Below are 1,153,433 nucleotides of genomic sequence, written 5' to 3' on the forward strand. Positions count from 1 at the left end.
ATTTTCATTTAAAAAGATCAACGATTACGTCATCACGCTTAGACGGATCACGTCACTAGTACGATATATATGCCAAAAAATCGTAATTTAAAAATAAAGATCGACCTGTTTCGGGATTTTTCCTTAAAGTCGCCGGTTTACGAAATAACGAATTTATGCGCTACTTTATGGACGCACTGTATAATTCAATAGAAAAATGTCATGTTATCATTATTTATGATTTTTTTATTCTTATATTTTCGAAATAATTTGAGGGAAATAATGATGGAGAGAACTAAGGAGGCTTTTTTCTGTTTAAACGTATTAACCAACGCGGTTTGGACGTGAATGTGTATAGATTATGACATACTAAAGCCCGACTAAACAGCGTTGCGTTAACACGTTTAAACAGAATAAAACCTCTCTAGTTCTCTCTATAACTATTTACCTGATTCCATTTAAATCATTTAATTTTCTTTGACTGTTACTTAGAACCGATCGTCACATATATGGATTCCCTATTCTGTTTTTCATGGTAAGAACTGCGTACTTCTGGTTATTTGGGTGGTTGGAAGCAAAATTTTTAAATTTTAAATTTAAATGATATTTTTAATTGAGTTAACGAAAACATCTGCTTTAACAGCAATAAAAAGACTGTTAGAACTTACCTTTAACAAAATCTACGTAGAACTGCATCTCCTATTCTGCTGGTCGGTATTATCATCCATTACTCCTAAACTGGCCCATTTCTGCATGCTTTCAACCATACTTCGCGTGAATCACTAATCACTCCGGATATCTTCTGATCCCGGCGGCGACCAACTCATTCTGACATATCTGCCATACCATCACCAAACAGTTTCTACTAGTTGGCCATCAAGAAGTCTAAAGAAGAGATTTTTATGATTCCTCCTCAATTTACAGCACTTGTGCTGCTGTTAATGTAAGTTTCTTACAATTTAGCAATTCCATCTTGCTCCTCTTCGTTGATCTTGTTTTGTCCCACTTCTTTCTTCATATCAAAATCCCTCTTTTAGACAACTTTTTGGCAGCACCCGGATCAGCCTTGAACAACTAACCTACGCCTCGAAAAACTCACAGATTAGTTACGTTTATTGACCACTTAGAAACTGTCAATGATCCACTCTTATATCTCACAGTTATCAAAATTTCGCTCTCGCTCTTACTCTGTGGAGTCCCTATACTTAATAAATATTTAAATATTTGTTCTTAAATTATTTATTATATTAGTAATTTTGTATTTCATTTTATATTATTTATAATTTAACTATCTCGTATCTCCACCAGATATAACTATACTCTTACCTTTACCGACAATAACGACCCGACATAAACGACACGGCACTCACTGCTGTAACAAAGAGAAGATTTTTGTTAGTATACATTATATATAGATGTATTGCATTAGTTGAATTTAAAAAAGTTGGAGATGTGCATCCGTCATACATCTTCTTCTTTAATTGCCCTGTCCGTTGCGAACGTTGGCTATTAACATGGCAATTCTGATCTTGCTTACGGCACTTCTCAATCGATGTGAACCCCAACCTCTTCCGCAGATTTTGGAGCCACAAGTGTCTTCTCCTGCCTGCTCCTCACTTATATATCAATTGCAGATTGCAGTAGAGTAGACGGTTCCCGGTTCCCCTGCCGTCATAAAAATTAAAAAGTAGTCAAAGAATCGAAAATAGAAAGAAATTTATGAAAAATAAACCAAAGGGAAATATGATTTTAAAAGATGACAAAGTGACGTCCACAAGGAGACCAAAATCTCTTGAGACTTTTGTCTTGAGGTCAAATAAATCTATTATATTTTATAAAAGATTGCTTATAATTCTTCTTCTCTTCTTCTTCTTACGGTGCCTTATTAGCCTTATCCTTAAGCCTTAAGGACGTTGGTCATTACATTTGCCCATTTAATCTTATTTGCTGCCGGCCTGAATAGTTCTATGAAGGTCATATTTTATTATAAGCATCAGCTCTCTTTCCTTATTCATCCTCTGCAAGACTTCCGCATTTGTCGTATGGCTCATGTAGGATATTCTGAGCATTTTACGGTAGCACTAAAGTTCGAATGCTTGGATTATTTTTGTGTTGCTTCTGTCATTGTCCAGGCTTCAACACCATAAATCAAGGTGGAGGATACAGAGCACTTGAGTATTCTAGATCTCAATGAGATACCCAGCTGACATGGCGGTTGTATAGAATCTTTTGCATTTTGTAAAACACTGTACGTACCTTTTCCAGGCGTGTTCTTATCTCTAGTGACGGGACCTAAGTTTTATCAAGATTACTTCCAAGTTACGTTATTCTTGTTACTTTTTCCAGATCTGTTCCGTCGACATTGGCTCTTCTGTTTTGGTACTTGCTGATAGTGATGACCATCGATTTTGTCTTCTTTGTATTCAATTTCATTCCAAATTCTCTACAGACTGTCGTTCCTTGGTCCATTAGGCGCTGCAGTGCTTCAGCATTATCTGCCAGAATATACGTGTCATCAGCGTATCGCAAGTTATTTATACACTACCCGTTTATGATTATAGATACCATCCGATGAGCCTTTCAAAGCTTTCTTAAATAGAGTAAACGTTGAACAGCACAGGTGACAGGACAGATATTCCTGTCTTACTCACTTCTCGATATTGATTTTGCCAGATGTTTCGCTTTTTATTCTGATTTTAGCCTTTTGTTCTTGGTAGAGGTTTGAAATGATCCTTAAGTCTTTATCGTCGATATAACATGACCTTAAAATATCTATTAAATTTATCATGTTTCACCAGGTCAAAAGCCTTCTGAAAGTATATAAAACACAAGTATACATCAGAATCGACATCTCTACATCTTTCAACTAGCACACGTATTGAAAAACGCGCTTCTCTTGTTCCGAAGCCATTCTTAAAACCAAATTGAATTGAAACCATTCTTCTTGTACAATTTTTAATTAAATCCCGATACTCCCCCAAATCTACGCCTCTGTAATTAATTCGACGATCCTGTAACGAGGAGCACGACTTAAGTGCAAGAAGACTGCTTGCTCTTCGTCTTCGGTCTCTGGTCTCTAGTGATTTTCATAATGAGTGCCTGCATGGTGCATGGTGTGGATGTTGTGTACGTGATTTTACACTGATAATAGAAAATTGATACCATAATGATCAAATTATCTCCTATTTATTATTTTGGCTTCGCCTCCTCATCTCGGCTCTTTCATTAAAATAAATTACTTTCATATCGTCCGAAAAATCGGATTTTTTGCCTGGTTTACCTGATATTATAATATAAACGAGGATGGTTTATACGATGTTTTTATTGTTTTCCATCTTGACAGTCATTTCCTAATACACTTGTAGCTTGAATATTTCCTCTTACATACCCTTGTTCCACGTCTTCTGTTCTTACCCATGACCCATGGTTTATCATATGTAATTATAAATGGAGTCCCAACGATTTGCACCTTCGTAAAACTCGGCAAATGACAATGTATTACGACTGATAAACTTAGCAACAGCAACAGCACTAAACATGATCAGTCACTAGCACCTAGCACCTAAGTATTTTGAACACAAGAATAGGACTTCTCATAGATTGTCATTTGTTTCGAGCTTCTGTCATCATGTGTCACATAATATTAATATATCTACGTCATACGTCTTTGGTTTGTATCATTGGTATTACCAATAACGTATGACATAGACATACTATGTGACACATGATGACAGAAGCTCGAAACAAATGACTGTGAATGAAAAGCCCTATAAGTATACATAAAGTAATCTGGACCTCCTCCGATGAAAGAAAAATGAAGAATGATCACATCTTAATATATTCAAGACAAGGAGGCGTAATGAACTTCAGAAGTTGTATAGATATAGAAGCTCAAATCATCACCTTCTGATCTCAACAATAAGGGCTAGAATTTCAAATCTCAGAAAAGAAAATAAAATGGTTACAAAGAAACAGTTCTAGCTCGGAAAACATCACCAGCAGGCTAAAGCCGGGTCCAGATTACATAACAAAACATGTTAATAACAAAGTTATACAACAAATTTGTTGTACAACTTTGTTATGTAACTTTATTATAATATAGCAAAGCATCCAGACTATAACAAAAAACAAAACAACAAAATGCACATAAATTTTGCAGCATTTTAGCTGGATAGATGGTAGGTTAGGCAGTATATAAAATATATCTTCAATAATTCTCGCTGAAATCGCCCAATCAGCATACGCATTTTTTTTTCAACTTCACTTGCATCTGTTTTCACTCATGCGGCTATTTCAGTCCATGCGTCATGTTTTTTATTTCGATTTTTAAAATCCATAAATGTAGGGTCCCATAATACTCGTTGCTCACGAAAAGCTCAATTAAATGAGTAGTCAGTTCTCTCGACATTCCATCGCGTAAAGAACCCAACGTGAATAGAGCAATGGAAAGTTTAGAAAAATCACTCAAGAAGGAACAAGGCGATATGACTCCACTCCAATGGTTGCTGCTCGTGAACTATGCCAGAAAGAGAAGAGACAAATAATGTTTCAATAACATGTTTTTAAATGTAGATCAGTGGTGATGCGGTTTTACAACAATGTATTATAACTTTCTTTGATGTGGATGTTTACTGTCAACTGTTGGATAACATAAAACATGCTATACAGGGTGATTGATTAGTAGGGTAAAGCTCAATAGCTCCGCTATAGTAATAGATAGCAATAAAAGTTAATAACAAAAATTTTAGCCACTTTTGAGCTTCACATTACAAAATTAGTTAGAATGTTACAGGGTGTTCGCTAAGATAGTGGCAGACCAAACTTATGTTTTTTTTTTAAATGGAACACCCTATATTTTATTTTAAATTCGAAATCCTGTTAACTTCTTTATCACAAAAATATAAAGGTTTGTTATGTTATACAAGGTATTTACAAAGTTATAACCAATTTTATATGAAAATCGTAACAAGTTCAACTCCCTGTATAAATAAAAATAAGCAAAACAACAATGGTTTATTAATGCCATATTTTTTAACGTATTGTCAAAATTTTCAAGAATGGTCAATATGCTAATTTTCTTTATATCAAATACAGGGTGAGTCAAAACGCAAGTACATTATTTTCTCATTAATTTTAAATGGAACACCCTGTATTTTATATCACTATTGAAAAGTACCATTACCGTACTTTAATTTTTAGATAACATTCCCTATGTCTAAATTTATTAGTTTTCGAGATATTTTCAGTTTTCAATGGACCAGTAGCGTGGCCACCCAAATCACCAGAATTTAATAAACTGGACTGATTTTTTTGGGGTTACGTTAATAATGAAGTTTATAAAATACCTCCAACAACAAGGGATGAGATGAAAAATAGAATACAAAGTGTATTTCGATGTGTTAATTTACAAATGCTCCGTAGAGTAAGTAGCTCATTCAATGATCGTTTTTAGGCGTACATAAATGTGTTAGGAGATAATTTTGAACAACTTATTATAAAATTAAAAATATTTTATTAAAAGTAGCTTCTAATTTTTTCAAACATGTTTTTTTGCAAAATCTATTACTGATAAATTATGTTTCGTTCTTTATTTGTTACATTATTACATTTACATACAAAAGTAGTGTTTAATTGTCTTCACAAAATATTGTATTTTGTGTTTGTGTGTTTTTTTGTAAAATTTATTACTAATTCTCTTTGTTTATTTGTTGCATTTACATAAAAAAGATAGTTTTTAATTGTTTCAAAAATGTTGCATGTAGTGGTTGTGTTTTTGTTTGTAAAATGTATTACTAATAAATTATTTTTATTTCTTTATTTGCTACAGTGTTACATTGATTACCGGATTGATAATCGGTAATCTTCAATTGTCAATTCAGTCATGGCTTACTTAAAATTTAGATAAATTTAAACACCTAAAATAATTTGCTCTGAAAAACGAAAATATCTCGAAAACTAATAAATTTGGGCATAGGGAATGTTATATAAAAATTAAAGTACCTTAATGTTACTTTTCAATAATGATATAAAATATAGGGTGTTCCATTTAACACTACTGAGAAAATAATGTACTTGCGTTTTGACTCACCCTGTATTTGATATAAAGAAAATTAGCAATATCAATAATTCTTAAAAATTTTGACAATAAATAAAAAAAATTGGAATTAATAAACCATTGCTGTTGTGCTTATTTTTATTTATACAGGGAGTTGAACTTGTTACGATTTTCATATAAAATTGGTTATAACTTTGTAAATACCCTGTATAACATTACAAACCTTTATATTTTTGTGATGAAGAAGTTAACAGGATTTCGAATATAAAATAAAATATAGGGTGTTCCATTTAAAAAAACATAAGTTAGGTCTGCCACTGTGTTATCGAACACCTTGTAACATTCCAACTAATTTTGTAATGTGAAGCTCAAAAGTGACTAAAATTTTTGTTATTAACTTTTATTGCTATCTATTACTATCGCGGAGCTATTGAGCTTTACCCTACTGATCAATCACCCTGTATAACCAGAAAAATGTTATACAACACGGTGTTTTAAAACAATTTTATTTAAAATTATGCAACAAGTTATGAAACTTTGTTATTTAACATGTTTTATTACATAGTATGGACCCGGCTTTAGGAATCAAAATGTAAACGAAAAAGGCCAGAATTAAAAAATCAGAAAAATGGATTCGACATTAATTTTGACATACACATAGCTCCAACATGTCAAAGAAAAAAAGTGATAATAAAGCGTAACTTACTTACTTTAATGCTAGATTTCTTTTAACGATAATACTTAAAGCTTTTTAAACACTTTAAAAGAGTTGCGATGAGCTTTCCGCGAAAAGTACTTTATTTTTTTTGGTTATTTGTCGTTGAAATATTTGATTTGACGATTAGGAACCTACTTTTCATTAGCTACAAATCTGTTTCCAGAAGCGCACCTAGAATTTTCCTCTGGGGGGGGGGGGGGGTTGACTTGGTCATCGAAATTTTTTTGTATTTTGTGAAAGAGAAGTTACATTTTCCTACTATTCTTTGTATATTTCTTATATGCCCTGGGAGGGGTTTTAACTCCCAAAACCCCCCTGGGTGCGCCAATGTCTGTTTCTACTGGGTCTCATACATACACCATTTTTTCACTTTTTTATAAGCTATATTTTTGCTAAGAATATTTTTTTCGTTAAAATAACTAGGCACTTTTTGAGTTATTTACGAAAAACCATTTAAGAACGTGTTGTTTTTTTTTGTTGAAAAATTATATTCATTCCTATATAGCTCGAAAAGTATTGACTTAATGAAAAAACTCTATAGACCAAAACTCTAAACAACTATTTTCAATGGAAAAACTCCAAGTTACTCAGAATATTAATCTATTTATCCATTTTTTGACTTATCTTAAACGCATGTTTTTTCGCCCTCGAGAAGGGATGATACCATAGGTGTTTTGGGGGTTATAACCCCCACCCCATTGGGATCTACTTTGAGCTCTATACGTTAACAAGAGAAAAAACTTAAGCATTTAGAAACAGGCTTAAGTCTTACGCCCGATGAACTAGAACAACTGTAGAGAATTACCAGACATAGAAAAGAGAAGAAAAAGAAAAGAGGTGGAGGATACACAAAAGAAAAAAAGGAAACCACTTAAATAATGAATTCTATAAGCTAACATTAACACAAAATAATTCAAGGCAATTATGTAGGTACAACCAATGCAGAAAGTTTGAAAGGCAACCTATCAACAACATGGAAAGATGTAGATATTTAATCGATGGGTAGAACAGAATACTTTGACCAGGTACCTACTTAGATAAAGAATAAAGATAATATAGAAAACAAGAAGAAAACCTGGAAGATGAAAGAGATGAGGTAACCGGAACAGACGAGAAGAAAGAGGAAGAGGAACTACTATACCACTAACGATTCTTGGAGATAAAAACGCAGTTAAAAAACTAACCAGGAATAGATAATCTATTAGATGAAGCTGAACTATATTATAAAGAAGGTGGTCACGATATCATAATGGCACTACGTAAATACAGCAGCTCATAAAAGAAATATGGGCACAGAATTTTCTGCCCAGTGATTGTAAGATTGGAATTCATTGCAAATGGATCTCACTCAGTTTATAAGAAAAGTATTTGAAGCTTCTAGTCTTTCACGCACTAATGTTCATAGAATTTGAAAAAACACAAATTTCGAGACACAAGTTCGAGAGTTGAACGAGAATTATCCTGACGTCCTGACGAACATTGTATTGATGTCTATCACATGATCTATTAAGTCCAAGTCGTTTTTTGTGAAATTTCAGCGAATTTGCGTGGTTAACAAGAACTAAGGCTAAGGCTCCACGGGCGAGAAATTCACGCTAGCAGTAGCCGTAAAACGAACTGAAGGTTCCACGGAACGGAATAGGAATAGCCGAACTGAACCGACTACGCACAAGTCCTGTAGTCGGTACAGTTCGGCTATTCCTATTCCGTTCTGCGGAACCTTAAGTTCGTTTTGCGGCATAGATTTAAGAAGCCCGAGATGTAACATGAACCTACTATTTAGATAGCTGCGCGAATGTTGCCTTGTTTCTAAACAGAATTGCAGGGGTGGGGAGCTTCTACATAAATGAAACAGAGTTGGATTCAGAATAATTAATAATATTTATCGAATTAGTTCCGAATATAACACAAATTAATATACACTTATTTAACTAATTACACTAATCGTATTGACTAATCACAAAAAACAACATAAAGTTTTACAATAAAAATAATCAATGATCAAAAACTAAAAAATATTTTCATTGTCCAGAGAATAATAGTATCGTTCGCGGTAACGATTCCGTACTTGTCCAGGACAACTTCGCATGCGCACTTTAAAAATCGCATGCGCACTTTAAAAAAGAGAACGCTCTTTTTTAAAGTGCGCATGCGAAGTTGTCCTGGACAAGTACGGAATCGTTACCGCGAACGATACTAAAGTCACTTTATTATGAAAAACTCTTTTACTTTTACTAGTATCTATAATTGTTTTATTATAATGATGAATTCGGACGTTAATGTAGGTGAAAATTATTAATTTTAATAAATTGGAATAATGTGACTCTAAAAAGGAATAATGTTTGAAATGGTTGTTTAAGTTCTTAAATAATAATTGTTCTGTTAATTCTTTTAATATTTGGACATTAACAATATTAACATTAATACTTTTATTAATGTTTATGTGGCACTGTAGCACTTTTTCGGCAGTAGAGCAAATAATAACAACATCGTTGGATGGATAAGTTAAATTTAATGTATCTCTTTGGTTGATGAATGATGTCAACAAGTCTGCTCGGTCTCCTATAAATGCGTTTACACAGTCTTCACATTTCAAAATTTTCGATATTTTATAAACGACATATCCTGAAATGTATATAATAACTTCTCTCTTGTAATGTGTAAATGATAAGTTCCTTAATTGAAGTGATATAAAATTCGTATTGGATATGTCATCGTTTTCATCAACACATTCGTCTTCAACAATTCGTTCTCTGCCACAAGACTTATTAATTATTTTTTCAGGAGCCATAACTGTAATCAGTTCTAAAGGAATACAATTTCCTTTAAAACTATCCCTTAGTTCTAAATGTTTTAACATTTTTTTATAAGCTGCCTTAAACTGTTTAGCAGTTGGATTATTGTTATAACCCCCCATTGATCTAATTAACCCAAAAAAAGTTCTGATCTTGACTTAATTTATAGGTTGGAATATACACTAATAAATTTGTTTCCACTAATTGTTTGTACAAATGTTGAAGACTATTAATACAAAATAGAAATCCCAAAACTCCCATTTTTCTCTTGCTTTCGCAAAGCTTTAACCCCGCTTGGAGTTTATTTAATTCCTTAATATATTTCCACTCTACAGTTTCACCATTATCATCAACTAAAATTAGTTTATCTCCTAGTGTGTTTCTTAATAATTTTATCATATGACACGGGTCGAACAGAACTGCAATTTCTTTATTTGAATTTTGTAAAGTAAATGTAGATTTTAATGAATTTAATTGAAAACTACACCCTAACTCCTTTACCATTGTCACATTATTTTATGCACCATCAAAAGTTACTGATATCAGTGATATCACTTCTACACCAGATTGATTTACCAAATTTAAGCATTGTAATATTAAATTTTGTTTTTGTTTGCCAGTTAATAAATCAATTAAGAAATACCCTACGGGAAGTTTTCAAGAGCTATTAATACATACTAACATAAATACTATTGCTTCCTTGGCAATTGAATGACAATCCGTTTGTAAGTCAACTCCATAATCTACATATCCATAATATCACACACTCTTTATTATACACCATCAAATTAAAGTAATGTATCAAAAGTAACTGTATTAATCAGTAATAATGACTAACTTATGTTTACATGCTTTATTTACTTTATCACCCTGTATAATGATTATGTGAGAAGTTTGATGAAATATGGTGTCTAAATTTTTGTAATATTTTTTTAAGTTATATTACATTGCATTAATATATATTTAGAATAAACAACTAACAGACTACGACATCTTGAGCATATACATATATAAAAAAATAAACAAAGCAATACAATGCTAAAATAAGTAACTCGGTACTTTTTACAATTACAAACAATCGGACCTAATACCACCCTGGCCCTGGTGTCGAATGTAAACAAACCGGCGCGGCATTTGAATTTAAATACTGTTCAATACTTACGTAAACAAATGAATACTTCTTTTATCACGTCGGCATACTTTAGATTTGTTGTATATGTTACAGTTCAAGTTGATTATCCAGTTGGAGTTGACTCCAACTAGTTGGAGTCAACTCTAACGGCTGGTTTCAGTAAAAGTTGATTATAAATATTAAATGAAGATTTATATTCAACATTTACTAGTAAAAGTAGACTCCAACTAGGAAAAGTATACTCTTCCCAATGCCATTTAGTAAAAGTTGATTCTGATTCACACAACCGCCGATTCTAGAAATTAAATGTTACTGAATATGTTCAAATTAGTCTAGGCTGTGTCGTCGCCCCCGTTAGGTAAATTACTCCGACTCGAATTTTTTGCACAAACTTACGCAAAAAGAGGTCCTTATAACAAATCTACTGGGTGCCAGGCAGTACCTTGATCGATAAATTGTTTTTTAAACAATTTTTTTAGACAAATTCACAAAAATAATTTTTTCACTTCGAACAATTTTTTTTAGATCATTTGGGTTATTCTGAGCAAAAAAAGGTATTTTGTGATTTTTCTCTAAAATTGATTGTTGTCGAGTTATACGCGATTTAAAATTTGAAAAATGCGAAAATAGCCATTTTCAAGGCTTAGTAACTCGGTTAAAATCCATTATTATGAAAGTCAGAAAGTGACCAAATCAAAGTTTATAGCCCCCTCTACAAGATCCAGCAGAAATTTTTGTCACTGTTTTATTACTAAGCTTTATCTTTAATTATTAACAATGAGCGCTAAGTGCGCATTAGGCGGCCGTCAATGGTGAGTGCTAAAGAGATGCACCATTCCAGCCATCCAATGGTGAATCTCACTCGCACTCACACTGACGGCGCCTCAATACACGGTTAGCGCTCATTGTTGGTAATTAAAAATAATATCTTATTAATGAAATAATGACAAAAATTTCTTCAGGATCTTATAGAGGCAGCTTTAATCTTTGATTTTTTTAGTTTCTGACTTTCATAATATATAACATCGTATGGCATTTTTGCCTTTCGGACAGTTCCGGTGCCAATTACATCTTTAACCCTGTTTCAAGTAACTAGTGTCGTTGTACACTACCCCAGGGGGACCGACTGCTTAACGTGCTCTCCGAGGCACGGTGAGACGGCTCGTGTCATTATTGAAAATGAAAATGGTTTGTCTTTAGCAGCTCGCTCGACTTTCACAATAATTATCTTTAACCGAGTTATTAAACCTTGAAAATGGTTATTTTGGCGTTTTTCAAATTTTAAGTCACTAATAACTCGACAACAGTCAATTTTAGAGAAAAAAGGCCCAACGGATCTAAAAAAAATTTGTACAAATTGAAAAAACTATGTATTTTTGCGAATTTGTTTAAAATCATTGTTTATCGCCAAACTTCACTAAAATCATTCATTATTGTACTCATTTGCCCTCATTTTCGGCAGTAAAGTAACACTTTGTTGTATTGAAAGAAGAATGTTACTTTACCTGCCGCGATAATTAATCAAATTAACCGAGATTGAATGTAAGTGGTCAATGGCAGCAATCGATTATTTATTTGAGTGAAATTAAAATTTATTTACTTTAATTATTAAAAATATTGTACAAAATTTATCGTATTATTAATAAAATTTATGTCAAAAAGTAAAATTCTGTAGTGTTTCGCAATTATATTCATACAAAATAAATCAAAACTTTACAGATTTAGTAATTAGGTAGGTATACAATATTGATAACTATCGATTAAACATCAAAACCGGCCATCATGCAAAAGTCATCTGTCATTACTGTCATTACTGTCATACGAATTTTTTATTTCGTCTAAAATTAAAAAAATTTCCTCAAAGTTGTAAGTAAGTGTTAATGTTTTTTATGATTAACGATACAATTTTGTACGCACCACCTCAATACTCTTTATCGAACGCGTCTGTTCCTCTGCTCGTAATATCAGACTCGTTCGATAAAGAGTCTTTACTGACTGACTTTACTGAAATTGGTTAAACAATTTTTCGACCGCGGTACCGCGTGACCCGTGTTGAGCTGGCCCCCCCCACTTGCAAAAATCAAAAAACAAATAGCCCTGATTTATGAGCTATTTATGAGCTCTCATATTCCGCAAACTAAAAATTTTGAGCTCGTTTCACTGAGCAGGAATTTGATACCTTAGTGGGGGGGGGCTGAGTCAGCCCCCCCCACTACTTAAAAATAGGAATATTGAATCGGTTTTTGCGGCAGAATTACGAGCTATTTATGAGCTCTTGAAATTATATAGTTTCGATTTTTGAGCTCATCCCCTTCACCCCCAAACAACCCTTTAATTGATTTAACTTAAGAGAAAAATGCTGAGAAAACTTAAAATATATCGTATTGCGGATATAATTCCTATAGGTTATATACTCTAAGAACAAACTATTAAATCAAGTGCATTTCGATTATTGAGCTACAACCCCTTCGCAAGAAACCACCCTATCTTCCCGGCTTAAGAGAAAGTTGTACTTAAAATGCATTAAACTAATTATTTGGCGACTACATATCATTTAATAATTTATAAGCTTCCAAATTACGCGCATTTAGATCAGTAAATTGCAATTTATTTTGTATAGTGCAGTCACTGAAGGTAAAAATCAACGATTACCTTCAATTTCGGTGAACCTTCATCGATTTTCACGAAAATTGGTCAGTGGTTAGAGAATACGTCAAGAAACAAAGCTGACATGGTACCACCTTGCGCCTTTACCCTGAGGGTGGATACCGCCCCTTCTCGGGGGTGAAAATTATTTTATTAAAAATAACTGCACAAATCAATAAAAGAACAAATTAAAAGCAAAATTTATTATATAAAGTTAATAAAATAAGTCAATACTTTTTAAGTTATTAAAGATCAAAGATTTTAATTATTCGTGAAAACAATGCATGTTATGAAGCGGTTTTTCGTAAGTCACTGAAAGGCTGTGTTTTTACAAAAAAGTTAATAGTAGTTTAATTCGTATAGCTTATATTCTAAGAATAAACTCTTAAATCACGCGCCTTTCGATTATAGAGCTACAACCCCTTCGTAAGAAAACCATCCCATATTCCCGGCTTAAGAGAGAGTTGTACTTAAAATAATTTAAATTAATTATTTGGCGACTACACATCGTTTAATAATTTATGAGCTTGCAAAATATACGCATCTCAATTATTGAATTGCCATTTTCTTTCTATAGTGCAGTCACTGAAGGTAAAAATCAACTATGACCTTCGATTTCGGTAAATCTCCATTCATCATTCACCATTCGGGAGTACAACACTCTCTTAAGCCGGGAATATGGGATGGTTTTCTTACGAAGGGGTTGTAGCTCTATAATCGAAAGGCGCGTGATTTAAGAGTTTATTCTTAGAATATAAGCTATACGAATTAAACTACTATTAACTTTTTTGTAAAAACATACAGCTTTTCAGTGATTTACGAAAAACCGCTTCATAACATGCATTTTTTTCCCGAATAATTAAAATCTTTGATCTTTAATAACTTAAAAAGTATTGACTTATTTTATTAACTTTATATAATAAATTTTGCTTTTAATTTGTTCTTTTATTGATTTGTGCAGTTATTTTTAATAAAATAATTTTCACCCCCGAGAAGGGGCGGTATCCACCCTCAGGGTAAAGGCGCAAGGTGGTACCATGTCACCTTTGTTTCTTGACGTATCCTCTAACCACTGACCAATTTTCGTGAAAATCGATGAAGGTTCACCGAAATTGAAGGTAATCGTTGATTTTTACCTTCAGTGACTGCACTATACAAAATAAATTGCAATTTACTGATATAAATGCGCGTAATTTGGAAGCTTATAAATTATTAAATGATATGTAGTCGCCAAATAATTAGTTTAATGCATTTTAAGTACAACTTTCTCTTAAGCCGGGAAGATAGGGTGGTTTCTTGCGAAGGGGTTGTAGCTCAATAATCGAAATGCACGTGATTTAATAGTTTATTCTTAGAGTATATAACCTATAGGAATTATATCCGCAATACGATATATTTTAAGTTTTCTCAGCATTTTTCTCTTAAGTTAAATCAATTAAAGGGTTGTTTGGGGGTGAAGGGGATGAACTCAAAAATCGAAACTATATAATTTCAAGAGCTCATAAATAGCTCGTAATTTTGCCGCAAAAACCGATTCAATATTCCTATTTTTAAGTAGTGGGGGGGGCTGACTCAGCCCCCCCCCACTAAGGTATCAAATTCCTGCTCAGTGGAACGAGCTCAAAATTTTTAGTTTGCGGACTATGAGAGCTCATAAATAGCTCATAAATCAGGGCTATTTGTTTTTTGATTTTTGCAAGTGGGGGGGGGCCAGCTCAACACGGGTTACCGCGTGACACCCTGTGTATTTGTTATAAGGATTGTTATACGGATTTATTTCTTTGAGTAAGTTTGTACAAAAAATCGAATCAGAATAATTTACCTAACGGGGGCGACGTTACAGACTATACTAATAAGTAGTTGAAACGGTCAAAACAAAGAAACGCACACTCATCAAAAATGTACTTGAGATTCTCGTATAATCAACATTTACTGAATCGATCCAGGAAGAGTCAACTCCAACTAGTAAAAGTTGATTTAAATTTTTAAAATCAACTTTTACTGCTCGTTTCAGTTGGAGTTGACTCCAACTAGTTGGAGTCAACTCTAACTGAGAATCAACTTGAACTGTAACATATACACATTGTTTTACAATACATCGACTCATTTTGACACTAAAATCACAAAAAAAAACAGAAACTATTTTGATATTCACAATTTAATTGCTTGCATTAAACTTCAACGGCACGAAACAAAATATGAGCTTCGAACATTATCGGCGGTTCTCGGCACGATACGATGCTAATGTCCACTCCAATTGGTGGAATGGCGTAGGTAGGGATAAAGAAGAATTTGGCACGCTGCGCAATGAACCATGTTACATCTCGGTGTTTTCATTAATCTAAGTTTTGCGGCTACTGCTAGCGTCAATTTCCAGCCCGTGGAACCGTAGCCTAAGGCTTTGGCCACACGGGCGTTTTTTTACTGCCGCGATAATTTACGTCGTTTACGACGCCCATTGATTTGACTACCTCCTCCACCAATTTTAGATGAAATCATTTCATCTAAAATTGGTGGAGGAGGTAGTCAAACCGTCTAACCAATGGGCGCCGTAAATTATCGCAGCCGTAAAAAAACGCCCATGTGGCCAAAGCCTAAGAGCAGCATAGGGCATAGGCGTAACCAACTAACCGCAGGGGGGTTTTGGGATTGTACCCCCCTCCACCATTTTGTTGTACTTTGAGCTCTATACGCTTATTATCTATGACCATTACTATTCCAAGAGCAAGGGCAAGAGTCCCACATCACTGGCAAGGACACAAGGATGTTTTATGTTTTGACTTTGGGCGAAGTCTTTCGACGATCTGTAGCGCCATCTGACGATAAAAAATTATTTTATTGTTGAAAGTGTTGCCAACAATTGACACTCAATTAAATTCCAATGTTGGTATCATTACATTGTTTTGACTTTTGTACTTAACCTAACCTTTTTCCAAAATAAACATTTAATTTTAAATAACATAAGTATTTATTTTTATTATGGCAGAACATGCTGCAAATTTTACATTTACGTATCAAAACAGACCAAGCATATTAGAAGTTATCGCTCAACATTCCCTCAATGAAACCTTGCACCCAGCTCTACAAAGACTTGCTTTGGTAAGATTTTACTTTCTTACTGATTCCACGTCCATTGGGCATTAACTTGTAGTGATTCTGTACTAAAGATTTTATTATTTGACTAATTCTATTGAGGTTTTTTAACTGTAAATTGTACTAAAAGTGGGCAAGGCTCGTTAATAAATATAAATAAATAAGACTTGTTTTAGGTGCTTTCCACAAATATTCCGCACAAATTTGGATGGTTGAATAAGTATTTCGAAGAAACTTTTGTTGTGTTGAATGGTTTATTACAGTATCACTATTTAGCTCACTATGGTAAGTATTATAGGTTTAAGTGACTGCATTCATTCATTAACACATTCCCTGCCAGCCATATTTTCATATATGTGCCTTGACGAGCCACCATATACTTAGTTTTTGTATATAGAGCCTTGCAACTTGGCTATTTCGTCAAATTTAATGTTTATTTAAGAAACCATACTTCATATTATCATCAAGGCATGTTGTTTTCTTAGTGGGCATTTAAAAATGCCATTAATAAATAAATAAACAAAAAAGTGTTGGTTCAAAACATGACAGGGAATGTGTAATGTGTTAAGCATTACAATCCCTAGGGATTATAGCTAATGTCATAGCGTTTAAAATCATATTCTTGGGTGAGGTGGATCATTTATAGCTTGCTGTGTCTTTGCTGCTCTCTTCCATTTGAAGGGCCACAGGAAAGAACGATCAGAGTCACATTTTGTTCATTTTGTACAAATCCAATTTGAAAGTTTTAGTTCGTATATTTTGGTACAGGAAAATTAAATACAGCATTTTTAATTATAACATACGGTGATCGTTATTGCACAAACGAAACAATGCTTAGGTTCTTTCCACGAAAAACTAAAATATGGTGCCAATATTTAAATTTTGACCAAAAGTAGACTCTGATCGTTCTTTCCCGTGGCCCTTCATTTCTTACTGTCCTTACATTTTCTTCCAGTGTTTAACATTCATTGCCCTATTTCTGTAGATTATAACAGAAGTTGAATCTAAGAACCAATTAACGCTCTGTATTAATATGAAAGATGCTGTGTTTGTATTGGCTTGAAAAAACTGACTTCCTCTTTCTTGCTACTTGTTGTTTCCATCCCATAATAACAACAGGTCTTATTAAGGTCCTCTACAGGGCGTTTCATTAATAATTGTCCATATAATAACTGGAGAAACCTTAGCACAAAATACGAAGATTTAACCTAAAACACTTAAATAAAATGTGGTTTCTTACTGAGTTACAGGGTGTTTTATCTAAAAATTTAAAAACTATTTTTGCTCAGCGTTTTAAAACTATTTGACATACTTGGCAGAAAGTGCGACTACTATACACCCTACTAAATTATGATACACAAACATTTCTAGCTACTACCAGAGGTGTACGACAGGGATAGTGAATGGTTGACCATTCTCAAATTCTATGCCACTGGAGGAATTACTATTTTAGTGCCATTTTTATATTCTCCAATACTTTCTACGTAAATAATGTACTCTTCATTGGTAACGATAAAGTCATTAGTTTTCAAGATATTTGAAGTTAAAAATGAAACGGCACAGTTATTTTGATTAATTTATGATATGATTCATATGATTAAAATTTAAAAATTATTTGTAGCCAGTACTTGAAAACTATTTGGCGTATCCTTATCATACTTGGCAAAAAGTGTAGGTACTGTACACCCTACTAAATTAAGATAAATAAATGTTTCTAGCTACTACCAGAGGCGTACGACAGGGGATAGTGGCTGGTTGACCCTTCCCAAATTCTACGCCACTGACGAAATTGCTATTTTAGTGTAATTTTTTGATTTTCCAATACTTTTTTCGTAAATAATGTATTCTTCATTCTTAATTTTCGAGATATTTGAAATTAAAAATGAAGCGACACAATACTTTAATCAAAATAACCGTGTCGTTTCATTTTTAACTTCAAAGATCTCGAAAACTAACGACTTTATCGTTACGAATGAAGAGGATATTATTTTCATAGAAAATATTGGAGAATCCAAAAATTAAACTAAAATAGCAATTCCGCCAATGGCGTAGAATTTGGAAAGGGTCAACCATTCCCTTTCCCCGTCGTACGCTTCTGGTAATAGCCAGAAACGTTTGTTTAACATAATTTAGTAGTTTGTACAGTACCTATACTTCCTGCCAAGTATGAAAAGGATACGTCAAATAGTTTTAAAATGCTGAGCAAAAATAGTTTTTAAATTTTTAGATAAAACACCCTGTAACTCAGTAAGAAACCACATTTTATTTAAGTGTTTTAGGTTAAATTTCTTATTTTATGCTTAAAGTTTCTCCAGTTACTATATGGACAATTATTAATGAAACACCCTGTATAGGTTCAACTTTGTTCTCTTACTTCGCAGCAGATTTCTATTCATTACATATGTTTTTTTGCCTTTCAGAATTCTTTCCTCTGTTATCTTTTCCAGTTTTCCCTATTGTTACTCACAAGTAACTAAAGGTGGATACAGTTTAAAATTTATAGTTCTGTGTTATTAGATATTTCTGAGTTGTGTCATCCTTCCCTATCATCATGTATTTTGTTTTGTGCTGGTTTATCTCTAGCTCTAGCCCTATTCTCTTTACTTCCTTATCTAGTTTTTCAACTGCTTTTATGTGTCATCTTCGTCTTCCCTATGATGACTAGATCATCTGCATAAATATGCTGTTACTTAAGTTGATCTGTAATAATGTTTTTATTGCAAAGTTTGTCCTTATTATTGTTTCCAATATCAGGTTAAGTTAAACTGTGTAAGGGAAATAGAGTCACCTTGTTGCACACCTTTGTTTACTTTGATCTCCTTAGAAGTTGTTCCATTGCAACTGATCTTTGCTGCAGTGTTCATTAGGCTCACTGTTACCTTATGTCTTAATTTTTCTGGGAGTCCAAGATGCCCTAGCTCTTCCATCATTTTTGTCAGATTAATTGTATCAAAAACACTTTTGAAGTCCATGAATATTTGCACCACTGCATGTATGGAATTAATCGTCAATCTACTCGGGCTGAACCCATTCTGGCATTCTCCTAATTCACCAGTGCATGGTTTAAGTCTCATGTTTAGTATGTTTGCTAGAATTTTATAAGTGACTGCATTAATGATGCTATGCAGATCAAGCTATTAATTTGATGGCAGTTATGGACATTTTTTGGTATTTTGTAGATTCATCATTTGCTGAACACTTTTATGGACTGAAACGGGTATCTTCCAATGGTGACCCCATAACCAAAAGGCATAGAGAATTGTCTTTAATATTTTTAGTTGGTATTCCATATTTTAAAAGGAAAATAGATGAAAAAGTAGCTATAATAAGGATAGAAAATGCTGAAGGGTCTATACGAAAGGTACGCAAATGGTAAATCAAAAATCAAATGGAAACAAGACAGGTACTCAAAGGTTTTCTTTATTGTAGGATTTCGAAGGCACCATGAAAAAATTATTGCTATTTGCATATTCCACGTTTGAATTAATGTATGGGCTGCTCACAATACATAACTATATAAAATATATGGCACAGCACACAGAATATCAGACACCAATATATCAATTAATAGAAAGTAAATTAGTATACAATAAAGATATTGAAGACCACTCAGGATTTTGGACATCGCTATTCAAAGGCAGCCTAAGGTAAATAGTCACAGAACTTTATCAAATTAAAATGTAACTTGTTAAATTTCATATTTGATTGATGTATGTGATAAATAACGTTAAATATTTATCTTATTTTGGGACATATTATTTTCAAAGTGACTATATACTTCTCTTAGTTGGTGATACTTAATCATATTATCACAGCTTTTTGTTAAGGCTAAAGATATATTGGCTGATTACTTCAGGCGGATTTGAGTCCTCTCCTTTATACAGTGGTAAAACTATCACTGAAGAGTTGATCACACATCTATCTTGCCTGTAACTACATATGGACTGGAGACCATGGTCTTTACAAAGAAAACCTTAGAGCAGCTCAGTACAACCCAAAGAGCGACGAAGAGGGCCATGCTAGTGATTAGTTTGAGAGACAGGATTCTAAATATCGACATTCGTGAAAGAAGAAAGATTACTGATATGGCAGAATGTATAGCAAGGCTCAAGTGGCAATGGGTCGGGCATGTTGCCCGAGATAATCCCGAAAAATGGGCACAGAGATTAACAAACTGAAGACCAAGAGAGAACAGGCAAGGAATAGGCAGACCTCAGAAGATGTGGACAGATGATAACAAATAAGTCGCGGGCAAGCAGTAGATGAGAATTGCCAAGAGTAGAAATCGATAAAAGCAAATGGAAGAGGCCTATGTCCAGCAGTGGACGAACATAGGTTAAAGAAGAAGACAACTGATGAAGACTAATTTTCATTGATTTTGAAATTGATCTAGTGATATACAGTAATCAATTTTCTTTATTTTTCATTTAGGTAATGATTATAAAAAATAACATATTGTTGCTTTTTAGTTTACCACAGATAAGTTTTGGGTTAATACGAAATGGAGTTTCCACAACATTGGAAGTAGGTGCTTTTTTCTTGCAGTTTCTACAAATGTGGAATTCTCAAAAAAGCAATTTTAATGTAACAGATTTACCAAGTGTTCCAGCACCTCCCGTAAGTATAGAAACAGAATTTATACAATTATTATTATTTAAAATTGTGCACTTGTACCTACCGTATGACTAGATGTACCGTGTTAACCAGATTACTAAGAAGTGAACTTAGAACACTGATCTACTATAAGCTCAAAGGCATAGTTGCTCAGTCATGGTAGACTATGGGAGGGTCGTTCATATAGAGGTAAGAAGCAAAAGAAAGAACAGATACAGAGCAACAACAAATATATAGCGAAGAGAACAACTCTTTAAAAAGGGGCACCACTGATCTTTAAATATTTAAATCCCAAAAAGAACATGAATGTAAAATTCACTGTATCAAGATATACACTACTCCAAGAAATTAACGCACCACCAAAAATATTTGATGTCTCAAATTTTCTAAACCTGTTGTCCGATTTAAGTGAATTTTTAACATGTTATAGCCTTATTCTTTAACAATGTCGCTAATATTGTTACTAGACAGGTAAATTGTCATTGTATACTGGGACTGGCTGTACCAATCAAACTGAGTTTTTTCTCAAAGTTCACCGCACCCTGTGAAATATTCTAGCATTCATAAAATACTGAAACTGTATCCTCAGGTTTTCTTAACATTCTGTTTTTTGATTCAATCGCTTATGTTGGATAATAAAAAAGTTACGTACTTTAACAACTACAGTTGAGTCCGCGAGTCTTTACCCGTGCGTCATTAATACCTGGCGAGATAAAACACATACTTTTTATTTAGCATCATTCTCTTCCACGCATGAAACTAATGACAAACCAGCTGCCGCCTGTTATTAAGTAAAGACACATGTTATTTTTATGAACGATTTAGACTCAGTGCATTGAAAAGAGATAGGTACAAAGAAAGACGATTGGGGATGTCTTCACATATTCTAAGTACAATTTCTGACGTTTTGGTTTGTTTACTTTTGTGGCTGTCAGTTTGTTGAATTTTTGCTGTTATTTTGTCGAATTTTTGCATTTTGCAGTTTTTATAGTAGGTATACAAACAGTTGTTTTCACAACTAATTTTATATTGGAGTTAGAAATTTTGTAATAAGTTTATGTTATTTTACGATAAATTTTGACAACGTACAAAGCTAACCTCATTGTTGACACAGTTGAGTGCATGTGTTTAAGGTTCCGCCAAAGTGACTAAAATAACAAAAAGAAAATATGTTATCGAATTTTTTTATAAATTGCTTATTTATTTATTAATCAATGATAATAAAATAATTTATTAAGCTACTTCAAATGTAGCTGTAATTATGCACCAAAATTTTAAAGCAAAACTTAAATTTGACATTCTATTTATTTGATAACGTCAAATTTTATACTATAACCCGTGATTGGAATAATATCCACTTGCCGTTGCGTTTAGTAAATTTCCGACTTATTTCGTATGCTTTAAATGATGACGCACGGGTAAAGACTCGCGGACTCAACTGTAGCCATGTTTTTCATCAATACTGGGTATGCAAGTTACTTTAAGGGGCAATTCTGCATGAAAAAAATTACAGTTTTCTTTATAAACGTATGTCCGCAAATGCTCCGTTTCCGAGATACGGAGTGTTGAAATACAAATTGATGATTTATTTATTGCTCTAAAACCGGTTGAGATATATGCAAATGAAATTTGGTGGGTTTTAAGGGATAGTTATTGCGCATTTTTTGACATACAATTAAGAATTTTATATTTACCATTGGCGTGCATAGCATACGGGTGATATGACATGTATGCGCGCCAATGGAGAATATAAAATTTTTAATCGCATGTCAAAAAAATGTGCAACAACCACCTCTTAAAACCTACCAAATTTCATTTGCATATCTCAACTGGTTTTAGAGCAATAAATAAATCGTCAGTTTGTAAGAAAAATATCAACACTCCGTTTTTTAGAAACGTAGCATTTGCGGACATATTTTTATATAACAAAATGTCATTATTTTATCATGCAGAATTGCCCCTTAAAGTATGCTGCACACCCAGTATCGATGAAAAACATGTCTAGTTGTTAAAGCAACTAACTCTTTTATTATCCAAGATAAGCGAATGAATAAAAAAACAGAATGTTAAGAAAACCTGAGGATACAGTTGGGTTTTAATTTCAGTATTTTATAAATGCTAGAATATTTCACAGGGTGCGGTGAACTTTGAGAAAAAACTCAGTTTGATTGGTACAGCCAGTCCCAGTATACAATGACAATTTACCTGCGTAGTAACAATATTAGCGACATTGTTAAAATAAGGCTATAATAACATTAAAAAATCACTAAAATCGGAAAACAGGTTTAGGAAATTCGAGACATTAAAAATGACCCATTTTTAAGGTGGTGCATTAATTTCTTGGAGTAGTGTATTTAAAATATCAAATATAAATATCAAAAGTAATCAAATATCAATAAAGTTATCATATCACAATAAACGTGAGAATGCTTAAAAAACATGCAATTAAATGAGAAAATTTAAATACGCAAAAGGAACAAACAATTTACTGTTTGGAATCGTTTTGGTTTAAACATGTTCAAAATAGAAACTCAACAAAATTATTAATTAACATTAGATATTTAACAATGGATGATTGATCTATAATACTCTATACTCTATAACAAACCGATTTTAAATATTAAACTCGCAACTCAATTCAATCTCTAACAATATTAAGTAACTTTCTTAAAGGAAAAGCAACACACCACTTGATTGGTTTAGAATACATATAAGAATTTAGTACTCACAATAATTCGAATAAACTGTTGAACAGGTTAACTGGATGGTGGCCTCACCAGCCGAATCTTGAATACAAGGGGGCTTCCAGACGATGATAAGAGTGACCTCCACATCGGGATAAAGGTCGCCTGTAAATGAGGAGGAATTTTCATTCCCAATCAGGGTAAACTGGGACAAAGATGGTCTCCGGAGGGGGAAGAACTCAAAGGGATAAAGGTCTCTTCAAAAATGGGAGAACTCGACTCCTAATGGGACCTTATCAGATGAGAAAATACACAAAGTCAAATATGTGAAGAAACAAAAATCGAAAATTTAAAGATAGGGATACAAAAAAAGATTACACGAAACATAGGTAGAATGTTTTAAACCTTGATCCACAACATAAAATAATGTAGAATTGAAGGGTGTACATAAAATTGCCTGATCAAAATACCGTTTGTGAAAATATTAGAATTATAGTGTGGACTGTATTCTAGACTAAGCGGCGTGTTTGAGTATGTATAAACAAAACGTTCAGAAGCGGCATCTTTAGCGGCTTCTGTAAAAGAAATTATTAGAGATAAAAAATTATTAAGGGTATTTTTATACAAAATATTAGCAAGGCAGTCATAAACCCATAAAGCAAATAATATTTATGTAAGAATTACACCGCTTTACTGGATGTTTTAAAAAATTTAGTAAAATAAACGGAAATTATGCAAAACGTAACGTTTGGTTTCTTTGACATGTTACAAATTGAAATATTTGTATATCTTATGACCCACGTGTGCCCACGTTCAAGTTTTTCTTTAATATCTTCATATTATTCTATAATCCACAGTGTGATAGCTTATTTTAACACGTTGCTTGCGGATATATGAGCCCAGACCTTGTATGACTTTTTTGTCTAGTCACTTTGGCTGTTACATTTACAAAGCCGCTGTTTGTTTATCAGTGACAACCATTCTTTTGAAACCACCCTGTATACAGTAACATATCATACACGTATCAAAAACTTTGTAACTTGTTAACATTTAAATTATTGTTTTTTAAACCTGTAAACCTATATGTAATTTACATCAAAATATTGTTGGCACATTATTTTCTTAGCTTCCACTAAATGATATTATTTGCTTTTAGCTTGACAACAAAGCGAAACAATACGAAGGAAAGTGTCCCATATGCTTAAAATCATGGATGATTCCCACTGTATTGCAAGCTTCAGGGTAAGTTTTGTTGTTCACTCTAATATAAGGTGGTTTTTCTTTCTGTAGTGTTTCACTGGATCAACAAAACATAAATGATTCTGCTACCGCTTGTTTGTAGTGTGCTCTATGTAGTTCTAAATGTAATATAGATTATAAAAATCATCATTCTCTTTGCCTTATCCGTATGCGGGGTCGGCTTCCCTAATTGCATTTCTCCATACAATTCTATCTTGGGTCATATCAATGTTAATCCTCTTTACCAACATGTCCTTCCTAATCGTCTCCCCCCCACGTCTTCTTTGGTCTTCCTCTCCTTCCAGAGATCTGCACTCAGCAATTCTTCATATTGGGTGAAGAGCGTCTCGACGTTGAACATGACCAAACCATCTCAACCTATGCTCTCTCATTTTGGCATCAATTGGTGCCACACCTAGACTTCCCCTAATATACTCATTTTTAATTTTATCTTTTTTTGTCACTCCACTTATCCATCTAAGCATTCTCATTTCCGCCACATGCATTCGTTGTTCCTTTCTTTTTCACTGCCCAACATTCAGTTCCGTAGCTCATAGCCAGCCTTATGGCTTTTATAGAATTTTCCCTTTAACTTCATTGAAATTTTTCTGTCACACAGCACACCACTCGCTTCCTTCCACTCCATCCATCCAGCCCTAATTCTATTGCATGCATCTCCATATATTTCTCCATTACTCTGTAATACCGATCCCAGGTACTTAAAACTATTGCTTTTCACAATCATTTCACCATCCAAAGATACCATGTTATTTGTAGTAACTCCATCTTTAAATGAATATTGCAAATACTCTGTCTTTGTCCTACAAGTTTTAAACCTTTTTCCTCCAGAGCTTGTCTCCACTATTCCAGTTTTTGTCTTTTTCACTATTTCCTACTAACACATCATCAGCATACATTAAGCACCATGGAATGTTACCCTGTAGTTTCGCTGTTATCTGGTTCAAAACTAATGGAATAAATACGGAATAAGCATCGAGCCTTGTGCAATCCTACTTTCACATGAAATTTATCAGCCTCTCCCACACCTGTCCTAACACTAGTCGTTACTCCCTCATACATATCCCTCACAATATTTACATATTCACCAGGGACTCCTTTCTTATTGAGTGCCCACCACAGAATCTCTTGAGGCACTCTATCATATGCTTTCTCAAGATCAATGAATACCATATGAGCGTTTTTTTCTTTACTCCTGTATTTTTCCATCAACTGCCTTATAATGAAAATTGCATCTGTTGTTGATCTGCCCTGCATAAAGCCAAATTGATTCTTGGATATTTCGGTCTTTTCACATATCCGTCTATCAATTACTCTTTCTCATATTTTCATGGTGTGGCTAAGCAGTTTTATAGCCCTGTAGTTTGTACATTGTTGTATATCTCCTTTGTTTTTGTAGACAGGTACTAGTATACTGCTTCTCCATTCGTCTGGCATTTGTCCAACTTCCATAATTCTATTAAATAAACCTGCTAGCCACCTTGTTCCTGTCTCTCCCAATTATCTCATCTGGTCCTACCGCTTTTCCTTTCTTTATTTTTTGAAGCGTTTGAGCCACTTCCTCATTTGTTATTTTGGTGACCATTGCTGCTACTGTCTCCGTTGACTCTACAGGCTGTCTGTCAAATTCTTCATTTAATAAGCTGTGAAAGTACTTTCTCCATCTCTTTTCGTGAACTAGTATTTTATTATTTTCATCGCGGATACATCTAATCTGATTAAAATCTTTTGCTTTCTTTCGCCTTCCCTCGTATCAAGTTGATCGTATAGGCTTGAATACGCTTCTGCTTTTTCTACTTTCGCCATCATATAGTTTTGAAGATCTGTGTCGGATCTGGTTTCTTGCCACTTTTTATATAATGTTACCTTCTCTTTTATTTTTCCTTGTACTTAGTTTGACCACCACTAAGTCTCTTTATCCTCTCTAATAGTACTGACCATTTTTCTCCAAATTGTATTAGGGCTTCCTTTCATGTTCCAACATATTTTGTCTACTATTCTTTCCCCGAATAGACCTTCTTTCTGATCTTTTAGAATTCACTTGAATTTTTTTCACTTTTTACTTAGATTATAAAAATATAGACATAATATCCTACAGATCCATTATTGGCCTTATCCAAAAGATTATTTTCAAACATTAACAAAATGATTCGAAAAATATACATTATTTTCTTCCTAGTCATCAATGACATTTCTGCCTCGTCACAGTACCTGCTAGAAATTCCCTTAACGATTTTAATTCATTTTTCAGGTATATCTTTTGCTTCCGCTGTATCTTAAGGCACCTGAACGAACATCAGAAGTGTCCAGTAACAAATCTTCCCGCCAAACCACTGGATATCGTCAGATTATACATTACCTCGTAGTATTGCCAGGACTGGATAGTGTGTATCGGTGCACACATGATAATGTGATTCATTTTTAGTTATATTTGTAACTGTCGTTAATGTTTCTCTTACGGTAAAGAGAATTATAGGTTGTGTAAGGTATAAAATAAAAAAGGTTTTATATTGTTTATTTGTTGTATCATCTCATACACCTGAAAGGTTCTCATATTAAACAGCTTTTATGATCGCTGTTTTGGGAAAATACGTTACATATTTCACGGGCTTATACGTAGTTATGTAGAATAATTATTCATTAACCTTTAACCACCCGCGCATCAAGTTATAACATAACTACACGCGTGGCGTACTTTGTACGCCACAAGAAAATACACTTAAAAACATCGGATTTGTTTAATTTTTTTTTTGAAAAAATACACTTAGTTGTTTGTTATAAACCTTATTCGGCATCAGTGAATACTTGGAGTTCCTTTTCAGTAAGCCAATTGGGATTTATAACTGGAATCATGGAATAACTGGATTCCATGATAAATAAAATTACTAAAAAAATTTTTTTTAAATGTGATTTTTTACAGGAGAAAAAGTATTGTTTACAAAGAAAAATATATTTTTTGCCATAATGACTAAAAAACAATTAAAATATGTACTTATATTACGACTAATAGTAATATAATCCTGGGGTATATTGTCCACCACCGGAAACAACAAATAATAAAATGTAAATTACGATCTTTCCAGAACGCCGATTATAACGAAACTAAAACCAAATTGTAAAGCAAAGCACATTCCAGTGATAGGTTAGAAAAATAAGCAAGGTCAAAAATTAAATTTTTAAATATATTTCCAGTAGAATTCTTATATCTGGCGTACAAAGTACGCCAGCGCGTGTAGTTAAAGGATTAATTAATTTCATTAAAGAATATATAAAAAATGGAAGTAAGTGCTACGCAGAGTAAGGCAAGGGACAGAAAAGACCGGAGGAAAACGTTTGCAGACTAGAATCCACAAGGTTGTAAAAACAGAATGATAATAATAATAGCTTTGTTGTCCAACAGGTATCCATTTATAGGACCACTTTACATTATTATAAACTAAATTTTAGATTACATCACTTTTAGGGCCGGTTGTTCGAACGCTAATCAGAAATGATCATTATCAAATATTTAATTACTGTCAATGTCAACTTTGATTGGGTTGCTGAAAACATAATTATTGATTACAATTATGAAATTAGTTAATCAATTATGTTAATAATTGTTATGTTAATTGATTAACTAATCTCATAATTATAATCAATTATGTTTTCAGCAACCCAACCAAAGTTGACATTGACAGTGATCATTGTTGATTCCCAGATAGCACAAGTACGTTTTATGGACGTACATCTGTGTACATTGAAACGTCCCGCTAAGGTACAATGGACATCCGATGGACGTCCAGAGTTCACAAAATTGGACGTCCATTACAAATGTACAGTGTACGTTGTTGAAGCTTTCAGTGTATTGTCGAAGCGAAGATCGGTGGAATATGCGCATTTTATCAATGAAATTCGATATTTTTAAGATATTCCAGAAGCCGCTATAGATAAAATGTTTTAACGACCTATTAATCATTCATAATTACTCAACGGATATTAGTACAGTTAAAATAATTAAGACGGTAACCGGACAACATTGATTTAATGAGTAAAATTTAGTTTTTTTTTATTTTAATGACAAAAAAGCAAGCCCATTAGCAGAACCCAATTAAAAATTATTTTGCACATCATATTTGAAACATTATTTGGTTGAAAAATCTCATTTTTGTTGGCAAAAAAAATATATTAATTTGTTTGGACTAAATTAACGTTGTGCTTATCTTAAAAAGGATATGTTAGTATCAACATTCGCACAGTGTTGCCAAACTGAATTTTGTTATTTTGGGTGTAAATTTTTTCCACGGATCTCCGAGGGTACAATACATTTTATGTACATCTGATGTACATTCAATGTACGTCTTATGGACATTTTTATAGGGCAATTTTCAGAAAGCAATCTAGTGTCCATAATTTTTTGAATACATATATAGCAAAAAGCCTTTAGGTATAGGAAATAGTTCCTATAATACTAAACTAAACCATTGTGTAGATAAACAATGCTTATACTTTAAAATATTACACAAAATAACTTTTTTATTTCTCTTTATTATAGGAACTTCATTAAGAGGATCGGTACGTATTTTAGACTGCAATGCTATTCAAATGGGGATTCATTTTTTTCGAATCCTGAGAAAACTAATAAGTATTTTTGAAAAATTTAAACGCAGAATGAAAGATTACGTTATTAGCGAGGGCCGAAAGTCCCTGAGAACTTCTATAATGTTTATTTTAATAAGTTACAGGGGTGAAAAACTAAGAGAAAATTTAGTGTGATTTTTAATTTCAAATATCTCATTCAAAATAAACTTTTTATTTATTCTAAGGGACTTTCGGCCCTCGGTAATAATTTAGTCTTTCATTCTGCGTTTAAATTTTTCCAAAATATTTATTGGTTTTTTCAGGATTCGAAAAAAATGAACACAATGCCGTGGTAATATTTTCTAAATCTATCTTTGTCTTACAACGCACTCAGTGGAATATAATATTGTCAGTATATATTGTCAGTCAGACACTGACAATCAGTGACAATTTTAAATATTTGACATTGCATCGGGAATATTTTGAGTTTTGATTAAATATTATTGATATATAGTGTATTTGATAAATAATTGATTTAAGACGTGAACTTAATAAAAAGTTATTTATTGTGTATTATTTGTGGAAGATCCAAGCAAAGAATACATCAGGATAATATATTCTGTGATCCAAGTATTTTGTTGTTAAAGATGTTCAAAATTGTAAGCGTTCCATAACAATATATTATTAAAAAATCACTTTAACACTTTTCCTCTTTTCTCGATTGAGTATTAGTTTTTGTTGTACAAATAAATTATTACAATCACTGAATACATAGTTAGTGAAAAAATTATCACATTTATTAACTGAATTAATAATTTGCAATTATAAAAATAACAGTTATCCAAGAACATTTAAAACCCATCTCTTTAAATTAATGATGACATTTTCAAGTAAATAGAATGACATTTTAGTAATGTTTACATATCCATACCAGTGTGAATTTACTACACGTAATTTGCCGTGTAAAGACAGAAAAAGTAGGGATACTCATAAAATATTTGCGAATTATGTACCCATAGCCTTAATGCACGACTGCACTTGCACGATAAACAGCAAACACAAAGACATCACAGGATGTATTATATTGTATGTAATAACTTAATAAAGACAAAATTCAGATAATAGCGCCCTATGATGCATGCACATTAAAAGAGGTTTATTTCTGTTCTGTTCCTTCCAAACATTATTTCTTAGAACTTCGTAGAGTCAGTACGGTTGTATATTGCAAGCGGGTTTGCCATTCTGTGAATTATCATAAATAAATCCTCCTTCAGTATTCCACAACAATTACAGCGATAATCCCCTAAAAGTACCTGCCTAGTACTACCTTTTACGACCGATAGCGTGAAGAGCGACAACGTTGTCAAGAAGATTCTCATTTAGTTTGGCGGGAAATTTAACAAAATACACATTTAAGATTTAAATTGGTAGTGTCTAATTATTGTAAGTTCTATAATTACCGATGCGCGATGTAGCTCCGTTATTCTGAAAAAGTTTACCATCGTTTTATCATCATCTAATATTATATAGGTTTAATTACAATAATTTTAGTGGTTCAGTGTTTTAATTCGATGATGAAAAAATATGTGACTACATTTATTAGAAGCTTCTTGTATTCCACTAATAATATTGCTTTGATTAAAACAAGAAGCTATATATAATTACTCATAATAATAGTCGCATTTTGTGTAAAATCTCCATGGACCACAAATGGATGTCCAATGTACGATGAAATCAAATGTCCAATGGACGTACATAGTACGTCCAGTTTTGGTCCATGGACGTTTGGACTTTAAATGTACGTCCATCGGACGTTGTGTGCTATATGGGTTAGCGTTCGAACAACCGGCCCTAAGAGTTTACAATAATTAAAGAAAGAAAAAAACAATTACCAAATAAATCAAGAATTCAAATGAGACTTAGCCATAGTGGCTAAGTTGACTTATACTACAAATATACATATCACAATAATCTAACAAACAATTACAATTCTCACACATAATAAATATTGGCTAGTTTAATAGCAGAATGATGGATATAGATAAATATTTCCTAACAGTGCCATCTAGTGGCTACTTTACTAGTTTTATGTTGTATCACCTTTTTGTTTCACATAGTAGCAAAGTTACAGCCATAGAGTTAAGTGGGTAGGCGTAAAATCTTTGTCCAATGCTATTTATGAATTCATTTTTTCGAATTTCTGAGAAAACTAATATTTAAACGCAGAATGAAACATTACATTATTACCGAGGGCCGAAAGTCCCTTAGAATAAACAAGAAGTTTATTTTGACAGGTATTTAAAATTAAAAATCACACTACATTTTCTCTTTTTTTTTTCACCCCCGTAACTTATTAAAATTAACAGAAGTTTTCAGGGACTTTTGGCCCTCGGTAATGTTTCATTCTGCTTTTAAATTTTTCAAAAATAATTAGTTTTCTCCGGATTCGAAAAAATGAATGCATTTAAATATCATTGAACAAAGATTTTGCAAATACCCCCTAAACACGTGTTTTATTTGTTCAAAATTCTTGAAAAACGTGCGTCGTTCATTCATGAGACGTCGACTCATTTTATTCTTGGTCCACGTTTCCGTTGTGCATTTCGGATACCCAGCTAGCGTTTGATCTTTTTCTAACGTCAACTGATAACCAAACATGATTCGAGGCTAGGCAGGAAGGTTGACTGAAGTGACTCACAGCTTGATACTGATGTTTAGTATGCACTGCCTGGAGGAGACCCCATCCTACGGTGCCCATATGTTCCACTATCAAATATTTCTACAAAAAAATATTCTTGCTACCATATAGTCACCATGTGAACAAGACAAATTCGAGTTCAATGATACCTAGAGCATAATACATTTGATATTTTAGACATCACATGTTTAATTTCACATTATTCATCTATCTGTTTCTATGACGGATCAATTGTAAAGGGTTTTTACCCACATATTTTTTATTTTGGTGGTTAGCATGTTAAGATTCACGTAAACACTGATGATGATCGGTCATCCGATCGAAAACTAGTTCTGTGATGTAGCCCTTTTTAGGGATTTTAACAAACATACCTTTTATAAAGGATTTTATCGTTTTTTCTTAAGTACTCGATTATCTACAACTCTTCAATCCTATTGATTTCCAGTTATCAGTCTCTATTAAAGTCTATCGGCCCAGTCTCCTGGTCCCAGGTCTTTCTCAGATACTGCATTTTATTTGTTATTTTCAATCTTCTTGTGTTTTTCCAAGTCTCTTAGAATAACCAAAAACTTTCTTTTGAATGAAATATTTGAAATTAATAATCACACTAAATTTTCTTTTTTTCAATCCTAACATATTAAAATAAACACTAAAGTTTTCAGGGGTTTCAGAAACTTTTCAAAAATACATTAGTTTTCTCAGGATTCGAACAAAACGAATGCATTTAACACATTGGCGCGAAATTTTGCGCCTACGCTCCGAAAGAATTGAGCAAGAATACACCAACAATAGCGGACGAGAAAATGTGAAACGCATCTCTTCAAATCTTACACAATAAGTAACGTACAAATAATACAATATGAACGCTCACCAGTGATATGGGAGATGCTCACATACACATAACCTCACAAAACACAATTTTTTTTTTGAAGTTATACTTCTTTACGGGCGTAATGACGGTGAAATTTTATATGGTAAAACCTAGCGACCGGGCGCATGCGCATTATAACTTTGTTCTGATTGGATGTTCAAATGACATGACAAAAATTATCCAATATGGCAGCTGTGGGACTGTGGTTTGGTTATAATGTATGCTTGTTGCGTTTTAAAATTTGTAGGAAGAAAAACAACAAACAAAAAGCTAGTTAATGGTTATACTGCCTTTTTAAATAGTTTTCATATTATATTTTTGGACTTATTTACATAGAAGAGATGATTGTTGCATGCCAATGTGAAAGCTCATCAAACTGTGACTAGTATGCCTGCCGCAGATCTCGCTTATTCAAAGCTAAAGAATCTTTCACTGGTAAGTGTTTTATAAATAGTTGATCAAATTTTGTTATGATATTTGAACATAGCCACTTTGCACGACGCAAGTGATTGCGAAATTTATTAGTCGTTATACGGGCTCCGATACCTACCAAAATACATAAGTAGTATGTAATACTTTTATTTACATAATTTGATTACCATCAAAATGTCTATCAATATTCACCTAATATATTGTTTTCTTACTCTACGTTTTGTTGTATTTTTTCAATTCTAAATCATTTCAATTCAAAATAATTTGATTTACATAAGTTAAAAATGTCAAAAGGTTAATCAGTCTAGTTAGACGATCTTCGCACATAATGACAAGCTGTCTCTGTGGCGAAGTTTTAATGCGAGTGAATCCCAATACAACGCAAATACCAGCCGCGTGGTAAGTTGGTTCGAATCCCAATAGAAACTTTTATTTTTTTATATACATTTTATGATTGTAAGTATATTTATTATATAATTTTATTTTCAGAAAATACGTATTTAGTTAAAAAATTTTCCGACAATTAATGTTCAGAAATCATTTGTGGCATTTTTAATGTGTTTGTGTGTTTTATTTTTTTATTATTTTAATTTTTGGCACTGTTGTAATAAAAATGTTTGAGAAGTAGTAAGTATAAATTAATTTAATATTTAAATAAAATATAAATAAAAAGTATATTAATTTCGTTTATAATCATATAATAGAAGTATAACTTCTTACGTGCGTACAAAGTACACACACATTCTTTTTTGACAACACAACCTCCTTAACATAATTGTGCGTATTATATGTTGCAACTAATGTAAATGAAGGGTAAGTGGGAAGAACAATGAATGTCTATCTGCAAGCGTTTTCAGTAAAATGATAAACAAAGTTACATATTCATTGTTTTTCCCCTTGCGTCCAATTTTGTGACGTGATTTTAAGACGATTATCATCTTTATTTCTCCTTGACCATTCACAGGTTGATAGTATGCTTTCTAAGCTAATAGATTGGACAAAAATCGCAAAATCACCAAAAATTGACATTAATCGTTTTTCCATCTGACCCTTCAAATGTTACTTACCTTTTTCAGTCTCTTGAAAAACCAAAACATCGTTTTAAATTTCGGAATATCACAGGAAAACTATACAGTGATGAGCGCTCTAATAATCGGCAAAATAACGTAAAACAATACGCTGTGCAATAAAAAAAAAGATGAATATAAATTTACTATTGATATTTTCTCACCTTTAGGCATATAGTATGTCAACTAACTAGTGATGTAACCAATAAAAAACGGTACCGTTTTTTTTAAAAAAAACCGTTTTTTATTGCAAAAAAAACGAAGCCTTCGTTTTTTTTGTTTTTTTTTCGTTTTTTTTTTATTTTGATTTTTTAAGTGGGTACAGTTTATTTAATGACAAAAACATATAATAAATATAATATTCTGTATAATTTTATAACAAAATAAGTATTATTTCGTTTCATAATTAATTTCGTATAAATCCTTTAAATAAAAAGACCATGGGTATAAACAAAATAAGAAGAGTTTATTCGTTAACTTGCAAAATCAAAGCAAAAATAAGTAATAAAAATTTATCAAATAAAAAAAACAACGTCTTAATGATTGAAAAGGTTCAATTAATTAACCGAATCCCTTAAATTAACACTGATCCGTCCCGTCGCTATCTGCATTTTCTTCAGACTCTGAAGCTTCCTCTTCATCACTTTCAAAGACAGACTCCGACTGATCTGAATTGGATATTATCATTGGTTCCGGTTCAGATTCTAATGCAGGATTGACTGTGAAGCTAGGATAGCTGCAATTGTGTCCTCATTCCATAGAAAAGCCTTTTTGAATAGTCCTTCTTTTGCAATAAAATTGACAACGTCAGCTAAGACGGCTGCTTCATCGACGTCTGGCATCTTCTGTGCTACCTTGTATATGACTTCTGTCGCATCAGTCTACATTAAATAAAAAAATTAATAGAAATATAACTAAAACCCACTATAACCTAAAAAAAAATTACCATCTCATCTGAGCTAAGTTCGCAGCCACGATATTTTGGATCCAAAAGGTTAGCTACAAAATGAACACTATAAATAGCAAACTTCTTCCGATTTTCAAAAATTGCCCTTGTATCTGCTTCCTCTTTGGATAACAATGGACTTTTAGTGACATTTTCTAATGAGGTGTTAACCATTTTTTTAAATAAATGCAGACATTTTGAAATCGTTGGTGTGTCACCTTCTACAGAGGTAATTGTGTTAGCAATTGGTTCCAGAAGCATAATGTATCCTTGTACCCGGTCCCAAAATATATCGCTTAGAGCATTTTTTTTTAAAGATGGGTGTTTGCTTACTGTCTTTTCAACTTCTTCATTGATAGCCATCCTTTTTATTATTTGTTTGTTAGCAAGCAATGATTGCAGACAAAGAACTAATGATCCCCATCTGGTAGGCACTGGGAGTTTAAGACTGCAACTTATTTTTAATTCGTTTTTTTTCCTTTACCCACGCAGATAATATGTGGCTTTGTCGGATGGCCTTTGTAAGGCAGTGTTCCCAAACCTACCGAAAATTAGGTAGATCTAACGATTTCAACGCATTTCTACCGATCTAACGAAATGTACTGAAATTCTACCTAATTTTGTATTCAGATAGAAATTTTTTCTTATTCCTAAATCTGAGAAGAAATAAGACAAAAAAAATTTTTACTAGTGTGAAATTAACATGACAAAACGAATATTCTGACCTTAATATTCACTAAAAGAAAATCTGGCAACAGAGTAATCTTATATTTTTCCACTTCATTACTGTTACTTGTCAACCAGCCAGCAATGCCAACTTCTCATTTTCATCATTAGCTTTGTTCGTGGAGACAGTCCACTATTGGTTTCTGACTGGAGCGCATGCGCAGTTCCGTTTTCAAGCGCTTGAAAACGGAAATGCGCATGCGCAAGAGTCAAAAACCAGTCAATGGACTGTGCGAACAAAGCTAATATCATAGAGGTATATATTAACATAGAGGGAGCCTATCTTCCGCGCTTCCTGACGACAAGATCTCTTGGACTGGTTTGCTGCATCTCTTTCTAACACATTGTATTGAAAATCTATGATGACATTTAGTGTGAAGATAGGCACGGAAGAGAAGGACAACTGTAGCAGCTTTACTATGCGTAAGAGTGAGACAGCACTAATCCAAATAAAAAAGATGGTGTCGTCACTTCGCTCTGAATGACACTCTCTCTATGCTAATATATAACTCTATGGCTAATATCAAATCTAACGATTTGGCTTCGCAATCTAACGAATTTTTGACAGCATTTTACCGATTTTATTTTTTTTCGTTTGGGAACACTGTTGTAAGGGCAACAGCCTCGGCAGTAAACGATTTCAGACTTGTTAAATTTAGCACTAAATATTATTATATATATAGTTATTTAAATAAGCACTAAACACAAATATTTCCGGCACAAGGCAAGTAAATCACAAAATAACAACAGAAACAGAACACCTGCAAAAGCTAATCGGTAATTCCCCGGTTTTCTCAGCGCCAACGAATACGAGCGTCCTGCTAAATTTCGGTGATTCCCCAAAAGCAACGACGTAAAAAAATAATAGATAAAGGCAGTAAGGGTTTAATGTTTCAATATTTTTTAAAAAGGAACGTCAAACACTGAGTTTCTAGATGTTTTGGATATAATATTGAAATATTGGGTGATTTTTAGGCTTACAAACAACTCCTAATATTGATATTGTTAATATTACGTTGAGAAACTAATAAAAAACAATTAAAAACAAAAAAAACACGTTTTTTATTGTTTTTTTTTTCGTTTTTTTTAGAATTAAAAAAAAACACGTTTTATAACATCACTACAACTAACACTGTCACAGTGGTAGTTGCCAAACTCGTCTGATACATCTTAAGCTGTGAAGCTATCAATATAATGCAAATTTACAGGTGGCTATGAATAATTTTTCAGCTCTACTAGTTTCATCTCTTTTTAACTTATGTTTTCTAGCTTTTGCAGGTTATTTAGCGCGCTCATCAAAGTAGTCATAATGGACGGGATATAAAAACACAGTAAGCTGTTCAAGTATTTTATTAAAAGGCTCATTCAAAAATACAACACACAAAAATAAACAAATACCTGTTACTGATCCTGCTGTAATCCCTGAAATCCAACGAAAAGACCGCACGAATATATTCGCTAAAGGTTCCACTCTGGAAACTCCTAGGAAAAGCTAGTAATATTCAGACGAGAAGAGTCCTTACCGTTTCTATCTTTCAATAAAAACTGTATACGCTACATGGAATATCCTATCTTTGTCCTAGGAAATTTCATATCCATGCTCACTCATCCGTGTCTCCCAGAGTGCGAGACCTACTACGAGTTGTAAAACATAATTATTCATCATTCATTGTTACTGAATGCAAATAACAGCATCTCATTTTTAAATTTTGTTTTTGCAAAAATTAAGTTCTTTATTTTTTTTGTTCAAAGCCATACAAAGCTTCTTAGGTATAAAATATGAGGTCTGTTCAGAAAGTAAAAATAAAAGGGCTGTGTAATATATGGATGAGGGATGTGTGAGAGTGCGCATCCGAAAAGCTAGATCCACCTTCAACCTGATGGGGACCGTGTTCAAGAGCCACTACCTCTCTCTTGATATAAGTAAGAATGCTGCGATGCTACATCTTCTCTGCCGTTTTTTATAATGTTGAGTCGCGGACCTTGAGCCAAGATGTGTGCAGAAAATTAGAAGCATTTGAGATGCGGCTGTATAGGAGAATATTCAAACTCCTATGGGCTGAGGTCTTCAGAAGAATGAAGGAGAACCGAGAAATACTGACCACTATAAAATCTCGAAAGTTATAATACTTCGGACACATTATGCGAAATGAATCCAGATATGCCATCCTGCAAGGAAAAATATTTGAAAAGCGAGGTCCAGGAACAAGATCATGGTTAAATAACCTCAGAACCTGGTTCAACATCTGTGAAGCTTTTCCGCACTGCTGCGAATAAGATAGCCATGATGATTGCCAACGTTCATCACGGATAGGCATATCAATTATATATGGATATCGCAGGGCTTACAGGCTGTCGCATGTGTCGAAAAAAATTTGGTATTTTAACGTGACGAAAACAAAGTTTCCCAAAATTACAAAGGATTTATCTGAGTCGTAACACCACAAAAATCACGTTTGGAGGAAACACAAACATCACATTTTTCGAAAGATTAGCATAAAGGATAAAAGATTACTTCCAGAGGACTCATTGAATTCAAAGCATAAAATGAGTATAAAAATGAAAGGGTCAGTGTGGAATTTGAAAGTTTTGTGTGACTTAACAATAAAACTAAATTTACAGGTCCCACAGTAAATTTGATTAAATTGTAATCATCTTTTAGGTAAGTATTGTATACCCATACCAGCTATCTAAGAGACTTATTAATATTTAGCTCAGCGGGGTGCAATAGCCTGAGGTGTGGAATTCCATAAACAAGGGATCATTTTTTCATAGAACGGGTATAATCTCTTATGAAATTCCACACCTCGTACAATAGAACCCTGCTGAGCTGAATATTAATGAGTTTCTAGATAGTGGCTTTACTTTCTGCACATTCCTCGTGTTTCCCAAATACTTTTGAAAATTGATTTGTTTATTCACGACAATTTCAAGGACATGGAATGAATACACATTTTAAGATTCTTTAAGAATTCATAGAATTGCTTTAAAGCCACAGTACAAAAGTTGCATCTAAGTTTCAGAACTACTTTTGCACGATTATTCCCAAAAATTTTTTCTAATGGGGTTGTCTTCTGTAGCCAAACAATAATTGAAATATGACCTATTTTTAATTGTGTTGAATCCATAGACAACACCACTTGAGCAAAAACCATGCCGCTGAAACACTGTCGTGAAATAAACATTGTGAAAATTCTGAACATTTTTTAGTTTTTAATTGAATGTTCTGCAACTATTGATAGACTGAGTCGAAGTTTGAGTTACCAAGGGTCATTGACGTGAATATGAACTTTTTGTTTCGCACAAATTTTCAGGAATGAGGAATTTATTCAAACATACTTCACAATCTACACATTAGTATGACGTCATCAAGCCATTTTTTGAGGTTAGGTCAATATTTTTTAAAATATAGCAAATTATCTATGGCCTTTCTACAGCAGTTCGTTAAGACTTACAAATTTTTAATTATTATGATAAGTATTCAAAAAAAAATGTATAAAACGAACTACCATATTAGTATCATAGATAATTTGAACAATTTAGAATCAAAATTTTGACCTACTCCAACAAAAACTTGGCTGTAACGTCACACACAGTTTATCTAGGGTGATTGAAACGCACTACTTTTTCGTGTTAGCGTAAAAAAACATTAAAAATGAGATACAGGATAATAAACCATTAGAGAGCATAGAGGATGTTAACTACTGAACACATTTTGAGCTTAGTAATCACTACGTGGAATTAGGAACAAAAATAATGCAGCTCTTTGAAAATTTTTCGAATTTGAAACATAATTAAATTAAATAACATCTACATGCAGATATTTTTACAATATTTTAAGTTTTGTTCAACTGTTTATTGTTCCTGTTATTGAATTCCACACAAAAATTCAGCTTTTTAAAACAGTTAGTATGAAATATACAATCTACAACAATGTCTATGGATACCATTTAAAAGTTTTCAATATATTTTTTTTTAGAAAATGACAGTATATTAGTTTTATATCTATGAAAAAACATTTATGCCCGGTTGCACGAACAGATCTTAAGCTTAAGTCAAGAATATCATAAGAATTAATATAATTATAATGTATTACAATAAGAATACCATAATATAATAATAGATATAATTGATAATAAGGTAAGAATCTAAAATTACAGTGCAACGTAAGTGATACTCAAGGAGGCCCTATCTATAAGTAGAGCTTAGCTAAGCTGGAGCTTAAGATCTGTTGGTGCAACCAGGCATTAAAATCCAGTCAATATCTAAAAAAATAACTAAAAACTATCAAACATCGCCAGACATTGTTGACATTTGCATTCGAATTAAAACAAAAGCTTTGAAATGTTATGAAAATATGATAAGATGTTTTTTATTTACCATAAATGGTGAATCCTTCCAACAATATTTTTTCCAATGAACCCAAGATCCTCCTAAGCTCAAATCCGATGCAAGAAACGATCCAAAAACGCTGATAGAGCAGTGAGTGTATTTCAAGTTACAGAAACAGCCTCTTTTGTGTAGAAACGGTACAAGCGATAGGGTGAAGCTTAAAATGAAAACTGAGGGATGATTTATTTTGCGAATAACATACACTGATGATACTTGTTGGCATGTAGTTTGGTAATGCTCTATCGCCATCTGATGTGCAGCTGCAGATATTGAGGTTGTTCTTATGATATGCGAAAATGTGTGGAAAATAAGCAGTTTTTGGGAAGGATGAAAAGATAAGTTGTTTTAAACTAAAAGGGAAGTTCCCTAGGTTGGCTGTATACCATATAGTTAAAAAACTCTAAGAAGTAAAACCACTTCTATGTAAATTGGTATATTTATTAAAACTTAAAAATCCCAATGGATTGAATAAAATATGTCCAATTCAGAACGTTTTCAGACCTATCGGTCCATCATCAGTGAATGTGCATACTTGCTAAATAGCCCCAGAACCAAACAATGGTTGAATTTAAAATTCAATTTACATTATTTAAAAATAATATTCAACAGGCTAAACGCCGATGTTACAGGATATTGCCTATGGGAACATGGTGAAACCATACCAAAACCTCAATCAACCATCTTAGGCCAACTTTGACTATAAAGTGATATCACTTTATAGTCAAAGTTGGCCTAAGATGGTTGATTGAGGTTTTGGTAGGGTTTCACCATGTTCCCATAGGCAATATCCTGTAACATCGGATTTTAGCCTGTTGAATATTATTTTTAAATAATGTAAATTGAATTTTAAATTCAACCATTGTTTGGTTCTGGGGCTATTTAGCAAGTATGCACATTCACTGATGATGGACCGATAGGTCTGAAAACGTTCTGAATTGGACATATTTTATTCAATCCATTGGGATTTTTAAGTTTTAATAAATATACCAATTTACATAGAAGTGGTTTTACTTCTTGTTAGAGTTTTTTATAAGTTGTTTTATTACAACTTCTGAATCTAAATGGCGAAACAAATTGTAAGAAAGCTGTAAAAATATGTAATCACTGTTTCTGTTACCATGAAATAAACTCAAATGCTCTAAAAGCTCCAAATCCTGATTATTCTTAATCCTTAAAAAATCCTCCCTCCTGTATTATGCTCTCCTATCCTATCCCGCGAAACAGCTAAACAATTCCTCCCTCCTGATATCCAAAATCCAATAAATCCCTCCTAAAATCCTTTTTTTGCAAATCTCTTGAGGAGATCCTTTTGACAAATTAAAGATTCCTCTTCCCTCCTATTGACGAGTAGGTGTTTAATAGAATTCTACGTCAGTTTTATCTTTTTTATTTCCAAAATCGTCCATCGCTGATACACAGGTTCAGCAAAGGTACCATAGACAGAAAAAAAAATTATACATTAGTGCCTAGAGTCTTATAGTATTTAAAAAATCAATTAATTTAAGTTTGAAGAATCCATTAGTGCCAAGAAACAAGGAAACGTTTCAAAACACTTCTAAGAAATAATCACTATTACTTACTTCCTTGGTTCTTTGCATGTGATTAATTAAAAAAAGAATTCGGAATGTACAACACACAGAACGGCAAATGGACAAATGAAATTATATAAAAAAAACATTAATAGCAATACCAATATCTTAAGCTATATTCTATTTTTTAGGCAAATTCCAAGAGTATCGTACCTAACCTAACAATTTCAAGTAATTATTCGTGCAAAATTTTACGCATTTCCAAAAAAATTGGAAAAATACTACTGTCATCTTATAAAACCGGAAATACTGTTAAATTTCGATCAAAATATATTAATAGTCAGATAGAATAGAAGAAATTCTGTACTTTCAAAGAATAAGATCGAATTACTAGATGTAATGTCTGACATGGAAAGATCTGTTTTCTTAAGATGGCGAATATTACGCCATGATTCCAAATGTCACAATTAAAAGCATTGTGAACTAAATATATTTCAATGAAGATGTTTTTTCAGTCCTACTGCAGCCAATTGGTAAATCTTGGTTCAGTTAAATTAGAAATTAAAAAATTTCTGCTCGGATCATACTCTGGAGGTGATTTTCATTGGAAACTAACATTCAATGAATGAATACAAATAAATTTTTATCATTCATAGTGTCAATTAGCCAATATCAACTTCTACAATCTAAGATCACGATAATCAACGGAAATATTTGCACATAAAAAAATACTTCAAGGAAATGCCTAATAGAATAACACAATACGTACATAATATCCACGGTTGGAAATTATGAACGAGAACGGCTCCTCGAGAAACTTCTATGCACAGGGCTGTATGTCGGCGAGCCCCTGTTGCGGGGTGAGAAAGATCGGCTTCTCGATCTACCTCCGGATCTCCTTTCACTGCCACCTTTGTCTTCTTTCACGCGGATGTAGGCAACTTCTCCCTTAATTTTAAAAATACAGCGTTAAACTTGATGAGCTAATGTTAAATGATGACAAATAAATAATTTCTGTTCGTATCTAAACTTGGGTCATTAAAAGACGTTGGTTGTAATGAATCAGATCAGATTTTTTGATGAAATGTTCCTGGAAGGTTATAGATCATGCAGATATCCACATTATTTGTTTATTAAAATTGCTGGAACATTTCTAAAGAGAAAATATCATTCTTCTTCACCAGTTTATGACATTACTTTAAGGATTATATTATATAACAGAGTATATTAGAAATCGTCATTGTAAAGGTAAAACTCATTAAGTGCAGTTTTAATGATTTTGAGTTTTATCTTTTATTATCACATTTATGATAAGATCTATTAGTCTAAGAGCTAGTGAACCCTCCGACTAACGGTCGTCCTGTAAGGCTAGAAATTTTTCTAGTGATAATTCATAGCACACCAAGGCTAAAAACCATGACCTGGCAGGCATCAGCGGTGCATGTGTATCTACCAGGTGAATCGAAAAGTGCAAATTTAAGGGATAAAATAAACTTTCTCCTGTAAGGTTTAAATTTAAGTATGTGTTTGAGTAAGTCATTTAGAAGAAATGTGTACAATGACAGGCGATTCTGAAGAGCATAAGACCTTGCCAGGCGAAGAAAAGTATTGGGTTTTTCCTAAAATTATTTTTTTTGCATCGAACAAATTTTTTTGAATCATTCCAAACAGAAAAGGTCTTTAGTGATTTTTCTCTTAAGTTAATAGTTTTTGTTATACAGTATGTCCCTGTAAGTTGTATCCATATGGAAAACTTTTTTATTATTAATTTTACGAAAAAAAGTTTTCTTTATAAAAAGGTCTGCATGGTCCAAAACCTAAGATTTAACCATCAAATATCAAATTTTTTGAATATTATACGAGGTATGTCAAAAAGTTTGAATTTCACTCAAGAGTAAAGTAGCTTTATTTTTAGTAATATTGGAAATTGCTATTGTGAAAAGTTGTTTGGAATTAAAAACTATATTTTAATATGCAATTACATCCTTCTAATTGAAAAATTTTTTTTTTTTGAAAAATTACGGATAAATTATTATTTTTTCAGTTATTTCAATTCTGATAACTCTTTTATTATTATTTTACGAAAAAAAGTGATTCTTAATAAAAAGTTCTGGATGGTCTAAAACTTAAAATACAACCATCTTATATCAAATTTTATCAATTTTATACGAGGTATGTCAAAAAAGATAAATTTAGATCAAAAGTAAAGTACCTTTATAGTTCAGAATATTTCAATTAGAAGGATGTAATTACATACTGAAACATAGTTTTTAATTCTAAATAACTTTTTCTAATAACAATTTTCGATATTGTGAAAAATAAACGTATTTTACTCTTAAGCGAAATTCATATTTTTTGACATACCTCGTATAAAATTGATAAAATTTGACATAAGATGGTTGTATTTTAGATTTTAGACCATGCAGAACTTTTTATTAAGAATCACTTTTTTTCGTAAAATTAATAATAAGAGTTAACTGAATTAAAATAACTGAAAATAAGGTTAGTTATCCATAATTTTTCAAAAAAAAATTTTCAATTAGAAGGATGTAATTGCATACTAGAATACAGTTTTTAATTCCAAACAACTTTTCATAATAGCAATTTTCAATATTGTGAAAAATAAAGCTACTTTACTCTTGAGTGAAATTCAAACTTTTTGACATACCTCGTATAATATTCAAAAAATTTGATATTTGATGGTTAAATCTTAGGTTTTGGACCATGCAGAGCTTTTTATAAAGAATAACTTTTTTTCGTAAAATTAATAATAAAAAAGTTTTCCATATGGATACAACTTACAGGGACATACTGTATAAGCGATTGAAAATTTTGAAAATTGCGAAAGCAGCCATTTTTAACCCTAAATCGGATATTTATCTAAAAATTTCAAATTTGCCAAGGTAGGTAGATATTCTTTAAACATTGATTGATGAAATCTCAAAGAGTATTTTGCAATACAATATCGGAAACCCCTTTGTTTTTTAATTGCTAATCAAGCGGGTGCAACACTGTAGTATAAGTGATGACGTTTGAGTTGGCATAAATTCATTATCTCGAGAATGAGCAAATTTCAAGAAAAATCCTCAGACAGGTCGATTTTTATTTTTAAATTAGGACTTTTTGGCATATATGTAATACTAGTGACGTCATCCATCTGAGCGTGATGACGTAATCGATGATTTTTTTAAATGAGAGTAGGGGTTGTGTGATAGCTCATTTGAAAGATTATTTAATTCTCTATTCACTAATATAAACAATAACAATTATTTATACAGGGTGTACAAATTTTTTTTTTATTAAATTAACTTTGATTAAATTTGACAAATAGAAGAAAAATTTTTTTTGTACACCCTGTATAAATAATTATGTTAATGTTTATATTACTGAATAGACAATCAAATAACCTTTCAAATGAGCTATCACACAACCCCTACTCTTATTTAAAAAAATCATCGATTATGTCATCACGCCCAGATGGATGACGTCACTAGTATTATATATATGCCAAAAAGTCGTAATTCAAAAATAAAACCTGTCTGAGGATTTCTCTTGAAATTTGCCCATTCTCGAGATAATGAATTTATGCAAACTCAAACATCCTCACTTATACTACAGTGTCGCGCCCCCTTAATTAGCAATTAAAAAAACAAAGGGTTTTTCGATATTTTATTGCAAAAAACTCTTCGGGATTTCATCAATCAACGTTTAAAGAATATCTACGTACCTTGGCAATATTGAAATTTTTAGCTAAATGTTCGATTTAGGGTTAAAAATGGCCAATTTCGCAATTTTCAATCGCTTATGTAACAAAAACTATCAACTTAAGAGAAAAATCACTAAAGACCTTTTCTGTTTGGAATGATTTAAAAAACCTAAAAAAAATTTGTTCGATGCAAAAAGAATAATTTTAGGAAAAATCCCTAATCTTTCCCCTCCCCTGGCAACGTCTTATGCTCTTCAGAATCGCCTGTCATTGTACACATTTCTTCTAAATGACTTACTCGAAACACATACTTAAATTTAAACCTTACAGGAGAAAGTTTATTTTACCCTGTAAATTTGCACTTTTCGATTCACCTGGTAGATACACGTGCACCGCTGATGCCTGCCAGGTCATGGTTTTTAGCCTTGGTGTGCTATGAATTATTACTAGACAAATTTCTAGCCTTACAGGACGACCGTTAGCCGGAGGGTTCACTAGCTCTTAGACTATATAGAGGAAAAATTCATTATAAGTTATAATACTCATATATCTTAATAAATGTGATAATGACAGATGAAACTCAAAATCGCTAAAACTGCAATTAATGAGTTTTACCTTTACAATGACGATATTAAAACCACCTACCTAAGAGACTAACTAATATTCAGCTCAACGGGGTGCTATTGTTCAAGGTGTGAAATTACATAAACAAGGGACTTTGCTAAAGCACGCAGATCCATCCCTTGTTTATGGAATTCAACACAGAAAAATAGCAGCCCTCTGAACTGAATATTAATTAGTCTCTTAGATAGCTAGTAGTACTAGTTTTCATAAATGGGTTTAGAAACTTGTTTGCAATTGCATGTATAAAAAATCAGTGTTTGATATAACAGAGTTTTACACACAGCACACTTCGGAAAGTCTTTAATTTTCCAGGCGAGGCTGGTGTGCAAAATTATACAAAAAGAGAAAAAAAGTGGTATCACAATTCCTTCTATGCTATTATTTTGGATAAGGTTTTTGGGATATGCGGGATAGGACTCCGTAACATTTTGCGGAAAATATCAATATATAATTCTGGTAGTTTAATAGGACTGTGGAAATGAATATGGCGGAAATATAAAGTAAAGTTGGTAAATATGGTTAAACCACTTTTTAGTTTAGAGGTAATGGATTATTGAAACGGTTATGTGTCATGCATGTACAGAGTACAAATTTTAATATTGATGGGCAATATTGATGCCACACTAGTAGCAACAAAGAAAATTGTACTAGGCCATCAAATATAAAAGTGTAACAGTTGTTACAGTTTAGTGGTTTAGAAAATACAGTGGTAGAGTATTTTACAACAAAGAAATTAGTCCTCTTAGTGGACCAGATAAATGTAAAATAAAATAAATTACCTCATGTGACCTAAATCTTGAATCGTCTAACTTCTTGATGGCATATTTCATGTCCTCATATCTCAAAAACTCCACTACACCTGAGCCATCTTTGAAGGAATCCGCAAAACATACATCTCCTGCTTCTCTCATGTGGTCTTTTAAGTCTTGCCATGATCCAGATGGTGGTAAGCCTATGAAATTGTAAATATGTTTCAATGTAGACATTTTTATAGCAAAATATTAATACAAACATAGGAAAATGTTTCTTCTGGTTACATTTTTGAAAGAAATATATTTGTGAAAGCTAACACATTCATACCAAGTTCTATAGCAATACAAAACATGTATACAGCGGTAAAAATATAAAACTTGCAGAAAAAAATAGAATTTAAAAAAATAATCTGACTAAAGAATCAAGAGAAGTGTTCAGATCAAGTCACATCCTTCTCTCAATTGGACCCGGTTATGCAACAAAGAACCAACTCACATTTTTTCAAAAATGGAGTTATTGGTTCGTACAGACTGTAAATAATATGATTCATGTTCTGTAATAACGAACCGAGTGTTCTGGTACATCATAGCCATCTACTGGAGGATAGAACCATATTGCAGATTAATAAATTCGGTTGTACAGGTTTTCAATTTCAAACCAAGTAACCTTGGTTCCTTGTTGCAGAACAAAGACAAAAAGACACCTGCAATAAATGTCTTTATGCCTTTAAAATAAAAATAACGAGTAGGTATTAAAGACAATAAAAACTAGGATATTGTTAGAAAATAGGAATTTCATTTGGGACAAGGTGAATTACGAAGAAAACAAATGAAACTTAATTTAAGGCAATAGAAGACGAAAAACGCTTCCTAAGAAAAATTCATGAAACAGGTCGATCTTTATTTTTAAATTACGTTTTTTTGGCATACCTATATATTATTATCATACTAGTAAGGCCATCCATCTAAGCGCGATGACATATTTCTTAAATGATAATAGGGATCATGTGATAGCTCATTTGAAAGGGGTACTCAATTCTCTATTCAGTAATATAAACATTGAACATAATTATTTATATAGGGTGTTCGAAAAAAAACTTAAATTAATTGAGACAAAAAGAAGAACTTATGTAATTCATTTAATGCAAAACTCGTTTAACTGTTGTCAAAAACAAAAAATAATGTTTATTTAACAAATAACTATTGTTTTTCGCTTAAATTCAATGTTAAAGCTGCCATCCACCTGCCTCTTGGCAGTTTAACATTTCATTTAAGCGAAAATCAATGTTTATTTTTCAAACAAATTTTCTTTCTGTTTTTTGACAGCAGTAAAATGTATTTAGAATTGAATAAATTACATTCATTCTTCTTTTTATGTCAATTTATTTAATTTAAAGAAAAAACATTTTTTGGACATCCGGTATAAATAACTATGTTAATGCTTATATCACTGAATAGATAATTAAATACCCTTTCAAATGAGCTATCACATGACCCCTATTCTCATTTAAAAAAATCATCGATTACGCCATCAAACTCATGTCGATGACCTCACTAGTACAATATAGATGATAAAAAATCGCAATTTAAAAATAAAAATCAACCTGTTTCGGGAATTTCTAATAGTGTTGCTTATGCCTTACTTTATGGACGCACTGTAGATGGATTACACAGAAATACAGATTTCGAACCAGACATGTTAATGTTACGTTTCAACCAAGTAATTTTTTTCTACCATACGAGTTAATTTTTTAGTTGTTTATTTTATTATTGCATTAAAACCCATAAGTTATAATAAAAGTGTTTGTTTTTGGGTCGGTTATTATTATTTTTATATCCAAATAATTTATTCAAACAAATAAAACGTTTTTCTTGAATATCTCAAAACTAACAATGTCAATTGGTTCCTTGTTACGGGGTCCAATTGGTCTGTCAAATACAGTTGTGATCTAAATGCAAGGTACACTGAAGACTGTAAATATGTTTTAAAATAAACCAGTTTTCAAGGTATTGTTTTATTTATCCAGAAACAGATTATGAAGACATAAAAACAGAAAGTTTGGCTTGTACAAAAACATTGTCAGCAGTTTCTAAAGTAATGACAACAGATGTGTGGGACACAGAAGAAATTCCAGCAGAAAGGAAAAAAGCAACTATATGTCCAATCCACAAAAAGAGAGACAAACTGTATACAAAAACTATAGAGGCATATCCTTATGCTGTGTGTGTTATCTACCCCAGCATATAGGGACCCATCTGCAACAATTGTATGTGGAGAATAGGGTTCAACCATGAGTTGTATCAATATTACAAATAACCCTCTATTGGGACTGTGCAAGTTCGGCAAAGCGACCTCTATTTCTACGCTCTGTACTTTTATTCGCACTTTTAATTATATTGGCCAATTATATTAGTCCTGGTTGCTGGATAATTGTCAAGACCATAATCCAAAAAAATAATAAGAAGAAAAAATAAGATGCAGGTTATGTTTAGCAAACGTAAACAATTGTATGTAGTAAATAAAATCAGTTATTAAAATGCAGTACTGCAAGCAAAATACAATTACAGTGGAACCTCGATAACTCGGATTAATCGGGACCGCGGCCGATCCGGGTTATCGAAAATCCGGGTTAGCCGGAGAATATAGTAAAAATTAATAAATAACCTCCATTACAATTACAAAAACATGAAACACATATGCACAGTACACATCTAAATTACGTATAGTTGTATAGAGTGTAGAGTTTTGTTCATTTCTTGGTAAAAAACTCAGTCATACTGTAGAGATGTACCGACACCATAATATGGTAGATCTGGATCCTGCGTACAAAAAAAAATTGATAAATAGCAAGCTAAAAATTTGTTATTAGCTTAAGGGTGTCTAGTCGGACAAACATTAATATATGGGAACACTGGAACAGGGGAAGTTTTAACTGTGGAACAGGTTAAAAATTTGGAACGGTCAGACCACGAAAACGGCACATGTATTTTTTCCGACAGAACAGACTTAAACTCTCCGAACAGAGATTAAACTCTCATGCAAAAATCAGACTGCTATTTATCACCAAATTGGCGTTTTAATGAGTGGAACATGTAGAATATGTCAAATGACAGGAATTATGACAGGTGATAAATAGCAGTCTGATTTTTGCATGAGAGTTTAATCTCTGTTCGGAGAGTTTATGTCTGTTCTGTCGGACAAAACAAATGTGCCATTTTCGTGTTCTGACCGTTCCAAATTTTTGACCTGTTCCACAATTAAAACTGCCCCTGTTCCAGTGTTCTCATATATCAAAGTTTATCCGACTAGACACCCTTAAGCTATTAATAAATTTTTAGCTTGCTATTAATCAACTTTTTTTTCATACGCGGGATCCAGACCTATGGTAGCATAATATCATATTATGATGCTGCAATAAATTTATTTTAAAGATTCGTCTTTATCAATCCTACCTAATGTTTCTAAATTTCTTTTCCATTGTCACTGCAACATTTTTACGTTTTGTTACCATTACGTAGACAAAGCAAACACAATCTGAAGCACGATTACATTACAGAACGGAAGTGATTAATAGGCTGTACTACACACAATACAAGAATTTTTAAATAGTCACGTCTTTTTTAAACAATGCTAAGACAGTTTGACATAAATAAAGAAAAAGGAATACAGACAGGTGTCTGTTCTTTCCAATAAGCTGAGACGGTCGCTCTGGCTGCCGCCGTGTGCATGAATCATTTTTACTATTGTACTTATGTGTTCAAATTACACAAATACACATTATCTCTGAAATATTATTTGGCCTACATACATTTTTATTTGATAAAATTGTTAAATTGTTTATTTGTTAAATTTTTGTCTGATGAAAATCGGTCCGGGTTAGCCGGACTTCCGGGTTATCGGGGGCCGACTTATCGGGGTTCCACTGTAATTAAATTTACCTTTATATAATAATTGTATATCATATCAATATTGTGGAGCAATATATAATTTTTCTGCCTCAATGACAGAAGGTATGAAATATACGTCAATTTGACAATTTCAATTGACAATATGAATTATTTAAGATATATGCAATACTTCTCCGCGACTCGCGCACGGTCGTTTCTCGTTTCCCTTTCCAAGTACTTGCACACCGCGAATAACAAATTATGCAAAAATACACAGATTGCTGTGGGCAGGTCACCTTATAAGAATCAATACGTACATTCCATGTCAAATCACTCAGGCAAAAAATTTTGGATTTCCGATTCTTCTGAAAATTGGTATATAGCTTCTGCGGGACGTAAAAATAAGATATTTAAGGTCAAAAAGTCTTCTTCTTTTTTCTCAAAATGTTATTTTATGCGATTTTACAGTGATTTGATGTTTATTTAAACAAATTTTCATTTTCTACCATAAAGTATCAATGAAAAACATAATATTTTAATAGAAGGGACTCAAAAATGTCATTATAACAAGTTATTTTGATGCAAAACAAGTTTTTGATAAAATTTTATAGTGTAGAAAACATTAAAATACCATTTTTTTACATTTTCCTCCATTCCCAAAATACATCATATTCGATTTGTCTGAAAATTTGCCCACAGATAGACAACATATAGGACTTTAAAGTGGTTAGAAGGATTTGAATTATATTACAATACCAAAAAAGTTACATGCAGTAATATCAGACTCAAAAGTATATTAGTGATCATTCAAGTATTACGTGACGTGATTTTTGAAGGAAGATTTTTGACCCCCCCTCCCCAACCAGCGTTACGTAATACTTAAAGATCCCTTAGTCTAATCAGGATAGCATTTGACCTTGCATGCCGAGCTGCCCAAAATTTTATTTTTCTAATCTTTAGGGGAATCAATAGTAGTCTAAATTTAAAATCACGAATGAATTCCTCCCTTACATTAGCTGCCATCTTGATTTTAAAGGAGAACCTGTTTTGCTCAATATATCCACCATTTTTAACTTTTTGTTTGACAAAAATGTTAGGAACCGAAATTGTTCCAAATAAATAGCATTTACAATTATTACAATTTCTTTTTAACAGTTTTTGTCATGAGGTCGATATTTTCGAGTTAATTATACTTACAGTAGATGCCTATATATTTGACTATGATATTGCATGTACCTTTTTTTGGTATTGTAATATACATAATTCAAATTCTTCTCACCACTTAAAGTCCTATGTTTTGGCTATCTACGGGCAAATTTTCAGCCAAATCGATTATGATGTATTTTGGGAATGGAGAAAAATGTAAAAAGCAGTATTTTAACGTTTTCTACACTATAAAATTTGATCAAAAACTTGTTTTGAATCAAAGTAACTTGTTATAATGCCATATAATGACATTTTTTGAGTCCCTTCTATTAAAATATTATGTTTTTCATTGATACTTTACGATAGAAAATGCAAATTTGTTTGAATAAACACCAAATCACTGTAAAATCACATAAAATAACATTTTGAGAAAAAAAGAAGATTTTTTTGACCTTAAATATCTTATTTTTACGTCATGCAGAAGCTATATACCAATTTTCAGACAAATCGAAGATCCAAAATTTTTTTTGCTCCAAAATTGAGTGATTTGAAATGGAATCACCCAATAACAGAACACTTAGGGGAACAATGGTGGGACATCGGCCAGTGGGAAGACCAAGGAAGAGGCTGACGGACAAAGTGAGATACTAAAGATATTGAGAGTGGATAGGGGAGAGCAGCCAAGGAAAGAGATGCTTGGAGTCAGATGTTGAGGAAGGCTAGGGCACAAATTGGGCTATAGAGCCATAGGAGAGAGAAAGAAATATAACACTGAAAGAAAAGGGATAAAGTCTTGTCATGATCCAGATACATCTAAGAAAATGTAAATGTGCATCAAAAATAGAAATTTTAAACGAAGACTTTATAGAGGTATTCGCACAGCATGCCCTGGATGTATCCTGAACTTACCCAGAGGGAGAACGCCTGCACATTAGCTGTTAAGAGGGAAAAATTTGACCTTATCGAAAGCTCAATTTTGTATTGTGCTCACATTCTCCCTCTGTATATCAGGATGTGCTGCATGAATATACCTTATATATATAGGAAACAACAGATATTACATGTTGTGGATACAATAAGCACTTCTTTGTAGAGACAACTATTCAAATAAGTTTAAAACCATAGATTATGACATGCAATGGAGAAAAAATCAATAAAAACAAATAAGTAAGGGTACAAGTCAGTTAACGAATTTGCATATTAATCAAAACGAACAAGGAGATTCGATAGCTTAGTTTATTAGTAAATAAGAAGTATTCACTTAATCCATTCGCTGCTGATCACATGCCAGCGTGTGATATGGTTACTTCAGTCAGGTGCTGTTCACCTGCCAGAGAGTGATATGGTTACTTCAGTCAGGTGCCGTTCAACAGCATAGCTCCTAGCTGAGTTCCATCCTCTTCAATAGACAGCGAATGAGTTAAAAAACTTTTGTTTTCATCAACGCAAAGCAGGTTTCTACATAATTCCAGATTAGCATGAGGAACTTTGAATTTGTTCCTTGTTAATCCTCTCTTTTAATTGCTAGATATATTATATTGGTGTGACAAACACTACATACATCCTTGAGCACTCCTCACAAGGAGCACAGTCCTGTTGAAAATATTGAACAACTGAAAACTGCAGATTGATTCTGTTTTAAATCTGATAAATAAATAAATACAGAGTGTTTGATACTTTGAGACTGATATACAGTGATGGAAAATAGCTCAAAAGATGAAAAACATAATACATTGCGAAACAAAAAGAGATTAAACTAGTTGAGGCGGAAATTATCGTTAAACGTATTAATTAACATTATATTACATAGTTTCCCATCTTTAGACGTCTGTGACAAGAGTATTTTATAAAATTCTACTGTCACAGTGCTTCTCTGATACGTCTAAAGGTAATGCAATGTAATAATTCGTTTATAATTTCCAGACGTTTATAATTTCCACCTCCACTAGTTTCATCTCTTTTTGTTTCGCAATGTATTGTTTTCCATCTTTTGAGCTATTTTGCCAGTTATTAGCGCGCTCACCACTGTATATTCAACGCAGCAGGATGCTATTGTTTCAGGTGTGAAATTACATAAACAAGGGATCATTTCATAGAACAGGTACATCCCTTGTTTAAGGAATTTCACACCTAAAAAAATAGCACCTCGCTGAGTTGAATACAGCATTTAGGTTGTCGTTAGATCAGATAACATCAAAATAAATTCGGTTTATTTTTTTCTTTGGATAAAATGAAAAGGTGAATTAAAACTTACCTGTAACAAGAACCCTAAACTGTGATCTTCTAGCCGGTGGTCCCCTAGAGCCTCTGCCTCTTTCGCCGCCTCGACCTCCTCTAAAGCCGCCTCCACCACCACCACCATGGCCGCCGCCTCCGCGAGGAAACTCTACTCGTAATCTATACCCGTCATAATCGTAGCCGTCTCTAGCGTGGACAGCATCATCTGCATCTCTGTTAAAATTCACAAATTTTAATTTCATGTTAATTTAAAATACGTACAAACTTACCTTGGATCCTCGAATTCGACAAATGCAAATGGCGGACCGCGTCGGTTTTTCAGATCGACAAAAGTTACCTTTCCGAATTTGTAAAAGAGATCCTGGATGTCCTTGGTGCGTATATCTGGGGGAAGATTGCCAACGTATATTCTACAATCGTTACGACCGGGACCAGACATTTTCTTAAGAACTTTTAAAAGGTAAGATAAGTTTTGTAGGTTTTGCACCAGAAAGCCGACACAACAGGAAAAGCGAAGCGGCGGCGGGCGGAGAGAAACAAGATTGCAAAAAGCTGCGCACTAGCGCACTGCGCACTCACCGGAAGTGAGTGGGGAGGGAGGCAATTTTAAATTAGACAGACTCGATATGTTTTGTTATGACATTAATGTCATATAATAGCCTCTATTATCAATAATTATCATTAAGCAATCGTTAGTTTTATTCTTAATTAATAATGTGAATTACAGTACGGTTCCAATTATAAAATTTAGTACAGCACAAATAACAAAACCGGAAATAGCTGTTTGTGTTAAATTTAAAGGCAAGAAAAATTTTTGACGTCTTGTCTCTTGACTTTGACGTTTATGTGCCTAACTTTATACCGACGAAAGGCGAAAAGCACAAAAGCAGTGACGTTTTGAATGTATGTTTTTGAAGGATTGACATTTTATCTCCAATATACATACGTGGTCTAACATTTATTTTTCAAGTAAAATAAGAATAAAACATGGATTTCATCAACCGTATACCTACCCATATGGTAATATTTGAACTTAATTGAATATTATAATTCATAATAATGTTAAATGGTTAATTTGTCGTCACAAACAAGTAACATATTTTAGGTTCCTGAATTTCAAAATGTTTTTCTTTTCCAGGACTTTGAAGGGCAAGCCAGAGCAGAAAAGTTATCTAGAATTATTATAACACTATTTGGAGCAGTAGGTCTTATTTGGGGCTATATTATACAACAATTTTCCCAGACAGTATACATCTTAGGAGCTGGATTTGTATTAGCTGCTTTGGTATGTTTGCGTTTAAACTCGAATTTACTCTCTTAACGTAGATAAAACAGTAGCATTATCCTATAAAGGAGCTCTTTATTCAACCCTTGCCTTTTAATAACAGCCAGATCAAAACCCTTGATTTTGTAAAAGTTCTTGGTATTTTTTTTAGACAGCCACCTTAAATGGTTCCTTCATATAAATTTGTTAAGTAGAACCTAGCCTCAGCTTGTTATTGTTTCTAAGGAAATCAATTTAGCATATTCCAAAATAACATATTATTTTTAACACTAGAAAGTCGGGCTTAGCTTACCTACCTAGAAAGCCGGAAGGGATCATTTTGGCCCCACATTCTTTAATCAATTAAAACTCAGTTTAAAGAAATTAAATCTACTCGAGATGATAGAATCTGATTTTATTTTTGACTTTCATTGTTTAACACATTTGCTGCCTATCAAAAACATTTGAAACACCATACAGTTTGCAGTTTTTGATATTTGCCACACATTGCCTTGTTACAGCTGTGGCAATGATTGGAAGTATGATTTCCTTTTCAAAATATTTTCAACTGATATTTTTGTCATTTTTGGATAGTAACAGTGATAGTTGTTGGTAGACCTGGTGTTGCTAGGCGTAGTTCCAGATTTCGGGAGGCAAGGTATGGGGCCCATAGTTCTTCACACAGCTGAAGAATAAACTTACAAAGACTGAGTCTACTTCCAGTTATTTCTTTATAAATAATCCATGCATTTATTGCTTCCCAGTCAAAAGTATTATAAAACACGTACATAGGCCATCGTCTTGAAGTTACTTTTGTAGTATAAAGACGCATCATTTGGCCCTCTACACCCACAATTGTATCTTTGTGTTCACCAACAATTTTATCTTTATTACGTAGATGATTAGTACCAGTGTAAGGGTAACCATTTACAATAAACATACATAAATATAATTTTACCCATCCGACAGGAATTTGAAAGAAAGGCTAGTCGAATTTCCCAGAAAACAATAATAACTTACACAGGGCCAATTTGGCCCCTTTAGACTTCTCTGGTAGATTTGTTAGAAAAACCATTTAATAAATTTAGTAAAAAATATTTTTTTGTGTTAAATAAGTCTTTGTATCAAAATATTAAAAGTCATAAAATATGAAATTATTATTTAACAATAAAACACTGAAAACGTTTGTTTTCTATACTTCCACAAAATTTATTACAACTATGTGACTACAGCTGTTTCGGCAGAGTGCCTTTCTCAAGTGATTTAGTTTACTATGTGTTTGCCTTTTTAAAGTCTTTAACTGAAGAGGTTGAGGAGTGGGGAGCTGTTTGTCTCGAGTTGGTCATTCAGAATTATATCTTTATTTTTCAATTGATTAATTTCCATAGATTCTAATAAAGATAGCTTAAGGCCTTTATTTTGAATATGCAGAATTTGAAACTGTTCATTAAAAGAATGATTATGATCTAGAAGGTGAAGTGAGTATGTAGACGTGTCTATTTTTCTATTGTTGAAAGCCCTTTTGTGTTCTGCTATCCGTTTCTCAAAGGTTCTACCAGTTTGACCGATGTAAGTTTTCGGACAGTCACCACAAGTTAGTTTGTAAACACCACTCTGTAGTTGTTTTCTCCCTCGGCTCTTATTGTTCTTAATATATTTGCTTAAGTTGTTGTTAGTTCTGAAAGCTGGTGTTATTCTTTTCTTTTTTATGTATCTGGCTATTTTTGTTGTTATCTTGCCAGTATATGTGATAGAGCAGAAGGTACTGGGTTCTTTCTGTGGTGGTGGATAAACTAGTTTCAGGGCTTTCTTATGGAGTTTTTGGTTTAAAATTTTGCTGTTTGTTCGTTATAGCCATTGTTTACTGCTATTTGTTTAATGATGTTCAGTTCTATGAACTGAACTATAGAACTGAACATCATTAAACAAATAGCAGTAAACAATGGCTATAACAAACAAACAACAAAATTTTAAACGAAAAACTCCATAAGAAAGCCCTGAAACTAGTTCATCCACCACCACAGAAAGAACCCAGTACCTTCTGCTCTATCACATATACTGGCAAGATAACAACAAATCCAGATACATAAAAAAGAAAAGAATAACACCAGCTTTCAGAACTAACAACAACTTAAGCAAATATATTAAGAACAATAAGAGCCGAGGGAGAAAACAACTACAGAGTGGTGTCTACAAACTAACTTGTGGTGACTGTCCGAAAACTTACATCGGTCAAACTGGTAGAACCTTTGACAAACAAATAGCAGAACACAAAAGGGCTTTCAACAATAGAAAAAGAGACACGTCTACATACACACTTCACCTTCTAGATTCTAGATCATAATCATTCTTTTAATGAACAGTTTCAAATTCTGCATATTCAAAATAAAGGCCTTAAGCTATATTTATTAGAATCTATGGAAACTAATAAATTGAAAAATAAAGATATAATTCTGAATGACCAACTCGAGACAAACAGCTCCCCACTCCTCAACCTCTTCAGTTAAAGACTTTAAAAAGGCAAACACATAGTAAACTAAATCACTTGAGAAAGGCACTCTGCTGAAACAGCTGTAGTCACATAGTTGTAATAAATTTTGTGGAAGTATAGAAAACAAACGTTTTCAGTGTTTTACTGTTAGATAAAATGAACTTCCATCAAGTAACGGTCGAATCCATCAATTATCGAAATTATTATTGCCTCAAATAAAAAAACTACAATAACTTCAAATCGCAACAGAGGCCAAATTGGCCCCTCCGGCTTTCTAGTGTTAAGTCTCATTTTTGATGTGGTCTTCCTTTTTGGGGTTCTGGTACAGCTGCCCGATCTGATATTATTTTTAAATTACAAAAAAGGGTACAAAATGGGCAATAGAGAAAAAATACTCTGTTACGCCAATGACGCCGTGTTAGTAGCAGAGTGCGAAAACAACCTACAAAGAATACTGCATGAATTCAACATTAACGCAAAAGAAATGAATATGAAAATATTAGCCCGAAAAACAAAAAGCTTAGTAATAGCCAAAGAACCTATAAGATGCAAATTGGAGTTAGACAGTCAAATTATACAACAAGTAATGATTTTCAAATACCTGGGAATTAATCTATCAGCCGACAACAATATCGAAGAACAGGTAAAAGACCAAATAATTAAAGCCAGTAGAACGGCCGGATGCCTAAGCGACACAATTTGGAGAAACAAACACCCAAGATTGGAACCAAAGGCCCAAATATAAAAGTCAGTTATTAGGCCAGTTATGACTTACACGGCCGAAATAAGACCAGATACAAGCAAAACATGAAGACATCTGGAGACCAACGGAATGAAGATCTTAAGAAGGATTGCTAGAAAAGGACTATACTATAGGACAGGGTAAGAAGTGAGGAAATCAGACGCATATGTGGGGTAGACAATATAAATACCTGGGTAAAGAACAGAAAAGAAGAGTGGAATGGACACATAAGCAGGATGTCTGAATCAAAGATAGTAAGAATAGCCAGGGACAAGTCACCGTTAGGCAGAAGAAGTATAGGATGCCCAAGGAAAAGATGGAATGACAACTTAGGGGCAGAATGAAAGGCACCATTGAAGAAAAACAGGCAGTACTACCTATATAAAAAAAGAAGAAGAAAAAAGAGCAATACAGTATCTGTTTGGCCTCAGAAGAACAACACATTGCAGGAGCTACTTCAAAAATCATGGGATTTTAACACTTCCTTCTTATATATTTCAGACCATCTCCCTTTATAACTTAAATCTGCAACATCTTTATCCAAGTTCCGTAAAATGACAAAAACCTATCTATCTGAAAGACCATATTATTCAGTAGAAGAGTTTCTTAATGAATAACTAAGAAATTACAGTACTTATTCTTGTGTACAAGTAGTATTTTTGTACTTCCATAACCACCTTTACTTAACAAGCCATGAAGTTGAAACTTGGCAACATCTAATGGTAGACCGGTTAAGTCTGTCAGTTCTCATTTGTTTGTATACAATATTCACCATATTTACAGAGAAACTGCAAAATTTTACAATGTTTTGTGCTACAAATTATAAAAAGCTTTAAAAGGTGTGCTATTAAGATGATTCTAGTTCAAACAGCTTATTTTTTGCAGTAAAGGAGAGACAACTGGAGCAGATTACTATGATTATTTGCAAAGGGATGGTTTGTGCTTATAAAACGGATTCAGTAAAATGTATTTATTATCACCTTTGTTTAACATTTGAATTTATTTATTAACAATCCCAATCTTAAAAAATTATTTTTGCAAAACAATTATTGTCACTTGATGTTATTATGATCTTTGGTCATGAAAAGTTTACAACAGCATTAAGGATTTCACTTAAATTTTGAATTTTAGTGTGAATGCAGGAAAAATGCCTTCAGAGTTTATTCTGCTGTTTAAAAATTATGTGTAATATTGTTTTAAATAATTATATAAAAATAGCAGCCATCAAAGGAATGAATCTTCAAAAAAGTGTAAAAAGAAAATAATGCTAAGGGGAATAACAAAAAAAGAAAGTTATCTACTCTAAACCCCAACAATGCACATCAAACATTGTCAGCAATTGTTTTTATAGTTATTTCTAGCTATATTTTGCATATAATTTTAAAATAAGATATTATTTATTTAAAATCACAAAAAACTAATTGTCAACAACAGACACAAAACATCTGCTCCTAAAAATTCTTTTAATTTCATAGTTTAAAGTGAGTCTTTTATTTTGAAAATAATATCATTTTGTGGACAAAGTTGTGAGTTATACAGTGGCTGTATCCGTTTTTGTCCTATTTTTGAGGTATTTGTGTAATTTGCAATATACTGCTAAAAATAAAATACTAAAAATTTTAATTCTACAAAAAACTAGTTCTGATAACGTAATTTGAAGATAGGCCAGTTAATGAGTTTGGCTTGTATATGGATTTAATTTAAGCAAGCAGAACCTTTACTCATTATAGGCCAGGTGTTAATTTGATTTTGCTTCATTAGTGAACTTAATATCTCCAATTCAACTTTAAAATGGTTAGCAAATGTTCCAGTTGTAATGATGATCTTCTTGACAAGTTTGTCGCATGTGATAGCTGCCATGTTACTGTGCACCAGTCTGAACACTGTACTGGTTTATGCGCCTCTGAACTACGCGCTGTTGTTATCCAAAAAAGAACCTTAATGTATTTTTGTGCTGATTGTCGTTTATCTTTTAAAAGTGTACCCAAACTTATTAGGGAAATTGACAATTTTAAAAATGAACTTAGTGCTTTGAAGCAGGACATGTTAAAACTTAAGGCTGAAAAAGGTGCTAATTCATTTTCTGTTGATGATGTGGTAAACGAGCTTCATGAACGGGAAAAAAGATCTAAAAACATCCTCATTTTTAATCTTCCTGAATTAAGTAACACTTCTGAAGATGCTTCTCAAGTAAAATCTATTTTATCAAAGGCCCATGCCTCCATCAACACAAATGAAGTCAAAATCTTACGCTTTGGAAATGTGAACAAGAATGGACATCGTCCCATTAAAGTAATTTTTTCTTCAGCAAGTGATGCTCTTCATGTTATTAAAAACAAACAAACAGTCGTGAAAAAAATATATATTTTATTTTAGATCAAACCCCTAACCAAAGAAAGCTTTTAGATAGTCTTAGGTCCGAGCTTTCAGAGAGACAAAATGCTGGAGAGGTTAATCTCACGATTAAGTATTTCAATAACATACCTAAAATCATTCAAAAAAACCTTTAAACTCTACTGACTTGGGCAAGTTTACAGTCTATTACCAAAATGTCCGGGGTCTCAGAACAAAACTTACTGAATTAAGCCTCAATGTTTTTAATTGTACCTATGATATTATCATTCTAACAGAAACTTGGCTCAATAGTAACATTGCTGATGCTGAAATTGGTCTTGTCAATTACAATATCTATAGACAGGATCGTACACCTGCCTCTAGTTCATACCCAGAGTCTTGAATTTAGCAAACTCCCTTTACAATTTACAACTGTTCGACAACTCCATCAGTTGTTTTAAAAGAAATTTACATGGGATCAATATTTGAGTGAAGCGTCTGTAATTTGTTAACTTGGTTTTATGATATTATTTCATAGTACATATTTACTTCTAATATTATATTTATATTTCTGTATGTCTGTTTTTTATATTATATTATGTTATTGTTTTTTTTTCTGTACACTATGTATTTCTGTAGAATTGGGCTTGCCTGTAAAATAAATAAAATAAAGTATTTTACACATTTTCTTGTCATTGTTTCTTTTTTTGTATAATAAACGTTACTTACAAGGAATTACTTTTAATTTGATTTTGTAAAAGCTTCTAGTTAATATATTTACCTGTTCGACTCAAAAAATACTACAAATTTTACTTGAATTTGTAATTTAAAATCGTGGTTTCGAAAGCGGTAGTCCGAAAGTCAGACTACCGACGTCATCAATTGTGACGTTGCCTTTTTCTCTTCATGGCTTGTAAAGTAAAGGGGGCTCTGGTACTTCCTAAGGTTGATTATGCAACTTGCAATTTATTTAAATTTTGCAATAGGTTCTTTTTGCTTTATTTCATTAATTTTTTATTGTATAATATTGAGCATTTATGCAATTTCAGTGGATTGTATTTGTTAGTTTTTTTTTCTCTGACTCTTTGTAGGCTTTGTCTAAAAATTGTACAATTTCCAATGACAATAAAGCATATTATTTCTCTTCTATCAAAAGGGTGAAATTTTAATTTTAATATTTGTTACTTTTTAGTTAACTATTCCACCATGGCCTCTATATAGGAAGAAACCATTGGAGTGGCAGCCAGTGAAGAATAATGATAATCATCCTAAAGAGACTTCAAAGAAGGGAAAGAAAAATAAATAATACTATTTATGCATGTTTTTTGTAATTTTTAAAATAAACCTTATTTGTATCACTTAATTTGTTGTTTTATGTATTAATGAACCATATATTTTTTGTGCTTAGTGCATGCCATTATTGCCATTCAATTAGGTTTTGGTGTTATAAGCAGTGATTATTCTTTTTGAGATCAGCTCTGCTTCAATTCACTTGTTTTTTTTTCATATAAATCTTATGTTTTATTAGAACATTCAATTCTCATTGCTTACTGTATGTTGTGCTATTGAGTGTTATTTCAGAGGACCTACAACTGTCTTCGAAACAAATGAAAATTTGCCTGCCACTGTTCTTATTTCATCTACCCATCTCTTTTGAGCTCTTGTCATGGACCCATTATCTATCTGGCTGTGATCTGCCCAGCGCCATTTCATTTTTGTTATTTCTTCCACTATATCCCTGATCTTCATTCTATGTTTCACAATATCCTTGATTTTTGTGTTATTTCTAGTTTTTTTAGCAGATTTTCTGGTAAGGGCTATAGTCCCCAGCCGTAGGTACAAACTGGTAGTATTGTCCTTTTCATGATCATTTTTCAGTGCGTCACAAATGATAGGAAAAAGGGTAAGTCCGTGATAATACATATTTATGACATTTATTCTAACATGACATTTTAGTTAAATCTGACAGTTGTCACATTTTATTTTCAATTTAGAATAAAAACAAATCAAAAGTGTTTCTTGCATTTATAAAATGGTATTTTCTTTGATTTGTATAGTCTTATAAACTATACAGATTATATTTGTAATATTATTATCTAATTAAAAAAATTATTTTTTTTAATTATGGCGCCATCTATCGACAACTAGAATAATCACAGAACTAGAAGTAATCACCGACGTGCCTTTTTTTCTGTCACATACAATTTAATGCGTTAGAAAGAAATCGAAAAACTGTGACGCACTGAAAGATGATCATGAGAAAAAGAATAGGATGTATATACCGTCGCCTCAAAGCAACAATAGGATATGTAAAATAATATAAACTGCGCGTCATAGAAAACGGGCACCCTAAAAAATTGGTCATTTTTGATGTCGCGTATGTAACCTGTTGTCCGATTTAAGTGATTTTTTGAATATGTTATAGCCCTATTCTTTGTCAATATCACTGTATTAATATTTTTGCAAAACAGGTAAATTTTCATTATATACCGGGTGTACGAATCAAACTGTGTTTTTTTCTCAAAGTTCGCAACACCCTGTGGCATATTCTAGCATTTATAAAATACTGAAATTAAAACCCAACTATAGCCTCAAGTTTTCTTAACATTCTGTTTTTTGATTTATTTATTTATGATGGATAATACAAAAGTTATGTACTTTAATAACTAGGCATGCTCTTTATCAGTACAGGGTGTTTCTAAAGAAGTACGACAAACTTTAAGGGGTAATTCTGCATGAAAACATAATGACCGGTTGCTTTATAAACATATGTCCGCAAATGCTTCGTTTCCGACATACATGATGTTGAATTTTTTCTTAAAAACTGACGACTTATTTATTGCCCTAAAACCGGTTGAGATATGCAAATGAAATTTGGTGGGTTTTAAGAAGTAATTTTTGATATACAATTAAGAATTTTTTATTCACCATTGGCGTACATACGAATAATATGATCGGTCATATTACCCGTATGCGCTCCAATAGTGAATATAAAATTCTTAGTTGAATATCAAAAAATGCGCAATAACCATCTCTTAAAACCTACCAAATTTCATTTGCATATCTCAACCGGTTTTAAAGCAATAAATAAATCATCAGTTTGTAAGACAAAAATTAACATCCCGTATCTCGGAAACGAAGCTTTTGCGGATATATATGATTATAAAGCAAACTGTCATTATTTTTAATGCAGAATTACCCCTTAAAGTTTGTCGAACTTATTTAGTCCCTAAAACACTTTAGACTTATAACACCCTGTACTGATGAAGAACATGGCTAGTTGTTAAAGTACATAACTTTTGTATTATCCAACATAAGCGAATGAATAAAAAAACAGAATGTTAAGAAAACCTGAGGCTATAGTTGAATTTTAATTTCAGTATTTTATAAATGCTAGAATAATCCACAGGGTGTTGCGAACTTTGAGAAAAAAACACAGTTTGATTCGTACACCCGGTATACAATGAAAATTTACCTGTTTTGCAAAAATATTATTACAAAGATATTGACAAAGAATAGGGCTATACCATATTCAAAAAATCATTTAAATCGGACAACAGGTTTAGGAGATACGCGACATCAAAAATGACCCATTTTTTAGGGTGCCCGTTTTCTATGACGCGCAGTTTAGTTTCGAGAAAAACGCTATTGAAAATTTTACGAAACTTCAGTAATTAATAACTTTTTTATATTTGAATGGATTTATATTAATTCATAAAAAAGTGAAAAATAATTGGAAAAAAATTAGTTGTCCTACTGTTTCCCTCAAAGATAATCTGTTTTTTAATGATATTCATAAATTTCTGTTATATAAACTTATATTGCACTAAACAATAAAGTTTTGTTTAAAATGTTACACATTTCAATACAAAAAAAAAACAATTTTGTTGTTCAAACATGTTATTACATAAATTATAACATATGTACTTGTTTTCCAAAAATTTGACAAGATAATAAACAAAATAAAATGAAAAAATCATCAGAATCAGTTTTGGTAATAGCGGATGCTGAAAGTTGTGAAAGTAAAAACTTGCTGCATTTTCTTAAATCAGCCCGAAATTTCTAAAGAGGAATTTATCATGAATTTAACTTACCTTTTTCCTGTGCTTGATAAATTCCAGATAACAACTCAGAATCAGTATTATTTTTGTTCTCTAAATACACTAAATACTGACTTCTTCTAGATATCCATAATATTTACAATTTAAATTGGCTGAATTATTCATTTTTACTCTTAACATCAATGTAATAGAACTATTGTTTAAGATTACTCAAGATAAAATTGTGACCGCAAGCTGCATGGATGATATAAACAAAGACATAATCGCAACTCAGCAATAACTACACGGCAACAGTAGGATATGTGCGTAAGATAACTTAGTGTTGCATTAATATTGATGACCAAAATGGGTAAACGACAAAATATAATGGTATGATATGTATGTTGTCTTAGTGTTGCATTATAGAATTTGGGCTAAAAGGAATTAAGCTACACAAGGATATGTAATATGAAAAAAGTATTTCACTTTTTATTTATCTTAGTGTTTCACTCAACAGTAGGGTTTATTTCGAAGCATTTGACATGTATATCACAAAAGTAATTTTTTTATATGTGTGTCACCTTTTTATTTGAAGTTAATAAGAATGGAAGTTTTTTTAAGATATAGGTATGCTAGTTTACTGAAAGTGAACCATGCTAGTATTGTTCTTTTAATTTCAGCATCTTAATTTGGTTTTTCCAGTTTGATGACAGCATAGGTTGGTTTTATATTGTTATATTTGTTGTCCTGGTTCATTATTTTTGTTTTACTGCAGTTGATTTTTAAGTCTTTTTTTGTTATAAGAATAAAAATTGATTATAAAAATTAAAAACCTTATTTTTCGGGCCACAGGCACGTATCTAGGTTGCCCAGGCCTTAGTTCGTCCCTGTGTTGAACCAATCATTTCAGCTTTTCTTTCTTTGGTAGAATAAAACACAGAGTTAAGTTTTTTATTTTTAATATAAAACAATACACGGTTTTAGATGTATCAGATTAACAAAAAAATCTATCAGAATTATTGAAGGTATCATAATCATCAAAAAGTTGTTAAAGGGCTAAAATTAATCAATAAACAATAACATTTTTACAGGTGCCTAGAATTTAATGTGTGTAACTTACATTAAAATACGATCAGTCTGATCATTTTCTTTTTTTTTTACAGTTTTACAAATGTGCACAGTGGTAACGCATTTTTTGATTTTAAAATAAAATGAATATAATAAATAGTAAAATATACTATTCTTAAAATTTCCACAAATAATCTTTACCAACGACAGCTATTTCAGCGCCACCATATTTTTTTCAAGTGCAAAATGTGAAATAAAGTTTTCATATAAAATTTTTTAACATAGTTTGACAAAAAATATCTCAAATCACGTTGTCAACTTCAATAAAGAAACTGAGTTTCATAAAAATTTAAACCTATATGTACCACTGTGAAAGGACACAAAATTAAAAAAAAAATTGTATTCTATCGAGGTTTTCTTCAAAAATTAACACTATACATTGTAATGATCTGTCAATATTTATAACATTATATAATCTTTAAGCTGTGATAGCGTATCTTGATCTACAGTCTGCAACAAAAATCCGTACTGCTGTTCACCAACCTGAGTTTTCAGCTGCACCAATTGCGATTGGAGATAGTCCTTCAAGACGATCGTGTGTACAGGATCTGACAAAATGAGCTGTTTCCTTCTTTGATTATGATCCGTTTCGTAGTAGCACTCTTCGTCTTCAAAGTCACTCGGACTCTGGCCTTCCGTTAAAACTAGTGAGTCCACTATTGCTCCATTATCTTCCGTTCTGGTGATGTCGTTTAAAGCTTCTAATATATTTAACATAACTAATCCAAATCGTTCAAAAACTGGCGTACTTTGTGTCGTTAATAAGTTAGTAAGTGCTAAACCCAGTAATTTTCTATGATCTGGCTGGGAAACATGTCTCATTTTATCCAGCCACATGTCTAACAATTTGCTCATTATAACCTGCTCAGTCTCAGTACTACTTTGTGCTAACTTACTCAGTACTCTAGTAAAAACCTCGTGTGATGACAGCAGTACCCTTGACATGACACAAAGGTACATCGACAACAGCATTGGGTAGCTTTCCCCACCATAGATTTTTTCGAATATCCTCGGCAATATAGGAAGGGTTGTTTCGGCTCCTAGCGTTGGTGACGCTCTTAAGAACGTCTCTACCAACCTCATCAACATCACAATTCCCTCATTCTTTAAATCCCCCATCAAACCATCACAAACTTGCATAAGTTGTACACCCTGTGTGCGCATGACCAACTCTGGAGCTAGTAACAAATGCACCAAGGAAATTAACAAACAATGTCTTAAATTCTCTGTAGAATACTCCAGTAGAGATCCCATACAGTTAAAGAGCTGTAGAAGTGGTTCTGACATAGACGTGGAGTACTCTAAAACCGTCATCCAAAGATTCAAGCAGTCTTCTAACAAATATACAATGGCACTCTGCGACACATCAGTCCCCAACTGAATTATTGGTAGCAAGAATGGGTTCAGTTCTGGTTTAACTCCCTTTAAGGCTTTTACCAGTTGTACCAACGTGGCAACTATAGCACACCTCAACATATTGTGCTCCTCTGACTCTTGCCAGAGATACGGAAGGTACTGTACTAAAGAATCTAGCTCCAGTTGCAACACCCCGCCCATTATTTCTAAAAGTAACGTCATAACATTCAGTACTTGCATCTTAGTTTCACATTCTCTAGCTTCCTTCAACAAAGTGAATAGTAGATTGAATGAGGTGAACATGTAGTCTTTGAATTGATCACAATTGAACTCAAAATCGTCGATGGCGTACCTTAAAGTAGACGCAGCGGTCAGCCTTACGGCCATATCCTCTTTCGGATCAAGCAAGTTGTTGATACATTCGTACAAAACTGGTCTTAGTTCGCTAGATAACTTAATACCAGTCCACCTACCTATTAAAGCTGTCACCCTACGTCTTATCACCCTGTAATTATTATCTTTCACTTTCAGTTCTTGGTACAAAGTATTGGTAAACCATGCATCGAAGTCTATAGCGTCATACAAATCAAAAGCGCACAAACCTACAGCGTTATAGACTGCATCTTTCTTTAAAATAGCTTGCATATCGTTCGGAGAGACCAGAACATTAGTTTCTGCTACTAGTTCCAGAACGACAGGCGTCAACGTGTCTCTGTATTCATGGAAAATCGTCACGAAGACGGTATCAGTACTAGGCCTCAAGCTATACTTCCAACTATCCCCACTTTCGTCATTGGAGAAGTCTTCTGGATCAGAATCCCACGTATCCAGCTCATCTTGTGTTAAAATAAAGTAGTGTCCTATCAATTTTCGACACATATCTGCCACTCTATCAGGCTGGAAAAACTCCTGCTTGATTTTCGTCGCTTTGACTGTATCTGGATACTTATTCAAATCAGATTTGACCGATTTGTATTCTACACAAAGCAAAATGTTTTTTATCAAATTGAAACACTGAATAACAAACCTTTCGAACACAAAATTGATGCCTTCATCAGTAAATAGGTAATAAAATGTGAATTCTAGAGACAACTGAATAAAATCTATAAAGGAAAAGGGATGGGTGTCTAAAATGGATAGTAAAACTTTTGTTAAATGAATTATAAATTTCTCGCATAATTCGAGCACATAGATACCTTTACCTTTAAGTTGTTTCCTACACTGTAACACAACTTTAGCTTTTTCGAATAAGATTTTTAAGAAGGACATGCAACTTTCGCTCTCGTGCGGCTTATAGAAGCCGAACACTGAAAGTTTCCGTAAAATCCTTAAAGTCAACAAAGCTTTTTCTAAGTTTACTGTTATACTTTCGGCCGAAGCATTTTCAGAAATATCCCTAACGAAAGCCTCTGTGTAGTTATTCCACAGATTCAAAATAAAGTTGTATATATTCAAGGTAAATTCGTAAAAAATTCTCCTATCACCTGCGAGACGTTTGGAGGAAATTGCTTTAACGACGTGGTGTAAAGTTAAGAGAGACCGATGCTGGACTAAGCTATCGGAACTTTCAACGGCTGTTAAAAGAGTAGGAAACAGCTCAGGCCATTCTTTCGGACAGTCCATTCGAGCGATCTTAGCTACCAACACAGCTCTCTGTATCGCTATTTGGTATATCGGTTCAACAAAATCTGATATCAATCCTTGTTTAATAGTGTTCTTTTCTTCTACAGCTATAGCGTTCGGCGCGTTCTTTCTCCAGTACTTATCGAGTCCGTTTTTCATGTACAACACTGCTATCCACCGCACGTTGACATCTATCGAATGCGTGGAAATAACATTGAATAAAGTAGTATAAAAACCTGGTTGCGTCTCCCATTCTTTCAGTTTAGCCTCTGCCGGTTTGAGCACTTCTGGGTTCTGGCTAGCGGCTCCTTGAAGGACTTCCAGGACCATCATGTTTGTTGAGTCGATGTTCATTTTTAGAGATTCACATTTAATCAATTGGATACCTCGTTCTTGCTTAGTTACTCAGTATGTGGTTGTTCCTACCATCATAAACTGTAATAGGAAAATAAATAGTACATTTAGTAGAAAAAACAGATATTTATGAGCGTTTTAACATCAGCCAATAAGTTATGATTATAAAAGTTATAATATACATCATAAGAAATCAAAAGAGGACCAGTTACATTTTATCTCTTAAATTGACATAAATATTTGACAAACACTGAGATACAGTTTTAAAATTTTATTGCTATCTGGTTCCATTTCTGAACCTTTCACTTCAACTAAAATCCGGCACAAGATCATCACAATTTCTAGTTTGATAAGTATGTTATTTAACTGTTTAGATGGGAAATAAGCCACAATTAAATTGAAAAAATAATTTTATTAACGTTTCGACGCCCAAATCGGGTGTCGTTGTCAAAATACAAAATACTATTAATTAAACAAAATTGTTGCTAAGTAAAAAAATTCTTCTAATAATTTATTTAATCTGACTCATTTATATTGGCATTTCAGACGTATATTATACATTTTAAAGTAGAAGACTTTAAAATGATATCGCCAATATTTATGAGTTGCGTTCCTGGGACGACTTTACTAAAAGATAGTTCATTCGATTACATGAAATCAATCTCAACTCAAGAATACCCGTCACGAAAAACTCATAGCATGTGATCATAGCAAGACAACCAAATGCAACGTTGACAGTAAAATTCTCGCGTTAGAGATTCCATAGTAAATCACGAGGGAAAACCAGGAAAAAACCTCGTGATACTATCCCGACATCGTAAGTATTTGGTCTTACATTTAATTTACTTTCAAAAACTAATACCAAATTCTGATTTTAATATGTTTAAATTATAAATAATATTAATAATACAGATATACAATAAGTAATACTAAATATAAAATATGTACTAATAATATTATATAAATATATGTACTATGTAGTTTATACGTCTTAGGTAAAGGCACAAATACCCCTGGACCATATTTCTCCAGTTGGAACTCTGCATTTTTCGCCACATAACCATAAATGTGATTATTTATTTATTTATTTATTTATTTATTAACGGGATAAACCCAATACATACAAAATACGTCGTAATAATGAAAATATAAAATTTAGATACACGTAAAACTACAACTAAGTATATAACACAAACATAAAAAATAAAAAGAATATAAAATATTTTTAAATGATGAAAACAACTTAATCAATTATAACAGTTAAATCTATTTAATTTCTTTAATTCAAAATTCAAGACGCCCGAGTTCTTGTTTAATAGAGGAAACTGAAGAACCAAACAGATCTATTAGATGACTAAACTTGTTTCCATACAGGGTCAATCTACTAATTGGTGCATATTGACTATAATTAGTACTAGATGGAACAGGTCCCAACACTCTCACATCTTCCTCTTGTTTCGCGAGGACTCTTTTCAAGAGTTGAGATTTCTTCATGTACTCTTCCATTTCTTCTTTGAGTAGTTTATATTCTTGGAGGCATTTCTTTGATCAATATTTATAATATTTTTTCTTTTATATTGGTTATAAATAGATTTATTCAAAACTATAATAAAAAGACGAATTTGACAAACAATGTTATATATTTGGCCGTCGAAACGTTAATAAAATTATTTTTTCAATTTAATTGTGGCTTATTTCCCATCTAAACAGTTAACCATAAAAATGCCACAAGGAAATAGCTTCAGAACAACATTAAGTATGTTGTTGTGCTTTATAAAGATCTATATTTTAATGAACATACAGCAGGCGCTGCATACTGCGCAATGTACACATAATGTAGTGTGAATTCAGGTTTTTAAAAGAGTGTCTACAATTCTGCCGATAACACTATCCAGTGATTATACCCATACAATTTCTATGCTGACCAAAAACCTTATCTGCATGGCAAGAGTGCCCCCCGGAAATTATTACACAAGTTAGTTGCGAGTGAAAGTTACTATGATATGCTGTAAGAAGGGCTTACAGGGAGGTAACCCGCGGTGGTATAGCTGACAGGCCCGCAAGGCGGGGGCTGTAGTTGAGTGTAGGCCACACTGCGCCTAGAATCAAACAAAAGTCATGGCCATGCCACTAAGCAAAGGAACTAGGGTAGTTAACCTTTGAGTTACGATTATAACAAGTCTATTTTGATCAGGTTAGAAACAGCAAAATAAAAAATTTAATGAAAATTAAAATTTGCAGGTAGTTTTTAAAACAAATCTGGAATACTAAAGAAAATCCAGATTATATAAATCACGTAGTATCGAGAAAATTCTCATCGGATGAATTTAAAGTGAACAGAGGTCTTAGACAAGACGAATATATGGACGCATAAAAGAACAAGGTTTGTGGCGCAGGCGTTACAACTTTGAGTTGTATAGAAGTTTTGGAGAACCTGATGTAAAATTCATTAAGGTAGCACACTTTAGATGGATAGGTCGTGTAATCAGGCGGTTATTATAGACGATAAATGTTAAGAAGAATGGAAATTGAATGCTAGATTGGCAAAGGGAAGTAAAGAGATGGGAAGCCAAGACCATTGATGAAATCCAAATAAGTATCGAGAAAAACAAAGTTAAGGATATATAAAATGGTAATAAGGTTCACAGTGACGTATGGTAGCAAAGTATGGGCAAAAAAAGGAAATAGGAAGAAATTGAAAAGATAGGAAAGAAAAATGCTCAGAGCTAATATATGGAGGCAAAAACACGGTGGAAGGTTGGGTGCTACGAACAAACAGTACAAACAGAACACGAACTGTATAACGCACCAAGCATCAGTGACTTCATAAAAGCACACAGAGTGAGATAGATGGGACACGTGATGAGAATGAAAAGGAAGAGGATGCCAAAGATAATCCTATAATGGGGCCCAATCACGAAAAGGAGGAAAGGAAGACCCAGACAAAGAAGGTTTGACAGAGTACAGGAAGATCTTCAAAATGAAGGAATTATTGGATGGGAAGAAAGAGCAATAGAATGGGCCAGATAGCTCAGACGGTAGGATGTCTGACTTCCACGAAGGTAGGTGGGGATCGAATCTCAGAGCCGGCCAGAACATCTAGACATTTTTAAAAAATATCTGCAGACCCCAGGTCCACTCAGCCTGAATAAAATGAGTACATGCGTACAGTCAAACCTGCCAAATCCGGATCAATGTGGCAACAGACCGATCCGGATATCAAGACAACTACTTCTTTTATAGTCTCTGAAACGTTTTCTCCTTCATACATTCCAGTAATCAATGCTGTCAATAACTTTCGTCGATAGACACTTTTTATAGATTCTATAATACATTATTTCGCCATCTTTTGGTTCTTCTTTTAGTGCATTGTCCAACAGCAGGACTGCCTTTCTCAGTAGATTTCGGTAGATCTAGATGGCGCAGAACCATCCGGATATGACAGGTCCAGATATGGCAGGTTGTACTGTACCTTGGGTAAAACCAGGGAAAATAATAGGTTGTTTAATGCCTAGCACTGGCCCAGGGGCGCTATTCTTGACCACTCGTAAGTACAAATGTCATTCGCAAGATTGAACAATGTGAACGAAATAGAGTTTTCCGTATTCTTGAGCACTCACAACATTGCAAACGTTCCAAACTCGCTACGAGTGCATATAATCATTCACATCGTCTTCGCAAGTGAAGATTGTAATGTTTTATGTTTATTTTTAAATGTAATTTGGAAATTGTATAATATATTTAATTGTTGCTGTGACTTTTAGGTGGAATAATAATTAAGTATATTCAAATGGGAAATAAGCCACAATTTTACCTAAAAATGATTTTATTAACGTAAAAATCAAATTTCCCATTTGAATATACTTGATTATAAAAATGCCACAAGAAAATAGCTTCAGAACAACAGGAATAATAATTGGTGCGATAAGTTATTATATAATTTTATTCATTCATTAATATCTAATACATTTTTTAATTTTCCAGGTAAAGTTAAAGTCATTTTTAAGAAGAAAAATCCTTTTGAGTAAAGGCATTTGAAAATTTTGCACTTAGCAAATTAGGATTTTTTTCATAAATTCCAGCATTAATTTTTTTTTCTCGTCTGGCATTGGTTGTTTTTTTTTGATGATGGAATTTCCATTTTCAAAATAAAAATATAAACAATATTAGACTGCGTAACATCGTGTAACCATGTGTAACAAAAACGATAAATAAATAATTGAACCCTAACGTTCCCTATTCTGAATTCCTGTACAGCAGACAGCAGTGAATATAGACGTTTTAGATATTTACAGTGTTGCTAAATGTATTTAGACGTGAACAATTCGAACGGTCGCATGTTTCTGTGAACAGTGGTCAAGAATACCATTTTTAGGAAATATTCACAAATCAATCATTCGCAACTTACGTATACGTGTTAATTGCGAGTGATGTCGAGAATAGCGAGCCTGTTACCTTCCTTGTATACCGTAGGCCCTAGAGGTAGCCGACTACCCTACTATAATCCCAAAACTACGTTAGCGGAAGGTATAAAACGGGAGACTGTTATTATTAAAGAAAAAGCAACAAACAGGGATGAATGAAGGAGAATAGTAAGTCAATTTAGTAGACAAGAAGTCACCCCACTTGATACAAGTTTTGTAATATATGTTTGTATTTTTAGCCCTAGGCCTTCTAAGGGCTGTTGAGCTTTGTAAATAAAATAAAAAATAAAATGCTATTAAATTAATTACCTTTTTCCGGAAAACAGTTATGATTTGCAGTTGTTTATCCTATTTCTCTATTTTAACTTATTTTCTTTAAACCTATGTGTCTAGATTAACAGCCCTTTCTCGAGGTAGTTTCCTTTCTTTAAATGCAATTACTTCACAAAATTTGTTCAACAGTATATCTAATATTAAAAGAGCATTTTACGACTAAATAAACTTTCTTTAAAATACGAATAATTAGGACTTAATTTTATTGAATGGAAATTTTCTTTTGACATCTTATTCCCGACATTGTTTTCATTTCATGAGTTATTTAGGTTAGGTTCCATTTCTTGGACAACTTTTCAAGAAAGAAGAATGGAGGAAAAATTTTATTAATAAAGCAAAACAAAGTTTTCTCTATAAAATATCATTTTAAAAGTAAGGTATTTTAAAGAGTATTCTTTTTTTAGAAGAAAAGGTTCCATAATTTAACATTTCATTTTCGAACATGAACATGTTCGAACATTTTCGAACTTATTATGGTCTAAAGTGGTAGGTATTTCATTTAACTAAAAAAAAGAAGAATGTTGATCATAACCTTAAAATGTTAGAAATATTGAAATTAAATTAGAATATAAAATAATTATTGTAAATATAGTGAGTGTTGTAATTTATTAATAAGTATTAAAATGAATTGTATAATTCCCGGTCCAAATTTAAAAGGTAACTTAAATATTCTTGACTGACTTTTATTCTGACAAAATCTTTTACAGTATTTTCAAAAGCACTTCACGCACTGGCAAAAATTGGAGATGACTTGTATGTTGAAGCAACTAAGGAACGATTATGTCTCGTTACTTTAAATCTACGAAAAACTGTGTGTGTTCGACTCCATCTGCTAGAAATATTCTTCTCGAATTATGAGATTGATGATAACCAGTTAGGTGACAAAACACAAACAGTATCATGTAAAATTCATATGAAAACGTTGTTGCCTTTGTTTAAAGGGCACAACTTAGATAAAAAGGTAAGATCACTATATATTATGCGTAACATACAGAATATTGGCATATTTTGTCGACCACATTGACCCATCTTATTCTATTCATAACAGGTCGAAATAGATCAGTTGACGTTAGACTAGTCCATTTCCTAAGATTGGCCAGCTAAGGTATACTTCTACGTCCAGGGCCTCTCTTACACTCAATCTTACCTTTTGTAGAATCGACTGTAAAATTGGTATTTACTATTACACATATGTGGCAGAAGTAAGCCAATTTTCTGTTCTTGGTGTTAATAATTTCTTTGTCTTTTCTTGGCATCTGGAGAATAGTTATGTTAGTTGTGTGATGTGTGTATATATGAGACCATTAACTAAATATGAGACTAAAAGATAAGTTGCAGAGAATCTTTATAAGACTATTAAAAGAACTTCTGGCTTTTCAATGAGTTTTTATTTTGTAGCTATGATTCCAGGTATCCTTAATATTACATAACATATTATCTCCACTCTTTCTAACAGTGTATCTCTTATGGTAATTTGGGCATTTATATTGGTATTCTTTATTACTAATAATCATTATTTTTGTCTTCTTACAATTTAGTTTTAGGCCATACTTATTTGTTACATATTTCTACATTATCCATCATTATCATAAATGTTAAAAACAAGGAAGATTTTTTATTACCGTTTAAATAACCACGTAACTTTATAGGTATACTATAATATTAACATTTATTAACATATACACTTAATCATACTGACCAATCATTCAATACATACCTTAGTTTTATACCACATGCTCCTTCATTCGCCTCTAATCATTGCTCCTTCAGATTTGAGCCAACAAATTTGGAGGAAGTTGTAAAAGCAATTGAAGAATTAAAAAATAGCCAGAGCAAGGACCCGGATGGAATGAACACAAAAATAATCAAGGCAATTAAACACAACATTAGCTTACCTTTAACTAAACTAATAAACTACTCAATTTCATCCTGCATTTTTCCTTCAGTGTTTAAAACTGCGAAAGTCATACCTCTCTTTAAACGTAAAGGTTCGGCTGATGATCATAATAACTTTCGTCCAATTTCTCTTTTGCCAATTCTTTCCAAAGTGTTTGAGAGAATCCTAAAGAAGCAGATCAATGACTATTTTGAATCTAATCGGCTTTTTGCAGTGCAGCAATTTGGATTTAGAAAAAACAAAACAACAACACTTGCTATCGATCATTTTACAGGCAGTATTTTGGAAGGATTTGAAAACTTTCTTGATACCCTTGCCTCGTTCCTTGATCTTACTAAAGCTTTTGATTGTGTCACTCATAGTATTCTTCTTAAAAAATTACATGCCTATAATTTTCATCCTATGTCTATTCAATTGATTGAGTCTTATCTATCAGATAGATTTCAATATGTGTTTTTTAACCAGCTTAAATCTGATAAAAAACCTTTGATGTATGGAGTGCCTCAAGGGTCAGTTCTAGGTCCAATATTATTTCTCATTTATATAAATGACTTGGGATTTTCACAAGAGGGCCCGGTAAGCACAGTCCTATTTGCTGATGATACTACATGCTATCAAAGTTACCACCCTTCCCAAATCAGTGATATTGATCTTGAGACCACAGAGAGCAATTTGTTCCAATGGTTTTTGGCAAATCGTCTCTCTCTCAATAACTCAAAATCACAAACAGTGAACTTTACCCTAAGACATAACACCATTACACATCCCATTTTAACAGATTGTTCACAGGAAGCTAAATTTCTTGGTGTTTATCTTGATCAGGGACTCACTTGGGAACGGCACATACTGAAACTTTCCCAAAAGCTCTCAAGCCAACTCTTTTTATTTAGAAACCTATCTAAGGTTACCTCCCTTCAAACCCTTCTTACATCATATCACAGCAACTTTCACTCACGACTAACTTACGCAATCCTTTCCTGGGGACACTCTTGCCATATAGATAAGGTGTTTGGTCAGCAGAGAAAGTGTATTCGCATAATCACAGGTCAGGGTTATCGGGACGATTGTAGGCAGTCTTTCAGAAACCTGAGGATTCTCACACTACCTTCTGTGTACATTATGCAGTGCCTGTTGTATGTTCATCAAAATGTAGATCTGTATAAAACACAACAGCATACTTACCAGACTAGAAATCATGATGCCCTTGTACCAGACTTCAGTCGACTTGAGAGGACCAGAAATGGAACCAGATACCTGGCATTGAAATTTTATAACTGTATACCAATATCTATTAAAAGTCTTGATTTTAACCAATTTAAGAGACAAATTAAAAATTATCTTCTGATGGGTGCTTTCTACTCATTTGAGGAGTACTTCAGATCTTCAAGTAAATTTGATCTGAGAAATCAGAGATTCAAGTAAATTTGGCTGCATTCGTTTGAATGATTGCAAAGTTTATTCAATAAAAATTTATTCAATAAAAAAAAAATAGATAATTAGTGTTATTATCATATACGATAAATTTATTTTAGCATGTAAATAAGGTCTTTAGGTTACACTAGCATAGTAATTATTTGTATTGCGGTTACGTGGAAGAGCGCTTCTTAGCTGGTGTTTCTAGGAACATCATCTAAGAGCGAACGTCGCCTTTTGCTTTATTATAATTATTACTGTTTGTCTAGTTTGTATTTTTTTTTTAAAAAAGCAATAAATCATTATTATTATTATTATTATTATCTAAATTTTGTTTTGTCCTGTAATTTAATTAGTGTTTAGTTTTTAAATTTTAGTAATAGGTTTTTTTTTACTGAAGTACTGTCAACTTTTAATGTAATTTTAGACAATTTTAATTATTGCTGACCTGTAAAAGTACATTTGTATATTATTACCAATAAATACTCTACTCTACTCTATTTCAGCTAGACTATGTAAAAATTGAATATGAAAACAACAACGATTTTATAATATTCAAAATGAAATACAAATGTGACGACATATTGATGACACATAATCTTCGTTTGATGGAATCAGAAACGTTAACCATAGACATTTCATCCGAGTCAGGTTGCAATACTATCGTAACGACCAGCACATTTTACAATCAGCTTCTAAATATGTTCAGTAATAGTGACGATGAAATCTTGTTTGAAGTTACCAAAAGCCAAGCGATTATTAGGAATTATTATGTAGGTGAGTAGGTATGTATACAGTTAGTAAATGTGTAGCAAATATCAATGAAACAGTTATGAAGTTAAAATATATTAAAATTTTCATGCAATGGTTTGTAACATAGATAAATAAAGCAACTGTGAGAATCAGCTTTGAAGTAGAGCAATGAAGCACCACCTTTGTCCATTGTTTTGTGGGTTTTTTGAAGATGATTATCGTAGGAATGTTTTTTTCTTAAGGTTGTCTAAGTATGTAGATTGTTGCTTCCAAATATTTTTGTTGAGGTTGAGCTGCACACACAGTAAAATGTAATTAATTAACAGAAAAAGTAAAAAAGACAATGTTATGTGCTTCTTAATACCTTCCATTTTTTTGTTTTAACAAGCAATAGGGAACTTGCATAAATTTTTAAATATTAAAATGATATTAAAAAACATAAGGTAATATGATCTTAAAACGCTCGCATGCGAAAAAAACAAATATTTTTAACCTGTACGCTAATTACGACACTTTGAAAATGCTATAAAATTCAAATATCTTAGGAGGCTCTTGAACGTCCTTCTATTGGTTTGACGTCACCGGCCACGGTCAACCGGCGGAAACAACGCGATTAGGGTAGGTATCACAGGTATATTACATTTTAATCGTCTTTAATGGAAAATTCCTAGGTATTATTTATGTTCATCTTATATATTGTAATAAGTAGTTCCCCAATCAGCTTAGTTTTAAACTGAAATTGGTAAAGTTGAGTGCTACTTTGTAAAGAGTTTAAAACGCATAATATGACGGACGAGGGTAAGTCTGACAACTTACCTACCGTTGATGTCTTCATGGTGGCAACTTTTATAAAAAGTAGTGAAAGCTATTCTATTGGAGAAATGCGAGGTGTCAAGGCAAATAAGTAAGAGTTATTAATAAGCATGTTTAAACCGTTTATAACAATAGTTTGGTACCATTATATTATAGTATACGGTTTACCCCGTGGGTTCGATCTACCTACCTCTAATCGAAGGATTTCGTATATCCTGGAAAAGATTACGGTGTAATTTGCATTATAATAAAGATTATATTTTATTGTAATGTTTATTAGTACCTACTGGAGCCTTTCATTATTGTGTTCAGAGCCTTCTGAGAAAAGATTATGGTGATTATCAGACGTACCGATAGATCGTGTACATAGCCAACAAAATCCTTCTTTACAAAGTTAATAATACGCATAAATAAGAAGAATCATTATTGTAATTATACAAGTTAATAGCACCGCATCCCTCGGTAGACCGCAAGCTATAGTAGAAACCCGACTGTAGACCGCATACTATAGTAGCACCAATACTTTTTAGTTACTCTTACTTTTATTACTAAAAGTTTTGTTTATTTTTAAGTTACTTGTTTCTTCTTTGTTCTTCAACACAAGAAACAACAAAAGTAATTTCATAAAAAAGAACTTTTTGATCCATGTCAACAGAGATAAAATGTTAATATTTTGCCTGTCACAGAAAAAATCATTTTTGCCACAGAGTAAAACAAGATATTTCAACTATATTATTTATCTATGGGCAAACTGCATTAAATGCAATAGCCCAGCGAACGGGCAAACGATACGAGTGGCCTATGACGTCAGACCCATCTCTCGCTTTTGAAGTTGTTTGAAACGGAAATTTTAGGCGCGCAACTTTGATAAGATGTTGTACGTACACTATTCATTGTTAAGACGTAATATTTTGAATATAACATTTTAAAACATAAATTAACAATTTTATGCAAAAAAATTTTTTAGTGCAAGTTCCCTATTGCGGCCATTAAAAAGGATAAACGGGACAGTATAATCTTCAAGAATCTCCCTGCTGTAGAAATTCACATTTGAAGATCATTTTTAAACACTAAAAAGTTCAGTTTTTCTGTCTAACAAAATACCATTTCAAATCATGATCGAGGTGCCTGAAAAATTCTTGTAATGTACACTTTGCTTTCGCTAAACTCTGTGGCATACAGACAAAGTCTTTGATTTAAAATCATATTCCTTTAAGGGCAGCTGACATTCGAAAATTGAATTTTTTAAGATTTTTTGGGTTATGATTGAAAATTATTCTCTGAAATCTTCTCTTTCTATCGATAAAATAACACATTATAGTAGAAAATATCCATGGTTACAAAATTATTTGTTTTTTGAACATCCGCACTCAATTTACTGTGTACCAGTCAATAGTGTAACAAGGGTGATCCTAATTGGGGGTAGAACTACTGGAGGTATGGATTAAGCTCAAAGTACATCCCAATGGGGGGGGGTTATATATAACCCCCAAAACCCTTCCTGGTTACGGTAGCTTTCTTTATAGCTTATTAGAGTGTTTTATGTTTTTGCGATTTCCCGAATACTAAGTTTTTTAACTTTTGATATCAAATATCTCTGGATCTTTAGATGATGATTATCATCATAAGTGGCTCGACAATCCGTTGTGGATCTTGGCCTGCTCACAAAGAAGTCGCCACTCCTGTCGATTCCTGGCAACTTCCCTCCATCATCTTTAGATGATAGAAGGTCCAAATTTCAACAGTAGTTGTAGATAGATAATATCAAGTCCCTCGTAAAGTTTTATTTAGAAAAGTACAAAAACAAGTAAAATAAAAAATAAAATCCAAACTTTTTTGGGTTTTTTTGTAAGAGTATTGTAAAAATTTTTAAAATAAATGTTTCTTTCACTCTAGCTTTACAAAAATCAACGCGGGACTAAACAATACATCTAAGTAGTTTCAAAATCAAAAAAACTAGGTCTCTAGGTGCTTTGGTTACAGAGCTATGTGACATAATGTTAACATTGTCATTAAATGGGACTTCGGGAGGCCTTAAGTGTCATGTATATGTTTGAGCACTCAGAGCTACACAATATCCGTTGTTGAAAGCCATTGAACCATCTCAACAGTTACTTGATGATGATCTCAGGGATTTTAAGATGTAAAATCATTTGTTTCCTGGGCCTCGAGTTTTAATATTTCCTTTATGCTGCATTCAAGTTTCAAACATTAATTTTTGGTTTATTTATCTTCAACTGACAAAAACATGTCTTTCTTCTATGAGAATTTCAGGACAACTGCTATTAAGCTTATGTGCATTGGAACATGGATTTTTTTTACTACTGCTATCCCATTTTAGGTGCCCCTGTTCGACCAAAGTCTGTAAGAAGTCAAGTAAGCCCAAATGGATCAGAATTCACAATATTCCAAATAGACCAAGAAACAACGATAAATTTTTCGTTGAAACCATTTCGAACTGCTATACAGTTTGCGGAGGGATTCAATTTGAACATTAGCCTTAACTTTGAAACAGGGGGAAGGTAATGATTCGCTTTTAAATAGACTATAATATACTAAAATGTGAACATTTGTTTCAGGCCTCTTTCTGTGGTGATGAAAAACCCAACCTTCGAAATGAATTTTCTAATAGCTACACTAAATCCTTACAACGACAACCAAAGTACAATCGCGACATCTATACCAGCAAGAATAACACAAGCAAACAGTGAAGGGGTTAATGATATAACCATGGACGATCAAGAAGCACTACTCAATGAAAATTGGGACGATTTCAGCATCGATACAAATAAAACATCCAAATCATCAGATAAGAAGAGGAGTAAGAAGACATTTAGTTTTCGTGAAGTATTAGAAAAGGATAAGACGAAAAGCGGCAGCATTAACAGCGATGAAAACTGTGATAACAATCATAACTCACCAATGGATGTAGATGATGATGTTGTGCAGAGATCTCCTGAATCACCTACGAGGAAAAAAGCTAAGCTAGTGTTTGGAAAGTGTTTCGAATCAACATTCTCAAGGGATAATCTCGGTAGTGTGTTAGCACCCAACTCAGACTCAGAATAGAGTGTAACTACTCAAAAAACTGTTATTTCTTCATCAGTTTATTTGTTATAGAATATTAGTGAGATGTGACCTTCTTCATAGAGATTAGGTTAATAATTTATTTTATAAATATTCCAAATAATTCTGGACTGAACATTATACAGTATGTCCCTGTAAGTTGTATCCATATGGAAAACTTTTTTATTATTAATTTTACGAAAAAAGTAATTATTTATAAAAAGTTCTGCATGGTCCAAAACCCAAGATTCAACCATCAGATATCAAATTTTATGAATGTTTACGAGGTATGTCAAAAAGTTTGAATTTCACTCAAGAGTAGCTTTATTTTTGAGAATGTTGAAAATTGCTATTATAAAAAGTTGTTTGGAATTAAAAACTATATTCTAATATGCAATTAAGTACATCCTTTATTATTTTCTATATTTAATATTATTTTCAGTTATTTCAATTCTGATAAATCTTTTATTATTAATTTTACGAAAAAAAGTGATTCTAAAACCTAAAATACAATCATCTTATATCAAATTTATACGAGGTATGTCAAAAAAATATTTCAATTAGAAGGATGTAATTAATACTGAAACATAGTTTTTAATTCTAAATAACTTTTCATAATAACGATTTTCGATATTGTGAAAAATAAATGTATTTTACTCTTGAGCGAAATTCATATTTTTTGACATATTTCGTATAAAATTGATAACATTTGACATAAGATGGTTGTATTTTAGGTTTTAGACCATTTTAGGTTTTATTAAAAATCACTTTTTTTGGTAAAATTAATAATGAAAGAGTTATCTGAATTGAAATAACTGAAAATAATGTTAGTTATCCACTTTTTTTCAAAAAAAAATTTTCAATTAGAAGGATGTAATTGCATACTAGAATATAGTTTTTATTTCCAAACAAATTTTCAGAATAGCAATTTTCAATATTGTGAAAAATGTACTTTAGTCTTGAGTGAAATTCAAACTTTTTGACATACCTCGTATAATATTCATAAAATTGGATATTTGATGGTTAAATCTTAGGTTTTGGGCCATGCAGAGCTTTTTATGAAGAATAATTTTTGTTCATAAAATTAATAATAAAAAAGTTTTCTATATGGATACAACTTACAGGGACATACTGTAGTATGTAGGCACTTTTTCTTCTTTCGAAGTTCTTGATCATTATGACTATGGTTCATTCCACCAACATACGCCTGTTTTGGATTATCGCAATAACGAATATTTCAGTGTGCAACATAAGAAGTACGAAAGTAAATGGCTCTAATAATTATTCCATTAAACAGTAATGTAATTTGCAATTTATTTTCGTTCTTCATATTTTGCACAATAAAATATTCGTTGTCGAAATAATCCAACACACGCGTATATTCGTGGAATAGGGTATATTTGTATTCTGTTTACAGCTTCTTAGAAAAGCAATTAAACCACCCCCTGAAATTGCACTGCCATGATATTCATTGCCTTCCAACGCTATGCTTTTCTAAAATCTTTCCCTGCGTGATATTCTGACGAAGCTGTTATTTTGTTACTCTCATGTGGCCAAGGTATTGTAGGCACTCATTTGACATATTTTCAATATCATATACTTCTCTAAGTGGTTACAGTTTAATGTTGGTCTTAAGCTATTTTGTTTAAAATAGCCTTTTCAGATCATTTACATTGAAATTTTGGCCACACTGCAAGTTCTCTATAATATTTTACTCCTTTCGTTGATCTTCCAATAAGCTTCTCTGTTTTGTCTTTTAATTAATGCCAAATAATTACTGTTTTGAGGTTCATTCTTATTTTCAACAATCTTCTCCAAAATTAAAGAAAATCTCTATTTGTTTTATTTTTAGTCAAGTGGTGTCACTTGTGGAAAGAAGTTGATGAATATTTTTAAGTGTAAAAATGTATATAAACGATCAGCTAGGTTTAATTTGAATTAAGCCTTTTATTCGTAGTAAAAATGTCAAGTAATTTATATTTTGTAAATATATATTTTTTATCATATAAATACCGTTTTTTATTTTCCTGCATTCTTTACCTCTGCAAAAAAAATGGAGGGGTAAGGTAAACGGAACTAGGGTTGGTATTTATAAACTTCAACAAGTATACGTGTCAGTGTTGATATATGCTGATGGCCTGGTAATTGTGGCAAAATCAGAAAAAGACTTGAAAGTGAATGTTTGGAATGACGCTTTGAAGAAATTCGGGTTGAAAATAAATATTGGAAAACAGAAGCTTCAGTAATATCAAAAACTTAAGAAAATATAAATGTAAAGGTAAATAACGAGACCCAGAGGCCTCCTAAATATAATTTAATAATAATAATAACTTTTTTAAATGTATTAATTATTTAATAGAAATATAGTTGGACAAGAAAATAAAATTTTTATTAACAATAAATAAAATTTATATTTAAACAATTAAACATTGTTTAAGGGGATAGGTGCAAACTTTCGGCTCCAATGCAATTTAAATGCATTCATTTTTTTCGAATCCTGAGAAAACTAATAAGTATTTTTGAAAAATTTAAGAACGCAGAATGAAAAATTACGCTACTACCGAGGGCCGAAAGTCCCTGAAATCTTCGATAATGGTTATTTTAATAAGTTACATAGGTGAAAAAAAAAAAGAGAAAATTTAGTGTGATTTTTAATTTTAAATACTTATCTTATTCAAAAGAAACTTTTTATTTATCCTAAGGGACATTCGGCCCTCGGTAATAATGTAATCTTTCATTCTGCATCTAAATTTTAAAAAAATATTTATTAGTTTTTTGAGGATTCGAAAAAATGAATGCATTTAAAGAGCATTGAAGCCGAAAGTTTGCACCTACCCACTTAATTATAACACTTATGCTTATCATTGTCTGTTCGTAAAATGAAAGAATTTTGAAAATATGTTTTGTTATTGTAATAAACATGTTTTGTTTTTTTGATCTTTCCGGGACCCATTCACGGGCCTAGTGGTAAAATAGGCCCTGACGAGACCATTACACAAGTAGAGAACTTCAAGTATCTAGGGTCAACAATGAATGGACAAGAAATTATAGAACCAGAGATAAACAGCAGGGTATTGAGTGTAACAAAATTATACTATGCACTAAATAAAATTTTTATTAGGAAGAAGGAGGTAAGTCTGAAAACAAAAATATAAGTATTTCAAACTGTATAGAGCCGGTGCTACTCTACGATAATGAAACGTGGACAGTGAACGACAACATCTGTAGTAAAATCCAAGACTGTCGCATCTTTAAGAAGGTGTTTCTTGCCTGTTCTATTGTACATTTAATCTCTTGTTCTTGGTCTAAGGTTTCATGTATCCAACATCTTAGTGTGTGCTTTTTTGAAATTACGATTGTTTTAGTTTTTTTCTACATTCACCTTGAAGCCATATAGTTCTCCTTCTCGCACTACTTGGTTTTTTGTAGTTCTTCTTCACTGCCAGTAATCAGTACTTACTGTATCATCGGCGTACTGATGTTCACGATTTTTCCATCGACTTTTATGCCTTCTTGTGCTTCATCTAGAGCTCGTGCAAAAATTTCCTCTGAATACAAGTTGAATAATAATGCTGATAATATATAACCTTGTCTAACTCCTCTTTGGATGCTTATGGTTTCAGTATCACCCATTCAGGTTATTTTTTTGCAAGCATCCTACTAGCTGATCATGTTTGACTTTGTCAAAAGCCTTTTCATAGTCTATAAAGCACAAGTAGACATCTTTTTGTTGATCCCGACACTTTTTCATGAGAACAATGAAACTGAACAAGTATATAATTGAAAATAAAATATACAAACAAGTCAAATTTGTATTTTTTTATTTAACATTGCTAACAATCACAAAAAAATTTGGGTAATATAATCAACAAATAGAGCTAACTTTCAGGCATAAGCATTCTCTTAGAAAAAATACTTGAAATAATCACTTATTAAAACAAATTAATAAAAAAATTTGTGTACATGACCAGTCTGTTTTATGAAGATCACTACAAAATACATAATGTTGTAGGTTGTTCTTATATAAAACATAAAACTTGCGCTATAATATCAGCAATCATAGCAAAAATTCTTTAACACGTTAAACCCCATGTGCATAGCTAATTTTTACTAACGACCCAATTTGGCCAATAGCATATTATCGTGTTAATGCGACTGTGGCTTAACGTGTTAAATAAAAAAGACACGAAGAGAAAAAACAATACAAACAATAAAAAAACAGCAGTTACATAAAATGCCATATATGATTTTTGTTTCATGGAAACCAATTACATAAGGACTTATTGTTTAATGGCACATCAAATACATAATATATATATAAACTACTAAATAGTTACTTTAAAGACAGCAGATCTAGCAAATCATAAAAATATAACAACACGGTAAAATTCATAAAAAGATATATAAATGCCATATCAAAAACCACTTCAATATTTATATCTACGATTATTCAGTGATTTAATAAATCTTTATTAAATGTTTGGACTGTCATTTCTTAATCATCCACAAACTCACTGATAGAAATTAGTATTCAAGAAGAAAGAAAGATACAAGCTGAATAAAAAGATGGCGACTTGAACAATAAATTGGTTAATAATGACAATAAACTGCAATTGAATCAGCAATACATACTGAGGAACCACACTTTCATTAGCCTAGTCCAAACCACCTTTTATTAAATCTGAAAACCATACACCCTACTTATGCCGAATGTTGCTTTTTAGGTTTAACCTTTAATTCCTCTTTACAGTTCTCGTATAACCCTTTGAGACCAAAAACATTGATAATGTTTTCTTCAGTAAAAGAGAATTTGATCAGTTTTCCTTTAGTATCAGCCATTGGTCTTCTGATCACTTCTTTCCCATCTTGGAATAAAATTACGGTAGGTAACTGTTTGCTCATGCTACTATCGCTTACGTGGTACTTCTGCCCAGCATCCGGGTACCTCCCTATATCTACTTTACCAAATTTCAGATTTTCTATGTCATATATAGTACTAAGTTTAGAAATCACTGGTGCAAAGTTCACACAAGCTGGATTCCAAACTGCGTAGAAGGTAACAATCCATGTAACCTTTTTGTCTCTCTGTAATTCTTCATCCAGTCCTTGAACTCCTCTGAAGTATGTCACCTTGTCAGGGCCTGAGTAGGTAGGCTCAGGAAATAGCAATGCTCCTACTGAAAATATAAATTTAATTAAAATACGAATAATACATATACAGTAAAACCTATCAATAATGGCCACTAAAAATCAAAAAAGTATTGGCTGTTATATAAAGGTGGTCGCTATTGTCAGGTTTTGCAGTCCACAAATACATAAAAGATATTTGGAACTTTGTTTATTTTAAACAAACTCTAACATGAAGTAAAATCACTTCTATGTAATAGGTATAATTTACTAAAATCTTAAAAAATCCCAATGGATTGAATAAAATATGTTCATACATTCGAACGTTTTCGGACCTATCAGTCCATCATCAGTGAATTCGTATACTTGCTAACTAGCCCCAGAACCAATTCAATCTACATTATAATGTTGTAATATTGAAAAGGCTGAACGCTGATGTTAATAGATAGCATGTTTCACCATGTTCTGGGAACATGATGAAACTCTAAATGAGAACATTAACCAACCATCTTGGGCCAACGATGTCTACCAAGTGACTTATGTCTACCAAGATGGTTGGTTAAGGTTCTCGTTGAGAGTTTCACCATGTTCCCAGAGGTTATCTATTAACATCGGCGTTTAGCCTTTTCAATATTACAACATTATAATGTAGATTGAATTATAATTACAACCATTGTTTGGTTCTGGGGCCTAGTTAGCAAGTATACGAATTCACTGATGTTGGACTGATAGGTCCAAAAACGTTCTGAATGAACATATTTTATTTAATCCATTAGGATTTTTTAAGATTTTAGTAAATTATACCTATTCCATAGAAGTGGTTTTACTTCATGTTACGAGTTTGTTTAACTATATGGTAGGGTGGTGCGAAAAAAGTCAAGTTGATAATCCAGTATCGCTATAGTGCGGAAAAGTTGCGATTGGTAATTACAAGAAAAACAAAACAAAAATTATTCAAATCGGACTTTATCTTCCGATCCCGCAACGGGCCTAAAGATTATGAAAAAATGGAATTTTACCTTTTTTCCGGAAATTTTTAGTTATTCCCCCTGTACTTTTTATTTATCGCTATAGTAAAATTTATTTACAGTTTGCATGATTGAGTAATAAAAACAATAGTTTTACGCACTTTACGAATATCTTCTGATCCCGCAAGATCAATCAAAATCTATAAAAATTTGAAATTGTTGATGATTTTGATAAATTAAAAAACATTTAGTTATCTCATTTTTCTGTGGCACTGTGAAGCTCTTCGCTTGTTTAGATATTGTATAATAATATTTAAACGACCCAGAACTCACAACAAGAAAGTGGTTGCACTTTTTACTCCACCCACACCCTTCTCTCCATAAACAAATGAGTGTGTGTTTTTTACATTATTTACATAGTACATTTCTTTTTCATTTGTTTGTGTCCAGCTTTTAAATGTCAACTTTGAATTTTGATTTGGTGGTAAAATCTGGCAGCATGGACCTTGATTTAACGGTTGCCTTGATGAATCCATCTCTTGATTGGGTCCCACATACATTAGACGATACTTCCGTGACTAACTCTACGTACCGCTAGACAGCTTGCGTATGGCAGGGATGGCTTTGTACATTCCAGTCTGGTGTGTTGCCTGATATAATGTAGCAACTTCATTTAAAACGCTTTGAAGAACTGGTGGAGAAAATAGTTTTGCAACATTCCAATCTAATATTTCAGTGTAGTCCTGTGCTTCAAAATTTAAAGTAGGAGGGATGAAATTTCTAATACGTTTGTCTTTGGCTTTAATCAATCCGGCTTTTAACACTCTCCTTAGCCCTAGCTCTCTAATGTGTTTCCTTTCTCCTTAGTACTTGAAATTTTGAAGCACGGTACTAAACTGAAATAATAGGCTGGAATATAATGTTGCAAAACTATTGCAGACTGTTGCAAAACTATCTTCTCCACCATTTCTTCGAAGTGTCAAATGAAGATATAAGTTCTTGCATTAAAACGGGCGACATACCAGACTGGAATGTACCAAAACTATCTCTGACACACGCAAGCTGATGAGAGGTGCCTAAAGTTGGTCACGGAAGCATCGTCTAATGCAGGGGAGGCAAACCCGTCGATCGCGACCCCTAGGTCTGTCGATCGATGGCAAGAAAAAATTATCTACCTACCTACCTATTCCCGTCCTAAATATTACGAAAATTCCTAGTCGGTAGATCGCAGAGAATTAGAAAGGTAGACAGTAGATCTCGTGTCCGATTAAGTTGGTCACCCCTGATCTAATGTATGTGGGCCCCAATCAAGAGATGGATTCATAAGGGTAACACTTAAATCAAGGTTCATGCTGCCAGATTCTACCACCAAATCACAATACAAAGTTGACGTTTAAAAGCTGGATACAAACATGAAAAAGAAATTTACTATGTAAATAATGTAAAAATCACACTTATTGGTTGGTTGGAGAGAAGAGTGTGTGTGGAGCTAGAAGTGCAACCACCTCGTTGTGAGTTCTGGGTTGTTTAAGTATTGTCATACAATATATAAACAAGCGAAAAACTTCACAATGTAGGAGAAAAATGAGATAACTAAATGTTTTTAAATTTATCAAAATCATCGAAAATTTCAAATTTTTATAGATTTTGATTGACCTTGCGGGATCGGAAGATATTCGTTAGATGCGTAAAACTGTTGTTTTTATTACTCAACAACCATGCTAACTGTAAATCAATTTTACTATAGCGATAAATAAAACGTACATGGAGGATTAATAAAAATTTCCGAAAAAAGGTAAAATTTCATTTTTTTCATAATTTTTAGGCCCGTTGCGGGATGCGAAGATAAAGTCCGATTTTAATAATTTTTTTTTGTTTTTCTTGTAATTACCAATCGCAACTTTTCCGCACTATAGCGATACGGGATTATCAATTTGACTTTTTTCGCACCACCCTAGTATACAGCCAACCCAGGAACTACCCCTTTTTAGTTTGTTTATTTTGTTAATTAGAGCAAATATAATTCTATACATAAACAGTAAACTACTAATATAGAACCCCTTATTTTTTAGCCAATATTTGTGACCTTTTTTTTTTTTTTTGGCTTAGACTTACCGACATACTGCCAGACACATAAGGAATACAAGTTATCAAGTTATACAAAACAGGTTTAAAACAAAGATAACAACTAAAAGGTATTAAGTAACATTAAGCTTAACAGCTAAAACAACTAACTACCAAAGGTATTAATTAAAAATGTTTAAGGGAATTATAATGATAATTTGCTGTCTTTTAAAAAGTTAATTAAAGAGTTGTATACATCTACAGAACCAAGTGATAATATAAATATAGTATATTCCAAGGAGTTGCTACTTTACATTTTAATAAATCATTTATTAATTTAGATGAGTAAATTGTATTTTTAGAACAACCAAAAAATATATGATCTAAATCACTTTCCTCTTCACAATGCTCACATTTATCATTATCCAGAACCTGTATTTTAAATGAATGCTTTGGATAACATGCGTGCCCGAATCGTACTCTAATAATATAAGTTATGTACTTTCTAGAAGCTCTACAAGAGTTGTACCAAGGAAATTTGGGAATATCGGGCTGAATTAACGAGTATCTATTTTGATTCACAAAAGAGTATTCCTTCCACTGGTAGCTCCACTCCCGATGCAGTGTTGACTTGAAAGAGATTATACAATCAGTCAGTGTTATTTTATGTAGAATACTGGTATCGGATGAAACGCTTTCTTTGGCTAATAAGTCGACATACTCATTATGTTCAAATCCTGCGTGTGCTTTAATCCAGATAAAATGTACATTGATTCCTTTGGTTAAAAGATTTTGTTTAATATGTTTAATTTTATAAGTGTATGGGCAGTCTTGGATGTTTGGGGGTCCATATTTACCAAGAGATTTCAATACTGCTAAGGAGTCAGACAAAATTATAATATGGGCGAAATCAAATTCAGCTACATATAGTAAAGCTTCATATATTGCAATAGCCTCTGCTGTATAAATTGAAGTCTCTGGTTTCAGTTTGAATTTTTTTTCTATATGTCCCGATGGTATAAAAAAGGCGCATCCAGTTCCATCTGCAGATTTAGACGCATCTGTATATAGAGCTATTGACTCATTGTAATTGTTCGTTATGGATAAAATAATATTTTTTATTTAAATATATGTTTTCACTATAATTTGGTAATTTGTGACCTTAAATCATACTTTTTACTTTCGGCGATTATATTTATTTTGTCTTTTAGCAACAAACATTTCCTCTTTTGGATACATTATTATAGCAATTTAAGAACCTTTTGAACACAGAGAAAACTGATCCTAACGATGCAAGTTATTCGATCCCTTTATAGACACCTATTTAAATATGTAATAGTATCGATATTTCCTTCAACAGATAAAAATATTTTAGCAGATATTCACAGGTCCATTTCTATCAAATGAGATTATTTGGCTGCGTCTGTACAATAAAGGTGGCTGTAAATACCAGGTCATAAATAAGGAAATCTACGTATATTCGGTTTGGAAAATTTTGAAACTGGTTGTTAGTACATGTGGACGTTAACACAGGTTTTACTGTATCACCAAGGATAAGGAGCAATTTTTAACAAATCAATCTTCTATACTTACAAATGAATACTATTCCAAAGACAATTCCCATAAAAAGATCCGCACTGAACCATAAAATCAAATTCGCCACTTTGGTATAAATGAAACTAGAAGACAAATAATTAATCATAGAAACACTTCCTGCTTTTCTAGTCCTTATTGCTATAACTATAATAAGAAAGAACAAAATTTCTGTTTCTCTCTGGAACAAAAGAAAACATTTAAATATGGCCAATTAGCTATAATAAATATATAATATTAGTTTTACACGTAAAAGGCAGATAATCGAGCACAGTTTACTACCTCTTGCCCAAGTACTTTCGCTCTCAGAGCATATTCAGGGGCATTTCATCAAAAAACAGGAGGCTATCCAGCACATCCAGGAATGTTGTAAACATTCACATACATAGGGAACTTGCATAAAATTTTAAATTCGAAAAAAATGGTATAAATCACAACAGAACATAATTTTTGAACCTGTATCAAAGATAAAAAAGTTTTGTTTGTCTTTCGTTTGGCCCCTAAAGACGACTAAAAATTCAACTTATACCAGCCACCCTAAAACGCATCGTGACGTCACAGGGTTGTATGTTTACATTCTACACCAATTGTATATATAATTTTAAATTAGACATTATAAATGTCAGTAAAAAATACAGTTATGTGACGTTAAAAGTGTTTTTGATCGTTTGAACTATTCATAGAAAATTTGTACTTTTACAAAATGGTTTTATTTTCAATAGTAAACCTTCTTTCCTTTCCTTCAAAAACTGTATCAAACTCCAATCTCAACAAACTGGTATATATTATTACAACGACATACGATAAATGTCATTAGAATATAAATATTTTTCCTTTATTCCCTGAGGACGAGCTGAAAAAATACCCAAGTAGGTGGAGGCCAATAAACTAAAGAAGAAGAAGAAGAAGAAGAATATACGTAAATATAACCATAAACAGAACCACATAGTTAAACTCTGAGACGTCACTGGTCGTTTGAACTATTTTAAGATAAAGAAGACTTTAAATTTGTACTTCTAAGTTATTATGAGTTTTTGAAGCGAGAAATTTTGTAAATCTCATTTTTATACAAAACTGAACATTATTATGTAATAAAAAAATATGTGCAAGTTCCCTATTATACAATTAACAGATATCATATATAAGTGTTTACTATGAAATACCAAACATTGGATTTATCGTCTCATAGTTATTAACGCTTATTCTCCTAAATATTATTATTGTACGCTGGCATTTGTGGTCTACAATTTATTTACTTATTGTTTATTGTTGCTGAGGTTAAACTGTATTAATTGTTTGTTTTATTGTATTTATTATGAGCTTGACTTAGTTAGAGTCGTAGATAGAGACTTATGTAGAGCTTGACAGAAACTCATTTATAAAAACCTTGTAATAGATAAGAGATAGAGCATTCACTATGTAGTATGTAGTCATCAAGCACTTCTCAATTATTAGTTAGAATCAGACTCCAGCTAACTGATTTTATTCAATAAGGACAGTTTCAAGAAATTTCTCTGGAGGCTAGACTATGGACAATGGTAGGAGACAGAATTCATTCTAGACACCTATTCTTGAGGAAATGCCCCTGAAGGTGCTCTGACAGCAAAAATACTTGATAAGATTTAATAAAGAACTGTGCTTGATATCTGCCTTTTATTTGTAAAATCATATATTCGGGCTTTCAACCGTATCTTATTTTGTAATAAATATAACTTACCCCCTCAAATTCACAACCACTAGTGGGAAATAAATAATTGCATACACCTGGTGTTCTTTTCAAAGCTACATAGGACAGACTTAATAATATGTTAAATATGTAATACGGTTTAAGAACCTGCTTTAAATCTTGCTTGAAAGACATTTTTAATTTAAAATTCTCGACTAATTGGTAAATTTAGTTCTTAGATTTAATTCATTATTATTTATTTAAAGACAGGAAGATGACAGACAGACATGCGTGTAAGTGACAGTGACAGTTGTGACATAAAGTATAAAGTCGCCAGTGTGAAGTTAGCAATGTAAGCATTTATTAATAAATTAATCATAGGCGGAGGAACTTAAAATGTGCAGGAATTTAAAATTTACCGAAAGAGATAAAAATAAATTACTGAAGGTTACTGTAATCTGCCTATATTACATTAATTTCCTGACTCATTTAATAAAGTAGAATGTGGAAGCATATAATGCATATAAAACAGCTCATTATACAGTGATGAGCGTGCTAATAACCGGCAAAATAGCGCAAAAAATGGAAAACATAATACATTGCGAACAAAAAGAGATGAAACTAGTGGAGATGGAAATGATCGTTATAAACGTATAAATTAACATTACATTACATAGTTTCCCACCTTTAGAACATAGAGGTATATATTAACATAGAGGGAGCCTACCTTCCGCGCTTCCTGACGACAAGATCTCATGGACTGGTTTGCTGCATCTCTTTCTAACACATTGTATCGGAAATCTATAATGACATTCAGTGTGAATATAGGCACGGAAGAGGAGGACAACTGTAGCAGCTTTACTATGCGTAAGAGTGAACAGCACTAATCCAAATAAAAAAGATGGTGTCGTCACTTCGCTCTGAATGACACTCTCTCTATGCTAATATATAACTCTATGCTTTAGAAGTATCAGAGGAGTATGACAACTGTCACTGTGACAGTAGAATTTTATAAAATACTCCTGTCACAGACGTCTAAAGGTGGGAAGTGGGAAACCATGTAATGTAATGTTAATTTATACGTTTATAACGATCATTTCCACCTCTACTAGTTTCATCTCTTTGTTTCGCAATATACTTATGTTTTCCATCTTTTGCGCTATTTTGCCGGTTATTAGCGCGCTCATCATCTGTACATCCCTCTTTTAACGTAGGCTTAATCAGAGCAGGGTACTTCAAAAATATTTTTCTTTTCCGTTTTATAATAAACAAATGCTATTAATTATCAACCTGAATAATTGGAATGAACTTACAATATTTACGTATTAATTAGTTGCATAAAAAACGTCAAATAGACTTATGTTGAAGTAAAATTGTGGCTTATAGTCCAGGAACCAAAGTTTTTCACCTCGCAATTTTTACAGAGTGGATCAATTTGCTTGATTATTTCATTCATAGGAGATTCTGACCAATAGAAAGCTACAGAAATCTGAATTAAATCGATAATTTTTGATAATCTCCCGTCGTTAAGTATATTACGTCAGATGCCCTTCGTTGCTACGAAAAAATACATTCAGTGACATTAATGACAATTAATGTTTTAAAAATTATAAAAGTGATGACTTTCAATCGTCAAATATTTATAAAAACTGTGTTTAATGGTACTTACATAAATAAATTACAATCAAATTTTGGTTTTGAACAGTTTTATTCATGAAATAATCGCAACAAATTGCACTCGACCTCTGAAATTAATATAGAATTTTTGCTCTCGTGACACTTTGACATAATTTCACTCGCCTTCGGCTCGTGAAATTAAAACTGTCAAAGTGTCACTCGGGAAAAATTCAATAATTTCAGAGCTCTTGTGCAATTACTACTGAAAATTTGAGAATAAGTAGTGGATAGTCCATGGATCAAAATCTATATGATGCCGACAGGCGCTTTTACCATGGGGGTGGTTGCCACCCCATCTCGAGGGTGTAAATTTTTTATTAGATTTTGACCGCAAAAGTTAATAAAAACCTTCATTCTAAGCAAAAAATGTTCCATACTTTTTTTGATAAAATTAATAGTTTTTGATTTATTCGCCATCGAAAGTGTTAGTTTTATATTTAAGAAATCAATGTTTTTCGATGGTATACTCATTTACGATTCACTCAATTTTTGCCGTAGAACAAATTTTATCAAACCAAGTTCTTGGGAATTAAATTACCTACAATTTCATATTTAAACATTTTTTCGTATCTCTGATGCTAATCTTTCTATTCTGAAAAAATGGCATTTTTTACCAAATTGCAAACATTCGTTATTCGGTTTAAACTTCAGATTTTTAAAAACTAATCATTTTAAGCCAGTCAAACTTCTAGAATCTATTAATAATACATAAATAAAGAAGAACAAATAAGGCCAATGACTAAAAACACCGCTAACTTACATTATTATGCTTCCAATTGGATTTCTCCTTTTTTTTCAAATATATATATTGATTTTTTAACCGTAACTTTTTTATTTTTTATCATAGAAAGTTCGTTAAAAAATAATTTTGTAGGTTTTTACAAGATGTATAAGTCTATTAATGTTAAATCCTTTTAAAATACTCAGTCACAAAAAGAGGTGCCATTAAAAGGGTTGGTAAAGGTGGTTGTTGCATGATATTACAAGTTTTAATTGTCAATATATCTCACTAAATTTTTGCCGTAAAAAAATTTTGCAAACCAAGTTCTTAAGAATTAAATAAGCTACAATTTCATATTAAATATTTTTTCGTATCTTTGATGCTAATCTTTCTATTTTGAAGAAAAGGGCATTTTTTACCAAACTACAAAAACTCGTTATTCGCTTTTAACTCCATTTTAAAAAAAAATAATCATTCTAAGCCGATCAAACTTCCAGAACCTATTAACAATACATAAATCAAGAAAACCAAATCAGGTCAATGACAAATTTTAATTAGGCTGGTGATTGGGGGGTTGTTTACGATCACTTTTTTGCTGAAAAAAATCGGGACTGACATTCTTTTCATTAGAAGTCACTTAATTTTTTTAGCTAGAGATTTTTTTTCTGGAGATACATATTTTTAAATACTTTAAATTAGTTTCAACAAGTTATCCTCAAAAAATGCATAGTTTTCCCGTTCTTTGACTTTGAAACTACAATATTTAGCAATTGACGAAGAAGAGCCAATATATAATAAAGTATAGCTCGATTACTATTGGTCTTAAAGAAAATGAAAAAAGAAAAACGGTTTTGTTTATTTTTTCAAAAGGTACATTTTTGTTAAGTTGTTTTGATAAAACGAAAACTGTTTGAGTTATTAGTGGAAAACTGATTAAAAACATTGATTTTTTCGATATGAAACTAACACTTTCGATAGCGAATAAATCGAAAACTATCAATTTTATCAAAAAAATGTATAGAACGTTTTTTGCTTATATTGAATGTTTTTACCAACTCTTGCGGTCAAACTATAATAAAAATTTCCACCCCCGAGATGGGGTGGCAACCACCCCCATGGTAAAAGCGTCTTTTGGCATGATATAGATTTTGATCCTTGGACTATCCACTACTTATTCTCAAATTTTCAAGCAAATCGATCCATTCTGTAAAAATTGCGAGGTTTTGTCCTATTTTAAGCTTCATTACTTGGACTATTATTATTCCCAATCAAAATATAAACTGCATTAAGATGTCACAAGAAAATAGATACAGAACAATAGTTAAGTATAAAATAAAAACAAATAGAGCGTAGAGTAGGTAGGTTAGAAACGTAGAAAGAACGAATTAGAAAGAAGATTAGAAAACGAATGGCATTTGGCATGCGGATGATACGGATAAAACTATAGTGAAAATTATCACTTTATACAGCTGCGAAGGTATAGCTACTGAATGAGAAAGAATACTGGCAACGCAGAGAGCAATGGAAATGGATTTTTGGAGAAAAGCAGCAGAAAGATCTAAAAGAGAAAGGATTGCCAACGAAGACATTAGAAAAATAACGGAACAATCATAGATGACTTATCAACAAAACAACTTATCTGGTTCGGACATATACATAAAAATGATGAACAACGAATACCAAAGGAATTACTAAAATGACAACCACAAGGAAAGAGAAAACGAGGTAGACGGGGAAAAAGTTGGAGCAAAGGAATAAACAAAGAGGTGAGAGAAAGAAACGTATGGAACAACCGGAAGATCGAAGATCATTTTCTTGGCGCCCATGATTTGTTAGTTTTATTTAATTGGTTCTTCTTTAGCACTTATTCGTCTTTATACATTTTCAGTACATTATTCTTATCTTAATATTTACCTTTTCTAGTCATCGGCATCTACTTTGAGCTACTATTCTTCGACAGGCATGCAAACGAGCCGTATCCATCCTTGAGTGTCAAGTTGTTCTCTTGCATCTCTTGCTAGCCACTCCATTCAGTTTGCCTCTGTCTCTTTATACTTCTACCTCTATCCATTTTAATTCCCCTTTCTTCAACTTCATCATCTTATCATCATTATCCCCCCACACAAGTAATATTTTTATTACTTCAGCTTTTTCTTAATATTTTTTATTACTTCGTCTTCTTCAACGTAGAAGCCACCTCACTCTTTCTTCATTCTTTTCCCATTAGCTGACATTAAGTTTTTTTCTTTTTCTACTTCTGTTGGAGTTTATCCCTCTCTTTACTTTCACTCCAACAGAAGTACTTCTTTTTGTTTCATTGTTTAAAACGGCGGAGAAAGTTATAAACCGACCCGTAGTAGTAGTAGTATGATACAGATGAATATATAAAGGAACAGAAAAATTGAAGATATTAGGTGAGCCTTTATGCTCAGCATTGGATGGAAGAAGCTAAAATAGATATATTCATCACCCTTTCATTTAAGATATTGTGATTATATACACATAGATTTAAATAAAATTATTATCTACTTAAGTACTTATCGAGGTGAAAAAAAAGAAGATAATCTAATGAATTAATAGGGCTTTTCATTCATAGTCATTTGTTTCGAGCTTCTGTCATATGTCGTATAATCCGTGTATATTAATATTATACAAGGATTATACGACATTTGACAGAAGCTCGAAACAAATGACAGTCGATGAAAAGCCCTATTATTAAATTATCTACTTGAACCAAAAATGCAATAGGTATTCTTTTTCTCACAGGCATCTTTCAGTTCGTCACAGTTTTTCGATTTCTTTCTAACGCATTAAATTGTATGTGACAGAAAAAAGGCACGTCCATGATTACAGACATGTATAACATTTATTCTAGTTGTCGATAGATGGCGCTATAATCGAAAAAAAAATATTTACGAAATGTATATCTAATATAACTACGAATATAGTCTGTACAATTTATAAGACTATACAAATCAAAGAAACGACCATTTTATAAATGCAATAAACACAATTGATTTGTTTTTTTGCCAAATTGCAAATAAAATTCGATAACTGTCAGATTTAACTAAAATGTCATGTTAGAATAAATGTGTATTATATTAAGCGTAGACTCGGCATACTCACAAAAAAAGCGTAACGCGGAAACAGTCGATCGGTGGTCTATCTATCTCTTTTAACCAAACATGACTGACAAAGTGCATCGCATGTGACTGACAAAGATGGCTAGACCACTCAATCCTATGTCGACGTTACACCCCGATACATTGAGTGGCATATCCCTAGCCAAGTCTATCCTTAACATGTCTCTGGTATTATCACGGATTTACCTTTTTTTCTATCATTTGTGAAGCACTGAAAAATGCCTATGAAAAGGACCAGATAGGTACACCGAGATAAAAGATCAAATCGTAAAAAATGCATTCACATGATCAGTTTTCAAAGATTATTTATTGTATAAGAATTCAAGTAGATCCAATCAATAGTTTTTAAGTTAAGAATTAAGAACTTTGGAACATAAACGTATTATCTGATTTTGATTAAATGTTTCCGATTAAAAATCACATGCAATTTAGATTGTATTAAATAATTTTTCTAATTCGTTATAGATAAAATATCAAAAATTATGAACAACTGGCGTGATTATAGCCTTATTTACTTGATAGGTACTTAATTTAGGTACATAGATATATTAAATATTTGGAGCTTCTGTGCTTCCATCTATGGTATACATCATCCTCATACCTTATATCATCATACATAGGTACATCATATTCTCGCAGTATCCGGTTTGGGTGGTTTTCTAGCTTAGCGAAACTTTTTCCGGCTTTTTCCTCCATCATATCCAGTACCCTTATTTGTTTTAGGTCTATCTGAAGAGGAACCATTCAGCAAGATATCGGGGCTCGTTTGGAGCTTCTCTAAGTCGCCGGAGCTCGTCTTGCAGTTGTTGTGTGCTGCTTGAATCTTCTTTTTGTTGCTATGACTGTGTGTCCCTGCAAGATATGCGTATCTAATAATTGGTAGTGTGATTCTGTTTATCAGTCTTAATTTTGTTTAGCTAATTTGCTTCTTCATCCTGTGAGTCGTCTTATTGTGAGTCCTCTTATTGCGGCTCTGGTCGTTGCTGTTTTCTGGACTGTCGCTTTAATAGTATGTGGTGTGAATTTTAGACCATGATCCAATGGCGGCTCGTACCACTTTAAGAAGGTAGTGCCACAACTCGGGCAGCCGCCAAAATTTTTAGTGACGGATTCACGATATTGTCAAAAAAAGGTATACTGACAACAAAAACTAAAAAAAAAATATGCGCGGATACTTTTATCTTATGTACATATTTTAAGTTTATTGATCTGAGGTGCCAAGCAATTGTCCAACATTGATCAAAACAGTTCCGTAAATTAATTAATAATAAAAACCTCTTAACCTACCACCAGCATTTACTGCTGATAGTGCTTGAAAATTGTTATTACGATTTAGTCTCTATTTACCAATTTATAAAAATAATACTATTTCATTATTCACACACATGCACAAATTTTTGTAATGTCATTTTTTGCACTTTTAAAGTTTACGATATTCATTCTTCTATTTTTTGGTTGCAAAGTTTTCAATGACTTTATAATTAAAATTATCAATACAATTTACAAAATGCTTTTCTGCAGATAGCATACCTAAAGCACTAGGTTTCGATGTAAACATCGAAAAACAGCGTTCTGCTTCAGATGTTGATATAGAAATGGTAACTAAAATACTTAAAAGTTTAATAGTTTCTTCAAATGTGCTTTTTAAACCTTCCCTCTGCAATAAAACCTATAGCGAAACGGCCCCAGAGGTAGTACTTAATTCGTCTCCCTAATATAGTACCTACTTCTAATTCAGTTTTAAACCGAGTTTTGCTTAAAAATTAAAATTGTCTCCATGGTTCATTAAGAAATGATTCGGAGAACTGATGCTTATAGGCAGAAAACTTCTCCGACATAAATAAATTAGAAGCAACTAAATGTCCGGAGAAGGTAGACCTTTTAAAGATCTGGTACTTTGAATAATATGAACCTTTAAGTCGTTGTCTAATTCGGCGCTAAAATTGACCAGCTCCTTAAATATGCCTCTATTTTCTGAATTTTCTTTTTCGTCGTGACCTCTTAAAGCTAACTCGAAAGCTCCACAACACCTTATAACATTTGTAGTTTTTTTTTCTAGCGAAAAACCACCAAAAAATTTTTAAAAGACTAATCTTTATTGTCAATTAATAAATTAAACTTAAGAAATAATCAAAATATTATCAAAATACCCACGATCATGATGCACTAAAAGTTTAATTATAAATACAAAAACTTTTTAACAGAAAATATACCTAATAAAAGCGACAAACCAGCACGTAAAGAAACTCAAAATAAATAGACCTGGGCCCGGATTACGTACACTCGATACGCATCGTATCCGCCATGTTTTACCGTAGCGCCCACATGTGGGGGTATGCTGTGGTAGCGCCTTATGGGAAAACATGGCGGATACGATTCGTATCGAGTGTTCGTAATCCGGGCCCTGGCTTCATACCCTCGTGCCTGGCACAGAGATTCTAATGTTAAGGTATACTAATAGTCCAATGTACCTCTTTCTCTGTCACTTACATATAATGCTCGTAAAATCTTTCTCTCTTTACTCGTGCCAGTACTGACTTCGGCGCGAAGGAGATTCTCCTGTCGAATACTCTCCGCTGTCGCCAGGGATTGTATTGCACCCATAGTTGCCATATTTTATATAATTTATGAAGATCAAAAGAAATACACACGAAAAAATTAATAGGAATTAAAAAGTTTTGAAGATAAAAAATATGTTTATGGATAGTTAGCAAGATAGTGCCATGGCTCTATGGCACTACCTCACGGGCCGCCACTGCCATGATCCATTGTGACTTCTAGGTATTTAGCTTCGTTTTGCCTTTCAATGGGTCTGTCTTGCACTGTCCTCCTACTCCTGGATTCTCCAGGTTCCTGTGGATATAGTTTTAGGAAATTTACAGACCGTACTGGATACGATAGAAGAATGAAGTATTCGATAATGGAAAATAGCAATAAATCCAGAAAAGATCCAAGCAGTTATCTTTAAAAAGAGAAGAGATATCATGTGTTGTTAATAACGGTATCCTCAGATAAATGTTTTAATACCGATTGTTGGATTGTTTGAATTCTCTTTTGAACGAAGTAAAACAAAATTGATACAGTATAAAAATATTTATTAAACAATAAATAAAAATAACTATCTAATTAAATCCACTCTTTTTGGACCAAGGTTTTGAATAAAAATACAAATTTTCGTCGAGCAATAGGATGTATGGAATTTATTGTTAAATTTTTGAGTTGCTCAAAGTCAGTCTTTTCTCCTTTTTTGTTAAATATTATAGTGGTCATTATAAGTATATGCTGAAATTCTAGAAGAGCGTTCTGCTTTAGATTGTTTATAAAATCGATATATTTAAATGGAGTCACGTCACATTTGAAGGCTTCTAAAGTTTTAATGAAATGTTCATGGTACAGCATTAGAAGATAATCGAAATGTTCTTCTAAAACCACTACTTCCACACTAGTAATAAGAAAGAAGAATAGATCTAATGTGATGTCTTGTACAGAGTACATTTGAAAGTCAACGAATTTATTTTTTATCATCTTTCCATCTTCATTTTTCTTTTGCATTGTATTATTTAACCACATATCTTTATGTATGAATCCAGAAAATACCGATTTATTAGGATCGGGCTTGCCGAACAAATGTTCTCCTTTTTTAAATTTTTCCTCTTCAGCATCCATTATAGCATCCAACTTATCTATATACCTTCGGCAAAAATTATCTACTTTTAATATTTGTTTCAGCAGAGTTCGTGGTATTCCAGGCCCATCTCCAGGCCCATGATCAGGCCCATCTCCAGGCCCATGTCCAGGTCCAGGGCCAGGCCCTTTGTCTTTGGGTTTCTCCACAAAGGCAGGTGGGCCTGGGCAGTTGTCGAGAATTACCCTTTTGAACAGATCAGGGTCTTTCAGTTTCATTGCTAAAGGAATTGCGTGGAAAGTAGCCAGGTCAGTCAGCAGTAATTTAGCACCGTCAAAGTCGAATCCCTTGTGTCTGTCTTCATTACTGTATCCTGCAAATTTAAAAGTATTTATTAGATCACAAATATAGCTAGTCGCCATTTTATACTAATTAAATAGATACAGCGAACATGTAACCCTATGAGGACCAAGGCGGGAGTACCGCAGGGCTGCGTACTGAAGTCATTGCTTTGGAATAATCTGTACAAGATTTTGGAGACAGACCTGGGCGTTGGTGTACAGAGAATAGCAAAAGCAGATGATATTGTGGTGCTAGTGAAGCAAAACGAAGAACTGGTCAATCAAACATGCATGGAGGGAACCAAGCTGTTAACAAAGTGCCTAAAGCAGAAAATGGCTAAAAAGAGACAGTCCAGAATGCGATAGGTAGCTCATTTTATTATTTAGTTATTCATTGCTAATCTACAATCTACTTCAATAAAGTACCTAATAAGAAAATATGATGCAAGTTCTTGGCAGTTAGGTCTTCTGGCCAAAGCCTTTTAAGTTGTCTGTCAATCTAGGGAGGGTTGAATAATTAAAAATATCACAAGGAAAAATTCCTGTACTGGATGTATACCATAAATCACAAAAAATAAAAACCTTATTTTGTAAAAGCTATATGTATTTAAAATCCCTAAAAAGGGCTGTATCACAAAACGTTTTCGAAATCAATATTCCATCATCAGTGTTATCACAGGTTTACATGCTTTAAGCCACCAAAATGTGTTTAGGTTGTCACCTAAACTCTGCCATGTAAGATTCCAACTACAATTTTCCAACCAATATGGTTGATGTCATGTGACGCCAGGGGTTAATCCGGAAATATTTTAAACATCCTTCAAAATAAGATAACATAATGTAACCCCAACTGTTTAAAATCAATTTAAGGGTTTTTACCCGTACATTTTGGTGGCTTAAAGGATGTAAACCTGTGATAACACTGATGATGGAATATTGATTCCGAAAACGTTTTGTGATACAGCCCTTTTTAGGGATTTTAAATACATATACCTTTTACAAAATAAGGTTTTTATTTTTTGGTTGAATAATTAGTCTATGAGATGGTTTGGATGGATTACACTGCGATTCACGTATCTTGTGGAGTGGTCAGCGATCACATCATTGACAAAAGGAATGTTGAGGTCTGCATGAAGGGTTTGGTTTGACACGTACCATGGGGCTTTAGCTAACATACGAATAGTCTTTGACTGGAAAGTCTAGCATTTTGATGTTGGATGGTTTGCTACAGCCCCACAGCTCGATTCCGTATGTCCACACTGGGTTGAGTATTGTTTTATAGATGGTCAGTTTGTTTTCTAATGAAAGTTGCGATCTTCTCTTGCTCATATTTTTAGCTTTTAGGTCGATGTGTCGTCGTTTGGCTACAATATGTGATATCCAAGTAAGTTTTTCGTCTAGATGAGGGCCCAGGTACTTTACTTCTGTTTTTATTGGTATAGATAGGTGAATTATTTAGGTGTAGTTGTGGGCATCTAATTCTTCGATTTGTGAACTTAACTTGACAAGATTTGTTTGTGTTGACGTTTATTTTCCAGTATCTAAGCTATAGTCTTCTAGTTCATTGAGATGATTTTGCAATTTGTTAAATACTAATTTTTTATTGTTTAAGAAAAATTAGATTTCCAAATATTTGACAGTGGCAAGTATTAAAATAAATAATCTAATAACAGAAATAGAATGCCAGGCATGAAAGTAGTAAACTAGTTGCTGAATGAAATCAAAAGAGAAATTAGAAAAGAAATACAAGACATAAAACGATCAGAATAATGTAAACGAAGCCTTAAAACAAAACGAAGAAGGAATAAAACAAATCAAAGACGAAGTAAAAATAATGAAAGAAAATTGGAAAAAGAAAGAGATAATTTAAAAGAAAAATTAATAGATTTGTAAAAGACAGTTGACAGAATGAACAACAAAAAATTATCAACAGACTAATGATAAAATAAGATAGGGGGAGCAAATGTAAAAGAACTTAAGAAAGATGGGTATTGAAACACAAAAGGATACAGGTGAATGGCGATGATAAATAGAAAACATCGTAGAAAATGTAGAACAAAACTGAGAATGGGCGCCGACACACAGAAAAGCTTCCACGGGAGTGTATAGGTGTTATGATGATGATGAAGCTGTCTAATCGATGTCTAATCTGGAACTTAAGGTTATGCATGAAACAGCAGCTTGTATAACGTAGAGAATTGGATTGCAAAAGCATTACCTAATTCCAGTGGCGGCTCGTGGCCTTGGAGACAGGGTCGGCAAGGTTTTTTTGTCTCCTCATATAGGTATACCATCAAACTAAAAGGCTTAATTCATCATAGGAGATTTTGTTGTTTTTTGCTTTTTTTTTATTTGATGTACTTGATATTCTCTCTTGTTTCATGGTGTTTCGACAATACGTGTTGATTCTTTTGAGACAAGGTAAATCCCGTTTTTTTTAGGCAGAAATTGGTGGTAATAAGAAAATTGATAAACAGTTTGTTGTAATGAATTGCAGTACTTACTACATAGAATTATACATACATATTGTGCAACTTATCCCACTTGGACCAGCATAATTTTTAAATACCTAACTTGTAATAATAAATATCTTGGAAATTCTTTGGCGAACGTAACTTTTAAATTTTAAATCGTCAAAGAGGTCAAAAATTTGCAAATCTTCAAAATTCTAAAAACGAGTATCATTTGCATATAATCGTAGGTATCCAAAATTTCAAGATATACTTACTCGTTTTTCGAGAATATGTATCATGTCGTTGTCTTTTTGGGGTGGTTCGGAAATATCAAGCGAATCCAAAACGTCACTGCGTATATATTGGAAACTACTATCATTACGAAAATGTCTGAGATTTTGCACCAGCTTTCGTATTCTATTTTTAGAATAAATAATGTCAGTTGACTGATTTTGAACAACAAGGAATATCTTGGGCAAACTCTGTCTTAAAAATATTTAAAAAAATATTGAAAGAGTCATTAGTATTTAATAAAGTTCTCAAACCGATTGCTTCACGGATCGAGGTATCGCCACTTTCAAAATCATCGCCTTCGATAATAAAATCAAAAACTTCCAAAAGCTGTTCACGAAAATCTGCTACAGATACTAAAACTATAAGAGATAATCTGCTTAGATAAAACTAACCGAGATTTAAAATTTCATCGCGTCTGACAAACTGTTCGCTTTTTTTTTCGAAACAAATTTGTTCTAAAGCTGTAATCCGTTTAGGTGAGCTAAACTGGCAAGAAAAGTCGATATTCTTTATTTTTTTACACGTATCATGTAAAACTAAATTCATTATATGCGCATAATAGTGAGTAAATAAAGCTTGTGATGCAATAGTTTTAACTTTTGCCTGGAGACTATTCAATTCACCACTCATCACAGCAACGCCGTCATAAGATTGCCCCAGTTTGCCCTACCAATTTATTTTTGGTATAAAAAAATTTGAATCTGTTCTTTAAAACACCAAAAATATATTCTGCCTTATTGCTTTTACTCACATCTCTAAAACCTAAAAATCTCTCATAAATATTACCACGTAACGCGTATCGAACAAAATAATTGATAATTATGAATGACATGATAATCAGAAGTTTCATCTACTTTCAGTGAAAAGCAAATGGTTTTCTAAGTTCAAAATTTAACTATTTGATTATATGTATTATGTAGTTCATTCTGTATTACGAATACACTTCGAATCAGAAAGTAAATAGGTATTTCTAAAACAATTTTATTAATTCTCTATAATTACTTTGATTTTTAACAAATGCTTCGATCCATCATGTCCACTAAATGATAATTCCTGACAACTTAAAAAAATTACAATATCAATTAAACGACGTAAAACGGCGTGATTATTTTTGACAATTTCTACCGATGCATGCTTCCAAATGAAACACCGACCGGCAGACCTAAATGTGCCGTACTTGGCGCGTAACCTGCCATGCCGTATCTTCTATTGCCCACGGAGAAAAGTAATGTTCGCTTGCTCATCGACTTGTTACGTCGTCGTTGAGTTTTACGTGTAAATTGTCAAGCTACGGATGTTAGGGACGGCTAGCCGAAAAGTCAGATAAATGGCTCGGATCATTGATTTTTTGAGAAGTCTGTTATGCGCAGGGATCACTTAACGCTCGGATTGATCAAATTCTTTTAAAAACCATGAATAAAATTTAGTCTGTATTATCTGACAGTTTTTTTTTATTTCAGAGATACAAATATTTAAAAAATCTATATCTATAAATGTGTGGGTCGGCACTGCCGACCCTGCCGACCCTGACCGGCCGCCACAGCCTAATTCTCGACAGGCTCTACTAGAACTTACTGGTGCAGCACTTTAAGAAGAAAATTATCCCTTACTTCATACCTACTGAGAAGAAATGAAAAACGCAATAGTAGTTTGGACGAAAAAAGACGCCGCAGAAACATCACTTTAAAGCAGGGGTTCTCAATCTGTGGTACATGTACCACTGGTGGTACATTTCATTAGGTGCGGTGGTACACAAAACGCAAAACCACAGCCAAAATTGAGCATATTTGTAGTTAATTAGATTATCTACCTCCATAGATACTTCAGTTAGGTGGTACCAAAAATAATTATAAGAATTTTGGTGGTACATGGCTCAAAAACATTGAAAACCACTGCTTTAAAGTATTTATTCCTTATATTATTATAAAAGTCAACATTTGTACCTGCCACTTGAAGATTTTCCAAAAGCAAAACTGCATTCTCATCAGGATGTTCTTTACCGTCAAGATTATATCTAGCAGCAATCAATTTTGGAAAAAAATCGACTTCCTTCAGACCATGTTCTTTCGCAAACTTCTGCATTGCTGGTATTATTTCATTGTAAAAGGCAATTTCTGGTTTAAACATGTGAGCACCTGCGGCAGTTAATTCCTTTGGCATCTTTTCGTCGATTATGACACATTTGGCGACAAAATGTTCGGTGTTAGTAGCATTGGTGTCCTTATTCTTGGTTGTTACTTGCAATCTGAGCATATCGCTCCAGTAATTCTCACCTGGTTGAGTGAGATTCGTTATTGTCTTGTCCACTATTTCAACATTTTCTCCAAGAACTGGCTTCAATAAATTGTTTAGGTCTTTTATTCGTTCGTCTTCCATTTTTCACTAAAAATACACTAATACGACATAGGTATAAACTTGGAAGACTGAATAATTGTACATTGCAGGTATATTTATAATTCTAGGTATCTATTACACTACCTATCAATGGTAATGATAAAATTTTTAGTACGTAGTAATAAAACAATCATATCTTAAAATCAAATCGAATATTTGAAATTTTTGTATAGTTAATGATAACCAAATAATGATCACGAGGAATATATTAATTTGCGAAAAATGGGTTTTTATTTAAAAAAAAATACATTAATAAAAAATACGTACTTATACTAAATAGAATAATATTTCATGACAAGAAACAAATATTACCTACATGATAAGGGCTACAAGGTTATAATTAGTGAGACTGAGCCAACGACATAAATTGCTTGTGCTCAACATCGAAATAAAAAGAGAAACTAAACCAAAATATCTTCTTCTTCTTCTTAAGGTGCCGAGACCGCTTGTCGATCGTTGGCTCTCATGTTGCGCAGCATATTAATAATCATTGTCTTATTTACAGCCGCACGAAATAGTTCACTGCTAGTTTTCCCAAACCATTGGCGTAGGTTTTTAAGCCAAGAAGTTGTACGGCGGCCCACACTTCTTTTTCCCATTATTTTACCTTGCATGACAAGGTGAAGTATGTCATATTTTTCTGGGTGACGCATTATATGACCAAAGTATTCCAATTTGCGCCTTTTAACCGTGTTCACTACTTCGCAACTTTTATTCAAACGTTGCAAAACCCTTTCGTTTGTGACTCTTTCTACCCAACTGATCTTCAGAATACGGCGGTAGACCCACATTTCAAATGCTTCTAGGTTTTTTAAAAGCGATTCTGTCAGTGTCCATGCTTCAACCCCGTAAAGTAGTACTGGGAATATATAACATCGGACCATTCTTATCCGAAGTTCCAAATTTAGATCATGACTGCACAGGATTTTCTTAAATTTCATAAAACTTGTTCTTGCTTTGGCAATTCTACTTTTTATTTCTGTACTAGGGTTCCAGCTTTCATTAATATGAGTACCCAGATATACAAGATTACTTACTCGTTCAATTGAGTCATTACCGATTGTTACGTTATAGTTATTATTATTTACGGCTGCCTGTTTACTAATAACCATAAACTTTGTTTTTCTTGCGTTGAGTTTGAGTCCATATATCGCGCAGAATGCCACCATTCGATTCAATAACGCTTGAAGATGTTCAATTGATCCAGTCAGCAACAAGGTGTCATCTGCGTATCTGATATTGTTCATAAGCATACCATTAATGAGTATTCCCTCTTTTGCGTTTTCCAAGACTTCATTTAAGATTGTTTCAGCGTAAAGATTAAACAACATTGGTGACAATATACAGCCTTGTCGAACTCCGCGCTTGATTTTTACTTCTTCAGAGCACTGATTCGCAACCCTAATACATGCAGCCTGGCCCCAATACAAATTTGCGATTATTCTAATGTCCCTACCGTCCAGACCGGTAGTTTTGAGAATATGTAGCATTTTTTCATGGCGAACTTTATCAAAGGCCTTTTCAAAATCAATCGCGCACATGAAAACGTCATGATTTACATCTCTGCATCTCTGAATTAAAACTTGGGTTGCGAATAGTGCATCACGCGTTCCAAGGCCACAGCGAAAACCGAATTGAGTACTTGAGATTCTTTCCTCAATTTTTCTATAAGTTCTTTGATGAATGATTCTAAGAAACGTTTTCAATACATGACTCATTAGGCTGATGGTGCGATAGTCGCTGCATTTTGTGGCTCTGTGTTTTTTTGGTAGTACAACAAATGAGGATTTAAGCCAATCTTTAGGAATTTTTCCGCTTTCATAGATTAAGTTGAACAATTTCGTAAGTATCTTAATGCCCTCGACACCTAAAAGCTTTAGTGTTTCTACGTAAATCCCATCTGGTCCGATCGCCTTCCCGTTTTTTGCGTTTTTTATAGCGTATTGCACTTCTTCCTTAGATATTGGAGGACCGCTTATGTCATTTAGCGTTTCTAGTTCGCTTCTTTCATCATCGAATAATTCCTTTATATATTCTGTCCATCGTAATAGTTGACCTTCGATATCGATTATAATTTTTCCGTTTTTATCTTCGATTAGTGGAGGATTACATTTTTTATTCAGTCTGGGCCCTGATTCTAATTCATTTCGACAGTCGCAATTTCATTTCGACACCGCGCGATTCTTGGGGATATTAACCTTATTATGTTGAGACTGCTCAGAATTTGGGTTGGCGCTTCGGTTTCTTGGATTTTGTTGATAGTCTGGGAAAATTATCGAAAAAATACCATTTTTGGGAAAAATTATTTACCAGCTATTTTATTGCTAAAATCGAATCTTAAGATTGCATATATTAGTAATATGGGGTATGACAAGTCCGCAGAAAGTGTGTTATTTTATTTATAAACAAATTAGCACTCCTAAATCTTCTTTTTTTTTTTCAATTAGTGGTCTGTAACTCCTATATTTTTTCCTTTGAGCCAAAAACACTCAAATAAAAATTCACCGTAATGTAGTTCTGCACAAAGTTATTTTTTTTCCGATTTCCTTCAACAAAAATTTTACTCAGAAAATCCGAGTTTTCCCAAAAAATCTGCCATTTTCAATTAAAATTTTAGGGAAGTACCTAATTATTTATCAATAATTAAATAATTGAAGACATGAAAGATTTATTATAGTAGATTATACAGAGGGGCTAAATTATGGAATAAATTCATTTCTTTAAAACGGACGATTTTGGAGCAAAATCCCGAAAGAGGTCGATTTTTATTTTTAAATTACAATTTTTTGGCATATATTTCATACTAGTGACGTCATCCATCTGAGCGTGATGACGTAATCGATAATTTTGTTAATGGGAATAGGGGTCGTGTGGTAGGTCATTTGAAAGGGCGTTTAATTCTCTATTCAGTAATATAAACATTAATATCATTAGGTATTTATACATGGTTGCCAAAAAAAAATTTTGAATTAAATTAATTGGCGCAAAAAGAAGAATGTATGTAATTTATTTAACTCAAAATACATTGTACTGCTGTCAGAAAATAGAAAAAAAGGTTTATTTCACAAATAAACATTTCTTTTCGCTTAAATTAAATCACAAACAGACTCCCTCCTACCTATTGGCAGTTTGAACTTTTAATTTAAGCTAAAAGCAATGTTTATTTGCAAAATAAACATTTTTTTCTATTTTCTGACAGCAATACAATGTATTTTGAGTTAAATAAATTACATGCATTCTTCTTCTTGCGTCAATTAATTTAATTCAAAATTTTTCTTGGCCTCCCTGTATAAATAATGAAACTAATGTTTATAATACTGAATAGAGAATTGAACGCCTTTGTAAATGAGCTACAACACGAACCCATATTCCTATTTAAAAAAATAATTACGTCATCACGCTCGGATGGATGAAGTCACTAGTTTGAAATATATGCCAAGAAATTTAATTTAAAAATAAAAATCGACCTGTTTCGGGATTTTTCTCTAAAATCGTCCATTTTAGAGAAAATGAATTTATTCCATAATTTAGCCCCTCTCTGTATATCAGGAGACCGGCGACAATCTAACCAATAGTTTAGCAATAATTAAAATGTTAATTAAAAAATTTCGGTCGAAATAATAACCAGAAAGATTATGATACACCAGAATAACTATGATTTTCATATAAAAAAGCACTATACCTATTCAACGTACCTTACAGGATTGAAATTGGACCATTTGAGCGGTCTCGGGAATGTTATAAAGAAACAATTTTTTGGCTTATAAACAAATAGAACCCCTCAGAAAATATTAGATTAAATTAAATTAAGTTAACGCTGTTGAAAAGAGCACGGCTTCTGTGTCCTTTTCGAAGAAAAACAAATTGAATTGCGAGGAGTGATTCCAGGTATAACCGGTCAAATTTGACCGGCATTTGCGACAGAGTTATAAACAACAGGATTTTAATCTTTGAACCATTAGATACCTTTTAATTCCGGTCTTCTTTGTACATACAAATTTTCATATCTTCAAGACACTCATAACAAAAAAGATTTATGTCACTGTCACCAAATTATTTAATTATTGATAAATAATTACTTCCCTCAAATTTTAGTTGAAAATTAAAGATTTTGTTTGGAAAACCCGAATTTTCCGAAGAAAATTTCCGTCGAAGGAAATTGGAATAAATTATTAATGTGCAGAATTAAATTACTGTCAATTTTTATGTGAGTGTTTTGGTTTAAAGTTAAAATTTTCGGAGTTTTAGAGCAATAATAAAAAAAAAGATTTCGGAGCGCTAATTTGTTTATAAACAAAATAGCACACTTTCTGTGGACTTTGCACAGCTATATTACTAATATAGGAAGTCTTGAAGATTTTATTTCAGCATGTCCAGCAATAAAATAGCTGGTAATTAATTTTCCTTGTTTTTTACTAATTTTCCCAGATTATTACCTCACATCTTTCATTGAGTTGATGATTCATGTTGTGGACATTCTCAATTATTATATTTCTAATTTAATACTATTCTATCTAATTCCTCAAAACAAGCAAATTTCAATTAAACCCAGCTATATTATAATACCTTTTGATTTAGTTTTCCTTGCAAGAAATAAACAAAACACATCTAAACTAAACCTAACCTCGCTTTTGGCCATTCATTCATCTCCGTGTCAAATAATTTCGACAGTCGCCATCGCCATATTGAAAGCGACTTGTTTAGTGTCGAAATTTGATTTAGAATCAGGGCCCAGCAACTTCTTTCAGTTTTTTGTGCATATTGAATGCGTCATAGATACGCTCGTAGTTCTCAATTTCTTTACATTGTTGTTTATGCCACTCTGATTTAGCTGATCTTATTTTTCTTTGAATCATACTGTTTAGCTTTTTGTATTCTGTCAGATTAGCATTCTTATATTTTCTTCTTGCATCCATTAAATTCAATATCTCTTCTGTCATCCACTGTTGCTTATTCCTACGCTGATTTTCCATTAGATGGTCTTCTTGGACTTTTTCCAATGTTTCTTTGCATGACTCCCATAATTCTTCTTCTGAATTTTTATTTCCCAATTTCTGAAACTGATCTTCTAATTTATCGGTTACTATTTCTTTCACTTCCGCATTTGAAAGTTTATCTTTGCTGATCCTAGGAAATATTTTGGGTTTTTTAATCTTTTTAAATTTAAGTAATACTTTAGCTGCTAGTAAGTTGTGGTTGGAGGGTACATCCGCTCCTGGATATGTTTTGGAGGACAAGATAGCATTTCTATATCTTTTTGATATACAGATATAATCAATTTGATTTCTTACTATTCTTCCGTAAGTGTCCATAGGAGATTTCCAGGTGTAAAGTCGTCGCTTAGGCAAGTCAAAAAAAGTGTTGGAAATTACTAATTGTTTTTCTACACAAAATCTAATCATTCTATCTCCACGGTCGTTTCTCGTTCCTAAACCAAACTTGCCAACGACATCTTCTTCACTACCTCTTCCAACCTTGGCATTGAAATCCCCCAATACAATGTTTATATCTTGGCTTCCTGTGAGTGATAATAAATAGTCTAGATCTGAATAAAAGCTTTCGACAACTTCATCGTCATATTGTTGTGTAGGTGCATATACCTGAATGATGTTTAAGTCTGTACGATTTGTTTTTATTTGTAACATTATTAACCTATCTGAGTATAGCACGATATTTTTTACTGATTTTGCGACATTTTGTTCTAAAATAAATGCCACACCATTTCTATGTTGCGGACCTTCTTCACCAGAGTAGTAAATTTCATAATTATCTATCGTTATATGGCCAGAACCCGGCCACCTCATCTCGCTTATACCTAAGATATTTATATTTAACCTTCGCATTTCCTTGATCGTATTGTGAATCTTTCCAGACTCAAACATACTTGTAATATTCCAAGTCGCTATTAAACATTCCTTATCTATTACCAAATTTGATGAATTACAGGGAATTCGCTTGCTGACGACTGGGGAAACCCTGCTGTTTCCCACGCCGAATCTTGGATTCCGAGTCCCATGATTAGTAAATATATTTACATTATTAACATCTGTCATCATGAGTTACTAGGGAAGTTATAATCAGGTAGTTTCCCGTTGCTTTCCTGATTCCACTGCCGTTGACTGAATTTTCAGCTCATCCGCCTTCGGGGCCGATTTCTCAACCCCAGGACAATAGAGTGCCCTTCCGTACCTCCTGGTAACGGTTTAGGTAGGTTTAGGTTCGCAGTATCGCAGCCGGTTAAATCATTATTTGATTGTCGCCTGCGACTTTATGGCACCGCACCTGTTAGGAATTGTATTCCTTAGCCGCGAGCCACTAATGACACAGCTGCTGTCCTGTGTCATGTCCTCAGTTGATCCGCCGGTACTTATTTGGCGAAGCCTTATTCGTACCTGTCCTGTATATCTACAGGAACGTTCCCTATCAGCCATTGGGACGCGCCGTGTTGGGGTTAAGGACTTCCCCATCCAGGTCTGTCTTTCACAAAGTACTGAAAAACCCCTACCCAATTCAGAGCTCTTCCTCCATGCAAACTAGACCTAGCACCAAAATATCGAAGACCCCAAAAAACTAGGTAGATGTTAAAAGATGAGAAGAAATGACTTCTATTTTTTACGATCTTCCCAGTCTCCATTTTCCAATCCTTACTTTGATATTGCCTCGTCGACTTAACTTTTCCAAGATCTTCTCGGTCGTCATCTCCTTCTTGTTCCTGTTTGGCTCCATTCTGCAACCTTGTTTTGTTTATCCATGTGTTTTCTGCTCTGCGTACGTGGCCGAACCATTTTAGTCTTCTCTCATCTATATTCTGCATTATATTTTTCCACTTTCATTTTCCATTCTCCACTTTCATTCTTCTTATCTCTTCATTTGGTATTCTGTCTCTTCTGGTCAGACCACAGCATCTTCTACAGCAGCGTGTCCCAAACTTATTTTTCCGTGGCCCGGTTATTTTTGTGTTTATCCTCCGTGACCCACTATTTTTTTTGCATACCCTGGTGTGTGTGTACAAGAAAACATATTTAAATATTTATTTTCTACAACCACGTTAAAAATGCAATTGTTAGCACTCCATAGGAGCGTTAAAAATGCTATTAAAGGACTAGTGCTTTAAAAACTTGAAGGCACTGCAGTTAAAAGTTAATTGTCAAATTGTGAAACGTCAAAATATTTATATTTCATTTATATATAATATATAATAAGCGAGTCTTCTAAAGCTGTCGCCGCTACTCGCATCCTAATTTCCAGCGTTTTCTGTCGAAGCAATCTTCAGTTTTTAGGTCTCTGGCGGTCATTGCATCTTCGACATCTTCTCTCCAGGATAGTCTTGGTCTACCTCGTTTTCTTCTAGTGGGTGGTGTCCATTTTTCTATTTTTTTCTGCCATCTATTTTCAGGCATTCTCTGAAGGTGTCCATACTAGTTAATCTTTTGGCTTCGATTGTGTCTATTATATCTAGATCAATTTCCATTTATCTCCTAATATCTTCGTTTCTTACCTTACAAGTCTAGTGAATCGGCAACATCGTCTCCAATAGTTCATTTCCATCGCCTTAATTTTTGACTTGTTTCTTTGGTTGATTTCCCAGAGTTCAGTGCCGTACAATCCAATACTTTCTATTATTGTTTTATACATTCTTCTTTTATTTTCTTTTGTTATTTTATTACTCCACAATAGTCCGTGTAGCTGTCTGGTGGCTGATCTTGCTTGGCCGATCCTGGAATGTATTTCGTCGTTACTCCCTGCTTTTGAAGTTATTTGGACTCCTAAGTATTTGAAGACCTTTGTTGGGTTTATAGTTCCCATTTCATAGTATTTATTTGCGAAAGAGAAACAAATACACAAGAACTACAAAGAATGAGAAGAGACCTTGTTGGCATAAATATAGAAAATATAATACAAAATGAAGAATTATTTAAAAAACCAATACAGAAGTAAAAACTTCGAGATGTATTCTGGTATAAAATCGTTTATTTAAAAACTATAAAATGTCATCGATTGCAGAACGTTTTCGTTCTAAACAGAACATCTTCAGTGCATCCTGCCGAGTATTTTGAAACTAGCACACCGTAAATAGTGTTAACATCATCATATATGGTTTACATAATGTAATATGTTAAAATGTTATGACTACAAGTCGATGTTAATGGATAAAGTGGAACACATGCTAAAAGGGTGCCATGGTTCCCTGCTCGAAGATACTAGGTACTTGCCAATTCAATGGGCACAGACCAACTCTGTGGCCCAGTTGGTCTGTGCCCATTGAATTGGCAAGTACCTAGTATCTTCGAGCAGGGAGCCATGGCACCCTTTTAGCATGTGTTCCACTTTATCCATTAACATCGACTTGTAGTCATAACATTTTAACATATTACATTATGTAAACCATATATGATGATGTTAACACTATTTACGGTGTGCTAGTTTCAAAATACTCGGCAGGATGCACTGAAGATGTTCTGTTTAGAACGAAAACGTTCTGCAATCGATGACATTTTATAGTTTTTAAATAAACGATTTTATACCAGAATACATCTCGAAGTTTTTACTTCTGTATTGGTTTTTTAAACTATGGTATACAGCCAACTATTGGGATTTTCCCATTGATTTTTTTTTTTTGAAGAATTATTTAATACACTAACACTAAATAATTTAGCGGACATAATATCAAAGAAACAATTAGAATTATATAATATTAGACGAAGAAGAAATCAAGTAAATAATATCCAACCTCTATGAATTTGAATAAGAAATTATACAAAAAAAAAATTAAAATTACATATAAAAATATAAAATAAAATATTGGAATAATTAAATAAATATTTATATAATAAATAATTAAAAATTAATATCAAATATAAAATAAAATAAAATAAATCAAAAATCAAAAAAAAATATTAATCAAACAAAAAAAAATTAAACTAAAAACCTGAAATTTTAAAACTCAATGGTCTGAGGCTCACCGAAATACCATTGAGAATATCATAAAGTCGATTAGACCTGCACTTAAAATTATTCGTGACTATTTTTAGATGAAGAATGCTGGCATTTCTCATCTGAGAATGAGAAATGGGAGCACTTTTATAAAAATTATATGTTCAAAAAAAAAGTAATAATTTATCTTTTGTTTATTAGTTTTTGTTTAGTTGTTATTATTTGTTCATTAGAATTGTTTATTAGAAGTGTTTACAATTTGTAGTTTTCATAATTAGTAGTAGATTAGGGCTATATTGTTAATTAGTCAAATAGAAAAAATTCTTAAAGTAATAATATTGTAATAAACTACTGTAATCCCATCAGGAAACGACCTGGATTAGTCACAAGAGGCCAAGTCAATTGTATAGTACTATAAATAAATAAAATAAAAGTTCCCATTTCAATTTGTAGGCATTTCTGGTGTTTCTCCTACAACTAAGTACTCGGTTTTTTGTATATTAATTGTAAGGCCCCACTTAGTGTACTGCAAGCGCCAGTTAACTTGGCGAGACGCATTGCACAGTGGCTTATGGGATGATCATCAGTCTCAGTGTCGTTGTGCGTATTCGTTGTCGCCAAGTTAACTGGCGCTTGCAGTACTCCTCTTCCAGTTTTCTGAGCATATAGTCTATATCACTCTCGTCTTCAGCTAGAGCTTGGTCGTCAGCAAAGTGTATTGTGTACAATCTATCGTCATCGATTGGAATGCCCATATTGCAGCACTTTCTTCTCCACAGTGAGAGTACCTCATTTAAATATATTTTAAAGAGTATAGGTGCTATGCAGCAGCCTTGCTTTAGGCCCTTACTAATAGGAATTTCTCTTGTTAATTTGTTTCCAGTTTTAATGTTTACCTTTATATTTTTGTAAAGCTGTTGTACTGCTTGTATATATTTTTTTGCTTATTCCTTGTTTTTCCATTGCTATCCAGGGCATTGAAAGTGGTACACTATCGTATGCCTTTGTCAGATCAATAAAAACTATATGGGTGGAAAGGTTGTGGGCTAATATTTTCTCAATAAGCTGCTTTAGAGAAAATATGCTGTCCATACAGGATCTGCCTGCACGAAAGCCATTTTGTTCTTCTACATCTGTCATTTCTTTTTCAATTTTATTTTTTATTATTTTTCCATAGAGTCTTGAGAGTGAGTTTATGACACTAAGCCCCCTGTAGTTTGAACAATTTTTTCTATCTCCTTTTTTGTATATGTTGTTAATATGTGCTTTTGTCCAATCATGTGGTAAATCATGACCTTTATAGAATAAGGTGAAAACATACGCAAGTAATTCTCGTAATACTTGTGGGCTGTGTTTTAGTAATTCGTTCGGTATTCCTTGTGGTCCGCATGACTTTCGATTTTTTAGAGTTCGTATTGCATTCTCGACTTCCTGTACTGTTATTTCATCGTCTTCATCGTATTCTACTTCATATGTTGTTGTACTGATGTTCGTGAATTGCGGTCTTGTTTCAGTCAAAAGTTGCGAGTAATGTTCGATCCAAGATCTTTCTTCTATTAAATCTATTCTACTAGTTTCTTTTCTGTTTGTTCTCAGATTTTTTATCGTTTTCCATGCTTCTCTTGATCTTGTTGACCCTATATATTTGTTGAGCTCTTCGCATTTACTTTCCCATGAAATATTTTTTGCTTTCGTTACTATATTTTTTACTTCTCTGTTTGATCTTTCAATTATTAACATTAATATTAATAGTCCAACTTGCGCAATTTGAAAAAGGTGGTTTAAAAGGTTTTTTAAAATTTAATTTAAACTGTATTATTGCATTTTTAACACGTTTGTAGAAAAAACAAGTTTTAGCACTCCATACGAGCGTTAAAAATGCTACTTTAAAATAATGCTACTTAAATTTTTAAGGCACTGCAGTTTGTATTGACCGTATAGGCAATTTTGATGTAATGTCAAAAAAATATAAAAATGGAATGTCAGTCAAGTTCAAGTAAAAGTTTTTGTAGATATTGGCCTGTAATTACGTTTGTAGAAAAAATATTGTATGATATGCGTGTTAAAAAGTACATTTTTAAGGCACTCATGTGAATTGCAGAACTCGCTTCGCTCATTCTGCAAACTTTCACATGCGTGCCTTAAACGTGTACTTTTAACACTTATACATAATGTATCATAAATAACTATTATGTAACGGTATAATATTTTCGCTAAGAATTTTTAGCCATTCCCCTCGAGTGTAGACAACCGCAGTTCTACCTTTTACGGGTCATAGGTTTAATGGTTTCAGCAATTAACAAAAATATTGTATTATATAAATTTATAACGTTTGTAGAAAAAATATTATATGATATACGTGTTAAAAAGTACCTTTTTAAAGCACTCATGTGAATTGCAGAATTCGCTTCGCTCATTCTGCAAACTTTCACATGCGTGCCTTAAAATTGTAATTTTAACACTTATATTATAAATAACTATTACAGTTATATTCTGATAAAGAATCATTAGCTCAAACAAAAATGTAATAAAAAAAAAATAAAAATCAAATACTTTATTAATGAGAAATATCGTTTTTGATTAAAAACTTCACTTTTGGAGGAAAAAATGATAACGCTCCGTTTCGACTTCCAAACGATTCCTATACTTATTTTTGAGGAAAGCCAGTGTTAAAAACCCTGCCAAACACTTATAGGTCGTAACAAAAGGAATAAGAAACTATCGCTTTTTCTGCTAAAACTTGGTACTCCTGGCAGCAAGACAGCCAAAAATCTATCAGTGGTATTTTGTCATGTATGTCTTTGAGTGCACTGTCACACGATAGTTCAGTTACTGACTCAATATCTATATCCGGAAGTCTTGTCTCCGATTCTACGTCTATTGTAAATGGATTCCCTATCCCCATGCTTTGTTGCTGTGGATGGGGGGAAAATATTCCTTTAGATTTGTCCCAGTCCTAGCAGATGTTCCTTGAAAGCGACTGACTGAAATTTCATCCGACAAAGTAGTTTCATCCGACTGAAGTTTCATCCGACATTACACTCTTTTTGTAGTTCGGTTAGCTTTGTAATTTCCCGCTTCCGTGCGACGTGTCCACAAATTAAGTTTTTGTTGCAGCTTCCACCTTCTCTGGTACTGCATTGCTACCTTGTTATGGCATATTTAAATTGTTCAAGAAGTCAAAAGTATCACAAAGATAGGCTACCTTGATTAACCAATTGACATCATGAAAACTGTCTTTAAATTTAAATATTACATCCCTAGCTGTTGGTGGATGTTGTTCTAAGAATATTGAAATTTCTTCCTTCGATTCAATTAAAGTTTTTTTAAAACATTCCATTTGGATAGCCAACGCACTTCCCAGTGTAAAAGAAGATGTTCATGTGAAACGGCGAGGTGAGGCTACCCGGAGTTTTGCTTTCATAGCCCGGTACCGGGTCACGACCCACCATTTGGGAAACGCTGTTCTACAGTATTCCATTTTGGTCGCCAGAATGCTCCTTTGGTTTTTTGTTTATGACCCAAATTTATGCCGCGTATGTCATGATACTCCGTACCATTGTTCGGTATACCATTTTTTGTTTGTTTTTTCTTTAATGTTTTTATTCCAGATTACACTATGGAGTTGTCTTATACAAGATCTTGTTGACGTTGGGCATCTCTGTAGGGGATCCCTACTTGATTGTAATATAAATATTTTAGCAGTCTTATATCGTAGTGGTCAAGTCCTGCTGCTCGCAGGCAATCGAAAAGTGTATCGTCGTATGCCTTCGGTCGAATGCACTCGGTCGAATGCCTTCTCGAAGTCGATGAAACGAACATAAACATTCTTTTGGAACTCACAACTTTCTTGTAAGAGAACGCGCATAGTGCCTCTGTAGTCATCATCTCCAAATTTAAATTGCTTATTACCCATTCTACTTTCACACAGAAGGAATACTCAGTTTTGTATAATTCGTAAAAGTATCTTAAGTGCGTGATCATCAAACTGATTAGTCTAAAATCGCTGCGTTTGGTGGGCCTGCTTTTCTTTGGTAATGTTATAAACAGTGACTCTAACCAATCATCTGGTATTTTTCTTTCTTTGTAAATTTTGTTAAAGACAGTGGTTAAGTAGGTAATGTTTTCCTCGTCCAAAAGTTTAAGAAGTTCAGCAGAGATTTGATCTGGTCCAGGTGCTTTATTGTTTTTGGCTTGCTGATCCATTTAAGCATTTTCGTTTCCGTCACATGCATTTGCTGTCCCTCTTTCTTTTTAACTGCTGGGCATTGAGTTCCGTACATCATAGCCGGTCTTATTTTAAGACCGGCTATGATGTACGGAACTGAATGCTGGGCTGTGCTGGGTAGTTAAAAAGAACAACAGCGAATGCATGTGGCGGAAATGATAATGCTTAGATGGATGAGTGGAGTAAAAAAATATCACAATGTGCCGCTAATAAAGATATCTCAGAGAAATAATGTTTTCTATCATGTGTTTGAATTCTAACAATGAAATAAAATAAAACTGGTACAGTATAAAAATGTTTATTGAACAATAAATAATAAAAATAACTAGGTATCTGATTAAATCCACTCTTTTTGAACCAATGTTTTGAATAAAAACACAAATTTCCTTCTAGCAATAGGATGTATGGTATTAACTGTTACATTTTTCATCTGATAAAAATCAGTTTTTTCTCCTTTTTTGCCAAATATTACAGTAGTAGTCATCAAAATTATATGCTGAAATTCTAAAGTAGCGTTTTGCTTTAGATTTTTTATAAATTCTGTGTATGTGAATGGAGCCACGTCACATTTCAAGGATTCTAAAGCTTTAATGAAATGTTCATGGTAGAACATTAAAAGATAATCAAAATGTTCTTCTAATACCACTACTTCCACACTAGTAATAAGAAAGAAGAATAGATCTAATGTAATATCTTGCACCGAGTACACTTGGAAGTCCACGAATTTATTTTTTATCATCTTTCCATCTTCGTTCTTCTTTTGCATCGTATTATTTAACCACATGTCTTTATGTACGACTCCAGAAAAGACCGTTTTGTTAGGATCAGGTTTATCAAACATATTTCCTTTTTTAAATTTTTCCTCGTCAGCATCCAGTATAGCATCCAACTTATCTACATATTTTCTACAAAAATTATCTCCTTTTAGTATTTGTTTCAGTAGAATTCTTGGTACCATTGGTGGACCATGATCTTCAGGCCCATTCCCAGGCCCATGGCCTGGTCCATGTCCAGGCCCATGCCCAGGACCTTTATCATTGGATTTGTCCATAAAAGTTGGTGGGCCTGGGCAGTTGTCGAGGAATACCTTTTTGAACAAATCTGGGTCTTTTAGTTTGATTGCCAAAGGAATTGCGTGGAAGGTGGCCAGGTCAGTTAATAGTAATTTTGCACCATCAAAGTCGAATCCTTTATGTCTGTCTTCATTGCTGTATCCTGCAAATGTAAAAGAATTTTCATTAAGCAAGGAAAAATGCAGCTTGCTACATACAACTGTTATGTCTGCAAATCAGAGTACTTTTGTAAAGCTATTTTACAATATTTAGGACAAACATTTTAATCGTTAAATTTTTATCTCCTTGAAATTTTTATAGCTAAATGCTTGTGATACTGCCTCCATTTTCAAGCGAAGATGAAGGTTTTTGTGTATTTTTAGAAAAGTTATTAATAATTTTCAAAAAAGCGACTTTTGAAGCTATTTTGCAATAATTTAGATTAACAAAAATAGCTTTACAAACTCCCATTTTAAAGCATTTTCTATGCTTTTTCAGTAAAATTTGGCCACTTTTCCATATAATTTATCGACCTTCACCCTTAATGTTTAAAATCAAACAGCGATGTTATATTAGTAAAATAAGAAAATCTACGGTTTCGTTTTGATTTAAATCTGTCTCCCTCCATCCTCCGATAGTACTATTTCTAGGTCTACCTGTTGTCAAGGAGGCTCTGAGAAAGACAGATTTTTACCATCACGGCCGTAGTTTCTCGATATAAATTAAAACTATTTATATCGCAGTATGGTTAGAACGCCCTCTAACGGGGAATAAGTGAAATGGATTTCGACTCGATTCAAGTTATCTGTTTAACCCAGGTATGACAATACCAAAAGCCACCGTTAGGAAAATATTCCAATTTACAGTTCAGTAAGGAATATTTTCCTAACGGTGCCTTTTGGTATTGTCATATCTGGGTTAAACAGATAACTTGAATCGAGTCGAAATTCATTTCACTTATTCCCCGTTAGAGAGCGTTCTAACCATACTAGTCCAGGGCTCATCTGTTTTGAGATGGACGTTGAGAGGCGACTCAAATTTTTTTGCAGATATTGCTTAAAAATAACTCAAATAATAATATTTGAGTTATCCTCCCACTCAAAATGGTCCGGAACATTGTTTATATAATCAAAATGTCAAAATATGAAGGAAAAATTCGATTTTTTTATTGGTTTTTTGAATATAACTTTAAAACTGTTCATTTCTGAGAAAAGTTGTACTAACATAAAAGTTGCGTAATTAAATTTACTATAATATAGGAATGGTTAAAAATTTAAGAAATAGTCACCCTTTTTGCAAAATAGCAATAATTGCTAAAAAAACATACAAAAACAAGTATTCGCATTTTACGTTTTTCAACCACTTATGCTACACTCAGGACCTTCATATTTTACCTAGAAAAACTGTATGATATAGTAAAACAACACTGCAAATTTCATTAAGATCGGTTTAATAGATTTTGCAAAATAAATTTTGAAATCCAGCTTTCGCAAAAAAAATTCATTTTTTAAAAATGTTGCAGGACTGAAAATAAAGCAGATAGTAAGTTGTATTTTTTTTTTTGCTTATAGAAGTGTACTGTACCTTTCATTTGCAATTTTCAAAATTAAAATCGATTAATTACCACGGCGTCAGGAAATTTTTTAAATAAACATTAATTTTTGGTGCTGCGTGCAGGACAGCGGTGTTCGATTCACACAAGTTGATTTCCATCAAAATTTCTTCTAATCTTTATTTAATATATTATTTTCTTACTCTATATTTTGTTGTATTTTAATATTTTAATTCCACAAAAATTAAACTAATTTTATTATTGTTTGTGAAATATTGTTTAAACAATTGCATATGTTTCAAAATAATAAACTTTTATTCTCTAAGTTAAAATATATGAACAAAGAAAGTTTTTGCTAAAAAAAGTGTTATTTCAAAGGATAGAGCATGTGTTTTTATTTTGCAATAAACAAATTTATTTATTTATATCGAAATGTAATAAAAATTAAAATGTATCAATCATTATCAAAGGTCATTGAAATGCCCAATCAGAGCAAACTATCCGCTGTCCTGCGCGTAGCACCAATAATTAATGTTTATTTAAAAAAATTCCTGACGCCGTGGCAGTTAATCGATTTTAATTTTGCAAACTGCAAATAAAAGGTACAGTACACTCCTATACGTAAAAAAAATTTCAACTTGGTATCTGCTTTATTTTCAGTCCTGTAACAATTAAAAAAACGAATTTTTTTTTGCGAATGCTGGATTGCAAAATTTATTTTGCAAAATCTATTGAACCAAGCTTAATGAAGTTTACAGTATTTTTACAGTAAAGTTTTTCTGAGTGAAATATGAAGGTCCTAAGTGTAGGTCGTGTAATGGTTGAAAAAACGTAAAATGCGAATACTTGTTTTTGTATAGTTTTTTCGCAATTATTGCTATTTTGCAACAAGGGTGACTATTTTTTAAATTTTTAACCAGTTCTATATTGTAGGAAATTTAATTATGCAACTTTTATGTCAGTGCAACTTTTCTCGGAAATGAATACTTTTAAAGTTATAATCAAAAAACGAAGAAAAAAATCGAATTTTTCCTTCATTTTTTGACATTTTGATTATTTAAACAATGTTCCGGACCTTTTTGAGAGGGAGGATAACTCAAATATTATTATTTGAGTTATTTTCAAGCAATTTCTGCAAAAAAAATTGAGTCACCTCTCAACGTCCAAATGTACTACTTAATATTTTTACAGATCCGCCCTGGTCTATACCTACTGCGATATAAATAGTTTTAATTTATATCGAGAAACTACGGTCGTGTTGGTGTAAATGTGTCTTCCTCAGAGCCTACTTAACAACAGGTAGACCTAGAAATAGTACTATCGGAGGATGGAGGGAGACAAATTGAAATCAAAACGAAACCGTAGATTTTCTTATATTACTAATGCCATACTCTGTATTAGAGTACACAGACTCGTTTCATACGGGTTCTGTGAACCGTAAATTGGAATATTTTTCTAACGGTGCCTCTTGGTATTGTCATACCTGGGTTAAACAGAGAACTTGAATCGAGTCGAAATTCATTTCACGATGTTACATTGTTTAAATGACGTTTAAATCTTTTATATATTTTGTTTATTGCGTATTGTTATCTTATCACCACATTTATCAAAAGCGGTTGTTGATATCCAGAGTATGGAGAAGAGTTGGCAGAGACAGGAACGAATGGAAGATTGTTCTGAAGAGGACTTTGGCTTATAAAGAGCTGTTACGCCACTGATGATGATGATGATGATGATAATGATGATGATGAGTTTATTAGATACACCTGTATCAAAGAGCGTCTTGGGAAAGTAATTAATTCCCTGGCCTATATTTATTACTTATACAGGGTGTTTCATTGGGAAACGGAAATACTTTAATGGTGAATAGAGATCACCGAGGCGGTTCTAGATATAGTACATTTTTTGCCATACCGACTTTTATAACCGAGTTACAGGGTGTTTTATCGATTTTGCCCATTTCTTTCCTAAGCCATAACTTTAGAACCACCCTGTATATTTTTTTGATATTTGGTACACATATGTCTCATTCAAAACCCAAACGACCGACACACTAACCATAAGAAAAATCCAGGTCCGGATTAACAAAAAATTATAAAGTAATTGTGACCTTAAAACAACACCCTGTATATTGAAATTTGGAAAATCTGTTTGCATATTTGAAAAGAGCACAAAAAGTTAGTTTAATTATTCTGTTTAATTTTTCGGCCAGACAATTTTATGACTTTAACTTTGAAATTATACTGAATTTTTTAAGAACTTTGACATTAAAAAGCAGATATTATTAACTTTTAGTTATAAATTATTAAAGTTAATGAATAAATACTCATTGTAAAAATAATCAATACTTATTTACTACATTGGAACGACCCAATTACTAATGACAAGAAAAATCCAGGTCCGGATTAAGAAAAAAATACAAAGTAATTGTGACCTTGAAACAACACCCTGTATATTGAAATTTTAAAAATTTGTCTGCGCATTTTCAAAGAGCATGAAAAACTGTGATTAAAGGCTTATTTTAATTTTTTCGCCTTTGATTTAATTACATCAATTTGAAGTTATATTGAAATTTTAAAGAACTCTGAGATTAAAAACCAGGTATTGTTAACTTTTAATAATAATTTAATGTTAATGAATCAATACTTATTTTAAAAATACTTAATACTTATTTACTACGCTGGCTTCATATTATATTATCTGAATTTGTAGCTATATGCACATCATTAAAAATTAGAATTGAGAGAATTGGGATATTTTAATGATTTAGTAAAGAATTAAAAAAACTGCTGTATCTAATAAACCAAAAATTCGTTACAATTCAACAATTTAACATAAATTAAAAATATTTGAAGTATAACAGTTGCTCAAAATGTCCGCCATTTTGTTCGATGCATTTCCTTGCTCGTTTTAAAATATTTCGAATCGATTTTCTAAGTACATTGGGATTGTTCTTCATATTTCTGGTAGCTTCTTGTGACCTTGACAGAATTAATCAATATGATTTCAAAATTGCCGTAATTAAATTATCTGCGCAAAAATTTGACATGCACCTTTTAACGTAGTTTTTATGCTCTTTTAAAATACACAAACAAATTTTCAAAATTTCAATATACAGGGTGTTGTTTCAAGGTCACAATTACTTTATATTTTTTTCTTAATCCGGACCTGGATTTTTCTTGTCATTAGTAATTGGGTCGTTCCAATGTGGTAAATAAGTATTGATTATTTTTAAAATGAGTATTTATTCATTAACTTTAATAATTTATAACTAAAAGTTAATAATATCTGCTTTTTAGTGTCAAAGTTCTTAAAAAATTCAATATAATTTCAAAATGAAAGTCATAAAATTGTCTGACCGAAAAATTAAAGCAAACCATTAAACTTACTTTCTTGTGCTCTTTTCAAATATGCAAACAGATTTTCAGAATTTCAATATACAGGGTGTTGTTTTAAGATCACAATTACTTTAGAATTTTTTGTTAATCCGGACCTGGATTTTTCTTATGGTTAGTATGTCGGTCGTTTGGGTTTTGAATGAGACATATGTGTACCAAATATCAAAAAAATATACAGGGTGGTTCTAAAGTTGTGGCTTAGGAAAGAAATGGGCAAAATCGATCAAACACCCTGTAACTCGGTTATAAAAGTCGGTAGGGCAAAAAATGTACTATATCTAGAACCGGCTCGGTGACCTCTATTCACCATAAAAGTATTTCCGTTTCCCAATGAAACACCCTGTATTATTATAAAACAAAGCATTTTTACCTGCCACTTGAAGATTTTCCAAAAGCAGAATTGCATTCTGGTCAGGCTCTTCTTTACCATCAAGATTATATCTAGCAGCAATCAATTTTGCAAAAAAATCGACTTTCTTCAGACCATGTTCTTTTGCAAACTTTTGCATTGTCGGTATTATTTCATTATAGAAGGTAATTTCTGGTTTAAACATGTGGCGACTCGCCATAGAGAATTCTTTTGGCAAACTTTCGTCTACTATACAACATTTCGCTACGAAATGTTCAGTTTTTGTAGCATTGGTGTCCTTATTCCTAGTTGTTACTTGCAATCTGAGCATGTCACTAAAGTAATTCTCACCTGGCTGAGTGAGATTTGTTATAGTCTTGTCCACTATTTCAACATTTTCTCCAAGTGCTGGTTTCAATAAATTATTTAGGTCTTTTATTCGTTCGCTTTCCATTTTTCACTAAAAATACACTAATAATACTACAAATAAACTTGTAAGACTGAATAATTACACATTTTAGGTGTATTTATAATTGTCGTTATCTATTACACTACATATAGGTATATATTGCAATGATAAAATTTTTAGTACTTATTTATAGAACAATCATATCAAATCGGATAAAATATTTAAACTTTTTGTGTAATAATGATAAACATGAAATAATCACGAGGAATCTATCTATCTATTTACAAAGAATGGGTTTTTATTAAAAAAAAATACCTTTAATTTTTGTTTTAATATAATCTTTTTGTATCTTTCAAATATCTGGGAATTAATCTATCAGCCGACAACAATATCGAAGAAGAGGTAAAAGACCAAATAATTAAAGCCAGTAGAACGGCCGGATGCCTAAACGACACAATTTGGAAAACAAACACCTAAGACTGGAAACAAAGGCTCGAATATATAAGTCAGTTATTAGGCCAGTTATGACTTACACGGCCGAAACAAGACCAGATACAAGCAAAACACTAAGACATCTGGAAACCAACGAAATGAAGATCTTAAGAAGGATTGCTGGAAAATGACGACAGGATAGGGTAAGAAGTGAGGAAATCAGACGCATATGTGGGGTAGACAATATAAATACCTGGGTAAGGAACAGAAAAGAAGAGTGGAATGAGCACATAAGTAGGATGTCTGAATCAAGGATAGTAAGAATAGCCAGGGACAAGTCACCGTTAGGCAGGAGAAGTACCTATAGGACGCCCAAGGAAAAGATGGAATGACAACTTAGGGGCAGAATGAAAGGCACCGTTGAAGAAAAACAGGCAGTACTGCCTATATAAAAGAAGAAGAAGAAGAAGAACATAATCTTTTTGTATGTTAAAGCATAGTCTTAAATGGTTTCTTCAATTTTTTTCTGCTTTTTCACTTGTTCTCTCCAGTCCTTTGTTCCCATTTCTTGTCTCTTTTCATTGGTCAGTCCGGACTGGCTTCCTCTCTAAACCACTCTTTTTTTCTTCCCTTGTTCTCCTACTTACAGAACTTTTATGACATTTCTTTGTTTTGGCGTTCATAATACATATCCCAACCATCTAATCCAATGTGCCCTGATTTTCTGTATTATTTTGGATCTCAGATACTTCTCCATTAGTTATTGGTTTGTTCTTCTTTTCTTTCCGCCAAAATTATCGTAGCCATGTCGTTACCATTCTCCTTTTTTGTTTACTACTTATTAGTTTTTTGACCCCCTTGTGCAGCTTCCTCTTTTTCATTTTATGCTGCTCCTTCTCTTCATCGGTAAAACCAGCGGCCAAACCATCTCCTTAGGTATTTCAACCACTCGTTCGTTCTTTCTATTGATCTTTTGCCCTGCACTTTACCTTCCAATATAATTTGAAGTAATTCATACCTTTCACCTCTCAAAACATAACCCAAATATTGTATTTTCCTTTCTTTGATTATTCTTAATAATTCTTTTTCTTTACTCATGCGCTGAAGTATCTCATTGTTAGTAATCCCATTCTCTGCCGTCTAAGGTTAACTTCTTGGATCCTATTGTTGCCATTTTCCTTTACCTCTTTCGCCAATTTGCTTATTTGTTTCTGTATTTCGTTTTCTTTCACCGTTAGGTCACTGTTTATGTAAATGCGGCCACTGTGGTTTTTAACTTGCTCCTGTTTTTCAACATCTCCTTTTTTTCAATCATTGTTTCCGTCTCTATAATGCAAGGATTCTACCTAATCTTTGTGGCATTCCTTAATTTCGTTTCGTTCGTCGTGTGTGTTCATTTTTAATCCTGATATTATTAGGTTTTTCTTTTAACAGAATTTCTCTAAGTATTCCATTCTTTCCCCTATCGCTTTACTTCTCTTTTCAAGTTCTGATTCTCTTGCTTCATTTCCATTAGGTAATTTCTTATTGTTTCCTCACTTGCTTTATTTCGTTCATCATTTGTTCATTTTCCCTCATAGATTCTTTATCATTCTAATCATAACTGCATTTGTATTTTTGTCTTCATTTTCTCAATTTTCTGTGGTGTTTTCTCCTCTTCTTCCAAAGCTGGACCCTTGTTCTCCTGTCTCCCGTTTACTTTCTTCGTCGGTTTCTATCTATTGGCAGGTTTCTATCTCAATAACACTATATGGCGAAACTGACATATTAATATAGCATTACGCTATAATATTTCTGCTAATTATATTATCTTATTTCTTTTATTATTTTTTCTCAAAAACCAAACAACGTTAGTCATTCGAAATGCACATTCAAATATAAAACATGGTTTTAACCTGTCACCATCTGTTTTCTCATCCACATAAAGTGTGTCAACAACTCACTATGCATTCGAGTGTTTTTTGTTGTAACTGTGAAAGCATACACCAGACCTAATAAATGATTTATTAGTCAGTCATCTGGTCAAAAGGGAAGAACGATAACAGTAATCGTTGTGGTATTTCTTTTCAGTAACAACTCGACAGGCAGCCGCTTTGGGTCGCACCAAACGCTCTCATTTTTAACAATCGACCTTTCTTCCGAGAGACCTAAACAAAACACATTTTCGTTCCAATAATAAAATTACCGTTTGTTTTATTATATTCATTTTTTAATTAAATTCCGCAACTCACCCATCGGAATATTAACACTGAGATAAAATTAATCATTTATAAAGTCAGTGTAAGACCAATAATGACATATGCATCAGAAACAAGATCCAATACAGCCACAACACAAGGACTATTGGAAACGGCAGAGATGAGAGTACTGAGAAGAAATACAGGAAATACACTGAGAGATCGAAAATGGAGTGAATACATTATAAGACAATGTAACGTACAGTGTATAAACGAATGAACTCTAAATAGAAAAAAGGAATGGAATAACCACATTGATGTGAGTTTTTATTGAATCTCACCCCAACAGTGGCGAAAAGGGTTTAATTATTACCTTTTGGCTAATTGGACATAGGTCATAGGTGAATATTTTAGGACCACACGCATATGTCCCAAAGCATAGAGTCCTTTGATATTAACAAACTAGTGACCTTTTAGGGCGAATTTAGGTTCTGAGAATTTATTTGGTCTGGTTTGATAGTTACTAATAAAAACGATATGAAGGATTGTGCAAACGAGAAATAAAATTGTTAAGAGAACAAAACATATATTAACAACAACGAGTTTAACAAATATGCGGAATTAACGATAAATTGTCTTAATAGCGAAAGAGAAAGAGTACTTAACCTAATTATTGCCGAAAGCGTAACGTATCTTCACGGCGAAAAGAGGAACACACGCGAACAGAAATGTCCACCGCTGAGAACTAAAAGGGACTGCTCCAATTCTTTTCAAAACCACTGACTGCATCAATATCTTAATTTACACTTTTCTGTCTGAAAAAGGGCGACACACATGTTTTTCTTAGTTAGCAAAGCAAGGATAGATGACGCTTCGAATAGCAACCACATGTGCGTTAACTTTTATGCCTACATCCCTACATAACATAAACTTTTGAGAGAACTAAAATATAGTTTCAACCCACATATACACTCACCGGCAGAGAAAACGGGCACCCCAAAAAATGGGTCATTTTTAATGTCTTGTATTTCCTAAACCTGATGTCCGATTTAAGTAATTTTTTTAATATGTTATAGCCTTATTCTTTATCAATATCGCTGTAATAATATTGTTGCTAGACACGTACATTGTCATTGTATACAGGGTGTACGAATCAAACTGTGTTTTTTCTCAAATTTTGGAACACCCTGTGGAATGTTCTAGCTTTTATAAAATACTGAAACTATAACCAAACTATAGCCTCAGGTTTTCTTAACATTTTATTTTTGATTCATTCGCTTATGTTGGATAATAAAAAAGTTAAGCACTTTAACAACTACCCCTGTTTTTCGTTAATACAGGGTGTTTTTAAATAAGTACGGCAAACTTTAAGGGGTAATTCTGCATGATAAAATAATGACAGTTTGTTTTATAAACGTATGCCCGCAAATGCTTCGTTTCCGAGATAGGGGGTGTTGAAATTGTTCTTACAAACTGACGATTTATTTATTTCTCTAAAACGGTTTGTGATATGCAAATGAAATTTGGTAGATTTTAAGAGGTGGTTATTGCGCATTTTTTGGCATACAATTAAGAATTTTATATTCACCATTGGCGTGCATATGGGTATAAATATTTTAGATATATCCCGTATGCACGCCAATGATGAATATAAAATTCTCAATTGTATGCCAAAAAATGCGTAATAACCAGCTCTTAAAATCTACCAAATTTTATTTGCATATCACAAACCGTTTTAGAGCAATAAATAAATCGTCAGTTTGTAAGAACAATTTCAACACCTCCTATCTCAGAAACGAAGTATTTGCGGGCATAAGTTTATAAAGCAAACTGTCAATATTTTATCATGCAGAATTACCCCTTAAAGCTTGCCGTACTTATTGAAAAACACCCTGTATTGACGAAAAACAGGGGTAGTTGTTAAAGTGCCTAACTTTTTTATTATCTAACATAAGCGAATGAATAAAAAAACAGAATGTTAAGAAAATCTGTGGCTATAGTTGGGTTTTAATTTTAGTATTTTATAAAAGCTAGAACATTCCACAGGGTGTTCCAAAGTTTGAGAAAAAAACACAGTTTGATTCGTACACCCTGTATACAATGACAATGTACCTGTCTAGCAACAATATTATTACAGCGATATTGATAAAGAATAAGGCTATAACATATTAAAAAAATTACTTAAATGGGACATCAGGTTTAGGAAATACAAGACATTAAAAATGACCCATTTTTTGGGGTGCCCGTTTTCTCTGCCGGTGAGTGTAGATTGTCCCAAAAATTTAAGAGCGATATTTTTACATAAATGCGAATTAATTTAACTGTTATTTTCACAACACACATAAGCAAAATGGGCCACGCCAATATGACCACGCAATAGATAGAGTAACAACCTTCGATCAGGCCCGACCAGAGGGGGGGGCAGGGGGGGCAAAATCCCCGGGGCCCGGGGCCCAAGGGGGCCCGGGCCCGGCCGTTAGCAAATTTAAAAAAATCCCTTTTATTAAAATATTTTACAACAGATTGAATTTGCTTGCGGTTTTAATTATGAAATTATTATAAGGAATATTATGCATTTGGAAAAGGCAATATGCAAGAAATTATTTCTTTGCATCGAAGCATCTAGATCAGGTTAAGCAATCTCAAGAATCGAATAAGAGAATGCAAGTGCATTATTTGTCTTGGAGAACTCAAAACGAGTTCATAGCAAGTTGTGCTGATTATGTAAGGAAAGTTATTGTGGACGAACTCAAGCGATCTAAATACTATTCTATTATGGTTGACGCTACACCAGACTCAAGCCATGTAGAACAGACCTCTTTTGTATTTAGATACATTATTTTCAAAGAAGACGTAAAAGAATATGAATTTTCGTTCAACTGGGTTTCGGGGGGGGGGGGGGGCCCGACCGGGTCTCATCCCCGGGGCCCGGCCTGGCTCTGGGCGGGCCTGCCTTCGATAGAGGTATCTATCTACCAATGAACAAGCAGAATTGCTTATAAAGAGGAAGAAGAAGAAGGTTTCTATCTCGCTTCCTGTTTTGTTTTTCTGTGCATTCACTTTATTTTAAGTATAGTCGGTTCGCTAAACTCAGACGCAACTGGCTAGATATTTTAGTCGATAATTTTTTTGTTTTTTGCCAATTTTGCAAAAGTTGGCAAAATTACTAACTATTTAGTGATTATTAACTATTTAGTAATTATTTTTTGCCAATTTTACTAAAATTGGCAAAATTACCGACTAAAACATCTAGAAAGTTGCGTCTGAGTTCAGCGAACAGACTATAGCTACCTATTTCTTTATTTCCTTGATTTGTATTATTAATTATTATTATTTTTTAATTACTTATAAAGTCCTCACTGTATATTTGAAAAGATTTTCAAAGTAAGGCCCTAACTATATGCTTTAATTTTTAACTTTTTTTTTCGTATCTCTAAGATAAATGTATTTGGAATAAATGTAAATTTTGGAAGTATATCAATAATAAACGTAAAAGTTATAATCTGCCATCTAATATGTTCTACAGCAGCGATACTCAATCTTTTTCTTTCCTGGGCCACATAGTAGATATTGCCACAGCTTGCGGGCCGCAATCAAGATGAAGTAGTATACAGGGTGTTTCATTGGGAAACGGAAATAGAAATAGAAAATAGAGGCGGTTCTAGACATAATAAATTTATTGCTCCACCGACTTTATAACCGACTTTTCTCGAGCCCATTTCTTTCTGGACCCATAACTTTAAAACCACCTTGTATATTTTTTTGATATTTGGTACACATGTCACATTTAGAACCGAAACCACCCAACTACTAATCACAAGAAAAATCTAGACCCGGATTAAACAAAATTATAAATCCATTGTGACCTTGAAACAACATCCTGTATATTGAAATTTTCAAAACCCATTTGCACATTTGAAAAGAACTTTAATGGAGCTTCCATTTTTTGCGCAGACAATTCAATGACTTTAATTTTGAAATTATGTCGAAGTTTTTAAGTACTCGAACCTTCAAAACAAAAATCTCGATATAATTTCAAAATTAATTTCATTAAATTATCCGCGCAAAAAATTAAAGCGAGCAATTAAACTTAGTTTTTTGTGCTCTTTTCAAATGTGCAGACGAATTTTGAAAATTTTAATATACAGGGTGTTGTTTGAAGGTCACAATTTTTAAAAATTTTTTTTTGTTAATCCGGACCTGAATTTTTCTTGTGATTACTAAATGGGTCGTTGCAATGTAGTAAATAAGTATTAATTATTTTTAAAATAAGTATTTGTTCATTAACTTTAATAATTTATTATTAAAAGTTAATAATACCCTGCTTTTTAATCAGAGTTCTTAAAAATTTCAACATGTATGTAATTTAAAATTAAAGTCACTAAATTGTCTGCCTCACGCCCAAACACGCCTCAAACATATCGGCACATCATCAAATAATTTGAAAAACACGTGAAATTTGACAAATAATTTGATCACAGGGCCCTTTAGTTAGCCTTCGGGCCGCATAAAAAACGCTAGAGGGCCGCATGCGGCCCGCGGGCCGCAGGTTGAGTATTACTGTTCTACAGTGATAGTACAGGTGATAATGCTCAAGAAGTGGTTAATTTATTTAGTAAGTTTTTCTCAACTACATATTCTAATTCTAAAGTTAATCATATCCCAATTTTTAACTATCAGCAGAGTGTAAATGTGAATAAAAAAATATGAAAAAAAAATTTTTAAGAAACGCTTTTCTTTAGTTACGAGTGACTAAAATTAAAAATATTATAAAAAAAGTCAACCAAAAAGCAATAAATAAAAAAAATTGAAAAAATCTAACACATTCGTCAAAGCAAAGCGTGGCGCGTCTTCATCGAATAAATGGTTTTCGCCCCACGCTTTTCTTTAACGAATATGTTAGATTTTTTCAATTTTTTTTATTTATTGCTTTTTAGTTGACTTTTTTTATAATATTTTTAATTTTAGTCACTCGTAACTAAAGAAAAGCGTTTCTTAAAATTTTTTTTTTCATATTTTTTTATTTTTTACTTTTTAGTCTTACACTTTTTAAACATTAAAATATATCGTCATCTTTATTAAAATACATTAAATACATTTATTAATTTTATTAAAATACATTTATTAAAATACATTTATTAAAATACATGTATGTATAAAACATATGATGTACTAACATGAAAAGTAGTCGGAATCGGCAAAAAATTTGAAACTTTATTGTTTATTAATGAACCATAACGTAAACAATTAACGTAAAAAGTAAAATTATGTATAATTCATATCATTAGCTACAATCCGTAAAAGTTTCAAGTTTTTACATTGTAAAAAACAAGAGAATTTAAGCATTTTCCATTAAAATCGTTTTTTCTTTATTTAAACAATTAATAAACATGAAAACATTTTTTTTATTGACTATTCGTGTATTGTTTCCACGAATGCATATGTCTACAAATTTTCATTCATTTTAACGTCTAAAGATTTGACGCAAACTATTGAACTAAATAAAAGCGTTTAATAATTATAGTATTGAGCCCTCAGACATAATTGATAGTGTTTTAAAGATGCCTTGGAAATTATCGCTTGGACCAGATTGTTTGCCAGGTTATGTTCTCAAGCATTGCATTTTTACTCTCGTAAAACCTAACTGCTACTTATTTAATTCCTTATTGAGTACTGGCATCTTTCCTGATTTTTGGAAAACTAGTTATTTAACACCAATTTTGAAGTCTGGTAATAAAAATGATATTGAAAATTATCGAGCGGTTTGTAACCAATCTGTATTACCCAAACATTTTGAGTGCCTTGTAAATAACTTTTTGACATGGAATTGTAAAGATATAATTGATGTTAGACAACATGGCTTTTCTAAAGGTAAGTCTACATGCACGAACTTAATATTGTATACTAATTTCATTGCTAATTCAGTTGACCAGAAGGGTCAGGTTGACGCTATCTACACAGACTTCTCTAAAGCCTTCGATAGAGTTAACCATGATCTGCTTATTGCTAAATTAAAAGGCTATGGATTTGGAGGTAAAATAATTGACTGGATAGGTAGTTATATATCTGGTAGATGTCAGTAAGTTAAGTATGGAAATTGTTTATCTCAACGAGTATCTGTAACTTCAGGAGTTCCTCAAGGGTCTCATATTGGGCCTCTCTTATTTAATATATTTGTTAATGATATATCCTCAGTGATTAAAAGTAGTAAATTTCTAATGTTTGCTGATGACCTTAAAATATTTCGAATAGTAAATAACCTAGTTGACGCCTCTTTGTTACAGAATGATATTAAAAGCTTAGCTAGTTGGTGTGAGGTAAACATGCTATACTTAAATATAAAAAAAATGTTTTAAAATTACTTTTGGAAGATGCTATTAAAGCTTTAAAAATGTTGGGATTTATTCTAAGAAACTGTAATCAGTTTTCAGTACAAACTTTAAAAATGTTATACTTTAGTTTAGTTCGATCAGTTTTGGAGTATGGTTCTCTCATTTGGTCTCCTTCATCTAATAGTGACATCTACAGTATCGAGAGAGTTCAGAATAAATTCTTGAAGGTATGTGCTTAAAAGATTGGTTTTATTAGACAGCAATACACATATGATGATATACTGTCAATACTAAATATCTCACCACTACATCATAGAAGGTGTCAAGCGGATTTATGTTTCCTTTTTAAGATTATAAATGGATATGTTCAAGATCTAGAGTTACTACGTTTAATAAGTCTTAATGTTAATACTAGAAGAACTCGTAACACTGAGATTAGCAACATTCCATTCCATACTACAAATTATGGTCAAAATGAACCCATTACAAGAATTTTACGAACTGCCAATGAGCACAGTAATAGTTTAGAGTTATTTGGAATATCTATAGCAACATTTAAGAAATCAGTTGAGAGATTTTGAGCATTATTTAATAACTTAAGCTACTACTTTTATTGAATTTTGTTTAATTTTAATTTTGGTTTGTTTTTTTAACGCAACCTATTGAACCTATGCTTTGTAAAGGTTGACGTCGTGTTTTTGTAAAAATGGTATATCCGTAAAATAAATAAATAAATAAGTAAATAAATAAATAAATAAATAAATGTGTAATTGGACTTCCTCTAGCTAATGCCACACCCTGTTATACCTACCTTCTTCTTCTTAAGGTGCCTTATCCCTGTCCCTAAGGACATTGGCCATTACATTTGCCCATTTAATCTTATTTGCAGCCGCCCTGAATAGCCATAGCTATTCTATGGAGGTCATTTTCGTCCATTGTTGCAGATTTTTAAGCAAACAGTTGCGTCTTCTTCCTGGTCCCCTTATGCTATTGATTTTGCCTTCGATTATAAGTTGGAGCAGTTCTTACTTTTGATTTTTTAAGATGTGACCAAAATATTGTGTTGTCCGTTCTTTTTCTATAAGCATAAGCTCTCTTTGCTTGTTCATCCTTTGCAAGATTTTCGATTTGTCGTATATGGCTCATTTAGGATAGTCTGAGCATTTTACGGTAACACCAGAGTTCTTGTTTTGTGTTGCTTCTGTCATTGTCCAGGCTTCAACACCATAGAGAAAGGTGGAGAAAATATAGCACTTGAGTATTCTAGTTCTCAATAAGATACCCAGCTGGCGGTTGCATAGAACTTTTTGCATTTTGTAAAACACTGTACGTGCTTTTTCCATACGTGTTGTTATCTTTAGTGAGTGGTCCCAAGTTTCATCAAGATTGCTTCCAAGGTACGTTATTCTTTGTTCTCTGTTAGTTATTCTTTGTATACATATACTGTTTTTTGAAACTTTGTTGTTTGAGCTATATCAACGAATTTATTACTTACTTTATAACTTTCTTATGATTTGCCTAGTTCTATATTAAAGAACTATTTTTATATAAAGAAATAAAACAATTTTGGTATAGTACAAAAAAATTTACTGGAAAAAAATATAAAATAACTATGTTACGGATACCATTCTTTTTCAATCAACAGTTTGAATAAAAATACCAACTTTCTCCTAGCGATTGGATGTATATCATCCATTGTTAAATTTTTGACCTCTTCAAAGTTAGCCTTTTGTCCTTTTTTACCAAATATTACTAATATGTTCATTAAAATTATGTGGAAAAACTCAGAAGGAGCTGTTTGCTTCAGATTATTTATAAACAAGGCATATTTAAAAGGAGCTATGTCACAGTTCAAAGCTTCTAAAGTTTTAATGAAATGTTTATGGTACATCATCAGAAGATCATCAAAATGTTCTTCTAATACCTCTATCTCTACACTACTCATAAGAAAGAAAATTAGATCAGCGGTGATCTCTTGTACAGAGTACACTTGAAAGTCCAGGAATTTATTTTTTATTATCTCTCCATCTTCATTCTTCAGCTGCATGGTGTTATTTAACCATAAATCTTTATGTACAAACCCAGAAAATGCAGACTTGTTAGGTTTAGGCCTAAAGGAATCCCCAGTTTTAAAACCTTCCTCTTCAATACTCATCAAACCATCCAATTTATTTACGTGCTGGCTGCAAAAACTGTCTTGTGTGAGAATTTGTTTCAGTACTGTTCTTGGTATCTGTGGTGGACCATGATCACCATCAGGACCTTTAGCTGTGGGGTTATCCACCCATTTCGGCATAAAAGATTTGTCGACAAATGTCTTTTTAAACAATTCCGGGTCTTTCTGTTTGATTGCTAAAGGAATTGCGTGGAAGACAGCTAGGTCAGTCAGCAGTAATTTGGCACCGTCTAAGTCGAATCCTTTGTGCCTGTCTGCGTTGGAATATCCTGCAAATTAAGAAATATATACTAGAACTAGGATACTTCGACGCGTGCCGTCCCGGATTGCTACGAACGAAATGGCTAAGAAACAAACTAAGTCAATCTACTAATACATAAACCGACAATAAATATCGTTCTACATACCACCAGATTGATAACAGTGGGAAACCTCTCTCATTACATCCTTGTCGCTATGACACCCCAGCCATTTCGTTCGTTGCAATCCGGGATGGCACGCGTCGAAGTATCCTAGTTCAATCGAGAGAGGAAGGCAATAATGAAGAAGAAGATGATAATGATGAAGAAAATAAATTTTAAAGATAAATTACGATAAATTTTGTATAATGAACTTTTTTAACCAGAAATATATTATAATAATAAAAATTTATGTTTATTTATACTAAAAATACCACCCTTTTGGATCACTATAGTTACATCGAAGAAAATAGATTACCCCAAAAACCCCCGAGTAACGAGTTTAAACTAATTATATTACCATTATACTCCAGAGGGAGACGTTTATTACACCCGATGCAGGCACCAGGTAGTTTGCACACTCTCGCCGACCTCATATTCATTTTCAGCGACCCCAAAAACCCCCCGAGTTACAAGTTTGGGCCAATTATTTAACAAATTACCATAGTACTCCAGAGGAAGACGTTTATTACACCCGCTGCAGGCAGCAGGTAGTTTGCACACTCTCGCCGACCTCATATTCGTTTTCAGCGACCCCAAAAACCCCCGAGTAAGAAAATTCAGTCAATTTTTCCCACTATTTACCGAAATGCATTTTTGAAATGCATTTTTCTTATGCACAAATGCAATTTGAGATTTCTTATTCATTACAATAGTTCACAAAATTTCCTGACATTCTCACGAATCCAACGCACCAAACTGCATTAAAATCCGTCTTACTGCGCCAAAAATCGACAGTAAGGCCTTTTTTTGTGCTTCAATGCCTCGACTAGTAGCAAACCCATCAGAAGAATGCAGCAGGCTTTGGTTGCCAATGCTAAAAGAAGAAGTTAACAACAAAAACATACCAACAATAGCAGAGTAAAGGAAGTCGAAGATTAAATCTTCGACAATCTCATACATAACACATGCAATACACGAACACACATCTATGTACAAAAATAAAAAAAAAGAATGTGTGTGTACTTTGTACGCACGTAAGAAGATATTCTTCTATTATATAATAGTTAATTTAAACGAAGTAAATATACTTAAAAGGTTATTTGTATTTTATTTAAAAATCAAACTAACTTTCCTATCTACCACTTTCAAAATTTTTTTATTAAAACAACCAAAAATAAAAAAATATGAATCGCCCAGGAATTGAACCCCCAACCTTCCAATCTCAGTGCTAACGCATTTCCCACTACTCCAGCGAGGCCCTAGAAATAGACATGTAAGTTTCGGATATAATTACACAACACGGCGACATATAGTGTAAAAATGTTATGCTTACATAATATTTTATTATTTTACTACAGGGAAACACAAATCCAAAAACACAAGAATTATAATAAATAATACATTTCCTAAAACCACTAATATATTCTTTTAATGACTTATTTGCACGGTTACAGATACATACATACCTATCTTGAAAGATTAGCAATGAACTACATACTGTCAGTGTGCGCAGGCGCGCGGATCATGTACAATTTTACCCTCAATCGATTCGCCGCTAAAGAAGAATATCTTCAAAAAAATAATTAACACAATCACAGCTATGTACCTACAGATTACACAAACAAATTAACACAAAATTACTTAAGAGGAAAGGCGCAAAATGTCGCCTGTCAAAATTTTCAATGTGTTTTAAATGTATTCATTTTTTTCGAATCCTGAGAAAATTAATAGATATTTTTGAAAAATTTTAACGCAGAATGAAAGATTACATTATTACTGTGGGCTGAAAACTTCTATAATGTTTATTTTAATAAGTCACAGGGGTGAAAATAAAAGAGAAAATTTAGTTTGATTTTAATTGCAAATATTTCATTCAAAAGAAACTTTTTATTTATTCTAAGGGACTTTCGGCCCTCGATAATAACGTAGTCTTTCATTCTGCGTTTAAATTTTTCAAAAATACTTATTCGTTTTCTCAGGATTCGAAAAAATTAATTTAAAACACATTGAAAATTTTGACAGGCGACATTTTGCGCCTTTCCCCTTAACATGACAAAATAACATAATAAATAAAATAATCCCATTCCAGGGAATTGCGGCGCAAAGGAATTGCAAAAATTGCAAATTGCTCAAAAATTGCAAGGGAATTGCAAAAAAGGCGCAAATTGGAATACTTTGGTCATATAATGCGTCACCCAGAAAAATATGACATACTTCACCTTGTCATGCAAGGTAAAATAATGGGAAAAGAAGTGTGGGCCTCCGTACAACTTCTTGGCTTAAAAACCTACGCCAATGGTTTGGGAAAACTAGCACTGAACTATTTCGTGCGGCTGTAAATAAGACAATGATTGTTAATATGCTGCGCAACATGAGAGCCAACGATCGACAAGCGGTCTCGGCACCTTAAGAAGAAGAAGAAGGGATGGAAAGAGAACTTGGATGGAACAAGTACATAACAAATCTTTTCTTTACAGATGATCAAGTGATTATGATAAACGATGAGGAAGACATGTATTATTCGAAAGTTAACCGAAGAATACGAAAATTGGAGACTCCCCATAAACATTAACAGAATCGGTTGTAGAATCAAATTTTGACGTATTTACCTACGGATCTGAATGTTGGCAAATGACAATCAAAAAGACGAAAAAACTGGAAGTTAAAGAAATGGATTTTCTAAGAAGACCGTGTTGGATATCCAGACTGGATCACACCCCAAATGAAGAAATGAGAAGAAAAACAGAAAGGATTTACAATACGGATACAACATGCTCAACTAGTACTCAACTTATAGTGAGAGGAAAGATCGAGGGAAAGAGAGTACTAGGAAGGAAAAGACTATCATGGATAAGAGACATCCGACAATGGATAGGGCTATATTTTGAACAGCTAATAAGAACAGCGCTGAAGAATAGTTTGCAATTGTAGTAGCCAACCTCAATTAAAGAGAGGGTACTTTAAGAAGAAGATACAATAGAATCCAAACAACTTTTATGGTACGGGCGTTTAATGGGACTGAAAGATGATCGCTGGTCAAAACAGGAATTAAACAATGTTCCATGGAGTTGAAGGAAAGGAAGACCAGCATTAGAATGGAGAGAAGGAATCAGAGGAATAATGAGAGATAGAGCCAGAAATAAGGAGGAATGGGCCGACCGAAAAAGGTGGAGATCGAAGTGCGGGATGCGGCAGAGGCCTTAGATGCGGGTTACTTATTGATATAAAAAATGATGATCAATACCTGCAGCTTGAAGATTTTCCAAAATCATGACTGCATCTCCGTCAGGTTCTTCTTTACCATCAAGATCGTATCTGGCAGCAATCAATTTTGGAAAAAATTCCACCTCCTTCAATCCATGTTCCTTTAAAAACTTCTGCATTGTCGGTATTATTTCCTTATAGAAGGCAATTTCTGGTTTAAACATTCGATAGATATCATCAGCAATACCTTTTGGCAACTTTTCTTCAATGACGGGACATTTAGCGACAAAATATTCGGTGTTTGTAGTCTTGGTGTCCTTATTTCTAGTCGTTATTTGCAATCTGAGCATGTCACTAAGGTAATTCTCACCTGGTTGAGTGAGGTTTGTTATTGTCTTGTCTACTATCTCAACATTTTCTCCAAGTGCTGGTTTCAATAAATTATTTAGGTTTTTTATTCTCTCGCCTTCCATTTTTCGTAGAAAATACACCAAAACACAATATCAAATAAACTTTAAGACTGAATTAGAAATGTTTTTATAATAATTATTATCACCATCACCCTATCTATTACAATGTTATCTAACATCTGAAGTATATGTACTTAATAAACAATTTTACCTCGAAATAGAATATGGGAATCATTTAAAATTTTTGTGTAATCTATTTGGTCACGGAATGATTACGAGAAATTTAAAATGAATGAATAATAATTATTGTAAAACATACGAGAGCAACGATGATTGGCAACGTTGGCAGTAATGCTAGGGATACGGGATACTGTTTCAGTTTCAGTTGGTTTCAGTAAACCGGAAATTATTGGGGAGCAAAGGATGCTAAATTTGCAGTCACTCGAGCGTTATGAGGAATGGGGACCTATTGGGTTGTGATTATTAGGTCCTAAAACCAAAAAAAGTTAAGTAAAATTTTCCATTTTAGTGGGGACTTTCCATTTTTTAATGTAATTTTCCATTTCCAACAATCGTTTTTTCCGATTATAGCGCCATCTATCCATAATTCGAAAAAATGTCTCGAATAAAAGCTGCTTATTTTTATGTAAAGAACCCAAATCTGCAATAAAAATTTGGGGTCCCATTTAAGATTTTAAAGTAACCCCCGTCCCACCTCTGTGGGGGGTCGTGTTTGGTACCATTCGATGGATTTTTCAAAAACATCTTGAAAGTGTATTTTGCAGTTTTTTGATTTGATGTTCATTTTGCGAAATATCGCGGGGTTTGTATTTAAAATTTTAAATTTACCCCCACCCCTCTCCGAGGGAGGTCATGTTTAGTATGTTAGTCCAGAAAGCCACTGCGCATCCGCTAGGAAAAATATTCTAATTCGGATTTTTTGCACAATCTTACTCAAAAATGACTCCTTTTAACAAATTTGCATGTTGCCAGGACCAAAAGGTGGTCAAAAATTTTTTAAACGTTTTTTTTTGTTTTTATCCTAAAATTATTTTTTTTACATGGAAAAAAGTTTTTTTAGGTTTTTTGGATCATTCCAAACAGAAAAGATCTTTAGTGACTTTTCTCTAAAAGTGATAGTTTTTGACATATAAGCGATTAAAAATTGAAAAATTGCGAAATCGGCCATTTTTAACCCTCAAAAACTATGTGAAAAACTGAAAATTTGAATGTTGCCAAGGTAGGTAGATATTCTTTAAACATCGATTGATGAAATCCCGAAGAGTTATTTGCAATACAATATTCAAAACTCCTTTGTTTTTTAATTGCTAATCAAGTGTGCGCGACACTATTTTCCACCGACAGTATGGTGCAAATGAAAGGAATACATTCGTTATTTCGTAAACTGGCGACTTTAAGAAAAAATCCCGAAACTGGTCGATTTTTATTTTTAAGTTGTGATATTGTGGCATTTATGGTATACTAGTGACGTCATCCATCTGGACGTGATGACGTAATCGATGATTTTTTTAAATGAGAATAGGGGTCGTGTGCTAGTTCATTTGAAAGCTTCTTCAATTCTCTATTCAGTAATATAAACATTTACATAAATATTTATACAGGGTGTCCAAAAAACTTTTATTAAATTAAATTATTTGACAAAAAAAGAAGTAGAAGCACACCCTGTATGAATAATTATGTAAATGTTTACATTACTGACTAGATAATTGAAGAACCTTTCAAATGAGCTACCACACGACCCCTATTCTCATTTAAAAAAATCATCGATTACGTCATCACGCCCAGACGGATGACGTCACTAGTATACCATATATGCCACAATATCATAACTTAAAAATAAAAATCGACCTGTTTCGGGATTTTTCCTTAAAGTCGCCAGTTTACGAAATAACGAATTTATTCCTTTCATTTGCACCATACTGTCGGTGGAAAATAGTGTCGCGCAAGCTTGATTAGCAATTAAAAAGCAAAGTAGTTTTGAATATTGTATTGCAAAAACTCTTCGGGATTGCATCAATCGATGTTTAAAGAATATCTACTGACCTTCGCAACATTCAAATTTTCAGTTTTTCACATAGTTTTTGAGGGTTAAAAATGGCCGATTTCGCAATTTTTCAATTTTTAATCGCTTATATGTCAAAAACTATCATTTTTAGAGAAAAGTCACTAAAGACCTTTTCTGTTTGGAATGATCCAAAAAACCTAAAAAACTTTTTTCCATGCAAAAATAATAATTTTAGGAAAAAAACAAAAAAAAAACGTTTAAAAAATTTTTGACCACCTTTTGGTCCTGGCAACATGCAAATTTGTTAAAAGGAGTCCTTTTTGAGTAAGATTGTGCAAAAAATCCGAATTAGAATATTTTTCCTAGCGGATGCGCAGTGGCTTTCTGGACTATGTACCATTCGATAGATTTTTGAAAAATATTGAAGAGTATTTTTTAGTTTTTCAATCTGACATTCATTTCGCGAAATATTCGCTTTTTTGTGAAACTTTTTGACTCACCCATTTTCTTACGTCCCGCTCAAATCGTCAGATTTTTGAAATATACACTCTTTTGCATGTACTTAAGTAACTTGCCTTATCTTAATCTGCCAATTTCGAATATTTTTATGAATAGATCTTTTTTCGGGCTCCCCTAACTTCCCTATGTTAAGAGCCACTATATGGTAAAGGTACATCTGCAGGGTACCAGGTTTCTCCCCATATGATAAAATCTGACACGCTCGAGTAACTGCAAAAATCCCCGCTTGGGCTCCTCCACCATAACGAGAAAAATACCAACTGACTCTACGGAGTCAGTTGAAAGAGATCTTGAAATTCTTGACCTACTTCTTGTAGGTGTAGAAACTTGGAAGTTACCTAAAGTAAATATATTATTAATAAAAATTAATGTCAGGTATTAATAAGATTAAATTGATAAGATTAATGAGACAACTACCACAACACACCACTATAATAGGAAATCTATTAAGAGTAGGCGATAGTGATGATAAAACAGAAATATACAACAGAAGTCTGCGCCTTCCACCTTTGCGCAAAGGAAGCCAAGCGAAAAGTCTAAATTGCGTGAAATAGTAATACTGGAACACACAGACCTAATTATATATCTTGGAGTGACTTTGGACCGGTCTCTCACCTACGGACAACATTGCATCAAAACGAGAGGGAAAGTAACAACGATATAGGAACATCATAGGTACTTAGGAAGCTAATGGAAACAGTGCCGGATTAATGGATGTTTTTTCGCAGATCCTTACTGGTCTAATATTATTAATGTTGCTATTAGGATTGGAAACTTTACCTTTCCTACCTTTCTAAATAAAGCAATTTTGGTATAGTACAAAAAAATTTACTGAAAAAATATAAAATAATTATGTTACGGATACCATTCTTTTTCAATCAACAGTTTGAATAAAAATACAAACTTTCTCCTAGCGATTGGATGTATATCATCCATTGTTAAATTTTTGATCGCTTCGAAGTCAGCCTTTTGTCCTTTTTTACCAAATATTACTAACATGTTCATTAAAATTATGTGGAAAAACTCAGAAGGAGCTGTTTGCTTCAGATTATTTAAAAACTCGGCATATTTGAAAGGAGCTACGTCACAGTTCAAAGCTTCTAAAGTTTTAATGAAATGTTTATGGTACATCATTAGAAGATCATCAAAATGTTCTTCTAATACCTCTATATCTACACTACTCATAAGAAAGAAAATTAGATCAGCGGTGATCTCTTGTACAGAGTACATTTGAAAGTCCAGAAATTTATTTTTTATTATCTTTCCATCTTCATTCTTCAGCTGCATGGTGTTATTTAACCATATGTCTTTATGTACAAACCCAGAAAATGCAGACTTGTTAGGTTTAGGCCTAAACAAATCTCCAGTTTTAAAACCTTCCTCTTCAATACACATCAAACCATCCAATTTATTTACGTGCTGGCTGCAAAAACTGTCTTGTGTGAGAATTTGTTTCAGTACTGTTCTTGGTATCTGTGGTGGACCATGGTCACCATCAGGACCTTTAGCTGTGGGGTTATCCACCCATTTCGGCATAAAAGCTTTGTCGACAAATGTCTTTTTAAACAATTCCGGGTCTTTCTGTTTGATTGCTAAAGGAATTGCGTGGAAGACAGCTAGGTCAGTCAGCAGTAATTTGGCACCGTCTAGGTCGAATCCTTTGTGCCTGTCTGCGTTGGAATATCCTGCAAATTAAAAAATATATTACAAATGTAATCTAGTTGTGTATTCTAGTTCAATCAGAGAGTGAAGCAAGAGTCTATATCGGTTTCGGGGCTTTTTTGCCCTTCATCAGTAGACACATATCCTCTTCTCTCTGATTGCTACGAACGAAATGGCTAAGAAACAAACTAAGTTCCCAATCTACTAATACATAACCCGACAATAAATATCGTTCTACATACCACCAGATTGATAACAGTGGGAAACATCTCTGATTACAACCATGTCGTTCCCCCTCACCCCTCGAACTAAGGGGTAAACGACTAAACAAATAAATATTTCTGAACAATTTTAAGGCAGAATGAAAGTTTACATTATTACTGAGGGCTGAAAGTCCCTGAAAGCTGCTATAATGTTTATTTTAATAAGTTACAGGGGTGAAAATAAAAGTGAAAATTTAGTGTGATTTTTAATTGCAAATATTTCATTCAAAAGAAACTTTTTATTTCTTCTAAGGGACTTTCGGCCCTCGATAAGGCCATCGGTACATAATTCGCAAATATTTTACGGTTATCCCTACTTTTTCTGTGTTTACACGGCAAATTACGTGTAGTAAAATTTACACTGGTATGGATATGTAAACATTACTAGAATGTCATTCTACTTGACAATGTCATCATTAACTTTAAAGAGATGGCTTTTGAATGTTCTTGGATAACTCTTATTTATATAATTGCAAATTATTCATTCAGTTAATAAATGTGATATTTTTTTACTAACTATGTATTCAGTGATTGTAATAATTTATATGTACAACAAAAACTAATACTCAATGGAGAAAAGAGGAAAAGTGTTAAAGTGATTTTTTAATATTATATTGTTACTATGGAACGCTTACAATTTTGAACATCTTTAACAAAAAATACTTGGATCACAGAATATATCCTGATGTATTCTCTGCTTGGATCTTCCATAAACAATGAACAATAAATAACTTTTTATTAAGTTCACGTCTTAAATCAATTATTTATTAAATACATTATCAACATTATTTAATCAACAACTCAAAATATTCCCGATGCCATGTCAAATATTTAAAACGGTCACTGTCTTGTCATCATATTTTATTTGACTCAGTGCGTTGCATGACAAAGATAGCGAATGTTCGATTTGGAAAATATCACCACGGACATGGTGTCCATTTTTTCGAATCCTGAAAAAACTAATAAATGTTTTAAAAAAATTTAAACGCCGGATGAAAGTTTAACTTATTATCAAGGGCCGAAAGTTCCTTAGAATAAATAAAAGTTTCTTTTAAATGAGATATTTGAAATTAAAAACACACTACATTTTCTCTTAGTTTTTCACCCCTGTAATTTATTAAAATAAACATTATAGAAGTTTCCAGGGACTTTCGGCCATCGGTAAGAACGTAATCTTTCATTCTGCGTGTAAATTTTTCAAAAATACTAAGGGTATTCGTTTTCTCAGGATTCGAAAAAAATTAATTTAAAACATATTCAAAAATTTTGACAGGCGACATTTTGCGCCTTTCCCGTTAACATAACAAAATAACATAATAAATCAAATGATCCCATTCCAGGGATGGAAAAAGAACTTGAATAAGTACATAACAAATCTGTTCTTCGCAGGCGATAAAGTGATTATGATAAACGATGAGGAAGACATGTATTACTAGAAAGTTAACCGAAGAATACGAAAATTGGGGACTCCCCATAAAGATTAACAAAACGGAATATCTTAGAATCAGTTGTAGAATCAAATTTTGACGTACCTACGGATCTGAATGTTGGCAAATGACGATCAAAAAGACGAAGAAACTGGAAGATAAAGAAATGGATTTTCTAAGAAGACCGTGTTGGATATCCAGACTGGATCACACCCCAAATGAAGAAATAAGAAGAAGAACAGGGAGGATTTACAATACTGATACAACATGCTCAACTTATAGTACTCAACTTATAGTGAGAGGAAAGATCGAGGGAAAGAGTGGACTAGAAAGGAAAAGACTATCATGGCTAAGAGACATCCGACAATAGACAGGGCTAAATCTTGAACAGTTAATAAGAACAGCGCTGAAGAAGAGTTTGCAATTGAAGACCACAGGAAAATAACTTGATAAGTCACATTTTTAGTTTTGTTCAGGAGAACATTTTTAAAGTTTAAAACTCTGTGATTATGTTAAAATACATCTTACAATTAATTAGTAATAAAAAGAAAAAAATTTGATATACATATTGGTTGTTGGTTTACGTTTTAGTTTTTTTAAATTTATATTGCATATTCATGGTATTAATTGGTTTTTATTCGTCTACATGGACTTAACAAGTTTTTCCCCTGTATCTAAAGAAGGACCTACCAATTTCTTTTCCTATAAAATCATTGGCTATCTATTTTTGTCAAAAATAAAACATAAATAGAGCAAATATATTTTTACTGCAAAAAGTATCAACTGAAACATTGTCGTAAAAAACATTTTACAATACAGGGTGGGCCAAAGAAAACAGTCCACCTTGATATTTGGCAGTAGGTATTAGATTTTAAGGAAATTCCAGTCGCTCTTCAACATTCGAACGAGACAGTCATTATCGGCTCTCCGTTATCAATTGCAAAACCTTGATTTTGATAATAGGTGTTTTAAATTACAAAACCATCGTTTTAAATTAATTTATCGTTATTTAATGTGAAAGTGATTTAGAACGTAAAAATAAAACCTAATGATAGTTTAATTATTTGTACAAATCAACAAAACAGTGTTATTTGACTTATAGTCCAGGAACTAAAAACTATTTTGCGACATGAATCTACGAGACCAAGTAACCTAGGAAATTGTCGTAAAATGGAAAATCACATGCAGCACACGATCTACCAAAACGTTACAGGTGCCAACACTCCATTGATCTACAGTCAAATACCAGGGCAAATGCCATGCTTCTCTTAAGGTATGTTAGCAACAAACACAGCCTATCCTACAATCCCACTACAATTATCCCAACTTTTAAATAATTATCAACAACAATCTAACCCCATTATAGCACCTGAATCAATACAACCCAGCACGTCAAAAGATTAAGAAGTATGGGAGACAGTACAGTACAAAAAGCGTCTACGAAACAATGAAAGTCCTGACAATGGAATTAAGAAGCAAGCAGTGCTAACAGACTACTGGCTAACAAAATCAGCTGCGACAGAAAACAGATTCTCAGCTCTGGACAAAGAGCCGGAAGAAGAGGCTAACAAAGAGACTGAAGAAGAAGCTAATAGCGGAACAACTGGCAGAGAATCAAGGAGGCCTCCTCCCATATTCATTCAACATGTAACGTTTATCAAACCTCTGCAAGATTTACTAGACAAAACAGCATCCAAACAGTATACCTTAAAAAGCCTGAATAACAATTAAGTTAAAGTACAGCTAGACACAGCAGAACATTACAAAGAAACTGTTAAAGCACTAACCGAAAAAAAAAACGCAGTTCCACACTTATCAGCTAAAACAAAACCGAGGATTCCGAGTCATGGTTAGAAATCTGCACCCCTCTACTGATCAGGAAGACATAAAAAGGGTATTCACAGAGCTCGGACACTCAGTCATAAATATCTCGAACATAAGACAAAGAGGCACGAAAGAATATGCCTTCCTCTGTTTAGTATCGAACTTGAAACAAATTTAAATAATAAAGAGGTGTACCAAATAACTAAATTACTTAACACCGTAGTTAAAGTAGAACCTCCTCACCCGAAAAGAGAGATATCACAATGTCAAAGATGCCAGCACTTTGGACATACTCGTCAATACTGTCATAGAAGCCCCCGTTGTGTCAAATGCACAGGCGCTCACTCAACCAAAGAAGGTCAAAGAAAAATAAGAAATAATGAAGTCCAATGCGTAAACTGCGAAGAAAATCACCCTGCAAACTACAGGGGTTGCTCAGTTTACAAAGAATTACAAAAAAGTAAATTTCCACCATTACGCGCAAAAGCACCACAGAGGCCAACAAATGCTACAATTCAGCATCATCCATAACAAACATTCATCTATGCTCGAGTTGCAGGAGCAACAAATTCCAATACTCAACAATTTAACCCACCTCAACAACAACAAGGTTTACCACCTATGTCATTTCAACCAACAAACAACTTAGAACAGGTCGTCTCAAAACTGTTGGAGAAAATGGACAAAATGTTCGACATTTTAATGACACTGGTCACAAAGTTTAGCCTTCAACACTGAACTAAAAATTGGTACATGGAACGCCAATGGTATGACTAATCATAGTCTGGAAGTCAAAGCCTTTATTTCAGAGCATGATTTGGACGTTATGTTAATATCTGAGGCACATATGACAGACAAAAGCTACTTCAATATACCCAAATATACAAAAGATGTCTGGTCCGGAAGATATTTAAATTTTAATACCAACGCACCTGTAAGTCACAAACGAAGTGTTATATTCAGTCACCAAACTAATTTTGTGCTTACCGCTTTCAAAAAAATAAAAAAAAAGTATAGGATTGCACTGGATTCGAACTCACGACCTCTCGATCTCTGGCCGAATTAGTCGAGGCATTGAAGCACAAAAAAAGGCCTTACTGTCGATTTTTGGCGCAGCAAGACGGATTTCAATGCAGTTTGGTGCGTTGGATTCGTGAGAATGTCAGGAAATTTTGTGAACTATTGTAATGAATAAGAAATCTGAAATTGCAGTTGTGCATAAGAAAAATTCATTTCAAAAGTGCATTTTGAAATAGGCAATTATTATAAATTTGCAATTCGGTAAATAGTTGGGCAACATCCCGATTAATTATTTTAATTATTTTTAATTATTTTTAAGTCCATAATAATAGTCTAAGATGTCAATAACCATTAATAATAAACAAAAAAAAATTCCTTATGGGGGAATCGAACCAAGTACTAACATGTCCGTAACTAGATACATTACACATCCCGCTAGACTATGCAGACACTTGCTAGACAAGGGCGATATTAGGTATAAACAAAAACAAATAGGTAAGTAAAAATTGTAAAGAAAATTACTACATACTTAAATGTATTATAAAATTAATATATTCCTAAATTTTAGAAGAAACATTCGTAAATAGGTATTATTAATATCTAATAATGTTAATAAATGAAATATAAATATTTTGACGTTTCACAATTTGACAATTAACTTTTAACTGCAGTGCCTTAAAATTTTTAAAGCACCGCGGTGCACCGGTGCTTTAAAGTAGCATTTTTAACGCTCCTATGGAGTGCTATAAATTGCATTTTTAACACGTTTGTAGAAAAATATATTTAAAAACACTAATATATTCTTTCCACACCTTTTCTGGACTGATAAATACATAAATTAAAACATTTAGTAACGAACTCCATACTGCCTGTGTGCGGATGCGCGCAGATTTCTAATATTTCACCCTCAATGAAATCGCGCCTAAAGAAGTATAACTTCAAAAATGTTAAAAAGTGGACTTGTCAAGTTCTTTCCCTGTGGTCTTCAATTGTAGTAGCCAACCTCCATTGAGGAGGTTGGCACCTCAATGGAGGAAGAGGGCACTTTAAGAAGAAGATATGTACAATAGAATCCAAACAACTTTTATGGTACGGCCGTGTAATGCTACTGAAAGACGATCGCTGGCCAAAACAGGCCTTAAACAAAGTTCCATGGAGTTGAAGGAGAGGATGACCAGCATTAGAATGGAGAGAAGGAATCAGAGGAATAATGAGAGATAGATCCAGAAATGACGAGGAATGGGCCGACCGAAAAAGGTGGAGATCGAAGTGCGGGATGCGGCGGAGGCCTTAGATGCGTGTTACTTATTGATATAAAAAATGATGGTCTTTACCTGCAGCTTGAAGATTTTCCAAAATCATGACAGCATCCCCGTCAGGTTCTTCGTTACCATCAAGATCGTATCTGGCAGCAATCAATTTTGGAAAAAATTCCACCTCCTTCAATCCATGTTCACTTAAAAACTTCTGCATTGTCGGTATTATTTCCTTATAGAAGGCAATTTCTGGTTTAAACACTCGACAGATATCATCGGCAATACCTTTTGGCAACTTTTCGTCAATGACAGGACATTTAGCGACAAAATATTCGGTGTTTGTAGTCTTGGTGTCTTTGTTTCTAGTCTTTATTTGCAAGTTGAGCATATCACTCCAGTAATTCTCACCAGGGAGAGTGAGGTTTGTTATTGTCTTGTCTACTATCTCAACATTTTCTCCAAAAACTGGTCTCAATAATTTTTTTAGGTTTTTTATTCTCTCGCCTTCCATTTTTCGTAGAAAATACACCAAAACACAATATTAAATGAACTTTAACACTGAATTAGAAGTGTTTTTATAATAATTATTATCACTATCACATACTATCTACTACAATGTTAACATCTGACGTATGTACTTAATAAACAGTTGTATCTCGAAATCGCATATGGGAATTTTTTAAATTTTTGTGAAATTTGTTTAGTCACGGAATGATTACGAGAAATTTAAAAGAATGAATTGTAAAAATACGAGAGCAACGAGCGACGATGATTGGCAACGTTGGCAGTAATGCTAGGGATACGGGACACGGGATACTGTTTTTACTGTTTCAGTTTCAGTAAACCGGAAATTATTTGAGAGTTATCACATACTATATTATTTATCTATGGTTATCACGAGAAAAATACCAACTGACTCTACAGAGATTGACAGAGATCTTGAAATTCTTGACCTACTTCTTGTAGGTTTATAAACTTGGAAGTTACCTAAAGTAAATATGTGGATTCTTAATAAAAATTAATGTTAGGTATTAATAAGATTAAATTGATAAGATTAATGAGACAACGACCACAACACACCACTATAATAGGAATTCTATTAAGAGTTAGATGCGCTGTTGCCGGTTGTTAAATAAAGCGACGATAGTGATGATACAACAGAAGTCTGCGCCTTCCACCTTTGCGCAAAGGAAGCCAAACGAAAACTCGAAATTGCGTGAAATACTAGTGGAACACACAGAACAACCTATATATCTTGGAGTAACTCTGGACCTGTCTCTCACCTACGGACAAGAGGGAAATAACAACTACATATACAGGGTGTTAGTAAATAAGTATGAAAAACTTTAAGGGATAATTCTACATGAAGAAATAATGACAGTTTGCTCTATAAACGTATGTCCGCAAATGCTTTGTTTCCGAGATACAGGCTGTTGAAATTTTTATTTCAAACTGCCAATCTTTGTATTGCTTTTAAGACCGGTTGAGATATGAAAATTACATTTGGTGGGTTTCAAGAGGTCGTTATTGCGTATTTTTTGGCAAACAAATAATAATTTTATATTCATCATTGGCGCGCCTACGGGTAATGGTCTGAATTTTTTAAAGAAAAAAATGGCACGCCACTGAGATATTTCAAATTAAAAATTATTTTTGTATCCCACGTTTAATTTATGAAAAAGAACCTTTCTTGTATTTTTTTCCTATGGTGCACCGTTTTTATCCGAAAAAATAAAACATCTTCGTGCGTATTTTTCATTTCTTAATACATTATCAAGAACTCTCCAATATAATAATACCAAAGTAGAACAATAACAGAAAATGATACTAAAAAGATTTTAACTAGGTGCAAAGCTACAACAAATGTTCAAAATTACCTCCTTTAAAGGTGACAGAATAATTTTATATTCACCATTGGCGCCCGTACAGTTAATGGCCTTAATTTTTTAAAGAAAAAAAAATAGTACACCACTGGGAAACGTCAAATTAAAAATCATTTTTGAATTCCTCGTTCAATTGACGACAAAAAATCATTCTTGTCTTTTTGTCATATGCGGTGCCGTTTTTTATAGAAAAAAATAAAACATCTTACCGCTTACAAATTATTCGAGGTAGATTCCATATGCATAGAAACTTATTTCAAATACTTTGTAAACGTTAAGATACTTGATTTTTTTGCATAAAAACGGCGCCTCATATGAAAAAAGACAAAAACGATTTTTTGTCGTAAATTGAACGAGGAATTCAAAAATGATTTTTAATTTGACATATCTCAGTGGCGTACTATTTTTTTATTTAAAAATATTCGGGCCATTACCCGTACGCGGGCCAATGGTGAATATAAAATTACTCTGTCATCTTTAAAGGAGGTAATTTTGAACATTTGTTGTAGCCTTGTACATAGTTAAAATCTTTTTAGAAATATTTTCTGTTATTGTTCTAGTTTGGCATTATTATATTGGAGAGTTCTTGATAATGTATTACGAAATGAAAAATACGCGCGAAGATATTTTTTTTTGCATAAAAACGGTGCACCATATGGAAAAAAGACAAGAAAGGTTCTTTATCATAAATTAAACGTGGAATACAAAAATAATTTTTAGTTTGAGATATCCCAGTGGCGTACTATTTTTTTCTTTAAAAAATTCAGATCAATACCCGTAGGCGCGCCAATGATGAATATAAAATTGTTATTTGTTTGCCAAAAAATCCGCAATAACTACCTCTTGAAACCCACCAAATTTAATTTTCATAGCTTAAAAGGTCTTAGAGCAATAAAAAAGTTCGCAGTTTGAAAAAAAAATTTCAACACCCCGTATCTTGGAAACAAAGCATTTGCGGACATACATTTATACAGCAAACTGTCATTATTTTTTCATGTAGAATTACCCCTTAAAGTTTTTCATACTTATTTACTAACACCCTGTATAGGAACAGCATAGATACTCAGGAAGCTAATATAATAGGTCTGGATCCCGCGTATGAAAAAAAAGTTGATTAATAGCAAGCTGAAAATTTGTTAATAGCTTAAGGGTGTCTAGTCGGATCAACTTTGATATATGGGAACACTGGAACAGGGGCAGTTTTAATTGTGGAACAGGTTAAAAATTTGGAACGGTCAGGCCACGAAAACAGCACATTTATTTTGTCCGACAGAATAGACTTAAGCTCTCCGAACAGAGATTAAACTCTCATGCAAAAATCAGACTGCTAATTATCACCTGTCATAATTCCTGTCATTTGACATATTCTACATGTTCCACTCATTAAAACGCCCATTTGGTGATAAATAGCAGTCTGATTTTTGCATGAGAGTTTAATCTCTGTTCGGAGAGTTTAAGTCTGGTCTGTCGGACAAAATAAATGTGCCGTTTTCGTGGTCTGACCGTTCCAAATTTTTAACCTGTTCCACAATTAAAACTTCCCCTGTTCCAGTGTTCCCATATATCAAAGTTTGTCCGACTAGACACCCTTAAGCTATTAACAAATTTTCAGCTTGCTATTAATCAACTTTTTTTTCATACGCGGGATCCAGACCTATAATGTAGTAAATGGGGTGCATGTCCTGGCGTCTTAATAACAACGGCACAGGCACTGTGTTTCTCAAATTCTCAACTACTCAATATGCGTGCCCTGTCCACACCGATCTGTCTACACCGAACAAGTTGTTACTGTGCTAAATGAGACATGCAGTATAGAAAGTCTATGGCTAGACAAGCTATAGTTTACAGAGCTGTAAGAGCAGTCAAGTGAAGCGCGTAAAATGTGCCCCACGGTGAGTGTAGTGGATGGCCAGACTGAGCTGTAATATATCGCGCAGAAACATAGCAACAAGGATAGGACCCATTTTTCGCGCTTCATTCTACTGCCCTTACAGCGCTGTAAATTGTCGCTTGTCTGGCCGCAGCCTAAGGGGTTTTGCAGAACCCTCAACACGCAGAGGCATTGCAGAGCACATAGAGAAGATTAAACAGATCGCGGACGAGAGGCATGCTCTATAAAAAGCTCGAACACCACAAAAGCGACTAAAATCCAGGAAAAGCTTCCTTGGAACAGTGCAGGATGAACCGCCTGAGTATTTTCCTCTTCCCCAGGTTCAACGGACCGGCCAGTCTCTAGGCCTTAAAACGTGGAAAAAGAACTGGGGTCGCTCCAGTAAAATCCAACATGGTAAAATAGGGGAACATAGACCAAGATGATGTGAACTATGGAGAAACCATTGACATATTAAGCGTAGACTCGGCATACTCACCAAAAAAGCGTAACGCGGAAACAGCATGGAAACAGTCGATCGGTGGTCTATCTATCTCTTTTAACCAAACGATCTCACGCATGTGACTGACAAAGATGGCTAGATCACTCAATCCTATGTCGACGTTACACTCCGATGCATTGAGTGGCATATCCCTAGCCAAGTCTATCCTTTTACATGTCTCTGGGAGAAACACAGAATATGGAACATCTTCTTACAATGTAGAAACTGTTCTCATCGGTGTACCCTTGAAGATTTGTGGCTCGTCAACAAAGATGGAACCGACATAGCCCGAAATTATATGAATGTCATGACCGAACACGATAAAGAAAGAAAGAAGAACATAAATATAAGCGAAAAATTAACCAATTATTAAATATTAGGCAATACTGCCTAATTTGAGGAATATTGTCTAAGATTTGGGGAAGGGCTATGTCCAAAGTTGGATAGAAATGGGCTAAAGAAGAAGAAGAAGAAGAGGCAATATTTAACAGAATAAACAAAAGATTTAACAACGGAAATAAAAAAATAAAATAGCAGCAGCGGAAATATGGAAACGAAATTCGAGAACTAAAACAAGGCAATCATTTCAAGATTCATTTTTCTACTTTTATCTACACACCGTTTCAAACGTTAGAATCAGTATGGTTGTATATTGCAAGCGGGTTTGCCATTCTGTGAATTATCATAAATAAATCCTCCTTTAGTATTCCACAGCACTTAACAGCGATACCTAATCCTCTACAAGTACCTGCCTATACTACCTTTCACGGCCTCTGCAGTGAATAGTGGCAACGTTGTCAAGCAAATTCTCATTTAGTGGGCTATCCCTGTAGACTACACTGCATCGCATGTTTGAAATAAGCTGTAGGTAACTTATTGGTATTAATAACTGACATCGGTAGCACCACATTTCAAATGCCTCTTCTGTTAGACTTCAACTTTCTAGGCCGTAAAGGAGACACTAAAGATGTAACATCTAGGAATTCTTACGCGTGTATTTTATACTTAGAGGTAAGCTGCAGAGAATCTTCCTAAGACCATTAAGACAGCTTCTGGCTTTGCCAATATAAATTTTTATTTCGTAGTTTGTTATATATTTCTAAAATACTTTCCATCATCCTTTGGAACCCCTGCGCATCACCCCGAGTTGGCCATTTACTTCAGTAGGTACTACCTTCTGATTTGTCCAAGGCTGCTCTAAAGATGTTTTCATAGTATATGTTAAATAATGCAGGTAACAGTAATCAACACTGTCTAACTCTACTGTAAAGATCTTAGGCTTAGGCAGTTCATTTTCGAATCACACTGTTGCATTTTGTTGAAGAAATAAGTTTGAGATCAGTCTTATATCCTTACCATCGAGTCCTGAAGTTTTTAGTATATCGATTAGTTTCCCATGTGGTACTTTGTCAAACGTCTTCTCGAAATCAATGAAACATGCATACACATCGAACTTGACATCCCTGATAGGGGAGTGCATATAGATTTTCACTTCGGAAAAAATCAAACAAGATAGAACTTTTGTAATTTCATTAAGAAATGTTTAATAAACAACATATCAAAAATTTCTACTCAAGAAGTGGGTGCTTCATTTTTTATTAAACAAATGAACTGCGAAATTCGATGTTTTTTTAAATAACTCCGAAAATATAAATTTTAGAAAAAAACTGACTTGACCATTGAAAAATTCAGAAAATTTTACAAAAAAACCTTATATAAAGATTTTTCTAAAATTAAATCTGTAGCTTCCATAATTTTTTATTTATAACGCTAAAGTCACCCTTCTCATAAACATTGGCGCACTGTAAACTAGCGTACGGCGAAGTGCACGGTTGAGTTATTTTAATGTAATTCTTTAACTGATCGATCAAATGAAATTTTAGGAATTGGACATGAAAGAAGAATAATTAAGCTATCTTATGGTTTTAATAAAAAGAAATAAAATTTATGGACATAAGTACGGTGTGGGCTGAAAGTTAGACTTACATGAATTTTGTTTAAAAATGATTTAAAAATGTGTAACTAATACAATTTTTCTTATAAAACTCTCAATTTTGCACAACTTACCGTTCAAACATTATACTAAACAAAGTTTTATTAAAAAAATGAATGTGTGTGTACTTTTTAGATACGCACGTAAGAAGTTATACTTCTATTATAATATAATTTCAACGAAATAAATATACCTACTTAACAGTTACAATACAAAAAATTAACAATAATTACCAAAAATGAACCAAAACTTAACAATGCCAAATATTAAAAAAAAAAAAAAGAAAAAAATATGAATCGTCCGGGATTTGAACCCGCAATCTCGCGACTTTTTGATCTCTGGTCCAATGCTCTTCCAACAAGGCCATCAAGCCGCATGGTAGTTACCTTTCAGATATACATAATTATACATCACGGTGATAAGTGAAATATAAAAATAGATGTTTTATTATTTTACGCCCAAGGAAGACAAATCCAAAGACACAAAATTATAATAAAAAACCTTTTAAACCACCTTTTTCAAATTGCGCAAGTTGTATTATTAATATTAATGTTAATAAATAAAATATAAATATTTTGACGTTTCACAATTTGACAATTCACTTTTAACTGCAGTGCCTTAAAACTTTAAAACAATAGTGCCTTAAAGTAGCATTTTTAACGCTCCTATGGAGTCCTAAAAATTGCATTTTTAACACGTTTGTAGAAAAATATATTTAAAAACACTAATATATTCTTTCCACACCTTTTCTGGACTGATACATACATAAATTAAAACATTTTGAAGTATAACTTCAAAAATATAATATGAAAACTATTTAAAAAGGCAGTATAACTATTAACTAACCTTTGTTGTTTCTCTTCCCATAAATTTTAAAACGCAACAACCATACATAACCAAACCGTCAACCGTCCAAACCACAGCTGCGCTACAGCTGCCATATTGGATAATTTTTGACATGTCATTTGAACATCCAATCAGAACAAAGTTATAATGCGCATTCGCCAGGATCGTAGGTTTTAACATATAAAAATTCACCCTCATATCGCCCGTAAAGAAGTATAACTTCAATAACTTCAAAAAATCTCAAAAATTTAATTCAAATGATACGACGTCTCAAAAAATGTAATTTTTGAAAACTTAATAGTTTTACAGAATTAACACCACTTTAAGACGGTATTACTCAAGTTTGAACAGGTCTATTAGAGTTTTATAGGTCTTTTTTAAAGCTTAGGATGTAGTCTTTAAAATACACTAAATTATTTTACTTTAGAAATGAAATACACTCTTTCTTTTTGAGAAAATTAAGAAAGATACCTAACAAAAATGTAATACAAAAACCGAAAATTACCAGCTAAAAAATGTTTATACAAAGTGATCAAAACTTTTTTCTGTAAGACTTACCTTAAATACATTTAATAATAAGCTTCGACAATAATAAATGTTCAACAAAATTTTTTTTTAGCTCTTATACAGTATGTCTGCGTAACTTGGAACCTATTGATAACTTTTTTATTATCAGTTTTACGAAAAAATATGAATTTCACTCAAGAGTAAAGTACCTCTATAATTCACAATATCGAAAATTGTTATTAAGAAAAGTTGTCTGGAATAAAAAAATATGTTTCAGTGTTCAAGTACATCCTTCTAATTAAAATATTGTGAATAATAAAGGCACTTAACTCTTAAGAAAAATTCATATTTTTTACATACCTCGTATAAAACTAAAAAAAGTTTGATATCTGATGGTTGTATCTTAGATTTTAGACCAGGTAGAGCATTTTATGAAGAATAAGTTTTTTTCGTAAAATTGAAAATAAAATAGTTACAATAATTGAAATAAAATGATGATGGGTATTCGTAATTTGAGAAAAAATTGATTTTTTTTTCGATTAGAATGATGTAATTGTATATTAAAATATAGTTTTTAATTTCAAACAACTTTTCATAATAGTATTTTTTGATATTCTGGAATATACAGGTATAGTTTATCCACCAATAATTTTCCAACATAATCAGCACTCATATTGATATCAAAGAGACCGGCTTTCGAATCAAGGTTGTCAGATATATTTCCTAAAATTCCCAAGTTTATATATTCTGAAAATGTTTTCTCTATTTTAGTATTCAATTGTTACTCAATGACACTGTTAGAAAGATAATATGAAAATATTCTTAAAAAATATATAAATTAATTAACTAGGTACTTCAAATTTCAACGGGCCTTCACTAATAAATTGAAGCAACTTTGTATATATTATACTTAAAGGAAATTTTGGAGTATCGGCAACACTGTAGTCTGGGCAGAATTAAGTAGCGGGTTTTAAATTGACTTTGCCATATTGATGATTTTAACACGATATTAAGAATTTTGTTTTAATGTTAAAACAAGTTTAAACATTTAAAGTATCAAATTTTAAGTAATAAAAAACCAAATTGTGATAGTCACATCCAGTACTTCTAGTTCGTTTCAATTCAACAACAAAAGAACACTATTAGTTAGCTCTTCCCTCTCTCCCTAACGTTAAATCGGCATCGTATTTCATGAACGCGGCAACACCGCGTTCATAATTGTACACCTGCGTGTCACCAAACAAAATTCTTTCCGATTCGTTTATTTGAACAGTGGCGGAGTTACTGGAGAGTTATATATATTTTTGCTACCAAATAATTAATCGAATTAAAAAACAAAGATTTGCATGTTCAATGTGAACGCGTTGTTTCAAAAATGAATATAGTTGAATGACTGATAATGCAATTGTTTCGAGAATTCACGAATTAACAAAAATCGGGTATAAGACGATATAATATAATAGGTACAATTATTGTTTAATTAGGTACTGTTACATAATCATTCCTTAAAACGGAAGCGAAGAAATAAAAAATTGGGTAAGAGGATTGGCACTGTTGCAAAGGAAGTTTATCAATAAACAGTTTATATCTTATTAGTTTATTACAAAGAAAATAGATAGTCCATATTGTGAGGACACTCCAGTCTGAAAAAAATTATGATTCGCTTTCTTTACAGATTCCTACTCAAAAATATCATCATCAATGGTGCTACAGCCCTATGAAAGAGCCTCGACCTTCCCAAGTCTATTACGCCAGTCAGTCCTATCCATTGCCAACCGTTGCCAGTTTGCTGCACCTATTTTTCTCCCATCCTCATCTACACCATCTTTCCATCTAAGTATTTCGTTGCATTGGTCGTCGTTGAGATTTCCGTCCGGCATCTTTAACTTTCGATTTCGTAACCATGGATTTTTCCTGGGTTGGGTAGTTAACCCAACGCCAAACCCCCTTTTCGGAGGGCCATTTCACCCGCTCTCGTCAGTTCCCGACCCAACTTTCCACCCGGGTTGGATACCGGATCTCCAGATTGGGTTGCTCGGTTAACAGGGGACACCAACGTGAAGGTGAGAGTCGGATTTGAGTAGAAGAGGCTAAGTGGAGTAAACTGGAATCAACTCCATGTTTTCGCATTCTACCGCTTTATCCCCTATTCAAAAATATCCCCCTTAAACAAATCTGAAGAGTGAATAGCTATTTTTTTTGTCAGAAATTGTTAAAACAATTTTTTTAAACAAATTCAAAACATTTCCTTTTTTGCACCAAAATATATTGTTTTAGGTTTTTTGGATCATTCTAGACATGAAAGGTATCTTGTAATTTTTCTCAAAAGTTGATAGTCTTCGAGTTATAGGCGATTTAATATCAGAAAAATGCGAAAATGCGCATTTTCGAGGCTTATTAACTCATATTTAAATTGTTATTTTTGAGGTTTCCAAGAGCTTAAATTGAAGCCTAAGCATTCATCTTTAGGATTCTGAAGAGTAATCGGGTCCAACTTCAATGTATACCCTTGTTTTTTAATTGTTAATTATGCGCGTCCATCTGATTTTTATGCCGTAGGATATTTCAAAATCTCCGATTTTGCCCCGAAAACATTTTTTTAGGTTTTTTGGGCAATTATAAACAAAAATGGTTGTATCATTTTTCTAAGAAGATAATAGTTTTCGAGTTATAAGCGATTTAAAATCTGAAAAATGCGAAAATACGCTATACGTATTTTCAAATTTTGCATATTTAACTCGAAAACTATTACCCTCTCAGAAAAATAACAAGAAACCTTTTTTGTTTAGAATGAGCGAGAAAATCTAAAAAAATGTTTTTCAGAGCAAAAGAAGATTTTTCTGAAATAGTATACATACGGCATAAAAATCGGATGGACTCGTGTAATTAACAATTAAAGAATTACAGACTAAATGGAAATTAGACCCGAATATTCTTCAGAATCCTAAAGATCAATGCTTAAGCTTTAATTTAAGCTCATGGAAACCTCAAAAATAATAATTTAAATATGAGTTTTTTAGTCCTAAAAATGCGTATTTTTGCATTTTTCATATTTTAAATCGCTTATAACTCGAAAACTATTAATTTCTCAGAAATATGACAAGAAACCTTTTTTGTTTAGAATGAGCCAGAAAATCTAAAAAAATGTTTTTCAGAGCAAAATATGAGATTTTTAAAATAGTATACGGCATAAAAATCGGATGGACCCGTATAATTATCAATTAAAGAATAACGGCCTAAATGGAAGTTAGACCCGATTACCCTTCAGAATCGTGAAAATGAATGCTTAAGCTTCAATTTACGCACTTGGCAACCTAAAATTAATAATTTAAATATGAGTTTTTAAGTCTCGAAAATGTGTATGTTCGCCTTTTTCATATTTTAAATCGCTTATAATTCAAAACTATTAACTTCTCAGAAAAATGACAAGATACCTTGTGTGTTTAGAATCACCCAAAAAAACTAAAAAATGTTTTCAGGGGCAACATAGGAGATTGTTGAAATAGAGCGCCACCGCACCGGCGTAAAAATCGGATGGACGCACATTATTAGCAATTAAAAAACAAAGGTCTAAATTGAAGTTAGACCAGACTACTCTTCAGAATCTTGAAAATGAATGTTAAAAATTTAATTTAAGCACTTGGCAACCATAAAAATAATAATTTAAATATGAGTTTTTAACCTTCTAAAACAGCGATTTTCGCATTTTTCCGATTTTAAATCGCCTATAACTCAAAAACTATCAACTTTTGAGAAAAATGACAAAATAACTTTCTTGTTTAGAATGACCTAAAAAACCTAAAACATATTTTCCGGAACACAAAAGAAAATCTTTTGAATTTGTTTGTTGAAAAATTATTTAATTGATATAAAAAAATATACAGATACAAAAACCGTGTGCGTTTCTTTTTAAAGTTAAAACAGAAATTAAATATGATTTTTCTCGAAATATATGCGTTTGATGAACTGACCGACCCTTTTTCTTCATTTCCACGCCAGTGGTCAGCACTGTCATCAAAGAGACTAAAGAGCCGACAGTTGGCAAATTCCCGATGGAAACACTATACTTTACTCTTTAAAGAAATTCATATTTTTGACATAACTCGTATAAAATTGATAAAATTTAATATCTGCTGGTTGAGTTTTAGATTTTTGACTATCCAGAGTATTTTATGAAGACTAAGTTTTTCCGTAAAATTGATAATAAAAAAGTTTTCCATATGGTTCCTAGCTACGCAAACATACTGTATACGAGCTTGTGTATAAGAATTTTCAAATTGTAATGCCATATTCGGATTCAGCATAACCAAAAACAAAATAGAAACATATTTGATCAAAGAAAAATGATGAATTCAACGATATTTTTAAAATTATTTATACAAAACAATTGTTAGTGTTTAAAAAATTAATAAACAATTAGCGGCCAAATCTGCGAGTAGAACTTTTTTACTTTAACATGTATATAAACTAAAAAATAATGTGTGTGTACTTTGTACGCACGTAAGAAGTTATACTTCTATTATATGATTTAAACGAAATTAATATACTTTTTATTTATATTTTGTTTAAATATTAAACTAATTTATACTTACTACTTCTCAAACATTTTTATTAGAACAGTGCCAAAAATTAAAATAATAAAAGAATAAAACACACACAAACACATTAAACAAGCCACAAATGATGTCTGAACATTAATTGTCGAAAAATTTTTTTAACTAAATACGTATTTTCTGAAAATACAATTATATAATAAACATACTTACAATCATAAAATGTATTAAAAAAAACAAAAAAGAAAGTTTCTATTGGGACTCGAACCAGCGCTGATAAGAGCGGTTGGTATTGGAATTCATTAGCCTTCTCCGCTTAGCCACGGACACCATGTGTCATTATTTACGAAGATCGACTAACTAAACGGATTAAACTTGTGATATTTTGATATTTTGAAAATTGATCAAATTATTTTAATTTTGAATTGAAATGATTTAGAATTGAAAAAATACAACAAAACATAGAGTAAAAAAACAATATATTAGGTGAATATTGATAGAAATTTTGATGGTAATCAAATTATATAAATAAAAGTATTACATACTATGTATTTTGGCAGATCAAATAGGTAGGTTTATACCCATGATACATTAACAATTATTACGTACCTGTTGCTTTTAAAAACTATTTAAAAGTCACTACAATATTATAAACTTTTTTGTTTCTGTCCTCACAACAATAAAACTAATATATTATACATTTGTTTACCTTTACCTTTACCTCCAAACCACAGCTGCCATATCGGATAATTTTTGACATGTCATTTGAACATCCAATCAGAACAAAGTTATAATGCGCATGCGCCGGGCTGATAGGTTTTAACATATAAAAAAATCACCCTCTATCGCCGGTAAAGAAGTATAACTTCAATAAAAAAAGTTTTAGAAAAATATAAGCTTGTTTAAATTATTCCGAAACAATGCATGTTTTCGTTCTATGTAATTGCACTCCCGTATGACATCCCTATTAGAATAAAATAATAAAAATATCTGCAATAAAAATACAATGTTCATTCAGTATATAAATATTTAATAAAACAATAAAAGCTACATTTTTAAATCCATTCTTTTTGAACTAACATTTTAAATAAAAACACAAATTTTCTTCTAGCAATAGGATGCATACTATCAACTGTTAAATTTTTGAGAATGTCAAAGTCAGTTTTTTCACCTTTTTTGATGTATATTATAAGATTGTTCATTAAAAGTATATGGAAAAACTCTCCAATAGTGTTTTCCTTTAGATTATTGATAAAATCGACATACTTGAACGAAGCTACATCACATTTTAGAGATTCCAAAGTTTTAATAACATGTTCATGGTACAGCTGTAGAAGATATTCAAAATGTTCTTCCAATGTCACTATATCTACACTACTAAGAAGAAAGAAGATTAAATCAGTGGTGACATCTTGTATACCGTACATCTGAAAGTCCACAAAATTATTTTTTACTATCCTTCCGTCTTTGTCTTTTTTCTGCATAGTATTATTCACCCACATATCCTTGTGTACAAGTCCAGAAAATACAGTTTCTTTAATATCAAACTTGTTAAATAAATTCCCTTTGCTAAAATTGTCTTCATCAGCATCGATTAAATCATCTAACTTATCTACATGTTTCCTGCAAATATGGTCTTGACTTAGTATTTGTTTCAAGGTAGCTCTGGGCATCTTTGGTATACCACGATGATCGGGGCCATTTTCTTTGGGTTTATTTTTGGGACAATTGTCTACAAATACCTTTTGAAACAAATCTGGTTGTTTCAGTTTGATTGCTAGAGGAACGGCGTGGAAGACAGCTAAGTCAGTGACTAGTAGTTTGGCGCCCTCTAAGTCAAATCCTTTGTGTCTGTCTTGATTGCCGAATCCTGAAAATTTAAAAATATTTATTTAAAGTGTACGCAAAACCATTTGACAATATTAAAAAGGAGTAACTTTTTTTTTTATTTTGGATCAAAAATTAAAGTAGGAAATATCCTATCGGAAGAATTCCTTGGAACTAAAGCATTGTCGTTCTCCGGTTCGGTTTAAAACAGAGCTAAACAATTATTTTTTTACACTAGTCTCCTATTTTTTATTGCAGATATTGGATCAGAATTCAATCCTCTAATAGCTGGACATCAAATTCAAGCTCAAAAAAATTTCAAAAAGTTCCAAAAGCTCAAAAATGAATGTAGCAGAGGATAACATAAATAAACCAAAGCAGTGGCGACGCGTGACTTTTTCTAAAGTGTTACCAAACCAGATGTAAAAAATCTTATTTAAAAAAAATATTTTGAACCTCCCAAATATAAGTTTTTGTTTTCAATCCTGTGGGATAAAATTAAACAAATCACTATTCCCAAATTATATGTATGTAATTATGTACATGTAACAGGTATAACAATAAATAATAAACAAACTAAACATACACTGTGTGTCAGCTAAATGGAATAAATTCAATAGTTCAAATACTAATTGGTTTTTTGAAAAATGACTGAATCTGTCGATTAGTATTTCAAATGGAAATTTTTTTCATACAATAATAATGTATACAGGATGTCCCAATTTAGATATATGGCGTCATCATTGATTTTCTTAAATGGCAATACTGTCATTTTGATAGCTATTTGGATAGGGTGTGTAAAGTTATACATAACTACAAAATATCAAATTTTTATTCCTTAACATTTACAAGATAATAAAAAATAACAAAGTCGTGTCTGTAATTTGGAATAAATTCAATAGTTTAAATACTAATTGTTTTTTTTTTTTGAAAAATGACTAAATCTGTCGATTAGTATTTGAAATGGAAAATTTTTTCATACAATAATAATGTATACAGGGTGTCCCAATTTAGAGATATGGCGTCATCATTGATTTTCTTAAATGGCAATACTGTCATTTTGATAGCTATTTTGATAGGGTGTGTAAAGTTATACATAACGACAAAATATGAAATTTTTATTCCTTACCATTTACAAGATAATAAAAAATAACATTAAATCTCTAAATTGGGACACCCTGTATACATTATTATTGTATGTCAAAAATTTAGATTTCAAATACTAATCGACAGGTCTAAGCATTTTTCAAAAAAAAAAAATTATTATTTAAACTATTAAGTTTATTCCACATTACAGACATAACTTTATTTTTTATTATCTTGTAAATGTTAAAAAATAAAAATTTGATATTTTGCAGTTATGCATAGCTTTACACGCTCTATCTAAATAGCCATTAAAATAACAGTGTTGCCATATAAGAAAATTAACGATGACGTCATATTTCTAAATTGGGACATCCTGTATACATTATTATTGTATGTTAAAAATTAATATTTAAAATACTAATCGACAGATCTGAGCATTTTTCAAAAAAACAATTAGTATTTAACTACTGAATTTATTCCATTTGGCTGACACACGCTGTATTATTCTACCATAAAATTAACATAAAAAAATGAACAAGTAGGAAAAAGAATAGATTTTGAAAACTATTGTTCATATTTTAATTCTTCCATTTTCAATAATATCATTTTTTTTCTTCAAAATTATATATAAAAAAATATACAAGGAGAATAACTTTTCAAGTAGTTGATCAATTACGCAATACGTAGCAACACTCTTCCACACTGTAATCTGTAATAGCTACTAAACTAATGTTACCAATCCTCAAAATGGTGACAATACTGATATACACAGCGTGCCCGCGCGCCGTCTCTCGTCGCTCCAACAGAGCCGTCGCTCCTTCAAAATTTTCAGAAACGATCTAGTCCCGAGCGATAGCGAGGTTTCTCCTGCGTTACCACTGCCAGTATCGGTAACAGCATATAATAAAGTGCAATGGATTCATATATCTCGCCAATATTTTCGTGCGTCTAGTTGGCTATTTACTGAATTAGGTACTATTAACAAATATTTCTGTTGGTAAAAAATATAAATGGAATTATTTCATAAGTCATAAAATATTTATTGCAAGATTTTTAACTGTTACCAATGGTAACAGTGGTTACACGGACGCTTCGCCAGTAAACCAAAGAGAAGAAGATCTAAATAATTAGCTTAGTAAAATATTACATGAAACAATGGTGTAGAAATAATATGAAAAATGTTTAAAGATAATATCTCATAAATAATAGAAAAACATACTAATAAGAATCAAAGACAAAAGAAAAACAACAATGGATGGCAATGAAATTCTTGAACTTATGGATCAGAGAAGATAACAGGCTAACAACATAAGAAAAAATAGAAAGTAATATAACAAAAGATAAAGATCGCGAAAAAAAAAGTGGATGGAGGATAAATGCATTGTAATGGAAGAGTTAAAATGCAAACACGATACATTCAATATGTTCAAAAGGGCAGAGAGATAGCTAGCCTCTGTCATAAGAAAACTCCTAATAAAATTGTAGACTAGACAGGCGAAATGACGGTAAATGGAGAACAAATTAGGATAACTATTTAATGATGTCAGACCAGAAGAACAGCAGATACTAGAGGTAAAGACAAACGACCAGAAATACTAAAGGTAGAAGTACTATATACTATAAAGATGGCAAATATTAGGAAAGAAAGAACAGGTACAATACCAGTCTAACCACAAAAATCAAAAAAAATCTTTCAGAGCGTAGTGCTGGAAAGGAAGATATATCGATAGATAGAGACAGAGAAGGTGATTGGGAGCATAGAGTGCTGGGAAGGACTAAACGACGAAGTCATAATAGGAAAAAGCTGAAGAATAATAAGAAGAAATAATAATTCTTACCTGCTACTTGAAGATTTTCCAAAACCAAAACAGCATCTCCATCAGGTTCTTCTTTACCATCAAGATTGTATCTGGCAGCAATCAGTTTAGGAAAAATCTCGACCTCCTTCTGACCATGTTCTTTCAAAAACTTCTGCATGGTCGGCACAATTTCCTTATAAAAGGCAATCTCCGGTTTAAACAGGCTACTGCTCTGTGCAGCCATGTCTGCGTCAGCGATACAACATTTGGCGACAAAATGTTCGGTGTTTGTGGCATTGGTGTCCTTATTTCTTGTTGTTACTTGCAGCTTAAGCATGTCACTGAAGTAGTTATCTCCTGGTTGAGTGAGATTTGTTATTGTCTTGTCCACTATTTCAACATTTTCTCCAAGGGCTGGTTTCAATAAATTGTTTAGGTCTTTTATTCGTTCGCCTTCCATTTTCACACACAAAATTTACTAACAGCACAGCAAATAAATTTAGATAGATTACAAAAATAAACTAGATAGTCGATTACACACTATATGCTTATTTATACCTGTACGACACTATCTACATAGCACAATCATATCTCAAAATCAAAAATCTGGTAGTTTTTGTAGATAAGTACATAGGTACTTATAAACTCACAATCATCATGATACGATGCAAATCAAATAGTGTGTACTCTATGCATTATTATTGTATTTCTCATGGTTCATAAAAATTACTGGTCATTGCAAAATATTCAGTTATTTTGTATACAGGGTAAGGATGAAGTATAAGTATATGGAATCAAGTAAATATATTTGAAACAAAAAAGACGATGTTCATAAAACTTTCCATGAAAGAATCTACACAATAACACAAAACGTACCTATCTAATGTCGTATCCACTTTCGGTTTCACTGAAAATACCCTCTACTTTTTAAATTTAAATTGGACACTGTATGTTTTTACAGATTAAAAAAACTTGTTGTTTCTAATTCAGATAGACATAAGTTTGGTAGAAGAAATTTGTTAAAACGAGAAACAAATCATTTTAAAGTTAAATAATAGGTATATTTATCTCTTCAGATCAATCTTCTCCGTGTGCCTCATCCTTTAAGAGCATTGGCGATCATTACAGCTTTTTATTCTAATAAAATAAAATTTTTATTGGTTAAGTTATACTTCTTTAGGCGCGATTTCATTGAGGGTGAAATTTTATTAATCTGCGCGCATGCGCACACCAACAGTATGGTATTATAGTCGTTATACGGGCTCTGATTGGGCGTTGAAATGATTTGTCAATAATTGTTCAATATGGAGGTTATCGGTAAATAAAAATTTTGTTTATATTAGTTTTTATTGTTGCGAGGGGAGAAATAAAATCAAATTTATAATTATAGTGACTTTTTAAATAGTTTTGAAAAGCCGCAGGTACGTAATTCTAAATGTTTCAGTTGTATTCCAATAAAAAATTATCTTCATACCTATCTATGTATTTGGAAAATGTAAAAAAAATAATGTAGTTACCTATTAGTAGGCAATGCTTTAATTTACATAATCTGATTACGAACAAACTTTCTACAAATCTTCATCTAATATATCGTTTTCTTACTCTATATTTTGTTGCATTTTAATTCGACAAAAATCAAACTAATAATTTGATTAAATTCGTATAAATAAACAAAATGTCAAAATGTTTATGGTGTAAACGTTTAGTTTGTGTATATTTCCACATGACGTATACGCGAATGTGGTGCAGTGGGAAATCGCTTCGACTTTCGTACGGCGCGATACGCGTGAAGTGGGTTCAAGCCCCAAGCAAGTTGTTATTTTTTTATTTTTTTTTATAGATTTTATGATTGTAAGTATATTATTATAAAAATTTTTTGAAGTTATACTTCTTTACCGGCGATAGAGGGTAAATTTTTATATGGGAAAACCTAGCGACCGGGCGCATGCGCATTATAACTTTGTTCTGATTGGATGTTCAAATGACATGTCAAAAATTATTCAATATGGCGGCTGTGGCACAGCTGTAGTTAGATTATTTATGGTTGTTGCGTTTTAAAATTTGTGTGAAAAGAAACAACAAACAAAAGTTAGTTAATAGTTATACTGCCTTTTTAAATAGTTTTCATATACCTATATTTTTGGACTTTTGGACTATTTTGGACAAGGAAAACTCATTCTAATTTGGTAAGTACCTAGTTTTTATTATAATCATATTGTAATTATACATTTGGATTAGGTTGAAATACATACATTTGTTTTCTCAAGAATGCGGATTTTAGGGAGAAATCCCAAATTAAGTTCGATTTTTATTTTTAAATTATGATTTTTTGGCGTAGATTTATTTATCTAGTAGGTATGTAATGCTTTGATTTACATACTTAATTTGATTACCAACAAAAGTTCTACCAATCTTCATCTAATATATTGTTTTCTTACTGTTTTGTTATATTTTTATATTTTCTTCCACAAAATTTAAACTACATAATTTTCAAAACAACTGTCAAACAGTAAAACGTTCAGTTACCGTATTTTTCCACATGATAAATAATGTGCGATTGGACGAGTGAGTCTACGCTTCGATTACGAGTCAAAGCGGCACGAAATTCAAGGGTTCAATTCCCGATGCAAGTTTTATTTTTTTATGCATATTATGATTGTAAGTATATTTGTTATATAATTTTTTTTTCAGCAAATGCGTATTTAAAATTTTTGCCAACAATTATTATCGTCCAGAAATAATTTTTTTTTTGTGGCATTTTTCAATGTGTTTGTGTGCGTTTTATTCTTTTATTTTTTTAAATTTTTGGTATAGTCTTAAAAATCACATAATATGTAGTAGAAGTATAACTTCTTACGTGCGTACAAAGTACACACACATTCTTGTTTCAGAAAATACGTATTTAATTAAAATTTTTGGCAACAATTATTGTTCAGAAATCATTTGTGGCATTTTTCAATGTGTTTGTGTGTGTTTTATTCTTTTATTTTTTTGATTTTTTGTATTGTTTTAATAAAAATTTTTGGAAAGTAGTAGAGAAACTGTTTAAAGTACAGTACAACCTTGTTAATCCGGACCTCGTTCATCCGGATGTCCGGATCAATCCGGAATGAAAAAATAAAAAAAATTATTTTGATAATTGTATGTATGTATGTATGTAATGCGATTTCCCGGTCATTAATTTGTTGACTTGAGTGATCGGACGGTCTTTGATCGATCAAAGACTTTTTTGTAAACAAAAACTAATGCTCGCGTAAATCATATAGGGTGTAAATCATAGTAAGTTATCATTTCACATGTAGTTTTATTAACCTTATTATATTTCCGGATTATCCGGATTTTCGATTTACCGGATCGCTTCCGGTCCCAGTTAGTCCGGTTAAATGAGGTTGTACTGTATATTGATTTCGTTGAAATCATATTATAGAAGTATAACTTCTTACGTGCGCACAAAATACACACATTCTTTTTTTTTTAATTCAGTTGCAACGCGAAGGCAAAACAATCTTATTTTTCAATTAGAATACGGAGCGGAGTCCAGCCCTCTGAATCGCGATTTTCGACTCTAATTGGAGTCTCATCGGAGAGAGCGTAGGATTGTTCTATTCTCATCGGAGAACAAGCCTACGCTCTCTCCGATGAGACTCCAATTAGAGTCGAAAATCGCGATTCAGAGGGCTGGACTCCGCTCCGTATTCTAATTGAAAAATAAGATTGTTTTGCCTTCGCATTGCAACTGAATTAAAAATAAAATTTTTATTTTATTTTTATATTAGTCTTTACTCCTTTGAGTAACTAGGTCCATTTTCTGTTGGAATTTACCAGCTGAACAGACGGGGTCGTGAATTGTAAGTTTTTGAATTCCCTCTTGTCTTCTTCGCTTCAGCATCCATATGGCTTGCAAATTTTAGAAGCCTTGGAGGTGTTACCAAGGAAATGGACAATTAGTTTTCAATTTAAAAATCTTTTAGTAATGTTTTTAATATTTTTAAATATTATTAATAATGCTATTAGGATTGAAAACTTCATCTTAGCTTTTTATTCTGTCTGCAGCGGTTTTGAAGAGTTATATCGTTGTTTTTCCACTCAAATTCTTTAAATTTTTCAATCAGGACGTGCAAATGTCAAAAAAAATTTCAACTCTGAAGTCAGGTACAGCCAGATCAGCTGAATGCAATGAGACTTGCAATGTATGATCGATTAGGTTTTTGTTCATTGCAAGAGGGTGGTTTGTTCGAACATTTAAGTGGTCTTTACTAGTTTCGATGCAGTCATTTTCCTTTCCTTGTTTTTTGGGCCTCTGACGATCCGTGCTACATGAAGTGAATGATGCACAAAAATAGTTACAAACAAGGGGACTTGACATAATAAGATTGTGCGCTCAGAAAGTAAATGCTTTGCAGATTCAGACAACACTGAATGTAATCTAGACTACGGATTTGACGAAATTGACGAGCAGGATTTCAAGCTGGAAAGACTTCGACTGCGGACTTTCGTTGCTGCTACAGACAACGAACATAAATTGATTAATGCAGACTCACTTGAATTATTTAAATTCATTGTTAAATCCAAGCTGGAAGATACTCTGCCCAATATGTTAATAACGTTCCGAATATTTTTCGCAGTTGCTATAAGCAATGCGAGCTGTGAGAGAAGTTTTTCAAAATTGAAATTGATTAAAAATTATTTAAGATCGACAATGAGTACTCTAATACTAACTAATTTGTCTATTTTGTCTATTGAAAAAGAGGTGTGTGATGTGATAGACATTGACAGTGCAAAGACTTTGCTCTTAAACAAAGTAGACGTATACATTTTTAATTGAAGACGAAAGTTTTGTTTTTAATTCTAACAAATACTCATATTATTTTTCAATACAAATATAACATAGTATCGTTCTAGTTCTAATTAAAAATTGAATTTATTTAATCTTGTCGATCGTCGCGTACCTAATCTTAAGTGATTGGTATGTACCTAAGTTATATCAATGTAAGTATCTAATTGGTTAAAGTAAAATAATTTTTTTATTAATAAACGTGATTGTAAAACTTAGATAAACTTTTTTATTTAAAATCTAACCCGTATAATGCAAAATAATGATGACTGTTCTCGCCGAAAAGTTCTCTATAATTATTAATGTATGTAATGTATAGTATAGGTACATTAAATTTAAAATACCTAAATAAGAGGACGGCAAAATTGTCCCCCGCCCCGGGCAGCCGACACTCACGGTACGCCACTGGATTTTGGGCTTCCATTTCTTATTGTTACACCCCAATCCTAGATCAATCGGCTTCAACATCAACCTTCCATCTTTTCTCGGACGGCCTACTGATCTTTTACCATTTGGCCTCTCATTACTACTATTATATCCACAGTATAATGTGGTCAATAAAGAACAAAATATATGTAAACAAAATATATCTCTCAGTTTATGAGATTAATTTTTTCTGTAGAACCATTCTGTTGAAATATGAACATACTTCTGTTTTCCCCTGTACTGTATACTTAAAATCTACCAAATGTATAAAATATCTCGGTTACACACAACCAACGGAAACTATTATAATAAAACATAATTAGTTAAAACTTCTTATTGATTCATAAAAATATAAAATCCATTTTAAGTACAATATATTTAAGACAAAACCAGAACAATAATTTCCTTTTGGTAGTAAAAAATGAGTTAACATCTACACATGTCCCATTCAGTAAATTGAAATTAGGTCACACTCGCCTTTTCCGTAAATCGACATAAAGAGAATTTAATATAATGATGTTTTCTCACTTGTATTTATTTCAAAAAAAGCTTTATTTCTGAATTTTACACTGAACTTATACAATAACTATAATTAAATGATTCAAACAAAAAGTTGACTGTTACAAGTTGAACTCAAGCGTAAGAATGAATTAGACTTTTTCTAGTTCCCTATTTTATAACATTCTAACTAATAAATTAAAAACTAATGGGTTCATTGCGTCTTTGCTGTGTCTTCCGTCCAGGTGGTCCAGGCGGGAGTCGTATCGCGTTGGTATCCATAAAGGGTGATATTGTTACATTTCTATATACTCTCATCTCAATCGCTAAGCAGAAAACATACATTTCACATTTTTTCACTCTTACGCATTTCTAAATTAGAAAGACAGTCTCTATTTTCTTCTTCTTCAAATGCCATCTTCGTTCCGAAGGTTGGCGATCATCAGGGCTATACGTATTTTCGAAACTGCTGACCGAAACAATTCGTTGTTGCTACAGCTATACCATTCCCGTAGATTCCTTAGCCAGGAGTTTCGTCTTCTTCCTATGGACCTTTTTCCTGCTATCTTCCCCTGCATAATTATTCGAAGCAGTTCATATCTTTCGCCTTTTGTAATGTGTCCCAAATACTGCAGTTTTCGTTTCTTGATCGTAAATATGACTTCCTTTTCTTTATTCATTCTTCTCAAGACCTCGACGTTTGTGACTCTCTCCGTTCATGATATTCAAATGTCTCCAATTTTTTGATATTTTTTTTTTCAGCGTCCATGACTCCATTCCGTAGAACAGCATAGAAAGTACGTAACATCTCATCAGGCGAAGTTTCATTTCAAGGCTCAAATCTCTTCCACAGAACACTCTCTTCATTTTAGTGAATATGGATCTGGCTTTTTCTATTCTTATTTTGATTTCTGCTGAGCTATCGTTGTCTTCATTTACAAAAGTGCCTAAATATTTGTATTTGCTAACTCGATCGATAATTTCATTGTGTAAATATAGATTTTGGACATTTCGTGTTGATTTCGATATTATCATAAATTTAGTTTTCTTTATGTTCAAAGATAGTCCATATTCTTCGCTGCAGTCTGCTATCTTATTCACCAATGTCTGTAGCTCTTCAAGTGTTTCTGCGATCAGAACGGAGTCGTCGGCAAATCTTAGATTGTTTAATCTAACACCATTTATTTTAATACCTATGGATTGCTCAGAGAGTGTTCGATTCATTACGTCTTCGGAATAGAGATTAGACAGGGTTGGTGACAGTATACACCCTTGTCTCACACCTCGCTTTATTTCAATTTCTTCAGTGGTATTATTCTCTACTCTCACTACTGCTTTCTGATTGTAGTACATATTTGCTATTAGTCGGATGTCTCGTTTATCTAAATTTTTTCTGCCAGGAGTCTGATTAGATGATCATGCCGCACTTTATCAAAGGCCTTGTTATAATCTATGAAACACATGAATACATCTTTATTTATGTCAAGACATCTTTGAGACATAACGTTCAGTGCAAACAACGCCTCTCTTGTTCCGAGTCCATTTCGGAATCCAAACTGGGTATCATTGATGTCCATTTCCAGTTTTCTGTGTACTCTAGTGTGTATAATTTTCAGGAATATTTTCAGTACATGGCTCATCAAACTGATTGTACGGTAATCACTACATTGTTTGGCATTCATCTTTTTTGGTATAATAACAAAGGTGGAAAAAAGCCATTCTTGTGGTATTTTTCCTGATGTATAAATGCTATTAAAAAGTTCAACTAAAATATGGATCGAGTCTTCTTCTATCAGTTTAAGGATTTCCGTTGGTATTTCATCTTGACCTGGGGCTTTACCGTTTTTCATTCTGTTTAGTGCGTACATTACTTCTTTTTCTGTTATTTCTGGACCTTCGTCTCCTTGTATGTTACTTAGTTCAGATTGTTGTCTATCATCTGCAAAGAGTTCTTTAACATAGTTTTTCCATGTCTTCAACTGTTCTTCTAGTTCTGTTATGTTTCCGTTGACATTATACAGGGTATTTGGCTGCTTACATTTTTGTGTACCTGCAAGTTCTTTCACTTTTTTATGTACATTAAAAATATCATGTTTTTGCCTGCAATTGCTCCATTTCTTCACATTTTCTTTTATAAAAATCTTCCTTTGCTATTTTGATTTTCTAATGCGATTTAATTAAGTTGAATAAGTTGTACAGTAAATTAGTGTAATATGATGTAATATTAAACATTCTCAATTTATAAATGAAAAATAAAATTTAGTTTGCATCTGGTGCTTTAATTTGGTATTGGTAGCAGTTTCCCAGTAGCAGAATAATCGACTCATTCTTATGTGTGGAGATTAATACAAGATCAGCACACATTCTCTACGAAAATATTTTAAGGAAGGGAAAAAAACAATGAACAATTGGTATCAGAGTATTTATTATCTTATTAATTACATATAAATATACAGATAGGAATTCATTTATATACAGACTCCTTAAAGAGGAAATTTAACAAAAACTTGGTATATAGTACACAACAAAATCATATCTATTCTTTAGTAGCTCATTTTAACTCCAAGTTAACTCATTTTGCTCTATGTATGAAGAAAAATTTAGCACAAGATGCAACATTTTAATAAGAAAAAGGCACATACAACATTTATATAAATATAAGAGGATAAAAAAATGGAAAGTTAATATTTTAAAGAAAAAAGTAAAAGTCTTCATACCGTTTCAGTCGATGTTTATGTTTTTGACCAATGCCAAACCTAGTTGGCTCAGATTACAAACTTTGAAATAAATTAAAGGAGTTATTGAATTTACAGTGCTTTCTTAAGATAAGGTCATTATATGAGTGTGTAAATGTAAAGGGTGACTAAAAACACAACTACGGTTGAATTTTTCGAAAGGTTTCAAACACGTGGTAAATTTCTAGCTGTACCAATATCCTCCTGAGGCGTCATATACACTTTTCATCAGCAAAAAATTCAAAGTATGATTTCCGAGAGATATTTCAGATAATTTAATACTCATAAGAGCCATATGCAGACGATACAGTTATTTTAAGTGATGATATGAATGGATTACAACACCTTTTAAATGCCATTGACAGAGTGGGAAGAGAGTTTGGCCTAAATATAAACTGTTCAAAAACAAAGTACATGGTATTTAGCCGTTTGGCCCATCAAGATTCACGGTTATATGTTGATGGTCGTATGATTCAAAGAGTACCCAGTTTTAAATATCTTGGTTGCCATATTACTGAACAACTAGATCCAGATAAAGAGATAAAATGTAGAATCGAGATAGCCCGCACGACATTTTTAAAAATGAGGTCATTCTTCTGTAATGATACCTTGCAACTTCAACTTCGAAAGCGCATGATTAAATGCTACATTTGGTCAGTCCTCTTGTATGGTGTCGAAGCATGGACATTAAAAATATCCACCATTAACCGTTTGGAGGCCTTTGAAATGTGGCTGCACAGACGTATTCTGAAAATACCATGGACGGCTATGCTGACAAATGTGGCAGTCCTTAAGAGAGCAAATGCTACCCGCGAGCTGCTTGATAACATCAAATATAGAAAGATGGCCTATTTTGGACACGTAGTAAGGGGAGACCGGTATAATATTCTTCAACTTATTATGATGGGTAAAATCGAAGGACGCAGAGGAATTGGTAGAAAGCAGGCCTCTTGGTTGAAGAATATCCGGGAGTGGACAGGAATAAAGAAAGCAGAACACCTATTTAGAATAGCTCGAGACAGAGACAGTTTCGCCATGTTAATCGCCAACGTCAAGGGGACTTGATAGGGCACGTTAAGAAGAAGAAGGGCCACCAATAAGTTGTTCCATATCGTGAACACTAAAGATGTTAAAAAAATCGAAAACAGATAGATCACTGGAACTCATCCACCTTACTCCACAGACCTGGCACTCTCGGATTACTGTCATTTCACTATATGGAAGCACTCATTGAGCAAGCAGCTCTTTTATAAAGATAAGAAGGTCCTTGTTGACTCGTTTAGATATGTATAAAATACTATACTTATAATATCTCTCACTTAACTTGGAGTTAGGCTTTACAATTTTTTTATATCTTACTATTAGATACGTATTCGGATTATTTTAGAACAAAGCGACTCAATAAATTTCAGTCTATAATTTACAATTTTTCGATATATACAAAAACATTGCATTAATTTTTAACTAAAACTAAAAAATTTGTATTTGAAATTGATAATTATTATTATAAACTTCCACTGTTTTACTCGGAAAAGGGTTGTTGCTGTAGAAACTCTGTCGTTTGTTGAAAGGACTTATGGGCAGTAACTTTCAGCTATAGTTTACCATCACAATAAAATCTGAATGTGATTAACTAATTAACATTGCTGATATAACATTTTCAGATTTTTCAAACATTAATTTGCATTACACCATTTTTCATATCGCTTGTGTCACTTGACTCACTCTTTGATAGGTTAAACTTTTCGCTTTTAGCTCAAAAAATTGCAATGTTTTTGATATATTAGATACAGAAAAAAGTTTAATTCAACATGGTATGTCGGTCATAAATATTTTTTCTTTGCTCTTTGACTTGTCGTTTCCATTTGTCTTGTTGATGTCCAACTCTGTTCAAGACGTTTCCTCTTACGCTCATGTTGTGGGACATTGGACCAGCAGATACGTCATCCTAAAAAGAACATCAGTAAATAATTATGTCCAGCAAACAAATAATAAAGCCGGCCATTCATGGTACTGCGGTGTCGTTCGACAAGATCGTCGATGATATCAATTCTGCAGTACTGCAGCAGACAGGCCAGTTTCTTCGTGGCCAAATTGTACGATTTTGTTGTATGCGCGGTCACACACGATCAAAATTTTTCCCAATTAGTCAAATTCGACAAAATTGAATGACGCCGCAGTGACGTGAGTGGCCGGCTTTACAGTCGCTGCTCAATTTATTAGACTCACCCTAGAAATATCAGTTTTTTTCTTTGAAACACCTTAAAAGTATGTTCAAAGACATACGGCACTGCTGAATGGGTTAAGCAACAATTATTTAACAATCGTGCTACATAATTAAGTTAAAGATTGTAAGACTTTTTGATTGAATTGTGAAAACTTGACAGATGGCAATAGAATGGGCTAAAAGGGTGCAATGAATTGACTTTTTCAACTTTAGTTTTTTAGTTAAATTAGTGGTTGATGTTCAAATTTTCGTTAAATTTGCAGTAGTAAGTGTTAATATTCGTCTTTATTAATGTTAGTTTTTAATTTGTTAAATTTAAGATATTAATAAATATATGTTAATTTCTACACGACGAATGTCTTCGATTGGAATTTTTTCAGGGTGATTATAAAGATCTTTTTGTTGAGCAAATCTCTTCTGTTCTCTTCTGGTATTGCTCTATTAGAAAATACCACATGTATCAAAGAGAAACAGCAAAAAAATATGGTATTCTTGTTCTCATGATCATTTTTCAGTGCGTCATTAATTATGACGTCATATACTGTATTGGCTGTGTCGAGACTTATTTCATGTAATTATTGACGAATCTGACAGATGCCACAATCGTACTTAGCCATAGGTGAAAAGCTTGTGGAATTAGTAATTTAGTAGATTTGATTTTTACACAATATGTTAACATGAAGGTATTTTTTATAAAGGGGAATAGAATTAAAAAGTAAACAATATTGTTAATTAAATTTATAAATATGGAAACATTAAAAAATGACACAAAACTATCCATAAACTGTGTTTTTATCTTCTTCTCTAGGTGCTGTCTCCGCTTCAAAAGTTAGCAATCATCAGAGAGATCTTTATTTCTGAAACAGCGGCTCTAAATAATTCATTGTTATTACATCCAAACCAGTTCCTAAGGTTCTTCAGCCATGAGTTACGTCTCCTCACTATGGATCTTTTTCTTGCATAATGACCTGGAGTATTAGATATACATCTCTCATCACATGTCCCATATATCTCAGTTTTCTTCTTATTTGTTAGTTCTCGTTCCTTATGCGTAAGTCTCATTACCTCCACGTTGGCTATTCTATCTACTCATGAGATATTTAGCACTCTTCGGTACATCTCGAATGTCTCTAGTCTCCTCACGTCAATGACTAACTTTTAACGAACTAAATTCTAAACCAAAACACAAAATAATGCACAAAGACGTTGTGAAACACAAGTGAAGTCGAATTCGAAATTTCAAAACGACAGGTACACAAAATACTGACCTGAATAATAACCGTCACTTGACTCTTTGACACTTCTAAAAAATGGCCAAAATGGACGAAGTTTTCGTCAAATGTTCGTAATACGTGTATTTGATTGGCTAGAAAAAACGCGCATTCTAAATATCAACGAATCAAAAGTAGGTTAGGAATAGACATCTTATGTATATAACCATTGTAATGCTGCATTATTTTTGTGTTTAATCACGGAGCTACCGCTTTTTCCGTCTCATCTAACTTAATGCATTAGAGAGAAATCGAAAAACTGTGACGCACTGAAAAATGATCATGAGAACAAAGGTTGAGTCAAAACTTAAAGAGAAACATCCTGTTACATCGGTTTGGAGGGGTCGGTAAGGCAGAAATATTTCAGTCACCCCCAGAGAGCGAATTTTAAAGAATTTGGCTGTTAAATACAGAAGAATCACCCATAGCGACATATACGGAATAAATTGGAAGACTCAGAGTGTTCAGTATCGGAGTCTACTGTACGCCAAAATTTGTACAATATGGGATTCAAATCTCATAGGCCAGTTAAGGAACCACGTAAACAACCAACTATCACCACAATGTTCAACAAACGCTTAGCTTGGACCAATTTGCATAAAGACTCTATTGCCATAATAATATTTGTGCAAATTGGCCGAAACTATGTGGTGATGGTTTTGGTTCCTAAACAGGCCTATGACATTTGAATCCCATACTGTACAATTTTCGGCGTAGAGTGGACTCCGATAGTGAACACTCTGATTCTTCCAATTTATTGGTTATATCGCTATGGGTGACTCTTCTGTGTTTTATAGCCAAATTCTTTAAAATTCGTTGCCCTCTGGGGATGACTGAAATATTTCGGCCATACCTACCCCTCCACCGATGTAACAGGATGTTTCTCTTTAATTTTGTAGCTCAACCTTCGAACTGACGATTAAGATATACCATATTTTTTGCTATTTCTCTTTGATACATGTGGTATTTTCTAATAGAACAGCAACAGAAGAGATTTGCTTAACAGACAGATTTTTACAATCACTCAAATGAAAAAATTTCAATCCAAGATATTCGTCTTTTAAAAATTAACATATTTGTATTAATAATTAAAATAAATTAAACAAATTAAAAATAAAGATTAATATAGAACAATATTAGCACACACCACTGCAAATTTTACGAAACAACACTAATAACTAATTTAATTAAAAAACTAAAGTTGGAAGAAGTCGAGTCCTTGCGCATTTTTAGCACATTCTATTACCATCTGTCAAGTTTTCACAATTCAAAAACAAATTTTACAATTTTTAACTTAATTATGTAGCACGATTATTAAGTAATTATTATTACACCATTTAGCAGTTCCGCATCACTTTGAAGATACTTTTTAAGGTGCTTGAAATTAAAAAACACTGATTTTTTTTAGGGCGAGTCTAATAAATTGAGCAGGGACTGTATATAGATGAGTATAATTTTGAAGATTGCATTGTTTTGGCATGTGAGATTACCTATGATAACATTTAAAGAAGCAGAACTTATTGTAAGGAATCCGTCTTACTACAAAACAGTTACAAACAGTAAGTTTGATTTATTTAATAATGATAAAAATTTCCCAGCTATTTAACAACCAGCATCTCAAAGTAAGATACCTTCACATATACTACACAAGCCACAAAGATAGGCAGCAAATAGGAAATGTAAATATTCATCACCACCAAGCTCTCAATGTACATTAGTACAATCGGGGTCATCTAGTAAAAAAGAACAGACAAATAGTAAAATAAAAAATTTAGTAATTCCAAATCCTTATAAGAAAGAGTTTATGCTATTTAAAGAAAAAATAATTGGTCAAGTATTCAAATTTATTAGTTCTGACTTGTAATACAGCCTACGGAAGTACATTTCAAACTAAAATCAGAGATAGAGTCACATTTTAAGGGACGGTTGTTTAAACACTAATCAAGAAGTTGATTATAATCAATCAGTTTATTGTAATCAATTTTCTTGATGGGAATCAAATCGAGACATCAAAAATACATGTAAAACACTAATCATTCATTGATTGTAGGTAAAGCAGTAATTAAAATATAGCCGCAGCTCTTAATTATTAAAAATTGCTTATTATTATTGATTTGTAAATAAAAACAAGAAATTAACATCAGAAAGAGTTTGATTATGGTTTATTTTAGATTAAAACCAAAGTAATATAATAAATCAGTCAACATAACCTCAAAATGTGACATCTGTCAGAGGTAGCCTTAATCAAATATAATTGTAATTAAATATTTAATAATGATCAATGGATTTCATTTTTGATTAGCCTTCGAACAACCGGCGCTTAGAGAATCAGAACAGTATAGATATATACGTAGTAGAGAGCAGAGATAAAGAAAATGGATCCAAATGGGAAGACAGGAACAACATTTTAGTAAAAATAATTTTAAAATGTTGCAATTGAACTGTCGATCTTTGAAAGCAAATTATCCTAGTTTTTTAAATATTATGTATTTCAAAATCATCTTATGATATTACTTAGTGTTATCTGAAATATGGCTAAACCAAAATTAGAATTCTAATGCAGAGATGGTAGTTATGGAAGAGTCAGCATACTCATCTCTAAAGCCAACAATTACAAAAAAAATCCAATGCACTATTACTCTAATACCACTGTAGAAATTTGTGCTGTATAAATTAACACTCTTAAATGTATAACAGTTTTGGTGTATACACATACACCTCCTATTAAATGTTCTCGTAGGGATTGGGAAAATATCATTAACACTTTGACTGCCACATACTCCGATCGAAGCATGACAGTCTCCTTAGGTGACACTGCCTACTCCGATAGGAATATCGATCACATAATCGGATTAAGACTCACGGAGTAGTTGGAGTTACTGAAGGAGGTCGACACACAACTTGTTACTGTTCCAAATGTATACAATATTTTGTGGAAATTTTAATTCCCATCGTCTGTCATTGGTTAGAAATTAATTTCACACACTCACCATGGGTGTGACTAGAGCCTATTTTGGGTTTGGATTTGTACTAATATAAAAGAAATGAAAATGGATCTAATTATGAAATATCCAGCTAAAATGCGGTTTTTTCTTCTAATTTAATAGATCTACCCTTTTTGAAGTAAAAATTGCCACAAAAGCACATTTAATGCTCCCACTAAATAAAAAATTAACTTTTTTACATCCCTTATGCCATTATGTGTCTTAAGTTACCTATTTATTGATTACGAAAGCTATTGCAGTACATTATTAAGACATGATTCACCAAAATATCTTACTTTGTAAAAGTGGTGCAGATGGGGAATCTGAGCAATTATTTTCATTTTCTAAAAATGGGAATTCCTGTAAAACAATAAACAAAAAATAAATAAAACACCTACGTAGCATTACAGATGCCATAAAATAAAAAAAAAAAACAAAAAATAGATAAATTAACCTTAAAAAACTGTAAGTGAATCTGTTTTATAAAATTTTTAGAAACATACTGATGTTTGAAGAACTCCCAAGTTCTTAGGATAGGTACATAAATCAAAGTATTACTAAAATATTGTTATAAAATACATATGAAAAGTCACAAAAATACAGGGTGGTTCATCTTATTCGCCTCGGTCTCTGTACGGAAAACCACTTGATACTTAAAAAAAAAATTTCACAGAAATATACAGGGCCTTTAATACTACAATCTAAAAATAATGTGAATTATACAGGGTGTTCCAAAAAAGAGTGGTATATCAAAGTTATATTTTTTCTTATGGAATGCACTATATCTCATGACATTACTGAATTGACCTTAAAAAATAAGCTATACTTTCATAAGGGTTCCATATACCTAAATACAGGGTGTTTTGATTTATTTCGATTTTTATGAAAATGTAAGGTTTTAGAAAAAAATAAATATCTACGAATCTAAAAATCAGTAACAAATTCTTTCTTGGATCTTAATAAAATACTATTTAGCATACTTAAACAGATGCTTACTGCAACAAAATTTCTTACAGTGTGGTCAAAATATGAGATTGTTCTATTAACAAATTCAAGCTGTAATAACTTACTTATTTTAAATGGAACACCCTGTATCTTACTAGTCTAACGCGTAGAAAATTTATTTAGCTTTCAATTTGTGTTAGGGTTTCCTATACCTATCTTTTTACGGGGTGGTCAAAATATTAGATTGTTCTATTAACAAATTCAAGCTGTAATAACTTACTTATTTTAAATAGAACACCCTGTATCTTACTAGTCTATCGCGCAGAAAATTTACTTAGCTTTCAATTCTTATTAGGGTTTCCTATACCTGTCTCCCTTCATTTTTCAAATATTTAGAGATTTCCTAATTTGTAAGCTTTAAAAATTAGAATTAAGTACCTATATGTACAACACATCACCAACACCGGCAATATACTTAACTATCTTAGTCAAGATGCTTTCGTTAATAAAATTCACATTTTTATCATTTAATCACACAGAGTGTTGTTATTTTAAATGACATACTCGATATTCTATTCTTTATAGTGGAAGATATTTAAAATCTCTTCAATTCCATGTAAACATTCTCAATACACATGTTATTCTGTAAATACCCATTTTTACATATTTTTGTACAATAGGCTCGTTTTCGTCATAGTAACCATTGCATTTAATTGTTTGTAATTGCGATTCAAAGATTCAAACAAAAAGTGGTGTTCTTACATTTATTTAATAACCGTCGGTTTAAGATATGGAAAATACTTATACGAAATGAAATATAATAATTTAAATATCTTCCAGAATACGGCATCTAATATAGGGTATGCAGTTTAATATAAATATAAACATATTATTCAATGTCACATGTAGGCCAAAATCAACTAAAATAATACAACACTCTGTGTGATTACATGATAACAATGAAAATTTTATTAATGACAGTATATTGTCTAAGTATATTGACGGTGTTGGTGATGTGTTGTACATAACCACGACATAGGTACTTAATTCTAATTTTTAAAGCTTACAAATTAGGAAATCTTTAAATATTTAAAAAATGAAGGAAGATAGGTATAGGAAACCCTAATAAGAATTGAAAGCTAAAAACATTTTCTACGCGATAGACTAGTAAGATACAGGGTGTACCATTTAAAATAAGTAAGTTATTACAGCTTGAATTTGTTACTAGAACAATCTAATATTTTGACCACCCTGTAAAAAGGTAGGTATAGGAAAACCTAATACAAATTGAAAGCTAAGTAAATTTTCTACGCGATAAACTAGTAAGATACAGCGTGTTCCATTTAAAATAAGTACATAAGTTATTACAGCTTGAATTTGTTAATAGAACAATCTCATATTTTGACCACCCTGTAAGAAACTTTGTTGCAATAATCATCTGTTTAAGTATGCTAAATAGTATTTTATTAAGATCGAAGAAAGAATTTGTTACTGATTCTTAGATTCGTAGATATTTATTTTTTTCTAAAACCTTACATATTTATAAAAATCGGAATAAATCAAAACACCCTGTATTTAGGTATCGGGAACCTTTATGGAAGTATAGTTTATTTTTTAAGGTAAATTCAATAATGTCATCAGATATAGGGCTTTCCATAAGAAAAAATATAACTTTGATATACCACTCTTTTTTGGAGCACCCTGTATAATTCAGATAGATAGATATTTATTCATTTAAATAGGTTACCCTAATATACAATAAATGTAGAGAATAGATATTACAAATCATTTACAAAAATCAAATATAACTAAGCAACATCAAATGAAATTAAACAAACTTTAAATAAATTTACAACATATAATACCATACAATACCCACCCATAAAATTAACATAATAAAGTATTACATCACTTGTTTCTAATATACAGCTTAAGTTTGGTTTTAAAAGATTTTAGTGACATTGTATTTTTTAATTCACCTGGTAGAGCGTTAAACTCATTAAATGACATTGTATTTTTTAATTCACCTGGTAGAGCGTTAAACTCATTCACATTATTTTTGGATTGTAGTATTAATGGTCGTGTATATTTCTGTGAAGAAATTTTTTAAAAATATTAAGTGGTTTTCCGTACAGACACCGAGGCTAATAAGATGAACCACCCTGTATACGCAAAAACGCTATATTTTTGTTGCAACGAATGTGGTAATGTTATATGAAAGCAACACAATGATAGTAGAGATGGTACAGAATAGCATTTTTCGGTAATAGGTTGGAACTGAACCTATTCCAAACAAATATCTATTCCAGAAACCTAATGTGAGTTTCTGATTCTGACGTGAAAAGACAATATATCGATTGCTCTAGCTCGTTCCTAATAGTTGTGCCACTATTGTCTTGCGCTGCATCAAATTCAAACGATCAAACTAATGGGCACCTATAATTTTGTATTTTTAATCTAGCTAGAGGATGTATGTAATTTGATTTTTAAATATATTTATATTTTTTACCATGTTTTTCCTACAATTCGTAAATCTATATTATAACACCTATTAAAACAATTTTTTCTTACATGTAATTATGGGTTTTTAAATTACCTACCTAAAGTCGAGGTTTATTCAAAATTCGTTTATGCAAATGGAAAATGAAGACACTAAGTTACTACAGAAGATAGGATCGACTAGGTATAGTCAAATAAATAAATAATAGTGCGGAAGAGTCAAAATTTTAACAGTTTTAAATGACAACTATCTGTTACAGCCGTATCGACCTGAAATCCTTTTAAACCCATCACAGATGTTGGAATCGTAACAGACGCCGCCGATGCGTCTCTCTATGGTACCTATTCCGAGAGATCAAATCTCTCTGAAAAGGAAAGTGTACCTACTCAACTACGGCCAGCGCTGGAATCGAGACCGATGCCATCAAAGTTTTGTCACTTGTAATACGTGGAATAGTCGAACCGAACATATTCCGAAGTACCCGCTCCAGTTCCATCATCTTGCTATAACCGAAACGAACGTTACCGATGCATTCCCTACAACTAACCCTACGGTGGCTCGTTCGACGGTTGTGCTGTAGTGACTTATTCCGGGCGAGAATCCAGTTCGAGTTTATTGTAAATTGCAGATTGCGGTCGATGCGGCGCCCTTTGAATCGAAACCGATGCTGTAAACTTTTTGTCACTGGTGCGTAGAATAGGCGATCAGAACCTATTCTGAGGTACCTGCTCCAGTTCCATCACGCCATCTCTAAATGATAGCAAACAACACACAAAATATTTTCATGAAATTTTGATTAGGTCAATGTATTTTAAATCACTCAAATTCTATGCTAGTTAAATATTCGTCTCAATAAAATCAATCTATCTGTACAGCCTATTATAAAATCTATTTGCAGCAAGAAAACTAAAAACATTTAGCTCTAATTTGGATTAGGTAAATCATCACTAATTTAGTTTCTACTTTCTTTTTGAATCGAAATTTGCTCTCCTATTTACACATTACAACAAAAATATTCCATAAGTGAAATATTGTTAAGCAATTAAAACATTCCTTGCCACCTACTTATTAGTTACGCACTATTGGTGCCACATATATATTCAGTAACATTAGTAAGGACTCAAAAAAACTTCAGATAAAAAACCAGAGTCAAAAATGTATGAATTAAACTTTTCCTTAGGTGCCTGCAAAACAAGAAGTAATTGTGCGTAAAGCTGATTGGCAAAAGAACCTATTTATTTCCACAATTTGTGAACTCCAGAAGGCTACAGCAGCACCTCAATGAAGTAAAGCAAAACTCCTTTTGGTGATAGGTGGCAGCGAATGTGTTAACAAAATAAAACAATATTTATCTAGCTTACCTCTTCATTTGTATGCTCTTGGTAGTTTCCTTTAATCCTCTTGTTCAGCAGCGGGTCCAGTATGATCAAGAATGCCATGTATATGACCAAAATCGAAATAACCCAAATTACTATAATCACCACTACTTTAATTATAGTAGTGTTTCTATTTTCATATTTGCATTCACATCTTGGACAAAATTCTTGTTCTTTTCCTATAATATCTTGACTAATCCTAGGTAGTATAACTTCATCACAATTGCTACAAAATAAACAGTTCAATATTTATTTATTTATTTATTTAGGGGCAAGCCCAATTCAGAAAAGATTATTACAAAAAAAATATTACAAAGACAAAAGCAAAAACATAAACAGTGTTAACACAAAGAACAAATACCACAATATGTATTGGATAAAAAAGCTATTAAGTTAAAAGAAAAAAAAGAACATTACGATATAAAAAACAAACAAAGTTTAACCTTAAAAATTGCTGATAGAAAAAATTATATCAGTAACATCTAGTTATATTTGTATGCCCAACAAATGGTTTTTAAATCTATCCAAGAAATTGCCGAATATATTTAAGTCATTTAGAGAATTCGCAAGTCAAAGGGTTCCTGGTAAAAAATTGTTGTAAGTATAGTTATATCTATGGAAGCTTATGTGAAAAGTTCGAGTTTGTCTTGTTGACTGAGTAGGAACAAAAAGACTAATTTTTGACAAAAGATCGGATGGTATTAAAATGAACTTAACAAAATTCATGGTCATCATTACAAAACATCCAAAAGACAACAAGACAATAATACATATTAATATTATCCAGATAGAAAGGGTAGATAAATACAAATATCATAAAACGTTGGTTAGTCAAAATGCAGAACAAACGCAAGGGATTAAAATAAATGCTGTCATAGAGACATATGTACACATTTTGTAAGCAATCCTTACCATTTATTTGGTGGTACATTGGTAATGTATAAAATCCTAGATGTGTGGTTCTTAGATTCCGTCTTATTCGTTACTACTGAGGATATACTGGGGCATATACACTTACATCTCTTGTCTTCATAGGATTGTGCCTGGAAAAATAAATTTAATTAACCAATTATGGGGACGTAGCTATAAAACTAACCGTAGATAATGTAAGTGTAGTTGCTATACAGAACACTAGCAAGTAATATTTCATTTTTACACTTGTGTTTAAATCTTAACAGTACATAATATAAATTTAATTAATTCTCTAAATTCCTATGTCAAATATTTGTTATTTAAATCATAGAGTTATATATTAGCATAGAGAGAGTGTCATTCAGAGCGAAGTGACGACACCATCTTTTTTATTTGGATTAGTGCTGTTCACTCTTACGCATAGTAAAGCTGCTACAGTTGTCCTCCTCTTCCGTGCCTATATTCACACTGAATGTCATTATAGATTTCCGATACAATGTGTTAGAAAGAGATGCAGCAAACCAGTCCATGAGATCTTGTCGTCAGGAAGCGCGGAAGGTAGGCTCCCTCTATGTTAATATATACCTCTATGATTTAAATGTCAGTGTGACGTTAGCATATTCAGCTGTCAAAAATAGTCAAAACAGTTGTGAAAAAAGTGCATGGAGAAGAAGAGTAAAAGGAAAAGCAACTCCTGAAAAGGAAAATGCTGAGGAAAAGACGAAGAAAATTGTTAAATAAAATACATATTCAATACACAATGTATTTTTCTATTTGTTTAATTTAAAATTTTATTGCTCAATGATTCAAGGTGACTGTTTTTTATAGAAACGAGGCCAGACAGAGCATTCTGAAGTTCGCAACCAACTTTGAAACTCTACGACATGCGCATACGTCTAATGAGCAAATGCGCATGTCTCTTTCCTCTTTGACATTTCCGTTTCTCCTCCATAAAAGCAAAATTTTCTTGGAAAAGCGTCTTTTTCGAAGTTACATTTGCAAAGGCGTTGTTACTGTTACGATTGTATAAAATGCCGCAAACTGATTTTAAATTGTTTTTGAAAGATTTCTTGGCTGGAGGTGTTTCTGCTGCAGTAGCTAAGACTGTCGTTGCACCTATCGAACGAGTAAAGTTGATTCTACAAGTTCAAGCAGCCAGCAAGCAAATATCGGAAGAAACGGCGTACAAAGGTAAGTACATATTTTTTTAGTTTTATATAAGATTTTCATTTGATGATTATCTAAATGATTCGTTAATTCCTCTTCAACATAATGTTTCTAAACATTTATATCTAGGATTTATAAAATCGAGCTCACATTTCAGCCACCACGTGTTCAAGAGCAATTTTCTTTCTATTTTTAATAATTCTAATATTACTGCCACTAAAGTGTCACTAATGTTCTCGCCGGTTGATTTTAAAGAGCTATTCTACAACATTTCGTTCGTTTTGTGAAAAAATTGTAGAATCTAATCTTTGGAGCCTTCCAGCTAAGCTACTATTTCCTAGAGACAGATTGCATAGCGTAGTAGCAATAGATATCTTAAAAGTTAAGTTTCTTTGTAATTTTTCTACTGGATATATCGTCCATCTCGTATTTCTTCTTCCCCATAGTCCTCTTTTCAGTCCCGTACTCTTTTTCATCAATAATTTCTGTCCACCATGTATTTTTCACCTAAACTTTTCTCAGTCCCTGCTACATAGTCCTTCCATCTTCTCCACGGGTTTCCTCTACTTCTGCATCCATCAAATTCTACCAGCTCTATTCCTCATACCACATAGTCTAACGTGACCAAACCATTGCAGTCTTTGCTCTTGAATCTTTTTGGTACTGTAGTTAACCCAGCTCATTCCACCATAACATTTTTATTTCAACTACCTCTATCTTCTTTATATGCCACACTTCACTGTCATATACCAACGTAGGTCTCACCACACTCTTGTATATCTTTCCTTTCAGCCCTTCCCAGATTTTTCTATCACCGAGTACCTCACTCACTAGCCTGTATCCTGCAGGCAATTTCTCCATCTAGTTTCCCATTTTCCGTTATGTAGGAGCCAAGGTATTTAAGTTCTCTCCTAAATTTTTCTCCAAGTAATTCTATGCCCCCAATCCCCCAACTATACCTTTTCCTCCCGTTGATGTAGATCTCCCTCAAACATCTTTCAAGAGCCTTATGTACTTCTCAGGGACCCATTTCTCTCATACATCTACATAGCACTTGTCTAGGAACTGTGTCATAAGCCTTCTCAAGATCTATAAATACTAAATGTAGCTCTTTTCTTCCTGCTGTATTTCTCTATTCACTATCTTAAAGTAGTCTTTTATTTCATCCCCTGCTATCCATATATTCTTACCCAAACTGCCACAAAGAAATGAAATTATTTTCAACAGAGTTTCAACAGAGGGTAAAGATGATACAAAAATCCTAGCAATGTATTTAATTGTAGCTTAGAATTAATCTAAAAATATTTTGTAACTATTTTTTGTGTTTATAAGCTTTTTTTTTGTTTTGACCAGGGTTAGGTTCATTCACATGAGCTATGGGACAAGGACAACATACTGGGCCTATAAGGTAGGTGTATATTTGGGAAAATGTATACTTATAAAATTGTTACAAAATACAGATTTCAAAAATTTAAGTGTTTGTAAAGATATAAGTACATCTATAGTGTGCTCAGAAATCAGCTAGAACAGTGGTTCTCAAACTTTTTGAGTCATGTACCACCTATAGTTCTTTTTATTATTTTTGGTACCACATATACAGGGTGTAACAAAAATACAGGTCATAAATTAAATCACATGTTCTGGAACCAAAAATAGTTCGATTGAACCTAACTTACCCTAGTACAAATATGCACACAAAAAAAGTTACAGCCCTTTGAAGTTACAAAATGAAAATCGATTTTTCCGATATATCGAACTATTGGAGATTTTTTAATGAAAATGGACATGTGGCATGACTATGGCAGGGACATCTTAAAAAGAAATAGTGACATTTGTGCACCCCATAACAATTTTATGGGGGTTTTGTTCCCTTAAACCCCCCCCCCCCAAACTTTTATGTACGTTCCAATTAAATTATTATTGTGGTACCGTTAGTTAAACACAATGTTTTTGAAACTTTTTTGCCTCTTAGTATTTTTTAGATATACCAGTTTTAATCGAGATGCGGCTTCTTTTTTAATATGTTAACATAACAATTTTATGGAGATTTTGTGCCTTTACACCCCCCAAATGTTTGTGTACGTTCCAATTTAACTATTATTGCGGTGACCATTAGTTGAAAACAGTATCTTTAAAACTTTTTTGCCTCTTAGTATTTTTCCGATAAGGCACCTTTTATCGAGATGTGGCTTCTTTTTTAATATGGTTCAAAACATACTTATAAAATCTGTAATTTATAAATAAATTTTCATATTATTGGGTCTCTATAATCATACTTAACAGTATACAAATATGTGGTGGATTTGACAAGTATTCAAAATATTTCGATAAAAACTAGTTAGAAAAATTACTAAGAGGCAAAAAGTTTTAAAAACATTGTGTTTAACTAATGGTGCCACAATGATAATTTAATTGGAACGTACACAAAAGTTTGGGGGGTTTAAAGGAACAAAACCCCCATAAAATTTTTATGAGGTACAGAATTTTTTTTAAGATTTTCCTGTCATAATAATGCCACATGTCCGTTTTCAATCAGAAAACTCAAATAGTTTTCGATATATTGGAAAAAATCGATTTTTATTTTGTAACTTCAAAGGGCTGTAACTTTTTTTTGTGTGCATATTTGTGCTAGGGTTAGTTAGGTTCAATCGAACTATTTTTGGTTCCAGAATATGTGATTTAATTTATGACCTGTATTTTTGTTACACCCTGTATTTTTAGAGTGTATTATCAAGACTTACTAAGTACTACTATTTTAATTTTTTTTGTGTTTTGTGTACCACCGCAAGTAATGAATTGTACCACCAGTGGTACATGTACCACAGATTGAGAATCGCTGAGCTAGAAAATTTAAACCTAATATATCAAAATTCAGTTTGGCAACATTGTGTGTATACAAAGTCCTCTCGGATATCAACTGAACCATAATTTAGCCCAGACAAATTAATATATTTTTTAGCAACAAAAATGACATATTTTAACCAAGTAGCATTTCAAAAATGATTTGCAGATTAATTTTGAATTCGCTTCCACTAATGAACTTATTTTTGTCATTAAAAGTAGAAAAAAGTTAATTTACGTTGCTTATTTTATCTTTTCATAATTTTAACTGTTCTAATATGCAAGTTGTTTACTGTAAGTTCTAAAATGACTAATTTACATGATTAATGGGATGTTAAAATATAAGCAAGCTGTTATTTTTAACTGGCTTCTTGAATTACTTAACATTTATATCAAACATTGATACCGCCAGTTTGTTGCACATTCTGACTGATTTCCATTTTGACTATACAGGAAAATCATTGATGTACAAAGGTTCTAATAAAACTTTGCATTTTCATTCATATTTTACTTAATAATTGATTTACATGATGCTTTCGAAGTAACTGAGCCTATTTTGATGACTCTAGATTTACCACTACCCATTTACTGATATAACTCTGCTCCTCACCACAAAATCCTACTGCAAAATTTGTTTTATTTAAGCAATTATGCATTTTCAGGCATGCTGGATTGTTTCATAAGAATACCCAGAGAACAAGGATTTCTCAGCTATTGGAGAGGGAATTTAGCCAACGTTATTAGGTATTTTCCCACACAGGCTTTGAATTTTGCATTTAAAGATGTCTATAAACAAATCTTTATGGAAGGCATTGATAAGAAGTTACATTTTTGGAGGTATTTTGCTGCAAATTTAGCGTCTGGTGGAGCTGCAGGGGCAACTTCTTTGTGCTTTGTCTATCCACTGGATTACGCAAGAACTCGGTAAGTTTTTTTTTAAATAAGTGTAAATGAAGGCTGTAAAGGTATCATTTCGAAGAAACTATTTTGGAATTTATTGTGACTTTTATGATATATATTAGGTTCTATTTTTTTGGCTTAATAAACGCACTCTTACAATAATATGCAAAACATTTTGTCTTTTTATTAATTTTCAACATTTTTGACAGCCACCATGATTTTGTACTAATCGAATTAGGTATCTGTCAATTTAAGTAGACTTATAAAAAAATAATTCGATTTTTGGACGCTGTAATATCTGTTAATAAAATGTAAATCTGAAGGTCTCTTGGTGGAACCAATCTATGGGGAAAGTTCTTTTTCTAATTCTGCTTAAATAGACAGTTTGGTTTCATTTCGATTCAGAGCTGATCATATAGCCCCTCTGAAGGTCTAGAGAGAGTGAATCATATGTAAGGAGATGATTGATCATTTTTGAACCGAAATGAAACGGTTGTCTTTCATAAGCCAAAAAAAATTGGTAAAAAAAATCCATAAAAGTCACACAAAAATTTTTTAAATAAATCCACAAGGAAAAAGTTTTCCTGTAGCTGGCTGTATACCATATAATATACAGGGTGTAACGAAAATACAGGTCATAAATTTAACCATATATTCTGAAACCAAAAATAGTTTGATTGAACCTAACTTACCTTAGTACAAATATGCATATAAAAAAAGTTACATCCCTTTGAAGTTACAAAATGAAAATCGATTTTTTTCAATATATCGAATAGTGTAGGAAACAGAGGTTGAACCTTGCAAAATGGACACAAGTCCGGTTTTATTTTTTTTCTGGCATATCAAGGGGTGCTTATTATAAGACTAACTTTTTCTGAAAAAATTTCGCCCCGGAACCCCCCTTTTCACCCCTTTAAAGGGGGTAATTTGTGGTTTTTGCGGAACGTAGCCCTTCCTGTACCTTTTACAAAAAATTTCTTTTATAGAAATATGAAGAGGACTATATTTTTTACGATTTATTTCTGACAGCATCTCTCTATCATCCACCGTTTAGCAAGGGTGGCGCCCCAAAGTTGACAAGTTTTTAAAAAAGATGTTTTTAAAAAATATATATTTTTCCCTAACTGCAACGGAAATTAAAAAGAAATTCTGCGAAAATTATTGACAAATAGATGATTGATTTTTTAGTATAGGTTTCACTTAAGGATAATTGCCCTTTTCTTAATTACAGGGTGTTACATTTTAAAAAACCCCTTTTTATACCATCTGAACCGTTTATGCTAGAGTAAAAAGACTTTCAGCGATTACCCATGTACTGGTGTTATTTACAAATTTGTATAATGCACCACCCCTTTTTCCCCGAAACCACCCCAAAAAAAGAAGAATTAATAAATAAAGTGATTTTCTTGGAATCCTTCACACACAATGCCCTTCATTAATATGCTTCATATATCATTTTGTGCACGTTATTATTACCCATGCATGGACACTAAAATCGATTTCCTAGTGCAACCCCTGTAGCCAAAAAAAAAATAAATAAAATGGGGGGTTGAAAATTTTTTTTTGTTTTTTGCTTTTTGATCCATATGGGCATATGCTTCATCAATAGTGCTTTTCAAAAATATATATGGTTATTGCAACATCCCTGCGGAAACCACCCCTATCCTTGAAAATATACTGCAGAAACTACCCCTATACCTTGGCGAGCATGTTTTTACGATTTTCTCATTACCTATTCATTTTTTTTAAACAAAACTTATACAAGGTTAAAGACCACTATTTACTCTAAAAATTAGGTCCTATTCATTTTTTTCGTTTAAGCAACCGTTACGGCACAGTGGCGCCGTAAACCTCATATATGCTTTGGCGGGCTCCAGTTTTTGTTTTTTTTTTTCGTCATCTGTTCGTTTTATTGATAAAGTACTTATGTAAAATAAAACAACACAGTGTAACCTACAAATCATGACCTATGCACATTTTACATTCTTTGCTCCCCAAAGCCACAGTGGTGGCCCAAAATAAATTTTTTTATATTTTCGCCACCTACACGCATTTTATTGCGTTAATGCTACCTTAATAGCACAATATTCACCCCTAAGTGGTCGCTAAGCAGTGGCGGATCCAGGGAGGGGTGATGGGGGCGATCACCCCCCACCTCTCTCAAACCAAAGTGATATTATATTTGAAGATTATAAAAATATTTATTTATTTTTATAGAAAAACTTATATTATATTAATATTATTTTTATAAGAATGACTTTTTATGCTTTAGCGACAGTGGCGGATCGAGCATCGTTAAGAGGGGGGTGCCAATTGGTTAAATTTCTATAAAAATAAATGAATATTTTTATAATCTTCGAATATAATATCACTTGGTTTGAGAGGGGGGAGGTGATCACCCCAATCACCCCTCCCTGGATCCGCCACTGCTTAGCGACCACCTAAGGGTAAATATTGTGCTATTAAGGTAGCATTAATGCAATAAAATGCGTGTAGGTGGCGAAAATATGCAAAAATTTATTTTGGGCCACCACTGTGGCTTTGGGGAGCAAAGAATGTAAAATGTGCATAAGTCATAATTTGTAGGTTACACTGTGTTGTTTTATTTTACATAAGTACTTTATCAATAAAACGAACAGATGACGAAAAAAAAAACAAAAACTGGAGCCCGCCAAAGCATATATGAGGTTTACGGCGCCATTGTGCCGTAACGGTTGCTTATACGAAAAAAATGAATAGGACATAATTTTTAGAGTAAATAGTGGTCTATAACCTTGTATAAGTTTTGTTTAAAAAGAATACATAGGTAATGAGAAAATCGTAAAAACATGCTCGCCAAGGGATAGGGGTAGTTTCTGCAGTATATTTTCAAGGATAGGGGTGGTTTCCGCAGAGATGTTGCAATAACCATATATATTTTTGAAAAGCACTATTGATGAAGCATATGCCCATATGGATCAAAAAGCAAAAAACAGAAAAAAATTTCAACCCCCCATTTTATTTATTTTTTTTTGCTACAGGGATTGCACTAGGAAATCGCTTTTGGTGTCCATGCATGGGTAATAATAACGTGCACAAAATGATATATGAAGCATATTAATAAAGGGCATTGTGTGTGAAGGATTCCAAGAAAATCAATTTATTTATTAATTCTTCTTTTTTTTTGGGTGGTTCCGGGGAGAAAATGGGGGTGCATTATACAAATTTGTAAATAGCACCAATACATGGGTAATCGCTGAAAGTCTTTTTACTCTAGCATAAACGGTTCAGATGGTATAAAAAGAGGTTTTTTAAAATGTAACACCCTGTAATTAAAAAAAGGGCAATTACCCTTAAGTGAAATCTATACGAAAAAATCAGTCAATTATTTTTGAATAATTACCGCAGGATTTCTTCTTAATTTCCGTTACAGTTAGGGAAAAATATATATTTTTTAAAAACATCTTTTTTAAAAACTTGTCAACTTTATGGCGCCACCCCCGCTAAACGGTGGATAATAGAGAGATGCTGTCGGAAATAAATCGTAGAAAATATAGTCCTCTTCATATTTCTATAAAAGAAATTTTTTGTAAAAGGTACAGGAAGGGCTACGTTCCGCAAAAACCACAAATTACCCCCTTTAAAGGGGTGAAAAGGGAGGTTCCGGGGCGAAATTTTTTCAGAAAAAGTTAGTCTTATAATAAGCACCCCTTGATATACCAGAAAAAAAATAAAACCGGACTTGTGTCCATTTTGCAAGGTTCAACCTTTGTTTCCTACACTAGAAAACTATTAAAGTTTTTTTATTGAAAATCGACATATAACATTCTTATGACAGTAGCATCTTAAGAAAAAATTATAGGGAAATTTGGACACCCTAAAAAAATTTATGGGGGTTTAGTTCCTTTAAACCCCCCCAAAATTTTGTGTACGTTCCAATTAAATTATTATTGTAGTACCATTACTTAAACACAATATTTCTAAAACTTTTTTGGCTCTTAGTACTTTTTCGAAAAGTCAGTTTTTATCGAGATATTTTGAATATTTGTCAAATCCACCACATATTTGTATATGGTTAAGTACGATTATGGAGACTTGGTAATAATATGAAAATTTATGTATGATTTACATTTTTAGGTATATGTTGAACCGTATTAAAAAAGAAGCCATATCTCGATAAAAGGTGCCTTCTCGAAAAAATACAAAGAGGCAAAAAAGTTTTAAAAACATTTTGTTTAACTAATGGTATTGCAGTAATAGTTTAATTGGAGCGTACACAAACATTTGGGGGGTTTAAAGGAACAAAACCCCCATAAAATTTTTATGTAAACATATTAAAGAAGCTGCAACTCGATAAAAACTGCCTTATCGAAAAAATACTTAGAGCCAAAAAAGTTTTAAAAATATTGAATTTAACTAATGGTATCACAATAATAATTTAATTGTAACGTACAGAAAAGTTTGGGGGGGTTTAAGGGAAAAAAACCCCCATAAAATTTTTATGGGGAGCACAAATTGCACTATAATTTTTCTTTAAGATGCTCCTGTCATAAGAATGGCATATATCCATTTTCGATAAAAAATCTCTAATATTTTTCGATATATTCGAAAAAATCGATTTTTATTTTGTAACTTCAAAGGGCTATAACTTTTTTTCTGTGCATATTTGTACTAAGGTAAGTTAGGTTCATTCGAACTATTTTTGGTCCCAGAATATGTGATTTAATTTATGACCTGTATTTTTGTTACACCCTGTATAATTCAAAAAATGACTAAGATCCTTTATAAAAGGTATATATTTAAAAATCCCTAAAAAGGGCTACATCACAAAACTAGTTTTTGATTGGAAGACCAATCATCATCAGATCTAACATGCTAACCACTAAAATATAATATAAAAATATATGGGTAAACCCACATTGTGAAGATACCAGAGGACAGTGCCCGTAGATATCCAGGAAGAACTCTTTTTGAAGAAATTTGCTACACATCAAGGCAATAAACAACTATTTAAATTATCATCTGTATTGTAACTAATTGTCAGTGATGTTGTGATTACTGCCACATACAAATATTTTTTTTTAATGATTGCATTGTGTTAATATTAACAAAAAACATATACTGTATTAATGTATATTAATTGTGTAAATTGGCTGAAAGACTTCGGTCGATGGCCTTTTGGTACATTGTATCAATAAAGTATGTCTCTATATGGGTAAAAACCCTGAAAGAGGTCTGTCGAGGAAACAGATGAAATATGTGAACTTAAACATGGATGTTCAAAATATTCAATGTAATATGCTCTAGGTACCATCTGAGCTCTAAATCGACTTGTTCATATATATTGACTGTCTGGTGGCAAGTGACAGGTGGCTAAGGATATTTTTTTTACATGATGCTTTATTAAGACTGAGCCTACATTGATGACTCATTTTTTACCACTACCCATTTACTGATATGACAAAAAAGAAGCCTGTTTTTTCTTAACATTATTTAGATTTTAATACAAGATTTTTTTTAGTTTGGGGGTTGACGTAGGAAAAAATGTAGCAGAAAGGCAGTATCTAGGACTGATCGACTGTGTTGTTAAGACCTTCAAATCAGATGGACCTATTGGCTTATACAGAGGATTCGTAGTTTCGGTTCAAGGAATTATCATCTACAGAGCAGCATATTTTGGTTTCTTTGATACAGCCAAGGGAATGTTGCCTGATCCCAGGAATACCAGGTTTATTGTTTCTTTCATTATTGCACAGGTAAGCTACCTCATTAAACTATAAATTATCTTCCAAAATAAATTTTATTGATATCTGAAAAAACACAAAATATACAAAAGCAAAATCATTTCTCTCTTTTTTACGTTCAGTATATCATATAGTACTGTATTGCATTAGAATAAAGAGGTTCTCATATCTAGTGTTCCAGTGAATGTTTCTTTTGTAGTTTTAATCCCAAAATGTTCTATTTTAATGATCTAATTCTAAAACAAAAAATATCAAAACAAAATAATACAGTAGCGTTACATTTTTCACTGTTCAAATGTGTTTTCGTAATTTTTCTAGTGTCATCATTGCTATAGGTTACACATTTTTTTGTGTAAGCTGTCGATACAATTATCTGACTCCATTTTTTTATTAGATGTCTGGTAGTTGTTATTTGCAATATCTGCTTCTAACAATACTTTGTTGTGTTTATTTGGAGGATGTTTCTGATACCCTCACAGTCTTCAATACAAAGATGTGAGGAACCAAATTGTACTCCTTGGAGAAAAGCTTGAATTCATAAGCTCAATGTTCTATTATAGGAGTTCATTTTAGTAGAACTCATTAACTAGAACGTCGATGTCAAAGGCAACCTAGACAGAGTAAGAAATAGAGCTAATCTCCTGGGTGTATTTTGTGGTAAATTTGGAAACACCGATTCATAAACTCCACACCTACAAAATTTTCATTAGGTCAATTGTTGAATTCGGGGCCTGTGCCTAGGCGTCACTAAACAACTACCGAAGTAACACCATTTTGGCCACTAGAAGAAAAATCCTGAGGAAATGTGCATATTACCAATCAGGATTAATCCATCCTTTTGTCAATCTCCCTACTATACAGGACTGAAACCGTTCTCTCAGCAAAAGATCTATTTTAAGCTCTAACAGAACTAAAGAGATCTTAAAAGTCCTTGCCATCGCCTAGGGCACTTATTCACCAGGTGTCTCAAGAAAATTGTTCCATTCCTCCCAGCCAAATTTCTAGACTTTGCTATTCCCTGATGACATCTTAGAAGAAACTCCCGTTAGGTATCGTAGATAATATTAAGGTGCAAACCGAAAAGAGACTTTCTAATGTATAGCTGGTAACACCCAAAACACCTTTCTACTTATGGTTTGTGTTGGCTTCTCCATCTAAAACAAAAAACTCTCTTGCTCAACTTGTCCACTCCACTAGCAGTTCTGCCACTTTTTTAACTTGCTCCTCCACACTCCATGCCGCCACAACAGAAAAGAATCTTACGCCTTACCTTGAAGATCTGAAAGCCTAAGCGAGATTATCATAAAGTCCAGACTTTATATAAGGATATTTCTTAAATATGTGTAGAATAGATGCTGATAGCTTTCACTATTATTTGAAAATGACAAAAGTACTTAAAGAACTTTTTAAATGATGCCTTCTTAAAACTGAGCCTACATTGATGACTCTATTTTTACCACTACCCATTTACTGATATTTTAACAAGAAAATGTTCATACCATTATTGAAAACTAACATAAATTAACGAATATGTATTTTTTAGAGTGTTACCACTGTATCAGGTATTCTGTCATATCCGTTCGACACAGTTAGGAGACGAATGATGATGCAGTCAGGTCTTAAAAAGCACGAAGTCATGTATAAAAACACAATGGATTGCTGGGTGAAGATCTTTAGAAACGAAGGGCCTGCTGCGTTTTTTAAGGGAGCGTTGTCTAATGTTTTTCGTGGTATGGGGGCTGCTTTAGTTCTAGTATTTTATGATGAACTTAAGATGTTATTGTAATATTTAATTTTTTTTTGTTATGTTTATATAAAATAAGAATTTGTTATTAAAATGTACCTTTTTACATTCTTCTTTATGTGTATGTGAATTTAGTGATCAATGAACCAAGAACTGAAAGTTTTGATGTGCTTAGAGATCTGGATCAAAAAACGGTAAATGAATCTTAAAATGACCAAAAACTGCCACCACTGGTTATTGTAGGTTTAGAAAATGTTGCCAGCTTTAAGACTTTTGATGCTGGAATTACAAAACTGAATTGGCAGAAAGGAAATCTAAAGGTGAGAAAGATCTAGTTATAAGGTATATTAATGGTGAGCCTAAAATAACCAAATATAATCAGCAAAAAAACTCGAAATGATCATTCCACAAGTTTCCAATACACTGAAAATCTACTGTCATAATGTAGGAGGTTTAAGGACAAAATTATCTGATCTCTCTGCAGCAGTTAATTGTTCTTGCTTTGATATATTTGTCATTATTGAAAGTTGGTTGAACGATGATTTCCTAGATAAGGAACTTTATTTGGTTAATTATCAGATATTCAGATGTGATAGATCTAATCTTTCAAGTACTAAAAGTAGAGGTGGAGGGATTTTGATACTTATTCATAGAAAAATAAAAGCTTTTAGAATGAGCCTCATAAACAATTCAGTGGAACAGTTATTTATATCTTGTTCTGTTTCAAATTTTAATTTTATCATTGGTGGCGTGTATATTCCTCCTAACAGTCCAAATAATTGTTATCTATCACATGTTGAAACGATTGAAGATTTGAGAATTCAGTATAATAAATGCAACTTTTATATTTTTGGTGATTTTAACTTGCCTAATATAACTTCCGATTTAAATAATATATCACCATCTCAGATGAATGAAAACATTTCTAGTGTAGCACAATGTTATGCTTTTCTTGATTTTAAACAGCATATTACTATTCCTAACTCTAATAATAAGTTTTTAGATCTACTATTTTCGAATGTGGATAGTATTCTAGTTTCATCTGCAATAGATCCTATTTTTTCTGAATCTACCCATCACAAACCATACTCCTTTGATTTACCTATATCGGGCATTACAAATAATTTACTGTGCCAAGAATTTTACTATGATTTCAGAAACGCTGATTATATTAGCTTACAGAATTATTTGGGACCTATCAATTGGCACAAGTATTTAAATTTAAATGACATAAATACTGCAGTACACAATTTCTATCATATTATGAGTATGGCATTAAATCTTTTTGTGCCCAAAAAGAAAAGTAAGGTATCAACTTTCCCAAAGTGGTTCAATGCTGAGTTGAGAAATTTAATCATCCAAAAGAAAATAGCTCACAAAAATTACAAGAATACTGGCAATCGCTGTTATTACATAGAATTTTCAAAGTTACGTAGTCAATGTAATATTTTATCTAAAGAATGTTTTGTGAATTACAAAAAAGACCTTGAAAATAATTTTAATACCGATCCCAGGTCATTTTGGAGATTTTTTAGCCGAAAAAATAATCTATATGATGTTCCTAATAATATGTATCTAGCTGATAAAAAAGCTGTGAATGGTGATCAGATAAGTGAACTTTTTGCTGTTTACTTCTCTGAAGTTTATGTTTCTTCCCTGGATGTAAGTTATCATGACACATTTAATAATTATTCATCTATAAAGTGTGATTCTTTGACAGCGGAAGTTATTTTCGATGGTTTGTCAAAACTTTCTAATAATGTAACAGCTGGACCGGATGGTCTTCCCGATTTTTTCTTGAAAAACTGTGCTTACAGTCTAACTCAACCATTGTTTGTTCTATATAACTTATCATTGAAATTAGGCATTCTTCCTGATAAATGGAAAACTAGCCATTTAATTCCAATTTTTAAATCTGGCGAAAGAGAAAATATAGAAAATTACAGAGGTATATCTAAACAATCGACCATTCCTAAACTACTTGATAAGTTGATTTATAACCATATTAGTTTTACTTGTCAACAATTAATAAATAATTATCAACATGGCTTTATGCACAAGAAATCCACAACTACAAACTTACTATCTTATGAAACATCTATTATCAGAGATCTGGAAAGAAAATGTCAGGTAGATTGTGTATACACAGACTTTTCAAAAGCCTTTGATAGGATTGACCACTACTTACTGCTACATAAACTTAAGGCATATGGTTTCAGCGATCAGCTTTTAAAGTGGTTTGATAGCTATTTAATAGGTCGCACACAAAAAGTCAAACTGGGTTCATTTATGTCAGATACAATACAAATAAAATCTGGAGTTCCACAAGGTGCTCATTGCTCGCCCCTTCTGTTCAATCTGTTTATTAACGACATAGGTGAATGTTTTAATCACTCTAAGTACTTGCTATTTGCTGATGATTTGAAGATTTACAGATCTATCAAAGATCATGAAGATTGTAGTCTCCTTCAAAACGATCTCAATAATTTAGTTGAGTGGTGTAACAAAAACAGACTCTTTTTAAACATTAATAAATGTCATTTCATTAGCTTCCACAAAGTTGCAAAAAAATATCAATCATCATATGTCATCGACAGTAAAGCGCTCTCTTATGTTAGAGCAGTAAAGGATTTAGGAGTAATATTCGATGAAAACTTAACGTTTGTGGATCACATTAACTATGTGACAGCAAAGGCTTCAAAAGTACTGGGTTATATACTTCGCAGTTGTGCTGATCTTTCCCTTAATACAATAAAGGCTGTTTACTCATCATTGGTTATATCTATATTAGAATTCTCCTCTATTGTCTGGTCACCATTTTATAATGTTCATGTTGTTTGTCTCGAGAGAGTTCAAAATAAGTTTTTAAGATTTGCAGCATACAGATTGGGATATAATGTTATTGAACTAAACCACAACTATACCATCATCCGTAGTGATCTCAATTTGCACTCCTTAAAAGACCGTAGAATTATAAATGATCTAGCTTTTATTTATAAACTATTAAATAGTGAAATCAATTGTCCTGATTTATTAAAATTAATAAACTTTAATATTCCAAACCATAATCTGAGAAATAATAACTTGTTCCATGTACCTCATCATTCAACTAACTATGGTCTTAACTCACCAATAGATAGAACTTTAAGTCGCCTGAATGATTTGGACATCGATTTATTCTCTTCTTCCAGTCGAGTATTTAAAAACCAACTAAAATCAGTTTTTCCGGTCAGCACTTATGTTTAATATTTAATATTATATTTTCAGTGGATTTGTTAATTTTTGCCATGGATAATGCTTTTGTATTATGTAATTTGTTAATTTTTTTATTGTCTGTAGTTAGTTGATTAATGTCAGTTTATATTATATTATTATGTATTGTCACTGCATAACGTGGATTGTGTGTATGTTAAATTTAGTTTTATTGTTATGTACTTACTACAGTTTTATGCTGTCACACTTTCATTTAATTCATTTTATTTTATTTTTAGTTTTTTTACTGTTTTACTGGACTTTACCAATACTACTTTTACTTCTACTTATTGTTTATATATGTATATTTTTTTTTTTAAATTGGGGAGACCCGTAAATAAATAAATAAATAAATAAAACATTCACCATGAAAATCTTTTATTATACACAGCATTAATATATTCAGTATAATAGACAGTGCTCAATACAGAAAAGTACAGTGGAACCTCGATTATCCGTCAGGGCACCGGACCAAGGGTATGATGGATAATCGAAAAGACGGTTAACAGAACATTAAAAAAATTCACAGTATTATGGTGACACACTGAATTCTGGTGACATACAGATGTTGACTAATAATTATTGTGCTGTGCGTTTTTAATTTCGGCTTGTGATTAAAAAAATAGAACTCTAAAAGCACGGTATCATTCCAGAGCCCTGGATAAGAACAAAAATTATTTACATAAAAAAATGCGGTGGTGGCATAACTGCACATGTACATTTCAACGAATTTCGGTTGGCTTATCGTAATGCTTAAACAAAATGAATTAATGACTAAATTTTTACTTATGTATACAATATAACTTATGTATGGACCCTGACGGATAATCAAGGTTCCACTGTAATAGAGTTTAAATACAAGTAACCTTTCATATCTTACATATGAAAATAATCAAAGACAGATTAAAGTAATGGTTAAAAACCTACATTACATCTGTCAGACACAGGATGTAGTAAAAGAGCTACAAAGGAGAGGATTTAAAGCTAGACAAGGTGATAAAAAAATAAAGTGGAGAACTAAAAAACTAAGTAAGTTCATGGTGACGACAGGATGAATATATTAACACATTCACGGACATGACTACATAATATAAATATTATGAAGTCACTTACTCCATAAGAAAACGTGGCTACATGTGAAGCGTATCTGTGACTGTGTTAAGATTCTTTGGAATAACATGAGGCCTATACAGAGTCGGTATTTTCTTATCGATGGTATGCTCATTTAATAAGAGCAACAAAGAGACACGTATTTATTATACATTTAAAACGGGTTAGAAGATGTGGGACGGTCGAACGTGGCGGAACTGGGAAGGGTCACCAAACAATTTCGGGTCGTAGGTAATGGCTTTGTCAGACAGTGTTGCCAAAGTTGGAAGTTATCAAAAGAAAATATTAAAATAGAAAAAATAATATATTTAACTTTTTGTAAACAGATGTAATAAACAAATTATTTAAAAGAAAAAAACTTAGTAAAAAATATTGTTTTCGCCAATTTTAAAAAATGTGAAAACGTTGAATTATATTTCAACGTTTATTTTTTTATTAGTTTTTTCTTTTAAATAATTTGGTTAGTACCTACACTATTTGTTAACAAAAATTAATATAATATGTTTTCTACTTTAATTATGCAAGTTTTTCTGTCCCAGAGACTTTGTAAACACAACTTTTCTGTCATAAGATCAGACAGAAGGACAAATGAGGTGTAAGAGTGAAAGCTCTTAACCCAAGGATGTTATTAAAGTGAGAAACTTGATCGCACAAGTACTATTTTAAAGTCGCCGAAATAGTACAAGCGGCATATTATTCGACGCGCCGTAGCAAGATGCTTCCGGTATTAGTCAAGTCAGTCCGTCCGACAAAAAAATAGAATGACAAATGATGTGTCGAATGAGAGCTTATAACCCAAAGATGGCATTAGAAGTAAGAAATTTGACCTCGGACTTCCGTTTATAGAGTTACAACCGGGAGTACGGTTTTAATGACGCCGAATTATTACAAGCAATGTATTATTTAACACGCTTTAGCAAGACGAAAACAAATGTATTGTACTATTTCGGTGATTTTAAAACTACTTCCGGTTGCAACTGATACCATCTTTGGGTTATAAGATCTAATTTGATACCTTGTCTTCGTATTGCTAAAGCGCATCGAATAATATGTCGCTTGTACTATTTTGGCGGCTTTAAAACACTACTTCCAGTTTCAACTCTGCAACCGGAAGTGTGAAGTCCAATTTCTCAGCTTTAATACCATCCTTAATTCGACACCTCCTACTTACTACGTACTACATGGCGTTACAACCCTTCGTGGGTTTTAGCCCACTCGACAGCATGCCTTCACTCTTCTCTGTCTTAGACAATCTCTGTCCAGTTCTCAACGCCCGTAGCTTTCAGGTCTCCTGCTATATTATCTTGCTACCGGAGTTGAGTGTTTTAATAACGTAGGAGTTATATTCGATAGACAGACGGACGGACAGACTTGCACAAAGCCGGAAAAATATAATGGTTTTCGTCTTGCTAAAGTATCCAGCAGTTCTCAATCGAATGGGGCATCCGTAAATATAAAATGGCACACTTATTTCTACATGCCCATTACATCTCTAGAAACTTACTTTGAGTTTGGATTTAGCAGAACGAATATTTTAGGATTTTGGCAGGTTTTGATTCTGATCGGCTGATACTATACATGATACAAAATAACTGAGTTATTGTATCATGGATACTATACAACTTACGAGCTAAAATCCAACCAGTATCAGAATGCAAAAGATGCCACGCTTATTGTCATACCTAGAAATATTGTAATGAGGAATAATGCATTAGTAAGCACATTGCAAAAGATTGTGAGAAACCATTAAAAGAGGAATCAAAATCCATCCATTGTGGTGGTGAAATTCATCCTGCAAACGCAAATCACTGGATGTTATGTACCTATAGAAATTTAGAAATGTGGGCAAATAAAGCTAGAGCTCAAATACCGCCACAAAAAAAGCTCCAATGTGAAATCATTCGCGAATCTCTTGCGCTCCTCTGCATATAAACCGTCACCGATTGGAGCGCGCACTGTTAGACGGTTCATTAGCGCCAACGTATTCACTATGTGGAGCAGGAGCGCGAACGTAGTGAATAAATGCCTTTATAGGCAAGAGCGTAGGTTTAATAGATGAGCTTACAAGCAGGGGAGTACAAATTGCTTACATTCAAGAAACTAGGTGGAATGTACAAAGGAAAAAACTAGGTACTAGGTGAATGCTATAAATTATGGTGTGTAGGGGAAAAGTAACACTATAATAAGAGTTTGTTGAGATGTTTTCTTCATTGTAACACAATGAAGAACACAAACGATATACTGGTTGCCGACTTAACTATAAAAGTCAAGACCATTAATTTGTTATTGTTTTTTATGTAGTATGATTTTCAAACCTAAGAATGTATTATCAGTTTTTCAAATATATTATCAAGCCTATATAGGCAAGGTTCTGAAATTGCTTTCTTGTAGCATTTTGAACTCTTTCCACTTTTCTGTTTTGGCATTTTTTATTGCTTCTTTAACTACGCTTATTTGTTTTTTATACTTCTCATAATTATCATTATTTCTTTTTCCCATATTATGTTTTCCAGAGCTTACTATTTAATTCTACTTCCATTTTTATTTAGTTATTCCATCATGCTGTATATTTTTGATTGTTATTAACTGTATATCCACATTTGTGGATACTACTTAGTCCAGTGTTTCTTTGAACAGTTCCCATATACACTAAGCATCAAAATTAACGCACCACCTTAAAAATGGGACATTTTTGATAGCTCGTATTTCCTAAACCTGTTATCCGATTTTAGTGATCTTTTTAGTATATTATAGCTTTATTCTTCAAGAATATCGATGTAATAATATTATTGCTAACAGGAGCGTCATTTGAAATTTTGATAGGGGGGGGGGGGCAAACATATATACAATACATTTATATGCAAACATAATACAAAATTGATCTATTTTTTGTAAATTTCAGTAATTTTCAGGGCCAGGGGGGGGGGGGCAAATGCCCCCCTGCCCCCTATCAAATGACGCCCCTGATTGCTAAATAGGTAAGTGTCACTGTATACCGTGTGTAATAATGATAGTGTGTTTTTTCCTCAAAGTTTGGAACACACTGTGGAATATTCTAGCGTATATAAAACATTGAAATTAAAACTCACCTGTAGCCTTAGGCTTTCTTAACATTTTGCTTTTTGATTCAATCGCTTATGTGGGATAATAAAAAAGTTAGGTACTTTAACAACTAGCCATGTTATTCAGCAATACAGGGCGTTTCTAAATAAGTGCGACAAACTTTAAGGGGTAATTCTGCATGAAAAAATAATGACCATTTGCTTTATAATCATATGTCCGCAAATGCTTTGTTTCCGAGATACGGGATGTTGAATTTTTTCTTACAAACTGGCGATTTATTTATTGCTCTAAAACTGGTTGAGATATGCAAATGAAATTTGGTAGGTTTTATGGGGTAGTTATTGCGCATTTTTTGACATACAATCAATGAGTTTAATATTCACCATTGGCGTACACACGGGATGTATCTAAAATGTTTATACCCGTATGCACGCCAATGGTGAATATAAAATTCTTAATTGTATGTCAAAAAATGCGCAATTACTTACCCCTAAAACCTACCAAATTTCATTTGCATATTATCTCAACCAGTTTTAGAGCAATAAATAAATCGTCAGTTTGTAAGAAGAAATTCAACATCCCTTTTCTCGGAAACAAAGCATTTGCGGACATAATATGTTTATAAATAAATAAAAGGAAATGGTCATTATTTTTTCATGCAGAATTACCCCTTAAAGCTTGTCGCACTTATTCGGAAACACCGTATTGATGAATAACATTGCTTGTTGTTAAAGTACCTAACTTTTTTATCATCCAACATAATGGAATGAATCAAAAAGCAAAATGTTAAGAAAGCCCAAGGCTACAGTTGAGTTTTAATTTCAATATTTTATATACGCTACAATATTCCACAGGGTGTTCCAAACTTTGAGGAAAAAACACACTATCATTGTTACACCCGGTATACAATGACACTTATCTCTTTAGCAATAATATTATTATAGTATTTTTACTACAAAAACGTTATTACGTAGGTCAAAATTTTTGACGTAAGAGAACTGTCAAAACATTAGAATGTGACTTTTCAGTATTGCCGTGTTTATAATAAACATAGCAATAATGAAAAGTCACATTCTAATGTTTTGACAGTTCTCTTACGTCAAAAATTTTGACCTACGTAATAACGTTTTTGTAGTAAAAATACTATACATCGCGATATTCTTGAAAAACAAAGCTATAATAATATACTAAAAAAATCACTCAAATCGAACGACACGTTTAGGAATTACGAAACGTCAAAAATGTCCCATTTTAAGGTGGTGCGTTATTTTTGATGCTTAGTGTACTTTCGATATTTGTATGTTCCATCAAATTTCTGCTCTCTAGCTTCTGTAACTGTCTGTAAGTCTATGTTGATATATTCTCCTATACCAGTTTAACAATTTGTACTTTTTATTCTAGGAATTTTGTATCTATTATCTTAAGTTTTGCTTCTACTAAATAATGATCATGAGCCGTTGTCATATCTTCTCATGACACGTACATGTACATGCTGTACCATCTCTATTTTTGTACCCGAATTAAATCGATCATACTCTCGATCTCTTAAATCGATCATACTCTCGATCTCTTAAATCGATCTTTCTCTTCTGCTCTCCATGATCCTGGAGCATTATGTATATCTTTGTATTTAAACAGTACAGTGTGTTGCAGACGTCTAGGTTGTTGTTCAGGCAGGAATATATGACTATTTCCTTTATTGATTTTCATTATTTCTCCATATTCCGACTTTATATTCCTTTTGATCACTTATTCCTACCCTTCCATTAAAACCTCCGGTTACTATGACTTTGTTGTTCACAATGTCTTTTAGGGTATTAGGTTTTAAGGATTTATACCTGGTTGCACCAACAAATCTTAAGATTAGTCCAACTCAGCTTATATATAGGGCCGCTTTAAGTCTCACTTTGCACCATAATTTTCGATTCTTATCTAAGTACGTCCTAAGTGAGACGAATTTTACGATACAATCCACGTGACGAGCTGAAAATTGATCTAAGACTCAATGGTGTAACGCTGGTATGTTCAGTAAGCTAAACTTGAAGCACATCTTAACCCATTAACATCATCATAAGTAGCTCGACAATCCGTTGTGGATCTTGGCCTGCTCACAAAGAAGTCGCCACTCCTGTCGATTCCTGGCAACTTCCCTCCATCTTCTGACCCCTAGAATCTTTAGGTCTTTCACATCATGAATCCATCTTCGTGGTCGTCCTCTACTGCTTGTGCCCTCTGGTTTTGAAAATGTTAATCTCTTAGTGTATTCGTGATCTGACATCCTAGCAATGTGTCCAGCCCATCTAAGTCTCTGCACTTTAACGAATCTCACAATATCTGGATCGGTGTATAACTGATACAGTTCAAAGTTGTATCTTCGACGCCATAACCCATTTTCACTTACTGCCCCAAAAATCTTTCTAAGAATTTTTCTCTCAAAAATACCAAGAAGTCTTTCCCAGAAGACTTAACCCATTAACGCCGAGAAAAAAAAATTAAAAAAGAATGTGTGTGTACTTTGTACACACGTAAGAAGTTATACTTCTATTATATGATTTCTTAAAAATAAATATACTTTAAACAGTTTGTATTAATTTGTTTTAAACATCAAACTAATTTTGTGCTTACCGCTTTCAAAAAAAGAAAAAAAAAGTATAGGATTGCTCCGGATTCGAACTCAAGACCTCTCGATCTCTGGCCGAATGCTATACCAAATAAGCTACGAGGACTGTGTCTGTATCGGTTCGGACGTACCTAATGACAATTCACGGTAACAAACAGGCAAGGTGTGAGGTGTGAAGTATAATAAATACCTATACAATAAAATGTTTTAATAATACTCATCTTACTCATGAGGAAGACAAATCCAAAGACACAAAAATTATAATAAATATATTTACTAAAAACACTAATATATTCTTTTCACACCTTTTCTTGCACTGATATATTTATACATAACTTAAAAGATTCGGCAACTAAACGCCATACTGTCTGTGTGCGCATCCGCGCAGTATTATGAAATTTTACTCTCAATCGCGCCTAAAGAAGTATAGCTTCAAAAAAAAATTTGTTTTCGACAAAATTTATTAAAAATCGTTAAATGTAACAATATTCTGTACAAAACGTAACAAGAAAATTTTTTGTAAATGGAACAATTACCTATTGAGAAAAAAACTGTTCCCATATGGGATCACTAGGCGCGAACACGGTAGATATTGTTAAGGGTTACTTGGTATGAAAATTGCGAAACAATCAATACAAAGGACCACATATTTGCAGCACACTGTTCTCCCTCGGCTTAAAAATTCAATGCGTGCGCATCTTCATCTTTTGTTTTCTGGTACAAAAACCACAAAATGATTTAATCCCTCGTACCGAATATCTCCAATTCGAGAGTCACTTCTTGCAGTTGCAGACACTCTTCCTGGTGTTTTCGGTGGGATTTTATATATTATTGGATACATTTGGATAATATCCCGTGTAAATTCCAATTGGCCAATGTTACGACCAGATTTTCTATATAACTTGCATGTATTTTTAATGTTCGCGTCCACTACGTATGTATGTAAAAATAGGCCAATACCATTTTTTGGAACGGATTTCAATTAGATAACAAGATACATCGGTATCCATCCATTATTGTATTTTGAAAACAATATTTTTGGCCTCGGAACAACAATGTTTTTTTTTTCTCCTGTCTTGAAAACCTTTTAACAGGTCTAGTTGCTGTAATCTAAAAAGTTCTGAAGGGCTTGAACCAGCATACTTTGAGTAATCTGACTCTAGAAAATCATACACTGTAGAAACCAAATCCCTTTGCAAAAATCTGCATTTTTCTGCAGCGTGAACATCGTGATGAGAGAACAGCGTGATCAGTTGGCGCAGATGGAATTGCTCTGCTAGTACGGGGTGGATCTAAGTGGTTTTTTCTACGATCGTGTCTTCAGCAGTGTCTTCGATTCTAGTATCATTCGAAAATCCAATTTCCGCGCCTGAAGACATCTGGTTCCAATTCCGATTATCAATAAAACCCGCGTCATTTTCATCTGCCGAATTTTCGTCTGTCAAAATGTTAGTATCTGGAGATTCTATGTAAACGGCAGAAACATCATTATTACTTTCGTTTTCCTCAAAAGCTATATCGAGATGTTTTTTCAAAGAAATTCCTCTAAAAATAAGAAAAGTAAAAAAAGAATAGTGAAAACAATATATCCAGCAAACCACCTAGCGGTTCCATTTGGGAACATACATATTTTTGGCCCATTTACGAAAAAAACCAAAAGATGTATTATGAAAACCTGTACAAGTTATTTATTAAAAATTCACAAGGAAAAAGTTTTCCTGTGGTTGGCTGTATACCATGTAATACAAAAAACAGTAAAATCCTGTATAAAATCCTTTTTTTTTTTTTTTTTTTTTTTTTTTTTTAAATAGAAAATAATTGTCAAAGTTAATTTAAATTTGGAAATCTCTCCGAAAAATATTAATTTTTGGCGGATTATTTGATTTATACCGTTCTAATTTAGTTTGTTTAGTTTTGTTAAACTTTTCCTTATTTAGTTTACATTTTGAAAGTGTTCATAAGTTAAACGTTACTTGAAAACTCCTCTATGGAGTCATCTAGTGGAGGCGAACCGCCTGATATTGAGAATTCGATGGATAGTAGCTGTGATTTACAAGATTTAAATGGATTTCTACCCAACCAGCCTCAAAATAAGATAAGTAGTAGTATTAATCTTAACAATATTAATGAAAAACAAAATACTTTAGTAAACTCAGATCAACCAGAAAAAACCAGGCCTGTTTATTTATACGAAAAAATTGATTTAGGACCTTTTTACATTTTCATTGAAAACTCTAGTTTAAATTTTACAGGAAAATTAAACGCTGTTAAAATAGGCGAGATCCTATTTACGTTACATCCAGAAATTGACAATTATATAAAAAAAATTGACTCAATCGGACGCAACCGAGTTAGGGTCTCATTTAAAAATTATAGTAGCGCAAATGCTTTAGTTACTTCCAAATTCCTTATTCAAAAAAATCTGACCGCATACATTCCAAAATTTCAATTGTTTAAACTAGGTGTAGTAAGGGATATAGATTCAGATATATCGGAAGAATATCTTAAAAATAGAATAAAGGAATTTGATCACCATTGCAAATTCTCGGTTGAGTATGTGAAACGAATAACAAGAAAAATAGTAGCAGATGACAAAGTAATATTTAATCCAACAAAATCAGTTATTGTGTCTTTTAAATGCCAGAATATACCAAAGTATGTAGTAATTAATCATGTCTTACACACTGTTGAAAAATACCAGCAAAAGGTAATTATCTGTTACCACTGCTATAGGTATGGGCACATGAGTAAGCAGTGTAAAAGTAATCCTCGCTGTTTTAAGTGTCATGAATCTCACCTTTCCGATTCTTGTCCTTTATCATCGTTTAACAAAAAAATGTCTATCCTGTGAAGGTGAACACTTCACTAATGAATGGGAGATATGCCCAGAATTTGATCGCCAAAAGAAAATAAAACATTATATGTCTGAAAACAGCTTATCTTTTAAGGAAACAATTAAACTCTTTCCTAAGATAACTTATGCATCTATAGCAGCCAATAATTCCTCAATAAATTCTCATCAAACTCCAAATATGAATGCACCATCCTCTTCATATTCCTTTACTCAATTGTCCACGTCTCAAACATCTTCCAATCAGTTCGCTCTACCTTCAGTTTCAAATAGATATACAATAATAAAACCACCAAAATACAAACGACCTATCTCTTCCTCACCAGACCAAGTAACAATGGAACATCAAAAAATAATAAAGTTAAACCCCATGTCCAACAGACCTGGTGGTATTATCACCTCTTCTTCGTATCAATCTACATTTAATCCAGAACAAGGATATAAAATACATGAACCATCAAAAGAATTAACAGAATTAATATCAAATATAGTTACAAGTATTATCTCTAATATAAATCACAAAAATTTTGAAATTCCAGAAAAATCAGTTCTAGTAAATTCAATTCAATCAGTTTTAAGTTCTCTCTTATATAATAATGAATAGATTGGTAATTTGTCAATGGAATTGTAGATCGGCTAACTCTAATAGAGAAAACCTTATCCACCTATTAGAAGACCAGAAAGTTGATATCGCATTATTGTCAGAAACTAGATTTAAACCAGAAAAGTATTATAACTTTCACGGGTACAATATTGTCAGAGACGACCGCTTTTCAGTAACTGTTGGCGGTGGCTCAGCAATTTTAATAAATTCAAACCTATATTACGAGGAAGTCACCATGAAAGTAGATTTAATAAACGTCAATAAAGTAGCAATAAAAATAAAGTTTAAGTCATATACTGTCACATTTATATCTATGTATGTTCCCCCAGGAACCAAGTTATTGTTACAACAATGGAACAATTTCATAACATCTATAGAAAGACCATTTATAATAGGAGGTGACCTTAATGCTCACCACATTGCCTGGGGCCTAGACAACCAAACAGATATGAAAGGTAAAATCTTGATGGACTGTATAGACGATAATAATTTAATATTCAAAAATGATGGCTCTCCTACTTTCTTTAGGAACTTCTCGAAATCGGCAATAGACCTGACCATTTGTACTCCTGACTTAAACCACCTGATCACTTGGAAAACACTTCAAGACCTATTTGGTTCAGACCATACACCTATAAGAGTAGAGTTAGAGGATCAACCAACTCATACATATAATCCATATTCACAAAAGTGGAATTTAAAGAATGCCGACTGGAAATTATATGAACAGTATTCGGAAGATGTATTCTCTCAATTTAAAGATATAAATTCTTATGAACAAATTTTGCACAATATAAATACAACTGCATCCTACTGCATCCCCAAATTTAAAATAAAAAAAAACGACTTCCAGAGGAAAATACTGGTGGGATTTAGAATGTGAAGAAGCAGTCAGAAGAAGACAGGAAAGTTTTTGTATATTCAAAGAAAATCCAAACCATGAAAACCTACTTAAGTATAAAAAAGATGATGCACATGTCAAGAAGATCACTAAACAAACTAAAAGAAATAGCTGGAGAGATTATGTCGGATCCCTAAATAGGTCAGTCTCTATTAAAGATGTATGGTCAAAAGTTAACCGAATAAAAAATAGAAAAACAAAGAACAAAGTCCCTGTTATTCTGTCGGAAGCTTCGTGGATAGAAGAGTTCCATCAAAATATCACACCGCCGTCTGCAGAATTAGTAATTCCTGATTTACAACTAAATGCTCTGTACGACTATCCAGAACCAATCCGTTTCCTAGTCAAACCATTTTCTGCCACTGAACTAAACTTTGCGTTGAAGAAAAACTCAAATTCAGCACCAGGTGCCGATAATATCCATTACTCGATGCTATCAAATCTTTCAAGAATTGGTAAGGCTGCACTACTAAATATATATAATGAAATTTGGATGCGCCGCATAAAGATTCCTGACGATTGGCACGTTTACACTATTATCCCGGTTTTAAAACCAGGAAAATCATCAAAGAATTGGGATTCTTACCGTCCAATCGGTCTGGCTTCCTGTATACTAAAAACATATGAGAGACTTATTAAAAACCGTCTGGAATTTTGGCTAGAAAAGAACGACCTATTACCAAGAAGTCAGTTTGGTTTTAGAAAAGGTAAATCCACACAAGATAGCCTCTGCCACTTTTTAATAGACATTTATAGTTCCTTTACTTATAAGAAAGCAGTTAGTGCTTTGTTCTTAGATATAAAAGGGGCTTACGACAACGTTAATCTTCACATACTATACGCGAAAATGTTGGAAATAGGAATACCCGAGATAGTAACATGGAACATCATTAACTTATACATTAATCGAGCAGTTCACGTTAGATTAAATGGAGATCAATCTAACTCCCGATACACATCTTTGGGACTACCTCAGGGTAGCATCCTAAGTCCTATATTATATATACTGTATACTGCTGACTTAGAAACTAAACTTCCTCAACACATAAAAATCCTACAGTACGCTGATGATGTTGCGATATATGCAGAAAATAAGTCAATAGATAGATGTAATAACTACCTTAAATCGACATTGAATATTATAAAAAAATGGGCTACCGATAATAACTTAACAATATCAGAGAGTAAATCAACCATTGTTACCTTTACTAAAAAACGATATGTTCCTCAAAGCCATCTACAATTTGATAATACTAGTATTCCTTATAAAACTTCAATAAAATTTCTTGGCGTATTTTTAGACTCCAAATTAAATTGGAAAGAACACACAAATTACATATTACGAAGAATGGAAAATGCAATGAATATCATGAAGACTGTAAGTGTCAGTAACTGGGGAGCTGATCCAAACATATCAATATTACTATACAGAAATTTGATAAGATCAATCTTAGACTATGGATCTATTTTTTATGGCTCAGCATCAAACTCTGTACTCCAAAAAATCGAGAGGATAAAAAATAAGGCACTTAGGTTATGCACTGGTTATCTTCGTAGCCCACCTATATTGGTCATGGAATGTGAGCTTAATGAACCTCCACTTTCATTACGCAGGGAATACCTAAGTGAGAAATTTATAGTTAAAACAGCGGTTAACGATAAACTGCTATTAAATGAAATTGTTCATTTAACCACCTCATACCTAACTCATTATTACTGGGAAAAAAAGAAACTGCTTTTAGTTGTGGAAAGCTTCCTCAACGTTTCTAATTCCATTGGCGACATACACCAAATTGAACAAAGCTCGTCTCGAAAGCTAAATTATGAAGATTATTTATCTCCAGTTAACTGTCATTTAAGTAATATTCGTGCGACAGACTTCCTTACTAAAATAGACCACCTTCAGTGTGTACAAAAAAACTGGGGGAGTTATCAGAAATTATATACGGATGGTTCAAAAATGGAAGGAAAAGTTGGATATGCTATATATTACCCACAAAAAAGTATAAAAATAAACAACAGATTACCTGATAAAATGACAATTTTCACAGCTGAACTCATTGCAATAAAAGAAGCATACAAAATATGTATTAATCAAAAAGAACTCAATTATGTTATATTTACAGACTGCCAAAGCATTGTAAAGACATTGAAATATAATGTACATAATTTTGCAGAAAATTATATCATCAGTGACATCATAGCAATGAACAGTGAAGCTTTGAAATCGGGCAAAAATATAATATTGTGTTGGATAAAAGCACACATTGGTATAAAAAACAACGAAATAGTAGATGATCTGGCTAAAAAAGCAACAACGAAGGAATCCACTCTGCATACTTATCAACTTCCTATGGGAGACATAATTTCTATTATGAGATCTATCAAACGGACGAAATGGCAGGAACAATACAATAATTCAGACAAAGGAAATTATTACAAAAAAATCCAGCCTACACTTCCCATCAAGACATGGTTTAATCAAGTTTCCAACAAAGGCTTTATCAAAACTATTTGTCGAATAAGAAGTAATCACTGTCTGACTCCAGTCTACAAAAGAGAAATAGGACTTGTAGATAATGATGAATGTTTATGTGGAGAGCTAGCTGATCTACAACATATGCTATTAGAATGTCCTTTACATTTTATTGAAATATCAAACTTTTTTGCCAATCTAGTTCAAGTTAATGTACAATTTCCTTTTAATCTTATATACCTTTTACAATCAAACAATCTAGATGTTTATAAAATTTTGTACAACCATGTTAATTGTTTAAAATTAAAGCTCTGAGAAAAAAAGAAAAAAAAAAAAAATAATTAAATAAAATAAAAAGTTACTAAGATCTAAACCTCCGCGAGGTTGAATCGGGTTTAGGTCTTAGCGCGATAAAAAATATATACAAAAAAAAAAAAAAAAAAAAAACTAAAAAAAAAATAAAAATGTAATAAAAAAATGTTAAAAAATATAATAAAAAAATAATAAAAAAAACAGAGTAAAAAAAACAGTAGTACTAATAGTTTTAAATTTAGATACTAAGCATATATTTTGTAAAAGAGAGAATTCAAAACACATTGACTGGCCAGTTGGTTGCTTAAACCAGTGCCAATAAAACATAAACACACACACACATTTTTTTTAAATATACCTTTTATACAGGATTTTACTGTTTTTTAAGTTATTTATTAAAGTTTGTAGAACATCTTTCGAAACAAAAACGGGGATAATACTGCAAAAAATAACAAATAAAACACTTACACGAAACGAATGTCCATCTTTTGGCACAAACAAAACCAACCGTAAATTCAAAAATTTATTACACTGGAAAATAGGTATAAAACTAAATTGGGTTGTTCTTTCAAGAAGAGGTAACGAACTACAAATAAGCTAAATTTTACCTAAAAATATGGCAAATAGTCTCCGATGCGTAAGCAATTTGTTGGCTCCATATGGTACCCATAGTACCCCAGGCTGTGGGTGAAAAAACGTGATATAATTCAGGAATTTTTGAAACCTATCAGGTGTTGTAAAGGACGATGCCAGGAATAACTTCTACTAAAATGTAACCAAAAATATTGTGCGCTTTTTTTTATATTGCGATTTTCATTTGTTAAATTTGCAATTTTTAAAGATTTTTAATTTTGCAGCTTAGGATATTGATTTTAGAGAAAAACTTTTTAATAGAAAGTTGTAGTAAATTAAAAAACCTACAATTTGGGCTATGGTAAGTTTAATTTCGTTTATTGGTTATTGCAAAACAGCCTGCGAAAGGTCCCAAATTGCCGTTTCTTACAATTGCATTATTTATTGTACAAATCATTTTTTTATATTTTTTAAAGCTCTAAAATGAAGATCTTTCAATTCCAAACATAAAAAAATATTGTAAAGCCAGATTAACGAATTTGTTGCTTAGATATTATAAATTGTTTATACCAAGAGGTCAAATGTCGAAGGCTATAACTTTTTGAAAAGAAATCATAGAGAGTTGATGAAACATCCAATCTTCTTCTAAAGAGTTATATTTTCATATTCTGATGTAAATAAATGCGTAAAATATTTTTAAACATCTAATTTTTGGGTTTGAAAATAAGGGGGCAAATTTCGTATAAACATTTAGAGCTGAAGCGGCCCTGTACATCCTATGAGTTTTTAACTTACACTATTGTTGCTGAAGACGAAGCGAAGATTTATAAAAAAATAAAAAATTTCTACGACCAACTAAAGACGAGATAATTTTTGGGTTTGAAAATAAGGGGGCAAATTTTGTTATAAACATTTAGAGCTGAAGCGGCCCTGTACATCCTATGAGTTTCTAACTTACAGATTAAAGTTGCTGAAGACGAAACGAAGATTTATAAAAAAATAAAAATTTTCTACAACCAACCGAAGCCGAGATAATTGTTTTTTTTTCTTAAATCGTAGTGCCTTTATTTATAACAATTAAGAAACTATTTTACAGTCATTGTCTAAGGAAAGACTTATATTATCTTAAAATAAAAATTATTATAAAATATAATTACATTTAATTATTAAAAATTATTATTAAAATCGGTGCTTTTGCAAGCGGCCGAATTTTGCAAATCGCCCGGCTCGCTTCAAATCCGCGCGCTCGGAAAATTTTTACGTAACTTGTATTAAATTTTGACAGAAAACAAGTTAATAATATTACCATTATAATATACAGTCTGTTTACCACTGTATTTGTTTTTCTTGATAAACTTTTATATGTGAAATCTCATCTCTGAAGAAATAATATTACAAAAATGATACATATAATAATATATGAAATATATAACTATATTTTTAATTTTTTCATTGTTATATAAATATAATAATAATAATGTTAGTTCTTAGTATACTATATAAAACTTTTTCTTGTAGTGACTATTCGTTTTGGATGTTGGCGAACATCCAAAACGGATAGTCACTACAAGAAGAAAAAGTTTTATATTGTATAATAAGAATATTATACAATATAAAATTTTCTATAATATTCTTATTATACGATATAAAACTTTTTCTTCTTGTAGTGACTATCCGTTTTGGATGTTGGCGAACATCCAAAACGGATAGTCACTACAAGAAGAAAAAGTTTTATATTGTATAATAAGAATATTATACAATATAAAATTTTCTATAATATTCTTATTATACGATATAAAACTTTTTCTTCTTGTAGTGACTATCCGTTTTGGATGTTGGCGAACATCCAAAACGGATAGTCACTACAAGAAGAAAAAGTTTTATATTGTATAATAAGAACTAACATTATTATTATTATATTTATATAACAATGAAAAAATTAAAAATATAGTTATATATTTTGTAAATATATATTTTGTAATATTATTTCTTCAGAAATGAGATTTCACATATAATATCAAGAAAAACAAATACAGTGATAAACAAACTGTATATTATAATCGTAATATTATTAAATTGTTTTCTGTCAAAATTTAATACAAGTTACGTAAAAATTTTCCGAGCGCGCGGATTTGAAGAGAGCCGGGCGATTTGCAAAATTCGGCCGCTCGCAAAAGCACCGATTTAAAAATAATTTTTAATAATTAAATGTAATTATATTTTATATTAATTTTTATTTTAAGATAATATAAGTCTTTCTTTAGACAATGACTGTAAAATAATTTCTTAATTGTTATAAATAAAGGCACTACGATTTAAGAAAAAAAAAAAAAAAACAATTATCTCGGCTTCAGTTGGTTGTAGAAAATTTTTATTTTTTTATAAATCTTCGTTTCGTCTTCAGCAACTTTAATCTGTAAGTTAGAAACTCATAGGATGTACAGGGCCGCTTCAGCTCTAAATGTTTATAACGAAATTTGCCCCCTTATTTTCAAACCCAAAAATTATCTCGGCTTTAGTTGGTCGTAGAAATTTTCTATTTTTTATAAATCTTCGTTTCGTCTTCAGCAACAATAATCTGTAAGTTAAAAACTCATAGGATGTACAGGGCCGCTTTAGCTCTAAATGTTTATACGAAATTTGCCCCTTATTTTCAAACCCAAAAATTAGATGTTTAAAAATGTTTTACGCATTTATTTACATCAGAATATGAAAATATAACTCTTTAGAAGGAGATTGGCTGTTTCAACAACTCTCTACAATTTTTTTTCAAAAAGTTATAGCCTTCGACATTTGACTTCTTGGGATAAACAATTTATAATATCTAAGCAACAAATTCGTTAATCTGGCTTTACAACTTTTTTTATGTTTGGAATTGAAAGATCTTCATTTTAAAACTTTAATAAATATAAAAAAATTATTTGTACAATAAATAATGCAATTGCAAAAAACGGCCATTTTGGACCTTTCGCAGGCTGTTTTGCAATAACCAATAAACGAAATTACACTTACCATTGCTCAAATTGTAGGTTTTTTAATTTACTACAACTTTCTATTAAAAAGTTTTTCTATAAAATCAATATCCTAAGCTGCAAAATTAAAAATCTTTAAAAATTGCAAATTTAACAAATGAAAATCGCAATATAAAAAAAAGCGCACAATATTTTTGGTTACATTTTAGTAGAAGTTATTCCTGGCATCGTCCTTTACAACACCTGATAGGTTTCAAAAATTCCTGAATTATATCCTGAAATCGACCTATTTTTCACCCACAGCCTGGGGTATAGGGGTTAATGGGTTAAGCTTAATATCTGTTGGTGCAATCAAGCATTAGTTTAATTATTGCCTGGTTGCACCAATATATCTTAAGTTTAAGACGTGTCTTAAGCTCAGCTTACTAAACATACTGTTGCACCATTGAGTCCTAGATAAATTTTCAGCTTGCCACAATGGATTGCATCTTAAACTTCGTCTCAGTTAGATGTGCTTAGATAAAAATCGAAAATTATGGATCTCTAAGCTGAGCTAAGCTAAGCTGGAGCTTACGATTTGTTGGTGCAACCAGGCATAAGTTTAAAAATAACTATGATCTGTTTTCTATATATGTACCTTCATACATTGTTTAATACTTGTAATACTCGTAATTTCAATAGATAAAAGGTAAAAAGCGTGATTTTCTTTTTAAAGAATCATAAAAATGCAACAACCCACACTCAATGTTACATATTTTAAGGTCAAGCATCTAACCAAAAAGGATGTACCTACTTAAGAAAACAATAGACTAGCAAACACAAAATTCAATTAATTACACAGAATCTGAATTCAAAAGGTGTAATTATTAGCATTTCTGTTTTATTATCGGTAAGTTGTGACTTAGGGTCGACAGTTAATCGTGATATTGTAAACAATGCCCGAAGATTATCTTAGGAAATATAAAAACAAAAAAAAAGGAAAAACTTGACATTGGTAACGGTTGTAATTATCTCATGAAGCTGTGAGTAATTTGTAAGGTCAGGAAAACAATGGATGGCACAGTTTAGAAAAATAGTTATGCATTTAATTTAAACTATTTTTAGGACAATGGAAATTCCACCAAAAGTTATATTATGTATTCTTCTAGTCATTTGAGTGACACTTAAAATTCCACCAAGAATATTTATTTATTATCCTAGTTTGGTAAAAGTAAAAGGAGAAGAGAAAAGGAGGAATACTGCAGTAAAAGGTTAAAAAACACCGAGAACACCGCAATAAAGAGAAGAAGAAAACGAAAGTGGAATGGACTAAATCATGACAATGCTACAAGAATATAGCCCGATCAAAGAACAATCTGACCCAAAAAAAATAAAGGAAGAATGAAAATTTGGGAATAGGTAGTTGAAATTGTCTATTATTATATAAGAAAAAGTTTACAATTCAACATCCCCTCCATTTTTCAAAAATAGAGGGGAATAGCCCCCTCTCGAAGGTGAAAAATATACATTCAAAATAAGTCTGGAATTGGATAAAATTAATAATTCTAAGCAACTTTTGTTCTATAGAGTTTTTTCCCTAAGTCAATACTTTTCGAGTTATTTGCAAGTGAATATGTTCATTTTTAACAGAAAAAAAACATGTTTTTGGACGGTTTTTCGGAGATAACTTAAAAAGTAGTATTTCAGCGAAAAAATATTCTTAGCAAAAATATAGCTTATAAAAAAACGGAAAAAATGGTGTATGCTTGAGGTCTGTAGAGCCAGTAGAAGCAGAGTTGTAGCTAATGAAAAGTAGGTTCTTCTTCATAAAATTCCAAATCGAATAATTCAATGTGAAATAACCCAAAAACGGAGTACTTTTCAGGGAAATTTATTTCAACTTTTTTAAAGTGTTAAAAGAAAAAGGATTATTTTTGTTTTTTAAAAAAACTTATAACATTAAAAGTAAATGAGTTACGCTCAAAATATTGTTGGCCCCTTTTATTTTTTGGTAAAAATATCGCGAAAATCACCCCCTAATTAGCATCACAAATAAATTTTATCACTACCACTTCACAAGTTACTTTGCTTATGCATTATTTATATGATCTGTAAGTTTCATCGGTTCAAAGTGCTTATTTTTGAAAAAGCTGTAGTTAAAATGGCTTGAACGAGTAACTAATCACGAGTTTTTAGGCAAATTTTGAACAGCCATAGCATAATCAATTTTAGTATAATAAGAAAACAAAAATGGAAAAATATTCAGAAAAGCAAAACGTACATTTTATTACTCTTTAAGATTTTTGGTATTACTAATAATTTTTAAGTTAATTCCATGAACAATTCCATTTTTTTTCAAAATAAAAAAAATGTTTTATTTTAGACCCAATTTTTTTCAAAACTGAGTACTTTGAACGAATGAAACTTATAGATAATATAAACAATACGTAAGTAAAGTAACTTGTGAAGCGGTTACGATTAATTTTATTTGGGAAGCTAATTAGGGGGTGATTTTCGCTATTTTTGTACCAAAAAATAAAAAGGACCAACAATATTTTGAGCGAAACTCACTTATTTTTAATGCTAAAAATTTTGTTAAAAAACAAAAATAAACCTTTTTTAAACATGTTAAAAAAGTTGTAATGATTTTTCCCCGAAAAGTGCTCTGTTTTTTAGTTATTTCACATAGAAATATTCGATTTGGAATTTGACGAAGAAGAACCTACTTTTTAATGATTGTAATTATTGTAATTGGTATAACCGTAAATAAACTATTTATTTATTTATTTTCATTAGCTACAACTCTGCTTATACTGCGTCTGCAGACCTCACGCGTACACCATTTTTTTCAATTTTTTATAAGCTATATTTTTACTAAAAATATTTTTTCCGCTAGAGTACTTACTTTTTGAGTTATCTGCGAAAAACCGTCCATAAACACGTTTTTTTTGATAAAAATGAACATATTCACTCGCAAATAACTCGAAAAGTATTGACTTGTGAAAAAACTCTAGAACAAAAGTTGCTTAGAATTAGTCATTTTATCCAATTTCGGGCCTATTTTAAACGTATATTTTTTCACTCACGACAAAATATTTTTCATCCCGTATTTTCCAATTTTTGTAAAATGGAGGGGATGTAGAATTGTAAACTTTTTCTTATACCGGGTGTCCACTTATATTTGCCCCCATTTTAACTGCCTATAACTTCTAAACGGCTTAAGATAGAAATATGCGGTTTTCGATGAAATGTTTTATTTTAGTAAAAGTTTTGTCTGAATGGATTGAATTTTCTATATCGCTTTCAAATACGAAAAGAAAAATGGCGGATTTTTTAAAAAAACGTTGTTGACTTTTTTTTAATGGAACACCCAGTATATTTTTTGGTAAATTGAAAGAAAGGTCATTCACCTATCCAGCGATATAAAGTTTTTCAAAATCGGTTGTCAAATCACTAGGTAATTAATTTTTAAATTGAGCGGTGCAACGTGGATATCACATACCTAAATAACATAACTAAGCAAAATGATATTATGTTATGTGATTTCCACATTGTATCTTTCATTTTAAAAATTATTTGCTCAGTCATTTGACAACCGATTTTAAAAAATTAATATCGCTGGATAGGTAAATGACCGTTTTTCAAGCTACAAAAAAATTAATATACTGGGTGTTTCAATAAAAAAAGTCAACAACGTTTTTGTTTTAGAAAAATCCGCTATTTTTTATTTAAAAGTGACATAAAAAATGGTCATTTTCCTAAAAACTTGAAAAACGGTCATTTCCCTATCCAACGATTTAAATTTTTTTAAAATCGGTGATCAAATGACTGAGCAATTAATTTTTAAAATGAGAGATGCAATGTGGAAATCATATAACATAATATCATTTAGCTTAGTTATGTTATTTAGGTATGTGATACCCACGTTGCACCTCTCATTTTAAACATTAATTACTCAGTGATTTGACAACCGATTTTGAAAAAATTTATATCGCTGGATAGGTGAATGAACTTTCTTTCAATTTACAAAAAAATATACTGGGTGTTCCATTAAAAAAAAGTCAACAACGTTTTTTTCAAAAATCCGCCATTTTTCTTTTCGTATTTGAAAGCGATATAAAAAATTCAGTCCATTCAGACAAAACTTTTACTAAAATTAAACATTTCAGCGAAAACCGTATATTTCTATCTTGAGCCGTTTAGAAATTATAGGCAGTTAAAATGGGGGAAAATATAAGTGGACACCCGGTATAATAATAGACAATTTCAACTACCTATTTCCAAATTTTCATCCTTCCTTTATTTTTTTGGAGGTTTTCGTAAAATTTTGTGTTCCCTGATCGGGCTAATATGCTTAATAAGAAAGCTAAAAACTATAAAACAAATACGTCAACTAAATCCCTGTATAGAAAGAGTGAGGCACTGCAACTATATACCTCGGAACCATAATAAATAAAGAATGAACCAACAACAAACAGATATGAGTGCGCATCAGAAAAGCTAGATCCGCCTTCAACTAGATGAGGATCTTCTTCAAGGGCCACAACTTCTCCTTTGGCATAAAAGTAAGAATGCGGTCACATTCTGCGAAATGAATCCAGATATCAACTCCATCAAGGATCGAGCCATTCTGCAAGGAAACATGTTTGTAATGCGAGGTCCAGGAAGAAGAAGAACATGCTGGTTAAAGAACCTATAAGAACCTGCTGGTTCAACACAACTTCTGTACAGCTATTCGTCACGAATAGTCACATTAATAAGAGAAGAAAAGTGTATTGATCTTGATGGGACATATTATTGAAAAGCAATAAAGTAGTTTAAGTCTATTTATATTTTTTATTTTTCATTCTCTCCTTTTTTTATGAAATACGAGGGCTATCCAGAAATTTCATTACGTTTTGATCTGTAGCTGCTAGGGGCGGGGCTAGCGCGGCCGTCTTAGCATCTTGGCGTTCCTCCGTTCAGTAGCTGTCCAGCCGTGCTAGCACTAAATTAATGTCTCTTCTCGTTATTTTACAACAGCTGTTTGAAATCTGTGCCGCGATCGAAAACCTCGCCAGTTGTGAGGGGCGATAATACTGTTCTTGATGACTAAAAACAACAAAACCAATTAAAATTTATTACAAAATTTGTGCTGTTTATGGGAACAATGTCATCTCTGAAGGTGGAGTGCGTCAATGGAGCATTAAATTCAAAAATGGCCGAAACAATGTGCACGATGAAGAACGGAGTGGACGGCCAAGCATTGTGACTGTTGAACTTGTAGGAGGTAGTGGTCTAAGAGCTAGCAACGTTTTCGAGAAACTATTTTAACACAACTGATTCTTTAATATATTGTTCCCTATGCTTCCTCGAATACCGTACCGGCCATCTGGCTGCTGATACAAGCTGCGTTCATTACTGCGCAGCATACCTGTACAGGTAAATACAAAATCAGGGTGACTGATTAGTGTGATAAAGCTTAGTAGATCCGCTATACTAATAGATAGCAATAAAAGCTAATAACAAAACTTGTAGCCAACTTTGAGCTTCACATTACAAAATTAGTTAGAATGTTACAGGGTGTTCGATATCATAGTGGCAGACCAAACTTATGTTTTTTTTAATGGAACACCCTATATTTTATTTTATATTCGAAATCCTGTTAACTTCTCCATCACAAAAATATAAAGGTTTGGTATGTTATATAGGGTATTTACAAAGTTATAACCAATGTTCTACGAAAATCGTAATAAGTTCAGCTCCCTGTATAAATAAAAATAAGCACAACAGCACTGGCTTATTGGTGCCATATTTTTTGTTGATTGTCAAAATTTATAAAAATCGTTGATATTGCTAATTTTCTTAATATCGAATACAGGATGAGTCAAAACGCAAGTACATTATTTTCTCAGTAATTTTAAATAGAACACCTTAATTAATAACTTGCTCTGAAAAATGAAAATATCTCAAAAATTAACAAATTTAGGCATCGGGAATATACAAAAATTAAAGTACGGTAATGATACTTTTCGATGGCGATATAAAATACAGGGTGTTCCATTTAAAATTTCTGAGAAAAGAATGTACTGGCGTTTTGACTCACCCTGTATTCGATATAAGGAAAATTAGCAATATCAACCATTTTTATAAATTTTGACAATCAACAAAACAATATAGCACCAATAAATCATTGCTGTTTTGCTTATTTTTATTTATACAGGGTGAACTTGTTAGGTTTTTCATAAAAAATTGGTTATATCTTTGTAAAAGCCCTATATAACATAACAAACATTTATATTTTTGTGATGAGAATGTTAAGAGAATTTCGAATATAAAATAAAATATAGGGTGTTCTATTTAAAAAAACATAAGTTTGGTTTGCCACTATGTTATCGAACACCCTGTAACATTCTAACTAATTTCGTAATGTAAAGCTGAAAGTTGGCTATAATTTTTGTTATCAACTTTTATTGCTATCTATTACTATAGCGGATCTACTGAGCTTTATCACGCTCATCAATCACCGTGTATATTGAATTTAAATTATTTTAGGACGAAACATTTTTTTGTCATTACTTTTTAAATCACAAAAATACACTTGCGATCATAAAAAGCGGGTCACTCGATGAATTATTCAAGCTAGATGTCTCGAATTTTCTAAACCTGTTGTCCGATTTGAGTGATTTTTTTAGTATGTTATAGCCTTATTCTTTAACAATATCGCCATAATAATATTGTTGCTAGACAGGTAAATTGTCATTGAATACCGGGTGTAACAATCATACTGTGTTTATTCCTAAAAGTTCGGAACACCCTGTGGAATGTTTTAGCATTGATAAAATATTGAAATTAAAACTCGATTGTAACCTTAGGCTTTCTTAACATTTTCTTTTTCTATTTATTTGTTTATGTTGATAATAAAAAAGTTAGGCACCTTAACAACTAACCATGTTCTTCATCAATACAGGGTGTTTCTAAATAAGTGCGACAAACTTTAAGGGGCAATTCTGCATGAAAAAATACTAACCGTTTGCGTTATAAACGTATGACCGCAAATTCTTCGGTTTCGAGATACGGGATGTTGAATTTTTTCTTACAAACTGACGATTTATTTATTGCTCTAAAACCGGTAGAGATATGCAAATGAAATTTGGTAGATGTTAAGAGGTAGTTATGGCGCATTTTTTGACATACAATTAAGAATTTTATATTCACCATTGGCGTGCATACGGGATGTATCTAAAATGTTTATACCCGTATGCACGCCAATGGTTAATATATAATTATTAATTGTATGTCAAAAAATCCACAATAACTGCCTCTTAAAACCTACCAAATTTCATTTGCATATCTCTGTTGGTTTTAGAGCAATAAATAAATCATCAGTTTGTAAGAAAAATTTCAACATCCCGTATCTCGGAAACGAAGCATTTGCGGACATATCTTTATAAAGCAAACTGTCGTTATTTTTTCATACAGAATTACCCCTTAAAGTTTGTCGCACTTATTTAGAAACACCCTGTATTGATGAAGAACATGGCTAGTTATTAACGTGCTTAACTTTTTTATTATCCAACATAAACAAATAAATCAAAAAAGAAAATGTTAAGAGAGCCTAAGGCTACAATTGAGTTTTAATTTCAATATTTTATCTCTGCTAAAACATTCCACAGGGTGTTCGGAACTTTTAGGAATAAACACAGTATGATTGTTACACCCGGTATACAATGACAATTTACCGGTCTAGCAACAATATTATTATAGCGATATTGCTAAAGAATAAGGCTATAACATATTAAAAAAATCACTCAAATCGGACAACAGGTTTAGAAAATTCGAGACATCTAACTTAAATAACTCATCGAGTTACCCGCTTTTTATGATCGCGAGTGTATCTGGCAATTATAGTTCATATTTCTAATAATGTTTAAAAAGTAATGACAATAGTTATTTTTCTACAACCACTATTCAAAGTGCACTTTTCTGCACGGTTTTATGTTAGCAAACTTGATATTTTCTCACAGTATAAGATATTTGACATTAGTGTGCAGAAAAGTGACGTTTCTGTGCCGCAAAGTGACGTTTCTGTGCCGCAAAGTTCTTTTCTGCACAGTTGACTACCTCATTCTGAGTAACGTTATATTCTGTTTACATCCGTGGACTACCGCATTCTGAGTAACGTTATATTCTGTTTACATCCGTGGTTAAACTTTAGACAAATATATAACCTATAAGACAATTATTATATTTAACTATAGCATAGAAACTAAATTATGGATGTTACAACTGTTTTATTTTACAATTTTATTCTTATTAAACATTTTATAATTATCAAATAACCAATAAGGATTTAGCAACCTGTGCAAGAGACGTCGAATGAAGTAGGTTTTGTGTAAATCCGTGACTGCATAAATATAATGTCAATAATGTGTAATAATTGTTTAAATTTAAACAAATTAAGGCAGTGCATTAATTTTTTAATTGATTTCTGTGCAATTTATTTAGGTATAAGGAATTTAAATTGATTAGTAGGTATTAATTAAACACAGTTTAAAATTTATCACATAGGTACCTATTATAATTAATCGTCGTTTGGAAATTGTGATTTTTATTTTTAGGAAAAACTGTGCTTGTAGAAAAAGTATAGTGTGAAACACGTGCAGAAAGGTAATTTCTCACTCGTTTGAATTGCGGCACTCGCTTGCGCTCGTACCGCAACTTTTCAAACTCGTGAGAAATTAGTACCTTTCTGCACTTGTTGCACAATATACTATTTCTTAACAAGTGCAGAAAGTCATTCTTTTCCGCACGCGACTGCAGTTTGTCGAACGACGCGAAGCGGGAGTTCGGCAAGCAGTCGAGTGCGGAAAAGAGACTTTCTGCAAGAGTTAGGAACAATATTTTTTCTACGAGTCTTTAAAAAATTACCAAATCTTATAATCTTAATCAATTAATTTAATTAACATGACTATTTCACTAGACTGTTTTTAACTGATAAAACGGCATAGCAACGCTTCGTTTCCTACTGAAAAAACTCATTAACGACGTGAAATCTCAGCGACATAATTATGACAGATCCGTCACGAAAGTGTCTGGTAATAACAAATAAATAAAGATTATATTTCGTTGATATGGTGCATTAATTGTCTCGTGAAATATTCTTGTCGAATATCATTCGAGAGAAAATTATTTACCGGCTAAATTTTCTCCTGGTTTCATTCAAGTTCGTTGCCTTTTGGTAATTTTCGCTTATGAAATTTTGACAAAATCACTCGACTGACGTCTCGTGATTTAAGTCAAAATTTAATTCGCGAAAATTGCCAGGCAACAAACTTTCATACCAGTCGAAAATATTGCCGGCAAAATTTTCTCTCTTGTGATATTACATATATACGAAAATACATACACAAATTTATTCTTTGACAAGGTTGTCAAAACCAAACCTTCAATATAATTAGTTAGCATGACGACGATCTTGGTTTCCATGACGATGATTCAAAACGACTGTTATTGTCTACCGATTTGACTTTCGAATATTATGTCAAACTAATTTTATTTCATCGAATTGTCGCGTTAATTTCATTAAAACAGGAACACAGTAAGATATATTTGAAATAAATTAGTAAATAATATCTACATATTAGTTTATTGCATGTATTATAATTACTTTAAGGCCATATTAACATATCTAAATTAACACGCGTGCGGAAAAGTAAAAACCGCGTGCGGAAAAGTAAGACGCGTGCGGAAAAGTAACACGCGTGCGGAAAAGTGAAACTTTCTAAACTAAAATGCGTGCGCGAAAGTAGACATTTTTGCACGCTCGTAGAAAAAATAATTTTTCGTCTTATAATAATTTTAAATTCGATATGTTTACCTGTACAAATGTGCTGCGCAGTAATGAACGCAACCTGTATCAGCAGCCAGATGGCCGGTACGGTGTTCGAGGAAGCATAGGGAATAATATACTAAAGAACCAGTTGTCTTAAAATAATTTTTTTTCCGACGTTGCTAGCTTTTGGTTCATAGGAGGTGTTTCCTCATCCGCCGTATAGTCCGGATCTTGCACCTAGCGACTACCACCTATTTCGAGCAATGAAAACCTGGCTTGTAATGCAGCGTTTTGATGACGATGAGGTGCTACGGGACGGCGTTGAACACCTGGTTGAAGTCTTAGGCGGTAGAATTTTATGACAATGGTATTTCAAAGCTAGTTCACTATGATGAGTGCCAGAATTTGTTGTGAGATTATGTAAAAAACATTATTTGAGTGTCTCTTTCAAATGTAGTTATGCATATAATAAAATCTTTTTTCTACAACCACTATTCAAAGTGCACTTTTCTGCACGGTTTTATGTTAGCAAACTTGATATTTTCTCACAGTATAAGATATTTGACATTAGTGTGCAGAAAAGTGACGTTTCTGTGCCGCAAAGTGACGTTTCTGTGCCGCAAAGTTCTTTTCTGCACAGTTGACTACCTCATTCTGAATAACGTTATATTCTGTTTACATCCGTGGACTACCGCATTCTGAGTAACGTTATATTCTGTTTACATCCGTGGTTAAACTTTAGACAAATATATAACCTATAAGACAATTATTATATTTAACTATAGCATAGAAACTAAATTATGGATGTTACAACTGTTTTATTTTACAATTTTATTCTTATTAAACATTTTATAATTATCAAATAACCAATAAGGATTTAGCAACCTGTGCAAGAGACGTCGAATGAAGTAGGTTTTGTGTAAATCCGTGACTGCATAAATATAATGTCAATAATGTGTAATAATTGTTTAAATTTAAACAAATTAAGGCAGTGCATTAATTTTTTAACTGATTTCTGTGCAATTTATTTAGGTATAAGGAATTTAAATTGATTAGTAAATATTAATTAAATACAGTTTAAAATTTATCACATAGGTACCTATTATAATTAATCGTCGTTTGGAAATTGTGATTTTTATTTTTAGGAAAAACTGTGCTTGTAGAAAAAGTATAGCGTGAAACACGTGCAGAAAGGTAATTTCTCACTCGTTTGAATTGCGGCACTCGCTTGCGCTCGTACCGCAACTTTTCAAACTCGTGAGAAATTAGTACCTTTCTGCACTTGTTGCACAATATACTATTTCTTGTAATAGTTTTTTTCTATTTCAAAACATAACGTACCTACTCTCTGGATAGTCTGATATACATAGTAAAAAATAGACAATAAAAAAGAAGACTGTGTGTTGACGTGTGTGTTCAAAAACGAAGCAACTTCCGATGCAAATTTCAGAGAAAGTATAACGAGAATGCGTTCTCAAAGACACACATAGGTACCTATTACGTATAGATATACACGTATAGGTATCTGTGGTCATACATAGTTTTTTCAAAGGCGTGTCTGACTCGTCAAAACTACGTCCTCGAAGAAAAACGATCGGTTATGTAACCTTTATTTCCTCATACTACGCTAGTATTCGTTCTTAAACGGCTATTCGCCTTATCAGATCATTTTAATATCGGAGATTGAAACACCGTATCCTATTAATCTTTTTTTATTAAACTTCTTTGAGATGAACGACTGAAATATGAATGAAAATTACTAGCATCATTTGACTCTACCGCTATAAATATACGGGGTGCTATCTCTGTACTGGGCTATACTCTGGATACTAACACGTGGAGTATCCTACTCGAAATGTTAGAGTGCATAATCTATATAGAGAGTATCTACTCTTATGTACTGTGAGTAGAAACTCGTTACATCAAAATATTTTTATTCATAAAAAATGGAGTATAAATTTATGACAATAAGAAAATCTACGGTTTCGTTTTGATTTAAATCTGTCTCCCTCGTGTCCCTCGATCCTCCGATAGTACTATTTCTAGGTCTACCTGTTGTCAAGGAGGGTCTGAGGAAGACAAATTTACACCAACAACGCCGTAGTTTCTCGATATAAATTAAAACTATTTAAGCCCTCTAATGGGGAATAAGAGAAATTAATTTCGACTCGATTCAAGTTCTTTGTTTAACCCAGGTATGATAATACCAAAAGGCGCCGTTATGAAAATATTCAAATTTATGGTTCAGAGAACCCGTATGAATCGAGTCTGTGTACTCTAATACAGAGTATGGCATTAGTAAAATAAGAAAATCTACGGTGTCGTTTTGATTTAAATCTGTCTCCCTCCATCCTCCGATAGTACTATTTCTAGGTCTACCTGTTGTCAAGGAGGCTCTGAGGAAAACAAATTTACACCAACAAGGCCGTAGAGGGAGACAGATTTAAATCAAAACGAAACACGAAACCGTAGATTTTCTTATTTTACTAATGCCATACTCTGTATTAGAGTACACGGAGTACGGGTTATCTGAACCCGTATGAATCGAGTATTGGAATATTTTCTTAACGGTGCCTTTTGGTATTGTCATACCTGGGTTAAACAGAGAACTTAAATCGAGTCGAAATTCATTTCACTTATTCCCATTCTATCCATACTGCGATATAAATAGTTTTAAATTAATTAAAGTCAGACTTACTCTCAATCTTTATTATAACTTTCGACGACCGGTTTCGCTCTTTAAAATTTGTAGAGCATCTTCAGGTCAAAGGTAACGAGTTACAAAATGCTACAAACAAAAACCAGAGTTAGGACATTGTCTGGTTGTAAAAGATGCTAAAGATCCATAAGATCAAGCCAATGTTGAATAACATACATAAAAGTAGCGAAATAGCATACCAATGCACATGCATGCAATCATGGGGGGGGGGTGGTAAAACTTCCCCCAAGCGCACAAACATGTGCAGAAGTATGCTATATATAATCATGCAATCATAACGTGTCGTACTTACATTCGGATACAAGGTGCTACCAACTCAGTATTCATTATCATGATGTTTCTGTTGAAGTTATGTTAACGGGATATGGTGGAATAGACGGAGGATGCAGCAAAGGTAAACAAATTTATGGGATTTAGGAATTCTTGAGGGTGATGAGATAGTTGGTGTAAGTCAACCAACAAATCTGTGCCTGTTATAATGTTTGTGTAGATCAAATTAGTGAATGACATATATACAATTTTAATGTGTGTTGATTTTAAAGATTTTGTTTTAATTTTATTTATATTTATATATATATATATATATATATATATATATATATATATATATATATATATATATATATATATATTAAAGAATTCTATTTATTAAAAAATTTTATTTAGAATTAAAAAATTCTATATATATATATATAAAAATATTATCTATAAAAAATGTATAACACAATGTAGGTATACCACGAAAATATAATTTACTAATATTTTCCTTTATCTGGTTCAATAGATTATTAATATCTATCCATAGCTTATATCACTTAAAACATAGTTGCCATTCACAACCAATTACTTCTTACTACATTTATATTCCTATTTACTTTCTATTCCAATTCTCCACCCTTTAATTTATAATGTTTTATTTACCTACATTGTTGTTTTAATTCATATTTTAATTCACATTCACATTTTTACTTTTATTGCTTTTTATTAAATGACGGCTAATATAGCATTTTAACTACAATTTGAAGCTTTCGATCTACCTACTCTTAGGCGAACAATAATCCTACACGAGCAGTACTCGTCAAAGATCAAGTACGGACCTTAAATATTCAGTTTGCAACTGCACATCCAGTTCTTACATACACAATAAATACTCGCTACATTTGTGATCCAAACGTTGTCAACTTACATCTATTAATAAATAGAATTCTTTAATATATATATAAATATAAATAAAATTAAAACAAAATCTTTAAAATCAACACACATTAAAATTGTATATATGTCATTCACTAATTTGATCTACACAAACATTATAACAGGCACAGATTTGTTGGTTGACTTACACCAACTATCTCATCACCCTCAAGAATTCCTAAATCCCATAAATTTGTTTACCTTTGCTGCATCCTCCGTCTATTCCACCATATCCCGTTAACATCATGATAATGAATACTGAGTTGGTAGCACCTTGTATCCGAATGTAAGTACGACACGTTATGATTGCATGATTATATATAGCATACTTCTGCACATGTTTGTGCGCTTGGGGGAAGTTTTACCAACCCCCCCATGATTGCATGCATGTGCATTGGTATGCTATTTCGCTACTTTTATGTATGTTATTCAACATTGGCTTGATCTTATGGATCTTTAGCATCTTTTACAACCAGACAATGTCCTAACTCTGGTTTTTGTTTGTAGCTTGTTACCTTTGACCTGAAGATGCTCTACAAATTTTAAAGAGCGAAACCGGTCGTCGGAAGTTATAATAAAGATTGAGAGTAAGTCTGACTTTTACTTCATTTAAAATGAACTCTCACATGCAACCCATTCAAGATTTAAATAGTTTTAATTTATATCGAGAAACTACGGCCGTGTTGGTGTAAATTTATCTTCCTCAGAGCCTCCTTGACAACAGGTAGACCTAGAAATAGTACTATCGGAGGATCGAGGGACTCGAGGGAGACAGATTTAAATCAAAACGAAACCGTAGATTTTCTTATTTTACTAATGCTAATGCCATACTCTGTATTAGACTAGACAGACTCGATTCATACTGGTTCTCTGAACCGTAAATTGGAATATTTTCCTAACGGTGCCTTTTGGTATTGTCATACCTGGGTTAAACATAGAACTTGAATCGAATCGAAATTCATTTCATTTTATAAATTTATGCTCATACTCATGAGAACATATTCGGAGTTTATACTCCGTTTTTATTCATACCAACCAATGTATGTATGACGGATATACATCTCCAACTCTCCAACTTTTTTAAATTCATACATTCCATTGACGTACATATGTATGTACTAATAAATCTTCTCTTTGTTACAGCATTCAGTGACGTGTCGTTTATATCGGGTTTTTATTATCGGTAAGTAGTCCAAGTAATGAAGCTTAAAATAGGATAAAACCTCGCAATTTTTACAGAATGGATCGATTTGCTTGAAAATTTGAAAATAAGTAGTGGATAGTCCAAGAATCAAAATCTATATGAGGCCGAAAGGCGCTTTTACCATGGGGGTGGTTGCCACCCCATCTCGGGGATGGAAATTTTTTATTTTATTTTGACAGCAAAAGTTGGTAAACACATTGATTCTAAGCAAAAAACGTTCTATACATTTTTTTGATAAAAGTAATAGTTTTCGATTTATTCGCTATCGAAGGTGTTGGTTTAAATCGAAAAAATTATTGTTTTTAATCAGTTTTCTGCTAATAACTCAAAAAGTTTTTGTTCTATCAAAACAAGTTTGCTGTACCTTTTGAAAAAATAAACAAAACCGTTTTTTATAACTTGCTTTAAGACCAATAGTAATCGAGCTATACTTTGTTATAAGCTCTTCTTCGTAAAATGCTAAATATTGTAGTTTCAAAGTCAAAAGACGGGAAAACTATGCATTTTTCGAGTATAACTTGTTCAATCTAATTTAAAGTATTTAAAAATATCTATCTCCAGAAAATAAAAATAGTCCCTAGCTCAAAAATTAAGTGACTTATAGTAAAAAAAATGTCAGTCCTATTTTTTTCAGCGAAAAAGTGATCGTAAACTTCCCCCTACTCTCCACCCTAATTCAAATTGGTCATTAATCTTATTTGGTCTTCTTAATTTATGTATTGTTAATAGGTTCTAGAGGTTTGACCGGCTTAGAATGATTAGTTTAAAAAAAATGAGTTAAAAGCGAATAACGAATTTTTGTAGTTTGGTAAAAAATGCCCATTTCTTCAGAATGGAAAGATTCGCATCAGAGATACGAAAAAATATTTAAATATAAAATTGTAGCTTATTTAATTCTCAAGAAACTGGTTTGCAAAAATTTTTCCTACGGCAAAAATTAAGTGAGCTATTGAAAATTAAAGCTTGTAATAACATGCAAAAACCACCTTTACCAACCCTTTCAAAGTCACCTGTTTTTGCGAATGAGGATTTTAAAATGATATAATATTAATAGCCCTATAGGTCCTGTAAAAACCTACAAAATAATTTTTTAACAAACTTTCTAGGATAAAAAATGAAAAAGTTACGGTTAAAAAATCAATATATTTTTTTGAAAAAAAAAGGAGATATCCAATTGGAAGCATAGTAATGTAAGTTAGCGGTGTTCTTAGTCATCGGCCTTATTCATTATTCTTTATTTATGTATTATTAATAGATACCAGAAGTTTGACTGGCTTAAAATGATTAGTTTTTAAAAAAATGTAGTTAAAAGCGAATAACGAATTTTTGTAGTTTGATAAAAAATGCATTTTTCTTCAGAATAGAAAGAGTAGCATCAGAGATGCGAGAAAATATTTCAATATAAAATTGTAGCTTATTTAATTCCCAAGAAATTGGATTGCAAAACTTTTTTCTACGGCAAAAATTGAGTGAATAGTAAATGAGTATAATACCGAAAAACATTGATTTTTTCGATATAAAACTAACACTTTCGATAGCGAATAAATCGAATACTATTAATTTTATCAAAAAAATGTATATAGCCTTTTTTGCTTAAAATAAATGTTTTTATCAACTTTTGGAGTCAAAATTATAATAAAAAATTTCCACCTCCGAGATGGGGTGGAAACCGCCCCCATGGTAAAAGCGTCTTCCGGCATTATATAGTTTTGATTCTTGGACTATCCACTACTTATTCTCAAATTTTCAAGCAAATCGATGCATTCTGTAAAAATTGCGAGTGAAAAGCTTCGGTTCCTGGACTAAAGGGTAAGAGTATATTTATATCTGGTGGAGATATGAGATAGGTAAATGTAAATAATATAAAATTAAATACAAAATTACCTATACAGCGTGTCTACTTGAGTTGGAAACATATGGGAAACTTTTTTATTATTAATTTTACGAAAAAAAGTTATTCTTTATAAAAAGTTCTGCATGCCCCAAAACCTAAGATTCAATTATCAGATATCAAATTTTCTCAATATTATACGAGGTATGTCAAAAAATATTAATTTCGGCTAAGGGTAAAGTACCTTTATTTCTCTCAATATCGAAAATTCTTATTATGAAAAGTTGTTTGGAAATAAAAACCAAGCTCAAATATGTAATTACATGCTTCTAATTGGAAAAAAATATTTTCCAAATTTTTCTCAAATTTATTGATACTAACTTCGTTTTTATTCATTACACATACGATAACTCTTTTATTATTACTTTTACGAAAAAAAGGTATTCTTTATAAAAATCTCTGTATGTCCTAAGACCGAAGATTCAACCAACAGATATGACATTTTATTAATTTTATACGAGTTATGTCAAAAAATATGAATTTCACTCAAGAGTAAAGTACCTTTATTTTTCACAATATTGAAAACGGTTATTAAAAAAGTTGTTTAGAATTAAAAACTATGTGTCAATATGCAATTACATCCTTCTAATTGAAATACTGTGAAATATAAAGGTGCTATAATATTGAGCGAATTTCATAGTTTTTGACACACTTCGTATAAAATTAATAAAAGTTGATATATCATGGTTGTGTCTTAGATTTTAGACCATGCAAAGTTTTTTATGAAGAATAACTTTTTTTCGTAAAATGAATAATAAACGAGTTATGATATTTGTAATAATTAAAAACGATGTTGGGTATCCATAAATTTGAGAAAAATACTTTTTTTTCAATAAGAAGCATGTAATTGCATATTTCATCTTAGTTTTTAATTCCAAACAACTTTTTATCATAAGAATTTTCGATATTGAGAGAAATAAAGGTACTTTACCCTTAGCCGAAATTCATATTTTTTGACATACCTCGTATAATATTGAGAAAATTTGATATCTGATAATTGAATCTTAGGTTTTGGGGCATGCAGAACTTTTTATAAAGAATAACTTTTTTTCGTAAAATTAATAATAAAAAAGTTTCCCATATGTTTCCAACTCAAGTAGACACGCTGTATAACTATAGAGGTATACGCTCTGGCAAATATTGAAATATTTATTAAAAGTAGGGACTCCACAGAGTAAGAGTGAGAGCGAGATTATAAGAGTGGATCATTGACAGTTTCTAAGTGGTCAATAAACTAATCTGTGAGGCTTTCGAGACCGGGGTAAGTTGTTCAAGGCTGATCCAAGTGCTGCCAAAAAGTTGTCTAAAATAGGGATTTTGATATGAAGAAAGAAGTGAGACAAAACAAGATCAACGAAGAGGAGCAAGATGGAATTGCTAAATTGTAAGCAACTTACATTAACAGCAGCGCAAGTGCTGTAAATTGAAGAGGAATCATCAAAATCTCTTCTTTAGACTTCTTGATGGCCAACCAATAGAAACTGTTTGGTGATGGTATGAATATATGTCAGAATGAGTTGGTCGTCGACGGGATCAGAAGATGTCCGGAGTGATTCACGCGAACTAGGATTGAAAAGATGCAGAGAAGATCCAGTTTAAGAGTCATGGTTGATGATACAGACCAGAAGACTAGGAGATATAGTTCTACGTAGATTTTGTTAAAGGTAAGTTCTAAAAGTCTTTTTTATTGTTGTTAAAGCAGATGTTTTCGTTATTTCATTCAAAAATATTATTTACATTTAAAAATTTTGCTTCCAACCACCCAAAAGTACAGAAATACAGTACTGATTTCTTCTTCTATATTTGGTGTTCATGTTTAATTGTTCCTAGCAGTAGCGTAGCTAGCACCACAGGGGCCCTGTATCAAAGTTTGTCGCGGGGTCCTTCTCCAAAACTGGTATGGGATAGTGCTAAAAGTTCAACAAAAGAAGCAAAAACGCTTGTGTTGAACAAAATATTTATTAAGTAACTATAGTTATAAAATATACAAATATAATTACAAATACAATTACTCCTGCAAGCCAATAATATACCCATATAATTTAAAAATGAACTTTTCTCGTCTTTTGTTCGGAAAACTTATTTATTAAAGCATCCATCATCCATAGCTGAAGAAGATTTAAATTACTTTAGATTTTCTGTTTCTATAAATTTGACGTTCTGCATTAAGAGTTGCATATAATTTTTACTAAATGTCTCATTTAAAATACCGAAAGTTCCTTAGAATAAACAAAAAATTTCTCTTGAACAAGATATTTAAAATTAAAAATCACACTAAATTTTCTCTTTTTTTCACCCCTGTAACTGATTAAAATAAACAGAAATTTTCAGGGACTATTGACCCTCGATAATAATGTAGTCTTTCATTCTGCGTTTAAATTTTTCAAATATAGATACATATAGCCCAATAAATGACCGTTTTAGAGTGTAATTTCCAGGGGCAACTCCGAATTGCATGAAAATTTGGATTTAGGTCCTACTTAACCTCCACTTCAAAGTTGAATTTATGCCGTTGGTTGCTTTTACTTGGGGGGTGACATTTACCCCTTCCCGGAGGGTAAAAACGCGTGTTTAAAATAAGGCCGGAAATGGATAAATTGGCTTATTTTAAGCACCTTTTGTTCTATAAAGTTTTTTACGTAAGTCAATACTTTTCGAGTTATTCGCGATTTAAAATGTTGATTTTTCGACAAAAAAACTACGTTTTCAGATCGTTTTCCCAAATAACTCAAAAAGTGAGTATTTTATCGAAAAAAATATTTTTAGCAAAAGTGTAGCCTATAAAAGAACTAAAAAAATGGTGTACCAATAAAGTCTACAAATTGAGTAGAAGCAAAGTTGTAGTTCATGAAAAATACGTTCTTATTCGTCTAATTCCAAATCGAATAATTCAACGCGAAATCACCGAAGAAAAAAGCGTTTTTCGGGAAAACCTTATTAAAATTTTTAAAGTATCGAAAAAAAGATTATTATTTGTGTTTTACAAAAGTTTACAGCATCAAAAATAAACGAGTTACACTGAAAAAAAAAGTTGGCCCCTTTTTTTTGGTAAAAAAAAAATCGTGAAATCCTCCCTCTATGAAATTAATCGTTTGGCTTTACCATCTATTTTAACTGTATGTGTATTGTTTATATGATCTGTGTGTTTGATTGGTTTGAAGTGCTTATCTTTAAAAACATTTGGTTTTATAGTAAAAAAAAAAAAAATTTCTAAAATTTTTTGAAAAATTTAATTTTTTCAAAATAACTTAAAAAGTGTTAGTGACAAGAAAAATCTTAAAGAGTAAAAAAATGTAGGTTTTGATATTATAAATATGCTAGTTTCATTTTGTTTCTAAGACAAAAATTGGTTAAGATATGGCTGTTCAAAATTTGCATACACTCGTGATTAGTGACCCATTCAAGCTTTCTCAATTATAACCCTATCAAAAATAAACATTTTAAACCGGTGAGACTGACAGATCATATAAAAAATAGATAGGTAAGTAAATTGTTTGTAAAGCGGTAGCGATTAATTTCATTTGGGGAGCTAAACACGGCGAGATTTTCATGATTTTTTACAAAAAAAAGAGGGCCAACTTTATTTTGAGCGTAACTCGCTTATTTTTTAATGCCAAAACTTTTGTTAACAATTAAAACAAAGCTTTTTATAAACACTTTAGAAAAGTTTAAATGGGTTTTTCCCGAAAAGTGCTTAGTTTTTCGGTGATTTCACCTTGAAATATTCGATTTGGAATTAGACGAATAAGAACGTATTTTTTATGAGCTACAACTTTGTTTTTATTTGATTGATAGACTTTACCGATACACCATTTTTTTGGGTTTTTTATAAGCTACACTTTTGCTACGAATATTTTTTCGATAAAATTTTTACTTTTTGAGTTATTTGCGAAAAACCGTCTGAAAACGTAGTTTTTTTGTCGAAAAATAAACATTTTCAATGGCAAATAACTCGAAAAGTATTGACTTAAGTAAAAAACTCTATAGAACAAAAATTGCTTAAAATCAGTCAATTTATCCATTTCCGGTCTTATCTTGAACGTATGTTTTTTCACCCCCGGGAAGGGGTGAGTGTCACCCCCCAAGTAAAAGCAACCAACGGCACAATTTCAACTTTGAAGTGGAGGGTAAGTAGAACCTAAATCCAAATTTCCATGCAATTCGGAGTTGCCCCTGAAAATTACACGGTATCGCCAAATTTCCCGTTCATTTACTGGGCTATTATTGGTTCGCTCAGGATTCGAAAAAAAGGAATGCATTTAAAAAGAGTTGGTGCGAAATTTTACGTTTACGCTCTTAATTAATTATTTAAGTGCAATAAATGCATAATTTAATATTTAAGAAGTATTATACTATAATTATATTAAATTATTATACTTTTTTGCAGAATAAATTTTTTCTAATATTATCTGTCAACATAAACTTCAAAACGATAAGCAAAATCTTAAAAATAGTCATAATGAATAATAAATTCTGTACTTACTGATCCAATTATCCAATTACTTCTTTACGTTGTAAATATTACACGATAAGAATTAAATAATAAGTTTGAAACAATTATTATTTGCTTTTCTCCTTTCCTCTTTAAATTTCCGGCCGAAACAGTAAGTCATCCGCTAGATGGCGATACCAGCCATACCAGCGAAACTCGCAGAGGATAGGCAACACTTTCCTCTTTCCAGCGAAATTTCCAACGAAAGTTGTACTAATAATCCGCTAAGTAGGTGGCGATACCAGCGAAGCTCAGGACCGATACCTTCCTATAGTGGGTGATCATATTATTAGAGCCACGTAGTAAAATTCAATGTTTTAGACGAAGGGTATATAATTGAGCTGTATCATATATTAATGCATTTGTCTCCATTTAGCCAAACTTCCGTCTTGTTACACTTTATGAAAGTGCAATAAATAGTCTGACAATAGTGGCAACACGCATGTGTGGCAATGCGTGACTCAGATGCCATTGTTTGTCAGTGCTACCCAGCCTAGTTTGCAACTCGTGTGCCTATTATTTTGTATCCTTGGTGTTTAGAGTTATAATAAACTTTGCGAGTTTCCATTGCTCTCTAGTGATATTCTGACAGTCCTATGCTATATTTTGTGAATTTAGTAAAAATTGCGCGTTCGTTACACTAGTGGTACCAGAACATCATGGGAAATCCAAAGACATCTCACCAAGGAAAATAGCAGAAATAAAAACTTTAATATTTAATACTAATCACTCCAACAGAAACATAGCATCCATTTCTAAAGTTTCAAAGGCAACGTGGACCGTATAAAGAAAAAACTTACATACCATTATTAAACAAAAGGAAATTTTTCTGAGGTGGCTCTAATAATATGATCACCCACTGTAATATATCCTTTTATATGAGACAGGAGAAATGTCAAACATTTAAATATTACGATATGACGTGACAACTTGCCTGCAAAGGTAAAACAGTATATGTGAAAAAAGTGGGTTTTGAGATAAATGACTTTTTGTCCTTTTACCGTGCCGTTTTGTCATTTATAAAGTTAGACAAGTGAAATTTGGAATATAAAACAAGTATGTTATTATAATAATTATTATATTAGGTATAGTTTTTCCAAATGTGCTTGTAAAGTGACATATACTGTTTTACCATTTTTCCAGTATACCCAAACGGTATATAAAAGACTTTATACGTATATACCGTCGGGGGAGATAAAAATTCCCTTTGGCCATACTATGGTAAAAGAGTATATGAAATGTTATACTATTTTACCATTGGAATTGGGACACCGTTTTTATGAAATATGGTACCGTATAACAGCATATACCACATATATCCTGTTTTACCAGTAGAGTTTCAAAAAAATAGATATAACATAATCCCAGGGATAAGCAGTGTATGACGATGTATACTATTCTGCCTCTGTAGAGTTTGTCGAATATACTGTTTTACCATAGCAGAGACGCAAGTACACGTACTCATATACTGTTTTACCAGTGTCACATTTCGAAAACTAAATGAGATAGAAATAAACTAAAAATTGCATAAGAAAGAGCGGAAAAAATAACCCAGTTTCGGCGGCAAATTCAAAAATCGATTTTTTTCACATATACTGTTTCACCTTTGCAGGCAAGACAAGTATTCGCGTGCTTTTTCGATCGTTTGAAATGATTTAAATATACAGAAGATTTTAAATTTGCACTTCTAAGTTATGAGTTTTTGAATCACGAAATTTTGAAATCTTATTTTTAAAGGAAACTGAACATTATTATGTAATAAAACAAAAATGTGCAAGTTCCCTATTGACACGGCTGATATGGCGGTAGCTACGCTTCTGCTTCTTTCTAATTTGATCTGTGATTTTTTCTAACTACTCTCACGTTGATCGCCTTTAAAGCTTATAAATTCTGCAAGTTTGTAACTGAAAACTGCGGGAATATCAAATTAAAAAGGCAGTATAAGCAGTGCTGATTGACAGTCTGACCACACCGCGTGCTTAACTATCTATTTACAGAAACGGCAACTGTTAAACAACGTTTCTTGCGGTTAAAAGAAAGTAAATCATCATTATTTATCCATCGATGCTCTTCCGGTAGGTGAGTTTCAGTTCAATTGATTTGATAGTCACGGGATTCAACTCAAACCAACAATTCACATTTTTAATTATCGATTCACGAGGAATCGTATTTTAAATAAATTTAACTATCAGAGATGAAAAATCACGACTTTTATAAACAAAAACAATATTGCAACTATACAGGGTGATTGATTAGTAGGGTAAAGCTCAATAGCTCCGCTATAGTAATAGATAGCAATAAAAGTTAATAACAAAAATTTTAGCCACCTTTGAGCTTCACATACAAAATTAGTTAGAATGTTACAGGGTGTTCTACCGGGTGTCCACTTATATTTTCCCTCATTTTAACTGCCTATAACTTCTAAACGGCTCAAGATAGAAATATGCGGTTTTCACTGAAATGTTTTATTTTAGTAAAAGTTTTGTCTGAATGGATGGAATGTTTTATATCGCTTTCAAATACGAAATAAAAAATGGCGGATTTTTGACAAAAACTTTGTTGACTTTTTTTTTAATGGAACACCCAGTATATTCTCTTGTAAATTGAAAGAAAGATCATTCACCTATCTAGCGATTTAATTTTTTTCAAAATCGGTTGTCAAATCACTGAGTAATTAATTTTTAAAATGAGAGGTGCAACGTGGATATCACATACCTACAAGTTTTTTCTTAGTAAGTAACACAACTAAGCAAGTTATGTGATTTCCACATTGCATCTCTCATTTTAAAAATTAATTGCTTAGTCAATTGACAACCGATTTTAAAAAATTTTATATCGCTGGATAGATAAATAACCGTTTTTTCAAGTTTTTAGGTAAATGACCATTTTTTATATCGCTTTTAAATAAAAAATGGCGGATTTTTGAAAAAAAAAACGTTGACTTTTTTTATTAAAACACCCAGTATATTTTTTGTGTCTTAAAAAAACGGTCATTTACCTATCCAGCGATATAAAAATTTTTAAAATCGGTTGCCAAATGACTAAGCAATTAATTTTTAAAATGAGAGATACAATTTGGAAATCACATAACATAATATCATTTTGCTCAGTTATGTATGTTATTTAGGTATGTGATATCCACGTTGCACCCCTCATTTTAAAAATTAATTACTCAGTGATTTGACAACCAATTTTGAAAAACTTTATATCGCTGGATAGGTGAAGGACCTTTCTTTCATTTTACAAAAAAATATACTGGGTGTTCCATTAAAAAAAAGTCAACAAAGTTTTTTCAAAAATCCGCCATTTTTTATTTCGTATTTGAAAGTGATATAAAAAATTCAATCCATTCAGACAAAACTTTTACTAAAATAAAACATTTCAGCGAAAACCGCATATTTCTATCTTGAACCGTTTAGAAGTAATTGGCAGTTAAAATGGGGGAAAATATAAGTGGACACCCGGTATAACACAGTGGCAGACCAAACTTATGTTTTTTTAAATGGAACACCCTATATTTTATTTTAAATTCGAAATCCTGTTAACTTCTCCATCACAAAAATATAAAGGTTTGTTATGTTATACAGGGTACTTACAAAGTTATAACCGTTATAAGCAAAACAGCAATGGTTTATTAATGCCATATCTTTTACCGTATTGTCAAAATTTTCAAGAATGGTCGATATTGCTAATTTTCTTTATATCAAATACAGGGTGAGTCAAAACGCAAGTACATTATTTTGTCAGTAATTTTAAATGGAACACCCTGTATTTTATATCACTATTGAAAAGTACCATTACCGTACTTTAATTTTTAGATAACATTTCCTATGTCTAAATTTATTAGTTTTCGAGATATTTTCATTTTTCAATGGACCAGTAGCGTAGCCACCCAAATCACCAGAATTTAATAAACTGGCTGGACTGATTTTTTTGGGGTTACGTTAATAATGAAGTTTATAAAATATCTCCAACAACAAGGGATGAGATGAAAAATAGAATACAAAATGTATTTCGATGTGTTAATTTACAAATGCTCCGTAGAGTACCTAAGTAGCTCATTCAATGATCGTTTTTAGGCGTACATAAATGTGTTAGGAGATAATTTTGAACACCTTATGTAATTATATATTAAAAATATTTTATTAAAAGTAGCTTCTAATTTTTTCAAACATGTTTTTTTGCAAAATGTATTACTGATAAATTATGTTTCGTTCTTTATTTGTTACATTGTTACATTTACATACAAAAGTAGTGTTTAATTGTCTTCACAAAATATTGTATTTTGTGTTTGTGTATTTTTTGTAAAATTTATTACTGATTTTCTTTGTTTATTTGTTGCATTTACATAAAAAGGTAGTTTTTAATTGTTTCAAAAATGTTGCATGTAGTGGTTGTGTTTTTGTTTGTAAAAAGTATTACTAATAAATTATTTTTATTTCTTTATTTGCTACAGTGTTACATTGATTACTGGATTAATAATCGGTAATCTTCAATGGTCAATTCAGTCATGGCTTACTTAAAATTTAGATACATTTAAACACCTAAAATAATTTGCTCTGAAAAATGAAAATATCTCGAAGACTAATAAATTTGGGCATAGGGAATGTTATATAAAAATTAAAGTACGCTAATGTTACTTTTCAATAATGATATAAAATACAGGGTGTTCCATTTAACATTACTGAGAAAATAATGTACTTGCCTTTTGACTCACCCTGTATTTGATATAAAGAAAATTAGCAATATCAATAATTCTTAAAAATTTTGGCAATAAATAAAAAAATATGACATTAATAAACCATTGCTGTTGTGCTTATTTTTATTTATACAGGGAGTTGAACTTGTTACGATTTTCATACAAAATTGGTTATAACTTTGTAAATACCCTGTATAACATTACAAACCTTTATATTTTTGTGATGGAGAAGCTAACAGGATTTCGAATATAAAATAAAATATAGGGTGTTCCATTTAAAAAAAGATAAGTTAGGTCTGCCACTGTGTTATCGAACACCCTGTAACATTCTAACTAATTTTGTAGTGTGAAGCTAAAGGTGGCTAAAATTTTTGTTATTAACTTTTATTGCTATCTATTACTATAGCGGAGCTATTGAGCTTTACCCTACTAATCAATCACCCTGTATACCTAACCATTTAGACCAGGGCGCATCTGTAAAAATACTAGTACATTTGGATGTTGAGAGGTGACTCATATTTTTTTGCAGAAATTGCTTGAAAGTAACTCATATAATAATATTTCAGTTATCCTCCCATTGAAAAAGGTCCGGAACATTGTTTAAATAATCAAAATGTTAAAAAATGAAGGAAAAATTCGATTTTTTTCTTCGTTTTTTGATTATAACTTTAAAAGTATTCATTTTCGAGAAAAGTTACACTGACATAAAAGTTACACTGACATTAAATTTTCTAGAATATAGGATTAGTTAAAAATATTAAAAATTGTCACCCTTGTTTCAAAATAGCAATAATTGCGAAAAAAACTATAAAAAAAGAAGTATTCGTCTTTTCCGTTTTTCAACCATTTATGCTACACTTAGGACCTTCATATTTCACCCAGAAAAACTATATGATATAGTGAAATAATGCTGTAAATTTTATTAAGAATGGTTTAATAGATTTTGCAAAATAAATTTTGCAATCCAGGTTTCGCAAAAAAATAAATTTTTTCAAAATGTTGCAGGACTGAAAATAAAGCAAACAAGTTGGATTTTTTTTACATATAGAAGAATACTGTTCCTTTCATTTGCAATTTGCAAAATAAAAATCGGTTAACTACCACGGCGTCAGGATTTTTTTAAATAAACATTAATTTTTTGTTCCAACGCGCAGGACAGCGGATACGTTTGCTCTGATTGGGCATGCCAATGACCTTTGATAATGATTGATAAATTTTAATTTTTAGTACATTTCGATATAAATAAATAAATTTGTTTATTGCAAAATAAAAACACTTACTCTGTCCTTTGAAATTACACTTTTTTAGCAAAATCTTTCTTTGTTCATATATTTTAATTTAGAAAATAAAAGTTTATTATTTTTAAACATATGCAATTGTTTAAACAATATTTCACAAACAATAATCAAATTAGTAGATAAATATTAGATAATAATAAGAGTATATAAGACAATAATTCGTCCCACAATAACGTATGGAAGCGAGACATGGACTCTGAACCAGCGGGAAACAACAAAATTACTGGTACTTGAAAGAAAGATACTGCGGACTATCTATGGGCCTTGCAGAGAAGAGACAACAGGAGAATGGAGAAGAAGACACAATGATGAACTCCAGACAATATATGGAGATGAAAACATAGTACGCTACATCAAAGCAAACCGAATAAGATGGGCGGGGCACGTGCTAAGATCGAGTGACGAAAGATTTCTGAACGCCACATTCTAGGAAAGGCCCGATGGCAGAAGGTCAGTTGGTCGCCCAAGAAAGAGATGGAAGGACGCAGTGGCCAGTGATCTACGCAAAATGGGAGTACAGCAATGGGAAATAGCTGCTCAGGACCGACAACAATGGAGGGAAATAGTAAACACGGCCAAGACTTACATAGAGTTATAGAGCCAAATGATGATGAAAAGTTGGAAGAAATTTTGGTGGAAACCAACTTGTTTGAATCGAACACCGCTGTCCTGTACGTAGCACCAAAAATTAATGTTAATTTAAAAAAAATCCTGACTCCGTGGTGGTTAACCGATTTTAATTTGGCAAATTGTAAATGAAAGGTACAGTATTTTTCTATATGAAAAAAAAATCATAGTAGTGACGTCATCCATCTGGGTTTGATGACGTAATCTAAATATTGGAATTAATTTAATTAAAAAAAATTATTTAATTCAAACCCTGTATAAATAATTATGTTAATGTTTATATTAGTGAATACAAAATTGAATAGCCTTTTGATTGAGCTATCACACGGCACCTATTCTCATTTAAAAAAATCCTCGATTACGTCATCACGCCCAGATGGATGATGTCACTAGTATGATATATATACCAAAAAATTAGAATTTAAAAATAAAAATCGACCTGTTTCGGGATTTATCTCCGGAGACGCCTATTCTGGAGAACATGAATTTATGCCAACTCAAACGTCCTCAGTGGATTTGTTTATAAGCCAAAAAACAGTCCTGAGGCCGCTTAAATAGTCCGATTTTAATTATGTAAAGTGTATTAGATAGGTAGAGAACCTATTTATATGTAAAAACATTAGAAAACTTCTAAATGGTCTACTTTTTCTTCAGAAAGTTTTTAAAAAAATTGAACTTAAAAAAATTAGATTGTAAAATTATTTTGCAAAATCTATCATGTCGATTTTAATGAAATTTGGTGAAAGATTTAAGTAGGTTGTAAGAATTTTCTAAGCGAATTACGAAAGCTCTAAATGCAACCAAAGTGGTTGAAAAACATTGAATAAAAACAAGCTTATTTTACCCCCTTAAAAAAAGGGTAATAATTTAAGACATTTTTAACCAGCCGTTCATTATAAAAAATTCAATTATCTTTATTTTATTTCCCTACGACTTTGTTCCAGAATGAATCGTTTTAAAGTTATTAATTAAGGTGATACAGTAGCGATCAACAGGTAGCCAAAACGCGTTCCAAGATTGCGGTTGTAATTTTGAATATTTTTTCGAGATATTTGGCACACGTATTCGTAATATAATAAAGAATGGCGGTACAGAGCCCAATTTGAAAAATATATTAATATGTGGAAATTACTCTGTAATTAAATACAATATTAAAAAAACGAGCCTGTACCGCCATCAAGAAGAACAAAAAAATACATTTTCTTCAAATAAACTTTTTTATCGGATGCCTGGATTTTGTGTCATTTTGGAACTACTAGTGAAATAAAAAATTTTAGTAGTTCCAAAATGACACAAAATCTAGGCATCGGATAAAAAAGTTTATTTGAAGAAAGTGTATTTTTTTGTTCTTCTTAATGGCGGTACAGGCTCGTTTTCTTAATATTGTATTTAATTACAGAGTAATTTCCACATATTAATATATTTTTCAAATTGGGCTCTGCACCGCCATTCTTTATTATATTACGAATACGTGTGCCAAATATCTCGAAAAAATATTCAAAATTACAGCCGAAATCTTGGAACGCGTTTTCGCTACCTGTTGATCGCTACTGTTTCCTCTTAATCGTTTTAAAGTAAAAAACGCTGGACGGAAGGGCCGCCCGAGAACTTTATCGTACCGATCTATTATCGTTATCGTACTAGATACTGGCATTCTATAAAAATAACAAAGTTACTCGTTATTTTGATATTTTAGAAACACCTTGTATACTTGAAAATATTTTATGGTTCTACGCATCATTAATTCCCGCATTTGAGAAAATGTTCGGGGACACACTATATAGATTATTGCATAAATCAATAGAATATTAGTCATACTTTCATTTCAAATTAGTCCATTTTTCTGAGAAATTAATAGTTTACAATATTTGCATTTTACTGCATGGATTGTAATGACATTTTGGGAGTAGCCCAAAGCCCAATCTCCCAATTCAAAGTCTATCCTATATACTACGGCGCTTTTATCATGGGGGCGGTTCTCACCACTTCTCGGGGATAGAACATTTTTATTTTCGAATTGTATGGAGCAAAAGGAAGAATTTTAAGAAAATTTAAAAATGCGCTCTATAATTTGATCTTATTTTTTTCACCCGTCCAACTTTTTGAAAGTAGAAATAACACTATATTAAAACGTATTGCAAAAGAAAAACAATGCATTTAAATTCTGGTGAATGAGGGGTTAAATGTATGTTAAACAGTAAATGGTTAAGTTCAATTAGTTACCACTATAAACAGCCCGGATGAACCGATAATAGTATAAAAGGCCCGGTTTCAGGTAAAATTGATTTTAGGCTTTATTATGGGAGTACCGTCTAGTCAGTGTTAATTGCAAAAGACCAACTCTGTCTACCTCGGTGGCTTATCGCTCCGGGTGGGTCTTAACAATGGGCCAGGTCAGATAAATTTAATAATATTTACGACCGCACTAATTGAACTCAAACCATTTACTTTTGAACAAACCATACTTCTCATTTTTCCTTAAAGTACATTAGTCATATATTTTTTTGCACCATATCTCGCTTAGTTTGAATGTAACCGACATTTAACGGTGCTCGTTTTAAAGGCCTTTTCAAACACTACAAAAGCATGAGCACTTTGAGCATGCACCAAAAAACAAACTCTTTTTACCTACCATATCTCTTTTTGTATTATAAATAAAAAATTTACGAAGGAACGAATCTCTTTGTTATTTATAATTAAAAAAAAATTTTATATAGTGTTTTTAGTTTGATTCATAGTTTTTAAGGTATTCACAAAAAACCGTCCGAAAACGTGTCATTTTTAAATGAAAATGGCCAATTTTCAACTACGCATAACTCAAAAAGTATTGAGTTCTCAAAAAAAAGTATAGATCAGTTTTTGCTTAAAAATAGGTTCTCTACACCCACTTCCATGCTTATTTTGACCAATAAATTTTCCACCCCCTTGAAGGGGTGGGAATTGCCCCAAGATAAAAAGCGCCATAGTATATAGGGTAGATTTTGTTTCTTGAGCTATTCCCTACTTACTGTGAAAATATCAAGTACATCGATGTAGTAGGATGGAATTCGGAGCCAAATACCCTCATTGACTGCCCTATAATAATGCTCTGCTATGATCGCGTGAGAGGGGACACACAAGATTCTAGCAAAATTTCAATTTTCTGTAACTTTTCGAGTTTTTAAGTTACAGCAACGAGTTTTATGTCATTGGAAAGATAATTTTACATTCTTTCAAAATATGTAAACATATATAGGGCGTATTTAAAAAATTAAGATTTTTTTTCATTTCCGGTTAAACCGGAAGCCATATTGTGGGTAAAATTTATTGTGCTAATAGACAACAAAGTACTATATATCTCTGCCAAATTTCAAATTTTAGTTTCTATTACAGAGGTAGTTACGGGTACTCGAATATTTTTTTATAAAAAATTCATAACTCCCCTCCTATGAGGAGTTAAGAAATCTGACCAATGTTATTCAATTTACCGATAGGATATCAAAAATATATTACAAAATAAACAAATTCCTTGGAGCCATTTTTGAGACAATTTAGTTCAAATTTATGTCAAATTTTGACCCCTTAAATATAGGCAACTCATAACTTTTCCTGAAAAACGATAATATTCTTGTTATAGCCCCATCTTTAGGCTATATAAATGTTTTTTCAAATTAAATTTATATTAAACAAGTTTTTAGATTGGTAGGGAAATGTATCGGGTGGGCGGTCGGCCATGCTGGCCGCCATTTTGGATTTGGAAATGTCAAATTCCGTATTTCTATTTACCTATCGATGAGCTAACTTTAAGTTAAATTTCATTCTTTTCGGTCAAAATTTGCAAAAATGGGCCCCAAATAACCCCCCTATTTCGGCCCCCCCTTGAGAGGTTTTTTTCAAAAGCTTAGTTTCTCGACAAAATTCTCTTAAACTTACTCATACCGAATTTCATCGAAATCGGTCCAGTAGTTTTTGCTGGGCGGTGGCGACATACGTACGTACATACGTACGTACATACGTACGTACATACGTACGTACATACGTACGTACATACGTACGTACGTACATACGTACATACTTCCGACATGTTTTTTTAACATGTTTTTTTTATTTGCTTTTTAGACTCAGGGGGACTCAAAAGGTCGAAAAAAAGTGAAATCTGAAAAAAAAATTTTTGCACGATCCTATAACTTTATCTATTATACTCATACTGCGTATGTAGTACGATAAAGTAAAAAAGTAGAAAAAAATCGATGTTTTTGAAATTTTTAAATATCTTAATTTTTTTATTAATGTTTCGGGCATATTTGAGAAGGAGCATAAGTCAATTATTATTATTGAAGTTGTCACCTAACTTTATCTGCAAAATTCCGAATGCCACCTTGCACATCCAAAAATAGACGTTTTTTCACAGATCCGCCCTGGTCGGTTCTGTAATATGTATGTCGGTTATCAATTATCTTTTCAGTTTTTTTTTCTAACAAATAAATTCATTGCAAACGATCGTTCAGTTAATTATTTTTTTTATTTACACTGTTATTTCGCAAAATCTATTTCATTAATTAAGTCTTCAGACCAACAAATACCTCGCAATTCGTTCCGTAGCCTATAAATCATTATTATTAAAATATACCAATGTGAAAGTAATGAAAATTACTATTATTAAATAACGAATTTAGAATCAAATTAAAATTTTCCAAATGCCTAATAAGCTCAAAATTGTTTTTATTAATTAAACATCGTAGGCATGTCTCAATTATGCAGTAAACATATTTTAAGAAATTTATTTTATTTTACGTTTTTATGGCCTACCCACAGTTTTTCGAGTGTAATGTTGGACCATTAAATCGAAACGGAAATGGTCAAAATTGTTTAAATTTGCCATTCATTTATTTATACAGGGTATAAAATATCCGGATAAATTTTTCACGGCAATTTTAGATCAATTTTAACGTTTATCCTAACACTTGTTACAAAAACTCGGTATTTCTTTAAAAGAAGTTATTTTTAAACCAAAGAAATTATTTAATCCACAATGTTACGATCTTCTTCTTCATGTGCCGTGCTCGATTATCGAGCGTTGGCTATCACATTGGCTATAGTAATTTTGTTGACGGCAGCTCGGAAAAGGAATGCAGAGGATCTGTTAAGCCATTCTCTCAGGTTTCTAAGCACTGAAGTTCTTCTTCGACCTGACCCCCTTTTCCGTCTACCTTGCCTTGTATTATTAAATGGAGTACCTATATTTTATCTCTCTGGGTGTCGCATAACAAGGCAAAAATATTCAAGTTTGCGATTGTTAACTGTTCTGACGACTTCCGTAACTTTTTCCATGCGATGTAAAACAACTTCGTTACGAACTCTATCCACCCAACTTATTCGTATAATTCTCCGATGCACCCCGATTTCAGAGGCTTCCAGTTTCTTGAGTGTATCCGTTAAAGTCCAACCTTCGACACCATACAAAAGAGTAGAGAACACATACATCTCACTAGTCTAATTTTCAGACTCAAAGTAATATTGTTTCCACATAACAGTTTCTTCATCTTAAAGAATGCAGCTCTGGCCTTCTCTGTACGTTCTCCAATGTTACGATGAAATTACTTATTAAGAAAAAACTGCTGGATATTTTTCTTTTCGGGTCTCATAATCTTAGGTAGGATTTTACCTATTTGGGTATTTCTCTCTAGGGGGGAAATAACGGGGGGTTGTGCCACAAATTTCCTCCTAGAGCGTCAAACCCTCGTGACGACCTGTCGAATTTGAGGATAAGTATTGTAAGTACTTACAGATTACAGGATTTTGGGTGTGTAGGTTACTGGTTCTGTTTCCTTTTGTTGTGGAGGTGAAATTATACACTGCACTGATTTTTATTTGAAGTACTGATTTATTATTTTAAACATGAAAACTATGAAAAATACTTATATACTTGATAAAACTACTTTGCTCTTGTACTACTTAATTGAGAATGAAAACTTAACTTTTAGATGAGAACTTAACTTATAAACGGTGAAAATGCTGAGAGTGATAGAGCGGCGTGGCGTTACTTGCTTCCAACTTTTTGGAGAGGCCGGAAGTGGAAGTGATTTTTTGGAAGTAAGTGGAAATAAGATTTTTTGAGGAACCGGAAGTTTTGGAAGTGTGGCCTTCGACAACATAAATATTTAGACATTTATAATTCTATGGTTGGTTTTCCAACACTCTCTATTCAGAGCTTATTTATGCCTTATATTCGCCTTCCACATCATCCAGCTATCTATAGTTCTTGATCTACACCATTTCGTCTTCTTGTTGGATTTTATTACAACATTGTGTTTGTTTATCTCATTCCTTGAGCCCATTGGCTGCATTATTGCATTCCACTGTAAACTTTGTTTTTCCTGAAAACTCTGCTGATTTTATCTGTCTTGCGATTTATATAGGATTTAATTTTCTTCTTCAACTAGTTATTTTAACCTCCGACAGGAGAAGGAAATTTAAGAAGATGAAGGAAAACTATCAGCTTGACACTTAGACACGTAGTCCGAATGGAGCAAACATGTCTACAGAGAGCAGTGCAGAATTGAAAATACTCAAAGAAAAGAGAGTAATACCTTATAAAAAGTGCCGATGTAGGAAGATATGGAGAGGAAATAATTTTAAACACATAAATTTTATATACTTTATGGAATATTTTGTACATTAGTCTGGGCTAATTATCGGAGAATAGGCCATTTTTGGGAAAAGTTATTTACCATCAATTTTATTGCTGGAATGGCGCCCCCAAATCGTGTTTTTTTCAATTTTTGCTCCATAACTCCGAACATTTTAACTTCACCCAAAAACACCCTAATAAAAATTCACCGAAATTAAATTCTGCATAAAGACATGTTTTTCCGATCTGCTCCGATGAAAATTTTACTCGGAAAATGCGGGTTTTCTCAACAAAATCTTTAAATTTCAAATAAAGTTTTAGATAAGTAATTATCTACCAATAATTAAATAACTCGGTGACAAAAAAGCTTTCTAGGTTTAGATTATAGTTCCAGAAGCCGGTGAAAATTAAACGAATATTTTAGCAACAATTCAATTGTTAATGAATAATTTACGGTCGCAATAATAACCAAAATAATTATGATACACTGATCAAATTTTGAAATCTTATAAAGATGAGATACCTATTTAATATTTTGTCGACAAAATATAATTTTTAATTTTTTTGAATAATCTTTAAATGTTAAAAAAAATAGTTATAAACAAATTAACGTTTCTCAGAAAGTTTTTATTATATTCTAATTTTAAAAAATAGGTAAAATGCGTATTTTAAAGATCTTGAAAAGGAATGCTTTAAATATTTTTTCCAACCATTTGCAAAAAAGTTATGAAACAGCAAAATAAACATACGAATATTACGTTGTTTATAATTTTTTTAAATTCTTTCAAAGCGTAAAAGTGAGTTTAAACTACAAGCTAATTACTTACAAAAAATATCGATTATTAGTTTAATGGTTATATTTTAATTCAAGATTATAAATATTTTTTTTTTGTAATTTACACGCGCGAAAGTAGACTAATACCGTACCGTAGCTATGTATTATGGTATTATACCCGTCCACATACACAACTCGCGCGAGTATAAAGCGTGTAAGTCGCTTCGAGTGAACGTCTCCGGCTCTGTATCAAGCCTACTTTCGCGCTAAAAATTACAAAAAAAAACATTTTTAATCTTTGATTAAAATATAACCATTGAACTAATGTTTAACATTTTTTGAGAGTAATTAGTTTGTACTATAAACTCACTTTTAAGCTTTGAAACAATTAAAACAAATTATAAAAAACGGAGTAATCGTATGTTTACTTTCCTGTTTCATAACTTTTTTGCAAATGGTTGGAAACATCTTTTAAAGCATTCATTTTCAAGACCTTTGAAATACGCATTGTAAGTATTTATTAAAATTATAATATAATAAACAATTTCTGAGAAATGTTAATTTGTTTATAACTATTTTTTTAAACATTTAAAGATTATGCAAAAAAATGAAAAATTTATACTTTGTCTACAAAATATTAAATAAGCATCACATCTTTATAATCTTTCTAAGTTTGATCAATGTCTCATCATTATTTTGGTTGTTATTGCGACTGTAAATTGTTAATTAACAATTGAATTGTTGCTAAAATATTCGTTTAATTTTCACCGGCTTCTGCAGTTATAATCTATACCAAGAAAACTTTTATTTCACCAAGCTATTTAATTATTGATAAATAATTACTTGCCCAAAAAAATTATTTGAAAATTCGAGATTTTGTTGGGAAAACCTACATTTTCCGAGGAAAATTTTCGTCGGAGCAAATCGTGAAAAACATGCCTCTCTGTAGAATTAAATTGGGGTGAATTTTTATTTGAGTGTTTTTGGTGTAAAGTTAAAATCTTCGGAGTTATAGACCAATAATTGAAAAAAAACACGATTTGGGGCGCCATTTTGTTAATAAAAAAAGTAGCACACTATCTGCGGACTTTGCATACCTATATTATTAATATATAGGATCATAATATTCGATTCCAGCAATAAAATTGCTGATAAATAACCTTTCTTTGTACTTTACGAATTAGACCAGCGTATTATAACTATTTTTTTTTCAAAATTTAAAGATTATGCAAAAAAAAAAAACGAAAAATTTATATTTTGTCGATAAAATATTAAATAAGCATCTCATCTTTATAATTTTTATAAGTTTGATCAATGTATCATGATTATTTTGGTTATTATTGCGATCGTAAATTGTTAATTAACAATTGAATTGTTGCTAAAATATTCGTTTAATATTCACCGGCTTCTGGAATTACAATCTATACCAAGAAAGCTTTGATGTCACTAAGTTATTTAATTATTGATTAATAATTACTTACCTAAAACTTTATTTGAAAATTAGAGATTTTGTTGAGAAAACCCGCATTTTCCGAGGAAAATTTTCGTCGGAGCAAATCGGGAAAAACATATCTGTATGTAGAATTTAATTGTGGTCAATTTTTATTTGGGTGTTCTTGTTGTAAAGTTAAAATTTTTGGAGTTATAGAGCAATAATTGAAAAAATACGATTTGTCGGCGCCATTTTGTTTATAAAAAAAGTAGCACACCATCTGCGAACTTTGCATACCTATATTATTAATATACGGTATCTTATAATTCGATTTCAGCAATAAAATGGCTGGTAAATAACTTTTCAATGAATTTTGCTAATTAGCCCAGAGTACATTAGAAAATAGATTTAAAGGTGGAGCCACAATTTTCTCACCAACTTTTTGCTCTGTCTCTCTTCATCAATCAAATTATTGATCACCGTTGATACTAACCAAAAAACTGAATTTTTTATTAAGAAATAATTTATTGTGTCGTGTTACCATTGACCACAAAAATATATTTCATGACAACAATTAAAAAAACTGTTACACTATTAGTATACTTATTTAATAAAGCGATTATATAACCACTAAACAAATTTTTTTAATTTAAAAACTCACTACGAAATCAAAACAGCTTCACTTTCATTTTAAGTCAGACAGAAAATGATAAAGAAGGTGGATTTTTATTAAAATTAGTTAAGTGTGAAATTGAAAACGGTAAAGTACTTTGTAGGACTGACAGCGTTCTTGTATTTTATTTAGAATTTTTAGTCTCAGAGACCGTTATCTAATATGTGAAAAAGTAGGTAAAATAGTATCGTATTCGATAAACTAAATAGTATTGAAAACGTACAATAATTATAGGCCACCCATTGCGCAACAATCTTGACAATAAGAAAAACGATTAAAGAGTAAATCTTTTTAGGTTGGGTTAGATTCTCAAAGTTCTTCTTATTTTTTTTTCATTTTTTTGGGTTTCGATTATGTGATTTTATTATTACTTCTTTATTACTTCTTTACTATTTCGCTCAATGTTTTTCAGTTTCCCTCTAGTTGGTCCGTCATTTTTTGTATTATTTTAGATTTTTCTTTGGAATTTACAGTGTCATTGATTAAAAACTTCCCCTACTGTGTAGGTAGTTATTAATCAATGACAGTGTGAAGGAAAGCTTTACTCAAACTTTTTTTTTGAGCTTATAGTGGGTGAAAGAAAAGAAGTGTTTTTTATGTTAAGTTTTGTGACATCCTGTAGAGAGGACACCCTGTAAGTACGATGGTGGGTATACATTAAACTCGTGTTGTAGTCTTAAAACACAAAACGTAAGAGGAAGGGGAATTCAAAAAACAAAATATTGTTTTTTGAATTTCCCTGATATCTTTAAAAACAAAGAAAATAGACGGTTTTATTTTTTAACATGTGTTTTAACTGAAACAATACTGACTTAACAATAAAAAATAAGAAGTTGACAATAATTTAAAAACAGAAAGCACATAACGTAAACAGTTGTGATCGACACTAACAGCTCGTCCACATGAGGGCGGTTTGCCAACGTCGACGGTGCCGTTTACCTGCTTTTCTTGGTAACTTTAAAGGCGGCATTAGGGTGTAATCAGGTAAAACAGGTAAAACGCGACGTAACCGCTGAAAAACCGCCCTCATATGTACGTTCGCTAACTTATAAAGTTATTTGTCGACGAGGTGAGCGCTATGTACAGTTTAATATAAGTTTAATGGAGACTCTGTGATGTTTTGGGGTGGAATTTCCTTGACACACCAATTTTCTTTCTCTTAACACTTCCTTTTTTTAACTGTTCCTTTCGCACCTTACATAGGAAATACTTTCATCGTAATGCATGATAAGGCAAGAACTCCTTACGTATCATGTGTCGTTACTCAATATTTAAATGAGGTAAATACCCAGATATTGAATCTCATATGAATCGTATTGATCACTATGGGATATTGACGGTAAACAATTAAGACTACTCAGCCCCCTCCTGCTTCCTTGCAATATATAGAAACTAGAAATTATGGTTATTGGTATTTCAATAGACCAAAATCAAATAGCCCGCTTAATATCCAGCATGCCTATGCCTAGTATATAGGCGATGTAAGCTGTTTTAGAAGTCGAGGGAGAACACGCGATATTAGTTTACGTTTTGTTTCTTTCTGTTTTTAAAGTTTTGTTAACTGTTGCTAACTGTTGTTATTTTTTATTGTTATTTTAGTATTGTTTCAGTTAAAACACAACATGTTAAAAAGTAAAACCGTCTATTTTCTTTGTTCTTAAAGATATTAGAGAAATTAAGAAAATAAAATGTTCACAAAACATGAGACTACAACACGATTTCGATGTGTAGCTACCCTTTTACCTTATCCTCCCTATAGGGTGTCTCAAACTCAACATTAGAAAAACATTTCTTTTATTCCATCCGGTATATGTAAGCTTAAAAAAGACCTTTGTCCAGCAGTATAAATACCAAAGAATATATAAAAAATAGCGGAATCCGTTAATTTGTATCTGATGTTGAATTATGTATTACTAATTACTGCATTATTGTTCTTCGTGTATATTTTTTGTATCATTCTTAGTAACTTGTCTATTCCTTCTTCTGTTAGTATTTTCCATTCTTTCTGTCTGTGTACTTTATCGAAGGCTTTTTCTAGGTCCAGAAATGAAATGCCATATTGATATGTAGGACAACACGTATGGGGCAAGTATAATGATCATCCTTGATAGTTTATTGGGTGATTCCCATAACACAAACTTTATATTGCATCAAATTATATGCCCTAGGTTTGGTGCCGTATTTGGTATCGTGTGATCCAAATGTTACTTTCTCTAAATATTGGGAATATATCAATATTTTGTATATTTTAAAGGCACTAGTCATTCAATTATCCTAAAGATAAGTGTTTAACGGTAATAACCAAGCTACAAATCACTCATGTTTGGTATTTTGTTAGCAGAAATGTGTTCGAAGTGTTTTTTGCATAATCTATGGGCATACGGAAATATTTTAAAAGTGGCAAATGCCAAGAGTTATATTAGCGCATCTTCTCTTTCACGACTGAGAACAATTGAGAGGTCAATGTGTCAGTGAAAATCGAGTACCGATTTGTGTATTTGTTTTTCGCGATATCTAGATAAGTCATTTCCTGGATTTTAGATTAAACAAATAGACAAATTGTTCAGTATATTGGTTAAAGAAATGAAGAAGTAGGTGATAATAATATGTGTAGATAATAATATGTAGTAGGTATCTACTAAAACTATAAACGGAAAAGTAGAGCAAAACAAACGTTTAAATATCAGACTATGTGTAAGAGTGAAGCAGAACCACTGAGAAAAAAAGAATGTGTGTGTACTTTGTACGCACCTAAGAAGTTATACTTCTATTATATGATTTCAATGAAATAAATACACTTTCGAACAGTTTATTTATATTTTATTTAAAGATTAAACTAATTTTTACTTAGTACTTTCCAAAAATTATGATTAAAACAATACCAAAAATTAAAAAAAAAAAAAAAAATAGAAAACACCCGGATTCGAAGCGGGGACCTCTTGATCTCCAGTCGAACGCTCTACCACTGAGCTATACTCCTTTTGTTTGTGCGGGTGCTGACTACAAGATTTCGCAGACTTAGTGTTAAATAGACCAAGTGAAGTATAAAAATACTTTAAATATTACTTATTATCCTTTTCCAGAGGTAGACAAAGATACAAAAATTATAATAAATACATTTACTAAAAACACTAATATATTCTTTCCACGCCGTTTTTGGACTAATATATGCATAACTTAAAACATTTAGCAACGAACTCCATACTGTCTGTGTGCGCATGCGCGCAGAATAATAAAAATTCACTCCCAATCGCACCTAAAGAAGTATAACTTCAAAAAAGATGGTATCGTCACTTCGCTCTGCACGTTGCTCAGTCTACTTATATTTACGTCTATGGCTTTGAACTGCCTGTCACTGCTTCTATGCTTATGCAAGCTTCATCGCAAGCTTTAGGATAGAAGCTAGAGCTATTCTGTTTAGAGGTAATAGATTTTGACAAGAGCTATGAGTCATGCCGATGCAATACACAAGTTTACGTTCTGAAGCTATTTCTTTGTGGCATTTATGTAATTTACTATTCAGTGGGAAATAAGCCACAGTTTAACTTGAAAAATGATTTTATTGTATTTATTGAGAAAATAACCTACGTAGTGAAAGTCGAAACGTCAATAAAATCATTTTTCAAGTTAAATTGTGGCTTTTTCCCGATTAGAATAGTACATTACAAGTTTACGTGTTATTTACAAGGTCATAGCTCTTATCAAAATCCATTACCTCTACCTATTTTGTATTTATTAAACAAGCAACAGAGTTTTTATTAATGAAGAAGACAAAAACCAAATCCAAAAAAAAACAACACTGTATTTCATTTGAACTTGGAATAACATCGTCATCATCAATAGCGTTACAACCTCAGTGAGTAGTTGCCGCCTTTACTATTGCCTTCCATGTTTGTCGGTCCTGTGCCACTATTTCTCTTTTGTCTCACTCCCTTTTTCTCCAGATCCTCTCTGGCTGCATCTTTCCCCCTTTTTCTAGGCCGTCCTACAGACTTTCTTTCATCTGGTCTTTTCCAAAACATATTGTTTATATGATGATTGTCGCTACTGCGTATCACATGTCGGCCCATCTTAGTTTATTGGCCATAATGTATCTGACTAGATTCCCCTTTCCGAAGAGAGATTCTAACTTGTTATTGTATCTGCGCCTCCATTCGTTTGTCAAGCTGTCTCTGCAAGGTCCATGTATCACTTGAAGGATTTTACGTTCCCACGCCAACAATTCATTTACTTCTATTTTGTTAGCGTGCATGTTTCGCTTTCATACGTGACTGCTAGTCGTAGTATGGTCTTGTATATCTGGATTTTTGCACCTCGTAAGAGAAGTTTTGACTTCTCACAATAGATGTTGCATTCCAAAGAAATATCTGTTTCCCGTCATTATTCGCGTTTTAACTTCTTATTCTATTTTAATGTTGTTCTGAAGCTACTATTTCCTTGTGGAATTTTATATAATCAACTATTTTTAATGGGACTAAGCCACAATTTTACCAAAAAAAAAAAATGATTTTATTAACGTTTCGAAGCCCAAATCGGATTTCGTTGTCAAAATACAAAATACTACTAAAATAAATAAAAATGTTGTTGCTAAGTAAACAAAAATCTTCTAATAATTAATTTAATCTGACTCATTCATATTGGCAATTCAAACGTATATTATTATACATTTTAAAGTAGAAGACTTTAAAATGATATCGCCAATATTTATGAGTTGCGTTCCTGGGACGACTTTACTAAAAGATAATTCATTCGATTACATGAAATCAATCCCAACTCAAGAATATCCATCACAAAAAAATCATAGCATGTGATCTGTCTTTAAAAAGACAACCAAATGCAACGATGACGGTAAAATTCTCGCGTTAGAGATTCCATAGTAAATCACGAGGGAAAACCAGGAAAAAAAAGAATTGCCAATATAAATGTGTCAGATTAAATAAATTATTAGAAGAATTTTTTTTACTTAGCAACAACATTTTTATTTATTTTAGTAGTATTTTGTATTTTGACAACGAAACCCGATTTGGGCTCCGAAACGTTAATAAAATCATTTTTTTGGTAAAATTGTGGCTTATTTCCCATTAAAAATAGTTTATTATAAAAATGCCACAAGGAAATAGCTTCAGAACACGATGTATCTTGTTTTGTCTTTATTTTAATTTTTTCCATAATTAATTTTTAAACCGATTCATAAAATAAAGGGAAATAGTTATTTATGATATAAGTGTTAAAAGTACACGTTTAAGGCACGCATGTGAGAGTTAAGGCACGTGAGTGCCTTAAAAATGTACTTTTTAACACGCATATCATACAATATTTTTTCTACAAACGTAATTACAGGACAATATCTACAATAACTTTTACTTGAACTTGACTGACATTCCATTTTTATATTTTTTTGACATTACATCAAAATTGCCTATACGGTCAATACTAATAATTGCAGTGCCATAAAAATATTTTAAAGCACTAGTGCCTTAAAGTTGCATTTTTAACGCTCGTATGGAGTGCTAAAAATTGCATTTTTAACACGGTTGTAGAAAAATAATTTTATCATTCATTCATTTATTTGATTTAATTTCATTCAACACTTTATTTCATTCGAACTTGAAATAACCCCTCCAATCTTATCTGTGCTATTTAAGATTGAGCAAGAATTGGAGGGGTTGTTCTAAGCTCAAATGAAATCAAGTGTTGTATGAAATGAAATCAAATATAAATGAACGAATGATAATAGTTTTTTGTATAACAAGGGAGGAAAGTGCTACTTTTCCGCCCCAGAATGAAGTTTACTGCCCGACGCGTAGCGGAGGGGAGTAATCAGTCGATGGAGGAAAAGGCACTTTACTCCCATGTTATACATATGATTTTTCCACCTTCCTCAAATATCAAGCAATTTTTTTATTTTTAAATAATTTATGTAACTAACTGACAAAATTTATTAGAACGCTAAAACTAACAAGTAGGTACAGTATAACTGTCAACTGTCAAATATAAGTCAAATTATTAATGTTAACATTGTTAAATCAAAATAACAATTTACTGTTTTTATCATTCTGCAAAATACAGGGTGCTCTATAAATACACGTTAAAATGTATAGATACTTGTAATAGATAATAGAATATTGTATAGGGCGTCAATAAGTTATTTCATCAATGACATACCATGACGTCACTTTTACTTTTCCTCCCTAGAGAGGAAAAGTACGACTTTGTTCCCTACAATCAGGTCAGGAAAAGTATACTTTCGGTAGAGGTAGGTGGAAAAATTGCTGTTTGTATAACAAGGGAGGAAAGTGCTACTTTTCCTCCCGAGAATGAAGTTTACTGCCCGACGCGTAGCGGAGGGCAGTAATCATTCAAGGAAGGAAAAGGCACTTTACTCCCATGTTATACATATGGTTTTTCCACCTTCCTCAAATAACAAGTAATTTTTTCATTTTTACTTAATTTATTTATGTAACTAACCAACAAAATTTATTAGAACTAAAACTAACAAGTAGGTACAATATAACTGTCAACTGTCAAATATAAGTCAAATTATTAATGTACACATTGTTAAATCAAAATAACAATTGACTGTTTTTTTACCATTCTGCAAAATACAGAGGGTGTTTTATAAATAAACGGTAAAGTGTATAGATACTTATGTAATAGAAATTAGATATTGTACAAGGCGTCAATAAGTTATATTTCATAAATGAAACACCATGACGTCACTTTTACTTTTCCTCCCTAGGGAGGAAAATTACAACTTTGCTCCCTACAATCAGGTCCGGAAAAGTATACTTTCGGTAGAGGTAGGTGGAAATAGCTATTTGTATAACAAGGGAGGAAAGTGCTACTTTTCCTCCCGAGAATGGAGTTTACTGCTCGACGCGTAGCGGAGGGCAGTAATCATTCAAGGGAGGAAAAGGCACTTTACTCCCATGTTATACATATGGTTTTTCCACCTTCCTCAAATTAATAACAAGTCATTTTTCATTTTTACTTAATTTATTTATGTAACTAACCAACAAAATTTATTAAAACTAAAACTAACAAGTAGGTACAATATAACTGTCAACTGTCAAATATAAGTCAAATTATTAATGTAAACATTGTTAAATCAGAATAACAATTGACTGTTTTTTACCATTCTGCAAAATACAGAGTGTTTTATAAATAAACGTTAAAATGTATAGAAACTTACGTAATAGAAAATAGATATTGTACAGGGCGTCAATAAGTTACATTTCATGAATGAAATACCATGACGCCACTTTTACTTTTCCTCCCTAGGGAGGAAAAATATTTTCCTCCCTAGGGAGGAAAAGTACAGCTCTGCTCCCTACAATCAAGTCCGGAAAAGTATACTTTCGGTAGAGGTAGGTGGAAAAATTATTTTCCCTGTTTGAAATTGAATTATTAAATCCATTGGCAGTTTCCTGAGATGATATATTTTACATTATTTTTATGTTTATCATTTTTATGTTTTTTCGCAATGAGGCAGAACAGTTAAATTAGAATAATTTTTCTTCGTGTCTCTAGAATACATTGTACTTGTTCTTCTGTTTTACGTCCCCATTAAAATTCTTTCTCTATACGTATAATACCGATAGAGAACACTGCCGCACCTTGCATCGCATAAAAATCTTCAAAAAATAGAAGCAAAAGGCGCGCGGCAAGTAGGTACACAGCTACTATTTAAAATTAATAGATACAGAAAGGACAGAAATGGAGTAAACGTCCAGTTGGTCGTTGCCAGTTGCATGCCACCAGTTGCATAATCCTTGCTGCAATAAATTATCACATAAGATATTTAGATATTTTATCTGGTACTTAAAAGCAGTAGCGTCCGACATATCCAGTTTGGTGGTGTATACAATTAATGCCACTTGAGTTGGAAAACATATTACAATGACAAATAATACAAATAATAAGATAAAAAATACAAATAATCGACATAATTTGTTTTTACATCATTATACTACATCAACTACAGGCCTTAGAAGCCTTGCTTTTGATAGTCTGGACTAGATTCTTCCACTTTTTTCTTCAGATGTTCTCTCCAGTCCCTTGTTACCATTTCTTTTATAATGGTCCGGATGTCAACAAACCACTTCCTTCAGTGGCTCTTTCCTCTTTTCTTTCCTTGCTTTCCTACTAGCAAATCTCTTATAGCCCAGTAAATGAACGGGAAATTCGGCGATACCGTGTAATTTTCAGGGGCAACTCCGAATTGCATGACAATTTGGATTTAGGTTCTACTTACCCTCCACTTCAAAGTTGAAATTGTGCCGTTGGTTGCTTTTACTTGAGGGGTGACAGTTCTCGGGGGTGAAAAAACATACGTTCAAGATAAGACCGGAAATGGATAAATTTACTGATTTTAAGCAACTTTTATTCTATAGAGTTTTTTGCTTAAGTCAATACTTTTCGAGTTACTTGCCATTGAAAATGTTAATTTTTCGACAAAAAAAAATTACGTTTTCAGACGGTTTTTCGCAAATAACTCAAAAAGTAAATATTTTATCGAACAAAATATCCTTAGCAAAAGTGTAGCTTATAAAAAACCCAAAAAAATGGTGTATTAGTAAAGTCTATCAATCAAATAAAAAAAAGTTGTAGCTCATGAAAAATACGTTCTTATTCGTCTAATTCCAAATCGAATATTTCCAAGGTGAAATCACCGAAAAATGAAACACTTTTCGGGAAAAACCCATTTAAACTTTTTTAAAGTGTTTATAAAAAGCTTTGTTTTAATTATTAACAACAGTTTTAGCATTAAAAATAAGCGAATTACGCTCAAAATAAAGTTTGCCCTCTTTTTTTTTGTAAAAAATCATGAAAATCTCGGCGTGTTTAGCTCCCCAAATGAAATTAATCGCTACCGCTTTACAAACAATTTACTTACCTATCTATTTTTTATATGATCTGTCAGTCTCACCGGTTTAAAGTGTTTATTTTTGAAAGGGTTATAATTGAGAAAGCTTGAATGGGTCACTAATCACGAGTGTATGCAAATTTTGAATAGCCATATCTTAACCAATTTTTATCTTACGGAGAAACAAAAAGAAACTAGCATATTTATAATAGCAAAACCTACATTTTTTTACCCTTTAAGATTTTTCTTATCACTAACACTTTTTAGTTATTTTGAAAAAATTAAATTTTTCAAAAATTTTTAGAAAATTTTTTTTTACTATAAAACCAAATGTTTTCAAAAATAAACACTTCAAACATATCAAACTTACAGATCATATAAACAATACACATACAGTTAACATAGATGGTAAAGCCGAACGATTAATTTCATTTAGGGTGCTAAATAGAGGGAGGTTTTCACGATTTTTCTTACCAAAAAAAAGGGGCCAACTTTTTTTTTTCAATGTTTAACTCGTTTATTTTTGATGCTGTACACTTTTGTAAAAAACAAATAATAAGATTTTTTTCGATACTTTAAAAATGTTAATAAGGTTTTCCCGGAAAACGCTTCTTTTTTCGGTGATTTCGCGTTGAATTATTCGATTTGGAATTAGACGAATAAGAATGTATTTTTCATGAGCTACAACTTTGCTTCTACTCAATTTGTAGACTTTACTGGTACACCATTTTTTTCGTTTTTTTATAGGCTACACTTTTGCTAAAAATATTTTTTTCGATAAAATATTTACTTTTTGACTTATTTGGGAAAAACGGTCTGAAAACGTAGTTTTTGTCGAAAAATCAATATTTTAAATCGCGAATAATTCGAAAAGTATTGACTTACGTAAAAAACTTTATAGAACAAAAGGTGCTTAAAATAAGCCAATTTATCCATTTCCGGGCTTATTTTAAACGGGTGTTTTTCACCCCCCGAGAAGGGGTGAGTGTCACCCCCCAAGTAAAAGCAACCAACGGCACAAATTCAACTTTGAAGTGGAGGGTAAGTAGAACCTAAATCCAAATTTTCATGCAATTCGGTGTTGCCCCTGAAAATTACACTCCAAAACGGTCATTTATTGGGCTATTAGGACGTTTCGTTCTTTTGGCATTCATAAAATATGCTCAACCATCTAACTCTCTGTGCCTTGATTTTCTGTGATTTATATTAACTCCTAGTTTGTTTTTTTGCGCCATACCCAGTTAGCCTCCTTTAGTGTGAAAACCTCGTATTTAATCTTACAGACAATTGTTCAGGAGAGAAAAAACTGAATGTGTGCAGACTCTAACCTAAAATCAAAAAACTATATTTACATATTTTTTATTCTGAACACAGTTAGATCGATATACATAAATTTTTCACATATATTTTAGGTTAGTGTAGGCAGAAATACAGTTTAAAGATGTCCTGTAAAATTGTCCATACTAAGCCATTGTTCTTTACTCCTTGATAAAAATGTATAACTTTTCTTTGGTCGTCTATTATTTCTAGTCGTTTTTTCAGTAATTTTCTCTTCTTCTGCCTGCATAATCGTTTAGCTCTTCTCTGTTTGCATGTATAATGCTCTTTACTTTTTTCCTCTTTACTAGTCTGTGGCAGTCCTCATCAAACCAGTGTTCCCTCTTTTTTTCTCTGCTTTCCCAATGCTTAAGTCTGTAGCTTCTATCGTGGTTGTTTCTATTAATTACCATTCCTCCTCTAAGTTCCACGTCGTGATTCTTCCCAATCTCTTGTTTATTTCTTCCTCTGTTCTTTTTGTTACCTCTTTATCTTGGAGTTGCTCTAATTTGTATTTTTCCGTTGTTTTCCGTTTCTTATTTATTTGGGAATTTCTTGTTGAAGTTTGACTATTGTCAATATATTGCTGCATCTGCTCCTCTGTAGCTTCCACAATCGGTCACTTGTGTTTTTTTTTTTCAATGAGAACATGGTCTATTTGATTTGGTTTCTCGTTATCCCATCAGAAGAGATCCAGGTTCTTGTATATACATCTTCTTGATCAAATTGGTTACTTACTATCTTAAGGTTATGTTGTATTAAAAATTCTATTAGTTTTTTTCCATTGTCATTAATTTATTTATGCAGGCTTTTACCAACTGTTATATTCATATAAATATCTTCTCTTCCTGCTGTAAAAGAAATAAGAAGACGATCAAAGGCAGGTTAAAACAGATGCAATCCAAAAGATTGCCATGTTAAAGTGAAACTGGGCTGGATACATAAAAAGAATGGAATAGAACTGTTGGACAAAGCGAATTGTTGAATGGAGACCAAGAGAAGATAAAAGGAGTAGAGGAAGACCTCAAACCAGATGAACTAATGATATCAAGCGAGTGGTTGGTCAAGAATGAATGCAAAAAACGAAACAAATGCAAGAATGAATGCAAACTAATAGAAATGAATGGACATATCTAAGGGAGACTTACATCTGACAATTGATGGAACAGTTGTTGATGATGATAAATTAGGATATTACACAAACTTTTTTGTTTTTATCATATAATAAAGTGGAATACAGTCGAACCCGCTTATTAGAATAACCTTCGTGCCAAGCAAAAATAATCCTATAACCGGGATATTGTAATAACTGATGATCAGTGGTGGCTAGCAGAAATAAATGTACCGAATATACGTCATAATGGTACAACACACTTTGTACATGTACATAATATGTATGTCCATGTACATGTACATAGTATGTATGTACATGTACATACATACGTTATGTACATATATTATGTATATGGTTTTATTTCGTTTTATGAAAATAATACAGTATCTAGAGTAACTATTACTTATTTTATTAAAACACCAAACTACATTATCTGTGCATGCATACCTACACAAATAAGTATGAAATGTATGCAACATGTAGATATAGGTATAAATATTTTCTTATTAACATACATACAACAGACTTACTTTTTTTTCTGGAAAAATAATCGGTAATCTGAGACTATTTGTTTTGTTACATAAGATATTAGTCACTTGTAGCTCTAAAATATAATAAATAAAAAATTGACATTGGTTTTACTATTGGTTGAAAAAGTAGGTACCTACTTTATGATCGGTAAATGTTTGGCGGAAGGTAGAATTGGTGCCCATAATAAAGTAAGTAATAAAATATATTATCGACAGGTCCTATAAACCAGAAAATATATTTATAAATTTGTGGGAAATTGTACCTACGTAAAAAGTTTTTGGTAACTTAAAATTATTCGATAAAGCGATATTCTTTTACTGAAACGTATTCCTATAAGCGGTTAAATTTATTAAGGAATAAATGGAAATGTTTCGGGACCTCAAAATTCCATTCCTTAAACCGGAATATTCCTATAAGTGGTACTCTAATAAACGGGTTCGACTGTACAAGTAATCAATTGAAGTGCTTTATTAAAGTTTTTTAAAAGTTAACGAAAACAGGAGAGAAAAAGCCAACTTGTGTACGTCACTGTTTCACAAGAAACATTTAATTCATCCAGATATCGCAAAAGAAAAATTCTGTAATTTTTTGGTAATTATATATTAACATCATAGTTTTCATCACCGTTTTTTCTATCTCGTTAGTCATCATCCTTTAAATAATTTTAAAATTTTTGGGCGTCCTCTTCTTCTCTGCACTGGTATCACCTCCATCACTTTCTTTTTCAACCACCTGTCTTCATTCATACGTCCTACATGACCGTACCATCTCAAAACCAGTTTTTCTAAAAGCTGTTTTAGGCAAAATAGGTTGTCAGTAAAAGAACTTTCTGCACGGAGACCATTTTGCTCCTCGTCATCCGTAACTTGGTTCTTCTTTTATACTCTTGACGTAAAGTCTAGGAACTCACAGTTTGTTACGCTTAAGTAAACCTCCATTCTGTTGTTCTGTTAATGGTTTAACTTTTTTATTTTTATCATATAAGAAAGAGGAAAACCAGTAATCAATTGGAGCGCTTTATCAAAATTTTCCAAAAGATAATGAAAATATAAGAGAAAAAGCCAACTTACGTACGTCACTGTTTCACAAGAAATATTTAATTGATGTAATTTTGCCAGTGGGTATTTTGGGCTATGCTATGTAAGCGGCAGACCACTCGGCAGTTTGTACTTTAACTCGAATTAATAACTCTAGTTTTATGTTGAAACTTTAGAAGATTATAATGTAGATAAAGAGAGCAATACTATGGTGGAATAACTTAACTTTAGGCCTTTACCTGTAAGGAATGCCTCACGTACTCATTAATCTGTTTTGGTAGATTGAGTTTTCAACAAACTAAGGTTGATTGCTATTTTATAGCTACTATAATTTGAATTCAGCTTAATAGTCTACTTGTCTATGATAATAATATATAGCGGCTTTGAATACTACAGTACCATAGTTTAGTACTTTTAAAAAAGGTTCTAATTCTCTACTAAAACCAATAAGGTAAAAGAAAAGGTGCTTATATGGGGCCCCTTTTTGATTTTTCTAAATATTTTTCCCTTTTCATGACAATTAGGTAAGATTAGACATATACTTATATTCAACATTTATTAATAATACTGAACAGTTAGTATTTATTTAAAAAACCTACGAAAAACAAATCATATTAAATAAATATACAGGGTGTTTCATTAAGAATGTCCAATCTCTGAGTTGTAGATTCTAGACCTCAAAATATTAAGGTAAATAAAGTGTGGCTCCTTACTGAGTTACAGGCTGTTTTATTTAAAGATTTTAAAAACTATTTTTACCCAGTACTATAAAACTCTTTGAAGTATCCTTATCCTTATCATACTTGACAGAAAATGCGACAACTATACACCCTACTAAATTATGATAAATAAACGTTTCTAGCTACTACCAGAGGCGTACGACAGGGGACAGTCAATGTTTGACCCTTCGCAAATTCTACGCCACTGGGAGAGTTGCTATTTTAGTGCTACCTTTTACTTTGGTTTTGCTTCTAATCCATTTATTTGTTTTTTTTATCTATAAGCTTTACCCCGAGCATTGATCTTTCATCGCTCTTTGTGCCTTTACCATTTTATCCATATTGGCCTTGGTGAGTGTTCACGTCTGTGAACCATACGTAATTATAGGGAGGATACACTGATCGTCAACTCTGGTTTTCAAATATTGTTCTATTTTAGTGTTTTTCAAGATCCAACCAGTTTTCCAAATCCTGCCCACGTTAACCTTATTCTTCTGGTAATTTCGGTAGTTTGATTTTCTATGTTAACTGTCATTATCTTTCCCGGGTAGATGTACATATTCGCTTACTGTTTCTAAATTTATGTCATTCAACGTTATTTTTCTAATGTTCGGTGTATTCGTCATTATTTTTTTTTCAAGTTCATCTTAAGACCTACTTTTTCCGAAGCTTGAAATAGTTGCTTCATTATGGTCTGTAATTCTTCGAAACTTGTAGCGAATATTACAATGTCATCAGCATATCTCAAATGACTCAGTTTTCTTCCATTAACATTTATTCCTTTATCTACTCAGTAAATATCTTTGAACACGTCTTCCAGTCCCAGTGTAAATAGCTTTGGTGAAATAACATCTCCCTGTCGAACTCCTCTGTTGATTGGTATAGCTTTGGTCTTCTCATCTATTTGTATTTTTATTGTAGCTTTCTTGTAAATATTATGTATGAGCATTCTTTATCGAGAACCTATCCTGCAGTTGTTCATAGCTCTCTCTATTGCCCAAAGTTCTATGAAGTCGAATGCCTTTTCATAATCAACGAAGCCAATGTATAAGTTCAAGTGATATTCATTGGCTTTCTCTATTAGCGTTCTGACTGTAAGAAGATGATCCGCTCTACCGTAACCCTTTCGGAATCCTGCCTGCTATACCAGCTGATAGCTATCAAGCTTCGACGATAACCTATTAGTTATTGCTCTCATAAACAGTTTGTAAATTTGGGACAGCAGGGAGATTGGCCATAGTTCTTAGAACTATTGTTAAACTTTCTTTCCAACCATCTGGGACTTCTCCTTTGTGAAGGCATTCGTTGAAAAGATTTTTCAATCTTCGAGAATAATTTCACTCCCCTCCTTCCACATTTCGGCAAGTATTCCATCTGGGCCCGGAGCCTTAATTGTTCTTTATTTGTGCCATACCTTTTTTGTTCAAAGGATTATATATTAGGGAGTACTTCTGAATTGACATTTATTATCTTTTTCTTAAGATTTTCCTTTGCAGTGTTATCTGGGTCTTTGTTTGAGGAATATAAATCACGGTAAAATGTTTGAGTAACTTTTAGGATTTTGTTCTTTTCTTTTATTTCTTTTCCATCTTTATCATTCAATGAGAATATTCGAGGCTTTCCTAAGTTTGGTCTTAAGCATTTTAGGCCTCTGTTCTTTTCTATAATTTTTTCTGCCTTGGATTCATTGTAGATTCTTAAATCTTTCTTTACTACCTTCTTTATTTGTTTTATATTTGTTTTATTTGTTTTATTTACGCATTTTCATAACATGTGCAAAATCAGTTTTTTAATAATACTTTAAGTTCCCGACAAAATTTTTCATCTACCTGTGAAATACTTCCATGCATAAAAGTGGCTGAGATCAGGTCTGCGTATTACGTAAGCCGTATGAATACCATTACACTGTTACGGAAATAATTGTTCCAGATTTGGTTCAACAAGAAAATCAAAAGTGAACTGCTAAACTACTTTTATTCAACTTATTTTATTCGCTTTCTACCCTGACAATGCACAACACACAATAAAATATATAATTACTCGGCAGGGCGTTTTGATTATTCAATAGAGTGTTTTAATTTAATTTTATGGGTAGATTTAATTTTATGGGTAGGCTAAATAGAATTATTGTTAGATAGTCCTGTCGCCAGGGGGGGTACAACGGCCTCGTTAATTCAGATGGACTTACCCAAGTTTTTTTTATGTATTTTGACCCGTAGAACACGAATTTTTTGGGTAACAGTTGATCCGGATGTCGATAAGATTGTTATAGACCAAGAACTTGAGGAATCAAATAACAGCGATTTTTGGCAAAACAAAACAATATTTTGTATTTTTTGGGTCATTTTAAGCAAAAAATATTTCTACAAGTTTTTTAGTAGGATGCACAGTTTTCGAGATAAACGCGGTTGAACTTTCAAAAAATCGCAAAACTGCAATTTTTAAACCCGAATAACTTTTGATTAAAAAATAAAATAGCAATTCTGCTTAGCGCCTTTGAAAGTTCAAGTCAAATTATGTCGGTTTTGATTATTTGCATTGCTAAAAATTTATTGTGTTATTGTTAAACAAAGCTACAAACAACTAGTGCGTGAGTGATGTTTCTATGATTTCTCATTTAAAATCGAACGAGTAGGTAGAATAGGTACTAGTGCAATCAAGACTATTTCTACGTTACATGCGTTAAAACGCATGTAAAAGCACGGGAAACCCTACGTGTTTATAGCTTTGTTAAACAATAAAAAAATAAATTTTTACCAATGCAAATAATCAAAGCCGATATAATTTGACTTAAACTTTCAAATGCGGTAAGCAGACTTGCTATTTTATTTTTTAATCAAAAGTTATTCGGGTTCAAAAATTGCAATTTTTCGATTTTTTTAAAGTTCAACCGCGTTTATCTCGAAAACTGTGCATCCTACGAAAAAACTTGTAGAAATATTTTTTACTTAAAATGGCCCAAAAAATACAAAATATTGTTTTGTTTTGCCAAAAATCGCTGTTATTTGATTCCTCAAGTTCTTGGTCTATAACAATCTTATCGACATCCGGATCAACTGTTACCCAAAAAATTCGTGTTCTACGGGTCAAAATACATAAAAAAAACTTGAGTAAGTCCATCTGAATTAACGAGGCCGTTGTACCCCCCCTGGCGACAGGACTAAGAGATGGGCCTATGAGTTTTTTCGCAGTAGTGAGAGATGTGAGTGATTTGTTATCATCATTCTCTCAGCTCAGGAGAGCATTGGGAGAGACAGGAACAAGGTGGCTAGCAGGTTTATTTAATAGAATTATGGAAGTTGGACAAATGCCAGACTGATGGAGAAGCAGTATATTAGTACCTGTTTACAAAAACATGGGATATATACAACAATGTACAAACTACAGGGCTATAAAACTGCTTAGCCACACCATGAAAATATGGGAAAGAGTAATTGATAGACGGATACGTGAAGAGACCGAAATATCCGAGAATCAATTTGGCTTTATGCAGGGCAGATCAACAGCAGATGCAATTTTAATTATAAGGCAGTTGATGGAAAAATACAGGAGTAAAGAAAGAAACGCTCATATGGTATTCATTGATCTTGAGAAAGCATATGATAGAGTTCCTCAAGAGATTCTGTGATGGGTACTCAATAAGAAAGGAGTCCCTGGTGAACATGTAAAGATTGTGAGGGATATGTATTAGGGAGTAACGACTAGTGTTAGGACAAGTTGGGAGAGATTAATAAATTTTATGTGAAAGTAGGATTGCACCAAGGCTCGGTGCTTAGTCCGTATTTATTCTCATTAGTTTTGGACCAGATAACAGCGAAACTACTGGGTAACATTCCATGGTGCTTAATGTATGCTGATGATATCGTGTTAGTAGGAAATAGTGAAAGAGACTTAGAACAAAAACTGGAACAGTAGCGACAAGCTCTGGAGGAAAAAGGTTTAAAACTTAGTAGGACAAAGACAGAGTATTTGCAATGTTCATTTAAAGATGGAGTGGATGGTGAACTGATTGTAAAAAGAAATATATTTAAGTAGCTGGGATCGGTATTACAGAGTAATGGAGAAATATATGGAGATGCATGCAGTAGAATGAGGACTGGATGGATGAAGTGGAAGAAAGCGAGTGGTGAGCTGTGTGACAGGAAAATTCCAACGAAGTTGAAAGGAAAATTCTATAAAACAGCCATAAGACCGGCTATGATGTACGAAACTGAATGCTGGGCAGTGAAAAAGAAAGAGGAACAACGAATGCATGTGGCTAAAATGAGAATGCTTAGGTGGATGAGTGGAGTGACAAAAAAGGATAACATTAGAAATGAGTATATTAGGGGAAGTCTGGGTGTGGCACCAATTGATGCCAAAATGAGAGAGCATAGGTTAAGATGGTTTGGTCATGTTCAACGTTGGGGCGTTAATCACCCAATACGAAGAATTGCTAAAGTGCAGATTCTTGGAAGGAGTAGGAGAGGAAGACCAAAGAAGACGTGGGGGGAGACGATTAAGCAGGACATGTTGGTAAAGGGGATTAATATTGCTATGACCCAAGATAGAATTGTATGGAGAAATGCAATTAGGGAAGCCAACCCCGCATAGGGATAAGGCAAAGAGAATGATGATTTGTTATGTCACTAATAAATATCAGTTATATATCAATTCATATATTATAGGTATACTAAAGATTTCCACAGTTTTCACTGTATTCCTTTACTCAACCGTTCTCTCCAGTTCTTTCTGTTTTACCAGTCTCCTTCCTGCAGATTCCTTCTTTCCATTGCTTCGTCCACTTCTTCTCTGAAAGATCTTCGGGATCTGTTTCTCAGCCTTTTTCCTATTGGGCTTCACTCTATTATTCTGTTTATCCAAGGTTTTTTGACATGTCCGTACCAAGTTAATCTCTTCTGTTCAAATGTAGTATATTATATGTGAGTTCATTCCCATTCTTTTCTTAATCTCTATGTTATTTATTTTATCTCTTCTTGTTACTCTGCAGCTTCTCCCTAGGAATTCCATCTCTGTTGCTCTTCTTTTGTTTTTGATTTTCTTATTTATTATCCAATTTTCACACCCATAAGTCAGAATACTTCTTGTCATGGTATTAAATATTTCTCTTGTTGTTTTTATACCGATATTTTCATTCCTCAGTACCGGGCCAAATTTTCGTATGCAGTATGCAGTCTCTTGTTTGACCTAGTCTATTTTTTGTATTTTCTTCAGTTGTTCCTTGGTTTGATATTATGAAACATAAATACTTGTATGTACTTGTTAGTCGAGGAAATGAAGCATTTTGGCTCGCAATTTTTTCGTCCAGCATGGATTTACTTGAAATTTTCACAGAAGGTAGGAAATAGTCCAAGGATCATTTTCTATATCATGCCGCTGTACGCTAAAACTTTGGGGGTGGTTGCCACCCCACCTTGGGGGTGGGAATTTTCTATTACATTTTAACCATATAAATCGATGTAAAAAGTAATTCTAAGAAAAAAATGTTTTTTACATTTTCTTCGTAAAACTAATATTTTTCGAGTTACTCGCGCTTGAAAGTAACAGTTTTTCGTCGAAAAAATCGACTTTTTTAGAGGGTTTTTTTGAGCATACCTCAAAAAATATGCATTTAATCAAGAAAACTGCAGAAAACAAAATTGTATCTTTTAGTAACACAAACTAAATTCTTTTTCTATAATATCTTTAAGACCAATACAAACCAAGATACGGCATGTTAAAGGTCAGCTTTTCTTGTCAAATGCATAATTTGAAATACTCAAGGCCAAATAACGGGAAAACTTTGCATTTTTCGAGAAAAATTTAACATTCTTTTTTCAAGCATACAATTAAACCTTTCAATGAATAATAATAAAAAAAATTTATCATGAAAATAGAGCGATTTATGATCAAAAAAATGTCGGTACCTGCTTTTGTCTACGAAAAAATCAGTGAAAATAACCCCCTAACTACCCTCTTAATTAAAAATTGGTCTTCACGTTTCTGCAATTCCTTGTACATTTGTATTGTCAATACACCCAAGAAGTTTGACCTATTTAAAAGGCCTAATTTTAGAAAAATTGGAGTTGAAAGAAAAATTGATTTTTCGCAATTTCGTATTTTTCACCTTTTACTTCCAAATATCTCCGAAAATACTGGAGATTCGAAAAAAATGATAGATTACTAAATTGTAGCTTTTTTAATAGCTAAGTTCATATTGTGCATAGATTTAAATTATAGTGAATAGTTAGCGATATATAGTTGTTTAAAACCTCTATTTACGAGCAAACACCCCCTTATTCGAGCCCTTTAAACCCACCCCAATTAAAAAGTAAGGGATCTAACGGAATTTAATTTACACAGTCTTATAATTCTTTAAAAATCCTACAACATAATTTTTGAAAAAACTTTTTATCGCCAAAGATGAAGGAGCTATGTTTATAAAATGAACTTTTTTTTTCGAATAATCTGCTTATGGAACATTTTCAATGCATATATAATACCGCAGAACTGGTTCGTGTACTGGAAGATGACTTAAAAATTATTTGTATTTGTACTTCTACATATTTTTAAATTCGTATTTTTGTATAAATAAATGTTTTTGTAATTCTTTAATTCTACTTTTTTCTCTGTACAGACCTATTAAATTATCTACTTTTAAAAATTGTAATGTTCTTAAGGGTGGTTTTTAAGGGTTGAAATATTATGATATTATATCCTAAAGCATAAAACAATCATTCTTTTTAGCCAATCAAAACCAAATTTTACCCATATTAAAGTTTACAATGTTTTAATATAATTTTTTACAATAAGGGGTAGTTTACACCCCTAAAAATAATCGACGCCCTTGAGCATGTTATAGAATATGAAGTACAGGGTGAGATGATCCTAATCCCAAATTTTTATGTAAATCGATGCAAGCCGAAATTATTCTTTTAGGATAAGTAATTTGATATATGCAGCTCCAACAAGGGTGGTTTTAAGGGTTGAAATATTATGATAGTATATCGTAAAGCAGCGGTTCTCAATCTGTGGTACATGTACCACTGGTGGTACATTTCATTTTTTGAGGTGGTACACAAAACCTCATTAGTTTTGGACCAGATAACAGCGAAACTACAGGGTAACATTCCATGGTGCTTAATGTATGCTGATGATGTCGTGTTAGTAGGAAATAGTGAAAGAGACTTAGAACAAAAACTGGAACAGTGGAGGCAAGCTCTGTAGGAAAAAGGTTTAAAACTTAGTAGGACAAAAACAGAGTATTTGGAATGTTCATTTAAAGATGGAGCTACTACAAATAAAATGGTATCTTTGGATGGTGAAATAATTGTGAAAAGCAATAGTTTTAAGTACCTAGGATCGGTATTACAGAGTAATGGAGAAATATATGGAGATGCATGCAGTAGAATTAGGGCTGGATGGATGAAGTGGAAAGAAGCGAGTGGTGTGTTGTGTGTCAGAAAAATTCCAATGAAGCTGAAGGGAAAATTCTATAAAACAGCCATAAGACCGGCTATGATGTACGGAACTGAATGTTGGGCAGTGAAAAAGAAAGAGGAACAACAAATGCATGTGGCGGAAATGAGAATGCTTAGATGGATGAGTGGAGTGACAAAGAAGGATAAAATTAGAAATGAGTATATTAGGGGAAGTCTAGGTGTGGCACCAATTGATGCCAAAATGAGAGAGCATAGGTTAAGATGGTTTGGTCATGTTCAACGTCGAGACGTTAATCACCCAATACGAAGAATAGCTGAAGTGCAGATTCCTGGAAGTAGGAGTAGGAGAGGAAGACCAAAGAAGACCTGGGAGGAGACGATAAGGCAGGACATGTTGGTAAAGGGGATTAACATTGATATGACCCAAGATAGAATTGTGTGGAGAAATGCCATTAGGGAAGCCGATCCCGCATAGGGATAAGGCAAAGAGAATGATGATGATGATGACACAAAACGCAAAAACAGCCAAAATCAGCACCACTATTTTAGTTAATTAGATCATCAGCATCATCATTCAACCCGGATCTATCCACTGCTGGATATAGGTCTCCCTCAGTCTTCTCCATGCATTTCTGTCCTGTGCTGTCTGCATCCAGTTTCTGTCGATCCGTTTGATGTCATCAGACCATCTGGTTGGCGGACGACGTCTACTTCGATATGCTTCTTGTCTTGGTCTCCAGTGTATTATTCGCTGTGTCCATCTGTTATCCGACATTCTAGCTATGTGTCCAGCCCAGTTCCACTTTAGGGTCATTATTCTTTCTATGGCATCCGTCACTCCTGTTCTCCGTCTTATCTCCCTGTTCGTAATTCGATCCCGACGAGAAATGCCTAACATTGAGCGTTCCATGGCTCTTTGGGTAACACAAATTTTATTTCTTACTTTATTGGTCATTGTTAAAGTTTCTGCACCATAGGTAAGTACTGGCAACACACATTGATCAAAGACTTTTCTTTTGAGACACATAGGTAGTTCTGACTTAAGGACATAGCTCAGCTTTCCGAATGCCACCCAAGTGAGTCCTATGCGGCGGCTTAGTTCGCACGTTTGATTATCTCTTCCTATGCGTATCTCATGTCCTAAGTACTTATAAGAGGTGGTATCTTCAATAGGCATGCCATTTACTGAAATCTTTTCGCTTTAATTAGATCACCTATTTAGATATGTATTTCAGTTAGGTGGTACCAAAAATAATAAAAAGTATTTGGTGGTACATGACACAAAAAGATTGAGAATCGCTGTTTAAAGCATAAAACAATCATTATGTAACTAATAAGAACCAAATGTTGACAATATTAAAGTTTAAAATGCTGTTTTATAATTTTTTACAAGTAGTTTTGTTAGGGGTAGTTTTCACCCTTAGAAAACCAAAAGCGTACAACGGCTCAATATAGAAAATGAACTAGAGGGTGAAATGAGCGTAATCCCAAATTTTTGTACAAATCGTTGCTGGACGAAAAAATTTCGAGGTTTTGCCAGTTTTTCAGCTTCATTTCCTCGACTATGTCTGTTTCTTTGATTTGTTTACCTTCGTCTATTTCCAGCTGTTATTTCTGTATTCTCCGTTGTTCGGTTTTCTTTGAGTTTACTTCCATCCCATTCTTTGTCTATTCCTGTTCCAGTTTTCTCTTCATGAAACTGAGGTCATCTTCGATTTGTGCTATCACTATTTCGTCGTCAGCAAAACTTAGAGTATAAAGGTATTCGTTTCATACTGGTATACCCATTACTTCGCACTTTATTTTCCATGGTTTCAGGTTTTTTTCCAGGAATATTTTGAACAGGGTTTCTATTGCCCTTTTTGATAGCTACTGTGTTGTTTTTTTACTGCTTTTATTAATATTCGTAGAACTTTGATGTCTTCCAATGCTTTCCATAGCTTGGTTCTAAGTATCGAGTCATAGGCCTTCTTAAGATCTACAAAATGTTTGGATCATTACATGTAGGACATATCTGTAGGACATTTTCCTATCGACCAGTGGAACGCGTCGTGTCGGGATTGAGGACTCACTCGCCCGGGGAGTCAACAGCATATAGGTCTGGATCCCGCGTACCAAAAAAATTTATTAATAGCAAGCTAAAAATTTGATAATAGCTTAACGGTGTCTAATCGGACAAACTTTGATGTATGGGAACATTGGAACAGGGGAAGTTTTAATTGTGGAACTTGTCATCCTGAGATGATTGATCCTGTTATGATTGTGAAAACTAGCAGGTTGTTTTTGAGTTTATTCAATAGCACACTTTACATAATGTGATGTCTGCGCTACAACTGTTAATGCGGGACTATCTGATCATGAAGCGGTTTATATGAAGTTTAACATCTTTAGCAAGCCCTCTTCGAAAACTCGACGTTTAGGCAGGATTTTTTCAGCCCGGAACTTTCGTAAATTCCAAAATTTATGCTTAACCTCTGAGTGGCACTTTCCCACTATGGACGTCGATTATATTTTGAGTGATTTTTTGAATAAGCTTGTCTGTATCTTCAATAAAGCATTTCCTTTAATCACAATTAAGCCAAAACATCACAAACCCTGGACTACCAAAGGTGTCCGCATATCAGCCAAAAATATGCGTTCACTACTGTACATCAGGAAATTTACTACCAACGTCTCTGTTACTGAATATATCACCAAGTACAGGGCAATCTATGGAAAACTTTGAAAATCAGCTAAAAAATTGTACTATCAAAATCGTCTGAAAAGCTCTAAAAGTGTTGCAAAAGAAACTTGGTCCATAATAAACAATCTTCGAAATAAAACTCACACAGCTCAAACATTTTCCCTTCCAGACCCAGAAAATCTAAATGAATACTTTGTTAATGTGAGTAAAAATATAACATCACCTATTGTGTCACAACAAGATCCCATTTCCTATCTCCCTAATTCAAGATAGGTCTTGAATTCATTATTTATAGAACCGGTTGATAAATCTGAACTGATCCAAACAATCAATAGTATCAAAAGCAAATCTTCCTGTAGTACCGATGGACTATCCATAAACATTTTCTCAAATCTCCCAGACAGTGTGTTGGGAGTCCTCATCTCTCTAATTAATGATTCTTTTGAGAAAGGTAAATTTCCAGAGTGCCTAAAGACGGCCATCATTATTCCTCTACATAAGGGTGGTGAAAAATCTAATGCCTGCAATTATAGACCTATTGCATTACTACCGGTACTCTCCAAAATTATTGAGAGACTCATAAAAGCCCGACTTATGTCCTTTCTCGTTGATAACAATATTTTATCACAAAATCAGTTCGGCTTTTTAAATAATAAATGTGCCACAGATCACAGACGCCATGTTTTCTGTACTACAATCTGCACACTGCCACTGTTTTTTGTGATTATGCCAAAGCTTTTGATTGTGTAAATCACGACATTTTGATAAAAAAAACTAGTATTCTATGAAATTCGAGGTATTTCTTCGAACTGGTTTCAATCTTACTTGGATAATAGGAAACAACTGGTTAGAGCAAATGATACAGACTCTAGTCTCAAAAATGTTGTATGTGGGGTACACAAGGTTCAGTATTGGGTCCTCTACTTTTCCTTATCTTTATTAATGACATCACTAGCTTAAAAATCGAGGGAAAAGTTTTTCTTTTTGCTGATGATACCAGTATCACTTGGAGCAACTCAAATATCGCAACTCTTCATGCTACTATAACTTCTGATCTACTCACAATAAAATCCTGGTCCGATTCTTTATTCTCCTTTAACGTAGATAAAACAGTAGCATTATCCTATAAAGGAGCTCTTCAACCCTTACCTCTTCATAACAGCCAGATCAGTATCGTTGATTCTGTAAAGTTTCTTGGTATTTTTTAGATAGCAACCTTAAATGGTCCCTTTATATTGATGTGTTAAGCAAGAAACTATCCGCAGCTTGCTTTGCAATAAGATCTGTTTCGAAGGAAATGAATTTAGCCTCTTCCAAAATAACATATTTTTCTTTGTTCGAGTCCCATCTTCGATATGGTCTACCTTTTTGGGGTTCTGGTACAGCTGCCCAATCCGATGTTATTTTTAAATTACAAAAAAGAGCAATAAGATATCTGTTTGGCCTCAGAAGAACAACACATTGCAGAAGCTACTTCAAAGATCACAGGATTCTAATACTCCCTTATTTATATATTTTAGAAACTGTTTGCTTAAGTCTTAAGACCTAGACATGACTATTCCACCAGAAATTCTACCTTTGACATCTATTTACCGATCCCGTCCAGTGAGTTAGTAAAGAAATCTATATTATATTCTGCAAAAAAACTTTACAACCATCTCCCTCTACAACTTAAATCTGCAACATGTTTCCCCAAGTTCCGCAAAATGACTAAAGCCTATTTATCGGAAAGACCATATTATTCAATAGCAGAGTTTCTTAACCAATAACTAAGAAAGTACAGTATTCTTATTTATAAGTAGAATCTTAATCTATATTTGAGTGTCATAATATGATGCTTAACTGAACTTATTAAATTTCTTAAGGTAGATTATGCAATTTGCAAATTTTTTAAATTTTGCAATAGATTGTTACTGTTTTTTGTTTCGCTTCATTATATTTTATTCATATTGACGATTTATATCATTTTAGTAAATTGTATTTGTTATTTGTTATTGTTCTTATTTATGATTCTTGTAAGCTTTGTCTATAAAATTGTTAAATTTTTCATTACAATAAAGCATATTTCTATTCTATTCTATTCTATAATATATGAAAAAAGTTTGTCCGACAAATACGTTGGGCATTACAATAAGTCCGACACGTAGAACATTACATGTCAAACGACAGGAATTATGTTGGTGATAGATAGAAGTCTGATTTTCGCATGAGAGTTTAATGAAAGAGTAACAAATCAATTGGAAGTTCTGTCCGACAAAATACATGGGAAGTTTTCGTAGTCTGACGTTCGAGACCTGTATTAAATGACCTGTAATAAATTTTTATTTGGTACGCGGGGTGCAGGCCTAATAATACACAATAACATAATTTTAATTGCACGGAACTTATGCTTCTTCTCGTGATTTTTTTAACGGTCCTCGTACATGGTATGGTGTAAAACAAGTAAAGAAACCGAAAGTGAACAGCGATATACTATCGAATCGAAGAATGTTAAGTATCTTTTAACACCCCAAGGTTGACTAAAAAAACTAAAAATGTATCTATACCGGCGCAAGTAGCTTATTATCTTAGTAAATGAAAGGAAACTGCATTTCTGGTTTTGCACAATGATAGTAGTTATGGTGAAGATTGATGTCTAGAAAAAACAAGAAACAGCTGCCGTGAGCGCATTGCTGAAACTAGGCCATTTGCATGCTCAAATCGGGACGTAATTTATAATGATTCAGAGATAAAAATGTGTGCAACAAGGATTTAAAAAACGTAAAAGGTATGAGACAAGTCTACCTAACTTACAATTAATTTTGATCGATCTGTGATAACTTAAAGTGTCTATATGGTTGGACCTAATCTGTATTATTAGACGAGATGTAGGTTAATTAAATGTTATGATGAAGCAGAAAAATTGTATGAACAAATATTTGACACCTCTCAAAAATTAGGGAAATATAAAGTAGGTATAACTGGTTCTTGAATGCAAGAGGGCACTAAATGATGTTGCTCTGACCAACAGGGTTAGGTTGGTATGAGTACAGGGACACACAGGTGTGGAAGGCAACAAACGGGCTGCCGCCCTGGCAAGATGGGGCTCATTCACTCTGCCTGTGGGACCCGAACCTGTAATTGGGGTGCCCTTCAGTACTGGTCGGGGTAGTTTCAGGGAGCTTCTTCTGCGGAGGTTCTAGGAGTCCTGGACCAGTTGTGGAGGTTTGAGACAGGCTAGGTTCCACATAGTGGGGCCATCCAAAAGTCTCACAGCCCAACTGCTTCTTCTAGATCGTAGACGATGCTCCTTGGTGGTTAGTATGCTCACCGGCCACTGTAGACTCCGACGGCACCTTCATCTGCTTGGATGGGCGGATGACTCACGGTGCCGTCTATGTAATGAGGAGGAGCAAAAATCCTCACATCTTCTCTGGGAATGCCCGGCATTGGCCTATCAGAAGTGGCAGATCCTGTGATTGTCATCTAGGTGAGGGAGTTGCCTCTTATGAGACTTGTGGCTTTCTGTGAGGCCATAAGGTTTCTGGGGGAAGAATTTGCAGCAAACGTTGATGCAAACAACAAAAAATACGAAGAGGTGATCGCACAACAGAAGGCAGAGATCAAAGAGCTGAATACGGAGATTCGACGAATGAGCGAAAAGATGGATGCCAGATTCGACGAGTTGATAGCTCTCCAGAAACAACTCGCAAAGAAATCGGAGAAGAAAAACCCCGAAAAGACGGACAAAAAGCCACCAGTAGAGCAGCCTGCCACCAAAAAGATGACCACCGAGCAGACTCGACCACCCAACCAGAAGGCTACCACCTCGACGAAGGAGGCGTCCACCCAACAGAGGAAAAAGAGAAAGGAAGAGTTTCCACCCCTGGTGACACACCTTCCACTAACCGACGAGGAAGACGACACATGGACGTCCAACCAAGAAAAAGCCATGAAACTAGCTCCCCAGGTACAGCTACCCCTCCCCGAGGAACCAGTGCCATCCACGAGCACAGATAGGGACGCGCATGCCGCTTCCAGTCAAACTGATACAGTGTCAATGGAAACAAACCAAAACGAAGAAGACGCCGAAGAAGCCGTGTTACCTGAAAACCAGGTAACACCATACAGAAAACCGCCTGTAATTAAGTTACAGAGTGTCAGCGAGACAGGGGCTATTCTTACCATAGCCCAGGGCAAAGGCATCATCACCACAAACAAAATCTCCAGAAGTGGCAGAGAGACGCTCATCCAGGCTAAAAGCCCGGATGACTACAGAAAGATGACAAGGATAGTGGAGGAATATGCAGAAGCATACGCCGCCAAAGAGAAAAAGAGGCTACAATGGATAGCCTTTCCACTCGACGAAGACAGGAAACCAAAATTAGTGTTACGAGGATTGCCCACGAATACCACCGAGAAGGCAATCCAAGAAGACATGGCAAACCAATATGGAATAACCTGCCACACAGCACGTAACATGTCTACGAGAGTAGGGAAAAGGAGGCCACTACCCATGTTTGTCATGACACTGGATCAGGAAGACGTGGAAAAAGCAAAGCGGGTAACGAACCTGTGCCACATGAAAGTTGTGGTAGAGGACCTACACAAGGCAGCAGGACCGACGCAGTGCTTCAACTGCCAAGGGTACCATCACGCCCAGAACTCGTGTCACAAGGACCCGAGATGTGTGAAGTGCGGCGAAGAACACCACTCAAAGCAGTGCCAGAGAGCCAGAGAAGTCAAGGCAACGTGTGCCAACTGCAATGGGAGCCACCCAGCCAACTACAGAGGATGTCCTAGGTGCCCAACCTGGGGGAGGCCTCCACCACAGAGGTCACAACAGCGTCCACCACCAAACCGAAGACAGCAGGCAACCGGGGTATCCTACGCGCAAGCCACGCAGGGAGACCAACCAGCGCAGAACAACACACCGTCCAACCGACCAACCCTCCCAGACGAAGAGTACCTAGTCAGGATGGTCACAAACATCGTGACTAAGGTAGTCCAAGAGGTGATACTCAGCACCAGGCAGGCACAGAACTAATGGCAGAGAGGGGATACTTGAGGATAGGCTCCTGGAACCCGGGCGGCATAACCACAAATCAGAACATACTAGATGAACTCGCCAACAGATACGAGATGGACATCGTAGCAATTCAGGAAACAAAACTGACCAACAACTTCAACCTAAAGTTTCCTGGATACGACGTATATAGGAACGACCTCACTAGAAGATCAGGAGGAACGGCCATCCTAGTAAAGAAGGGTATTAGACACACCAGTTACACTACTCCACCACTGGTCAACATGGAAGCCACAACAATAGAAGTTAACATGAGGCAAGGCGCAATAAGGATCACATCAGCCTACGTAAGACCACAAGACCCTTTAATGGACGATGACCTAGATGCGTTCCTAAACATCGCCGAACCATCCATCATAATAGGAGACCTGAATGCAAGATCCCCCAACTGGAACGACAGAGCTACGAACAGGAATGGACGACTACTAAACAGATACATAGAAAACAACGAAGACACAATGGCAATGGGCCCAGAAGAACCTACCCACTACCCAGGAAACGCACTTCCGACACACATCGACTTAGTTGTAGCCAAAAACCTAGGACTGCAATCAGAATTAATCACGCTGGACGAAGGATCAACTGACCACCACCCCATCCTATTAGAAATCGGAACATGGGAAGAGACAAACCCGCCAAAAAGAACAAAAAAGAAAATAAAGTGGACTAACTACAAAAGGTTAGTAAGTGAAGGAATAAACATAGTGCCAGTAATAAACAATCCAGGAGAAATAGAAGGAAAAGTCCTAGAGTTCGAAAATATCATCCAAGAGGCAATTAGAAACAGCACAACAGAGGAAGATGTCGAGATATTCATGGGAAGGTTCAAAGACATACCACAAGAAACACAAGAGTTGATAAGGGAAAAAAATAGAGCAAAGAAAACAGCAAAAAGAACAAGAAACAGAGTAGATAAATCCTGGGCAAATATTTTAAATAGGGAGGTCCAAACGGCCCTAAAACTCCACCGTAGCGAAAAATGGGACAACTTTGTACAAGAGATGGAAGAACAAGACTCAAACATGAGAAATGTCTGGAAGCTCCAGAAAATGTTGAGAAGCGACAGGAAACCCATCCCCCCACTACATGGAAGATACGGCATGGTATACACCATAGAAGATAAAGCAGAGGCAATGAGGACTACACTCGAAGATGAATGCAGACTGAACTTCCACCAAGATGAAGACGACGACTTCCTGGAAGAAGTCGAAGAACAAGAAGAAGGACCAGAAGACCCAGAGGACTTCATCCCCCCAACATCACCGGAAGAAATCAATGAACATATCAAAAATAGTTCACCGAGAAAAGCGCCTGGCCTCGACGAAATAACCAACAGAGCCCTAAAATATTTGCCCAGAAAAGCTATAGTGTATTTCACAAATATTATAAACGCAATATTAAGATTCAAGACATTCCCAAACAGATGGAAAGAGGCCCGTGTCATCATGATTCCAAAACCTGGCAAGAATCACACATTCCCACAGAACTACAGGCCAATCAGCTTACTTCCAGCGATCAGCAAGATAGTGGAAAGAGTCATCCTCAGCAGACTGCAAGCGGAAACAACCCGACTAAATATCATCCCAGAGGCTCAATTCGGATTTAGAGCAGAGCACTCCAGCGAACTACAAGTCCTCAGGCTAACCGAGTACATAGCAGCCGGTTTCAATGATAAGCAGTACACTGGAGCAGCGTTCCTGGATGTAAGCAAGGCATTCGACAGAGTCTGGCACAAGGGGCTCCTATTCAAAATGCGGGATTACGGGTACAGCGGAGCGATGACGAGGCTAATCTCGTCGTACTTGGGCGGCCGGAGGTTCAGGATTCGGATAGGACAAGTCCTGTCCGAACTCGGAATCCCGGAGGCTGGAGTACCACAGGGAGCGGTCTTGTCACCCCTGCTGTACACAATATACACCGCAGATGTACCTAGAACACCAGGTACCCTCATGAGCCTCTACGCCGACGATACAGCAATAGCGGCCAAGCATAGAAACGCAGATATAGCAGTGACCAACCTACAAACTGCACTAGAAGAAATTGAAGCATGGTGTATCAAATGGAAGATAGCCATAAATTCAGAGAAAACACAAGCGGTTCTATACAAGAAAGGGAGACAGCAGCCAGAGGAACAATTGAGGGTGCAGAACAGGCCCATCGAGTGGAAAAACGAAGCCAAATACCTAGGAGTCATTATGGATAAAGGATTAACCTTCCAAAAACACGTAGAAGCCACAGTCCAGAAGGCCAACATAGCAAGAGCGAATCTAAGAGGACTCACAGGCAGAAAAAGTAAACTAACACTCAAAACAAGGTTAAGATTGATAAATAGTATAATCCTACCGGTATTAACTTATGCGTCTCTCGCATGGGGACACGTATGTAATACACACAAGAAGAAGATCCAAGCAGTCCATAACAACAGCTTGAGGGAGGCCGTCAGAGTCCCAAGATATGTAGCTGAAAGATTCCTGTTCAGAGAACTCCAACAGGTGAGAGTCACAGAAACCATGACAGACAAGGCAAGGGTCAAATTCGCAGAATTAGAACATCACCCAAATTACATACTGCGAGAGACGCTAAGATACGACGAGTTCCACCGATGGAAGCACAGACGCCCGAAACAACAAATTATAGGATAAACTAAAAGTGATAAGTGATAGTAGTGTGTTCGTAGCTCGAAACAAGTGCCGAAGATAGCGTTACCCACGAAGTCCAAGTACCACGACCACCTCCAAGGTAAGCAAATATTAGAAAATTAGAAGGGCCTTAAGCCCCCAAAAAAATTCATATAAAATAAAAAAATGGCGAAAGCCCCCAAAAAAATTAAAAAAACCAAAAACACAAAAAAAAATTAGAGTATCGAGTCATCGGGCGGGGCCCAGCAGGGCCCAACAGGGCTCAGTGGGGCTCGGCACGATGACTCGGGGCCCAAGCAAGCAATTTTTAGTACCGCGGATAAGTTATTAAGAAGATAAAGGCATAGAGCGCATCACGCTGGGCCTAGTTTTTTTTGCATTCGATTAGGATACCACAGTGGAATCTTATTACCCAGGGTTCCATTGTGAAGAGCATTTGGCTACGATAGTTGTGCCTCCATCGCGCATCAGCGTGCTATGGGGGGGAAAGGGATGGCCTGGGGCATTGGAGCGAGGTGGGGTGATCCCTGTATAGCTCGGGTCAAAACACCTCGCCCCAATGACTTGTTACACCCGAATGTACTCCTTCGAGAGGGTGAACAAATCCCACAGGTCGGGTTAAATCAAATTGCTTGCTTGCTTGGTTTCTGGGGGATCAGACGTTCGGGGTGGCATCGGTAGATTTGCAAACCCTGCTGATTCTGACAAACATGGGAGCCGGTGCAGCCTGGGCCCCATAAACGCCGAAGACCGGGTTATTATGGACCTAGTTCGTAAGATAGGGGTGATACAATGGGCCCGTCATAGGAAGTCTAAGTGTCTGAAGGGATCACAAGTGAGCCCTACCCCGATGTACCATACCATACAATACCATAGGTATAGATTTTCTGAGATCAAGATCTCGTAACTGTTTTGATTGAAGAAATAATTGAGCGTTTGAAAAAGATAACCAACGCCAACGATCCCATGATAATATTTGTAACATATGATAATTATACAGGGTGTCCCAAAAGTAGTGGAACGGTCGAATATTTCGCGAACTAAACATCGGATCGAAAAACTAAAAAATACGTGTTCAATCATTTTCAAAAATCTATCCAATGACACCAAACACCAACCCCCACTACACCCCCTGGAGGTGGAGTGGAGGGTAACTTTAAAATCTCAAATCGAAACCTCTAGTTTTTCTTGCAGATTTGGATTCGTTACGTAAAAGTAAGCAACTTTTATTCAAGTAATTTTTTCGAACTGTGGATAGATGGCGCTATAATTGAGAAAAGCGATTTATCCTGATACCATAGGTAAATTATAGAAACGGGCTAATATCTCGAGAAATGCACTTCCAAATGAGAAACCAAAAAATACTTTTAATACTTTTCGAAAACCTATCGAATAACACTAAACATGACCCTCCAAACCACCCCCTGGAGGTGGGGTGGGGGTAAAATTAAAATCTTAAAAAGCAACACCCACTTTTTATTACAGATTAGGATTCGTCATGAAAAATTAAGCAACATTTATTCAAAACATTTTTTAGAATTGTTGATAGATGGCGCTTTAATTGGAATAATACGACTTATTCGCGCCATCTATCAGCAATTTTAAAAAATGTTTCGAATAAATGTTGCTTAATTTTTCATGACAAATTCGAATCTGCAATAAAAAGTGGTGGTTGCTATTTAAGATTTTAAATTTACCCCCAACCCCGTCTCTAGGGGGTGGGTTGGATAGTCATTTTTAGTGTTTATCGATAGGTTTTCGAAAAATATTAAAAACCTGTTTTTTGGTTTCTCATTTGGAAGTGTAATTCTCGAGATATAAGACCGTTTCTATAATTTACCTATGGTATCAGGATAAATCGTTTTTCCCAATTATAGCGCCATCTTTCCACAGTTCGAAAAAAAGTTTTGAATAAAAGTTGCTTACTTTTACGTAACGAATCCAAATCTGCAAGAAAAACTAGGGGTTTCCGTTTGAGATTTTAAAGTTACCCCCACCCCACCTCCAGGGGGTGTAGTGGGGGTTGGTGTTTGGTGTCATTGGATAGATTTTTGAAAATGACTGAACACGTGTTTTTCAGTTTTTCGATCCGATGTTTAGTTCGAGAAATATTCGACAGTTCCACTACTTTTGGGACACCCTATATAAAAAAAGCAGGCTTGAAACGAAGGGCTAGTAATCTATATTTCCAAAAAAAATCAATATGCTAAAAGTTTCTATAAAGAGCCTCAGAAAAGCGGATTGAAATACAAAACGACGAATGGCACGAAAAAGGACGATAAGGCTGCTCACATGGAATATTCAAGGTTCATGATAAGCTCACATGGAATATTCATTGACTATTCAAGGTACATACCAAGCTAACAGGGGTTTTTCAAGAAATGACAGAAATATATCCTCACATGAGATATTTGGCATGGCTCATAGATAAGATTTCAGCATTTCAGCATGGCTCATAAATAAGATAAAAGAAATATCAAATTGACAGAAAAAGGCATATAGGACTTGGTTGAGATCAAAAGATCCAGAAGACAGAAAAGCCTTTGTATCACTAATCTGAGAAACCAAAAGAATGGTATCACAAGAGAAAAAATGTACTCTGGAAGCGAGAATGTGAAAATATAGAGAGATATATAGGAAGCAGTAAAGTAGCTCAAGCCTGTAAATTTATAAAAAATGTACGAAAAGAAAGGAAGAAAACAAGAAATATATACCAAATCCAGAAGTATGTAGTAGCCAACGTCAAACGTCATCTAGATTCATCTAACATCAGACTCGATTATTGTATTTATTTTTCGCAAGGAAATGCTTACCCTGTGGACTTTCTTACCTACTCATTTCTTCTTTATTTTATATCTATGTGTATTTTTGAGTGCCTCCTCGTATGTATACAGTACGATATGTAGTACATATCAGTAAAGCGGCTATTAATTACCATTTAATCGGAATGTTCTTTCACTTTCATAAACCAGAATAGGCCGATTCAAAATAATTATCAGAGATGGATTGAGCTTCTTGATTCACTTTATTATAATGAATAATTATTAATGAATAATTACAAATTAAATTTCCAGAAATCGTTTTCAAAATTTATTATTTTAAAAATTATGCAAAAATGTATAACCAACAAAGTGTTAAAGGGTTATATTCTTTCAAAATTGACGGTTACCTTACTTGGCCTATATCTTGCAGGCAATAGCCTGCAAAAAATTTAAAAGATTATGAGGCTGGTGTTTTCCCCTGGTATATCAAATGATTTGTGTTTTCTTGTATTATTTCTTTGTGTGCTGTGTTGCTATTCACAAGAGTTATTACCAACAGACTAGAAAGTATGTTGGATTTCTATCTGCCAAAAGAGCAAGCAGGTTTTAGAGCAGGATATGACACAAATGATCATTTACAAGTAATTAAGAACTTAATAGAAAAGAGTGTTGAATATAAAAAGCCATTAGTCCTGATATTTGTTGACTACGAAAAAGCTTTTGACACCATAAGTCATCAAAAAATGTTAAAAGCCTTAAAAAAGTGTCGTATAGATCATTGCTATATAAACATGATTAAATACATCTATCAAAATGCGACAGCAAGCGTGAAACTGGCTGATAAAAAGACCAACTCATTTAAAATAAAACGGGGAGTGCGACAGGGAGACACAATTTCGCCAAAATTGTTTACAACATTATTAGAGCATATGTTTAAGAACGCAAATCTGAATGAAAAAGGAATTAATATCAACGGAGAAATACTTAGTCATATTTAAACAGTTCTTATATTGGTGGAGATACGTGGATGATATACTAGTATGCTTTACAGGTACTAACAGACAACTTGACCAATTTCTATCATATATTAATTCACTTCATAATAATATTGAGTTTACAATAGAAACAGAACAGAATAACTCCATAAACTTTCTAGATGTAACGATTTCCAGACTACACAACAAACATGAGTTCTCCGTATACCATAAACCTACCCATACTGACACAACTATACACAATTCATCATCCCATCCTACACAACACAAATTAGCAGCCTACCATAGCATGATACATAGACTGACAGAAATTCCGATGACAAAAAATAACTTCGAGATAGAACTAAACATCATTAAACAAATAGCAACAAACAACGGCTATAACGAACAAACAGTTAACAAAATTTTAAACCAAAAACTCCATAAGAAAGCCCTGAAATTAGTGTATCCACCACCACAGAAAGAACCCAGTACCTTCTGCTCTCTCACATATACTGGCAAGATAACAACAAAGATAGCCAGATACATAAAAAAGAAAGCAATAACACCAGCTTTCAGAACTAACAACAACTTAAGCAAATATATTAAGAACAATAAAAGCCGAAAGAGAAAGCAACTACAGAGTGGTGTGTACAAACTAACTTGTGGTGACTGTCCGAAAACGTACATCGGTCAAACTGGCAGAACTTTTGACAAACGGATAGCAGAACACAAAAGGGCATTCAACAATAGAAAAACAGACACTTCTACATACGCACTTCACCTTCTAGATCATAATCATTCTTTCAATGAAGAGTTTCAAATTTTACATATTCAAAATAAAGGCCTTAAGCTATCTTTTTTAGAATCTATGGAAATTAATAAACTGAAAAATACAGATATAATTCTGAATGACCAACTCGAGACAAACAGCTCCCCACTCCTCAACCTCTTCAGTTGAAGACTTAAAAGGCAAACACATTGTAAACTGTATCACTTGAGAAAGGCACTCCGCCGAAACAGCTGTAGTCACTTAGTTATAATAAATTTTGTGGAAGTATAGAAAACAAACGTTTTCAGTGTTTTATTGTTAAATACTTAGTCATTTGAGATTCGCTGACGATATTGTTCTTTTTGCTGACAGCATCGATGATGCAGTATCGCAACTGGAGAAACTATATTATCTAGCCTCCTTACAAGTTGGATTAAAAATCAACCATACAAAAACGCAAATCATGACAAATCTTGTGTTAAGCGAAAAGATTTCAGTAAATGGCATGCCTCTTGAATAAACCACCTCTTATAAATACTTAGGGCATGAGATACGCATAGGAAGAGATAATCAAACGTGCGAACTAAGCCTCCGCATAGGACTCACTTGGGTGGCATTCGGCAAGCTGAGCTATGTCCTTAAGTCAGAACTGCCTATATGTCTCAAAAGAAAAGTCTTTGATCAGTGTGTGTTGCCAGTACTTACCTATAGTACAGAAACTTTAACAATAACCAAGAAAGTAAGAAATGAAATTTGTGTTACCCAAAGAGCCATGGAACGCTCGATGCTAGGCATTTCTCGTTGGAATCGAATTACCAACAGCGAGATAAGACGGAGAACAGGAGTGACGGATGCCATAGAAAGAATTATGACCCTAAAGTGGAACTGGGCTGGACACATAGCTAGAATGTCAGATAACAGATGGACACAGCGAATAATATACTGGAGACCAGGACAAGAAGCATATCAAAATAGAGGTCGTCCGCCAACCAGATGGTCTGATGACATAAAATGGATCGACAAAAACTGGATGCAAACAGCACAAAACAGAAATGCATGGAGAAGACTGAGGGAGACCTATATCCAGCAGTGGATAGATCCGGGTTGAATGATGTGCTGTGTGTGTTTATGTAAATTATATGTTTGTGTATTTTATTTTGCATATGTATTATGTATAATTGTAGATCATGTGTCTCCGACCTTGTGTTAATCCACTATTGTTGATATATTCTTGTTGTTGACTTCTTCTTTTAGTATTGGCAACCAAAGACTGCTATATTCTGGTGATGAGTTTGTCACCATTTTTTTTCCATTAAGTAGGATGCGAGTGATGTAAACATCTTATAGTTCACACAGAGTAAGGATATGCTTCTGTAGATTTTGTAGCTCAGTTTGTCTCCTTGTCCTGTTCGACAGGTCCTTTATTAATTTATGAAACCTATTTACTAGTGTACTTCCTCCAATTTTGAGAATTTCAGCTGGCATGTTAAAAATACCTGGAACTTTATTATTCTTCAATGCTTTAATGGTATCCATTATTTCCTGTCTTGTGGGTGGGTATGTTAATATCCCTCTCTGAGTTGTTTCAGGAATTTATATGCTTCACTAGTGTCACCCTGATTAAAATCTTCCTTAATTTTAGTATTAGGTCATTTTCGTATCTCTTCTTCTTTTTTCTCCATATTTTGTCTGCTTTTATTTTTTACTTTTTTAAATTCTAGGAATTCTCTATTCAATTCTTCCAATAATTGCTCCTCTATTTCTGGATTTTTCAAGTTCTCCGAGCTTTAACGTTTCGATTATTTGATTTTTTGTTATTGTCCTCTCTATATAACATTTGTTGTCGTCCTTCCTTCCCTTCTTCGTCGGTTCTGGCCCCACACCTTCCACTGGGGGTTGGTTACCTAATCTCTAGTAAGGTGACTCAGGTTTGTCAGATTCACCCATATGATTAAGCCATACTTCTTGTAACTGAGGATAATAATTGAGTAGGAGTAGCCAAAGTGGGTTAGAGGTGTTATCAATAACCAACACCTTGTATTGCGCATCATTATTCTTTTGAACGCCGGTCTTCGTTCATGCTACGAGATATTTCGATCTGTATTCGGGTCTAAGACACTGGCAGAGATTTAAGATATACTGGTGGAAAAAAAGTCACGATTTTTTACCAGATTTGCAAAACTTTTAACCTAAAAGTCGATAGAAAATAAATAAAATCAGAAGTGTATCTACAACACTACTAAAGGGTATAGTGTTGAGGAAGAAAAGAAGAAAAAAACGCTCTGTCTAATTACCACTTTAACGATATATTAATATCTGTCAAGCAAGTTAGTCAGGAATATTTATGTATTTGCTTTTTTATTTATTGTTTTGAGTAGACTTTTTATTTTCATCTGACACATAACTTGTTTTAATATTGCCTACACGCGCTGTCATTTTTAAATTGTTTTACTACATCGTTTAGTTAATTTAACTGAATGTTAATAACTTATTCAAACGTAATCATAAAAATTGGTGTTTTTTATTAATTATTTTTTGAATAACTTAATAAATCAGTATAAATCAAAAGCCAATATAATAATTTTTATATCCACGGTATTTGTTTTTGTCTATGTTCCCTTCTGCATTATTAATTTTCCAACCAATTGTCTTTTTAACGAAAAATTCCAATAAATCATTTTAACGATCGAGAATCCTCTTCTTTAATTAAGTTTTTACTGTTTTGGCAGAAATATGTAAAGCCGGATCTGATTCTTCACTTTTGTGAATTATTGCTTGTTTCTATTTCGATAAGAGTGAATATAAATTTATTCAAATTCATATTACACAATTCGATCACAGTAAAAAATTATCTTCTAAATTGGCGAAGTACTTAAACAAGCCAACAACGGTGGTGTCCTAAATTTACTAGATTTGCCTTTTCAGCAGGCACTTAATAAATAAGGTTTTTTTTTGCTTGTCATCGACAACTGATATTTGTCAATGGAATCGTCAATCTAGGCCTCCTAAATCATTAATATTAGACTACTGAAATATGCACTAAACGCCTAAATACAATAAAAAAAAAAACAAAAAAGTAGGTACAAGCTCATTCAGTTTACAAGAAATGTTACAAGAAGCGTTAATGTTTACCGCATACTACTGTTCCTTCATGTTATCATAACTAAAGAAGTAAGGGGAATAGTGTTGTTACGGTAGTATTGCTATGCTTCTTTGATGGTCTTGGAAAAAGTTTTGGGTTGAAGCTGCCCCCTAAGACCGATCTGTTCTAGTTTTCCTGCTGGTGAGTTTCTTGATTTCTGTTGTACCTAGGGTACTTACATGAACTTCCCCACATTACATTTGCAGCACCTTATGGTCGTCGTTTTCTGGGATGTAATGCCTTTCATAAGATTAACAAGCTGTCCAAGTTTGTCTTCATCTTGTGAAGGTGGTGGACAAGACGTCGACCAGCATCTTGTGACGAGTTAATCGCAGTGTTCTCTGTATTAAATGATCACGAAGACCATCAATAAATGTTTGAACAGTTTGAACAACTTTTCCATCATGTCTTCGGGAGCTGTTAGATTAGCATATCATACTAACCTGGCAATGTTTACTCCATATTCTTGAAGAGCTGCATCTAGCACTTGCTTTTGATTTCTGAACTGTGACTGGTAAACATCCTTCAAGTGTTCGTGGCTATATCGTGGGCTTAGTCTTTTTTAAGTTGTTCGAAATCATCTTCTGTCTTCTGTTTCATTTGTTTCATGTAGGGCTTGAAGTTGTTTCATGTAGTATTCCATGACGATTTTCCATCGAAAGTTGAAACTAACACGAACAGAGCCTTCACTTCCTTAAAATGTCTTTTGTGTCTACTGTAATTGATCGAATTCTTCTGTCTGCTGTCCCTGTTTCCTCCATCTTCTTGTCAATATCTTTTCTCTTTTCTTCAAATACACAAAATAATCAGAATTAGATGTCCCGAGAACACAAAATCCACCCTCAGACTCTTTTAGCCAAAAGCATGGCGTTTGCCTACAACACCCTGGCCGAGTAAGTCGACAGTCAATTTTGAAAAGACTTGTGACTTAATCCCATATAAACACAATTTGTTATTCCACAAAAAATCTTTCATCCAATGTCTTTTCCTACTGTTGTCCTTATTTACGTTAATTAGCTATTTTTACTACATAAATATATTAAATATATAACTAGATTACCAATAAAGGTATTTTATGGGTACAGGAAGTATAAAATGATTTACAAATTTATTGTATATCATGGTTGCATCGTCATGCAATATATGTAAAAATCAGTTTATATAAATAAATATGCTAAAATTAACAATTAATTAACGATTTATAGACGATAATATTTAAAAATTGTGGTTAAAAAAATTAATTAACTGCCGCATTTTATCACATTTTTTTTTCTGTTCTGGCATTGATATTTTGCAAAATATTTATAATATTCATAATTTAAGAACAAATACAGCAATTTACGATCATCCACTGCAACAACTGAGTCATTACAATTAAGGGTGTGACACAATTTTCAAGAAAGATAGAGACTTTGACCACAAAATTATCACTCCTCTCTGTCTTATGTACTTTTTATCCAGTTTCAAGCAATTCTCTTTATGTCGTCGGTTCATTTGGTGTTTGACCTGTCTCTACTTCTGTATGCTTCCTGTCTCGAACGAAATTCCACTCTGATTCTATCGACCAATAATTGTTATATAGCTGTTTGTATAAAAAGGGAGGAAAGTGCTACTTTTCCTCCCGAGAATGAAGTTTACTTAGTAATCATTCAAGGGAGGAAAAGCCACTTTACTCCCATGTTATATGTACATATGGTTTAAAATTTATTAAAACTAAAACTAACAAGTAGGTATAATATATCTGTCAATCTGTCAACTGTCAATAGAATAGAAATATGCTTTATTGCCATGAAAAATTTAACAATTTTATAGACAAAGCTTACAAGAATCATAAATAAAAACAATAACAAATACAATTTACTAAAATTATACAAATCGTCAATATAAATAAAACATAATAAAGTCAAATAAAAATCAGTAACAATCTATTGCAAAATTAAAAAAAATTACAAATTGCGTAATCTACCTTAAGAAATTTAATACGTAATTTAATAAGTTATGCTGCTGCATATGACACTCAAATATAGATTAAGATTCTACTTATACATAACAATACTGTAATTTCTTAGTTATTGGTTAAGAAACTCTGCTATTGAATAATATGGTCTTTCAGATAAATAGGCTTTAGTCATTTTACGGAACTTGGGGAAAGATGTTGCAGATTTAAGTTGTAGAGGGAGATGGTTGTATAGTTTTTTTGCAGAATATAATATAGATTTCTTTACTAACTCACTGGACGGGATCGGTAAATAGATGTCAAAAGTAGAATTTCTGGTGGAATAGTCATGTCTAGGTCTTTCTGGAAAAACATGTAGATGTTTACGAATTAAGCAAACAGTTTCTAAAATATATAAAGAAGGTAATGTTAGAATTCTGTGATCTTTGAAGTAGCTTCTGCAATGCGTTGTTCTTCTGAGGCCAAACAGATATCTGATTACTCTTTTTTGCAATTTAAAAATAACATCGGATTGGGCAGCTGTACCAAAACCCCAAAAAGGCAGACCATATCGAAGATGGGACTCGAACAATGAAAAGTATGTTATTTTGGAAGAGGCTAAATCCATTTCCTTAGAGACAGATCTTATTGCAAAGCAAGCTGAGGATAGTTTCTTGCTTAACACATCGATATGAAGGGACCATTTAAGGTTGCTATCTAAAAAAATACCAAGAAACTTTACAGAATCAACGATACTGATCTGGCTGTTATGAAGAGGTAAGGGTTGAAGAGTTCCTTTATAGGGTAATGCTACTGTTTTGTCTACGTTAAAAGAGAGTAAATTAGAATCTGACCAGGATTTTATTGTGAGTAGATCAGAAGTTATAGTAGCATGAAGAGTTGCGAATAAAATATAAGTCAAATTATTAATGTAAACATTGTTAAATCAAAATAACAATTTACTGTTTTTTACCATTCTGCAAAATACATGATGTTTTTATAAATAAACGTTAAAATATATAGATACTTACGTAATAGAAAATAGATATTGTACAGGGCGCCAATAAGTTATATTTCATGAATGAAATACCATGACGTCACTTTTACTTTTACTTTTACAATCAGATCCGGAAAAGTATACTTTCGGTAGAGGTAGGTGGAAAAAAATATTTTCAATAGGCTATCCCGTTCAGAGTTGTAACTTCAAAAGGCAAATTAGGAAAAGTATGCAGACATGCAAAATTTTGAGCTGCTACATCTTGAACCAAAATTCTACATCTTGAAAACTACGAAAATTCGTGAAAATAGAAAAATTGTTTCGAAACTAATAAGTTTCGAAACCGGTAGAGGTGCTTGCTGCACTCTCTGATTGAACTAAAATATGATACGGCTGCAGTTTAGTCATCATCTTCATTCTCTTTGCCTTATCCCTATGCGGGGTCGGCTTCCCTAATTGCATTTCTCCACACAATTCTATCTTGGGTCATATCAATGTTAATCCCCTTTACCAACATGTCCTGCCTTATCGTCTCCCCCCAGGTCTTCTTTGGTCTTCCTCTCCTACTCCTTCCAGGAATCTGCACTTCAGCTATTCTTCGTATTGGGTGATTAACGTCTCGACGTTGAACATGACCAAACCATCTTAACCTATGCTCTCTCATTTTGGCATCAATTGGTGCCACACCTAGACTTCCCCTAATATACTCATTTCTAATTTTATCCTTCTTTGTCACTCCACTCATCCATCTAAGCATTCTCATTTTCGCCACATGCATTCGTTGTTCCTCTTTCTTTTTCACTGCCCAACATTCAGTTCCGTGCATCATAGCCGGTCTTATGGCTGTTTTATAGAATTTTCCCTTCAGCTTCATTGGAATTTTTCTGTCACACAACACACCACTCGCCTCTTTCCACTTCATCCATCCAGCCCTAATTCTACTGCATGCATCTCCATCTATTTATCCATTACTCTGTAATACCGATCCTAGGTACTTAAAACTATTGCTTTTCACAATCATTTCACCATCCAAAGATACCATTTTATTTGTAGTAACTCCATCTTTAAACGAACATTCCAAATATTCTGTTTTTGTCCTACTAAGTTTTAAACCTTTTTCCTCCAGAGCTTTTTTCTCCACTGTTCCAGTTTTTGTTCTAAGTCTCTTTCACTATTTCCTATTAACACTACATCATCAGCATACATTAGGCACCATGGAATACTACCCTGTAGTTTCGCTGTTATCTGGTCCAAAACTAATGAGAATAAATAAGGACTAAGCACCGAGCCTTGGTGCAATCCTACTTTCACATGAAATTTATCAGTCTCTCCCACATCTGTTCTAACACGTCGTTACTCCCTCATACATATCTCTCACAATCTTTACATATTCGCCAGGGACTCCTTTCTTATTGAGTGCCCATTACAGAATCTCTCGAGGAACTCTATCATATGCTTTCTCAAGATCAATGAATACCATATGAGCGTTGGTCTCTTTATTCCTGTATTTTTCCATCAGTTGCCTTACAATGAAAATTGCATCTGTTGTTGATCTGCCCTGCATAAAGCCAAATTTATTATCGGATATTTCGGTTTCTTCACGTATCCGTCTATCAATTACTCTCTCCCATATTTTCATGGTGTAGCTAAGTAGTTTTATAGCCCTGTAGTTTGTGCATTGTTGTATGCCTCCCTTGTTTTTGTAGACAGGTACTAATATACTGCTTCTCCATTCGTCTGGCATTTGTCCAACTTCCATAATTCTATTAAATAGACCTGCTAGCCATGCGGCTGCAGTTTCGTGTTGCAACGAAATTGAAAATGGTTATTCATTTTTGATTTACATGTTTACTCTGATTGGAGTACGAAGGGAACCATTCTTGTTGGAACTTTACTGCGCTGAGCAGATGGGACGTGAATTATAAATTGTAAAATTCCCTCATCTCCTTTAGTCTCAGCATCCTTTATTACTTGCAAATTTTAGAAGCCTCGGAGGTGTAACGAGAGAAGGTTCCCATTGTTTTCAATTTGGTGGGATGTAGAGTAATATTTTTAGTGTTATTTTATGTGCTATTAGATTGAAAACTTAGTCTTTTGCTAGCAGTTGCCGCTAGGGCATCCCTGCCATTTCGTTCGTTGCAATCCGTGACTGCACGCCGGGGTTTGTCCTGGTTGGGTCAGAGAGGGCAGCATATCTGCCTCCTGATGAGTAGTGATGAGAGACTAATAAGTTTTGAAACCGGTAGAAGGGCTTGCTGCACTCTCTAATTGAACTAGAATATGATGCGGCTGTAATTTCGTGTTGGAACGAAATTGAAAATGGTTATTCATTTTTAATAAAAAAAATGTGTCTACGAAAGTTATCTCCAGGAGGTGTAGACCACAATATGTTCCCGATATGTCCAGCGAGTCCAAAGAACTAATGAGAACATACGGAATTCTCTATGCAGCTGATCATTTTAGTCAAGAAACGATTGACTTCAGAGCAGCCTTACTCCAATAGCTGAATCAAGCCAAGAAGGAAAAGTGGATCGAAGACGTGGAGAAAATGGAGATGACATATAGTAGCGAAGTAGCATGGAATCTTGTTAAAAACTTAGTTCGTGTAAACAAATTTAAAACAGCTCGAGAAAATATCCTTAATTTCTAATGTTTATTGAGCTGCTACATCTAGGTCACCGGTAAAGGCGAGAACGATATTTGCTCTCGGAGCAGCTATGTCTGGTTTGATTTTTGGATAAATTTTTCGCATGACTTATTCTAAGGCCAGGTTAAACCAGGTTAAACAACAATGGGGACAGCAGATCTCCCTGTCTCAGTCCAAGATTTACGCAAAAAGCATTTGGTGCTTTCCCTCCTATTTTGACTTGCGTTTTGCCTTGTATCTTGGTTTTCCTGTTTTTTATTCTTCTATATTCCTAACTATTTAACCATGACGATATCAAATAGAAATGAATGAAATGAGTCTTTTTGGTCTTAACAACAATGGGGACAGCGGATCTACCTGCCTCAGTCCAAAATTGTATCTTGTTTTTGCTGTTTTATACTCTCCTATATACCATCTTTCTGGTGACCAATTTCCGAGTCGATATTGGTTAGGTAAGTTCTTCGTTTCTGTTTGTATCTTTCATCAATAATTATCAGCATATAATGTAGATTTACGTGGCTAAATAGAAAAATATGTAAAAGACTAAGTTTTTCAACCTAATAAAAATATTTGTAAATTAAATATTTTTAAAAGATTTTTAATTGAAAAACTTTATTGGCCCATTTCCTGGTGACAACCTCCAAGGCTTCTACAATATGCAAGCACATGGATGCTGCAGTGAAGACTAAGGGGAAGGAATTCTACACTATGCAATTCACAACCCCCGTCTGCAGCGTGGTAAAGTTCCAGCGGAAAATGGACCTAGTTACTCTATAGGAGTAATACTAATAAAAATAAAAATGTATACCATTTTTATTCATTCATTATTCATATTAGGTTGAAAAACTTAGTCTTTTATTTAGCAGATGCCGCTAGGCACCTACTACCATCTCGTCAGTTGCGGTGGGAGATGGATATGTCGAAGATTTTTACCTGGGCCAGAGAAAAGCAGCCTATGCAGTCTCTGATGAACCTCTAAAAAGAGGTGAAATCGTCGATAAGAGTGCTGGCTGCACTCTCTGATCTGAGTAAAAATTAAGACAGTTTTGGTTTCGCACCGCAACTGAATTAATAAAAATGGTATACATTTTTATTTTTATATTAGTATTACTCCTATAGAGTAACTAGGTCCATTTTCCGTTGGAACTTTACCACGCTGCCGACGGGGGTTGTGAATTGCATAGTGTAGAATTCCTTCCCCTTAGTCTTCACTGCAGCATCCATGTGCTTGCATATTGTAGAAGCCTTGGAGGTTGTCACCAGGAAATGGGCCAATAAAGTTTTTCAATTAAAAATCTTTTAAAACTATTTAATTTACAAATATTTTTATTAGGTTGAAAAACTTAGTCTTTTATTTAGCAGATGCCGCTAGGCACCTACTACCATCTCGTCAGTTGCGGTGGGAGATGGATATGTCGAAGATTTTTACCTGGGCCAGAGAAAAGCAGCCTATGCAGTTTTTGATGAACCTCTAAAAAGAGGTGAAATCGTCGATAAGAGTGCTGGCTGCACTCTCTGATCTGAGTAAAAATTAAGACAGTTTTGGTTTCGCACCGCAACTGAATGAATAAAAATGGTATACATTTTTATTTTTATATTAGTATTACTCCTATAGAGTAACTAGGTCCATTTTCCGTTGGAACTTTACCACGCTGCCGACGGGGGTTGTGAATTGCATAGTGTAGAATTCCTTCCCCTTAGTCTTCACTGCAGCATCCATGTGCTTGCATATTGTAGAAGCCTTGGAGGTTGTCACCAGGAAATGGGCCAATAAAGTTTTTCAATTAAAAATCTTTTAAAAATATTTAATTTACAAATATTTTTATTAGGTTGAAAAACTTAGTCTTTTATTTAGCAGATGCCGCTAGGCACCTACTACCATCTCGTCAGTTGCGGTGGGAGATGGATATGTCGAAGATTTTTACCTGGGCCAGAGAAAAGCAGCCTATGCAGTTTTTGATGAACCTCTAAAAAGAGGTGAAATCGTCGATAAGAGTGCTGGCTGCACTCTCTGATCTGAGTAAAAATTAAGACAGTTTTGGTTTCGCACCGCAACTGAATGAATAAAAATGGTATACATTTTTATAAAAAAATATGTCTTTGATTACATTTATAAATTTAATTAGTAATATTGAGACAAGATTTAAATATACATATAAACTAAGTTTTTTTATACACAATTGATCTTATTCACGAGCAGTACCGTTACCATTTGAGATTGACGCTTGTAGCATAGCGTAGTATATTATAGTACTACTTCGTGTGACGCGATGACGCAACTGTGACCTAGGATGAGTGCAATAGTGAATCTTGAATGAACGCGAGTACCGGAGTACCACAAGGCGGTTGACCTCAACACCAGCTGATGGCCGATTGTTGTGAACTTCTTCAGCCGCTTGCGTTGCGTTGGCTGGAGAAGCACCTGTACGATGCGGGTACTTTATATTCACGAGATTCTTCTCTTTTCTTAAAGATTTACAGTAAGTCTCGGTGATGGAATTACGAGGGAGTACCGAGTATCCTAACACACAGTTATACGGAATATTTATCAAAGAATATGGGTTTGTCCATGCAATATGTAATAAGCAAAATAGGAAAAAGATCGCTTTTTATAAAAGCAAAATGGACATTTTTTTATCTGACTTAAATGCCTCGACAACTAAGGCCATTGGCATGGTAGAGTTGATTTCGCAATTAGATTATAGTGTAATGTGTAATGTGTAGTGTGTATATTGAATAAATCTCTTATTACTTAGTAAAGTCGACTTGTCGAATTGTATTCGAACGTCTAAGATCACTCAGGTGAGTACCGAATATACTAGGATAAATGGAGAATTAATAGCAGATGAAAAATGAATTGTAAACAGATGGAAGGATAGACAATACATCTACATATGAGTATCATATGGTTCCTGACCATGAGTTAAAATTTAAGTCTTGTCTTTTCTGATCTATTTTGTAAAAACAAACTTTATGTACTATTGGAAACGATAGTTTTCAGCGTTGCGAAGAATTCTATGAAAGCAGTTTTACAGAAACAATCATAAGTGATTACTATATTAATTATTAAACTATCAAAATCGAGGTGACCTTGTTTTTTTAGCAATGCACCTTACTAGATCAATGCAATACATCAGCAAACAGCTATAGAACCTCTGACAAGACAAATCAAGCAAATATTAATTAAAACTGACCATATGCATAGCCTTTACTATATTAATAATAACATTGGCCAGTGAATAGAACGTTATAAAATAAATATCTCATGTTGAAATATTATTAAGTATATATTATTGCGGAACAGGTGTTGTCCTTAAAAGTAGTACATATTTGAATAGGCCTGGATCCCGCGTACCAAAAAAAAGTTGACTAATAGCAAGCTGAATTTTTTTTAATAGCTTAACAGTGTCTAGTCGGACAAACTTTGATGTACGAGAACACTGGAACAGGAGAAGTTTTAATTGTGGAACAGGTTAAAAATTTGGAACGTCAGACTACGACGACGTCCCACTTATTTTGTAGGACAGTACTTCCAATTGATTTCATTAAACTCTCATGCAAAAATCAGACTGCTATTTATCACCAACATAATTCCTGTCATTTGACATGTTCTACGTGTCGGACTTATTAAAATGCTAAGTTAATGATAAATACCATTCTGATTTTTGCATGAGAGTTTAATGAAAGGGTAACAAATCAATTGGAAATTCTGTCCGACAAAATACATGGGACGTTTTCGTAGTCTGACGTTCCAAATTTTTAACCTGTTCTACAATTAAAACTTCCCCTTTTCCAGTATTCCCATACATCAAAGTTTGTCCAACGAGACACCGTTAAGCTATTAACAAATTTTTAGCTTGCTATTAATCAATTTTTTTGGTACGCGGAATCCAGGCCTATAACGTATGCATAGATTACAGCAAAAATTATGACTATCACATTTATTTTTTAATACGCTTGAATCAATAAATCTAAAAAATGAGTCATTAAGTGAAATTAAAAAGAAGTCGTCAAGCTTCTAGGTAGGTAGATTATGTCATGTCAATAGAAATGATGGGAAAAATGTTCTAGATTTAAGATTTAAATTAATCGAAGAAGCTTTATTAGAATTATTATGAAGTTAATTGTATAAATTATTCGATTTATTTAAAAACGTTAGATACAATTTTGGGGTCTGCAAACAAATTTTAGTCTGTTACTGCCTATATTTTTTTGAGTTTGTGCCGTAGGAACTTTTGAACCTTCGCCAATCTTTTCGATTTTGGTGTTGTTTCTTACAAAATTTGAGTTGTGCGTTTTTAACCGAGCCTTTTATTAATTTATTGTGATCGTCGAAACCTAGAGGTTTGTGATTATTACTCTGTAAAATTTCGGCTATATTTTTTATGTATGCTTCTGGCTGCTTGTTGGATTCTGAGTTATGATCTAAATAACCGATTCTTTTACAGTGTGCACAACTTTTGTTATCCTTCCTATATATAACCTAAAACAATTGTTATATTATAGTAGTTGCAATGACTATCTAAAATACCGTATTTTTGCTTATTTCTCTGGTCTAATATTTGAAGTCCTTCTTCTTCTTAAAGTTCCCTCTCCTATCGGAGGTTGGATATCATAATGGCTATGGTCACTTTGTTGGCTGCTGCTCTGAATAGTTGTAATGAACTACAGTTAAACCATTCTCTAAGGTTCCTCAGCCAGGAGATGCGTCTTCTTCCTATGCCTCTTCTTCCTTGGATCCTTCCTTGCATAATAATTCTCAGCAACTCATATTTTTCTCCTCTGGTAATGTGACCCAAATATTCCAGTTTTCTAGTTTTTATACTTTTCATAATTTCTAACTCCTTATTTAAACGTCGTAGCACTTCAACATTGGTAATCCTTTGAACCCACTGAATTTTCAATATTCTTCTGTAACACCACATTTCGAACGCTTCTATTCTTCTTATGTGTTGTCTCTTCAATGTCCAAGCTTCCATTCCGTATAGCAATATAGAAAATATGTAGCATCTTAGAGCCCTCAATCTGAGAGGCAACTGAAGGTCTTTGTTTGTAAGCAGTGTCTTCATTTTTATAAATGCTTGCCTTGCAGTTTCAATTCGGACTTTAATTTCTTTGCTTTGGTCATTTTTGTCATCAACCCAGGTTCCCAGATATTTGTATGTCTTAACTTTTTCTATTTGGGTTTGCTCTATCATTAACCTTTCATTTCCATGTTCTGTTTTTGAGACAATCATAAATTTAGTTTTTTTCTTGTTTATTTTTAGTCCGTATCGAATGCAATAATCGTTAATTCTATTTAGCAATTCTTGTAGTGATTCCAGGGTATCTGCCATTATAACGGTGTCATCAGCGAATCTTATGTTATTTACTATTGTTCCGTTTATAGAGATTCCATCACTTAGCTCCGCTATCGCTTCCTGAAATATGGCTTCACTGTACAGGTTAAACAGTAGCGGCGACAGAACACAACCCTGTCTTACTCCTCTCTTTATATCAATATTCTCGGACTCCTGTTCTTCTATCTTTATATTGGCCTTTTGATTCCAATACAGATTGATGATAATTCGTAAATCTCGTCTGTCTATATCTCTGTTTTTCAATAATTCTATTAGTTTTTCATGTCGGACCCTGTCGAACGCTTTTTCGAAGTCGATGAAACAGGAGTAAATATCCAGGTTCATATCTAAGCATCTTTGAGAGAGGACATTAAACGCAAACAATGCCTCTCTTGTTCCAAGTCCTTTGCGGAACCCAAATTGGGTATCATCCATATCATATTCTAGCTTTCTGTATAATCTTCCATGAATCACCTTTAGAAATATTTTGAGGGTATGGCTTATTAGTGATATTGTCCTGTAGTCCGAACAATCTTTGGCGTATATTGTTTTTGGTATTGTTACAAAGGTGGACACCAACCATTTCTGAGGGATTTTTCCGGTTTTATATACTTCATTAAACAGATCCAGTAGTACCGGTAGAGTTTCATCGTCTAGACATTTCAGTAATTCCGCAGGTATTTCGTCTGGACCTACAGTTTTTCCGTTTTTTGCGTTTCGTATTGCTTGTTCGATTTCCTCCATTATAATCTCTGGTCCCGTTTCGCTGTCGATTTCTTCCGGTTCTTGTCTATTATCCTCAAACAGATCTGTTATGTATGTCTTCCACTTTTTTAATTTCTCTTTGACTTCTATAATAATTTTTCCATTTATATCTTTAAGAAGGCCATCTCTCTTTTTTCGCTGTGTATTTGTGATTTCCTTAATTTTCTTGTGCATGTTAAAGCTATCATACTTTTTAGAATATTCTTCTATTTCACTACATTGATTTGCCAGCCAGGTGGATTTGGCCTCTTTTATTTTCTTTCTTATTAATCTCTGGATTTCCTTGTATTTTGCCTTACTCCTGCCTTTATGTTTCCTTCTTTCCTCCATTAGCTCTAGGATTTCTGAAGTCATCCATCTCTGTTTTTTTATTATTTTTGTGGATAATATCTTCTTTCCTGCCTCTACTAACGTTTCTTGTATTACGTTCCATTTGTCATTTACATCTGTTGTCTTTATCACTTCTTGTTTGATTTTCTTTAAGTTATCATTTATTTCTGCTTTTAGCCTCTGACGTACAGGTTCTTCTTTTATATTTGAGACATCAAATCGTTGTATATTTGTTTGTTTTTGGATCTTTTTCAGTTTTATCTTCATTACGCCTACTAATGGATTATGATCTGAATTTATGTCAGCTCCGGGGTATGTTCTCACAGACTTTATAGTGTTTTTATATCTGGATTTGATTAAAATGTAATCTATCTGGTTCCTTACAATGTGATCTTCCGAATCCGCCGGTGATATCCAGGTATAAAGTCTTCTTTTAGGTAATTTAAATAAGGTATTCATTTGAAGTCCACAGGGGTAAATAGGTGATATAAATCAGCTACCTACACCCATGCACTACACAATGATTATATTGAGAGATATTTACTGTAACGAGACAATTATTCTAGTATGCTAACGTGATTATTTCTGCTTATAAAGCCATACAATCAACTACATGTGGTCAAATGAACGATGATGTTTTTTCCATTCAGGGTAAGCACGTAATTATCTCAAATATATGGCTTGATTGTATTTATTTAAAACAATTACCCACACATGATGTCCGCTTTCCTTTTAATTCGTTAATAACTGTATATCGATGAATTAAGGCATGGTTGTATTCATATAAAAAAATAACACGAGAATTTTTCTCTGGACTGACAACTAGGCTAGGGGCTAGCTAGATCACCGTGGCTTTTTCAATTCTTTTGGGTCTACCCTTCTTCTTAAGGTGCCTTCTCCAATATTGAAGGTTGGCTGTAACTACAACAAATTGCTCTCTATCTTGAGCTATTCTTAGTATCGAATGTGTGTCTATGCCTGTCCAGTGTCTTACGTTCTTCAGCCAGGAGCATTTTCTTCTTGCTGGACCTCTTCTTCCTTCCACTTTCTCTTCCATTATGAGTCGTAAAAAGTTGTATATTTCTTCTCTGTAAATATGTCCTAGATAAGTCGTTTTTCTGTTTTTTACAATATTTAGGAGTTCTCTCTCAGTCACCATTCTCCTCAGCACCCAGTGCCGGTTTATCCACTGGGCGCTTGGGGTGGGGGCCCAGGGTCCCGGGCCCTGGAGGGTCCCGTTCCTTTTAATTATAAAAAAATAAAGTCGCTAAATAATTTACATATTCTCCGAAAAAAATCTCATACGCAACGCAGATACGCCAATACACTGCAAACGCCTTTGTTCTATTGTTACATCTCTTCACGCTTATACGCAGTGCCGTAGCCTGGCCCCACAGAGGCCCCGTGTCAGTGTTTGTGGCGGGGCCCTTTTCCAAAAACTACAGAAAGTTGTCAAATTTCGCCATGTCATTGATTAAAAACTACCCAGGTAGTGGGTAAAAACTGTGTAGGTTATTAATCAATGGCCATGTCTCGAATTGCATCCAAAGTAATCACACAGACTTTTTTTAGTTTCTAATAATTTATCTCACTTTTCGGCTTTAAAATAAGTTCTTTTAAAATAGTTTAAAATAAGTTCTTTTAAAATAGGAACAAAATAAGTCCTTTTAAAATAGTTAAACGAAAGACAAAAATAGATATACATAAATCTAATTTATAGATAAAGAATAGATTTATTCTCGAAAATGCCAATACCCAAACAATAGGTACACACTCTTTCAAACATTCAAAAGTAAAGCGATTACAAAAATTGCAATTTGGCATTATACAGTGACCTGTAAGGCTAGCACTCCACTTGCAATTTGTAGTCGCAGCGACAAAAAAATCGCTGTCGCAGAAAATCTAGAGTCTAGAAAATTAGCTACAAGGATGTAACGTCAGCTTTTAGATGTTTTTTTAATCTAGAGATAAAGAAGAAGTCAAGACGTCAATTAATACTTTATGCAAGGAACATAAAAACGATGTTGATGAAACCAAAGAGAACTTGCATAATGAAATTACCCATTTTTTGTAACGTTATGCCAAAATTTAAATAAACATCATACAACTTATGAAAAATTTGATTCTTCCAGGATGTAAAAGCAACTTTTCCCAATATTTTAACTTTACTGCAAATTTATTTGACGATACCAATTTCTAATGCGTCAGGCGAACGGTCTTTTTCGGCTTTAAAAAGAATAAAAACATATTTAAGGTCAAATTTGGGTCAAGAAAACCGAGACGCATTATCACTATTCTATATAGAGAATGAAGAACTGGGGAAACTGAATTGTGATATTATATGGCAGTTTGCGAATGCCAAGTCAAGAAAAAAAGTGATCTAATTTTTGTCTTTATGTAGTTTGTAGAATATTTTTTTTTGCTTGTCATGTGTTGTTTTGTGGAACTTTTTGTTTTTTATTTATGTTTTTAGATGTATTTTTTGGATTATTTTTTACGTTTGCTATTCTTCTTGCCTGTTTAAAAATATATTTTATGGATTTTACAATAAACCTTTATAGTTAATGCATGTGTTTTCTTGTTAAAAAACTGACAACGAATAGCAATGAAGATGGCCCTAAACCTCCAGCGCCCAGGACCTGAAGTTAGGTTAAACCGGCACTGTAGCACCTCATTGTTGGGCACATACTCTGTCCAAGAGATCACATCTCAAAGACTTCTATCTATAAGCCTCATACTTGTAATTCCAAGAGTCCATGTTTCCACTCCGTACAGCAATATGGTATAAGTATAAATTAATGTTTTTACAAATTGGTGTCGGATATCCAACGATAAGACCCCTAGTAGGCTCTTCGACTAATATCGACGAAATAAGGCATAAGTAATTGTATTCAAATAAAAAAATTACACAAGAGTTTTTCTCCGACTCACAACAGTTTAAACGCGGTTAGATAAATAGAAATTTAGCGGTACAGTTTTTTTGCAAACAAGCTAGTTATCTTTCGTTTTTAAAAAATGTGTTTTTGTAGAAACGACCACAAGTTTTACACATCGCTGACTTTAAATATTAGTAATAAAATTGCGGCATTATGTGGATATAATTAAATTTTTTGAAAGCTATAAAAATATTATGAATATAATATTCCAACTACTATTATTCTCTTCATTGATTTCAGCAAAGCATACGATTCCATAAAAATACATAAGCTGATAAATATTTTAGAAGAATTTAATATCTCAAGGAAATTAGTTAACCTAGTAAAGATGACAATGACATGAACAACGAGTAATGTGAGATGAGAATTAAAGACCAGGTATCTGAAGACTTCACCATCACATCCGGATTGAGACTGGACAGACATGGACCCTATCAACTTCACTGTTCAATATAGTGCTTGAGAAAATAATGAGAGACAGTAATATGAACCGTAAAGGTGATAATATGTATAATGTATAAAGGACATCAAACTATGGCCTATGCGGATGATCTAGCAATTATAGCAACCAGTGAAAAAGAACTGCAAGATATAATAGGGGGCATCCATAAACTACGTCGTAAAAAATTTGAACTTTTTAATACCCTCCCCCCTCCGTCGTAATTCGTCGTTTACTGACGAACCCCCCCCCCATGTCGACGTCGTCATTGCAGTTCACGACCCCCCTTTCAGTGATTTAAAAAAATTCAATGTTATTTCAGTTTTTTTTAATCAACCTTGAAACTTTATTTGCGAATGTATCATAACAAGAACAATTAAGGGGGTAGGCGCAAAATCTTGGTCTAATGCTATTTAAATGCATTATTTTTTCGAATCTTGAGAAAACTAATAAATGTATTTGAAAAATATAAACGCAGAATGAAAGATTACATTATTACCGAGGGCTAAAAGTCCCTTAGAATAAACAAAAGGTTTCTTTTGAATGAAATATTTGAACTTAACAATCAGACTAAATATTCTCTTTTTTTATCCCTGTAACTTATTAAAATAAACATTATAGATGTTTTCAGAAACTGTTAGCCCTCGGTAATAATGTAATCTCTCAATCTGCGTTTAAATTTTTCAAATTTTTTTATTATTTTCTGAGTATTCGAAAAAAAAATGAATGCATTTAAATAGCATTTGACCAAGATTTTGCGTATAAATCTTCTCTAAGTATAAATACGACCTACTAACTAAATAGAACACAATATTTTATTTCCATTCATTCTTTCAGAACTATTTTTTCACACACAGTATGCAGCACATAAATGAATTAACAATTTAATATTGTTTGCTTCCAGACATTGTTCTGTATTCTGTATATATAGAAGCGTTTGTTTAAACCCAAAGAACAATGTCTTATTGCTTGTTGTCCTGTACAAAAGTGCTACCTAATATTATTTTAAGGCTGTGACTGATAAAAACGAAATGTATGCGATAAAAGTATCTATAAGAGAATTCTTTTTAATTTTAACAAAGGTGTATTTATTCGTAAACGTTTTGTTTTATTTTCAGTTTCAATTCAAAAACTATACGTTTTTATATGAATATCTGATACTGCTGGTCTTCTTCTTCAGGTGCTGTCCTCGTTCCGAAGTTTGGCTATCATCAAGGCTATGCGTATTTTTGATACCGTAGATCTAAATAATTGGCAGCTGCTGCACTTGTACCAGTCTCTTAAATTCTTCAACCATGAATGTTTTCTTCTGCCAATGGACCTTTTACCTATTATTTTTCCCTGAATAATTAATTGTAGTAGCTGGTACTTTTGTCCCCTCATTATATGTCCCAAGTATTGCAGTTTGCGCTTTTTAATAGTAAGCGCAAGTTCTTTTTCTTTCTGCATCCTTCGCAACACTTCCATGTTTGTCACTCTCTCTATCCACGATATTCTCAGTATCCTGCGGTACATCCACATCTCGAATGCTTCTATTTTCCTTGTATCGATCTTTTTCAGTGTCCAAGCTTCCATTCCATAGAAAAGAACTGACAGCACGTAACATCTCATGAGGCGAATTTTAAGATTTAAACTTAGCTCTCTTCCGCATAAAACTGTTTTCATTTTGGTAAAAGTAGCTCTAGCTTTTTCTATTCTGATCTTGATTTCTTCAGAGCTGTCGTTGTTTTCATTAATAACAGTTCCCAGGTAATTATATTTTCTAACACGCTCAATTCTTTGATCATGTACGGTTATGTCAGAAAAATTTTGTGGAGATTTCGACGCATCATTATTTTTTAACGCAGCATTATTTTTGTTTTTTTTTATGTTAAGTGATAAACCGAACTTTTCGCTGCACTCTACTATTCTGTTTATCAGTGTTTGGAGATCTTCCGGGGTTTCTGCTATTAATACTCTGTCATCAGCGTATCTCAAATTGTTTATTAAAGTGCCATTTATTTTAACTCCTATATCTTGGTCAACAAGGGCTCTGTTTATAATATCTTCTGAATATAAGTTAAACAAGGTTGGTGAAAGTATGCATCCCTGCCTTACGCCTTTTTTGATCTCGAGTTCCTCGGTTGTTTCCCGTTCTACTCTAATATTCGCCTTCTGGTTATAGTAAATATTGAAGATAATTCTGAGGTCCCTTTTATCCAAGTTTTTCTCTACCAACAGTCTCATCAGGTGTTCGTGGCGAACTTTATCGAACGCCTTGTTGTAGTCAATAAAGCACATATACAGGGTGTCCCAGACTAATTTACCCAGGCTATATCTCTTAAACGAATAGATATGTTCGAATGGGACAAAAACTGATCTATTCCATTTGTAATACACTGTAATATGGCGTAGAAAAAATCATCCCCTAAATATTCATCCCTTAGTTACAACCCCTAACTTTAACTTTTTTAATAGCACCCTGTACATTTTTTTATAGTTTTGGATGTGGTCTCCGATCGTCTATTCAAAACATTTTTTTACAATAAAATCGGTTCGTAAATAATCAAGAAAATATCAGTTTATTTTTGTTAATTATGTGTCCCAGACTAATTTATCCAGGCTATATTTCTTAAACGAATAAAGATTTTCGAATGGGACAAAAACTCATCTATTTGATAATTTTGTTTAATTACAAATTTTGTAATACACTTTAATATGGTGTAGAAAAAAATAGCAGGGTGCTATTAAAAAAAATTAAAGTTAGGGGTTGTAACTAGGGGATAATTTTACGCCATATTAAAGTGTATTACAAATGGAATAGATTAGTTTTTGTCCCATTCGAAAATCTTTATTCGTTTAAGAAATATAGCCTGGATAAGTTAGTCTGGGACACCATCATCATTCTCTTTGCCTTATCCCTATGCGGGGTCGGCTTCCCTAATTGCATTTCTCCACACAATTCTATCTTGGGCCATATCAATGTTAATCCCCTTTACCAGCATGTCCTGCCTTATCGTCTCCCCCCAGGTCTTCTTTGGTCTTCCTCTCCTACTCCTTCCAGGAATCTGCACTTCAGCTATTCTTCGTATTGGGTGGTTAACGTCTCGACGTTGAACATGACCAAACCATCTTAACCTATGCTCTCTCATTTTGGCGTCAATTGGTGCCACACCTAGACTTCCCCTAATATACTCATTTCTAATTTTATCCTTCTTTGTCACTCCACTCATCCATCTAAGCATTCTCATTTCCGCCACATGCATTCGCTGTTCCTCTTTCTTTTTCACTGCCCAACATTCAGTTCCGTACATCATAGCTGGTCTTATGGCTGTTTTATAGAATTTTCCCTTCAGCTTCATTGGAATTTTTCTGTCACACAACACACCACTCGCTTCTTTCCACTTCATCCATCCAGCCCTAATTCTACTGCATGCATCTCCATCTATTTCTCCATTACTCTGTAATACCGATCCTAGGTACTTAAAACTATTGCTTTTTACAATCATTTCACCATCCAAAGATACCATTTTATTTGTAGTAGCTCCATCTTTAAATGAACATTCCAAATACTCTGTTTTTGTCCTACTAAGTTTTAAACCTTTTTCCTCCAGAGCTTGTCTCCACTGTTCCAGTTTTTGTTCTAAGTCTCTTTCACTATTTCCTACTAACACGACATCATCAGCATACATTAAGCACCATGGAATGTTACCCTGTATTTTCGCTGTTATTTGGTCCAAAACTAATGAGAATAAATACGGACTAAGCACAGAACCTTGATGCAATCCTACTTTCACATGAAATTTATCAGTCTCTCCCACACCTGTTCTAACACTAGTCGTTACTCCCTCATACATATCCCTCACAATCTTTACATATTCACCAGGGACTCCTTTCTTATTGAGTGCCCACCAAAGAATCTCTCGAGGAACTCTATCATATGCTTTCTCAAGATCAATGAATATCATATGAGCGTTTGTTTCTTTACTCCTGTATTTTTCCATCAACTGTCTTATAATGAAAATTGCATCTGTTGTTGATCTACCCTGCATAAAGCCAAATTGATTCTCGGATATTTCGGTCTCTTCACGTATCCGTCTATCAATTACTCTTTCCCATATTTTCATGGTGTGGCTAAGCAGTTTTATAGCCCTGTAGTTTGTACATTGTTGTATATCTCCCTTGTTTTTGTAAACAGGTACCAGTATACTGCTTCTCCATTCGTCTGGCATTTGTCCAACTTCCATAATTCTATTAAATAGACCTGCTAGCCACCTTGTTCCTGTCTCTCCCAATGCTCTCCATACTTCCCCGGGAATATCATCTGGTCCTACCGCTTTTCCTTTCTTTATTTTTTGAAGCGCTTGAGCCACTTCCTCGTTGGTTATTTTGGTGACCATTGCTGCTACTGTCTCCGTTGACTCTACAGGCTGTCTGTCAAATTCTTCATTTAATAAGCTGTCAAAGTACTTTCTCCATCTCTTTTTGACATCCCTTTCGTGAACTAGTATTTTATTATTTTCATCTCGGATACATCTAATCTGATTAAAATCTTTTGCTTTCTTTGCTCTCCGTTTGGCTATTTTATATATCTTCGTTTCGCCTTCCCTGGTATCAAGTTGATCGTATAGGTTTGAATACGCTTCTGCTTTAGCTTTTGCTACTGCTACTTTCGCTTCCTTTTTGGCGACCATATAGTTTTGAAGATCTATGTCCGATCTGGTTTCTTGCCACTTTTTATATAATTTTGGGACACATAATTGGTCTGGGACACATAATTATCAAAAATAAACTGATATTTTTCTTGATTACTTACTAAGCGATTTTATTTTTAAAAAATGTGTTGAATAGACGATCGAAGACCACATCCAAAACTATAAAAAAATGTACAGGGTGCTATTAAAAAAATTAAAGTTAGGGGTTGTAACTAAGGGATGAATATTTAGGGGATGATTTTTCTATGCCATATTACAGAGTATTACAAACGGAATAGATCAGTTTTTGTCTCATTTGAAAATCTCTATTCGTTTAAGAGATATCGAGTGGGTAAATTAGTCTGGGACACCCTGTATATATCCTGGTTAACATCTAGGCATTTTTGGCACATGATATTAAGTGCAAATAATGCTTCCCTTGTTTCCGTTTCGAAACCCGAATTGAGTATCACTGATGTCAGCGTCTAGTTTTTTGTGAACTCTTGAATGTATCACTTTAAGAAATACTTTTAGTGTGTGTCCCATTAAGCTTATTGTGCGATGGTCGGTGCACAGTTTTGCGTTTGTTTTCTTTGGAATAGTTACAAAAGTTGACAGAAGCCATTCCTTAGGTATTTCTCCCGTTTTATAAATGCAGTTAAAGAGGTCAACCAAAACATTTACTGTTTCATCTTCCACAAGCGTAAGAAGTTCCGATAGAAGTCCATCTGGACCCGGTGATTTGCCATTTTTCATTGTTTTTATAGCATATAGTATTTTTTCTTTAGAGATTTTTGGTCCTTCCTCACCTTGTATGTTACCAATATCATGATCCTCTCTTTCATCGGCAAAGAGTTCTTCTATATAATTCTTCCAGGTCGTAAGCTTTTCTTGTAGGTCAGTTATTATTTGGCCATTTGCGTTGTATAGCACATTGAGATGCTTCCTTTTTTGTATACCTGCCAATTCTTTTACCTTTTTATGTAGGTTAAACGTGTTATGTTTTAATTGCAGTTCTTCAATTTCTTCACATTTTCTTTTGTAAAAGTTTTCTTTCGCTGACCTTATTTCATCTCTAATTTGCTTGTGTATCTCGTTGTATTTTTGTTTGCATTTTCCCTTAAACTGTCTTCGTTCCTCCATGAGACTTAAAATTTTCTCTGTCATCCATTCTTGTCTTTTTGTCGTATTTCCTCTGCTAAGGATATTCTGAGCGGGGTTTAATGCTGGTAAAAGCTAGTAAAAAATTATATTTATAGAGACAATAGCGACAAATTTAAATATACCAATATATTAAACGACGCACGTCAAATGTGCACTCATACCCCCCCACCCCCATGTCGTATTTCGTCGAAATAAGCAAGCCACCTCCCTCTTCTCAACGACGTAGTTTATGGATGTCTCCTGAGTAGAATGGTGGAAAATACCTTCAAAATGGGATTTCATCTAAATAATAAGAAATGTAAAGTTATGAGAGTAGAAGGAACACGACAACCCTTGCCGTTCGAACTAAACACTTTACGGGGAAAAATGCAAATAGAGGCAGTAGAAGAATTTATATATTTAGTAGAATAACTGAGAAGTGCTAGGAAGAAAGAGAAATTGAAGAAAGAGATTTATGAGATCTACACAGAACCAACCATAGATATGATCATAAAAAAAGAAGATTGCAGTGGCTGGGTCATATTGAAAGAATGCCATAAGGAAGAGCACCGAAGTCAATAGCTTGTAAGATACCATGCGATAAGAAAAAGAAGGGGAGACCTAGAAGACGATGGCGACAAGCAGTTATAGCGGATTTGGAAGAAAAGAAGGTCCAGAATTGGAGAACCATATCACTCAACAGAAAAAATGAAAAGAAATAACCGAGCTCTGGGCTTTAATGACCTATTTCAAAGCCCTATTTGCTTATTTCTCTGAACTAATAAATTCGTTATTATAATAATAATCTTATAAATAAGTTCTCTTGCTTCGTGGTTATCTGTTCGAAGTAAGAAAACTTTTGAAAGGAGAAGTCATTGTCAGATTTATCAAGGAACAGAGACTCAGACTGATGGGACATATAGAAAGGAGAAATCCAGAAACCGTTATCAAGACGATTACTAAATCGTGACCTGTATCAGACAGACCACGAGGAAGACTCAAAACCATATGGGAAAACCAGATAGTTGAGGACCTTAAGAAGATATGAGCTAGAGAATGGGTTACCATAAGCAAAGATGGAAAGAATAGAGAAATATTGTAGAAGATACCAAGTCATACAACCAATTTTAAAACCAAAATGTTAATGCGAACTAATTCCCCGCGACAAATGAATCTTCTTCTTCTTCAAGTTCCATCTCCTATTGGAGGTTGGATATCATAATGGCTATGGTCACTTTGTTGGCCGCTGCTCTGAACAGTTGTAATGAACTACAGTTAAACCATTCTGTAAGGTTCCTCAGCCTGGAGATGCGTCTTCTTCCTTGGATCCTTCCTTGCAGAATAATTCTCAGCAACTCATATTTTTCTCCACTGGTAGCGTGACCCAAATATTCTAGTTTTCTTGTTTTTATACTGTTCATAATTTCTAACACCTTATTTAAACGTCGTAGCACTTCAACATTGGTAATTCTTTGAACCCACTGAATTTTCAATATTCTTCTGTAACACCAAATTTCGAAAGCTTCTATTTTTCTTATCTGTTGTCTCTGCAATGTCAAAGCTTCCATTCCATATAGTAATATAGAAAATATGTAGCACCTTAGAGCCCTCAATCTGAGAGGCAACTGAAGGTCTTTGTTTGTAAGCAGTGTCTTCATTTTTATAAATGCTTGCCTTGCAGTTTCAATTCGGACTTTATTTTCTTTGCTTTGGTTATTTTTGTCATCAATCCAGGTTCCCAGATATTTGTATGTCTTTATTTTTTTATTTGGGTTTTCTCCATCATTAACCTTTCATTTACATGTTGCAGTGGCGGCTCGTGGCCTTGGAAACAGGGTCGGCAAGGTTTTTTTGTCTCCTCATATAGGTATACCATCAAACTAAAAGGGTTAAATCATCATAGGAGATTTTGTTGTTTTTTGCCTTTTTTTTATTTGATGTACTTGACATTCTCTCTTGTTTCATGGTGTTTCGACAATATGTGTTGGTTCTCTTGAGACAAGGTAAATCCCGTTTATTTGGAGGCAGAAATTGGTGGTAATAGGAAAATTGATGAACAGTTTTTTGTAATGAATTGCGGTGCGGTACTTACTACATAGAATTATACATACATATTTTGTAACTTATCCCACTTTCTGAAAATGTTTGGATCGGCATAATTTTTAAGTACCTAACTTGTAATAATAAATATCTTGGAAATTCTTTGGCGAAGGTAACTTTTAAATTTTGAATCGTCAAAGAGGTCAAAAATTTGCAAATCTTTAAAATTCGAAAAACGAGTATCTATTTGCATATAATAGTAGGTATCCAAAATTTCAAGATATACTTACTCGTTTTTCGAGATATGTATCATGTCGTTGTCTTTTTTGGGATGGTTCGGAAATATCAAGCGAATCCAAAACGCCACTGCGTTTATATTGGAAACTACTATCATTACGAAAATCTCTGAGATTTTGCACCAGCTTTCGTATTCTATTTTTGAAATAAATAATGTCAGTTGACTGATTTTGAACAAGAAGGAATATCTTGGGCAAACTCTGTCTTAAAAATATTTAAAAGAATATTAAAAGAGTAATTATTATTTAATAAAGTTCTCAAACCGATTGCTTCACGGATCGAGGTATCGCCACTTTCAAAATCATCGCCTTCGATAATAAAATCAAAAACTTCCAAAAGCTGTTCACGAAAATCTGCTACAGATACTAAAACTACCAGAGATAATCTGCTTAGATAAAACTAACCGAGATTTAAAATTTCATCGCGTCTGACAAACTGTTCGCTTTTTTTCGAAACAAATTTGTTCTAAAGCAATAATCCGTTTAGGTGAGCTAAACTGGCAAGAAAAGACGATATTCTTTATTTTTTTACACTTATCATGTAAAACTAAATTCATTATATGCGCATAATAGTGAGTAAATAAAGCTTGTGATGCAATAGTTTTAACTTTTGTCTGGAGACCATTCAATTCACCACTCATCACAGCAACGCCGTCATAAGATTGCCCCAGTTTGCCCTACCAATTTATTTTTGATATAAAAAAATTTGAATCTGTTCTTTAAAACACCAAAAATATATTCTGCCTTATTGCTTTTACTCACGTCTCTAAAACCTAAAAACCTCTCATAAATATTACCACGTAACGCGTATCGAACAACGAACAACAATAATTGATAATTGTGAATGACATGATAATCAGAAGTTTCATCTACTTCCAGTGAAAAGCAAATGGTTTTCTAAATCTCAGATTCAACAACGTTATTCAAAATGTAACTATTTGATTATATGTATTAGTTCATTCTGAAAGTAAATAGGTACATATTTCTAAAACAATTTTATTAATTCTCTATAATTACTTTGATTTCTAACAAATGCTTTGATCCATCATGTCCACTAAATGATAATGCCTGACAACTTAAAAAAATTACAATATCAATAAACGACGTAAAACGGCGTGATTATTTTTGACAATTTCTGCCGATGCATGCTTCCAAATGAAACACCAACCGGCAGACCGAAATATGCCGTACTTGCCGCTTACCTACCATGCCGTACCTGCTATTGCCCACGGAGGGAATGTAATGTTCGCTTGCTCATCGACTTGTTATTTCGTTGAGTTTTACGTGTAAATCATCAAGCTACGGAGTTGGGGACGGCTAGCCGAAAAGTCAGATGAATGGCTCGGATCATTCATTTTTTGAGAAGTCTGTTATGCGCAGGGATCACTTAACGCTCGGATTGATCAAATCCTTTTAAAAACCATAAATAAAATTTAGTCTGTATTATCTGATAGATTTTTTTTTATTTCACAGATACAAATATTAAAAAAATCTATATCTATAAATGTGAGGGTCGGCACAGCCGACCCTGCCGACCCTGACCGGCCGCTACTGCCATGTTGTCGTTTTGAGTCAATCACAAATTTAGTTTTTTTTGTTTATTGTCCATAACGAGTGCAATAATCGTTAATTCTATTTAACAATTCTTGTAGCGATTTCAGGGTGTCTGCCATTATATCGGTGTCATCATGTTATTTACTATTCTTCCGTTTATAGAGATTCCATCACTTAGTTCCGTTATCGCTTCCTGAAACAACTGAATCGGAAGAGCCCAAAGAGGGCGGCAATCACTCCCCTAGGAGTGTAGATGCCATGATATAGAACAAATTTAAACAAAATTATCACCGTAGTACAAATTCAATCATTTTGATTTCTTCAATTATTCAAAATGATTTCGAACTAATGATCCGCATCTCGTAGGAATCGCTCGAGCGTACGAATCGAATACTTTTAATAAACTTTTCATTATAATGAATCAACGTTGGCCAACGTTGATTACTTCTTTTCGTTTTTATTGTAATTTTATTACTCGAATATTTACTTTTATGTCAGCGATTCTTTAACATTTGTGTAGAAAGTAATCATAACGCTTTACGCGCAACACCTGATTCCTCGCGTTTATGTAAATGTGGAGCAAATTAAAGTGTGCGATAATGTGTTATATAATGGAAACAATACCAAATTCAAGTAGATATGGACTTGTTAATTTCTCCATTTGTATTATTGTGAAATTACTGATAATTAATAAATATGGTTTCTATTGAAGTTTATGTAAAATCTACACATTTTTCACGTGAAGTGAACCTAAACTATACAGGGTGTACCGAAAAGATTGGTCATAAATTATACCACAGATTCTGGGGTCAAAAATAGTTTGATTGAACCTAAGTTACCTCATTACAAATATGCACATAGAAAAGTTACAGCCCTTTGAAGTTACAAAATGAATATCAATTTTTTCCAATATTTTGAAAACTATTAGAGATTTTTTATTGAAAATAGACATGTGGCATTCTTATGGCAGGAACATCTTAAAAAATATATAGTGAAATTTGTGCACCCCATAAAAATTTTATTGGGGTTTTGTTCCCTTAAACCCCCCTAAACTTTTGTGTATGTTCCTATTAAATTATTATTATAGTACTATTAGTTAAACACAGTGTTTTTAAAACTTTTTTGCCTGTTAGTACTTTCTCGAAAAGCCAGTTTTTATCGAAATATTTTTTCGTTTTCATACTTAAACTTCTTTATTTAGGGTAAAATCACTCAAACAAACCGAAATGGATAAAATCACTCGTCCTTCGGACTCGTGATTTTATCATTCGGTTTGTTTTCGTAATTTTACCAAATAAAGAAGTTTTCGTGAAAACAAAAAAATTTATCGATAAAATTTAGAGGACTCGTGGTATTACCTTTGATTAAATTAATATATATATATATATATATATATATATATATATATATATATATATATATATATATATATATATATATATATATATATATATATATATATATATATATATAAAATTGTTAATATGTAATGACTGTTGGAATGTAATAAAAATTTTTTTTTTGGGGAATGCAGTCGATAATAATAATGCACTCGACTAATAAGTTCAAAGTGTTTCACTGAATAGCCCAAAAATTTATTGACTGCATTCCCCAAAAAAATTTTTATTATATATATATATATATATTTTTTTTTTTTTTTATATATATATATATATATATATATATATATATATATATATATATATATATATATATATATATATATATATATATATATATATATCTGTTTTAATGTATTCGCTTCTGAAAGTGTACCATAAAAAAACCATAAACCACCATCATCATTTTTTATCCATTTCTGTGTCGTTAGTCGTTAGTATTAATAAAATAAAACATCCAGTTAATTTATGATAATGGTAAGAGTGATGCTGCATTGAATGCAAATAATATATCGGTACCAGATGCTGATTATAATTTTTTATTCTTCAACTCAAGTAAAAAGCTGGATATATGGACGTGTTTTCACTTCAGAACGATTTTATAGTTTATGATTATTTAGAAATTCTAGTCAACCGTAGAAAAACTAAAATTTTGCATTTAGATAGTGGTACATGTTGGACGAGAGAGAGCAACGAGATTTTATCTGCTGGGTATGGTTTGATGCTTGGGGATTTATTGTAGAAAAAAGACAACGGACTATGTTTTCATTTATCAACAAACCATTAATGTACAATTGTACTCTCAAGCCCTCAAGCCAGGAGGTATAAGACGTGAAAAAAATAAGAAACTCCGATGAATCCGATTTAAGCAATCTAAAAAGAGATATGAGTGAAAGAACAAATTAATACATTAAGGAAATAGTCTAGGAACCGAAGCTTTTCGTCTCGCAATTTTTACAGAATGAATCGAGTTGCTTGAAAATTTGAGAATAAGTAGTGGATAGTCCAAGGATCAAAATCTACATGATGTCGAAAGGTTCTTTTACCATGGGGGTGGTTGCCACCCCATCTCGGGGGTGGATTTTTTTATTATATTTTGACCGTTGATAAAAACATTCATTCTAAGAAAAAATGTTCCATACATTTTTTTGATAAAATTAATAGTTTTCAATTTATTCGCTATCAAAAGTGTTAGTTTTATTTCGAAAAAATCAATGTTTTTCGATATACTCATTTACGATTCACTCAATTTTTGCCGTAGCAAAAATTTTTTTAAACCAAGTTCTTGGGAATTAAATAACCTACAATTTCATATTTAAACATTTTTTCGTATCTCTGATCCTAATCTTTCTATTCTGAAGAAAATGGCATTTTTTACCAAACTACAAAAAGTCGTTATTTGTTTTTAACTCCAGTTTTTTAAAAACTAATCATTCTAAGCCAGTCAAACTTCTAGAACCTATTAATAATACATATATAAAGAAGAATGAATACGACCAATGACTAAAAACACCGCTAACTTACATTATTATGCATCCAATTGGATTACTCCTTTTTTTTTTCAAAAAAATCTATTGATTTTTTAAACGTAACTTTTTTATTTTTTATCTTAGAAAGTTTGGTAAAATAATTTTATAGATTTTAACACGATCTATAATGCTATCAATATTTAATCGTTTTAGAATCCTCAATCGCAAAAAGAAGTAACTTTGAAAGGGTTGGTAAAGGTGGTTTTTGCATGTTATTACTAGTTTTAATTGTCAATAGCTCACTTAATTTTTGCCATAGAAAATGTTTTTGCCTACTAGGTTCTTGGAAATTAAATAAGCTACAATTTTATATTTAACCATTTTTTTCGTATCTCTGATCTTTCTATTCTGAAGAAAAGGGCATTTTTCACCAAACTAAAAAAATTCGTTATTTGCTTTTAACTCCATTTATTTTAACTAGTCACTCTAAGCCAGTCAAACTTCTAAAACCTATTAATAATATATAACTAAGGAAGACCAAATAAAGTCAATGACTAATTTTAAGTAGGGTGATGATTAGGGGATTTTTTTCAATTACTTTTTCGCTGAAAAGAATAGGGACTGACATTATTTTCATTATAATTCACCTAATTTTTGAGCTAGAGACTTTTTTATTTCTGGAGATAGACATTTTTAAATACTTTAAATTAGTTTAAACAAGATATCCTCGAAAAATGCATAGTTTTCCCGTCTTTTGACTTTGAAACTACAATATTTAGCATTTGACGAAGAAGAGCTAACATATAATAAAGTATAGCTCGATTACCGTTGGTTTTAAAGAAAATTTTAAAAAACGGTTTTGTTTATTTTTTCAAAAGATACATTTTTGTCAAGCAAAGTAGTTTTGATGAAACGAAAACTTTTTGAGTTATTAGCCGAAAAATGATTAAAAACATTGATTTTTTCGACATAAAGCTAACACTTTCGATAGCGAATAAATCGAAAACTATTAATTTTATCAAAAAAATGTATAGAACGGTTTTTGCTTAGAATTAATGTTTTTACTAACTTTTGCGTTCAAAATATAATAAAAAATTTCCACCCCCGAGAAGGGGTGGCAACCACCCCCATGGTAAAAGCGCCTTTTGGCATCATATAGATTTTGATCCTTGGACTATCCACTACTTATTCTTAAATTTTCAAGAAAATCGATCCATTCTGTAAAAATTGCGAGGTTTTGTCCTATTTTAAGCTTTATTACTTGGACTAAAATTGATTATTCATATTAGAATTTGAAAGTCTAGCAAATTAAGCATCATCATCATCATCATAGTCATTAACATCTTAGTAGATGTGTTGTGGTTCATAATTGGGCTTCAGCAGCTCGGACAGTTTGATTGATAATATTTCTCCACTGGTCGCGGTCATCAGTTACATGTATTGCCTCAGTATACTGTTTGTTGAGAAGCTTTTTAGTAATGTCCGCCCATCGCTGTGGAGATCTTCCGCGTTGGCGTTGAGTCTGAGGCCTTCCTTGGATCACCAACCTCTCCATTTTGTGATCACTCCGATGGATATGACCAAAGAACTTTAAAATTCTAGAGTAAACGGTACTGGAGAGACGCTGATCCGGTTTAATTTCATCCAGAACCGAGACATTTGTACGGCGAGCCGTCCATGGAATTCGAAGCAGGCGTCTCCATGTCCACATTTCAAAGGCGTCTATACGTCGTCTATCTGATTCTTTGACTGTCCATGTCTCGCATGCATAGTAAAATATGGAAAAGACCAGAGTTGAAACGAGTCTCTTTTTGTTTGTCATAGTAATGTGACGATCACGCCAGACCCCGTTTAGTTCACTCATTGCTGCTCTTGCTAGTTGAATGCGTCTTCTAATTTCGGGTTCACAACTGCCTGTGTTGTTAACTAGAGCTCCAAGATATATCATAGATGAGACTACCTCGCATCCCGCAATAGTTTGGGTTTCAGGAAACTGTTGTTGGCGATCAATAACCATGATTTTGATTTTGTTGTAGTTAACCATGAGTCCAAATTTAGCACTTTCTTCCTCGAGTTTTTTTAATAATTCAATAATTTCTTCTGGAGTAGAGGCTAGAAGTGTAGTGTCGTCTGCGAAACGCAAGTTAGATATCTTAACACCACCTAGGTTTACTCCTCCCTCCCAACCATCCAAGACTCTGCGCATTATGAACTCCGAATAGATGTTAAATAATAAGGGAGATAAAACGCATCCTTGGCGTACTCCCTTCTCCAAAGTGCATACCTACTATTATATGGAGTGGATGTGTGGGCTCTAAGTGAGACCATGTTTAAACTCTAGAAAATCTTTGAGATGTGAGTACGCAGATGACTATTAAGAATAAGCTTGGTTGACAGATTTAGAAATGAGGAGGTCCTTAGGAGGCTGAATCAAAGAACACAACAATGGTCAATATTTTAAACAGACGCAAGCTGGAGTACTTCGATCACATTAAGATTCCCTGAAAAATATGAACTTTTTAGAAGAACATCATGGCTGAAAAATACACTCAGGTGCAAAAAAATCGATCCATTTAAAAACTTGGTCATTTTTGAAGTCTCGAATTTCCTAAACCTGTTGTCCGATTTAAGTGATTCGTTTACCAAGGGGTATCGACAAGGGGAATCCCTATTCAACATAAATAGGATGCAGCACTATTCAACATAGCAGTAGTAGAAACAGTCAAAGTCAGCGGAATTAAAGTAACTCTATCCTCAACACAACTAGTAACAAATGCAGATGACATAGTTCTTATCGCAAGAGACAAGGAAATATATTAAGAGAAGTATTAACAATCTTGGCAAATTAAGCATGGAACAGAGGCATAATAATTAACGAAAACAAAATATCTAATCTGCTCTAAAACAGAAGATAAAAATATAGAAAACCTCACTTTTGAAAGAGTTCAACAATTTAAATACTTGGGAGTAATAGTGAATGGCAAAAATAAGAAAAGTGAAGAAGTAACGGAGCAATACTAGCAGGCAACACACATACTGAAAGTACCATAGACTAATGAAGGATAAGAACTTATCTGGAAATAGAAAACTGAAAATATTATTGGTATAAGACCAGCAGTTACATATGCAATTCAGATAATGTGTTTCACATATAAAGATGGAGAAAGATTAAGATATTGAGATTAAGATTATGGGCCCAAAAATAATGAAAAACGGAGAAATAAGCGATATAATCAAGGGGGAAGATATAGTTAGATTTAATAAAGCGCAAAGGATCAGATGGATGGGATACATACAGAGAAGGAACCTACTGATTTAAATGGTCACCAGATGAAAGCCATAAACTGAAAAACCAAGGGGAAGACCCAGAGAGAGATGAGAGAAACTGGTTATGACAGATATCAAAATCCTGATGGTGAGAAACTAAAGGGACCTATGTACAAATCAAAATGAGTGGAAGAAAATTGTAAAAAAAGCCAACTCATACAGCAAACTTTGACAATAAACAAGAAGAATGTGGAGTGATTTATCGCAATAAGCGAATAAGAGAGCTCAAAGTATGAAGAATGCTAAAAATGGTACTATCACGAAAGCCAATACAAAAGAAAATAAAAAGAAGAGAAGAGAGACTAAGAAATAGATGGAAGGACGGCATATGTGAAGAGTTACAAAAAAGTAACATTGAAAATTGGAAGAAAAAGCATTGGACAACAAACAATGGAAGTTTAAGAAATGTATGGAAAGACTATCAAAAATGTTAAGTGTATTTAGGGCTGAAAATTCAATTCTTCAGCCATAGGCCTTCAAGTCCTGCTGAGCTTTATAAATAAACAAAGCACTCAATATAAATCTAGTAAACTATTATATAAATGTATTAATTGTAAATGTTGGAATACATTATAAACCTATCTTAACCTAACAGTAATTTTGGTTTATGTATTAAATAAACAATTTAAAATGATTATATATGTTTTTAACATTAAATGAAAGACATTCCTGCAAAAGTCTCTAAGATTCCTGTAGCCCTTTTATTATGTAACGTTATATATTTATTATGTATAAATTGAATCAATTTTGCTCTTAGTTTAAATAACATTCATTTTCTAAGATCGCCGACAGCGCAAACATTCATTTATTAAAACCTCTATACGTGCGTATGCACGGTACCGCTAAAACTAAACCTACCTACGAGTAGTACCACCGAGTGAAAGTAATACCCCAGCATTCGACGTAAACCGCGTCTGGCCCAAACGTGGTCAGTAGTCCATTTACATTCATTCAGACTCGATACTCCACTGCGACAGGTGTAAGTACTCTATCCCACCGACGTTTCGGACGGTACTACCATCCATCTTCAGTATACCGCGGGGCGATTTAGAGCCGTTTTTGTGGTTTTGGAAGTGCGTGTGTGTGGTACTGGTACTATGAAGGGTGGTGCCGGGTGGTACCTGCTCTTGGTGTTGGTAGCCGGTGTTAACGGCTCGAAAAATAAAGAACCTCCGTCGAGATTACCGCGTACTAGTGCTGGACAGTTGGCCGCTGCGGCTGCTGCTCAGAATAAGACTGTGAATCAGTTGCGGGGACTGAAAAATGGGACTGTCGCCGCGAGTAGTACCGTAGGGCCTCCGCCTGGAAGAGGGAGTAGCAGTAGATCAAGGTAAAGTCTTTATCAAAATTAAAAAAGGCAGCTTTACTTTTAATTGTTGACGCTCATGTTGAATACAGGGTGATTCATTAAGAATGTCTGATCTGAGTCGTTGTAGGCCTGGATCTCGCGTACCAAAAAAAGTTTATTAATAGCAAGCTGAAAATTTGTTAATCGTTTAACGGTGTCTAGTCGGACAAACTTTAATGTATGGGAGCACTAGAACAGGGGAAGTTTTAATTGTGGAACGTGAATTTAATTGTGGAACGTGTCATAATGACAGTTTATGATTGTGAAACCTAGCAGGTTGTTTTTAAGTTTATTCGATAGCAAACTTTATATAATACATATATGAAAAAATGTTTGTCCGATAAAAATGTTGGGCATTTTTATAAGTTCGACACGTAGGACATGTCAAATGGCAGGTATTATGTTGGTGATAAATAGCAGTGTGATTTTTGCATGAGAGTTTAATGAAAGGGTAACAAATCAATTGGAAGTTCTGTCCGACAAAATACGTGGGACGTTTTCGTAGTCTGAGGTTCCAAATTCTTAACCTGTTTCACAATTAAAACTTCTATTCCAGTGTTCCCATACATCAAAGTTTGTCCGACTAGACACCGTTAAGCTATTAACAAATTTTTTAGCTTGCTATTAATGAACTTTTTTTGGTACGCGGGATCCAGTGCTATTGTAGATTCTAGACCTCAACATATGATTCTGCCCAACATGCCTTGTACAAATATTGCTAGTTTCCGAGATACCAAGTGTTTAAAATTTAAATATGAATTTTAGTTTTTGAAATAATTTTGTATATTTTCACAATTTCTATTGACAATTTTCCTTTAAAAAATTGAAAAATTTACAATTTTACGTTTTTTCTTACATGAGGATTATTTAGACTCAAATTTGGCATTGCTAATAGAGGACGCTAGTTACGTTTTGTCCTCTTTAGTAAATCAAAGGAAATTTGTGGGTAAAATAATAGAAAATATGACAAAGCGTTAAATTCTGGAAAACATTTTCAGTTTTTTTTATATTATTTCTAAAAAGTTCAATAATTTTTAATTTTACAGTAAAAAAACTTAATTCTCTCTAACAAAACGTAATTGAAGTAAAAAAAAAACAAAAAATTGTAAAACAAATATTCAAAATGTCGCACATTTACTTGATGTCAAATAAATTTTGTCGATATTTTAAATCAAATTCGCGGTTTCCATTCTCTTTCTCAATTGCAACTAAGGCTTCATTTGCGACCAAATTGAAAAATCTTATTTTTCTTCTTACGGTACCTATCCGTTCCGGATGTTGGCGATCAGCATGGCTATCCCAACTTTGCTTTCTGCTGTTCGAAATAGTCCGGTTGTAGATATATTGAAGCACTTTCTTATGTTTTAATGTCAAGATATTCCTCTTCTCCCTGGTCCTCTCTTTCCAAATACCTTGCGCATCATTATTCTAGTCCAATCAGAGAGTGCAGCAAGCACCTGTACCGGTTTCGAAACTTATTAGTCTCTCATCAGGAGGCACATACGCTGCTCTCTCTGATGGCAGGGATGCCCTGGCGGTCACTGCTAGCAAAAACTAAGTTTTCAGTCTAATTACACATAAAACAACATCAAAACGAAATTTCGTTGCAACGAAATTGAAAATGGTTATTCATTTTCAATATTCTTTACTTATATCTGATATGCTCGACGTTATTATCTGCAAACCATCTAAGCTATCTGAAAATCTTTTGAAAAATCCAAAGAACTGATCAGGACTTCTTAGTGGCCAAGCAAACTCACTTCGATGAATAATCCATCTATTTGAAAACTGTTGATTTAGTTATTGACGAACTTCTAAAGTAATGTGGTGGTGCACCGTCGCCGTCATGTAAAAATAATATATTGTTTCTTAAGGCGAGAGGTATATCCTCTAGTAATGCGTGTAAATGTTCTTGAAAAAAATCTAAATAGAAAGGTCCATTTAAATCGGTCCAAAAGGACCTATTAAGTGGTCACATATTACAACACACCAAATTGTGAAAATAAAGTCGTGTTAAAAATGGGTTTCTCTCTTAGCGTGAGGATTTTCAGCATCCGACAAATGATTATTTTTCCAACTAAATATTTCTTGTTTTCAATAAATTATTATTTGTTTTTCAATAATTTTTCGCTCATTATAGGCTTCATAATTGCTATAATAAACTATATTTAAAAAAAGTGACTAACTTAAATCAAAAAAAATTTCGTTAGCAAAGAATATAGATTAATTTAGGACGTGGCTCTTTTAAATAATCATTGTATCGCTCAATGTGAGTACAAATACAGTACAATGAAAGAAAAATCCAAGACACCAAAGAAAAGTTCAGAAACAAAGTCTACCAGGAAGTAAACAACACAAAAAAGTGCAAATAAAGGAATACTGTTAAGTGCAGCTGATTATCTAATGTCTGAATAGAAAAATATCTTCAATGCCCTGTTAAGTGGACATGACGAAGAGAAAAAAGCCAAACAAATAAAATTAGAATGTGAAGATATCCATGACAGAAAAGCAGAACAAGAAGAAATGAATACAATTCAAGACTTAAAGAACAATAAAAGCCATGGAGCTTTTAGGAAACACTAGGAAAATTAATTGGGTTAGTAATTATTTGGGAAGAAGAGAATATGTTAGTAGAATGGACTGATGCACGTATTTTTCCAATTCACAAAAAAGGAAATCATCCTCACAGTCACATTGACCACTGTGATTCGACCATTAGGAAAATTACAAATGGTAAAATAATTGTAAAGTTTTTAGACTCCTCTGCAATAATTAGTGTCGCATTTAAACTGTATTTTAGATCTTTTTGGCATTTTCCTTTTTGTATTATTTTTATTATGGTGATCGCAAATCTATCATGTTTCGCAGATAAGCAAGTTTTTACTTATCTGTGAGATACATTTATTAGGCGATCAAATGAAAATATCAAATTTTACAATACTGGTGCCATATCTGAAAGGACACCACACACATAGAAAGTAATTTGTCACTCAAGTGCAATAAAATTCACATGAATAGATTCGTCTTGAAATTATAATCATTTCATATCTTTATGCCAACTCTGAAAACGTCGTAAATTTGTATATATAAATCTAAAATTAAATGGCTATGTACGTGAGTTAGAGAGATAAGGAAAGATATTTTGTGAATTGTCACTTCATAAATCTTTTTGCATGTATTAAGGCAGAAGCTTACTCTTATATTATAGATAATATTCCTGTAATCGGCTTAGCTCACGCTGGGTTAAGCTGTTTCCAATTTCAAATAGACTAATAGTATATATGAATAACACTTTTATGGACTTCAAAAATGTGATTTCCATAAACTTTAATTACAATTTACGCCGTTATTAATCAAAATTCAGAGTTCGCGCAATGATATAAAATAATTGTAAGTTCGAGATGAATCTATTCATGTAAATTTTATTGCCTCTGAGTGACATTATATTTTCCATAAGATGTCTGTGGTGTCTTTTTTATAATACCTATCCGAATATACCGTAATATTAACATTGTAATTATCTATTTTGTTGAGACTTAAGCCGCAATAAATTTATCAATAAATCTCGAGATAAAGTAATAATCTTCTTAATAATCAATTTCATAAATCATACATTACTAAAATCTATAATTATTTTAATTGTACATTGCCGCGTTCTTTATACAATGTTATGAATATAAACAATTATCATTTGTAATGATGCAATTCTGACTAAGCTCCAAACACAACACAATGAAAATCCCATAATTGCTTTAATGGGAAAAATAAGAAAACAAGGATTTTTACAAAATGGCGTTTAGTAAGAGTTCGTAAAAAAGATTAAATGCAAATCTTAAATCTTTTATCGCAATTAAGATCGGTAGATTGTTTAATGTGGCAATATAATTCCTAAAATGCTAACTATTTAAGGCACATAAAAGGCACACATGTTACAAAAGACTTCATTTGAATATAATGATGTATAGACAAGATACATTTATAATAAGTAAAGCTCGGGTCATAGGCAAAATGCCTTTTTTTGCCTATTTTGCCTATTCTAGGCGTTTTTTGCACATGTTGCCTTTTTTTCGTTAAATTACGACTGTTTATGTCTTTTTAAATTGCATGCTTCTGCTTGTTATTGTGAAGTATTTTAACGAAGATAGTCGATCTCTTCTTTAAACACTTCACTATTTTTGCGACGTGAAATATCTGTTCAACACATCTCCAATCACTGATATTCCTTAGCCAATATTTCTTCTTTCTTCTCAAGCTTTTTCATCCCTCCACTCTTCCTTGCATAATGACGTGTAGCAGAGAGGATTTATCGTTTCGAAGTTTGGGTCCCAGATACAATATTTTTCTTATTTTAATTGTGTTCATAAGTTTTGTGGGAAGTTTCAGAATACGCCTATATAGCCACATTTCGAATGCGTTAAATTTTTTAGGGATTTGGCATTGTCAACAAGGGTTTTCGAGATCACCATGCATTTGGTTTTATCTATATTCATCGTTAGTCCCATCTTTTTGCTATCTCTATTAATGATTTCTTGAAGAATTTGTAAATCATCTAAATTCTCTGCTATGATTTATGTATTGTCTGCAAATCTTACGTTATTAATGATGCTCCCTCCAATCCTTAAAACCCTCAGTTCTTTCTCATAGTGCCTCCTGAAATATTAGTTGGGAGTACACATTAAACAATTGTGGCGACAGCGCGCATCCATGTCTGACTCCTCTTTGAATTTCTACTTGGTTTGTCTCACTCTCTTCCACCCGTACGACCGCTGTTTGATTCTAGTACTTGTACATTTATACATTTATTCGCTATTATACATTCGCTACTTTGAAACATTGGACCGAAACAAATCTTTGATTAATACAAAAAGCAAATCATGACTGTATGGAAGCAAGTATGGACTGTATGGACTTGCTTCCATACAGTATGATGTGAACTTGTCAGATAGAGCTCATTGGTACCTCGGGCGAAAAACATTGGATATCTTAATCATCCATGTTATAATTCACATCTTTGTCATATGTTCCGATGACGGATCAATTGTAAAGGGTTTTTACCCTGTTATTTTTACTTTGGTGGCTTGCATGTAGATTCTAAGATTGCACTGATGATGATCGGTCAACCGATCGAAAACTAGTTCTGTCTTTGATGTAGCCCTGTATAGGGATTTTAACAAATATACCTTTTATAAAGGATTTTATGTTTTTGTAATGGTATACAGCCAACTACAGGAAATTTTTCCTCGTGGATTTTTAAACAATTATTATGTATATCAGTTGTTTAGTCGGTTGCTGTACCCTAGCTAATAAAAATAAGAGAACTACAATGCAGAGATATCTCTATGAGCCGTTTATTTTTAAATTAAAAACAGTAGGAAGTGATACCTCAACAACAAACGGTATCGTATCTCGTATTGAATCTATTCTATCAAAAATTTCTATGCAGCTATTAGGCAACTCGTCGTTTATTGAAGACTCACGTACCATTCACAGTTCCAATCTGGTGGTAGAATCAGTGATACACAAATTAGATAAATATACTTTTTGATACTTCCTTTGTACTAAACTCTTCACGTCTGTATCGACGAATAGATCTTTTGTTACGATTTACTATTACTTAATCGATTTTTTAATCGATTTTAATATGTATTATTGCGTTATTATTTATTAACGATCCTCTTAGTCACCTGTGTATCATCCAGTTTCATCACGTGATTATTTTCTGTTGAAAAATATGCTGTTTTGATATTTTTTCATCTTTTTCATAAGTAATGTTTTAGTGCCCATACTTTATTGTTCACTAGAATATAAACCCTTACTAGCTTTAATTTTCTTATAGCTGCTCTCTCTTCTCTTTTCAGTACGACCGTCAATTGACAGTTTTTCGATATATCTTTTTCAATCTGTATGTCTATTTTCCCATTTCTCTCTTTTTTTCTTTAACATACCTTTTAGGTGCCATAACTTGCATTAAAATCAGTTTAGTTTCCTTTATTGAAATTTCTTTAACGTAAATCCCTGTTTTGTATGTTTATTATTCGCCCAATTTCGTTTTCCTGCTATTTCTTCTTTCCTCTATTCTTCTTTTTATCTTATTTTCTAAACGTTGTTTATTTTCCATTATTTATTGGATACTCTGCTTCATACTGGTGTAAAGTTTATCTATATCTGTATTTCCTTTTTATATAAAATTTCGCTTTGTGAGGGAAAAACTGTCGATCTTCTTTTTGCTCTGTATTTCCGAGTATCATGTACTTTGACTTTTCCCGATTTATTTGTATGTCAAAATATTTTGCCTCCTTTTACTTGTTATAACATTTCTTAATTCCTTTTTGGTTTTCGTTAGAATAGTAATATCATCAGCGAAGGCCATACATTGATGATTGATGTTTATTTTTGAAGATACTTTTAATCGTTTTAACTCGGCTATTTCTGATTATTGTTTCCAATAACAAATTAAAAAGCACCGTGGATAACGGATCTCTTTGTCTAAGACCTCTATTCACTTCAAAATCTTCCGATGAGAATCCTCTTCATACTAGTACATGATTTCGTGTGCTACTCAGAGTCATTCTTACTAACCTAACCAGTTTTGCGGGCATGCCCAAGGAGCTCAGTGCTTCGTACATTTTATTCCATCTTATCCTATCATAATCTATAAACAACACATGAAGGGATACCTTATGGTCATAGCATGTAGTCTGGATTTCTTTTATTGTAAAAATCTGATCTGATACTGATCTATTAACTCTAAAACCGGTCTGATACCTAGTTTATCTTCAGTAAATCTGTTGAGTCTTTCTCTTAGAATCCTGGCTTATACTTTGTAAAAAGTATCCAATAGACCAATGTGTGTAATTTTTACATGCTGCCAGTGTCTCTCTTTTTTGTATACGGAGCATAATAAAGCTTTGATATAATTTTTGGGCATATGTTGTCTTCCCTTGCCCTCTTGATAAAGCTATATATCTTTTTTTTTGTAGTTCTGCCGCTCCATTTTTTAGCATTTCCACAGCTGTTTCGTTTTCTCCTGGTATTTTGTTATTTTTGTGCCCATTGATTATACTTCTAATCTCTCCTTCACTAGGAAATTCTATTATTATGCCATCAGCCCCTACAAGGAAATTTTCATTCTCATCTGTATTTTGTCCATTCAGTAGTTCACTTAAATGTCTCTTCCGTATATTCATTACTGATTCTTTTTCACTCGTGAGTGTTTCATCTTCTTTTTTCAGAAAACAGTTTTGGAACCAATATCATTACTTATTTATTTGCCTTGACTATATTTCCGTTCTTGTCCTTATGTAAAACCTGTTTTTACAAACACTAAAAAGATTAAATTACAATTTTGTAACAAAGGAAACAAATGTTACACGAAAACTGTTAACCTTAACTAGTCCTCATAGGCACATTCCACTAATTTCGTTTCATAATGCATCTTAATGAAGCTCCCTTTTATTACCAGAGAATGATCCATGCATTATTCATAAGAGATTAAAGCACCAGTAACTTTAATTGCTTACTATGTAAAATGTAGATCTCTCGATTAAACGTGAGATAAAAAATCTTAAAGTCATTAACACTCCTATCCAATTACCCAAGTTACCTTTTCAACAATTATGAGCGAACAATATCCTCTCTTTTCAACGACAATTGCAATGCAAGGTACTAACTAAGCAGATAACAGCTATTTGGCAATATTTTCTGAATGGACAGGAAAACCATAAATAATGTGTTTCAAAATCTGTCACAAAACATGAATAAAGATAAAGGATGTGTTTGAAAAAATGAATATGAAAAGAATTTGTAACAATCACATTAAGCAAATGGTTCTCCGAGTAAGCCTTGAGGTGTACTTAAGATTAGTTTTTCTTAGACTGCAATTGTATTATAATTTTTTTTAAATTGATAGATTAGGAGATTGTTATATTCTCATATATGCGCCAATGTCATTTGGGAAGAATGGTTCTTAGAATTCATTATCAATACATCTATTTAACATAATAATAACAAAAAAATATAAAAGATAAACAAATTTATTATGAAATAATGGAAAGTCACTGTTTCATACAGACTATGTTGCGCTTTTGTGCTGCAGAATTTTATTTTTATACATAGAGACTAGCCCAGCCAAATAAAATCTATGTAATGTTATTTTATTTTTATATACAATCTTCTAACACTTGTTTTAATTTAATTACAGTCTTTTAAAACTAACACAAAAAACACAATTAATTTATGACATCTCATGTACTTTATGATACAAATCAGTGGCGGCTCGTGGCCTTTGAGACAGGGTCGGCAAGATTTTTTGTCTCCTCATATAGGTATACCATCAAACTAAAAGGCTTAAATCATCATAGGAGATTTTGTTGTTTTTTGTTTTTTTTTTATTTGATGTACTTGACATTCTCTCTTGTTTCATGGTGTTTCGACAATACGTATTGACTCTTTTGAGACAAGATAAATCCCGTTTATTTGAGGCAGAAATTGGGGGTAGTGGTGATAAGAAAATTGATGAACAGTTTGTTATAATGAATTGCAGTACATTACTACATAGAATTATACATACATATTTTGTAACTTATCCCACTTTCTGAAAATATTTGGATCGGCATAATTTTTAAGTACCTAACTTGTTATAATAAATATCTTAGAAATTCTTTGGCGGAGGTAACTTTTAAATTTTGAATCGTCAAAGAGGTCAAAAGTTTGCAAATCTTCAAAATTCGAAAAACGAGTATTTATTTGCATATATTAGTAGGTATCCAAAATTTCAAGATATACCAACTCGTTTTTCGAGAGATGTATCATGTTGTTGTCTTTTTTGGGATGGTTCGGAAATATCAAGCGAATCCAAAATGTCACTGCGTATATATTGGAAACTACCATCATTACGAAAATCTCTGAGATTTTGCACCAGCTTTCGTATTCTATTTTTTGAATAAATAATGTCAGTTGATTGATTTTGATTTTTATGAATATCTTGGGCAAACTCTGTCTTAAAAATATTTAAAAGAATATTGAAAGTAATTATTTAATAAAGTTCTCAAACCGATTGCTTCACGGATCGAGGTATCGCCAATTTCAAAATCGTCGCCTTCGATAATAAAATCAAAAACTTCCAAAAGCTGTTCACGAAAATCTGCTACAGATACTAAAACTATTAGATAAACTGCTTAGATCTGCTTAGATAAACCTAATCGAGATTTAAAATTTCATCGCGTCTGACAAACTGTTCGCTTTTTTTTTCGAAACAAATTTGTTTTAAAGCAGTAATCCGTTTAGGTGAGCTAAACTGGCAAGAAAAGACGTTATTCTTTATTTTTTTACACGTATCATGCAAAACTAAATTCATTATATGCGCATAATAGTGAGTAAATAAAGCTTGTGATGCAATATGTAGTTTTAACTTTTGACTGAAGACCATTCAATTCACCACACATCGCAGCAACGCCGTCATAAGATTGCCCCAGTTTGCCCTATCAATTTATTTTTGATATCAAAAAATTTTAATCTGTTCTTTAAAACACCAAAAATATATTCTGCCTTATTGCTTTTACTCACGTCTCTAAAACCTAAAAACCTCTCATAAATATTACCACGTAACGCGTATCGAACAACAATAATTGATAATTAATTGTGAATGACATGATAATCAGAAGTTTCATCTACTTCCAGCGAAAAGCAAATGGTTTTGTAAATCTCAGATTCAATAACGTTATTTTTTAAAAATGTAACTATTTGATTAGGTATATGTATTAGTTCATTCTGTATTACGAATACACTTCGAATCAGAAAGTAAATATTTCTAAAACAATTTCATCATTATCTCTATAATTACTTTGATTTTTAACAAATGCTTCGATCCATCATGTCCACTAAATGATAATTCCTGACAACTTAAAAAAATTGCAATATCAATTAAACGACGTAAAACGGCGTGATTATTTTTGACAATTTTTGCCGATGCAATCTGGCGATGCCAAATGAAACACCGACCGGCAGATTTAAATATGCCGTACCTGCCTGCGGAGAGAATGTATGTTCGCTTGCTCATCGACTTGTTATTTCGTTGAGTTTTACGCGTGAATCTTCAAGCTACGGAGTGCTACGGATGAGTTAGTTACGGCTAGCCGAAAACTCAGATGAATGGCTCGGATCATTCATTTTTTGAGAAGTCTGTTATGCACAGGGATCACTTAACGCTCGGATTGATCAAATCCTTTTAAAAACCATGAATAAAATTTAGTCTGTATTATCTGACAGATTTTTTTTATTTGCCAGATAGGTACAAATATTAAAAAAATCTATCTATATAAATGTGGACCCTGCCGACCCTGACCGGCCGCCACTGATATAAATACATTTATTAGACTAACTCTCCACAATTACCATCATCATCATCAATGGTGCTACAGCCCTATAAAAGAGCCTCGACCTTCCCAAGTCTATTATGCCAGTCAGTCCTATCCATTCCAACCGTTGCCATTTTGCTTCGCCTATTTTTCTCTCATCCTTATCTACGCCATCCTTCCATCTGAGTTTTGGCCTACCCCTACTTATACTTCCCACAGGTTGTGACATAAGGATTCTTCTAGGAGGGTTGTTCTGCTGTGATCTTGCTAGATGTCCTATCCATCTTAGTCTTCCGATTTTTATAAGAGATACTACGTTTTTTAGTAGTAGATAATATCGTAGTATATAGTATATAAATATTTCTCTCATTACCCTTTGTTCAAATATAAGCAGAAGATTTTCATTTGCCTTGGAGATGGTCCATGTCTCCGATCCATATGTCAACACTGATTGTAGAAGGGTTTTGTATATAGTTAATTTTGTTTTTTTGGCCTAAGTTTCTGTTTCTCATATGTCTACTCAGTCCAAAATAGCATTTGTTTGCTAGGATTATCCTTAATATCCTTCGCTTGATTTCTTCCGCCATGACGTTCTCCTTGGTGATCAGGGAGCCAAAGTATGTGAATTTATCCACCACTTCAAAGTTAGGGTTTTCAACCGTGAATTGGCGACCGATGTTTCTAGCTCTATTGTCGTATTGATGCCATCATCTTAGTTTTCTCCTCACTTACTTGCAGGCCCATATTTTATGAGGCATTTGAGAAGGTGGTATACATCCTCTCCACAATTATAATTTGTCTATATATATTTTCTCTCCCGTTCTTCTGGAATTTCATCGAAGTCTCTTAGCGGAATGTTGGCTCTAGGCCACCATTACTTGTTCCTAGGTTTGACAAACTGCATGCAGTCTCGAACACATCCTTTATAGCATGTTTTGAACAGCGTGGAATCACATATACTAGATAGGTAGCTTCTTAAAACGTTTGGTTTTGTCCTCTTTGTTAACCTGTTCAAAACCTTTTCAAAGCTGTTCGAGAGCTGATCAGAACCTATTTGAATGGTGACTGTCACCATGTCAAAAGTCAAAGTGCGCTAAAGTGTTTTTTTGGGCTCTTTATTTCTTTTTTTGTTTCATATGTATTCTTTTGTTTCTGCATTCTTGATCTCTTATGAGCAGCCACTTTTGGTGGTTTACTGTAAAGAGACCCAAATCATTAGACCGAAAGTAGTAGACCGAACTCATTAGACCAAAAAGCACTTTACCGAAACCTCACTAGACCGAACAGTAGGAGACCGAAAAGCAGGAGACCGAAAAGCATTAAGTACATAATACAGGGTGCTCAAACAGGATTGTAATCTGGCCAAGAGTAACATCAACCTCCCTTCACCATTTATCCAGGCATAGGACTATCAGCACAAAGTATTGGCGAGTTTAGAAGTTGTTTTTTTTGCTTTGTTTTTGTTTGTTTTTTGTTTTTATTTGGTTTTGGTTTATTTTTTATTTATTATGTACAATACTAAATATTAATGTAATTAAATGTAATTACAACTAAACGTTATTTGGTTGGTTATTAGAAACAGTTAAAATGGTGTTAACTCATTCTACCCTTAATTTATTTTTACCTTCACTAATTTGTTTAACGGATAAAAAATATTTCATACCAGACTTTACAGAGTAACAATTTACACAGTAATAATATAAAATAATACAAAAAATACAATAAACAAAAGGACAGGTATACAAAATATTAGTGTATTTTACTGCAATCTTTTTTAATTTATGTACCATTTCGGTCTAATGTTGTTCGGTCTAGTGAGGTTTCGGTGAAGTGATTTTCGGTCTAATGAGTTCGGTCTACTGTTTTCGGTCTGTGTACCACTTTGGTTAGGCTTTTTCTTTTCTTTTATTTGGATTTCTAACTTTGTTGTCCGTCAATATGGTTTTCGTTTTTATAATTATTTATCTGGTTATTTTCCCCATTTTTTATTAATGATCTGAAATGAGGATATGAACAATTTTATTTCTAAGTGATTTCCACACTTTATAAAAAACTGATTAGCATTTTCATTAGGAACAAGTATTATAGTTTGTTTCAGAGATCAATGGTCGATTTTCCTCTACTCCATTCATCCGGTACATAATTTGATATCCCATCAGGTGTGCTCTGCTCATATTTATAGTAAAATGTTTATAGTTTCTATCGAAACGATAAATAATAGCGAACCATTTATTAGAATAATAGCTTTCACCGTTAACATAATAAAAGGTTAGTTCACATATTATATGTAAATAAACTAATTCACTTAGTCAATTGTCAAACCGTCTCAGCTCTCAACGCTTTCTATAATAGACATTTTTTGTATCTATATTGTTTTCGGGTGATTTCCCATTAAAGGATGATTGATGTCTATGAAGATGTTAATAGAAGACAAATAATTACATACTTTTTCTTCACTTTATGTTGCTATTAACGAGTGTATAGCTGACAATAGTGTGAAGGTGTTTATATAAATTATTGAGGAAGTAGCCAATTAAGTATTATGTTTTTCGTAAAAAGTTTTCGTAAAAATTAATAAAGTTGTAGATGTTCTTATTTAATACTTTCGTTCTAATAATCTAGGAGCTAGATAGGAGTCAGCGTGGTCTTTTTAATTCCGATGGATCCACCCTAGTTTTTTTATGCATTTTTGGCTGCCGATTACGAATCTCGACAGTGTGACAGTGTGCCCCTCAGCAAACTATGGTCAACCCTACAGCAAACCAATATTAAACATGGTCTTATCAAATCAGTCCAAAAACTGTGTAAGGATCAAGTATGTCTGAGGAAATTAAGGGCACGAAAGAATTGAAGCAGGGTTGTTGTATTTCGCCTACCCTTTACAAAATTTATTTGGAACAAGCATTCAATATGTGGAAAAGAAAATGTAACGGCATGGGAATCCCTCTCAATTACGAAACAACACTATACACAATATGTTTCGCTGATGACCAAATTCTGATTGCTCAGGATAACGACGACTTGAGTTACATGACACCGAAGCTAATAGAAGAATATAACAAATTTTATACTCGAAGTTAACATTAAGAAAACTGAAGCCATGTATATTGGAGGGACAAAGCAGTCCATTACATTAGACGATGGGATAAAAGTTAAACACTGTGATGAATACAAGTACCTGGGAATGAAGATAACTCGAGATGGAACACTCGATGCTGCTTTAAAGATAGAAACATATAGGGTAGAAAAGTCGTATTTATGATGAACGATATTCTGTGGGACCAAACAATATTTAAAGCGAACAAAGAGCTCATATACAATACGAATACGACACTTATTAAAAGTGTAATCACATATGTCAGTGAAGTTTGGCAGCTGAAACAAAGAACAGGGAAAATGTTACTAGTAACAGAAATGGACTTCTGGAGAAAAGCAGTAGGCAAATTAAGAAGAGATCGGATACCAAATGAGAGAATACGAGAAATGATGGGAGTCACACATACAATAATTGACGACATAAAAACAAAACAACTAATATGGTACGACCATGTACAGAGAATGCCAGATGACAGGATCCCTAAACAGATTTTTACGTGGACACCACTAGAGAGAAGGAAAAGATGAAGGCCGAGAAGAAGCTGGAGGGAGGGAATCAAAAAAGAACTAGAGGAATGAGAAATCCCTCCAGGTCTATGGTCTGATGCCTTTTAAGATGTAAATATAAAGCAATACAGAGTGATGAATAAGTTGATAAGGGGAACTATAATTGCATCCACGACCTGTGATAACAATCTTTAGCGAACTAGTTCCTTTTATACTCACAAAAGTGAATCCAAATAAAATGAAAGTAAAAATGATTCAGATTTGATTACACGACAGGGCCTTTACTATGTTTTTATACGTATTTCGGCTTTACCGTAGCCTCCTCAGAGCACCTGTATAAAAACACTGAAATTTAATCAAATCTTTTCATCTCTTTGGTGTAATTATAAAAATAATTACCAAATATGCTACTAGCACCATCTATGAAAGTATGTCAAAATCTATGTCACCATCTAGTATGTCAAAAAAGCCAGGAACAAAAATTCGAATTGTTATCCTCTGATGCCTTTTAAGATGTAAATATAAAGCGAGAGTGATGAATTAGTCGTCAAGAGCATCTATATTTGCAACCACGACCTATATGTTTATTGCTCAAATTTGCTTAAAACCCTTATAAACAAATTAATTTACAATTTTTTAAAGAAAATTACCAATTCAAACGATTATAACTGTAATACAAATAGAGATAATAGTAGATTATACCACGAGTCAATAATGATGGCTATTATTCCCGAGGAATATTTACGAACCAAGCCGCGTTAGCGGCGAGGGAGTAACATTCCGAGGGAATGAGAGCCATTATTGCGAGTAGTATACTCTACTTTATCTACGACAAATTAATTAATTTAAGATTTTTAATGAACAACTTTATTTGTTAAAAACATTAAAATTAGTAATAGTACAATTAATAAACTGAATTGGTTGAGAATCATCATTAACTTTAGTAGAGTTTTTAATACAAATATTTGGGATCTCGATTGCTGTAGAACAAGAAGATGGTACATTACTGTTTATCATGCTGTTGCTGTAGCTAGTTCTACAATTTCTGGTGGTGTACAATTAAAAGATTCTTAATTTTCGTCCATCTCAACACAAACTGTCAAATATACTATTCGTTTGACAGTGACACTTTTTGAGGTTGATTATTTTGTTTCCGTGGTGAATTTTGTGATTGTTGTGCCAGAGGGATTAATAGCTATTAATCCCGCATTATTAATCCCTAAGGGATTATTATATGGCATTATATTGCAAACACCACAAGTATAATACATATATTATGTATCAGTCGTAGATAAAGTAATTTAATACATATTCTTTCAAAGTCTATAAACTAAATTATAAAATGAGACTTTGCGAAGCTCATTGGCATGCGTAAAAGCCGAGTTTTGATAGAAAAAGCTTACTTCGAAAAATACATATTTTGGAACCATTTCGCACTAATTTTACAATATCTCGAGTTCTATTTATTGGATTAAAGTTTAGTAAACGCCATTTTTTTATTTTTAATCAAGAAACAAATTCTATTTAAAAAAATATCTCGTTTAGTTTATGAATCAGAGCCTTATACACAATTTATAAACAATTAAATTGTTTATAACAAGTTTTTGACCACTCGGATCTAAATCCACCCTCGAAATTCATTCGTAATCAGCAACCAAAAGTACATAAAAAATTTAAAAGGCCACGGTGGCCCCTGGACTAATATTAATGACAAATAATTATATACTTTTTCTTCACTTTATGTTGCTATTAACTTCTGTACAGCACAACACCTGACAATAGTGTGAAGGTGTTGGTATGAATGATTGAGGAAGTAACCAATTAAGAGTTATTTTAGAAGTTTTCGTAAAAATTAATAACATAAGTTGTAGATGTTCTTATTTAATACTTTCGTTCTAATGTGATGGAAAAATTACGAAATTTAAAACGGAGAGAGTGGTCGTCGATAGAAATTGTAAACACCAAACAAGAAACCAGTAGTTGAGGTTTATGACACTAATTACTTATTAATTTTTAATTTATTAAATGTACTTAGTTAATTGACACTCTTGTTAATTCACTAAACGGAGGAAGTTGACAGAATGTATATAATTTCCTTGAGTTAAGTGGGAAAGTTCAAATTTATGGGGAAAATAAAGAATTAAAATATTGTTACTGGTGTCCCCTAACAAAGAAAAACTTTAAACTACCTATTTAGAATACAATACAGCATGATGTATCGTGCCTATTAGTTCCTAATCTAGAAATATTTAGAGCAGTTGAAAAAATTTATCAAGAATTAGCAATATACAAAAAGGAAGTATATACATTACTGTGCAAAAAGGAACTGGAGAAAAGTACAAAATCAAAAGCAATATTGGTAAAGAGGAACTCAAAGCTATCAAAGCTCTAAAAGGACATGAGTCCATAATAATACATATTACCAGCTGACAAGGGCAACGAAACTATCATTGTGGACAATAGACGATGTCAGGAGAGAATCCAAGAATTGATCTCTAATGGATCTTACACAAAACCAAAAAAAGATTCAATCAAATCAATGAAAAACAGAATATATAAAACAATCCACAAATTTAAGGAATATCTGATAGACTACCACAGAAGAACACTAATACCCCACTAGCAAATTAGATTATGAAAAATTAATCTTAGAACACCGGTACACAATAACCTCGAAGACGTATATATATATCGGGTGTTCTACAGCATTCGCCGTTTCCCGCATCCTATTCGCCATGCTTTTCGGTCACGAATATCTTCCTCGTTGAGTTGTCTACTGTTCATTGCTTTCTCTACGTCTTGTATCCATGTTCTCTTCGGTCTGCCTCTTTTTCTTCTCTCGGGTGGTACATACTGGATCATTTTCTTGGGCCATCTTGTTGGTCCCATTCTCTGGACATGCCCGTACCATATTAATCTTTTTTGTTCTATTCTGTCTATAATATCCTTTTCTACTTCCATTCTTTCTTTTATTTCTTCGTTTGGGATATGCTGCAGTTTAGATATTCTGCAGCTTCTTCTAAGCGCGTCCATTTCTAAAGCTTGAAGTCTTTTATTTTGTCGGTCTTTTACTTCCCACACTTCCGAGTTGTACAGGACAATTCCTTCCACGATAGTTTGGTAGATTTTTTTCTTTGTCTGATTTTGCAGTCCTGTACTCCACCAAATGCCATTTAGCTGTTTTATAGCTTTTCTTCCTTGGCTTATTCGATATTCTATATCTTGATCGCATGTGGAGTTTTTGTCAAAAATTGAACCTAGATATTTAAATTCATCACATCCTTTTATGTATTCCCCTTCTAATTCTAAGTCTTCAGTATCACCTCCGACTACAAGGTATTCAGTTTTCTCCATGCTCATTTCCAAACCCCATTTTTGGTACTCCTCTTTCAATTTTCTAATCATGTAACTGGCGTCATCTTTATCAGCAGCAATCACAACTTGGTCGTCAGCAAATAGCAACGTATACAAATAAGAATCTCCTACTGGTATCCCCATTGTTTGGCATTTCCTAGTCCAATATTTTAACACATGTGTAAGGTAAATTTTAAATAAAGTGGGCGACAGACAGCATCCCTGCAAAAGGCCTTTCGAAGTTTCAAAGGTATTTGAAAGTTTCGTTCCAATTTTAATTGCTGTTGTTGCATTAGCATAGAGATCTTTTATTGTTTGGATGTATTTTCTATTTAAAGTGGTTTGTTGTAATACCTCAAACATTTTTCCTCTGGGAACGGTATCGTATGCTTTTTTTAAATCTACAAATACCATGTGAGTTTCTAGATTTCTACCAGAACGTTTTTCTAGTAATTGCCTTATGCAGAAAATGTTATCTGTGCATGATCTACCTGCCCTAAATCCACTTTGTTCTTCGGAATCTTGCCACTCCTTTTCTATCCTTTTCTTTATTATTCGTCCGTACAGTCTTCCAACTGAGCTGGTCACACTAATGCCTCTGTAATTATTACAATTTTTTCTACCACCCTTTTTGTATATAGGGGTAGTTATGGAGTTTTTCCACTCAGAGGGCACGCCACTATTGCCTGAAAGGCATCCGTTGAATATTTCAACTAAAATTTCTTTTGCCTGTGTCGTGCTGTGCTTAATGAGTTCAATTGGAATACCTCCGGGACCAGGAGCTTTATTGTTTTTCATTTCTCTTAACGTTAGTTCTAGTTCTCGAATAGTTATATCTTCTAGTTGTTCCAGGTTGTTTGGGGCGATGATGGTTTGCCTTACATATTCCTGTCTATTCTCTTGCAATAGGTTACTAAAGTATGTTTCCCACTCGTTTACACTTATAAGGGATATCTGGCATCTTTCTTGTACGTTTTGTCTTGTATTTGATATTGTTCTCCAAGCTTCTCTGCTTTTTGTTCCTCCCATAAGAGTGTCTATTTCTTCACATTTCTTCAGCCACATATTTTCTTTGGTTTTAATCACTTCTTTTTTTGTTTCCATTCTTATTCTTGCGTAGGTTTTTCGGTCTTCTGAGCAATTGGTACTGAGCCATTTTTGATATGCTTCTTTTTTTTCCCTCGTCTTTTCTTTTAAAGAATCTGTAAACCAAGGGTGATTAGTGTTATTTGAGGATTTTTCCCCTAACGCTTCGAATGCAGCTTCATGTAAGCACTTTTTTAGCCGATCATATTTTTCATCTGCTGTTCTTGTATTAAACTGTGTATTGGTTATCTTTTGGCTCAGTCTTAATTTAAAAAGAAAGGAGATTGAATTATCTTTCAGTGCGTCGATGTTGTATTTGTACTGAGGCGGGTGTTCTTCTGTAATCTCTTCCTGGGTCTCTTCAATTTTGTTGTTCAAGATATATGGAAAGTATAGATCTGCTCTGAGTAAAAAGTGGTCAGTTCCACATTCTGCACCTCTATAGACTCGTACATCTTTCGTCACAATTGATGATTTCTGCTTCATGATGACGTAATCTATAATCGATTTCAATTGTCGGGTTGGCTGCGTCCATGTGTATTTATGGATGGATCTGTGTTGAAAAAATCCATTCGTTATCCGTAAGGAATACGCTTCACATAGTCCCACAAGTCTTGTTCCGTTGTTGTTAACAGTTTCTTCGCCAAATCTTCCCACAACGTCGTCATTGATCTTTGACCCAGTTCTGGCATTGAAGTCGCCCATCATGATAATCTCTTTTCGGTTGCTGATTTTTGAGATGGTGTCCGCTAGGCTTTCCTCAAATTTATCTTTTACATCCTGGTTTGAATCATCGGTAGGAGCATATACAACAAATATTTCTAATTCTGTGTTATAGAGTTTTAGACCTACTCTTAAAATTCGTTCATTTACGTATTCCCAATCTTTTATACTTTTCTTATATTTCTTGCGTATTGCAAATGATACTCCTGACTTTGCTCTGTTCTCCTTCTTCACTCCGCTGTAGATATGAATGTAGTTTTCCTTTTGTTCCATTCCAGTTCCTTTCTTTTTTGTTTCTGTTAGAGCGCAGATATCTATGCGATTCATTTTTAGTTCTTCAAAAATATTATGTTTTGTAGAGATTCCTTGAATATTCCATGTTCCGAAAATCATCGTCCGTTTCCGTAGCCTGTTTCGTTTTCCGTAAGTTCCATCCTGGATCCGAGGCATAGCGCGTGGATTTGTAACAACTTTAGTATTTTACGGGAATGAGTTGTTAGCCCATCGCCCAACCCCCAACCTGGAGGGCTAGAATTTTCTGTTAGGGTTTTTTCCCTTAGCCGAGATATTCCATTTTTTCAGGCGCTGGAAATTCGCCTTTCACCCTCTTCCGTCTGCTACATAACGCACACCAATTTTACGCTATGCATTGCCCAGCAATCACGACAAGGACGTGGAAGTAGGATTTGTTGATTTTACGTAAAGTCTTTAAAATAGAAAGGGCGCCAAAAATGTTTTAATTGCTTGAATACTAAAAAATAATGTGTGTGTACTTTGTACGCACGTAAGAAGTTATACTTATAACAGAATAAAACACATTGAAAAATGCCACAAATGATTTCTGAACAATAATTGTTGGAAAAATTTTAATTAAATACGTATTTTCTTAAAGAAAATTATATAGTAATATACTTACAATCATAAAATGTATAAAAAAAATAAAAGTTCGTATTGGGGATTAAACCCACGTACATTGTGTTCAAATTCCAGCACCTTTAGATATCGGCTACGGGGACATAATGCATCTTACTGGAAGATAGAGCAACTGAACAACTTGGCAGTTCCGAGTTTAACCACATTAGTTTGATGTCTACGGAATTCAAATATTACAACACAACAAAAAAGAGCAAGAAAACAATATTAAATGAATATTTTTATAAATTTTGTTGGTTAGGTAGGTTTATTTTACATACATACTAGGTAGATTTATTTTACATGTTCCAAATAGGTTATGTAATTTTTTATTGCGATACTGAAACATTTACAATTATTATTACGTACCTGTTGCTTTTAAAAACTGTTTAAAAAGTCACTACAATTATAAACTTTTTTGTTTCTGTCCTCACAACAATAAAACTAATATATTATACATTTGCTTACCTCCATATTGAACAATTATTATTGACAGATCATTTCAACACCCAATCAGAGCCCGTACAACGACTAATACCATACTGTCGGTGTGCGCATGCGCGCAGAATAGAAAAAAATCACCCTCAATCGCGCCTAAAGAAGTATAACTTCAAAAAAATAGAAATAAACTACGAAATTATTGATATCACCATTTATTATTGGCTCTTCTAGAGCTACAGAAATAAAAGATACAATTTAACACCGACTTGTGGCGTATGCTGATGACATAGCATTGATTAACAGAAACCTAAACAGTTTAAAGGAAGAATTTGCAAAGTTGTGTAAGGAAGCATCCAAAAGGGGTTTAGCAATAAATCAAAACAAAACAAAACACCTAATATGCTCAAAAAAATTCGGATAACGTGACAAGTTTAAATATTGGTGAATTTGAGGTTGAAAAAGTAGAACACTTTAAAATATCTCGGGGTCCCAGTTAATGGAACTAATATTAGAAGAATAGTGATCAATGAAAGAATTCAGGCAGGAAGCAGAACCTACTGGAAATACAACTTCCTCAAAGATAATGGAATAGTGTGTCTGACACAGAAAGATGAAGAAATATTGAGAATCCTAGAGAGAAAAATAATTCAAAGGATAGCAGGCCCACTAAACTTGGGTAATAATGAATTTAGAAAACTGATGAACCATGAAGTAAGAGCACTTTTGAAAGGAGAAGACATCGTCAGATTTATCAACGCACAGAGACTCAGATGTATGGGATATATAGAAAGGAGAAATCCAGAAGTCGTTAAAAAGAAAATTACCAAATGGAGACCTGTATCAGGCAGGCAACGAAGAAGATCCAAAGGTGATGGGTTAGATGGGAGAACTAATAGGCGAGGACCTTAAGAAAATGGGAGATAGAGAATGGGTAATCATAAGCAAAAACAGGAACGAATGGAGAAAAATTGTAGAAGATGACAAATCACACAACCATTTGTACGACCAAAATGTTAGTGTGGACTGATTCCCCGTGACAAATGAATCGGAAGAGCCCAAAGAGGGCGGCAATCACTCCGCTAGGAGTGTAGATGCCATGATGATGATTTAGATTTAGGTACTGATTTGGAAATACAATTTATTTATTAAGCGCAACAGACATTGTAGGCCTAGGACTAAATGTTTACATTTCTGATTACATAAATAATAAATAACTTAATATAACTTATATAACTTATAAATTTTATTTAATTACACTTTAGTCTTTTTATACACTCTTTCACGACCTCCCTCCATGTCCTTCTGTCCAATGCTAGTTGTTTCCATCTCTCAATGTTACTTTTCTTCAGGTCTTCGTACACACTGTCCTTCCATCTTTTTCTTGACCTGCCTTTCCTTCTCTTTTGTATTGGTATTCGTGAGAGTACCATTTTTGGCATTCTTTTACTTCCCATTCTCTCGATGTGCCCCAGATATCGTATTCGCTGTGTTTTGATCGTCGTTGTGATCGTTGGCTCTTTAGATAGTTCTTCCAATTCTTAATTGTTTCTTATTCTCCACTGACCTTCTACTTTCACGCTTCCATATATTGCTCTTTAGATTTTTCTCTCCTATCTTTCTAAAAGGTCTGTTTCAGACCTTTTGAGCACCCATGTTTCGCATGCGTACGTTACTGTAGGTCTGATAACAGTCTTATAAATTCTTATTTTTGTTTTTCTTGATACGTATTTGGATTTCATTAATGTGCGTAATGCTCCATATTTTCTATTTCCTTTAGATATTCTTGCTTTTATCTCCCCTTCCTCATGACCATTTTCATCTATTTTGGCTCCCAGGTAAATAATTTATTTGGCTCTTTTAAACGAGTATGTTTTTTCTCCATCTATTTGTACTAAGATATTATTTTTTTTCTTTTTGGATCTCTCCCATTATCATTTACTTTGTCTTTTCTTCATTTATTATAAGTCCCAATTTTTTGGCTTCTGTTATGTTTTTCATTAACTTTTGTAGTTCTTTCTTGCTTGTTGCTAATAGTGTCAAATTGTCTGCAAATGCTATGCATTGGTGGCCGTTTTTAAATATCGTTTCTTGCATGTTTTTTCTGCTTTTCTTGATTATTCCTTCCAGTGTCAGATTGAATGCAGTTGTTGATAGTGGGTCTCCTTGTCGTAATCCTTCCTTGGTTTCAAACTTTTTGGATGTAAAGTCTTTCCATGCTATTTCATTTGTTGTGTTTTCCATCGTCATCTTTACCATCCTGACAATTTTACTTGGTATCCCCAATTCTTTCATCAGTTCGTACAACTTCTGTCTGTTCACTGTGTCGTAGGCCGTAGGCCTGTTTAAAGTCGATGAACACAGCGTATTATAGTACTCTTTTATGTTCGTAACAGGTAGTCTGTATTTCTTTTAAGGCAAATATTTGGTCAGTCGTTGATCTGTTGTTTCTAAAACCTGTCTGGTAGTCTCCCAATATGTTTTCCGAATATTGATTTAGCCTTGTTCTTATACTTTGTGCCAAGATTTTGTAAACTGTGTCTAGTAGTGCGATGCCTCTATAGTTTTCGCATAATATTCTCTCACCTTTTTTATGTATAGAGCATATCCTTGCTATGGTCCATTCTTCTTTGGAAATACAAAGCAAAGGTCAAACTTGTAAAGTCAATGTGCAGCTACCTACTAATTCTATGATTTGCTGTAATTGCTGGTGTTTGTCAAACAAATGCTTATGAGAATATAATTTGCGAAATATCGCAGACGTCGAAGAATCCCATATTAGGATGTATTCACGGATGACAAACGATCCGTAGACTTTTAAATTTACATACATTACATGGTTGTGCACATAGAGAGTTATTCCTCGAAAATTTGCCGTGCGTATTAGCTTACTATCTATGATTTAAAAGCAAATATTACTGTAATTGTTTATTACAACATTTTTTTTCTTCCGGAATTTCACAGTGACTAACTAGACATCATTAATATACATATAGAAAATTGAGTTATATAATCACTTAGATCCTTTAACTGGTTTAAAGTGTCTTTATTATAAATTGGATTAATATATTCACAAAAAAAGGTAAATGAACTAGGAATCAAACAGTGTGGGAGTAATTGAAGTGTGAAAAACAAGAGAAAAACACGTTAAAAGAGAGTAAATTAGAGTCAGACCAGGTCTTTATCGTCAGTAGATCCGAAGTTATAGTTTCATGAAAAGTTGCAATAGTTGAGTTGCTCCAAGTGATACTGGTATCATCAGCAAAAAGAAAGATTTTTCCATCGATTTTTAAATTAGTGATGTCATTTATAAAGATAAGAAAAAGTAGAGGATCCAATACTGAACCTTGTGGTCCACCACATATATTATTTTTGAGACTTGAGTCAATATCATTTGCTCAGTATAAACTGTCTGAACGTTTCCCATTGTTGCTATGCATTTTTTTACCATTTTAACATACATTCCATCAAATGCACAACTGTGCTGGTCCTGTCTATTCTCTATTCTTAATGATTATTACATTGATGGCTATTATTCATCTCTAAATTTCATCGCTCTTGTTACAGATTACAGATACAATCAAAACTTCTTTTGTAATTAGTTACAGACAGCAACATAATAGCTTAAAATAAATAAATTATTAATCTTTCCCATCGATACCGGTGTGGTTTACAATTTAGGTTACCTAAAGTGAAAACAAAATAAATATTTGTGTCCCCCAAAAAAGATTTATCGATCTGAATCCCATGGAATATCTACTACTGTTACATTTATTAATTAGCTAATGATATCTATAATCATGATTAATGTGCGGAGATAATCGAATAATCTCAGATAGAATGGAGAGCTATTAATATGGCAAACGGCAACAATGGTTATTATTCAAACAATGTCTGAAAAGTAGAACGATTAAATAGTCATTAGTAATGAACTTCAGAATGTTTTTATAATAGAATTGGTAAAGACCGAGAAATCTGAAGAGAATTTTGTATTAAATTTCTTCACAATCACATTCACATTCATTTCACGAATAGGGCCGGTTTGCGCTCGACCGTTTTGCGCCCTTACCTGAAATCGACCGGTTTGCGCTTTGCAATTTTCATAATAGAAATATCTAACTACTATAGTTTCCTTAATGGGTCGATTTGCGCTCTCTTGCAATATAATTTTAATTTCATTCTACAATAATAGTCGGGTGAACCTACCTGACTCAAAATCTGTGGGGAAGGAGGAAGGCCCAACCCTTCGGCCCTAACTTAACTTTCGGGTATTTCCGTCTTTAGACATTAATTTTCGTAATATTATCAAGAACCACATATTTCAGTGAGATATTAAAATAAATTTAAATGTTAAAATAAAAGCTTATCGCAATTTTTACTATATCTACAGGCTACAAGCAAGTAATTAAAACAAAATTATCCATGTTTCTATATGTGTTTCTATAATGAGAATTATAAAAAAATAGGTATTGAAATCTAAAAGCCGTGATTTTTTTAGCAATATAAAGTTGTGTTTCCACCTTCCAATTGCTGTGCACATCATCTAGACCCAGGGGTGGCCAAGCTGGTTGATATTCCGAGCCATTTTTTAAAATTTGAAATTTTTCGCGAGCCGCAATTAAACCATTATTTAAAAACTGTAAAATTGTTTCTCTCAGTGTTAGGATTTCACTAATTTTAAAGTGAAATTAAATGGTCCACATCGTTGTTTCACATAATATGAAACTAATTCTACAAGCAGCCTTTTTTATATTAGGATACTACGATTCTTTATCATCCTTACATCTTTTTCTGGGACGACCTACTGATTGTCTACCGTCAGGTCTATCAAAAAATACTGTCTTTAACACTCTGTCTTTCTCTGATCTTACCACATGACCTGCCGATCTTATCCGGTTAGTTTTTATATGTCTTTCGATGTTTTCAGTACCATACAGTCACCAATTCAGTTTTGAGGCACCTTCTCCACTCTCATGTCAATAAAATTTGCAAATTTTGGTACTTGTCTTTTAGGGCTAAATATCATTCTGAGAACTTTCCTTTCAAAAACCAGCAGCAAATTTATTTTCCGCTATGTAGAGTGTAGAGTCCATATTTTACTTCCATATGTAATAATAGGGCGAATAATTATTGGCACGCACAATCTTAATTTAGATTGTCATTTTAGCAGCTTAGGTCTTAATAATGATAATAAGGAGTATAATGATTCCACGCAGGTATCCTTGCTGAGACCTCTTTTTATATGTGGTTGTCATCTGTGATTACCGCCCCCAGATATTTGAACTCTTTTATTATTTTGAAGTTGTGGTCATTAAAAGGTATGTTCTGCCTAAATCTTGGTCTTGGATTTTTGGTTACTAGCATGTATTTCGTCTTCTCTTCATTTATTTGAAGGCCCAGACTACCTGTTTCTTTCTCGAGTTGTGAAAACAACTCTCTCACGTCTCTTGTAGAATGAGCGACTGCACCTAGATCATCAGCGAAGGCCAACAATAGTTTAGATCCTCGATTCGCAAATCTCCCTGTCACCTCAGACGATATTTTATTTATTACACATATTCTAAGGGCAAATTGAATAGCAACGGTGATAAGGGGTCTCATTGTCTAAGTCCTGATGTTGCACTTTGTCTTTTATGTTTATTGTCAGTAATTTAAGACATTTTGAAAGACAAAAATTAAAAGTAATTCAGGTAAACTTATTGAGAGCCACAAACAATCCTTCAAAGAGCCACAGTTTGGCCACCCCTGATCTAGACTATATCCATTTTTTTTATAGTTTTATGATTTTTTAAAACTAATTTTACTAGCCTAACCGTTACCTGATCCTTATGGTAGAATAAAATTAAACGTCGATTACAAGAGAGCGCAAAACGGTCGATATAAGAAAATAATTAGCTATACATCTCCATTAAGAAAGTGTTAGAGCGCAAACCGGCCGACACCTCATTTCACGACTGAAAGTTTTTGTATATACCCTAGTCTAATTTTGAAAAAAATTACCAATTGTACCTAAAAATCTTATACAGGTTTTTGGTTTTAAAAGTTATATGAAGGGTAGTTTATGACAAATCCTTGAAGAGGTACAGCCAATTTTGTTTTTTTTTTGTTAAACCATTGTTGATCGTTGATCTTGACTTGGTCTCGATGCGGTGGAGACAATTACTTCTTATGTCTTTTAACCGTTTCTATCTAGAATGCATAGTTTTTTCTCAATATTGAAGTGAATGAAAAAAGTCGCTTTTTTGCTTAAATGTTAATAAAAACCATAGCGCAGTAAAAATTTCGATACCTACGAGTTGGTACGTCTTTTATATTGACTTCCCCTGGATATCCCAGTTGACAAATAGCGCCCAGTAATTTTTAGATTTTTAAATACTTTTCTTAGGGTATTACCTAATATTGGTTTCCAAGCTTTTTATTTATTGTTCCTCTTAACATCCCGATTTTTACTTCTTCTTTATGAGCTATATCAGAATTATCCGACGTTGGCGATGTGGCATTATTTCATGTAGATAATTATTAATAACGTTATCAGATATTTCATTATTAAATCAATTCAATCTTTTTCTGCGTGTAGGTAGAAAAGTATAAAAATAAAATGTGTAATGTTTTGGATATTATGATATACAGCCTTGCATGATCAGCTATTGTTTTCTGACCTGACGCATGTTTGACACTAAACTTTTCAAATAAATACAGGTAACGTAAACAGGAGAAGGAATCGAAGTAATGTTATTATCCGAAGTTTGTACATAATATTACCGTCGAATTTTTTCCTAATATTTATTTATACGCGAAGGGCTAATTCGTGTCTCCTCCATAGTATACCAGTGTGCAGCATGTACTGATTGAATAAACAAGTATATCAAATTAATTTGTTATTTACCACGATCTCTTGACATTGATCTCGTTGGAGACTCCATCCTATCCACAAAAGCCATTTTCAACAAGGTGGAAGGAGCAACAAGCGAAGTAGGGCTGAGGATTAATGAAGAGAAGACGAAATATATGTGTATAAATAGAACGATACGAAGAGAGATGATTGGACAAAATGTGACGGTCAACACCTTCAATTTCGAAAGAGTACAACGTTTTAAGTATCTGGGGGCCGTAATCACAGCTGACAACGATGTTACTGAAGAAATAGAAGACAGAATCAAATCGGCTAATCGCTGTCCATTCGCACTGGATAAGCTTACAAAATCAAAAAAATCTTACAAGAAGTTTAAAGATCAAAATCTATAAATCCATCGTCAGACCTGTACTAACATATGGTTTCGAAATGTGGACCATGACCAAATCAAACGAAGAAAAGCTCAGATGTTTTGAACAAAAAATACTTAGAAAAATTTTCGGACCTCACCACGAAATTAACACAAACCAGTATAGGATGAGAACCAACTTCGAATTAAAAGAACTCTACAATGAGACCGATATTGTCCAAGAATTTAAATCACAGCGACTAAGATGGGCAGCCCACGTGGTAGGAGATTCCTACAGGCAAAAGACCACTTGGACGTTCCAGAATGCGATGGAGAGATAACATCCAAGCAGATCTCCGAAAAATGAACATTCCATTGGACCCTAGGTTGATGGAAGACCGAAGAAATTGGAAGAAAGTTGTACAGTCAGCCAGGACCCACCCAGCCCAGGGTTGTAGCGCTACGTGATAATGATGACGATCTCTTGAAGCGAATACAATCCATCCATGGGACATCAGTAGAAATTGTTTTCTTTCTACACTTCTACGGCCCACTATTTCGACTTTAAGGACTCAGTTGTAATATTTTATTTCCTTAATTTTTTTTAATAAATATTTTCTTCACCCTTGAATATTCATAAAATACCAATAAATCTACTTCATATATGAAATCATTACCATACAAAAGTTAAAAATCGTGATGAACATGCTCCGGATGCCTACTCAGATGTTGATCTTGACTTGGTCTCGATACGATGGTAATGAAGACAATTACTTCCTATGGAGGTGGAGTGCATCACGATCGGTGAGACATGCTCGAATAAATTAACATCTTAAAGAGTAATTTTCCTAATCATAATAGATTTATATAATTAAATTAACGTGATGAATACAACGAGAAGTAACCGCATTTAAATTTTAAAACGCTGATTCACTCGTTGATACGATTAGGTGAATAATAATGGAGAATAGTAGAGTAAAGTAGTAAGTATTTGGTATATGATTAAACATTTTATATGCGATTGGTAAAGAAAAGAATGTGTGTACTTTGTACGCACGTAAGAAGTTATACTTCTATTATATGATTTCAACGAAATCAATATACTTTAAACAGTTTCTCTACAACTTTCCAAAAATTTTTATTAAAACAATACCAAAAATTAAAAAAATAAAAGAATAAAACACACACAAACACATTGAAAAATGCCACAAATGATTTCTGAACAATAATTGTTACCAAAAATTTAAATTAAATGCGTATTTTCTGAAAAAAATTATATAATAATATACTTACAATCATAAAATCTATAAAAAAATAAAAAAAATAACAACTTGCTTGGGGCTTGAACCCACTTCACGTCTATCGCGCCGTACAGATGTGGATGCGATTTCCAACTGCACCATTTTCGCGTATTCGTCATGTGGGAATATACACAAACTAAACTTTTACACCATAAACTTTTTGACATTTTGTTTATTTATAATATGAATTTTTAATCAAATTATTAGTTTGATTTTTGTCGAATTAAAATACAACAAAATATAGAGCAAGAAAACGATATATTAGATAAAGATTTGTAGAAAGTTTGTTCGTAATCAGATTATGTAAATTAAAGCATTGCCTACTAATAGGTAACTACATTATTTTCCAAATAGATAGGTATGAAGATAATTTTTTATTGGAATACAACTGAAACATTTAGAATTACGTACCTGCGGCTTTCAAAACTATTTAAAAAGTCATTATAATTATAAATTTGATTTTATTTCTGTCCTCACAACAATAAAAACTAATATATACAATATTTTTGTTTACCGATAACCTCCATATTGAACAATTATTGACAGATCATTTCAACACCCAATCAGAGCCCGTATAACTACTAATACCATACTGTCGGTGTGCGCATGAGCGCAGATTACTAAAATTTCACCCTCAATGAAATCGCGCCTAAAGAAGTATAACTTCAAAAAGAAAATTTAGGGTTGAACCAGGTTGCTTTCCCTCAAAGTTGAATTTTCTATAATTTCGGCAATTTTTCCATTTGAAATTTTTTGCTTTCACGACCTGGCTTTATCGTGAAAACTAACAAACTTTCAAGTTCCACGAAGGAGAAAATCACGGACACTGACCTAAACGTGACCTGTTTAGGTCATACTTAACACCATTAGAACACTAGTAGGCCTTACGCTAAAATTTTTAAAAATAGATTCAATACTTCTCTGTCGGTTCGTAAAATGGCATAAGGGAGACAATTTTCGCAGCATTATATTGAGTTTCGTTTACAAAAAAATTAATTTGCACACAGTTTTCGCTAGGAAACCTCACAGTTTTGACATATTTTACTCTCCTTTATTCCCTCTTTCAGCACTCACAAAGGGGTAAATAATAAAATCGGGATTGAACTTCTTTTATAATAAGACAATTTAATAAAAATCCTGGAACTATTTTATTGTGGCATATTCAATGAATATTGTATGCATGGAAATAAGGAAATAAGTTAAATAATAACGTGTCTTAGGTTTTCTTGCAGACGACAAAATTACGCTCAAAATTAAATACGGCGCTTTAAGAAGAAGTTTTCTGTTTTTTTTTTATAGAAAAATCTTTTTGCACATAAGATGCATTTTATTTTATATACGGCGAGGGACATAATTATGGAATACATTGATTTTTTGAGAATATGCGACTTTGGAGAAAAATCATGATTTTTTGACCCCGGTGAAGTTATCCATCTGGGCGTGATAAAGTAATCAATGATTTTTTTTAAATGAGAATAGGGGTTGTGTGCTAGCTCATTTAAATATCTTCAATTCTCTATTCAGTGATATAACTATCATTATAATTATTTATACAAGGTGGTCAAAAAATATGAAATTTTTGAATTAAATTAATTAACAAATCAAGAAGTATCAGAAATAAATGCTCACTAATGTAACAATTAATAGTCGCCCTAGATTGCAAGAACTTAATATAGCTTTTTCAAACCTTACAGATTTTTGTCCTGGAACCGATGATATCCCAACCATATTTCTAAAATATCTTCGGGAATCAACTACTTTACTTCAGTATGGACTTATTCCTACGACCTACCTATTTTAAGAGCCAAAAAATCACGATATAGTCATAGAGTCCTTTTCATGAGCATTTTTCAGTGCGTCACAAATGATAGAAAAAAACGTAAGTCCGTGATAATACACATTTATGACATTTATTCTAACATGACATTTTAGTAAAATCTGACAGTTGTCACATTTTATTTGCAATTTGGCATAAAAATAAATCAATTGTGTTTATTGCATTTATAAAATGGTATTTTCTTTGATTTGTATAGTCTTTTAAATTGTTCAGATTATATTCGTAGATATATTATTATATAATTCGTAAATAATTTTTTCTTCGATTATAGCGCCAGCTATCGACAACTAGAATAACTAGAATAAATGTTATAAATGTTTGTAATCACAGACGTGCCTTTTTTCTGTCACATACAATTTAATGCGTTAGAAAAAAATCGAAAAACTGTGACGCACTGAAAAATGCTCATGAAAAGGACTCTACAAGCCTCTCTCAATTACTCGTTTTATGCGCAAATATAGAAAAAAACCGTTAATAGTACATTAATGTGGATATTGGACAAACAATTATTACTGATTTCTCGGCAAAATGTATTTAGACATAATCACACGGAGAGCATACGGGGACTGTTTATCGCATTTTACTTATTTTATACTATTTGTAATTTATTTTTCCATTTTTAGTAAATTTCATTTTTTTTTTCAGGTAAGCTTTGAAATATTTGTATAATTCCATTTAACGTGAGTAAACATTTTTGTAAAATTTAATCATTTATCTATCGATAACCCGGACAATATTTGTGTAATTCTTTCTGATACTTCGTATTCTCTACTGAAGACTCCACACTACAATAATTTTTGCTTCATTATCGGCATACAATACGATACACAAGACGAAAGGAAAAAATGTAAATGTTTTTTTTGTGTATCGTATAAATCTGAAATGGCAATTTCTGCAACAAATGCATAAGGTAGTAATTGTTTTTACGTATAGAAATATAGAATAGAAATATAGTATAGCCAGAATGACAGATGGGCGATGGACGAAGAGGTTATTGGAATGGAGGCCAAGAGAAGACAAGAGAAGCGTCGGTCGACCGCCTACAAGATGGACTGACGACTTAAGAAAGGTAAATAAAAACTGGATGAGGGCGGCGCAGGATAGATGGGGTTGGAAACGAGGGGAGGAGGCCTATGTTCAGCAGTGGACTTTTGAGGCTGGATGATGGATAGAAATATACGAGTCCGTCAATTCCATGAGTAAGGAATACACTTTATACGTGTGCTGAGTACAATATTTTTTCTACAGCCCTATACAAATAATAAAATCAAAATCGATATTTGGAACGTAATAGTTAAAGATCTTTAGTAAATTATATCTACTGACCACAGTGAAAAAACTGAGTAAATAATAGACTTTTCCGCATTATATCAATTAGCTTATAGCGTAAAGTTTGTACAGCATAATCAATAATCATAAATTGTATGTAAATAATTCGTGCGAAATTTTTCATACAAGGAAATAGATAATTACCGATAATCAATAATTTATGTGTGGCGATTGTTCTCACGTTTGAGAAAAATAATTACCAAGGCTGTAAAAATAATTGTGTTCTATTGTACTCGTATTGTGTGATATTAGTTTATATATTAAATATTTCATAAATAGACACCACAGCTAATAACATAAACATATATTATTAGATATAATTGTTTAACAACAAAGGTGGAGTGATATTGTTAAGAAATAACGGCAAGGTTCTATGCGTAAGGCACTGTTTGGGGCCACTATTATTTTTTTATTGTCTTGAAAGTGATGGTCAATTATATTAAATCTAACGAGGTTTCTACAGGGATGACAAAACAGTATATTTTGTCGACGCCTTATCTTTAAAGTCTCCTATTATTCCAGGGAAGTAAGCAAAAAATAGATCAAGTTCGGGTCTTGGAATAATCGAGATATCTGACAATATTTTTAGTTGTTGTCTCTCTCTTGGACCATCACTCCTAGTGGAGTATTGGGCGCATCTGCGTTTCTTGGCCGATAGTGTAAGACGGCTGGTGGCCAGCTCAGCGCGTCTTCTTGTGTTTATTCTCTGGTTAATCTGCGTACCACTTCCTTCCATTCTCCTATGTTGCTTGCTTTGTTTTTTACTTCCCCCCAACTTAAGGTACTAGTACACTTTAGAAGACCAAAAATAAGCATTTTTTCAAGATTTTTTTTCTCAGAACCTTTATTAAAAATGAACATAAAACTTTTTACATATTAATATTTATTTTGCAAAGAATAAAAAAAATATATCTTTTTTTATTTGTGTGCTTACACTAATATTGTAGAGGGCGCCAAAGTCGAGGCCTCGAAAAAAAGTAGCTTCGATGGCGGACAGTTAATCTCAGGATTGGGATCTCTGAAAGAAAAAAATCGTACGGCATTTGAAAAAGGAAGGATTCTTACATGACAATTTACCACCGTTAGTGAAGAATTCCTCAAAATAAAGATTTTACGGAAATTTGAAAAATTTTTGTGAAAAAATCGCCCGATTTTGTTCAGTTTTTCACGGATAAAAAATATTTATCTTTTATTTTTTGGTTAAATTGTGGTAAATTGTCACGTAAGAAACCTTCCTTTTTCAAATGCCGTACGATTTTTTTGTTTCGGATATCCCACTCCTGAGATTAACTGTCCGCCATCATTTTTCGAGGCCTCGACTTTTGCGCCCTCTACAATATTAGTGTACGTGCATAAATAAAAAAAGATACATTTTTTTGTACTCTCTAAGAGTTAGAGATTAATATGTAAAAAGTTTTATGCTCATGTGTAATAAAGTGTCTGAGAAAAAAATTCTTGAAAAAAATTATTATTTTTGGTCCTGTAAAGTGTACTAGTACCTTAAGCCGATTCTGTTGTGTTCTCTGGTTACTGTTTTCTTCCAAGTATTATCTGGTCGTCCCCTCTTCCTTGTACCCTCAGGTTGATATTCGAGTGCTTGTCTTGTGATGTTACTAGAATCTTTTCTTAACGTATGGCCGATCCATTTCCATTTCTTCTGTCTGATTGTTGCTATTATACTGGTTTGTTTCGTTCGTTTCCATAGTTCTTCATTTGTTATTATATTAGGCCAGTAAATTTTTAAGATCTTTCTTAAGGACCTATTTACAAAAGTCTGTAGCCTCTTTGTTGTGCTTTCGTCGTGCTTCCAAGTTTCTGCTCCGTAGAGTAATATGCTTTTTACACATGTATTGAATATATTGATTTTTGTTGACTCTGTTATTTCACTTGTTTGCCAGATTTTATTTAACGCATTGAAGGCGAATTGTGCCTTCGTTATTCTTGCTTGTATGTCTTTCATGCATCCTCCTTTTCTTTCCATGATTGATCCCAAATAAGTGACTTTCTCTACTTGTTCAATTTCTTTGTCTTTTATTTTTATTTTGTTAATTTGCGGGTTATCATTTTTTAAGATTTTTGTCTTCTCTGTATTTATCCGGAGACCAATCATATCAGAGTATTGTGTTAGCTTATCGACTTTTGTTTGCATGTGAGTTCTGTGATCTGTTAACAGGCAGACGTCGTCAGCAAATTCAGTTGTTGTAAACCTATAAGAAAAACCTATCGGTTTCCTGCTAAGAGTTCGAAGCCGTTTTTGAAGTTATACTTCTTTAGGCGCGATTGAGAGTAAAATTTCATAATACTGCGCGCATGCGCACACAGACAGTACGCCGTTTAGTTGCTGAATCTTTCAAGTTATGTATAAATATATCAGTGCAAGAAAAGGTGTGAAAAGAATATATTAGTGTTTTTAGTAAATGTATTATTTATTATAATTTTTGTGTCTTTGGATTTGTTTTCCTCGGGAATAAGATATTTTATAATAATGGTAAAAGTATATTTAAAGTATTTTTGTATTAAATTTGTCAGTATGTATGAGAAATCTTGTAACCTGTCAAAGCAAAAGGGATATAGCTCAGCGGTAGAGCGTGTGAGCGGAGATCAAGAGGCCCCTTGTTTAAATTCCGGACGATTCATATTTTTTTTATATTTTTGGTATCGTTTTAATAAAATTTTTTTAAAAGTGGTAGGTAAAGAAAGTTAGTTTAATATTTAAATAAAATACAAATAACCTGTTAAGTATATTAATTTCGTTGAAATCATAATAATAGAAGTATAACTTCTTACGTGCGTACAAAGTACACACGCATTCTTTTTTTATCCCTTTACTACTGACGTAGATGTTATCAGAACGTAGACACTGACATGTGGTATGTCAGACCGTTACCTACTCTCCTTTGTTTTCAATATGAATTTGGCTTATATTATTGTATTTGTTTTTTTACATCAACTACGGAATAATTCTTCACACTGCTCTAGAATAAAATACTGCTACAATAAAATAAACTTTATTTTGTCAAGAAAATTATGAACGCATGCACCATATTAAAAAAATGGTGGAGGTACTTAAAAAAATTTATAAACTGCATTACAAAAATAATCGAGTATTATTAACTAAAAAATAGTAAAATAATGTTGAAAGCAGTGAACGTAGAACAACTGGATGAACTAGTGAAAGTAGAACAACTGGATGAACTTGCTGCTATTCTAATATTGAAAGAATACTGATGGACTGCTTTTAACTATAGAAGCGTAAACACCGACAGACGGTACGTGATATAGCAAGAAAACTTTACGTCAGCGTAGGTGAAAGACTAAACCATACGAAAACTGAAGCAGTTAGGAGGAGGTACAATTACACACCACTTGAATGTACCGGGTGTCCCAATAAGAATGGCTCTTGGTCATATCTCAGGAACCGTTTATAGTACAGCTTTGAGAAAAAAAAAGAATGTGTGTGTACTTTGTACGCACGTAAGAAGTTATACTTCTATTATATGATTTCAACGAAATTAATATACTTTTTATTTATATTTTGTTTAAATATTAAACTAATTTATACTTACTACTTCTCAAACATTTTTATTAGAATAGTGCCAAAAATTAAAATAATAAAAGAATAAAACACACACAAACACATTAAACAAGCCACAAATGATGTCTGAACATTAATTGTCGAAAATTTTTTTAACTAAATACGTATTTTCTGAAAATACAATTATATAATAAATATACTTACAATCATAAAATGTATTAAAAAAAACAAAAAAGAAAGTTTCTATTGGGACTCGAACCAGCGCTGATAAGAGCGGTTGGTATTGGAATTCATTCGCCTTCTCCGCTTAGCCACGAACACTATGTGTCATTATTTACGAAGATCGACTAACTAAACGGATTAAACTTGTGATATTTTGATATTTTGAAAATTGATCAAATTATTTTAATTTTGAATTGAAATGATTTAGAATTGAAAAAATACAACAAAACATGGAGTAAAAAAACAATATATTAGGTGAATATTGATAGAAATTTTGATGGTAATCAAATTATATAAATAAAAGTATTACATACTATGTATTTTGGCAGATCAAATAGGTAGGTTTATACTCATGATACATTAACAATTATTACGTACCTGTTGCTTTTAAAAACTATTTAAAAGTCACTACAATATTATAAACTTTTTTGTTTCTGTCCTCACAACAATAAAACTAATATATTGGACATTTGTTTACCTTTATCTCCAAACCACAGCTGCCATATCGGATAATTTTTGACATGTCATTTGAACATCCAATCAGAACAAAGTTATAATGCGCATGCGCCGGGCTGATTATGCGTGATGCGCCAGGTTTTAACGTATAAAAAAATCACCCTCTATCGCCGGTAAAGAAGTATAACTTCAAAAATATTTACATATAACAAAAGTTGCCTCGGGAAAGCCTGGAAATTATTTTCTTAATTATAGCTCCACCGCTATAGGGCGTCACTTAATATCAAAAATTAAAAAATCAAAATTTTAAAAAATTTACCTAATAAATGGGCACTGGAAATTAAATCATCGTATTCTTCATAAAATTCCGCGCATATTTGATTTCAAAAGTATAAGTCTACCTCTGCAAATAAGAGGTGGGGGTGAGTGGGAACCTTCTTATGAAAAAATGGTTGTAAGTCCGGTTCTGCTAAATCGAATTTTGCATACTTGTTCTTGTTGAAAACAGCTCTTTTTCATCAATGTAGGAGTCTCATTTTCGAAATAGCCTAATAAGTAATATGCCAGCTAGTAGGCGTTATTTAATTATTTTCGGAAATCTACTTTCTTTGGAGAATATTAAATACAAATATGCATTTTTAATCATTTATTACAAAATTAGATCAAATGAGCAACATAATACCGAAAACCGCATGTCGATACCTTTTTTGTATCTCGAGATATCTTAAGAAATGTGTAAATTTTAAACAACTGTTAATGTCACCGATAAACGAAGTTAAGGAAAAGTAGTATGCTATGGAAAAAACAAATAAACATTTTCCAGATGTAAACGTATATAATTAATTAAAACAACAATAAGAGAAACAACACTATAAAATATAACAAAGAAATAAAAGCAACTACTTACTTAGTCTTAGTGATTGCCTAAATGTTCAAATTGTTGCCCATCATTTTCGATGCAAGCATTTACTCTTTCAAGAGTAGATTGAACAGCAACATATTTAACTACTGTTTTAGACTTTTATTTATGGGGACGGATTAAAGACCTTGTTTTTGCGGCTAGGCCCACTATTCGAGAAAACATGATCTAGAATCTGGAGAATACAAAACGCCATTCAAAGCATTGCGAAAGCAGAAATTGAGGCTGCTGTTCAATCTACTCTTAAAAGAGTAAATGCTTGCATAGAAAATGATGGGCAACAATTTGAACATTTAGGTCGTCACTAAGTAAGTACATAGTTGCTTTTATTTCTTTGTTATATTTTATAGTGTTGTTTGTCTTATTGTTGTTTTAATTAATTATATACGTTTACATCTAGAAAATGTTTCTTTGTTTTTTCCATAGCAAACTACTTTTCCTTAACTTCCTCTATCGGTGACATTAACAGTTGTTTAAAATTTACACATTTCTTAAGATATCTCTAGATAGAAAAAAGGTGTCGACATGCGGTTTTCGGTATTATGTTGCTCATTTGGTCTAATTTTGTAATACAGGATTAAAAATGCATACTTGTATTTAATATTCTCCAAAGAAAACTAGATTTCCGAAAATAATTAAATAACGCCTACTAGCTGGCATATTCCTTATTAGGCTATTTCGAAAATAAGACTCTTACATTGACGAAAAAGGGCTGTTTTCAACAAGACCAAGTATACGAAATTCGATGTAGCAGAACCGGACTTACAGCCATTTTTTCATAAGAAGGTTCCCACTTACCCCCACCTCTTATTTGTAAAGGTAGACTTAAACTTGTGAAATCAAATATGAGCAGAATTTTATGAACAATACGATGATTGGATTTCCAGTGCCCTTTCATTAGGTAAATTTTCTAAAATTTTGATTTTTTCATTTTTGATATTCAATTACGCCCTCTAACGGTGGACCTATAATTATGAAAATAATTTCCAGGCTTTCCCGAGGCAACTTTTGTTATAAATATTTTTTTCTCAAAGCTCTATTATAAACGGTTCCTGAGATATGACCGAGAGCCATTCTTATTGGGACACGCGGTAAACAGATGGTTTTCAAAGGAATCTTTTATAAAACAAATTATACAACAAAATATATTTTTGGCGAGAAATGGCATACCGCATGTAACTGTATTTTGCAAATTGTATTATATACCTTGGTATCTTCAGTGTAATATGCCTTGACTTTCCACAACACTCCCTGTCCTAAATGATTATAATTTTTCTCTGGTAAGAACAGTTTTTCGACGTTAAATAAAGTTCTTACATCACAGATAACGATTTTTCCACCTACCTCTACCGAAAGTATACTTTTCCAGACCTGATTGTAGGGAGCAAAGTCGTACTTTTCCTCCCTAGGGAGGAAAATATTTTTCTCCCCTAGGGAGGAAAAGTAAAAGTGACGTCATAGTATTTCATTCATGAAATATAACTTATTGACGCCCTATACAATATCTATTTTCTATTATGTAAGTATCTATACATTTTAACGTTTATTTAAAACACCCTGTATTTTGCAGAATGGTAAAAAACAGTAAATTGTTATTCTGATTTAACAATGTTTACATTAATAATTTGACTTATATTTGACAGTTGACAGTTATATTGTACCTACTTGTTAGTTTTAGTTCTAATAAATTTTGTTGGTTAGTTAGGTACATAAATAAATTAAGTAAAAATGAAAAAATGACTTGTTCTTTGAGGAAGGTGGAAAAACCATATGTATAACACGGGAGGAACGTACTAGTTTCTAAGTAAACTTCATTCTCGGGAGGAAAAGTAGCACTTTCCTCCCTTGTTATACAAATAGCTATTTCCACCTACCTCTACCGAAAGTATACTTTTCCTGACATTATTGTAGGGAGCAAAATTGTACTTTTCCTCCCTAGGAAGTAAAAGTAAAAGTGACGTCATGGTATGTCATTGCTGAAATAATTTATTTTATTTACTATTACGGAAGTATCTATACATTTTAACGTTTATTTATAGAACACCTTGTATTTTGCAGGACGGTAAAAACCAGTTAATTGTTGTTTTGATTTAACAATGTTTACATTAATAATTTGACTTATATTTGACAGTTGACAGTTATATTGTACCTACTTGTTAGTTTTAGTTCTCTAATAAATTTTGTTAGTTACATAAATAAATTATTTAAAAATGACTATTTCACTAGACTGTTTTTAACTGATAAAACGTCATAGCAACGCATCGTTTCCTGCTGACAAAACTCCTTAGCGACGTGATTTCTCAGCGACAAAATTATGACAGATCCGTCACGAAAGTGTCTGGTAATAACAAATAAATAAAGATTATATTTCGTTGATATGGTGCATTAAGTGTCTCATGAAATAGTCTTGTCGAATATCATTCGAGAGAAAATTATTTACCGGCAAAATTTTCTCCTGGTTTCATTCACGTTCGTTGCCTTTTGGTAATTTTCGCTTATGAAATTTTGACAAAATCACAGTCAAAATTTAATTCGCGAAAATTGCCAGGCAACAAACTTTCATACCAGTAGAAAATATTGCCGGCAAAATTTTCTCTCTTGTGATATTATATACGAAAAAATGACTTGTTATTTGAAGAAGGTGGAAAAATCATATGTATAACATGGGAGTGAAGTACCTTTTCCTCCCTTGAATGACTACTTCATTCCCGGGAGGAAAAGTAGCACTTTCCTCCCTTGTTATACAAATAGCTATTCCATTATCTTGATTGCAGCCTCTCAAAGAATTGGGTATTACAGTAAAAATTGTAGTCATGTTCAAATATTTTTCTAATGTTAGTGATGTGTTAATGTTGTTAAATAAACAATCCGTCTGTGTCAAAATATGTTTCTTTCGATCGTTTTAGTATTTAAAACGCAACTAGGACATGGTCATTATCGCGCTAAAAAGTCCGTTGACTTAACAGTATTACCAATATTTCTAAACTATTTTACTTACAATAGATACTCAATTTAGCAATAACCAAACGAACAGAATTTATTATTTGTACCAAGATTTACGAGCGTACAAAAACAGATCACGACTACTGACTCTTGCAGAATCATAAATCAGGCTTATTTACTTTTAATTTCAAATAATTGGTTATTTTTCTTTTACTGGTTGGTTCTCAAGCATTCAAACAATTACCTACTAATTGCAAACGAAGTATTTAGTGAGTTTGTTAAGGCAGGTATTTGCTAATTAGGTAAAACGGAATTATTAAGAAATATTCTTCTTAAGTTGCGTCCTCACTGGTAAATTTTTACGTAGGTATTGGACTTATGGTTCGTCGTAAGAATTTACGTCGCAAATTTAACTGCTCGACCATAGAAAATTTGTTTATGTTCCGTTGTGCGCGTCTGCTCAGTTTATTTATGTGGAGTAACTTAAAAACACACACTGTACCAAAAAAAGAAGAACGTGTGTGTACTTTGTACGCACGTAAGAAGTTATACTTCTATTATACACTCCTGGCCAAAAAAATCGGAACACCTTAAAAATGGGTCATTTTTGATGTCTCGAATCTCCTAAACCTGTTGTCCGATTTTAGTGATTTTTTCAATATGTTATAGCCTTATTCTCTAAGAATATCGATGTAGTAATAGTGTTGGGGGTGTAGGTGTATGTTATAGAGGTAGTACCTTTTATCGGAACGACCACATCGAGCGTCATATACGGGAGATGGTTCTTGATAACTGGTCCTCATAAGACACCTAACTCTCACTTATGGCTCCACGTGCCACACCCTGAGCAACTGCATTGGTCTGCAGGCTAAACTAAGTGAGGCTAGCCAGATATGGCGAAAAACCACCGAGCGATTACCGGTATAAGCAATCCCCCACCTATTGGCCAACGGTTTCGGGCGGACGAGCTGGTTAGTGGAAAGGCACTCCTTTGTCCTGAGATCGCGAAATCGGTCTCAAAGGCGGATGAACCAGGAAGATAGTCAACGACATAGGGCTACAGAAGGCCACGGGAAACCACTGTAGTAAAGGCTCACAAGAGCATCCCTAGTACAATCATCATGGCTAGCAATAACCAAATGAGTAACCTTATTGATCATGGGCCGCGGAAACCAAGATCCGGCAGGGGAAGTAAATCACAAGTTAGCCACAGGGCTTCCCAGGTTGTAAGCCAGCAAAATCCCTGTGATGTAAATATTGGAACACTTTTAAAAATTACCACAAGAGGAAATATGAGAATTGCAACATGGAATTCTCTGGTTGTGTTGGAATGTATGGATTGGGAGAGCGAAATGAGCGTGGTGAAAGATTAATTCAGATGTGCTAAACAGAAGAACTGGTAGTTATGAATACAATGTTTAAATTACCAAATCGCCGGCTCTACACGTGGAAAGCTCCTGGAGACAACAAAGATAGAATTATAAGAAATCAGATAGATTACATCTTGATAAGGAACAGGTACAAGAACTCTATTACAGTAGTGAAGACTTACCGTGGAGCAGATGTAAACTCGCACCACAACCAAGTAGTAGCAAATATGAATGTAAGATTGAGAAAACCATTAATGAAAATAACTAGACCACAAATATACAGTGATAAACTAAGAGAACCAAATACATACCAAGAAACTCGAAATAAAATAAATCAGAATATCCAAGAAATAAAACAACAAAATAAGAACACTACAGATATTGAAACAAAATGGAAGAATATAAAAAACACAATAGAGACTGTTGGACGGAAAACATTAACATTTACAAAAGCTGCCAAATAAGAATGGATGACACAAGAAATTCTCGAAAAGATGGCCGAAAGAAGAATACATAAAAACAAAGATAAAATTAAATATCAAGAAATTAATAAACAAATAAAACAGAAAATAAAACAAGCTAAGGAAATATGGATGTCCATTAAATGTCAAGAAATTGAGGAATGTGAGGCAAGGTATGACACTTTCAACACCCATAAGATTAAAGAAATGATTTCAGGAAATCGTAACAAACCAATCGGGATATTAACAAATGCCTAACCGAAGATGGAGATCAAACAAGGGAAATCAGATCTAGAATAGAAATGGCAAGAAACACGTTCATAAAACTGAAGAACTTACTTTGCAACCGTAACCTTAATCTAGAGATCCGCACAAGAATACTGCGTTGTTACGTATTTTCTACTTTATTATACGGCATGGAAGCGTGGACAATAAAACAGTCTGAAATCAAAAAATTAAACTCCTTTGAGATGTGGTGCTACAGGAGAATCCACAGAATATCGTGGACTGAAAAATAACTAATATAGAGGTGTTACAAAGAATGAAGAAAGAATGTGAAGTCATAAAAACTGTTAAAATTAGAAAGATTCAATATTTGGGTGATATAATGAGGGGCGAGAAGTACGTATTGCTTAGGTTAATTATGCAAGGGAAGATACAAGGGAAGAGAAACCCAGGACGACGCAAAATATCCTGGCTAAGAAATTTGAGAGAGTGGTTCGGTTGCAGCTCATTAGAATTGTTCAGAAGTGCGGCTGATAAAGTTAAAATAGCGATGATGATTTCCAACCTCCGATAGGGGAAGAAACCTGAAGAAGAATAGTGTTGCTGAACAGGTAAATGTCATTTTATACCGGGTGTAACAATATCACTGTGTTTTTGAGGAATATTCTGGCATATAAAAAACATTGAAATTAAAAATCAATTGTATCCTTAACCTTTATTAACATTCTGCTTTTTGACTCATTCACTTATGTTGGATAATGAAAAAGTTAGGTACTTTGACAACTAGCCATCTTCTTCATCAATACAGGGTGTTTCTAAATAAGTGCGACAAACTTTAAGGGTTAATTCCGCATGAAAAAATAATAAAAGAATGTGTGTGTACTTTGTACGCACGTAAGAAGTTATACTTCTATTACATATTATGTGATTTTAACGAAATTGATATAATGTACTTTAAACAGTTTATTTATATTTTATTTAAATATTAAACTAATTTTATTTAATACTTACTACTTTCCAAAAAATTTTATTAAGACAATACCACAAATTTAAAAAAATAAAAAAATTAAACGCACATAAACACATTGAAAAATGCCACAAAGAAAAAATTATTTCTGAACGATAATAATTGTTGGCAAAAATTTTAATTACGCATATTCTGAAAAAAAATTATATAATAAATATACTTACAATCATAAAATGCATAAAAAAATAAAAACTTGCATCGGGATTCGAACCCGCGAATTTGGGGACGCTTTGATTCGTAATCGAAGCCTAGACTCACTAATCCAATTACTCATTATTTGTCATGTGGAAAAATAGGGCAACTGAACGTTTTACTGTTTGACAGTTATTCTGAATTTAAATCAAATTATGTAGTTTGATTTATGTGGAAGAAAATATTAAAATATAACAAAACAGTAAGAAAACAATATATTAGATGAAGATTGGTAGAAGTTTTGTTGGTAATCAAATTAAGCATGTAAATCAAAGCATTACATAGCTACTAGATAAATAAATCTACGCCAAAAAATCATAATTTAAAAATAAAAATCGGACCTAATTTCGGATTTCTCTCTAAAATCCCCATTCTTGAGAAAATAAATTTATTCCAACCTAATCCAAATGTATAATTACAATATGATTATTGGCTCCGTGCGTCTCCCCTCTTCTTACAGTCACGTGACACGCTGTCAGATTTTGTCAGGACGTTTTAACATTGAGTCTTATGGGATTATTTTGTTAAACTTGAATATTTTATTTTGTAGTGATAATAACCGAATACAATTGTTAGAATTCATTAGTTATTAATTTATACTGTAATTTATAGTGCAATAAAAATATTTTCTTTTTCGTTAATAAAGATTTATTGACATAAACTGCGATAGTGAGGTTATGTATACAAAATCAAACTGATAATCAATATTGGAAATAGAAGAATTTATATCAGATTAAGTGCGTTTTTATTTTCTGTTTATATTAATACATAATATCACTAGCGGGACACGGCATTTTTTTTAAATGTCTCATTTAAACATACACAAAGTGTCCTGATAAAATTTCAAAAAACCGCCACCATGAGCAGGTCGGTCAATTTTGCTTTGACACTTTGTTAACGCTCAGAGCGAATAATAAAAACTACTTACCAAATTAGAATGAGTCCTTGTCCAAAATAGTCCAAAAGTCCAAAAATATATATGAAAACTATTTAAAAAGGCAGTATAACTATTAACTAACTTTTGTTTGTTGTTTGTTTTCACACAAATTTCAAAACGCAACAACCATAAATAATCAAACCACAGCTTTGCCACAGCCGACATATTGAATAATTTTTGACGTGTCATTTGAACATCCAATCAGAACAAAGTTATAATGCGCATGCGCCCGGATCGTAGGTTTTAACATATAAAATTCACCCTCATATCGCGCGTAAAGAAGTATAACTTCAATAAACATTTTTTATGAGTGGTGTACAGCTTCGAGTTTCACTGTATATTGGAATTATTACAAAACAAATATTCTGACTGTGCTTTAGAAACGAACATAGAAAGGGTTCCTCAGGGACACCTTGCCGGTCTATGTGAAGTTTCGTTTCAATTTGTTGTGATTGTTGTGTGTTGTTGTGCTATTGTTTTCCAACATTTGATCACTTATTTGTATATTTTGCTTCTGGAAATGGCAAGCAATATCAACTGGAGACAGAAAAAGTTTGATTTGTTGGTAATGACCGAAGATGAAATCCAAGAACTTATATGGATTCTGTTGAAATGGATTGAATTAAAAGCAAAACATCCCATTGATGACATTCGCTTCGATAGTATTGATCACTTTCCATTTGGGCTCAGCAAGGAGGGTGGTAAAAAAATGGAAATTTTGCAAAGCATTGAAAACTAAATGTGTGTGTAGCAAATGTGATATTCATTTATGTTGTTTTAATGCCAAAAACTGTTTTTATAATTATTGTTACCATAAAAATAGTTTACACCTATTCTGTTCTATGTTTGTTTTTTTAAGTTTATTTTAATAAAAACCGTTCAAATCAATAAAACGCTATCTTCACAACTTAAGTTTTTTTTTACCTTAAACCGGCAAGCGGAACCTGAGGACCCCTTTACCTGATTTTACCTGGAAGCTAAACAAAAATTGATAATTAAATTTTAATAGCATTTCTAGGTTTCTTAATATATCCTTTAACCTTAAAAAAATACCCAACTAAATAGAATAATTTTTAGAATCTTGCCAGTTAGAGGGTTAATGTGGCAGCATGTTCTCCTGCGTCTATGTATGGTATGTTACGAAAGTTTAAGACTGATTTCTACAGTATTGTTTAAAGGGCAAAAATAAACTATGTTAAGATCTATATTTTTTACAACCATCGGAAAGGGTACCTCTTGTTAAGATAGGAAAATGTTCTCCTTTTAGAATTCAAACTTTTCATGTTTTTTTTTTCGTTCGTTGATGAAACATTTACTATTTTTGGTGGGAATAAACAATTTGTGGATTATTCCCACCAAAACTAGTAAATTACATTAAAAAAATTAGACGCAGCGCAATTTTTTTGGAGATGGCTGCAGTTTGATTTTTTCTTTTATGTATTTTACCAAAAAATATACAGTCAAAAATCCGAAAACTGTTTTTAGGGTTTTTTTAAAATTTCCTTCATTTCATAGACGTTAAAATAGATCAAATTAAGTTTTTTTTATAGGTAAGGTTATTTATAATAATTTAAGGTAACTGAGCCCTTTAAAAAATATAAAAATTCGGTGAACCATCTTTAAACCCACAGTAAACCTTTTTCATGGCTTTTGCTAGTTTTTTGTGAGGTTAATCATATTTTTTGAGATCTATACATATACAGCCTTAATCAGTGCATCTCAAATTCATATAAAAAAGAATATTTTCAGGCCTCAAAAAAAAAAGAATACAGATATTAACATACATCTTCAATACAATAGCCAAGAAATACAATATGATAATATCAGCAGAAAAAACCAAATGTATGACAACATCTAAATACCCACTACGGTGTAAAATCGAAATTGATGTGAAAATAATAAAGCAGGAAGCAAGGTTTAGACAAGGTAACTAGGAATAGATGTAGTTACGCAGATGTTGAAGAGGAAGTACAACAACAAAGCTTAAAAGCAAGTAAAGCGGCGGAATCTCTTAATGACACAATCTGAAAGAACAAACACCCAAAAGAAGACACAAAAGCAAGAATCTATAAAGCAGCCATTAGACTTATATTGACATACACGGCGAAGACAACACATGACACATCTAAAACGAGAGGACTACTAGAAACAACACAGAGATGAAAATACTTCGACGAATATCAGGGAAAATCTGTCGAATAGGGAGAGAAACGAAAACATAAGAAGAGCATGCAGTGTAAAAGACATAAATGGGTGGGTGACAAAACGGAAACAGGAGTTGATGGAATACAATAGTAGAATGACAGAGAATACGATAGTACGAATAGCACGAGATAAGTCACCAAATGGCCGAAGAAGTATTGGCAGACCAAGAAAAAAATGGTGCGATATTTTACACAATGGCTAATACTGAAGAAGAAACCGGCTTTAAGGCCTACATATAAGAAAGAAAAAGAAGACGAAAGAAAAAATACAACCATCGTTCATGCGAAAAACCAGATTTTCTGTGGTTATTCGGGGGTTTAGTACTAGATCTATCAAGTTTTTTTAACGTTTCTACATCATTAAACAACATCACATGTCTAAAGAGAAAGGTATTCGATCAGTGCGTCCTCCCAGTCTTGACGTACGGATCAGAAACACTTACCTTAACTAAAGCCTCGGCTACCAAACTAAGAGTCACGCAGAGAAGAATGGAGCGGTCAATGTTAGGAATAACTCTGCGAGACAAAATCAGAAACGAAGAAATCAGGAGAAGAACAAAGGTGACTGACGTCATCGAGAGGATAGCCAGGTTGAAGTGGAGATGGGCAGGACACGTAGCCAGAATGACAGATGGGCGATGGACGAAGAGGTTATTGGAATGGAGGCCAAGAGAAGACAAGAGAAGCGTCGGTCGACCGCCTACAAGATGGACTGACGACTTAAGAAAGGTAAATAAAAACTGGATGAGGGCGGCGCAGGATAGATGGGGTTGGAAACGAGGGGAGGAGGCCTATGTTCAGCAGTGGACTTTTGAGGCTGGATGATGATGAAACAACATGTTTAATGCAAAAATTTTATAAAATAACAAGACAATGTATTTCGCATATTCAGAAATGCTAGAGATTTGTTGAAACATTCGAAAAACCCGGTTTTCGAAAGATTCAAAAATTCAATAACATCAGTAAAAATCTACTCTCGTGCAAATATTAAATCAGACCATAACATTACAGTGGCAACTATGAAACTAATTATTTTTCTAGAAGTTAATACGGTATTATAAATTTTTTAATCTGTTTAGTGTCGTTAAATAATACATATATATTCCGAGATGAGTTAGTCGAAGACCTTAGCACTAATAAAACTGGTATTACCTAAGAAATTAGTATAAAAAAATGTACGTACCTCCAATGGCGATCATTAATGTCGAAACCATTCGGATAGCTTTAGGCGATTTATTGACGGTATGGTATCAGATGAGCCAACAATGGCGTCTAATATACCATGGACAGATTTTTAATAATAAAAGTACAAATATTCTCTTAAAAAAATAAAAAATTTATATTTACAAAACGCAAACAAATGCAAATTACATATTTTCAATCAAAAATGAATAACCATTTTCAATTTCGTTGCCACACGAAACTACAGCCGCATTATATTCTAGTTCAATGTAATGCGGCTAATCTAGCTTAATGCGGCTGTAGTTTCGTGTTGCAACGAAATTGAAAATGGCTATTTTTTTTATTTACATGTTTACTCTGATTGGAGTACGAACTGAACCATTTTCGTTGGAACTTTACCGCGCTGAGCAGATGGGACGTAAATTATAAATTGTAAAATTCCCTCATCTTCTTTAGTCTCAGCATCCGTCATGGCTTACAAATTTTAGAAGCTTCGGAGGTGTAACCAGAAATGGTTCCCATTGTTTTCAATCTGGTGGGATGTAGAGTAGCAGTTTTGGTGTTATTTTATGTGCTATTAGATTGCAAACTTAGAATCAATTACTTTTAATGGAAAATAAGCCACAATTTTACCAAAAAAATGATTTTATTAACGTTTCGAAGCCCAAATCGGGTTTCGTTGTCAAAATACAAAGTACTACTAAAATGTACTGTTGTTGCTAAGTATTTAGGCTTCGAATCGTTAATAAAATCATTTTTTTGGTAAAATGGTGGCTTATTTCCCATTAAAAGTAATTGATTATAAAAATGCCACAAGAAAATAGCTTCAGAACAACATTGAAAACTTAGAGTTTTAAACATATTTTCAAGTTTGAAAAAAAAAATCACATATTTTAGAAACCATATTCAGAGAAGTCACAATAAACTCCTTCTTCTTCTTCTTATAGTCTGGCTTTACAAGTCGGGATGAGTCTTCGCCGCATCCACTATAGCTCTCCATCTTCAACGCTCTTGTGCTTCCATTTCCCATTGTTATACCCCAATACTAGATAAATCGATTTCAACATCATCCTTCCGTCTGTTTCTGGAACGGCCTACTGATCTCTCAAAGAACACCGTTTTAACACTCTTTATTTCTCTTATCTTATCACATGACCTGCCCATCTTATCCGGTTAGCTTTTATATGTCTGACGATGTTTTCAGTACCATATGAGTCACCAATTCAGCATTCCAGCGCCTTCTCCACTCTCCTGTGAATTCATCTCTTTGAGGGCCAAATATCATTCTGAGGGTACATGACAATTAGACCGAAATCATTAGACCGAAAGCAGTAGACCGAACTCATTAGACCGAAAAGCACTTTACCGAAACCTCACTAGACCGAACAGCATTAGACCAAAATGGTACATAAATTAAAAAAGAATGTGTGTGTACTTTGTACGCACGGAAGAAGATATTCTTCTATTATATAATAGGTAATTTAAACGAAGTAAATATACTTAAAAGGTTATTTGTACTTATTTTATTTAAAAATCAAACTAACTTTCTTATCTACCACTTTCAAAAAAGAAGAATATCTTCAAAAATTATATAATAATATACTTACAATCATACAATCTATAAAAAAAATAAAAAAATAATAACTTGCTTGGGGCTTGAACCCACTTCACGTCTACCGCGCCGTACGAAAGTTGACGCCATTTCAAACTGCACCAAACTCTCGTATACGTCATGTGGGAATATACACAAACTAAACGTTTACACCATAAATTTATATGAATTTAATAAAATTATTAGTTTGATTTTTGTCGAAATAAAATACAACAAAATATAGAGTAAGAAAACGATATATGAGATGAAGATTTGTAGAAAGTTTGTTCGTAATCAGATTATGTAAATTAAAGCATTGCCTACTAATAGGTAACTACATTATTTTGTTTACATTTTCCAAATAGATAGGTATTGAAACTATTAGGTATTTCCAACTGAAACATTTAGAATTACGTACCTGCGGCTTTTCAAAACTATTTAAAAAGTCACTATAATTATAAATTCGATTTTATTTCTGTCCACACATCAATAAAAACTAATATTATACAATATTTTTGTTTACCGATAACCTCCATATTGAACAATTATTGACAGATCATTTCAAAATTTCAACACCCAATCAGAGCCCGTATAACAACTAATACCATACTGTCAGTGTGCGCATGCGCGCGGATCAATCAAATTTTACCCTCAATCGATTCGCCGCTAAAGAAGAATATCTTCAAAAAATATTGAAGTAAATTATGCTAAGATTTTGTATATCTGTCTTTTTGTTTAGTGTATTTTTTATATTATTTTATATATAGGCTGTGTAAATTGTTACTCTGTACAGTCTGATATGAAATAATTTTCATCCGTTAAAGAAATTAGTGAAGATAAAAATAAATTAAGGGTAGAGTGACCCATACATTTGTATGTCGATATGGCACGTATATAGCTGTACTATGTATATTCTGTCAATTATATAAAATCCATGGTTAGTACTATAACAATGCTATACCATTAGTATATAAGTCCCAGAATAAAGGGTGAAGGGAGGTAATGTTACCCCTGCTAAGATTACATTCCTCTTTGAGCACCCTGTATTATGTACCTAATGCTTTTCGGTCTCCTACTGTTCGGTCTAGTGAGGTTTCGTTAAAGTGCTTTTCGGTCTAATGAGTTCGGTCTACTGCTTTCGGTCTAATTATTTCGGTCTCTTTACAGTAAACCCATTCTGAGAACCTTCCTTTCCAATACCAGCAGGTTATTTATTTCCCGCTGATAGAGAGTCCATGTTTCATTTCCATATGTAACAACTGGGTGATTACTGATTAATAATTATTGACATGTACAGTCTTAATTTATATTGTCTTTTTAGTAGTTTAGATCTTAATAATGATAATTGGGAGTATAATGAGTTATTCCCTGAGCTATCCTTTTTATGATCTCTTTTTCTATGTGGTTGTCATCTCTTTTACTACTTAGAAGTTAAGGTCATTAATAGTAATGTTCTGCCTACCTCTCGGTCTTTAATTTTTGGTTACTAGCATGTATTTCATCTTCCCTTCATTTATGCGTAGACTAAGACTACCTGTTTCCTCCTCAAGTTCGGAAAGACACCTCTCTAACGTCTCTTGTAGATTACCTAAGCGACTTCATCACAATAGTTTTGATCCCCTATTCTCAAATCCCCCTCTCAGCTCAGACATATTTTACTTATATGTTCTAAGGCCTTGAATTGCAACGGTGATAAAGGGTCTCCTTGTCTAAGTCCTGATGTTATACTAAATGGCATCGATGCTGTGTTTTCTATCTTTACCTGTTGAGGTAGCTCCACTAATTTTCTTTGTATTCTCATTATTAACATTGCTAGCCATATTCTGCTGCTTTTTAGCGAATCATACTCTTACTGGAAATCTACAAAAATTTAGCGTACATCTTGGTTGAATTCTCAGTTTTTTCTAATATTTCTCGGAGCGTATCTAAATATTTGATCTGTTCTTCTTTTCCAGCAAGAATGCCGCATTTGTAGTCGCCTAGAATATCTCCCGAATACGTAGTGAGCCTCTTTAGCAATTGATAAAAATGTATATGCTGTGCTAATAAGCGATGTGCTTCTCTAGTTTCAAAATTGCTCTTTATCTCTTTTCTTATGAATGGGTATTATAACGCTTCCATTCCATTCACTAAGCTATTAGAATAATATCATACAATTTTTGATGTAAAACGTTTCCTCCTTTTTTATCAATTCTCCATTTATACTATCATTTCCTGACGCTTTGTGATCTTTAAGAGATGCTATCGTATTCTTTACTTTCATCTGTAGGGTTTTGTAGCATTTTCAATCTTTGGTGATTTTTCATTATTTCCAGCATTTCCTCTCATTGTATATTTAACCATTTCTGTTTTGGGCGAGTCCTCTTTTTTTTCCAATGGTTGAAGAAGAAGATACCCAACTGGATAACAAAAATAGAAAATATAAATAGAGCTTAATCACCAATCGGGCGAAACGATACAAGAATCTGAGAGAAAATTCGAAAGAAAACAAGAGAACAAAAATGGAATGGAAAAGCTCATATTAATAGCCGGCTTATACTCCTGCCCAGGAATGACAACTTCTTCTTCTTCTTTTGCCCTTTAATTCATCCAATTCTGAACATAGGCTTCCCCCAGTTTCCTCCATTCGCTTCTGTTTAGTGCTTTCTGTTTCCAGTGCGTTCCTCCTATCTTTTTAATATCGTCTCCCCATCTCATCTGGGGTCGTCCTCTTGCTCTCTTTCCTGTCCATGGTCTCCATTGTTGTATCGTGCTATTCCACCTATTGTCCGTTTGTCTAGCGTTATGACCTGCGAAGCTCCATTTTAGCCTGGTTATATGTTGACCTGCGTCTTTGACTTTTGTTCTATTTCTGACCCAGTTGTTTTGCTTTTTGTCTGTCAATTTTACTCCTAACATTGCTCTCTCCATGGCTCTTTGTGTCTTTATTATTTTATCCATGTTTGCCTTGGTCAAGGTCCATGTTTGGCATGCGTATGTGAGAATTGGGAGTATGCACTGGTCAAACACTCTTGTTTTTAAGTATTGTTGTATTTTTTTATTCTTTAGGACCCACTTTAATTTTCCAAATCCTGCCCAGGCTAATCTGACCCTTCTTTTTACCTCCGCTGTTTGGTTTTCCTTATTTATTTTTATAATCTGTCCCAAATATATATAATCATTAACCGCTTCTATTGTGGTGTCGTTTAGTATTACGTTTCTATTGTCTTGTGTGTTTGTCATTGTTTTTGTTTTGGCAAAATTCATTTTTAGACCTATTTGTTCGGATTCATTTGCTAGTTCGGTTAGCATGGTTTATAGTTCTTCAAAACTTGATGCTATGACTACTACATCGTCTGCATATCTTAGGTGGTTTAGTTTCTTTCCATTTATGTTTATTCCAATGTTTGTCCATTCCATTGTTTTGAAAACATCTTCCAGTGCTAATGTAAATAGTTTAGGAGAAATAACATCTCCCTGTCGCACTCCTCTGTTAATTGGTATGGGTTTTGTGGTTTCTTCCAATTGTACTGTCATTGTTGCTTCCTTATATATATTATGTATTAGCATTCTGTATCTGGAATCTATTCGACAGTTGTTTATAGCTTTTTCTATTGCCCACATTTCCACGCTGTCAAATGCTTTTTCGTAGTCAACGAACGCTAAGTGCAGATCTATATGGTATTCGTTAGCTTTTTCTATTAGTGTCCTAATTGTTAGAAGATGGTCAGTGGTGCTATATCCCTTTCGGAATCCTGCCTGCTCTACGGGTTGATACGAGTCCAATTTGTGTGTTAGTCTGTTGTTGATAATCCTCATGAATAGTTTATACGTTTGCGACAGCAGTGAGATGGGTCTGTAATTTTTTATGTCCTTTCTGTCGCCTTTCTTAAATAGCAGGATTGTAAGACTTTCGTTCCATTCGTCGGGTATTTCTCCTTTATGTAGACACTGATTAAACAGATTTCTTAATGTTTGTAAGATTTCTTCTTTCCCTTCTTTCAACATTTCAGCAAGGATTCCATCTGGTCCTGGTGCTTTGTTGTTCTTTAATTGTGATAGTGCTGCTTCTATTTCATAATTTTCTATTTTTGGTAGTGTTTCTGAGTTTACATTCGTGATTGTTTTCTTGATATATTCCTGAGTGTTGAAGTTTGCGTCTTTCTTTGAGGTGTATAGTTCTTTATAAAACCTTTCTACTTCTTCTGATATCTTATCTTTTCTCCTCTCTTCCCGTCCTGTTTCATCCTTTATTGAAATGAGTAGTGGTTTCCCTAAATTTGGTCGTAAGCATTTTAGGCCCTTATTTCTCTCAATTACTTTCTCGATTTCATTTTCAGTGTGTTTTCTTAGATCCTCTCTGGTTTTTCTTCTAATAAGTGTGTTTAGTTCTACGTATTCTACTGTGTTTCTTTTGTTTTCGCTTATTAGTTTTCGCCTACTTTCCATTAATTTAACTGTCCCGCTACTTAATCTATTTTCTTTTGTTGTTAGTTTTTTGGCAGTTTTCATTCCCGCTTCCAAGAGTTTTTCTTTCATTTCTTCATTGATCTTATTAATTTCTGACTCTTCCTTTGCTACTTGTTGATTATAGTTTTCCCTTAAAGTCTGTCTATATTCTTCTGCGTTTTGTCTTATTCTGCTATGGAATGACAACACTGTGTATTATATTAACTATCACAATTATATCGTCAGCATATGTACAGGGTGTTAGTAAATAAGTGCGACAAACTTTAAGGGGTAATTCTGCATGACAAAATATCACCACCTCGTTTCTCGAAAAGGAAGCATTTGCGGACATACGTTTATAGAGCAAATTATTTTTTCATGAAGAATCACCACTTAAAATGTGTTGTTCGTATTTACTAACACCAGGGCCGTGCCGTGCTATGATGCGGTGAGGCAGTCGCATCAGGCGGCATCACAAGGGGGGCGGCATAACCAGTAAAATAAAAAAAACTTGTCAGATTGTATAAGAATGTTGTCAGAAACTATAGAAAAAATGAAAAGTTACAGACAATATGGTTAATAACCAAATGAAAATTTAATGAAATTGCAGAAAATTTTAATAAAAGTTTCAAATTTCCAGCTGAAACTGAAATTCGAGCTAGGAGAAAAATGGTTCATTTGACTACGGAAAATCTGTGGACGAGCTCTGAACAGATGAAGCTAAATTTAAAATAAATTTGTTCATCTATATTTTAGACATTGCCGTTAATTCTTTGATTGATCGATTTTCGCTTCTAGAAACTCATAATAAATGTTTTAAATTTTTATATGCTATTTTTAAATTGAGGGAAATAGATGATGAAACACTAGAACAATATTGTATGAATCTTCATTCAATACTTTCAATAGAAAAAGAAAAAAATATCTGATATAATGATCTTCTAGAAGAATTGCGCGATATACTTATTTCAAATAATACCATACTCCATGAAACCTTTAGAGGTTTTGAACTATTTGTGCCAAAATGACCCAATTTCTTTATACCCAAATGTAGTTGTAAACTAAGAATTTTATTAACACTCCCTGTCTCGGAAGCTAGTGGGGAAAGAAGTTTTTTAAAATTAAAATCTATTTACGAAACTCCATAAGACAAACAAAACTAAAAAATCTATCATTTATTTCAATAAAGAGTTCTCTCTAGCTGGTACACCATCTATCCCCACTAGACAACACCAATCTGATTGGCGAGTTTGCCAAAATTAAAGTCAGAAGGGCAAAATTATAATTTTTGTAAATGTTACTTAAGAGCATATGCGCGAAATTTGCTTGCAACGCTTTTTAAATGCATTAACTTTTTTTCGAATCCTGAAAAAACTAAATATTTTTTAAAAATTTAAACGCAGGTTGAAACATTACATTATTACCGAGGGCTGAAAGTCCCTTAGAATAAACAAAAGGTTTCTTTTGAATAAGATATTTGAAATTAAAAAATACACTCAATTTTCTCTCTTTTTTTTCACCCTGTAACTTATTCAAATAAATATTATGGAGATTTTGCAAGTAAATTTTACGCCTACCCATATGTTAATACATATTTCATTTAATTCAAAGTATGTATTAAGTGTCTTTTAATAAAAATAAAAGTTAAGTTTCAATAATATTTAAGGGGCGGCATTTCGAAGACTTACATCATATTGAAAAGTTGTACCGCACGGCTCTGACTAACACCCTGTGTATTTTTTGTTCCTTTCATAAGATTTGAATAATTTGCTACCAAGAAGCAGTTTAACAATTAAAAAAAAACTGTTTTATTTCTTTGGTTCTAAAATTTCGTTTTCCCATGCATGTTGTTCCAAGTGGTGTCCTTCTCGCGTACCATACGGTGGCAATAAACTAACGCAATACAGTTTATTAGACAATTTAATTACTTCAATTTTTAGCATTTCTAATCTGACCCACGCAAGTAGGTTGAAGTGGTAGCTGATTTGATATTCAAACAAACGGACAGACTGAAATCTCTTGACAATTTGATGAATTTTGACACGCAAGTACACAACAATCGAAAAGTGTGGAACGTTTTTATAGATGTGTGAAAAAAAACTTTATTTATATGTAGTAGACAGTGCCGTGGAGAGATTTTTTTCTATGGAATTACGCTGCAAGAAACTACCTAGCAATTATATCTATGTATACTCTCTCTACTCTTGATAGGCCAGTACAGAAAATAAGCTGAAAAAAAGAATGTGTGTGTACTTTGTATGCACGTAAGAAGATATTCTTCTATTATATAATAGGTAATTTAAACGAAGTAAATATACTTAAAAGGTTATTTGTACTTATTTTATTTAAAAATCAAACTAACTTTCTTATCTACCACTTTCAAAAAAGAAGAATATCTTCAAAAATTATATAATAATATACTTACAATCATAAAATCTATAAAAAAAATAAAAAAATAATAACTTGCTTTGGGCTCGAACCCACTTCACGTCTACCGCGCCGTACGAAAGTTGACGGCATTTCAAACTGCACCACATTCGCGTGTACGTCATGTGGGAATATACACAAACTAAACGTTTACACCATAAACTTATATGAATTTAATAAAATTATTAGTTTGATTTTTGTCGAAATAAAATACAACAAAATATAGAGTAAGAAAACAATATATGAGATGAAGATTTGTAGAAAGTTTGTTCGTAATCAGATTATGTAAATTAAAGCATTGCCTACTAATAGGTAACTACATTATTTTGTTTACATTTTCCAAATAGATAGGTATTGAAACTATTAGGTATTTCCAACTGAAACATTTAGAATTACGTATTTAAAGAGTCACTATAATTATAAATTTGATTTTATTTCTGTCCACACATCAATAAAAACTAATATTTTACAATATTTTTGTTTACCGATAATCTCCAAATTGAACAATTATTGACAGATCATTTCAAAATTTCAACACCCAATCAGAGCCCGTATAACCACTAATACCATACTGTCGGTGTGCGCATGCGCGGGGATAAATCAAATTTTACCCTCAATCGAGTCGCCGCTAAAGAAGAATATCTTCAAAAATCTTATGCAAGTTTTTGAAGGTTCTAAAATGTACCTATATGAGGGATACCTGACTCCAGATCCGTACATAAGTACAGCTGATTTCGCTTTGTTTAAACAGTCATCATCATCATTAAGCAGTACAATCCCTAGGGATTATCGCTAATATCATGGAGTTCAAAATCCTATTCTTGGATGAGGTGGATTACTCCTGTATAGTATTAAAGCATGCAGTGTGTCTTTGCTGTTGTCGTGACTCCTTTCCATTTTTCCTGTCCTTGCACTTAACCTTCCAGTCTTTAACATTCATTTCTCCTATATCTTCTAAATCTAAATCATCCAGTCGTCTTCTGCTAAGCCTTCTTCTACACTAGTGATGTTGAAAAAGTAACTATTCGTTACAAAGTACTCGTTACTTACGAATACCGAAAGTAACGATTACTACACAGAGAGGCAAATCGTTACTTTGATTACTTTGATTATTCTGATTACTTCGTTACTTCGTCCCAATCGTATCAGAGCGAGTACTATTTGAGTACCTATCTACAATCGGTTGATATCGGAATCAGACCGGTATTCCACGATTGTTCGGTATCAGTAGAGTTAACTAATCTATGAAGAGTTTTACAGGATTACAGGGCGCTGAGAAGTAACTGAAACAGAGGGAGGTATATCATTTAACAAAACATGGACCCAGAAACAGATGTCTATACGATTTGTCGAGGTAGATATTTCACAGAATGTCACAGAGAATACTGGAAACGGTAGAGATGAGAGTACTGAGAAGAATTACAGGAAATACGCTGAGAGATCGAAAGAAGAGTGAAGACATTAGACACTAACAGTGAAAAAATTAAAAATATAGTTATATACTTCATATATTTATGTATCATTTTTGTAATATTGTTTCTTCAGAAATGAGATTTCACATATAAAAGTTTATCAAGAAAAACAAATACAGTGGTAAATAGACTGTATATTATAATGGTAATATTATTAAATTGTTTTTGGTCAAAATTTAATACAAGTTACGTAAAAATTTTCCGAGCGCGCGGATTTGAAGCGAGCCGGGCGATTTGCAAAATTCGGCCGCTCGCAAAAGCACCGATTTTAAAAATAATTGTTAATGATTAAATGTAACTATATTTTATAATAATTTTTATTTTAAGATAATATAAGCCTTTCTTTAGTCAATGACTGTAAAATAATTTCTTAATTGTTATAAATAAAGGCACTACGATTTAAGAAAAAAGAAACAATTATCTCGGCTTCAGTTGGTTGTAGAAAATTTTTATTTTTTATAAATCTTTGTTTAGTCTTCAGCAACAATAATCTGTAAGTTAGAAACTCATAGGCTTCAGCTCTAAATGTTTAAAACGAAATTTGCCCCCTTATTTTCAAACCCAAAAATTAGAGGTTTAAAAATGTTTTACGCATTTATTTACATCAGAATATGAAAATATAACTCTTTAGAAGGAGATTGGATGTTTCACCAACTCTCTACGATTTTTTTTTTCAAAAAGTTATAGCCTTCGACATTTGACCTCTTGGGATAAACAATTTATAATATCTACGCAACAAATTCGTTAACCCTTAAATGCATGATTTTTTTATTGATGTCAAATATCAAAAAAGACCTTTAGTGGAAGCTTAGTAATGTTGAAAATATAATAAAAAAAAAATTAAGTTTAATTTTAAACACTTGTTTTTGACAATAACATGTTTGTTGCCAAAATTCTACATTGTGCATACAAGGTCAAGTTAGGATATAAAATCTACATTGTTAATTTACATGAAAATTATAAAAACAATCATTATTTTTATTGAAACACACTGCCACACTACGTCTCTGACATTTTGTTTGTATCCCTTACAATTGGGATATTTACACCGTTGTTTGTTATCTTCTATAATCGGCCAGTGACCATATTGGTCCCTACTAATATCTTTGGGGGGAATGTACTGAGCTGGTCTTCTCTTTTTTTTTCTTTATTTGGTCTCCCTCTTTTTGCTGTGGTTTCCTCATCTTGCACAGACACTCTGCAAATTCTGTGCGAAAAGCCGCTTGTGTTAAAAGCTTTGCCTGTGGGTTCCTAGCAACCGTCGCTCTTTTATAGAGTATCCAGGAATTGGCAACTGTTAAATCAAGAAAGTGATAAAATAGCCGGAGGTACAATTTCCTACTTTTATAGAAATTTTTTAACTTCCAATATGACTGTCCATGAGATCAACCCCTCCCATATGGCGGTTACATTCTTTAATTACAAAGGGACAGTCTACTTCGGTAGATTTCTCGCAGTCTTATCAAAGCGTTATATTTTGTATATAGGAGATATACCTGCAAAAGTGGAAAGCAAGACGACTTTTTATTATCTTTCCATATTGTAGATGAGATATCTACGCCGTCATCCGTAGCAGTATATTCATGACTATCACCACGAGGAAATTCTTCATATCCGTATGTGTTGGTAATTTGCAATATGGTATCCGTTGCCTTTGAACTGTTCCCAATGATAATATTCCCCTTTTGGCTTTATGTACGAGCAGCGGTACGCCTGTATAATAATTATCATGATAAAGACGTAAATTTTGATGCTATGGAATAATGCGAGCCAAACGAACAACTAAATTACCGGATGCTCCAAGATCGGTAGATGGCAAGCTTTCATTCTCGTGGATGATTTGCTCACTTTCTAGCATTTCCATATTTTCTGTTGTGTCTATCTCCTCTGCCATATCTTTAGCAACATTGCACGTTTCTTTATCAGATTCGTCGCCATAGTTAAGTTCAAATTCAGGGTCTGCAATACTATCTGTGTCGGAGAAATCACTTTCATCTTCACTACTCAAGCCAGTGAAATTTGCCCAATATTCCTGTAGATCCTTTTCCGACAAATAATTCTGACGGTGTATTCTGTAATAAAGAATCAGATGTAAATATTTTGTGTCAGGGATTCTTGAGTGCGCACTGTAGCAAAATGGCAACAAAGACTGTTTTTCATTTTTCTCATGAATTCGAGAAAAACAACAAGAGAGCATAATAAAAGTAAAAAGTATATACCTTACCTACTAACTAGGATATTTTTTCAATAATAAATCACTAATATTCTAACTAGATAAGACTCACAAACTTCATCAAATAATACACGACGTTACAGGTTGGCTGCCAAACAATTCAATGGGTCGAAGTGCATGTTTATGCCATCTGTACAAAAAGTGCCAAACTATTTAATATTAACACTATGTAGACTAAAGGCAACGCTATGCAGTTACTTCAAATTCGAATCAGAATAGACATTTCATTCAATCGTTTACCTATGTTGCCGAATGGCAACACGATGCATTTAAGGGTTAATCCGGCCTTACAATTTTTTTATGTTTGGAATTGAAAGATCTTTATTTTAAAGCTTTAAAAAATAAAAAAAATTATTTGTACAATAAATAACGCAATTGTAAAAATCGGCCATTTTGGATCTTTCGCAGGCTGTTTTGCAATAACAAATAAACGAAATTAAACTTACCATAGCTTAAATTGTAGGTTTTTTAATTTACTACAACTTTCTATTAAAAAGTTTTTCTCTAAAATCAATATCCTAAGCTGCAAAATTTTTTTTCTCTGATTTTGGCCTTGGTTTAGAACTAGAACCTTTAGCCACGTAATTGTATAACTTATCACTAAGTCAGGGGAGTAATGTGTAGTGTGTGTGTTGAGTAAGTGTCTTGTTACTTTGCAAAGTCGACGTCATTGTCTTTGCAAAGAGACGCTAATTGTATCCGAACGTCTGCGGTCCCTCCGGTGAGTACCGATCCCACAAGGATAGAAACCATATTCATTTATTAATTTATAATAAATGAAAAAATTTCTGACCCTGGTTGCTGCAAAATTAAAAATCTTTAAAAATTGCAAATTTAACAAATGAAAATCGCAATAAAAAAAAATCTTACAATATTTTTGGTCACATTTTAGTAGAAGTTATTCCTGGCATTGTCCTTTACAACACCTGATAAGTTTCAAAAATTCCTGAATTATATCACGTTTTTTCACCCACAGCCTGGGGTAACTTCACGTATTTGATACGTAAGATTGAAGTTAAAATTAAAACTGTCATAACTTTATTTATCGACCACCTAAAGGCTTGCTTAAACTGTCAATTTAAGACTGTCAGGCAGAAGTACTGCAGTTTACAAAAAAATGACAAAAAATTAGATTTTCGAAAAACTAGCTATTTTTAAGCAGTCGTATCTTCAAATACAATAGACGAATTTTAATTTACAAATTCGCATTCGGAAAGTATTAAAAAACCCTTTCATTTGTCGGTTTCTAAAATGTTTTCCTCGTTTAGTTAAATTTTGACAGTTGGTTGAAAATCATAAAATTTTGTGTTTTCTTTTCGTTCTTCTTATATTTATTAACCTATAAAATAATTCGTAACTTTTGCGATATTACAAATTATTGCATCAAAAGTTGGCATTATGGCAAGAAATATCATACCTTTTGCGTTAAAATCGGTCTACTGGGGTCAGGGATGTGCTCTTCAAACATAGGGTAAAAGTGGCTATTTTTGATCCCATCAAGGGCATATCTCAGGCCCTGAGTCACCTAGAGAGCTAAAAAAATTGCTAGAGGCTACTTTTTTAGGTACAATAATTAACATTTGGCTGTTTAAGCAGAATTGCTTAAATACTGATTAAATATAATATAATATTAATTACTTAGTATTAATGAAATACATTATAAAACATAATAATAATTGCATTAGTGTTCATGCATGTTGGTGTGTCTCGGCATAATATAACTTTCTCGTTCTCAATTAGTTCTTATTATAGCAGCATAGTTGTATGTTATTAAAATCATTGTTGCTTTTATTTTTAACAGGAAAAACGACAATTTGATATGCTGCAATTCGGCCGCGGTCGAATGCTTTAGTTTCACTTGTGCATTTGAAGTATTTTGCAGGAATGTATGATTACATTCATTAAAAAAGTTAATGGTAGGTACTGGGTAAATAATAAAAGATAATAATTAATTAGTGTACGTTAATTTAGACAAGAACTTGCGTCACTGGATATGGTTTATACTTTTACTAATTTTTCAGGACGTTTCTCCTAGATTATATTAATATATTTTTGTCAACATCTGATCTGTCAAGGGTCAATCCATACCAAGTGGTCCAATATAAATTAAGTTAGTTGTTTGACTATTTTTAATATTTTTTATTTTTCTACCAATTAAACTTCAGTTTATAGAGTATACAAGATTGCATTGATTTTATTTTTTAAAAATTTATTTTGCTGATTGCGGCCATTTATGTTTCAGCGTATCCATCATTTTCACGGAAAACATTGCTTCGCTTTTTAAAAAATATTTTCACTTAGGATGTCCTAGAACAATAAATCAAAAACCAAACTTAGAAAAGTATGTCCTAAAAAATATTCCAGTACATTATTTAAATACAAACTACCCTTAAGGCCTTAATTGAACCCCAAAGTTTGAAAAGGTAAAATAATAAAATTTCATTTTATACATTTTTTAACAATTTAAGGTAAGCAGTTAATGGTTTGTAATTTTTTCTAGAAAAAACATTCATACTAAAGTAGATTTTTCAAAAAAATCTAAAAAAAGTAAATTTTTGAAAAATTTCAAGTTTAATCCCTTATATATCCGATGGGCACGAATGTAAAAATTTTAAATTTGGCTAAATATTAGTCCCTATAAGTAGAATAAGGGGTAAACATTTGCATAGGAGTTACAGGCCGTAGATTTCGGTCAAAAATCATTAATTTGAGCTTTTGCGGGAAGAATAATTAAAATTCAAGTAAACTGTCCATGAAAAAAAAAAAAGAATGTGTGTGTACTTTGTACGCACGTAAGAAGTTATACTTCTATTATATGATTATATGATTATAAACGAAATTAATATACTTTTTTTTTATATTTTATTTAAATATTAAATTAATTTATACTTACTACTTCTCAAACATTTTTATTAAAATAGTGCCAAAAATTAAAATAATAAAAAAATAAAACACACACAAACACACTAAAAATGCCACAAATGATTTCTGAACATTAATTGTCGGAAAATTTTTTAACTAAATACGTATTTTCTGAAAATAAAATTATATAATAAATATACTTACAATCATAAAATGTATAAAAAAAAATAAAAAAGTAAAAGTTTCTATTGGGATTCGAACCAACTTACCACGCGGCTGGTATTTGCGTTGTATTGGGATTCTCTCGCATTAAAACTGCGCCACAGAGACAGCTTGTCATTATGTGCGAAGATCGTCTAACTAAACAGATTAACCTTTTGACATTTTTAACTTATGTAAATTAAATTATTTTGATTTTGAATTGAAATGATTTAGAATTGAAAAAATACAACAAAACATAGAGTAAGAAGACAATATATTATTATGTAAATATAAATATAAATTATGCAAATAAAAGTATTACATACTACTTATGTATTTTGGTAGATTCAAGGTAGGTATCGGAGCCCGTATAACGACTAATAAATTTCGCAATCACTTGCGTCGTGCAAAGTGGCTATGTTCAAATATCATAACAAAATTTGATCAACTATTTATAAAACACTTACCAGTGAAAGATTCTTTAGCTTTGAATAAGCGAGATCTGCGGCACTCATACTAGGCACAGTTTGATGAGCTTTCACATTGGCATGAAACAATCATCTCTTCTATGTAAATAAGTCCAAAAATATAGTATGAAAACTATTTAAAAAGGCAGTATAACCATTAACTAACTTTTTGTTTGTTGTTTCTCTTCCTACAAATTTTAAAACGCAACAAGCATACATTATAACCAAACGCAGTCCCACAGCTGTGCCACAGCTGCCATATTGGATAATTTTTGTCATGTCATTTGAACATCCAATCAGAACAAAGTTATAATGCGCATGCGCCCGGTCGCTAGGTTTTCCCATATAAAATTTCACCGTCATTACGCCCGTAAAGAAGTATAACTTCAAAAATTAATGTATTTTTACCAAATTTCACAATGAATACAAATTTATACTACATTATAGAAATATTTACCTACATTTTCAATTTTGGCAGTTCAGAAGTTGGGATATTTCTTCGCATACATTTTGAGATATATGTTTTGATTGCGTTCAACTGCTGTTTTAGTTCTAAGGGTATGATTTTCATCAAGATATAATGAAAAGGCACCCAAGTTTCATCATGAGCACTTAACTTAAAATGATGTTCTGTGTCCAAAAAGTTAAAAAAAAAAGAATGTGTGTGTACTTTGTACGCACGTAAGAAGTTATACTTCTATTACATATTATGTGATTTTAACGAAATTGATATAATGTACTTTAAACAGTTTACATATTTCATTTAAATATAAAACGAATTTTAATACCTACTACTTTCCAAAAATTTTTATTAAGACAATACCAAAAATTTAAAAAAATAAAAGAATAAAACGCACACAAACACATTGAAAAATGCCACAAAGAAAAAATGATTTCTGAACGATAATAATTGTTGGCAAAAATTTTAAATACGCATTTTCTGAAAAAAATTATATAATAAATATACTTACAATCATAAAATGCATAAAAAAATAAAAAAATAAAAACTTGCATCGGGATTCGAACCCGCGAATTTGGGGACGCTTTGATTCGTAATCGAAGCCTAGACTCACTCATCCAATTACACATTATTTGTCATGTGGAAAAATAGGGCAAATGAACGTTTTACTGTTTGACAGTTGTTCTGAATTTACCTAATCAAATTATGTAGTTTGATTTTTGTGGAAGAAAATATTAAAATATGACAAAGCAGTAAGAAAACAATATATTAGATGAAGATTGGTAGAACTTTTGTTGGTAATCAAATTAAGTATGTAAATCAAAGCATTACATACCTACTAGATAAATAAATCTACGCCAAAAAATCATAATTTAAAAATTAAAATCGGACCTAATTTCGGATATCTCTCTAAAATCCCCATTCTTGAGAAAATAAATTTATTCCAACCTAATCCAAATGTATAATTACAATATGATTATAATAAAAACTACTTACTAAATTAGAATGAGTTTTCTTTGCCCAAAAGTCCAAAAATATATATGAAAAGTATTTAAAAAGGCAGTATAACTATTAACTAACTTTTGTTTGTTATTTCCTTTCTCACAAATTTCAAAACGCAACAACCATAAATAATCAAACCACACAGAGAAATAAAAACAACATTCTTTTTATTTCTATATGAAACCACAGCTGTGCCACAGCCGCCATATTGAATAATTTTTGACATGTCATTTGAACATCCAATCAGAACAAAGTTATAATGCGCATGCGCCCGGATCATAGGTTTTAACATATAAAAATTCACCCTCATATCGCGCGTAAAGAAGTATAACTTAAAAAAAGTGCACGTAGAAGTCATTATGTTCAATGCTGACAGTTTGTATTACCCCTAGTCAACACTTTCCCTCATACACACAGGCTATTACATTATTTTCACTTAGGCCGACTATGTACTGGACCGGCCAGAGATATCACTTGTAAAAAATTCTAAATATTTATTTGTCTGGGATGTTTTAAAACATTTGACTTTATTTTAGCTTTAATATAAAATACGCTGGTTATTTATATACCTATGTTTTTCATTTCATTGAGTCTATTATGAATCAAAAAGATGTAGGAAAATATGATACTGTGTACCGCACAACACTAATGGTTAGACTGAACAGAGCTCTGTCACTACAAGCACAGAAGAGTTTTGCCTACAGAAACATGATATGTACCTGCAAAGACATGAACTGATCTAGTAGATATAGGATTACCATACAGTACAGAAGAGATCGCAGCTTTCCTCCATGGCAAAATCAATTATATATTTAACTAAATATATATTACCAATCACATTTTAGTGGTTCAAATTAATTACCAAGCGTGAGTATGAGGCCCATAGAGGCTGCTAGAGATTATCAAAGTTACAAAATTAAGCTGCCTGGGACGCATAATGAGAAACGAAAAGTACCACCTCGCGCAACTGATCATCCAGGGGAAATTAAAGGAAAATGGGGCCCAGGTAGGCGCCAGATCTCATGGCTTAAAAATATCAGATACTGGACCGGCCTTGATCCAACATCTTTGTTTAGAGCCACACTGGACAGAGACATATTGACCAGTTTAGTCACTAACCTCTACTAAAGGAGACAGCAGCACAAAAAGGAGATTTACCGCAACTATTTGTTTGCTTTCTATTTTTATATATTTTTACTTCAAGCTTAGTAGACCTAAACCTAGTTTTTAAAATTTTACTATGCCTTTAAGTCATAATTAACTTTTGTATGCTTTTTATTTCACTTCGAACTTAACCTTGTTTCTTATAAATAATATACTATAAATTTAATTGTTCAACAAAAAACGTGTTAGGTTAGTGTTATTTAAATACGTGTACTTTTTTCTGTTCCGGTTTATGCTCTGTTTCAACATACAAACTATGTACGAATGCTTTCAGGCTATATTTTATTAAAAATATGTTTTATAATATATTACTCATTCAAGTAGATCATGTAATTATTATTAGTCTATGTTGTGAGACCGCTCCCGCATGAAAAAAATCTGATTCGGTTTCTTTGCGGATTACTGTTCAAAAATGTCCCCTTCAAACAAATCACAATAAAAGGGTATCGAGAGAAATTTTTGGGCAGAACTTATTTGAAAAATTTTTTTTAAACAAATTCAAGATCATATTTTTGCTTAGAAAAATATATTTTTTAGGCTTTTTTCATTCTAAACAAAAGAGGTGTCTTGTTATGTTTCTCAGAAGTTGATAATTTTGAAGGTATAGAGATTTAAAATCTGCAACATATATGAAAATCTGCATTTTTGGATATTATTTGTAACTCAAAATAATTATTTTGAGATGTTACGTTTGCGAGAAAAGATTTTAAGAGCATAAATTGAAGATTAAACAATTAATTTCAAGATTCTGAAGAGTAATCAATTTAGACCGTTGTATTTTAATTGTTAATTATGCGCGTCCACTGTACTATAAGGTGCGTACTATCGATCTTATACATACAGTAGGAAAAATGAAAGAATACCCATGAACGAACATATAAAACACGCTGTATTTTCCTGTCACCGTGTCACACAAAAAATTGGCCAGCGCAAGTACATGTAATAATTATTGTTACATGTACTTGCACTGGACAATTTTTTGTGTGACACGGTGCCAGGAAAATACAGCGTGTTTTATATGTTCGTTCATGGGTATTCTTTCATTTTTCCGACTGTAAATATTATACCTACATACTTATGCGAAAAAATCACAACAAATATTTGAAATTATTATTAACATAGTTTTTTTCTAATAATTTATTTATTTATTCGATTAATTATTGCCAATGTGCTAATTAAATACGCCAATCGTATAGTGCAACAGATACGCACCATAAAGTATAACGCGCGACGGTTTAAAATTCAAGTGGACGCGTATAATTAACCATTAAAAAACACTGGTCTAAATTAAAATAAGCCCCGATTACTCTTCAGATTCTTGAAATTGAATGTTTAAAGTTTTAGTTAGGCATTTGGCAACCTCAAAAATAATAATTTATCTATGAGTTTCCAAGCCTCGAAAATGCGTATTTTTGCTTTTTACAGATTTAAAAATCTCATATAACTTGCAAACTATCAAATTTTGAGAAAAATGACGAGAGACTTTACAGTAGGGATGGCGGTTTTTGACAAAACACCGGTTTTCGGTTATACCGGTTTTTTTTGCTTACGGTTTAACCTGGCGGTTATAAACTGCCAAAAAAACGGTTTTTCCAAAAACCGGTTTTCGGTTTTTTTAATCCAATAGGTTACAATGTTACATTTACAATGCACTTTAGTTTGCGATATTCCACTCGATTCGATACTCGATATCAATATGATCAAAATTAGTACTATCGAAAGAACATCAATATCAATATAAATAAATCACAATTTTTAATAAAACCATTTTATTCTATCATTTATTATATTTATTTATTATTTTATTATTATTATATATTTATTGATTATTATTAAATATAATATAGCGTAAGATTAATATACAGAGTGGGCCAAAGAAAACAGTCCACCTCGATATTTGGCAGTATTTATTAGATTTTAAGGAAATGACGAAACAGGTCAATGTTTGATCTAAGGGGGACACATTTTTACGGTACATACATCTGTCATTTGTCAACTCTCTCCCTTCCACTTCCCCCACCCCTTATTTTTAAATAGGGAATAGGGGTCGTGTGCTAGATTATTTGAAAGGTTATTCAATTCTCTATTCAGTAATATCAACATCGACTTAAAAATGTATACAGGGTGTCCAAGAAAAATTATTATTTTTATTATTATTATTATTAAATTTGGATTAAATTAATTGACACAAGAAGAAGAATGTATGTAATTTATTTAACTCAGAACATATTCTACTGCTGACAGAAAACAGCTAGAAACAGCTTAAATAATAATTATGATCGGGATTCAAACTAATACCTAATCTAATCCTAATCAACGTAAAAACCTAATAACTGGTTTTTACTTTAAAAAGAAAAAACCGGTTATAACCGGGACAAAAAACAACCGGTAAAACCGGTTATTGCAAAGTAAAAAACCGGTTTTAGGTTAAAACCGGTAGGTTTTTCCCATCCCTACTTTACAGATCTACAGAGAATTTTGGATAAGGTTGTTGCAACGAGTGAATAATTTGGCCTGAAGAGACTAAACGTAAAGAAAACAAAATTCATAGTTAGAGGTAGAAGATAGAACGATAGAACGAGTTCAGAATTATAACTATTTAGGGACAAACATTAATGAAACAAACGATTATACCAAAGAAATCAGAGTTAGAAAAAAAAGGCTAGAAGTTCACTCAATAATATGAGAAACAAATATTATGTAGTAGAGAGCTCAGCCTAAATCTTAGAAAACGAGTACTAAAATGTTATGTATTTTCTGTTCTTTTGTATGGTGTGGAGACATGGACTCTTAATAAACAATGTCTCAATAGATTGGAAGCATCTGAAATGTGGACATATCGAATAATGCTGAAAATCTCCTGGAAAGATAGAATAACCAATGAAGAAGTACTAAGGAGAACACCAGAGAGATATGGGTTTCCATCAAAATAAGAAAACTACAATATTTGTGTCATATAACTCGTGGTGACAAATATGAACTCCTAAAATTAATAATACAGGGAAAGATTCAAGGAATCTTTTCCTGTTCCATATGCGGAACAAATAGTTGGGGGATATCAATGTGGTTTCTGCAGGCAGAAGTCCACAATAGAACAGATCTTCGTTTTGAGACAAATCTTGGAAAAGACTAGTGAATTTAATGTAGAAACACATCATCTCTTCATTGACTTTGAGAGTGCCTATGATAGTATCCATCGAGAATTTCTGATCAACGCCCTGAAAGAGTTTAATATTCCAACTCATCTCATTGAAATAGTAAAAGAAACACTTAAAGTACAAAGCAGGGTTCGAATTCAAAACGCACTAACAGATAAAATCCATATTAGAACGGGCCTACGACAGGGAGATGCCCTATCCTGTATTCTATTCAACATCACATTAGAGAAAATAATTAGAGAGTCAAAAGTCAACACCAGAGGAACAATAATAACAAAAAGTGTACAAATATTGGCATTTGCAGATGATGTTGATATCATAGCTAGAAGCAAAAGAGAAATGATAGAAGCATTTAATGCTATAGAAAGAGCGGCACAAAACAGTGGCCTAAATATTAATGAAATGAAAACCAAATACATGAAGGCCAGCAAATCGACAGGCCAAAGAAACCTGCAGAATCTGACAATAGGAGACTATAACATCGAAAGCGTAAAATTTTTTACATATCTAGGTTCACTAGTTACCGCAGATAACAATGTCAGCGAAGAAGTTAAGAGAAGAATACATATTGCCAATAAAACATATAATGGACTCATTAAACATCTAAGATCTAACAACTTCACGAGAAAAACCAAATATACAAAATATACAAAACCCTGATAAAACCGTTCCTTATATATGGGTCAGAGACATGGACACTGTCGAAAAGCGATGAGAACTTATTAGGTACGTTTGAACGAAAAATCCTTAGACACATATATAAGGGGGTGAAAGAAAATGACGTATGGGGCAGAAGATATAATTTTGAACTATACGCAGCATACAACGAACCCGACGTCATAACATCCATAAAGATCGGGCGTCTGCGCTGGATGGGCCATGTTGAACGAATGTTGGAGACCGAAACACCAAAACACATAATGAAGCAAACACTAGTAGGGAGAAGGTCAAAGGGAGACCCAAACTTAGATACATGGAACAAGTGGAACAAGATCTGAAAACACTTGAGATTACCCACTGGAAGAACAAAGCAAGGAACAGGACAGAATGGCGGAAAATCCTAGAACAAGCCAGGACCCCAAAAGGGTTGTCGAGCTACTGATGATGATGAAAGATTTAAGGAAGGCGCAGCATAGGTATAAGAAAAATGTCCTGGCTGAGAAACCTCAGAGAATGGTTTGGATGCAGGTCAACTGTCAACTCTTTTAGGCTGTAGTGTCAAAAGTTAGAATAACAATGATGATTGCCAACCTTCGTCACAGAGATGCCACGTAAAGAAAAAGAAGAAGACGAGAGAAATTTCCTGCCCGAAAATTTCGATCAGCACCTTTCTGATTCGGAATTCGCAAAGAAACCTAATCAGAAATTATTTTTTCATATGGGAGCGGTCTCACAACATGGACTAATACTCATTCAAGCAGATCCTTTAATTTGGTGCAGAAAAAGTAAATTATTCGTGAATGTAAGGAGATAGATATCGATTTTTTTCAAGGTCTTTGTAGTTTTAGTACCTTGTTGAGAATTTGCTTTCGTTAAAGCTACTGCGCTAGATCAAAATCACATATTTTATAAATGTGGTAATAATTTTATTTAATGATGTAAATGGTGTTCAATATATCTCTGACAAGACATTGCTAACTTAGTTTTGCAATTTAGTAGGTATCTGATACTAGATTAGCATATTTATTTATTGACATAATAATTAAAAATGTGTTTTACCGCCAAATTTTGGGTTTTTGACATCAAGGAGTTTCATGGCGACTTTATAGATTTTATAGATTCTATCTCCAGGGTTTATTAAAGTATTTTTATTATTATTTTGTTTTTAACTATTAATTGTTGATGTAAAGAAATGAAAATTTATAAGGACAGTCGAGTCGCTGTAAATACTATATCTAACCATTGATTTAGGTTCTATATGGACAAAATAGCCAAAATATCGGAGAACCACAAAAAAACAATTTTCGGATGTTAAAAGATGAGAAAGAAATATTCAGGGCAAGAAGAGTAGAAAAATGTGTTGGAACATGAGGAAGTCATTATTACAATTTGAAAGAAGATGACGAGCATCATTAGCAATACAGTAAAGCCTCGATAGAACAAACCTCTATTTAACGGACCTCGGATATAACGGACAAAAAATACGATCAAATGTAAAAAGAAATTTGAATGCAAAAAAATATGAAAAATCGAATTCTGGAAGAAAAATCAGCAAGGACAGGATCTCGGCACTTTGTGCTGACACCGATGGATCGTATGGATTGAATGCTATAATTGGCGAATCTCGTAAACCTATAGTTGTCAAAGATATAATACGTCATCTGCCGTTTCATATTATAGCTCTATTCAGGCATGGTTCTTTCACCACAGATATTGTCAAAAATTGATTTGTTAAAGAATTTGTACCAGTAGTGAGAAAATTTCAAAAGAAGAAACTGGAAATACCACCGAAAGAGTTGAAATGTTAATTGATTTTAGACAACGCTCCTGCTAATCCGCCTGAAAATATTCGACATTCAGAAGACGGCAATTTTAATTGTACGCTTTTGCCAAAAAATACAGCGTTTATTCAACCCATGGATCAGTGAATAATTTTGGCAACCAAACGCGTATATTACAGAAAGTTTTAAGATAAAGCAGAAAAATAAAAAAATAGCACACAAAACTTGATTCCTTTTTTAGCTTACAGATTTGTACATGATATCTAAATACACTACAAATTAAAAAAAATTGATTCAGTTTAAACCTATTTTTATATAACGGACTTTCGGCTTTAATGGACATCCCGTCTCCCTAATAAGTCCGTTATATCGAGGTTTTACTGTACTGCTATTGAAATGCAGTAAAACCTCGATATAACGGACTAATTTGGGGGGACGGGATGTCCGTTAAAGCTGAAAATCCGTTCTAAAAATAGGTTTAAAATCAATCAATTTTTTTTTTAAATTATGTAGGCACTGTATTTAGATACAGTGTACAAATCTATAAGTTAAAAAAGGAATAAAGTTTTGTTCGCTACTTTTTTACTTTTCTACTTCATCTAAAAACTTTATTTAATATACTCATTTGGTTGACAAAATTATTCACTGATTCATAGATTGAATAAGCGATATATTTTTTTGGCAAAACATACAATTAAAGTTGCCATCTTCTGAATTTAGAATACTTTTAGGGGGATTAGCAGGAGCTTTGTCTAAAATCAATAAACATTTCACCTCTTTGGGCGGTATTACCAGTTTCTTCTCTTGAAATTTTCTCACTGCAGGTACAAAACCAATTTTTGAAAATATCTCTGTGAACTATGCCCTATTAGAGCTATAATATGAAACGGGCAGATGATACCTTTTGATGATTATATCTTTGACAATAAGTAGGTTTACCAACAATTGGTTTACGAGATTTACCAACAATTCATTTACCATGCAATCCACTTGCGTTGGCACAAAGCAGTGCCGAGATCCTGTCCTTGTTGTTTTCTTTCTAGAATTCGATTTGTCATATTTTTTGCATTCAATTTTTTTTACATTTGGGCTTATTTTTTGTTCGTTATATCCGAAGTCCGTTAATTAAAAGTCCGTTCTATCGAGATTTTACTGTACTTAGAAAAACGTACGAATTGTAAATTTGAAAATAAATAAATTAACTTTTGCATTCAAAAACGAAAATATGTCTTATATTTGGTTGATGGACGTGCAAAGGGGAAAGATTATTGGTCTCGTGGAGCAAGGATTGTCTCAGAAGTACATAGCTGCAATAGTAGATGTAACGCAGGGCGTTGTGTCAAAACCGCTGCTAGGTATCAGGAATTAGGAAAGCTTAATATACCAAGACAAAGTCGACAAAAAGTAGGCACGATCGTTTCATTGTCCAAACAGTTAGAAGAGACTAAACAATTTCTCACCTGCAGCTCCAGAGATAGCTTTTGGAAGCTGCAGGTGTAAGTGTTTCAGTTGAAACGATAAAAAATGTTTCGTGTCCAAGGACTATACAGCATGAGACAGTTACGGGTTCTCGAGTTATCCAGGCTGCAGAAGATTGATCGCCTAAATTGGTGACTTAAACATCAAAACTGGATTATTGGAAATTGCTAAAATGTCCTATTTTCAGACGACACCAGGATTTATATAAAATCAGATGACCAAAGAGTTCGTGTACTTAAAAGACGAGGAATACAAGTAAGAACGGATACTTCACAGATATAAAGGAGGAACTGTCATGTTCTGAGAAGACATTATGCTCGATTAAAAACTTCTTTAATTTTCATTTAACCAACTTTTACTGATCGTAGGTGTGCTGATTTGTTTCTAGAATCTGTTTAGACTTGATAATGCACTTTGATTTTTATACATGATAATGCACATCCACATACCAGCAGAGTGATTACTGACTCTCTTGAAGCAAAAGATATCACTTTTCTGGAGTGACCTGCTTTTCCATCTGACCTTAACCCTATAGAATATTTGTAGGACATGTTTAAAAGAAAAATTAGCTCGCTGAGATTATCCATAAAACACCGCCCGGCTATTATAAGTTACTCTTGAAGAACAACCTACCACAACAAAATGTTGACAATTTGATTAGGAACATGCCCACGAAAATTGAAGCTTGCGTAAGGGCTAGAGTTGGTAACACTGACTACTTAAAATATAAATAAATATAAACAATTTAAACATTATTCGTTTTTCAAAAATGAATAACCATTTTCAATTTCGTTGCAACACGAAACTACAGCCGCATTATATTCTAGTTTAATCAATTGGCAAAAGACAGCATTTTCAGAGACGAGGAAACATTGAATGATACTGGACTTCAAGAATGTATAACAATAAGTAAAACCAGATTACATGATAACTGGAAACTTCAATGGAAGCAATACTGTCTATATTGTCCGACAAGGTATACTCTTTTACATCCGAAAATCCCGACAGATTATTGGCATACAAATTTTGATTTTTCAAGACACGATATTGTTACTATCTCTCGACTAAAATTTGGCCATGCTTGTTATCCCGCACATCTACAGAGTCTGTAATTTGGAATAAATTCAATATCTCAAATACTAATTGTTTTTTTAAAAAATGCTCAGACCCTTCGATTAGTATTTCAAATTGTCCTTTTTGACATACAATAATAATGTATACAGGGTGTCCCAATTTGGAAATATGACGTCATCGTTGATTTTCTTAAATGGCAACACTGTCATTTTGATAACTATTTTGATAGCGTGTGTAAAGTTATACACAACTGCAAAATATCAAATTTTTTTTCTCTACCATTTACAAGATAATAGAAAATAACAAAGTTATGTCTGTAATTTGGAATAAGTTCCATAATTAAAATACTAATTGTTTTTCTGAAAAGTGCTCAGAGCCATCGATTAGTATTTCAAATTGTCATTTTTGACATACAATAATAATGTATACAGGGTGTCCCAATTTAGAGATATGACGTCATCGTTGATTTTTTTAAATGGCAACACTGTCATTTGATAGCTATTTTGATAGGGTGTGTAAAATTATACACAACTGCAAAATTTCAAATTTTTATTCCCTACCATTTACAAGATAATAAAAAATAACAAAGTTATGAAAAACAAGTAATCAAATAATAATTGAATTTAATTATTTCAATTAAGCAAATACTCATAATGTTGCCCTCAATTATTGTCAAATTGTCAATGGGCAACGTTATGAGCATTTGCTTATTTGAAATAATTAAATTCAATTATTATTTGATTACTTGTTTTTCATAACTTTATTTTTTATTATCTTGTAAATGGAAGTGAATAAAAATTTGAAATTTTGCAGTTGTGTATAACTTGACAGTGTTGCCATTTAAGAAAATCAACGATGACGTCATATCTCTAAATTGGGTCACCCTGTATACATTATTATTTTATATCAAAAATGACAATTTGAAATACTAATCTACGGGTCGGAGTATTTTTCAAAAAAACAATTAGTATTTTTATTATTGAATTTATTCCAAATTACAGACATAACTTTGTTATTTTCTATTATCTTGAAAATGATAGAGAATAAAAAATTGATATTTTGCAGTTGTGTATAACTTTACACACCCTATCAAAATAGCTATCAAAATGACAGTGTTGCCATTTAAGAAAATCAACGATGACGTCATATCTCTAAATTGGGACATCCTGTATACATTATTATTGTATGTCAAAAAGGACAATTTTAAATACTAATCGACGAGTCTGAGCATTTTTCAAAAAAACAAGTAGTATTTGAGATATTGAATTTATTCCAAATTACAGACTCTCTCTGTATATAAAATCAATATAATACAGTCGATTTGTGAGAAAATTGCAATACAATAAGTGACTTGGATCATATAATTTTGGCATGTGACAAATATCTGACAAAAAGAAATTTGTTGAATATACAGCTATTGTAAGAAAACGTTTATCCCCCATATAATCTGATGAACTTACTAGCTTTGAACAAACCGTCAATCTTTAGGATTTTTTTAAATTATTTTAAGTCGTGTACATTGAAACTTTAGGGTATAAAATTAATCATGTAAATTAATAATACCCGTATCCCTACTTAGTATGTGGTTAGTCACCCTGAACGATCTGGGTGCGAAAAGTTTTTTTTCCCTTACCTACCCTGGATTGTTTTTGTAATGGATTCGGAGATGGATTTGTAATGGTCTTGGTGTATGGTGAGGCGTCGATTTCAAGAAGTGTTGCTGGCTAAATGGGCGCAGTTCCTAAAGGCCATAAAAGAAAAAAAAATCAGAGAGTGCAGCAAGCACCTCTACCGGTTTCGAAACTTATTAGTCTCTCATCAGGAGGCACATATGTTGCTCTCTCTGACTCAACCAGGACAAACCCCGTCGTGCAATTACGGATTGCAACGAACGGAATGGCAGGGATACCCTAGCGGCAACTCCTAGCAAAAGACTAAGTTTTCAATCTAATAGCACATAAAAGAACATTAAAAATATTACTCTACATCCCACCAGATTGAAAACAATGGCAACCTTCTCTGATTATACCTCCGAGGTTTCTAAAATTTGCAAGCCATAACGGATGCTGAGACTAAAAAAGATTAGGGAATTTTACAATTTATAATTCACGTCCCATTTGCTCAGCGCGGTAAAGTTCCAACGAGAATAGTTCCCTTCGTACTCCAATCAGAGTAAACATGTAAATCAAAAATGAATAAATAAATTTTCAATTTCGTTGCAACTCTCTGATTGAACTAGAATATAATGCTGTAGTTTCGTGTTGCAACGAAATTGAAAATGGTTATTCATTTTTGATTTACATGTTTACTCTGATTGGGGGAAGAAGGGAACCATTCTCGTTGGAACTTTACCGCGCTGAGCAGATGGGACGTGAATTGTAAATTGTAAAATTCCCTAATCTTCTTTAGTCTCAGCATCCGTTATGGGTTGCAAAGTTTAGAAGCCTCGGAGGTGTAACCAGAGAAGGTTCCCATTGTTTTCAATCTGGTGGGATGTAGAATTATATTTTATGTGCTATTATTTTATGTTATTTTATGTGCTATTAGATTGAAAACTTAGTCTTTTTTTTCTATTATTCGTTTTGTATTGGAATTTTTTAAAAATATGAAATCATTATTTTCACAAATATTTTCAATTTGTTATCAAGACGTAAGTAGGTAGGTACACATAAAGTATATTTATGCAATTACCGTTCTTATATGCGTAAAAAAAGTATCAATTTGTGCAGTTCTTGAACAAATGATTATTCTGTATTCGGCACAATTCATTATTACCTGAAAATGAACTTAGTTGTTAAAGTGACCTTAATATGAATCCATATCGATGTTATAATCATTGATGGCACGACATTCGCATGTTAGTTATTGGGATGTGCAATGTGCAATATGTTAAAGTGAAAGGACGACGATGGATAATTATTTGTTCGGTAATAAATTTCATAAAGTTGCAATTTGATGGTGCATGTCTGCATTTATAAAATGTGCAATCGTTATCATCAGACGTGTTACATGCGCCTCTTCTGTTTGTACACCAAAGGCAGAATATTGAATTATGGTTGATTAATGATGGTTTGGTGAATGGTTTGCTTAACGAATATTGTCGATGTTGATGTTTGTAAACAGAGTGACACTGTCTTTTGTAAAAGTAGAAGTGTATTCAAGATGAGCGAATATAAAGGATTTCGACGCCATATCTACAGCATTTGATTGGAGAAATACAGAATGTCTCATGACGAAGAGAAGTCGAACAAGAAGGATCATCTTATCTTAAACAGAAAAAAAAAATATCTATGACTTTTCATGAGCTTTTTTTATAGTCAGAATCTTAAAGAACTAAGAGAAGAAAATGAATATATAAAAAAGGAAAATAAGGAACTAAGGAATCGTTATCAGACGTGTTACATGTGCCTCTTCTGTTTGTACTAGTCCATTTTTTCACGGTTTTTGCTTTAATTTTAAAGAACCGCTTGGATTGACATAAAATTTGGCATACGCATAGCTTACATGTCAAAGAAAAAAAGTGATATTGTGCCGATGTGTGCTTTTGCCCTGGGGGTGAAAAAATATAAGTCCAAAATAAGTCCGGAAATGGATAAACTGACTAATTTTAAGTAACTTTTGTTCTATAGAGCTTTTTCGCCAAGTCAACAGTTTTCGAGTTATTTGCGAGTGAATATGTTCATTTTTCAACAAAATAACTACATTTTTAGACGGTTTTTCGCAAATAACTCGAAAAGTAAGTATTTTGTCGAAAAAAAACGTTCCTAGCAAAAATATAGCCTGTAAAAAAGTAAAAAAAATGGTGTACGCGTTAGGTCTCTGGACCTCGTAAAACCAGAGGTATAATGAAAAATATATTCATATTCACCAAATTTCAAATAGAATAATTCGAAGTGAAATATCCAAAAAATTAAGCACTTTTTGGGGAAACCCCATTATAACTTTTTTAAAATGTTTAAAAAAAGCTTTATTTTTGTTTTTATAAAAAGTTTGTAGCATTAAATTTAAGCAAGTTACGCTCAAAATAAAGTTGGTCCCTTTTGTTTTGGCAAAAAAAAATCGGGAAGACCACCCCCTAATTAGCAACTTAAATGAAATTAATCGTTACCGCTCCACAAATTATTTTACTTATGTTGTGTTTATAAATATGATCTTTAAGTTTCATCGATTCAAAGTGCTTATTTTGGGAAAAATTTGGTTTTAAAGTAAAATTTTTAAAAATTTTAATTTTGAAAAATATTTTTTTTATTCAAAATAACTTAAAAATTGTTAGAGATACCAAAAATCTCGAAAAACAAAAAAAGTCAGTATTTTTTTGATTTTCTGTTAGACAAAAATTGATTAAGATTTGCTGTTTCTAAATTTGCATACATTCGTGATTAGTGACTCGCTCAACCCCTTTTAACTACAGCGCTTTCAAAAATTAGGACTTTGAACCGATAAAACTTACAGATCATATAAAAAATACATACACGAGTCAAGAAACGTGTGAAGTCGTAACGATTAAGTTCATTTGAGATACTAATTAGGGGGTGATTTTCCCGATTTTTTTACCAAAAAAAAGGGACTAACTTTATTTTGACCGTAACTTGTTTACTTTTGATGCTAGAATTTTTTTTTGTAAAACAAAAATGAAGCCTTTTTTAAACATTTTAAATAAGTTGTAATGAATTTTCCCCGAAATGTGCTTCATTTTTTGTTATTTCACGTTAAAGTATTCCATTTGGCATCTGACGAATATGAACCGATTTTTAATTAGCTATAACTCTGCTTCTACTAGGTATAGAAACGTGATATATACATCATTTTTAAAATTTTTTACAGGCTATATTTTTGCTAGGAATATTTTTTTCCACAAAATACTTACTATTTGAGTTATTTGCAAGAAATCGTCTAAAAGCGTGGTTATTTTGTTGAAAAAATGAACATATTCCCTGGCAAATAACTCGAAAAGTATTGACTTATATTAGTGAAAAAACTCTATAGAACAAAAGTTACTTAAAATTAGTCAGTTTATCAATTTCCGGACATACTTTGGACGAATACTTTTTCACCCTCAAGAGGGGGTGAAAAGCACCACCGGGGCAAAAGCACATATCGGCACAATATCACTTTTTTTCTTTGACTTATAAGCTATGTGTATGCCAAATTTCATGTCAATCCAAGCGGTTCTTTAAAATTTAAAGGTTTTGCAATATTTTACCGTTAAAGAACGTACTATATAGCAAAGGCAGAATATTGAATTATGGTTGATTAATGATGGTTTGGTAAATGGTTTCCTTAACGAATATTGTCGATGTTTATAAACAGAGTGACACTGTCTTTTGTAAAATTAGAAGTGTATTCAATATGAGCCAATATAAAGGTTTTTCGACGGCATATCTACAATATTTAATGGAGAAATATAGAAGATATTGTGGCAAAGAGAAGTAGAAGAAGAAGCATCATCTTATCTTAGACAGAAAAAAAACTATAACTCTTCAAGAGACAGGAGCTTAAATAACCCATATTTGGGAACCATAAGTGAGAACAGGGAGTACGCATTGATTGTATACCTTGGTTGTTGTGAATATCTTATGTTTTTAAGGATGTAGCTTAGTTTGTCAAATTCCTCTCATGCCAGTCTAACTCGTCTTTTGATCTCTGCTGTTTGGTTTTCCTTATTAAGTTTTATAATTTGACCCAGATATACAGTATGTCCCTGTAAGTTGTATCCATATGGAAAACTTTTTTATTATTAATTTTACGAAAAAAAGTTATTCTTTATAAAAAGCTCTGCATGTTCCAAAACCTAAGATTTAATCATAAAATATCACATTTTTTGAATATTATACGAGGTATGTCAAAAACTTTGAATTTCACTCAAGAGTAAAGTAGCTTTATTTTTCGTAGTATTGGAAATTGCTATTATGAAAAGTTGTTTGGAATTAAAAACTATATTCTAATATGCAATTACATCCTTCTAATTGAAAAAGTTTTTTTTGAGAAATTATGGATAACTATCATTATTTTTTCAGTTGTTTCAATTCTGATAACTCTTTTATTATTAATTTTACGAAAAAAAGTGATCCTTAATAAAAAGTTCTGGATAGTCTAAAACTTAAAATACAACCATCTTATATTAAATTTTATCAATTTTATACGAGGTATGTCAAAAAAGATAAATTTAGATCAAAAGTAAAGTTCAGAATATTTCAATTAGAAGGATGTAATTACATAATGAAACATAGTTTTTAATTCTAAATAACTTTTCGTAATAACAATTTTCGATATTGTGAAAAATAAACGTATTTTATTCCTGAGCGAAATTCATATTTTTCGACATACCTCGTATAAAATTGATAAAATTTGACAAGAGATGGTTGTATTTTAGGTTTTAGACCATGCAGAACTTTTTATTAAGAATCACTTTTTTTCGTAAAATTAATAATAAAAGAGTTATCTGAATTAAAATAACTGAAAATAATGATAGTTATCCATATTTTTCAAAAAAAAAATTTCAATTAGAAGGATGTAATTGTATACTAGAATACAGTTTTTAATTCCAAACAACTTTTCATAATAGCAATTTTCAATATTGTGAAAAATAAAGCTATTTTACTCCTGAGCGAAATTCAAACTTTTTGACATACCTCGTATAATATTCAAAAAATTTGATATTTGATGGTTAAATCTAAGGTTTTGGACCATGCAGAGCTTTTTATAAAGAATAACTTTTTTTCGTAAAATTAATAATAAAAAAGTTTTCCATATGGATACAACTTACAGGGACATACTGTATATAATCGTGAACTTGTTCTACTTATTTCATCTTGTCCGATGCTGATTGTAATATCCTTACTGTATTTCTTACGATTTTGGTCTTGTTGTAATTCATATTAAAGCCTATCTTTCCATCTTCTATATTCAGTTCTTACATCATTTCAAACAAATTCTTCCTTTTTATCGGTTATCAATACGATGTCATCAGCGTATCTTAGACAATTCAAGCATTGTCCACAAATTTTTATTCCTTTTTCTTCCCATTATAATCTTTTAAAAATGTCTTCCAGAGCCTGATTGAAAAGTTTCGGTGATATTGTGTCACCCTGTCTCACGCCGCTATTTATTTATATTGATTTTGTTCCTTCATATACTTTAATTGTTGTTTTGGCTTCCTTATATATAGTGATGAGCGCGCTAATAACCGCCAAAATAGCACAAAAGATGGAAAACATAATACATTGCGAAAAAAAAATGAGATGAAACTAGTGGAGGTGGAAATGATCGTTATAAACATATAAATTAACATTATATTACATAGTTTCCAACCTTTAGACTTATCAGAGGAGTATGACAACTGTCACTGAGCCAGTAAAATTTTATAATAATGACTCCTGTCACAGACGTCTAAAGGTGGGAAACTATGTAATATAATGTTAATTATGTATACGTTTATAACGATAATTTCCACCTCCACTAGTTTCATCTCTTTTTTTCGCAATGTAGGTATTATATGGTATTGTTTTCCATATTTTGCGTTATTTTGCCGATTATTAGCGCGCTCATCACTGTATATCTGTGGTCAATTCTGCTGTTAATCAAAGAACTTTTCACTGCCCAATGTTCGACACTGTCGTAAGCCTTTTCGAAATCTATGAACGCTATATATAGAGGAATGTAGTCATTTACTCGTTCTATAAAGATTTTCATACTTAATAAATGGTCAATTGTGCTTCAATACCAGCTTGTTCTTTCGACTGGTATCCGTCGAATTTGGTCGTTAATCTATATACGAGAAATTAGAGATGAGCAGATACTGATTCTGTGATCATTTTCTGAACATTTTTACGCAAATTTCAATTTGCGTAAACATTCTTCTTAAACTATTACACAAAATATCTTCCAACTATAAATTTTAAGATATATTTCAAGCTTGCGACATCTACGACTATTTTCAAATGCCCGATCGAAAGATTTGTCAATTTAACCGAAATAGCGTCCATATTAGCCAACACTCAATATTATAGTTGCATAATTTAATTAGAACTATCAAGTTCAAGTTCTCAAGCTCGAATAAAAAACGAAAGTTTGGATTTAGATTTGCCTTGAGTGTGTCTGTGTGTTTCCGCTATTACAAACCGTTTGGAATAATAAATATGAAGAAAATGATAAATGTGTTGTGTTTAGGTCATATAAGATTTGGATCTGCACACGAAACGCCAAACAATTGATACATTCGACAGTTACTTGATGGAAATTCATTTTATCTAACAATAAAACATTGAAAATCTTTTGTTTAATACAAAATTTATTATACTGAAACGAGTAAGCGATTGACTACCCCAGCTAATTGAAACAATATTCGAAAATATTACCCCAACTAACCAAGATAGCCGTCGTTACACCCTTAGCTTAGCTCAGTCACTCAGGTGTGTGTTCGTCTTGTCCTAACCTCAGATATGAACTATGAAAATTGGAATGGAAGCAAACAAAACAATAATTTTAACTAATCATGTTTATTGTTCATAAAGATATAATAAATAAAATGACTTAGTAAATTGCATTAACAAATGTATTCAAATTCTTGCCAAAAACTAACAATTCTGGATTATACTTATGGCTTTTGGTAGCTGATGGTATCTTCTTGATATCGAATGGTACTGCTGTTGTAGACTTCTCGTAGGCCTGGACGGATCTTCGGCCCTAGGCCCCTGCAGCTAGAGATGGTGGTTGTGCAGTCTACGTGTCATGGTCTCACGTTGTCAGCCATCTGGTGCATCGCCGGCGATGGGCTTCATACTCCCGAAAGGAGAAAGTAGATTTTATTCCCAAAAACTGTAACAGTAAAACACATATCAACAATCAAGAAGAAAACCAAATTGTACCTTTGCCAAATAGTATTCAGAAATAGTAATTGACAAGGTTAAATTACATAGAATTAAGATGAGGAGAATAGTTAAAATTTTGATTACTAAACGAGCATATTAATAGATGAAAAGAAATATAGAAATCAAACACATGGTTGAACATTTGAAGGTTAGATAAAAAACATTAGAAAAACTGTTAGACGGAGAAATATAATTACAATATAATATTATTCTTACCCCAAGAGGAATGATTTGATGGATAAAAATGATTTAATTTTGGAATTACATGCCTTTTTAAGGATTAATTTTTCTCTTCCAGTTTATGTCATGGAGTAGGGATGACGGATGAAGTGACACTTTCATGACAGTGCGACATAGGTGGCGGTCATGTTCCGTATTGAGACAGATAATTACGGAGTGAGAATGTATACGAGGTACGTTCAGTATGTTCAGATGATGAGTTAAATAAAACGATATATAGAATAGAAGATAATAAAAGAGGGTAATAAAATGATAATAAAAGAGGGCGCCAACCGATTTTTTAAAGGAGAAAATGGGTAAACCAATTAGAAGAAGATAATTATTAATGAAATATTAAAGGAAATAAGGTAAAATAATTATTTAAAAATAAAATATCAAAGATGTGACGTTTGTAACGTTACAATACATTAAAGTCACTACAGCTGTTTCGGTAGTGTGCCTTTCTCAAGTGATGCTATTTACTATGTGTCTGCACTTTAAAGTCTCAAACTGAATAGGTTGAGGAGTGGGGTGATGTTTGTCTCAAGTTGGTCATTATAATTACCAGCACGCTAGCTATTACACGTATAGCTGTATTTTTTCATTTATTAATTTTCATAGATTATAATAAAGATAGCTTAAGGCCCTTATTTTTAATATGGAGAATGTGATACTGTTCATTAAAATAATGATTATGATCTAGAACAGTGATACTTAACCTGCGGGCCGCATGCGGCCCTCTTGCTTTTTTTATGTGGCCCGAAGGCTAACTTAAGGGCTCTGTAAACTCAAGTAAGATAGTTGGTGGTAGCTTTTAACATTTATTTGCGACATGCGAGGAAAAATTACTTTTTCTTGGACTGTCTCTTTTTCTTTTTACGATGTTCTTTGCTTTATGGACTTTTGTTGCAATTCCGTTGGGTTGCATCCTGATCAGATGATCATTCCAATTCATTTGTCTCTTTGCTATTTTATTTATTATTGGTTCTTGATTTTCCATTCTCCTAATAGTCTCGTTGCTTAATTTATCCCGTTTTGTCTTTCAAACTATCCTTCTTAACTATTGGGCTTAACGCATAGTATAGCTTGTTTGATTTCTATGCTCTATTTGTTATTTCCTAGTCTATTTTTCCGTTGTTAGTAATTTTACTTCTCAGGTATTCGTAAGCTGTAACTATTTCCAATTCTGAGTCTAGTTCTTCTATTTGTTCCATTATTTTCTGAATTTTATTCTCGGAATCTGCTATAAGTACCATCCTTCGATGTCTATGCCTCTTTCCATTAGGTTCTTAATGACATATATGGTGTAATTTGTCTGTCTTCTGGTCTAAATGCCGCTTGTTCTTCTCCCAATTCCATTTCTACTTCTTGTTTTAGTCTCTTCTCCATTAGTTTCGTATATATTTTAAAGCATATCGATGACAGACTCTCCTTTTTTGTAAAAAAAATAATTAGATAACAAAACAAAAAATATTTTTCGTTTTCAGTTAAAAATATGCATCAGGTTATATCATCAAGAGTTGTCTTATCAACGTAAAGACAACTCAATTACCAAAAATCGATTATTTGGCATTTGATTGATGTCCACCTTTCTTTTGTTAACATAATCCTCTCCTAGATTATATAAAAATATACTACGTTTACGTTTGTTTGACAGGACAAAGTCATTAATCATTCTAAACAAAAAGTAAATTAAACCTAATAAGAAATTAGTGTTGAAACTTAATAAGTGTTATATACATATTTGGATTCGCATTCCACACGACTTGGCTTGACTTGGCTATTAACCTGTGCATTACTTTTTTGCAACTATATAATTAACTATTACCTAAGCGCAGTTGATTCATTAAGTATGTGGAGAGCTAAAGTGGTACTTGAGATTTTACTTTTTAATACCTATTGTTTAAGTGGAAAACTCTTACTTTTAGGTTTATAATAGATTATTGATAGCCACCGAAAAATTAGGCCACCAAAGAAAAAAATACTGCTCAAATAATCTTATACAGGATACAGGTTGTTGAATATTCTAAAACGTATACGAGTATGAGGGATAACTGATGACAAATCCTTAAAGACGTCCTTATTTTTTTGCTCCAAAGTTAAGAATTGTAAACAACATCATGATATCAGCCATAACATATGGTTCAGTAGCTTGGGGCTACACCTGTAAAACCAACAGGAAGAAGATTTAATTACCACATAACCATATTACAAGAGAGTCTTATTGTCAACATTCTCACATACGTATCCGAAAGGTTCCTTTACAAAGAAAGCAAAGAGGTAAGGATCCTAGATAAAAGGAACGAACTAAGAAATCATCTGAATAACAAACTAAGGATTTTGATGAACTACAACGAAAACAGACCGACGGGGTATATAAGATCCAGACACCAAGTAGTAGGGTATCAACCTGAAGAGTAAAACATGAAAAGGTAGTCAATTAGTAGGTAATAAACTGTATCATAAAATGTGTACATAATATGTAACATAACATTCTAATGGAATATCTAAATCGAAAAAGACTCGACACAAGTGATATTAACATAGTGAGCAACCTTTATTGGAGCCAACAGGCTGTTGTAGAAAGGATCGAGATATATGGTGAAAATATAAATAACATTCGTTATGCCGACGAAACAGTCATTGCTGAAAGTGAGGAAGACTTGCAGACGCTTCTAATCACAATTTGTGATACTGGGTGAGGAACAGTTTGGTTTAACAATAAACAAAAAGAAAACAACAACCATGGTGATCAGCAAGAAGGATAAAGTCATAATAAGCATCCAGATAAAAAATGAAGATATCGAACAAGTGGACAAAATGAAATACTTAGGAGTCTGGATTACAGAAGATCTAAATCGGAGATCAGAAATTAACAGCTCTAACAGATTAAAAGTACATGTAATGCATTCTCACCTGTAGAAAAATACAGTCCATTCTCACGTATCCTTACCTAATTGCAAAGTTTTAAAAGCTTTCACACTCTCCTTTTAAAACTTTATTCAATTTATTCAAAACCACCTTATGCTTGTTTTTTTGACACCGGTTACACCCTGACTATGCCCATTTTAATACAGGTATCTGATCGTGATATATTCAAAATCACCTGCTACATTCCATTCAAGGTGATCTGATCTACTTAATTCAATGCACTAATTATACCAAATCATAATCAATTTGTCATTCATTGTTTTGGCGAATTTTAACCTTAAACTAATTCTATCATTTACTGTGGCACTATTTTTGTAATGCAATATTGTATTCAGTTGCAGCCTTGGCCAGAGGTAAACGGGTAACAAGTGATTTTTTATTTTAATATAAGGAGTGACTAATAGTTCGAAATACGTTAAATAGTTTAGACGTAAGTATCTTCTACCAAAAGGGGTGAAAGCGCTTGAGAAATTAGTAGTCCTGTCGCCAGGGGGGTACAACGGCCTCCTTAATTCAGATGGACTTACCCAAGTTTTTTTTATGTATTTTGACCCGTAGAACACGAATTTTTTGGGTAACAGTTGATCCGGATGTCGATAAGATTGTTATAAACAAAGAATTTGAGGAATTACATAACAGCGATTTTTCGCAAAACAAAACATTTTTTTTTATTTTTTGGTTGATTCTCAGCAAAAAATGATCTTACAAGTTTTTTCGAAGGATGCATAGTTTTCGAGATAAACAAGGTTGAACTTTCAAAAAATCGAAAAAGTGCAATTTTTGACGTCTGACCTTAAGACAATTCGCCAACGTACTATACCCTAAGTAGAAGAAGGATTTGTTTATCAATAAATAATAGTTACAATATCAATGAATAAAACTACTTTTGTTAAAATGAAGACATTTCTAAACAGTCAGTGTAGAATTAAGACAACGAATGGTTAAGTATTCGTATTTGGTCTGTACAGTAGAACCCCGATAAGTCGGCCTCCAATAACCCGGAAGTCGGGCTAACCCGGACCGCCTTTCATCAGACAAAACAAACATTTTTTCACTTTGACAGAGTTTTTACCAAAAAATAAACAATACTGTATACAGCTGTATATACTCGTAGATATACTGTGCATATGTATTTCTTGTTATTGCATTAACAATGGAGTTTATCTGTAACGAGACCGTATTTTATACATTTTTACCATATTCTCCGGCTAACCCGGATTTTCGATAACTCGGATCGGCCGCGGTCCCGATTAATCCGACTTATCGAGGTTCCACTGTACTTTTGTATTGTGCGGAAGTGTGGATTCATAAACGGATGCTGAGGATACCTAGGACAGCAAGAAAAACTAATGGGGAAGTACTAAGGTGGTCAAAAAAGGTAGAGAATTACTAAAGACTGTTTTAACATCAGAAAATGTTTTATCTGGGACAAATAGTGAGGGAAAATCGATATAGAATACTAAAACTGATCCTTAAAGGCAAAAAGAAGGTCGTAGATGTGTATGAAGAAAACAAGTTTCTTAGTTAAGAATAATAATTCGAGAATGGACTCAGATATCAAATTAAAAATGCTCTGATATGGCATGTGAAGACGAATCGTTGTGAAAATTCTCAAGAGTATTTAACAGATTTTAATAGTAATTGACGTTTAGATGGAATAGAGCACAAAAAACATTAGAAATATTATACAGAATGAAGTTTGAAATGCGTGAATTAAAATTTATAAGGTTTTTTTGATCGTTACAAGTGATAATAGACATATTAAGTGTCTGTGAAGGAACCTTATAGGAGAAGAACATTTACTGATGTTTTTCTCACCTTATAATTAGCTTTTCATATGTTTTACGATGCCTATCCGTTCCGCATGTTGGCACCGCTGTTGCTTAGCATGGTTATCCCAACTTTGCTTGCTGCTATTACGAATAGTCCGATTGTCGAAGTATTGAACCACTTTCTCATGGTTTGAAGCCAAGATATTCTTCTTCTCCCTGGTGCTCTCTTTCCAAATACGTTGCCTTCTTAAAGAAGCTTTGGAAAGTGTCCAGGCCTCTACTCCGTATAATAACGTAGAAAATACATTGCATTTGACGATAGAGATTTTGGGATTAAGTGGTAAATCGTGACTTCTGAAAAGATACTTCATCATTATGAACGCTGATCTCGCTTTTTTTATGCGTTGTTGATCCCATTGACTGTTTATGTTGGTACCAAGGTATGTGTAGCTGTCCACCCTGTCAATAGTTTGTTGGTTAACTAAAAGCCGTATATTTAATATTTCGCGCTTACTGACTATTATGTGTATACTGTATAGTATACATTCAACAAACTATCGATAGCTAAACGTTTTACTGCTAGACGTAACTTTACTTTCATAAAAGCACTTTTCTATCGTTGTATGTTAACAGTTTCAATTGTATGTAAATGTAATACAATGCCTAATTTTGATTATCTAATTTGATAATCGCATTCACCTACACTTCAAAAAGGTAGATTCGGTGTCAGTTCTACTAAAATATAACGTTACTCAACATATAATACCGGTAGACAGATCTTATTGATTTCGAATCAAAATTGTTATGCAACATAAATATTCTAGTTTTAGTGTTAATACGGTTCTTCAATGGAAATTACCAATTCATTGTGGTCGACAGGCAATATTTCATTCATATATTTCATAATATTGATGTCAGAGGATCATAAAAGAGTGATAGCAAAAAAAATAGAAATAATTCCCAGAAAAAAACCGAAGAGACAAGTTAGAAAAAAAAGTAACAAAACCATATTTATGCTATAAACAGATGGAAAACATTTGTTAAAAACACAAAATAAAAAATAATTTCAATTGTTTCTTGAAGAAAATAAACAAATTTAAAATCTTTCTCTACAGTTTTTGCTAAGAGAAACGCTATTTTGGATAATTTTTGAATGAGTAGCCAACATCGACGAAAACTATGTTTTCGATGTTTGCCACTATGTTGTATGCTTTAAAAAGACTAACAGGTAACTTGATGAATTTTTATATTATATATTAATTATATATTATATATTAATTCACTTCAATTAGTTCATAAGATGAGACTGGTGAATGCCCTTGTATTCTCAATATTTCTATACGGAGCAGAGACTTGGGCACTTCGCGCATGCCAGCGCCAAAAAATTGATGCCTTTGAGATGTGGTGCTGGAGAAGAATGCTGCGCATATCTTGGACAGCTCATAGGATAAACGTTTCCATTCTAAACCAATTCAATATTAAAAAAAGCTGTCCACAATATGTCTGCAACGAATTCTGCAATTCTTTGGTCACGTGGTACGCAGAAGTGACGACAGTTTGGAGAGATTAATTGATTCTGGAAACGATCCGGGGAGAAGATCAAGAGGACGATCACCAACTATATGGTCCGACCAAATAAATAATTCAGCTGGAAACTCATTCTGCGAAGCTCTTAGAGCAGCTGAAGATAGAGACCAATGGAGAAACATTGTTAGGAATATTGGAAGAAATCACGATCCTCAGTATTGGGGAAACGACAAGAAAGAGAGATTAATTCACTCCATAATAATATTGAATTTACAATAGAAGTAGAACAGAAGCAATCCATAAATTTTCTAGATTTAAAAATTACCAGACTGCAAAAAAAGAATGTGTGTGTACTTTGTACGCACGTAAGAAGTTATACTTCTATTATAATATAATTTCAACGAAATAAATACACCTACTTAACCGTTACAATACAAAAAATTAACAATAATTACCAAAAATGAACCAAAACTTTACAATGCCAAATATTAAAAAAAAAAAAAAAAATATTAATCGTCCGGGATTTGAACCCGCAATCTCGCGATTTTTTGATCTCTGGTCCAATGCTCTACCAACAAGGCCATCAAGCCGCATGCCAGTTACCTTTCAGATATACATAATTATACATCACGGTGACAAGTAAAATATAAAAATAGATGTTTTATTATTTTACGCCCAAGGAAGACAAATCCAAAGACACAAAATTATAATAAAAAACCTTTTAAACCACCTTTTTCAAATTGCGCAAGTTGTATTATTAATATTAATGTTAATAAATGAAATATAAATATTTTGACGTTTCACAATTTGACAATACACTTTTAACTGCAGTGCCTTAAAAATTTTAAAGCACTTGTGCCTTAAAGTAGCATTTTTAACGCTCCTATGGAATCCTAAAAATTCCACACCTTTTCTGGATTGATACATACATAAATTAAAACATTTTGAAGTATAACTTCAAAAATATAATATGAAACCTATTTAAAAAGGCAGTATAACTATTAACTAACCTTTGTTGTTTCTCTTCCCACAAATTTTAAAACGCAACAACCATACATAACCAAACCGTCAACCGTCAACCGTCCAAACCACAGCTGCGCTACAGCTGCCATATTGGATAATTTTTGACATGTCATTTGAACATCCAATCAGAACAAAGTTATAATGCGCATGCGCCGGGATCGTAGGTTTTAACATATAAAATTCACCCTCATATCGCGCGTAAAGAAGTATAACTTCAATAAACATGAGTTCTCCGCAATTCATAAACCTACCCATGCTGATATTTCGTCTTCTTGTAGTGCCTATCCTTTCGGATATTGACGACCATCATGGCAATCTGTACTTTGCATAGTGCTGTTCTAAAAAGATTTGTGCTTGTTGTGTTGAACTACGTACGCAGATTTTTCAGCCAGGAAATCCTTATCCTTTCTGGTCCTCGTTTCCTTCTCCTTTTCCCTGCAAGATTAGTTGCAGCAGTTCATATTATTCGCTGGTTATCATGATGTGACCGAGGTATTCGATTTTGGCTGTTTTTATTGTAGATAACAGCACTTTTTCCTTTTGCGTTCTCAACAAAACACCCTGATTAGTAATGTGGTCGATATAAGATATCTTCAGGATTCGATGACAAAGACACATTTCGAAATCTTCAATTTTCTTCCAGGTGACGTCTGTGAGAGTCCACGACTCAACTCCGTACGACAGTATAGATAAGATATATCATTTTAGTAACCTGATTTTTATGGGTATTGATAAATCATGACATTTGAATAACGTAGTCATTTTTTGAAATGCAGATCTTGCTTTCTCTCTCCTACATTTGATTTCTAGGGAATGGTCCAAATTTTCATTGACGTTCGTATCAAGGTAGGTGCATGGTACAATGGCGTCTTTGTACCATGAGGTAGGTGTATATTTTTACCCTTTCTATTTGTCATAGGCGTAACCAGGATAATCCTAAGGGGGGTTACAAATACTGCAAAGGGTGGGGGGTTACAACTACTGGAAGGTCTCCGAGGGGTATGGTGTTAAGCGTATAGAGCTCAAAGTACATCCCAATGGGATGTACAAATTGCTTCACTATTCTAAATAAAAAATTTTGTGGAAATATTGAAAATAAAAGTTTTCGGTTTTTATTGTTATTTATTTATTACTTCATTATATACAATGTATTTATTTCATAGCGATAGATTAATTTAAATATAAAATGTTGCTAAATCGTACAGCTTTAGTCCGTCCCACCTTGACTTTACAGTATAGGGAACATAGGCAAATGAGAGTTTTTAGCGCGTTGATGCCGATTTTATCAAAAATAATTTTTATTTCTACATTAGAGAGATTAAATTAAAACTGTTTTAGGAAGGCAATCGGCAATTTTAGGATTCATAAGCGTAATAACTATAATATATCAAATAAACTTAAACGCATAAGAATCTTAAAATTGTAGATTGTCTTTCTAAAACAGTTTTAATTTAATCTCTATCATGTTCGATTACAAATGTTTTTTGATAAAATCGGTATCACCGCCCTAAAAACTCTCATAAGGACTGCATTGCCTATGTTCCCTATACTGTAAAGTCAAGTTGGGACGGACTATAGTTGCATTGTTTTCTTGTCATAAAAAATATATATTGCTATTAAATTGAATATTATTATAACCTACAAGCATTACATTAGTACTAATGAATAAATAATAATTCTAAAAATCCGGTACTAGTGAAAGATCTAGCTAGGCAATAATTGTTTATCTCAATGTCGTTAGAATAGTAAAATCTAGTCATTTAATGATCACCGATATGATCTACACTCAATAATAATATGTAATAGGAAATGTATACTAAAAAGTTAATTAATTTTGTTAGTAAATATGCCAAGACTGTGTTGCGCAATGGCTACAAAGATATTTCGATATCTGTGTGATAATAATATAATATAAAGCGGAGACATTAGTTTCAAGACAACTTATTGCCGGAAAAAAGCTGTATAGATACGCAAGAACTGGTGGTTTTAGAGACCTACAAAGAAGATTTTATCTTTTTTTAATATGAAATGAGCAAACAAGAGATAATATCATTATTGTATTAGTTATTTTATTAGTTTAGACATTGGGCTATGACAATTTTGTTGTTTAAATGTCCTCATCGTAAAGAGTTTCGTCAATCAATCTTTAGAATTTTTAATACCGATTTCTTTCGACTTAAATGAAAATGAAAGATGATCAAGCATCCCCTAACGTACGTTTCAATCTCCCCAGTCCTCATCAAAGGGCAGAAGGGCTACATGATCACCTCTGAATCGAAACGAAACTAAGCTGTAGCTGTCTATTTAAGCCAAATTATAAAAATAATTCGTGCATCGAACACTGTAGCGACATCTATTTAAAGAAATGGGAAAGTTTCTAATCCAGAGAGTTGCTATTTTAGACTTTACAATAGATTCTCAACATATTTTTTAAACAGTTTTAATTATATTTTCAATCAGTTATTACCTACCTTTACATTTTAATTAAAATCCAAAAATTAAAACTACACTTTTTGAAGTTCGTAACCAAAAATTGACTTTACCTTGTCTTGTCATGTCACTCTTTGTCATTCCTTTTCCTTTTATATCAGTTGGTCTGTGCTAATTGAAATGGCAAGTACCTAGTTTTTTCGAGCAGGGAAGCATGCTGCTCTTTAGGCACATACATAATTTAATATTGTAACATCGACTTGTAGTCACAATATTTTATCAAAATTTATAATGTAAGCCATATATTATGAATTTACCACCTTCATTGGTGTGCTAGTTACAACTACTTTGCGGAATGTAAGTATTCTCCACATATTTTTCTAATTAACAGTCACAATTTTAACCTTTTTGCCTTAATCTAACGTGGAAATACTTCATTCCAGGCACTGAAGATGTTCGGTTCAGAACGAAAACGTTTTGCAATCCATGTGGATGACTTTTAGATAGTTTTTAAATAAACGATTTTATACCAAAATACAATTTGAAGTTTTTACTTCTGTATAGGTTTTTGTAAACTATGGTATACAGACAACTATTGGGATTTTCCCATTGATTTTAAAAAAGAAAATGTTAATAAAGCCTAAGGCTACAATTGAGTTTTAATTTAATTATTTTTTATATGCTAGAATATTCCACAGGGTGTTCCGAACTTTAAGAAAAAAACACAGAATGATTGTTACACCCGGTATAAAATGGCTTTTACTTGTCTAGCAACAATAATATTACATCGATTTTCTTAAATAATAAGGCTGTAACATAATAAAAAATCACTCGAATCGGACAACAGGTTTAGAAAATTCGAGACTTCTAACGTGTACCTACAATTCAGCAAGTGAGTCGATTATTTTGCTCTCAAGTGTACTTACATTATTATACTGGGATTTTTTAAGTAGTTTGTTTCTGTTTAATTACAACGAGTTGCCTAGTTTGGACAACTGTCACATTTAAGAAAATGAACCATAATAAACTTTTAGTTCTGCATTAAATGTCAAATTGTCACGAGGACAACACATATCGGCAATTTTAAGCGCTCGAGTGTACTTCGGTAAGATTATTTCATGAATAAAACTGTATGTATAAATAATTTTAACTAATATTTTATTGATATCTTCGTCTTAATATTTGCTAAACTGTGCTGTTCACTTTGACAAGTTGAAAAATGTGTGTCATTAATTGGGATAAATGTCACTAAATGTTTTTATATAGACTTAAATTTTGTATGTAAGTATTAAAAAATATCCTGTCGAATATCACACGATAGTAAGAACAAATAAGAAAATAATGCTTCAATTTTTTTCTCAAACTTGTTTCCATTCGGCAATAGTCACAGTGTCTATTGCCAGGCAACAAGTCTTCGAAAAAATGTGGCATTATTGTCAATTTATTCTCACTTTCTTGTGATATTAATGTTCTAAATATTTGATCATAATGAAGAAATAAAAATATATTTTTTTTCTAATTCTCTTTTGCAGTAACTTTTAGCTAACATTTTATAAAACAAAAACAACACAAGTTACGAAAAACAAACAAAAATCCTTCCCCTAGTTCTAAAAATAGTCGATTTCAGTCAAAACGAGTCAATAGACTTTTAACATTTTGTTGTTAGGATTGTATCACTTTTCGTCAGTTAACCTTCTTTCGGTTCGAGCACCTAAATCGTGAAAATAATTTATGCAAGTACCACCTCACAGTATTACGTATTATTTGAGTAAAACCAGTACAACCAAGAATTATGTAAAGTGTAAGTACCTGCAGCCTCGAGAGGATACCACCGGTCGACGTAATTGCGTCTACTCGGAGAAGAGAATCACTGGGTTAAGTACCTACATTTGACAATGAGTGTCAATTGGATATAAGCACAATATACTCTTTCATTCTGCTATTTATAATATTAAGATATCAGTTATTTTTCACACTAGTTTGTTGAGAATTACATTTGACATTTGACTCAGAAACTTTTATTACTGAATTTTGACCACACGGGCCTCCCCCATCTGCTTATGAGGTTTTCCATTTTTTTTCTGTTTAGTGTCCATTCCTTTATACACTATTCGTTACATTTGCTCCCGTATTTACTCCTCTCTCCAATCTCCTAGCGTGTTTCCTGTATGTAATTATTCTTCTCAGTAGGTACTCTCATATTTGCTGTGTCTTTGTGTTGTTACTGTGTCGTGTATTGTTTCCAATGTACATATGTCATTATTGATTTTACACTGGTTTTATAAACTCTTGACTTCGTCTCAGTGTTAATTTATAGGTTTCACCATATTATAGTGTTATTAAGGTATCTTTCCAGTCTATTTGCATTTTGTGCTTGATCTTTCACATCTTTTTCCATATCTCCATAGCTGGAAGTGTAATTCCAAGGTATTTTATTTCCATTACATTATTCTTGCAGCTGATTATTATTCTTTTAGTTTTTTAAGTTGAAATTCTCATATTAAATCCTTTTGCTCTTTGCAGATTATCTTCATCTTGGGCTATCAATATTGCGTCATCTGCGTAACAGAATATTTTTATTTCTTTGTTTCCAATTATGTATCATCTTCCTTTGCTGACGATTTTGATGATCTCATCCATGATTAGATTGAAGAGCATATGGCTCAATGTTAAAAGTTAAACCGAAATATATATTGAGGATCGTTGTCAGGAAGCCAACTTCACAGATTTCAGGATAGCATTTGGTAATATCTATATCTATTGCAGTAGAAGACGAAACAACAAGAAATACAATTCTAGGTCACAATCAATATTTCCAGAAAACAAGGTATTATTAGAAATAGTGAAAGGCATTCTTTTTTTAAAAAATAGAATCAATACTCCTCTATCGATTGGTAAAATTTGCACAAAGGAGAAAATCGTTAAAAAATAACAAAAATTTAACATGTTTAAACATATTGATGTCTATAACTGCTTCCATTTATTAATTTTCAATTTTTTCTTTATGTTCAAGTTTCAATCTTAGGAGTGGTTTTTGGTGGTTGCATTATTAAAAAAATTAAGTGTCAGATTTCTTGTACCTACTTGAAGGAAAGAAATTCTCCTATTACGATCCAAAATAAAAAAATTTCATGTTTCTTGACCATATGTTTTAAATAATATTTGTATGAGGGGTTGTTTTTAAGGGCTGGTGAGCTGTAAAATATCAAAATATTAAAGTCATGATTCAAAATAATCAACATTTAACATATTTGAACATAACTATAACCCATTACCGCTTTAATTCATTAGTTTTCAATTTTTTGGAGTAAGGGGTAGTTTTCACCCCTTAAAAATAAAAAGCATACTTTGCGACCAAGTCAGGTTTGAAGAGGAGGGTAAACTGAACTTAATTCCAAATTGTCAAGAAGATCGATGAAGTCAATTAGAATTGCGAGGTTTGGATCCATTTTAAGCTTGAATGATTGTACTAGTACTCTCAAAGGCATAAGTGACAAAATCGTGGTTGAAGTTCTAATGAAATCTGATAGTCTAATATAGCGTATAGGATAAGATAGACAACAAATTATTTTATAAATATATCAGATATACCTAATAGACCAGGGCGCATTTGTAAAAATATTAGTACATTTGGACGTTGAGAGGTGACTCAAATTTTTTTGCAGAAATTGCTTGAAAATAAATCAAATAATAATATTTGAGTTATCCTCCCTCTCAAAAAGGTCCGGAACATTGTTTAAATAATCAAAATGTCAAAAAATTAAGGAAAAATTCGAATTTTTTCTTGGTTTTTTGATTATAACTTTAAAAGTATTCATTTCCGAGAAAAGTTGTACTAACATAAAAGTTGCGTAATTAAATTTACTATAATATAGAATTGACTAAAAATTTAAAAAATAGTCACCCTTGTTGCAAAATTGCAATAATTGTGAAAAAAACATACAAAAACAAGTATTTGAATTTTACGTTTTTCAACCATTTGTGCTACACTTAGGACCTTCATATTTGACCCTAAAAAACTTTATGATACAGTAAAACAATACTGTAAATTTCATTAAGATCGGTTCAATAGATTTTGCAAAATAAATTTTGCAATCCAGCTTTCGTAAAAAAAATTCATTTTTTCAAAATGTTACAGGACTGAAAATAAAGCAGATAGCAAGTTGAATTTTTTTTTGCTTATAGAAGTGTACTGTACCTTTCATTTGAAATTTTGCAAAATTAAAATCGATTAACACCACGGCGTCAGGAATTTTTTTAAATAAACATTAATTATTAGTGCTACGCGCAGGACAGCGGATAGTTTGCTCTGATTAGGCATTCCAATGACCTTTGATAATTATTGATACATTTTAATTTTTATTACATTTCGATATATATATATATATATATATATATATATATATATATATATAAATAAATTTGTTTATTGCAAAAAAACACATACTCTATCCTTTTAAATAACACTTTTATTAGCAAAAACTTTCTTTGTTCATATATTTTAACTTAAATAATAAAAGTTTATTATTTTTAAACATATGCAATTGTTTAAACAATATTTCACAAACAATTATAAAATTAGTTTGATTTTTGTGGAATTAAAATTTAAAATACAACAAAATATAGAGTAAGAAAATAATATATTAGATAAAGATTGGAAGAAATTTTTGTCGGAAATCAACTTGTGTGAATCGAACCCCGCTGTCCTGCGCGTAGGACCAAAAATTATTGTTTATTTCAAAAATTTTCTGACGCCGTGGTAATTAATCTATTTTAATTTTGAAAATTGCGAATGAAAGGTACAGTTCACTTCCATAAGCAAAAAAAATTTCAACTTGCTATCTACTTTATTTTCAGTCCTGTGACATTTTGAAAACATGAATTATTTTGGCGAAAGCTGGATTGCAAAATTTATTTTGCAAAATCTATTGAACCGATCTTAATGAAATTTACAGTATTGTTTTACTGTATCATAAAGTTTTTCTGAATGAAATATGAAGGTCCTAAGTGTAGCATAAATGGTTGAAAAACGTAAAATGCGAATACTTGTTTTTGTATGGTTTTTTCGCAATTATTGCTATTTTGCAACTAGGGTAACTATTTTTTAAATTTTTAACCAATTCTATATTGTAGGAAATTTAATTACGCAACTTTTATGTCAGTACAACTTTTCTCGGAAATGAATACTTTTAAAGTTATAATCAAAAAACGAAGAAAAAAATCGAATTTTTCCTTCAATTTTTGACATTTTGATTATTTAAACAATGTTCCGGACCTTTTTGAGAGGGAGGATAACTCAAATATTATTATTTGATTTATTTTCAAGCAATTTCTGCAAAATAATTTGAGTCACCTCTCAACGTCCATCTCAAAACAGATGCGCCCTGGACTATAATTATTTTATACCATTTCTAATATTGCACTTTTACTACACTTAATTTTTTTTTTCAGGTAAGCTTTATGGTTAATGCATCTGATTTAGCGTAAGTGACATTTTTTGTAATATTTTTATAATTCTCTCTTTTTCCTCATAATAATATATTCTCTACTCAAGACTTTTTGATAGAATCTAGCAACGAATACGTACCTCCTTTATGGATAAATGTGAAGTTTCTCACCTTGTGGGTTGTACAAATCACGTTTCAAATACATTTAACACCTTTTTCATAGCTCTTAAATTCTTCTTCTTCATTTTTCTTTAAGCAATTTTTGCTTGTTCATTTTTAGGAGAAAGCTTAAAATGCATAAATGATGAAACCTTAGACTCTTAGCCATTATATGTAGTGGACTTGTTCAACACAATATACAAAGTTGTTGAAAGGTAGAGAAGCTCTAGGATCATTAAACGCACCCTTGAAGGCAAAAAAGGTGCCCAGTGCAGCCAAGATTCGAACTTATGAAACAATTGAGAGACCCGATTGAATCCGAAAGAAGAACAAAAGTTTGAGATCTGCGAGGGGGAAAATCTTAAGAAAAGCTTTTGGTGAGATAAAAGAGGCTAACGGACAATGGCGCAGAAGAACCAACCAAGAGCTAATAAGATTTATAAGAGATCGAAAACAATACGTAAAACCAGGGCACGGAGAACTAGAAGGTTGGTACATGTTTTACGAAACCAAATGAAAGAAATGTCCTAAGAGTTTTGGAAGTAGGAGAACAAGGAAAAAAAGAAGAGGGAGCCCACGAACGAAAGGGTTTCATCATGTTTGGACGGACATAGAAGAAACAGGATCAAGGGACTGGAAAGATGAAGTGAAGGACCAGAAAAAGTGGAAGAAAGAAAGAAACTAGTCAAGACAAAGAGCCTCTAAGAAGCCAAGTGCCACCAAGTCCTGTAGTGCTGTTATACAGTGCGGTGGAATAAGTGTTGCCCCCCCCCTGTTAACTTGTTTATTTTAAGAATATGAGCAAAACGCTCGGACAGGTCGATTTTTAAACTAACCATAGTATATTATAGCATCAACGTTTCGAACTTTACGCGATCCCTCTTCAGGTGACAGCCATAAATTTGATTTTTTTAAATGGGAAAGTATCATGTGATACCTCATTTAAAAGCTCTTAAAATACTGATTTCAAAAATGTATAATACTTTAATCCTGTTTGAGAGCGTAGGCGCAAAATTTTGGTCGAATTCTTTCTAAATGCAATCATTTTTTTCAAATCCTGAAAAAACTAATAAATATTTTTGAAAAATTTAAACGCAGAATGAAATATTACAGTATTCTCGATGGTCCAAAATCCCTGAGAACTCCTATAATGTTTATTTTAATAAGTCACAGTGATGAAAAAAGAGAAAATTTAGTGTGATTTTTAATTTCAAATATATCATTCAAAAGAAACTTTTTGTTTATTCTAAGGGACTGTCAGCCATCGGTAATAATCTAATCTTTCATTCTGCGTTTAAATTTTTCAAAAATACTTATTAGTTTTCTCAGAATTCGAAAAAAATAAATGCGTTTAAAAAGAGTTCGACCGAAATTTTGCGCCTACGATCTCAAAAAGGATTAAAGTGTTATACATTTTTGAAATCAGTATTTTAAGAGCTTTTAAATGAGGTGTCACATGATGTACTTTACCATTTAAAAAAATCAAAGTTATGCCTGTCACCTGAAGAGGGATCGCGTAAAGTTCGAAACGTTGATGCTATAATATACTATGATTAGTTTAAAAATCGACCTGTCCGAGCGTTTTGCTTATCTTCTTAAAATAAACAAGTTAACAGGGGGGGGGCAACACTTATTCCACCGCACTGTATATACAACAAGACGTAGAAAAAAAGTGGCACTCAGATTTGTCAGAGCTCGGCTTGAAAATAAATAATAAAATTGTACTCTATCAAGATTGTAATGACGGTCCAGAAATCATAAAATCGTAGACGAATAAAGGATAAATTACAGACTGGGTTCCATCTACAATTATCACAATCCCTTTAAAACACAAAGCAAGAAAATATACAGCATATTGATTAATTAGCCTAACGAGCCACTGTCCCATGATTTCCTGGTCACTGGCCACTGTTTTTTCTTGTTTCCTGTACACAAATTTAACCTTTGGTTCTTCAGCTTTGCACTATTGACCCACAGTCAAAAAAGACGTGTAGGTGACAGGAGTAAAAGTTTGACAAATTGGTTAAATAAACCATTAAAATTATTAATTATTTGGTGATATATGAATTAGAAATTATATAAATATTTATCATAAATCTAATTAAAATAAACAAACCAATATGCAGCATTTGAATAAATTACCATCTTGATGGTCACAACAAATCACAAATAAAAATAACAGTTAGCATACAGATTTATCTTTAAAATCTTGATTGGTACGGTGCGAGAAGAAGTAAAGTGAATACGAGGGTTCTTCTATTATTTGTTAGCTAAGTTTGTAATGGAAATTTCTTCATTGTATCTTGAAACACCTTCTCACTCTCTATTTTGAGAAAAAGGAGAAGCGTAGGCAAGAAAATGAAGAGCTTAAGAAGCGTAAACAAGAAGACAAAGAGCTGAAAGAGAAGCGTAGTCAAGAAGAGGAGGAGCTCAAGGAGAAGCATAGACAAGAAGAGGAAGAGCTGAAGAAGTAGCGCAGAAAAGAGAAGGAAGGCAGAAGAGGCGTGGAAAAGCAGAGGTAGAAATCTTAAATAATTTATCTAAAATTTACGCAAATTTTAGAGATAAATTACTAATAGAATAGACAAATTAAAAGAACAAAACTATTTAGACAATAAAATCGAAAAAAAAAAAAACAAAACGATTTAAAATCTAGTCTAGACTGATAGTTGAGAGGTAGGTTGAGCGTCTTCACCAGGATATTCAATTGAAGGAGAAACGCTACCAGGCCGCTAGAACACCAACATGATATGGGACTTTACTGTTGATCAGTTTACCGAAAAACTCTATAATCGCAGGAAACGCTACAGAACAAGCTTCAAAGAAAAAAGAAATAATGTATACTGTAAGCAAAAACTTATAAGTAGGGAGCGGATTTTATGCTAAATGCATATTGCATGCATATTTCGCATATTTAAGAACTTTACTAAATTTTGCATATTTTTAAAAAAAACATGCATATGTTGTGCCTATTAAAAACATTTAAGTCCAAAAAAAAATTTAATTCGACAAAATATTTCCCCGCACAGGCTGTTCTATTAATTCGAGAACTACCTGAAGAGAGACGGCTCATTCACTGCCTTTTCATTTTTTCTTAGAAAATACCCGATCTTTACACAAAGTACTTATTTATAGTACGCCGTTATAAAATGATTGTAGGATGTTAAAATGATGAAGGATGGTTTACCGGGAAATCCGAATTTTATTTACTTTTATTATATTTAGCAGGTACCTACAATTCTGGTGATTCTTTTAAATCCCCTATTGTTAAGAGAATTTACACATTTAACCATAGTTTTACGATTTCCTAACGGGAATTGAAATATTCATGCTTTAGATCAGATCCCGTCTGTAAACGACTTTAAAACTTTGGAGGACATATTTATGCGAAATCTTTAATGGAAATTTTGAAATTGATTTTGGTGCAGAATATTCGGCTTTAACAAGTTATTTTAAATACGCCCCAATTACTTCTATTGACTAGGGTTGAGGTGTATAAACTTCAACAAGTTTGCGTGTCAGAGTTGATATATGCCGATGACCTGGTTATTGTGGCAAAATCAGAAAAAGACTTGCAAGTAAATGTGAATGTTTGGAATGAAGCCTTTAAGAAATTTGGGATGAGAATAAATATTGAAAAAACAGAAGCTTTAGTAATATCGAAAACACAAGAAAATATAAATGTTAAGTTGAATAATGAGACCATTACACAAGTTGAGGACTTCAAGTATCTAGGATCAACAATGAATGGGCAAGGAAATATAGAACCAGAAATAAACAGCAGGGTAATGAGTGCAACAAAATTATATTATGCACTAAATAAAAGTTTTATTAGGAAGAAAGAAGTAAGCCTGAAAACAAAAATGAAAGTATTTCAAACCGTATACGAGCCGGTGCTACTCTACGGTAGTGAAACGTGGACAGTGAACGACAACATCCGTAGTAAAATCCAAGCATGCGAAATGCGATATTTACGGGCGGTATCCGGGGTGACCAGACGTGATCGTATAAGAAATGAAGACATACGTGAAAGGTGCGGTGTTGGAAGGACCTTAGACAGACTTGAAACGAAACAGTTATCGTGGTTCGGACATATGGCGAGAATGAGTGAAGGTAGAACTGTAAAGAGGGTATGGAAAGCGGCATCTGACAACAAACGAAGAAGAGGCAGGCCAGCAAGAACGTGGAATGCAAATATTGGAAAGGCTTGCGGAAAAAGAAATATTGGGTGGAGAGAAGCAGAAAGACTAGCTACCGACCGAAAGGCATGGAGACGTCTCATTTCTCCACTTACCTCGACACCGTAAGGTACAAGAGGACGGCTTAAGTAAGTAAGTAAGTACTTCTATTGATGTTGAAAGGGGGTTTTCAAGTTATAAAAATATCAAAGAAAATGTTTCCTCGTAAAAAATTTGGAAAAACACATTGTAGTGAATTATAATCGAAGATATCTATAGTGATATTGTTGTTTTATTTTAAATAGGTAACTATTGGTATCAGTTTTTGTAAAAAATGTGAATAAATTGCATATATTTAAAATAATGATTTTATTTGAAAGATAATAAATAAGATTGCCGCCCCCCCCCTATAAAAGAACCCGCTAGAATAGAATAGAACAGAAAATTTGTGGTTTCTCGAAATGCGCATTTTTTAAATTTTTGTGCATATCTTGCGCATATTTCGTAATTTTTTACTGCATATATATGCGCATATTTCATCAAAATTGATCGCATATAAATCTGCTCCCTACTTATAAGGATTTTATATTATACCGGGTGTCCACTTATATTTTCCCACATTTTAACTGCCTATAACTTCTAAACGACTCAAGATAGAAATATGCGGTTTTTGCTGACATGTTTTATTTTAGTAAAAGTTTTGTTTGAATGAATTGATTTTTTTATATCGCTTTCAATTACGAAAAAAAATGAAGATTTAAAAAAAAAAGTTTTTGACTGTTTTTTGTGGAACACCCAGTATATATTTTTTTGTAAATTGAAAGAACGGTCATTCACCTATCCAGCGATACAAAGTTTTCTAAAATTGGTTGTCAAATGACTGAGTAATTAATTTTTAAAATTAGAGATGCAACGTGGAAATCACATAACTAATAAATAACATGATTAAAATAACGAACAAATTGATATTCTGTTATGTGATTTCCACATTACACCTATCATTTTAAAAATTAATTACTCGGTCATTTGATAACCGATTTTAAAAAACTTTATATCGCTGGATAGGTGAATGACCGTTCTTTCAATTTACAAAAAAATATACTGGGTGTTTCAAAAGTCAACAACGTTTTTTAAAAAAATCCGCCATTTTCTTGTTAAAAGCGATATAAGAAATTTAATCCATTAAAACAAAACTTTTACTAAAACAAAACATTTCAGCGAAAACCGCATATTTCTCTCTTGAGCCGTTTAGAAGTTATAGGCAGTTAAAATGGCGGAAAATATAAGTGGACACTCGGTATTACATACATACATTTTTATTGTTGAAAGGTTTATCTGATAATTAACTATTTTGATGGGAAATAAGCCACAATTAAATTGAAAAAATAATTTTTATGTTATACCGGACACCCGGTATAACAAAAAGCAGTTTGCTCAAAAACTATGGGTGATACACAAAAACTATGACCACATTTCGTTTCACCACATGAAAATCGATAAAAATCATCTATTAAAGACAAAAAAAGTTATCAAGCAAAATGTTTTTTAGCCTGTGTGATTACTGTCCACACAAAAACCGAAATAAAAAATGAATAAATAAATAAAGCATCAAATTGGGAAGCAATGTATCAGTTATCAGTATCAGTGTATCAGTTAATGTATCAGTCTAAGATCCAATATAAAAACGACCTTCACCGATCTCTTTAATAGATATAGGTTATATTAATTATTATGTAATTTAGTATGCTAAAAATTATAAAAAATACAAGGGGTGTCCGATGTCATTTTATTCTGATTTTTTAATTAATAATTAAAAAATGACTTTTTTTATAAATTCTACATTAAACATCTTTTCGGCCCGGGCCAATATTTTAGATTATTTGGATCATTCGAAACAAAAACGTTTTCGACTTGTAAACAATTTAAAACTAAAATAAAAAAATGTGAAAAAAAATTTTAAGAAACGCTTTTCTTTAGTTACGAGTGACTAAAATTAAAAATATTATAAAAAAATCAACTAAAAAGGAAAAATAAACAAAAATTGAAAAAAATCTAACACATTCGTCAAAGAAAAGCGTGGCGCGTGTTCATCGAATAAACGGTTTTCGCCCCACGCTTTTCTTTACCGAATGTGTTAGATTTTTTCAATTTTTGTTTATTTTTTGCTTTTTAGTTGATTTTTTTTATAATATTTTTAATTTTAGTCACTCGTAACTAAAGGAAAGCGTTTCTTAAAAAATTTTTTTCATATTTTTTTATTTTTTACTTTTTAGTCTTACACTTTTCAAACATTAAAATATATCGTCATGTTTATTAAAATATGTATAAAACATATGATGTACTAACATGAAAAGTAGTCGAAATCGGCAAAAAATTTGAAACTTTATTGTTTATTTATGAAGCATAACGTAAGTAATTAACGTAAAAAGTGAAATTATGTAATGTTCATATCATCAGCTACAATCCGTAAAAGTTTCAAGTTTTTACATTGTAAAAAACAAGAGAATTTAAGCATTTTCCATTAAATTCGTTTTTTTTTTATTTAAACAATTAATATAATTAATATTTCCCATATAAATAATTAATCATAAACAATTAATAAACATGAAAAAATTTTTTTATTGACTATTCGTGTATTGTTTCCACGAATGCATATGTCTACAAATTTTCATTCATTTTCATTGAAGAAAAGGCAGTCAAATTAACGTCTAAAGATTTGACGCAAACTATTGAACTAAATAAAAGCGTTTAAAAAAGAACTAAAAATTACGATTTTCAAGGTTCAAAATCACAAGTAAAAAACATTATTTTTGTAATCGTCAAGTTCAAACCTTATTCTACGAGTTTTTGAAATATATCTTGGGCTTATTTCATTTTAAGACATAGTTTTTTTTTAATTTTATAGTTTTTTATTCTATAGTTTATTTTTTATACTTGTTAATGCAGCTTGATTGCCAGTCTTCCCATAAGAGACCTTCCTTATTAGATAACAATTAAAAAATTATATTTTTGAATAAAACATGTCACTTAATTTGATGATTACAAAAATAATATTTTTTACTTGTGTTTTTGAGCCTTGAAAATAGTCATTTTTCGTTATTTTTTCAGTTTTAAATTGTTTATAACTCGAAAACGATCAACTTAATAGAAAAATTATAAAAGACTTTTTGGCTTGAAAAGACTATTTTTTAATTATTAATTCATTATAGATAGGACAAAATTATATCGGGCACCCCTTGTTTTTTATAATTGTTATCCATTAAGCATTAAACAGATCGGTGAAGGTCGTTCTTATATCGGATCCTCTACTATGATTTTTTTTCTATAACCGAATAAATTTCGAAAAATTCGATATTAAACTGTTGTCAATCACCACACTGATTAGGTCGCATTTCGACGAAAACACAACTTCCTACCAGCTATTTCCAGATCTCCTCTCGTAGTACTAAAAGAAATAAAATAAATTATTGAAACTTCTGATAAAAACTTTCTACAAAACCAAGTAGAGATTTCCTGTGTTTCTAAATATGGCAAAGAACAAATACAGTCTGAAGGAATTAATTCTTTAAATTAATATACTGCTTGTGTCATTTATAAGGACAAAAAAGTATTACATACATACACAACTTGTGTAGTAACAAGTGGATACTGAAAACATAACGGAAGTTGAGTAAGGAAGTTTCAATAGTATAATGGTATACAATTACAAAAGCTTGAAGGAAAATAGGTACCGAGATTTATCATACTGTAACTTTGAATAAGTTTATGAGCGGATAATAAAGTCATCAATAAAAAGAAGACTGCTTTAAAAATTGTAAGTAACATCAGTAAAATTATATCATAAAAGCGTCACCACCATATTATATCATAATATAGCTCACAGTGGAACTAACGGTACCTTCAGGTACTTATTAAGGGGCCCAGCATTATTTTTTAAATTTGCAATTTTTTATGGACCCTGCATTGAAAAATATTATGCAAAAACTATTATACCGATCCTAACAAAATTTAACACACATTTCAGTCGTATTATAGAGTTTTGCTAAGCGGAATAAGAAGGCAGTCTGTTATAAATACATAAAAGGTCGAAAAAATTTAAAGCAAAAACTAAATTTTTGCCCTTTTTCCAATAGAGAACCTATTGTAGGTGACGAAAAAATTTGTAAGAATTATAAATATAGTTTTTGATAAAATACATAAACCAAAAAATTCAGACCTCCAGCCATCACTACCTATCTGTTATTTTTTTATTAGTCATATCATGACTCATATCCATATCCCCCTGATAGAGCTCCCGACTCTAATCAACGAGCCCTTAGTATATTTTTTTTTGTATACGATCGAATTATAACTATATAGGGTGAGGCAGATAACTGGCCTATTAGAAATATCTCGAGAACTAAAGGCAACAGAATCATGAAAATTGGAATAAAGGGGTTTTGAGGGATGATCTATTAAATGAAAATATTTTCATCTCTTTGCAACTACCGGTTATACCGTAAGTTGCTTATAACTTAGTTTTTTTAAATGGGACACCCTGTATATTTTTACATTTTTGGATTCTCCTCAATATCTTCTTTCTTAAAATATGAGATTTTGAAATATTATACAGGGTATTTTAAAAGATATTTACGTTTTTTTATTAATTTCGTAGCAACATTCACACCCTGTAGAATTGTAATAGTTTGCCATTAAAAACTCTGCTTACGTTCAAGTGACTTTTAATATAGTCTATTATTGTTAAGAATCATTAGTATAGCTAATTTTGAAATTTTAGTATACAGGGTTGGTCGAAACTCAAAATAAATATTTTCTGAGTTTTCTTAAATAGAACACCCTGTATTTTAGTATTGTAATGAAATGATATTTCATAGTACTTTTTTATTTTATAAGTATTCCCTATACCTAGCTGCTTTAATTTGTGAGTTATTGGTGATTCAAGCTAATCATTAATTGCAACAAAAAATACGTAAAATTTTATTAGGTTGGCCGTGAAAATATTCAATTACAAATAATTTTTCAGAAATAAATACATATTAATCCAGACTGATCCTTAAAGTTACCAATAATGGTTTAGCTATCAAAATACCTACGTAGTAAGATTGTTGGTGCGACTAACAATTAAGCACAAATTAAAGCAGTTAGGTATAGGGAATGCTTAAGAAATAAAAAAGTACCATAAAATATCATTTCATTACAATACTAAAATACAGGGTGTTCCATTTAAGAAAACTCAGAAAATACTCATTCCGAGTTTCGACCAACCCTGTATACTAAAATTAAAAATTTAGCTATACTAATGAGTCTTAACAATAGTAGACTATATTAAAAATCATTTGAACGTAAGTAGAGTTTTAGTTGTCAAACTACTACAATTCTACAGGGTGTGAATATTGCTACGAAATTAATAAAAAAACGTAATTATCTTTTAAAATACCCTGTATAACGTTACAAATCCTCATATTTTAAGAAAGAAGACATCGAAGAGAATCCAAAAATGTAAAAATATACAGGGTGTCCCATTTAAAAAAACGAAGTTATAAGCAACTTCCGGTATAACCGGAAGTTGCAAAGAGATGAAAATATTTTCATTTAATAGATCATCCTTCAAAACCCCTGTATTCCAATTTTCATGATTCTGTTGCCTTTAGTTCTCGAGATATTTCTAATAGGCCAGTTATCTGCCTCACCCTGTATAACTGATGTCCATCTTAATCCCTGTAAATTATTATCGTCCTGATCTCTTTTTAGTCGTTATGACTTTTCTGCCATTCGTTCGGTATAACGTACACCACAAATCCTTTTCGTGCTACTGTGAAAATATATATAAGTACAGGCGCGGATCCAAGGGGGGTCAATGGGGTCAATTGCCCCCTCCTTGAGACTTCGCCTGGTGTCGCCTTTTTTAAGAAAGAGATAATTACGATTGAAAATAAATAGTGAGTTTTGTGTCCCGTTGACAACAGAATAACGGAATGAAACATAAAACAGAATTTCTTCTCCAAAGTACGTGTTCTCGGTCTAATTGTATGGTGTCGAGTCTTGGACTGTGAATAAAATCGATCTACTTACCTAAATCGCCTTGAGGCTTTCGAAATGTGGTTCTATAAAAGAATTTTAAAAGTATCTTGGGTGAAGAAGATTCGAAACTCCACAATACTAGAACGACTCAGCAAGACTACTGAGATTATAGAAGGTATGGTGGTATGTGGAACGCCATCTGATATAACTGGTATTTACTGTCACCCTGGGAGCTAAGGGTGGTAATACATCAGGTTATTTTCAATGTTAAGTAGTTAAGGGAGAATGAAACATCTTACCTCGACGAACACCAAGTTTATTCTGATCTTTTAATTATATTATTTTCAATTTCAATAATCAAAGTGTGTTATTGTTACAAATACACGGGTGCTTATTCAGCGCCCGTGGCTCAAGGATTCGACACTCAATATTTAAATAAACAATCAAGGTAAATGTAGGTCGATATTACACAATCTTGACCCAGTTCAATATTGGATATTATTTAATATAATTCACCTTCTGATACTGATAAAAAATCTTAATCTCATAATCTTATTCCAGGACAAAGGCATCAAGAAGAGAAAAGTGGAGTATTTTTGACATGTAATGAGAAGTTTCAAATATAGGTTGCTACAAAATATTATGCAACTGAAAATAGAAGGCAAACGCAGTGAAGAACGAAAAAGCACTTCGTGGTTGATTTAGGGTAGCAGTGAATAAAATTAAGGTAGCTATGATAGTAACCAACGTTCTGAAAGGACATGGTACATGAAGAAAAATAAAGTAACAGCCCATACCGAAAAAGAATCATGCGTACGCGAGTGACGAGAAAATTTTTATTTCATTGCCCCCTCCTTGCAAGGTTGCTGGATCGGCCGTTGTATAAGTATTGGGGTTCCTACGGTCTCCTCCGCATCCCACATTTCGCTCGCCATCGTTTTCTATCCACCTATTCGTTTTCGTCAATAGTTCTATCTGCCATAGACTGTTCTATGCCTTTCTTCCATGTTTCTCTAGGCCTTCCTCTTCTTCTTCTATTTATGGGTGTATAATTTAATGCTCTTTTTGGCCATCTTTCCTCTGACATACTCGTAACATGACCATACCATAGCGATTTCTTTGTTTCTATATGGTCAACCGTGGAATATAAACTCTTTGCCCGTCGTCTTATTTCCTCATTTGGTACGTGTTCTAATCTAGATACTCTGGATGCTCTACGTAAGTAATCCATTTCCGCTACTTCTATATTTTTTCTTTCCTTTTCTGTGAGTTGCCAACACTTTGCTCCATAAGTTATAATAGGTTCCACAATTGTTCTGTAGATTGTTAACTTTGTGTTCAGCTTCACCTTGTTAGACCATAGTAGACCATTTAAAATACGAGTTGCTTTCCTTCCTTGCTGTAGGTATCCTATGCTGTATGTCTCTTTTTGTAGTTCCTTCTTCTGATATTATGCTTCCTAAACATCTACAGTAGGAAAAATGAAAGAATACCCATGAACGAACATATAAAACACGCTATATTTTCCTGTCGCCGTGTCACACAAAAAATTGGCCAGCGCAAGTATAGGTACATGTAATAATTATTATTACATGTACTTGCGTTGGACAATTTTCTTTGTGACACGGTGACAGGAAAATACAGCGTGTTTTATTATGTTCGTTCATGGGTATTCTTTCATTTTTCTGACTGTATATTCCTTTTACTGTCAAAATAAGGTCAAAATAGAATGACCTTCAACCAACCATGACCTGTTGGTCGATGACCAACATTCGATAACGGAATTGACAATTAAACAAAACAAAATATTTGTGCATCCATTATCCCAAGTCCAAACCCACAACACTACTCATACTACTCATACTTCTGCATAGCAATCAACTGATTGTTGCATTTGCTAAATATTCATGATTCTCATGAAAATGTTGTGCATTTAAACATCGATCTGTTATAACTTAATCCACGTAATTACAACTTGTTAGCGTTTATGATCAGCATAATAAGCAAATGTGCACCTTTTTGCGACAAGTCACATTGACCTCTCATCTTTACGGCGTCGATTTTATCGAATAGATTTACTTTTAAGATAAAATAAATATTCATGAAATACTTTTTAATATGAAATAGCAATTAAATTTAAAGCTTTATTGGCAATTAAATTATTAAATATTTCTCTTTTATAATAGTTATTGCATCACCAAAACATATTTTGTTTCATTTGAAGTTGCCGCTTTGAAATTCGGAGAGTTGGACACTTTCAAAGCACTTTTTCGTTTTCCAATGAGGTAACTATATGTACGTGCTTTGGATGCCTCAAGGCGATTATCTTACGAAGACTCTCAATAAGTCGTGTATAGTCTTTTTACTACAAAAGCAAGATTACATAGGTCAAAATTTCTGACGTCAAAGCACTGCCAAAACATTAGAATGTGACATTTCATCACCACTTTAATGTCATTACTTGTTAGATATTTTCTTTGTTTTTATTTACCGTACAAATAATATCTTTAATAATTTTTTATTCTATTTAATTAATGATGTCAATAGGTTTTCATTTCTTGCCGAAATATATTAATAATACGCCGAAATATTTGTAATGTAACGTCAATAAACATTAACTTTAAAATTGGCATATCCTAGCACATAAAATTGGCTAGCACAGCTATACGACACCCACACGGAACTGACCGATCTTGCAAAAGTGTCAACATGGTTTTAGATATAATAAGAAAAACGTAATCGTGATTACATTGAGAATTTTAGAATTATATTAATTAAATAACCAAAAACATTTTTTATTATTAATGATAAAAATTTTATGAAACAATCCTTTAAGTTAAATACTCCAGAATTTAATAATTTTATTTAAATATATTAGACAATCGGACGATACTGATATGACAGTTCTGTGTTGCTACATTTTTATTTCATTTCGTACACAATTTGATTCAAAATACAGCTTTAAAACACTGTACTGTTTTTATAAATACCTACATATTAAACATAGCTTAGTTTAAAAACCATTGTAATTATTGTTGTGTACCTCTACTATTGTATTGTGTTTGTGTTTGTATTGAGAAACATATGCCAAATCAAAATTCTTATCTAATCTTTAATAGATTATTAAACCATCTTCCCTTTTACCATTAACTACAGAGAAGTAAGTTAAAGAATTTAGATTTCTTAGATTAGGTTTATTAGAAATAAGATTAGTATTAGATTTAAAGACCAGAAAGTTTTCTTATGAATTTTAGCGTTTGCAGTACTTAGTTTTAAAAATATTAAATAATCTATTTTAATGATTATACCTACACTATGATAATATTGTCATATTGTTGTTAATTAATATATTTCGGCAAGTAATGAAAACCAATTGACATCATTAATTAGAATAAATAATTATAGATATTATTTTTATAGTAAACAAAAAAAAAGAAAAATATCTCTGACAAGTAATGACATAAAAGTAGCCATGATGAAAAGTCACATTCTAATGTTTTGACAGTGCTCTTACGTCAGAAATTTTGACCTATGTAATCTTGCTTTTGTAGTAAAAAGACTATATCTTTCAGTGTATCAAAAATAGCAATGTAAATAATGGGGGTCGGGAAGGTAGACGACTGTAGTAGTAGTATAGGGCTTTTCATCGATTGTCGTTTGTTTCGAGCTTCTGTCAAATGGCGTATAATCCGTGTATAATAAAAATATACACGAATTATACAACATGACAGAAGCTCGAAACAGATGACTGAATGAAAAGCCCTATTGACGAGGTCGACCAGTAGGTCTTTATGGTCTATGATGATGTCGGGTAACAAATACAGTTGAAGACAGGATTCGTTGTTTAAGACATTTATTTTAAAGCCAAAACATACAAAATATAAGGTAATTAGCGTTAATTACTTGTTAATTTCGTTATCAAAATATATTTACAATCTACTTATCGGACTTTCGTGTAAATCTAGGGTCGATGTGACGATATTTGATACATGAATAAATTGATACTAGACGTCGATCGATTGGATTAGGAATAGCATAATATATTTATTAACGCGAAATGGATATATAAGAGAGGAAATATCGCTCAACTCGCGAGGGGTAAGACATGAAAAGATCTACGTTAAACTCATGTAGGGAATGGGGTTGTGAACCGTCGAAATCGCTCAGCTCGCCAAGACGAGGGGGTTAGCCAGGTTTCGGGATTATACCTTGTTGATTATTCTCCGTTCAACACACCGAGAATAATCAAATGGTTTTCCGTTTCGTCTTTTATACTATCCAAGCTTAGTACATTTGCGTACTCTAGACGATAAAATTATATTATCATCACATGTCTTCGAAACCCTAACGAACGAACACAGAAACTGTTTGAATTTATGAAAACAATTGCCTATACGACGCGACGCCTATATACTTTTTCTTCTTCTTGTAGTACCTTGTCTGATTATCGAACGTTGGCGATCATATTGGCAATAATAACTTTGTTTACGGCATCTCGAAACAGATTAGCTACTATCTCTTGTGATACTACTTTTGGAGTTTTAGGAGCCTGGATGTTCTTCTTCGGCCTGTGCCTTTTCTTCCGGCAATCTTACTCTGTATTATAACATGTAGAAGGTTATACCATGATACTATAAATAACAAGATAATATATTGCACATCCGGAAGTCGTGACGTAACCGGAGACCGGCAAGTTCGTAATGATTCGTAATCATTCGTAATGTCCCATTACTTTGAATTGTTCGCGGTTGTATTTTATATTTTATCTTTGACAGTTATTTTGACTGGAATCTCGACACTAAATTCTTTTCGAATACATTGAAGTTTATAGGTCTGGATCCCGTGTATGAAAAAAAAGTTGATTAATAGCAAGCTGAAAATTTGTTAATAGCTTAAGGGTGTCTAGTCGGATAAACTTTGATATATGGGAACACTGGAACAGGGGCAGTTTTAACTGTGGAACAAGTTAAAAATTTGGAACGGTCAGACCACGAAAACGGCACATTTATTTTGTCCGACAGAACAGACTTAAACTCTCCGAACGGAGATTAAACTCTCATGCAAAAATCAGACTGCTATTTATCACGTGTCATAATTCCTGCCATTTGACATATTTTACATGTTCCACTCATTAAAACGCCCATTTGGTGATAAATAGCAGTCTGATTTTTGCATGAGAGTTTAATCTCTGTTCGGAGAGTTTAAGTCTGTTCTGTCGGACAAAATAAATGTGCCGTTTTCGTGGTCTGACCGTTCCAAATTTTTAACCTGTTCCATAATTAAAACTGCCCCTGTTCCAGTGTTCCCATATATCAAAGTTTGTCCGACTAGACACCCTTAAGCTATTAACAAATTTTCAGCTTGCTATTAATCAACTTTTTTTTCATACGCGGGATCCAGACCTATTAAGTTATTTTGCTAATTGAATAATTTCATCACATAATGCATACAAATCCCATTTAACTTTAACAAGAATTCAAATTCAGCTTCCGGTCTCCAGTTACGTAATCAATGCGCGAACTCGGGCGTATTTGAGCTACGGGAAAATACTATCTCTTTATTTATAGTATCATGGGTAGGGAGCGGATTTTATGCTAAATGCATATTGCATGCATATTTCGCATATTTGAGAACTTTACTAAATTTTGCATATTTTTAAAGAAACATGCATATTTTGTGCCTATTTAAAAACATTTAAGTCAAAAAAAAATTTTAATTTTAATTTTAATTCGACACAAAATATTTCCCCGCACCTATCTATTAATTCGAGAACTACCTGAAGAGAGACGGCTCATTCACTGCCTTTTCATTTTTTCTTAGAAAAAACACGATCTTTACACATAGTACCTATAGTGCTTATAGTAAACCGTTATAAAATGATTGTAGGATGTTAAAATGATGAAGAATGGTTTACCGGGAAATCCGAATTTTATTTACTTTAATAATATTTAGTACAATTTGTATCCCAATTTATTAGCTATAATTCTGGCGATTCTTTTAAATCTCCTATTGTTAAGAGAATTTACAACTTTAACCATAGTTTTACGATTTTCTAACGGAAATTGAAATATTCATGCTTTAGATCAGATCCCGTCTTTAAACGGCTTTAAAACTTTGGAGGACATAATATGCGAAATTTTTAATGGAAATTTTGAAATTGATTTAGGTGCAGAATTTTCGGCTTTAACAAGTTATTTTAAATAAGCCCAATTACTTCTGTTGATGTTGAAAGGAGTTTTTTCTAGTTATAAAAATATTTTATCTGACCAAAGAAAATTTTTCCTCGTAAAAAAGTTGGAAAAACACATTGTAGTGAATTATAATCGAAGATATAATAGTGATACTGTTGTTTTATTTTAAATAGGTAACTATTGGTATCAGTTTTTGTAAAAAAAAGGGGAATAAATTACATGTATAAAAAATAACGATTTTATTTGACAGATAATAAATAAGATTGTCGCCGCTTCCTTTAAATGAACTCCCTAGAATAGAATAGAAAAGAAAATTTGTGGTTTCTCGACATGCGCATTTTTTGTATTTTTGTGCATATCTTGCGCATATTTCGTAATTTTTTACTGCATATATATGCGCATATTTCATCAAAATTGATCGCATATAAATCCGCTCCCTAATCATGGGTTATACCTCTCTCGATGTCTCATTATATGGCCAAAATATAGTAACTTTCGAATTTTTTTTTGTTATTTATATTATGCTCTTTTTAATTCGGTATAAAATTATTTCATTTCTTATTCAATTTATTCGTAATATTCGTCGATATATCCACATACTAAAGGCGTCCATTTTTTTTTCATTAGTGTCTCTGTAAGGGCTCTGGACCTCGATTTTTGACCCTTCGCTTCGTTATCGAAAGTATTCGCTTCGTATCTGAGGACCTCGATTTTTGACACTTCGCTTCGTTATGGAATGTATTCGCTTCGTATCTGTTTAGTATACGTAGCGAATACGTTCGATAACGAAGCGAAGGGTCAAAAATAGAGGCCCAGATCTCCATGTCCTACAGCAATATGGAGAATATGTAGCAGCGTATTAGAGAAGGTGGTTCTGGCTTTTTCAATGCGTATTCTGATATATTTGTTCATATCCCAGTTTTCATTAATTTTCATTAACATAATATCACCAAATAGGTGATATTATTGGAATAAACTTCTAAAAACTTCTAAAGAAATTCTCTGTTATTCAGGCCATGCAATATTGATGGCCAAAAATGAACAGTCTTCACAGATTAGTTCAAATATTTAATAAAAGAGCCAATAGGATGAAAACTGGAAGTCGAGGGAATTAGTATAGAACAAGTAATGACAATAAATTACCAAGGGATGTACCTGTACACTGTCCGGTAATGGAGACATTAAAAAAGAAGTAAGTGATCAAGTACAAAGAGCCAATAGATTAGCAGGATGCCTGAGTATGGCACAATCGACACATTCACTCTGAGATAAAATCAAGAATTTATAGGGCTAGTATGGGACCAATAATGACGTACGCATGCGTCAAAAAAAGATGATATAGCCAAAACGCAGAGAGTACTGGAAACAGCAGAAGAAGAAGAATAAGGTTCTGTAATATTATAAATATTAGTATAAGCTATTTTTTAGAAGAAACATTTTACCAGAACCTATTTTTTAGTTTTTAAAAATTCACATAAAACAAGACAATTCATTCTGACGCACTGACCGTAAAAACGGTTGTCCTGATTCATTTCATCTTTCTGTTAAAACACCAATGGACTGTTATTTCCATCGCCTTCATAACAATACCGCCACTATATAGGTAAAAGCTTACGAATATGATCGATAGTCATATCCTGCTGTTATCTTTCGAGTTATAAATTGTTAGTGGTCAGCAGCATTAAATCAGATGCAGCCTTCAGAAACATTTGCATACAATACGACCTTCAAAGTATGTACCGCACCGCTAGATTGCAACAAGTTATCATTCTTTTATGGCAGGATTGGCTTGTTGATATAACAAATACACGGCCTTTGAAGAAATGAAATCGATAACGAGATATTGCTAACCACAAAATTGTAATATTGAATAACGATTTATACACTAATAGAAAAAAATTATGCATTGCTCTGTATACAATAGGAAATAAAGGAAGTCGGCTCAACAAATCAACGGTTTGGCGAACTCATTTAATTGTGAGTAAATATAGCAAGTACTTTTGTTTATAACCATAAATAAAAATGACAACAAAACATTATTTAATTACAGCCGACATATTGAATAATTTTTGACATGTCATTAGAATGCCCAATCAGAGCTAACGTATAACGTATCTGTCCGTGGGGCGAATTGTGGAGTCACTGAAGGTTTTCACCTCCGATTTCGTTGAACCTTCATCGATTTGCATGAAAATTGGTGAGTAGTTATAAGATACTTCAAGGAACAAAGGTGACATGATGCAAACTTGCGCTTTTACCCTGGGGGTGGATGCCACCACTTCTCAGGGTGAAATTTTTTTTATTAAAAATTATTCCAGAAATCGATAGAGGGGCAACTTCTAAGCAAAATTTGTTACATAAAGTTATTAACATGAATCAATACTTTTTGAATTATTAAACATCAAACATTTTATTTTTTCTTAAAAAAATGCATGTTTTAAAACTGTTTTTCACGTATTATTCAAAAACTACAAGCTTTTATAAAAAAGTTATTATTACCAAAATTAAAGATAATACAATATTTAATACACTCCCCTCTTAAATAACTAAACTAATGTTATTTCAAAGTGAGTTATGAGTAATTGAATTTATATTTTTTTCGACGAGTACTCAAATCTAAGTATTCCAGCTTACATAACGGGAAAACGATGCATTTTATAGAATATACTTGTTAAGTACTTGTCAAAGTACTTTGGAATACCTATCAAATGAGCTCCAGTAGAAGTTAATAGCATCAAAATTAAGCAAGTTATGATGAAAATAAGAGAACTCTTTCGATTTTTTTTAGGAAAAAGTGAAAAATAAAACACACGCCATTTCCACAAAAATTAAAATTTTTAGTAATGCTCAAAAAAATTTCTTTAAGTTAACATAGTTAATGATTTCAACAATTTTGACCAGTTTAGAATGCATATTTTTGAAAAAAAAAGATACAATTTAAAAAAATCAGAATTTTTAAAATTGTCGTTCTTTTTCATTTTCTTTTGATAATAACTCCATAACTCCAAAAATACTGAATATACGTAAAAAATGATATATAACTGAATTTTAGTTTTTTCTGTTCCAAATACTTTACCCACCTTACTATTTCCGTAGAGTAAAAAATAACCGAGATAAAAACGTTTAAAATTTCAATTTTGCTGCGAGAACCATGTAACCTGGGCCATTTAACCTTTTATTTTTAAAGAAATAAGAGGTTTAAAAGACTAAATTCGACGTTTTCTAATAGCTCTTGGAATCAAATTTTAACTAGTTTTTAGGTGAACCTGATATCTTAAAAATTAACGGAGTTATTTACAAAGAAACAATAACATTTTTTGGAAAATTTTTTAAAAGATAAATTTTGAAACATTTTTGGTGCATACATTTTGATGCTATTAACTTGTTCGAGGGCTTATTTGATAGATATTTCTAAGAACTTTGATAAAAATATTTAATAAGTTTAAAAGAAATATACATTCAATTACCTATAACTCACTTTTAGTTAACATTGTAGGGTTTTTCTAGTAACGAGTTTATTTGATTTTTTATTAGACTCAATTTTGATAATAATAACTTTTTTGTAAAAACTTATAGTTTTTGAGTTATTTATGAAAAATCGGTTAAATACATGAATTTTTCTCACGAAAAATTAAAATCTTTGATCTTTAATAACTCAAAAAGTTTTGATTTATTTTAATAACTTTATATAACAAATTTTGCTTATAATTTGTCCCTCTATCGAATTGTGGGGTTATTTTTAATAAAATAATTTTCACCCCCGAGGAGAGGTGGCATCCACCCCCAGGGTAAAAGCGCAAGTTGGCACCATGTCACCTTTGTTCCATGAGATATCCTCTAACCACTCACCAATTTTCATGCAAATCGGTAGAGGTTCAACGAAATCGGAGGTAATAGCTCATATCCACCTTCAGTGATTGCACTATAACAATTTTTGATGAATTCGAGCACATCTACATTCTCATCCTCTCCCAATCCCAGCATTTTTCCCAGTCGGGCCCAAAGAAGTATAACTTCAAAAATATAAATTATGTCTTGTGTAAAGCTTGCATATCTATTATTATTGAGCTAATACTGTTGCAAACAATGTAATATTTAATATTATAGTTGGAAATAGCCATTACTAATTTGCAATTACTCGGTACTACAATTTTCTAAACGTTACTAAAGTAATAATTTATGATAATCACTGAGTGAGTATTTCTGTAAGCCTAAAATTAGATGCAGCTTAGACTAATGAATGTGCTTCGCAAAGCCAGATTAATTAATTATTAATGACTGATTTAATTTAGTAATATCTTGACTATCGATCTGAAATAATGAGAGTGACTTTTACATTTGTTCTTCAACACGAGAAGCAGAGATAGGCGAAATGATGAATAATGTCGTGCACGAAACGGGTATTAGGGACAAATTATTTTCGTAAATGTCGTGTCCTTAAAATTATTACAGAGACAAATTACTCTTGCCAGTTTGTTTCCTAACACTTTTAATTTTTTTAATATCTTTAGTGTTTGATTACTAAGTACTTAATGGAAGGGAAAGTGGAAGGAAGAAGAGGTTCAGGAGGAAGAAAATGCTCCTGGCTGAAGAACGTAAGAGACTGGACAAGAATGGACACACATTCGATACTAAGTACCGCTCAAAATAGAGAGTTATAGTTATTTGCTCTAGTTATAGCCAACCTTCAGTAATGGAGAAGGCATCTTAAGAAGAAAAAGTGTTTGATTTTTCGATAACTTTAAATATGTAAATATAACAATTCAGACAAGTATTTAAAGTGAAAAACAAGGAGAAAGTGTAGAATCTTGACCAAAGAAATATCTGTTAAATTTTCTGTTCTTGGTTATGGCCGAATCTTTCCAGATTTTAGTTTGACCGTTGCTAATCTGACCAATGTAAGGTGAAAACGTATTTCTCCTTCGCATCCACCATTATTTGTGATACCATAACCAAAATAGGTATGTAATTGAAGCGACTTCAAACCCTGGCACGTTTTATATTTTGGCTGGTTACTGCTTCACCTGATCATCACCTTGTTCTTGTGTGAATTAATTTTAGGTCCATATTCACGACTAACAGTGTCTAGTCTGTCTGTTGATCATGCTAGTACTAAAGTATCTAGTCTGTCTGTTGATCATGCTAGTACTAAAGTGTCTTTTAGTTTAAAGATGACAAAGTATGTGTTGTTGACTCTTACGTTTGCTGTATCTCTTTCTTTCAGTATTCGTCACATGTGATGCCTCTTTACGTTATCGAACGCTTTTGAGTAATCGACGAATAGATGCACAAATATGTTTCTAGATTAAATCTTCTAAATTTTTCATTAATTTGTCTGATATTTACAATATGATCCCGAGGGCCTCTTCCAGGGACAAATCTACATTGTTCTTGGGGGCTCTGTGGCAAAAGTACTGATTTTAATCACTACATGCATCAAAAATTTTCTAACGAACCAATTATTAGTGCTTGTTACCATTTTTCTTTCATTTCTATAATAGAAAACCATTACTGAAAAAGTAGTACTTCAAAAAATATATAGAAGTAGGTTGACAGAACATTGACAGACCTATATAATTACACCGCTGATTATACAGAAAACTTCTTAATTATAAAGGTTATTCGTTCTTTACTCCAAAAATGGATCAATGCCAACACTGTGAGAAATATGACAATTCAAGTAATGATGAATGAATTTTAGGAAAAAAAAATCCAGTGTGTTTCCCAAAAGCAATTTTTAAAAGAACATATTATTGTGCCATACCGGCACAACTCAAAATAAGGATTGACTTTAGAGATACATGTAGATAAGTTAAATGTATTATACACTACCTAACACTCTCCCCAATACACAATTTTGTTGATAATAATCCTAATGAGTAGTAGGTGTGGATACCGCTTATGAAAAAAAAGTTGATTAAAAGCAAGCTGACAATTTGTTAATAGCTTAAGGGTGTCTGGTCGGACAAACTTTGATATATGGGAACACTGGAACAGGGGAAGTTTTAATTGTGGAACAGGTTAAAAATTTGGAACGGTCAGATCACGAAAACGTCACATGTATTTTGTCCGACAGAACTTCCAATTGATTTGTTCTTTAGACAAGACGAAATCGGCGGGTGCGAAGGGAAAAATATTCCCATGAGATTTTTTTGCATAATTACATTCGTGAGACATCCCAGAATAAGGTTCAAGAAGTCGCCTACGTGAAAAGTGGGCCAATTTTTTTAACAATTTTTTTTTTAATCAAATTGCAAGAATCAATATTTTTGGCCCGAACAATTTTTTCTTTAATTTTTTGGACCATTCTGGACAAAAAAGGTCTCCTATAATTTTTCTCTAAAGTTGATCGTTTTCGACTTATAAGCAATTTAAAATTGAAAAAAACGAAAAATGGCGATTTTCAAGGCTTAAAAACTCGGTTAAAAGTTATTATTATGAAAGTCAATATATGACTAAATCAAAGTTTAAAGCCCCCCCTACAAGATCCTGAAGAAATTTTTGTCATTATTTTATTACTAAGCTGTTATTTTTAAGAAATAATAATAAGCGCCATGTACGTGTGCGGAGGCTGTAAATGCTGAGTGCGAGAGAGAAGCCATTCCAGCAGTCCAATTGTGCATCTTACTCGCACTCACATTTACAGCCGAGTCAATACGATTTAACCGCTCATTGTTATTAATTAAAAATAACAGCTTAGTGGTAAATTGATGACACAGATTTCTTCAGGATCATGTAGCGGCGACTTTAAACTTTGATTTAGTCACTTTTTGACTTTCATAATAACAATTTTTAACCGAGTTATTAAGTCTTAAAAATGGTCATTTTCGCGTTTTTCAAATTTTAAATTGCTTATAACTCGAAAAAAATCAACTTTAGAAAAAAATTATAGGAGACATTTTTTGTCCAGAATGGTCCAAAAAACCTAAAAAAAACTAGTCCGGGCCAAAAATATTGATTTTTGCAATTTGATTAAAAAAAATGTTAAAAAAAATTGGCCCACTTTTCACTTGGGCGACTTCTTGAACCTTATTCTGGGATGTCTCACGAATGTGATTATGCAAAAATATCTCATGGGAATATTTTTCCCAACGAACCCGCCGTTTCCGCCTTGTCTAATTGTTACCCTTTCATTAAACCCTCATGCAAAAATCAGGCTGCTATTTATCACCAAATGAGCATTATAATGAGTGGAACACGTAGAATATGTCAAATGACAGGAATTATGACAGGTGATAAATAGCAGTCTGATTTTTGCATGACAGTTTAATGAAAGGATAATAAATCAATTGGAAGTTCTGTCGGACAAAATACATGTGACGTTTTCATGGTCTGACCGTTGCAAATTTTTAACCTGTTCCACAATTAAAACTTTCCCTGTTCCAGTGTTCCCATATATCAAAGTTTTCCGACTAGACACCCTTAAGCTATTAACAAATTTTCAGCTTGCTATTAATCAACTTTTTTTCATACGCGGGATCCAGACCTTTAGATACTATAAGTTCAGAGAAATAAGGAAAAAAAATATCCTGTTCGTGACACAACCCCTCCAGGCCGAAACCAAATTATTTGAGTAGTATGGACATCTATATTAATAACCTATATGTTTCCTGCAGCCGATTTTATGATATACATAGTTATAAACAAATGAAGATCAAGAAACGGTAAATTTTCGCTTTTTTCGTCTATAACCAAAAGTTAAGCACTTTAAACAAATTTGAGAGTGAGAAACTCATAAATCGTATAAAAAACTTCAATATGGCGTTCGCTGAATATGTCTATCCTTATTGGTTGCTTAGAAAATTGCAAAATAAATCAAAAGTTTTGAGTTTTTACAAATATTCATAACTTATGTAAAAATTAACTTAGAACGTTCTTATTACACGGAATGCTGAGACTTCTGGTGCTTAAATCATACCCTAAATTTCAAAGCAATTGGTTAAATAGTTTAAAAGGTATTTAATTTGTTTATCCCAAATTTATTTTTTTTACAACGATATAAGTCAGAAAATGATGAAGTTACAGTAATACTTTGGATAGTTTATGAAAGAAGAAGATTTATACTATTAATTTAATTAAAAAAAATGACAAACAATTTACAAATACTGCAAAATTATTTTGCAAAAACATGTGAATTAAAAAAAGGGGGGCTAACTTCGTCCCTAAGTGTCCTAGGACAATTGTTTTTCTTTCTAAATGTGTATAAAAATTTAGTCTTTCCAAATATGAAAAAATAATTTTTCTACGGGTAACGGTTAAAAAGTTATTCTATTTGTTTATAAGTAAGCAAAGAATCGACGTGTTTTTGCAAAATAATTTTACACTGTTTAAAATTACTTTTTGTCATTTTTTTTTAATTAAGTCAATAGTATAAGTGTTCTTCTTCCATAAACTGTCAGAAATCTTACTGTAACCTCATAATTTTCTGACTTGTTGTGTTGCAAAAGAATGAATTTGGGATAAACAAATTAAATAACTTTAAAACTATTTGACCAATTGCTTTGAAATTTAAAATATAATTTAAGCACCAAAAGTCACAGCAATTCGTGTAATAAGAAGGTTATAAGTTAATTTTTACATAAGTTATGAATATTTATAAAAACTCAAAATTTATGATTTATTTTGCAATTTTCTAAGCAACCAATAAGGATAGACATATTAAGCGAACGTCATATTGAAATTTTTTAGACGAATTATGAGGTTCTTACTCTCTTTGTTTAAAATGCTTCACTTTTTGGTTATAGACGAAAAAAGCCAAAATTTACTGTTTTTTGATTTTCATTTGTTTATAATGAATGATATACTATGTATATCATCAAAATCAGCTGCAGGAAACATATAGGTTATTAATATAGATGTCCATACTACTCAAAAAATTTGGTTTCGGCCTGTAGGGGATGTGTCACGAGAAAAATCTTATTTCTCTGGACTACTAGTCATAAAATAAATTCAATAAACCAACTGTTTTAAATGGGAAATAAGCCACAATTTTACTAAAAAAATGATTTTGTTAACGCTTCAACGTCCAAATCGGATGCCGTTGTTAAAATAGAAAATATTAATAAATCAAACAAAATGTTGTTGGTTAGTAAAAAATTCTTCTAATAATTTATTTAACCTGACTCATTTATGTCGGCAATTCAGACACATATTATACATTTTAAAGTAGAAAACTTTAAAATGATATTGCCAATATTTATGAGTTGCGTTCCTGGGACGACTTTGCTGAAAGATAGTTCATTCGATTACATGAAATCAACCCCAACTCAAGAATATCCGCTATAAAAAAATCATAGCATGTGATCTGTCTTTAAAAAAATAACCACATGCAAAGGTGTCAGTAAAATTCTCGTGTTAGAGATTCCATAGTAAATTCCATCTTTTTTTGCATCAAGACAGAACACATGCTATGATTTTTTTTGTGACGGATATTCTTGAGTTGGGGTTGATTTCATGTAATCGAATGAACTATCTTTCAGTAAAGTCGTCCCAGGAACGCAACTCATAAATATTGGCAATATCATTTTAAAGTCTTCTACTTTAAAATGTACAGTATATGTCTGAATTGCCCATGTAAATGAGTCAGATTAAATAAATTATTAGAAGAATTTTTTACTAAGCAACAACATTTTTGTTTGATTTATTAATATTTTGTATTTTGACAACGGCATCCGATGTGGACGTCGAAACTTTAATAAAATCATTTTTTTTAGTAAAATTGTGGCTTATTTACCATTTAAAATAGTTGTTTAGAAAAAATGCCACAAGGAAATAGCCTCAGAACAACATTAAATTCAATAAAATTAATGACATCCAAAATTTAACCACCTGTTTCTAAACTTACCAGTCTTTTTGAGTTGTGCCACTCTTGCATAGGTATAGGCAACGATATACTAACAATTTATCAAATTGTTTTTATGAGTATATTACCTATTATGTATATTATTTACATAAAATTCTGAAAGAACGGATATTTTTCTAAATTTTAATAAACTGTATTAACAAACATACGACACACGTTTCTGTGTCAACGATTTTTTACCAATGACAGCTTCCTTACGACTGTAGTAGAGTCTTTAACGTTAAACAGTAAAAAATTTTCCCACTGGCCATAAATCCCAAACATTTATCTATAAATCATTTCTTGGTCTTATATAATAACTCAAAACTCAAAAACTAATTAAATTATCTCTATTATTGCTAATGAACACGTAAAATAAAGTTAATGACAATACTAAATTATTTATAGTTGAGAGAATAATGACCCCTTACTTATTTGAAATTATTTGTTTATGTAAGCGTGGCTAACTTAATAAATCTGTCGCCCAAACAATGAAAAAATTAGCAGTGATGGTTATTCTCCATATATGACACAGTAATTGGTACATTCATTAGAGATTTTGGTATGCCATAATATTATGGTTATAGATTTTATATAATGCTTAATTTAATTGTTAGAAATAGGACGAGTAGGAAAATTAATATAAACCGTTTTAATAGTATTGGTCTGTTATTATCTCCATTTAATTATTTCTCTAGTTTTAAGTTTTGTATACAAAATTTGCTTTTTCATTTTTTGTGCATTATAATTGGTTCAATATTTACCATCCTGGGAAGAACGTTATGGGAAATAGGCTAGCATTTCGTTATTATTATATACAGGGTGTTTCATTAATAATTGTCCATATATTAACTGGAGAAACCCTAGTACAAAATACGAAGATTTAACCTGAAACACTTAAATAACATGTGGTTCCTTACTGAGTTACGGGGTGTTTTATCTAAAAATTTAAAAATTATTTTTGCTCAGAATTTTAAAACTATTCGAGGTATCCTTTTCATACTTGGCAAAAAGTGTTACTACTACACACCCTACTAAATTATGATAAACAAACGTTTCTAGCTACTATCAGAGGCGTACGACAGGGGATAGTGAATGGTTGACTCTCCAATACTTTCTACGTAAATAATATACTATTCATTGGTAACGATAAAGTCATTAGTTTTCGAGATATTTGAAGTTAAATATGAAACGGCACAGTTATTTTGATTAATTTATGGTATTATTCATACGATTAAAATTTAAAAATTATTTGTACCCAGTACTTTAAAACTATTTGGCGTATCCTTATCATACTTGGCAGAAAGTGTAGGTACTGTACTCCCTACTAAATTAAGATAAATAAACGTTTCCAGCTACTACCAGAGGCGTACGACAGGGGATAGTTTCTGGTTGCCCCTTCCCAAATTCTACGCCACTGACGAAATTGCTATTTTAGTGTAATTTTTTGATTTTTCAATACTTTTTTTGTAAATAATATACTCTTCATTCGTAACGATAAAATGATTAGTTTTCGAGATATTTGAAATTAAAAATGAAGCGACACAATACATTAATCAAAATAACCGCGTCGTTTCATTTTTAACTTCAAATATCTCGAAAACGAATGACTTTATCGTTACGAATGAAGAGTATATTATTTTCATAGAAAGTATTGGAGAATCCAAAAATTGAACTAAAATAGAAATTTCGCCAGTGGCGTAGAATTTGAAAAGGGTCAACCATTCACTTTCCCCCGTCGTAAGCCTCTAGTAATAGACAGAAACGTTTGTTTAACATAATTTAGTAGTTTGTATAGTACCTATACTTCCTGCCAAGTATGAAAAGGATACGTCGAATAATTTTAAAATGCTGAGCAAAAATAATTTTTAAATTTTTAGATAAAGTAACTCAGTAAGGAACCACATTTTATTTTTAAGTGTTTTAGGTTAAATCTTCATATTTTGTACTAAGGTTTCTCTAGTTACTATATGGACAATTATTAATGAAACACCCTGTATATCATCATCAAACTATCATTCGTTATCTGTTCTTTAAACAGTGATGTAACTTGTGCTGTTCACTGTTGACTATATTTAATTGTTGACATTTTGGATTTCAATCAACATGTTTTTGTTAGTTGAAGATGCTTCTCCATTCTTGGCTATTGGGATCGTCTCAATGCGTTATTGTATTGGTATACAATGGCATATGAATAAGGGTAAATTAGTTCGATGGTATGAAGCTAATCTCTCAATTAGTCTCAATATCTTGGGTTTACCGGTAGCCGAAAAATGTATGCAGTAGATACTAAGGATTTCCACAGTTTTCACTACATTCCTTCACTCAACCGTTCTCTCCAGTTCTTTCTCAGTAGATTTCTCATTTCCATTACTTCGTCCACTTAATCTCCGAAATATTTTCGGGGTTTGCCTCTTTTCCATCTTCCTATCGAGTTTCATTCTGTTATTATGTTTATCCAACGTTTTTTGTCTGCTCTTCTGACATGTCAGTACCAGGTTAATCTCTTCTGTTTCATGTAGTCTATTATATCGAGTTCATTCCCATTATTTTCTTAATCTTTATGGTATTCTATGTATTCTTTATTCTATGTCTTCTTGTTACTCTGTAGCTCCTTCTTAGGGATTTCATCTCTGTTGCTCTTAGTCTGTGTTTGGATTTCTTATTTATTATTATCCAATCTTTACACCCATAAGTTATGATACTTCTTGTCATGGTATTATATATTCTTCTTTTTGTTTTTATACTAATGTTATTATCCCACATTATCGGGTTCAATTTGCGTATGCAGCTTTTTGTTTGCCCTAGTCGATTTTTGAAGTTATACTTCTTTACGATCGAGAGTGAAATTATATAATTCCCTGGCGCATGCGCACACAGACAGTATGTAGTTCGTTGCTAATCTTTCAAGATATGTATGTATAATATATCAGCGCAAATAACTCATTAAAAAAATATATTAGTGTTTTTAGTAAATGTATTATTTATTATAATTTTTGTCTTTGGATTTGTCTTCCTCGGTAGTAAGATAATAAAATATTTAGGTATAACATTTTTATACTTCACATTATGATCTATTTGTCACCGTGTTGTGTAATTATATCCGAAATACTATATGTCACTTACTCGATAGCTCGATAGCTTGATTAGTAGAGCATTGGACCAGAGATCGAGAGGTCCCGGGTTCCAATCCGAGATGATTCATATTTTTTTTTAATTTTTGGTTGTTTTAATAAAAAAATTTTGAAAGTGGTAGGTAAGAAAGTTAGTTTAATATTTAAATAAAATACAACTAACATGTTAAGTATATTGTAACAAAATAATTATTGACCTACCCTCGTATACCAGCTCCCGTCTCCGCACAGACAGAACACTATCGATGTTTCGAGATACGCCGATGCAGCGCCGATGACGTGCAAGCGGTCGAGTCACATGGACATAGCTGGAGATATATAGATATTTCTGGAATATCTGTATCGCATATATAAATAGGACATATTTGTAAATAGAGTTAGTCTTAAGCTAAAGTTTGTAAAGTAAACTTGTATAAATAAAAAATAAAGTCGTATATAAATTACGAACCGCTAGTTTTATTGTAATTAGAAGTAATTACACTAATCACGCTACAGTTGGTGTCGGTGTTCGGTAAACTTAGTGCGATATAAATAAGTGAATTACAGAGAGACTTTAAAAGACTTTTGAACTTTATTCGTCGGGAATAACCGGAGTGCGTTAATTGTTCGTATTCGGAAAGACTTTAAAAGACTTTTGGACTTTATTCGTCGGGAATAGTTAAAGTGCGTTGATTGTTCGGTATTCGGAAAGACTTTTAAAAGACATTTTGGAAAGTACGTGTGTGCCGACCAAAGATGTTGCTACAAGAACTTACAGTAAAACAGCTCCGTGAACAGCTAGAGGAACGGGATCTGGACAGCAGTGGGCTCAAGATGGTCCTACAAGCACGACTCGAGGAATTCCTAACGAAGAACGGAGAAGACCCAAAGACGTTCCACTTCCAGTCAGCAGAACAAGCAATCTTATCGAAATTAAAAACTGTTTCTGAAACGATCGATGATACTTCTAAGATAAATAATGAGAAATTCGAAACCATTTCTCAAAAGATCGATGAAACTTCTATAAAGAACAACGAGAAACTTGAAGAAGTTAGTAGAAAAAGCGACGAGAAATTCGAAAATGTTGCTAAAAGATTCGATGAGACTTCTCAAATAATTAAAGAGGTCTGTAGGAAAAACAACGAAAAACTAGAAGAAGTTTGTAAACAGAACAATGAGAAATTTGAAGAAGTTTCTAGAACATTCGATAAGATGCAGAAAAGTGTAGAGACCGTAGAAGAAAAGATCAAACAGCTAGAGAGCAGGATAACCGATACAAAAGTACAACCATCAGTTAATGCAGCAACGTTAGATCCTTTAGTGAAAGATGAACTACCGAGAGACGAAACGTCGCATAATATGAGATTCAAATTACCACCATTTGATGGAAAGTCCTCTTGGTCCATATATCTTAGACAGTTTGAAGCTATTGCGACCGCCAATCATTGGACCGAACAAGAAAAGGCTGTTTCCTTGACTGCTGCTTTACGAGGTGATGCTGCAGATATATTAAGGTCAATTCCCAAGGGTCAAGAAAATTGTTACCAGACCTTGTTCACTCGTCTAGAAAAACGCTATGGAGATGCCCATCTACAACAAGTATACAAAGCACAACTGCGAAGTAGAAGTCAACGAGCAAGTGAGAATCTGCAAGAATTTGAAGCAGATGTGGCTCGTGCTTATCCAGAGGTGCCAGACAGCGTTTTAGAAGAAATTGCAGTAGATACCTTCGTCAATGGGCTGAAAGATAATGAACTACAGAAAGCTTTACGACTAGCAAGACCAAAAGTTTTAGATGAAGCACTTGCTATTGCATTGGAACACGAAACGGCTAGTCAAACTTCACGAGGCCATAGAGTAAGAACCATTGAAGAAAGTGACGAACACAACGATGAACGTCTGGAGGAAATGATACGGAGAGTATTAAGTAATCAGATGCCAAAGAGACGCGAGCCTAGATGTTGGAATTGTGGAGACATAGGCCACATTCGTCGTAATTGTAAGAAGATCGTACAGCCGTCGGAAAACTAGAGCGGGTCGACACCAAGGGGCAACTGCCGACCTCGAGAACTAGAGCCCCCATAGTAACTGTCAACCTTACGTCCTCCGGTGGAATCCACAACTTATACATCGAAGGTCGTATCAGTAATAGATGTAGATCATTTTTGGTGGATACAGGTGCAACGAGAACTATCGCACGTCCAGATGTAGTACGAGACCATAATAAATTATCACCTGCAACAGTAAAGCTTAGAACAGCGACTGGTGAGCTAATTAATACATATGGCGAGGCTAATATGTCAGTATCCATTGGCCAGACCACAGTTGAACATCAAGTATTAATTGCCGAGATCTCCGACGAATTCATATTGGGGATGGACGTACTAAGGAAAGTGGGGGCAATATTGGATGTTCAAAATGGAGTTCTCAAGATCAATGGTGAAGAGTTGCCCTTTCACGACGACAAAGAAGATGTCATCCGCTTACTTACTACATGCGACGTAACCATACCCGGTAATAGTGAGAAAATTCTGATGACCATGCTTGATGGACACTGCCGAGAGGGAAGTTTAAGGATGGTCGAAGATGTGGATAATGTCGAGTTCCTAACGGCGAAAACTTTGGTAAAAGTTCGAGATGTGATCCCTGTAAGAGTTATGAATTTAAGGGAAACTGCTATCAAGTTAAGTAGAGGAGCTTTGATCGGGCAGTGTGTTCCCGTGGCTTCAATTTGCTCTGTGAATACCAATGAGAAATCATCGAAGGCGAAGTATCCAAAGGAGCTTGTTGAGATGATCATTGAAAGATGCCAAGATCTTGATCATGAACGAACGGAAAAAGTGACATCTATGCTGATAGAGTATCAAGATGTTTTTGCTATTGACACGAAGGATAAGGGAAAAACAAGCATAGTAACGCATAAAATAAATACCGGAGACGCTCAGCCAATCAGACAACGGCCTAGACGACTTCCATTTGCGAAAAGAGATGAAGCCGAAGAGATTATCAAGGATATGGACAAACAAGGGGTAATTGAACCATCGAACAGTCCATGGACATCACCAGTAGTTCTGGTAAAGAAGAAAGATGGTTCAACGCGTTTTTGTATCGACTACCGCCAGCTCAATGCGGTAACAAAAAAAGATAGTTATCCTTTGCCCAGAATAGACGATACATTGGATACTCTCTCCGGTTCTCGTTGGTTTTCCACACTCGATTTAAAAAGTGGATATTGGCAAGTAGACATGGAGCCAGCCGATCGGGAGAAAACCGCATTTTCGATAGGATCAGGGCTTTGGCAGTTTACGGCTATGCCGTTTGGTTTATGTAATGCCCCTGCCACATTTGAAAGATTAATGGAGGCAGTTTTAAGAGGTCTAACATGGAAAACATGCCTGGTTTACTTGGATGATGTAATTGTGGTTGGAAGGTCCTTTGATGAACATGCCAAGAATCTAATAGACGTCTTTCAACGATTGAGGGCAGCGAACTTGAAGTTAAGTCCGAAGAAATGTCACATGTTTCGACGAGAAGTTAAGTACTTAGGACATATTGTATCGAGTAATGGTGTAACAGCTGATCCTGAAAAGATTGATGCAATTAAAGATTGGCCAGTACCAAAAGATAAACATGAAATTAGAAGTTTCCTTGGCCTATGTACATATTACCGACGATTTGTCAAAGGATTTGCCAATATCTCCAAGCCCCTAACAAAGTTGACGGAGGAGGGCAAAGAATATACATGGAGTGAGGAGTGTCAAAAAGCTTTCGAACAACTACAAAGGGCTCTGATCAGTGCACCGATATTAAGCTACCCGGGACAGGCAGGAAAATTTGTTTTGGATACCGATGCTAGCAACAGTGCCATAGGAGCTGTTCTCTCACAAATCCAGGATGGACAGGAAAAAGTCATCGCTTATTTCAGCAAAGTCCTGTCGAAACCAGAAAGAAACTATTGCGTTACCAGAAGAGAACTGCTGGGTGTAGTGAAGGCTTGCGAACATTTCCATAAATACTTGTACGGCAGAAAGTTCCTTCTTCGAACAGATCACGCTGCTCTAAAATGGCTCATACAATTCCGTAATCCAGAGGGCCAGATGGCAAGATGGTTAGAACGACTTCAAGAATATGATTATGAGATAGAACACAGGGCCGGAAGAGTTCATTCAAATGCTGATGCCCTTTCGAGACGACCATGCAGTGCAAATTGTAATCACTGTGCCAAATTAGAGGAACGATTTTGCCCCGTGAGACGAACCACCGTCGTTAATGAGCAATGGCAGCCACAACAGTTACAAGAAGCCCAAGAAGACGATCCATGTATAAAAAGAGTATTGGATTGGATGCGTCGAGGTGAGAGACCTAGTTGGCAAAACATTAGTGCATGTAGTCCGGAAGTCAAGGCCTACTGGAGCCAATGGAATTGCCTGATACTAAAAGATGATCTTCTGTACAGAACCTTTGAGAACGATGATGGTACAGAATCTAAGCTTCAGTTGATTGTACCTAAAAGTAAAGTGTCAGAAGTATTGCGTCAGTTGCATGACGGTACATCAGGTGGACACTTTGGTATTACGAAGACTCTGCAAAAGGTTCGAGAACGGTTCTATTGGGTGAACTGTAAAGATGATGTAAGAAGATGGTGCCGGAAATGTGAACTGTGTGCATCCGGTAATGGTCCAGTTGGTAAAAAGAGAGCACCCATGAGACAGTACAATGTTGGAAGTCCTATGGAAAGAGTAGCAATCGACATTGCAGGTCCATTTCCAGAAACCGATGCTGGAAATAAATACATTCTGGTAGCCATGGACTATTTTACGAAATGGACCGAGGCCTATGCATTACCGAATCAAGAAGCTGCTACCGTTGCAGAGGTACTTGTTAAAGAATTCTTCAGCCGATTTGGTGTTCCCTTGGAGATCCACTCCGACCAAGGGCGAAACTTTGAGTCAGCTCTTTTCCAAAACGTTTGTAAATTGATTGGTGCCAATAAGACCAGAACAACACCCCTGCATCCTCAATCAGATGGAATGGTCGAGAGGATGAACCGAACGATGGGTAAACACTTGTCCAAAGTTGTATCTGAACATCAGCGAGATTGGGACCAACACATTCATTTATTCCTGATGGCCTACCGCTCGGCCGTGAATGAAACTACAGGTCAAACACCAACCTGCCTGATGTTGGGTCGTGAAGTTCGTTTGCCCTGCGACCTAGAGTTTGGCTGCAGACCTTCCGAGGAATATGTTGCAGGCGAAGAATACGTAGACCGCCTGAAGTTACGAATGAACAACATTCATGAACTTGCCCGACAACACATCCAGATAGCCAGTGACAGAATGAAAGATCAATATGATTCTCGCTGCAAGAATGAAAGCTTCGAAGTAGGTGATCTTGTCTGGCTTTATAATCCACAACGTCGTCGAGGCCTGTGTCCTAAACTGCAAAGACAATGGGAAGGTCCGTATGAAGTTAAGAAGAAAATAAATGACGTAATATACAGAATTAAGAAGTTACCAAACGGTAAACCAAAAGTTATTCACATAAATCGTCTTGCACCATATGCTGGCTCAAATGAAACAGAGGAAGCCCGAGTCCTCCAACAGGAGATTAAAGATGCACCACAGCCAAGTTTTAAGGAATTTATGTCAAATTACGCAGAAAGAAAGAGTGCTAGATTCGGCGTGACCACAGAAGTTCAGCAAGATCTGTTTGGTGTTCCAGAAAACGTCTCTCTAGCCCACTGTGTTGCCCAAGACCTCGAGATGACTAAAGGAATCTCGTCCGTATTCAATAGAAAGTTCGGCCGCCTGGACGAGTTAAGGAATCAACAACCTAAAATTGGAAGAGTATTGCGATTGGAAGATGGTCCTCGATCTTTGCTGTATATAGTGACCAGGAAGTCTTATACGGACACGCCAAGCTACGAGAACATATGGCGTGCTCTAACTAATTTGAAGAAAATGGTCTGTAATTATGACATCAAAGATTTGGCTTTACCAAAAATTGGCCATGCAGTAGAAAATCTGGATTGGAAGATTGTGAGAAGCATGCTGGAAGTGATCTTCAGAGAAACTGGCGTACGGATTACTGTGTGTTGCATGAACCCGAAGATGTCATACCCTTCAAAGACAGTAGACTGTTACTTCTTTTCTAGGGGTGTATGCAGAGCTGGAGAATCCTGTAGATTCCGCCATCCTGGGCCATCTAGAGTTGCTGATCGGGACGCTCAGATCTTAAGAGGGGAGCAGTGTAACAAAATAATTATTGACCTACCCTCGTATACCAGCTCCCGTCTCCGCACAGACAGAACACTATCGATGTTTCGAGATACGCCGATGCAGCGCCGATGACGTGCAAGCGGTCGAGTCACATGGACATAGCTGGAGATATATAGATATTTCTGGAATATCTGTATCGCATATATAAATAGGACATATTTGTAAATAGAGTTAGTCTTAAGCTAAAGTTTGTAAAGTAAACTTGTATAAATAAAAAATAAAGTCGTATATAAATTACGAACCGCTAGTTTTATTGTAATTAGAAGTAATTACACTAATCACGCTACAATATTATTTATTTCGTTGAAATTATATAATAGAAGTATAATTTCTTACGTGCGTACAAAGTACACACACATTCTTTTTTTTATATCTTCTTCAGTTGTTCGTTTGTTTGATATTATGAAACCTAAATATTTGTATGTACTTGTATGTCCCTTTGATTTGTTTACCTTCATCTACTTCCAGCTGTTTTGTTTCTGCATTTTCCTTTGTTAGGTATTGAGTTTTATTTAGGTTTATTTCCATTTCATTTTTTTGGATATTCGTGTTTCAGCTCTCTCATCATAAAGTTGAGGTCATCTTCGCCTTGTGTGGTCACTATTTTGTCTTCAGCAAAACTTAGGATAAGTATATAGGTATTAGATATTAATATTACATTTGATACGGTTTCACATAAAATACTGCTGAATAAACTTCAAAAATATGGTATAAGAGGACTTGCATATAACATCCTAGAAAGTTATCTGCTAAATAGACAATAACATGTTTCTTTAGATGAAGAAATCGGTAAAGGAAGAATTATATCTTACGGAGTACCACAGGGAACAGTCTTGGGGCCAATTCTCTTCAATATTTATATTAACGATCTATTTAGACTGAATATCACAGGTAAGATAATAAGTTTTGCAGATGACACAGCTATTTTCTATGATGCAAATACATGGAATAACTTAAAACAAAAAGCTGAAACAGATTTTGCTACAATTCAAAAGTGGTTTCAGTTTAATAAACTTACCTTAAATGTAGAAAAAACAAGATATATGCCATTTACATCATATGTTAATAACCTTCCAAATCTTGGCCCGTTAAAAATTGATGCAAAAAATGAAATTCCACATACATACGAAATTAAATATCTAGGTATAATAATTGATAAGCATTTACGATGGAACACCCAAGCAAATAATATAGTAAATAAATTAAGAGGACTCTTATCAAGATTTAAATTTTTAAAACAATTTTTAGAAATAACTCATTCACGAATTATTTATTATGCACTTATACAATCTCAACTCACATATGGTCTTTTAGGATGGGGTGGAATACGCAATAATTACTTACATTCTATAAATATTATTCAGAAATGGATAATTAGAATTATATACGGGAAAAATTTAAGATATTCTAGTGAGCTGTTATATAACGAAAGTAAATTTTTAACTGTACGTAAATTATTCTGCTATAAAGCCCTTATACATATACATGAAAAAAAGATAATATTAAATTTTAACAGTCATGCCCATCAAACTAGATATATAAAACATAATGCAATTCTACCAAAATGTAATAAATCCATCCTCCAAAGATATGTTGGTTACATAGGGCCCAAATTGTACAATTTACTACCGGATAATTTAAAACAATTTAAAAATTATAAAAAACATAGGTATAAATATGAAATTAAACAATGGATTGGGAGCAAATCAACAAAATTTTGCGAAGAACTTATTAATGGACAATTCTAATAAATAAACTTAAGTATGAAATAAATATCGAAAATAAAGTTTACATCTATAGAGATTTTTATTATCAACTGCAACATTCCTTGAATTGATGGACACATTTATATCACAAATTACATATAGTAAAATTAGTATATTTTTATTTTTTTCTTATTTAATATTAGAGTTTTTAGTATTTTTATAAATTCCCATATAACTGTATACATTTATACAATTGTTAAATATTTTTTGTTTTTGTTTATATTGTAAGTTAATATATTATATTTTTAAGTCTCACGCACAAGGGGTGCTACTTTTGTATGTATATTAATAATATATATACAAGGTAGCTCAACTTCAGTGAGTTATTTATGTTTATTTAGGTAGTACTCATTATGCTTTTTATTTTTTGTAAATCTTTATTGTTATTCCTAAATAAATATTATCCAGATTTAGCCATACGGCTCACACTCCCTCTAAAAGGGGAAAATTGACTCATCCCAGATACCTACGGTATCAAAAGGATTGAGCTCTGGTGGGACTCTTTCCGTGTTATCGAGCCCTAGGTGACTTGGTATGCAGGTGTATCTCCCAAAAATTTTCGTACGCATCTGGCCGTTGCGAGTAGTACTGCTTTCTGCATGGTCTTATAAAGATGTTCATTAAGACCCAGCTTTTTTATGCTTTCGAGGAGGGTCTTCGGAATGACTCCAGTAGTAGACATAATAATCGGTATCGTCTGGGTACTTTGCATTCTCCATTGTCTCCGTATTTGAATTTCCAGATCTCTGTACTTGGCGATCTTTTCAGTAAATTTAGTACGTAGATTATTGTTGTTAGGAATCGCCACATCAATGATGGTTGTTTGTCTCGTTAATTTATTGACTAATACGAGATCTGGTCTATTATGCGCCACTGTTTGGTCTGTGAGCACAGTGCGGTCCCAGTATAGCTTGTAGTTGCCATCCTCAAGCATACTCTCAGGGACGTATTGATAATATGGGAGATGGTCTGTTTGGAGAAGTCCCAGCTTGATAGCTATCTCCTGATGAAGGATTTTTCCCACTGCGTCATGCCGTTCCTTGTACTCAGTTGCAGCAAATGCCTGGCAGCCCCCTGTAAGATGTTGGATGGTTTCTTGGGCTTGACATCCATATCGGCATCTGTCGTTTTGAACATGAGGGTCTTTGATGATATATTTCAGGTAATTTCTGGTTGGTATAACCTGATCCTGAATGGCTAGTAATGAGCCCTCCGTTTCAGGGAACATCTTTCCTGATGTCAACCAATAGTTCGACGCTGTATTGTCGACATAGTCTTGGCTGACCTCATTGGGATGTCGCCCGTGCAGAGGTTTACCCATCCAGGTGCGCAGTTTTTCGTCCTTAGTAAGGTGGTTTATGCGCATTTCTGGTTCCCTCAGTTTGATCGGTGTTGTGTCATCTACTGCGCAAATTGCGCGGTGTAGAGCGCAATATTATTATATATGGTTATTATTATATGGTTTATGCGCATTTCTGGTTCCCTCAGTTTGATCGGTGTTGTGTCATCTACTGCGCAAATTGCGCGGTGTAGAGCGCAATATTATTATTATCCAGATTTAGCCATACGGCTCACACTCCCTCTAAGGGGAAAATTGACTCATCCCAGATACCTACGGTATCAAAAGGATTGAGCTCTGGTGGGACTCTTTCCGTGTTTTCGAGCCCTAGGTGACTTGGTATGCTGGAGTTTCTCCCAGAAATTTTCGTACGCATCTGGCCGTTGCAAGTAGTACAGCTTTCTGCATGGTCTTATAAAGGTGTTCATTTAGACCCAGCTTTTTTATGCTTTCGAGGAGGGTCTTCGGAATGACTCCAGTAGTAGAGATAATAATTGGTATCGTCTGGGTACTTTGCATTCTCCATTGCCTTCGTATTTGAATTTCCAGATCTCTGTACTTGGCGATCTTTTCAGTAAATTTACTACGTAGATTATTGTTGTTAGGTATCGCCACATCAATTAGTGTTGTCTGTCTTGTTAATTTATTAACTAGTACGAGATCTGGTCTATTATGTGCCACTGTTTGGTCTGTGAGAACAGTGCGGTCCCAGTATAGCTTGTAGTTGCCATCCTCAAGCATACTCTCAGGGACGTATTGATAATACGGGAGATGATCCGTTTGGAGAAGTCCCAGCTTGATAGCTATCTCTTGATGAAGGATTTTTCCCACTGCGTCATGCCGCTCCTTGTATTCAGTTGCAGCAAATGCCTGGCAGCCCCCTGTAAGATGTTGGATGGTTTCTTGGGCTTGACATCCATATCGGCATCTGTCGTTTTGAACCTGAGGGTCTTTGATGATATATTTCAGGTAATTTCTGGTTGGTATAACCTGATCCTGAATAGCCAGTAATGAACCCTCCGTTTCAGGGAACATCTTTCCTGATGTCAACCAATAGTTCGACGCTGTATTGTCGACATAGTCTTGGCTGACCTCATTGGGATGTCGCCCGTGCAGAGGTTTACCCATCCAGGTGCGCAGTTTTTCGTCTTTAGTGAGGTGGTTTATGCGCATTTCTGATTCCCTCAGTTTGATCGGTGTTGTGTCATCTACTGCGCAAATAGCTTGATGTAGAGTAGATGTCTCAGCTTGCATCTGAAAATAAGTTCTTAAATTAGCAATTTGTTTATCTAATTGCTCACCTATATCCATAAGTCCTCTTCCTCCCAGATTCCGTGGTAATGTTGTTCTTTCTACTGCACTTTTAGGATGGTGTTTTTGTGCCTTTGTGAGGTGTGTTCGTACTTTTCGCTGAAGATTTTCTATATCTGTTTTTGTCCACTTAACAATACCAAATGAATAGCTAAGTGCGGAACAAGCGTAGGTGTTTAGTGCCTTAAACAAATTTTTACTGTTAAGCTGTGAACGAAGCAGCTGTTTTATCCTTCGTATAAACTCAGTAGTTATTTCAGTTTTCATTTGCTTATGGTCAATTTTCCGCGCCTGCTTTACTCCAAGATATTTGTATATATCGTTTTCACCCATGGCCTCGATGTTCTGGCCATTTTGCATATCGAATCCACCGGGCTGTACCTTTCCTCTGACTATATTCAAAACACGGCACTTGTCTAGGCCGAACTGCATATTAATATCATTAGAGAATGTTTCTACTGTTTTTAGCATCTGCTCTAGATTGTCTCGAGTAGAAGCCATTAATTTCAAATCATCCATATACAACAGATGATTAAGCTTCGCTAGTACAGTATTGTTGTTTTTAATGCTAAAACCTGAGTCAGTGGAGTTTAATAGCTGTGATAGAGGGTTCATAGCCAAACAGAACCACAATGGACTCAGCGAGTCTCCTTGAAACAGGCCCCGGTTGATTGCGATATTTTCCGTTTCGATATTGTTTTCACCAGGTATTTGGAGGTGAATTTTAGTCTTCCAACTTGTCATTATATGCCTTAAAAAAGTCACTATGTTATCATCGACTTTGTATATTCTTAATATATCTATAAGCCATTCATGCGGCACTGAATCAAAGGCCTTTTTGTAGTCAATAAAGGCAGTAAAGAGGTTCCTTTTTTTGGTGAATGCCTGGTTAGAAATGACTGAGTCGATGATAAGTTGTTCTTTACAACCCATAGAACCCTTAGCGCATCCTTTCTGTTGAGGCTCTATGATATTGTTTAAAGCACAGTGTTGGTAGATACGCCGGGTTATACAGGATGTTATTATTATCAGATTTAGCCATACGGCTCACACTCCCTCTGAGGGGAAAATTGACTCATCCCAGATACCTACGGTATCAAAAGGATTGAGCTCTGGTGGGACTCTTTCCGTGTTATCGAGCCCTAGGTGACTTGGAATGCAGGTGTATCTCCCAAAAATTTTCTTACACTTCTGGCCGTCGCAAGTAGTACAGCTTTCTGCATGGTCTTATAAATATGTTCATTGAGACCCAGCTTTTTTATGCTTTCGAGGAGGGTCTTCGGAATGACTCCAGTAGTAGACATAACAATAGGTATCGTCTGGGTACTTTGCATTCTCCATTGTCTCCGTATTTGAATTTCCAGATCTCTATACTTGGCGATCTTTTCAGTAAATTTACTACGTAGATTATTGTTGTTAGGTATCGCCACATCAATTAGTGTTGTTTGTCTTGTTAATTTATTGACTAGTACGAGATCTGGTCTATTATGTGCCACTGTTTGGTCTGTGAGCACACTGCGGTCCCAGTATAGCTTGTAGTTGCCATCCTCAAGCATACTCTCAGGAACGTATTGATAATATGGGAGATGGTCCGTTTGGAGAAGTCCCAGTTTGTTAGCTATCTCTTGATGAAGGATTTTTCCCACTGCGTCATGCCGTTCCTTGTATTCAGTTGCAGCAAATGCCTGGCAGCCCCCTGTAATATGTTGGATGGTTTCTTGGGCTTGACATCCATATCGGCATCTGTCGTTTTGAACCTGAGGGTCTTTGACGATATATTTCAGGTAATTTCTGGTTGGTATAACCTGATCCTGAATGGCCAGTAATGAACCCTCCGTTTCAGGGAACATCTTTCCTGATGTCAACCAATAGTTCGACGCTATATTGTCGACATAGTCTTGGCTAACTTCATTGGGATGTCGCCCGTGCAGAGGTTTACCCATCCAGGTGCGCAGTTTTTCGTCCTTAGTAAGGTGGTTTATGCGCATTTCTGGTTCCCTCAGTTTGATCGGTGTTGTGTCATCTACTGCGCAAATTGCGCGGTGTAGAGTAGATGTCTCAGCCTGCATCTGAAAATAAGTTCTTAAATTAGCAATCTGTTTATCTAATTGCTCACCTATATCCATAAGTCCTCTTCCTCCTAAGTACCGGGGTAATGTCGTTCGTTCTACTGCACTTTTAGGGTGGTGTTTTTGTGCCTTTGTGAGGTGTGTTCGTACTTTTCGCTGAAGATGTTCTATATCCGTTTTTGTCCACTTAACAATACCAAATGAATAGCTAAGCGCGGAACAAGCGTAGGTGTTCAGTGCCTTAAACAAATTTTTACTGTTAAGCTGTGAACGAAGCAGCTGTTTTACCCTTCTTATAAACTCAGTAGTTATCTCAGTTTTCATTTGCTTATGGTCAATTTTCCGCGCCTGCTTTACTCCAAGATATTTGTACATATCGTTATCGCCCATGGCCTCGATGTTCTGGCCATTTTGCATATCGAATCCACCGGGCTGTACCTTTCCTTTGACTATATTCAAAACACGGCACTTGTCTAGACCGAACTGCATACTAATATCATTTTATTTATTATTATTATTATTATTATTATTATTAGTTTCTTATTGGTATACCCATTCCTTTGCACTTTTTTTTATGGTTTCAGAAATCTAGCTACTTTATAATTCTTGTAGAGTGCTTTTACTGGTTAATATTCATGGAACTTCGACATCTTTCATTGCTTCCCATAGCTTGATTCTAGGTATCGAGTCATAGGCCTTCTTAAGATCTACAAAAGCCAGATGAACGGATCTCTTTTTGGCCATTTTTCTTTATTTGTTGTTCGACCGTGTAAATGTGATCTAAACATGCTTTAATCATGCAAGCCTTTAATCGTACTGGTATGTATTTCCGTGGGAATATCAGGGGCCAGTTGTACATTTGCCTATAAACAAAAAAAATTAAAGCCGCGCGAGATTGCACTCCGCGATACCCTTAAAAAATCTCATTAACCAACCTTCCGTTATTTTAACTTTTTCGGTACTCGGTTCAGTTATAAAGCAAGATTTAAATCCGACAAAAAAATTAAGCCCCAGGTAACAAATTATCGATATATTTTTCAGTCCAATCAGAGACAGAAATTGCACCGGTGCATACAGAGGAAGAGAGGCCACCTACATCAATAATTTAAGCCCAAAAAAACGACAATTTATTTCATCTCATACATCTATATAAGGAGAAGTAGCGGCTGAGCACAGGGCCGAATTCTCAGTCCTTTGGTTCAGTTTCATATAAACGATAACGTATAAGCCAAGAAACAAAGAAATGGCAAAAATCTGTGACAAAAAAGTAAACGAAAAACTTGGTTGCCCGAAGAAATAAAAAAAGCAAGTAAAAGTGAAGAAAAAAGTGTGGAAGAAATATCTGAAAGATAAATCAAACGAGAATTACAGTAATATAAGAATGAAAGCAAAAAGGTAAAAATATTAACAATAGCAGCTAAGAGAGATAATTGGGAAAAATTCGGGCATAAAATGAAAGCAGATAGCAAATGTAACCAAAAGCTATTCTACACAGAATTAAAGATAAAATGGAGAATTAATAACAGGAACAAAAGAAATAAATAAAAGATGGGCGAAAAACAAAAAAAAATATATTGGGAGAAAACCCAGAAAATTCAATAAACGAGAAAGAACTAGAAAATGCAATAAAGACATTGAAGTCTGGAAAATCTCCTGAATTAGTGCAGTCACTGAAGGTTTTCACCTCCGATTTCGTTGAACCTTCATCGATTTTCATGAAAATTGGTTAGTAGTTAGAGGATGCCTCAAGGAACAAAGGTGACATGATGCCAAATTGCGCTTTTACTTTGGGGGTGAATGGCACCCCTTCTCGAGGGTGAAAATTATTTTATTAAAAATAATACCATAAGTCGATAGAGGGACAAATTCTAAGCAAAACTTGTTATATACAGTTATTAATATAAATCAATACTTTTTGATTTATTAAACATAAAAGATTTTATTTTTTCGTAAAAAATGCACGTTGTAAAGCTGTTTTTCACGTATAACTCAAAAACTATAAGCTTTTACAAAAAAGTTATAATTGCCAAAATTGAAGATAATAAAGAATTGAATACACTCCTTACTTAAAAGAAAAAATATTAATTAAAAGTGAGTTATGGGTAATTGAATGTATATTTTTTTCGACGAGTACTCAAATCTAAGCATTCAAGCTTAAATAACGGGAAAACGATGCATTTTATAAAATACACCTGCTAAACACTTGTCAAAGTACTTCGAAATACCTATCAAACGAGTTCCAGAAAAAGTTAATAGGATCAAAATTAAGCATGTTATGATGAAAATAAAAGAACCCTTATGAATTTTTTCGGCAAAAGTGAAAAATAAATCATATGCCATTTCCACAAAAATTAAAATTTATGGTAATCCTCACAAGAATTTCTTTATATTAGCATAAGTAATTATTCCAAAATTTTTCATGGGTTTATAATGCATATTATTCTTGAAAAAAAGATATAATTTAAAAAATCAGAATTTTCAGAATAATTATCATATTTTTCATTTTCTTTTGATAAGAACTCCAAAAATACTCAATATACGTAAAAATTATATATAACCAAATTTTAGTTTTTTCAGTATCAAATGTTTTACCATTTTTACTATATCTGTAGGATAAAAAAATAAACGAGATAGAAACGTTTAAATCTTAAATTTTGATGCGAGAACCATGTAACCGGGGCCATTTAACCTTTTATTTTTAAAAAAGTAAGGGGTGTAGAGTTTAGAAGATTATGTTCAACGTGGTTTATTAGCTCTTGGAATTAACTCTTCAATGGTTTTTAGGTGTACCTGATACCTTAAAAATTAACGGAGCTATTAAAAAAAAAGAATAATAATTTTTGGAAAAATTTTTGAAACTCTTGATGTGGTCCGCATTTACACTATCCGGAACTTTTGAGATGAATAGCCACAATTTTTTGTCTGGTTTTTCGGATTTTCCATGGAAATCCTTATCACCAATTCTAGTTCCCATTATTTTCTTGCGTCTTTTTGTCACAATCTGATATCCTTCATCGTTCGTTTTATTCTCTGAACTCCCCATTGTGATATGATTAAGATTCATTTTTGTGCTTTCCTCATTTTCGACAGTTAAATTTGTAATGTAGTCACATGTCTGTTTGGTTTGAATATCCATTAATTGTGCATTTAATTCGTTTGTAGTAATTTTTGAATGGCCCTGTATATTAGAATTCCTTTCAACATGTTTGGTGTTTTTATCATTAAAATTTTTATTTGAATCAGTTTCGTTGTTTGTTTTGTATTTATAATTCCTTGACTGGACACTGGCCGTCTTATCTTCATTACCTTGAGTTTTTATTAAACCCTCATTAGCAGTTGTGTTGGGTTTTTGTGAGATTTTGGTTCTGGTTATTTCTGATTTCAATAAATTTAATTTTTCTAGCAAATGTTCATTATTTGATTTTAATAGATTATTGTTATCTAATAATAAATTGTACTTATCATCTTTTTCAGCTAACAGCCTTTTTAACCACTGATTTTCTATCGCTATGGCACTAAATGATTCGATGGGTTGTCCATCACTATTTTGGCAACAGATTACACGCGAATCCCCTATCTTGAAGAATTTCACTTTGTTTTTCACAGCACATGAGATATGATAACTATTTCCACATACTATACAAACGAATGTTTTATTAGGCTTCGTTTGACAACATTTAAATGTATTCTCTTCAAAATCTACCTCTTTTACTATAAAGAGAGGTGACGGCACATTTTTACTTTCCGCCATCTTGGATAGGATTTTTAAAGGAGCTGGAACTAGACGAAGGTAAACAAATCAAAGGAACAGACAAGTAGGTACAACTATTATTAGGTTTCGTAATATCAAACAAAGGAACAACTGAAGAAGATATTAAAAATAGACTAGGACAAATAAGATACTCCATACGAAAATTGAACCCGTACTGTGGAATAAGAACATCAGCATAAAATCAGAAAGAAGAATATATAATACCATGACAAGAAGTATCCTCACTTATGGGTGTGAAAATTTTATAACAAATGAGAAACCCAAAAACAAAATAAGAGCAACTGAGATGGAATTTCTAACAAGAAATAGAATAAATATAGCATAGAAATTAAGACAACAATGGGAATGAATTCATAATAGATTACATAGAACAGAAGACATTAACCTGGTATGGACATGTCAGAAGAGCTGACAAAAACGTTACATAAACAGAGTAACAGAGCGGAGTCCGATAAGAAGAAGGAAGAGAGGCAAACCCCGAAGATCTTTCAGAGATAAAGTAGATGAAGCAATGGAAAGAATAAATCTGCAGGAAGGGAACTGGCAAAACAGAAATAACTGGAGAGAACAGTTGAGTGAAGGAATATAGTGAAAACTGTGGAAATCCTTAGTATGTATATACGTATTACGACTTTATTCTCTTAATGATAGCTGTTTTAAAGCCAAATTGTACTGAAATATTCAAGTACGTCCAACAGTGAATTTTTTTCTATTTTCGATTTCCAGTCCGTTTCTGAAAAAGAAGAAGTAGCCGGTGAGCTTTCGCGGCATTTTAAGATCCCGACCATTATACACTTTAATCACTTTTAGTTCGAATAAAATTCTTTCGGAGGTTTACGAGCCTTTTGTTTCTTAACACCAGCAATTTATTGACGGACATTTTTTATCTTGTTTACTCTTTACATTGTATCACGAAGAATGCACGATGGAAAAGCGGGCATAATAAGCCTTTACAACAGCGAAATGATCAAATTTGTGATAGTAATACTTTAAAAAACACCAGGGGCGTCCTATTTCCCGATATTACCAGATCTGTTTATAGATATACCAGATAAACGCTCTGTTTATCAAATTAATGCATTAACTAATACTGTCTCATCGATTAATTTATTAATTAAATGAGTAATATAGACTTTATTGAGATTCTTTGTCTGCTTCTTTTTCTGTAGACATGACGCATGTCTGTTTTTCAATGTGCCTCCAGTAAGTTGTCATTCCATAGTTTTCGTGGTCTTCTCACTGATCGTCTTCCTATCGGGGAACCGTCTCTCGCCGTCCTCACTACTCTATTTGTTGTCATTAGGCTTATGCGCTCGCTGCATTCTACTCTTCTGTTTCTTACCCAGTTCTCAATGCTCTGTACCTTGCTTTCTCCAATGTCTTCTAGATCTGTTCCATAGTGTTTTACCATCGATTTTTCGGAAGGTTTTCATGTCTGCTGTTTATTCAGCATGCTTTTTGTCTTCTCTGTATTAGGTCGTGTTTCTGTCATTAGTAATCTGTATGTCATTATTGATCTGATGATTGTTTTGTAAATACTGCCTTTCCTTTCTTTTTCAATATTTTTTTTCTCCATATTCTGTCATTCAGGCAACCTGCAGATCTGTTTCCTCTATTCACTTAATCTTCCACTTCTGTTTCGAGCTTTCCTTGGCTAGATCGTGCAATAACTAGATATTTAAACTTCATCACTTCTTCTATTATCTTACCATCCAGTTCTAATTCACATCTTATTAAATTTGTTATTATAAACATGCATGTTGTCTTTTTTGGGGAAATTAACGTGCTAAAGTTTCTGGCAGTTATACTATGTAAATTGGTGCAGCATGCGTTGTAAATCATCTTCACTTTGAGAGATTAGTATCGCATGATCTGCATAGCAGATTATTTTAAGTCGTTTTCTCCCATTTGGTATCCTCTTTTAGTACTTATTTTTTATTATTATTTCATCCAAGATCAGGTTGAATAATAGAGAAATCAGGGCTAATCCAACTGTCTTAGCTCATTGCAAGCTTAGTCAAGTAGTCAAATAACCTACATTAATATAAAAAAGAAAGAACGAAAAAATATAAGCAAATGCGATAATAGAAAAGATGCTACTTACAAAGCACTTAGTACAATACACAGTGCATATAGCTGGTAGCGTTTCTGCATCCTAATTTCCAGAGTTTTCTGTTGAAGCAATCTTCAGTCTTCAAATCTCTGGCGGTCATTTCATCTTCGACACCTTCTCTCCAAGACCCTCTTGGTCTACCTCATATTCTAGTGATTTTTTTATCTTTATTAGTCATCCATTTTCAGGTATTCAGGTGTCCATACCAGTCCATACCGGGCTTCAAATGTGTCTATTATATTTAGATCAATTTCCATTTCTCTCTTAATATCTTCGTTTATCCCCTATCAAGTCTACTAAGCTGGCAACATTGTCTCCAACAGTTCATTTCCATGGCCCTAATTTTTGATTTGTTTCTTTAATTTAATTCTCAGAGTTTGGCGCAGTACAATTCAATATTTTCTGTTATTGTTTTATAAATTCTTCTTTTATATTCTTTTTGTTATTTTATTATTTCACTATAGTTCGTATTACTTTATTGTGGCTGATAGTATTGAAAATGATAATGCCTTTGTCAGATAAATAAAGATTATATGAGTTGAAATATTGTAGGCTAATCTGTTCTTAATAACCTTTTAAAGAAAATATGCTCTCGTTAAAAGATCTGCCTACATAAAAGCCATTTTGTTCTTCTGTCACCTCTTGGTCGTCTCATATCTGTACTTTGAAATTTAGGAAGATGTCAAAATTACTGTGCTGTCCTTTTGACATGTTTTTTGTATTTTTCCACCAATGGGATCCCTGTTTCATACTGGCACTTCTTAGAATTTGACGTTCTAATGAAGGATTGCTAACCCGACAGCCCTCAGCTAGGAATAAAATTATTTACATATGTAAACTTTTATTCTTATTTTTTTTTTAAATATAATATGGTCCAGAAGGGGACGAAAATATTCATTTTTTAATCTCTACACCACTGACATCATAATTCACGCGTTACTTGTTCCTTTGCCGTTAAGACCAAAATTTATGAGACTGAAGAACACGAAGCTTAAAAGATCCTAATAAAGAATTCACATTTTTAAAACGGTTGATTATATGTGATATATTTTAAAACACTCAATTAGACCCGTTTCTTTTTGTTTTCTTCTTTATGTTCCAGTTATTGTTTTGTTTATTTTGTCATTTTTGAATAAAGATTGAGGATTTTAAATTGAAGTTAACCTTGTTATTTTTTGTGTTTTGATGAATAAAGAATTTGATAGCCAATTGAGCCAATTGAGCAAAACCGATTGAGCTAACGAAGTCAGTACCAGCAATAGTACCAACGCAAGAAACGAGGAAGAAACAACCACTATCTGGTAAGAATAAAACGATTCACAAGAATATTACACATAAAGAACATGACAGGTGCAATAGCGAAGACACAAGGACATACATCCTTAAAGACGCACAAATGATGGAAAGATATCTGCAGCAGATCAGAGCTCGAGTCCTTAATAAACCAGAATTGGGATACATGTAAAGAATTTACTATTTAGATGGGAAATAAGCCACAATTAAATTGAAAAAATAATTTTATTAACGTTTCGACGCCCAAATCGGGTGTCGTTGTCAAAATACAAAATACTACTAAATTAAACAAAAATGTTGTTGCTAAGTAAAAAAATTCTTCTAATAATTTATTTAATCAGACTCATTTATATTGGGAATTCAGACGTATATTATACATTTTAAAGTAGAAGACTTTAAAATGATATCGCCCATATTTATGAGTTGCGTTCCTGGGACGACTTTACTAAAAGATAGTTCATTCGATAAAAATGTGTGTACCATTTTTATATATTCGGCTGCAATACGAAGGAAAAACAATCTTACTTTTTAATTAGAATAAGGAGTGCAGCCAGTCCCTTTAACTGCAGTTTTCTGCTCTTATTGGAGCGTCATCAGAAGGAACGCAGGCACTGTTCTCCTTAATCCAATCAAATCGCATCGAAATGTTTTCCCAAATATTGCAGCCAAAATGATGGTAATGGGTGGCTAGCGCCATCTGGCCGTAAAAATACGAAGCAAGTTTTCAATCCTAATAGCAAATAATTAATATTGAAAAATATCAAAAATTACTAAAAGATTTTTAAATTGAAAAACTTACTGGTACATCCCCATGTATACGCCACCAAGACTTCTACAATTTGCAAGTCATATGGATGCTGCAGTAAAGACGATAGGGAAGGAATTCTAAACTTTGCAATTCAAATCCCCCGTCTGCATGGGGATGTACCAGTAAGTTTTTCAATTTAAAAATCTTTTAGTAATTTTTGATATTTTTCAATATTAATTATTTGCTATTAGGATTGAAAACTTGCTTCGTATTTTTACGGCCAGATGGCGCTAGCCACCCATTACCATCATTTTGGCTGCAATATTTGGGAAAACATTTCGATGCGATTTGATTGGATTAAGGAGAACAGTGCCTGCGTTCCTTCTGATGACGCTCCAATAAGAGCAGAAAACTGCAGTTAAAGGGACTGGCTGCACTCCTTATTCTAATTAAAAATTAAGATTGTTTTTCCTTCGTATTGCAGCCGAATATATAAAAATGGTACACACATTTTTATTTTATTTTCTTATTACTCAGTAGAGTAACTATGGTGCATCTTTCAGTTCCTAGCCAGCTGCAGACGGGGGATTTGAATTGCAAAGTTTAGAATTCCTTCCCTATCGTCTTTACTGCAGCATCCATATGACTTGCAAATTGTAGAAGTCTTGGTGGCGTATACATGGGGATGTACCAGTAAGTTTTTCAATTTAAAAATCTTTTAGTAATTTTTGATATTTTTCAATATTAATTATTTGCTATTAGGATTGAAAACTTGCTTCGTATAGTTCATTCGATTACATGAAATCAATTCCAAGTCAAGAATGTCCGTCACAAAAAAATCATAGCATATGATCTGTCTTTAAAAAGACAACAAAATGCAACGATGCCAGTAAAATTCTCGCGTTAGAGATTCCATAGTAAATCACGAGGGAAAACCAGGAAAAAACCTCGTGATACTATCCCGACATCGTAAGTATTTGGTCTTACATTTAATTTACTTTCAAAAACTAATACCAAATTCTGACTTTAATATGTTTAAATTATAAATAATATTAATAATACATTAATATACAATAAGTAATACTAAAATATAAAATATGTACTAACTCAATATGTTATTGACTTCCTCTGATGATTCTTTCTATTGACTTCCTCTTTCAGTATGGGTAACCACATCCTACTGCATTCTACCGAGGAATTTGCGACACAATTGGTTTCATTTAGCATAATTAGAGCCGCTTCTTTGATTTTTCTCTTTTTACTATCTGATTCTTTCAGGACTATACTTGAACCTCTCCACTGAACTCTATGTTCATTATCCCATGCGTGTTGACATATTTGTCCTAAAAGAATCAAATATTAAGAAGAGAAAAATCAAAGAAGCGGCAAAATTCCTCGGTAGAATGCAGTAGGATGTGGTTACCCATACTGAAAGATGAAGTCAATAGAAAGAAAATACCACGATTAGTAAGTCAATAACGTATCGAGTTAGTACATATTTTATATTTTAGTATTACTTATTGTATATCTATGTATTATTAATATTATTTATAATTTAAACATATTAAAGTCAGAATTTGGTATTAGTTTTTGAAAGTAAATTAAATGTAAGACCAAATACTTACGATGTCGGGATAGTATCACGAGGTTTTTTCCTGGTTTTCCCTCGTGATTTACTATGGAATCTCTAGCGCGAGAATTTTACTGTCATCGTGGCATTTGGTTGTCTTTTTAAAAATCACATGCTATGATTTTTTTGTGACGGATATTCTTGAGTTGGGATTGATTTTATGTAATCGAATGAACTATAAATATTGGCGATATCATTTTAAAGTCTTCTACTTTAAAATGTATAATATACGTCTGAATTCCCAATATAAATGAGTCAGATTCAATAAATTATTAGAAGCATTTTTTTACTTAGCAACAAAATTTTTGTTTAATTTAATAGTATTTTGTATTTTGACAACGACACTCGATTTGGGCGTCGAAACGTTAATAAAATTATTTTTTCAATTTAATTGTGGCTTATTTCCCATCTAAATAGTTAATCATAAAAATGCCACAAGGAAATAGCTTCGGAACAACACATGTAAAGAAATTATAAAACATGAAGAGAATCAGATCCTTTGGAAGTTAAGAGTAGCACAAGAGCATTGGTTAGTTCAACATTGAATGTGAGTAAGTCACAAGAAAATGGATGATACAGACTTCTTAAACAAATAAAAACAACTGTTGAATTTTATTGAAGTTCAGTGCTGAAAAGCTGCACAGATGTTGTGTTGAATCAGGCCTGGTTGAATCAGACCAAAGGAGAGGTTGTGGATCTTGAAGAAGGCTCCCTTCCGGTTGAAGGTGGATCAATCTTTTCTGATGTGTGCTCAGATCTCCTGATTTATGGTCTACTCTAAATTTTTATAGTGCCGAGGTATTCACTCTTTCTACTGGAGTTTGGTTGACGTATAGTTGACCTTCTGTTATCTTTTCTTGCTAAATAGCATGAGCGTTGTCTTCTTTACGTTTATATTAAGTCCATATTGTTGACAATAATACGTGAATTGGTAAGGACTTGTTGGTTTTCCAGGGATGTCATCTGCATATCTGATGTTGTTAAGCCGGTGACCGTTTAGAAGAATACCTAGATTTTCATATATTCGGTATGTTCACCTTCAACTCTCTCAGTATTCTATTCCTATTCTGTTAGTAAAGGTTTCTAAGCATTTTCAGATTCACCTTCAACTCTGTCAGCATTCTATTCCTATTCTATTAGTAAAGGTTTCTAAGCATTTTCAAATCTTGGTTGTTAATTTCTGCTTCTTTTAGTATTCGCATTATCTTGGCGTACTGTACTCGATCAAATGCTCTCACTTGATTAACCAGATACGCATCTGGTCTTTGCATCTGTGGAATAAAACTTGTACTCATTAGATTCCTCATGAGGGTTATTGTACTGTATTCTTTGCATTTTTTGGCCACCGGCCATTACGTGCAGTAAACTCAGACTTCAGCCATTCTGTTGATATTTCTCCAGAGTTGTTGAGTATCTTTGTAAAAATTGCTATAGATTTGTTGTCCATTAGTTTGTAGACCGTCCATTAATAGATTATAAGATGGTTACAAGAAAATGTGCTGAAAAGAAAGCTTAAAATTTCAAAGAAATAAAGTAGACACTCTGGATATTAGGTAACAGGGCTTTGGGATAGGAAATCAAACATTATGTGAAAGGTTAAAAATTGCTTGTCAATATATCAAAGATAGCAACTATGTACTACGATTGTTTATCTACTTCAAAATGAGTTGATTTAAAAAAGGGCGTTCTACCAAAAACACACAATCTAGAGGTCAGTACCTACTTACCTATCATGCAAACATTATTGGTACCTTTAGTCCTATCGCCAGTGGCGGTACAACGGCCTCTTTAATTCAGATGGACTTACCCAAGTTTTTTTTATGTATTTTAACCAGTAGAATACGAATTCTTTGGGTAACAGTCGATCCGGATGTCGATAAGATTGTTATAAACAAAGAACTTGAGGAATCATATAACAGCCATTTTTCGCAAAAAAAAATATTTTTTTGTATTTTTTGGGTCATTCTAAGCAAAAAATGTTTTTACAAGTTTTTTCTTAGGATGCATAGATTTCTACATAAACGCGGTTGAACTTTCAAAATATCGAAAAATTGCAATTTTTGAACCCGAATAACTTTTGATTGAAAAATAAAATAGCAATTCTGCTTACCGCATTTGAAAGCTCAAGTCAAATTCTATCGGTTTTCATTACTTTCATTGCTAAAAATTAATTTTTTTATTGGTAAACAAAGCTATAAACACATAGTGATTGAAGGATGTTTTCAATGCATTTCTCATTTGAAATCCAACGAGTAGGCGCTCATACAGACAATTTCTACGTAGATTACGTACATTAAAACGCATGCATTGAGCACAGGAAACACTATGTGTTTATGGCTTTGTTTACCAAATAAAAACTTAATTTTTAGCATTGCAAATAATCAAAACCGATATAATTTGACATTAACTTTCAAATGCAGTAAGGAGAATTGCTATTTTATTTTTTAATCGAAAGTTATTCGGATTCAAAAATTGCACATTTTCGATTATTTGAAAGTTCAACTGCTTTATGTCGAAAACTATGCATCCTAAGAAAAAACTTGTAAGAATATTGTTTGCTGAGAATCACCCAAAAAATACAAAAAAATGTTTTATTTTGCGAAAAATCGCTGTTATGTAATTCCTCAAGTTCTTTGTTTATAACAATCTTATCGATATCCGGTTCAACTGTTACCTAAAAAATTCGTGTTCTACAGGTCAAAATACATAAAAAAAAAACTTTGGTAAGTCCATCTGAATTAAGGAGGCCGTTGTACCCCCACTGGCGACAGGACTACTTCCCTTCAATTTTTTATTTTTGCTTTTTTCTTACTACATATTTATATTTGAGGCTTCTTCAGTAAGTTGTATTTTTAATTCATGCTGTGTTATCCATATTAAAATTTCTGATGTCACTTAATAAAACGTAAACATACTCATTAACCTGACCTCTCACCTCTTGACTTTTCCACTTCTGCTTGCGGTTGCGGTTGCGGTACGAATATGGTCTGAAGACTTCGGTTTCGCTAATATTATTAACAACTACTCATTAATTTTCTGTTTTAAAAGTTAAAGGTGCCTAATTAATAGCAATAATCGAGAATCGACGTATTAATCGAGATCGAAAGTGAACCTTTCTTTTTTCATATACATATTCTTCTTTTAATTAAATAAACCATTAAATAACGAACTAGTCCGTGGGTTTATTTAAGAGCTTTAGAAAGGAATCTTTACTTTGGATATAAGTATTTAAAGATGTGTCTATGTTTGGATCTGAATGAAACTCTATAAATACTATATTATATCTATACTGAGTTAAAATAACAAATAAATTAAATAATAAATACTATATTTAGACCAGGGCGGATCTGTTTTGAGGTAGATGTGAGAGGTGGCATTCGGATTTTTGCAGATAATAATAGGTGACAACTTCAATAATTATAATTGACTTATGCTCCTTCTCAAATATGCCTGGAACATTAATAAACAAATTTAAGAGTTTCGAAAAATATCGATTTTTTTCTACTTTCATTGCTTATAACTTTAAAACGATTTATTTTGGAACAAAGTCGTAAAGAAAGAAAATAAATATAATTGAATTTTGTATCATATACGACTGGTTTAAAATGTCTTACCCTTTCTGCAAAATAGCAATAAATAGAAAATAAGGGGACAAAAAAGACTGTTTTTATTCAACGTTTTTCAACCACTTTGGTTGCACTTAGAACCTTCATAATTCGCTTAGAAAATTCTTACAACATACTTAAACCGTCCACCAAATTTCATTAAAATCGACCTAATAGATTTTGCATAATAATTTTGCAATCTAAATTTTTTTTAATGTTCAAATTTTTTAAAAACTTTCTGAACAAAAATTGGACTATTTAGAAGTTTGCTAATTTTTTTACGTGTAAAGAGGTTCTCTACCTATCTACTACACTTTACAGAATTAAAATCGGATTATTTGAGCGGCCTCAGCACTATTTTAAAGATATAAACAATGTTTTGGCTTATAAACAAATACAGTGAGGACGTTTGAGGTGGAATAAATTCATTTTCTTGAGAATGGGCGACTCTGGAGATAAATCCCGAAACAGATCGATTTTTATTTTTAATTTAAATTTTTTTGGCATAAACATCATACTAGTGACGTCATCCATATGGGTGTGATGACTAGGGAGCGGATTTATATGCGATCAATTTTGATGAAATATGCGCATATATATGCGGTAAAAAATTACGAAATATGCGCAAGATATGCACAAACATTCAAAAAATGCGCATTTCTAGAAACCACAAATTTTTTGTTCTATTGTATTCTAAGTGGTTCTTTTATAGGTGGGGCGGCAATCTTATTTATTATCTTTCAAATAAAATAATTTTTTTTATAATATATACAATTTATTCACAGTTTTTACAAAAACTGCTACCAATAGTTACCTACTTAAAATAAAACAACAATATCAATATAAATATATTATTATCTTCGATTATACTTCACTACAATGTGTTTTTCCAAATTCCAAATTAGATAAAATATTTTTATAACTTGAAAAACTCCTTTCAACATCAATAGAAGTAATTGGGGCGTATTTAAAATAACTTGTTAATTTCCGTTAGAAAATCGTAAAACTAGGGTTAAAGGTGTAAATTCTCTTAACAATAGAGGATTTACAAGAATCACCAGAATTATAGGTACCTACTGAATATAATAAAAGTAAATAAAATTCGGATTTCCGGGTAAACCATCCTTCATCACTTTAACATCCTACAATCATTTTATAACGGGTTACTATAAGTATTAGAAATAGTAGATAATAAAAGGTGCAAACAATAGTAAACAAACTATTTATTTTAACCGAAAAACCGTAATATTACAATATACAAAGAAATTAAGATACGTGTTTCTACAACGAGATATTCTTCTAGACTACTGTATCGAACGCAGAACTAACACTTACATACAGTTCTGACATTCACATCCCTTGTAACATTATAACGATCAGATTGGACACGAGGTCATGAAGGCTGAACCAGAAGGATCAGGACGATATTATCCTTGGATGGAATAAGGAATGACCGAAGATGGAAAGGTCCAATCGTTTACATTGACGAAACAAAGACCACGTTGCTCAGTCGGAAGAGATGTGGGCGCGGTTCTTTGGGTTGGGCTTCTGTTACAATGAAAGATGTTAAATGAATAAAGAATGGTATGCGAATAGGGCTAATGGAACGACGATAGACAAAAGATAAATAGATAACATTAACTGATGGTTTGACTCATGGACTCTAAGGAAACGAAATACTTAATACTCAAACGAAAATATAGGGCGCCAGGTATTTTGACCAAAAAATACTCAAAGGAACAATAATTAACGAAACATAACACAACAATAACAAATTAGCAAGAATGCTACGACAAAACAACATTGTTCTTAGTCTTGAGCTGTAAATAATAAATAAAAAAACGACATCGTACACTTTAACAAAACATTTATTAAAATACTCAATGAAATCTCTTAATGCTCACATAATATATGCAAATAAAACGTAAAAACGTCAACCACAAAAACAAAAATTACTCAATAATTATTTAAAAATGGTTAACAAATTGCATATACGTTGGTGTATTCACCAACACCGCAAAACTAACAAAATACGAGATGTACCTATAATGTAAGTGAACGAATATAACTCTTATTAACTCAAAAAAAAATAAACTGAAGTTACTCAAAAAAATAAAAAATCGATACTCTAAATAAAACTTATTCTTACCGTTCACTTACAACAAAAAAGAAAGAGCTCTTTGTTTATATATTATATATAAATCTAATAATACTCAATAATAATACTCTAAAGATACTCAAAAAAATTTACATGGTGAAAATGTCTTTTATTTAAATATTAAAAATAAAAAACAAGTGACCGGCATATATGTAAATGTCACTATTAACACTAAAAATGGGCTAAAACTGTAAGTCAATGAACTTATCCCACGGAAGAAACACAAACATAAGGTCCTTGTTCTGGACACGCGAGAAGACATCTCAATACTTCTAATAAAGGATGCGTAACTTACTTGAAACAGATGTAGAGGATGCCCTTAGAGGCATTCTTTATCTAGGCCAGGTCATTTACCCAGCGGCGAAGTCGAAATAAAAGGAACGACAAAGAATAGCTTTGGCCACAGTGTAATGTGGATTCAGGTGCTAGCGATAGGTGATAACTGGGACTTGGGCCAGGGACCAGCCCAGAAGAAAATTCTAGGCTGGTCCATCACAAAACAACTAACGTCCACTACATGACTGACACGGCTTAACTTACTGCCACAAAGTTTAACTCACGAATTGCCAAGATATCTCAGATTTCTGCTTAAATAAGACTGACGGCTTGGGGTACGCGACTTGCCAACGGTCGCCACAGAAATGCAAAAAAGGGCCTTATTAACACTATAAAGGGATTAGCAAGCCTAATACTTAAAATGAGTTATGGGATGCAAGGCCCATATCATTCACCAGAAAGCTATTAAAGTCTAACATTCGACTCTATCGATAGCACACATGTGTTTCTAAGAAAAACACGGCACTAGAGATTCTGAAGTCTACAGGGAAATAAGTTAAAATCCATGTAGCAATGAAAACTGAATTAAATTCTACACTGGGAAAACTTAAACGTTATAACATGTGCAACCTTAGGTAAGAGTTTATCGCCCTAATGCATTCGGAGAATTGGCCCAGCCATGAAGAGAGACCCCACATGTGTATTCTAACACTTAACAAAAATAATAAAGTTGAATTCCAACATCCCCTCGCAACTAAAATTATTTTTGAATTAGTCAAACAGATCCCCTTTACTACTTAAGTACTCTAACTTAACCCTATTCAGCGGTTTAGTCAACATATCGGCTATCATATCCTCGGTAGGACAATACCTAAAGTTAACAACCCCTTTTTCTATATAACTAATTCCGGCTCTAAACCCACAAATTCGTTTATAACCTGTTTTAACCAAATTGCTTCCTGACATCCTTCAGCCAATCCTATGTACTCTGCTTCAGTTGATGATAGAGACACGCAATTCTGTTTTCTACATCCCCAATTTATAGGCGAACCCCGTAATAAAAATATATACCCGCTATTGGATTTTCTGTTCCCCTTGTCTTCTGCCCAGTCAGCGTCTGCATAGCCGTATAATGCATTATCTGTTCCTTCTTGTCCTAAAATAAGCTTTTTATATTTAGTTTTCTTTAAATATCTTAACACCCTCTTTGCTTCGTTCCAATCTACTTCTTTTGGATTTTTATTCTGTTGACTTAGTATGGTGACGCTTGCCAATATATCCGGTCTAGTATTTACCGCAATATATAATAAACCACCAATCAGTTGTTGGTATATTTCACTGTTTTTCATCGGCTTCTCTCTGCTAAGCTTATAGTATCCAACATCCAGCGGTATATTGGACTCTTTTGCATCTTTCATCTTAAACTTGTTCAGCAATTTGTCAATATAACTGGCTTGATTTAAACTATATATCCCTTGATCGCACCTTTCAATCTTCATACCTAGATAATTTTGTAATAATCCCAAACTCGTTATTTCAAAATTACATTTTAGATTCTCTTCAAATGTATCAATTACCTGTGTATCCTTTGCCGCTATTAAAATGTCATCCACGTATATAAGTACGTAAACCCTTTCATTATTTATTACCTTGATATATAAACATGTATCAATATTGCTTTTACAAAAATTCTCTTTAGATAAAACTTCATCAAGCTTTTTGTTCCAAGTTCTGGCAGATTGTTTCAAACCATATAAACTTTTATTTAATTTGCAAACACAACTTGTATCCTTTTCTTCAAATCCCTCAGGCTGTTTCATAAAAATTTCTTCTGACAGTTCTCCATTTAGAAAGGCTGTTTTTGCATCTATATGCCTTACTATGAGATTTTTTCTCCATGCCTCTGTCAATAAAATTCGAAGAGTAGCTTGCCGCGCAACCGGAGCGAACACTTCATCGTAGTCTACGCCGAACTTTTGGCTAAAACCCCTTGCTACCAGCCGTGCTTTGTACTTCTTCGAGCTTTGATCTTCGCCTGTTTTTAACTTGAATACCCATTTACATGAGACTATATTCTTTCCCTTTGGTGCTTGTATTAAATCCCAAGTTTTATTTTTCCTTAATGACGTGATTTCCTCTTCCATAGCTTGCTTCCATTTTTCACTATCACTTCTTTTAAGCGCTTCTTTAAAGTTTATAGGTTCTACTTCTTCGAGTTCTGTCAACTTTGCTATGTAGCGCTCAGGTGGAATACCTTTATTTATTCTGCTAGATCTACGATCACCTGAATTCTCTATATCGAGATCTGTATCTAATTGATAGTTAGAATCACCGTCATCGTCATGGGATTCTTCCCATCTTAAGCTCTCATACGTGTTAGATGTGTCCGTAGAATTTTCTATTTCCTCCGTGTTTTCAAAATTTGCAACCTCTCTGTCTTCTACGTCGTTTGGCTCTATTTTTTCCCGTTCCATCATGGACCCAATGGATATTTCCTCACTTTTTGCCTTCTTTTTCTCGACGCATATATTTCTCTTGGAAAACACCACACTACGGCTAATTATAATACGTTCTGTATCTACATTTAACAATCTATACGCTTTTGATTCATCAGAGTAACCTACAAATATCAGTGACTCACCTTTTGGATCAAATTTATCCTTCATTTTTTCTTTGGGAATGTGGCTATAAACCGTAGACCCAAATATTTGCAAATTCGACACATTCGGTGTTACTTTATGCCACAATTCATAGGGCGTTTTTTCTTTCGACTTAGTAGGTAATCGATTTTGCAAATAATTGGCTGTCACTATCGCTTCCCCCCAAAATTTCTTTGCTAAACCCGCATCGATTAACATGCACCTAGCCATTTCAACTAGAGATCGATTCTTTCTTTCTGCAACCCCGTTTTGTTCTGGAGAGTACCCCGCTGTATATTGAATTTTTATACCTTTACCCTTTAAAAATTCCCTTAAATTATTATTTACGTACTCGCCACCCCTATCCGACCTAATTACTTTTGGAACCCTACCTAACTGATTACTCGCAAATTCTATAAACTCTTTTATACATTTTACCGCTTCATTTTTATGATTTAATAAATATATAGTTGTATATCTAGAAAAATCATCAATTAAAGTCAAAATATAACGTTTACCCCCTGGAGTAACAGTCTTCATGGGCCCGCAAATATCCGAATGTAATAAGTCAAGAATATTAAATGTATTGCTATGAGAAAATTTTGGAAAACTCTTACGTAAAATTTTACCTTTCATACAGCATTCACAAGTTTCCCTAATCCTACAGTCTGTCATATCAATCCCGACTGCCATTTTCTTTTCCATTAAGTGTTTGACTGCATTTATGTCCCTGTGTCCAAACCGTCTATGCCATGCATGTTGACAGTTGCTGGAGTGCTCCACAGCACTCAATCCATGGTCCACAGTTGAAAGTTTGTATAAGTCCGGTGAAGGCACCGCACTCGCGACGACTTTTCCGTGTAAAGCGATTTTACACTCGTTTTTATCGAATTGCACATTATGTCCCGCACTTGTTAGCTTTTTCACCGAAAGCAGATTTGAGTCTAATCCCGGCACATACAACACTTCGTCGATTTTTAAATTTTCCACTCCCGATCCAGTCACGCACTCAATAAGTCCTGTTCCTATACCCTGAACCTCGGAGTATTGCCCTTTCTCCGCCAAACTTACAACGCCTTTTCTGCTACCGTCAAATTGGGTATAGAATCCTTTGTAATTAACCATGTGGCTCGAAGCTCCTGAGTCCACATACCACGAAGCAGAATCCCTTTTTCCGTCCCTTGAGCTATAATTGACCATAAAACATGCATCATCAGTACCTTCAGTGACTTTATTGGCCTTTTCCTTTTTAAACGCTTTGTACTTAAAGCAATCTCGTTTAAAATGGCCCTTTCGGTTACAAAAATAACACTGCCTTGCTTCTGCCCTTGCAGTACCATTATTTTTGTTACCCTCGTATACTGACTTCATCACCGACTCCTCCTGATTTCTTCCCAAAGCTCCCTGACGTCTCCTGTACTCATCTATTAATTTACTCGTAACAAATTCTAGAGTAAATTCACTCAATGGCCTACTTTCCAGCGCTGTAATCAAAAAACTGTATGAGTCTGGAAGACTTCCCAGCAAAATTCCTGCTGAGAACCTGTCCTTAATTTCTTCCCCTAAGGCGGCCAGTTTATTCAACGATTCTAGGAATAAACTAATGTGTGCTTCCATATCACCATTCTCCTCTAGCGATAGCCTACAGATTTGCTTTAACAAAAACACCATACTAGACAAACTTGATTTCTGATGATACTCCCTTAGCGCTATCCACGCATCGCGCGCGAATTCCCTGTTCCGGATATGCACTAATTGATTAACGTCAACAAGTAAGGCTATAGTTGACAAAGCCTTATCATTTTGTTTTTTCCAAGAACTGCTTCGATCTGCTTCTAATGGTAACTCACTCGAAACTATTTCCCATAGATCAGCATTGATGAGTAACATTTTCACTAAATAACTCCAAGATTGATAGTTCTTGCCGTTCAACTTTTCGACGTTATATTTCGCACTCTCCGCCATTATGTATTCGGTTAACACGAAAATTTCGCGACTGTACACTTTTAATTATTATCTTAATACAGGTGAGCTAACAACGTAACTGAGCCCAGAACCTATTAGAAATAGTAGATAATAAAAGGTGCAAACAATAGTAAACAAACTATTTATTTTAACCGAAAAACCGTAATATTACAATATACAAAGAAATTAAGATACGTGTTTCTACAACGAGATATTCTTCTAGACTACTGTATCGAACGCAGAACTAACACTTACATACAGTTCTGACATTCACATCCCTTGTAACATGTGCAACCTTAGGTAAGAGTTTATCGCCCTAATGCATTCGGAGAATTGGCCCAGCCATGAAGAGAGACCCCACATGTGTATTCTAACACTTAACAAAAATAATAAAGTTGAATTCCAACAATAAGAACTATAAGTACTTTGTGTAAAGATCGGGTATTTTCTAAGAAAAAATGAAAGGCAGTGAATGAGCCGTTCTCTTAAGGTAGTTCTCGAATTAATAGATACGTCAGCCTGTGCGGGGAAATATTTTGTGTCAAATTAAAAAATTTTAAATTTTTTTTGGACTTAAATGTTTTTTAATAGGCACAAAATATGCATGTTTCTTTAAAAATATGCAAAATTTAGTAAAGTTCTCAAATATGCGAAATATGCATGCAATATGCATTTAGCATAAAATCCGCTCCCTAGTGATGACGTAATCTAAATTTTGGAATTAATTTAATTCAAACATTTTTTTTAATTCAAGCCCTGTATAAATAATTATGTTAATGTTTATATCAGTAAATACAAAATTGAATAGCCTTTCGATTGAGCTATCACACGGCACCTATCCTCATTTAAAAAATCATCGATTACGTCATCACGCAGAGATGGATGACGTCACTAGTATGATATATATACCAAAAAATTAGAATTTAAAAATAAAAATCGACCTGTTTCGGGATTTATCTCCAGAGACGCCTATTCTCGAGAAAATGAATTTATGCCAACTCAAACGTCTTCAATGTATTTGTTTATAAGCCAAAAAAATTTTTATAACTTTAAAACAGTGCTGAGGATGCTTAAATAATCCGATTTTAATTCTGTAAAGTTTATTAGATAGGTAGAGAACCTCTTTACATGTAAAAAAATTAGGAAACTTCTAAATGGTCTACTTATTCTTCAGAAAGCTTTTAAAAAATTTAAACTTTTTTAAAAAATTTTAGATTGCAAAATTATTCTGCAAAATGTATCAGGTCGATTTTAATGAAATTTGGTGAACGATTTAAGTATGTTGTAAGAATTTTCTAAGCGAATTACGATAGTTCTAAGTGCAACCAAAGTGATTGAAAAACGTTGAATAAAAGCAGGCTTATTTTGACCCCTTATTTTGTATTTATTGCTATTTTTGCAGAAAGGGTAATAATTTAAGACATTTTTAACCAGTCGTCTATCATACAAAATTCAATTATACTTATTTTATTTCCCTACGACTTTGTTCCAAAATTAATCGTTTTAAAGTTATAAGCAAAGAGGATAGAAAAAAAAGAATGTGTGTGTACTTTGTACGCACGTAAGAAGATATTCTTCTATTATATAATAGGTAATTTAAACGAAGTAAATATACTTAAAAGGTTATTTGTACTTATTTTATATAAAAATCAAACTAACTTTCTTATCTACCACTTTCAAAAAAGAAGAATATCTTCAAAAATTATATAATAATATACTTACAATCATAAAATCTATAAAAAAAAATAAAAAAATAATAACTTGCTTGGGGCTTGAAACCACTTCACGTCTACCGCGCCGTACGAAAGTTGACGCCATTTCAAACTGCACCAAACTCTCGTATACGTCATGTGGGAATATACACAAACTAAACGTTTACACCATAAATTTATATGAATTTAATAAAATTATTAGTTTGATTTTTGTCGAAATAAAATACAACAAAATATAGAGTACGAAAACGATATATGAGATGAAGATTTGTAGAAAGTTTGTTCGTAATCAGATTATGTAAATTAAAGCATTGCCTACTAATAGGTAACTACATTATTTTGTTTACATTTTCCAAATAGATAGGTATTGAAACTATTAGGTATTTCCAACTGAAACATTTATAATTACGTACCTGCGGCTTTTCAAAACTGTTTAAAAAGTCACTATAATTATAAATTTGATTTTATTTCTGTCCAGACATCAATAAAAACTAATATTATACAATATTTTTGTTTACCGATATCCTCCATATTGAACAATTATTGACAGATCATTTTAAAATTTCAACACCCAATCAGAGCCCGTATAACAACTAATACCATACTGTCGGTGTGCGCATGCGCGCGGATCAATCAAATTTTACCCTCAATCGATTCGCCGCTAAAGAAGAATATCTTCAAAAATCGATGTTTTTCGAAATTTTTAAATATTTTAATTTTTTTATTAATGTTCCGGGCATATGTGAGAAGGAGCATAAGTCAATTATTATTGTTGAAGTTGTTACCTAATTTTATCTGCAAAAATCCAAATGCCATCTCGCCCATCCAAAAATAGACGTTTTTTCACAGATCCGCCCTGGTCATAGTGAATAAAGCAAACAGAGATACATGTTGCATGAATTAATCAATAAGGAGAAATAAAAATATCAGAAAAGAAATAAAAGGCGGGATTTACAAAAGACGACAAAAAGAATGCAAGAAGATAACTAGAAACAACAGAGATGAAAATCCTTCGAAAAATCGATGGTAAAACACTATGGGATAGAGCTAGAAGTGTAGACATTAATAAGGGTAAATAAAATAGAAAATTAGAATAAAACGACCAAATAAGCCGAATGACAACAAATAGGATGGCGAGATACGGTTCCCCAATCGAAAGACAATCAGTGTGAAGACCACGAAAACGATAAAATGACAACTTACTGGAGACAATTTAAAAAAAAACAGAGTCATGCCTACACAAAAAGTGAAAGAAGACAATTGAAGTTGTTAAAAAAAATTATTTTAACCTGTCGTTGTTTATAAATAGGACTTTTCCACGCTTCTCATTTGTTTCGAGCTTCTGTCATATATCGTATGATTATGACAGAAGTTCGTTATACACGAATTATATGATATAAGCCCGAAACAAATGACTGGGAATGAAAAGCCCTACTGGCTATGATCCAATTTGATTGTTGATTTACTTGGCCTTGATCTTTCTACAATTTAAACAAAACAAAAGTCATGCACTCCGAAGAAACGATGACAATAATAAAAAAACAAAGTTATAGAAAAAGTTGAAGAATATATATACTTAGGACAAAAAATAATACTAAATAGGGAAATTGGAACGGAACAAATAAAAAGAAGAAGAAAGTTAGCATGGGCAGCATTCGGCAAACTGAACTATATACTCAGAAATCAGCAAATTCAACTACATCTTAGATCTAAAGTTTTTGATGCATGCATTATTCCGATATTAACATATGGGGCACAAACATGGACAATCACAAAAAAGAATATGAACATACTCGCGATGGAAAGAGCAATGCTTGGCATATCACTTAAGGACAGAAAAACAAACACATGGATAAGACAGAAAACCAAAGTCACCGATGTGGTACAAAAATCACTAATATTGAAAGGGAATACGCTGGACATGTAGCTAGGAGCGATCTTAACAAATGGCACAGAACAATTCTAACCTGGAGACCATACAAACACAAAAGACCCAGAGGCAGACCTCCTATGAGATGGACATATGATCTGAAACGAACTGCCGGGAAAAATTGGCTACAAGTAGCGTACAACAAAAAACAATGGAAAGGAAGACTTGAAGAGGCTTATGTTCAGATGTGGACGTGAATGGCTAGACGAAGAAGAAGAAGAAGATCTTTCTAGGCAAATAGCCATGCTTTGAGTTGACAAATTCTGAGGGTAATGTTTTACCTTCCGAATGGATTTTTCTGATCAACTTCTGATTTGTATGTGTTTATGTAGTTAATTATAGATAATATGTCTCTGGCCTTCTCTTAATCAATTAATGTTCTGTCTATATTCTCTCTTGTCGTGTTGATCTGTGGTCAGCCACTTCTGGTAAGCTTTCTTCTTTTATTTTATTGGATTTTCTATTTTTGTTGTCCACCAGTATGTTTTTTAAGATTGTAAGATTTAAAAAAATACAAACTTAAAGCTCTGATGTCTGTTTCATTAAAATGAACATACCAAAACCTGTATTCAAACCTGTACCCAAGGGGACCTCAAGCATTCGAACGGAAAAAGAGCTCTAGATATCATAAATACTAAAGATTTCAGTTTGACTGAAACTGAAAAGGACACAGGAAGTAAGTTACTGAAACAGCTTTAAATATGCAATTGACACCAGAACAATCTGGAAGGATTTCCCCGGAAAGAATTCTACTATAATTGGACAACATTACCTATCTTGCTTTTGTTAGATTTCTAAATTCCCCATTCAACGACTCCTCCACTTCTATAGTTTTGTTCTCATATCTAAGTATTTCTTTGTTTGCCTTTTCAGTCATTTCTGAAAATAAAAGAAGGAATAATAATTGTGAACGGTTACGTCATCAATAATTTGCGATATGCGGAAGACACAGTACTTCTAGCTTCTACTCAAGAATATCTGCAAATATTACTTAAAAATGTCGTTGATAACTGAAAGGAAGCAGGTCTGGATCTGAATATACTTAAACCGTCTAGACAGGGTGTTTCATTAATAATTGTCCATATAGTAACTGGAGAAATTGGAGCACAAAATACGAAGATTTAACCTAAAAAACTTAAATAAAATGTGGTTCCTTACTGAGTTACAGGGTGTTTTATCTAAAATTTTAAAATTATTTTTGCTTAGCATTTTAAAACAATTCGACGTATCCTTTTCATACTTGGCAGGAAGTATAGGTACTGTACAATCTAATAAATTATGTTAAATAAACGTTTCTGGCAATTATCAGAGGCGTACGACGGGGGAAAGTGAATGGTTGATCCTTTCCAAATTCTACGCCGCTGGCGAAATTGCTATTTTAGTTTAATTTTTGAATTCTCCAATACTTTCTATGAAAATAATATACTCTTCATTCGTAACGATAAAGTCATCAGTTTTCGAGATCTTTGAAGTAAAAATGAAACAACACGGTTATTTAATCAGTGTATTTTATCGCTTCATTTTTAATTTCAAATAGCTCGAAAACTAATCATTTTATCGTTACAAATGAAGAGTATATTCTTTACATAAAAAGTATTTCAAAATAAAAAATTACACTGAAATAGCAAAAATTACACTGAAATAGCAATTTCATCAGTGGCGTAGAATTTGGGAAGGGTCGACCAGCCACTATCCCCTGTCGTACGCCTCTGGTAGTAGCTAGAAACGTTCATTTATCTTAATTTAGTAGGGTGTACAATACCTACACTTTCTGCCAAGTCTGATAAGAATACGCCAAATAGTTTTAAAGTACTGGATACAAAGAATTTTTAAATTTTAATCATATGAATCATATTATCATAAATAAATTAATCAAAATAACTGTGCCGTTTCATATTTAACTTCAAATATCTCGAAAACTAATGCCTTTATCGTTACCAATGAAGAGTATATTATTTACGTAGAGAGTATTGGAGAATCTAAAAATGGCACTAAAATAGTAATTCCTTCAGTGGCGTAGAATTTGAGAAGGGTCAACCATTCACCATCCCCTGTTGTACGCCTCTGGTAGTAGATAGAAACGTTTGTTTATCACAATTTAGTAGGGTATCTAGTAGTCGCACTTTCTGCCAAGTATGAAAAGCATACGTCGAATAGTTTTAAAATGCTGAGCAAAAATAGTTTTTAAATTTTTAGATTAAACACCCTGTAACTCAGTAAGGAACCACATTTTATTTAAGTGTTTTAGGTTAAATCTTCGTATTTTGTGCTAAGGTTTCTCCAGTTACTATATGGACAATTATTAATGAAACACCCTGTATATGTAAATGGTACCAAACATGAGCAAGTGATCAAATTGTTTACCTTGGATATCAAATAAATGGTAACGCAGAGAGTTACAGTGAAATTAGATCCAGAATCCTGCAGGTCAGAGCCGCTTTTTAGAAGGATATCCAAGGTATTATGTAACACAGACCTAAAATTGGCATTGCGGATATGGCTACTTCGCTGCTATGTATTGTCGGTCTTATTTTATGGTGTCGAGTTTTGGATTAAACTGATCTAAATCGTCATGAAGCTTTCTAAATATGATGCAATAGAAGAATTTTAAAAGTTTCTTGGGTGGAGAATATTCGAAGCTACACAATACTAAATAGAACGTCTCAGCAAGACTACTGAGATTATAAAAAAAATATCAACAAGAGAATGCTAGAGTACCTACTTCGAACAAAGAGTATTCCAGAGTATTCGGAAAAATATCAGGCAAACACAGTCCAGGACAAAGAAAGACTTCATGGTTAAAGAACTTACAATATTGGTATGGTATTGATACAAGCATGATATTTTTAGGTTGGCAGTGAATAAAATAAGTTAGCTATGATAGTAATCAACGTTCTGAAAAAAAAACAAGGTACGTGAAGAAGAAGTCATTAAAACTGTATGTCTTCTTCTTCTTCTTTTACTTTTTGGAGATCTTTTGATCTGTTTAATTCTGAAGCTGCCTCTGGTTAATTTCCTAGGAGGTAGATTGTCAACTATCCCTCCATCTTTTAGGTGGTCTTCCGGGGGGTCTTGAACCGGGCGGGTTGTTTTCTAGGGCAATTTTTGGGGTCTATTCTCATCCATTCGTCTTACATGGTTGTACCACATCATCTTACGCTGACTTCCCCATCTTACAATAACAATATCTTCAATTTTGCATTACTCTCTAATGTCAGTATTTCTTACTCTATCTCTTCTTGTTTTCCCCACTATTGTTCTTAGGGTTTTCATTTCGGCAACTCTTAGCATCTGTTTCGTTTTTTTGGTGTCTTCGCGCACTTCTATGCCATATGTCATGATCGGTCGTATGCAAGTCTTGTAGATTCTAATTTTACTATCTGTGCGCATATACGGATTTGACCAGACTATCTCCCGCAGACATGCTGACAATGCAGATGCTTTGTTGATCTGACTCCTCAGGTCCTTTACTGGGTCGTGAGTGCTTGATATATCTATGCCCAGATATCTGAATTGCATCACCTTTTCTATGGGGTTGTTCTCAACCACTAACTTACATCTGAGCGAATCCTTTGCTATTGTCATACATTTAGTTTTGTTGGCAGAAATGTTCATATTTAGTTGGCGGCTTACTTGAAAGAACTGAAAGAGCTGTCTCTGAAGATCATCTTCTGATTCAGCAATAATTGCTGCATCATCTGCGTAACACACCATACCAATTCTTTTTAGCCCATTCTATATCCGAGATTAAGAGATGTTACTGTGTTTATAATTTTGCCCATGAGTAGGTTAAACAAGAAGGGGCTTAAACTGTCTCCTGGTCTAATTCTTCCCGGTGTTGGAATATTTTCAGTGAACTGGTCTTCAGCTCTAACTTTGGTTACGTTGTTGTTATTTAGGTTATGGACTATCTTTGTTATGCTGGTCGGTGTTTTATTTTCTATTAATATATTTAGAATGTCTCCCAGGCGAACTCTGTCAAACGCCTTCGTCAGATCAATGAAGCAAATATACGCTGGCATGCCGAACTCTATAGCTTTTTCTTTTAGTTGTTTTTTTATAAATACTGCGTCTGTTATAGATCGCCCCTTTGTAAAACCTTGTTGTTCTTCAGCATTAGTGATTTGTGTTTCCAATTTGTTCTTAAGAATACCCGTGAGAAGTTTCATCGTTGTATTTAAGAGGGTAATTCCTCTGTAGTTTAGTGGGCAAGTTTTTTGTCCTTTTTTAAATATGGGGATTGTGATGCTCCTATGCCATTCCTCTGGTGTTTCTGTTTCGTTTAAGGTTTTTTTAAAGACTTACGACAGTTTACTTGCAAGTTCAGAGCCTCCATATTTTAAAAGTTCATTGGGTATACCATCCGTTCCAGGTGATTTTCTGTTTTTCTTCTTGATATATGCTTCTTGATCTTCTTGATCTTTGCTTCTACCTCTTCGTCATTGATTGTAGCACTTATATGTGTTTCGTATTCATTTATATTCAGTGTTTCTTCAGCATGATATAGCTCTTTAAAATGTTTCCATGTCTCTATAAGTACTCCCTTGGTCTGCACGAACTCTTTAACTGGTTTTTTCCTGTTCCGAAGCATTTTCCATACTTTATTTTGGACACCATATAGGTCGTAGTCCATGTCGCCAGTGAATTTAGCCCAATGTTCTTTTTTGATTGATTTTATTCTTGCGTTTACTTCGTTTCTTACTTGGACATATTCTGCGAGAGCTTCTTCAGATTGTATGCTTTTATATCTCAGGTAGCATTTGCGTTTTAATTCAGAGAGTTCTTTTACCTCTTGACAAAACCACGGTTTGGTGTGGTTTGTCACTCTAGTGTTAATTTTCTGCTTTCCAATAGCTTCTTCTGCTGCTTCGTTGATGAATTTCTTACTCCCCATTCTGGTTGTAAGTCGATCTCTTTTAGTGTGCTGGTAATCCTGTTCTCATAAAGGAGTTTTGTACTCTCTGTTGCTAGCGACTCTATATTGTATTTTTCAATGAATATTGGGGATTTTCTGCCTTGTCGCTGCTCTGTATGTGCTGCTCATATTTTTGTCATATGTCGTCATCATTAAGTTTATCATCATTTAGTGATATATCTACTACACAAGTTTTTACATTGTCATATGGTCAATTTTCATCTTCTTCTTCATGTGCCGTGCTCGATTATAGAGCATTGGCTATCAAATTGGCTATATTAATTTTGTTGACGGCAGCTCGGCAAGGCGATGCAGAGGATTTCTATAGAATTTTCATAGAGTCTCATAAAGTTGCGTTCATTGTCTAATGTTGACTCTTTTTCTTTTATATTTATTTGTTCTCTAATTTTGCCTCAAAATATCGGTCTCTTGTATAATCAGTTCTTTTATTTTTATTTCTATTAGATGCTTCTGTCTGACCATTATAGATACGGTTTTAGACCGACATCGAAGACCCACGCCACACGTACAACTAATAGAAATAGGCTATAAAACACGTTTTCACCTGCCGCCTAGCCAGCATAATTTATATTTATCATTTTTTAATCTATCCGTAGCAGCTTAAGCTATTTTATGGGCGTTTCTCAAATTGGGTAGGTCATTTAGTAAGGCACTACAATCCCATTATGTATTATTAAAGTATCAAACCAATATAAATCGATATATTATGTTATGTAATGTTTATTACCTTTCTATTATTAACGACTTACTGAACTGTCAGCGTAAAGACAGGTTCGATTGATAGAGTTTATGAGATATTTATATAGCAATAACAGTATAATGATAATGAGATAGCAATTTTTGTGTAGTGTCATATGTTTCACGCAGGCATAGAGGTAGAATAAAGACACTAAAATAAGAAAAGTGATTGATTTTCTAGAATTAAAATATTGTAATCAATAAAGTACTTGTTTGTTCTTCCTTTTCCTTAAATCGAAGGTTATCAATATTATTACTATTTCAGATTTAAGCCATACGGCTCTCACTCTCTCTAACGGGAAAATTCACTCATTCCAGATACCTACGGCCTCAAAATAGTTGAGCTCCGGTGCGGCTCTTTCCCTGTTAGCGAGCTTTAGACCTCTTCAGTGCCGGATTTACCACTAGGCCGACTAGGCCGCGGCCTAGGGCGCAAGCAAAAGAGGGCCGCAGCGTTTTGTAAAAAGAAACTTTTTGGTAAACCAATTTTTACTAATGGAATTGAAATCAGTAAACAATTTTTCAAATAAGAGAATGGCTATTCTACTAAACACGTGGTACGATATTTTACAATGTTTTGACAAGAGTAGCAAAACATTGCAAATACTGCTACAGACTTGAATGTGACTTGCAACATACAAATCTCTAAAGGAGTACCCATTGAGTCTGAGAGACAACTTTGATTCCTATTAAAAAAGAGGAAAAGAGTTGTCTAAAAATAAAACCTATATTCTTGAAATAGAAAGACGCCCGAAATGAACAGCTCTCCTTGGCTAAGACAAAAAAGATGAATCCACTGAACCCGACTTTAATGGCAAAGAAGACTTAAAGATTAATATATTAAATGTTGTAATTGATACGTTTTATTCAGAATTGAATGAAAGGTCCGAAGTTTATTTCAGTCTTAATGAAAAATTTGGATTTTTAAACAACTTATCGTCAATTTCCAATAAATAAATCAGGGTAAAGTTTCTATTTTGACTAAAAAGTATCGAACCGACACAGATGGTGACTTTGGAGAAGAGTGTGTACAGTTCAGTATATTTGATGAAGAAAGCGAACCTCATGACAACAAGATTACCAAGCCTCCGAGGAATACCTACACTTTTTGAGTATCTGAAAATCATTCATGAAAAACAGTTAACAACATTATTTCCGAATATGGACACGGCTTTGCGCATTCTACTATGCGTGATGACATCTAATGCATCTGGAGAAAGATCATTCAGCGTGTTGAAAAAAATCAAAAACTACTTGAGGAACTCGATTTCTGACGAAGATTCTAGATTGTCTAGTTTGGCTGCAGCCAAAAGACTAGAAAAGTGAGTGTTTAAAGTTTAGATATGATACTTATTATGAGTATGGAGTGGAGTGAGTGTCAATGTTAATTACTAATTTAACTTTATACAAATATTGGCGTTTTTCAGTATACGAGAATAATGAATAATGAATTGAACGATCTAGAGGTTTATTTTTTGTATTCTTATGCCTGCTTGCACCAACAAATCTTAAGCTTAAGGCGTGCATTAAAGAAACATATGCGTTGCATCATTGAGTCTTAGATCAATTTTCAGCTTGCTATACAATGGATTGTCATGTTGATTTAATTGATCAGAATTCAAAATTATGGTGCAACGTATGGGACACTTAAATCGGCCCTATCTATAAGCTGAACTGGGTTAAGCTGGATCTTAAGATTTGTTGGTGCAACCAGGCATTAATATTTTTAGTTTTCAGCACCGTAGTGCACTAGTACAGTTCATATTATTTTGCTTGTTCTTTTACTTATAATGTCTTTTCAACTCGGCGTTTTTAGTCTTTTGTTGTCATCTGTACTTTTTCCACGGAATGAAACAAATGGTATTTAATTTTAAAAATTAACTACATTACTAATTAATAATATAATAATTTTAGCAATATCAATAATTTTACAAATAACTGCTGATTGCTAACTTTTTGAATTAAATATTTTCTATCTTCTTCTTAAGGTGCCTTCTCCATTACTGAAGGTTGGCTATAACTACAGCAAATTTCTCTATATCTTGAGAGGTTCTTAGTATTGAATGTGTGTCCATACCTGTCCAGTCTCTCACGTTCTTCAGCCAGGAGCATTTTCTTCTTCCTGAACCTCTTCTTCCTCCCACTTTCCCTTCCATTATGAGTCGTAAAAAGTTGTATCTTTCTCCTCTGGGACTTATGTCTAGATAACTCGTTTTTCGGTTTTTTGCAATATTTAGGAGTTCTCTCTCAGTCTCCCTCCTTCTCAGCACCTCGTTTTTGGTCACATGATCTGCCCAAGAGATCTTCAGCATTCTTCGAAAAACCAACATCTCAAAGGCTTCTATAAATATAGAATTCTTTCTATAAATATTCTTTTTCGTTTCTATAAATATAGAAATTGTTGTTAAAGCTGTTTTGGGGTTTTAGCCAAATTTGCAAACCAAGATTATTTAATTAGTGAATATATTTCAACCTATTTATGTCCGTATTCAAATAGAACATTAGAAGCATTTGTATTCATTTATGTTATACCTACTTTGTAGTTTGTAGTACGAAATTTAAAAAGTAAAATTAAAATAAAAGTTTTAATTATTACTATGTATTATTATTAAGTCTTTGTGCTTTAATTACATAATCGTGAAGTTATCGGGGGCCGCTCGGGGTAATTTGGCCTAGGGCCGCAAGTACCCTAAATCCGGCACTGGACCTCTTGGTATGTTGAAGTATCTCCCAAATATTTTCGTACGCATCTGAACATCGAGAGCAGTACATAGTACATACATCTTTCTGCATTGTATAGAGATGTTCATTTAGACCCAGCTTTGACAATTGAAAGAAAATAAAGCTCCTGGAGAAGGTGGCATTCTTTGTGAGCTTTTAAAGCAGGGCACAAAAAATCTGACCTGTTGTATATGGCCTACTCTTTACAATCGTCTATCGGGATATTATGAAAACATACTATGCAAACACCAGTGTGGATTTCGCAAAAAATATCATCATCATCATCATCATAAGTGGCTCGACAATCCGTTGTGGATCTTGGCCTGCTCACAAAGAAGTCGCCACTCCTGTCGATTCCTGGCAACTTCCCTCCATCTTCTGACCCCCAGAAATTTTTAGGTCTTCTTCCACATCATCTATCCATGTTCTTCGTGATCGTCCGCTACTTCTTGTGCCCCCTGGTTTTGAAAATGTTAATCTCTTAGTGTATTCGTGGTCTGACATCCTAGCAATGTGTTCAGCCCATCTAAGTCTCTGCACTTTAACGAATTTCACAATATCTGGATCGGTGTATAACTGATACAGTTCAAAGTTGTATTTTCGACGCCATAGCCCATTTTCATTTACTGAGCCAAAAATCTTTCTAAGAATTTTTCTCTCAAAAATACCAAGAAGTCTTTCATCACTTTGAGATAGGGTCCACGCTTCAGCTCCATATATCAAAACCGGTCTTATTAAGGTCTTGTATATATTGAGCTTTACTGCACGTTTTATATATTTTTTTAAATGTTTATGGAGACCGTGAACAGTTCTGTTTGCTATTGCTATGCGTCTTTTTATTTCATCGCTTGTCGTGTTCATTGAGTTTACTAGCGATCCAAGATATGTGAATTCCTTGACTTGCTCAAAGGTGTGATTGTTAATTTGAATTCTCTGTTGGATATTTCGGGAGTTTTTTGAAACCAACATATATTTGGTTTTTTCCTCGTTTACCCCAAGTCCTAATTCACTTGCCGCGTCCTCAAGCCTTGTAAAACACTGCACCATGTCTCTCAAACTCCTGCCCACTATAACTATATCGTCAGCAAATGCGAGAATTTGCGTCGATCTATTAAAAAAAGAATGTGTGTGTACTTTGTATACGCACGTAAGAAGTTATACTTCTATTATATGATTTAAACGAAATTAATATACTTTTTATTTGTATTTTATTTAAATATTAAACTAATTTATACTTACTACTTCTCAAACATTTTTATTAAAACAGTTCCAAAAATTACAATAATACAAGAATAAAACACACAGAAACACATTAAAAATGCCACAAATGATTTCTGAACATTAATTGTCGGAAATTTTTTTAACTAAATACGTATTTTCTGAAAATAAAATTATATAATAAATATACTTACAATCATAAAATATATAAAAAAAAATAAAAAAAATAAAAGTTTCCATTGGGATTCGAATCAGCTTTTATCAGTGCGGTTGGTATTGGGGTTCATTCGCCTTGAACGCTTCGCCACGGAGGCAATGGGTCATTATTTGCGAAGATCGACTAACTAAACGGATTAAACTTTTGACATTTTGAATTAGGTAAATCAAATTATTTTGATTTTGAATTGAAATGATTTAGAATTGAAAAAATACAACAAAACATAGAGTAAGAAAACAATATATTAGGTGAATATTGATAGAGTTTTTGATGGTAATCAAATTATGTAAATAAAAGTATTACATACTAATCATAGATACTATGTATTTTGGTAGGTTCAAATAGGTATAGGTACCTACCTATGGAATTTTTTATTAGGATACTGATACATTTAACAATTATTATTACGTACCTGTTGCTTTTAAAAACTATTTAAAAGTCACTACAGTTATAAAACTTTTTTGTTTCTGTCCTCACAATAATAAACTAATATATTATACAACATTTGTTTACCTCCATATTGAACAATTATTTATTATTGACAGATCATTTCAACATCCAATCAGAGCCAACGTATAACGACTAATACAATATCATACTGTCGGTGTGCGCATGCGCGCGGAGCAACAATAAATTCCCCCTCAATCTCAATCGCGCCTAAAGAAGTATAACTTCAAAAATAGATCATTTTTGCAAGTTGCAATATTGCAAGAAAAAATTATGATAAACGACTGAGGAGGAGGAGGAGGATTAAAAATAGTTCCCTTCATTTTAATATTTAATTTTTGACTGCCTTTTCCAAGGCAATTTTAAAGAGGAGACACGCCAGCGCGTCTCCCTGTCTTAGACCATTATTAACGTCAAAGAACGTAGAGTTTTCTCCTTGAATGCTAATGTACGAGCTTACGTTTTGCATTGTTAGTTGGGTCAACTTAACTAACTTATGTGGGATCCCAAAGTCTATCATTGCATTACATAATGCGCTTCTTTTAACACTGTCATAGGCTGCTTTGAAGTCGACGTAGAGATGGTGGGTATCTATGTTATATTCTAGTGATTTTTCTAGAATCTGCCTATGTGCTTGAATTTGATGTATAGTTGACTTTGCAGCAGTAAATCCGCATTGGTATTGACATACAATATCCTTTGTAAAATGTTTAAGTCTTTCAAACAATACATTGCCGAAGATTTTATATGCAGATGCTAACAAAGTAATGCCTCTATGGTTCTTACAATCCAGTTGATCACCTTTTTTATGCAACGGACATATTACTCCCTTTAGCCACTCTTCTGGTACCAATTCATTGTGCTATATAAGAACTATCAGTTTATGGATTGTTGCAAAAAGTTTATCACCCTTTTTCAAACATTTCCGAACAGATTTCGTCGATTCCTGGGGCTTTATTGTGTCTGAATTTTAGGATGGCATTTGACACTTCTTCTCTTGTTGGGTTTTCACTGTGTAGTTGATGATGTAGATTTTGTTGATTTCCTATGTTGTAACCTCCTTCAATATCGTTTATATTTAGATATTCGCTGAAATGCTGTGCTTATCTGTTAAGAACTAAGTTTTTGCCATGTAGAATTTCACCGTTAGTGTCTCTACAAATTTTTAATCGTGGTTTAAATTCTCGACAGCTATTATTTAAGGATTTGTAGTATTTTCTTGTTTCATTTTTATCAAATAAACTTTGTTTCTCATTGAGAGTGTTCTGTTCGTATTCCCTCTTCTTACGTCGATGGATACGTTTTTCCTCTCTTCTAAGACGCCTATATTCTTCTTTTTTTCTCCGTGTAAAACCTGCGTCGATGGTTTTTTGATATGCTGCATTATTTCTATTTGTGGCTATTTCATACTCATGATCGCGAAAAAGATCAACTATCTTTGATCTTGTTATACAAGATTAGTTATAACTTGTTACAATTATTAATAATACAAGGACGAATACAGGGTAGAAGCAGTCGTGGAAGATGAAATATCTACTGGTTAAACAATTTGGGAGCTTGATTTAACGGCACTTTTGCTGATTTCTTTAGAGCAGCGCTATCGAAAGTGCGAATTGCCATGATGGTTGCCGACCTTCTTAGAGGAGATGGCACATGAAGAAGAAAACTGTTCTTGTTTTCTAAACTGAATTAGTGACACCGAAATATTAATATAGTTATTTGTACCTACAGTTAAATATCTTAAACAGAATATAGTAAATCTCAGCTCTACTTTCAATTTACATCAAATGAAATGACTGTCACTTAGCAAATATACATAACAAGGCAACATAATTATATCAGCTGTGCTCGAGTCCATTAGTTGTTATGGCTTATTGGTTTTATTATCCTCATTGACCATACATATCGCAACATTTAGATCAAATAAGCCGAATGATAGTTTTGTAATAAGTAATTATTTAAAAGCAAACTAGGGAGTGACCGGATGCTTGCTAGCAAAACTAATACTACCTCACTTTTATTTAATAATGGTATGTTATTAAGAACAACAACTGTGCATTAGAAATGAGATATAGCTCAAGTACATCAACGAGCTAGAAGATAGTTAAAAATTATGATAACTAATGAGAGCTGAACTTGTATGGTAAGTATTTAACAACATTTGTGATAAAAATCAACGGGACACAACCTAAAGAAAATTAGAGCAAATAATGGAACAGCGTAGGCAGAATCTTGAAGATTACAACGCACCCTTAGTACAAAACTGTAAGTCAAAAATTTTATGAAAATAAAGTAATCATGGCATTCGCTTGTCAACATGTATATTTACCTCGTGTAAAACTTTAGTAACTTTCAAAAAACCGGCTAAATATCACAACTATCACACCGACATTAGCACAGCGATAATAGCACGAAAATAAACAAAATCGCCTTTATCTCGAAACTTACTTATTTTGACTTACAACAGTCTTGCACTGAGGGTGCGACAAGTTTACAGAATGAGTTTTTAGTGTAACGTTGGTAGATAATTGCTCCATTATGGTAAAAATCCCTAAGATAAAATTAAAATATAGGCCATAAATACCAAAAAAAAGTTATTTAGAAAATATGTAGGCAATGATATTCTAGAAGTTTGGAAAATATGAAAATATGCTTGGAATTTTATAAAATTATTAATAACTACTCTCTTAATAAGGATATAAGAGCATTATTCTGTCACTTATTGGAACAAAGTTGAAGACATATTTTTGTAATTGTGATGAAAAATTCCTACTCCATTTCTATGTTGTGGGACGTCGTTATCATTCCCACTATAATACAATATCCAGGGGTGGCCAAACTGTGGCTCGCGAGCCACATGTGGCTCTTTGAAGGATTATTTGTGGCTCTCAATAAATGTCTCTGAAGTAACATCAAGACTTGGACAAGGAGACCCCTTAACTGTTGCTATTCAATTTGGCCTTAGAATATGTAATAAGTAAAATATCATCTAAGCTGACAGGACGATTTGCGAATCGAGGATCAAAACTATTGTTGACTTTGCTGATGATATAGGTGCAGTCGCTCATTCTACAAGAGACGTGAGAGAGGTTTTTTTACAAATCGAGGAAGAAACAGGTAGTCTGGGCCTTCGAATAAATGAAGAGAAGACGAAATACATGCTAGTAACCAAAAATCCAAGACCAAGAGTTAGGCAGAGCATAACTATTAATGAAAACTTGGAAGTAGAAAAGAGTTAGTAGAGTCAGAAATATCTAAGGGGGGTAAGCACAGATGACAACCACATAATAAAAAGAGGTCTCAGCAAAGATTGCTGCATGGAATAAAGAATTATAGTCCCTATCATCATTATTAATATCTAATCTGCTAAAAAGACAATCTAAATTAAGACTATACAGCCAATTATTCGCCCAATTGTTACATATGGAAGTGAAACATGGACTCTACATCAGTGGGAAATAAATTTTCTTCTTCAGATGCAAATCCCTAATGGATGTTAGCGATCACATTTTCCATTAACTCTCTGTTTCTTGCAATATGTATCAGAGATTGTATGTCGTTAATCCCTGTCAATTGCCTTATGATTCGGAGCCAGGACATTTTCTTTCCTATCTTCCGTCCCATTCCTCTCTTGCCTTCAATTTTATCCTCGATTATAAGTTGGAGGAACTGGTATTTTTAATTTCGTATGATGTGACCTAGATACGCCGTTTTTCTTTTCTTGATGGTTTCGAAAATTTGGCGTTCTTGGTTGATTTTTTAAGGACATCTACATTTGTGACTTTCGCCGTCCATGGTATCTTTAGGATACGGCGATAAAGCCACATTTCGAAGGCCTCTAATCTGTTTATATCCCTCGTTTTGAGTGTCCAGCCCTTTATGCCATATAGCAGCACCGACCACCCGTAGCATTTAGTAAACCTTAGTCTCAGTGTAAGGTCGAACTCTGAACAGATCAATACCTTCCTGAATTTTACAAAAGCTTGTCGAGCTTGCTCAATGAGACATTTTACTTCCCTGTCCGATGCCCAGTCTTCAAAAAGCCACGTTCCCAGGTATTTAAATTTGTTCACTCTTTCCATGGACTTGGTACCTATTCAGTGTTATGGTGGAGTTTTCAAGTGCATCCAAGTTTCTGGAGATGATCATGAATTTGGTCTTTTTGGTACTAATCTCTAATCATTCGCTTACTGTATTCTCCAACTATAGTGCCATGACAAGTTGTTGAAGATCGACTATGTTGTCACAAATTAAATAAATAAGCTGCTGGGGATTAAATAAGCTTCTCGTATTTGAAAGCAAAGTTCTCATAATGATATTATTTGTCCCAAGAGATGAATTGACAGGAGAGTGGTACTGAAATAACTGAAAACATCGTCAGACATATAAAAGCTAAGAGAAGATCGGTAGATCACGTTGTAGATCAGAGGAAGACAGAGTGCTAAAGACGGTACTTTTTGAGAGACAATAGAAGATCAGTGGGCCGTCCCAGAAAAAAGATGGAAGGATGATGAAGACTCAAAGTATCCTGAATTAGTAAAGGCTGCTTGTAGAATGATTTCCATATTTGAAACAACCTTGTGAACCCTTTTATTTCAAATCCACATATGCCTTTTATTTCACTTTAAAATTCGTGAAATCCAAACAGTGAGCGAAAAATGTAATCCTTTTTTTTACACTTTTTAGATAATTGTTTAATTGATGCTCGCCAAAAATTTCAAATTTTGAAAAATGGCTCGGACTATCAAGGAACTTGGCCATACCATACCATCTTTGTGTCTGTATAATCCTGAAACAGGCCATCGTAATTCGCTTTCACCAACAACTGACAATTTTTAAACGATTTAACTATGTCAAAACTATATTGATGAGCTTAAGGAAGTGGCAAGGAGACATGAAGAGAGCATCCCAATCTTGAAGTACTCCAGTTTCTTGAAACCTAATCCTAAATACGAAAATTTAAAACAAATAGATCCAAAGGAAGTACAAAACTCAAAGAGGTACCACAAAAAATGTATATTAATAAAAGGTCATAAAAGGACGCGTTTCGGCTCTTCACGAGCCATCATCAGCTTTAAAATACAGGAGCAAAGACGAAAACTGTCCAGACCAGGAAGGAGGAAGAATCTAATAGATTACATTATTTAAGATTCTATAGGCTTCATTATTTAAAGTTTTAAGTACTGTATTATACAACTTAAAACTTAAAACTTTAAATAACGAAGCCTATAGAACCTTAAATAATGTAATCTATTAGATTCTTCCTCCTTCCTGGTCTGGACAGTTTTCGTCTTTGCTTCTGTATTTTAAAGCTGATGATGGCTCGTGAAGAGCCGAAACGCGTCCTTTTATGACCTTTTATTAATATACATTTTTTGTGGTACCTCTTTGAGTTTTGTACTTCCTTACCTCGAGACCACATTTGAGAATGGATACTTCTCTTCATGCAAATAAATCCATTAAAATTGTGTAAGTGATCCATTCTTCTTCTTGATGTGCCTATCATTGACAAATATTGGCGATCATCATTGCAATTTTTGTCTTCGGCAGCAGCACGGAAAAACTGCACGTTACGTTGTATTGTACAAAACCATCTGATGTGTTTAACCAGGATATTCTTCTCCTTCCTGGAACTCGCTTTCAAAATATGTTTCCTTGCAGTATGCCTTGTAGGAGTCTTCTTCTTCACGTGCCATATCAGAATTATCCGACGTTGGCGATCACCATTGCGAAGGCTTTTCGATCTTCTGCAATATGGAATAGTTGTCCTGCATTTGATATCTGAGTCCATTCACGAATGTTTTTTAACCAAGAAACTTGTTTTCTTCCTACACCTCTACGGCCCTATATTTTGCCTTTAAGGATCAGTTGTAATATTTTATATCAACTTAACCTCACTATACAGGGTGAGTCATGAGGAACTGTACATACTCCTACCTCGTATATAGGCCCCTATGGGGAATAACAAATGACCATTAAAAAGTGTCTGCTCCCATTGTTTAATAATATACAGGGCGAGTTTCGCATTTTGACAGAAATTTGTATTCGTCATAATTTTTGAACGGTCAGATCGATGTGTCTCTTATTTTGGTCAATCGTTACACTATTGCCACCTAATCAACTGATTTATTCAAACTAGAAAAAAATCAGGTCCGGCTTTAAAAAAATTAGTTTGTTTGGGTCTTAGAAAAAATTTCACCCTGTATACGCTTTTTGAAAACTCTAATATGAATTTTACAAATTAGATAAATAGGCAATTAAAATAACATATTTATTTTTTTCCGCACACGATTGCTTAATTTTTTATAAAAAAATCAAATTTGATTATGAATTAAAAGTTTGGTAAAGTGAACCATAGATTTAACAAAATTAACTTTTATTACCAAAATTAATTTTTTTTTGAACAAATATTTAATTTATGTTACCACCAATCAACTGATTTATTCAAACAAGAAAAAAATCAGGCCCGAATTTAAAAAATAAGTTCGTTTTGGTCTTAGAAAATATTTCACCCTGTATAAACTTTTTGAAAACTCTAATATGATTTTTACAAATTAGACAAATAGGCAATTAAAATGGCATATTTATTTTTTTCCCCACACGATTACTTAATTTTTTATAAAAAAAATCAAATTTGACTATGAATAATTAAAAGTTTGGTAAAGTGAACCATAGATTTAAAAAAAAATAACTTTTATTACAAAAATGAATTTTTTTTTAAACAAATATTTAATTTATGTTATCACCCAATCAACTGATTTATTCAAACTAGAAAAAAATCAGGCCCGGATTTAAAAAATTAGTTTGTTTGGGTCTTAGAAAAAATTTCACCTTGTATACGTTTTCTGAAAACTCTAATATGAATTTTACAAATAAGACAAATAGGCAATTAAAATGGCATATTTATTTTTTCCCCACACGATTACTTATTTTTTTTTTATTAAAAAATCAAATTTGACTATGCATAAAAAGTTTGGCAAAGTTTTTGCATAGATTTAAAAAAATTAACTTTTTTTACAAAAATTAATTTACAAAAACAACGTTTTTCTTAAAATTAAAAGTTTCACCATTTTTTTTTTATAACACGTCTAGATCTAAAACTTCCCATAACACTTCTTTTGGACTCTATAGTTTAACACAGACGTGATCAAATTGATAAATTTTAAATTTTTCCACCTAATTTTTGCGATTTACAAGTTTGCAGCTTTTACAAGAAGAAGACTGAAAGTCTACAACAATTTTCATAGTCTTCACAATGGTAAGAGGTATGTGCTGTAAAAATTTCAGAAAAAAAAATATTAAAATGGAACAGAGTTGTAGCGAATTAAACCGTGAGTTCATTTTTTTTTTTCATTTTTAGGTTAAAATTCCGATTTTAACAAATTTGATTTTTTAATAAAAAATTAAGTAATCGTGTGGGGAAAAAAATAAATATGCCATTTTAATTGCCTATTTGTCTTATTTGTAAAATTTATATTAGAGTTTTCAAAAAGCGTATACAGGGTGAAATTTTTTCTAAGACCAAAACGAACTAATTTTTTAAATCCGGACCTGATTTTTCTCTAGTTTGAATAAATCAGTTGATTGGATGGCAACATAAATTACTTATTTGTGCAAAAAAAATTAATTTTTGTAATAAAAGTTTTTTTTTTTTAAATCTATGGTTGACTTTACCAAACTTTTAATTCATAGTGAAATTTTATTTTTTTATAAAAAATTAAGTAATCGTGTGCGGAATAAAATAAATATGCCATTTTAATTGCCTATTTGTCTAATTTGTAAAACTCATATTAGAGTTTTCAAAAAGCGTATACAGGGTGAAATTTTTTCTAAGACCCAAACGAACTAATTTTTTTAAAGCCGGACCTGATTTTTTCTAGTTTGAATAAATTAGTTGATTATGTGGTAATAGTGTAACGATTGAAAAAATAACAGACACATCGATCTGACCGTTCAAAAATTATGACGAATACAAATTTCTGTCAAAATGCGAAACTCACCCTGTATATTATTAAACAATGGGAGCAGACACTTTTTAATGGTCATTTGTTATTCCCCATAGGAGCCTCTATACGAGGTAGGAGTATGTACAGTTCCTCATGACTCACCCTGTATGTCCCAGATAAGACATTTTTCGATGTTTAAGAGTCTTTATATCGTCTATGAATCCACATTTTCCACTTGTAGGAATATTTTCACATAATGTGTCCGAAGAATTGTAACTTTCGAGATTTGATGTATATCTTAGTTCAATATCCACGATTTAACACCATAAACAAGGACAGAGAAGTCGTAGCATCGCAGCATTCTGACTTTTATGCCAAGGTGAGGTTATAAAGGTTGCAGAAAGCGCATATCCGGTTGAAGGTGGATCTATCTTTTCCGCTGCGTGCTCTATTCTCTTGGTTGTTGGTGATCCATTAGTGCAAGGCTGCGGAGAGTAATCATAACAGATAATTGGGCAGTTTAAGGAAGAACAAAAAAATAGACTAAACCACTGTTGGCATCTCTATTAAAAACATTCTTCCAGGAAGTTTGGGGTAAAAAATTTTTTAATCTTGTAGTCTTGTAGATTAAGTGCATTCCCGTAGTTCATAACAAACTGTCATACAGTTTCTCTATTCTTCCTGCAACATATTTTGCTTTGTTTGGTATGATATTTGTATTTGGTAATGCATTTATCTGGCACGTAACAATCATAAATATTGACTATTCTCGATTTGAATGACACGAAGCTATAATTAGTATAAATAAAAGACAAGTGCCGTAATTGAAATAATCATTGTTCATAACGGGAACCCAGGCTTAATTGTACTCTAAGTATATGATCGCATTCTTACGCAATCCTGATATATATGAACGGTTACTTGCTTTGAATGTCGTAATAATTATTTCATAAGGTGTAGCACAAGATACTGATTGATAATCATACATAACTCTGAACACGTCCTTGCTATAAAATCGAAAAATAAAAAATTAATCCACCGCTGGTGTGTTTTTCTAACGGGAAAAAATGGATCACGAGACTATCGTGTGTTGTGTTTTATATTGTTTACGTAATAGAGGAGTGATTATGATCTTATAATTGCATTATTGTACAGGATTGACTTCATGAAATACGTTGTTTATAAACATAAATAAATAAATAATAAATGATACCTTTATTTTCAATTATACTGACCGTCAGCTGTCTCTCCTAGACCAAGATGGTTGGGTAATACACCCACACCATGAAAAAAGATTTTTATGTGTTTGTAACGTTTATGTGGCCGTTGTTTCTGTTTGGAGGTTGTACCGAGGACAAAACAACTCAATAGCATACATGATTGCACATTGTAATGCAGAATGCAGATTAATATTGTCAAGATGCTCACGCATGTTTCTCATGTAGTGGTACTTTTTGCTAATTGAACATTAGCTCTGATGATGACGTTTATATCGAAAGCGCTCAGCTAAAGAAATAAATTACTCCTTACTTTGATATACTATTTTTTCACTTCCTTTATTCATTCAAGTGTATACAAATTTATCAGGCTTTCAACTAAATGCAAGAGAATCATTAGAATACAACAAACTATTAGCATATTTCGTAGAATACCTACGTTGTCATTTGTCTATTTATCTATCTATCCAATCAGCCTTATAAACGCCCTGAGCATAGGCTCCCCTGTTAATCTCCATTGGTCTCTATTCTGGGCGATCTGCATCCAGTCCTTTCCTGCCGTTCTCTTAAGGTCGTCCGCCCATCTTATCTGTGGTCTTCCTCTTCCTGTCGATGTTCTCCTTTGTGAATGTCCAGGTTTGTGACCCATATGAATGTGATAACTGGTAATATGCACTGGTTGAATACATTAGTTCCCATATATTGAGGGTACTTTTTATTTTTTAGAATATATGATAGTTTACCAAATGATGCCCATGCTAATCTAGTTCTTCTTTTTTTCTTCTTCTGTTTGATTATCCCTGTTCAGCTTTATTATCTGTCCTAATTTATTCTGTTTGACTACTATTTCTAATTTGTCTTCTTGGTTTTACTATAGTTCATCTGTAAACCTACCTCTGTCTTTTCTATCTCGTTCCTCAACCATCTTCTGTAACTCTTTCTTCTTATCTGTTATCAGAACTATATCGTCTGCATATCTCAAGTGGTTCAAGAGCGGTTCATTTATTCTTGTTCCATATGTTTCGCATTCTATTCTTTTAAATATGTCTCCCATAGTCTGTTTGAAGAATTTTGGCGATATTGTGTCTTCTTGTCCTCTTTCCAATATTATTGGTTCGGTATCGTGTTCATCCGTCAATTTTATTGTGGTACTCGCGTTTTTGTATATTTTTGTTATTAAGTCCGTGTATCTGTAATCAATTCTGCCATTTTGTAGTGAGTTTTTGATGGCACAATGTCTATGTTGTCAAATGCCTTTTGGAAGTCTATGAATGTCATGTATAATGAGATTCGATATTCGTTCGACTTTTCAATCAGTATTTTTACTGTTAGCAGATGGTCGCTAGTGCTAAAACCCTTTCTGAATCCCGCTTGTTCTCTTGCTTGGTATCCGTCAAGCAGAGTTGTGAGTCTATTTGTCATGATTTTCGTTAGTAGTACAATTAGTACAATGAGTAGTACAATACAACACTTAATAATGTTATTGGTCTGTAGTTTTCTTCTTCGGTCCTTTTTTGCATATTAATAGTGTCTCCGGATCGTTTCAGCTATCGGGAATTTCTTTTGTGGTCAGTATTTTGTTCATGAGGTATTGCAGGACTTCTCTCGTTGTTTTCCCTCCTCTCTTCAGCATCCCTACGTACTGTCTACGAGTAATAAATAAACTTTTGAGCGATATTATGTAAACTAAACTGTCGTGTGCAGTTGATTTTATTTTTCAATGAATCTATCTAATCAGGGTGATTATTATTTTAAAGGTTAAGAAACAAGAACGAATAATACGACCACACACATTTTACACTACAGACAGTCACCTGGTAGGTATACCCATAAACAAATTCTTAGTTCAGTTACAAGCAATAACCAGATACAATCGCTTTAGGTTAAATTTATGCTCCGAATCCGAATCGCATTCATGATCTCTTATTTGATAATGTAATTATGTCCAGACTCGTGAGTTCTTATAACATGCATTCACGACCACCGATTCAAAATAATCAACTGTTACACTTACGTAAACCAAAGTATGTACATTTGGATTTTTAAAACAGTGTGCTAAAATTGCTTTACGTTCCAGTAAATACATACAAGTTACTGAAAATTTTACAATGTAGTCGTAATACAACTTTATTGTCAAAATTAATCTTTCAAAAGTAATTCAGCAGTTAACAGGCAAATTTTATATTTTTAAATGAAAGTCTCACTTCCAGAATACTCTGAAAATTTCAGATGCATCTGAGCAAAATTACCGAAAATACAGAATGTTGAATATGATAATATTCAATAGACTACTCCCAAATAGACTACTTCATGATAAGGAAAGAAGACATACATGAATGCAAGGACTTCAAGGTAACAGTTAGTGAGACAGTAAACCAACAACATAAGCTGCGTGTTCTGGACATCGAAGTAAAAAGGGAAACTAAACAAAAATATCGGAGAGGACCACAAAAATCAAGTGGTGGATGATAAAAGATGAGAAAGAAGGTCTATTCAGGGAAAGAATAGTAGAAAAAATATGTTGGAACATGAAACGAAGCCCTATCAAAATTTGGAGAAAAATGGCCAATATTATTAGAGAGACGGCTATTGAAATACTTGGGAAACGTCAGGAAAGAAGTTGGAGGATAAAGAGACTTGGTGGTGGTCAAATGAAGTACAAGGAAAAATAAAAGAGAAGGGAAAATTATATAAAAAGTGACAAGAAACCAGATCGGCCGCCAAAAAGGAAGCGAAAGTAGCAGTAGCAAAAGCTAAAGCAGAAGCGTATTCAAACCTATACGATCAACTTGATGCCAGGAAAGGTGAAGCAAAGATATATAAAATAGCCAAACAGAGAGCAAAGAAAGCAAGAGATTTTAATCAGATTAGATGTACCGAGATGAAAATAATAAAATACTAATTCACGAAATGGATGTCAAAAAGAGATGGATAAAGTATTTTGACAGCTTATTAAATGAAGAATTTGACAGACAGCCTGTGGAGTTAACGGAGACAGTAACAGCAATGGTCACCAAAATAACAAACGGGGAAGTGGCTCAAGCGCTTCAAAAAATAAAGAAAGGAAAAGCAGTCGGACCAGATGATATTCCTGGGGAAATATGGAGAGCATTGTGAGAGACAGGAATAAGTTGGCTAGCAGGTCTATTTAATAGAATTATGGAAGTTGAACAAATGCCAGACGAATGGAGAAGCAGTATATTAGTACCTGTCTACAAAAACAAGGGAGACGTACAACAATGTACAAACTACAGGGCTATGAAACTACTTAGACTCACCATGAAAATATGGGAGACAGTAATTGATAGACGGATACGTCAAGAAACCAAAATATCCGATAATCAATTTGTCTTTTTGCAGGGCAGATCAAAAACAGATGCAATTTTGATTGTAAGGCAACTGATGGAAAAATACAGAAATAAAGAGACCAACGCTCATATGGTATTGATTGATCTTGAGAAAGCATATGATAGAGTTCCTCTAGAGATTCTGTAGTGGGTACTCAATAAGAAAGGAGTCCCTGGCGAATATGTAAAGATTGTGAGAGATATGTATGAGGGAGTAACGACTAGTGTAAGGACATGTGTGGGAGAGACTGATAAATTTCAGGTGAAAGTAGGATTTCACCAAGGCTCGGTGCTTAGTCCTTATTTATTCTTATTAGTTTTCGACCAGATAACAGCGAAACTACAGGGTAGCATTCCATGGTGCCTAATGTATGCTGATGATGTAGTGTTAATAGGAAATAGTGAGCGAGACAGAACAAAATCTGGAACAGTGGAAACAAGCTCTGGAGGAAAAAGGTTTAAAACTTAGTAGGACAAAAACAGAGTATTTGGAATGTTAATTTAAAGATGGAGTTACTACAAATAAAATGGTATCTTTGGATGGTGAAAAGATTGTGAAAAGCAATAGTTTTAAGTACCTGGGATCGGTATTACAGAGTAATGGAGAGATAGATAGAGATGCATGCAGTAGAATTAGGGCTGGATGGATGAAGTGGAAAGAAGCGAGTGGTGTGTTGTGTGACAGAAAAATTCCAATGAAGGTGAAGGGAAAATTCTATAAAACAGCTATAAAACCGGCTATGATGTACGGAACTGAATGTTGGGCAGTGAAAAAGAAAGAGGAACAACGAATGCATGTGGCGGAAATAAGAATGCTTAGATGGATGAGTGGAGTGACAAAGAAGGATACAATTAGAAATGAGTATATTAGGGGAAGTCTAGGTTTGGCACCAATTGATGCCAAAATGAAAGAGCATAGGTTAAGATGGTTTGGTCATGTTCAACGTCGAGACGTTAATCACCCAATACGAAGAATAGCTGAAGTGCAGATTCCTGGAAGGAATAGGAGAGGAAGACCAAAGAAGACCTGGGGGGAGGCGATAAGGCAGAACATGTTGGTAAAGGGAATTAACATTGATATGACCCAAGATAGAATTGTATGGAGAAATGCAATTAGGGAAGTCGAGCCCGCATAGGGATAAGGCAAAGAAAATGATGACAGAATGTTGAATATCCCTACCTCCGACTCGCTTTGCGTCAGCTTCGCGCTAGCGCGCTTGAGCGTAGTGATAAAAATTCAACAGCTGCTCCCCTTCTCGGTAGTAAATTACTCCGCAATTCAAAAACATATTCCGGTATGCATCACTTAACGATTTGACAGTCAAAAAAGTAACGGAAAATAAAAGTTGTCACAACTTTAAACCGTTTTTCTCCAAACTGTTTTTTCAAAGACGGTAGACATTGTGACTAGAACACTAAACCGATCCACCTAAAATTTTGCACAGATTTTCTTTAGACGTTTCGTGAGGTAACGCTTTTTAGATATATTTTTTTTTTTGCTAACTTCTTGGTTACCAATAACAAATATGTTGATTTTCGCCTTTTTTACAAAAACTTTCGTTATTTTCTCTTCTGAGTGATACCAAAAATTCAAAAATCATTGAAACTAATAAAATCGACAGCCTTAAAAAGCTCATAACCTAATAAAATTTTTTCTTTCACATGATGTAATGATGACTTCTGATGTCCACCGAAAAATCCGTTTTTTCTTAGCTGTGTGTAACAATTTACCACCGTTGGCTTATTTTTCAATATTTTGGCATGAAATTTTTTTTAACTATTTTTGGAATCACACTGAATATATTTATTGAATTTAACAATAAAATAATTCTACCATGGTTTCAAAAAAAATCACGAAATTGTGCTTGAAATGATGATTTCAAACCAAACCCCTCTCCTTAAAAGAAGTGTTTCCTGGATTAAATATCAAAAATGTTATATTACTAGAATTACTACGCTATATTTCACGTTAAGTCCCTTCTACAGATAATGTTCTGTAGATATGTAATAGAAAAAATGCTGAAATTATAAAATATAATCTAATTTATTGCAGACTTATTTTTATTACACGTTCAATCTACAAAAATTACTATAATTTTCTTTTAAACGGTTTACGACATTAAGACGGAGACTGCAAAATCTGACAAAATAAGAACAATCGTCGTCAAGTCAAGTTTTTCGTTACATCATAGTTTATTGGACCCATAGTCGCTCTCTTACTCGTACCTGCTGTATTGCTCGATCAAGGTCTACCACTTACTAACATACTGTATATGTACGAGTATGTGTACCACCGTTAGTAAATACGAAATGTTATGTGAGAAATTCGAAATTTTAGTACCATATTTGAGTACTAAAGAATTGTAGTAGGGGAGGAAAGTATGCTAAATTTGCAGTTACTCGAGCGTTATGGGGACCTAATGGGTTGTGAAGATTAGGTTCTGAAACCAAAAAAAGTTAAGTTTTCCATTTAAGCGGGGACTTTCCATTTTTTAATTTAATTTTTCTATTTCCAACAGTCGTTTTTTCCGATTATAGCACCTTCTAGCTATAATTCGAAAAAATGTCTCGAATAAAAGCTAGTTATTTTTACGTAAGGAATCGAAATTTTCAATAAATAATGGGGGTTCCTACTTAAGATTTTAATGTAACTCCCACCCCACCTCCGTGGGGGGTCGTATTTGGTGTCATTCGATAGATTTGTCAAAAATATTGAATATGTGTATTTTGCAGTTTTTCGATCTGATGTTCATTTCGTGAAATATCGCGGGGTTCCTATTTAAAATTTTAAATTTACCCCCTCCCTCCCCCGCCCCTCTCCGTGGGGGGAAGTGTGTTTGGTATCATTCGGTAGATCTTTGAAAAATATCGATCATGTATTTTTAGTTTTTCGATCTGACGTTAATTTCGAAATATTCGCTTTTTTGTGAGACATTATGACTCACCCATTTCCTTACGCTCCGCTCAAACCGTCAGATTTTTGAAATATATGTTATAGCTGAATGTATAAGCCTGAAGTTCAGGCACTCCTAGATTTGACTAGGCAATTCTCAGGTCTGACTGACGATCTTAGTCAAAGCCCGAAATAAATTACAGTTTCGGCCTTTGACTAGTCAAACCTAGCAGAGACTAAGTTCTAAGTTGGTCAGGCAAAGGAACCCCGATCAGCTATTAAAATGTAATTTGTTATATTAGGTTTAATAAAACGTCATTTTTTAATTTTAATATGTATTATTTTTATATTATCGCAATTAAAATAAAAAAATAGTCTTTATTCTCACATGTGGATGCATTATTGCATTTAGAGTTGCACAATACGTTAGAATTTTTGCACTTTTGAAGAGCATTTCTTATTGGAGTAGCATTTTATAAAGCCTTGTCCTCCAAATTTAGAATCTTCTGTACTAATTTCTCTTAGAGACAGCTTGACGTCTGGAAAATCTTCGAAATTAAGAAAATTCTCTTTGCATTCTCTTATTTGATTTCTTGAAATAAGTGTGTTTATTGTTCCGTATTTCAAACCAACTCTATATAAACCGTCAATTGTTTTATCTTGGGTGATAGTCAAAATATTTCGAATATTTCCTTTGGCTCTATCAAAGCCGGGGATAGGTATTGTTACAGTTTTTTTTTCACTTAATTGTTTCATAGCATTAGTCTGGGCATGAAGACCTTTAATCGCCTTTTCTATATTTATTTTAATCTTTTCTGTCTGTGTAACAATACCTATCCCCAGCTTTGATAGAGCCAAAGGAGATGCTCGAAATATTTTGGGTATCATAAAAACTAAAATAATTAACGGTTTATATAGAGTTGGTACGAAATACGGAACAATAAACATTTTTTTTTTTCAAGAAATCATATAAGAGAATACAAAGAGAATTTTCTTAATTTCGAAGATGTTCCAGACGTTAAGCTGTCTCTAAGAGAAATTAGTACAAAAGATTCTAAATTTGGAGCACAAGGCTTTATAAAATGCTACTGCAATAAGAAATGCTCTTCAAAATTATGTAAGTGTAAAAAAAGTCTAACATATTGTGCAACTCCAAATGCCATAATGCCTCAACATGTGAGAATAATCACTATTTTTTTATTTTAATTACAATATAAAAATAATAAACATTAAAATTAAAAAGTGATGTTTTATTAAACCTAATCTAACAAATTACCCGCTGATGGGGGTTTGACCAGTCAAACCCCGATTTCATAAAATTAAATTTCGACCTTTGCCTGACCAACTTAGTGTCTCCTAGGTTTGACTAGTCAAAGGCCGAAACTGTTATTTATTTCGGGCTTTGACTAAGATCGTCAGTCAGACCTGAGGATTGCCTAGCAAACCTAGGAGTGTCTGAAATTCGGGGTTTGACTATAACATATACACTGTTCTACATGTACTTAACTTACCTTATCTTAATCTGACGATTTCGAGTTTTTCTAAGGATATATTTTTTCCGGACTAACGAACTCCCCTATATTAAGATCCAATATATTATGGTAGGGGTACATTAACAGGGTACAAGGTTTCTCCCCATGTAATTTTTTGATGCGTTTGAGTAACTGCAAAAATTCCCGCTTGGGCTCCCCTACCATTGAGATTTTTTAAGCTGGTTAATTATTAATGGATTTTATTTATTATAATAATTATTGTTTTTCGTGCCTCTAATCACTTTCTTTTTGTTTCAGGTAAAAACTAATCAAATATAAGCAGAGTTAAGGTAAATTCAATTATAGTACATTCTCTCACGGTTTTTGCTGTAAATTTTAAAAAACCGCTTGGATTCACATGCAATTTGGCATACGCATAGCCAACATGTCAAAGAAAAAAAGTAATATGGTGCCGATGTCTGCTTTTGCCCTGGGGATGAGTTTTACCCCATCTCGGGGAGTTTTCCTAAAATTATTTTTTTTGCATCGAACAAAGTTTTTTTAGTTTTTTTGAATCATTCCAAACAGAGAAGGTCTTTAATGATTTTTCTCTTAGGTTAATAGTTTTTGTTATATAAGCGATTAAAAATTTTGAAAATTGCGAAATCGGCCATTTTTAACCCTAAATCGGACATTTAACTAAAAATTTCAATGTAAGGTAATGCTAAGATATTCTTTATACATTGATTGATGAAATCCCGAAGAGGTTTTTTGCAATAGAATATCGAAAATCCCTTTGTTTTTTAATTGCTAATCAAGCGGGCGCGACACTGTAGTATACGTGAGGACGTTTGAGTTTGCATAAATTCATTATCTCGAGAATGGGCAAATCTGAAGAGAAATCCTCAGACAGGTCGATTTTTATTCTTAAATTAGGACTTTTTGGCATATATAATACTAGTGACGTCATCCATCTGGGCGTGATGATGTAATCGATTTTTTTTAATGAGAGTAGGGGTTGTGTGATAGCTCATTTGAAAGGTAATATGATTCTCCATTCAGTAATATAAACATTAACATAATTATTTATACAGGGTGTACAAAAACATTTTTTTTATTAAATTAATTTAGACAAAAATAAGAAAAAAATTTTTTGGGAGGAGTAGCACTCCCCCAAAAAACAATTTTTTGGGGGAAGTGCTACTCGTTTATAAAGTCACATAACTTTTTTCCTATTGCACATGTTGACTTGAAATTATCCAGAAAACTTCTTCATGACTTATTATGTCTAAAAGTTTTGTTGGTTAAAATTATTATAAGCTAAAAAATTTGTCACTCAACTTTTTTAAGTGAACATGAAACGAACGAAATCTGACGACAAAATGTTTAAAAATTAACAACTCCTCTTTTAACTGGTATAAACATCTTGAACAAATCTCATTGTTGTCTAAATACTTCAAAGATAATACATTAACATTTTCGAAAGGAAATATTTATAGCAATCAAAGATACAGCTAGTTAAAGTTGAAAAATCATCTTAATTGCTTTTTTGCATTTTTGCATAAAATTATCAAAATTTGCCATTCACCTCTCATGGTCGCTTTTTCGATTTCTAAGACTCAAATTAGGGGTGTGCCGTTGGCCTATATCACTTCATTGTTCATTACACGTGTAAGTCAGAATAGAAATCCTTTTTGTATATATCGGCACAAGAATAAAAAACCGCTAAACGCCGTAAAAATGAGTGGCGCATACAATATTCCAGCTACACAAGATCTGATATGAATATTACGTGGCGCGAAAATGTATTTTCATTTTGATGCAAAACAAAATTCTAGTTTTATTTTAAAAGATTTTTTCATAATATTTGCCCAATTTGAAGTAAAACGGGCCACAAAAGAGTAACTTTGATACAGTTTGAATTATGAAACTCTTTTGTGACGCGTTTACTTCAAATTTAGCAAATATTATGAAAAAATCTTTTAAAATAAAACTAGAATTTTGTTTTGCGTCAAAATGAAAATACATTTTCTCGCCACGTAATATTCATATCAGATCTTTTGTAGTTGGAATATTGTAAGCGCCACTCATTTTTACGGCGTTTAGCGGTTTTTTATTCTTGTATCAGGAGTTATTCAAAGTTATTTATAAATTAAATGTATAAAGTTGAATGCAATGTTTCTCGATTACACGTTAAGCTTTATAAATGGTCGCCTTTGTCGCATTATCTCCCAAATGATCTAGTGTTCATCGAATGTACACTAGATTTTTTTTCTATTCGAAATAAATTGAAAAAAATATTGGGATGGCCGGTAAATGAACTCGGATTGCCCGTTGCCAGATCAAATTAGCGTCGTAACCACTACAACTACATAAACCATTTAGGGAATAATCGTTAATTGGATTATACTTTTGTAGCTTAATAACTTCTAAACGGCTTAACCGATTTTATTCACTAAACATGAGTTTGAAACGTATTGACAAGTAGTATCTTATGCATCTAAGGTCAAGTATGATAACTGAAGCTATTACAGGAATTATTGAGCTTGAAAAACCGTTTTTCCCATAAGAAATAGATTTGATCATATTTATGAAGCCTATAACTTAAAAATTCGAATTTTCCCGGATATAAGGTATACACCGTTCGATTCGTCTAGAGTCCTTCTACAAACGCTCAGTTATTGGCGTAATTCGTAGATTGAAATTTTGAGTAATTGTCGAAAAACCAAAATTTTCAAAGTTTAGTTTTTCAGTTTTTCGGCTATACTGAGCCGTGTGTATGATGTCTGATCCTGACAGCTTAGACACCATTTGAAAGCTTAACTCAACGCTATTGATTTGGTGTATTTACTGTTCTCCTGTCTCTTCTTGAACCGAAGATATATATACCGCCAAAAAATATGCCGTTTTGTATCTACCAAGTCCTATAGCTGGCTTATGGGTAGTCAAAACTCACAAACTACACCGGATCTAAATCGGCCGTCAACCTCTTCAAACACAGAAAAAAAAAATTCAGATCGGTTTAACTTTTCCACACACATAAATACATACATACATATCCACAAACATTTTCCCTTTTTTAAATAAAAATTGACTCATATTTCTGAGCTCGGTAACTTTTGAACGGTATAACCGATTTTCAAAATTAGACATGCGTTGGAAAGGTTTTCTATTAGAAGCCGCAAAGGTCGGAGTTAAATTTTCGAAGTTTTTGGGAGTTTTGGGGACGAGAACGAAAAAAAGACCCTAAATAAGAAGGGCCGTAAAATCCACACCCTTTGACCAAAATGGATGGTTGACATATGAATGGGTGAGTCTTTTCCTGAACTTTAAGATGGGAGTTGGCCCAATTTTCAATTCAGTCAGATTTAGAAAATCGAAAATTTCGTGTATATATAGTGTCGCGTGTAGGGGGTGTAGGTGTGCGCCCCTGGCGACAACTGCCGTTCTCTGGTAATAATTCAAATATCCATATCTGTCAAATATTCTTGACAGATGATGAGTTGTCAAAAATAAGCAAAACGACTTATCAAAACTATTTTCCTTCTATTTTTGACGTGAATTCATCCACATCCAACATCCACCAGCATTCAGCCTTTGATTTTTTCTTCTGGTGTTGAAACTTCTCTATGATATACTAGTAATACTGGTGTTGTTTCGCTTCTTTAATATCCGCCACACGCATCTTCCCACCAATATAAGAGAAACAAATTATAACTGATTTAATTGCCAAATCATACACCACATGTGCGTATAAAGATATAAAAAAACACTGAACTCTTTAATTATATCGACCGTATACACATGATTTCCCATATAATCACACTTAATGGCGAAATATTTGAAGCAATCGTCGTACGATAAAATTAGAGGAGTTTATTATACCCCTGACGGCATTTTTATAGCCGTTACAAAATACGGTTTTTACAACACGTACAGTACCTACTTTTAGCATGTACGTGTTAAATATAAATTATAAGAGATTTTATAGTTAGGGCGTATAAAACGATACTATCTCGGCATAATTTAATTAAGATGTTTTTATGACTATCAAAGATCACGCAGTCGGATATAAAGGTTATTTGTTGCTGTCTGATTCATAAAACTTCCAGTTTTATGAAGAAATACTAAAAATATAGTGCTATATTTCATGCCTGTCTATTATCTTTGGAATTTTGCGGTTTCCATGTTAAGAATTATTACAATTTTAAAAAATCATCGAAAAAATTGTTTTGATCATCAATAAAAATCCAAACTGCTGCAAGTATTTATCCACAATCACTTCCATAGCCAATGGAAAGTTGTGGAAATTGTTTTGATACTAAAACCTGGTAAATGTGAGAATGAGTTGACATCCTATGATCTAATGTATTTTTTACCATGATCTATCAATGATTTCGAAAAAGCACGTTCTAATTTTATGAAAATGAAAAAGGTCCTATGTAGCAAAGATTTAACATTAGCTCTTAAAGTACGCCTAACAAAATGTTACGTATACAGTGTACTATACTATGGAGTGGAATCATGGACGTTAAATGTAGAGACAATGAAACGACTTAACTCCTTTGAAATGTGGACCTATAAAAGAATTATGAGGGTTTTCTGGGTAGATAGAGTTACGAACAACGAAGTACTGAGAAGAATAGGTAAAAAGAAGGAAGTTGAACTTACAATTAAAGAAAGAAAATTACAATATCTCGGACATGTGATGCGGGGCGAGAAGTATGGCATCCTGCGACTCATAATGCAAGGAAAGATAGATGGCAGATGAAGCATCGGAAGAAGACGAATTTCATGGCTGAAGAACCTGAGAGAATGGTTTGGATGCAGCTCAAAACAACTATTTAGAGCTACTGCTTCAAAAATTAAAATAGCTATGATGATTGCCAACCTCCGTAGCGGAGATGGCACCTGAAGAAGAAGAAGATCAATGATTTCTACTCCTCATAAAACGGTTGGAGCCAATCCTCTTAGAGCGAAACTTAATCTCACAACATCAATAATTTGGTTTCCGCAGCACACATGGAACCACAAAACAAGTCCATGGCTTGGTAAAACAGATAAATAATGATCTGGAAAACGATAGATAATGTAGTGCAGCCTTTCTGGATATCAGTTAAGCTTCGACAAGATGTGATACATCTTCCCCATCATTATTATCTAATTAGAAGTGGTTTAATCTAAGACATATACATATAATCAAAGATAATTAAGCAAAATCGTGCTATGTGGCATTCTCGATGCTACGAGAAACTTGTTCTCCAGTTTATTTAATCAACTATCACAACAAACTCCACAAAATATCTAGGTATACATATGAACAGAGGTCTGATTGACGAAAGCAAATATTTACTAAAAGAAAACAACTTGGACTCAACCTTCATAAACTCTACTAGATAATTGGCAGAAAATCGCAACCAACAACACAATATGAATATGTACAGTCGAACCAGCTTATAGTACATTATTTCACGGTTTTTGCTCTAAATTTTAAAGAACCGCTTGGATTGACATGATATTTGGCATACGTATAGCTTACATGTCAAAGAAAAAAAGTGATATTGTGCCGATGTGTGCTTTTGCCCTGGGGGTGAGTTTCACCCCCTTCTGGGGGTGAAAAAATATATGTCCAACATAAGTCCGGAAATGGGTAAACTGACTAATTTTAAGTAACTTTTGTTCTATAGAGCTTTTTCGCCAAGTCAACACTTTTCGAGTTATTTGCGAGTGAATATGTTCATTTTTCAACAAAATAACCACATTTTTAGACGGTTTTTCGGAAATAACTCAAAAAGTAAGTATTTTGTCGAAAAAAATGTTCTTAGCAAAAATATAGCCTATAAAAAAGTAAAAAAAATGGTGTACGCGTTAGGTCACTGGATCTCGTAGAACCAGAGTTATAGCCAATGAAAAATAGATTCATATTCACCAAATTTCAAATAGAATATTTCGACGTGAAATATCCAAAAAATTAAGCAGTTTTTGGGGAAAACCCATTTTAACTTTTTTAAAGTGTTTAAAAAAATATTTATTTTTGTTTTTACAAAAATCTTCTAGCATTAAATTTAAGCAAGTTACTCTCAAAATAAAGTTGGACCCTTTTGTTGTTGCAAAAAAAAATCGGGAAGACAACCCCCTAATTAGCAACTTAAAATAAATTAATCGTTACCCCTCCACAAATTATTTTACTTATGTTGTGTTTATGTGATCTGTAAGTTTCATCGATTCAAAGTGCTTATGTTTGAAAAAATTTGGTTTCAACGTAAAATTTTTAAAAATCTTAATTTTGAAAAATATGCTTTATTTCAAAATAACTTAAAAATTGTTAGAGATACCAAAAATCTCTAAAAACAAAAAAGTCAGCATTGGTTTTCTGAATATCACGTATTTTTTTGTTTTTCTGTTAGACAAAAATTGATTAAGATTTGGTGTTTCTAAATTTGCATACATTCGTGATCAGTGACTCGTTCAACCCCTTTTAACTACAGCCCTTTCAACAATAAGGACTTTGAACAGATAAAACTTACAGATCATATAAACAATACATACACGAGTCAAGAAACTTATGTTATGTGAAGTCGTAACGATTAAGTTCATTTAAGATACTAATTAGGGGGTGATTTTCTCGATTTTTTACCAAAACAAAATAAGACTAACTTTATTTTGAGTGTAACTTGTTTACTTTTGATGCTAGAAATTTTTTTTACAAAACAAAAATGAAACTTTTTAAACACTTTAAATAAGTTGTAATGAGTTTTCCCCGAAATGTGCTTCATTTTTGGTTATTTCACGTTAAAGTATTCCATTTGGAATTTGACGAATATGAACCTATTTTTCATTAGCTATAACTCTGCTTCTACTAGGTATAGAGACGTGCTATATACACCATTTTTTAAAATTTTTTACAAGCTATATTTTTGCTAAGAATGTTTTTCGACAAAATACTTACTATTTGAGTTATTTGCGAAAAACCGTCTAAAAGCGTGGTTATTTTGTTGAAAAAAATGAACTTATTCACTGCCAAATAACTCGAAAAGTATTGACTTAGTGAAAAAACTCTATGGAACAAAAGTTACTTAAAATTAGCCAGTGTATCCATTTCCTGACTTACTTTGGACGAATATTTTTTCACCCCTAAGAGGGGCTGAAAACCACCCCCAGGGCAAAAGCACATATCGGCACAATATCACTTTTTTTTTGTTTGACTTGTTAGCTATGTGTATGCCAAATTTCATGTCAATCCAAGCGGTTCTTTAAAATTTAGAGGTTTTGCAATATTTTACCGTTAGAGAACGGACTATTATTGGAATAGTCTTCGTGACAAGCAGAAATATTCGTATAACCAGGATATTCTATTAACCGATCATTGATACCTAGTAGAAAGGTTTCGGGACCTCAAAGTTTTATTCCTTAAACCGGGATATTATTATAATCGGTATTCTAATAAGCGGGTTCGACTAAGATACCATTATGGGGTACAGATATTGTGACTTAACACTCTTCAAAATGTGGACATTTAGTTCATGTGGAAGAGTGTTAAGGATTTCATGGGTAGATAGAGTCACGAAGGAGAATCGGTAGAGACGGGGGAAATTGAAAACACAATAAAAGAAAGGAAATTGCAATATCTCGGACATGTGATGAGAGGCGAAATATATAACATCTTGAGACTCATAATTCAAGGAAAAATAGAGGGTATGAGAAGAGTAGGAAGGAGACGCGTTTGTGATGATAATTGCCAACCTTAGTCGCGGAGATGGCACTTAAAGAAGATGCGGTACAGCCAGTAATTATTCTAACTTGAAAATTTTTCAAAGATTTAAAAATAAAGTTCTATGAATTATAGTAAATACTCCCTGGTATGTGTACAATGAAGTGAGAGGAAGAGACCTAATAGTTCAGTAACAAATCTCCAACTTCAACAGAAAATACAAAAATAGACTAAGGCCACGTTCACATGACAAGTGCTTAACACGCGTTTTGATAACGCGCGATTACAACTACAGTTGAGTCCGCGAATCTTTATTCGTGAGTCATCATTTAAAGCATGCGAAATTGCGAAATAAGTCGATGATAAGTCGGAAATTGAAATTAACTAAACGCAACAGCAAGTGACAGTAAGTGACTTGTTGTTGCGTTTAGTAAATTTCAATTTCCGACCAATCATCGACTTATTTCATATGCTTTAAATGATGACGCACGAGTAAAAATTCGCGGACTCAACTGTACATACAATTTATTTGAGACTGTTCATATGTCAGTACGCGTGTACGCGTTTTAATGACTTAAAACGCGCGAACGGGGTCTAATGTGAGGTCCAACCTCTGGACATTAAAACCAGCATGGGGAGAGTCGTGTGATGTCGGGAGTTAATCCAAGAATATTTCTAACATCACATCAGTTTTTATACTATAATGTAATCTATTTATAACTTTAATACTTAAGAATTTTTACCCATATATCTTGGTGGCTCAAAACATTTAATGTGACCTGTGATAAACACTGATGATGGAATCAATTCCGAAAACGTCTTCTTGTGATGTAGCCCTTTTTACTGATTTTTAAGTGTACCTACCTTTTACAAAGAGGAATTTTACTATTTTCCTCTTTCGTTCATAATTCCTTGACCATATATTCCTCTATTTGACATGTTCTCCTCTATTTTTTATGGTATGCTTTCCTATTTTGGCGGTAAAATCTCCCATGATTATTTTAAAATAAGATTATTCATTTCAGCAAGCAAAAATATATAAAACAATTTTCTATTTTATATCCGAAAACAATTACATTGTTGAGCAGTGATAGCTCTCAAAACTTTTATTAGTTATTATAAAACCATTCTCAAATAGTCTTTAAGATAAATGTTCCTGATATATTTATCCATTTATCAGAAAAACTGATTCTGAAACAACCTCCAAGTACTCGTACAGACTATAATAATTATCATTACAATTATGTCATTTACCGGTTCTTAAACGGCAGAGACGATGTAGAATCAAAAATATTTCGTATTACATAACCTCCATCCAACGAGTATTACATAAAATGACTGATTTAATAGTGAAATAATATAGATTTTTATTAATTTTTATTGGAGATGTTATTAGTAAAGACAAGAGAGATATGTAAATAATAATAATGTTTAGCTAGTAATAAAAATGTCGTAAAAATAAATCAATGTCTTCGAAAAACAGGGAAATGTACAAGGAGTATATAAATGGAGAATTAAAATTTAAAATATGAATTAAAATGTTAAGTTTTTTTCTTGGAATGACCATTCTTGAAATGATCAAGAAGAACAAGAACTAATAATTACAGTGGCACAAACAAGAATAGAACAAGTAAAAGAGTATATAATATATCTAGGACAAATCACTAGATTAAATAAAGAAAATCAGACCCAAGAGATAAAGAGAAGAATAAGATTGGCCTGGGCATCATTCGGAAAACTGTCTTACATTCTAAAGAACAGAAAATACCCGCAATACCTAAAAACAAGAGTCTTCAGTCAATGTATACCCCCTGCTCTAATATAATATGACTCTCAGACATGGACTTTTAGAAAAGGGAATATGGAAAAACAGAAAAAAGAAGATCCATGGAAAGACAAATGCTGAACATTAAACTATCAGACAGGAAAGAAAAGAAACAAATGGATCCGTAACAAAAAAAAAGTGAAAGATGTCTCAACCCAAGTAGCAAAGCTTAAATGGAAGATCGCCGGACACACTCTACGGCAGAAGGATGAAAGATGGACTAAGATGGTTATAGGTACATTGGAGACCGTGGAACCACAAACGAAAAAGGGAAGGCCACAAATGCGATGGTCAGACGACCTGAAACACACTGGGTCAAAATGGATGCAAATTGCCCAAGATAGAAAGGCATGGAAGAAGGAAGAGGAGGCCTATATCCAAAGATGGATGTTTAGGGCTGATTAGATAGATAAATAGATCATTCTTTTTACTAAGTTATTTTTTGTAAATTTCCACAAGGAAGAAATTCATGTAGCTGGCTGTATACCATTAATTACAAGTAAAATTTAATAAAAAAATTTTTGTAGTGGTAAAAGGTATATTAGTTTAAAAAGCCCCTATAGGGCTACAAACATATAAACAAAACGTTTTCGCTCTGTAACAAGAGCATCATCAGTGTTACAAGCACATGGTGAGCCACCCAAAAATCCAAAGGTTGAAACCTTTTACAAATAGACTAAAAGTCTTATATAAATATAAACATCCTAAAATCCAAAGGATGGTAGGGCAACATCCATCATAAAGCCACATCCATAGGAATTTTATCCGTCCTTTGGATTTTGGGACGCTTATATTAATATAAGACTTTTAGTCTATTTGTAAAAGGTTTCAACCTTTGTATTTTTGGGTGGCTCACCATGTGCTTGTAACACTGATGATGCTCTTGTTACAGAGGGAAAACGTTTTGTTTATATGTTTGTAGCCCTATAGGGGCTTTTTAAACTAATATAACTTTTACCAGGACTAAAATTTTTTATTAAATTTTACTTATTTTTTGTACTAAAAAGAAATTACAGTATTCTTATGTATAAGTAGAATCTTAATCTATATTTGAGTGTCATATGCAGCAGCATAACTTATTAAATTACTTATTAAATTTCTTAAGGTAGATTACGCAATTTGCAATTTTTTTTTTAATTTTGCAATAGATTGTTACTGATATTTATTTCACTTTATTATGTTTTATTTATATTGACGATTTCAGGGCCGTGCGGTGCTATGATGCGGCGAGGCAGTCGCATCAGGCGGCATCACAAGGGGACCGGCATAAACAGTAAAATAAAAAAAAATTGTTAGATTGCGTAAAAATAATGTCAGAAACTATAGAAAAAATGAAAAGTTACAGGCAATATGGCTAATGACCAAATGAAAATTTAATGAAATTGCAAAAAATTTTGTTCCGAATTTCCAGCTGAAAATGAAATTCGAGTCAGGAGAAAAAAGCGTTTATTTGGCTACGAAAAATCTATGGACGAGCTCTTAACAGATGAAGCTAAATTTGAAATAAATTTGTTCATCTATATTTTAGACATTGCCGTTAATGCTTTGATTGATCGATTTTCGCTTCTAGAAACTCATAATAATAAAATTTTAAATTTTTATAAATGATATTTTTAAATTGAGGGAAATAGATGATGAAACACTAGAAAAATATTGTATGAATATTCATTAAATAATTTCAATAGAAAAAGAAGAAAATCTGATGATATAATGATCTTCTAAATGAATTGCGTGATTTATTTCAAATGATACCATACTCCATGAAACCTTTAGAGGTTTTGAACTATTTGTGCCAAAATGACCTAATTTCTTTATACCCAAATGTAGTTGTAAACTAAGAATTTTATTAATACTCCCTGTCTCGGTGGCTAGTGGGGAAAGAAATTTTTCAAAATTAAAAACTATTTACTAAGCTCCATAAGACAAACAAAACTAAAAAATTTAGCACTTATTTCAATAGAGTTCTCACTAGATGCTACACCCATCTATCTCCACTAGACTACACCAATCTGATTGACGAGTTTGCCAAAATTAAAATCATAATAAGTGTAAAATATAACTTTTGTAAATGTTACTTAAGAGCATAAACGCGAAATTTGCTTGCAATGCTTTTTAAATGCATTCATTTTTTTTTCGAATCGTCAAAAACTAATAAATATTTTTGAAAAATTTAAAAGCTGATTGAAAGAATACATTATTAACGAGGGCTGAAAGTCCCTTAGAAACAAAGAGTTTCTTTTGAATTAGATATTTGAAATTGAAAATTACACCCAATTTTCTTTTTTTTTACCCTGTAACCTATTCAAATAGACATTGTAGAGATTTTCAGGGACTTTCGGCCCTCGGTAATAATGTAATCTTTTATTCTGCATTTATATTTTTCAAAAATACTAATTACTTTTCTCAGGATACGAAAAAAAATGAATGCATTTAAAAAGCATTGCAATCAAATTTTGCGCCTACCCACTTAATGTAGAGTTAATACATATATTTCATTTAATATAAATTATGTTTTTTAATAAAAGTTTTTGTTCATTTTGTTTAGGTTCTTTTAATAAAAATCAAAGTTAAATTTCAATAATATTTAGGGGCGGCATTTCGAAGACTTGCATCATATTGAAAATATGTACCGCACGACTCTGGACGATTTGTATAATTTTAGTAAATTGTATTTGTTATTGTTTTTATTTATGATTCTTGCAAGCTTTGTCTATAAAATTGTTAAATTTTTCATGACAATAAAGCATATTTCTATTCTATTCTATTATATTCTATTCTATACTTCCTGTGCCCCAAACTTTTACTTAGGGCTTCATTATTAAAGCAATGCATTTAGCTCAGCGCTAAGACTTGCCGAGCTAAATGCATGGCATATTTTTGCACTATAAAAAATAATACCACATTACCCCTATATTTATCAATCAACGATGGCCATTCCACGAACATACGCCTGTTTTGGATTAGTTCGACAACGAATATTTTACTGTGCAACATAAGAAGTACGAAAGTAAATGGTGCTGATAATTATTCCAATAAACAACAATGTAATTTGCCATTTACTTTCGTTCTTCTTATTTTGCACAGTAAAATATTCGTTGTCGAAGTAATCCAAAACAGGCGTATGTTCGTGGAATAGGGTTTGGAACATTTGAAAGCTTATAATAGGCGAGTCAATGAAGCAGAAAAAGCCCAAAGCCTACGAAGTTTTTGCAGTTGGATGCATATCAATGAGACTTTTTTTATTCGATTCGTAAGAGCCTTACGAAACTTTGTGAACAAAAGTGACGATGATGAAATCAAAATTGCATTATTGAGCAAGGAAAGTGCATTTTCCAAAATGCATTTCGAAGTGATGAAAAATAATAAATTTGTAATTCTGTGAAATTTGTAATTTCTTGTCGTGTACCAATCTCTTGAATCTTTCCATTTCCTTCTTTGTCTTCCTCTCTTTTTTGTCCTCAGGTGCTCTCCATCCAATATTCTTGACTTGTTTGCCCTCCTGCATTCTTTCTAGATGACTGAGCCAATCTAGTTTGCGTTATCTCTATTTTTAATATCGACGGGTTACAATTGGTACGCTTCTTCGTTCGTTTGTCTTCTCCATTCTCCCTCTACAACTTTTTCGCCAAATAGGTTTCTTTCCCAGACTTCCAATCTATTCTGTATGGTTCTATTCATATTCCATGTCTCGGTCCTTTATATCATTGTGGGTCTAATTTATCGTTTTGTATACTCTTATTTTTGTATTACGCGATATTTTTTTAGCCTTAATTATTTTAGTAGGGGAGGAAAGTATGCTAAATGTGCAGTCACTCGAGCGCTTTGGGACCTATTGGGTTGTAAAGAGTAGGTTCTAAAACCAAAAAAAAGTTTTCCATTTTAGTAGGGACTTTCCATTTTTAATTTGATTTTCCATTTCCAACAATCGTTTTTTCCGATTATATAGCGTCATTTATCCATAATTCGAAAAAATGTTTCAAATAAAAGTTACTTATTTTTTACGTAAGGAATCAGAATCTGCAATAAAAATGGGGGCTCCTATTTAAAATTATAAAGTAATTCCCCACCCCACCTCCGTGGGGGGTTGTGTTTGGTGCCATTCGATAGATTTTTCAAACATATTCAATAAGTGTATTTTTCAGTTTTTCGATGTGATGTTCATTTCGCGAAATATCGCGGGATTCGTATTTAAAATTTTAAATTTACCCCATCCCTCTCCGTGGGGAGTCGTGTTTGGCATCCTTCGATAGATTTATGACAAATATTGAGCAAGTATTTTTTTATTTTTAGATCTATCGTTCATTTCGCGAAATATTCGTTTTTTTCTTGTAAAACTTTGTGACTCACCCATTTCCTTATGCCCCGGTCAAATCGTCAGATTTTTGAAATATACACTGTTTTGCATGTACTCAACTTACCTTAGGGGAAGATAGCAGGAAAAAGGTCCATAGGAAGAAGACGAAATTCCAGGCTAAAGAATCTACGGGAATAATATAGCTGTAGCAACAACGAAGAAGAAGAAGAAGAAGAACTTAGCTTATCTTAATCTGACAATGTCGAGTTTTTCTAAGGATAGGTTTTTTTCGGCCCCTCCCCTTAACGAACTCCCCTGTGTTTAGAGCCAATATATGGTGGATATCACCCATATGATAATCTGACGCGCTCGAGTTACTGCAAAAATCCCCGCTTGGGCTCCCCTACCATTTTGTTCATAGCTCCAGCGCATCCCTTACTTTTGGTCATTCTTAACTGGATTTCTGCTTCTTCCTTACGTGCCTGATCGATAAGTGTGCCAAATACATAAATTCCTCCACCCTCTCAAATTTTACCTCTGATCCTTCCTCCACTTCTAACTTAAAGTGCCCCCTGCTGTTTTTTCTTTTTTCCTTGTAATTTCCATGTATTTATATTCACTTTTAGTCCATCCATTCTTAGCGCCATTCGCCAATTTTCTCTTTTTCACCCCTGTGACTTATTAAAATAATCATTATAGAAGTTCTCAGGGACGTCAGACCCTCGATAATACTGTAATATTTTATTCTGCGTTTAAATTTTCAAAAATACTAATTATTTTTTTCATTCAGGATTCGAAAATTCATTTTCAGTTCATCTTATAAATAACATCACAAGACAATATTAAAAGTAAACACTTACAAACAGACACTGACAAGTTTATTTTTAATTAGAATGTTCTCCCGTATTTACCTTATCAGAAAAAACTTACTTTTATTCAAATATAAAAAATAAGTAATATCTTATCCTTATCTTCCTTCTACTACGGACTACACTTGGAAACAAAATGCAATTATTATTCGGCACTTTCAAGGAAAAGCCGTTACATTTTAAATGGTCAAGCAAAACATTTATTGTCTCAACAACCACGATTATTGTCACAATTAACGCATTGACTGTGGGAATTAAAGGCAGTAGTAGATTAATTAATGCATTCGTTGGCACAACAATCAGTGTACATCTATTCAATAATCATATATTACTCTATATTAACAACATTTGTACATTGTTTTAATGAAATCTGTACGTTGTCACAATAAACCAAGGCAATTGCTTGTCATCTACGAAATCAAGAAAGTGAGTTGCTGCCACAATTAACAGTATTTATTAAATATACGAAACTAAGTTATTGGCTGAATAAATTGAGTGTTATTGATTAATGTACTCTAGTTATTCTCACAATTATTATTCAATCATTGTGACAATAACCAAGTACACTCGTCAATGTCTAAAAGTTCGTTGAAAAACAAATTAAATTGTTGTGAGAACGAAATACTATTCAATAATCACTGTTAATCAATATTACGAACTAAATTTTTTTGAGTGTGTAAGATGTTGGATGGTTTCTTGAGTTTGACATCCATATCGGCATTTGTCATTTTGGACCTGAGGGTCTTTGATGATATATTTCAGGTAATTTTTGATTGGTATAACCTGATCCTGAATGGCCAGCAATGAACCCTCCGTTTCAGGGACCATATTTCCTGATGTCAACCAATAGTTCGACGCTGTATTATCGACATAGTCTTGGCTGACCTCATTGTGATGTCGCCCGTGCAAAGGTTTACCCATCCAGGTGCGCATTTTTTGTCTTTGGTGAGTTGGTTTATGCGCATTTTTGGTTCCCTCAGTTTGATCGGTGTTGTGTCATCTACTACGCAAATAGTGCGATGTAGAGTAGATGTCTCAGCTTGCATCTGAAAATAAGTTCTTAAATTAGAAATTTTTTTATCTAATTGCTCACCTATATCCACAAGTCCTCTTCCTCCTAGATTCCGTGGTAATGTCGTTCTTTCTACTGCACTTTTAGGATGGTGTTTTTGTGCCTTTGTGAGGTGTATTCTTACTTTTCGCTGAAGATTCTCTATGTCCATTTTTGTCCACTTAACAATGCCAAACGAATAGCTAAGGGCGGAACATGCGTAGGTGTTTATTGCCTTAAACAAATTTCTACTGTTAAGATAAGTGTAAGTGTCATTATTACTAATTTTATTATTTTTGTTGGCACATGGAACTCTTTTAGCGTTTTTATTACTTTATTTCTGTCTATTGTGTCGTAAGCAGCCTTGTAATGAATAAAAACTACTTGTGCTGGAATATTGTATTCATAGAAATTGATCAGGATTTGTTCCAACATAAAAATTTGATTGATTGTTGATCTTACCTTAAATCCTCTCTAGTATTCACCTAGACTCTTCTGCGCATATTTTTCTAGTCGTTTTTCCATTAATATGGCGAGAAACTTGTTTATAAGCATATTTCTCTATAGTGTGTGCATTCAGTTTTAACTCCCTTTATCTAGTTTAGGTGGAACCTTTTCATTATATTATTTGAAATGTCTTTTAACTGTTTTATGTATATATACAGTTATTAATTCTTGTAATATAACCAATCTGCTTACTACTATTATTACGATATTGAAGAAAAACTGTTGTTTATACTCTAATTTTGCCCGGAAGTCATATACAACCGTTTGCATAATAATCACATTGAAGTCAAATGATCTAAATAACTCGCAAACGAAAAAAATTGAAGCGTTGTTAACTAGAACTGTACCAAATGATCTATTTCTACATATTTGTGATTTCTTGTCGTGTACCAATCTCTTGAATCGTGACCAACACTTGAATGTAATGTAGTAATTTTCTGCAAATGTACTTCTGCAGGGTTTGTGAAAGTGACTACAAATATTTTTTGCTAAATCTGCTCTGCTTGGGCTGCAACAAGGTGAACTCGTTTAAATTTTCCATTATAATTATTTTCGAGTTGGTTTACTTGTATGTAGCAGAGCGGCCTTGCGCTGTCTAGTATTGTTGTTTTCAGGAACTATAGTTGTATGTAAGCAAGTTTTTATGTTTGGCGGTAATTGCATTTCTTGTATATTGGAGGACGTGTTTAAGTGTTGTTGCTAACGAAAATTTGTTTATATACCAGTATTGTCGTATATGTATAAACTCATTTGATTTATAGTCCAGGGTGCATCTGTTTTGAGATTCACGTTGAGAGGTGACTCATATTTTTTGCAGAAATTGCTTGGAATTAATTCATATAGTAATAATTGAGTTATCCTCCCGCTCAAAAAGGTCCGAAATATTGTTTAAATCATCAAAATCTCAAAAAATTAAGGAAAAATTCGATTTTTTCTTCGTTTTTTGATTATAACTTTAAAAAGTATTTATTTCCGAGAAAAGTTGTATTGACATAAAAGTTGCCCAATTATATTTCCTACAATATAGGATTAGTCAAAATTTTTAAAAACTGTCACCCTTGTTGCAAAATAGCAATAATTGCGAAAAAAAAAAACATAAAAAACAAGTATTTGAATTTTACGTTTTTCAACCATTTATGCTACACTTAGGACTTTCATATTTTACCCAGAAAAACTTTATGATATATAATAAAATGATATTGTAAATTTCATTAAAATCGATTCAATAGATGTTGCATATTAAAATTTGCAATCCAGCTTTCGCAAAAAAAATTCATTTTTTCAAATTGTTGCAGGACTGAAAATAAAGCAGATAGCAAGTTGAAATTTTTTTACATATACACAGAAGAATACTATACCTTTCATTTGCAATTTGCAAAATTAAAATCGGTTAACGACCACGACGTCAGGAATTTTTTTAAATAATCATTAATTTTTGGTGCTGCGCGCAGAACAGCGGTGTTTGATTCACACAAGTTGATTTCCACCAAAATTTCTTCCAATCTTTATCTAATATATTATTTTCTTACTCTATATTTTGTTGTATTTTAATATTTTAATTCCACAAAAAACAAACTAATTTGATTATTTTTTTGTGAAATATTGTTTAAACAATTGCATATGTTTAAAAATAATAAACTTTTATTCTCAAGTTAAAATATATGAACGAAGAAAGTTTTTGCTAAAAAAAGTGTTATTTCAAAGTACAGAGTATATGTTTTTATTTTGCAATAAACAAATTTATTTATTTATATCGAAATGTACTAAAATTAAAATTTATCAATTATTATCAAAGGTTATTGGAATGCCCAATCGGAGCAAACGTATCCGCTGTCCTGCGCGTAGCACCAAAAATTAATGTTTATTTAAAAAAATTCCTGACGTCGTGGTAGTTAACCGATTTTAATTTTGCAAATTGCATATGAAAGGTACAGTATTCTTCTATATGCGAAAAAAATCAACTTTTTGCTTGCTTTATTTTCAGTCCTGCAACATTTTGAAAAAATGTTTTTTTTTTGCGAAAGCTGGGTTGTAAAATTTATTTTGCAAAATCTATTTAACCGATCTTAATAAAATTTACAGTATTGTTTTATTATATCATAAAGTTTTTCTGGGTGAAATATGAAGGTCCTAAGTATAGCATGAATGGTTGAAAAACGTAAAATGCAAATACTTGTTTTTTATGGTTTTTTCGCAATTATTGCTAATTTGCAACAAAGGTGACAATTTTTAAAAATTATAACTAATCTTATATTGTAGGAAATGTAATTATGCAACTTTTATGTCAATGCAACTTTTCTCGGAAATGAATACTTTTAAAGTTATAATCAAAAAACGAAGAAAAATATCGAATTTTTCCATAATTTTTTGAGATTTTGATTATTTAAACAATGATCCGGACCTTTTTGAGTGGGAGGATAACTCAAATATTATTATATGAGTTATTTTCAAGCAATTTCTGCAAAAAAATATGGGTCACCTCTCAACATCCAAATGTACTCATATTTTTACAGATGCGCCCTGGTCTATTATGATTTATGGTGATTTCGTATGATGGTTTGTATATTATTGAATAAACATCTTTCATTTTGCACTTCATTCTACATGTTTGACAGCAACAACAGAAGAAGTCTACCAGAGAGATGGTTAATTTTTCTGGTAGCCTCGTGTCATAAACTGATTGTACTGTAGCTAATCGGCTTATTGCACATCTTCTATTTCCTCATGATACCCATTCTTTCTTCTTCTTGATGTGCCTGTACATGACGAATGATGGCGATCATCATGGTAATTTTTATCTTATCTGCAGCAGCGCCGAAAAGCTCCACAGATGATGTGTTGAACCAGGTTCTGAGGTTCTTTAACCATAAAGTTCTTCTTCCGGAACCTCGCTTTCCAAAAGCTCCCTCGCTTTTAACTCTACAACGTTCTCCGTCTTCCGATACCCGTTCGCCATTCCTCTCTGTCCGCACATTGATCTACTTGCAGACCTCTTTCATCCATCTCTTTGTTTATTCCTGCCTGCCAAAGTTTCCTCGGTCTACCTCTTTTTCTTCTACCTTGCGGTTTCCAGTTTTGTACTTGTTTTGGGATTCTGTCTTCGTGCATTCTTTGTACGTGACCAAACCATCGTAGTTGTATTTCGTTGATTTCGTGATTTATTGTATGTGTGATCTTCATTATTAATTTCTCGTATCCGTTCATTGGTGACATGTTCTCTTCTTGATCTTCCTGCAGCTCTTCTCCAGAAATCCATTTCGGTGACCTCTGACATTCGTTTTGATTTTTCCTTCATAGGCCATACTTTTCCTTCATAGGCAGCTGTATGTTATAATGCTTTTCAGTACGGCGTTATAGATTTTTTTCTTGTTTTGTTTGTTTATCTGCTTGTCTCGGAGTACTGAGTTTAGGAGCGTAATTGCTTTCCTGCCCTGAGTATTTCGTTCTTTAATGGCTCCGTCCAGTGTTCCATCATTCGTGATTTTCATACCCAGGTAAAATTTATATTCGTTAGTTACATTTACCGATTGTTTCTCCTTCTTCCTGTATATATTATTTATGTTTAACAGTGGTTATAATTATAAGTTTCTTCAGTTCGTATTTAACAGTTTCATTAATGACTAATAGGTTATAATGGAAGTTTAGAATGCTTTCTAAAGGTAAACAACTATTTAAAAAAAACAAAAGGATTTTGCCGAAGATAATCATCAGTATACTAATAAGGCAGTACAATCACACTGAAAAAAGTATTTTATAAACATTATTTTATATACAAAACATAATAGGTGTAAATATTACATATAAAAAACGATACGATCAAAAAAATATTGCAAGTATTTTGCGAGAAATATTTTTTACTATATTGTTATGCTGAAGATTTTTAGAACAACGCATTGTAAAATGTCACTTGTTAATAGTATGTACAGACGCATCTTAAGATGTCGATGATACTACATATATTGCAAAATAAATCAAACTAAATATACAGAGAACCAAGATTAAAAGAATTTGACATGATAATTTCAGCTCGGAAAACTAGAACGATAGTAATCAGTAAAGAACCAATAAGATGTAAACCGCAAGTAGATAGAGTTAGCATTGGACAAGTAAGGGAAATAAAGTTGAAAAAGAAGTAAGAGGTCAAAAGTGTAAAGAATGACGTATGCATCAGAAACAAGACCCGATACAGCAAAAGCACAGAGAGAAACAACAGAAATCAGAATAATTGATGGATTCGACCGTTACTTGATGGAAGTTCATTTTATCTAACAATAAAACACTGAAAACGTTTGTTTTCTATACTTCCACAAAATTTATTACAACTATGTTATTACTACAGCTGTTTCGGCAAAGTGTCTTTCTCAAGTGATATATTTTACAATGTGTTTGCCTTTTTAAGTCTTTAACTGAAGAGGTTGAGGAGTGGGGAGCTGTTTGTCTCGAGTTGGTCATTCAGAATTATATCTGTATTTTTCAATTTATTAATTTCCATTGATTCTAAAAGTGATAGCTTAAGGCCTTTATTTTGAATATGTAGAATTTGAAACTCTTCATTGAAAGAATGATTATGATCTAGAAGGTGAAGTGCGTATGTAGAAGTGTCTGTTTTTCTATTGTTGAAAGCCCTTTTGTGTTCTGCTATCCGTTTGTCAAAAGTTCTGCCAGTTTGACCGATGTAAGTTTTCGGACAGTCACCACAAGTTAGTTTGTACACACCACTCTGTAGTTGCTTTCTCTTTCGGCTTTTATTGTTTTTAATATGTTTGCTTAAGTTGTTGTTAGTTCTGAAAGCTGGTGTTATTCCTTTATTTTTTATGTATCTGGCTATTTTTGTTGTTATTTTGCCAGTATATGTGAGAGAGCAGAAGGTACTGGGTTCTTTCTGTGGCGGTGGATACACTAATTTCAAGGCTTTCTTATGGAGTTTTTGGTTTAAAATGTTGTTAACTGTTTGTTCGTTATAGCCATTGTTTACTGCTACATATTTGTCTAATGATATTTAGTTCTGTCTCGAAGTTATTTTTTGTCATAGGAATTTCTGTCAGTCTATGTATCATGCTATGGTAGGCTGCTAATTTGTGTTGTGTAGGATGGGATGATGAATTGTGTATAGTTGTGTCAGTATGGGTAGGTTTATGATATACGGAGAACTCATGTTTGTTGTGTAGTCTGGTAATCGTTACATCTAGAAAGTTTATGGAATTATTCTGTTCTGTTTCTATTGTGAACTCAATATTACTATGAAGTGAATTAATGTATGAATAATTCATAGTAATATTGAGTTCACAATAGAAACAGAACAGAATAATTCCATAAACTTTCTAGATGTAACGATTACCAGACTACACAACAAACATGAGTTCTCCGTATATCATAAACCTACCCATACTGACACAACTATACACAATTCATCATCCCATCCTACACAACACAAATTAGCAGCCTACCATAGCATGATACATAGACTGACAGAAATTCCTATGACAAAAAATAACTTCGAGACAGAAGTAAATATCATTAGACAAATAGCAGTAAACAATGGCTATAACGAACAAACAGTTAACAACATTTTAAACCAAAAACTCCATAAGAAAGCCTTGAAATTAGTGTATCCACCACCACAGAAAGAACCCAGTACCTTCTGCTCTCTCACATATACTGGGAAAATAACAACAAAAATAGCCAGATACATAAAAAAGAAAGGAATAACACCAGCTTTCAGAACTAACAACAACTTAAGCAAACATATTAAAAACAATAAAAGGCGAAAGAGAAAGCAACTACAGAGTGGTGTGTACAAACTAACTTGTGGTGACTGTCCGAAAACTTACATCGGTCAAACTGGCAGAACTTTTGACAAACGGATAGCAGAACACAAAAGGGCTTTCAACAATAGAAAAACAGACACTTCTACATACGCACTTCACCTTCTAGATCATAATCATTCTTTCAATGAAGAGTTTCAAATTCTACATATTCAAAATAAAGGCCTTAAGCTATCACTTTTAGAATCAATGGAAATTAATAAATTGAAAAATACAGATATAATTCTGAATGACCAACTCGAGACAAACAGCTCCCCACTCCTCAACCTCTTCAGTTAAAGACTTAAAAAGGCAAACACATTGTAAAATATATCACTTGAGAAAGGCACTTTGCCGAAACAGCTGTAGTAATAACATAGTTGTAATAAATTTTGTGGAAGTATAGAAAAACAAACGTTTTTCAGTGTTTTATTGTGAGAAATCAGAATGCTCAGAAGAATTACAGTAAACACTGAGAAACCGCATAAGAAATGGTGAGTTTAGAACAAACAGAAAAACAGAATGAAACAATCACGAGATGAAGTGACAATCTTCCATAGAGACAACAACACGCCAATTGATAACCAAAACTGCTTATATAAAGGAAGAAGTTTTATTTTGATCTTTACTTCATACTTCACGTTAGGTTATTAACATTTAACAATTGGGTTATGTAACTTATTTGCTCTGTTTGGATTCGATTTCTTTCGTTGTTATTTGTGTGGGTAGATGTAAAATATTCATAATTTTGGGTTTCTTTCATTATCATCATCAATAGAGTTACAACTGTTCATCAGTCTTTGTTGTGCTGGCTATTGCTTTCCACTCTTGTCAGTTCTGTACCACTATTTCCGATTGTCTTCATTTTAGTTATTTATTAATACATTATTTGATCAATTGTTTCTACTGAACCAACTATTTCTTCGACGAGGGGCAGTAATCTTTGTAGGAAAATCGAAGACAGTATCCTAAATCAATTTCTCTGCAGTTTTGCATGTGTCCTTTTGTTCTTTCTTATGTATTGGGCATAATAATAGTGCCACATCATTATTTCAACATATTATTTTTTGGAATTTATTGGAATGAAAAGCAGATATCGAGCACCTAGTTTAATTAAATCTTGCCCAAGTATACTTTCGCTAACTTAGCACCATCAGGGGCATCTGATATAGGCCCAAAAAGGCTATTGTAGCAAAAGAAATAGGTGGACAAAATTTTGACAAAAAATCGAAGTTGATGTAAAACAAAAAATTACAATAACGTAGACTTACTTCGTCAAATCAGGAAGATATCCCAGCAAAACACATTTGTAACATTTGTTTAGCAAGAAAGAAATTGGTAAATTGGCGACTAACACATAACATAAAACACACACTGTACGAACAGATCAAAAATAAATTAAATTATGCCGGGTACTACATCTTGACAAGTCGAAAAATGTAAGAACAATGAATGACAGTTCCTTATTTTGGCGGTAGTGTTCAAGTAAGTGATAAGTGACAAATGACAACTGATGTGACTTTGGCAAATATTGTGAACTATTGTTCACTACATAGTGAACAGCATATTACAAGAATTTAATGTAAATTGAACAATGAACCCAAGTACAACGAAACAGTAGAATAACGTAAGCCAGAGAATGAAATTCCATATATTCGAGCATTCAACCTACTTCTATATTATTTTTTGTCCTAGGTTTCTGGCGTTTAATAGCTATTTTAGGAAAGTGCTACTTTTCCTCCCGAGAATGAAGTTTACTGCCCGACGCGTAGCGGTGATCATTCAATCATTCAAGGGAGAAAAAGGCACTTTACTCCCATGTTATACATATGATTTTTCCACCTTCCTCAAATACAAGTAATTTTTTCATTTTTCAATAAATTATTAGATATTTATGTAACTAACTAAAAAAATTTATTAGAGAACTAAAACTAACAAGTAGGTACATTATAACTGTCAACTGTCAAATATAAGTCAAATTATTAAGGTAAAAATTGTTAAATCAAAATAACAATTTTTTACTTTTATTTACCATTCTGCAGAATACAGAAAACTGCATTCTGCAGTTTTATAAATAAACATTAAAATGTATAGATACTTACGTAATAGATAATAGAATATTGTATAGGGCGTCAATAAGTTATTTCATCAATGACATAGCATAACGTCACGTTTACTTCGTTAGAGGTAGGTGGAAATAATCTTTTATTTCGTTGTTCTTCTCAGTGACTATCTGACCTTTGCGTTTCTTTGCTATTTTCAAATTTTGGTATATTTTCGTTTAACTGTTTTCAATGTATTTTTTGATCTATCGGGTGGTATTATTGACAATATATTTCTTTCTTATCTTGCAGTATCGCTTCTCATACACTCCAATTTGCTTAACACTTCCCTTTCCCATATATTCAACATTAGTTGTTCTTAATCATTCAATGTTTACTTTTCAGAGACGTATTTTGCCGCATTGTGAGACATTTTTAAGTGTCAGTTTTAGCATTTTAATTAACAATGAAGATAAAGCTTAGACAGATAACATAACCGTAGTCACTTTTACTTTTCTCTGTGTAGTGTTTTCGCTGAAGTCCACCACAGATCCTTATTTGAATAACACGCCAAAATGGAATCGTGTCTTAATTTGGGCGAGAAGCGATCAGTTACAGCGACAGATGTTAATGAGAACGGAATGCCATTACCATCACAGTTTGATCAGTTCTACCAGTCTACCTCCGGCTAATTTGTAGCCAACGAAGTTGCTTATTAATATAATCGAGTTAAAAAGGTGTTAAGAACATCAGACACATTCTGATTAGAAACCAAGATAAATGGTAAAACATGAAAAAAGTTTTTTTGTTGAAAGGGATAAAGTGTTTTTAAATATATATAAAATCTTTCGGTACAGATCTTTTTACATATCGATGGCTTAATATGGAAGCAACATCAGAGGAAGAACAGGGTATATCAATAAACGGAAAAATCTTGAACAACATAAGATTCGCAGACGACACCGCTATTTTTGCAGACAGTCTAGAACCACTGTAACGATTAGTAAATAAATTACATCAAGTCAGTACAAAATATGGGCTACAAATGAACGATAAGAAATCCAAGTTCATGATTATTTCTAAGCAACATACAGTAAGATGACTAGATATCTAGGGAAAACAAGTAGAAAGATTAAATAACTACAAATATCTGGGAACCTGGATAAATGAACACAATGACCAAGGTAAAGAAATCAAGACACGCTTTGAAATTGCAAGATAGGCATTTATAAAAATGAAAAAAATGCTTGTTAATCGAGACTTTCTTCTGGAGCTGAGGATAAGAGCATTAAGATGCTACGTGTTCTCGACTTGTACTTGTATGGAATGGGCAGCTGGACACTAATAGTGGATAATATAAAGAAGTTGAAAGCAGTTAAGGTGTGGTGCTATAGAAGGATTTGGAATACACCATGGTCCAACGAGTTACGAATGCAGAAGTGTTCAGCAGGCTAAAAAAAGCTTGCAAGGTCATAAAGAACATCAAATCAAGAAAGCTGGAATAGTTAGGCCTTATTGCCATTGGTATTAACGCTCATAATGCAAGGTAAAATTAGAGGTAAAAGATCCATTGGAAGACCCTATGGAAGAGAAAGATTATTTTCGGCCAAATCATCTTACTGTAAGCTTTAAGAAACCACACTTTCACACACTTCAATGTAAATATCACGGGAAGCAAGTCAAATTTCAATCAGTGTTTGGTACATTCCATGTCAAATCACTCAGGCAAAAACTTTTGGACCTCCGATTTTTCTGAAACTTGTTGTAGGTATAGCTTCTGCGGGACATAAAAATAAGATATTTAAGGTCAAAAAATCTTCTTCTTTTTTTCTCAAAATGTTATTTGATGCGATTTTACAGTGCTTTGGTGTTTATTTAAACAAATTTGCATTTTCTATCGTAAAGTATCAATGGAACATATAATAAATTGAAGAGTCTTGAATTTGTTAAGAGATGTCGCTGTATCGCGTCTAATGGGAAATTAGAATTATTTTTCAGATTCCCTTTAAAATGATGGTGGAGCTATTTTTCGATTCAGAGATGTGCACGCTAACAAAAGCTACTGATGACGCCTGAAATGGTAGAAACAGCCTGTCTAGCGGGTGTGCAACCCTCTGAATCGAAAACAAGCAAAACCATAATTTATTATTTTATGGAAAATATAGGTTAAAATGTAGGAAAAAGGTTAAAATACCGTTTTTTACATTTTCCTTCATTCTCAAAATACGTCATAATCGATTTTGCTGAAAATTTGCAAACGGATAGCCAAAACATATGACTTTAAGTTTTTAGAAGGATTTGAATTATATTGTAATACCAAAAAAGTTACATGCAATAATATCAGACTCAAAAGTATATTAGTCCAGTCGGGATAGCATTTGATCTTGAGTTGATATCATGCCGAGCTGCTCAAAATTTTATTTTTCTAATCTTTATAGAAGTCAATAGTAGCCTAAATTTAAAATCGCGAATGAATTTTCTCCGTTATGTTAGCCGCCATCTTAATTTTAATGGAGAACTTGTTTTGCTCAATATCTCCGCCATTTTTAACTTTTCGACAAAAATGGTGGAAACTTAAATTGTTCCAAATAAATCGTATTTACAATTATTATTACAATTTCTTTTCAACAATTTTTGTTGTGAGGTCGATATGTTCCGAGTTAACTGTACTTACACTATGATATTGCATGTAACTTTTTTGGTATTGTAATATAATTCAAATCCTTTTAACCACTTAAAGTCTTATGCTTTGACTATATGTGGGAAAATTTTCAGCCAAATCTATTATGATGTATTTTGAGAATGGAGGAAAATGCAAAAAACGGTATTTTAACGTTTTCTACACTATAAAATTTGATCAAAACCTTGTTTTGAATCAAAATAACTTATTATAATGCCATATAATGACACTTTTGAGTTCTTTTTATTAAAATATTATGTTTTCCATTGATACTTTACGATAGAAAATGCAAATTTGTTTAAATAAACACCAAATCACTGTAAAATCGCATAAAATAACAATTTGAGAAAAAAAAAATTAGAAGAAGATTTTTTGATCTTAAATATCCTATTTTTTCGTCCCGCAGAAGCTATATACCAATTTTCAGACAAATCGGAGATCCAAAAATTTTTTTGATCCAAAATTGAATGGTTTGAAATGGAATGACCCGTTTACATTTTTATGCCTCCTTATTTTTTTCACCTGGCGGACAATACGCGAACTAAACTTAAAAAAATAGGCGCCACAAAATTATTTTTCACCAGTTCTATATCTAGTGTATCATGAATTATGACTAAATCTATGGTTGTTTCAGATATTAATATACTTAGGCACCTTTGCTTAAGATATCTTTCACTTTTTTCTTGTACAGTTTATGGTTGTTATTACTGTAAACTCCCCTTGTTTTCCCCCTTCCCTCTTCGACACGTAATAGTTATTGGGCTTTGAATAATGCATAAAACAATAAATAAAAGAATGTTTGAATAATAAAATAAACGTTTTGTTGTCGTTAATAAATTAATGAAGATTTGTGCGATCGTAAAATTTCGGATTTCTAAAAAATTTTAATATTTCAGATCTATTTTGCATTTTAAAATTTCACTAACCACTGATATGATGTCAAGATAATCAAATAAAAATGTTTGGGAATAATAAAACGAATAATACCACTCCCCGCGGTCAAAATTTGGCGAAATTCGAAATTTTTTGTTATTTATTGTTTTACACCATATTATAAAATTTATTGACTCTAAAACATTGTCATATGTACCGAAATTTACGAGTATATAAAAAATAACAGTGTTTTGATGAAATGGCGTACACTGTGACGCAATTTTATATATTAAAGAAACCACATACAATTTATAATTGGGGACAAGAGAACAATAATGAGCGAAATGCGAAAAAATTGAGTTATAATATCATTGCGATGGAGTACCGTAAGGGCCATTACTAAGTCTAATGACACATACCTACTATCCCAGTATATCTCTTAAAAATCATCGATTTAATGTAAAAATCTTATATAGGTTCTAAAAGGTATATGAAGGATAGCTGATGACATATAGGCCTGGATCCCGCGTACCAAAAAAAAGTTGATTAATAGCAAGCTGAAAATTTGTTAATAGCTTAACGGTGTCTAGTCGGGCAGACTTTGATGTACGGGAACACTGGAACAGGGGAAGTTTTAATTGTGGAACAGTTTAAAAATTTGTTTTTCTTTTTGCTTTCATTAAACTCTCATGCAAAAATCAGACTGCTATTACTAACCAACACCATTCCTGCCATTTGACATGTTCTTCGTGTTCCACTCATTAAAATGCCTAGTTGGTGATAAACACCAGTCTGATTTTTGTATGAGAGTTTAATGAAATGGTAATAAATCAATTGGAAGTTCTGTCCGACAAAGTACATTTAACGTTTTCGTAGTCTGACATTCCAAATGTTTAACCTGTTCCACAATAAATACTTCCCCTGTTCCAGTGTTCCCATACATCAAAGTTTGTCCGACTAGAGACCGTTAAGCTATTAACAAATTTTCAGCTTGCTATTAATCAACTTTTTTTGGCACGCGGGATCCAGGTCTAAAATCTTTGAAGACGTACCGGCTGATTTTGCTTTGTTTGTTTTTAACTATTATAAAAAGTGAAAAAATTATAAAATAATTTTTTTCCTGTATATTTTAGAGAAAAATGGTTCAGTTAAAAGTTGTCTTACAAAATTCTCTAATTTGCGAGTCTAAATTAAAATAGATAAACAGTTGACCCAGATAATTGCAAAAAAACCTTAGTGAATGTGGTGAAGGAAACAAAGGTTGAACCTCGCAAAATGGACACAAGTCCGGTTTTATTTTTTTTTTCTGGTATATCAAGGGATGCTTATTATGAAACTAATTTTTCTTACAAAATTTCGCTCCGGAACCCCCTTTTCATCCCTTTAAAGGGGGTAATTTGTGGTTTTTGCGAAATGTAGCCCTTCCTGTACGTTTTGCAAAAAATTTACATGATATTAAAATGAAGAGGACTATATTTCCTATTATTTATTTCCCGACAGCATATGTCTATCACTCATCCCTTTAACGGAGGTGGCACCCCAAAGTTGACAAGTTTTTAAAAAAGATGTTTTAAAAAAATATATTTTTCCCTAACTGTAATGGAAATCAAGAAGAAATCCTGCGGAAAATAATCACAAATAAGTGGCTGATTTTTTGGTATAGGTTTTATTTAAGGATAATTGCCTATTTTTTTAATTACAGGGTGTTACATTTTAAAAAACCGCTTTTTATACCATCTGAACCGCTTATACTAGAGTAAAAAAACTTTCAGCAATTATCCATGTACTGGTGTTATTTACAAATTTCTATAATGCACCCCCATTTTCCCCAGAACCACCCAAAAATAAAGAAGAATTAATAAAGAAAGTGATTTTCTTGGAATCCTTCACACACCATGCCCTTTATTAAAATGCTTCATATTTATATCATTTTGTGCACGTTCTTATTACCCATACATGGACACCAAAAGCGATTTCTTAATGCAACCTCTGTAGCCAAGAAAAAAAAGTAGAATGGGGGGTTGAAAAAAATTTTTTTTTGCTTTTTGACCCATATGGGCATATGCTCTATCAATAGGGTTTTTTATAAATATATATGGTTATTGCAATATCCCTGCGGAAACTACCCCTATCCTTGAAAATAAACTGCAGAAACAACTCCTATCCATGGGCGAGGAGGTTTTTACGATTATCTCATTACCAATGCATTTTTTTGAAAAAAAAAGCATACAGAATTAAAGACCACTATTTTCTCTACAAATAAGGTCCTATGCATTTTTTTTTCGTATGAGCAACCGTTACGGCACAGTGGCGCCGTAAACGTCAGAAATGCTTGGGAGGGCTCCAGTTTTTTTGTTTTTTTTTTTCGTCACCTATTCATTTTATTGATAACGCACTTATGGAAAATAAAAGAACACACTGTCTGCTACACATTATGACATATGCATATTTTACTTTCTTTGCACCCTAAAGCCACAGTGGTGGCCCAAAATCAATTTTTGATTATTTTCTTTATTGATTCTCCTTTTTTTGGGGTGGTTCCAGGGAAAATATGGGGGTGCATTATACAAATTTGTTTTTTGAAAATTTGCAGAATGAGCGAAGCGAATTCTGCAATTCACATGAGTGCCTTAAAAATGTACTTTTTAACACGTATATCATACAATATTTTTTCTACAAACGTAGGAAATAAATACAAAACTAAAATACAATATTTTTATTAATTGCTGAAACCATGAAACCTATGACTCATAAAACCGTTGTAGATCGTTTTCTACACTCGAGGGGAATGTCTAAAAATTCTTAGCGATAATATTATACCGTTACATAAACTTGTTTTTTTCTACAAACGTGTTAAAAATACAATAATACAGTTTAAATTAAATTTTAAAAAACCTTTTAAACCACCTTTTTCAAATTGCGCAAGTTGTACTATTAATATTAATGTTAATAAATGAAATATAAATATTTTGACGTTTCACAATTTGACAATTCACTTTTAACTGCAGTGCCTTAAAATTTTTAAAGCACTAGTGCCTTAAAGTAGCATTTTTAACGCTCATATGGAGTGCTAAAAATTGCATTTATCTACTTTATGTCATTTTAGTTTGTGAAAACTCTCATTATATATAGCAGTGCGTGAAGTGTTTAAAGTGTGCGTGAAGTAACAATGTATTTTAAATGGGACTTAGTTTTTCGCACGGTTTTTTACACACAACTTCATATAATCACATATCCTTAACTTTTGCGTTATCATGGTGATTACATAATGAGCAATAAATTACGACAAAAGTTTTGAGTTTTGTGGTTTGAAAGAAGTTAGAATTTTTAAATGTCAAAGTCCTAAAAATTGTAGAATAGAATTAAATTCCAGTGACGAAGAGTTTTTTTTATTAGTTCATCATAGATAAAATATTGTATAAAACTGTGCGTGAAGTACTTTTTGCGAACTTACGCGATGTATAGCACTCGTTCCGCTGTCGCTCGTGCTCTAAACATCGCGTACGTTCGCAAAAAGCATACTTCATGAACTGTTTCATAAATAACTATTTTAACACGGTTGTAGAAAAAATTATTTTTTCACTTTTTGCCACCAGAGTACCATTTTGTGAGTAGAGCAGATGGTTTTTTACCGATACGAGATTCTTGTGGTTTTCTTATTAGAAGATCTGGATATTACGATAGTAAAGTGGTTTCTATCATGTAGATGATCAAAATTGGCTCAGGGGCGGGAAGATGCAATTTTGGGTTTACAAAGGCTAAGATCAGTGTTTGAAAATGAACCTGAGGAGATATTCAAGTGGGTTTTTGGTGCCGTATTTAATACAAAGGTGTTTGGACAATTTAAAACTTTTTCTATAACTTTGCCTTTACCAAAAATACGGGATCAACCAATAATGTTATGGGCAACACAACAAGAATGTACGGGAGGGGAAGTTGAAATATTAAATCGACTAACTCTTCTTCATTGAGGATGTATCCAAGAGTAATGTATATACTGCAAGTGGTACGTTTGTTTGAACACCAAGCAGTAATCGCTACTGCTTCTAAATTTGTGGTTAAAGGTAGGAAGGAGGACTTTACATTACTATAGTGTTTAAGTTTACCTTAAGGGTCGATTTTACGATTTGTTTCCATGAGACAAAAGATGTCGTGAATGTGAGAGAAAATAATCTTTTAAATTGCAATTCCATTGCTCGAGACAGAAGTAGAAGATAGTGAATAGACCAAACAGAGCCGCAAGTTGCCTGAATGAAACAATATGGAGAAATAAAATATCGGAATAGAAGTGAAATGCAGAATATACAAAACAGGCATCAAATCAATATTGACATATGCGGCAGAAACATGACCTGACGCAGAGAGGACAAAAAGAATGCTAGAAACAGTACAGATGAAAATCCTTCAAAAAATCGATAGTAAGATACCATAGGCTAGAAGTACAAATATACGACGGAGATGTAAGGTGAAGAACATTAAGAAATGGGTCAGAAACAGAAGATCAGAACGGAATATCAACATAAGCCGAATGACAAGAAATACGGTAGTACAGACGTCGAGAAAAGGGGTTCCTCGATAGGAAGTCGATCAGTGGGAAGACCACGAAAACGATAGAACGACAACTTAGTTGAGGCACATTGAAAAGATAGACAAAGTCATGTCTACACAAAAAGATGAAGAAGAAGAAGAAGCAATTCCATTGTATCAGACTAAATGTTATTAATTTTGAAAAGGAATAAGAGAAAAGAAAGAAAAACTATTGAGAAGGAACGGAGGAGTCACTGGTGGTTTTATCGCCAGTGAACAGTTGTTCAGTGAAATATTTTTGACCGACGCGCGACGTGGAGCTTTAGGTTAATTTTATTTAAGAGACGTTTTATACGATTTTTAAAGCCCTTTCTTTGATCTTGGTATAGATTTGTGAGATCTTTCATTAAGGAGGGTACCTCATTGATAAATTGACTGGCATCAGTTAGAAGGTTGTTGGTGCCAAAGGACTTTTCGAGAAATGTAGTAGGTTCGGTTACATTAAGTAAAGACAATTGAGCCGCTGAGAGCAAATGTGGTGTAAGTCAAAAACTCAAGTTCACAGCAAGCAAGTGCTTTAGTAAAAATTCTGTATACACGAAGATTTTTACGGAATTTGCTTTTTGTTTGGGTAAAAGAATATGTTATATTTATTTGTCCAAACAAAAAACAAATTCCATAAACGCCTTCGTGTGGACAGAATTTCTACTAAAGCACTTGCTTGCTGTGAACTTGAGTTTTTGATTTACACCACTTTTGCTCTCAGCGGCTCAATTATGTGCCTTTGATTTTGATAGGAATGAAATAAAACAGGTTTGTAATAGTATAAAAGTTTAGAAATAATGGCAATTCGATACAAAAGCAATTTATTTGTAAAAAAATTGGTAATAAGCATTTTTATTAGGTTAGAACCAAAAATTTTATCTGTTTTTTTACTGGATTTAAACTAGAACTAGACAACTGTTATTTAAAACACTTTAGACTATACGGAAAATAATGTTTGCGTGAGTCACAAGTGCGTGAATAACGGAAGGCCAAAAACGCGAAATGGAAAGTGGCCAATACATTTTGAGTTGAACCAGAAATAAGTAATTGAATCAAGCCATATTTGTACCTAAATTAAAATAATTTCTCTTTTTAATCCTTTTTAGATTCGGCATCAGTCAAAGAAATAAAAGAGAACCGTGTTCTTCAGTGAGTTGTTCTTTATTTTATAGAAAATACAGGGTGGTCTCAAGGATATGTTAGCCGGAACTGTTGTGGGAAAATATGCGGTGTTTGCTATATTCGATAAAATGCTGTTTCAGAAAACTCTTATGAATAGACAATTTTATAAATATCATCGCTACTTATCTCAGGTTATCCTAACTATTCAATTTTATGTCATTCCATTATTTCTTTCTAAAAATTCTTCTTCTTCTTCTTCTTCCTGCTTCCTTAATAGGCTCGCGCCTGTTCCATCTTCGGATACTTCCTCATCAGATATCCAGGTTGTAACTCCATCTCTTCCTTGGCCTTCCTATACTCCTTCTGCCGCTTGGTGATCTGTCTCGTGATATCTTTACCAGTCTCCCTTCTCCCATTCTGCTTATTATTCTCCCATTCTGCTATACCAATATTTTTTCTTTTCAATGTCCAGTCATTTATGTTCTCTACGTTACAGCTTTGCCTGAGGTCTGTGCTACGTTGTCTGCCCCATAATGATTTTCCTGTGATATCTCGGACTATTTTCATTTCACACGTTTCCATCAGTCTTTTTGTCCTTGTGGTGTCAGCTCTTGTTTCCGCAGTGTAAGTCATAATTGTTGTAACTACTGTCCTATAAAAAATATTGGCCTTTGTTTCTGTCCGTAGATGTGTGTTGTCCATAGATGTGTGTTTAAGACACCCTGCTATTCTGTTGGCTTTGTTAATTTGTTGACTTTTTGGCCTTTCTAAATTGCTGGCGTTTATTAATGTTGTCTATCATGTCTTTTGGTCGTTTAACTTTGCAAAGCTGTGTCGTTCCAATGTTGGTGTTTTTGTCTAGAGGTGTGGCCTGCAAAGCTCCATTTGAGTTTGCAGTTTTTGTTGTGATATCTTTTACTTTTGTTTTTGATCTTACTTAGTCGTTCCTCTGTCTATCTCACATCACAGTCGTATATCTAACATTGCCCTTTCTGTTGTGGCTAGTTTGTTTAAATTTGGCTTGATTAGGATCCAGATTTGACATCCATATGTCTTTTGGTTCTTCAGTATCCAACTCAAATTCTGCCCATGCAAGTATAACTCTTATATATTATTCAGCTCTGTATTTTCTCTCTGTTATGAGATTGATCAGCATCTTATTAACTCAATTAATTAATTAATTATTTTAATTACTACTCACGGAAACAAAACCAAAATTTAATAAAAACATTCCAATAGAAAATATTCTCAGGGCTAATTGATTTTCATGTATCACCTTTAGTTTGTGGCTTCTAGTATTTCTCGTTGCTATCCAGGACAAAATAGGGAAAATAAACATACTCAAAATCATATAAATTTTATAAATATTATTTATTTAATTACTATACCATAAATATAAGATTCAAAATGTATGCTAAAACTTCTAATATGTATCTAATAAATATAATCTTTAATTCTACTATCTCCTTTTTCTTTTAACAAATTTTCATTTATATGATTCGGTAGACTGTTCTGATTATTAAAAAAAAAACAAAATTTAATTTTCACCTTTTTAAATAGATTATTTATCTCGTCTATGAATTTATGAATAAATAAATTATGCTGTAAAAACTGTTAAATTGACAAAAAACAATATACAATATACAAAAACAATATATAATATACAACAACTCTCTCCTTTTCACAAATAAACTGACTAACCTTTTTTTTATCTTCTTTACTTCTTCTCATGGATTGTGTTGTCCTCGGATCTCCCACACGTGCTCCTCGGATGCTGCTACGGTCTTTCTCTTCCAAACTGTTTCACAAACAAAAAAAAAATAATGTGTGTGTACTTTGTACGCACGTAACAAGATATTCTTCTATTATATAATAGGTAATTTAAACGAAGTAAATATACTTAAAAGGTTATTTGTACTTATTTTATTTAAAAATCAAACTAACTTTCTTATCTACCACTTTCAAAAAAGAAGAATATCTTCAAAAATTATATAATAATATACTTACAATCATAAAATCTATAAAAAAAAAATAAAAGAATAATAACTTGCTTGGGGCTTGAACCCATTTCACGTCTACCGCGCCATACGAAAGTTGACGGCATTTCAAACTGCACCACATTCGCGTATACGTCATGTGGCAATATACACAAACTAAACGTTTATACCATAAATTTATATGAATTTAATAAAATTATTAGTTTGATTTTTGTCGAAATAAAATACAACAAAATATAGAGTAAGAAAATGATATATGAGATGAAGATTTGTAGAAAGTTTGTTCGTAATCAGATTATGTAAATTAAAGCATTGCCTACTAATAGGTAACTACATTATTTTGTTTACATTTTCCAAATAGATAGGTATTGAAACTATTAGGTATTTCCAACTGAAACATTTAGAATTACGTACCTGCGGCTTTTCAAAACTATTTAAAAAGTCACTATAATTATAAATTTTATTTTATTTCTGTCCACACATCAATAAATCTAATATTATACAATATTTTTGTTTACCGATAACCTCCATATTGAACAATTATTGACAGATCATTTCAAAATTTCAACACCCAGTCAGAGCTCGTATACGACTAATACCATACTGTCGGTGTGCGCATGCGCGCGGATCAATCAAATTTTACCTTCAATCGATTCGCCGCTAAAGAAGAATATCTTCAAAAAATCAGCACTCGCTCGAAATCTCTCCTCTATTTAGTCTTTGACTCGATACAAGCGATATCAATATTTATAATTCCAAGATTTTTTCTCTCAGCTCGATATCTTGTGCAAAATTGATACAAACCAGTTACTCGTTCCAGACAGAAAACTGGAATTTCTTCGGACACGAGGAGATTGTACTTCTCGACTCGATCACGATTTCGTCTCAACAGGAATCTGCTACACGGCTACCAAATTCACCACTTTACACAAAATTACTATTTTTTGAACTGGACTGCTCCCTTCTGATCTTAATTACACAGTAAATCTTTGTCCTTCATCAATCTGAGACTCAACCACTCTGTTCTCCCTCCATTAAGCTCTTCGTCAATCACAAGCATTCTCTCTACACATTGCATCCCTACTTTCATTTCTTAAGAACAAATAGTGTTGTATACAAATTTTCTGTCTTGTCAAATTTCCAAGAGATATTAATATTAATAGTTTTCTTATATCCTAGAAAAAACCTATATTCTAAAACTAAATAAAATTGTTTACGTCGATTTCTTTCTAGGAAATCATTTAGAAATATTCTATTGTTTATTCCAAAGCGGCACATTAACTTTCTAAAACCGACCGTAATTTAGTTAATTGTTTAAATTGTATAAATCCGTACCTAGAATCTTTATCACTAACGTTTTTCTCTTTCCACGAAAACACTGCTTACGGCTAAATCATATTATTTACAAATTTTGGCTATATACAGAGCGATGAAAATTTATGATCTCATGGTCTTTGACATAAAATTAATTCTCTAAATTTTCCCCATAAAAATTATTTAACAATATAATTATACGTCTGGTGTCGTCTGCGCTTGTCATTGTTTGTCACATAGTGGAAGCTATCAGCGAGTTCCTCCACCATAATTTGTACCTCCTCGAATGTGCTCGCTTTAATTATTTCGTGTTGTGCGGAAATCTGAAGTAGTTTAACTTGTTGCCAATAATTCTGATACCTTATGTTGACCAAATTGTTGTTTTGAAGACGTGTTCTAGGGCTGGAATAAATAGATTTGGCGATATTACGTCGCCTTGTCGAACTTCTAGGTTTATATTTTTGTCTGTTGTATCTGGAATCTATATCTCGAATCTATTCTGTTTTTATTCTCTTTGTAACCGTTGTTCTATTCACAAAGTCACAAAGAAATGAATAACATAAAATTTGTATACAGTGCGTCCATAAAGTAACGCATAAATTCATTATTTCGTAAACCGGTGACTTTAAAGAAAAATCCCGAAACAGGTCGATTTTTATTTTTAATTTCGGATTTTTTGGCATATACATCATACTAGTGACGTCATCCATCTGGGCGTGATGACGTAAGAGTTGATTTTTTTAAATGATAATAGGGGTCATGTGATAGCTCATTTGAAAGGGTATTCAATTCTCTATTCCCTAATATAAACATTTACATAATTATTTATACAAGATGTTCAAAAAAACATTTTTTTAATTAAAATAATTGAGACAAGAGAAGACTATATGTAATTTATCTAATTCAAAATACGTTTTAATGTTACCAGAAAACAGGAAAAAATGTTTATTTGACAAATAAATATTGTTTTTCGCTTAAATTCAATGTTAAAGCTGCCACCCACCTGCCTCTTGCCAGTTTGAACATTTCGTTCAAGCGAAAATCAATGTTTATTTGTCAAATGTTTTTTTTTCTGTTTACTGACAGTAGGAAAACGCATTTTGAATTAAATAAATTACATACATTCTTCTTTTTGTCTTAATTATTTTAATTAATAAAATATTTTTTTGAACACCCTGTATAAATAATTATGTTAATGTTTACATTAGCGAATAGAGAATTGAATACCCTTTCAAATGAGCTATTACATGACCCCTATTCTCATTTAAAAAAATCATCGATTACGTCATCACGCCCAGATGGATGACGTCACTGGCATGATATATATGCCAAAAAATCGGAATTTAAAAATAAAAATCGACCTGTTTTGGAATTTTTCTTTAAAGTCGCCGGTTTACGAAATAATGATTTTATGCGTTACTTTATGGACGCACTGTATTATTTTTACTGTCAGATATATTCAGAACCCGTCTTATGAAGATAAATATCAAACTACTTATATAAAAAAATCAAGTAAAATATAATAAATAGAATATTTATCAACCGAATAAAGAAGAGTCGACCAGAGTCTTCTCTCTCTTCTTTTGATAAACTTAGTCGAATTTCGAGTATTATCCGAGAATCACATAGCAATCTTTTGATTTTTTCGAAAGATTTTCTGGTCTGTCCTATTCTCGATCTTATTTGTAGATCAGGATTTAGATTCAGGTTTCGGATGTACGCGTAAACAAACATCGTTACACGACATTTTTATACTTTTTATTTAATACAATATATTTTATTTAAAACAAGAAACAATAATTATTGTATTTATAAAATGTCAAGGTCTCTACACCCTTGCCTCTACTGTCTCTTTCACTCCAAAGTTCACGACATGTTACATATTGAAAACAATAAATGCACCAAATTGTAGGCGAGAACTCATAAACATAAAAAATGGGTTGCAGGTATGACTTAGTTATCTGAAGAGGCGTGGTAGGTAGGTGCACAAGATAAATAATATATCACTCTACAAGGGATAGGCGAAAAATTGCTACATAGTATTAATAGACATAATTGATGTGTTGTTCTGTTGTGATATATTATTCTTTGAACTTATGATTTATCGACAAACAGAATTAAGAATAAGGTCTTCCTCTTCTTCTTCGTTCCAAAGTTTAGACAGTTTTGCCTGTTCCTCATCAAAATTTGCTCCTCTGTTTCAATGATCATTCTGCACCTTATTTTCCCAAGCGACGATAACAGTATTACAGGAAAATGAGCCTTGTACCCTTAAGGCTTTAGAAATGTTTGCTTTCAAGTAATTTCAAACTAGCTTTTCCTCCAATTTGGTAGATAACTGTACAACCATTTCAGCGTCCTCTAGCGCATATACCACTTACGGAAAATAATTTTATACTAAAAAGTTATGCTTTTAGTTAGTGTTCTTCGATCGCCATTTGGAATAAGGACATTAATAATCCTTTCTCATGGGCAATAACTGTTGAAGCACCGATCCAAAAGAGATTTTTTAAGGTGAAACCATGCAATTCTCTTAGGTTCCTTAGATGCTCATCTTTGAACCACTTCTACTCTCTATTTTGCCTCGGATTACGGGACGTCATATTTCTCTCCACATTTTATATTATTAAGATATTACAGTTTTTCTTTAAATTGTGCTTTTACCTTCTTTCTTTCATGATTATTCTTAATACTTGAACGTTTCTACAATTACAAAGCTACCCAGGAGACCTTTAGAATCTTTCTCCACTTGGTAGTCTTTGCATTATTTTTAACTCATCATCATCAATGGTGCTACAGCCCTATGAAAGAGCCTCGACCTTCCCAAGTCTATTCCGACAGTCAGTCCTATCCATTGCCAACCGTTGCCAGTTTGCTGCGCCTATTTTTCTCCCATCCTCATTTACACCATCCTTCCATCTAAGTTTTGGGCTGCCCCTATTTCTACTTCCCACAGGTTGTGACATAAGGATTCTTCTAGTAGGGTTGTTATGCTGTGATCTTGCTAGATGTCCTGCTCATCTTAGTCTTTCTATTCTTATAAGAGATACTACGTATTTACCACCAATTTTTAACTCACATTACATTATTTCTTGTTATATGATTTCTAATGAGTAGATGTTATTGAATAACCACAAAAATATCCAGTTTTTTGTCATTAATTAGCTTTAAGATTTCACTTGGTACATGGTCTGAACAACGACACGTTTTGTTCTTTGTCTCCAGAAACAGTGATCTTACCAGAAAAGTTTTAAATAAAATACAACAGGCACAGAGAGCAATGGAAAGACCAATTTTGAATATATCTATCAGAGACAATGTGTAAAATCCAATATTTAGGAAAAAAACTGATGGTACAGACGCAGTTAGGAGAAAAATCAGCCCAACAAGATGATAAGGATAATTAAAGACATTAATAAGAAAAACAAACCAGAATAAAAGTCGAGAATGAACTAACATCGGAAGTAGAAATCAACTCGGGAATCAGACAAGGGGATAGCTTGAGCCCATTGCTTTTTAATTTAGTCATGGACAAAATCATAGAAAACATTAAAGGTACTGGAAAAGGATATAAGATATCCGAAAAACAAATAAAAATCCTCTGTTATGCTGACGACGCAATCGTAATCTCCGATAACGAGGATAACATACAGCGAATGGCACAAACTTTCAATACAGTGGCAAAGAACTACAACATGAAAATATCAACAGCCAAGACAAAATCCCTGGTAGTGTCAAGGGAACCCATAAGATACAAATTAGTAAATAACAACGAACTAATTGAACAAGTCTCGAGATTCCAATATCTGGGAATCGAAATATGTAGTTATGGAGATGTTAAAGAGAGCGTCCGAAAGCAATCAAATAAAGCCAATTACGTGTCAGGATGTCTGAGGGATGTCATCTGGAGAAACAAAGATAGGAGGCTGGAAGGGAAAGTACGCATATACAAATCATGTGTAAGACCGATCATGACGTACGCGATAGAAGCAAGATGTGACACAGCAGAAACCAAGAGGATACTGAGAACATCAGAAATGAGAACGTTGAGGTCAATAACTGGGAAAACACTGAGAGACAGAATACCGAACGACAGAATAAGAGATCTCTGTAACATACAAGATATAGTACGGTGGAGAAGACAGAGAAGACGAGAGTGGAATCAGCATGTGACGAGAATGGACAGCGAGAGAATAGCCCGTATAGCCAGGGATTCGAAGCCAACAGGCAAGAGACCAATAGGAAGGCCCTTTAAAAGGTGGCGAGATAGCTGGCAGTCAACATCACAGCTACGAATACAAGCTCAAAATCGGTAAGGAACAGGCCAAGAGGCCTATTATAAGAAGAAGACAGACGCAGTTAAAAGAATTACAACGTTGAAATTGGACTGGGCCATGTTGCCACAGCCAAAGGTGGAATGTAAGAGAATGTAATGTGGAAGATAAGCTACACACGTAGCTTATCGTAATCGAGGACATACCTACTCAAGATCGAAGAAAATGGAATTATTTACGGGAGGTCTATGTTAAGCAGTGGACTCAAAATAGCTTATAATGAAGATGACTTTATTTTGCCCCTCTCCTTTTTGTTTTTTATATTACTTTATAATATTTTGTTATCTTTTTCTAGTTTTTTTTTCATTCATCATATCAAAAATCAAGCAATTATCCAGTCTTTATCTTTGCATCCTATTTTTGTAATCCGTTTAAATTTTTCTTCTTTGCCTCGTATGTCATTAACTGACTTAATCAATAACACACCTCAAAAAATCTCAATGATTGTACTGAAAATTAAGTTCGAAAAGATTTGAATATTAATGAAGCTACCTGTATTTTTGTTACAAGGAAAACAATCTATTGTTATCTTTAAAAAGAGTACAGCGACAAAGTTAGTTGCTATTTGCCTACGTAAATACATACCATGAATGTGTTAAATTTAGATAATTACTTGGGACGGTATACGATTTATTTCGTATAATTAGTTTCGAATTTTCAGCGAATCCGCCAAAATTTCAAATATAATTTTAAAAATAGCACCAGACGATGTTTTATTCCTTCGATAATGGTACATATTTCCAAATTGTTTTCCAAAAAAAGCGGGAGACAAGAAATGTGAAGAATAACGTATGATTAATCTCATGAGTCATCTTCTACAACTGTTCTTAAAGATTTATTAAAAAATAATATTCTGTTCGGAAGTAATAACCTCAGCAATACCAGAAATTGAGTCTGCAAAAGCACTCCATTTTAAAAATGTATAAACATTTTCAATTTCTCATTCTCATTTCAATTTTTATTTTTAATTCATTTACTCTTTTGTAGGAGTATTAAGGAATATTTCTTCTTGTTGGAACTTTTACCACGCTGAGCAGATGAGTTGTGAATTATTTAAAATTCTCTCATCTTAATTTCCTCGGCATCCTGTTTGATTTATAAATTTTGAAAATCCAAGAGGTGTAACCAAAGAAAGTATTCCACCTGTTGTTAATCTGGTTGTATGCGAACGATATTTATTGTCGTTTTCTGTGCTACTTCGATTGATAACTTACTTTGTCACTCTATTTTAGTTCACTGTAAATATTCTAGGCAATGGCTTATTTCTATACAGATATCTTAAAATCAGGAGAAATCCCCCACTCACTTAAAAATAGCTCCATTGTAGCCATATTGAAACCATCAACTCCTATCTATCATGACAAGCTTGATACCGAAATAAATAGACTGCGCTCCAGATATACTCCTTTGTTAAAGGCCACCTCTTTACATCAGGAACATTTCAATCCCACCAGCGCCTGGAGAAAAGCGCGGGAGAGCGACTCACCGCAGGAAGTACCTACACCAAATGGTCTGTATCGATCAGAAACCGCCAGGCTTTGAACTACCAGACAATAAATGGACAATTATGAACAGTATAAGAGAAGGCAGCGCTAGATGCTCTCCTTTACTCCTGAGTGTGATTGTGATGCGCAACGGTAGACTGTCTGCCACATTGTTAAAGAATGCCCCCGAAGGTGGTTCCCTGGAGTTCTGTAACTATATCTGTAGAGTAGAGAGGACGAGTTAAGTTCCACAGCACTTAAACCACAATTAAATCATTGTGCAACCTCCTAGGGAGCTGCCGTTCTTAGCTCATTGTTCAATCTGCTATTTCCAGGTGAACAAGTTACCAGGTGACATCTTCCTTATGTGGGCAGGTATAGGCCAGGGATCGCCGAACGCGTACTCTTGTATTGGCGAAAACTCCAGACTATCACATTCATTCACACTTCCTGCATAGAGGTGTGTCTACTAGGCCCAGTGTGTAGAGGTGTTTGCTTAGTTGACACATTGGGTGGAATGCATAAAACGTAGTACCTGCTAATGCTTCAAGTAGGTACTCCATTTTTGAAGATTTTACTACACTTAAAAAGCATTAAATGATTTGTAAGGGTAGTAAAACACTTATAAAGCATTTGTGAGTGTATTAATGCTTTGTAAGTGTAGTAAAATCTTCAAAAGTGTAGTACATACTTGAAGCATTAGCAGGCACTACGTTTTATGCATTCCACCCAATGGCTAGTTAAAAAACCAACTGTCAAGCATATATTTTTCCTGGTAATTCCCAAGTACTTTTTTATTTTAATGCTAACTTTCGAAAGTTCCATAGTGTTACCTTGGCAAGTCTACATCCTTGCTCTCCTTTTCATCTTTTCCCAGTTTGCGTGTGGGAGTGACATTTGGCAATTCTAACAGTCTTAGGCCACCGCCTTCCTAGTTAGCTGGCCGGCAATGCGGTTGCCGTTTCGCTGTTTTTTGTTGAGTTCCCAAATCCGACCGAAAATATTTTTTAGATTATCTTATTTCATTAGATATTCGTTTGTAATAAACGTTTTCTATTACGTGTTCTTATTGTAGACCATATGCTAAATCAATAAAAATGCACCATTCATTAGTTAAATGCTATAAATAAACCAATTATCACAACAGCTACATAAGGAAATTAACCATAACAATATAACACCATTCTAAACAGACTAGATCTCTTATATTTCAATCCGTCACTAGAAAATTTATGTCTCCAATAACCATTTTCTAATACTTTTCACATAGAAGCTATTAACATTTATCAATACCAGAAGAATTCGATAAGAGATAGATAGCGGCAAAGTGAAATAAAACTCTAAAATTTATTAACATGGGAAAAAGCTTTAGAAGACAATGTTGTGATGTTGATGTGAGTTTCGCTCCCGGAATGGAAGTACACGCGGAGTGTTGTTCCGGCGATACTGCCGGCACCTTTTGAACAACTCTTAGATGAATACTGATAGATTTATTAGGTTTACTGTCAGACTTTACCTATTTAGATGTATTCAGGGGCGTGCATATTCGCGGGCGAAGCAATGTTTTATTTTTTAATTATTTTTGCTTCACTTTTTTGCTACTCTACCATTTTTTAGTAGCGATTGATGCTCATTAATCACAAGGGGCCTTCTTCTTCTTCTAAGTGCCATCTCCAAAGGTTGGCAATCATCATGACTATTTTGACCTTCGAGGCAGCTGCTCTGAACAGTTGCCTTGAGCTGTAACCAAACCATTCTCTCAGGTTCTTCAACCAGGAAACTAGGAAACGCGTCTCCTTCCTACGCTGCTCCTATTCCCTATTTTTCCTTGAATTATGAGTCTCAAGATGTTATATCTTTCGCCTCTCACCACGTGCTCGAGATATTGCAATTTCCTTTCATTTATTGTGTTTTCAATTTCCCTGGCTCTTTTCCTTAACACTTCTATATTCGTGACTCTATCTAGTCATAAAATTGTTAATCAAATACCCCATTAATAAACGATGAAGGTTTAATACTAGATTGTAAAATTGTACACTTATTGAACGAATGTTAAACAGAAAAATGTACCCGATGAATGAAACACTGCAGAGATGATTCCCAGCATCAGATACGCCAATGGTTCCGTGCTGATTGCGGATTCCGCAATCCAAACTCTACCATTGAAACCAAACTCTACCTGTGAGCAATTTGGTACGAAAATAAACATTAAAAGACCCAAGTGATGTCAATCCGAAAAAAACAAAAAGTACCTCAACTTTCCACAACAAATGGGCCCATTTTAGAACAGTTAAATAGATTTAAGTACCTGGTATGTTGGATCGATAGCAGCCTAAATCCTGATCTACAAATAAGATCGAGAATAGAAGAGGCCAGAAAAATTTTCGAAAAAAATCAAAAAAATGCTGTGTAATTTTTTAATAAAACTCGAAATTCGTCTACGTTTTTCAAAATGCTACGTCTGGTCGACTCTTCTCTATGGAGTTGAGACATGGACACTTAAAACATCAACCGTAAATAAATTGGAGGCCTTTGAAATGCGGATCTACCGGAAATCCTCAAAATTTCATGGACATCGCATACTTCAAACGAAGAAGTGCTGCATAGAATAAGCAAGGGAAGAGAACTTTTCAACACAGTGAATGTTAGAAAAACATCATACCTAATATGCTCAACTTATAGTGAAAGGAAAAATCGAGGGAAAGAGTGGACTAAGAAGGAAAAGACTATCGTGGCTAGGAAACATCCGACAATGGACAGGGCTAAATTTTAAACAGCTTTTTTCATTTACATAGATATTAATTCAAGATTTTTCGCTAAACACAAAATTTTAGTCCCGTTTGTTTTTTCATGTTCTGCTCATTTACGCTGTTACATGCTGTTCTGATCATGTAACGCGCGTCTTTTAAATCAATTTTTTATTATTTTTATGATTAAATTTATTATTTTTTAAATTCTAATTCTATTTTTCTTTTCAGGTAAGTCCAACTCAGAAGCCTGAGATTCATCTGGAAAATGCGGTAAAGTAGGCTTTTTGAGTAAAAACACACTCCAAAGTAAAGGATTCGCTCTGTAAATATTTTTCTGTAAAATAGAACATTTTTTGATCCAAATTCAATTTCCGCTAAGCCAATTTGACTTGTGTCTTCAAGCCCCTATCAAACGATAAGCTATTTTTAGTACCCTTTTATATTCTTTACATTTTTAACTTCTTTTATTTTGATTAGTAGACAAAATAAACTTTTCTAATATACATGGTGTTTGGTAAAGAATGGGCCATAGCTTAACCTTAGATTCCTGAGCTTAAAATAGGTCGATTTAAGCTAACTTATCTTAGTACGAAAGTTCATAATAACCTAAATACAGGGTGTCAAAGTTAAACTTTTATTTTATTTATTTTTGAATATTTCCTGACAGGCATGAGATAACAACACGAAATTTGGTAAGCAGGGGTTTTTTGGGATGAGGAATCTAAATTCGCCACCAAAAATGATGTATTACCCAGAGGGCGCCTCATACGTCTTTCAGCGCTCATTTAATACGTTCAATTTTTTTATCCCCCCACTCTACATACTTTTGGAATCAAAACTTTTATTCTCTTAATATTTTTACTTAAAAAAAGTATACTACATTCATTCCGCTAAACTCAACTGTTTTCGAGATTAACGCATTTTAAATCTGCGATACCAACATATTTTTTGCATAATAATATGATTGTAGTTAGACCCGAAAAATAAACTTGAAACCATAATAATTGTGCCAGTTCTCATATTTATGTCATTTCATCGCAAATTCCATTTGAAGAAATTTGCGATACATTTTTGGAAATTTTTATGGTTTTAAGTTATTTTTCGGGTGTAACTACAATGATATTATGCAAAAAATTATATTGCCTAGCAGATTTAAAATGCGTTTATCTCGAAAACGGTTGAGTTTAGCGAGATGAATGTAGTATACCTTTTTTAAATAAAAATATCAAGGGAAAATAGTTTTGATCAAGAAGTATGTAGAGTTTGTAAGAAAAAAATTGAACCTGTTAAATGAGCGCTGAAATGCATAGGAATTTAGATTTCTCGTCCCAAAAAACCCCCGCTTACTAAATTTCGTGTTATTATCCCATTCGTGATAGGAAATATTCAAGATAAAATAAAATAAAATAAAAGTTTAAATTTGACACCCTGTATTCCGGTTATTATCAACTTTTGTACTAAGGTAAGTTAGCTTAAATCGACCTATTTTAACCTCAGGAATCTATGGTTAAGATATGGCCCATTCTTTACCAAACACCATGTAGTTGCCAACGTTCAAATAGATATGGAAACTCACAGAAGCTATTTTTGTCAATACTTAGGAAAATTGCCAGAGATATGTATCTATTCCTTTATAGACCAGGACTAATCTGTAAAAAAACGTGTTTTTTTAGATGTGAGAGGTGGCATTCGGATTTTTGCAGATAAAGTTAGGTGACACCTTCAGTAATAATAATTGACTTATGCTCCTCAAATATGCCCGGAACATTAATAAAAAAATTAAAATATTTAAAAATTTCGAAAAACATGGATTTTTTTTCTGCTTTCTTTGCTTATAACTTTAAAACAGTTGGTTTTGGAACAAAGTCGTAAAGAAATAAAATAAGTATAATTGAATTAACAATTTAACCTTTTCTGTCAATTGTAACCAATTTTAACCTTTTCTGCAATATAGCAATAAATACAAAATAAGGGGGCAAAATACGCCTATTGTTATTCAATGTTTCTTAACCACTTTGGTGGCACTTAGAACGTTAATAATTTGCTTAGAAAATTCTTATAACTTACTTAAATGGTCTACCAAATTTCATTAAAATCGACCTAATAGATTTTGCATAATAAATTTGCAATGTCAATGTTTTTAAAAAAGTTCAAATTTTTTAAAATCTATCTGAACAAAAATACATTATTTAGAAGTTGGCTTATTTTTTTACATATATAGAGGTGCTCTACCTATCTAATACACTTTGCAGAATTAAAATCGGATTATTTAAGGGGCCTCAGCAATATTTTAAAATTATAAACAATTTTTGGCTTTGTTTAATAATAAAAAATTAATTTTTAGCAATGCAAATAATTAAAACCGGTATAATTTGACTTAAACGTTCAAATGCTGTCGGCAGAATTGCTATTTTATTTTTTAATCAAAAGTTATTCTCGTTCAAAAATTGCAATTTTTCGATTTTTTGAATGTTCCACCGCGTTTATCTCGAAAACTATGCATCCTTCGAAAAATCTTGTAAGAACATTTTTTGCTTAGAATTACCCAAGAAATACAAAAAATCGATGTTATGTAATTCCTCAAGTTCTTTGTCTATAACAATCTTATCGACATCCGGATCAACTGTTACCCAAAAAATTCGAGTTCTACGTGTCAAAATACATAAAAAAAAAACTTGGGTATGTCCATCTAAATAAAGGAGCCCGTAGCACCCCCTCCTGGACACAGCACTAATTTGTTTATAAGTCAAAAAATTGTTTATAACATTGCTGAGGCTGCTTAAATAATCCTATTTCAATTCTGTAAAGTGCATTAGATAGGTGGAATGCTTCTTTATATGTAAAAAATTGACAAATCTTTGTATGTTCTAGTTTTTGTCGTGCAAGATTTTAAAAAAGTTTAGATTGCAAAATTATTGTGCAAAATCTAGTAAGTCAATTTTAATAAAATTTGGTGGAAGGTTTTAGCACATTACAAAAATTTTCTAAGCGAATTAGGAAGGTTCCAAGTGTAACCTAAGTGATGGAAAAACATTAAATAAGGACAGGCTTGTTTTGCCCCCCTTATTTTATATTTATTGCTATTTTGCAACAAGGGTGTTAAATTAAGTCATTTTTAACCAATCGTATCTGATAGAAAATTTAATTATTTTTGTTTTATTCCTATACGACTTTGTTCCAAAATGAATCGTTTTAAAGTTATAAGCAAAAACAGTAGAAAAAAAAAACGAAATTTTTTGAAATTTTTAAATATTTTTTTTTAATTAATGTTCTGGGCATATTTGAGAAGGAGCATAAGTCAATTATTATTAACGAAGTTATCACCTAACTTTATCCGCAAAAATCCAAATTCCACCTCTCACATCCACCTAAAAACAGATCCTTCCTGGTCTATTAATATTTCAGTTTAAATTTAAAACATTTTCGTTAGTTAGTACAGTGGAACCCCGATAAGTCGGCCCCCGATAACCCGGAAGTCCGGCTAACCCGGACCGATTTTCATCATACAAATATTTCAACAATAAAAATGTACTATCCGTTGCAAGATAATTTGGATGGAATTCCCCAGATTATTTTGTGCTTGATATCGGCCCAGTCTATTAATCTGGGGAATTCCATCCGAATTATCTTGCAAGGGATAGTATGTAATATAATATTTGACAGATAATGTGTATTTGTGTAATTTGAACTATGTACACGATAGTAAAAATGACTCATGGCACACGGCGGCGGCGGCAGAGCGACGGTCATTGTCTCGGATTTATCGGAAACAACAGGCACCTGTTATTCCTTTATTTATTTCAAACTGTCTTTACTTTACTTAGCATTGTTAAAAAAGGACTAAAAGACTATTTAAAAAATTATTTTTTAAACAATTGTCTTAGTTTTCATTGTTCATAACATCGTTCCGATTGTGACTGTATTGTGTGTAGTACAGTCTTGTATTGTTTGCTTCCGTTTGCTTAGGTTTGTGTTTGCGTGTTTTTAATAATTCAGATGTGTTGTGTAGGTACTGTGCGCATATATTTATTTCATGTTATTTCAATTCTAACGGAGTTTATCTGTAAGTATACCGTATTTGATTAATTCTTACCATATTCTCCGGCTAACCCGGATTTTCGATAACTCGGATCGACCGCGGTCCCGATTAATCCGAGTTATCGAGGTCCCACTGTATATTGTTGGTCGTTAACCGAATTGTACACTTAAAAAGCTCCTCTTCAAGCCATGCCACTGTCCCTACAAACAATACTCCTTTCTCTGTCTAGTGTCTGTGTGTACCGTAAGCCGGCTATGAATACAGATAACTTTATTGCAGGAATTGGTTTTTATTATCAAAACATATGCTTTTGTAGAGAGAAGTAAAAGTTGATTTGCGATCAATGATTAATGAAGATAAGTAGTCATGTGTGAACAAAACTATTAGCCCGACTTGAAAAATTATCAGCTCATTACTGATTAGTCAATTTATTGGTTGTCAGTGTCAGGACCGGATCTATATCTCCATATGTAGATTGGCGCAACAACATTAATCATTGCCAATTCATTGGTGCATAAAAGGCGATTCTGTGTGCAATATTAGTCCAAGAGAAATCACACAATAATGTGATCATCTTAAGTTTGGACGCTGACAAGACTCTACTTTAAAGTGCCTACCCGTTCCGTATGTTGGCCATCATCATGACTATCTTGACTTTGTTTACCGCATCGCGGAACAGTTCAGTGGTAGTCGTGTTATACCACTTTCGTAAATTTTGAAGCCAGGAAATGCGTCTTCTTCCCGGTCCTCTTTTACCACTTACCTTCCCTTGGAGAATCAATTGGAGAAGGCCGTAACGTTCTTGATTTCTCATTAGGTACATGTCCTAGATATTCTATTTTTTTTTTTTAATGGTTATGAGAATTTCCCACTCTTTCCCAAGAGATAAAACTAAACAACTATTTATCAACCAAAACGTTTTTCAAATTTGTGAAAATTATTACACTTTTTGTTGTTCTGAAGCTATTTTCTTGTGGCATTTTTGCAACTAACTAGTTTTGATGTGAAATAAGCCACAATTTTACTAAAAAAATGATTTTATTAACTTTTCGACGCCCAAATCGGGTGTCGTCAAATACAAAAAATATTAATGAATTAAACAAAAATGTTGTTGCTTAGTAAAAAAATTCTTCTCATAATTTATTTAATCTGACTCATCTATATCGGCAACTCAGACATCTATTATACATTTTAAAGTAGAAGACTTTAAAATTATGTTGCCAATATTTCTGAGCTGCGTTCCTGGGACGACTTTATTGAAAGATAGTTCATTCGATTACATGAAATTAACCCCAACTCAAGAATATCCGTCACAAAAAAATCACAACATGTGATCTGTCTTTAAAATGACAACCACATGCAATCGTGACAGTAAAATTCTCGCGCTAGAGATTCCATAGTAAATCACGAGGGAAAACCAGGAAAAAACCTCGTGATAACTTTAGTTTACTTACTTTAGTTTACTCTCAAAACTAATACCAAATTCTGACCTTAATATGCACATATGTTATTTTAAATTATAAATAATATTAATAATACATAGATGTATAAACAATACTAAAATATAAAATATGTACTAACTCGATATGTTATTGATTAGTAAGTCAATCTACTAATCGTGATATTTTCTTTCTATTGACTTCTTTTTTTACTATGGGTAATCACATCCTACTGCATTCTACCGAGGAATTTGCGACACAATTGGTTTCATTTAGCATAATTAAAGCCGCTTCTTTCATTTTTCTCTTTTTACCATCTGTTTCTTTCAGGACTATACTTGAATCTCTCCACTGAACTCTATGTTCATTATCCCATGCGTGTTGACATATTTGAGATCTATCAAATTCTCTATTTTAAAACCTTTTTATATACTTGGGTTGGTTGGTGTCACGGACTCCGCAAATTTTGTAATCCATTTTAAAAATAGTTCTAGGCTACCTAGACACCTGAAATTTTCAGGATAGCTTAGAACTAGCTAACAATGCAATATTTTACTGCTATTATACAGGGTGATTAATAATTAATGGGGTGAAGCTCCGTAGATCCGTTATAGTAATGTATAGCGATAAAACTTAATAACAGAAATTGTAGCGAACTTTGAGCTTTACATTACAAAATTAGTTATAATGTTACGGGGTGTTCGATAACATAGTTGCAGACCAAACTTATGTTTTTTTTAAATAGAACAGCCTGTATTTTATTTTATATTCGAAATCTTCGTAACTTTTCGATTACAAAAATATAAATGTTTGGTATGTTATACGGGGTATTTACAAAGTTATAACCAAGTTTATATGAAAATCGTAACAAGTTTAACTACCTATATAAATACAAGCAAGCACAAGGTCAATGGTTTGTTGACGTCATATTCTTTTATTTATTGTCAAAATTTTTGTAAATGGTTGTTTTGTAAATTTATTTATATTGAATACAGGGTGAGTCAGAACGCAAGTACATTATTTTCTCAGTAAGTTTAAATAGAACACCCTGTATTTTATATCATTATCGAAAAGTACCATTACAATACTATAATTTTTGTATAACATTCCCTATGTGTAAATTTATTAGTTTTCGAGATATTTTCATTTTTCAGAGCAAAATTGTTAATAATTACGGGTCTAAATCTTTCCAAATTTTAAGTAAGCCATGACTGAATAATTGTCTAAAACTTACAATTTACGATTACTGATTCTCAATATGTAATCAAAGTTGGCTACAATTTTTGTTATTAACTTTTATTACTATCTATTACTTATCTACAAAGCTTTACCCCACTGACCAATCACACTGTATGGATAAATCGATTTTTTTTAATTTTAAACTATTTTAAAAATGTGACTAATGCAATGATATTTTAAAGTACGTTAATAAATCGATATCTACAATTTGATAGTGCCTCAGTTGCATTAGACTGCAGATCGAGAGGTCCCCAGTTGGAACCCGGCTGTTGCGTATCTTTTTTTAATTGTTTTAATAAATAATTAAATAATTTTTAATTAAAAAAAGACTAAGTTTTCACTCTAAAGCGCTCTATCCACATGCGTATTTGTCCGGCGGATACGTACGGCGGACAGATCCGTTGTTAGCTACATACAGGCAGATGTGTCTCCAGACAAATTCGTTGGTGCTACACATTCAGTCGTCGCGTCGTCTTGAACCACAGACGGCGAGCAAGACACATACGGCGTACGCACGGATACACACATGCGGATCTGTCCGGAGTATCTGTCCGCCGTACATATCCGCCGGACAAATACGCATGTGAATAGAGCGCTTAATGGTATATAAAACAACATAATGCTATTCTACATCCCATCAGAATGAAAACAATGGGAACTTTCTCTGGTTACACCTCCGAGGCTTCTACAATTTGCAAGCCATAACGGATATGCTGACACTAAGGAAGATGAGGGAATCAGGGAGAGCAGCATATGTGCCTCCTGATGAGAGACTAATAAGTTTCGAAACCGATAGAGGTGCTTGCTGCACTCTCTGATTGGACTAGAATATGGTTCGGCTGTATTTTCGTTTTGCAACGAAATTGAAAATGGTTATTCATTTTTGATTTACATTTACTCTGATTGGAGTACGAAGGGAACTATTCTCGTTGGAACTTTACCGCGCTGAGCAGATGGGACGTGAATTGCAAATTGTAGAATTCCCTCATCTTCCTTAGTCTCAGCATCCGTATGGCTTGCAAATTGTAGAAGCCCCGGAGGTGTAACCAGAGAAGGTTCCCATTGTTTTCATTCTGGTGGGATGTAGAATAGCATTATGATGTTTTATATGCCATTAGAGTGAAAACTTAGTATTTTTGCTAGCAGTTGCCGCTGGGGCATCTATGCCATTTCGTTCGTTACAATCCGGGACTGCACGCCTGGATTTTGTTTTGGTTGGATCAGGGAGAGCAGCATATGTGCCTCCTGATGAGAGACTAATAAGTTTCGAAACCGGTAGAGGGGCTTGTTGCACTCTCTGATTGGACTAGAATATGGTTCGGCTGTATTTTAGTTTTGCAACGAAATTGAAAATGGGTATTCATTTTTAAATAATTAAAAGTTTATATACTTAAAATTATACAGAGAGAGTCTGTAATTTGGAATAAATTCAATATCTCAAATACTAATTGTTTTTTTGGAAAATGCTCAGACCCGTCAATTAGTATTTCAAATTGTCCTTTTTTATATACAATAACAATTTATACAGGGTGTCCCAATTTAGAGATATGACGCGATCGTTGATTTTCTTAAATAGCAACACTGTCATTTTGATAGCTAAAGTTATACACAACTGGAAAATATCAAATTTTTATTCTCTACCATTTACAAGATAATAAAAAATAACAAAGTTATGTCTGTATTTTGGAATAAATTCAATAATTATAACACTAATTTTTTTTTTGAAAAATACTTAGACCCGTCGATTAGTATTTAAAATTGTCCTTTTTGACAAACAATAATAATGTATACAGGTTGTCCCAATTTAGAGATATGACGTCATCGTTGATTTTCATAAATGGCAACACTGTCATTTTGATAGCTATTTTGATAGGGTGTGTAAAGTTATACACAACTGCAAAATTTCAAATTTTTATTCCCTACCATTTACAAGATAATAAAAAATAACAAAGTTATGAAGAACAAGAAATTAAATAATAATTGAATTTAATTATTTCGAATAAGCAAATGCTCATAACTTTGCCCATTGACAATTTGACAATAATTGAGGGCAATATTATGAGTATTTGCTTAATTGAAATAATTAAATTCAATTATTATGTGATTACTTGTTTTTCATAACTTTGTTATTTTTTATTATCTTGTAAATGGTAGGGAATAAAAATTTGAAATCTTGCAAATGTGTATAACTTTACACACCCTATCAAAATAGCCATCAAAATGACAGTGTTGCCATTTAATAAAATCAACGATGACGTCATATCGCTAAATTGGGACACCCTGTATACATTATTATTGTATGTCAAAAAGGACAATTTGAAATACTAATCAAAGGGTCTAAGTATTTTTTAAAAAAACAATTAGTATTTAAGATATTGAATTTATTCCAAATTACAGACTCTCTCTGTATATACCAATTATTGTGGTATTATAAAAAATACTATTTTATACTAGTGTAATTTTTGGAATCATAATTAGAAATAACAATTAATACACCTACTAAAAATTCATATTTTATAAGTTAATTATTCTTTCCAAACATGTTGTGTCCTATACGTACAATAACAAAACCGTGATATTATAAAAATTACTTTTTTATTAGTGTAATTTTTGGAATTTTAAGCATGATATCGTTAAATCGTTTATCGTTAAATTATTTTATATTCTTTCCTATAAATAATAAAAAGGTTTTATTATAAAAAAGTTCTTTTTTATAAAAGTGTAATTATTTAATATAAGGCTGATGTTCACTTATTCTAACGTTTAATGGTCCTGATGTTTCACCTAAATAAAATTGTTCGCATTCACAAAGTATTTTATAAATACAATTATTAGTTCTATCTTGTTCATTGTTAGGTTTAGTTTTAGATAGAATAGATCTCAATGTGTTTGTTGTTTTGAATGTTGTTGAAATGTTGAAATGTTGAATTTATTTCCTATTGTTTTCAGTTTCTCGGATAGTCCTTTTATATATGGTATTGATAGTTCTAAGTTGTTCTGTTCCATTCGATCCAATCTTGACAATTCCTTATTTATAAACGATAAAGGATATTACACTTTTATGTGTTTTTATTAATTTTCCCCATACTCTTTCCTCCTTATTCCTTGCGTCTTTGTCAGGGCGAGGAGGCACTTTAAATATTGTTAGCTTGCTGTCTTCATTGGTTGCGATCGTGTGCCAGATGGACTGCTTGCTTCAGGTACGGATTTTACCACCAGTCTTCATTTGGTCTGCTCATCATGTTTGACAGCTTCCTCTTGTTTTTCAGCCCTCTACCTTTTATTCTACTATCAATAGTTCCATAGTCACTGTTCCTCTAGATATGTGGCCTAAATAATTTAGGTGTGCTAAACCTTCCTCTTGGTCTTTGGCCTTCTATCTTTCCTTTAATTACCAATAGTTCCATAATCCACATTCTACTCTGTTTACCATTTTTTAATAGCCTGTCTTTTATATTAAACTCTTTCAGAATTGACAGGTTGGTTCTGTGTTCTGTCCAGGACACACGTAAAATTCTTCTGTAGACCACCATTTCGTTCGTAACGAAGTTGTTTTGCATCGGATGGGAAAAGTCACGAAAGTCGTCAGAAAAATTAAAAATCGAGAACTTTAATATTTTGGCCATGTTGTGCGACACCCAGAGAGATAAAATATACTCCATTTAATAATACAAGGCAAGGTAGACGGAAGAAGAGGGCCAGGTAGAAGAAGAACGTCATGGCTTAAAAACCTGAGAGAATGGTTTAACAGATTCTCTGCATCCCTTTTCCGAGCCGCCAACAAAATTACTATAGCCAATTTGATAGCTAACGCTCGATAATCGAGCACGGCAGATGAAGAAGAATGTGGCAATAGGAAAAATAAAGGCATTGATCAACTTGAGCTTAGTATTCCTTGTTATCGTTTGAACGTTCTAATTTTAACTAATTTAGCTGTTGCATTTTGGGCCATCGGTACTCTGCGCTTTGTTTCTGAGGAGAAATCGCCATGGTAGGTCAGAAGGAAGCCCGAGTATACAAATCTGTCTACAACTTCGAGGTTCGCACCTTGGCATATATGGGGTAGATTATTATTTGTCCTATCTGCGATCATTCACTATTCACAAAACTACAAAAGGATCCAACCAAATCCTTAGAAAATAAATTATACGAAATATTATATTTTAAGGAAGATAATCTTAACAGATTCAGTACCTTTCTTTCAATCATTTAAACGTTACAAGATGATGATGAAATAAATCCAACAAATTACTGATCTTCAAATCTAAACCTACCAAAATTCCATTATAAACAATAACAAATTAAGCTAATACAACTCTGTGTTTGGCAAAAATTAATTATTGAAACAGCTTTATCTATAATGTACTCATTGTTATAGATTTATCAATAAAGGGCTTTTACCATAGTAAAAAGATACACGACTAACAGTTTGTCCTGAAAAGGGTACCAATAAGGCAATAAAACAACTTGTATACAATGTTTATACAAGTTGTAATATAATTAACTATGTAATTGTGATACATTCCAAAAAATACCAATAAATAATTTTAGAGATAAAACAACCATCTCACCATCTGGTTGTATAATGTATAGTGCGGTTCGATAAAATTTGTACTTAGTATGTACATTGTAGTTGACAATAAAAACAAACCAAAAATTTGTTAGAAGAATTTCTCTCTTTTCTACCAAAAATAAAAACTGCGATAAATTGTTTGCTGAATGATTCATTTTCAATAGATACAAGGAAAAGTCCCCAATTGGTTTTATTATATAAGACAACCTGTTTCAGGTTCTACAAATATCAACAGGTCGTTAGTCAGGTTATTTTCATGTAAATTTTTTTACAATAAACTGTCAATTTGACAACATATGTTGTCAAATTGACAGTTTATTGTAAAAAAATTTACCTGAAAATAACCTACTAATGACCTGTTATATATACAATTGTGCTCTAGTTACTAATGACCTGTTATATATACAGTGCTAGTCAAAAGTCCGTACCCCCCCTCGTATCTTTTGAACGATTATTCCTATAATAGTGAAATTTGAAAGGAGGAAATAAACGGACGTAAGCTTCTTAACTAGTAATGACAGGTGACGTAATAGTGACAGATGACGTTACAGAGCCACTGTGACCAATAATTTTAAATGGGACCTTATGGCAAGTGATACCTCGCTTGAAAGGTATTGAAAATACCTATTCAGTCATACTAATTTTGTTTGAGTTTAAGCTAATTTTGATGAATAAATGAAATAAATATAAAATTGTAGTTTCGCATTTAATTAATAAAAATTCAAAATTCCGCCTATGATTACTTGTCAAACAGGTTGACGTTGACGTAAAAACTACTAGAGAATTAATAAACGTCAACTTTTTTGACAAAAAATCCATAGGCGGACATTTGAATTTTTATTAATTAAATTCGAAACTACAATATTATATTTATTTAATTTATTCACCAAAATAAAAATCAACCTAAACCCAAAAAAATTAGTATGACTGAATAGGTATTTTAATTACCTTTCAAACGAGGTTATCACTTGCCATAAGGTTCTATTTAAAATTATCGGTCACAGTGACCCTATAACATCATCTGTCACTATTACGTCACCTGTCATAACTAGTTAAGAAGCTTACGTCCGTTTATTTACTCCCTCCAAATTTCACTATTATAGGTATAATCGTTCAAAAGATACGAGGGGGGGTACGGACTTTTGACTAGCACTGTACAATTGTGCCCTAGTTGCTATAGATTATCATTGTCTTTCTGTTTTTGGGTGTTTTTCATTTATGTTTCTTTGTTGTTTTGTTGTGTCTGAATCATCAACATTCTCTTTGCCTTATCCCTATGCGGGGTCGGTTTCCCTAATTGCATTTATCCACACAATTCTATCTTGGGTCATATCAATGTTAATCCCCTTTACCAACATGTCCTGCCTTATCGTCTCCCCCCAGGTCTTCTTTGGTCTTCCTCTCCTACTCCTTCCAGGAATCTGCACTTCAGCTATTCTTCGTATTGGGTGATTAACGTCTCGACGTTGAACATGACCAAACCATCTTAACCTATGCTCTCTCATTTTGGCATCAATTGGTGCCACACCTAGACTTCCCCTAATATACTCATTTCTAATTTTATCCTTCTTTGTCACTCCACTCATCCCTCCATAAGCATTCTCATTTCCGCCACATGCATTCGTTGTTCCTCTTTCTTCTTCACTGCCCAACATTCAGTTCCGTACATCATAGCCGGTCTTATGGCTGTTTTATAAAATTTGCCATTCAATTTCATTGGAATTTTCCTGTCACACAGCACACCACTCGCTTCCTTCCACTTCATCCATCCAGCCCTAATTCTGCTGCATGCATCTCCATATATTTCTCCATTACTCTGTAATACCGATCCCAGGTACTTAAAACTATTGCTTTTTATAATCAGTTCACCATCCAAAGATACCATTTTATTTGTAGTAACTCCATCTTTAAATGAACATTCCAAATACTCTGTTTTTGTCCTACTAAGTTTTAAACCTTTTTCGTCCAGTGCTTGCCTCCACTGTTCCAGTTTTCGTTCTAAGTATCTTTCACTATTTCCTACTAACACGACATCATCAGCATACATTAAGCACCATGGAATGTTACTCTGTAGTTTCGCTGTTATCTGATCCAAAACTAATGATAATAAATACGGACTAAGCACAGAGCCTTGGTGCATGGTTCACATGAAATTTATCAGTCTCTCCCACACCTGTCCTTACACTAGTCGTTACTCCCTCATACATATCCCTCACAATCTTTACATATTCACCAGGGACTCCTTTCTTATTGAGTGCCCACCACAGAATCTCTCGAGGAACTCTGTCATATGCTTTCTCAAGATCAATGAATATCATATGAGCGTTTGTTTCTTTACTCCTGTATTTTTCCATCAACTACCTTATAATGAAAATTGCATCTGTTGTTGATCTGCCCTGCATAAAGCCAAATTAATTCTCGGATATTTCGGTCTCTTCACGTATCCGTATATCAATTATTACTCTTTCCCATATTTTCATGGTATGGCTAAGCAGTTTTATAGCCCTGTAGTTTATACATTGTTGTATATCTCCCTTGTTTTTGTAAACAGGTACCAGTATACTGCTCCTCCATTCGTCTGGTATTTGTCCAACTTCCATCATTCTATTAAATAGACCTGCTAGCCACCATGTTCCTGCCTCTCCCAATGCTCTCCATACTTCCCCAGGAATATCATCTGGTCCGACTGCTTTTCCTTTCTTTATTTTTTGAAACGCTTGACCCACTTCGTCGTTTGTTATTTTGGTGACCATTGCTGCTACTGTCTCCGTTGACTCTACAGGCTGTCTGTCAAATTCTTCATTTAATAAACTGTCACAATACTTTCTCCATCTCTTTTTGATATCCTTTTCGTGAATTAGTATTTTGTTATTTTCATCTCGGATACATCTAATCTGATTAAAATCTTTTGTTTTCTTTGCTCTCTGTTTGGCTTTGTTGTGTCTGAATATTTGTGAATATTTGTTTAGGAATGAGAGTGAATATGTGTTTTGGAATGTCTGTTTCATATTGTTTTTTTTTTATATTTTTATATTTCAGTTTGACTGTTCAAACGTATTCTTTTTAAAAATGCATCTTTAATTACTAATAGTAGTGATATTTTTAAAAAAGGTAATCATTTTTCCCCTTATTTGCATCGATAACAGCTTGGCTGAAACATATCATTATATTTTAAAATATTTCAAAACCATTAGTATTTCATTATAGCTTCACTACTAGGTAAAAATATGGACTTGATGAGTATACGAGAATATACAAGTATACGAGATGTAAAATAAGAATCATTATGAAATACTTCACATCCAAGAGAGAGACACCAACACAAACAAAAATCAGAGTCGAAGTACTACTACAGAATCCACGGATACTAACGGAATACGGAATCCACGGAATACTCATACAGAAAAAGAATATCAGAGAAGATTTCTTAGAATGAAATAGTAGATATAACATAACATCAAGGAAAGCTGGGAAAAAAACTCAAAAATAACATAATTAAATCAGCAACAAAATCATCTTAGGCCTGGATCCCGCGTATCAAAAAAAGTTAATTAATAGCAAGCTGAAAATTTGTTAATAGCTTAACGGTGTCTAGCCGGACAAACGTTGATATATGGGAACACTGGAACAGGTGAAATATTGTGAAACGTGATTTTAATTATGGAACATGTCATCCTGACAAGTTTATGATTGTGAAAACTAGCAGGTTGTTTTTAAGTTTATTCAAAAGTAAAGTTTATATAATATATGAAAAAAATTTTGTCCGACAAATATGTTGAGCATTTAAGTCCAACACGTAGAACATGTCAAATGACAGGAATTAATATATTGGTGGTAAATATCAGTCTGATTTTTGCATGAGAGTTTAATGAAAGGGTAACAAATCAATTGGAAGTTCTGTCCGACAAAAATACATGGGACGTTTTCGTAGTCCAACGTTCGAAACCTGAAACCTGTTCCACAATTAAAACTTCCCCTGTTGCAGTATTCCCGTACCTCAAAGTTTGTCTGACTAGACACTGTTAAGCTATTAACTCAGCTTGCTATTAATAAACTTTTTTGGTACGCGGGATCCAGGCCTAAAACGAATATATTAGTCAGACAAATAAAGAGAAGAACTGACAGAGATTCTCAAAGCAGATGGAACACGACTTCTACGGAACACAAAAATAAATAAATTACTTTTAATTGGAAATAAGCCACAATTTTAAAGTCGTCCCAGGAACGCAACTCATAAATATTGGCGATATCATTTTAAAGTGTTCTACTTTAAAATGTATGAATTGCCAATATAAATGAGTCAGATTAAATAAATTATTAGAAGAATTTTTTACTTAGCAACAACATTTTTGTTTATTTTAGAAGTATTTTGTATTTTGACAACGAAACCCGATTTGGGCTTCGAAACGTTAATAATAGTTATTTATGATATAAGTGTTAAAAGTACACGTTTAAGGCACGCATGTGAAAGTTTGCAGAAAGCGATAGCGAGTTCTGCAATTCACATGAGTGCCTTAAAAATGTACTTTTTAACACGCATAGCATACAATATTTTTTCTACAAACGTAATTACAGGACAATATCTACAAAAACTTTTACTTGAACTTGACTGACAATTTTATATTTTTTTGACATTACATCAAAATTGCCTATATAGTCTAAGAGCTGGAAGCGGATTTTGTGCGTGATAAGTAATATGGAAAAACTATACGTGGATACGTTGAATTAGTTGTGTACATGACTTTCACCAACGGCCGGAAACCAGAGTGGGCGCCGAGGGTAGTTATAAGGGGTCAAAGTCGCGGAATTTATTATTTTTTTATGACGCTCATGATCGAGATAGTGCACCAAAATTTGGGAAGAAGTAGGTCATGACATACCTAAGTAAAATCTCTAGGGGCGCAACGCTGCGTGGCCGACAAAGGGGTGGGGGTAGGGGTGAATATAAAAAATATAAGGGGCTTTTTGCGACGTTCGTGATTCAGATAGTGCACCAAAATTTGGGTATAAGTAGACCATAACATAAGTAAGTAAAATCATCAGAGCCGGAAACCAGAGTGGGGGAGGAAGGTAGTTATAAGGGGTCAAAGTCCCGTTTTTTATTATTTTTTTTGTGACGCTCATGATCGAGATAGTGCACCAAAATTTGGAAATAAGTAGGCCATGACGTAACTAAGTAAAATCTCCAGGAGTGGAACGATGCGTGGCCGACAAAGGGGTGGGGCAGGGGTGAATATAAAAAAATGTAAGGGGTTTTTTGCGACGTTCGTGATTGAGATAGTGCACCAAAATTTGGGAATAAGTAGACCATGACATAACTAAGTAATATCCCCAGAGGCGGAAACAAGAGTGGCGGACGAGGGTAGTTGTAAGGGGTAAAATTTGCGGTTTTTTTATTTTTTTTATGGCGCTCATGATGGAGATAGTGCACCAAAATTTGGGAGTAAGTAGGTCATGACGTAACTAAGTAAAATCTCCAGAGGCGGAACGCTGCTTGGGGTACAAAGGTGTGGTAGTCAAGGGTCAGTATAAAAATATATGGGGGTTTTTTTGCCGTTCGTGATCGAGATAGTGCACCAAAATTTGGGAATAAGTAGACCATGACATTACTAATTAAAATCTCCAGGGACGGGACGCTGCGTGGGGGACAAATGATGTGCCAGGTCACAAAAAAATAATACACACTGCGACTTTGACCCCTTAAAACTACCCTCATCCCCAACTCAGGTTTCCGGCTCTGGGGATTTTACTTAGCTAAGTCATGGTCTACTTATTCCCAAATTTTGGTGCACTCTCTCAATCACGAACGTCGCAAAAAACCCCTTATATTTTTTGTATTCACCCCTGCCCCACCCCTTTGTCGGCCACGCAGCGTGCCACCCCTGGATATTTTACTTAGTTACGTCATGACCTACTTATTCCCAAATTTTGGTGCACTATATCGATCATGACCGTCACAAAAAAAAATAATAAAAACGGCGACTTTGACCCCTTATAACTAACCTCGTCCCCCACTCTGGTTTCCGGCTCTGGGGATTTTACTTAGTAATATTATGGTCTACTTATTCCCAAATTTTGGTCCACTATCTCAATCACGAACGTCGCAAAAAACCCTTTATATTTTTTATATTCACCCCCACCCCCACCCCTTTGTCGGTCACGCAGCTTTCCGCCCCTAGAGATTTTACTTAGTTATGTCATGGTCTACTTATTCCCAAATTTTGGTGCACTATCTCGATCATGAGCGTCACAAAAAAAATAATAAAAACCGCGAATTTGACCCCTTATAACTACCCTCGGCCCCCACTCTGGTTTCCGGCCGTTGGTGAAAATCATGTACACAACTAATTCAGCATATCCCCGTATAGTTTTTCCATATTACTTATCCCGCACAAAATCCGCTTCTATCTCTCCGACTAATACGGTCAATACGAATTGCAGTGCCATAAAAATTTTAAAGCACTAGTGCCTTAAAGTAGCATTTTTAACGCTCGTATGGAGTGCTAAAAATTGCATTTTTAACACGGTTGTAGAAAAAATCATTTTTTTGGTAAAATTGTGGCTTATTTCCCATTAAAAGTAATTTATTATAAAAATGCCACAAGAAAATAGCTTCAGAACAACAACAAAAATAATATGGAGAATAATCAAAGGACAAAGAATAGAGATGAACGAACTAATAAAAACGAAACACATTCAGAAAGAAACATGGACAGACTATTTGTACACCCTGTTATGTTATTAATAATTTTCCAAATATTTGTTGAATTATTTTTATTTGATTCAATTTACAAAAAATCTGCACTTTTCCGCACTGCCAAATTGTCAAATTCTTGCCTGTTCTGGTGAAGATCTAATAAAAAATTAACATACTTCACACCTAAGAGAGTGACAATAACACAAACAAAAATCGAAGTCGAAGGATTGAACACGGAATCCACGGAAGACTACAGAAAAAGAATATCTGAGTCGATTGCTAAAAGTCAAATATTAGAAAACGATAACGTTTTCGAGGAAAGCTAAGAAAAAAACGAAAATCCCATGGTTTAGAGCGGTGAGGTAAAGACGAAATGTGAATAAAACATAAAACCTTTTGACAATGCAAAACAACTAACACAACAGACATATAGCCACTATAAACGAATCAGAAATAAAAGGAATAATTCAGTCAGACAAATAGAGAAGGGAACACATTCAGAAGAAAACAAAGGCAGACTATTTTATTCATACATCCTGTTTTGTTCTTCTTCTTCCAGTGCCGACTCCACTAAGGAAGGTTGGCTATAATCATTGCAAATTTCGTCTCTATCTTCCGCTTTTCCTAAAAGCGTCTGTGTGTTTAACCTGGTCCAGTCGCTATTTTTTTTTCAGCCAGGATATTTGTCGTCTATCAGGACCCCTTTTTTCGATCTTACCCTTCATAAGCAGCTTCAACAACTTGTACTTATCACTTCTGTGTCCCATTATGTGTCCCAAATATAGTTTCTTCTTCCTTTTAATGGTGGTCAAAAGTTATCTTCTCTTCCCATTCTGTGCAACACCATTTAGTTGGTAATATGACTGGTCTATGGTATTTTTAAAATTCTCCTAAAAAGTCATATCTCAAAGGCTTCCAGCTTTCTCATTACGTCAACATTAGCAGTTCAATCTTCGGCACCATAAAGAAGAATATAGTGAATACTCATAACATTTTACCATCCGATATCGGATTTGCAGATTGAGTCTTTGGTTACTCAGAAATTTCACCATCTTCAAAAAGACTGCTCTTGATTGCTCTATTCTCGTTTTGTTATTAATAACTTTTTCGATTTTTTGAATTATTTTTATTCGATTCAATGTCAAAAATTGGCATATTAAGCTATTGATTATGTACTATAGAAAGGAACTACAACGTTAACGGGGTTTTATTATTTCATATGGTTAATGAATCTCTATATATGAAAAAACCGCGGAGTGCTACCATTTAAAGGGGTGCGTTTTTGAGAAATGGGTGAATTAGTCCCTGGGCACAGGTTACATTAGGGTAAGTTCTATGCACTTTTGGTACAAACACGTCTACATAAAAATTTTTCTTGGTTAAATTTCCTATCTAAATATAATTTTTTAAAGTCAAAGATACGTTTTTTTACAAAAATATATTCAAAAGAAAAAGCACAAAGAAACCCAAAAGAAAGAAATTTTGTTTTTTGTGTCATAACTTTTGTCCACGGGGATATAGGTATAGACATTGCTTCACAGAAAAAAAACTTACAAATTTTCTCTTTAAAATGGTGTTCGGTAGAGGTCATTAGGATTTATAGTTTTCGATATATGATTTTTCAAAATTCGCCACTCACAGCAATTTTGGGCAATTTTCCTTGTTATTTCGCAAATATTGTTCTGTAACTTTTTTCTACGCAACTTTAGGCATATGCAATAGTACATGTAAGAGGAATAGAAATCAATTACCTTTAAAATGTTCTACTGTATAATGTTGTACGACTTCTTTTAAGGAGGTTACCTTTTTCAAGATTTTATAATTTTAACGATGTTTTATATTTTTTGCGATTATTTTTTAAACTTTCCATTCTATTTTTTTTCTACATTTAGGTATATATTATATAATAAAAAAGAAAGCTTATTCTGTTTGCTTTAAAATGGTCTATTATAAAAAATTCTAAGATTATTTTTTAATAAGATATGCTTTTTCAAAATGTAATAAGTACTTTCAACGATTTTTGATTTATGATTGAATCTTATTTTTTATAGGTAATACTTTGGATCCACTTCTCGGCCGGGCCTCGGCCGGGCAAACTTCAAAATATGGATTAATTCCAATATTTACTGTCAAAGCTCCTGCACCACAAGCTTTGCTTGAAAAAATAGCATGTAAATGTACCAAAGGATGTACAAAAATCTGCGGTTGTAGGAAGATAGGAATTAGGTGTTCAATATTCTGCAAAGGGTGCATGTACATGGGACTAATTGTGGGAACTCTTAGATAACTGAGGTGTTAGAGGAAGATATTGAAGCTAATGCTAACGAACAAATGGAGTTTGGTTTTGAAAATTTTTGAAATGTCAACGTTTAAATAATTTTAACTAAAGTGATGTTTTCTAAGACTAATGTTTATGTAATTTTTTTAAAATAAATAATTTTAAATAATACTGGTAAAAACATGTCAAAGAATCACTCGGTTTCCATTATTTAAATATAGATGGTACACCATTTTAATGAACAGAATGTAAGCCCTCTTTATTGAGCAAATATAGTATATTCATGTACAAGAAAAAAAAGTTATAATGAGAAATTTAAAAAATAATCCTAGAATTTTTTGTAATACACCATTTTAAAGTAAACAAAATAGGCTTTTTTTATTATATAATATAATATTTTATTATATATAATATATTATATAATAATATTATTTTATTTTTATATTATATTATAAAAAATCATTAAATGTATAAAACTTTGAAAAATCATAATTTCTTTAAAAAAAAGTCGTACAACGTTATACAGTAGACCATTTTAAAGGTAATTGATTTCTATTCCTATTACGTTTACCATTGCATATACCTAAAGTTACGTAGAAAAAAGTTACAGAACAATATTTGCGAAATAACAAGGAAAATTGCCCAAAATTGCTGTGAGTGGTGAAGTTTGAAAAATCATATTTCGAAAACTGTAAATCCTAATTACCTTTACTAAACAGTATTTTAAAGAAGAAATATGTAGGTTTTTTTTCTGTAAAGCAATGTCTATACCTATATCCTCGTGGACAAAAGTTATGGGACAAAAAAGAAAATTTCTTTCTTTTGGGTTTCTTTGTGCTTTTTCTTTTGAATATATTTTTGTAAAAAAAAGTATCATTGACTTAAAAAGTGATATTTAGATAGGAAATTTAACCAGGAACAATTTTTATGTAGGTATGTTTGTACCAAAAGTGCATAGAACTCACCCTATTATAACCTGTGCCCAGGGACTAATTCACCCATTTCTCAAAAACGCACCCCTTTAAATGGTAGCACTCCGCGGTTTTTTCATCTATAGATGTCCATTGACCATATGAAATAATAAAACTTCGTTAACGTTGTAGTTCCTTTTAGCTATCTTATTTTGAATATAATCAATATCCTATATTACGCACAGCCAAACTTGTTAGCTTCTTTCCTGTTCTGGTAAAGATCTAGAAAATAATTAACAGCTTCTTTAATAAATATGTCTCTTATTCTAAATTAGTCTTATAGAAGGAAATACAAAGTTGCATAAATATTCTTCTGGGACAACTAAATTATGATATATATTAACGGAAATAGATAAATTTTAGTAAGTAATGAGATGGGTGTGCGGCGATTTTACAAGAAAATTATTACGATTATCATATAAGTTGTTTGTGATGTGTAACTATTAAATATGAAAGTTGATATATGATTTTACTTTAAAGCTAGACCTTCTTTTGTCAATGTTATTTAGATTAAGTCTTTATATGAAATATATGTGCATAGATTTACGTAAAATATGCAGTTAAGAAGAATAACAATATAGTAAAATTTCTGAACAAAAATACAGGAATGCAATTATTATACCAGCAAGAACATATCGCACCTTCGCTCAAAGAATGTCATAAGTCAAAAAAGCAAAATTTCGAGAAAACGACGTTTAAAGTTTATTTTACAACATTTTCGGGTTTAATTCAAAAACTAGTGCATCTTTATTGTGAATTTAGTATAGTAGTGGCCATAATAATTAAGCTCAAAATGAAAATAATCAAACGAAGAACAGATGCACAAAAAGATACAAGTAAAGACAGATGAAATCAATAATCTATTAATGAACGTTAAAGAACAAATTCTTCAAAATACAGAAACAGATAAAAAATAGTTATTAATAAAGATAGAGATCATTAAAAGTCAAAAAGAAATTCTGACACCAACCAGATACAAAAAGAAACAGTGGATTAGTGGATGATGGAGGAATTTCAGATTTAATGGAAGAACGACGTTAACATAAAAACATAGATAATCAGATGTATAAAAAATGGATAAATAAATAAAATACAAAATTACTCAGGCAAAGATGAATGGTTAAAAGAACAATGCGCAAAAATTGAAGAATACCAGAAAAGGATGATAGTTTTAACACACATAAAAAAATTAAAAACAGGGAAAGAAAACCGAGAATACCGAAATTTTGTGTTGAATACTAATGAAACATTAAAGAGATGGACAGAATACATCAATGAATTATTGTTCAAGACAATAGAACATAACATAACATAAAAGATGAATGGTTAAAAGAACAATGCGCAAAAATTGAAGAATACCAGAAAAGGATGATAGTTTTAACACACATAAAAAAATTAAAAACAGGGGAAGAAAACCGAGAATACTGAAATATTGTGTTGAATACTAATGAAACATTAAAGAGATAGACAGAATACATCAATGAATTATTGTTCAAGACAATAGAACATAACAGATCGAAGTAGAAGTAGAAGATGATATGGTTTTAAAGATATTAAAAGTAGAAATTAAAATGGCATTAAAAACAACAAAAGTGGCAAAGCAGTAGATCCAGACCAAATCCCAGTAGCAATCTTAAAATGCATAAATGATGAAACTTTAGAAATAGTTGATTTTATGAACAAAAAGGAAGAATAACCCTTATTCTTCCTGAATGTAAGGAAAATAATGTGAAAATTCGTAGGATCTGTCATCACTGTACACAGAGATTAAATCTCTTTCTCTCTCTCTCTCCCTCCCATGGCATCCTCCTCTAAGTATCTATGTTCCTGCCTGCTCTCCTCCAATTGTCCACTCTCAATATCTCTTTATCATCGGTTCTCACTTCCTCTATCCACCTCTTCCTTGGTCTTCCTACTGGCCGACATCCCACCATAGTTCGCTAAGCGATCTACTAGGTGTTATGTCTTTACTCATTCTTATAAGATGACCTTCCCAGCGCAATCTATGTATTTTTTTTTTCATAATTTTTGCTATAGACTACTATAGAGAGTCCTTTGTAATATTGCCATAACTCGTGATTGAACCTTACTCTCCATATACCAAACCTTGTAACCATGGTTGAACGTTATTCTCCATATATTCCAAAGTATTGATAAGCTTTATTATCTTTTCTATCGTGATCCATGTTTCTACGCCATAGGTTGTTATTGGTCGTATGATGGTTTTATATATTTTAAACTTTACTTCCCTATGAATGTCTTTGGATCCAAACACATTCGACAGAGAGAAGTATGCTTTGTTACCAATCACTAGCAGTTTCCGTATTTCCTCCTCCTCGTTGCCGTCCTCAGTTCGGTATAGAAATAGAAATAGAAATAGAAATAGAAATAGAAATAGAAATAGAAATAGAAAAATTTATTAATCCTTTCGAGACAATTTTACAAATGTATAGGCAGGTCATGATTTTGCATTGTAGAACAGTAATATAACTGTTACAAGCTAACATTGTTCAGCTACAAAATTTTATATAGGTACCTAACACCTAACACTTATTATAAAATAACATTATTTAGACTAACATTTTTAGATATTTTAGACTTTGTATGTACAAACCAATTTATACATAAAAAATAAAATAGTTTTAAATAGTTTATAGGCTATCGTCAAGGAATTCATTGACTGAATAGTAGCATTTGGCTAATAATAAATTTTTGATTTTATTTTTGTAACTGTTAAAACTAGCAATCTCCTGCATTTCATCGGGAAGTTTATTGTACACAGGGCTGCTTTTTCCATTAGGCAATATAGGCAGTTGCCTAGGGCGGCAAAAATACTGTACAAAAAATATTTGTAAATGAAAATTAAAATCGAATAACATTTAAGTACATACATCGTACATCCATGAATGGAATATAAGTGGGCATTCATTTCTAGAGAACAAAATGCATTTTCTTAACACTATTCATTCAAAAAGGACAGAAGTCGTAAATTTAGGGATTATTGGGCCGTCGGCAACACCGCAAAGGCGGCGGCGCACTACTGTTCTATAATTTTTTTTAAACTGAATCTTTTTGGGTTATTCGTGGTTGAAAATTTGGCATTTTCATTGAAAAATGTCGCCTTTTCGGACGGGTTTTTGCGAATACATTACAAATTATGCATCTAACGAAAAAAACTATATAAAATATTTTTGTAGCTTATGAAAAATCAAAGAGATTCGTTTCTTCATAAATCTTCTATTGATAACATAAAAAGAGATATGGTAGGTGAAAAAAATTTTTTTGTGCATGCTCAAATGGGTGTGTTCAACTTAATAACAGAGAAATGGTCGATTTTAAGGGTATAATGCTATCAATATTTTTTGTAAGTACTGCCTGAAAAGACCTTTAAAACGACCGCACTGTTAAATTTCAATTACATTCAAACTAAGCGAGATATGGTGCAACAAAAAAGGATGACTAATTTATTTTAAGATAAAATGCGAAGTATGTATATTTTAACCCCTCATCCACCAGATTTAAATGCATAGTTTTGCTTCTACAATACCTTTTACTATAGTGTTATTTCTATGTCCAACAAGTTGGACGGGTTTAAAATGTATAGTTTAAAAAAATAATATTAAATTATAGAGAGCATTTTTAATTTTTTTTTAAATCTTCATTTTTCTCCATGTAACTCGAAAATAATAATGAGATACAGTAATGAAAAAAAAATATAGTTGTTATCTGAAAGAAAACCTACATTTTTCTAAGGTATGTTTTACGCATTTCTTATCACTTTCGAATTATATGGAGAAAAAGGAAGATTCTTAAGAAACTTTAAAAATGCGCTCTATAATTTGATCTCATTCTTTTCAAAAACCATTCGTTTTAAACCCGTCCAACTTTTTGATATAGAAATAACACTATAGTAGAAGGTATTCTAGAAGAAAACCGATGCATTTAAATTCTGGTGGATGAGGGGTTAAATATACTTCTCATTTTTCCTTAAAATACATTAGTCATAAGTTTTTTGCACCATATCTCGCTTAGTTTGAATGTAACCTAATTTAACAGTTCTAGTTTTAAAGGTCTTTTCAAGCACTACAAAAGGTATTTGTAGCATTATACCCCTAAAATCGACAATTTCTCTGTTTTTTAAGTTGAATACACCGATTTGAGCATGCACCAAAAAAAATCTTTTTTCACCTACCATCTTTTTTTTTATTAAAACTAGAAGATTTATGAAAAAATGAATCTCTCTGATTTTTCATAAACTACAAAAATGTTTTATATAGTTTTTTTCGTTAGATGCATAATTTTTATGGTATTCCCAAAAAAACAGTCTCCGAAAAGTGTCATTTTTCAATGAAAATGGCAAATTTTTAACCACGAATAACTCAAAAAGTATTGAGTTTTCAAAAAAATTTATAAAACAGTTAGCTTAGAATTAGGTTCTCTGGCTACTTCCCGTGTTAGTTTGATAAAACAAATTTCTACCCCCGAGAACGGGTGGGAAGTTAAAAGCGTCATAGGATATAGCGTAGACTTTGTTTCTTGAGCTATTCCCTAGTTACAGTGTAAATATCAAGTAAATTGATGCAGTAGGATGGAATTCGGAGTATACATGAATATATTCACTTAAAGGTTCATTTGGATACCACAATAAAATCACCAATCATCAATAATTAACATATCTAAATATTTAAAACAGAGGGGATTGAAAGATATTTTCCCCAATTTTGATATTGCTTTGCGCATTTATTTGTGCCTCCCAGTTGCCAACCAACGTATCCGCGAAAGGTCATTTTCGAAAATGTCAAGAATTTAAAATAGTCATGAAAATAATTTATTGATGATTTTTCCAAAGAAAAATCAAGAAAGAAATCTGATGTGATCGAACTGGAATGACAATTTTTATGTATTCTTATTTAAATAAAAAAATCTGCTTGCAATTTTTTTTTTTCGCAAAAATGGACATGCTTGAAGGGCGGCTATTGTAGAATTGCCTAGGGCGTCAATTGACCTAAACGCGGCCCTGATTGTACAATTTCATTCCCATAAATTTAAAACTATTTTCTAATCTTGATGTTTTAAACTGGGGTATTCGGAGCTTATTAGAATTTCTTGTATGGTAATCATGTCGATGAGCATTAGTTTCAAATTGATTGAAATTTTCTTTGACAAACAGAAGAGTGTGGTAAATGTACAGACTATAGAATGACACGATTTTGTATTTTATAAACGTTGGTTTACAAGTTTCGCGAAATTTTAACCCGAATATTTTTCGAATAAATATTTTCTGAGTTACAAAAATTTTACAGCTGTCAATAGAATTTCCCCATAGTAGTATGTTGTAACTCATATGACTGTAAACAAGGCCGTAATAGATATTGATCAGTGCTGATATCGGCATAGTATCTTTTATTCTAGAAATAGCATCAAACGATTTATTTAATTTTGTATTTATTGCATTGGCTTGTTCAGTCCATCTCAAACGGCAATCTATATTTAAACCTAAAAATTTTGTTGTTGTAACTGACGAAATAAGTATATCGTCAAATTTAAATGATAATGAGTATACATTGCTAAGAACATTTTGGGAATGAAAATATAAAAATTGAGTTTTATCAACGTTTACTATTAATCCATTTGCTTTGGACCAATCTACAAATGACCTAAAACACCGTTGGATAATAATATAAGTTCCTCTTTACTAGGCGCAGAGATCGCTAGTGCAGTATCATCTGCGTAAATAGTAATAACTCGAGATTTAATGTAATCAGGAAGATCATTCATAAAAAGAATAAATATAAGCGGTCCTAAAACAGATCCTTGAGGGACTCCTTTATCAATATTGAAAACTGTCGAAGCAGAATTCTGATACGAAACTAACATTTTTCTATTGCTCAAATAGTCTAATATCCAGTCCAAGAAATCTCCTCTGAAACCTAGGTTGTAAAATTTATTTTTAATAAAATTAAAATCCAGACAATCAAAGGCATGGGACAAATAAAAAAAGAGACCTGCCACATGCCTTCCCCTGTCAAGATCTGTATATATATAATTTAAAAAAATGGTATATACGCTGGTATGTGAGCTGTTTTATTACCTCAATGTCAGCATCATTTACTGTTAAATTCTACAAGTTTCGTTACTTTCTTGCTTGTATTAGGGCTTTAGTTTTATCTACGTTGACGGCTAGCCCTATTTCTTTCGAATTTTTTTTAAGTTCCACATAATGTTCTTTGATTTCTCTTGCAGTTCTTTAAATCAACTACGATTGAACGATGTTTTTATAATTGTCCTCTTTTATCTAGTAACGGATAGAATATACCTCTCTGATGGGTATTAATTAAATTCTTCAATTAAGCAAGCCATACCTCAATGTTGTTTGTCCTATTCACCCAGATTTGGCTTCCAACGTATTATTTTATCAGAAAATAGTCCGGCGCAGACATATACAAATATTTTCGCATATGCTACTCGGTAAACAGGTACTAATTTTCCTTTAATCCCCAATTTAATTAAAACATTACTGTAATCTAGTTCACTGCACACGTATCTATCTGTCAATATGAGCTACGAAAAGTGTGCGTTGCTGGAAAAACCTGACTGCAGTGATTTTCCACAAAAAGTGGCAATTTTTATCGGTAAGTAACTCTTATATATGGTTTGAAATAATATAATACATATAAATAGAAATAATAAAAAAATATCAATAAAAGAACAATCAATGTTAGTCCTATATGTTTTTTATTCATTTTTGAATACGTAAAAAATAAATAAATAAAAAAAAATAAAGAAAAAAATAATAAATAAAAAGAAGAAGAAAAAATAATGGAAAAAAGCTGTCATTAAAATAGATAAGTACTTATATTTTGTAAGTCATTATTATCAAATAGGTCATTCATATTCAAAAATATAATGAGAGTATAAGATATCTCATAAGACTAATTTTATTTCGGCTAATGGATTAAGTCCACAGTCAAAGAAATCCGATAGCACACACACACACTTGGATAGGTATTTTCTATTCATTTCTTCTTATTTCTGCATTATTTTAGTTTTATGATATTTATTTTTGTTATCCATATCATCAAGCCACCTTGTTTTCTGTCTTTCTAGACGTGTTGGTTGGATTGTGGTCCATCTTTCACCTTCTTGAACGTCTAGTTTGCCGATTTTCTTTTGATGTATACTATTTGTTCCAGGCATTATTATTTAATCACTTTCACTATATTTTGGTGACCGAATTTTTTTATGTTTTTGTTTTCTTTTTATATCATTTCTCCATATGGATTGGTGTCAAATACCAGGATTGTTTACTTTATTAAGGTTGCTTCTACTTTTTTGTCCATCACTGTTGTGTTACATACGTAGATTATGTTATACATAACTGTAAGTACTTATAAGAGTTTTGTGCATCTCTATTTTTCTCTTTTTTGCGTTTTTATTGTTCTTATCATCTTTTTTATTCTTCCTAAGGCTTGGTTTTGACTGTTCTTACTTTTTCAAAGTTTAAGTTGTCCGTTTTCAAGTGTACTTTTGTTTTCTTATTTTTTAATTTATATTTTGTGCTCTTTTCGTTTATTTGTAGTTCATATTTCCTGCGTCAAGTTCTTTAATTGTCTTGTCATCAATAAAAATATAATTTCTCATATTTAAAAACTGGATGTCAAAGACTCTGCAATTTTTTGCTTATAAACAATTTGAGTAAGTAACTCTAAAAATTATTTCTTTATATTCTAAATGTACTCATTTTGCAATATATTGTCCTACCATAGTTGTCACAGGATGATTATTGTGGTTATCGTTAGAATCTTTTTTAAAATCCGTGATTCAAAAAAAGAAGTGTCAACTTCAAACTGTTGATGGACTCTCTTCTCTTTTCTTTTGTGTCTTTTCTTTTTTTTTTCGATCATTTGTGTGAACTTATTGTGTTAGGAATGTTAATAAATTTAATGTTTAAATGATTAGGTATTGGAAAAGATAAGATATTTAGTAGAAATATTGTTTAGAAACATTGGAAGTTCTATAGTTAAATTTACAGCAACCTGTTTGTAAATAATGTAAAATTTGTATATAGTATGGTATAACTAGACCCAAATCCAGACATCCAAAGTGAAAGTTATCCTGCAACACCAAATTGTTCTATATGGTCCACATAATGTTCAGAAAAAAATCCCACCATTTTGAGCGTCGGGTTTGGGGGGGGGGGAGAGGGGGAGAAATCGGTAAATTCGTAGTTTTTTACGTTTTTCGTTAATATTTCTAAAACTATGTAGTTTAGCATGAACAATCTTCTATAGAAAATATTCTACATTAAATTTGAAATAATAAAGGCCGTATGCATAATCCTTCTAAAATGAACGGTTCCAAAGTTACAGAGATAGTATATTATAATTGGTCCAAATAAAGGCCTAACCCAGACATCCAAAGTAAAAGTTTTCCTCCAAAACAAAATTGTTCTATATGGTCCACATATTGTTAAGTAAAAAGTTACACCAATTTGAGCGTCTGTTTTAGGGGGGGAGATTGAGGAGAAGTCGGTAAATTAGTAGTTATTTTACGTTTTTGGTCAATATTTCTAAAACTATGCTTTAGCGTAAATTATGTTCTATACATAAATTTTCTACATAAAATTTAAAACAAAAGAGATCCAATACATAATTGCTATATAATCAACGGTTCCAGAGTTAAGGAGGTTGAAAAGTGGAGGTTTACGATACTTTTTATATTTTTTGGGCAATTTATAATATTATTACTGATGAAAGAAATTTTTTTGTAAATTAATTTGCTATTTTAGTGGCCGATGGTATGTTAGTGATAAGCTCTTGAAGAAACGTCAACCTCACCACCCAAAATCATCATCAATTGTCCAAATAATATAGAAAGTATCGAAAACCTCCACTTTTCTCCCTCCGTAACTCTGGAACCAATGGAATATGACAATTATGTATAGGACCTTTTTTGTTTTAAATTTTATGTAAAACATTTTTGTATAGAACATTGTTTACGCTAAAGCATAGTTTTAGAACTATTGACGAAAAACGTAAAAAAAGTACTAATTTATCCACTTCTCCCCCCCCCCCCCAAACCGGACGCTCTAAATAATGTAACTTTTTACTGAACAATATGTGGACCATATAGAACAATTTGGTGATGGAGGAAAACTTTTACTTTGGATGTCTGGGTTAGGCGTTTTTTTGGACCAATTACACTATACTACCTCCGTAACTATGGAACCGTTTTAGAAGAAATTTGAGAAGGATTATGCATAGGACATTTTTTATTTCAACTTTAATGTAGAACATTTTTGCATATAAGGTCGTTCATGCTAAACCGCATAGTTTTAGAAATATTGACGAAAAACATAAAAAACTACGAATTTACCGATTTCTCTTCCTCTCCCCCCAAACCCGACGCTCAAAATGGTGTGACTTTTTTCTAAACATTATGTGGACCATATAGAACAATTTTTTGTTAGAGGAAAACTTTCACTTTGGATGTCTGGGTTATGCCATTATTTGGATCAATTTTATCATTACTAAAATTTAATGTAAAAATACAAACTATAATATATAATTATTGATAAAACATTATTGTTTTATTTTTATTTTTATTTTTTTATAAAGTACCTCGACAATAATTATGGCCATTGGTACAGCAATACTAATATTATACAAGAAAAACAAGTAACAATTATATAACTTTAACTACTAACGCTTATTAGATTAGATCTTGTAGTAGAGCTATTTTATTTATTTTTCTTTATTTATTAAAAAAACATGAAGTTAATAAAATTCATATTTTGTTATGTTTGATATAATCGATAATTTGTTATTTTTTAATAATAAATTTACAATAACTCGGTTTCTAATAGACTGATTTTAATTTTTCAAAGTCTGTTTGGTTTCAAAGAAAAAACAAAACATAATTTGAAAAAAGGGTATATATTCCTGCTCAAAATTAATTTAATTAATTAATTAAATCTAAATTAATAAATTCTTACCCAAAAATTCGTATTATCATGTTGAAGATTCGGATTCAGCAGTACAAAATACTTATACAGTGCACTGAAATAAGTATTACCCCTCCTTATTAACTTATTTATTTTTAGCACATAAGCAAAACGCTCGGACAGGTCCATTTTTAAAATAACCATAGTATATTATTATAGCATCAATGTTTCGAACTTGACTGTGCTTGACTATGACCTGGTAAATATCATTAGGTCACTGTTGTGTAATAGACGCTTCTACGTTGTGCTAAATGGAAAGAAGAGCAGATGGAGAACCCAAAAAAACAAGGAAGCGTTCTGGCGCCGTCCCTATTTAACATCTACACCAATGACCAACCAATGCACCCTCGGACTGAGAGTTTTGTGTACGCTGACGACCTTGGTATCGCCGTAAAGGGGAAAACACTCACACAAGTAGAGTCGACAATGGAAGAGGCTTTAAACATGATGTCAACTTATTACAAACAAAACTCATTAAAACCAAACCCTACTAAAACCCAAGTATGTGCATTCCACCTCAACAACCATCTGGCGCATGTAAAACTGAATGTTTCTTGGGAGGGACAACGCTTGGAACATACTGATAGGCCCAAATATCTTGAAGTGATACTAGACCGGTCACTAACATATAAATTCCACTGTCAGAGTACAAGACAAAAGGTTTCTACGAGAAACAACCTTCTCCGGAAACTTGTAGGGAGCAAGTGGGGTGCACACCCCCAGGTGTGAAAGTCAACAGCTGAGGCCTTATGTTTCTCAACAGGGGAATATTCTTGTCCCGTCTGTGGTAGATCTAGACAGTCCAACAAGTCACCACAGCGTTAAATGGAACATGTAGAATAATTACCGGTTGTATGAAGCCTACCCCTCTACCATTACTGTACCGCGCAGCTGGATTCGCATCACCAGACGACCATAGATGCGCCTCACAATATGTGGAGAAGTTTAGGCAAACTTTCGATGAAAGGCACCAATTATACGGGTTTGATGAACCGCCAGGAATCAGCCGACTTAAATCAAGGAAAACGTTTATGAGAAATGTCACCCTCGAACCACCCGAACTCTTTCACCTACATCCAGAACGACCTAATGGAATGAACCTGGACTGGAGAACCTGGCGGACACTCAACCGAATACGCACAGGTGATACCCCTGTAAAACAGAACCTTATTAAATGGGGCATCAAGACAGATAACGACGCACTTTGTGAATGTGGGGAAATACAGAGCGTGGAGCATCTGAGAGTATGCCGACTTTGACCATCACAGTGCACCCTCGATGATTTATGACTCGCAAATACAAAGGGTGTAGACGTAGCCCGATATTGGGCAGAAAAACTGTAGTCGGATCCAGACACGAAAAAGTAAAGTAAGTTCGAACTTGACGTGATCCCTCTTCAGGTGACAGGCATAATTTAGATTTTTTTAAATGGAAATGTACATTATGTGACACCTGATTTAAAAGCTTTTGAAATACGGATTACAGAAATGTAAGTATAATACTAATATTAGAATTATTTGTAAATGCATTCATTTTTTTTTCGAATTCTGAGAAGACTAATAAGTTTTTTTTAATTTAAACGCAGAATGAAATATTACAGTATTGTCGAGGGTCGAAAGTCCCTGAAACCTTCTATAATTTTATTTTAATAAGTCACAGGAGTGAAAAAAGCGAAAATTTAGTCTGATTTTTAATTTCAATTATATTATTCAAAAGAAACTTTTTATTTATTCTAAGGGACTTTAGCCCTCGCTAATAATGTAATATTTTATTCCGTGTTTAAATTTTTCAAAAATACTTATTAGTTTTCCGAGGATTAGAAAAAAATTAATGCGTTTAAAAAGAATTCGACCGAAATTTTGCGCCTACGCTCTCAAAAAGGATTAAAGTATATTACATTTTTGAAATCAGTATCTCAAAAGCTTTTAAATGAAGTGTCGCGTGAAGTACTTTCCCATTGAGTCCAGAAAGCCACTGCGCATCCGCTAGGAAAAACATTCTAATTCGGATTTTTTGCACAATCTTACTCAAAAAGGACTCCTTTTAACAAATTTGCATGTTGCCAGGACCAAAAGGTGGTCAAAAATTTTTTAAACGTTTTTTTTTTTTGTTTTTTTCGTAAAATTTTTTTTTTGCATGAAAAAAAGTTTTTTTAGGTTTTTTGGATCATTCCAAACAGGAAAGATCTTTAGTGACTTTTCTCTAAAAATTATAGTTTTTGACATATAAGCGATTAAAAATTGAAAAATTGCGAAATCGGCCATTTTTACCCTCAAAAACTATGTGAAAAACTGAAAATTTGAATGTTGCCAAGGTAGTTGGATATTCTTTAAACATCGATTGATGAAATCCCCAAGAGTTGTTTGCAATACAATATTCAAAACACCTTTGTTTATTAATTGCTAATCAAGCGTGCGCGACCCTTTTTTCCACCGACAGTATGGTGCAAATGAAAGTAATAAATTCGTTATTTCGTAAACCGGCGATTTTAAGGAAAAATCCCGAAATAGGTCGATTTTTATTTTTAAGTTATGATATTGTGGCATATATGGTATACTAGTGACGTCATCCATCTGGACGTGATGACGTAATCTATGATTTTTTTAAATGAGAATAGGAGTCGTGTGCTAGCTCATTTGACAGGTTCTTCAATTCTCTATTCAGTAATATAAACATTTACATAATTATTTATACAGGGTGTCCAAAAAATTTTTATTAAATTAAATTATTTGACAAAAAAGAAGTAGTATAAATAATTATGTAAATGTTTACATTAATGAATAGAGAATTGAAGAACCTTTCAAATGAGCTACCACACAACCCCTATTCTCATTTAAAAAAATCATCGATTACGTCATCACGCCCAGACGGATGACGTCGCTAGTATACCGTATATGCCACAATATCATATCTTAAAAATAAAAATCGACCTGTGTCGGAATTTTTCCTTAAAATCGCCGGTTTACGAAATAACGAATTTATTCCTTTCATTTGCACCATACTGTCGATGAAAAATAGTGTCGCGCACACTTGATTAGCAATTAAAAAAAAAGGAGTTTTGAATAATGTATTGCAAAAAACTCTTCGGGATTTCATCAATCGATGTTTAAAGAATATCTACTTACCTTGGCAACATTCAAATTTTCAGTTTTTCACATAGTTTTTGAAGGTTAAAAATGGCCGATTTCGCAATTTTTCAATTTTTAATCGCTTATATGTCAAAAACTATCATTTTTAGAGAAAAGTCACTAAAGACCTTTTCTGTTTGGAATGATCCAAAAAACCTAAAAAAACCTTTTTCCGTGCAAAAAAAATAATTTTAGGAAAAAAACAAAAAAAAAACGTTTAAAAAATTTTTGACCACCTTTTGGTCCTGGCAACATGCAAATTTGTTAAAAGGAGTTCTTTTTGAGTAAGATTGTGCAAAAAATCCGAATTAGAATGTTTTTCCTAGCGGATGCGCAGTGGCTTTCTGGACTAATTTAAAAGAATCAAATTTATGCCTGTCAACTGAAGAGGGATCGCGTAAAGTTCGAAACGTGGATGCTATAATATATTATGATTATTTTAAAAATCGACCTGTGCGAGCGTTTTGCTTATCTTCTAAAAATAATTAAGTTAATAAGGGGGGTACCTAACACTTATTCCAGCGCACTGTATAAAACTCAGTTGTAAAAGTTTTATGGGACTCAATCCGCCACAAAACCTCCCTTTGCTCCGGTCCTAGACTATATTATAATACATACATACATATAGCGACTGTTTTACAGCATCATAGGCCGTTTATCGCAATTCGAACGCCATTATTTTCTGTTTTGCCATGAATCTATTTCTATATTTCTTCTGTTCATGGCTATATTGATCCCTTTTTCCCAAGACTTTTTTGGTCTTCCTTTTTTCCTTCCTCTTTTTGGGATCCAACTCCAGGTTTTATTCGGTAATCTCTCATCATTCATTCTTCTCATGTGTCCGTACCAGGATAGTTGTTTTCTCTCTATCGTATCCGTTAATGTTGTTTCCACCTTCATCATTTCTTTTATTCTATCGGTTCTTACATGATCGTGTAATGTTAATCTACAGCATCTTCGCCAAAAATTGTTCTCTACTGGGTTTATTCGGTTCTGCATTTTCTTATTTATTGTCCAGATTTCTGAGCCATATGTAACTGTACTTTCAATAAATGTTTTATATAGTTTTTTTTTGTACTTTCTCGTATATCTTTACTCCATAGTAATGAGTTTATCTGACTTGTGATGGCTCTTCCTCTACCTAATTTTTGTTGTATGTCTGTTTCGTCGTTTCCATCTTCCGTCAATGTAACTCCCAGGTATCTATATTCTTTAGTGTTTTTTATTATTTTTCCTTCTAAGTCTAGGTCTTCGCCTGTGCAGCCTATTGTCATATATTCTGTTTTGTTTGTATTTATTTCCAGACCCCAATCTTCATACTCCTCTATCAGTTTTCGAACCATATAAGCAGCGTCCTCTGTATCCTCCGCTAGAACCACCTGATCGTCGGCAAATAACAAAGTAGTCAGATTACCCTCTTCTATTTGTACTCCCATTTTCTTACATTTTCTGAACCATTTCTTCAGAGCCGTGTTTATATAAATTTTGAAGAGGGTAGGGGACAGGCAACATCCCTGTCTTAGACCCTTGTTAACCTGAAAGTATTCTGAGTGTCCATCTCTCGTTTTTATATAACTACTGTTTCCTTGGTAAAAACTTTTCACCGCATTAATGTACTGTGGGTGTACATTGTTCTCTATTAGAGATTTCCAAAGTCTATTTACCGGTACTCTGTCATAGGCTTTCGTCAAATCTATAAATACTAGATGTAGCTGACTCCCATATGCTAGTGATTTTTCAATTAATTGTTTTATACAAAACAGGTTATCAATACACGATCTTCCTGCTCTAAAACCACTCTGCCCAGTCCTCATATTGACTTTCTATTCTATCTCGTAGTATTCTGCCGTACAGTCTACCTGTGGAAGCTATAACACTGAGTCCTCTGTAGTTTGTGCAGTCATGTTTACTCCCTTTCTTGTGTATGGAGCTTATGCTTGCAGTTTTCCATTCGGATGGTATCTTTTCTCCATTCAGGCATTTATTAAATATTTTCGTCAAGTTTTCCACTACTGCATCCGGGGAAAATTTAAAGAGTTCCACAGGTATACCGCCGGGCCCAGGAGATTTATTGTTTTTCATTTTCGATAATGCTTGTTTTATTTCCTTTAGTGTAAATGGATCACAGTTATTCTGAGTCATTTGGAAGTCGTAATTAACATTCTTAAATTTCTCTCTTTTCTCAGTTAGTAAGTCTGCATAATAGTTTTTCCACGTTTCTTGTCCAATTGGGTCTATCGTTACTTTTTCGTTTCTGTTAGTTTTGAGGGTTCTTACAGTTTTCCAGGCTTCTCTAGATTTTGAGCTCCCTAATAATCTGTCGATCTCATGGCATTTTCTGTCCCAGAATTCGTTTTTTGTTTTCGCTACTTGCTTCTTGACCATATAGCAGTACCTTTTGTACATTTGTCTGTCTGTCTTCTAGGTCTTGTGAGGCTAGCCATTTATTATAAAGTTGTTTCTATATTATAATAAAACACAATTAAAATACAGGTTTTTATGATAAGCTTGTCATTATATTCCAATTACTTTTAGTCTAAGAGCTAGTGAACCTTTTGACTAACGGTCGTCCTGTAAGGCTAGAAATTTGTAGAGTGATAATTCATAGCACACCAAAGCTAAAAACCATGACCTGGCAGGCCTCAGCGGTGCACGTGTATCTACCAGGTGAATCGAAAAGTGCAAATTTAGGGGGTAAAATAAACTTTCTCCTGTAAGGTTTAAATTTAAGTATGTGTTTGAGTAAGTCATTTAAAAGAAATGTGTAAAATGACAGGCGATTCTGAAGAGCATAAGACCTTGCCAGGCGAGGGGAAAGATTAGGAGTTTTTCCTAAATTTATTTTTTTTGCATCGAACAAATTTTTTTTAAGTTTTTTGAATCATTCCAAACAGAAAAGGTCTTTGGTGATTTTTCTCTTAAGTTAATAGTTTTTGTTATATAAGCGATTGAAAATTTTGAAAATTGCGAAATCGACCATTTTTAACCCCAAATCGGATATTTATCTAAAAATCTCAAAGTTGCCAAGGTAGGTAGATATTCTTTAAACATTGATTGATGAAATCCCAAAGAGTTTTTTGCAATACAATATCGGAAACCCCTTTGTTTTTTAATTGCTAATCAAGCGGACGCTTCACTGTAGTATAAGTGAGGACGTTTGAGTTGGCATAAATTCATTATCTCGAGAATTGGCAAATTTCAAGAGCAATCTTCAGACAGGTCGATTTTTATTTTTAAATTAGGACTTTTTGGCATATATATAATACTAGTGACGTCATCCATCTGAGCGTGATGACGTAATCGATGATTTTTTTAAATGAGAGTAGGGGTTGTGTTATAGCTCATTTGAAAGGTTATTTAATTCTCTATTCACTAATATAAACAATAACATAATTATTTATACAGGGTGTACAAAAAAAATTTTTTTATTAAATTAACTTTGATTAAATTTGACAAATAGAAGAAAAAAATTTTTTTGTACACCCTGTATAAATAATTATGTTAATGTTTATATTACTGAATAGAGAATTAAATAACCTTTCAAATGAGCTATCACACAACACCTACTCTTATTTAAAAAAATAATCGGTTACGTCATCACGCCCAGATGGATGACGTCACTAGTATTATATATATACCAAAAAGTCCTAATTCAAAAATAAAAATCGACCTGTCTGAGGATTTCTCTTCAAATTTGCCCATTCTCGAGATAATGAATTTATGCAAGCTCAAACGTCCTCAATTATACTACAGTGTAGCGCCCGCTTGATTAGCAATTAAAAAAACAAAGCGGTTTTCGTTATTTTATTGCAAAAAACTCTTCGGGATTTCATCAATCAATGTTTAAGGAATATCTGCGTACCTTGCCAATATTGAAATTTTTAGATAAATGTCCGATTTGGGTTAAAAATGGCCGATTTCGCAATTTTCAAAATTTTCAATCGCTTATATAACAAAAACTATTAACTTAAGAGAAAAATAACTAAGGACCTTTTCTGTTTGGAATGATTCAAAAAGCCTAAAAAAATTTGTTCGATGCAAAAAGAATAATTTTAATAAAAACCCCTAATCTTTCCCCTCGCCTGGCAAGGTCTTATGCTCTTCAGAATCGCCTGTCATTGTACACATTTCTTCTAAATGACTTACTCAAACACATACTTAAATTTAAACCTTACAGGAGAAAGTTTATTTTACCCCCTAAATTTGCACTTTTCGATTCACCTGGTAGATACACGTGCACCGCTGAGGCCTGCCAGGTCATGGTTTTTAGCTTTGGTGTGCTATGAATTATCACTCTACAAATTTTTAGCCTTACAGGACGACCGTTAGTCAAAAGGTTCACTAGCTCTTAGACTATTTAATCGAGACTACTATCCATACAGTAATTAATAACTTGGTAGATCAAGACTAAAATAAAATTTAACAGGTCGGTCCTGTGTTCAATATATTTAGATTACACCGACATTTTGTAATACAGACTCGTTTTCAAATGAATGACAATTAATTCGATCATGTCCGTTAAAATCAGTTATGTCCAACAGAATTAAGCACCCCACTGGAGATCAAACACTTACCTAATGAATTTTTCAAATTAATCAATGGAAATATTTTCGAGCAACAAAATGTATGGAAATGGCACGCATCGATGCCGTATCAGACATCACGCTTCGCTTCATACTTCAAAGTTTTGCCAGAAGGTCAACAATTAGCGGGAGTTGCCAGATACTACACAAACTACCTACCTTGTTCTTATCGTTTCTTTTTAACTTATTATTTAAATAGTATCGATATAGTTTTAAGTGTTTTGAAAGTTCGAAAGGATGTTTGGTACGAAATTTGTTATAAACAAAGTTGTAGATCAATCAGAACTTCCACAAATTATTGCGATTGTTATTAGTAAGTACACAAAAATATGAAATTATACCAAAAATTTAGGATAAGACACTAACGCTATGTAGGGATAATTTCCCCAATTCCATTTACCAAAGAGATCGTTTTAACTTTTTCTAATAATAATATCACCATTAATATGCTTACGAACGTTATAACCTGATAAAACAATATGATCATTGAGAAATAGTCCAGGAAGCTTTTCACCTCGCAATTTTTGCAGAATGGATAGATTTGCTTAAAAATTTGAGAATAAGTAGTGGATAGTCCAAGGATCAAAATCTATATGATGCTGAAAGGCGCTTTCACCAGGGAGGTAGTTGCCACCCCATCTCGGGGGTGGAAATTTTTTATTATATTTTGACCGCAAAAGTTGATAAAAACATTCCTTCTAAGCAAAAAGTGTTCTATACATTTTTTTGATAAAATTAATTGTTTTTGATTTATTCGCTATCGAAAGAGTTAGTTTTATATCGAAAAGATCAATGTTTTTCGATATACATACTTTACGCTTCACTCAATTTTTGCCGTAAAAAATTTTTTTTCAAACCAAGTTCTTGGGAATTAAATAACCTACAATTTCATATTTAAACATTTTTTCGTATCTCTGATGCTAATCTTTCTATTGTGAAGAAAATTGCATTTTTTACCAAACTACAAAAATTCGTTATTCGCTTTTAACTCCAGTTTTTTTAAACTGACCATTCTAAGACAGTCAAACTTCTAGAATCTATTAATAATACATAAATAAAGAAGAATAAATAAGGCCAATGACTAAAAATACCGCTAACTTACATTATTATGCTTCCAATTGGATTTCTCCTTTTTTTTTTCAAAAAAAAAACATATTGATTTTTTAACCGTAACTTTTTTACTTTTATCTTAGAAAGTTTGGTAAGAAAGAATTTTGTGTGTTTTTACAAGATCTATAAGTCTATTAATATTAAATTGTTTTAAAATTCTCAGTCGCAAAACGAGGTGACTTTGAAAGAGTTGGTAAAGGTGGCTTTAGCATGTTATTACAAGTTTTAATTGTCAATAGCTCACTTAATATTTACCGTAGAAAAATTTTTTGAAAACCAGGTTCTTGGGAATTAAATACGCTACAATATCATATTAAACATTTTTTCGCATTTCTGATGCTAATCTTTTTATTCTGAAGAAAATGCCATTTTTTCCAAACTACAAAAATTCCTTATTCGCCTTTAACTTCATTTTTTTAAAACTGATCATTTTAAGCCGGTTAAACTTCTATAACCTATTAACAATATATAAATAAAGAAGACCAAATAAGGTCAATGGCTAATTTTAATTAGGGTGGTGATTAGGATGTTGCTTATGATCTCTTTTTGGTTGAAAAAAATAGATACTGAACTTCTTTTCATTATAAGTCACTTAATTTTTTAGCTAGAGACTTTTTTTATTTCTAGAGATAGATATTTTTAAATTCTTTAAATTAGTTTGAACAAGTTATCCTCGAAAAATGCATAGTTTTCCCGTCTTTTGACTTTGAAACTACAATAGTTAACATTTGACGAAGAAGAGCTAACATATAATAAGGTATAGTGTATATATCAAAAATCTGACGATTTGAGCGGGGCGTAAGAAAATGGGCGAGTCCCAAAATTTCACAAGAAAAAAGTGAATATTTCGCGAAACGAATGACTGATCGAAAAACTAAGAAATACGTGCTCAATATTTTTTAAAAATCTATCGAATGATACCAAACATGACTTCCCACGGAGATGGGTGGGGGGCAAATTTAATATTTTAAATACGAATCCCGCGATATTTCGCGAAATGGACATCAGATCGAAAAACTGTAAAATACACTTATTCAATACTTTCGAAAAATCTATCGAATGGCACCAAACACGACCCCCCACGGAGGTGGGGTGGGTGGTTACTTTAAAATCTTAAATAAAAGCCCTTATTTTTTATTGCAGATTTGGATTCCTTACATAAAAATAAGTAACTTTTATTCGAAACATTTTTTCGAATTATGGATAGTTGGCGTTATAATCGGAAAAAACGATTGTTGGAAATAAAAAATTAAATTAAAAAATGGCAAGCGCCCACTAAAATGGAAAACTTTACTTAACTTTTTTTGGTTTTAGGACCTACTCTTCACAACCCAATAGGTCCCCATAACGCTCGAGTGACTGCACATTTAGCATACTTTGCTCCCCTACCATAATATTTCGTTTACTTTTGCCGTTTATCAATAGATCCCTTTTTTTTTAATGGCATGGACTTTATGTCATTCAGCCAGTCACAGCATGAGGTATCTAGTGTCGTATGTAGTGTGTGTGTTGAGTAAGTGTCTTGTTACCTTGCAAAGTCGATGTCATTGTCTTTGCAAAGAGACGCTAATTGTATCCGAACGTCTGCGGTCCCTCCGGTGAGTACCGATCTCACAAGGACAGAAACTATTTTTCATTTATTAATTTATAATAAATGAAAAAATTGTGACCCTGGCGAGATTCGAACTCCCGGCCTTTCGATCGAAAGGTAGGCGCTCTTACCACTGCGCCACAGAGGGGGTAGATCCCATTTAGCAAGTTGAATTTTTACATATAGCAGGGAGCTGATCCATTATCCGGGTTTAGAATCAGCAGCAGTTCTACTAAATGCAGTACTCTACCTTAAGGTATCACAGACGAAGTTCTAACATAGTAAATTAAATTAAAAATAGTAAATGTTCCATAATTTAAATACTATTTGGAGTGTGACTGGACATTCAGTGAAGTATAAACTTCTAAACTTCATAATATAGGACAAGATCGTCGGAAGATAGGTCCAGGCTAAAAAAAATCATCTTGTAGAAAAGTGGTACCATGAAAGATATACGTACAAAAGTAAAAGAGTTAATTATGTGTATATGGCGAAAATTTCCAATTATTTTCAAATGTGTTTTACAGTCTCGCAATTGTTTGCCCTTTTTTATTTGTTATTGTCATCATTAACCAAGTTTTTGTAGAAAAACTATACACGTTTGTCATACTATATGTATATTCATTAATTTCCAATTGTACCAGAATAGCTGGTATATAATATAAAAAATAGTTTTTTTTTTTTTTTCTTCCTTATTGGCTTTGGATTACTTGATCCATTCAGCCACGATAGATAATAAATTACTGTTTGCTACAATATTCCAAATATAATACATTGCATTACATAATACATTAGGTACATGTGCGCACATATAATACTTATGCACGCACATACATACATACATATGTAGAAGTGGAAACATTTAATTGACCAGTAGGTATACTCCTCATTCATGGCCCTAACCAACTTAAATTAATTTACAAATAATTAAATCGACAAAAAAAAACTACATGCTAATACTAAATACTAATACTAAATGCTAATAAATATATGTTTTTTTTACACAGCGATAAGGCTTCAACCCGGATCAACCCCGCGGAGGTTTACACCCTCTTTGTGTTTTTAATTTTTTTTTCTCTTTTTTATTTTTTTATAATTTATTATGCTTTTTTTTTATTTATTTAATATTTTTTTTTTTAATAAGATTTTATTTTTTTTTTATACTTTTTTTTGTATACATATTTTTTTGTATAATTTTTTTTTTTTTTTTTTAATTTTTTCAATATAAACTTTTATACAATTCTATTCTTATTACCTCCCTGCAAAATCTACTTAATGAACTTTCACAGGGAGACAATATTACATAATAAGGATAAACATAAAAAAACAATAATTATTGCTAAACACATTCAACCGGACTCATTCAGTGCAAGTTAAATTTTCCTCTTAGTCCTTTTTAAAAACTCCCAGATGATTTGTTTAATTTTAGAATTTCTACGAGTGTAAAAATAGTTGGTATGCTTATTAAAAATGTAAATAGTTGGTAAAAATGTAAAAATAGTTGGTATGCTTATTTCAATTTGTTCAGAAAAACATGCATTTGGGGATTTTTTGTGATTATTCCATTTGCATTAACTGGTAAATTAGTGAAACGTTGTACTGTTTGCTTTATACCTATACATTTTTAATTAAGTCATAGGGTCTGAAATCGATTTGGCATTATTTCAAGGCGACATACGTTCTGATCTAAATATCGAAAATCTATTTTTACTTTGCTGTATTTGAGTTCAAATTTTACACGTTTTCGTGTGTAGGAAAATACCTGTAATTTTTTTAAGCTCAGGAAAATAAGCAAAAATACAATGTTTTTTAACAGTCATTAAGTACAATCTAAAAATTGTTTCAGCTTTTATATAATAATAGTTCAGTCGTCAGAGATGAAAATGAGAATGTCAATTTTGGCTCCCTAAAACTCCTACCCCAGGGCTTCCCCCTCCTCAAAACTGCCCTCGCCAAAGAGGATATGGAAAACATAGATTTCACAAGAATCTGTACGCCCTAGAAAAAAGTTTTAAACAAAAGTTTTAATACAATAAAGCAACAGTTAAAGTTAAAGCAACAAATAGGGGAGCAAAGTATGCTAAATGTGCAGTCACTCGAGCGTTTTGGGGACCTATTGGGTTGTGAAGAGTAGGTCCTAAAACCAAAAAAAGTTAAGTTAAGTTTTCCGTTTTAGTGAGGACTTGTCCATTTTTAATTTTAATTTTCCATTTCCAACAATCGTCTTTTTAGATTATAGCGCCATCTATCCATAATTCGAAAAAATGTCTCGAATAAAAGTTAATTATTTTTACGTAAGGAATCCAAATCTGCAATAAAAAATGGGTGCTCCCATTTAAGATTTTAAAGTAACCCACCACCCCACCTCCGTGGGGGGTCGTGTTTGGTGCCATTCGATAGATTGTTCAAAAATATTGAATAAGTTTATTTTTCAGTTTTTCGATCTGATGTTCATTTCGCGAAATATCGCGGGGTTTCGTATTTAAAATGTTAAACGTATTTAAAATATTAAATTTATCACCCACCCCTCTCCGTGTGAGTCGTGTTTGGTATCATTCGATAGATTTTTGAAAAATATTGAGTACATATTTTTTAGTTTTTTGATCTGTCATTCATTTCGCGAAATATTCGCTTTTTTCTTGTGAAACTTTGAAACTCACCCATTTCCTTACGCCCACCTCAAATAGTCAGATTTTTTAAATATACACTGTTTTGCATGTACTTAACTTATCTTAATCTGACCATTTTTGAGTTTTTCTAAGGATAGATTTTTTTCGGCCCCCCCTTAACGAACTCCCCTGCATTAAGAGCCAATATATGGTAGACGTACTTTTTCAGGGTACCAGGTTTCTCCCCATATGATAATCTGACGCGCTCGAGTAACTGCAAAAATCCCCGCTTGGGCTTCCCTACCATTACGAGGCTCAATCTTCCATCGTTCAGTCGCTGTCAAATTTCCATTATTAAAGCCTAGACTTCAAAATCAACATAAAGGGCCTAGCTGGGTAAGATGATGAAAAGTGCCCCCAACTCGATTCGAATTCGATATAGGTCACCGTTTAGCATATATAGTGAAACTAACTTTCTGAAATTTTTAGCCCCCTAGGTGGTCATGTGACCCACCTAGAGCCTAATTAGGCTTTTTATGTTTTTATTTTTTATCTCAGCCGCATCGAGGACTAGCGAAAAACTTTAAATAAAAAATTTGTAAGATTTAAAAAGTTCTGTGCGAAAAAAATTTCTTTTTTAATTTTTGGCGGGAAATTTAAATTTTAGAACGATTTTAAAATTTTAAATGAGTATAAAAAAATTACTAAGAAATTCATTTTCACGAAAAAAATATATAACGTGTATTTTTGCATAATATTTCACCCTGAATTTTTTCAAATTTTTAAAATTGGTGAAACGCACCTTCAAAAATAAAAAACCGCATTTTTTCGGTTTTTTTTTTCGTTTTTTGATACAATTTTATACATATTTTTCAAAAAAGGTAACACCGTCACTGGAGCAGGTAAAAAATGTAAAAAGATTTGGGGTTTGCTTAATAAAAATTTTTTGTAACACCATCCATTTTCAAGATACAAAATTGAAGAAAACAAAATTTTACACATTTTTTACGATTTTGCCGAAACTACTGGCAACATTGTAATAACACTTGGCAGGTTTTAAGAGGTAGTTATTGTGCATGTTTTGACATACAACTATGGATTTGATATTCATCATTGGCGCGCTTAGGGGTAATGGTCTGAACTTTTCAAAGAAAGAAAGATAGTACGCTACTGACATATTTCAAATTAACAATCATTTTTAAATTCCTCATTCAATTTGTCATAAAAAAACTATCTTATCATTTTTTCATACGAGGCGCCGTTTTGCTGCAAAAAATAAAATATCTTAACGCTTCCAAAGTATTCGAATTAGTTTTTATAATGGACGTACGAGTTTACATATGAAACTACTAATAGAAGTTCGAATACTTTGTAAGGGTTAAGATGTTTTATTTTTTGAATAAAAATGGCGCGTCGTATGAAAAAATTGGATGATAGATTTTTTGTCACAAATTAAACGAGGAATTCAAAAAGGATTGTTAATTTGAAATATGTCAGTGGCGTACTATCTTTTTTCTTTAAAAAGTTCAGACTATTACCCGTATACGCGCCAATGATAAATATAAAATTCTTAATTGTATGTCAAAAAATGCACAACAACTACCTCTTAAAACTCGCCAAATTTTATTACAATGTATCGAGTAGTTTCGGCAAAATCGTAAAAAATGTGTAAAATTTAGTTTTCTTCAACGCCCTGTATTTTGGAAATGGATGGGATTACAAAAAATTTTTATTAAGAAAACCCCAATTATTTTTCAGTTTTTTACCTATTCTAGTGACGGTATTACCTTTTTTGAAAAATATGTATAAAATTGTATCAAAAAACGAAAAAAAAAAACCGAAAAAATGCGGTTTTTTATTTTTAAAGGTGCGTTTCACCAATTTTAAAAATTTGAAAAAATTCAGGGTGAAATATTGTGCAAAAATACACGTTATATATTTTTTTCGTGAAAACGACTGTCTTAGTTATTTTTTTATACTCATTTAAAATTTTAAAATCGTTCTAAAATTTAAATTTCCCGCCAAAAATTAAAAAAAAAATTTTCGGACAGAATTTTTTAAAGCTTACAACTTTTTTATTTAAAGTTTTTCGCTAGTTCTCGATGCGGCTGAGATAAAAAATAAAAACTTAAAAAGCCTAATTACGCTCTAGGTGGGTCACATGACCACCTAGGGGGCTAAAAATTTCAGAAAGTTAGTTTCACTATATATGCTAAACGGTGACCTATATCGAATTCGAATCGAGTTGGGGGCACTTTTCATCATCTTACCCGGCTAGGCCCTTTCAATTTTAAGTCCAGAAACGCTTAATTAAAACTTTGACATTACAATCGATCTCACATCATGAAAAATGTTTCGTGAAACGAGATGAAACATTATTTTTATTAAATTTCATACATAGACAAATATTACTTGTATGGGTTGCCTATCAAAATCTTGACATAGCTATTCTTAAGGGGGGCGTAAGGTTTGAAATCAACATTTCAAGCACATTTTTGTGAATTTTTTATAAAAGTATTAGTCCTGTCGCCAGGGGGGTACAACGGCCTCCTTAATTCAGATGGGCTTACCCAAGTTTTTTTATGTATTTTAACCTGTAGAACACGAATTTTTTGGGCAACAGTTGATCCCAATGTCGATAAGATTGTTATTAACAAAGAACTTGAGGAATTATATAACAGCGATTTTTCGCAAAACAAAACATTTTTTTGTATTTTTTGGGTGATTCTCAGCAAAAAAATGGTCTTATAAGATTTTTCGTAGGATGCATAGTTTTCGAGATAAACGCGGTTGAACTTTCAAAAAATTGAAAAAGTGCAATTTTTGAACCCGAATAACTTTTGATTAAAAAATAAAATAGCAATTCTGCTTACTGCATTTGAAAGTTTAAGTCAAATTATATTGGTTTTGATTATTTGCATTGCTAAAAATTAAGTTTTTATTTGTTAAACAAGGCCATAAACACATAGTGTTTCCCGTGCCCAATGCATGCGTTTTAATGTACGTAATCTACGTAGAAATTAGTCCTGTCGCCAGGGGGGGTACAACGGCCTCCTGTATTCAGATGGACTTACCCAAGTTTTTATTATGTATTTTGGCCCGTAGAATACGAATTTTTTGGGTAACAGTTGATCCGGATGTCGATAAGATTGTTATAAACAAAGAAGTTGAGGAATTACATAACAGCGATTTCTCGCAAAACAAAACATGTTTTTTTATTTTTTGGGCCATTCTAACCAAAAAGTGTTCCTACAAATTTTTCCGTAGGATGCATAGTTTTCGAGATAAACGCGGTGGAACTTTCAAAAAATCGAAAAATTGCAATTTTTGTACCCGAATAACTTTTGATTAAAAAATAAAATAGCAATTCTGCTTACCGCATTTGAAAGTTCAAGTAAAATTCTATCGGTTTCGAATATATACATTGCTAAAAATTTATGTGTTTATTGCTAAAAAAAAGCTATAAACACATAGTGTTTCCCGTGCCTAATACATGCGTTTACATGCATGCTACGTAGAAATAGCCTCGCTTGCACTTGTACCTACTCTACCTACTCGTTCGATTTTAAATGAGAAATCATTGAAAACATCACTCCAGCACTAGGTGTTTATACTTTTGTTTAACAATAAAATAATAAATTTTTAGCAATGCAAATAACTAAAACCGATATATTTTGACTTGAACTTTCAAATGCGGTAAGCAGAATTGCTATTTTATTTTTTAATCAAAAGTTATTCGGGTACAAAAATTGCAATTTTTCGATTTTTTGAAAGTTCCACCGCGTTTATCTCGAAAACTATGCATCCTACGAAAAAAATTGTAGGAACACTTTTTGGTTAGAATGGCCCAAAAAATACAAAAACATGTTTTGTTTTGCGAGAAATCGCTGTTATGTAATTCCTCAACTTCTTTGTTTATAACAATCTTATCGACATCCGGATCAACTGTTACCCAAAAAATTCGTGTTCTACGGGTCAAAATACATAAAAAAACTTGGGTAAGTCCATCTGAATACAGGAGGCCGTTGTACCCCCCCCCTGGCGACAGGACTAAATTGTCTGTATACGCGTCTACTCATTCGATTTCAAATGAGAAATGCATTTAAAACATCATTCAATCACTATGTGTTTATAGCTTTGTTTAACAATAAAAAAATTAATTTTTAGCAATGAAACTAATTAAAACCGATAGAATTTGACTTGAAATTTCAAATGCGGTAAGCAGAATTGCTATTTTATTTTTGAATCAAAAGTTATTCGGGTTCAAAAATTGCAATTTTTCGATTTTTTGAAAGTTCAACCGCGTTTATGTCGAAAACTATGCATCCTACGAAAAAACTTGTAAAAACATTTTTTGCTTAGAATGACCCAAAAATACAAAAAATGTATTGTTTTGCGAAAAGTCGCTGTTATGTGATTCCTCAAGTTCTTTGTTTATAACAATCTTATCGACATCCGGATCGACCGTTACCCAAAAAATTCGTTTTCTACGGCTCAAAATACATAAAAAAAACTTGGGTAAGTCCATCTGAATTAAGGAGGCCGTTGTACCCCCACTGGCGACAGAACTATATGGTAGAATTATTTTATTTTTAAATTAAATAACCATATTCAGAAAAATTCATAGAATTTTCAAAAAAAAATTCAATAAAAAATATTGAAAAATAAGCCAACGTGACAAATTTTTAAAGACACAAAGTTGACAATACTTTTTTAAAATATTATATTTCAGCTGAAAAATAAATACAAAAAACACGTTTTTCTCAAAACTGATTTTTTGTAATTTTGTATATATTTTCTTTAGACATTTCTTGAGGTAACGATATCGAGGTCTTTTAGTTTTATGCTTATTTTTTGTTTAACAATAATAAATATGTTGATTTTTTCCTTTTTTTGCAAAAATATTCGTTCTTTTGACTTCTGAGTGATACAAAAAAATCAAAAATCGATAAAACTAAAGAATCTCACAGCATTACCTCGAGAAAGTCACAAGCTAACAAAATCTTTTTGAATTTTTTGTTTGACATGATCCAATGATGAGTTCTGATGTTCACCGCAAAATCCATTGTTTTTTGAGCTGTTTTTAAAAATTTGCCACCGTTGGCTTATTTTTCAATATTTTTTCTTTAATTTTTTTTTTATTAATATTTTATGAATTGTACTGAATATGATTATATAATTCAAAAATAAAATAATTCTACCATACTTTCAAATAAAATTCAAAAAAATGTGCTTAAAATGTTGATTTCAACCCCTACGGCCCCGCTTAAGGATAGCTATGACACGATTTTAATAGGCAACCCATGCTAGAAATATTTGTCTATGTATGAAATTTAATAAAAAAATGGTTTTGTGTAGTTTTAAAAAAACGTACGTTACCTTTAATTTACTTTGAAAAATGTTACATCCACAAATGATAATATTCGTAAATAATAAGGATTTAAAACTAGTATTTTCAATTAATAATTCAATGATAATCAAATATTTTTATGTTTTTACACAATACATCTAAACAAAAAATGCGTAGGTCAAATACTACCATATTATAAAGTACTAGGTGTCAGTTTTTATTATTCAAAATAGCTTTAGTACTTTTTTGTCTTAGTAAAAACTTTTACTCATAAATTAATAATTTTATCGCCCACCATATATTAAAAATTCAAACATACATTTCATTACCATGTTTATTCACTTCTGAATAATTTATTTTATATTCGGTAGAAATTTTTCTACTCACATACTTTAATATGTCATCTATAATTTCAACAACTGCACCTCATTATGAATGAGCTGATTAAGATAAATTAATAAAATTTTATAATGAAAAACATCACACGGCTCATCATCTTAACTGGATAAATTAAATTAAATTACATTAGTTTTACAAATAAAAGGCACATCATCCAGCATCCTTGTTTATTAAATCTTGGCCAATAGGGTGGGTAGAAAAAAATAATGTTTCATTTTTTAATCGCTATACCGCGAAAAACTTGCCTTTGGGGTATATAAGTAAAATGCAAAGTAAAATAAAGTTATATATTGAACCCCCAGCTAGCGCATCCTACTTAAAATTTAGTTTTTTCTTCAGAAATCAAGACATTTTTCAATTATTTTCACAATCTTTGGCCAATAATATTTGAACGTGCTATAGTGAAAACTGTTTGGTTAATAGTTTAAACAATAGGAAATAAATTTGAAACAGACAATATCTTTTAATTTGCGGTAGCGCAAAATACTCAAAAATTGGTAAAATTAACATATTAGCACCTTAAAAGAAGGTGTGGTCTAGTGGGTGTTAATAGCAAAATCCATTTTTTGTTCTTTTACTTTACACTCCATTTAATTGGAATATAATTATTATAGTGTGTTTAAAGTTATAAAGGATGTACAAAAACAACTTAATTAATAATTATTAATAATAAATTAATTAATAATATTAATAACATGTTTAATTAAAATAAAAAAGAAACCAAATTGTTGCCAAACAATGTCAACAAATTAAATGAAATTTTGACTTTAGAAAGAGTCTTTTACTCACTATTTCTGAGTGGGTACGTTGAAGCTGCGCTTGCTGTCAAACTTTGGCATCCAAGCTCTGGATGCTACGGCAGATCTTATGAAACCATTTCATTCCTTATCACCGACGACTTTTTTAGATGCTTAAGTCACTAACTTGACGCAGCGCCCGATAAAGTCAAGCAACTGCCCTGTGGACTTATTTGTTCAAGAACCGGGTCCACTTTCCCACTCTCGATGGTTGACTACAGCTAACAAAATTTTGAGACTGTATGTAAGTGTGGAAACGTCTTCAGTTGAACATAAATTGTTAGTATAACAGATGGACCTGAACACGTTTTTGAGGCTATCAAATCAACCAGATTTTAACCAAAAAATTTAATTAAAGTAGTTGATCCTGTAATCGAAAGAAATGCATTTTCCCCACCCAGAAAATTTGCTACTGAGGATGATAGTTGATAAAAGGAAGCACATAAGAGAATTAGGATTTCGAAGAATAATCAAAGCAAGGATGTTAGCTACAAAAACGTAAATAATTAGGGTTTTTCGACCTCCAAAAATCAACTTTCATGCGACTGACTATACCGAATTAATTGATTGGAACACCACTGAAATTACATCACCACCATTTCTGATGATAAAGTTTAGGATAAAATCACTGCTCGTGAAACACCCGAGGATTAGAACTTTGGAAAATTTTCAAGTCATACTCAAGTCGTGGAACGCTGCGTTAAGTTAGTGACTGAAGCATCTAAAAAAGTCGTCGGTGCTAAGGAACGAAATGGTTTCATAAGATCTGCCGTAGCATCCAAAGCTTCGATGCCAAAGTTTGAGAGCAAGCACAGCTTCAACGTACCCAGTCAGAAATAGTGAGTAAAAGACTCTTTCTATCACCCAACACAACATACTATACCACACCTTCTTTTAAGGTACTAATATGTGAATTTTACCAATTTTTGAGATTTTGCGTTACCGCAAATTAAAAGATATTGTCTGTTTCAAATTTATTTCCTATTTTTTAAACTACATATTAACTAAACAGTTTTCACTATAGCACGTTCAAATATCATTGGCTAAAGATTGTAAAAATAATTGAAAAATGTCTTGATTTCTGAAAAAAACTAAATTTTAAGTATGATGCCCTACCTGGGGGTTCAATAAGTGTTAAGTACATTGACTTTGAAATTTATTAGACTCTGCCAATTATTGTACAAGTGCGTATTACCGAAGATTGCCGAACGAAGTGACCCAAGTTCATTTGCCAGGGTTACTGGGTGACGAAAAAGTACATAACGACGAGAATACACACAAAACCAACGCTTCGATGAACGAACATTTTTACTCCTTACATTCAAGTTATTGTAATTTGTTTTAGATCTGTTGTATTAAAATTTACGTGAAATTCTGAAAATTCTTCACCACATCCACATCTATTGGTCCTTCGAACAACGAATCTACAGTGCCAGCAGAACTACAAAAGAAAATAGCAGCTTTACATTCTACGAACCGACGTCGTACTTGACCCGCTGTATCAACCCCAGGAAGCTACATTTACAACACTGAATACTGAATCCTTTTTATAATTTCACATTTTTTCAGTCTCTATTTGATAAATATTTTAAGTACATGAGTTTCAATCTAAATTAATATATTTATTTCGAATAGTGACATATTTGACGTTTTACCTACTCTCGTATTCATTGTGAATGTGCTAGCTGATTTTTTATTTTATTCTGACAGATCGTAACTAAACGTTAATAATAATTCTTACGTACATAATAATTGAATTACAAAACATTTATTTCCGTTTTCTGCACTTGAATAAATCATTTCTTTTTATTTAATTACATTCATCGAAGATCAAATATTTATTTCTTTAAACATCAAACACATTTTGATTGTTTATATCTGTATAATAATATACGCCACATACATACATAATATTTAATTATTTTGCATCCTCGTACATTTTGGTCATATTGTCAAAAATGTCAGACCAAAACAAAACAAAGAGAATGGCCACTAAAGGTGCTCTTACACGTTTAACAACATATTTTCGAAGTATAGAAAATAATGAAATTATCGACCTCGTAGATTTAGAAATGCGATTATTCAAAGCCGAAGGGCTTTTAGATGTTTTTAATGAGGTTCAGATGCTTATTGAAACTGATGATCCTGACTGCGAGGAAAATTATGACACATTACATGCCATTGAAAGGCAGACTTTTGAGGACAGATATTTTAAAATAATATCTGACATCAAAAAACTTATTTTATCTAGACGACCTACTGAAACGTCTGATTCACGTAGTGTCAATGGTTCAATAGCAGCTAGGCCTACAAATACAAGCAACATTAAGTTACCTCCATTGAATCTAGCTACATTTGATGGATCGTTTGATCAATTCCTCTTCTTTCGCGACAGTTTTAATTCTATTATTAATGATGATACTTCACTTTCCAATGTACAAAAGTTTCATTACTTACGTCTGTCATTACGTGGCATAGCTGCCGACACTATTAAATCTTTGCAAGTCTGCGATGCAAACTACGACATTGCTTGGAGTTTATTGATCGAAAGATTTGAAAATAAACAGTTACTTGTAAACAATCACATTAAAGCTCTCTTTAACCTACCACTAGTCACAAAAGAATCAAATCAAGGTCTCAGACAACTTCTAGACAATACACAAAAACATTTACGTGCTTTAGAAGTTTTAAAACGCCCCACTAAACACTGGGATGATTTGATTATTTATTTGTTAACAACAAAATTTGATAACTCAACAAGACGCTCTTGGGAGTCACAAAATTGTAAAGACAACCTACCAGTTTTAGATGATTTACTGAAATTTTTAAAAGAACGATGTCGTATCTTAGAGTCATTAGACAACTACAATGATAATAAACAGGATCAAAATTCACCACGATACAAAGGTAATAAGTCTGAAACAAGAGCCTTTGTTTCTAACACAGAGAATAGGTTTAAATGCAACTTTTGTAATAAGGAACATAAAATATATTATTGTCCTGACTTCTTAAAACTAAATCCTACTAATAGGTTAAACAATGCAAAACGTCTACGTTTATGCCTTAATTGTCTTGGCACATGCCATCGTACTAAGGATTGTCGTTCTACTGGTTGTAGAAAATGTGGAAAGATCCATCACACTATGTTACACTTCGAGAATTCACAATCCTCAAATTCAGTTTCCACAGAAAACAATTCTTCTCAATCTTCATTACCTTCCAATGTTCCAAACACTGGGCTGCAGTCAAATGAATCTACCTCTACCTCTAACTTCTCTTCAACACATCATATAAGCTCAAGTGTTCACACTGCTATTAAACCGTATATTCTACTTTCAACTGCTGTTGTTAACGTTTTTGACAAGTTCGGCAACTCACATAAATGCAGAGTACTCTTGGACAACGGAAGTCAATCCAACTTTATATCTGAGAAATTTTGTGATATTTTACAACTTTCAAAGGAAAAAATCAACACTTCGATCTCGGGAATTAATCAATTAACTCACAATATTAACTTCCGGACATCACTAACATTTAAATCAGATATTAACAATTTCTCGAAAAAAATATCTTGTCTAATTTTGCCCAACATAACAAGTAATTTACCTTACATACAGATCAATCGTTCCCAGCTCAATATTCCAACAAAATTACTTCTAGCTGACCAGAATTTTGAAAAACCTGGTCCAGTAGACCTTCTTATTGGAGCTGACACATTTTGGGATATTTTAAGCGTGGGACAAATCAAACTTGGTCCTGGGTTACCGATCATTCAAAAAACCACTCTTGGTTGGATAATTTCTGGCCCAATTCCAACAAATATTCAACACCACCCCCAACATAATTGTTACTTTTCTTCTACCAGTGAATTAGATTCACAGCTCACAAAGTTTTGGGAACTAGAGGAGTGTCCTAAAACTAAGTTTGTTTCCGAAGAAGACATCTATTGTGAAAATCATTTTAAGCAGCATATTTCTCGCCATTGTGATGGTCGTTTTATCACTACTCTTCCACTAAAGGAATCTCCATCAGTTTTAGGGGATTCTCTAACTACTGCCAAAAAACGTTTTTTAAACTTAGAGAGAAAACTTGAAAATAACATTCAATTGAAATTAGAATATCATGACTTCATACGTGAGTACATTAAACTTGGTCACATGTCCCTAATAAATGACACTAATGATAATTCTGGATTCTTCTTACCTCATCACTGCGTTTTAAAGGAAACTTCAACCACTACAAAGTTAAGAGTTGTATTTGATGGTAGTGCGAAAACTACCACAGGCTACTCATTAAATGACATCATGTATGTCGGCCCTCATTTACAAGATAATTTATTTTACATTTTACTTAGATTTCGTCAACATAAATTCGTAATGGGTGCAGATATAACTAAAATGTATCGTCAGGTTTTCCTTACTCCTGAACAACGTTACCTTCAAAAGATCCTTTGGAGATTTAATAAAAATGATGAAATTTCTGCTTATACACTGAATACTGTTACCTACGGTACTGCATCAGCAGCGTTTCTTGCCATTAGGTCTCTTCATGAAATTGCTCATCGACATATTTCCGAATACCCAAAAATTTCCTCTATAATTTTGCACGATTTTTATGTAGATGATCTATTAACTGGTTGTGACACATCGGAAGAACTCCGAGAAATCAAGGAAACTATTTCATATTTATTATCTTCCTACGGTTTTCCTCTGAGAAAATGGACTACCAATGATTCGTCTCTACAAAATCATTCTGATCCTGATTTTTTGCATTTTGGTTCTGACGAACATAACAAAACACTAGGATTACTTTGGAATCCGTCTTGTGATTCCCTACAATATTCTATAAATATCTCCACAATTAACTTAAAGATTAGCAAAAGACAGATTTTATCCTGTACAGCACAAATATTTGATCCTTTGGGGTTACTTTCACCCGTAACAGTTACATCGAAAATTATTCTTAAAGAGCTCTGGAAACTCAAGATAAGTTGGGATGAATCTGTTCCTGAAAGTATTTACACACTTTGGTCGAAATACTACTTCGAACTTACAAAATTAAACACTTTAAAAATACCTAGACATGTACTTTCTTCTAACCCAGTTTCTGTTCAACTTCATGGGTTTTCTGACGCCTCGGAGGCGGCTTACGGTGCATGTATTTACATATGCTGCACAGATACATTTGGAAATTACACTTCAAATCTTTATTGTGCTAAAACTCGAGTTTCTCCTATGAAACTTGTAACCATTCCAAGACTCGAACTTTGTGGGGCATCACTACTTTCTGAACTTGTTGAAAAAGTCACTTCATCTGTAAATGTCTCCTTTAAAAACATTACGTATTGGACTGACTCTAAAATTGTTATTTCATGGATAAACACCTCTCTCCATTTACTTAAGACTTTTATAGCAAATCGAGTCTCACAAATACATAAACTGACCAACCCTGAATTTTGGAAATATATTAATACTTATGATAATCCAGCAGATCTACTGTCACGAGGTATAAGTCCTTCTTCGCTCAGTAATTCCCACATATGGTTTCATGGCCCTTCTTGGCTCACTTTGCCTCAAGAAGAATGGCCTCAATATACAAAACATCAAGAAGTTTGTATAACTTCTGAATTACCTGAACTGCGTAACAAAACTCTTGTGTTTCATCACATCAACAACGAATTTACCTTTTACTACAAATATTCTTCATTAAATAAACTAACACGCGTCTTTGCTTATGTCTTAAGATTTAAAGACAATCTGTCGATTCATAAACATTTACGAATAACAGGTCCCTTGACCACAATAGAACTCAATAATTCCCTTTTAACCTTAATTAGGTTCGTACAACGTCAGTCATTTCCATATGATTATGATGCACTTTCCAATTCCAACCAAATTGACAAAAGAAGTAAACTTCTTGGCCTAACTCCATTCTTTGATACAACAACAAAATTAATACGCGTTGGCGGTCGTTTACATCATTCGTCATTTGATTTTAACAAGAAACACCCCATAGTCCTACCTCAGAAAGATCACCTCACGATACTCATTGCTCGCCATGAGCATTTGAAACTTTTACATATTGGTCCTCAAGCACTTCTTGCTTCCTTAAGAGAAAATTACTGGCCAATATCAGGGCGCAATTTGGTTCGAAAAATTGTTCGTGATTGTGTCCGATGTTTTAGATTTAACAATAAACCCGAACAGTATCTTATGGGCAATCTTCCGGAGTCACGAGTTACCCCTTCACGTCCCTTCACGGTTTCTGGTGTCGATTATGCTGGTCCCGTTTTATTACGAGATAGAAAGGGTCGTAATTACAAAACTTCTAAAGCTTATATTGCTCTCTTCATTTGCTTCGCCAGTAAGGCTATACATTTAGAAGTTGTCAGTGATCTCACGACAGAATGCTTCTTAGCGGCATTACGCCGATTCACGGCCCGACGCGGTAAATGCTCCGAAATATTTTCAGATAACGGCAGCACTTTCGTGGGAGCAAATAATGAACTCAGACAATTTTTTAACACAAATGCTGATCACATTATTACAGACCTCTCAATCGACGGTATTCAATGGCATTTCATTACTCCACGTGCTCCCCACTTCGGTGGATTATGGGAGTCAAACATTAAATCAGTTAAGCACCACATGAAACGTGTAGTAGGTAATGCAATTTTAACATTTGAAGAATTTACCACGGTTTTATATCAAATAGAGGCTTGTCTCAATTCTAGACCACTCTATCCTCTTTCTAATGACCCAAATGACCCTAACCCTCTTACTCCTGCACACTTATTAATTGGATCTTCATTGACGAGTATACCACAACAAAACTTAATGGACATTAATGAAAATCGTCTTTCAAGATTCCAAAGGGTGCAACAGATATTACAGCACTTTTGGACAAGATGGTCCAAAGAATATGTATCCCATCTTCAGCAGCGGGTCAAGTGGAAGGAGAATTGCCAACAGCTGATCCAGCCTGGACGCATGGTTCTAGTAAAGGATGATGGACTTCCTCCCTTGAAGTGGCAGTTAGGCAGAATTTTAAAAACTTACACCGGAAGTGACAATATTGTGCGGTCGGTTGTGATAAAGACAAACTCTGGTGAGATTAAACGACCGGTTGTGAAATTATGTGTTCTGCCTAACCAAGATCAATAACTTTTGTTTGAAAACTATAATTAATATGATCTTTGACTTTTTCTTTAAGACTTTTTATTGAAACCCGGTCTTTGGGGTTTCAAGGTGGGGGAGTATATGTTAAGTACATTGACTTTGAAATTTATTAGACTCTGCCAATTATTGTACAAGTGCGTATTACCGAAGATTGCCGAACGAAGTGACCCAAGTTCATTTGCCAGGGTTACTGGGTGACGAAAAAGTACATAACGACGAGAATACACACAAAACCAACGCTTCGATGAACGAACATTTTTACTCCTTACATTCAAGTTATTGTAATTTGTTTTAGATCTGTTGTATTAAAATTTACGTGAAATTCTGAAAATTCTTCACCACATCCACAACTAATAAGTTTATTTTACTTTGCATTTTACTTATATACCCCCAAGGCAAGTTTTCCGCGGTATAGCGATTAAAAAATGAAACATTTTTTCGACCCACCCTATCGCCCAAGTACTTTCGAACTTAGAGCACCTTCAGGGACATATTGTCAAAAAATAAAAGGCTATCCAGCACGTCCAAGAATTCCAGACACATTCACATACCATAACAGATACCAGACATAAGGACAAATAGTTTAAAATAATTATTCTGGAGGATACATTATAATATGCAATAGCAAGAGACAGAGTTCTGTTAATCTATGTTACTGTAAACACTCTTCTTCTTTTTGTGGCATATCCACTACGAAGTTTGTCAATTAACATGAAAATTCTGACCCTGGAGGGTGCTGCTCTGAACAGCTGAAAAGAAATGCAAGCAAACTATTTCCTAAGGTTTCTGAACCAAGACATTCTTCTCCTTTCCAAAGTAGAGAAAGAATATACATACAAAAAATACATATAATGCGGAGAAATATGGAAACGTCAATGCTGGGAATGGCTTAAGAAGATCGAGTTGCAAATCAAGTGATCAGGAAAAAGACGTACTATGTGACATACTGTTGAGGCTATTTTGCATCTAAAATTGAATTGGGCCTGATATGTTGGAAGGATTGCGGATGAGCGAAAAATATTGGAATTATTTTTTAGTCACGGAGCGTAGATACGTAGAGGCAGGCTCCCCAGTAGAGGCAGCATAGAATCAATCGCTGCAAACTGGATAAAAAGGACACAAGATAGAAGGTACTGGCCAAAAATTAGGGAGGTATACATTCAGCAATAGACAATTTGGACTTTAGATAGATAGATTACATGTAAGACAAACATACAGACTTTAATACAATAAACAATGCTTTATGAAGTTTTGTTAAGAAACCTGTTTTTTAAGAACACAATGTTTAATACAAATGATTTTGTTTTAATTTTCCTTACCCAGAAGCATTTTCCATACCCAAATTTTACAACAAAATTCTGTAATTAATTCATAATATTTGTTCCATTTTTAGGTTGCATACCCAGTTTTATCACAGGACTGATCATAGCTTGGCCTTCGCCGTCAATACCAAAAATAGTAAACGACAAAGTAAACTACGACATATCAGAAGATGAAGCTTCCTACTTTAGTTTCCTTAATGCCACTGGACCAGTATTACTATCAGTATTCATCTCAAAACTCTGCGATACTTTGGGGAGAAAAAGAACCCTAATGTTGTCAGCGATACCTCATGCTATAACCTGGATCATGAAGGCTTTTTGTACGAATATCAATGCACTTTACGTAGCAAGAGCATTAGGAAGCTTGGGTGATACATTTATGTATAATTCGTTGCCTATGTATATAGGAGAAGTGTGTACTCCAAGGGTTAGAGGAGTGTGGGGTAACGGTCTCATATGTGCTCTGTATCTAGGTCTATTTACCATCAACACCATTGGAGCTTATTGCTCTGTGAAACTAACAGCTCTAATTTGCTTAGTTTTTCCAATAGTGTTCTTCATTTTGTTCTGCTTTATGCCAGAGTCCCCATATTACTACACCATTAAAGGAAACGATGAAGCTGCGAAACAATCGTTAAAATGGTTAAGAAGCAGTGACAATGTCGAAGAAGAATTTATTAAACTTAAAGACAACGTCAACAAACAAATGTCTGAGCCCAGTTCCTGGAAAGATGTTCTGACTGTAGAAAGCAATAGAAAAGCTTGTCTGGCTGGAGTATTTTTAAGAGTGTCTCAAAACTTTTGTGGTCTTTTAGCATTCTCGGTGTATGCCCAATACATCTTTGAAAATGCTGGTGACATCATAGATCCAAAAGTTTCTTCTATTTTATACACAGGACTGTCATTTTTATGTTATATAATCGCTTCTAACTTTTCCGACAAGCTGGGAAGAAGACTGTCGTATATAATATCCATCAGTCTTACTACAGTCCCTTTGTTTGTCATAGCTATTTACTTTGTTATAAAAGAATATGCTCCTCAGCTACACATCACCAATTATGACTTCCTTCCTCTGGTGTGCATGATAGTCTACATCATTTTAGCTTCTTTTGGGACAGGTCTAGTTCCGACATTAATGCTTGGTGAGCTCTTTGCAGCGAATGTTAAAGTTAAAAGTTTAAGCATAGTTACCACGTTCTTCTCTTTGTCGTTCTGTGCGGCAAACAACCTCTTCTATTACGTTTCCAAGTATTGTGGTATCTTTGGTCCGTTTTTTATTTTTGGTGGGTGTAATATAGTTTCGGCCATTGCAGCTTCAGTAATTATACCAGAGACTAGAGGTAAAACGTTGGAAGAGATTCAGCATCAACTAAAGAAAAAAGCACAAAATAGTAATGATGCATGATAAACAATGTTTTTTAAAAGTTTTGTACATTTTTTATTTATATGTTCTTTATATTTAGTGATAGATTTTTGTACAAAAAAGTAATATAATTATTCGACAACGTGTTACAATTTATTTTTATGATGTAAATCTTGTATATCCTTCGCCTATGTCCACACCAGAATTTTTGTTTTTCTGTTTCGTTATTTAATGTCTCCCTTCTCCACTTCTCCAAACCGACCATCTCCCTTGTTATCAATGCGTTTCTGACAGATTACTTGAAAACGACAACTACAAGGCATACTGGGACCGCACTATGCTCAGAAGCGGATAATAATAATAATATTCTCAGGAAGTCTAGCCCCTATTATGAATTTCTAGATCCGCGCCTGTCTCTGAGCCATACAATCAGCAACTTTCCACAATTTTCTTAAAGATTTGGTGTTTAGTTTTAATTTTCCTATTACTTTATTAATTTGGAGTGTACTCTCGTGGAGATAATCCGTGGCAAAATTACATGGCCGCTATGAAGTGTCGAAATTTGGAAGTCCGTATTGGAAGACCCGTTATAAGCACAAACTTTGCTAACAAAAAAATACTATGGCCTAAAAGTAAGCATTCCGTTTTATAGGTATATACCTATACACTTATTTTGTTTAACTTTCTTAAGTCTTATGATTTTGTGACATTTCTAGGCTGTAAAATTAATGTATTTGAAGATTCATGTAATGTTTAGGTGAATGTGACTGTCATTGAAAAATGATAAATTTCTTAAGATGTAAGTACATGTTTCAAATTTAAGACAAGTAACAACATACAGTACTTAAAATATGAAGAACGACGTCTATAATTAAATATCATAAAAGTTTCTCTTTGAAATGAAATTTCTTTTCCTGTTTAGACAATATCAAATATCAAAGAGTTCATACCCACTTATTACCTGTCACTTGCAGTATTGTTTGAATCTTTTTCAATGTAATAGAGCGTGGGCGACATACGACTAGTACATTGTCCTTTTAATAAAAATTTGTCGTTTTGTTGCACAAAACTAATAATTCTCGTCTCATTGTGTGAATCTTTGAATAGAGAAAATGGATTATGGCTGTACGTTAACTGTAGAGCTCGTAATTGTACAGTATGCGGCAAAATAAACAGTATTGAAATGAATATTGAAATGTTTATGATTATTTATATATCTATAATACATGATATAGCCTTGCAAACATTATTCACGATGACGAACGTTCCCGATAAAACAGATGTTAAAGATGTCCTCTAGCCAGTGGCAGATCTACGGGGAGAAAAAATGGACATTTCCCCCCTAACAAGGTCCAAAATTTAAGGAAAAAAATTGTTCGAACGTAAAAATTTATTAGCTCATATGAAACAGAAACCGAATAAAAATAAATTCAACCCAATAAACATGCTAGTTAGGTAAATTAAGATAAACTTAGGAAAAGGCAAATTTAGGAAACCAACTGTTAAAAAAACGAATTAAATATATTCCAATTATTTTGTAAAAACGTAATACATTTTTCAGTTTTTCAGCCCAAAATTAGACCACACACAGTGCAATAATGTGTCACAATGAAGTTATTATTATCACATTTTTGAACTGTCAATATTTTTATTTTATCATTTATTGTTTTAAAAACAATATACAGTTGATAAGATACCCTCAGTTGCGGAGAAAGTATTATACTGGGTTGGGATAAAGTATGGAACCAAGCAAATATCTTTGAAACGAAAAGAACAATATTTTTGAAACTTTGCATGCAAGTACAGTGACGCAAAAGACATCTGATGCCATATTTTTGTTACTACTAGACTTCCGGTTTCACCGGAAATACCCTTAACTTATTTAATTTAAATGGGACACCCTGTATATTTTTGCAGATTTTAAAAGAACTTGTTATTTTTAATTCATACATACCAAATTTGGAAGAAAAAATTTGTTAAAAAGTGTCTGTAGATAATTTTTTGTATTAATACAACGTAGTAGGAAATAAACGAGTACCATCTATACCGTAGACTAAAATTGTTGATTACGTGCACTGCATAACTTATTTGAATTTAGTATAGTAGGCAAAACCGTTACTGAACTAATTGACAGGAATGAGTTGTATGTATTAAAAAATTGTTCATTTAAGTGAAAAATATCGTATTGAAATATTAATGATAAATCGGTTATGGTGAATTTTAATTTTTTGGAGGTGGATTTTCCAAATCGATGGATTGGACGTAGGGATTCATAGAGTGGCCCGCTCGTTCTCCAGACCTCAACCCGTTAGATTTTTTCTTTGGGGTTATCTAAAATCATGTATTTACGTTAGGCGACCAACATGCTTGCAGGATTTGAGACAAAGAATAATTGATTAATGTGAACTATTTACGTAGAGAAATCTTGCAAATAGTGACTCACGAATTTATTTGTAGGCTTGCACGTTGTCAGGAGGTGAAACGGAAGCATCTTCAACATTTGAAATTATTTTTTTATTTTTAATATCATTGGTCTAACGTAAATAAATTAACCTATTTTTTAACTGTAAAGGGATTTACTTCTTGTATTAATAGTTTTTTCTTCCAAACTTGGTATGTATGAATTAAAAATAACAAGTTCTTTTAAAAGCTGCAAAAATATATAGGGTGTCCCATTTAAATTAAATAAGTTAAGGGTATTTCCGGTGAAACCGGAAGTGGAGTAGTAACAAAAAATATGTTATCAAATGCCTTTTGCGTCACTGTACTTGCATGCAAAGTTTCATAAATATTGTTCTGTTCTTTTCAAAGATATTTGCTTGGTTCCATACTTTATCCCAACTCTGTATAATAATAAAGATTTTTTATTCAGTCAATGGTGTGAGCACTGTCAGTTAAAAATATTATGTATTTAGTAACGTGTGGCCTAACTTTTACACACATACCTACTGTGGCAAATGTATTATATTTTTCAAAATTTTGGAATGCGTTTAAATCATAGAACAGTTTTAACAGTTGTTTTCAGTACAGATTTATATCCCCTACAAATAGTGGCTTATGACTTATGACTTTTGATGTAAAATAATTAGGGAAGTAGGAATTCAACAGTTTAAAATTTTACATTGAGTTTCCTATGGCCCGTTTTACGATTCACGACCCGGTATAATTTCATCCACACAAGAGACGATCAACAAAACCAGCAACCTACAGCCAAAACTCTCTATGAGTAAATCCAATTTGACAGTTCGTCACAAGGGTTTGACGTCTAACAGAAAATTAATAATGTATTTACTGTATTTACAGACAAATTGTTTCTTATTTGTTTTCCAATAACGGGCCCCTAATAGTTATTTATGATATATGTAAGTGTTAAAAGTACAATTTTAAGGCACGCATGTGAAGGTTTGCAAAATGAGTGAAGCGATTCTGCAATATACATGAGTGCCTTAAAAATGTGCTTTTAACATGTATATCATACAATATTTTTTCTACAAACGTGTTAAAAATGCAATAATACAGTTTAAATTAAATTTTAAAAAACCTTTAATACATTGAAAGGAGATAGTTTTAAATTGCATCGTATATTACGGACCTTAGCAACCGTTGTTGACTTAATTGTTTACGGAAGTTTTGAAGCATCTGTCAGACGTCTGTTAATATAATGTTAATACATGAAATATAAATATTTTGACGTTTCTTTCAAAATTTGACATTTCACTTTTAACTGCAGTGCCTTAAAAGTTTTAAAGCACCTAGTGCTTTAAAGTGACATTTTTAAGGCTCCTATGGAGTGCTAAAAATTGCATTGTTAACACGTTTGTAGTGTTTTTTTTAAGTATTTTAAAAATATTGAATTGTGAACAACACAAACTATTGTGATGGATATATAGACATAAAGGTTTCTAAAGACAATACGTACAGTAGACTACACACTGGGTAATTTAACAGAATGAAAAATATATGAATAGGGCAGGAAGGAAGCAGAACATTTGACGTGTTTTAAATGAAAGGCAGAATTTACAAAACAGTCATCAGACCAATAATGACATACGCGACAGAAACACGACCCGACACAGAGAGGACAAAAAGCTTGCTCAAAACAGCGGAGATGAAAACCCTTCGAAAAATCGATGGTAAGACTCTATGGGACAGAGCTAGAAGTACAGATATACGACGGAAATGCAAGGTAGATAACATTATTAACTGGGTAAGGAACAGAATAATAGAATGGAATGACCACATAAGTCGAATGACAACATATAAAGTAGTCAGGACAGCGAGAGACGGTTCCCCAATAGGGCTTTTCATCGATTGTCATTTGTTTCGAGCTTCTGTCATATGTCACATAATATTAATATATCTACGCCATACGTTATAGGTATTACCATTGATACAAATCAAAGACGTATGATGTAGATATATTAATATTATGTGACACATGACAGAAGCTCGAAACAAATGACTGTGAATGAAAAGCCCTATAGGCAGACGATCGGTGGGAAGACCACTAAAGCGATGGAACGACAACTTACTAGAGGCACATTGAAAAAACAGACTGAGTCATGTCTATACAAAAAGAAGATGAAGAAGACGTAGAATCACGAGGCGGTAAATTTCAACGAGATTACTCGATTTTGCATTTTATTAGAGAACCAATACAACTGGATAATATTAAAGTTACTCAACCGTCTTCACCACAAATTTCGTTTCCCTCGATGTAGATAATTATTCTCCTGTAGTAACTCCAATTGTACAACTACTGCCAGGTATAAAGCATTGTCAGGTACGACAATTGAAATTGTCACTCATTTTATTAGTGAGCAATGTTACAATACTATACTAAGTATAGGTACAATAAAAACTATAACAAATCGAATAAACTCGATAATCTAACCATCACCATATTAGATCTCCATCATCGGATTTTTTACACTAGAACATATTTATCTATTTCAAGTAGTACACGTATCATTACCGTTCTCAAAAAAATGTTTTGATTGTGAAAGTGAAATCTCCATTGAAGTATTTATTAAGCATGCAGATAGGTTAATAAAAATTGACAAGGATGTAGATTAGCGCCTTCGGTTTCCGATTCGGTCTATTAAACAATCGGTGATATGTCTTAGAGTAGGTATACGCGAACGCATGTTGTGATAATAAACTTGAAAATATCTAAATTTCACTGGAGACTATAAATCTCAATGATTAATATCAATTCTTGTTGTGTTGGGTATACCTTATACTTTATTTTTTGTATGTTTTCAATAGGAACAGTTTAAATGGATTCTGGTAAATTTATTATCTCATTATACTCGATTTAGAAATTCATGAAAGAACAGTTATCTATACCTCCTTGTACACGTAAAACAAACATTGTTATGAATCTGCTATTATTCTTCTTTTAGTGCTATATTAAGTACCCCTAACGTTGGCAATTGTATTGACGAGTTCACGGTCTTCAGCTAATCAAAATAGTTTTCGGTACTGCATATTCCTGTCACCCTGGATGGTTTTAGAAGGATGGGCCGGTGGTGTAACAGTAGCTTGTAGGAAAATCTCCAATTTAAGATTTGCTGATGACACTACCCTTATAGCAGCAAATGAGCAAGAAATGTGTGATCTCCTGCGAAGATTTCATTACGAAAGCAATAAAGTTGGTCTGAAAATCAATAAAGCTAAGACAAAAATAATGGTGGTCGACAGACTCGACACTATTCAACTGACTAACATATTACAAGAATAGTAGATAGTAAACACCTTTCTCTATCTCAGGTCTAGTATAACTGATGATGGTAACTGTGAAGCGAAAGTTCGGAGACGTATTGGTATGGCAAAAAATGCGATGAGTCGCCTAACTTACTAACTTACTAACTTACTACCAGTAGTTAGCAAAGTCATGGAAGCCATTATTTCCGAGGAGATGACTAAATTCCTTCTCCAAGAAAATGTTATTCCAACACAACAACATGGATTTGTTTCTGGTCGCTCTGCTCTAACCAATCTCCTACATTGTGTTAACGACTGGACGTCATCTATTAACAGTTCACAGCCGGTCGACGTTGTTTATCTAGATTTCTCTAAAGCCTTTGACCGTGTTCCTAAGCGCAGACTTCTACATAAGCTAGAGCATTTCGGAGTTCGCGGTACTTTATTATGTTGGATTGATGATTTCCTGACAGATCAACATTACAAAGTTAGAGTTGGCGAATCTTTCTCCCAGGACAGGTTAGTGGAAAGTGGAGTGCCGCAGGATTCTGTCCTTGGACCTCTGCTTTTTACGGTTTATACCAGCGATGTTCCTTCCTATGTTTCAAGTAAAATATCGTTATATGCTGATGACACAAAAATATATGCCAATCCTATCACAAACCAGTTAGCCCTCCAAAGAGACTTGGACTCTATTTTTACTTGGTGTTCCCAGTGGTTACTACCCTTAAACACGGAAAAATGTGTAGTGCTTAGAATTGGTAAAAACAATCCACTTGTGCCGTACTTCGTTAACGGACAACCATTAGATTCAGTGTTCTCGTATAACGACCTCGGTGTTATCGTAAACAGCAGCCTAACGTGGTCCGACCATATTCAGTCTATTTGTAAACGTGCGAACTCCAGACTATATTTATTCGTAGGTGTTTTTCGAGAGCTTCAATGCAGTCATTCTGTAAACTTTACACTATTTACATAAGACCGATTTTTGAATATGCTGGCCCAACGTGATATCCTGATTTGGTTCGACACAAAATTTTGTTGGAAAACGTCCAAAGAAAAGCCACTCGAATTCCATTGGGACTGAGAAGACCTTCCTATGAAGAAAGGCTCAGTATGGCCCACCTAACTTCTTTTGGACTTCGCCGACAACGTGGCGACTTAATAACCACATTTAAAATATTAAAATTTAATTTCGGAAATCTCGACGAAATTTTTACAATCAATCAAGATGAACGCCTTAGAGGTCACCAATTTAAACTGAAAAAAGAGAACTTTTGTACGAGACCAAGACAGAATTTTTTACCAAATAGGGTTTTCGATATTTGGAATAACCTGGATGATAACATTGTCTCAGCCCCCTCTACCAACACATTTAAAAACAGACTTGACAGTTTTCTATTATAGTTGAAATATTTTTTATGTAAACCCAAATTAGGCATTCCAAATCACGTGATATAATATGGCTGCTGGATGGCGAAACTGTCATCCATAGGCGTATCCAATGTTTAAACCACTTCATATTTAATTTGCTATCACAATTTCACAAATTTCGCTACACAATTAACAAAAAAACAAAACCAAACAGGATATTATTTGCAAATTTGTCAATATTCAATGTAAACATTAGATACGCCATGACCACCCCCCTTAACTATGTCTATGGCCATGTCAGTTTAGCCATCCACCGGCCACCACTGACAGTTCATTGGAATCCCTAATTGTATCTTTTTTTTGTTGTTGTTGTTTTTTTTTATATTGTATTTACTAGTAGGTTACTTATGTAATTTCTTTGTTTTTGAGCATAATAGGGACTTATCCCTCTGCCTTTGATTATGTATAATAATAATAATAATAACCGAAGGATGCTGGGTCTGAATGAACATCTTTATAAGACCATGCAGAAAGCTGTACTACTCGCGACGGCCAGATGCGTACGAAAATTTCTGGGAGATACACCTGCATTCCAAGTCACCTAGGGCTCGATAACACGGAAAGAGTCCCACCAGAGCTCAATCCTTTTGATACCGTAGATATCTGGGATGAGTCAATTTTCCCCTTAGAGGGAGTGTGAGCCGTATGGCTAAAACCGAAGGATGATAATAACCGAATTAATACCGAAGGATCAAAATAACACCCAAGATCCAGCAAAATACCGCCCAATTACTTGTCTTCCAACTTTGTATAAATTGGTCACATCCTGTGTAGCCCGGCGTATCTACCAACACTGTGCGCTGAACAATATCATAGAGCCTCAACAGAAAGGATGCGCTAAGGGTTCCATGGGCTGCAAAGAACAACTTATCATCGACTCAGTCATTTCTAATCAAGCATATTCCAAAAAGAGGTACCTATTTACTGCTTTTATTGATTACAAGAAGGCCTTTGATTCAGTGCCGCATGAATGCCTGATAGATATATTGAGAATATATAAAGTCGATGATAATATAGTGACCTTTTTACAACATATAATGACAGAGTGGAAAACTAGAATTCACCTTCAATACCTGGTGAAAGTAACATCGAAACTGAAAATATCGCAATCAGCCGGGGCCTGTTTCAAGGAGATTCGTTGAGTCCTCTGTGGTTCTGTCTAGCTATGAACCCACTATCTCAGCTATTGAACTCCACAGATGCAGGTTTTAGCATCAAAAATAACAACAATGTGGTGGCGAATCTTAATCATTTATTGTACATGGATGATTTGAAATTAATGGCTTCCACTCGAAACCAACTCGACGAGATGCTAAAAACTGTAGAAACTTTTTCTAATGATATTAGTATGCACTTCGGACTAGACAAGTGCCGTATTTTAAATATAGTCAGAGGAAAAGTACAGCCCGGAGGATTCGATATGCAAAATGGCCAGAACATCGAGGCCATGGGTGAAAACGATATGTACAAATATCTTGGAGTAAAGCAAGCGCGGAAAATTGACCATAAACAAATGAAAACAGAGATAACTACTGAGTTTATACGAAGGGTAAAACAGCTGCTTCGCTCACACCTTAACAGTAGAAATTTGTTTAAGGCACTAAACACTTACGCATGTTCCGCGCTTAGCTACTCATTTGGTATTGTTAAGTGGACAAAAACAGATATAGAAGCTCTTCAGCGAAAAGTGCGAACACACCTCACAAAGGCACAAAAACACCATCCTAAAAGTGCAGTGGAAAGAACAACATTACCACGGAATCTAGGAGGAAGAGGACTTATGGATATAGGTGAGCAATTAGATAAACAAATTGCTAATTTAAGAACTTATTTTCAGATGCAGGCTGAGACATCTACTCTACATCGCGCTATCTGCGCAGTAGATGACACAACACCGATCAAACTGAGGGAACCAGAAATGCGCATAAACCACCTTACTAAGGACGAAAAAGTGCGCGCCTGGATGGGTAAACCTCTGCACGGGCGACATCCCAATGAGGTCAGCCAATACTATGTCGACAATATAGCGTCGAACTACTGGTTGACATCAGGAAAGATGTTCCCTGAAACGGAGGGTTCATTACTGGCCATTCAGGATCAGGTTATACCAACCAGAAATTACCTGAAATATATCATCAAAGACCCTCAGGTTCAAAACGACAGATGCCGATATGGATGTCAAGCCCAAGAAACCATCCAACATCTTACAGGGGGCTGCCAGGCATTTGCTGCAACTGAATACAAGGAACGGCATGATGCAGTAGCAAAAATCCTTCATCAAGAGATAGCTATCAAGCTGGGACTTCTCCAAACAGACCATCTCCCGTATTATCAATACGTCCCTGAGAGTATGCTTGAGGATGGCAACTACAAGCTATACTGGGACCGCACTGTGCTCACAGACCAAACAGTGGCACATAATAGACCAGATCTCGTACTAGTTAATAAATTAACAAGACAAACAACACTAATTGATGTGGCGATACCTAACAACAATAATCTACGTAGTAAATTTACTGAAAAGATCGCCAAATACAGAGATCTAGAAATTAAAATACGAAGGCAATGGAGAATGCAAAGTACCCAGACGATACCGATTATTATTTCTACTACTGGAGTCATTCCGAAGACCCTCCTCGAAAGCATAAAAAAGCTGGGTCTGAATGAACATCTTTATAAGACCATGCAGAAAGCTGTATTACTCGCGACGGTCAGATGCGTACGAAAATTTCTGGGAGATACACCTGCATTCCAAGTCACCTAGGGCTCGATAACACGGAAAGAGTCCCACCAGAGCTCAATCCTTTTGATACCGTAGGTATCTGGGATGAGTCAATTTTCCCCTTAGAGGGAGTGTGAGCCGTATGGCTAAATCTGATGATAATAATAACTAAAGTTTTGAAAGACAGATTTATCTCTCAAAATATTAAGATAAGACTGGTGAATGCCCTTGTATTCTCAATACATATTTCTATACGGGTCAGAGACTTGGACTAATTGATGCCTTTCAGATGTGGTACTGGAGCTACGCATACCTTGGACAGCTCATAGGACAAACGTTTCCATTCTGAACCAAATCTAAATTAAAAAAAAGGCTGTCCACAATAATATGTCTGCAACGAATTCTGCAATGTTCGGTCACGTGGTTTGCGGAGGTGACGTTAGTTTGGAAATATTAATTGTTTCTGGAAACGTTCCGGGGAGATGATCAAGAGGATGATCTCCAACTAGATGGCCAGACCAATTGCCAGTCTTGTGCAGCAATCTCCCATTGTGGCACCCCCATCTTACGTAGATCACTCGTTACTGCGTCCTTCCATCTTTTTTTTTTAGCAACCAACTGAAAGATGCAACTGATGTCTTTCTGGCATCTGTCCTTTCTCAGAAAATTGTGTTTAGTAGTTTTTCATCATTCGCTCTCTAGACATGACCTGCCCAATCTTGTACGATTTACCTCGATGAATTTTACCATATTTTTGTCTCCTTAGAGTGCTTGGAGTTCCTGGTTATATCTTTGTCTCCACTCTCCTGTTATCTCATTTCTATAATATTCAAAAATCGTCCGGATGATCTTCCGTTCTAAGACTATTAATTTTGTTACTAAAGAAGTAAAAATCTTCCCTTGTAGATGGTATATAATTTATTTAAATTTTTTTTGCAAAATAGATCCAAGTTGGACTCAAAGTGTGTACATCACTAGTAAATTACAAACAAACGTTTTCGGACTAATCAGTCCATTATCAGGTTAAAGCTTCAGATCCAAAGCAGTTGAAACTAGCTACTAAGGTAGGTCGAATGACCTTACCAATATAAAATATTAGCCATCTCGGCCACATCGAGAGCGACAATTAGTCGATGTTAAAGGAATAAGGTATGTTTAAACCAACATGGAGTTTTTATCTGGGCTTCAAACTACATGGTTATGTTGAAGACAGTAGGAAACAGATAGTCCAACTTGGATCTATTTTAGAAAAAAAAATTAAATAAATTTTATACCATCTACAAGGGAAGATTTTTACTTCCTTAGTAATTTTTATTATGGTATACAGCCAATTCAGAAGTGGACTGGGAACACGGGAAGCTTTGTTTGGTCTGAGTGTGTTAATGCAAAGATGTTTGGATGTAAACCAAGACCTCTACGTAGGTTTCATAGATTTTGAGAAGGCCTTCGATAAAGTCAGACACCAAAAGCTGTATGAAATCCTAAGAAGCAAAAACATCGACAGTCGCGACATTAACATCATATTCAGGTTGTACTGGGGACAAACAGCAAGAATCAAGGTTGATAATGAGTTAACCGAAGAAATTGAGATTCGTCGAGGTGTGCGTCAGGGTTGTGTGCTTTCTCCACTACTATTCAATATATATAGCGAAACAATATGTCAGGAAACGCTCCTAGAGCAAAACATTGCTATGAACATTAACGGAGAGTCAATTAACAATATACGATACGCTGATGACACGATAATAGTAACAGATAACCTAGCAAATTTACAGTATTTGATGGAAAACATAAACACTCATACCAATAAGTATGATCTAAAGCTGAACATTAAAAAGACTAAATTTATGTTTGTAACGAAGAAGCTATCCTACACCAATGTGAATTTAACCATAAATAATCAGCCAGTTAAAAGAGTTACGTCCTACAAATATTTAGGGGTTTGCTTCACTGATACTAATGACCAGACAAGAGAAATCAAAAGGCGAATAGAGATAGCGAGACAATTGTTTGTCAAAATGAAAAAGTTCCTATGCAGCCGGGACATAAATATAAACTTAAGAACAAGAATGTTAAGGTGCTATGTTTTCTCCGTTCTGCTGTATGGCAAGTAAGCTTGGACACTGAAAAAGATAAACATCAAAAACATTGAGGCATTCGAGATGTGGTGTTACAGGATAATGTGGAAAATACCATGGACAGAAAGAGTAACAAATCAAGATGTTTTGCTGAAGATGGGGAAGGAATGCGAAGTCATAAAAACCATACAAACGAAAAAACTGAAATATCTAGGCCACATAATGAGAGAAGAAAAGTACTCTCTGCTAAGACTCATAATCCAAGGAAAAATCTCGGGAAAGAGAAATTTGGGACGTAGGAGGATTTCCTGGTTGCGAAATTTAAGGGAGTGGTATGGGTGCAGTTCAATACAGTTGTTCAAAGCTGCAGCCAACAAAGTTCAGATTGCTGTGATGGTAGCCAACCTCCGACAGAACACGGTACTGCAAGAAGAAGAAGCCAATGAGAGGGATTCATTCCTTTTTATATAAATAATTTTATTGTTTCACGCTGGTTCAGTGTCCAAGTCTCACTTCCATATGTTATTATGAGGCGAATCACACACCTCTGTTTTGGCTGCCTTTGAGAGCCTTTTTTGATGTAAAGAACGTCACTAGGGAATAATGCACTCTATTTCTTGAGATGATTCTAGGTACTACATATTTTCCACAACCGTATAAAACTGCCTAGAATGACCGGTTCTATGGTTGCTCTCAAGATGCTTCATCCAATTTTCTTGGTATTATTTTTCTCCCGTCTCCACACTTTTCTCGTTTCTGTTCCAATTCTATGGTAAGCTTCTGTACTCTCATCTGTTAGTCTTGTTAGTAGCTCCATACTTTTGATAGTTTTTAGATTTAACCTTTGTTCACATTCCTGATCAACTTTGTTCACTTTTTTCTCGTTTTTTCTCTTTTTCCTATATGTATTTTGTTGCTGTCGTTTCTATGGTTTGTCTTAAATTTTGTCATTTCAGGTTTAATGTTAGCTCTGCATATGGTATCAATTTTATGTGTTTTATTTGTGCGCTCAAATTATATGATAAAAAAACAATTCGTGTAAAAATAAAATTTATTTAAAAAAGTACATTTACATTTCACATTGAGCAAACAACACATTGTCATTTAATTCCTTAAGTATTTAATACAGTCAATACTATCTCATGTTGCACTCAATTCTTCTTCAAACTCTGTTGAATCTCCTCCAAAGTCTTTCCTTTCGTTTCTGGCACAATAAAACACGACAACACAGCTGTGATCATATCACAACATCCAAAAACAAAAAACGGTCCACATAGTCCAGTCAACCGTGTCAAGTTATAAAAATATTTATTTGTAAGAATATACATGATGGCGTATATGATCATCACAACACCTATAGCTTTTGCTTTAATACTAGCTGAGAACAACTCACTCAGCATGAGTCCTGGAAGAATGCCAACACCAAATGCAACAAAGACTAGAAAGATGAGCATACCTACCAAGGGAAACCACTTGAAATTAGAAAGATCTATGGTTGGGCAATACTCCTGGATGTAGAAGTAAGTTCCTTCGAGTAGAAGTATGATAGAAGTTAAGGCAAGAGATGCGGCAAATGCCTTTTTTCTTCCTAACTTTTCGGAAAACACTGAGGCAATTGTATATAGAACAAAAGCTACACCAGTGTATATTAATGTAGCAGCTGCAGGATCTATATTTCCACCAGATTGAGTAAAAATGAACTGGGTATATGTTATAAATACCATAATACCAGACAAAATAAGTGAGACCCTTATAAATATACCTATTAGAATTGCTTTTCTGTTACTTTTAATGAGAATTAAGTCTTTCCAAGTACCAGACTCAGAAATTTGTCTTTTAACATCATCTTTGAGTATTTTGTACTCATCGTCAACGTCGTCTCTTAATCTAAAGAACCTTAGTGCTGCTTTTGCTTCTTCATCTCTATCTTTCATAGCAAAAAAATACGGCGAATCTGGCATGAAATAAAACGCTGATACAAATATTAGAGGCACTGATAGACTTACAATAGAAGTTTGTGGTACTGTTAGAAAAATACCGAACACGTTTATTAAAAATTGTCCTAGGAATCCAAAAATCATCAACCCGTTTCCCCAAATGCCTCTGACTTCTGGGGTAGCTATTTCTCCGATGTACAAAGGCAAGGAAGCAAACAGTAAACCATCTCCAATTCCAGCACAAAACCTAGCCAGATACAGGATATAAACATTCGTGAAGAACAGTTTGAGCAACCAACAGAGAGAATATGGTAAAGCTGATAGCATCAGGACAGGTTTTCTGCCAAGCCTGTCTGGTAAGAGTGATGTAAAGGGTAAAGATACAACTAGTCCTATAACGTTTATCATGGTAAAGTATGATGCTTCTTCTTCTGTGATGTTATAAGTTTCCTTGTCTTGAGTTATCTTTACGACGTAGGGTGATGACCAGGCTATTGTCATTCCGCTGATGCATGAGCTGAGGCATCCTGAAAATTAAATAATTATGTAAATATTGGTGAGCACAAAAGGCAGATTAATATAAAATTATATTGTTTACAAATTTTAAATCATTATTCTACTGTATATTTAATCTAGCAAAGATTAGACAGATTAACAAAAATTACTATGGATGGATCCCGAGCTAAAATATCAACAGAAGAAAGTAGCACAAACACAATTGCAGTAGAAACAGGAGTGCAACAAGGCTATTCCCTGCCAACCACACTAGTGAACATAGCAGCAGAAGGAACAGTAGTAACGTATGGTTATGATTGTGAAACCTGGGTAATGAAAAAGAAAAGATGAAGACCAACTCGACATTCAAGAGAAAGGTATACGGTCTGGTGCAAGAAGGGGACGGCACATGGAGAATCAGGTGAAACGACGAAAGTAGCACAAACAGAATTGTAGTAGACACAGGAGTGCAACAAGGGAATTACGATAGTACGATCACAGAGTAATTATATGAATGAATGAATGAACTTTATTCAAAAAAAAAATTACAGCTTTGTATACATATATAAATAAAATATTTGAGTAAAGTAGTACATATACCGATAAGTGTCTACACACTTGTTTCGGTTACATAATAATATAAATAGGTATAATTTATAATCTATAAAACTATGTATAAAAATTTGAAATTAAAATGATATAGATTATTCAATTCGAGGGAAATATAAATTCAACAATATGTACAATATAAAATTTATAAAAATCAATTTAAGTTAAAAATATTAATGTCTAATAATATAATAAAAAGTAACAAAAACATTTAAATCTAACAATTCAATCTACCAATGGATCATTATAATTATAATATATCAAAGTAGTTGTGTATAATTGATCTGTCTGTATTCAAAAGAAATATTTTCAATTGGTGTTTAAAACTATGTAAATTAACAATGTACCTAATATAGTCCGGAATAGTATTATATAGTTTGGGAGCCATGTAAATATACGATTTTTGTGTACTAGTTTTATTCATAAGAGGAACAATAAAATGGTCTCTTTGACGAGTATTATATTGGTGTGTTGGTAGTGCATCTAAACTTTTATTTGAATAAAACCTGATGCCAGAACACAGATAGTATAACTGCCTTACATCCAAAATGTTCATTTCAGTATATAGACTATCAGATGCATACACTGTACTTCTGGACAAGATTAATTTAAGAAATTTTCTTTGCATAATTTCTAGGGAGGTGATATGTGTTTTAAAAGTTGAACCCCATACTAAAATTCCATATCGCAGATGAGTTTCAACCAATGCAAAATATAAAGTTTTCAAGTGATTGGTAGGTACCAGTTGTTTTAGTTTTCTAAATTTGTACAGTATTACTCTTAATTTATTTATTAAATACTTTATATGTAGATCCCATTTCATGTGGGGGTCTATAATAATCCCTAAATATTTCATTTTCTTTTCAGGTGCAATGGACATTGATTGTGTAATACATAAGTGGTTAAATTGAGGAGCACCCGAAGAATAGCAACTAAATGGTAGATAATTGGTTTTACTTAGGTTGACTGTTAATAATTTATAGTCCAACCATTTTTTAATTTTTAGAAAGTCAATTTCAGCTGTATGTTTTAGTTCTTCCCAATTGGTAGCATTGTAGAATATTACGGTGTCATCTGCAAAGCCGATAATGCTTCCAGTAGATTCCAATGAAAATAAACCATTTATATATATGTTAAACAGGATAGGTCCAAGTATTGAACCTTGTGGTACTCCATAATCAATAATACGTGGACTACTCTCTACATCGCTTATTTTTACAGTTTGTTGTCTGTTAGTTAGATAACTATCAAACAGTTTTAGTGATTTATTTCGTATACCAATATCTTCCATAGATTGCAAAAGTAAATGATGACTAACTGTGTCAAAAGCTTTTGATAGATCTATAAATATGCACAAACACGGCTTACTTTCATTAAGAGATTTATTTATTTTTGAGGTTAGTGAAAGAATGGCATCTTGTGTGGATGTATTTTCCCTAAAACCAAATTGTTTTTCTGAAAGTATTTTGTACTTTCCTAGGTAAGATACTAATCTAGTTTTGATTACATTTTCAAATATTTTTGAAATGTGGGTAATGAGAGATATAGGTCGATAGTTATTCATATCAGTCGAGTTTCCTTTTTTATATACCGGAGTCACAATAGCATGCTTAAAAGCTGAAGGATAAATAGAACTTTCCACACATTTATTCAGTATGTATGTCAAAGGTTCAGTGATATAACCGGAAATACTTTTAATTGTTTCTGCTTTTATATTGTCAATACCGACTGCTTTACCATTTTTTAATCCGAATATTATATTTTTTATTTCATCACTTGCAATCGGTGCAAATACAAAAGAATTAGAGACAGTATATCTGTTAGAAATGTATTCATGATCTTGATGTATTTTAGTTGTTAGTTTTTTTACCGATTTCACTAAAATGTTTATTGAATTCATTAGTAATATCCAACTTTTCGCTTAATAATTTGTTTGTGTTTGCTTGCTTTATACTGTCAATTCCTTCATCTCGTTTTTTCGTCTTGGTAATTTGTTGTACCACTTTCCATAGACTTTGACAGTTGCCTTCGTTGCTCTCAATCTGCTGTTGGTAATATCGAAATTTTGCTTTTTGTATTAGCGAAGTTAATTTATTTCTGTATATTTTGTATCTGTTTTTTAGAATAATGTTATTTGGGTCGTTATGAAGTTCAGTATACATTTTATTTTTTTTATTTACAGAAATTAGTAGTGCGCTTGTTATCCAAGGAGCGATTTTATCACGTATCCTTCTTAGCTGTTTTTTCTCACTACACGCTTCCAGGTTATGTTTGAAGATTCTTATAAATGTATTCTTCGCAACTTCTGGGTCCTGTAAAGAATATATTGAATCCCATTTAGTATTTTGAAATGTATAAGTTAACTTTGTTGCATTAATAACATTTCTGAATTTTCGAGCGTTTTTTTGTATGCTTCCACCAGTTACTAATTGTAGAATTGTTATATAATAATCAGTAACTGAAGATTTCAAGACTAGTGGCAAAACATAGTCCAAATTGTTAACTTCTGTTTTCAAAAAAATATGATCTAAACATGACTTGCTGCTGGCCTGAACCCTAGTAGGTTCGATATGGTACGATATATTCGAAAATTTACGAAAAGTCAAAGCCTGTCATGGCTGGGACATGTCCAGAGACAAAAAATACAAAAACATCAAAGAAAATATTACAATGGAAGCCGATGGGAAGAGAAATAAAGGAAGGCCCACAACGAGGTGGTTGGATGATGTGGATGACGACCTGAAAACTATGAATGAAAGACAATAGGGGAAAAGGGCACAAGAGAGATCTGAATGAAAGAATATAACTAGACAGGCAAAGATCCATCAAGGATTATGATGCCAAAAGAAGAAAAAAGTAGAAGGAATAGTCAAGGCGGAATTAATGGAACTGTAGGCCACTCCTCAACAGAAATAGTAGCATATGCAGATAACATAGTTCTTATGGGAAGAGACGAGGAAAGATTAGAGGCAGCATTAAAAATTCTGGCAAATGAAGCACGGAAAAGATGTCTAAAAATTAACGAATGAAAAATAAAATATCTAATCTGCTTTAGAAGAGATGATAACAAAACGAGAGAAATCAAGATAGAAGACTACCCTTTTCAAAGAGTTCAACAATTCAAATATTTGGAAATAATTACTAATGAAAAAAATAAAGAGAAATTAAGAAGTAACGAAGCAAATACTGGCAGGTAACAAAATATACTGGAGATGCCATAGGCTAATGAAGGACAAGAACTTATCCTGAAATACAAAACTAAAAATATAAAGAGCTGCAATCAGTCCAGTACTTACATATGATGTTAAGATAATGTGCTTCACAGACGAAGATGAAATATTAAGAATATTCGAATGGAAAATCTTTAAAAGAATTATGGGCGCGATACGAATGAAAAACGAAGAAATGGGGAGAAGAATGAACCATAAACTCAGAGACATAAAGAAGGAAGAATATAATATATTTAGATTTATTGAAACGCACAGACTAAGATGGCTGTGACACATATGGAATGAAAGAAGATCGACAAATGGAAGCCAGAAAATGAAAGACCAAAGGAAAGACCTAGAGAGATGGGAGGATAGAATAGAAATATGCTTTATTGTCATGAAAAATTTAACAATTTTATAGACAAAGCTTACAAGAATCATAAATAAAAACAATAACAAATACAATTTACTAAAATTATATAAATCGTCAATATAAATAAAATATAATAAAGTGAAACAAAAAACAGTAACAATCTGTTGAAAAATTAAAAAAAAATGCAAATTGCGTAATCTACCTTAAGAAATTTAATAAATAAAGTTAAGCTACTACATATGACACTCAAATATAGATTAAGATTCTACTTATACATATGAATACTGTAATTTCTTAGTTATTGGTGAAGAAACTCTGCGATTGAATAATATGGTCTTTCAGACAAATAGGCTTTTGTCATTTTACGGAACTTGGGGAAAGATGTTGCAGATTTAAGTTGTAGAGGGAGATGGTTGTGTAGTTTTTTTGCAGAATATAATATAGATTTCTTTACTAACTCACTGGACGGGATCGGTAAAAAGATGTCAAAGGTAGAATTTCTGGTGGAATAGTCATGTCTAGATCTTGCTGGAAAGACGTGTAGATGTTTACGAATTAAGCAAACAGTTTCTAAAATATATAAAGAAGATAGTGTTAGAATCCTGTGATCTTTGAAGTAGCTTCTGCAATGTGTTGTTCTTTTGAGGCCAAACAGATATCTTATTGCTCTTTTTTGTAATTTAAAAATAACATCGGATTAGGCAGCTGTACCACAACCCCAAAAAGGAAGACCATATCGAAGATGGGACTCGAACAAAGAAAATATGTTATTTTGGAAGAGTCTAAATTCATTTCCTTCGAAACAGATCTTACTGCAAAGCAAGCTGAGGATAGTTTCTTGCTTAACACATCGATATGAAGGAACCATTTAAGGTTGCTATCTAAAAAAATACCAAAAAACGTTATAGAATCAACGATACTGATCTGGCTGTTATGAAGAGGTAAGGGTTGAATAGCTCCTCTATAGGATAATGCTACTGTTTTATCTACTTTAAGAGAGAGTAAATTAGAATCGGACCAGGATTTTATTGTGAGTAGATCAGAAGTTATAGTATACTGGTAACCGTAATAAGTGATACTGGTATCGTCAGCAAAAGGAAAAAAATCTCCTTCTATTTGTAAACTAGTGATGTCATTAATAAAGATAAGGAAAAGTAGAGGACCCAATACTGAACCTTGTGGTACCCCACATGCAACATTTTTGAGACTAGAGTCTGTATCATTTGCTCTAACCAGTTGTTTCCTATTATCCAAGTAAGATTGAAACCAGTTCAAATAAATACTTCGAATTCCATAGAAATCTAGTTTTTTATCAAAATTTCGTGATTTACACAATCAAAAGCTTTGGCATAATCAAAAAAACAGTGGCAGTGTGCAGATTATTGTTTAATGCTTGATAAACCTCATGTAGTACAGAAAACATGGCATCGGTGGTACATTTATTATTTAAAAAGCCGAACTGATTTTGTGATAAAATGTTGTTATCAACGAGAAAGGACATAAGTCGGGCTTTTATGAGTCTCTCAATAATTTTGGAGAGTACCGGTAGTAATCCAATAGGTCTATAATTGCAGGCATTAGATTTTTCACCACCCTTATGAAGAGGAATAATGATGGCCTTCTTTAGGCACTCTGGAAATTTACCTTTCTCAAAAGAATCATTAATTAGGGAGATGAGGACTCCCAACACATTGTTTGGGAGATTTGAGAAAATTTTTATGGATAGTCATCGGAACTACAGGAAGATTTGCTTTTGATACTATTGATTGTTTGCATCAGTTCAAATTTATCAACCGGTCTTATAAAATTATAAAGAATGAATTCAAAACCTTTCCTGAATTAGGGAGATAGGAAATGGGATCTTGTTGTGACACAGTAGTTGATGTTATATTTTTACTCACATTAAGAAAGTAGTCATTTAGATTTTCTGGGTCTGGAAGGGAAAATGTTTGACCTGTGTGAGTTTTATTTTGAAGATCGTTTATTATGGACCAAGTTTCTTTTGCTGCACTTTTAGACCTTCTGAGACGATTTTGATAGTACAATTTTTTGGCTGATTTTATAAGTTTCAAATAGATTGCCCTGTACTTGGTGATATATTCAGTAACAGAGACGTTGGTAGTAAATTTCTTGATGTGCAGTAGTGAACGCATATTTTTGGCTGATATGCGGACACCTTTGGTAGTCCAGGGTTTGCGATGTTTTGGCTTAATTGTGATTAAAGGAAACGCTTTATAGAAGATACAGACAAGCTTATTCAAAAAATCACTGAAATTATAATCGACGTCCATAGTAGGAAAGTTCCACTCAGAGGTTAAGCATAAATTTTGGAATTTACGAAAGTTCCGAGCTGAAAAAATCCTGCCTAAACGTCGAGTTTTCGAGGAGGGCTTGCTGAAGATGTTAAACTTCGTATAAACCGCTTCATGATCAGATAGTCCCGCATTAATAGTTGTAGCTCAGACATCACGGGGTGAGAAATCTGAGACAATATAATCAATTATGGTAAATGAAGTTTTTGTAATCCTTGTAGAAGAATCAATGTGCATTGTTAGACCATACGATTCAAATATATTGACCGGGGATATTTGTGTAGCACAAACAGCAGCATAATTAATGTTAAAGTCCCCGCATAAAATTTTTTTATGCGGATCAGGTCATGGTCATTAGAATATATTAAAATCCTGAAAGAGAAATTGAAGGGAACTATGTATGTACAGATCGAAATGAGTGGAAGAAAGTTGTAACGAAAGCCAAGTCTTACAACAAACTTTGATAATATGAATCAGAAAAAGAAGAAGAATAATATACAATAGTTTTGGGTTGAATTTTTATTGTTTTTAATGGAGTCTTATCTGAAAACTTTCGAATGAAATTTATAAACGACAAGCCATACATTTTTCCATGTAATCGTTTACAAATACATAATTTTGAATGTAAATTAACGACAGTTTAAATAATTTTGCATAACCTAACTTTGTTGACAGTCGATAAGTTATTCAGATCAATTAGTATTTTTACGTAAACATATAAATATTGAAAATAACAGCGGAAATGCTATATATTATGTGATGGTTGTTTCCTAGAAAACAAGATAAAAATAAACAATTTTATGGTAATGGATCATAAAATTCTAAGAACAATGAATAAAAATAATTAAGTAATTAATAATTGTACAATTTGTAGGATATATGTAATGTTTCCATCACGTGAAACAAGTTTTAATTATTTTATACTGCATAGACTAATAAAAAATAGTTTCATCAACAAACTTACAAAGTTTTGTAACTTCTGTCACGTATACACATACGGCTTTAAAACATCTACTTCAGTTAGGGCAGCTTTCGTTACTCCAAACATTACACTCGAGTGTATACGACCATCTGTAAGCTGTATACATACTGGCGAGCTATAAACCATCTATCAAGCTCGCGCTCATACTAACTCCAGTAATAGTAAAATATCCAATAACCCAAGGATAACCTCCAGGCTTGTATGGGAATGCCGCGAAGAGCTTGACACTCTGGCGGAACATGAAACAGGAATCAGCTCAAAATCACTACAGGTTTCCTAACAGGACATTTTCCTGTAAAAGGGCACCTACACACGATAGAACTATAAAATGGAGATCTCAGGTGCAGACTATGCAATAGTGAGACCGACACAGTCAGACATATATTGTGCGACTGCGAGGCACTGGATCGCAAGAGACAAGCAATATATGGAGACTGCGCACCAAGTTCGAAAGCATATGGCACTAACTCAATGGACCTTCACAGGCTAGTGAAGGGCACAACCCTATTGGATTGGGTGTCATGAGAACAAACGGAAGAAAGCACAATAAACCAAAAGGTTGCAGTGCGACCGAGGTGCATCCACGGACGGTTTCCAGAAGGAAAAAATATCTATCCAATGTTCTGATAATTACCAATTCCCTCAGTTCCATCAATACCATTAATCAACTTTACACAAGACATCCAATTGCTCTCCTAATTAAAAAAGAGCTCTACCACACAAAACAACAACCATACTGTACAATTTTTATGGGTTCCTTCAGACACTGGCATGGAAGGAACTGAAGAAGCGGATCGCATATCCCAACAAGCAAGAAACCGTGAAATCCGCGAGTGTAGTGAGAAAAGTTTAATTTGTTGTATAATATGGTCATAAATCGGTCTAGCAAATTAAAAAAAAAACCGTGTCATGGATAAAAATAATAAAGGTAAAGGTAGACACAATACTATAGCTTCTATCTGCATGCGTTGACTCTAAAGGCAAAAAAAGGAAACGTTTTCTTGTTAAAAAAAGAAAAAGATAACCTTGATAAAATTGCAAGGTAGCAATGTTGAAAAGCAAATAATGGTCGAAAGAGAAATGAACGGATTATAGAAGTGGCTGAAAGAAGGGAAAAAATAAAAGTTGTATCTGAATTGCTCCACGAATTTATTTTTAGAAATTAATTTGTTAGTTTATATTATACAACTAATTTTATTTTTAAATCATAGGTCAAACACCCCGTCGAATAATTTTCGTCACGTTAATAATTGAATAAAAAGTTTCTTTAAACAGTTATAAAAAAAAACAATAACATTTTAAGCCATGAATGTACTTATTTATTATTTATTTATAAAATATTATTTGTCATGTAAATTTTAATTACATGACAAATCACCTTAACATAAATTAAAAACACAAAATACGTTATGAGCCAGAGCCGAAACCTTTGAAAATGGTAAAATGAGCAATGGTGTATTGTAAAAAGAAGAAAAAATATAACAAAAATTAAAAGAAGAATAATTTACGGGCGATCTGAGCTCGGGAAGTTTAAGGGGTTAAATAAAACAAAGAAAACTATATATTATTCGCAGACAGCGCATATAAAAATAGATAGCATACAAAGACATAGACAGCATACGGAGAATATCAAAATTAAAAGTGGGGTACTACAAGGTTGCATCCTTTCTTCATTACCATTTAACTTGTACTCGGAAGTTATTAGGTATGAGGTAATGGACAATGAAACAGCTGACGTAAACGGAATCATTATTAAAACCTTGAGGTGTGCAGATGACACCTTATTAATAATACAGTATATTGAAGATTCTGACTTGGGCAGAATATTATCCAGGGAAAGATTGTAGGAAAGCATAGTGTTGGAAGACGATGAATGTCATGTCTGCGCAATCTCAAAGAGTGATTTAGTTGCTCGTTGAACCAGGTTTTTAGAGCAGCAATGGGAGATATTTGAAATAATCATGATGATCGCTAACCTTCGAAAGAATACGGCATCTTAAAAAGGAGTTCTTCGCCCTAATACATGTGAATTTTCTCATTTATTTTTATTTTTTTTGCCCGCATCTAAAAAAATCTTTGATCTTTGATCAATCAAAGATCAGGAGTTAAAGACGTCATCGAACGAATCACGACGCTTAAATGGAACTGGTCAGGGCACTTAGCTAGAACACAAAAAAGACGAATCATGGAATGGAGGCCCATAAACTATAAACGTGTAGAGAACACTGGAAAGAAGTGAGGGAGACCTATGTCCAGCAGTGGACGCGATGGCTGATTGATGATCTAAAAAAACACACTGAGATTACTTACCAATAGCAATTGCAGCCATTTGGGCATAATCTTTGCCAAACGTGTCAAATTTCAGGAACATTTTTGATCAGGTATTTAAACTATACAGGAATAAAAATACTTTTGTTTGTTAATGATTTTCTATTGGATGGTGCTTGTATTAACCCATCATTCTTTTTCACATGTGGACATCAGGAATCTGAAAAAAAAAATCAAATTATTTATATAATCTATAAAATATTAGTATTTGTAGGAGCAGTCTGACCATAACCCACTAATTATTAGTAACTTTAGGTTCAAATGTAGGTAAAACGATCCCTAAGCTAAAACAAGTTCGATATAATATTGAAGCTTTAAAAAATAATAAAACCAAAGAGAAATTTCAAAAAAACCTAGAAAATCAAAATGCAACATCAACAACAAACGAAAAAGAATCCGCGTGGAAGAACAATCAAACTACTTATAGAGGAATATAAAATTCTGGTTTGCAAAAGAATATAAGCAAATAATAGTTGGATAACAGAGGAAACTTTAGACATGATGGAAGAAAGAAGAAATTTGAAAAATAATGAAAGAGAATCAAAGAAATTAAAAATGAATTAAAAGGAAAATAAGGGAGATCAAAGATAAATGGATAATTAAAAACTGCGGGGAAGCAGAACTATAACTTACAAAATAACCCTATAATTCCCAGAATCTTTCAAATAGGTACTACTTACAAAACATGACTCTTTTAACTTCCATAAAAACTCTGAAGAAATAACAAACACCTTCAGAATACTGCTCAAAAATAACGAGACAATAACGTCATAACAGACAGTGCCGGATTAACTATTAGGCAAAGTAGGCAGTGGCCTAGGGGCCTCGGTCCCAAAGGGGGCCTCGTAGGGCCCAAAATGAAAAAATAATAATTAGAGTTAAAATAAAAACTATAATTCAATTAAGCTGAAAAATTCAAATATCGGTCAATACAAATACAATACAATATAAATCCACAGCTAGTGAAAGCTGCCACCAATGAAAACGCACGTGATGAAATAGAAATAGCTGAGGGAAACATAGCTTCCGTAACTGAAGAAGATGAAAAAGCGTACAATGACAGGTATACCAGTTCAAGAAAAGAACCAGAAACTGAAACTAAGTTAGAAATTGAAGTTAAAGGTAAATTGGGCCCAGAATTCGGAAACAACATATAGGATTATGGAATACCATAACTGAAGAAATATAGAAATTTTGGGTTGGGAAAGGTTCTTCAGAATGTAAAAATCTTGATGGAAGTTTTTCAGTATCAAACAGATTTTTTACACAATCTATGATTTTTCGAAAAAATATCAGTGTAACAAAAATTAAAAGAGATTGGCTAACGTACTCAAATGGAAATGTTTACTGCTTTCCATGTATACTTTTTGGCGAAAATTTGACGAACACTTGGCGAATACTCATCGACAGGCAGTGCCTTCATGGTCGAATTGACAGCTCTTTGGAAATTTTATTTAATCACGAACGAGATTACTGGATTCACGTTCTGAAAAGAATAGTCTCTGTGGTTAAGTTTCTATCTTCTCGCGGATTAGCGTTTAGAAGTGATACAGAGATCCTTCGTTCACAAAATAATGGGAACTACTTAGGCATTTTAGAGCTACTTGCAGAGTACGATCCTCTTTAAGCTCTTATTATAAATCAAATGCTTAAATGAAACTCCACTAAGAGATCCCATTCGCCACGATCTAGTCATTAAAAGAACAAGCAGCATTAGATGGAGTGCAAGGGCTGACGCAACAAGAGCTTTGTCTAAAGGTGACAACGTCTTTTAATCTGCTGTGCATTCTCTTGCTGAAAACACTAATCAAAAGGATGAGACAGTTCAAGAAGCTAAGTGTTAGTTGAAAGAAATGTCAAAAACAGAAACATTCGTAATGAATGAGTTTTGGGTAACATTTTAGAACGCATCAACTCAGTAAATTATGACAGAGAGAAGATATTGAACTTAAAACTGCAGATGGAGTATGGAGATGGAGGGGTTAACCGAGGTGGTTTTGGAGGGAGATGGCGGGGGCCTTAAGGGGCCTCATAGCTTGGGTTGCCTAGGGGTCTCAAGATTCTTAATCCGGAACTGATAACAGATCACAACGAACTGTGCAAACTCTGGCAAACATACAGACAGAAAACACCACAAAGAGAAAGATGATGGCCAATACAACCAGAAGTGGTAAGAGCTTATGGAGAACAACTGAAGAGAACCAACAGCATTACTTACCTTGACTGTAATCTAAATGCCAACTGGGACAAGGACAAAAAATTAAAATATGTATAGAGAAGGCCAGAGCTGAATTTTTTAAGATAAAGAAAATCTTACATGGAAACAATATCACTTTGAAGGTGAAAACTGATCGAAGATTGACTGGACATTAGATTAGTAGGATATTATGTGCTCTATATTCTTTGATATGTTGTCGAAGTTTGTACTTTAATGGATACACTTCTCTGAAAACTGGAAGCCTTTGAAATTTGAGTGTAACGGGCAATCCTACTAAAAAGTTGTGTACATAGAGTTCGTAAGAAGGTTTGACGCAGATGAGAAAAGTTACGGAAGTGGTCAGAAAAGTTAAATTGCAAAGAGGAATTTTTTGGAGATATAATATACTACATTTAATAATACAAGGCAAGTTAGACGGAAGAAGAGAGCCAGACGAAGAAGAAGGTAATGGCTCAGAAATCTGAGTGAATACAGATCATCTGCATTCCTTGTCCGAGTACAGCACGATAATCGAGCATGGGACAGCAAGAAGAAGAAGAAAAAGGGATATGGTCCGATACAGCCACAGCGCAAAATGCTACTGGAAATGACGGGGATGATAACGATGAGAAGAATTACGGGAAATACAGTATGAGGCAGAAAAAAGAGTACAGGCATCAGAAGAAAGTATATCTTACAGGACATAAGAGAATATAAACGAATGGATATTAAACAGAAAGTGGAATTTCTTATAGACAGGAAGAAGAAGAATATGTGCAGCTCTCTGAAAGAAAATAAGAGCACTGACCATATGAGAAAAGAAAGAGATTTCTACAATTAGTCAGATTGAAGAGAACAAATGAGGTCAAAAACTAAAAAAAAAAGGCCAAGGGCTTCCTGACGAATAATGCTGTAAGGTCACAGACCAAAAAAATGCCTCTGCCCTATTTTAGGCGCAAAGATATTTAATGAAGATTTACAAACCACAGTTGCGCAGTTTGTCGCAGACTAAAAAATAATAATAATAGTCTCCCGTTTTATACCGCTCACGTGGCTTTGGGAGTATATCAGGGTAGTCTGCTATATCTAGGGCCTACGGTATACAAGGAACTTAACAGGGCTAGTGCTACGCTTCAACCGCCTATTATTACCCCTGGTTTTACCCAAGGTACTCATTTTATTCAGGCTGAGTCGACCTGGGGCCTATAAACATTTTAAAAATGTCTAATTGTTCTTGCCGGCGGTAGGATTTGAACTCCGGACCACCAGCACGCTAGCCTAGCACACTACCACTCGGCTACGCCGGCCCTAAAACACTAAAAAATAAGCTCGCCTTAAACCAATTTTTCGAGGAAACTCCAGTTTATATCAAAAAAGTCCCACAAATAAAAAACTTTGACAGTCATATCCTTGACATTTACTAGAACCTTCCAATAATAAACTTGTATCTAGGTTAAATCAAGTTAACTTTGGAATTTCTAAGATATTTTACATCTATTTTACCAAGAAATGTGAAATTAACTATGTAAATGAGGCACTAAAAATTAATCGTTGTATATAAAAACAGTAGGTACTACCAAAAAACAAAGACGCAAAAAAGAAATTATGTTAAATTAAATCTAGAAATAATTACCTGTATTTATTAATACACTCCTGATATAATTACGTACACACAAAACAACAATTAAACAAAGTACTTTTTAGTACTACCACAGCTGTTTACTCATTTTTCGTAAATGCTGAATGTAGAAGCGACACAGGCTGATATTGAAATCGACTGTTGCATTTCATTAAGTGATTAAGCGAATTTGAATAAAACTGGTTTAGCGAAATGGACAAAAAATAGCTTGGGAGAAGCAACTACCTATCTTCTTTGAAGTTTTTTTAATAGTTTGTCTAAAGTACGCCAGGTTTTTCTGGAAATTTTTTAATACTAGTCCATGCGTGGTCATTGAATGGGTCCACTATACATAGAATGTAAATTTTTTGAGATTTGATTATGGAAGAAAAAGTATGAAAATATAAAGTATATAAAAGTATGTACCTACTAGTATAAATATCTTCTTCTTGGAGTGCCTATCCTTTTCGGATGTTGGCGACCATTATGGTAATATGAACTTTGAACACTGCTGTTCTGAAAATATTTATGGTTGTTGTGTTGAACCAGAAGTCACAATTTACCACTTGGTACCAAAATCTCTATTATCAGATACTATGTATTTTCTACGTTATTGTACGGAGTAGAGGCCTGGACACTTTCCGAAGCTTCTTTAAGAAAACTCGAGGCATTCGAGATGTGGTGTTACACACCACAGGAATGCGAGATTATTAACACCATCAAAGAGCGCAAACTATAATATCTTGGCCATGTTATAAGGAATGAACAGAGATATGGCTGGTTGCAACTTATTCTTCAAGGCAAGGTATTTGGAAAGACAGGACCAGAGAGAAGAAGAATATCTTGGCTTTAAAACCTGAGAAAGTAGTTCAACACATCGGCAACCGGACTATTTGGAATAGCCGCCATCAGAATGGCCATGCTGATGGCCAACATCCGAAACGGATAAGCACCGTAAGAAGAAGGAGTGTTAAACCACGTACGTAGATTTTTCAGCCAGAAAAACCTTCGCCTTCCTTGTCCTCGTTTTCTCTCTGGTTTCCTCTGTGAGATTAGTTACAGCAATCCATATCTTTCGCTGTTCGTCAGGATGTTACCGACGTACTCGATTTTTAGTGCAGGGCGCATCTGTTTTGAGATGGACGTTGAGAGGTGACTCAAATTTTTTTGCAGAAATTGCTTGAAAATAACTCAAATAATAATATTTCAGTTATACTCCCACTCAAAAAGGTCCGCAACATTGTTTAAATAATCAAAATGTCAAAATATGAGGAAAATTTCGATTTTTTTACTGGTTTCTTGATTATAACTTTAAAACTTTTCATTTCTGTGAAAAGTTGTACTGACATCAAAGTTGCGTAATTAAATGTTATACAATATAGAATTGGTTAAAAATTTAAAAAATAGTCACCCTTGTTACAAAATAGTAATAATTGCGAAAGAAAACATACAAAAACAAGTATGTGCATTTTACGTTTTTCAACCATTTATGCTACACTTAGGATCTTCATATTTTACCCAAAAAAACTTTATAATATAGTAAAACAACACTGTAAATTTCATTAACATCGGTTTAACAAAATTTGCAAAATAAATTTTGCAATCCAGCTTTCGCAAAAAAAATTAATTTTTTTAAAATGTTGCAGGACTGAAAATAAAGCAGATAGCAAGTTGATTTTTTTTGCTTATAGAAGTGTACTGTACCTTTCATTTGCAATTTGCAAAATTAAAATCGATTAATTACCACGGCGGCGTCAGGAAATTTGTTAAATAAACATTAATTTTTGGTGCTACGCGCAGGACAGCGGTGTTTGATTCACACAAGTTGATTTCCACCAAAATTTCTTCCAATCTTTATCTAATATATTATTTTCTTACTCTATATTTTGTTGTATTTTAATATTTTAATTCCACAAAAATCAAACTAATTTTATTATTGTTTGTGAAATATTGTTTAAACAATTGCATATGTTTAAAAATAATAAACTTTTATTCTCTAAGTTAAAATATATGAACAAAGAAAGTTTTTGCTAAAAAAAGTGTTATTTCAAAGGATAGAGTATGTGTTTTTATTTTGCAATAAACAGATTTATTTATTTATATCGAAATGTAATAAAAATTAAAATGTATCAATCATTATCAAAGGTCATTGGAATGATCAATCAGAACAAACTATCAGCTGTCCTGCGCGTACCACCAATAATTAATGTTTATTTAAAAAAATTCCTGACGCCGTGGTACTTAATCGATTTTAGTTTTGCAAATTTCAAATGAAAGGTACAGTACACTTCTATACGCAAAAAAAAATTCCACTTGCTAACTGCTTTATTTTCAGTCCTGTATAATTTTGAAAAAATGAATTTTTTTTGCGAAAGCTGGATTGCTAAATTTATTTTGCAAAATCTGTTGAACCGATCTTAATTAAATTTACGGTATTGTTTTACTGTATCATAATGTTTTTCTGGGTGAAATATGAAGGTCCTAAGTGTAGCATAAATGGTTGAAAAACGTAAAATTCGAATACTTGTTTTTGTATGCTTTTTTCGTAATTATTGCTATTTTGCAACAAGGGTGACTATTTTTTAAATTTTTAACCAATTCTATATTATAGGAAATTTAATTACGCAACTTTTGTCAGTACAACTTTTCTCGGAAATGAATACTTTTAAAGTTATAATCAAAAAACAAAAAAAAATCGAATTTTTCCCTAATTTTTTGACATTTTCATTATTTAAACAATGTTCCGGACCTTTTTGAGATAGAGTATAACTCAAATATTATTATTTGAGTTATTTTCAAGCAATTTCTGCAAAAAAATTTGAGTCACCTGATGGCTTAGCCATGGGTAGTTGCCTATCTCTTCTCCTAGCTGACATTTTTATGGATCATTTAGAATCCGTACATATCATGAAAAATCCTGAAATTCTCCATTGGTTTCGCTATGTCGATGATTGTTTTCTGATCATCTCAGGTAACTCAAATACAGCTGACTCATTACTTTCTAGAATCAACCAAATCCACCCCAACATTAAATTTACCATGGAATTAGAGTCTTCTCAATCAATCAATTTTCTCGACCTTACTATTACCAGATTAAATGACCACTTCGAATTCAGTATCTACAGGAAACCAACACAGACCGACCATGTTATCCCAGCATCTTCCAACCACCCAATGTCACACAAACTTGCTGCTTTTCATAGTTACATACACCGTCTTGAAACCATCCCCTTATCACAATCCAACTACAGTAAAGAATTAAATACAATACGTCAAATTGCTTTCAACAACGGATACGATCCACACATCATAAGCAAGCTCATGCATAAAAGACAGCTCTGGGTCTTACGACATGCCGCGTTCCCTATGGGTTTGACAACCAAACCTACTTATGCTTCCATACCTTTTCACGAAGATCGACTATCTGGGGATATTTCAAATATTAAAAAAAGATCAGTAGATAACGTCCAACTTTCTTTTAAGGTATCCAACAACATAGGACAGTCTCTATCTAACACCAAAGATATTATCAACTATATGAATCGTAGTGGTGTTTACAAACTACAATGTTCTGACTGTGATGCCACCTACATAGGAAGAACTTGTAGATCACTTGCTTCTCGCTCTCTTGAACACATCAGAAGAGAGAATACCTCTACCTTCTCACAACATCTCAAAGAGAAAAATCATACTCTGAACATCCCAGATGATGTTTCTCTTCTACACAATATCCCCCAAAGAGACTTTCTGAAATTGGACTTGTACGAGGACCTGGAAATAGTCAGAGAAAAACAAAAAAGCCCAAATTGTGTCAACCGCCACGTTTCGTTTAACCAGGACTTCCATCCACTTGATCGACAACTTTTTTCTTAACTTCTTTTTAATTACAATAGTACTTTTCACCTCTTTATTACTCTATCGCTTTCACATAGCCACATTTACAGTTGATTTGACACAATTCATAATGATTTTCTTTCCTTATTCATCTCTATCCATCAACCACTATCACTATCCAATTATACACACACAAACCAATAGCTGCTATCATCACCCACATACATACCGTTTCATCTCTAAATTTTCATCAATAATTTAATTATATCCACCCCATATAATCATACTGCAACTAAATTTAATAGTCTCACTACTCTTTCTGGGTCCCGTTCATGTTACATTTTAATTATATTCTCATAAATTTATAACACCACCCCTCTCCCCTATGTTAGCTATCTCATATATTGGTCTGTTTTGTCGAACCCTTAGAGTTCCAGGCAATATGCAGGGATCTTGAGAAATGGTGGCATGTATCTTAGCTTGTATTATATATCCCTCCCAGATCAGAAAACAGTTCTACACCTTTGTCACCCACACAGTGATTTTTATGGTACTTCCACATACTATAACAACTTCCAATTATTCTAATATAATTGATAACTTTTAAATAAACACGCAACTGCTTTTCTAAGCCCTAGATATCCCATATAAAGGGTTTGATAATGTTTATTTAGTTTTCTGTATTATGTGTAATGTGGTTTGCCTACTTCCTCCATTACAATATTTTAACATTTACATCAAGTATATTTCCATTTTTACAGACTATCTACCACAGTGGGAACGACTGTTTTTATTGTTATTAATTTAACAAATTTTACAATAAATACCACAAAACAACAGGGAAATTATAACTTCCTGTGGAACTGTCATTCCTGTCATGTCACCATTCAGAATTTCCGTTATCAAAATCACTTGCTTCCATACAGTCATGATGTGAACTTGTCAGATAGAGCTCATTGGTACCTCGGGCGAAAAACATTGGATATCTTAATCATCCATGTTATAATTCACATCTTTGTCATATGTTCCGATGACGGATCAATTGTAAAGGGTTTTTACCCTGTTATTTTTACTTTGGTGGCTTGCATGTAGATTCTAAGTGAGTATAACCTATAACTTTTTATAACCTTAGTCAACATTTTAAATACTTTGCATCATTTTATCTGGTTGTACACATTTTAGGATTGCACTGATGATGATCGGTCAACCGATCGAAAACTAGCTCTGTCTTTGATGTAGCCCTGTATAGGGATTTTAACAAATATACCTTTTATTAAGCATTTTAATAATTGTAACTGTCGAAAATTCGGAAATATATCAGATAGCGATTAATTGACTGGCGATGAATCGGCCGGCATCGGCATCGAACTGGCGGCATCGAAACGGCGGCGATGAAACGTCCTAGACCCGATTAGTAACGTGATCGATATAAGATATTTTCATAAGATAAAGCCGCATTTCAAAGCAATAACTTACCTTCTATAAATTATAACAAAAGTATTCACGCTCTACCATTATATTTCTAAAAATCACTTTCTTTTACTACAGTATCCACAGTAATATGAATTAACAATACTTCGTCCTGTATTAAAATTAACATCTCAAGCTATAACTAAAATAGTTTTTTAAGCAAACTTACGTTAAATACTATACCAGAGACATGTAATAATGTGCAGTGATACATTTGCAAATTTTCCTGGTCTACCTTTGTCATAGTGGATTTACCGTTTGAGATTGGATTTTCCACATAAGTGTGTAATTAAGCGCAGGATTGAAGGTTCATTTCACTACAACAATTATTAACGGTGTGTGAATGAATAACAACAGTAGTTAACATTAATATTTATATTTAAAATTAATAATTAAATTATTATATATGTTAATATTAAAATTAAACTCAACAGGCTTCCGGGTTGACCCTCATCGATATTCTCTGGGTCGAGGTTTCGACGCTCTCTTTGACATCATCTTCAGGGCTTCCGGGGACTCAGTCTCCTGAGCCCCCAAACATTACGTCTAGGGATTCTGGTGAGATCTAGAGATCCCCTCTAATAGAAAAACTGTAAAAAAAATTGTATATGATGTAAAAAAAATAAAAAATAGTAATTAGCTTATAACAGATAAGCAAATTTATGAAATTGTCTCAGAACACTTTGAGCTCGTTTCACATAACACTCAATCTTTGGGTCAATATTAAATGTCACTAACCTGTAAATGCATATTTTTGATATTTTAAAAATCTTACGACTATCTAGTTACCTCCTAAGCATCCCTGTAGAAAAGACATGTGATTTTAGTTCTTCTTACAAAAGAATACGGCTATAGCGAAAAAAGAAAACCTTCAACTAATCTCCCAGATAATTCATATCCAATACCACTGAAAATTTTATTTTTTCAACCCTTAAAATGCATTTTAAATTTAAAGAGAAATTTTCTGTAGATGTTTTAGGTTTAGTTAAAACTGAATTATATTTTCAGTTTATATTTTCAATATCTTTTTAATAAAAAATATGGGACAAATTTGCAGACTTCGTTTAGGCTAATAAAAGCTTCATGTCAGCCCTTTTTTATCATTTACTGGATTATTCTTGTTGAGTAATGTTTATTATAAACTATATTCATGAATAAATCATGGAAATGTAAATTGTTGAGTCATCATTATTAGGTCTGGATCCCGCGTATGAAAAAAAAGTTGATTAATAGCAAGCTGAAATTTTGTTAATAGCTTAAGGGTGTCTAGTCGGATAAACTTTGCTATATGGGAACACTGGAACAGGGGCAATTTTAATTGTGGAACATGTTAAAAATTTGGAACGGTTACATCACGAAAACGGCACATTTATTTTGTCCGACAGAACAGACTTAAGCTCTTCGAACAGAGCTTAAACTCTCATGCAAAAATCAGACTGCTATTTATCACCAAATGGGCGTTTTAATGAGTGGAACATGTAGAATATGTCAAATGACAGGAATTATGACAGGTGATAAATAGCAGTCTGATTTTTGCATGAGAGTTTAATCTCTGTTCGGAGAGTTTAAGTCTGTTCTGTCGGACAAAATAAATGTGCCGTTTTCGTGGTGTGACCGTTCCAAATTTTTAACCTGTTCCACAATTATTAGAACTGCCCCTGTTCCAGTGTTCCCGTATATCAAAGTTTATCCGACTAGACACCCTTAAGCCATTAACAAATTTCCAGCTTGCTATTAATCAACTTTTTTTTTGTATGCGGGATCCAGACCTATATATAAAGCATTAAATAAGTTTTATTTTACTAATCTATAAAGAAGACATTTATATACAAAAGTATAAAAATAATGGTACCCAGTGTTATCAAAATTGGCTGCTTTGCAGTATTCATAAGAACGTAGGCGCAAAATTTCACACCAATGATTTTTAAATGCATTCATTTTTTTTCGAATGCTGAAAAAACTAATAAATATTTTTGAGAAATTTAAACTCAGAATAAAAGATTGCATTATTACCGAGGGCCGAAAGTCCCTTAGAATAAACAAAAAGTTTCTTTTGAATGAGATATTTAAAATTAAAAATCACACTCTCGCCGTAGCGGTGACTGTCGCGAATTCAATGCTCTTTCCCCATACAAAAAGTGCATAACGTCGCTAAAGAAGTTTTCACTTCAAAAATACTTTAAACACTAATCAGTTATAATGATTGGAGTAGGGATAGTGCGGCCCGTCAGCATGATTTGAGTTTCCACTAGACTTGTGTTATGGACGGATTTTACGGGCTGTGATTGGTCGTATTCAAATCAAGGACATTTAGGAATCTTGAATGTTGCAGTTTTAAGGTTATACATATTTACATTTTAAATTTGTAAAGTTATAGTTCTTCTACAATAAATATTATAATACATGTAAATATATTTATAAATGTAAAGTTAATATTTTTCAGAGTATTTACGTACTTTGTATGCTGTTTTTTATTAAGTACTTATAGTTTTCTCCGATCTACATTCAGCAAAAATTATATAACTAGGGGTAGTAATGTTATAAGAAAATTAAATACTATAATTTATACTTATAAAAGAGATAATATTATATTTATTTGTGTCTTAAAAATGTATGATTAACTTTCAGACTTATTTGATCTGATGTATTAAATTGGCTCCGAGACTGTAACAAAGTATTAACATAGGTATAAAAGTTTAAGGGTTGTAAAAACTTCAGAAGGAAATTTTAATACGAGAGTGGCTATTCCCCTGCCTAAACTGCAATACATATTTAATTTAATTAAATGAATTGCCATAAAATAAACAGTCGTACTAACTTTTATGATGGAATTAATGGTAGGTATAGAAAAAAAAACAAATAGAACGTTTTTTAAATTGTTTATTAGTGAGCTGTTCTTTAGATCATACATAAGGTCGATCATAGACTATGCCAGCATCTTACATGCATCTGCTAGCACCCATTTATTAAAGAAAATAAATGTAACGATCAATTGCTGAATTCAATTGATTGTTTGTCTAGGTGCCATGAGATCCACTCCTGTTGAAGCGTTATTTGGAGAAGCCATTGAATTACCACCACAGTTTAGAAGAACCTATCAGAGTGACAAATTCTTAATAAAAATTCTTTCTCGAAACTCCTTATGCCCCTCAGAGGTGTCGGAGGTCTTTTCATCCTCTATCCATCTCTTCCGGTCCTTTGCTAACTCTTTCATTTGTTTATGTGTTTTTCCTGTCCAATTTCTATAATCTGATCGATCCACCTTTTTCTTGGCCTCCCTTTCCTTCTTTTATCATACCTTTTTGATTCCATCACCTGCTTTGGTAGTCTTCCCTGGTCCATTTGGTTAATGTGTCCATACCAATTTAATTTCTTTTTTGGATCTTCGTTATTATCGATTGCTGTTTTAGCCTTTGTCTAATATCCTCATTTCTTATTCTGTCCAATTTTGTTTGTCCTGCTATTTTTCTCAGCTCCTTCATCTCCGCTGCGCTTATTGTACTGTCGATTTTTGCCTATGTTTACCCATGTTTCACTTGCATAATATTAAAGTTGGTACGTATTTTGCATTGTATACCTTTAGTTTTATTTCTTTCTCTATTTCTTCCTTTCCAAATATTGTTTTATTTAGTGCATAGTAGATCTTATTTGCTTTTTTCGCCCTGTATGAGATTTCTTTGTCTACCTTTCCATCCTCTAATATTATTACTCCCAGGTATTCAAACGTTGAGATTATTTCCATTATTTCATTTTTGCGACTAAATAACGTTTGGTTTATTTCTTCCCTTTTCTTTTGGGTTACTATCATAGTCTTCGTTTTCTTTACATTTACCTCCATTTTCAAATTTTCTATTTCTTCCACCCATATATTTATTAATTTTTGCATTTTTTCTTTATCGTCTGCTATTATTTCTAGGTTATCTGCATATAGTAATCCTTCCATTTTCACTGGTACTAAATTCCTATACCCTATTGTTGACTGTTTGCCTTGACCTTCTTTTAGCACTCTTCATTACTCGATCCATTACTAATATGAATGAAACTGGGCCGAGACTGTCCCCTTGTTTTATTCCTCTTCTTAGGTTTATTATTGGCGATCTGTTTCCGTTTATTTGTACTTTAGCCAGTACATTTCTATATACTTTTATATGTACTTTTTGCCACGCTTATTATCTTTTGTGGGCTTTGCAGGTCTTCCATTACTGACCATATTATTACACTATTTATAGAATCAAAAGCAGCTTTAATATCTATAATCGTAATATATAAGTGTTGTCTTTACAACACAAAAATTCCTACCCAACACTATTAACTGCTCAAATCAACTTAATCTTTCAGTAAAAAAAATAATTGTTGGAAATAATGGGAGTGTATACTAAACTCATAAAATTTTGTGGAATTTATTTCTATAAAATATTTTTATTTTGTACAATAAATACTTTTCTCATCTGTTATCAATACATTATAAAGGTGTAAATAAATAATTATTGATTGGTGTATGGTGTATGTTATGTTATTTATGTCTGTTTACTGTTAATAATAATATTGGCTACGAGTAGTTATGTTTGGTTGTGTAGTCTTTTCCAGTTACGTCTAGCAACCAAACTTCTCAAAAAAAAATTACCAACGTCACTAGACAGTAGTTGTGTCTCAGATTAGCAAATAGACTTAACCTTTTCATACTTGATTGTTTCACTGTAATTCTTAAAAATGCCTGACAGTTAACATGTTTATATGACGGATTTTTTGTCTTTGATGAAGGCAAATTAGCCTGAGTATTGTGATGGCATCGATAGTCTTTCTGTAATAAAAATAATCTATTTAATATCTTACAATATATGAATATATGTTTTCAACTTTAAATCAAAATGAAAACAAAATTTGTTGCTTAGCAAAATACTTGAAAATTCTCTCCAATGTTAATTATTATTCATCCCTACAAAATTATAAAACCCATAAAGTTAGAAAGTGAATATATTAACATCAATACTTACCTTGAAAACAAGCTTCATATATAATCATTTGGATAAGTTCTTAGAACTCTAAAATTTACTTTATTAACATTTTCATATTCTTTTTGACAATTTTGAGCATCTTCTTGTGTTGTTATATTAGCTCAAATCACTGTTAAATGCGCCATCCTTTCCATTTATTTCGGAAAAAGTAACCACCTTATACTCAAATGAGTCTGGGAGGAAGCTTTAAAAATTTACAAAATATAGAAAGCAAACAAAGTAATTTGTTTTTTTTTTTATAAATATTACTATCTGTAAACGTTCCATAACTTTTGCTGGAAATAATATGGCTGTTTAAAAATGAATACAATAAACGTATAAAGTATAAACGTATAAAATAGTCTCAAAATCCAAGATTAATAACTACTTACTAAAATATCAATATTTAACATAAACACACTGCATAAACAAAAACAAACGAGAAAACAGGAAACAGGGTTAGGGCCGTTAGGGCCGTTAGGGCAGGGTTGTTGACGTATTTCTTTTAAATGTCATCAAATATGTCATTGATTTGAATACGACCAATCACAGCCCGTAAAATCCGTCCATAACACAAGTCTAGTGGAAACTCAAATCATGCGGCCCGTCATGCGCTTGTTTTGCAAGCTCTTTCGGGTACACACTCTATTCCTCCTCCAACCATTATAACCAGTCGAGCTTATACGCAATCCAACTTATAGTATATAAATAATTAATATCTCGACGTAGCGATGACGGTCGCGAATTCAGTGTTTTTTCCCAATCCAAAAATAAGTGTTTTACCTATATTATATACACGTTGCATGCGTCCTACACTATTTATATATACATACACATAATATATATACATACAAAATTTATTTCGACTAAACGATGACGGTCGCGAAATCAATTCTTTTTCCCCATCCAAAAATAGGTGCTACACATATATTATATACGAGGTTCTACATATATTATTTATATATAAATACACATAATATATTTATACGTACAAAATTTATTTTGCCGAAGCGATGACGGTCGCGATGAATGTCGCGAAATCAATCCTTTTTTCCCATCCAAACATAGGCCTTACATTTATTTTAAATGTAAATACTTCTGCACAAATTATATGTGTACATACACATAATATACAGTCGGAAAAATGAAAGATTACCCATGAACCATCACATAAATCACTTATTTTGTATTTGCTGTCGTTTTCTATATCAAACGTGTGTTATTTATAGAAAAAGACAGCAAATACAAAATAGGTGATTGATGTGATCGTTCATGAGCAATCTTTCATTTTTCCGACTGTACATACGTACAAAGTTTATTTATAATTTATTTATTAATTTAAATAATTATTGAGTACCAACTCAACATATTGTGCAAAATACTCTGTAGTATTGTGAAAAAATTGTTTTATACAATATTATAAAACATAAACTTATTTAAGCGCAAATAAAAATGTTAATTCCCATAACTGTTTTAACTCATTCATGCATACTTGTGATTATAATTATACTATACTAACGCGCAGTGATCTATTTATAGAACGGGTCAAAATTCAAAAATACAAAGATGTAAAAAATTTCATGAATATTTGCGTTTTAAAAACGGCATTACTAATATTTCTTCTTCTTTATAATATTACTGATCATATCTATTCAACTTTTATCTCTCTCCACGTGTAACATGTCCGAGATATTCCAATTTTCTTTGTTTTGATTGTACCTATATATTTAAAATTTCAATGTATTGTATAATTTTTTTATGGGAAAAATTTAGAAAATAAATTTATATCAGAGACCACGAAATTATAGATTTTCATCGTCCTGTATATAACCAAAAGTTGTAATAGGGTAATTTAGTTGGTAATCAGTGTTTTCGCGGAAAAGTGAAATCGTTAAGAAGGTGGTTTTCTTAATGGGCTTTTGAACGGACTTAAACAATGGTGCGGTCAGATTAGACAATACCGTTTATTTCGCTTTGCAATGGACAATAAGATATTTTATAAAAAATTCGAAGAAGGTTAAGCGGTAAACAAATTTATTGAGTTTAGAATGTAAGGTTTTTTGTTTAGCATTTGAAACAACGAAAGTAATTTGATGTCTCCGAGAATTTAACAAAATGGAAAGTTGTATACAAATTAAATTGGTTCTTGAGAAATGATAATATGGGTAGTGGGTAGAAAGGATGATTTGTGATTGGTGGAAAATGATGGATGGAAGGGATGAGAGTGTTGAGTCTGATTTTGACGAGAGAAAAAATAGGCACTGTGTAATAAATATCTGGAGACAGCAGTCCGGTTTTTGAAAAGTATGAAGTCAGTGTAAAGTGGTGAAGTTGGCCTTTGCGAGCAGAATCAAGTTGAAACGAAATCGTTGAACGAGTTGAGAAGTTAATTTTCCTGGGACCGAGGAAGATTCCTGTTTCTGTCTAGAACGAGTAGCCGATTGGTATCACTTTGCACAAGATATCGAGCATAAAGAAAACTGAGTCGAGAATTCGAGCGAGTCCTGTTTGTTTGTTTGTGAAGCAGTTTGGACGATAGGGACCTTTCGCAATATCCTAAGAGTAGATGTGGGAGAATCGAGGACGACGCAATCAAGGAAACGGAGTAGAGAAGAATCAAAAAGGTTAGTCAAATCATTTGTGAAACGGAGAGAGTTTGTTTATATCCACACCATATTTGCTTAATTTTTGTATTGAACAGTTCTATAATATAATTATTCATTCCAAATTTTAAAGAAGAAATAAGTAATCAATTCAAAAGGAAAAAAGTAAAATTTATTAAATAAAGTAAGAATAAATAACGAATTATTTAAATATTTTTTTTTGTTAAAGCAGAGGAGATATTAGCATTAAAGCTTAATTTATTAGAGGAGAAATAGCAACAAATCTAAATTTTTTAACATTTATATGACATTGAGTGTGTTTAATTTCCCTGTTTTTTTCCTGGATGGAGTAAGCAACTAGATACCAGGAGCCACAAATCAAAGGTAAACCATCAAAAATAAAATAGCCCTGAGAATAAAGTTTATTAGAAAATTTAATTTAAATTTGGTTTTGTTTTACATAAGCAGTAATTAAAATAATTGAGTAATTAATTAAATTAAGAATTTGCTCATCAATCTCATAAAAGAGAGAAATACAGAGCATAACAGTATTTATTCATCTTTCTCAGAACTTCTTTGTTTGTGACGTGTTCGATCCATGATATTTCAGAATTCTTCTATACTCTCACAACTCGAATGATTCCAGTTTTTTCATTGATGCCGCATTCAAAGTCCAAGCTTCCATTCCGTAAAACAAAATCGAAAAACATAGCATCTAGCCAAACTAACTCTTAGCTCCATCTTCAAATCTCTTGTGCAGAACGCTCTTCTTATTTTGTTAAAATTTGATCTAGCCTTTTCTGTTCTGATTTTGATCTCCTGGAAGTAATCATTTGTGGAGTTGATCATTGTTCCAAGATATGCATATTGGTCTACTCGTTTGACATTGGTTTAGTTTATGAGAAGATTCTCGTTATTTCTTGAGTTTTCGATATCCTCATCAAATATTGTCTTCTTGACGTTTATTGTTAGACCGTATTCTTATCTACACTCCGCTATTCTGGTCACCAGTCTCTGACGCTCTTCAATATTTTCGGCTAAGTTGACAATGTCATCCGCATATCTAAGATTATTAATAGGAACTACATTTACCTTTATGCCAACTGTTTCACCCTCAAGACTTTTTTTAAGGTCTCTTCCGACTAGGAATTAAAAAGAATTGGCGACAGTACAAATACAAATATTTAGGCACTTTTGTAAATGAAGACAACGATAGCTCAGCAGAAATCAAAATAAGAATAGAAAAAGCCAGATCCCTATTCACTAAAATGAAGAGAGTGTTCTGTGGAAGAGATGTGAGCCTTGAAATGAAACTTCGCCTGATGAGATGTTACGTACTTTTGGTGCTGTTCTACGGAATGGAGTCATGGACGCTGAAAAAGATTGATATTAAAAAATTGGAGGCATTTGAACTGTGGATGTATCGCAGAATTTTGAGAATATCATGGACGGAGAGAGTCACAAACGTCGAGGTCTTGAGAAGAATGACTAAAGAAAAGGAAGTCATATTTACGATCAAAAAAGGAAAACTGCAATACTTGGGACACATTACAAGATGCGAAAGATATGAACTGCTTCGAATAATTATGCAGGGGAAGATAGCAGGAAAAAGATCCATAGGAAGAAGACGAAACTCCTGGCTAAAGAATCTACGGGAATGGTATAGCTGTAGCAACAACGAATTGTTTCGGTCAGCAGTTTCGAAAATACGTACAGCCCTGATGATCGCCAACCTTCGGAACGAAGATGGCACTTGAAGAAGAAGAAGGCGACAGTACGCATATTAACCCCGTCTATATAGACATTTGAAATAACAAAAATTGCCGGAGAGCCAAATTTTGGTGGAGAGCTAGGGTATACCATAACAAATAAAGTTTTAAAAGTCCCCATCGATCCCATGTGTGCAACAAAAGTTATTCGGGGTCAAAGGTCAAAATTTGGGATTTTTTGGATTTTTTTCGAAAACCGTAAGTTTTATCAAAAAAGAACCTTAAACCAAAGTTGTAGATCTTAAAATTCTCTACAAAAATAGTCTCTACTATTTTTTTGCTAAGAGTTGCCATTCCTGAGATATCGCGATTCTAAGAGTCACATTATACATGATACGCACACGTTTCCACACCACCTGCACCTGCACCACCTGTGAGGTAGTTTACTCGGCGCGTGGTTTCCCCTGTAGGCTTACTCTACTAACTGTTTTGACAATTTTAGGATACATACCGGTCAAGTTATAGATATTACCTTATTATTAATATTGATATTGCTATTGATTATTAGGTTAACTACTGTTTTGATTTCTTTAGATATTTTAATCAGATTCATATTCTTGAAAGTCTACGTCAACAGTCAAGTCTTCTTCGATTTCATCTTCTTCCTCTTGCTGAATGTTCAAAAATTGTTCAAATGTGGCTGAGTCATTGGTCTCTTCATTAAACTCACAGGAGTCTTCCTCTGTTGTACTAAACTGGACATTTGAGCAGGACTGACCTTGGCAGTTGGTACACGCTAGAGAACACAGCAACCCGACTTTTTTACATCCACATTTGGCACTACAACCTTTTTTGCAATTGCAAAAAAATAGTCTTAAGGAGTTTTTCTGGAGCAGGTGGGAGTATTATCTATTAATTTCCAACCCCAGTCTTCTGGATTCAGTTCATTGCCTAGCCATGTTTGAACTTGATAATATACTCGATACAAATGTTCAAAAGCAGGTGCTGATGTTGGAGGAAGACATGATAGTTGTACTTGTTTCTTGTTTTGCGTATTTTTTACAAAAGTTAAGTATCGATATTAATTTATCAAGACAACTAATTTTTTTTGGAGCTCCATAAACCGCAAGAAGAAAGCGAATTCCTTCCGTAATTATTGTTTGCGGTGTGGAATCAAGTTCTGTAAAAACTTTACAGCAGTCAGTCAAATCTTTTTTATTTTCGAATAATTTATGTACTGACGTTTTGCCTCTTCTGTACATTGCTGACCTAGTGTCGCAGCCGAGTATCGCATGTAAAAATAAAATGTACTTTTGGCATTTGGGATAAGCCGATAAACTTTTCGAAGAATGTATCGCTGTTCGCTGTTGAGCCGTTCCAGGTTTCAGAAAATAAATAACTTTATCTACTGGAGTCCTTGCAGTAAGTAGTACTAACAAATCAACATCTTCACCAACTACAATTGTTGTGTTTGTTGCCTTAAAATTTTCAATGGCTGTCTTAATTATAAGGACATCTGCGTCATTTTTAGCTTGTTTCACTTCAATATTCGCAGCTGTTAATTTGTGAGCTAACATGGAACTGAAACGAGATTTATTGATAATGTTAGCGAAAAATTGTTTTTGATTCGCTGGTACTGTTATATTTTCATCAAAGATAATCTCGGAACCCGATGATGTTTTTGCAGTTCGACGACGTTGTTCTGCAGCTTTAATATTCTTTGTCAAGTCATTGTAGCCGTCAAATACCACTGTCACTGTAAACCAGTAATGCCTGCTAAATGGTAGACGCTTTTAACAAGCACTTGAACTGAACTTTTAGCACTAAAAGAAACAGAGAACATGAACAAGACGACAAGACCTACGGACAATACTGTAGCCATTGTTTACAATACACAATATTATGTTCTTTTTTAAACAATGGTATAGACAAATGTCTTTCAAGGCCACGTGGATAGAGGAAATTCGGTTTGAGACTGATTATGTTTTGAAGAAATATTTTCAGAATAGTATAATACATATATTATTGTACAAAAGAGACACAAATAATAGGCATTCATTCATGTGGCACTTGTCTTAAGTGCCACATTATGATGAAAGAATACCCATGAAGGATCACATTAATCACTTATTTTGTATTTGCTATCTTTTTCTATAACAAACGTTTGTTATTTATAGAAAAAGACAGCAAATACAAAATAAGTGATTGATGTGATCGTTCATGGGGATTCTTTCATTTTTCCGACTGTATATTCGTGGCTTATGTGCATATTTAATGTATAAAATAACTTTTAAAATCGCGATATCTCAGAAATGATAACTCTTGGGAAAAAAAATTGTAAGGACTATTTTTGTAGAGAATGTTAAGATCTACAACTTTGGTTTGATGTTTTTTTTTTGATAAAACTTACTGTTTTCGAGAAAAATCCAAAAAATTTCAAATTTTGACCCCGAATAACTTTTGTTGCACACATGGGATCGATGGGGACTTTTAGCACTTTATTTGTTATGGTAAACTCTAGCTCTCCACCAAAATTTGGCTCTCCGGCAATTTTTGTTATTTGCCAACTATTTTGATGTCTATGTTGACCGGATTATATCCCTGCGTACTGTCGACAATGTCCTCTCTTCGGAGGGTTTTTCTTTTGCCTGCTTTATCATATTCCTGATCCCGTGGTTAATCTCCCTGTAATCATTGTTATATTTGTTCTTATGTTCTCTCCGTTGTTCCATCATATTGAGAATCTCGTCGTTCATCTATTTTTCTTTCCTCCTTGATAATTATGTGTAAGTAAAATTTTTAAATTAAAAAAAATTGGACGTTAATGAGTTAAGAAATAAGTCCTTTTCATTATTAATACCTAAATTATGTATCTACTATCATTATCTATCATGGGAATGAACTACATTGTAGCAAAATGATTTAATTTGGAAAGCAGCGTTGACACATAGATTTATCTCAGAGCAACACAAAAACTAACGACTTAATCCGATATATCATTTGTTTTGAAAGCAAACGTCCCAAATTAGCAGATTATGCCACCTAGAAAAGGCTGGGTACCTACAAAACATGTATATTATCGTTTATTTATCACCGCGGTCTGTGTAAGCCCATATATAATATAAAGGTGGCAATGTATATCGCTATTAGAATATATAATTAAAAGCGCTACCTCAGATCTTTCTAAAAACAAATTATTTTGCTTTGTGAGAACACAGTCGCCAATGTGCCTGCCAGCTATTGTGTTAAATCAACGTCTCTGAGTAACATCTGGTCACGCTCACAGTTCTTAGTCAAGTTACGTTGAATAGAAGATTAATTGGCATAAGTTGTGTGCATTAATTACATATATAAATGTTTTTCCAAAACTTTAATATAGACAATACGTAAAAATATAAAACTAAATTCACAATTGCACATTTAACTTATATATGTCTTTAGCCGCTAAGGGTTGATCGTCGAGTGGTGAGTGTTAACTATTACCATGTGTGGAGGGACCAGAACGACATACCCTGGGGTGCCTCTCCTGCCAGCGGAGAAGGGGTGAAGAGGTGGTCTTTCGCTGACTCACCAAACAACATCCAAAAACAACATCCCCAAAAGTAGTAAGCGACCTGATCCGGAAAGCCTCGCCAAAGAAAGTACCTGGACCGAACTGATGAATTCCACAAGATTACCTAAAAAACAGCATTTTTACACAAAACTACAGGCTAATAAGCTTACTGCCAGCAGTCAGCAAAATTGCTGAAACAGTGATATTCTCAGGGCTCTAAGAACAAACAAAAAGACTGCAGAAGTCTTAACAGAAGCCCAATTTGGATTTAGTGCCAACCATTGAAGCGAACACCAAATACTCATAGTCTGGGCTGATTATCGGAGAATAGGCCATTTTTGGGAAAAGTTATTTACCAGCAATTTTATTGCTGGAATTGAATTGTAAGATCCTATATATTAATAATATAGGTATGCAAAGTCCTCAGATAGTGTGCTACTTTTTTTATAAACAAAATGGCGCACGAAAATCGTGTTTTTTTCAATTATTGCTCTATAACTCCGAAGATTTTAACTTTACAACAAAAATACCCAAATAAAAATTCACCGTGATTAAATTCTGCATAGAGACGCCTTTTTTACGATCTGCTTCGACGAAAATTTTCCTCGGAAAATGCGGGTTTTCCCAACAAAATCTTTAATTTTCAAATAAAGTTTTAGATAAGTAATTATCTACCAATAATTAAATAATTTGGTGAATTACAAGCCTTTTTGGTTTAGATTATAATTCCAGAAGCTGATGAAAATTAAACGAATATTTTAGCAACAATTCAATTGTAAATTAATAATTTACGGTCGCAATAATAACCAAAATAATTATGATACACTGATCAAGCTTTGAAATCTTATAAAGATGAGATGCTTATTTAATATTTTGTCGACAAAACATGAATTTTTTATTTTTTTGCATAATCTTTAAATGTTTAAAAAAAAATAGTTATAAACAAATTAACGTTTCTCAGAAAGTTTTTATTATATTATAATTTAAAAAAAAATAGCTAAAATGGGCATTTTAAATATCTTTAAAATGAATGCTTTAAAACTTTTTTGCAACCATTTGTAAAAAAGTTATGAAACAGCAAAGTAATCATACGATTACTACTGTGTTTATACTTTTTTTTAATTCTTTTAAAGCGTAGAAGTGAGTTTAAAGTACAAGCTAATTATTTACAAAAAAATATCGATATATCAGTTTAATAGTTATATTTTAATTAAAGATTATAAATATATTTTTTTGTAATTTACACGCGCGAAAGTAGAGTAACACAATACTGTAGCTAACATTTTCACTCGGAGCGACGACCGGCCGCGTGATGTACACTTTTAATAAATAATGCATGCTGCGTGTCAGTCGCTTCGAGTGAACATTTTAGCTCCGACTCTGTATCAGGCCTACGTTTGAGCTAAAAATTACAAAAAAAAAGTGTTTTTAATCTTTGATTAAAATATAACCATTGCAGTAGTTTTTGACATTCTTTGTGAGTAATTAGGTTGTATCATAGACTCACTTTTAAGCTTTGGAACAATTAAAACTAATTATAAACAACGGAGATTTCGTATATTTATTTTGCTGTTTCATAACTTTTTTGCAAATGGTTGGGAAATTTTTTTAAAGCATTCATTTTCAAGACCTATGAAATACGCATTTTAAGTATTTTTTTTTTAATTAGAATATAATGAACAGTTTCTGAGAAATGTTAATTTGTTTATAACAATTTTTTTAAACATTTAAAGATTATGCAAAAAAATGAAAAATTTATATTTTGTCTACAAAATATTAAATAGGCATCACACCTTTATAATCTTTCTAAGTTTGATCAATGTCTCATGATTATTTTGGTTGTTATTGCGACTGTAAATTGTTAATTAACAATTGAATTGTTGCTAAAATATTCGTTTCATTTTCACCGGCTTCTGATTTTATAATCTATAACAAGAAAGCTTTTATTTCACCAAGCTATATAATTATTGATAAATAATTACTGGCCCAAAAAATTTATTTGAAAATTCGAGATTTTGTTGGGAAAACCCACATTTTCCGAGGAAAATTTTCGTCGGAGCAAATCGAGAAAAACATGTTTCTATGCAGAATTAAATTGGGGTGAATTTTTATTTGAGTGTTTTTGGTGTAAAGTTAAAATCTTCGGAGTTATAGAGCAATAATTGAAAAAAATAAGATTTGTCGGCGCCATTTTGTTTATAAAAAAAGTAGCACACTATATGCGGACTTTGCATACCTATATTAATAATATATAGGATCTTATAATTCGATTCCAGCAATAAAATTGCTGGTAAATAACCTTTCTTTGTACTTTACTAATTAGACCAGCGTATTAAAACTATTTTTTTTTTCAAAATTTAAAGAATATGCAAAAAAAAGAAAAATTTATATTTTGTCGATAAAATATTAAATAAGCATCTCATCTTTATAATCTTTATAAGTTTGATCAATGTATCATGATTATTTTGTTTATTATTGCGATCGTAATTTTTTAATTAACAATTGAATTGTTGCTAAAATATTCGTTTTATTTTCACCAGCTTCTGGAATTACAATCTATACCAAAAAAGCTTTGATGTCACTAAGTTATTTAATTATTGATTAATAATTACTTACCTAAAACTTTATTTGAAAATTAGAGTTTTTGTTAGGAAAACCCGCATTTTCCGAGGAAAATTTTCGTCGGAGCAAATCGTGAAAAACATATCTCTATGCAGAATTTAATTGCGGTGAATTTTTATTAAGCTGTTTGGGTTGTAAAGTTAAAATCTTCGAAGTTATAGAGCAATAATTGAAAAAAATACGATTTGTCGGCGCCATTTTGTTTATAAAAAAAGTAGCACACTATCTGCGGACTTTGCATACCTATATTATTAATATATAGGATTTTATAATTCGATTCCAGCAATAAAATTGCTGGTAAATAACTTTTCCATGAATTTTGCTAATTAGCCCAGAGTATCAGGCTCACAAAATACATCACAGCAGGCTTCAACAATAGACAGTACACCGGAGCAGATGTAAGCAAAGCATTCGACAGAATGTGGCACAAAGTGGTGATCTATAAAATGAAGAACTATGGATACAGTAATACCATCACAAAGCTACTCTCCTCGTACCTCACAAACCGAAAGGTTAGGATTCTCATGGGACACGTCATAACCTAAGTCGGAATTTCGGAGGCAGAAGTACCACAGGGAACCATTCTGTCTCCGCTGCCCATATCTCTATAGGCAACAATTCTACCCCTGTCAAAATCGCTAGCATGGTGTTAATTGCGGTGTCTTCGAACTCTAGGTATTTTCTTACAATGAATATAATTAGACTGAGAAATAATAACTAAAAATTTCTGTACCAGCCGGTCTTCATAAATCGATCTCTTCACAAAAAAATTTAAAGACAAAATTTATTTTTACTAAAAGTAGGTATAACAGATAAAACATTGATATTGTTATTGAGTTCAAGAAATTGTTCCTTCTGGGTGTAACACTTCTAATGTCTTCTTCTTCTTCTTCGTGCGACTAGGATTACTCCCGTTTGTCTGCCTCTTATTCTGTTTCAGTTGTTGACTGTACATTGTCTTTCCACCTTTAGTCTAGTCGCAACATAGGGGGTCCCGTGGACACTTTTAGGCCGCCGCGATTTGATGGTGGTATTATAGGTTTTTTGGGTCGCTGAATCCAGTGGAAGTGGTCTGGAAGCCCAAATGTGGTGCGTTTATTTGCTATTAACAAATTATGGTAAAATTAGGTATCTTTCAGGAATTATTAGACGCGCTGTAAGTAAATTGATAGTGTTAAGGTCTTCTCTGGTGTATTTTTGGTCGCTGAATCGAATGCGACTATTAAAAAAATAGTCGCGATTATTCAAAATATGTTCTTATTTTGTTAATAACAAGATAATTGTTTATTCGCCGAAAAGCTCGAAATACGCTATCTACAGCAAGTTTGTTGTCTTTTTCATAGTATTTTTATACGGTAAATCGATTGCCACTAGTCGTAATAGCTTAAACCAAGTTTCGACTTTGTTAATAATAAATTATTGCAAAAATAACGGTTTATACTACGTTCACCCACGGTTCTTGCTCTAAATTTTAAATCTGTTGGCATACACGTAGCTAACATGTCAAACAAAACAATTGATGTTGTGCCGATGTCTGCTTTTACCCTGGGGGTGAGTTTCGCCCCTTTTCGGGGATGAAAAAAGAAACCTTTAAAATAAGTCCGGAAGTGAATAAACTGATTAATTCTAAGCAACTTTTGTGTTATACAGTTTTTTCACTAAGTAAATAATTTTCGAGTTATTTGTTTTTTTTTTTTTTTTTGTTGAAAAATGAACATATTCACTCGCAAATAACTCGAACAGTATTGACTTAGTGAAAAAACTGTATAGAACAAAAGTTGCTTAGAATTAATCAGCTTATCCAATTCCGGACTTATTTTAAAGGTTTCTTTTTTCACCTCCGGAACGGGGTGAAATTCACCCCCAGGGTAACAGAACATATCGGTACAATATCACTTGTTTTGTTTGACATGTTAGTTATGTGCAGGCAAAATTTCATGTCATTCCAAAAGGTTTTTTAAAATGTAGAGCAAAAACCGTGAGTAAACGTACTATAAACCGTTATTTTTGCAATAACTTATTAATAACAAAGTCGCAACGTGGTCTAAGCTATACAACGACTAGTGACAATCGATTTAGCGTATAAGAATACTATGAAAAAGACTACAAACTTGCTGTAGATAACGCATTTCGAGCTTTTCGGCGAATAAACAATTATTTTGTTATTAGCAAATTAAGAACACATTTTGAGTAATCGCGACTAGTCGCATTCGATTCAGTGACCAAAAATACACCAGAAAAAACCTTAACACTATCAATTTATTTACAGGGCTTCTAATAATTCCTGAAAAACACCTAATTTTATCATAATTTGTTAATAACAACTAAACGCACTACATTTGGGCTTCCAGACCACTTCCATTGGAATCAGCGACCCAAAAAACCTATAATACCACCATCAGGGCCGCCGCTAAAGTGTTGGCCGCCCGTGTGCAATTTAATATTTGCCGCCCCCTTCCAACACTTTAGCCGTTTCAACATAGGACATAGGTACTAGTATTTAAAGAAATGTGCAGGAGACCGTAACGCGTATAATATGAATAATAATTGCTCTGATCTCGACGTTACTGCTACTACTACGTGTAAGTTTTGCTTACAAGACTACTTACAACATTCGGCATGCTTAATTGCTTACTAATATATTTAAATATATAGGCCTGGATACCGTGTACCAAAAAAGTTAATTAATAGCAAGCTGAATATTTGTTAATAGCTTAACGGTGTCTAGTCGGACAAACTTTGATGTGTGGGAACACTGGAACAGGGGAAGTTTTAATTGTGGAACTGGTTAAAAATTTGGAACGTCAGACTACGAAAACATTCCATGATTTTTGTCGGACATAACTTCCAATTGATTTGTTACCATTTCATTAAACTCTCACGCAAAAATCAGACTGATGTTTATCACCAACTGGGCATTTTAATGAGTGGAACACGAAGAACATGTCAAATGACCAGTGGAGCACCCAAGGGGGGTTTGGGGGTTAAAACCCCTCCCAGGGCATATAAAAATATATAAATAATAGTAGGAAAATGTAACTTGTCTTTCACAAACAATACAAAAAACTTTCAGTGCCCAAACCAAAACCCCCCCAGATGAAAATTCTGGGTGCGCCACTGCAAATGAAAGGAATTATGTTGGTTAGTAATATCAGTCTGATTTTTGCATGAGCGTTTATTGAAAGGGTAACAAATCAATTGGATGTTCTGTCCGACAAAATACATGGGACGTTTTCGTAATCTGACGTTCCAAATTTTTAAACTGTTCCACAATTAAAACTTCCCCTGTTCCAGTGTTCCCGGACATCAAAGTTTGCCCGACTAGACACCGTTAAACTCTTAATAAATTTTCAGCTTGCTATTAATCAACTTTTTTTTGGTACGCGCGATCCAGGCCTATTTGAAATACAGTAGTGTGCAGAAGAAACGGGCACACTACTATATATTACAAACAAAATCGTTTATTAAAAGCATGTCTAAAATCATCAAATTCTCAACTTAGACTGAACTATAACCCATCTATAACCATATATAAGCATAAAGGAACAATATTATAACAGAGCAACCATCGAGTAATAAAAAATACTTTTTTATTACTCAATGAGAGCAACCTAATTTAACAAGCACTTATCTGCGGAAAGTGTCCTATTGTCGTATCATACTCTCCTAACAAATCATAAATGTTCAGAATTTGAAAAAGATAAAAATATCTTAAAGTCCGAAAGCCGCCAGCCACTTTGAATTAAAAAGCATTCCCGGAACTACTTTATGACTACAGCTGCAAAAGGGCAGTTCATATAATAAACAACATTTTCTGGCATTTTTGTTTAGATTGTTTGGAATATTTAGAAGAGTTTATAGAAATATTTGGATCACTACTATTTAATTTTTAGAATTTACTTTCGTTTTAAAAATAGTATTGTCATCAGTGGCCTGCTTTTGGCCGCCCCTATAATCGGCCGCCCGTGTGCGATGCACACTTTGCACACATGGTAGCGGCGGCCCTGACCACCATCAAATCGCGGCGACCTAAAAGTGTCCACGGGACCCCCTATGTTGCGACTAGATTACTTTTCGGCAGCCTTCCAACGGGTCTTCTGCTATACGGCTTGTTGTTTTTACTGATGTTCGCTAATATATCTGGTTCCATTCGGTTTACATGTTCGTTCCAGTTTTTCTTTCTTGTTTTTATCCACCTGTTAATATTTTGAATTTTCCACTTCTCGTATACTTCTGTTGCTTTGTCTGTCTCTTAATGATATGCCCGCTATTGATCTTAATACTTTCATTTCTATATTGTTGATTTTTTGTTTCGTCTTTCTTGTATCAGTCCTTGTCTCCGCTGGATATGTTAGCATAGGTCTTACTGTTGTCTTGTATACTTTTATTTTGCTTTCCGTGGTCAGATATTTGTTTCACCATATGGTTTCTCGGAGGCAAGCACTAACTGTTGCTGCTTTTGTTGCTTATGTTGTGGTCTCTGTTCTTATATTCCTGTCACTAGTGATCTCTACTCTTAGGTAATTGAATTTCATTACTTGTTCTACAATTTTGCCGTCTATTTTTAACTTGCGTCTTATTCTCATATTAAGTTTGTTTGCTGTGATATTGAAGGCATGGAGCTGCCTTTGTAGGTCATCCTCGTTATCAGCAATTAGTACTGCATCATTAGCATGGCATAGTATAGTGATTTTATGCGCTTCTATGTTGGTATCCATGTCGTTTTCTTACTTCCTGAATTATTTGATTCATCATCATATTGAATAACAATGGGCTGAGCGAGTCTCTTTGGCGGATTCCTCCTTTTAGTTATAAGCGTTTTGTTTCTCCTGTTGACATTATAACTCGGTCTGGTATTGTAATCCAGTCTACAACTGGTCTTGTTGTTGTTGTTGTTAATTTCAATAATTAAACTTATTATCTGATGGTTAATTTGTTCAGCTTGTAATAAATTGAAGATGTCATTTCGCCTCACCCTGTCAAAAGCACTTTTTAAATCTACAAAGCACATGTATGCTGGTTTTCCATATTCAATAGACTTTTCTACTATTTGTCTGATAATAAAAATTGCGTCTATTGTGCTGCGGTTCTTTCGGGCGCGTTGTTGTTCATCTGCCATGTTCGCTTTTTCCTCGATTTTATCTTTTATGACTGCCGTTAACAATTTTAAAGTATATATCAGTCATCAGACTTCTAATGTCACTGATTATATTTTAATAAACTAGGTAATTATTGGCAGCAGTAATAGTAAAATTTCAGGTTAAAGGTATGGCAACAGTAAAAATTCAGGTTAAAGTAATTATAGCTTAAGTAGTTATAATTTTCTCCACAATGTGTTTAAAAATTGCAGATACGTTACTCTTGTCCAGGAAATTAAAGTCGAACGAAATCTTCTTTAACTTTATTTGACTGCTAAAAGAAGTGAAGTAAAATATCGAGAGAGTTCCGACCAATAATTTCTCGGTGCGTCACTTGGTAATAGCGTGCAAATATATTTTGCAAACCCCCTGTGTGGTCTTTTCGCAAAGTTAATGAGAAACTAATTTCTTAAGCGGAACAAGCCCCCTCGCGCGCCCCCCTTCTTTCTCTCTCATCAACGATTACCGCTGCCTCTGCCTGCAAAGATATATTATTCTGATTTACTTCTTCGACAACCAAGTCCTTTTTTTATTTATTGACAAGGCAGCGTGTGAGCGAGCTTTTATAAATTTTAAAGAAAGAAGACCCACGTACGTGAAGGGGAAATAGAGAAAGATACTGTTACTCGTATTTTACATTATATTAATCATGTGATGACACAGACTGTTTAGTTTTTGATTAGATATAAGATACTGAAGGAAATGCTAAAATCGGCAACATTGCTATATACTATAATAATTGTATTTTCATTTGTTAAAGATATTCAATATTTATCTACTCCTTTCCATAGTAACAGTATGTTATTAAAATCATTGTATCACTTTTTCTCTTTGGGGCCGTTCAAGTATTACGTAACGCAGATTGGGGGGGGGGGGGTTAAAAATCTTCAAAAATTGCGTTACGCAATAGTTAAACGCCTATTAGAGTGCGTTACTTAGGGGGAGGGGGGTCAAAAATCTTCAAAAATCGCGTTACGTAATACTTAAACGCTCCCTTTTGTCGATTATTAGTTTCTATTGCATAGTATATAAATTATTATAATCATTGAATACATGTTAGTGAAAAAATACTTCTACTAATCTAAAAATAAATCTACATTAATGAATAATTTAAGCGATTATGCAAGTCATGATTGTCACGAATACCCATCTCTATTTTGCTGGTGAAATTGATACTCCGCTGTCGGCAGCTAATACAACTTGCTAATGTTAATAAATAAGAAGACCATATAATTTAACGAAAGTTATAGGGGATGAAGAAAGGCTATCAGAGGAATGGATAATTAATTACATTATGATGATTCATAAAAAAGAGTCCAGAGATTCGTAAAAAAGAGTACACAAATGTGTAATAACTACAAAAACACAAAGAAACATTACATATAAAATCATACTGATTTTAATATAGCAAACCATTTTCTCGCTCCCAGTTCCTCGATATCCTCTCTGGCTATATTTCCACCTTTTTCTATGCCGTCCTTCTTCTTCACGTGCAGAAGTTGAAAATTCAGAATTTTCCGACGTTGGCGATCACCATTGCGAAGGCTTCCTATAAAACCGTCCTATAAAACGTCAATCCTCTGGTATAGGCCGTCTGCCTTCAATCCTCTGGAAGGCAGTCGTATAAAACTTCAATCCTCTGGTATTTCCAAAACACATTGTTTATACGGCGATTGTCGCTATTGCTTATCCCATGCCCTGTCCATCTTAGTCAATCAATCAATCAATAATCTTTATTTCATCTGACTTTTACAAGTATTGAAATGCGTCAAATACAATCTATCAGTAAAAAACTATAAGTACATAAAAACAGTTAACATAAATACATATAAAATATACACAAAAGCATACAAATTGTTAAAAAGATGCCTGCAAGTATTCCTCTAACGAATAGAAAGTGTTTACCAGAAGTAAGTCCTTAACTGTTCTCTTAAATACATAAATATTTGACTCTTTAACATAATTAGGCAATTTATTATACAAACGAATGCATGTTGGGTAAGGACCCTTGCCCACAACGGTCAAGTGGCGAGCAGGGGTCACCAAATCATTTCCGTAACGAAAATTGTAGCCACTCTTTAAGGAAACATCACTTCTGCTAATAAAATTGCATATATGTGACTTTACATAAACAACACAACTGAAAATGTACAGTGAAATTACAGTTAAAATATTTAATTGTTTAAAAACTGGTCTACAGGAATCCAAGCGCCTTCTAAACGTCATGGTACGAATAATTTTTTTTTCAAGAACAAGCACCTCATTAATTCGCGAACAATTTCCCCAACAAACCAAGCAATATTGCAAAATTGACTGTACATGAGCAAAATAGTAAAGTTTTAAGATATCTAGGGAGACAAAATTCCTAAGTTGCCATAGAACATAACAGTGCACAGACAATCTTCCCACTACATAATCAACGTGAGAGCTCCAAGACAAATTAGAATCCAGGTAAACACCTAACAACCTAGTGGAGTGGCTATTTACCACTGACCCATTGTCAAGTTTTACTAATGGACTCATCTGCATAGTAGAAGGTGAAAAGGTTACCATATTGGTCTTTGATCCATTTAAGATTAGGGCATTATTTAAACAGTAATGAGTCATACTTTTTACAAGACAGTTTGCTTTTTGTACTACATGAAAAAAATTATTGGAATTTAGTGCAACTGTGGTATCGTCAGCAAATTGAGTGACATAACAGCCTGATTGCTGTTCCACGTTTTCTAGTCGAACGCTTATTGCATCAGAAAAATTATTTAATGGATTCCGAGCCAAACATGTTGAGCTATCGTTTATCAGTTGATTTAAATCATTGACAAAAATCAAAAATAAAAGAGGGCCAATGATACTTCCCTGTGGAACTCCGGAGAGGACACTTTCTTCTGAAGAAAATATTATATTCCCATTCACATTGACCTTAACCTTTTGAAACCTTTTCGATAAAAAGGTGTGGATCCACTTTAACGCAGTACCTCTAACACCACTATGATAAAGTTTTTCCAGCAGTATTGGATGATTTACAGTTTCAAAAGCTCGTGCTAAGTCAAAAAACAAACAGATAACTTTATTACCCTTATCAAAGTTCGATAAAATATGATTGCACAGCGCTAGTAGTGCATCTTGCACACTTATACCTTCACGGAAACCAAATTGAGACTTTTCTATAATGTTGTGCTTGTTAATATACGAGAGGAGACGTGTATGAAATGCCTTCTCATATATCTTTGAAAACACAGATAAAAGTGACAGGCCTCGATAGTTATCAAATTTTGATTTGTCACCTTTTTTATGTATAGGCACAACTAAAGCAGTATTTAGAATTTGAGGAAAAATCCCTTCCTGAAATGAAAGGTTTACGAGAAATGTTAATTGTTTATATATGTTATGAGATACATATGTGCTAACATAGAATACGGGATCTCATCCAGTCCAGCCGAGGATTTTTTGGAGATATCTTTAATTATACTTTTCATTTCTTCATCACTAACAGGATAAAGGAAAAGGGAGTGTATAGGCGAAGAAAGATTCTTAGGATTATAGTCAGGTGAAGTTTGACTAATTAAATTTTTTACGGAATTCGAAAAATGTTGACTGAAAGATTCTGCTATGTCATGAGGGTCATCCACAGAAATTCCCAAATTATTTTTAAATTTACTTGGGTATTTAGAAGAGTTTCGATTTTTACCTCCGACAGTGTTTCGATTTATGATGCGCCAAGCCTCAGCCGTACTATTCTGCGCATTTATCATTTTATTATTAAAATAAGTTTGCTTGGCTAACTTAACTTTGTATTCATGATTTTTTTTTAGAATGTTATACCGTATTCTGAGCTCATGACTTTCTGAATATTTTATAGATCTGAAAATGTCTCTAATAAAATCCCCCTCATTTATTAAATTAGAAGTCAACCAGCCCTTATTTTTAGACTGTTTAGAAAATCGTCTAGTATCTACCGATTGCAAAGGAAATGCCTTATCGAATAGTTCCATAATTTTTTCATAAAATATGCAAAACTTGTTATCCGAAGATAGATGTGAGTTTAGAAAGCACCAAGATTCCCTAGAGAGCAATTGATTAAAATAATTAATATTAAGAGTGCTATTAAAATCACGTTTATAAACAATGTTATCCCCCGAAAAAGAAGCATTCAAGTTGTATTCAACTTTCTGTAAAAAATGATCAGTCAAATCGGTATAAACAACAGAACAAGATAAAAAATTAATATTTACATTGCAGAAAATATTATCAATCACAGTTTTAGAGTCATTATGTATTCTAGTATATTCAAAAATACATTGATTTAAACCATAAGAGGTAAAAACATTTTTTAATCTTAATGCATCTATATTGTGCACTTTTGGATCAAAATTTATATTGAAGTCACCACAGATGAAAATTATATTACTTTTGTTTAATTTAAGTCTATTGGCCTTTATATTATCTAACTCGTTGTTGTGCCTGCGCCTCCGTTCATTTGTCAGGCTATCTCTGCAAGGGTCATATATCACTCTGAGGATTTTACTTTCCCACACCAGCGATTTATTTACCTCTCTTTTTGTTAGCGTCCATGTTTTGCGGTCATATGCGACTGCTGGTCGTATTATTTCTTAAATATTTGAATTTTGTCACCTCGTAACAGAAGTTTTGATTTTATTAGATGTTGCGTTGCAAAATAATATCTCTTTCCCACCATTATTCTCGTCTAAACTTCTCGTCCTATTTTGTTCTCATCCTAGATAGGTGATTGTTACTACTAGATATTAAAATTCTTTAACCAATTCGAAGTTATGATCGTTTATAGTAACATTTTTCTTTATTCGCCGTCGTTCTTGATTTGAAACGACCATGTATTTTCTTTTGTATTCATTTACTTTTAGATCCATATTTAATGCAGCTTCTTCAGAGTTCGAGAAAATATCCTTAACTTCTAATGTTGATTGTGTTATTTCATCTACGTCATCGGCAAAGGCGAGTACGGTCTTTACTCCCCGAGCAGCTATGTCTGGTTTGATTTTTGAATAACTTTTTCGCATGACATATTCTAAGGCCAGGTTAAACAACAATGGGGACAACGAATCTCCCTGTGTGAGTCCAGAATTTATCCCAAAAGCATTTGATGTTTCCCCCTATTCTAACATTAGCAAAGGAGTTACTTACACACATATCAAGTATAAGGAGTTACTTACACATTTCCAGAAACTAGCTGTTACCGCAGCTAGTTTCTGGAAATTGTTAAACAATAAAAAATAAAGATTATTAGAATTTTAAAGATATTAAATGTACGATTTTATTTCTTATTTTATTCATCACAAACCAGTATTTTTTATTTTTAGGATATAATGATAATCAAAATGAAGTAGATATAAATATAAATACAAAATACTATTGATTATTTCATTCATAGGAGATTCTGACCAATAGAAAGCTACAGAAATCTGAATTAAATCGATAATTTTTGATAATCTCCCGTCGTTAAGTATATTACGTCAGATGCCCTTCGTTGCTACGAAAAAATACATTCAGTGACATTAATGACAATTAATGTTTTAAAAATTATAAAAGTGATGACTTTCAATCGTCAAATATTTATAAAAACTGTGTGTTTAATGGTACTTACATAAATAAATTACAATAAAATTTTGGTTTTGAACAGTTTTATTCATGAAATAATCGCAACAAATTGCACTCGACCTCTGAAATTAATATAGAATTTTTGCTCTCGTGACACTTTGACATAATTTCACTCGCCTTCGGCTCGTGAAATTAAAACTGTCAAAGTGTCACTCGGGAAAAATTCAATAATTTCAGAGCTCTTGTACAATTACTACTGATAATTTAAATGATGAATACATTCTATATTATTTTTAACACATTTTGAATTAACTAAAATCATTACAAACGCCAGACCTGATTCTTATCAAAGACAAGTTAATCATAATATGGCGTCAATATTACAAGAACAAGAACACTTAAATAAACCGTTTATTACTGTTACTAATTTTAACTAGTTACTAGTCAATTTATACCCGAACACCAGTTTTAGTCTTTGATCTAATAAAACAAAATGTGCCTATAATCGAGGGAAAACCCTGTAGTGGATGTCGCAAACCAGGTCCTCAAGTTCCTGAGCCAAGATATTCTTCTTCTTCCGACGCCTCTCTTACTATTCACCTTTCCCTGCAAAATCCATTTTAACAGGTTATATTTTCCTTCATTTCTTGTGATGTGGCCGAAATATTCTAATTTTCTTCTTTTCACCGTGCACATTATTTCCTTCTCTTTGTTAACTTTTTGGAGTATTTTGGCAATTTGATATTTTGTCCATCCATGATATATTAAGAATTCTTCTATACAGGGTGAGGCATTAGTATGACAAAGTCCAATTACTCGTTTGTCTTAATAGATACGAAAAAAAGTTATTTAGATAAAAGTTGGGGCACTGATAGGACCATAATTTAAAAATATTTTCAAATATACAGGGACGTACGTATTGACAGAGTGACACAAACTTATGTTTTTTTAAATAGAACACCCTGTATATTTTTACATTTTTGGATTCTCCTCAATGTTTCCTTTCTTAAAATATATGGTTTTGTAATATTATACGAGGTAGTTTAAAAGATAATTACGTTTTTTTGTTAATTTCATAGCAACATTTACACCCTGTAGAATTGTCGTGATTTGACATCAATTTTTTTTATGTTCAAACGATTTTTAATATAGTCTACTATTGTTAAATATTAACAGTATAGCGAAATGTTTAATTTTAGTATACAGGGTTGGTCGAAACTCGGAATGAGTATTTTCTTAGTTTTCTTAAATGGAACACCCTGTATTTTAGTATTGTAATGAAATAATATTTTATGGTACTTTTTTATTTCTTAAGCATTCCCTATACCTAAGTGCTTAATTTTTGTAAGTTATTCGTGATTCTTTAAGCCAAACATTAATTGCAAGAAAAATTACTTGAAATTTTATTAGGTGGCCGTGAAAATATTCAATCAAAAATCATTTTTCGAAAAAAAATACATCATAATCTAGCTTGATCCTTATTATATTAATATTGGATGAGATATCCAAATATTGCAGTTGCTTTGTTACCATTACTAATATGAATTTTTCTAATGAGGAACTGATAAGATTTTTGTGCTAATGGAGTATAACAAAAATGTGCTACTAGCAATAAGAATTTTTCATCAGAAATTTCCGGATAGACGACACCTAAGAAGAGAAACGTTTAAAAATATACTAGAACGATTTTAACGGACTGGACACTTAGATTATGATTATGATAAATCTGATCGAACAAAAACTATTTTAAGTGAAGAAAACAGGAATTAAATGTAATCCTTAGTGTCACTGAGGATCTGCATATTAGTACAACCGTTCTTACAATCTAAGTATCTAGTCTGTTGAAACCGTTTTAGTATACTTTCAAAAGTTTCTCTTTTTGGTTGTCGTCTATCAGGGAATTGCTGATGATAAATTTTTATTGCAAGTAGCTTAATTTTGTTATACTCTCCTAGCACAAAGCCATTTTAATCAGTTCCTCATTAGAAAAACTAATATTAGTGATGGTAACAAATCAACTGGAACTATATAAATAGTATAATGTCAAATGTTCAAGCAAATTTTGTGTCATAGCCAACTAGGGAGAATTGTGTATGTTTGATTAATTTTTTAAGCACCAACAACCTTAACTACGAATGTATTTGGATATCTCATCCAATATTAATAAATTAAGGATCAGGCTAGATTATGATGTATTTTTTTTTTCGAAAAATTATTTTTGATTGGATATATTCACGGCCACCTAATAAAATTTCACGTAATTTTTGTTGCAATTAATGTTTGGCTTAAAGAATCACGAATAACTTACAAATTAAAGCACTTAGGTATAGGGAATGCTTATGAAATAAAAAAAGTACCATAAAATATCATTTCATTACAATACTAAAATACAGGGTGTTCCATTTAAGAAAACTAAGAAAATACTCATTCCGAGTTTCGACCCACCCTGTATACAAAAATTAAACATTTCGCTATACTGTTAATGATTAACAGTAGTAGACTATATTAAAAATCGTTTGGACATAAAATAAAAATTTGATGTCAAATCACTACAATTCTACAGTAAAAAACGTAATTATCTTTTAAACTACCTCGTATAATATTACAAAACCATATATTTTAAGAAAGGAAACATTGAGGAGAATCCAAAAATGTAAAAATATACGGGGTTTTCCATTAAAAAAAAACATAAGTTTGTGTCACCCTGTCAATACGTACGCCCCTGTATATTTGAAAATATTTTTAAATTATGGTACTATCTGTGCCCCAACTTTTACCTAAATAACTTTTTTTCGTATCTCCTACGACAAACGAGTAATTGGACTTTGTCACAATAATGCCCCACCCTGTATGTCCATATTTCGAACGCTTCCAGTCTCTTCGTTGTTTGTTGCTTCCGTTAGAGTCCAAGACTCTACTCCATATAATAAGATGGAGAAATTACATCAGAGGAATCTGAGTTTCAGTTCTAAATTCAAATTGGGTGATTTGAACAGCTTGGACAGTTGGATGAGCGCTGCCCTTGCTCTGAAGTTGGTCATTCAAAATTATATCTGTATTTTTTAATTTATTATTTTCCATAGATTGTAATAAGGACAGCTTAAGACCTTTATTTTGAATATGGAAAATTTGAAATTGGTCATTAAAAGAATGATTATGATCTAGAATATTCTATATGGTCAAGTGCCTACGTTGAATCTGTTTTTCTATTATTGAAATCTCTTTTGTGTTCTGCTATACGTTTGTTAAATATTCTACCAGTTTGACCTATGTAAGTTTTTGGGCAATCACCACTTGTAAGTTTGTATACCCCATTGTGTAAGCACTTATTGAAAACAAAAGTTTTCAGTGCTTTATTGTTAGAATACATTTTTTCCAATTTACATTAAAATATTGGCAGAGAACTTACTGACTTGCCTCGAGAGTCCGTTTATCAAAATAAAATAAGTAGTAGTGATGATCGTTTGTGCCGTTGAAAAATGCCAAGCCCCCGGCATAGCAGGCTGTGGCTGTTGCTGTGGATGGGAAGAACAAGGGCCAACGAGATGATTATCAGCGGGTCATCGTGGGTATCAATCAGTTTTAATGAAGAGTTTCATCACTTTCATCACTTGCCGACTGACCGAAGAAGCACCGCCATCAAGGGAAATAAAAAGGAGAAAAAATCAAAATTGCAGGATGATTTTCGATGCATTGGCGGTACGAAGAGGGTCTAACTGCGGCAAGAATTTGTAAGGGGTATTTAGTTAACTATGAGAAAGGAACATATTCTTAATCAAGCGGAACCCCCAAAATTTTATAACTTTTTTAAATGTTAAAGGTAAACACAACTCTTCAATTGCTAACCAGGATATTTTACATGATATCAGAGAGTGCTAAATTAAAAAGAAGAATATCAAAAATTAGAGCATTGAGATTAATTTCTGCATGCTAAATGAATAGATAGTAAAACACTAATACCAGACAATTAAATTGATGGCAAACAAATAACAGACAAGCAGAAAACCTTTTAAAAAATAACGAGATAGATGACAGTCAACGTCACAAATATAATTATAAATTTAAGATCGGACAAGAACAAATCTAAGGCATAATATAAGAAGAATATATTCAGAAATTAAAACAAAAACGAAGGAAAATCAAAGTAAAGGAGAATGCAGGGGTCAACTAAAAAAAGAATTTCTAGATTTGGGAAAACTGAAATGACCTGAAACTTAAAAGAAATTTGAAGAAGAAATAGAAAGAGAGAACTACAGATGACCTTCTTCTTAAAGTTCCCTCTTCTATCGGAGGTTGGATATCATAATGGCTATGGTCACTTTGTTGGCTGCTGCTCTGAACAGTTGTAATGAACTACAGTGAAACCATTCTCTAAGGTTCCTCAGCCAGCAAATGCGTCTTCTTCCTATGCTTCTTCTTCCTTGGATCCTTCCTTGCATAATAATTCTCAGCAACTCGTATTTTTCTCCTCTGGTAATGTGACCCAAATATTCCAGTTTTCTAGTTTTTATACTGTTCATAATTTATAACTCCTTATTTAAACGTCGTAGCACTTCAACATTGGTAATCTTTTGAACCCACTGAATTTTCAATATTCTTCTGTAACACCACATTTCGAACGCTTCTATTCTTCTTATGTGTTGTCTCTTCAATGTCCAAGCTTCCATTCCGCATAGAAGTATAGAAAATATGTAGCATCTTAGAGCCCTCAATCTGAGAGGCAACTGAAGGTCTTTGTTTGTAAGCAGTGTCTTCATTTTTATATATGCTTATCTTGCAGTTTCAATTCGGACTTTAATTTCTTTGCTTTGGTCATTTTTGTCATCGACCCAGGTTCCCAGATATTTGTATGCCTTTACTTTTTCTATTTGGGCTTGCTCTATCATTAACCTTTCATTTCCATGTTCTCTTTTTGAGACGATCCTAAATTTAGTTTTTTTCTTGTTTATTTTTAGTCCGTATCGAATGCAATAATCGTTCTATCAATAATTCTATTTAGCAATTCTTGTAGCGATTCCAGGATGTCTGCCATTATAACGGTGTCATCAGCGAATGACCAGATGACCAGTAAAATCTAATAAGTGTAGCCACATCGACCTTAATTTCGATGTCGCCTACAGCGTCTTCAATGGGGAGACCAAGTACTTAAAATGGAAGAAAACAGGGTTCCAAAAAAACTGTTGAATGCAAGAATGCAGGGGAAGCGACCGATGGGAAGACTGAGAAAGCGCTGGGATGGTTATGTGGATGAGGACGCAAGAAATCTTCTTAGCAGTCGATGGTGGAGGAAGAATGACTACAGACCGTAACGAATGGGGAGGTTTGGTGAGAGAGCCAATACTTGAATGGGGATATAGAGCCATAGAGTAGATGAAACTTTTTAAAAGAATTGGTCTGATTGCACAATAGTTATTTATGAAACAGTTCGTGAAGTATGCTTTTTGCGAACGAACGCGATTTTTAGAGCACGAGCGACAACGGAACGAGTGCTATACATCGCGTAAGTTCGCAAAAAGTACTTCACGCACAGTTTCATACAATATTTTAGCTACGATAAACAAATAAAAAAACTGTAACTCTTCGTCACTGGAATTCACTTCTATTCTACAATTTTTAGAACTTTGACATTTAAAAATCCTACCTACTTTCAAACCACAAAACTGTCAAAAATTTTGTTGTAAGTCATCGCTCATATTGTCATCACCATGACAACGCGAAAGTTAAGAATATTTGATTATATGAAAGTGTGCCAAAAAACCCATCGAAAGTGTGCGAAAAAGTAAATCCCATTTAAAATACATTGTTACTTCACGCACACTTTAAACCCTTCACGCACTTCTATCTATAATGACAGTTTTCACAAACTAAAAACTTATACATAATATGACATAGAGTAGATAAAGGTATTTTTAAAATTGTCTTTGATTTTTGAGCTTCAGTTATTTTTAAAAACAAATTTAAGAGACAATTTGCTACATTTTTAGTATGTTGAATAGTGTGAATATGTTGAGCAATGTTGTATTTCTCTAACCTGTCAGAAAGATGTTAAATTGTAGAAAAGGATTTAACTAGTTGATTAAAATAAATAAAATAAGCAAAAGCATCAGATGCTAAAGATTCTTTACTAAAATTCCGTTAGAGACATCCGTTGTCCTCATTGTTGTTTGACCTGGCCTTAGAATACGTCATGCGAAAAATGTATCCAAAACTCAAACCAGACATAGCTTCTCGGGGAGCAAAAATCTTACTCGTCGTTTGCCGATGACGTAGACGCAGTAGCACAATCAATATTATAAGAATATTTTCCCGAGCTTTGAAGAAGCTACATTAGATATCCGTCTAAAAATGGAAAAATAAGTGAAGGCAAAACAAAATACCTGGTAAAAAACAAAAGAACGACGGCGATTAAGGTAAAATATTATTATAGACAATCGTAACTTTTAAGTGGTTCAATAGTTTAGATATCTAGGAGCAACAATCATCAATGACAACAAAATAGAGCGAGAAGCTGAAACGCGAATAATGTTTAAACAGATCTTTCTTTGCAATGCAACATCTAATGAAGTCAAAACTTCTCTCACGAGGTGCAAAAATCCAGATATTATATAAGACCATAATACGACCAGCAGTCGCATATGCAAGGGAAACATGGACGCTAACAAAAAGAGAAGTAAATAAATTGCTGGTGTGGGAACGTAAAATCCTTCAAATTATAATATGGCCATTGCAGAGACAGCTTGACAAACGAATGGAGGCGTAGATACAATAACGAGCTAGAGTCTCTATTCGGAAAGGAAAAAATAGTTAGATATATAAAGGCCAGTAGACTGAGATGGGCAGGGCATGTGATATGCAGTAGCCACAATCGCCTTATAAACAATGTGTTTTGGGAAAGACCAGATAGGAGAAGGTCTGTAGGATAGTCTACAAAAAGGTGGAAAAATGCAGTCAGAGAGGATTTGGAAAAAAGGGAATGAGACAATGGAAAATAGTGACACAGGACCGACAAACATGGAAGGCAATAGTAAACGCGCCAAAGACATATGAAAAGTTGTAACGCCATCGATGGTGATGATCTTTACGAAAAATCCTAAATTAAAAGCAAAAATAGCAAAATTCAGACGGTGTCTCCTATTTAACAAATTTTCACAAGCGTACTGAAGCAGGTAGTTTCAGCTCTCGGACTAAAATAAACAATTTGGGTAATTTACAGTAATTACACGTTTATAAAGCATACAAGCCGGGTCATTATTCACAAAAAAGCAACATATTTCACGTCTCGCTTATGAATTAAACGCGAAGTAGGTATTATAACAAGGCGGAAACGGCTCAAAAAATCTTCTCGAGAAATTTTAAAAATTGCCCGACAAGAAAGTAAAGACTGTTACGCACGTCGAAATTAATATCATAAATCGGACTTAAAAAGGGATTCGAAAAGTATTTATTCTGTCAATGTGTCAAATAAATCAATTGGCTGCTTTAAATATACCTACCTGGCTTTGTAGATTCGTCGCGAATACTACATGGCTATTTTTTCTTAATATAATTATGTATACTATTATTATCATCATTATTTATCACCAACAACGCATCCACTTCTGGACCTAGGTCTCTCTCAGCTCTTTCTATCTGTCTCTGTCTTATGCGGCTTTCATCCAGTTACTGTTAACACGAGGTCATCAGTACATCTGTTTAGTGGTCGTCCTCTGCTCAGTAGTGCTTCTTGTCTTGTCCTCCACTCGACAATACGTTTTGTTCATTGATTGTCCGATAATCTTTTAATAATCGTCCGATAATCGCGAATGTCCGATAATCGCGATGTTTTGCGCCCAATTCCATTTTCTTCGATTCTTCTTCTTTTTATGCAATCCACTAATGGATGTTCGCGATCACTTTTGACCATTTTTCTCTATTCCTTGCAGTATGTATTAGGTCTCCTATGTTTCTTAGTCCTTTCCATTGTTTGACATTACGGAGCCATGTCATTTTCTTCCTGCCCACTTCCCTTCTTTCTTTGATCTTTCCTTCAATAAAGGTTTGCAGAAACTGGTATCTTTCGTTTCTAATTAGATGCCCTAGGTATGCCCGTTTTTCTCTGTTTAATTGTGTATAGCAGTTGTCGTAATGTACTAATTCTTCTCGGGATTTCTTCATTTGTTATTCGTGCGGCTAGGGAACTTTAAGGATTTGTCGATAAATCCCCATCTCAAATGCCTTCAGCTTATTCATTGTGTTTATTTTTAAAGCCCATCCTTCCATGCCATATAGGAGCACCGACCATATATAGCATTTCGTGAATCTTAGTCTTAGGTTTAGGCCAAAGTCAGAGTTCGTAAAGACGTTTCTGAATTTATTAATGCACTTCTGGCCCTTTCTATCCGACATTTAATTTCCATATCCGACATCCAGTCCTCACATAGCCAGGTTCCGAGGTACTTAAATTTTCTTACGCGATCTACATCTTGGTTGTTATATGCTAGTCTTGCATTTTCATGTTGACAAAATTGACGGCTGATTATAAGGAATTTCGTATTTTTTATGTTGATGCTAAGTCCCATGTTCTCGCTATGTTCTCCAATTTTATTAAGAAGGTTTTGGAGATCTTCTATATTGTCTGCTATTAAGACCGAATCATCCACATATCGTATATTATTGACCCAGGTACCATTTACTTTGATGCCGCTTTCGCATTCCTCAAGAGCTTCCTGGAAGATACTTTCTGAATATAGATTGAACAGTAGTGGAGAGAGAATGCATCCCTGTCTTATATCTCTGAGAATTTTTTGAGCTTGCGTTGTTTCATTGTCCACCTTGACGACAGCTGTTTGATAGCTGCTTTATATTTCTTCCACGTCATACGTCTTCGTTTGGAATTCGGTCACTCAGACTGACATCCAACATATGGCGCTTCATAGCCCTCTGAGTCATGTGAGTATTGTCCACTACCTTTTTTGTGAGTTTCCCAGGCTATTCCTATGCGACGTGGACGTGGACGCTTACATGTCTGGTTATCTCTGACCAACCGAATTTCATGTCCTAAGTATTTATACGATGCAGTTTACTCAATATCCCTTCCATCAACAGCAATATTACGATTTAGCACCAGCTTAGGTATTATTTGTATTTTTTATGTTAATCTTTAGTCCATCCTCCAAGGAAGCGCGATATAATTTTTTCAACATTATTATTCCATCATCCATACGATCAGCTGTAAGGATGATGTCATCTGTGAATTTCAAATGATTGACTAAAGCGGAAAAAAGTATATTAAAGTGTGTAAATGATTGAGCTTCTCTTCATTTATGTTCATCCTATAGACATTCAGAAGACCTCAAAAGAGTAAGACTGGTATGGGAGGAAGTCCCAACTGGAAAAAGACCACGCGGACGAGTTCGACAGTGCAGTGCAGTCAACAACTGGCCATGTAAAATATAACAAAATAACCACACACAAAGATATAATCCTTATTCTCTCTCATCAATTTCATCAAAACTACTAGGAAAAAGTTTGTTTTTTACTGTTACAACTCTCTCTTTCTTTCTTTCTCTGTCCTTAACCCACTATTAATAATTTGTTTTTCTTTTTCAGAGAACAATATTTATTCAATGTCTTCGAGGCCATCATCTCCACATTAGAATCCAAACTTCAAAGGATAGAAAATTTAGACAAAGCCGTAGAACACTTAATGCGCAGAGTAGAAGGTTTGGACGATAGAGTAAACAATAATATAGACAAAACAGAGTCAGTCATAGCTAAATTAAGAACGATAGATTCCAAATTATTTCAAACCCCTAACAGAATCCTGTTCGAAAAGAAATCTGATACTTTTCCAGAATCGGAAAATTTGGGCAAAAGATTGTTAGCTCTGGACCAAAAAGTTAGTGATATTGACGACAAACTTAGTGTGCTGAAGAATCAACTGGACAGTAACTCTCTACAAGGGGAAGATATTAATGCAGAAGCAAGCGAAAAGAGGTCTGTGAGTATGAATGTTATAGAGATCACTAAAGCATTAAATACAGAAATGATCAACCACGTAACTAAAGAATTAGGACAATTGAAAGATACCACAGGTGGTGTTGATAGAAAACTACAATTTCACATTAATTTAGTACAAGAGAACTTAGGAAAAATGTTGAATTTGGTGACAGATGTCCATCATGCTATCATAGACGATAAGAAGGGATACAATAACTATTTTTACAATAGATCATACACCACAACTCAGAGGCCTGAACGTCAAAACAAAATCGATAATTTAGTCGAAAAAATTAAACCGATTATTACAGTTTCAGAAAAAATGGACGAAGTCTGGAATGTGGTAGTTGGTACTAAAAGTTCAGTTGATGATCTGGTGCCAAAATCGGACGAACTACTTACTCAAACACAACGACAAGAACGAGCTATCGGAGAGATACATAACGACCTGAGAATGAAAACAAACAAAATAATTGCTAATTTAGATAAAGTAGAAAAGAGATTAAAGAAACAAGAAGATGATGTAGCTACGTTAGCGCAGAAACCTGTACCGGCAGAAATACTGCTTAATCCTTCTTTAGATAATATCGACGAATACGAATCTACTAGATTCGTGGAAGACTACGTTACCGAAACTACCCTACCTGGTGGTTTTACTACTCTATCGCCACCGATGACTCAAACTTCTGTCCAAAACAGTGTTTCTTCACAAGTTGGAGGTGCTCCTTCGACGACTGAGAAGCGAGTCGAGAAGAGGAAAGGCGGAGTCATCTTTCCAAGTGTTAAGAACAAGCCTACGCATGTTAACACTTCTACGTTTGTGACATCTGAAGTTACTCCTGCTGTGAAAGATGTTAAGGTAAGCCTACTTTTTAATATATGTTTTTCAAGCTCAATATAACAGTATCACCTAATCTCCTATAACCTTGGTCATCTTGGTCGGTCTCTGCTTGACGTAGTCCTAAAGTTTTTTTTTTTGAATCTACTCCGCTGGAGTGTACCATTAGCCCAGTCGGGATAGCATTTGACCTTGCATTACGAGCTGCCCCAAATTTGATTTTCCTAATCTTTAGGGAGGGTCAATAGTAGTATAAATTTAAAATCTCGACTGAATTTGACCGTTGCGTTAGCCGCCATCTTGATGTTAAACGAGAATCGTTTTTGCTCAATATCTCCGCCATTTTCAACTTTTCGACATAAAGTGTAGAAAGTGAAATTGTTGAAAATACGATTTTCTATAATTTCGTTTATTATAATTTTTTTCGTGCGATCGATATTTTCCGAGTTATTGGGAAAAATAGTGGCAGTTGGAGCATAATTATTGATCTATTGAATTATCTCGTTTATTATTAGTTTTACAACAAATTTGAACCTTTACAAAAATGAAGAGAATTAAATTATGTACAATTTCGATTTCCTTCATTTTTTTCCTAAAATGAATATTTAATGTAGTACATATGCGGTAAAGGCGCGAGCGTAAGACCTGGTTGATTTTATAGCAATTGTTTTCGTTCAATATCTCCGCCATTTTCAACTTCTCCACAAAAAGTGTAAGGACTAAAATTGTTACAATTACGATTTACTACAATTTTTCGAGAAAACCAGTGGCGGGTCTACGAGGGGGGGGAAATTCCCCCAAAAGGGTCCAAAATTAAAAAAAAATTGTTGAAATATTAAAATATGTTAGCTGACATGAAACTTAATTATCGACAGATAAATTCAACCAACAAAACCCGCTAGTTAATAAAATTAAGTGAACTTAATGCATATAAGTTATTATTTATGTCTTTTATGTACTTAGTTTGGTTGGTGTTTGATTGGAAGTTTCAAAAATTGTATAAATTTCTCTTTATTTTTGTTTATGTACAATTATATCGTAAAGTTAATAATAAATGAGACAATTCAATAATTATGCTTCCCCTCCGCTTCCACTATTTTCCCCCTTAACTCGGAGAATATTGATCGCATAAAAATAATGTTTAGTTCCTACCGTTGCATAAATTATATTTTAAATTTCAAAGCAATTGGTCAAATAGTTTAAAAGTTATTTAATTTGATTATCGCAATTTAAATTTTTTTGCAACACTATAAGTCAGAAAATTATGAGGTTACAGTAAGACTTCTGACAGTTTATGGAAGAAGAACACTTATACTATTGACTTAATTAAAAAAAAATGACAAAAAGTAATTTTAAACAGTGTAAAATTATTTTGCAAAAACACGTCGAATTAGAATAATTTCTTAACCGTTACCCGTAGAAAAATTATTTTTTCATATTTGGAAAGACTGAATTTTTATACACATTCAGAAAGAAAAACAATTGTCCGACGAAGTTAGCCCCCCTTTTTTTAATTCACATGTTTTTGCAAAATAATTTTGTAGTATTTAGAATTATTTTTGTCATTTTTTTAATTAAATTAATAGTATAAATCTTCTTCTTTCATAAACTATCCAAAGTATTAGTGTAACTTCATCATTTTCTGACTTATAGCGTTGAAAAAAAATTAATTTAGGATAAACAAATTAAATACCTTTCAAACTATTTGACCAATTGCTTTAAAATTTAGGGTATGATTTTAGCACCAGAAGTCTCAGCATTCCTTTTAATAAGAACGTTTTAACTTAATTTTTACATAAGTTTTGGATATTTATAAAAACTCAAAATGTATCACTTATTTTGCAATTTTCTAAGCAACCAATAAGGATAGACATGTTCAGCGAACGCCATATTGAAGATTTTTATACGATTTATGAGTTTCTCACTCTCAAGTTTGTTTAAAATACTTAACTTTTTGGTTATAGACGAAAAAAGCGAAAATTTACCGTTTTTTGATTTTCATTTGTTTATAAGTATGTATATCATCAAAATCGACTGCAGGAAACATATAGGTTATTAATATGAGGGGATAATAAAGATGTCCATGAGGGGATTCTGTCACCAACACGATATTTTTTTCCTTATTTATCTGAACTAATTCTATAATAATTTCATACTATAAATGTTGCATGTAAAATACCTGCAGTACATATAAAAGATAAGATATCACAAAAAAAAAGATAATGATATAGAAAAATATCAATGTGGATTCAGAAGAAGACGTAGCACAGTAGGTCAAATTTTGCTGTTGCGCAAAATACAAGCAGAAATCTACGAATATAAGAAATTTACAGTGGCCCCATTCATCGACTTTAAACAAACCTTTGACATAGCACAACGGAAAAAAATATACAAGGCACTATGTGAAATGGGAATTAGTGGAAAATTAGTAAGAATGATAAAAGTGACACCCAGAAAAACGGAGAATAGGGTTAAAATAAATGGAAAAGGTAAGTAACAGATAAGTTTGAAGTTAGTAAGCGGGTGCGAAAAGAATACCCACTTTCGTCGAAAAACCACCTTGTAATTTTGACAACCTTCATGAAAATTTTACCTTACGTTTGCTTTCATTAAAGCAGTTATACTTCTTATTTCAGGTAAAAAGCACCGATGATGGAATTGTTATTCCGAAAACGGTTTGTGATGTAATACTTTAAGGGATTTTAATAAAATATACAAAATGAATGGGAAAATCCCAGTAGCTGGCTGTATACCATAATTAAAAATCATACAGAAGTAAAAACTTCGTTTGTACAATGGTATAAAAAAGTTTATTTAAAACCATTAAAAGGCATCCAAAAGGATTCGCAAAACGTTTTCGATCTAGATCAGATCATCTTCAGTGCGTTCTGCTTAGTAGATGAAACTGGCAACCTTATAAAATAGGTGACATCGAGAAATATGATTTACATGTTGATAATCTGATGTTAGTAGCGACACTAAGTCGATGTTAAAAGATAAATTTGTTAAGAGTGCTCAAAGGGCAACATGATTCACTGCTCGATAAGAACTTGTGGTTCTTGTCAGTTCAATGGAGGTTGGTCTGTGTCTATTGAACTGGCAAGAACCAACATTCTTATCGAGCAGTGAATCATGTTGCCCTTTGAGCACTCTTAACAAATTTATCTTTTAACATCGACTTAGAGTCACTACTAACATCAGATTATCAACATGTAAATCATATTTCTCGATGTCACCTATTTTATAAGGTTGCTAGTTTCATCTACTAAGCAGAAAGCACTGAAGATGATCTCATCTAGATCGAAAACGTTTTGCGAATCCTTTTAGATGACTTTTAATAGTTTTTCAATAAACTTTTTATACCATTGTACAAACGAAGTTTTTACTTGTCCTGTATGAATAAAATATACCTTTTATAAAGGATATTTGTAATTTTTTGTGGCGATAAATGTTTTATTTAAATTACAAATCGCATCGTATATTTTCACATAGCGCGTAAAAAGATCGATTTAAAATGTTTCGATGGCATTCGATAACAGGTGCGTGATTTCATCAGCATCAGACAGAAGAGAAGAATTCTGATATAAGTAGTAACGCCCATTATTTGGAAATGGATCTAAATGACCGTTTTTATGGCTACAAGGAAGTGTGTGATTACAAAGTGAGTGAATTTAATCACTTGCACCGGCAGAAGGGTGAGGGAGAGGGGGGAACATACGATGCGATCGAAAGAATTTTGGATGGTGTTTAAAGATGACCGGCAAGATGATTATTAAAGAGATTTTAAAAAATCGGAAATTCTTTTGGAAAACATCAACACAGAAAATCATATTATCTAGGTCAGTTTTTTAGCGCGACATTGGTCGATAATTCCTTTTCGATACAGAATATCCAAAAAAAGTTGTTTAGAAGAAAAGAATTTTACAGGGTCATTAATAAATAACTAAGTATATAGGGTGAGGAACGCACTGGAAACAGAAAGCACTAAACAGAAGCGAATGGAGGAAACTGGGGGAAGCCTATGTTCAGAATTGGACGAATTAGAGGGCAAAAGAAGAAGAAGAAGATAGGGTGAGGCAGATAACTGGCCTATTAGAAATATCTTTAGAACTAAAGGCAACAGAATCATGAAAATTGGAATAAGTGGGTTTTAAAGGACGATCTATTAAATGAAAATATTTTCATCTGTTTGCTACTTCCGGTTATACCGGAAGTTGCAAAACTTCGTTTTTTTTTTTAATGGAACACCCTGTATATTTTTACATTTTTGGATTTTCCTCAATATCTTCTTTCTTAAAATATGAGGTTTTGTAATATTATACAGGGTATTTTAAGAGATATTTACGTTTTTTTATTAATTTCGTAGCAATATTCACACCCTGTAGAATTGTAATAGTTTGACACTAAAAACTCTGCTTACGTTCAAGTGATTTTTAATATAGTCTATTATTGTTAAGAATCATTAGTATCGCTAATTTTGAAATTTTAGTATACAGGGTTGGTCGAAACTCGGAATGAATATTTTCTGAGTTTTCTTAAATGGAGCACCCTATATTTTAGTATTGTAATGAAATGATATTTCATGGTACTTTTTTATTTTATATGTATTCCCTATACCTAACTGCTTTAATTTGTGAGTTATCGGTGATTCAAGCTAAACATTAATTGCAACAAAAAATACGTAAAATTTTATTAGGTTGGCCGTGAATATATTCAATCACAAAAATTTTTTCAGAAATAAATACATATTGATCCAGAATGATCCTTAAAATTACCAATAATGGTGTAGCTATCAAAATACCTTTACGTAGTTAAGATTGTTGGTGCGATTAACAATTAAGCACAAATTAAAGCAGTTAGGTATAGGGAATGCTTAAGAAATAAAAAAGTACCATAAAATATCATTTCATTACAATTCTAAAATATAGGGTATTCCATTTAAGAAAACTCAGAAAATACTCATTCCGAGTTTCGACCAGCCCTGTATACTAAAGTTAGAAATTTAGCTATATTAATGATTCTTAACAATAGTAGACTATATTAAAAATAATTTGAACGTAAGTAGAGTTTTAGATGTTAAACTACTACAATTCTACTGGGTGTGAATGTTGATAGGAAATTAATAAATAAACATAAATATCTTTTAAAATACCCTGTATAACATTACAAAACTTCATATTTTAAGAAAGAAGACATAGAAGAGAATCCAAAAATGTAAAAACATACAGGGTGTCCCATTTAAAAAAACGAAGTTATAAGCAACTTCCGGTATAACCGGAAATACCAAATAGATAAAAATATTTTCATTAAACAGATGACTCTTCAAAACCCCTTAATTTAAATTTTCATGATTGTGTTGCCTTTAGTTCTCGAGATATTTCTCACCCTGTATATCTTCGATCAATTTTCTGTCTTATTTCAGTATAGATTTGAGGTTATAGTTATGTCCCTACTGTCGACATCGTTGGTCTCTCGAATTTTTTCGTTGTATATTATATGATGTTGTACTTTATCGAAAGCCCTTTTTAAATCTAAGAAAATGTACATACTTTTTGATTAATATAAAGCCACAGCCATTAATGACATATAATCTCTTTGTCGTATTCGCTCCTATCCAATAGCTCGGGCTCATTCCGTTCCAGGAGACGTTCCTTTCAGTCTGTCTTAAACTGCTCAGTCCTTTTGTTTTTTCAAGTACCTTGTCCAGTCTAACGGACGTTGATCACTATAGTAAGACTTGTTTTATTTTGTCCTATATTATGGAAAGGCTCTTTAGCATTTGTTATGCTGGTCCATTCTCAAATGTTTCGGAGCCATGATTACTGATTTCTTCAAGTACACCGTTGGCCCGTGATTTTACACATGAGTATCAGCTGTAGTAATTTGTCTTTTTTTCTGCTCAAATCTTTCTCCTTGTGCATTAATACTATTTAAAAGCTCTTAAGGTCCCTCTATAGCGTCAGACAAAATGACCGTATCGTCTGCATATCTAATTGTAGATGATGGTACTCCGTTTATCTTAACGCCGAAATTTGCTAGATCTTTTATTACTTCCTTAAATATGTGATTAGGGGGTGAATGTTGAATGACAGCTGATAATACACAACTTTATCGAACTCCTCGCTGTATATATCAATATCGTCTGTTGTAGAGTTTTCTACTTGTACCCGTGCCTTCCTTTTTGACTAAGTTCTACAGTCCTCAATTCTTAATTTAGGGTATTCTCTTCCACGCACTATCTCAGACCGATACTTATGTGCTAGACAGTATTATGTTCTCAAATATGAGTAGCTCTTTCAACAAATAGATCTTCATGTCCTCGATCAGGATCCTACAGGCAAATCTTCAGGCTACACAATAAGGCAGATTTGTCAGAATTTGCTGTTGCTATAAGAAGATTCTATTTAGCGTTAATACAAGAACCCTGGCTTTGCCTGGGCCAAAATATAAGGAAATGTATCGAAATTTATGAACATAGAAGAAACAAATACATTTAACCACATATTCACGTAGCAGAGATCACTGAGAGTATGATAATTTTGCGGGGAGTTGATTGTTTCTAAAATAAAGTTATAAGCAGTATTAAGTTGTATTGATTCGTTAATTTTATCCAGAAATGTAAACTATTTCTTCAATAACAATTAAAATGACGAATGCTACTTTGGGTTCCTAAATCTTTACACGAAACTTTCAGATTTCACACCTCCGACTAATTTGTAGCCGTAGTTTTTCATTTTTATTCGCTGGCCGAGTTCTTATATAACCGAGACTAGTCATTAAGCAAATACGAAACAACGATTCATCAATAACGGAATCTAGGTCGTTTCTAAATACCTCAAACAAGATGGTAGGCATTTCCTGTCACGGTATGACAGATTCGCAATGTCCGGTAAGATTTTAAATCGGTAAGAACGTAAACAATTTTACGAGGTGATTCATTTGGAAATCCATTTTATGTGGGAAAATTCTATTTTATCTGGGAAATTAGCTTATTATGAGTTTTCTTTCATAATTACTGATTTACTTATAGACCAGTAAGAATCTGTTTTTAGGTGGATGTGAGAGGTGGCATTCAAATTTTTGCGGATAAAGTTAGGTGATAACTTCGTTAATAATAATTGATTTATGCTCCTTCTCAAATATGCCCGGAACATTAATAAAAAAAATAAAATATTTAAAAATTTCAAAAAATTTCGTTTTTTTTTTTCTACTTTTTTTGCTTATAACTTAAAAACTATTTATTTTAGAACAAAGAACTATAGGAATAAAACAAAGATAATTAAATTTTCTATCAGATGCGATTGGTTAAAAATGTCTTAATTTATCATCCTTGCTTCAAAATAGCAATAAATATAAAATAAGGGGGCAAAATAAGCCTGTCTTTATTCAATGATTTTCCATCACTTAGGTTACACTTGGAACCTTCCTAATTCGCTTAAAAATTTTTTGTAATGTGCTAAAAGCGTACACCAAATTTCATTAAAATTGACTTACTAGATTTTGCATAATAATTTTGCAATCTAAACTTTTTTTAAAAAATTAAAATTTTTTAAAATCTTGCACAACAAAAACTAGAATATATAAAGATTTGTCAATTTTTTTACATATAAAAAAGTACTCCACCTATCTAATGCACTTTACAGAATTGAAATCGGATTATTTAAGCAGCCTCAGCAATGTTTTAAAGTTATAAACAATTTTTTGGCTTATAAACAAATTAGTGCTGTGGCCAGGAGGGGGTGCTACTGGCTCCTTTATATAGATGGACTTACCCGAGTTTTTTTATGTATTTTGACCCGTAGAACACGAATTTTTTGGGTAACAGTTGATCCGGATGTCGATAAGATTGTTATAAACAAAGAACTTGAGGAATTACATGAAATCGATTTTTCGCAAAATAAAACATTTTTTTGTATTTCTTGGGTAATTCTAAGCAAAAAATGTTTTCACAAGTTTTTTCGTAGGATGTATAGTTTTCGAGATAAACGCGGTGGAACTTTCAAAAAATCGAAAAATTGCAATTTTTGAACGCGAATAACGTTTGATTAAAAAAAAAAGAATGTGTGTGTACTTTGTACGCACGTAAGAAGTTGTACTTCTACTACATATTATGTGATTTTTAAGACAATACCAAAAATTTTAAAAAATAAAAGAATAAAACGCACACAAACACATTGAAAAATGCCACAAAGAAAAAATGATTTCTGAACGATAATAATTGTTGGCAAAAATCTTAAATACGCATTTTCTGAAAAAAAAATATATAACAAATATACTTACAATCATAAAATACACAAAAAAAATAAAAAAATAAAAACTTGCATCGGGAATCGAACCCGTGAATTTCGGGGCGCTTTGATTCGTAATCGAAGCCTAGACTCACTCGTCCAATTCCACATTATTTGTCATGTGGAAAAATAGGGTAACTGAACGTGTTACTGTTTGACAGTTGTTTTGAATATAATTAAATTATGTAGTTTAAATTTTGTGGAAGAAAATATTAAAATATAACAAAACAGTAAGAAAACAATATATTAGATGAAGATGGGTAGAACTTTTGTTGGTAATCAAATTAAGTATGTAAATCAAAGCATTACATACCTACTAGATAAATAAATCTACGCCAAAAAATCATAATTTAAAAATAAAAATCGGACCTAATTTGGGATTTCTCTCTAAAATCCCCATTCTTGAGAAAATAAATGTACAGTTGAGCGTCGATTATCCGAACGTCGATCAACCGAACGACCGCTTATTCGAACTATCGACTCCCGCGTCCCGCACTCGAATACCGAGCAAGCGTTAGTAATTGACGCTTAAGATATCTTCAATTTTGTTCAATATTGTATCCAAAAATAATTATGTTGTTGCAAAGACTGCACTTTTTTGTTTAGTTGCTAGTTGTCATTATCAAGATATAAATAATTATGTAGGTATATAAATATGGCTTTTATTCACTTGTGGATAAATATGTATGACTATAAATATGTATCAATATATTGTAGTTCGATTATCCGAACAAATCGGTTTTCTGAACACCTATGTCCCCCAATTAGTTCGGATAATCGACGCTCTACTTTATTTCAAACTAATCAAAATATATAATTACAATATGATTATAATAAAAACTACTTACCAAATTAGAATGAGTTTTCCTTGTCCACAATAGTCCAAAAGTCCAAAAATATAGGTATATGAAAACTATTTAAAAGGGCAGTATAACTATTAACTAACTTTTGTTTGTTGTTTCTTTTTACACAAATTTTAAATCGTAACAACCATAAAATCTAACTACAGCTGTGCCACAGCCGCCATATTGAATAATTTTGGACATGTCATTTGAACATCCAATCAGAACAAAGTTATAGTGCGCGTGCGCCGGGATCATAGGTTTTAACATATAAAAATTCACCCTCATATCGCCGCTAAAGAAGTATAACTTCAAAAAAAAGGAATTCTGCTGACAGCATTTGAAAGTTTAAGTCAAATTATAGCGGTTTTAATTATTTGCATTGCTAAAAATTAATTTTTTTATTATTAAACAAAGCTATTTGTTTATAAGCCAAAAATCGTTTATAAATTTAAAACATTGCTGGGGCCCCTTAAATAATTCGATTTTAATTCTGTAAAGTGTATTAGATAGGTAGAGCACCTCTTTATATGTAAAAAAATTAGCCAACTTCTAAATGGTCTTTTTTTGTTCAGAAAGATTTTAAAAAATTTGAACTTTTTTAAAAACATTTAGATTGCAAATTTATTATGCAAAATCTATTAGGTCGATTTTATTTAAATTTGGTACACGATTTAAGTATGTTACAAAGAATTTCCTAAGCGAACTACTAAGGTTCTAAGTGCCACCAAAGTGGTTAAAAATATTCAATAACAACAGACTTATTTTGCCCCCTTATTTTGTATTTATTGCTATATTGCAGAAAAGGTAATACCTTAAGACATTTTTTACCAGTCGTATATCACACAAAATTCAATTATCTTTATTTTATTTTTGTACGACTTTGTTCCAAAACGAATCGTTTTAAAGTTATAAGCAAAGAAAGCAGAAAAAATCGATGTTTTTCGAAATATTTAAATATTTTAATTTTTTTATTAATGTTCCGGGCATATTCGAGAAGGAGGATAAGTCAATTATTATTATTGAAGCTGTCACCTAACTTTATCTGCAAAAATCCAAAAGCCACCTCTCACATCCAAAAATAGACGGTTTTTCGCAGATCCTTACTGGTCTATTACTCGTATATTATTTTTACTTTTTGTTTAGTCCAGTCGTGTCAAGGACGAAAGCGCTACTCAACCTCTAAAAATCATATGAAAAAGCTTAATTTATCTGAGAACGTCAATTTTGAGAACCCAAAAAAAATTTGAGACTCTGAAAATCGTTTTCTTCTAGATTTCTTTCCCTCATTGCATCTTTTATTCATTTTTCCATGATATTTTTGGTCGTCCGCGTTTTCTTCTATTTGCAGGTTAATCTTTTAATGCTCTGTATGGCCATCTATTGTAATTCATTCATCCACCTGTCTATACCATATAAGCTGACAAGTTATTATAATATCGGTGATCTCTTCTATTGTCCCCATCTGTTGCCTAACGTCTTCATTTTCTTCTATGTACCAGTTTTGATATTCTCCCCGCTCTTCTAAGGAATTACATTTCCACTGTCTGACTTGTTTCCTTATTTGTGTTGCCAAGTTGCACTCTGAGCCGTACGTTATCAGAGGCTCTACAAAAGTATTGGATTTAATCTTCGGATTGCCGCTTTCCCTCTCAATATTCTACTCTGCATATTTTTATCGGACGTTTTTCTGTCAGAATACCTATATTGCTTCCAAGATATGTATATTCCTGACACGTTCTGATTCCATGGCCTTCTATTTCTATGTTACCCCACTTTAAATATTCATCCAGTAGTTTCCTCATCGTTGGCTATAAATACTAGATCATCTGCAAATAGTAAAAAGTATAATATGGTGTCTTGTTCCATATCTATACCCATTACCCATTCTGTAATACTCCCTGCGCCAGGTATCTAGTGCCTTCTGAATGTATTTTAGAATGAGTTGTGGATAAACAGCAACCCTGTTTCAATCCTGCATACACTCTGAAAAATATTTTACCTTACGCATACTTTTACCACTGCTATGCTATTTTTATAGATAAACTGCTCGTCAAAAGTTAGGAATATAGAAAATTATGCTGATATTCATAGTTGATTTTTTCGCGAACAGACCGATTCCGCTATTTTTTTTTATTTTAGCCTCTTCTTTAGTATTTACACAGTTGTGCAAAGGTTTACTCAAACTTATTTTTTGTACTTATACCGGGGGGAAGAAAAAATATGTTTGTCTTGTGTTAAGTTTGAGACATCCTGTAGGCAGAACGAGGTACAAATGTGAGTATACATCAGAATAATATTGTAGTCTTATGTTTTGTGAACATGCTGTTGTTTGAATGTCCCTGATATCTTTAGAAACAAAAAAAATAGACGGTTTTGTAATTTAACATGTGTTTTAACCAAAACAAAAGTTTGTAGGGAGAAAAAGGCACAAAGGTGAGTATACCCCGATGTTATGTTATAGTCTCATATTTTTTGAATATTTTATTTTTTTAATTTCTCTGATATCTTTAATACCAAAGAAACTAGACGGTATTACTCTTTAATATATTTTTCTATGTTTCATAATATGTGTGGTGTGACGCATGTCGTCAGTTAAAACACATATTAAAGAGTAATATCGTCTAGTTTCTTTGTTATTAAAGATATCAGAGAAATTTAAAAAATAAAATATTCACAAAATATAAGACTACAACAAAATATCGAGGTATACTCACCTTTGTGCCTTTTTCTCCCTACAAGGTGTCTCAAACTATTGTTTCGGTTAAAACACATGTTAAATTACAAAACCGTCTATTTTTTTATTTCTAAAGATATCAGGGACATTCAAAAAACAAAATGTTCACAAAACATAAGACTACAATACGATTTCGATATATACTCCCATTCGTACCTTGTCCTCCCTACAGGGCGTCTCAAACTTAACATAAGAAAAACATTTCTTTTCTTCCACCCGGTATAAGTACAAAAAAAAAGTTTGAGTAAACCTTTGCATAACTTTGTAAATACTAAAGAAAAGTCTAAAATAATAAAAAAAAATTAGCGGAATCCGTTAATATGTTCACGAAAAAATCTACTATAAAAATTCAGCAGAATTTTCTATATCCCTAACTTTTGACGAGCAGTTTATTATGAATGACTTCCATTATACTTGTTTTAAGTTGTCAAATAGTTTTATTAGGAGCACATTATCATAAGCTTTCTCTAAGTCGTCAAAAATAAAATGAATATTTAGGTTACTTTTTAGTCTCTTTTTAACTGTTTGTCTAATTGGGAATATATTATCAAGGCATGACATTCCTGTTCGGAAACCCATTTGTTCTTCAATTTCTCCCACTCCCAGGTCTTTTACTATTCTTGTTTTAAGTTTTGTTCCATATTATAATGTTCTTATTGAACTTGTCATACTAGTCCCACAGTAATAATGGCAATGTTTTTTTGAAGTTATACTTGTTTACGCGCGATATGAGGGTGCATTTTTATATGTTAAAACCTACGATCCCGACGCATGCGCATTATAACTTTGTTCTGGTTGGATGTTCAAATGACATGTCAAAAATTATCCAATACGGTAGCTGTAGCGCAGCTGTGGTTTGGACGGTTGACGGTTTGGTTATGTATGGTTGTTGCGTTTTAAAATTTGTGGGAAGAGAAACAACAAAGGTTAGTTAATAGTTATACTGCCTTTTTAAATAGCTTTCATATTATATTTTTGAAGTTATACTTCAAAATGCTTTAATTAATGTATGTATCAGTCCAGAAAAGGTGTGGAAAGAATATATTAGTGTTTTTAAATATATTTTTCTACAAATGTGTTAAAAATGCAATTTTTAGGACTCCATAGGAGCGTTAAAAATGATACTTTAAGGCTTTAAAATTTTTAAGGCACTGCAGTTAAAAGTGAATTGTCAAATTGTGAAACTTCAAAATATTTATATTTCATTTATTAACATTAATATTAATAATACAACTTGCGCAATTTGAAAAAGGTGGTTTAAAAGGTTTTTTATTATAATTTTGTGTCTTTGGATTTGTCTTCCTTGGGCGTAAAATAATAAAACATCTATTTTTATATTTCACTTGTCACCGTGATGTATAATTATGTATATCTGGAAGGTACGTAGCATGCGGCTTGATGGCCTTGTTGGTAGTTTGGACCAGACATCAAAAAATCGCGAGATTGCGGGTTCAAATCCCGGACGATTCATATTTTTTTCTTTTTTTTTTAATATTTGGCATTGTTAAGTTTTGGTTCATTTTTGGTAATTATTGTTAATTTTTTGTATTGTAACTGTTTAGTAGGTATATTTATTTCGTTGAAATTATATTATAATAGAAGTATAACTTCTTACATGCGTACAAAGTACACACACATTCTTTTTTGCCTTTTTTATGTATTCTTCCCCTAAGAGACATTTATTAAACAGTTCAGCTATTAACCCGACAGGCATAGCTAGACCATATTTTATAAGTTCAATAGAAATATTTTCAAAATCTGTTTTTGTTTGGTTTCTAGCTTTGTGATGTCTTGAATGTCTTGTTACTTAATAAAGTCGACTTCATTGTCTTAACAAAGAGACGCTAACTGTATCCGAACGTCTGCGGTCCCTCAGGTGAGTACCAATCTCACAAGATTTCCTTAATCTGGTGTTTTTCATCTCTCACCTGTTCTATGTTTAGCTCTATCCTTCCTTCATTTTTATGTTTGTTCATTTGTTTGTAGGAAATTTTCTTTATTTTCTTAATCTAAAGTTCTATTATTAGATGTTCTGTTTGTATGGCTTTCCATGCTTCTAAACTCTTTGTACCATTATACCTTATAGATGGTTGTCTTGTTTTCAAACTTGTTTTCTCAGTTTCTCCTCTTGCATGATCATCTCTTCGATTTCCTGCCTGGTCCCACCAATAAAGTTTTTTGTGTTATTCTAATCGGACAGGTTATTGAAGGAAGGAAAAGAAAATTAATTATAGAGAAGATTTTCCTTGCGAAAAGCAACCATTCCATTTCGGAATCAAATAATTCCACTTATCAAAATGTTGCTTATCAAAAGAACAATTTATGATAACTAATTTTTCACTTTGAATCTTGAAAAGAATATTGTCATTGATATTAATTTAAATAAATTTTCATTTTCCTTGACTTTAGTTAAAGATTTTAAAGATAACGATTGTTAAATATTTTCCTTCATTAACTTGATTGAAGAATTTTTCATTAACTTCCGTAACGTCCTTGTCTTTTGTTATTTATTATAATATAGTCTAAACAATGAAATGTTCATTAGTCAAACAACTGTTAAAACGAATTAAAATATACAGGTAGTATGGTGTAAGGCATTACACAATAATTTTTAAGTTATGATAAAAAGCTTTGTTGATACATTACATTGAGTGTAAGAGGTTATATTATAATTAAAACAATATGTTCTCATATTAATAAACGTTTAATATTAATTTTAACTAATTTATTATGCATATTAGTGGTGGAGACCCGAGACCGTGAGAAATTCTTAGACGACGCATAAAGAATTGTGACAATTTTATCTTGTAATAAATATTTAATAGAGATCAAAATGAAAGTTACAAAATCTTGAAATTTTTTAAATTTATTATAACATAATAAAACTCTTTTTAGGCGGCGTCAGTTGTTTCACTTTTGCTTCATATCTATTTATTGTTTTTGTTTTATATTTTATCTCCGGGATATGTCTTTCCACGTCTGTTTGACGCTTTGGCTTCTTCTTTTCTATTCTAATTAGTATAATATTACCTCAGCAGTTTTATTCCATTCCAACCTGTAATTGTTCTCAGTGCTGGATTAACCATTAGGCAAAGTAGGCAGTTGCCTAGGAGCCTCAGCCCCAAGGGGGGCCTCGCGGGGACCAAAACTAAAAAATGTTGAAAGATTATGAAATGTTGAACGCAATACCATAAAAGTTATGGTGGACGTATAAAGCTACATTACAATGCATACTTTTGTTCACATAGAAAGTATAGGCTGTGGGAATACATCGCTAAGTACCAGTTCTACTGATGGAAACAAGAATCGAAAGTTAGCAAAAAAACAAGAAAAATCAGGAGAAAGAAAAGATCCAAAATCAAAATCCAAAACAGAAGCAAAACTTATATAAACTCAGTTTGACACGGAAATCCATAGCTAGTGAAGCAGCAACTAATGAAAATGCACGTGATGGAATCGAAATAACTGAGGGAAACATAGCTTCCCTAACTGAAGAAGATGAAAAAACATGTAACGACAGTTCTATTCCAGTTCAAGAAGTTAAAGAACCAGAATCCGAAACTAAGTTAAAAATTAAAGTTAACGATAAATTGGGTCCTAAATTAGTAAAACAGCATAGGATTACGGAATACAGTAACTAAAGAACTAAGGACATTTTGGACTGGGAAAGGTCTTTAGAATGTAAAAACCTTGATGGAAGTGTTTCAGCGTCAAAAAGAAATGTTGAAGGCATTACAAGATTTTTATCCAATCTATGGTTTTTCGAAAGCAAATCAGTGGAACAAAAATTAAAAGAGATTGGCTGACGTATTTTCCCTCAAATAGAATATCGTATTTTGGGTTTGTTCAGTCTGTGTACAACTTTTTTTATCCTCTACCCACCGTTGGGAAGTTATGATTAAATGCTTAAATGAAACTCCACTAAGCGATCTCATTCGCTACGATATAGTCCTTATAAGAACAAGCAGCACATGCCATAAGACCTTTGCCTAAAGGTTAAAACGCTTTCAAATATGTTCTTCATACTCTTGCTGAAGACACTAATCACTTAATCGACAAGCTGAAACAGTTCATGAGGCTAAGTATTTGTTGAAAGAAATGTCAAAAAAAAAGAAACATTCATAATGAATGAGTTTTGGGTAACAATTTTAGAACTCATCAACGCTGTCAGTAAATCATTGCAGAGATAAGAGATTGAACTTCAAACTGCAGTTCAGCTTCTAAATTCACTTTTGGAGTTCTTGAAATTCCAAAAAGATAATTTTAAATACTCTTAATATTCGCTACTATACTCTAACTACTGAGCTGATTCGTCGGTTGACAGTGTATGGGTCAATGAACTCAGTATTTGGTCTTTTGTGTTTTTCAAAATTGAGTGATACTCAAATAAAGGAGTGTGCTTCAAAACTGCATGAAAACTATCCTGATGATATTGAATCTGAACTTGAAAATTAACTAGAACAGTTAAAATATTTTATAGCCCAGCTTCAAACTTGCAGAGAAAACAATTTATTCCTGCTTCACAGTCATTTTGGGTTATTTCGCAACAGGCGAAAGGACATTTTCAAAAATAAAAATTATTAAAAACGGAGAAACCTAGATTTCTTAAGGGGCCTCATAGCTTGGGTTGCCTAGGGGTCTCAGGATTCTTAATCCGGCACTGATTGTCCTTAATATTCCTCTTCTGGTTATCGAAGGTTTTTAAACTAGGCTTCACATTGTGGTATCACACTGTCTAGCTACGTAAAGCTCGAAATAGGAGTAGAATATCAAGTAAATAGAGCAAACAGGGCCGTAGGATGCCTGAATGAATCAATATAGTATAATAAAAGTAAATCACAGCTCCCTAAGACATGAGATTCCAGGAGTAGGGTATTCTCTTGTCCAAAAATCAAAGTGATCCTCGTGGAGTTGGTACCTCCTTAACTTCCAAGCTACCTCCGTCCTCATCCCAATCACTTGTGCTTCTTTCCATATCTTAGGAAATCTTCGTAGTCTGAGCATCGCATTTATGATTTGGATAATGTATATGACTGCTTTCCTTGGGAAATTTTTTAGTGTCCTATTCGTTACCATATCTAATCCTGGTGTTTTTTTAAGCTACTTCCAAACTAACTTCCAAGCTACCTCCATCCTCATCCCAATCACTTGTGATTCTTTTCATGTCTTGGGAAATCTTCGTAGTCTGAGCATCGCATTTATGATTTTGTACAGTAAGGGAAAAAACCCTTACTGTATAATATAATATGTGTATAAATATATATAATTTAAGTAATTAGGTTGTTACAAAAAATGTTGTTTCTACATATGCAAACAAAACGAAGGTTGGTTGACGGAGTTTGTTTGTGTAACCTCTCAGAGACTCACGTATCGCTTACTTTCAAAGTCCGAATTATAAAAAGATATAAATAGCCCACAGAGGGATTAATATTGGCATTATAGTATTGTTATTTTTCATATTAAGATTAAGATCGTTACTATGCTAGTTAGCAGTCATGCGAGAAGGGTGTCCTGAAGGACTACCCCGCGAAACAACATCTTAGTAACCTTATGTTGATGGATGTTGTAAATCATAAATAAAGTTATAAGTTAGAGTCAGTGTTTCAACTCGACATACCAACCCTGCAACGTATCATGGCAATCTACCAACTTAACACTACTGCTTTCCTTGGGAAATTTTTTAGTGTCTATTCGTTACCATATCTAATCCTGGTGTTTTTTTTTTGCTTATAGGTATTTAATTATTCCTTTCAATTCTTCTGGAGATGTCTAAGTTCCATTTCTCCTGGGATTCTTGATAATCTTCTGTAGCTTGTTCTATTTCTCTGAAAGTTATAAATTTATTCTGACGGTATTAGAAAAAGCAGACATGAAAATCCTTAGAATAATTGATGGTAAAGCACTATGGGACAGAGCTAGAAGGAGAGATATATATGACGAATATGCAAAGGGAAGAACATCGAGTACTAGGTAAAAAAAGCGAAGAGTGGAATGAAATGATTATTTAAGCCGAATTACAAGTACCTAATAGAGTAGAAAGACGGCGAGAGACGGTTCCCAATGGGAAGATGATCATTGAAAAAACTACGAAACTATGAATTAACTTACTGTTGGTACAATGAAAAACAGACAGAAACTGTTTCAAAGACAAGGAGGAGAAGAATATTTAATTAAACGTCCTGCTGAGGACACAAGAAATCTCAGAACAACAATTTTTTTCTCTAGAAGAACAAATTTGAAAAACAACCATAATATATTTATATTCATAAATCAACTTAATGTGTTTATTTACGAACTTAAATCCCCATTAAAGTGTCTACTATATATAAATCCTTAAAGAGGTCCTCATAAACCAATATTTCGTCCAAAATCTTGAAATTTCACAAAATCGAACACATCAATGTTTCATCGGACATTAACCTTCCTAAGATGAACTAATTATACATTTCAAATAGCTGCTATTTCCTTGAAACTAAATTTTTCCACCCAACAAATAAAACAACTTTTACTTGAACATTAAGTGTAATTATACACTTCTTATTCGCGGGGTACATATACATAATTACAGTATAGATATAGTGACATTATAAATTGTAAGGTAGTAATATTTGACCCAAATTATTGCAAAATTGATACTGTTAGTTATTGGGCAAGAGTTGGTTGCTTGGTTTCTGTTTCTAGAATGAGGCTAGATCGGACTCGGCCAATTAATCAATTTGATTGCACAATGTATTTATATCAATATTCAAGATTAAATCGACAGTTTGTGAAACTATTTTATTGTTATTAAAAATATTGATTAGTTTTTCATTTGCCATATTATCAGTTGATATTACAATTCTACTGCTACGTAGATTAATATGAGAGTTATCAACAATTTCATTACTAAAATCTGGAGTTAAGTAGGTATGCATTATCCCCAGAAATTTTTCGACATATTATATGTATATCTTTATCATTTTGACACCTCAAGATGTTCACCACAATTTTCCTTATTCAAGCCCGGCCCTAGGGATTTTGCCGCCCTGGGCATGATCGGCGACCGTCGCGTCGCCCCCCTCCTTGGTAAACCCATGACTCACCACCTTCCTTCAACGATCGCCAAGATTTTATTTTTATTGATGTGTGCTTTGTGCTAAATTATTTAATATGCCATTTTCTACTTTATTTGAGCGATACACGCTTAAAAACACATAAATTTGCAATATTTTCATGAGATTTTAATATATTACTATAATATATTGACTATTGGCAAGTTTTAATTTCCAAAAACTCACTATCCATATCCATAATTACACACTTACATTTTTAAGTAAGTAGCACTCTTCTTATCTATGGCACGGGAAAAGTCTTTTTTCTACGAGCGTGCAAAAATGTCTACTTTCGCGCACGCATTTTAGTTTAGAAAGTTTCACTTTTCCGCACGCGTGTTACTTTTCCGCACGCGTGTTACTTTTCTGCACGCGGTTTTTACTTTTCCGCACGCGTGTTAATTTAGATATGTTAATATGGCCTTAAAGTAATTATAATACATGCAATAAATAAATATTTAGATATTATTTACTAATTGATTTCAAATATATCTTATTGTGTTTCTGTTTTAATGAAATTAAGGCGACAATTCGATGAAATAAAATTATTTTGACATAATATTCGAAAGTCAAATCGGTAGACAATAACAGTCGTTTTGAATCATCGTCATGGAAACAAGATCGTCGTCATGCTAACTAATTATATTGAAAGTTTGGTTTTGACAACCTTGTCAAAGAATTAATTTGTGTATGTATTTTCATATTAATTAAATTAATTGATTAAGATTTGGTAATTTTTTAAAGACTCTTAGAAAAAATATTGTTCCTAACTCTTGCAGAAAGTCTCTTTTCCGCACTCGACTGCTTGCCGAACTCCCGCTTCGCGTCGTTCGGCAAACTGCAGTCGCGTGCGGAAAAGAATGACTTTCTGCACTTGTTAGGAAAATAACTATTAATAAATCTCCAAGATCTAAGGACTCAGCTATTTCGTGTTCAATAGAGATTGTCGCTAGACACTCAAACGTTTCTGGGACATAGTTGATCTTAAGTCATTTTTTATTAGTTTTAGCTTTGAAAAGCTTTTCTCTCCAGAGGCCACTGTCACTGGTAGAGTTAATAAAATCCTCAAAGCAACACTAACGTTGGGTGCGAAATCAAAAAAGTCTTTAATCATTTTCAGGGTCTCTAGAGTTGTACTCTTGGGCTTCACAATCGGGGAAAGTACTTTGAGTTCATCTTTTAGATCAGCATAATTTAGATCTTTTGACTCATCAAACGTTAAAGCATCACACAGCTTAAAACATTTATCTGATACATCATGTGTCTCTTTTGCGTCTGTCAAATAGCCCTGGAATTTTAAATCACTTCTGAGAGACTTAAAATGGATTTCCATTTTTTCTAATAAACTCACAGCTTGATACATTGCCATATTAATACTCTGCAGGGATTTGCTGACTACGTTGATGTGAGTTAAAATGTCATGCCATATTACCACAGAGCAAAGAAAAGAAAAATCACGAATTTGATTTGCCAAACAGCTTGCACCATGAGCAACCATTTCATCGATGTTTTTATTGACAGTGATTTCTACAAGAGAAACTTTATGCTAGAAACATGATTTTTCAGTATAGCCCAACGAAGAATAGATGCTGAGAAAAAGTTGTAAATTTTTGTCACTAAGTAAAAGAAAGAAACTGCAAACTGTGCGGCTTTAGCAGCATCGTTCATTACTAAGTTGGATTAATGGCTAGAATATGGAACAAAAAGTTCTTCACTTTCATGTTTACCCCATTATCATACCTTTGTCCTCTTATATCTTACAAAGGTTTTCTCAGTTCATTCAGTTCTTGCAATATAAACTCTGTAAGTCCCAAGCCAGTGGTTTACAGTAGGCACAAATCCAAGAAAATGTTCTGTAATTTTAACACTTTGTGAACAGGAACCTAAATGATAAAACGTACAACCATAGTCATATGTTCCACCCCAGAACTATCAGGTGTACAATCTAAAATTTTATGCTATAATACTTTGCTGTTTTCAAAAAGTTTAAAATTTTATTTTTGATTTGGTCATAGAGGAGTTGAATAATGTCTTTTTGAATACGTTTTCCCAAGTAGTGATGTTGCTTGTTACCAATATTCGTTGTTCTCCTAATTTGCTCTTGTAAAACAGAATCAAATTTTCCAAAGAGCTCAACAAGCTTTAAAAAATTACCATTTTTGTGATGTAAAAGTTTATCAGAATCGCCCCTCAGTGAAAGACACTATTGTGCTAAGAACTGTACTAATGATATTAGTCGTTTTATTCCATTTTTCCAATGCCGAGTTTCTGAATTTAGAACTTTTTGTGTTTCTTCGTCTATGGTTTTGCCTGATTCTTGTCTAATTGCTAGTTCTACTACTGTCGCAATGACTGTAGATGAGCTAGGCAGCGGATACTCAACCTTTTTCTTTCCTGGGCCACATAGTAGCTATTGCCACAGCTTGCGGGCCGCAATCAAGTTGAAGTAGTATACAGGGTGCTTCATTGGGAAACGGAAATACTTGAATGGTGAATAGAGGTAAATGAGGCGGTTCTAGACATACTAAATTTATTGCTCCACCGACTTTATAACCGAGTTACAGGGTGTTTTATCGATTTTGCACATAGCTTTAGAACCACCTTGTATATTTTTTTGATATTTGGTACACATATGTCACATTTAGAACCCAAATCACCCAACTACTAATCACAGGAAAAATCCAGGTCCGGAGTAAACAAAATTTTAAATCCATTGTGACCTCGAATCAACATCCCGTATGTTGAAATTTTCAAAACCAGTTTGCACAATTGAAAAGAGCTTTAATGGAGCCTCCATTTTTTTGCGGAGACAATTCAATGATTTTAATTTTGAAATTATGTCGAAATTTTTCGAACTCACAAAACTCGAACTTTCAAAAGAAAAATTTCGAGATATGTAATTTCAAAATTAATATCATTAAATTATCTGCGCAAAAAATTAAAGCGAGCAATTAAACTTAGCTTTTTGTGCTCTTTTCAAATGTGCAGACGAATTTTGAAAATTTTAAGATACAGGGTGTTGTTTCAAGGTCACAAATATTTTAATTTTTTTTTGTTAATCTGGACCTGAATTTTCCTTGTGATTACTAAATGGGTTGTTGCAATGTAGTAAATAATTAATGATTATTTTTAAAATGAGTATTTGTTCATTAACTTTAATAATTTATTATTAAAAGTTAATAACATTTTGCTTTTTAATCAGAGTTCTTAAAAATGTCAATATAATTTAAAATTAAAGTCTTTAAATTTTCTGCCTCACGCCCAAACACGCCTCAAACACTATCAAATAATTTGAAAAACACGTGAAATTTGACAAATAATTTGATCACAGGGCCCTTTAGTTAGCCTTCGGGCCGCATAAAATATTCTATAGGGCCGCATAGCCTACTATCACTGCTAGAGACTTAGCGTGGCTGGACAAAGCTTCAGCCATAATGTTTCCAATCATTGTACCCCTTTTCAGTCAATTTAATTTTAAGTGAATTTCAGTGAATTTAGTTTAGTTCTGATGCCACTATTATTATGCGGTGATGAAGAAGGCGGTGTTGTCGATTTCTCGTCGAATGAACCTTGCAATTGTTATTGTTTCACTAATTTAATTCTCGTTTTTACACTTGCAATTTTGCCGCTCTTGTTCATAATATTGATTTTTTATCATATTAAACCCCTGGGGCCGGGCCTGTCCCTATTCATCGCCTTCTTCCGATCCCAATAAGTCCTGATTCCCATGTTTCTCATGTTTTCTCCCAGGTTATCAAGAAATGTTCTGGGTGTTCCTGTTCTCGTCTGTCCAATGAGTCCCTTAAGAAGACTTTTTTAGTAGTTCTATATAATATGTAACAAATATAAGAATCTTCTTCCTCACGTGGTATATCAGAACTATCCGACGTTGGCAATCACCATTGCAAAGGCTTCTCGACATTCTGCAACATGGAATAATTATTGTTCTGCATTTTATATCTGAGTCCATTCATGAATGTTTTTGAAGTTATACTCCTTTACCGGCGATATGAGGGTGAATTTTTATATGTTAAAACCTATGATCCCGGCGCATGCGCATTATAACTTTGTTCTGATTGAATGTTCAAATGACATGTCAAAAATTATTCAATATGGCGGCTGTGGTACAGCTGTAGTTTGATTATTTATGGTTGTTGCGTTTTAAAATTTGTGTGAAAAGAAACAACAAACAAAAGTTAGTTAATAGTTATACTGCCTTTTTAAATAGTTTTCATATACCTATATTTTTGGACTTTTGGACTATTTTGGACAAGGAAAACTCATTCTAATTTGGTAAGTAGTTTTTATTATAATCATATTGTAATTATACATTTGGATTAGGTTGAAATACAGTAGAGCGTCGATTATCCGAACTAATTGGGGGAGATAGGTGTTCGGAAAACCGATTTGTTCGGATAATCGAACTACAATATATTGATACATATTTATAGTCATACATATTTATCCACAAGTGAATAAAAGCCATATTTATATACCTACATATTTATTTATATGTTGATAATGACAACTAGCAACTAAACAAAAAAGTGCAGTCTTTGCAACAACATAATTATTTTTGGATACAATATTGAAGAAAATTGAAGATATTTTAAGCGTCAATTACTAACGTTTGCTCGGTATTCGAGTGCGGGACGCGGGAGTCGATAGTTCGAATAAGCGGTCGTTCGGTTGATCGACGTTCGGATAATCGACGCTCTTCTTCTTCTTGTAGTGCCTATCCGTTTCGGATGTTGGCGACCATCATGGCAATCTGCACTTTGCACACTACTGCTCTGAAAAGATTTGTAGTGGTTGTGTTGAACCACGTTCGTAGATTTTTCAGCCACGAAATCCTTCGCCTTCCTGGTCCTCGCTTTCCCTCTACTTTTCCCTGCAAGACCAGTTGCAACAGTCCATATCTCTCACTGTTCCTCATGATGTGACCGAGGTATTCGATTTTGGCTGTTTTTATTTTGATTAACAGCTCTTTTTCTTTTTTCATTCTCAGCAAAACACCCTCATTAGTAATGTGGTCGGTATAAGATATCTTCAGGATTCGACGATAAAGCCACATCTCAAAAGCCTCAATTTTCTTGCAGGTGGCGTCTGTGAGAGTCCACGACTCAACTCCGTACAACAGTATAGGAAATATATAACATCGACGCTCTACTGTACATTTATTTTCTCTAGAATGGGGATTTTAGAGAGAAATCCCAAATTAGGTCCGATTTTTTTTTAAATTATGATTTTTTGGCGTAGATTTATTTATCTAGTAGGTATGTGATTTTTACATACTTAATTTGATTACCAACAAAAGTTCTACCAATCTTCATCTAATATATTGTTTTCTTACTGTTTTGTTATATTTTAATATTTTCTTCCACAAAATTTAAACTACATAATTTAATTATATGTATTCAAAACAACTGTCAAACAGTAAAACGTTCAGTTACCCTATTTTTCCACATGACAAATAATGTGGAATTGGACGAGTGAGTCTAGGCTTCGATTACGAATCAAAGCGCCCCGAAAGTCACGGGTTCGATTCCCGATGCAAGTTTTTATTTTTTTATTTTTTTATGCATTTTATGATTGTAAGTATATTTGTTATATAATTTTTTTTTTCAGAAAATGCGTATTTAAAATTTTTACCGACAATTATTTTATCGTTCAGAAATCATTTTTTCTTTGTGGCATTTTTCAATGTGTTTGTGTGCCTTTTATTCTTTTTTTTAAGTTTTTGGTATTGCCTTAAAAATCACATAATATGTAGTAGAAGTATAATTTCTTACGTGCGTACAAAGTACACACACATTCTTTTTTTAACTATTAAACTGGTTTTCTTTCTACACTTCCACGGCCTTCTATTTTGCATTTAGGGATCAGTTGTAGTATTCTATATAGATTCCACCTCACTATATGTCCCAGATAAGGCGTCTTCCGGTGTTTAACAGTCTTTAGCAATTCTCTATATTTGTGGACCCTCCTTAGTACTTCCTCATTAGCTTCTTTTGCTGTCTAAGGTATCTTCAGCATCCGTCTATGAATCCACATTTCCAATGCTTCAATTCTGTTCATGATCGATACTTTTAGCGTCCACACTTCTGCACTATACAAATAACAAAACATTATCTTTTAAAACATAAAAAAGTGGCGATTGCTTAAGTTGTAAAATTAATTTATTACTTCGAAAACTGCAAAATAGGGCAAAATCGTTAATTGTTTATAACTATTGTAAAAAAATCAACGTAGATATTTGTTAATGCGCCCAAAGATGGGTTTATCGTCCTTTTTTTTTCAGATTGATCCATCAATTAGTTTAAAAGTTATTCATTAGTCAGAAAATAATGAAGATACAATTCTACGCATATCAAAATATTATAAAAATAATACCTTAATAACACCTTAAAAGTTAAACTATCAAAAACACAAAGTTTTCACTCTAATGGCATAAAAAACAACATAATGCTATTCTACATCCCACCAGAATGAAAACAATGGGAACCTTCTCTGGTTACACCTCCGAGGCTTCTACAATTTGCAAGCCATACGGATGCTGAGACTAAGGAAGATGAGGGAATTCTACAATTTACAATTCACGTCCCATCTGCTCAGCGCGGTAAAGTTCCAACGAGAATGGTTCCCTTCGTACTCCAATCAGAGTAAATGTAGATCAAAAATAAATAACCAGTGAATTGTAAATTGTAGAAATCCCTCATCTTCCTTAGTTTCAGCATCCGTATGGCTTGAAAATTGTAGAAGCCTCGGAGGTGTAACCAGAGAATGTTCCCATTGTTTTCATTCTGGTGGGATGTAGAATAGCATTATGTTGTTTTATATGCCATTAGAGTGAAAACTTTGTCTTTTTGATAGTAGTTGCCGCTAGGGCATCTATGCCATTTCGTTCGTTGCAATCCGGGACTGCACGCTGGGGTTTGTTTTGGTTGGATCAGGGAGAGCAGCATATGTGCCTCCTGATGAGAGACTAATAAGTTTCGAAACCGGTAGAGGTACTCGCTGCACTCTCTGATTGGACTAGAATATGGTTCGGCTGTATTTTCGTTTTGCAACGAAATTCAAAATGGTTATTTATTTTTGTTAAACTATCAATGCATCATGTATAAAAAAAAGTGAAAAATTTGTAAAAAATTGTTTACAATAGTTATAAACAATTTACTACTTTGCCTTATTTTGCAGTTTTCAAAGAAGCAAATTAATTTTTAGCTTTTTTCTGTTTTAAAAAATAAAGATGTGTAATTTTACCCCAAATTAAGAAAAACATTGTATTTTTTAAATTAAATTGTTAATGCTTAAAAAAAGACGCCAAAATCTCTGCAAAAAATTAATAGGTTTTATTTATATAGGCCTACAATAACTAAAAAAAAATTAGGCACCTGGATTTGTCACAAACCTATCTAGGAATAAAGCTACAGCTATCTGAGAAAATGAACGTCAAAATGTTTAGAACGTTTAAAATAAAATGTTGATTAATGCGAGTAAATAGTACAAAAAGAAAAGCAAGGGGTAATGGCATAGCTTGCATTCTCATATAATTTGAAGTAAGTATATACATATTCAATCTTCAAGAAAAGAAACAAAATAAAGAATTGGTTAACATCGATAGAACATACAACAGAAATATTATTCAACCTATAACGAAGACATAAACTGAAACTACTTTCAAAACGATACTTACAAAGTTCTTATTTATTGTTTATTTCCGGAAATAACATTATTTATGAGGAATTGTATATTTATTGAAGAACCACATTCATTTCTATGTTCCCACAAGGTCTTACTTTAAACAATCGTAATAACAATAGAATCGATGTTTTCATGATAGTTTTTGAGGTCAACTTTATACTAAAATGATTTATCTAACCCCGTTTCTTTAATAACTCAATCAATCCGTTGTTATTATGTACCACTAAATCTATGATTAAAAGGCTATTGAATAAATAGTTTCAATAGTTTAAGATTATAATATGGTTATAATAATTTATGCGGTATATGGTACCACATATCTGGAGAAGTCCACATTCTTTGTGGAAAGTTGCAGATATAGTAACTATGCAGAGCAGATATATAGGGCAGAGTCTGACTTACGCGCCAAAGTCATGGAAAATTGGAGCTACATTACTAGAGAGCGGAATATATGCAAAGTGCATATAGATGCATATATTGCATATTTTCAGACAACAAACACAACATTGCATATTTAAGCTAAACACGATTTATTTTGCATATTTTAAAAATAAATTATACAGCGTGTCTACTTAAGTTGGAAACATATGGGAAACTTTTTTGTTATTCATTTTACGAAAAAAAGTTATTCTTTATAAAAAGTTCTGCATGCTCTAAAACCTAAGATTCAATCATCAGATATCAAATTTTGTCAATATTATACGCGGTATGTCAAAAAATATGAACTTCGTTCAAGAGTAAAGTACCTTTATTTCTCTCAATATCGAAAATTCTTATTATGAAAAGTTGTTTGGAAATAAAAACTAAGATCAAATATGCAATTACATGCTTCTAATTGGAAAAAAATATTTTCCAAATTTTTCTCAAATTTATTGATACAACTTCGTTTTTATTTATTACACATACGATAAGATAACTCTTTTATTATTACTTTTACGAAAAAAAGGTATTCTTTATAAAAAGCTCTGTATGTCCTAAGACTAAAGATGCAACCATCAAATATCACATTTTATTAATTTTATACGAGTTATGTCAAAAAATATGAATTTCACTCGAGAGTAAAGTACCTTTATTTTTCACAATATTGAAAACGGTTATTAAAAAAGTTGTTTAGAATTAAAAACTATGTTTCAATATTCAATTACATCCTTCTAATTGAAATATTGTGAAATATAAAGGTACTATAATCTTGAGCTAATTTCATATTTTTTGACACACCTCGTATAAAATTAATAAAAGTTGATATATAATTGGTTGTGTCTTAGATTTTAGACCATGCAAAGCTTTTTATGAGGAATAACTTTTTTCGTAAAATGAATAATAAACGAGTTATCATATTTGTAATAATTAAAAACGATGTTGGGTAGGTATCCATAAATTTGAGAAAAAATTTTTATTTTTTTTTCAATTAGAAGCATGTAATTGCATATTTGATCTTAGTTTTTAATTCTAAACAACTTTTTATCATAAGAATTTTCGATATTGAGAGAAATAAAGGTACTTTACCCTTGACCGAAATTCATATTTTTCGACATACCTCGTATAATATTGAGAAAATTTAATATCTGATGATTGAATCTTAGGTTTTGGGGCATGTAGAACTTTTTATAAAGAATAACTTTTTTTCGTAAAGTTAATAATAAAAAAGTTTCCCATATGTTTCCAACTTAAGTAGACACGCTGTATAAAAGTTTAAAATTTTCCTCTCTTAGTTGGAATTTTATAACTTCGATATGAACGAGCTCGTTATTTATCTATCTATCGCTCATCTGGACTTTCCCATTACTACCTGAATTTAACAATTATGGGTGTTCCCAGAAAAATATTATTTTATTAGCGTAGCAAGTCGTAGGTACCTACCTGCCTTTAAGGGTCTAATAATTATTTTGTCAGTTTCCGGCCAACATTTGTTTAAAGTAAACGTTGTATCGTATTTAGTGTTTTTGAAGTGATTGGTATATATTAAATTTAAATATGTCTACCATTCAAAAAAGTGCTTGGATAAAGCGTTTTCCCGAGTTAAAGCTAAGTGGAGACAAAGTATTTTGCAAGGCCTGTTCCAAAATCGTAAGTTACATTCATTTTCACATTTCATTTTTTAAATGAGGAACTGACAAACAAAAGCATCATGTCCCACAAAAGAAATTTTTCTGGAAAGAGTGTTTTTATTCGACAAATTCACTTTTACTTCTATAAAGACGGACATAGAGAGAAGCATCAAAACACAAAAATCCATCAAATTGTAGACAATTCCGCTTTTGTTCTTCAGCTTAAGTAACGTACTTTGTTCTTTAAGTAACGTACAAATTGCTAAAGAACTTATGTTCATAAAAGTTAATTTTAGTTTTTTACCAGATCTAATAAAGTCATCTGAACAAAGGAATTTACAATTAAGTGATTCGGTTAATCTTGTTAACACTTTTTCTGCTCATTGTCAAAAAATTCTCGGAAATACAGGGATTACAATTAGAAAAAAATGAGGGCTTCGATTGTTTGAGGAAAGTTGTACGTATTTTTGAAGGCAACTTTTCTGAAGATCTTATGACTTAATGTATTGTTTTATTTTTGAGTAGTTTTAATATGCATTTGCATATTTAGACAAATATAGAAAAAATACCTGCATATTTGTAGTAAAAGTAATGCATATATATTGTGTTGCATATATTCCGCTCTCTAGTTAGATCGTAAACTAGCCATGGCTATAAAACGTCACAAATTCGAATATAATTCGCCCATACTTCAAAGTAAGATGCATGGAAAAAGGAGCCCAGGAAGAAGAAGAATATCCTGGTTGCATAACCTACGAAAATGATTTAACTTGGCCACAAAATAGACCCGTTAGTGTCCAACATCCGTAACGGATAGCACCATAAAAAAAGATCGTTAAAAAATAAAACAGAAAGAGTAGAAATTGGAGAGACAACTAGAAGAAAAACAAATGAAAGAACCAGTCAAATTAGACCAGTTACTGAGAGATAATAGGAAAGACTGCATGGAAAAACAAATTTAAAAAAAGACAAAAACACTAAAATAGCATTCACAAAAGCAGAATATTGACCCCTTGAGAACAAGTATATCTCTTTGATAAGAGAAAATATGCTTTGGAGTTCGTGCCATCTATGATAGTCCCGGTAGTTTGCTCAATTCCGCGTAAATTCGCTGAATATATCAAATGTTTCATTCTTTCATTTGCTACAAAATATGCCCTATAAATGCAACTATTACATTACAGATTTTTTAGTAAGAAAATCATTTCTTATGTTAAAAGATAATAACAGCCGGTGTGTTAAGTAAGAAAGATACCTTCACAATGTTAATTGACAAGATTTATTGCTGCACATAAATGTTTAGGTTTAGTACCATTTCTAAGCAACATTCATAAAATACTGACAACAATATTAGCAATAATCATGGGTAACGGAACTATAATTTAATATTAGAAAGTCCGAGTTTGATGAATTGCAAACACCACATTGTTTTGCAGGAAATGGGACTTACACATTCTGACAAGTATGGAGAAAATTGCAAATGATCGTTAAAAAATTCTTCATTACTGTGTATAAGTAAGTACTAGGCAGCTAGTATATACAAAACGAAGAATGACCATTCTTTTTTGGAATGGTTAGTCACTTACACACAAGAATTTTATAATTAATGTAAATAATTACTTCATAACCCTACTTATAGGATCTTCTAATAGGGAATTCCCAAAAAGTTGACAGTTCAAAGCGACCATGTTATTGAAGCTACATCTGTCAAATTGACTGTCATGTATTCAATCGTACCTATAGTTGATTTTTTAACCAAGAGGAGTAAACTAAAAAGACAGATTCATACCCAAGAAGGTTACTAGAAAAGCCACCAAATTCATCCTCTTTTTTCGTTGATCATATCAGCTTTCGATGATAATCCATACATATTATATTATACTAACACATCGCTAAAGAGTTCTAAAAACAACTTTTTATATAAAAGTAGACTAAAAATCTAAAAATTAAAGGAGTAATGCAGAAAACATAAAAAATCGCCGATATACTTAATTAACCTATAAAATGGCAGAAGTGCCAAAATTTCATAAATGTCATTAGTGTCAAAATTTAATAACAGTGGAGAAAACTTGCCTGCGGTTGGACTAATTAGAAGCAAGCATTACAGCGCGGTAAATTTGAATCACTCCTCTTGGTTAAAAAACAAACAATAGCGTAGAGGAGGAAAGTGTGCTAAATTTGCAGTTACCAACTCGAGTGTTATGGAGAGCTATTGGTTTGTGAAAATTAGGTCCTAAAACCAAAAAAGTTAAAGTTTTCCATTTAAGTGGGGACTTTCCATTTTTTAATTTAATTTTCCATTTCCAACAATCGTTTTTCCGATTATAGCGCCATCTATCCATAATTCGAAAAAATGTCTCGAATAAAAGTTACTTATTTTTATGTAAGGAATCCAACTCTGCAATAAAAAAGGGGCTCCTATTTAAGACTTTAAAGTAACCCCCCACCCTGCCTCCCTGGGGAGCCGTGTTTGGTGGGGTGAGTTAAGAACTCTATTTATAGACAACAACATGGAGAGAAATAAGCTTCATTCGACCAATATCTAACTACTTACCAATATCTAAATAGAGCAATTTTTTAATTTTTATTTTTCCAAGTATTTCCAAGACCGGGCAGTATCGTCGCCCCGCTAGCGAAATTATTCCGATTCGATTTTTTTGCACGAACTTACTCAAAAAGAAGTCCTTGTAACATATCCACAGGGTGCCGGGAGGTGCCGTGGTCTAAAAATTTTTTAAACAATTTTTTTAAACAAATTCACAAAAATAATTTTTTCATTTCGAACAATATTTTTTTAGATAATTTGGGTCATTCTGAGCAAAAAATGTCTCTTGTCATTCTTCTCTAAAATTGATTGTTGTCGAGTTAAATGCGATTAAAAATTTGAAAAATGCGAAAATGGCGATTTTCAAGGCTTAATAACTCGATTAAAAATTATTATTATGAAATTCAAAAAGTGATCAAATCAAATTTCAAACCCCTTCTTCAAGGTTCTGAAGAGATTTTTGTCATTATTTTATTACAAAGCTGCTATTTTAATTATTAACAATTAGCGGTATAGTCCAACTGTATCGTCGCGTCGCCCCCGTTAGCGAAACTTTTCTTAAAAACTATACAAACTATACAAACTTACTCAAAAAGAGGTCCTTATAACACATCCACAGAGTGTCGGGGGCGGGCGGTGCCGTGGTCGAAAAATTGTTTATCTACTCTATGTCATATTATGTATAAGTTTTTAGTTTGTGAAAACTGTCATTACAGATAGCAGTGCGTGAAGAGTTTAAAGTGTGCGTGAAGTTACAATGTATTTTAAATGGTATTTACTTTTTCGCACACTTTCAATGGGTTTTTTGGCACACTTTCATATAATCAAAAATCCTTAACTTTCGCGTTCTCATGATGATGACAATATGAGCAATGACCTACAACAACATTTTTGACAGTTTTGTGGTTTGAAAGTAGTTAGGATTTTTAAATGTCAAAGTTCTAAAAATTGTAGAATAGAAATGAATTCCAGTGACGAAGAGTTACAGTTTTTATATTTGTTTATCGTAGATAAAATATTGTATGAAGCTGTGCGTGAAGTATGCTTTTTGCGAACTTACGCGATGTATAGCACTCGCTCCGTTGTCGCTCGTGCTCTAAATATCGCGTGTGTTCGCAAAAAGCATACTTCACGAACTGTTTGATAAATAACTATTAAACAATTTTTTTAAACAAATTCACAAAAATAATTTTTCATTGCGAACGATATTTTTTAGATAACTCGGGTTATTCTGAGCAAAAAAGGTCTCTTGTGATTTTCTCTAAAACTGATTGTTGTCGAGTTATATGGTCATTTTCGCATTTTTCAAATTTTAAATCGCGTATAACTCGACAACAATAAATTTTAGAGAAAAATCACAAGAGACCTTTTTTGCTCAGAACGTCCCAAGTTATCTAAAAAATAATTATTCGAAGTAAAAAAATTATTTTTGTGAATTTGTTTAAAAAAAATTGTTTAAACAATTTTTCGACCACGGCACCGCCCGGCACCTTGTAAATATGTTTTAAGGACCTCTTTCTGAGTTAGTTTGTGCAAAAAAATTGAATCGGAATAATTTCACTAACGGGGCGACGATAGATCCTGGACTATAGCGCTAATTGGTAATAATTAAAAATAACAGCTTTGTAATAAAATAATGACAAAAATCTCTTCAGTACCTTGAAGAAGGGGTTTGAAACTTGATCTGGTCTCTTTTTGAATTTCATAATAATAACTTTTAATCGAGTTATTAAGCCTTGAAAATGGCCATTTTCACATTTTTCAAATTTTTAATCGCATATAACTCGACAACAATCAATTTTAGAAAAAAATGACCTTTTTTGCTCAGAATCACACAGATTATTATCTAAAAAACAAATTGTCCGGAATGAAAAAATTATTTTTGTGAATTTGTTTAAAAAATATTGTTTAAACAATTTTTCGACCACGGCACGGCCCGGCACCCTGTGAATATGTTATAAGGATCTCTTTCTGAGTAAGTTTGTGCAAATAAATCGAATGGGAATAATTTCGCTAGCGGGGGCGACGATACTGCCCAGTCTAAAGACATTTATTTAATTCTATTCATGTTACTCATTGTTAGGTTTCCTCTTGTGATGCCTAGATATCTGTTGCATTTTGATGTTGAATCTTTTATTCCGTCAACCCATAAGATCCGAAGTATTCTTGTGTAGCACGACATCTCAAAGGCCTCCAATGTCCTCCTACAGGGTCCTAGGTTCAACTCTTCTTCTTCTTTTTGTGTAGACATGAGTTTGTCTATTATTCAATATGCCTTAAGTAAGTTGCTGTTTTCGATTGATCGTTTGGTCCTCCCACTGATCGTGTTCCCCTTGGGGAACCGTCTTTCGCTGTTCTTACTACTCTATTTGTTGTCATTCGGCTTATGTGGTCGTTCCATTCTACTTTTTCTACGGATTTTCATCTCTGCTGTTCCTAGCATTATTTTTATTCTCTCGGTGTTAGGTCATGTTTCTGCCGCGTGTGCCGTTTTGTAAATTCTGCCTTTCATTTCTTTTCCGATATTTTTATTTCTCCATATTATTTCATTCAGACAACCTGCGGCTCGGTGTGCTCTATTCAGTTGATCTTCCACTTCTGTTTCGAGTCTTCCGTAGCTCGATAGTGCGACGCTTAAGTATTTGAACACCATCACTTGTTCTATTGTCTGACCCTCCAGCTCCAAGTGACATCTTTAAGACGTATTTTGTTGTTTTTGGGGAAATTAACATGTTAAATTTTCTAGCGGTTATATTAAATTGGTGCAGCATACGTTGTAAATCATCTTCACTTTGAGAGCTTAGTATTGCGTCTTCTGCATAGCAGAATATTTTAAGTTGTTTTTCTTCCATTTGGTATGTTTTTTCGTTCCTTTTTATTCAGTATTTCATCCATGATCATGTTTAATAATAGAGTGCTCAGGAAATTCCCCTGCCTTACTCCATTGTCCCCTTTAATTGGGTCAGCTCTTCTTCTACTCTTATGTTGTTGTTCTGATAGATATTTTCGATAGTTTTAATTATTCCTAGAGGGAGCTCTTGCGTACAGTAAGTGGATAACCTCCATTAACTTGACCATGCCAACTGCTTTTTTAAAGTCCACGAAACAGAATACTTGGACTCTGTATAGCAAAATAAGAATAATGTAGCAATTCAGTAGCCGACATTTGTTAGTCTGAGGACTACATCTATAAAAATCGAGTTCATCTTAATGAACGCTGATCTGGCTTTTATTACTTTTTATATTGTTAGGTTAGTTTTAATCACACTTTCTAAATGATAACATAGCTAAATCTCTTTCTAAATACAAACCCACGAACCATTCAATAGTTCCTGCGTGTACAACGGAAATAAAAACTTATTATTTATAACATGCACCGTATGTTGAAAGGACAAGAACGATCAGAGACGAGTTCTTCCCACTGCCTGTTAAACATTTCTTGATAAGATCAAAAACAAGCTTCGTGAAGACTTTTGTGTTGTGTTCCGTCTTTAATGATTGTATTTTTGATCTTACCGCCGGATTGGCCCCAACGCAATGTGATTTCACTCTCACGTGTAAGCACAGTCAACGGATAAAACCAAACAACTTAAAAATACAGAAATTAAGTAAAAAAAATGACAAAATTATTTATTGGGTAGACAGCTCAAATAATATTTCGTTAGTAGTCACTAACATCATCAGGGATGTAGGTTGAGGGTTGAGATTGTTGTCACAGATATTGCATACAGGGTGATTGATTAGTAGGCTAAAGCTCAATAGCTCCGCTATAGTAATAGATAGCAATAAAAGTTAATAACAAAAATTGTAGCCAACTTTGAGCTTCACATTACAAAATTAGTTAGAATGTTACAGGGTGTTCTATAGCACAGTGGTAGGCATGTTTTTTTTAAATGGAATACAAAAATATAAAGGTTTGTTATGTTATATAGGGTATTTACAAAGTTATAACCAATTTTATATGAAAATCGTAACAAGTTTAACTCCCTGTATAAATAAAAATAAGCACAATAGCAATGGTTTATTATTGCCATATTTTTTATCTATTGTTAAAATTTTCAAGAATTATTGACACTGCTAATTTTCTTTATATCAAATACAGGGTGAGTCAAAACGCAAGTACATTATTTTCTCAGTAATGTTAAATGGAACACCCTGTATTTTATATCATTATTGAAAAGTAACATTACCGTACTTTAATTTTTATATAACTTTTCCTATGTCCAAATTTATTAGTTTTCGAGATATTTTCATTTTTTAGAGCAAATTATTTTAAAATAAATAAAAGAAATTTCGACCAAGAGTCAGGATTCTGTTAACCGAGATACTATAGTATCAAGCGGCGCCGCTAGCAGGAGCTTCTCCAACAATGCGTCTCAGAATACTTTAAGAACACTTGGTCATTTTGTACTCTAAACCGAGTAAAGCATGAAAAAGAAAAAGAAAATAATCGTTTTCGTTTTGATTCAATTCGAGTCTCTTGCCATCCTCTGACACAGTGTTTCTGGATCTCTATCCTTTATCAAAGTGGCTATTGCAAGTAGCCTCTTTGGCAATAGCCTCTTTGATAAAGGATAGAGATCCAGAAACACTGTGTCAGAGGATGGCAAGAGACTCGAATTGAATCAAAACGAAAACGATTATTTTCTTTTTATTTTTCATGCTTTACTCGGTTTAGAGTCCAAAATGACCAAGTGTTCTTAAAGTATTCTGAGACGCATTGTTGGAGAAGCTCCTCCTAGCGGCGCCGCTTGATACTATAGTATCTCGGTTAACAGAATCCTGACTCTTGGTCGAAATTTATTTTATTTATTTTGTCATTCCCCGTTAGAGGACAGTCTAACCACAATATACTGCAGATATTTTAATAGATGCAGTTCTTCTTCGTCTCGAGTTGATTCAATTCAGTCTACTTGCAATAGCCTCTTTGATAAAGGATAGAGATCCAGAAACACTGTGTCAGAGGATGGCAAGAGACTCGAATTGAATCAAAACGAAAACGATTATTTTCTTTTTCAAATTATTTTAGGTATCTAAATTAATTTATCTAAATTTTCAGTAAGCCATGACTGAATTGACAATTGACGATTACTGATTACCAATACGGTAATCAATGTAATAATGTAGCAAATAAAAAAATAAAAATAATTTATTAGTAAATGGTAATACATTTTACAAAAAAAAACACACACAACCACAACATGCAACATTTTTGAAACAATTAAAAACTACTTTTTTTATGTAAATGTAACAAATAAAGAAAGAAAATTAGTAATAAATTTTTCATAAAACACACAAACACAAAATACAACATTTTGTGAAGACAATTAAACACTACTTTTGTATGTAAATGTATCAATGTAACAAAGCAAGAACAAAAAATAATTTATCAGTAATACATTTTGCAAAAAATCATGTTTGAAAAAATTAGAAACTACTTTTAATAAAATATTTTTAATATTTAATTACATAAGGTGTTCAAAATTACCTCCTAATACATTTATACACGCCTAAAAACGATCATTGAATGAGCTACTTACTCTACGAAGCATTTGTAAAGTAACACATCGAAATACACTTTGTATTCTATTTTTCATCTCATCCCTTGTTGTTGGAGGTAGAGTTGCACAAGTTTGACTTGAATGTTTGAATTTGACTTGAGTTTGACTTAATTTCAAGTCAAACTCAAGTCAATCCTTCTGACAAATAATTCAAGTCAAGTCAAACTGGTCAATCGTACAGGTTTGAAAATTCAAACTGTTTGTCAAACTAGTTTGAAAGAGTTTGAAAAATAATTTATTTCGTAGATATACTTTTTTAACAATCCACGAGGAAAATAAAATTCCTGTAGCTGGCTGTATAGGTACCATAAATCACAAAAATACAGGATCCTTCGTAAAAGGTATATTTAAAAGACCCTAATAAGAGTTGCATCACAAAACAAAACGTTTTCGGATTAACAAGTAATCCATCATCAGTGTTAAGCCAATAACATGCATACGTGAGCCACCAAAAAGTTATGGGTAAAAACCCTTTAAAAGGTATAAGATCTTATATTATACTATACTACATACCTATTATGTTTAAAATAGTTAGATGTTGCAAATATTCCTGGATATTACCCAGGGTAACACAGGACTCTAACCCACGTGGATGTGATATGAAAGGGATGAACCTCACATATTGAAAATTGAGTGTCAACTATATCTTTTAAAGGGTTTTTACCCATAACTTTTTGGTGGCTCACGCATGCATGTTATTGGCTTAACACTGATAATGGATTACTTGTTAATCCGAAAACGTTTTGTTTTGTGATGTAACCATTATTAGGGTCTTTTAAATATACCTTTTACAAAGGATCCTGTATTTTATTTTTTTTTTATTTTTTTATATACTTTTTTATTGAGATAGACATGTCAGTTGCCAATTAAGATAAGAAATTTAATAATACATTGAGTGCCATATAAATCATCCTTTAGTTCCAATAATTTTAGTATTTGTTTCCCTCTACTCATTTTTAAAAATCATGTACAATAGAACACTGACACTTTCACAGTAAACTATTTTTTAGCACGCACAACAAAATTAAATAAAAAAATACTTAAATGAACAGTTTTTGGTTTAAATGGGATCTAGCTATTTTTATAATTGTCTGCTCTTATAACCGGTAACAATAAACATCGGCACCGTCTTCAACGACAGAACGAAAGTCATAAAAAAAGGTTCAGGAAAGTTAAAAAGGAAGAAAACAAAGAACCTCAAAAATCTGTTTCCGTACCAACCCCTTTTTAAGGATGTTAATTCCTTGAAATGTTATGGTCAAATTTAGATTATCTACATTTTTTCAATACAAATCCCCCAGAATCTCAACATTTGGTGTGTACTAAAAGTATAAGTCAAGCTGCGTAAGTGAAAGCAGAAGGTACTAACAGTAGAAGTTGACCTGTACCTTACAAAGCAGACTTTTGAAATTAAAAGTTGTACTGTTGGAATAAAATCAATATTTATACATGAAAAACAGGCTATCGATTTATACTCTTAGTACATAAATGATTAATAAACATTCAAAATTCAAAATATAGAGGAATCCCGAAAGGTCCATTTTATGACTTATACTATACTATATCCTTAGTACATAGCACGTTAGACATAATAAAAAGATTTTATAAAGATTATTTTTTGTATTTTTCAATTTAATTACATATATATAAACACAACATTTTCACTTTAAAAAAATTCCATCATTTTTTGACGGAAACTTCAAAATTAATGTGTACATTAATGGGGACAAAACTGTTATTCTGGCCAAACGCTTAGTTTAGCATAAACAGACCAAAGTCGGCGCTTAGTCTACAATTGCGAAACTGTTATGAATGGCAGTTATGGATATATGGCAGTTATGAATGGCAGTTATGAATATAGTATTATTATGCAAAACTAAAAACCCTTAATAGACAGAATGTCGCTTGGTTTATTTTTGTTTTTCTTAGTAACCGTTAACGTGACAATAACAGGGATTTTTCCAAGATAGTTTTAGCTATGTGTCACCAGAATCCGCTGTTATCTCGATTTTAAAGAAATGGCGCTTGGTCGAGTTATGCATAACGCTGTCCTTTAGAATTAGTTCACTGTTTGTGATTTTATAACGCTGTTCTTTATTTTTACATAATAGAAGTATGTATGCACTTTGCAATTTTCATTGTTTTGAAATTACCTGCCGCAACATCAAATAAATCAGTACATTTATTTTTCTTAATTAATACTGCTTCGACTACAGATTGTTTCTCTTAATTTTTGCAGTGGGAATACCTTCAATATCAGACTCAATTTTTTCTGGTACTTTTTCTGAACCAAAAAATATCCACATTCAGATATTATCTCTCAAAGCCACACACTTCAAAACGAACGTAATAAACAAGCCAAATATGGACGTCTAAATATGAACTACAAACTAATTTGCGGAGTAGCAGAATACAGATTCAGACCTATCCAAATAAGTCACAACAAAATCCGTACGCTCTCAATTAGAATTGGAAATAAACACATTGCCAATATGACATTCAAACTTCAAACTGTTTGAAGAAGTTTGATTTCAAGTCAAACCTAAAGATATCAAAATCAAGTCAAGTCAAACTTTTTTACAAAAAAAGTTTGATTTTTAAGTCAAGTCAAGTTTGTTGAATAAAATCAAACTAGTTTGACTTGATGCATCTCTAGTTGGGGGTATTTTATAAACTTCATTATTAACGTAACCACAAAAAAATCAGTCCAGTTTGTTAAATTCTGGTAAAACTAATAAATTTAGACATAGGGAATGTTATCTAAAAATTAAAGTACGGTAATGGTACTTTTCAATAGTGATATAAAATACAGAGTGTTCCGTTTAAAATTACTGAGAAAATAATTTACTTGCGTTTTGACTCACCCTGTATTTGATATAAAGAAAATTAGCAATATCAGTAATTCTTGAAAATTTTGACAATACGTAATGAAATATGGTATTAATAAACCATTGCTGTTTTATTTATTTTTATTTATACAGGGAGTTGTACTTGTTACGATTTTCATATAAAATTGGTTATAACTTTGTAAATACCCTGTATAACATAACAAACCTATATATTTTTGTGATGGAGAAGTTAACAGGATTTCGAATTTAAAATAAAATATAGGGTGTTCTATTTAAAAAAACATAAGTTTGGTCTGACACTGTGTTATAAAACACCCTGTAACATTCTAACTAATTTCGTAATGTGAATCTCAAAGGTGGCTAAAATTTTTGTTATTAACTTTTATTGCTATCTATTACTATAGCGGATCTATTGAACTTTACCCCACTAATCAATCACCTTGTATATAAAGAGAAAGAACATCCTACAATAAATGTTTTTAAATTGAAGAACTATAAAAGAATATGTTAGATACCACTTATTAAAATATTTTAAAACATATGCACACAGAAAGGTGAGGTTTTAGAGACAATTAAGTCAATATGTTGACAGAAAAAAGTTGTATCTTCTCCCTCCCGAGTTACTTTAAAACGCCCTCTCGTGGCCGAGGCTACGCCGAAACTACCTGCTAAACCAGGCCCTCCTCTGTCATCCAGCATTCCAAAGGCGGAATGACCGCTGTAAGGTCGACACCACTTCGGAAGCACTTTACTTTCATTCATCCACAGACCATCAGCAAGGAGGCCTTTCCCTTTTCTCTGTTTCTCCTTTTTCTGGTCTCAGAATTTGTTTTTTTTTTGGAACTCCTTTACAAGGAGCGTGTGGACAGCCCTCATCGTTCTCAGAACGGAATCACTCCTAGCCGGACATTTGCTTCTACCCCACAGTTTGACGTTTGACTCACGCAATCTGACTCACTAATTCGCCTATCATCAAAATTTATTCTCTCAACCTTCAACTTACAATATCTTTCTCTCTTACCTTTCTCCTTGGTATACACCTTCTTCCTCTTTGTCTTTTAATCTGCTGTATTTTCAATCAATCTCTCAATCATTTCTCTCACTGTCACAAAATTCACACCTGTCTCTCTTTTCATTCTGTTCCTCTCTTCTATCAATCTTTTGGTCTCTAACATCGTATGTATCACAGTGTACGGGTGTTCAGCCTTTCCGAACCTAAAGAGATAGGCCCCATAACACCAGTGTCCTGTGAGCACCTGCGTTAGGAAATAATTGAGTCACCTGTGCTGTGGCCACAGTCCATACAATCTCTTAAGTTCGAGAGCAGCATCTTTGTCTACTTTGCCACATCCTCCGATTGCATCCACTCCATTGTTAACCTGATCATGAACAAAGCAAAAGGATACTCTATGATTTCCCCGAGAATGAACAAGATTCAAGGATTCAAGAAACATAAGGAAAACTTAAGTAAACAAACCAGTCTACTTTCTGGAATACTACTGGACTATTCTACCAGTGGAATGAGGAATCCCGGTCTCCAGTAAACATCATAGTGACTTTTTGTTATAGTATTAAACGGATATTCTGTGAAAATTGCAAGCTTAGTTTCATATAGTTTTATTTTACAAAAAAGAATGTGTGTGTACTTTGTACGCACGTAAGAAGTGATACTTATATGATTTCAACGAAATTAATATACTTAACAGGTTTTTTGTATTTTATTTAAATATTACACCAACTTTCTTTACCTACCACTTTTAAAAAAAATTTATTAAAACGATACCAAAAATATAAAAAAAAAAGAATATGAATCGTCCGGGATTTGAACCCGGGACCTCTTGATCTCCGGTCACACGCTCTACCACTGATCTATATTCCCTTTGCTTTGACAGGTTACAAGATTTCTCATACATACTAACAAATTTAATAGACCAAGTGAAGTATACAAAAATACTTTAAATATACTTACTATTATTATAAAATATCTTATTCCCGAGGAAGACAAATCCAAAGACACAAAAATTATAATAAATAATACAGTTACTAAAAACACTAATATATCCTTTTATATGATATAATATGACTTATTTGCGCTGACAGCGCTGATACATACATATCTTGAAAGATTAGCAACGAAATACATACTGTCTGTGTGCGCATGCGCCCGGCATTATAAAATTTTACTCTCGATCGTAAAGAAGTATAACCAATAAAAAAAATTGTTAAGATATACTTATACATACTATGTTTTTTTTTTTCAGGGATATTCCTGTGTAGATTTTCTCAGCGCTGGAATGAGGAATCCCGGGATTTACTACCTTCAAATTCGGGGAACCACATACTGGTTTTTGAAAGTATATTGCGAACAAGAGATCGCTGATGGTGGTTGGACGGTAAGTAATATTTAAGATGAGTTTCTGATCTGAAAAATATATTTCTTTGACTTTGTTATGTTTGGTTCTTTTTTGTCGGCAATACTGAATTTGCCTACCTTAAGGTTTAAAAAGTGTCCAAAAAAGATGTGTTATATAATTATGTTGTTTAATAAGCACGATGAAGAAAGTGATGAATGGGTGAGTTCATTTTAGCGGGTTGTAAAAATTTAAGACTTACAATCTAATTTATTGAGCCTAGGATGACTGGTTTCGGACACTAAAATTTGCTGTCCATCTTCAGGTCTTCGGAAAAGGTTAACTTACTAAGCGTTATATTCTTTGAATCGACATCATTTTTAGTTACCTATAACGAGACATGAACTATAAACGAAACCACACAGAACAGATTGAAAGCATGGGAAAGGAAGATCATTCGCAGAATGTTTGGAGGAAAAGTAGTAGTGGAAGAATGGAGAAGATGAACTAATGTAGAAGTGTACCAATTGTATGCTAACGCTCAAATAACAAAAGTTGTGAAAAAATGTAAACTCGGACATGTAGAAAGAATGCAAGGTAATAGGGAAGTCTAGAATATTGTTTAGAGAGTACCTGAGGAGAAAAAAAGAGACGGAAACCAAGAAAGAAATGGAAAGATGCAGTAATGGAAGACATCAGGGAGTTGGGCATCAGAGATTGGAAGCTGGCATCTAATAACAGAAAACGATGGAAATTGTCCATCCAGCAATGGGCCTAAAAGACCTGTTAACGCTATACATATATATGCATTTTTTCTATTATTTACTTATTCTTTTTATTCTTATTATACTACAGTACTTAAACAAAAAAACACTATACTGACTGAAACCAAAACCAGTTTACTTAACCTTTGATACTGAAAAATAGACTAAATCACAACAAATAATCTCCTTTTTGCTATATATTTTCTTCTTATTTTAATCAGCAATCTATTTCATTATATGTATATTTTCTCAGGCTTGACTTAAACACAGTTCGTAAAAGGATAAAATTCTTTCCTCTCTCTAAATAATTCTTAGATTATGTGTGTACATACTTAATCGAACACACTAAATCTAATATTTAATTACAAAGTTGGGTATGTATTCTCATTAACGGTTAGATAACTATGTTTATATAGCAAATATGTCACAGCAGGTACCTACATACTTTCACTTACTTTAGATCTCGAGTGTCTTTGCTTTGAATTAAACCAGTCAAAATAGACAAAGATGAATATTTTAAAAGAGGGGGAAAATGCCATGTAAGTAATAAGATAATTTGAAAAATTGTATTAAAGTTTAAGAGTCACTATTCTTCTTCTTGTGGTACTCTCTCATTTAGTGAAGGTTAGCGACTATACTGGCAAATCTGTTTCTGTCCAATGTAGCTCTAAACAAAGATGTTGAATCAAGTCTAGTCCATTCTGTGATGGTTTTAAACAATGAAATCTGGCACCCACCGGGACCTTATTTTCCTTCAATCTTTCCTTGGATGATCAGTTGCGCAAGACGGTACTTTCGTTTCTTATTATGTGTCCTACGTGGCTAACTTTTCTAACTTTGATGTCTTTAGCAGCTCCCTATCTGTACCTATAGGTACAGATAGCTATAAGTAACTATAGGTACCTTTAGTACAGGTACCTATAGGTAACTATAGGAAATAACAGGCACTAAAATTAAGAAAAAATCAAACATTCTGCTGGATAAAAACGGCAAAATAATTATAGACCTCGGTGAAAGGCTTAAAAGATGGCAGGAATATATTCAAGAGCTATTTAAAGACGAACGGACTGAGATAGTACTAGAGCAGGAAAAGTTCGACAACGGCCCAAACATAACAGAAGATGAGGTATTAGAGGCGATAAAGCGAACAAAGAACAACAAGGCAACAGGTCCTGACCAAGGACCTGTAGACATAATACGGTTAATAGAAGAACAGCAAATTGGAATATTGGTCGACTTATTTAATACAATACACAGTACAGGAATCATTCCCAGAGATTGACTGCTGTCAACGTTCATAACACTGCCAAAAAAACCAAATGCAAAAGAATGCCAAGACCACCGGATAATAAGTTTAATGAGTCGTACACTCAAAATATTTTTAAAAATTATACACCGGAGAAACCGGTATAAGAAACTTGAGCAGGACATAAGCGACACGCAATTTGGATTTAGAAATGCAATGGGAACGAGGGAAGCCCTGTTCGCTGTAAATGTACTTGTGCAAAGGTGCATGGATGTTAATCAGCCAGTATATAATATATACAGTATATAATATATAAACACATATTATGTGTTTCTTGGATTACAACAAAGCCTTCGATAAGGTCAGACATAACCGCCTTATCGAATTACTTGAAAAGAAAAACTTAGATATGAAGGACATCAGGATCATTAGTGCTATCTATTATAATCAGATCGCTGTGGTAAAAGAGAACAACGCCTTTTTAAATGAAATACAGATTGAGAGGGGCGTCAGACAGGGCTGTGTCCTGTCTCCTACTTTGTTCAATTTGTATTCAGAGGAAATAATCCAGGAAGCACTAGAAGACCTAACCACGGGAATAAAAGTAAATGGCCGACCAATCAATAATATACGGTTTGCCGACGACACTATTTTATTAGCCGAATGTCTTGAGGATTTACAACAAATGGTTGACAGAGTGGTAGAAGTCAGCCAAGAAAACGGACTCTCCCTAAACACAAAAAAGACACAATTTATGGTAATCACAAAAGCTCAACAGCGCCAAGAATGCATAACAATACATGGAGAACAAATTAAAAAGGTTGAAAAATGTGAATATTTGGGTAAAATAATTAATGAAACTAATGAGTACACAGAAGTGATTAAAGCAAGAATAGGACAGACAAGAAATGCTTTCAACAAACTGAAAAAAGTACTCTGTAGCAGGGACATTACAATTTCTTTAAAGATAAGACTTCTGAGATGCTACGTGTTCTAGGACATTAAAGAAGGATGTTTCGGACAGATTAGAAGCCTTCGAGTTATGGGTCTACAGAAGAATATTAAGAATAAGTTGGGTGGATAGAGTCACGAATATGGAGGTGTTGAGAAGAATGGGAAAAGATAAAGAGGTTTAAAATACAATTAAAGTCAGAAAACTGCAATATCTGGGACATGTTATGAGGGGCGAGCGTTATAACTTGTTACAATTAATAATACAAGGAAGAATAAAGGGTAGAAGGAGTCGCGGAAGAAGACGCATCTCCTGGTTATCGTCCTGGACGCATCTCCTGGAGAGCTTGGTTTAATTGCACTTCTGCTGATCTCTTTAGAGCAGCGGTATCGAAAGTGCGAATTGCCGTGATGGTTGCCAACCTTCTTAGAGGAGATGGCACATGAAGAAGAAGAACATTTTCGTTGGTGGTGTAGGTTGTCCAAGGTATTTTCAAGATCCTTTTATAAAACCAGAGCCAGTAAGTAAATTCGATAGAAAATTGTCATTAGTGACTGTAATTGCAAGAACAAGTTGTCTTTCCTCGTTCTGGATCTCCATTGATCAATCAGATTAAGATTCAGTTGCAGGCTAACTTGGCCAGGTGATTCTGACCACTACATGCCACTACATAGAAGTGTGTAGAAGTTAAAGAGGACTTTGACCACAACTTACATAATCAACAGAATTCTGTAGGGACGCCGTATGATGCCAACTAAAAATAGGGAAAGTTTCTTGTATAAGACTCACCCTGTTACGTATAAAAGTCTTTCATCGACTTGGTGAAGAATGCAAAATCGGCGTCAAATATTATCAAGCCCTCATTAACTCCTTTGAATAAAATTAATTAAAATAGCCAGAGGACCAGCTGCCAGAAGCTCCAAACGAATAATAGACCGAGTTTTTGATGGCGCAATTTTGCACAAAAAGGTTTTGTATTGCCAGTAGCCTCTTCAATTCGAAAGTAAACAAGACTACCATAACCTACTTGAAAGACGCCACAAAAACCATTTAACTTGATGCGAGATATATATTTCGAGCCCAAATAACGAAATTATCTCCAAAGTTTGGTAATCTTATCTGATAATAATTGACATTGAGCTTCCTAAATCTTTGGAGCTACGTTTTGCAGGTAGACAGGGTAAAATAAATCCGAGAGTATAAAAAATCCTGCTGATTTCAGACAAAATGTATCTTTTGGTACAAAAGCCATCAAAAGGGACATAGGAATAGGAAAATATATCTAATGAAGGTAATAATGTATTACAGTAAAAAACATCGGTCCTCTCTGGTGGCCTACAATATTTCACAAATAATACCGAACCACAAAACCATTTTATAAACTCTCATAATACGTTTTGTCCCTGTATTCTTGAGTAGAAGACCGTACCATTCTCGTTTAACCTGCTTTGTCCAAATAAGGTGGACTGGTCCAGTAATAATAATGAATTAAACTAGTTAAGGCTAAAGTTTGACATTATTAGATCAATGGGAAGTGTTAGGAATGCTTTTATGTTCTTGGTTTCCGCAATAACGTTACAGAACGGGTTTTTGTCTTTGCTATTGATTAGGTAAGTTAAGATTTATTTCTTTGGACTGGTTTGGACCATTTTTTGTTAAGTGTCTACTGTTTTAATGAACGTTATATATGTATTCTTAGTTGATGGAACAAGCGACATTTGATAAAAAATTGTTTTATAAATTATAAATTATAACATTATCTTTTTTTAATTCTCTAAATATTAGGTGGCCTAATTAGTTTGAATGACTACAAGGTTCAGTTATTCTTGCTCATAAACAATTTTCTTATAGCGTGATAGCTCCCCTGAACGTCAAATGGGCTATTTTGCCTTCGTATTATATCAGGATTCAGGTCAGACCATAACTGTTGCATAATTTTGTTACCAGGATTGTGTCTTTGCCACTTATTTCGTTTCGCATCCCAAGAGCCTATAAGGGATTTGAACACAGCCAAATCTAATGGCTGTCGCAAATGGCTGGAGTGTGTGGCAGTTTTTATCATGTTCTTGCATCCTCGATATCATATATCAGAAGCACAAACAGTCTTTAAACTGTTTTAAAGGAAATTCCGAAAAACTTTCTCGGTTTGAAACTGAGATGGACAACGCTTTCCATTCATTAATCTTTGGTTGCCATGTAGGACAACAGGAGCTTCTCTGGATCTAATTCAGGGGCTGAATTGTGCAAGGAATTCCAATTTGGCCAACAAATTTCCATTTTGATGGATAACAACTAAAATTGCTCTCACCAAGGTTCCATACTTTTTCTAATTTATCTAACTCCGCCATCGTATTCTTCAGGAGATCGAAGTAATTTCCAATTTCAAAAGGGTCTAGAACTTTTTGTCTTGCTATTTCAACTGCTTGAGGTTTTTTGATGGATCGGTAGTCTATTTCTTTTGCAAAATTTAATAGTCTGGGCAGATTATCGAAGAATTGGCAATTTTTGGGAAAGCTTATTTACCAGCAATTTTATTGCTGGAATCGAATCTTATGATTGTATATATTAATAATATAGGTATGCGAAGTCCGCAGATAGTGTGCTACTTTTTTTATAAACAAAATGGCGCCCGAAAATCGAGTTTTTTTTCAATTTTTGCTCTATAACTCCAAAGATTTTAACCTGACACCAAAAACACCCAAACAAAAATTCACCGTAATTAAATTATGCATAGAGACGTGTTTTTCCCGATTTACTTTAACGAAAATTTTCCCCGGAAAATGCGGGTTTTTTCAACAAAATCTTTAATTTTCAACTAAAACTTTAGATAAGTAATTGTTTATCAATAATTAAATAACTTGTTAATATAAAAGCTCTTTTCGGATAGATTATAATTCCAGAAGCCGGTGGAAATTGAATGAACAGTTTAGCAACAATTTAATTGTTAATTAAAAATTTGCGGTAGCTATAATAACCACAATAATTATGATACATAAGAATAACCATGATTTTTGCATAAAAAGTCACCGTAGCTATCTAATGTACTTTACAGAAACTACCGTAAATTTTTAATTAATAATTCAATTGTTGTTAAACTGTTCATTCAATTTCAATTGGCTTTTGGAATTATAATCCTATATGAAAAGAGATTTTATATTACCAAGTTATTTAATTATTGATAAACAATTATATATCTAAAATTTTAGTTGAAAATTAAAGATTTTGCTGGAAAAACCGGCATTTTTCGGGGAAAATTTTCGTCAAAGTAAATAGGGAAAATACGTCTCTATGCAGAATTTAATTACGGTGAATTTTTATTTGGGTGTTTTTGGTGTAAAGTTAAAATCTTTGGAGTTATAGAGCAAAAATTGAAAAAACACGATTTTTGGGCGCCATTTTGTTTATAAAAAAAGTAGCACACTCTCTGCGGAATTTGCATACCTATAATATTAATATATAGAATCATAAGATTCGATTTCAGCAATAAAATTGCTGGTAATAGCTATTTGTATAACAAGGGAGGAAAGTGTTACTTTTCCTCCCGAGAATGAAGTTTACTGCCCGACGCGTAGCCGAGGGCAGTAATCATTCAAGGGAGGAAAAGGCACTTTACTCCCATGTTATACATATGGTTTTTCCACCTTCCTCAAATAACAAGTCGTTTTCTCATTTTTACTTAATTTATTTATGTAACTAACCAACAAAATTTATTAGAACTAAAACTAAAAAGTAGGTACAATAATAATATAACTGTCAACTGTCAAATATAAGTCAAATTATTTGTAAACCTTGTTAAATCAAAATAACAATTAACTGTTTTTTTCCATTCTGCAAAATACAGGGTGTTTTATAAATAAACGTTAAAATGTATAAGTACTTACGTAATAGAAAATAGATATTGTACAGGGCGTCAATAAGTTATATTTCATTAATGAAATACCATGACGTCACTTTTACTTTTCCTCCCTAGAAAGGAAAAATACTTTTCCTCCCTAGGGAGGAAAAGTACAACTTTGCTCCCTACAATCAGGTCCGGAAAAGTATACTTTCGGTAGAGGTAGGTGGAAAATAACTTTTCCTTGTATTTTGCTAATTAGCCCAGAGTATAAACCAATTTGGTCCACTTTTGATAATACCTCCTTTCGAAATAAGTCAAACCTCCATTTTTCCATAGTTGTTATACAATCTGCGATTATTTTTCGTTCATTCTTTGTGCCTTTCTCATCCAGTTTTTATTTAGCCTTCTTAAGTCGTCAGTACATCTTGTAGGCGGTACCGACGCTTCTCTTGTCTTCCCTTGGTCTCCATTCCAGTAACTTCTTTGTCCATCGCCCATCTTCATTTTAGTCTGGCTATCCTTTCAATGGCGTCAGTCACCTTGGTTCTTCTCCAGATCTCTTCTTTTTTATTTTTGTCTAGCAGATGTGTTTCTAACCAGGATCCCTCCATTCTTCTGTGTGTTACTCTTTGTCTGATATACCAGACTGTTGTTAAGATAAGTTTTTCTCCTCCGTATGTCAACACTGAGAGAACGCATTGATCAAATACTTTTCTTTTCAGGCATGTGGGCATCTCACTTTAAAAAAAAAATTTCTCAGCTTAAATATGTTGCCCGCCAAAGACTGATTCTTCTCTTCAGTTTATGGATCTGATTATCCCTTCAATCATAATTTATGTCCTAGGTATTTATATTTATCTACGAGTTCTATTTCTTGCCCACTTCTTATTGCCAACCCTTACGTATAAAGATCATGTTAATCAAAATATTTATAGCAATTCTTCTTTTTCAGGTAATTCAACGCAGAGATGATTTTGGTTACCCCAGAGAAAATTTCAACAGGGACTGGAACGACTACAAAAATGGATTTGGGGATCCCTCCAAGGAATTTTGGTTAGGAAACGAAAATATCTATATGCTCACTAACAACGAGGAGTACTCTTTAAGAGTAGAACTGGAAGACTTTGAAGGCAATAAGAAGTAAGTTTCAATATGTATAAAATTAGGAAAATATTTTATGTTGTCTGTGATTTATTAAAACAAAACGGTAATAGTGCAGTCATTGAAGCTTTTTAGCTCAGAAATTTTTTACTACGAACCGATTTACATGAAATGTTGGAAATGGGCTTATCCTACCCTTAACTTCAAAAGTGATATTGACCCGAACTCCGTTTTCACCCTGAGCGTGGTTGCAACCCCTTTTCGGTGGTGGAATTTTTTTTTTTTCAAAATAAACTCAGATTTTCAACAGTTTTTTGCAAATATCTCCAAAAATATGCATTTTAACAATAATATTATACTGAACAAAATTGTAGCAGGTAAAAAATGAACAAATTGGTTTTTTAAAGAGTGTTCTAAGTGCAATATTAAGCGAGATATTGCGAAGATCAAAGACGTTTTGTATTTTGTGTGAAATTTAATCGATGTATTCAATGCCATCTAGCGGAGAGCGAATAAATTTTATGCATGCTAATGAGAAAGAATTTTATAATGCTTAAAATAAGCTTTAAATGAGTACTGTTTAAAGTTATTTGTACGTAAAATGAGTGAGCTGTAATGAAAAAAAGAGGAACATCCAATGTTTTTTTTAAATCAATGGATTTCATAATGGTAGGGGAGCAAAGTATGCTAAATGTGCAGTCACTCGAGCGCTTTGGAGACCTATTGGGTTGTGAAGAGTAGGTCCTAAAACCAAAAAAAGTTGAGTAAAATTTTCCATTTTAGTGGGCGCTTGCCATTTTTTAATTTAATTTTCCATTTCCAACAATCGTTTTTTCCGATTATAACGCCATCTATCCATAATTCGAAAAAATGTTTCGAATAAAAGTTACTTATTTTTACGTAAGGAATCCAAATCTACAATAATAACTGGGGGTTCCTATTTAAGATTTTAAAGTAACCCCCCACCCCACCTCCATGAGGGGTCGTGTTTAGTGCCATTCGATAGATTTTCCAAAAATATTAGGTAAGTGTATTTTACAGTTTTTCGATCTGATGTTTATTTCGCGAAATATCGCGGGAGTCGTATTTAAAATATTAAATTTACCCCCACCCCTCTCCGTGGAAAGTCGTGTTTGGTATCATTCGATGGATTTTTAAAAAATATTGAGCACATATTTTTTAGTTTTTCGATCTGTCATTCATTTCGCGAAATATTCGCACTTTTCTTGTGAAACTTTGGGACTCATCCATTTCCTTACGCCCGGCTCAAATCGTCAGATTTTCGAAATATACACTCTTTTGCATGTACTTAGCTTACCTTATCTTAATCTGACAATTTTGAGTTGTTTTAAGGACAGATATTTTTTTTCGGGCCCCCCTTAACGAACTCCCCTGCCTTAAGATCCAATATATGGTAGAGGTACATCTGCAGGGTACCAGGTTTCTCCCCATATGCTAATCTGACGCGCTCGAGTAACTGCAAAAATCCCCGCTTGGGCTCCCCTACCATAAGTGCCATTTCCACCAAAATTAAAATTAATCGTATCCCGTCTAGAATCAACTTTAATATAAAGACTCTGATGGATTCAAGCAGTTTTACTGCTTTGAAATACATATTTTTTTAAAAATCACGATCTTAAGAAAAAAAATTTTAGAATTTAAAAAAATCACCTTTTTTTCATAATATCTCAAAAATAATGAAAGATACGTAAAAAGTGTAATAATAATAAAAAAAGAATGTGTGTGTACTTTGTACGCACGTAAGAAGTTATACTTCTATTATATGATTTAAACGAAATTAATATACTTTTTATTTATATTTTGTTTAAATATTAAACTAATTTATACTTACTACTTCTCAAACATTTTTATTAGAACAGTGCCAAAAATTAAAATAATAAAAGAATAAAACACACACAAACACATTAAACAAGCCACAAATGATGTCTGAACATTAATTGTCGAAAATTTTTTTAACTAAATACGTATTTTCTGAAAATACAATTATATAATAAATATACTTACAATCATAAAATGTATTAAAAAAAAACAAAAAAGAAAGTTTCTATTGGGACTCGAACCAGCGCTGATAAGAGCGGTTGGTATTGGAATTAATTCGCCTTCTCCGCTTAGCCACGGACACTATGTGGCATTATTTACGAAGATCGACTAACTAAACGGATTAAACTTGTGATATTTTGATATTTTGAAAATTGATCAAATTATTTTAATTTTGAATTGAAATGATTTAGAATTGAAAAAATACAACAAAACATAGAGTAAAAAAACAATATATTAGGTGAATATTGATAGAAATTTTGATGGTAATCAAATTATATAAATAAAAGTATTACATACTATGTATTTTGGCAGATCAAATAGGTAGGTTTATACTCATGATACATTAACAATTATTACGTACCTGTTGCTTTTAAAAACTATTTAAAAGTCACTACAATATTATAAACTTTTTTGTTTCTGTCCTCACAACAATAAAACTAATATATTATACATTTGTTTACCTTTACCTTTACCTCCAAACCACAGCTGCCATATCGGATAATTTTTGACATGTCATTTGAACATCCAATCAGAACAAAGTTATAATGCGCATGCGCCGGGCTGATAGGTTTTAACATATAAAAAAATCACTCTCTATCGCCGGTAAAGAAGTATAACTTCAAAAATACATTTTTTTTGACAAACATTTTGGTTTATTTGTTTTTCCTATCACATAAAAATTGACGAAGATATGATTGATTAAAGAGCACGCGGTAGCGCAACCACAATCTCTCGAGTCCTTTGACCCTTCACCGTTTCAAAATAAAAGGTTTTTTCACTACATATTATAATGAAAATAGTTGAAGCTCTTTTAATTTTACCTTCAAAATGATCTTTTTATAAGTTGTGATAGCTTCAAAATTTTTTGTAAATTTTTTCGATTTAGGGGTTGTTTGCAAGGTTTGTACGATTTTCAAGGGGATGAAAATGAGTTTAACATGAAGTTATTGGGTTAGAAAACACTTCACAATGTCACTCTTTATTATTAAACACGTTTTCTGTCGATAAAATGGTTCAATGTCAATTTTTCCATTAAGGGGTTATTTTCACCCCTTAAAAATAAAAAATGGAGTTCGGATCAATATCACTTTTGAAGTTAAGGGTAAGATAAGTCTAATTATAAAATCTCGTGTAAATCGGTTCATGGTAAAAAATTACGGAGGTGAAAACCTATTTTACGCTTCAATGACTACACTGTAATAAAACGTAATCATACAGCCATACATCAAGTGTATTGTAGATAATCACCCAAAATGTATAAACCGAGCATCATCATCATCAGCATATTTTAAGTCCACTTCAGGATATAGGTCTCCTCTGTTTCTATCCAAAATGCACCGTCTTGTACAGTATGGATCCAATTTTTCGTAATCTTTCGTAGACCGTTTTGCCATCGTGTAAGTGGTCTTCCTTTGTTTCGTTTAACCTCATTCGGTTAACTTGCAACAGCCCATCTCCATTGCAATCTGTAAACTCTCTCTCTAGCACATCTGTAACTCTTGTTCTGTTTCATAGGTCTCGTTTGTGATCTTGTCTTTTATTATTACTCCTATCATTGAACTCTCCATCCTTCTTTTTGCTATTCTTAATTTTGAAGCATTATTTTTTGTTAGGGACAGTGTTTCATTACTGACAGAACACATCTTTAAATACGTTTTTAAGAGATCCATATGCTGTTCATCCATGTGCTACTGTTCTTGATACCTTACCTGTTTGCTGGTCCTTAGATTCGTCATGTATTTTGTTTTTAGAATATTTATTTTTAAACCAATTTCTCTGCAGACTCTTTCCAGTTCTTGTAACATGAAGAAACAGTTCTTCTTCTCCTATCGAAACTATGTCATCAGTATCACTCGGGTGGTGCTGTCTTTCTCTGTCGATACGTATCCATTTTATCAAGGGTATTAAAAGCTATAAACCGAGAAAAACCGATTAGGTCTGGATCCCGCGCATGAAAAAAAAAGTTGATTAATAGCAAGCTGAAAATTTGTTAATAGCTTAAGGGTGTCTACACGGATAAACTTTGATATATGGGAACACTGGAACAGGGGCAATTTTAATTGTGGAACAGGTTAAAAATTTGGAACGGTCAGACCACGAAAACGGCACATTTATTTTGTCCGACAGAATAGACTTAAACTCTCCGAACAGAGATTAAACTCTCATGCAAAAATCAGACTGCTATTTATCACCTGTCCTAATTCCTGTCATTTGTCATATTCTACATGTTCCACTCATTAAAACGCCCATTTGGTGATAAATAGCAGTCTGATTTTTTCATGAGAGTTTAATCTCTGTTTAGACTAGACACCCTTAAGCTATTAACAAATTTTCAGCTTGCTATTAATCAACTTTTTTTCATACGCGGGATCCAGACCTAGATGTAATGAATAATATAACAAATTATTCCGCAGAATTCAGCAAATCGATAACGCTGCCAGTCCAAAAACCCACACCAAACAGTGACTTTCTCGGGATACTGTTCAAGATGATTTTTCGTTGAAAATTAGATGACATGACGTTTATGTAACACGCCTTACTTTTAATTTTATTTAATTATTTAAAGTTATAGACACATTCAAGTATGTTGCCCGACATTTCAAAAAGACTGAAGAGTAATTGAAGATAACCCTTGAAAGTATAATTAGAAACCGGCCCAATAACCTCGTTCCCACCACAACTAATGGCTCAAGCCATCTTCCATCATTCAAAGAAGATCGGTAATGAATTGTGCTTTTAATTTTGACATTTTAATGCAACCTTCTCTTCACCCATCACTGCAAGCAACTGCATCGCAAGATAAATAATATTTTAAAAGATAATAGCGTGTGTGCAACATCCAAACGCCAAAATGTCTCGCATCTCTGGAATATCGTCGCTGCATATGCTAATTTGGTATTTAATGATAAACTATCGTGTTTGTTTCGAAATATGGTGATCAGTGGCGTGAGCACTTTTATAGAAGGCATCTAGATACTATTGAAAGATATAAAGAAAAACAAACCCTTTCATAAAGTATAGTCTGTTCGCTAAACTCAGACACAACTGACTAGTGATTTTAGTAAGTAATTTTGCCAATTTAGTAAAATTGGCAAAAGAATAATTACTAAATAGTTAATAATTACTAAATAGTTAATAATTTTGGCAACATTGGCAAAAAGCAAAAAAATTACCTACTAAAATCACTAGCCAGTTGTGTCTGAGTTTAGCGAACCGACATTATCTATACTGATCTTAAACAAGCATAAATATAACAGAATCGTATAGGTCAATAGGTCTTGGGCGCACACTTAAAAAAATCATGATTATCTCCCTCATGAAACTTCATTTATTCAATTATTCATGACGAGTGGGACAACTTTTCTAATACGGAAAATTTTCGGAAGGGGACGGAAAGAAAATGCCTGAAGTCGTCAACTTTGGAGCATCCGACAACTGGAGTAACCTTAAAAATTTGTCGGAGAATATTACCGTAAATTGTAAATATTTTTATCAAACAATCCTGCAAAAATCAGCTGTGAGGCTATAAATTTTATGACTCTTCATGATGCGTGCGCGTTCCTCTCCCCCCAGAATACAACAAAGCTATGGAGTCACAAAATTTATACCCTCACAGCTGATTTTTGCGGCATTTTTTGATAAAAATACGTTCTGAATAAACGAAGTCTCTTGAGGGAGATAATCGTGGTTTTTTTTGGGCCCAAGGTCTAATACAAAATGGTTACTGTTAGGAGGAACGTAGAGGAAAATCATCATCATCGTCAATGGTGCTACAGCCCTATAAAAGAGCCTCGACCTTCCCAAGACTACGCCAGTCAATTCTATCCATTGCCAACTGTTGCTAGTTTGCTGCACCTATTTTTTTATTTACACCATACTTCCATCTGAGTTTTGGCCTACCCCTATTTTTACTTCCCACAGGTTGTGACATAAGGATTCTTCTAGGAGTTTGTTCTGCTGTGATCTTGCTAGATGTCCTGCCCATCTTAGTGTTCCTATTCTTATAAGAGATACTACGTCTTTCTTCTTATGGTGCCTATCCGTTACGGATGTTGGACACTAACATGGCTATTCTGACTTTGTTGACTGCTGCCCTGAAAAGTCCGGTAGTGGTTAAGTTAAACCATTTTCGCAGGTTATGCAGCCAGGATATCCTTCTTCGTCCTGGACCTCTTTTCCCGTGCACTTTACCTTGAAGTATGGTCCGAAGTAGGTCATATCGTTGTTCATTGCGCATTATATGGCCCAGGTATTCCAGTTTGCGACGTTTTATGGTTACGACTAGTTCGCGCTCTTTACCCATTCTATGTAGAACTTCTTCGTTGGTAACTCTGTCTATCCAGGAAATCCTCAACATGCGTCTATAGCACCACATCTCAAATGCTTCGAGTCTCCTCAGTGATGCTTCAGTTAAGGTCCATGACTCCACGCCATATAAAAGAACGGACAATACGTAGCACTTTAGTAAACGAATTTTTATTTCCAATTTTATATCGTGGTTGTTAAAGATTTTTTTTCATTTTGACGAAGGCTGATCTTGCCTTCTCGATCCTTATCTTAATTTCCGTCGATTGGTCCCACTGTTCATTTAACTTTGCACCCAAATAACAAAAGTTGGTGATTTGTGTTATAGGTTGTTGGTTAACTAGTAATTGACCAGGTGGTATCCTATTTTTGCTTATAACCATGTATTTGGTTTTTTGATGTTAAAATCAAGCCCAAACCTGCTACTTACTTCTGCCACCCTGGAGACAAGTGTCTGCAGACCTTCAAGACTGTCTGCAAAAATGACAGTATCATCAGCGTATCTTATGTTGTTCAATCGTTCTCCGTTTATAAGTATTCCCTCGTCTATGTCCGTTAGCGCTAGGTTCATAATGTGCTCTGAATATGTATTGAACAATAATGGGGACAATATACATCCCTGTCGCACACCTCTTTTTATCTTTATGTCGTCTGTTAACTGATCCCCTACTCTAACAGCTGCAGTTTGTTTGTAATAGATATTGTTTATTATACGGCGATCTCTGCTGTCTAGACCAATTGAATTTAATATTTTCATCAGTTCGTCATGTTTTATTCTATCGAACGCTTTCTGGTAATCAACAAAACACACATATATATCACAATTCACGTCTCTACATCTTTGAAAGAGAACTTGTATTGCAAAAAGTGCCTCTCGAGTACCCAATGCATCCCTGAAGCCGAATTGTGTGTTTGTCATGTGTTCTTCACACTTTTTATATATTCTTTTATGTATAATTTTTAAAAAAGTTTTCAGGAGATGGCTCATAAGGCTTATTATTCGATAATCTTCACATTGTTTGGCATTGGGTTTTTTAGGGATTGTTATAAAAGTTGATCTTAGCCACTGTTGGGGTATTTTTCCACTTTGGTATATTTTGTTGAAGATCAAGGTAAGCCTTTTTACTTCATCTTTATCCATAATTTTTCCGTCTTTACCACCAAATATATGTTCATATATGTGGTACACCTCGTAGTTGTACCTCCTCCTCCAAACACCATTTTCATAGATGCCACCGAATATTCCTCTCAGGATCCTTCGTTCAAATATAAGCAAAAGGTTTTCATCTGCATTGGAGATGGTCCATGTCTCCGATCCACATGTCAACACTGGTTGTAAAAGGATTAAGAAAATATCGTCTTTATATGGGATTAGCCATACATTATTAAGAAAATTGTGTAACAAATCGATATGAAGGGACCATTTAAGGTTGCTATCTAAAAAAGTACCAAGAAGTTTTACAGAATCAATGGTACTGATCTGGCTGTTATTAAGAGGTAAGGGTTGAACAGCTACTTTATAGGATAATGCTACCGATTGAACCACGTTTTTATTGTGAGTAGATCAGAAGTTATAGTAGCATGATGAGTTGCAATATTTGAGTTGCTCCAAGTAATACTGGTATCATCAGCAAAAAGAAAAATTTTTTCATCGATCTTTAAACTAGTGAAACAATACCAAATAAGGAGAAATAACATCTCCCTCGACAGGGAGATGTTATTTCTCCTAAATTGTTTACATTAGCACTGGAAGATGTTTTCAAAACAATGAAATGGACAAACATTGGAATAAACATATAAATGGAAACAAACTAAACCACCTCAGGTATGCAGACGATGTAGTAATAATGGTAATAATGGTAATGGATAAGTTTTGAAGAACTACAAACCATGTAAACCGAACTAGCAAAGGAAAACGAGCAAATAGGTCTAAAAATAATTTACCAAAATAAAAACAATGACAAACACACAAGATAATAGAAACGTAATACTAAACGTTTGTTGAACAAGAATTACGACAACAAAGCTTAAAAACAAGTAAAGCTTAAAAACAAGATCTCTTAATGACACAATCTGGAAGAACAAACACCTAAGACAAGACACAAAAGCAAGAATCTATAAAGCAGCAATTAGACCTATATTGACATACACGGCGGAGACAAGGCCTGACACAGCTAAAACCAGACGACTACTAGAAACAACAGAGATCAAAATACTTCGACGAATATCAGGTAAAAGTCCGTTGGATAGGGAGAGAAGCGAAAACATAAGAAGAGCATGCAATGTTGAAGACATAAATAGATGAGTGACAAAACGTAAACAGGAGTGGAAACAAACACATTAGTAGAATGGCAGAGGATAGGACGAATAGCACGAGATAAGTCACCAAATGGACGAAGAAGTATTGGCCAACCAAGAAAAAGATGGTGCGATAATTTAAACAATTTAGGAGGCTAATATTGAAGAAGAAACAGGCTTTAAAGCCTACATACAAGAAGGAAGAAGAAGAAAAAGTAATACTAAACCAAACCACAATAGAAGCGGTTAATGATTATATATTTGGGACAGATAATGAAAATAAATAAGGAAAACCAAACAGCGGCGGTAAAAAGAAGGGTCAGATAAGCCTGGGAAATTAAAATGGGTCTTAAAGAATAAAAGAACTACAACAATACTTAAAAACAAGAGTATTTTACCAGTGCATTCTCTCACATACGCATGCAAACATGGACTTTGACCAAAGCAAACGTGGAAACAATAATGAAGACACAAAGAGCCATGGAGAGAGCAATGTTAGGAGTAAAATTAAAAGACAAAAAGCAAAACAACTGGATAAGAAATAAAACAAAAGTCAAAGACGCAGGACAACCTATCCAGGATAGCCAGGCTAAAATGGAGTTTCTCAGGACAGACAAACGGACAATAGATGGAATACCACGATACAACAATGGAGGCCATGGACAGGAAATAGAGCAAGAGGACGACCACAGATGAGATGGGGAGATGACATTAGAAAGATAGGAGGAACAAACTTGAAATAGAAAGCAAAAACATACGCGAATGGAGGAAACTGGGGGAAGCTCATGTTCAAAATTGGACGAATTGAAGGGCAAAATAAGAGAGCACTCAATACTGGACCTTGTGGTACCCCACATACAATATTTTTGAGCTCTCCTTCTGCCCTCCTTCATTCTGCGTTTATGAGAGTGTACAATGTTTTTGAATGAAACGATTCCCAGCTTTAATTAATAATGTTTATTGGCTCGTGTATATAGCCAGATTGCTTAACAGCGTAATAAAATAAAAAATTCATTCAGTCCGATTACCCAATATGCATATGGATTTACAAGTAGATATTTTTATGAACAAATTTTGATCCTGAGGCAAGTTCATTTAGAAAGTTATTAGTCGTTTAATAGTTAGTTTTTTTTCGGTAATTAATGGTTATGCGCATATATGTAGAGGTTGATGGACATGTTTTGACCAGTTAATGCCCATTTTTGGGTATAATTGAGAAAATACGGAAATTTTTTAAAATGTATTATGTTATACAGGGACTTCCGAACTTTGATAGTTATCAAATTGGGTGTTATTTATTCAGTCTGATTTGCTAAATCAACATGGATGAATATTGCGTAAAACACGTGCAAATGATTCTTCTTCTTCAAGTTTCACCCTTCTATCGAAGATTGGAAAATTGTGCCTCTGTTGTATTTATCCCATGCCAACTCAAAATTGCCTGTAAACTAAAGAAGACATAGAAGAATAAGTTTGTGTAATGGTCGGCAGTTACCCCTGATAGAAAAAAGTTTATATCTTTGTTGTATTTGTCCCATCCCAACTCAAAATTGCCAGTAAACTCAAAAAAAAAGTAGAAGAATAAGATTGTGTAATGATCGGCAGTTGGCTCTGAGAGCAAAAAGTTTGCGTCTTTGTTGTATTTGTCCCATGCCAACTCAAAGTTGCCAGTAAACTAAAAAAGAAGTAGAAGAATAAGATTGTGTAGTAGTCGGCAGTTGCCCCTGAGAGAAAAAAGTTTAATGTCGTTGAAAAAATGTTTAGTTGTTGTATTTGTCCCATGCTAACTCAAAATTTCTATTAAATCAAAGAAGAAAAAGAAGATTATGTATTGTTAGACAGTTTCCCCTAGCGTGAAATTTTTTATCTTGTCATGTTTGTCCCACACCAACCAAAATTGCCAGTTAACTAAAGAAGAAGAAGAAAAAGAAGAAGAAGAAGAAGAAAATTGTACAATTTACTAACTCCAAATTGTAAGTGAATAAGGGATTTTTCCCTTATTCTGCGACGATGAGCTGTCCAAATACCCAAGTAGGTGGAGGTCAATAAACTAAAGAAGAAAAAGAAGAAGATTGGAAAGCATCATGGTTATGCGGATCCTGTTGACTGCCGCTCAAAATAGTTCTGCACTACTGCATTCAAACCGTTTGAAAAGAACAGCCATAAATTTACCGATTCATTTAGTGTTCGTTGACTTAGAGAAGACCAATGACACAGTACCCTTAAAAAGATTGTTTGAAATATTGACGAAGACACGCCTAAGTAATGCGTACCTACATCAACGCTGCGCGAACATGTACATAAATGCAAAAAGGGCCGTTAAAATGGAGAATAAAATTTCAAACGCATTTCCTAACTGGAAGAGGTAGAAATAGACTATCTAAGAAGAGCGTGTCAGATATCCAGACTTATCACATCCCAATGGAACAAATAAAAAGAAGAACAGGATGCCTTAAACGACACAATTTGTAAAAACAAACACCTAAAAGTGGAAACAAAGGCCCGAATATATAAGTTAGTTATTAGACCAGTTATTATAATGGAGAAAAGGAATCAAAGGAATAATGAGAGATAGAGCCGCAAATGAGCAGGAATGGACCGACCGAAATAGGTGGAGATGGGATGCGGCAGAGGCTGTAGGACCCCCATAGATGATTATATATCTACTTTTTACATTATACATCTACTTTTTTTACCAAATCAACAAGAATTTACAAAATCCACAAGGAATAGAAAAGGTTTTCCTGTAGTTGGCTGTATACCATCAATCACAAAATTGGAAAGAAATCCTTTGTAAAAGGTATAAAAATTTTTTTATTAAAAATCCCTTAAAAGGGCTACATCACAACAAAACGTTTTCGATTTTTATAAAAAATCATCATCAGTGTTCGATCTAAAAATAAGTATAACCGATTTAATGAATATAAACTTATTATTTAAATTTTGACAAAGGTTAGAGCAAGTTGGTTATACTTACAAACTGGATGCTAGCTGAGCCACAAAAGAAAAATATTTGGGTAAAAACCCTTTACATAAAATATAGATGCCTTAAAAGTGCATACTTCAGTAAAAAGGCCTGTGATGGTCACATGGCAAACAGGATAATGCCCTAAGGTAAGGTATACAGGTTTCCCAACACGTGGGATCCAAATTGAGTTGATAACATTTCAATGACTTAATGGCAACTGAATGCAAAATGAGTGATGTTTCTGAAAACTTGCGTCTAGAGAAAACCAAATACTTTGCTTCGGAGCTTCTAGTCAATTGACAGTTCTCTGGATTTGGCGGGCAATTTGAAAAGTATACATATTGTACCTATACTACTTATACATCATATACAACTTATTCGCGGTGTGCAAGTACTTGGAAGGGGAAACGAGAAACGAACCTGCGCGAGTCGCGGAGGAATATTGCAACTATCTTAAATAATTCATATTGTCAATTGAAATTGTCAAATTGACGTATATTTCATACCTTCTGTCAATGAAGCAGAAAAATTATATATTGCTCCACAATATTGATATGATATGCAATTATTATATAAAGGTAAATTTAATTAATTTTATTTTGCTTGCAGTACTGCATTTTAATAACTATTTTTATTTACTACATACAATTGTTGACGTTTTCATAACATAACCTGAATCTTATTTTTTCTTCTTATTATTTTTTTGGACTATGGCCTTGACAATTATCCAGTAACCAGGACTAATATAATTGGCCAATATAATTAAAAGTGCGAATTTTAGTATAGAGCGTAGAAATAGGGGTCGCTTTGCCGAACTTGCACGGTCCCAATAAGACAGTAAATGAAAAACCTCACTTCGCTTGGTAGATTATCTATATAAATGTAAATTAAATTCAAAATATACTTATTAACCTAATTATATAGTACATATTAGCAATATTTTAAATAAAAAACTTCATGTAGGTACCTTATAATAATATGTACCTATATGTATAGGATATGTTACTTATAGTTCGGTACCTCTTGGGGACTTAGCAATTTTACCAGTATTTTGAAATTCTCTATAAAATAATTAACCATAGGAAAGTTATAAATTACAGTCAAATAATTAACCATTATTATAAAAATTATATTATTACCACATCAAAAACAGTAGGTACCTACTACCAAAGAAAAACATAAATATTTCACATAATAAAAATATTCTTAAACAAAAATGATTGTTTTCAATTAATAAGAAAAAACCTTAAAGGAAATTTTAGGGTTTAAACAAACCATCTATTAGAGAAATTCAAAATACGGGTGTAAAATTTCTAAGTCCCCAATAATTCTAACTGTCAATTGTCTAGAAGCTCCGAAGCCAAAGTATTAGGGATTCCAATGAACTGTCAGTGGTGGCCGGTGGATGGCTAAACTGACATGGCCATAGACATAGTTAAGGGGGGTGGTCATGGCGTATCTAATGTTTACATTGAATATTGACAAATTTGTAAAAAATATCCTGTTTGGTTTTGTTTTTTTTGTTAATTGTGTAGCGAAATTTGTGAAATTGTGATAGCAAATTAAATATGAAGTGGTTTAAACATTGGATACGCCTATGGATGACAGTTTCGCCATCCAGCAGCCATATTATATCACGTGATTTGGAATGCCTAATTTGGTTTTCGGTTTTCGCTAACCTCAAGTTTTCTGAAAGGTGTCAAAAGACAGATAGACAACGTGACGTGGAATTTACCCTATATTCCGACAGCCAACTAATTGTTAGTAAAATATTTAATGAAAATTTACCTAGTAATAACAAGCATCAACAAAGTTGTGGCAAAAGTATTACATTTAAGTAAGTACTTTGAATATGTAAGATGAACGTGAAGTATGAAATGATTTTTATAATGAGAAATAGCCAGAATCTATGCAGCCATCTATACATGTTCCTATTCAAATTGAAGTAAGTCCAACTGTGCTGTTGAAAATTTGATTTACTATGAATTAAAAGGAGTGTTTGGTTTAATTGTACCAGTGGCAGAGTAAATTAGAGAGTCTATAGTAAATGGAAGTCTGATATTAAAGTAGTGTTGAAATTAAGATAAGTTGTATGAGTCACAGGAGGAAACTGATATGATATAATGATATGTGAATTAATTGGTTAAGGTACCTGAGTGTTGATATTGGAAGTGAAGAAGAATATCAAATGAACTAATAACCTGGCAAAAGTATGAGGTCCTTTTATGTAACATAGCATCTAGGACTAAACATGTTTATGAAATAGGGATTTTTTCTATTTTTTATTTTTTATACCAAGTTATCGAGTTGAATTGAAAAGGTTTAAAACTGGGTGGATGTATGTAGGTGTATTGGAAAACAAGCAATATGTGTCAAATTAGAAGGTAGTGAATAATTTGTGATTTGATATCAGAATTGTTTACTGTAATGAGGTGTGATGAAAAAGGCTGGGCGCCCCAGAAACCAGACCCCACATCCCATGGATAAGAGAGTGGAAGAATTAGTATAAAAACCTTTTATAAATATTTTTCTGAAGTTTAGTTGGACCTATATATTCTTGTTGGACTTTATATTCATTAAATCGGTTATACTTATTTTTAGATGGAACACTGATGATGATTTTTTATAAAAATCGAAAACGTTTTGTTGTGATGTAACCCTTTTAAGGGATTTTTAATAAAAAAATTTTTATACCTTTTACAAAGGATTTCTTTCCAACAAGAATTTGTCATATTTTTCTGCTGTAAAAAATATTTCTTGTTTTAGGTTCGCCCAGTATTCTCATTTCAAGATTTATTCGGAAGCTGACTATTACAAACTTGAAATCGATGGATACGAAGGAAATGCTGGTGATTCTCTGAATGATCCATGGTATGGAAGTAATAACAGTCCGTTTTCGACTTACAACAGGTAATATCATTCAATCTTTATAATACCTACTAGTACTATATTAGTACTTCGAGTCATTCAGGCTCATGGCTTGGTTTACGATCTTCCTCCATTCGCTTTTTCTTTCCAATTGTTTATATAGAGCAACTTCATGACTCCATCTGGTACTAGGCCTTTCTTTTTTCCTCCTATTGTAACAATTAACAAGATTTTTGGCATTATAAGTTGGGTCATTCTTTGAACATGTCACATGTCCTAACCATCTAAGTCTTTGTGCTCTTATTACTATAATTATATTAGACTCTTTATATAATTCTTCTATAACTCTTTAAAGAGTGTTGGAGATATACTGCAGCCTTGCTAGACCAGGGCGGATCTGTAAAAATATTAGTACATTTGGACGTTGAGAGGTGACTCAATTTTTTTTTTGCAGAAAATGCTTGAAAATAACTTAAATAATAATATTTGAGTTATCCTCCCTCTCAAAAAGGTCCGGAACATTGTTTAAATAATCAAAATGTCAAAAAATGAAGGAAAAATTCGATTTTTTTCTTCGTTTTTTGATTATAACTTTAAAAGTATTCATTTCCGAGAAAAGTTGTACTGACATAAAAGTTGCATAATTAAATTTCCTACAATATAGAATTGGTTAAGAGTTTAAAAAAAGTCACCCTTGTTGCAAAATAGCAATAATTGCGAAAAAACTATACAAAAACAAGTATTCGCATTTTACGGTTTTTCAACCATTTATGCTACACTTAGGACCTTCATATTTCACCCAGAAAAACTATATGATACAGTAAAAGAGTGCTGTAAATTTCATTAAGATCGGTGCAATAGATTTTGCAAAATAAATTTTGAAATCCAGCTTTCGCAAAAAAAATTCGTTTTTTAAATTGTTACTGATCTGAAAATAAAGCAGATAGCAAGTTGAATTTTTTTTTGCGTATAGAAGTGTACTGTACCTTTTATTTGCAATTTGCAAAATTAAAATCGATTAACTGCCACGGCGTCAGGAATTTTTTTAAATAAACATTAATTATTGGTGCTACGCGCAGGACAGCGGATAGTTTGCTCTGATTGGGCATTTCAATGACCTTTGGTAATGATTGATACATTTTAATTTTTATTAAATTTCGATATAAATAAATAAATTTGTTTATTGCAAAATAAAAACACATATTCTATCCTTTAAAATAACACTTTTTTTAGCAAAAACTTGCTTTGTTCATATATTTTAACTTAGAGAATAAAAGTTTATTATTTTTAAGCATATGCAATTGTTTAAACAATAATTTCACAAAACAATAATAAAATTAGTTTGATTTTTGTGGAATTAAAATATTAAAATACAACAAAATAAAGAGTAAGAAAATAATATATTAAATAAAGATTAGAAGAAATTTTGATGGAAATCAACTTGTGTGCATCGAACACCGCTGTCCTGCACGCAGCACCAAAAATTAATGTTTATTAAAAAATTTCCTGACGCCGTGGTAATTATTCGATTTTAATTTTGCAAATTGCAAATGAAAGGTACAGTACACTTCTATAAGCAAAAAAAATTCAACTTACTATCTGCTTTATTTTTAGGCCTGCAACATTTTTAAAAAATGAATTTTTTTTGCGAAAGCTGGATTGCAAAATTTATTTTGCAAAATCTATTAAACCGATTCTAATGAAATTTCCAGTGTTGTTTTACTATATCATAAAGTTTTTCTGGGTAAAATATGAAGGTCCTAAGTGTAGCATAAATGGTTGAAAAACGTAAAATGCGAATACTTGTTTTTGTATGGTTTTTTTCGCAAGTATTGCTATTTTGCAACAAGGGTGACTATTTTTTAAATTTATAACCAATTCTATATTATAGTAAATTTAATTACGCAACTTTTATGTCAGTACAACTTTTCTCAGAAATGCACAGTTTTAAAGTTATATTCAAAAAACCAATAAAAAAATCGAATTTTTCCTTCATATTTTGACATTTTGATTATTTAAACAATGTTCCGGACCATTTTGAGTGGGAGGATAACTCAAATATTATTATTTGAGTTATTTTTAAGCAATTTCTGCAAAAAAATTTGAGTCACCTCTCAACGTCCATCTCAAAACAGATGAGCCCTGGACTATGCCTTTTGGTCAAAGATAGTTGTATCGTTTCCCAAGTGTAATATTAATATACAGTGCTAGTCAAAAGTCCGTACCCCCCCTCGTATCTTTTTAACGGTTATACCTATAATAGTGAAATTTGGAGGGAGGAAATAAAGGGACGTAAGCTTCTTAACTAGTTATGACAGGTGACGTAATAGTGACAGATGACGTTACAGAGCCACTGTGACCGATAATTTTAAATAGGACCTTACGTCAAGTGATACCTCGTTTGAAAGGTATTTAAAATATCTATTCAGTCATACTAATTTTTTTGGGTTTAGGTTAATTTTGATTTTGGTGAATAAATTAAATAAATATAATATTGTAGCTTCGAATTTAATTAATAAAAATTCAAATGTCCGCCTATGGATTTTTTGTCAAAAAAGTTGACGTTTTTTAATTCTCTAGTAGTTTTTACGTCAACGTCAACCTGTTTGACAAGTAATCATAGGCGGAATTTTGAATTTTTATTAATTAAATGCGAAACTACAATTTTATATTTATTTCATTTTTTCATCAAAATTAGCTTAAACTCAAACAAAATTAGTATGACTGAATAGGTATTTTCAATACCTTTCAAACGAGGTATCACTTGCCATAAGGTCCCATTTAAAATTTTCGGTCACAGTGGCTCTGTAACGTCATCTGTCACTATTATGTCACCTGTCATAACTAGTTAAGAAGCTTACGTCCGTTTATTTTCTCCCTCCAAATTTCACTATTATAGGTATAACCGTTCAAAAGATACGAGGGGGGGTACGGACTTTTGACTAGCACTGTATAAACTTTCCAATTCTTACCATAGTCTACATAGGGATATTATATCATAGGCTTTCGTCAAGTTCACAAATAATAGATGAGTTGGTATATTCCTAGTCATTCTTTTTCATTTAGTTGGGTTAAAGTGTCGATGCAAGATCGTCCAACTCAAAATCGAATAAGTATTGGGGGAAAGTTCCAATGTGTAAATTCCCTACCTGGAGGGCCGGGTAATTTTTTCTCAGGGGCTTCTTCCCATATACCTATTGTCTTCTAGACCTTCTTCTTCTTCATGTACCATGTCCTTTCAGAACGTTGGTTACCATCATAGCTATCTTAATTGTATTCACTGTTACCTTAAATAGCATGCTCGTATCAACACCATACCAATCTCGCAAGTTTTTCAACCATGAGGTTCTTCTTCGTCCTGGCCTGCGTTTGCCTGTTATTTTTCCTTACATAATATTTTGCAGCAACCTATATTTGGGACCTCTCATTAAATGTCCGAAATTCTCCAGCTTTCTTTGCTTTATGCTTTTTATAATCTCAGTAGTCTCTTGCGAGACGTTCTAGTATTGTGGAGTTTCAGATCTTCTCCGCCCAGGAAACTTTTAAAATTCTCAACGAAGTAGGCGGATCCTCAATGCCAATCTTAGGTCTCTGTTACATAAAATCTTGGACATCCTTGTAAAAGCTACTCTGGTCTGTTCTATCCTAGATCTAATTTCGCCGTGACTTTCTGCGGTACAATCTAATTGCTGTCCAAGGTAAACGATTTTATCAACTTGTTCGATTGGTATTATTTGCATATAAGACGGTTTTATATTATGTTGTTTACTTATTACGAGTATTTTGGTTTTCCGTATGTTCAGATCCAGACCTGCCTCCCTACAACTCTCAACGACACTATCAAGTAGTGTGCTACTTGACCTATCTAGACCTTCACAGAGTGCTATCAGCCAGGCCAGCTGAACCCTGGTTTCTTATAGAGGTGTTACTCCTGTATCCCTTCTCTTTTTTCCGGGCTTGGCACCGGCTGTATTCATTGGTTGTAGAGCTACTTAGTTTACCCCACAACTTTTAATGTCTTCTTCAAGTGCCTTGTCCGTTGCGAACGTTGGCTATTAACATGGAAATTCTGATCTTGCTTTTTGCAATTTTCTGATCTTGCAGATTTTTGAGCCATGAGTGTCTTATCCTGCCTGTCCCTCGCTTATTGTCAATTTCCCCCTGGTAATCAATTGCAGTAGACGGTACTTATCGTCTCTCAATATGTGGCCTAGATATTCAAGTTTTTTTTGTTTAATTGTGCTCACGACTTCTTTCTCTTTTCCGATTCTGTGGATTACCTCAAAGTTGGTAATATGTTCGGTCCATAATATACAAAGAATGAGTCGGACACCCACATTTCAAATGCTTCTAGTTTTTTCATGAGCCTCTCAGTCAGCGTCCAGGCCTCTACAAAATATAATAGGATCGGAAAAATCTAGCATTTATCTAGACGTAGTTTTAGTGGAATAGACAAATTCATTCTTATGAGGAGCTTTTTCATATTGTTAAATGCTGCTCTACCCTGTTCTATTCTCGCCTTAAGTTTTGTGGCCTGTTCCCATTTTTCATTTACGTTGGTTGGTTTAACGTCTAGTAATTATTATTAATATTATTTTGGAATAACATTTTAGGGACAACGATAGGTCCAGCCTGAATTGTGCATCCATGTTGAAAGGTGGGTGGTGGTGGAAGTCTTGTGGACGAGGGTTAAATGGTTTGTACTTAAACGATCCTCAGGATCTTACAGCACGACAAGGTAAGACCTTTTATTTAGAAATATTTAAGTCAAATATGATTTCAAATTTCAGCTATTATTATGTTTTAAAACTTCACAGCTTATATAACTTCCATATATAACAAAGGAAAAAATACCAATTCGAGGGGCTCCAAGATAAAAAGGTAGCAAAAAGAACAGAGAAAGAAATAAACAAGAGATTGGAAAGAAACACGACGAGGAACATAAAGGAGTAATGGGAACTAATACAAACAGCCGTGAAAGAAGCAGCAAACCTTAGCATTGGGAAAGCAGAAAAAGAAAAGAGAGAACACTGGTTTGATGAGGACTGCAAAAGAATTCTAGCACACAAGAATAACGCAAAAATGGAAAATATGAGAAACAACATAAAAAAAAGTAAAAAGCATTATAAAAGCAAAAGAACAGAATATTCAGAGTATGTTACTAGGAGACAAGACAGAAAAATAAACAGATAGGCAGAGTATTTCGAAGAACTACGAAACGATAAAGGCCAAACAGAACCAGAAATACAATAAACGCAAGAAACAGAACAACAACAAACGCAGGAACCGACAGAATTGGGGTTAATAACAGTAATAAGAGATAATAAGTAATAAGAGACCTAAAGAATAATAAAAGTGCGAGAGAAACCGGAGTTCCAGCAGAGATATTAAAGGTAGGAGGAGATATACTGCAGTAAAAGATAGCTCGATTTAGAAAAATATGGAAAAACGAAGAAATGAACACAGAGCAATCGAACACAGCACTCATGTGCCCAATGCACAAGAAAGGTGATAAAACTCTCTGAAAATTACAGAGGAATCGCACTATTAGAAGTGGTATATAAGGTTTTGGCAAAAATTATAAGAGCTAGAATAAAAACCTATGAATCAGAGATAATAGGAGAATACCAGGCTGGATTCAGACATGTAAGGACAACAACCGATTAAATGTCTATGCTAAAATTACTGCAATACAATGAGATCACTAGGAATATCAAAACTGATACAATAGTTAAAATGACATTAATACAGTCAATAAAGTCATGATAGAAGGAAGTTTTTCAAATCAGTTTAACGTCAATAGGGGATTAAAGCAATGAGCAACAGACTTACTCAACCTAGTACAGTAAAACCCATGTATCTGCAACCGCGAAGAGATGACACGACAGACATTCTTTGATGCGGTGCAAGTGACCTTGAGGATTTCAGTTAAATCTGTTCAGTTATAGTAGAAAAAATACTTAGAGGAGCAAGCATCCAGACAAGAGGCATGATTCTGAACAAAAGACAATAGTGCATAGGTCTTGCAGATGACTTGGTGCCACAAGAAAGAAACATCTCAAGAGTTTTGCAAGCAAGAGAACAGGGGAAGAAAGCAATAGGGAAACCACAAAGGAAGTGGTTTGATGCCGTCTGGACATGAAGAAATGGGAACAATATATAAATAATAATTTCCATATTAATTCTATTAATAATTATATTTTTTACCATTTTTATGTTGTAGGAATCGTCTGGTTCAGATGGAAAGGCTGGGACTACACCTTGAAGAAGTCCGTGATGATGATAAAACCAAGAAGTTTCGTCAGTGGAACTTAGTTTTAAATCAAAGCTATAGTCAATTTATAATCACCGGTAAATCATTTCACATCGTGAATCACTTTCATACATACAAAGTATTTATTAAAACAAATTTTTCACGCAGAATTGTACCAATACTACATTTTACCTCATAGACATAAGAAATCGCTTCTTTAACAATAGATGTATTACTTTTACCTTTAGTTTGTAATGGAAACCAGTACAGTAGAAATATTTCTTCCAGATTCGTAGCAAAGTAGGTAATGGTCTAATCAAAAATCCACATCAAGATAGGTCTTTACTGATTTTATACAGTTTTTGGCCAATTTGATTTTCTCTGCTATTTGGAGACTTGTTTGTGGTCTGAGTTTTGGACAGAAAAAACCAAGTATATTCACAATTACAAATTTTTCCTTTTGACAGAACTGCATTGTGTTTTCATCTTTGATTTACTCTATTGAAGAGTACATTAAACTGCAAATACGTATAGTATTGCGACCGCCCTCTATTAGTGAGATTACTGAGATTAGTACTGTAACGTAAACCACTGCAACTGATACAATAGGCGGGAGAGATATACCACCATAGCATATTATTTTCTTTTTAGTTTTCGAAACATTTTAACTGTGTCTTCAAAATATCCAACTCACTTATGGTGTTCCTATAACAATAGTTTGCTTTTTGTCAATAAATAATAAATTGAAAACCATAATTACTAAAGTAACTGATTCCTCACTGTCGTCAACAGACTACTGTAGTGAGTATTCGCTTTATAAGCTAGAAGTCTGTAAGTTCGAATCCTATAGAAACAAAAAAGTTGTAATTTAACACGTATTACCTAAGGTAAAGTACTTTTATTCTTTAATATATTATATAAAATACTTTTTCTACAATCCTGGTCAAAAAATCGGGACACTTGCATTTTGTATGTTTTTTTTTTATTATGTAGGTGTTAAGTAGTTTAAATGGGCAGTAAGTAAACATTAATAACAGAAATCGTTTATTTAAAACACTAAAAAAGTAATATGGGAAAAATAAGTAACCCAAAAGAAAGAAATAAGTAACGCAAAAAAAAATTAAGATTGTTCAAAAAATTAAACAAAAGCAAAAATATAATTTTTAATTGCCCTTAGTTAGATGTTCTTTAGGTTTAGTATCGGATATTGAATTTCAATACGCCTAGGCATGCTTGCAATAAGTTGCTGAATCTGTTCTTGCCGTCTATGTTCCCGTTCTTCATTCATCCCTATTGTTATATGTTGAATCGATTCTGGCAACGGTTGCCTCTTTTTAATCTTTTCCCTAAAATAGCCCATAAATGTTCTAATGGATTCATGTCAGGACTACAAGCTGGCCAATGTAAAACGGGAATTCCGACAGTATTTAGGTATGCATAAATAAAAAATTATACTCAACGAAAGGCGCGTAGGGAACAACATCGTCCTCTAGACACTATCGTATACTTGTCTGCTATTAGAGTTCAATATTCGATGAATATTAATTCGGTACGTCCGTTAAAAAAAATACGCGCCCACGCCCACACATAATAGTCTAAGAGACAGCGCTGAAAAATTTCTCTGAATTTACTAAAGCTTGTTATTTCACAGTTGATTTACTGTGATTGTGTAGAGAAACATACTGCGATCGGTCAAGCGAAACGTAGAAAAGGTGGTACTGACAGCTTGTCAAAGTTGCTAACCTGCGGAGGTAATTAAATCCAATTACTAAGGCCGAAAATCAGTACACACATTCTAAATTGAATATAAATAAAAGTTATTATAGTCGGTCAGCTGTATGACGGGACAGAGCCGGCCGGTCGGCCCCAATGAATGTACACTATATTTTGACCCCCTCTAAACTGCTTTAAACAGAATTAGAAAAAAATGTATAATACAAAAGTTATTCGATTTTTTAGTAAGGATTTTTTGACATATTTATTGTACTAGTGACGTCATCCATCTGGGCGTGATGACGTAATCGACTATTTTTTTAAATGAGAATAGGTATCGTGTGCTAGCTCATTTGAAAGGGTATTCCCCTATTCAGTAATATAAACATTAACATGATTGTTTATACAGAATGTCCAAAAAAAAATTAATTAAATTAATTATTTAATTAATAATTTAAAAAAAAATTTGGACACCCTGTATAAATAATGATCGTAATGTTTATATTATTGCATAGAGAATTGAATAACCTTTTAAATGAGCTAGCACACGACTCCTATTCTCATTTAAAAAAATAGTCGATTGGCTAGATGGATGACGTCACTAGTACGATATATATGTCAAAAGATCATAATTAAAAAATCGAATAACTTTTGTATTTTACATTATTTTATAATTCTGTAAATAAATCAGTTTAGAGGAGGGTCAAAATATAGTGAATAGCCCTGTACATTCATTGGGGCCGACCGACCGGCTCTGTCCCTTCATACAGCTGACCGACTATAATAACTTTTATGTATATTCAATTTAGAATGTGTGTACTGATTTTCAGCCTTAGAAATTGATTTGATTACCTCCGCAGGTAAGCAACTTTGACAAGCTGTCAGTTCCACCTGTTCTACTTTTATTTCTCTACACAATCACGGTAATCAACTGTGAAAAAACTAGCTTTAGTAAATTCAGAGAGATTTTTCGGCGCTGCCTCTCTGTCTATAACACCTCCGTCACCAAACTGCATTCTGGATGAAATACAGCAAGGTGCAAATCGTTCTCCTGGTCTCCTCCATAAACGTTCACATCCACTTCGAGATTGTACTAATCAGAAAACATCTTCATTGCTGAACAGTCCCAAGTATTTGTGCTCATTTGTAAATCTCATCCTGTTAGCTCGATGAGCTGTTGTTAATTTAGGGCATGCTATTGGCTTATGAGAACGTAAACCATTTCCATGCAGGACTCTTCTTACAGTTGATGCAGAAATATGGTTCCTCGATCTTCTAACAAACGACTAGCGAAATTCTTTAGCGGTAATCTTTAAAAACGTTCACACTCACCATGCACCTTGTTCTGCCTGATATTGGTCTTGTGGCGACACGTTTCAATTATTATTTTACTATTTTTTTAATTGCTAATTTTAAATATTGACTTTCCTTTTCTAATCGAAATAATATAGGTCATTTAATATTCACATGTGTTTTCGCTCCTAAATTACAAAACCAGAATGTATAAAATTAATGGTTTTTTCATGGGAAACACAAATTCCATAATAGATTACGGTATCAGATTAGCCACCCGCGTTATGTCAACTTCCTAAAAACCACAGAAATGTTTTCAGTTTTTAAAACGCCAGATCTAATAAATTGTCGCCTATCTGGCCATATGGTAGAACACCAGACAGATTAAAGTGTTTGTGGTCTCGTTCAGTCGATTCATAACCTCGAGTCGGTTCACACACCCCAGCAGGCGTCGGTCGGTCATAAAACCCCCGCGGGGCAAAACAACAACAAACCCTTACGAGATATTAGCAAAACACGTTTTTTTACCAAAAATAAATATATGTATTATTGACAGTTGTTTGCGTTTTATTAATATTATTTCATTTAATTGTTTCCGTAAACCACCACGGAACAGTCTTCTAGTGCTAGTGTATTCTCCAGTTTGACGATACTTCTGCGACCATCTTCATGTAATATCACAACTTTTGCATTATTTTCTGAGGTGATACTAACACGATTTGAAAATACTAATGAACAGTGATCTGAATTTATCAGAATAAACGTGAAACTTATCGTAAATGCAATAGAAATTCAAAAAATCTTTTGCTAGTACTTAAACAAGATAAAGTACAGTAAAACCTCCGTTAACTAAAACCTTTTTAACCGAAACATCGTTTAACCGAAATGGCTGACACTTTCAATAATTTCGTCAATAAAAAGTAAATTTAAAAAAGCAATAAAATTAACGAAAATAAACATGTTTAGTATTTTTTTAAAGAAATCTATTTTCTTTGGTATTTTCTTTTGACAACGATGTTTTACAGCTATATCTCCCCAATACTATGTAATTTGATACAAGAAGAATACAAAAAACAATATTATTTTTAACCGAAATTCTTGTTATCCGAAACGGCCTTCCCCCCAATTATTTCGGTTAACGGAGGTTTTACTGTATCATTTTTTGGTAAATGTCAAAGTTTTGTTTCTATGGTGAAGCAATCATTGAACGAACCGTTTTTATTGCTATGGATTTACTATTTTTATTATTAGTGCTTACTTCCTCCCTATTAAAGCCCAATTTATCTTACGACGAGAGATTACGACGTGCCTTAGAACATTAGACGACGCACGTCACCGTTGTTGCTCCGTCCTGTTGTACGATAAACTAGCCAATGTCTTTTATATTACACGTTCTTCAACGTGTCCCGTAAGACAGCCGTGTCATCCACGTCCCCGTCATATGATAAATCCGGCTTAAAGCCGCTATAAAATGACAAAATTAAAAAAAAACTTACAAAATACAAATATCCGGATTTTTTTGACCAGGAGTGTATAATACTATTGCCGATACTTACCTACACGCCACGTTACCTAATGAAAGATCCGATGATTATAAATTGTTAAAGTTTCTAAATTATTGGAAAAGTTGTAAAGGAAAAAAGACTGTGTAGCTTATCGGAAAAGTATTTCTGTATTAATAAAGTCGATAAGTTTGTTGTAAATTAAGATTGTATAGATAAGGGAGAAATTCGAACAAGAGCGGCATTAATATTTTGTTTTGTTTTTAAAATTAAATATTAGGTCATTCGTATACTCTAACAAGCTATCTAAGGGACTCAGTATTATTCAGCTCAGAGGGTATTGTCCGAGCAGTGAAATTCTATAAACAAGAGATCTACCTGTTTTATGACACGATCCCTTGTTTATATAATTTCACACCTCGAACAACAGCACCCCGCTTAGCTGAATATTAATGATTCTCTTACATAGACTTTAGTACTTTTATTTGTAGTATTTTTATCGTGTTTTTGGTGTTCATCCGTTTTGTATATATGGATTATATCATTGCATCACACTAATCTGTTTATTTTTAATGTAATACTCTTTTTTCGCCCTGTATCATAATCTCCATAGTCCTTCGACATTATAACTGTCTTATTTTCATCCTGAGCAAACACAAAACACAAGAATTGTAGATCAAAAAGTAAAAGAGAAAACACTAAAAAGTAAAAGAAAACACCTTTCAGACTCTTCTGCTGTTTTCTTTTTATTTTTTGAAAATAGATTCACATTTTCACATAATTAATTCATCAATTGTAGATCAATTTATAGTAAATAGTTAATGAACAGGAGAGACACAATTTGTAGAAAATACACAAAAATCATTTTTGGTAAGCTATATTTAGATTACAGTTTATTTGGTATTAGAAGGGAGTTAAAAATTCGAAGTAGGTATGTGTGTAAAGCGCTTAAAAACTGAGCAATAAGTTTCTTCATTTTTTTCATTGTTATTGTTAAACATAAATTTCAGATTTCCTAATTATTTTGCATTAAAAGTCATAGGATTATATTTGTAGAGGACTGAAATCTGCATTGAAAACAAATTGTTTTACAAATTAAACATATTCCAAAATTTTACAAAAATATAACACATTTGCCAGGCTATTGCCAGTAAAAGATAGGCCACACGTAATGCAGGACTGTGTATAACATGTTGCGTTTGCTCACAATGAAGTTAGATAGAGTCTTAGAATATAAAATAAACCTTTTATATTCTAAGGATAGAATATTTGCTTTATCAATAATTTTAATAATGTCCGACTCCGACGACTGGTATATTATTTGACAAATAATGACGTGATTTCGAAGTCACTTAAGTATGTCTCTGGATATAATGCCCTAGGGCATTCAAATTCATAATTCATTCAAATTTTTTGCATATAAATAATAATTTAGTCTGACATTAAACGTTGAAGGCACCACGGGTATTATTGATAATAACCTTGGTACCTTAATAACTATTTATGATGTATACTTTAAAAATAAATAAAGATAATCAGATGTACTCAGTTGAGGAAAAATCAACAATAATTATCAACAATATTTGAATTGTCATTATTTTTATTTTATGATATATTGTTTGTAGAGGAATCAAATTAATCAAATGTACTCATTTGGGGACAAAACAGCAATAATATTTTATTCAGGCAAATAATAGGGCTTTTAAACGATTATCATTTGTTTCGAGCCTCTGTCATATTATGTTGTATAATCCGTGTATATATTAATATACGACATATGACAGAAGCTCGAAATAAATGAGAATCGTTGAAAACCCTATGCCAACACTGCCCAGATCTATATTTAGCGTAAGATGTTCTAATAAACTTTTTCCAGGTTTTCAATCCAAAGGATTTTAAAAAATTTATGATTTTCTAAATTTTTTGCTATTTTAGTAATATTGTTTGTACGCAAGTACAATTAATATCACTATCCAGATCAATATACCTTTGGTAGTGATTTATAACTCCCTCTCAACAGCAAATAATGTTTAAATTTTCGTAATTTCAACATTCTTGCCATGTTTTTTCTAGTAAGTCGTGTTCATATTTCTATTTTTAGTTATTATAGTTCACTTACAAGTTAAATTTATTATTAATACATTTATATCATTTTCTGACATACCTATTTACGTATCTTTTCTTCTTTTTCATTTATCGACAATTTAAATAAATATAATAAATTATCACTTTTATTATTGTAATATCATTTTATTGTATAAATGTAAGATTAAATTAACTGTTATAGAAATTTTAGTGCTCGCTCTGGTGAGGTGATTTAAAACTATATTTTTAAAGAATTGTTCCTATATTTTGGTCCTGTAACTTTCTCAGGTTTTTTTAATCATTACAATAATTAGAAGATAAGACGAAATTACGGGCAAGGTATTTGAAAACAGAGGACCAGTGAGAAGAAAAATATCTTGGCTTCAAAATCTGATAACAGCCGGACTATTCCGAATAGCAGCAACCAAAGTTACATAACAAATGCTGAGCCGCAAAAGACTTCTCACGTTTTCACGCATGCAGAATATAAACCTGATCTCAGCAACAGCACTATTTTATTTTCAAAATATCGCTGAATTATAATTTAAAAAAAAATTAAGAACCGCGGCACTGACATATCGACGGTTAAACTACAAAACCTCGCAAGTCAGTTTTATGTAACTTTAGAGGAGAGACGAAAAACATTTTGGCTTCTTTATGTAAGATACAATTTATTCGTTTTGATTCTGTAGGGTTCTTTTAGGTAACGTTTCCATTACCATTAAGTAAAATTCAGTAATATAGTTTTTTTTTTGTCAAAGAGTGACTTACGAGGTTTTGTTACTTAAAATCTTAAACTATCGTTAAACTTACGAGGTTTTGTCTCATAAAAAATACAACTTACGAGGTTTTGTAACTTAAATCTTACTTATGAGGTTTTTGTAGATGTCGCTAGTACCATTAAATTTAAATATTGACGTACAAGCTTTCGTAGTTTAAAATATTTCTAAAAGTATAAACCAACAAAGTATAAAAGTAATAATGGACCAAAAATCGACTTACGAGGTTTTGCAGTTTAACTGTCAACTTGGTGCATCGGTAGTATCTAATATATCACGTTATTACATAAAAATTCTGCACGTTATGCAGGTTTCTTTCTGATGCAATTCTTATGCAATTTCTTTTAAGGTTTTTTTTTAGAAAAAAAATCATCAAATACAAAGAGCTATGGTACAACAAGATTCGATCCAATGTTTTTGCACAATAAACCTTCTTTGAATGGGTGATGAACTGTGTGGGTACTTGTGCTCATCCAGTGTGTTCTAGTTTTAAGATTCTGCAAGACATCAAGCCAATGTTAAGTATCTTGATAGATCGCTAATTAAGACGACATAATAATATATGATGCATCTAACCGAAATCAGGAAAATCTTAAGATACAGATAGTCAAAGATGACTTAAACCAAATTTTTCCATAAACGATTGTAATTAATATTTCGTGTTTACGGATTACCATGTACTTAATTTGTTTTTTTTTTTTCGTATTGAGATCAAGTCCATGTTTTCTACTTATGTCTGATATGCGAAACATTATTCTTTGCAAACCATCTAAGCTATTTGCAAAAACTACTGCTTCGTCGACATATCTATATAATGTTTCCTAGACCAGGGGCGTCATTTGATAGGGCCCCCCCCCCGCGGCCCTGAAAATTACTGAGATTTACAAAAAATACATCAATTTTCATCATTACCTCATATATAATGTATTGTATATATAATGCTTGCCCCCCCCCCCCTCAATCAAAATTTCAAATGACGTTTCTGTCCTAGACGCACTCTATTCTAAAACGTGAAATGTCTTGTGCTGCTCTAGCAGCAGCACTTGTCGTTGTTCCATAACTTGTGCCACTGTTAAGTTGTTTCCTAAAGATTGCTTATTGCAACTATGCTGGTATTGGTTAAGTGTGAAGCATTCATGAAAACATGATCATTCTTATGTCGCTCTAGCAACCCTTTTCTATCGCAATTCTTCAGTTTTCTAGGAATTTTTAAAAGCTTTTCTGAAGACTAAAACACGATGCATCTATTGTTGACCACGAATTCATATGTAAGACGCAAATTTGCGTGAAGAAAATTAGTCTGTCTTCTTTTAATAATAAACATTTTCGTTCACTTGACTGTGAATTAGTGCACTTAACGTAAACCGAGCACTTGAATCCAATAATTTCAAAAAGGCTGTAGCTTCAGACTAATAGTTTTTGAGACCTAGGTCCCATGGACTGTTTAATCTAAGCACTGAGAACCATCATTGGCCGAACTTTCGTTAAATTTGACCGGGGCCACTTTTCCATAAGGAGTGTTGCGCGGTCCTTATACCATTTTACACAAGAAGGTTTTACTTCATCGCATGTTTTTTAATACAGTCAATCACTGGGATTTTCCTTTAAAATTTTAATTGTAAATAACTTTTATACTTCTTCTATTCTTGTATACTTCTTTCTTTTAGTTTTCATCTTATTTTTATGTATCGTCTAGTTTTAAATCACCTCTTTGAATTTCATTAGGATTTATTGTTACTTGAGGCTAACGGGACATGATTTGCAATGTTCGGAGATAGTCAGGAAGACCTGTATTAAATACATGTTGTACCTTTTTAGAATTTATATGGTTGTTTGTAAATAATATTTTTCAGAGTTGTATAAATTTATTTTAATATAATAAATAAATTAGAGAATTGTTACCTTTATTGCTATTTGGATTTTGAACCTCCCCCAGATATCGTCGATACCCCTGGCAGAGTCGGAAGCTTTAATAAACAAGATATAACAAGAAGGTAGGTGGTAGTTTTGTTTAGTAAGAAAACTAGAGAAGAACAAAGACTACAGTGTAGGGGAAGATATTTATAGAAGCACTAAAAAGCCAAAAACCTAGGAATTTTGTGCAAGAAGATGAATCGTCATGCAGCTTTTTCGATTTAGGAGAGTGTCGGGAAAGTTTGTGAACTAAATTGATCTCCGTCAGATGAAAATTTCCATAAGAAAAATGCATTCAAAGTGCATCTCGAACAGATGGAAAATAAAAAATTTATAACAAGAAATATACTGAAGGAAATGAGATCAATCTTTATACTAGGGGGTTTTATACTTGGTGGTTGCTGAGCACGAATTTCATGACGGCGATGGTCTCCGTGGTACCTGGTGCCCATAATGGAACTCGTCGCCTGGATTTTTATGCTATAATCATTCAAAATCTGTCAATAACCATTACTCGGGGGGTTTTGGTGGTCGCTGCGCACGAATTCCATGAGGCCAATGGTCTCCGAGATACCTGGTGCCCATGGTGGAACTGATCGCCTGGAGTTTTCTGTTATAATCATTCAAAATCAGTCAATAACCATTACTCGGGAGTTTTGGGGGTCGCTGACCACGAATTTCATGCTGGCGATCGTTTTCAAATTATATATGGTGCCCAGGGCGGAACTCGTCGCCTGAAGCTTTATGTTAAAATCATTCAAAATCTGCCAATCACTATTAATCGGTGGGTTTTGGTGATCACTGAGCACTAATTTCTTGACGGCGATGGTCTTCGATGTACCTGATGCCAATTGTGGAACTCATCGCCTGGGGTATTATGTTATAATCATTCAAAATCAGTCAATAGCCATTACTCGGGGGGTTTTGCTGGCCGCTGAGCACGAATTTCATGACCACGACGGTCTTTGATCGAGGTACATGGTTTACTAATGAAAAATTCATATTCAGCGACCCCCAAAACCCCCGAGTAATGGTTATTGGCTCATTTTGAATAATTAAAACATAAAACTCCAGGCGACGTGTTCCACACTGGGCGCCAGATACCGTGGAGGATACTTGCCGACATGAAACTCATGCTCAGCGGCCCCTAAAAGCCCCGAATAATGATTATTGACTAATTTTGAATGATTATAACATAAAACTCCAGGCGACGAGTTCCACCCTGGGCATCAGATATCTCGGAGGCTATCGCCGTCATGAAATTCGTGGTCAGCGACCCCCAAAACTTCTGAGTAATGGTTATTTGACTGATTTTGAATGATTATAACATAAAACTCTAGATGAATTCCACCATGGGTACCAGGTACCACCGCCGTCATGAAATTCGTGCTCAGTGACCACTAAAATCCCCGAGTAATGGTTATTGATTGATTTTTATTATAACATAAAAATCCAGGCTACGCGTTTCACCCTGGGCACCAGGTACCTTGGAGTCCATCGCCGAAATGAAATTCGTGTTCAACGACCTCCAAAACCCCCGAGTATAAAAATTGAATTCGTTTCCGTCCGTATGTCCTTCCTTATAATTTTTTCATTTTTCATCTCTTCAAGATGCACTTTGAATGCATTTTTCTTATGAAAATTTTCATCTGCCGTAGATCAATTTAGTTCACAAACTTTCCCGACACTCTCCTGAATCGAATGCAAGAGGTTGCATGACGATTCATCTTACTGTACAAAATTCCTAGGTGTAATGCTTCGTTTCCTCGCCTGGTGTATCAAAATACAAGCTGGAAATACAGTCGAAAAAATGAAAGAATACCCATGAACGAACATATAAAACACGCTGTATTTTCCTGTCACCATGTCACAAAGAAAATTGTCCAGTGCAAGTACATGTAGCAATAATTATTACATGTACTTGCGCTGGCCAATTTTTTATGTGACACAGTGACAGGAAAATACAGCATGTTTTATATGTTTGTTCATGGGTATTCTTTCATTTTTCCTACTGTATATTTATTCTAAATTTACAATCAAGATACAGTAGAAATAAACAAACCAAGACACGTTAAATGCTACTAGGAACACTCCCGAATCATAATTTACGATGTACATACATTGTAAATCCCAAATCATGATTTCCAAAGTTTATTCATTGTAAATTATGATTCAGGAATGCTCCTAGTAACATTTAACGTGTCTTGGTTTGTTTATTTTTACTGCATCTTGATTGTGAACTTAGATTAGTTAAAAAATAATTATTTCCAAAGCTTTTTAGATCATGTAAAGACACTAGAAAGAAACAAAGAGTATAGTCGATCAAAGACTCGAGCTAAAAACTATTTTGTTACAAAACAATAATTTCTAAAGTTTCTTGGATTCAGTAAGTAAACCAGAGCAGAACAAAGACTATAGTGTATCAAAAATTTGAGTGTTGAAGTAGGATGTTTAAGAAAACAATAATATATACAATATACAGTGATGAGCGCGCTAATATCCGGCAAAATAGCTCAAAAGGTGGAAGACATAATACAGTGGAACCTCGATAACTCGGATTAATCGGGACCGATCGGGGTTATCGAAAATCCGAGATAGCCGGAGAATATGGTAGAAATTAATAAAATACGGTATACTTACAGATAAACTCCGTTAGAATTGAAATAACATGAAATATATTTATAAATATGCACAGTACCTACACATCAAAATTACTAAAAAAAACACCAAACACAAACGTAAGCAAACGGAAGCGAACAATACAAGACACACAATACAGTCACAACGATGTAATGTTATTTAAGAACAGTGAAAACTAAAGACCATTGTTTATAAAAGAATTTTTTAAATAGTCTTTCCTAAACAATGCTAAGACAGTTTGAAATAAAAAGGAATAGGTACTACAGACAGGTGCCTGTTGTTTCTGCGGCGTGTGCTATGAGTCATGTTTACTTTGGTATAGTTCAAATTACACACACACACACACACACACACACACACATTAACTCTCAAATATTATATTAGATACATTTTTATTGTTGAAAGGTTTGTCTAATAATTAACTATTTTGATAAAATAAGTCACAATTAAATTGAAAAATAATTTATTTAACGTTTCGACGCCCAAATCAGGTCGTTGTCAAAATACAAAATATTTAAAATCAAAATGTTTATCTGATGAAAATCGGTCCGGGTTAGCCGGACTGCCGGGTTATCGGGGGCCGACTTATCGGAGTTCCACTGTATGTACATTGCGAATCAAAAAGAGATGAAACTAGTGGAGGTGGAAATTATCGTTATAAACGTATTAATTAACATTACATTACATAGTTTCCCACCTTTAGATGTCTGTGACAGGAGTATTTTATAAAATTCTAAAACAATCATTTCTAAAATTTCTTTCATTCAATAAGAAAACCAGAACAGAACAAAGACTATAGTGCATCAAAATTTCGAGTGTAGAAGTAGGTTTAGTTAGAAAACAATAATATAGAATTTTTGCGTTTAGTAAAAAACCAGGGAAGAAGAAAGACTGTATGTAGTGCGTCAAAATACAAGCTGAAAATATATTTAGTTTAAAAATATTTATTTCCAAAGGTTTTGAGATCTTATAAGGGCACTAGGAAGAAACAAAGACACGTCCATCAAAGACACGAGCTGAAAACTTATTTCGTTACAAAACAATAATTTCTAAAGTTTCTTGGATTCAGTGCTGAAAACCAGAGCAGAACAAATACTATATAATGCATCAAAAATTCGATTGTAGAGGTGTGTATAGTTAGAAAATTATAATATATACAGACTTTTGGAGTTTAGTAAGAAAACTAGGGAAGAAGAAAGACTATATTACATCAAAAATTCAATCTGGAAATATATTTAGTTAAAAAAGAATATCTACATATTTTTGGATTTAGTAAGAATAGTACAGAAAAAGAAAGACTGTTAATGCATCAACAATTCAAGGTGGAAGTATATTTAGTTAGAAAACAATGATATTTACAACTTTTTGTATTCAGTAAGCCAACTAGAGGAAAAAAAACTATCAAAAATTCAAGCTGAAAGTAGATTTCCAATAAAATGTCACACTGCTAAAAAACAGGTCTTAACACATTAAACGGTCCCTAGGAACCGATATAGGAAGTCTCTCATTAACGTGTTAAAACAAAATCTATATAATGACAAGAGAATACTTGATTTAAACAAAAAGATATTTATTAAACATTAAAAACTATAAACTAACAATATTACATCCTAACAATCCTCTTCCGATCCACTTCTTGGGTATTAACTGAAGTGTGAAAAACCTGTCTCCCCTTTTAACTTTAACATTCAAGGGATTTCCTTCAGTATGCTGCACTAAGGTACCTATATCAGTGATGAGTTTGAAATTTGTTTTATTTATTGAACCAAACTCAACTATCAGATCACCAACATCTATCCCAGCAAAATAAGCTGGAGAATTATCGCTAACAATGGTAACCTTAGCGAAAGGTTCAGTATGAACTACTGCATCACACAGATCTGTTTCCATGGCCACAGCATTGTTCAAGTTGGAACCCAAAGAAGTTGCACTGTAGTACCCATGTAGACCATTTTCTATTTGCTTCATAAGGCTTTTGTGATCGTTCTGTAGGCAGATAATTCTATGTCTGGCATGTCTCACTTGGTAAATATCTATGGAACTTTTTGGAAAACCTTGATCATCAACTAAGGGTTCATTCATACCTACTCCGTTTTGTGTCAATATACATGTTAAGTCTTTAATTTCTGCTTCTATTTTGTCCTTTTTGGACATAAGTTCTAACACTTCTTCTCTTACATCTTCCCTTGACATGGTTTTCTAAAAAAAAAACAAGAATTTGTTTTGTTACATTTTTATGTGAACAGTTTAGACTTATTATAAATATGAGGCGTCTAAAAGCCAAGGGGTATAAGTGCAATTTTGGTCGAGTTGGAGATAAGTACAGAAATAGATAGTCAATACCCATTTTAATGTTGTGGCCAAAGGAAACAAGTGAATTTAAAACCAGTAGTGACATCTATGGGTATTTGACTTAACTCCTGAAAGTATTTTGGTAATCATTTGGCAGCCATTGGATATGAGTAGGCTTATATCCCTTGGACTCCAAACAACTAAACACGTGTTAGTTATCTCATTTGGCAGCCAAATCGTCAATACTTGTTAGATTAGTAGTACAATGTATTCGATATTTATTGCATCACATTTTAGTTAGGCCGGTTAACACAATCCAAGTATAATTGGATTTCATAATCATAATCCATAATGCTTCCTCAGCATCGTATATCTCCATGAATCTTTTACACCATTTTCTTTTTCTACTTACATCTCGTTTTCTAATTTCCGACAACGACGCCATTTTATTTACACTACTTGGATCCAAGGAAGTTAGCCAGCATCCTAGATAACTTGGATAGAACCTGTTAATACAAGTGTACTTGGACGAATAGGTGACACAATCAAAGTAGATGCTGTTTGTGCCTTTCATCCATCACAACTTTTATAGAAATTTGCCTTACCAACAACGGGAAGGATAACAAATCACAGATCAAGATATTCTGGATAATATTCAGGAAGATCCCGACTAACCAGACAACTGCTTCGAAAGCGATGATGACTACTTAAGTTTACGTTTAGAGTGTTTCCTACTTTTTGCATTTTATATGCCAATTGTTTACTTCTTTTTTACAAAAATTCTTTGTTTTGTTAATCATATTATATTTAAAAAATAAAGATACAAGTACAGTCCAAGTATTTACTTGTAAGACAGTGGGTATAAGTGTTGATCCTTATTCTAAACTTTCTTATAAAATGCTAAGTTTATTTAAAGCTGAATAATTGTACTGTTATTATATATAAAAGTTTTTGAAGTAAAAAGGCCCAGCCAATCACTAACTATTTTGAAAAACAAGCAGTAGAATTTAGGAAAGGTGTTATAAAACTTGATTTTCTCAAAACTACCAAAAATGCACTTGTATCCCTTGGCTTCTACACGCCTTATATTAGTTAGATGTTCAAAATTGTTCAAATAAACAAATATTTGCCAGGTATCTGTGGACTTCTGAAGCTAAATATGATTTAATTTATTTAATCTTATTTTACCTATTCTAGATAATTTAAATAAATGTACTTACTCAGTTTCTAGTCACAATTCGTCATTTAAACAAAATAATATTTCAAATTAAATTTTTCTTGCTATATAAATATAATCACTTGGTTTAATTAGGTGAGTTCTGTTTATGGAAGAAACAGTATTTATTTATTTATATAGGTCATGACTTTGGGCTTTTTGAAATGTCACGTTTTGACAGATGACTGTTCGTGGCCATTTGAACTACTGAACTTGTTTATTTAACTCATAGATGTCGCAATTATAGACTATTAGTTTATTAGTTGTTTTAAAATATATAAGGAAGTTTAAGGTAATTTTATAAAAGAGTATCAGCTATTTTTTATAAACCACAAATCACTTTTCAAGTTCAAAATGTTAAAAATTTATCGTTTTATTTTGCGACACCTATCGCAAAAAAGCTGCAACGTAGGATATTGGTGCTCCGGTCGACCCCCAGTCGTCAAATACCAACTACTGTACACCCAAAACGCATACAAACCAAATCGTGAACGACCCAATTCATATAAACACCAACTTGCAAACGTATTAAGAAAAATAAATACCTACATGGAAGAATAGTATACATTATACATGTACAGGGTGATTGATTAATGGGATAAAGCTCAATAGATCCGCTATAGTAATAGATAGCAATAATAGATAGTAATAATTATTTATCGAGAATTTACTATTTTTAAACTTTTTTAAGATTTGCCAAAAAATACATCAGAAAATCAAAGGATATATCCCATGAAAAAATTACTAATAATTAAAAAAATATACCGATAATAACATGACATCATTAACTCAATTTTTAATATGCATATTTTATTTAATATAATATACAGGGTGATTGATTAGTGGGGTAAAGCTCAATAGATCCGCTATAGTAATAGATAGCAATAAAAGTTAATAACAAAATTTTAGCCACCTTTGAGCTTCACATTACAAAATTAGTTAGAATGTTACAGGGTGTTCGATAACACAGTGGCAGACCAAACTTATATTTTTTTAAATGAAACACCCTATATTTTATTTTAAATTCAAAATCCTGTTAACTTCTACATCACAAAAATATAAAAGTTTGTTAAGTTATACAGGGTATTTACAAAGTTATAACCAATTTTTTATGAAAATCGTAACAAGTTCAACTCCCTCATCTGTATAAATAAAAATAAGCAAAACAGCAATGGTTATTAATGCCATATTTTTTACGCATTGTCAAAATTTTCAAGAATTATTGATATTGCTAATTTTCTTTATATCAAATACAGGGTGAGTCAAAACGCAAGTACATTATTTTCTCAGTAATTTTAAATGGAACACCCTGTATTTTATATCACTATTGAAAAGTACCATTACCGTACTTTAATTTTTAGATAACATTCCCTATGTCTAAATTTATGAGTCTAGGACGTTTCATCGCCGCCGTTTCGATGCCGCCAGTTCACCGCCGGCCGAATCATCGCCGGCCGATTCATCGCCAGTCAATTAATCGCTATCTGATATATTTCCGAATTTTCGACAGTTACAATTATTAATTATTTTTAGTATTAATTCTAGGAATTCTAGGAAATGCGAGATATGACGGCGATGAAATGGACTGGCGATGAACCGGCGGCATCGAAACAGCGGCGATGAAACGTCCCATTCCGAAATTTATTAGTTTTCGAGATATTTTCATTTTTCAATGGACAGTAGCGCGGCCACCCAAATCACCAGAACTGGACTGATTTTTTGGGGTTACGTTAATAATGTAGTTTATAAAATACCTCCAACAACAAGGGATGAGATGAAAAATAGAATACAAAGTGTATTTCGATGTGTTAATTTACAAATGGTTCTTAGAGTAAGTTGCTCATTCGATGATCGTTTTTAGGCGTGCATAAATGTGTTAGGAGGTAATTTTGAACACCTTATGTAATTAAATATTAAAAATATTTTATTAAAAGTATCTTCTAATTTCTTCAAACATGTTTTTTTTGCAAAATGTATTACTGATAAATTATTTTTCGTTCTTTATTTGTTACATTGTTACATTTACATACAAAAGTACCAATTGTCTTCACAAAATGTTGTATTTTGTGTTTGTGTGTTTTTTGTAAAATGTATATTACTAATTTTCTTTCTTTATCTGTTGCATTTACATAAAAAAGTAGTTTTTAATTGTTTCAAAAATGTTGCCTGTTGTGGTTGTGTTTTTTTTGTAAAATGTATTACTAATAAATTATTTTTATTTCTTTATTTGCTACATTGTTACATTGATTACCGGATTGATAATCAGTAATCGTCAATTGTCAATTTAGTCATGGCTTACTTAAAATTTAGATAAATTTAGACACCTAAAATAATTTGCTCTGAAAAATGAAAACATCTCGAAAACTAATAAATTTGGACATAAGGAATGTCATATAAAAATTAAAGTACGGTAATGTTACTTTCAATAATGATATAAAATAAAGGGTGTTCCATTTAACATTACTGAGAAAATAATGTACTTGCGTTTTGACACACCCTGTATTTGATATAAAGAAAATTAGCAATGTCAATAATTCTTGAAAATTTTGACAATAAATAAAAAAATATGGCATGAATAAACCATTGCTGTTGTGCTTATTTTTATTTATACAGGGAGTTGAACTTGTTACGATTTTCATACGAAATTGGTTATAACGTTGTAAATACCCTGTATAACATAACAAACCTTTATATTTTTGTGATGGAGAAGTTAACAGGATTTCGAATTTAAAATAAAATATAGGGTGTTCCATTTAAAAAAACATAAGTTTGGTCTGACACTGTGTTATAGAACACCCTGTAACAATATAACTAATTTTGTTAAGTGAAGCTCAAAGGTGGCTAAAATTTTTGTTATTAACTTTTATTGCTATCTATTACTATAGCGGATCTATTGAGCTTTACGCCACTAATCAATCACCCTGTATATTATATTAAATAAAATATGCATATTAAAAAGAAACTTGAGAGAATGGTTTCAAATACCAGAAGCTGCGAACATAATACATGCGTCACAAAACAGAGAAACCTATCGTTTGATGGTCGCCAACCTTCGGTAGAAGACGGCACATAAAGAAGATGCATATTAAAAATTGAATTAATGATGTCATGTTATTATCGGTATATTTTTTTAATTATTAGTAATTTTTTCATGGGATATATCCTTTGATTTTCTGATGTATTTTTTGGCAAATCTTAAAAAAGAATAAAAATAGTAAATTCTCGATAAATAATGTTAATCTGTCGTTTTTGAGGAACTGTAGCCTTCCCGCAATTGCTTTTATCTTGAGGAATCATATAAACTCTAAAAAACGTTGAATATCTACAAAAAAATTTATACCCTCACTTTTTCATGCCTTTCGATTTTCTGATGTATTTTTGGCAGATCTTAAAAAATATAGGTTCGGTTAGTGTTTTTTACGTGATAATGCTTTAACCGTCGATTGATAAATATAGGGTTATGCCAAAAATGTCAGGTTATGATGCTAGGTGTCGCGTCACGGTTCTTAGACATTACTACGGTTGCCTAAATCGACTAACCAATGAACATTAAGGGTGAAATTACGTCACGAGAGTTTACTGTCATTTGAATCGTAATATGATTTTTTTCGAATCCTGAGAAAACCAAGTATTTTAGAAAAATTTAAACGCAGGATGCAAGATTACATTATTACCGAGGGCGGAAAGCCCCTTAGAATAAACAAGCAGATTCTATTGAATGAAATATTTGAAATTAAATGTCACACTTCTCTTTTATTTTCAGCCCTGTAACTTTTTAAAATAAACGTTATAGAAGTTTTCAGGGACTTTCAGCCCTCGGTAATAATGTAGTCTTTCATTCTGAGTTTAAATTTTTAAAAAATATTTATTAGTTTTCTCAGGATTCGAAAAAAATGAATACAATTAAAACACATTGAGAATTTTGACATGCGTCAAAATTTTTTATTAACTCAATGTAAAATTCTGAACTGTTGAATTCCAGCTTCCCTAATAATTATTGTACGTCAAAAGACATTAGAAACTATTTGTAGAGGATTGAAATCTGTATTGGAAATAACTGTTAAAATTGGTCTACGTAATTAAACATATTCCAAAATTTTGTAAAAATGTAATACATTTTCGTTTTTAGCCCAAACTTAGGCCACACACAATGCAATAATGTTCACATTTTTGAACTGTCAATATTTTTATTTTATCATCTATTGTTTAAAAATAATACAGTTGATAAGATACCCTCAGTTGCGGAGAAAGGATTAATAATAAAGATTTTTTTATTCAGTCAATGGTGTGAGCACTGTCAGTTAAATAGTAACGTGTGGCCTTACTTTTACACGCATACCTATTGTGGCAAATGTATCATATTTTTTAAAATTTTGGAATGCATTTAAATCGTAGAACAATTTTAACTTTTGATTCTAATACAGATTTTAATTCTCTACAAGTATTCTCTCATGACTTTTGATGTAAAATAATTAGGGAAGCAGGAGTTCAACAATTCAGAATTTTACATTGAGTTTCCTATGGCCCTTTTTACGATTCACCACCCGGTATAAGATAAAATGTGTACTATTTGTCTAATTATTTCATAATAACACAAATAATACACATATATACACAATAACACACATTCAATGATCGAAAATCATTTAAAAATATGGGAATGTAAACTCTTGTGACGTAAAGTCAAAAATATAAGTCTTCCCACCACCGTCGGACAAGACAACCGTAATAAAGTCTAATAACCGTGGTGTCGCATCAGTCATGAATGGAGCGAATACACTTTTACTAGCTTTGGGTGATTTTCTTTAATAAAGAATCATCCAAAACCTTTCGTCTTAAATTATTACCAGAAAATTAGTCATAATAAGACTGCATCACAGAAAATTAATTTTAACCCCTATATTTATCAATCAACGCTTTAACTATAAGAACGAAACACGCCACAATCTAGGCAATCGCCACTACATTTAATTCTTTTAAATTCATTTTCAGCTTGATTGTGGCAGAAAAAAGGAATCACGGCGCAATAAAACTACAAAAATTATTTACCGATTTTTATTCATTAAACGATACATAAAAAATAAATGTGTTAATTTATATTAAACAAAACTTCAAAGAGATTCATTAGCAAAATACAACTTAAAATAAAAATATATAATATGCTACAACCTGTTGGCATTTAAGACATTTGTTAATCTAAAACAAACACGGTACGAACTCTTTCCTTGTTCAACCTCACGAGAGGAATCGATAGGAAGTAGAAATATATAAGTTTATAAAATATATAAACGAATTTTCATATTAGACAAACATTATGTACGATGACATACGTCATCGGTAAAATAAGATTGCCTACGCCGCTGAGAAAGAATGCGACGTGCTGGAAGAAATCTGGCAACACTGCCTTACGCATCAACTCAGCCTGTCTTACCCCCACCACTTTCGCCTCGAGGGATTGCTCAGTGTCGGTCTAGTAGCCTTCGAAGATGGAGGTCCCGTTCGCTGTTACCGCCAATGTGAAATGTATGCTGTGATACGTTTTTTAAATGCAAAATGGATTTCACCTATTGACATTCATCGTCAGTTAATCGAAGTTTATGAGTAAAAGTGCGTATTTGTTAAACATGTTCGCAAATGATGTGGAGAATTCAGTAAAGGCCGAACGGAAATTCAAGATGAATTTCAGACCATTTTCAAACATGTTGAACAGATATGCACTTCTACCCATAAACTTCGATAAACTACTATGATGAATATCAGTAGGTAAACTCCATTATGATCCACCTCGAAAACATGGATCTAGAGAGCCTGTAAAGGCGGCGCTACCCCCACGGGGGTGTTTTAGCCACTATATATATAAACTACATTTTGCATTTAAAAACCTATCACAGCATGAATTTCACAACATTGGAGGTAACAGCAGCCGGGACCTCCATCTTCGAAGACTGCTAAGCCGACACTGAGCAATGCAGTGAGGTAAAGGTGGTGGAGTAAATATGTAAGGCAGTGTTGCCAACTTTCTACCAGCACGTCGCACCCTTTTTTGGAGGCATAGGAATTACCCTCGTACATATAAAGAAAAAAATACATGTTGTATTTGAGAACATATAAATTTACAACTGCCTTAAAAGATAGTTTAACTGCCAAACAGCGAAAAAAACAACATAAACGTCAATAGACATTCTTTCATTTCGAAATCTTTTTCTAACATACTGAATATTGTATAAAAATAAATTCATACTTCAATTTTGAACAGATTCCTGCAAAAATACAATCTTCACAATTTTAATACCTGCTTTCGTTCTTTTTTTGATTTTTTATTTTCGTTCGTTTAACTACAATGCTTATGTACACTTTTGCCCCTAAATCTACAAGAAATTGTGCACAAAACATAAAAAAGACAGATGTCGGTTGCATGTTGTACACAGTTGATTTCTAGCAATTTTATAGCCAATCAGAGACTGCTGTGCGGGCCTGCCTTCAGATGCCTCTAAGTCAATATTCATAGGATGTATTCGCGAACTCAATCGACTATAGGTGTGCGGTTGCATGAAAATGGCCGATGTAATTGGGATAACGTATTTTGTTATAATTAATATTGTTATTGATGTAATTAATTAATATAAATAAATTATTCATTAAATGAACACATCCGACAAGCTTTCAAACGACGTTGATACATTTATATTTTCATCCCAAATCCTCTAGTTCCAAATAATCGGCAGCACCCTCGCTTGAGCTCACGAATTGGCTTAGATATAATGCGTCGTCAATAAGTCCCGGGTCTAACCGTGAGATGGCGGCTCTAATGAATTTTCCATTTGACATTTCCGTAGCCATAACCTTCATAAGCGTACTGCCAAAATGTTCATGTCATTCGGATTATGTACTAACTCCAAATTGTAAGTGAATAAAGGATTTTTCCCTTATTCCGAGACGATGAGCTGGCCAAATACCCAAGTAGGTGGAGGCCAATAAACTGAAGAAGAAGAAGATTATTTACCGAGTTACAGTTTACGCTGCTTGAAGTAACGCTACTTTTGTGTTATTTGATGGGGAATAATACTCTCCACACTGAGCAATGGCTCAAAAAGTGATACCGGGACTCTGCTCCATCGATTACAGCCATTAAACGATGGTTTTCTGAATTCAAACGTGGTCGTACCGACTCCAATGATGCTGAGCGCTCCGGAAGGTCAACTGATGCAGTATTTTCGAAAACATCGAAAAATATCTTAAATTATTATGGAAACCCGCAAAGTGAGGTTGCGAGAGATAGCTGACACTTTAAAGTTATCAAAGGCATTTTGACTATTAAACATAAACATTTGTCTATGATAAAGAAACAAATTGTTGAATGTCGGTACTGTTCGGACATGTTTAAACGGAACATGTCATGAGTTTTTGCATCGGTATGTCACAATGGATGAAACTTGGATCGACCACTTCACTCCGGAAACAAACCGGCAGTTATCTGAATAGAGACCACCCGGAGAAAGCTGTCCAAAGCGCCCAAAGATGCAACAAACCGCCTGGAAGGTCTCTGTATTTTGGGATCCGCAAGGAATTATTTTCATTGACTATTTGAAACGTCAACAGCGCCTACTATATTGAAATCGCAAAGAAAAGGCCTCATTTGGTGAAGAAAAAATTGTTGTGTCGCAAAGACAATACACCGTGTCACAAGTCAACGAAAACGATGGCAAAAATGCACGAATTGAGCTTTGAATTGCTGTCGCATCCGCCGTGTAGTCCAGATTTGGTCCCAAGCGGGACCAACCTTTTTTTCTGAGGACGTAATCGTCGAAACTGAAGCCTATTTTGAAGACAAATATAAATAGTTTTACAAGGGCAGCATCGAAAAATTAGAAAAGCTTTGGAATGATTGTATCGCCACAAAGGAGATTACTTTAGGCCCGAGACTTACTGACAGACGTGTTAGGTTTCGTTTCATATCAGTAGAAACAATAAATTACATTAAACAATTTTGGCAAATTGGTCAAAATCAACGGTGTAAAACAGTAATAAAACTTTCATTTTGATATGACTTAAACATATTTTGTCACGATAAATTGGCACATCTAGAAAACAGTCTTAAAATCTGATTAGGTACATCGAAAATAAGCCTTTTTACTGCCGTACGCATACTACAACATATCTCTTAAACATCAGTTACTATTCTTCTTCTATACACTAGCTGGCTGATCTAGATCTAAGTGTAGCACTAAAGAATATGGAAACTGCGGAAACACTACTCGGGACGGGTACTGAGTCATTATGTTACTAATTTTTTAGTATAATTAAGATAAAAACATCGATTTCGTGGACAATTTTAATCAGTTAATGTAATTTTGTGATGCTACTAGAAAAATTCACGCTACTGAGTAAAAAACGAGCAACAAACATTAGAAAGTTAGGTTATGTGAGGTTATGTACAATTGAAATTAAGCAGACATTAATAAATGGGTAAGAATTTGCTGCATCTCTAGTTTATTCTGTTCGCTAGTGCAAAAATTATCATTAAACCAAAGTGGTATAGTTTAAAACTGCACTAGGGGAGTATTTATCCCTAGAATAATTCCCTGTATACCATATTCAAGAGATTTATCGAAAACATATTTGTATTGCTTTTTTAAACAATAAAATATGTTTCAACAATCTCATCCAAAAGCTTTTATGGGTCGTAATTTTACGCTTAAGAGTGTTATATCACTTTTTAGAGGGATTTGCCCAATGTTTCATTGTATTTGCTGTTTTTGCTATTTATTGTAAGCTCATATTAAGTTTGTTATTTATTTTGATTTATTTCTGTCGCTGTAAAACTTCTATTGTGTTTTTAATTGCTTTTAGAGATTTTCTGTATAAAAGTAGAAGTGTTTGCTCTATTCCTTTTCAAATCAGTTTCAAACTTGTTGATATTATCGTAAATGAGAAAGATACTATACTTATAAGAAGTGTAGAAGATTTTTTAAAAAACAAAATTCACGTAGCATCACAGATTGAAAAGGGTGGTAACGAAATTAATATTTCGAAAAGTAGTACAAATACTCATACGTCTAATAATACTAATTTCAATACTGTTACTTCTGTTAATATCCCTAATAATATCAATATAAGTAATTGTTATAATCGGGTACTTAATATTGATAAGTAATTTAATACCCACTAATAGTTAACATCTATTCTGAGTATGTTTTCAATAAAGCAGTGGATAATGTTCAATGTGGTATCAAAATGAATGGCATCAATATTAATAATTTGAGATACGCGGATGACATTGTGTTAATTGCAAGCAAACGAAGAATTTCAACATTTCAACAAAATTACAATAGCCAACGCTCGGCACACCACATCAAGAAGAAGAAGAAAGTATTTTTTCATGAGAGCAATTGTTATTTTATATGTGATTTATAATAAAAAGTTCATAAGTAATGTATCCGTTCAGATTCTTTGTAACATAATAAATGTCCGCAGAAAAAATATTGTACATAACACGATCCAAAAATGATTTTACGGGATTCACATAAACTTCCTACTTACCCCGTAAAATATCACTTGCAAAGGTCAAGTATTCCAGTTATTCACAAATGTTATAGTTCAGAACTGTGCGTTACACCCTCGTTATATAAATTGTCCATTAACTGTTTAAAATTTTGTCCACCGTTATAAGCCTGTCCTTTCTGGCCTTATTCTTAACGGCTGGCTCCAGAAATAGTTGCAAAAATGGAGGATGGAATGTTTAGTACAAAAAGTTGGGCAGTGAAATGATAAGCTTAAGAAAAATATCAGTTCAAATAATGTCATGGCTGATTCTTAAATTATCGTTCAGATCTTAACATTAAAAGTTAGTAAAAAAAATATATAGATAATTAAATTTTTTCCCAGTGCGTTAGTTTATATTTGGTACGTATCAACAATATTATAAAGTGGAAAGTGTTATAAAATTTTGGATTTTTAATCCCACCAATCAGGTAATCATTTTTATATTGTGTAATGGTGTTTTTGAACCAAAGCACAGACAGGATCGGTCAGAATATAACCATCGATGACTTTAACTTTGAGCGCGTTAGAGAATTTAAGTATCTTAGAACAACAATAACTGAAGACAATAACGGATCACAAGAAATAAACAATAGGATACAAGCCGGCAACAGATATATTTATGCATTTCAAAATCTTATAAAATCGAAACAACTAACAAGATGTACGATACAAATCATACGACCCGTATTGATGTATGGAAGCAAAACGTGGACGATAACAGAGACAAACGAAAAGACTCTACGTGTTTGAAAAAAAAGGTGTGTGTACTTTGTACGCACGTAAGAACTTATACTTCTATTACATAATTTCAAAGAAATAAATGTACGTAACAGGTTATTTGTATTTTATGTAAATATTAAACTAACTTTCTTTCTAAACTAACTTTTAAAATTGTTTTATTAAAACGATACCAAAAATTAAAAAAAGAAAGAATATGAATCATCCGGGATTTGAACCCAGAACCTCTAGATCTCCGGTCACACGCTCTACCACTGAGCTATATTCCCTTTGCTTCGACAGCTTACAAGATTTCTCATACATACTCATAGACAAATTTAATAGACCAAGTGAAGTTTACAAAAATACTTTAAATATACTTACTATTATTATAAAATATCTTATTCCCAAGGAAGACAAATCCAAAGACTTCTTCTTCTTCCTCTTAGCCTTCTATCGTCCACGTTTGGACATAGGCCTCTCCCAACTCCTTCCATCGGTCTCTATCCTGAGCAACATATTTCCAATTCGTTCCGGCTACTCTTTTAATATCATCAACCCATCTCATCTGTGGTCTTCCTCTCGGTCGTTTACTTTGGTAAGGTCTCCAATGTTGTATCGTGGCATTCCAACGTTGGTCTTTTTGTCTAACAGTGTGGCCTGCAAAGCTCCATTTAAGTTTGGCAACTTTTGTTGTTATGTCCTCGACTTTTGTTTTTGATCTTACCCAGTCGCTCCTCTTTTTATCTGACAGTCGTATACCTAACATTGTTCTTTCCATAGCTCTTTCTGTTGTAGCTAGTTTATCCAAAGACACAAAAGTTATAATACATTGACTAAAAACACTAATATATCCTTTTAATGACTTATTTACGCTGACAGCGCTGATACATACATATCTTGAAAGATTAGCAACGAACTACATACTGTCTGTGTGCGCATGCGCCCGGCATTTATAAAATTTCTCTCTTGATCGTAAAGAAGTATAACTTCAAAAAGAAACGTCCGTATTAAGATTTGAACCCGGGACTTCCGCGATCTGTAGTCGAATGCTCTACCAATAACCCATCAGGGCTTTGTTTACACGAGTTCTCGGACGTAATTACAAATCACGGTGACAAATAGATCAAGTGAATACTTATTATCTTACTCCCGAGGAAGGCAAATCCAAAGACACACAAATTTTAATAAATATATTTGCTAAAAACACTAACATATTCTTTCCAAACCTTATTTGCGCTGATACATACATAACTTGAATGATTTAGCAACTAACAACATACTGTCTGTGTGCGCATGCGCCCAGGATAATAAAAATTCACTCTCAATCGCGCCTAAAGAAGTATAACTTCAAAAAACATAAAATGTAAGTGCCGGATTCTTTTGACCAGGAGTGTATGATGGCTTTTTGTGGATTTTAAATCGCCGTTACATGGCAAAACCATTACAAACTTAGTGAAACTTTGAACAAATTGGGAATTCTTGAAAGACTAATGTGCATAGAATTATTAGGTATGTTTTCTACGTATATTTTTTTTATATAAGCAATCATATTGGTGGGATTCTGGTAAGCCTTTTATAACACTTTCCAAGTACATATATCTCTTAACACCTACAATAGAATACAGTAAACACTGAACGCCGTTATACTAAGCGAATAACATACAGGGCGGCTCAAAAACGCATTCGGTATAAATCTACTGGGACCGTTTCTGTTTTTGAACCGCCTGTATATCACATAAATATGGCACAACATCAAAGAAATATATCTAAATAGAGATTCTTGTCTATTTACATCTTTAGAGAGTAAAATGTCTCATAGAATATATGATTTTTATGTAAACATTTTAGACAAATAATAGAGGAGGTTCTGAAAGTGTAGATAATTTTGTGCATAGAAGTAGTAGGCAGTTTGAAGGGAAGATATGTTGTAAGAATTGTTTCAACGAAGTAAGTAACAATGAAAAATGAATAAACCTATGTCGTCATTACTGGTTTTTTTACCATTTTCTTTTATTATTAAACGACAAATCCCCTAAATGTAGACAACCAATAACACAGATCACGGTTTTGAATCATTTTAAAAGCCTAATGAAACTAATATAGGCAACTAATATTACAGATCATTCTGTAAAGTTTTAAATAAGTCTACGTATTTTTCCTACATAAATTGAATCTTATTTACAGTTTAAAAAATAGATAATTAAAATCATTTACATACGTAATTAATAAAATCAATATAATCATTAAATTCGAATTTCTCTAGTCCACAGAGGACCTAAAATTTGTAAAAACTCGTTTTTTTCATCACTTTTTCGTTGGTCTATGAAATTTTGACAATAAATGTGTACTTCTTTGCAGCAAACTATCTACACTCAAAGACCATTTGTACGTATGTATAATCTTAAAATTAAAACTAAAACATTGCAAGTCTGTTCGGCAGATTTTCAAAGACTGGCTATATTTGGAAGATTGTCACTGATTTTTCAGTCGGTTCTCAAGTTGGCGGACATTTGAGCATAACATCGAGAAATTTTATTACTTTATTAATGTATGCTATAGAAGGTAACACAAACAGAGATTTCTTGAATTTAAACGTTTTTTAAGATCGTGGCCGATATATCTAGATGAATATACTGTATTAACACGTTGACTACCAGCATGTAACGGAGGAGCACTTATGGTTCGTACAGTATAAATAGCGTTGCACGTCATCCGCGTCATAGCAAGAGACGTCACACGATATTTAAGTCGATACGATAAGCCGATACCAACACAAAATATTTAAGCTGTAGGTCTGTTCCTTCTTAGAATCGTTTAGCCAAGTACATTGGACTTACAACCATTATACATTTTAAAAAGGAAAGAATTTCTCTCATTGGCTGTATACCATAATAAAAAATTACTAAAGAAGTAAAAAATCTTCCCTTGTAGATGGTATATAATTTATTTAAAATTTTTTCTAAAAAGGATCCAAGTTGGACTTAAAGTGAGTACATCACTAGTACAAAACAAACGTTTTCGGACTAATCAGTCCATCATCAGATTAAAAACCTAAAATAAGTAAACCACTGTATAAAAAGGCAAAGTTGAAATTTTGACTGTTAAAAAGTTAGGAAAAAATTAAAACATGTGGTTACTTACTTCAGATCCAAAGTAGTTGGAACTAGATACATAGGTAGGTCGAATGACCTTACCAGTATAAAAATTACGCCCTTTCGGGTACATCGATGGCGACAATAAGTCGATGTTATAAGAATACAATGTAATTAGACTATAATGGAGTCTTCATCTTGGCTTCAAAGTGACAGACTGAAATTTGACATTGAAAGAATATTGACAAGACCTTCTAGATAGGGAATTTTATGTGTACACAGTTATTTTGTATTATAAAGATGCAAAAAATCCAAATGATTGAATTTAATTAACTATTAAATAAATGAATGAGAACGAAACCGTTTAAATTAAAAATAACATAGAATTATTTATGATAATTCTATGACTATTGGAAGCGAAAATTTTGCCTACAAGGTAATGACGTCATTTGTTCGAAAAGAAGAAAAGAATAAGGAAAAACTGAAGAAAATTAAAAGAAAATTTATTAAATGATAAATATTAGGTAAAAGTATTAATGCTTAAATATGGAGTTTGACTGTTATGATATGCAATTTAGGTTAATTTAAAAAACAGATAGAGAAAAACTTAATTCTACTCTATCTGTTTTTTAAATTAACTGAAATTGTATATCATAACTGTCAAACTCCATATTTAAGCATTAATACTTGTACCTTATATTCATCATTTAATAAATTTTATTTTAATTTTCTTCAGTTTTTCTTTATTCTTTTCTTCTTTTCGAACAAATGACGTCATTACCTTGTAGGCAAAATTTTTGCTTCCAATAGTCATAGAATTATCATAAATAATTCTGTTATTTTTAATTTAAACGGTTTCGTTTTCATTTATTTATTTAATAGTTAATTAAATTCATTCATTTGGAATTTTTTGCATCTTTAAATATAAAATAACTGTATACACATAAAATTCCCTATCTAGAAGGTCTTGGCAATATTCTTTCAACGTCAAATTTCAGTCTGTCAGTTTGAAGCCAAGATGAAGACTCCATTATAGTCTAATTACATTGTATTCTTATAACATCGACTTATTGTCACCATCGATGTAGCCGAAATGGCGTAATTTTTATACTGGTAAGGTCATTCGACCTACCTATGTAGCTAGTTCCAACTACTTTGGATCTGAAGTAAGTAACCACATGTTTTAATTTTTTCCTAACTTTTTAACAGACAAAATTTCAACTTTGCCTTTTTATACAGTGGTTTACTTATTTTAGGTTTTTAACCTGATGATGGACTGATTAGTGCGAAAACGTTTTTTTTTTGTACTTGTGATGTAGCCACTTTAAGTCCAACTTGGATCTTTTTTAGAAAAAAATTTAATAAATTATATACCATCTACCTACAAGAGAAGATTTTTACTTCCTTAGTAATTAGACATTTTATTATATAGGCGTAGAAATAATATTTGCAGATTTCTATTAATGTAAACATATGTAAAAAAATATAACCATAACTTTCATTTTCATTTAAAATATGTGGAATATAAAGCATTTTTATAAAGCACACTTGTTCGGATCACACTTTAACTGCAATCGAACGAAGGTGAGACTTTGACATAAATTGGTAACATTTATTTGACAGTTACGGTGTTGACACTTCAGATTTGTCTGTATTAATTACTATAACTATTTGTTTGTTTATATTTATTGCTTTGACGTAAGATTATTACTTAATACTGGTTTTCTGTTTGTAATTTTTTAATTTATTTACATTGAATATTAATTTTTGTTGTTGAATAATCCACTTCTGCAATAATTATGTGATATATTTGATTTAAAATGACTTTTGACAGGATTTTTTTGTAATTTGGCAACACTGTCAATTTAGATCTCTGACGTAGATAATGACGTGCAACTGTATTTACACTGTACTAACCATAGATACATTGGCCACATTAAAAATAATTTTTTTACGATTTTTGTACGATTATTCTAACAAATTTATAATTATTAAAACGCTAATTTACTCTAAGATCACTTGATCTCTAAATAAACTACCAGTAAGAAAGTAATCGTGCCTTTCCATGAAGCACCAGTACGTTTTAGGCCAATTAAACGACATGTCTAATAAATTCTCAACCTTTGATTAACCGTACAGCCATCTTTGAAAATCACCCGGACAAAGCTCTGTTCATATTGGAGACTTAAGCTTTATAGCGATGAGATCTGTTCATCGAGCACGCTATGATTAAACCTAGAATGAGGCCGATTACTTGGACGCCCAGGATGACTCCTCCGACGATGAGAATGATGCAACAGCTATCCTTCAACCATTCGTAGATGAGCGTGTAGCAGCCGTCGTTGTATACCAATTTCTTATCGGGCTCTTTTCCGACCTAATAAAGAGAAACAAGATTAATAAGTTTACATACAGTGATTGATATACAAATTTAAGGAGTTTTCACTCCAAGAGGAGTTCATAGACGACGAGAGGTAAACCCAGATTTAGAACTAAGTATTGAGCAAAATCCTACCCAATCAATCAACATCTTTTCTCAGAGAACAGTTTGGACTTTCAAGATTTACAGTAGGTAAAATTTTGAAAAAACATGGATACCGTCCCTACAAATTACATAAATCCAACGAACAATTCCCTGGAGATCAATATCGACGTTTAGAATTATGTCAAAATGCAATGGAAATGTCACATCAAGATGAACATTTTTTACAGAATGTTTTGTTTACCGATGAATGTAACAATGATTGGCTGAGAGCCAATCATGCTCTTACGCCATATTACATGCATAGAATCGGCTTGTCAGATACTCCCAATTGTACTTGTGGCAAAATCGGAGATCTAACACATGTCATATTAGAATGTCATTTAAACATAAATAACATAAACGACTTTTATAAGGAATTAAAAGATTTAAAATGTTTTTTCCCAATAAACCTTAATACTTTAATATTTACAAATGATATGGAAATTCTTCATCTCATTTATAAACATGTTAAATTATGTAAATACAAGTTGTAAACGTAATATAATAGGCATAATTTGTTAATGTGGTTTGAAAAAATAAAAAAAAAAAAAAATATATATATATATATATATATATATATATATATATATATATATTGTTATATTTCTATTTGATATGAAAATTAAAATTTGATAATTATAGACAAAATTCAATTTAATATAAAATATTTTCAATTTTCTCAACCACGGGCATATAAATTTAGAACAACCTGTATACAACAAATTGTTATATTTAATTTTAAGAAGTGATTAAATAAGACTCAAGTGAAATCGTTAATAGGTCATTATCGTTGTTCGCGGAAGGATCGATCATTAGCCGATGCTAAATAAGACTAAGTGGAAATAGAGAATAGGTCATTAAAAATTTGTATATAGTAGAAAGTAATTTTAGAATGGGAATTAACTATTTTCTTTGAAATCCATTAAGCATATTTAGAAAGTTTAAAAATTGGTTTTGAGGAATACTGCGAATGAGAGTTGGTGGTGGAAGTTTGATTTGTGAATCTGGAAGGGATATTTAGAAAGTAGGGGAATGAATGACAAATAGAGATCAGAATGTTTTGAGCTGTCGAGAAGTGAAGTCGAGTAGTAGACGGTAGTGTACGGAGAGTGAGAAAGCCTGTGTAGTTCCGTGAGTGTGGAGTATCTATCGTAGAACGAGAGGTAGGCCAGGTTGAGAGTAAAAGAACCTCCTTGAGCCAAGAGTTCCCGGTAGCTGATTGCAGTTTCGAAAAAGGTAGAACACAGCATCACGACAGAAGCAGGAAACGAGAGCTATACGAGCTAGTTTCAGAGGAGAACATTACTGGAAGCCAGGACGAGGTTTGGATTGCAGCCAAGGATAGCAGGAAACGGGTCTTGTGTGAAGACATTCTCAGTGCACCAGAAAAAGGTCAGTCTCATTTGTTTGGACATGAATGTATGGGTTTTTTCGTAGTAAATACCACATTTAAAATTGAAGAAACATAATTAATAATATCAGAAAAGCTTCATCAAACTTAAATAGAATTGTTGCTAATAAATCATAATAGTTAAATGTTAATAAAAACTTTCAATTGGAAACCAAAGGAAATAAGATTCCCATGTGTAAATGTTATGTTTAAGAAAAATAAGATATAGCAAATATTAAGCAGTGATTGCCATTTAAATAAAATAAACAACATTTTGATTACAATTGTAACCCATATGTGTTATTATTTTACTCTTTTCTTTCCTATCCCGATTAGGAACCATTAAGAAATACTTAGAAGCCACGTATGTAAGTAATTAATTTTATAAAAAGCCCTGAGATTGAAAACATATTGATATGTGATCTGGTAAATTAATTAGATTATTATTAATGCATTGATTAAATTAAATGACATATAAAAATATTATCTCATATCAATAATCAAGATCACAACAACTGTCGTCCAACGTGGAGGGCATTGTAAAGTATTTCTAGTGGCAAATTTGAAGGATAGAAAGAGTAAAGCCGGTATTTGAAAAGTTATATGCCTGTGGTAAAAAGTGAGATACTTACATTTGATAACATAAAATTTTAGATCTCTTTAGGTACAAATTTTACATAACTGATTTAATATTTTATTTTTACGATATTACATTTGATATATTTATTGACAATTTATAATATTTGGGTGAGAAAAAGTCGTCTTGGTAACATACTAGTAAAATTTCATATTTGGCGGGGACAGTACTTCTTGAAAACAAATGTCTGTGACAAGAAGCCAAAGCAAAGACAACAAAAAACAAAAAGAACATTCAAATCAAGAGAATAATTCAGACCAAGAAGACATTTTAGACACGACAATCATGGCATCAGAACAGCAAGAATTATCAGGAATAGATAAAATATTACAAATGATGCAACTCCTGTCACAAAGAATGGAACAAAAACTGGATGAATCACAACAAAAAATGGATCAGAAACTGGATGAATCACAACAAAAAATGGATCAGAAAATGGATGAAACACAACAAAAAATGGATGAAACACAACAAAAATTGGATAAAAAAATGGATGAAACACAACAAAAAATGAAACAAGCAATAGAAGAGAACAACAAGAAAATGGAGGAACGCATAGGAAAGTATGAAAAGGAAGTAAAAGGATGTTTGACAACAATGAAAAACGAGATGAAAGAACAAGAAATGAAAATTCAAAATAAAATAAAGGAGATAACGAATTGCCAGAAAAAAGAAATGGAAAGTTTGGAAAACAAGTTGCAAAACGCTATTCAAGCAGACATAGAAGAAGTGGAAAGAAAGATTGCGGAAATCAATACTCAACAAAATGTCGGAGAAAGAAGAGAAATGGTTATACATAGCACAGATGACGTGAAGATAAGGTTTGGCGGGGATGTAAGAAGATTACACCCAGTGCCGTTCATAAATAGCCTGAAAAAGAAAATACAACACATCGGAAATTTCGAAACAGCAAAAGAAACTATCAGAAACCATCTCAAATATGAAGCAAGCCTATGGTTCGATAGTAAAGAAGAAGAATTCGGCAATTGGCAACAATTTGAACAAAAATTTTTGAATTATTTCTGGGGAAAGGTTCAACAATTGGAAATTAACAAGGAATTGCAAAATGGGAAATACAATGATAGGATGGGTGTATCAGAAAGGACATATGCTTTACAAATTTACAATAATGCAAAGCATCTACAATATAATTACTCATCGGAACAATTAGTCGAACTGATTGCAAGACATTTCGAAGAAACGCTGGAAGACCATATCACATTGCAAAACTACAAAGACATAGATAGTTTATGCCAATTCCTACAAATAAGAGAATCACGTCTAAGAGAAAGAAAATCAAGAAGGTCGCGAGAAGATTACAGGCTCCGAGAAACACAGGATTACAGAGATAGAAATCAAAATAGGAGGGACTATACAAGACGAGAATTAAATCCCAGAAGGGAAAACGAAAATAGAGACAACGGAAGAGGAAATTATGAACAAAGAAATAGGCAATGGAATGAGGACAGAAATCGAGAATACCAGAATAGAAACACCACACGCTCAAATCAAGAAAACAGAAATAATGGTAGACAAAATGAACAGGGATATCGAGAAAACCGAAACAGATCCGACAGACCAAGAGAAAATAGAAGAGAAGTAAATAATACCCAGACAGATGAATATGACGGAGAGAGACATTATGACGAAAATATAAACAACGATGAGCAACCGGCGTTTTTTCACGACGGCGCTCACTAAAAACCAAAAATCAAACAGGAATCTTTTGTAACCCCAAGGAGTTTATTAAATTGGCAAGAAACAACGAAAAGAAAAATGGAGTTGATTTAAAATTTGTGGATGGATTTATCAACGAGAAACCAATTAAAATTATGATAGACACTGGATCAGAAATAACATTGGTCAACAGAAAACTAATAGAAGAAGTTAACTTAACAAATTTAATTTACAAAATACCTAGGGTAAATTTAGTGGGCGCAAACAAACGGACATTGGCAACTATAAATGAAGGCATACGAGTAATGGTACGACTGGGTAAGAAGATGTATGCACTACAATGTGTAATAATGCCAAACATGTCACATGACATGATAGTAGGAGTTGACGAATTGGCAGAAAAACATGTAGTGATAGATTTTAAAAATAATACGATGAATCTAACAGAAGAAAAAGAAGAAGAACAGGACAAGGAACAGGAGAAACAAAATACGGACGAATCAGGTAAAGAACAAACAGTGGAAATGAATTTGGCAACGAAGCAAGGACAAAGAAGAAAAGGGAGAAAAAGTCAGAAAAAGACAAAAGAAAATGAAACCTGTGGCTCCTCAAAAGAAGAGTTGAGCCCAGAAGAAGAAAAATTGAGAGTATCAAAAGCAAAAGAAAACTGGGATTCCTCAAAAGAAGAGATGAGCTCAGGAGAAGAAGAAATAAAGCTAACAAATGAAAGCGAAAAAGATATGATCGAAACAGTGGCATTTGAAGAGGAGGCATATGAAAACGAGGATGCAGAATACACGGTAAAAGTATGTGAAAAATCTGAAGAAAAAGACAGAAGATTGATATGGGAAAAAGGGAAAGACAACATAATAACCGACACTCTAACACAGGATGAGGACACTGAAAATAAGGAAACAATTACTCTACAGGTGGGACTAATTAGAGTAATACAAGAAGAAGGGGTATAAGACGTAGATTAAAGTAAGGAAATATACAGGGAGTTGGTTTTGCCTCGAGAAAATTTATTTAAAAATGCAGATAAATTTTATCGAATACAAGGCGGGGATTTGTTATATTTCTATTTGATATGAAAATTAAAATTTGATAATTATAGACAAAATTCAATTTAATATAAAATATTTTCAATTTTCTCAACCACGGGCATATAAATTTAGAACAACCTGTATACAACAAATTGTTATATTTAATTTTAAGAAGTGATTAAATAAGACTCAAGTGAAATCGTTAATAGGTCATTATCGTTGTTCGCGGAAGGATCGATCATTAGCCGATGCTAAATAAGACTAAGTGGAAATAGAGAATAGGTCATTAAAAATTTGTATATAGTAGAAAGTAATTTTAGAATGGGAATTAACTATTTTCTTTGAAATCCATTAAGCATATTTAGAAAGTTTAAAAATTGGTTTTGAGGAATACTGCGAATGAGAGTTGGTGGTGGAAGTTTGATTTGTGAATCTGGAAGGGATATTTAGAAAGTAGGGGAATGAATGACAAATAGAGATCAGAATGTTTTGAGCTGTCGAGAAGTGAAGTCGAGTAGTAGACGGTAGTGTACGGAGAGTGAGAAAGCCTGTGTAGTTCCGTGAGTGTGGAGTATCTATCGTAGAACGAGAGGTAGGCCAGGTTGAGAGTAAAAGAACCTCCTTGAGCCAAGAGTTCCCGGTAGCTGATTGCAGTTTCGAAAAAGGTAGAACACAGCATCACGACAGAAGCAGGAAACGAGAGCTATACGAGCTAGTTTCAGAGGAGAACATTACTGGAAGCCAGGACGAGGTTTGGATTGCAGCCAAGGATAGCAGGAAACGGGTCTTGTGTGAAGACATTCTCAGTGCACCAGAAAAAGGTCAGTCTCATTTGTTTGGACATGAATGTATGGGTTTTTTCGTAGTAAATACCACATTTAAAATTGAAGAAACATAATTAATAATATCAGAAAAGCTTCATCAAACTTAAATAGAATTGTTGCTAATAAATCATAATAGTTAAATGTTAATAAAAACTTTCAATTGGAAACCAAAGGAAATAAGATTCCCATGTGTAAATGTTATGTTTAAGAAAAATAAGATATAGCAAATATTAAGCAGTGATTGCCATTTAAATAAAATAAACAACATTTTGATTACAATTGTAACCCATATGTGTTATTATTTTACTCTTTTCTTTCCTATCCCGATTAGGAACCATTAAGAAATACTTAGAAGCCACGTATGTAAGTAATTAATTTTATAAAAAGCCCTGAGATTGAAAACATATTGATATGTGATCTGGTAAATTAATTAGATTATTATTAATGCATTGATTAAATTAAATGACATATAAAAATATTATCTCATATCAATAATCAAGATCACAACAATATATATATATATATATATATATATATATATATATATATATATATATATATATATATATATATATATATATATATATATATATATATAAAAACACATAATAAAATAATAACAAAAAAATAATAAATAAAAAAAAGAAAAAAAAATAGAAACAAACATAAAAAAAAAGAAAAAAAAAATAGAAACAAACATAACAAAAAAAGAAAAAAAAATAGAAACAAACATAAAAAAAGAAGTGTTTCGCACAAATTAAAATATATATTAAAAAAACAGTAAAATAATTAAAAAAAAAAAACAAAATAAAAAAAAAAAAAAGCTACACAATGTACCAATGTATCTATAAAAATAATATTGTAGAATGTACTTATGTTTATAAGAAATTTATGACTATGAATCTGCAATCAATCACAAACAAGTCTGGCTAATTGGCTCTGCCAAAGCCATTTTTCAAAAAAAAAAAAAAAAAAAAAAAGAATGTAACAATTGTTTGATTTGTTTGTATTAAGGCGTGAGAAGCCAAGGGATACAAAAGTGCATTTTTTGTAGTTTTGAGAAAATCAAGTTTGAAGCTTATAGTCTATTGATTATGTACTATAGAAAGGAACTACAACGTTAACGGGGTTTTATTATTTCATATGGTCAGTGAATCTCTATATATGAAAAAACCGCGGAGTGCTACCATTTAAAGGGGTGCGTTTTTGAGAAATGGGTGAATTAGTCCCTGGGCACAGGTTACATTAGGGTGAGTTCTATGCACTTTTGGTAGAAACACGTCTACATAAAAATTATTCCTGGTTAAATTTCCTATCTAAATATAATTTTTTAAAGTCAAAGATACGTTTCTTTTACAAAAGTATATTCAAAAGAAAAAGCACAAAGAAACCGAAAAGCAAGAAATTTTGTTTTTTGTCCCATAACTTTTGTCCACGAGGATATAGGTATAGACATTGCTTCACAGAAAAAAAACTTACATATTTTCTCTTTAAAATGATGCTTAGTAGAGGTCAATAGGATTTACAGTTTTCGAAATATGATTTTTTTAAATTCGCCACTCACAGCAATTTTGGGCAATTTTCCTTGTTATTTCGCAAATATTGTTCTGTAACTTTTTTCTACGTAACTTTAGGCATATGCAATGGTACATGTAAGAGGAATAGAAATCAATTATCTTTAAAATGTTCTACCGTATAATGTTGTACGACTTCTTTTAAAGAGGTTATCTTTTTTAAGACTTTATACTTTTAACGAGTTTTTATATTTTTTACGATTATTTTTTAAATTTCCCATTATAACTTTTTTTTACATCTAGGTATATATTATATAACAAAAAAGAAAGCTTATTCTGTTTACATTAAAATAGTGTATTTTAAAAAATTCTAAGATTACTTTTGAATAAGATATGCTTTTTCAAAATGTAACTTCTGTCTACTAAAATGTCTACTTGCAACGATTTTTGATTTTAGGATTATTTTTTAAATTCCTCATTATAACTTTTTTATGTGATTGTGTGTTATGATTGAATCTAATTTTTTTAGGTAATACTTTGGATCCACTTGACTCGGTCGGGCAAACTTCAAAATATGGATAATTCCAATATTTACTGTCAAAGCTCCTGCACCACAAACTTTGCTTGAAAAAATAGCCTGTAAATGTACCAAAGGATGTACAAAAAACTGCGGTTGTAGAAAGATAGGAATTAGTTGTTAAATATTCTGCAAAGGGGGCATGTGCATGGGTACTAATTGTGGGAACTCTAAGATAACTGAGGTGTCAGAGGAAGATATTGAAGCTAATGCTAACGAACAGATGGACTTTGATTTTGAAAATTTTTTAAATATCAACGTTTAAATAATTTTAACTAAAGTGATGTTTTCTAAGACTAATGTTTATGTAATTTTTGTAAAAGAAATAATTTTAAATAATACAGGTAAAAAAATATCAAAGAATCACTCGGTTTCCATTATGTATTTAAATATAGATGATACACCATTTTAAAGAACAGAAAGTAAGCCCTCTTTATTGAGCAATATATAGTATATTCATGTACAAGAAAAAAAAGTTAAAACGAGAAATTTCAAAAATAATCGTAAAAAATAATATTTTTTATATTAGGTATTATATAATATATAATATATAATATGTAATTTAATATTATATTATATATACTATATAAAAAATAATATTATATAATATATAATATATGATATAATATTATTGTATTTTTATATTATATTATAAAAAATCGTTAGAAGTATTAAACCTTGAAAAACCATAATCTCTTAAAAAAAAAGTCGTACAACGTTATACAGTAGACTATTTTAAAGGTAATTGATTTCTATTCCTGTTACTTGTACCATCGCATATACCTAAAGTTACGTAGAAAAAAGTTACAGAACAATATTTGCAAAATAAGAAGGAAAATTGCCCAAAATTGCTGTGCGTGGCGACCTTTGAAAAATCATATTTCGAAAACTATAAATCCTAATTTCCTCTACTAAACAACTGTTTAAAGAAGAAATATATAGGTTTTTTTTCTGTACAGCAGTGTCCATACCTATATCCTCGTGGACAAAAGTTATGGGACAAAAAACAAAATTTCTTTCTTTTGGGTTCCTTTGTGCTTTTTCTTTTGAATATATTTTTGTAAAAAAAAGTATCATTGACTTTAAAAAAAGATATTTAGATATTAGATTTAACCAGGAACAATTTTTATGTATATATGTTTGTACCAAAAGTGCATAGAACTTACCCTAATGTAACGTGTGCCCAGGGACTAATTCACCCATTTCTCAAAAACGCACCCCTTTAAATGGTAGCACTCCGCGGTTTTTTCATATATAGATGTCCATTGACTATATGAAATAATAAAACCCCGTTAACGTTGTAGTTCCTTTTAGCTATCTTATTTTGAATATAATCAATAGCCTATTAACACCTTTCCTAAATTCTACCGCTTGTTTTTCAAAATATTTAGTGATTGGCTGGTCTTTTTAACTTCAAAAACTTTTGTATAATAGTATAATTATTCAGATTTAAAAAAATTTGCATTTTATAAGACAGTTTAGAATAAGAAACATCACTTACAGCCACTGTCTTCCAATTAAATACTGGACTCTACTTGTATCTTTCTCGGGAATTGTATCCCGGGATAAAATTATGAAATAGGTAAGTAGGTAGTTTTACGTCGTTTAATGATTGATATTGTAATTTTTTTAAGTTGTCAGGAATTACCATTTAGCTGACAGGATGAATCGGAGGATTCGTTACATCAAGTTAATTATAGAGAACAAATAAAATTGTTTAACAAATTTTCTAATTTACTTTCTGACTAGAAGACATTTAGCGGCGTACCTAAAACAGCACAGAATGAAAGAATCAATTAGTAGTTACATTTTGATGCTTTTCGGTAGAAGTAGACGAAACTACTGATAGAGGTAACATGTCATTCACAAGTATTATATCAATTGTTCTTCGATACGCGTTACGTTTAATATTTATGAGAGGTTTTTAGGTTTTCAGACGCGAGTAGAAGCCATAAGACAGAATATATTCATTCGTTCGCCAGTATTGCAAGCGTAGGGTTGTATGTTTTGATTTGTTGTGAAAACTAGCTGTAAGTGTTTATATTTTTATTACTATCATCACATCGACCAACTTTCAACGACCTAGAAAAATATTTGTATATTTAACCTTGACATTATGGCATACAATAATTGTGAAATTTGCTTAGCTGAATCTTCCCAAAACGAAAAATGTAAGTTACGTTGCCATGGAGATTGTAAACGATATTTTTGCATCAAATGTTTTAGTCTCAACAAAACAACGGCAAAAACTCTACTGGACCCAAAAAATTGTCATTTAAGATTCTTCTGTACATTATGTGATTCGCCCAGCCTCAGATATTTAAATGAAAAAATAAACGATTTATCAAAAAATCAAATACATACCACAAGAGAATTTTGAAGCCTTAATTCAAGTTACAAAAAAAGTCACTGATAATTTGCCAATTTTCATCGAGACATATGATCTATTAACCAAAAATGACGGCAAATTAGACTATCTGACAAAAAAAATTGACGAGATCCATAACTTAAATAACCTGCTAAATCCCGAATATCTTTTAAAATCGATAAGGCAGATGGAATCTTCAATATATTGTCAGTTTTTTTCGGCTATTCCAATGACACAATTAAAGTCCAAGTGCAAGATTCAAATTCATCTGAGATAAAATTGGGATTAGACATGCTCTCCTCAAACATAAGTGAAATATCTAATCAAATGAGTAATCTTTCACACAAACTACCTGCTATACCAACGAAGAAAGAGGTAGTGAAGAGAAACATAGTATATGCCACCTCAAGTACCCAAACTGAAGACACTCATTTCGAAGCTAGTCCAGTCAAAAAATCAAAAATTGTAGAAGATAGATGTCACTTTGTCGTTATTAGCAACTTAACCCCAATTTACACCCCTATTCAAGTAGTTCACTACATTAAAGAGAAGCTAGATATTAAGGAATATATTCGATGTTACGCCCTACTTCAAGACGCCGACACAGCAACTGGTTCTTCATTCAAAATAGGCATAAAATTTAAAACGTCTATCGAATTATTATTTAATAAGGAGATTTGGCCACCTGGTGTCAACATTAAATGGTTCACAGAATCATCATACTCTGAACCAAAGACTTCATCTGAACAAAATATGAATTCGAAATACATCAGAAGCCCGGTTAGCTTGGAAAATCCAATTACCATTCCAAGCAACAATAAAAATGAAGTTGAAAACACGAATATATTTACAGACAAGGAAGCCATCACAGTTTGCAAATCCAAAGAGCCTTTCCGTTCCCATATTAATTTTATTAAGAAAGATACTCTGGAACCATCCATAAATTTGGATCCTTTAACACCACCAAGAGTTAGGCTAACTAATAACTCGAACAGTCGATATCTTCTTGCAAGATTAAGGGAACCGGATATCTTTAAGCAAAATAAACTTAATTTATAAACAGGTTTAGGTTCTAAATTTATAGGAAAAAAAAACCAAAAATCTCCTATGAAATTGAAGCCTTTTAATTTGATGGCATACCTGTCTGAGGAGACAAAACCTTGCCGATCCTGTCCCTAAAGCCACGAGCCGCCACTGGAAAATGCAGCAGCTGCATAATACTCTGGTTAAATCGGAGAGTGCAGGAAGAGTCTATACCAGTTTCGGAGGTTTTTTCCTCCTCGTCAGTAGTCCCATGTCCTCTTTTCTCCGATTTACCCAGGTATCATACTTTAAGCCTTTCCGAATTGCAAAGAACGAAATGCCGCGGATCGTTCTTTGTAATTCGGAAAGGCTCAAAGTATAGTACCTGGAGACATCGGGGAAAAGAGGATATGGGACTACTGATGAGGAGGAAAAAACCTCCGAAACCGGTATAGACTCTTCCTGCACTCTCCGATTTAAGCAGAGTATTATGCAGCTGCTGCATTTTCGTGTTGTAAAGACATTGAAAATGTTTATACATTTTAATTCATTTACTCTTTTGTTGAGTACTAAGAAATCTATCTTGTTGGAACTCTTACCACGCTGAACAGATGAGTTGTGAATTATTTAAAATTCTCACATCTTAATTTCCTCGGCATCCTGTATGATTTATAATTTTTGACAATCTCAGGAGGTTGTGACCAAAGAAAGTATTCCACCTGTTGTCAATCTGGTGGTATGGGAACGATATTTATTGTCGTTTTCTGTGCTATTTCGATTGATAACTTATTTTGTTTTTCGGTAGATGGCTCTAATTCATCCGCGGCATTTCGTTCTTTGCAATTCGGAAAGGCCCAAAGTATGATACAACCTCCGAAACCGGTATAGACTCTTCCTGCACTCTCCGATTTAACCAGAGTATTATGCAGCTGCTGCATTTTCGTGTTGCAAAGAAATTGAAAATGTTTATACATTTTTAAAAATGTCTATAGGTCTCAGGTCGACACAGCCCAAATAAAATGAATACCTTAGGTAAAACCAGGGGTAATAATAATAGTACTTTCCTGGTATACCGTAGGCCCTAGATATAGCAGACTACCCTGCTATAATACCAAAGCTGCGTCAGCGGTATAAAACGGGAGACAATCTACGTTAAATGAAAAGCTTTAGATGCATTCTACGCATTGAGATGGCCAGTTCTATGTAATTCTCTGTAAATAGAATTTAAGAAGCAATTGTACAAGTAAATAAATAAAAGCCGTCGAAGATGGCAAATGAATAATTATGGACTCATAAAAAAGTTGGTTGTGTATTTCAGCTTCAACAAATCAAATTCGGATCTTACCTGTATATTAACTGTTGCTCCCCTACAATCTGTTGGAGTGATTCCAGTTCGACAGCAAGATTCCGGGACGTTGTATGTACTGCCATCGTTGGAGGAAATGCCCATGTTGAATTGCTTTCCACGTGTCCAGTCAGTTGGTCGTTCGGCTCCACAGCAGTGCAGCTAAAAATATTTATGTTATTACAAAGATACACGGGTTTCATGATTTATAGACAATTTATACGAGATATGCAATTATTTTTTACAGAACTCATCTATCGACGCATAAGCAATGGCTTTAACAACTCGCACTCGCCATCCTTGTCAAAGTGACATTGGACGCTAGCTCTCTTTCACTTAGGGCCGGTTTCACCATCGACAAATAGCGGTCTATTCAATGAATAAAGTTATTCGACCAATAAAACTGACATATCTCCGTTTCACCAACTTCAAATAAGACTTATTCTATGAATAAACTCCAAATAAGTTATTAGTCCAATATCGGGCAGATAAATATTTATTCTTAGAATAAGTTGACAGCTAACCTCACTTTAAATATCAATAATAAAGAAAATTCATTAGTTTAATTTGAATTTATCTACAATGTTTTATAACAGGTAAACGTAATTATATCAAATGATTTTGAGTGCTGCTGACAACATGCCTGTCACTTGTATAGGAACTAATAGTGCAAATCCAACTGATCAGAATAACGTTAATTTTAATTTGTTTTTTGTCGTGATTTTGAGCTTAACATAGTATATAAAGACATTCATATATTAATTATTTTATAAACTTTACGTTTTTGGTGATTTTGAGTGCTGACACATGCCTGTGACTTTTATAGTAGTGAACTGTGAAAGTCCAACTGATCAGAATAATGTTAATTTTAATTTGTTTTTTGTCGTGATTTTGAGCTTAATATAGTATTTAAAGACATTCATTAGATTAATTATTTTATAAACTTTTCGTTTTTGGTGATTTTAAGTGCTGAAAACATGCCTGTAACTTGTATAGTAGTGAACTGTGGAAGTCGAGCTGATCGGATAATGTTAATTTTTTCCGTGTTCCCTCTATAGGGCTTTTCATTCACAGTCATTTGTTTTGAGCTTCTGTCATATGTCATATAATCCTTGTATAGTAATATTATACACGGATTATACAACATCTAACAGGAGCTCGAAACAAATGACAATCGATGAAAAGCCCTATTAGAAACTCATTTATGTTTCCTCGCCTGACTAAATTATCAAAAAACAGGACGCACTCATGCTAGGAATTATGATTTTTATTAATATTATTACAATAATTATTTATATGTGACACTAACGTAACTAGTGACATTAATTTTAGGCCAATGTGACAAACTTTATTAATACTAAATTTTAACATGTATCCCGTATTTTGTTAAAATAATATTATTTTGTTTTTCATTCTATTTAAAATAAATGCAGTTTTGACAGGGAATTTGTTTTGTTATTTATTTATTCCATATAGACCTGGATCCCTCCTACCAAAAAAAAGTTGATTAATAGCAAGCTGAAAATTTATTAATAGCTTAACGGTGTCTAGTCCCACAAACTTTGATGCATGGGAACACTGGAAGTTTTAACTGTGGAACAGGTTAAAAATTTGAAAGGTCAAACTACGAAAATGTTTATGTAATTTGTCAGATAAAACTTCCAATTGATTTGCTACCAATTCATTAAATTCTCATGCAAAAACCAGACTGGTGAGAAACCTGCACCAACTGGGCATTTTAATGAGTAGAACACGAAGACCATGTCAAACTACAGGAATCATGTTGGTGAGTAACAGCAGTCTGATTTTTGCACGAGAATTTAATGACAGGGTAACAGATCAATTGGATGTTCTGTCTGACAAAATATATGGGATGTTTTCGTAATCTGATGTTCCAAATCTGAGTTTCCAAACTGTTTCACAATTAAAACTACCCCTGTTCCAGTGTCACAATACATCAAAGTTTGTCCAACTGGACACCGTTAAGCTATTAACGAATTTTCAGCTTGCTATTTAATCAATTTTTTTGGTACACGGGATCCAGACCTAAAGCCGGGCTCAAACGACTCGTGTACTTGGCGAATAATCGTTACTTGCGTTACTTACTATGTCTTTTGGGAGGGTTACTAGAACAATTCTTTGACAATTAATAGTAGTATTAACATTATTATTATTAGTGTTTGACCAATAGTACAATAATTGTACTAGTAACCCACTCACACAGTATTGCCAGTATACGCAAGTGACGATTATTCGCCAAGTACACGAGTCGTTTGAGTCCGGCTTAATAGGTTTGTTCGTAGTACGACACAAACGATTAGCAACTGCTGCCAACCATCAGATGCATGAGAAGTTAACAGTTAGCGTTGTGCAGTTAATAGTTAGCATTCATAGACTACGAATGCACATGTGTCTGATGGTTGGCAAGAGTTGCTGATCGTTCTACAAACAAACCTATCAGTAAGCACAATTTGTGATATCCATGGGTAGTTACTAACAGAAAGAGGCAGGATTCGATTTTTAAAACATTTATTTTAGAGTCTAAACATAGTCATACCTTAAACGATAAGTGTATATTATCATTACAAGTTGATACTAATTACAAAAATAAATACACATTTAAAAGACCAATACATAATTACTCATGATGAAGAAGTACATTATAATTAAAAATGAATAACCATTTTCATATCGCTGCAACACAATGCCAAAGCCATCTCATATTTCAGTTCGTTTAGTGAGCGCAACAAGCACTCTGACCGAACAGTTTCAAAACTCATTAGTTTTTCATCAGAGAATGCATATGTTGCTATCTCCAAACCATGTAGCTGTAACATATGTACATGCATTGGGTTCTTCTTCGTCTGTCTTGCCCTGGGCATACTTTACTATTACCGGCCATATGCATACAATGTGCATTTGCTATGTCATCAGAACTGGCTATCACCCCACCCAAGCATTTAGTCGTTTAGCATTAGCTTTTTGGAAATGCTTCACCTAAAAAAAATATTTTATTTTTTTGGAAATTTTTCAACTACAAAAATTTATTTTTATTAGAGTATTTGCATTCTTTACAATGATTGAGAATATTTTACTTAAAATCAGACATTCATACAATATAATTTTAGAACAATCATGACAGTAATTCAAATAGATGGCAGTAATAAATCATTTTCAGAGAATTATGGAGTTCACAGTTTACAGATTAGGAGGACGATATGTCTGGTCTCATACAGATATATAAACGTAAATAAATCTAATATTTAGAACCAATTTATCCAAAAGACACTAATACTGTTATCCATATATTTCTTAATGGTGAATAAATAAAATAAAGGCATACCTTTCCTACAATAATATGGAAATCAGGAAATCATTAACAATTTTTACTCCATTCAAAACAAATCCAGCTGTAAAATATTTATGTGCCTGAAGGCTTTTGTATGCTTTCATCTGCTGCTTAGAGTAGCAACTGTGAGACTCCACCAAATATGTATAAATATCTATAATAGTAACTTGATGGACTGCACTTAACTGTAAAATCCAATTCTGACTGAATTGCGTATGGATCTAAATCCCCAATTATTTTCAGCTTCAATAAATATCTAAAACAATAAAAGAAATAATGTTATTGCTTGCAAAATTCATCATTATTGATAAATAACGGGGCAAAATGAACAGGAAATAAAAATTATTTCGCCTACCTTTCTCGCAACATCTGAAGTTTCCAATAATAATTGCCTTAAATAATCATTTTGCATTGTGGTTAAGTTTATAAAGTGCACAAAAACAGGAAACGAAATCCAAATGAATCCAAAATAGACAAAATACGATGATTATAAACCAATGAACTGTCAATACGGATGGAATGGCCCTGTCCCATTCAAATAGTGAAGCGAGATTGCCACCAACATACAAGAGAGAGGTTCTAGAGAGAGACAGACAAGGTGCTGGAGAATTTGACAGGCCGTGTAATTTGAGTTGCCTATATAAATGGACCCGATTGAATCAGTATTGACAGTTCGTTGAATGGACCTCATATTTTAACTTTCAGGGCTGATTGGCAGTACATATTTCAAAATTTAAATACTTTTTTGTATTTACAGAGTAAATAGAGTACACAGTACCATACTTGGTGTTTAAATCAGTTTAAATACTTTTCAGAATTGTTATTTGTATTTATCAAAACAAATACCTACTTTCCTAAAGTATTTGGGAGTTAAATAATTTTAAAACTATTTAAATACTAAATTAGTGACTGTTTTATATAAAGTGAAGAAGTCCTTGATTATGTTTTTATGTTACTTTTATATGTAGAATTTCACTTTTATATTTCCCCGATTTAAGTTGATATAGGCAACTCAAATTACACGGCCTGTCAAAGTTTCCAGCACCTTGTCTGTCTCTCTCTAGGACCTCTCTCTTGTATCGTGGCTGCATTAATTGTTTTCGTGCCTATTCCATCCGTATTGACAGTTCATTGTTATAAACAATGAAAAATCATTGAAAAATAGATACCTACAAACATAACCTCTTTGTTAGTTTATGTGCCAACCAGAGGTCACGTGGGATTACAGTCGAAAATAATGCAATCTGCTTGGCAAAACACCGAAGAGGTGGAGGCCAACAAACTAATATGAGGAAGAAGAACTGCCATTCGCTTGTGTCAACGAGTACAGTCTGTGGAAAATCATTATACTTTGAACTTATTTGACGAATAACTAACTGTGGATTACAAATAGTTATTGAAACGAAATAAAATTTAATCGACTAATAAATCTTATTCGACGAATAACTATTCACTGATTTATTTTTTGTTGGTGAAACCGACCCTTAATGTCTGATATACTACATTCGCTCTCGCGAGATTTTTTTTGACACTGACGTTAGTAATTTCTTTTTTGAAAAATTCAGTTGTCAGAAGTGACTGGAAATTACTACAAAACCAACGCACCTACTCATATCCAATATTATTAATAGTAAACAGACATAAAAATAACATAAACCTTACGCCAATCAATATTTATTTATTTAAACCATTATAGTGTATTGATAGCAAATGAGAAAATTATTTATTGTACAAAATAAAAATATTTTGTAGAAATAAACTTAACAAAATTTTATGAGATTAGTAGACACTCCCACTATTTCTAATAATTCTTCTTTTTTTAATGAAAGATTAAGTTGATTCGAGTTGATTTTAGCAGTTAATAGTGTGAGGTAGGAATTTTTGTGTTGTACGTTTCCTATTCCGAATGTCTCAAAAAAAATCTCGCGAGAGCGAATGCAGTATATCTCACGATTTTAACAGCTGGCAAACCTAATTTGCGGGCATTTGTTCACAGGCATCCTTATATCATAGTATTAGAAAAATAATTATACTTTTATAAAAAGAACTTTTTTATAATAAAACCTTTTATTATTTACAGGAAAGAATATAAAATTATTTAACGATAAACGATTTAACGATAAAATGCTTAAAATTCCAAAAATTATACTCTAATAAAAATAGTTATTTTATGAAACAGTTCGTTAAGTATGCTTTTTGCGAACGCACGCGATATTTAGAGTACGAGCGACAACGGAGTGAGTGCTATAAATCGCGTAAGTTCGCAAAAAGTACTTCACGTACAGTTTCATACAATATTTTATCTACGATAAACAAATATAAAAACTGTAACTCTGCGTCACTGGAATTCATTTCTATTCTACAATTTTTAGAACTTTGACATTTAAAAATTCTAACTACTTTCAAACCACAAAACTGTCAAAACTTTTGTTGTAATGCATTGGTCATACTGTCATTACCATGACAACGCGAAAGGATTGCGACCATGACAACGCGAAAGTTAAAAACAGTGCGAAAAAGTAAATCCCATTTAAAATACATTGTTACTTCACGCACACTTTAAATCCTTCACGCACTGCTATCTATAATGACAATTTTCACAAACTAAAAACTTATACATAATATGACATAGAGTAGAAAAAGTACTTTTTATAATATCACGGTTTTGTTATTGTACATGTACATATTTATGTAGGGCACAACATATTAGAAAAGAATAATTAACATATAAAATATAAATTTTTAGTAGATGTATTAACTGTTATTTATAATTATGATTCCAAAAATTACACTAGTATAAAATAGTATTTTTTAAAATACCAAATACCACTGTTGTTTAAAACGGTATATATAATTTTAAGTATATAAAGTTTTAATTATTTATTAAAACAAGTAAAAAAATATACGCAACAGCCGGGTTCCAACTGGGGACCTCTCGATCTGCAGTCTAATGCCACTTAGGCGCCATCAATTTGTAGATATCGATTTATTAATGTACTTTAAAATATCATTGCAGTAGTCACATTTTTAAAATAGTTTGAAATTAAAAAAAAAATGATTTATCCATACAGCGTGATTGGTCAGTAAAGCTTTGTAGATCCATTATAAGTAATAGATAGTAATAAAAGTTAATAACAAAAATTGTAGCCAACTTTGATTACATATTGATAATCAATAATCGTAAATTGTAAGTTTTAGATAATTATTCAGTCATGGCTTACTTAAAATTTGGAAAGATTTAGACCCGTAATTATTAATAATTTTGCTCTGAAAAATGAAAATATCTCGAAAACTAATAAATGTACACATAGGGAATGTTATACAAAAATTATAGTATGGTAATGGTACTTTTCGATAATGATATAAAATACAGTGTATTCTATTTAAAATTACTGAGAAAATAATTTACTTGCGTTTTGTCTCACCCCGTATTCAATATAAACAAAATTAGCAAAACAAACATTTACGAAAATTTTGACAATAAATAAAAAAATATGACGTCAATAAACCATTAACCTTGTGCTTGCTTTTATTTATACAGGTAGTTAAACTTGTTACGATTTTCATATAAAATTGGTTATAACTTTATAAATACCTCGTATAACATACCAAACCTTTATATTTTTGTAATCGAAAAGTTATGAGGATTTCGAATATAAAATAAAATACAGGGTGTTCTATTTTAAAAAAAAACATAAGTTTGGTCTGTCACTGTGTTATCGAACACCCTGTAACATTCTAGCTAATTTTGTAATGTGAAGCTCAAAGTTCGCTACAATTTTTGTTATTAAGTATTATCGCTATCTATTACTATAACGGATCTACGGAGCTTCACCCCACTAATAATTAATCACCCTGTATAATAGCAGTTAAATATTGCATTGTTAGCTAGTTCTAAGCTATCCTGAAAATTTCAGGTGTCTAGGTAGCCTAGAACTATTTTTAAAATGGATTACAAAATTTGCGGAGTCAGTGACACCAACCAAGCCAACTATATAAAAAGATTTTAAAATTAGCTTTAATTTGAGATAATTTTAATTATACCTATATCAGGTCACTTTTGGATTGGCAACATATTATCAATATATTGTCAATATATTCTCCTATTCTTACATTTATATAAAAATGTGATTTTGATTAACTACGATAATATGAACGTAGTAATTTTGCAGTGGTATCTTAGACTAAACTAAAAAGTGGATACAATACTTCAAGATAAAGAAGAAGACACTGGTCCATCCATTGGTACGGTAAGCTGAAAAAACTGAAATGATACCTACTCAATTTTTCTACTATTGCGGGAGCAAAACTATAAAGGCGCCATCTACCTTAGAAAGCCGAAGGTTGAATAAAACTTTTTTGCCGATTGATATGTTCAAAATATCGAAGAGTTTTGAGGAAATAGACCAAATTTCATGTAGTAATATCGTTGCGCAGTCTTATAAACGACAAAAACTTTTCCATGTAAATAAAAAAGGACGAGTTGTTTATAATATATTTAATCAACTAGCAATGCAAAAATAATTAGTAGGATTCTCTATAATCATTCTTAATATTTCATTAATGATATTAGTGACATTACTGACATTAATTCGATAAGGATTTTTGTATAAGAAATTATCTGCTTTGTCCATTGACTAATTCATGGAATTATATTTAGATTTATTGAAATCAATTTATTATGTTTCAAGTATTTGTCCTCGCAAATGTTTAGTATTGGTAATTTGTAAATTGTTAAATTGTCTTACAATGTATAACGTTATTAAAAATGGACTAGTAATTAATCGTCCATTCCACCAGGCTCCATTCCATATTCAATTTCCAATGGGTTATAAAGAATAGGATATTACCTCCGAATTCTATCCTACTGCATGGATTTTAATGAAATTTTGTGAATAGCCTCTACTTATCTCCTAATTTAAAGTCTACCCTATGCCGATGTGTACTTTTATCTTGGGGGTGGTTTCCACCCCTTCTCAGGGGTGGAAAATTTCTTGGTTAAAATAACCACGAAAGTGGCTAGACAACCTAATTCTAAACAAAATCTGTTCTATATATTTTTTTTGAAAACTCAATACTTTTTGGGTTATTCGTGGTTGAAAATTGGCCATTTTCATTGAAACATAATACCTTTTCGAAAGGTTTTTTGCGAATACCTGAAAAACTATGCATCTAACTCAAAAAACTATATTCAACATTTTTGTAAGTTATAAAAAACAAAGAGACACTTGCCCTCCATAACTCTTCGAGTTATAATACAAAAAGAGATATGGTAGGTGAAAATAGTTTGTTTTTTTGGTACATTCTCAAATTGGTGTATTAAACTTGAAATAACAGAGAAACGGTCGATTTTAGGTGTGTAATGCTACCAATACCTGAAAAGACCTTTAAAATGAGCTATATTAAAGGTCCATTACATTAAAACTAAGCGAGATATGCTGCAAACAAAATTGATAACTAATGTGTTTTAAGAAAAAATGAGAAGTAATTTTAACCCCCATCCACCAAAATGTAAATGCATCGTTTTCCTTCTACAATACCTTTTACTATAGTGTTATTTCTATGTTCAGAAAGTTGGGCGGGCTTAAAATGAATGGTTTTTGAAAAAAAAAGATTAAATTATATTTTTATTAAAAGAGCATTTTTAAATTTTCTGAAAAATCTTCCTTTTTCTCCATGTAACTCGAAAATGATAAGAGATATGTACAGTAATGAAAAAGAAAAGGAAATTTTTATCTGAAAAAAACCTACATTTTTGTGTGGTATCTTTTTTCGTATCTCTTATCATTTTCGAGTTACATGGAGAAAAAGGAAGATTTTTAAGAAAATTTCAAAATGCACTCTATAATTTGATCTTATTTTTTTCAAAAACCATTCATTTTAAACCAGTCCAACTTTTTGAACATATAAATAACACTATAATAAAAAGTATTGTAGAAGGAAAACGATGTATTTAAATTCTGATGGATGAGGGGTAAATATACTTCTCATTTCTTCTTAAAATACATTAGTCATCAACTTTTTTGCAGAATATCTCGCTTACTTTGAATGTAATCGACATTTAGTATTGCTCATTTTAAAGGTCTTTTCAAGCACTATAAAAGCTGTAAGTATCATTATACACCTAAAATCGACCGTTTCTCTGTCATTTTAAGTTGAATACACCGATTTGAGCATACAGCAAAAAAACAAACTCTTCTTACCTACCATATCCCTCTATATTTTAACTCTAGAAGATTTATGAAGGAACGAATCTTTGTTTTTTTATAACCTACAGAAATATTTTATATAGGTAGTTTTTTTATTAGATACATAGTTTTTAAAGTATTCACAAAAATCCGTCCGAAAAGGTGTCATTTTTCAATGAAAATCACCAATTTTCAACCACGAATAACTCAAAAAGTATTGAGTTGTCAAAAAATATTTATAGAACAGTTTTTGCTTAAAATTAGGTTCTCTAGCCTCTTCCGTGGCTATTTTAACCAAAACATTTTTCACTCCCGAGAAGGGGTGGGAACCACCCCCAAGATAAAAGCGCACATCGGCATAGGGTAGATTTTGTTTCATGAGCTATTCCCTATTTATTGTGAAAATATCAAGTAAATCGATGTAGTAGGATGGAATTCTAAGCCAAATACCCTCATTGACTGCCCTAAAGGGTCTCATATTATGTACAACACACAACTAACATAACTATTCTCCAGAGGCTAAGAAAAGACAAAGAAATTATTAACAAGGTAAAGAATAGAAAGTTGGCTTACTTTGGCCACATTATGCGTAATACCGACCTCTACAGTTGATTCTACAAGGTAAGAATGAGGGCAAAAGAGGCCCTGGACGTAGACGAATATCCTAGCAGCTGGTTAATCTTAGTAAGTGAACTGGTCTAATGTCAAATGACCTATTTGGACTTTGATTTGCTGTGAATAGAATCTTCTTTTTCTTTAAGTGCCATCTCCGCGCATATCGCAATCATCATAGCTATTCGGATTTTAGAGACGATTGCTCTGAAAAGTTCATTAGTACATTTGGATGTTGAGAGGTGACTCATATAATAATATTTGAGTTATCCTCCCACTCAAAAAGGTCCGGAAGATTGTTCAAAGTGTCAAAAAATGAAGGAAAAAGTCGATTTTTTTCTTCGTTTTAAGTATTCATTTCCGAGAAAAATTGCACTGACAGAAAAGTTGCATAATTAAATATCCTACAACATAGGATTAGCTAAAGATTTTTAAAAGTTGTCACCCTCGTTGCAAAATAGCAATAATTACGAAAAAACCATGAAAAAACAAGTATTCGCATTTTACGTTTTTCAACCATTTATGCTAAACTTGGACCTTCATATTTCATCCAGAAAAACTGATATAGTTTTTTTTAGCCAAAACTTTCTTTGTTCATATATTTTAACTTAGAGTGAAACGAGTAAGCGATGGACTACCCCAGCTAATTGAAACAATATTCGAAAATATTACCCCAATCATCCAAGATAGCCATCGCTACACCCTTAGCTTAGCTCAGTCACTCAGGTGTGTGTTCGTCTTGTCCTAACCTTAGATATGAACTCTGAAAATTTAGAATGGTAGCAAACAAAACAATATATTTTAACCAATCATGTTTATTGTTCATAAAGATATAATAAATAAAATGACTTAGTAAATTGCATTAACAAATGTATTTAAATTCTTGCCAAAAACTAACAATTCTGGATTATACTTATGGCTTTTGGTAGCTGATGGTATCTTCTTGATGTTGAATGGTACTGCTGCTGGTTCTGCAACTGGCTCTGGAGACGTGGATGTTCTAGGCCACCAGGCCTACAGGTGTTGGTTGGTTGCAGTCAAGATGGAATGTGGTTGCAGTCTAGATGACATGTCCCTCGTTGTTATATCGCCGGCGATTGAGGATTCCTGAAGCTCCCGGAGGGAGGACGTTGATTTTTATCCCAAAAACCCAAGAGGAAGATTTGTTGAAATAGAAAATGATTTATTTTTGAGGCTGCTCTGCCTTTTAAAACATTACCACCACTATTTTGGAGAATAAAATATGGGGGTTGTCACTGTCATAAAAATGACATGACAATGAACCTTGGACGAAATTTGAAATCACGAACATGGAACACAAGAGATGATACAATGTAAATAGGGTTGCCTATTATAGAACGGGCGCCAACCGATTTTTATTAAAGGGGAAAATGGGTAAACCAAATAGAAGAATTTTATTAAAGGAAATAAGGAAAAATAATTATTTAAAAATAAAATATCAAATATGTGACGTTTGCAACGTTACAAGAGAATAAAAGTTTATTATTTTTAAACATATGCAATTGTTTAAACAATATTTTACAAACAATAATCAAATTAGTTTATCAAATTAGAAAATCAACTTGTGTGAATCGAACTCAGCTGTCCTGCGCGTAGTACCAAAAATTAATGTTTATTTAAAAAAAAATTAGTAAAATTGTGGCTTATTTCCCATAGAAAATACTTAATTATAAAAATGCCACAAGAAAATAGCTTCAGAACAAAATTAGTTTGATTTTTGTGGAATTAATATATTAAAATACCACAAAATATAGAGTAAGAAAATAATATATTAGATAAAAATGGGAAGAAATTTTGGTGGAAATCAACTTGTGTGAATCGAACACAGCTGTCCTGCGCGTAGTACCAAAAATTAATGTTTATTTAAAAAAATTCCTGACGCCGTGGTAGTTAGCCGATTTTAATTTTGCAAATTGCAGATGAAAGGTACAGTATTCTTCGATATTTAAAAAAAAATTAACTTGCTATCTACTTTATTTTCAGTCCTGCAACATTTTGAAAAAATGAATTTTTTTGCTAAAGCTGGATTGCAAAATCTATTGAACGGATCTTAATGAAATTTACAGTATTGTTTTATTATATCATAAAGTTTTTCTGGGTAAAATATGAAGGTCCTAACTGTAGCCTAAATGGTCGAAAAACGTAAGATGCAAATACTTGTTTTTTATGTTTTTCTTCTCAACTATTGCTATTTTACAACAAGGGTGAAATTTTTTAACCAAACCTATATTGTAGGAAATTTAATTACGCAACTTTTATTTCAGTGCAACTTTTCTTGGAAGTAAATACTTTTAAAGTTATAATCAAAAAACGAAGAAAAAAATCGATTTTTCCTTCATTTTTTGACATTTTGATTATTTAAACAATGTTCCGGACCGGTTCCGGTTTTGCATAAGTGCAAAAAGGTTTTTCTGCAAAAAAAATATGAGTCACCTCTCAACGTCTATCTTAAAACAGATGCGCTCTGGACTAAACCTCTTTGTTTGTGACGTGTTCTGTCCACGATATTTTCAGAATTCTTCTGTACACCCACAGCTCGAATGATTCCAATTTTTTCATTGATGCAGCATTCAAAAGAGTTTTGAGATGCTACGTATTTTCAATACTGCAATATGGACTTGAAAGCTGGACATTGAAGCAAGAACACATAAATGAGCTACAGTCCTTTGAAATGTGGTGTTATAGGAGGATGCTTAAAATAGCATGTACACAGAACAAAACTAACACACAAGTATTGAGAAAAATAGGCAAATAATACGAGATAATAAACACAATAAAAATAAAAAAGTTACAATATTTAGGACACGTAATGAGGGGACAACGATATGAACTGCTAAGACCTCATAATACAGGGAAAGATAAGAGGAGGAAGGAGGTGAGTGTTATGGTTGAAACATTTAAGGAGACTATTTTAAATGCAGTTCCATAGAAATCTTCAGAGCAGCGGTAGATAGTACAGATAGGCATGATGATATCCAACCTACGAAGAGGAGATGGCACTTAAAGAAGAAGACGAAAATTTATTGTACTTGTACTATTACTATATAAAAGAGCTCACGTGCTTAAAAAAAAGTGTGAAGAATGTGCAAAGATTTCCAATAAAAAAAGTTGTGCAATATTGAAAGTGTTTTGCCGAACAATTGATACGCCTATGTTAATTGTCACGTTCAGCTTCGTCAACTGTTCCATTACAATACACATTGTCATGTTACGCGTATTATTTATTACCTGGCGCCTGCAATTTATTTATTTTAAAGAAATTAGGTATTTGCCCCTATTATTACTTGTTGGATACATTCCCGATTTTTCCATTTTGTATTTTGATATTCGTAGTCGATTGATTATTGAATGTTTTCCGCTCTTTTTATGACTCTTTTTATTGATGTTTTCTTTGATAAATTTGAGGTATCTCTCTTTTGCATGTGTATATACAGGACGCGCTTTTATATAGACAGTTTTTGTTTTAGAACTAAGTAAAGCATTTGTAAAAATAAAAGTAAATAAATCGAACCCCTTACAGTATGACTATAAATTGACTTACTTTGGACTGGATGGTGTCGAACAATCTTCTAACATTCTCGTCCTGGTCGTATTCTTGTCTGACGGACTGCTTGACAGACGTACGAATATGAGCCTCCAAACTGTCCCGATTTATATATCCCCAAACGCCAGCTGCTATTTCAGCCACCACGATTATCAGAAGGAGACAGAAACTCTAGAAGCAACAAAATAAAATACACAGATAATACATATTGTAAAACTTAATAAATACTATAGTGTCTGATTATATACAGTCGGAAAAATGAAAGAATACCCATGAACGAACATATAAAACACGCTGTATTTTCCTGTTACCGTGTCACAAAGAAAATTGCCCAGCGCAAGTACATGTAATAATAATTATTACATGTACTTGCGCTGGCCAATTTTTTGTGTGACACGGTGACAGAAAAATACAGCGTGTTTTATATGTTCGTTCATGGGTATTCTTTCATTTTTTCTACTGTAGTAACATTTGAAATGAAAAACAAATTTTTCTAAAAAATTATTTTACTGTATTCGCTATAGTCTCATTTTAGCTCAATACAGCGATTTTCCAACTTGTTTAAATCGACGGAATAAGACGATTCTGGAAACTCTGCAAAATAGTTCTTTGTTTTTTCAATGATCTCGTCGTTCGAGATAAATTTTTTATTTACGACCCATCTCTTCAGATTTGGGAACACATAATAGACGGAGGGGGCCAAATCAGGAGAATAAACCGCTTGAGAGAACAATTCGAAGCCCAGCTCATGATGTGATTTGCCATTGCCATAACGCTCTTGTAACTCAGTGCATTGTCTTGGAAAAACAACACTTTCTTCTTCTGCATATGGAGCCGTGTCTCACTGATTTCAAGCTTCAGTTTGTCCAATGACGCACTATAATATTGGCTATTGATAACTTTACCTTTTCCAAGATAGTAAATGAAAATTATGCCTCTGGCATAACCTTTCCGACCCATTAATTGACTCTTGACCACTTCGAAGCAGTTTTGCTGGCTTCAGCCCACTACCGTGCGTTCATTCTGTTCCCTGATGTGTAGTAGTGGATCTAGGTTTGATCAACGGTTACCAATCGACGCCAAAAGTCCGACAAATTGCGCTTCATAAGGCCCAAACACTGCTGAGAAGTGGTCACACGATAATGTGTAGAGTCAACATCTAGCCAAACAGTGTCAAGACATTGAAGAACTTGGAAACAAATATGACACGTTTAACATGTATAAAAAAGTGAAAGAAGCGGCTGGTATCTTCAATAAGAAACAAACTGCATTGCTACAAGATGAACATGGTAAAGTAATATTTGAAGTAGAGGACAAACTTAAAGAATGGGAAAATTACGTTACGAACCTATTGGAAGACGATAGGAGTAGTTCACCACCCGATATTACTAACTGCGACGGACCCCTAATAACACGCTCTGAGGTAATAAAAGCCATACAATCATCAAAAGATGGCAGAGCGACTGGTCCTGATGAAATTCCAACTGAAATATACAAGCATGGTCTAGTTATAAAATGATACAAGCTTATAAATGATAGCGATGTTTTAGAGGCTATAACTTCGTTTTTCAATACCATTTATACCAGCGGACAACTTCCTAATGGCTGGTCTAATTCACTGTTTATAGCTCTACCTAAGAAGACAACAGCAAAAACCTGTGCTGATTATAGAAGCATCAGTTTGTTAAACCATTTACTGAAAATTTTTCTGAAGGTAATACATGGTCGTATGCGTATCTACAATAAATGCGAGGAATACCTGGATGATACACAGTTTGGTTTCCGTAACGGGTTTGGAACGAGAGAGGCATTGTTTGGAATGAACTTATTTGCTCAAAGATGTCGAGATATATCTGTAGACATATACTGTTGTTTTATTGACTTCCAAAAGGCATTTGATACTCTAGAGTTAAGCACTCTATATTGATCGAAGCTCTAAAAGACATAGGCTTGGACGGCAGAGATGTTCGAATAATTGCAAATTTATATTGGAATCAAACAACATCAGTTTTAGTAGATGGTGTGGAATCACAGGCTCTTAATATTAAAAGAGGAGTACGGCAGGAATGCCTCTTGTCACCACTGCTTTTCAACGTTTACTCCAAAAGAATTTTCAGAAAAGCTCTTTCTGAAAAACAAGAAGGAATACTTATGAACGGTGAAGTCATCAATAATTTGCGATATGCGGACGATACAGTACTCCTAGAGCCGCTTTTAGAAGAATGTCCAAGGTGTTATGTAACAGAGACCTAAAATTGGCATTGAGGATCCGCCTACTTCGCTGCTACGTGTTCTCGGTCTTACTTTATGGTGTCGAGTCCTGGACTGTGAATAAAATCGATCTAAATCGCCTTGAGGCTTTCGATATGTGGTGCTATAGAAGAATTTTAAAAGTTTCCTGGGTGGAGAAGATTCGAAACAATACTAGAACGTCTCAGCAAGACTACTGAGATTATAGAAGGCATCAAGCAGAGAAAGCTGGAGTGTTTCGGACATGTAATGAGAGGTCCCAAATGTAGGTTGCTACAAAATATCATGCAAGGAAAAATAGCAGGCAAACGCAGTCCAGGACGAAGAAGAACCTCATGGTTGAAGAGCTTGTGAGATTGGTATGGTGTTGATACAAGCATGCTATTTAGGGTGGCAGTGAATAAAATTAAGATAGCTATGATGGTAACCAACGTTCTGAAAGGACATGGGACATGGTACATGAAGAAGAAGATCATGTTTTTGGTTAATGGTCAGCAAATGCGGCACTCATCGGTAGCATAATTTTTTTATATTCAAAACTTCGTTCAAAATACTACTAGTGTGCTCTTTACTAATCTATGGGGCCTCTGCCAGCTCACGCACATTCACTATATAATCAGCTAGAACCATTTCATGGACTTTCTTCACATTTTTCGGTGTAACTGCATCGGTGGGCTGTCCAGTACGTGGTTCATATAATGTAGATAATATGGGGCCATTACGAAATTCACGGAACCAAAGTTTGACAGTGTACTCTAAACAGGCATCAGCTCCATAATATTTATTCACCTTTTCTTTTGTTTCCTTCGCCATTTTATTCCTTAAATAATAATGTTTAATGAGAGATCGAAAAACCTTTTTATCCATATGCGTCACTTTTCCAAACAAGTCAACTGTAAGCAGCTGTCAAAAATACACTAATTTTTTCCAATTTCCTCGAGATAACGAAAGAAAGAAAAGAATTAGAAAATGGATATTTAGTTAAATATTAATCACAGACTAATTATAATATTCAAATGCTATATCGTTAATATCCTATAAACACCTTTCATGGTATCTATGAATTAGTTAAAAATAATAAAACTGGCAACACTGAGCCTCAAGGTTACATAAGATTTACATAGCCCTATGCTTATCGTACTGCAAAGTCACTGAGAAACGCGCTATAGAACTATTTTATTTTTTGTGAGATCGCAGGGCTCCAATCGGCAAAAGGGATTACTTATCAGACCATCAGATAATGCTTTTTATTTAGGATAAAACTTTTGGATAACTTGAGTACTTACAGCAACGAGAGCTTTTCTTGCTTCTTGGGCCACACTGTAGATACCCAATATCGAAACGATCAGGAGGATAACGGAGGCCAGAAGAATTATGATCGTCGTAATCAGGTAGTCCTTGGATTCTTGAGTAAAGTGCAGAGGTATCGTTGGATCGACGAACATCCATACTGAGATCCCGATACCGCAAACTGCCAGAAGCTAAAAACAAAAAAAAAAGTATTCAAAATGTGTACGAGTAGATCGTGAATCTACTTGTATGTTGATACATATAGTTCTTCCACTCTATCTTTGCCCATGCATGAAATGATTCGTTTCTATATTTTATGTTTATACTAGTAATAGTCGGTATGACGTTCAAGCTTTTTAATGTTGAGTCCATCAATCTCCTCAATAGTGAAAAAAGATTGAACACTTCAATAAAATAACTTTATAAAATACGTCCACCGGGATAATAGCCATTTCCTGATTATTAATCAATGTTTCACTTAACGTTTTGATTTAACTTGTTTGAAAATGAATTATGGCGTTCGGGCAAAGATAAAATGGAACAATTGTATGTAGTTATAACGAGCACAACTAAAACTTTCTTTCCTTTTCTGATTCGTTAAAAATAAAAATTTTAACCAATAACATTGTTTTTTATTAAATTCCTAGTAGATTGACAAATATTGACCAAAATTTTTTTAGAAGAAAATATGGATCATCCGAGAAGCTACTACTACAGCTTGAGACTTGGTCTTTTTTATATTATAGGTCAAACAGGTAACAGGTTTATGCTCTCAAAAAACTTGGTAGTGTAAAATTTTTTATTAAAATCGGCTAGGTACTTTCAGCATAACATGCCATCTTCAGAGCTTTTTATAAAGAACAATACTTTAACAGGATTTTCTATAAATACAATGTACCTAAAAAACTTACGTTTTATGAGAGGTTATATAAAATGTTTCAGAACATACACCTGTTGCCGGTTTGACCTATATTTTAGAAGTGTGTCCAATCATAGTTTTTTTCCAATTTTTTGATATATGCTCCATTTCCGATGCGCAGTTTCAAATGCTTATAAGTTTGCAACAAAAAATAATGTTTTTCGTTTTCCTGTGTTGAAAGAACTGTTATGGTAATTGATTTAAATTTTTAAATTATTTACATGGATTTTCAATCAAAATTAGAAGGCAAAGTCTTATCTGGACAAACAAAAGACCCTGGTAACATCCAAGATGTTGTAAAATGCAAAGGAAGAGAAACCTAGCACTAGCAGACAACCGAGAAAACCCCCAAACGCTGGTATAAAAATTTAATGTAGGAATCCCGATTTAAGCAATATAGAAAGCAATAGACGCATATAGAAGCACCGTTATTCTTGCAGACAGTACTGAGGGTTTGTAACAACTTTTGAATGTCATGATCAAAGAGGGAGATAGCTTGGGGTGAATATAAACACAAATAAAACAAAAGTAATGGTTGTTACATGTGCACTGAATGCCGATATTAATAGTCGTATCTATAACAAACAGATAGAACCCGTAAAAAACATTCTAGAACCTTGGCTGCCGGATAACAAACCATCTTGACCACGGGGTCGAGATACGTGCTCGTATAGAGAATGCTAGGTCCGCTTTTCAAAGAATGAAAAAATTCCTAATAAACTCTACCTTATCGTTGGACATGCGGTACCAATTTGTAAACATTCATTTATTCCATATTAATATACGGACTGAAAACATGGACTCTCGGAAATACAAGTACGAGGCGTATAGAAGCCTTTAAGATGTGGGTTTTCCGGAGGATGCTGAAGATCTCTTGGACAGAGCACGAGACCAACAACGAGGTTCTGAGAAGAGTGGGGACTGAGTGCGAACTTCTAAATATTATAAAGAACAGAAAAACGAGTTATCTAGGACATATTTACAGAGGAGAAAGATACAACTTTTTACGACTCATAATGGAAGGGAAAGTGGAAGAAAGAAGAGATCCAGGAAGGATAAAATGCTCCTGGCTGACTGACTGAAGAACGTAAGAGACTGGACAGGCATGTACACACATTCGATACTAAGGACAGCTCAAGATAGAGAGCAATTGGCTGTAGTTATAGCCAATCTTCAGTAATGGAGAAGGCGCTTTAAGAAGAATAAAGAAACACATTTCAAATCGGAGAAAGAGGACTAACTTTGATTTACGCAATTGGAACAGTTCCTTCATTGTTAAATTATTGTGATTGTGAAGTGATTTTCAAGATGACATCTAAAAACGATAGAAGAAAAGCTGTCGCTTGTTATTATTACATTACCGTTAAGTTCCTTACTAGAAATAGAAGGACTCATAGATATTGGGTGAGAGATTGGATTAAAAGAAGGTCAAATAAAAATATAATGGAAACATTATTGGAAGAACTAAAACGGAAGATCCGGAAAGTTATAAAAATTTTCTTCAAATTTCCGTCGCTGATTTTCAATATTTTTTTGTTAAATAAAGTAAAGCATTTTTTTATTTTTATCTCACGGCACAATAGTTTCTAGTATGTATGTTTTATATTTAACATGTTAACTTATCTTACAGAAAAAACCAAATGTGTGACAACATCTAAATACCCACTACGATGTAAAATCGAAATTGATGGGAAAATAATAAAGCAGGAAGCAAGGTTTAGATATCTGGGAATAGATATAACAGCTACGGAGATGTTGAAGAGGAAGTACGACAAGTGAAGTAAAGCGGAGGGATCTCTTAATGACACAATCTGAACAAACACCTAAGACAAAACACAAAAGCAAGAATCTATAAAGCAGCAATTAGACCTATATTGACATACACGGCGGAGACAAGACCTGATACATCTAAAACGAGACGACTACTAGAAATAACAGAGATGAAAATACTCCGACGAATATCAGGGAAAAATCTGTGGGATAGGGGGAGAAGCGAAAGCAGAAGAAGATCATGCAATGTACAAGATATAAATGGATGGGTGACAAAACGGAAACAGGAGTGGAACGAACACATTAATAGAATGGCAGAGAATAGGATAGGACGAATACCACGAGATAAGTCACCAAATGGATGAAAAAGTATTGGCAGACCAAGAAAAAGATGGTGCGATAACTTAAACAATTTAGGAGGCTAATATTGAAGAAGAAACAGGCTTTAAAGCTTACATACAAGAAGAAGAAGGAGAAGAAGAAAAAGAAGAAGAAGAACTTACCTAAAAAAGACAAAATGTATGATTATAACAGTAACTGCGATAAGATATAGTAATGAGTATAGTATAAGTGATGAAGTTTAAGTATCTATACTAAAAGCCACAGGTAGAATGCAGTGCAGGTAGCATAAGGGAATGTCTTTCTTACGGGAGAACGGCCGAACAAGTTGCCGGTTTGACCCGAACGGCGCATCAAGACCGGTGATTTCTCATTCTCGGTCTCAAGTCTCAGTCTATCGCCAAACTACCACGCACCTAGCACTGTGGCGACATGAGCGGAATCGCTGCGCGTCGTAACACTGCAATCTAACTGTGGCTTCTACATTAGGCATCACACTATCTAGTTACGGTCTGTTACGTTACGGAAAGCTCAAAACAGAAGTGGAAGATCAACTGAATAGAGGAAACAGAACCGCAGGTTGCCTGAACGACACAATATGGAGAAATAAAAATATCGGAAAAGAAATGAAAGGCAGAATTTACAAAACCGTCCTCAGGCCAATAATGACATGTGCGGCAGAAACACGACCCGACACAGAGAGGACAAAAAGATTTCTCGAAACAGCTGAGATGAAAACCCTTCGAAAAATAGATAGTAAGACATTATGGGACAAAGTACAGATGTACTTACGACGGAGATGCCATAAATATTTTATCATAAAAAACCATAGACTGGACATGAAATATAGTATATGCAAAAACCGTTGTATTTCGAGAAGTGTCCTAGGTATCTTTAGTTAATGTTTAAATACAGTCGGAAAAATGAAAGAATACCCATGAACGAACATATAAAACACGCTGTATTTTCCTGTCACCGTGTCACAAAGAAAATTGTCCAGTGCAAGTACATGTAACAATAATTATTACATATACTTGCGCTGGTCAATTTTTTGTGCGACACGGTGACAGGAAAATACAGCGTGTTTTATATGTTCGTTCATGGGTATTCTTTCATTTTTCCTACTGTATATGACCAATATTTTAAATGAAAAGTGACATAACTCAAAATGTTGACATTTTTCTTTGTTTATTCAAATATCAGTTTCTTTGGATTTGCTTCTTACACAATTAGAAACATTCACTTATGGGCCATTCCACGAACATACGCCTGTTTTGGATTACTTTGACAACGAATATTTTACTGTGCAACATAAGAAGCAAGAAAGTAAATGGCGCTAATAATTATTCCAATAAACAGCAATGTAATTTGCAATTTATTTTCGTTCTTCTTATTTTGCACAGTAAAATATTTGTTGTCGAAGTAATCCAAAACAGGCGTTTGTTCGTGGAATAGGGTATACCCATAAATCCATATTCTTCGTTTAAAATTTATAAATTTTAAGAGTTACTGTTTAAAACTTACAGTTATATTAAGATCTAAAAAATTCATTTTTGTCTCTCCTGAAAAAAGTTTTTTTTAAGTTATGACACTTTTCTTCCAGATGAGCGAAATATCTTGTAACACGACGCTCTGAATCGGTATACCGTCTATTTTTTTAATTCAACAATAAAATTTGTTCTAAATACAAAACATCTGCTTGTTATATTTTTAAAATATTCTCCCACATCCTTACAGCATTTAATATTCAAGTTATATTTGAATATTTTAACAGGTAATGGTGTAACAGTCATTATAAACAATTATTTCTATCGATTAAGTAGCCAATCTCTAAGTATACGAAGTGTTAGCAATTATTTATAGTTCTTATGTCATTACTTAATTAATCTAAATGTTATTCGTAGCGTTAAATAGCTAAGAATGTAACATGCAAATGCAAATGGAGTATTATACGCTTGGATTTTGTGACACCAACCATTCAAATTATTTATGTAGGAATGAAGGATAAATCGAAAAGTGTTATCTATATCAAGAATGTTTTTAGAATTAATTAAATAACAGAGTAATCAATGCCAAAATGATAAGAATAATTAAGAACATTAAGAAAAAGAACTTTAATGCAAATATATGTCAAGGGTCAGCAAAATTAGAAACAAGTGAGCATAAAAAGGATGAAGACTATAAAAACTTGACATACAGTTCCTTTAGGACCTTCAAAACTTCACTAGTCTTTGGATCCTCCGTTATATTGATTTATTAGTCCACCAAAAAAGTAAAACACTTCACTGAGCAACATCTTTCTGCTTTTTTAAAAATACTTATGGACCTTGTTCACAGACGTTGTTCAACTTTTGACTATTCCTGTAAGGGCCGCGCTCACTTGTCCGGACCAGCACGCAACAGAACGGACCACGACGATCGACAAATTAGAGAGAGAGAGAGACATACTTTATTGATACAATGTACCAAAAGGCCATCGACCGAAGTCTTTCAGCCAATTTACACAAATAATATACATTAATACAGGATAGGGGTGTAGCGTTGGATCGCCTCCACGTGGTGCACCCTGGGTAACGCCAAATGATCCATCCTCCCAATCCTAAGGTGTAACACCATCGTGCCAACGGGATGCATGGTACAGGGAGTAAAGTGTATCTGAAGCGATGCCCTAGAGAGATGGCGAACTCTAGGGGAATATAGCCTTGGTGCGGTAAGGGCGCACTGCCGTACTCGACATTTATTTCGACCCTACTCGTGGGAACAATCGTGGAACCAAAGAGAAACATTAAACAAGCGGAGAGGGACTCAGAAATGGGCGACCTCTCCGAAGAAACAAGAATGGAAGCTGCGGGAGCAGCAGACCATATAGAACACACGGACAAGGGAGCTGTGGAAACAGCAGACCATTCCGAGGAGAGAGGTATTGAAGCTGACCAGCTAGAGACAAGCCTCGAGAAACTAAGTCTCGGGACAAAAAAGCTATCTGGGGCTCAAAAACGGAGGCTTAAGAAAGCCGAAAAAATAGCTGCTGGGACGTGGGTTAAAGAGAACCCACATAAGACCAAAGGCCAAAAGGGGAAAAGTGACCAGACCACGGGAGTGAAAAGGACCCGGTCTGACAACTCGACCCCAACAAAAAACCCCGAGGCCAAAAGACCGAAGGGAATTACGAAACAAGCAGCTAACAACGCGACCAGGAGCGGTAATACGCAGACTGGCACAGTTGCTAGCGCTAAAGAGGTAAGGGGCAGTAAAACGCAGACTGGCACTTACGGCGAAGTGACAGACAAACTGAGGATGGCGGTGGTAGACAGACGTCATCCTGAGGTAAAACTGAACCAGGAACAAGCAGAACTGGTTCGAACAAAACTGGAAGAGGCAGTGGATAAGGCACCCGGCGGAAGTCAGAATCCACTGCAGTTCCTAAGAACTACATTCAGCGCGGGGATTCTGTGGATCCACTGCGCGAATGAGCCTACCAAATCTTGGCTGGAGGGGACGGTACGAGAGCTTCGGGATCTCTGGGAGTCGGCGGATTTGAAGTTGATCGAATCCAAGGACTTGAGAAGACCGATTGTGCTTGTGCACGTGCCTGAGACCGGCATAAGCGAAAAAGTGTTCAGGAGTCGCTTGGGCAAGCAGAATGCAGGGCTCAATACGACAGACTGGACACTGAAAAGCCAGAAGGTCGAGGGGCAAGGAGAAATCCTTGCGTACTCGATCGACAAGGTCTCCTTTAGGGCTTTGAAGCAGACCCAACTCAAGGCCTTTTATAGGATGGGAAGGGTAGCATTCAAGATCGTGCGGGAGACAGATGGAGATGACAAAGGTGAGAGTGATCCGAGCCAACCTTCAACACAGTAAGGCAGCTTCGGCAGAACTTGCTGTGGCGATGGAAAGGTTTGATGTTGCTCTCATCCAAGAACCCTGGGTAAACCAGGGTAAAATAAAAGGTCTCTCAGGAATAAGTGGAGAACTGATTTACAGTAGATCCGCTGAAGTACCAAGAACCTGCATAATAGCTAAAAGCAACATTAAGGTACTGCCGTTAACTAATTTCTGTTCTAGGGATCTAACAGCAGTAATACTAAAAGTTACAGAGGGAGGTAGGATGAAGGAGATAATACTCGGATCAGCCTATCTGCCCTATGATGATCCTAACCCACCACCACCAAGGGAATTGGAGGAGCTGATGAGAGACTGCAGAGGCAAAGGATCACAGATAATCATCGGTTGTGACTCCAACTCACATCACATCAGCTGGGGGAGCACCGGAAACAACGAAAGAGGTGAGCACTTACTACAATTTATTATGGAATATAATTTAGACATACTAAATGTAGGCAACAAACCTACCTTTGTGACTGCTAATAGGAAGGAGGTTATCGATATAACGATGGCGACTGCATTTGCAAGCAGCATCGTTAGGAACTGGCATGTGTCTGATGAGGCGAGTTTCTCAGACCACAGACACATATACTTTGAAATAACGGGCTATGAGCACGAAACAGAGACTTATCGAAACCCCAGGAAAACTGATTGGGAAGCGTATCAAGAAGACCTGACATATAGTTTTCGTGGGGCTATAAAGAGGATAAGGAACACAATAGAGCTAGATATGGCTACTGAACAATTTCAGGATATAGTCATAGAAGCATATAAAGATAACTGTCCCGTAACAGTGAGGAGCTCCAACAGGAAAGTGCCCTGGTGGAACAATGAACTTGCTAAAAGAAGGAGAGATGCGAGAAAAGAATTCAATTCTGCCAAGAGATCAGGCGAGTGGAGCGAATATCGCAAAGCTCTGACTGAATATAACAAGGCTCTACGGAAAGCCAAAAGAGAATCATGGAGGAAGCACTGCGAGGAGATAGAACAGACTGCAGTAGTGGCTAGACTCCAAAAGGTTCTCTCGAAAGAACCTAAGAGCAATATCGCCACGCTCCAAATGGAGTCAGGCGATTACACACAGACCAGTGAAGAGACGCTGAGGGAACTCTTCAATGTTCACTTCCCTGGGTCGGTCACCAGAATGATGACACCAGAAGTTCTACAGCAAGAAGGACCAGTTACCATGAAATATGGAAATAGGGGAAGCTGGAGAACTGCAAAAGAGATGGTGACACCGGACAAAATAAAATGGGCAGTAAGTTCATTTAAACCATATAAATCACCGGGAACGGACGGGATTTATCCTGTACTTTTGCAAAAAGGTACAGAAGCAATGTACAAGCAAATGTGTACAATACTTCGTGCAAGTATTGCGCTGGGGTATGTACCAGTTGCTTGGAGGTCGACAAGGGTAGCATTCATACCTAAGCCTGGTAAGGGTGGACGTATGACTGCGAAGTCCCTTAGACCAATAAGTCTGATGTCCTTTGTACTAAAGACATTGGAAAAACTGGTAGATAGACATATTAGGGATGGAATATTGGTTGAAAGACCAATAGAACAAGACCAATATGCATATAGGCCAGGTGTATCAACAGAAACAGCACTGCACCATCTAGTACGGAGGGTGGAGTATGTTCTGGAAAACAAAGAGGTGATGTTGGGAGCCTTTCTCGACATAGAGGGAGCCTTCAACAACACCTCATTCGATGCAATCACAAAGGCTATCCGGCTGAAAGGAGTCGATGAAATAAGCTGCAGGTGGATAGAATGCATGCTTAAAAGCCGCGTGGTATATTCGACACTGATGGGCGAGACCATGTCAGCACGGGTTGCCAGAGGATGCCCACAGGGAGGTGTATTATCTCCGTTAGTGTGGAATCTGGTTATGGACGGACTGATTGGAACGCTCAACAGGAAAAAATATAATGTCCTGGGCTATGCAGATGATTTTGTCATTCTGGCTCAGGGCAAGTTCAATACAACTGTCAGGGATAACATGCAACAGGCCCTGAATGTAGTATCAAAATGGACAAGTGAGGTAGGATTGTCCGTAAGCCCTCACAAATCCAAAATAGTAGCCTTCACCAGAAGGACAAAATTAGAGGGAATAGGACCTGTGAATCTCATGGGGATCTCCCTAAAGGTGGAGAGGGAGGTAAAATATCTCGGAGTCATAATAGACTCAAGGCTTACCTGGAATCAACACCTGGAATGAATAACCAAAAGAGCGATGGCCACTTTAATGGTGACCAGACGCACACATGGCAGAACATGGGGACTTAAACCGGACATGATGTATTGGATATACAACATGATGGTAAAGCCCACAATAACGTATGCAGCATTGGTCTGGTGGCCAAAGGTGCAACAGAGAAATGCTATAGAGAAGTTAGGCAAGATACAAAGGCTTGTCTGTCTCAGCATAACAGGAGCAATGAGAGGCACACCAACTGCAGCAATGGAAGCCTTACTAGACCTTCCTCCCTTACACATCACAGTGAAGGGCGAGGCAAGGATGGGGTTACATAGACTGCAGGGTAATCAAAGCAAAATTGCAGTGGGCAAAGGACACTGCAGCATCAATGATATATGCGGGGATCCAATATGGGAGATGATAACAGACCATTGTATCCCCAAATATAAAATGGAAATACCTTTTCAGGTGGAAATACACTCCAGAGAGGTATGGGAAGATCCTGGCAGACATCTGAAGTATGAGGGCCACACCTGGTACACAGATGGGTCCAAGACAGAAGATGGTTCGGGATCAGGAGTATATAGTGAGGATAGGAACTATAACGGTTCCATCCCACTAGGAGAATATACCTCTGTATTTCAGGCGGAAGTATATGCAATCCTGCACTGTGCACGGATAAACAGATTGAGGACTTATACTAATAAGAGAATCAATATCTGTTCAGACAGCCAAGCGGCCTTGAGGGCTTTAAAGAACCCAAGGATAACCTCAAGGCTTGTATGGGAATGCCACGAAGAACTTGACACCCTGGCGGAACATAATGAGGTAAAACTCATTTGGGTGCCTGGACATCAAGGGATCGCTGGCAATGAAAAAGCTGACGAACTTGCTAGACGAGGATCAGCAACAGGATACTTCGGTCCAGAACCGGCACTGGGAGTGCCCAAAAGCACAATCAGAGACCGATTAAGAGGCTGGATACGAAGACAGCACAAAGAATACTGGGAAGAAATTCCCACGCAAAAGCATGCGAAGAGATTTATACCTCAGACATGCGCAAAAAGAGCTGAAGAACTGTTCAAAATGAACAGGAATCAGCTCAAAATTATTACAGGTTTCTTAACTGGACACTTTCCAGTAAAAGGACACCTACACACGATAGGACTATATAACGGAGATCTCAGCTGCAGACTATGCAATAGAGAGACCGATACAGTCAGACATTTATTGTGCGATTGCGAGGCGCTGGATCGTAAGAGACAAGCAATATATGGAAACTGCAAACCAAGTCCGACAGTGTATGGCACTAACCCAATGGACCTTTACAGGCTAGTAAAGGGCACTGCATTATTGGATTGGGTGTCATGAGAACAAATGGAAGGAAGCACAATAAGCTGAAAAGCTGCAGTGCCACCGGGGTGCATGCACGGACGGCTTCCGGAAGAAAAAAAAAATACAGGATATGTTTTTTGTTAATATTAATACAATACAATAATTTAAAAAATATTTGTATGTGGCGGTAATCACAATATCACTGACAATTAGTTACAATACAGATGATGATTTAAATAGAGTTGTTTATTATCTTGATGTGTAGCAGATTTCTTCAAAAAGAGTTCTTCCTGGATATCTACGGGCACTGTCCTCTGGTATCTTCACAATGTGGGGCTCAATCAAATTTTTGTTATTGTCATTAATAAAGATATATTTAAACAGCTTATTGAGTCTCTCATTAATAGGTTCAATTCCAGTTTTCTCGTACAGCATTCTGTTTGATGGATTATGAAGTGGATTATCAGGATGATGCATTCTAGTAATTTGTCGAAGGCTAGTTGTTTCAGCCACTTTTATATTATTTTTGGCTGGACCTTTAGAATTATAGAAAATTGCAGAACCATACTCCAGCATGGGCCTGCAAATCATTTTATAAATATTGGCTGCTGTTTCAATCGTAATTCCCTCATTCTTGTATGTTAAACTTCTGAAGTATTTTGCTCTAGTTATAATTTTCCTTTTTATAACTGCTGTGTGGTGCTTGAACTTCAATTTGTTATCTATTTCTATTCCCAAATACTTAACAGTTTGGGAGGGTTTAATAATATTGTCGCATATGTTTATAGTTGGTGAGTGATCTTGGATTCTACGGTTAAATATTATTAGTTTTGTTTTAGAAGGATTTATTGGTAATCTCCATTTATTCATCCAAGATATTGTGTCATCCACCTGCCTCTGCAATAAGTCCATTGTCTTTGTTAAATTTTTTCCATATGATATCACTGCAGTGTCATCAGCAAATTGTAGCAAATTAGTATTGGTTAGTCTATTGTCGCATATATCACTGCAATAGAGATTATACAATAGAGGGGAAAGTGGTGAACCTTGTGGAACTCCTTGTTGCACTGAAAATGAATGGGAATATGTTTCATTGATCTTAACTGTACACTTGCGTCTTCTAAGAAATTCATCAATAATCCATATTAGAGAAGGGGAACATTTCATTCTGTGAAGTTTATATGGCTACCATTTATTCATAAAATATATTTGTAGGTTTTGAGGCAAAATTTTTCTATTTTTGTTTTGCAGTTAGTTCGCCGTAGTGGCAGAGGTTGAAATGGTCTTTTCTTTTAAAAAGTTAAGCTGTTTTCTGGAAGTAAGCTCGCCTAGTAACATAAGTCAGCGACGGGACGACAAAAGACAACGAACCCCGGCTGGCTCTTTTCACATAAGTCGATTTAAGTGTTTATTTTCTCAATATACTTATTATGCACACTTCGCAATAATAGATGCAAAAATGCATAGAAGACTTGAGTGCTTGGAGCAGATGGTAGTACAGTAGAACCCCGATTATCCGGGTGCGGATTATCCGGGTGCGGATTATCCGTGCTGCGGATTATCTGTGCTATGATTTTCTATTACTCAAGTTGCGTTTTTGAGGTTTTATCAAAAATAGCGTCATCGTAAATCACTTGACGGAAACTCTATATGACGAAAGAGAGACTCATAATGAAAGATTTATTTTTTTTCTGTTATTTTTTATGGTAGGTACATATGCATGTGTATACGTACATATGTATTATACATAAGAAATACATGTTCGGATTATCCGTGCTTTTCAATTATCCGTGCCACACTTCGGTCCCGAGGAGCACGGATAATCGGGGTTCTACTGTATTACAAATCACCTACATATTTTGATAAAGAAAAAAATTTCCGAATTTTTGACTTATGTGCTTACTCACCTCAGTCACAGAATTACTTCACCAAAAAATATATAGAAAGAAAAGAAAATTTTGTTTTTCCATTTTACATTAGTATTTGACTTGCCAGAAATTAAAAATTTAATGTTAATTATTAAAATAAACCAAGCAAGTTCCTTATTAAAATTTTTTTGATCACTTAATCAGAACTTACAGCCTTCATATTCCGCCTATAAAACCTTTAAAATAATACTGAAACGTGTGCTTAATTTCGTTAGGATCGGTTTAATAAATAGTTTTTGTACCATAATTTTGTAATCCAGGGTCTGCACAAAAACATTGCAAATTATGCTGTGCCCAAAATAAGCACTTTAAATAGTCGTAATTTTTTTACATATAAAGAAATTTTTTTTTTTTTATTATCTCCCTTTATTGACAATCAGATATAAAACAAACATCTATAAGTCAATTTGTTGGTCTTACATTAAATTAAATTATTGTAAATGTGGTGACGTGGAGAGGTAAACATCCAGCGATGTTTCCTCAGTTACCTCTTAGGTCGGAGGGCCAGCTTCTTCTTAGTCTTCTATTGTGGACAGGTTGCAGTAGTGGATGAAGTAGTGGATTAGGATGGTCTTCTAGTTTGTTGTGGTGTTTTCTGTTGTTTTCTCGGATGACTTCGGTTACATATGGAATTTTTAGATCTGTGTGTAGAGTTTGGTTTGATACATACCATGGTGCATTAACTATTGCTCGAAGTATCTTGGATTGCGCTCTCTGGATAATCACAGTATTGGATTTGCTAGCACAGCCCCACAGTTCAATGCCATAAGTCCAGATTGGCTTTATCACTGCTTTATATATTAGCAATTTGTTTTCTATTGAAAGATGGGAATTTCTTCCAATGAGCCAGTAAAGTTCTTTGGTTTTTAGGTCAAGTTGCATTCTTTTCTTTGTTATATGGTGTTTCCAGTTGAGTTTATTGTCAAAGTGTAGCCCTAGATATTTGACTTGATTACTTTGTGGTATTTTTATTTGATTGATGGTTACTGGTGGGCAGGTTCCAGTCCGGAGAGTGAATGTTATATGGGATGATTTTGTTTCGTTTACCTTAAACTTCCACTTCTTCAGCCATATTTCAAGTGAGTTTAGATGCTCTTGGAGATTTTGTGTTGCTGCAATAGGATCGTCATGCTTGGCAAAAATAGCAGTGTCGTCTGCAAATGTCCCGATGGTTGTTTTATCATTTGTAGGCAAGTCATATGTATATAGTATGTACAATAATGGTCCTAGTATGCTCCCTTGAGGTACGCCAGAGTGAATAGGCTTGTATTCCGAGACTTCTTCATTAACTTTTACTTTAAACTGCCGTTCGTGTAGGTAGGCTCTCAGTAGGTTGTAGTAACTTGCTGGAAGAATTCTTTTTATTTTGCATAACAAGCCTGGATGCCAGACTTTGTCAAAAGCCTGACTGATGTCTATAAAGGCTGCTGTGCAGTACTGCTGATTTTCAAGTGACTGGTTAATGGCGTTGACTATGCGATGGCATTGTTGTATCGTTGAATGGCTTTGTCGAAATCCGAACTGATGATCTGGGATCCAATTTTGTGGATTTATTTCTGCATTTATTCTGTTTAGGATAAGTCTTTCAAGCAACTTGGAGATTGTTGGTAATAAGCTGATAGGCCTATATGATGAGACATCTAGAGGGTTTTTGCCAGGCTTTGGTATCATAATTATTTGTCCAATTTTGAGTGCTTTGGGCCAGTAGTCACATCTAAGTATTGCATTGAATATGTGCAGTAGTTTAACTATGCCCTTTTTGGGTATTTCTTTTAACATTTTTGCGGTTATCAGATCTTCGCCTGGTGCCTTCTTTGGGTTTAGGGTGGCAATTACGTCTCTAATTTCTTTTGGAGTAAATAGTTTTATTCGGTCCTGTATCTGTAGTGGTTCTTCTAATATTTGGTTCGCTTCTGGTACTTGGTCGTCATTTAGTGGAGTAAAAACTTCTGCTAAATACTCGGCAAATAGGTCAGCCTTTTCTTTATCACTTTTTGCCCATGGTCCTGGTGGTGTTGAATTTTTACGTATTGGAGGTAATGCTGTTATTGGCTTTCTCTTACTTTTTATGGGCTTCCATATAGAGTTGTCTTGTCTTGAAAGATTGGTGATATAATTCGTAAATGACTCATTTTTGACTTCTTGCAGCTTTGATTTTAATTTGTTGCTGATGCGATTGTATCTTGTTCTGCTGTCTGGTGTGTGTGTTCGTTGCCATGCAGATCTGGCCTTTCTTTTTTCAGCTACCAGTTTTTTTATTTCTAAAGGTATATTACTTATGTTTCTGTTGGGACTACTTTGTGGGGTAGCTGATTTAGCTGCATACTGTAGTATGTTTATAAATTTGTTATAGTCCTCTTCTATTTCTTCCGGTTTTTTCAGCCTCGTTGTTATTTCGATAGTATCGTGAATTATTTGTCGGTAAGTGTCCCAGTTTGTTTTATTGTTGTGCAGGTGGAGTTTTGGTTTTTTAGTGATAACTGTTGTACTTACCGTTGCTATTATTGGGCTATGGTCAGTAGTTAGGTCATAGCTTGGTGTTATATCTGTATAAGTTATACCGATACCGTTTGTTATGAAGAAGTCCAATAAATCTGGTTTTTTGTTGGGATCGGTCGGCCAGTATGTTGGTGTTCCCGTTGAGATAAATGAGTAATTCTTATTTTGTATAACATGTGCCAGTTCTCTGCCTTTTGTTGTTATAAGTCGTGACCCCCACAAGGTATGCTTGCTGTTGTAATCTCCCCCAGCAATGAATTTTGGTCCTAAAGTTTGGAAAAATTCTTCATAGTGTTCTCGTTTTAGATTATGGCGAGGAGGGCAGTACACAGCTGTTACGTTGACATTATATGGAAGTGCTTCAACGCTTACTGTCGTTGCTTGTATGTGTTCTTCTTTGTACTTCAGTAGTTCATGATGTTTAATATTTTCTTTGATGAGTATTGCTGTACCTCCGTGGGCTGTGCCGTCAGGATGCTCAGTATGATATAGTTTATATTTAGGTATGTTAAAATAAGTTCTGTTTGTGAAGTGTGTTTCACTAATTAAAAATATGTCAATTTTATTTATGTCTAGAAATATTTTCACTTCTTCTGTATGGCTTGGAAGGCCGTTGGCATTCCATTGGGCTATTCGAAGAAACTTAGCCATTTATTTCATTTTGTTCATAAGCATGGTAAGCATGTTGAGGACCATGCTATTTTGTTGGATTAGTTGGTTGAATAGATTCTTGAATTCTTCCAAAAACTTGTTTAACACAGTGGTTGTATCTTCTGTTTGGTTGCGTTTAGTTACTTCAGCATAGCTCATGCCCTGGGGCAGTGGATTGGATAGTTGTTGTGTGTTTCTTGTGTATATATCATTTGTGTAGATTGCTGATGGGTTTTGATGCTCTCCATTGTTTTTATTGCTTCCTTTGGTAAGTTTCTTATAGTGATCACATCCCTTGTAATTGGCTGGGTGGCCTCCATTGCATAACGCACATATGGCTGGCGTCTCCTTTGACTTTTTGCACGTGGTGGTATTGTGTGAGCCTCCGCATTTTACACAGACGTATGGTTTATTACAATATGATTTGGAATGTCCATATTGTTGGCATCTCATGCACTGTATTATACTGTTTTTTTGAGTTCGTGGAGGTTCTATGTGTACTACTCTGTTCTGTAGGCCTGTTATATTATAGACATCTTTGTTGTTTTGCGCGGGTTCTAAATCTACAAAGAAGAGATTAAGTGGTTCTTTGGTTTTTTGTTGTTTTACATTAACTATGTTTCTCACTTTGTGCCCTAACTGAGATAGCTCACTTTTTATGTCATCAGTATTGGTTGAGTGATGTAAGTATCTGATCACGATTCTGTAGGCTCGTTCTTCTTTTAGTTGGTACGTGTGATGGTATATATTTTTTTCCTTGAACTCCTTAACCAATTTTCGGTATATTTCTGGTGTTTCACAATTTATTTTGACAATGTTGTTTATTAAACTTTTTGTCTGGTATTCTTCTTTTTTGGCTATTTCCTCTAATTGCTTTGTCATCTCTTTGAAATCCTGTACCCCGTGTACAAATATTGGTGGAGGTTTTGGTATTTTGTTGGTTTCGACGTTTCCAATATTTTCTTCTGTTTCTTTCGACAGCGGTTGGAATCGGTTACCTGTTTCAATTTCGCTTGGATTTGGTTTGTTGTTATGTATTTTCTTTCTTTTATTGCTTCCCATGACTTGCCAAGCGTTTTTACTGTTTGTCTGATTTTCTTCTTCATCTTCACTGGTTGATGTCATATAGTGAGTTTCTCTGTCTTCGATATTTGCACTATTTTTACTTGATGTCGGCATTTGCTGCTGAACTGGTTGAGAGCTGAACTGGTTGGTATTTACTGTCTGTATAGGAGTTGTATGATACTGTTGTTGCATAGTTGGCATATTCATGTTCATTGCATTTTCTGGTTGCTTCATCATTGTTGGCTGCCACTGTAGTTGGTTATTGGTTGCTTGTGGTATTTGTAAATTTATTGGATCACTCTGTATGTTTTGTTGTTGATAAACTGGTTGTCCATTTCTGAACCCAATAAGATTCCCCGAAGGGAACATATTGTTTTGTTTTTCTCACTTATTGCTAATGGGTTTTTTTTTTATTGTTGTTGATAAGATAATTAGAATTCTTAATCACCGGTTTTTCGGAGCGCTTTTAACGATGTTTACACCTCGATGGCCCAGCGACGACTTATATAAAGAAATGCTTAAGATTTCAAACGCACTTTGAAAAATTGAAATCAGTTAACTAGGACAATAGGAGAGCAGAATTTTTTTTAAGTTATGGTGGTGGGGGTAGCCCCTCCAACCGCTGAGAAAAAAGTGAATCGGCTTGGTTTATCACTTAATAATTTGATCAAAGACAGTATGAAAAAACGGATGAGACCAAAAAACAATAATCTACAGTCTAAACTATAAGAAATTATTATTCATACAGTTGGTTGCAATAACTTTATTTAAAAAAGTATTTGGTTTACCACACCACAAAAATAATGAATATTAACTACATTTGAGAGATGTGTACCTTTGAATACATCGAACTCACAAAGGTTAAATTAATTGAACTCCTAGAAACAAGTAGACCAAATATAGACATCAATTAAGATTTCTACATTTTAAAAACGCCACTTTCAGTGTAAGTGAAGTCAGTAATTATTGTCGAAAGAAAAAATATAAAAACATGTTAGAAAATAGAAAAAAACATCTTTGTTTTATATTATAATATGTAATAATAGTAAATTAATATCTAGATTTCTTTATGCATGTGATTTCCTCTATACTTGAACATCTCAGATACTATTTGGTCGTTTCCTGGATTTTTGTTATTTTTTAGGCTCTCTATAATATTTTTTTGCAACACGAAGCTATAGAAACAGTGATAGAATTCTGCTACTTATAGTCACTGGTGGACTGCAATCTGAACTGAATCAGAAATAAACTGCTCGTCAAAAGTTAGGGATATAGAAAATTCTGCTGAATTTTCATAGTAGATTTTTTCGTGAAGATATTAACGGATTCCGCTAATTTTTTTTTTATTATTTTAGATTTTTCTTTAGTATTTATACAGTTATGCAAAGGTTTACTCAAACTTTTTTTTGTACTTATACCGGGTGGAAGAAAAGAAATGTTTTTCTTATGTTAAGTTTGAGACGCCCTGTAGGGAGGACGAGGTACAAATGTGAGTATACATCGAAATCGTATTGTAGTGTTATGTTTTGTGAACATTTTGTTTTTTGAATGTCCCTGATATCTTTAGAAACAAAAAAAATAGACAGTTTTGTAATTTAACATGTATTTTAACCGAAACAAAAGTTTGAGACACTTTGTATGGAGAAAAAGGCACAAAGATGAGTATACCTCGATATTATGTTGTAATCTCATATTTTGTGAATATTTTATTTTTAATTTCTCTAATATCTTTAATAACAAAGAAACTAGATGGTATTACTCTTTAATGTGTTTTAACTGACAACATGCATCACATCACACATGTAAAACATAGAAACACATATTAAAGAGTGATACCATCTAGTTTCTTTGTTATTAAAGATATCAGAGAAATTAAAAAAATAAAATATTCACAAAATACGAGACTACAACATAATATCGAGGTATACTCACCTATGTGCCTTTTTCTCCCTACAAGGTGTCTCAAACTTTTGTTTCCCTTACAACACATGTTAAATTACAAAACAGTCTATTTTTTTTTGTTTCTAAAGATATCAGGGATGTTCAAACAACAACATGTTCACAAAACATAAGACTACAATACGATTCTGATGTATACTCACATTTGTACCTCGTTCTCCCTACAGGGTGTCTCAAACTTAACACAAGGAAAACATTTCTTTTCTTTCACCCGGTATAAGTACAAAAAATAAGTTTGAGTAAACCTTTTCACAATTGTGTAAATACTAAAGAAAAATCTAAAATAAAAAAAAAATAGCGGAATCCGTCTGTTCACGAAAAAATCAACTATGAAAATCAGCCTAATTTTCTATATCCCTATAACTTTTGACGAGCAGTTTATTAGCAATGACGATTCAAGATGAAGAGTTTCTACAAAACTTTGGAAGAAAAGTATTGGGGACCATATATGGCGGAGTTAACAAACAGGGTCTGTGGAGAAGGTGACAGACACTCGACAGGGCAGGATGAAAGAATGTTTTGAGGCAGGCCAACCCTCACCAAGACCTGTAGTACCAGCTGATGATGATCATCATATTTAGATCTTATTCCCTAGTGGGAGGCATCTCATCCATATGATTTGAATTTGACTGTGTACTTGGATATTCCTCCTCATTATCTAAGTTTACTTCCAAAATTTGTTGTCCATTCAGCAAGTGATCGAAATATTCCTTCCATCTGTTTAAAATTTCTATTCCATTTATTAGAGTTTTTCTATTTTGGTTTCTCAGAAATAGAGGTTACACATCCTTTTTCATTTTTTGCCCAATACCTGCGATACCCCTGCCCCACGAGCTGCTTGATAACATTAAATATAGAAGGAGGGCCTATTTTGGACACGTAGTAAGGGGAGACCAGTATAATATTCTTCAACTTATTATGATGGGTAAAATCGAAGGACGCAAAGGAATTGGTAGAAAGCAGGCCTCTTGGTTGAAGAATATCAGGAAGTGGACAGGAATAAAGAAAGCAGAACAACTATTTAGAATAGTTCGAGACAGAGACAGTTTTGCCATGTTAATCGCCAAAGTCAAGGACACTTAATAGGGCACGTTAAGAAGAAGTCCCTGATACAGATTTCTTATATCTTTATTTTTGTAATTTTCCTCAACTTCTTCCAAGAACCTTCTTACATCTTCTTTTTTTATTTCTTTCTTATTTTTTTAGATCTTTTTTGTTGTTCAGTGTACCCACTTGCAGCATCTTCTGATCCTAATTTCAGCATTCTTAGTCTTAATTTACTTTGGTCCTTTAATTCTTTTTTACATTCGTCTTTGAACTGTTTTCTTCATTTTTCTAATTTCTTCTCTACTGTGTTTAGCCAATTTTACTATGCCTCTCTTAATTCTTTCCCATATTTGTTCTGGTTTCTCCTCCACTTCTTTGGTTTTATTCATCTCCTCGTTGAATGCTTGTTTATAATTTATTTTTCTCTCATTAACCTTGTAGTCCTCTTCATTCTTTATTTTTCTGTTTTAAGTTCTTCAGAACTGGTATAATCTGTTTCATTCTCGCTCCTACCATAAAGTTGTCAAAGTTTGCATCTGGCCTACCAAAAGAATGGTTGGAAGCAATAACATGTCCGATTTACTAAGGAGATAAGAGCAAATGCAAAAATTATAGAGGCATAGAATCAATGCCTGATGATGAGGTGCTCAGAGCAACAGTGGACTAACCCCAAAAACAAAGTTTTGAGATAAATGCAATATTTGCATTCGTATTTCCATTATGCTTATGGGATGGCGCTACAAATTATGTAGCGCAATTTAGCCAAATATAGAGGTAGGTTGTGTAAACCCCTTTTAATCCGAAGATTTAATGTTGCTGTTTTTATTGATATATTAATCTAAAAATGCTCAATTTGTGGCTTAGGCCACTGTTGCTCTGAGCACCTTATATATCAATAATAGAAAGAAGCAAACAGGAAGTGATATGGATAACTAAAGAATTAGAAGAAAAAGCCATAAAAAAGGACAATATATTTAGAAAGATGAAAGATTTAGGTAAGAGGAAAGTATTTAGCAGTACAAACAAATAATACATATAGATTTGGGGAAGTTAAGAGGTTCGAATATCTAGGAACAATAATTATAACATGAAAACCAAATATAGAAGAAAAAATCCAAAACAAACTAAGGAAAGTGATATAAGTGTATTTATAAATTAAATAGGTTGCTATGAAATAAAAGCATTACAAGAGGTGCCAAATTAAGAATATTTATACAGAACAGTTATTAGGTCTATAGTAACTGATGCATCAAAAACATGGACATAAAATAAAAAGCAACAAGAAATGGTGTAGATATGGAAAAGAAAAGTACCAAGGAATACATAATTCTAGTAAAAATGGAGAAGGTGTTTGGAACAAAAGGACAAATGAAGATATGAGAGAGTAATACGAACCCAATGACCAGATGGCTAGGAAATATATAGAGGATGCCGAAGGGTAGAGTACCGAAAATGCTACTGTCAAGTACAATAGGAGGATGTCACAGAAGAGGTCAACCTAGAACAAGGTGGAAACTGGAAAGTGGATGTAGAAGATGATCTTAAAATACCTACTCAATGTCACAAATTGGAGGACAAAATAAATGGACAAGAACAGATGGAGGAGAATGGTGAATCAAGCCATGAGCCTTTCACAGTCCTTTACTAGGCTCATGGCTTATAGAACTTGCTTCACTAGTCCTTCGATACAGTTTTTCTTTCTTTCGTTTTATTGACGCGCTTTTAAGTTTATTTTGGTACTTTTTTAGCATAATTTCACCAGTTGATCTCCACTATTTTCCTGTCAAATTGTAGATCCTCTGTTCTTCCTAAATAAGCTCTAATATTTCATTAATCAATTTTCAATCAGTTAACTTCTTCAACCACACATTTGCAAATGTTTTTAATACAATAATTATTATTGTGTATATATATGCTCAACAATGAATAAAAACTAGTATAATTGAATAAAAAAACAAGATATATTAACATAAAAAAGTTAAATATATGAAAGAACATGTTTGTTAGAGGCATCTTATCAGTATATGGGTGTTCTTGCTTTGTAATTGTATTATTAAATCAAACAATCTACTAGGTACCTAATAAGATAATGGTTTGCATGTTCATGTTAATGTTAAAATATAAAGAATGTTACTGAAGAAACATAAAAATATTCAAAGGAGTAGTTCACTTGTTTACTAGGTAGAATTAATGTAAATTCTAAGGAAATTTTCCATCAGGAAGTCACTAGGACACATACAGAATACATAATAAACAAATCATGTAGATGTAGGCGATAATCCAATGCATAGGTGTATTCATATATTTATTTATAGATGTCATTTCTTAAAATATTTACGTTTCTTTAACAATTAATCAACAAACACTATTTTAAAAAATGATCTCAAAAAAGTAGGGGACATGCTGTCAGCATCCAGGCTCAAAATAATCGATTGCTGCTGCAAATAGGGCACTTGACATATAAAATGGCTGCAGAAAACAGATATTTACGTACCAAAAAGAGTATGTTGAGTACCACAAACAGGTATTTCATACAGGTATAGCCAGCACCCATGTTTAATGTTGATGAATGGACCAACAAGATGATAGCACGATACTTTTAAATTGTTGCACAAATGTAAACAAATCACCACATCAATCCCGCGCGTAACTCGAGCTCAAATGCTGATTTTGGGGAAATGGAAACCGGAGTGGAGGGGGTACATCTCTGTGGAACTTGCATCTCGGGGCAGCTATTTAGGATCCTGCTGACTACAAGCGTCTATAGCCGATGCCAGCCGTAGGCTCATTCGCGCTAGTTTGAAATATGAAATTTTAAGTACATTTTACGTACAGTTTATTACTTTTAATACGTTTTTTATCATTGTCTCCATTGTAGAATTATTTTGCTATCTAAAACGAGTGTCTATTCAATATTTTGAATACCTACACAAACAATAATTTAAACTTATCTACTTAACCTTTCGTTACTCGCGCCAACTTTTTGTGATCGGATACTCGCGCACGGTGCAGGAGACCGGGTCCAAAAATATGGGTCAGCAGTGTTTAAAATTATTTTTTTTTGCAAAATTGTGTACGATTAAATTATTTAATGAATATATGGTCATATAATTTTGTAGATATGCGTTTGTGTTCACATTATATTACTTTAATCAAAAATTTAATAATTTTCATTGTTATCCATTTATATGTATATACAAAAACTTTGGAAGTGAAAAAAAATTGAATATGGTTAAATTTGTTTACTAAGAACTTTAGATCTTAATTCAATAAACAAAAAAATTAAAAATAAAGAGTAATTGTAGTAACAAAAAAAGTTATAAAAATTAATTAACGTTTTTAAAACATGAAATACACAATGGTGTCACATTCATTGGAACAATGGTGTTCCAAACACAGATATTTTGAGCATATTTGGCAGTAAAACTTTGTTTTTCTATTTTTCTTCCAATCACAAACAGCACAGCGATCTGAAGTTCCTGGTGTTACGACTGGTACTTGTTCTGTTGGTAAACCACATATCTCCCTAAACCTCATTCTGATGGTTCTGGGTAAGTTATATATTTATATTTATATATATAAATATAAATAAACTAATCTATAAACATTGAAAATAAGGAAAATATCTTAAATTACCTTACTAATTAAAAATATCGATGTGTGATCCAAACACAAAAATTGGTGCACAAATACTCGCACACGGTGTACGGGACCGTGTTGCGTAATAACAAAAGGACAGTACTATTTTTTACACTGCGAACTGACTTTACCCACAGTTGATTGACCACTGAAGAAGTATACGAAGTAGCCATTCAAAATCCCCACTACAAGCAGAGTTACAGGAATTTATTTACAGGCCCGGTCTCCCACACCGTGTGCGAGTAACGGAGGGTTAAGTATGTATAATAAAACCTTTTGTCTTCAGAATTCATCTTTTTTAGCAGTAAAAACAAAAACAAATTATGCGCAAACAATAGGGCTTTTCATCCACAGTCATTTGTTTCGAGCTTCTGTCATGTGACACATAATATTAATATATCTATGTCATACGTTATTGATATAAACCAAAGACGTATGACGTAGATATATTAATATTATGTTGTGTCACATGACAGAAGCTCGAAACAAATGACAATCGATGAAAAGCCCTATATCACAACTCGATCAAAATAGTTTTCAGTAAAAGAATGATTATGATATAGAATCTAGAAGATAAAAGTGCGTATGTAGAATCTGTGTTTCTATTATTGAATGCCCTTTTATATTCTACAATACTTTCAGCAGTAAAAACAAATTATACACAAATAATATCAAAACCATAGACATATTAACAATAGACCAGGCTAGGGATATGCCACTCAATGCATCGGGGCTTAACGCCAAATCAAGTACGGTGGTCTAGCTAGCTATCTTTGTCTGTCTTACGAGTGTGAGCGTATCTACCAAGAGGTGGGAGTAATGGAACGACACAGACACAGAGGCAGCGGCCATCATATGCTAGAGAGAGAAAGCTATAGCGCCGGTAGAGAGAGACCACCGACCCGAACTGCTCCGCGTGACGCTATTTTTCGGACCTTGCCTAATCTAAGTGTTATTATATCTATGATCAAAACTCGATCAAAATAGTTTTCAGTAAAAGAATGATTATGATCTAGAATAGAAGGTAAAGTGAGTATGTAGAATCTGTGTTTCTATTATTGAAAGCCCTTTATTGTGTTCTGCTATGCGTTGGTCAAAAGGTTCTGCCAGTTTGATCGAAGTAAGTTTTTGGACAGTCACCACATATGAGTTTGATACACCGCTCTGTAATTGCGTTTTCTTTTGGCTCTTATTGTTCTTAATGTATTTGCCCAAGTTGTTGTTAGTTCAGAGAGCTAGTGTTACTTTCTTTTTTATATTTAATGTATTATATATTTTTGTTTGACATATTATTGCCTGTATGTGTGATAAATCAGAAGTTACTGGGTTTTTTCTGTGGTAGGTAGTAGGAAGACTAAATTCAGGTGCTTTTTATGCAGATTTTGTTGTTTACTGCTATTTGTTTAATGATGTTCAATAAAATTGTATAGGACTTTTCAACACTTCTCATTTGTTTCGAGCTTCTGTCATATGCATAGATATAATACATATAGGACTTTTCAACACTTCTCATTTGTTTCGAGCTTCTGTCATATGCATAGATATAATAACTCGTAGATTTGGAAAGGTATGGGCGCTCTGTACATCGAGGTGTAACGCCAATGTTAATAAGGATTGAGTGATTTAGCCATCTTTGTCTGTCACGTTTGGGCGCACCAATGGACCTGGTGACACTTATTAAAAATCTATACCAGTCTAATATAGCGACAGTACGACTAGATCAGAAGTTCTCAAACCAATTCAAGACCGAGAGAGGTGTTAGACAAGGATGCGTGTTGTCACCTGACTTATTTAACATTTATGGTGAACATGTCATGAGGATGGTTTTAGAAGGATGGGCCGGTGGAGTAACAGTAGCTGGTAAGAAAATCTCCAATTTAAGATTTGCTGATGACACTACACTTATAGCAGCAAATGAGCAAGAAATGTTTGATCTTCTGCGAAGAGTTGAGTACGAAAGCAATAGAGTTGGTCTGAAAATCAATAAAGCTAAGACAAAAATAATGGTGGTCGACAGATTTGACACTATTCAACTGACTAACATATTACAGGAATACCAGATAGTAAACACCTTTGTCTATCTCGGGTCTAGTGTAACTAACGATGGTAACTGTGAAGCAGAGGTTCGGAGACGTATTGGTATGGCAAAAAATGCGATGAGTCGCCGTATTGGTATGGCCGTATAATTTGCCGTATTGGTATGGCAAAAAATGCGATGAGTCGCCTAACTAAAGTTTGGAAAGACAGATCTATCTCTCAAAATATCAAGATGAGACTTGTGAATGCCCTTGTATTCTCAATATTTCTATACGGAGCAGAGACTTGGACTCTTCGCGCATGCGAGCGCCAAAAAATTGATGCCTTTGAGATGTGGTGCTGGAGAAGAATGCTGCGCATACCTTGGACAGCTCATAGGACAAACGTTTCCATTCTAAACCAACTCAATATGAAAAAAAGGCTGTCCACAATATGTCTGCAACGAATTCTGCAGTTCTTTGGTCACGTAGTTCGCAGAGGTGACGACAGTTTGGAGAGATTAATTGTTTCTGGAAACGTTCCGGGGAGAAGATCAAGAGGACGATCACCAACTAGATGGTCTGACCAAATAAAGCATTCAGCTGGAAACTCATTCTGCGCAGCTCTTAGAGCAGCTGAAGATAGAGACCAATGGAGAAACATTGTTAGGAATATTGGAAGAAATCACGATCCTCAGTAATGGGGAAACGACAGGAGAGAGAGTCTGTCACGTGCGCGGGATTGTTTGGTTAAAAGAGATAGATAGGCCAACGATCGACTGCTTCCGCCTTACACTTTTTTGCTCAGTATGCCATGTCTACCCTTAATATGTCTATGGTCATATGTCGTATACGCTGTGATCTCGTAGGTAGAGGGGATAATTAAAAAGTCCTTTACCGGAAATTTGACATAAATGATAAATGTCAAAGTGATTAATTTAAAACATTGAAATTAAAAACATTAATAGGAAATACATAATATTATTTGGTCAAAGCTCTGGTGTATATTTTTACCTTAAATATTATACTTACGTTTTAAGTAATGAATTTAAGTTTTTTTAATATTTCGTAATATGTAATTATAAATTAATCTAAGCGCCATCTACACGACAATTGTGAAAGTATCCGAAGTAAAAAATTAATATTTCATTAATAGAGCGCTAAAATGATTAGCAAAATCTTTAAAAAATCGATTACAATTTAATTACTTTTTTGCGTTGTAAATATTAAGCGATAAGAATTAAATAATAAATTTAAAAATTACCGGTGAAAGTTGCATTAGTAATCCGCTAGGAGCGACACCAGCGAAGCTCAGAGCGTATACAGTCGGAAAAATGAAAGAATACCCATGAACGTTCACATCAATCACTTATTTTGTATTTGCTGTCTTTTTTTTATAAATAACAAACGTTTGTTATAGAAAAAAACAGCAAATACAAAATAAGTGATTGATGTGATCGTTCATTGGTATTCTTTCATTTTTCCAACTTTATTAATATTATACGCTCTGAGCTTCGCTGGTGTCGCTCCTAGCGGATTACTAATTCAACTTTCACCGGTAATTTTTAAATTTATTATTTAATTGTTATCGCTTAATATTATTTACAACGCAAAAAAGTAATTAAATTGTAATCGATTTTTTTAAGATTTTGCTAATCATTTTTACGTTCTATTGATAAAATATGAATTTCTTACTTCGGATACTTTCACAATTATCGTGTAGATGGCGCTAAGATTAATAGATTAATTTATAATTACATACATATTACGGAGCATTAAAAAAACTTAAATTCAGCTTTGACTAACTAATATTTTTTATAATTAATGTTTTTAATTTTAATTTTAAATTAATCACTTTGACATTTATGTCAAATTTCCGGTCAACGTTTACAGACTTGCCACTACTGGCGCTCGCGAATTTGTAAATATCCCCTCTACGTACGAGCTCACAGCGTATACACGGATTATACGTATAGATATAATAAGACGTAGATTAGGCAAGGTCCGAAAAATAGCGTAACGCGGAGCAGTTCGGGTCGGTGGTCTATCTATCTCTCTCTATCGGCGCTTAGCTTTCTCTCTCTAGCATATGATGGCCGCTGCCTCTGTGTCTGTATCGTTCCATTACTCCCACCTCTTGGTAGATACGCTCACACTCGTACGACAGACAAAGATAGCTAGACCACCGTACTTGATATTGGCGTTACAGCCCGATGCATTGAGTGGCATATCCTAGCCTGGTCTATTGTTAATAAGCTCGAAACAAATGAGAAGCGTTGATAGTTGATAAGCCCTATCTTGAATTAAGTATTTTATATGGGAAATAAGCCACAATTTTACTAAAAAAATGAATTTATTAACGTTTCGAAGCCCAAATCGGGTTTCGTTGTCAAAATACAAAATACTATTTTGGCTTTTGACAACGAAACCCGATTTGGGCTTCGAAACGTTAATAAATTCATTTTTTAGTAAAATTGTGGCTTATTTCCCATAGAAAATACTTAATTATAAAAATGCCACAAGGAAATATCTTAAGAACCCTATCTTGAAGTTATTGAAGATATTCTTCTTTAGCGGCAAATCGACTGAGGGTAAAATTTGATTGATCCCCGCGCATGCGCACACCGACAGTATGGTATTAGTGGTTATACGGGCTCTGATTGGGTGTTGAAATTTTGAAATGATCTGTCAATAATTGTTCAATATGGAGATTATCGGTAAACAAAAATATTGTATAATATTAGTTTTTATTGATGTGTGGACAGAAATAAAATCAAATTTATAATTATAGTGACTTTTTAAATAGTTTTGAAAAGCCGCAGGTACGTAATTCTAAATGTTTCAGTTGGAAATACCTAATAGTTTCAATACCTATCTATTTGGAAAATGTAAACAAAATAATATAGTTACCTATTAGTAGGCAATGCTTTAATTTACATAATCTGATTACGAACAAACTTTCTACAAATCTTCATCTCATATGTTGTTTTCTTACACTATATTTTGTTGTATTTTATTTCGACAAAAACCAAACTAATAATTTTATTAAATTCATATAAATTTATGGTGTAAACGTTTAGTTTGTGTATATTCCCACATGACGTACACGCGAATGTGGTCTAGTTTGAAATGCCGTCAGCTTTCGTACGGCGCGGTAGACGTGAAGTGGGTTCGAGCCCCAAGCAAGTTATTATTTTTTTTATTTTTTTTTATAGATTTTATGATTGTAAGTATATCATTATATAATTTTTGAAGATATTCTTCTTTTTTAAAAGTGGTAGATAAGAAAGTTAGTTTGATTTTTAAATAAAATAAGTACAAATAACCTTTTAAGTATATTTACTTCGTTTAAATTACCTATTATATAATAGAAGAATATCTTCTTACGTGCGTACAACAAAGTACACACACATTCTTTTTTTTTTGACATAGGAACTTCTGTCAATCTATGTATGTAACATGCTATGGTAGCTGTCAGTATGGGCAGCTTTATGAAATACGGAGAACTCATGTTTGTTTTTCATACAAATAGTAAAAACACTTATCACTTAAGAAAGGCACTCTGGCGAAACACCTGTAGTAGGTAACATTAATTATTTATAATCAATTTTGTGGAAATATTGAAAACAAAAGTTTTCAGTGTTTTATTGTTAGATAAAATGCATTTTCATCAAGTAAAGGTCGAATCAATCAATTAATGATAATCCATTCGTACTGCGTATACACGACAACAGTACTAGCTGACATCGGCTATAAACGCTTGCAGTCAGGACCCTAAATTGCTGCCCCGAGATGCCACATATGTGGATGTGGATGCCTCAACGCTCAAGGTCAGGCAGTCAGCCTATCCCGGAAACGAAGGATGCAAATGAAAAACTTGAATTTTTTGGATTACTCTTTTATTATTCATTCATTGATCTATTATGCCACAGTTACGTAATGCGCATAATACATCATCTAATTGCAAAATAGCTACCTGTAGCATACATTTAAATATAATTATGATAAGACCACTCTGTTGCTGTTGCCAGGTCTCTTCTGCAAGACTTTTTTTTTAAATATTATCTTCAAGAAATAAATTTTTAAACACTGTGAAGGACTTTATTAGATCAAGTAGAATAAGATTTTTTACAAGTTATTCTCACATTCAAATTCTTTGTAAAAGATGAAAAGGTCTTGAAGCTTGAAGCCATCTAGGTTTCTGCGTAAGGAGGTTCTCAAAGGAAAAATTGATACATATTTGATATTGACTTGGTAAGAGCATTTGGTGGTGTCCAATTTCTTCTTCTTCAAGTTCTGCTCCTATCAGAGATTGGAAATCATTCTGGCAATTATAATTTTGTTGGTTGTTATATGAGCCTGAATAGTTCAATTGAACTGCATCCAAACCCTTCACGGATATTGCGTAGCCAGGAGCTTTTACGTCTTCCTAGGCTTCTTCTGACTGTGATTTGCCCTGGATTATATTCCTTAATAGTTCGTATTTTTCACCTCTTATAATGTACCCCAAATATTCCAACTTCCTGATTTTTATGGAATTTAAAACTTCGCCTTGTTTTCCTAGTTGTTCAAGAACTTGTGCGTTTGCTTTATTGCGATCCATCCCTGATACGTCGGTAACACTGTAACACTACCTTTGGAATACTTCCAGGTTCTAGGTTTTTATTGTTGGATTGGATTGCTTCAGTGTCCAGGCCTCACCTCATACAAAAGAGGCTGAGAAAATACAACATCGAGGCATTCTTATCCGGAGCGTACAGTGATATTGCGATTACAGACAAGTTTTCTAATTCTGTTAACCGGTAGTTAATACACATTTCTTTTTGTTTCCTTTTTGTGGATTGGCATAATACCCCTTCTTCTTGTGTCCTTTCTTCCTTCCTTCTTTCATTTCTTCTGGTATTGTTTCTTCTCTTCTCGTCAAATCCTTGAATTAGCTTGTATATAGATCTTTACAAAGCTTCTCCTCCGTTTTTTAAGGACTCTGTGTGGGTATACCATCGCTGCCTGGTGCATTTTTTAATTACCTGGGTTACTTCTTCGCATGTTGGGTATTGGTGTTCTATTTCAGCTGTATGCACTTCAAACTTCTATGTTTGATGTATTTCTGCTAGATTTGTCATTTAACAGTTGATCGATATCTTGCCAGGTTTCCAGTGCAGTAACTATACCATTGAGGCAACCGGGGCAGTGCCCTGGGGCCCCTTTTGATTGGCCGTGCATAGATTTTAACGAGGAAAATAAAATATGTATTTTAAAAGCCGATCCAACGAAATATTTTGAAATACTTTGAATGACGTTTTGAATATTTTGAATGATACAATTTTAAAATAACCTTACAGGGGCATCCTATAGACATAAATTTTTAATTTTTCACTGGGGAAATTAGTCTTTTCGACTAAAATGCAATTGGAACAGAACAGGGGCCCCTGTGAGGCATGAGCTAAGCTGGGTCCCCCGAGCCCTTAACATAAAAGTTTAAATTATTACTTAGGAAATGAGTTATTTCGGCATAATAAAACTTAAAATGCCATTGGAAGAGGGACCCGGGCTAAGCTGGGGCTCCGAGACCTTTCGTAAAGATATAAAGAATCGAAGGATGAATTAGCGAAATCTGAAAACCATGAAGTAGAAATTTGCCATAACTCGAAAGAAAATGATCAAAATCTTCTTGATCTGCAAGCAGAATCAATTACTAAAGAGTCTGGTCGTAGTGAAGATGCCATTCCGATTTTACATGCAACCTCTACAGATAAAGAAGTAAGCTTGCGCGATGTTTGCTCAAGAACTGTGCATGAAAGTAACCTGACACCTGAAGCGAAAACTTATTCGCAGGCCGGACCTTTTCAGCATGATGGACCTTTTCCAAGAGATAAAGATCAACAGGGTAGATGTTCCTCAAACCACTTTTACACCTTCATCACTAAGGGTGGAATGAAGCTAAGAAGAAATTGGTTGTGCTACTCTAAAATAAATGATAGTGTTTAGTTTAGTGTCTTAATTCGTTGCTGGTTATTTTCTGACCATAAAGACACTCCTATGTCATGGATTGCATTAAAATGCGTTTTCAAGGGGTTAAATATCAAACACTTTTCCGGACCTCCCTCCCCCCTACTACTGGGAGGTAAACCCACAGGCCCCCGATAGGGGCCCCTGATCACGTTTGCCCCTGGGCCCCGGACATCGTACTTACGGCCCTGCAGGTTTCTAGGATTTTCTTTTCATCTAGTTGACAGCTGTCCACTGTCGTTTTGAATGAAGTTTCCTATTCTTGCTTGGCACCCGGTCTTGATCCCTGAAACTCCTTTTTACTTAGTTATTCTTTCGATTTTCTTCTATACCTCTGACTATTTGTTCTTGATACTCCTTTTTTTCCTTTTCTCTGTTCTTGTCTGTTTATACCTTTCGGTTTTATTGTGCGAGAGATTTTGTAAACATATGTCCCTTATCTAGCCATGTTTCTCTCTTTTATGGATATCAGCCAGTCGCCATCGAACCATTTTTTGTTGCTCTCTTTTTGTGTCCTAGGATTTCATCCAATACTATGATTCTATGTTGTTATACTCCTCTGTCTGTGTTAGGGCCATTTGTATAGCCTTTATTGAAATTTCTGATTTGTCTCATTATCCCTCAGAACTTCTTTATTCCATAATGGTGTTGGCGTATTCTTGTGGATTTTTGGGGTCAATATTCTTGTTATTTCCTTAGTTTTTACCAGTAACTCATATGATGTAGTCTAGATCTCGTATCACATTTTTAACAATTTTATGTAGGTATTTATTTTAAGACAAAACCTTGACCGAGTATCATCGACTTGATATAATTTACGGAAATTGATAATGTTATCTTGGGCAAGCCAAAAATTTTAATATTGTGGCTAATGTACCTACATATTATATAATATCTTATAGACGTTATCTAATTTTATCAATTGGAACTAGCCACATTGTGTTGTTGATTTCTACTGTTCTACACATCTAGATAACCATTAATTAAATTCAACAAATACCTGTGACTAAGTTGGTACAATACAGGGTGATTGATTAGTAGGGTAAAGCTCAATAGCTCCGCTATAGTAATAGATAGCAATAAAAGTTAATAACAAAAATTTTAGCCACCTTTGAGCTTCACATTACAAAATTAGTTAGAATGTTACAGGGTGTTCGATAACACAGTGGCAGACCTAACTTATGTTTTTTTAAATGGAACACCCTGTATTTTATTTTATATTCGAAATCCTGTTAACTTCTCCATCACAAAAATATAAAGGTTTGTAATATTATACAGGGTATTTACAAAGTTATAAACAATTTTGTATGAAAATCGTAACAAGTTCAACTCCCTGTATAAATAAAAATAAGCACAACAGCATTGGTCTATTAATGCCATATTTTTTATTTATTGTCAAAATGTTTAAGAATTATTGATATTGCTAATTTTCTTTATATCAAATACAGGGTGAGTCAAAACGCAAGTACATTATTTTCTCAGTAATGTTAAATGGAACACCCTGTATTTTATATCATTATTGAAAAGTAACATTAACGTACTTTAATTTTTATATAACATTCCCTATGCCCAAATTTATTAGTTTTCGAGATATTTTCATTTTTCAGAGCAAATTATTTTAGGTGTTTAAATTTATCTAAATTTTAAGTAAGCCATGACTGAATTGACAATTGAAGATTACCGATTATCAATCCGGTAATCAATGTAACACTGTAGCAAATAAAGAAATAAAAATAATTTATTAGTAATACATTTTACAATACAAAAACACAACCGCACTACATGCAACATTTTTGAAACAATTAAAAACTATCTTTTTATGTAAATGCAACAAATAAACAAAGAAAATTAGTAATAAATTTTACAAAAAAACACACAAACACAAAATACAATATTTTGTGAAGACAATTAAACACTACTTTTGTATGTAAATGTAACAATGTAACAAATAAAGAACGAAACATAATTTATCAGTACCTAATACATTTTGCAAAAAAACATGTTTGAAAAAATTAGAAGCTACTTTTAATAAAATATTTTGAATATTTAATTACATAAGGTGTTCAAAATTATCTCCTAACACATTTATGTACGCCTAAAAACGATCATTGAATGAGCTATATACTTACTCTACGGAGCATTTGCAAATTAACACATCGAAATGCACTTTGTATTCCATTTTTCATCTCATCCCTTGTTGTTGGAGGTATTTTATAAACTTCATTATTAAAGTAACCCCAAAAAAATCAGTCCAGTTTATTAAATTCTGGTGATTTGGGTGGCCACGCTACTGGTCCATTGAAAAAATGAAAATATCTCGAAAACTAATAAATTTAGACATAGGGGATGTTATCTAAAAATTAAAGCACGGTAATGGTACTTTTCAATAGTGATATAAAATACAGGGTGTTCCATTTAAAATTACTGAGAAAATAATGTACTTGCGTTTTGACTCACCCTGTATTTGATATAAAGAAAATTAGCAATATCGACCATTCTTGAAAATTTTGACAATACGTTAAAAAATATGCCATTAATAAACTATTATTGTTTTGCTTATTTTGATTTATACAGGGAGTTGAACTTAATTGTTACGATTTTCATATAAAATTGGTTATAACTTTGTAAATACCCTGTATAACATAACAAACCTTTATATTTTTGTGATGGAAAAAAATATTTTTGTGTTCCATTTAAAAAAACATAAGTTTGGTCTGCCACTGTGTTATCGAACACTCTATAACATTCTAACTAATTTTGTAATGTGAAGCTCAAAGGTGGCTAAAATTTTTGTTATTAACTTTTATTGCTATCTATTACTATAGCGGAGCTATTGAGCTTTACCATACTAATCAATCATCCTGTATATCGGTCCTTATTAGTATTGTGTACATTTGTACATTGAATACTTTGATGTCTTCTTCATCGTTGTCCAATAAAGACAATGCTAATAAAATATTAACGAAATTTTTATCCTACCGTATCCTACTTAATTTTGGCCGTTATTGCTTTTATTACCTGCACTTTCTTTCAACAGAATAGTCTCTCGTTTTATAAACAGAAAACAACAGCCTGCCTGCAAAACTAACATGGGGGCCATTCGTTTTTTTTTAATTACCTAGTATTTTGTATAACACCAGCAGAACAAAAAACTCATTGTGGCGCCCCACAAAACTAAACAGGGGCACCCGCCTGCAGTTGCAGTGCATCCCTTAAAGGCCCGCTATCGCAGCGCCGGCCCTGTTTGCATGGAATAATACAGAAATCAACAAAATGGGTATGCCCTTCGGTAACTGAAGAAAAAACTTATTGGACATTTTTAGTTTTTGTGGATAACAGATCATAATTTGTTTTTTTACACTTTAACCTTCCATTAAGCCAATAAAATAGCAAACATTTGTCAACAACACGACCTCATCGATGAATATCACATTATTCATTGAAATTATAATACTCAACGGCATAATTTGAAAAAAACACGAGAAAATCAATTGTACTAATATAATAAATGAAATATGATATAACATCTACAAGTAAATAATTTTATAAATAGAAAGTCCAATATTTGCTTCAATTAAAGGTGATATTCCATATGCATGAAATTATAAATTTTTGAACTAAAAAAGCGCTAAATTTAACTGTATTACATCAATACGCTGTGGCAACAGTGTTGATAAACAAGGAAGTGACATCGACGTATGATACGCATGCTCCGTAGTGTATATTTCCGTGGCTAATCCTGTCGTTATCTTTTTTTAATACTCATTTCAAAAAGAGAAAGGGCTATTTGGTTGCACAACCCTAAAGTTAGCTGAACATCCTGAGAACTATTCATAAAAGCAAAACAAAATGGCATTGGCTATGTTGTTTATTTTTCAAAAATATTATACAAGTTGTTTTTATTTACACTAATTTATTAACACATTTTAAATATATGAAAACCCGGCAAGTGGTAAACATATTAATATTGTGTTTACTATTATGATTTATGTAATAATTTTATAATCTTTTAGGTGATCATTGGAATATTATTTAGCGATTATAATTTCAAATTTATTTGAAATGGATGATGAAGGTTATAATGATAGATCCGAAATCGGAAAACTAATCAAAAAGTTGGAAAAATTACGTAAAAAACCTCAATTAGATAACGAACTCAGTTCGGTAAGGTTTTCTTTAATAAAAATCAGTGATGTTAACTAACTAAAGCTGTTACTTTTAGGCTTTAGACATCTTCAGGGACAAAGTTTCTCGCCAGAAGGCCTATCTAATCAATGGAATATTTAATATTAATTTTGCCGAAGCGGCACTTTTCCTACAGGGCTGTGCAGAATTATATTCCAAAAAAATTGACCTACTTTGGGATCAGTTCCTGGAGCTGCACACTAGGCTGATACAATATGATTGTGAACATCAGAAAAAGAAGTAAATATAACAGTTAACCTCTATTTTGTATTAAAAATGAACAGTATATGAATGAACAGTGAAACCTTTACAAGTTTATGCAAATATTGTTCCGTTTTAGCCTGCCAGCAATAGTTTAGTAACTGGTATGTCTTCTTTGAGTACCGTATGACAATTTGCTGATATTGTTCTCGATCTTGCATGTCGTCAAGTCACCTTTACCTTAACCTATTCTGTTTAAAACTTCCATGTTTGAAATTTGTTGAACTCATGATATTTTGAGCATTCTACTAGATCAGTGGTTCCCAACCTTTTATGTCTGGGGACCCACCTCCTGATGTTTTTTCATATTCACGACCCATCCCTCACCCAAGATGATATTATTATAATGTACGCTACTCAGCTACTGTAAGAGTCACGGCGCGACCCACCTTAAATCTGCCCGCTACCCACTAGTGGGTCGTGATCCACTGGTTAGGAAACGCTGTACTAGATGATAACATCTCGAAGGCTTCTAATTTATTCATGATATTAACCTTCATGGTTCAGGTTTCACATCCATGTAGTAGAATAAACAACATTTTATAAACTTTTCAGCTGAGAATTCCACAGTATAGATCCAAGTTCAATAATTGCTCCTCTTTCAACAATTTCTATATGAGTTTTAATTTCTTTATCAGGATATAGTGTCTCATTTATCCAACATCCTAGATATTTAAAGTGGTTAACTATTGTAATCAGCTCACTGTTGACAATTAGTTGCATAGGGCTGACCACCACAAGTTAGTTACTTGTTTACTAATCAGCAGTAACTTTGTCTTTGATGCATTTATGCCAACTCGCTTATTGGAGCATTCTCTAGTGACTATAAGGAATTGAAGATCTTCGCAACTATGCAGCGTTTCACATTAAGAATGGAACGTTGCATTGATAGAGCTACATTTTTCTTATGGACGATAAAAGCAAACCGATGCCACTATATAAGATTAGAATGAATCATATATTGACAGTGTTGTAGCAACCTGTGCCTGAGAGTTTTGGTGACATAAGGCAAACATTTTACTCTTCTGGACCACATAGTAGCCATTGCAACAGCTTGAGGGCCGCAATCAAGGTGAAGTAGTATACAGTGTGTTTCATTGGTAAACGGAAATACTTAAATGGCAAATAGAGGTAAATGAGGCGGTTCTAGACATACTGAATTTAATGCCCCACCGATTTTTATAACCGAGTTAAAGGGTGTTTTATGGAGCATTCAAGTTTACGTAACGCGATTTTTGAAGATTGATGACCCCCCCTCCCCCTTCGTAACGCACTCTAATGGGCGTTTAACTATTGCGTAACACAATTTTTGAAGATTTTTGACCCCCCACCTGCGTTACGTAATACATGAACGGTCCCTTACCGATTTTGCCCATTTTTTCTGGACCTTAGAACAGCCTTGTATATTTTTTTGAGATTTGGTACACATTTAGAACCCAAATCACAAGAAAAATCCAGGCCCGGATTAAACATAATTATAAATTCATTGTGACCTTGAAACAACATCCTGTGTATTGAAATATTCAAAACCCCTTTGCACATTTGAAAACAAATGTAAAGACTGAAATAGTTTTGTACACACTTATGACAACAGGTGAACAGGGAAAAGTGTACTTTTTAAGTGTGTAAAACAAATAATTCCTAGCTGAGCGCTTTCAGCTTATAAAGCCATCTTCGGAGCTATGGTCAAAAGGTTCAAAAGACCACTATGAAGAGAAATGGATTCCATGTATGATATACAAAAAATACTTCTATACCTGTGCAGTTTTTTAATGATGGAAAAAATATAGAAAAAAACCTTGTCTGTCTGCTGAAAAGAAGGTGGTCAATTCTTGCTGTTTCTTAGTCGGAAAAGTTGAAAAAACATATACGGGGTGTCCACTTATATTTTCCCCCATTTTTACTGCCTATAACTTCTAAACAGCTTAAGATAGAAATATGCGGTTTTCGCTGAAATGTTTTAATTTAGTAAAAGTTTTGTCTGAATGGATTGAATTTTTTATATCGCTTTCAAATACGAAAAAAAAAAAATGGCGGATTTTTGAAAAAAATGTTGACTTTTTTTTAATGGAACACCCAGTATATTTTTTTTTAAATTGAAAGAAAGGTCATTCACCTATCCAGCGATATAAAGTTTTTCAAAATCGGTTGTCAAATCACTGAATATTTAATTTTTAAAATGAGGGGTGCAACGTGGATATCACATACCTAAATAACATAACTGAGCAAAATGATATTATGTTACGTGATTTCCACATTGCATCTCTCATTTTAAAAATTAATTGCTCAGTCATTCGGCAACCGATTTTAAAAAATTTTATATCGCTGGATAGGTAAATGACCGTTTTTTCAAGATACAAAAAAATATACTGGGTGTTTTAATAAAAAAAGTCAACAACTTTTTTTTTAAAAATCCGCCATTTTTTATTTAAAAGCGATATAAAAAATAGTCACTTACCTAAAAACTTGAAAAAACGGTCATTTATCTATCCAGCGATACAAAAATTTTTAAAATCGGTTGTCAAATGACTGAGCAATTAATTTTTAAAATGAGAGATGCAATGTGGAAATCACATAACTTGGTTAGGTATGTTATTTAGGTATGTGATATCCACTTTGCACCTCTCATTTTAAAAATTAATTACTCAGTGATTTGACAACCGATTTTAAAAAACTATATCGCTAGATAGGTGAATGACCTTTCTTTCAATTTACAAAAGAATATACAGGGTGTTCCATTAAAAAAAGTCAACAACGTTTTTTTTCAAAACTCCACCATATTTTATTTCGTATTTGAAAGCGATATAAAAAATTCAATCCATTCAGACAAAACTTTTACTAAAATAAAACATTTTATTGAAAACCGCATATTTTTATCTTGAGCCCTTTAGAAGTTATAGCCAGTTAAAATGGGGGAAAATATAAGTGGACACCCGGTATATTACAAGCACAAAGGACTTTCACGAAAAACTACATTACATATAACAAAAATTTGTTCATGGTAAGGTCAAGAGACCTTACCATCTGATGTGTGCTGTGTCAGTATGAAGAATTTTTCGTGAAAGTCCTTTGTGCTTGTAACATATATGTTTTTTCAACTTTTCCGACTAAGAAACAGCAAGAATTGACCACCTTCTTTTCAGCAGACAGACAAGGTTTTTTTCTATATTTTTTCCATCATTAAAAAACTGCACAAGCATACTCTTGTTCTCATGATCATTTTTCAGTGCGTCATTAATTATGACGTCATATACTGTATTGGGTGTGTCGAGACTTATTTCATGTAATTATTGACGAATCTGACAGATGCCACAATCGTACTTAGCCATAGGTGAAAAGCTTGTGGAATTAAACTAATTAGTAATTTAGTAGATTTGATTTTTACACAATATGTTAACATGTAGGTATTTTTTATAAAGGGGAATAAAATTAAAAAGTAAACAATATTGTTAATTAAATTTATAAATATGGAAACATTAAAAAATGACACAAAACTATCCCTAAACTGTGTTTTTATCTTCTTCTCTAGGTGCGGTCTCCGCTTCAAAAGTTGGCAACCATCAGAGCGATCTTTATTTCTGAACCCGCGGTTCTAAATAATTCATTGTTATTACATCCAAACCAGTTCCTAAGTTTCTTCAGCCATGAGTTACGTCTCCTTTCTATGGATCTTTTTCTTGCATAATGACCTGGAGTATTAGATATACATCTCTCATCACATGTCCCATATATCTCAGTTTTCTTCTTATTTGTTAGTTCTCGTTCCTTATGCGTAAGTCTCATTACCTCCACGTTGGCTATTCTATCTACTCATGAGATATTTAGCACTCTTCGGTACATCTCGAATGTCTCTAGTCTCCTCACGCCAATGACTAACTTTTAACGAACTAAATTCTAAACCAAAACACAAAATAATGCACAAAGACGTTGTGAAGTCGAATTCGAAATTTCAAAATGACAGGTACACAAAATACTGACCTGAATAATAACCGTCACTTGACTCTTTGACACTTCTAAAAAATGGCCAAAATGGACGAAGTTTTCGTCAAATGTTCGTAATACGTGTATTTGATTGGCTAGAAAAAACTCGCATTTTTTCGCTTCTATTTTTTGTGCAGAAAATTTAATGACTTTTATTTTGAAATTATGTCAGAATTTTTAAGAACTTGAACTCGATACTCGAACTTTCAAAACAAAAATTTCAAAATTAATGTCATGAAATTGTCTGCGCAAAAAATTGACACAAGCAATTAAACTTAGTTTTTATGCTCTTTTTAAATGTGCTAACGAATTTTGAAAATTTCAATAATATGCAGGGTGTTGTTTCAAAGTCACAATTATTTAAATTTATTTGAAGTTATACTTCTTTAGGCGCGATTGACAGTAAAATTTTATAATACTGCACGCATGCGCACACAGTATGGCGTTTAGTTGCTAAATCTTTCTAGTTATGTATAAATATATCAATGCAAGAAAGGTGCGAAAAGAATATATTAGTGTTTTTAGTAAATATATTTATTATAATTTTTGTGTCTTTGGATTTGTCTTCCTCAGGAGTAAGATGAGTATTATTAAAATATTTTATTGTATATTTATTCATCTTATCTGTTTGTTACAGTGAATTGTCATTAGGTACGTCTGAACCGATACAGACACAGTCCTCGTAGCGTATTTGCATTCGGCCAGAGATCGAGAGATCTTGAGTTCGAATCCAGTGCAATCCTATACTTTTTTTTATTTTTTTGAAAGCGGTAAGCACAAAATTAGTTAGGTGTTTAAAAAAATTAAAACGAACTGTTTAAAGTACAGTCGACTCGCGTTAATTCAAACCTGCGATAATTCGAATCTCTCTATAATTCAAAGTTATCACGAGTTCCCTACAAAATCTCTTTATATTTCGAACTAAATCAATACATTTTTATGCACTTGGTAATTCGAACGAAAAATATCATTACTACATAACAAAACGACGCGTTAATTCGAACTCATCGGCGTCCAACACTCGACAATTCAAGTTGCAGAAATTGTGACAAGCAGCTAACTGCAAATATCACGGTTCTGGCAGCTATTTTACTGATTGACAAAGCATGGAGAGGTGTAACACTCATAACTATTCTCAACTGTTTAAAAAAATCCGGTTTCTTAAAAGAAGATCAGGAAGATCTTCCACTACTTATGGATGATGAAGAACCAGCAATAGAACCATAAGTTGACATCAGCGGTGTGATTTTTTCTGACTTTGTTCAAGTGGATGAAGATGTTGCTGTCTCAGGTTCACTAACCGACAGCGAAATTTTATCTGCGACATATACGAATGAAAAAAGTCACGATGAAGATGAGTACGATACATCAGAAGCTTTGGCAGAGGTGTCAGTTAAGGAAGCAAGATCCTCATTCGATACCTTACAAACCTTCTGTCTACAAAACGAAAGTGATAAAAAAGCATTTTAGGCACTTTTTATCTTAAAAAAAATTATTGAGCAGTCTGAGCAGCAGCAATGTGTTTGAAGTAAACCCGTATAATACAGTTCTTTCCAAAGATTGATTAAATCACATTAGGAATACACGAACGTACCTCTAAACTTTTGTCATCGTTATAAAATATGTAGCAGATAATAAATAATCAACACTTAATAATTCGAAGTGTTATTTATTTTCTCTCACAAATTTCGAACCATTTGATATTTCAAACACTCAATATTTCGTAATATTTTAAGAGTCCCTAGAGTTTCGAATTAACGAGAGTCGACTGTATATGTTTAAGAAATCACATAACACAAGTATAACTTCTTACGTGCGTACAAAGTACACACACATTCTTTTTTTTTTGTTAATCCGGACCTGAATTTTTCTTGTGATTACTAAATGAGTCGTTGCAACGTAGTAAATAAGTATTGATTATTTTTAAAATAACTATTTGTTCACTAACGTTAATAATTTATTATTAATAATAAATAATTTATTAGTTTTTAATCAGAGTTCTTAAAAATTTCAATATAATTTCAAAATTAAAGTAATTTAATTGTCTGCCTCACGCTCAAACACGCCTCAAACACATCGGCACACTATCAAATATGTAATTTGAAAAACACGTGAAATTTAACAAATAATTTGATCGTTTACAGGGCCCTTTAGTTAGCTTTCGGTCCGCATAAAAAACGCTAGAGGGCCGCATGCGGCCCGCGTGCCGCAGGTTGGGTATCACTGGTCTACAGTCTACATCCTGAGTATGAGTGTTATGGATCATTTCGGTGACCTTGCAGGATGTCCTAACATTTTTATTGAGTCCATCTCCCTTCTTCCAGGATAATGATACAGTGGCTATCTGACCTCCTAGCCTGGTTTCTCTTATATTTTTAAGTTCTATTTATTTTATTGGTATTTTTCCTTCTTAATTTATGACTAATTTTAGTTCTTCTTTATTCACTGCTGGGTCTAGATCTACTATATTATATTTTCTTACGACTGGGATCAATGGGGTTTTACTTTTTACATCGCTTTTTGGGATTTCTGCTATTTCTCCTCCTTTTAGGTTTACTAATACATCCCCCTACTATGTTTTGTCCAGTTGTGCAATATCTACTTTATTTTTTATGTCTTTGATGACTTCTGAGTAAGTCTTTCCTCCTGGTTGTATTAATACTGCTTCTTTCTCATTGGATTTGATTTTCTTTCTCATTCCCATTTTGACAAATTCTAAGTTTGTGTAAGATGGGATGCAATCTGCTAGTTTTCTTACCATAGCTGATCCTTCCTCCTCTCAGTAAAAACTACTCTCACATGATTTCTTTTAAGTTTTTTATTTTGTTGTACAACTTCTCCTCTTCTCCCTCTTCCAGTTTTATTACATAATTGTACTTTTCTTTGGGTGCTTTTTGTGGATATTCTTATTGCTTCCACCAAGTATTCTAGCTCGAACTTTTTACCTTCTGCTCATATTTCTTCGATTTCCAACTTTTATTTTTTATTTTTTTTTATTGTTGTGGAGTTTGCATTGTTTTTCTTTGTTAGTAATAAACTGTTGTTTTTGAGAAATTCCTCCATATCCATCTTTACTTCTTTCATTTTCTTGAAGCTTCCCTCTTCCCTCTTCCCTCCTTTATTATTGTAAAATTTCCCTTAAAATCTTTTCCTTCTTTAAAGCTATTCTATTTTTTTATTAGTTTAAAAATTATACAGTTGTTTAAAACATTCCCTAGGCTCTTTTATTTAACAGATTTCAACGATTTGAATTTTATTTGAAAACTTGAATGCCCTTTTATGTGTAAAGAAATAATAACTTTTTCAAAAACTTTTGATTGCAAAATTATTTTGAGAAAACTACATGATTTATGCTGAAATTTTCTGTAGTGTTTTTTCATAAAAATATTTTCTTTGTAAATTTTGAAGGTTGTATGTGACTTTTAAAAGCCTGAAAAAGTTTATTGAAAAAAGAATGTATTTTTGACCCCCTTTTTAATCATCATCATCACGTAGCGCTACAACCCTGGGTGGGTCCTGGTTGACTGTACAACTTTCTTCCAATTTGTTCAGTCTTCCATCAACCTAGGGTCAAATGGAATGTTCATTTTCCAGAGATCTGATTGGATGTTATCTCTCCATCGCATTCTGGGACGTCCGAGTGGTCTATTGCATGTAGGAGTCTCCTCCCATACCAGTCTTACAAGTCTCTCGTTATGAAGTCTGTGCACGTGGCATGCCCATCTTAGTCGCTGTGATTTAATTTCTTGGACAATATATACCGGTTTATGTTAATGTCGTGCTGAGGTCCGAAAATTTTTCTAAGTATTTTTCGTTCAAAACGTCTGAGCTTTTCTTCGTTTGATTTGGTCATGGTCCTGGTGTTTGTTAATTTTGCAATAATAATAATAATAATAGGGAACTTGCACATTTTTTTTTATTATTATAAAAAAGTCTTCTGCGTATTCTTCTTCTTCTACATATTTAATGTCTTCTGCGGTATAAAATAGTTCAAACGACCGTGACGTCACATAGTTTTACATTTAGTTATTATTATGGTTATATTTCGCTGTGTCTAGGTATACGCTAACGTGTACGCAAATAAAAAAGTTAGGTACACGCGAATTAAACTTCATCAAGCCAGTGACGTCATTATTTAACGTGCGCAGTGACTGTATATTTTGGTACATGCTATTTTGATATGTTTAGTGTTTGTTTGATAGAAAAATACTTGTTAAGGGAAGGGAAGCAGAACTATTCAGATGTTTCAAACTTAATTGTAATAAATCAATGTGTATATATAAAAGTATATATTTAGGTTAGCAAAATAAATATATGTATTTAGTTGACATGACACGTACAAAATATTGCTAAAATAATTTTTATACGTAAGTTAATTATTATAATCAACTATTCTAAATGGGAAATGAGCCACAATTTAACTAAAAAAATGATTTTATTAACGTTTCGACGTCCAAATCGGATGTGATTGTCAAAATACAAAAATTAGTCAGATTAAATAAATTATTAGAAAACAATTTTTACTAAGCAAGAACATTTTTGTTTAATTTAATAATATTTTGTATTTTGACAACGACCTCCGATTTAGACGTCGAAACGTTAATAAATCATTTTTTTAGTTAAATTGTGGCTTAGTTCCCATTTAGAATAGTTGATTACAAAAATGCCACAAGGAAATAGCTTCAGAACAAGTTAATTATTATTGTGAAAGCTTTAGGTCTTCCTTTTATTTTAATTTTGGACGGTAATACTATTTCACTTATAACTAATAAAATATATATTAATTTATAGTCTCTTAACTTTTCCATACTGTTTTAAAATGTTGTTAAACTCATTAAAACAACTAAATAATTGTTCACACTGCATAGTTAATTTAAAAACAAAATCTCTTTACTAATTAATATTAAAATTAAAGTGTAAACACAACGCGATTAAACAAATTCCAACACTCTGACACTCTAACTTTTTTATTTGCGTACGCGTTAGCGTGTACCTAGACACAGCGTTATATTTAGGTATATTCTTCTTCTCGTTCTTTAGTTTATTGGCCTCCACCTACTTGGGTATTTGGCCAGCTTGTCGTCGGGGAATAAAGGAAAAATATTTATATTCTAATGACATTTATCGTATGTCGTTGTAATAATATATACCAGTTTGTTGAGATTGGAGTTTGATACAATTTTTGAAGGAAAGGAAAGAAGGTTTACTATTGAAAATAAAACCATTTTGTAAAAGTACAAATTTTCTATGAATAGTTCAAACGATCAAAAACACTTTTAACGTCACATAACTGTATTTTTTACTGACGTTTATAATGTCTAGTTTAAAATTATGTACAATTTTGTTTACTTTTTGGTGTAAAATGTAAACGCACAACCATATGACGTCACGACGCGTTTTTTGCTGGCTGGAATAATTTGAATTTTTAATCGTCTTTAGGGGAAAAACGAAAGACAAATAAAACTTTTTTATCATTGATACATGTTTTAAATTATGTTCTGTTGTGATTTATACCATTTTTTTCCAATTTAAAATTTTATGCAAGTTCCCTATTGTTTCACAATCAATTTGCAAATCATATTGTAATTTACAATCAATTCTATCTTATAGAAGATTTACCTGCAAAACTTTTTTGTCTTCACATTTTTTTTAAATGCATAGTTAATGAGATTAAGGGCCGGTTGTTCGAACGCTAATCAAAAATGATAATTATCAAATATTTAATTACTGTCACAACTGTCAATGTCAACTTTGATTGGGTTGCTGAAAACAAAATTATTGATTACAATTATGAAATTAGTTAATCAATTATGTTAATAATTGTTATGTTAATTGATTAACTAATCTCATAATTATAATCAATTATATTTTCATCAACCCAACCAAAGTTGACATTGACAGTTGTGATAGTAATTAAATATTTGATAGTCATCATTGTTGATTAGCGTTCGAACAACCGGCCCATAGTATAGTAAATATAAAAAATTTATTTTTTCAAATTTTTTTTATAAATTGTTCAATAAAAAATTTATACCACCTTTTGTGTGTCTGCATAGTGAAATTATCATTTCTGAATTTCTGATAATATTTCGAATCAAGTAAAGCAAAAAAATAGGATAATTTATTAGTCCAGAAAGCCACTGCGCATCCGCTAGGAAAAATATTCTAATTCGGATTTTTTGCACAATCTTACTCAAAAAGGACCCCTTTTAACAAATTTGCATGTTGCCAGGACCAAAAGTTAATCAAAAATTTTTTAAACGTTTTTTTTTTGTTTTTTTCCTAAAATTATTTTTTTTGCATGGAACAAAATTTTTTTAGGTTTTCTGGATCGTTCCAAACAGAAAAGGTCTTTAGTGACTTTTCTCTAAAGTTGATAGTTTTTGACATATTATAAGCGATTAAAAATTGAAAAATTGCGAAATCGGCCATTTTTAACCCTCAAAAACTATGTGAAAAACTGAAAATTTGAATATTGCCAAGGTAGGTAGATATTTTTTAAACATCGATTGATGAAATCCCGAAGAGTTTTTTTGCAATACAATATTCAAAACTCCTTTGTTTTTTAATTGCCAATCAAGCGTGCGCGACACTATTTTCCACCGTTGCATGTGTATGCAGTATGGTGCAAATGAAAGGAATAAATTCGTTATTTCGTAAACCGGCGACTTTAAGGAAAAATCCCGAAACAGGTCGATTTTATTTTTAAGTTATGATATTGTGACATATATGGTATACTAGTGACGTCATCCATCTGGGCGTGATGACGTAATCGATGATTTTTTTAAATGATAATACGAGTCGTGTGCTGACTCATTTGAAAGGTTCTTCAATTCTCTATTCAGTAATATAAACATGTACATAATTATTTATACAGGGTGTCCAAAAAATTTTTATTAAATTAAATCATTTGGCAACTTGACAAAAAAATTAAATTATTAGACACCCTGTATAAATAATTATGTAAATGTTTATATTACTGAATAGAGAATTGAAGAACCTTTCAAATGAGCTGGCACACGACCCCTAGTCTCATTTAAAAAAATCATCGATTACGTCATCACGCCCAGATGGATGACGTCACTAGTATACCATGTATGTCACAATATCATAACTTAAAAATAAAAATCGACCTGTTTCGGAATTTTTCCTTAAAGTCGCCGGTTTACGAAATATCAAATTTATTCCTTTCATTTGCACCATACTGCATACGCATGCAACGGTGGAAAATAGTGTCGCGCACGCTTGATTAGCAATTAAAAAACAAAGGAGTTTTGAATATTGTATTGCAAAAAACTCTTCGGGATTTTATCAATCGATGTTTAAAGAATATCTACCTACCTTGGCAACATTCAAATTTTCAGTTTTTCACATAGTTTTTGAGGGTTAAAAATGGCCGAATTCGCAATTTTTCAATTTTTAATCGCTTATATGTCAAAAACTATCAACTTTAGAGAAAAGTCACTAAAGACCTTTTCTGTTTGGAATGATCCAAAAAACCTAAAAAAAATTTGTTCCATGCAAAAAAAATAATTTTAGGAAAAAAACAAAAAAAAAGTTTAAAAAATTTTTGACCAACTTTTGGTCCTGGCAACATGCAAATTTGTTAAAAGGGGTCCTTTTTGAGTAAGATTGTGCAAAAAATCCGAATTAGAATATTTTTCCTAGCGGATGCGCAGTGGCTTTCTGGACTATATATGATTTGTCCAAATGAGGGTGTTTTAGAACCGATACTATCTATGTCGTTGAATTAATATGAGGCAAGTTCTTTCGGTTTCATCTAGGTTTACTTTAAACTGCTGCAACATTAGCTATTGGCTGTCTCGTATAGAACAACAAATCTTACTGAACAACCATATATTTTTCTGCAAGTGTTAAATACCTGGTAATATTTTGTTTTAGTGGTGTATCTGTTGATCGGGATGTGGTCAGTAAACTCGAAGAGAGAAGAAATCGCTTCAAAAGAAAGAAAAACTTCAAACTATTAGAGGCAGAACCAGAATCTGCTCCTAAAGCAGTTAAAAAATCTGCTCCTGTAACGCCCGCGGAAGATATAGTGGTAGAACCACAAAAAGGAAACATTTTCGATGATTTTTTATTTCGAGAGCTTTCAGTAACTAAGGAGAAACTTTCGCCTAAGAGAGTATATTATAAACAATGGGTAGCTCTTCTATCATCTGAGTTTGATCGCAAATATACACCAGAAGATGTTGGATTATCCAAGAATTGTCCGAGCACTAAGGAAGTTAGTCTGTGCAACGAACCAATAGAAGAATATGATGATTTCGAAATATATGATCCGGACGACAAAGAATACAACATACAGTATAACGATGCACCTAATTGTTCTTCCTTTACCTGGATATTCGAGGAAAATGATTCGGGTACATTACCTGATGAGAATCATTGTATTGCATTGTTGCGTCTTACCTGTTATTTACGTGCGAAGTTTCTGCGGGACAATAATATCCCTTATAATAGGCCTTACAACCAATATAAACACAAGTATTTGCAGTTCAAGAGGGAGTTCTTCAAGGAAGAGGACAAACGATGGCAGAACATGCCCATTGACACTCTGGCAGACCAACGGAAAAGGGACGAATACATGACTAAGTTGTTTTCCCCATATTGTAACACTGACGAAGAAATCGCGATATTAAAACAGAAAGCCAAGTCAATGGTTCCATACAAAGATTATCATCCGATCAACGGAAAGGTTTTTCGGACTGGTGTCTACAGATTTCTACCATATGTCGAAAGTGATGCATCCATTTTGACAGTTTCTGATTGCCATGATGAAAAAGACGGAATCGCGAGTCAGTTATTAGTTGAACTAGAAAAACTCTCTGATAGTGTCTTTGATCCTGGAGCCCTTACAATTAAACAGGAGCCTGATTCGGACGATTGCTCGAAAGAAATGTGTCAACTGGAACACAACAGGAAAAGTATGATTGACGATGCTGTTAAGGCGATTGGAGAAATTGAAAAAAATGTTGTAGTGATAGATGATACAATAACTGACGAAAATAAGACGAAAGAAAATTATGAAAGTGGAATTACTGAATGCGATGCACCTCAGATTAGTCTAAATCCAGAAGATGGGGGAGGTGCGATTGAAGCAAACAAACAGACGGGCAATACTGAATGTACTAATACAGAAAAATTAACAAGTGATGAAAATCCAGAAAATGGAGATGAAAACACAAACAACACTGAAGTTTCTACATCTCAAAGTTCTGATAATCCAGAAAATGGAGATACAAATACAAACAACACTGAAGTTGTTACATCCCAAAGTTCCGCTAATCCAGAAAATGGAGATACAAATACAAACAACACTGAAGTTGCTACATCCCAAAGTTCCCCTAATCCAGAATATGGAGATACAAATACAAACATCACTGAAGTTGCTACATCCCAAAGTTCCGCTAATCCAGAAAATGGAGATACAAATACAAACAACACTGAAGTTGCTACATCCCAAAGTTCCGCTCATCCAGAAAATGGAGATACAAATACAAACAACACTGAAGTTGCTACATCCCAAAGTTCCGCTATTCCAGAAAATGAAGATAAAACGAAAAATACAGAAACCGTTAATACACAAGAAAATACTGGTCATGATGCTGTGGACAATTCCGATGTCATATCCATAATGAGTGATCATGATTACTGTGCTGTACCACCAGAGCTATCTAATGTGTTAAAAGAAAGCACCAAGGATAACCTACAAGATGCTACTACTTCGTCTGAAACGTTTGTTCCTATGAATACTGCCTTAAAAATCATCCCTAGAACTGTTCGTCAGAAAACAGAGAAGGAAAATAGAGTCAAGGTAAGGATGAACTTCTTCTACTTATATTCCACACTCGATAACACTAGCTTCATATTATGTTTATAATGAACATTTTCAGGACCCTTCAATGGCACCGCCCCCTGCGAAGAGAAGAAAGTTGACCCAAAAACAAATAGAGAAGCTGCTCACCAGCAAAGTAAAGCCAGTAAAAGAACTGAAATTTGAAAAATTCTTCTCTCATAACTATCAGCCTGGATATGATGAAGGTAATTATGAAGTATCATTTACTGTTCCACTTTTCCCCTCCTCAATAAAATATTCTGTAACGTGATTTTAGCTATAATTTATTACATAATAATTTTACACCTATTTTATTAACGAATGGGTTAAGTCTTTATTTTTTGTACAGTTTTAATTTAGTAACAGTAAAACATAATTAATTTATATAATACATATTTATTAACTTACAATACGCGCTTATCAGACAATCAAAATTTCCCTATTTATATGGTTTTTTCTGTTATTGCGAACCTTCTACGGAACTTAGGTGATGAATCTCGTAAGGTTTTTAGCCCCCGTATAACATGATTACCTCCCGTAATTCATTTGGACCACAGCCATAATACAGTCTTAAACCTCTGAAATTATTTTAATAAATTCGCATATATTATGTACAGCTGGTTCCTAAAAAAACTGATACGACTCTTAAAGCGTATTTTGTAGAAAATTGAACAGTGTATTTTGAAGGATAAATACTTATTATTTACATACTGTCACTGCCAAATCTTGAAATTTGTCAGATTATTTCATTCATAGGAGATTCTGACCAATAGAAAGCTACAGAAATCTGAATTAAATCGATAATTTTTGATAATCTCCCGTCGTTAAGTATATTACGTCAGATGCCCTTCGTTGCTACAAAAAAATACATTCAGTGACATTAATGACAATTAATGTTTTAAAAATTATAAAAGTGATGACTTTCAATCGTCAAATATTTATAAAAACTGTGTGTTTAATGGTACTTACATAAATAAATTACAATAAAATTTTGGTTTTGAACAGTTTTATTCATGAAATAATCGCAACAAATTGCACTGGACCTTTAAAATTAATATAGAATTTTTGCTCTCGTGACACTTTGACATAATTTCACTCGCCTTCGGCTCGTGAAATTAAAAGTGTCACTCGGGAAAAATTCAATAATTTCAGAGCTCTTGTGCAATTACTACTGATAACTTATTCTGTTTAACCTCAAAAAATGACTCCACATTTATGCTCCACAAATGGCAAAGAACTAAAAGCAAGAATTGTAACATAAGCAGAACAACAGTTTTTAATATTAATAAAAGATGGAGAGAACAAGAAACTCTCGAAAGAAAGCAAGGTTCTGGAAGATCAATCTACCGCTCATGAAGATCGTACGCTTTTGGAGAGATTAGAAGAGAATACTTTTGAAGGTGCGAAAACTGCAAGAATTCAAAATAATATCAAAATTTAGACCTTAATAATCATTACATTTTATGAATTAACATAATATGTAATCAGTTGCTTGTTTGTTTATTTTATTATTTGTCTGTCATAATAAATATAATATAATGTCAAACCAATCAAATACACTGCTCAAAATCGTATCAGTTTTTTTAGGAACGAGCTGTACATGCCTTAATTGTACATACATATTTTGGTCCTTTGACCAGATCTCCCATCTCTGTCTCATTTTCTTTGCTGTATATCTCTCTAGTTTAATTATCCACTTATTTTATATAGGCGAGATGCAAGCGGTAGAATATGAATCAGAGGAAGAAACGCAACCAGAGATTGTGAGACCCGTCGAAAATAACACAAACGGAGATGTTCAATCAAAACCATTTGAAGAAAAGTCGACAAACGAGAAGAGTACATCTCAAGAAATCGTTTATTCTGACGACGATTGTTTTGATGAAGGATTTGCAGGATTTGCTAGACCTTCAGATGCCCGGTAAGCTTTTTTTTATTTTTATTTAGTTATTAGATTCACACTAGGTGTTCAATTTTCACATGCAAAAAATATTCTTATATTTTTTACTGCATTAAATCTGCCATTACAACCCGTAATTTTAAATAATAACAAAGCCAACCCTGTCCTGTCCAGCACCACCTAGTTCATCCCCACTTAATTCCATCCCTTCCAATAAACAATATTTGGGCAATTTGCTATTGAAAAAAAATCTCTTCACGTACACCCGTCGAAGGCTGAGCTTCCCTCTCGTACCTCTCGCCACACGTGAAGGTGCCACCTTTTTTCTCTACGACCTTTCAAAGGATCAATCGCTTGACGGTACAGCCTATGCTGAAACGAACAATCAAAAGTTGTGCACGAACAGTTAATTCGGGAGTGACGCCATACACAATTTGGCAACAGTCAAAACGCGAGGCACGTGGAACGGGAACAGTCAACTCGTGTGTGCTGTGTGACCGGCTTCAGTTTTCGGGACAAGGTCTCACAGCTTGGTAAGACTCTTTATTCACATATCAATATTGTCTGTATAAAACCTTTATACTCCCACTTGAACCAGTAAACTAGCAATCCTAACTACAGTCCACAATCATACCCTCTGAGAGTATATTCACACTCTCACATATTTACAAGTTATCATACACTAGGTAAAGGTGCTTTTAGGCAAGCCGTACACCAAAGAAACATGAAACGTAAAACATGAAACATGAAACATAAAACACGTTTCATGAAAATAAAACACAGGTAAACAAATCTTGAAGTCCGCCTACCAATGAAACGAGTGTGATTCATGCTCATAAAACATTTTTATTTTCGGAGAGTTTCATAAATGGCCGGACGTCTATTTGTTTAGCACTGTTTTATTTCCATGAAACGTGATTTACGTTTCATGTTTCTTTGATGTGCGGCCTCCCTAAGAACACTCTCTATGTAGTGATTTAAAAATGTTGACCAAAAATGGATGAAATGCAAAACTCAAGCGTTTTGCAAAAAAAGTAGAAACATAATTATAGAAGTACATATTGTTTGACTTGTCATGTTGACAAGCTTGTCATCACTGATGACTTGTCATCAGTCGTGTCACAGCTCTTTATGAGCCAAAGCCTTTTTCAGAACAATTCCTCCGTTGGCTCCTGTCTCTGTCAACTCTTCTCCATGCTCTTATTCCAATAGATTTTAAATCATTCTCTAAGTTGTCTTGGCACGTAAGTCTCGGTCTTACTCTTGCTCGTTGTCCTATCGGCCCTCTTCGGCCAAAAACTTTTCTGACTATGGCATCTTCCTCTCGCATGATTACATGCTCTATCCACCTAAGGGGTGCTACCTTAATGCATTTTACAACGTCAGGTTCTCCAAGGCTTCTATACAACTCAAAGTTGTAACGCCTGTGCCACAAATCTTGTTCTTTTATTCCTCCACAAATTTTTCTTAGATTTTTCGCTCGAAATGTTTAATCTTCGGAGTACGGAGATTATTTGACTTACTTAGATTACGATGATGGGTCAAGCGTGACCCATTCTCATTTTATTTATAAGGATGTTTTAAATAGTCAGTATTATTAAACAGTATCTTTAATTTAACAAAAAACAAACAAAATCCTAAATTATTGTATTTAAAATTTTTAAGATGGTTACCCATAGGGCATATACTAGTTCGCTCCGGCGGCCAGATTTTAATACCTTACAGAAAACGGGCATAGGTAAATTTGCTCCGGCCACATATTTGAATACATACGTATACTCGTAAACAGAGACGGCTGCGATTTACGTGTACTTACAAACATTATTGAAAATATTCTTCGAAATCCGAAGACCGGGTCAGGACTGACCCGGCATCATAGATGTTACGTAGAGTAAAAACTGTAATTTGCATGTTCACGAATTATATACGAAAAAATAGATTGAAACAAATAAGGAGAACTTACGATCAATAGGATTTGTAAAAAAACTATTTCATAAAATATTAAGAAATAACTGAATTTTGGGTCACGCTTGACCCAGTCTTCGTACTCCGAAGGTTAAGCAGTTCTTGGTCATTCTGTGTAAGTGACCAAGTTTCTGAACCATATGTTAGCACTGGTCTTATTAGTGTTTTAGACAGTCAATTTAATTTTTCTAGGTAGTTTTGAGACCATCTGTCTTCTTAAGCCATTGTAACACTTATTGACGAGCACTATTCTTCTTTTAATTTCTTCACTGACATTTCTATCCTTAGCAGCGAGCCTAGGTATATGAAAGTGTCGACACCTTCCAGTTCTAGGTCGTCAATTATTCTTGTAGGTGTCGGGTTGCTTAACCTAGTGCAATTTCTATTATGTGGTCTTTTGAACATTTATATTTAGTCCCGTTCTCTATGCTGTGTTGACAAGCTTGTAGAAGTTAATAAAAAAATGTTACATGGCGTTTTTGTATCATCCTTATCGTCTTTGTCCAAAATACTGCACCACAATGCAAATTACTGATACAAATTATTTTTTTAGCACACAAAGAAAGCGATTTGAGATAGATCCTGAGCATCAAGAACTCTACGAGAGAAAACTGGCTGAATTCAAGGAACAGAGAAGGAGAGTATATGAAGCGTGGAATATCGACCCGAAAGGTAAGCGAATTATTAGTGCTTATGGATTTTTAATCATTTATTGGTTGCTCCAATCAATCTTCAATCATCCTGAAATGTTTTGCTGCACTTTCTTCTTTGATATCCGTTTTCTCAAATCTTCCTCTCTGAACTATGCATATTTTGTAATAATTCGTTCGCCGGACCGACGATTCCCTTGCACTATTGCTATATAGAGTATAAATTTTTTATTTAAAGGATAATATTCCTAAAAACCCTTAAAAACATATTTTTGGGGGTTAAAGGTCTTTCGCCCAATTTTTGAATGTCTTAAAGGACTCGGTTACTTTAAATTATATTCTTCTTCTTCAGCCTTTAGTATTCCAATTTTGGACATAGGCCTCCCCCAATTCAATCCAGTTTTGTCTATTTTGTGCCACCTGTTTCCAGTTGTGTCCTCCAAACTTCTTTATGTCATCAGCCCATCTCATTTGTGGCCTTCCTCTACTTCTTCTTACTAACCACGGTATCTATTGTTGTATTTCGTGATTCAATTTTTTATCCTTCAGTCGGGCATTGTGTCCTGCGAAGCTCCATTTTAATTTGGCAGCATGTTCTCTTGCGTCTTTTACTTTGGTTTTGCTTCTAATCCATTTATTTGTTTTTTTTGTCTATGAGCGTCACCCCGAACATTGATCTTTCCATCGCTCTCTGTGCCTTTACTATTTTATCCATATTGGCCTTGGTTAGTGTCCACGTCTGTGAACCATACGTAAGTATATGGAGGATACAATGATCGTAAATTCTAAATTATATATAACCTATAAAAAAACCTTGATTTGATCTATTTTGAAGTCATGAAATTAGGAAAATCCTCAAAAACTCATAAAAAACAGTTTTTTGTGTTTTTGAAGGTGGGACACCTTACAGAAAAATCAGGAACAAATCAAAAATAGATTTTTTGATACAATACACAAAATAAAAAAAATCTAGACCTGTAGCCATCTCCAAAAAAAGTTATACGCTTTTTTCAAAAAGAAAAAATATGTTTTTGGTAAAAGAAAAGATGGTTCAGATTTGAATCTTTGATGGTTCAGATTTTTTCTTTTCTTTTAGTTTATACTTTATTCACCTTAAGTGGATATTAAAGAAAATAGTTCGCTAAAATTATTATCACGGTGAATGACACGATGTGAAATGCAATTTAGATTTCTCTTGTCGAGTATTTCGCCACTCTGTTATGCTTTATTTTTTCAACTTAAAAAGCTCAGAGGATACATAATTTCGAATTTTATTTCCTGACTTATTAGACTTTTGATATATTTTTGAGTTAGCCTACGGCTCCACGGGCGAGAAATTGACGCTAGCAGTAGCAGCAAAATGGACTTAAGGTTCCGCGGAACGGAATGGGAACAGCCGAACTGAACCGACTACGCACAAGTCCTGTAGTCGGTACAGTTCGGCCATTACCATTCCGTTCCGCGGAACCTCAAGTTCACTTGACTGCTACTGCCAGCGTCAATTTCTCGCCCGTGGAGCCGTTCGCTTACATACATTAAACCAGGCAAGTTTTGTAAAAACCTCAAAGGTGCATGTGAATTTTTTGAAATTTTTAAATTCATGGCCATCCACCTAAAAAAATTATGGTAGCCTTATTTTTTAATTACATAGAGCGTAAAAATAATATAAATAATAATAAAAATAATACCCTTTCCATTGCTTTGTTTTTTCTAAAACTAACTCTAATTTATAGACGAAGTAGAAAAGTATCTAAAGCACGAGAAGGAGCAGCGGGAATCTAAAAAACGCGTAAAAGAATGGACGGAATTCATAACGCCCATCCTAGAAAAAACCAGCGAAAAAGATTTCGATGTACACGATTACGAGACGAAAATCTTGGATCAAATGGAAATAGATGAGAGTAAGCAATTCAAAAACTTGGTCAATGGAAAACCTGCCGCAGAAGTAATAAGGTAAGATCTAATTTTATTGTATTTACTTTGTGTCTAGAAGTTTTTTTTTAATTCACGAATATTTTTAATTTACCTTCTCTCCTCGTCCTATTTAATTCTCACTGTCACTTTATATTTAACCTTTAACTACCCGCGCATCAAGTTATAACATAACTACACGCGTGGCGTACTTTGGACGCCACAAGAAAATACACTTAAAAACAGCGGATTTGTTTAATTTTTTTTTAAAAAAATACACTTAGTTGTTTGTTATAAACCTTATTCGGCATCAGTGAATACTTGGAGTTCCTTTTCAGTAAGCCAATTGGGATTTAAAACTGGAATCATGGAATAACTGGATTCCATGATAAATAAAATTACTAATAAAAAATTTTTTTAAATGTGATTTTTTACAGGAGAAAAAGTATTGTTTACAAAGAAAAATATATTTTTTGCCATAATGACTAAAAAACAATTAAAATATGTACTTATATTACGACTTATAGTTAGTAATATAATCCTGGGGTATATTGTCCACCACCGGAAACAACAAATAATAAAATGTAAATTACGATCTTTCCAGAACGCCGATTATAACGAAACTAAAACCAAATTGTAAAGCACATTCCAGTGATAGGTTAGAAAAATAAGCAAGGTCAAAAATTAAATTTTTAAATATATTTCCAGTAGAATTCTTATATCTGGCGTACAAAGTACGTCAGCGCGTGTAGTTAAAGGTTTACGTCAGTAACAATTTATTTAGTTCACAAAAACTACTTAGAGGTCTTTTTATACCAAAAAAATAAAAAATAGATATACCTATCCCGCAGTACAAAATCTTAAAAACCCAAAGAACAATGAGAGGACAAATTTTGCACATAAGACTAATGGGTAAAAAGATAAACGAGTGGATAAGAGAGAAAACAAAAGTGAGGGATGTATGACAAGAAGTTGCAAAACTGAAATGGAGATTTGCCAGACACAATATCAGACAAAAATAAGACCCATGGAACAAAATTCTTATAAATTATTGGATACCGTGGGAATATAGACGAAAGAGGTGAAGGTCCCAAATGAGATGGCCAGGATATCAAGAAGCACGTGAGCTCTAGATCAGAGGTTCTCAATCTGTGGTACATGTACCACTGGTGGTACATATATTATTGGCGGTGATACACAAAACACAGAAAAAATTAAAATAGTAGTACTTAATAAGTATTGATAATACAATTTAAAAATATAGGTGGTACCAAAAATAATAAAAATAACTGTAGGTGGTACGTCACTCAAAAAATTAACTATTTAGATGGGAAATAAGCCACAATTACATTGAAAAAAATAATTTTATTAATGTTTCGAAGCCCAAATCGGGTTTCGTTGTCAAAATACAAAATACTACTAAAATAAACAAAAATGTTGCTAAGTAAAAAAATTCTTCTAATAATTTATTTAACCTGACTCATTTATATTGGCAATTCAGACGTATATTATACATTTTAAAGTAGAAGACTTTAAAATGATATCGCCAATATTTATTGAGTTGCGTTCCTGGGACGACTTTACTAAAAGATAGTTCATTCGATTACATGAAATTAATCCCAACTCAAGAATATCCGTCACAAAAAAATCATAGCATGTGATATATCTTTAAAAAGACAACCAAATGCAACGATGGCACTAAAATTCTCGCGTTAGAGATTCCATAGTAAATCACGAGGGAAAACCAGGAAAAAAACCTCGTGATACTATCCCGACATTGTAAGTATTTGGTCTTACATTTAATTTACTTTCAAAAAAGTAATACCAAATTCTGACTTTAATATGTTTAAATTATAAATAATATTAATAATACATAGATATACAATAAGTAATACTAAAATATAAAATTTGTACTGACTCGATATGTTATTGACTTACTTATCGTGGTATTTTCTTTCTATTGAGTTCCCCTTTCAGTATGGGTAACCACATCCTACTGCATTCTACCAAGGAAGTTGCGACACAATTGGTTTCATTTAACATAATTAGAGCCGCTACTTTGATTTTTCTCTTTTTACTATCTGATTCTTTCAGGACTATACTTGAATCTCCCCACTGAACTCTATGTTCATTATCCCATGCGTATTGACATAATTGAGATCTATCAAATTCTCTATTTTTAATATAAGACTGATGTTCACTTATTCTCACGTTTAATGGTCTTGATGTTTCGCACCTAAATAAAATTGTTCGCATTTATATTTATATTTAGCTGAAACATCAAGACCATTAAACGTTAGAATAAGTGAACATCAGTCTTATATTAAAAATAGAGAATTTGATAGATCTCAAATATGTCAACACGCATGGGATAATGAACATAGAGTTCAGTGGAGAGATTCAAGTATAGTCCTGAAAAAATCAGATAGTAAAAAGGGAAAAATCAAAGAAGCGGCTCTAATTATGCTAAATGAAACCAATTGTGTCGCAAATTCCTCGGTAGAATGCAGTAGGATGTGGTTACCCATACTTAAAGGGGAACTCAATAGAAAGAAAATACCACGATTAGTAAGTCAATAACATATCGAGTTTGTACAAATTTTATATTTTAGTATTACTTATTGTATATCTACGTATTATTAATATTATTTATAATTTAAACATATTTAAGTCAGAATTTGGTATTAGTTTTTTGAAAGTAAATTAAATGTAAGACCAAATACTTACAATGTCGGGATAGTATCACGAGGTTTTTTTCCTGGTTTTCCCTCGTAATTTACTATGGAATCTCTAACGCGAGAATTTTACTGTCATCGTTGCATTTGGTTGTGTTTTTAAAGACAGTGTTATGATTTTTTTGTGACGGATATTCTTGAGTTGGGATTGATTTCATGTAATCGAATGAACTATCTTTTAGTAAAGTCGTCCCAGGAACGCAACATAATAAATATTGGCGATATCATTTTAAAGTCTTCTACTTTAAAATGTATAATATACGTCTGAATTGCCAATATAAATGAGTCAGATTAAATAAATTATTAGAAGAATATTTTTACTTAGCAACAACATTTTTGTTTATTTTAGTAGTATTTTGTATTTTGACAACGAATCCCGATTTGGGCTTCGAAACATTAATAAAATTATTTTTTTCAATTTAATTGTGGCTTATTTCCCATCTAAATAGTTAACATAAAAAATGTCAATAGGAAAAAGCTTCAGAACAACATCACTCAAAAAGGTTGAGAACCGCTGCTCAAGATGGATGACTGTATCGACATACAGAGAAGAATGGAAAATTATTGAAGAGGCCTATGTCCAAAGATGAACCTAAGAAGGTGTATTAGATATAGACATACATATATGGTACTATTACTTGAACATCAAGCACTATGCAAGTGTCACACGTCACAAGTCAATAATGGTGTATCTATCTTGATTTCACACCTTTAAATGCTTGTTTGTTTGTTTGTTTTTTCTTTGTTGGTAACACAAGTGAATTCTTTGTAGGTTTTTTGTTGCCTCGTTGCATTTGGCCAACACTGAAAATATAGAAATTTCTGGTAGTAAATCGGGAGAATTATCGAACGATACGTTTTCCATTAAATTGCTAAAGCGTGACAGGTATCACGAGCATTTAGCACAGTACGAAGCACCTTCGATAGAAAACTTCCGAGAACGAATAAAAAGAATGAGGGAACAACCGGTAAGTGCTTTTTATATTTGTACGAGGGAACGGTGAAAAGTTCTTGATATTAAAAAAGTAATATCTGTGACACCCGTATAATATAATAACAAAATGTTAGTTATATATATATATATATATATATATATATATATATATATATATATATATATATATATATAATAATATATAATATATATATATATATATATATATATATATATATATATATATATACATTCATTTATAGTACAATCCTGAGCCTTCGATAGTAAAACTTAAACACAAACCTGAACCACGTTAACCATCCTGAACCTGTATATTGGTTCAGGATTGTTTTCCTTTTATAACTGACATATATTTTTAAACTTACAATATAAATAATTTTTTTAAACTAGTGGTGTCATCAGCGGACAAAACTGATTAACTTTCAATTCAATATGTCACTTGGAATCCGAGAGAAACCTGTTTGTAGTATGGTTCAGCATTGTATCTTTTAGTTCAGACATTTGCCACTTTGGCGCTGGAAACAATTTCTCGAATATACATGATCTTTATGTATATATCACAATTAATACCATCCTGATCCATACCATGTGGCAACATTGCTTTGTCGTTATTTTGTGTAAAGATTCGGCGAATTCTATTTTTAGCCAGACAGATTTGTTAATAGGTATATATTATATACTTTAGTTTTGCAACTTTGCAAGATTCGTTTGTTTTGGTTCAGGAACGTCGCTGTGTGCGCTCGATGTAAAAGTGAATATGAATAATAAAGGACGTTGTAAATTGATGGTTGATATGTGTTTGTAAGTTAGGTAAAGTTTAGTTATACAGAAGGGATTAAAATAAATTCTCACTTTGAGAATAATGGTTTAAGGATTAAATGTATATTAAATTTATTTCTAGACAAAACATAACAGAAAATTTAAATCTTATTTAACAAAACAAAAACAACTTTGACATTTATTAATGTCAAAGGAACAAAATTGGGAACAAAAAAATTGAAGAAAATTGCTCCATGGGAAGCTGAGAAAATGCAATTTTTTTTAACGTATACCGATTTTGAACGTTGACATTCCATCTTCTCCAACCTGATGTTTTATTGAAATTTTGGTATTTTTGGTATTTTTCACTCGTAATACCGATAGTTTTATTATTATAATATATGTTATGAGTCTTTTGACGATATAAAAATTTGTGCGGAGAAAGAGAACCGAAATAGAAAGGTGATGATTCGAAAATTACCATCCTATTATGTATATCTTCGCCGTACATGCCGGTCAACTTTGACCGGTTGTATCTCAGGAACCACTCATCGCAATTAAATAGTTTTTCTTTTAAAAGAAGCGTCCTGCCGCTTTCTTCCCAAGACCGTTTTCATAATTTAATTTAATTTAATATTTTCCGAGATATTATATTTGTTTATAAGGCAAAAAATTGTTTATAATTTTAAAATATTCCTAAGGCCGCTCAAATAGTCCAATTTCAATTCTGTAAAGTACATTAGATAGGTATAGTGCCATTTTATACAAAAATCATAGTTATTCTTATGCATCATAATTACTGTGGTTATTATGGCGACCCTAAATTTTTAATTAACAATTTAATTGTTGCTAAACTGTAAAAGCTCTTTTGGTAGATAGATCTATTTATTGATAAATAATTACTAACCTAAAATTTTAGTTGAAATTAAAAATTTTGTTGAAAAAAACCCGCATTTTCCGAAAAAAAATTTCGTCGAAGTAAATCGAGAAAAATCTGTCTCTATGCAGAATTTCATTACGGTGAATTTTTATTTGGGTGTTTGTGGTGTAAAGTTAAAATCTTTGGAATTGTAGTGCAAAGATTGAAAAAACACGATTTTCGGGCGCCATTTTGTTTATAGAAAAGTAGCACACTGTCTGTGGACTTTGCCTACCTATATTATTAATATATAGGATCATAAGATTCGATTCCAGCAATAAAATTGCTGGTAAATAACTTTTCCCAAAAATTGCTTATTCTCCGATAATCTGCCCAGACTATTCTTGCAGTTCTCAAATTTAAATATTCTACTAAGAAAGAGCCATCCACATAATATATGTGAAGAATTGGTTGACAGCAAGCAGCGTGAGAACGATTCGTTAATATTTGAAGAAGTGGTTGATAGAGCGGATCACGGGAATAACGTTTCTTCAATATCATTTGAAAAACCGGTTGAATGAGATAAGCGCGAGAAGGACGAATCCCTAATAATAAAGAAACTCTTAAATTTTGATAGTAAACAAAAAAGTGAACAGACAAGCAGCAGTTCTGTAGCTAAAAGGATATCATCTCTTGTTTTAGAAGAGAAGGTAATAACTCAATTAAATTACGATCATCATCATCATTCAACCCGGATCTATCCACTGCTGGATATAGGTCTCCCTAAGTATTTTCCATGCATTTCTGTTTTGTGCTGTTTGCATCAAATTTTTGTCGATCCGTTTTATTTCTTCAGACCATTTGGTTGGCGGACGACCTCTACTTCGATATGCTTCTTGTATTGGTCTCCAGTGTATTATTTGCTGTGTCCATCTGTTATCCGACATTCTAGCTATGTGTCCAGCCCAGTTCCACTTTAGTATGGCATCCGTCACTCCTCTTCTCCGTCTTATCTCCCTGTTCGTAATTCGATTCCTACGAGGAATGCCTAACATTGAGGCTCCATTCCATGGCTTTAAATTACGATATAAGCAGTATAATATGGCATCCAAAACAATTTGGTACTTTACGTTTTCCTAAACTCCAATAATTGTCAAACTAATAATCTGTGAGAAAGCCTATAACGTAAGGAAAGAAGCAGAATTGATTTTAATCCATTAGACATGACATACCCTGGTAAGTTTGTTTTGTCGTTTACGGCTCGTAAGACGGTTTTTTGTGTCCAACAAAACAAACCAAACTCAGCTGCATGTATAAAAAGCCTATATGACAAGTCGTAAATGACGAAATAACTTGGTCACAAGATTCTGTGTCTAATAAGTTAAAATCAATTATGATTATTTTTTTAATGTTACTTTACTTTTCGAACGAGACAGTCGATATTACCAGTTTGCTTATCTATAGTTAAATATAAATACAAAAATAAAAATCCAGTTTTTGTGGTGAAACAAATTAAACGACTGTTAATGGGACCCAAAAAGCGAAAATGGATTCCGCTTCGACGGCGATAAATCGGAATATTCTGCAATCTAACGAACCTATGCAATGTGACGCAATGGGTACTAGTCAGCAGCCAGTGGCGTACGCTCCAAAATACCAAATGTGCACTGATCAACAATTACAAGGTAATATGCAAATTTCTCAACCATTAAACACATCTTACTCTCAACCCTTAAAGCAACCCCAATATACTAACCCACCTTCCACCTCATTAAATCAAACCGAATGGAAAACAGTCGAAAACTCCAACAAAAGACATCGAACTAGTCCAGACAAAAGAATTGTAAAGCAAACAAAAATAAACGATTACTGGCTGAACTCGCCGACTACCACTTCTAACAGATTCGAGGCACTAAATAGCGAGTCAAAAGATGATGAAATAAATGACAATGAAAGCACAAGTGAAAAAGAGAAAATAACCAAACCGCCTCCAATATTTATTAAGGGGGTTAAACACATACCCCCACTTATCGAATTACTAAACCAAATTGCTGAAAATAATTACGAATTAAAAGTTCTTAGCTCCGATCAAGTTAAACTTCAGCCAAAATCTGCTGACTACTATAGTACAATAACAAAAGCCCTATCGGAAAAAAAGACAGAGTTTCATACTTATCAAATAAAAAACGAGCGCAGTTTCAGGGTTGTTCTTAAGAACATGCATTACTCGATGGACAAAAATCTTATAAAAAAGGAAATAGAAGAGAAAGGCCACACTGTTAGAAACATTTGGAACATCAAACACCCTAAAACTAAAGATCAGCTATCACTATTTTTCGTCGACTTGGAACCTTCTGATAATAATAGAAATTATATATGACATTGAGTTCTTATTAAACCATAAGATTAAAATTGAACCACCGTACCAGAAAAGAGAGATACCACAATGTTCTAGATGTCAACGATACGGACATACCAAATCATACTGCCACCTTAGACCACGATGTGTAAAGTGCACAGGGGATCATGCAACAGAGCAATGCACTAATAAAGAAAGAAGTGCCAACGTCAAGTGTGTACTCTGCGAGGGAGACCACCCAGCAAACTACAAAGGTTGCAGGGTATACAAGGAGCTACAAACGAAAAAATTCCCAACGATTAGACCCAGGCCTAGCATGCCAATTAATCATGCACAACATGTCCAAGCAGGAGTTACCTACGCCCAAATCGTTAATAACTCACAACAAATTACGAATAGTAATACAAACCAAACAGAAGTAATTACTACCAATACTCCCGCCTCAAATGACATGGCTGAACTAAAGAATATGTTAAAAGTCCTGATGGAACAAATGGGTACACTGTTAAACCTTCTCACCACCGTCGTCACTAAATTAACAAAATGATCAAATTCTTGAAAATAGCTATTTGGAATGCCAACGGGCTAACAAATCATGCTCAAGAAGTTAAAGCTTTTATACTAATACACAACATCGACATAATGTTAATATCTGAAACACACTTTACAAATAGAAGCTATCTGAGAATTCCCAACTATGCAATATATAACACCAAACATCCAGATGGCACTGCACATGGAGGAACTGCAATCATAATTAAGTCATCTATAAAACACCACGAGTTAAATAAGTTTAAAAGAGACTATATACAAGCAACAAGTATTAGTATAGAAGACTGGAACGGTCCTTTAACAGTAACTGCAATATATAGTCCACCATGACATACTATAGCCAAAAATCAATACCAAGAATTCTTCAACACACTTGGAAACAGGTTTCTAGCAGGCGGCGATTATAACGCAAAACACACTCACTGGGGATCCAGGCTAATAACTCCGAAAGGTAGGCAATTATACATGGCAATGGAAACCAACAACCTTAAATACATATCTACTGGCGAACCCACATACTGGCCCACAGACACAAACAAAATTCCAGATTTGGTTGATTTCTGTGTGACTAAAGGAATACCACTTGAATCCCAGAGAGCACAATCTTGTTTCGATCTTTCATCCGACCACTCTCCTGTCTTGGTCATGATATCTACGAATATCCTCGAAACACAACCTCCACCATATCTAAGTAGTAAATATACCAATTGGATTAAATTCCGGGCTATCCTTGATGAGAGACTGGACCTAAACATCCCACTAAAATCGGATGGCGAAATTGACGAAGCAGTAAATCAATTAAGTAGGATAATTCAGAAAGCTGGCTGGCAGTCAACACCTAAACAACCAAGAACAATCATACACAAAGATTTACCCAACGAAATAAAAGAAAAAATCGCAGAAAAAAGAAGACTAAGGAAAGTATGGCAAAGAACCCGTGCACCCCAGGATAAAAATAGATTAAACCAAGCTACAGCGCGACTAAAAACTTTGTTAAACAACAATAAAAACAACGACATAAAACGATATCTACAAAATCTATCTGCTACGGAAACCTCCGAATACTCGCTATGGAAGGCAACACGAAAGATTAACAGACCACAACTCTCTAATCCGCCTATCCGGGCCAGTAACGGACGATGGGCTAAAAGTAACAACGAAAAAGCTACAGTCTTTGCCAAATACCTGGAGGAAGTGTTCCAACCACATGCCCAAAACAACAACTCTGATGCAGAAGATAATATTCAATTGTATTTAGAATATCCATACCAACTAGAAGCACCGTTGGAGAAATTCACAGCCAAACAAGTTTTCAACAAAATCCAAACAGATATGAATCCGAAAAAGTCCCCAGGGTTCGACTTAATCACTGCAAGAATTTTAAAAGAACTTCCCAAGAAAGGCGTGCAATATTTGACACAGATTTTTAACGCAATCTTAAGAACTGGTTACTATCCCCTTTTGTGGAAAGTGGCACAAATCATCTTAATACCCAAACCAGGCAAGCCTGTAGAAGAAGTTAAGTCCTATAGACCTATCAGTCTACTTTCAGTGATGTCAAAGGTTTTTGAAAAACTCTTACTAGACAGATTACAGCCAATCCTCGTGGAAAAGCAGCTAATACCCAACCACCAGTTTGGATTTAGACAACAACATGCTACCACCGAGCAAATTCATCGAGTCTGCAATTCCATAAACAAAGCCTTAGAAGAGAAGCAATACTGCTCTGCAGCCTTTTTGGATGTCTCGCAGGCTTTTGATAAAGTCTGGCACACTGGCTTGCTATACAAAATAAGAAAAGTCCTTCCTCTCAACTACTTTCTAATCCTCAAGTCCTATCTCTCCGACCGCCATTTCCTTGTAAAAGTTAAAGATCAGTGCACTAACTTATATCCAATCAACGCTGGAGTACCTCAGGGTAGTGTCCTTGGACCAGTTCTCTACCTACTCTACACAGCAGATCTTCCTACAAGCCAAAAACATCATCACAGCCACATATGCAGATGACACAGCAATCATTGCAGCTCACTCAAACCCGTACATCGCCTCGCAACTGCTCCAGACAAATCTCGACAGTATAAATATCTGGTTACAAACATGGCGAATTAAAGTAAACGAAAGCAAGTCATTACATATAACGTTCACTAATCGAAAAGATACGTGCCCAACCGTCTCAATAAATAATCAAGTACTACAACAAAAGGATGACGTAAAATACCTAGGTATGCACTTGGACCGCAGATTAACGTGGAAGAAACACATATTCACGAAAAGAAAACAGTTGGGTCTGAAACTCAATAAAATGTACTGGCTGATAGGAAAAAGGTCACAACTGAGTTTGTACAATAAAATTTTAGTATACAAGGCAGTGATTAAGCCAATATGGAGCTATGGTATCCAACTGTGAGGATCTGCGTCGAGATCCAATATCGACATCCTGGAGAGATTCCAATCGAAAACCTTGCGCATTATCACAAATGCACCGTGGTACATGCCCAATGAACACATCAATCGTGATCTCCAAATGAAGACTGTCAAAGAAGAAATTGCCAGTTACGCCCAAAAATACGACATCCGACTACAAAACCACCCCAACAGGCTAGCGAAGAACCTAATGAGACCCCAGGCAAACAGAAGGTTAAAGCGCCACACTCCAAGCGATCTACGAACAAGATTTTAAATTTTAAATTTTCAAAAATATTTTATTTATTATAGAGTTTTATTTATAGGGTTTTACTTATTAGTCACAAATAATTTTGTTAAGTACTAAAATTATGATTTTATAGGTTATTGTCACTGGACAGTCTCCTGCAAGTCTCTTTTAATTGTTAAACAATTTACTTATTGTAATCATTATTACAGATTGTAAATAAATGGGATGTTAAAAAAAAAAAAAAAAATGTTACTTTACTTAAATCTTTCCTATTTCTTTTAACGTGTTCGATTCATTGTACATTTTTTTAGCCACTTGTTGAAAAAACGTTGAGGAAAAATTACAAAGATCCAAGGGATTTTTGCTTCTATTGCGAAAAGGATGTACAATCTCATTTTGCTAGACATATTTCTAAATGGCACTCAGAAGAAATTGAGGTAGTTAAAATATTATGTCATAAAGTTAATTTGAAAGAGAGACGATTGGCTTTATCAAACTTAAGAAGGGAAATTTTATCAGAAATCGGGCAGATGCCGCATTAAGACCTGTTAAAGGACAAACCTTACTGATAAGTCGTCAAGTGCAGATATATATCTACCGTGCAAGTATTGTTTGGGATACTATAATAAAAAATTTTTACTTAAGCATACCAAAATTTGTCCGTCTAATAATTATGATAAGGATAATAATAGAAGACAAACGTCCCAAAGCGACGGACAAATTACTTTGTTTCTACACCATTTTCTTAAACATGACGATTTATTAAAATCAAAAAAAAATTCAGGATGCACGCAGATGACATAAATATTATTGCCAAAAAAGATCCCTTAATTTGTCAGTATACATATTTATACATAAAAGGCCGTCAAAGTAAAGGCAATATGGATTTGGTAAGAAAGAATATGCGAAAACTTGAAAAACTCTTACACTTTGCAAGACTACAAAATCCAGAGATTAAGAAACTTATAGGTATTCTTCGCCTAAAGCATTTTCAACTAATAATTTTTGGAGTTAATAAACTGGCAAAATATAATCCAGAAACAGAAAATTATGAGTCACCAACGTTGGCCATAAATTTTGGGACACTTATAAAAAAAATCTTGCGACTTAGCAGATATTAATCTTGTTCAGATTGAGGACACAAGCGATGAGAGAAAAGACCTTAAAATATTGAAAAATCTTATAGAATCCCAATGGTGCAATAAAGTTTCTGCACAAGCATGTACCAACTTCAATCAGAATAAATGAAACAAGGAAGAACTTCTGCCGCTTACTAACGACCTCAGAAACTTAACATTTTTTTGCAAACAACTGCAGAAGAATTATTTGACAAATTGAAATCAGATGAGTATGATTTTAAGACCTATAATTCATTAAAAGACACACTGTATGCGCAAGTCATTCTTCTTAACAGACGAAGACCAGCAGAGATGGCTCAGCTAAAGATCCAAACGTTTAAATGTATTAATTTAGGGGGTGAAAATGCTCCGAATTCGAAAAATGTTTAACTCAAGCTGAAAAATGTTTATTAAAAACTTACAGTCGTTTAGTTAGAGGAGGTAAGCGTGGAAGAGGAGTAACCATGTTGTTATCACTATCAATGAAAATGCATTTCGATTATATTTTACACTGTAGAAATAGCTTTGTAATTGAAAGTGACTTTGTATTTCACACCACTGGAAGAGGATTTGTTGATGGAACTAAAATTATTCATAAATATGCCAAGAAATGTCAGTGCGAGTATAACAGCAACAATACTTTGAAAGCATTTGGCCACCATTACTCAACTTCTCCAATTTTACAATAATGATATGGAGCAATTAAGCAAATTCATGGGACATACATTACAAACGCATTGCAATTATTATCGTTTGTCTGAAAAAGTATATCAAACTGCTAAAATTTCTAAACTTTTACTTTTAATGATGGAAGGAGCTGAAAAATACAAAGGTAAAACTTTAGACGAAATTGACATTAACTTACCTCCTCTCTCTGACGCGCAAGGTGAAGAAATGGAAAATATATATTGGATGATAATCTAAACGCCGATTACCAGATTCCATCTACTTCAGCTAACTTAGCTAATAATAAAGAACCACCAAAAAAAAAGGGCCATTTAAAAAAGAAAATCTTTATTGATAGGAGACAACCATGGAGAAAGCAACAAAAAAGTATTATCGCAGAATATTTTTCCGACCATATTAAAAACAGAAAGCCTCCCGTTGAGGTAGAAGTGCATCAACTTATTGGAGTCTCGAGGTATTTAAAGAAAGAAAATGCACAAGTATCAAAGCTGTCGTTTATAATATATGTATAAAGGAAAACATTAAATATTAAACACTATTTTTCAAATATTTTTTAGTTGATGTTTAATTTTTTTTTCACTATTTTGAAAGACATTATTGTTTTATTTTTGATCTGTATCACATTATTCTTACGCTTGCAGGCAATTGAAATTGCCATTACTTAAGCTATAATCAATAATAAAATCAAGTAATGTACAAATGTACCTACTTTTGATAATAAATTATTGTACCGAAAACTTTCCTGATTTATTCCTTTTTTGTTAATCTGCATAAATTGCTGTCAACATAGGTACGTCATATTTTTGACATTCATTTCTTTATAAGAATTGGAACCTGGAACCTATAGTTTATAGTAATATGATGCTGCCATTGCTGTTAATTCGGTGGGACATAATATCGTTTTGCAATATTATGATGGGTTCGCCTTCTTTATGATATTCATTATGTGGGACGGATCTTTTGCAGTAATGTGATACCTTCGCCGACAAGTTTGTTACTGTTTAAAACCCTTTTTTAACTAATGAGTTTTATATTAGGTATTATTTTTAAATAATATATAACGTTACTGTGCAATCCACTATGTACTTCATTTTTTTGCATTTTTAAACATTTGTTGTTGTTGAGATACAATCAAAACTTACGCCAACGAGTTTATCATTTTGTTTGATAAAAGAGGTTGCTTTAATTTCTTATATATAATATTTTATTACAATCAGTTTAATAGTTTGTTTTTTTGAGATATTTATAATTTGTAATTTTTTAAAGCCTGTATGTTTATTATTTTGAAAAATAAACTAACTAACTAAATAAATTACTGCTGTCATTACTCCACAGGCGAGTGTTCTTGTAATCTGAGATCCCAATCCCAGGGACCACCATTATAAGACACTAAGTTTTATTCAATTTATTCTTCTCCGGAAAATAAATAAACAGAGGGGTTTGTCTATTTGTTCACTTCATGAACAATACAAATAATTTACTAGATAAATTGTAACTATCCAAAAAGGTGTAAACTTATGCATATGTAAAAGATAATTCTTGCATTTCTTTTGTTAATTTTTATTTTGACTACTTACTGAAGCCATACGAAAATTTCCCTAAGAATCCCATTTCACTTAAAACTGGCAACATCTATTAGGCTCAGGTTTGTATATATACACATATGTTTGGGTTCAGAATTGACTGAAATAACAAGGGGATCAGGATTATGTCAATAATATGTAAAATCCCTATTTATATATCTTTAAAAATATTAAAAATTTCTTTTGTATATATACATTTTTGAAATCCCCGCTAGAATTAATGAATATAAGCGTGCCGTGGGCAACTATAAATACTCTAGATAATTGAGGTTCAGGATTGTACGGTTTTCCAGATGGTTCAGGTATGATATAAAGATGTATATATATATATATATATATATCTATATATATATATATATATATATATATATATATATATATATATATATATATATATATTAGATGGACCAAGGATATAAAATTTTATCAACGTAGAATGAAGTAAACACTTCTGTTGTATTTAAGTATATGAATTTATTAAACAATTCTTAATTAATTAATTGCACAAGGTACAATTTTCGAGCAAGTATGATGGTACTCCATCCTAAGGAACATCCTAGGTTAGTCGGGGTAGTTACCCCCTATGATAGGGGTTGATGAAGTAAACACTTTTACTGAATACTTATTTATTTACCAACTCTAAATACCACAGTAACTAGTTGGTGCGTTCGAAGTCTAGCTGTTTAATCATGTATCTGAATCACGAATGATAATTGATAAACTAATGAAATAGAATGATCCAAAATGCTTTGCTGTAACTATAAATAAACTCGGAAAGTGTTGATGTTTTTAATGCTGACTTCAGCTTGACCGTGAATTAAGAATAATATTGAACCGCTGACGAGGCGTTATTGAAAACTGGTGCACTTGTGTTAAGTAATCGGTGTCACCTCAATTATTTAAAAACAAACGTGATGTTTGTTTTGTAGGACATTTAAAAATTAAACGAATATGTCTTGCTCTTATTTTGGATGATGATAATCCTGTACACAAGGATGAAATACATCCACGTTATTTTACAAATTTTAAGACATCGACTTAATGTCGACTACTTTTTAATGTCTAATGTAGAAGTAATATAATTTAAAGGTTTTTACACCTATTGAAGTGGCTAGTTTCAAATACTAGTACACTGGACGTAAGTAACAACATTTTCTATATTTTCAACTGTCAAAATTTCACCCTTTTGCTTTTAATTTAAGTGGTTTACTTTTTTCCTGGTTCACACTGATGATGGTCAATTTGACCGAAAACGTTTTGTACAATTTCCACTACCTCGTGGATAAATTTTAAGAATTTTTTAATAAATTCATATACCTAAATACAACAGAAGTGTTTACTTTATTCTACGTTGTTTTATCGAAGTTATACTGCCAACTACAGGGTTTACCCTTTTTAAAGTTTTAAAAGTTTATATTTTCAACGTTGCCAAATGTACGGTTTCTGACACATAACACATTTTGATTATAAAATTTTTACAGACTGTAGAAGTACCAGTTCAACCGATTCAACCTGTCTGTAAACGTCAACGATTGGAACGAACGCAAAAGAAACGGAAGAAAAAATTTGTGGTGTCTTCCAGTGACGAAGAAGAAGATTACCAGGCAAATTCATATCAGAGTGTACGAAGCTCTAGAAGTTTTGCAGATAGTGGCTACCAAACGAATTCGTATGAGAGTAGACGAAGCTCAAGAAGTACATCAGAAGTTACTCAGGAATCGTCTCAAATTACCACCACCATTGCAGATATACATCAAACACCTGTGAAGTCATATCCAGCAAAAAGGTCGAAAGGTAGTGCAAGTCATACTCCGAAGCATAATAAAGGTTTTGCAGATAGTGGCTACCAGGCAGATTCGTATGACAGTGTACAAAGCTCACAAAATATATCAGTTACTCAGGAATTGTCTCAAATTACTGCCATAGCCGATATACATAAAACACCAGTGCGGTCACATCCAGCAAAAAAATTGAAAGGCAGCACAGATCATACACCGACGCATATCAAAGGAAAGAGTATACTGACTGGAAATTCTTTCAGTGAAACCAGTACCTTCGATATCGATGCTCATTCGACGCCTTCAACATGCAGGGTAAGCGATTTACTTTTTGTATTCTGAAAATATAATTCTAGATATTTTTATATCAGAAAAACTTTCATAAGAATTTTTTTTTTTTGGAAATACAATATATAAAAGTGAATATGTTACTTCGAGCATGGGGAAACATTAATATTAATAATCTATACACAACTCATTGTATAGTACCGGGTGTCCCAATAAGAATGGCTCTCGTCCATATCTCAGGAACCGTTTATAGTACAGCTTTGAAAGCTTTGAAAAAAAAAAATATTTATAACAAAAGTTGCATCGGGAAAAGCCTGGAAATTATTTTCATAATTGTAGGTCCACCGCTAGAGGGCGTAATTGAATATCAAAAATTAAAAAATCAAAATTTTGCAAAATTTATCTAATGAAAGGGAACTGGAAATCCAATCATCGTATTCCTCATAAAATTCTGCGTATATTTGATTTGACAAGTTTAAGTCTACCTTTGCAAATAAGAGGTGGGGGTGAGTAGGAACCTTCTTATGAAAAAATGGCTGTAAGTCCGGTTCTGCTAAATCGGATTTTGCATACTTGGTCTTGTTGAAAACAGCTCTTTTTCGTCAATGTGTCTTATTTTCGAAATAGCCTAATAAGTAATGTGCAAGCTAATAGGCGTTATTTAAGGTACTAGTACACTTTAGAAGGCCAAAAATAAGCATTTTTCAAGATTTTTTTTCTCAGAACCCTTATTAAAAATGAACATAAAACTTTTTTCATATTAATATCTAATTCTTAGAGAATACAAAAAATATATCTTTTTTCATTTACGCACGTACACTAATATTGTAGAGGGCGCCAAAGTCGAGGCCTCGAAAAAAAGTAGTTCCGATGGCGGACAGTTAATCTCAGGATTGGGATCTATGAAACAAAAAAATCGTACGCCATTTGAAAACGGAAGGTCTCTTACGTGACAATTTACCACCATTAGTGAAAAATTCCGCAAAAAAAAGATTTTACGGAAATTTGAAAAAAATTTGTGAAAAAATCGCCCGTTTTTCTTCAGTTTTTCATGGTTAAAAAATATATATTTTTTATTTCTTGGTCAAATTGTGGTAAATTGTCACGTAAGAAACCTTGCTTATTCAAATGCCGTACGATTTTTTTGTTTCAGATATCCCAATCCTGAGATTAACTGTCCGCCATCATTTTTCGAGGCCTCGCCTTTTGCGCCTTCTACAATATTAGTGCACGTGCATAAATGAGAAAAGATATATTTTTTGTACTCTCTAAGAGTTAGATATTAATATGTAAGTAGTTTTATGTTCATTTTTAATAAAGGTTCTGAGAAAAAAATTCTTGAAAAAAATTATTATTTTTGGTCTTCTAAAGTGTACTAGTACCTTAATTATTTTCGGAAATCTAGTTTTTTTTGGAAAATATTAAATACAATTATGCATTTTTAATCCTGTATTACAAAATTAGACCAAATTAGCAACATAATACCGAAAACCGCATGTCGATACATTTTTTCTATCTCGAGATATCTTAAGAAACGTGTAAATTTTAAACAACTGTGTTAATGTCACCGGTAAACGAAGTTAAGGAAAAGTAGTGTGCTATGGAAAAACCAAAGAAACATTTTCCAGATGTAAACGTATATAATTAATTGAAACAACAATAAGGCAAACAACATTATAAAATATAACAAAGAAATAAATGCAACTACCTACTTACTTAGTGACTACCTAAATGTTCAAATTGTTTCCCATCATTTTCGATGCAAGCATTTACTCTTTCAAGAGTAGATTGAACAGCAGTCTCAATTTCTGCTTTCGCAATGCTTTGAATGGCGTTTCGTATTCTCCAGACTAAAAGTCTAAAACAGTTAAATCTGTTGCTATTCAATCTACTCTTGGAAAGAGTAAATGCTTTCATCGAAAATGATTGGCAACAATTTGAACATTTAGGCAGTCAATAAGACTACGTAAGTAAATAGTTGCTTTTATTTCTTTGTTATATTTTATAGTATTGTTTGTCTTATTGTTGTTTTAATTAATTATATACGTTTACATCTGGAAAATGTTTATTTGTTTTTTCCATAGCACACTACGTTTCCATAACCTCGTTTACCGGTGACAGTAACAATTATGTTTAAAATTTACACATTTCTTAAGATATCTCTAGAAAGAAAAAAGGTTTCCACATGCGGTTTTCGGTATTATGTTGCTAATTTGGTCTAATTTTGTAATACAGGATTAAAAATGCATAATTGTATTTAATATTTTCCAAAAAAAACTAGATTTTCGAAGAATTAATAATTAAATAACGCCTATTAGCTTGCACATTACTTATTAGGCTATTTCGAAAATAAGACACATTGACGAAAAAGGGCTGTTTTTAACAAGACCAAGTATGCAAAATTCGATTTAGCAGAACCGGACTTACAGCCATTTTTTCATAAGAAGGTTCCCAGTCACCCCATCTCGTATTTGCAAAGGTAGACTTAAACTTGTGAAATCAAATATACGCAGAATTTTATGAGGAATACGATGATTGGATTTCCAGTGCAATTTCATTAGGTAAATTTTGTAAAATTTTGATTTTTTAATTTTTGATATTCAATTACGCCCTTTAGCGGTGGACCTACAATTATGCAAATAATTTCCAGGCTTTTTCCGAGGCAACTTTTGTTATAAATATTTTTTCTCAAAGCTGTACTATAAACGGTTCCTGAGATATGGCCGAGAGCCATTTTTATTGGGACACCCGGTACATTCGCTCAGCTCGGGAATATTTTGACAGATCCATAGTCGGAAACCTACATCGCAAAAATTCCTACCTCACACTATATTAGCTCAAATAAAGTTATTATTGCAGACTTCTTTCATTGAAAAAATAAGAGTTATAGATAGTGGGAGTGTATACTAAACCCATAAAATTTTCCGTATATACAACGAGAAATGGAAAGTACAGAAGCACTACAGATCTTTTATGCCGGAAAGCAAAATTCTGGTAACCTAAAATCCGAGCCTTCTACAATTTGTAAGACAATCAGAACGATAAATTATAGACACGGGGGAATCTACAATTGCATTCCACAATCAGTCTATTTATCTACAGTCCGTCTAATATACTTACCGGTGCACGTCATTATCTACGTCAGAGATATAAGTTGACATTGTTGCCCAATTAGGCAAGCCACAACGAAACATGAAACATGAAACGTAAAACACGTTTAATGAAAATTAAACACGGCTAAACGAATCTTGAAGTCCGCCTACCAATGAAACGAGTGTGATTCATGCTCATAACACATTTTTATTTTCGGAAAGTTTCAAAATGGCCGGACGTCTATTTGTTTAGCAGTGTTTTATTTCCATGAAACGTGATTTACGTTTCATGTTTCTTTGGTGTCCCTTACAGAAAATTCTTGAATTCATTTTAAATCAAATATATCACATAATTATTGCGAAGTGGATTATACAACAAAACAAATTAATAATATTCGATGTAAATAAATAAAAACTTTAGAAATAGAAAGCAAGAATTAAGTTATAATCTTATGTTAAAGTAAATAATAAAAACAGTAAATATAATAAAACAAATAGTTATATTAAAGAATAAAAACAAATATGAAGTGTCAACACCGCAACTGTCAAATAAATGTTAAGAATTTATGCCAAGATATCACCTTCGTTCGATTACAGTTAAAGAGTGGTTCCGAACAAATGTGCTTCATAAAAACGCTTTATAATCCATTTATACAAATTAAATGAAACATATTATTGTGTATTTCTTTAGGTTAACATTAATAGAAATTTTCAAATATTATTTCTACGCGTGTATAATAAAATACGTCTAGTGGCTGTAATTATAGTGTACTCGGCAAAATGATTCTAAAAAAGAACACACCTACCGCCTAAATATTTCGTGTTAGTATCATGTGACGTCACTGGCTATGACACAGATGATGTGCAACGGTAAGTATATTAGACGAAGTATAGGTAAAAATCCAACTAATTTTTGCTTCCTAGTACTCAAAGTATGAATAGAACTAAGGTAATGAGAGACAACTTAAAATTTAATTTGTTTCAGAGATCATTACCGTCCGTTTACATACGTTTCTTCCTCTAGGAGTCGTCAGGACGGCTTTGTGGTGCGCTAGTTTGATTTAGAGAGTAATAAACTACATGAGGCCATTATTTGCAAAACTTTCTCCTTGCTTTTCGGAAATTTTTTGGGAGGGTGAAGAAAAAAACGATTAACGGCCAAGTACTGTTTAGCTCACAACGTAAAGAATTTTATTAACACATTAACCGCCACATTAAAATTTTTTGTTTTTTTTTCCGGCTCCACGTTCAGAGTCTCAATGTTAATGTGAATTATATTTAACTCACAGAAAGCCTGGTTCAAACAGGGCGTGAGTTAAATACAACTCACGTGGCGTTTAATGTGTTAATGTTGCTTAGAGTTTAACTTTCCGATGACCAACCTTTTTTTGTTACACGGATGACCAAGGGGGGAAAAATGACCCCAGGTCAAAAATATCAAAAATGACAATTAACAAAAAAATGATTTTGTTTTTGGCATACACTTTGTCATTCAGCCAGACACAAAATTAGTGTCATGTGTATTGTGTATGTTGAGTAAGTGTCTTGTTACTTTGCAAAGTCGACGTCATTAGCGTAAAACTACTTGTAATTACACATAATAGACGGTATTTTACTAAACATCAACTTCAGAATATATTTTTTATTCGTAAAATATAGGGAATTTTTTTTTATTTCAAAATATGAGGGTATCTAGAATGATATTAAAGTCAAATAAAAAAGAATGTGTGTGTACTTTGTACGCACGTAAGAAGTTATACTTCTATTATATATGATTTAAACGAAATTAATATACGTTTTATTTATATTTTATTTAAATATTAAACTAATTTATACTTAGTTCTTCTCAAACATTTTTATTAAACCAGTGCCAAAAATTAAAATAATAAAAGAATAAAACACACACAAACACATTAAAAATGCCACAAAAATGATTTCTGAACATTAATTGTCGGAAATTTTTTTAACTAAATACGTATTTTCTGAAAATAAAATTATGTAATAAATATACTTACAATCATAAAATGTATAAAAAAAAAAGAATGTGTGTGTACTTTGTACGCACGTAAGAAGTTATACTTCTATTATATGATTTAAACGAAATTAATATACTTTTTATTTATATTTTGTTTAAATATTAAACTAATTTATACTTACTACTTCTTAAACATTTTTATTAGAACAGTGCCAAAAATTAAAATAATAAAAGAATAAAACACACACAAACACAAAACAAGCCACAAATGATGTCTGAAAATTAATTGTCGAAAATTTTTTTAACTAAATACGTATTTTCTGAAAATACAATTATATAATAAATATACTTACAATCATAAAATGTATTAAAAAAAAAACAAAAAAGAAAGTTTCTATTGGGACTCGAACCAGCGCTGATAAGAGCGGTTGGTATTGGAATTCACTCGCCTTCTCCGCTTAGCCACGGACACTATGTGTCATTATTTACGAAGATCGACTAACTAAACGGATTAAACTTGTGATATTTTGATATTTTGAAAATTGATCAAATTATTTTAATTTTGAATTGAAATGATTTAGAATTGAAAAAATACAACAAAACATAGAGCAAAAAACCAATATATTAGGTGAATATTGATAGAAATTTTGATGGTAATCAAATTATATAAATAAAAGTATTACATATTATGTATTTTGGCAGATCAAATAGGTAGGTTTATACCCATGATACATTAACAATTATTACGTACCTGTTGCTTTTAAAAACTATTTAAAAGTCACTACAATATTATAAACTTTTTTGTTTCTGTCCTCACAACAATAAAACTAATATAATATTATACATTTGTTTACCTTTACCTCCAAACCACAGCTGCCATATCGGATAATTTTTGACATGTCATTTGAACATCCAATCAGAACAAAGTTATAATGCGCATGCGCCGGGCTGATAGGTTTTAACATATAAAAAAATCACCCTCTATCGCCGGTAAAGAAGTATAACTTCAAAAATAAAAAAATAAAAGTTTCTATTGGGGTTTGAACCAGCTACCAGCGCGGTTGGTATTGGTGTTCATTCGCCTTAAACGCTTCGCCACGGAGACGATATGTCATTATGTGCGAAGATCGACTAACTAAACGAATTAAACCTTTGACATTTTTGAATTAAATGAAATTATTTTGATTTTGAATTGAAATGATTTAGAATTAAAAAAATACAACAAAACATAGAGTAAGAAAACAATATATTACGTGAATATTGGATTAATATAAATTCACCCTCAATCTCAATCGCGCCTAAAGAAGTATAACTTCAAAAATAATGAGTTAAAAATTGAAAATACTTTTGAATTTATTAAAGAAAAACATATGCTGTGGTCACAATTTCCCCCGCTTGGTCATCCGAAGGTTAAGCAACATTAATAAAATTCTTAACGTTGTGAGCTAAATACTACTCGGTCGTTAATAATTTTTTCTCAAACCTCCCAAAAAATGTCCAGAAAGCAAAGAGAGAGTTTTGCAAATAATGGCCTCACATGTGAATAAACGTTTGTGTACAATTAGTATTGGCTTTGAGGATGTGTTAGTAGGTGTTATATTCATTACCAGCCACTTCTAGTCTGTCAAAATGTAACTTTATCAAAAATAATTATCAAATTTACTATTGAGAAATTCACACCGAGAATGCAGTACGTCCAAGATAGGGCAATAAATTTCTAATGGGGAATAAACGCACAGGGTTGTCGGTCTTTATCAGTTGTTGATTGCTCTCTCAAGAGTGTCGCACAGGAACTGTGGCAACACTGAATGCGCATTCCTGTCTTAACCGTACTGCAATCAAAGTGTGAATTTCACGTTAGACAGTTGGGACTGGGGGTAGTGAACGGACTGTAAATATATCTTTTTTACAGAGCGAGGAAGTACCAGTTGAACAAATTCAACCGGTCTGTGGGCGCCAAAGTCTCGATCGAAAGGAAAAGAAGCGGAAGAAAAAATTCGTAGTATCGTCCAGCGACGAAGAGGAAGATAGTGGTTACCAGGCTGATTCCTATCAAAGTGTACGAAGCTCGAGAACTTTGGCAGATAGTGGCTACATCTCGAATTCTTATGACAGTATACGAACCTCACAAAATATGTCAGAACTTACTCAGGGATCGTCTCAAATTACGACTACAGCTGATATACACCAAACACCTGGGCGGTCATATCCAAAGAAGAGGTCGAAAGGCAGTGAGAGTTATACACCGAACCCCATCAAAGGAAAGAATATACTGGTTAGAAAATCGTTGAGCGAAACCAGTACCTTCGATATTGATGCTCCTTCCACATCTGGAATATGCAGGGTAAGCGATTTATTCTCGATTTAACTTGCAGTTGATTTTCGATTCTGTCGCGATATCACTTTGGTGTACGAACCCGTTAAACCATTGTAGTTGTAACTCTCAATAATGTTCCTAGAGTCTCTTTTGGCTTGTATCCCTGTGAATTCGTTCTGTTTCAAATGTTGTTTCGTCATTCAATGTTCTCCTAAGCTTTCTGTAATGCTCGTCTATTAACACCAACCATGTAGAATATAGAATGCTTCACGAACTAACCTCTGTGACTCGAATGTGAACAAGAAGTTAAAGGAATTCATTACGAAGATCCGTAGTGTATAATGGAATTTTTCTGTGTAATGGTTTTCTGCAATTCATTTTGTTCCATTTTTTTTTTTAAATTTAATCAAGTTGGTATCAATTTGAGCCAATTTTAATGTACGAAGTGCAAAGCATAAACCTCCATGTCATGTTCTTACTATGTTCAATATATTTTACTGATTTTCATCATTTCTATTTGTCTCCATAAACGAAAACCGTTTCAATACCTTCACGACCATCTGGAAGATACTTAGGGCTATCAAATTTCGTTCAATGGTGAATGTTTTTTCAACTTTTCTTCTTTTTACTGTATATAATTGTTCCAAATATTTTATGTGATTTTTTTCTGCCTCCTATTCCTTATTACTCTTTTCTCCAAAGTGATCCACACCTTTTATATTATTCTTTACTCCTCTTACTGAACATTCCTCCCTACCTATGCTAATTTTTTGCTTCTGAAATCCAATCTATTAACTTTTAATACACAATTCACCAGTGTTGGCTTGTTATATTCGAATACTCTCCTTTATTATTCAGATTTAAAAGGTATGAATAATATCTAATATTTTTAAATCTACAGGCACCTTCACCCGAACCATTGGAGACTCCCGTCCAAGAAGAACTTGATCTAGATCTTTCCTGGCTTATAGAAAATTCGGAAACATCCTTCCACTCAACACATTCGAAGGCAACGAGCTAGGCCTCCAGAGTCGACTTAACCTGATGTTGCTGGGTCGTTTTTTGATCACTAAATATTTTACTTCTGAGCGAACTAACTGTTAACAACCAAAAAGCAGTAAAAACCAGGGATTTTTGTAAGCGAGTTGTTTTGAAAGTGCAATTTTTATGACATATTTTCAACAAGCGTGGTTTTTGTTTTAAATAAAGAAAAAATAGGCTTAACTCAGTAATAGTAACATAGTTGATCGAAGCGAATTACTCTTGTGATAAAACTATTGTTACTTGTGATAAAACTGTGTTATTTATAATTATTTTTGTTGAATTCTAACATTTTTGTTCTACGATGGCCAACTTAGGATTTATTTTCCATGTTAAGCCAGAGAAGGTAACTGAATACTAAAAACTGCAGTTGATTCAATGTATCCGTTTATTGAGGGCCCAAACTGAGGCTATTTTGCACCGTTTGACTGTTAAGTGAGATCTTTAAACGTGATATAATTATTTTTTATGAAATAATTTCAGGGCTTAGAGGAAAAGTGTAGTGTGAGTGGCGTGATTATGGGTCGCCTGCAGCTGGTCAACTGTCATCAACACGCCTAACTTCACGAACTTTGATACGAAAATTATAAAAAAAAATTTACATTGAAATCCAGATCCCGTAATTTGTTGAGCATTATAAGTGAGTACAAAGACATATGCTCCTTCTCACAGGCATCTTTCAGTGCGTCACAGTTTTTCGATTTCTTTTTAACGCATTAAGTTGTAAGTGACAGAAAAAGGTACGTCCGTGATTAAAATCATTTATAACATTTATTCTAGTTGTTGATAGATGGCGCTATAATCGAACAAAAAATGATGTATGGGGCTACGCCAAGTTGGTATATTATTTTAATATAATTGCCAACCAGTCCCTAGTCGGTGCGTTTTGATTCAATTCAGTCTTCTTACAAACCTCTCTGATGACGGGTAGACCTAGAAACTCGTGTTAGAGGATGGTAATAGTCTCGAATTGAATTGAAACGTAATTGTATATATTTATTTGGTAGCGTGAAGCTCGAGATCTTCTCAGTGTATGGGCTTGTTGGGACACCCTTTACCCGCGCACTGCAGTCTCGTCCCGAATGGCAGTCATCTTTTTTTCGGTTGTTAAATCGTCTGTCTCTCAGAGGTATAAGTATAACCAGTGAAATGGGGAGGTTGTATGTCCGAGTATTAAAGAAAAGGGTGGAATTAGAAATTCAGGACATGGAAGAACAAAGTGGTTTTCGCGCCGGTAGATCGTGCGCAGATAAAATATTCGTGATGCAACAAATAATAGAGAAAAGAAGAGCAAGGAATCTGTCTACTCACCTAACATTTATTGATCTGGAAAAAGCCTACGACACGGTACCTTTAAAGAAACTCTTTGAAATTTTGACCACGATAGGCATAAGCGAAGCATATGTGTGAGCAATTCAAAATATGCATCAAAATCCGAAAAGCTGTATTAAACAGGGAAAATCTATGTCGAAACCATTCCCTGTTACAAAAGGTTTAAGGCAAGGGTGCTGCTTATCGCCAACACTATTTAAAATATACATCCAGAAAGCTCTGGAGCAATGGAGGAAAACAGTTGCTGGGATGGGAATAATGATTGAAGAAAACTGCTTAACAACTTTGTTTTTTGCTGATGACCAAGTAATTCTTGCCAACGATGAACATGATATGGATTATATGCTAAGAAAGTTACAGATCGAATATGAAAAATGGGGCCTATGTATGAACATGGAGAAAACGGAATATTTGAGAATAGGAGAGGAAACCGAAGATCCGGAATTAGAGTTAAGAAATATAAGGAAATGTAAGGAATATAGATATTTAGGAAGCATATCAGAAGAAGGAACTACAAAAAGAGACATACAGCATAGGATACAGCAAGGAAGGAAAGTAACTCGTATTTTAAATGGTCTACTATGGTCTAACAAGGTGAAGCTGAACACAAAGTTAACAATCTACAGAACAATTGTGGAACCTATTATAACTTATGGAGCAGAGTGTTGGCAACTCACAGGAAAGGAAAGAAAAATATAGAAGTAGCGGAAATGGATTACTTAACGTAGAGCATGCAGAGTATCTAGATTAGAACACGTACCAAATGAAGAAATAAGACGACGGACAAAGAGTTTATATTCCACGGTTGACCATATAGAAACAAAGAAATTGCTATGGTATGATGGCCAAAAAGAGCATTAAATTACACACCCATAAATAGCCATAAATAGAAGAAGAAGAAGAGGAAGGCCTACAGAAACATGGAAGAAAGGCATAGAACAGTCTATGGCAGATAGAGCTATTGACGAAAACGAATGGGTGGATAGAAAACGATGGCGAGCGAAATGTGGGATGCGAAGGAGACCGTAGGAACCCCACTACTTATATATAAATCGTCTGTCACGTTTCAATTCTTCATCTTATTTGTTAAAATGTGCTTTGTTACTTCGCAAACGTAAAAAATCAAATCATATTGCACTTTTTTACAGTCGGTGACATTTTAACGGCTCATAGAATATTTTTCTATTTGTGTTTAGTTTCTTCTTGTCGCACCAACGTGCTTAATGCTGACCGAAGTTCTGCAGCGATGAAATTAATTTTAAAGTTTTAAAAATATTTCTCTCTTGAATATACTATTAAAATTATTGATACAAATTTATTATTCATATTGATACCCGTTTAGAATATTTCCGTATAAAATTGCATTTTCAAAGATTCGCGTACAACTAAAAATTTGTTAGATGATTATAATGTTAAGATTTTTTTAATTTTAAGATTTATTTTGTATTAATACCAAAACGTTATATGTTGCCAGGGTTTTATGTAGTGATATGCTTATTATTTAAAATTTAAATGCTCGTGAACAACCATTTTATGTTTTTGATAAAACGTTCAGAGATGTTCGTGATCAGGTCACAGTTTTAACAGGTTTTTACAGTGAAAATTGAGGAGAAATTACTAGAAGTGAAAAACTCCAATAAACTCCGTAACAACGCTCGCAAGGGCACTGCTGCGTGTGTTGCCTGCTTTTACAGCTTCATGAATGTGTTGTAGCATCGTGTTAGCAAAATGATGTCCATGGGTCGTATATAACGTCCTTAGAAGTGGAGTTTTTCAAATGCAGGTGTACTTCAGTTCATTTTGGTCACCTATTTCATTTTTAAACGTATTTTTATTTTATTCGTACTATTTTAAGTATTTGTATAAAATGGTTGTACATGCTACGTGCTATCTAGCTAATTTATTTATGTTTTGTGGGATTTTAAATTTAATGTAGGTGATTCGGGTAATTTACTAGCGCTATTTTGTGATATTCAGTTAACTATTTGTTCTTGCAGCGAGATTCATCTAACCTTTAACCAGAACTAAAGCAGTGGCAGTTATATAACATTCATTATCTTATCTTGGTCACTACTTACCACTAGGTTCAATTGGGATTGTGTCAGAAAACGTCAAACGTATAAAATTATTAGCTTCAATAACGACAAAAAAACTCTACAGATTCAAACAAAAAACATTAAAACATTAAAACATTAAAAAGAAAGAAGCAGGAAAAGCGACGAAATACCCTAAATAGCTTCTGAAAAACATTATTAAGTCCGACATCAGAAGGATGTTCGTCAAAAACGATAAAAACTTGCCAAAAGCAATGAAAAAATGTCAGAAGTTTTAAAAAACTCGCTAAAGAGTATTACAAAATCGAGAAAATGCCAAATTCGGGCAATAAATGTGAAAGGTGAGGAATCAGAGTGTCCAATTCGATAAAACATTGTCTTAAAAGTTAATACAGGGTAGCGAGAAAGTATGGAAACACGGTAATTGTCGGAAACCGCTTGAACGATTGTTATAGATTCTGGTGGGTAAGGGTATTCTAATACGGCCGATATTATAGTGGTAATTACATTGTTGTCAAATCTTCCGTTTTTCTGGAAATCTAATGAACTTTCTTATTTTAAATTGAACACTCTATATATTTTTTGCGTTTTAAAGTTCCTAAGAAATACTGATTATTTTTTATGTTATATTGCCTATACCTAAATTCCATAATTTCGAAGTTATTGCTACATTTATTAAACAAAAATAAAATTGAATAAATTATAAAAATCAATTTTTTTTGGCCCAGGTAGACATTATTTTAGGTTCTTTGGATCATTGGGAACAAAAAAGGTCTTTTGTAATTTTCCTCAAAAGTTAATCGTTTCCGACTTATAAACAATTTAAAACTAAAAGAAATCGAAAAATGACGATTTTCTAGGTTCAAAAACACAAGAGTAAAAAAATCATTTTGAAAATTAGGAAGTACCTAAATTCAAGCTAAAACCTTTTTCTATCAGATCCCTGTAAGCATTTTTTGCATATTTTATTCTAAAACATTGTTTTTTTTTCAATTGTTAATAAAGCTCATATGAGAGAAGGGGTAATCGGGCTGCATTAACAACTAAAAATAATATTTTAAAATGAAATAATACCAAATCACTTATCGGTATCTAATACAATAAGGTTTGAACTTGAATTAAGGCACTTCGTAGTTTCAAAATAATATTTTTTACTAGTGTTCCTAACTCTAGAAAATCGTCATTTTCGATTTTTTCGGTTTTAAATTGTTTATAACTCGGAAACGATTAACTTTTGAGGAAAATTACAAAAGAGCTTTTTTTTCCAATAATCCAAGGAACCTAAAAGAATGTACCACCCGGGAGGAAAAAATGGATTTTTATAATTTGTTAAAATTTTTTTTAATAAATGTAGCAATAACTCCGAAATTATGGCATTTGGGTATAGGGACTATATCATGAAAAATAATCAGTATTTCGCAAGAACTTCAAAACGCAAAAAATATATAGGGTGTTTTATTTAAAATAAGAAAGTTCATTAGATTTACAGAAAAACGGAATATTTGACAACAATGTAATTACCACTATAATATCGGCCGTATTAGAACACCCTACCCACCAAAATTTATAAAAATCGTTCAAGCGGTTCCTAAGAAATTACCGTGTTTCCATACTTTCTCGCTACCCTGTACATTGAAAATGTTATAAAAACCTTTAAAAGATGATCAAAAGTGACGGAGAGTTTTGAACACTCCCAAGAAACGTCAAAAGTTCTAAAAAACGTCTAAATCGTCGCATTTTTTATGAGGTCCGAGGTATTTGTCAATTCTTATTCGTCTTACTACTGAACCGCATGATACAAAGCGTTTACTTTCTAATTAGAAATACCACAGCGAAGGAAGTGCTAAAAACGGCAACATTGCTTATTATTCCACTTTAGTATCGTTCGGCAATGCCCTCTCTTTAACTTTGTAACTGAAATATCGTCGCCGCTCAGTCAGAGAAAGTGGGGAAGAGGAAGGCATTTATAGTTTATTTTTTAACCAGGAGGAGTAAACTAAAAAGACAAATTCACACCCAAGAAAGTCACTAGAATAATAACCAAATACATCTTCTTTTTTGGTTGATCTAGTCGGCCCTCAACGGTAATCCGTAAATATTATTTTAAATTAATACGTCGCTAAAGAGTTCCAAAAACAACTGGTTTTTATATAAAAGTAGACTAACAATCTAAAAATTAAAGGAATAACACAGAAATCGCCGATATAACTTAATTAACCTATGAAATGTCACTAGTGTCAAAATTTTATAACAGTGGAGTAAACTTGCCTGCGGTTGGACCAATTACAAACAAGCAATACAGCGCGGTAAATTTAAATCACTCCTCTTGGCTAAAAAACAAACCATAGTACTTAACAATAACGGTTTAGACGTACTCTGCCGTCCTCAATTAAAACGCGGTATCTGCAAAAAAAAATTGAAAATCGGGTTTTTGATATATGTGGTTTTCTTGTGACCTTATGTATGCTTCTGCAATGTTTGAAAGCCGTAACTACCGAAAGTACCAAAATAAACAAATTGGAATATGCCGTATGTGCTAAATTTCAATAGTTGCTTAATTAAAATGCGGTATCTACAGAGTACTCAACTAAAAAGCGGTATGTGCTAGCGAGTATCATGTACTTGTCGCGTTCTAATTGAGCACAGCGCATTTACCGCGTTTTTATCGAGACTCGTGTTACGACCTCGTATTTTGAACATTTATCACATGTAGATATTTTGCGTATATGATAAACAATCATAAGCTATTTATTTTTCTTTTTTGGTAACTATTCTTCCTTGTAAAAAATCATATTTGTAAAGAAAATGTAGATACGGCACTATTTCTGATCCAGTAATATGTCCGCTGCTCAATTAAAACGCGGTATGACTTTTTATTTACAGCTTTGATAAAAACATTTTTTTTAAGAATATATTTTTAAATAATGTTTAACTATCATTAGAACATGTTTTGCATTAAAAAGTTGTCAAAACATATAGAGTCCCGAGAAAAAACTTTGAGAGCCGATTTCTCGGTTTTAAGTTGACTGCACATACCGCGTTTTATTTGAGGACGGCAGTACATCTTCGATAATCGTTTTTATTACGAATTCACTGTTCATTTCTTAAGATCCCGAAATTGATACTCTATGCCGCCTACACTCTTAATGTTTACATGTCTATAAATAATAACGCATAGCTTATTGAATGTGGGAAGCTCACAATGTTGCCATTTTAAGTACGTATATCTAATTGAAAACTAAACGCAGTGTATATTGCTCCCAAAGCTTTAGTTCTTGTTATCAGCTATAAATTAATTTTTCATTTGATTTTACAAAAGCTTTTATCTATATCACCACAATAATTTTCATTTATATTACATGTCCATGTACAAATGTATAGTAATCTTCGATCGCGGAGAGTGATTTTATTGTGAATACATTACTCTATTTTTCTATACAGAGTATTTTGTTAATACAATGGAGATGCAAGTCAAGAGTTTTGTGACCACAGAAAATTATTTTATGGCATTTATTAATTTGACTCAACAAAGGACATTTTACTATGCATTTATTATTTTAAAACATGATTTTACAACAATTAATCGTTGGGCTGAAAAGTTCGTAGGATAACATAGAAAGAATTTTTTTTTGATAAAATTTGATTTTATTATTCAATATAGTAATACCTTCGAGGGCGATACAATGATTATAGCGGTCATACGACTTTTCAATACCATTTTTATAATACAATTTGTCTTTAGCCTCAGTTTCGGCGATTACCTCTTCATTTATGCTAAATTTCTTTCCAGCGAGCATTCTCTTGAGGTCACTGAACAGGTGGTAGTTGCTGAGAGCCATATCTGGTGAATACGGTGGCTGCGGAAGCAATTCGAAGCCCAATTCAAGAAATTTTGCCATCGTTTTCATTGATTTGTGGCATGGTGCGTTGTCTTGATGAAATAGCACTTTCTTTTTCTTCAATTGGGCCGTTTTTTCGCGATTTCGTCTTTCAAACGCTCCAATAAAGCAATGTAATAGTCGCTGTTAATGGTTTCTCCCTTTTCAAGATAGTCGATGAATATTATACCATGTGTATCCCAAAATACTGATGCCATAACCTTGCCGGCCGACCGTTGCATTTTTCTACGCTTTGGAGTCGGTTCATCACGTGCATTCCACTCGGCAGACTGTCGATTGGACTCTGGTGTGAAATGATGGAGTTGTGCGATTAAGGAGCTCGCCGTAGCTGGTTCTATGGTCGATTCTGGCACACAGATTTTGGGAACTTCTTCTTTTTATTTCTCGAAGGACCAGCTGAATTCAGCATCTGCAAGGAGTAATCTTTGCTAGGGATAAGAAGAGGATGATAGGTAATAAAAACACAATGTTCATAAACTAACATAAAATAGATATATTGGAAAGTTAAATTAGTCGGAGAATAAATGAGAGATAGCAGATTGATAGTATAAGTTTAAATTATGAGATTAGTAAGACAGTTTATCACGCATAGAGTTTTTCATAGAACAGCGAACCGTTTCCCGTAATGGCAACACCGCGAACTTGACGAGAGGTAATTGAACAAGATGTACATATGACTATCTTTGTACTTACAGTTGACACTTGGCACTATCACTTACTGCCTAGCTGATTAATTTGCAATATAATTAATGCCTACATTAATTATATTGTAATACTTGAGGTGAAAATAGACAAAAACTACAATATTTAAAGCTTCTGAAATGCATTCGACGAAGGTTACAAACAGACTCTCATAGTTTGTAGTTGGGCAACTTTTAGCTTTGTTGTTTGGCGGGTATATGGGTAAAAAACTAGTTTTGAAGGGACAGGTACAAGGTTCTAATATGTTGAAATATTGAAAATATTTGTTCACTGTAGGAGTCATGTTTCATCCATTTTATTATATCTACACAAAAATTGGGTTTTATTACGATTGAAGAGTTTCAAACACTTCTCAGAATCATTACTTCATTGTTGTTTTTGATCGATTGTAAGCTCTCGCGGCACCCACTTTGCACAGAGCTTTCGCATACCCAAATATTTATGCACAATATATCCACCACGTTCCTTTGATAACTTTAGAGTCTCAGCTACACTACTTCACTTTACGGTCATCCAAAATTATTTTGTGGACTTTTTTGATGTTTTCGTAGGTAACATCCTCTTTGGGGCGTCCACTCCGTGCATCGTCTTCGGTGCTCATTTCGCCTCGTTTAAACTTAGCAAACCATTTCTCAACGGTTGATTTTCCTGGTGCAGAGTCCGAATAATTTTATCAAGTCAAGCTTTGGTTTCAACAGTATTTTTTTTGCCAAACAGCAATGCTTTATTAAGACACGAAATTCTTTTTTATAAATTTTTTGAAACTAACACAAGTTGCTTCGCTCAAAATGCTATATTTCATAAACTAATAGTTCGACAGCTGTCAAATTTATAAACGCAACTTTTGAAGGTTAGGGCTGACTAAACGTCATAATATGGATTTAATACCAGTAGTGCCATCTATGTGTCAGCTTACGAACTTTTCATCCCACCTGTTAAATCATAAGACAGAAAAGACTTGGGTAGGGGGAATAAACTAAGCTCTTTGCATAAAACTCAACTGAATGATAACGGGGACACATATTATAGTTTTGTAACAAATAGTCCAAGGGGCTATTTGTTCTAAAACTTATAGAACAAATAGTTAGGGGCCAGGGCTGCTGCCCTGGCCCGTAAACTAAGAAATCAGTTCGACATATTGGCAATTTTAACATTTTAATGTCACAAAACTCTCGACTAGTTGAATAACAGTTACACCATTAGTGTAAATAGTTTTTATAACTCGAATTTTTTACTTTAGGAATTTTGAGAGTAGTTGCGCTAGTTTTGTAGTCTTTCCATAGTAACTATTTTTAATGATTCATTCAAGAAATTTTATAATTTTCATTGAGAGTTCTATATGTTGCATGGTCCAGCGGGTAATAACAAAAAAAAATCAAATATTTTTATTAATAAAAAAAGTCAATATTTTTATTGTCAGCAGGTATTCTTAATCTCTGGATACAAACAGGAAAGGCCTGCAGTGAACATAAACCGGGCTGCTGATGATAATGATTCTTAATTTCATTCCCGCAGCGGGGTAGGGAAATTAGTCACGACTAATACCCCTACGGTCAATATTAATAATCAGCACCAGAAAGGAGAAGCAATTCAAATATCAACAAAAAAATTCGCCCGCCAAAAAGTGATAATATAGGACTAAAAGGTATATGGAGATCCAAACAAGATTTCCCCAACCTCCACAAAGTGCGGAAAGGAATGAACAATCCGAGACAGCAAAGAAAAGGCCTCCAAATGTCAACAAAAAAAACCCAACCGCCAAAAAGTGATAATCTAGGACTATAAAAGGTATGTGGAGGTTCAAAAGAGATTACCCAAATGTAGAACCTCCACAAAGTGCGGAAAGGAATGAATAATGAATTATTACCCTCTGACGGTATTAGTCACGATTATCACTGCCAAAGCTGGCGGTGCTTAAATTTACGGCTTTATTATTATTTATTACACAGTAGCAGTTACTAAAGAAATATTTGAACTTTTTCTTAATTATTTTTTTGTTATATTCGAGTAATTATTAATAATAAATTACCTATCTGGGGATTCATTTCTTGGTGTGACTAATGCTTTGTACGTGGTAATACTACAGTTTAATGGTAAATAATCAGTTAAGTCACTCCCAAATTTTGACGGATCCACTTTTGCAATCCATGCCTGAGACAAAAATTTGACTGCGCGACGATAACGACCAATCACGTCAAACGTAGGATGCCTTTAGCTGTAATTCATCTGCGTAAAGGCTCAAAATTTTTGATGCGTCGTCACCAAAATGGAACATAGAGAACAAAGGATTTTCGCGGAGTGACTCTACTGACTCTTTGGCATTATACGGTGGTAATACCAAACCAAGGTAAGGTATTAAAATATTTTAGATATTGAACACCATATCCCGCTTGACTATGCATCAATTGCTACTAAAAAGCAAAATGGTAGAGAATATTTGTGTATTTTATATTAAGTTGAATGTTTTGTAGACATGAACTGAATTTAAAGATGACAGAAAGAGTATTCACTATTTTTTTTAAAGATTTACCTGCTAAAGTTACCATTTGTATATATTGTCCACCATTTTGCAAACAAATTCTGTGATTAACGTCTTATATTTTTTTCCCTTTAAATATACATATTTTTAAAATTAAACCTGTAGCGGGACTCTGTAACTTTTATAGCGAAAGCGTAAGCGTGATTTCCGAACGCTTTCATCAAGTTATACTCTGTAAACTGCTGTCGGATGACGTCGGCAACACCGAATGGAGTTCGGAAGTAAAGCGAAACGTGATTATTTGTGGTTTCGTTTCACCACGTTTAGCGCTTAGAGTGACGTATTAGAAGAAGAAATTGACAATTTTACTTGGTTTTGAGGTTGTTTTTTACCACGTTTCGTTTTTTTGGCCGTTGTTGTTTACAAATACATAATATACTCGAGTTTTCAGTTTTCACAAATACATTTTTTTAACATGGAAATATATATAATGTTATCCATCAACGGTTGCAATTCATTAAAAAGGTAATGGAATAAATCTTTATTTAATCTAAACAACTCTACGAATCGTAAATCCGGCAAACCAAAATAATCACTTCTATCCCTTAAAAATCTACCTTCTTCAGGAATCAGCCGTAACTGATCCCTACGTTCTTGTTCGTCGAAAATTATTAAATTTATAGGCAACATTTTATTTAATTTCAACAATAAACACTTGTTTTTGTTTACCTTATGCTTTTTTGGAATTATTGGCCATGAGCCGATGGGTAGAGGGGATTTGACAGCTTTCTCCAGCGCTGTTAGTGGCAGTTTTGTGCATTTATCTGATTAATTTAAATGGCGCGCCATGGGTAGAGGAGAGGGGGGATTTGACGGTTTTCGCCACAGCTGTTAGTGCAACGTTGCCACATTTAGTAGATTTCTACTTTTTTGGTAGATTTTTGATATTTTTTAAAAAATTCTAGTAGGAAATATTTTTTAGTAGATTTTTGGTATATTTCAACATTTTCTTATGACTAAAATAAAATTTGCTTTTTAATAGTATTTACCCCATTTCTAAATTAATTTTTAGACATTTTGTTACAATTTCCCAATGTCATTACCGAAAATAAGATTCAGGGGTGGGATTCTGTGTACAATCGCTAACACCAGGTTTGTTCCAACATGACCGAGAACCGTCAGGAAACGGTAACGATCCTGCGCAGTAAAGAAAATCCGTTCCAACAAAAATATGATCGTCATCGGATCGTCCTTCCCACTGTTCCAACAAGAATTGTGATCTTTCGGTGACGGTTTCGTGATGATCATTTCAGTAATCGGGCAAATGCATAATGTGCTGGTTGGACTGACTTGAGCACTAGGATTTAATTCTTTAAATTTTTTGAGCCTTTGATCGACTAAAAGCACACAAGCTGTCACCAACAAAAATGACAAATATATGATTACCGTCATGGGACGATAACTGGGCGATACAATTACGAACATGCGCACAACAAACGGTACAAGCAGTTTCGTGACGGTTTTTGGGCCGTCCAAAAGTTCATGTTGGAACAAACCTACCTCCGACCGCTTTCTATCAATGTCAATATATTTGAATTTTTAGTTTTAATTCAAATATTTTCTTGTTTTACAAGTGTCACTTCAGCATGAACTAGCAAAACTAGAAAATAATTCAATTAAAACTAAAAATTCAAATATTTTCACGACAATTGACATCGATAGAAAGCGAAGTGTAGATATCTACAGTGCACGGAATCTAGCCCCAGGACGTAGATGATGAATATTAAACAGAAATGAAACTGGATTCTGGTGTAACAAACTTGCAGATTTCAAGTAGCAGTGCAATCAGTACCTATTTCAGGTGTTATTGAAGAGTTCTGGTATTCGGTGGTCGGTGAGCCTGTTAGAAGCTAACGATGGAAAACTAAAATATCTAAGGCCCGGTCTTTTCACCACCGAATAAAAGTTATTCGGAGGTTATTTGACAGATTTACATGTAATCTGCCGGATAAACTTCCTAATAAATATTTATTCGGAGGTGAAAAGACCGGGACTAATTATAATATATGTAACTTTGCAAAACAACAAATGTTGTGTTTGCGTGTTTCTAATGTAAAATGCGAAATAATTGTTTGAAGAATGTGATCCAGATATGCAGATGTTAAAATCAGTGGATGACAAAATATTATATATAAATATTAAATATGAAACTGATAAAAATTAATTATAGTTGGTCATTTTGTTCCCCAGTTAAAATATAAAAAAGTTTGGTTTTTGTTTACAAACAGTCATATTAATTTCTAGTTAAACTCCCTCTGTGGCTCAGTAGTAAGAGCGCCTACTTTTGGATCGAAAGGTCCGAATGGTCGTGAGTTTGAATTTCACCAGGGTAGAGAATTTTTCGTTTATTATAAATTAATAAATGAAAATAGTTTCTATCCTTGGGGGATCGGTACTAGTGTTGCCAGGTCCGATTTGTTTTTAATCGGTACATAAGCAAAAACATATCGGGATTTAGGGTTGAAAATCGGGACAAATAAACAACAATAGCCCAGTAAATGATCCTTTTGGAGTATACATAATTTTCAGAGTCGACTCCGAATTGCATGAAAATCTGGTTTTAGGTTCTACTTACTGTCTACTTTAAAGTTGAACTTGTACCGTTTGTTGCTTTTACTTGGGGGTGACAGTTACAGTTACCCCTTCTCGGGGGTAAAAGAACGCGCGTTTAAAGTAAGTCCCAAAATGGATCAACTGACTAACTCTAAAAAACTTTTGTTCTATATAATTTTTAAATTAAGTCAATACTTTTCGAGTAATTTTATCGACAAAATATTCTTAGCAAAAATGTAGCTTTTAAAAAAGCAAAAAAAATTGTATGTTCAGAAAGTCTATAAAACCAGTAAAAGCAAAGTTGTAGTTCATCAAAAATACGTTCTAATTCGTCAAATTCCAAATCGAATTTTTCAACTTGAAATAACCAAACAATTTAGCAATTTTCGGGCAAAACCTATTAAATTTTTTTAAAGAGTTTAAAAAACTCTTTAATTTTGTTTTATATAAAAGTCTCGAGCATTAAAACTAAGCGATTTACGCTCAAAATAAAGTTATCTCCTTTTTTTGGTAAAGAAAATCGTGAAAATCTCCCCCTATTTAGCACCACCGCTTTATCATTTACTTTATATGTGTATTGTTTATACGATCTGTAAGGTTTACCGGTTGGGAATGCTTAGTTTTAAAAAAAATTGGTTTTATAGTAAAAAAAATTTTTCCTAAAATATTGGAAAATGCCTTTTTCAAAATAACCTAAAAAGTATTAGGGATACTAAAAATCTCAAGGAGTAAGAAGTAGGTAGGTTTTGCTTTTATAAATATGATGGATTCATTTTGTTTTTCTGTAAGACAAAAATTGGTTAAAATATGGCTGTTCATAATTTTCATACACTCGTGATTAGTGACTCGTTCAAACCCTTTCAATCATGTAAAAAATATATAAGTAAATTGTTTGTAAAGCGGTAACGATTAATTTCATTTGAGGTGCTAAGTAGGGGGAGATGTTCACGATTTTTTTACCAAAAAAAAAGGAGTCAACTTGATTTTGAGCAACTCACTTAGTTTTGATGTTAGAGACTTTTCTAGAAATGAAAATAAAGTTTTATTAAAAATGTTATCATTGGGTTTTTCCGAAAAGTGCTTAATTTCTTCGTTATTTCACGTTGAAATATTTGATTTGGAATATGATGAATAAGAACGTATTTTTCATGAGCTAAAACGTTGCATTTGCTGGGTTTATAGACTTTACGAGTTCACAATTTTTTTCATTTTTTATATTATGCTACATTTTTGCTAAGAATATTTTTTTCAATCAAATACTTACTTTTTGGGTTATTTGTGAAAATCGCCTGAAAACGTGATTTTTTTGTCGAAAAATACACATTTTCAATCGTAAATAACTCGAAAAGTATTAATTAAGTTAAAATTCTATAGAACTAAAATTGCTTAGAACTAGTCAATTTTTCCATCTCCGGACTTATTTTAAACGCGTGGTTTTTCACCCCCAACTAGGGGCGTCTGTCATCCCCCGAGTAAAAGCAACCAACAGCACAAGCCGTCCAAATTTTCATGCAATTCGGAGTTGATCCTGAAAATTACACGGTATCGCCGTATTTCCCTTTCATTTACTGGACTACAAGGTGTTTCTATAATCTGTATTTAATCCTACATAATAATAATCAGACGAAATTACAAAAAAAAAATCGTAGATTAAGTAAATTATTTATTTTTTATTAAAATTATATTTTTCATTCGATTTTGCCGTTCTTAGGAGTGCCTTGTTTTTATAACATAGTTATAAAATTCACTGCAAGTCCTCCTGAAATTGGTTTTCGTGGGTGAAAATCGGGACGTTTAGTGTCCCGATCAGGTACAAATCGGTACGCGTCCCCAGACACCTGAAAATCGGGACGTCCCGCGCAAATCGGGACACCTGGTAACGCTAATCGGTACCCACCGGAGGGACCGCAGACGTTCGGATACAATTAGCGTCTCTGCAAAGACAATGACATCGACTTTCCAAAGTAACAAAACACTTACTCAACACACACACTACACATAAAGTCTACTTTACACTACATGATTTATCACGTGATTTATCATATGATTTTGCCCATGACGAGCCGCATGACAATGCTTATGGCAAAATCATATGACAAATCACACAGTGTAAACATGTAAATTTTACTCCATGACCAAATCATATGACAAATCACATGATAAATCATGTAATGTAAAGTCGACTTAACACTAGCTACCTAATTGGTAAAATCCACTGTACCATCACCATGCCAATGCCCATTAGTTGTCGAGGCATTAGCTAAATAAAAAAAATTTCTAGTTAGTCAGCTGTTATTTTTATTATAAAAAGTCATAAATTATATACAAATATATTAATAAAGTTTTATAGTATATTTTAGTTTTTGATAAGTAGATTTTAGTAAGCTAAACTTACAGTAGATTTTATAAATAAAATGTGGCAACGCTGTGTTAGTGGCAGTTGGCAGTTTTGTTTTGTGCATTTGATAAACTTCACAAACTGAAATGGCGGTTAATATGGATTTTTCAAAAAAGAAAACAAGATATTGCAGCTGTTGTATTGATTCATGTAAAAATATTGAATATAACAGTACTGGATGCAGTTATTATATTCGGAAACATTGCGTACATGTCCTGTATCAACTAAATCCTTTCCTTTTTTGGTGTTGCTGATTGAAATTGGATATCATGGGAAATAATACTGAATCCAGTATAATGTTTAATATCCATTTTGATAGAATTCAAACAAATTACAATTCATACAAATTGCAAATTTTAATAATCAAAGCAGTAAGCACACAAAAATAAACAGAGGTAACCTTTAAAATGTTAAATAATTCATATAAACTTATTCTTTTTCTCAATTGTCTCTTGCGTAAGCAGTCATCCAGTCTCACGAACTTATATATTAAATATTATAATTATAATGAATAAAATAAAAAAACATAATTAATTTTACTATTAATTCTGTGTATTCGTTTAGTAATCAGGTAACAATAATATTTCAGTTCATAATTTGTGTCTTTCTAGATAAGTATCTATTTTTCTCGTTTTGTATATTTCACATACATAAATTTTATCAGAAAAGTATAAGTTTCAAACCGCGAGATAGCGCTACCGTCGAAACTCACAGCCAATAGGTTAGTTAAATCTGTCAAATGTGTAGAATCACATCACATTTCCACAGGACGGAGTTTATCTGTGGCATAGAACAAGACAATTATTACAGAACTCTAAAATCTTGAAACGACGTGCTGTGTTGCCGTTAATTTTTACCCCATCTTTCGTTTCAATTCGGTCCAGTTCGTAGAGTATTGCGATAGTATAGCGAAGCGAAGTCACACAATACAGAGTACGATTCGAACTGAACCGTTGCTTTGCTACGCTTCGCTACGACTTGCTTACGCTTTCGCTATAAAAGTTATAGAGTCCCACTGCTGCGTTTATTGTATTTTATTTAAATTTTTCTTTTGTTTCTCATTCTAAAGAATACAAACTGAAAAACTTTGTTGATTGTGTTTATTTCTTCCTCTTATTCTCTTTTGCGCCCACTGGAATCGTCTTATTTTTATTGCAATAATTGGGCCTTGTTATGCAAAAAGCAACCAACCCACATTTTTGAGGAAAACAAGATAATGTCACATATCGATTTAAAAATGTGTATTCTACATTGTGTAAAAAGCAACCAAGCCATTCTAAATATTAAACCATGAAAAATACTACTCCAAATTATTTCTGTTTAATAATAGTTCACTTAAGATTTCGCATAAGACAACCAACCCACTTGGATTGTTTGTGTGACTGAACATTCTATTACAATGCACTGTCGAAAAGTACCAGCCAAGTGGGTTGATATTGTTATGCCGATTACGGTTCCTGGAATGTTGCATCTTTTTGTTTTTACGTGTAGGTACTGACCAATAGTAGATAGTGCTTAAATATTAAAATATTTGTTGTGTTATATCTATTATATTATGAAGAAATCTTCGAATATTTAATGCGAAAAATATGTTTAAATTAAGAACTGTTAAAATAATTAAAGCGGCTCGCGAAATTGCAGAAAATGGTAAGTTTTAGGATTAAGGGTATGTTTATATTACTTTTTAAATATTATGGTTTGTTGTTTTCACTGATTATCGCATATTTTTTATTTGTATTGATATTATGTTTAATAGTAGAAATTCTACTGTATTGTATTACTGAGTTGACTGAAATTATTCGGTTTTATTCATGGATTTTGTGGGTTGGTTGGATTTTGCAGATTGCATTTTATTAGATATATTTCCAACAGCAAAAAGAAACCAACCCTCAATATGGCTATTTTTTTTGTAAAAATTTATTAGGATAATTTTGATACTACTATGATAAAATTGCTCTAAAATTAAACTATTGATTAGTGAAGTTATCGTTTAAAAAAATACGACGGAAAATTAAATATATAGAAAAACATAAAAAGTTAATTTTCTCTTAATTTACAAATTGAGGGTTGGTTGCTTTTTGTTTAACATGGCCCAATTATATCTTTGATTTGAATTATTTTTGCCTACTCAAGCGTTAAAATTCCCCTGTATTATCATCTTCCCTCTAACATGTCTATCACATACTTTTAATTCGTCATAAAATGTTTCCGTTGCTGTTTGATGCTTACAGTATACTCAGGTTGTACAAGTTTTTCGTTCTCTATTCTTATCGTTATTGTTAAATCCTTTCTGATACGTATTGTCACTCTTTGATCTGATTTTCGTATCCTTCGTGTATTGCTAAGGCTACACCTTTTTTAGTCTGTTTTCTTTTACTGATCCACTTCAGTAGTTTGACAGTAGAAATCATCTGGCGAATTAGATGGAAGACTTATTTGATCCCCTTCTTCTTTTGGTCTTTTGTATAATTTTTTGAATACAGAAAAAAAGCTGCTATAAACTTTCACAAAACACTTTTTCTAAGCTGTATAAGTACTTATTCCTGGATAGCAACATTTGATTATCTCGATATTTGTAGATTTTCTTGTTATTTTAATAGACTTACACATGTCACTTTGATAAACAAACTGAAAGTCCTAAAAATCGATTTAAAATCAATTTTAAATCTCATTGCGCTGGGTATGATCTCTATTTACATTTCAACAGTGAAATAATCCACTTATTTAGTTTTAAAATGTTTTTGAATAATCAATTCAGTGATCCACCTGTCAAACGACAACTCTTTTAAAGATGGCGGCTGTTACGCCATACGTCAACTATCAACTGTCATGATACCTGTCATTTGTTATATCAAGTTATATACTTACTTGCATGCATAGAAAAATGGTCTAAATATGGGAAATGATACAAAACTATAAAAATACATATTTATTTTTGATCAAATCTAATTTTATTGCGATTATTTCGATATAGTTACAATAAAAAAATATGATTTACATGGTTTTTAAACACAAATAATATACATCGACGCTTAGTATAGCAAGTAATATGACGATACAAGTTAAAAAATAATGGTTACTTACATTGTTTGGCAATAAATTGTTATAATGACGAATTCCAATATAGTACGTATACCGCGCGATTCAGATAAGCAAATATTCAAATAATTTTACAAATCATCGACAAAGTAGATCCCCACAAGAAACGTTTATCCACTATGTAAAATTTTGGTTTATGCGCAGATGTGGCGTACTGAGACAGAATCAGCTGCAATCCGGCAACCGCGCTTTGGCCTTGGTCTCCAATATCTTATTATATCCTACAATGTCAAAATGTCTTAAATCTGCTTCTGAACCTCCATTACAATGAAGATATTGGTTCCGCAGTATAAATTATCTACTAGATGTTTTAAAAATACTTATCAAAAGAAAGTCCTAATATATGATCCCTAATAAAGCGTTGCCAAATATAAAAATGATTCTTGTTGGTAACAATTCATTGCCTTGTTGAGCACTGTCTCTATTAAAACACGGGTGTGACCCTGTCTCTTCTGTAGCTTCGAATCTTAAAGTAAAACAGTCTATTAAGTAAAGATCAGGAGCCCATCCTCTGCTTGAACTTCTTTAAAAATTCTTTGGCTAATTTTTCACCCTGTCTGTGCTCCAAAGCGCGTATTTCGATCGTTTGTAAGCCTGAAAACAAAAAGAAAATATCATAGAGATAATAATTAGAATAGATTTTGTGTCAATAAAATATTAGTTCAACAGGAATAAAAAGAATATTTACAAAATGGGCATTTGAACATATTTTGTCAATCAACAAAAAAACATAGCACCAATAAACCATTGCTGTTGTGCTTATTTTTATTTATACAGGGAGCTGAACTTGTTACGTTTTTCATAAAAAAATTGTTATAACTTTGTAAAAGCCCTATATTAACATAACACACCTTTATATTTTTGTGATGGGAATGTTTGTGAAGAAAATTTCGAATATAAAATAAAATATAGGGTGTTCCATTTAAAAAAAACATAAGTTTGGTTTGCCACTATGTTATCGAACACCCTGTAACATTCTAACTAATTTTGTAATGTGAAGCGCAATGTTAGCTACAATTTTTGTTATCAACTTTTATTGCTATCTATTACTATAGCGGATCTACTGAGCTTTATCACACTCATCAATCACCTTGTATATTGAATTTAAATTATTTTAGGACGAAACATTTTTTTTGTCATTACTTTTTAAACCACAAAAATGTCTGGCAATTATAGTTCATATTTATAATAATGTTTAAAAAGTAATGACAAAATAATTTTTCCTCTTACAATAATTTTAAATTCGATATGTTTACCTGTACAAATGTGCTGCGCAGTAATGAACGCAACCTGTATCAGCAGCCAGATGGCCGGTGCGGTGTTCGAGGAAGCATAGGGAATAATATATTAAAGAACCAGTTGTCTTAAAATAATTTTTTTCCGACGTTGCTAGCTCTTGGTGCATTAGATTTAAAGTTCTACATATTATTTTACTAGGAAAATGGTTATTCCTGACATACAATGTGTCTTAAAAAGTTTTATAAAAATGGAGGAATGTTACATGCTAAAATGTTCAGCAAGACGTGGAAATCCATAATCAAGTATAAACATTTCAGAGCATTATTTCGAAAATAGCAAAAATGAAAAATAATGATTGGTAGCGAAGATAAAATAGGTTTAAACAGTTTTATAAAACTTTCTTGGAACACACTGTATAAATAATCCCACCAATATTAAGCAAGACAACTAAGCTTATCCTCTTCTTTACTGATCAATTAAAATGATTTAATAAACTATAGAACAGACTAAATATTATATATAATAAACTAAATATATGTACTGTACTTACTGCTTTCTGTAGGCCTGTCCAAGGGTAAATGAACTTGAGACAAGTTGGTGATATACTCCGAAGTGTCTTCTATCTCGCTAAACGGCAAGAAAGCCTCGCCGATATACTGATTGTTATATCCCAACAAATCTTTATCTTTGACGCTAAACAGTATTAAAGCATCTTCTATCTGCCTCTGGTCGCAAGTTAAATTGCTACAAATAAAAAGTTAATCATTTAAAAGCTATAAAAAAGAAAATGATGCTGAAGCAATAAATAATTACGAATCCAAATCGATGGAAATCATCTCAAAGTACAATTGTACAGAATTATTTGAAACCGCCAAGTCACTCGGGTAGCGAATCAAAGAGAGGGGACTTCAGTTGAACGCGTTCGTGCAAAGAGTAAACATCCATTTAAAATGCATTGTGCACGAAATCGGTGGTTTTGCGACAATGCCAGATAAAATCGTCGAATAGTTATTAATTTAGGAATACATTAGGATTATTATTATTCAAAATATTATTATTCAATATTATTTCGGTTATTCTTTTTCTCATGATCATCTTTCAGTGCGTCACAGTTTTACGATTTCTTTCTAACGTATTAAATTGTATATGACAGAAAAAAAGGCACGTCGGTGATTACTTCGCTAATTATTTCTAGTTCGGTGATTATTCTAGTTGTCGATAGATGGCGCCATAATAAAAAAATAATTTTTTTTTAATTGGATAATAATATTACAAATATAATCTCTATAATTTATAAGACTATACAAATCAAAGAAAATACCATTTTATATGCAAGAAACACATTTGATTTGTTTTTATTCCAAATTGAAAATAAAATGTGACAACTGTCAGATTTAACTAAAATGTCATGTTAGAATAAATGTCATAAATGTGTATTATCACGGACTTACCTTTTTTCCTATTATTTGTTACGCACTGAAAAATGATCATGAAAAGGACAATATCAGGGGTAGTGTGTCGTTTCACTGGCACCCACTGTGCTTTTAGCGTTTTCGTATCAGAGTAACAAATAAAAAACCGAAAAACTTTTGAAACTTGATTGATCTGACAACGTCGCGTAACCAAAACTTGCGGGCGGTCTGACCTTGGTGGTTTGAGATATTTGTGTCGGCTTGTACTTACAATGTGAATTGTTCGTCGTACAGTGGAAACTGCATCCGGTTGTGGGTTTTAGTCTTCGGTTTCTCTATCCCAATGAACTTGTGCTCGGGTAACAGGTGAACCCGTACGAAGGAATCACAGGATCCGTTCGAATCCATGGCCATCAGGTTTCTGGCGTTCATTACTTCAACGATGAGATCGTTGTCTTGGAATTTGGCTCTAACTGAGATCTCTCCGAATGGAGAATCTTTTGTGTTTTTGAATTTGGCGGTTAAATTTTTGTGTACCTAAAAGAAAATCAGTTTTATTTATTTTGTATCCATAAACAAATCGATTGGGAACGTCCTTAAAAAGTTTTACCACTTATTTATGTCATCACAACCAATTTTATTTTAAATCAGACAAATACAGAATCCTATACAAATAGATCCCAGACGTATAACAGTTATAGTTACTATCAATACCAATGAAATCTTATTTTATTAAAAATAAACCACAACTTTATACTTTGAAATGAGTTTATTTTGACTTTCGATTTCCATTTCGGAAATCATTCTCATAATAGGTATATATAACAGTTTTTTGAAGTTATACTTCTTTAGGCGCGATTGAAAATTATATCTAATATATATTGGAATCAAACTGCCAAGGTAAGAGTTGACAACCAGGACACCCAAGATATCAAAATACAGAGAGGAGTCCGTCAGGGTTGCGTGCTGTCTCCACTACTTTTCAATGTCTACAGTGAAGCGGTATTTCAAGAAGCGCTCTCAAATTCAATAGAAGGTATATCTATCAATGGAGAAGTTTTAAACAACTTACGTTTTGCAGACGATACAGTAATAATAACAGATAACAACAATGATTTATAGAACGTTATGCAACGCCTTAATGAACGCTGTCATGAGTACGGACTGAAGATGAATTTAAAGAAAACTAAATGCATGATCATAACTAAATCAGCACAAGTAAACATCCAATTAACTATTGAAGATACTGTGATTGAGAGTGTGGATAACTACAAATACTTAGGAACATGGATAACATCAAATGTAGACCAAACCAAAGAAATTAAGACACGTATTGAAATAGCACGTGCATCATTCATTAAACTTAAAAAGTTTCTTTGTTGTCGGGATATAAGATTAGAACTACGTCTAAGGATGCTTCGATGTTATGTGTTCTCTACTCTTCTTTACGGCTTGGAAGCGTGGACGTTGAAACAAGCCCATTTGAATAAGTTGGCCGCCTTTGAATTTTGGTGTTACAGAAGAATCCTACGAATATCATGGATTCAAAGAATGTCGAACGTGGAAGTAACTAGAAGGATAGGAAATCAACCGGAAATAATACTAACTATCAAAAGACGAAAACTTGAGTACTTGGGACATGTGATGAGAGGGCAAAAATACTCATTATTACAACTTGTTATGCAAGGCAAAATCCGAGGAAAGCGAAATGTGGGAAGACGAAGAACATCCTGGCTTAAAAACTTACGGGAATGGTTCGAATGCAGTAGTGCAGAGCTATTTAGAGCGGCAGTCAACAGGGTCCGCATTGCTATGATGATTTCCAACCTTCGATAGAAGATGGAACTTACAGAAGAAGAAGGCGCGATTGAGAGTAAATTTTTTCATAAATCTGCGCGCATGCGCACACAGACAGTATGGCGTTTAGTTGCTAATCTTTCAAATTATGTATCAGCGCAAATAGGCCATTAAAATAATATATTAGTGTTTTTTAGTGAATGTACCTATTATTTATTATAATTTTGTGTCTTTGGATTTGTCTTCCTTGGGCGTAAAATAATAAAAGATCTATTTTTATATTTCACTTGTCACCGTGATGTGTAATTATGTATATCTGAAACGTCAGTAACATGCGCCTTGATGGCCTGGTTGGTAGAGCATTAGACCAGAGATCGAGAAATCGCGAGATTGCGGGTTCAAATCCCGGACGATTCATACTTTTTTCTTTTTTTTTTAATATTTGGCATTGTTTAATTTTTGGTTAATTTTTGGTAATTATTGTTAATTTTTTGTATTGTAACTGTTAAGTATATTTATTTCGTTCAAATTATACACTGTGTCCGTAAAGTATGGAACAAATTCTTTTTTAGCTAAACAGAGCATTTTAAGAAATAATCCTGAAACACGTCGATTTTAGATTTTAATTTACCATATTTTAAAATAATATTCTAATATACAGGGTGAATTACTTTCGAGTAGTGACGTTACCGTCATGTTTTTTAAATAGAACACCCCCATTTTGTCTCAATTTTCGGATTACTCTAGCTGAGCTGATTCCAAAAATTTATCACATGTTGATTCAAATTGGTACAGGGTGGACAAAAATACAATAGTTTTGTGTGTGTTCATAAAGTAACGCGTTAGTTAATATAACAATATTATCAAAAATACTTATTGTATTTTTGAGATTTTAATTAATTTTTGATTTTAATTAATTTTTGATATTGTTTAATTTAATATTTTAATTTAATATCAAAAATTAATTAAAATTTAATATTATGACACACACAAAACTATTTTATTTTTGTCCACCCTGTACCAATTTGAATCAACATGTGATACATTTTTGGAATCAGCTCAGCTAAAGTAATCCGAAAATTGAGACAAAATGGGGGTGTTCCATTAAGAAAAAATGACGGTGACGTCATTACTCGAAAATAATTCACCCTGTATATTAGAATATTATTTTAAAATACGGTAAATTAAAATCAAAAATCGACGTATTTCAGGATTATTTCTTAAAATGCTCTGTTGAGCTAAAAAAGAATTTGTTCCATACTTTACGGACACAGTGTATAATAGAAGTATAACTTCTTACGTGCGTACAAAGTACACACACTTTCTTTATTTTTATTTTTTTAATGGCTTTGGATAACTCGATCCTTTTAGCCACGATAACGTATTTGATCACTTGAATTTGTTAATATGTATTGACCTGTTGCATTTGTTAACCATATAGTACTTCGCATAGATATAAATTAAAATATATTTGAAAAAGCTACAATTTTACTAAAAAAATAATTTTATTAACGTTTCGACGTTAATAAAATCATTTTTATTAACTATCTTTCAATAAAGTCGTCCCAGGAACGCAACTCATAAATATTGGCAATATCATTTTAAAGTCTTCTACTTTAAAATGTATAATATATGTCTGAATTGCCGTTACAAATAAGTCAGATTAAATAAATTATTAGAAGAATTCTTTTTCTAAGCAAGAACATTTTTGTTTAATTCAATAATATTTTTTTTTTATTTTGACAACGGCATCCGATTTGGACGTCGAAACGTTAATAAAATCATTTTTTTAGTAAAATTGTGGCTTATTTCCCATCAAAACTGTGGCATTGCAAAAATGCCACAAGAAAATAGCTTCAGAACAACATTAAAAATATATTGTAAACATCAGTATCACAAGAAACAGTATATTGACAAGAGACCAAACTTTCATTCGTTACATTCAGGGCCCTAACCCATATAACAGTTGCATTTCCATTATGTGCTGGTAGAATAATTATGGAGTCATCATCTTTTAAAATTCTTACAGCTCTTAGTTCCTCTTCGCTCATTTTCTGTTTAATTTTATTAGACTTTTCCAATTCAATTTTACATAGTACTCTATAGTCTTTATCGTCAGCTGGTAAATGCTGAGAAATTTTCTCCACTTCCTGATGAGTAACATCAAAGTTTAATAGTTTTTGTATTTTGAGAATGACTTCCGAAGTGGATATCCAAACGTCAAAATAAACTTATTTTAAAGTAAATTTGTGGCTTATTTTTAATAAACATAGTAATGAGTAAGACTGGCATGGACAAGATTTGGAAACTAAGAACCTCAATCCTCGAGAAGCAAAGTGTTCAAACAGTGCCTCCTTCGCACTGGCAAGTCTAGGCAAAATGAAAACGTAGCCAAACAGACAGGGCAATGTGAGGTATTCAACTGTCGGATATAAAGAGGAACGATTGGGTAAGATCAAAAACAAAAGTCGAGGATATCACAAGAAAAACTCAAATGGAGCTTCGTAGGCCACACTGCTAGACAAAAAGACCAACGTTGGAGCGCAACAATACAACATTGGAGACCTTACAAAGGTAGACGACCAAAAGAAAGACCACAGATGAGATGAGTAGATGACACCATAGCCAGAATAAACTAGAAATATGTTGCTCAGGATAGAGATCGATGGAAGAAGTTGGAAGAGGCCTTTGCTAAAAAATGGACGATAGAAGGCTAAGAAGAAACGTAATAGTGTACATATGTTTTCTCCCTCTTTACTACTGTCCTAAACAGGAAGACTTCTGCATGTTTTCTTCCTAGATGCAATTAACCGTTTTTCATTGATTACTAGAACCATTATTTACTAATATATTTATTATATTGAGAAATACGAATAGCCAATATATGCAAATGTAATAGAGATACTGCAGGAAAAGAAAAGAAAATCATCGGCAAATGAGTAGTTAACTGACAAGAACAAAAAAATGCCCATATACTTGATAAATCTAAAGAAAGCATTCGACAGTATCAACATCTACGTTATTTATTACTTACTTCGTGAATTAAATCAGTAGTTTCTAGTCCGTGTACCCTTAACGTTTGTTCAGTTCTGGTCAGAGCATCACAGCTATCACAGTCATTGGGATTCTTGAACGAACCCAACATTAGGTTTAAGGTTTTATGGAGGTTGGCGAAAAATGAAGGTGGTCGTCGTTTCTAAAACAATAAAATTTATATGAGAACGCTCCAATCAATGACGTATTCATCATTTGTTTGTTAATGTGAAAACCAAATTCATTTTTAATTTTTGAGTGCCCTATTTGTTGTCTCACTTTTCAGGTAAGTCATTTTTGAAATGTATATTGTTTTATAAACATTAATCTGTTGATAGTCAGTGAAACCGTTTAGTTTATTTAATAAATAACTTATTATACACCATAGTGAATACTTTACAATTTCAATTATTGATATTATCCGTTAATAAAACACGAATGAATCAGTTTCGAATACTCTTCAACTTCAAGAGTATTATGTTATTGTGGTATGTACATTTTACTTACGTCTACATTAGTTTGTATGATGTCCTCCAAAGTGTCGGCCAGCATATTCCAAACGATCTCCAACGTCCTATTGAAATTTTCGTCGTTCAGTTCTCGGTGTAAAGTACACAAATTATTGTCCACGTACATCATTAGCCTGTCCATACTATTAGAGTCCTGATCGCATAGCTCTGCTCCTTCTATCAGAAGCCGTTTCATAGATGGCGCCATCTACGGAAAGGTTATAATAAAAGTACTTTTTTCTATTAAAAATTAGTGAATATATATTTTGGCATCTAACAAACAAACCGCAAAAGATCGTGGCTCGTCAACAAGCTAGCGGTGTTGTCATCTTATCAAGCATTATGTACATCATACTACATTTCAATGCATATTTCAAAGAGAAAATTCAAAAACTGGACATTAATGAAATGGTAGGGGAGCCCAAGCGGGGATTTTTGCAGTTACTCGAGCGCGTCAGATTAGCATATGGGGAGAAACCTGGTACCCTGAAGATGTACCTCTACCATATATTGACTCTTAACACAGGGGAGTTCGTTAAGGGGGGCCCGAAAAAAAATATATATCCTTAAAAATACTCGATATTGTCAGATTAAGATATGGTAAATTAAGTACATGCAAGAGTGTCTAATTCAAAAATTTGACGATTTGAGCCGGGCGTAAGGAAATGGGCGAGTCCCAAAGTTTCACAAGAAAAAAGCGAATATTTCGCGAAATGAATGACAGATCGAAAAACTAAAAAATATGTGCTCAATATTTTTTAAAAATCTATCGAATGATACCAAACACGACTTCCCACGGAGAGGGGTGGGGGGTAAATTTAATATTTTAAATACGAATCCCGCGATATTTTGCGAAATGAACATCAGATCGAAAAACTGTAAAATACACTTATTCAATACTTCCGAAAAATCTATCGAATGGCACCAAACACGACCCCCCACGAAAGTGATGTTGGGGGTTACTTTAAAATCTTAAATAGGAGCCCCCATTTTTTACTGCAGATTTAGATTCCTTACGTAAAAATAATTATTCGAAACATTTTTTCGAATTATGGATAGATGACGTTATAATCGGAAAAAACGATTATTGGAAATGGAAAATTAAATTAAAAAATGGCAAGCGCCCACTAAAATGGAAAACTTTACTTAACTTTTTTTGGTTTTAGGACCTATTGTTCACAACCCAATAGGTCCCCATAACGCTCGAGTGACTGCACATTTAGCATACTTTGCTCCCCTACCAAAACAAACAGGCGGATCTCACAACGACGAACTCAACAAAGAAAAACGGACATGATTATGGATTTAAAAATAAGGGCACAAGAGAGATCTGAATAGAAGGACATAGCCAGCTAGGCAAAGACCCATCCAGGGTTGTGATGCCAAAAGAAGAAGAAGAAATCTTTCAGAAACAGGACATTTACATTTAATAAGCTAGCCACTTTTTTCAGGACAATTCACTACTTTTCTGGTTCAAAGTATTAATAAGGAAAAAGAGAAAAAGACTAAGTGTGCAATCGAATAACACATAAAACGACATTAAAATATCATTTTACATCCCGTTTCGTTCGTTTCAATCCGAGACTGTAGGCGTCGGAGTATCCTGGTTCAGTCAGGGAGAGAGAGAGAGAGTCAGACTACTGAAGAGGGGCAAAAAAGTCTCGAAACCGGTATAGACGCCTGCTGCACTCTCTGATTGAATATAAATTGAAAATGTTTGTACATTTTTAATGTTTAAAGAGAGAAAAGTTATTATTATTAGATTGTTTATTAAATAGTTTGACTATTTTTGGTAGTTGAATGGTTAATTTACCTTGTTTACTACTGTTTCCAGCAACTCTATGATTTTATTCCTGACGGTATCGATGGCATTAGCGATGACGTTCTCCAAGGTTTGTTCGCACCTCTGTCCGTCCAACGGACTTTTCAAATCACAGATTTTTTCAATAACTTCAGTCATTCCGAGGTCTCTCGTAAACGGCTCCAGCGTTTCCCGAACGTAGTCGATGTTGTTGATGGCCAAACACCATTCGTTGGTCACTTCGAACCTCTTCTCGTAGATGTCTTGGGTGTCTCCCAAGCCGTCCACGCGAGCTGCCATCTTGTCCGCGTAGAACACGGAACATCTACATATATCCTGCAAAAAAGTGAAGAATATCGATATAAAAATATATGAAACTAGATGAGAAAGGTTAAATACTTGAACTGAAGATAGATGTGCAATGGAAAAAGGTGTGTACGTGTTAGGAGGAGAAAATAGATGAGTGGGTGGAAGAAGATATATGAGAAGAGTGAAGCTAGAAATAAGGGAGAAGTAGCTGGACAAGAAGATAGAAGAAAGAGAACAAAGAGGTGAAATGAGAATGGAGGAGGAAGGAAAGGAAAAGGAAAACAAAAAAAAAGGAGTTTGACAAAAGTGAGAGGAACATAAATGGAAAAACTCTGCGAAAGATGTCAAAACTCGAAGAAGAGTGTCACGAAGAGTGATATACATACTTAAAAAACCAGAAGGGATATACGAAGTAAATAAAAACTGGAAGAGAGGGGTGAAAGCAAATGAAAATTGGTAAAAATTAGAAGTGAGAAGACAATATGATAAGGATTAGGATGGAGTAAATAAAAGACTAGAAAAATATTTGTACGTAAACCAAATATGTAAATGGAGGAAAGCAAGAAGGTAAATGAAAACAGCACGCTAGAACAAAAGATAAATAAGATGCAGAAGCGTAGAAACAAAAAGAAAAATTCAGAAAAAATGAAAACGAAGGTAGATAAGGGTGAGTAGGCCAAAAAGACGGTAGTGTGAAGAATAATGAATTACTGATTGATTAAAATAAATAATACTTACATCGATTATTTTGGCTATGAAAGTATAACAACTTTCTACGTCAGGCCAATTCAGCTGTTGCCAGAAAACTTTTACCTGAAATTTACATAAAAATAACTTGTAACTCTTAACTTCTTAATCGCTTAATATTTTAAGTAACTTCTCATGATCTGCTGCATAATCATAATCATCATTCTTCATAATCAATAAAAACGGCAAAGACATATGTATTTACATTGATCTCGACATTTCTGTAGCAAAATATTCAGTGCAAAAAGTGTTTATCAATAGACTAAGAGCCGCTATAGGTGAAATTTCTTAATCATTTTAGGCACGATGGGACCCTATAACTTAAATAGTAGAACCTAAAAGAAAACGTTTGAGTACTGTGCCGTCACTTTTCAGTGGCACATGCGTCGACAGTGGCGCGTCAAACTTTCCACTTATGGACGGGATAAATAAATTAAAAGTTAACAGAACTTACTAACAGAATTAATTTTTTTTTATTTTTCTAAGTTCTATGTGATTAACACATAGGATTCATGGTGATTCTAACCCACCACCCCCTTCCCCCTGCCCCCACCATCAAAAACTTCATTTTTCGTTTTTATTTTTTTTTTGGTGGGATGCAATCAATTTTAAAATTTCAAAAAATTCACACGCATAGTTGAGGCTTTTATAAAACATGTCTATTTTTTATAGACCCATAGGTAGAGTGTACATAACCTCAAAAAATTAAAAGAAATTTTTTTTTCAACAAAGCGTATAACTTTTTTTGAGGAATAGCTGCCGGCCTAATTTTTTCTTAATCTTGTGCGTTTTATCAAACACTATATTTTAAATTTTTTTCAGATTTTTCCGTAAGTCTCCCCACCTTCAAAAATCCAAAAAACTGTTTTTTGGGGGTTTTGTGGGATTTTCCCTATTTTGTAGACTTCATAATATATCAAATCAATTTTGTTTTTATAGGTTATATGTAACTTGAAGTAACTGAGTTCTTTAGAATATTTAAAAATCAGAAAAACACGTTCAAACCCCCCAAAACCCCCTTAAAAACAGTTTTTTGGATTTTTGAAGGTGACCAACGTTACAGAAAAATCTGAAAAAAATTAGAAATATAGTGTTTGATAAAATACACAAGACTAAGAAAAAATTAGATCTGCAGCTTTCCCCAAAAAAAAGTTATATACTTTTTTTCAAAAAAAAAATTTTAAAATTTTTTTGAGGTTATGTACACACAACCTACAGGTCTATAAAAAATAGACGTGTTTTATAAAACCCTTAACTATGCGTGTAAATTTTTTGAAATTTTAAAATTGATTGCATCCCACCAAAAAAAAAAAATAAAATCGAAAAATAAAGTTTTTGATGGTGGGGGCAGGGAGAAGGGGGTGGTGGGTTAAAATTACGATGAATCTTATGTCTTAATCACATAAAACTTAAAAAAATGAAAAAAATTAAATTCTGGTAATTAGGGAGGGTATTTTTTAATTTATGTATCCCGTCCATAAGTGGAAAGCTTGATGCGCCACTGTAGACGCATGTGCCACTGAAAAGTGACGGCACAGTGTTCAAACGTTTTCTTTTAAGTTCTACTATTTAAGTTATAGGGTCCCGTCGTGCCTAAAATGATTAAGAATTTTCACCTATAGCGGCTCTTAGTCTATACTGCTTTTAATACGCAGGAATAACTGTAAAGTGTGATTTTTAAGAGATATTTATAGTCGCAATGCTGTTTCGGACATTGTTTTTTTTTTGGTAAAGCTATGAATTCATATTTCAACCAGCATTCTGGGATTTTACCAGTTGAGTACACACGATAGACAAGTTTAACCAACATTTTAATGTTTTCTTCATTAATTAGTTTTAACATATCTGCCAAGATGTTGTCAAGACCAACAGCTTTTCTGGCCTTTGCCAACTTTACACTACGTTTTTACCTTTACCTTTTTACTTCCTTTACTAGTTCTGATCCTTCGTTTTTATGTAATGTCTGTGGTTCTTCTGGTGTGACGTCATTAAATAGTTTATTTATGTTCGTAACCAAGTTGTCCGAATTTCTTCTTCATTTATTATCATTTTTTTTAATATAAAATTGTATGAGGAGTTTTCTTATGATATAGGCCAACTCCTTCCCTGTTTTTTTGAACATATTGAATCCGTCGTGTTTGTATTCTAATATAATCCTAGAAGTCTACCTTGAAACATCACAAATGTGGTTTGAATTCAAGTCTAATTAATCTATTTCGTGTAATTTCACGTTAGCTTAATTTTTACCTTCGAAAAACTGCATATTGCAATCATCTGAAGAAGGTCTTCTTTTCATAACAATAAATTTGATACCTCAGCACACATTTTTGCACAAAGAAAAAGAAACATCAGCGTCATATTGTGGGGATCATTTGGCAACGAGTATATATTTTTTATAAAAGTAATTTACCTGATAAAAAATGGTCAACGTATCCACAGCCGAAGAGCTGTATTTGACCGTATTGTCGACGTGAACCAGCTGATCTAACTCCACGGCTTTTTCGATCCTTTGCAAGGCTTTGTAGACCGCAATGTCTAACCACTGAGCCACACCTCCGTGGAACCATTCATGGAAGTTTTTAATATGAAAACTATCACAGTCTGCAGGGCACAAACCAACTCCTAAGAAGAGGAAAATATTGGCTTGAAAAATATCTGCCAAAGGGAGATGGTATGTTTTACGTACCTAAAGTGTGGAACCTTTGTATAGCCAGGTACAGCTCAAAAAGCGAAGTACCTTCGGAAAGAGGGTCCATACTAACTTCACCGTCGATTTGGTCGTATCCGTAGTTAAGTTTCTTAAGGCCTTTGCATATTTCCACAACCTCTGGTTCGCAGAACGTTGATAGTTTTGCTTGGTAAAATACGTATAGTGCTTTGGCATATTGGAAATTAACAGTCCTACAAAATAAAGTAAATTCTAGACTTATTAGAATATAAGATATTGCTGAGATAGTTTTTGATTCTCAACTTAAGATACATTTGGATTTCCTAAATCAGGGCGAGCTCGGAACTAACTAGGATTAAAAGATGAAAGATGAAGTAGTTTTCAATCCTAATAGCAAAATTATTAATATTGAAAATATTAAAAATATTACTAAAAGATTTTTAAATTGAAAACTTATGGGTACATTTCCCTGGTGACACCTCCAAGGCTTCTACAATTTGCAAGCCAAATGGATGCTGCAGTGAAGACAAAGGGAAGGAATTCTACACTATGCAATTCACATCCCCCGTCTGCAGCTTGGTAAAGTTCCAACGGAAAATGCACCTGGTTACTCTACGGAGTAATACGACTATAAAATAAAAAAATTAAAAATAAAAATGTATACCATTTTTATTCAGTTGCAATGCGAAGGCAAAACAATCTTACTTTTCAATCAGAATACGGAGCGCAGTCCAGTCCTCTGAACCGCGATTTTCGGCTCTTATTGGAGCCTCATCGGAAAGAACGTAGGCACTGTTCTCCATACCCTAATTGACCATACCCTAATTGACCAGCGCCAAGAGTTTTTCCCACCCATTGCAACCGAAGTGAAGGTATTAGGTAATTAGCGTCATCTAGCAATTGAAAGATGAAGTAGTTTTCAATCCTAATAGCAAAATTAATAATATTGAAAATATTAAAAATATTACTAAAAGATTTTTAAATTGAAAACTTATTGGTACATTTCCCTGGTGACACCTCCAAGGCTTCTACAATTTGCAAGCCAAATGGATGCTGCAGTGAAGACAAAGGGAAAGAATTCTACACTATGCAATTCATATCCCCCGTCTGCAGCTTGGTAAAGTTCCAACGGAAAATGCACCTGGTTACTCTACGGAGTAATACGACTATAAAATAAAAATGTATACCATTTTTATTCAGTTGCAATGCGAAAAAAACTCTTGGCGCTGGTCAATTAGGATATGGAGAACAGTGCCTACGTTCTTTCCGATGAGGCTCCAATAAGAGCCGAAAATCGCGATTCAGAGTGCTGGACTGCGCTCCGTATTCTAATTGAAAAGTAAGATTGTTTTGCCTTCGCATTGCAACTGAATAAAAATGGTATACATTTTTATTTTTTATTTTAACTAGGATTAAGTTGAGACTGCCTTGAGACTAACGTTGGTCATACTTAAGATTACGTTTGGTCAACATTGGAATATAATTGGGCACTAGATTTACTTAGTATGCTTCTTTTCATGAGCATTTTTCAGTGCGTCACAAATGATAGAAAAAAAAGTAAGTCCGTGATAATACACATTTATGACATTTATTCTAACATGACATTTTAGTTAAATCTGACAGTTGTCAAATTTTATTTGCAATTTGGTATAAAAACAAATTTGAGTTTATTGCATTTATAAAATGGTATTTTCTTTGATTTGTATAGTCTTATAAATTGTACAGTTTATATTCGTAGATATATTATATATATAATTAGTAAATAATTTTTTTTCGATTATAGCGTCATCTATTGACAACTAGAATACATGTTATAAATGTCACCGACGAAATGTAATCACCGACGTGCGTTTTTTCTGTCACATACAATTTAATGCGTTAGAAAGAAATCGAAAAACTGTGACGCACTGAAAGATCCTCATGAGAAAAAGCATACCCACATTGAAGTATACCTGGGCATTGGATTTACTAAAGAGTAAAGACCCACATTGGACCCTAACTAAATGAGAAAATAGCAATGTCAAATATATGAAATAACAGAAAAAACTAGAAAGAAATATCTTACCCTTTGACAGGGGTCTGCCAACATACAATATCGAATTTCACTACAAACTGAATCAGCGGAAAATGAATTTAAATAGTGAAGATATTTCTTTTTATAGAAAAAAATATTTAAAGAGGGGAATAGCGTTATTTTGTATGGGGTCCAAAAATTAACTTCATTGATGGATTCTCTTCTATAGTTGCAAACAAAACCACCGAAAACAGTGAAGTTGGTAGATTAACAGCGTGTAGGTAAACAACCACACAAAGAAAAAAGTTCAAATGAACCGTTCGTTGCATGCAGTATTAGAGCGTAAATTTTATAAAGGGTTTATTAGAGTAATACAGTAAGTGATTAAGTCAGATTAGATAAGTAGGAGGTCTTACGAAAATGATCTCATGGGAAAATGTGTACTGAAATTTGGACAAGATGTGTTGTAACGTACCTATCGAAATTTTGACATGTTACAGAAAAAATTATACTTACTCTTGAAATAGTTTGTCATAAAACTCTATAGCTTTCTGCAGATCGCTCCTAACCAACTGAATGATCTGTATCATATTCTGCAACCTCGCCAAATCAGACTCATCTGGCCTCTTATTATTTTCGAGAATGTGATTCAACCAATCCAGCGCACCTTGCGAAACGGCATCATTGATTATAGAGGGAATGTCGCAATTTGGTTCCTCTCGGAATGTTATCCAAGGATACAGCATCACGGGAAAGAGATCAAAGTTTGGCGGAGGTTCCAGTGAATTGATGTTGTTAAGGATTCTAAGTACCTGTAACAGAAAAAAAAATTAAATCCACATAAAAAAGCCAAAAAACCGAAAAACTGATAAAGTTTGTTTAAATTCGTCTTACCTCAGTCACTTGCTTCATCTTCGTCTTCTCGTTTATGTTCTTCTTCCTGATCTTCCTTATGACCTTCACACACGACGGTAGTAACTTTTTCGTAGCGTCCCAAAACAGTTTGATATCTTCTTCGCACATACCGCTGCTTTGGACAGCTCTGACTATCTTGTCCAATAGGTTGGAAAAGAGGGTGAGGCTCAGAGCGTGGTTTTGATGGATGGCTGCGAAAACGCAGTACTGGCACACGGCCACTTCTATCGGCGAAAGGCCTGATTGGGCGATGTGTTGGGTGAGGATCTGTTCTCCTTGGGGAGTGAAGGATCCGCACCACCAGTGGGGAGCTACCTGTAATTTGTTACATTTTTATAAAAATAAATATAATGAATGGGAAAAGAAAAGTATTTTAAGAGTGTGTAAAAATATTTAATTTGGCTAACAAAGCCATCTTCAGAGATATGGTTAAAATTTAAAAAGTACTACTACTAAAGAGAGATTCCATTTTAAATTTACAAATTCTTCCTCATAAGTTAAAAAAGTTGGATACTTGTTGAAAAAACATCTAACAAACAGGACGGTAAAGATTTTACAAGAAACACATTAAAAAGTTTTGATAATGGTACGAGTGAAAGAACCCAATTATCTGGATGGAGTTGAGGAGGCAGACAGAATCTGTATATTTAGATGGTATGTATAAGAGTATTCATAGCACACATGTGTGCTTGTCCCAGGAATTACAGTTTTTCCAGAAGTTTTTCTCCTCTTGTGTTTTTTCCCGAGTCAGAGTTTCCAATCTTTCTTCCAATTTTGGCAATAAAATCTCCCATTATTATTATTATTATTATTATTATTATTTTAACTTCTCTGTTGTTATTTCAATATCAGTTGGAGCAAAAACCTGCACCCTCCACAATATTTATTCTGGTTTGTAAACTTAGTTTTAATATCATGTATGGCCGAGATGCTATTAATTATTTGAATGTGTAATTTACTTTTTTATCTATTAAAAAAAGAATGTGTGTGTACTTTGTACGCACGTAGGAAGTTATACTTCTATTATATAATTTCAACGAAATCAATATACTAAACAATTTATTTGTATTTTATTTAAATATTAAACTAATTTTAATACTTACCTACCACTTTCAAATAATTTTTATTAAAACAATACCAAAAATTAAAACAAAAATAAAGAAAATGAATCGTCCGGATTCGAACCCGGGACCTCTCGATCTGTGGTAGAATGCTTTACCAACGAAGCTATCATCGCTCTGTCTACGTGACATCTCGGACATAATTACAGATCATGGTGACAAATAGATCAAGTGTAGTATAAATATGTTATAATAGATACTTATTATCTTACTCCCGAGGAAGACAAATCCAAAGACACAAAAATTATAATAAATAATATATTTACTAAAAACACTAATATATTATTTTTATACGTAATTTGTGCTGATACATACATAACTTGAAACATTAGCAACGAACTACATACTGTCTGTGCGCATGTGCCCAGAATAATAAAAATTCACTCTCAATCGCTCCTAAAGAAGTATAACTTCGAAAACCTACTCTACCGTATGCATAGCCTTCCTTGCCTTTGAGCTTATTGACTGAATGTAAGTTCACACACCCTTCTCCTCTTGGAATAGTCCCAATTCATGGTCCCTAATTCCTCCTCTAGTTTGTAGAGATTTTCATCTTTTGCCATGGAACGGATGTGGATACTAGAGTGGAGTACTATCTACTTGCAGGCAACTTAAAAGTTTTCGTATTATGTATATAAGACCAATTTAGGGTCCCAGAATGCAATCGAGAGACTCAGATCTCCAAAAAATTAATATTCCACTAGACAACAAATTGATGAAAGACCGGGCCATTTGGAAAAAAGTTGTACAGTGAACCTAGGCCCACCCAGGGTTGTAGAGCTATTGATGATGATGATAGTACTATGATGATGATAGTATCTCGAGGAGCTTCTTAGACTACTTCTTGACTTGAAAACTCCAGGTTAATGGATCTTGTTCTTCTCATAGTATATTCTTAAGTATTTTCTTTTTCTTCAAGATAAAGTTTTAGTGTCTTGCAACTTGATACAAAGGTTATTCTTGGTGTCAGGAAAAATTCTATTTGAGGAATTTGAGGTCAATAGATCTTTTGGTTTTTCCTGGAGGAAAAGTGCTTGAACCTTAGTATACAAGTTTTTTTTAATAGGAAAAGTACTATTAAATTTTGGATCAATGGCTAATCATATTATGCGTTTTCTTTTTCTCGAAAATAACATGTTTTATGGTCTTAAATCTCTGAACATACGTTGGCCTTGGTGTAAGGAAGAATTATATTGAATTTGAGGTCAATAGCTCTTTTGTTTCTTGTCATATTCTTCTTATAATGTTATATCGCGTCTCTTTTTCTTGAAGGAACAGTTCGAATGTCTTGAAACTTGCTACATCCGTTCCTATTCAAATAAAGAAGAACCTAAATGAATTTTGAGTGCATAAGTGTCTTCTTTTTCGCATATTTTTGGATTCCATTCAAGATTTTTGGCAGATACTTATATATTTCGTTATATTGAGTTATTTATTTTGAATTCGGTTTCAAACACATAAGAAAGAAGATAGGAAAGTAAAAGATAGACGAAATAAACGAGAGAACATATAAGTTTTTCCACGCAAAAACGATTTCATAGTCAAAACAGCTATACATTAAATACAACTATAAATTTTTATAACGATTATAATAAAAATACTTACTTTGGATGTTTCCAATTCATGTAGTAATATAATCCTTAACAAATGCCTATATTCTTGTTCTGCAACTTTATTGTTCTTTTCGGAACTAAATGCGATCCTTACTTTCAAGACCCCTTGTCGAGCGATTTTATTCTTTTTGTCCAGACTGTACCACATCGTCATACCGGATGCAGGAATCGCCTAAAAGTGTTTTTCAAAATATTACATTTTTCCCGAAGATCAAACTTTAGTAAAGATAGGTATAAGACGTAAAAGGATGGTTCTAAACCTATTTTCTTGCAGTATTTCTAGGCAATCTACTATATTTAATGACAATTAACTACAATTAAAGCATTTTCAATTAAATTTGTGGTTAATTCCTATTGAATATAGTAGACATGCCATAACAAAAGGTAACGGGTTGAATAACTCGTAATAGGTTGCGATGAAAAATTATAGAAATAATAATACATTTCTTGATAATAATGATACAGATCTTACTTACACTTAAAGGAATGTTGGCTTTTCCAATCAGTTCATTTTCGTGTTGACCAGACGTGGCAGTTACAGCAATCTCTTTCACCAACTTTCTCATGCCCTTCAGTCCTTTAACATCGAACACTTTGCCCAATTTTTCCTTAACAGATTCGGCTGGGTCGAAGTCCCATACTTCTAGACAAAGAGTTTCGTCAGAGGTGTTTTGTCGGATAGGTCTAAAAATGCAAAAGTAATATTAGTACAAATACAGAACCTTAAATAAGTTCTTTAAATTAAAATATGGTTGTGTCAGTTAACCGATATATTTCTCCTTTCTGTCCTTTCTGAAGATCTAAATCCGAAATCAGAAATTCGATCAAGTATAGTGAAGTCAAGAGCAGCCTTTTTGAAGATGGTGAAATTTCTGAGTAACCAAAGACTCAATCTGCAAATCCTATATCGGATGGTAAAATATTATATCCACTCTATTCTTCTTTATGGTGTCGAATCTTGGGCTGTTAATGTTGACTCAACGAGAAAGCTGGAAGCTTTTGAGATGTGGCTTTTTAGGAGAATCTTGAAAATACCACGGACCGATCGATCATATTACGAACGCAATAGTGTTGCACAGAATGGGAAGAGACAGAGAATATTAAAGAGAGAAAAACATCATATTTTGGGGCACATACTTAGAAATGAGAAGTACGAGTTATTACAGCTGATTATGAAGGGTAATATCGAAGGAAAATACGACAAATAGAGTAGACAAGTAGACGACAAATATCCTGACTGAAAAACATTCGCGACTGGACCGGGTTAATTACATAGACGCTTTTAAGAAACACAGAAGATAGATACGAATTTTCAATGGTTACAGCCAACCTTCATTAGTGGAGTCGGCACTAGAAGAAGAAGAAGACCATGCTTAATTCGTATCAAAAGTGTTAGGATATTTATTTATTTATTTATACTGCACATTTACAGCAATACTGCCATTTATAAACACACAGTTGGCCAATACAAAGAAATAAGAACATACAATTTATACAATACAATAAAATAAATACTAAAGTGTATACTAAACAATAAAAAGGGTATCACAGTTTATGTAACATAGTACTCTTTTGCATATTATATAAGTCTTCACTCAAGATAAAATCGTTCATTGCCAGTAAGCAGTTTGCCATGGGGGAGTTTGCGTATTCTGGAGTTATTTTAAATAAAGTGTGTCTACATTTAAGTCTTTGGTCTGGTATATTAAAATTTATAAATGAAAGAATCGTAGGAGAATCTATGATTTGATAAACTATATTAAATATGAAAATGATTTGAACATTTCTACGTCTTTCGCTCAAAACCACAGTGTCAAAAACCATTCTCTGCAAGTTATAGGAAACTTTAAAAGGATAAATCCCAAATTTCTTTAGATATAAATTCCTTAAAAATTTCTCCTGAATCCTCTCTATCATATCACTATGTGATATGGTGGAGGGACTCCATGGTACAACAATAATCGAGTTTTGACCTCACATAAGCATTAAAAAGCTTAATTGTAGTGTCACAAAAAAATTCTTTACTGGATCTTAGGATAAAGCCTAACTGTCTATAACAATCATTAGTTAGTTTGAGAATGTGCTCATTAAAGGAGAATGTTCTAGTGAATAACACCCCTAGATCTCTGATTTTTGTTAACCTTTCAAGTTTTACTTCATTAATAAAATAATCTGTTCTTATTATTTCTCGCTTTCTAGAAAAAGTCAATAGTTTACATTTTGATTTATTTAAGTTCAAATCATTATTTTTACAGAATGTGGATATACCTTGAATATCTTGTAAATTAATACAGTCATGTTAGTTTTTTATCGTAAGAAATAGAAGAAACTTGGCAAATTTTATATAATCAGTGATGTCATTTATGAACATAACAAAAAGTAAATGCCCAAGGATGGAACCTTGCGGTACACCTGACCCAGTTATAAAACTGTCTGAGTAGCAGTTCCCAAATTTTACTACATCAGTACGGTTGGTAAGGTAAGATTCAAATATATATACTTACAGAGCGAAGTGTTCTTCCCATACCGGATTCAGTGTCATCGGTTTTACGGATGAATTATATCTGTGGGCAGTACAGGAGGCAAGATATAATGTCACGAATGGATCACTTAATCCATTGGAGTCTTTTGGTCTAAGATCTTTGGCTTCTATTATCTGAAAAACCAAAAAGAATAGGTTAAACACAATTACATTTTTTTTTCAGTTATTTTTTTACACACCTCAACATTAATCATTAAGTCGGGGGCCTTCTTCTGTTCCGCCTCTTCCATGAGCATCCTGTGTTTGTCGTTGGAGATCTTGAAGGCATCTTGGGCATAGGAGAATAGGGCAGTCTGTCCGATTTCACAACTAACGTCACAGCCGACATTGTGAAGAATTTCATACAATACTTCACGGTAGAGTTCATCAATCTAGATAGTATAAGAAAATAAATTAGTTAAATATGACAATACAGAGTGAATTTTATATATGGAACGTTTCAATCATCTCGGAAACGGCTTGCACGATTTGTATAGGCTTTAGTAAGGGTTTTGTGCTGCGGCCGATATTATGGTGGTATTTACATTGTTGTCAGATCTTCTGTTTTTCTGGAAATCTAATGAACTTTCTTATTTCAAATGGAACACACTGTATTTTTTGCGTTTTGAAGTCCTTAAAAAATACCAATTATTTTTCATATACTGTTTCCTATACCTAAATGCCATAATAGTTATTGCTACATTTATTTAAACAATTTTTTTAAGCAAATTAAAAATTAAAAAACAATGTTTTAGAATAAAACATGCCAACAATTCTTATCGGGACCTGATAGAATAAGGTTGGGACTTAAGGTTTTTTACTTGTGTTTTTAAGCCTTGGAAATTTCCATTTTTCGTTCTTTTTCCAGTTTTAAAATGTTTAGGTATAACTCAAAAAGGATCAAAATTACAAAAGACCTTTTTGGTTTCGAACGATCCAAAAAAAGCCTAAAATAATATCTGCCTGGGCCGAAAAAATTGATTTTAATAATTTGCTAAATAAAAATTGTTTAAATAAATGTAGCAATAACTCCGAAATTGTGGCGTAGAGAACATTACATGAAAAATAATCAGTATTATTTTATTTGAATAAGAAAGTTAATTAGATTTCCAGAAAAACGGAAGATGTGACAACAATGTAAAATCACCATAATATCGGCCGCATCACTAGACCATTACTCACTAAAACTTATAAAAATCGTGCAAGTCGTTTACGAGATAATTGAGACGTTCCATATATAACACTCACTCTGTATAATAAAGGATCACAGTATGGACGAAAGAACAAGCATTGAAATTGAATATTTCGATGCATTTACTAAAACATTTAAATAACTAAAACAAAAAAATGTGATTCAACGAAAAAATATAAACATATAAATAAAATCGTACTTCTTTGACAATCATTTGCAAAAGATGATACCAATCACTGGTTAATCTCTATACTAAATGTAATTTAAAAGAACATTTTGACAAAAAACAAAGGATTTCATTATCTGGTCTATCATCAGATAATTAAAATTTGGAAACACTTTTTGTAGCCTAGTTGTTTTAATAACTAGGTTAAGAATCTGGATCAAACACTTCCTCCAAATTTGCATAACTTGATAAAAGATTTTATTGGCAAGTAATCAACATATTAGTTAACATAATTGATCAAATATTGTCGGTGTTATTACTTAAGTTTTGGAATGTACGGAGAAATATATATTCATTATCCCAAATGGATTCATTGGTTTCCAAAAAACTCTTCACAAAGATTTTAATGCATTTGAAGCAATTTTAGAAGCTCTTTGTCCACTTTTAAATTTTAGTCACTTCACTATCTCTGATCTAAGAGCGCCCTTCAGGGCGTCGGATGTAGGGTCCCGCCTCTTATTTATTTCTTCCATGCACTTCCGTTGGTGGCCAGGTTCTTCATATCTCTTATATTCATGTTTCTCTTTTTCTTTTCCATAGATCTGGTCCATCCATGTCTTCCTTGGCCTTCCCTTTTTGTTTTGTTTTCCATTATCTAATCAAAGCCAATTATATTTTTATAAAGACAAAACGGACGAATAGCAAGAAAAACTTGGGTCAAGTGTAGAGAACAGACTACGAAAAACTACAAGAAAACAGGGATGAGAACAAATGCGAAAGAAAAAGAAGAAATCGAGGAAAAAACCAAGCATATTTAAGGTGGTTACATAAAAAAGAATACCGTAAGATAAGCCTTATGAGTCATCTTCTAAAATTGTTCCTAAAGATACTACATAACAGGATTTACAAGCTGTGTGAGTGTGAGAGTCAAATTTCCCTTAACCAGTTTGGGTTCATAAATGCTGTTGGCACGAGAAAGGCTTTGTTCCCAATAAAAGTCTATTCCAGAAATGCAAATACGTTATTTGCGACGTATACGCGTGTCTGGTTGATTACGAGAAAACGATTGATCGTTTTCAGAACAGTACAGTATGCCAAGATGATGCAAATATTAAAAAAAAACCTAAACTAACAACCAAGATCTGAAAATAATTAGAAATGTTTACTGGAATCAGACTGAAAATCTCAGAGTTGACGGTAAACACACCGAATATGTGAAAATCATGCGTGGAGAGAGGCAAGGCTTTATTTTGTTTCCTCTAATTTTCAATCTCTAATCTTCAATCTTCAAATGCATTCTACTAAACAAGTACCGACTAAACAACATCAGATATGTAGATGATTCCATAGTATTTGCGGCCAAACTAGAAGACCTACAAGTCCTTACGAATAAAATCGCGTGTACAGTCAACAATATGGACTTAATAGAAACGTAAAACAGACAAAGCTCATGATAATTAGCAAAAAATAACAGAAGGTCTAATCTACGTCAACCAAACCTCAGTAGAACAAGTGACGCATTATAACTACCTTGGCGCCATAATAAATGAAGAATAGACTAACAATCAGAAGATAAGAGCGCGCATCGAAAAAGCTATATCCACCTTCAACCGGATGGGTCCTTCTTCAAGAGCTACAACCTCTCTCTTGGTATAAAAGTAAGAATGCTGCGATGTTACGGCTTCTCTGTCCTTTTTTATGGTGTTGAATCGTGGACCTTAAATGAAAATATGTGCAGAAGATTTGCAGAAGCATTTAAGATGTAAAGAATACTATGGTGATAAGCGGATATTGAACTACACTGGTAATGGGGTTGATATCAGGAATAAACTACATACTCATAACTAATTTATTTGTTTGAACTAATACCATATAAATGTATTCAGTTGATAGTTAGGTGATTACATTATTCTGCTCTAACGGCAGCAAACCCCCAAACCTAACTGACTAATTCGACTGACACACTAATGATTCAAATCTGATCTCGAATCTAATCGTCTTCCCATATTTATCAAATACTTCGTTATGTAAATATGTTTGTACAGTAGGAAAAATGAAAGAATACCCATGAACGAACATATAAAAAATTGGCCAGCACAAGTACATGTAATAATTATTGTTACATGTACTTGCACTGGACAATTTTCTTTGTCCTCATGTTCGTTCATGAGTACTCTTTCATTTTTCCAACTGTATATATTTTCGTTACTGTGTCAAATGAATAATCAACCTTGTTGAGTAAGTAGAACGTGCACTTTAGCTAAGGTGTTCCACTTATGCAATTATAACAAATATGCGTGATCTTTATTGTTTTATAAATAAATATCTAACGAATACTTTAAGTTAATTTAAGGATTTCTAAAAGATCTTAATAATGAGATAAATCCCAAAAATATACTAAAGATCCCGTGGACTGACCGAGTCAGAAATTAGAAGGTCCTCAGAAGAATGAAGAAAAACCGAAACGCGCTGGCCACCGCCAAATCTCGAAAGTTACAATACTTTGGACACATTAAAACGAGGTCCAGGAAGAAGTTGAACATCCTGGTTAAAGAACCTCAGAACCTGGTTCAATACAACATCAGTGCAGCTTTTCTGCGCTGCTGAAAATAAGACAAAGATTGCCATGATGATCGCCAATATTCGTCAGGGATAGGCACATCAAGAAAAAGAGGTAAAAACAGAAGATAGATAGCAATATATTTATAAAGAAAAGAAATAATTGAAGACGAAGAAAAACAATAAGAAGCAGAAAAACACAGTGGTCTCTTCCAAAGGTCATAAGTGGATCATCTATTCACTTAAAAACAAATAATTTGGAAAGCAAGTAAAACAGTTGCTCTAGATAGCAAGTATTGATAGTTACTATCTAGAGTCCATTTAGAGAGGTTCTCCTCAGCGCTACTCGCGCTAGCAACCCACATAGTTGCGAGTATATATTACCTTGTCATGATGTCAAATCAAGTAAAAGTTCAAACATCACATAATATTAACTGAAGCACTAACATTATAACAACTTTTGCACCATTTAAAGGGTCTTTACCAAGATATTTTTAGTGGCTCGAGCATGTATACCTCGTAAGCAGCACTGACGATGAAATTGTTATTCCGAAAACGTTTCGTGATGTAGCACGAAAGGGTTCTTTTTAGTTTTTATAAAGGATTTTTAAATAAAAATTTTTGTGATTTGTGATACCTATACAGTCGAGTACAGAAAATTGTTTTCCTTGTGGAAATACTGTACTGTACTAAGTAACAATATACAGTAAATTCAAGGTATATATGAGACCTTACCAAAGTAAACGACCGAGAGGAAGACCACAGATGAGGTGGGTTGATGATATTAAAAAAGTGGACGGAACAAATTGGAAATATGTTGCTCAAGATAGAGACCGATGAAAGGAATTGGCAGAGCCCTATGTCAAAACATGGACGGTAGAAGGCTAAGAAGAAGAAGAAGATGAGACGGATTAACTACTTCAAGATACAAACTGGTCTGATGGAAAAACAGACAATAATCGAGATTTTAATGAGAGGTCTACATCTAAAAATGAATATAATAGGTCGCATAGATATCTATTGTAGTACAAAAACATCCTAGGGGTGCAAAAATAATGCAAAAATGAACTTATATTAATGAAAATTTTTTACTGTTTAATTATTAAAATTACCTGCCTACCACTAATCATGTTACTGTTGCTTCCGTTGAAGCACATTAATTGGATTTGAACACATGATGGGGTCGATACAAACACTTTCTTTAGCGAACTATCGATTATTTTCAAATTTACCCCCAAAACCTACAAAGTTTGGTTATGTAACGGTGTTGTAAGGGTTAAATGCATCTCGCGCAGGTGAATTCGGTACTGTAGCTAGACGATTCTATGAATTGCAAATCGATTTGTGCCAGAATAGGAAAGTCTTCTCGCTACTACATACAGTGGAGTTCAAATTTATTTACCGTTTCATAAAATTGTAAAAAGAAGACAGCGAAACCTACTATGGCAAACACAGAATTATATGGAAGATGAAGTAGTTTTCAATCCTAATAGCAATATTAATAATATTTAAAAATATTACAATATTACTAAAAGATTTTTAAATTGAAAACTTATTGGTCCATTTTCTTGGTAACCCCTCCAAGGCTTCTAAAATTTGTAAGCCAGATGGATGCTGAAGCGAAGAAGACAAGAGGGAATTCAAAAACTTAAATTCACGACCCCATCTGTTCAGCTGGTAAATTCCAACAGAAAAATGGACCTAGTTACTCAAAGAAGTAACGACCAATATAAAAATAAAATAAAAATTCAACTGAATGCAACTGAATAAAAATGGAATTTTTATTTTATTTTTATATTGGTCGTTACTTCTTTGAGTAACTAGGTCCATTTTTCTGTTGGAATTTACCAGCTGAACAGACGGGGTCGTGAATTGTAAGTTTTTTAATTCTCTCTTGTCTTCTTTGCTTCAGCATCCATCTAGCTTGCAAATTTTAGAAGCCTTGGAGGTGTTACCAAGAAATTGGACCAATAAGTTTTCAATTTAAAAATCTTTTAGTAATATTTTAATATTTTAAAATATTACTAATATTGCTATTAGGATTGAAAACTACTTCATCTTTCAATAGCCAGATGACGCTAGTCACCTAGTCCATTCACGTCAGTTGCGGTGTGGGCGATAAACTCTCGGTGTTGGTCAATTGGAGTATGGAGTAGCAGGCCTACGTTCTCTCCGATGAGACTCCAACAAGAGTCGAAAATCGTCGATTCAGAGGGCTGGACTGAGCTACGTATTCTAATTGAAAAATAAGATTGTTTTGCCTTCGCATTGCAACTGAATAAAAATGGAATTTTTATTTTATTTTTACAGAATCATATTTTGTACGACGATACTTTTCTTTAAGTCGCGATATTTTGCCTTATAATATGTTTCCTAGAAGCAGCAGAGAATTGTAAATTGAAAGCCAAGTCATACAACAAACTTTGACAATACCCAAGAAAAGTGCGAAGTCTTCTCTTTCTTCTTCGGCCTGTTTGCATCCACTCCTGGACAAAGGTCTCCTTTATCCAGGAGTGCTTACCATCCTGTTAAACAAGAGGGATTGCAGGATTGCACAAAGGTTATACCAAAGCGGACACTTACCGAAAAGTGTAATGAATACAATGAAGCCCTTCATTTAACATTTGTGGATTGCAAGAAGGCATTCGATTCCATAGAACTCTGGGTCGTATTAGAAGGAATGAATAACGCAAGGATTGATTCCAGATATAGAATATTCCTAAAATACATACATGACAATGCAACTATGCAAATAAGCGTAGTAAAAGGGTCTAACAACAAGCAAAATAAGAACAAAAAGATGAGCAGACAGGGAGATACTATCTCCCAAATATCTCTTTAAGTCATCTAAGATTTTCCGATCACATAATACTCATAAGCAACAATACAGAGGAACTAATCTACATGCTAAAGGAATTTAAAAAATAATATTCGAAAATCGATTTAAAAATGAATTTGAATAAAACAAAAATGATGACTCACTTTTGAAATCAAAATATCACAACAGATTTAAATGGAAGTGAGATCAAAAGTGTCGAAAAGTATATAGTGAGGCTTCGTCTTCTTCATCAATCATTTTCAATCTACTCCTGAATGTAGGTCTTTCCCAATTGTTTCCATCTTTCTCTATCTTGCGCCAATCGAATTCACTGCTCACATGTTTTCCTGCCACTGCTCTTATATCGTCTAACCATCTCTCTTGACGTCTTCCCATGCTTCTTGTTATACTCCTTGGTCTCCATTCTAGGAAACCAAGGAAGCCGACACACTAGGCAGACAGAATCAGACGGCAGAGATAACTAGAAGAATCCGAATGACTTGGACAGCAGTAAGAAGACTCAGTGTTATGTTGAAAAAGAAGAAAGATACTAATAAATCTAAAGAAAAGGGTATTCAACAGTTGTATTCTACCAGTTATGACCTATGGAATGGAGACCAAAAAGGGCCATCGAACGAGCTATGTTAGCAGTTTCTCTGAGAGAACATAATATGCGAAATGAGGACGTATGAAGCAGAACCAAGGTGGAAGATATTGGGTAGGACACGTGGTACGACAAAACATCGAAAGGTGGACGAGAAACATTGTACATTGGCACGCGAGCACAGTCTTAGTAGAGGAAGACCACAAAAACGATGGCTAGGCTAGACGACATCAAAGCAAAAATGGGGAGAAACTGGCACCAAATAACTGTAAACAGATAAGAATGAAGAACTCATGGGGAGGAATTTGTTCAGGAGTAGATGCAAACAGGTTGAAGACGAAGAAGAGACTTAAAAAGTACACTAAAATATTGAAGAAAAAATGAAGTAATTCGAGGCTCTTAAAATCTGAGTTACATGACCTAGCAGCTTCAAGAAGAATAAAAATAGGTTGCCAGAGATATGTGGAAAATGTTGAGTGAAGGTGGTAGTGAAAACTATATCTAATATCTTTCAATACACACCCTACAATTTTAAAGTAATTAAAATCAAGACGGGAATACGATTGAAAAAATAGGAAATGAATAAGGAAAGGAGCATCAGTAACTCAGAGCAACAGTTTAAATAATAATAGTTTAAAGTAAAACCGCAAAATGCATTTTTTTAATTGCCCAATTGTTCATTAATGAGTTTCCGAAAGAAAAGACTTGTTTTCATCATAAGTACATACAATTTCGTTTTCAAAACTATTTTGGAAAAAAAACTCACAGTCATATTGGCCAGGTACATATTAGTCTGTCTCTGTAACTCCTCCTTCTTCATCCCTCTAAACTGATTCCTCGTCAAGGTTTGCGTCGGGCCCTTCTTCCTCATCCTAGGAAACGTCATCTTAGCACCACCACTGTCAGAAACTAAGTTTATTTCAGAATAGCACGGCCGCATCAACATTTTAAATTTTCTTCGTCAAAATTTTTTTTTTATTTTAAAAAAGTTTATTTTTTTCCACTTGGCCGATATGAGGACGTGTTACCGATAAAAAAAACCATGACAAAAAAGTTCCGAGGACTCGCTAGTTGAGAGAGGGTAGGCAGGACGTGTCTGATCGAACTGCTGAGATTTTAGCAAATGTGCCAAAATCTATTCTGGTAGAACGCAACGTAAGAAATTTTCACTTGGTAAAGGTTTTATTTACGTGGAAGATTTTGTTTATCAACGGCAACGATGGTGATTATTACATCCTACGGGAGGATTTGTGTTAATTGGGGTATCGGAAATAGTTTTAGGTTTGGTACAGGAAGGAGTTATACGGGGGGCGAGCGATAATTTCGGATTTCTATAAGATAAAAATCTGCATTGATTTATTTTATATGTTTTGGGGATTTACGGTTAATCATAATAAAAAGTTTGGGTATGCTTTATCTGTAGGTAGAAACTTTTCAGTATGATTTTGGAATATAGGTATACTGGTATACATATTTACGTAAAAGGACAAAACTAACCGAAAAGGCATAAACATAAACGGAGAAAAGCTTAGTCATCTGAGGTTGTGCTAATAGCTGATAGGATGGATGAGACCATATATCTTTCAAATCAGCCCTACGTTGCCTCGCTAAAAGGGGGGATTGAAAATAAATATATCTAAAAAAGAGATGAAGACAAATCTTGTAGTCAGCAAAGATATAAATGTGTAGGACAAGACCCATAAACAAGAAAATTTCCTATAAATACCTAGGTCACAAAAGGAGATTCGCAAAGGAAAAAGTAACCAAACCGTTGAGCTTCTCCGTCGTATAAGACTGATTTAAGTGGCCTTCGGTATGTTGAACCACATTTTCATATCGTCCTACATACCAGTATGTCTGAAAAGGAAAACCTTGAACCAGTGTCTTTTGCCAGTGTTGACTTACGGAGCGGAAACGTAGACCATGACAAAAAGACCAGTGCAAAAATCCGTGTGACTCAAAGGGTAATGGAGCGTGCTATGTTGGGCGTTTCACTGCAAGATAAGATCCCAAATCACCAACTACGACGAAAATCAGGAATAGATGATGCTGTAGAGAGAATAGCAACACTGAAGTGAAACTAGACAGATCACGTAGCTCGAATGGACAAAACGGATACTGAAATGGAGACCAAGAAGTGATGCCAACCGAAGCAGAGGTCGTCCATCAACACGTTGAACTGATTATCTAAAACGATGCCATAGGAATTGGATTAATTCAAGATCGAAACAGATGGAAAATTATGAGGGAGATCTAAGTCCAGCGGTGAACCAGCGAAGATTAAGTGATGATATATATGCTTTATCTCTATGCGGGGTACGCTTCCCTGATTATATTTTTCCATAAGTAGGTTTCTAGCTTGGAACATTAGAATTTCATTTCCCTTCACAGACACGTTCTGCCTAAACGTCTTCCACTAAGTCTCTTTTCGTCTTTCTCAACTAATTCTTTCAGAAATCTCGACGCTGAGCATGCCCGAACTTTTCCTTTTTTGTCATCTCATTCATCAGTTCCATTTTAATTTTTGCAACATGCTATCGTTATTCCCCTTTCCTCTTGCAAGGTCTCTTGCAAAAATAGGACTATAGGAAACATGGACGCCCATATAAAAATTTCCAGGGGGGCCAGACGTGAAGATTTTGCACATTTTGTACACCTTGAATAACAATATACAGTTTAAAACACAAGAAAAGCTAAACATAAAAGGGAAACGAAGAAGATCAAGCCATTCTAAAACGTGTACGAGATATAGAGAATGGAACCACGGCTAAATGGAAAAGATTAAGCAAGATGAGACATTGAATACTGTATAATGTATGCTATAATATACCGAATAGGTATGCTTAAATATATAATTACTATGTCTTTGTTATAATATTTAGAGACTGTTACTATTTTATTAAAGTTTGTACGATGATAACAGTCTGCATTCCAGAAATTATTGAAGCATCCCCCAGTTAACCATTTCTCAACGTCAGTCTGTTTCAAAGTTGCATTCATGATAGTGACGATGGTTATTAACTTATTAATATCAATTAACCCAAAACTCTACACATTTCAATTCGAAAACAAACCTTTTCATTATCCTCCCACTCAAACGAGATTGACTCTATTTTCGTCCATGTTCTTATTAACCCAATTTTATTTTTAAATTCCCGTTTTTGTAAAAATGCACCTCTCGTTAAGCCAGCGTATTAAGTGCGCTATTTTCAAATCTACTCGAAATATTATGCCCGATTTATTTTCGCCATCCATTATCTTGCCAACAAGTCATCAAATAGGAATGTTTTTGTGTCTATTAAGGTTTTATGCAAGATGGAGAAATGTCATAGGTGTAGAACCGGGCGAAATACCCATTCATTAATACGACGATTGGTATTTTTGGAACTAAACGTGATCAAATTTTATGCTGTCGCACCTGTACGGGGTTGCCCCATCGTTGGAATAATAGAAGAATATAGGGAAATATTGAACTTACTACAATTTTAATATATACATCTATGTGGTTCCATTTTGTTTACATATATTGTCAATGGCTCTTCTTACATTACCGCTCCAGTTTCCTAGGGTTCAGTTTCATAAACATAAAATATCGAATGAGAATAAGCATAATCTAAATGTTTATTGACACAGCCAAATTGTCTCGAGTTAAAGCAATCGCTGTCTTTCTTTTTAATTCGTTTTCTTTGTACCGCTCATAATAATTTTAAAAGAATAACTTGTCATGACAGACCTTTTTTACGTGTTAGTAAATAACTCTGATATCCCTCCGCGAAGATCTTAAGATCCATCTGTTACGAAGAACTTTGGATTCGGTTGATACCTCGCTTTATTTTAGTAACTATAACGTTTCGTTGTTACTGACCCATGACCCTTTAATTTTGAGATCCTGATCAGTTGGATATTTCTGAATATTCGGCTCTTTGACTCGGGTCAGTCCTGAATTCTTCATCTCTAGTGTAATTTGCTTTTCATTAGAAATCAGCCTTTCATTAAATTGCGATGAGGAACATGTTAAAGAATAAAACCATCTATTTTCTTTTATTTTCAAACTTAAATTGTGGCTTCTCCCCAAATAATATAGAAACTAACCAAGTTTTTAGAAGCCAGATGCATACAAGGCCTGTAGCGCTAGTGGTATTGTACCTATATATTAGTTAATGCCTTTGAGTATTAGTAGCTTCAAAAACAAAATGTTCCTTTGTTGTTTATTCTACTGGTTGGGTCGTTGCAAAAGTATTACGAACACATTTTTCGTGTTTTACCTACAACTGTCTTCAATTTTGGATTATTTTTGAGTATTTTAGTTGGAAAGTCTTTCGTTTTTCATCCTGTCAACATGCCGTTTCCAATTATCTTTATAATCAGCTATCTTGTTGTTTATACAGTAAATATTGAGTTCAGTTACGTACACTCAACCAAACTTATATAGAATCAATATGTATTTGAAATCTGCAGCTTTTGGAAGCTATAGGTGTAAGTATTTTAATTGAACCGATAAGAAGAAGAGCTGCTGTGCCCAAGGACTACCTAGCAGGAGAAAGTTACGGGATCCCGAGTTAACTAGGCAGCACAAGATTGATCACTAAAGCTCGGATTTATAGGCAACAAAAATTGAAGAAAAAGGCTTTTATTAAAAAAGGCAGGAATATTAACATTTAGGCAAAATATAGGCAATAAAGGAATATAACTTATTATTTATTGTACAAAGTGAACTAACGTAATATTAACTTAAGGCAGGTATATTTACACATCATAATCATAACATTAGTATAAATAAACTAGTAACTAAATAACTGTTAATTAATAATTAAACATTGTAACCACTTAAAATTTTATCATTAATAGAAACAACTAAATGTTTTTCAATATTTTCGGTCTTAAAACTATGTCTTCGATCACTTAAAATTAATTTGTACATTGAAAACGAACGTTCGACATCGACATATGTAATTGGCGCATATTTCAGAGCGGATAATAAATCTGGCATAATTTGTAATTCCTCGGAAAATGTCCCATTCAAAACTTTAGCAACATTAGATAAAAACGAAAAACCTTCATTCTTGTCGAAAACATATTTCATTTTTTTTTTAAATAATTGACCGTTACTTCCAGGTGCCGATTTAATTTTCGTCTTTAAATTATCTATTAATTTTACCTGGGTACTACATGGGTAGTACCATGAAATTTTAAAAAAGGCACAAATAGGCGGAATTTACGAAAAAAGGCAAAAAATGCAAAAAACAATTATAATAGGCAAAATAGGCAAAAAAAGGCATTTTGCCTATAATCCGAGCTTTATTGATCACGTAAATTGGTGTCTTCAACAACAAGACTGGAGCATTGGAAATTGGAAAAGTGTGCTATTTTCAAACGAAAGTAGGATATGTAAAATCAGATGATAAACGAATTCGTGTATTTAGAGGGCGAGGAAGACAAGTAAGAACGGAAACTACCAGATTTGTTCACAAGTATAAAAGAGGAAGGATCATGTTCTGGTTAGGAGTTATGATTGGTACAAAAAATTCTTTAATTTTCATCCAACCCACTTTAATAGTTCGCAGGTATGTTGATTTAGCTTTGATTCGCTTAAAATAATAAAAAATATCAGATGATTCCATATAAGTTTGGTTGAGTGTATATTTTCATTTGATATTTTTATTGTACTCCCGGATCATTATGCTTTATTTCTTTCTTTCTCAATTATTCATGTCTAAACTGTTTTCAGCTCACATTTGAGTGGTGTCAAAAGTTTGGGACAAACTGTACACATAAAACTAAATGCGTTGTATAATTATCTATAATATGATACTAGAGATAACAATAGAAAATATGAATTATAACCAAAATAAATCGTTAAAAAAATATGGGTCAGTTGGTTAAGGTTAAAAACGACTTATATAACATTGAATAGAAATGCCAAGTTTAAGAACAAAGTCTATTTTTTTCGATCACCTCTTTATAAATAGCTCTTTCCGACTAGTAAACCATTATATTTTACATAGTTCTATTTTTTCTTTCGGTGAACTACTAACTGAGGTGTATACACTGACGTTAATATCGTAAACATATCAAAAATTGTTATAGCAGTTAATTTTGAATGAATAAACGTGTTGTGGAAATTTCAATCTTGGTTTTATTAATTAAGAAAATGTAAACAGCGAATCATGAATGACGCGAGCGAGGAAATAATTATTTCCAGATGAGCGATGTGTGGAGTGTGGGCATTGATTTCGAAAATGTCTTCATCATTTTTAAATGCTAATCCTCCACGAATCTTATCTCACGATTATCTTTTTAAAGTACTGTTGAATCAGTGTAAAGATTTATATTTTTTGAATGCAACCTGTTCTTTTTCTTTAAGTGCCGATTCCCAATCGGAGGTTGATACAGCCTTTGCTCCATTCATTTTAATATTGTTGTTCTGAAGCTATTTCCGTGTGGCATTTTTATGATTAACTATTTAGATGGGAAATAAGCCACAATTAAATTGAAAAAATAATTTTATTAACGTTTCGAAGCCCAAATCGGGTTTCGTTGTCAAAATACAAAATATTATTAAAATAAACAAAAATGTTGTTGCTAAGTAAAAAAAAATCTAATTTATTTAATCTTATTCATTTATACTGGCCATTCAGACGTATATTATACATGTTAAAGTAGAAGACTTTAAAATAATATCCATAGTAAATCACGAGGGAAAACCAGGAAAAAACCTCGTGGTACTATCCCGACATCTAATACTAATACCAAATTCTGACTTTAATATGTTTAAATTATAAATAATATTAATAATACATAGATATACAATAAGTAATACTAAAATATAAAATTTGTACTAACTCGATATGTTATTGACTTACTAATCGTGGTATTTTCTTTCTATTGACTTCCTCTTTCAATATGGGTAACCAGATCCTACTGCATTCTACCAAGGAATTTGCGACACAATTGGTTTCATTTAGCATAATTAGAGCCGCTTCTTTGATTTTTCTCTTTTTACTATTTGATTCTTTCAGAACTATACTTGAATCTCTCCACTGACCTCTATGTTCGTTATCCCATGCGTGTTGACATATTTGAGATCTATCGAATTCTCTATTTTTAATATAAGACTGATGTTCATTTATTCTAACATTTAATGGTCTTGATGTTTCACCTAAATAAAATTGTTCGCATTCACAAAGTATTTTATAAATGCAATTCTTTGTTCTTTCTTGTTCATTGTTAGGTTTAGTTTTAGATAGAATAGATCTCAATGTATTTGTTGTTTTGAATGCTGTTGAAATGTTGAATTTATTTCCAATTGTTTTGTTTCTCGGATAGTCCTTTTATATATGGTATCGATATTTTCCTCGTATTCTTTCTTGTGAATGTTGTAGGATCCCGTTCTAAGTTGTTCTGTTCCATTCGATCCAATCTTGACAATTCCTTATTTATAAACGATAAAGGATAATCATTTTTGAATAAAACAGATGTTAACAATTGTTTTTCTTCTAAAAATGAATTTTCGTTAGAACAAGTAATTTTGGCTCTATCATATAAGGATTTAATGATTCCCTTTTGAACGTTGATGTTGTGATTTGATTTGTAATTGAGATATCTGTTGGTGTGTGTTGGTTTTCTATACACTTGAGTCTCATATCCAGTATTATTCTTTGAGACTAAAACATCGAGGAAAGGCAAACTGTTATTGTATTCCTTTTCCATTGTAAATTTTATTGTCTCTTCTTGATCGTTTATAATATTCAGGAATGTATCCAACAATTCTGATCTATGAGACCATATTGAAAACACATCATCTACATATCTCCACCATACTTTGGGTTTTAAATTTTGTTTAGAAATGATATTAGTTTCGAAATCCTCCATAAATATATTAGTCAATAATGGAGATAAAGAAGAGCCCATTGAGAGAATTTTACTATCATCGTTGCATTTGATTGTCTTTTTAAAGGCAGATCACATGCTATGATTTTTTTGTGACGGATATTCTTGATTTTGGATTGATTTCATGTAATCGAATGAACTATCTTTTAGTAAAGTCGTACCAGGAACGCAACTTATAAATATTGGCGATATCATTTTAAAGTCTTCTACTTTAAAATGTATAATATACGTCTGAGTTGCCAATATAAATGAGTCAGATTAAATAAATTATTAGAAGAATTTTTTTACTTAGCAACAACATTTTTGTTTATTTTAATAGTATTTTGTATTTTGACAACGAAACCCGATTTGGGCTTCGAAACGTTAATAAAATTATTTTTTTAAATGTAATTGTGGCTTATTTCCCATCTAAATAGTTATTCATTTTAATATATTTGCTATCATTTGTTATGTCTCTTCTCATTTCCATATATTGCGTTTTTATGTTTGGTTTATTGTTAGTCCATATCTTTTCTCTTCTTTAAAGGACATCGCACACATCTTATGGAAAATATAATGTCACTCAAATCCAATAAAATTTATACGAATAGATTCGTTTTAAATTAACGGTCAAATCTTATCATTGCGCCAACTCTATATTTTCAATAATAAGAGCAGAAATTGATATAAATAAATCTGAAATCAAATGGGTACGTGCATAAGTTAGAGAGAGAAAAAATATTTTAAAACACCCAAATTGTCGGTACTCCATAAATCAGCAGATTAGTTTCACTAATCCGCTTAGGCCCAGCGGGGGTTTTAAGCTCTTTTGAATAGCACCCAGAGCAATAGTGATGGTAACTGACACTTTTACTGACTCAAAAAATGTGATTTCGATAAACTTTAATTGCAATTTGCGCCGTAATTATACGTAATTAAGAGTTGGCGCAATGATAAGATTTGACCGTTACTTTAAAACGAATCTATTCGTATAAGTTTTATTGAATTTGAGTGACATTATATTTTCCATAAGATGTGTGCGATGTCCTTTCTGGAAAACTTTTTCTAGATGTTTTTTCGTTCTCGCTAGTAACACCACATCATACGCATACGCTATGCACTGTTCCTTGCTGTTGGAGATAGTCCTGTTCGTACTCATATGTTGCTATGGGTGGAGCGTGTGACTAATGTTGACGTCCTACGTAGAATGAGCAAAAAATGCGAGATTATTAACATAATCACAAAGCGCAGATTTGAATATATTGGCCATAATATGAGGAATAGACAGAGATATGGCTCATTCTTCAGGACAAGGTATTTGGAAAAAGTGGACTAGAAATAAGAAGGATATCTTAGCTTCAAAACCTGAGAAACTGGTTCAATACATCTACAATCGGACTATTCCGAATAACAGCAAGTAATGTGAGGATAGCCGTGCTGATCGCCAATATCCGGAACGGATAGGCACCATAAGTAGAAATGTTGCTATCACTTCTTCAGTTGTACAAGTTGGACGACAAAGCGTATCATTTGTGGGCCGTTTAAATCTTGTTATCTTTTAGGATTGACAACATTTTACGACCATTTTTGGTACCCCTTAACCATTTATATTATATTTCACTCAAATTCCCAAAATCCCTCTGTAAAATCCAATACATACAGCCTCAAAACGCCAGATATACTCAACATATAAAAATCCCCATAAAATTACTTAATCTTTCAAATATTTGCATTTACTTTTAGAAAACCAGATGTGAAAGCATTTTACGAGATAACGATTTTATAGCCTTATAAAATTCATATCCACTTCATAATAAATAACTCGGGAATTGGATTAAACACATAAACCTCCTAGATTTAATAAAAAAAAACAATATTAGACCAAAATAGATTTTGGAGTAAAACGAGGGATGCTAAAAGTTTTCAAGAGCATTCATTGAAAATAGAAATATATAAAATATTAATAACACAAGATATTCAGATAATACCGTGATTATATCAAGCTCTGCTGAACTCCAACTATTACTAAACAAGACAGTTTCTCTGAAAAATACAGACTAAAAATGAATATAAAATAAACTAGTTACATAATAAAGAAAACAAATATACAAACCAACATACATTTGGGAGATGTACCGATAGAAAGGGTTGAGAAATACAAATACAGGAAAGAAATAGCAAGAAATGCGTTTGTAAAAATGAAAACAATTCTCTGCAATAAACACCTTAGATTAGAACTGAGAGTAGGGCCAGCACATACGGTGAAACGCAAATGTAACGAAACTGCAACTCTCAGTTACTTTTGAGTTTTATTTGAGTTTCTGCCAAAGAAGCCTATGAGAGACCACACATGATGCAACTATTTTGACCGTTTCAAACCGACGGTTTGAAACGCATACAGATCAGTTTCATTGAAACCGGTGTGCAGGAAACTCATGTTTGCGTTTCATCGGATTTAGCGTCTTTGTGGGTACAACAAAATGGAATATTAATAGGAATCCTATCGAATTCTACAGAATACCCTTATGTGAAACGAGACATGAATTTTGAAAACTTAGTGTGAATGCGTTGCATGCCTAAAAATGACTTAGCTCATTTAATGTTTAATTATATAAGTAATAATATTGAAAAGCATTATATTTGATAAAGGCATTTTATATTTAATAAATGCATTTGGGTTTCGTCGTTTCATTATATTTGATTTTATCATTTCATCATTCTTATTTTAATCATTGATATAAATAAATATTTTAAAATGCATAGTATTATTAAAATACTAAGTGTTATTATTAGCCTTTCTTGAGAACTCACATATTCCTCCATATTAGTACAGTGTTTCTACAACTGAAATGTCATTATTTCAACAAGTTCAAGATATGCAGTTTTGCTCATACGATAACAATCTATGAATTTTCTATCAGTTTTTTGTATTTCTTTGGCAGCCACAGACATACAACTGATATTCTTCATTCTTCTCAATGTACAATGTAGGGATGTATCCACACAGTTCTTCTTTTGCGTCATTTCTTTGTCGAAGATATAAATTCATAACCATCAACCACCACTGCTTCATCTCTTGAACAAGACATTTTACAGACGTCTATTCTCACAGAAAACTGAAATAATTGTGAGGTTTGGGGTTGCGACGTGTGTGGTAAACTATTGAAACAAGTTTCAAACTAATAATTTCAGAAGGGTTTCGTTGTAGTTTCGTTTCACCGTATGTACGTGTTTTCGATACTGCAATATGATCTTGAAAGCTGGACATTGAAGCAAGAACACATAAATAAGCTACAGTCATTTGAATTGGAGTGCTACAGAAGCATGCTTAGAATAATATGGACACAGAAGAAAACGAACACAGAAGTATTGCGAGAAATGGGCAAAGAATAAGAAATAATAAACAAAATAAAAATAAGAAAGTTACAATATCTGGGAGAGGTAATGAGGGGACAGCGATATGAAATGCTAAGATTGATAATACAGGCAAATATAAGAAGAGGAAGGAATAGGTATAAGAAGAAAGAGGGTGTAATGGTTGAAAAATTTAAGTGACTGATTTAAATTCAGTTCTATAGAACTCTTCAGAGCAGCGGTAGATAGAGTAAAGATAGTGATGACGATAATCAACCTCCGATTGGGAGTCGACACTTAAAGAAGAAGGTGTACTAATAGTGCGATTCCTCCTTTGGCTCTGGTTTCTTTCGCAACATCACTGTAGAATATTAATCTACTTATCTAACATAACTTTTTCTTTGTCTCTTGAAGTGCACAGATACCAAGATTCTTCTGTTTACGCTTTTTGGTCATTTCTTGTTTTTTTTTTAAAAGAAAGATGTTTTTTTTAACAATTAAAATTTATTCACATTATATTCTAAAAAAAATTCATTAATATTAATATTCAAAAATCATCTATATTCTAAAAAATTGCAAAAAAAAACGACCTTAAGGTACAATTCCGACAACGACTGCAGACGGCAGTTACAGTTGTTACCATGACAGACGTCATTATTATTCACTAATAATTTGTATAATTATTAGCAACTGACGTTCTGCCGGACAGCAATTGCAGTTATATGTCGGAATCAGTCTCATACACATTAATAGTGCAAAGTAGTGACGTCTGTCCCAGCGACAACTGCAACTGACGTCTGCAGTTGCCGTCTGCAGTCGTTGTCGGAATCGTACCTTCACTCTTAATGAAATAGGATTTAAGGTTTATTAATATTCTTTATGAGTAGCTTATAATGAATGTCAATTACACAGCAATGCAAAAATTAGCATCCTTAGAAGGAGGTGCCATCTAAATGTGTAAGTATTTGAGTAGGAAGTTCCAGTGATGATATTTCTAACTAAACAATAATTTAAAATAGCCACTCATTATTCAACTATTAATCATATTTATTAATTTGTTTATTGGTTGAATATGTGACATGTAGATTAAATCACTGACTTAACGATTAGTCATAAAATTCTAACAGGTGGTTTGGTTTTCCATCAACAGTTTTCCAAAAGTATTACAAAATAGCTACAGACCTTTATATTGTATCATTGTATTGTATTAACAAAATTATATTTGTGATCATCCCCACCAACATAACTTTATTTACAGCAGCTCGGAACAGTTGCAATGATGATATTTTGGCATACTTGGAACTGTTTTCTGTATTTTTCATTGTTGCATTCATTCACCCAGTCTACTTGGCTTTTTGCTTCTCTTTAATTTAGTTCGTATTATAATCTGAAGAACAGTTTCTCATAGAATGACTAAAATATACCATTTATATATATATATATATATATATATATATATATTTAAAAGGTATACGTCATTTAAAACAACACGAGGACTATTGCAAGCTGCTCTACATCACATAATTTCTTTTAAATACTTTTGTATTAGAAACAATAATTGTAAGATAAAGCGGAAAAAAAACAGTAGGTACTATTAACCAAAAGCCACCCGTTTTTAGCAGATGCAAATGATGTCATGCTACTGAAACGGGGCAAAAAAGAACTGGAACAGATTGTTAAGGGACTAATTGACACAGCAAAGGAATAGGTTATATGGAATATATGGAACTAAAAAATAATAAGAGAGCAAGAAATTTAAATTCTCTGTACGAAGTCCTCAAAGAACTTCAAGTATAATAATAATATGTTATAAGAACACGAAGCAAATTATATATAAGGTAACTATAACAGATTATAGTTATAAAAGGCAGATTTCGAGCATATAGTTTAATCAAATCTTGCCCAAGTATACTTTCGCTAACTTAGCATCATCAGGGGCATTTCGTCAAAACAGGAATATATCCCAGCAAAATGTAGACAAAGAGATCAAAAATTAATTAAAATGTGCCGGATACTACATCTTGGCAATGAAAATGTAAGAACCGAGGAAAAGGTTCGACTTGGGCTATAGCGCCATAGGATAGAGAAGTAAACGAAGACTACAACGATTGGAGCATTTAAATGAAATAGAAATGAGAGACAGGTAAAAGATATTGCATGGAGGAAACCTGACCTAAAACGGAGAAAAGGAAAGCCTAGGAGAAGACTTCTAGAGATGATTGCGGATGATTTAAAACAGAAGAAAATTAGAAATTGGAAAGAAAAAGTTAATGACCGAAGAGATTAAAGGAAGGTAATATTCAGCTAAGGGCCTGAATATCTTAAAAAGGAAGATCCTACCCTCTAATGGACCTCAAGATGTAATATTTATAACCTTGAAATATTGAATAGGAAATTATTACGCCAGATAAAGGAATGACATAAACTGAAAACAGATGGTAACGAAAAAACAAACAACTACCTAATGAAATTGTACAGCGACATTTTAAAAAAGACTAAAAAATTATAAGCCGCGTTGGAACAGTTTAATAACATTTTACTAAATTTTTTTAGCAGAATTATAAAAGTCCCGAATTTAAGCTTAATGTTGAGCATATCATGCCAAATACTACTTTAATGCACTATTCTATCTAATAAGTTGTAATGTATGTTTATATTATACTAGTCAGTTAGTCATCCGTACTCTAAATTAAATCGTTGGCAATAGAAAACCAATTAACATTTTCAGCTTCTACTTTTCTTATTATATTTTTTATGTCTAATGAGTATTTTGACTTGATGCTATACACGCTATCGTTAACATACCTAACATTGACATGTCATTCTAATGATAGATGTCGGCATCTACTTTTGTACTAACTTCTATTGATTAATACGGGGGTCGTTGAATAAGTTGTAAAATTGTACCATTGAATGGATAAAGACACAGTTAGTTTTTTAACTCAACGTTAAGCCAATCGTGAGAACGTTGATATTCATGAAAAGGAACATTTTTAATCTTTGTATTCCAACTCTGTTGTTTACTTTTGTTGTTTTTTAATTCATATATTTGAGTGGAATGTTATCAAATAAAATAAGAAAATGAAACATCTCTTTTAGATCTTTTAAATCGCCGACATGGTCCTTCGAAACCGGATCTATGTGTAAGACATAAAAGAGGAGGAAGAAAAAGTCTCATCAAATAATATTGTAGCGAAGTGTAGGACATAGATTCATATTTGTTACTACTACTATCAGCAAAATAACTTGTCACTATTATAAAAAAAAAATAGCCTTACACCTAAAGGTAGAAAGGCTTAGGACTAAGTAAGTAAGTGTTATAAAAATTATAGCCGAAAGGAAAAACTGTTTGCTAAAAACATTTCACATTTTTTTGTTTTATTAAAAATGAGGGAAAAAAACAATACTCACATTCAATGCTGTCGCTATAAGATCAGTCTGATCTTTCTCGGTCTCGTTTTCTGAATCAGTTGAAGCGACTGACACTTCGTCGCTTTCGACCGTCGGCAACGGTTGGTCGCTGTCGCTTTCTTCTTCTAATTTATCCGGGGAAATCTCCGCAGCGGCTTCGGCTACTTTTTGTTTTTCGATCTGCTCCTGCGCTACAACGAGCTCGGCCTGTTCCCTGAAGAGGGAGCCAAATTTTTCGAAAAATCCACCGTCGACTTGTTGGATCCTGCGAAAAAAAAATTAGTGATAAATATTATGTTTATTTGAAATTAAGTAAAGTGCCCAAAAAATTACAGTGTGGAGACCACGACCAGACAGAAGTAGAGGTAGACCACCTACACGATGGACAGACGACATCAAAAGGGTTAGGTACTCGGAATTGGTTGTAGGAGGCCCAAGACCGACAAAACTGGAAGAAATTAGAGGAGGCCTATGTGCAACTTTGGATGCAGAAGGCTGGATGATGATGATGAGATTAAGCTACAATTAATGGTGCAAGTAAAAGACAGAAATGGAGTAGGTATTCTTTTAAACAACGAGTGGAAGGACCATCTTGTTAGAGTAACCAGGAGAAATGATAGGATAATGCATATCCAACTGAAAGTAGGAAATATCAACGTGAACATTACAAGTTTTCACAATGCTCCTTAGTATTTTATTTGGAATCACTGGATGATGTCTAAATTACTCTTATTAACACAACCCCACAGCGGGATGGCTTACACAGGTAGCCACAGATGGATTCTCTTCCCAATAGTCAATACATTTTTTTTATCCCAATTACTCCTGTTGTTAAGTTTGTTAATAGGGCTTTTCATCGATTGTCATTTGTTTCGAGCTTAGGACGTAGATATATTAATATTATGTGACACATGTCAGAAGCTCGAAACAAATGACTGTGAATGAAAAGCCCTATAGAGGCTTGTAGTTTTCTTGTTGCTTCTTCATGAACTTCACCTACGGTCAAGACGGCAGTATTATCAGCAAATGTAGCTATTGCTTTATGTTCTAATTTAGGGATATCACCAGTATATAAAAGCTACAGGATTGCTCATATCACAATACACTGTAGTAGGGGAGAGTTGGACAAAACCGGATAGGTTGATAAAACCGGGTACCCCTTAATTCTTCTAACTGTCTGCTGCTATCTATTAGACAATGTTAAAATTAGTGTCCCTTTACCACCAACAGTCGTGTGTATTCATTTCTACCTCATTTGAGTAATCTGTGCCGGAGCAGTAAGACCTCACCTGTTTTTTGATGCAGGAAACTCGATTTTTAAGGTAAGTTGATAGCTGTTTTCTCCTCTAATGAATAACTAATGGCAATTTCAAAATTTAATACATGTAAAATTTTGAATATTATATCATAATTTAAAAATTTAAATAACATTTAATGTCTTGTTTACGAGTTTGACAAAACCGGGTAATCCGAAAATCGACAAAACCGGGTACCCGATTTTATCAGACCTCTTATTACTTCCAGTTTCTGCAGTGGTTTTTTGCTTTTAGTTAACTACAACGTGTGGCTTCTTCTGTCAGAGGAAGCTAGTAGGAAAAATTTAAAAAAATCTCCAGCCGTAAAAAAATTAAAACTAAATGAACTGGACAAAAAAAAAAAAAGAAAAAACGTGGTAAAAAGGGCTGCACCAAAAACAAAATTTTGGAGAGTTTGGAGGAAGAAGATAATAATGACGATGCGTGTCTATATTACAATTAACTATTTTCAAATTATAATGCGAAGGAAGGCTGGATAAAATGTGTGTCTTGCACCAAATGGGCTTATGACGCCTGTAGTGCCTATGATGATGTAGAAGAAGTTTTTATTTCTGACTTCTGTTCATATATTTTCGATTTTTGTTCACATACTTTTAATAAATATTTTATTTTCTGCCCATTAGTATTTTTACATGGTAATTAAGTTACTACCCGGTTTTATCATACCGGTTGGACAAAACCGGGTATTTCGCAATATTTTCAAAAAATTAAAAATCTAAGAATATTCTTAAAAATTAGCATTGGCATATCAAACTTAAGTCATTTGAGAATATTTCAATCTGCAGCAAACATTTGCTACTCTCACATAGCAAAAGATACAGACGGTTTTTGGAGTGGTACCCGGTTTTGTCCAACTCTCCCCTACACATGTATTGATTTCTTTTTGACGTCGAGTAAGACAGCGAAGCAAACGTTCTTTTCTTCTAGTGACATCTATATTATATCTATTATTGTATATGTAGACTTGGTAGATAGTTGAATGCCTTTCTGGAAACTCAAATTGATGTGATGAAAGCCTTGATGATGTGTTAGAGCCTTAGCGACTAGGAGAGCTCTATTAGAGCATATTCAGCAATAGCTTCGAAATTACAGGTAGTAAGGAAATCGGCCTGTGTGATGATACTGTATTTGGTTACTTTCCAGGTTTAAGACCAGGGTTTCCAGGTTTTCATTATAACCTCTGCTACTTTCCATATCTTGGGGATTTATCTTAATCTGAACGAGGTATTTATAAGATATGCCAACTTTATTGTGGCTTTTTCTAGAGAGTTAAACAAATGTGAATAGAAAAAAACTCAATTGTATGTTTCATGTAGGTATATATTATCACTTTGGTTTACAACAACAAAAATCTTTAGATAATGATTTGTAAATACAACAATTATTTGCCCTAATGCACACTAACATAACAAACAAAAAGTTTGGAATAACCAGTATTGCTATCAACAAATTGAAGCTTATTTTAATCAGTTTAATTTATTAGTTTAAATAGGTGACAAACATTTTTTAAACGACTGTACACAACATTAACAAACAGGAAGAAAATTTAAACAATTTATTGCAAGACATTATTTTGTGAGTTCTACTGGGGAATTACTATAAAGGTACTATTTCGTAATTATAAATATTAATAGTTTTCTTTGAGGATAATGTAGTATTGGCTGCAAAAAAACACTAAAGAAAAGTGCACAATGGCATTTTTCTCTAAAACTAGCAAACTTATTCAAATGATAAACTTTTGTTTTTTAAAATACAATTGAAGGGTACAGGGAAAAAAGGAAGTACATATGTCACTTTTGTTGAATTTTTCAGGAGAGCATTTTCAAAGTTATAAGACTAATATTATTGATATGTTTTGATCGTATTTTTGATGTTTTTTCAAAATCATATGTTTGGAAAATTTACTCTGGGGAACACACGAAAACAATGTGTTTTTACTTATTTCTGCATGATTCACAACGGACATTCCCCCTAATTAACCGGTAACAATGTGGCATTCCTCCTTCTTCTCCTGTATAGGTATTTTATTATTAGTATTATCTCATGACACAACCCATTTTTAACCAGTGTTATTTACGTATAGTATAGTGCAGAATATAACCTATCTAATGGATTATTAAAACAAAAAATAAAAATTTCTGACATTCCCCTTTTTTCCCTGTACCCTTCAATTTGAAAAAGCTGTTCTTCTCCTTTAAGACTTATGTAGCTCCTTAAATGATTTTTAATTAAGACCCCTGGCGTTTCATGAGGGGTATTGGTTGCTTGTTTTTTTCCTATTAATCGACGTATTTACAAATTATTTGTACATACATCATTATCTTGCTGTAAAACCAGCTTGGCAGTAACTTATTTTTTCTCTGATAAATCTTTAAAATACATACAATACTTATTTTTCTCTGTGATTAGCACATTCCGCAAAGAAAACCACAAATATAAAAAGCTATAGACAAAGAGCTTTGACATTAAAAGTATCAATTGCTATTCGTAATACTTGATTAACATTGCTACTAGAAGTTACCATTTTGGAAGACATTGTTGGAAGACAATTTGAGTATATCACTACATTCTTACATCTAGAGGAATGACATAGGCAATTACTATAATATACAATTGTTACGCCTTTATACATGTTAAAAATTACAGTAACTGTTACATTAGGCCTTATAAAATAATAAATATGGCAACTTTACAAAGCAAATCTGCCTCGATTGTGTCGATCACATACAAAACATATTTTTTTCGCTACTATGCAGACAAATTTTACGTTACCCTTGTGTTACCTAACACTGTTAACCTGTGGCATGTTTAAGTTTAAGATTCATTGATATTCGGCTCAGAGGTGTGCTATTGTTCTAGGTGCGAAAGTCCATAAACAAGGGATCTACCTGTTTCATACAATGTTACCTTGTTTATGCAAATACAAATTTCGAACAATGGCACCCCACCGAGCTGAATATTAATTAATCTCTTAGATCGATTGTAGGACCATATTTATCAAGACTATACACAAAAAGGAACAAAAAAATTCATATAAAATATCAAACCCTGTTTTTACAGTACTCTCACATCGTTAATTAACATTATGTGCACCCTTATCGAAATTGTACGAGAATTCATAAATTTTAAGTTGTAAAATAGTAAAAGTTTATTAATTCTAGCTGATTGTTACTTGATATACAAAATATATATTGGTGAATGTCGCACTAAGAACTCACCCTGTATACTGAACCGATAAGTCAGAGTTGTGGTAAATCATATCATTGTTTATTTACAACTTACACCAACGATGTCATCACTTAACGGTAATTCAATGAGTTTACGTATATTGGTAGCAGTTTTACCAAATCATATCGTAAAAAAATGTGTGACCACATAAAAAATAACGTGAATATTACGTGAAAATCACGTAAAAACTCTAAGAATTGTTCTCACTATGATTATAGACGTCTAAATAGATAATTTACTAACTATTTGAGGATATATCCAGTTCTTGCCCCAAATGGTCATTATTCAGCTTTGATGCTGGTAATAGTGGCTAACCAATACCGAATGAAAACAAATGCCGAGACCAAACAGATTTACATATAGGGCTAGTGACGCAGTCCAAGAGATTAAATCCCAACGTCTAAGGTGGGCTGGCCATGTCCATAGACTCCCTAACAACTGCATTACCAAGTTAATCTGGGAGGAATCCCCGACAGGAAGAAGACCATTAGGAAGATAACATATTATGGTCGCCTTTAAGAGCAATGGGGCTACTCACTACTTAATTCAACCATCATGGACGACCGTTCGAGATGGAAGCGAATTGTGCAGTCAGTCAACACCCATCCCGGGTTGTAGTGCTACGAAACAAAGAAGAACAAGAAGTACAACAAAAATATTAAGAATAGTAGATAAGGAAATAATGGACACATTTGAAACATGTTGCCTATTTAACATCGAATTTACAAGAATGTTGACCTTCTGATTACAATATAGAGACGCAAACGTTCCAGGGAAAATAGAAGAGAAATCGAACCCAACCACCAATCAGATGTATCGAGATAATGAAAAAACAATTAGAAATTCCGCATAAGTAATATGAGCAATCCCAAATGGAGAAAGATGTAAATTCTTACATCAAAAAGCATTAAGAACCATAGAAGAACAATCAATATACATTTATACTTGCTACTAATCTGCTAAAACTGAAACAGTTTTTAAAGATTATAAATTCTCGTACAGTTTTTATTTCATCGTAAACAATTACAATCCTAAGAATATGTTTCTACTTACAACAACCATTAACGCATTTACCGCTTGTTTCTTATTTTGATTCTTACAAATTTCATGTAGCAGTTAACGTGTTAAAGGCTGCTATGCTCTTTTTAACATTATTTGCTTCTTCTAACTATCGTCAATCTCAAGAAATAATTTATATACTTAAAAATAAAATTATAAATGAAAAATTTAGATAAAATGTTTTTAATTTTATAAAAATTAAAAACATTTAAATATGTTCTTAAGATTGTGTACACAGTAGATAAAAAGAATCCACTATGACGTAAGTGTCAAAGCAAACCTTTCAAATATTATCTACTGTAAGTTACCTATACAGGTATACTTTAGGTATGTATAATCTTCTGTCCCGTGATGTGACCCCTCTCTACCAATACCCGATTCCTTGATACCACCAAATGGTGCTTCTACAGCAGAAAGTAAACCATCGTTGATTCCGACCATACCTGCCTCCAAATTTTTGTTAACCCTAAAGATCTGGTTGACATCTTCAGAGAAAAAGTAAGCTGCAAGACCTCTTTCTGAATTATTAGCTATCTTTAAACTTTCTTCTTCTGTTTTAAACTTGACAATGCTAATAACGGGTCCGAATATTTCTTCGTGGTATACTTTCATTTTATCATTTACATCGGTTAATACAGTAGGTTCAAAAAATAGATTTCCTAGATTTGGCGCAGGTTTTCCTCCGGCCAAAACTGTAGCACCTTTTGATATCGCATCATTTACCAATTCAGATACTTTCAGGAAATGGGTTTGGTTTATTAAAGGTCCTATGTTAATGCCACAATCAACTCCATTACCTACTTTCAAATTTTTCGTCTGTTCCACTAATTTACTTATGAACCTGTCATAAATCTCATCCTGAATCAAAAATCTATTTGAGGCTACACAAGCCTGTCCACAATTCCTGAATTTAGACATCATAGCACCTTCCACAGCTTTGTCAACATTGGCTGAATTGTATACTATGAAAGGGGCGTTTCCACCTAATTCGAGTCCCACTCTTTTGACTCCAGATGCGCATTGTTGATACAGAATCTTTCCCACCTGAGTAGAGCCTGTGAAAGAGATGCCCGCTACCAAAGGGCTTTGACATAACAGTTTACCTATAGCTGGGGCGTTTTGTCTATTGCTGGTAATGACGTTTATGACACCTTTTGGCATTCCTGCTTCTTCTGCAAGCTGCGCAAGTGCTAAGGCCGTCAATGGGGTGTCTTCTGCTGGTTTTATCACAACTGTACATCCAACTGCTAGAGCTGGACTCGCTTTTCTTGTGATCATTGCGTGGGGGAAATTCCATGGTGTTATCAGTGCAGCTACACCTAAAAATATAAAAACAAGTGAAATAGCTGTATACAGATTTACAGATACGTTTTGAGAACAATATCAAACACAAGTCAATTGCAAAAAATAATACACTAAGCGTCAAAATTAACGCACCACCTTAAAAGTGGGTCATTTTTGATGTGTCGTATTTCCTAAACCTGTTGTCCGATTTGAGTGATTTTTTTAATATGTTATAGCTTTATCACTCAAGAATATCGATGTAATAATATTGTTGCTAACCAGGTAAGTATCATTGTATACCGGGTGTAACAATGATAGTGTGTTTTTTCCTCAAAGTTCGGAACACCCTGTGGAATATTCCAGCGCATATAAAATATTGAAATTAAAACTCAACTGTAGCCTTAGGCTTTCTTAATATTTTTCTTTTTGATTCATTCGCTTATGTTGGATAATAAAAAAGTTAGGTACTTTAACAACTACCAACGTTCTTCAACAATACAGGGTGTTTCTAAATAAGTGCGACAAACTTTAAGGGGTAATTGTGCATGAAAAATAATGACCGTTTGCTTTATAAACATATGTCCGCAAATGCTTCGTTTCCGAGATAGGGGATGTTGAATTTTTTCTTACAAACTGACGATTTATTTATTGCTCTAAAACCGGTTGAGATATGCAAATGAAATTTGGTAGGTTTTAAGAGGTAGTTATTGCGCATTTTTTGACTTACAATTAAGAATTTTATATTCACCATTGCCGTGCATACGGGTAATATGACCCATATGCACGCCAATGGTAAGTATAAAATTCTTAGTTGTATGTCAAAAAATGCACAATAACTACCTCTTAAAACCTTTTAAATTTAATTTGTATACCTCAACCGGTTTTAGAGCAATAAATAAATAATCAGTTTGTAAGAAAAAATTCAACATCCCGTATCTCGAAGATGAAGCATTTGCGGACATATGTTTATAAAGCAAACGGTCATTATTTTTTCATGCAGAATTACCCTTTAAAGTTGGTCGCACTTACTTAGAAACACCCTGTATTGATGAAGAACGTTGCTAGTTGTTAAAGTAACTAACTTTTTTATTATCCAACATAAGCGAATGAATCCAAAAGCAAAAAATTAAGAAATTCTAAGGCTACAGTTTAATTTTAATTTCAATATTTTATATACGCTGGAATATTCCACAGGGTGTTTCGAACATTGAGAAAAAAACACACTAACATTGTTACACCCGGTATACAATGACACTTACCTGGTTAGCAACGATATTCTTGAATAATAAAGCTATAAAATACTAATAAAATCACTCAAATCGGACAACAGGTTTAGGAAATACCAGACATAAAAAATGTCCCATTTTTAAGGTGGTGCGTTAATTTTGGTGCTTAGTGTATTAATGAAGGATTCTGGATTTTCTACCTAACTCAGATAATAGAAAGAAAGATAGTACCTATGAAATAAAGAAATTCGTATGTTGTTCTTCAACCTATGATAAATCTACGATAGCATTCCATTTAAGAACCTATGGCAATCAATGGAAAGCTCAAATATTAATATAGAATTAATAAAAGTCGTCAAAGTACCTACTATACATACAGTCAACCTATAACAAGAATAAAAACAGGGACACAAATAACAATAGGATTTTTAACATCAAAGGGACTGAAGCAGGGATGTTGCCTTCCCACACTTTATTTAACATATACCTCGAAAGTGCTCTATAAAAATGGAAACAAAAATGTAGAGCAATGGGGATGCCACTCACCACAACTATGGTATATACGCACAACTTTGTAGACAGTCAAGTAATAGTAGCTCAAAACTATGGAGATTTAAATTATATAGCCAGAAAATTAATTGATGAGCATGATATAAGAGGTCTAGAAGTCAATAAAAAGAAAACTGAATAATTGTGCAGTGGAGGACAACAAAATTATCTCATATTAGACAACATAACCACTATAAAGCACTGCTATTTCACACAATGGAACATTAGTCAAAGCCATAAGAGAAAGAAATACAGCAGGTAGGAAAGTCATCACAATGTTAAACAAAAGCGTATGGGACTGATCAATCAGCAAAGAAAATAAAAAGAGGGTAAAATATGAGACTATAGTAAAAAGTATCACTTTATACACATGAGGTATGGACACTGAAAGAAAGACCAATTGCAACGTTGAGAGTAACTGAGAAGGATTCTTGGAGAAGAGCGGTAGGAAGATGCATAAGAGAAAGGATTACCAACAAACACATTAGAGAAATAATGGGAATCAAATGAACAACCACACATGACTAATCAACAAAACAACCTATCTGGTTCGGACATATACAAAAAATTGATGAACAACAAATACCAAAGGACTAAATTTGATTGAAATGTGTTCTTAAATAAAATAAAACAGTATAATAAAAAATTACTTACCAATAGGATAGTGCTCAATTAAAAACTTTTTCGATGGATTGGAACTTCCAATGATCTCTCCTCGAACATTCCTAGCTTGCTCAGAAAACCACTCAACAAAAGCATTCCCATAGTTCACTTCTCCTAGGGCTTCAGCAAGAGGCTTGCCAGACTCCGCAGTCATGATCTTAGCAAGTCTATCTTGATTCTTAACTAATAAATTGTACCAGTTTCTTAGCAAGGAAGATCGTTCTTTAGCTGTAGTGTTTTTCCATGATTGGAAAGCATTGGAAGCAGCCTCAATGGCTTGTTGTGCGTCAACCACATCCATATCTGGAACCCTATCAATAACGCTGCCATCCACTGGATTAATAACTTCAAACGTTTTGTTACTTACTGCAGAAACCCATTCTCCATTTATGTATGTTTTACCACTTAGATGCATTTGTCTCGATATTAAGTGAAATCTCACTATGTCACGCACTTTAACTCTTTGAAATAACATGTTTATATAATCTTCTATTCACGTGGTTTTAATTGAGCAATGAATATTTATCATAAATGTAAAAAATAAGTAACAAAACGACTAAGAACTAAGCAGGATGCACTTGCAGTCTCGACATTGAAATGTCAAATCATTTAAGATTTCAGGTTTGATTCTGATTCTGCGCAAAAAATTAAAAAAACATTGAATGTCTTTTAAATATTTACTCACCTCTATAAACACTGATATAATATTCAACAATGAAGATTTATAGCTCATTTAAATCACATTTCGTGAACTTTTGAACTTTTATTTTCTTTTGAAAATGTACTTCTCAAACATAACCTATTCTATTTTAATATTTTTATGTCAAATTCTTGCCGCCAAGTGTATATGCAACTTTTACCACGCTGAGCTGTTTTGTGTGTTGTCTACATGTTTACAGCTAAAGCAGCTAAATGTTGATAGTTATAGTCCAAGAGATAGCGCTGAAAAATTTCTCTGAATTTACTATAGTATTTTTACTACAAAAGCGATATTACGTAGGTCAAAATTTTTGACGTAAGAGAACTGTCAAAACATTAGAATGTGACTTTTCATTATTGCCATGTTTATAATAAGCATGGCAATAATGAAAAGTCACATTCTAATGTTTTGACAGTTCTCTTACGTCAAAAATTTTGACCTACGTAATATCGCTTTTGTAGTAAAAATACTATAAACTAGTTATTTCACAGTTGATTACTGTGATTGTGTAGAGAAACATACTGCGGTGGGTCAAGCGAAACGTAGAACAGGTGGTACTGTCAGCTTGTCAAAGTTGCTTACCTGCGGAGGTAATTAAATCCATTTACTAAGGCTGAAAATCAGTACACACATTCTATATTATTGAATATAAATAAAAGTTATTATAGTGGGTCAGCTGTATGACGGGACAGAGCTGGTCGGTCGGCCCCAATGAATATACAGGGTTATTCACTATATTTTGACCCCCCTCTAAACTGCTTTATTTACAGAATTAGAAAAAAATGTAAAATACAAAACTTATTCAATTTTTAAATTATGATTTTTTGACATATATATCGTACTAGTGCCGTCATCCATCTGGGGGTGATGACGTAATCGACTACTTTTTTAAATGAGAATAGGGGTCGTGTTCTAGCTCATTTGAAAGGTTATTCAATCCCCTATTCGTAATATAAACATTAACATGATTGTTTATACAGGGTGTCCAAATTTTTTTTTAATTAAATTAATTGTTTAATTAATAATTCGAAAAATTTTTTGGACACCCTGTATAAATAATGATCTTAATGTTTATATTACTGCATAGAGAATTGAATAAAGTTTCAAATGAGCTAGCACACGTCCCCTATTCTCATTTAAAAAAAAGTCGATTACGTCATCACGCCCAGATGGATGACGTCACTAGTACAATATATATGTCAAATAATCATAATTAGAAAATCGAATAACTTTTGTATTTTACATTTTTTCTAATTCTGTAAATAAAGCAGTTTACAAGGGGGTCAAAATATAGTGAATAACCCTGTACATTCATTGGGGCCGACCGACCGGCTCTGTCCCGTCATACAGCTGACCGACTATAATAACTTTTATTTATATTCAATTTAGAATGTGTGTACTGATTTTCAGCCTTAGTAAATGGATTTAATTACCTCCGCAGGTAAGCACCTTTGACAAGCTGTCAGTACCACCTGTTCTACGTTTCGCTTGACCGACCGCAGTATGTTTCTCTACACAATCACAGTAATCAACTGTGAAATAACTAGTTTAGTAAATTCAGAGAGATTTTTCGGCGCTGCCTCTCCGTCTATTACAATAATTATTATTAGATATGAAACAACAAACTATTACCTAATTTTAATCTGATATTCAGACAGAACAAGAATAGTATCGTTAAATTTTAATTAAATAAAATACAACACAAGGACAGGTGTAATACAAGGTGGTCTCCTAAGTCCTTTGTTATTCATCACTTTACTCTCCGGACGAAATTGCAAAATAATGTACTAAATGTGCGCATGTAAGTGACATCCAAATTCAAAATTGCCGGTTGCTTCAAGCGTGTTGTTTCTGAGAATATGGTTTATTCTACACAAAAAGTGTTATAACCACTTTGTTCAAAATTATCTCAGCTACTATACATTTCTTATTTTTATCACAGATGTTACAGAACGTGTCACCAAGCACAAATGGAACTGGGCAGTATACGTCACCAGGCTGAAGGATTCAAGATGGACACGAAAACAAATGAAATGGAGACCAAGAGAAAATAAACGCAGTCGAAGAAGACCACCTACACGATGGACAGTGATGATATCAGGCGGACTATCTAGTAAAAACTGGCAATAATAAGCACAAAACCCTGAAGTGTGGAAACAATTGGGGGAGACCTATGTCCAGCAGTGGACGTAAATTGGTTGGATGATGAATGATAATGATGATTTCTTATTTGAAACATTTTTTTACGGCTTAGAGATTCTTGGTAAATCGATATTTTCCGTTCCCTCCCCCTACGAGGAGGTTTTTAGGAGAAAGCAGTGAAAATAGGAGTGGCAAACTTTCTTGCATTCTATTTTGGGGTGCTAAAATTGACATTTTAGGACAAATTGACAAATATCTGACGACTGGACACTGGACTAAATATCTAATTTTAATCGGATATGTCTAAGAGCTAGACCCGAAAAATCATCGTCATGTCATAAGTAATATGGAGTTTGGCATGTGAAATGTGTCTATATTGATAATTGTGACCCCTTTCAGGCTGACACCTCAGTGGATACAGGAAGTAGCAATAAGGGATGAAAGGTGAAAGTTAGTGCAATCATTAAAGGTTTTCACCTCCTATTTTGTTAAACCTCCATCGATTTGCATGAAAATTGGTGACTAGTTAGAGCATACCCCAAGAAATAAAAATGATTTGGTGCCAACTTGCACTTTTACCCTGGGGGTGGATACCACCCCTTCTCGGGGGTGAAAACTATTTTATTAAAAATAACCCCACAAATCGATAGAGGGACAAATTATAAGTAAAATTTGTTATATCATGTTATTAAAATAAATCAATACTTTTTGGGTTATTAAAGATCAAAGATTTGTCTGTTTAAGAGCACATGCGTGAAGTTACGGATGATAAAAAGAACAAATATTAATTAATTGTAGGTTACTAAAATATTATTTTTATTTCGATATTATAAATTTTGCAAAAGTGTATTCGAATCAGTATGTCAAATGTACCCATTATTGGACACCTCCAGTTTCTGGACATATTCAGTTTATATTGATAGAAAAAATTCAATTAAATATCGAAATATAAAAATAATATTTTACTAACATACAATTAATTAATATGTTCTTTTTATTTTATCATCCGTAACTTCACGCATATGCTCTTAAATAGACAAATCTTTGATCTTTAATAACTCAAAAAGTATTGATTTATTTTAATAACATGATATAACAAATTTTACTTAAAATTTGTCCCTCTATTGATTTGTGGGGTTATTTTTAATAAAATTGTTTTCACCCGCGGGAAGGGGTGGTATTCACCACCAGGGTAAAAGTGCAAGTTGGCACCAAATCAGTTTTATTTCTTGAGATATGCTCTAACTAGTCACCAATTTTCATGCAAATCGATGGAGGTTTAACAAAATAGGAGATGAAAACCTTTAATGACTGCACTAACTTTCCCCTTTCATCCCTTATTGCTACTTTCTGTATCCACTAAGGTGTCAGCCTGAAAGGGGTCATAATTGTCAATATACAATGGACACATTTCACAGGAAAAACTTTATATTACTTACGACGATGATTTTGCGGCTCTAGCTATCCGTCTGTATACATCGTAGAGAATGATGATATCGTTAAATTTTAATTAATTGTTAATGAAATAAAACAACAATTATGCTGATAAAGTAAAATTGATTTGTTGAATATGTAGGCAACAAAGCAACTATTTTCTGAATATTATTATGTAGGTAGGTATGTACAATTAAATGAAATTGATACCTTTTCGTGATATGACATTTCAATTTGTCCTCCTCATGCTACAAGTCTTCATACGACCCTTGTATAAGTAAAAAATATAATTTTGTTGTTTTATTTGCCGACAGTTTCGGTGTAACACCACAGATTAACATGTAACACAGAGTTCGTTACTTCATCGACCTTCATCATAATGTTCAGAACAAAAATACAAAGATCAAGGTTAAAATTTACCTATTGTAGCATCAGCTGCTAGAAAAGATAGTGCAGATACTTCCGGATTTCACTGGAGCTAATAAATATTCTAATAAAGAGGAATAAATATTGATGGTGAATATTTGAACCACGTGCGCTTTGCAGACAGATGACATTGTCATTATAGCCGACAATTTAAATGAAGCTCACAAAATGATGGAAGAGCTAAAATAGGCAATGGAACAAGTAGGCCTGAACATAAACTTTCAAAAAACAAACTACATGACCAATTTAGTTCCAACCTACATAATGTTTTAAGCTATATCTATTTAGGGTATGAAATTAGAATAGGAAAAGATAATCTTTTCTAATCTATAACTTGTGAGATTCAGCGTCGTATAGGCTTGGGATGGGCAGCATTTGGCGAGATGCGACATATTCTAAAAGGAACGCTACCGATTTGCTTGAAGATAAAAGTTTACAATCAATGCATACTGTCAGTAATAACATGGTTCCGAAACCAAATAACTTTGACTGAACATTCTGCAAATAAATTGAGAATGACTCAAAGAAAAATGGAAAGAGCAATGTTGGGAATAACAAGAAGAGTTATGGTATCAAATAGAACTAAAGTGACAGATGTCATAGAAAAAATTGTACAAGCCAAATGGAGATGGGCTGGACATGTACGTTTAAATGATAATAGGTGGACCAAAAGACTCGTTATTTGGTGTTAAATTCAATTTCGCAGTAGAAACTATATCCATGCAGTGTATCAGTGCTTGCTTCCTTTCAACACCAAATGATGCGGATAAAGAAAGAGAGGTTTTTTACTGTAACTCGAAAAGCAGAAAATGGCGCTTACCCCCTTTCAACGATGATCGATTCAATGGAAGAATATGGACGAGATATTATATCCAACAGTGGATGCAAGATATTGAGGAATGATGATGATGATGAATAAATATTGTACAATTAGGACAAAGGTGGGTTTTAATAATTTGTGTTATTTAATATATCGCACCCCGACTTCAATAGTGTCATAACCCTAAAAGAATGGACAATCTGTTTTTTGGCCTAACACATTCCTTTAGGCGTTGCCTTCATTGTGGAATAATGTCATATAATTTGTGGATTTATGTCGAGCGTGGATGTGATAAGTACAGTTCGTTTTTAAATATTGCCCTAACATGTGATAGGTAGATCGCTTAAAACTGTGGAGTGCAATGGTAGAGCTAGGCGTACCAAAGAAACTGACCATGGTTGCGCTAATGTGTGTAAACTACTCCTTTGCACAAATCAGAATAGGAGGCAAAACTTCAAAGGCGTTCGGCGTGAACACCGGACTCAAACAGGGAGACCCGCTGTCCCCATTACTGTTTAATCTAGCATTGGAATATGCAAGGGATATGCAAATGAATAATCTAGCATATTGCAGATGTATAGTGAGCATATTGCAGAACAACATACGGAAGTGAAACATGGACGTTTGAGAAAGAAAGAAATCAATAAACTTTTAGTATGGGAACGCAAAATCCTGCGAGTCATATATGGTCCTTGCGGGGACAGTGTGACAAATGAATAGAGGAGCAGATACAACAATAAATTAGAGACTTTCTTCGGGCAGAGAAACATTGTGATCAACTATTCTAAATGGGAAATAAGCCACAATTTAACGTAAGCCACATCGGATGTCGTTGTCAAAATACAAAATATCAATTGCATTTTCCAGTTTCCATTAATATTTTGTATTTTGACAACGACGAACGACATCCAATGTGGACGTCGAAACGTTAATAAATCATTTTTTTAGTTAAATTGTGGCTTATTTCCCATTTAGAATAGTTGATTACAAAAATGCCACAAGGAAATTAATAGTTTCAGAACAACATTAGGAAACATTGTGAGATACATAAAAGCCAATTGACTAAGATGGGCAAGCCACACGTGGTACGGAGTGATGACGACAGACTGATTAGCAATGTGTTTTGGGAAAGACCAGATGGTAAAAGACCGGCAGGACGGCCTAGAAAAGGTGAAAAGATGCATTCGGAGAAGATCTGGAGAAGATTGAAGTGAGATGATGGGAAATAGTAGCACATGATCGGAACCAACGGAAAACAATAGTAAACGCGGCAAAAGCTCACGAAGAGTTGTAAAAGTCAAAGATGATGATGATGATGATGTGATAGGTAGGTACCTAATAAGCCAAGAAAAATTACTCAAGTAAAACTTATTGTGCTACGCCCTAAGCCTCGAATTTTGAATATGGGTGCCTTAGCACCCTAGCCCCTTATCATGTTTTAAGGATGAATTTGAGAGTAAAGCAATGTCAATAACTAACAATAAATACTAAAATTAGATAGCTACATATATAATAAACACGAGTGATGAATTTGGAAGTGCTTAAATAAGGAAGTTTGTAGAGAAAAAAAAAAGTTCACATAACATTTTGTTTTTGCTCTCCTGAAAAATTTGCGATTTCAGGGCTATTTCACTAATGAAATCGGGGTGTAACATGCGGAAGCTAGAATACAAGAACACTTTTTAATGAGGAACATGTTATTGCAGCGCGTAGCGGTATAAGAATTACATATATATGTACTTATATTTCAACACCATTGAATCACTTAAGTTGTAACAAATTATCGTGTACACTAGTTATCATAAAACTGGTAAATATTTATAACATAATAATTATGACTTGCTAGTGCGTAACATGGTAAGCAATATCATGTACTGATCTACATTATAAAAAGTATTAAAATCGCGAGTGAGATCATTTCTAAATGGAACAATGACAATTTTGATGTTTCTAAGGATTTTGAGAAGCACTCCCTAAGAGCACATCGACTTTGACATTATGTAAAGGTTAAAACGTACCAAGTTTCTATATTTTTTTATAAACAATTCCATGTTTGGTCAATATTAGCATATTGTTGCCATTTAAGTGTGTTATTGTTTTAAATTTTTATTACTTTATTATACGCTATTATAACTCGGACAAGAAGCATTTAAAGTGTATTCGTTAAAGAATAAGAGGAAAGTGAGGGCAATCTTTTCAAAGACACTTAACTGGAACAACCATAATTTACAAAACCAGAAGATAAAAATGATGGACTGGAGAATTTGAGAGCATGTAATGAAAGGGCAATTTATGAGACCTTCGGGAATAAAAAGAAGATACTTACAGTAGGAAAAATGAAAGAATACCCATGAACGAACATATAAAACACGCTGTATTTTCCTGTCACTGTGTCATACAAAAAATTGGCCAGCGCAAGTACATGTAATAATTATTATTACATGTACTTGTGCTGGGCAATTTTCTTTGTGACACGGTGACAGGAAAATACAGCGTGTTTTATGTGTTCGTTCATGGGTATTCTTTCATTTTTCCGACTGTAGGAACGTTTTAGACAATCATAGGAAAAGTTTATTACTCAAATTGGAAATGATGTACACGCAAGAGAATCTTTCGCTTAGTAGAACATCAATGACAAATGATACGTAGCCTGACAGAAGAATGAGAGATATAGACAAAAACGTTCTTCATTGGAGTGGAGATCCTAAGGACATACTTAACTGTTACAGAATAAGGACAGCCACGGTAGTTGAATAATATCAAAGTAAGAGATATACATTGATCCCAATTAGCAAAATACGTACCTACAAAAGTAAAGGAGTGGATGGAAAAAGTTGATAAACTATGCAAGGGAAAATTAAGGGGAAGGATAACGGGATAAATAAATAACTAAAAACTTATTCCGTCCATAATACAGCACAAGAGGGAATATTAAGAAAAATGTGCAAAACCAAGATCAGGAATGGTGGTCACAAGAAATAAGAGAGTTGATAGATACAAAAAAGAACGCCTATCGAATCTGGCTACAAACACAAAATCCAGAAGTAAAAAGAAAAACTAAACGTGGGTCAAAAAATATGAAGAAATAAACAGATATACAGGTGGAACTCGAGTATCTGAAGCATGGAAGAGTATAGGAAACCTCAGAAAAGATCACAAAGGAACAGAGTATAAGTATATCCGAGTTAGTCCTGTCGCCAGGGGGGGTACAACGGCCTCCTGTATTCAGATGAACTTAACCAAGTTTTTTTTATGTATTTTGACCTGTAGAACACGAATTTTTTGGGTAACAGTTGATCCGCATGTCGATAAGATTGTTATAAACCAAGAAGTTGAGGAATCACATAAGAGCGATTTCTCGCAAAACAAAACATTTTTTTGTATTTTTTCGGCCATTCTAACCAAAGAATGTTCCTACAAATTTTTTCGTAGGATGCATAGTTTTCGAGATAAACGCGGTTGAACTTTCAAAAAATCGAAAAATTGCAATTTTTGAACCCGAATAGCTTTTGATTAAAAAATAAAATAGCAATTCTGCTTACCGCATTTGAAAGTTCAAGTCAAATTATATCGGTTTTAATTATTTGTATCGCTAAAAATTTATTATTTTATTGTTAAAAAAAGCTATAAACACCTAGTGCTTGAGTGATGTTTTCAATGATTTCTCATTTAAAATCGACCGAGTAGGTAGAAGAGGTAAAAGTGCGAGCGGGGCTATTTCACGTAGCATGCATAAAACGCATGTATTAGGCACGGGAAACACTATGTGTTTATAGCTTTTTTTAACAATCAAAAAATAAATTTTTAGCAATGCAAATATTCAAAACAGATATTATTTGACTCAAACTTTTAAAGGCGGTAAGCAGAATTGCTATTTTATTTTTTATTCAAAGGTTATTCGGGTTCAAAAATTGCAATTTTTCGATTTTTTGAAAGTTCAACCGCGTTTATCTCGAAAACTATGCATCCTACGAAAAAAATTGTATTAACATTTTTTGGTTAGAATGACCCAAAAATACAAAAAAATGTTTTGTTTTGCGAGAAATCGCTGTTATGTAATTCCTCAACTTCTTTGTTTATAACAATCTTATCGACATCCGGATCAACTGTTACCCAAAAAATTTGTGTTCTACGGGCCAAAATACATAAAAAAAAACTTCCATCTGAATAGTCCGGTAAGTCCATCTGAATTAAGAAGGCCGTTGTAACCCCCCTGGCGACAGGACTAAATGGGAAGAATACTATAAATCCCTAGGTATTGTCAGAAGCAATTGCGAAATAAATTATAGAGATTTCAGAACAGATTCAATTAGGCGAAGACGAAGTACAACAGTGTCAACGAGATAAGATTAACGTTAAAGTAAATGAGGCACGAAATGGAACTGAGCAGGTCACGTGGGTCGAGTGACAGATAACAGATGAACAATTAAAGCGGATATTGTAATGGAGACCGAGAGAGATGATGCCTACCAAAGCAGAGGTCGTCCACCAACACGTTGGACTGATGATCTAAACTAAAACATTGTCATAGGAATTGGGTGCAAGAGGCACAAGATCGAAGTAGATGGAAAATTATGGGGGAGATCTATGTCTAGCAGTGAACAAGCGAAGATTGAATAATGAAAGGAAATGGAAAACGGGAAAGCAGTAAGACCTGGGAACATCCCTATTGAATTTATAAAACTCGTATCGCCAATACTAATAGAATTTTTGGCGGAGATCTTTAATACTAGGGGAGTAAAGTATGCTAAATTTGCAGTCACTCGAGCGTTATGGGGACCAATTGGGTTGTGATTATTAGGTCTTAAAATCAAAGAAAGTTAAGTAAAATTTTCCATTTTAGAGGGCGCTTGTAATTTTTTAATTTAATTTTCCATTTCCATTTCCAACAATCGTTTTTTCCGATTATAGCGCCATCTATCCATAATTTGAAAAAATGTTTCGAATAAAAGTTGCTTATTCTTACGTAAAGAATCCAAATCTGCAATAAAAATTTGGGGGTCCCATTTAAGATTTTAAAGTAACCCCCACTCCGCCCCCTTGGGGGGGGGGGGAGGTCGCGTTTGGTACCATTCAACAGATTTTTCAAAAACATTTTGAAAGTGTATTTTGAAGTTTTTCGATCTGATGTTCATTTTTCGAAATATCGCGGGGTTTGTATTTAAAATTTTAAATTTACTCCCCACCCCTCTCCGTGGGGGTCATGTTTAGTACCATTCGATATATTTTTCAAAAATATTGAAGACGTATTTTTTAGTTTTTCGATCTGACGTTTATTTCGCAAAATATTCGCTTTTCTTGTGTGAAACTTTTTGACTCACCCATTTCCTTACGCCCCGCTCAAATCGTCAGATTTTTGAAATATACACTCTCTTGCATGTACTTAACTTACCTTTTCTTAATCTGACAATTTCAAGTATTTTTAACCATAGATTTTTTTTTCGGGCCCCCCTTATCGAACCTCCCTGTGTTAAGAGCCAATATATGTTAGAGGTACATCTGCAGGGTACCAGGTTTCTCCCATATGATAATCTGACGCGCTCGAGTAACTGCAAAAATCCCCGCTTGGGCTCCCCTACCATAACAAATGTTTAATAAAACAAAATATTGGATGGCGTATATAAGTTCTACCCAGATAAAAAAGACAAACAAAAATTATGTAAAAAATTACAGAGGTATTATAATCGTTATTAGCTCATTGTGGAGGTTGTACAATCGATTAATAAAAGAACGAATCGAAAAACCAATAGGAGGAAATAGAAGATCAGAGTGGATTCCGTGCTGGCAGATCTTGTGTTGGTAATATATTTGTACTTTAACACATTATAGAGAAAACCGTGGGCGTGGGTAGCGTTTTGAAAGTTAACATGGATACTAAAAACACAAAGATACAACAGTAGGTACATAAAAACCCGTGTATTTAACCAGTGCATCCTTCCTACGTATGGCTGACGTATGGCTCAGAAACATGGACATTAACAAAGGCCAACATAAACAAAATAGAAACAACTCAGAGAAAAATGGAAAGATCCATGTTGGGAATAAAACTACAAGACAGAAAGTCAAACAAATGAATAAAAGAGAAAACAGAAGTTAAAAATGTAACTGAACATATAACAGGGTTAAACTGGAGATTGCGAGCCACAATGCGAGACAGGAAGATAAAAGATGGAATGCTGAATACAAAACTGGAGACTGTGGACAGGAAGAAGAGGAAGAGAAAGACCTCAGATGCGATGGAAGGACGATATTATAAAAACTGCAGGAACTCACTGCAAAAGCGCAGCCAAGGACAGACGGAAATGGAAAGATTTTTGGAAGGCCCATGTCCAAAGTTGGATAGAAATCAGCTAAAGAAGAAGAGAAAAGAACACAGAAATTTACCGACTCATTTAGAGTTCGTTGACTTAGAGAAGGCATATGATACAGTACTCTTGAAAATATTGTTTGACTAGCGAAATTGTACAGAAATACAAAAAGTGCAGTTAAAATGGAGAATGAATTTTATACGCATTTCCTGTCACAAAAGGATTGAGAAAAGGATGTTCTGTATCCCCAACTCAATCATTAAACAACTGGAGGAGAAAATGCACAGGGATGGGAGTAGAACTTGGGAACACGTACATAACAATTATTTTCTTCGCGGAGATCAGTGATTATGGCAAACGATAAGGAAGAAGAAAGTTAACCGAAGAATACGAAAATTGGTATCATAAAATATAAACTATATATTTGGATAACTTTGTAAAGATAAAAGCAAATGCCGACTCTGTCTATGTCTTAGATTTTAGTTTCATTGATTGACCTAGTTTCAAACGTCTAAGGAAAATCTATGAATGCGTATAAATAAACAATTTTATGAAGCATTTAGTGCAAATGACATAACTTACAATACTTCATGGTCCGTATGCACGTGCTCTTCGCTTTTTTGGGCCTGCAATTTATTGTAGATTTGCTTCCACATAATATCTTCCGCCTCCATATCCATTTTGAAGGATTTTTCGATTCACTGACCGGCGACACGAATACACAAATATACAGCAAAGTGTGTCGATGAAGGCGAGAACTGATTTTGACACAAAAAAAACTAGTTTTACGGTGATTATTGCATTTAGACAAATTCGCGACGGCTCGGAGTATGATCACAGACTGAGTCATATTCTGTTAATGTAGATTGTTTAAAAGAATACATAAAGTATTCACCTCAAACTTGAGTCATGTCCTTGTCGAGACACTAAGTAGGATTGTATTCTAAAAGGGAATCTTTAAATAGTTAAATATTTTAAATAGATACGAGGGCCGATCTAAAGATCAGCAATTGGATGTTGTTTATAAAGTAAATTGTAAAGACAGCAATTCAACATACATTGGGTAAACACACCAAAATCTAAATAGAAGAGTTGTTGCACACAAAGATAGTGTACAAACCAATTAATTAAACACTACAGCTTTAGCCAAACATTCTATAGATAATAACCATGCTTTTGCCTTTGAAAATGTACAGATTTTAGAAAAAGAACAAAACTATACCAAGAGATGCATATTGGAGATGATTCATATAAAGAAAGACCAAAATTGTATCAATAATAAGATCCACATCAAGGATCTCTCCAATAATATATACCACAATTTAATAAATTGATTTTATTTTGTAAACGCACCATTGGCAGATATTTAGAATAAGTACGACCCTGAACCTGCCATATTTTAAAGTATTCTGGTATGTGCCTTTAGGGTCAAATATCACGCCCGAATTCTATCAAAGATAGACAACAAGTGCAGATGTAAATATAAAGTGTATGTATATAAAGTAATGTAATGTTTATACAGTATGCGGCAAAATAAACAGTACTGAAATAAATATTGAAATGTTTATGATTATTTATATATCTAATATACATGATGTGTATTCGCCTTGCAAACATTATTCACGACAACGCACGTTCCCTATAAAACCGATGTTAAGGAGGCCCTCTGGCCAATGGCGGATCTACGGGGAGGGAAAATAAGGAAATTTGCCCCCCTAACAAGGTCCAAAATGAAAGAAAAAAAAATTGGTCAAACATAAAAATATACTAGCTGACATGAAACCGAAACCACAGAAAAACAAATGCAACCCAATAAACACGTTAGTTAGGAAACTAATGCTTATAAGTTATTATTTATGTCTTTTATGTCGTTTGAGTTTATCTTTTTTATGTAGTTTGGTTGGTTTTTCATTGAAAGTTTCCCCCTAAGGCAAATTTCCCCTCCCAAGGCAAATTTCTAGATCCACCAATGCCTCTGGCACGAAAAAATCTTTAATTCTAGTCCGCAATTCAGAAATGGCAGGTGGTGGATCTGTCTGTCTCCTTCAGCATTCCTCATATGTACGCATCTGGTGGCGTTAGTTCTAGTGAGAGGTAACTGATAACTCCCAAAATGACCGCGCAGTATTCGAAGAGACTCCCTGGCAGGACAGGTTGTCCCGTCCTGCTGAAACCATTGTTGATTTTAAGCTTGGACCGTTTTCGTGACCTTTTCCGTATGACCGAAAATAGTACTCCACTATAAAAAAATTTTCTGCAAAACTGAGAACCATTCTGAAGCAACTAACGTTATCACGACATTCACATACGTTATAACGACATTCGGAAACCACTCAGTACGTTTCGGCGCATGACACATACAAATTTGAGGCGTACGAATTTTAGTACTGTTGTAACAGCCGAAACGTTTAAGCAATAATAAGGTTGTTTAGTTATAACCGATTTTGTGAAACTTTAGGTAAAGTATGTGAAATCCAAAAAAATGGATTGATTCTTCTAATTCTAGGAGGTAGAATCACACCACTAAGGAAATAAAATATTTAAGGGAGATAAAAGGAACTGAAAAAGCAAAAATTTACAAGATAACAAATGACAACGCAATCCACCAGTAGTTAGATGAAAAAAATCAACTAAGAAGTAAGAAAATGCAACAAAACAATGTAAAAAAGAGTTCAGAAATAAAGAAACAAAGTCACAGTGCAGTGAAATAATGAACACCAATTTACAACACGAAATAATATACACAAAAGATCACACAAGGTCATAAAGTGAGTATTGGAGAAGCACCAATTGATGCCAAATGAGAAAGCATAGTTAGTGGATGTTCATAGTCGAAATTTGCAATCACCCAATACAAAGAGTTGTTGAATTACGATTCACTGCATGGATTAGGACTGTACATGTCAATTAATCGTCCAGTCGACCCAGTTGTTACATACTATGGAAGTGAAACATGGACTCTACATCAGCCGGAAATAAATAAGCTGCTGGTATGTGAAAGGGATATTTGGCCCTCAAAGAGATGAATTGACAGCAGAGTGGAGAAGGTGCCGCAATGGTGAATTGCTGTGGGGTACTGAAAACATCTTATAAAAGTTAACCGGATAAGGAGCATGTTATGTGGTAAGCCCAGAGGAAGACGTAGTGTTAAAGACAGTGTTTTTGAAAGACCAGATGGCAGAAGATCAGTAGGCCGTCCCAAAAAAAGATGGAAGGATGATGTTGAAGCTCATTTATCTAGGATTTGGGTATACAACAATAGGAAATGGAAGCACAAGATCGTGGAAGATTGAGGGACATAGTGGAAGCGACGAAGATTCACGACAAGTTGTAAAGCCAGTCAAGAAGAAGAAGAAGACGGATGGTAAGCCCCCCAAAAAAACAAAAAACCATCCCTCCTTTTTAACAGCAAGAACGATAAATGTAGTTGAATTTATTTTAATTTATGGTTGTCGTGTTCAACTAGACTACTAGACAATAAAACGATTGGCTTTATGCCAATTATTTTCACTATATTTCCATGGAACTCCGCTGATTCAACTCTTATGAAAATAAATATGATCTAAAGAGTAAAGAGTCTAAGAATGCATAGTTTTTTTTTCATTGGCAGAATAATTAATGTCAAAGATAAATTCTCATAAAATTTAAAAAATCTACTGGCCATCTGTATAGATTAATATTGAAACGAAGTTGATTCTACAAACGATACCGCATCCGTTGCAACATACCAAAAAACTTTTTTAACTTTTTTAACCGATCATTTCCCAATTAAAATAGGAAAAATCGTATTATCAATAGTATCGTCCACATGTTAGATTTTCCAACGACGCAATTAATAGGCCTGGATCCCGCGTACCAAAAAAAAGTTTATTAATAGCAAGCTGAAAATTTGTTAATAGCTTACCGGGGTCTAGTCAGACAAACTTTGATATATGGGAACAATGGACCAGAGGAAGTTTTAATTGTGGAATAGGTTACAGGTTTCGAATCCCAGACTACGAAAACGTCCCATGTGTTTTGTCGGACAGAACTTCCAATTGAGGCGCTCAGAGCAACAGTGGCCTAACCCCACAACCCACAATTTTACCAAAACGCTTTTATTACATGAAATCTATCCCTTATTTAACTATTTTTAGATGCAGAGTGGCTCTTTAAGGGATATATTTCATGTAATAAAAGCGTTTTGGTAAAATTGTAGGTTGTGGGTTAGGCCACTGTTACTCTGAGAGCCTCAATTGATTTGTGACCCTTTCATTAAACTCTCATGCAAAAATCAGACTGCTATTTATCACCAATATAATTCATGTCATTCGACGTGTTCTACGTGTCGGACATATTAAAATGCCCAACATATTTGTCGGACAAACATTTTTTCATATATTATATAAAGCCTGCTATTGAATAAACGTAAAAACAACATGCTAGTTTTCACAGTCATTAACTTGTCAGGATGACACGTTCCACAATTAAAATCACGTTCCACCATTAAAACTTCCCCTGTTCCAGTGTTCCCATACATCAAAGTTTGTCCGACTAGACACCGTTAAGCTTTTAACAAATTTTCAGCATGTTATTAATACACTTTTTTCTGGTACGCGGGATCCAGGCCTATAAATGTATCTACAGTAAATACAGGATGCCATGATCATAGGTGAACTTTTTTTAAACGGTGACCTTAACAAAAAATAGACCACAATTTCAGGAAATTGTAGTTTTGATTAACCAAACGTTACCGAAGGCCGTTCACGTATGATCAACGATTGTCCCATCCAATAGCAACAATAGGAAATCCCGTAATCTCATTGAAATGTAGATGGTTCGCCGAAAATCGTGTTCACCTTTTAAGGTAAATGGTTCGGAAGTTGTAATTATTTTTAGTGGTTTTTTAATTTTATATCGTAATAAACAAAACAAGATTCCAAAGATATAAACATTTAACAGTGTTTTTAACAATGCTCTACTTATTTTAATGGGAATCAACCACAAATTTAATTGAAAATATGTTATGTATTTTGAGTAGGTCGGATTTTAGAAGTTGCCAATTTAGTATCCGAACTCGCACATTGTGTTCTTTTGTGAATTCTGTATTAATTCTTTTTTTTTTTGTAATATGTAATTGTTTCTGTAATGTATTCAGACAGAGATACATTTTTTGGCCTATATGAAGATGTTGTTGACCTAGAGCTGACATTGGATCGGAATTGCGAACAGAAATGGAATGTTCATAAATCCTATGTTGGATTCTACGATTGGTTTGGCCTATGTAAGATCGGGGGACAGTCTGCACAAGGAATTTCATAAACTCCGTGTGTTTCATTTGGAATGTTGTCTTTGATTGATCGGACAAGAGATAAAAGTTTTTGTTGGGGGATAAATATTTTAATTTTATTCCTCTTGATTTTATGATTTTGTCGATTTTGTCAGTGACAACTTTAATGCAAGGAAGGAAAGCTTTTGTATAAAGGTCTTTGGTTGAAATTGAGCGGAAGATTGAATTCTGTGGATTCTCATATTGATGTTATTTACGCGGTAACCATTTTGGATGAGTATTTGATTTAAACAAGAGCGCTCAGTGGATCTACTTACATTATCGCCAAGACGTTTTGATCTAGTAGCCCGATCAAGGAACAAAAACATTTACGAAAACCTCCAAAAATATAAAGGAAGGATGAAAATTTGGGAATAGGTAGTTGAAATTGTCTATTATTATATAAGAGAAAGTTTACAATTCTACACTCCCTCCATTTTACAAAAATGGAGGGGATTACCCCTGCTCGGAAGTGAAAAAATATACATGCAAAATAAGTTCGTAATTGGATAAAATGACTAATTTTGAACAACTTTTGCTCTATAGAGTTTTTTCACTACGTCAGTACTTTTCGAGTTATTTGCGTTATCATTTTTAACAAAAAAAAAACATGTTTTTGAAGATTTTTTCGCAAATAACTCAAAAAGTAAGGATTTTATCGAAAAAAATATTCTTAGCAAAAATATAGCATACAAAAAAGTGAAAAAAATGGTATGCATGAAGTCTGCATACCCACCAGCAGCGGAGTTATAGCTAACGAAAAGTAGGTTCTTATTCGTCCAATTCCAAAATCGAATATTTCGAAGTGAAATGACAAAAAACGGAGCACTTTCCTGAGAAAACTCTTTAAAAAAAGGTTTATTTTTGTTTTTTAAAAAAACTTTTACCATTAAAAATAAGTGAGTTACGCTCAAAATATTGTTGGTCGCTTTTATTTTTTTGGTAAAAAAATCGCGAAAATCACCCCATAATTAGCATCCAAAATAAAATTAATCGCTATTGTCTCACAAGTTATTTTGCTTATGAATTCTTTATAATGATCTGTAAGTTTCATCGGTTCAAAGTGCGTGTGTTTGAAAAGGCTGTAGTTAAAATGGTTTGAACGAGTCACTAATCAAGAGTGTATGCAAATTTTGAACTGTCATAGCATAACCAATTTTTGTCTACCGGGAAAATAAAAAAAGAATGTGTGTGTACTTTGTACGCACGTACGAAGTTATACTTCTATTATTATGATTTCAACGAAATTAATATACTTTACCTACCACTTTTAAAAATTTTTTATTAAAACGATACCAAAATATATATAAAAAAAAAAGAATATGAATCGTCCGGGATTTGAACCCGGTACCTCTTGATCTCCGATCACCCGCTCTATAACGGAGCTATATCCCTTTTGCTTTGACAGGTTACAAGATTTCTCATACATACTGACAAATTTAATACAAAAATACTTTAAAATATAGGTACTTACTATTATTATAAAATATCTTATTCCCGAGAAAGACAAATCCAAAGACACAAAAATTATAATAAATAATACATTTACTAAGAACACTAATATATCCTTTTATATGATATAATAGGACTTATTTGCGCTGGCAGCGCTGATACATACATATATCTTGAAAGATTAGCAATGAAATACATACCTAATGACAATTATTCACGGTAACAAATAGACAAGGTGAAGTATAATAAATATACAATAAAATATTTCAATTATAGTCATCTTACTCCTGAGGAAGACAAATCCAAAGACACAAAAATTATAATAAATATATTTACTAAAAACACTAATATATTCTTTTCACGCCTTTTCTTGCACTGATATATTTATACATAACTAGAAAGATTTAGCAACTAAACGCCATACTCTCTGGATGCGCATGCGCGCAGTGTTATGAAATTTTACTCTCAATCGCGAATAAAGAAGTATAACTTCAAAAATCCAAAATACTTATTCAGAAAAGTAAAACGTACATTTTATTACTGTTTAAAATTTTTGGTATTACTAATAATTTTTAAGTTATTTTGAAAACAAAAATGAAATTTTTTTCAAAATTAGAAAAATTTTTTTTAAAACCATTTTTTTTAAATGAACACTTTTAACCAACGAAACTTATAGATCATATAAAGAATACATAAGCAAACTAAATTGTGAGGCGGTAACGATTAATTTTATTTTGGATGCTAATTAGGGGGTGATTCTCGCGATTTTCTTACCAAAAAATAAAAGCGACCAACAATATTTTAAGCGTAACTCACTTACTTTTAATGATAAAACTTTTTTTAAAAAACAAAAATAAACCTTTTTTTAAACTCTTTAAAAAAGTTAAAATGAGTTTTTCCAGGAAAGGGCCTCCGTTTTTTTGTCATTTCACTTCGAAATATTCGATTTTGGAATTGGACGAATAAGAACCTACTTTTCGTTAGCTATAACTCCGCTGCTGGTGGGTATGCAGACTTTATACATACACCATTTTTTTAACTTTTTTATAGGCTATATTTTTGCTAAGAATATTTTTTTCGATAAAATCCATACTTTTTGAGTTATTTGCGAAAAACTCTCCAAAAACATGTTTTATTCTTGTTAAAAATGAACATATTCGCTCGCAAATAACTCGAAAAGTATTGACTTAGTGAAAAAACTCTATAGATCGAAAGTTGCTCAGAATTAGTCATTTTATAGAATTCCGAACTTATTTTGAATGTATATTTTTTCACCCCCGAGAAGGGGTAATCTTCTCAATTTTTGTAAAATGGAGGGGATGTAGAATTGTAAACTTTTTCTTATATAATAATAGACAATTTCAAATACCTATTCCCAAATTTTCATCCTTCTTTTATTTTTTTGGGTCAGATTGTTCTTTGATCGGGCTATAGAGACAAAAGTACTCGTAATGACTGTGAAAGTGTGGATGAAACAAAGGTGAAAAGTTTGCAATTGGTTTTTCTTTATGAGAATGTAGAGAAACCGTAGGGATGAATCAGTTTCTACGTTCATCGTGAACTGGATACTAGGTTGCATACCATTCAGATAGATCGGATATCAATAGTATATTGTGCAACAAGTGCAGAAAGGTACTAATTTCTCACGAGTTTGAAAAGTTGCGGTACGAGCGCAAGCGAGTGCCGCAATTCAAACGAGTGAGAAATTACCTTTCTGCACGTGTTTCACACTATACTTTTTCTACAAGCACAGTTTTTCCTAAAAATAAAAATCACAATTTCCAAACGACGATTAATTATAATAGGTACCTATGTGATAAATTTTAAACTGTATTTAATTAATACCTACTAATCAATTTAAATTCCTTATACCTAAATAAATTGCACAGAAATCAGTTAAAAAATTAATGCACTGCCTTAATTTGTTTAAATTTAAACAATTATTACACATTATTGACATTATATTTTTATGCAGTCACGGATTTACACAAAACCTACTTCATTCGACGTCTCTTGCACAGGTTGCTAAATCCTTATTGGTTATTTGATAATTATAAAATGTTTAATAAGAATAAAATTGTAAAATAAAACAGTTGTAACATCCATAATTTAGTTTCTATGCTATAGTTAAATATAATAATTGTCTTATAGGTTATATATTTGTCTAAAGTTTAACCACGGATGTAAACAGAATATAACGTTACTCAGAATGCGGTAGTCCACGGATGTAAACAGAATATAACGTTACTCAGAATGAGGTAGTCAACTGTGCAGAAAAGAACTTTGCGGCACAGAAACGTCACTTTGCGGCACAGAAACGTCACTTTTCTGCACACTAATGTCAAATATCGTATACTGTGAGAAAATATCAAGTTTGCTAACATAAAACCGTGCAGAAAAGTGCACTTTGAATAGTGGTTGTAGAAAAAACATATTTGCCGTGGGGTAAATGACGAATGTATCGTCAATCGTAGCCAACATGTGGGTTTGAGCATAGATGTGGATAGTGCTCGAGTCTCGAAGTCTTTCATAAATATATTTGAAAGACTGGAGAGAGTCAGGAGCCCATTGGGGCACCATTTATTTGTCTGTAGAGTTGATTTTGGAAGACCTCGGAAGCCCCATAGGAAAATATCAGAGAAATGTCGAATGCTCGGCACAGTGACAATCATTTTAAAATTTTACGAAAACTTTCAAAAAAATAAAGGAAGGATGAAAATTTGGGAATAGGTAGTTGAAATTGTCTATTATTATATAAGAAAAAGTTTACAATTCTACATCCCCTCCATTTTACAAAAATTGGAAAATACGGGTTGAAAAATGTTTTCTCGGGGGTGAAAAAATATACGTTCAAAATAAGTCCGGAATTGGATAAATTGACTAATTCTAAGTAACTTTTGTTCTATAGAGTTTTTTTACTAAGTCAATACTTTTCGAGTTATTTGCGAGTGAATGTGTTCATTTTTAACAAAAAAAAATGGTTTTGGAAGGTTTTTCGCAGATAACTCAAAAAGTAAGTATTTTAGCGAAAAAAATATTCTTAGTAAAAATATAGCTTATAAAAAACTGAAAAAATCTTGTATGCGTGAGGTCTGCAGACCCAGTAGAAGCAAAGTTGCAGCTAATGAAATGTAGGTTCTTCTTCGTCAAATTCCAAATCGAATATTTCAATGTGAAATAATCAAAAAACGGAGCACTTTTCGGGGAAAATTCATTACAACTTTTTTAAAGTGTTTTAAAATGGTTTATTTTTGTTAAAAAAAACTTCTAACATTAAAAGTAAGTGAGTTATGCTCAAAATATTGTTGGTCCCTTTTATTTTTTGGTAAAAAATGGCGAAAATCACCCCTTAATTAGCTTATCAAATAAAATTAATCGTTACCGCTTTACAATTTACTTCACTTATGTATTGTTTATATTATCTATAAGTTTAATTGGTTCAAAGTGCTCAGTTTTGAAAAAAATTGGGTTTAAAATAAAACATTTTTTTTAATTTTGAAAAAAATCGTAATTGTTTATGGAATTAACTTAAAAACAATTAGGAATATCAAAAATCTCAAAGAGTAATGAAATGTACGTTTTGCTTTTCTGAATACTTTTGGTTTTTTGTTTTCTTGTTAGACAAAAATTGGTTATGCTATGGCTGTTCAAAATTTGCCTAAACTCGTGATTAGTTACTCGTTAAAGCCATTTTAACTACAGTTTTTTCAAAACGAAGCATTTTGAACCAATGAAACTTACAGATCATATAAATAATACATAGACAAAGTAACTTGTGAAGTGGTAATGTTAAAATTTATATGTGATGCTAATTAGGGGGTGATTTTCGCAATTTTTTTTACCAAAAATAAAAGGGACCAACAATATTTTGAGCGTAATTCACTTACTTTTAATATTACAAGTTTGTTTAAAAAACAAAAATGAACCTTTTTTTAAACACTTTAAAAAAGTTAAAATGAATTTTCCCCTAAAAGTGCTCCGTTTTTGGGTTATTTCACATTGAAATATTCGATTTGATATTTGACGAAGAAGAACCTACTTTTCATTAGCTACAACTCTGCTTCTACTGGGTCTACAGATCTCACGTATGCACCATTTTTTTCAAAATTTTATGAGCTATATTTTCGCTAAGAATATTTTTTTCGCTAAAATACTTACTTTTTGAGTTATCTCCGAAAAACCGTCCAAAAACATGTTTTATTTTGTTAAACATGAACATATTCACTCGCAAATAACTCGAAAAGTATTGACTTAGTGAAAAAACTCTATAGAAGAAAAGTTGTTTAGAATTAGTCATTTTATCCAATTCCGGTTTTATTTTGAATGTATTTTTTACAAAAATGGAGGGGATGTAGAATTGTAAACTTTTTCTTAAATAATAATAGACAATTTCAACTACCTATTCCCAAATTTTCATCCTTCCTTTATTTTTTTTGGGGTCAGATTATTCTTTGATCGGGCTAGAAAGCCTGGTGAATTTAATAGTTGTTTGTATCTAATAATATTAATATTTTTACATATATCCAGATTTTTAGAGCAGCAGTGAATAGAGTTCAGGTAATCATAATGATCGCCAACCTTCGAAAGAAGACAGCACCTTACGAAGAATAAGAAGTGATATCCTTTTTCTTCTTCATGTGCCATCTCATCTAAGAAGGTCGGCAACCATCATGGCAATTCACACTTTCGATACCGCTGCTCTAAAGAGATTAGTGCAGTTAAATCAAGCTCTCATATTGTTTAACCCGGAGATGCGTCTTAACTCGAAGGATTTTAATCTATAGTGATATCCTCGATAGTGATATCCTAGCTAGGCAATTGAAATGATTCACTGTTGTATCTTCTGCCAGTATGCCTAAAAAAATGTTGAGCTGAACTTCCAAGAAATGGATAACTACGAAACGTTTGGTGTGTGATGTGTAAGTTAAGATTTAGATGAATAAAATCTACAGATAAATATATTATATACTTTTGTTTGACGGTATTTTACATATTTTTTTAAGACGGGGATCACGATGAGTTGGATGACTACATGTCTATGACGGCGTCACGTTATTTGCACATCTGTGAATACAGGATAAAATACTTGAGAGAATTATTCGATAATAACCGTTTATAACCACTTATTTAGATTAGCAGTGTTGAAAATTAAAGCCTCTATAATTCTGCACTTTTGAAACTAAAACAACGTTTAAAAATTTCTCTTTTGAATTTTGTGAGAAGTTCTTAACTGAGGAATATTCAGACAAAATGTTTTATCGAAGGCATTTTTCTGCGTATCAAATAAAATTGATTTTTTTTTGGTAACTAGTGCCATAATATATCTTCAAAAATATAAATTCAGTAACTCTCGATCTCGTTTTGTGAAAACTTTTCAATGAAATGATCTCATTTCTAAATATGCACATGCACAGGGAACATACATAATTTAGTTTTATGGATTTTGTTTGCAATCAACATTAATAAAATGTAATAATAGCACGATTTTGATGCAATAGTATTCATTTATGTATCGGCAGATTTTATATCGAAATAATTATTATAAATGAAAGTTGTTTAACGGAAACAAAACATAGTTTATAGGTATACTTTTCGATAAAACTACGAGGGTGGTATAAATGCTTTTATATACGAGCTAAAGTGTAGAAGATCTGAAGATCTGGATATAACTGTTATATACAGGGTGTTTGGTAAAGAATGGGCCATAGCTTAACCGCAGATTCCTGAGGTTAAAAAGGTCGATTTAAGCTAACTTACCTTAGTACAAAAGTTGATAATAACCGAAATACAGGGTGTCAAAGTTAAACTTTTATTTTGTTTATTTTTGAATATTTCCTGACAGGCATGGGATAACAACACGAAATTTGGTAAGTGGTGCTAGTACTGTACACCCTACTAAAACAAACGTTTCTGGCTACAACCAGAGGCGTACGACGGGGGAACGTGAATGGTTGACCTTTCCCAAATTCTACGCCACTGGCGGAATTTATATTTTAGTGCAATTTTTTGATTTTCCAATTTTTTCTATGTAAATAACATACTCTTCATTCGTAAGGATAAAGCCATTAGTTTTTGAGATATTTGAAGCTAAAAACGAAGGAGCATAATACAATAATCAACATAACTGTGCCTTTTCATTTTTAACTTCAAATATCTCAAAAACTAATGACTTTATCGTTACGAATGAAGAGTATATTATTTGCATAGAAAATTTTCGAGAATATAAAAATTATGCTAAAATAGTAGTTTCATCAGTGGCGCAGAATTTGAGAAGGGTCAACCATTAACTTTCCCCTGTCCTACGCCTCTGGTATTAAGCAGAAACGATTATTTACCATAATTTAGTAGGGTATACAGTACCTACACTCTCTGCCAAGTATCCTAAGAATATGTCAAATAGTTTTATAGTACCGGGCACACATAGTTATTTAAGTTTTAAATAAAGAATAAATTATTAAAAAAAAGAATACTTTAAAATAATTTGACATATCCGTGTCATACTTGGCAGAAAGTGTAGGCACTGTACACCCTAATAAATTATGTTAAATAATCCTTTATGGCTACTACCAGAGGCGTACGACAGGGGAAAGTGAATGGTTGACCCCTCCCAAATTCTACGCCACTGATGAAAGTGCTATTTTAGTATAATTAGATTCTCCAATACTTTCTATGCAAATAATATACTCTTCTTTCGCAACGATAAAGTCATTAGTTTTCGAGATATTTGAAGTTAAAAATGAAAAGGCACATTTATTTTGATTAATGTATTATGCTCCTTCGTTTTTAGCTTCAATTATCTCAAAAACTAATGGCTTTATCGTTACGAATGAAGAGTTTGTTATTTACATAGAAAATATTGGAAAATCAAAAAATTGCACTAAAATAGAAATTCCGCCAGTGGCGTAGAATTTGGGAAAGGTCAACCATTCACGTTCCCCCGTCGTACGCCTCTGGTAGTAGCCAGAAACGTTTGTTTAACATAATTTAGTAGGGTGTACATTACCAGCACCACTTACCAAATTTCCTGTTGTTGTCCCACGCCTGTCAGGAAATATTCAAAAATAAATAAAATAAAAGGTTAACTTTGACACCCTGTATTTCGGTTATTATCAACTTTTGTACTAAGGTAAGTTAGCTTAAATCGACCTACTTTAAATTCAGAAATCTAAGGTTAAGCTATGGCCCATTCTTTACCAAACACCCTGTATATGCGCTAAATGGGTTGCACCTGCGAGTCTATTTCAATTGGGATGGAAGAAAAAAGTTCAGATTTTCTCAGAATCTATTTTATTAAGCCAAAGGACGACGCAAAGGTTTCGGACACTTCAATTTGCTGTCTACTTTCAGGTGTCCGATAAGGTCAACTCTAAGTACCCTTTCAGACTAAGACACTGGTGTCAGACACCAGTGGCTTAGTCTGAAAGGGTACTAAGTGAGGCCGGTTCAAGAAATATAGTACAAAAATTATCTCATTGGACAATATAAGCAATATTTTGACGTGTTTGGTTTCAGAAAGCTCTGTTCACAATGGGTGTGGCATTCGCTAACAATGGAACAAAATCATATTCGAATGCGACTTTCTCAGCCACAAATAGACCGTTTTCAAAGGGATAAACTGGATTTTGTGCATTGATCTATCACTATGGATGACAGTTGGTTCTATCTTGAATCAAATCAAAAGGTTAAAGAGTTGTGTTCTTCGACTTCAAAACAAGTTCGTGTCCACAAATCGGCCAAGAAGGTGTTAGCATCAGCTTTATGGGATGCGAAAGGAATTTTGTTTGTGCATTACTAGTAAAAAATAAATGTTAATTATTATTGTAAACTTGTAGGCCAGCTAAAGAAAAAAAATCGAGAAAAACGACCCGATTTGCAGAAGACAACAATACTTTTTCGTCATGAAAATGTACCGTATCATATGAGCATTTTGAAAATGGCTAAAACCCATTAACTAAAGATCGAATTGTTGGAGCATCCACCCTATTCACCAGATTCGGCCCATAGCGACTTCCATCTGTTTCAATATTTAAAAAAATTCATGTATCGAAACACTGTTGTCGAATGATGAAAGTGTATTTCAAACCATCAGATTGTGTTTTTCTTATCGAAGTGCAAGTTATTAATAGTAGCTATGATGATTGCCAAATTCAGAAATGGCACTTACAGAAGAAGAAGAAGCAAATCCTGGAAAGTGTATAAATTGGAAACGGACAACAACGACTTATTTTGAAACTTTTAATATATAATCTCCAAGATGTTCTCTTATTCTATATCGTAATTAAGAAGAAGTAAATATAGTTTCTTTCTTACCATTCAATATTGATTACAACATAACTTCAACAAATTATATAAAAAACAAACAAGTTATTATCTTATAGTTGGACATATTGCATAAAATTGAAGATGTCTGTCTAACAATGTAGATTTTTTCAACAGTTCAACGCATTTATCAAGTACATTCAGTGGGTATTTTGATTATGAAATAAAAAGAAGAATCCTTGAATTACCAACAACAATTAATTAAAGTTAAGATACAACTTCTACTTGCTTGTAATAATATTTTTTGTAACATTTAAGAATATGTTTTTTCTAATTATTATTGTTATAATAAAGCAGTTTTGATTTTCATGGAAGTGTTTTCTACAGAGCGTAATAAATATACATTTGCATATTTCGTTTATGTATTATTGTAGATCGTGCAACGTTTTATAAAGGATAAATTAATAGATAATATACCTGTTTGGGTTTAGTAAGTTAATGTTGTGTTTCTGTTTGTTCATGGTTCAGTGTTTGCATACGTTTAAATATTGATAATAATTTGCCCATTCACATAAGAAATAAAATACGCATTAAAAAATATGAAAACAGTTAAAGCTTCTCTTCCCTATAACATTCACAGTGAAATTCTAAAGCTTTTATAGAAGAAAACTTATAACTTCCTGCAAAAATGTTTAAAAATATAAATAAAACTTGCAAAATTCCACAAGACTTGCTAACATCTACGTTTGTACTTTAGTATGGTATAACTAGTGTGACCAACTAGCCCGAAAAATCCGGGACATGGCCCGAATTACGAAGTCGTGTCCCGCAGTCCCGGACAAGGCTTCCGGGCCAACCGAATTTTCAACGTTTTGGTAAAATTCTATTTTGAAATTTTGAATACGTTATTCTTCTAAGAATTCACATCAAATTGAATTGGTGGGATGAAAAAAAGTGGACAATTTCTAGAGTGTAATACTAATATCACATCCAAAACGCATGCATTTTATATCGTGGTATTATAGTTCTATGAAAACTAACACGGTGAACTTCTTTTATTTCTGTATTTTAATTATCGTCTTCTGAAAAAAATGGCCCGATTTTCATTGAAAAGTCCCGGATTTCAGGTATTTTTTTCAGCCTTGTCCCGGATTCGACTGAATTGGAGTACTAGGTATAACTAGATCCAAACCCAGACATCCAAAGTGAAAGTTATCCTCCAACACCAAATTGTTCTATATGGTCCACATAATGTTCAGAAAAAAGTGCCGGGTTTGTAGGGGGGAGGGGGGGAGGGGAGAAATCGGTAAATTCGTTGTTTTTTAAGTTTTTCGTCAATATTTCTAAAACTATGCGGTTTAGCATGAACACACTTCTATACAAAGATGTTCTACATTAAATTTGAAACAAAAAAGGCTCTATGCATAATCCTTCTAAAATGAACGGTTCCAAAGTTACGGAAGTAGTACATATAGTATAATTGGTCCAAAAGGCCTAACCCAGACGTTAAAAGTAAAAGTTTTCCTCCAACACCAAATTGTTCTATATGGTCCAGATATTGTTCAGTAAAAGTTACACCATTTTGAGCGTCCGGGTTGGGGGGAGATGGGAGAGAAATCGGTAAATTAGTAGTTTTTTTTTAAGTTTTTCGTCAATATTTCTAAAAAATAATTTATTAGCGTAAACAATGTTCTATACAAAAATGTCCTGCATAAAATTAAAAACAAAAAAGATCCTATACATAATTGTTATAAAATCAACGATTCCAGAGTTACGGAGGGTGAAAGTGGAGGTTTTCGATACTTTCTATATTTTTTGGGCAATTTATAGTATTTTTACTGATTGAAAGAAATTTTCTTTAACGGGATTTGCTATTTCAGATGCCAATGGTATGTTAGTGATAAGCCCTTGAAGAAACGTCAACCTCACTACCTAAAATCATCATCAATTGCCCAAAAAATATAAAAAGTATCGAAAACCTCCACATTTCACCCTCCGTAACTCTGGAACCGTTGATTTTATAACAATTATGGATGGACCATTTTTGTTTTAAATTTTATGTAGAACGTTTTTGTATAGAACATTGTTTACGCTAAAGCATAGTTTTAGAAATATTGACGAAAAACGTAAAGAAACTACTAATTTACCGACTTCTCCTCCATCTCCCCCCCAAACCGGACGCTCAATGGTGTAACTTTTTACTGAACAATATGTGGACCATATAGAACAATTTGGTGTTGGAGGTAAACTTTTACTTTGGATGTCTGGGTTAGGCCTTTTTTTGGACCAATTATACTATACTACCTCCGTAACTTTGGAACAGTTCATTTTAGAAGGATTATGTATACAACCTTTTTTATTTCAAATTGAATGTAGAAAATTTTTGTATAGAAGGTTGTTCATGCTAAACCTCATAGTTTTAGAAATATTGACGAAAAACGTAAAAAACTACGAATTTACCGACTTCTTCCCCCTCTCCCACCCAAACCCGGCGCTCAAAAAAGTGTGACTTTTTTCTGAACATTATATGGACCATATGGAACAATTTGGTGTTGGAGGATATCTTTCACTTTGGATGTCTGGGTTATGTCATTTTTTGAATTAATTCTATCATACTACTTGTACTTCTCCCTAAATTCAACAAAGCTAATATAATGAAATCAAACGAAATCCAACAAAGTTTATGAGAAAACAAGCTTTGTGCCAAAGCTTGTTGACAAATTTGTCACTGAAAGGATTGTCAGACTAAATTGGAGATAGGGAGGACATATATAGCCGTATGGGCGATAGACAAGGAGGTTATTGGAATGAAATGAATAAGACATTTCGAATTACTAATGTTTTTAAAGACTTTTGTAGGTACTGTACTAAATTTGTGAGAAAAACATTTTCCCAAATTTTTACAATAGTAATAAAATTTCGAGTAAATCATTATAGGTATTTCTTACTAATTATTAAGATTTTATCTCATTTACTTGGTAACCATGTAGAACAAATAACTGCTTGTAGGCAAACGTCATTTACAGCATTAAATATTTTTTCCATGAACGTAACAGTCAGTCAGTTGTTTGTCTTGTTAACACCATTAGGTTGTTTAGTCTGTAATTTAGTTGCGCTAATTTTGTAATTCTGTAAAGTGATTTTTAAATAGTATATTTTTAGATAAATAATATTACTTTAACCATTGTTTAGACACAACTACGTAACAAATTACCAAAAAAAAGATGATATTATACTAATAAATCAAGAACGTGACACAGTGCTGAAACAAGTCAAATATTGTATCTATTAATAAAAACTATTGAAGATATTATACCGATGATAAGTTCATAATAAAAAAGCACTTATTAGTGTTACAATAGAAATAATAAAATCCAAAAACCAAAAACATACCAAGAACTGGACACATAGTAAAGGACGAAAAAATCCTGCAGGTTTATAAAAGAGAACAAATAAAACGGATGAAATGGTGATAAACGACACGATAAAACCAGAATGTAGTACTCTACCAGGAAAAGTAACCTTATCAGGTTTTGGGAACGCCGATTACGACAAATGAAGGAAAGGTTAAAAAAGCAACAACCTTGTCAAAAATTGGTCTTGCTCCTGGTACTGAAGGATTAACTGCAGACCTTATGAAAATGGATCCACCAAATTAATAAAAATAATCACTTTGGTATTGTACAAATACATAAATGGCGAGTTTGGACGTCGAAAGAATAATGGATAACATTGGTAAACAAGAAAGAAGACCCTAATAATTACACAAGAATCACCAAAAACAGCACGCTAACAGCATCAACTGTATGGTATATATAAACTATATTTTTAGCATAAACCAAGTAATAGAAAAAAGGATTTCAAAAGCACAAGAATTCCATCCATCCAACCTATAGCTCTACAGCCCAATTTGAGCCCTAGCCATCTTGGCTACAGTTTGTAGCTCCATTCTTCTTCACGATCGACTGCCAAGGAGATTTCTTGCGTCTGCATCCACATTATCGTTCCATCGCTTGCTCAGTCTCTCAATATAGGTCTCTTAACCAGATAGTAGAAGGAAGACAAGTGATAGGGTCCCTGAATTCGCTTTTATGGCAAAAAATAAGAGGAGATACAAAGAAAGTAAAATAAACAGAAAGAAACACACAGAAACACAAGAAACTGATAGCAAAAGAATAAGAATCTAAATGTATTTGTAGTACTGAAAATAAAATGATGCTTATTCTATATTAGCATGTGCTTTTAATGTCTTACGAGATAATTACAGACCTGTAGTTTCTAAAATCTTTCCATCTTTGTTTCTGAAATTTTCTGTAGAGATTATTCCACATGTTGAAGGCACTATATCACAATATGAACACGCAAGCTATCACCAACACACAATTGCACCCCAGAACAACACTGACTACATATGCAATTTTCTAGAGTCTATTCCACAATGGAAACTATTTGAACCGACTTAGTTAATTAAATGGTACCATGGTAATATTAAAGATACAGTGAATAATACTATATCTTTATCAGACAAAAAATGATAGCGTGTTTAAACATATGGCGTATGTATTGAATTTGTTTTTAATTTATGACGATGTTGTGTACATTTTTCTTCAATTTAAAATTAAAAATCTTTTTTCTAGTGGATTTGAAAACATCATGCAAAATTTTATAGCATGACTAGCGCTATAAGCAAGGATGATAATTGCTGAAAAATAAATAGTTGAAGCTCAAGTCAGTTTCGCAGACACTGTCGTCATATTTACATATTTTGTTTTTCTATATTTTGAACATGTACTTATTGCGAGATCCTTTAGCTTTCATTTAATGTGTTCTACATTTCTGATTCAACCAAACGTTTTTCAAAACCAATACAAACCATAGCATTTTTTGTTTGTATTCATTCTAGGTTTATTATGAATACATTGAAGATATTATGAAGAAGAAGAAGAAGCAGTTCCAGATCAAATCACAATTGAAAGCTTAAAATGTATAAATAATGAGACCTTAAACATTATAGTAGACTTGTTTAAGACAATATAAAAACAGGACATATACCGAAAAAATGGTTACTCTCCAACTTTTGCGCCATCCCTAAAAATACAAACGCTAAAGACTGCAGTGAATACAGAGCAATATCATTACCAAGTCATTTTGTCAAATTAATCTGGAAAATAATACATGGTCGTATAAATAAAAAACGAGAAGACGGAATAGTTGAATCAGTTTGGGTTCAGACACGGGCGCCCATATAAAAATTTTCAGGGGGCGCCAGACGTGAAGATGTTGCACATTATATTTTGTATACTTTGGATAACCATATATAGTTTACAGCACCCGAAAAGCTAGGGGGGGGGGGCACGACCCCCCATGGAACCAGAACCAGAGGAACCAGATCTGCATTATTTGCTTTTACGGTAGCTCAAAGATGCATGGATATGAATGTGGATGTGCATGTTTGTTACGTTAATTTAGAAAAATGATTTGAGTCCAAAAAAATTAGTCCAAATTCTTAAGAAAAAAAACACAGAAAAAGGGACTTGTTTTTGAAGAAGCATTATTACATATCTGAAAGTGAAAGAATAATAATTAACGAAAGAACTGTTAACAACATAAGACATGCAGAGGATACCGTGATTATAGCAAGCTTTGCTGAACAATTCTAACTAACACTAAACAAGAGAAGCAGCTTATGTGAAACATATGGACTAAAAATGAATATAAGAAATACTAAATATATGGTAATAATAAAGAAAATAAATATACAAACAAATATGCATTTGGGAGATGTACTGATAAAAAGGGTTCATAAATACAAATAAGTAGGAACCTGGGTTTCAGGAAATAATGATCAAACAACAGAAATAAGGGCCAGGATAGAAATAGAAAGACCACAATAATATAACCAGACTGCACTTGAATACCAACCAGACAAAAGAAGAAGAAAAGGAAGACCGAATAAAATATGGAGAAGAACTGTAGTAAGGGATCATGAAAGAATAAGGTTTGAGATAGACAGAGATTAAACAGAGAGCAATAAATAGAAAGGAATGGAAAGGACCTGTAGAGAAAATTTCGAAGGAATAAAGTAGAAGGGGATGCGCTGATCCAGCAGTCAATCAGCTGTCTTTCACTTTTGGGTAAAAAATTCAAGAGCTTTCAATACTCGAGAAGGCAGTAGAGAGAGTAAAGAGATCTTAAGTAACAAGCAGAAATAAGATAATAGACCATAACACTGAACAAAAAACTGCAAGAGACAAACTTATGAACAAGATAAAAGAAAATTAGCACTGAATAAAGAATTAGAAGAGACAAAAAGGGATGTTGAGTCATTATGTTTATCAAATATTCAGTACACATGTGTATAGAATTTTTATACAATTGTTTTAATATAAGAGATCCCTAATCTTCAAAAACAACGACTTACCTCTCATTTGTAAACTCACAAGACTTCTGTTTATGGAACTTTCGATGCAAGCCCGTCCACACACACTCTGTTTCTGATTCCATATTACCACCAACTAACAATAATTTTTCTACTATAACTATAAACACGCAACAATAAAAGAATCGATTGTTTCTTACACACAAACGTTTTAAGATCTTATTTTCGTTTTTTGACTGAAACCGTGTGAAGAGATTTTGTCGGGTGCTAATGATAGAATAAAAGTGGTAGTAATGGCAAGACGAATCTATTTAAATAGCTGACTAAAATATATGTAAAATTGAAACTTGTAGAAAAGGTAGAATAGAAAATGAACTTCAACAGAAAAAACACAGATAAAAAATATTCAACTACGTTCAGACCAAAAACACAACGGAATAATATGACCTTAAAAGAAATCTTAACACTAAAATAAATTACAATGATCTTACAAGAAAATGAAGAGCATTAACCAAAAGCAAAATATATAACAACTATATTACGAGTACATTATATGACGCAAAATCTTGGACACAGAAAGACACAACTACAAAAAAATTACAACCCTTATAAATAAATCGTTGAGAAAAGTCCTAAAAATATACTGGCTTGATAAAATAACAAACGCAGAACTATGAAGAAGAACAATCCAAGATAAAATAACAATCACAATTAAAAGAAGGAGATGGAAATGGGTTGGACACAGACTAAGGAAAGACTAAAATAATATAACCAGACTGGCACTCGAATACTAACCAGGCAGAAGAGGAGGGAGAGAACGGATACAAGTCGGAGAAGAATTATTACAACAGATCATGGAAGAATTGGTCTTAGGTGGAGAGCGAATAAACTGAGAGCAAGAAATAGAGAGGAATGCAAAAGACTTGCAGAGGCAATTTCGAAGGAATAAAACAGAAGAGGATTCGCTGATCCATCCATCTTTCACTTTTGGCTAAGCATGGAAGAGCGCTTAAATTTCGATAAGAAGGGAAGGTAGTAGAGAGAGTAAAGAGATTTTAGGTAACATGCAGAAACAAGATAATAAACTATAGCACTGAAGAAAGAACTGTAAGAGACAATCTTATGAACAAGATGAAAGATAATTAGCACTGGAAAAAGAACTGAAAGAGTCAAAAAGAGGTGTTGATTCATTATTTTTATCAAAAAATTCAGTACATAGAAGCTGTATAAAAAAATTAATACAACAGGTTCCTAATCTTCAAAAACAATGAGTTACTAAAGCTTACCTTTCATTTTTAAACTCAGAAGACTTCGTTTTATGTAACTTTCGATGCAATCCTGTCCACACACACTCTGTTTCTGATTCCATATTACCACCAACTAACTACAATTTTTTTAATACTATTAACTATAAACACGTAACAATAAAATAATCGATTGTTTCTTACACACAAACGTTTCGAGATTGTATTTTTGTTTTTGACTGAAACCGTGTGAAGAGGTTTTGCCGGGTGCTAATAATAGCAAAATAAAAGTGGTAGTAATGGCAAGACGAATCTATTTAAATAGCTTGGTAGAAGCATGTAATTCGGGTGAGAAAAAAACGTTTTTACTACGCGAATATCGTACTTTACAACCGGATGCTGGTTTGAATATACGTTAATGGTTAATACCGGCTACCGGTCTAATCTCTGGACATTGTTGACTGATTCTGGTAGGAAATTCTCGCTATTATCGATGGGATTTCAAGCATTATATTTATATAGTTATAGGTATAGTTAGAATATTACATTCAATCCTAATTGAATGTTAATTATATTTTTATTACATTCACCTTCCATTAAAACATTATTCACAAAACCAGAAGCGGTATTATCGGAACATACCTTAGTGTACATTGTACCATAAGGAAGGATAAGCCAAAAACAAGTGTTACGATAAGCAAAGAGGAAAAACCTACTCTTGAACTAACTGCTGTAGTGACCAGAAATAGGCAATGATACCTATATATTTTTTTACGGAAGTGTAAATTAATCGTCGAATCTATAATTATTATACTGAGTGACGAAAAAAAGTAAACACCTACATATCGCACCTCCGCTCAAAGAGTGTCATAAGTCAAAAAAGCAAAGTTTCGAGAAAACGACGACGTTTAAAATTTGTCCTACAGCATTTTCGGGTTTAAGTCAAAAACTATTAAAATTAGAATAATACGTATTTTATTCAGTTACAATAGTTTTTAAAGTTCCATAAAATAGCGTATTAAGTAGTAGTGTAGGAAACAAAGGTTGAACCTTGCAAAATGGACACAAGTTTGGTTTTATTTTTTTTCTGATATATCAAGGGGTGCTTATTATAAGACTAACTTTTTCTGAAAAAATTTCGCCCCGGAACCCCCCTTCTCACCCCTTTAAAGGGGGTAATTTGTGGTTTTTGCGGAACGTAGCCCTTCCTGTACCATTTACAAAAAATTTCTTTTATAGAAATATAAAGAGGACTATATTATCTACGATTCATTTCCCGACAGCATCTGTCTATCATCCACCGTTTAGCAAGGGTGGCGCCCCAAAGTTGACAAGTTTTTAAAAAAGATGTTTTTAAAAAATATATGTTTTGCCCTAACTGTAATGGAAATTAAGAAGAAATCCTGCGGCAATGATTCACAAATAATTGATTGATTTTTTCATATAGGTTTCACTTAAGGGTAATTGCCCTTTTTTTAATTACAGGGTGTTACATTTTAAAAAACCCCTTTTTATACCATCTGAACCGTTTACGCTAGAGTAAAAAGACTTTCAGCGATTACCCATGTACTGGTGCTATTTACAAATGTGTATAATGCACCACCATTTTTTCCCCGTAACCACCCCAAAAAAAAGAAGAATTAATAAATAAAGTGATTTTCTTGGAATCCTTCACACCCAATGCCCTTTATTAATATGCTTCATATATCATTTTGTGCACGTTATTATTACCCATGCACTAACACCAAAAGCGATTTCCTAGTGCAACCCCTGTAGCCAAAAAAAAAAAAATAAATAAAATGGGGGGTTGAAATTTTTTTTTGTTTTTTGCTTTTTGATCCATATGAGCATATGCTTCATCAATAGTGCTTTTCAAAAATATATATGGTTATTGCAACATCCCTGCAGAAACCACCCCTATCCTTGAAAATATACTGCAGAAATTACCCGTATCCCTTGGCGAGCATGTTTTTACGATTTTCTCATTACCTATGTATTCTTTTTAAACAAAACTTATACAAGGTTAAAGACCACTATTTACTCTAAAAATTAGGTCCCATTCATTTTATTTCGTATAAGCAACCGTTACGGAACAGCGACGCCGTAAACCTCATAATATGCTTTTGGCGGGCTCCAGTTTTTGTTTTTTTTTTCGTCATCTGTTCGTTTTACTGATAAAGTACTTATGTAAAATAAAACAACACAGTGTAACCTACAATTATGACCTATGCAAATTTTACAATCTTTGCGCACCAAAGCCACAGTGGTGGCCCAAAATAAATTTTTGCATATTTTCGCCACCTACACGCATTTTATTGCATTAATGCTACCTTAATAGCACAATATTTACCCTTAAGTGGTCGCTAAGCAGTGGAGGATCCAGGGAGGGATGAAGGGGTGATCACCTCCCCCCCTCTCAAACCAAGTGATATTATATTCAAAGATTACAAAAATATTCATTTATTTTTATAGAAATTTAGTCGAAATACTTATATTATATTATTATTTTTATAAGAATGGCGTACTTTTTATGCTTAAGCGACAGTGGCTGATCCAGCATCGTTAAGAGGGGGGTGCCAATTGGCTAAATTTCTATAAAAATAAATGAATATTTTTATAATCTTTGAATATAATATCACTTGGTTTGAGAGGGGGGGAGGTGATCACCCCTTCATCCCTCCCTGGATCCGCCACTGCTTAGCGACCACTTAAGGGTAAATATTGTGCTATTAAGGTAGCATTAATGCAATAAAATGCGTGTAGGTGGCGAAAATATGCAAAAATTTATTTTGGGCCACCACTGTGGCTTTGGGGCGCAAAGATTGTAAAATTTGCATAGGTCATAATTGTAGGTTACACTGTGTTGTTTTATTTTACATAAGTACTTTATCAGTAAAACGAACAGATGACGAAAAAAAAAACAAAAACTGGAGCCCGCCAAAAGCATATTATGAGGTTTACGGCGTCGCTGTTCCGTAACGGTTGCTTATACGAAAAAAAAAATGAATGGGACCTAATTTTTAGAGTAAATAGTGGTCTTTAACCTTGTATAAGTTTTGTTTAAAAAGAATACATAGGTAATGAGAAAATCGTAAAAACATGCTCGCCAAGGGATACGGGTAATTTCTGCAGTATATTTTCAAGGATAGGGGTGGTTTCTGCAGGGATGTTGCAATAACCATATATATTTTTGAAAAGCACTATTGATGAAGCATATGCTCATATGGATCAAAAAGCAAAAAACAAAAAAAAATTTCAACCCCCCATTTTATTTATTTTTTTTTTGGCTACAGGGGTTGCACTAGGAAATCGCTTTTGGTGTTAATGCATGGGTAATAATAACGTGCACAAAATGATATATGAAGCATATTAATAAAGGGCATTGGGTGTGAAGGATTCCAAGAAAATCACTTTATTTATTAATTCTTCTTTTTTTAGGGGTGGTTCCGGGGACAAACTGGGGGTGCATTATACAAATTTGTAAATAGCACCAGAACATGGGTAATCTCTAAAAGTCTTTAACTCTAGCATAAACGGTTCACATGGTATAAAAAGGGGTTTTTTAAAATGTAACACCCTGTAATTAAAAAAACGGCAAATACCCTTAAGTGAAACCTATACCAAAAAATCAATCAATTAATTGTAAATCATTGCCGCAGGATTTCTTCTTAAGTTCCGTTACAGTTAGGGAAAAATATATTTTTTTTAAAGACATCTTTTTTAAAAACTTATCAACTTTGGGGCGCCACCCTTGCTAAACGGTGGATGATAGACAGATGCTGTCGGAAAATAAATCGTAGAGAATATAGTCCTCTTTATATTTCTATAAAAGAAATTTTTTGTAAAAGGTACAGGAAGGGCTACGTTCTGCAAAAACCACAAATTACCCCCTTTAAAGGGGTGAAAAGGGGGGTTCCGGGGCGAAATTTTTTCAGAAAAAGTTAGTCTTATAATAAGGGCCTCTTGATATACCAGAAAAAAATAAAACCGGACTTGTGTCCATTTTGCAAGGTTCAACCTTTGTGAGGAAAGTCGCCAATTATAAAATACCATTTTGTTTTGGGGATATAAAATAATACCTTTAGAGAAATGAAAACAATTTAATGTTATGACACATCAGTGATACATTTTTATGTAGTAATATTAAAAGCCTTCTATTAAATATATTAATTAACAAAAAAAAAATCGAACAAAAAAAAAACAAAATCCCAAATGAGTAACCAAACATGGAATAGGTACCCTTATATGGAATATTCGCGGTGTGCAAGTACTTGGAAAGGGAAACGAGAAACGACCGTGCGCGAGTCGCGGAGAAATATTGCATCTATCTTAAATAATTCATATTGTCAATTGAAATTGTCAAATTGACGTATATTTCATACCTTCTGTCATTGACGCAGAAAAATTATATATTGCTCCACAATATTGATATGATATGCAATTATTATATAAAGTTAAATTTAATTAATTGTATTTTGCTTGCAGTACTGCATTTTAATAACTGATTTTATTTACTACATACAATTGTTTACGTTTACTAAACATAACCTGCATCTTATTTTTTCTTCTTATTATTTTTTTGGACTATGGTCTTGATAATTATCCAGCAACCAAGACTAATATAATTGGCCAATATAATTAAAAGTGCGAATAAAAGTACAGAGCGTAGAAATAGAGGTCGCTTTGCCGAACTTGCACGGTCCCAATAGGCACAAACCAACATATCAATAACAAAAATTGACATAAACATCTGAGATCAAATAAATTTAAATAAGTAAATTGTGAAAAATGAAAGAAGTAGCTTAATTCACTTGCAGACATCACAGATCCATGTATGAAACTCTGGACCACCACAATCATAATGAGCCGACTTACACTTAATCCTTCTTCTTCAAGTGCCATCTTAGTTCCGAAGGTTGGCGATCATCAGGGTTATACGTATTTTCGAAACTGCTGACCGAAACAATTCGTTGTTGCTACAGCTATACCATTCCCGTAGATTCCTTAGCCAGGAGTTTCGTCTTCTTCCTATGGATCTTTTTCCTGCTATCTTCCCTTGCATAATTATTCGAAGCACACTTAATCCACTATTCCATAATTAGGCACCAACGACTGTCCACATTTTAATTTGAACATTAGTTCAAACTATGTAGTATTAACATTTTTTCAAGTCATAATGTTGTACCTAATTACAGAAGGTCATAAAATATCAAAATAAAGGTACTATTGATATGCTCAATAGCATAACAAGTCTGTATTTATGCATAATAACCAATATAGTCCTGTCGCCAGGGGGGGTACAACGGCCTCCTGTATTCAGATGGACTTACCCAAGTTTTTTTTATGTATTTTGACCTGTAGAACACGAATTTTTTGGGTAACAGTTGATCCGGATGTCGATAAGATTGTTATAAACCAAGAAGTTGAGGAATCACATAACAGCGATTTCTCGCAAAACAAAACATTTTTTTGTATTTTTTGGGCCATTTTAACCAAAAAATGTTCCTACAAATTTTTTCGTAGGATGCATAGTTTTCGAGATAAACGAGGTTGAACTTTCAAAAAATCGAAAAATTGGAATTTTTGAACCCGAAAAACTTTTGATTAAAAAATAAAATAGCAATTCTGCTTACCGCATTTGAAAGTTCAAGTCAAATTATATCGGTTTTAATTATTTGTATTGCCAAAAATGTATTATTTTATTGTTAAAACAAAGCTATAAACACCTAGTGCTTGAGTGATGTTTCAATGATTTCTCATTTAAAATCGAACGAGTACGTAGAGGAGGTAAAAGTGTAAGCGGGGCTATTTCTAAGTAGCATGCAATAAAACGCATGTATTAGGCACGGTAAACAGTATGTGTTTATAGCTTTTTTTAACAATCAAAAAATAAATTTGTAGCAATACAAATACTCAAAACAGATATAATTTGACTTAAACTTTTAAAGGCGGTAAGCAGAATTGCTATTTTATTTTTTATTCAAACGTTATTCGGGTTCAAAAATTGCAATTTTTCCATTTTTTGAAAGTTCAACTGCGTTTATCTCGAAAACTATGCATCCTACGAAAAAACTTGTAGGAACATTTTTTGGTTAGAATGACCCAAAAAATACAAAAAAATGTTTTGTTTTGCGAGAAATCGCTGTTATGTAATTCCTCAACTTCTTTGTTTATAACAATCTTATCGACATCCGGATCAACTGTTACCCAAAAAATTCGTGTTCTACGGGTCAAAATTCATAAAAAAAACTTGGGTAAGTCCATCTGAATTAAGAAGGCCGTTGTACCCCCCCTGGCGACAGGACTAATAATACTCGTTGAATATATTTACCTTTGAAATTTTCTGCGAGACGATAAAACAAAACGCGCCTGTCAGACACGTATCGTTCGCGCATCTGACACAGAGGTGTGAATACGATAATAAAGAGAGCGACTGAAATAGAGGATGGTCTTGTAGAGCGCTTCCAACTTATATTTTCGGAGAAATCAAGGAATTCCATATTAGGGCACTATTCCATATTTGGTTACTTTCCTCTATAATTAAAATACTTTTTTTTTGGGTAGTGACATACAGATAAAATAACGAAAAATTTACGAAATATTATTTATTAGAAGTGACACTTGCAGTACCGAATATAATATTATTATTATTATCTGGTTAACACACTTATACTTTTTATTGATGTAACTTTAATACAAGTAACAACATTAAACACAAAATACTGCAAAAAGAAAGATAAATGTGTCACTTTTTTTGAGCACAAACGAAAATTGTTTTGAATAAAGTAATCACATATACTGTCTTAACTCGACAAACGGCGCTTTATATTTTAGTTTATACACATCTTAGATGGACAAATGCTTTGCACAAGTCGATTTGTAACACGTAACACTGTTTGTGTTCAGTGCGTCGTTGATTTTGGATAATCGTATAATGACACTAGTGTCATGTATAGTTAATAGTGTCACTAATAAGCACATAAATGAGATTTTTGAGAACAATAGAGGGAAAAACAAGGAAAGATAAAATTAGAAATCAAACCTTTAGAGAAAATCTGAAAATATACCCAGTTACAACAACAATCCAAACAACTTTTCATAATAATAATTTTCGATATTGTGAAATATAAGGTACTCTTGATCGAAATTCATATTTTTGATACTCATAAGATTGACACAATTTTATATTTGGTTGTATTTTAGTTTTTGGACTATGCAAAGAATTTTATGAAGAATACATTTTTTCCGTAAAATGAACAATAAAATGTTTCCCATATGGTTCCAAGTTACACAGACACAATGTCTTAATTATTTTCTTTTTTTTTCAAAATAAATTGTAAATTGTGGATTTTATTAGAGAAAACCCGGTTATAACTATTTAAAATGAATTATTATTATTCTATGCAATGATTATGATACTTACAATTTTCACAATTAATTTAATTTCCATACCACTTAAAACAACAACAAATAAAAAAGATTGTCCAATATTTTTTACACGAAAACAAAAGTTTAAAATAAGGGCAGAACAAACCCAACGAATATTGCAATAATAGTCGTAGGTAATTATTAACACCAATATAAAATCGAATTTTAAACCTTTCATTGCAGGAAACCACCCGTTCACCGGTTCACCAGTAACAGTAAAAATAACGTTTGTGCCTGATAAACGCATAGAGGAGAAGGGAAAAGATACTCAAGTCAAATACATAATCATAATTTATAGAGTATTTGTTTACTTAAGGGCAATTATCATAAATTCGAGTAAAAGATTCACTTTATACAAGTAAAAACTGCTTGATCCAGCAAGTTGTGTTTTTGTTGGAGTAGAACTGCTAAGTTGCGTTTTATGGGTGTTAATTTATTTTTCTACTCGTCAAGGAGTGTGATTAGATGTTTATTTGACTATTTTGAGTGTCGCTTTAGTTTACAACATAAAATCGATTGGATGGTATAATAATAGTCTCCCGTTTTATACCGCTCACGTGGCTTTGGGAGTATAGCAATGTAGTCTGCTATATCTAGGGCCTACGGTATACAAGGAAGGTAACAGGGCCAGTGCTACGCTTCAACCGCCTATTATTACCCCTGGTTTTACCCAAGGTACTCATTTTATTCAGGCTGAGTCGACCTGGGGCCTATAAACATTTTAAAAATGTCTAGTTGTTCTTGCCGGCGGTAGGATTTGAACTCCGGACCACCGGCACGCTAGCCTAGAACACTACCACTCGGCTACGCCGGCCCCATTGGATGGTATGCCAAGCGTAATTCAATCTACTTCAAAGAAAAAAATTAGGAAGGAACAACAAAATGTAATATATTTTTGACGGAGTAAGTTCAACATTTCAGGACGGGAATAATTATTTTTTCAGTAATAACGCAATATTTGATTTTTGAGATTTCTCTAGTTGTTCATGAAATAATTAAAATTGTATATAAAAAATGATTATCACATTTAAAATAAATATTTCTTATTTACCAAACCTTCGGGTTGGCGCCCCTTTGGGGATACGCCCGTGTGCGCCGCACGCGTTGCACGCCCGGTTACGGGGGCCCTGGTGGTGGCCAAGGTAAATGGTTGATGTGAATAAAGGCTGATGATTCTCTGGAAACATGCGGTCTAGCATTATCTTGCTGAAAAATCGAGTTTAGGCTGGTGTTTAGGTATGGAATAAGCTCCACTGCATCCTAAAAATAGTGTCGGTTTGTCACTATAATATATAACACCCTATACCATAACTTCCACCGTGTGGTGAACGTGCCGTTCTTTGTCAAATTCACCTCGCTTTCTTACTTTTGCTCAACCCCAGATAGAAGCAGGATTCGTCACTAAAGATCACCTGATTCCATTCTTGGTCCCATAGAATTCTTTCTCTACACCAGAGCAAACACTTACGCAGATGTTCAGCTGTGAAAGGTAGCACAAAATGTGGGCGATAACATTAAGCAACCATAATTTTTAAACCACTGATTTGCGATGGCCCGAGTAATATTGAATCTGCCTTAGAGCCAGAAGTTATAATCAGCGATCTTGTCGCTTTATGGTCCCTCTCTGACATCCAGAACCCCTGGCTTGGTGTCCTCGGCCTTCCTGAGTCGAGACTTCTTCACAATACAGTATAGGTACTGCGTAAGGATCTGTTGGTCTTCCTAGAAACTTTTCTTCTTATCGACAGACCGGCTTTACGCAATCCGACAATGGGTGAATTCTATGCACTCTGGGCATTTTGATCAATCAAAAAATGGCTCCTCGTATGACATAATAAATTCACGAAAACTCCATGCTTCTGTATCGCCAAATAATTTACGCATCCACCTCAAAAACTTAAGAAATAAACCTGAAAATTGTATCACTTGTTTGTAGCAAGAGTCAATAGTCAATATATAAAAAATGTTTATCTTTATTGTCGCTCAGTCTATTTAGTTTCGGTTTTTATTTATTTTTTCTTAAGAACCTTAATGATTTACATTGCTAAATGTTGACATAATAAGGTTGATATTACTTCTGAATTTTTGCACAATTATGTGGTCTTAGTTGGCGAGATATCTAAGTATTGAATATTCATAAGCAACTGTTTTGTACAGTAAAATAACAGGACTAAATTGGATACAATACAATGCAAAGAGATGACCAAAATAGACCGTCGGATTTCAGTAGGAGTTCAGTCACGATTTTATCTCCTATGTCTTTGAGAGGGGACTGAAGACCAAGGGGAAGACCCAGAAAGAGATGGGAGGACCAGGTCATGAGAGACATCCAAATCCTGAAAGTGAGAAACTGGAGGGAACTATGCACATATGTATGGAAATGAGTGGAAGAAAATCGTAACGAAAGCCAAGATATACAATAATTGACAGTACACAAGAATAATGCAGAGTGATTCACCGCAATAAGCGAATCAGAGAGCTAAGTAAGAGCGGCATATACTCCGTCCGGAATGAAAAGCCTTGATGATGATGATGATGATGGATTGGGTATTCTCCAACTAAGCGGCAATTTTATCTTACACTAATTAACAAAAAAGGTACTGACCTTATGTTGTCACAATTTGTCGGCAATTTTTTGTAGAATCCTTTCCTAAACCTCGGGTTCCAAACTTTCATTGTTAAAATTCGATACTTAGAACCATTTCAACATTCGCGTCAACAGCTTACCTTTTAACGTTACATTTGATTGCCGATATTATAAACAAAAATTTAGTATTTAATAATTATACAATGTTTATTTGAAATTACACTAAAGATAACTAGACTAACGATACTGATAATATATTGATCTAAAAATGTACTGTTATTAGGTCAGTGTCAGTTAGTTGTCACGATAAGGATCCCCCAAAAAATGGTATAACGGCAGGTCGTGCAAATGAAAAATTTTACCTTGAAAAAATTGCAAAAAATAAGGAAAATCCCATTTTCAGGAAAAGGCACCTTGATTATCTCATATGACATTTTCATTCCACAAAAAAGCATAAGGGATAAAATTGTGGTTAAACTTCGTATTCAAATCCGACGGTCTATGATGAAAAAATCCCCTAGAATCACAATTTCAAAGAATTGAATACGTAATGAACGAGAAGCGATATAATGGCTAAAACTCTGAGGAAAACGGAACAAGTTAAAAAACGTAAAAGTGACAGATAAACAAAAGTATATAAAATCACAGTTGCTGAAAATAAACGACTCAAAATAAGTCAAAATAGGTATTGTTGGCAGGTAATGACGTACCTAAAGAACTGTCATGTCTACATCCTAAGCTTACAAATATAAAAAATAGGTCTAGAAATAAAAAAATAATTCTTCCCACTACCACAAAAAACCATACATTCTGCTCTATCACGTATACAGGCAAGATATCAAGCAAAATAGCCAAACACATAAAAAAGAAAGGAATTCTTCAGATCTAACAACAACTTGTGCAAATACTTAAGAACAATAAGAGCCAAAAGAAAAAGCAATTACAGCTTGAGCTTACAAATATACAAACTTTAAAAACTTACAACATGATTCTCGTAACACAACAGTAGATATTTTATAACAATAAACTGCATGAAACACTGAGCTGCTACTAAGCTTTGTAGTCTGTGGCTAACATAAGATTAATAAACTCAGGGGAATGCCTAATATTGCACTCTAATTGGGTATTCTCCAACTGAGCGGCAATCTGTCTTAATCCATTAGACACTAATTAACAAAAAAGGTACTGACCTTATGTTGTGACAATTGGTCGGAAATTTTTTGTAGAATCCTTTCCTGAACTTTGGGTTCCAAACTTTCATTGTTAAAATTCGTTACTTAGAACCATTTCTACACTCACATCAAATCAATTCTTTACGTTACACTTGATTGCCGATAATATGAACAGAAATTTAGTATTTAATAATTATTATACAATGTTTATTTGGAATTACACTGAAGATAAGTACACTAACTACGCCGATAATATACTGATTTGAATGTATTAATATCACATTTAGTACTACTAAATAAATTTTTTTATCTCGGTTGAAATGGTGAATCCTTGTTAAATACCACAAAACTAAGTTTCTGCTTTGGAAATTTTCTTGCCAGCTACCGGGTGTACTAAGAAAGTCGACCAGAAATTTTTTTATAGTTTAGGCAAAAGTTTGGTTCTTTTCTATTGTTCCAATTATCTTCTCCTTTATAGAAACTTATGGAAACAATGGAGAAAGCAACACAAGCGTTATAAGAGAAAATAACTAATCAGGTAAAGAACTGTGTGATGACTAACGAGATAATATCTAAAGAGATGATAGAGATGACAAAACAAAGAGAAACCAAAAACTACGTTTAAAAAATACTTACTGGTTAGTAACTGACAAACAACTATAGAAACTTCTCACTATTTTAAAATAATCTGAAAACGATTTCAGAAGTGGAAATAGAAACGTCAAATAAGAGTTATAAGATGTAATTTTCATCACAATTAATTTAATCGAGGAAGAACTAAATAAATTAAATACTGCAGATATAGGTAAACCTCAAGTTTCGCTGGGTCCCATCAAATGTTGGAATAGCAGGTAATGAATATTGTATCTCCATCTCAATCCAATCTGTAAGTATGGGAATACCTCAATATTTGAGGAACAAATAGTTCAACTAGTGCATCCTTTCAATGATGACATATGGATGCCAAACTTGGACCCTAACTAAGTTAATATGAACAAACTAACCACAACAGAAAGGATAATGAAAAGGACAATAGGTTATACGACTGTTAGAGAAAAAAAGGAATGATGGGTAAGATCAAAAACAAAAGTCAAGGATATCACAACAAAAATTGACAAACTCAAATGGAGCTTTGCAGGTCACATTGCTAGACAAAAAGATCAACGTTGGAACGCCACAATACACCATTGAAGACTTAACAAAGGTAGATGGCCAAGAATAAGACCATAGAAGGGATGGGTAGATGATATCAAAAAGATAACCGGAACAAGTATGTTGCTCAGGGTAGAATGGAAGGAGTTTTAAGCTGCCTTTGACCAAAAATGGACGATAGAAGGCCAAGAATAAGAAGATATTTAAATACTTTCCTTCATATTGTTCCTATATCTAAATATATATTTTTCCATCATTAGAGATTATAGTCAGGTATCATTATGTTCTACTATCTGCAATTATTTTTCTATGATTTTGATTATTTTATTTTGTGTATTGTTTTATTATTTATTATCATTATTGTGCTCCCCTCTTCGTTTATTTTTATCTTTATATTCTCTATATTTTCCGTTAATTCCTGTGTTGTCAGTCTCTTCGGTTTTAAGCTATATGTTAGAAGAACTAGAAGAAAGTTATAGAAGAAAGTTTTTGAAATAATACCTTTGGGCCTTAAATTATTAGGTAATAATTTAAAAAGCCCACTGAACCCATTGCAGGAAACAAGGAGGTTTGGGTTATTAAGGTCCATAAAACTCAAAAAAACTGTCAAATATCTGGCCGGGTCAAAGTCATGGGAATACCTTATTTATCTGGTCTAATAGTATAAGTATTTTGGAGAATTGGTTCAAGTCAAATGGATTTAAAATTGAAATTTTCTTAATTTAGAACAAATTTTATGTTGTTTTCTAGAAAACATAACCTCACGACACCGCAAGGCTACTACAGTTAAATGGAAATTCTTTAGATTTCGTAGACGATATAGACCAGGACGCATCTGTAAAAATATTATTACATTTGGACGTTGAGAGGTGACTCAAATTTTTTTGCAGAAATTGCTTGAATATAACTCAAATAATAATATTTGAGTTATCCTCCCTCTCAAAAAGGTCCGGGACATTGTTTAAATAATCAAAATGTCAAAATATGAAGGAAAAATTCGATTTTTTTCTTCGTTTTTTGATTATAACTTTAAAAGTATTCATTTTCGAAGAAAGTTGTACTGACATAAAAGTTGTGTAATTAAATTTCCTACAATATAGAATTGGTTAAAAATTTAAAAAATAGTCACCCTTGTTGCAAAATAGCAATAATTGCGAAAAAACCAGACAAAAACAAGTATTCGCATTTTACGTTTTTCAACCATTTATGCTACACTTAGGACCTTCATATTTCACCCAGAAAAATTTTATGATACAGTAAAACAGTTCTGTAAATTTCATTAAGATCGGTTCAATAGATCTTGCAAAATAAATTTTGCAATCCAGCTTCCGCTAAAAAAATCATTTTTTCAAAATGTTACAGGACTGAAAATAAAGCAGATAGCAAGTTGAAATTTTTTTTGCGAATAGAAGTGTACTGTACCTTTCATCTGCAATTTTGCAAAATTAAAATCGATTAACTACCACGGCGTCAGGAATTTTTAAAATAAACATTAATCATTGGTGCTACGCGCAGAACAGCGGATAGTTTGCTCTGATTGGGCATTCCAATGACCTTTGATAATGATTGATACATTTTAATTTTTATTACATTTCGATATAAATAAATAAATTTGTTTATTGAAAAATAAAAACACATACTCTATCCTTTGAAATAACACTTTTTTTAGCAAAAACTTTCTTTGTTCACATATTTTAACTTAGAGAATAAAAATTAATTATTTTTAAACATATACAATTGTTTAAACAATATTTCACAAATAATAATAAAATAAGTTTGATTTTTGTGGAACTAAAATATTAAAATTCAACAAAATATAGAGTAAGAAAATAATATATTAGATAAAGATTAGAAGAAAGGGCCTAGCCGGGTAAGATGATGAAAAGTGCCCCCAACTCGATTCGAATTCCATATAGGCCGCCGTTTAGCGTATATAGTGAAACTCACTTTCTGAAATTTTTAGCTCCCTAGGTGGTCATGTGACCCACCTAGAGCCTAATTAGGGTTTTTATGTTTTTATTTTTTATCTCAGCCGCATCGAGAACTAGCGAAAAACTTTAAATAAAAAAACTGTAAGCTTTAAAAAGATCTGTCCGAAAAAAATCTGTCCGAAACGATCTGTCCTTTTTTTATTTTTGGCAGGAAATTTAAATTTTAGAACGATTTTAAAACTTTAAATGAGTATAAAAAAATAACTAAGACATTCGTTTTTACGAAAAAAATATATAACGTGTATTTTTGTATAATGGTTCACCCTGAATTTTTTCAAATTTTTAAAATTGGTAAAACGCACCTTTAAAAATAAAAAACCGCATTTTTTCGTTTTTTTTTTGTTTTTTGATTTAATTTTATACATGTTTTTCAAAAAAGGTAACACCGTCACTAGAATAGGTAAAACACTGAAAAATAATTGGTGTTTGCTTAATAAAAATTTTTTGTAACGTTATCCGTTTTCAAGATACAGGGCGTTGAAGAAAACAAAATTTTACACATTTTTTACGATTTTGCCGAAACTACTGGCAACATTGTAATAAAACTTGGCGGGTTTTAAGAAGTAGTTATTGTGCATGTTTTGACATACGATTAAGGATTTGATATTCATCATTGGCGCGCATAGGGGTAATGGTCTGAACTTTTCAAAGAAAAAAAGATAGTACGCCACTGACATATTTCAAATTAACAATCATTTTTGAGTTCCCCGTTCAATTTGCGATAAAAAAAACTATCTTCTCATTTTTTCATACGACGCGCCGTTTTGCTGCAAAAAATAAAATATCTTAACGCTTCCAAAATTAGTTTTTATAATGGATGTATGATTTTATGTAGATGTAGAAACTACTAGAAGTTCGAATACTTTGTAAGGGTTAAGATGTTTTATTTTTTGAATAAAAATGGCTCGTCGTATGAAAAAATAGAAAGATAGATTTTTTGTCACAAATTGAACGAGGAATTCAAAAACGATTGTTAATTTGAAATATGTCAGTGGCGTACTATCTTTTTTTTTTAAGTTCAGACCATTACCCCTATGCGCCCCAATGATAAATATAAAATTCTTAATTGTATGTCGAAAAATGCACAACAACTACCTCTTAAAACTTGCCAAATTTTATTACAACGTTGCCAGTAGTTTCGGCAAAATCGTAAAAAATGTGAAAAATTTTGTTTTCTTCAACTTGTATCTTGAAAATGGATGGCATTACAAAAAGTTTTTATTAAGCAAACCCCAATTATGTTTAGTTTTTTACCCATTCTAGTGACGGTGTTACCTTTTTTGAAAAATATGTATAAAATTGTATCAAAAAACGAAAGAAACCCCGAAAAAATGCGGTTTTTTATTTTTAAAGGTGCGTTTCACCAATTTTAAAAATTTGAAAAAATTCTGGGTGAAAAATTATGCAAGAATACACGTTATATATTTTTTTCGTGAAAACGAAATGGTTCTAAAATATAAATTTCCCGCCAAAAATTAAAAAAACAATTTTTTTCGGAAAGAACTTTTTAAAGTTTACAACTTTTTTATTTAAAGTTTTTCGCTAGTTCTCGATGCGGCTGAGATAAAAAATAAAAACATAAAAACCCTAATTAGGCTCTAGGTGGGTCACATGACCACCTAGGGGGCAAAAAATTTCAGAAAGTTAGTTTCACTATATATGCTAAACGGCGACCTATATGGAATTCGAATCGAGTTGGGGGCACTTTTCATCATCTTACCCGGCTAGGCCCTTTTGATGGAAATCAACTTGTGTGAATCGAACACCGCTGTCCTGCGCGTAGCACCAAAAATTAATGTTTATTTAAAAAATTTCCTGACGCCGTGGTAATTAATCGATTTTAATTTTGCAAATTGCAAATGAAAGGTATAGTAAGTACACTTATATAAGCAAAAAAAATTAACTTGCTATCTGCTTTATTTTCAGTCCTGCAACATTAAAAAAAATGATTTCTTTTTTGCGAAAGCTGGACTGCAAAATTTATTTTGCAAAATCTATTAAACCGATCTTAATGAAATTTACAGTGTTGTTTAACTATATCATAAAATTTTTGAGGGTAAAATATGAAGGTCCTAAGTGTAGCGTAAATGGTTGAAAAACGTAAAATGCGAATACTTGTTTTTGTATGTTTTTTTTTTCGCAATTAGTGCTATTTTGCAACAAGGGTGACTATTCTTTAATTTTTAACCAATTCTGTATTGTAGGAAATTTAATTACGTAACTTTTATGTTAGTACAACTTTTTTCAGAAATGAACAGTTTTAAAGTTATAATCAAAAAACCAATAAAGAATCGAATTTTTCCTTCATATTTTGACATTTTGATTATTTAAACAATGTTCCGGACCATTTTGAGTGGGAGAATAACTTAAATATTATTATTTGAGTTATTTTCAAGCAATTTCTGCAAAAAAATTTCACCTCTCAACGTCCATCTCAAAACAGATGCGCCCTGGACTAATATGAGATAGATGTTTCGGATTTCGGAATGATATTTGACAAAATACGAGACTTAAACACGAAAAACAGCCATTTCCATCCCTTATATTTATAAATTTAAATTAGTATGACTACATAAAATATGTTGTTGTTAAGAAAATAAGTACATAAATACCAACCTGTCGTGGTTAGATTCTAACGATTTTTTCTTCTGTAATGTAAAATATAAATTTTTCCACATCAGCTCTTCCGGCGTCTCCATTTTTAAACCAAAATAACAACACAACAGACCGTTTTTACACTTAAAAATAAAAAGTCTAATACTAATACGAGTGTACTTATTTTTGGACTGCCGCCTACACAGTACACAAACAATTCCAAGACTGAAGCCTCAGAGCATGAATAAGCGCAGATTTGGAGTAAAACAAATATTAACACTTTCCTAAAATTACACGACGAAAAACGAACTAATTATTAATTATACAAACAACGATATGGAAAATAAGACCACTTCTATCTGTCTGGAAACTGGTAAAGTTTGAATTTTGTCAGGTGTTTATCAGGATTGTCTCAGTTTGCCAAGTTTTCTGGCATTTGGTCGTCTATATAATTTGTTTATGTCGATAGTGATTGATTTTCATATGACATCCCAATTAATAATCCATTGTTTTTTAATTAGTAAGTCAGTGGTGCGTATTAATAAATATTAAAAGGGGACAATTTTAAGGAAAATCTTTTTAAATATTTGTATCATTTGTACAGCAGAAAAATCGGCAAAATAATCTGCATATGCTACCATAAGGTTTAAGATAGAATAGAATAGAAATATGCTTTATTGTCACTGAAAATTATACAAATTTTGTGGACAAAGCTTAATATAAAGTCAGAAAAAATAAATAAATAATAACAATAACAAATACAATTTTCTGAAATTTGATAAATCGTCAATATAAAAAAATAATACAAAAATATAAAATATAAGTTAATAGAGTAAAGAAAAAAAAACAAAATCGATATAAAATTAATAGAAATTGCAAAATGAACATAAAACAAAGTAAACTATAGACATAGGAACTAATAAGTTTAAGCTGCTGCATGTGACACCCAAATATACATAAGTTTGGTTACTTGTACATTACTGTAATTTCTTAGTTAGTCATTAAGAAACTCTTTTACTGAATAATATGGTCTTTTAGATAGATGAGCTTTTGTCATTTTACGGAACTTGGGGAAAGATGTTGCAGATTTGAGTGGTAAAGGAAAATGGCTGTATAGTTTTTTTGCGGAATATAATATAGATTTTTTTACTAACTCAGAGGACGGGATTGCTAAATGGACATCAAAAGTTGAATTTCTGGTGGAGTAGTCATGATGAGGCCTTGCTGGAAAGACATGCATGTGTTTACGAATTAAACAAACAGTTTCTAAAATATATAAAGATGGAAGGGTTAAAATTCCGTGATCTTTGAAGTAACTTCTGCAATGTGTTGTTCTTCTGGGGCTAAACAGATACCTTATTGCTCTTTTTTTGTAATTTAAAAATAGCATCTAATTGGGCAGCTGTACTAGAACTTCAAAAAGGAAGACCATATCGAAGATGAGACTCGAACAAGGAAAAATATGTTAGTGTAAAAGATGCTAAATTGAGTTCTTTCGAAACAGATCTTATAGCACAGCAGGCTGATGCGAGTTTCTTACTTAACAAATCGATATGAAGGGACCATTTGAGGTTGCTGTCTAAAAAAATACCAAGAAATTTTACAGAATCAGCGGTAGAGATCTGACTGTTATTAACAAGCAGGGGTTGAAGAGCACTTTTATAGGATAATGCTACTGTCTTATCCACGTTAAAAGAGAGTAAATTAGAGTCAGACCAGGTTTTTATCGTAAGCAAATCAGAAGTTATAGTTGCATGAAGAGATGCAATAGTTGATTGAGTAGCTCCAAGTGAAACTGGTATCATCAGCAAAAAAAAAAATTTTTTCGATCGATTTTTAAATTACTGATGTCATTTATAAAGATAAGGAACAGTAGAGGACCCAATACTGAACCTTATGGTACTCCACATACAATGTTTTTGAGACTAGAGTCAGTATCATTTGCTCTAACTAGTTGTTTCCTATTATTCAAGTAAGATTGGAACCAATTCGAAGAAATACCTCGAATTCCATAGAAATTTAGTTTTTTAATCAAAATGTCGTGATTTACACAATCAAAAGCTTTGGCATAGTCACAGAAAACAGTGGCAGTATAAAGATTATTGTTTAGTGCTTGGTAAACCTCATGAAGTGCAGAAAACGTGGCATCAGTGGTACATTTATTAGTTAAAAAGCCGAACTGATTTTGGGATAAGATGTTGTTATCAATGATAAAGGACATGAGTCGGGTTTTTATGAGTCTCTCAATAATTTTGGAGAGTACCAGTAGTAAGGCAATAGGTCTATAGTTGCAAGCATTAGATTTTTCACCACCCTTATGAAGAGGAATAATAATGGCTATCTTTAGGCACTCTGGGAATTTGCCTCTTTCAAAGGAATCATTAATTAGTGAGACGAGGACTTCCAACACATTTTCTGTGAGATTTGAGAAGATTTTTATGGATAGTCCATCAGTACTACAGGATGATTTGCTTTTGATACTATTGATCGTTTGGATCAGTTCAGATTTATCGATTGGTCTTATAAAGAATGAATTCGAGAACACTTCTGAATTAGAGAGATAGGAAATGGGATCTTTTTGCGGCAAAATAGTAGAAGTTATATTTAAGATAAGATGGAAAAGGAAAAGATCCAAGGAAAAAGAAGAATAGGGAGGCGTAGCATCTGATGGCTACGCAACCTATGTCTCCAAAGTCCGAATACCTATGATGATTGCCGACATCCGTCACGGAAATGACATTTGAAAAAGAAGAGGGCCATAAAAGAGGATCAGACGATGGGTAGTCCATTTCAACATCGAAATAATATTCACCCAATAACAGAATTGCTGAATGTTGAATTTCAAGGAAAGAATAGCCGATATAGCCACATTTCAAATGCTTCCAATTTTCTGCACACATCTTCGTTGAAGGTCCACGATTCAACACCATAAAAAAGGACAGAGACGACATCACAGCCATTCTTACTTTCATACCAAGAGACAGGCTGTGGCTCTTGAAGAAGACTCCCATCCAGTTAAAGGTGGATATAGCCTTTCCGATTCGTGCTTTTATCTCTTGATTATTGGTTGATGATTTTAGTAGGAAATAGTGACATCGACTTAGAAACAAAAACTGAACCAGTGGTCCCTGGAGATAAGCTCTTGAGGAAAAAGGTACTTAGTAGGATAAAAACAGAGTATCTCTGGATGGTGAAATTATTGTGAAAAGTAATAGTTTTAAATACCTAGGATCGGTTTTATAGTGTAATGGAAAAATAGATGGAGATGCTTGCAGTAGAAGTAGGATTGGATGGATGAAGTGGAAGGAAGCGTGTGATGTGTCGTGTGATAGAAAAATTCCAATGAAACTGAAGAGAAAATTCTATAAAATAGCCGTAAGACTAGCTATGGTGTACCGAACTGAATATTGGGCAGTTAAAATAAAAGAGGAACAACAAATGAGCCATGACAGGCAGAGTGGCCTAACTGATATTAACATTACTTTACATAATCAAAGAAAATGATCAGAAGCTAACAATGTCCGATTGTTTTAGTAATTTTATGTTGACCAAGAATCATTATTGGTCAACATACAATTATTAAAACAATCGGACATTTATAGCTTCTGATCATTTTCTTTGATTATGTAATGTTAAAATCAGTTAGGCCACTCTGGCTCTCATGGCCTCAAATGTATGTAACGGAAACAAGAATCCTTAAATGGATGAATGGAGTGACAAAAAAGGATAAATTTAAAAATGAGTATATACGGGAAGTCTAGGAGTAGCAGCAATTGATGCCAAAATGAGAGAGCATAGGTTAAGAAGATCGCCCAATAAGAAAAAATGTTTATCTGCGGGTTTTACGAAGGAGTATGAGGGGAAGACCAAACAAAACCTGAAGGAGACGGTTAGGCAGGACACGTCGGTAAAGGGGATTGCTATTATGATCCAAGACAGAAACTTATGAAGAAATATAATTAAGGAAACTGGCTCAGCATAGGGATTAGGCCAAAGAGAATGATGATGATATAAATTTTTGACATTTTGAAAAATCTTGATATAATTTTGCAGCATTTTGAGATCATATGAATTAGAAATTAATATTATACTCATAACAATCCAAAGTATGTAAAAGCCAATAATATGTAAAATCTAGTATTTTCATAAATGATTCCCATTTTTTATCAGTAAGCGGTTAAAAATCACTGCAAAAAGCAATTGTAACAACAATGGTGGGTTTAAAAATAGATTATTTTTATCGCTTAAAAGGTAAATAAGTGGTAAATTTGGTTCAAAACTTTCTCGTCTCATCGTGAATCCATTCTAGTTATTTTCCGTGGAAAAACCGTTCTATATGATTTAAGCAACAAACAATGTTACTTAAGACTTTACAATTATTTGCTTTTAGTCATTAAAGTTAGTTTTCCAGATTTACTTGAAGTAATAAACTAAAATCTATGTTAAAATTACCGGAAGGGATAAAAACGTTATTGGCAATGAAAAATATTACATGTAGATAAAAATTAGGCATTCAAAATGTAGTCGAATGGAATTTTTAAGGATTCAAAAACCCAACAAAGAAACATGAATACCAAAATGCTCTTTAAATAAAACTGAACGGAACCGAAGAGGAGGATACCTACTGCAAAGGAAGAATAGAGACAATTAAAAGCAATAATAATGATGAACTGCAGTAGAGAAAAAAAGGCAAGCTAAACTTAATCAACTTCACATAAACACCAGAAGGAAATTTATAACGAGAAGAAAATACAAGCGAATAGAATATGCTGAAGAAAACAAAGAGATGCTTTAAAAAAACAAGTACAAGCAATCCTAGAGCTTACCAACAGACAAGAAAGCAAAAAAAATTAAAAGGATTAAAGAACGCACACAGTCTTTTCGTCAAAGACATAGTACTTTGACGAAAACCTAAACGGAGACATTGAAAATGAACAAAACGAGACAATATAATTATACAACGGCACAACAGCACATTGAAAATCCGAATTATGAAGAAGTTGTTCAGGTATAAAAGAAATGAACAAACAATAAAGTGCCAGGGATGGACAGAATCTCAGCAGAATTATTAAAACATGGAGGATCCGAACTCTGGGGAAGAATTCATTATCTACTTATTTATTTATTTATTTATAGTAAATACAAATGACCTGGCCTCTTGAGAGTAATCCAGGTCGTTTCCTGATGGGATTACAATAGTTGATACATATAATTTTTATTTGAACAATTTTTAAATTTAATTTAACTAATTAATAATGGTCCTAATCTATTATTAATTCTGAAAATTATAAATTATAAATAATTCTAATAAATAATTCTAATAAACAATTTTAATAAACAATTCTAAACAATTTTAATAAACAAAATATAATTTTAAATTTATTTTTTTTTATTTTAAATTTTATTTATTTTTTTTTGTGAAAATAATATTGATAGTGCTTCCAGTTCTCATTTTTAGATGAGAAATGCCAGCACTATTAATCTAAAAATAGTCAGAAATAATTGTAAGTGTAGATCTATTTGACTTGTATAATATTCCCAATTGTATTTCGGTGAGCCTCAGACCCTTAGCCGAAAATATCCATTGAATTTTTTATTTTTGATTTATTTTATTTTATTTTATATTTAATATTTATTTTGAATTTTTAATTTTTATTATATAAATTATTTATTTAGTTAGGTTAAATATTTATTTTATTCTATTATCTACTAATATTAATATGGACCCTGGAGCAAATGCCGCAGGAATGGGCAGTTGGGCTTATTCCAAGATATAAAAAAGATATAAGAGGGAATGCCAGAATTATAGACCAAGGCCAATTAAAAAAAGCTTATGAATACAACATAGAACTAAATAAATTGCATAGAGACTTTAAAAAAAAGCTTTTGATAGTGTAAGAAGAAATAAAATGCTGAAGATATTCGTGATCTAGGCTAGGTATACCTAACAAATTATAAGCCTAATAAAACGCAGTTAGAGTAGATGGAGAACTGTCTCCCTTATTTGACATCAATGTAGGAATGAGGCAGGGAGACGCACTATTAACCATGCTGTTCATCCTAGTTCTTGAGGCAATCATCAGAAAAACAAATGTAACCGGCTATATAAATACCAAATCAGCACAAATTACTGTATATACATAGATGATGCATATAATATAGCTATCATTAGTATGAGGAGTAAGAAATTAATAATGGAAGTGTTCAAGGAAATTGATTCTGAGGCACTAAAACGAGTTACATTACTGTTAACAGAACACCTGACGATGAAAATAATATATTATATAAAAGTGCACATAAACAAAAGGGGGTAGGCGCAAAATCTTGGTCCAATGCTATTTAAACGTATTCATTTTTTTCATTTGCAAATGTAAGTATTTTTGAAAAATTTAAACGTAGAATGAAAGATTACATTATTACCGAGGGCCGAAAATCCCTGAAATCTTCTATAATGTTTATTTTAATAAGTTACAGGGGCGAAAAAAAAAAGAGAAGTGTGATTTTTAATTTCAAATATTTCATTCAAAAGAAACTTTTTGTTTATTTTAAGGGACTTTCGGTCCTCGATAATAATGTAATATTTCATTCTGCGTTTAAATTTTTCATAAATATGTATTAGTTTTCTTAGGATTCGAAAAAATGAATGCACTTAAATAACATTGGACCAAGATTTTGCGCCTGCCCCCTTAAGAAAGAATGGCATAATATATCGGCAAATAAATTTTGAAAAGTTAAAAGTGGTTTAAATTATTTTTCAAAAATATAAAAAAAAAAACAGAATATTGTCACATTGTGTAATATTGTAATTGCATAAAAATAATACATGATTTAAATTTATTAAAAAATATATTTAAAAATATTTCGAACATACCTTTTGACTCTTCCAATCTTTTTAATGACTTTTCGAAAAAACAGCATCTTTCCGGTTCGCTAAAATCCCACTTCACTTTCCTACGATCGCACAAAAACTTCTAATGATTTTTTAAGAGTATGTATAATTTATTTATACCTGACAACAAAAGGCGGCCATTTTTGCCGGATGCGCAAAATTAATCACAAAAATGTAAACATTTATAATCTGGTGTGGCGATTTGTGGTCATTTACCGTGATAGATGCATATAAAAATCCCCGAAGAGGTCTTTATTTACCAACAAAGCGTTCACCGCAAATAGTAAAGAAGAGATATTGAGGTAGGATACGTACATTTATGTTGTACTCACTCACCGAACGATAAGTTATTATCGTTATATCTGTCTGTAGGCAGAAAAAAGACCAAATTGTTGAACAACGGTCCTAGAACTAGAATTACTAATCTTATTACTATTGATATCAGGTTTGTGGACCTGGACCGTGTAACAGGAATTGATAAAACTTATATATTTGTTGCGATGGACCAGGACCGTATGATTGTATATGTACATGTATACAGGGTGTCCATAACTGATATTTACAGAACGTTGATATTCACGTTTTGGCACATAATATTTTTATAACGTGGATGACCCGACACTGACAGTATCTCCCAAATATGCAGAGAAATAGAAGAACTTCGTTGTCGATATGAACTAAGATATTTATTTTAAACGGTCAAACTCCTCACCAGAGAGTTTAAATTTCAAATGGTCTGTGATGGATAAGCATAATAATAGGGGAGGAAAGTATGCTAAATTTGCAGTCACTCGAGCGTTATGGGGACCTATTGGGTTGTAAAGATTAGCTCCTAAAACCAAAAAAAGTTAAATAAAGTTTTGCATTTTAGTGGGGACTTTCCATTTTTAACTTAATTTTCTATTTCCAACAATCGTTTTTTCCGATTATAGCGCCATTTATCCATAATTCGAAAAAATGTCTCGAATAAAAGTTGCGTATTTTTACGTAAAGAATCCAAATCTTCAATAAAAATGTGGGGCTCCTATTTAAGATTTTCAAGTAACGCCCCACCCTACCACTGTGGGGGGTCCCGTTTGGTAGCATTCGATATATTTTATAAAAGGATTGCGAGGTGATAAAGAACATCAAAACAAAAAAGCTGGAATATTTTAGCCAATAAGGTACGGATAGCTGTGATGATAGCCAGCCTCCGATAGGAGAAGGAACTACAAGAAGAAGAAGAATGAGACTCCAGCAGAAAATCTATGGTCCTCCGACTACCCTAGAGAACCTGTCCTGCTCTTTCAAGTAAAACATATGTACAATTAAATCTGTTAAGAGAAATAAATCCCCAGGAATTGACAATTGACACAATACCAGAGAAATGCTGCAGTCACTAAGTGACAAAGGATTGCATAACATATATTCTATCTGTGTCTCTGTTTGGAATTCAGAAAAATGGCCAACTGGCCATTGGTAACTACATTTTGTTAACGAGTTATGAAGAGGTAAATCCCGTCATATCGCCACTGTATGCATAATTATTCTTCATCTTGTAGATTAGTCGTTTGTGTTAGACTCTCTCGAATGTTTTGATTTGCATCCAGGAAACCCTGCTCATGTGTACTGCTTCTCGTTCAAGCCTGCTGTAAGGAAAACGGAATCCAGGCCGTAGAAGAATGTCATGGTTGCGGAATTTGAGAGAGTGGTTTGGCTGCACCACTAATGAACTTTTTAGGTCAGCTGTAAACAAGGTCAGGGTAGCCTTGATGATTTCAAATCTCCGAGAGGAGTGGCACAAGAAGAAGAAGAAGTGGGTGCCATTGTTGCTCGTTTTAGCCTTCTAAAGAATGGAAAAAAATCTGGAGCGAATGGAATCAATCCAGAACTTATTAAATGAAGATCAGAAAAGCTGGCTAAATAAGTGACTTTCTCTCTCTAGTTCCATTCCTCCTTGTGGAGTAGTCAGTGCTTATGCGTTTCTTGGCCAAAAGTGCAAGATTGCTGACTGACTCGGTCAGCGTAAAATAAGTGCACTAGCCACTAGCTAATAAAAATTATACGATAATGGAAGCTAAACTTATATACATATTAAAAGAGATGGATCACTCCTAATAGTACGGGATCCGAATATAGGTCGATCTCTACCCATCTGCTTGCCGGATGAAACATTGTTTTTATTACATTTCATACATAGACAAAAAAATATTTCTAGCATGGGTTGCCTATCAAAATCGTGTCATAGCTATGCTTAAGGGGGGCCGTAGGGGTTGAAATCAATATTTCAAGCACATTTTTTTAAAGTATGGTAGAATTATTTTATTTTTAAATTTTTTTAAATTAAATAGGCATATTCAGTACAATTCATAGATTATTCAAGAAAAAATTCAAGAAAAAATATTGAAAATAAGCCAACGGCGGTAAATTTTTAAAGACACCTCAAAATACAATGAATTTTGCGGTGGACATCAGAACTCATCATTGGATTATGGTAAACAAAAAATTAAAAAAGATTTTATTAGCTTATGAGTTTTTCGAGGTAACGCTGTCGAGTTTTTTTAGTTTTATCGAATTTTGACTTTTTGATATCACTCAGAAGTCAAAACAACGATTTTTTTTGCAAAAAGGTTGAAAATCAACATACAGTAAAACCTGCCACATCCGGATCAATGTGGCGACAGACCGATCCGGATATGAAAAAATCCAGATATTAAGACCACTACTTCTTTTATAGTCTCTGAAACGTTTTCTCCTTCATACATTCCAGTAATCAACGCCGTCAATAACTTTCGTCGATAGACACTTTTTATAGTTTCTATAATACATCATTTCGCCATCTTTTAGTTCTTCTTTTAGTGCGTTGTCCAACAACAGGACTGCCTTTCTCGGTAGATTTCGGTAAATCCGGAGGGCGCAGAGCCGTCCGGATATATGGGGAGGTCCGGATATGACAGGTCCGGATATGGCAGGTTGTACTGTATTTATTATTATTAAACAAAAAATAATCATAAAACAAGAAATATCCCGACAGCGTTACCTCAAGGAATGTCTAAAGAAAATATATACAAAATTCCAGGTGGGTTGGTCAAGTAGATTTGAGTTACAATGTCTCCAGCCTACAGCCTTTGAAAAAAGCAGTTTTGAGAAAAACGCGTTGTTTTGTCAACTTTTATTTTCAATTTTTTTTGTCTGTCAAATCGTAAAGTGATGCACACCGGAATATGTTCTTGAATCGCGGAGTAATTTACAAACGAAAATGAGAACAGCTGTTGACCGTTTCTCACAACGCGCAAGCACGCTGGCGCTAACTTGCTGCAAAGGGAGTCGAAGGTAGGGAGGCAGGGAGATAGTGCTGAATATCCCTACCTTCGACTCGCTTTGCAGCAGGTTCGCGCCTGCACGCTCGAACGTAGTGAACAACGGCCAACAGCTGTTCATATTTTTTTTTGTAAATTACTCCGCGATTCAAAAAGATATTCCGGTATGCATCATTTTACGATTTGACACGCAAAAAAGAAATTGAAAATAAAAGTTGACAATACTTAAACGCTTTTTCCTCAAAACTGCTTTTTTCAAAGACTGTAGACATTGTAACTCAAAAACTACTTGACCGACCCACCTGGAATTTTTTATATATTTTCATTAAACATTCCTTGAGGTAACGCTGTCGAGATATTTTTTATGCTTATTTTTTGTTTAACAATAATAAATATGATGATTTTCACCCTTTTTTGCAAAAAAAAATTCGTTGTTTTGACTTCCGAGTGATATCAAAAAGTCAAAAGTCGATAAAACTAAAAAAACCTAACAGCGTTACCTCGAAAAACTCATAAGCTAATAAAATATTTTTGAATTTTTTGTTTACCATGAGCTAATGATGAGTTCTGGTGTCCATCGCAAAATTTATTATATTTTGAGGTGTCTTCAAAAATTTGCCACCGTTGGCTTATTTTTCAATATTTTTCTTTAAATTTTTCTTGAATAATCTATGAATTGTACTAAATATGCCTATTTAATTTAAAAATAAAATAATTATACATACCATACTTTTAGAAAAAGATGTGCTTGAAATATTGATTTCAACCCCTTGCCTTAAGCATAGCTATGACACGATTTTGATAGGCAACCCATGCTAGAAATATTTGTCTATGTATGAAATTTAATAAAAAAATGTTTCATCCGGCAAGCAGATGGGTACATTTTGACCTCCTATTCGGATCTGACCATATATTTGATACCATACCTAAAATGAGAAACAAAATAGAAGTGCTGAAAAATGGGGATCTCTTTCTAAGGCCGTTTTTGTAATTTTCAAAGTCTGTTGGATTGCCCTTTTTGTGTAATAAAATGGTAAGTGCACTGTACCTCCTTGGATATGTTTCACTTTGGTGTAAGCATAAGTTGAACAGTTCCTTTATATTCTTTTAGTCCGTTCCCTCCAATCTTTGCGGCTTCTACAAACGATATTTTCTTCTCACGAAGCGTTATTCCTTTTCATTTTCTTCAGTGCGTCCACTCTTTCGTCTCTGGGATATTTATTTAGAAACAGTAAATGAGGAAAGGATGAAAAGGCAAGAATTTGATAAAACCTGAAATGTTTTCATTTGGTGAATATCCGCTGTTTAAAAATAATTTTGTAAAAATACTTTTATACATTTTAAACAGTATTTATGTGTGTTTTCAGAGTATTTTTGATATTTCTATTGGGTTAGTTATGCAAGATATCCGGTGGAATGACCCGAAATCAGTCGAATGTAACAATTTACATGGCCTACGATAAAAGGATGATTCACCATGTATAATTATGTTACTTTTTATGTGTTATTATAGTAAATCGAAGGTAAGTACTCTATTTTTACTTTACAGAAAATCTTATAAATCTGCCTTGACTGAAAATTAATTATTACTATATGAAAATTATGAAATCTTTGATATTTTATTGTAATTTTGACATCAATAAAGCAAATAATAAGAAATCCAATAAGATCACATTTTTTTAAAATATAGTTTGGAAATAAACTTCTGCTTCCAATGACTATTTATTTTGTATATATAAGTGTTGAACCGTGTTGATAGACACAAACTACACTCACCGGCACAAAATTCCGCCTCTAAAAATTTTTGACAATTTGACAATTTTAGTTTGTTAGTTTGACAGTTTGACAATTTTATAACTTTATTATTTGTACTCCGGATTTTCAAGATTCTTAGATCAGCTTGTAGGTAAATGTATTGACATCGTTTGTTTTTATTCCCGGAACAAAATTTTTTGCTTAGATGGCATTATACGGGGATGAATGGAAGCATTGTATTTTCTCCTAATTTTAAAAAAATTCTGTGGAAAAATTAAAGAGCTGATTTTGTCTCATACTCCTTTCGTATTATCTTGGAGGTATCCCTAAGATTTTGTTTTTTGAATTATCCGAATATCTCTCGTCTTGTAAAAACTGTAAATAAAAACACTGCTTTGAAGGTTTATTTAATTAAAAAATATCAAACGCACTAAAATTAACAACACAAAACAAAATTAACAGTACAACAAAATTATCAATAGCGGGTATGTCCACCTTTAGCAGCAACGACTGCTCGCAATCTGTTTGGCATCGAATAAATACGTTGTGTTTATTATACTTGCCTGTGAAATAGTCCGATATTCCCCTACCAAAGCCATAATTGTACCAAATTTTCTGGAGGTCTACGCTGAAGGCGAATAGCCATTTTCAATTCATCCCATAAATAGTCGATAAAATTGAGATCTGGACTGCATGCGGGACTTTCTAATTTGATGAATTCAACCTATTAACCCGGTCTATATAGACATTTGAAATAACAAAAATTGCCGGAGAGCCAAATTTTGGTGGAGAGCTAGGGTATACCATAACAAATAAAGTTTTAAAAGTCCCCATCGATCCCATGTGTGCAACAAAAGTTATTCGGGGTTAAAGGTCAAAATTTGAGATTTTTTGGATTTTTCTCGAAAACGGTAAGTTCTATCAAAAAAGAACCTTAAACCAAAGTTGTAGATCTTAAAATTCTCTAAAAAAATAGTCCTTACCATTTTTTCCCTATAAGTTGCCATTCCTGAGATATCGCGATTCTAAGAGTCACATTATACATGATATGCACACGTTTCCACACCACCTGTGAGGTAGTGTACTCGGCGCAGTTTTTTTACCGTGGTTTTCCCTGTAGGCCTACTCCACTAACTGTTTTGACAATTTTAGGATAATTTAGGGAAACAATACCGGTTAAGTTCTAGATATTACCTTATTATTGATATTGATTATTGATATTGCTATTGATTATTAGGTTAACTATTGTTTTGATTGCTTTAGATATTTTAATCAGATTCATATTCTTGAAAGTCTACTTCAACAGTCAAGTCTTCTTCGATTTCATCTTCTTCCTCTTCCTCTTGCTGGATGTTCAAAAATTGACCCGTGTTGAGCTGGCCCCCCCCACTTGCAAAAATTAAAAAACAAATAGCCCTGATTTATGAGCTATTTATGAGCTCTCATATTCCGCAAACTAAAAATTTTGAGCTCGTTCCACTGAGCAGGAATTTAATACCCTAGTGGGGGGGGCTGAGTCAGCCCCCCCCACTACTGTAAAATAGGAATATTGAATCGGTTTTTGCGGCAGAATTACGAGCTATTTATGAGCTCTTGAAATTATATACTTTCGATTTTTGAGCTCATCCCCTTCACCCCCAAACAACCCTTTAATTGATTTAACTTAAGAGAAAGATGCTGAGAAAACTTAAAATATATCGTATTGCGGATATAATTCATATAGCTTATATACTCTAAGAATAAACTATTAAATCAAGAGCATTTCGATTATTGAGCTACAACCCCTTCGCAAGAAAACCACCCTATCTTCCCGGCTTAAGAGAAAGTTGTACTTAAAATGCATTCAACTAATTATTTGGCGACTACATATCATTTAATAATTTATAACCTTCCAAATTACGCGCATTTAGAACAGTAAATTGCAATTTATTTTGTATAGTGCAGTCACTGAAGGTAAAAATCAACGATTACCTTCAATTTCGGTGAACCTTCATCGATTTTCACGAAAATTGGTCAGTAGTTAGAGGATACGTCAAGAAACAAAGGTGACATGGTACCACCTTGCGCCTTTACCCTGAGGGTGGATACCGCCCCTTCTCGGGGGTGAAAATTATTTTATAAAAAATAAATGCACAAATCAATAAAAGAACAAATTAAAAGCAAAATTCATTATATAAAGTTAATAAAATAAGTCAATACTTTTTAAGTTATTAAAGATCAAAGATTTTAATTATTTGTGAAAAAAATGCATGTTTTGGAGAGGTTTTTTGTAAATCACTGAAAAACTTTAAGTTTTTACAAAAAAGTTAATAATAGTTTAATTCGTATAGCTTATATTCTAAGAATAAACTCTTAAATCACGCGTCTTTCGATTATAGAGCTACAACCCCTTCGCAAGAAAACGACCCCATATTCCCGGCTTAAGAGAGAGTTGTTCTTAAAATAATTTAAATTAATTATTTTTCGACTACATATCGTTTAATAATTTATGAGCTTGCAAAATATACGCATCTCAATTATTGAATTGCCATTTTCTTTCTATAGTGCAGTCACTGAAGGTAAAAATCAACTATTACCTTCGATTTCGGCAAATCGCCATTTATTTTCACGAATTGACAATAACAACTTGGGGTTTTAGCCTGGGGTATATGTCACCCCTTCTCGGAAGTGAAAATTACTTTATTAAAAATAACCCCACAAATCGAGAGAGGGACAAATTGTAAGCAAAATTTGTTATATAATGTGATTAAAATAAATCAATACTTTTTGAGTTATTAAAGATCAAATATTTTGATTTTTGGAAAGAAAATGCATGCTTTAGAGCGATTTTTCATAAATGACTCAAAAACTGTAAGTTTTTACAAAAAAGTTTTCATCACTAAAATTGAAGCTAATAAGAAATATAATAAATTGCTTACTTGAAAAACCCTTTAATGTTAATTTAAAGTAAGTTATTGGTAATTAAATGTATATTTTTTTCCGCGACTGTTCAAATCTAAGGGTTCAAGCTTAAATAACGGGAAAGAGATGCATTTTATAACACTTAGGTACTAAATACTTGTCAAAGTACTAAGAAATACCTATGAAAAATAAGATCCAGAAAAAGTTGATAGTATCAAAATCCGCTCACCAATTTTCGTGAAAATGAATGGAGATTTACCGAAATCGAAGGTCATAGTTGATTTTTACCTTCAGCGACTGCACTATAGAAAGAAAATGGCAATTCAATAATTGAGATGCGTATATTTTGCGAACTCATAAATTATTAAACAATATATAGTCGACAAATAATTAATTTAAATTATTTTAAGTACAACCCTCTCTTAAGCCGGGAATATGGGATGATTTTCTTGCGAAGGGGTTGTAGTTCAATAATCGAAAGGCGCGTGATTTTAGAGTTTATTTTTAGAATATAAGCTATACGAATTAAACTACTATTAACTTTTTTGTAAAAACTTACAGTTTTTTAGTGATTTACAAAAAACCTCTTCAAAACATGCATTTTTTTCACAAATAATTAAAATCTTTGATCTTTAATAACTTAAAAAGTATTTACTTATTTTATTAACTTTATATAATAAATTTTGCTTTTAATTTGTTCTTTTATTGATTTGTGCAGTTATTTTTTATAAAATAATTTTCACCCCCGAGAAGGGGCGGTATCCACCCTCAGGGTAAAGGCGCAAGGTGGTACCATGTCACCTTTGTTTCTTGACGTATCCTCTAACTACTGACCAATTTTCGTGAAAATCGATGAAGGTTCACCGAAATTGAAGGTAATCGTTGATTTTTACCTTCAGTGACTGCACTATACAAAATAAATTGCAATTTACTGATCTAAATGCGCGTAATTTGGAAGCTTATAAATTATTAAATGATATGTAGTCGCCAAATAATTAGTTTAACGCATTTTAAGTACAACTTTCTCTTAAGCCGGGAAGATAGGGTGGTTTTCTGGCGAAGGGGTTGTAGCTCAATAATCGAAATGCTCTTGATATAATAGTTTATTCTTAGAGTATATAAGCTATAGGAATTATATTCGCAATACGATATATTTTAAGTTTTCTCAGCATCTTTCTCTTAAGTTAAATCAATTAAAGGGTTGTTTGGGGGTGAAGGGGATGAGCTCAAAAATCGAAACTATATAATTTCAAGAGCTCATAAATAGCTCGTAATTCTGCCGCAAAAACCGATTCAATATTCCTATTTTTAAGTAGTGGGGGGGGCTGACTCAGCCCCCCCCACTAGGGTATTAAATTCCTGCTCAATGGAACGAGCTCAAAATTTTTAGTTTGCGGAATATGAGAGCTCATAAATAGCTCATAAATCAGGGCTATTTGTTTTTTAATTTTTGCAAGTGGGGGGGGCCAGCTCAACACGGGTCAAAAATTGTTCAAATGTGACTGAGTCATTGGTCTCTTCATTAAAATCACAGGAGTCTTCTTCTGTTGTACTAAACTGGACATTTGAGCAAGACTGACCTTGGCAGTTGGTACACGCTAGAGAACACAGCAACCCGACTTTTTTACATCCACATTTGGCACTACAACATTTTTTGCAATTGCAAAAAATAGTGTTAAGGAGTTTTTCTGGAGCAGGTGGGAGTAAGGTTTTAATCGGTTCCAGAGTATTATCTATTAATTTCCAACCCCAGTCTTCTGGATTCAGTTCATTGCCTAGCCATGTTTGAACTTGATAATATACTCGATATAAATGTTAAAAAAGCAGATGCTGATTTTGGAGGAAGACATGATAGTTGTACTTGTTTCTTGTTTCGCGTATTTTTTACAAAAGTTAAGTATCGGTATTTATCAAGACAACTAATTTTTTGGAGCTCCATAAACCCCAAGAAGAAAGCGAATTCCTTCCGTAATTATTATTTGCGGTGTGGAATCAAGTTCTGTAAAAAGTTTACAGCAGTCAGTCAAATCTTTTTTTTTTCGAATAATATAAGTATGACGTTTTGCCCATTCTGTACATTGCTGACGTAGTGTCGCAGCCGGTTATCGCATGTAAAAATAAAATGTAATTTTGGCATTTGGGATAAGCCGATAAACTTTTCGAAGAATATAATATCTCTGTTAGCTCTTGAGCCCTTTCAGGTTTCAGAAAATAAATAACTTTATCTACTGGAGTCCTTGCAGTAAGCAGTACTAACAAATCAACATCTTCACCAACTACAATTATTGTGTTTGTTGTCTTAAATTTTTCAATTGCTGTCTCAAATTATAAGAACATCTGCGTCATTTTTAGCTTGTTTTACTTCAATATTCGCAGCTGTTAATTTGTCAGTTAACATGGAAATGAAAAGAGATTATTATTAATGTTAGCGAAAAATTGTTGTTGATTCGCTGGAACTGTTATATTTTCATCAAAGATAATCTCGGAACCCGATGATGTTTCTGTAGTTCGACGACGTTGTTCTGCAGCTTTAATATTCTTTGTTGAGTCACTGTAGCCGTCAAATACCACTGTCACTGTAAGCCCGTAATGTCTGCTAAATGGTAGACGCTTCTAATAAGTGTGTATGTACTTATATTCACTTGAACTGAACCTTTAGCACTCAAAGAAACAGCTAATATGAACAAGACCTACGGACAATACTGTAGCCATTGTTTACAATAGACAATCTGTTCTTTTTTAAACAATGGTATAGCCAAATGTTTTTCAAGGCCACGGTGGATAGAGAAAATTCAGTTTGAGACTGATTGTCTTTTGAAGAAATATTTTCAGAATAGTATAATATATTATATAAAAGAGATACGAATAGGCATTTATACTACTTGTCTTAGGTGCCACATTATGAATACATGGCTTATATGTGCATATAATATATAAAGTAACTTTTATTAAAATCGCGATATCTCAGGAATGGTAACTCTTAGGAAAAAAATTGTAAGGAGTATTTTTGTAGAGAATGTTAAGATCTACAACTTTGATTTAATGTCTTTTTTTGATAAAACTTACCGTTTTCGAGAAAAATCCAAAAAATCTCAAATTTTGACCTTTGACCCCGAATAACTTTTGTTGCACACATGGGATCGATGGGGACTTTTAAAACTTTATTTGTCATGGTAAACTCTAGCTCTCCACCAAAATTTGGCTCTCCGGCAATTTTTGTTATTTGCTAACTATTTTGATGTCTAAGTTGACCGGATTATATATTTAAGATATTTATGTTCATGAGTCAAGCAGTGTTTTTATTTACAAAAAACTGTGCAGCTCTTACAAGAAAAGTGATACTCGGATAATTCCAAAAACAAAATCTTAGTGATGCCTCAGGGATAATATGAAAGGAATATGAAACAAAATCTGCTCTTCAATTTTTCCACAGAACTTTTAAAGTTATGAGAAAGTTTTTTTGTTTCTGGAATAATACTCAATGCATGTACCTACTAGCTTGAAAATCGGAGTACAAATAATAAAGTTATAAATTATCAAACCTAATCAAACATTTTTAGTGGCGGAATTTTGTGCCGGTGAGTGTATTTGAAACACTAATCAGAGCAATAAAACATACAAATACAAAAATATCACTACTAAAATGCTGCCAAATAAAACAAAACAAAAACAAACCACTAAAGAACTAAAAAAAGGTTGTAGTTTATTACCAATGCTTTTTATTGGCAACGAAATTTTTAGGTTGTTTTATTTTTTCATTAAATATACTTTTTTGCGCGTTTCTTTTTTCACTGAGGCGAAGGAACGCTGCAGATCATCTTCCGATAAACTGTTTTTTAACCTTATTTAATTTTGATTTTTAATTCCACCACACTATTGTTAATAATAAATTCTCCAGCTAATATAAATCCCAACCCAAACTCAAACTTACCTTACATCGCACACAGGATGAATCCTCCTGTTTCTCCACCGCAACTTCCAAATCCCCAACTTTTCGTCACTGTATTTCTTCTCCGCCACTTTCTGCCTTAACTGTTTATTCACCATCGCGTTTCCATTGCTCTTGCGCCGGATCTTAATCATTTTCAGCTGGTTCAAACACTTCCAATACCTAAACAAAACATTTTCGTCAACAATCATCACGAATTAATAAAACATTCAACAAAGAACGGTATGAAGAGATTTTCTGTGGATGAAGGTAATGATTACTGTTAGGTACGTGCAGACAGGAAACACGCTGGATGGACGCAGATACAAGTAAATTTTTTCTTTTCCGATGTGTTAATATGCAAAATGACGCAAACCTTTCCGAATTGAAATACTTTTGGTTTTGGTCATCTTTTCTTTGTCAAGGGCCACAGGTGTTTGCTGAACGTAAAATGGATTTGTAATAGTGTTTGATTAGTAATATCTTACAGGACCGAATTTTTTTATACTTGATTTAGAAATGCATGATTGTACACTTTTTATAGCAGAAGTTTAAATACAGGACCATTCAATGCAAAAAAATTATTATAAATGTTGATAATAATTTTCAAACTGAGTAATATATTATTAGTGGAGTCACTGAAGGTTTTCACCTCCGATTTCGTTGAACCTTCATCAATTTTCATGAAAATTGGTAAGTAGTTAGAAGATACCTCAAGGAACAAAGGTGACATGATGTTAACTTGCGCTTTTACCCTGGGGGTGATTGCCACCCCTTCTCGGGGGTGAAATTTTTTTATTAAAAATAATACCAGAAATCGATAGAGAGGCAACTTCTAAGCAAAATTTGTTATATAAAGTTATTAACATAAATCAATACTTTTTGAGTTATTAAATATCAAAGATTTTATTTTTTCTTAAAAAAATGCATGTTTTAAAGCTGTTTTTCACGTATTACTCAAAAACTATAAGCTTTTTTAAAAAAGTATTATTACTAAAATTAAAGATAATAAAAAATTTAATACAGTCCCTACTGAAAGAACTAAACTAATGTTATTTTAAAGTGAGTTATGGGTAATTGAATGTATATTTTTTTCGACGAGTACTCAAATCTAAGTATTCAAGCTTACATAACGGGAAAACGATGCATTTTCTAGAATATACTTGTTAACACTTGTCAAAGTACTTCGGAATACCTATCAAATGAGATTCAGTAGAAGTTAATAGCATCAAAATTAAGCAAGTTATGATGAAAATAAGAGAACCCTTTCGATTTTTTTAGGAAAAAGTTAAAAACTAAACATACGCCATTTCCGCAAAAATTAAAATTTGTAGTAATCCTCACAAGAATTTCTTTATGTTATCATAGTTAATTATTTCAACAAATTTGACCGGTTTAGAATGCATATTTTTGAAAAAAAGGTATAATTTAAAAAAATCAAAATTTTTAGAATTATCGTACTTTTCATTTTCTTTTGATAATAACTCCAAAAATACTCAATATACGTAAAAAATGATAAATAACTAAATTTTAGTTTTTTCTGTAACAAATACTATACCCATTTTACTATTTTCGTAGAGTAAAAAATAACCGAGATAGAAACGTTTAAAATTTCAATTTTGCTGCGAGAACCATGTAACCGGGGCCATTTAACCTTGTATTTTTAAAAAATAAGAGGTATAAATGACTATTTTGACGTTTTTTAATAGCTCTTGGAATAAAATTTTAACCAGTTATTAGATGAACTAGCTACTTTAAAATTTAACGGAGTTATTTACAAAAAAACAATAACATTTTTTAGAAAATTTTTTAAAAGATACATTTTGAAACATTTTTGGTGCATAAACTTTAATGCTATCAACTTGTTCGAGCACTTATTTGATAGATATTTCAATGAGCTTTGACAAACGTTTAATAAGTTTATGTTATAAAATGCATCATTTTCCCGGTATTTAAGCTTGAATACTTAGATTTGGGTACTCGACGAAGGAAATATACATTCAATTACCTATAACTCACTTTCAGTTAACATTGAAAGGTTTTTCTAGTAAGAAATTTATTTAATTTTTTATTAGCCTCAATTTTGACAATAATAACTTTTTTGTAAAAACTTATAGTTTTTGAGTTATTTATGAAAAATCGGTTAAAAACATGCATTTTTCTCACGAAAAATTAAAATCTTTGATCTTTAATAACTCAAAAAGTTTCGATTTATTTTAATAACTTTATATAACAAATTTTACTTATAATTTGTCGCTCTATCGAATTGTGGGGTTATTTTTTATAAAATAATGTTCACCCCCGAGGAGGGGTGGCATCCACCCCCAGGGTAAAAGCGCAAGTTGGCACCATGTCACCTTTGTTCCTTGAGATATCCTCTAACCACTCACCAATTTTCGTGCAAATCGATGGAGGTTCAACGAAATCGGAGGTAATAGCTCATATTCACCTTCAGTGACTGCACTATATAAATTATTAAAAAATTCACAATAAAGTCTAAAATGCTAAAAAAAGCAGAAATAGAAGCTAATAAAAGCATGTTAAGAATATAATGAACAACATATTATAATCAGCCCAAAGTCGTCCACTGCTGAACATAAGCCTCCTAGAAAAACTTCGATTCAGATCTATCTTGCGCTGCTGCAATCCAGTTGGTACAAATCATCTATATGTCGTCAGTCCATCTTGTGGATGGTCTTCCCGGGTTTCGTCTATCCGCTCTCAGTCTCCACTCCAAGATTTTTTGGTCCACCTATCAGCTTTCATTCTAGCGACGTGTCCTGCCCACTTCCATTTAATTTCGGCTATGTGTTTTATAATGTCTTCTACACTTCTTCTACGAATTTCTTCGTTTCTTGACAACAATGATATTTCCATTCTACGTTGCGTCACTTGTAGTTTTCGTGCAGATATCCTTGTTAGAGTAAATGTCTCTGAGCCATATGTAAGAACAGGCAGGACCCATTGATTAAAGGCTCTTCTTTTTAAGCTGATTGGTATATCACTTTTAAAAATATCACACAGTCTTCCATATGCTGCCCATCCCAAAGTTATTCTTCTTATCAGCTCAGCAGTTTGATTGTCTCTGCTCATTTTTACCATATGTCTAAGGTATGTGCAGCTGTCACAATTTCAATTTCGACCTCTTCTACCTTTAAACGATGGCTCGGAAATAAATTCGTCATAATTTTTGTCTTTTGGTAATAATTATTATTTAGACCTACTTTACGTGCTGCATCACTGAGTTCATTCAACATATTATTGGCAGTTTTTAGGTCATCTGAAATCAGAACAATATCATCTGCAAATCGTAGATGACTAAGCAGGAACAACATATAAAGGCATGCACAACATTCATCTACGAATGAACAACATATAAAGGAAGAAAAAGAATAAGAAGAGGATCAGGATTGCCCAAAAGGTGTTTTACTACCACGTTAAAGGTCCGGGTTCAATTCGAGCCTGAATAAAATCACTAACTTAATAAAATCAGATGCTATTTTACAGGTCATGTTCTAAAAGCTATGTGTCCTGCTCTTCTCCATTTTAGTCTGACGTCAGTCACCTTGGTTTTTCTCTTCAGGACAAGAGAAGCAGAAGCAGAAGAGAAGAAAAATAAGACAAACAGTTTTTAAACAGGTTCACATTTATGCTAATAAGGGTTTTGCTTACAACATTACAAAAATAAAGCAAGTAACCAAAAAAGTCACTAAAAGGCAGAAAACAATGTAAAAATTCAACTTTAATAACAATATTTTTTGTATATTGTCTGATTGTTATTATAAATTACCAAAACTTGTAGTCCGAACCTGCTCACGAAACTGTTTAAATAGACAAAGGTAATTAATAATTTTTGGTATTTGTTCGCAAATTATGCATATTTATATATTACTTACGCTATTCAATGAAAAACTATTCCTTACTTGAAGATTTGTTTGTTTAAATTTTGGGATTACCCCAATAATACTTTAAAATCCTTAAAGAAGTAAAAATCTCAGTGTTTTACATTAGTTGCATAATATTGCGGTTATTTGCCTAGCAAATTATAACCATTGCCAAGAGATATTTGGATTCCTCTCTAGGATTTGTCGGGAATTCCTAGGGTCATGTACTTTACACTAGAATTTTGAGTAATCGTCACTTTCGGGACTACAGATGATGCAGAAACACTTAAGGGGGTAGGCGCAAAATCTTGGCCCAATGCTATTTAAATGCATTCATTTTTGAAGATATTCTTCTTTAGCGGCGAATCGATTGAGGGTAAAATTGTACATGAACCACGCGCCTGCGCACACTGACAGTATGTAGTTCATTGCTAATCTTTCAAGATAGGTATGTATGTACCTGTAACTGTGCAAATAAGTCATTAAAAGAATATATTAGTGGTTTTAGGAAATGTATTATTTATTATAATTCTTGTGTTTCCCTGTAGTAAAATAATAAAATATGTAGGCATAACATTTTTACAGTTTGTCGCCGTGTTGTGTAATTATATCCGAAACTTACGTGTCAATTCAAGTGGTCGATGGCGTAGTTGGCAGAGCGGTGGGACAGAGAACGGAAGCACACGGAAGGTCGCGGGTTCTAATCCTGGACGATTCAATACTTTTTTTTATTTTTCGTTATTTTAATAAAAATTTTTTGAAAGTGGTGGATAAGAAAGTTAGTTTAATTTTTAAATAAAATACAAATAACCTGTTAAGTATATTTACTTCGTTTAAATTACCTATATAATAGAAGAATATCTTCTTACGTGCGTACAAAGTACACACACATTCTTTTTTTTTTAATCCTGAGGAAACTAATAAGTATTTTTGAAAAATTTAAAGGCACAATGGAAGACTAGATTATTACCGAGAGCCGAAAGTCCCTTAAAACTGCTCTATTTATTTTAAAAAGTTACAGGGGTGAAAAAAAAAGAGAAAATTTAGTGTGATTTTTAATTTCAAATATTTTTTATTCTAACGGATTTTCGGTCCTCGATAATAATGTAATATTTAATTCTGCGTTTAATTTTTTCAAAAATATTTATAGGGCAGTCAATGAGGGTATTTGGCTCCGATTTCCATCCTATTACATCGATTTACTTGATATTTTCCCAGTAAGTAGGAAATAGCTCAAGAAATAAAGTCTACCCTATGCCGATGTGCGCTTTTATCTTGGGGGTGGTTCCCACCCCTTCTCGGGGATGAAAAATGTTTTGGTTAAAATAGCCACGGAAGAGGCTAGAGAACCTACTTATAAGCAAAAACTGTTCTATAATTATTTTTTGAAAACTCAACACTTTTTGAGTTATTCGTGGTTGAAAATTGGCCATTTTCATTGAAAAATGACACCTTTTCGGGCGGATTTTTGCGAGTACCTTAAAAACTATGCATCTAACAAAACTATATAAAATATTTCTGTATGCTATAAAAAACAAAGAGATTCGTTCCTTCATAAATCTTCTAGTTAAAATACAAAGAGGGATATGGTAGGTAAGAAGAGTTTGTTTTTTTGCTGCATGCTCAAATCGATGTATTCAACTTAAAATGACAGAGAAACTGTCGATTTTAGATGTATAATGATACTAATAGCTTTTGTAGTGCTTGAAAATACCTTTAAAATGAGCAATACTAAATGTCGATTACATTCAAACTCAGCGAGATATTCTGCAAAAAAGTTGATGACTAATGTTTTTTAAGAAGAAATGAGAAGTATATTTAACCCCTCATCCATCAGAATTTAAATACATCGTTTTCCTTCTACAACACTGTTTATTATAGTGTTATTTCTATGTTCAAAAAGTTGGACTGGATTAAAATGAATGGTTTTTGAAAAAAATAAGATCAAATTATAGAGCGCCTTTTTAAATTTTCTTAAAAATCTTTCTTTTCCTTCATGTAACTCGAAAAAGATAAGAGATACGAAAAAAAGGAACCTTACAAAAATATAGGGCTTTTTCAGATAAAAATTTAATTTTTATTTTTCATTACTATATCTCTTATCATTTTCAAGTTACATGGAGAAAAAGGAAGATTTTTAAGAAATTTTAAAAATGCTCTCTATAATTTGATCTTTTTTTTTCAAAAACCATTCATTTTAAACCAGTCCAACTTTTTGAACATAGAAATAACACTATAATAAAAGGTATTGTAGAAGGAAAACGATGCATTTACATTTTGGTGGATGGGCGTTAAAATTACTTCTCATTTTTTCTTAAGATACATTAGTTATCAATTTTGTGTGCAGCATATCTCCCTTAGTTTTAATGCAATGGACCTTTAATATAGCTTATTTTAAAGGTCTGTTCAAGCACTACAAAAGGTATTAGTAGCATTATACATCTAAAATCGACCGTTTCTCTGTTATTTTAAGTGAATACACCAATTTGAGAATGTACCAAAAAACAAACTATTTTCACCTACCATATCTCTTTTTGTATTATAACTAGAAGATTGATGTAGGCAAGTGTCTCTTTGTTTTTTATAACCTATAAAAATGTTAAATATAGTTTTTTTAGTTAGATGCTTAGTTTTTAAAATATTCGCAAAAACCGTTCGAAAAGGTATTGTTTCCATGAAAATGGCCAATTTTCAATCAATGATATCTCAAAAAGTATTGAGTTTTTAAAAAATAATTATAGAACAGTTTTTGCTTAGATTTAGGATCTCTAGCAAATTCCGTGGTAATTTTAACCAAAAAATTTTCCACCCCTGAGAAGGGGTGGGTACCACCCCCAAGATAAAAGCACACATCGGCATAGGGTAGACTTTGAATTAGGAGATAAGTAGAGGCTAGGCCCAAAATTTCATTAAAATCCATGCAGTAGGATAGAATTCGGAGGTAATATCCTATTCTTGCTCCCATTGACTGGCGTATTATTAGTTTTCTCCGGGTTAAAAAAATGAATGCATTTAAAAGGCAGTGGCACGAAATTTAGCGCCTAGGCTAATAAAAAAAGGAACCTAACAAAAACAAAACACAACAAACAAACAATTAAATTACTCTCTAAAGTAAAATATAACGACAGAATTCAATTTAAGAACAATAGACAATAAAATAAATTGGCCCATTTAAATGGTATTGAATCTCACCTTGTTCTGTTAGATTTAATTTGATACCATTTTTTGACTAAAATTTTTTTCAAACTGGTACTTATAGATGTAAACAAGCTACACATGTCTTTTACACCTTACTGGTTATTAAAATTTTCTTCAAAAACGTTCAACTTGAACCTAATGACATGATTGGATACGAAAGACTAAGTTTTCACTCTAATGGCATATAACATATCCCACCAGAATGAAAACAATGGGAACCTTCTCTGGTTACACCTCCGAGGCTTCTACAATTTGCAAGCCATACGAATGCTGAGACTAAGGAAGATGAGGGAATTCTACAATTTACAATTCACGTCACATCTGCTCAGCGCGGTAAAGTTCCAACGAGACTGGTTCCCTTCATACTCCACACAGAGTAAATGTAAATCAAAAATGAATAACCATTTTCAATTGTAGAATTCCCTCATCTTCCTTAGTCTCAGCATCCGTATGGCTTGCAAATTGTAGAAGCCTCGGAGGTGTAACCAGAGAAGGTTCCCATTGTTTTCATTCTGGTGGGATATGTTATATGCCATTAGAGTGAAAACTTAGTCTTTTGCTAGCAGTTGCCGCTAGGGCATCTATGCCATTTCGTTCGTTGCAATTCGGGACTGCACGCTGGGGTTTGTTTTGGTTGGATCAGGGAGAGCAGCATATGTGCCTCCTGATGAGAGACTAATAAGTTTCGAAACCGGTAGAGGTGCTTGCAGCACTCTCTGATTGGACTGGAATATGGTTCGGCTGTATTTTCGTTTTGCAACGAAATTGAAAATGGTTATTCATTTTTGATTTACATTTACTCTGTGTGGAGTATGAAGGGAACCAGTCTCATTGGAACTTTACCGCGCTGAGCAGATGTGACGTGAATTGTAAATTGTAGAATTCCCTCATCTTCCTTAGTCTCAGCATCCGTATGGCTTGCAAATTGTAGAAGCCTCGGAGGTGTAACCAGAGAAGGTTCCCATTGTTTTCATTCTGGTGGGATATGTTATATGCCATTAGAGTGAAAACTTAGTCTTTTGCTAGCAGTTGCCGCTAGGGCATCTATGCCATTTCGTTCGTTGCAATTCGGGACTGCACGCTGGGGTTTGTTTTGGTTGGATCAGGGAGAGCAGCATATGTGCCTCCTGATGAGAGACTAATAAGTTTCGAAACCGGTAGAGGTGCTTGCAGCACTCTCTGATTGGACTGGAATATGGTTCGGCTGTATTTTCGTTTTGCAACGAAATTGAAAATGGTTATTCATATTTTATGATTGGATACGTTTTCAAATTTCAAGAATGTTTACTATTAATTTGCGTCGTTTTTGAGATCGCACTGACAATTTTGACAAAATATTAATACGGACAATCCCGTCTATTAGAATACCGGTTATAGGAATATCTCGGTTTAAGGAATAGAAATTTGAGGACCTGAAACGTTTCTAATATGATCTCAATGATCGGTTATTAGAACATCCCGGTTATAGGAATACTTTGGCTTGGAACGAAGGCTATTTCAATAAGAGGGTTCGATTGTATAATCTAACCCAGTTTAATTTTAAATGTCCTTTGACTTAAGTAGAAGGAAAAATAATTGATGTTAGACTTAAGATATTAGTAAATGAATCACATTCAACTTGATAATGAAAATGTCTAGTCAGTAAAACTAAGTACTTTACAGTAGAATTTTGGTTAACAGTCACTTTCGGGACTAGGGATACGACAGTTAAGGGGGTAGGCGCAAAATCTTGGTCCAATGCTATTTAAATGCACTCATTTTTTTCGAATCCTTAGAAAACTAATAAATATTATTGAAACATATAAACGCAGAATAAAAGATTACATTATTACCGAGGGCAGAAAGTCCCTTAGAATAAAGAAAACTTTTCTTTTGAATGAAATATTTGAAATCACACTTTTTCTCTTTTTTACCCCTGTAACATATTAAAATAAATATTATAGAAGTTTTCAGGGACTTTCCGCCCTTGGTAATAATGTAATCTTTCGTTCTGAGTTTAAATTGTTCAAAAATACTTATTAGTTTTCTAAGGATACGAAAAAAAATGAATGCATTTAAATAGCATTGGACCAAGATGTTGCTCCTATCCCCTTAAGCGAATAGATGAATGAGAGAAAGACCATATCTAAATTATAAATACCAATCAGTTATGATTAATTTTGGTATATACGTCAATTAAATATACAGGGTGTCCAGAAACTCTACCGACAAACGAAGAGAGGAGATTCTTCAGATAATTTTAAGACAATTTAGCTCAATTCACCTAGTACCTAGTCCAAAAAGCTTCATAAGAGAGCTAGAGCTCTTTGAAAATGGCGTCTTGAAATTAGTTTTTCTTAAATACCTCCAGAACGCCTCAATTTAGAAAAACGAAAATCGGTGCGTATATTTATCTTCCAGAGATAAATCGATTCCATCCATTGCGAATTTCTAGCACCGATCACAGGCGTCCGTTTTGGGTAGGGCAACGGTTATTTTATCACATAAATTTTTTGTTAACTTTTAAGCATTTTTGACACTGGATTATTAAATTTTGAGGTACTCTAGTACTAAAAGGTACTCTTGCTTTAAGTCAGTAGAACACACGGTTTTCTAGAAAAATCGATTAGAAAATTTTTCGTTTTTTGAATTTGAAAAAAAAATTGAAAAATTTTTTCAAAAAAAAAAACTGTGTACTTTACCAACTTAAAGCAAGGGTAACTTTTAGTACTAAAATACCTCATAACTTAATAATCTAGAGTCAAAAATGCTTAAAAATTAAAGACAAAAATGTTATGCGATAAAATAAACGTTGACCTACCCAAAACGGACGAATATGACATGTACTAGAAATTCGCAATTAATGAAATCGATTCATCTCTGAAATATAAATAAACGTACCAATTTTCGGATTTCTAAATAGTTTTATTTTTAATTTTTTTTTGAAAATTCAAAACAAGAAAAATTTTCAAATCGATTTTTCTAGAAAACGGTGTATTCTATAGACTTAAAACAAGAGTACCGTTTAGTTGTAGAATACCTTACAATTTAATAATCCAGAGTCAAAAATGCTTAAAAATTAAAGATAAAAAAGTTATGCGATAAAATAACTGTTGCCCTACCCAAAACGGACCTCTATGACCGATATTAGAAATTCACAATGCATATAATCGATTTATCTCTGGAAGATAAATATTTGTACCAATTTTCGTTATTCTAAATAGAAGCGTTCTGGAGTTATTAAAAAAAACTAATTACAAGACGCCATCTTCAAAGAGCTCTAGTTCCCTTAGGAAGCATTTTCGGACTAGGTGAATTGGGTTAAAATATCTTAAAATTATCTGGGGAATCTACTGTCTTTGTTTGTCGGTAGAGTTTCTGGACACCCTGTATTGGCAAAATAATAACCATGTGTGTTAAAAGACCATTGATTAGCATAAAGCGTTCGATACAGTAAAGCACGACAAGCTGATGGAGATATAAACCAATATTGGAAAAAACACCTGTGATCTAAGAATTATTAACAATATTTACTGGGATCAAACACCGTCTATCCGGATAGAGGCAGAAGAATCCGATGATATCAAAATTAAACGTGGGGTCCGGCAGGGATGTATACTATCACCACTGCTATTCAACATATAGGTACTGTGAGGAAATCTTTCAAGAAGCAGTAGATGATGTTGAAGCCGGAATTCGAATTAATGGAGAATGTATCAATAATATAAGATACGCAGTTGACACTGTGATATTCGCTAACAGTTCTGAAGTCCTCCAGGAGTTAATGAATAGAATCACAGAAGTAAGTCTAAATAGAAAAAAAAATACGGAGAAAAAGTGAAGGACGCTCATTGGGAAGATGGTTTAGGTCCATAGCAAGCAGCAAACCAGAACGTAAACCAGAGAATGAAGAAAAAGAAGACCAACAAAAACAAAACACAACAAACAAATAAGTAAATTATCAAAATAATCAATTTAAGAACAATAAACAATAAAAACAATTTTTTTTAACTTATATGGTACTGAATCTCACCTTGTTCCGTTAAATTTCATTTGATAAAATTTCTGGTTCAAATTTGTTCAAACTGGTGTTCCTAGATGTAAAACAGCTACATATATATCTTTAACCCCTTACTAGTTGTCAAAATTTCCTTCAGCAACGTTCAAATGTAACCTAATAATATGATTGGATACATTTTCAAATTCCAAGGTGGTTTACTGTTATGCATTTGCGTCATTTTTGAGATCACACTGACAAATTTTACAAAATATTAATATAATCTAACCCAGATTAATTTTAGTTGTCCTTAGACTTAAGACTTAGGCCATAAAATATTAGTAAATGAATCACATTTTACTTGATATTGAATATGTCTAATCAGTCCAATTTCTAAATCTTCATTTAAACCATACTAAAATAGGACTTTAGTAAAGACTAGTGAACTACAGCTGATTCCAACACAGAGATCAACAGCTAATGAAGAAATAGTGGATAGATTTGAATATGTATGTAGACTTTTAATATTTTCAGTAAACACAAGTTTTTTTCAGTCACAAGTCTGCAGTAACTCTAAATAGCGTAGCGTCAACAAAAAAAAAGTAGACAGTATCGATTTTCTTATATCGGTCTAAAATTCGGCAGTAGATAATAGTAAAATGTGAGTTGAATACGTATATCAAAAATATTTTAAAATATTTTCTAAAAGGTTTCCGGAAGTGAATGGTTTAACTTTGTTTCATTTATATCAGTCACAAAGTCAACTTGATTATGGCGCTAGGTAATAAGTTAGTTGCTATTTATAGATGCTTAAGACTTGTTCTGGGTAGGTACCTCACTGGTTCTGCAATGTTCTGCAATATTCAAGTTATATTAGACATCTAGAAATGCAATATATTTCTTTAAACTATGGTACCAGATTGTCTTGTAAATCCTTTCTCATCAAAACATACCCATTTGGTAATTCCAGACAAAAAATCAAAACATCTATTTTCCAAAGAACGCTTAACGACGTATGAATTTATCCTTGAGCAAGGATTGTATTCTTCTTTTCCTCAGGAAGGAAAGGAAGGTTGTCCTTTTTCTCTGAGGAAAAGAGCAGGTATCACTGATGTCGTTGAACGCATAGCCAAGCTGAAATGAAATTGGACAGACCACGTAGCGAGACTAAAAGATTCAAGATGTGCCAGAAAACTAATTGACTGAAGTCCAATAGAAGATAAACGCAGCAGATAACGACCACCAACACGCTGGATGGACGACATTAAACAATGTCCAAGAAATGGCAACAAGGCGCACAGAACCGTGGAGTGGCGAAAAATGGGAGATATCTATGTCCAACAATGGACGGAAGAGATTGTATGACGGTGATGATGAAGAACGATTGTATTACTATATTGTAACCACTTTTTTATCCGCTACTACGCTTTTATGGTTCATTCAGTAATTTGATACAAAAAACTCTTTCCATAAAAATGGTTTACTAGAATTATGCGAAATTTAACCTAACACAAACTTAGTAACTACTTTACTTACTCTTTCAAATATCCATCTTTTACAGTATTGACAGCTTCTTCAATAACCCCACATCTTTCCAAACAATCGTCAAAGCTCCTTCTGGAATTTTGTCTCTTCAAAACCGGTCGTTTTTGATTTTTCACAACCCGCCTTCTTAAGGCACTGCTTCTCTCGAAATTCGGGCATTCTTTTGGCTCGTTGTTGAGTAATCTAAGAGCCTCGATGCCTCGAGAGAGGCAAAACACCTCTTGATACATCGCTGACCTCAGAAGGTTTTCTATACAGGGTGTACCTTTACCTGAAACAAAATATTCAAGATTTGGAAAATGAAAATGACAGACATTTTATATTTCAATTCGTTCAGAGAAGACCCCCATCCTCTTAACTACGTTTCACCCCCTTTGGAGATCATCGGAGAGGCTCTACTAGTAAGAGAATAAAAGTTAAAAAAATAGTTAAAAATAAGAAAAAAAGCTGGGACAATCTTGGAGATGGAAGAAAGCTGTAAAGAAAATATAAAATTTTGTTAAGGAACACTGAAAAAGTTACTAAGCAACAAAGAAATAAATATACAAATAATAACCAAAAACGGAACAATATTAACTAACGACAAGAATACAATGAAAAGATGGAGGGAACATTTCGAACAACTGTTGAATGGAGAGCAAGTAAAAGCAAAAAAATGAAAGCAACGTAATTGACGGATCAGAGGACAAAACTGACGAAACAGAAGATATAAGGAAGAAGAACTAGAGGAAACAATAAGTAAGATAGGCAATAAAGAAGACTGGGAAAGCTCCTTGGAGCGATGAAATTAGTCCAGAAATGTTGAGATATATAAAAGAAAAAGCAAAGAAAAGATTATTAAACATGTCTTAAGAAAAAATTGCTTTCGTGAAATAATATCTTTATCAACTTTAGTAGCAGAATATCTTACCCTGTATTTGATAACTAGGCATTTTGGTATTCCTTTCTTTCAACTTATTCGCATTAGAAAAATTTATACTTCAAATCTATTCACCAGACTATACATGTATTTACTTATTTTTGGACTATACTTTCGCGAAGCAATCTATACAGTCACTTAAGATCTACTTGACAAGAAAAACATATTTGCAAAAGAACTTTTACATATGTTTTGAATAAATTTACAAATTAATTCAGAGAAAAGCTAAAAACAGAAATGAAGTGGTGCATAATTATATCGATACAGAACAATAAGCATGGATTATCAGTGCAAGTGGAAATGTAAAGTATGTTGATATCTTTTGTCAATTGCTAAGAGTTTTTTCACACATAATAAAAGTATGAATATTGTACAAAAGAGTGTTACGTCAGTAAAAGTTGATTTACAATATTTATAAGTATTTGACTGAATTAATAGAAAATTATTGGAAAAACGTAAATTAATTCAAAATGTACCGATTCTAAAAACGATTTGAGAGAAAAAGCAAATTATAAAAATAGAGAATCTGTGAGCAACAGTTCGAATACACTAAATCATCTTATTTCTTCTTCATTTCTGTTTCAGATTAAGAAATACAGATGTAAACTGGGTAAAAAACCTTTTTAGAGAAGGCTAATATCTCGAGGAAACATTTCAGTCAAATGAAGGTGATAACAAACTTGAGTATGGAAACGTCCTACAAGAAGAAATTAAACTAGTCACTCCAGGAAGTCAACTACAGGAAGAAATTAAACAGCCTGAAGAAACTAAGGCAAACATAAATCGCACAGAAAATCACCAGGGTTTGATTTAATTATTGTAGAAACATTATAACAACTACCTAGAAAAGTCATAGTAAAGCTGACATATCTTATAAATGCCTCGTTATGATAAAGATAAATTCGCAAGACATGGAAAGTAGCAGAAGTCATTATGATCCTTAAACCTGGAAAGCAACCAATAACAGTGTCATCGTACAGGTTGATTTTCTTACTACCTGTAATTTCAAAATACGAGAAGCTATTGCCGAGAAGACTGAAACATCTCCTAGATGCTAAGACTATAATTCAATCACAAAATCATTCAACCATTGACCAAGTCCATATAGAATACTGACTGTGGATCAGGTCATAAGATGGTAAAAATGAACTGTAGGCTCAAACTGCATACAATCAGAAAAATACATCAGACCAAACAGTTAAGGGTAAATAATACAGAAGATTTCAGATGTAACGGATAAACAAGGAAATACCACAAATATTAGAAGACATCAATAAAAAATGGAATGGAATAAAAAGCTGGATACACAATAAAAGTTTGCATCCAAGAGCATTGTATCTCAGGCAAAACCTGAATTAGTGGAAAAAACGAATTGTTATGCTAAAACATACCAAAAAAAACAGGAAACAACACTCCAGAAGTAGCAGAGCTATGCAGACTAATAAATGTATATGCATCAGAGATAAAACCAACCAAATAAATATAGTGTGTCAAGAAGCTAATGAAGATTGATGGCATACCAACGGAAACTCTCGGAAAATCAATTGGTGAGATTGGCGTAGATGTAATACTGAATATATTATGTATGTGTCACGGAATGTACCTGATAAGTGCTACGAATCAATCTTTATCTCTATCCATAAATAAGAATCACTAACCGTATGCAACAATTACATAACCATTGCCACTATGCCACTATTCATCATCATCATCCAGCCTCAAAAGTCCACTGCTGAACATAGGCCTCCCCCCTCGTTTCCAACCCCATCTATCCTGCGCCGCCCTCATCCAGTTTTTATTTACCTTTCTTAAGTCGTCAGTCCATCTTGTAGGCGGTCGACCGCCACTATTACTCATGCAAAATCCTGCTACATAAATAATCAATGAATGGCTAAATAACTTTCTACTTCCTGAGATAGCCAAAGAACAATGCGAATTCGTACCAGGAAAAGGAAGATGTGAGCAGATATTGAACACCAGATAGATAATAGCAAAAGCGAGGGAACACAATATACCATGCTGCTTTGTTTTGTAGATTACACAAAGGCTTTTGATTCAGTAAAATAGGATACTCTCTGAGAGTATAATGAAAAATATATGTATGATAAAAACTCAGCCAAAGTTAAAGTACACGGAATATATTTAAATTCGTTCAAAACAAAGCAAAGAACTTGACATACTACTGCAAGAACTGCACACTCAGGGGAGTGATTTGACCCTGAAAATGACTGAAATTTCCAAAAAAAAAAGAATGTGTGTACTTTGTACGCACGTAAGAAGTTATAGTTCTATTATATGATTTCAACGAAATCAATATACTTTAAACAGTTTCTCTACTACTTTCCAAAAATTTTTATTAAAACAATACCAAAAATTAAAAAAATAAAAGAATAAAACACACACAAACACATTGAAAAATGCCACAAATGATTTCTGAACAATAATTGTTGCCAAAAATTTTAATTAAATACGTATTTTCTGAAAAAAATTATATAATAATATACTTACAATAATAAAATCTATAAAAAAAATTAAAAAAATAACAACTTGCTTGGGGCTTGAACCCACTTCACGTCTATCGCGCCGTACGAAAGTCGAAGCGATTGCCCACTGCACCAAATTCGCGTATATGTCATGTGGGAATATACACAAACTAAACGTTTACACCATAAACTTTTTGCCATTTTGTTTATTTATATGAATTTTATCAAATTATTAGTTTGATTTTTGTCGAATTAAAATACAACAAAATATAGAGTAAGAAAACGATATATTAGATGAAGATTTGTAGAAAGTTTGTTCGTAATTAGATTATGTAAATTAAAGCATTGCCTACTAAGAGGTAACTACATTATTTTTTTTACATTTTCCAAATAGATAGGTATGAAGATAATTTTTTATTGGAATACAACTGAAACATTTAGAATCACGTATCTGCGGCTTTTCAAAACTATTTAAAAAGTCACTATAATTATAAATTTGATTTTATTGCTGTCCTCACAACAATAAAAACTAATATATACAATATTTTTGTTTACCGATAACCTCCATATTGAACAATTATTGACAGATCATTTCAAAACACAATCAGAGCCCGTATAACGACTAATACCATACTGTCGGTGTGCGCATGCGCGCAGATTAATAAAATTTCACCCTCAATGAAATCGCGCCTAAAGCAGTATAACTTCAAAAATACATCAATTTTCATCATTACATCATACCTATATAATGTATTGTATATATAATGCTTGCTCCTCCCTACCCCAATCAAAATGACGCCCCTGGCACACTATTACAATTATTATATAAAAAATATATTCTGGATACATAATGAGGAAAGTACTAGACGAAAGGGATGGAGGACTCATTACATGAGGCAAAAAAATCAGAAACCTGGGATAGGTAGATGACAGATGAGATGACACACTTATACTAACAGCGAATGAAGCCGAAATTATTACTATCAGACATCATTATTACCACGTCGCTGTACCATACAGCGACTAAGCTGGATAAACAAAGAATTCGGACTTAAGATCAACACCGAAAGAACAAAAATAGTGATTGTGGAATACACCAAGTGGCGAACTTCGAAGTAGTAGACAGATTTGTATATTTGGACACCCAGATAACCAACAATGGCGATTGCTCCTCAGGAATCAAGCCAGGGGCGTCATTTGATAGGGGGCAGGGGGGGCATTTGCCCCCCCCTGACCCTGAAAATTACTGAAATTTACAAAAAATAGATCAATTTTGTATTATGTTTGCATATAAATGTATTGTATATATAATGCTTGCCCCCCCTATCAAAATTTCAAATGACGCTCCTGGATCAAGCGTAGACTAGCAATGGACCGATCCGCAACAGTTACATTAATTAAAATATGAAAATACGAAACAAAACAAGGAATACTAAGCTCAGGTTCGTCAATGCTTTTATTTTTTCCACAGTTACATACGGAGTTGAAACATAAACTCAAAAATAGATATACACTAAGCGCCAAAATTAACGCACCACCTTAAAAATGGGACATTTTTGAAGTCTCGTATTTTTTAAACCTGTTGTCCGATTTTAGTGATTTTTTTAGTATGTTATAGCTCTATTCTTTAAGAATCACATTGTAAAAATATTGTTTGTAAACATGCTAGTGTCATTGTATACTGGGTGTAACGTAACAATGATAGTGTGTTTTTTCCTCAAAGTTCGGAACACCCTGTGGAATATTCTGGCGTCTATAACATATTGAAATTAGAACTCAACTATAGCCTTAGGATTTCTTAACATTTTGCTTTTTGCTTCATTCGCTTCTGTTGGATAACAAAAAAGTTAGGTACTTTAACAACTAGCAACGTTCTTCATCAATACAGGGTTTCTAAATAAGTGCGACAAGCTTTAAGGAGTAATTCTGCATTAAAAATAATGACCGTTTGATTTATAAACATATGTCCGCAAATGCTTCGTTTCCGAGATACGGGATGTTAAATTTTTTCTTACAAACTGACGATTTATTTAGTGCTCTAAAACGGGTTGAGATGTGCAAATGAAATTTGGTAGGTTTTAAAAGGTAGTTATTACAAATTTTTTGGCTACAATTAAGAATTTTATATTCAGCATTGGCGTGCATACGGGTCATATTACCCGGTCATAATCCCCGTATGCACGCCAATGGTGAATATAAAATTCTTAATTGTAGCCAAAAAATTCGAAATAACTACCTCTTAAAACCTACCAAATTTCATTTGCATATCTCAACCCGTTTTAGAGCACTAAATAAATCGTCAGTTTGTAAGAAAAATTTAACATCCCGTATCTCGGAAACGAAGCATTTGCGGACATATGTTTATAAATCAAACGGTCATTATTTTTTATGCAGAATTACCCCTTAAAGTGTGTCGCACTTATTTAGAAACACCCTGTATTGATGAATTACGTTACTATTTTTTATTACGCAACATAAGCGAATGAGTCAAAAAGCAAAATGTTAAGAAAGCCTAAAGGCTACAGTTGAGTTTTAATTTCAATATTTTATATACCTTAGAATATTCCACAGGGTGTTCCGAACTTTGAAGAAAAAACACACTATCATTTTTACACTCGGTATACAATGACACTTACCTGTTTAGCAACAATATTTTACAACGATATTTTTGAAGAATAAATCTATAAGATACTAAACAAATCACTAAAATCGGACAACAGGTTTAGAAAATACGAGACTTCAAAAATATCCCATTTTTAAGGTGGTGCGTTAATTTTGGCGCTTAGTGTATGTAAGATGGATGCCTTTGAAATGTGGGTCTACAGAAGAATTCTACGCATGTCCCGGACAGAGCACAGAACCAACCTATCAATTTTGGAAGAGCTTCAAATAAAAAATATGCTATTAAAAAAAAAGTAAGCAGATCATATCTCAATTACTTGAGCCTCATAGCAACAAGAACGGAACATAGGACTATGGAACTATTGGAAGTAGAAGGAAAGATAGAAGGCCGAAGACCAAGAGGAAGATCTTCAACACGATAAGCAGATCAAATGAAGGGAGGTGGGAAAATCCCTACAGGAAGTCGTCCATCTGGTACAGGATAGCATAAAATGGAGACAGCAAGCTAACAATATTTAGAGTGTCACCACGCTCTGACCAGGGCTCAAGCAATGAGGAGAAGGAGAAGATCCTTTTACTGAACTTTTATGCAGATTAGAATATACCTATTTAGTTTTAAAGTGTGTATATTTTATTTAGAAATTAAAAGATGGTTAAGGAACACTTCATAATCACTAGGAACCAATATTCAAAAAGCTCAAATGGTAGACAATACTTACTTTTTCAGCAAAACCAAACACTTCTCAACAAAAAATTATGCACTTGACACATATATATTTTATAAACAAAACTTTAGCAAATACAAGAAGAAGCTCCCGTTGGGTCGGGTTCGTAATGTATATCTGATTCACAATGACATAAAGTGCGTTTGTTGGCTTAAACAAAGGCATTTCCGCTAGGCACTTTTTTAACAATGCATGTAAAACAAGTAGTCGATTGTAGAAAATAGAGCGATGGTACTGGTAATGGTTGGAATTAAATCAAAAGCGATGGCGATGGGCAGGAAGAATGGCCTTGTACTTAGCGTAAAACAACATCGTGTGTGCCAAAGTGTTACTAGCGGTGTCAATGACTTAGGTTTTATCGGGAAATTCTAATTAAGATAGTGAAACTAGGGCTTTTGTATTATTTTAAATCGGTGTATAATAAGGAGGTCTTTGTAATTTTAGTTAAATTGGAATATGAAGCAGAAATTTCTATATTTGGGTAGATTCTAGTATATAAGGTGATAAGTTAAAAACTTCTTCTGATGGTACCTTTTTGGTGTTTTCTGGTTAATTACTTACTTATAATTTTTCTTCGGTCAGTCTCACTTCTATTTTTTTTTTGTTTCTCTTGGGCATATAAACTTCGTTTTCTAACGTAGATACCTACCTATTATGTTTTTCAGAGTGTCCCAATCTTGCTAAATATTTTGACAAAAACTGACGGGTTTAGGTTTACTAAGTATTTAACGTCTATCATTTTAGGTGGATGCTGAAGTTTGGTAAATTGTGTTTTAGTTTGTTCCTTTTTAAAAATTTTTAATCGACAATTTAAATTTCTCCCAACAAAATTGTAGTTAGAGCTAACGTCAGTAGCGGGATATGTTTTATAAAACGATGAACTCCATTATTTTAAACTGCCTGAACTTCTACCTAAATATATCTCTTCAATACGTTGCAGAGACTACCCAGTCCAGTGTAGAGTGTAGTTGCAGTGGCAACTAAAAACAAGCGGTCGCTACGATGAGATTCACCTCGTTCATTATGCTTTCTCCCAACTTCACTTAAAACATTTTCAATTCCTCCTTTTCCCATCTTGGCGTCAAAATTACCTAACGCTAGAGTAACGGCTCATTTTTCCTACTACATTACAAGAGATGAAGAGATCGTTTAGTTCTTTATAAAACTTTGAGGGAGCTAATAATATTCATTGGAATTCTCCCTCTTGTAAATAAACTTACGTTTTTATATTTTTCTTCTTCTTCTTCTTCCTCTTTATAAGCAATTCTGCTTGTTCATAGGCGGATAGATACCTCTAGGGAAGGTTGTCACTCCATCTTTTGCGCGGTCGGCCGATACTTCTTCTACCGATTGGTGATTTATCTCGTGCTATTTTGACCACACGTGTCTCCCCCATTCTGGTTATGTGATTATTCCATTCTTTTTTTCTATTTAGTGTCCATTCGTTTATACACTGTACGTTACATTGTCTTCTAATATCTTCGCTCCTCTTTCGATCTCTCAGTGTATTTTCTGTAATTCTTCTCAGTAGTCTCATCTCTGCCGTTTCCAGTAGTCTTTGTGTTGTCGCTGTATCGGGTCTTGTTTCTGATGTATATGTCATTATTGGTCTTACACTGGCTTTATAAATTCTTGACTTCATCTCAGTGTTAATATGTCGGTTTCGCCATATAGTGTTATTAAGACATCCTGCCAATCTATTTGCTTTTTGTACTTGAGTTCTTTGTCTAGGTCTCCGTAACTTGACAATGTAATTCCAAGGTATTTTACTTCCATTACTTGTTCAATACTGATATCATCAATTTCTATTTTGCATTTGATTGGTTCTTTACTGATTACAGTGGAACCTCGATAACTCGGATTAATCGGGACCGCGACCGATCCGGGTTATCGAAAATCCGAGATAGCCGGAGAATATGGTAAAAATTAATAAAATATGGTATACTTACAGATAAACTCCGTTAGAATTGAAATAACATGAAATATATTTATAAATATGCACAGTATTACCTACTCATTAAAATTACTAAAAAAAAAACACCAAACCCAAACATAAGCAAATGGAAGCGAACAATACAAGACACACAATACTAAAGACCATTGTTTATAAAAGAATTTTTTAAATAGTCTTTCCTAAACAATGCTGACAGTTAGAAATAAAAAGGAATAAATACTACAGACAGGTGGCTGTTGTTTCTGCGGCGTGTGCTATGAGTCATTTTTAATATCGTATAGTTCAAATTACACACATAAGTACACATTATCTCTCAAATATTATATTACATACATTTTTATTGTTGAAAGGTTTGTCTGATAATTACCTATTTTGATTGGAAATAAGCCACAATTAAATTGAAAAATACAAAATATTGAAAATCAAAATGTTTATCTGATAAAAATCGGTCCGGGTTAGCCGGACTTCCGGGTTATCGGGGGCCGACTTATCGGGGTTCCACTGTACTATTGTTTTGGTTTTTTGAGATGAAATTGTTATATTGAATTCTTTTGCTCTTATGTTAAATCTGTGGACTAATCTTTGCAGACTATCTTCATCTTGGGCTATCAATATTGCGTCATCTGCGTAGCAGAGTATTTTTACTTCTTTGTTTCCCATTCTATATCCTCTTCCTTTGTTGACGTTTTTGATGATTTCATCCATGATTAAATTGAAAAGCATAGGACTCAATGAGTCTCCCTGTCTTATTCCGCTGCCTATATCTATAGGTTATATAAGTTTCCCATCTATTCTGACTTTCATTTTGTTGTTTTGGTAGATGTTCTCAATAGTTTTTATGATATCTAGAGAGACTTCTCTATTATACAGAAGATGGATTACATCTTTGAGTCTTACTCTGTCAAATGCTTTCTTTAAGTCAATCAGACATAGAAATACTGGTCTATTAGATATACTCTAGTGATTTCTCAGTAATTTGCTTTATGACGAATATTGCATCTGTACCCATTGCATCTTCCAGTACGAAAACCCTGTTGTTCATCTGCTAAACTTATCCTCTGATTTTATATTTTTCATATGAGATTTTTCATGTCTCTTGACCAATTCATTCCAATACCAAAAACAGCTACCGCCTGTTCGCATACCGAATGTTCCGATCATCGATCAATCGTTAATGAGTCTTTTCCTTAAGATGTTTCTAAAAATCACTGATAACTGTGTTTTACAGAAACCTGGAATTCAGAATTCATTATAGCAAGAAAAGGACAAGGCACTTCAGAAAAGGACTAGGAAAAATTGGTGAAGGGCTGAAAGGAAAGATATACAAGAGCGTGATGAAGTCTGCGTTGGTGTACGACCGTAAATTGTGGCCTTTCAAGAGGGTTTAGGAAAGCGAAGCTGGAGGTTGAAGAGCCACAGTGACTAACAATCTAAAAAAAGGTTCAAGAACAAAGACTGCAGTAATTTGGTCACATCAGACGTAGATATGAGAATTATGTGGGACGAATGATAGACCTGATACGTTGAGGACAAGGGAAGTAGAGGAAAACCGACAGTAGTGTGGCAAAGAACATAAGACAGAAAGCTTTAAGTGAAGAAGACAAGGTGAACAGAAATAAGTGGCGAAAATTAGTAAGGGATAGCGACCCTTAAAAAGAAAAAAGCTGAGAAAGATGACGTTTGTATATTTGTAAATTATATTTTATTACCTAAGGAAAAATCAACGAATGATGAAAAAAATTTGACATTTTTCATTATGGTTGACGACTTTATATTAATTAGCCATTTTGATAAGGATTTTTACCTTCTACTACTTGTAATAATTTATAGATCTTGCAAATAACTAGACAATATAAATATAAATAAACTGGACCAAGGAAAGTCAATAATGACGCAAAATTTTTTTTCTTGGAAGTGTCTTTTGCAGATATAATAAATAAAACAGTTGGTGCTGCAGAAATCTGGGAATTACAATGTCAAGCTATTTAATTAATAATTTTAGGTCATTGTCACGATCATTCTAATTGTTCAAAGTTGCCGGTTACAAATGACTAAAAAATTAAACACAATTTTATTGGTTACAGTCGCCATCTAACGAATAATATATGAATCATTCAATTCTGAATACAGGTTCCGTTGTATTGTGTTCTCATTAACTTGCAACAAATTTTAACAGATGGTACATCATTAGAATTATTCTATTGCTTTTAAAAATTTTTCTTTCCTTTTCATTTTTTTTTAATAACACACTTGAGGATTGTTTTGTAAGTCGTAAAATTTGACTGTATTTGTTTTGTAAAATAAATACAACTCAATTATATGAATTTTTCGCATCAATTTTGAGATTATGTAAATGTAAATAAAAAAGTTGTAGATATTTTTTTGTTATCTATTGCATTGCATTCGCATAATTCTCTTTTTTAGGTTTAATTTTCTTTTTGGTTAGGTGTAAATATATTTTTTATTATAGAACAATCTATACCTATACCTCTATATCATTCCTATAAGCTTGATTGACACCACATTACAACGGCAAATTATATCAAACAGATTAAAACAAAAAGATACCTTAAATATACCCACTTATGCGAAACACCAGTAAACTCATTACCAGGGAATTGGTCCAAAGTTCAAATGATATATGTCGTACAAATAGGTATATGCTTCCCGATCATTTTTTTGGTAATTATTGTTTTTCATTCCATATTTCTTCGATTAATATCTACTTAGGTACCTACATTTCTTCATGCATGCGGCTTCCTCTATATTTGAAGATCTCAAATGTTATTTGGTTGTTACTTTTTAGGTTCTCTAGATAATATTTTTAACATCTTCCAGTAAGAGGCATCTCGTGGATATGGTTTAGATTTGACTGTGTACATAGATCATGGATATTCTTCCTCGTGTTTACTTCCAAATTTTCCTGTCCATTTAGCAAATTTTCGAAATATTCCCTCCACCTGTTTAAAATGTCTTTTTTATTCATTAGACTTTTTCCATTTTGTCTTTCATAAATAGAAGTTTAACAGAATATCCTCCCTTTTCATTTTTCGCCCCTCGATATAGATACATCTATTATGGTATCTTTATTTTGTAATTTTCTCCTTCCAAGATCCTGCTTTTATGTCCTCATTTCTTTTTTAAATATTTTTTTAGTTCTTTTTCGTTGTTCAGTGCACTCACTTTTAGCATCTTTTGATCCTAATTTCAGCATTCTTAGTCTTAATTTACTTCACCCTTTTTCTACATTTGTTATCGAACTATGTCTTCTTCGTTTTTTAATTACTCTTCTACTATTTTTGGCTGATTTTACCATACCTCTCTTAATCCTACTCCACATTTATTCTGCTTTCTCTTCTTTTTAATTGGTTTTGTCCATCTCCTCATTGAATGTTTGTTCGTAATGTCTTTTTCCATTGTCTGTCTTAACCTTTGTAGCCGTATTCATTCTTCGTTTTCCTGTGTTTAAGTTCTTCAAAACTGGTTCTGGATCCAGCCCTCTGTATCTTCTGATATTAGTTATACAATTTTCTGCATTTTTCTACTTTTCCACTTGAAGATTTCCACGTATCTTTATGTACGTCTTTGCGTTGAAAGTAAGAGCTCTTAATAATCAGAGACACAAATACAATAAAAATAGTTTTGCTTTCCATAAAAAGTAGGTACCTAATACCTATGAGCAGAATGATGACTAGAGATGTGCGAATTTGATTACCAGTAAATACATTCTTAGTAAATTCAAATAAAACCGTTACTCATTAGGTACTTGGAGTAATTCAAGCATTAAAACCAATCTCAGCACTTGATCTACCTCCATCATTTTTCACTCGTTCACGTTCACGTAAAAGTCAAAAGGCATAAAGGAATAAATAAAAAGTAATGAATTACTTATAAATTACTTGTGGTAAATTGCATTTCACACATATTCGTGTAATATTTCGATGGCAATGGTGTTTAATGGTCGACCTGGGGCAGTTTGGCCGCCATTATCACGTTCCGCCGCGTTATGATTGGGTGACAAGCGCTTGATTGATGACGCTGCCACGGCTTCGGTTGTGCTGGCCACCGCGTAATTACACTCTCGCATTATTAACTATTCATGTTTGATCTCGGAATATAATCCTTTATGTTGCCTTCGTTGGTACCTACTACCATTTTTATAGCCACACCGGTAAGATGCTATTAAAAATCCCAAAGAGAGTATTGTGCGTACACACAATGCCTAATAACATTATACCTACCTACCTCTAGACGTTTCGGTTACATATGGATTTGACATCTTGTAATTAATAATATTTAATATATCACCAATAGGCACTATATACTTTGGCGAGAAGAAACAGTACAAAAGCACAAAGAGACAGTGTATAGTGATATTATAACACTCTGTATAAAATATGTTTTACGCTTAGATTTGCCTAGATTTTGTGTCATTTTGGAACTACTAAAATTTTTTATTTCACTAGTAGTTCCAAAATGACACAAAATCTAGTCATCGGATAAAAAAGTTTATTTGAAGAAAGTGTATTTTTTTGTTCTTCTTAATGGCGGTACAGGCTCGTTTTTTTAATATTGTATTTAATTACAGAGTAATTTCCACATATTAATATATTTTTCAAATTGGGCTCTGTACCGCCATTCTTTATTATATTACGAATACGTGTGCCAAATATCTCAAAAAGATAGATATTCAAAATTACAGCCGCAATCTTGGAACGCGTTTTGGCTACCTGTTGATCGCTACTGTATCACCTTAACGAAATAAACATGACACTGAACTCGACGTGCTGTTGTAATCGGTTGGCGGGTATAAATAAAGAATAGTGCAAAGACAGGGGATCGGCATTTGTTATTAGACAGCATGGCGTAACATTGGTATAGCTCAGGGGTGGGCAAAAGCCGGCCCGCGGGCCGGATCCGGCCCTTTTGCTTACTTAATCCGGCCCGTTGAATAATCCCGTAAGCAATTTTTGTATCTCTTTTCTCCGCCAAAAACATTAGCGTATGCATAATGCACGTACGCAGTGTAGTCCTCCGGCCCGGGAGACATTTTGAAAATTTCATTTTGGTCCGCGCTTAAAATTAAGTATTTGCCCACAGTATAGCTCTTAGATATTATTGTAAACAAGTTGTATGGGTTAGTCACCGATGGCGAATTATAATTATAATTATTATATTTATACTAATTAACTATTTTGATTCGAAAATAAGCCACAATTAAATTGAAAAACTAATTTTATTAACGGTTCGACGACCAAACCGGATGTCGTTGTCAAAATACAAAATAGTATTTTGACAACGACATCCGGTATATAATACTATTTTGTATTTTGACAACGACATCCGGTTTGGTCGTCGAACCGTTAATAAAATTAGTTTTTCAATTTAATTGCGGCTTATTTTCCAATCAAAATAGTTAATTATTAAAATGCCACAAGGAAATAGCTTCAAAACAATATAATTATAATGTTAACAACTGAACGTTATCTGAGTTCTATTCAATAAAAGACCCAATCCACCGTATCTCAACCACCAATCATATTTATTTACCACAAGAGGAAAAACCAAAAACCCAAAATACAATTTAAAACTATGTGGTTAGAAGAAGAAAAGTTAAAAGAATTTGAAGAAAGAAGAAAAGAGAACAGCTAAAAAAGCAATTGAAAACAGAAGAAGCATGCATAAACACAGAGGTAAAAAAATTCTATCAAGAAGTTAAGAAACTAAAAACAATAATACAAAATATGGCAGAAACAAAGAAGGTTTACTTCTAGGAGAAACAACAGAAAAATTAAAAAGATAGGTGGAATACTTTGAAGATCTGTTAAATACAGACAAACAAAAGGAACTATAGAAAATGAGGAATGACAAGAAGATGACGAAGGAACGTGCGAAGTACCAACTCTGAATGAAGTTAAAGAAATAATAAGAGACACAAAATAACAAAATGGCAGGAGAAAGTGGTATCTCAGCTGAGATTTTTAAGGAAGGCGGTGAAAGACTGAAATAAAGAATATTTATTCCATTTGACATTAGCAATATAACAAAAAGCAGAAATGCCGAAATAATGGAATAGCGATCTTATTTGTCCTATCTATAAACAAGAATGTGTGTGTACTTTGTACGCACGTAAGAAGTTATACTTCTACTACATATTATGTGATTTTTAAGACTATACCAAAAATTTAAAAAAATAAAAGAATAAAACGCCCACAAACACATTGAAAAATGCCACAAAGAAAAAATGATTTCTGGACGATAATAATTGTTGGCAAAAATTTTAAATACGCATTTGCTGAAAAAAAAATTATATAACAAATATACTTACAATCATAATATGCATAAAAAAATAAAAAAATAAAACTTGCATCGGGAATTGAACCCTTGAATTTCGTGCCGCTTTGACTCGTAATCGAAGCGTAGACTCACTCGTCCAATCGCACATTATTTATCATGTGGAAAAATACGGTAACTGAAGGTTTTACTGTTTGACAATTGTTTTGAAAATTATGTAGTTTAAATTTTGTGGAAGAAAATATAAAAATATAACAAAACAGTAAGAAAACAATATATTAGATGAAGATTGGTAGAACTTTTGTTGCTAATCAAATTAAGTATGTTAATCAAAGCATTACATACCTACTAGATAAATAAATCTACGCCAAAAATCATAATTTAAAAATAAAAATCGAACCTAATTTGGGATTTCTCTCTAAAATCCGCATTCTTGAGAAAATAAATGTATGTATTTCAACCTAATCCAAATGTATAATTACAATATGATTATAATAAAAACTAGGTACTTACCAAATTAGAATGAGTTTTCCTTTTCCAAAATAGTCCAAAAGTCCAAAAATATAGGTATATGAAAACTATTTAAAAAGGCAGTATAAGTATTAACTAACTTTTGTTTGTTGTTTCTTTTCACACAAATTTTAAAACGCAACAACCATAAATAATCTAACTACAGCTGTGCCACAGCCGCCATATTGAATAATTTTTGACATGTCATTTGAACATCCAATCAGAACAAAGTTATAATGCGCATGCGCCCGGTCGCTAGATTTTCCCATATAAAAATTTACCCTCTATCGCCGGTAAAGAAGTATAACTTCAAAAAAGGAGACATAACAAAGTGCGAAAACTGCTAGAATAACGGTTTTTGCAGCTGCTATGAAATAAACAACAGGTAGTAAGGCCCAGACTTTCCTAATCCCTTCCCCCCTTCTCTATTAAATACCTTTTGATGGACTAAAAATTTTCCTTATGCCATTCTGGTATATAACTTATCTAAATTATTTTTCCTTTAATTTTGTTGTTTTCTTCCTTTTACTGTGGGTTCCATCCTATTTCTATTTTTTTTTTCACTTTTTACCATTATTTGCAAAGACTTCGGCCCTAGTCTCATTAGCTTTTTTAAACATTTTTTTCTAAGAAACACTTTTTATATTGCAAAATACGTCAATCAAAATACACATTCCAAAATAATGTGGTATAATATTTATTTACATACAAAAATCTGTTAAACTAACTTAAATCTGTTTTTACGTCTTCATCTTCATCGGTAAATCCTGTCCAATCCTGTCGACGAATAATTTTTTTGTGCCCCTCCTTCTACTGCCACATTTCGTTGTGTCACTCTGTCGAAATTTAAAATTTTTTAAATATCTTTTAATTTTCACCATGTTTTGTTGTTTTCAAAAAAGAAAGTTGTCCAGAATTTGCTTTGAAACTCTATACTCTACCCAATAAATTTTCACTTATCTAAAAGCGAAATCATTATTAGAAAACCGATAAAAAAAGGAAATCCCACAAGAATTTACAACTTATCTCATATTGCTTGATAGTTAGGACCTTCTAGGATTGATCTTCTTAAAACTTTCGTTGACATCTGCATTTTTCAAGTGAAACTCATACTTACGTACCTAAATCGCACGATAATGCACTGACGTGATAATATGTTTTGATATATTTATTTTACTATAAACTTTTTTTTATTGTTTCTGATTAACAGGGGCGGCCCGTCGGGGTAGGCAAGGTAGGCGCCGCCTACCCTCTTCAAATGTAGTACAATAATATAAATTATTAATATAAATTACTTATTTCAAAATTGTAATTTATAAATTTTGACACAATATCTACAATAAAATAGCAAAAAGTATCCAAATTCTTTTTAAAAATATCCAAAAAATTTTCTCCGTAGTTATAATTATTGTACGCTCCTTGTAGTATCAGTAGTACTGTATAGATTCTATATTCTCCTTGGTCAGGCACTCGGGACCGTAGCCTGAAATAGAACGACGCCAACACCGAATTGACGTGCGATCTCTCTCTGTTTACGCGAGCAGGCCTGCTGCAGCGACCATATTCTACGATTTTGAACGGGCGGATAGGCACAGAGTCTTATAGCCGGACCTACAAAATTTTATCAGTTGCTTCTCTTGTGTCTTGTGAAACTGTTTTAAAATAATTGTTTTTTGATTTTGGCTGTTATTAGTAGGTTAAGTATTGAATAAAACTAGGTAGGACAATTTAAATTTGTTTATGAAAACTGAATAATGTGTTATTAGATTATATAGATAATTAAAAATTTAAAGCGAGGTTAATTGTTAACTTATCAATTTATTCGAATAGTAAATTATTATTTGATACATAAATAAAATAAGTAATATTTGACGTTGTTGAAACGTAGGTGTGTTAGTTTTATTGGTGGAAAAACTTTAGTCATCGAATATGAATATTTTAAACGATGTAATATGCAGTTTGATCGAGACGCCTTTTTCAAGGCGCCAAAATCAAGAAAGATTAGTAATTATTTCAATGAGCCGGCCTTTACAAAATTTAACAATTTTATCCACAGATAAGACAAAAGACAATCAACCATTTTCGAGATCGTTTAAAACAATATGGTATGAGAATCATAAATGGCTAAGCGGAAGTTATTTTAAAAATTCACTTTTCTGTTGGCCTTGTCTGTTGCTCTCAAATTTGAAGCAAAATGTTTGGGTGAGTCAGGGATATTCAGATTTGAAAATTTATCAGCTAGTGTAAAAAAACATGAATCTTCGAAAGAACATTTAAACAATTGCTTAGATTTAAAACGGTTAGAAAAAAATAAACAAACTACTGACAGTGCTTTCGCTGGACATATTTCTCTATCTAATAAGATATATAATGAAGAAGTTGAAAAAGATTGAAGAAGTTGAAGAAATTGATGTTACAATTCTTTTAACAAAACAAGAACTTACATTTCGCGGTCGTGATGAGAGCCATAATTCTTCAAACATGGGTAATTCTAAAGAAATTTTTAATTTAGTAGTTAAACGCGATCAGGAAATCCAGGATCATGTTAAAAAATAGAAGGGGTGTTCACGGGTTTGTCAAAAACAATACAAAATGATTTAATATTGTCTTGCCGATTATGTAAAAAATGAAATTTCAACAGAAATTAATGAAAGTCAATTTTTTTCTATACTAGCTGACGATACTACTGATATACGCTGTGAGCTCGTACGTAGAGGGGATATTTATAAATTCGCGAGCGCCAGTAGTGGCAAAATCTGTAAACGTTTACTGGAAATTTGACGTAAATGTCAAAGTGATTAATTTAAAATTAAAATTAAAAACATTAATTATAAAAAATATTAGTTGGTCAAAGCTGTAGTATATATTTTTACCTTAAATATACTTACGTTTTAAATACTGAATTTACGTTTTTTTAATGTTCCGTAATATGTAATTATAAATTAATCTAGCGCCATCTACACGATAATTGTGAAAGTATCCGAAGTAAGAAATTAATATTTCATCAATAGAACGTCAAAATGATTAGCAAAATCTTAAAAAAATCTGTTATAATTTAATTACTTTTTAGCGTTGTAAATATTAAGCGATAACAATTTAATAATAAATTTAAAAATTACCAGTGAAAGTTGAATTAGTAATCCGCCAGGAGCGACACCAGCGAAGCTCAGAGCGTATAACCGAAAAATCACAGTGTACTTTAACAATCCGTTTTGTTAACAAAGTTGGTCAGGTAACAGAAAGGTTTTTAGGGTTTTTTGATGTTAGCGATAATAGATCTGCAGACGCTCTATATAGTTTAATTTCAAACGTGCTTGAGCCATATGATTACAAAAATAAATAAATTGCTCAATTTTACGATGGTGCATGTGTAATGGCTGGCTCTTTAAACGGATTACAATCAAAAATTAAAGTAGATGCTCCAAAAGCAATTTTTACACATTGTTGCGCTTATAGATTACATTTAGTATTGCAAGACGGCTCAAAATGTATTACAAACTGTAGGATATTTTTTGTCGCCTACCCGAAGTATATGTGTAGCCTACCCGCATACTGAGGTCACGAGCCGCCACTGCTGATTAAGTCAGGATCAATATTATGATGGATTTAGAAGGTTTACCTCTTAGTGATAAAATACTTGACTATCTACGCAAACCAGTTGTGAACTAGTATAGTAACGTATATTGATAGTTAGAAATACCATGTCACTCTCCATAATTGCCAGAAAGAAGTGATATTTGCAGTCAAAGTTTAGTTATTTTTCGGTCAGTCTTTTTCTCCTTGTTTATGGTTTTATTCCTGGTGTATTCCTTCTCTCCATTCTAATGCTGGTCTTCCTCTCCTTCTTCTATCCCATAGAACATAGTTTAGGGCCTGTTTTAGTCATCGTTCGTCCTTCATTCGCATTACATGCCTGTACCATAAAGGTATTGTAAATCCTTCCTGGTCTTCTTATTTCTGCATTTGCGATGTGATCAAGTCTGGATATCAGAAAAGCTCTTCTTAGATAGTCCATTTCTACCACTTCCAGTTTTTTCTCTTTCGTCATTTATCAACGTTCAGATCCATTCGTCGAAATTGGTTCTACAACCAACTTGTATGTAAAGTCATTTTTGTTCGTCAACTAATTTTAAGAGACTAAAGTAATGCTTTTAGTGTTCGTACCACATTTCGGCTCTGTTGTATTTTCTGCTGAATGTCCCGTTTCGATATTCCTTCCTTCACTATCACTGTCCCCAGCTGTTCAAATTCTTCGTATTTTGCATATCTCTAATCGAGAGTTTTGGGTCTCTGTTTTCGTCCTTATTCTAAAAAATTCTCTTTTGTTAATGTTGGTGATAAAAACAAGTAAAAAAATATACAGAACATTTTTAAGATCTCCACAAGAAAAAAATATCCTGTAGTTGGCTGTATAGCATTAATGTCCATTAATCACAAAAAATTTATTGAAAAATCATTTATAAAAGGTATACATTTATTAAAAAACCCTTAAACGGCCACAATTAAATCACACAACGTTTTCAATCTACATAGATCATCATCAGTGCTGATACAGGCAAACCAAATGCTGCGCTACCAAAAATACATGGGTAAAAACCCTTTAAATGCTAACAAAATATGTTAGATTTACATTATCATTAGAAAATCCAAGTGATGTCAATCACTTGGATTTTCCTGGTATATGGCTTTTGGTAGGTATCTTATGTGTCCCCACAAGGCACGTGGTTTATTGTCTTTACATTACAGACAGTGAGTAGCAGCGAGGCTCAGCATGTGATTTGCTTGCATCAGCACTGATGATGATCTATGTAGATCGAAAGCGTTCTGTGATTTAGATGTTTCTTAATAAATTTGTACCTTTTATAAAGGATTTAAGGTACCTTTTAAATTTAAGATCTCTCTAAAGGATCAAAATGTCATTGTCAATGCCTGGCAAAAGAGTCTTCTTTATTAAGTGATATTAGAAAAAACAAATGACCCTCATATATTCTCTCATAATAACCGAAAATATCCCGACTACTTAATTTACTTCAGGTGGTAGCATCAGTCTTAAACGTTTTGGAAATTACAACTGGGATAAAAATGAAGACATCAATAAGGTACAAGGTGACAAGATAAATCTGAAGGCAGTCCATCTCAGTTAACAAATGACAATCAAAGCCGGGCATTCCTTTAAGCGGTAACGGCCGCTAAAATTAAAACGTAAATGATTTTGATGGTAAACGCCTTTATCTATTTCTTATGAGTCTTGGTTGATTGTGAGGAGGCGGTTACTCATTAGGGAGAAGAGATCATCTGAAGTGTTTAATAATGTTTTGTGGGGTGTAAAAGGCATATAGAAACATTTAATAGGTGTATTCGAGGCAATTAACAGTTCTATCGTTTAGTGAGATAATTACAGTTATAATTAGAGAATAGTGAGGCAAATTAATTATCTATTATTAAAAAAAATTACTATATTAAGGTATTATTTAACTCAATATAGCAGGTAACGTGGACATTCAACCATTAACCAGATCTTTACACTACGACAGATCCTTTTGATTTGATTTTGAAAAAGCGCAAGAGTTTAACATAGATATGTACCATATTTTTGTCGATTTTAAAGCTGCATATGACAGTGTCTTAAGACAAAGTCTCTACAACGCTATGAATGTGTTAGGAATTAAAAAAAACTCATATGTATGATAAAAGTGACAATGGCGAAGATTATATCAGCAGTAAAAATTCAAAACGACTCTTCAACCCCATTTGAAATACATAGGGGGTTAAGGCAGGGAGATGCGCTGGCGTGTCAACTTTTTAATGTAGCTTAGAAAAGGTCGTACGAGACGCTAATATAGATAGCAAGGGAACAATATTCAATAGATCTGTCCAAATTCTAGCATATGCAGACGACGTGGACATTATAACAAGAACCAGAGCGAGAACTGCGGAAATCCTAACCGAGCTAGTAGCAGCAGCAGAACGAATGGGGTTACATATAAATCGAAATAAAGCCAAATTCATTGCGACTAACACAAACACAAGAGCTGGAAATGTTGACGCAGATCTAATCATCAATGACCAAAACTTCGAAGCGGTCAAAGAGTTCATATATCTAGGGACATCGGTTAACCCCAATAATAACACATCAGGGGAAATAAAAAGACGAATAATAATTGCAAACAGGTGTTATCATAGTCTATCAAAGTACTTAGCTAACAAACGTCTGTCTCAAAAAACTCGTACAAGGCTGTATAGAACATTGATCAATGGCGGATCCAGCAACCTTGCAAGGTGGGGGCAATGAAATAAAAATTTTCTCATGACTGACGTAAGCAGGATTCTTTTTCGGGATGGACTGATATTTTCTTATTCTTTATGTACCATGTCCTCTTAGAACGTTGGTTACCATCATAGGTATCTTAATTTTATTTATTGCCACCCTAAATCAACCATGAATTTCTTCTTCATCCTGGACTACGTTTTCCTGCTATTTTCACTTGAATAATATTTTGTATTTGGGAACCAACCTATATTTGGGACCTCTCATTAAATGTCAAAAATAATACAGCTATCTCTTCTTGATGCTTTTTATAATCGCAGTAGTCTTGCTGAGACCTTTTAGTATTGTGGAGTTTCGAATTTTCTCCATCCAATAAACTCTCAAAATTCTTCTATTGCACCACATTTCGAGAGCCTCAAGGCGAATTAGATCGATTTTATTCACAGTCATTGTACATTGGCACAGTACATTGATTGGTACTCATATACAGAGCTGCGCAAGCACGTGGCAGCGCTTATGTGCAAAACTTTTAATGGCGCATGGCGCCCAAAAAATAGGCAATCTTTTAAAAAATAACTAAAAATTCTCTAAAATAACTCTAGCGTCGCCCCTTAACTGCTGGCGCCTGCGTACGCCGCACACATTGCACACGTGGCGCCGCCCTGCTCATATATTTTCTGATCACACTCCCCATTGGTCAAGATGTATCTTTGTAAAAATGTTCATTAGTTGAACATGACGCACCTTATCCAAAGCTTTGTTGAAATCTATAAAGTAAACATTCTGATTAACTTAACATTCGAACATCTCTGATTTAGGTAATACGTTTACGGAAAATAAGCTTTATACTATACTATATTTCAGAGGTATGTTTTCCGTATCACTGTATTATCATCGGTATTTAAGAAATTATTTACATTAACAATCACCGTACCGTCTGATCGAAAGTAATATTTCTCGAAGATAAATTAATCCATCCATCGCATGACTGCCACAATCGAATAGGTGCAATAATGTTTGCGAATGCCAATGCGAAGTAGGAACTAAATATCTTCTCGCGAGCTTAATCGCCATTAACCAGTCGGCTATGGCTACGGCTATTGTTGCAATTCACAATCGGCACATAATGAATACCGATTACATACAACAACTAACAATATGGCTTTCTTTATCTTGATTTTCTGCTAGGCTAACTTTGTTGTGAGAGATAATGTATCGATTTATATGAATTGCAAAGAAATAAGGATTTGACCAATTGTACAAGCTAAAAGTCGTTCGTGAATCTTAGGATGATCATTGGCAACGAACTGACTGAAAGTGTGGAGATTAAAAGAGGTATCCGGCAGCGAATTTACAAAACCTATACTATTTCAGTCATGGGGGCGACTGAATTCGAGTAGGTTTTGTATGCAGAATATTAGTTACATATCCTATGCTATTTCGGTCCAGAAATTAACTGTATCGGTGTAGGATTTGTAAGCGAATTTTTTTATTATTATTGAGCAAATGTCTATACTGTTTCAGTCATGTAAGTAAAACTAATCAAATATTTACTAAGTGAATTTATTATTATATCATAAAATTTAGATATGTTTTGAATATTAAAATTAATAATATATATTTGGATAATATTAAAAATCAAAAACAAAATGAATAATTACTAATGTACGAATATATACAGTATATCCCTGTAAGTTGGAACCATATGGAAAACATTTTTATTATTGATTTTACGAAAAAAATATATTCTCCATAAAAAGTTCTGCATGGTCTAAAACCGAAGATGCAATCATCTGATATCAAGCTTTTTCAATAGTATACGAGGGATGTCAAAAAATATGAATTTGTCTCAAGAGTAAAGTACCTTTATATATTTCACAAGATTGAAAATAAAATTGTTATTAAGAAAATTTGTTTGGACTTAAAAATAATTTTCTAATATGCAACTACATTCTTCTAATTGAAAAAAAAATTGAAATTATTTCTCTAAAGATACTTTACTCTTAACAGAAATTCATATTTTTTGACATTTCTCATATACTATTAATAAAACTTACTAGTACCTAGTAATATCAGATGTAATAATGCAAAAGTAATATCAGATGATTGCATCTTCGGTTTTAGACCATGGAGAACTTTTTATGAAGAATATGTTTCTTTTTTTTTTTCGTAAAATCAATAATAAAAAAATTTCCATATGGTTCCAAATTACAGAAACATACTGTATATATTCGTGTATTAGTAATTATTCATTTGTTTTTAATTTTTAATATTATCCAAATATATATTATTCATTTTAATTTTTAAAACATATCTAAATTTTATGATATAATAATAAATCGACTTAGTAAATATTTGATTAGTTTTACTTACATGACTGAAACAGTATATACATTTGCTCAATAATAGTCAGAAATTTCGCTTACAAAGCCTACACCGATACAGTTAATTTCTGGACCGAAATTGCATAGGATATGTAACTAATATTCTGCATACAAAACCTACTCGAATTCAGTCGCCCCCATGACTGAAATAGGAGTGTATCTTATCCCCACTCCTATTCAATATTTATTCCGACGAAATATTTAAAAAATGTATGGAAAATGCAAATCAGGGCATAAAACTAAACTGTGAGTTAACGAACAATATAATATATGCCGATGACACGGTGATCCTTGCCAGTAGCATAGATGCATTACAACAGGCAATGGAAAGGGTTAATTCAGTTAGTGTTGAATACGGCCTGAGCCTCAACATCAAGAAGACAAAATGGATGCTGATAAGCAAAAAACAACAACCTGCTTGACAGTTACGGATAAACAACATACTAATTGACCATGTATACCTTGGCACCAACGTAAATGCAAAATGGGAACAGGGCACACAAATTAAGGCGAGAATATAATGACCTAGAGCAGCATTTAACAATAAAAAAGTCCTCATAAACAAGGATTTGTTTCTTCTTCTAAAACTATCTATCTACCTAATCAGCCCTAAACATCCATCCTTGGATATAGGCCTCCTCTTCCTTCTTCCATGCCTTTCTGTCTTGGGCAATTTGCTTCCATTTTGACCAAGTGTGTTTCTTCAGGTCATCTGACCATTGCATCTGTGGCCTTCCCCTTTTTCGTTTGTGGTTCCATGGTCTCCAATGTATAATCATCTTAGTCCATCTTTCATCCTTCTGCCGTAGGGTGTGTCCGGAGAACTTCCATTAAGGCTTTGCTACTTGGGTAGAGACGTCTTTCACTTTTGTTTTGTTACGGATCCATTCGTTTCTTTTCCTGTCTGATAATTTAATGTTCAGCATTTGTCTTTCCATGGCTCTTTCTGTCTTTGCTATTTTTTCCATATTCTCTTTTGTAAACGTCCATGTCTGAGAGCCATATATTAAAACAGGGAGTATACATTGATTGAAGACTTTTGTTTTTAGGTATTGCGGGTATTTTCTGTTCTCTAGAATATAAGACAGTTTTCCGAATGATGCCCAGGCCAATCTTATTATTCTCTTTATTTCTTCGGTCTGATTTTCTTTATTTAATCTAGTGATTTGTCCTAGATATATATACTCTTTTACTTGTTCTATTCTTGTTTGTGCCACTGTAATTACTCGTTTTTCTTGTTGATTGGTCATGGTTTTTGTTTTACTGTAATTCATCTTCAGTCCTATCTTGGTCGATTCTCTATCTAGTTCTTCCATCATTCTTTGTAATTCTTCACTTCTTTCTGCTATTAATACAATATCATCAGCATATCGTAAGTATTTCAGATATTGCCCGTTTATGTTTATATCCAAACCATCCCAGTGCGGTTGTTTGAACACATCTTCTAGCGCTTGGTTGAATAGCTTGGGCGAGATGGTATCTCCTTGTCTTACTCCTCGGTTTATTTTAATAGGCTCCGTTTGTTTCATTAGCTTAATAGTTGTTGTTGCCTTATTATATATATTTGTAATTAAGTCGGTATATCTGTAGTCTATTCTGCTGTTTTGTAGGGAATTCTTTACTGCCCAGTGTTCCACACTATCAAATGCTTTTTCGAAGTCAGTAAATGCCATGTATAGCGGGATATGATATTCGTTAGCTTTTTCGATTAATATCTTCATCGTTAAAAGGTGGTCACTTGTACTGAAGCTCTTTCTAAATCCGGCTTGTTTTCTTGCCTGGTATCCATCTAGTTTACTTGTTAATCTGTTTGTTAGATTCTTCTAAAACTACGTCTAGTTAAATGATACATTATTCCGATTTTATTATATGGTTTGCAGGCCTGGACGCTGACAGAGACGCTCACGAAAAACCATAAGCATTCGAAATGAATTCTTCGTATATCCTGGACCGAACATGTCACTAACAGAGAGGTAATCCACAATTAAACAAAAAAACTTGAATATCAGGCCATGTATTGAGACACAATAAGTACCGTCCACTGCAACTGATTATCCAGGGGAAGATAGACAGTAAGCGTGGGCCAGGTAGGAGAAGACATTCGTAGCTCCAAAATCTGCGGAAGTGGTTCGGGCTCACATCGGTCGAGAAGTGCCGCAAGCAAGATCAGAATTGCTATGTTAATAGCCAACGTTCACAACAGACAGGACACTTGAAGAAGAAGAAGAAGGATGATCATTGTTATGCTATAAATTAATATTATAAGAGGCATTGGTTATATCAAAAAATTTATGAACTAAGAAATTGAGACAACTGCAGAGAATGCCTGGAATTTTTTTTTTATTAACTCCATTGAGTACAACAATCTGCCCATTGGGAATTAAGAATTTGTTATGGTAAAAAATACAGACATGTAGAGAGTTACTCCAGTAAGTAACCTCTTTACAATTCTAAAACTAAAATTTTATCAGTGTGAATACACTTTTGATTACATTCAGTTGGTCAAGCCAGACGGCAGTTGCCGTTTTAGTCTACGCACTTCAAAGACGTCCCGCACATTTAATTGTCTGGCAAACGAATTAGGATGCACTAACACTCGTTCACAGTATTTAACACTAAACTGTTGTATGACTTCTTTCACGGATTCTAGGGGGATGTCGTGTTGAATCACCTCGTTGGATACATATAGTATGGCGCATTGACTAAGGCACGCAGCACCTTGTCTTGAAATCTCTGTAAGATGTTTGTATTGGAGACGCTAGCAATGCCCCATAGCTGAATCCCATAAGTCCATATGGGCTTGAGGATGGACTTGTAGAGTAAAATTTTGTTATCCAAAGATAGTTTGGAATTGCGTCCAATGAGCCAATACATATTTCTCAATTTAAGTCCAAGCTGTTTTCGTTTGGTAAAAATATGTTTTTTCCAAGTTAGACGGCGGTCCAAGTACATGCTAAGATATTTAGCGTCCTCGAATTGAGGAATTAGACAATTATCAATAGAGCAAGCAAGATAGAGCAAGATAGAGCAAGAACAATCAAGCAAGATTAGAATTGCTATGTTAATAGCCAACGTTCATAACGGACAGGGCACTTGAAGAAGAAGAAGAAGGATGATCATTGTTATGCTATAAATATTATAAAGGGCATTGGTTATATCAAAAAATTTATGAACTAAGAAATTGGGACAACTGCAGAGAATGCCTGGAAATATGAATTAGAATGCCAAAAAAGAAGAAAACAAGGTAGACCAACACGGTCCTGGAGAGAAGACGTCGAAGATAGAATGACCACCAGAAATTTAAAAACTAAAGAATAGCTTCGTTTTTGGGTTTGACTCGTTGAGCGTTGAATAATTTTGGTTTTCAGAAAAATCATTGTTTCGACGACGTTTCGGCAAAGCCGCACTTGCCATTGTCAAGTCACGTAGTAACGCTTCTTGCTAATGACTGAAGTTAAATCTACAAATTAAAATTTTTTAAATGTTATTAATCTATTTATAAATGTCGAGTATCACGAGATAAACAACAGTTATATTTTCTAATCCAAACATTCCCACGACTCACAAACACATACTACTACAACCTAAGAATTGGCCCCAAAAAGGAATTCGGCAAAATTTGCTATTATATTATTGAACAACAATGTAAAATGAATTCTTCTTCTTTTCGTTTAATGAGCCATTGAAGAGTGAATGAAGCAATTATAACGGGCAAGCGGTGCTCTTTGGACCCGCCGCTTGAGACAATGCCAACACTAATGATGTTTGGGGATCTACATGGAACATGGGAGTCGAAACTACAAATTATAATGGAAGGATTAATAGCATTATATAAAATATAATTAATCAATATTAATAGTAATAATTGCTTTATTGTCCAAATGGTATCCGTTTATGGGGGCCTTTTTAACAGTCATAAAATATATTTAAATTCATTAAAGAAGAACTTAAATGATTAACAACTAAACTAAATAATATCTGAATGAATTACATACTAAAACAAACTGGAACATGAAGTAAAACCACTTCTATGTAAAAGGTATATTTACTCAGATTCTTTTAAAAATCCCAATGGATTGAATAAAATGTGTTCATCAGAACGTTTTCGAACCTATCGGTCCATCATCAGTGAATCTAAAATCAAATAAGCAATCCCACTATTACAATTGAAAAGATGGTTGAAATTTTGAAAGTTAAAAAAGTGTGGTTATGATTACTTACTTGAAATACTTGCAAAATAGCCCCAGAACCAAACAATGGTTGTGATTATAAATCAATCTACATTGTGTTATAATAATATTGTAAAGGCTAAACACCGATGTTCAAATATATAACCTCTGGGCACATGGTGATGCTCTACCCGAGGACCCAATCAACCATCTTAGGTCAACGATGACTACCAAGTGTCAAAGGTTTTAAGGGAATGCTTGATGTGACATTGACAGTTAAGGAAGAAGGTATTCGATTTTCAACAGAATTTAGAACAAAAGTCATGATCCAAAAAGGATGATATTGTAAAGATTTTAATATCTGAAAATGTCTGTTATTTAAAACTATTGTTTTTTAAAAAAATGTATTTTACAAAATACACTATTTAATTCTTATTTACCAATTCTTATTTACTTTTATTTCTATCATTAGTACTAATCAGCTCATTTTTTTTTCATCTGGATTAATTTGATCAGTTTAATTTTATTTTATTTAGTCAATTTGTAGGTACAGTTAAAAATAATTTTATTTTGTAAAACACATTTTTTAAAAAAACAATAGTTTTAAATAACAGACATTTTCAGATATTAAAATCTTTACAATATCATCCTTTTTGGATCATGACTTTTGTTCTAAATTCTGTTGAAAATCGACTACCTTCTTCCTTAACTGTCAATGTCACATCAAGCATTCCCTTAAGACCTTTGACACTTGGTAGTCATCGTTGACCTAAGATGGTTGATTGGGTCCTCGGGTAGAGCATCACCATGTTCCCAGAGGTTATATCTTTGAACATCGGCGTTTAGCCTTTACAATATTATTATAACACAATGTAGATTGATTTATAATCACAACCATTGTTTGGTTCTGGGGCTATTTTGCAAGTTTTTCAAGTAAGTAATCATAACCACACTTTTGTAACTTTCAAAATTTCAATCATCTTTTCAATTTTAATAGTGGGATTGCTTATTTGATTTTAGCTTCACTGATGATGGACCGATAGGTTGGAAAACGTTCTGAAGAACACATTTTATTCAATCCATTGGGATTTTAAAAAAAAATTAGTAAATATACCTTTTACATAGAAGTGGTTTTACTTCATGTTCCACTTTGTTTAACTATAAGGTATACAGCCAACCCAGGGAACTACCCCTTTTAATTACATACTACTTTTACTGAGAATAAGCTACAGTTTTTTTGAAGATATTCTTCTTTAGCGGCGAATCGATTGAGGGTAAAATTGTACATGATCCGCGCGCCTGCGCACACTGACAGTATGTAGTTATGACAGTATGTAGTTAATTGCTAATCTTTCAAGATAGGTATGTATGTATCTGTAACCGTGCAAATAAGTCATTAAAATAATATATTAGTGGTTTTAGGAAATGTATTATTTATTATAATTCTTGTGTTTTTGGATTTGTGTTTCCCTGTAGTAAAATAATAAAATATTATGTAAGCATAACATTTTTACACTATATGTCGCCGTGTTGTGTAATTATATCCGAAACTTACATGTCTATTTCTAGGGCCTCGCTGGAGTAGTGGGAAATGCGTTAGCACTGAGATTGGAAGGTTGCGGGTTCAATTCCTGGGCGATTCATATTTTTTTTTATTTTTGGTTGTTTTAATAAAAATTTTTTGAAAGTGGTAGATAAGAAAGTTAGTTTGATTTTTAAATAAAATACAAATAACCTTTTAAGTATATTTACTTCGTTTAAATTACCTATTATATAATAGAAAAATATCTTCTTACGTGCGTACAAAGTACACACACATTCTTTTTTTAAAATAAATTTATTTTGACGTATGAAATATTGCGTGCATCTAGGTCTTCGGCACCAAAAATAAAACCGACTCTTTCGAGTCGTTTATTTCGTTCATGATCATCAGAGTGGATGGCACTTTCGTAGCTATGTCCACTCAAAGTGGGAAGTTCCAAGAAATATTAGTTTACTTTTCTGCTTATGAATTCGTATTCTACGCGGATCTTTGACGAGGTAGGTTATACTGAAACATGTAACATCCTATTGTTACCGATTCATATACAGAGGGTTTAATGGATTGTGTTCTTGCGCCATTTATTTGGTATATAATCAAAGAGTTGGTAAGGTTTTTGCTGAAGACCTACAGAACTACATTTACGTAACGTTTCATACAGCACAAAAGATAAAACCGACTCTATCGAGTAGTGTTTTCGTTCATGGCCTTCAGAGTAGACGACGCTTTCGTAGCTAGGTCCACTCGAAGTGGGAAGTTCCAAGACACATTCGTTTAATTTCCCGCTTATGCATTTGTATTCTACCCGGATCTCTAACGATGTAGAATGTGGGGTATAATGAAACATGTAACATCCTATTGATATCGATTCATATACAGAGGGTTTAACGAATTGTGCTCATGCGCCATTAATTTGGTTTATAATCAAAGCTTTAGAGGTCAAGAAATACGAGTAGGTGGTATTACCAGCCTGGATGGTATGGAAAAACCAATCTGTTCTATCGGTACCATTTTGCTCCTCAATGTAGTACAGGGATCAGTATTATGATCGTCGATATTTCTTTTATACATCAATGGTTTGTTACATTTTATAGCTGAACTTACACCTACGGTGTATTAAACTCTTAAGCTGTTTTATCTTGGTTTTTAGCTGTTTTAAGATTTTAAATACTTAGCATTTTGTTTTTAGAAGGTAAATGGCACAGTGAAATCAAAGAGCGCTTGGATGCTGTATACGGTGACTCTTCATCTTCGATGACGATAGTCAAAAAAATTTTTATGAGTTTCAACGTAGTCGCACGTAGGTTTTTAATAAATCGCACACAGGTGCCAAAAAAATCCACGATGTTGTATTGGCAGATCGCCGATTGACATTGTGCGAGATGGTTGAGACAGTAGGCACCTGAAAAGACCGCATGGGTCATATACTGCATGAAATCTTGGGCACGAGGAAGCTATCGGCAAGATTAGTGCTACGTTTGCTCACTATTAAGAACAAGCAGATTGGTGAGACCATTTCAGAGCAGTGTTTGAGTCTGATTAAACATAATTCGAAGGAGTTTCTACGTTATTTGATAAACGTCGACGAAATATGGATCCACTGGTACACACCAGAAATCAAAGAACAGTCGAAACTGTGGGCGTCATCTCGCAAACGTGCTTCGGAGAAGCCGAAGACTGTCATATAGGTCGGAAGGTGTGATCTACCTCGACTTTCTGGAAAAGGCCAAAACGGTCACAGGGCTTCACTATAACGAATTATTGGGCTGATTCGTGGCCGAATTGCAGAAGAAAAAGAAATCACGATGAAAACATGCTTTCCACCTTGACAACTAACCGGCTCAGTCTCCGCCATCGCCACGGCCAAATTGATCGAATTGGGCTACGAACTGTTGCCGCAACCACCGTACTCTCCAGATTTGGCACCATGTGACTTCTTTTTGTTTCCAAACTTGAAAAAGTCATTCGCCGGGCAGAAATTTAGGTAGAAGGAGTTCATCTCCGCTATGGAAACCGACTTTGTAGACCTCGAGAAGAAAACGTATTTTTTAGACGAGTTTAAGAAATTTGAGCATCGCTGGGTCAAGTGTATCGAGCTATAAGTAGGTATATGTTAAGAAATATATCACCATTTTTCCAAAATTTTCGTTTTTCTTTTGTAGGTCAAGTACTTATCAAACCACCCTAGTGCTTCCTAGAATTTGTTTTTAATATGTACTATTTTTGTGTATCAACATTCTGCATGCATGGTTACATGATGTAAAGGATTAGATCCTCCTCACCCTTTAATTACTCCGCCAGTGGCGTAAGGTTCTCGGCATACAGCAGCCCAGCTATTAGGCTCCCATCAAGTCAAAATTGACCGCCGTAATTAATTAATGTCGACGTCCACCACTGCCCTCCTCAGCCCGCCCGTCGCACAAAAGTGCGGTAGTAAAAGAACGGATCCATCTGAACGCAGCGGGAACCCCTCAACAATCCTCCTCTTCTTCTTCTTCTTCTTCGCGGCGTGGCCTTCTCGCTCATATGTACGTAAAACTTCATTATAGTTTAATTATTTTAGATGCTATGGATTGATTTATCGTTGTTGAATTTTTCAACTATTTAGAATACGTAATTAGGTCTAATGAGAAAATTATGTTACACTGGATTTTGTTGTAGCGTAATTATTGATGTGATAAAACTTAATGATAGAACTATTAACTACCTGAGTTGAAAAACATTAGAAATATTTTCCGAAAGTGGTATTAGAAGCTATAGCTACCTACTATTATAAATCAAGAAAGCATCTTTGTTCCCTTGGAATGTATGAAGAACAGTACTTAAATGACTATGAACTATAATTGAGACATTTCGTTAGCGAGAATATATTGCAAATCACGGACACGTCATCTTCTTTTTCTTGTAGTGCCTATCCATTTCGGATGTTGGCGACCATCATGGTAACCTCTACTGTGCTGCTCTGAACAGATTTGTGGTTGTAGTGTTGAATCACGTACGTAGATTTTCAGCCAGGAAATACTTTGTCTTCTACCGTTTGCCTTCTACCTTTCCCTGTAAAAATAGTTGCAGTAGTCCACACCATTCGCTGTTCCTCATGATGTGACCGAGGTATTCAATTTTGGCTGCTTCTATTGTGGTTAACAGCTCTTTTCTTTCTAACAGATCTCAGAGAAATTAAAAAGGATAGGGAATAAGTACAACATAACAACAATATTTAAAACAACCAACGTGCTTAAATCTATTCTGTCCAAAACCAAACCGAACAACACGCAGGGGAGGTCAAAGAACTGCATCTACAAAATACCCTGTGAGTGCTGCAATTTCTACGTAGGAAAAACTGCAAGACCACTAAGCGTCAGGATTGACGAACATAAAACATACATCTAAAACAGAGATTTCGAAAAATCGCATATATGCAAACATGTCTGGGACAACGAACACATACCACAACGGAAAGATGCATCAATAATCAGGAAGGATGTAACGGTGCGAAAATCATTTGTAACATTTTGCTTCACCCTGTATTCTAAATTCGTTAAAATCATGTTTGTGTTTCAGATTGTTGAATTCTCACAAATCTATCGCTTTAGAAATTGTATTGTGTATTACGTAATTCGTTTTCGTATTCTCATGGGCATTCATATCTCTTTTATCTGAGGGACCTCGATATGTTTATATTAACTATAAATCGCTATCTTTAGCTATAAATTCTTCGATAAGTGGTTATTGGCGACAGTAGAACTGTGGAATGAGTGGCGATAAGAGTCCAGATGTATTTTTGTTGACTCGTCTGAGAAGAAAACCTTGAGGTTGTCCTGAGAACAGTCATCAGTTATAAAGACAGCTGAATCAGTGGTTTTCATGGGAAAAGTGGGTTGTAGGATCTGCTATAAGCCGTTTGTTATCCTTTTCATGATTGGATGAATTGTTTTTGATGGACATAGAGGGTGTGGCTAAGAATATGTCTAAGTGACTTCTTATTAGTTAAGATTTTAATTCGGGAAGTGTCTTAAGTCCATGGTTATTTGCTGAGGATTATTGATGGAAAAATGGAATTATTTTGGAAGAGGCGTTTGGTTTCTGGAGATTGAGTTGGGGAGATCGAGAGATTCATTCAAGTTTGGGAAGTTGAACATTCAAGTTGGAGCTGTAAGAGAGAAGTCAGTTAGCCTCGGAGGTCCGCTGCTTGCGGTGGCACCTGAAAGGTTGAGTTTCCATTTAAGTTTGAGTATGGTGAAGCTCTTGTGCAATTTGAATGCAGAAGTCTTTGTGTTGGAGTTAAAGTGTTCCATTATGGCCTAATTAAGTCGTAGACCACCACGTTTTTTTAACGCGACTTTTTATACCAATGCCGGTATATAATCTCTTCGAACGCAGGCAGAAGTTAGTTAGAGCTTTTTGTTAGCAGTTTCTAACATTGCAGTTAAAGCATGAAGCAGTTTTTTGCCTTTTGTGATCCAGTTTAATATAGGTACTAAAGAAATAATAAGTTTCTTCAATATTTTGTTCGAGCAGTGCCGATTTATTTTAAATGAAAATAATAATTGCTGAAAGTTTCATAATAAATAAACTATGGATAGCAGATGTACTTTCCATATATCTATTCTTTTTGAAATGTGACTATAGTGAAGTGTAACTGTACCTTGGACTTTCGAAAATCAACTATGAGAAGATACCGGACTATGTACAGTACAAGGATTAGTTTTTTTTGTAAACTTTTAATTTTTTGATAAACATAATCTCTATTTTTGTAGTTTCAACAGTTTTAACAGTTCTTTTCAATTTTATTTTGTTTCAATAAATTCTGTCTGATTCATTGCAAAAAACTATTTTATTATTGTCTTGTTCCATTTCTCTTGTTTCTTAAGTACAAGAATTGGCTGAGTAAAGACATAGATAAGGTAAGTAACGCTATATTTGCTTTCATTTAAAAGTACATATATGATTTTATATTGACTATGTTTTTGTTAACTTTTGATTGAGCTATCTTTTCTTTAATGTTTCTATTTTTGTATATGTTTGGTTCTTATAAGGAAACCAGTGGCGCCCAATATTTTATTTCTATTTGATTTTTCTATTTTAATTACTATTTCTAAGCTAATAAGAGAATATTAATAACACCTCCGAGCAACCGAGAACTTGTTCTTCAAATATTGTAACACATCCCTTTCTATTACATACCAACATCTTGTCAAATTCTATTTTCCGTTATTCCTATAGGGTGAACTTTGTCATTACAAGGATACAGACATGAAAAAGAAAAAAATAAAATGAAAAATGTAGCAAATCCATCAGTAGAATACAACAGGCTTTGGCATTTTTAGGTAAAATATGTAGATATTTTGTAATAATTGTCATTACAACGTAACTGTGGCTAATCCCATGTAAACATAACATTTAATTGAAAAAAAAATTGTGACGACTTTACCTCACTTTTCTTTAAACTTAGATTTAGTTAGTTTTGGAATAACACTCTTTAATTGTTTGTTATACTCAAAAGAGGTAGGTATTTCTAGGAATAATTAAAACGATCGAAAACATTTACCAGAACAACACAATAAAAGTGAAAGAAGAAGATGAACTAACTGGCCCAATTGAATCTGGCAATGGGATATGACAGGGGATTCACTGAGCCCTTTATTGTTCAACCTGATCATGGATGAAATAATAAAAAAAAGTAAGAATTAAAAAAGGATACCAAATGGGAGAAAAATAACTTAAAATAATCTGCTATGCAGACGATGAGACGATGCGATATCTCTCAAAGTGAAGATGATGCTAACGTACGCTGCACCAATTTAACATAACCGCCAGAAAATTTAACATGTTAATTTCCCCAAAAAAGACAAAATGCATGGTTATCACAGCAAAATCCAATAAGACGTAAATTGGAGCTGGAGGGTAAGATAATAGAACAAGTTATGGAGTTTAAATATCTAGCCATCACACTATATAGCTACGTAGGGCTCGAAACAGAAGTGGAAGATCAAGTGAATAAATAGAGCAAACTGAGCCATAGGTTGCCTGAATGAGACAATATGGAGAAATAAAAATATCGGATAATAAATGAAAGGCAGAATTTACAAAACAGTCATCACAACAATAATGACATACGTGGCAGAAACACGACTCGACACAGAGAGAACAAAAAGATTGCTCGAAACAGTGGAGAGGAAAACTCTTAAAAACATCGATGGTAAGACTCTATGGGAGAGAGCTAGAAGTACAGATATACGACGGAGATGAAAGGTGGACAACATTAATAACTGGATAAGAAACAGAAGAATAGAATGGAATGTTCACATACGCCGAATGACAACAAATAGAGTAGTAAGGACAGCGAGAGACGGTTCCTCAATAGGAAGACGATCAGTGGTAAGTTCACGAAAACGATGGAACAACAACTTATTGAAGGCACATTGATAAAAAAAAGACAGTCATGTCTATACAAAAAGAAGAAGAAAAATAATTATTTGTTGCTAGTACTTTTGTGTATTCGATATCTTTGTCACTTCGTTCTTCTCCCAAATTTTGGCGTACGAAATTTTTATCGAAACATCGCAAATTTGATACGAAATTTTTAGTTATCCCCTTGATCGCTCCAGGTGCATTTAATTTCGAAATTTCCATACGTATCCTCTTTCCATAAAAACAAAGTTCTAAACCGATATCAGATCAGCAGTAAGTTAAAAAGGAATTTTTAAATTATACCGCTACAGCAGCGTATTATTGTGACACAGGGGAATTAAGCGCAATACAAATTAAACTTAATTTAAATTTTTTTCCGGTTCAATGAAACATGATTACTTTTTCAACTCGATGGTGCTGCTTTGATATTTAAAAAGCTATCAGCAGCGGTTCAAGTAAACCTTATTAATTATAAAAAGGCCGTGACGTCATCACTAGGACATCATAGGACCCGTGTTTTATGAATGCGGAAAAATCGTATTATTGACGAAATATAGTAGTCCAAGAAAAAGTAAGAGAAAATAGAAAAGCATTAAAGCATATAAAGAATATTAACAAAATCATCTCAAAATTGCAAGACTGCTATAAAGGGAGCGGAATTTGCTGCAGTAGACGCTAACAAAAAACACCTTCCTCTAAAAAACTAAAGGTCTACATGAAGTATAAAACATCAAATACTCACGAATCTAAAAGTGCATCTAGAAGAAAAGGAAATGAAACAAAGGGCTGATAAGAAGGACAAAAAATAACATTGGCAGGAGTTTAGAAAAAGAATGGAAAGCGACTTGACGCTTCACAAAAACAAATATGGAGATTTATGATTATTCAACGAAAATAAATGCACAATAAAGGAAAAATAATAACATATCAGTAAATGACTGGGAAAGATACTTAACGGAACTATTTAAAAAAAAATGGAAACTCTTGAAATGTGAAGGACAAAGTATAACCATAGAGATGACAAAGCTTGTCCAAAAAAATGATATAACAAAGTAAGATACCAAACGAATAGAGAAATAGCATAATGATACCTAACACTGCCTTCAAGCTTAATACAAAAGGTTTAACAAACAGAATCAATAAATTGATGTATCATAGGAACAGACACCGTGTATTTACTAAAACATGTCATAAAAAAGGTAATTGAATATACGTAATAAACCGCCTTCTTTATGTTTCGTAGACCTAACAAAGGCTTTCGATCGCATCCAAGTCGGACCAGTACAAAGGGGAGTCAGACAAGGTGATTCGTTAAGCCCACTGTTATTTAATATAATAATGGACGAAATAATATAAGCAGTACTTCAAGGTCAAAGATTAAGGCACATTTTCAATACAATAAGCAAAAAATATAATATGATAATCTCAGAAACAATCAAGAATCACAATAATCAAATACCCACTACGATGTAAAATCGGAATCAATGGAAAAATAATAAGGTGAGAATGTCTCTAAATCATCTGGCTACTTCATATGTGGCTTTGATTTGGGCCGTTTTGGTATCCAGGGTTTCCAGTGCAGCACTTGTTCTGCACTGTTTGTTTCATCTATGGTCTTTCTTCCTGATGTTATGAATTGCAAATTTTCACTTTATGTCTGTTGCTTTTTATATGACATCTTTCATCTTCGTATCATTCCATATCGACTCGTTATGTTTCTTGTTTTTCACATCTATTTCCAACAGAGACCTTTCCATCGTTCTCTGGGTTTTTGCTAATTTATTTATGTTGAACTTTGTCATTATCCATGTTTGGTATCCGCTTGTCATCACTGGTATGACGCATAGTTTCATTGTTGAAGCTGAGCTGCAGTCCATGCGAAGGACCACAGGTGGCGGATAGTGGAAGTTCTTTAGATATAGAGGTAAGCTGCAAATATATTGAATAAGCAGTTCCTGACCAAACACTGGCGATACATATACAATAGAGAATTAAGGTATAGAAAAGTATATCCTAAAATATAAGTACTTACTACAAAATCCACAAAAAGTATTGTGACAAGGCGGTTGTTTCCGCTATTTAATAAGCATAGCTTAAACCTTAGAAGTGTCTGCTGAATCGAAACTAACCAACCTGCATGGCCAGTATGTTGTAATGGGTAGTTAACCTCTCCTCCATCATGGAGAATTTTAAAAATCATGGACAGAAACACCAAGCAATATTAGAGAATAAAAACATCGGTTACAATTATACAATAAATAATATGTAACTCAAGAATTCATCCTGGGGAAAAAGATTTGTAATAAAAATGGAAGACAAAAGACAATGGACAATAAAATAAACAAATATTGAAAATCGTGAGAATAACACAGAGTTAGATTAGGTCCTCTCACCAGATGGTGTTACAATCTTGAGAATAATATTGAAATGAGATAGGTAACAACAACAAACACTAAACAGAGACCAAGGCAAAAGACAAAACGTTTGGACAAGGTAGAGTTCGATAGATAGATAGTTTTAAAAACATTCCTAGTGTTCGTACAGTGTCTACTGCAATTTTCATTCTTTTGACTACGGTTATATAGGGATGGTAAAAACCTACCGGTTTAAACCTAAAACCGGTTTTTTTACTTCGCAATAACCGGTTTTACCGGTTATTTTTTGTCCCGGTTAAAACCGGTTTTTTCTTTTTAAAGAAAAAACCGGTTATTTGGTTTTTACGGTGATTAGGATTAGGTTAGGTATTATTTGGGATCCCAATCATAATTATTATTCTCAAGTAACTATTCCAAACAAAACCATTATTCAAATTTTATTTTATTTTATAAATACAGAAGCGAACTGAAAGTGCAATCTCACATCAGCCAGCAGAATCAGTTATTAAGTTTTATTTAATATTTCCTTGAAAAGGTATTTGTAATCATAATATTTACATAAGAAGTGTCTGTTTGAATTAGACGCAAGGCAAACATCATCTATTTTTCACACTAAAAACTCTTGACATTGAAAGTCGGTGAATGATTTTATCTGATTACCAAAAATAATGCTCTGCCTATGCATATCGTATTACTGATTACGAATACGAATCTCCAATAATTTCCCTACGTTTTCAAAACGATACACCCATACATACAGGAAGTATTAAATGAGTTAAAATGTACCTATTCTAGAAATATATACAAACGTGTTAAAAGTAATACATGATAAATTTTTTTGATGGTAGCAAAAATAAAAGATATATTGCATTATCCAATTTATTTTTAAGTAAAATATTTATGTTGATATTATTTTTTTTAAATCCCATTTCAAAGAGTCTGGGAAATTTTTTATAAGTTGAAATGGTTGGGGAATTTTTTGATTTTGGGAGGAGAGGAAAATTGTAATTGTAAATGTAACTTTGTAACCTATTGGATTAAAAAAACCGAAAACCGGTTTTTCCAAAAACCGGTTTTTTTTGGCCGGTTATAACCGCCAGGTTAAACCGTAAGCAAAAAAACCGGTATAACCGAAAACCGTTTTTTTTTGTCAAAAACCGCCATCCCTAGTTATACCATGACAAAATCAGTGTATTAGTCCAGTCCTGTAGAATAACAAATACGGTGAACATAACCTAATAATCAAGGTGTCAATTAAACATCGGATCGCCGTGTAGACGCGCGCAGGGCGAGAGATTGTTCCGATATGCAATTAGGTCCAACTTAATAAAAGTGCTATTGTAATGAACACAATGAAAAACAGGTAGTGGGCCGCTAATGAATCGTAATTGGGGTGGCTGCCGAGCCGCATGAAACGGCCGTGACTCCTGCTGCGGAGCCAGATATTCACCATCATTCGTTATAGAGTGTCGTGTCAGGAACAATTCTGAAAGCCAACTAATTATTGGCTTTTAAAGCGTGATAGTGTTGAAAGTTACTACATATTTTTGTGGGATTTTTTGCCGATAAATTTTAAATTATATTGCTCGTTTTTGGATTCCGCCTTTATTTTATAAGATTTGATCGACAATCATTAATTTCTAAAAGGAGACCGATGGCAATCTGCAACACCTGTTCGATAAAAATTCATTTAATGGATAGCTATCAATATCTGACTATTTTTTAAACTTCAGAATCTTATGGAACTCCCGTTACACTTCGTACATTATAATGTCTCAAATCGTCCTTTTCCTTTTTCAATTCTCATTTATCTTGTTTTCATATGAAAATATTCATATACATACTAAGGATATTCACAGTTTTCATTGTAATCCTTCACTCAACCGTTCTCTCCAGCTCTTCACTCTTCAGTTCTTTCTGTTTTGCCAGTCCCCTTGTTGCAGATTTCTTCTTTCGATTACTTCGTCCTCTTCATCTCTGAAAGATCTTCGGGATCTGCCTCTCTTCCTTCTTCCTATCGGGCTCCCCTCTTATTCTGTTTATCCAACGTTTTTTGTCTGCTCTTCTGACATGTCTCTACCAGGTTAATCTCTTCTGTTCCATGTAGTCAATTATATCGAGTTCATTCACATTCTTTTCTTAATCTCTATATTATTTATTTTATCTATTCTTGTTACTCTGCAGCTACTTCTTAGAAGCACCTTCTCCGTTGCTCTTATCTTGTCTTGTGCTCAGGATACTTCTTGTCATGGTTAGTGTTGCCCAAATGCAAGACCAAGACGAGACTTATACAGTCTTGGTCTTGGTCTTGCGCCAGTACACCTAGTATTGGTCTTGGTCTTGGTCTTGCAGCAAGAGTCTCGCAAGTCTCGCAGTTGCCTATTAGCCTATTACATATCTTTGAACAACGTAACAGAGAGGTACATTTTAAGTTGGAATATCATAGCCATAGTAAAGACCAACCAAATTAATAAATATCTACACCAGCGGTTCTCAATCTGTGGTGCATGTACCATTGGTGGTACATATCATTATTTGCGGTGGTACACAAAAGGCAAAAACAGCCAAAATCACCCACAATAATTATAGTTAATTAGATTACCTATAGCTATTTCAGTTAGGTGGTAACAAAAATAATAAAAAGTATTTTGTGGTACATGACTCGAAAATATTGAGAATTACCCATCTTAGACAATAGACAATTGACACCGGGTGGAGTTTGAACCCACGATCTAAGTGATCCGTGCCTGTGTTCTAACTAACTAAAGTTTATTAGAAACATGTATTTTATTATCCAATATAAGCGAATGAATAAAAAAACATAATGTTAAGAAAATATGAGGCTATCGTTTTAATTTCAGTATTTTATTGCTATTTATTTTAAATGCTAAAATATTTCACAGAGTGATCATGTTGTTGTGAGTCCTATTCATCTGAGAAAAAACACAGTTTGATTGGTACCTACACCCGGTGTACAATGACAATAATTGATTTGTCTAGCAACAATATTATTATAGCGATATTTATAAAAATAAGACAACATATTAAAAAATCACTTAAATCGGACAACACGTTTAGGAAATTCGAAACATTAACGATTACCCGTTTATAAGGTGGTGCGTAAATTTTTTGGAAAAGTGTATATTGTTATTAAATAATATTTCGGTATTTTGTTAGGGTATCCGGCATTAAATATGTTCTTATGTCTCGGTATCATACTTTTAAATAATATACGCGCAGTTTCGGCAAATGTTGTTTAATCGAGTGACCTCATAGCACATTCAGCCAAACAATACATAATAGTCTTACTATTCTATATATCGATAAGATGTGTGCGTTTAAATTCCTAAAAAACTAATAATGAAAAAAATTAATTACTTATTAGGTATATTTTTTATCAGCTAATTTTAAAAAGTTTGGATGCGAATTCGATATTACTATCGGCGTCGCAAAGCAAGAATGTTATGTTATGATTAGAAGGCGACTATTCTCATAACCCGGATAATTAATTTCAGAGAAGTCGTCTGCTGGGAAGGAATGTACAAAATATTTTATTTTTACATTGTAATAAAGACCTCTGGTTACGTGTCAAATAATGTGTGAAGTGTTCTTTAAATGGATATTTTCATTCGCTATGTATGCTTATGGTATTGTTATTAATGCGCATAAGTCCAATTTTCAAAATTTTTGTTACAAATTTTTTTGTTTCTCATAGAGTATCTAAGAATATAGTCGAACTAATATACCCCCTAAAACGACCCTCAGTTCTAACTGCAAGATGCAAGAGTCTCGCAAGCTTAGTCTTGTTTTTGTTCAAGTCTTGCACGGTAAGTCTTGGTCTTGGTCTTGCTAAAATTAGGCGGCCTTGGTCTTGAACAAGAGCAAGACTGCAAGACCAAGGCCGATTTTGTGCAACACTAGTCATGGTGTATATTCTTCTTTTTTCACATGTCGTGCATAGGAAATTCACATTATGCAAAATCGTAAAATTGTTACAAAATTGAAATACAGATTGAAAAGTAAAATGTATCAGACTGTAATTAAATTACATAAATCTTAGTTTGAATGATTGATTCGGTTAAATTTAAATATCATTTGAAGACTCTCTTTAATTTCACATATCTACCCTTTTCAAGCAACAATAAAATTGTATCGGAGGACGGAGGACCAAACCAAATAGTATCCAAATAAGGGTCCTTGTTCACTCAGTCGTCAATCGTATGTTTACTAACGAACTAAAGGACTATAAAGGACTATTCAATTCAGTTAAATTCAACTTATACAGAATACTAACCTAATTTGAGGGTAGTATGCTTACCCTATTAGAAATCTAGGGTTTATATGTCGGTTTAATGTTATTTTCAGATTAGACCTTCAGACATTAGCGTAACAATAAGGAGTCGAAATAAATCGAAATAAAAATGCTATTAAAGCAGTTTTAAAAATAAATACCTAATCAATAAAATATCTATTTTCCTAATTAATAAAAATTATGCTGTTATCAAAAGTTTTAAGGAGAAACATTTGAAATTTAGCTCATTTTGGCCATTTCAACGTCATATTCTTAGTATATCATTTTAAAATCTCCTTCACAATATATAACAATCTTTACAATAACTTAAGTATATTATCAATGATGACCACAATTCATTATGTAAAGGGCTTATCAGAAAAATTAAAAAGGATAGGAAAGTATTAAAACGACATAAAATATTCAGAACAACCAACACTCTGAGATCTACCCTGTCCAAAACCAAACCCAACAACACACAAGAAAAATCCAAAAACTGCATCTATAAAATACCCTGTGAATGCAATAATTTCTTTGTGGGAGAAACAGCAAGATTACTTAGTGTCGGGATAAATGAGCATGAAACCTACATCAACAACAGAGACTTCTACATATCACATATATTTAAATACGCATGGAACAATGAGCTCAGAGAATAATGGAAAAATCCATCAATAACCTTGAAAGAAATAGACATGAAGACAAAAATCAAAGAAGCACCCCTCATCGTACTTAATAAAAAAAATATGTAGGAAACCCATCAGAAGAATATAGTAGGCATTTAATGTGTATTTCGGGACTTATTCGTTTCCAAATTTTCTTGACAGCTGTGCTTTGTTGTAATTAGTTTTTCAGCTTCTCTAGTTTTTCCATATTATGGTTCCATTTCTATCATATACAGTTATGAGCGCGCTAATAACCGGCAAAATAGCACAAAAGATGGAAAACGTATTAAGTTGTGAGATAAAAAGAAATGAAACTAGTCGAGCTGGGGAAATTTAGGGATATTAACCTATAAATTTACATTATATTGATTATTTCCCACCTTTATACGTATCAGAGAAGTATGTCAACTAAAACTGTCACTGTGACAGTGGCAGTTGCTAAACTCGTCCGATGCGTCTAAAGGTGGGAAACAATCAATATAATGTAAATTTATAAATTAAAATCGCTAAATTTCCCAGCTCGACTAGTTTTATTTCTTTTTATCTCACAACTTAATACGTTTTCCATCTTTTGTGCTATTTTGCCGGTTATTAGCACGCTCATCAGTGTATATTGTTAAAACAAAATATCTTCTGACATACCTACTAATATTTCTAGTAGGACTATATGAAGGACCTCTGGATGTCGATATAGGTGGCCTTATGATCTCCTTCTTTGGTTCTTCTTTCCTTCCTTGTAGTCGGTTTCTGCAAGTATTTTACAAATGTACCATTCTTTCGCAATTAACACATCTTCTGTTTTCATTTTGAGATTTTTGGAAGAGTTTGGAGTATGTTTATGATTTTAGATAAAATGCCTGAATAACAATTTGTTCCAGAAAACCTTGAGGTTGTGCTTGAGGTTACGCCAAATAGATTAATTTTTTAATATTAGTTACAAATGCTTGCAGGTTTTCATATCAAACTTTCAGCTAACTTTGGAAAACCAGCTTTAGATGTTGCTGACCAAATCTCGTCTCTAAAGCTTGAATGAGAGAGGTATAACGGAATACATGCTAGGGAAGAAATTGCAAGACGGTTGCTGTCTGTCCTTGAAAGGACACTACCAAGGAATCTGCCATTTGTATCTAAATCCAGCCAGTTGCTCTAGCTTCAGCTTCGAATTAAAAACGATAAGTGTCCCATCCTATGTCCATTGCTAACCATCGAATCTGGTTGGTTTAAAAACTAGTTTGAATTTAATTATTGGATTTGATTATTTCAACAATAGAAGATTATGAGGGTTTTTTTTCAAATTTCATGGTTGTTACCATTGTTACAATTATTTATAATCACTTTTATTGAAACGGTCAATAATATTAGAATCCTTGATAATGACTTTAGCAGAATTATTCAAACGCTCAATTACTACTACTATTTGAACTGTCAAATTTCTGTATATATCCATTTTCTGACGTTCATTGTCAAATAAAATACCAAACGTCAGACCGCGTATTTTAAATTTAAGAAATATTTTCCAAAAATTTAATATTTCTAAACTAGCCATTACGCTTTCGAGGTGTGAACAGTTTCTGTTTTGCAGCAGTTAAAGTTTGCCACTAGTTTAGGGTCTTAACCTAGCTAACAACCGCCTGTGTTGTTGCTTAAGTGTTTGCATATAGGTAAGTTGAGCATTTTTGCTTATATTTTTTTTCAAGCGGCTTTCTTTTATGCTATTTTGCTTGCTCTTTTTATTTCTTTTTGCTTTCTAGTTATTAATACTTCATTGACTGGTTTTTTCTTACAATGAGTGAGGAAAAGGGGGGCTCAGTCCCCCCTTATCCTGATACTTCTTCTCCGGCTAAAATTGCAATGACTAATAATTCCGAAAAAAATCAAAATCAGACTTCCGACAATAATTCTCAGGAAGAAAAAAAGGTTAATACATACTCCGAAAAAGATCATGGACCTTTTGTAGTATATCTTGAATCTACAAATATACCGAATATAAAAATTGGCACATTCAATACAATTAAAATAGCTCGAGATATATTCAACCTCAAACTTAATGACGTTAAAAAAATAGATAGTAAAGGGCTCAATAGAGTTTCAGTTGAATTTGCCAATTTTCACTCGGCTAACATGCTACTTAAGAACACTCAACTTCTAAATCAGGGATACAAGATATATATACCTTTTAACTTCGTAACCTGCAAAGGTATCGTCAGACAGATTGATACAGATATTGATGAAAAAGAACTTCTTCGGTGTTGCGATACAGGAAATGACATTGAAATTTTACATATAAAAAGATTAAATAGAAGAGTAATTAAAGATGGAGTAACTTCTTATGAACCCACAGGTACGACACTATTTACATTTCGAGGCGTTCTTATGCCCAAAACTGTGTTTTTTTATGGCATACCAAGACTAGTTGACACATATATTGCCCCAGTGACACAATGCTATAACTGTCTTAGATTTGGCCACACAAAAACAAACTGTAAAGGGAAAGAAAGATGTTTTAATTGCGGGGAAAACAAACATGAAGACGTATGCATGACAAAATGTTTTTACTGCAAGGACTCTCACAAATCTATTGACAAGAGCTGCCCAGAATATACAAGGCAAAAGAATATTAAAGAACTGATGGCGTATGAAAATTTGACATTTTTTGAGGCAAGTGAAGCCATTCCAAAATCATACATCTCAAATAATAAATTTATTTATAACCCGAGAGATTTTCCAAATTTTAAAAATAACAGCAGGCCATTAGAAAATACTCCAAGTACCAGTACAAATAATTCTAACACCATAGAACCATCGCAACGAAGAACAAACAATTTTAGATCATCTACAGTAAAACGTTCCTTTCAACAGGTGGTTCTGAACTCCGACAACAAACGGAGAGTCGTGCAAAAACGTCAAGATAAGCAACCAAATGAAAAGAGTGCATATACACAGCAATTAAGACCAGAAAAGCCAACCTCTTCCCCCACTAGCTCATTTTCTCGTTCAGAACCTTTCAAATCAAGAACCTCAGCTAATTTATCACAAAACTCCAATCAAGCCTGGCAATCCAGTGCATCGCAAAACTTTCAAAATATTGATACCTTTTCTTCAAATGACTTTTTAAACTCATGCCTAAATTTTATTAGTAATACATCATCAGAAAACTTAAATTTACTTAAAAACCATTTATTTTCCCGATTAAACGTAGAGTCCTATATGGACCAAGAGGATAAATCTGATTCTGATTTTAATTAATTAAACATATATCAAATCACATAATCATGAATTCAAAAAAGAAATTAAAAATTATTCAGTGGAATATTAGAAGTATTAAATCAAACAGGGAAAACATAACGAACTTAATTTTCAAAGAAGACCCTGACATAATTGCTATTAATGAAACTTGGCTTAAACAAGATTTTAATTTTTCTTTGAAGTATTATAATGTTGTCAGACAGGACAGAGATGACGGATATGGTGGAGTAGCTACTTGTATCAAGAAATCTATTATTTTTTCTACAATTCAGAAGTACAACTCAGACCAAATCCAATACATAACAACAAAAATTGGTAACTTATACATAATAAACATTTACTCCAATACAAATAATGCCATAACTCTTCCTTTTTTGAGCTCAACAATAGAAAACATACCGACAGAAAACTTAATTATACTAGGTGATCTGAACTCTCACCATCCCCTATGGGATAAATGTCCTACCAATAAGGGAGGAAAAAATGTTTATGATTTTATTTTTGATAAAGAATTAATTATCCTAAATGATGGGTCAGCAACATTGTTTCAACCTCCTAATAATAATCTTAGCGCTGTAGATCTGGCCATAGCAAGTAATAATATGGCTCTATGTTCTACTTGGGGTGTCATACAAGATTGTGGAAATAGCAACCATTTCCCCACCTTTGTCATAATAAACAACTGTGAGTTTAACAAAAATGATAGCATCTATACACAAACATACAAAATGAGAAATATTAAAAGAGCAGACTGGTATACATTCCACACTGGGATGATAACAGGAATGCTTGATTTACCGGTAAACTCTAATTACAATGAGTTTTTGGAGGTAGTTAATCAAGTAGCAGATAACTCAATTCCCTATAAAAACTGTAGAACACAGGGTAAACCTTCAAATCCGTGGTGGGATGAAGAATGTTCACTTTGGATTAAAAGCCGCAAACAGGCAATTCAAAACTTTAAACAATCTGTTTCCTTAGAGAACTATATAAACGCTAAACGTATAATCGCCCAAACTAAAAGAAACCTCAGAATCAAAAAAAGAAATAAATTCATAAACTTCTGTGAATCATTAAATAAGGAATCTAACACTACCTATGTCTGGAATAAAGTTAAAAAATTCTCAAATAACAAAAATTACGGCCAGACATTTCATAACCCCGCAGATAACATTAAAACAGAAATTCTACAGAACATGTCTGCAGTTTTTATTGATCCAAATTTTGAGCTTGACGATATAAACGAGCAAGTTTCCCCTTTTACAATCTGGGAACTTAACAATGCTGTAAATAATAAAAAAAATTCGGCACCAGGTATGGACGACATTCCTTACCTTATGATAAAACATCTACCACTACAAGCTAAACATTTTCTGTTGAATATCTACAATAATTGTCTAAATGGTGACAACCTGCCTGAAGATTGGAAAAACCATAATGTTATAAATATCTTAAAGCCACACAAAAATCCACTCTTGGCCAGTAGTTTCAGACCAATAGTTTTATCCTCATGTGTGCTTAAAACATTAGAAATATTAATCAAGAATCGCCTAGATTGGTCCTTAGAACATAACTGTTCATTCACCAACCATCAGACAGGTTTTAGAAAAGGAAGAGGCACTGCTGACAACTTGACCCTCCTTCATTCCACAATTGTGGAAGCCTTTGAATCCTCCCAATCGGTTTTGGCCATCTTTCTTGATATCAAAGCAGCATATGATAATGTCAATATATACAAACTTTATAGCAAACTAAAACTTCGAAATATTCCATCTGCAATAAATAATATTGTGTTCAAAATTTTACAGAACAGACTTTTATATTCAAGATCTAATGATGGTGACTTTTTGGGACCTTTCATGGCAACTAAGGGGCTACCTCAAGGTTCTCCCTTAAGTACCATTTTGTTTAATATTTATATAGCAGAATTGTTTTGTATTAGCAATAATGAAGTTAAAATATGTGGATATGCAGACGACTTGGTTTTGTATATTAAGGGATATGATATCCAAAGCATGGTAAGTAAAATAAACAAAGAATTGGAAAACACATTACACTGGCTTGCAGAACATGACTTGTCCTTATCCAAAGACAAATGTGAAGCTGTATGGTTCACAAAGGGTAGGCGAAGAGATAATCTAACAGAAATCAAAATCAACAACACAGCCATTCCTCTAAAAACTGAAGTGAAATTTCTAGGCATAATTTTTCATAAGCATCTATCATGGGACTTACATGTTGACAATATTATACTCAAGGCAAAGAAAAATATTAACATCCTACGTGCAATATGTAGAGTCTGGTGGGGAGCTGACCCACGAACACTCCTAATGGTTTTTAATGCCTTGATCAGATCTCACCTCGATTATGGTTCCTTCCTATTCAACCCAATATCACAAAAATGCAACAACAAACTCAATGCGGTATTTTTTGAGGGACTTAAGATATGTTTGGGGTGCATGAAGTCTACACCAAATTTGGCAATCTTGGCAGAGTCTGCCCAAATGGACCTAGAACATAGAAGATTATTGTTAGCCTCTAAATTTTTAAGTAAAATCATCATTATTGAGAATCATCCCATAATATTACTCCTAATTGAAATACGTAAAAGACTTATAAACAAACCTAATTTTTATACAAGGCATAATGTACCATACTTGGTTTGGGCATTAGAATATTTTTTTCCATATTTTAAAAAAATATACAAAAGCCCAAATTTTCCATGCTATGAATTAGACTATGATACACTAATGAATCCACTTCCAATTCTAAATTGTAATATCAAAAAATATGACCCGATGATTAAAGAAAAATTCCTTATGACTACTGAACAATATGGGAAAGACCATACCTTTATATATACTGATGCCTCAAAAAACAAAGAAAGGGTAGGTTTTGGGATATGCATCCCTAGTATTGAATATAATTTCTCCTCAAGACTTCCTGGAGCTCTAAGCATAAGCAAAGCAGAGAGTATAGCAATACATCAAGCGGTGGAAGTCGCAACTACAAAACATCTAAAGAAAGCTATAATATTTTCTGATTCGCTCAATGCAATAACCAATATTAAAACATGTAACATATCTGCTTCAGCAGATATAAGGGCCCTAAAAACAAAGAAACTTATATCTTCAGCCAATGAGAATGGTACCAAAATTCTCCTTTCCTGGATACCTGGACACTCTAATATATTTGGTAATACCCAGGCTGACATACTGGCAAAAATAGGAAGAGACCTGAATGTACCCATGGAAGTACAACTGAATTCCCAGGATGCCCTATCAGTCATCAGAGGAAAAATTACAAAAGAGTACCAAGAAAAATGGAAATCTTTAGTCCAGAAGAAGACTTCGCAATACAAAACAATTCAAGACTTCTTTCCTACAAAACCTTGGTATTCAAATTTTCCATATAGAAATAGAAGACACACTACCACCATCATTAGAATGCGCACAGGCCATTGTTTAACAAAACAACATCTGTATAAAATGAATATAAAAGATAATCCTTTTTGTGAATGTGGTCGTCTCGAGGATCTAAACCACATCTTTTTTGAATGCCCGATTAATGTGATTCCTAATTTTGATATATACACAAAATTTATTTCCGTGAACTTCAAAACACCGCTCTCTATATACAATATTCTAAGTTCCTTAACGGAAGAATCAGTCAATGTAATTATGCGTTTTCTTGCAATTAACCAAATAAGCTTATAAACTGCAATGCGTTTTCTAGCAATTAACAAAATAAGCTTACAAATTGCAAGGCTCAACTGTTTATATGTATCCGTGTTATATTATGTTGCTATTTGTCATTTAATTTATGTTTTAATTTTTAATCATACTTAACCTGACCCAATTAATCTCATTTAATTATAATCATCACACCTCATCAAAAGCTTCCTTACAAGAACATAGTCAGCGATTTTGGTATGGCTTAGAGCCAGACTACGTCAAGATCGCTTATAAATCGTGCTGGTAATCGCCTTGCAGCGAAACCAAAAATAAAGAAGAAGAAGAATTTTCTGACGTTCCAAACCTTACAAGACATAGACAAGACCAAACCTTACAAGACAAGACGGGATATTTCGATGTCATCTTGAATATTCTAGAGATTTAATTCCTCCTTGTTTTTCATCAAGGGACTTTGGCTATATGGAATAACTTTTACAGAACCGTCATGATAATATGGTAGGGGAGCAAAGTATGCTAAATTTGTAGTCACTCAAGCGTTATGGGGACCTATTGGGTTGTGATTATTAGGTCCTAAAACCAAAAAAAGTTAAGTAAAATTTTCCATTTTAGTGGGGACTTACCATTTTTTAATTGAATTTTCCATTTCCAACAATCGCTTTTCCGATTATAACATTATCTATCCATAATTCGAAAAAATGTCCCGAATAAAAGTTGCTTATTTTTACGTAAAAAATCCAAATCTGCAATAAAAATTTGGGGGTCCCATTTAAGATTTTAAAGTAACCCCCCACCCCACCTCCGTGGGGGGTCGTATTTGGTACCATTCGATATACTTTTCAAAAAAAATTTGAAAGTGTATTTTGAAGTTTTTCGATCTAATGTTCATTTTACGAAATATCACGGGGTTTGTATTTAAAAATCTAAATTTACCCCCACCCCTCTCCGTGGGGGTCATGATTAGTACCATTCGATAGATTTTTGAAAAACATTGAAGACGTATTTTTTAGTTTTTCGATCTGACGTTCGTTTCGCGAAATATTCGCTTTTTTTGTGAAACTTTTTGACTCACCCATTTTCATACGCTCAAATCGTCAGATTTTTGACTTGACATAATATACACTCTTTTGCATGTACTTAATTTACCTAATCTGAATCTGACAATTTCGAGTATTTTTAAGGATAAATTTTTTTCGGGCCCTCCTTAACGAACTTATCGGTGCTAAGAGCCAATATAAATATGGTAGAGGTATATATGCAGGGTACCAGGTTGCTCTCCATGTGATAATCTGACGCGCTCGAGTAACTGCAAAAATCCCCGCTTGGGCTCCCCTACCAATACGATGTCTTATTTTAATTATCTTTAACTTTTTGTTTTTTCGTCTGATCCCTATCTAGTGTGTTTTTCTAGTAACTATCTTATTGTCCTTACTTATTTTTTTTCAGATTTTTTCTCCTTAATTAATTTTCCTTAAATATTCTACAGCAAAAATTCTATGACTTTTCATTAAATAATTTCTTATTTTTTGCATACTGACACATTTCTGTGGCACATTCTAATCATCACCTTAAACCAATCAAAATATTAAGACGTTCATTCCATAATCAGTGCAATAATAAAGCTCGTCAATATTCTTCGGGGATAGGCATACGTAGTCATTCATCCCGGGGGTTGTCTCTTTATGGAGTGAGGCGGCATCGATAAAGTGGCTGCTTATTCGAAGCTAATGGATGAGCACATTAACTCAGTTAGGGGTTACAAAGGCAGATTTCGCCGCCCGCCGTTGTCTTTGGAGGTTGAGGGGCTTTTCGTTGAAGCGGTAGACATGTTACAGCTTTGATGTGATATCGCGGTTTGTTAGGCAGCTTCTTAGACCGCCCGTTGCACCGTGTGTGTTCTGCGTGTATATTTCGTACGGAGGGGCGGCGACAATAGGGAGGCGGGTGGGTTCATTGTTATATAAAATATCAATAAAAATGGTTTATTATTATAAATAGGTATACTAATCTTAGATTCCTAATCTATAAAATAAAATAGCTATTTGTATAACACGGGAGCAAAGTGCTACTTTTCCTTCCAAGAATGAAGTTTACTGCCCAACGCGTAGCGGAAGGTAGTAATCATTCAAGGGAGGTAAAGACACTTTACTCCCATCTTATCTCGTCCCTCCAATAACAAGTCATTTTTTCGTTTTTAAATAATTCATTTAAATGACTAACAAAATTTATTAGAGAACTAAAACTAACAAGTAAGTACATTATAAGTGTTGAATATAAGTTAAATTGTTAAATCAAAATAAAAATTTACGGTTTTTACCATTTTGCAAAATACATGATGTTCTATAAATAAACGTTAAAATGTAGGTATAGATACTTACGTAATAGAAAATAGAATGTAATATATGGCGTCAATAAGTTATTTCATCGATGACATACCATGACGTCACTTTTACTTTTACTTACTAAAAGAGTACTGCACTCAAAAGAGACCGAAACCCCTAATTTATAATGCTCACAATTAATGTAAATCTCATCACAAAGATTATTAACTTTAGCATAGTAACAAAACTTTGAACCTTCATGTTGTTCTGAAGCTATTTTTACTTAATGTACTATTCTAACTGGGAAATAAGCCACAATTTATTTTAAAAAATGAATTTTATTGACGTTTTAACTTCCACCTCGGACGTCGTTATCAAAGTAGGACGTCGTTACCTACATAAATAAAATATGTCAATAAAATAATTTTTTAAGTTAAATTGTGGTTTATTTCCCAGTTAGAATAGTAAATTTGAACCTTTAAACTTGCACAAATATAATTTAAATGAGGAGGCTATTGCAATAATATTTAGCAGTTTATTCAATTTGCAGGAAGTTAAATGAACTCGTAATTAAACTATTAATCGATATCTTTCACAATTATACACAGTCAAACTATAATAAATTAGGAAGTTAAGATTAATATGAGACTACAAATTAAGGGATTTTGTGATTGAACACTTATTATGGCATGTTAAATATAGTATTTTGTTTATGGGATTGAGCCACAATTGTTGGTGTAATGGTGTTTCATCATTATTAGAACAAGGAAGTTGTAAGGTAACTTTGGAAACACGTACCTAACTCGTAATATTTTGGCTAACCCTAGACGTGGTCGCCATTTTTATGTAGGGGCTCATACGTTATTAAAATTTAAGTTTAAATAACATTTTCTAACGTAATCTATAGAATTATAAACTCTTTTCCGGTGGCGTTTTGCAAATGTTTAAGTATTACTGATGATGATCGCTGATAAGGCAGGAAACGTTTTGAAAGTTTGTTAATTATTTTATATATTTTTTAATTACACAAGGAGTTTTAAAATTACTAAAAATTGTAAGTTTTTTGATATTAATTCTTTTGCAGCAAACCCTCTTCATGGCAATGTAACAAATTTGTAACATTTTCATTTTAGGTCCTAGGTGAGTTCTAGGTGACTTGAGGTATATTTTGTTAGTCATATTTTGTACTGCTAATATAAAACTATAACTAAATTGCAATAGTTGGCTTATATTTTTATTATTACCGATTTCTGATAACTTCTAATTGAAGCCATCTGTCATCTGTTGGATATATTTTTGATAAATTTTTGAAAATGTCCTTGACTGCTTTTAGTAACTTTTAATTTTTTGTAAAAAATAGTGAGTTTTTTTTATTTTGATGATTGTTTTATATTGTGCAATTATCCCATAAATAGAAAGTGTACATTTTAATTGTTTTTTGTTTATTGAATTAGGTATAAAAAATCGTCGCATATTTAGAAATGTAACAAATTTGTAATAAATTACTTAGCAATAAATTAAAGGTAAAATTTCTATTTCATAAATTTTTACATACTTCTAGAAGGGCATTAATAGAAAGAAAACACACTTTCCACATTTTTATATTGGTTTGCGAAGAAAAGGGTTAAAACTCTGAAAAAAAAAGAAAATGTATTTTAATAATCTTAGCCAACGTACCAAAAATTAGTTTGCTTGTTTTAAAAATAAAACTTAATATTTTTTGTCTCTAAAGTATATTTGGTAAGCTGTTTCGATTCAGCATTAACACCAAGATATACCAAATAACGCGTACCATAATTTTTTCTGATGGACAAACAGGTGTTTTTAATTGCCGCTCGAGTTTTTTGTTTGAATTTTGATAATTAGTAAGGATGACCCTCCGGATCTTGGAAGCAAACACTCTAATGTATTTTATTAAGCCGTGACTAATTCTAAAACAAAAGATCATTAATTTTATTGAAGCAAAGCCAAAGTGCCTGCTGCTGCTAGGCTGACCAGGTATATCTAATCTGTTTTCTTCAGATATTTTATAACGTGAGAAAAAAGAAATTGACTTTGATTGAAGGTGAATTAAGAAGTGGTGGGATGCAGCAGTCGAATAGACTTATGAATGAAATATTATTTATATAAATATACTACAATTATGATGATTTAACCGAATAAAAACAGATATGTATTAATAGTTTGATAGTCAAGACGTACGAATCATAGAAAAATTATAGTGGCGTCAAACGTTATACGGAAAATAAACAGAAATATGTAAAATACAAAGAAGTATCAGACAGGGTTGTACAATTTTTATTCGGATATAATATTTAAAGAAGCGCTGCATAATTTGGAATGGGGCGTGAAAGTTAATGGAATTCTGATAAATAAAATCAGATATGCAGACGATACAGTTATTTTAAGTGATGACATGAATGGATTACAATGCCTTTTAAATGCTATTGACACAGTGCCAAGAGAGTTTGGTTTAAACATAAACTGTTCGAGAACAAAATACATGGTGTTTAGCGTCTGGTACGTCAAGATTCACGGTTATATGTTGATGATCATATAATTCAAAGAGTAACCTTTTTAAATATCATGGTTGTCATATTACTGAACAACTAGTTCCAGATAAAGAGATAAAATGCAGAATCGAGATAGCCTGCACAACATTTTTAAAAATGAGGGCATTCTTCTGTAATGATAACTTGCAACATTAACTTGGAAAGAATATGATTAAATCTTACATTTGGTCAGTTCTCTTATACGGCGTCGAAGCATGGACATTAAAAATATCCACTATTAATCGTTTGGAGGCCATTAAAATGTGGCTGCATAGACGTACACTAAAAATACCATGTACAGAAAAGTTGACAAATGTGGCTGTCTTAAATTGCAAATGCTGCTCGAGAGCTGCTTAATAACATCAAATGTAGAAAGATGGCTTATTTTGGACACGTGGTAAGGGGAGACCGATATAATATTATTCAACTTATTATGATAAGTAAAATCAAGGAACGCAGAGGAATTGGTAGAAAACAGGCCTGTTTGTTGAAGAATATCAGGGAGTGGACAGGCATAAAGAAAGCTGAGCAACTATTTAAAATAGCTCGAAACAGGGACAGTTTCGCCATGTTAATCGCCAACGTCAAGGGAACTTGATAGGGCACGTTAGGAAGAAGGTATTAATAGTTATTGAAGACGTGTAATTAATACACAAAAAAAAAAGAATGTGTGTGTACTTTGTACGCACGTAAGAAGTTATACTTCTATTATATGATTATATGATTATAAACGAAATTAATATACTTTTTATTTATATTTTATTTAAATATTAAATTAATTTATACTTACTACTTCTCAAACATTTTTATTAAAACAGTGCCAAAAATTAAAATAATAAAAAAATAAAACACACACAAGTACCTACATTAAAAATGCCACAAATGATTTCTGAACATTAATTGTCGGAAAAATTTTTAACTAAATACGTATTTTCTGAAAATAAAATTATATAATAAATATACTTACAATCATAAAATGTATAAAAAAAAATAAAAAAATAAAAGTTTCTATTGGGATTCGAACCAACTTACCAAGCGGCTGGTATTTGCGTTGTATTTTGAGTGACCCGCATTAAAACTTCGCCACAGAGACAGCTTGTCATTATGTGCGAAGATCGTCTAACTAAACAGATTAACCTTTTGACATTTTTAACTTATGTAAATTAAATTATTTTGATTTTGAATTGAAATGATTTAGAATTGAAAAAATACAACAAAACATAGAGTAAGAAAACAATATATTAGGTGAATATTATTTAAATAAAAGTATTACATACTACTTATGTATTTTGGTAGGTTCAAGGTAGGTATCGGAGCCCGTATAACGACTAATAAATTTCGCAATCACTTGCGTCGTGCAAAGTGGCTATGTTCAAATATCATAACAAAATTTGATCAACTATTTATAAAACACTTACCAGTGAAAGATTCTTTAGCTCTGAATAAGCGAGATCTGCGGCACTCATACTAGTCACAGTTTGATGAGCTTTCACATTGGCATGCAACAATCATCTCTTCTATGTAAATAAGTCCAAAAATATAATATGAAAACTATTTAAAAAGGCAGTATAACCATTAACTAACTTTTTGTTTGTTTGTTTCTCTTCCAACAAATTTTAAAACGCAACAAGCATACATTATAACCAAACCACAGTCCCACAGCTGTGCCACAGCTGCCATATTGGATAATTTTTGTCATGTCATTTGAACATCCAATCAGAACAAAGTTATAATGCGCATGCGCCCGGTCGCTAGGTTTTCCCATATAAAATTTCACCGTCATTACGCCCGTAAAGAAGTATAACTTCAAAAATTATTGAAATAAAGATTTATTAGCCTAATGACCCAATTAGTCTTAAGATTTTCCTACTAATACCTATAACAGTATTAGACGCAAATGTGAAGAAGATTAGAAATACTATGGCAAGCAGGGAGTCACTTTTTGGGCTAAATGTTCCATTACAAAAATGCCGTGATCAAAAAAAGATGTAATTGCATTCTTTTTGGACTTCGAAAAGGCATTTGATAAAGTGCAGTAGGTAAAATTAATGCAGATGCTAAAAAATATAGGAATATAGGCAAATATATTCGGGTCATTAAAAATTTGTACTGGAATCAAATTGCTATCGTAAAAATTGGAGATAACTGCACCGACGAAATCTCCATAACGAGGAGTCAAACAAGGTTGCATTTTGTCCCCAACATTGTTCAATGTTTACTCGGACGAATTATTTAAAAAGATACTTGAGAGACAGTCATATGGAATAGAAAGCAACAGGGACCTACTTAATGTAATTAGATACGCGGACGGTACAGTAATTCTTTCAGAAAATATCGAAGGTCTCCAAGTTTTGCTTAATGGTATTCAGGAATAGGGGTCGCCAACTTCTTGAAAATTTCAAGATCTTGTCTTGAAATCAAGAAGTAATTTTAGATTTCAAGACAAGACAAGAAATTTATGTCAATACCAAGATTTCTTGTCAAGAAAACAAGAAATCTTGAAATAACTTGAAATACCTAATAATTAAAACTAGATTTTATTTTTAATAACAAATTTAGCACATTTTTAAATCGGAATTGATAAGCCATGATTTAAGGCAGATAACACTTCTTAACGCCTAGCTGATTTCATGGCTTTGTTATTGTTAAAGTTGCTCTTGAAAATAGCTTTTCCGCATGTACAGATGTTGCTGGCGATCCGAGAAAATCCTTGGCCATTTTCGATAATATCGGGTAGATATTTTCGTGTCTTCTCCACCAATCAAGTATGTATATTCTCAGAATCTTCTGACCTAGGCTCATTTAAGTATTTTTCAATTTTATACTTCTAAGATTGTAAGTTATCATTATCAGCTTTCTTAAATAGGTAAGCAATATCTAAATCAAATTCGTTATCTTCTTTTTCAGACTAAGTACTGGCTCTGGTATTGGATTCTATAGATCATTCTGTGATTTGTTAAAGTAGTTAGCTTTAAATATTTGTTCTAATTTTTGTACTGCCTCTGATTATAGAAGCTTTTCCCAAGATGAAGAGAAAAATGCCTCTACTTTATGGTGAGGATTCAAAATAACAACAATCCAATACATACATATATCCAATTAGTTTTGTTATATTATTTCAGTATTTTATCTCTCGCAGCTTGAATGCAGTAAATTAATTGCTCGTGTGTAGCGTCTCTATCAATTTTATTATTAAGTTTATGAGCCCATATTTCCAGTTTGTTCAAAAGTAAATTTATTCCAACTACCACCAGTGGGAGTGTGCAATATTTTTCCCCTTCGAGAATTGAAGAAAGTGTTTTAAACCTTCTCCGAAACCTACTGACAAAATTTACTGATCAGAACCATTCTTTATCTAATATTTTCCAATTATGTATTTGGATTTTGGTTGTTGTTACAAAATATAGTTTTAAGCATATTTTACACTACAGCCCCATTTACACTAAAGGCACATCTAGTTCTGGCACAGTCATCTTACAATTTTTGGTCTCGCAAGCACTGTTAAGTTTAAGTTGCATTTGCCGTGAGTTTTTTATTTTTTTTACAAGGTATTTAATTTCACTTACAGGACAGTTAAAATCTAAAATAGTAGCATTTATAGCATTTTCTACTTCGATCTCATCCTCCAAATAATCAAAATCCTTTTCGATGTCTAAACTGTTTCGATTTGGCTCAGCAATTTTTATGAAATCCTGGACAGCTAAGCTTAGAATATGTGCGAAACATACAAAATGCTTATTGTAAGCATGCAAATACACATCAATTTTGGGTTCGTTAGGAAACCAATGCAGATCAGGGACTTCCCCCAGTGGCAGTGAAGGCCGTGTTATTTTTTTTTTGTTTTTCTCATGATCATCTTTCAGTGCGTCACAGTTTTTCGATTACTTTCTAACGCATTAAATTGTATGTGACAGAAAAAAAGGCACGTCCGTGATTACAGACATTTACAACATTTATTCTAGTTATTTTAGTTGTCGAGAGATGGCGCCATAATAAAAAAATATTTTTTTTAATTAGATAATATTACAAATATAATCTGTATAATTTATAAGACTATACAAATCAAAGAAAATACCATTTTATAAATGCAAGAAACACATTTGATTTGTTTTTATTCCAAATTGAAAATAAAATTTGACAACTATCAGATTTAACTAAAATGTTATGTTAGAATAAATGTCATAAATGTGTATTATCACGGACTTACCCTTTTTCCTATCATTTGTTACGCACTGAAAAATGATCATGAAAAGGACAATAGCGGGCAACGCAATAAAGAGGTCGCCGTGGAATCACCCGACCGGGTAAACAAGAAATTTCAAGATCTTGAAATTTCTTGAGCCAAGACAAGATATAAAATGTCAAGAAAACGTCAAGACAAGATTTTTTAAATTTCTTGATTTTTTCTCAAGACAAGACAAGAAGTTGTTGTCAAGACAAGAATTCTTGTCTTGTCAACCCCTATTCAGGAAGTAGGAGAGGAAATGGAAATGGGCATTAAAATAAACTCAAATAAAACTAAACTGTTAGTCGTAACCCACATCCAGAGGCAGAGTTTCAATGGAGTTCAACTTGAAAAAGTTCACAAAATATTTGGAAACTGTCGTAACGGACCAACAACATAGAGATAAAACCCAGAATATCAATGACTAAAACTTCTTTTATAAAAATCAAGTCATTTCTTTGTATTAATCATCTCAGTTTAGAACTAAGACCAAAAAAGTCTTGCTCAGCAAGAAAAACTAATGAGTAAGTAATATGGAGGGTCAACAAAGATAGAAAACTGCCAAAGACTGTTAAATACCGGAAAATGTCTTATCTAGGACATACAGTGAAGGGCAAAAATAGAGAAATAGAGGTAGAAATGTAGGAAGAAAACAAGTTTATCTGTTAAAAAACATTTGTGAATGGACTCGGATACCAAATGCAGAACAATTATTTCATGTTGCAGAAGATCGAGAAGCCTTCGCATTGGTGATCTCCAACGTCCGATAATTATGATATGACACGTGAAGAAGAAGATAAGTAGTTCCGGCGCTTTTTATAAGGCATAAGAGAAGTTGAAAGAAAAAAAATAAGAATTAACCAAAAACTCTGGCCACCATGTCACTCTTTTTTTGTAGTCATAGCATTCCTTAAACTCTGTACATGTGTTTTTCGTAGTAGTGCGATTGAAGCACCACTAAAAAAATCAATCCTAATGCTGGACAAGATATTCTTAACACTACGTCAGGTGAATAAAACAAATTATAATATATTAAGTTTATTAAAAAATAAACGATACTTTATTAAAACTCTATTATGAAATAAAGAAAACAGTTCATTGGTCGTCAAATGTTTTCTTCTTCTTCTTTTTAACAGGCTCCAAACCGCTCGAAAACTCGGAAGTTGTTAGACTGAGCGATTTTATCTTTTTCTTTTTGGGCGCTTTCGGTGGTGGAGCATCACTAAAAATAAAGAAATAATTGGTATTAATAATAATCAACAAAGCTAAGCTTTTATTAAATAATATTAATAATTATTTAAAATTAATAAGATAATATTAATTTATTTATTAATCATAAGTCATCCTATGGTGGTAATGTACCCTCGGAGATCGCTGGGAAAATTTCCACTCAAAATAACAAAATTCAGTTTGGCAACACTGTGTGAATGTTGATAGTAACATATCCTTTTTAAGATAAACACAACTGTAATTTAGTCCAAACAAATTATTATATTTTTTTGCCAACAAAAATGATATTTTTCAACCAAATAACGTTTCAAATATGATGTGCAAAATAATTTTTAATTGGGTTCTGCTAATGGGCCTGCTTTTTTTGTCATTAAAGTAAATTCATTATGATCCTATTGTTTATATCTTTGCCGTAAATTCCGGTCAAATTTGACCGGTTGTATCTCAGGAACCACTCATCATGATTAAACGTTTTTTCTTTTAGAAGAAGCGTCCTGCCACTGTCTTTTGAATACCGTTTTCACGATTTAATTTAGTTTAATATTTCCCGAGATTGGAATCCCAAACCTGCACTTCTTCTTCTTCTTATACTTGTTATAGATCTGTTGATCTATAGGTAGACTGCCAGTCTCTCCATATTTTTGGTGGTCTCCCCGGTGGACGCTTGCCAGCTGGATTTCCTTCTAGCAAAATTCTTGGTAGTCTGTGCTCCTCCATTCTTTTTGCATGACTGAATCATTCTCTTCGTATTTGCCTACCCCTACCCCTACCTTCTTGTCTTCCTTACTATTGCTCTTAGTGTCTTCATTTCGGCTGTTCGTAGCATGCTTTTGGTTTTATTGGTGTCTTCTCTTGATTCAATACTATAGGTCAGGGGTCACCAATTAGCGGACCACGGTCCGTATGCGGACCGTGAGCTAGTTCTGTGCGGACCGTCAATAAATTCAGAATATACCTAGTGTTTGGCAATTTTGAAAATGTTTGGCCATGAACTTGCGTACTATGTTTGGCTGAACTTATGTGTGCGAAGCCGCTTTATCAAGAATGAACTTTATTAAAAATCGGCACAGATCTCACTTACTTGACAGATGACTATCTCAACTCCATAATGAGACTCAGTTGCACTAAACTCACTCCAAACTTCAGACATGTTGTACATAAAAAAATGTCATTTTTCTCTCTGATAATTTAATTTTGTAAAGAGTTTTTCCCCTTATTGTTATACTTACTAATCAATAATTTTGAAATTAAGTAAGCTGTAATTTAAAATTGTCATGTGCAATTTTTTATATTAATTTCCTCTCTACTATGTTAAGTAGGAGTACTTTTCAGATTGCATTTAATTAAAATAATTTTCAGATTTAATAAGTTTGTAACAAACACCTTGCATTGAAACTAATGTAGAAAAGACAACATGTTAATTAGCATTTTGTACTATGATTATTTATTTTAAATTCCCCAGTTTCCTTTCTACAAAATTGAAGATGTCTTAAAACTTCATTAGCATTCAAAATATAAGTTCTTAATTTTTAAAATATTCTCAGTAACAATTTACAATACTGATAATAACATCAAAACAATACACAATGAATTTATATTTTATTTATTGTACCAGGAAAACTTCCAGAAAAGTATACAGTAACCAAAAAATAATCAGATATTATTAGTTTTCCTTTCCATATTAGTCCATGTGTGAGGCCACTTTCGTATGAAAAATGTTTCTGACTCGATTTCTTTGCGGATTCCTGTTCAAAAATGTCCCCTTTAAACAAATCAGAAGGGTGCAGATCAAATTCACAATTACTTTTTTGCCTCGAAAAATGTATTTTTAGGTTTCTTGGGTAATTATAAACAATAAAGATCTCTCGTCATATTTCTGAAAAGTAGATAGTTTTCGAGTAATAAGCGATTTAAAATCTGAAAAATGTGAAAATATGCATTTGCTATGCTTGAAAACTCATTAAGTTTTAATAAAATGACAGATCTTTTCTTATCTAAGATGCAAAAACGCTAAAAACATATTTTCGCGGGCAAAAAAGGTGATGAAAAAATATTAAACAATTTCTGCCCAAAAATTTCGCCCGGCACCCTTCTGATTTGTTTATAAGGAATATTTTTTTAAAGAATTCACAAAGAAACCGAATCAGAACAGTCAGTCACAGGCAGCATCAATCCGGACCCCCGAAGTGTCATAGGTTTTCGAAACGGACCCTCAGAGAAACTAATTGGTGACCTCTGCTATAGGTCATAACAGCTCTGATGTAAGTTTTATAAATTACTTACACTTGAGAAGACAAAAAGGTATGAGAAGAAGAAGAATCAGTCTTAGCACATATTAAAAGCAGAAAAGTAATCAATATGATTATTGACAGGCTTATTTTGCATTAATAGAGTTGCAATAACGTTGAATAGTCCAACAGAAGAAAAATAGTTAATAATCGACATCCTACAGTGAAGAAATTTAGATTTTTTTTCGAAAAAAGCGGTAGCTCTGGCATGTAATAGTAGTCGTGGCGGCGCATTTAATGTTTTGATCTAGTTAAATGGCGGTACTCCTCTTCTTTCTGCCATCAACTTCTGACCGACAGTACGTCCACCGCGTATACGAGAACGGTAATTAATGAATCCCGATGATTAATCGTTAGTTTTCACTCCACAAAAAAGCGGCTGCTTCATTAGATTTATTACTTTTTTCATTTTTATACTTTATTAAGTTCATATCCAATTTATATCTCCGAAAACAATGAATTATAAATTAATGTGAACGGGCTCCTTCGTTACCGGAGCTTATGAAAAGCCGCCACAGATGCGTGTTCGTTTTTCCTTTTTTCTTTTTGAGTTCAATTCCTATTTTTCACGTTGATGACGACGAATAATGAGTTCGGATGCGGTGAAAATATTTACCAACGTACTTCAAGTGTAAATATATATATACAGAGGAATTTTCATATATACAACTAGACACGTTGTTTATATATATATAGTGGCTAAACACCCCTTTAGGGGTTACGCCGCTTACGCTCTCTAGATCTATGTTTTGAGGAAGATCAGTCCTCACGTTCGTTATTTAATTTTCTCTGTTATTTTTCTCCACTCTTTCCTGTCTCTGGTTTTCCCTTTCCAATGTCGTATGCCCGCATTGTTGAGATCACTTACTACTTCTTGTAACCATGTAGATCTTGGTCTTCCACGTCTTCTTTTGCCAGCTGGTGTCCATTCCAATATTGAGTATATCGTCGTAGTTGATCCGGATCTCCATATGTGTCCTAGCCATTTTGCTCTTTGCTGTTTTATTTTACATACTATATCCTCCTCAATTTCTTCCAGTAACTCAAGGTTCGTTCTTTGTCTAAATTCATTGTCATTTATTTTTATTGGTCCTAATATTGCTCTTAGTATTTTTCTTTCTTGTATTCTAAGGTTTTCCTCTTGTTTTTTTGTCATGCTAAGAGTTTCGGCTGCATACATCATCGTCGGTCGAATTATTGTTTTGTATACTTTCATTTTTGATTTCTTACTCAATAACTTATTTTTAAGTAATTTTTTATTTGCATGGAAGCTCTTATTTGCTGTAATAATCCTTTCTTTGATTTCGGTTTCTCTTTCTCCATTGTTTGTTATTAATATTCCTAAATATTTAAATTTTTCGACTTCTTCAAAAGTGTATTCTCCTACTCTAACCTTTCTGTTTTCAAAGTTTTTGTCAAATCTCATTATTTTGGTTTTCTCTTGGTTTATTTTTAATCCCATTACTTTTCCTTCTGTTACCATTTCGTTTAACATTCGTTCCATTGTTTTTCTATTTTTTGTTATTAGCACAATATCATCAGCGTATGCTATTATTTGTCCTTCTCTCGTTCGGAGGGTGCCTTTGTTGATCTTCCTGACGACGTATTCTAGGGCAAGATTAAACAGAGTTGCTGATAATGAATCTCCTTGTCTCACCCCTTTATTGATGACAAATTCTTCTGTGTCGCCTACTTGAGTTTTTATACTAACTACAGTTCTACTCATTGTCATTTGTATTAATCTTCTTAATTTATGTTGTATTCCCATTTCTTTCAGAGCTACCATTAGTTTTGATCTATTTATTGTATCAAATGCTTGTCGAAAATCTATAAAAAGCAGTTCAATTTCTATTTTATATCCATGAGCTTTTTCCATAATTTGTTTAACTGTATGTATGGCATCTGTTGTAGACTTTCCCTTAACAAATCCGCATTGATAGTGTCCTATGATATTCGTGGTAGCTTCGGTCAGTCTTCGTTGTATTAAGGCGGACATGATTTTATATGCTGTGTTTAATAGCGTCAGTCCTCTGTAGTTTTTACACATCTGTTGATCTCCTTTTTTATGAATCGTGATAATTTGTCCTTTGTACCATTCTTCCGGCATTTTTTCTTCGTCCCATATGTCTTTTATTAAATTGTATAATCTATCTTTTAATTCTTCACCACCATATTTTATAAGCTCCATATTGATACAGTCCGATCCTGAGGCTTTACCATTACGGCTGCTATTAATAATTTCCTCAACTTCCTCTTTTGTTGGTATTTGTAGCTGGTTTCCTAACATCATTGTCTCTTCTCCTCTGTTTTCATTTAGGTCTTGATCTTGTTGTTCTGTTAATAATTCTTTAAAATAGTTAGTCCAAATTTCTTTATACTCTTCATCGTTTTCTGATACTTTTCCATTTTTATCTTTTATGCTTTTTATCTTTCCTTTAAACGTTTTGTTCTGCTCACTAATTTTCTTATAGAATTCTTTTGTGTTTCTGTTCTTACTCTCTTTTTCTATTTCTTTTATCTTATCATCCAACCACTCACGTCTAATTTTCCTTATTTTTTTCTTACATGCATGCCTTATTATATTGTATTCTTCCCTATAATCCTGTCTATTTGTTCTTATCCACATTTGTCTCATTTCTACCTTCTTTTTTAACATTTTATGGCATTCTTCATTATACCATTCTTGTCTTTTTTTGTTTCTTTTTATCCCTACGTGTACTTCCGCTGTTTCATTTATACATTTTTTTATATTTCTCCATTCTGTTTCTATATCCTTTGTAGGTTTAGATTGTTCCTTCAGTTTTTTGTTCATGTCATCAGCATATTTAATCCTTATGTCTGGAGTATTCAGTTTTTCTACGTGCCATTTATTTTTTGTTGTCGTGTTTTTTAATGTTCTTTTGACTTTTTGTCTTACTTTTGCAGTCACCATAAAATGGTCTGTGTCTGCATGTGCACCTCTGTAGGACCTCACGTCTGTTACCGATGTTTGCTTCCTTCTTGTAATCAGAATATGGTCTATTTGTGACCATGTTTTTTGGTCTGGGGAAATCCACGTCACTTTATGGTATTTGGGATGTTCGAATTTTGTACTAACGATAATCATATTGGTACTAGATGCTAGATTACATAATCGTTGGCCATTGTCGTTAGTTTTTTCGTGTATTGTGTGCTTACCTGCTACTTGGTTAATGTAGTCTTCCTTACCTATTTGGGCATTAAAATCTCCCATTACCAGTATTGTGTCTTCTCTAGGTAACTTCTCCATTTCTCGTTCGAGTTCCTCATACAATTTGTCTTTTTCCTCCGCAGTAGCACTTTCAGTTGGGGCATATACGTTTATGATTGATATATTAAATGGTTTGGCGTTAATTCTCAGGTAAGCCATACGTTCATTTATTGGTTTAAATTGCATAATGTTATTTTTTATTTTTCCCATAATTATGAAAGCAACTCCATATTGACCTTGTTTTTCCTGTCCCGAGTACTGTAGTGTGTAGTTTTTTCTATTTATTTCTCCTTGACCTGCCCATCTGATTTCTTGAATCACTGCAATATCAATTTGGTATCTTTCTAGTTCTGAGACGATATCCTGCATTTTTCCTGGTTCAAGCATTGTTCTGATGTTCCACGTACTTATTTTTAGTTGATCACATTTTTTCGGTTTTTTATTATATTTTTTTGTGTTCGTATGTTTTATTTTATCTAATCTGTTCAGGTCCTTTTCCTTTGCCATTTTCGTGTCCGTTTTTTGTGTTGTATCCAATATTTGTTTTTTTATCAGTTTTTTGGCGTGTCCTGCTTTGCCCTTTCCAGTTCATTCTTCTCTTTGTTCCATTTCCATTCAGTCCCGTCAATAAATAATTTTTGATAACCTACTCTAGTGTTCTTACCGTTTTCTTTTTGAAATTTTGCAATTCTCCGTATTTCTTGTTGTATTTTCATCTCTTCTTGCGTTAGATCGTTATTGATATATATTTCCGGCTTTGAATTCCTTAGTTTGTTTTTGTTCTTCATAATTTTTATTTTTTCATTTTTGTTTTTTAGTTTTACAAGACATGTTTTGTCCCCTATTTTATAAGCTTCTTCTATTTCTACTTTAATACCTAATTCTCTTTCCACGAAATCTGCCATAACCTCATTGACTACATTTGGGTTATTTGTATCCATCGGTAGACCCTGGACAATAACATTGTTAGCTTTTCTCTCTTTCTCGAACTTTTCTACCTTCATTTTCACTATCTTTAGTTCCTGTTTCATTTCATCATTTTCTTTTTGTAGTTGTTGGTTACTTTGTTTGAATTCATTTATTTCTTTTCTTAATTCTCGGAGGTCATTTCTATATTCTCGTTGTTCTTCTTTTATTCCTTTTACCTCCGATGTTAAACTTTGTGTTTGATCTGTTAAATTTTGCATCATTTTTAAAAGCTGATCAAATTTTGTTTTCATCTTTCTGTTGTTTGGTTGGTGTTCTGGATAGTTTCTTGCTCTTGTTAAAAATATTGTCTGCATCTATCTCTAGACTTCTCTTTTTACTGTCTTCTGAGGTGTAATCATTATCACTATCCACCATTTTTTATGTATTTGTACTCTATATTAAAGCAAGCGATAAGCTCTAGTTCCCCAGTCGACCCGGCGAAGGCTCTAGAACTTCTCAAGCAATAATTGAGTATGACTTTCAATATATTAAAATTCTTTTTACTTCGAAATCATGTTTACTTAGTTTATTATTAATTGATTGATTTCCTTTCTTGGATTTTTAAAACTTTTTGGAAAACCGGCAACGTCGCTTTTAATTTGATCAAGACTTGTTCTCTTATCTGTTGTCAAAAGAACTGGAATTTATAAAATGTCGTTTGTTTTGATTAACATAAAATGTTCTATAAGTTACTTATAGGCCGATTTTTGCCACTATTTTTTGCACTTTAGATAGTTTATGACCTTATACAAATGTTCGCATATAGTTAATATTTTATTTCGCACTATTACCTCAAAAATCGGAATAAACTCTGGTGAAAATGTTTAACACTTTTATTTCGCACAATGCGTTGTTGCCACTCCAGACACGTTGTTTACTTTATGAAAATATATTACATTAGTATAGAAAATAAAAAACTCAACACTGTACCTATTTTTGATGAATAAAATTTTGGTATATTTTTTTCAACATGACATACAGTATAGTGTAAATGCTTGGAATAAATTCGTTATTTCGTAACCCAGGGACTTTAAGGAAAAATCCTGAAACAGTCGATTTGTATATTATGATTTTTCGACATATATATCATACTAGTGATGTCATCCATCTGGGCGTGATGACGTATCGATAATTTTTTGACTTATTAATATAGAAAAAAAAGGTGTGTGTGTGTTTTTTGTACGCACGTAAGAAGTATACTTCTATTATTATGATTCCAACGAAACAAATATATTTTAAACATTTTAATTGTATTTTTATTTAAATATTAAACTAATTTCAATACTTAAAATAATAACAAAAATTAAAAATAACGTTAATACGTCATTTTTGAAGATATACTTCTTTACGATTGAGAGTGAAATTTTATAATGCCGGGCGCATGCGCACACTGACAGTATGTAGTTGCTAACCTTTCAAGATATGTACGTATCAGCGCTGTCAGCGCAAATAAGTCATATTATATCATATAAAAGGATATATTAGTGTTTTTAGTAAATGTATTATTTATTATAATTTTTGTGTCTTTGGATTTGTCTTCCTCGGGAATAAGATATTTTATAATAATAGTAAATACATTTAAAGCATTTTGTATACTTCTCTTGGTCTATTAAATTTGTCAGTATGTACGAGAAATCTTGTAACATGTCAAAGCAAAGAAATATAGCTCAGTGGTAGAACGTGTGGTCGGAGATCGAGAGGTCCCGGGTTCAAATCCCGGACGATTTATATTCTTTTTGAAGTTATACTTCTTTACCGGCGATAGAGGGTGAATTTTTTATATGGTAAAACCTAGCGACCGGGCGCATGCGCATTATAACTTTGTTCTGATTGGATGTTCAAATGACATGTCAAAAATTATTCAATATGGCGGCTGTGGTACAGCTGTAGTTAGATTATTTATGGTTGTTGCGTTTTAAAATTTGTGTGAAAAGAAACAACAAACAAAAGTTAGTTAATAGTTATACTGCCTTTTTAAATAGTTTTCATATACCTATATTTTTGGACTTTTGGACTATTTTGGACAAGGAAAACTCATTCTAATTTGGTAAGTAGTATTTATTATAATCATAATGTAATTATACATTTGGATTAGGTTGAAATACATACATTTATTTTCTCAAGAATGCGGATTTTAGAGAGAAATCCCAAATTAGGTTCGATTTTTATTTTTAAATTATGATTTTTTGGCGTAGATTTATTTATCTAGTAGGTATGTAATGCTTTGATTTACATACTTAATATGATTACCAACAAATATTTGTTATATAATTTTTTTTTCAGAAAATGCGTATTTAAAATTTTTGCCAACAATTATTATCGTTCAGAAATCATTTTTTCTTTGTGGCATTTTTCAATGTGTTTGTGTGCGTTTTATTCTTTTATTTTTTTAAATTTTTGGTATTGTCCTAAAAATCACATAATATGTAGTAGAAGTATAACTTCTTACGTGCGTACAAAGTACACACACATTCTTGTTTTTATTTTTGGTATCGTTTTAATAAAAAAATTGTAAAAGTGGTAGGTAAGAAAATTAGTTTGATATGTAAATAAAATACAAATAACCTGTTAAGTATATTAATTTCGTTGAAATCATAATAATAGAACTATAACTTCTTACGTGCGTACAAAGTACACACACATTCTTTTTTGAAGTTATACTTCTTTACCGGCGATAGAGGGTGAATTTTTATATGTTAAAACCTATCAGCCCGGCGCATGCGCATTATAACTTTGTTCTGATTGGATGTTCAAATGACATGTCAAAAATTATTCCAAATGGCGGCTGTGGCACAGCTGTACACTAGGTTCGCTTTCAAGATGCAGTAGAAATAGAAATAAACAAACCAAGACACGTTAAATGCCACTAGGAGCACAACCGGATCATAATTTACAACGTATATACATTGTACATTCCAAATCATGATTTCCAAAGTTTATACATTGTAAATTATGATTCGGAAGTGCTCCTAGTAGCATTTAACGTGTCTTGGTTTGTTTATTTTCTACTGCATCTTGAAAGCGAACCTAGTGTAGTTTGATTATTTATGGTTGTTGCGTTTTGAAATTTGTGTGAAAAGAAACAAAGTTAGTTAATAGTTATACTGCCTTTTTAAATAGTTTTCATATACCTATATTTTTGGACTTTTGGACTATTTTGGACAAGGAAAACTCATTCTAATTTGGTAAGTAGTTTTTATTATAATCATATTGTAATTAAACATTTGGATTAGGTTGGAATACATACATTTATTTTCTCAAGAATGGGGATTTTAGAGAGAAATCCCAAATTAGGTCCGATTTTTATTTTTAAATTATGATATTTTGGCGTAGATTTATTTATCTAGTAGGTATGTAATGCTTTGATTTACATACTTAATTTGATTTCCAACAAAAGTTCTACCAATTTTCATCTAATATATTGTTTTCTTACTGTTTTGTTATTTAATATTTTCTTCCACAAAATTTAAACTACATAATTTAATTACATATATACCGTAAAACGGGGTTACTTTTCACTGAGCAGGGTAACTTTGCACCGAACGTGTAAAAGTATATTTTTTGTAAATATACGCTCAATTTTCTTTAGATGTTTGTACTACCTTTAGAACACATAGGCAACATCGCAATACATCAGTAAGACGCGCGCGATTGTCCCTGCGGTCGTTAGTTATTCATCAGTAACGATTCGAATATCAACCTTAAAAATTTATTATTTTCTGGCTTTGCAAAATCATACAGTACAGACAGTCACAGCGGTCAAAAATTGGTAAGTACACATCTAATGATATATACCATAACCGATTGCGATTTTTAGTTGTTAAAATAACGGTTTTAAACGAGGATAGCAATAACAAAAAAAACATTGTTAACATGTGCACTTAAGACGTGAAATTGGGTATACTTTGCACCGCCAACTTGCAAGTGGTGCAAAGTATCCCCAGGAGTAAAAGTTAAATAGAAAAATTGTTTTAGGAAATGCCCAGACATTATAAAAGGAAACTGGGATCTCGCAAATATGCAGACTACACAGAAGAAGATCTGAAGGCATGTTTGTCAGCCATAAAAGATGGCATGAGCACAAGAGTTGCAGCTGAAACCTTTAAAATCCCAAGGAGAACTATATTTTATAAATTAAAAGGAGTACACGCTGGAAAACCAGGATACCCAACAATATTCTCGTACGAAGAGGAAAAGTGCTTCGTACAATGTATTCAGCGCCTTAGTGATGTTGGTTTTCCTGTTACTGGGATGGAATTGCGGCAAATAATAAAGAGGTATTTAAATTGCCAAGGAAAAAATATTACTCGCTTTAAGGATAATACTCCAGGTATCGATTGGGTCAAATCATTTTTAAGTCGCCATAAGGACCTTACTGCAAGGATAGCCTCAAACATTAAACGAAGCAGAGCAGCACTCAATGCAGACCAAATGACTGAATACATTGAAAATTTAAGACAAACTATAACTGGTGTGGAGCCAGATGCTATTTTTAATTATGATGAGACTAACTTAACAGATGATACCGGAAAAAAAAGGTATTAACTAAACGTGGGGTTAAATATCCTGAACGAATTTGTAACTCTTCAAAAAGTAGCATTTCTCTTATGATGTGTGGAAATGCAGCTGGTGAGCTACTACCTCCTTATGTGGTGTACAAATCCAAGAATTTGTGGGACACCGGGACTGAAAATGGCCCCTCTGGTAAACGTTATGCAAATACTGCCTCTGGTTGGTTCGAATCACAGACATTTGCAAATTGGTTTAACACCATTCTATTGCCTAGGCTTAAAAAAATTCAGGGAAAGAAGGTCCTTTTTATTAGGCAATTTGTCTTCTCATATTAATGTCCTGGATTTGTGTCGAAAACACAACATTCATTTTATATATTTGCCTCCGAATAGGACCCCCGTTACACAACCGTTAGATGTTGCATTATTTGCTCCAATGAAAAAGGCCTGGAGGGAAATTTTATCTCAATATAAGGAAACTCATGTAGGCAGTAGATCAAATGTACTTGAGAAACAGCATTTTCCAACGCTTTACGGTCATTAATCGAAAAAATACAAAAGAATGGCGATCAGATATTAAAGTCCGGTTAAGAAATGCGGTATCGTTCCTTGTGATGTAACACCACTCTTGGAGCGGTTAAAAACAACTAAGCGATCTAATGTGATAACTGATAGTGATTCAACAAATAATAAATCAAGTTCGTCGGATATCGAAAACACTTTCATTCAGTATTTAGAAGATAAAAGAAAGGAAGCCACAAAGTTTAAGACACAAGGGAAGAAAAAGAAAATAACTGTTCCGGCAGGACAAAGTATTGCCCATTCTGAAATTAGTTTAAAAGATCTAACTGAAGCATCTACTTCCACACCTCATAAAGCTGTTGAGCCAGAAATCGTAGATGATTCAGAGGAGAACAATGTTTTGGACGACCACTTTCCAGTAGGCAGGGATTCATCAGACGATGAAATAAATGAGGTGCAAGAGATGGAAGAAGAAAGCGAATTTAATGAAAAACTCGCCATTGGTGCCATAAAACCTCCCAAAAAAATTTCCAGACGAGGATTGTACATTGTTCCAGAATGCGACAAATTGTGGTGGGATTAGTTTCAAACTTCGTATTTTCACTATTGCCGTTATAATAAAGTTTATTCATTTAAAATGTAGCAATGTTTTTCCTTTTATGCTTCTTTCATAAATGTAGGTAGATTTAAATTTAAAAAATTGGCCACTGAATATTTTTTTGCATTTAATTGGTGCAAAGTTTAAAATCCGGTAGGATTACTATGCACCAGTAAGCATATTGTAGCCAAATATTATTAAAATATCGAGTGGTGCAAAGTATGACTCTTCTAGGGTATACTTTGCACCACTAATAAAACTAGGTTTTTCTTTTAATTATGCAATATACCTAAAAAATAGCTAAATTAAAAGCTATATTACGACCTGTTCAATAGATGTATATAATAAAAAGTTCAGATCTTCTTTCAAGTAACTTTATATCCACTCTAAGAAAAAAAAATAATAATAAATGGTGCAAAGTAACCCCGTTTTTAACAACTGTCAAACAGTAAAACGTTCAGTTACCGTATTTTTCCACATGAGAAATAATGTGGGATTGGACGAATGAGTCTAGGCTTCGATTACGTATCAAAGCGGCATGAAGTTCACGGGTTCGATTCCCGATGCAAGTTTTTATTTTTTTTAATTTTTTTTCCATTTTATGATTGTAAGTATATTTTTTATATAATTTTTTTTTCAGAGAATGCGTATTTAAAATTTTTGCCAAGAATTATTATCGTTCAGAAATAATTTTTTCTTTGTGTCATTTTTCAATGTGTTTGTGTGCGTTTTATTCTTTTATTTCTTAAAATTTTTGGTATTGTCTTAAAAATCACATAATATGTAGTAGAAGTATAACTTCTTACGTGCGTACAAAAGTACACACACACATTCTTTTTTTATTAACTGTAGCCTCCCCGAAATTGCTTTTCCATTGAGGAATCGTAGAAAATCTAAAAAACGTTAGATTTTCTACACAAATGTTTAATTTTAATAGGAGTATAACTTTTTACGTGCGTACAAAGTACACACACATTCTTTTTTTTTTAATATTAATTTTTCAAAAACTTGATTTTTGACCTTTTTTTAATGGTTTTTGCTAATTTTGCAGTAATAATAATTATTCAAATTAATTTTTTAATAATTTTAATAATCAATTAATTATTAAAATATCAATTTTATCTCGTAGCAAATTTAATTTCAAACCTTTTTTGTCTTAAATAAATTTTTCTAAAATCCATAGATGCCAAGATATAGCAAGCAGAAGGAGAAAAACATTGAATAATTTTTCTAATTTCTTTCACAAATTATTTAATAAACAATTTAGCCCATCTTTTGAAGTCCGGATAATAAAATTATCATTTCTAATAATATTCTTTCTTCTTCTTCTTCTTCTTCTTTGATATAGGCAGTACTGCCAGTTTTTCTTCAACGGTGCCTTTCATTCTGTCCCTAAGTTGTCATTCCATATTTTCCTTGGGCGTCCTATACTTCTCCTGCCTAACGGTGACTTGTCCCTGGCTATTCTTACTATCCTTGATTCAGACATCCTGCTTATGTGCTCATTCCACTCTTCTTTTCTGTTCTTTCGAAGCAATTCGAATAATATTCCGAAGCAATTAAAGCAAAAAAATATAGGATCACATACAGTTTATCCAAATGAGGGTTTTAGAACAGATAGCGCCTGGTATATATGGCGAAAATGTTATTGATTCCATAGATTAATTATTTACGAAGTTTACAAACCATTTGGCAAATATATCCGTATAAATACAATAAATACAAGACCAAATTAAAGTTTTTTCCCTTTTATATCGTTGCGTCATTATCTCAAGCATTCCAAACGGTTCATAAAACGTATAAAATGGGCCTTAACACCACCATCACCGGCTTTAATCAAAATTGATAAGAACCGTGACAAATCAGTCGCCTAGCACAGACAAAGCCCCAACACAATCACCTTCGACGGATATTACATTAATTGTCCATGAAAAATAGGCTCAAAATAAAGGAGTCAGTCCGCGTGTTATATAACGCGAAATAATAGTAAACAAGAAAGGGAATTATTATGCGTTTAGAGCAGTTCTTTTGTGAGCGCAGCGTGTGTCGACTCGAAAAAGTCGCGCTATAACGCGATAATTAGAGCCACATCGATCAACGGACGACGCAGCTTTTATCAAAAGGTTATTCTGTTTTTCGCCGATTCAAACTCTTTTATCTATGCTATGTTCATTAATCAGGTATCGCGTTTTTTGTGTAAGAGATCTATATCTCATTTTTTGCACCTGTGTTTTTGATTGAGAACGGTCTAATCGGAATATTTTACGCGGCAGCATATACAGCAGACTTTGTTTTTGTTTTGACTTTATCATTAGTACATGCAGCCAGAAAAGATGTAATAATTATTTTATTCCAATTTCTATTGACTTTATTAATTTCTTAACTTCCTGTTTGTTTCTCTCTTCTCCTTCTCTCACCTCTCTTTCTCTCTCTCTCTCACTCTCTCTCTCTCTCTCTCTCTCTCTCTCTCTCTCTCTCTCTCTCTCTCTCTCTCTCTCTCTCCTCTCTCTCTCTTCTATCCTTATCTTTTTAATTAATTATTTTCTATCCTTATCTTTTTAATTAATTATTTTCTATCCTTATCTTTTTAATTAATTATTTTCTATCCTTATCTTTTTAATTAATTATTTTCTATCCTTATCTTTTTAATTAATTATTTTCTATCCTTATCTTTTTAATTAATTATTTTCTATCCTTATCTTTTTAATTAATTAATTTCTATCCTTATCTTTTTAATTAATTATTTTCTATCCTTATCTTTTTAATTAATTATTTTCTATCCTTATCTTTTTAATTAATTATTTTCTATCCTTATCTTTTTAATTAATTATTTTCTATCCTTGTCTTTTTAATTAAATATTTTCTATCCTTATCTTTTTAATTAATTATTTTCTATCCTTATCTTTTTAATTAATTATTTTCTATCCTTATCTTTTTAATTAATTATTTTCTATCCTTATCTTTTTAATTAATTTTTTTTATCCTTATCTTTTTAATTATTTTCTATCCTTATCTTTTTATTTATTAATTATTTTCTATCCTTATCTTTTTATTTATTTTCTATCCTTATCTTTTTAATTATTTTCTATCCTCATCTTTTTAATTATTTTCTATCCTTATCTTTTTAATTATTTTCTATCCTTATCTTTTTAATTATTTTCTATTCTTATCTTTTTAATTATTTTCTATCCTCATCTTTTTAATTATTTTCTATCCTTATCTTTTTAATTATTTTCTATCCGTATCTTTTCCCCGCATTGAAATGCAACAGCTAATTTAATCAGAGACATAAAATTTCGATTTGCTTCTGTGCCACACTTCATTTGTCAGTTGACAACTCCCCTTCCATTCTGTTTGGTCATCCCTTCTTGAAATGGATGTGGGAACTGTTTTTGTAATATCTTATGTCTACTTAAGGCACCGTTTCTCTGTAAAATTCATTTATATCGTCTATAATCTCTTAGGTCACTTGGATGCGTAATATTTTAATATTTTCATAATCGATTTCATTATATTACTTATTTAATATTTAACCTATATTAATGAGTGTCTTCTTGATTATACACACAACCTCAGTTCTCTCCAAAACAACGTTTATTTTCAATGTTATTAATGGTATGTAGAGTTGAGTCCCTGAATCTTTACCCGTGCGTCATCATTTAAAGCATACGAAATAAGTCGATGAAAGTCTGAAATTGAAATTTACTAAACGCAACAGTGTCACCGAAAATTTACAAGATACCTTTCTTGTTTAGAATGACCCACAAAACTTAAAAATATATGTCCCGTAGCAAAAAAACGTGAGCTCTTGTATTTGTTTAAAAAAATTGTTTAAACAATTTCTGCCCAAAAATTCCGCCCGGCACCCTTCAGATTTGTTTAAATGGGACATTTCTGAATAGGAATCCACAAAGAAAACTGAATCAGAAATTTTTCCAGGCGGGAGCGGTCTCACCACATGGACTATTAATATATCTATACTGATAAATTAAAATATGTTAACTCAAAAATATCGATTTTGAATAACTTTTTAGTACGTAAAAAAAATCGATAACAAGTAATAGAAATCGACTGATTTTCATCGTTATTTTAATACAATTCAAAATTCAAAAAATGCGTTAAAAAGCGTTGAAATTCAATAGCTCTTCATCGCTATTTATAGGTTTTGTAGTAAAAAACTTGGTCAAGATCGAGATATTTGACTTCAGACCTTTTTACTATCAGTACAGATATGACAACGTGGGGAAAAATATTATAAAATCAATCAAATACTTACTCTTCGTGATTTGCAAGCTTCTTATTCAGTCTTGGTGCTTCCTTTTTAGCGAATTGTCCTTTCACGATCCTCGCTACCGCTGTTGGGGTTTCCTTTAACGCGAAACTAGTTACATAGTGTCCCAAATTGGCCTTTTTAAAGTCGAATATTGGTCTCATTTTATTGGAATAGGTGTTGTAAAATCGAGACCAAGATGAGTAAGCTAAAACGGACAAACTTTGAATTAATACTATTATTATTACACTGGCGAATTTTCTCAGAAACTCATGCAAAAACAAAACAAAAAAAATTGAATTCGGAAATTTTTGGGAATTTTATTAATTACCTTATTACTTAATATTGTTTAGAAAGCTCCAACAGGATGCAAATTGACTTGGTGAATGTCTTTTGTTCTCCACAGAGGACGAGAACCAGCTTTTGAGTGGTCGATTATGAAGACTGATTAATAAATCTTAGTCGAAGCAAGGTGTAAATCGGTGTTAAAATAAGTAGTAAATGGAAAGATAAAATTGTTTCATTTCGCGGCACAAACACTGTACAATAATACAAATTACTAAATTTAGTAATTTAAACTGTGCTATGTCTTTGAGAATTGAATATGAGTAAACGTAGATCCGTGGCAATTATTAAACTTGGACGTGATAAATGAGAATCATTGAATAAAATAATTCGCCTTAAAACAAAATTAAGAGACGTCTCATATTTCAGTTCGTTCAGAGAGCGTCATAAACGTACGTTTCAGTCAGGGGTATATATGGCCACCTGGAGAATCATTGATTTTGCGTAACAAACGTAGATCGTCGTGAGACGTGAGACAGTCCAACTTTGGACCTAATCACGAGAATCAGAATCGAGAAGAATAGTCATATCGCTCAAGAATTCAGCCTTTATAAGATTCCCACACAGAGAGAAAAGTAGGCTATTTTAGTGGGTTTGTAGTTTTAGATTTTAAAGCAAATAAAGCGTTTTTTATAGTCCTGTTTTGTGTGCTAGTAAAAGCACACCGATTCTTTCAAAAAAAGCAGATATTTTGACGTGAGGATTTTCGATTGAATATTAGTGTGCTTTTTTCGATATTATATCAAAATAAGGAGAAACTAAATACTTAAAAAAATACAGTGTGTTTGGAACTTAAAAAGTTTTTATCAAATTTCGTGGGAAAAATTTTTTTGTGGAAGATATACACAAAAAAAACTAAAATTCGGTTATTTGAATTAAATTTGAAATAAACCAAAATTGGATATACTTTTTCTAACTAAAAAGAAGATACAAACTTATAATATACAGCCAATTCTACTTACCGCTACATGCTGCTCGATGAAGTTCTTTATCTTTTTCTAAAGCGCTTTCAAAGCGCTTTTGAAGAGCCGTGGCAGCTTTTTCGAAGTCAGGTTCTTCCATTATGTCACTCAAGCTTTCTAAAAACCTCTCCGTGTCTTGTTTCTGTAAACTAAAAAAGCAAGCATGAAGTACATACAAAAAACTCTTGAAAAACTAAAGTACACAAGAGCTGCAGGTAAAGGTGGGATACCAAATGAGTTGTTGAAATATGTTGGAGCTGCAATGAAAGGATAAACTAACAACATTAATTAAAAAGATTGTAAAACACAATCAAATATCAGAAGAATGGAAGACAAGCGCACCTTTTTAACCCTTTTACTTAAAAAGGGCGATAAGAAACAACCAGAATCCTACTTAGAAACTTAATAACTAAAGTTTTACAAGAACGAATAAATGAGCTAACAAACTTTTAGCAGATGAGCAACAAGGTTTCTGTGTATAGAATAAAACAGACCCGCATTGCTATGTTTTATCGACTTAAAGAAGGCTTTTGACTTAAAGATGGAATACATATTTTGCATAATAAAGAGATCCCGCTGGATATTATAAAATGGCAATGGAATAACACGGGGGATACCACTGAATAGGTAGTATTCTTTTTTGTTTGACTTTTAAATATCGCTCTGTGACGATTTTAAGACTATAATTCGTTTATGGCAGTATCGCTTACATTTAAATGCTTTAAACGAACAACAATTTTATGGTAATCCATCTAACAGGTAAATATACATATACAGGGTGTTAGTAAATAAGTATGAAAAACTTTAAGGGCTAATTCTACATGAAAAAATAATGCCGGTTTGCTCTATAAACATATGTCCGCAAATGCTTCGTTTATGAGATAAAGGCTTTTGAAATTTTTATTTCAAACTGCCAATTTATTTATTGCTCTAAGGCCAGTTGAGCTATGAAAATTAAATTTGGTGAGTTTTCGGAGGTAGGTATTGAGCATTTTTTGACATACAATTAAACATTTTGTATTCATCATTGGCGCGCATACGGGTAATAATATGAATTTAAAAAAAAAATAGTAAGCCACTGAGATATTTCAAATTAAGAATTATTTTTAAATTCCACCTTTAATTTTTGATAAAAAAGCTTTCTTGCCTTCTTTTCACATGGTGCACCGTTCTTACGCAGAAAAATAAAACATCCTGACGCGTATTTTTCATTTCTTAATACATTCCAATATTCAATATAATAATACTAAACTGGAACAATAACAGAAAATATTATTAATAAGTTTTTAACTAGGTGCAAAGCTGCAAGAAATGTTTAAAATAATCTTCTTTTACAGGTAACAGAAGAATTTTATATTCATGATTGGCGCGCGTACGGGTTATGGTTTGCATTTTTTTAAGAAAAAAATAGGACGTCACTGAGATATGTCAAACTAAAAATCATTTTTGAATTCCTTGTTCAATTTACGACAAAAAATCTTTCTTGCCTTTTTTCCATACGAGGCGCCGTTTTTGTACAAAAAAATAAAACATCTTAACGCTTACAAAGTATTTGAGGTACTTTGTTTCCATATGCATAGAAACTTAGTTCAAATACTTTGTAAACGAAGATGTTTTATTTTTTTGCATAAAAACGGCGCCGTATATGAAAAAAAGGCGAGAAAGATTTTTTGTCGTAAATTGAACCAGCAATTCAAAAATGATTTTTAATTTAACATATCTCAGTGGCGTACTATTTTTTTTCTTAAAAAAAATCAGACCATTACCCGTACGCACGCCAATGATGAATATAAAATTCTTTTGTAACCTCTAAAGAAGGTCATTTTGACATGTGTTGTAGCTCTGCACCTAGTTAAAAACTTATTAGTAATATTTTCTGTTATTGTTCATTGTTCCAGTTTAGTATTATTATATTGGATATTTCTTGATAATGTATTGTATTAAGAAATGAAAAATACGCGTCAAGACGTTTTATTTTTCTGCATAAAAACAGAGCACCATGTGAAAAAAAGACAAGAAAGGTTTTTTTTATCAAAAATTAAACGTAGAATTTAAAAATAATTTTTAATTTGAAATATCTCAGTGGCATACTATTTTTTTCTTTAAAAAAATTCAGACTATTACCCGTATGCGCGCCAATGATGAATACAAAATTCTTAATTGTATGGCAAAAAAACTACCTCGTAAAACTCACCAAATGTCATTTTCCTAGCTCAACTCGTCTTAGAGCAATAAATAAATTGGCAGTTTGAAATAAAAATTTCAAAACCCCGTATTTCGGAAACGAAGCATTTGCGGACATATGTTTATAGAGCAAACCGGCATTATTTCTTCATGTAGAATTAGCCCTTAAAGTTTTTCATACTTATTTACTAACACCCTGTATATGAGGCACAATAGCACATATATCATGAATACCGCCAACTCAAAAAGAACTGATAGAAGAAAATGAAACGGAGAATGAAGAAAAGAAGGATAAGGATATAGGTAAAGTAAAATACGTAGCAGGAGAAAGAAGACGAAAAGGAACTAAAATAAGATAAGGAAGAAAAGAAGGATAAGGATATAGGTAAAGTAAAAGAAAATAAAATAATATAACGAAAATGTTACATAAAGAGGCAGTAGTAAGGGAGTGGAATAAATTTACTTACTAAACTCTGTGCTTCTCCATTTCGGTGACGAAATCCTGTTCTTCGTGCGTTAAGAATATATAAGACGTGCCTGATTTTCCAGCTCGTCCAGTTCTTCCAACTCTATGAAGGTAGTCTTCGATGCTTTGAGGACCGTTGTATTGGACAATACAATCAGCTGCTGGTACGTCTATGCCTCTGGCTACTACGTCCTTAAATGAAAAGATAATTGTGGTTATCAAAATGGATTTAGTTTGTTAGTAAAATACGTTAACCAATGCATACTATTATCATTATGACCATTTTAGGTAAATTATTATTTTATACTACTGTTAACCACTACCAAAAAAATACAATTTAGTTTGTCAAAACTCAAATAAAATAGAAAAATATAATCTTTTATCGTGGACCTGAAGATGGACTGAAATTGTATAGGCCGAAACTAGTCTGTTTCCTTTTTCTTTATTTATTATTAAATGTTTTTACTAATCCAAAGCGTCTTTTTATCCTATAATAAAAGCTGTACGATTTTTTTGTTAGTGTGGAATATTCCAAATGCTTTTTGAAGTTATACTTCTTTAGGCGCGATTGAGAGTAAAATTTCATAATTCTGCGCGCATGCGCACACAGACAGTTTGGTATAAACGTTATACGGGATCTGATTGGGTGTTAAAATCATCTGTCAATAATAATTATTCAATATGGAGATTTTGGATAAACAAATTAATGTTGTGTATATTAGTTTTTATTGTTGTGATGGCAGAGAAAAATGCAAGTTTATAATATTGTAGTGACTTTTTAAATAGTTTTTAAAAGCGACAGGTACGTAATAATTATTGCAAATGTTTCATTATCCTAATAAAAAATTTCATAGGTAGGACCTACCTATTTGGAAAATTTAAAAAGAACCTACTAAAATAGAATATAATGCTTTGATTTACATAATTTGATTACCATCAAAATTTCTATCAATATTCACCTAATATATTGTTTTCTTACTCTATTTTGTTGTATTCTAATATTTCTTTCAATTCTAAATAATTTCAATTCAAAATCAAAATAATTTGGTTAAATTCAGAACCGTCAAAAGTTTAATCCGTTTAGTTAGTGGATATTCGCACATGATAACACATGGTCTCCGTGGGTTAAAGTTTAAGGTGAATGAATTTCAATACTAACTGCACTGATAAGCGGGTTCGAACCCCAATGGAAACTTTTATTTTTTTTATACATTTTATGATTGTAAGTTTATTATATAATTTTTTTTTTCAGAAAATACGTATTTAGTTAAAAAAATTTCCTACATTGTTCAGAAATCATTTGTGGCCTTTTTCAATGTGTTTGTGTGTGTTTTATTCTTTTATTATTTTAATTCTTGGCACTGTTTTAATAAAATTTTTTGAGAAGTAGTAAGTATTAAAATTAGTTTAATATTTAAATAAAATATAAATAAACTGTTCAAAGTATATTAATTTCGTTGAAATCATATAATAGAAGTATAACTTTTTACGTGCGTACAAAGTACACACACATTCTTTTTTATATACAGTATGTCCCTGTAAGTTGTATCCATATGGAAAACTTTTTTATTATTAATTTTACGAAAAAAAGTTATTCTTCATAAAATGCTCTGCATGGTCCAAAACCCAAGATTCAAACATCAGATATCAAATCTTATGAATGTTATACGAGGTATGTCAAAAAGTTTGAATTTCACTCAAGAGTAAACTAGCTTTATTTTTCACAATATTGAAAATTGCTATTATGAAAAGTTGTTTGGAATTAAAAACTATATTGTAATATGCAATTACATGCTTCTAATTAAAAAATATATTTTTTGAAAAACTGGATAACTAACATTATTTTCAGTTATTTCAATTCTGATAACTCTTTTATTATTAATTTTACGAAAAAAAGTGATTCTTAATAAAAAGTTCTGGATGGTCTAAAACCTAAAATACAACCATTTTATATCAAATTTTATCAATTTTATACGAGATATGTCAAAAAATATAAATTTAGATCAAAAGTGAAGTACCTTAATAGTTCAGAATATTTCAATTAGAAGGACGTAATTACATAGTGAAACATAGTTTTTAATTCTAAATAACTTTTCATAATGACAATTTTCGATATTGTGAAAAATAAACGTATTTTACTCTCGAGCGAAATTCATATTTTTTGACATACCTTGTATAAAATTGATAACATTTGACATAAGATGGTTGTATTTTTAGACCATGCAGAACTGTTTATTAAGAATCACTTTTTTTCGTAAAATTAATAATAAAGGAGTTATTTGAATTGAAATAACTGAAAATAATGTCCATAATTTTTCAAAAAAAATTTTTTTTCAATTAGAAGGGTGTAATTGCATACTAGAATATAGTTTTAATTCCAAACAACTTTTCATAATAAAATTTTCAATATTGTGAAAAATAAAGCTAGTTTGCTCTTGAGTGAAATTCAAATTTTTGACATACCTCGTACAATATTCAAAAAATTTGATATTTAATGGTTAAATATTAGGTTTTGGACCATGCAGAGATTTTTATAAAGAATAACTTTTTTTCGTAAAATTAATAATAAAAAAGTTTTCCATATGGATACAACTTACAGGGACATACTGTATATAGGGCATTACAAAAACCGTTAATTAAAAAAGTTGAACCCGGTTTTGTCCAAAAATTGTTCTCTTCCGTCGTTTTTTCCTTTCTTACATATATTTCACGTGTCTCCTACTTTCCTAAACGACTCCATCCATCGTCTTCAACTACTGAGCAACGGTGACTTTGAGACACAAAGTACAAAAACCGTTATACTTCCGTAACACGATTTACTGTGTGCTACAACTCCAAAATTAGATGGCAAACACCTATTAATACAGACGCACGCACTTTTAACTAAGACCAAGAACAAAGAGACAATTTCGGTAACAAAATAAACAGTTTTGTCTTCGAGATTGACACAAGAAAAACACCCCTTAATTTTTGGAAAAAATATCCACTTGTGACAACTATTTTTGGACGAAACTTGTACTCTAATAAATCATTAGTGAATCAAACGGTGGTAAAGTGTTGAATTATAAGCAATGATATGAGAGAATTCATAAGAGCGGCAATAATCTCGGAATATACATCTATAAATGGTAGAACGCGTATTTCGCCGCAAGAGATTTCTATTCACTTCCACGGAGTTAATTACGTTGGTGACGATTAGGCTTATTGGATTTCATAAGTGGCCGCTGAAGATGCCGATGTCCTGCTGATTCTTATTCCTTCCAAAGAAGAAACGGCCAAGGAGTACCGACTAAGGGGATTGGGCTTACATTTTTCAATATCATCATTGGCTAAGAATTTGACGTAATCCGAAGAAAAATTTACATTTTACAAACCTTAATGTAACAATAATTTTAATATTTTTTTTACATGTGGTGTAGCCAATATATTGATAGATTTAAGGTAAGTCAATAGTGTTTTGGTAGTGCACTGATTTTGTTTATTTAATATTTGTCGTTAATTTATGTTAGAGTCTTTTAACACTTTTTTTAATTTATCTCTTCTTCTTCACGTGCCATCTCCGCGACGGAGGTTGGCAATCATCATGGCTATTCTGATCTTAGATGCTGCTGCTCTGAATAGTTCGGTTGATGTGCATCCGTACCATTCCCTCAAGTTACGCAACCACGAGATTCGTCTACACTTATCTTGCCCTCTACTATACTCTACACATTTATCTACACTAACACAATTAATTAATTTATAATATTATTATTTATTACTTAACAATACGAATTTATAATTTAGACTGATCTCAAATCTAGATCTCGACTCCGGTAGCTAGATAATAGAGCAGGAGGCTTAAAACTATGGGCGAGGATAACTGGATGGAGATTGTACAAGAAAGAGAAGAGTGGAGGCATGTTGTCAAGTCAGCTAAACCCCATGAAGGGTTGTAACACCACGGAGTAAGTAATTTTTCTTGCAAAATTTGGGTTGTGGTTCTTTGCTTGCCTTATCAAGCTCTCTTGACGTTGGCGATTGATATGTTACACTCTTCTTTACTTTGAGCTGTTCTTCGTCCTTAGATTTATCCCATC

At 33.0% G+C, this 1,153,433-nt stretch overlaps 22 protein-coding genes and 3 long non-coding RNA genes across 41 annotated transcripts in view; 8 read left to right on the plus strand and 17 right to left on the minus strand.

Annotated features, from left to right (window-relative positions):
• The first annotated feature begins 16,207 nt into the window (after positions 1–16,207).
• Positions 16,208–27,488, plus strand: LOC126888432 (peroxisome assembly protein 12). Its single transcript, XM_050656686.1, has 7 exons — positions 16,208–16,424; positions 16,595–16,703; positions 19,598–19,779; positions 19,848–20,065; positions 20,888–21,035; positions 24,873–24,958; positions 27,225–27,488. The coding sequence occupies exons 1-7, from the start codon at positions 16,305–16,307 to the stop codon at positions 27,337–27,339; spliced, it is 978 nt and encodes a 325-aa protein (XP_050512643.1). The 5' UTR covers positions 16,208–16,304; the 3' UTR covers positions 27,340–27,488.
• A 7,558-nt stretch (positions 27,489–35,046) lies between these two features.
• On the minus strand, positions 35,047–36,222 carry LOC126888434 (uncharacterized). The gene is made up of 2 exons (XM_050656689.1): positions 35,548–36,222; positions 35,047–35,482 (listed from the first exon to the last, which is right to left on the minus strand). The coding sequence occupies exons 1-2, from the start codon at positions 35,908–35,910 to the stop codon at positions 35,306–35,308; spliced, it is 540 nt and encodes a 179-aa protein (XP_050512646.1). The 5' UTR covers positions 35,911–36,222; the 3' UTR covers positions 35,047–35,305.
• Positions 36,223–42,036: 5,814 nt separating this feature from the next.
• On the minus strand, positions 42,037–55,091 carry LOC126888433 (serine/arginine-rich splicing factor 1A). The gene is made up of 4 exons (XM_050656688.1): positions 54,818–55,091; positions 54,565–54,761; positions 47,304–47,476; positions 42,037–43,142 (listed from the first exon to the last, which is right to left on the minus strand). Exons 1-4 carry the CDS (start codon positions 54,985–54,987, stop codon positions 42,984–42,986), a joined length of 699 nt encoding a protein of 232 aa, XP_050512645.1. The 5' UTR covers positions 54,988–55,091; the 3' UTR covers positions 42,037–42,983.
• A 303-nt stretch (positions 55,092–55,394) lies between these two features.
• On the plus strand, positions 55,395–62,742 carry LOC126888435 (signal peptidase complex subunit 1). Its single transcript, XM_050656690.1, has 3 exons — positions 55,395–55,568; positions 55,687–55,833; positions 62,572–62,742. Exons 1-3 carry the CDS (start codon positions 55,536–55,538, stop codon positions 62,683–62,685), a joined length of 294 nt encoding a protein of 97 aa, XP_050512647.1. The 5' UTR covers positions 55,395–55,535; the 3' UTR covers positions 62,686–62,742.
• A 3,619-nt stretch (positions 62,743–66,361) lies between these two features.
• Positions 66,362–74,909, minus strand: LOC126888436 (importin-11). The gene is made up of 2 exons (XM_050656691.1): positions 74,614–74,909; positions 66,362–69,961 (listed from the first exon to the last, which is right to left on the minus strand). The coding sequence occupies exon 2, from the start codon at positions 69,878–69,880 to the stop codon at positions 66,947–66,949; it is 2,934 nt and encodes a 977-aa protein (XP_050512648.1). The 5' UTR covers positions 69,881–69,961; positions 74,614–74,909; the 3' UTR covers positions 66,362–66,946.
• Positions 74,910–75,018: 109 nt separating this feature from the next.
• Positions 75,019–84,589, plus strand: LOC126888437 (cell cycle checkpoint control protein RAD9B-like). 2 transcript variants are annotated; one of them, XM_050656693.1, is made up of 5 exons: positions 75,019–75,123; positions 75,345–75,598; positions 78,454–78,724; positions 81,855–82,035; positions 82,093–84,589. In XM_050656693.1, the coding sequence occupies exons 2-5, from the start codon at positions 75,551–75,553 to the stop codon at positions 82,580–82,582; spliced, it is 990 nt and encodes a 329-aa protein (XP_050512650.1). In that variant the 5' UTR covers positions 75,019–75,123; positions 75,345–75,550; the 3' UTR covers positions 82,583–84,589. The 2 variants fall into 2 exon arrangements, with proteins under 2 accessions (XP_050512650.1, XP_050512649.1); XM_050656692.1 differs by lacking the exon at positions 75,019–75,123 and adding an exon at positions 75,140–75,294.
• A 1,794-nt stretch (positions 84,590–86,383) lies between these two features.
• On the minus strand, positions 86,384–94,314 carry LOC126888438 (thioredoxin-related transmembrane protein 2 homolog). Its single transcript, XM_050656694.1, has 3 exons — positions 94,049–94,314; positions 92,332–92,512; positions 86,384–87,756 (listed from the first exon to the last, which is right to left on the minus strand). Exons 1-3 carry the CDS (start codon positions 94,190–94,192, stop codon positions 87,281–87,283), a joined length of 801 nt encoding a protein of 266 aa, XP_050512651.1. The 5' UTR covers positions 94,193–94,314; the 3' UTR covers positions 86,384–87,280.
• An 8,302-nt stretch (positions 94,315–102,616) lies between these two features.
• Positions 102,617–108,731, minus strand: LOC126888440 (uncharacterized). The gene is made up of 2 exons (XM_050656696.1): positions 108,195–108,731; positions 102,617–103,536 (listed from the first exon to the last, which is right to left on the minus strand). The coding sequence occupies exons 1-2, from the start codon at positions 108,625–108,627 to the stop codon at positions 102,665–102,667; spliced, it is 1,305 nt and encodes a 434-aa protein (XP_050512653.1). The 5' UTR covers positions 108,628–108,731; the 3' UTR covers positions 102,617–102,664.
• A 13,358-nt stretch (positions 108,732–122,089) lies between these two features.
• LOC126888439 (uncharacterized) lies at positions 122,090–128,710 on the minus strand. Its single transcript, XM_050656695.1, has 2 exons — positions 128,180–128,710; positions 122,090–123,022 (listed from the first exon to the last, which is right to left on the minus strand). Exons 1-2 carry the CDS (start codon positions 128,610–128,612, stop codon positions 122,145–122,147), a joined length of 1,311 nt encoding a protein of 436 aa, XP_050512652.1. The 5' UTR covers positions 128,613–128,710; the 3' UTR covers positions 122,090–122,144.
• A 10,362-nt stretch (positions 128,711–139,072) lies between these two features.
• LOC126888441 (uncharacterized) lies at positions 139,073–154,680 on the minus strand. 4 transcript variants are annotated; one of them, XM_050656701.1, is made up of 3 exons: positions 153,820–154,332; positions 143,330–143,374; positions 139,073–139,953 (listed from the first exon to the last, which is right to left on the minus strand). In XM_050656701.1, exons 1-3 carry the CDS (start codon positions 154,205–154,207, stop codon positions 139,124–139,126), a joined length of 1,263 nt encoding a protein of 420 aa, XP_050512658.1. In that variant the 5' UTR covers positions 154,208–154,332; the 3' UTR covers positions 139,073–139,123. The 4 variants fall into 4 exon arrangements, with proteins under 4 accessions (XP_050512658.1, XP_050512654.1, XP_050512655.1 ...); XM_050656697.1 differs by having other exon boundaries at positions 143,330–143,536; positions 153,982–154,306; XM_050656698.1 differs by lacking the exon at positions 143,330–143,374 and having other exon boundaries at positions 153,775–154,327.
• Positions 142,933–153,855, plus strand: LOC126888442 (uncharacterized). The gene is made up of 2 exons (XR_007699551.1): positions 142,933–143,374; positions 153,820–153,855. It is a non-coding gene; the product is annotated as an uncharacterized LOC126888442 (long non-coding RNA).
• A 12,179-nt stretch (positions 154,681–166,859) lies between the features above and the next one.
• On the minus strand, positions 166,860–171,100 carry LOC126888443 (uncharacterized). The gene is made up of 2 exons (XM_050656709.1): positions 170,602–171,100; positions 166,860–167,720 (listed from the first exon to the last, which is right to left on the minus strand). Exons 1-2 carry the CDS (start codon positions 171,020–171,022, stop codon positions 166,906–166,908), a joined length of 1,236 nt encoding a protein of 411 aa, XP_050512666.1. The 5' UTR covers positions 171,023–171,100; the 3' UTR covers positions 166,860–166,905.
• A 7,627-nt stretch (positions 171,101–178,727) lies between these two features.
• On the minus strand, positions 178,728–191,680 carry LOC126888445 (uncharacterized protein CG1161). Of its 2 annotated transcripts, XM_050656714.1 has the most exons (5): positions 191,455–191,680; positions 191,271–191,401; positions 190,344–190,584; positions 185,834–185,897; positions 178,728–181,003 (listed from the first exon to the last, which is right to left on the minus strand). In XM_050656714.1, the coding sequence occupies exons 1-5, from the start codon at positions 191,506–191,508 to the stop codon at positions 180,999–181,001; spliced, it is 495 nt and encodes a 164-aa protein (XP_050512671.1). In that variant the 5' UTR covers positions 191,509–191,680; the 3' UTR covers positions 178,728–180,998. The 2 variants fall into 2 exon arrangements, with proteins under 2 accessions (XP_050512671.1, XP_050512670.1); XM_050656713.1 differs by lacking the exon at positions 185,834–185,897 and having other exon boundaries at positions 191,455–191,646.
• A 506-nt stretch (positions 191,681–192,186) lies between these two features.
• Positions 192,187–203,751, plus strand: LOC126888444 (ADP,ATP carrier protein 1-like). 2 transcript variants are annotated; one of them, XM_050656712.1, is made up of 5 exons: positions 192,227–192,461; positions 193,791–193,845; positions 195,941–196,202; positions 201,679–201,913; positions 203,445–203,751. In XM_050656712.1, the coding sequence occupies exons 3-5, from the start codon at positions 195,943–195,945 to the stop codon at positions 203,685–203,687; spliced, it is 738 nt and encodes a 245-aa protein (XP_050512669.1). In that variant the 5' UTR covers positions 192,227–192,461; positions 193,791–193,845; positions 195,941–195,942; the 3' UTR covers positions 203,688–203,751. The 2 variants fall into 2 exon arrangements, with proteins under 2 accessions (XP_050512667.1, XP_050512669.1); XM_050656710.1 differs by lacking the exon at positions 193,791–193,845 and having other exon boundaries at positions 192,187–192,461.
• Positions 203,752–333,038: 129,287 nt separating this feature from the next.
• On the plus strand, positions 333,039–781,380 carry LOC114330293 (angiopoietin-2). Its single transcript, XM_050656708.1, has 7 exons — positions 333,039–333,449; positions 700,204–701,452; positions 743,358–743,489; positions 751,200–751,387; positions 765,747–765,890; positions 770,462–770,586; positions 772,072–781,380. The coding sequence occupies exons 1-7, from the start codon at positions 333,217–333,219 to the stop codon at positions 772,161–772,163; spliced, it is 2,163 nt and encodes a 720-aa protein (XP_050512665.1). The 5' UTR covers positions 333,039–333,216; the 3' UTR covers positions 772,164–781,380.
• LOC114330256 (facilitated trehalose transporter Tret1-2 homolog) lies at positions 598,205–631,264 on the plus strand. 2 transcript variants are annotated; one of them, XM_028279592.2, is made up of 2 exons: positions 598,205–598,317; positions 629,827–631,264. In XM_028279592.2, the coding sequence occupies exons 1-2, from the start codon at positions 598,242–598,244 to the stop codon at positions 631,158–631,160; spliced, it is 1,410 nt and encodes a 469-aa protein (XP_028135393.2). In that variant the 5' UTR covers positions 598,205–598,241; the 3' UTR covers positions 631,161–631,264. The 2 variants fall into 2 exon arrangements, with proteins under 2 accessions (XP_028135393.2, XP_028135385.2); XM_028279584.2 differs by lacking the exon at positions 598,205–598,317 and adding an exon at positions 609,367–609,712.
• LOC114330284 (facilitated trehalose transporter Tret1-like) lies at positions 644,092–659,292 on the minus strand. Its single transcript, XM_028279612.2, has 3 exons — positions 659,134–659,292; positions 655,286–655,463; positions 644,092–645,522 (listed from the first exon to the last, which is right to left on the minus strand). Exons 2-3 carry the CDS (start codon positions 655,344–655,346, stop codon positions 644,210–644,212), a joined length of 1,374 nt encoding a protein of 457 aa, XP_028135413.2. The 5' UTR covers positions 655,347–655,463; positions 659,134–659,292; the 3' UTR covers positions 644,092–644,209.
• Positions 763,811–764,345, minus strand: LOC126888446 (uncharacterized). The gene is made up of 3 exons (XR_007699554.1): positions 764,256–764,345; positions 763,948–764,041; positions 763,811–763,852 (listed from the first exon to the last, which is right to left on the minus strand). It is a non-coding gene; the product is annotated as an uncharacterized LOC126888446 (long non-coding RNA).
• A 4,200-nt stretch (positions 781,381–785,580) lies between the features above and the next one.
• On the minus strand, positions 785,581–787,709 carry LOC114330310 (26S proteasome non-ATPase regulatory subunit 9). The gene is made up of 2 exons (XM_028279638.2): positions 787,540–787,709; positions 785,581–786,226 (listed from the first exon to the last, which is right to left on the minus strand). Exon 2 carries the CDS (start codon positions 786,218–786,220, stop codon positions 785,615–785,617), a length of 606 nt encoding a protein of 201 aa, XP_028135439.2. The 5' UTR covers positions 786,221–786,226; positions 787,540–787,709; the 3' UTR covers positions 785,581–785,614.
• A 4,866-nt stretch (positions 787,710–792,575) lies between these two features.
• Positions 792,576–855,342, minus strand: LOC114330321 (CD63 antigen-like). 2 transcript variants are annotated; one of them, XR_007699552.1, is made up of 6 exons: positions 855,161–855,342; positions 833,063–833,257; positions 829,524–829,697; positions 815,813–815,974; positions 798,613–803,267; positions 792,576–798,227 (listed from the first exon to the last, which is right to left on the minus strand). XR_007699552.1 is itself a non-coding variant. In XM_028279647.2 (5 exons), the coding sequence occupies exons 1-5, from the start codon at positions 855,218–855,220 to the stop codon at positions 803,076–803,078; spliced, it is 783 nt and encodes a 260-aa protein (XP_028135448.1). In that variant the 5' UTR covers positions 855,221–855,342; the 3' UTR covers positions 792,576–803,075. The 2 variants fall into 2 exon arrangements, 1 of the variants encoding a protein (XP_028135448.1); XM_028279647.2 differs by having other exon boundaries at positions 792,576–803,267.
• Positions 818,325–820,270, minus strand: LOC114329692 (uncharacterized). Its single transcript, XR_007699553.1, has 3 exons — positions 819,517–820,270; positions 819,156–819,417; positions 818,325–818,809 (listed from the first exon to the last, which is right to left on the minus strand). It is a non-coding gene; the product is annotated as an uncharacterized LOC114329692 (long non-coding RNA).
• A 12,779-nt stretch (positions 855,343–868,121) lies between the features above and the next one.
• Positions 868,122–930,354, plus strand: LOC114330236 (uncharacterized). Its single transcript, XM_050656702.1, has 12 exons — positions 868,122–868,281; positions 868,343–868,493; positions 868,552–868,754; positions 880,659–882,591; positions 882,671–882,818; positions 884,323–884,533; positions 887,031–887,149; positions 888,861–889,080; positions 892,546–892,741; positions 904,780–905,391; positions 912,344–912,775; positions 913,650–930,354. Exons 2-12 carry the CDS (start codon positions 868,392–868,394, stop codon positions 913,767–913,769), a joined length of 4,296 nt encoding a protein of 1,431 aa, XP_050512659.1. The 5' UTR covers positions 868,122–868,281; positions 868,343–868,391; the 3' UTR covers positions 913,770–930,354.
• Positions 930,355–932,182: 1,828 nt separating this feature from the next.
• On the minus strand, positions 932,183–1,068,379 carry LOC114330332 (protein unc-13 homolog 4B). 9 transcript variants are annotated; one of them, XM_028279657.2, is made up of 18 exons: positions 1,068,126–1,068,379; positions 1,055,535–1,055,714; positions 976,038–976,302; positions 954,265–954,456; positions 954,048–954,199; positions 952,020–952,227; positions 951,536–951,715; positions 948,789–949,124; positions 948,411–948,706; positions 945,899–946,113; positions 945,623–945,834; positions 943,204–943,278; positions 942,169–942,492; positions 940,354–940,563; positions 939,848–940,009; positions 935,288–935,553; positions 934,155–934,348; positions 932,183–932,959 (listed from the first exon to the last, which is right to left on the minus strand). In XM_028279657.2, the coding sequence occupies exons 1-18, from the start codon at positions 1,068,362–1,068,364 to the stop codon at positions 932,862–932,864; spliced, it is 3,804 nt and encodes a 1,267-aa protein (XP_028135458.2). In that variant the 5' UTR covers positions 1,068,365–1,068,379; the 3' UTR covers positions 932,183–932,861. The 9 variants fall into 9 exon arrangements, with proteins under 9 accessions (XP_028135458.2, XP_050512663.1, XP_028135488.2 ...); XM_050656706.1 differs by lacking the exons at positions 1,055,535–1,055,714; positions 1,068,126–1,068,379 and adding exons at positions 1,029,868–1,029,918; positions 1,031,091–1,031,240; XM_028279687.2 differs by lacking the exons at positions 1,055,535–1,055,714; positions 1,068,126–1,068,379 and adding an exon at positions 1,043,631–1,043,692.
• LOC114330366 (3-sulfolactaldehyde dehydrogenase) lies at positions 978,653–986,020 on the minus strand. The gene is made up of 2 exons (XM_028279707.2): positions 985,354–986,020; positions 978,653–982,959 (listed from the first exon to the last, which is right to left on the minus strand). The coding sequence occupies exons 1-2, from the start codon at positions 985,835–985,837 to the stop codon at positions 981,935–981,937; spliced, it is 1,509 nt and encodes a 502-aa protein (XP_028135508.2). The 5' UTR covers positions 985,838–986,020; the 3' UTR covers positions 978,653–981,934.
• Positions 1,068,380–1,128,802: 60,423 nt separating the features above from the next.
• LOC114330373 (probable ATP-dependent RNA helicase CG8611) overlaps positions 1,128,803–1,153,433 on the minus strand; it is a 44,858-nt gene continuing 20,227 nt past the window's right edge. The window contains exons 6-9 of the mRNA XM_028279717.2: positions 1,149,356–1,149,546; positions 1,146,705–1,146,853; positions 1,145,404–1,145,605; positions 1,128,803–1,129,002 (exon numbers count right to left, since the gene is read on the minus strand). Of these exons, the coding sequence (XP_028135518.2) occupies positions 1,128,876–1,129,002; positions 1,145,404–1,145,605; positions 1,146,705–1,146,853; positions 1,149,356–1,149,546 (669 nt within the window). The 3' untranslated portion in view covers positions 1,128,803–1,128,875. The remainder of the gene's footprint in view (positions 1,129,003–1,145,403; positions 1,145,606–1,146,704; positions 1,146,854–1,149,355; positions 1,149,547–1,153,433) is intronic.

This window comes from Diabrotica virgifera, chromosome 7 (genome assembly GCF_917563875.1).
Source record: "Diabrotica virgifera virgifera chromosome 7, PGI_DIABVI_V3a".
NCBI lineage: Eukaryota > Metazoa > Arthropoda > Insecta > Coleoptera > Chrysomelidae > Diabrotica > Diabrotica virgifera.

Bases quoted from the DNA above. Each gene is read 5' to 3' on its own strand.
- LOC126888432 (XM_050656686.1), top strand. From the start codon at position 16,305: ATGGCAGAACATGCTGCAAATTTTACATTTACGTATCAAAACAGACCA. The intron at 16,425-16,594 runs GTAAGATTTTAC...GACTTGTTTTAG, and splicing joins CTCTACAAAGACTTGCTTTG to GTGCTTTCCACAAATATTCC. The intron at 19,780-19,847 runs GTACGCAAATGG...TCTTTATTGTAG, and splicing joins CTGAAGGGTCTATACGAAAG to GATTTCGAAGGCACCATGAA.
- LOC126888434 (XM_050656689.1), bottom strand. From the start codon at position 35,910: ATGGCTATCAATGAAGAAGTTGAAAAGACAGTAAGCAAACACCCATCT. The intron at 35,483-35,547 runs GTAATTTTTTTT...TATTTAATGTAG, and splicing joins AACTTAGCTCAGATGAGATG to ACTGATGCGACAGAAGTCAT.
- LOC126888433 (XM_050656688.1), bottom strand. From the start codon at position 54,987: ATGTCTGGTCCCGGTCGTAACGATTGTAGAATATACGTTGGCAATCTT. The intron at 47,477-54,564 runs GTAAGTTTTAAT...ACAATTTCATAG, and splicing joins GTTTAGGGTTCTTGTTACAG to GCTTACCACCATCTGGATCA. The intron at 43,143-47,303 runs GTAATTTATTTT...TTTAAAATTAAG, and splicing joins CAAGATTTAGGTCACATGAG to GGAGAAGTTGCCTACATCCG.
- LOC126888435 (XM_050656690.1), top strand. From the start codon at position 55,536: ATGGATTTCATCAACCGTATACCTACCCATATG. The intron at 55,569-55,686 runs GTAATATTTGAA...TTTCTTTTCCAG, and splicing joins ACCGTATACCTACCCATATG to GACTTTGAAGGGCAAGCCAG. The intron at 55,834-62,571 runs GTATGTTTGCGT...GTTACTTTTTAG, and splicing joins GATTTGTATTAGCTGCTTTG to TTAACTATTCCACCATGGCC.
- LOC126888436 (XM_050656691.1), bottom strand. From the start codon at position 69,880: ATGAACATCGACTCAACAAACATGATGGTCCTGGAAGTCCTTCAAGGA.
- LOC126888437 (XM_050656692.1), top strand. From the start codon at position 75,261: ATGAATTGTATAATTCCCGGTCCAAATTTAAAAG. The intron at 78,725-81,854 runs GTGAGTAGGTAT...ATCCCATTTTAG, and splicing joins TATTAGGAATTATTATGTAG to GTGCCCCTGTTCGACCAAAG. The intron at 82,036-82,092 runs GTAATGATTCGC...CATTTGTTTCAG, and splicing joins AACTTTGAAACAGGGGGAAG to GCCTCTTTCTGTGGTGATGA.
- LOC126888438 (XM_050656694.1), bottom strand. From the start codon at position 94,192: ATGTCTTTCAAGCAAGATTTAAAGCAGGTTCTTAAACCGTATTACATA. The intron at 92,513-94,048 runs GTAAGTTATATT...CTTTTGTTCCAG, and splicing joins GTGGTTGTGAATTTGAGGGG to AGAGAAACAGAAATTTTGTT. The intron at 87,757-92,331 runs GTAAGTATAGAA...TTATATTTTCAG, and splicing joins CTTTGGAATAGTATTCATTT to TAGGAGCATTGCTATTTCCT.
- LOC126888440 (XM_050656696.1), bottom strand. From the start codon at position 108,627: ATGGAAGACGAACGAATAAAAGACCTAAACAATTTATTGAAGCCAGTT. The intron at 103,537-108,194 runs GTACAAATGTTG...TTAAATTTGCAG, and splicing joins GGAAAATCTTCAAGTGGCAG to GATACAGTAATGAAGACAGA.
- LOC126888439 (XM_050656695.1), bottom strand. From the start codon at position 128,612: ATGGAAAGCGAACGAATAAAAGACCTAAATAATTTATTGAAACCAGCA. The intron at 123,023-128,179 runs GTAAAAATGCTT...TTACATTTGCAG, and splicing joins GGAAAATCTTCAAGTGGCAG to GATACAGCAATGAAGACAGA.
- LOC126888441 (XM_050656701.1), bottom strand. From the start codon at position 154,207: ATGGAAGGCGAGAGAATAAAAAACCTAAAAAAATTATTGAGACCAGTT. The intron at 143,375-153,819 runs CTGACGGGGATG...GTAAAGAAGAAC, and splicing joins TCTTGATGGTAACGAAGAAC to CTGACGGAGATGCAGTCATG. The intron at 139,954-143,329 runs GTATTGATCATC...CTTAATTTGCAG, and splicing joins GGAAAATCTTCAAGCTGCAG to GATATTCCAACGCAGACAGG.
- LOC126888443 (XM_050656709.1), bottom strand. From the start codon at position 171,022: ATGGAAGGCGAACGAATAAAAGACCTAAACAATTTATTGAAACCAGCC. The intron at 167,721-170,601 runs GTAAGAATTATT...TTAAATTTTCAG, and splicing joins GGAAAATCTTCAAGTAGCAG to GATTCGGCAATCAAGACAGA.
- LOC126888445 (XM_050656713.1), bottom strand. From the start codon at position 191,508: ATGAAATATTACTTGCTAGTGTTCTGTATAGCAACTACACTTACATTA. The intron at 191,402-191,454 runs GTTAGTTTTATA...TTATTTTTCCAG, and splicing joins CTACACTTACATTATCTACG to GCACAATCCTATGAAGACAA. The intron at 190,585-191,270 runs GTAAGGATTGCT...TTTATTTTGTAG, and splicing joins AATGTACCACCAAATAAATG to CAATTGTGATGAAGTTATAC.
- LOC126888444 (XM_050656710.1), top strand. From the start codon at position 192,302: ATGCCGCAAACTGATTTTAAATTGTTTTTGAAAGATTTCTTGGCTGGA. The intron at 192,462-195,940 runs GTAAGTACATAT...ATGCATTTTCAG, and splicing joins GGAAGAAACGGCGTACAAAG to GCATGCTGGATTGTTTCATA. The intron at 196,203-201,678 runs GTAAGTTTTTTT...GATTTTTTTTAG, and splicing joins CTGGATTACGCAAGAACTCG to TTTGGGGGTTGACGTAGGAA.
- LOC114330293 (XM_050656708.1), top strand. From the start codon at position 333,217: ATGAAGGGTGGTGCCGGGTGGTACCTGCTCTTGGTGTTGGTAGCCGGT. The intron at 701,453-743,357 runs GTAAGCCTACTT...TTTTTTTTTCAG, and splicing joins CTGCTGTGAAAGATGTTAAG to GGATATTCCTGTGTAGATTT. The intron at 770,587-772,071 runs GTAAGACCTTTT...TTTATGTTGTAG, and splicing joins GGATCTTACAGCACGACAAG to GAATCGTCTGGTTCAGATGG.
- LOC114330256 (XM_028279592.2), top strand. From the start codon at position 598,242: ATGAGCTACGAAAAGTGTGCGTTGCTGGAAAAACCTGACTGCAGTGAT. The intron at 598,318-629,826 runs GTAAGTAACTCT...TTCCATTTTTAG, and splicing joins AAAAGTGGCAATTTTTATCG to GTTGCATACCCAGTTTTATC.
- LOC114330284 (XM_028279612.2), bottom strand. From the start codon at position 655,346: ATGTTCCTGAAATTTGACACGTTTGGCAAAGATTATGCCCAAATGGCT. The intron at 645,523-655,285 runs GTAAGTAATCTC...TTTAATTTTCAG, and splicing joins AATGGCTGCAATTGCTATTG to GATGCCTCAGCTCATGCATC.
- LOC114330310 (XM_028279638.2), bottom strand. From the start codon at position 786,220: ATGTCAAGGGAAGATGTAAGAGAAGAAGTGTTAGAACTTATGTCCAAA.
- LOC114330321 (XM_028279647.2), bottom strand. From the start codon at position 855,220: ATGGGTGCTGGCTATACCTGTATGAAATACCTGTTTGTGGTACTCAAC. The intron at 815,975-829,523 runs GTAAGTCAATTT...AAATATTTTTAG, and splicing joins TCGACACCATCCAGTCCAAA to CTGCACTGCTGTGGAGCCGA. The intron at 803,268-815,812 runs GTAAGATCCGAA...TCTCTTTATTAG, and splicing joins GAGCAACAGTTAATATACAG to GTCGGAAAAGAGCCCGATAA.
- LOC114330236 (XM_050656702.1), top strand. From the start codon at position 868,392: ATGGATGATGAAGGTTATAATGATAGATCCGAAATCGGAAAACTAATC. The intron at 868,494-868,551 runs GTAAGGTTTTCT...TGTTACTTTTAG, and splicing joins TAGATAACGAACTCAGTTCG to GCTTTAGACATCTTCAGGGA. The intron at 912,776-913,649 runs GTAAGCGATTTA...TTAAATCTACAG, and splicing joins CCACATCTGGAATATGCAGG to GCACCTTCACCCGAACCATT.
- LOC114330366 (XM_028279707.2), bottom strand. From the start codon at position 985,837: ATGTTATTTCAAAGAGTTAAAGTGCGTGACATAGTGAGATTTCACTTA. The intron at 982,960-985,353 runs GTAAGTAATTTT...TTATATTTTTAG, and splicing joins AATTGAGCACTATCCTATTG to GTGTAGCTGCACTGATAACA.
- LOC114330332 (XM_028279657.2), bottom strand. From the start codon at position 1,068,364: ATGTATCAAGAGGTGTTTTGCCTCTCTCGAGGCATCGAGGCTCTTAGA. The intron at 943,279-945,622 runs GTAAATTACTTT...TGTAAATTTCAG, and splicing joins CGTTGACCATTTTTTATCAG to GTAAAAGTTTTCTGGCAACA. The intron at 942,493-943,203 runs GTAAGTATTATT...ACTTTTTTGCAG, and splicing joins TCATAGCCAAAATAATCGAT to GATATATGTAGATGTTCCGT.